The following is an 898,465-nucleotide window of genomic DNA, read 5'->3' on the forward strand; positions in this document are numbered from 1 at the left end:
CTACTGGTTTCTCTGTCTTGTGATTCCTGATGTCAGATTTATCTTCTTCTTCTTCTTCTTCTTCTTCTTCTTCTTCTTCTTCTTCTTCTTCTTCTTCTTCCCCCTCATGTGCCAACTCAACCTCTTCAGTTGGTGGAATCAGCTCTTCTACAGGTGCCACATAATACCCATTTCACACTTGTAAGAACTTGATTGCTCCCTGCCTATTGATACCATGCTGGCTCCTTCACTGTGTTCTTTTTGGTGCCTGCTGAAAACATTCTTGTTTAGACGAGCCTGCCTAGATGCTGAGAAAGTTATTGTGTATTTTAACCGGTTTTACTATTTTCACTTTATCGTATGAATAAAACTATAGTATTTCCCCCTTGATTTTCTTGTTTTACTTTTTTTGAAAACCGCTTTGAGTATGTTTGTTTTGCAAACAAGCGTCTTATAATTTTTTATGAAATAAAGAAGTAGTGTGCCGGCTTTGTAAGCATCAGAAAGTGCAGTCTGAACATTGGGAATTAGAGGAAACAATAAAGGCGATTGCTAATCAAGACTGACTCCTGTGCAGGGCAGAGGGCAGGGATAGATGAACAGACTTGCAGACTCTGAGATAGGATAGCTGCTGCTATAATCAGCTTCTCAGAAGGACAGAATTAGCCCTGCTTGGTGGTCTTCTGATTCAGCTAAGGCTCTTGCTTCCTTCCTTTTTCAAATCTGTGTCCTCTTGACCCTCCTATCTGGCCTTGTGCTTGCCAAAGGCCTGAATTTCAAATCTCCCCTCATTTGGCTGCCAGGAAGAAGTGTTTTTATACACTTTTGTTAATAGGCGGGTGATGCTAAGAACTTTGATTGGCACCTGCAATCAGCACCCCTTTCATTGGAGCGCCAAGAAGGGAGCTGATTGCAACAATCTCAGCTTTGACCTTCGGAGGCTCTGCTTCATTAGCGGAATAAATATTTTGCTAAAAACAATATTTTTAAAACTTCCAGAAGTCAGGGAAGGGGTGGGGCACTGGCAGGAGGAGCTGCTATCTCATGAGAGCTGTTGGCATGTAGTAAGGCTGGTGGGATTGCCAACTGACCAGGAAACAACCCCCCCCCCAAAAAAAAAGCCAAGCTCTCTCTTATCGGATTCACAGCTACTGAGACGTGAAAATCATCTGATGAATCTTTTCACAGTATGGAGATAAAATGAAGAAATAAATGATCACCATTAAATGCCTGTTGATTTGGCTGCTGGTAAAGCCAGCTGATTAAAAATATTGGCAATTCCATTGGTTTGTGAAATGTCTTTTTAAAATAAATAAATAAAATAAAATCAAGAATTCAGTATATTGCAATAAGAGGTGTACTGAGTAAGCCTGAGGCCACATCCCTTTCTATGGAGCCTTCTGGGGGCCACATACCAGTGATGGACAGAGCAATGAATGTTTAGTACAGTAGGCTAGTTTCTTCATTGGAGTTCAGGGAGACATTAAAGGTAAAGGGACCCCGATCATTAGGTCCAGTCGTGACTGACTCTGGGGTTGCGGCGCTCATCTCGCTTTATTGGCCAAGGGAGCCGGCGTACAGCTTCCAGGTCATGTGGCCAGCATGACTAAGCCACTTCTGGTGAACCAGAGCAGCGCACGGAAACACCGTTTACCTTCCCACCAGAGCCGTACCTATTTATCTGCTTGCACTGGTGTGCTTTTGGGCAGGAGCTGGGACCGAACGACAGGAGCACACCCTGTTGTGGGGATTCGAACCACCAACCTTCTGATCGGCAAGCCCTAGGCTCTGTGGTTTAACCCACAGCGCCACCTGCGTCCCTACAGCCAGGCAAAACACACACAAGAAGGGTGTGCAGCAAGGCCAGTGAGGGGTGGGGCTCAGACAGGGGTGTGGCCTGGGGATAGTCCCAGGGGCCAGGTAAAGAGGCCTAGAGGTCCACATTTGGCCCCTGGCCCTGAGGTTTTTCATCCGTGCTCTAAACCTTAGCCAAGAATGTAGAATCAACCAGCTGACTCTGAGTCGAACTCAGAAGACGTTGGCTAACACTATTTTGAAAACTCTGGGATGCTCTAAAAATGTTAAATATCATCAATATGGTACCAGGTCCTGTCTCAGTAATTGAGAACTGTTGTTGAAAAGTATTTTATCGGCTTGTTTGCTGGTTGCATGGACCACCCCTTAATATCCATTGATGGATTTGATTTATATGCAGCCCTTCGCCATAAGTTCTCAGGGCGGTTCACAGAATAAAATAAAGGACAAAAACATGAAAATAAATAAAACAAAACAGCCAAACAATACCCCACCCACTTCCCACAGACACATTTAAAAGGCTGTAGAATGCTAATCAGCCCAAGGCCTGGTTGAAGAGGTACGTTTTTGCCTGGCACCTAAAGATGTATAGTATAGTTAAAGCTATGGTTTTCCTAGAAGTGATGTATGGAAGTGAGAGCTGGACCATAAAGAAGGCTGATTGCCGAAGAACTGATGCTTTTGAATTATGGTGCTGGAGGAGACTCTTGAGAGTCCCATGGACTGCAAGAAGATCAAACGTATCCATTCTTCAGGAAATCAGCCCTGAGTGCTCACTGGAAGGACAGATCGTGAAGCTGAGGCTCCAATACTTTGGCCACCTCATGAGAAGAGAAGACTCCCTGGAAAAGACCCTGATGTTGGGAAAGATGGAGGGCACAAGGAGAAGGGGACGACAGAGGATGAGATGGTTGGATAGTGTTCTCGAAGCTACCAGCATGAGCTTGACCAAACTGTGGGAGGCAGTGGAAGACAGGAGTGCCTGGTGTGCTCTGGTCCATGGGGTCACGAAGAGTCGGACATGACTAAACGACTAAACAACAACAACAAAAGATGTATAATGAAGACTCTAGGCTAGGTGAAGGGGCTAGATATCTCCATGTGGTCGTTTCCTGCTAGTCTTGAAGAGTTCTGAGCCTGCAAAGACTTATGGAGACATCTGTTCCTCTCCCCGCATGGCTGCCAACTGCACCATCACCAGCCTTGCCACCAACAGAAGGTTATGCTTTTCTCTCTCTCTCTCCCTCTCTCCCTGGGCTCCAGCTCTGCCTCAGTGCCACCATCTGTGGTCCTGGCAAAGCCCTTCTGGTGAGTTACAGCTTGGTGTCTGCTCCTGGGGCCTGTTAGCATCCCGCAGCCTGTAATAGATGTGTTTAATTCTCATGGAAATATTGAGCAAACATCAGGGAAATATGTTTTACAGCCCAGAGCCAGCTCTGCGAGCTGCTCACATTGCAAGGGGAGGCGGAGCGGATGATTTAAGTGGAAACCTCTGACAAAGATGCACACCTGCCCATGAATAAAAGGGATGCTATTTATTACCCAGGCCGTTAATTAGCAAGAGGGAGGGTCCAGGTGATGCGCTGCTTCCAGCTGCCCTGGGAGTGATGAGCAGGAGGTGAGGTTGTCAATGTGCCCCTGTCTTGCTCCTTGGCATTCCACATAGGCAATGCGTGTGCCAGCTGATCTCATTAGGTCACACAGGAGTCCGTCCCCTTGTGTTAGCTTGTGGCCAGGCAATGCTCTGTGATCTATTCCTTGCTTCTGCGGTGAAGGAGAAAAATGAGGGAGCTTGCAAAGGAGGAGCATTAAGGTACAGTGGTACCTCGGGTTAAGTACTTAATTCGTTCCGGAGGTCCATACTTAACCTGAAACTGTTCTTAACCTGAAGCACCACTTTAGCTAATGGGGCCTCCTGCTGCTGCCGTGCCGCCAGAGCACGATTTCTGTTCTTATCCTGAAGCAAAGTTCTTAACCTAAAGCACTATTTCTGGGTTGGCGGAGTCTGTAACCTGAAGCGTATGTAACCTGAAGCGTTTGTAACCCGAGGTACCACTGTACTTGGGAAGCCCCCCCCTGAAGAATTTTGTTTCAGGAGATACTCAGATCTTCAGAAGAAGCAGCTTTGAGTCAAGGGGAGGGAAGCAAAGGCTGCTGCTTCTATTGTATTAATTTACAAAGCCCGAAGCAACTGAGGTCCAGGGTACCTCAGGGATTGCTGGAACTCTTATTTCCCAACTCAGTCACTAAGATCCTCTGCAGGACTATTCTCCCAGTTGGCAAGGCTCATTTGGCAACAACAAGAAGCTGAGCGTTGAGTAGAGTCCTGTGGAACTCTCTGCCACAAGAGATTAATCAGGTGCCTTCTGGGAGAACTTTTTAATGCCTGCTGAAAAAACGTTTCTATTCCACCTGGCCTATGCAGGCGATTAAGAATCCATCCTTCCACAATGATTAATTGATGCCTTTTAAAACTTTTTAATAGTTTTATTGTATGGATTTAAGTTTTTATTGTTGTAAACAGCACACACTCACACACAGAGAAGAAGAAGAAGAAGAAGAAGAAGAAGAAGAAGAAGAAGAAGAAGAGTAGTAGTAGTAGTTTGGATTTGATATCCCACTTCATCACTACCCAAAGGAGTCTCAAAGTGGCTAAATTATCCTTTCCCTTCCTCCCCCACAACAAACACTCTGTGAGGTGAGTGGGGCTGAGAGACTTCAGAGAAGTGTGACTAGCCCAAGGTCACCCAGCAGCTGCATGTGGAGGAGCGGGGAAGCGAACCTGGTTCCCTAGATTATGAGTCTACCGCTCTCAACCACTACACCACACTGGCTCTCATAGAGGCACATAAACATTTAAATAAATGAATGACTGGAAGGACCTCCCTCATTATTTTACTCTGCCATGCATCCCACCTCTTCCAATTAAGCCTTGGGCATTTTGGAAATACCTTATCTGCAGGAATGGGTCCAGAAGACAGCATCCAGAGTGGCTGAACAGTCAATTCCACTTCTACAGGAAATCTGGGAATTGTAGCTGTGTTAAGGGGAATGGGAGTCGGGGCTCCTAACAACTCCAAGCCACCTTAACAAACTACAACTCCCAGAATTCTTTAGGGGAAGCCATAACTGTCACAGTGCTTTAAATGTATGGTGTGAGTGTGGCCTGAGAAGGACCATTCCCACTTTTAACAGCATTCCAGCTGGACACTGCTTTGGAGTGGCAACCCCACGAAAACTTGGAATCTAATTCCAGGGCTGCAAATGGACCCTTAAACATAAAATAGAGGCAAAAAGCAGCTGCCAGCAGCTTTTCTTTTCTTCCCCCCAGCCTACAGTGAGCTATTGGGCATTAAAATCACATTATTGGGTAATGGAATGAATGAATACATTTATTATGGTTGGAGACCAATAAAAAAAAGATAGATAAAAAGCATAAAATACATTTTTAAAAAAGAAAGAAGACAGATAAATTTACAGACGGACTGAAAAGGAAGTTCTTACATTACAATCGGCTTCCCAATTTGTACTGAAGATTGAAGGAATTTAGCTGCTTTTTCAGCAGCATTAATAGAGTTGTCAATTAAACAGAAAGATGTCATTCATTATTGGGTATTTGTCTCCCCCTTTTTTTCACTGGACAGTTGAATTCCAGCTTTGCCCACCCCCACTAGCCCCCCATGCCCTGCTTCTTCCCTCGCCAATTTAGCCAGAATATCAGTACCCCGAATGTGTGTCTTCCCCTTCTGTGCCAGAGCCCTGGATGCTTTTGAGGGCTGGGGTCATGGCAGAAAATGGCGCTACAGCAGTGATCCTTGCCAACAATACATTCACTGTTGTCCATGGGTGATCAGTGATCATGGACATTGTGGGAGAAATTCTCCTTGGGGGTCCAAATATGGAGGCTCAAACCAAATTCTCAAAAGATCAGATTTTATTCAGTAATGCATTATGGGGAAGAATTGTAGAATCATAGAGTTGGAAGGAACACCAAGGGAACACCATGTACCTACCGGACTGCGTCTCCTGGTATGCCCCACGGAGGTCCTTAAGGTCCACAAATAACAACACTTTGGAGGTCCCAAGCCTCAAGGAGGTTAGATTGGTTTCAACTAGGGCCAGGGCCTTTTTAGCACTGGCCCCGACGTGGTGGAACACTCTGTCACAAGAGACTAGGGCCCTGCGGGACTTGACATCTTTCCGCAGGGCCTGCAAGACAGAGCTGTTCCGCCTGGCCTTTGGTTTGGACTCGGTCTCACCCTTATGTTTCCCTCCCCTTATGGTCTTGATTTATCGGCTACTTTAAAATGAGGCTGCATTTTAAATTGCATTTTAACCTGTATTTTAAATTGGTTTTTCCCCCCTTCTCTTTTTTCCCTATTACGTTTTTATTGTGATTTTATTGGTGTTAGCCGCCCTGAGCCCGGCTCTGGCTGGGGAGGGCAGGGTATAAATGGAATTTTTGTTGTTGTTGTTGTTTTTATTTTCTGACCCAAGTATTCTGCAAAGCAGGAATCTCAACTAAAGCATCCATGATAGATGGCCTCCCATCCTCTGCTTAAAAACCTCCAATGAAAGGGAGTTTATCACTTTCCAAAGAATCAGCAAACACTCCAGGAAACACTCCAGATAGAATTTTGTTTATGTCATCTTAGCTGTTCATCCTCTGGCCAGCTCCCTTCTGCCACTCCACTGCTTCACCATCTCTTCATCCAATCACAGCCCTCGAAATACAACTTTACTCAACCCATTTTCCATGTGCCTATCAGAACCCTCCCTGTGCCTTATATGAAGTTGTATTTCACTCTAACTGTCAGCAGACCACATTCTTGTGTACGCAACACTGGTCCCACAGATGGTTTACAGATATTGCATGTCAGTGGTCAGCGTCACTTACAAGTATCACTTGCCTTCTGACCATGCTTGCAAGCCCTGAGACTTAGTCAATGTGGAAGAGCAGCCTACTCGTAAGGAAACAAGGAGGCCAATCATTTCTATAGCTCCCTGAATGCCTTTCAAACCAATCTTCCCACTGACTGCCAGAGAGGGGCAGAAGAAGAAGATGGATGTTTCCCATTACTTGACGTAATGACTGTGAGGCATGCTCGTAAAAACCTTTACAGGCAAAAGTTTACGGAAGCCCACAAATGCCGATCAATGGCTGTGTTACAGTTCTAAAGCATTGATTAGCTTGAGGCATCCTGTGGATGGTGGTAGTAAGACAGGGAAGGTGGTGGGAGGACCAGAGGAAGGGAGAGAGGTGGGGAAAGGAGAGGCAGAAAGAGGAAAAAGCTGAGAAGAGGACACAAGGATCCGTCAGAGAACTGAAACCTTTGGGATGGAAGCCAGAGCTCTGCTGGGAGGTGCAAAGCCTTCTCTCTTGGCTTTAGTAAAGGTAAAGGTAAAGGTACCCCTGCCCGTACGGGCCAGTCTTGACAGACTCTGGGCTTGTGCGCCCATCTCACTTAAGAGGCCAGGGGCCAGCGCTGTCCGAAGACACTTCCGGGTCACGTGGCCAGCGTGACATTGCTGCTCTGGCCAGAGCCAGAGCCAGAGCCAGAGCCAGAGCCGCGCACAGAAACGCTGTTTACCTTCCCGCTGGTAAGCGGTCCCTATTTATCTACTTGCACCCGGAGGTGCTTTCGAACTGCTAGGTTGGCAGGCGCTGGGACCGAGCAGCGGGAGCGCACCCCGCCGCAGGGATTCGAACCGCCGACCTTTCGATCGGCAAGCCCTAGGCGCTGAGGCTTTAACCCACAGCGCCACCTGCGTCCCTTCTCTCTTGGCTTTACTTATTTTTAAATTTGCATGTGTATCAACAAAGCATATTAGATATAATAACAAACAGAAGCAAAGAAGACAGTAACATTAACATAGCTTGCTGTTTCTTATTAACAATAATATTGAAAGGAAAGAGAATAAAAGTAACGAGGAATACTACTGCTATTCAGGCAGAATGTGCCTATTCATCCATCAAACTTTTCACAGTATTCTTAAGAGTACCCATGGATCAGCATTTTCTTGCCCTTTGTTACATGTCTCCTGGGGCTATAAAATGGGTAATGATAATCATAATAGTAATAATAACAATTAATGCCAAACATAAGGTTCCTAAGTGGTTTACCAAATATAAAAAGCAATTACACAACATTGTTAAAACTACACAATATTTCTTTTAAAATCCCATTATTAAAATACAAGATAAAACAATCCCATTAAAACGTTCTAAATGCTTGTTTTTAATCCTAAGTATTTAGAAAACTGACACCCTAATTCATAGCCCCAAGAGAACCTGAAAGCACCTTACAAAAGATTCTGAATAAAAAAGCACATCCAGATCTTGTTCTCGGAAGAGAATAACCCATTCTCCTGTGATGCCTGGATTATTCACCTGCCATATCCTGTCCACCTCCTTAGCCTTCCCTGGAGTTTCCATCTGGCCTCTGCCTACAAGGCAGGAGAGCCCCCTGATGACCACTGAAGCAAGAGAGAGAGACTGGACAGTTGGATTTTGCTCTGTCCACAATGGAGGCGAGCCTTTCCTTCCTGGGGATGCTTCCAGTGTGCTTAAAAGTGACATCACTTGTTTAGTTTACTGGCAAAAACAGAGATGTGCTTTTCACAAGGAAAGGATTTTCTGGTCGGTTAGTTTGTATCCTAGCGGAAGTGTACATAGCTACCCAGTCAAGATGCTCAGTGACTTTGTAGGGATGGGTGAATCTGTCGATACTCGTGCCTCCCCATTTCTCATTTTTGCCATTGTCAGTTCACCCATTTCTGCATTAGTTTGCTATTAAATAATAATAATAATAATAATCCACACACACAACTGTGCCTGCATTTCCATGGAAGCAGCTTGCTGTCTGGGTAGGAAGCCCTATGCTAGCTTCCCAGAAGGTGAGTCACTGGGAGTGGGGAGGGCAGTGCAGTATTTGCTCTGCCAGTGCATTTGGATTATATTCAGGGAAAGTCCTTGCAAAAAAGTTGCATATTTGGCAATGTTGTGTAAGAAAAGAGAGACAGAGAGAGAGAGAGAGAGAGAGCATATATTGGAAGAAATATGCATGAAAATGCTACAGCAGCCCTTGTGGGGGGAAGAAGCCGTGCAACCACTCTCCTGATCCTATTGAGTACCAGAGCCAGAGGAAATGTTCAGTGGCACACATAATCATAGAACTGTAGAGCCCCAGTGTCATCTAGTCCAATCCCCTGCAATGGAGGGTTCACAGCTAAAGAATCCCTGGCAGATGGCCACCCAACGTCTGTTCAAAAACTGCAATTATGGAGAGTTCACTACCATTCAAAGTCCAGATCAGCATTGGATGGGGGCCCATGGGCAACCCCATACCGAGGTCCCACTGGAATGTAGTTCCTGGAATGGAGCTGGGGTGGAAATGAACATTGAAACCCAAAGAGTATAAATGCCATAGCTCTCATTCATTGCTTTAAAATCTAGGACAGATTGTCATCTCTGTCTCCATCAAATTATCAGAAGCGGCAGCAGATGGTGTGGTGAAGGACCGCCTGTCTTAGCTTCTGCCCCCAAAGTGGCAACGGTCACACTTTATTGTAAGTAAAGAAGTGAACATTTATTATAGCAGGCCAATGGTACCAACTCAGCATCAAGGAAATAACAGAATATAGACCTGGTGCTCTTTTGCATGTTCAGACCCAGAGACCTTCCCCCTAAATAAACACACATTTGACTCAAATTTTAGTTTTGGTTTTTGGCAGAATTTAGGCCACAACTTTATTGACTACAGAAAGTGATTGGTTGCATAGGCTCTGGTTCGACTAGCTCCCTGCACCCTTGCAGGTAGCCCTGACCCAGAGCTCTATCATAGGTCAGCCAAGGGTGAACACCTGAGGTAGGTGGAAAGCCCAGGAACGGACTATGTCCACTCCCCAGATGCTCCCCTGGACTCAGGCACGGGCACAACCCCCTCTCGGGGGTTGACCAAACCAAGTTAAGTCCCTGGATTCCTTTAACTAAATACCCTTCACATAGGGATGGCAAGACCATTCTCCCATCCCTATCACCTGAACCAGTGCCTATCTGCAACCTTACAAGTTGTGACAATTTGCTATGTGGCAGGCGAAACCCAAATGGCAACAGCCAATCAGCCAAGTGGGGAAAATTCCTGCCGTGCCCCTGTCCTAACGACAGATGACACACGACAGCATAGCAAGGTCAATCACAAAATGCCCTAAATATAAGGAGAGGTGGGTGGGTGTTCCGATGCACGAGCTGAAAGAGGAAGCTCTGGGTCACGTCCATAGGTATATATAGGTCCCTCGATCCATTTAAACAGCTCCCATTGGCCAGATCAAACTCAGCAACAAGGGACCTACCAATCAGGTGTTGTGGCTGTCCAATATACCCACCCACAACCAGGAGGTCAGTCTCTAGGTCTCACCACAATACATGCCCTCTTTTAGGGAGGACACGCTATATGGCAAAAGGATAGCAACAGTAAGTCCTGTCTAGGATCAGAGCGAAAGTCCTGGTGTCCAAGTTTTGTAACAAGGAGCTGTGAAGTTGTTCCAACAAGTTGCCCTGACTACCAGCCAAGCTTTTAAGGGAATGCCCAGCTACTCATGAGAATCCCTGTCCCTAGAGAAAGCGCTTCACCTTCTTACCTTGCACTTTGCCCATCAACCCCCCCTTTTTAAAGGGGGAGACATTTACCTCAGCATTTCATGTAACCACTTTTCCAAATGGAAAGTGCAAATTTAAAGTGTGCATTCTACATTCCTAATTCACACAAAGTGGGCATCTCCCTCCCCACTTCATCTGACACTCCTTACATTGTGCTAGTTTTTAAACCTGAGGTGGGGAATCTGTTGTGCTCTGGGTGGTGCCGAACTACAACTCCCACCTTCCCTGACTATCGGCCATGGTGCCTGGGATGAATGGGAGCTCTAAGGAGGTCCACAGGAGGTCCACTGCCCATTCAAACCATTGATGTGTGCAAAGGTTACACAGAAGTGATGACTAGCAAAAACTATAGGATGACTATTGTGCATCTGATTACAATAAAACAAAACACCCCACTGATCAAATGGCAGCTCTGTGTTACTTAAGGAAGAAAAATACAGTGGTACCTCAGGTTAAGAACTTAATTTGTTCTGGAGGTCCATTCTTAACCTGAAACTGTTATTAACCTGAGGTACTACTTTAGCTAATGGGGCCTCCCTCTGCCACCACACCACCGCCACGCGATTTCTGTTCTCATCCTGAAGCAAAGTTGTTAACCCGAGGTACTATTTCTGGGTTAGCGGAATCTGTAACCTGAAGCGTCTGTAACCTGAAGCATCTGAAATCCGAGGTACCACTGTAGTTGGGTTTAGTTTTAGTTTTTTAATCTGAATTCACATCTGTGGTATTCAATATAAGCCAAGCTACATTTTCCCTTCCATTTCTCTTAGCCCACTTCACAACTTCCTCACTGGGCCTCTCTGGAGGGACCACACATATGGGGTTGAAAGAGCCAGTCAATCACCCTTGCCCTCTGTTCTCTGCCTGCTGGCACCACCTGCCAGCTGGACAGCTGGCCTTCATGATACATGGATACCTGTTCAAATGGGAGCAGAAGTGGCTCTAATAAAGCAGTTTACACAAGCCACCACTCAGCCAGCCTCTGGCACACGTTTTTGGTCACCATTGACAAGGGACAGCTTGGAAGCGGCTGGGTTCTTGGAACCAGAAAGGCACCATATTGAAACCAACCTCTCCCAAGCCAAGGCTCTTTTGATGGGGGAGATTCTTTCCATCCACTGCCAGTTTATTGCTTCAGGACCAAAATGTTTCATTTTATGTTGTGAGGGTTGTTATTTCTTTTCTTTCTTTCTTTTTAAAAAAGACCTCTGCTCTACAGTCCCAAACTCCCCCATCTCCTCTAAGGGAGATAACAGTAGTGCTAGAGAGGAATGAAATGAACATTAAAGGCAGCCTTTGATTCATGCAACCACAGAGTTGTAAGAGACCCACATTGTGTCTTCTGGTGCACCCTCCTGCCCTCAGGCAGCAGACAGAACAGTCTATGGAGCTGAGCCAAAGTGACTTGCAGTTTCCCACTAATATTTTTGGCAATGCCGGTGGGGGTGGGATCATTCTCAGCTAGGGCATTCTCTGTGAAAATATTTGCCTATTCATTTTTGTTGCTCTCCGTTGCCATTGGCACTGTGACACCATCCCACTCACTGTGACCACATCTGCACCTTTCCTTTAAAGCAGTATCATACCCCTTTAAAGGACACAGGTGGCACTGTGGGTTAAACCACAGATCCTAGGACTTGCTGATCAGAAGGTCGGTGGTTTGAATCCCTGTGACAGGGTGAGCTCCCATTGCACGGTCCCTGCTCCTGCCAACAGCGTTTCTGTGCGCTGCTCTGGTTCGCCAGAAGCGGCTTAGTCATGCTGGCCACATGATCCGGAAGCTGTACGCCGACTCCCTCAGCCAATAAAGCGAGATGAGTGCCGCAACCCCAGAGTCGGTCATGACTGGACCTAATGGTCAGGGATCCATTTACCTTTACCCATACCCCTTTAAAGAGTCATGGCTCCCCACAAAGAATTGTGGGAACTGTGGTCCATTAAGCTGGGAATATATATATGAAGTTGTGTCTCTTTGCTTCTTAATTTGTATTGTGTTATTTTAGGCACTGTGGCTTTCTGTTTTTTAACTAATAATAATAATAATAATAATAATAATTTAATATTTATATCCTGCCCATCTGGCTGAGTTTCCCCAGCCACTCTGGGCGGCTTCCAATCAAGTGTTAAAAACAATACAGCATTAAATATTAAAAACTTCCCTGAACAGGGCTGCCTGTTTATACTGTTTATAGTTTAGAAATTATTTATTATAATTGCTAAGAACAAATTTCTGTTGAATTATTATTTGCTGATATTTAATTTTAATGTGTACTTATTATATTCTAATGGATCATTGGATATTACTTATTTGATATAAGTTGTTTATTTTAAAGTTCTGCTTTTAGGATGACATGTTTGCATTGGATCAGATTGTTATAAGGTGTGCATGATCTTTGTTGTTTCTTCAGCTTGTAAACTGCCTTGTGTATAGTAATACAGGAAAGTGGTATACAAATTAAAAGTGAAATGAAATGAAATTAAGGGTGCTGCGAGTTGCTAGGAGACACCTCTATTCCCCTCACAGAGCTACAGTTCACACAGTGGAATCACAGTCAGTACCTCTTCCTCAGGAATCCTGGGAATGTGGGAGGGGGAAATATTTGACCCAGACCTTTATCAAAGCAGCTTTCCTTGAAAACATCTCACCTGCCCAGGTGTCAACCTGACCATGATACCTAAAAAGAGGAATGAAATCCCTTCTGAGCTTTTATTCCTTTATTTCTTTAAAATGGACATCCTGCCCTTCATCTCATGGTGTCAGGGGAAGTTACAACATGCAAAAATATGCAGCAGAAATTACACAAATCAATGAAATCTCAATGAAAAGTATAAGCACATCCTTTATCTGAGGAGAATCCATATTGTAAGTCACTGTTGATGTTCAAAGGTCTGATGAAATAAAGAAATACTGGATGACAGAGCTTACTTCCCACGGAGGCATCCTTGATTTCATGGGGGAGAGTGTTCCAGAGCCAGAGGGCCAGTGCTGAGGAGGCCCTGTTCTGGGTTCCAGCCAAGCAGACCTCCATTAACAGCATAACAACCAAGAGAACCTCCCTAGTGGATATCAAATCATGGGCTGGTCAATAAAGAGAGAGGTGCTCTTTCAGGTAGATGCACCACAAGTCCAGACCCAGGAACCACCTTCCCCACTTATATGCTCTCTATGGGTATGTATGTTTGTGCATTTGGATGGATGTGTATGAGGGGGTCTTTATTCATTTGTTTATATACCACATTTTCCCCAAGTAAATCTGTGAAGCGGTTCTCACAGAAATGAAAGTCTAAATACAGCAATACAGTAACGACAAACAATTAGGCATATAATATCACTGTGCCATAACACTAAAAACATTAATGAGCAACAATTAACAGTTCGTTTAACATATATAAACATTCAAGTAAGCATACAGCATACAGCTTACAAATAGGTCAAGTCAAAATCATCCATTAAGCAGCTCCCTTTGTGAAGGCTCCTAGGGCTGGAGTAGAGGGCAGGGCAGGTGTTTCTTTATGGGTTTAGTCACTCTTCCACGTTGACTATGGAGAACTCTTGTAAGTAATTCCAGTGTTGATGTGCCATTTCTGTGAACTTCATTACAGTGGTACCTCTGGTTAAGAACTTAATTCGTTCCGGAGGTCCGTTCTTAACCTGAAACTGTTCTTAACCTGAGGTACCACTTTAGCTAATGGGGCCTCCTGCTGCTGCCGCACCGCCAGAGCACAATTTCTGTTCTCATCCTGTGTTTTATTTCTGACTATCGGTCGAATAAAGGAAATTGATTGATTGTTGAGGGGGAACGTAACAGTTGGCTGTTAGAGTGCAAAAACAACTCCATTTTTATGTAAAGTTGCCTATGAAGATGGGTATCATATCTCCCCTCAGGGTCCTCTTTCCCCAGTTCCTTCAACCACTCCTCATAAGGCTTGGTCTCTAGACCCTTGATCATCTTGGTTGTCCTCCTCAAAGGTTGGATGGCCATCTGTCATGGATGCTTTAGCTGAGATTCCTGCATTGCGGGAGGTTGGACTAGATGTTCCTTGGGGCCCCTTCCAGATCTACAAGGACTGTGTCTGGATGAAGAGATAGTGAAGTGATGGAGTGTGAGAGGAGGTGGTAGGCCAGAGGATGAATAGCTAAGATACCTTTCCTTTATGGAGTGTGTCCTAATGTCTCACAGATCCCTTAGACTAATTACATTAGTCCTGTAATGCTTTACTGAATAAAGTCGGGCCAATTGGGAATTGGGTGTGACCCTCCATATTGATCCCCCAAAGAGTATTCCCCTTACATGGCCAACACACTGTTTATCTGTGTGTGTGTACATGCCCCCCTCTGGTCAGGCTACACCCACTGCCATGTGGCTCCAGACTGCCCATTCACAGCTGGATGTAATTCTTAGGGGCAAAATGGTTGCCCACTCAAGGCAGAGAGGGAAAGGGGGGGCCTTCTCTGATCCCACAACTTCCTTCTTTTAATGAGCTATCTATTACAGGCTCATAGGCATAGCTTAGAGAACATGCTGTGCATGTACCGTGTCAAGGAAAAAGGTGGGGTATAAATAAATATATAACGATAATAGCACCAGAGAAAAGGGACTCACCTGCTGCTAAAACAAAGCAACAAGAATAAAAACACCTCCACCATCCATCCGAAATAGCTGTGATTAACAAAAGCACACCAGCAACAAGCTGGATTCATCCCCTGTGAGCCTCAAGAGACATCCTGAAATCTATCCAATGTACCTTGGGGCAGGAGGAGGGAGAATGCTCCACCGTATACAGAAATCTCATTAGAAGCAGTCGCTATCCAGGAATATGATGTGAGAAAGAATAACACACACACACACACACCCCTCAACAACTTGGACAGAACAGAAACCTCCTTCAGATGGTTTGCACCATCACTCAGCAATAGATTTAGAGGAAATGATTCACGAGGGATTGGTAAATGGATTTGGCACCAGAGATTGCTCTTCGAAATTCAGACTTCTTGGGATTTTGCAATGCAGTTCTCCAACCAGTGTGTCCAAAAATGCATTTGTGAGCGGGAATAATGTACAAAGATGCATTTTATTCAAAACATTGCTTGCAGAAATGGGCATGTTAGTTAAAATGGCACGCAAAACATGTGTTTATTAAGAGACACCTGAAATACATGTGTTCAGGACCCACCCTCTTCTTGTGATTATAAATTGTTTCAATTGATCTGAATATTGTCTTTTTATGTTGCTGTAACCTGCCCTCATTAGCTCTGCCTATTATTGGCTCTGGCTTTTTGCACATTCTGTCACATGCTAGTGTGACCAACAAATGGAAATGGGACCATGGAAAAACCTTAAGCAACAGGTTCCATGGGTTTCCAAGGTCCCACACAGTCTTCCTGCTTCTCCATCCCTCTCCTCCATTAGTATGATGAATTGCAGTGCTTTATTTTTAAAAAGGAATTAGAGACGGTGAAATCTGTGGAGCCTTGGTCCACCTCTGATTGCCATTCAGCAAAAAGAAAAGCAAAGAAAAAGAGTTACTTTCCATTTATTATTAAAGTAAATTAGCCTGATTGTCACAGAGTGAAAACGCTCAATTTCAACATACATGGAGATGAATGCATTTAATTTACCCCTTCACAATTCTAAGCGATCAGTTGGGAGGAACCTTGCTAGGATCCGTTCTGTTTTGTCCCTCTTTGCAAGGTGGTTGCCAAGCAATAGGATGAGGCCTCAGTGTGGGCCCCGTTGTCCAATTCCAGTGGCATTCCCTCCCTCTCCCTCTCCCTCCCCAGTTACGAACTGTGGCTGTGATGTGTGGAACATGGCACAACAACCAGCTCTGCCCCCTGCCTAGGCTGGCAAGATAACATCGAGACAAAACGCCAAGCTCTTGCCAAGCCATTGAGAAAGCCCATGGTCTTTCTGAATTCTGTTCAGGAGCAGAGGGAGGGGGAGAGAGGATTGAGGAGCAGCAGCAACAGCAGCCACCAATGCACAAGCAGATACCATTTCCAGATCTTGTCGGGTGGTAATTATCTCCATTGGGCCTGCCGGCCCACAATAACAAACTTCATCATTTGGCAGGCAACAGAATCAACAGCCAAAGGGGGGGGGGGACCACAGACACCAGGCTGCCTCTTTTTCATGGTACATCACACTCTCTCTCCCTTTCCAAGAAGGACTGCAGCCTTCGGAGTCTGAAATACACAGCGGCTCAGTGAGAGAGGCTGGGTTGATTTGCTGCAAGAAATGATACTTAACCTATCTTCATCTGGTGAGTGTTCTTGATGATGGGCCTGTATTTAAGTGGCCTAAAAGATAGAAGTGTGACAATGGTTATGGCCCAGGAACATAGGAAGGTACCTTATATGTGCCCTTGGGTCTGGTTTGGAAGATCCAGCTGGTGCAGAATGCAGAGGCCAGATTGCTTGAGGAGAGCTTCTGGGTGAGACCATTGTTAAAACAGCTATATCAAGCCATGTTCATGGTTTGTGTATTAATTTACAAAGTCCTGAACAACTTAGGTCCAGGTACCTCAGGGATTGCCAGAACTCTTCTTGATTAGAGTGTGCCCAGATGAGGTGCGGGTCCCCCTGGGTGAGATCATCAACTTGTTCCTTGGCACAGAGACATTCCCCAGGGAGCTGAAGGAAGCAGTAGTGTGTCCACTCTTAAAGAAAACATCGTTAGATCCTTTAGATCTATCCAATTACCGCCTGGTTTCGAATCTTTCATACCTGGGTAAGGTAACTGAGAGAGTGTTTGCTGAACAGCTTGGTCGGTTTTTGGAGGAAACATTGGCTTTGGATCCATTCCAGTCCGGCTTTCGCCCTGGTTATGGGACCGAGATGGCTCTGGTAGCCCTAACAGATGATCTCCATAGACAACTGGACCAAGGCGGGTCAGGACTGCTGATTCTTTTAGACTTGTCAGCAGCGTTCAACATGGTTGATCACGATCTTTTGGACCACCACCTTGCTGACATGGGGATTCAGGGCACAGTCCAACAATGGCTGCATTCCTTTTATCTCAGGTCAGGGACAGATGGTGGCACTAGGGAAGGAGATGTCGTCGCGGCACCCCTTGGTGTGTGGAGTGCTGTGGGGCGCAATCCTTTCCCTGATGCTTTTTAACATCTTTATGCGCCCACTTGCCCAGTTTGTCTGGAGTTTCGGGCTGAGTTGTCACCAATATACTAATGACACCCAGCTCTATCTGTTGATGGACGGCCATCCTGAGTCGGTCCCGGACACACTGACCAGATGTCTGGAAGCTGTGGCTGGATGGCTGCATGGGAGCCGGTTGAAGTTAAATCCTTCAATGACAGAGGTTCTCTGGCTGGGTCGGGATGGCATGGGGTTGGGGGACCAACTCCCATCTCTTGCGGGGGCTCAACTTGTGCCAGTGCCTTCTGTCAAGAGTTTGGGTGTAACCTTTGACTCATCCCTCTCCATGGAAATGTAGGTTGCAGCCACTGCAAAGGCGGCATTTTTCCATCTCCACCGTATCAAACAGTTGGTCCCTTACCTTTCCCACCCTGATTTGGCCATAGTGATCCATGTGATGGTCACCTCCAGGCTTGACTACTGTAACTCGCTCTACTCGGGGCTGCCCTTGAAGTTGTCCCAGAAACTCCAGCAGGTGCAGAATGCCGTGTCGAGGCTCCTTACGGGGTCCTCGCCATGGGACTACATTCACCCAGTGCTTTCCCAGCTGCACTGGCTCCCGGTGGAGTATAGGGTCAGGTTTAAGGTGCTGGTTTTGACCTTTAAAGCCCTTTGCGGCCTAGGACCCTCGTACCTTCGGGACCGCCTCTCCTGGTATGCCCCACAGAGAACCTTAAGGTCCATAAATAGCAACACTCTAGAGGTCCCAGGCCCTAAGGAAGTCAGATTAGCCACAGCCAGGGCCAGAGCCTTTTCAACACTGGCTCCAGCCTGGTGGAACGCTCTGCCTCATGAGACCAGGGCCCTGCAGGATCTGATTTCTTCCCCCAGGGCCTGTAAGACAGAATTGTTCCACCTGGCCTTTGGCTTGGAATCAGCCTGATCCCCTCCTCCTCTTTCCTTTTCCTTCTGTGATGGAACCCCTATTTGGGGACTTCCCTGGCTTTTTTCTGGCCCATGTAGGACCAGTTTGGATAGTTGGCCTTGGTGAAGATTTGACGTTTTCTCCCCCCAAACAGTTTTTGATCTGGACTTCCACTGAAATGAGGCTGCATTTTAAGTTGTATTTTAATACTGTTTTTAAGTTGTATTTTAATCAATTGTCTTTAAACCTGATGTTAGCTTCCCTGAGCCCGGTCTTGGCAGGGGAGGGTGGGGTATAAATAAAATTATTATATTATTATTATTATTATTATTATTATTATTATATCCCACCTCTCAATCACTGAGATCCTTGGTCATTCCCTGAGTTCGTGAGACATCAAGTATGAACTGAACCTTTAGTTTCATCAGCCCTGGCCTGTGAAACTCTCTGCCACTGAAAATTCAGCAAGTGCCTTCTGTTCCAACTTTTAAACACCTGCTGATTCCACCAGGTCTATGCAGGCAATTAAGAATATACCCTACCAAAATAGTTAGCTGGTTTCTGATTTTAACTTTTTATATAGTTTTTACTGTTTGAATCTGAATATATTAAACGGTTATCTGAACAATTTTGCATCTCAGCTCTACTGCCATTAAAAAATGATGAGAGCTTTTATGAAGGAATACGTGCCCTACCATCAGCTTAAGAATTAGAGGTGATCAAAGGGGGGGAGAGACATCCCTGACCTTCTCCAAGACTTTTTCTCCTTTCTAAGCTACAGAGATACCAAGGAAGGCTGAAAACAGGCCAGAAAGAAAATGAGATGCACTGTTTTTAATCTAATAGGTTTTCCAATTCCATTTTTGTCTAATCAATGAGTCACCCAATTAAAGTGCTCTCTCCAGTCTGAACACCTGGGTCCAAATCTTTTATTTAAAAACTCAGTTTTTATTTATCATGAGTGTTATCACATTAGAGGAGATCAGCAAAAGGTGGGAGTGGAATTATTTGACGTTAGAGATTCTATTGTTTCCACCAGTTTCTGTAGCAGCAGGAACCCTGGTCTCCTGGCCAGCATTTCAACAATGGTGAATTGTTAACAGATGCCAATATATTGATAGGTAGGTAGATAAATAGATAGATAGAAGATCTACACACACATACATACCATACATACACTGTGATACTCATTATAGCAATCAAATTCAACATGCAAATAATGAAACAAATTTGGAAGGGGGAAATGGAGACCTTTTCATCCCTAGTTAACAGTATTTTAACTAGTACAGTGGTACCTCAGGTTACATACACTTCAGGTTACATACGCTTCAGGTTACAGTCTCCGCTAACCCAGAAATAGTATCTCAGGTTAAGAACTTTGCTTCAGGATGAGAACAGAAATCATGCTCTGGTGGCGTGGCAGCAGCAGGAGACCCCATTAGCTAAAGTGGTGCTTCAGTTTAGGAACAGTTTCAGATTAAGAATGAACCTCCAGAATGAATTAAGTTCTTAACCTGAGGTACCACTGCATTTTAACAGTATTTTCCTGCAATGAGAGGGTGTCATGACCCAAACTACCAGTAGTGTCTTGGGCAGTGACTTGGAGGAAGAGGGGTCATCTATATCAGTAGCACCACTCAAAGAAACACTGAATCTGGGACCTGACTCTGAGCTTGAGTCCAGCAACCAAAGACCACCAGAACCTGAGACCTCTGAACCTCATCCATAAAAAAGAGAGTTCCCAATAGCGAATGGAGCAGGGGAAAGAAATGAGGCCACCTTGGATGGAGTCTGAGCCAAATGAGGCAACCTACATAGCATCTCAGAGCAAGGGAGGCTGTTTCCTGAAGCCCTGATTTGGAGATGAAACCAAATCTTAGTCAGTGCTCACCTAATGCACACCCTCCTATGTTCTCTCTCTCTCTCTCTCTCTCTCTCTCTCTCTCTCTCTCTCTGTGTGTGTGTGTGTGTAACATAATGGGTAAACATAGTTGCCTGCATTTTTGGACTATGCTTGAGAGGAGGTGTCAGAAGTAGCTGAGATCAGGTGTATCTGCCTCCTTAGCCTGTGATAAGCCACTGAACTGCCAGTGGTAGCTTTTCAGGAATGTAGCCCATGCTACATAGAGGGCATCTCCCCTCACCAAGGTTGGTCATGGGATCCTCCTAGATGAGAAAGAGTATGAGAGCCTTGTTTGACCAGCAAGGTCTTCCAAAGTGCCCTGGGACTCTATATACTTGGTGGTTCTTCTGCCTTGATTTCTGGCATTCTCATTGATCTTCACTTCTAACTTACAGCTCAGCTCTAACTCCTGACTTTCTCCATAGTTCCTGGCTCACTGAAGAAAACTGCCCAGAGCTCAGCCTTGGCAAGGAGTCACTTGAACTTCTCCTCCTGATACTATTGTTTGTATAAAGGAAGAAGGTAAATAGTTTTGTCCAAAAGCAGGAGATCCTTATAATGGAGATCTCCTACCCTTCCTAGTCCTTTGATTCCCATTCCTAGCGTAGTCAGTGCAAAGCCTGGTCAAGTATAGGATGTAGACATTACTGTTCACTGTACAATCATACCTCATGTTACATTCGCTTCATGTTACATTCTTTCAGGTTACATCCCACAGTGACCCGGAAGTACCAGAAAGGGTTACTCCCGGGCTTTGCCACTCGCGCATGCGCAGAAGTGCAAAATGATGACATGTGCATGCGCAGAAGCGGCGAATCACAACCTGTGCATGCGCAGACACACTGCTGCGGGTTGCGCGCTTTCCATGTTGCGAACGGGCCTCAAGAACGGATCCCATTCACAACCAGAGGTACCACTGTACCTGATTCCAGAGGCTCCCAGTATATAATGGATTGTTACAAACCCAACCAATGCTGGACTTCATTTTTATGCATTTGGCTAGGGGTGGATGAATCCGTCGATTCCAGTTGCTCTTAAATTCAGTTCTCCACATCCCTGCATCAGTTTGCATTTTTAAAAAACAAAGACAAAAAAAAGTCCATACAAAAATCCATCAGTGTTTTAGAGCACACTTTTCCTACACATTTTTGCAAGCAATTCATTCTAACACAGTGCCTATTTGCATGCTATTTTCACTAATACATACTTTTTCCTGTGCGGTTATTTGGTTGGAGAACTGCACCATACAGAGAACTATCAGTTCCAAATGGATATAGAGCTGTTTGCATACTGGGTTGCACCAAAGTAGTAGCGCTGAGTAACTCATCCCATCAGGGTGACAAATTACGTTGGTGGAATGGGATTCTTCCTACATATGTTCCCTCAATCTGTTCTATGGGTTTTCTCAATCCTTCAGAGCATATTTGGAGAAGGTGCAAGGGAAGAGAAGGGGGGAATGAACAAATGGAAATCGTTGCAGCGATGGGACAAAGTGGATATTACTCACTGTTTCCTGAATTGCAAATCAGTCAGAGGGTTTGCATTAAAATATGACCTGAACCAGATTCCTCCTCCTCCTCCCCTGCTTGCGGGCCACCTTGATGCCTTGAAAGATTTGCTCAACTGAGAGATAAGCACCCCTCTTCTTTCCCCAGCAAACACAAGAACTGATCCACACCAAATAATCAAGTGAAACCCTCTGCTCTGAGATGGGAAGGAAGAGATGGAGAACAGCCCAGCCAGAGGGCTGAGTCAACGCTCTTTCTCAACAGGGCAGGTTAAGTCAAAGAGGTGATTATCTCAGTTCTTTGTGCTCTTGAGGACCTGGCAATTCTTTTTCAGAACAGAAGGCTGAGGTTCCATGCCTTTATGTGCCTTGGCCTCTCACTATTTAAGTAACACCTTGGAATATGTCAGAGAAGAAGCAGCAACTTGTCATGGAGGGTTCTTTTATTTTTGAAGGGTGGAAAAAAGAGGTTTTCCCCCTCCCCCCACCATTTTGCTGTACTTGAATATATATAAAGCACAGATGGCTCTGAATTATTTTAGCGGTGCTGTTAATATGCACAATTCCAGGGGATATACAGTTGAAACTGAGATGGTTTGAATAGCTGGAAATTAGCTTTAAAGGGGAAATTAAAAATACAGTCTTGGGGAGGGAAAGCTCATGCATGAAAAACACCTCACTGCATGTAAAAACATCTTGGACTATTTACTAGTTTGCTTTTGGCATTTGTATTCTACTCCATAACATAGAAAGTTTTCTGGGTGGCTAACAACAACAACAACTAACAACAACAACAATAATATACAAAAGGTTTTAAAAATAAAATACAAAAAGTTAAAGGAATGGATACATTAAAATCATCCAGTGATGCCGTAACCAACTTTTTCATGAGATTGAGGGGCACGTTTTCTTCTATGTGTGCATGTACAGTGGTACCTCGGGTTAAGTACTTAATTCGTTCTGGAGGTCCATTCTTAACCTGAAACTGTTCTTAACCTGAAGCACCACTGTAGCTAATGGGGCCTCCTGCTGCTGCTGCTGCACCGCCGGAGCACGATTTCTGTTCTCATCCTGAAGCAAAGTTCTTAACCTGAGGTACTATTTCTGGGTTAGCGGAATCTGTAACCTGAAGTGTATGTAACCTGAAGCGTATGTAACCCGAGTTACCACTGTACTTGGAAACCATTTTGAATGAAGATGGTGGTCAGAGTCTTTCGAGACTGCACTGATTTTCTGGTTTCTTAGCATTTCCAAGCAATGCCAGGTAGAAGGCTGTGAATGTAAATAAATCACAGCTTGATAAATAAATGCAAACAAAGCTCATACAACACCCACTCTCATACAGCTAATCCTATACACAACTACACAAAGCTGGCCAGAAGCCCTAAAAGTTGATCTGATGCCAGCAAACTTCCTGCTTATTTGTTATATAGGGATGGGGTGGGTTTTTTCCTACACCTGTGAGCGTTTCTGCAACCTCTTGCTCCTCCTGGTGGTCTAACTCCTCCTAGACCTAGGCAATAGGTCTCTCTCTCTCTCTCTCTCTCTCTCTCTCTCTCTGTGTGTGTGTGTGTGTGTGTGTGTGTGTCTGGCTTCTGTGAGGCAGCTGGAGCCCATGAAACATCCTTTTCTTGGCAGATGAAGCTACTCCCCATATCCAACAGTGCTGGAGTGGGTGTGTCAGTGAGTCTAGAGAGAAAGGCGGAGATGGAGGGGCAGAGCTCTTGGCTCCTGCTGCAGGGACGGATGAGGTGAGAGGACAGGTTGAAGAAGGCCCCCTTCCGATCCTCACTAGCAGATTTCCCCACTCCCAGTGGAGGCCGGCATATCTTACTGGAGCCCCCTCCCGAGTCCTTGGCCAACCCTCCACCTGCGTCCTCCTGACTGGGCCAGCCCACGGCACCAAGGTGCATTAGGAGTGCACAGATAATGAGAGTGCCTTGCTCCCACACCACTTCTAACCTCTCTGGACATTAATCTCTTGAGGTCTGAACCTGACACCTTTCTCCAGCACTGCCTCGGCAGCGGTGAGCGCATTTGAAATTTGTAATTAAAACAGCAGCAGGGAAGTCAATAAACTGTCATATCCCTCTGTTCAGCAAATGTCTTGTTCTTTCTTCAAATTCTGGGTCAGTTTGCTTGGATCTCCAGGCCGATCGATGGTTTTGTCTGGGTTGCCAGAGTAACCCTGTGTCCTTAAGGTTCAAAGAGGCGAAGGAAAGCATATTGTTCACCCACACATGGCTACTCACCCCCGCCCCGCTCTGCTTCATGACTTTTCAAACAACTTCAGCAAAATCCCCAGATTTGTGATGGAGAACCTGTGTAGTGCAGGGACCTTTAGATTTCTGGATACATGGATATGGGTGTAATTAATCACTTCATCCATTTCTACTCAGCCTGTCCATCTAAGCTGGATCTGTAAAGCAACTCGACAGCCTGACATTTAAAAAATAAATATAAATCAGCTTCTGGTGATGCCTCCCCTAGGGTCAAGGATGGTGCTATTTTGGCAACACCAGGAGGAGCATTTGGACGATTGAGTTTTTTGTTAGTATATATCAGAGTTTCCCAAAACCTGTTTTTGGACTACAGTTCCCATCATCCCTGACTACTGGTCCTGCCAGCTAGGAATGATGGGAGCTGTAGTCTATAGACAGCTGGAGGGCTGAGTCTGGGAAACCCTGGTATATATGATATAAGCAGGGAAGTTTTTTTCAGCCTAAGGGCCACATTCCCTGTTAGGCAATCTTCTAAGGGCCACATGACAGCAATAGGCAGGGCCAGAGACACGCTTAGATGGAGCAACAGATGCAAATGCTACCTTTGTGCAGTAGGCTGGCTTCTGCACACCTTTCTACCCTCCATACAAGCGAGAAGCATTATCAGAGTTCAAGGGCACATTCCAGGCAGACAAGGAAAGTCAAGGTGCACAGCAGCGCTATTGATAGAGGACCAGATGAAGAGAACTGGAGGCCACCTTTGGCCTCCAGAACTGAGGTTTCCCACCACTGACATAAGGCTTTAAAGGACAAGAGCAGGATTTTGTTTTTAGTGTATCCAGTGTTTAAGAGAAAAGGCAGCCCTGGGACAAAAAGCAAACCCAAACTTCCTGGTCCACTGCTTTCCCCGCCATCAACATCTCCATCTTGAGTAGATTGAGATAACAGTTTATTTGCCCCCATCCAGCCCACTGCTAATTCCAGGCACTTGTTCAGAGAATCCACTGCCATTACTTGAACCAGTGTGGTTTAGTAGTTAAGAGTGATAGACTCGTAATCTGGTGAACCGGGTTCGCTTCCCTGCTTCTCCACATGCAGCTGCTGGGTGAACTTGGACTAGTCACACTTCTTTGAAGTCACTCACCTCACAGAGTGTTTGTTGTGGGGGAGTGTGATGGCGTGGGAATCCGATTCAGAGGCTGAACCGGAGGAATCCCAGCCTGCACAGGAGTCCCTGCCTCCAGGGCCGGCTGAGCTGGGGCAGGGCCTTGATTCTGAAGCGCCTGCACCTGTGCCAGATCCTCAGGAGCAGGCACCAGGTGAATCGACTCTGGCTCCGGAGGTGGTTGAGGACTCAGTGCCTACAGGTGAGTCTCCCTCTGGGGTGAGTCTCCCCTCTTCTTCTTCTTCTTCTTCTTCTTCTTCTTCTTCTTGAATACAATAAAGATGGATGTCATCAGATCGTGGCTGGTACCTCACTCTCCCCACCCCCCACCCCCCAAATTTACCAGGTGATTTCATTCTGTTATTTTGTGTGGCAGTTGAACAGCATGAAACACAAATACAGAAAGCAGATCCTACTTGCTAGCAGGATCTGATAATCCCACATAGCTTCACATTTTGATACTAATTGCTATAGAAACAGTCAATGAAACACCACAGAGCACTAACACCTATATGTCTGCTATGTCAGTGTAAATGTATGGAGTAGTGTGAATATCTGAAAGCCTACAGACAGAGATCAGTAACAGAGCAGGATAGCTTTGCTATAGGAAAAGGGACCAACTGGTGATGAAAGACCAAAATATGTCACCAAAAGAGAACATGAAATTTGCAAAATTGCCCTGTCGATTCAGATCCTAGTCTTCCATTTCAACAAGGTGGAGGAACAGACTCATGTCGGCTGTATTGCTGCACCTGACTTTTATGCAATTTGCTGAACATCTGCACACATCTGCCAATCACAGCCATCCTTATTCATTCAGTGGCTTTCTTGCCATGTCAAATTCTATTGTAAGAAGTTCAGACATCTCAGGATCAGAGTTCACCAAAAGCAAACAAATAAACTTCTCCAACCAAGCAGAAATGGAGATTACAAATGAGAAAGGGAGCTTGAACCTGCTCCAATCAGTGCCCTCCTCATCTCATAGATATGGAAAGATGGATCGGCTGTTAAATCACTCTGGTTACTGCAGCTTATTGAGGGGTCTCCTGACAACTCTCAGTACCTTTAATGAACTTGTTGTTTAGTCATGTCCGACTCTTCGTGACCCCATGGACCAGAGCATGCCAGGCACTCCTGTCTTCCACTGCCTCCCACAGCTTGGTCAAACTCATGTTTGTAGCTTCGAGAACACTGTCCAACCATCTCATCCTCTGTCGTCCCCTTCTCCTTGTGCCCTCAATCTTTCCCAACATCAGGGTCTTTTCCAGGGAGTCTTCTCTTCTCAAGTGGTAGCCAAAGTATTGGAGCCTCAGCTTCAGGATCTGTCCTTCCAGTGAGCACTCAGGGCTGATTTCCTTAAGAATGGAGAGGTTTGATCTTCTTGCCATCCATGGGACTCTCAAGAGTCTCCTCCAGCACCATAATTCAAAAGCATCAATTCTTCGGCGATCACCATCTGCAGTGATCATGGAATCCAAGAAAGTAAAATCTCTCATTGCCTCTGTTTCTTCCCCTTCTATTTGCCAGGAGGTGATGGGAGCACTGGCTATGATCTTACCTTTTTTTATGTTGTGCTTCAGACCATATTTTGCGCTCTCCTCTTTCACACTCATTAAAAGGTTCTTTAATTCCTCCTCACTTTCTGCCATCAAGGTTGTGTCATCTGTATTTCTGAGGTTGTTGATATTTCTTCCGGCAATCTTAATTGCGGCTTGGGATTCATCCAGCCCAGCCTTTCGCATGATGAATTCTGCATATAAGTTAAATAAACAGGGAGACAATATACAGCCTTGTCATACTCCTTTCCCAATTTTGAACCAATTTTGAACTACAGTACCCCAAATGCTTTGGGGGAAGCCATGACTGTTTAAAGTTGTATCATGGTACCTTAAATGTATTGTGTGAATGTGACCCCTCCCTCCCCCCTCTCTCTTTCACACACAGAGAGTAATTGTTTAGAAATGCCAGTTAACATCTCCACCAATAAATATTTTGCCACCCTACCAAACATTCAACAGGTGATTGCTTTCCATCTTCTCTCCCCCTCTCAAACCTCCATTGCCATTCCTTCCTCTTCCAATTTGCTGCTGATCCAGCTGCAGGGGGGAAAGAAATGATTTTGCGTCTCGTTGAAAACCTAAACAACAACATCCAACCAGAACCAAGGGAGAAAAATTACTTCCTTCTAGATTCCGTGTTCTTGACAAGAGCTGCTTTCTCTCTCCCCACTGCCTTCCATCCTCTCTCTTTCTCCCTCCCCTTGTGCAGCATTCAATTTTCTCTTGACTTCTGTGGGCAGATTATCAAGCCAATCTCTGCTGTGCTTTGAGCTTGCTGTATAAAGCTACAAGGCAGTAAAGACCTGGAGATAGAGGGGAGAGGGAGAGAGAGAGAGAGAGACCCTGGTGGGATGAATGGGATCATGCAAGGAATACAATTAGTTTGTGACAAGGAGACAACGGAAGGAGGAAAATATTGCATAAATCTATCCAAAGTATTGGATTTTTCTTTTTCTGCGAAAGAAGGGTCAGAGTCTCTCTCTCTCTCTCTCTCTCTCTCTCTCTCTCTCTCTCTCATTCCTTCCCAGCTAAAGTCTGAGAGATGTGTATTAAAACTAAAGAGAGGGTGAAAATCTTTCAACACACAGCAAGGCCACAAATTGCTTCTTCAGCACAGAAAGTGCTTTGTAAGTTAGTGCACTCTGGCTTCCTACAAAGTGCTAGGAATCCTCCAGAATTCATTACAGAGTCGCTGATCATCAGACGCAGGGCTGGATTCAATGGCCGATGCAGCAGAGCAATCAAGAGTGGCAACTGGGAAGCTTCTGGTACAAGATGAATCTCATCACGACCTTGAAACCCACTAGCTGGTTTTAAGGCAAGCCACTTTCTCAACCTTAGCCACCCAATTAGCCATACAGAGCTGATAAGCATATCTCATTTGGGTGGATGGTCAGGGAAGGTTAGCCTCTACTTCATTGCATGACATTGCAAAAATGAGAGCACAGTGCTCCGAGAGGGGATTAAGAAGCAGATCTTGAGGTGGGACTATGCAGATACATGCTAGTTTAAGAATATCGCGACATAGGAAGCTGTCTTATGTTGAATCACATAATCATAGCATCAGAAGGTACCCTGATTCTCAACTAGTCCAACTTCCTGCAATGTAGCAATCACAGCTAAGGAATCAAACAGATGGCCATTCGATCTGTGTTGAAAAATCTCCAATGAAGGAGAGTCTGCTCCCTTCCCAAGTCGTGCTCTCCACTTTCAACCAATTCTTACTAATCAGAATGTTCTTCTTAATGCCTAGTCACAATCTCTTTCCTTGTAATTTGAATCCATTGGTTTGGGTCCTATCCTCCGGAGCAGTAGAAAACAAACTTGCTCCATCTTCCATGGAGCAGCCCTTCAGGTATCATATCACCTCTCAGTCTTCACTTCTGCGGTTTAAACATACCCAGTTCCCTCAAGGATTCCTCATCATGCTTGGTTTCCAGACCCTTGATCATCTTGGTCACCCTCCTCTGCACACATTCCAGCTTGTCAATAATCTTAAACTGTGGTGACTAGAACTGGACACATGACCCCAGGCGGGGACCAAAGCAGAGTAGAGTGGAGCTGTTACCTGAGTCAAGCCATAGCTGCAAATGAACTATTGGAGCCTTAGAGTGTGCTTTCAATCATTCCTTTGCATTCAGGGCTCTTTAAATTTTGCATCCAATCCAACCCAGCTGGCTTGGCTCTACTTGGGAGATCTCAAGGTGAATACCTGAGTGGAGTCAATCCATGCCCAAAGCTGTGGTGATGACACCCAGTGCTGAAATTAAACTCAGCCCCCAATGCAAGATTTGTTGGGATCAGTTCCACTTGAACTCCTGATCAGAGCTGCCAAGTGAAGCTGCTTCCCGCTGAAAGTGAGCCTCATTGGGATCAGTTCCACTTGGCAGCTTCCAAGAATCCTAAATGCACAGCTTAGCATGCACTCCCCAATTGTTCCTTTGGAATGGGTCTTGCATTGGCACTGTTTAAATTCTCCACCTAATGAAAACCCTGCTGTTGCCCAGTGGGATCAGGTCCACCTGAGGTCATTTCACATCAGTGGTTGACAGGGCTGGCCAAGTGTTGATCCAGCCCACCTGTGAAGATTCACCCGCACAGGGATGACTACATCTTGATCTAGTACACTGGTCAAAAGTGGATTACACACACACACACACACACACACACAATCTCAATTCTCCAACTACAGGTAGTTCTGTAACCAAAGTAACACTGCCCATGCCCCATGCACAAGAGGGAATAATCAGTAGACTCAGGGGGAAAAAGATCTCTCAAGGTGTACCCCTCAAAACAAGCTAATAATCAGTGGGCATGAAAGGCAGAGCACGATAGATCCAACTATGTCAGTTCCTTGTCATATTCCTATTTACTTAGTCATACACCTGTTCTGGCCTGCTTTTCATGGATTTAAGAAATGCACAAAAATTCATTAAACCATGCAGTTTCTATGCCTTCTCCCAGACCACTCCTCCATTATCTAGTGGTCCAACACTAAGAAGTGTCCCACAACAATAGGGTTGTTAAACCCACTGGTCTTCAGTTATGGCTCCCCCCACAGGTGGTAGGGGGAGCACTTGAAATCCAGGTGGGTGAAAGCACCTTTCCAATCCAAGATCCCTAAGCAGGTGAGAAGGAATGATCCCCTTGCTTCACGTGGACTTTGGTACACACACTTTAACTCTTCATTTCCTTTTTTTTTTAATGATATTTATTAAATTTTCCAATAAAGACATAAAAAAACAACAACAACAATAAAAACAGACACAAGCAAAGACAACAAGTATAACTTTCAAACCTTATTTTCTCAACCTAGTTTCACCGACTTCCTCATACCTCACCATTCTGTATTCTAATTTCATTATCTCATCAGCAAATCCATACCCTTATTTCCCAAATATTTTTTTACCACTTCCATTCTTTTTCATACTCATCGTCTCTGAAAACCACGTTATTTTAAATCTATGTCAATCTAACATTCATTAATCTTATAATATTTATTAAGATAGTCCTTAAATTTCTTCTAATCTTCTTCCACTGTCTCTTTCTCCTGGTCTCGGATTCTGCCTGTCATTTCTGCGAGTCCCATGTAGTCTGTCATTTTCATCTGCCATTCTTCCAGAGTGGGTAGATCTGATGTCTTCCAATACTTTGCAATAAGGATCCTTGCTGCTGTTGTGGCATACAAAAATAAAGTTCTGTCCTTCTTTAACACCACATGGCTGACCATACCCAGGAGAAAGGCCTCTGGTTTCTTCAGGAAAGTGTACTTAAACATCTTTTTCATTTCATTATATATCATTTCCCAGAAAGCCTTAATCCTTGGGCACGTCCACCAGAGGTGGAAGAATGAGCCTTCACTTTCTTTACACTTCCAACATTTATTCTCTGACAAGTGGTAGATTTTTGCAAGCTTGACTGGGGTCATGTACCACCTATAAATCATTTTCATAATATTTTCTTTCAGGGCGTTACACGCCGTGAATTTCATACCGGTGGTCCACAACCTTTCCCAGTCAGCAAACATAATGTTATGACCAATATCTTGCGCCCACTTAATCATAGCTGATTTGACTATTTCATCCTGTGTATTCGATTTCAGCAGCAAGTTATACATTTTTGATAAATTCTTAGTATTGGGTTCTAACAGTTCTGTTTCCAATTTGGATTTCTCCATCTGGAAGCCAATTTTCTTATCCATCTTATATACCTCTAGAATTTGATAATAGTGAAACCAATCTCGCACTTTATCCTTTAGTTTCTCAAAACTCTGCAGTTTTAAATTACTACCCTCCTGTTCTAGAATTTCCCAATATTTCGGCCATATACAATCCATATTAAGTTTTTTCACAGCTTTTGCCTCCATTGATGAGAGCCACCTTGGAGTTTTATTCTCCAGTAGGTCCTTATACCTAATCCAAACGTTGTACAATGCTTTCCTGACAATATTTAACTCTTCATTTCCAACCAACGACATATTTGCTCATTTGTGTTTTTTATTTGAATGGCATGCTCTTGGCGGCTGTTTTGCTGTTGTTTAGTCGTTTAGTCGTGTCCGACTCTTTGTGACCCCATGGACCAGAGCACGCCAGGCATTCCTGTCTTCCACTGCCTCCTGCAGTTTGGTCAGGCTCATGTTTGTAGCTTCGAGAACACTGTCCAACCATTGCGTCCTCTGTCGTCCCCTCCTCATTGTGCCCTCCATCTTTCCCAACATCAGGGTCTTTTCCAGGGAGTCTTCTCTTCTCATGAGGTGGCCAAAGTATTGGAGCCTCAGCTTCAGGATCTGTCCTTCCAGTGAGCTCTCAGGGCTGATTTCCTTAAGAATGGATAGGTTTGATCTTCTTGCAGTCCATGGGACTCTCAAGAGTCTCCTCCAGCACCATAATTCAAAAGCATCAATTCTTCGGCGATCAGCCTTCTTTATGGTCCAGCTCTCACTTCCATACATCATTACTGGGAAAACCATGACTTTAACTATACGAACCTTTGTTGGCAAGGTGATGTCTCTGCTTTTTAAGATGCTGTCTAGGTTTGCCATTGCCTTTCTGCCAAGGAGCAGGCGTCTTTTAATTTCGTGACTGCTGTCTCCATCTGCAGTTATTGGCGGCTTTAAAAAAGGTAAAGGTAAAGGTACCCCTGCCCGTACGGGCCAGTCTTGACAGACTCTGGGGTTGTGCGCCCATCTCACTTAAGAGGCCAGGGGCCAGCGCTGTCCGGAGACACTTCCGGGTCACGTGGATTGGCGGCTTTAGTTAATGCTTAATATGTCATGTTTAAAGACATCAGCAGGATCTGCCCCTGTGACATCACTGGGACTCACCTTGCACCATGACATCCCCAGAGGTCCTTACCTAGGACTCTAGTTTGGACTCCTGACCTTGCAACCCCCCAACAGCAGGATGTAACTCTTCATTCAGTATCTGCAGAGAAGCACTGCTCTTCCTCGCAGGATTTAAGGCATGCATTAAATACTTCCCTTGTCAGAACAACCAGTATTTTGCTTGTTACCACCACCACCACCACCACCACCATCATCTAATAATAATAATAATAATAATAATAATAATAATAATAATAATAATTTATACTCTGCCTACTCTGGGTGGCTCCAAACAGAGTATTAAAAATAGAATCAAACATTAAAAACTTCCCTAAATAGGACTGCCTTCAGATGTCTTCTAAAAGCCAGATAGCTGCTTATTTCCTTGACATCTGATGGGAGGGCATTCCACAGGGCAGGTGCCGCTACCAAGAAGGCCCTGTGCCTGGTTCCCTGTAACCTCATTTCTCACAGTGAGGGAGCCACTCAGTGTCCAGGCTGAATGATGGAGGTGGAGACGCTCCTTCAGGTTTACTGGGCCAAGGCCATTTAGGACTTTAAAAGTCAGCACCAACACTTTCAATTGTGCTCAGAAACATACTGGGAGCCAATGTAGGTCTTTCAGGACAGGTGTTATATGGTCTTGGCAGCCACTCCCTGCCACCAGTTTCACTGCCACATTCTGGATTAGTTGTAGTTTCCGGGTCACCTTCAAAGGTAGCCCCACATAGAGCACATTGCAGTAGTTCAAGCGGGAGATAACTAGAGCATGCACCACTCTGGCGAGACAGTCTGCGGGCAGGTAGGATCTCAGCCTGTGTACCAGATGGAGCTGGTAGACAGCTGTCCTGGACACAGAATTAACCTGCACCTCCATGGACAGTTGTGAGTCCAAAATGACTCCCAGGCTGTGCACCTGGTCCTTCAGGGCCACAGATACCCCATTCAGGACCAGGGAGTCCTCCATACCAGCCTGCTTCCTGTCCCCAAAAACAGTACTTCTGTCTTGTCAGGATTCAGCCTCAATCTGTTAGCCACCATCCATCCTCCAACCGCTTCCAGACACTCACACAGGACCTTCACCACCTTCACTGGTTCTGATTTAAAAGAAAGGTAGAACTGGGTATCATCAGCATACTGATGAACACCCACCCCAAACCCCCTGATGATCTCTCCCAGTGCCTTCATATAGATGTTAAAAAGCATGGGGGAGAGGACTGAACCCTGAGGCATCCCACAAGTGAGAGCCCAGGGGTCTGAACACTCTTCCCCTATCACCACTTTCTGGACACTGCCTAGGAGGAAGGAGCAGAGCCACTGTATAACAGTTTCCCCAGCTCCCAGCTCCCCTAGACAGTCCAGAAGGATGTTATGGTTGATGGTATCAAAGGCCACTGAGAGATCCAGCAGAACTAGGAAACAGCTTTCACCTTTGCCCCTAGCCCGCCAGAGATCATCAACCAGTGTGACCAAGGCAGTTTCAGTCCCATTCTGTTTCATGTGTGGTGTAAAGCCAGTGCTGGGTATTCTTTTTTTTAAGAACTTGCAGTAGAAAGTTGGTTCTCAGTGTGCTACAAAATCTTCTGTTCTTAGAAGTGGACAATGTATTTCCAGATTCCACTGGGCCATTCTCTGTCCCAGCAACAAGCAGCTAACAAAGGAGCTTCAGACTTTTCTTTAAAAAACAACAAAAACCCCTCTCTTTTTAGGAAAGTTTAACAATCCAAGTGGTGGATGAATTGTGAAGCAACCCAAGCAAACCTTGTTTAACTGTTTTCAGGCTCCACACAAAAAACGCTTATGTCCCTGCGGAGATGGCAGCACCGAATCAGTGGTGCATACCCTCCTGGCTTGCACTCTTTATAAAGACTTGAGGAACAAGATTATCAGCCCTCTTTTATTGTCCATTCTGGGTCGTCCTACCACTGTCACAGTGTCTTTTCTCCTGGCAGATCAAGAGGAGCAGATGACAGCAAAGGTTGCAAGGTTTTTAGCCGGGGCAATCAGAATAACGTCCACTATTTGACTGCTGAATTCAGGACCCTACACTGTGTTTTATATAATCGACTTTTTATTTTGTTTTGTGTTTATCACAATGTTCTTCTGTTGCTATGGTCGATGGCTGACGCAAATAAAGTTTTATTCTGATTCTCCTGGGAGAGAAGTAAATGTTGCACTGGCCCTGTATTATTCCAGTAGCTTATGCATCTTTTAAAAAAAGGATTAGATATATTCATAGAATTTAGGTTGGTCAGTTAGGGTAGAATGCTTTTCATGTAAAGAGGTGGCTTTTCCCATTTACCGTTTTTGTGCTCATGTTAGCTGCTGTTCTCTGCCCTTGTTAGTAGGTGATTCATTTGGCATGATGGCTCATTCATTGTGCTTCATTTTGTGGGCTGTAAGTTCCCATAAAATCAAAGATCATTTGGTCAGATTGGTGATGTCATAGAACCATATTTGGCTGCATGGAGACACGGCCAGGGGCAAATGAAGCTCTTACACTGCTGTCACTCTGAAGAGCAGGAGCATGTGGGAATGCATCCCTGTTGCAAAGTCATCTGAGCAGATGCTCTCTGACTTCTTGTGCTATGGTGGCATTTGCATTGTCTGCTGGTGTCGTACAGCAAGAAAGAGAGAGGTGACAGTCATACCACCAATCTTGACATATGCTCCTGCATAGTGAGCAAACATAATCATCCTATTTTGCAGTACCTTGCAAAAGATCACCAAAAGGAAGTCATGTATTACAGTCAGTAGTTCTCAAAAAGTACTCCTCTATTTCAGCCCAGTCCTGCTATCAACTATTATGACTATACGGAGGAAATGTACCTCTGGGTATCAGAATGCATGAGGAATCTTTTTCTAGCCAAAGGTCCAATTTCCATTGTGGACAACTTTTTGAGAACCACATACCAGTGACAGAAAAGGTACAATCAAAAGTCGGAGTAGCATTGGACACAAAACCATAGACTAGTTCTTACACACACTTGCACACCCATCTCTATTTCCTATCAAGGCATATAAATGACATTGTCAGAGTTCAATGACACTTTCCAGCCTGGCAAAAACACTTAAGGAGGGTGTGAAGCAGGGCTATAGGAGGTGTGGCTAAGGAGATGTGGCCTGTGAAGAGTCCCAAGGGCCAGATAGAGATGCCTGGAGGGCTGCATTTGGCTCCTGAGCCTGAGATTCCCCATCCCTGAAGGTTATAAGAATGTGTAGAATGTACTTGGAAATGGTGAGATAGGTCTATAGCCAGGCAGACCCTTTCAGGACCATGGAAAGCTCCCAGTGAGCTTTGTTGGCTGTGGTTGTCCCCTTATTCTAACTAAATGAGTGGGTGTTGCCTCCGCAGAAAGATCAGACTCACAAAATTGTAGATTTGGAAGGGATCCCAGGGTCATCTAGCCCAACCCACTGCAATGGAGGAATCATATCTAAAGAATCCCTGTCGTGGATCCAACTTCTATTTTAAAACTTCTATTTAAAAACCTCCAGTGGAGAAGAGTCCACCAGCTTCTGAGACGATAGCTGGTGACCTGTTCTATAGTTAACTTCTCTGGGGGACTTAACTAAGTTTTTAAAAAGAGGACTGGGAGGGCATGGAAGAAGGTGATGGATGCTCCCCTCATAAAACAGCCTATATTTCTTCCTCATCTTAGCCTGCCTTGAGGCAACACACTGGGCTTTCTTTTATTGTATGTTCCAGATTTTTCTCTTCCTGATTCTCCCTCTGTCCTTCTCTCTCCCTCTTTCCATCTTCCTTATTTTCTTCATCTTCATCCTCCTTTTCTTCAAATGTTGGTGCCACTGCTGTTGTAGCCAGTCCCAGTTTAAAGTGTGACTCTCCTGTGGATGGTGACCAACACATATCCCCACTCTGGCTTTCCACATAGATCTGTCTTTGCCAATGGTTGCATTTTAAGAGGTTAATTAAAGCCCATTACCCAATGGAGGAGTTCTAGCCTCCAACCCACCCCTAACAGAATGTCAGAAATACCTGTAACCCCCCTTTTTTTGCTCTGTTTGTTCATCTGTATTTGTAAGAGGTAATTAGTATGCAGAAGTTGTTAATTAATCAATAGAAGGACTGAACTCTTACAGGGAACTCTGTTTCGGTCCAGCAGCTCAGCTGTTATAAAGCTTATCTAGCTTATTCAAATTGCCAATAAGGTTTAGGAGGCCTCAGCAAAGAAATCAATACTTTTGTAACGCTTTGGGTGAAGCTGATCAGAGCAGATCAAACCCCAAAGCGTTCCCAAGCTACATCTTCCTGGGCCACAACTTCACTCTGAAATGTCTACATCTTTTTCTTCATTGTGTGCACAAATCTCCTCGCAATGGCAAGTCAAATCAAAGGCAATCCCCTCCCCATCCTGCTCTAACATTTGCTGAATCAGTTACGGCTCAGATGGAGCCGGTAGACAGCTGCCTTGGACACAGAATTAACCTGCACTTCCATAGACAGCTGTAAGTCCAAAATGACTCCTGGGCTGTGCACCTGGTCTTTCAGGGCATAGTTATCCCATTAAGGACCAGGCAGTTCCCCACACCTGTCCTCCCTCTGTCCCCCAGAAATAGTACTTCTGTCTTTTTAGGATTCAGACTCAATCCATTAACCACCATCCATCCTCCAACCGCCTCCAGGTACTCACACAGGACATTCACTGCCCGCAGTGGTTCTGATTTAAATGAGATGGCTACCATCCACATATTAGTGAACATCCAGCCCGAGAATAAATAAATCAATAAAAGCATGCGTGAAAACAGTTTCAAATCCAATAGATGTACAGACTGGGGGAAAATCTCAAAAGGTTTTTTTGGGGGGGAAATAAGGTTTTCAATAGGAGCTGAAAAGATAGCAGAGATGGCACCTGCCTGCCTTGTAATAAGAGGGAGATGCAAAGGTTAGGCGCCAAATGCACTGAAGGCCAAATTCCTGCATTGTAGGGAACAGACCTCCTAATGAAATGGAAAGTGCAGGATTTCCTCTCCTGCAGAGTGCAGTGATTGGTTGGGAAGTTTAGGATTGTACTGTTTTGCCTTTCTCTCTCTGCTCTCATTTGCACCATGCATTTAAAGCACTGTGAGACCACTCTAAACAGTCATGGCTTACCCCCAAAAGAATTCTGGGAGCTGTAGTTTGCTGAGAGTGTTCTTAGGAGACCCCTGTCCCCTTCCCTGGGCTACAATTCCCAGAGCAGTTTCACAATCAATCCTTCTTTTCAACTTATCTTCCCCTTTTAGGGGAATAGGGATCTCCTCAGAACTCTCAGTGCCCTGAACAAACTACAGTACAAGGGAACAAAAGGTCCCAGGGTTCTTTGGGGGCAATACCATGGCTGTTCAAAGTGGCATCCTATTTCTTTAAATGTATGGCAGAGCTTTCCAAACTTTTTCATGTTGGTGACACACTTTTTAGATATGCATCATTTCGCGACACAGTAATTCGGTTTTACTAGCAAACTAGAGGTTAAACTTTCTAGCTGTGGGAAGAGTGTGAGGAGCGTCCACGCAACACCTTTGCACAGCAGCCAACATACTAACAGTGTCATGACACACAGTTTGGAAAGTTCTGGTGTATGGTGTGAACGTGACTTGGGGGGGGGGGGAGGCAGGAGAGGCAGAGGAAGACCAGCAGCACAATCCTATACATTAGGGATAGAGAGCCTATGAACCTCGGGATGCTCTTGAGCTTGAACTGCATTATCCCTTGCCATTGGCTTTGTTGGAGCTGGTAGGAGCTGGAAAGTCTAGCACATGGGTAGGCAAACTAAGGCCTGGGGTCCGGATCCGACACAATTGCCTTCTAAATCCGGCCTGCAGACAGTCCAGGAATCAGCATGTTTTTACATGAGTAGAATCTATCCTTTTATTTCAAATGTATCTCCGGGTTATTTGTGGGGCCTCTCTGGTGTTTTTCCATGAGTAGAATGTGTGCTTTTATTTAAAATGCATCTCTGGATTTTTTTGTGGGGCATAGGAATTCATTCATAATTTCCCCCCCTCCAAAATATTGTCCAGCCCCCCACAAAGTCTGAGGGACAGTGGAGTGGCCCCCTGCTGGAAAAGTTTGCTGACCCCTGGTCTAGCCGCTTCAGGAGCGAAGAGAGACTTTCTGTTCCTCATCAGGCAATGGCGTTGCCCCACCTAGCCTTTCCCAGACTAGGACTTTAAGAACAGCAGCAACAGCAGCAGCAACAGCTGGGAAGGGATATTAAAAAAAAGAAAAAACCTTTAAAAGTTGTGCTTCTTTGTTACTCAATTTGATCCTTATACATGGTTTTGTATGTTTTGTGGTATTTTATGCATTGTGATTTGCTGTTACTTTTACTTTTTGTTTAGGGAAGTTTTTAATACTTGATGCTGTATTGTTTTTAACATATGATTGGAAGCCGCCCAGAGTGGCTGTGGAAACTCAGCCAGATGGGCGGGGTATAAATAAATTATTATTATTATTATTATTATTATTATTATTATTCATTAGAGATAGGTAATTCTTTATTGTGGTTGAACTGTTTAATTATTATTTGCTGATGTTTAATTTTACTGTTTATTATTAGATTCTGGTGGATTGTTGAATGTTGCTTTGTTTGATATAAGTTGTTTATTTTAAAGTTACTGTGACTTTTACATGGGATCAGATTGTTACTATTAATGTTTGGTGTTTTATTATGTTTTTATGTCTTGAAAGCCACCCAGAATGGCTTGGGCAACCCAGCCAGACAGGCGGGGTATAAATGGAATATGATAATAATGATAATAATGATAATAATAATATTCCTCATCCCTGCTATGCAGGTTTACTGAGAAGTAAACCCCAATCAATTCAATGGGTCTTATTTCCAGGACAGGGTGAGTAATGGGACTGCAGCCTAAGTAAAAAGGGGAGAGAGCCTGGAAAAAAGAAGTTCCCTCTTCCATACAGTTATTAAAGTTACAGGAGCCCTATCCTCCTGTGCATCTGATTCCTCCATATGCACACACTTCTTTGTATATTCATTTCCATTAGGCCAATATAAGTGTCATACAGCCTGGAAACAGGTGGAACCTTCCAGAAAAATGTGTAGGGTGAAGTGAAGCAACAGCTCTTCCTGTTTCATTGCAACGTAGGGCGTACAGGGATGGGCAAACCTGTCAATTTCATTTTCTCCCACTTTCTCATTTCTTAGTCTTGAGTTTCGTTCTCCACATTTCCACTTCAGTTTGCTTCCTCCCACCCCAAAGGGGGGAAAAAAACCATCTTCAGGATTTTAGTTTGAATTTCTTCAGATACACACATCTTTGCATGCAAACCTAACAGAATGCAATTTCTCCTAATAGAATGCATTCTGTATGTTATCTTCATGAATATATGCATTTCTGTGCACATTTTACCCCATGATATGTCCTTGTGCACACATCACAGGACTAGAGAACTCCATTGCAAAAATTACAAAATGCACCTGCATATTGTTTTAGAAAATGCAGATTAGATAGGTTGGCCTTTAAATGTTAACTGAACAAAAATTCTCCCCCAATCCCTAATCCAAAATCCTGTTGCAGCCTGGAGTGGCAAATGCTCTTTGCTTGCTCCCACTATTGCCTGCTTGGATATCTTCTGGCCCTACGGTTCAAAGACCTGATATTGCCACACATCAGAGCATAAAATGATAAATCGCCCTATAGATGCTAAACCCCTCTGTCTAGACACCGTTGTTGGCCCAATGAACATCTCCCGCTTTGCTCATCCCTTCCCTTGGTGGTCTCGTCCCCCCCTTTTTTTTGTAATCCATGAGTAAATACAAACACAATCATTTGATGTAAGGGAGAAAGAATGACGCAGCAGTCAACAGAGCAAACAACGTTTGGATTAAACTCCTGGAAAATATAATTACTTCTCCAGTATTGCTGCATGGCGCATCAGCCCAAGAAGATCTTCCAAGTTAAGCAGACCTTTCACTTCACAGTTGCAGGAATTATAGGCAGATGTTGATCGATGTAGGAATTGCCACTCTTCCCCACCCTGTCGGTCAAGTGGGCAGTATACTTCTCATTGCAGCCCTGATAATAAAGACATAAGCAGAGCCCTGCTAGATCAGGCCAGATGCCCATCTCGCCCAGCATCCTGTGCTCACAGCAGCTTAACCAGATGCCTGTGGGAAGCCCAAGGCAGAACCTGAAGGCAACAGCACTCTCCATACTTGTGATTCCCGGCAGCTGGCATTCAGAGGCATTTATTGCCTCTGGTCCTGGAAGTAGCACACAGTCAATACAGGCAGAGTAAGTGGAGTCATTTAAGAGAGCAGCATATCTTCCGTTGTTTCAGGGTGGTAGAGTTGCAGGAGGGAAGGTCTATGCAAGGGAATATATATAGCAAACACATTAATGGTGTTATGCAAATAAGGTACTACTGCTGATGAATAATAAATATAAATGGACCCACATTTCTTCTAAAGTGGCATGCAAAGTGAACTTGGGGGTCTCTTCTGCAACTGATAGGTGGGAGGAATTTCACATGAAGTTAAAACACTTTTGATTGCTGAACCCAGAGGTGCTGCATATATTGGCATTGACAATTCAGATTTTTAACTGGTCTTAAGTAACGTGGGTGGCGCTGTGGTCTAAACCACTGAGCCTCTCGGCTTGCTGATCAGAATGTCGGCAGTTTGAATCCCCACGATGGGGTGAGCTCCCGTTGCTCGGTCCCTGCTCCTGCCAACCTAGCAGTTTGAAACAAAGTGCAAGCAGATAAATAGGTACTGCTCCGGCGGGAAGGTAAATGGTGTTTCCATGCGCTGCTCTGGTTTCACCAGAAGCGGCTTAGTCATGCTGGCCACATGACCAGGAAAAACTGTCTGTGGAAAAATGCTGGCTCCCTCGGTCAGTAAAGTGAGATGAGTGCCGCAACCCCAGAGTTGTTCGCTACTGGACTTAACTGTCAGGGGTCCTTTACCTTTACCTTTTTAAGTTAACAACATTTCCCCTCCCCCTAGATTGCTTTATCTTACACATTCATTTTTTGGGGGGTGTTCTGCAAGCCATTTGGCTCCCAAAGTGAAGGATGAGATGGTGTGTCTTCCTCATTGCATGTCCTAAAGCCAGCTGGACAGGAAGATGAATCAGCTGAGCACTAGATGGGGCCAGCCATGGCATGGGGAAAAGTGAGGAGGAGGCCTTGGGTGGCAGATGCTGCAGGGCAGTGGCTGCTCCTCTCCCCTGGCCATGCACCCTGAGCCTCCACAGCATGAATAGATCAGGCTGCACAAGTGATTCCCTGTACAGCAAAAGAAGTGGGTGGGGTGGAACAAAACAGGTGTGACTTATATTGAGCTCTGGCTCTCTCTTGGTTCTTTGGGTTTCAGGGTCTTGTATCTTTGGCCCTATAGGAACAGGAGACAGGTTGCATAGTGGTGTAGGGTGTGTTTGGTCTATCAGAAAAGGTTCCTTCAAAGCCAATTCTGTTCTGACTGTGGGGGAAACATTGTCCCATGCTGGTCCATTAGGAAAATGGTGCACTGCCTTATGAACCTCAGGCTGCCTTCAGCCATCCCCTCACCCCCTCCACCTGCCCTGTCTGTCAGCTTCCACCTCCTTAGTCTCAGTGTTGCCCTTGAGGAATGCCAGTAGAACTCAAACTAGAATCAATTGGCTCCATCTCTCTCCTTGTCTCCACCTACTCCTATTGTTGGTCTCCTTGTCACCAGCCCTACCAGTCCCAATGGGCACCAGCTGCCACTGGCTGCTCAGCCTCGGGCAGAAAGATGCTTTGGGTCGACATTGATGCTGGTGATAATACACAGTCCTCCCCTGCCCCTGAGGACAGGATGCTAGCTTGGAGGTTTTAAGGGAGGCTGTCTGGTGCACGCAGCTCTGCCCTTTTAGCTCCTTGCCACCACTCCCCACTCCCCAGAGTCCGCTATCTTCCCCTGCCTAATGGTGGGGCTGGCCCTTTCATAAGGCAGAGTGAGGAATTGTGAAGGGAGGCAAAAGAGATTTGAAAAGACTGGAAGAACCTCTTGGAGCAAGGGGCAAGGTTGCACACTTTTGTGTAGGATGAACAGCGCTTGCACACACACACCCTTCATTATATTCTGCTTCCCATGATCTTGTTCCCAGAGACAAAAATCACTATCAAACAAGGCATTTCACATTTAAGCAGATCCCTGATAACCTCCCTCCCCCCCCCCCCCGTTTTATTTCCTTTCCTTCTTAATTCTTCCATTTGCCATGGAAATGAATTTCACATTTAACAAGGAATTTCACATTTAAGCAGATCCCTGATAACCTCCCTCCCCCCCCCCCCGTTTTATTTCCTTTCCTTCTTAATTCTTCCATTTGCCATGGAAATTTGAAAGCAGGTTAGGAATCTTGATATATAAACACACCTTCTGAATTCTGAGAACAAGAGCAGTTCCCCTGCCATGCAAGTCAAACAAACACATGCATCTCCCACCCTCCCCCATGTTGTATAATTTATTCCAAGTAGGTTGGATTTTGTGGTTACAGAATGTGGCTTTTCTAGCCCCAGAGCCAAGCGCCTATGGCTACTCAGATTCCACTTTCCTGTGCCCTCTATCTTGCCCTCCGGTGCTTCAAAGATCAAATAGTCCCTGAGCACTTAATTCACCATCAGTTAAATTTTAATGGAAAACAATGATATGTGCTCAGTGCCAGAGTTGCTGGTTGCTGGGGTTTTTATCTCTGAAGCGTTCCTTACAGGCCGTTCCACTGGGGCTCCTTCTTAGGAGCGTGGGAAGCCCAGGCCCTGCATGCATAATACATTGGCAGGCACGTGTGTTAAAGACGGCACAAGAGCCATTCCGACAAAGTATTGAACAATCTCCAGCGCCGGGGCGAATGACCCAGCACTCTTTCTTGACACGGCAGCTATTGTGCTTAATGGGCTCAGCTGTAATCGCTCTGTAAACAGAAATGAACTTGCTGAGTTCACTTTTGGGGAAGCAATTGCTGGCGCAGAGGAGACGAGATTATACAAAGTCACAGAGAAAATTAGACATGATGGAAAGAGCTGGGAAAGTGTCACAAGTGGCCCATGAATGACCTCGCAAAAAATTAAGGGCAAGCGAAACGTATGTTCCTAATCCCACCTCCGCTTCTTTTCTCTTCTCCCTAGTGCCCCTTCCAGAGCCTTCTGTTACAGCTTTGCTCATAACTGGATGGAATGGCAGAATTTGCAAAGCAATTGCTGCCCGATGGCACGAGGCTGTGTGCGGGTGTTTAATGGAAACTAAGCCTCATGGGACACAGGTGGCGCTGTGGGTTAAAGCCTCAGCGCCTAGGACTTGCCGATCGAAAGGTCGGCGGTTCGAATCCCTGCGGCGGGGTGCGCTCCCGCTGCTCGGTCCCAGCGCCTGCCAACCTAGCAGTTCGAAAGCACCTCCGGGTGCAAGTAGATAAATAGGGACCGCTTACCGGCGGGAAGGTAAACGGCATTTCCGTGTGCGGCTCTGGCTCGCCAGAGCAGCGATGTCACGCTGGCCACGTGACCCGGAAGTGTCTCCGGACAGCGCTGGCCCCTGGCCTCTTAAGTGAGATGGGCGCACAACCCCAGAGTCTGTCAAGACTGGCCCGTACGGGCAGGGGTACCTTTACCTTTACCTTTAAGCCTCATGTAGTTCGGTGGGACCTACTTCCAAGCGGCAATGGACAAAGCAGTTCATTTCAGTTCTCTTGGTTTCTTGTTTTCCCAATCTTCAATTCAGTTCTTTGCATTTCTGTATCAATTTGTGATTTATTTTTATTTTTTTAAATCCTCATGAAAATTTGTCGGCATTCTTGTGCAAATTTCCCTTACTCCTTGTATGAAGTTTTGATTAATAAACACATTTCACAATCCATTTCCTTTAATACAATGCCCCTTCACATGTTGTTTTCAGTAATATATGCTCCTTGTGTATCTCCCCTTCAAATATGCATTTTTGTACATATTGTTTGGATGGAGAATGACCATTCAGAGAACTGCAGGTTTTTGAAGGATCTCATGTTTCAGTTCACATATTCTTTCAGGAAGTGCAAAACGTGGGTAGTTTCTCATTAAAATGCAAGCAAAATTGAATTTCTCCTCCAAACCTACTACCAAGTAAGTTGCATAGAATTGTACCTTCTTTCTCTTTGCTTTTCCAACACTTATTCGATTTTGATTTATACAGTTTTGCCAGTTTACTCAGTTTTAGATACCATCTATATAACATTTTCATATAGTTTTCTCTTAAACAATAGCATGCTGTAAATTTTATTTCTGTATTCCACAATCATTCAACGCTTCTGTATCTACCTGTATATTATAATCAACATCTATTGCCCAGTGTGTCATTGAAGATTTTACTTGCTCATCCTTTGTCTCCCAATTCAATAATATCCTATATATTTTAGACAGAACTTTAACATTACATTCCAACAGCCTCTCTCCATTTGTGATATTTGTTCCCCAAACCCTTGTTTCTTATCTTTCTTAAATACTTCATTCAAATGATGATATTGTACCCTTGTTAACTTTCCTGATAATTCCATAATAATAATAATAATAATAATAATAATAATAATAATAATAATAATTTATTATTTGGACCCCGCCCATCTGGCTGGGTTTCCCCAGCCACTCTGGGCGGCTTCCATAAAAACCAAAAATACACTAAAATATCACAGATTAAAAACTTCCCTGAACAGGGCTGCCTTAAATTCTCTTAATTTAAATTCTCCTCCCTCTTGTTTTAATAAATTTCTATAAGTTGTACAACCTTCTATCATATTCTTTTTCTTTGCCGCTATGGCTTCCAAAGGTGAGATCTAAAGTGGTGTTTTTGTCTCCAATAAGTTGTTGTATTTATCCCATATTCTATACAATTTTTTCCTAATTATGTGATTTGTAAATCCTTTCACCAAATAGGTGTACCAACCAAAAATATTATCATGACTTTCTAAATCTAAGATATGTGGATATGTGGATTCTCCAATGTGATCCATTCCTTCAACCAACAAAGACAAGATGCTTCATAATATAATCTCATATCCACCAGACAACCTCTTTTGGAGAAAACTTATAGCTCCATCCATGGCCCCTACAGAATGAAGACTGCAGGACCCAGAGCTGGGAAGGACATTGGTCTGAAATCTTGGAGATCGGCTACCAGACAAAGTTAAGAGTGCTGGGCTTGAGAACGTACATGCAACGGTTTCATGTGTTCATATGAATTTACTAGGGGCCAATGCCCCGGCTTGCCCCACTTGTAAACCCCACCTACACTTTTGCCAAATGGTCCTCCCTGACCAACCCCTTCCCTTTATACCTCACCAATCTCCCCCACCATCTTCCTTTAAGTATAAAGGAAGCCATGACAGCAGTATCAAAAAGGCCTCTTTCATGCAGGCCCCTATAAAGCCCCACCCTAGCAGAACTTCAGCCAACCTTCCACACCAGATGGGTCTGCCCCTTTTAAATGTGGCAGTGAAATGAATCAGTGTCTGACCTGTAGGGCACCTGCTTCAAACCTTGCATTTTTCAGTCCCCTACTTTGCTATTCTATCAAGAATATTTCCTGTTCTAAAAACAAACACATGCTCTTATTCTTTTGACTGGAGGTGGGCATTTGGGGGCCCTTAATATCACAGAGCAGGTGGGAAAGGAAAGAGACAGAGAAAAATCTGTCACCAAAGCTGAGAGAGGTAAAAGGGCTTGCTCCAACTACTTTGGGCACAGTCCTCTCATTGGCATGCATCTTCCCTACAGATTGCCCCACAAGGAAATGCGGTTCTTGACAGAAAAAAAGAGCCCACATCCCCAATAACATGAAAAAAAGCCTGTGATGGATCAGGCCAGTGACCTATCGAGTCCAGCATCCTGTTCTCACCGTGGCCAACCAGATGCCTGTGAGGAACTCACAAGCAGGATCTGAACACAAGACTACTTTCCCCAACTGCAGTTTCCAGCAACTGTTATTGGAAGCATTGTTGGGGACAAAGCGTCACCATTATGCCTAGTAGCCACCCCTGCTTGTACTTGGAAGCTTCTTAGATGGGGCAAACCAGCACTCGTGTGCTTGTCCAATCCTTGCTACCGCCCTGCAGCCTTGACAATTCTGTTAGGTCCACATATTGGCCATCACAGCCTATTTTGCCATGAATCCTCCAGCTTCCTGCCTTGTGTCTGCATCTCTGGTGTCAGAGGTGTAATTGAGGCTGAATATTTCTTTTGGAAGCCATCTGTGCCATTCCACCACCCTGCCCCATGCAAGAGAGAGAGAGAGAGAGAGAGAGAAAGAGAGAGAGAGAGAGAGAGAGAGAGAGAGAGAGAGAGAGAGAGAGAGAGTGTCGCTTGCTTTTATTTCCCACCTATAGGACAGTGTGGGCTCTGCAGCAATGAAGTTGCCTTGGCAGTGATGTATTTACTACAATTACCTGCTCTCTTCCCAAAGGAGTGGGGGGTGACAGGGAGGGGGGGAGAGACAGATGAATAATATGTTTTGAAGGTGTCATGCAGTGAAGGTAAGAGAAGAGCTCAAGCTTGAACTTATGAATAACTTATAGGCTCCTTCGCTTCATGCAGTCACTCCATTTGGGCTTATCTTTCTGATCGGCAGGAGGTGTAATTAAAAGAACAAAAGCCAGCATCTGTGTACAGTGAGCAGGGCTCCTCAGAGAGGAGAAGGAATGGTGTGTGCGCACACATGAGAGAGCGAGAGAAGAGGTATGTCTTATTATACCCAGGATGCTCTGTGCATTTGAATCTGAGATCTTGCACACGCCTAAACATCTAACCCATCTATCTTTGTTGCATTTATATCCCACCGTTCCTCAAAGGAGCTCAGGGGTGGAGGACGTGGTTTTCCATTTTATCCTCAGAGCAACCCTGGGAGGTAGCTGAGGCTGGGAGACAGTGAATCATAGAATTGTAGACTTGTAAGGTTACCCAGAGGGCCATCTAGTTCAACCCCCTGCAAAGCAAGAATGCAGAGGTGGGCCCATCGTCACCTGGTAAGTTTTGTGGCTGCATAGGGATTTGAACCCAGGTCACAGTCCAACGCTTTAGTCCAGGGTTTCCCAAACTTGGTTCTCCAATTGGACTACAACTCCCACCATCCCTAGCTAGCAGGACCAGTGGTCAGGGATGATGGGAACTGTAGTCCAAAACCAGCTGGAGACCCAAGTTTGGGAAACTCTGCTCTATGCCACACTGGCACTCACAACATTTACACCAGGAATGGGAGACCTGCGGCCCTCCAGATATTATTGGACTACCAATTCCATCATTCCTGACCATACTGGCTGGGGCAGGTGGAAGTTGAAGTCAAACATCTGGAAGGCCACAGGCACAAACTCCTGCAAGTCAAGATGTCCACCATCAGGAGAAAAGCTAATATGCTTCCCAACATCTGACCTGCCATGCTCTCCCTCACCCCTAAAAAATATTTCTAGCATTCTTAACTGAGACTAACATGGATGTTATATTAGTTCAAGGTGTTATTGCTAGTATATAAATCCCTTAACAGCTTGGGACCAGTTTACCTGTGACATCACCTTACCTGTATATGACCACTCAAAAACTTCCATCTAAGGAACTGGCACTGTTATAGGTTGCACATAATACCTATTCTGCATTTTCAAGAAATCTTTTAGTGTGGCAGCACCCAAACTTGGTACTCCCTTCCTACTGAAATCAGGGTACTTCAGTGTTATCTTTTTGGCACCTTCTTTGAGCATTTTTGTTTAAGCAAGTTGTGTCTAGACGTATGGAACATTGGCATGTGTTTTTATCTATTTTTAGCCTATCACTTTTACTTATTTTCGAAGTATTTAAAATAATTGCTTTTAACTGATAATTTTGCTTTATTCTTTTTCTAAACCACTTTTAGGTTGTTGAGGGTATATATATATATAGCGCCAAGCGGTATATACATTTTATGAACTAACTAAATGATACATGCTAACAGGCCAGCTAAACTTGGGTGGGTGTGGCCAGTGGTCTGCAGCTGGTCGGCTTACATTTTTTTTAATGCTTGAGCTGGCCATTCCCCACTAAACCAACTTTGAGGGACCTCCGCATGGGAGCACCCACCACCAGGATCCAGCTCTGGAGGCAAATGAGCAAGCAGTTGGTCTAAGATATTTTGCTGCCCCATGCTGATAGACAGCACCATCCACATATCAAAGCCCACTGGACTCACACATCAATCTTCCTCTGATGCTGAACCCAGGACAACCTGAGCTTCCTGGATAGCTCAGTTGGTAGAACATGAGACTCTTAATCTCAGGGTTGTGGGTTCAAGCTCTACATTAAGCAAAAAGATTCCTGCATTGCAAGAGGTTGGACTAGATGACTCTTCTGGTCCCTTCCAGCTCTGCAATTCTATGATTCTTTCCCTGTCCCTGAAAGCAACAAGCAAGCTTCAGGGATGCAGGATTCTCCAGCAAACCACCATCATTTCCCACTTCCCCCAAAATCAGCTGCTTGTCACACTCTGTCTAATGACAGGGCCGGCCCCAGACACTGGGCCTCAGAGAGCCACAACCCTTCTAGCAATTGCAGCAAGTGTCTTGATTCACAGCTTCCCTGCAACCCAATGGGAATGACCATGAGCTAATGCAGTTGCCGTGGTTTCATTGGGATGAAGACTGTGTGAGCTTGGAGTACGGAGCTGCAAATCGCCTCTTTTTATCATGCATTTGTTATTTAGATTTTGAACACATTCCATCACTAGGGAACATCCTTTGAACACTGACTGGCTGCTCTGAGTGGGAAGGTGCCACAATGAGTGAGCCGAGGTGATGCTGAAACGGAGGCTGCAAACTTCCCCAGGTGCTAGCAGTTAAGAGACATCCCTCACCAGCAGGGCAGCTGCTTTGATTGAGAATTTCTGCACTGAAAATCTACGCCTGATGCTTGCCAGCTTCTGCTTGCCTTGCTGTTAATTGAGGTAGATGAGCTTGGCTGGAATCTTCTGCATGCAAAGTGGAAAGGACCAGCCAGCTTCCAGAATGATAACCAACAAAAACATTATAAATGATGGATATACGCCTTCATGCCTTTTAAAGCTATCTGTGACTGAGGTGGGGAAATTCTTTTTCAACCCAAGGGCTACATGCCCTTCTAGGCAACCTCCCAGGAGACCACATGCTGCAGTGGGCAGAGCCAGACTGTGGGTGGAGCAACAAATGCTGATTTAGTCGCACATCACTCTCTAGCCTCTGTCCAAGTAAGCAAAAAGCATTATCAGAGTTCAAGGACGCCTTCCAGCAAGGCAGAAACACACGAGGAGGATGCAAAGCAGAGAAGGTGAGAGGTGTGGTCTGGGGGAAAGGGGTGTTCCTGGGGGGTGGGGCTATGGTCCAGGGAGATAGCTGAGGGCCAGATATACAAGTTTGGGACAGTGGCATAGCGTGGGTTGCCAGTGCCCGGGGCTGTGTATTCAACTGCCTAACGGCATCTGCATCACCTAGGAAACCACAGCTGCAGCGATAAGAAGAATAATTCCATTCTATGGAAAGGTCACTTCCTGGTTCATATGGAGAAGCTGTTTTCAATGAAGCCAGCGAAGGAAGCATGCAGCTGTACTGAGGTGGCACTGGGCGTTGAAAGTTTGTGCCCCTAATAATTTTGTGCCCGGGGCAACCACCCCTGTGTCCCCCATGCTACACCACTGATTTGCACTCTCTCTCTCTCTCTCTCTCTCTCTCTCTCACACACACACACACATTTGCACTCTCTCTCTCTGTGTGTGTGTGTCTCTCTCTCTCTCACACACACACACACACAGAGTCATGGACCCTGCAGAGGTGTCCTGGGGGGAGTGGTCCAGTTCAGGAGGAAAAGTGGAAGGAGCTTGAGGAGCGGAAAAGGAAGGAAAGAAGGAAGGAAGGAAGGAAGGAAGGAAGGAAGATTTTTTCCTTACTCTGAGTAAGCTACCAAACTACATTAAGTTCTATGTGCAGTTATGGCTGTGCTGTGATTCTGAGATACCCTCCTGGTTTTGCATCTGCTGTTGCTACAAACCAGGATGAGGCACATGTGACAATATTTGTCACAAACTCCTTCTCTCTGGTGCCTCCATATCTCCTGGATGCAGCCCTTCAATCTGCACATTCCTATCAGCAAAGGCACACAGGTCTGTACGTGATGAACAGATATTAAGCATTTACTGTGAGGTGTTCTGTTGAACACCACCTGCTGTTCAACATGAAAAGTTGATGTTCCACAAAGCCACGAGCGGAAGGCTCCAAAAGAACTGTTCCGGGACAGCAGGCAACATTACGTGCTTAGAAAGAGGGCTGGGCAAATTAACAATACGCAACACAGAACCTTAGGAAAAGAGGCTGAGAGCAACCTGTGCATTGTTACAGATCATTCCTGCTCTTTGGGACAAAGGACATCTTCTTCTTCTTTTGCTTGTAGCTGCCACATGGGGCACTGGCTACCATGCCTAGTGGGTGCTGCATTCCAGTCAAAGGGCGGGAAATGCACTGGTTGGATCACAGCAATAGATAAACAATGGTGCTCAACAGCCATACTAACAGAAAAATAAAAACAAGACTAAAGCTGTGCTCTCCAGTTTCCATTTATATATTTTGCTTTTGCTTTTTTCTTTTAAAAAAAGCTGTTTTGGAGCTGTAAAAACATTTCCTCAAAACATACAATTATTCACCATTCTGCCACCCACATCAGCTTGTTTGGCACTGATGTGTGCCCTTGTTGCTGAGTTTCTCTTCTCCCTCTCTCTGGATTAGTCATAGGCATGGTCCTAGACCATTCAGGGCAACATAGTGAATGGGATGAAGATGTAAAACTGCTGTCTCGATCAGAATGAATCAGTCTCATTGTATACATAAATATACAATATATGTTTTATTGGTTTTGTATAAAACAAACATAACAATACATAAATAACACTCAAATCCCACTGAGGCAAAGTTCATGAGTTCATCATTTATATAAAAGATTTGTTAACCCAGATTATCTTTCCGGATTGATCTCTGTGTAGCAGGCAGTTTGTAATTATGTTCCTTCATTGCAGAAGATATCATAAATCTATACCAGTCCCTATCAAGGCTATCAGTTTGATTAGTATTTATACGTGGCTTCATGCAGTCAGTCAATCCATCAGAGAAATAATCCATAGTTGTTGGCACTAAGTTTCAAACATATTAGAAACAAGGCCTTTCCAAATATTTTCAACACCCCAAAATTATCATTATTATTACATATTTATTTATACCTCACCTTTTTCCCTGAAAGGGACGTGGATGGAGCTATGGTCTGAACCACAGAGTCTAGGTCTTGCCAACCAGAAGGTCAGCGGTTCGAATCCCCGCAACGGGGTGAGCTCCCATTGCTCAGTCCCTGCTCCTGCCAACCTAGCAGTTCGAAAGCACATCAAAGTGCAAATAGATAAATAGGTACCGCTCTGGCAGGAAGGTAAACAGCATTTCCGTGAGCTGCTCTGGTCCACCAGAAGCGGCTTAGTCATGCTGGCCACATGACCCGGAAACTGTCTGCAGACAAACGCCAGCTCCCTTGGCCTATAGAGCGAGATGAGCGCCACAACCCCCCGTCCGCGACTGGACCTAACGGTCAGGGAGTACCTTTACCTTTACCTTTTTCCCTGAAAGGGACTCAAGGTGGCCTGTGTATAAAGATATGAACAGCTAAAAGCATAGAGGGACAACTATCATTAAAAAGCAATTAAACATTGTGTGTGCGAGAGAGAGAGAGAGAGAGAGAGAGAGAGAGAGAGAGAGAGAGAGAGAAAGCTCTATTAAAATCATATAAATAATTACAATAAAAAGAAGCACAGCACCAGCCCTTTCATTGATTTCTGTCACTTACCCAAAGCCTGTTGTAACAAGGTAATTTGCACCTGCCAGAGGAAGGACAACAAGGAGGGAGCCAATCGAACTTCTTTAGGGAGGGAGTTCCAAAGTCTGGGAGCAGCCACTGAGAAGATCTACCAAGCCGGTGGTGGTGGTAGTGGTGGGTGGAACTGAGAGAAGGGCCTCCCCCAAAGATTTCATAACCTGGGCAGCTTTGTTTGAGAGAAAACAGTTTTATATAAAATAAACATAAGTAAACCTTTCTACAATAGACCAAGGTTTTCTTCACTCAACATGGAAAAATAGTGGCATTTTGGGTGGTTTGGTGTAATCTACTGATTTATTATTGCACTGGCTTCTTCAAAAACCTTCTTCCAAAATGGATCAGTGCATAGGCAGTCCCACCACATATGGAAGCAAGCCTCCATTTTGGTGGACAAATTTATGGATGGATGCAGAGGCGGAGCTTCATGCTCTGGCACTGGGGACTGAGAGCAGGTGGGGGCGAGGCACGCATCCTGGGGGCGTGGCATATCGCCTGCGGGGGCGTGGAGCCTAGCATGGGGGGGGGCAGCCACGATGGCACCCCACTGGGATTGTGGTGCTGGGGGTGGTGTGCTCCCCCCGCTCCCCTCTTCCTCTGCCAGTGGATGGATGTAACAAAGAGAGTTTTAAATCATATTTATTTGGGAGTAAGCCCAACTGAAAGACAGTTAGACAAGCATAAGAAATGATGCACATAGTCTTGCATGAATCTCTCTACTGCCCCGAGGATGTGACACCCATCCTATTTGGGAGTGACAGAGAGAACATTTGTAGCCTTGGATTTGAACACAGAGGCAGAACTTGCTGAGTGCTTCACTAGATTTGCTGGATAGGAAGCAGACTGAAGAGTCTGTGGGGGACCATATTGTTGCTTTGGGGGATCTGAAGCAGAATTAGCAATTGTGCTTTGATTGTTCTGCCTGTTATTTGTTTTCATTGTGTTTTGCATGTATGCTCTCAAATAAAAGAAATATTACAAAGACACCACAGTTTGCTCTCAAGTGATCACATCCTAAAGAAATTAAACCCTGCAGCGCCGCTCCTGAACTTCTCATCACTTGGGGAAGTGGGGAACCCTTCCAGTTTCACTGCCTGATAATAATAATAAAAATGGGGAAATGAGGGCAAATGAAAATATATGAAATGCTTCTCAGAGTTAGTCACGGTTTGGTCCCAGCCAACCAGGGATCATACAGTCAAGGGTATGAGATTACAATGCTACATAGCCAATTAGATCTGCCTATGTGGTGACATCATTGCGGGAAAGTTCACTGGTGAGTATTTTTTTTTAAAGTAAACCAGCCTAATCAAAACAAAGTCAAGTGCTTCAGACTTACACAACTTGTGAACCATTAAATTTAATCCAGACCATCCTGCCAGGTGCTTGAGAATCCCCCTCCTACTATTTTGGACCTTTGGGTCCATCACATGCTTTTTCATGGGGTGTATTCACAAATACAAGCCTCCTACCCAGCTCTACCTCTCCTTTAAATCAGAACCAGTGAAGGCGGTGGAGGTCCTGTGTGAGTGTCTGGAGGCGGTTGGAGGATGGATGGCGGCTAACAGATTGAGGTTGAATCCTGACAAGACAGAAGTGCTGTTTTGGGGGGACAGGAGGCGGGCAGGTGTGGAGAATTCCCTGGTCCTGAATGGGGTAACTGTGCCCCTGAAGGACCAGGTGCGCAGCCTGGGAGTCATTTTGGACTCACAGCTGTCCATGGAGGCACAGATCAAATCTGTGTCCAGGGCAGCTGTTTACCAGCTCCATCTGGTACGTAGGCTGAGACCCTATCTGCCTGTGGACTGTCTCGCCAGAGTGGTGCATGCTCTGGTTATCTCCCGCTTGGACTACTGCAATGCACTCTACGTGGGGCTACCTTTGAAGGTGACTCGGAAACTACAACTAATCCAGAATGCGGCAGCTAGACTGGTGACTGGGAGCGGCCGCCGAGACCATATAACACCGGTCTTGAAAGACCTACATTGGCTCCCAGTACGTTTCCGAGCACAATTCAAAGTGTTGGTGCTGACCTTTAAAGCCCTAAACGGCCTCGGTCCAGTATACCTGAAGGAGCGTCTCCACCCCCATCATTCTGCCCGGACGCTGAGGTCTAGCGCCGAGGGCCTTCTGGCGGTTCCCTCACTGCGAGAAGTAAAGCTACAGGGAACCAGGCAGAGGGCCTTCTCGGTAGTGGCGCCCGCCCTGTGGAACGCCCTTCCAGCAGATGTCAAAGCGATTAACAACTACCTGACATTCAGAAGACATCTTAAGGCAGCCCTGTTCAGGGAAGTTTTTAACGTGTGATATTTTATTGTATTTTTGCTTTCTATGGAAGCCGCCCAGAGTGGCTGGGGAGGCCCAGCCAGATGGGCGGGGTATAAATAATAAATTATTATTATTATTATTATTATTATTATTATTATTATTATTATTATTATTATCCTACCTGCATTCCCAAGTATGCCATGCCCCTGTAGAGGATGCCTCCTGCAAGGAGGATCTGGAGCCCCCCAAAACCAGTGGCATCCAGGAGTGGTCCATGCCAATTATCAAGGAGAAGCCAGGGAACTTAGGGGAGGCTATCTGGGGTACCTCAGTGAAAGAGGGGAGCTCATCCTCTTGAGGAGTCACAACCACCCCTGAACCACTGGGCATAATGGTGACTTAAAAGGCAGGCCAGGACCCTCACGCTCGGGAGATGTGCCTATTTGCAGACAACAAGACAATTAAATTATCAGATTCTATCTGTCAACATTAACCCAGAAGTAACTGCAAGGGTGGCTGAGGTTCTTGTCAACGGTATCTCTTAGAGTGGCGAACGGCACTATTAGCAGGAAGAAATTCAAGTGAAAATCCTCGTTATCACATATTTTACATGGCTGTTTATGTGTGTGTGTTTGTGTGTGTGTGTGTATAGGGATGTTTTATGATAGCCTGTACTTGCACTGCCTAATAAATGTTTGGCAAAGTAAGTAGAAAAAGGATTCCTCATGAGTAAAGTGCACCCTGTGCGTAGGGCCCTCCTCACATAAGGACATCTTCCAGAAGCCTCTAAGGAGCTGCAGCTGAACACTGGGTGTTCTTGCTTACACCAACGCAGTCTTGTGTTTGTCTTGGGATGCCTTCTGAGCAACATTTGGACTGCTTTTGCACCTGCCTGCACTGTTGCTCTCTATTTGCCCAGGCTTTGGACTGCTTCTCAACTCTGCTGTAGAACCTATCCCGCCTTGGGCATGCTTGAGACAGGATAAAATGATACAGTCCGGGAAACAAACAGCCACAAGCTCCTACTGACTATATAAACTGACCCAACACCCATATCTCTTCATTTGGGCATCATGCAGAAGCAGGGGCTGAGGATATCATGAGCTGTTCTTGATCTCTGAGTGCTAAATTTCGGGAAGAAACGATAGCCCTTTCTCCTATCTTATTAGGTTCCCAAATGGATGTCATTTATATGTTGCAGAGGAGCAGCAGATCTAGGCAAGAGGGCACAAAATAAAGCAATCCCCTGTTATCTTATGCCTTCTGTTCATTCATATTCCTTTAGCGAGCCTTGCTCTCCCCATCTGATACAGGAGGAACTACATACACTTGTCGGCTGATTTTAGCTTTCCTAGGTGTATTGTTTACATGATAGGACTTTGCTGGTTTTAAACCTGCAGATAACAGGAAATTGCTCATTTCCCATGGTGCTTGTACCACGGTTGTTTTAGTGCTCACCAAAGTTGCCAAAACAAAATAAAAAAAATCCTTCCAGTAGCACCTTAAAGACCAACTAAGTTAGTTCTTGGTATGAGCTTTCGTGTGCATGCACACTTCTTCAGATAGCAGTGTTGGCAAAGTTGGCAGTGCACTAAGCTTAGCGGTGAGGGGACAGAGTCAGAACCCTGATCCAAAATGCTGTTGGTCTTCAGCTGATGGATCACTGAGGGCAATCTATACCAGCAGCACCATGCCTGGATTGCTCAGTTGGTTAGTGTAGGATGCTGATAATGCCAAGGCTGCACATTTGATCCCATATGAGACAGCTGCATGTTCTCTGATTCTTAGGGTCCCTTCCAGCTCTTCAGTTTTATTATTCTGTGAAGGAGAAGGGTTTTTACCTTAGTGGAAGAACATCCAATTTGCTTACAGATTGTCCTAAATTCAGCCCCTTGTAGGGCTGGGAGCATGCCTTTCTGAAATCTTAGAAACCTGCTGCCAGTCTTGAGCTAGATGGACCAATGATCTGTCAATAAGGCAGCTTCCTGTATTCCCATGACACCATTTTTCTATCTATTCTGCCGCCCCCAAAAAGAGACACAGAGACATTGCTAAACCAGGGCTGGGGAACCCTGCAGCTCTCCAAATGCGGCTCTCCAATCAACCTCAGCCAGCATGACCAGTGACCAGAGATGATAGGAGACCACAAATTTCCCAGTCCTGAGCTAAGTCATGAGGTGGGTTAGGGTCCCCGTCCCCCATAGCATGACTTCTCCTCTGTGTCCATAGCAGCTGCATCTCAGCCAGATATTCATCAGGTAGTGACTCTTGAAATGGAAGGGATACCTGATTTCTGTGGTCAGCTGCAGAGCTTTTTTGTATTCCATTCACTACAGACTCATTCTCCTGCAACTGGTCCAGGCCCTTTAGAGCAATAGCACCAGCCTCGTGAAGCACATTACCATCTGAGATTACAGGCTCTGACAGTCTGTAAGTATTCTCGGATGCTTAAAAGCTTTCGTTTCTTACAGGTTTTTCCAGATAGGTGAACCTCTCATTGCCTGTATGGCGACAACAGCATTTTGATGTTTTTAATGGAAGCCGTGTTTGCTCTGTTTTATTGAATTTTTACCTGTAGGCTGCTATGATATTTCATACGATTAGTGCTTTATAAATGACCAGAATAAATAAACCGTAGTGACAGGGAAAGTGCTAAAATAGGATTTGATGAATACTACTGTGGCTCACAGGAACCCTGTCTCCCCTATAGTCAGCTGTCTTAGCCCTGTATTAATTCTTGGTGCTTGGATGGGCAGATGCAAAAACGGTTGGGGCTTGTACACCAGTAATAGCTGGGCAGATGCGGAAATTTCATGTATTTTTTAGCAGGCAGGTGTAACAAGCATCCAGCTACTCTGGAAAGCACCTTGATGAGATGGTGGGAGATGCTTGATTTTAAAAGCGTGCTGGATATTTAATCCCCCCTCCCCACCACTATCAATTTTGAGCCCAGGGCAACTGCCTCTGTACCCCCACAAGCAATGTTACTGCCCCTTACTCTCAGAAATCATGTGTTCCTTGTGCATACGAGAGGGCAGGGGTTTCCCCTCCTCAGGTATTGTTGTGGGACTCCAACTCCCATCAGCCCCATCAACTAGCATGGCCAATGTTTAGGGGCGATGGGAGTTGTAGCCCATTAACAGCTGGAGGGTTAAAGGTGAGTTGTTCCTGCTAGAGGGTTTGCAAAACTCAACTATTTTGTTTTGCATTGAGTAGCTAGATGGATACGGTGGTTAAAGGAGGAGGGTTTTTCTTGAAAAACTTGGCATCTGTATGGTAATTTGTTGATTATTGTGGTGTGTGTTTTTTTAAAGTTTAAATTAAAATATACAAATGTGTTTTAAAATTGTATAATCAGGTGTCCACTCTCTTTAATGCCCCTTGACTGCAGCATGGTTTTTCCTAAATCAGGATGTCTTACAGCCTTAAAAAATAAAATTAAAAAGAAATGGCCCCACTGCTGTGCCTTTAAGAGAGCTTTGACCAGGAGACAAAAGGATGGTGGAAGCTTCACCTGATTAATGTCTGCAAAAGTCAGCAGCTGTACAGCCTGGTTCTATTTGTGTTGACTCCAAAGGAAGTCTAACTGCTTTTGAAACCTGGGGTTGCTTTGAGCATTACATATAAATAAACCAGTGTTTAAGGAGACAAGCAACACCTGCTAACATTCCCTCCTCTTGCATTTGTGGACAAGTTGGGCCCAGTTCATCAGATGCATGGAATGCAACCCTCTGTTTCAAGATATAGATTAATATATGGTGGTAAGGGATTAGAAAGCAATGAGGCCAGAGGCCAAAACAATGCTTAAAATATATTATGGCTAATGGCAACTCAGGCAAAGTGAATATAAAATTAGCATGATGATCGTTTACACCAGCAGTGATAGATTAAAAAAGCAGGAGCCACAAGCGTTTATACGAAGTCAGGATCATGGGCCCGTCTAGTTCAGTATTGTCTACATGGGCAGGCAGCTGCTCTCCTGGGTTTCAGACGGGTGGGGCAATCCCAGGCCTTCCAGAACATACCAAGGACCTTCTGCACTCAAAGCAGATGCTTTGCCACTGAACAACCACCCTCTCCACTTAGTGTACGCCTGGACCCCAAAGCAAGTTGGGAGCCAGCCAGGACTGATCCCATGCATTGTATGAGGATAAGAGTTACAGTCTTGCAATAAATAAATCAAATCCAAAAATCAAATCTGTCTGGCGACCATTCCGGAGTCTCCTTAATCCGGAGTCACTCCGGCTGCTGCTGCTGCCGCCGCTCTGAATCAAACGCCCAGCCCCCGCACCCCGCGCGCGCGCCTCGTGGGCTCTTTAACACTCCTGGCAGCGGCGCGCGAGGTAGCGGGGCTGCCGCTTTGTCAATCCCTGGATGCGAACCAATGAGTGCGCCGCGTAGGAGGGCTGTCCGCAATCCCCTATCTTGGAGCGGGTCTCGGTGCCAGACCACGAGTGGAGATAATTATTGGGAAGGAGTCTCGCTCTCGCTCCGCTTTGGGCTGCAAGCAAGCAGGCAGGCAGGCGCTGGATTGTGTGGCTTTCTCTCCCCTGCGCCTCTCCATTCCATCCGTAATAATCATCGTCGCAGAAGCAAGCTCTGGTCTGTCTGTCTCTCTCCGCAAGCTCAAGAGGGGATCGGACAGGGGAGGGGGGAAAAAAGAAGCAGCTGAAATCGACAAGCCCGGAGCGCGATAGCTCTTACAAAACCTCGGTCCCCGAGCATGACTGGACTTCTGGCGAAAATGCACACCCCTCTCTTTTGGGCGGTCTTGGCCGGGATGGCCTCGCTGTTCTTCTTCCAAGGTAAGGAGACGACTCCAGATTTTTGCACCGCGGGTTCGAATTCTGGTTCTCGCCTCCCCTTGGCTGGCTTCCTTCTGCTGCAAGGGAGAAGAAGCAGGGAGGTTTGGAAGACCACCCCCTCCTTTCCCACAGATGCTTTCTCTCCCCCTTTTTCTTCTTATTCTCTTCAACCACCCCCCCTCCCGGTTTTGCAAAATAGATTATCGATCCGATTCTCGCAGCTGCTGGCGGAGCCGCGCCGGGTGCGCAATTTGTGGCTTGTGTGTTGATGGCTTAATTTGCTTGTGCGTTTGGATTAGTCGTGATTCCGGAGCGTGTGAGGCTCCCTCTCTTACTCTCCCATTCTCCGAACCTCCCCATCACCCCTACCCCCGCCGCGTTTCTCCGGTAGAGATCAGCGCCGGTACGAGGCAAACAAATGTTTAAAAAAGGCATGTGATCGAGTTGTCAATTTGAGCAAGCTCTCGAGACGCCCATTGGTCTTCTTCCTCCTCTTCTGGATGGGATCTTCTTTAAGAGGCGGAAGGGATGAGAAACTTTAGCGGACAAACTTCTGCGGTTACTAAGTGGAAGAGGAAGGGGTTGTTAAGGGAGGGAGACGGGGAAAGCCAGGGCTGAGAAATGGCCAGAATTATATCCCCCCCCCCTTACTTCTGGATCGCTGCCTTTCCTTCCAAAAACCTTCTCAAAAGCTGCCGCCGTTCTGTGCGAAGCAAATGGTGGATATTTGAGGTGGGTAGAAGGGGGGGGGGGGAACAAATAACTTCAGTAGTAATGGGGTGTGCAAGCTTTTATGGCGGGTGTTGCTAAGCATTCAGGGGCACCGTAATAAGAGAGATAAACTTCTTTTCTCTGTTTTATTGGGTTGCCAAAGCTACAGTGAGAAGGATGGATACAGGGAACGCACGCCCAACCCTGTCTCTATGGAGGGTTGAGGAGTGTTCTTGTGAGGGAGCCAAGCCTTCTCCAGCTGCTGTTGATTTCCCTTTTAGCGTCTCCTTGTTTTGGCTTTGATTTCTCTCCACTACTGTTAAGATGGTGAGACTTTGTTGCTGCTGAGTAGGATCTCCCCTTTAGCAATGCGTGTTTCATCGCACGCCCTTTTGCTTTTAAGGAAGATTGGGGGGGGGGGGGCTTCTGAGGTGTAGACTGAAAGGCATTTACTACAGAGAGCGCTCCTCTCTCTCTCTCTACCCCCCCCCTCTTGTTCAGCCACCAGATGCTGAAGAGCCTCCTGCATCTTTAATAGGCAGGTCAAAGAGGGGAGTTTGGGCAGCCGGGGCTGTGTCACGCAAGGTATACCGGCCTAAATCCTCTCTTGAACACAGCTGCTAAAGAAGCTATGTCCACTTCAGTGGCTGGTGGCGACACCCTAAACACTGGTCGGTTGGCCTCCAAGATACAAAACACCCCCAGATGCCCTGTCATATTTGGCTGGACTTGCAAACAGAACTGTCTCTCTAGTTGCTTAAATGGGCTGCAAAAAGCCAGGCTTGGTAGGGGATCAAGGGTAGGCTTGAGAGATGTCCCTTGATGCTTTTCTGCCCCTCCAAGAGGCTTTCAGCCTCCTTCCGCCAGCTGAGGCCTTTCCATAAACTTGATTAAATACTTTCCTTGTAATCTTCCCTGACCCCTCCAGCTGAGGTCAATAGACTTGACGGAGACTTAATTCACTTCCGTTTGGAGCCAGCCAGAGACCCCCGGGATAGAAGGGTGCTAGTGGGGAGAGAAGTGGCTTCGAGGAAAGCAGGGTGATGCACATGAGGCAACTCCAAGGGGATGGGCTGGCAGCTGGGTGTGGGAGGCAGGGAGACAGATGTGCACAGAGCTGGGGCATGTCTGTGGGGAGACGGACCGACGGACCCATGTTTCTGCCTTGCAAAGATGTCAGTTTGTGTTTGTTTCTGCACAACCATCTGGAGATGCCGGCACAAGCTGTTCTTTCCACGAGAGGCTTGGGCTTTTAGAAGAAAGGTGTTGCATTTCTGCAGATCATCTGGGGCATGATCCTCGGTGGTCAGAAAGTGTCTGCCTTGTGTTGAAGTGGAGCTTACACCTGGGCCAGAAAGGTTTCTTGAATCACAGAGCTGTTCCCCCCCTTGTTCTTGCCTCGGACTTGTACCCTGGGAAAGCTGTTGCAAGAATTGCACACAATACATTGGTCTTGCAGAGTGGTTGAAAGGGGCTTTGGACATTCCCCCTCCGTAGCTTGGTGCTAGGGCAGCTGCTTTCTATGCAGAAGGTTGCAGGTTCGATCCCTGGTATCTTCAGGTTAGGATTGCAAGAGCCCCTGTTCTGAAGCCCTGAACACTGCCAGCTGGTGTTAACAATACTGAGTTAGATGGACCAATGGTCTGATTGACTATAAGGCGGCTTCCCATGTGGTTTATAAAGACAGGTGCTTATTTTAGTATTTCACTTCCACGTATCTAAAAGTTCATGTGTGCACACTTATCCCCACATAGGAGTGCAGGAATCTGCCTAGTACTGAATCATAACATTGGTTCAAGCAACTTGGTTTTGTCTACACTGCCTGGCAGTAGCGCTCCAGGGTTTCAGAATTAAGGCATTCCCATGCCTTCATGAAGATGCTGGGGATTATATCTAGTAGGCAACTAGAAGCTTATGGAAAATTCCCAGGCAGGACTCAAGAGCAACAGCATTCTGCCTGCTCTTGATTTCCAGGAACTGGCACTCAGAGGCAAGGGACAGCCTGTCAAGCAGAAGCTATACTATTGAGCTGCTGCCCCCCCCCCCACTTTCTTTCTTTTTTTGAGTTTCTCAGCCTGGCAACCCAAACTCACCCCCATCACCATGAGACGCTAGATGTTTGGACTGGAATTATGCGCACAAACGGCATCTTGAAATTCTGGCAGGGAAACTGGGTTGGGGGGACAGCAGCTGTTTTGCTGAATTTCTCCAGGGGGAAGAGAGCTTCTCCAGCAGTTTCTGTGGAGTAGGGCTTAACACTAGCAGTTTTCCCCACCCCATAAGTGTCATCTACCCATCACTGCAAGCCACAGCAGTGTTGCCTACCTGCCATCGTTTGGCATTTTCCAAAACTGCCCTGATCTAGTGTGATTCTGGGGCATTGTAGGAAAAGTGAGTGACTGATAAAAAACACATATTTAGGTTGGTCTTTTTCTAGGGAGTGTGGATGTAGTGGGCAAATCACATTTTTTTCTCTCAGCCAAAATGTCTTCTGCTGGACTGTACTATCACAGTGCAGTTACTCTCTTGAATGTTCACTTGTGTAAAAAGCTCCCTGTAGGCTGAAAGCCAGCACATCTAGGAGAAAGGTTTAGGGTAGCTTCTCCTTTTTTTTCTCCTTGATGTGCTGGCTTTTTACAAGCAGGGAGTTTAAGGTTCAAGACTTCTGGAGTGGAACTGCCCATACAATTGCAACCTCATTCTCCAAGTTCAGTGGCTTATCAAGTTTTGTGCTTTCTTCAACTTTCCTCTCCTTCCCTTCACCCTTAATTCCATTAGGCGTTTTCTGGGCACACCAGAGTCCTTGTTCATTACCTGCCATGATTTGTCAACTTATTTTTTTGTGGGAATTCTTCCTAGTGGTTTCTACTCCACTGCAAATGTTCTGCCCCCTGCAGCCACAAAGGAGGCACATTCCTCAGGACAGCCCCCAGCTGAAGTTCAGGGGTTCTAAATTCTGAGCTACACTGATGGTAGTTGGGTAGCTGGCTTATGGTACATATCCCATACTTTTCTGTGTATACGACGCCCCCATGTATAAGACGCCCCCTATTTTGGGGGACTCAAATTTAAGAAAATGGGGGGAGATGGCACAGAGTTGTTGAGCTTTTTTTTTTTTGGGGGGGGGGTAATTAACCAGGATTGGGATGTGGGTGGCGTTTTGGGTTGAACCACAGAGCCTAGGACTTGCCGATCAGAATGTCGGCGGTTTGAATCCCCGTGACGGGGTGAGCTCCTGTTGCTCAGTCCCTGCTTCTGCCAACCTAGCAGTTCGAAAGCACGTCAAAGTGCAAGTAGATAAATAGGTACCGCTCCGGCGGGAAAGTAAACGGCATTTCCGTGTGCTGCTCTGGTTTGCCAGAAGTGGTTTAGTCATGCTGGCCACATGACCCAGAAGCTGTACGCCGGCTCCCTCGGCCAGTAAACCGAGATGAGCGCCGCAACCCCAGAGTCGGCCACGACTGGACCTAACGGTCAAGGGTCCCTTTACCTTTACCTTTACTTAACCAGGATTATTTATTTTTATTATTATTTATAAAGGGGCGATGGCTGAAAATCACTCACCAGCACATGTCGCAAAATTCGCCTCCCGCCTGTCCCACTACTGGCAGAAGCTGCCAGTCACCCGCCCAACTGCTGCAGAATCAGCCAATCAACACCAACCATTGACCGAACAACAAATAACACTCACAGTAGTAGCTGACAGTCACGGCAGCAACCAATTAAACGCCCATCCTATGCACTATCCATGTATAAGACGACCCCCACTTTTTAGCATGATTTTTAAAGAAAAAAACATAGTTTTATACACGGAAAAGTACAGTATATGTCGCAGATACCTCCAAAAGTTGAACTGGTTTTAGACATTTGCCATTACTTTGTGATCACCTTTTTGTGTTCTGACAGTCTTTCCTCTTCAAACGCAGCCTGTGAAACTTTGCCCATGAAATTTTTGCCACTTCAGAACTGACCCATCCCCCTTCAAAAAAGTATGGGCTCCTTTAAGTCCCTTTGAATCCCTTTGTCTATATATTTTTGAAAGAGAGTAGGGAGTACAAAGATGACTTCAACCATCTCGTTTCTCCTATGGCTTTGTCCTTTGATTCTGGACAATCCATATGTCTTGTGTAGTGGGGGTCCTTTGAGTCTGCACACTCTGATGACACGGAGAATTCACTGCACCTATTGGGTCTCTTTGGTGCCTTACAGCAAAGGAAGGCTTAGCAATAGGCAATCTGTCTTTCAAGGAAACTTGCTTGCTATCCTTGATGCTCTCATTCAGTAATCTTGGATAAGTATCTGGGAAATGCAGACATTCTAGGAAATGTTGTAGCTTAGCAGCAGAACACATGCAGAAAAGTCCCCATTTCAATCCCTGACCTCTGCAGGTGGGGAAAAGACCCCTGTCTGGAGACCTTCTGTCAGTCAGTTCAAAACCAGGGGTGGGCAGGTTTCAGGCTTGCATTAATTTCTTCATATTTTCCTCCCCTAGAACAATAATATCTAGCAGCCAGCTACAAAATAATTTCTCAGCCAGGTGGACATACTCATAAGAATTAAGAGTGCCTTGGGCCCAGGAATTCATTATTAGTATCACAACTAAGCTCTTGCAAGTCCTTTCATACACAAACCTCCTTTTGCAGAAGTAGCGAGAACGCTTTCTCCTTTAAAGTAATTTTCTTTCCCAGCAAACTAGTGTTTGTGTGTGTGGTAGCTACTGCTGTTTGATAAGCAATACAGAGGCAGGATCTCTTGTGGATATACAAGAGTCACCCAGTGATCTACCACAAGATCCTGATTTACCTTTTATCCATCCCAGATCTAGACAATAATGAGCTAGACCAGTGGCCTGACTCTGTATGGCAGCTGCTTGTGTTCCTTCCTCATACCCTTTGAAGAAAAGTAGGTTTGATGAAAACTGGCCTTAACTCTGACCACTTCATGTCATGGATGCAGGATCTAAAAGACAATACACCATTATTTAGGGAATGGAACAGTTAGGGTTATCTCCTCCTTTTGCAAAGAGTGAGTGCTATTCATTGCTAACCCTACTCAGAGAAGACCCAGTGCAATCAATGGACATGTCTAACTTGGGTTCATTCATTTTACTGGGTCTATGCTGCATGAGACTTGGTTGAATACAGCCCCATAGTCTTCTTTTTTTAAAAAAAAAGATCTGCAACTGGTCTCTAGCCTTGCATTCTACTCCCTTAACGTCTGAATTTGCTCCTTCTGTGTCTTAATTTAGCTTGAGCAGGATGGTGCCCTTTCTGTGCAGCTCAGCCATAACAGTGGACAAAGGCACTTAGTTGTCTTTCCCCTTTAGTGAATGCAGATAAGAACTTCAAAAGTTTTTTACATCCATGGAATCAGACAACTAGACATGGGCCATCTGGATTAGCCGAATGTTACAAGAAAGAACTTCCAAGCAAATAATTTAACGAAGCTGCAATTTGCCTGCTTAGCAACAAGGCTTTTTAATGATGACTTTCAAATACTCTTAGTCCTGGTTACGAAGAACTTGGAGGCAGTGGAGGCTGGTCCATAAGGGCAAATATCAGTCTGCCCACAGCTACCCCCAACCTCCCTGTCCCTCCCCCCCCCCTTTTTAGTGGGCATTGCCTGCCGGCTTCCTCTTCCTTAGTCTCAGGACTGCGCTTGTAGAACTTGGCAGCTAGGAGGATGGGCACCCCCTGCATTTCCACACGGACTGGCAGCAGCTCTCCAGGGTTCAAGGCACAGTGGTATCTCCCAGCCATCCCTGGAGATTCCAGGGACTAAACCTGGGACTTTCTGTATGCAAACCAGGTTCTCTACCACTGCAAGACAGAGAATTCTCCATGTTCAAGTGCTTTGATGGGAGGCATGGGATGAGTTCCAGAGGGCATTGGTCACCCAGCAAGCAGGTGTTTACTTATAACAGATCCTGATAGGGAGGGGTGCAGGGAGCCAGACCTTCCTGTCCCAAACTTCACAGGAAATGCATTGGCTGTTATTTTTGCATTCCTCTCCCCCCTCCCCACCAGCAATCATTTTGCCACCTCTTAGCAGGATTTGTTCCCTTTTAATGCTTTCTGATCAGTTTTGTTTGGCTATAGCCTTTTGTTCCTCTGCCTGGTATCTCATTTACTGCTTCTGGTAATCTCCCTGCTCACTCGCTTGCTCTTTCTCTCCTAGCATAAAGCAAAGTTTCTTGAAAAGGGGGAAGCGAGGGGATGACTTTGCTGCTGGTGCCTCATGCAGTCAGCCTGACAATTTAAGACGCAGCGCAGCAGGCAAACCTCACTCTCTTTTCCGTTGCCAATTTGAGTATCTTGCGGCATCTGATTTTTTTGAGAGAGCAACTTCTTTTTGTTTCGCAGGCAGAGAGCCCATGCGGATAGCAAAACAGGAGCAGATTGCATCTCCCAAATTTTATCCTCTCCCCTTCTGCTCTTCCACCCACCGGAGCAGTGGCATAACTTTGCACCCTGTCAAGAGATTTTTTTTTTTTTTCAGTTGAGATCAGATCATAGATCAAATTTGACATTTTTTTAAAAAATTACAAGCTATGATCACACATATGAAATCGTCAAGTTTTGTTTTTTTAAAAAAATGGTGCGAATTAGCAATGTTTTTATTTCTTACTGACTTCACGCAGTGTTGTGGGACGTGCTAGGGTTGTCCACAGAATCTTGTATCTGTGGCATTTAAAAAAAAACCTCAGATCTGTGGATGAATCACTCTCTACTCCCTCCATGTCACTCTGTACTAAAGGGGTTCTGAGCCACTTTGTATAAAAAGAAGCTCTGCCCCCTTTCACTGTAATGGCGAAGCTGAACTTGGTGACCACTTTTTCATGCAAGGCACCCTTAAAGTTTGCTGCAACACAGTTGCTCATGGGAGTGAGGCCTTGCTGGCATTTAACACCTGTGCTTAGTTGTCTACACTGGTTGCCAGTTTGTTTCTGGGCCAAGTTCAGGGTTTTTAATATTAATATATAAAGCTTGGGAACAGTTTACATATGAGCTCACCTTACCCTACATGTGCCCACTGGACCACTTTGATTGGCAGAATTGGAACTACTACAGGTAGTAACCTCTCTGCATTTGTACGGATTCATTTAGTGTGGCATCTCCTGCACTTTAAAACTCCATGCCTGTTGAGAATCAAGCAAATGCCTTCACTGTACTCATTTCAGTGCCTGCTAGGTAAGCCTACCCAGATGCTTAGAAAGCTGAGGTAATTTCAATCTGTTTTAATATCTTAACTTTTGCAGGTTTTTAAGCAGGGTTGTAATTTGTTCTTGGTTTTGCTGTTTTATCTTTTTGTGGACAGCTTGGAGGGGTTTTTTTGGAATGAAGTGGTTTATAAATTTTATGAAATAGGTAACTAAATAAATAATACACTTTTAAAGGAAAGCCTAGCACTTTATCATTGTCAGAATTGGATGCACTTTGCAGGGATAGTCACCCCTTCTGAGTGTTTGAACGCTGCCAGGTTGCTGCAGTGGTTTTCCCTGAAAGATGAACATTACCATTTTGGCATTGAAGATGATGATGATGATGATGATGATGATGATAATAATTTTACTATTTATACCCTGCCCATTTCCAGCCACTCTGAGCAGCTTAGAGCATATCTAAAAACATAATAAAAACATCAAGCATTAAAAGCCTCCCAATATAGGGCTGCCTTCAGATGTCTTCTGAAAGTTTGGTAATTCTTTATCTCCCTGACATCTGAAGGGAAAGCATTCCACAGGGAGGGCACCACCACCGAGAAGGCCCTCTGCCTGGTTCCCTGTAACTTCGCTTCTCGCAGTGAGGAAACTAGCAGAAGACACTTGGAGGAGGACCTCAGTGTCCGGGCTGAGCGATGGGGGTGGAGACGCTCCTTCAGGTATACTGATGCAATAGTACTCATGGGGGAAGGGGGTCAGGAGCAAAATGCCATTCCCAGCACGGGCCCTGTTACCTCAAGGGTGATTGCTGAAGGATGGGCTTCTTCCACTACCACCTCCCCACATATCTAAGATATGTAGGGTAGAATCCAACTTAGGACATGCACAGGGAACAAGATCCACTCTTGCAATGAAGCTCATCCACCCTCACCTCCTTCTGTTCCCTAGATCTGTTCTGGGTTTGTCCTTGCCCAGAGCAGATTTAGGAGATGTGGTGAGGGAAGAATGAAGGAGGTCTTGTTGCACGGGCAGAATGCATTCCATGCACACCACAACTTAGTTGAATCTTGCACACAGTCTCTTTTCATGGTGTGCATGTGTGTGTGTGGAAGGGAAGTTCTGGGTTGACTTGCACAATGGAAAGAATAGATCCCTATAAAAAAACCACCAGTTTTTAATCCCTACCTCCAATTCTCTGAATTTGATGGTTGAAATATGCTGTTCCTGACAACCTTGTATTTATTAACTCTGAGGATATGTGGCTGTTCTAAATGTTTTGGATTTTTAAAAAATGTACTATTTGCTGCTTTGTGTTTTGTCACTCTCGGCGCCTATGGGAAGAAAAGTGGGATACAAACTTAAAGCAGATAAAATAGAATAAATATTGGTTGCACAAACGAGGTCTGCTGCCTAGGCACCTATCTGTGTCCTTATTGGCATATTTGCATCCTTACTGATGGCTTGCTCTGGCCACTACTCTTACAATATTGAGCATCTGCCTTTGTGACCAATACTTTGTTTGCTTTTGAAAACAAATTGATGCGCTGTTCCCATAGTGCTTTATGGCTTGTAAGAATTCCTTTCTGACTTCTGTTTGCATTTCTTATATTACATATTTTGACATTTTGACATATCTTCATGTGGCCCAGATGCCCAGGAATGGCATAGAATTATAGAATTCTATGGGATTCTCAAGGACCACCTATTCCAACCCCCTGCAAAACAGGAAGGTTGATAAGGGTAGGATATTGGATCTTAATGTCTGAAGTCAACAGAACAGGGGGCAAGTTCACCCCCTCCTATTCCAGGGGTGTCCCCGAATTTACCCCCTTCACTTCTATATCAATGAGTGGTTTATAAAATTGTGTGTGCAATTGTGAAGTTTGAAGGGTAAATGCATTTGGGGTTTTGCATACTGGTTTAGAGAGTGAAAATTAGGTAGGTTTGCATTAAAATGCAAACAGGATAAATTTCTCCCCAGTGCCTGGTTGCTCTAACCATTAGATCCCATTATCACTGGGGCAGGGTGGGGAGAACCTAAGTCTGAGTGACAGAACTGATGGAAAACCACGATTTGCTTTCTGTTTGTAGATGAGAGATGAAATCAGTTGAGGGCGCTCCATTAGGGCAAATGGGTAGGCTTCCCGTAGGTCAGGAAAATTCCTGACATCTCCTGGTTTTTGGGTGTAAAAATGGCATCAGGGGGATTTTCCGAATTGGCAAAATGTCAGGGAAAATCTGGCTATATGGCCATGTGATGGAAAAAGCAGTGGAAACAGCTCCGAAAACTTAAAATCGCTATTGGGGGTGGGGTGGGGAGATCTCCTCCAAAAAGCTCAACAATTTGGGTTTGTCCCCCCACCCCCAGTCAGGAAGTTTTGAAATACAGTGGTATCTCAGGTTAAGTACTTAATTCGTTCCGGAGGTCCGTTCTTAACCTGAAACTGTTCTTAACCTGAAGCACCACTTTAGCTAATGGGGCCTCCTGCTGCTGCCGTGCCACCAGAACACGATTTCTGTTCTCATCCTGAAGCAAAGTTCTTAACCTGAAGCACTATTTCCAGTCTGTAACCTGAAGCGTATGTAACCTGAAGCATATGTAACCCGAGGTACCACTGTATGGCAATCCTATGAGTGGGGAACTGCGCCACCAACCTCTACCAGCCTTCAGAGACCCCACCCATCTGCCTGCTTACAATCAGTCCTTGGTGTGGTATTGACTACTAGCTCCCACCACCACCACCTTAGGCCACATTCTCACCATAATCTTAATGCACCAGTCAAGGCTTTCTCTCAAGGAATCCTGGGAAGTGTAGTTCATTGTAGGAGCTGGGAGTTGTTAGGAGACTCCTATTCCCCTCCTTGAGCTACAGTTTTCAGAGTTTCCTGTGAAGGGGGATTGATTATTACTCTTCTCTGGGAATTGCAGCTCTGTGGGTGGTCTCCTAACAGCTTTCGGCATCCTCAATGAACTATGGCTCCTAGGATTCTTTGGGGGAAGCCATGGCTGTTTTTAAGTGGTCTTGGATTGCCTTAAGTGTATGACCTGAATGTGGCCTTAGTCTCAGCGCTGCGCTTGTAAGAACTCTGCAGGGAGGGGGATAGGGGGAAAGGTAGAATGAGTTGGCGCTGCATGTCAGTGGCTCTGGCACCACCTAGTGTTGGACCTCCCTGCCTTCCTCCCCACAAGTTCTAGTAGGCACCAGCCACTGCTGTTCTAAATGGGGGCATATTCTGGTTTACAATCCGGCCCATGAGTCGCATCTCTCCATTGGCCTTCGGTGAGACAAACGTGATCTGATTACAGCTTGTTAACACAGAGTGAGAACCGTCAAAAGGCACATAGTGTTTTCCAAAGAGGCTGCGGTGTGTGTGTGTGTGTGGATGAGAGTTTGCACGCTTTCAGGCGTGCAGAGCAGTTGAATGCCACAGGCTTGCCAAGTTCCATCTCTCGGAAAAGACACATTCTAAACAAATTGCTGCAGTAGTTCAATCCCATTTTCCCCAGCATGTGGTGGTGTGTTGTGTTAAAATTATTGTCTTGGGTGAGATTTGGAGAGGGCGGAGGGAGAGAAGAGAATGAGCTTCCTTTGGCTTCTCCTTGGTGTGTGGATGATGGCACCGATGAATGTGTATTTAAACAAATATATTGACTTATTTCTGCTAATATCAAGATTTATTGTCCCTTGCAGAAAATAATAATAGCCTTGACTTCAGTGGGGTCAATATTTACTACTAGGCTCGATAAAATCGTTATTATTCACCTCGGCAGCCGCCAATCGGTGCCTAATAAATAATAATAGTTATAACTGATGTTTACAATCTTAGACATCCCAATTACATTGTCTGCATGCCTGGTGCATTCTGCTTGCTTTATTGCCCTGATCCAGGGATATACATGGCAAGTTTCATAAAGCCTTGTTCTGGTTTTCCTGAACTGTATCTTTTACCCCAACCACCTTGCCTGATGCTTCTTGCAATGAAAGGTGGAGCTATTCGTTAAAAAAATTAAAAATAAAATAAAAATTACAGTTCTATCTCACCTTTCCACCAAGGTGCTTCAGGTAGTGCACATGGTTCCCCCCCCCCAAAAAAAAAGAATTTTGCCTTGAGGTAGGTTAGAGATGGTGACTGGCCCAAGATCACCCAGGGAGCTTCATGGCTGAGTGGGGATTTGAACTCTGATCTCCCAGGTCCTAGCCTGACACTCTAACCACTATACCACACTAGGGCTGGATCTAGACCAGGCATAGGCAAACTCCAGCCCTACAGATGCTTGGGACTACTATTCCCATCATCCCTGACCACTGGTCCTGTTAGCTAGGTATGGTGGGAATTGTAGTCCCAAACATCTGGTGGGCCGGAGTTTGCCTATGCCTGATCTAGACACTTCAATGAAACGTTTCAGTTAAATGCGTTGCAACCTTTGCGTGAGAAATCAGGTTAGGAAAAATGGAACTCCACAGCACCATCTAGTGTTACAGTGTTGGAATGCATAAACAATGCATATAAAGTGTTTTTTTCTTTGCCAATGTAGCTGAGTCGCAGCTCTCAGCTAGTTAAAAAAAGCCATGATTTGAGATGAGGGCAACCTGTAGCTCAGGATTCTTGTGAAGGAGCTGAGGCCTATGTTCATACCCTGTGAAGACTAGTGAATTGAGGCCTACATGTAGCTATGCGCATGCACACACAGAGAGAGAGAGAGTGAGAGAGAGAGAGGGCACACAATTGTATTGTAGCACCCTGCTTGTGGTTAACACTTAGCTGGAATGAAATATTCAACGCAGCAATAGAGAAATTAAAATAATAATTTATTTGTCGGACAAATAAATATGAGGCACAGTGGTATATGGTTACCAAGCTCTGGCCTGGCCTCCTGCCGTTATGGCCAGCACTTATATTTCCTTAACCCAGCCCCCTTGCTCCTCCTGTGGCTGCCTCTGTCCAATCAGCCTGGTTGAAATTCCTATTGGCTGTTTGCTAGAACCAATCACAAAAGATACACCCATTTCCTTTTGCCCTTTTATGGGAAACAAAAAGCTATATATTCTTCTATCTATAAATGACAAATAAGTAGTCATATATCTTACATTTGTCTCAACAAGAAACCTTAATTACCAGCTCACCTCTTGCCCTCCTTGCCCTATTGCCCTCCAAAACAGATGGTTAATCTTAAATTTTTATCTTAAACAGATGTCAAGGATCTTGAGTTCACATCATCATTGAAAGATCTCCTTCTTTTGGAGGTCTTTAAACAAAGGCCTGACAACCATATGTGTGCTCTAATGATGTTTCCTGCTTGGCAAGGGGGGCTGGGCTGATGGCCCCTGTGGTCTCTTCCAACTATATGAAATAAGAATCTAGCATAAGGATTTAACATTTCTTAGTTTCTAATTCCTTTGCATAATTACATTTAAGCCAATATATTTAATACATAACATAAATAACCTTTTAAAAGGAAAAGAAATCTTAAAAGGATCTCAGTTTAAGAAAGAAACAACTTTAGAAAAAGACTTCCCAAAATACTCCCTCCCTTTCTGCCAGCCAGATGCTCTTGGCCTTTTAACCTTAGGAAAATATGGCTCAAGTTTAATGGGAGGCACATGGTTTTATTTTACTATTTACCCACTCTTAATTATGTTTTCTCAGCCTTCTTATATCTTCTGTAATATGTAGGGTCAGTGTAACCTTGGCTCTCAGCCTGTAATTCCCTTTGACTTTGAGAATTGTTTTCTGCTATAAATCAGGGGGCCCCGTTGTCCAGGAGAATAAACATTGCCAAGGTTCTTAGGCAGCTGGTCTTCTGCCTGGCATGAAACATTTGAAAATCTTTAAGCTCATCTTAATATACAGGCCTTAATCAAAAATATAAGCTTTGATAAAAATGCAGGCTTATGATTAGATGCCTCAGTATTTGAGTACAGGGAAATATGTGGAATTCTATACACAGAGTGCACAGTTCAGCTTGCTGAGAATCCCGGCCTGACTTTTTGTGTTTTAAACAGAGAAACCGCAAGCTTCTAGTCCTTATGACTGCAAAGATACAAAACACAGGAGTTGTTGTTAGGTGTGCAGGCATTTCTACACCGGGCGGGGTGGGGTGGGGATCTCTATATATTGTTGGACTCCCAACTCCCAACAGCATTGAAAACAGTCAGAGTCATAGCCCAGCAATTATCTGGTTTCCCCTTTCCTGGTTTATACTGAGTGGCATGTACATTCCAGTTAAAACGGCACTCTTGTCTTGCATTCATATTATCTGCATACTTATTTTTCAGCCATGTGCATAGGGCTCAAAGGAGGCTTTTGCTGTTGTCATTGGAAACATTCCCTAAATATGTCTCTGCATCAGCCAAGTTTGTGTTTCTCCATGGCATTGGTTGACTGGAGTAGCTTCTTGAGAAGCGAGCCTGCCACAGTCCCTGATGGTAACACCGTGTCCCATGGAAGCAACATTCCCTTTGATTCCTCCTCTGCGTCTCTCTCGGATCCTGGCATCTCTTGCTTGTGTCTCATTTTTTTTTTGGGGGGGGGGGGGTGTCGCCTTGCATTTTCCAGGGAGTTGCGTGGTGCTTTTGATTATTGGTGAGCCAAGGCTTCTAAGCAGCTGGCCTGGGGTTCTGCCCACCTCTTCAACCCCCTTGGCTGCGTTGGCTTCTAAAAACAACCTTTGCCCACAAAAACTTTTTTATTGTATGTTATTTTCTTGTTTTGAGGACTGGGGGTGGGAATGACAACTTGACAGATTTAGGTCAAAACCAGCAGGGTCTGCCATGTTCCATGCTGACTTGCCTTTAAAAAAAGCAGGGAGAGAAAAGTAGATCAACCTAATTCCCAAGATCCCAAGGCGAGGCCTGGCACTCTGCCGTCTGTTGCCAACCGGAGGTGGGAGAGGGGATGCAATAAAATGTGATAAGCTGGAGATGGGGGCCCTGAGGTCAAGCCACAGAGGGGAGCACTTCAGCACAACTATTTTTGGTGTTTCTGGTTTTTTTTTAGTTGCCAAATGACTAGGGGTTTGCTGCGGGCGATTTTTTCTTGCAGGCTCTTAACACTGCTTAGTAGTAGCATGGTGGCATGGATTTGTCTCAGCTAGGAACATGTTCGTGAGCCAGGAGAGTAAGCAAGGACCTGGAAGGAAAAAATGCACTGCAATGTTGGCTAAATCAACCGTTATTTCCCTGTCATTTTCAGCTAGGCCTCATCCCTGCTACACATTTAAAAAGCCCCGCTATACCGCTTTGACAGTCGTGCCTTCCCCCCAGATGAATCATAGGAGCTGTCATTTGTTAAGGGTGCTGAGAGATTATAGGAGACCTCCATTTGCCTCACAGAACCACAATGTTGAAAAGGGATTTAAGAATCAAACCCTCCTTCCCAGGGAGCTATGGGACTTGTAGTTCTGTGAGGGGAACAGGAGTAAAATCGGGGCACTTAGGATAGTGGGGAAATTGCTCTGGGCTGATTGGAGAATGACACCATTGCAAAAATGTGGTGGAGAATATCAGACACATTTGTGCAAAAGGTGCCCATTTTCTATAGGAATAGACCTTGGGCGGGGTGGAGTGGGTATTGTATCCTGATAAATGTTGGCTCTGCTTGTAGCTTTGATTTCCCCTTTTGTGGGGAGAGATCACTGAAAGCTTACATCATATTCTAATTATATTCAAATGTACAAGTAGGTGAAGGCAAGCAGCAATATTGTCAGAGCACCTTCCCGATATCTGGGGAATGACTTATTAGTCCTCTCCTTGGTAAAGACATGCTGAGATTCTTGATGCACCTGGAAGGAACAGAGCGAATTTCAGAAGCTTCGTTCTTTCCTAGAAAGCAAGACCGTCAGCATCTCGTGAGGTGATGAGTGCTCTCTCTGGTGAAGTCAGGCTGTACCCTGTCAAGCTCAGTGTTGTCTGTACTGACCGGCTGTGTTTCAGGCAGGGTGCTTTCTGCTTGCAAAGTGGATGTTCTTCCTCAGAGTTATGACCTGCATGTCCCTCACCACAACCTATATTTAGGAGTGTGTGTAGTAGTCCCATCTTTCCTCCAAGGAGCTCCATGTGGTTTTCATGCTTCTCCCCACCCCCCACAAAGGAGCTCAAGGTGTCCCCCTCCTCAATTAATCCCCACAACAATCAGGTTAGGTTGAGAGACGGTGATTTTTCCAAGGTCACCCAACACATCTCATGGATGTGTCCAGTTTCGAAGTCCTAGTCTAGCCCAATATTCAACACGCGATGTCGGCTCGCTGGGACTGACTCCAGCATGAGCAACACAGAACCTCTTCCTTCCTATGACTACACAGACTTTCCTCTGAGCAAACTGATGTGCGGCTTATGCTAGAATCACTAGCAGAGCTACAGATCTATCAGCAGGGCAGGCAACTCAGAGCCTCTTTCCTCTTCACTTCCCATCCCCCAGGTCTACACCTTTCACTTTCTTAATAATAAATCAGAGATGGTGCCGTCACTGCACTGCACTGCTCTCATCTCCTGCCAAGGATACAGTGCTTATGGTTAAATGTGTCCAACTCAGAAAATGCTTGTAAATTAATTGGGCCTTTGACCATTTCTCCATACACACACACTCTTTTCACCTATTGACTGTTCATCCTCCTTGTTTCTTGGCCTGCTCTCCATCACACCTTCATTCAGGCACTGCTTGCTAAGTGTGAAGATGCTCTTCAGTGAGGCTCAGTCTGTAAGAACTGGTGGTCAGACAAGGGAGAAGTGGGCGCTGCCTCCACTAGCTGGGGATGCAGGTGATGGCTGGGGCTTTTGAGTTGAGAGACAAGGTGAGGTGTATAAAATAAAATGCATGGACAGAGGGGATAGAGAAAAGTTATTCTCTCTCTCTCTCTCTCTCTCTCTCGCGTGACACTAGAATTCCTGGGCAATCCATGAAGCTGAATGTTGGCAGACTCAGCACAGATACCAGGAAGTACTTCCACATGCAGCACATAGTTAAACTATGGAACTCCCTGCTACAGGAGGCAGTGATGGCTACCAACCTAGGTGGTTCTAAAAGAGGATGAGGGCTATCAAAGGCTACTAGCCATGATGACTATTCTCTGCCTCCAAAGTTAGAGGTAGTGATGCTTCTGAATCCCAGTTGCTGGAAACTGCAGGGGGGGGGGGTGAGTGTGGTTGTGCTCGGCTTTCCTTTGTGTTTCCCACAGGCATCTGGCTGCCCAGTGCGAAAACAGGCTGCAGAGCTATTGGCCTGATCCAGCAGGCCCTTCTTATTCAATTTCAGTTTTCATTTAACGGTGAACTTCATCATCTTAGGGGTGCTATATTTCGAAGAGCAAAAGAGAGGACACTTATGGATTGCTGTGACGACTCTCCTTTTACATACCCATGAAAAAAAGAGGACGTGTCCTGGAAAAAGAGGACGTATGGCAACCCTGATCATCTGGGTTTCCAAAATAGTAGGTGAACTGGAACAAAAGACATTCTTTGAAATTTGCACTTTTCTGAAATTTGCCATGCAATTCTCTAGCCATGTAGCAGGTACACCCTCTGCAGAAATGCGTACTAGGGTAAAGTGTGCATATAGCAGTGAAAATAATGTGCAAACATGTTAAATTAGGTAAAATAGCATTGCAAAAAAATTCTGCATATTGAGAGAATGTGGCACTAAAAACACCGGTGAATTTTCATGATTTTTTTTTTTTTTTTTTTTTGGCAGGTGAATGTTGGGCTATAATGTTGTAACCCACCTTGGGATAATGATGGTGATGGTGATAATTTGGGCATCCCCAGTAGCACTCATACACGGAAGCCAGAGTCCCAGTGCCCTGATCTGAATGGTGTTTGAGATATTCCTCCCTTTAAAGACACCCAGTGCTTGCAGAGTGACATTAACAACACTGCTTTTCTGTTCCCTAGGAAATGAGACTGGAGGCTCTGTTACATGCTGCATAATGTTAAATCCACATGTGCTGCTGCCAAATCAAATGGTCTCTTGCCACCAGACTTTCTGGGAGCACTAGGTGTTCCTGGAAATATATATATATATTTCCTTTCTAAAGAAAGCTGCTACATGGGTGCATATTGTGTGTGAGTGAAATGCTTGACTTTGGATAGCCAGCTGAGCTTCAGCCATGCAAGTTCCCCAAGAGGGCAATAGCAACCTGGGGGGGGGCAGAGGGGTTACCTAGGTGGGTGCTGAGAGGTGGGGACCTCTGGAGATGTTAAGGGCTAATGGGTACCACTGGATCAAATTCCTCAGTTTTGTTGAATTAAATCAACTAAATAGTTTTAACTGGGTTTTGAATAAATGTGCAATTAATTGTTACTGTCTTCCTTGGTGGGTCTTGCAGACCACTATTCCGAGTAATGCTTTTTATAGGGTGGGCTAGGGGACACTGCAGATGAGTTTTTGGAATCAAGGCAGTGCACTCCCCCCCCAAAAAAAGGAGGTAAGGTACGGTGCTCATCTCGATTCAGGCCAAGGGTGCCGGCATTTGTCCACAGATGGCTTTCCGGGTCATGTGGCCAGCATGACTAAACCGCTTCTGGTGCAACACAGCACCGTGACGGAAGCCAGAGCGCAAGAAAATGGAACCAATTTGCTAACCCTGTAAGTGGACACACTCAGGAGAAAGCTTGTGATGGGAGCAGAAGTTCATGGCCTGCTGTTTCCAGGTTGTGTGAAGCCTGCAACATGTTTTCTGCACATTCTCATGTTTGCATATTGGCTTGTGAGTCCTGGTTCTTGTTGTTTTTAGCACAGATAATTTTGTTCATGGCTCCATTTTGCAGTGTGAAAACAGCCACTACGTTCTCCTCTTGAGCCAGCACAGCTCTTCCCGGTTATTAGCCAAATCACGGGATAACCTCCGTGTGGTTTGGCATAGAGGCAACTCTGCTTTGAGTGACATCCCGTCTAATGAGGTCTACTTAGGCGCGGCGCTGACTGTGAGCCTGATTTGTTAGCGCCTGCTGAATTCAGTGAGCCAAGGCGCCTTGTCACCGAATCCCACATTTGATATTGTATTATTTATTGTTTACTTTAGCACAGCTTTTCTTGCGTGTCAACATTTTCCTATTGTACAATTTCGAGGCTTCAAACGCTGACATCGCATTAGCAGCTGGCTCCAAAGCCCCCAAATAATGCATAAACTATGATTATTCCTTCTGATCCACTTGTGTTTATGTAAATGGAAGGGAAAAGCGGTTTTCGGATTGCTTTCAGGAGCTTAAGGGCTTCGTACGAAGCCTATTATTGAGAAATCAAACTGCAGAGCAACTTCTGAGGCGATGAATTAGCAACTTGATGACACCGGGTGTTGGGAGTCCAACAGAACTGGCTTTGGCTCTGCTGCAATCTGGGTGTGGGGAGCTCCCCTGGGACAGCTTAATCAAACATCTGCCAACAGGTTGTCTGTTTTGATAGGAGCTGTGTAATCGAGGGAGATTTGTGGCTAATCCAGATATAATAGCGGGAAGCTTCACAGCATGAGCTGCAGGAAGGATGGAAGAAATGGAAGGAGGGATTGGTGGTGGTGGTGGTCAAAGGGGTTAAATGGGGGTGGGGAAAGCTCTTAAGGGTCTACAGCAGGGTTGGAGAACTTCAGGCTCATGCAGGGCTGGCCCCACCATTAGGCACCATTCATTGCTCCGCTCATGTTTTCCTTTGTCAGCCCCCCACTGGCCTATGTATGGCCCCCAGAAAGTTGCCCAGAAAGGAATGATGCTTCCCTACAGAAAAGGGTTCCCTATCCCTGGTCTACAGTGCTTTTTCTTTCATATCTAGGATATTTAAAGATAGTTCTCAAAGTGGATGCAACTCATAGGGTAGTGCCACTGTTCTCTCCGTGTGTTGGAAGTTTCTATCTCCCCACCTACCTGTATACCTTGAAATTGTTGTGTTCCACCACTGCTGTTCTACCATCTGGTCACCTTGGTAGGTCTCCTGCTTACCAGAAAATTTAGTGGAGCTGCCTTTCCTCTTCTGCAGCTACTATATGTGCATCTATCCATGGGAGACTAGACATAGGCTTCTGGGCTCCCAGTAGCATGAGTCACGTTGTTGTTGTTGTTGTTGTTGTTGTTGTTGTTGTTGTTGTTAGCTTTTTGCCATGGCAACTCAAAGTAACTTACAAAATGGCTTACAGAAGCCCCCACATACATTAAAATGAGGGCGGGACTGGGCTGGGCGGGGACACCCCTTCTACAGGCCTGGTTAAAAAGGAAGGTTTTTGCCTGGTGCCATATCATGATGGTACCAGGTGAGCTTCCCTAGGCAGAGCAATCCACAAGCAGGGAGCCACCACTGAAAAGGCCCTTTCTCATGCTGTGACCCTCTGGACCATCCAAGGAGGGGGCACACAAAGAAGGGTTTGTGCCAGTTCATGTGGGGAGAGGCAGTCCTTGAGGTATTGGGGGTCCTGAGCCATAGGTTTGAATAAATGTGTCCTGGATTATGTTCTGAAGGCTGGATTGGGCCTGGGGCTGGGGCATTTGGCTTGCAGGTCTGCGGCTCCTCACCTCTGGTCTAGTATCGCTTGTCTGTTGAGCTGAAGCCGTGGCATGCATTTCTCTGTTACTGATGGTGCAGAGTTTCCAAAGGCATGGTTAGATATTTTATGAGAGGGGAGGTAGACAAGACGCTCCTGCTCTGTGTGACAGCTGCTCACTTAGCATAACCTGTATTTTATTCTTACCTTTTAATAGGGCGATTATAAGGATTGCATAGATAATCTGTGCAAAGCGTATGGAACACTTGAGAAAAGCTCTATCTTGAGAAGTTGTGCTTTTTTAGAAGCCGCTATTTTTGCTGATGAACATTAGTAGGGGTGGGTGGATAAATGGTTGAAGAGTGCACATGAAGGGTTGTTAATTTTTTTTTTAATCTAATATGTGCAAACTGAGAGCCAGTGTGGTGCTAGGCAAGGAGTCCCCACTCAGCCACAAAGCTCATTGGGTGACCTTGGGCCAGCCACAAAATCATGGGGTTGGAAGGGACCCCAAGGGTCATTTAATCCAACACGTTGCAATGCAGGAATCACAGCTAAATAATCTGTGCAAGATGGACATCCAGCCTCTGTCTAGAAAGCTCAAAAGGAGGAGAGCTCAGGTTATCTGGGGTGTCTGCCTCTTAGCTTAACCTGCCTCGCAGGGTTGTTGTGAGGATAAAATGGGGAAGAGAGGAGAACCATGTATGCCACTTTGAGCTCAATGGAGGTAAGGTGGAATATAAATAAAATAAATAAGCTCCAGATAGGTTCCTCTGAACACATGCAGAGTGCATTTCTGTCCCCGTTGCTCCCTCATTTCCTCTCTCCTTCCCAGTTCTTGGCTGTTAAATCCTGGCTGAGTTATATGCTCCTCCTAACTTTTCACAAGGACAGCTTGTTCCCTCCAAAGGAGAACAGCCTTAACTGGCTTCAAAAACCGCCATCTTCCCATCAGCCGCCAGTTCCTACAGCTCCATTGTGAGGCTGCGTTTTGCTCCCTTTTTGTCATCCTTCCTCCGTTCCTTGCCATAATTTCCCACCTGAGCACAGAGCACTTTATAAATAGCAAATCTAAAATGAATTTTCTAGCAGCTCTCATTAGTTCCCTCGACATCCATTAAACATCCGTGGAAGCAAGAGCTAGATGACAAAAGGGATTGATTTTAATAGTATGCTTAATAGGGGGGAAAAGGGAAAGGAAATGTGTTGACAAGAGTCTTTTCAGATTCCTAATAATAGAAAGGAATTTTGAAATCCATCAAATGATGGTGGTGTTTGGGATCAGGAAAGCAGGAAGACTAAAACAATAATCACTTTGGGTGATACTCATGTGTTTGACAATGTTTGGATGCATTTTGGTTTCCCCTTGTGGTAGCTGCTTGACCCAGTTTCCTGGTCACTGCCCTCTGCCCTCACTTGCCCTTGTTCCCTGCCATGCGATCCTACGACTCTAGCAACCTGTGTGATCTTTCCTGGAGTGTCCATGTTACCAGCATGTGACCTGCAGTGCTGTGATGTCATTGGGGGAATGGAAACATGAAACACAGCAACCAATAGCTTTAAAAGGCAGTGTGGTCAAGTGAGGGCAATGGTCTGGTGGGGGGGGGGAATCAGCCTTGAGAGGAGTTGACCCCAAACCCCCCAAATGGGAGGTTTGTGAACTGAGCTCAGAGAGGGAAAGAGTTTAGTCACGGTTTTTCAGAAGCAACCATCTTGATCCCTCCTCCTCATTTTGCCTGGCTCCATCAAGTGTATGTGACTGGTAAACATATCGAGTTAGTTACCCAGAGCCAGCAGTTGAGATGAATATGTCAAAGTTAATGCTTCAAAACCTATAGGGGTGGAGAGGCAAGCAAAATATCCAATCTTGTGTGGCGCCTATCGGCGGAATAAATGAGTTGATGCAATAGTTTGAAAGCCGGCGAGCTGCTATACTACGAGGCACTGTAGCTGAAAATTTAACTTTGATTTCAATTTTCATATTTGTCAGCAATAATTAGATTCAAGGAATGATTTTTTTTTTGCCACAGTTGTAAAATACTAATAAGTAGGTGCCTTTGTAGTATGGTTAATAGAGTTTCAGTCTCAGTCTCTCTCTCTCTCTCTCTCTCTCTCTCTCTTTTCGCCTTCCTAGTGGTTTAGAAAAATTCCATTACAGGGAAAAGTCATACTCTATTACAGAATTTCAATGCAGACCAACTTGGCAGTTGCAGTAATATCAGCATTTGGAGAGACTGACCCACCACTTAACCACTGGACTCTAGATGGAAAGCCCAGGGGAAATGAGGAGGTTTAGCATTCTGCTGGGGTCTATTCCCAGGGAAGAGGCACCGACTGCTAAACTGCTCTAGCAACTGTAGCTCTGCGAGAGGAATTGAGGATCCTTGGGAAGCTGTAGCTGTTCAGGGTGCTGACAGGAGACTTCCATTCCTCTACAGTTCCCTGAATTCCCTAAGAAAGAGAGGCTGATTGTTAAATCACTCTGGAAAATGTAGCTCTTTGAAGAGGACTAAGGGCCTCCTTAGAACTCTCAGCAGCCTTCACAAACTACAGTTCCCAGGATTCTTTGGGGGAAGCTATGGCTGCTTAAAGTGGTAGGATACCGCTTTAAATGTATGGTGGGGACATTGTCTGCTACAGCGGAAGAGTTGGAAGGGTCATACAGGCCAGCTGCCTACATTGCAGGAATCTCAGCGCATCCATGACAGATGACCACCCAATCTCTGCTTAAAAACCTCCAAAGGAGAGTCCACCACTTTCCAAGGGAGTCCATTCCATTGTCAAATAGTGCTTTGCTTACTGTAGAAAGTTCTTCCTGTGAAGCTATTTCTTGTGACTTTAATCCATTGTTTCAGGTCCTCCCTCAAAAGCAGGAGAAAACAACCTTGCTCCATCTTCAGTGTGACTGTGACAGCCCTTCAGATACAATGGTACCTCGGGTTACAGATGCTTCAGGTTACAGGTGCTTTATGTTACAGACTCTGTTAACCCAGAAATAGTACCTCAGATTAAGAACTTTGCTTCAGGATAAGAACAGAAATTGCATGAGCGGGAGGCCCCATTAGCTAAAGTGGTACCTCAGGTTAAGAACAGTTTCAGGTTAAGAACGGACCTCTGGAATGAATTAAGTTCTTAACCCCCAAGGTACCACTGTATTTGGAGATGGCTATCATATCACCTCTCAGTCTTCTCTTCTGCAAGCTGAAGATGCCCAGCTCCTTCAACCATTCCTCATAAGGCTTGGTCTCCAGACCCTTGATCATCTTGGTCACCCTCCTCTGCACACGTTCCATATTGTCACAATCCTAAGAACTGGATAGGCGGGGTCTGACCAAGCCCAAATAGAGTGGTACTATGATTTGACCTGGACACTAGACTTCTGTTGATGCAGCCTAGAATGGTGTTAGCATTTTTTTGTTGCTGGCTTACCTTGTGGATTCATGTTAAGCTTGTGGTCTACTAAGACCCCTAGATCCTTTTCACATGTACTACTGGCAAGTGAGGTATTCTCCCATCATATATTTGTGCAGTTGGTTATTCCTGCCTAAGTGTGGAACCATACATTTGTCCCTATTGAAACTAATTTATTTATGCTTTCCTCCCCTTTGGTTTCTGTTAGTTACTAATTTTTAAAAGGGGGTGGGGATTCCTGACTTGATCAGCTCCTCCAAGCTAGCCCTTCTAATTACTCGTAAAGGATGGAGACTAATCGCTCACCATTTCACAGGGACATGGCCTTTTTGTGACCTAGCTGCCCACTCCTCCACTACCTGCAGTGTGTCCATCTGTGCTCCAGCTGTCCGATGGCTCCATCTTCCTCTGCTCAGTGGTTCTGCCATGCATTCTCACCCAATGTCCTATGGCAGATTCTGCCCCCCCACCCCCCCAAAAGCCAACCTCTGCGAATGGAAAAGGGGGGGCAGGATGGCATGAAATTTAGCAGCAATCCATACCACAATGGATAGTTGAAGGATTTTTTCCCCCTTTAACAAAAATATGTTTAAGTTGTGTCACTTTCAAGCTACTTTAGCTTATTAAGCACACAAAAGGGCTGGTGGAATGAGAAATATGAATGGCCGGCGCAAGCTGATTAATCCTAGGATGTACAATTCCATTAATAAGCCAGCTTTTTTTTTTTTTTAAGGTGGCTGCTTCCAGGAGCTGCCAGCCCCCTGGAATTGATGTATTCACTGTAATTGTATTGCGTCTAATAGGATATGAAGAAAATTGTACTGGAGAAGCGAGGCTTTTCAGCAGCACTCTCCAATCAACTGAAATAATGACTTCCTTTGGAAAAGGCCTGGTGACGCTAAGGCACTTAATAAGGGAGGAAAAACAATCCTGGGACTGTCTAAATCAGATGGGACAGGCAATTGTCTAATTTTCCATGTTGCAGATGGGAAGGGAAGCGTTGGATCAGCTGGCTGGTTCCAGGTGACTCAAGGAAGCTAGCCAAGTTGCACTAGTGGCAGGAAGAAGGAGAAAATTGCTACCAATAAGTTAGACGGGCAGTGCTTTCACATTTAAATTTGGAAATACAAGGCTGGCCCACACTTCCCTTTGCCTTGCCACTTCCCCCTGGATGAAAACCCACAGTTTACAACCAAATTGGACCAAACAGCAATTGGGTTTTCCCACAGATTGCTGTTAGCATTCAGCAGTAAAGAGTGTGTTTTCCGGTGCTAATTTCTGTTGAGATTTTGCAAAATCTCCCCAAAATCTCACGAGAACATGCTGCCATCTTTGCTGCTTTGCACTGTTGCACAGCTAGGCAAGGAATGGGGGCAGGGCAGCACTATCCATTTTGACTTGATTGGTGAAATGGGACATGGCAGCCCTGCCTTCAGGGTATTATAGGGGGAAATGGTGGTCAGCTGCTACTACAAAGTATCTTGCAAGCTGCTTCTCTCTCACAGCTCCCCTCTCCAAAGCCAATAGCGCACACACACACGTGAACACAGCTGTTCTCTACCAAGCCGGAAGATAAGTGCAGAGACAGAAATTTGATTCTGTTCGTATGCAAACTTACCTAATTCCCACTTCCCAGAACAATACGCAACCAAAACACAGCTATCTTTTGAAATGAGCACTCCTCTGAATTTTGGCATCCATTTCTACAGCCAAGTCATGCATACTACGATTGCACACGCTCGGATCGTGCACTTAACTATGCATACATTGTTGAAAATAACATACCAAAATGCATTGTATTAGGGGGAATTGCTTTGCGACAGAAGTGTGCATCAGGCAGATCTGTCTGTACGCAGAGATGTGTGCCTTAGGATAAATTCCCACTAAAATGCTGGTGAATTTGCATGAGAACTTCTTTTTAAAAATGCAAGCTGATGTGGGAATGTGGAGAACTGGACTGAAACTTGGAAAAACGAGAAGCTGAGAAAAACTGAAACCGATAGTTTCCCCCACCTTTAGATGTAGTTCACTTCTTAACTTCCCCATTTCTGTACACTCAGGAATAACAAGGGGAGCTGAGCTTTCACCTTATTATATCGCAGAAGCTCACTGCTAGTTATTAGCTATTCATTTAGTAAATGTGTATCTGCCCTTCCTCCCAAAGGGAGTGCAGGATATTTTGGCTTCTGCATGAAAGTGAGCAGTTAATCTCTCCCTCTCTCCCCCACCCCCCGTCTCTCTCTCTCACACACAGTTTACAAAGTGAATAAAACAATAAAATTATCAGTAAAAACAATGCTTTCAAACATCCAAAAGATAAATCCAGCAATAAACTAAAACCAGATTAAAACATATGTCAGCATTTTGCATGTCTGGGTATGCTTGCCTGAACTAAAAAAGGTGCCAAAAAGAGGACAGTGAAGGAACCTGCCTGATGTCAAGTAGCAGGTAGTTCCAGAGTGTAGGCATGGCTACATTAAAAATTGATTTCTTACAGGTATGATGTGGCACCTGTAACAGTGCCACTTCCATAGATCAGTTGGGAGGGTGTATATGAAGTAAGGTGATCTTGCAGGTAAATCGTTCCTAAATGATCCCATTAAACAGGTCCCAATAAACTGATGCCTAATGTGGAAAGTCTGAGCAGGCTTTCTGCTATTGCAGCACTTATTATGCTGCCTAGGAAAAACCTGGGATGGGCAGGTGGGATATGAAGAATGTCTGAGCCCCTTTCTCCACCCCTAGGGGTGCCCACCCTGGCTAGCCCTTGGCCTGGAAGGACTGCTTCCTCCTATTAGTATGCGTGCTATGACCCTCCGCTTAGGAGTGGGGCACGCAAGTGGATATTAGAAAAGTGGCAAAGCAAACCATTGCACATTTCAACTCAAATCCCCAAGGAAACGGATCTGATTGCCTTATAGAAATGGCTCCAATAAGGCTTGAAAGGAATATTGCTTTTATAGCTTTGGAGATATAAAGCATTTTTTTTTTTTTAGGGTGTGTGGCGGGGGGAAGGGGGGGAAGGAAAGCGCGGTTGACTGGCAGGGTCTAATTCATCACTTATCCCATGCCACCTCTTTTTTTTTTTACTCCAATGGGATAGAGATACATAATGGCCTTTAAAAGGATGAGGATGAAATAGGTGGAGAAGTGGCTGGTAGGCCTGCTCAGGATTCCTGGCCCATCCACCTGCCCTCTCTGTCTGGGTGAGCATCAAAGGTGAACATGATTGTGCATTTGCTGAGTTAGTCTGTCTTTTGCTCTGGGCTGGCTGGTAAGAAGGAGGAGCACTAGATGCCACTGCCTGGCTTAGGGACATAGGAAGGTGCTACACATAGCACGCAACATAAAGGTAAAGGTAAAGGTACCCCTGCCCGTACGGGCCAGTCTTGACAGACTCTAGGGTTGTGCGCCCATCTCACTTAAGAGGCCAGGGGCCAGCGCTGTCCGGAGACACTTCCGGGTCACGTGGCCAGCGTGACATCGCTGCTCTGGCGAGCCAGAGCCGCACACGGAAACGCCGTTTACCTTCCCGCTGGTAAGCGGTCCCTATTTATCTACTTGCACCCGGAGGTGCTTTTGAACTGCTAGGTTGGCAGGCGCTGGGACCGAGCAGCGGGAGCGCACCCCGCCGCAGGGATTCGAACCGCCGACCTTTCGATCGGCAAGCCCTAGGCGCTGAGGCTTTAACCCACAGCGCCACCTGCGTCCCAACAGCACGCAACATACCTCCCAACATTTCTGTGATTAAAAGAGGGATTTCCTACCATATCCTCCAACATTTCTCCAATGAAACGTCCTCCAACATATCTCCAATGAAAATAAGGAAAAGCGGGTGGCACTGAGGGTTAAACCACAGAGCCTAGGACTTGCCGATCAGAAGGTCAGCAGTTCGAATCCCCATGACGGGGTGAGCTCCCATTGCTCGGTTCCTGCTCCTGCCAACTTAGCAGTTCGAAAGCATGTCAAAGTGCAAGTAGATAAATAGGTACTGCTCCGGCGGGAAGGTAAATGGCATTTCCATGGGCTGCTCTGGTTCACCAGAAGTGGCTTAGTCATGCTGGCCACATGACCCTGAAGCTGTACGCCGGATCCCTCGGCCAATAAAGCAAGATGAGCGCCACAACCCCAGAGTCGGCCACGACTGGACCTATTGGTCAGGGGTCCCTGGAAAACAGGGACACTTGGAGAGTTGGAACTCACTCCCACATGAAGCAGTAATGGCAGCCAACTTGGATGGTTTTAAAAGGCGATTGGAGAAATTAATGGAGAGAAAATGCTACCCATGGCTACCAGGCATAATAACTAGGCTCTGCCTCCACAATTGTAAGTTGCAATGCTTCTGAATAGCAGCTACTGGAAAACACAGGACATGAGTATTATAGTGCTCAGGTGGGTTTCCCAAAGGCATCTGGTTGGCCACTGTGTGAACAGGACTAGATATGGGCCTTTGGCCTGATCCAGGAGGCTCTTCTGATGTTCTGGTGTTTTCCAATCTCTGCTTCTCCATAGAGAGTAGATGGGGCAAGACCAGATCACACACTTGACCGACTGGAGCCTTTGTTCCTAAGGCAAGGGGACTGTGGATTCAATGGAGGGTCTGAGCTGGTCAGCCAGTGGGTGGAAATCTGACAACCAATCATCTTCTCCCCTATGAATGGCTGCTCTACACAAGGAGCCTCTTAGAATGTGTCTGAGTACAGATTCTGTTTCCTGAGATCTGCATCTGAAAAGCTGTCAGTTTTTCCTCACTTACTCATTTTTCCAGTCTTCAGTTCTCCACATTTCTGTGTTGAAGAGGGAGATTAATGTTTAAATTCATCTGTAAATTTATCTTAATGTGCATATATTTTTATTTTTTGTATGCACTTTCTGCATTTTTATATGTTGCTTTCACTTGTATGCATATTTTTACATTTGCTTTTTTTTTACATATGCCTTGGCTGGAGAATTGCATTTCAGAAATCAGGGAACAGTGACTTTCATAAGGCGGCTGTACTTCAATTCTCATATATTTTTGGAAATTGTGAATTAGGTAGCTTTTCATTCAAATGTGAACTGAATCTAATTTCTCTCTCACTGGGGGAACGTACTTGTGGCTTGGATTTATCATGTGCTGTAGTCAAACAAGTGTGGTCATTTTATCATGAATGCTTAGAGACCTTCCAATCCATTTAATGACACTGGCAGATTATGTCCTCCCCATTAATTGCCATTCAGAACATTTACATGCTTTTAAAATGTTAATTTGTCTCCTTAAGCTCTGACTGTAAAAAAGGGACAATACAGATATTCTGGGCAGTAAAAGCGTAAGTGATGTTACAAGACCCTTGAGTGTGATGGCATGTCATAAAGTCTCCAGGATATCTTCCAGCTGAAATAGAACAATGGTGTGTGTACAGACAGGATGTGGGAGGAGTCTGGTGCCTTTACTGCCATCTACTGACCGCTGTCGTGGAAGACAGGAATTCCTGGGTGGAAGACGGGAATGCCTGGCATGCTCTGGTCCATGGGGTCACGAAGAGTCGGACATGACTAAACGACTAAACAACAACACTGGCCGCTGAGTGTACTGATGCTGTTGTCATGCCTTTCCCCTTGTCCTAACGGTGTGTGTATAAATGCAGCCTAGATGTGTGTGCAGATGGTTTCTTGAAATTCTCCACCCTGTTTATGTGCGGAGAAATCAGGTGGACAATTAACCAGATTTTTACAAGGAGAGAAGAAATTATCTATTTATTTATTTTTTTTGGTGGTGGTGGTGGGGGCTCCACTTTAGCGGTGGCCATAGGACACGTCCTTCTTTTTCTGTAAGGGGGACATATTTATTTATATATTTTTGCATTTATACCCCACCCTTTTCTCCATGGAGCTCAAGGTGGTTTACATGGTTTCCCTGTCCTCATTTAATTTTCACAGCAGTAACCCCATGATGTAGGTTAAGCTGAGCGGCAGTGACTGGGCCAGGGTGATCCAGTGAATTTCATGGCTGACTCGGGGTTCAAACCCTGGTCTCCCAGGTTCTAGTCCAGGCATCCCCAAACTCGGCCCTCCAGCTGTTTTGGGACTACAATTCCCATCATCCCTGACCACTGGTCCTGTTAGCTAGGGATGATGGGAGTTGTAGTCCCAAACATCTGGAGGGCCGATTTTGGGGATGCCTGTCCTAGTCCAACACTCTAACCATTAAATGACAGCATAGATGGGGAGAAAATCAATTTTGTTTTCCGTTTAATGAGGAAGTGCCGAATATATGTACAGTGGTACCTCGGGTTAAGTACTTAATTCGTTCCAGAGATCCATTCTTAACCTGAAACTGTTCTTAACCTGAAGCACCACTTTAGCTAATGGGGCCTCCTGCTGCCGCTGCACAATTTCTGTTCTCATCCTGAAGCAACGTTCTTAACCTGAGGTACTATTTTTGGGTTAGCGGAGTCTGTAACCTGAAGCATATGTAACCCGCAGTACCAATGTACTTCTCAAACCAATAACGAACCGAAACACGGCGATCTTACGAAATTTGCTTTCCTCTGAATTTTTCAATGCAGTTCTCCTACTAATCCATGTGAAACTGACAAGATTCCTCCATCCCAAGCTGCAGGAATGCAGTTGTGACTGTGATGGCAGCACTGGCAATTATTTTGCATTTTCCCATGATGCCTCAGAGAACTAACATGGTTCTGGTCATTGCAAAATAAAAGTGGGAAATATTTATAAACAATTTTGCAAAGAGGCCACTTTGTTTTAGGAAGGGTGGCAGAAAAGTGTCCTATGAGTAAATTCTAGTCAGCGAGTTTGAGATTAATTTGAAAGTCAGTAATACTATCCATTGTAATACTGAGGTCTATTTGAGTTTGGAGGAAAGAATGAGGAAACCACATGAAAAAAAGTAAATTAAAAAAGATTTTTTTGCTGCCCTTAATACTGTAGCAATGGAAATCTAATGAACTGCCTTCAGTCCATCAGTGGATCAATAAATCATGGTTAATAGTTGTTTTTTGAAATAAGAGACAATGGAGGATGTAATCTAATAGCACATTTTTTGAAGTTGTCTGGCAGTTGTGTTGAACATTATATGAGAAAGAATATTTATGGGAAGAACACATTTAGTTGGTCAGGAGTTATTTAATGAGATGGATGATAATATTGAATGGTGGTCCTGTTTTGTAAAAAGTGATTATACTGTAGAGATTATCGATAATATTTACTTTTTTTTAAGCCCTTAGGTTTTCAATGGCATGTTGCCTATGAGTCTTTGATACCTTGTAGAATATTGATCTATACTGCATAAAAATGGGGTCCGTTCTCCAAATTCAGTCAGCCATTCAGATATTTGGGATGGGAAGCCAACTTAATGGAGCATGACGTAAATGTTTGTGTAGAGCACGGTGAACCCTCTGTTGGTGCAAAAGAAGGAGAATTTCCTGAAAGCCAAGATCCAAGATTGGGACAAGAGGATGCAGCTGGTTCAGAATAGGAGCCTGTGTGCTTCTTCTCTCTTCCGACATGTTGTTTCCATGTTAGATCAGAGGTGGGGAACCTCAGTGTTATGTACTGAGTTGAATAGGATCCAAAATGCAGCAGTCTGATTGGTCCTAGAACAATAGGATCCAAAATGCAGCAGTCTGATTGGTCCTAGAAAAATAGGATTCAGAATGCAGCAGTCTGTTTGGTCCTAGAACAATGCAGCAGTATGATTGGTCTGCAGTAGCCACCCAATCCAGCTCCAGATGGAAGTGAATCCACAACCTGATTGGCCTACAGAAGAATTCTGGAATTAACCAATCACGTGCAGCCCATTGTGTAAATAATGTATATAAAGCAGATACTTTGGGGGGACTTTCATTCCTCCTCACCACTATGAGCTCAATAAAGAGCATGAAATCCACTCTTGACTCTGAGTATATTTCACTCAGGCTTCTTCCTTTAGGCCTCCTTACTCTCTCCCTGGTCACACTTCCTCACTGGCTTTGCTTCTCACCCCGAGTGTTCTTCCTGGCTGGAAAAGTCTTTGCCCTCTGATGATGCCTCCTGTTGGCCAGGGTGGAGGACACAGAGAGGGATGTGTGCATGCCTGTGTTCAGAAACTAGTGTACTGTACTTCCTCCTCTCCTTCCCACCCCCTACTTCTAGAAATACTAATCTTCTCCAGCAGCAGCAGACACCCCAGGCGCAGAGTCTTCTGCAAGTATTTCACAATAAATGAGAAATAGGAGGACTCGGTTTTGTACAGGGAGGAAAGCAGAAATGTCTCCGGCTAATAGAAGAAGCTCAATGTGAGGGAAATGGAGGCTAGCTCGGCATGAGACTCTCTTAAGATGCTGTTTGCATTGGTCCTTGACACAGAAAGGTGCTTACTAAAGGATGCCTTAATTATGGTTCTTGATGTAAATACAGGTGACCAAGGAATTGGGAAGGGTGTGTTGAGCAGGGGGCAGAGACATGGATGCTGTCCATTGCTCTGCCTGCTTTTGCCTGTATATACACAAAGTATCAAATGTGGTGACAGTAATAATAATACAACAAAACACCACCACCACAAACTGGCTTATAAGTATAAAACCAAATTTACTAGAATAATAGCTAGAATAGAGAGAGACTTGTAACCATTCAAACAACAAACATACTAAGGTGCCATGTGCAAGACAAAGCCTGGAGATACTGTAACCATGGAGTGGATAAATGTACAACTCTATCTTAACAAGTTACATGTGCAGTAAATGTTATACAGACTGGATAAATGAACCGTTCAACAAGTAGTGTAAGTCCAATCACAGAACGGCAACCCCGTGCTGCCACAACGGTAAGGGTAGCACACTGGAGAATATGAAAAAGTTTTTCAAAGCTGTTTTTCAAAGAATAAACTGGATGAGATGTTCTTCAATGGGTCTTGAGTTGGAAACACAAAGCCATATGCATGGATCAATCACAGGAAGGCAAATCAAAGCCACCCTGGTGAGAATAACGCAAGTGGGGCAAAAGGAGTCCTGTTCTCTGGATATATTACAGGTTTCGCTACATGCTTCATCAGTCCAAAAAGCCAATCATACAAAATGGTTTGCTCAGGATAAAGAAAGTATTCACAGGCACAGCTTTTGTCTCTGGTTTTGCTCATCATTGTCATGTGGCCCTCAGAAGGCTCCTTACAGTAGATGGGAATATGGACCTTCTGCAGCTAAAACAAAAGTCACACAGCCCATTATAAAATAGGCAGATGGCCATCACCTGCAGTAGTACACAGACTCCCTCCATATACTCAACCCTGTGTTAAATAACCACATGGGGCAGATTATCATGATAGCTGCCTTTGCTGTTCCAATTGCCTCCCACAAGTTGGAAGGTGGTGATCTGAAGCAGCCAGCTTCCGATACCAGAGGCAGACTCAAGAAAAGGCGAGTGGTCCAGTTGCAGTGGGCATATAGCTGAGGAGGGCACCTCCTCAAAGCCTGGTAAGCACTTGCCCAGCTTGGGGAAGGAAGCGTAAGGGCTCTGACGGGGTGCTAGAACCTTCCTGCCTCCTTCCCATTGCTGGCCAACCACTTACCAGACTTTGGGAAGGAGGTGGGAGGTCTCTAGGACCCTGTCAGAGCCTCACATCTACTTCCCAAAGCCAGCCAGAGCAGAGGGCTGAGGGGAGGGTGTCAATTGGCCTTGCACAGGGCAGCATATTACCAAGGTCCACCCCTTCTGGTACCAATGAGACTTCTTGTGTGTTTTTCAAACCTTGGAAAATCAAGGTTCAGAAACATGTGGGAGCCTCTATGGATATAGGAGGCACCCCCATTCCAAAGATGGCCTTCTGGTGATGCTTGACTCCCTCTCCCCTTCCTCATGTGTTTGCTTAGCATGGACACATCATGCCTCAAGACCCACCCCACCCCACCCCACCCCAGGGTGTCTGTGATAACCTTAACCCTTCTCCTGAATCAGAAGCATCCAATTTTGAAATCTTTCAGAAACTCTCTAGGGCAAATCAAGAATAGATTTCAGGTGGGATGTTATATCGTACAGATTTTTCTTAACGCTTCCAAAATTGAGGAATGGGAGCCAGGTTTCCAAGGACACATCCATGTATTTAGGATCCAGATTCCTTTTTTAATCTGAGACAATAAATAGCACTGCCCAGATCTTGCCAGACCAACTTGATAATGATGAATCCTTTTCTAATTAGGATTCTTGCCTCACCAGGTGAGATGTGAAGCTATTCTGAATCTAGAGAGCATCAGGAAGATCCACCCCCCCCAAGGGAAGCTGTGGTAGACCCTTCGCTGTATGCCTTTCTGGCGACGAACCTCACATTGTGACACTAAGAATTTGCTAAGTTAGCCATTGTATTTTTAAGAGGTGGGAAATGGGGCTGGGGCTCTTCCCGTGTCCAGAGTTCATTGTACCTGTTCTGTATCTTTCCAGAATTGTAGATACAGATCCTGTTTAGTTTTCCTTCACTTTGAGAACCTGATGTGGAGCTGAAGAATGGTACTGAAGCCCTGTAAAAGGAAACGATTCAGATGAAATCTTTCATCTCCAGTTTGACCACCCCTGTTTATAAGGTCTGAAGTGGGAAAACATTTTAGGGATTTTCTTTCCCAACAGGAGTGGAAGTGGAATAGAATTATTGAGACTCATTTCAGGACAGTATTGGATTGTAAGAACACCAGAAGAGAGTTAGCATGGTGTGATGGTTAGAGTGTTGGACTATAACCTGGGAGAGCAGGGTTCAAATCCTCACTCACCCATGAAGCTCATTGGGTGACCTTGAGCCCATCACTGTCTCTTACTATCTCATAGGGTTGTTGTGGGAATAAAATGGGTAGGCGAGAACCACATGCACACCTTCAGCTCCTTGGAGAAAAAGGTGGTATATAAATGAAATTAGAGCCTTGCTGGATCAGGCCAATGCGTCAATGTGAAGCCTGCAAGCAGAAGCCAAGTGCAACAGCAATTCTCCACAGTCTCCACCAGCAGCTGATAGGCAGAGATGTACTGCCTTCAGTGTTGGAGGGAGCCTTCTTGCCTAGCATGACCCTGAAAATTCTTATAAAATATATTGAAATATTGGTCATATAGATTCACTGAACATTGCATCAGAAGCTGCATCCATTCAGTTTGTTTCATTTTCTTTTTATCTTTGTTCTCAGCCAGAGAGCCTCATAAGGTGGCTAGCAACATTTCTAAAACAAGAGAGAGAAAAAGAATTAGATTATATATTTAAAATGATTTTTAAAAAATAAATAAAATACAAACAATGGAATGCGGTAAGCAGTAACATTTAAATCAGATTTCTTTCTATGCTAGAGATAAGAAAGAGGTATTCAGCTGTTAACTAAACACAGATGTAATGGGTACCAGGGTGTCTCTTCAAATATGAGGTGCTATTATCTGAGAAGGAATTGAGTCTCTGCCACACCAGCTATTTAAAGCAGGCATAAGCAAACTCACCCCTCCAGATGTTTTGGCACTACAACTCCCATCATCCCTAGCTAACAGGACCAGTGGTCAGGGTTGATGGGAATTGTAGTCTCAAAGCATCTGGAGGGGCGAGTTTGCCTATGCCTGATTTAAAGCACTGGTATACCACTTTAAACAGCCATGGCTACCCCCAAATAATCTTGGAACAGTAGTTTTTTTAAAGGATACTGACAGTGGTTAGGAGACCCTTCATGGGGCTGCAATTCCCAGCAGCATTGATGAGCTACAGTTCCCATGCTTCTGTCGGGGACGCCATGATAGTTAAAGTGGTATAAAGTGTTTTAAATGCATGTTGTGGGTGTAAATTCTAACTCTGCTGCTCCTCAGAAGGTGCAGGTACTCTGAAGGTACTTGGGAAGTTGCTTGGAAGCAAACTGGCAGCTAGCCAAGTTCTTAGTGACAAGGATAGGGTCTTCTTCATGGGTCCTTAGATTAATCTTGCAAGACAGATGTGCTTTCACATCAATTGTATGCACGCAAGGCTGCATGCAGATTGGGGTGGGGGCCCGTGGCTCGTCCAGATATTACTGGACACCAATGCCTATGATTGCTTGCCAACATGGCCAATGGTCAAGGATGATGAAAGCTACAGTCCAACAGCAACATCTGGAGAACCAAAGATTCCCCAGTCCTGGTGCTGAGCCTCCCTTTCTAAATAAGTGAGGAAGGGATTGGGAACTCCCAACTGTTGCCTGCATTTTAAGGTTCCCTTCTGATTCTCAGAATCTCAACTCTTCCTCTCAGCTTGGGTAGATAAATAGCATGCGACATGTTTGCTTTAATGAACTGTGACTTTTAATAAATGACTTATCGCCCACTGATGCGTTGTTAAATTGTCAAGGCTTTAAAACTGGCCTAATAAGATTTGTGGGCAGATGATTTTACTCACTCACTTAAAAAAGAAAAAGAAAAAGAAGTGTGAATCCTTTGTCTTTCCCCCCTCCCACTCCACAAACACCCACACCTCCTTGCAGAATGAAAACGACAGTTGTTTGTTTGGGCTGAAGGCGAAATGTTTGGGATTAATGTGCAATGCCTCAACACCCAACTTAATGAGGATTTAGAGGCCAATCCCAAACTGATGATCTCCAATTAATTACTTTGGTGGCCCGCTGGTCATTTTGCTGCTGGAGTAGATTTTTCAAGTTGGGTAATGTTTTGTTTGTGTGGAGCCCTTGAATTTTCTACTTCTTCTGGCCAGCAGAGAGTGGGCTGGGGAAAGCTCCCTTGGCGCCGACACAAGAAATAACAACAACAACAACAACAATCATCATCATCATCATAAATAATGACTTTTTAAATATCTGGGATATGCTCCTATTTTAGAGCAGACAAAACCCAAAAGTTGCTCACAGCTGTCTCCCTCCACCTTCATTGCTGCCATGCTGGCTGGTAAGGACATAAGAGGCAGCTGGATCAGGCCAGAGGGGGCCCATCCAGTCTAGCATGCTGTTCTCACAACAAAGCTGTTCCTGGGGTGTGGCCACTGTCACATACTTATGGCTTCCAGCAGCCCCTGGTGAGAGCTGAGCACAGGGTGTGGGGACCAAAGGTGGACAAACAACCCCAGAAGAATCATGACATCTTCCCTACCAGAGGTACTATGCATCCCCTAACACCCCATACATCCAATTGAGAGTTAGCTCCCTTCAATTCCCAGCCATGGTTGGACAGAACATTTGAACTTTTAGGCTGTGAATTTACTGGTTACCTTGATGGAACTGAATCAAGATCTGATTGGCAGGGAGACAATAGGAGGAAACCATTGGCTCCCCAGATATTCTTGGACTACAGTTCCTATGATCTCTGACCATTCACATGCTTTTGGGGATTGATGGGAGCTGGGGAGTCCAACAACATCTGTAGCTCCCCAGTTTTGATACACTGTGTGCCTCCATTTCCTGTCTCTATTTGTTGAACAGAACAGCATTGGTTTATGATGGGCTACTTTATGAGGTCTTTCTGTCTATATTGTGCTTCTCCCAGGACAGTTGTGTGATTAGATGGAATTGCAGGGGTGGGACCAATGCATCCTTTATGTCTTCCTGGCTTTTGCAGCAGGAATTGATGGAGATTTCTCTCTCTCTCTCTGGCATATATGAGAGACTACAGTTTAGGGGACTTTGGGATTCACTGCCATTAGATGGTGGCTGCTGGCTTAAATGACTTTAAAGCGAGATTTGACAGACCCATGGAGCAGAGATCTTAGATAAGTTTATTAGTCCCAATGGCATGAAGCTTCCACGTTAAATGCAGAGAAGAGAAAGCAGCAAGTCTTTCCGTTCAGAAAATCAGAATGCTACCATGAATTCTGCCAGTGCAGGCTTGAGTTGCAACAGTGCATTAGTTCATCAGCAAGTGTTTACAGGTCATGCTGATTGCCCGGAAGGCAGGAGGGCCATGTCACTCATTCTCCTCACTGTTACAAACACCTTGTACTTTCCGAGGCAATCATGGTGATATTTAGCAATTGTGCGCTAGCAGGCTCTTAAGTACTGTTGCATACTCTTACTAATTAGGCCTTGCAGCACCCTTATGTTTTATCTGGGGTGGCCTTGTATTTGCCATGCAATTCTCTGTATGAATCTCCCCATCCGCTCAACCTCCTGTTGTGTGGAATGATGGAAGTAGTACCTGCCTGTCTAAAAGTTAATATGATTACTATTGTTCTTCCTTTAATTTATGAATTGCTTCCCATGAGGCATCCCAAAGTGATTTAAAACTCAGTGTGTTAAAACACACAACCATAGCACATAAGTAACACACCTTGGGATAAGGTTCTCCATTTAGAAGGTTTGTTGAAAGAGAAATGTCTTTAGCAGCAGCGGCACCAGCTCTTGGGAGTCAAACCCTTTCAGGCCCCCTCAATATTTTTGGGGGTGGGGGGAGTGGCCCTCCAATGTCTAAAAATCATGGAGGCAAAGTGTGGAGCTGAGCACAACATGGCTTCACTGGCCACCTCCTCCTGCTCCCCTTCCTGCCATAGAGGGGAAGGAGAGTTGAAGCATCATCTCTCTAGTGGTGGAGTCAAAAGGAGGCACCACTGCCAATTGAAGCTGTGCGGCCACTGCATTCAGCTCCACCCCCAGCTCCTTCCAATGTCCTGACGTCACACACACACTGTCACACACACACTGTCACACATACACCCCCCCAAATCGCCATTGCAATCTGGCACCTCTGTTCAGCAGGTGCTGAAAAGACAATAGTGAAGGTGGCTGTTTGGGAGTTTCCAAAGGGTAGGCTTTGCCACACTAAAGGCCTGATTCCCACATCGTATGGAATAGACCTTCTGATACGATGGCATCTGGACGATACTCTCTCCTGCAGAATGCAGCTGGGTATGTAGGGGGTGAGACAGTCTTTTAGGTATCTTGGCCCCAAGGTGTATAGGGCTTTATACTCCAACACCAGCACCTTGAATAGACTGTATTTTACCGCATAATGGTCACATTTTTGTGTGCCAATTTTTCCTTTCCAAAAAGGGGCGCTCAACTACTATGTGGTGAATTATGAGGCAGAGGAAGGGGTCGCGGATGGGTGGCGGAGGTGGCTGCTCACCCACTGCTTCCCCTTCTTGGCTGGGTCCTGGAGTGTGAGCACAAGGGGAGCAGCAACAGCGGCAGCACCAGTATTAGCCAGTGGCGACCAGTATGCGGTAGAATACAGAATCTCAGTAGCTTCAGATATGGAGAACCCATGAAATTTTAGCTCCCATCAGGGATAACAAGGATCCAGTGGTGTCCATGGGGGCCTGAGATTCCCATGGGTGGAGATCCCATGGCTGAAGTGCAAAGGATTGCTTCCTGAAAAGTGACCCAAAGCATTCATAAAAAAATTATATCTTTTGTTGTGTTCTTCCATAGGGGTTAATACTAGAACATCCAATGAAGTTGAATGTTGGAAGGTTCAGGACACATAAAAGGAAGTACTTCTTTATGCAGCACATAGTTGAACTATGGATCTTGCTCCCACAGGAAGCAGAGATGGCCACCAACTGGGGTGACTTTAAAAGAGGATTAGGCAAATTCATGGAGGAGAGGGCTATGAATGGCTACTAGCCATAATGGCTATGCTCTGCCTCCACAGCTGGAGACAGCAATGCTTCTGAAGACCACTTGCTGGGAACCACAAGTTGGCCACTGTGAGAACAGGTGGTTGGAAGTAAGTTGGCCATTGGCCTGATCCAGCAGGCTCTTCTTATGTTCTTATTGCAGAAATAGTTTCAACTTTGGGGTGAGGGCCTAGGGTGAGTTCCGCCTGGCTTTTCTTTCTGTATTAGGCTGGCAAGCCTAATTTGCAAGGTCTATCATTCTACTAGACTACAATAAAAAGATTTAATGTTCCCTGTATTAAAGCCACATTCTGATTCCTGGCCCATCTGAGCTTGTGTCCACATCCTCCCTTGGTAAGAGATGCTTCCCAGCTCTGATGCGGCAGAGCTTTCACTGTGACTTTGTGAAGGTCAGTATTTGTGTCTGAAGCAAGGCTGATAGGAGCAATGTGTGATGCACAGTGTCAGCCATAAAGGAAATATTGTATATAAAAGATAAGAGTTTTCCCCCTTCCTTTCTCGTGGTGAAGGAACAAGGCCCGGTGTTCATTTAGCATTCATAAAGTCTTGCTTTGGAAATGCCTTTAAGTGCTGCAGAGGGAGACTTGAAGGAACACGTTTGAGAGTCAAATACACATCTCTTTGGACTCTCCTTTCATCTGCTTGCGGGGAAAAAAAGGAGATTGTGTTATCTCTTTCCTCTTCCTCCCCCCCAGCTCCATGTCTAAAAATACTAATCTTCTCCAACAGCACCAGACACCCAGGGTGCAGGCACTTTGCAATTAGTTCGGAGAACAGAATAAACGAGAAATGGGAGGACTCAATCCCACACCAGAAGGAAAGCAGAAACACCACCTGCTAATTAAAAGAAGCTCAGCATGAGGGGAATGGCAGGTAGGCCTGAAGCTCAACTTGGGGTCCTCCTCAAGAAGCTATTGGCCTTGGATCTTGACAACAAGAGGTGCTCATCAGTGAGACATCAATCCTGGATCTAGATGTAAATACTGTTGTCCAAGTAATTGGGGAGGGGATGCTGATTACTTTATGTCATAGAACTTAAGAGGAGCTTGCTGGGTCAGGCCAATGACCTATCTAGTCTAGCATCTTGTTGTCAAAGTGGCTGGCCAAATGCTACTGGGAAACTCACAAGCAGGACCCAAGCACAAGAGCCCTCTCCCTTCCTGTGATTTGCAGCAACTGGTATTCAGAATCATTACTGTCTCCCACAGTGGAGGCAGATCATAGCTGTCATGGCTAGTAGTCCTTGATAGCCTTACCCTCATCCATGAATTTGTCTGATCCTCTTTCAAAGCCATCTAAGTTGGGGGCTATCACTGCCTCCTGTGGGAGGGAGTTCTGTAGTTTAACCATGTGCTTCCTATTCAAGGTCACTTACTGTGCCATCCTACGCTTGTCTGCTCATAAAGTATATTGCCTAGGCTAGAATTCCGACCTCAAGTCAACACTGAAGGCCACATTGGGAATGTAGCCTGATGCAAGAGAGCTGCATACAATTTGCATTATTTATTTGCCTGTAAGTAGCGCCATTTGCATATATTTTACAGGAACATGGCAGGTGCCAAGCTCCAGTTGGTGGACATGTTGTGCTTATTCTACAATATTTTTATTCTGAAATGTGAAAAACATAAAAGCTTGCAAAAATAAAAAAATCTTTGAAATTATGGGAGCTGGAGAATAAACATGTGGGCTTCTGTTTATTGGGTTGTTTTGCTTCTATCCCTTTCACACTTTTGCCAACAAAATTTGTTCTCCCCCCCCCCCCTAGCCTTCGAGATGAGAAACTTGATTCATTCTGGCTCTCTTTTTAATATGCATAAAAATGAAATCTGGGATTCTTGAGCTGCTCAACCAGGATAGCCAACATAGTGCCCTCAAAATGCTGTTGGCATCAGACTCTCATTAGCTCCAGTCAGCATGGCCAATGGCCAAGGATGATGGGAACTGTAGTCCATTCTGGAGGATGCCACCAGAATGAATCTTCAGGCTGTCTCTCAGTGCTTATAAAGAAACATGTCCTATAATAGAACAGAACTAAAGCTTTGATGAAAAGCCAGCTCCCCCTTTTGTTTTTTTGCCCTTCTTGGCTCATTGTTCACCTCTTAAGAAGGTGAAAAACAACCAATAAACAACCCCATTGCAAATACTTGTTATAAAGGGAGTTTCTAACCATTTCGGTTGGATAGGGAGTAATGAAATAGCTGATAGGTGCAAAGTGAAGAACTGCAGTTGGTTGAGGTGCCCATTTGTTATACCAGTATTGTTGTATCTTACCTTATCATCTTCTCATACCTTGTCCTGTTCTTCCTCCCAAAGGAGCCCAGGATTGAAGGGTATCTTGATGCCATTGGTGGAGCTGCCTGGCTGTTACAGGGAAGACAGGAGGGGCAAGTAGAAGCAGCTGCAGCAGGGGGAGGGAAATAGGAGCAGCGGAACATGATGGCTGGGGCTCTGGAAGGAAAATAGCACCTCCCTATGACTTGTCCATATATTTTCATTTTCCTCTTAGAATCCTCCTCCCCACAAATTCCTCCTTCCACACTCACAATCTCCATTTTCTGCTGCCAGCTCAACCAATCGCGGACCTTCATTTTACATTTTTTTTATTTGTTTGTTTGTTCTGCATTTATATCCCACCTTTTCCTCCAAGGCACTTGAGGTGGTGCACACGGTTCTCCTCCTCCTGAATCCCCACAACCCTGTGAGGTAGGTTAGGCTGAGAGGCAGTGACTGGCCTCCAAAGTCACCTAGTGCACTTCATGCATAAGTGGGGATTTGAACCCTGGTCTCACAGATCCTAAGGATGCGGGGTGGTGCTGTGGTCTAAACCACAGAGCCTAGAGCTTGCTGATCAGAAGGTTGGTGGTTTGAATCCCCGCTATGGGGTGAGCTCCCATTGCTCAGTCCCTGCTCCTGCCAACCTAACAGTTCGAAAGCATCTCAAAGTGCAAGTAGATAAATAGGTACCACTCTGTCGGGAAGGTAAACGGCATTTCCATGCGCTGCTCTGGTTTGCCAGAAGCGGCTTAGTCATGCTGGCCACATGACCTGGAAGCTGTCTGCGGACAAACGCCAGCTCCCTCGGCCAATGAAGCGAGATGAGTGCGGCAACCCCAGAGTGGGCCACGACTGGACCTAACAGTCAGGGGTACTTTTACCTTTACCTTTACTCCCAGGTCTTAGTCTGATGCCCAGACCACTACACCATATTAGTGGTGTCATAACCAGATACAAAGGCTGGCCAGTTCTTAAAAGAAAAGAAAAATGTTGGTATCTCTGTCAGGAGGTGGACCACAGAATAGGCCTATTTATATCCCACCTTTTTTCCAAGGAGCTCAAGGTGGTATTTGTGGTTCAGTCCTCCTCATTTAATCCCCACAATCACCCTGTGAGGTAGGTGAGGCTGAGCAGCAGTGACTTGCCCAAGGTCACTATGTGAGCTTAACATTGCCGTATAGCAATTTGAACCCTGGTTTTCTCTCCCCCCCCCCCAGGTTAAGCGGGTACATGTGCACAAGAGAAATCTGTGCCCTGTTGGAACATGCATCTTGTGCTACTTTGGATCCAACCCAATATGGCCATAGGGAGGGGCCCTTTCTAAAATTCCTGTGCCACACTGTGGGTGCTTTTCAGCCACTGTAGCTTCTTGGTCAAACCTGGAGTGATCCTTAGCTTCCTAGTGAAGCTTTCCAGGAACCTTGGAAGGAAATGTAAAAAAAGGGCACACGTGTGTCCATTGAGTATGTCCATAGAAATCCATTAAAGGAAGCACCAAATGGCCTCCTGAGAATGTCACAGAAATTATCCAACACCATGACCCCCAGTGAAATGCCTGCCTTCTTTAAAAAAAGACAGAGAAGAGAAATATTCCATAATTGGTGGTCAGGTTTTTGATGCAACATCACTTTAGACTTGTGCCAGTCAAACCAAACCAAATTCCGAGAATTTCTGTTCTGATGGTGAAGATTAAGTGCTCATTAGATGCACCTCATAGCAGCACTGAAAGTCTGTACAAGGCATTAGCAACTTCATCTAATTGGAAGCACTGTGATCTTTGATATGAAAATAGTGGTTTGGGGGTGAGGGAGGTTCTCCAAAATTACTTTGTACAATTGATCCCCTTACCTGCTGCTCCTTTGCTACCGTTTCCCCCCTGAATATGGTTTCTCTTTTCTGATCCCAACCAATTAGGGAGCATGTAGCGACATGAACGGAGTCATGGCACTATACAGCCAATCAGAGCTGGCACCATGATGTCCTTGAAGGTAAATGGTGAGTGATGACAAGTCTTCCTGGCTTAGGGCACGTCACTGAAGCCATCCAAGCAGGGATATTGGTGGAAAAACTTGAAAGTGATGTTGTGATGCTACATGGAATTAGGGGGATATTGTGATGCTAGCCTGCTCATTAGATTTGGATACATGATGAGGCAATTGCTTTCACTTACCCTCAAATAAAAAAACAGAGCAAAAACAATTCTTTAAAAAGTGTAAAATGCCTTCATTTTCAGCTATGACAAAGGCTTGTGAAAATCTATGTGTGGTTGTGGCTTAGCTCACAGTTTGAATAATGTTGTAGCCTTCTAAATAGCTTAGATCCACACCTTTCCCTTCTGTATCCTCCCATCAAAAGTCCAAAACCTCCGCTGGCAGTGTAATTCACAGTGCTCTAACTAGAAGAACTCAAAACAAGCTGTTTTCCCCTTACTCACTGAGTAGATCCCTTCTTTGCAGATGTGGAGGGGACAGTGGTTCAAGTCCCAGCAGCGACCACCCAAAGAGAAAAGATGACTTGTAATTACAGCAGTCATTAAAAGTGATTAATGATAGCAAAAGAACTTCCAGCAATTTTTAAAGCAATTAAATACTAATTAATTCCTTCACACTGCTGAGCTGCATATTTGCTTTACTGGTGGCATTTATGACTGCTACCTAATGCATAGTTTGAAAATATTGAAATGCAGTAAATGATTCTTGCTGAGATTTCCCTAACCTTTAGTAAACATGAACAAATAGTGGTTGATTTGTTTGCCTTTCCATGCTAATTGGCGGTTTATTAATACTGTATTTATTTTTGATAAACATTTCCCCACCCCGCTGTAAGCTCTATGGACTGGGTAGAGTGGAAGTGATGAGCAGGGCGGGGAGGTTCTGAATTTTGCACTGTAAGAGATGTCATTTGGGATTGCCTTCAGCAATGGGTGTGTTTAGCCTGGAAAAGAGAAGAATGAGAGGAAATATGAGCACCATCTTCAAATATCTAAAGGACTGCCGCATGGATGATGGAGCAAGCTTGTTTTCTGCTGTTCCAGAGGATACCACTGTCAAATTACAGTGGTACCTTGGTTCTCGAATGGCTTAGTTGCTGAACAAATTGGCTTCCGAACGCTGCAAACCTGGAAGTAAGTGTTCCTGTATGCAAATGTTTTTCAAAAGCCAAACGTCCGACGCAGCTTTCGCTTGAATGCAGGAAGCTCCTGCAGCCAATCAGAAGCCGTACCTTGGTTTTCAAATGGTTTTGGGAGATGGACTCCCAGAATGGATTAAGTTCAAGAACCAAGGCACCACTGTACAAGAAAGGAAATTCCGACTAAACATTAGGAAGAACTTGTTGTCGGTAGGTGTTGTTCCTCAGTGGAACGGCTTACCTTGGATGGTGGTAGACTCTTCTTCACTGAATATTTTTATACAGAAGTTGGATGGATTCCTGCATTGCAGGAGGTTGAAAAAGATGGCACTTGTGGTTCCTTTCCAACTCCACAGTTTCGTGACTGCAGGACTGTTAAACTACTCCGAGAAGGCGCAGTGTGATGGCTGTGGCTTGAGCAGAGTCTCAAAATCAGATACAGTGGACTGAATTCTCCCCACAAACAAGGCTGAGGTGGCCCATCACTGCCCTAATCAGTCAAAGGGTGGTTTATAAATGTGATGACTCCCTCATTTCAGCTTGCCCGCTGAATGCCAGGCACGATTCCTTCCCTTGTCTCTCCATCCCAAATTCCATTGCCCAGTCTAGAATTCCTGTGCCATAATTATTCAACTTATGTATAAAACTGCACAATTTCAGATGAGGTATGCATGTGGGTCTTTTCCTCTGCATGGTATGCAAATCCTCACTTAACAACATACCTTATTAAAAAAGGACCAGGCAAATTAAAACAATTGCTGTGTAGCATGGACTAATTCCTGAGCATTGTGTTCAGGTTGCAAGACTGGCTGGCTGAGTTTTGCAGGGAGGCTCCTTCCTCCTGAGGTGAGAGCTTCAAAGGCAGTAAAGAATGGTATAAAAGAACTGAGGATGTGCAGGAGGGGGGGGATGAACAAAAAAAGGATGAGCCGCAACATCCATTGTCCAATTAGGGAGCTGATAAGGTGGCCAGAGAAAGTTAAATGGGTTCATTGGGTCCTCTTTGTCATTCTGATTCTGCTCCCTCAAAAAAGTACTTGATAAAAATAACTTCATTTCTCCTCCCTCTGCCACTGTCTTGATTTCTTCCTAATGCTTTTCATGCCTGGTCGCTGCTAGGAGAGAACAGATATTCTGATTAAATTAAGACAGACACTCAAACAGCTGGGCTGCCAAACTGGGATTTTATTAAAAATAATACTGTTTACAAAGCTCTCCCTCCTTCTCTCTCGCTCTTCCTTATGGTGAATATAAAATGAGCCTGTTCTACCCAAGGAGGGAGCAAGCTTGCCTCTAGCTGAGGCGGAGGAGCAAAGAAACTGGAGCCTCTTAGGAAGAGAGGAAGCTCCCTTCCACCAAGTCAACCCATTGATCCACCTAACTCAGTACCGTCTACACTGACTGGAAGCAGCGACTCTCCAGGGTTTCAGGCAGGGAGTCTCTCCCAAACCTACCTGGAGATGGTACAGCGATTGAACCTGGGGCCTTTTGCATGCAAGAAATACACACACACACACACACACACACACACACACACACACACCAGTTCAACATGTACAGTGGCCCTTGTTCTGGGCATTATTTGAGTGCAGTGACTTTCAGTTTTTCTCTTTTCAGTTTGCTGCATTTCTACACCCGTTTGCAAAATTATATTTTACAAGTCTGCAGATCTGTATCCATTTGGGGGCCTGCTTCTCCAAATGATGGCATTTTTGTATGCCAGTTTTTTTTCCTGAAGGTGCTCATTTCAGGGATAGCTGGGGTAGCTTGAGACTCTTAATCTCAGGGTCCTGGGTACGAGCCCCAGGTTGGGCAAAAGATTCCTGCATTGCAGGGGTTGGACTAGATGACGTATCTCGTCCCTTGCATCTCTACAGTTCTGTGAATCTTGCAAGCAATTTTCCCAGACTGCAATGTAACTTTACGTGTTATCTTCACTAACGTGTGCATTCTTGATCCGTAGTTTTTCACTGTAGGACTGCATAACAAAATTGTGACCAGTCTTTTGATTCACTCCTTAATTCCGGAAGTGCAAATTAGCATTGGAATGAGAACTGAGTAAATTCCTTTCCACCACCATTCCTAGATAACATACTCCCCATCTTTCCCACACTATACAAAGAATTTATGGGGTGCTGCCAAGGACCCATGGGTTCTCCAGATGGAGCACATTCCAACTCAGATTTTGTTTGGCAGTGGGTGGCTGTCTGTCACCCGCCATTTTCAATTGTCCTTTTTAAGTGAAGCCAACTTGGGGCAAAATGAGAAATTTTGAAGTGGCAGAAGCTTGCAGCCACCTGCTGCAGATTGGGACACTGTTGCAGCCTTCAGCCTCTGGTACACCTGCCTCAGCTTATACTGAGGGGCGAAGGCATTGGGGAACCCATCATACAATCCTTTGCCAGGGAGACCCCCCCCCCAACAACAACTTTATTATTTATATGACACCCATCTGACTGGGCAGCTCCCAACAAAATATTAAAAACACAGTAATGCATCAACCATTAAAAACTTACCTGAATAGGGCTGCCTTTAGATGCCTTCTAAAAGTCAAATACCTGCAAAATTAGAAACAGAATTGTTAGAACCCAATACCAAGATACTATCAAGAATGTATAACTTGCTGTTAAAATGGAACACGCAGGATGAAACGGTTAAATATGATTAAATGGGCACAAGATATTGGTCATAATATTATGTTTGCGGACTGGGAACAGTTGTGGACCACCGGTATGAAATTTATGGCATGTAATGCCTTAAGAGAGAATATTATGAAAATGATGTACAGGTGGTACATGACCCCAGTCAAGCTTGCAAAAATTTATCATTTGCCCGATAATAAATGTTGGAAATGTAAAGAGACTGAAGGTACATTCTTTCACCTTTGGTGGACGTGCCCAAGGATCAAGGCTTTCTGGGAAATGATTTATAATGAAATGAAAAAGGTATTTAAGTATACCTTCCTGAAGAAACCAGAGGCCTTTCTCCTGGGTATGGTCAGCCAATTGGTGCCAAAGAAGGACAGAACTTTTTTTATGTATGCGACAACAGCAGCGAGAATACTTATTGCAAAATATTGGAAGACACAAGATCTACCCACTTTGGAAGAATGGCAGATGAAGATGATAGACTATATGGGACTGGCAGAAATGACCGACAGAATCCGAGACCAGGGAAAAGAGTCGGCGGAAGAAGATTGGAAGAAGTTCAAAGACTACTTGCAGAAATATTGTAAAATTAATGAATGTGAGGATGATGTTGGACAGAAATTAAGTGGTTTCCAGCTGTAATGCTTAAGAGATATGAAAAATAAGGTTCAGAAAAAAGTACAAACTAATGGTGAGGATTTGTTGAACTAACAATTTGAATTGGAATACAAGAAAGGGAGGTATGAGGAGGTCTGGAAAATAAGTTAAAAGAAAATAAGTAATGGAAATTTTATGTGTTTTTAACTACTTTTGTATTTCTGTATTTTTCTTTTTTGTATTTTTGCTATCTTTTTATCTTTTCTTTTTCTTTTTCATTTTATATTGTATTATTTCTTGAAAACTTTAATAAATATTCTATTAAAAAAAAAGTCAAATACCTGTTTATCTGTTGGACATCTGATGGGAGGGCATTCCACAGGGTGGGTGCCACTGCTAAGTAGGCCCTGTGCCTGGTTTCCTGTAGCTTCATGTCTCACAGTGAGGGAACCTCCAGGGATGAGACCATTTAGGGCTTCAAAGGTGAACACCAGCTTTGAATTGTGCTCAGAAACATTATGCAAGCCAGCGTAGGTCCTTTAAGACCGGTGTTATATGGTCCCGGCAGCTGCAAATCTGCTTGATGGTGAAAGAGGGTCAAGGGATGTTAAGTGGCTCAAGGAGAAGGAGAGAAGGCAGGTGGGTGATGAAGAGGAGGTGGCTGGCGGTGTTTGTTTGTGCAGGGGGGGGGAAAAGAAGAGTGAAAGCAGGGTGAGAGCACGCAGTTTTAAGAAGGAGTGAGGAAAGCAGCAACTTGAAGTGAGACAGAGAAATAGGACAGTGGGAATCCCTGGAAAGTGGAGATAAAATAGGTCAAGGAGTACTACTGAGAGGCAGACTCCATCTGAGGCATGACCTCTATCATATTCATGAGCCACTGCTAGCTTTTCCTTGGTGAGGTAGGGACACCGTTTCCATCCAGATTGTAATATGTGCAGTTGTACCTTTAGTCGTTCATTTTTCTTGATAATGACTCTGCCTAGTGAGTTTACCTTCTTATTGTGCACATGGGTGGGTGGGGGGAGGTGAAGGGAGAATTTGGAGCTCAAAAGGGGGGTGTCATGTGTGGGAATGCGATTTACCCAGCTGCATTTTAATGCACCCCTACCTAATTCTGCATTTCCTGTACCAAACTGAAGGCGAGTCGTCCTTCGAAAGCTGCACTCCTCTGAATTTTGTGGTGCAATTCTTTGACCCAAAAAGCAGGCAGAGAAAATGTGTATATTGGTGAAAATAACATATATAAAGCTCCATTTTGGGTGGGGAAATTGCTTGCAAAAATGCATACATTATTATCATCATAACCATTCCTTCTTTGTATGTTGCCTTTCCATGTTTACACCAAACTTTAGGCTGCTTACAGGATGAAAAGGTTTATAGAATTAGAAAACTATAAGAAAAATAGCCATAGGCAAGTAATGAAAACATCTCAGTGAATATGCAATAAAATTCAACCAATCTTGCATAAATCATAAGGTCTGACCATGAAGATACAAAAAATTAATACCAAGAACAGCAATAATGAAGCCAAAAAACTCCCCTAAACAACACCTCACCCCGAAAGTTTATGAGCAGTGGGTCCTGCAGGACTCATAGCAAAGATGATCTCTGGCCTCTTAAGCAGCAGTCTCAGCTTTTGTAGTTGCCCCCCCCCCCCAGGCCAAGGTGGAAATATGCTTGGGAGGAATATGCACTAGGAGGATTATACCGCCCTGCCCTGCAATACAGCGGGGCAGGGGGGAGCCAAAGTTTTTAAAAGAAAATAACTGATATGGAAATAGGGGGAACTGTGTGTAAGGTTTGCAATGAAGCTGAATGTTGGAAGACTCAGGACAGATAAAAGAAAACACTTCCTCACACAGCCACAGTGAGCTCAGATTGCTGACCAAGGTTGGTCGTTGGCCTGATCCAGCAGGCTTTTCTTCATTCTTACGTTCTTAAGGTTGGAGAAATGAGCAATGGAAATTGACAGAGTCATCTGTCCCTAGTTATGCAGAGTAACAATTGACAGGCAGAATGAAGCCTCCAGGTTTGGCTGGATCAAGATTAAATACTAGTAGGGACGTGGCCTGCTTTTGCTATCTCAGCAGAACCTGCTGGCTTCTCAAAGCTCCAGTTAGGGTGGCCATGTATCCTGCTGCTCATTCCTGCTTTTGGAGGGCCAACCAAAGTGCAGTTTAAAAACAGAGCAACATAAGGAGGGGAACAGGAGAAGGAGCCTTGAGTTGCTCACCTAGCAGTAGCATCAGAACAGCAGACTGAGCAGGCCTGCACAGGTAATCTGCTCTGAGGCTTCCCCAGAATGGTGTAGAATGTGACGTATTTCTGTTGAAGCTACAGCAACTATTTTGCAATATGCATCTATATGCCAATTAGCATGTGCAAACCTTATGCAGATCTGTTCCATCATTTTGTTTCAGATTTTTCTTTTTCATTTTGGTGGTGTTCAAGCCACCATCCTGACTCCAGCTTAAACCCTCCTCTCCAGCCACTGATCTCTGCGGCCGCTACCTTACTAGTGCACACGCCTGGTTGAGACTGATAAATAGCCATGCATGGCCCTAACATATAGAGCTGCTAACAACATGAATCTGCTGGAGACAGCATATAAAGCATCATCAGTGCTCTGTAGACAATATCTGCTGTTGATACACTGGTGTTTGGTTATGCTGCTTGGACTGGTGGAGCAAAGACTTCATCAACCTGATCCTGTTGAGAAGCGTTAACATGCATGCCGTTTCAAGTATCCTCTAGTGCTGATTGCGAGTCAGGCAGAAGCTGCTTTCAGAGTCCTCCAGTGGAATGCCATCTGTTATCGAAGCAATGATGTCTGAGCTGCTTCGATGTGACCAAGTCCCACAGCACTTTGGTAGAATCTGGAAAGAGGAGCTGCATGGCATGGACCATTCCCTCCCTGTGGTTTCAGGGAGAGTTGGTTCTGATGTGGAAAGATGCCACCATGGAATCCAGCCTAGGGCTTGTGGTGATGAGCAGGTTTGTCCAGGCAGCTGACCAGTGGCTTCATACAATTTTGTGTAAGGCCTACTGATTAGTATCTCATGAGGGGATTGCTTCACTTCCTTTCTGCTCTGGAGCATCTTTTCAGATACTCTATATATTTCAGTCTCTCCCCAATACTGTGGGATGGCTGGGGAAACGTTTTCAATCCAACGACCGCATTCCACTCTGGGCAACTTCCTGGGAGCCACAGCAAAGCATTGGGCAAAGCTGGAGTCAAAAGTGGGCAGAGCATTGAATGTGAAAACGGTAGGTTGTTTTCATTAGAATGTCAGAAGAGTCTGCTAGATCAGGCCAGTGGCCATCCTGTTCTCACAGTGGCCAACCAGATGCCCCAATGGGAAATCTGCAAGCAGGACCCAAGCACAAGAGCATTCTCGCCTCCTGTGGCTTCCAGCAACTGCTATTCAGAAGCATTACTGCTTCCAACTGTGGAGGCAGAGCATAGCAATCATGTCTAGTAGCCATCAATAGCCTTCTCCTCCATGAACTCTAATCCTTTCTTACAGCCATCTAGGTTGGTGGCCGTCTCATGTGGGAATGAGTTCCATAGTTTAACTGCGTGCTGTGTAAAGAAGTTCTTTCTTCTCTCTCTCTCTCTCTCTCTCTCTCTCTCTCTCTCTCCCTACCTCCCCACTCCCTCAGTGCCATCCAAGCAAACAAACACATTATTAGATGTTTTCCTGCCAGTCACAAACACTCAAAGAGGGTGAAAAGCAGGGCTGGCAAGGGATTTGGCCTGGGACGAGTCCCCAGGGACAAAGAGATAAAAAATAAAATAAAAACAACTGGGCTACATTTGTACCACGGTTCCCATCTCTAAGATATCCTTACCTGACTTCCTCCTTGTATTCTGCTGAAGACGTTGCTTGTTTTCCAGGTTAGGTGGAGTGCTGGAGAGGTGTCATTTGACGAGAGCTACAGCATCTAATCCCCCCCCCCCCACCTAGTCATTTTGACAGAGGCTGGCCGGCCAGCATTGCTCAACATCTTCAAAGACCTGAGTAAACCCAGATCACCCAAGCCCTTTTCCTTTTAATATCTTCTTCCACACCTTGAGCAAAGTGCAAATAAAAAACGGGATCAAACCTAGATTGGGTGCACTAGAAGAGGTCAAGGAGATGAGTCTGGTCTGGTAAGAGGAGATGCCAACCACCCAGATGCACACTCTTCTCTGTCCTGTTTTTCCTTTTTTCCTTTTCGCCCTTATTGCAGCTGATATATTGTTTTTGCGGGGGTGGGGGGTGGGGATGGGATTGAATAGAGAGTTAAAGAAAATAAGCCACGTCAAATAGCTTGAATGAAGGACTTTAATTTGCAAGAGGATTATACACTTCTGCTTTCAGTCTCCCTGATCGAATTGAGGGAAGAGAGCCCTCTCCGTAGCAAGGAGCTGCAGGGACGGTACATTTCAAAGCTGGGCACGTAGGATTTATGAATAGTCTGAGCCGATTTTACAGAGTGGGGATGTCTTGTCTAGTGGTTAGATTAGACGGCCTCTGGGCCAAGGGCAAGAGCTTGCATTGCCGTTGCCATGGGGATGCTGAGGAAAAATCAGTCTCTCTCCCAGCATGTGGTTTTCTGAGGGACTTACGGGGTTGTACCATAAACCTTAGAGTTTGAAGATAGAAGCTAGCCTACTGGACTACTCTCTGTGTGTACACATATGTAGCAGAGCCTCAGAGCTTGCTTCAGGCTCAAAAGGGATGAGTGTTGTGCAGCCCTGGACCCCTCAATCAGCAGGGCACCAGGAAGCCTCTGACTTGACTGGGCCTAGGATAAATACTAGCTTCACAATCCTACAAATTCTTCTGTGGATTAGATTCTGAAGGCATGTCTGCAAACTCGAGCTGGACAGTGGCATGAAACTCTGAAGAAGCCATGCAAGAGTCCAGACCAAACACTTGACAAAAGAATGTAAGACGTAGCTAAGTCGTCTTAGCCAGAGAAGTATCATCCATGTCTTATGCCCTGGTCAGTGTCCTAATCTTGGTTGATCTCTTTTTCCTATGAAAAAGTGCAAAACAGCCAGAGAGTAATATTTATAGCTCTCTAAGGAAGTGACTTCTTCCACTATTTTGGAAAAGGTAGGGTGTAAAGAGGGTGAAGAGCCAACTTTTTGTTTGTTTACAGAGGACCTTTAATGTAAGAGTGTTACAGAGAGTTGGGTAGCTTAGGGTTTAAATTTATAGAAATGTTTTAAGGGACCCAATCTTGCACACTGAAGCTTTAAAGTTCCTTCCTGCCACCTTCTTCCTGCCTTTCTAATGCTGCAATCAAGGTTGACCTTCGTTGCACTCTGTCCAGTATTCCTGATGCAGCTTAAGTCACTCTGAGCAAATCACACCATATGTTTTGTTGTTGCTACCCTAAGGTCCCCGGGGCAGGTCACAATAATTAAGACACAATGTTAAAAACAACTTACAATCACAAAAACAGGGTGGGTGGGTTCTTATAGACACATTTCAGGTGTCAAAAGCCTGGTAAAGAGGTGTGGATCCAGCATTTGCTGAAAGCTGTTCAATGAATATGACAGATACATGGTTCCTGCCTCCTCATTTAATCCCCACCACACAACGCTGTGAGATAGGTTAGGCTGAGAGGCAGTGAACTGAGCTTCATGGCCAAGGGGGATTTGAACCCTGGTCTCCCAGGTCCCAATCATTACTCTGACCACTGCGCCACATTGGCTATCATCTACCATACAGGTGAATCTGAAGACTGTAGAAGGCCAGGAAGCTAATATAGCAGAGTTGAGAGAAGGTGGAATTTTTTTAAAAAAATCCCGTTCTACCAAAGATGTCCTACTTACTTGCATTCTCCCCCCCCTTTTTTTTTTTTGGTTCTGTCTTTTTGAGAAGTGCTGAGTAAGTGGCAAAGGAATCCTTTGAAAAAAGGAACAGTGCTTCCCTCCATTGCACAACCACCTCATTATTCATCTCCTTTCCTCCAGTCTAATCAGTTTAAGTTTATTTTGCTGCTGGCTCCCCCTTCCCCCATTTCCCCTTGACAATTCAGTGAAATGGAAGCTGCTTCTCTCTATGGAAGATAGAGCAAGTTTGGTTTCTGCTGCTCCAGAGGGGAGAACTCAAACCAATTGATACAAATGACAAGAAAGGAGAGTTCAGCTAAACATTAGGGGGGACTTTCTGGCAGTCGGAGCTGTTTGACATTGGAATGGACCATCTTAGAAGGTGGGTGAACACTCCTTCATTGGAGATTTTCAAACAGAGGTTGGATGGTCACCTAGAAGGGAATCTTTAGTTGTTATTCCTTTGTTTCTGGGGTTGAAATAAATGATCCTTGGGGCTCCTCCTCATTCTAAATAATATATTAAAAATGATTCTATAATTCCCTGTCCAGATGTACCCTTCCACAATTGTCTTCTGCTTTTACAATGTGCTGCCCCACTTACTTATCTTGAAATCCAACTGTTCTTAGTTATGAAGAGCCATCCTCCTCGTGATGGTCTGAATGTGAGATGAGGTTGCATGGATGCATGTTCTCCTTTCTGTTCAGTTTAGCAGCATGGACAAAACTGCATCCATCTAGGCTTGCCAGGCCCCCATGACCCATTTTGCCTTGTAGTAAGTGGGGTTGGCCAAGAAATTTAAGAAGAGCTTAAGAGCATAAGAGGAGCCTGTTGGATCAGGCCCAAAGAACCATCTAGTCCAGTGTCATGTTCTCACAGTGGCTGAACAGTTGCCTGTGGGAAACCCACAAGCAAGATTCAAGCACAAACCATCCTGTCCTTTGGTTTCTGGCAACTGGTATTCAGAAGAATTGCTGCCTCCAACTGCAGAGGCAGAGCATAGCCATTGTAAGTAGTAGCCACCGACAACACCCCCCTCCATGAATTTATCTACAGTGGTGCCTTGGTTCTCAAACTTAATCCATTCTGGAAGTCTGTTCCAAAATCAAGGCGTTCCAAAACCAAGGCGCGCTTTCCTATAGAAAGTAATGCAAAACGGATTAATCCATTCCGGACTTTTAAAAACAGCCCCTAAAACAGCAATTTAACATGAATTTTACTATCTAACTAGACCATTGATCCATAAAATGAGAGCAATAATGAATGTACTGCAGTCACACAATCAATCAATCAATCAATCAATCAGTAGCTGAACTGGGTTCCACACAGTCACAAAAACAAAACAAAAAGAGCCACAAAAACACAAAATATTTTTTTTTTTTTATAAATATTTATTAAGATTTTTTTTTAAAATACAAAATGCAAAAATAATAAACAATATAACATGGATCATAACATATTTTTCAGAACTTCTTTGGACTCCCTCACGTCTCCCACTCCCACTTACATCGTTATAAATTTTTCCCAGCAATTTATCATCTTGTTTATATTCTTAAATTTTGTTCAATTAATTTAATCTATTCTCCACAAATTTTATATTTCCCTTAATCTCACTTATCGTCAATTTCAAATCTAATTCAGTGATAGGCAATTATTTATGATCTAGCATCCTTCTTAGCCTTCAACCAAATTACAATACTTTTGTAGATATATCTTGAATTTCTTCCAGTCTTCTTCAACCCTCTCTTCTCCCAGGTCTCGGATTCTGCCCGTCATCTCGGCCAGTTGCATATAGTCCATCAGCTGCATCTGCCACTCTTCCAGTGTGGGTAGATCTTGAGTTTTCCAACTCTTGGCAATGAGTATCCTTGCTGCCGTTGTTGCATACATAAAAAATGTTCGGTCCTTCTTTAACACCTTCTGGCCGACAATGCCCAGAAGGAAGGCCTCTGGTTTCTTAGTGAAGGTATACTTAAATACCTTTTTCAACTCATTATAAATCATTTCCCAGAAGGCCTTCACTCTAGGGCAAGTCCACCAGAGGTGAAAGAATGTTCCTTCGTGTTCTTTACATTTCCAACATTTATTATCAGACAAATGGTATATTTTGGCAAGTTTAACTGGGGTCATGTACCATCTATATATCATTTTCATTACATTTTCCTTCAGAGCATTACATGCAGTGAAGTTCAGCCCAGTGGTCCACAACCTTTCCCAGTCCTCAAACATAATATTATGCCCAATATCCTGAGCCCACTTTATCATAACCGATTTAACCATTTCGTCTTGTGTATTCCATTTCAGCAGCAAGTTATACATTCTTGATAAAACCTTAGTTTTTGGTTCTAACAATTCTGTTTCCAACTTCGATTTCTCCACCTGGAACCCTAGCTTTTTGTCATTTTTAAAAACTTCTTTAATCTGAGCGTAATGTAACCAGTCTCGCACTTTATCCTTCATTTTCTCCAAACTCTGCAATTTCCAATTGTCTCCGTCTTTTTCTAATATTTCCCAATATTTTGGCCAATTGGCCTCCATATTGAGTCTTTTTCGGGCCTTAGCTTCCAGAGGTGAAAGCCACCTCGGAGTTTTATTTTCCAATAAGTCTTTGTATTTTGTCCAGATTTTAAAAACTGCTTTCCTGACAATATGGTTCTTAAAGACCTTATTAATCTTAACCTTATCGTACCATAGATATGCATGCCAACCAAAGGCATTGTTAAACCCTTCCAAGTCCAATACGTCAGTGTCCTCAAGAAGTAGCCAGTCTTTTAGCCAGCAAAAGGCTGCGGCTTCATAATACAACTTTAGGTCTGGCAGGGCAAAGCCCCCTCTTTCTTTCGCATCAGTTAGTATCTTGAACTTAATTCTGGGCTTTTTGCCCTGCCAGACAAATCTAGATATATCTCTCTGCCACTTCCGGAAACACTCTGTCTTGTCCACAATCTGCAATGTTTGAAACAAAAATAACATCTTTGGCAATACATTCATCTTAACAGCAGCGATTCGGCCTAACAGAGAAAGCTTCAATTTTGTCCAACTATCCAAATCTCTCTTAATTTCAGACCAACATTTTTCGTAATTATCCTTAAATAGACTCAGATTTTTTGCTGTTATGTTTACCCCTAGGTACTTTACTTTTTTAACCACAGTTAGTTCCGTTTCTCTCTGAAACTGTGCCGACTCTACATCTGTCAGATTTTTCCCCAACACCTTGGTTTTCTGTTTATTTAGTTTAAATCCTGCCACCCGACCAAAATCTTGAATCAGTTGTAATACTCTTTTTGTACTAGATTCTGGCTCCTGCAGGGTCAAAACTAGGTCATCTGCAAAAGCTTTAAGTTTATATTGTTTCGCTCCGACCTGAATCCCTTCCACCAACCGGTCCCCTCTAATCATATTCAAGAGCACCTCCAGAACTGATATAAATAACAAAGGGGAAATCGGGCAGCCTTGTCGTGTTCCTTTTTCAATTTTAAACTCTTCAGTAACCACATTGTTTACTATCAATTTAGCCTTTTGTTCTGAATATATTGCATCAATCCCATTCTCAAAACCCCGACCCACTCCCATTTCTTTTAAATTTCCCTTCATAAATTTCCAAGAGATATTATCAAAGGCCTTCTCCGCATCTATAAAGATTAACACTGCTTTTGTATTTATATCAGTTTGCAAAAGTTCCAAAATGTCAATAATGTTCCTTGTATTAGCAAACATGTGTCTACCTGGGAGAAAGCCTGCCTGGTCTTTATGAATTACTTCATTTAGAACTTTTTTAAATCTACTTGCCAAAACATCTGCAAAAATTTTGTAATCCACATTTAAAAGGGAGATGGGACGGTAGTTCTTAAGTTGCGTCTTTTCAGCTTCCGATTTTGGTATCAATGTGATAAAAGCTTCCTTCCACGATTCCGGCGCCCTCCTCCCCTCCATAATTTCATTGCTAACCTCCATCAGTGGTTGAATCAAATGGTCTTTTAATATCTTATAATACTTGGAGGTTAGCCCGTCTGGCCCTGGAGATTTGCCCGGTTTCATGTTTTGAATGGCTTGTTCAATTTCTTGACATGTTATTTTACTGTTCAGGAGAGATCTATTTTCTTGTGACAGCCTCTTAAGTCCATTTTTCTCCACAAATTGTTTTATCTCGTCCTCATTCTGCGGCCCTTGAGTATATAATTTTTTGAAGTATTTCTGGAAACACTTTCTAATCTCCGTGGGGTTCTGAATGTTTCTTCCTTCAATTTCCAAATTTGTAACTGTATTCAATTTTTGTCTCTTCTTCAACTGCCAAGCTAGCAGTTTCCCACATTTGTTTGCCGATTCAAAAGTTTTTTGTTTCATTAATTTAATCTTCCACTCTATTTCCTGATTTATCAGTTTAGAATACTGTGCTTGATAGAGTTTGATTTCTCTCAAGATCGGCAGGGACTTCGGGTTTGATCTTAACTTCTTCTCCAATTCTTTTATTTTCTCCAAAATCTTATCTTTTCTGTCATTTTGTATCCTCTTCCTTGCCGCATTCTGTTGTATCAAGAACCCCCTCATCACAGCTTTACTTGCATCCCAAATAACTCTTTTTTCCACCGCAGTGTTCATATTTATCTCAAAGTAATCCTTCAATGCTTTCTGGGCCTTCTTAGTAATCTCCTGATCTCTAAACAGATTGTCATTCATCTTCCATCTAAAGGAACCAGTTGGTAATAGTATCATATCCATTTTCAGTGCGTTATGGTCGGAGCAGGTTTTTGGGCAGATTTCCACCTTTCTGACCTTCGGTGCCAGACCTCTAGTTATCCATATTTGGTCGATTCTTGTCCAAGTCAGCTGAGCTTCAGAGAAGAATGTTCCTTCTTTTCCCAAGGGATTCTTTGTTCTCCAAATGTCAATCCAGTCCATATTGTCAGTCAGTTCAAAAAAGGTCTTTGGTAGTCTGCCATCTTTAGTGACATTCTGGCTTTGTGACTTATCCATGTTTGTTGATACGACCCCATTCATGTCTCCCATCATGATGATGTTGTCATAATCCAGATGTTCCAGCATAGTCTCATGCAACTTCTTGAAAAATTCCGACTTCCCTTCATTTGGTGCATAAATTCCTAATATCAGAATCTTTTCTCCTTGATGTTGTATTTCGATTGCCAAAATTCTTCCATATTCATCTTTAAATAAGAATTTAGGTGACAGGCTCTCTTTTGCATATATCACCACGCCTCTCTTCTTTACTTTGTCTGAAGATATAAATTCCTGACCAAGTCTTTTATTTATTAGTACTTTCCGGTGGAGCCTAGTCACATGTGTTTCTTGTAAGCAAATAATGTCCAATTGTTCCTTTTTCAATATATGAAAAATTTTCCTTCTTTTTTCCGGAATGTTACAGCCATTTATATTCCAGCACAAAAACACAAAATAAATAGCAAAAACAGACAGACCTCAGCGTAACACTCAAAACAGAAGTATGGCACTCAAACTGGAAGCATAACACTCAAAACGGAGCATAACACTCAAAACGGAGCACGTTCGGCTTCCGAAGAAAGTTCGCAAACCGGAACACTTACTTCCGGGTTTGCAGTGTTTGGGTTCCAAGTTGTTTTAGTACCAAGGCATTTGGGAGCCAAGGTACCACTGTAATCCCTTTTAAAGCCATCCAAGGTGGTGGTCAACACTGCCTCCTGTGGGAGTGAGTTCCATAGTTTAACTTTGTGTTTTGATCCTCCTGGATTCCTGTATGAAATTGCTTCTCTGGTTGTGACTGTGTATATTGGTACAAAGTATTCCATAAGCATAAGTAGGGAAGAGTTTTAATTGTGAGAAAACAGTTCTCATCTGAACACTTTTTATCTTCTTGTTTGGTCTGATCAGGGGCTAAAACCCATCAAATTGGGCCCAACCCTGGGTCATTTAACATACATGCCTGGGAATTTACTTCTGGCAAAGTAAGAATGACATTTAACTGTAAATGTTCTTAATGTGTTCCTATTAATGTGAAAGCCGGATTCCAGAAGGTGCTTGAAGGATGCAGTCCTATGTACCCTTCCTTGGGAGTAACTCTTGGGAGTAAGACTTGCTTCCAAGTAAATATACCCAGGATCTGACTGCAAGTTCAGAAGTGGAGTTGAAAGCAGGAATTACCTGGTAACGGTGGAATTACCACTTTGAAGGGCCTTTCCTGCATACTTCTTCCCACTCGGTACATCACTGTGCCCAGGGGAACACTGTTCTGTGTTGGATTGCCAACTAATCTTATGTATTGCATTTTAAACCCATTTTAACATTTTATTTCAGTGATTTATGGCTGCATTCCAGTCTTAGAGGCTTATGGCTCCCTATAGCTTTCTACCAGGATCTGCTGTTTATGCTTATCCCCAGGGGGGATAAAATGGTCCTTGTTTTGCTTTTGAAATCTTGCACACTGATTAGGGCTGTTTTGGCCGGTGTTTGTAGATTGTCCCCTCAAAATGCAGCTCTCTGAATAGTCTTGAATTTATGAGGTAGTGCTCTCTCTCTCTCTGTGTGTATGTTAATCTCAGTGAGCTTGATTTTTTCTTCTTCCAGATTTCAGATACTAGTTGCATCTAATTTTCAGAAATAGGGGTGATGGCTCAGTTATACAGCAAATGCCTTTCCTGCCTATGTTCTCCGACTTAACCCCTAGCATCTCCAGCTAAAAGGCTCAGGTAGCAGGTGGTAGAAAAGACCTCTGCATCACAGTTGCTTTGAGCATTACTAGACTGGGTGGACCAACAGCCTAACTTTGGTGTAAGATTGTTCTTAAGGAATGTAATGCATTTGTGTGGGGTTCTGGTCGCCTCACCTCAAAAAGGATCTTGCAGAATTGGTAGAGGTTCAGAAAATTGGTTAAGGGCTTGGAGCAACTCCCCTATGAAGAAAGGTTGCAGCGTTTGGGTGTCTTAAGTTTAGAGGAAAAGCAAGTAAGAGGCAACCTGGTAGAAGTGTATGAAATTATGTATAGTATGGAAAAAGGGGATGGAGGAAAGCACATCTCCATAACCATAGAGCTCCTGGACATCCAGTGAAGCTGAATGTTGGAAGATTCAGGACAGAGAAAACAGAGGACTTCTTAATGCCATGCATCATTAAACTATGGAATTTGCTCCTGCAGGAGGCAGTGATGGCCCCCAATTTGGATTGATTTATAAGAGAATTAGACAAATTCATGGACGAGAGGGCTAGGTATGGCTGCTAATCATGATGGCTATACTCTGCCTCCAGCATCAGAGGCAGTAATGCTTCTGCATATAAGTTTCTGGAAGTGACAGGATACCAGTTGCTGGAAGCCACAGAGGGGAATATGCTCTTGTGCTCAGGTCCATAGCTGTCAACTTTTCCCTTTTCTTGCGAGAAATCCTATTCAGAATATGGGAATTTCCCTTTTAAAAAAAGGGAAACGTTGACAGCTATGCTCAGATCTTGCTTGCAGGTTTCCCGCAGGACTAGATGGGCTTGATCCAGCAGCCTCTTCTTATGTTCTCTGACCTGCAAATGACTATCCGTAGATGTGACAGCAGCCCACTCTGCTGATTTCAAACGCTGCGCTCGCTGCCTTCTTAAATCATTAATAAGCCAAACTCATAACAAGCATCCTTTTGCTTTTAAAAAATTTTAAAAAAATAGTCCAGCGAGCGATTTACGTTGGAAGGTCAGGTTCCGGGTGATGGGCTTGGCGGCTCCTTCTGTCTCTCAGACTGACCTGGCAAGCTTATCTTGAGGCAGAAAATAATGAAGATTTGTGCGACCGGATTGACGGAGACCTTTAAATGTCAATAAAGCAATTCTTCTATGGCATACAAAAGCTTAATGGGGAGCAAACGCAATGGCTCTGGAGCTGGACAAAAGGAATAACAGAAAACCTCTAGCCAGCCTCTAGCGGGGCTAACAAGAGGGGCTGAGTGATTTTCCCTCCCTTCAGGGTGGGGGTGGGGGGCATGCTTTGGAAAGAGTTTGCTCTCCAGTCTATAAAACAAGGTGTGAGAGTGGCAGCTCCGTAATTACTCATGCATTTCTGTACCTCGGGAGTAACTTGTTTGGAATCCTTAACGTAGCCTTCCACAGAATCACAGGGGGAAGGAGATGAGGATGCAGACCTGCAGTGAAAATGAAAAGAGACTTCTTGAATGCCTCTAGCAAGGGATACACCTGCATACTGTCACCACCACTGTGTGTGGGACGGGGGTAAGGCAAGGAGGAGATGCCGCTGAGGTTGAAAAGAAGCTGGCCACACCCTCCCAGGGTCTTGAGTGGCTGTTGCTTGGCAACTCTGCACTCGTGGAAAAAGGGAGTCTCTTTGGAGGTTATTGCATGCCAACTGCCATCAATCCCAGCCAGTGTGACCAAAGGCCAAGGATTGTAGGAGCTGGTCCAGCAGCATCTACAGTGATAGCTACCAACTTGGATGGCTCTAAAAGATGATTGGAGAAATCCACGGAGGAGAAGGCTATCTGTGACTGCTAGACCTGTTGGTTATGTTTGGCCTCCATGGTAGGAGCTTTTCATTACCACTTGCTGGAAATCACAGGAGGGAGGGTTGTGCTTGAGTCCCACTTGCTGGTTTCCCACAGGCATCTGCTTGGCCCCTGTGAGAACAGGGTTCTGGACTGGGTGGGCCATCAGCTGGAATCAGTAGGCTCTTCTCATGACCTAGAGTCCCACAGGTTCCCCTCCCCTAAAACACTGAGCCTCTTGGGCTTGTCGACTGGAAGGTCGGCGGTTTGAATCCCCACAACAGGGTGAGCTCCTGTTGCTCCATCCCAGCTTCTGTCAACCTAGCAGTTCAAAAGCATACCAGTGCAAGTAGATAAATAGGTACTGCTGTGGCGGGAAGGTAAACAGCGTTTCTGTGCGTTTTGGTTTCTGTCACAGTGTTCTGCTGCGCCAGAAGCAGTTTATTCATGCTGGCCACATGACCCGAAAAGCTGTCTGTAGACAAATGCCGGCACCCTTGGCCTGAATCGAGATGAGCGCCACAACCCCATAGTCACCTTTGACTGGACTTAACCGGCCCGGGGTCTTTTACCTTTACCTGCTTTGAGTTCCTCTTTGTTATTTGGTCTCTGCCAGAGAAACAGCCTACCCCCAGACACAGTGACCCTCCTTACCAACACCACTGCCCTTTCCTTGGAAGTTGCAGAAGCATTTGTGGTTTGAGGACCCGACCCCCGCAAAGTGAAATGAAGACACAGGGACACGTGATATAAGGTTAATGGGCTAGAAAAGGCCACAACTTTATTGATTACAGCAATGCAAAGGTATTGGCTTAGGCATTGGATCGCGAAACAAGTGGGTTTATTCACCAGGGGTTCATCACCTGTTGATGCTAATCCAACTATAGGCTCACCCCTGATGTCACCGAGGGTCGTGCCATGGCCTCCTGCCAAGCAGGCTTCGGACGGAATACACGACCGCCAGATTCCTTTAACGGAATACCCCTAGAAATTGAAGGCATAGGCGATGGCCACACCTAGCACTTCGACACACCACAAAACATTATTCCAATGCCTAACTGCCACCCGAGCTAAAGGCTTGCCGCCAATACCTTCAAAGCTGCAACCAATCCCAGACGCTTTTGCTGACACTAGCTAACCAAATGTCGTTCCCCAGATCCGATAGGTGAACACCGTCATTCCGGTACAAAGCTTGGTCGCTGATCCGGATACGGTCATGATAAATGACTCGGCCATACATAAAGCGCACCCAACGGGCTACCGCCCGATTTACGAGTTTCCTGGTTCTTTCAATGGCCATACAGCTCTGCGCACCGCGCCAAACAGTTCTTTTCAGGAAGGAGGACCAGAACACCACCGTTCTGGGACACAAGGATGCAAATGCATTCAAGTCTCTTTTTATGCTCCACAACAAGTCCACACTCCTTCTGTTAGCAAGGTCATTCTCCCCCAATTGAATGACAAGGATGTTGGGAGGGCCGAACATGGCTTTCTCCCACAACAATGGCATAAGCTCTTCCCAACGCATGCCTCTTCTCGAAAACCAGGAAACTCGAACTCCAGGTGGAAAACCAAGATTAGGCGCGAGGCCGCAGCTGACTGCCCGTACACGGGCCCAATGGACTATACTGTGGCTGCAAATCCACACACTTCTCCGGAACACAGCTGAGAATGAAAGGAAAGAAAAGTACCCTGGTGAATTGGTGCCTCATCAATCGGGATCCATCCTCCTGAATGAAGAGCGGGCCAAGGCCAGGAGGTCTGAGGTAAAGGTATCGCCTGGTGTCCTTTACTGGGCATGGGCCCTTCTGACCGGAGCCACAAACCACGTGCTACTGTTTACAAGCGGTTGTACAGGCACATGTTATAGATTCTGAAATGAATGTACTAATTAACGATTGATTTACTTATAATAAATAACGATTTTTCCAAGTATTTGCTCAATTGTTTATCCAGTTAGTATGAGTAGGAGCGGTGTTCGGGCTCCCGCCCACAACCACTCCCCTCTCTTTCAGGGAGGAGAGTCTTTAAGGAAATGACAGGTCGGGTTGTGTCGCCCCCCCCCCACTCTCCATCCCTCTTTCAATCATATTCAGTGACAGTGTGTGGGGGACCATGGTAATTTTCAGCTCTCCTGAGGGTTACTGCCATTCTTCAGTCTAATGGAATGAAGCTGCTTCATCAGAGCAGGTCTGAAGACACCGCAGGGCAAAATGTGAGGGAGGGAGACCACCCCACCACAAATCTGCGGACTTCTCCCGGTTAAGATTCCACCTGCTAGACAGTTTCCTATCAACTTCCAAGTATGTCGGGGGCATCCGGTCTTTAGAAACCACTAGCTGTTGATGCTCATGTCATGGTTGCTGGAAGCCATTTGATTAAAAAAAAACACCTTCTAGTTATTAAACTCAACTAAAGTGTAGGAAAAATGTTATCCCTGTCATTTTGCACAGCTGTATAAAGCACCACATCAAAATGCAATGGAGCATCGGATGAGTGCAGCAAAGGAGCATGAAACTCTCAAAGTGGGCAGCTTTGCAAATATAGAGACTCTCGTTGGCTCACACAAACAGCTTAGCTGGCATTGCATCTCCTCCACTCCGCAGCAGACCAAGACACAGTTAAATATAAAGCCGTGGTGTCCGGAAATTATCATATTTGTGAAATCCTCATTAATCTTTCCCTCTCCCTGTGTTGCCATCCCTTTCGTCAGCCTATTAAATGCTCCTTCTCAGTCTCTCTCTCTCCCCTTAAAGACAACTTGGGGTACCTTGCTGGGCTTCATTGAGCTTCCCTCACCCCAGTCTCGATGCTCCTGCACATCTGCCTTCAAAGATGTTTGCTCAGGGTGCCAATGAGATGGGGGTGATCTTTTATGCTGCTACTCTGGCAGCAGTTCTCAAATGTCTTCTCTTCGAGGGATGCTTTCTTGCATTGATGCCTCTTGAAAAAAACCTGAGCACCTGCACCATAGCTAGATAGTCTGGGATCTGCATTTTAACACATAGAAGGTTCATGGATGGTGCTAGCTTGTCCTGTGAGCTGTGTGGGTGTCCTGGAATTCTCCCAGTCTCTGTCCAGTTCTGCTGTAAGTTTGTGCTCACTGTGGAGTCTGTAGGAAGCAGTTAGGCTTGCTTATGTGTACCTTGAGGATGTGAACCTGAGATGTCCACTGTGGTCCTTCTGGTCAACATTCACCACGGTGGACATGCCTAGTCTAAAAGACATTGCCAAGTCAGTGGAAGGTGACCCAAGAGAACTTGTAACCCAGTAATACCTTAGGTGTTTAAATTCTCTTACCTGTCTGAACTCAATGCCAGTTGAGCCAAAATTGCAAAATGTCTCTTCCCACTGTGAACACCAAAACAGTGTGATGTAGGCAGAAAATAAAAACCAGGGCTCCCCCCAAAAAACTCCTAATACAGACAGCTCTCCACACCCTAAAATAGACAATTGTCCCTTAACTTTGATAACCAGATGTAAAGCAGGATAGGGGACCTGTCTTTTTCATGGAGTCTTTGGACAGCCACAGGTTTTCTCTTTCCTCTGTGAAGAGGTGCCCTACCCAAAATTATCTCCTATAAGCACCTTTTAATGCGGCAAAAAGGAGACCCATCCTGGTGCCCAACATGCAGATGGATTGGAAAAAATCCAGGGTGACCCAGCTTTCTTCCAAGCATGCATGTGTTGCTTGGAAGATTATATGGGCTTCTTAAGTTTAATGGGTGAGCTCATGCATCAAGCCGGACATGTTCTCCTTTCCTCTGTAGCCTCTCTCACATTCCTCAGCATCTGATGTGACTTTATGAGGCCACTGGGATTTGCACGGTCCTATCAGCGGGGTGGTAATTTGGCTCAAAGTCAATGTCCTTTCCGAAGATCTATCCGTTTGTTCACCCGCTCACATCTGAGCACTAGACGTAACAATTTGCTCTTGCTCTGAGGTTCTGAAATATGCATTTAATTTAGACTTAATGAGGAAATTATTGTGCAATAAACACACTTCAACTGACTTGCGAGACAGATCCAGGATTGCAAGGGGAGGAAAGCTACAGATTGCAATTAGAATGAGTTGCATAGGGCATTGGGGTGCCTTCAGCTTTTGTGGAACATGACAAGGCAGCCATGGGATTGCTGAAGGGTAGCAGGTGATGACATGAGCAAAAGAGAGAGAGGTAAATATAAAGGCGGTGGCGGGTGTGTGTGTGTCCTGTGTGGCTCTCATGAGCAGCCAACTATAAAAGCCTGTGGGAAACCAACAAGCAGGATTTGAGCACAAGAGCACTCTCCCTTCCTGTGGTTTCCAGCAACTGGTATTCAGAAGTGTTGCTGCCTCCGAAGGCCAATCAGGAGGTTCCCCTCCAAAAGCAATTCCTACTCTGCTTCCCCTCCCCCCAAGAGCACCTAGCAATGCCCACACCATAAATAGCATGGTCTCTACTTTTTCCCCATATGCCAAGCTTGCTCAAATGATTGCCTCCTTCTCTGCACCGCACCACTTGAGATCTGTTTGTAGGGAAGGCTGGGTGCGACCAATTGACCACTTCTTCAAGAGTCGCAGCAGTAACATCTATCACCTTCTCTTATCATTTACACTATATTTTTCCGACTCATGGCAAACCATTTTGAAGAGACTGACCACTTGCAAGGGTACCTACCTAGTCAGCAATTGCAATCATTGCAATGTTGGAAGATTCAGGGTGGATAAAATCAAGTACTTCTTTACACAGTGTATAGCTATACAATGGAACTCTCTCCCACAGAAGGCAGTGGTGGCCACCAACCTGGATGGCTTTAGAAGAGGATTGGACCAAGCCATGAGGGAGAGGGCTATTGATGAGTACTAGCCAGGTTGTCTGTGCTCTGCCTTGACAGTTGGAGGCAGTGATGCTTTTGAATAGCACAGGAGGGGATATTGCTCTTGTGCTTGAACCCTACACGCTTGTTTCCATCAATGATCTTTGGTTGGCCACCATCAGAACAGGAAGGTGAACTGGATGGGACATTGGCCTGATGCAGCAGGTGGTTCTTAGGTTCTTATTATACCTGCATTGTGGCGTAGCATGGGTTGCCAGCTCCCAGGGCAGGGCAAGAGTTGCGTCCCACTGGTGGACTGCACCCCACAGCTGGGGTGGAGATGCATGCTGGGAGCTTGGGAGGTCCATAGCTGTTGGCTCTGCCACTGCCAGTGGCTGTGTGACTTCTTGGCTTCCCAGCTCCACCAGCCCAGGAGCAGGGTGCGTAGATGTTCCTTCACTAGCCATGAGAAGAAATTGGTGCTGCTCCAGCCCTGAATGCCCAGCCCAGGTACAGCTTGCCACACCTCAGCTCCAGAAGGTGGCAGGAGCTCAGCCAAACAGCCTCAATGAGGGAGTGTGTTGTGGGGCTGTCTGGTTGCGCCCCTCTCAGAATTTTGCACCCAGAGCCACTGCCCCTCTGCCCCCCATGCTACGCCACTGCACCTGCATGCTCTGTGCCACTTCCTGGTATTCACACAGAAGAATAGGCGTTCTCCTACCTATTGGTTTCTCCCCACATTGTCAGATCCCTGTTCTTTCTAGCAACCCATCTTGCTGCTTGAGACCCTGCAGCATTTTGAAACCTGACATCTGATGAGACAGTGCTCCTGTATGTTCTGTGAGAACTCTCCAAACATCCTGGACGAGGACAGCAAGCCAGACATTTGGGCGAGCCACAGGCAATTGGCCCTTGAGTCTATCTCAAAAGATGCTCTACACTCATAAGGAGAAATAAAAAACCTACCCACCCTACAGTGAGCGTCAGCAGCTCAGTCATATGCAGAAGCCTGTAGGTGGGTTCCTCTCTCTCCCCCCCCCCCCCGGGAAGTCCTGGCCATCCACAGAGTGAACCCAGAGGCCAGGCTGAGAACTCGTCTCCTTTACTTACGCAGCCGGAGCAGCAGAAGTGAGTTCAAAGCTGCTCTGCAAATAAACTCTAATCGTTTTTCCTCCTTGTGTTTATGTGATTAGGGGGTTCGTTTGACTGGCATTATGATGATAAATGGCAAACTTATTGCATCATTACATTGGGCGCTAATGCGTAGTAGGAAGGATTTCTACTCATTAAAGGGAAGGCAGCCAGGCAAGCAGGCATGGGGTTTGGGCCAGCACTCAGTAAGATGTGCAGGCAGCTGCCTTGCCTGTGTGGGAGACAGAGGCCCTCGCTGCAAGGATTTTGACTCTGCCTTGCTTGGCTCTCCCCATTCTAGTTTTCCTAAGAAAAAACATATAATAAGGATGTCTGTGATTCTGTGAGTGTTGCACAGGGCTGCAGGGAGTGAAGCTGAAGATAATTGATCTATGCCTGGATAGGGATGTTCCTGAGAATCCTACCAGCACAGCATTCAAGGCAGGATCTAAATGGGGACATGTGGAAACTTCAGCCAGTGGACCAAATGTGACCCTCCAAACTTCTCCTTTTCCAGCTCAAAGGTGTCTCATGCCTGGTCGGGATGTTCTTGAAGCAGGTTAATGATTTTTTGCTTTCCTAGATCAGGGATGGAGAGGTGTAGGAGCCCCTGATTTCTGTATGACTGGAATGCAGAGGTATGGGTCATGTCTGTTGTTCATTTCACTCTTGCCTCTGGCCCCACTCACCTCCAGTATGACACTCCCAGAAGCCCCACCCAAGTCATCTGCTCTAAATGCAACGAATAAATGCTCTCTCTCTCTCTCTCTCTCTCTCTCTCTCTCTCTCTCTCGTGAGAAAGTAGTCTTGTAGGAAACCTGCATTGAACTTTGTGTGTGTGGAGGATTTGGAAAAAAATAGGATCAAAAAGTTTAAGACTAGGACCTGGGAGACCAAGGTTCCAGTTCCCACCCAGCTGTGAAGCTCACTGGTTGACCTAGGCCTGTTACCGCCTGTCAGCCTAACCTACCTCACAGGGGTTGTTGTGGGGATTAATTGAGGAGGGGTCCACCTTGAGCTCCTTGGAGGGGAAGAAGGGAATAGCAATCAATACAATAAAAAAAATACCCCCCCCTAATTTGAAAGCTATCCAGCCATCATTCTGCAGCCTATTTCTTTATAATATGTCGAAGGCTTCTCAATCTGACACTTTTGACAGAAACTGTGGGCAACCTTTGTCAGAGAGTCTTCAGCAAAGTCTTTGCAAGCCAGAAGAGGAGTCCCACAATACTATTATTTCATTTTATTTTGGGGTAGGTTTAGAGATGTGGAGCAAATTGAGTTCATGGGGGGTCATTGTCGCTTCCTGTGGCTGCCCTAGAAATCCCCAACACCTTCTCTGCCAGTTTCCTACACAGCTTCTGTTTCCCTTTTATTGAGTGCTTGTCATTCTGTTATCTGCCTCCAGGTTATTCTTTACCACTTTAACCTCTTGTGTAGTGGGGCGGAAAGGGAGCGAGGAGATGGCAAGAGCCCTTTTTTATTTTTCATACCAAAATGTAGGCACAGCGGGATGCCTGGCGATACAAAATGAGGTCTCCTTTGCCTTTGCGTTTCTCTAAGGAAGTGTCTGCTGCTTTGATGATTGGCAGATAGCAGCCTCTAAGGTGGTTACTTGGGGCAAGTAGATTTCAGTTAGTGCTGTCAGTAGGCCTATAGGGATTCAGTGTATTGGAAGTCTGCATTGCAAGAGAAGCTTCAGTTAGCTTGGATTTTCCACCGGAGAGCCCATCGATGGTGTCTGGGAAGGCACCAGCCCTACCATTAGGCACAGTGAGCTTACTGCCTGTGTGTGCCACACTGCCTTCCTTGCACCACCTAAGTTAGTCTGCTCCCCCCAGGTGCAGTGCAGCATGCTGTCCCATTGCCACCTCCCTTGAAGCTGTACCTGAGTGGCAGAGCATCTGCTTTCCATCTGCTTTCTATCTTCAGTGGTAATTCCAGGTAGGGCTGGAGGACACTCTCTGCCTGAAACTCTAGAGGGCTACTGCCAGTCAGTGTAGGCCAGTGTTTCCCAAACTTGGGTCTCCAGCTGTTTGTGGACTACAACTCCCATCATCCCTAGCTAGCAGGACCAGTGGTTAATGATGATGGGAGTTGTAGTCCAAAAGCAGCTGGAGACCCAAGTTTGGGAAACACTGGTGTAGACAATACAAAACTAGATGTATCAATAGAATGACTTGGTATAAGGCAGTTTCTTGTGCTCCTGTGTACAAGTCTGGTCAGCTACAGTACATGGGATTTGGGGTGGGGTGTGAATTGGTGCCATTTTGTCCTTATCCACAGATGGGAAAAGTGTATTGGTCCTGAGAATGAATCAGTAGGAGCCTAGCTTTGAACATGCAGACACTCTGAAATCATGAGGACCTGCACACCTTTTTTTGTTTTTGCAGACTGGATCCCCATCAGTGGCTCATTAAATTAGCAATTGGCTCTTCCAAGCTCTCTGGATTGCCAACCAGGTTGGAGTTGCACTCAGTTTCCTTGCTTGGGGAGCCTGCATGTGCTCAGAAACAGGGAAGGTGCAGGAGACAGACTTGAGTCTGGAGAGAGGAGAGGGAAGGACTTTTGAAACTGGCTGATGAGAAACTATACCCAGTGCAGCTATATAGGCAGCCTATTGCTTTTTTTTGCCGGGGGGGGGGGGAGGAGTCTGGTACAGCTCTTTTAGAACTAGTGTCACCTGCTGGGTATCTATGTGCTTGCCAGCTGCTTTCTCTGTACATTTTCTAAGGTGGTCCGGATATAAATGTGTGTGTGTGTGTGTGTGTGTGTGTGTACATAAATATAAATAGATAGATACAGTACATAGATGTGCATATTGCATTGCAGATTTGTAGTGCAATGCCTTCTCTGAAGTCAAGCAAGATCCACCCCCCCACCCCCATCATCATCAAATCTCCCTATCAAATCTTTGACAAAAGCTCAACATTATTATTACTTTTTAACAGTTGAGAAACCAGTTAGTTGCTGTACTGTACCCCTCCTTCCCTGAGTCAGGATGGTTTACTAGCACAGCAATGGACTGCAGGTGGTACCGTACTTGGAAGTGGCAAAAAAGGTGTGTGTGTGTGTGTGTGTGTGTGAAATGGGGCAACACTTTGCCACCTTGCATTATTATATAAGCTCTTTTATTTCCATTGAAAGTGGCTGGACACCCCCCACCCCCAAGAGCAACAAATAAGTTATGACACTTGAACTGAGTTTCTTCCACTTATGCAGATAACAATTCTAGATAAGGCATGGGCCACAGCAATCGCAGAGTGTGATCCATATTATGTGTTCATTTTTTAAAATAAAGGATATTTGTGGATGTGTATATATTTGCAGGGTACAGAAATATTTACTTAGCACAAATGCAGCTCTGCAGCTACTCTCTGGGAGCTTGCATACTCCAACTGCCTTTCCTGCGCCATCAATTTCCAAATTCGCTTTGCAATGCAAAGAGGTGGGGAGTGCCTGAGGACAAGTGTTGTGAAAGCCGGTGCCCGGATCACAGATTGCTGCAAGCATGAAAATGCATTCATATGAGTTTGGGATATAATGCCTGACACAAGATGTACCGCTCCTGCCACGCTCCAATCCCAGATAAGAACCCAGCAGTAACAGATGGAGGAACAAGGCACTTATCTTGTTAGTTGATGGATTTATCTCCTTTTCTCCCTCCCCATCCACCCCCAACCCCCCTGGCCCTCTCCCTACATATTCCATAACATTTTGTGAGCTTTGCTTCTTAACCAAAGCAACATACGGAGAGAGCGAGGACTGGTTCCTTTCTCTCCTCTCCCCCATCCCACCCGTCTCCCTAAATTCAATAAGGGCTGGAGTGACAGAGGAACAGCTTGTGGTGCCAAGGAAATTCCAAAACAGCCAATACAATGTTATGCTGCACAGGGGTGTGTCAATCCTTTCCCTCTGCTTAAGAAGACATCCACACCATCACATGAAGCGGGGGGGGGGGGGTAGGAAGAGAGTATCATTTCACTTGCCCCTGTGGGTCAGCATTGACCAAGGTTTTTGGACTGGTTTATGGATATCTGTTGGCTTGAGAAACTTCTCAGAAGAGAATGGCTGCTGTCATCCTGAAAGAGCATTGATTGATTGACTGGAGTTATATGAAGCTTTTTGAGGCAAAGGCTTCACAAGGCAGCATACACGCACAGCCTTAGTAAGCAGTAGCATTGTCTAAGCATCCCCACAGAATTTGTTCAAACAAATCAGGATGTGTGCTCACCGACCCTCCAAGTGTCCCTATTTTCCAGGGACAGTCCTGGATTTATAGAAGCTGTCTCAGATTCTGATTGTTCCTGGAATGTCCCAGTTTTTCTTAGGATGTCCCTATTTTCATTGGAGAAATGATGAGTGTATGGAATTTTGTTGTTGCTTAGTTGTTTAGTCGTGTCCGACTCTTTGTGACCCCATGGACCAGAGCACGCCAGGTACTCCTGTCTTCCACTGTCTCCCGCAGTTTGGTCAAACTCATGCTGGTAGCTTCAAGAACACTGTCCAAACATCTCGTCCTCTGGCGTCCCCTTCTCCTTGTGCCCTCCATCTTTCCCAACATCAGGGTCTTTTCCAGGGAGGCTTCTCTTCTCATGAGGTGGCCAAAGTATTGGAGCCTCAGCTTCAGGATCTGTCCTTCCAGTGAGCACTCAGGGCTTATTTCCTTAAGAATGGATAGGTTTGATCTTCTTGCAGTCCATGGGACCCTCAAGAGCCTCTCAAGAGTGTATGGAATAGGATGTCCCTATTTTTGTCAGAGAAATATTAGAGGCAGCATCTCTATTTGCAAGTGATAAATGTTGGAGGGTGTGTGCTCAATCAGCAACAGTGCATCAGGAAGTTCTGCCTTGCCCCGCTGCTGCTCCCACCATCACCTATCGACTCCTACCGTCATTGCCTGCTCTGCAGCCACTATGCACCTTGCCACCTCCACCACTGGTGGAGAAGCAGCACCTTCATCAGCGCCAAATTCAGGCAAGATCTCTCCCCCCCCCCATGGACACAATCTTGCCTACAATCGGTGTTGGTGACAGTGGTGCTTCTCTGCCAATTGTGGAGGTGGCAGGCAGGCATGGGACCCCTAGGCACACCACCTGTGGGGGCTTCTGCTACCTGAGGCAGTGGTCTCACCCTTCCTACTGGCTGTGCCGGCTCTGTGTTAAATGGCTAGCTGGTGTGGAAGTGGCCTAAAACTGGAGCCACCAGTGTTACAGTTCATGGAAATGGTTGTTGCTCTGTTAAATGGCATTTGGTTGGTTCCACGCTGCCATCAGCCATTGTTGTAGCCTGAAGGGCTTCCTGCCTGAGACTGAGTGACAGTGACAGCAGCCTCACGGGGAAGCAGAAGTAAGAGGAGCCAAGCAGATAAAAGTGGGCAATGGGAGTCTGGAGCAGAACTTTGCAGGGATTTGCAGCAGCCTAGTACATCCTTCCCCTCTCACCGCAAGACTACGTTGCATGGTCTGTAGTAGCAGCAGAGAGTTTTATTTTTATTTTTGCAGTTTTGATTTTTGTAGCCAATGGCAGCTTCAAACCCATCAGGTTGAACGTGCTTCTCTCCATAGAGACACAAATGAGGTACCAAATTAAAGCACACAGCATGTAAAGTTGCAGGAAATAATCGCTTTAGGAGTTGGTCCCCTAATCTGATGCAGAAGACAAAAATAAAAATGTGAAGGAAAGCACGTAGGCTGCAGGGTTCAAACTCGACCATGGGTTTTCCCCCCAGAGAGAGTTCTGGTTTTGGTTGATTAAAAGGCCTCCCACTGATGCACACATGCACACCCATGCTGGCTCAGCTGCTGAGATGCAATAGAACACCATTGGAAAAAAATTCTGAACATTTGGAACAGTTCAAGCACCTGTTACTATGCTTGTTAGGGACAGATGGGGGCGTTGGTTGGAATGGGTGTTTGTAGGAAGGGGAGAAGAGAAGTGAGGGGACAACGCCATCAATGGTGATCATTTGGTTGGCTGGGGAATGTGGGGTTGTGTGAGTGTAAAAGAGAATGATTGGGAAATGCTGTTGAATTCGTGTGTAGGCATGTGGATCATGCCATTATCTAGTTCAGTCACTAGGTGGCACTGGACTTAATTATAGCTGATTGGCACCAGGAATTTCTTGTTGCTCCTTTCTTTATGAGAAGAAACAAAGAAAGAGAGAGAGAGAGAGAGAGAGCCACATGGCACCCTCCAGAAGATGTGGAATGCAATTTCCGTGAGCCCCAGCCAGCAAGGTAAATAGCTAGAAATGATGGGAGGAATTGTCCAGAATATCTGGAGGGCATCACATTTTCTGCATAAGAACATAAAAAGAGTCTGCTGGATCATGCCAATGGCCCATCTAGTCCAGCAACCAGATCTTACAACCTGGTGCCAACCAGGTGCCTGTGGGAGCCCACAACCAGGGTTTGACCACAAGAGTACGCTCCCTTCATGTAGTTTCCAGCAACTGGTACTCAGAAGCATTACTGCCTCCAACTGTGGAAACAGAGCAAAGCCATCTTGGCCAGAAGCCATCGATAGTCCTCCACACCATAAATTTATCTAATCTACCTTTGCAACCATCTAAGTTGGTGGCCACCACTGCCTCCTGTGGGAGTTCCATAGTTTAGCCATGTTCTGTGTGAAAAAGAATTTTATTTTATCTGTCCTGAATCAGTAAAGTTTCCTGCCTGGCTTCCTTTCTGGTGAGCCATACAAGCCTCCTGTGTTTAGACCTCCTGTAAAATCTCTTTCGGGTTTAGAGCCAGCATGAGCATTTGGGGCAGGACCACCAGGATATGATGGGGCTGAAATAATATGGCAACATAGGAAGCTGCCTTACACTGAGGCAGATGACTGGTCTGTCAAGCTCAGAACTGTATGCACTGACTCTCCAAGGTGTCAGGCAGGGATCATTCCCAGCCCTACCTGGAGACACCAGGGATTGAACTAGGGTCCTTCTTCATGCAAAGCAGATGCTGTACTACTGTGCTCCTGCCCTTCCCCTAATGTGTGCAGTCACAGATATGGGATTCAATGTTGGCTTGGGAGAGTACATCTTGGTGTGACACTCTGTCCTGCCATGTGATGTCCCAAATCTTCCTGATGCAGTGCATGCGGAAGACACTGAGGCATCATCACTCCTGGCAGTTGTAGGTTGCCCATGACTCACTTCCATAAAGCAGCATGCTCAGCATGCAAGCCTGGAAGATCCTCATCTTGGTATTGGACGTTAACATCATATTCTTCCAAACCCTTTAGGAAAGGTGATCTATTGCTATAGCTGCCTTGTCAATGTGCATGCAGTGGGGGAGAGCTTTCTCCCATGGCTAAGAATCTACTGTAGAAAATAATATGAAATAGCTTTTTATATGGATTATCCCTATTCATTCTAAGGATACGGTTTTTTGCATAGTTTTGTATATCATTTTAAATTATTCTTAAATGAAAAAGAAATAGGTCAGTTAGAACTTGGTATAGGAAAATGTATGCAGTTGTACAATTGCCTACTAAAGTAAAGGCCATAACTTGATAGCCTGGAGATTGGGATATGTCTCTTTATTTTCTGTTCTTCTCTGGAGAAGAGTGAAGCGATGATCAGGGTCCCTCCCTTTTCATGTAAAAGTGTAACTTAACTCTGTGGCTTCAAACAAGATCTACCTGTTTATTGGCTATTTCTAAGGCAACCATTGCTAAGGTGACAACTAATTACTATGCTTTTGGTGACAATTAAGGCTGAAATAAATCTGTGCTGCTTAATCTGCTAAAGTCTCAAAAGGTTATTTCTATGTTCTTGAGCCTTCTGGTTTCATTTTAACCTCAAATGTGCCTTTGTTACATTTCAGAGTAAATCTGCACAGAGTAGCAGTTTGTCATCCTTTAAAACCTGGGGCCGGCTCTCCAGTTAGGCAAAATGAGACAGGTACCATCAACAGAAAATGCTAAAGTGCAGGGGGTGGCTGTGCAGCACACACAAACCTGTGCATGATGCACAGCCTGCCTCATGTCCCTTAAACCGGCCTGATGCTCTCAGATATGGTTGGGGATGATGTCCAGTGACCAGTGTTGAAATATGATTAAGCTGTCAATCTGGACAGTTTCTCTACATGAAACAGGAAGGGCACCAACTTATCTTTTGCCTTAGGCAGCAAAATGTTTTGAACCACACTCGACCAGTGCTACCAAATGTTATTTAACTTGCTTATTTTAACAACACAAGACTATAGGAAGACCCCTGCTGGATCAGGACCAAGGTGCATCCAATCCAGCAGTCTGTTATCACAGGGGCCAACAGGTAGGATGTGAACAGCATTCTTCCAACCTGCAATTCCTTGCAAATGGTATTCTTCTGAACTTAACCAGTGGGTTTCATAGTATCAGCCGCAAACACCCCACACAAATGATGCTTGAATCTGAAAATGTAACTGAATCCATGAGAGCTGGCTCAAGTGCCAGTATTGTAGTTGTTGTTTTTAAATATATTTTTATTAGTTTTTATATATATTTTCCAAACAAAACATAACATCTCCTCTCATCTTATACAACATTTTGGCTATAAGCCTAGGACTTCCATCAACCACGTCTAATGATTTTCAACCTTCATCACTTAGCCTTGCCTTTCATTATTTTCACTATTACTTTTAAGAGTCCATAACTTAAAATCCATTCTCATAAATTTCCCTGCAATATTTCATATAGTTCTCCTTACAGAATTTCTTGTAATCCTACAAGCGTAGTCAATTGATTACAATTGTTTTTCAAACAGTTCACATATTTACTCCAATCTTTCAAGAATTTCTGGTCCTGCCGGTTTCAAATTCTCCCTGTCATCTTATCCAGTACTGCATAGTCCATTAATTTCATCTGCCACTCCTCTTTCGTCGGTAGCCAGTCATGTAGTTTTAACCCTCCATCGTTAAGCTACAGTGCCCTGGTTGATTCTTGTAGATGGCACTTCCGGAGGCGGCGCGAACGGCAATGGCGGTCCTCTTCTTTCTGTGAGGAGGAGCTCCGTGGAAACCGGGTCGTCCGCTACGGCGAAGCAGAGACCCATTCGGGAAACCCACAGGCAGCAAAAGCCTGTGGTCTCGGGACTCGGCGGGCACCAGAAGCGGCCCCTGAAACGCTGAAGGAACCCCGTAAGGGGCTCCGGAACGTGGAGGGGGTAGCGGCGCTGTGAGTCGTTTCGCAATCTGCGGAGTGAAGCCGCGCTGCTGCTGCCGGTGAGCGCTGACCTTTTTTCCTGGAAACTTCTGATTCGGAAAAGCAACAACCCGTGAGTAAAGAAGGACTTTAAAAAATTTGAGACTAAAAAATACTGAATTTGGCTGAAAGCGGAGTGACGTAAAACAGGAAGTCCGTCTTCCGCTGCCACTGAACTTCAAAGCAAAGAGCTGGAGGAGTGGGGGCATAGAAAGAACTTTTAACCTAACTGATCTGAGCACCCACTGAACTTTCCTTTAAACGAAATAAGGACTTTAAGCAATTGATTTTTTGCCCTTTATTTACTTCGTGATACCTTTCTTCTATTGGAACTACAATTTGAGTGAGAAACCCAGGTGCTGGAGCTGCCTGAGACTGAGCTGTCAGTTTTCAAGATCTGGCTACTGTGTATTAAAATTTGCAACAATCTGAGGGGGTTTGGACTTGCTATTTTGAAACATCATTTGAAACACCAGTATGCACTGTTTGAAACAATGTGGCTGTCAACACTAACTCTGTTTAAAACCTGTTATTGAAGGTTCTGGGACATTAAATTTGATTTTAATAATTTTACTAGAATTGGATTCTTCCCTGAAGACATTTTAAGCTCCCCCTAGAAGATTTGGGGATTTACAGCAGTGACATTATTCTACTTTCCTTTTCCCGACCTCCTGTTTGACTGTTTTCCTCTGGGCTGCAGCTTTCTCATGGGAACAACTCAGCTTGACCTTGACTTTTAGATAACTCTGGAATGAGTGGCGCAAGAAAGAGGGGAAGAACTAGACAAACAACTTTAACAACTTTAACCTCAGCCTTGCAGACACGTAGATCATCTGTACCTACTTTGCCTTCAGAGGAAGAAGCTGCTTCTCTGCCACAGGCAGGGGAGGGAGAAACTGAGCAGTTACAATTGGAAGATATGGCCTCAGGAGCAACTGCTTCTATTTTAGAGAAAATATATGAAAAATTGGAATCTCTGGACAAGAGAGTGGAATCTTTGGACAAGAAAGCTGATGAGCAAACAGCTAAAATTGATCAAAATACAGAATGTCTAAATAAATTAACTGGACAAGTATCACAGAACGTACAAGCAATTGGGCAGTTGATGGAGGCCACAGTAGAAAATCGGAAATTGGCTGAGGACACTAGCCAAAAACTTGAAAATTTAGAACAAGAGGTAAGACCACTCTGCAAACAAGTAGGTGAACACCAGACCTATCTTTCTATGATAGAACTGCGGAACTGGGAGAGTAACTTAAGGATAAGGGCGATACCAGAAGTGGAAGAAGGCAACTTAGCTGAGTTTTTGACTAAAGAATTTTACAAGTTTTGGAATTTAGAGGAAAAGGACTTTAAAATTGTATCAGCTTTCAGGCTTGGAAGATTTGCAAAGAAAGAGAAGCCCAGAGACTGTTTGATAACATTGAGATCAAAGGAGGAAAGGGATAAGATTTTGGGCCTACACTACGAAAAGTCACTGGACATTTTGGATAAAAGAATTGAAATTTACAAAGACATTCCTAAACAACTGTTGGACCTTAGATCTGCCTACCTTGAATTGGTTAGGTTGCTGAGGAGCAACTCAATTATCTTTAGGTGGGAGTTTCCTCAAGGACTATCCTTTACCTTCAGAGGGAAGAAGGTTAAAATTAGAACATTGGAAGATAGAGACAAATTTTTGACTGCATACGGAGAGGACCTTCAAAAAGGAATTGAATCACCCTTTGGGCCGGGAGCACCGGCGGTACCTTCACCCTTGGAACCTGAAGATCCAGCGAATAAGATACCACCCCCAGGAAAATAACCAGACTTATTCAGGATGTCTCTGCAACTCTTGAGCTGGAATATAAATGGCTGCAACATCCTGGAAAAAAGGAGGAAAATATTTCACATATTAAAAAAAGAACAATTGGACATTATTTGCTTACAAGAAACACATGTGACCAGGCTCCATAGAAAAGTGTTAATAAATAAAAGACTTGGCCAGGAATTCATATCTTCGGACAGAATAAAGAAGAGAGGTGTGGTGATATATGCAAAAGAGAGCCTGTCACCTAAATTTTTATTTAAAGATGAACATGGAAGAATTTTGGCAATTGAGATACAGCATCAAGGAGAGAAGCTTTTGATATTAGGAATTTATGCACCAAATGAGGGGAAATCGAAATTTTACAAGAAGTTGCATGAGACTATGCTGGATTATCTGGACTATAACAACATCATCATGATGGGAGATATGAATGGGGTCGTATCAACTAACATGGATAAGTCACAAAGCCAAAATGTCTCAAAAGACGGCAGACTACCAAAGACTTTTTTTGAAATGACAGACAATATGGATCTGATTGACATTTGGAGAACAAAGAACCCCTTGGGAAGAGAGGGAACATTTTTCTCTGAAGCCCAGCTGACCTGGACAAGAATCGACCAAATATGGATATCTAGAGGTCTGGCACCTAAGGCCAGAAAGGTGGAAATCTGCCCAAAGACCTGCTCCGACCATAATGCAGTAAAGATGGACATGACACTACTACCAACCGGCTCCTTTAGATGGAAGATGAATGACAATTTGTTTAGAGATCAGGAGATTATTAAGAAGGCCCAAAAAGTTTTGAAGGATTACTTTGAGATAAATATGAACACTACGGTGGAAAAAAGAATTATCTGGGACGCAAGCAAGGCTGTGATGAGGGGGTTTTTGATACAACAGAATGCTGTAAAGAAAAGGACACAAAATGAGAGGAAAGATAAGATCTTGGAGAAAATTAAAGAACTAGAGAAGAAGCTAAGATCAAACCCGAAGTCACAGCCGATTCTGAGAGAAATTAAACTTTATCAAGCACAATACTCTAAATTGATAAACCAGGAAATAGAGTGGAAGATTAAATTAATGAAACAAAAAACTTTTGAATCGGCGAATAAATGTGGAAAATTGCTAGCTTGGCAATTGAAGAAGAGACAAAAACTAAATACAGTTACAAATTTAGAGATTGAAGGAAGAAATATTCAGAACCCTGTGGATATTAGAAAGTGCTTCCAGAGATACTTCAAAAAATTATATACTCAAGGGCCGCAAGACGAGGTTGAGATTAAACAATTTTTGGAAAAAAATGGACTATCTAAATTGTCACAAGAAAATAGATCAATCCTGAATTGCAAAATAACACGACAAGAGATTGAACAAGCCATTCAGAACATGCAATTGGGCAAATCCCCAGGGCCAGATGCGCTGACCTCCAAGTATTATAAGACATTAAAAGACTATCTGATACAACCACTGATGGAGGTTAGCAATGAAATTATGGAGGGGAAGAGGGCGCCGGAATCGTGGAAGGAAGCTTTTATCACATTGATACCAAAATCGGAAGCTGAAAAGACACAACTTAAGAACTATCGTCCCATCTCTCTTTTAAACGTGGATTACAAAATATTTGCAGACATTTTGGCAAGTAGATTTAAAAAAGTATTAAATGAAGTAATTCACAAGGACCAGGCAGGCTTTCTCCCAGGTAGACACCTGTTTGCTAATACAAGGAACATCATTGACATTTTGGAACTTTTGCAAACAGATATAAATACAAAAGCAGTGTTAATTTTTATAGATGCGGAGAAGGCCTTTGACAATATTTCCTGGAAATTTATGAAGGGAAACTTAAAAGAAATGGGAGTGGGACGGGGTTTTGAGAATGGGATTGATGCAATATATTCAGAACAAAAGGCTAAACTGATAGTTAACAATGTGGTTACAGAAGAGTTTAAAATTGAAAAAGGAACACGACAAGGCTGCCCTATTTCCCCTCTGCTATTTATTTCGGTTCTGGAGGTGCTCTTGAATATGATTAGAGGGGACCGGTTGGTGGAAGGAATTCAGGTCGGAGCGAAACAATATAAACTTAAAGCTTTTGCAGATGACCTAGTTTTGACCTTGCAGGAGCCAGAATCTAGTACGAAAAGAGTATTACAATTGATTCAAGACTTTGGTCGGGTGGCGGGATTTAAATTAAACAAACAGAAAACCAAGGTATTGGGAAAAAATTTGACAGATACAGAGTCAGAACGGTTTCAGAGAGAGACAGAATTAAATGTGGTTAAAAAAGTAAAGTACCTAGGGGTAAACATAACAGCAAAAAATCTGAATCTATTTAAGGACAATTATGAAATTAAGAGAGACTTAGACAGTTGGACAAAATTGAAACTTTCTTTGTTAGGCCGAATTGCTGCTATCAAGATGAATGTATTGCCAAAAATGTTGTTTTTGTTCCAAACACTACAGATTGTGGACAAGACGGAGTGCTTCCGGAAGTGGCAGAGAGATATCTCTAAGTTTGTCTGGCAGGGCAAAAAGCCCAGAATTAAGTTTAAGATACTAACTGATGCGAAAGAAAGAGGGGGCTTTGCCCTGCCAGACCTAAAGTTGTACTATGAGGCCGCAGCTTTCTGCTGGCTAAAAGACTGGCTACTTCTCGAAGACACTGACGTACTGGATCTGGAAGGTTTCAACAATGCTTTTGGTTGGCATGCATACTTATGGTATGACAAGGTTAAGATCAATAAGGCCTTTAAGAACCATATTGTCAGAAAAGCAGTGTTTAATGTCTGGACAAAATATAAAGACTTATTGGAAAATAAAACTCCAAGGTGGCTATCACCTCTGGAAGCTAAGGCCCGAAAAAGACCCAATATGGAGGCCAAATGGCCAAAATATGGGGAAATACTAGAAAAAGATGGAGACAATTGGAAATTGCAGAGTTTGGAGAAAATGAAGGATAAAGTGCGAGACTGGTTACACTACGCTCAGATTAAAGAAGTCTTTAAAAATGACAAAAAGTTAGGGTTCCAGGTGGAGAAATCGAAATTGGAAACAGAACTGTTAGAACCTAAGACCAAGGTACTTTCAAGAATGTATAACTTGCTGTTAAAATGGAACACACAAGATGAAATGGTTAAATCGGCTATGATAAAGTGGGCACAGGATATTGGGTATAACATTATGTTTGAGGACTGGGAAAGGTTGTGGACCACTGGGTTGAACTTCACTGCATGTAATGCTTTGAAGGAAAATGTAATGAAAATGATATATAGATGGTACATGACCCCAGTTAAACTTGCCAAAATATACCATTTGTCTGATAACAAATGCTGGAAATGTAAAGGAAATGAAGGAACATTCTTTCACCTCTGGTGGACGTGCCCTAGAGTGAAGGCCTTCTGGGAAATGATATATAATGAGTTGAAAAAGGTATTTAAGTATACTTTCCCCAAGAAACCAGAGGCCTTCCTCCTGGGTATTGTCGGCCAGAGGGTGATAAAGAAGGACAGAACTTTTTTCCTGTATGCAACAACGGCAGCAAGGATACTCATCGCTAAGCATTGGAAAACCCAAGACCTACCCACACTGGAAGAATGGCAGATGCAACTGATAGACTATATGGAATTGGCTGAGATGACCGGCAGAATCCGAGACCTGGGAGAGGAGAGAGCTGAAGAAGATTGGAAGAAATTTAAGATTTATTTACAAAAATAGTGTAATTTGGTTGTATGTTAAGGAGGATGCTAGATCATAAATAATTGAGCACCACCAAATTAGGCGGAATTAGGACGATAAGTGAGATTGAGGAAAATATAAACCTTTTGGAGAATTATTAGATTATATTCAAATGAATGGGATACAAGAATCTAAACAAGATGATAAATTGCTGGCAAAATTTACAATGATGTAAGTGGGAGCGGGAGACGTGAGGGAGTCCAAAGAAGTTATGAAACTATGTTATGATATATGTTATACTGTTTATTATTTCTGTATTTGTATTTAAAAATCTTATATATATATATATATATATATATATATATATATATATATATATATATATATGATTCTTGTAGATGGCATCTTGCAAATTCCACTCTCTCCCAGTATAACTTGCTCTTCTTCCAGTAGTTAATAACCATATACCCAACCTGACTAACCTAAATCAAACTTTAAGAGAGGATTGGACAGATTCCTAGCTTTAAAAGAGGACTGGACAAACGCAAGGAGGAGGAGACCATCAATGGTTGGTAGCCATGATATGCTCTGTCTCCAGCACTGGAGACAATAATGCTTCTGAATGCCAGTTGCTGGAACCCACTGGAGGGGAGATTACTGTTGTGCTCAGGTCTCCTTGTGAGTTTTCCATAGGTACCTGGTGGGCTATTGTGAGAACAGGATGCTAGACTAGATGGTTCATTGACCTGATCTAACGTGGCTCTTTTTATGTTCTTATGGAGGAGCATATGTTTCCTATTCCTATATTAAAGCTTATTTGGATTCCTCTTTCTTATTGGTCCCCACTGGAGAATCTGAAGTATATAAGGTCACTTAGAGAGCTGGGGTGAGATTTCAACCTGAGACTCCCTCCTGGATCACAGTATTAGTCACTACAATGCACCTTCCCTTTGTTTTATATGTGCAAGAAGTAGTTTTATATGAGAAGAAATCCAGCTTGCATGGAAGAAGCAGAATATGGTCACTCTGATCACCTCTGCCCCCAATTCTTCCTTACACCATGTTGGATATTGGGTGGGTAAGAAACAGTCACTCCCCCATTTTTTATTATCTTTCCCCCATGCTATTTCACTCCACTGTTGTTGTTTTTAAATGATTTTCAAGTACAACCAAGAAAATCATGACAACAATATTTCTAAACAGTGTGGACATACAAGTTGGAATACAAGTTGTTTTACTGTAAAGTTTTGCATTTTCTTAAAAAAAAAGTGGGAGTAAAAACATTTGGAAGGATGGTTGGCAGTTTTGATGAACTAAAAAATATATATTAATTGATTTCCTTCAGTATAATTACAGGAAAATAAACAAGAGTGGAGATAATAGAATAATTCTCATAAAAGAGCAGGCAGAAGCAATCCATAAAGACAAATGCAGCCTGTACAAGACCAGACCCAATCAAATAATGGCAAATGCTTTATTAAATTTGTTGACCAATCATCATATTTCATCTTTTAAAATCATGCAAATTTTTCTGAGTCTTGTCATAACTCCAATGAGGAAATTCTCCCTTCTTATCATCTTCAACTTCTCTGTTCTCTCGACCTGTAATGACAGAATTTAATTGAAAATAACTCTGGATTCTACCAGTACTGTGTGATATAAAATATTGTGGCACAGGAGAAATTTAATATGATTTCCATTTGTTTATTCAAATGTAGATCTGTCAAATACCATAATAAAATAACAGGATTAAGAGAGAGTGGGAGAAGGATAGTGCAGCAAATCATTACAGCAGTAAAAAGTAGAGCTCAAAGCTTTAATAAGTGGATTAATCCTTTAAGGCCAAAGTCCTATATGAATTTACCTTGGAAGAAGCCCCATTTTGGACACAGTGGGGCTTAACATTCAGAGGTAGAAAGCTTAGAGCACTCAGCTGTGCATAAAGTTTAGCCCATTGGTAAAAATGAGAGCCTCCAGAAGTTTTGGGACTCCAGCTGCCAGCAGCCCCAGCTAGCATGGCCAGTGGCCAGGCATTGTGGGAATGGCAATCCAAGTACCTGTGGAGGGCCACAAACTCCTGGGTTAGGGTATAATTAGCTGTAAAACATGGGCAGAGATTTGCCATGGCATCTCCTATTGGTTGTCAAGGAGTTAAATGCAGCTAGCTACTGCCCCACCTTTTCTCTTTCTCTCTTGCAGGCTGAGGTAGGTGGCAAAAGCAGGAGCTTCCAATGGACAGCCATATGTGGCTTGTAGAATGCCCTATTGTTTTGGCCACACAGGCTGAACTGTTTGGTGGCAGAACTGTTGTCATACATGGTGTACTCAGTCACTTCTACATCCCAATGATTTATTCAAGTTCTGCCAGATTTTATGGTGTTTCAGAAAATTTTTTTGATCAGAAACAAGAGCAGGTTAAAAGAAATGACTGTGTACATCAGGGTGGGGAGCCCAACAGGCCTCCCCATGGGATTGTGAAGCTGTTTTGGCCGAACCATGCCCATCTGCCTCAAACCTGACTTCAAAAAGAGAAGGTTGCGAGCCCCAGCGTTCACCATGGCATCAGGTGATTGACAGGTGGATGGTCCCATCCACCTGTTATCCTTTGTCCATGGCTGGTGGGGGAGACAAGGAGCTTGCCTTCTCTAGATCCAGTTCCACACCCCTGCCGATGCAGATTTTGAGCAAAGATAAGTATTACGGTTCCTTCCCCAGCTACATTGTCTGTCCCCCAGTCAAGTGTGCTTCTGTGCAAATGGATGTTTTAAAAAAGCTTTCCCCATCCCCTTCTTGGGCCCTCCTGAAAAGAGACGCCATTCATATTCTCTCTGTCTGCATGGCCCCGGTGGACTTACCCCAACTCTGTAGAGGCTTCAAAATCCCAGCTCTGATTTCAATTAAGAGTCCGCTTTCTCTTCCAGGCTGGGCTGGGGCTTTGGAATCCATTCCTAATCCTCACATTAGCCCTGATTCATCTGTTTCACCAGCATTATCATCGCTGTCCCTTGGGAATGGGGGAGGAAAGAGAGAGGATCGTATGGGAGGATAAATACCATTTGTTTGTGTTGCTTTCTGTTCTGCGTCCTGATTGCATCCTCTTTTTTTATCCCTTTTCTTTTCGACACAACAATTATTATTAATTTCTCTGTGTTTGTGCCTGGGTTTATGCCAACAGAAAAGAACGCTAACAGATAGTGTCAAACTTTATAATTGGGTGGGAGAAGGTAGGGATGGGAGGAGGGGAGCTGCTCTATTTTTAGATTTGCCTGGAGAAGACAAGGTGTTTCTTGGCAGATGTCTGTATCAGACTTTGCACCATGTGTTGGATGAGAAGCAGTGAGTATCCATAATTTCTTGCAAATAGCACAGCTGGGGATAAGTGTCCCGATAAGGCAGCCGGCTTGTGGATGTTGTTGCTGACTCCATGGTCAAATTGGATGGATCATCTGCACAATGGACAATGAGGAGCACACTATAGTTCAGTGGTGGGGCCTCAGCTCTGCATGCAGAAGGGCCCAGTTTCAATCTTCAACGTCTCCCTGTCAGGCGGGAATTGCTGCCTCTTGGTGTGGGCAATACTGAGCGGTGCTATTTTTCTGGAAAAAAGGAGGTGCTGGAACTCACCATAAACACTTCCCTTGTTCTCTTATGATGGCAATGGTGCCCACCTAGGAGTAACTCAATTCTGGTGAGTTCCGGCTTAAAAAATAGTCCTAATACTCAACGGCGGAGGAAGGCGCACGGGCACCTGGGGCGGCGCGAACTGAGGGTGGGGCGCACTGCGGGGCCTCCAGAGTCTGCCTGCCTCCTCCCACTCAGCCACCCTACAGCTGGGGGGGGAGACAGTGGGCAGCCCGTCTCCCAGGAGAGACGCGTGGCTCGGGCGCGCTGCAGGCCCCGTGATGAGTGCCGCCCTGCATTTTGCCACCCCCCCTGAGTGGTGACACCGGGGGTGGCCCGCACCTACTGCATCCCCCTTCCTCCGCCCCTGCTAATACTGAGCTAGGTGGACCAAGTATTTGACTCCCTAGGTTCGTGGGCAGTGCAGAGTTAAGTCAATAGCGCATGTGTTATGCTAGTACTCTGGCTAATAAAGGGTTTCATTCTGAGTGGGTGCCAGCAATTATAAGTAGAAGTGAAGAAGGTCACTCCCTTTTTTAAAGACTCGTATGTACTGGCCCAGTCTATGAGCCTCCCAAACTTCTTGGCTGCTGGCAGCTGGTACTGGAACAGCTTTCGTCATTGAAAGGTATGGGAAGCCTTGGAGGATTCTCTCTGCTTTCTTGGTGTCTGCAATGCATTTATGTCATATTACAAGTGCCAGGAGCCTAGGGCATGGAGTTTTCCCTGACATCTGACATTAGCAGTATTACAGGCACCAGAGAAAAAAGAGAGTTATCTTCCTGACACTGAGAAAGGAAGCAGGAGCTCTGAGCCACTATTTGCAGGGGTGGATATAATGTACAATTGTACATAATATGTATACAGTGCTTTGGATCCACTCTGCAAAAGAAGAAGAAGAAGAAGAAGAAGAAGAAGAAGAAGAAGAAGAAGAAGAAGCTTGCCTGCTTTTGTGGTCCTAAAAATGCAGCATCAGCAGGATAAATGCTCCAAATAGGTGGAAGGTGGAAAAATGCATGATAAGGGGACAGGTTTTGCACCAACCTAATGGTCTCCTCTAAATCTAAGTGGAGACCATTTAGAGAAGTATGAACAGAGGTAGATGGGTGTTTGTGCATGTGTGCATGTGTGTATATGTGTAAGAGCAAGAGTGTTTCTCTCTTTGGGGTCCTGCACTTGCAGAGGTGTAGTGTGAGGGGGAAAGAGGGGCTGTAGCCCTGGGTGCACAAGTTTGAGGGGGCGCGAATCAGGCACCCCCATGCAGGGATCCCTGTCCTGTCCTGCCTGCCACTGGGGGTCTCTGAGCCCCAGAGCCCAGCCTGGCCTTGCCACTGCAACCATGGCCACATTGTTGAATGGCCACCCGGCTAGCGTTGTGGGGATTTGGGGCCTTATCAGTGGAGGCACAAAAAGTGGAATATGATCTTTGGAAAGGTCTTCGAGGCCAAGAATTATCCCATGTTTATGTGGACACCCAGGACTCCATTTTTTCCCAGGCCTTTGACTCCCAACAAGGGCAGTTTTTGAAATGTTTGTAATCAGGCTGCCCTGAACCTTCTTATTGCTCTCTTTTGGCTAGCTTGGAGTTTATAACCTTTTGTGGTTGTCATTGCTTTAGACTTTGTGTCAGACTGCTAAGCTTTAAATAATTTGAAATTCTTTGAAAAGGAGACTAAAAGTAATCTGTAGGATGAAGACAGTCTCAATGTTAAAGGGCTACAAGAACCCAGGAATCTTCTTCTTTTCACGTTCTGGAATCATTCTTAGCAGCTTTGAAATTGTGGCACAGATCTATTAAAGAAGGTGCACTAACTAATGCATTAATCTCATGGAGCTCTGGTCCACGCAGCATGCAGGCAGTGTTGCAGCTCCGGAGAAGCAAACAGAACTGTTGCAGCCTGTCTCCCACGTGCCAGTCCAGAGTATCTCTCTATTTGCTTTGTGTTCCTGTAAGCAGCAGATAAGTAATAAATAAGTAAAAGGAACCCGCACAGGTTCCTTTTAATTTTGGCTGGGTTTATTCAGGCTGCCTCCACACATTTCCACCAGCCCCTTCACCCTGGGGTCTCCGGCTGAAGGTGAAAGCAATCTCTTTCTCTGTTTGAGGCTTGGGGCTACGTTCGTATTGATTTATTCAAGGGGAAGGCACAGACGCTGCGAAGAAAGAAGGGAGCAGAAATACTCTTCGCCGCCGTGTGCAGATTGAGCATTTGTGTACGCGGAATGCCAAGTGGGGACTCTCTTAATCGGCTAAGGGCTTCTCTGAGGCTGGCGGTGCCTTCCTCTGTTGCACTGACGGGAAAGGGGGGAAGGACGTCCCGAGGCATGACACGCAAAGGGTCGACTCAGAGAAGACGAAGGAAGAAAACGAAACTCCGAATCAATTAGCAGCTATGGATTACTGGAATGTGGTTCTCTCTGCCTGCCCCTGTCCTTCTCCCTTTCATTCCTCTCCCTTTTTCTTCCAGCCGCCTCCAGCCCCAGGCGATGAAGAAGAAAGGATCTGAGTGTGCTTTCTTGCCTGCCAGGAGGTGAGGACCTTGTTCGCCAAAGCCAGCCAGAGTTACTCTGTGCCTGGAGGCAGTGTGAGGAGGGCCTCAGGGGCTGTTCTGCCATCAGGCTCAGTGGCAAACTTTCCTTTATTGCACCTGGCATCCACTGAAGGTTGTGTGAGACTTGTAGAATATGAATGAACTGGAGGGGAGTTCCTCAGGGGGGCTCCAGGAGGTGTTTTTCTCCCCACCCCACCCCGCTCCCCACTTTCCGCTCCTCCTTTTGACGCTAATGAAATCTCGCTGTTGTCAGGCTGCCTGACAGGCTCTGCCATCCATGTTAATATCTTTGCAGTCTGACTGTGTGCTTGGAAAGGGAGGCGAAGGAATGTGGCAGAGATGACTCCCTGCTCAAACACGACTGTTCTAGGTTTAAGTGAATTGAAGGCCAGAAGGTGATGTAGGAATGATGGACTAGAGGATCTCGTTTTGCCAGGGCAGGGCTTTCTAAACTATCTTGTCATGAGAGAAAGAGAGAGAGACAAAGAGGGAGAGGAAGGGGGAGGGGAAATGCTTTTAAACCAACACATTTGTTGAGGGAGCTCTGCAGATGTGCCATCTTGCTTGCAGAATATAAGCAGGGGCATCTTCCAACATTTCTCCAATGAAAATAGGGACATCCAACTCCATAATAATGATATTAATAATTTTATTATTGATGCCTCACTCCTCTGACTGGGTTGCCACAACAATTAAATATTTAAAAAGTTTCCTATACAGTCGTAACTTGGTTCTCGGATGGAATCTTTTCTGGAAATCCATTCAACTTCCAAAAATGTTCAAAAACCAATGTACTGCTTCCAATTGCCTGCAGGAGCTCCCTGCCCTGCACTCAATCGGAAGCCGCATCAGAAAAAAAGTTCTCAAACAGGAACACTTCTGGGTTTTTGGCGTTCAGGAGCCAAAACGTTTGAGTCACAAGGCATTCGAGAACCAAGGTACGACTGTACAAGAATGTCATCAGATGTCTTCTAAATGTTGCATATTTACTTATTTCCTTTGCTCAGAGGTTCCATAACTCCATACCCTCCAACATTTCTCCGATGAAAAAAGGTACAGCCTAAAGAAAAGCAGGACATTCTGGGATCAAATCAGAAACAGCAGGTGGCTGTTGTAAATCTGGGACTTTCCCTGGAAAATAGGGATACTTGGAGGGTCTGACCTTCTAGGATGGACATTCCTTTATTATAGGATGCTGGCCACAGTGACTCGGCCTATTTGCTCCTTCTGAGCTCAGAATTCCTCACCCCCCTCAAGATTATGCCCAACACTGGCCACATTCACACCATACCTTTAAAACCATGATACCCCTTTAAGCCATTGTGGCTTCTCCCAAGAATCTTGAGAGCTGTGGTTTGTTAATGGTGCTGTGAGTTCTTAGGAGACCCTCTATTCCTGTCCCAGAGCTATAGCTCCTGGAGTGGTTTGGCAGTTCTCTCTTCCCAGGGAACTCAGGGAATTTTAGCTCTGGGAGGGAAATAGGCGTCTCCTGACAACTCACAGCACCTTTAATGAACTACAGCTCCCAAAATTCTTTGTATTTTTTAATATACATTTTTATTAGTTTTTACATATATTTTCCAAACAGAACATCTCATCTTATACAACATTTTGGGTATTTAAGCTTGAGACTTCCATCAGCCATATCTAATGATTTTCAAACCTCATCTCTTAATCTTACATTTGTTATCCTAACTATTACTTTTTTTATAATCCATAACTCAAAATCCATTCTCATAAATCTTTTCTGCAATATTTCATATAGTTCTCCTTACAAAACTTCTTGTAGTCCTACAACAGCTCCCAAAATTCTTTGGGGGAGCCATGACTGTTTAAAGTGCCATCACTGTGCTTTAAATGTATGATGATAATAATAATAATAATAATAATAATAATAATAATAATTTTTTATTTATATCCCGCCCTCCCCAGCCGAAGCCGGGCTCAGGGCGGCTAACAACAATAAAACAGTACAAAAGTACAGCACAAACAACACTCTAAAATCATTCATTATAAAATTAATTAAATTCAAGCCACTGGCCACCATTGGGCCAGAGCTCTGCGAAGATTGCCGAGGGAGGGAGTCAGGCTGTACCCTGGCCAAAGGCCTGGCGGAACAGCTCTGTCTTGCAGGCCCTGCGGAAAGATGTCAAGTCCCACAGGGCCCTAGTCTCTTGTGACAGAGTGTTCCACCAGGTCGGAGCCACAGCCGAAAAAGCCCTGGCTCTAGTTGAGGCCAACCTAACTTCTCTGTGGCCTGGGACCTTCAATATGTTTTTATTTGAAGACCGTAAGTTTCTCTGTGGGGCATACCAGGAGAGTGTGAATGTAGACACTTTGTCCTGGTTGCACATTATAGTGGTATGTTGATAGCCGCAGGCAAAGCTCTTTCTCATTGCATTATCCCCGGGAAGCTTCCAAGGAACTCTAGCATTGCCTGAAACAGAGGGCTGGGGGAAGAGAGTGATTAGCAACTCATACAGTCACCATCCTTGCTGGTTTATATTATCTTTTCTCCCTGTGGAGTAACAACTAATTTCATCAATTCATAGAATTCAATTAATATACCTACTGAGATGATATGGGAATTGCCTTCCTGTGTTATGAAAAGTCAGGTCTAGTCAGATAGGTCAGGTCCAAGTAGGGTTGGATGAGAAAATAAATTCAGTTAGCATTTAAAGGCAAGCCCATCTAATTTGCACTTTCTGAAACAATACATGAACTGAAACGCAGCAATCCTTTGAAAGTCAGACATCTGAATTTTGCAATGCAGCTCTCCAGCCATGTCTTGTATGCAAAAATGCATATATAGTAGGGTAAAGTGTGCATATATTGGTGAAAATAACACACAAAAGTTCATTATAGTAGGGCAAATTGTTTTGCAAAAAGTATCTATGTAAGGCAAAACTGCATAGAAAAGTATGTATAATGGGGTAAATTTGCACTCAAATGAAGAGTTTTCACAATGACTTTTAAATTTCTTTTAATACAGACTGATGTACAAATGTGAGGAACTGCACTTAAGATTGAAAAAAGAATAATACAAAACTGAGAGCAACCAGAATTGACAGATACAGTCAAACCTCGGTTCCCGAATGCCTCTGTTATCATACGTTTCGGCTCCTGAATGCCAAAAACATGGAAGTAAATGGTCCGGTTTTCGAATGTTTTTCAGAACCTGAAGGTCTGACGTGGCTTCTGCTTGAGTGCAAGAAGTTCTTTCAACCAATCAGAAGCCGCGCCTCCATTGCTGAACGTTTCAGAAGTCGAACAGTCTTCCAGAACAGATTGCTTTCAACAACCAAGGTTTGACTGGATACCCATCTCTAGGTCCAAGCGAGTTGGGTTGAGGTTAACACAGTTATAGAAAGTCAGTCATAAGGCTTGGTTTCCATACCCTTTCCCACTATGCAGTCTTTTGAAGCAGGCACACTTGCATGGGTTGTTTTAGGGCTAACTCAGCCCTTCTGTATCCCACCCTTGTGCTGCTGTGTTCAACCAGTTGGGTCAAAGTTTATCTCAATCCATGTTGGATTTAAGTATCTTTGAGAAAATGCCCTTTTCTTTGTCACGTATTATTAGGTTTGTCTCTGCCCTTGTACCTTTTTGAGGCTGCTGCTGTTTTTATCTCTTCTCTTGCTCCCTCTGCAGAAGGAGGTGGGGGTTCAAACAGAAAGGATAATAAATAAACCAAAGGAACAAAATGGAATTCAAGGCACATTGCCTTTTGGGATTCAGAGTGTGTCAAGCTGAGAGGTGCTTGAGAATGGAGAGGAGAGCAGGAAACAATTGCGCCCTGGAATATTTGGGGAAATTGTTGTCTCTGTGCTTATACATCTGCGCCAACAGATTATGTGCTTAAATTTTTATTTTTTCTCATCGGCTCAGTCAGCGATGGTAGTATTAGAGTTGCTCTGTAGCAGTTCATGGGCAAGATTAGCACTGTGTGTATGTGTAGAGTCTCTATAAGTAAAGGAATAAAGGGTATGTGAAGGGTGTTTGGATGAAGCCCAATAACGCATCCTCTGCAAGATATTGCCACAGAGGAAGGCATGGCATAGTATCATGGGATGGAAGGATTGTTATATTGCCCTATACAGCTTGAAAAACACTTAGCATAAGTCATATTTGTATAGTGGTTATGTTCTGTCCTATGCAACCCTTATTCCAACAATTGGGAAACATGAATCTTGTGTGAATGTATTAGTGGGTTGAAAGCTTTGTCTCCTTTGCAAGAAGGTATATTAATGGCAGTCACAATATTTTGGAGGTCAGTGGATCTGAGGCTTGCAGCCCTTGATAACAGTAACTTTACTTATGAAAAAGAATCTAGGTCAAAGATCTGTTCCCTAAATAACAAATCTTTCTCTTCTGATAAGTCCTACATTTTGTGGAGTCCCACTTCAGGCATGTTATCGCATTCATTTGCACATCCAAACTTCCTTCCTCTTGGTTCCCATCAACTCTCTGTGCTGCGCTGGATGTGTTGCTTTTAAAACAGAGGAGTAGTTCACCAGCTGAAACATATCCGGTTATTACCTCAGGCCTTCTGCGATCATCTGTCCTCTCACCTTCAGGCATATTTAAACCATTCTTTCTCTGTGCTCAAACAGGGAGGAAGAAGATGAATGTCGTTCAGTCTGAATTTTCAAGCAAACTGACCTAATACTCACCTCACCAAATTGTATGCAGATCGGAATGTTGCTGTTTGGTTTTTTTTTGCACTTTCCCAAATTTTGCAATGCAGTTCCCAGCTTCAAAACTGCCCCAAAGGTGTGGGTGTGCATTTTAGTACAAAATGCATTCAGACATTGAGATGAATAGCAAATAGAACTGCAAATTTTCATGGAGTTACCTGACTTAGATCCTCTGTTAAAACAATACAGTTTTAAAACCTGTCTTCAGTTGTTGTTGCTGTTGCTTTTGTACAGTTTGGAAAACTATTTGACATGCTGTTCTGTGGTATATTTGTAAATTGCCTTGGCACACATGTGAAACTACTTTGAGAGCTTTTTTTTGTTTGTTTTTTGTTTTCCAATCAAGATGCATTTAGATTTTGTGAAATAAATAATAAATAAAAGGCAATTCAGAATTTTTATGATGGTTATGATTCAGAGCAGACTCATAAGCATAGCTGGCCCGTCCATGAGCCGGAATGAAGCAGCTGCCTCAGGCGGCAAAAGTTCAAGTGGGGCGCTCCGCCTGCCCCACCATTTCCACTGCCATCAGAATGCCCCCTCTCGCTGGGAGCATTCCAGCACATGGCACTGCCGTTTGCCTTCCCTGCCCCTGTGGCAGAGAAGACAAGTGCCATCTTGTGGAATGCCCCTCTCTTGCTCATCTTACCCACCCCTGAGGCAGAAAAGACAAGCATGAAAGCATTGTGGAACATTCCCCCTCTTGTTGAGTTTGGTGAAGTGGCGGTTGGGGATGACGACGTTCTGGCACACACTGGAGGTGGGGACACGGAGCAACACATTCCCATTTCTCCTCAGGTGGCAGAGCAGGTGCTCGTAAGTGAAGTTTGGAAAGCTTGTCACGGGCTGAAAATAGACACTTTGGCATATCCCTATCCTGATGCCATGTGATCTTCTGTTTTCCATCTGTCTTGATATTCAGTACAAACTCTGGGGTGTTGGCTCTTCCCAAGCATTTCTTCCTTTCTCCTCTTACTTCTTAAGAACTTGAGAAGAGCCTGATGGATCAGGCCAATGGTCCTTCTAATTCAGCATCTTTTCTCACTGTGGATAGCCAGATTCCTGTGTTTTGTACTCTTCAAAAGATTCTCAGGTGCCCAAAGCTTTCATGCTCTGCACTTGTTCTCTTTACTCCCTCCTTTTGCCTGGTACTCTGCTCACCCAATCACTTCTCAGATACCCCCCCCCAAAAAAAACCCCACCCCTCACCTGCTCTGTGAATGCATTGGCTTACCCCATCACCTTTGCCCAACTGTAGCCAATTATTATTATTATTATTATTATTATTATTATTATTATTAATTAACCAAGCCTATGTGTGTGCAACTGCCTTTTCTCTGTTTTCCTAGGCTACCCTAGTCTCTTTCCCCTCCCTCTTTTGTATCCCCTCTAGTTAAAACTTTCATTTTCAAGCTCTTTGTGGCCAGGAACCTCTCCTTGCTGATGTTACTCCTGCAGAGGTCCATTAACTCTATGGTGCTGTGTTAATAGACAATTTATTATAATTATGAGTGGAAAGGGTAGCTGGAAAGACTTGGGCTGAGTTGAGAAGGGGAAGAGAGAAAGTGTGTCTCCCTCCCCATCTCTAGTGAAAAAGAGACGATAGATCTCTAAATCTCTGTAATTGGTACCCAGATACTCCAGTGATGAGTGCCTTAGAAATGTATCTGCAGTAATAATCTAATATCTCTGTGTTAGGGCTCTAAGGAAATCTAATAATACCAATGCTTTGCCTAATCGAGAGATCCTTTCATCCCTGAGATAGAGCGGCAGGAGATAAAGATGTAGCAAGAGCTACTTCAAGTCGTAAGCTTCCCCTGTCCTATTAATGGTTGATCTCAAGGTGTTTTTTATAGCCATTGAATAATTAAAGTGCAGTTAGAGACTTGAGTCCTCCAAGGAAGCATCCCCGGCTTTAATGGCCTACATTGCTTCCTGGGCAGCTTCAGAGTCTTGGCTGTTTACTGCAGTGACGAGGTCTCCCCCTACCACCACAGCCATTCCAAGGCAGGCCAACATGTGTGAGAAGAAGAGAGGGTGGGAACTGGAATGAACCGTTCTTCAGGCAGACTTTGGGTCCCCCCTGTTCCATTTGACACGAAATGGTTCCGTACTGCGAGGCGTTGTTGCGAGTTTGCAGTCGACAAGGAATTAATCTGTCATCAAAACAGGTTGCAAGCCAAGCTGTGCTTGTGATTTTTTAAAAAATGCTTTTTTTTAATTATCCAAGGCAATTTCTGTGCCACTTAATATATATAGAAATCTCTAAGCAACAGCAAAAAACCAGACAAACAGTCAATTAACAGATGCACTGTAAAACCATCAGTACGTACCACTGAAGTTCGGGATCCGTCTGTCTCAGGAGACAATGGAGGAATGCACCTTTGGGAGTGAAGTAAGAAAGTCTGGTAATATGCAAGTTGTGGGCTGTATCCAGCTCACCTCTACTCAGAGTAGACCCACTGAGATTAATAGAATAGACTTAGCCATGCCATTTGATTCCAGTGGGTCTGGTGAGCATGACTGGTGTTGAGCAGAATCCATTGAGATGGAGTACTGGATAAAGCATTGAGCATCCTGGAAATCTGACCTTTTCTTAAAAAAAGAATGTTTCTAGTTTTAAGGTCATAAAAAGGGGGGAACTAAAGCATGTAGGCCTGGGATGCGGGTGGCGCTGTGGGTTAAAGCCTCAGTGCCTAGGACTTGCCGATCGAAAGGTCGGCGGTTCGAATCCCTGCGGCAGGGTGCGCTCCCGCTGCTCGGTCCCAGCGCCTGCCAACCTAGCAGTTCGAAAGCACCTCCGGGTGCAAGTAGATAAATAGGGACCGCTTACCAGCGGGAAGGTAAACGGCGTTTCCGTGTGCGACTCTGGCTCTGGCTCTGGCTCTGGCCAGAGCAGCGATGTCACGCTGGCCACGTGACCCGGAAGTGTCTCCGGACAGCGCTGGCCCCTGGCCTCTTAAGTGAGATGGGCGCACAACCCCAGAGTCTGTCAAGACTGGCCCGTACGGGCAGGGGTACCTTTACCTTTTACCTTAAAGCATGTAGGCCAGTGCTAGCCCAGGACATTTTGCTGCCCAAGGCACAAAACAAGATGGCACCCACTCCTGACTTCATGTGGATTAGACTCCCTCAGAAGGACTCACCTTTATTGGAGGTTTTTAAGTGGAGCTTGAATAGCCATCAGTCAAGGATTATTTAGCTGTGATTCCTGCATTTCAGGGGGTTGGACTAGATGACCCTTTGTGTCCCTTTACGGTTCTATGACTCCCCTTTAAAATTGATTCAGTTGCATCTTTGTGTGCCTCTGATTGTATAATTAAAATCGTATAAATGAATTATGTAATTGTTAAATACTAATGCAGCATTTATTCTCTCTCTTTAAAATTCCGCATTCATGTTTCCTAGCACTTATTGCTGACACACAGACTTTGGGATGGGAGATGAATTTGATTTGGTTTGCATTTTAATGCAAACCTCACAAATCCACACTTCCTGAAGGGATATAAGAAATGTGGCAAACAGAACTGAAGATGGTATAAATAAGAAACCAAAAGTGGCACAGTTCTGCATTCTTGTATTTTCTCTACAGAAAAATAGTTTTGAAAGAATTCTGGAAACTTACTGAGCTTTCAAACTTCAGTTTGAATTCTGGAAAATTGCTGAACTGGTGCAGAAAATCCCTTGCCCTCTCTCAAATTAGCTCCTCTTTCCAGAACTGTTTCAAGCTGGTTCCCTTTTGAAGCAGTTTTGAGGACTGTAGGGTGTCCAGAAGTTGTAACCAGAAGTGGCTCACTAGGTAGAGCAGAAGCACTCCAATGGCTTCCGGGCAGATGGATTGCTCTTGCTTGCCTGGAGGAAGAGAGGGAGGAGCAAGGGATTAGGCAGATTGGCATGGTGCAAACACAATGCAAGCCTCCCCACCAGTGTGTTTGCACAACACTGACATCCCCATTCCCTTCTCCCTTCCCACTTCCTGTCAGCAACAGCACCCCATCAGCTGGGATCCTAGCATAGCGACTGCATCCTGCCCAGTGAGCCATTTATTTATTTATAAAAGTATTTGAGTATACATGTGCAGTTTACAGCAATAAAACCATACAATAACACTGTAAAAAAGTTAAAAACTTGCTGCAAAAGTTTTGAAATTCCATCCCACTGTGCAAATCACAGAGATCACTGTGAATTTCTCATGCAAACTTGTGTAATATCAAAATAGGGTCTGTGAGATTTTCTGGTGGAGCCAATCAGAAGCCTTTCCATGAAACTGACTTGTGTGTGTGTGTGTGTGTGTGTGCATGCACAGTTAATTGTAGGATGCATCATTTTCTACGTGACCCGCTGTCAAGCATTTGCTTGCACAAAGTGATGTTTATAGCTATTAATTTAATTTTGAAATGGAACTTCTGACCTGGCAAAGGGTTGGCGCCAGGGCAGTTCTCTGGCTGTGAGAAGCAGTTGCCTCCAGAGGACTCTCACAGTTGTGGAAAACATTGCATTTCAAATTGATTTGCTGTCTTGTTTACTTCACAGGTCATAGTGGCTAATTAAAAATGCAGAAATGGAGGCTTATCTCTGTTGGCAACTTCTCCAAAAATTTCCCCTGGAAACCTCCTTTATGGTGACCTCCTAACTGTCCTGTCTCCTCATTGTTGGTCTCTGCTCCCCTAAGGGAAAATGTATTGCTAGACTCCTGGAAATTGGACTGTTGATTGCAACAGTTTCTGACTCCTCCTACCATGACCACACCCCATTGAACCTTGGTTACAAATATTGCTTAATGGGATCCTTATTAGCCTGCAAAGCATAATGCTTCTTTGTGATAAATCCCAGCGGAAGAAGGCTTGGAAGTGACAGAGGGCAGTGAGAAGAAAGGATGGCATGGGGAGTGGAGTTACGCTCCACAAGAGTTTGTTTGTTTATTGTATTGATATCCAACCTTTTCCCTCAAGGGGCTCAAGGAGATGTACATGGTTCTTTCCCTCCCCTTGTTTAATCCCCACAACAACCCTGTGAGGTAGGTTAGCCTCAGTCAAAAAGCCACAGTTCCTTAATGCAACTGGTACTGCAGTTCGAGAAGAGCATTAGAAAGTGCTAGAGTTGCAATCAGTATGTGTGTGTTTCTATATATCTATATATCTATGAGAGAGAATCCCATTAAAGAGAAAGGAGCATTTAGCCCTGTCCTCCCTCCTTGTTTCTGTGTCCAATCCACCTGCCTTCTGGAGCAGAAGAGTCATTATAGCAACAGCTCCTTGCAGCCTCTCGGAGTCTCTCACAACATCTGCAGAGGAGGGCGAGAGTTCCATCTCCCAGGCTCAGCAAGAGATAAAAAGGCTCAGCGTGGCAGGGGCTCAGCTGGCCAGAGCGCCAGAAGGCTGGATGCCGAAGCCTCCTAATTAATGTCAGACCGAGAAACACACCTTTTCTGCAGCCATAAAGAGCATTTGGGAAAGCTGGGTGGCGGATTGGTCTTCAATACGAGGCTAACAGGACCATCTGCTTCCCTATCCGTGGTGCACCTTGGAAGTTGGAGAAAAGAACATCAGAGGAGCAGGAGGTATAGGAAGGGAGGCAGTGGGGGCAGTCCGCCCCGGGTGTCATCCTTGGGGGGGGGTGACAAAATCCCCCCTGGGTGGATTGCCGCGCCTCCCCCTGGGTGCCAATCACCACGCCAATCACTCCCAATGGGTGCCGATCGCCCCCCTGGGCACCAATTGCATCCCGCCCCTATGGGTGGTTTGCCCCAGATGCCTGAGAGGCTTCCTCCGCCACTGCAGAGGAGTTTTGATGCATCATCTGGACCAGCATTCTATTCCCACAGTTGCAACCAGATGCCTGTGGAAACCTGCAAGCAGAGCCTGAATACATCAGGATGTTCCCCACCTGCAGTTCCCAGCAATGGGTCTCTGACAGTAGAAGTAGATCTGAGAGCTTAAGGCTACTGCCTCCCTCTGCACACATCATGGAGTTTCTTCCGCTCTTCTCTAGCCTCTGCTCATCTCTCCCTTTTGGGATTGCCATTCACATTAAGAAGTAAATGATTCACATGCCCTGGCTCTCCTGTCGTGTGCCTGCACCTAAAAGTGAATGATCAAGAGGCAGTGTAATGTTTAGTGGGTGACAGGCTGTGGAGCGAGTGAGAAGTGTGTTGCTCAATAGCGCCTGGGGGTGCAGATGGAAGGGTCAGTGCTGCCGCAGCAGGAAGAGTTTAATGGGCTTCTGCTTTCTAGGAACGGAACAGTCTTGCAGGCTGCCTTGTTGCCTTTGCACACTCGAACAAAGGCTTTCACCTGCAAACAAGAGCCATGAATGTATGAAAAGGTTGTGTCTCCTCAATTAGCAATCAAGGGGCTCCTATTAACTGAGAGCTGAGTTCACGATCTGCCGAATCACATAGAGCCACTTTTGCTGAGTTGTGTGGTTTTTGGACCACAGATGGAGGATGACAAGTTATTGTATATGGAAAGGAAGTGGGAGGGAATAGGCAGAAGCTTCCTGAATAGTATATCAGGGTTCTAACCTAACCATCCTCTTTCTTTCTGATGTTCAGTCTGTGAGGGCTTTGTATATGTAGCCACAATTGGAACCACTCAGAGGAAGCTATTAGCAGACCGGGAATGTGTGCGTGTTAGGGGTCAAAACCCTGAAGGGGACCCCCAAAACATCCCGATGATATTCAGTGGCCATGAACCACTAACTGTTGCTTCAAAAACCAGCAAGGATGATGGTGATGGAAGTGGCTAGGGTCCTGAATAGGAAGCAATCCATGCAACGTTATAGATTGTATTCAAAGTGCATCCAGCGCAGAATAGGCCCATTGAAACTGTTGGCATGATTAACTTGTGTGCATTAATTTCATAAGTGTACAAGTGCTTAGTTTTGGAACAACCTTTACTCAAAGGGCCCACATGCACTGCAATTATGCCCCCCCTTTGCATTTTTTTAAAAAATATAAGACATGCATTCAAATATAAGATATCACTTCCTGGTACAAAGCCACTTCTGAGCTTGGGAGGAGGTGGGGTTGCGGGCCCACCCCCTCCCACACCCGCAGGGGCTGGCCTTTAGCCCCCGCGAGAACGAGGGAATCCCCAGGCGTGACTGCGACCCTGCCTGCCAATCGGCAGGCTGGGGAGGCGTGGCCTAGCCCATTTAAGGCCAGGCGCACCCGGGGACCGCCCTCTTTGCCCCGTTCAGCTGCCCGGTTTTTTGACCCGGTTTTTTGTCTGTCGGCTTTTTGTCTGTCGGCTTTTCTGCCCTCAGTTCCTTTTACAGGACCAGCTTTTGTGAGCGTCTCTGCATTGGTGTTTTGCTCCCAAGCTACATCGGAGTTGCTGGGACGTCCAGGTAGTCTCCCCTGATCGTCCGGTGGCTGGCTAAGTACTTTGGTGTGGGGGGTGGTTTTTGTAATTTAATCAGGCAATCCCCCTTTTGCGAGCTGGGTATCTGTGGGGCTGTGGATCTTGCTAGGCTAATTTTCCAGGCAGGGAGGTTTAAATCGGTCCCTGCTTTAAGCCGTGCATGCAGCGTCCCTGCTCATTACGCATCTGCTAGGACCTTGTCCGGGTGTGGGGAAGGTCCTCAATAAGGGTGAATTCGTCAGTGGGGAGGCTGCCTTTGTGATCGCATAGCTCGGAGTATTCCCCCCCCCAAGCCTCTTTATTTCTCCAGCCTTTTTATTTCTACTCTAAATCTAGCTTTGCTCGATTGGCGGTTAGGCATTGGTAGGGGTAATTGTTATGCAAATGAAGGCGGGGTAATTGTTATGCAAATGAAGGGGAAGGAATGGCATCACCTTCCCCCAATGAAAAAGGGTAGTCCGGTAAAGGACTCCAGGGGGTGTTGCCTTGTCCGAAGTGAGGGCCTCCGGCACACCCTCGAGCGGTGACACCTGTGGGATCCTAGTTGGCGTACTTCAACAGGACTCCCACGGCTGGTGGATAACCCTTCCCGGGCTCCATGACGGGTAGTTGATAGGAGCCAGTGCCTAAGGCCAATACTTTCCAATTCCTGTAATCAATAAAGTTGTGGCCTTTTATGCCCATTAACCTTAAATAATGTGTCCGGTGTTTTTATTTCACATGGGGGGGGGGGAGGGACTTGCCACGCAAAGCCACTTCTGAGCTTGGGAGGAGGTGGGGTTGCAGGCCCACCCCCTTCCACACCCGCGGGGGCTGGCCTTTAGCCCCCACGAGAACGAGGGAATACCCGGGCATGACTGCGACCCTGCCCACCAATCAGCGGGCTGGGGAGGCGTGGCCTAGCCCATTTAAGGCCAGGTGCGCCCGGGGAACGCCCTCTTTGCCCCATTCAGCTGCCCGGTTTTCCCATCCCACCCACCCTTTAGGCTTAGCTAGCTTTGACCTTGCTATGGACTTTGGTTGGTTGCCGCAAGGGGCCTGGTAGGAATTTTTCCACTTGGCGCACTTCCAGCCATTTGGTTTTTTCGCCTACCTCGTAGCAAAACATCACAACTTCCGCGGTATTGGCGGTTAGGCATTGGCAGGGGTAATTGTTAGCTGATTCCCTGGTGGCCCGCTGGAATGTAGAGTTAACCAGGGCTATTGACTGTTTGGCTCCGACGCACCCTCTCCAATTGCATGGAGCCCAGACAGCCCCGTGGTTTTCCAGGTATCTGAGGGCAATGAAACAATCGCTGGAGACCATGGAAATATGCACCTTCAGGGATAAAGTCAAACCATAGGAGATTTACAGTGCCTGCTGTGGCTGTAGAGACCAGTACAGGAGAGACGGGTTTTATTGCAGGTGGGGATACCTTCCAACATGGCATTTCTTCTTTCTGCAGTCCTCCCAGCAGTCATTCCTCCTCTGGTCACTGCTATGGATACACACGTCTGTCTCAGGCAATGAGACAGTATATATGATGGTGATGATTCCCAGCGTTCCAAAGTTATCCCATCAAACCCTTGTCAGCCTGATTCCCATGCAACACTAACCTGTGATTTATAACCTGTGGTTAAGTAAACTATGTTTAAATTTGATCACCTGGCCCAACAGCTCAAACATGGAACAAACACCACTTGTAAGCCATAGTTTATTCCTGGTTTATAAATTTCAGCCTCTATTAGCCATGATTTAATGCAGTGTTTCCTTAAACTTGGGTCTCCAGCTCTTCTTGGACTACAGTTCCCACCATCCCTGACCATTGGTTCTGCTAGCTAGGGATGATGGGAGTTGTAGTCCAAAAAAACAGCTTGAAGACCCATGTTTGGGGAAACCCTGGTTTAATGCTCCATGCAAACCAGGCTATAATAACCCTTTATTATAATCTCCATATAGCAAATTCCGTCCACCCCACATGTCTGAAAAGCAATGGTTTCCCTGACGGCATCTGATGAGTTTGTGGCAGAGGAATAATCATAGGGAGATTTTGCAAGCCCCTAGGGAGGAGAACACAAGCACCACAGCAGCCACTTGCAATTATTACTATTGAGGCAGCCAAAGATACCCACGAGAATTTCTCTAAAACGCCCACTTTAATGTCCTTTCTTTCCTTCCCCTTACCTTTGAGATTGTGTTGCAACATCTTAAAAGCATTAAGATAGTCGGTTTTCTCCATTTCCTCATCTGTCTTTCCCCTTCCCACACCTCTTTCCCCTGCAGCCAAACCCAGCAGCCTAGAATCGGTGCTGGGGGCATCTGCTTGATACCAGCTTTGTCCAAAGCTGATGCGAAATGCACAGTCTGTTAGTGCTGAGCTGCATACTAATCGCTCCAGAGCTCTCAGGGAGGAGAAGTGGATGGAGCCAGACTGCAGCTTCTGGCTAGCCACAATTGATTTATCACCAGGTCTGCTGATGAATGTGTGAGAAAATGCTATCGGTGATAAAATGGAAAGCCCATAATTAAAGTAGCAGCTTTCAGTTTTTAAACGCCATTCATGTGGTTTACTCTCCCGTGGATATTCCCCCCCCCCTCTCCTCCTACTCCTCCCTGTCTACCTTTCAGATAAATTTTGCAAACTGAAGATGTTCAGCTCCATGAGTGGTGATAAATAGGCCTAAAAACAATGACCCTCTGGCATGGAGGTCAAATGTGCCCCCCAGAGCTGTTTGTGTGGCCCTTGGGACCCTCCCCAGGCTACAACACTCCCCAGATCATGCTCTCTTGTCTCCAGGCCACATTCTTCAGCAGCCTGGGAGGTTGCCCAGAAAGGAAAGCGGCCCTGGGACTGAAAATGATAAGGACAAAATGGCACCAATTCACGCCCCACCCCAAATCCCATGTAGTGTAGCTGATCAGACTTGTGCACAGGAGCACATGAAACTGTCTTATACCAAGTCATTCTATTGATACATCTAGTTTTATATTGTCTACACCAGTGTTTCCCAAACTTGGGTCTCCAAGTATTTTTGGACTACAGTTCCCATCATCCCTGACCACTCTTCCTTTTAACTAAGGATGATGGGAGTTGTAGTCCAAAAACAGCTGGAGACCCAAGTTTGGGAAACACTGTCTTGGAGTGAAGTCTGAGCTTGGAACTAGATTAACTTCCTTCAGCCTTGTTGGGATACAGTCCCCATCATCCCTCACTGTTGACTGTGATGACTGGGGCTGATCGTGGTGCATCTGGAAGGTGGAAGTTTGAGGTAGATGTTTCCTCAGACGTGGGGCTGGGTCTGCTCTCTGATACCACTCCTACTTTTGGATATGAAGCTAGTGATGTAATGTGACATCCCTCCTAAAAATCCTTTGTTATCAAGAATATGGAGCAAGGATCAAGGAAACATAAAGAAATTCCCCATGACAACAGCAAAGGGCACTGGTGTTTATCAATGACAGCCCTGTATTTTGGGGTGATGCCTAGATCTCTCGCTCGCTCCAAAAGAGAATTAGATAAAGACCCGATAGATCAGGGATGGGGAACTTTTCACCCTCCAGTGGTACAACTCCTACCAGACCCAACAAGCATGGTCAATGGCTTGGGCTGATGGGAGTTGTATTCAGAAGCACCAAGTTATGCTGCAGATATGGGAGCAGTGGTGGTTAAGAGTTACTTCACATGTGCAAATTCACATTGTAACTTCAGGAGCAGCTGGGGCTTCCTTCTACAGCAGCAGGAGGAGGAGGAGCTGGCCACAGAAGCAACACCGAGCTCAGCTCTGTGCTCGACCTTTTCCACCCCCTGATCATTTGGAACATTGAGGGGGGCAGCCCCTCAAAAAAATTATTGGGGGCTAACATAGCTTGGCCCCCATGAGATGGCATCCCTGATTATACTTCAGCAACATTTGGAGAGTCAGTGGTTCTCGACGCCTGTGCTAGATCTTAGACTATCTTGGGCTGCTATTTCTCAACACAGATCTGATAAAGCAGGTTGGAAACAGTCTAAGGTGGCAGAGGTAGCTGTGAACAGTAAGCCAATTTCTAGAGATTCCAGATGTTTGAGGAAGGCAGTGCTGTGATCTCAGGGACAGCTACCGACCCACTGCATGTGGGGTTTAGTGGCACATGTGACTCTGTCTCCATCCAGTTGTGTATCTGTGTACCAACTTGCATGGAGACATTTGATGGTGCCAAATGGAACCAGGTTGGTGTCATGAGGGACAGGGAAAGCCAGCAATGTTTTTAGCTCAGATGGGTTCATCCTGACCGGAGGCAAATTAGCCACAGTTTTAGCCTAACCTACAAAATCCCCTGGAGCTATTTTTGTCCTCGGGGCTTGCCAGGCCAGGCTCTGGACCCAATTATCACATGGTAAATATCTTGTTCAATATCTGCCTTGCCTCAAATTGCTGGGAGCAGGGGTTGTAAGCCTGCTTCCCCACTATAAAAGAAAATACACATGGAAAATAGGAGAACTCGATGGCTTTGTTTAAATACATTAAATCCTGTGACAATCATCCATCTGGAGTTTAAGGTGGTCATGTTGTCATGAGTTGTATTGGAGAAATGAGAGAAAAATTGTAGTTCTCAAAAAGGCTTAAGGATTGCAATAGCCACAACCTGAGGTCTCCAACCTTGTTGGGGCACTAGAACTATGTGGCATTTGGAGAAGGTGTTTGAGGTGCCAGTCACAAAATGGCTGCCAGTGTGCTTGTAGCATAACACAAAATGGCTGCCATGGGGCCTAGTAGAAAATGGCTGTCTTGGGGGCACGAGAAATGACTGCCATATCTAAAAGAGTGGAAGGAAACAAAGGACTACATATTGGTATGGGGGCATCCTTTCCCCTGATCTGCTGCCTCAGAAATGGGGGGAAAGGTACCTGCATGAACAATCACTGCTCTTGCTCTGAGAGAGAAGCTCTTTGTACCTCCCCTTGGTTCAGAAAGGACAGGAGTGGGGGTCAGCATGCAATCCTGACATCCAATGAAATGTGGGCATGTTAAAGCAGGGCATGCTTAATACTGGAGAGGCTGAGCAAGTGCAAACAGGAATTGAGCAGGAAAAGCAATCAATCTCAGCTGCATTATGGATTTTTGAAGAGCTATTTACCGAGACCTTTTCTAAGCACCCTAGGAGTTACTCATGAGCACATTGGTGCCCACGGACACCGTGTTGGAAACCCTTGTTGTGTGTCTGGGTCCATTGCATTGATTTGAGCTGCGTGCTCCATGCTCACTATGGAGAAGCTGCCATGTAGAAACTATTTTTTCTGGCTTTTCTGTGGCTGGCATAAATGAGAAACCGACTCTGCGCTGTTTGCACAGGTGTCATTTCATAGAAAAAAGAAATTCTCAGCAAGGTTTGAGGCTCACTTTTTTGTGTGTGTTCCAGATTAAACTGTGACAAAAAGAGAATAAGAGATGTTGATGCATTGTAGAACTATTTGTCCCTGTTGGTTGTTAATATCTCTTAACAAAGCAACATGATCAACACAGAACAATCTGTCACACTTCTCTCTTTTCAAACACAAGGAACTATGCATCTAATGTTGCAAAACCAGCACACAGGCATGTTTAATTATAATCTCATTCCCAATGTTCAGTGCGGGGTGTTGAAGGAACTGGACTGGAGGAAGAGGTTGATTTCTTTCATGGACACAAATCACCCCATGGATGAGATAAGCAACAGGTGCAGGGTCATCCATGTCAGTTGCTATGGTAGTGGCCCAATGCTGACTATATAAGTAATGAAGGCATGTCAGCTCAGTAGTCAGTGCTACATCTTGAATTGCTGGAGCAACAGAGATATTTTTGACACATATATATCCATATCTGTATCTGCAATGTCTACAAGCTGTATGTATATATCAGTATCTGGAACTGTATTACTGAAACCTAATCTTCTGCAGCAGCAAGCTATTTGGACCTTAAACTTCCTCTGTGGGGTGATTGGAACTGGGAGCAACTTCTGCTAAGTGGGCGTCTCACCTTAGATTCCCAATGTGGGGTAATTAATGTGAACAATGGGCAGCACTGAAGAAGCAGGCTTTGCTTCAGCCAACCTGCCATATTTAGAATGCTATAGAGTGTTCACCATGCATGGAGTTGCATGCATTGAGGTCCATCCATGGCTGGTGCCCATTGGGATTGGCAGGGCAGAAGGCAGGCAGACCAACAGCAAGTGGTGCCATGGCCAGTGGCAGGTAGAACCAGCTAACTCTGGACTTGTCCCATCCTCCACCCTGCTGATTTCTACAAAGGCAACACTGAGGCAACATTCACACTACACATTACAGCTCTAGGGTAGCACTTTAATCAGACATGGCTTTCCCCAAAGTATTCTGAGAGCTGTTAGTTGTTAAGGGTGCTGGGGGTTGTTAGGAGACTCAGGGCTACAATTTCCAAAGCTACCCAGGCAGAGGGATTGTCAGTTAAACCCCCTATGGGAATTGTACATGCCTGTCAACCAGCCCTAGACTGAATGCCAGAAAAGGTCAACCAAAATAGTCACCTTGTGCATTCAGTAGAACCAGTGAGATGGACAAGAATTTAGGTGTGGAAGAATGTCAGTAGTCGGAGCCATGGCAAGTGGGGTAGAAAGGATCTTGCCTTGTTCTTGCCGTGTATCACCATACACAGTCTTTTTCTGGTTCTTACTTCCCATATCCTATGATGGAGCTTAACCTTCTGCTATATTTTCCTCTTTCCCCCAATTTGATTGATTGATTTTTGGCATAGTGGGTTAATGAGAGATAGTGATGCTCATGACACACTAAGCAAACATTTAATGAATTGATTGACATCCCAAAGATCTGGCTTGGTACAAATTCCTGGTAGCAGTTAATGTTGATGAGGGAGAGATTAAAATCAATAGGTAATGAATACAGCATGTCATCTTTTTAAAAATGCATGCCACACTCAGAAATGGGTCAGGGAACCCTCTCTATATTCTTTAGAGTGCCCATGCTTTGTTTTGTCCCAGGGGGAAGGAGGAGGCAGCGGATGGGGGAATTTATTGATCCACATAAAGAGAATTTATTTGCCAGACGTCCCTATGCAAAGCAAATTGCTTTGGTTTTGCAATTTTCAGGTTGTTGCTTCTTTTAACTCGATAGCAGAAAAATAAAGCATGTCATGCCATTTGAATCATAATAGCTACAAATTCACTCCTGTGAATGAATGGATAGGCTTATTTAGCAAATAGATACAAGATGCCTGTCTACTTATGAATACACACACGGCTATTTCGGCTGGCGGAGGAGGCAATTGAGAGAAAGTGTATAGATTTGGCTTTGAACTCCAGAGACTATTCCATGATGCAGCCCCCACTGCATCCTTTGAGTGCTACATCTAGATTACTTCCTCCCCCCCCACCCCCCTCAGAGAGATCTATTTGTGTTTTGGTGGGAACAGCACCACCTTGGCCATTTATATGAAGGAGGAACAGCATGATGTCCAGAGGTAGCTTATGAATGGCTGGGGTGACTTACAGTTATTGCTGGACTTCGTAATCTCTTGGTTTGGAGGATGAAACTCAACAGGTCATTATGCTTGTCTGAAGTGCATGGTGACAACCATGACTCCATTATTGCTTCTGCCACTTAGATTTTTAATGCACTTTGAATTCGGCTCCTTACTCTGCTTGCTATCTATTTCCAACCCATTCCCCAACCCCACTTGTCTTGTTGATGTTTTAACGATGGTTGTCCTCCACATCATAACACCCACCCACACCAGTTTGGGTCACATTAGGTTGTTCCAGGTCAATTTATTTCCTGGATTGGGAGAATAACTCAGTTTATACAGAGACAAATCAATAAGAACTGGTCTGGGAATGGGTTGTCCATCACTAGGCACAGAACATGGCCAGGACTAGAGTTGGGCAGAAGTTTAGTGTAGAACTCTCCCAGCTTTGCATGCCAAGCTGCCCACTTCTCAAGAGTTCTCTGAGAGAGCTCAGAAAACCTGAGCTAATTGCAAGATTTATCTGAGAAGATGTTGCCCATCACTATTCAAAATTCAAATCTAACTTATTTTCAAGGTTTAATCATCACTTGAGAGCTGCATTAGGGCTTGTTCTTCACAATGTAGTTTGTTTCTAAGTTGCTTTGTACCACCAGCCAATGAATTCTTCTTTTCAGACACTTACATTTTACTGAATGATAGGGATATTGACTGTAGATATTTCATGGAAAACCCCATCCCTACCCCCCAATAAAATCATTGATTTTAACTGTGCAACAGCATCCTCCTGACTAGAGCAGCAAGTTTCTGAATAGAAGTTTGAGAGAAAAAGGAGGGGGGGGACCTCTTACAGCATTGTAGGCAATGCATTTTACAAGCAACCCAGTTCCACAGAATGGAGAATAAATATGCAATAGTCCTTGGAACAACAGCCTGAGTTGATGCTCTTTAGCAAGCTGGTTGGTACCTAAGGAAATGAAAATGAGCCACAGCAAGTCCATCAGCCTCTTAAACAAGGACCAGTGGTAAGGAACAGCGCATCACCATGAGCAACAGCAAGCTAGTCATCACTTTCTGCATAAAACACTGGGCCCTTGTCAGTGCTTAAATTCAGGATCATTGAAACAAAAAGAGATTATGAAGAGCTCCAAAAGGACCTCTCCAAATTGAAAGAATGGGCAGTAAAATAGCAAAGGCAATTCAGTGTAAACAAGCGTAAAGTGATGCATATTGGCGTAATTTTTCTCTCTTAATTTCACATATTTGCTCACAGGGTCTGAACTGGCATGGTTGGACCAGGAATGAGACCCTTCATCATAGTAAATATGGATTCAGTGTGTAGCAACAGTGAAAAAGGCACTGCTAGGATAAGAAAATAAAATTCCTGATAGTGGCATACAATGCTAGTATACAAATGTATGCGATCACATTTGGAATACAGTGGTACCTCGGGTTAAGTACTTAGTAATTAGTTCCGGAGGTCCGTACTTAACCTGAAACTGTTCTTAACCTGAAGCACCACTTTAGCTAATGGGGCCTCCTGCTGCCGCCGCGCCACCGGAACACGATTTCTGTTCTCATCCTGAAGTAAAGTTCTTAACCCGAGGTACTATTTCTGGGTTAGTGGAGTCTGTAACCTGAAGTGTATGTAACCCGAGGTACCACTGTACTAGAATTCTGATCACCTCACCTCAAGAAGGATATTGTAGAGTTAGAAAAGAGGCAGAAAACTGCAACCAAATTGATTGAGGCGGTGGAACAACTTTTCGGTTTAGAGAAAATGCAAGCAAGAGGTCACATGAAAGAAGTTAATAAAATCATGTATGGCATGGAGAAAGTGGATAGAAAAAAGCTTTTCTACCTCTCTCGTAACACTAGAACTTGTGGGCATCCAAGAAGCAGAATGTTGGAGGATGCAGGACAGATAAAAGGAAGGACCTCTTCATGCCATGCATAGTTACATTGTGAAACTGGCTCCCACAGGAGGCAGTGATGGTCACCAATTTGATGGCTTTCAAAGAGTCAAAGGGGACACAGGTGGCGCTGTGGGTTAAACCACTGAGCCTAGGACTTGCCGATCAGAAGGTCAGCGGTTCGAATCCCCGTGACGGGGTGAGCTCCCATTGTTCGGTCCCTGCTCCTGCCAACCTAGCAGTTCGAAAGCACGTCAAAGTGCAAGTAGATAAATAGGTACCGCTCCAGCGGGAAGGTAAACGGTGTTTCCGTGCGCTGCTCTGGTTCGCCAGAAGCTGCTTAGTCATGCTGGCCACATGACCTGGAAGCTGTACGCCGGCTCCCTCGGCCAATAAAGCAAGATGAGCGCCGCAACCCCAGAGTCCACCGCGACTGGACCTAATGGTCAGGGGTCCCTTTACCTTTACCTAAAGAGTCAAAGACCAATTCATGGAGGAGAGGGTTCTCGATGGCTACTAGCTGCAGTGACTGCACTCTGCCTCCACCGTTGCAAGTAGCAATGCTTCTGAATACCAGTTGCCAGAAACCATATAAGGGTAGAGTGCTTTTGTACTCTAATCCCGCTTGCAGGTTTCCCATGGGCATCTGATTGTCTACTGTGGGAACAGGAAGCTGGACTAGATAGGCCACTGGCTTGGCCCAGCATGCTTTTCTTACACTATTAAATAACAGGCGACAGTGTAGGTTGCCGTAATTAAAAACAGAAACCCCACCTCAGCCTGGCTCTAATTTTAGCTCCATTATGCCCTTTCCACCTAAATGAGTAGCCAATGAGGCTGTCTGCTCCATCCATACTGGTCCATTCATACTAAAATGTCAGCACCGCTTGGAAAGTTCTGCTGTTGCAAAAACCACACATTTGCTTTGGGAGATAAATGCCGTGCGTGTGTGATCCTGCACATCAACAGAGTGGAATTGATCACAGAAATAAGAGGAAATTGGGTTGTTTCACCCTGCTTACTGGTGTGGAAAGTAGGACCTGGTTCAAGCACTTCACCAGGGAGAAATTTGTAGTGTGGAGTTTGGGTGAAGAGTGACTTCAAGCCAATGGGAGTCTCAAGGCCCCCGATAGCACTTCAGGAAACAATCAGAACCTCACAACTCAGTCTGGATGGCGTCCGCCCGAGGTTCATTTCAAAGGCAGCATGTGCCGCTGCTGAGCTATTTGATCTGCAGGGGATGGAAGCTGTCTTCCATTGACAAGTCTATTCCTTCCACAGGTGTTCATTCTCCCTCTCCCGCTACACAACAGGTATGTCCCGCCAGCCAATGTCATGGAGGCCAGAAGAAGCAATCTCAGGAAGGCACAGGCATTTCAATTAACTGCCAAGATGGATGGTAATTCCCCCCCCCCCGGGCATCTGTACATCTCTCTTCCTTTTCTTTCCCCGGCCGTCAGGATGCATTGTATTATAAATAACAATACGCAGTCCTCCGATTCAAAGGCTGTAATTGAAACTCTTTTCATTTTGCTGACATTGGCAAAAAGCCCCACTGAGTGAATTACGACACATGTATATAATTTGGGTGACATGCGGAGGCAGCCCACTTCTTATAATTAAAAGTGTGTGTTTTCGCTTTGAGCTTTTGTTGGTCCCTTTTGTGGGACTGTCACGGGGAAAGGACTCCAAAAGGGGCTGGGAGAAATTGCCGCTCTCCAGAGCTGAGACAACATTGGCTCTCGAAAAATTATCTGCTGTGGGCATTTATTTCGTGCCGGAAATCTCTCCAGCTCTTCTCTCATCACTCACATGATCTGGGTGAATATTCACCAAGGTGAGTATTCAATTAAGTTTTGCTCCAGAGTCATTCCCTTGAAATTAACAAGCCTAAATTAGTAATATCTACCAACTTCAATGGGTCTACTCTTGGATAGAAATAGCACTGGAAACAACCCCAAACATTTGACATTTGTGTGTGAGAGAGAGGGGGATCTTTGGGGCTGATAAGACTTCAAGCAGGGAACATCTCAGGCACATGGTCTGTTAATACCTGCTAGTTATGATTGTTATATGGTCCAATGTCAGGGTCCACTATGCTGCAGAATCCTCTTGTGCGAGTCCATTCCACTGTCAAACAGCTCTTACTGTCAGAAAGTTCTTCCTGATGTTTAGTCAGAATCTTCTTTCTTATAGCTTATAAATTTGATCCTTCCCACGGTGGCAGCCAAGAAACAGATAAAAAAGAAGAGTTCCTACCAAGTCTTTTATTCAAGATTCACAGAGACATAGAAATGTCACCTCTCTTAAATAATGGTGTTGCTCCCAGTAAAGTCCCATCCTCTCTCTTTCTCTCCTATTCTATGTCATCCCTGCGCCGGCTGATCTGTGCTCTCTGCCTCTGAGCTTTCTGTTCTGCTACTTTCAACACACACCAGGTTCTAGGAGAAGGGGGGTCAGGAATGCTGTCTAATGATAACATGTCAGCCAGCTGCTCCAGCTCTGCTGCTTCCCCCTCCTCCTCTTCCATTACCTCCCAGCTTTGCCTTTCTTCTGTCTCAGAGTCATGACCTTCTGCAAGCCATCTTTGTAATTCTATACTGCCCTCCTCTCCTCTGCCCTCCACCATTCCTCCTCCGATGTCCAGTCACTTTAATCCATTGCTTAAGGCCCTAGTCCCTGCAGCAAGAAAAAACAAGCTTGGTCCATCCTTAATGTGACAGAGCTTTAGATATCAGAAGATGGCTGTTGTATCTCCTCTCAGTCTTCTCTTTCCTAGCCTAAACATACTCAGCTCCCTCAACCACTCCTCATAAGGATTGGTCTCCAGACCCTTTATCATCTTGGCTATGGGGGGGGGGGATTTCCATTGTATTGGATGCATTCAACAAATGCATCCCATCAGTGCAAGGAGACCACTCACTCCCACCTTACACCCCCTAAATATGTTATAGAAATTCCTCCAACCCTCCAGGTCAGATTTTGGGAGGGTGCAGGGGGGAGGGGAGGGGAGTTCCACTGTGTACACGAAAATCTTTATGCTGACACAACATGTTAAGAGCATAAGAGGCGTCTGCTGGATCAGGCCAATCACCCATCCAGTCCAACATCCTGTTCTCACAGTGGCCAACTAGATGCCCCAAATAGGAAACCCACAAGCAGGATCTGAGCACAAGAGCACTCCCCCCTCCCTTTGGTTGCCAAAAACTGGCACTCAGAAGCATCGCTGCCTCTAGAAAATAGCTGTAATGGCTAGTAACCATTGATAGCCCTTTTCTCCATGAATTTGTCTAATCCTCTTTGAAAGCCATCTAGGTTGGTGGTTATCATTGCCACCTGTGTGAGAGAATTCCATAGCTTAACTATGCACTGTTTGAAGAAGTAGTTTCCTTAGTTGGATACCAGCCATTTGTATCCTGCGTATCATTCAGAGATGTACCAGCAAACACTAACTTATGCTCCACACATTGAGCCTCTGGCCCAAATCTCAGGGTGGGAGAATTGGATAAGATGCTAATTTTGTACAGGTGGTCTCTGGAACAGGGACAAGTTGAGAGCTAGATGGAAAATCCTGTGGGATGGGGTTGGGGTGGTGGATTTGGCCTCATTTCCGTTCTCTGCCCTGTGACATTTTCACTCCTACACATTTTGTGCACCTGATATTTATCAGAATGTGATACTTGTCATGTAATGGTGTTTTAGTTTGTGAAGGAGTATTTGACAGCAAACAGATTATAACTTTTCATAATCAATGCCTGTCAAAACAATCAAGAGCTGCCTTCAAATTTGGACTTGAAATTTTGCGATAAAATTCAAATTTACATTTAGAATGATATTTTTGAGTTTGAAATGTCACATGCAAAATAACCAGTGCAGCAGTGTTTTGTCAGTTAGTTAGATGAAACGTCAACAAATCGTATCAAAACCTGTCCTTGATTAGCTGATCAGAAGATTTCCTTTAAAAAAAGAAAGAAAGGAGAAATAAAAATACTTTCCTTCAAAATAACTGCAGGAGAAAGGAGCAGTTGCCCCTTCTGTCTCCTCTAAGATGGTTCCTGCAGTGTGTAACTTTTTGTTATATTTCAGCATGCTTCAAAACTATTGTCTTTACTTGGATATTAAATCGGCATACATTTGCCTATTGACTGATCAATCCATTGGCTATGACTCTCTTGTGAGTAATTGACTAAGGCTTCTTTAACAAGGTCCTGTTTAGAATTCAAGTGGTGAGATTGGGGAATACTGTACATTTCAAACATTAGCAGTATTTGGGTGCAACAAACTTGGGAAGGCAGAATAGGGCTCAGCCACACTTACTTTCCCCCCATGCTTTCAGTCTGAGTGCTTTTCCTTTTCTTTCCCCATGCCACTTACCCCAGAAAAACTCATTTAGTGGGGTAGGAGAGCTCAAGGGGGAAAAAATTGCATCTAGCATCCCATGCAGTGATCAAACCTGTAACCTTTGTGTTATTAGCACCATTCTCTAACCAACTGAGCTATCCAGGCTATATGGAAGGCTTTCTTCAATCACATCCCCGCCCAGCATCAGAGGTGAAACAGGTTGGACCCAAAGGGAACCCATATGCACCCAGCCACCCCAGTGCTGGTATGGGTCTCTGCCTCCCTCTCTTGCTCTAGGAAGGAAGGAAGGAGGTGACGAGTCTAATCAAACTGATGGTAGGTCAAAGGATTGGCCAGGTGGGTTGGTTTGCTGGTTAGTGTCACCAACAGCAGGCATGCCCCTCCCCACAAAATATTATGTTGCACCTATTCCCAGCCCCAGGGGGAGGCAGGGTTCCTCTCTGGGAATCAGGCTATTTGCATGGTCTCAGTATGTCATAGTTTGCCTTACTATGATGGTCAAACCAGGCCGCTCTGTGCTTTTACCAAACACGCACCACTTCCCTAAGAACAGACAGTTCATCTGCCATGGCAGTCTACCTCTGACTTATTAAATATTTGAGACAAAAACAATAACAGAGGCTGTCTGATCTCCTTCATGCCTGGCTTTTGATTTTTCCCAGAGGCATCTTGTTTGTCAGAATGCTAGAAGAGATGACTCTTCAGTCTGGTCCAGTGAGGTGATATTTTGATGTCTCCTTGCATTTTGGTGTTAATGTACCACCAGCATGTGTGACAAGAGACAACTAGGCACCCTGCCTGCAAGATGACCTGATCAAAAGAAAAGATTTCTCAAACTTTGTCTTATACATAATGGTTTCACAAACATAATTATATAGATGCACAGGAGAAAAACAACAACCTAACAATATCAGTAAATTAAATGTAATAAACCAGATAAATGTGTTGTGTCTGTGTAAATGTGCACTCTGTTCTGCCAGCATTCAACAGTTCCCATCCACTCAGAAATGTGTTTTTCTTGCTATCTTCCTCCTCATATTATCACATAATTGGTTAATTTAGACATAACTGTGCAATCATCAACTTTACTTTCCCATTCCTCAATGGTAGGGATTATTAACGTCCTCCATCTTTTCTCTCTCCCCGCCCCCCCCCGGCACAGCATGTTCTAGCTGATGCCGACATATACATGATTATGGTTTGATAATTCACTAGCAAATTCCTTGCAGAAGTTAATGGCAGCAATAAAGGGTCCAATTCCAGCTTCACACGTGCTATTTTGCTTGTTCTTGCTCTTGGTAGTTGTCTAGCAATGGGGTTTACAGAATAAGATGCTTCACATCCACCTGGCAAGGACCACCTGGTGAGGCTGGCTTGTAGCTCCTGCTCCATCTCAGTTGTTGTTGTGGTTTGTTGTTATAAGCTGTGTTTATATCCCACCTCTTTTTGCAAGGAGCTCAATGTGGTATACATTGTTTCTCTCCCCCCCCCCCCCATAATTCCCACAACAACCCTGTGAAAAACACATCTTGATAGCAGCATATATGTGAAGTAGGTTAGGCTGAGAGGCAGTGACTGGCCCAAGGGTCAAGCTTCATGGCTTGAATGGGGGTTTGAACTCTGGTCTCACCGGTTCTAGTCCAGTACTCTAACTACTACACCACACTGGTCTGTGCATGGATGTCTCCAAAGTCCAGTCCATGCTTCATGTCCAGTTTTTTCTTGTTGGAAGGTACTGCATCTTCATCAGGTGGGGGATGAGAAAATCAGTCAATTTCAGCTTCTGAATCTCTAGTCTTAAATTTGGTTCTTCATTCATCACCATTTTAGAGCAAATCTACGCATTCTGGTATGCAGTCTCTTCAAAGTTCACATTGTTACAAACAACTTCCTCTCATACGATGTGTTTTTATATGCTGTTTTCAAGATGTGCATTTTTTTTCATGTACGCTTGCTCCTAACATGTGCATCTGTGTACACATTGGTTGGTTGGAGAACTGAATTGCAAGATTCGGTGAATTTTGCAGGATAATTGTGTTTTGATTTCATTAGTTTCACAAGCGTGGATTAGGTAATTTCTTGCTAAAATGCAGACAAGATTGGATTTCTTCCCCCATCCCTAGCCATCAGATGAACTAGAAAGAGAAGTGAAGCTTCCTGCAGAATGGAGAGGGAAAGAGGAAGCTAGGCTTCAAACAATGCCTTTATTTCCCTTTCGTCATCTCCCCCCTCCCCCCCGAATGGTCCAATTCCATTTTTATTGATGCCCTGTTGCCCTGTGTGGATTTGATTTCCCCCAGACTCTGTCTCCAAGGTTTATACAGACACCATTCCATCCTCCTCGAACCCACTTTGTGTCACTACTTTTTTATTATCTTAAACATCCATTATTTAGAAACTGCTGGAGCCTGGAAACCAATTTTCATGCTTATTTCAGAAGTGTTTGCAGCACCTAGACAGTTATGTATGGGCTACACATAAACCAAACCGCAAGAGAATCGAGTAGGCCATGCCTGACTGTCCTGCAGGCACAAGTGTAAATCAGAGTAGCTGTCTGCCACTAGCATCCCAATAGCTCGCATGGAGTGCTTTACGCTCCTATCAAAAAGGCCACTGAAACACTCAGAAGGGAGAAAGAGCTGCAGAACCTTTCTTATGGGGCCAAAACAATAGCCATCAATATGGCAGATTAAATCACATTACTTTGCATTCTGCCTTTCCTCCATGAAGCTCACAGTGTTGTAAATAATCCCCCCCCCCAAAAAAAAAAAAATTCATCTTTGCAACAACCCTATGGGGTAAGTTAGGTTGAGAGACAGTGACTAGCCCCGGGTCAGCCAGTGAGCTTTGCAGTTGAGTAAGGTTATGAAACAGGGCCTCTTCAGCCCTGGGTTGCAGCCAAACCGTACATTTACAGCTCTACTGAGACACGTCCAAATCATACCTGCACTGTCTTCGCTGAGCTCCTTTGCATGCATGTTTAAGTGGTTATCTTTGGCTTCCTTCACATTCTATGAGAGTTGAGTGAATTCATACAGCCCCTCAAGGGTAAAATTAAAGCACAACAGCATATCTATCATCACCCAACCATTGCACCAACTAGTGGTTTGGTTTTGTTTTCTGCAGTGCAAACCTATAGAATGTAAGAATGGTTGAACTCAGTCAGAGTTGTGCTGTAGGTAGTATACTCCAGGACCCTGTTTTCAAAATCAGCCAGCTGGCTAGATGCCTCTGAGGGGCTCTCAAACAAGGTCTGTCCTGGATGGGAAGAGATGGCCTTCTGTGGATATTCATCCCTGTCATATGAGACTTAGGTACTCTTCCATGCATGGATGCTACATTCATTGTTATTGGCCATCAATAAAACTTTCCTCCCATGAATTGGAAAAGAGCTGCTTTGCATGCAGACAATCCCAGGTTCAGTCCCCACGTTCTCCCAGTAGAGCTCTGAGTTTCTCCCTGCCTGAAATCCTGGAGAATCACTGCCAATCTGTGCAGAAAATGCAGAGCTAGGAGGACAAATGGTCTGAGTTGATACAAGGCAATGATTCTGGCCTAATCTTTTCTTTTTTTAGGCCATTACCACCTCAGTTGCATACCCTCCAACATTTCTCTGATGAAATAGGGACGTCCTTTTTTTTTTTTTTTTTTTTTTAATAATAATTTTTATTAATTTTCCACACATATAATAAGGAACAATGTAACACAATATATCTTCATACTCATCAGTTCATAGCCTTTTTTCTTTGACTTCCCCATACCTCCCCATCCCTGCATCCTTGTTTAATAGTTCTTTAGCAACCCTTAAGTCCATTGTCTTAATTCCTTTTCGTGAGTATTTCTTAAGTTTTTTTGTTTACTGCTGCAATTCTTTACTTCTTACCCCCTGACATCTTAACATTCCTCAATTTTACAATTGTTTTTAAGATATATTTTGAAGTTCTTCCAGTCCTCTTCCACTGTCTCTCTCCCCTGGTCCCGGATTCTGCCCGTCATCTCGGCAAGTCCCATAAAGTCAATCACCTTTGTTTGCCATTCTTCCAGAGTAGGTAGTTCTTGCGTCTTCCAATACTTTGCCAGTAGAATTCTTGCTGCTGTAGTGGCATACATAAAGAAAGTCCTATCCTTCCTTAACACCACTTGGCCCACCATGCCCAAGAGGAAAGCCTCTGGTTTCTTAGGAAATGTCCACTTAAGGACCTTCTTAATTTCATTATAGATCATTTCCCAGAACGCTTTAACCTTTGGGCAGGTCCACCAAAGGTGGTAGAAAGTACCTTCAGTCTCATTACATTTCCAACACTTATTGTTAGGCAAATGATAAATCTTTGCTAGCTTGACTGGGGTCATGTACCACCGGTAGATCATTTTCATAATATTTTCTTTTAAAGCATTGCATGCAGTAAATTTGATACCGGTGGTCCATAATTGTTCCCAGTCAGCAAACATAATATCATGACCTATATCTTGTGCCCATTTGATCATAGCTGATTTCACCGTTTCATCCTGTGTATTCCATTTTAACAGCAAGTTATACATTCTTGATAAATTCTTAGTATTGGGTTCCAACAATTCTGTTTCTAATTTTGACTTCTCTTTCTGAAATCCTATTTTCCTGTCCTGTTTAAACGTCTCATTTATCTGATAGTAATGCAACCAATCTCGAACCTTAGGTTTTAATTTCTCATAACTCTGAAGTTTCACCCTTTCACCATCATATTCTATGATCTCATGATATTTTGGCCATTTAGAATCCATATTAAGCTTTTTTACTTCCCTAGCTTCCATTGGTGACACCCACCTAGGGGTTTTACTTTCCAACAAATCTTTGTATCTAGTCCAAACGTTATACAATGCTTTCCTTACAATATGGTTTTTAAAACTTTTATACACCTTTACCTTGTCATACCATAAATATGCATGCCAACCAAAACTATTGTCATACCCTTCCAGATCCAAAATGTCAGTATTCTCAAGAAGTAGCCAGTGTTTCAACCAGCAGAAAGCTGCTGATTCATAATAAAGTCTTAAGTCCGGCAGGGCAAACCCCCCTCTATCCTTTGCATCAGTTAAAATCTTAAATTTAATTCTGGGCTTTTTGCCCTGCCAGACAAATTTTGATATGTCTTTCTGCCACTTCTTGAAACAGTCCATCTTGTCCACAATCTGCAATGTCTGGAATAAGAACAGCATTCTAGGCAATACATTCATCTTAATAGTAGCGATTCGGCCTAACAAGGAAAGTTTCAGCCTTGACCATATTTCCAAATCCTTTTTAACTTCTGACCAACATTTTTCATAATTATCCTTAAATAAGTTCACATTCTTAGATGTTAAATAGGGACGTCCTATTCCATCTTCATCATTATCATTTTATTATTTATTCCCCACCCATCTGACTGGATTGCCCCAGCCACTCTGGCCAGCTTGCAACATATATAAGAACATAGTAAAACATAATTATTATTTTTTTAAAAAACCCTTCCCTGTACAGGGCTGCCTTCAGATGTCTTCTGAAGGTTGTATAGTCACTTATCTCCTTGGCTCAGGGATCCCATAACTTCATACCCTCCAATATTTCGCCAATGAAAATAAGGATGTCCTATGGAAAAGCAGGACATTCCAGGATCAAATCAGAAGCCAGGATATCTTCTGTAAATCCAGGGCTGTTCCTGGAAAATAGGGACACTTGAAAGGTGTGCAGTTGGATAATAAGAATAAGAATAATAAATTTATTATTTGGCTGGGTTTTCCCAGGCTGGGTTTTCCCAGGCACTCTGGGCGGCTTCCAACAAAGATTTAAATTACATTAAATTGCAGTTGGTGGGCTGCAGTGAATTATAGAATTGATTCTCCCGAGTGTAGTTGGACTCCAGCTCCCATCAGCCCCAGTGATCATGGCCAATGGCCAGGAGTGGAATAAATTGGGAACTCAACAGTGCCTACAGGGTCACGTATTCCACTGCCCTTAGGTCTTGCTTCATCATCATTAAGGAATTTGCAAAATGTGCTTTGGTAGCATTTCCCTTATGCAACAGGGGACACTAGGGCACATTGGTTAGGAACCCAGGACGCTGCTTTATACATAGTCCAGGTCGTGGGTTCCCCTAACTCAGTATACCAACTGGTAGCAGCTCTGCAGAGACAGAGTTTTCTTGCTGCCCTACCTGGAGATGCTGGGGATGAGACCTTCTGCAAAGCAGGTGATCTAGCCCTGATCCACCGCTCTCCCCTGTCAACTCTTTGCACAAACAGCCTGCACGACTGGATGCCTGGTGCCCAATGTTCCTTCCTGATAAATGTCATCGTTTCTGTAATAATCTGGAAAGGACAGAAGTCACGCTTCCCCTTGCCTTACGCCAGCGGCTGTTAAGCATCTCTGCCTGCTGTGCCTGCCTTTGCACAGTGTGGAAGAGGGTTCCTGGGGGCTGAGATTGCCCCCTCCCCTCCTTATCTCCCCACAAGGCATTATGCCTCCTGTCAGATCCTTGTCACACAATACTAATGTGCAGTGTGTTAGGGGACTGGGTCTCCGCACTTGCAGGGCCCCAGGAGAGATTTGCCACATCGTAGGGTACACTTGATTTGCTTTGGCAACCTGTGGAGCCAAACATGCCGTGAGCTGTCTCAGGGGTGTGTGTGTGGTGGTGGTATCATGAGCGAGTCCTAGTCTCACGAGACAGGCTGTGGTCCTGACTTGACCTGTGTGTGGTTCTTTGGCTTCTAGCCCTGTGATAGAGTCATGAGTTCAGATCTTTTTTATCCAATGTAGCACTGGGTGTCCCATCAGTGCAATACAGTGGTACCTCGGGTTAAGTACTTAATTCGTTCTGGAGGTCCGTACTTAACCTGAAACTGTTTTTAACCCGAAGCATCACTTTAGCTAATGTGGCCTCCTGCTGCTGCTACACCACCGGAGCCCAATTTCTGTTCTTATCCTGAAGCAAAGTTCTTAACCTGAAGCACTATTAGCAGAGTGTGTAACCTGAAGCGTATGTAAACTGAAGAGTATGTAACCCGAGGTACCACTGTAATTTATGCTTGCTTGCTTGAATGTCCACCCTCTTTTTTCTCTCCAAATCTGCTTCAGAGGGTTGGAGAAGATCCAGGGGGCGGAGCAAGGTGGGGGTGGAGCATTTCCGATGGGGGTGACATTCGGCACACTGTCCACCCACAACGCCCACCTACTCTGAGCCATTGGGGGAAGGGAGGGAGCTGCGCCACTTTTCTGGTGGCCTTCCCCCTTCGTTTTGACAGCCCCTTGCTCCCGGGCTGCTGGGGGGGGCATGCAGGGAGGGAGAAGACAGGAAGAAGGAAGGTAAGCAAAGGAAGGTGGAGGGAAGGAGAGAAGCAGGAGCTCCCTCAACACAGGACCCAAACCCTGTAACCCCCCGAAAAGCTAAACAACTTTTGCCAACCCTCCCCTAAAAAATCTCAACAACTCTTGGCAATGAAAATGCGTAGATCACAGCCAGTCTTTTTATACTGCAAGTGGATCTCAGTCTCTTGCAAGTCCAACTAGATTTCAATGTGGTGGGGGTGACAAGAAATTTTCCACACTGGGTACCACCTGACCTTGCTACGCCACTGAGAAGATCCAAGAACACATTGGGGGGTGAACAGGGGAAGAAAGGGGGGATTCTCATTGCACAGGTTTAAATCCTTGCACTGATGGGACATATACTTAGCACTAGGTTGGATACAAGCCTTAGGCTTTGCTGTCCTTCTAGAAAGGAATCTGGGTATTGCTGTTGTTAAAATTCAAGGTTAATACAGTGGTACCTCGGGTTAAGTACTTAATTCGCACCGGAGGTCTGTTCTTAACCTGAAACTGCTCTTAACCTGAAGCACCACTTTAGCTAATGGGGCCTCCTGCTGCTGCCATGCCACTGGAGTATGATTTCTGTTCTCATCCTGAAGCAAAGTTCTTAACCCGAGGTAATATTTCTGGGTTAGCAGAGTCTGTAACCTGAAGCATATGTAACCCGAGGTACCACTGTAGAGCTATCGATATTAGCCAGACTGGTTAAATGAAACAACAATAGTCACAGGGAGTCTATCTGCAGTTTAGTAGCTGGAGTGTTTGGCTAGAACCTGAGATACCAGAGTTCAAATCCCTTTTCAGGCTAAGCTACCTCACAGGGTTGTTGTGAGGGGAAAAATGGAGAGGGGGAGAACATTATATTCTACCTTTGGTGACTTGGAAGAAGAGTAGGATATAAATGAATGAATGAACCAGACAGCTTAGTTGGTTAGAGTGTGGTGCTGATAATGCCAAGGTTGCAGGTTTGATCCCTGAATGGGGCAGCTGCATATTCCTGCATTGCAAGTGGTTGGACTAGATGATCTTCAGGGTCCCTTCCAACTCTATGGTTCTATGAATGAATGAATGAATACTAGATACTGAGTAGGAGGGAAATGAGTATCCATGGCTTACTATACTCACTGGGAAAACTGCAGTGTTTGCATATGTATGGGCAGTCTAAAAAATAAAATCCTCTAGGTCATATAAACTAAGTTCTACTTGGTGTAGACCCATAGATATTAATGAACCAAATTTAGCAATGTCTATTCATTTCAATGGGTCTTGTCTGAGTAGTGACAGGGATTGGGCACAACCATTGGGGAGAAGTTTAAGGAATTGGAGGTCTGCAAATTGTGTGTGTGCTTCCTTGCAGCTGCTGGAACCACAATGGCATTCAAAAGATTTCTGCTGCTCAGTTCTTTGGCCATTTTTCTACCTGTCCTTACATTACCTCTGACATCCTCCCTCCCCCCGCTCCTCCCCCAGGAAAAACACACACATCGAAAGATTTATAGATCTGTTTAATGGGGAACAATGAACAATTAAGCCAGACCTTAATGCTTCAGGTTTGGTCTGAGGTCGCTGATATATAATATATGTGTGTAATTGTTATATAAAGGGAGCTTTCCCTCTGCTTATGTTTTGCCGGGAGTCGTAAGAATGCCTTCACATTCTTCATGGACACAAGACCCCTGCTGGGACTGCAGTTTTCTCTCTCCAAATGCATGGAGACACTGCCCCTCCCCTTCCCCTCAGTCCTGAAATAAACAACAAGGCTATCCATTTTTTGTCCCTCAAGGTCCTGAGACAACAACTTTGCTCATGATCAGAGGTTTGCACAGGCTTCAGAAGATGAAAACATATTGTGGAAACAGAGAGGCGCACGAAGCCTCGCCATAAATTAAAGTGCAAGTATAAGAACAGTCGAAGCTACATTTCATCATGTCAGAGTAGTGGTCCACCTAGGTCAGTACTGTCCACACTGACCAGCAGGGGATTTCAGGCAGGCATGACCCTCCCTGGAGATGCAAAGGATTGAATCTGAGACCTTCTGCCTGCAATGCAGGTAATCTGCTACTGAGTTAGAACCTCAGTTCCTCACCAGCACTAGAAGGCAAGTGGAGGAAAACATTGAATGCCAAGGCATCCCTGGAATGGGCAGGGAGGAGTTACTCCACTTAAAGAGTTCCTTTGGGTGAGCTGCCTTATTTCTGCTAGCAAAATGCAAATTGAGCAACAAAGATCTACTTTTACAAGGTAATCAAATGATAATTGAAGGTGCTTTTAAATGCAGAACGATGGGCAATTAAGAACCTGGAACCACTTCCTGCTTGCCTGCACTTAAACATCCTGAGTGAATATGCAATGCCTTTGTTTTACAAGGAGAGTGGCTGGGTGTGAAATCCCCCCCCCCCCGAAATGGGACCAATCTGCATCTTTCTCCTGCCACAGAAGCATATTGCCTTGACACTCTGCTTTTGGCCACTATCAGGAACAAGATAGCAGCTGAGATGGAGCTCTTGACCTCATCTAGGAGGGTTCCTCTCTAAGCCATGAGGCAAACGCTTTTGGGAGGAAGAATGGAGCCCAAAACCAGGGTTCTTTCTTCTGGATGGTTTTAAAAGAGGATTGCAAAGAGGAATTCATGGAAGGGATGGCTGCCAGTGACTAATCGGCATGATGGTTGTTGTGCTCTTCTGCCTCCATCGCTGGAGGCAGCAATGCTTCTGATTACCAGCTGCTGGAAGCCCCAAGGGGTGAGAGAGCTTCTGCTTGTGTGTTTCCCACAGGCATCTGGTTGGCCATTGTGATAAGAGGATGCCGGGGTGGATGGGCCATTGGCAAGTGGTGGTCTTAGTGTGGAGCAGAGCGCAACGTGCCTTCAGCAGCCGGCTTCTCCTTCTCATCCTGCCGTAGAGGGGAAGGAAGGTCGAAGCAGCCTCCTGCTGGTGTTGGTGCCAAGAGGAGGCAGAGGATGAGTCTCCAGCTACTGAGCCTCATGGCTGTGTGATCAGCTCCACCCCCAGCTCCTCCTGACATCCTGACGTCACACAATTGATGTCGGGACATCAGGACATAATGCGTTTCAACGTTGCCCCCACCCCCATCACTTTCACAAGCTGGTGCCTCTGGCTCTTAACAATCAGAATGTTCTGTTTAATGTTTAGTCAGATTCTCCTTTCTTGTAATTTGAATCCATCTGTTTGGGTCTTCTGCTCTGGGAGAGCAGAAAACAAATTGGCTGCATCTTCCATCCCCACTGCCTTCTGAGGAGAGTTGGAAGGAGAGTTCACCACCTTCTCCACAGATAGAAAACTAGCAAAGAGAGAGGCTCTAACCAGTTTTCCCTGCTGTATTTGTTTTCTATTTGCATTGATTTTTTTTTCTAAAGGTGGAGAAGCATCCAAAAACTGTATCCTCTCATCCGCCCCCGGCAACCTGAAGTGGTACCATTCATTATTCATCTTAGGAATCTTATCCCATCATTCTGCTGCAGGTGTCGATCCACCCTACTTTCTTAAGCTACACTTGACTTGACCTAGACAATTTTTCCTGCAAAACTTGAGAAAGAAGTGTTCCACCCAGCTCTGTGGTTTTGTTTCATGAAGCTGACAGAGCAAAGTCACAGATACCCTCATAATGACATGCAATTCTCCCAAGGATCATGCTAACAGCTTCTTACCATGACTGGTAGAAATATTATAATCACTGGTACACAAAGGGACACTGAGGCACAGTTCATTGGGTCTTTTCTTCTGCTTCTTCCTTAACCGTCTCCCATGACTGGATGCTCAGTTCATGACACCCACCCATGCAGAAGGCTGGCCATGTAAATACAGGATTGGGGAGTGGGGGAGATGCCATTACTCAAATTCCCCCCACGTTCCGGGGAGTTAATTCATTCCAGTAAATCATCCAAAATAATTTGCAGCAAATATCAATTTCCTCTGTGAACATGAAGCCGGCTGCACGGGAGACGACACAGCTCCCTAACTCTCCTGATCTGAGGCAACCCTCTGCCTGTGGAATAAACAGGAGAGACAGATTCCTATTCCCGCTCCTTCTCTGCTCCCTCAGGGCTGTCTGGGTAGAGGGAGGCTCACTGGGCTTTTAAATGTACTTTAAAAACTTGGATGCAAAGGAAAGGAGGTGGTGATGCAAGCCTAATTTGCTGCCTGTGTTCCGATAAGTGTCCTCTTTGCTAATGAAGAGCAGGGATGGCACACGCAAAATCACCCTGTTTTGTTTGTGTGTGGTGGCTGCTTTTGTTCATTTTAGTGTTTCTCTCCCCTCCTTTTTGGTTTTTAACAAGCTTGCATCCTTGAGATGCTAAGTGCCAGGATCCTATATACTAATAGCAAATAGCAACGAATGAGAATAGCCTTTCTGGTTTGCATTTTAATGTGAACCTCCCTAATTCACATTTCCTGGCCAACACAGGAACCAAAGCACAGCTGTCCTTTGAGATCCATGCCGCTCCAGGTTTTCGCAATGGAGTTCTTCAGTCACACTCACACACAAATGCATATAAAAACTGGGTGTATTTGTAAAAATAGTGTGCAAAAAAATGCATTCTATTGGGGCGGAGGTGGGGGCTGCTTGTAGGAATGCATATATTGGGCAACACTGCAAACCAAAAACCAAGGGGAAATGTGTGTGAAAATGTATACACATTTTTGGTGCGGTCTCAGCAAATAGATGTGGAAATGTTGCAAAATAAACTCAAGTCTGGGAAATGAGCAACTGTAATAGAGTGTTCCATCTCAGTAGTGGGCAGCGTGGTGGGGTGGACATCTTTACCAGACCTCCTGCCCTGCACACACCCCATGAAGGAGGACAAACGGCCTGTGCTTCAATTCTTTATTGTAACATCACACACTTACAGCAGCTCCTAAGGTGCACTGAATACAACATGCACCTATGCTTCTAGCAGCTACATAGCAGGGCATGAACGTTCCAAGCTTGTGCCCTGGCTGGACAGTTGAAGCAGCAGTGGGACCACACACCCCTCCCGGGCTTAAGTAGCCTTGTTTGATGGAATGTGGGCAAGCAACCAATGACTTTTCCTACATGGAAGTTGCCTCTGCACTTGCCTCTTCAAGCCACTCCTGGATTTAGGAAATGGTGGGGCATGGGGCAGCAGGGAATTACAGTAAGCAGCCCACCCCACACCTAAACAGCCTCTTCCTCTGCTTCCACAACTTCTGACTGCTCCAACTCTTCTGCTTCCACCAGCCCTGGCTCCTGCCTCGTAGGTGCCACAAACCTCCATAAATCTCTGGGTCAGCCTCTGCCCTGCTGCCTCCGCCACACAGTCATCAGAGCCCTGCTAGTCCCTATTGCCTCCTAGCTGGTGAGTCATTGCTGCTTCCTAGGAGAGAGGGAAGGGGAGGCAGCAGACAGGCCATGTGTTGCCAACATGATAGCAGAGGCAGTTTGATGCTCTTGGTGGTGTGTTTGCACTGTGCCACCCTCCTTGCCACCTCCTCACCTCTTCACCCATGCTTACATCAGCCACTCAGTTGCTGGGAGGTCAGGAAAGCGCCTTTGCCCCATCACACTGTCAACTACTAGTCCATCCCGAATAACAAACCCATTTTCCAGTGGCCAATCCTTATATCACTTTCCACACAGAAGATGGAGATGTTAGTGGAAGTCATGGAACCCTCAAGGTTTGCAGAAGTACAAAAATATGAGTGGGGGCAGTGAGACTTAAAGAGCATGAGCCCAGAAGCAGAGTAGGAGGGCAACAGTAGTCCTATTCACTTTTGCTCCCCAGTAACAGGTGTGCTACTGTGTTTGAACACAGATGTTCCGTAAAGTTATCCAAAGTGCCTAGCAGGTGCCACTGCCTCTCACCTGCACAGGATGTGTTATTGGGAATTGAGAGCAGGCAAATGACCTCTCCCACACAGCAGGCAAAATTGGTAAGACCAGACTTGCCCTCTGAAAGTTGCTTAAGTCGAAATATCAAGATGAATCTGAATAGTCCTCCTTGGAGTAAATGACTGCAGAATGTCCAGCGGAGTGCCAAGAGTTTTTGATCAGTCGGCATTTCCTCCCCCCCCCCCTTCACAGTGGCAAAGTGTTGAGTGGTCCGTAGGTGTACCCTTTAAAACGACAAGAAGTGCCTCTTGAAAATCTCCCAGCTTTAGACCCTTGCAGTTTAATGGGGGAGATCGTGGTGGAATGGATTTTGCTCCGAGGACTGCTGTATTAGAAATGCAGGTGGCAGCCGACAACGGGCAGAGAGAAGCAATTTACTTCTGCACAAAGCCGGTCACTAGCAGAGACAGCAGTGGTGTGTTAAACATAGATGAGAACTGGCACAGCAAACAGGAACAGAGTGCTGATTATTCCCTCCCCCCTGTCCTGCATTCTCCTCTCTGTTGGACGCATTGATCCTGCCCATGCCACCTCCCACCGTGAGAAAGATGGTGCACTTAATGCTGCTCTTTATCCAGCTGTGATATCAATGGCTACTAGCCACAATGGCTATGTTCTACCTCCATTGCCTGAGTCTATATTCCTATATGCTGAAAACTGCAAGTGAGGAGAGCACTGTTGCATTCTGGTTCTGCTTGCGGGCTTCCCCACAGGCATCTGCTTGGTCCCTGTGAGAAGAAGAGGGTGGCAGATTAGATGGACTACTGGCCTAATCCAGCAGGGCTCTTCTTATCTCCTTAAATTCTGACAGTTTTTCCTCCTTTAGGCGTTGACTGGCTTGGCCCACTGCATCCTCTTCCAGAAGGCTTTTCAGGCTGTCAGCATCTGGCCAAAGCCATTTCTTAGAAGTGAGTTGCTCCTCCTGCTGTTTCAGGAGAATGTTGCAAGCAATGGAGACTAATCCCATTAGAGTGGCTATAGAATCATAGAATGGGAAGGGACCCCATGGGTCATCTAGTCCAACCCCCTGCAATGCAGAAATCACAGTAAAGAATTCCTGACAGATGGCCATCCAACATTGGTTGAAAAACCTCTGATGGAGGAGATTCTATCACCTTATGAGGTACTCTGTTCCACTGTTGAACAGCTCTTAACACCAGAAAGTAGGGAGATGCCCCATCCACCTCAGTCTGCCATCAGCCAGCCCCAGGTGTGTACAAATTGTATTGTATTTTATTGCATTGTATCATGTTGTTTCGTATCACATTATTATATTGGGGGAAGTGTGCATAAAATGCATGGTTTCATGAAAATGATGTACAAAGTTGCATACAGAAACTCACTGAATTGGGGGAAATAATCTTTGGAATTTGCTGCCATGAAATGAAGTGACAGCCACCATCTTGCCTTGCCTGTCTTCCAAAGTGGTTAAATAAATTCACAGAGGATTGTAAGGCTATCAGTGGCTACTAGCCATGAATCAGAGATAGCATGTCTCTGAGTACCAGTTGCTGTGGAGCACAACTTGGGAGAGAGAGAGAAGGCTGTTTGACTAAAGTCCTACTTATGGATTCCCTTAAAGATAAAGGGACCCCTGACCATTAGATCCAGTCGTGACCGACTCTGGGGTTGCGGCGCTCATCTTGCTTTATTGGCCGAGGGAGCCGGCATACAACTTCTGGGTCATGTGGCCAGCATGACTAAGCCGCTTCTGGCAAACCAGAACAGTGCACGGAAATGCCGTTTACCTTCCCGCTGGAGCAGTACCTATTTATCTACTTGCACTTTGATGTGCTTTCAAACTACTAGGTTGGCAGGAGCAGGGACCGAGCAATGGGAGCTCACCCCGTCACGGGGATTCAAACCGCCAACCTTCTGATCGGCAAGTCCTAGGCTCTGTGGTTTAACCCACAGTGCCACCCACGTCCCTTATGGATTCCCTTAGGAAGTGCATAATCGAATGCACAGCTACATCTCGAGCCACACGTATGTGTGGATGGTGTGGATCAAGTCAGTTCATAGCAGACTTTGCAAAGATCACATTCCTTAGACATCCCTAATCACAGGGTCCAACTGCATGACAGTTTAACCAAAACTAGTCAGACCTAGCTGAACTCCTTTCAGATTACACAAGGGCCTTTTGTCAGCTTCCGCACCACTGATTTCTTGCATAAAAGTGGGCATGAGTAAATATCTCTTGTTTGGAAAGAAAATTGCACAGACAACCATTTATTTTCTTGCTCTGCCCTGTTGGGAGGACAGATAAAGGAGACGGCAGCAACAGGGAGGCTATATATTTCATAGGAAGAATAGGTGCAGCCGGCCGTCCTCGCTTCTTCCAAATGGAATCTCTCTCTGTAACACAATATTCTATTTGTCTTCCTCGTTTCAGCACCTTCTTTATTCAGACTAGCAGAAATAAATAAAACCAGCCTCTTGTTATTCTTAGCAATGCATGATCCTTTCCCTGAATGCACACCCAGCTAACAGACCCATTGGGCATTGTTTTACGCTTGTATCCAATGGTGGCTTTGCACTGACAGAAGAAGCTTACTCTTGTGCAAGTCAAGGCAGTGGGGGATGGCCCATTAGGGCTATTGAGGCACTGCCCCATAAACCTCATTCTGCCCTCAACCAGCTCCTGCCTGTCTGTCTTTTTACTTATAGCCAGTTCAGGGGGCAGCTCTGCCTCTCAACTTCCTCCTCCGTAGTTTCAGTGTCTGGTCCTTGTAGAATTCAGCAGAGAGTAGGATGAGGGAAAAACAAGCATCAGGGGGCTCGGCCTGTCATTGGCTCTGGCGCCACCTACTGTTGGACTCCCTGCCTTCTGCTCTACCAGTCCCAATGGGAACCAGCCACTGCTGAGCATAGGAACCAATTCCTAGGGGTTGAGGTCCCTTTGCTCCCCAAAAAATATTTGATGGGGCCAGCACACACACACACACACACACACACACACACACACACACACACCGGTTGATGGGTATTGCCATTCAAATGGTGTGAATGTGATCAATTATGCAGGGTGGCACCCCTGCTGCTGAGTCAGGCACCCAATATTTGCTGGTCCCTACTAGAGAGTCCAACTGCTGCTGAGTGCCCCAAAAAGATGTTCCTGAGTGCAGAGGGCTACAGTTAAATGAAAATGGGATGCTGTGCTGTGCATGGACACAGACATTTTCTGCTAGTGCAATGATGTGGCATCTGTAGCTCTCCATACAGTGCTGGACTACAACTCCCATCACTCCTGACAGTTGGCTACACTGGATGATGGGGACAGGAGTCCAACAGTATCTGGAAGGCCTGAGATTTCCCATCCCTGCCATAGTGCAAAGCCAACACTCACTACAGCTCATGGTTTTCTTGTAACCTGTGCTGTAACTGGGAGGTGGGTGTTCCCAGCATCAACACCTTTGTCACTGTTGCCTCACCTTCCCCTTCCCCTGATCTAGCCCTAGCCCAGTACTGCATTCCCTCCAACATTTCTCCAATTAAAATAGGGGTGTCCTAAGGAAAAGCGGTACATTCCAAAATCAAATCACAAAGCAGGACAGCTTCTGTAAATCCAGGGCTTTTTCCTGGAAAATAGGGACACTTGGAGGGTCTGCTCCTGTCCACTTTGACTGTCAGTCTTTCCCACCATATTCTACCCAATTGCTGCTTTAAAAAAAAAAAAAAATCAGAGGTGCAAAGGACTGCACCTGGGAACTCCTTTATGCGAAGCATGCATCACACACACCCTTCCACTCAGCTCTGGTCCTTCTCCTCTTCCTGTACCCCTGGCTGCACCCCTAGCTTAGCAGCAGTCATGAAGATCAGGAGACAATGCTTCCCACTGAGCCTGATGTCTGTGTGATGGCAGCTCTGTGGCAGGATATATTCTTGTTAATTGGCTTGCAAACAGCTTAAGCCAGTGATGGCCAAACTTGGCCCTCCAGCTGTTTTGGGACTACAACTCCCATCACCCCAGTGGTCAGGGATGATGGGAATTGTAGTCCCCAAACAGTTTGGCCATCACTGGCTTAAGCCATTTCACTTATTTTGTCATATGAACTAGAACCATTTTTGTTCTATTTTAAATGAAAGCAAGAGTTCTCGGGATCTTGCCCATGCTATTGGATTCTGTGCAAGATGCCCTGTTTGGAAGCTACTTCATACTGAGTCAGGTTTTTGGTCCGGGGTTTCAGGCACAGATCTTTGCACATCCCTACCTGGAAATGTTGCTGGGGATTGAACATGGGACCTTCTGCATGCACAGCAGATGCTCTCCCACTGAGCTATGGCTCTTTTTCGAGAGCACAGTTATATCAGCGAGCCCTTGGCTATGGCATATGGGGCAAAGACGAAATGATGCCAAAGCTGCAGGGGGCTTTGAGTTCATTGAGTCTCCTGGGAGCTTTTTGTTCAGCTTCCACCTACGTGGCCATCAAAGTGTGACTGAGCAACATCACTTTGAGCTCTGTGTTCAAAGCAAGCCAAAGCCTCAAAGCAAAAGTCGGGGTGAAATGGTTGCTTTTCATCCGTTTGCCATTGAACTTTGGTACAAGGTGTTTTTTTGCTAGACTGATAGGACAGATATAATGAATGGCATGGAAAAGACCAATCTCAGACTTAGTCTGTCTGTCCTGACTTGGAAAGCACTTAATTGAAGTGATGCACATTTAAGTTTAAAGCGATGCACATTTAAGTTTGTGGAACTCATTGCCACAAGATGGTTCCAGATTCAAATGTCTTAACACATTGGAACTGCTATATACAGTGGTACCTCAGATTATATACCGGTACGCTTCAGGTTACATACACTTCAGGTTACAGACTCCGCTAACCCAGAAATAGTACCTTGGATTAATAACTTTGTTTCAGGATGAGAACAGAAATCATGCAGGGGGGCAGAGTGGCAGCAGCTGGAGGCCCCATTAGCTAAAGTGGTGCTTCAGGTTAAGAACAGTTTCAGGTTAAGAATGGACCTCCGGAACGAATTAAGTATGTAACCAGAGGTACCACTGTAATGGAAATGCGCACAGTGGTGGAAAGATCAGGGTTGGACACTGGCGAATGTCAGATCACTGTAAGTCTAAAATAGACCAGTTCACGAATGAATGTTTCCTATGTACTAATTCTTCACACTTTGATTTGACTCAACATGTGACAATTCACAACTGAATATGTGAATATGATTCCTTGGAAATGTGTTGAGGGTTCAGTGGAAATGAGGTATCACCAAGGTTCTGTTGGTGGATGATTTGGGATGGGTTGTTCTACCTTGCAAGTTAGCACCTGATGCTGCAGTCATCAAGTGAGAGTAATATATGTGAAAATTCTCCTTTGGGAAGGGCTGTAGTTCACAAGGATAGTGAATGATCCAAGGGTGAATTTTCCATATTTGTGAGAAAACCCAGAGAGCCACTGTCAGTCTGTGGAGACAATGTGCTGATGGTCTGAATCAGTTTAAGGCAGTTTTCCGTGTTCCTGTGTCCTGTTGCCATTTGCAGTTCTTCTTAGAAATAAATAAAAATAGCCTGTATGTATACCCTCCCCCCTTTTTTTGCAGCATGATACTCTGAGTTACGCACAAGCCTGGAAACAGCAAATCCTAAAATACTCATCAAATCATGAAATGCACCAATATTAAAAATGCACAAAGCAAACATCTCACAATTACAGTTTACAGTTGATGGCATTTAAAGCGTGAAACAGCTTTGAGTGAAGAGGAAAGCTTGACTGATCTGGGGGGGGGGGGGATTATGTTGAAGCTCATTTTCCTCTGCAGGCCCCAGAATGGTTGCAACAAAGTGGTTTTGAGGGTCTGCTTTGATGCAAAGAGGAGAGAGAGCTCAAATTAGGTGTAAAGTTTTATTCCTTTTCTTTTTTCCTGGAGAATACCTAAGAGCTCTTGCTTCAGTCCACAGTGTGTTCTGGGTAAATGGCTCTCCCCCTTCCCTTTTCTCATTATTATTGTAGCACGCTGCTCTTAATTGCATAATTCAACATTTTTAAAGGGTATTTGGATGTAATTTGGATGCTTCATTGGATGGTGTTTGAAAGAAGTGGAGAATTAAATTAGGGGGGGGGCACACAAGAGAAAATTAGTATCCTTTAAAAAAAAAAAGTGATTGAGAGACTTGCTAAGGCGGGCGAGGAGACCAAGACTGGTTGGTAGAGAAGATGGGTGAATGGTCTGGTGCTGTGGAAGAAATTCCCCTTGGTGGTTCAAGTATGAAGACTCAGACCAAATTCCCAGCCAGTAATGTGTCACAGGAAAAAGTTCCAAGACTCTGTGAGGGCATTTCCATTAGGCAAAATGTATGTCATCTTTGCTCTCCATCTTTTAACCAACCACATTCTGCCACCCCATCACCCCACCACCTCACAGTCAATCACAGTCCATAAAATCCAACTTACACAACCCCCTTTTTTACTGTACATGCAGAACCCTCCTTGTACCTTATATGGATTTATTTTTCACTTCAACAGTCAGCCATTAATTTCCGCTTTAACTGGTGCTTCCCAGTGTTGTAGTCAGATCATATTGTGTATTTGACACTGGCTTCCACCTTGGTGCTCATGTGAAAACACATACACAAAGGATGTGTGAAGGCAGTGCCGGACTGACGTATAAGCTAAACAAGCTATAGCTTAGGGCCCCACCCCAAATTTCACTATTAATATACTTCTTAATTGCATTTCAGTTCAACAATTACTTTGATAAAATACATATTTTGTTATGTGCAAATGGCTTTAGATACATATCCATAAATTACAATCTAGTATATATTGACAGGGGTCAATATATTTTGTGACAATTTGTTGTTGACAAAGCACAGCTGGACACATAAAGCGCCCCATTACCTTCAGTAGCTTAAGGCCTCATCAAACCTCAATCCGGCCCTGTGTGAAGGGCCTCATTAATGCTTACTCACTGTTCTGCCTTTATTCTGTCTGCAACAATTTGAGCATAGGTAAACTCATCTGCCCCTGTTCTGCGCCTTATCTTTTAGCCTTGGGAATGGATCCCTGCCACAAGAGTCCAAGGAAACAATCACATCTGAGGCTGCCCACTGCAGCTCTGATTGATTCACTGTTCTCCTAATCAGCCACCAGGACTACTGGATCATTTTGCTGTGTTGTCGCATCAGATGTGATTGTTTCATTCAGTCTTTCTGGTTGCAGGGAGGCAGCAGAATTCACCACCCTGAGAGGAGGCTGCTCCATTGTCCCTCTGCATGTGTCCTGTTCTGGGCTTGCCTCTTTTCCGCGAAGAGGCATGCTTCTCCAGGCACAGAGTGGCTGGACTGTTCTGCAACCTGCCAGTTCTTCCCGGTGCCCATTCTGAACATAGACAAGGTTCAATGGGTGGGTGGCATATGCCTCCGTTTCTAACTTTTTAAAGAGTTCTTCTGATAGCAGGAATTTGGGAGCCACTGGGCATGGTGCTCTTCGGAGAGGTAACTGCAAGGTGAAAGGAAGTGGCTTTTTATTTTTGTTTTGTGATCTCGGACATAAATTTTCCAGATTGAGCATCCTGCTCCCCCTGCTTTCTTCTCCTGCCGCCTGCTTCCATCTGATCTGTTTAATGCAAGCAGCACCTTTTCATCTGATTGCAATCTATTACTGATTGAGAGACAGAAATTTTGCCTGCGATGGAGCTGGGGGAGAGATGCGTTTAACCCTTCTAATCTTGCCTCTTTCTCTCTCCGTCCTTCCTCCTCCCTTTCTTAGAATGTAAGTTCACAAAAGAGACCTTTTGATCAAAATCAAAGAGAATTAATGGGAAAAGTCTTTTTTTAAAACAACAACAACCCTAAACTAAATCTAAGAATCTCACCCTGTGGCCCACATCCCCCTTGATCCACTGGCTTTAAAATACATCAAAAAACCCATTTTAAACCAGGAATTAAAATACAGTTTGCCCTGACAACAGTCCAGTGATCAGCATCATTTGCACTTTATTTTCAAAGGCCTTTCTGAATAAGGCCTGTCTTAGCCTGCCAGCAGAAGGATAGCAAAGAGGGAGCCAGTTTGACCTCTCCTGGGAGGGAATTCCACAATCTGGGAGCAGCCAATCAAAAGACTCAATCTCATGTCACCACCACATACCCTCCAAGTGTCTGAGAAGTACAAAAGCTATTCCAGCTCCTGTTTTGATCCCGGAATGCTCCTACCAGTGCTGCCACCGCCAAGCTCAGGAAGGAAGCTAAGTTGACAGAGCATCCTATTGCCTCTCTGTGGCCTCTCCATGGCTGCTGCTGCCAGTCTCCTCCCTTGGACACTTCATAGCAGCTGCTGGAGGGCGGGTGAGGAGGAGGAGAAGAGGCTGCCACTGCTAAGGCCCTGCTGTGTGTGACAAATTGGGCTCTGATGGGCATGGGGAGCGCAGGGCCACCCTGGGCAGGAAGAAAGGGCGTGCAGAGTAGAATGAAAGGAGTCTTTGTTTTTGCTTTTTTAAAAAAATGCTTTGTGAATCCGTGTCTAATCTTGCCCCTTTCTAAAATTGATTTACTGGTGTTTTTTTTCTTTTTCTTTTTGCAAATCTACCAGAAAAATCAAATCGGGACTAAGGAGTTTTCTCAGGACAGCGGAGGATGTGTGCTTTGTTTCCCTTTGGTGTAGTGGTTGTGGAATTCTCTGAGGGGGGCAGGGGGCATAACATGGGGGGGGGGGTCAAGGAGGGTCAGTTGGGGAAAGTGAGAAATGTCTCTATTTCCACCTGGGGGATGTTGGAGGGCATGCCACCAACCCGTGCCTCCAATGTTGGTGGGACCAAGAAAAGGTCTACAGGAACCTGCTAGTTAATGCCACGGCTGCCAGCAATTCACAGAAGGAAACAAGGATGGAATTGTGGACTAGTAATATGCAGCCCACTTGGTTAGAGCGTGGTGCTGATAATGCCAAGGTTGCAGGTTTGATCTCCGTATGGGACAGCTACATATTCCTGCATTGCAGGGGGCTGGACTAGATGATCCTCAGGGTCCCTTCCAACTCTACAATTACCTGATATGTTCACACCAAGGTTCATTGGCACAGGAAGGCAATTTTGGGTAGGGTCAGAGCCAAATGTGTGTGGAGCCAACCCCCTTCTTCCTCCACCAACCCTCCTTCTTCCATCAACATTTCCCCCTCTCCCTTTCTGCCACTCCTTCTCTCTCCTTCTCCTTCCCAAGATGAAGTGTAGTTTGCTCTTGCCAGAGGTCTGACTTTGCAGAAGGCTGAGGCCTGAGGTTGCTCACCCCTGGTTTATTGTGTGGGTCAGAACCATGCACATCCCAACACACCCCACCCCTGCACTATTTCATGTTGCTAGGAACCTGCTGGATGCATTGATTCTGCAGTAGCCTGTCTTGCACTGATTTAAAAGCAAAGAGCATCTGTGCGAGTGTTACTTCTGGTTAACGATTCCTCTCAGGACAATTTTGTTTCAAAATGAGCCTTGGTGGCTGCAGTGGCTGCGCAGTGGCAAATTGTCTACCACAAGATACCTTTGTGTACATTCACGTGCATTTATTTCGGGTATGGCTGGGACAGAACATCTCCATGCTGCTCGGAGGTTTCACTGTCTTGGGGCAAGGGGGTGGAAGGTTGGACAACAGCAAAATCCCACCCCCGCCCCCGCCAACTGAGATCAGGATTTTCCTGGGCAAATATCAGGAATTGAAGGCCATCCCCTGTAAAACAGAGAGAGAGAGAGAGAGAGAAAGAGAGAGAGAGAGAGAGAGAGAGGAGACCCCGGCATGTGTGTGACCTGCGTTCAGTAGGCATCTCTAGCCTCTGCCTATCTAGATAACGTTGCAGTTTACATGCATTGATCATTTTGAAGAAACCTGTGCAGGGGTTTTAATGTCTTGCAAATTGCTTTTTTCTTCTCTGCAATTTACATCCGCGATTGCATCGAGCATATTTAGGAGCTTTCCAAGACGCCACAAACAATGACAAATCTCTTCTGAAAACATTATTCCACTGCAGTAAATTTGACAAAGGAGAGCGGGGGGGGGGGGATTACTTGGCTCCTTCCCCCTTTCCTGAATTATCATGGCTCTGATCACCTCCTAACTCTTACAAAGCAACTGGTGCTTTTGCATAATGTGTCCCAATAGGGGGCACAATATGGAATGACAGCACCCCCTGTGGGACCCCCTGCTTGCAGGACTTCTGGTGTGCACAGGCTGAAATTCTGTGGCTGGGTGATTAATGCAGAAGGCCTCAGGTCCAATATCCAGGTAGAGCTGAGAGAAGATCCTGCCTGAAATCCTGGATAGGTGCTGCTAGTCAGTGTAGACCAGGCATAGGCAAACTCAGCCCTCCAGATGTTTTGAGACTACAACTCCCATCATCCCTAGCTAACAGGACCAGTGGTCAGGCATGATGGGAGCTGTAGCCCCAAAACATCTGGCGGGCCGAGTTTGCCTATGCCTGGTGTAGACAGCACTGAGCTAAATGAACAAACAGTCTTTCTCAGTATAAGGTAGCTTCTTAATGGTCCTGCAATTGCAATGACTGGTGGGTTTTGATGAAAGAGAGACAGTGCAACCAGGTCCTAGGCATGGATGGTTTCTCAGTAGAGGTTGGCATGGACAGGTCCATCTACCTTTTTCACATGTGGTTTGTTAAGGGGGGGGGGGAGAACAACAACAAAAATGACATTTACTCAGATTATAGCTGGATGTCAGTTCTGGCTGAAGCCTGTAGCCTGGATAGCACCTAAAATAGCCTCATTAGAATGCTACCTCCACCATACTGCATCTCAAGACTATGGTTTGTACTGAATATGGTAGGTACAAACCACTGTTGAACAATAGGTTTCCACTAGTGCAACTGTTTCATTGTACGACATTAAAACTCACCTGTCCACTAGCGCAATACCCGTTGCTTGTGTGGACAGAGAAATTTGGCTACAGCTCTATAACTAGATGCAGACATCAGCCAACTTTTTTTTTACTCTCCCACCCCCCTTCCTTTATTTACCATTGCCAGATGAAGTAAGCCCAAAAACTCACCTTGCAAATGCACTCTGACTCCTGGGATCCTTGTCCCCTGAAGCTGAGCAATAACACAAAGTATAAACCAATATTTAGAGAGGCATATGCTCAAACATAATTGATAATCTCTTAATTGTTTGCACAACTGGGGACATTCTATACATTTGCCCTTTGTTAAAATACATAATCTACACCAGCACCTGATATTTGTAGTTCACTTTTCACATAAATTGCCATCAGACTCCACTTACTAATTCCCTTTGATCGTTATCTCTATTCTTTAACATTGCTGCTCATTTAATCAGGCTTAACTGTTCACAAATCTTTCTAACGATATCTTGTTTAGTTGGTCTGTGGGTGTTTTTCTATACTCTGGCATATAATAGCCTTGCAGTGTTTAAGAAATCTAGAATCGGGATCTTGTGTGGTTGCAGGATTCAACTCTTAGCATAGCTTAGTAAGCAGATCAAAGGGTCTAGTGGAATTTCAACTTGCAAACATTATCTTATTATTTCAACCACATTTACCAATACTGCTTTGCTTTGTCACACCTTTACCATATATATTTTTTTTTGGGGGGGGAAATACAATAATTTCACAATACAATGCAATTTTGCATGCCATTTTCACAAACAGGTGCATTTTTATGTCCCTAGCAAACACATTTGTATACATAATATTTGGTTGGAGAACTGTATCACAAAATTTGGAGAAGTTTAATTTCCCCCTCTTTTTCTTCCGTGCTCTTAAGTAAGAGCTGCTGTTGTGGTGTTTTGGGATGGGAGCCTGACAGCACGTAACTTTTAAGAACTTATTTGCATGGGTGCTTGAAAGCAGAACTATCCTTTTAGAAAGGGGCTCCTGACATAGTTCCTCTGTGTGAGAGCTGTTATGTTGGACCTTTGCACAGAGGCAGGTTTGGCTCCCCCATTGCTGACTTAGCATCAAAACGCAGTCACAATCCCTCTGACTCAGCATTACCATTAAGAGGAGCTAGATTTACTGATGACTTCCCCACCCCCCATCCCATGTTCAGAGACAAGAGAGTGACTGCCAGTGGTTGCCCAGGAAGGAGATTTAAAACTCGAGAAGGGGACCATGAACAAAAAGATGTGGGGAGGGCAGGGCCTGTGTGAAGATTCTTTGCAGACCTTTGAGGAAATATTTTTCCTCTCATTCTGCATTATCGGGGTCTTCCAGGGATGCCACAAAATGGCCAGCGATTGAACATCTTGCCCATGTGATTATTTCATTAGCAATGTTAATTCCGCCAGGCTGGAAGCTTTCCTTGTGTTTGCATATTCATGGGCCTCCTCCTCCGCTCATTCGTATTCTGCTGGTGCTGCCTCCGGACACACTGTGAGCAAATCTGCCTGGGTGTCAGAAAGGCAGCTCTGTGAAGCAGCCACAGCGGGTGCGTGTCTGGATGGGAGGACATGGATGAACAGGGAACCTTTTGTTTGCTTCCATTATCCACCCTCCCCACCCCCCTTAAGGGATGTTCTAGCCCCCAAGTGAAAAGCAATATCCATAATGTGCACCTACCCTGCCACAGAGAGAGCTGCGTGATCAAATGAAATGCCCCCTCAGATCGCCTCTCATTGGCTTTTCCGAAATTGAAAACCACAAGGTATCTCCAAGAGGCCAATTGAGCTCTGAGCTCTGCTAGGGGTGAGGCGTCTGAGCAATCTATGCAACAAGAGGAACTCCTTGCCATTGTTCTCTGGCAAGTCACCAGGCTGTCACAGGTTTGATAAAGCCCGAGATTCCAACTTGAAAATGTCAAATAGCTCCAAACAGATTAAGGCATTGTGGAAGCATCAGCACCTAGCCTCTCTGATGTTTATCTCTTCTGCATCCTGATGCTGTGAGCGCTGAAGCTAAGAGATGAGTGTGCCGCACAGCTCTGGGCTTTGGGTACCAAACTGAACCTGCCACTTGGGTGGCATGACACAGATGGGGGCAGAGTTGCTCTACCCCACATATCTCTATAGTGCAGGAATAGCCAATGTGGTGCATTTCAAATGCCATTGGACTCCCAACTCATATCATTCTCAGCCATCACAGCTAGCAGTGAGGGATGATGGGAGTTGTAGTCCAATAACACCCAGAGGGCATCATAGTGGAGGCACCCGCTATAGGGCCACAAGCTCTATTTCCCTGTCATTGCTTGACAACTAAATAACAGAGTTTGAAAAATGAAGTCCAAGCAAGCCTCATTTGCACTGGAACCTCTGGGCTGTGACCTGCTATGGTCAGATCCTGGATTCCTGGGACACCCTCACATCAAGCTGTCTCTGCCCCTGCCCCCACCCATCACCCGGCCAGGCCACCTTTGCTTTGGAAGATCAGTGTAGGGAACAGTGACAAAGTTTTGCTGGTCAGCGCTAATAATTATTATTCTCCTCCTCCTCCCTTTCATTCACTTATTCTGTTGAAGGTTTGCCAGTTTGCATAAAAGAATCAAGGAAGTCATAAATCAATCTCAAGAGCTTCTGTTCCCTTTGGAGGGGAGGATAATAATAACAACCCTAAACAAAACTAGCTTACCATTAGGCGAAAGGAATTCCTAATGACAAACTTGGCTTTGCTGAGGACACCCGGGGCTTCAGGAAAACAAGATTAAGCTTGCAGTGCCCAGACTCTATTACTCCATATATTACTGTGGGCTGCTGGACTTGATGGTTCCTACAGGTGGAAATATCACCCTATGAAAAAGTGAAGGCAGATAATAAAGCTCAGTGGCTCGGGGGATTGTGAATTGTGTATGGAATGTTTTGCACTTTTTATAGCTGGGCTAACCTTTAGTGAGGGTGGCTGTGGCAGGGATCTGCTCTGGTGATTGCCGCCAGTGAGATGCCCACCATTGTTCCTTAGGGAGAGGGGGAGACATAGACTTTGCAGGCACCCTGGGTCTGTGCAATAGGTTCCAATGTGTGCTCTAAACATAGAGGGGCATTGTGCTCATTTGAGGAATTCTTAGTCAAAACTGGGTCACTCGCTGTCAGGAGGCAGAGAAAGGATAAGTTCCCATCCATGCAGCAGTGCCCCTACACCCCACCGAGCTGTGTGTAAATAGACTCTTGAATTTCTCCAACCTTTGTGGGTAGATAAATAGGGGGTGTAATTTCCCAAAAAATTCTCCAAGGGGAGTATAAGTACCTCAGAGATTTCTCAGGGGTGGTGCCCACAATTAGTACATATCCTTTTGTTCTCTGTCCCCTAGCATTTTATTGGTCACTGAAAATGGCAAGAGTAAGCAGAACTGGTCAACATTTTGCATAAGAACATAATAAAAGCATTGCTGGATCAGGCCAATGGCCCTTCTGATCCAGCATGCTGTTCTCACTGTAGCCAAGCAGATGCCTGTGTGAAACCCACAAGCAGGATTCGAGCACAAGAGTCCTCTCTCCTCCTGTGGTTTCCAGCAACTGGTATTCAGAAGCATTTCTGCCTCCAGCTGTGGAGGCAGAGCAATGCCTAGTAGCCATCAATAGCCCTCTCCTCCAACCCGCACAGTGCTCTGGGACTAGCGTCACCCAAGGACATTTTGTGCGGGTGGCCAGATGGAAGATGTTCTGAGAAATTTCTGCAAAGTGTTCCATTTCCCCCCCTTTTTTTCAAAAAAGTGGCTTACAACTTCATTTCAAATTATAGCAACATTGCAATGACTTAGGAAGTTTTAAAAGATCTTTTGAAATTAATTCCACAGAGATTCTAAGGATAAAACCACCACCCAAAAATAGAACCAAGAGATGCACAATATATCCAAAGAGATCCAAAGGCCGCTGAGAAGACATTGGTCCATTATACATCATGAGCGATGAGGCCTGCTGGACATTAGAAGAACTGAGTGTTCTGTTTCAGTGTAACTGAGGGTGCTCAGGGTGGTGACATTTGGCCAGCAAAATAACATCCAATAAATTTCAGCTCAGCTTAGCATCTACCCACAAACAGCATTATGCCCACCCCCAGAAAACTGGATGGTAACCATTGCATGTGTATGGGGCAAAGTAAAGAAATGTACTAAACACACTTTTGCAAAGTTTATGGGGTAGAACGGGTTTTGCCATTGGGTCAACAGTCTTGATAATTGCTACCCGTTTACTTGGTTTCATAGAATGTGATTGGGGCATCTGGAATTCGGGCCTTGTACTATGTTCATGCATATTATTATGGCTATTTAAAATTAAGCCCTGGATTGTCCACCTTGGTCACACCAGAGAGTGACAAAGGGATGGAATGCCAAAACTCCAATTCTACCCTAGTTTCTGAAGGACTTATGGGAGCATCACTAAAATTGATCTGGGACTTTCCCTGCCCTTTGTTGGGCTCTAACCATATGGGACGCAGGTGGCGCTGTGGGTTAAAGCCTCAGCGCCTAGGGCTTGCCGATCGAAAGGTCGGCGGTTCGAATCCCTGCGGCGGGGTGCGCTCCCGCTGCTCGGTCCCAGCGCCTGCCAACCTAGCAGTTCGAAAGCACCTCCGGGTGCAAGTAGATAAATAGGGACCGCTTACCAGCGGGAAGGTAAACGGCGTTTCCGTGTGCGGCTCTGGCTCTGGCTCTGGCTCTGGCCAGAGCAGCGATGTCACGCTGGCCATGTGACCCGGAAGTGTCTCCGGACAGCGCTGGCCCCTGGCCTCTTAAGTGAGATGGGCGCACAACCCCAGAGTCTGTCAAGACTGGCCCGTACGGGCAGGGGTACCTTTACCTTTTAACCATATGTATGGTCTTTCCTGGTCATGAGAGAATAATAATAAATAGCTATGGGTTTTCCCAGTAAAATGGCCTGACTCATCCCTCACCGCAAAGAGGTCCAGCTGGGATTGGTAATTTAAAGCCATTTCTGCACGTCCACTCAGCAGTGCCTTTAATCCCCAGACGGAGGAGGCAAACTCGTTAGCACAGGAGGCAATAAATCTCGGTGAGCTCATGAACTATTTACAGCAGTGCTGAGTAAGCCATCCGCCATTATATATCAATTCCTCCACTGTCCTCTTAGTTTGCCTTCTGTGAACTCCGAAGACAAAAACTTGTGAGAAACTCCTGGGGTCTTGGTTCCAGAGCAGAGGTTAGAGGACCTGTGGCTCAGTAGGTGTCAGTGGGATCCAAACTAATCATTAGCCCCAGACATCTTGACAAGTTTTCAGGGATGATGGGAGCCTTACAACATCTGTAGGGTCATAGGTCCCATCTATTTTTCAAGGACAAGAGTCCCATATCCAAAGACTTCTTTGTGGGGTTATTGAAAGATGGGGTGAAGGACTCCAGAGCTTGATCTAAAAGATCTTTGTCTGACAGTGTGATCTTTGGTGTGTCTACTCAGAAGGAAGCACTGAGTTTAATGGAGCATACTTCCAAGTAAGTGCACAATAAGAATGGGCAACCTTTTGCCCCTGAGAGACTTATTTGGCAGTAGATGGGCAGTCAAGGGCCATACCAGTTCATAGGACAACTATTTCTATTATTACTGCTGCATTGTACATATTAATCACCTTTAAAAACACCACGCCAAGACAATCCCACATACTGCTAGGTGGGAAAGCCTCCCAGAACAGAAATGACTTCAAGAGTTGCCAGAGAATGCAGATGTGTGTCTATCTCCACAGCATAGGGGCAGCCACACGAAAAGCTCTGCTCTGACTAACTGCAGAGAGGGCTTCTGAGATATTTGGAACTTGCAGGAGAGACTTTCCCACAGAATAGAGTGAGCTACAGGTGTATAGGGGATAAAGCTGTCTCTATAGTAAATAATGGATGGCAGGGACTGGGCTGGTGGTGAGTGGGAGCATCCACACATGCATTTATTCATGCACACTCATTTTCTCTCTCTCGCACACGCAAACATGGCTACACCTCTCTTCTCCTTGTTCCTTCCTGCCCATTTAAACCAAGCACCTCCCAGGCAGCCAAACAGCTCTTGCACAGGCTGAGAGGAGTGTGGGCAAGACAGTGTGAAGGTGTCACAGCTAAAATGGCCACTGTTTCTTTAATGCTTAAAAAAGCTGGGTCAGCATGAGTCAGCGGCCTGCACTGGGTTGTATATATAGAGTGAGAAACGTTAGGTTGGGTTGGTTGGTTGGTTAGTGAAAGCTGGTAGTGTTGATGTATGTACAGTTAGTCACTTTTGCAGAAAGACTGTTAAGAATAAAAGCAGAAAGTACTCTGCAAGGATACTTTTCTCGTGGACTCTTTTATGCTGACAAGGGTCTGAGGACCAGGCTGAGGCAACAAATGGAGGTCAGAACCCTTTCTTTCTTTTTTACAAACAATGACAGAAGGGATAGCTCTCCCCTGTCTAATTGCATTCTCTCCTCCTACCCACCAAGCACCTGTTTGATAGATGAGGGAACTGAGTATGCATGGGCAGGATGGAGCCCAGCTTTAAGGGAGCGGTGCCAGGCAGCAAAATTCAGGGCCAGGAGAAAAGCCCTTCCTCACACAGCACGTAGTTAAACTAGGGAACTCGCTCCCACAGGAGGCAACAAGGACCACAAATTTGGATTTGCTTTCAAAGAAGATTGGACAAATCCACGGAAGCAAAGGCTTTTGTGTTTGAAAATGCTTTCCCCATGTACCTAGGAAATTAGTTTTGAACAACCCCTGGATAGGACCGGCTCCTTTTTTCTCCTTTTACATTATTTTTTTTTGGCTTGGGTCAACAAACACAGAGGGTGAAGAATTGGATTAAATATACCGAGGCTTTGATTCTGTAAATTGCAAGGTGCAGATCTTCCTCATTTGACTGAAAGGAAACAGCAGCAACAACGAGTACCCAAAAACCGAGCTGGATTTTCCATTGCCTCTGGAAATGCGCCTCAAACAAACTCTCCAGCCGCCTGTTTAATTCCCTCAGCACAGCTGTGTTCAAGTCGCTTCGCCGCTGCGCTGTCAGTCCAACCTATTCTTTTCAAAAGTATTTTGTCATGGGGCTTATGGACCAAGGACACTCATTGCCTAAGGCTTTATATCTAGCAGTTTGATCTCTTGAGTTGTGTGGGGGGGGGAGGGCCATAAAGCTGCGGCGCCAATACCCATGAGCCTCTCTAATTCCACGGAGAGGACCCAGGTTATTCCTCTGCCGGGAGTACTAATAGGATTCTAATAGGTTGGCAAATGGGATTTTTTACAACTGCCATTCTGCAGTTACTGAGACGGTGTGTCACTGGGACAACCCTATAAATCCAACCGGCCCGCTCCCCAGAGATCGAACCGGGGGAGGGGGGGACTGAAAGCGAAGAGATGACATGGAAAATGGAGAAACATTAAGTGTCTGGTGCTATGAGGAAGACACATTGATGCCCTAGAAAGAAAGACTTCAATCACTTGCCTTTGAGGCGATGGGTATTAGTGATGTTATCTGGGTTGCCTGCTTTATCATGGGCTGTGGGGAGCGGCATGGCTGCATTGGGGGTTCCTTTCTCAGTCTCTCTGGGGACCTGGGGACCCTTTCCACCTCTAATGCACTTAGGAGAAAGTACAGGGGACTAAGAGTGGCCACAACACAGAAAAAAACAAGTCTCCTTGCTACGACACAACAGCCAACAGGTTGGAAGGCATAGCTTATATCATTAGAACCCACATCTGTAGCATGTTCCACATCCATAAACCAAGACTAGGACTGGGCAAACATGCCAATTTCAAATTCTCTTCTTATCATTTTACCTATCATAAGTTCAGTTCTCTACATTTCCACATAATCAGTTTTCCCGCACAAATTTCTCCTGATAGCCACATTTTTATATTCATTTTTTGCCTAAAATACAAGTTTTTGCAAGCATTTTCCTCTAATGGAATGCATTTTGCATCATGCTTACACAGATGATGTTTGTGTATGTGTGTGTGCACATGGGATAGCTTAGTTAAGTCATATAACTCAGTTGGCAGAGCATGAGACTCTTAATTTCAGGGTTGGGGGTTTGGGCCCCACTTTGGGTGAAAGATCCCTGCATTGCAGGGGCTTGGGCTGGGTGACCCTTATGGTCCCTTCCAACTCCCCAGGTCTTTGATTCTACGTATGCTACTTGACTGTAGAACTGCATTACAAAATTCACAGATGTGTGAATTTCAAAGGATGATCAGATTTCGCTCTGCCTATTGATTCAGCCAGTGAATTAAGTAGGTTTGCTTTTTAAGGCGAATTGAACTGAATTTCTTCCCTATCCCAAGCTACGAGCCACTGACTTGTGTAATGGGTGTAGTTGTATTATCCAATCCCATTGAAAGTCATATTGGGAATCATTCAATTGAAATTTGAGGTATAAATCTTCTGAAAAAATGAGTGATTGAATCATAGAATCATAGAGTTGGAAGAGACCACAAGGGCCATCGAGTCCAACCCCCTGCCAAGAACATAAGAAGAACCTGCTGGATTGTGGCAATGGCCCATCTAGTCCAACACCCTGTTCTCTCATTGGTCAACCAGTTGCCTATGGGAAACCTGCAAGCAGGACCTGAGTCAAACAGGACTCTCTGCTCCTATTCCATAGAATTCTATGCTTCTGTGGATGGCTATTCTTCATGGATGCTTTAGCTGATATACCTGCATTGCAGGGGGTTGGGCCAGATGACCCTCCTAACTCTACAATTCTATGATTCAGTGATTTCTGTGATTTCCAGCAACTGCTTTCAAAAACATTTCGGCCTCCAATTGTCAAAGCAGATCATAGCCATCATGGCTTAGTAGCATTGTGTAGTTCTATAATTACATTGAATTGTGTCCATTTGTTTGGACCCTTTTCCCTGGGTTATCTTTCCATTTTAAACGCAAGTGGCTTACAGATCCATAAGTTTAAAATAACAATGAACCAATAAATGGAAGAATAAAGCAGCATCACAGAAAAATGCCAGCATAAAAGCCATCATTCTTTCAATGGTGAGCTTAGAAATGTAGGGTGGCCTCAGGGCAAAGCTGAAGTGACAGTAGTGATGGCACCAGATAATCTTCCATAGGACAGAGATGGGGGAGAAATGTGTTCAGTTTAAATTTTAATGTGAATCTACTAAATTTGCATCATTTCCTGATCCGATATGCAAACGGAAACTTTCCTCTCTTTCTAAATTTGCCCTGCTCTGAGTTTCACCATAAAGAATGCATAGCAACATGTGCATAATTAGTGAACATTGCTTTCAATAATCCATATGCTGAACAAAATTGCATATAAAGTTATGTATATTCGGAGGGATTTGCCTGGAAATTTCTACCAATTCCCATGTGGCTCTTTTCTTTTTATTTAAAAAATAAATCACCATCATCTTCATACATTTGCAGAAACGGGGCAATCTAAGCTTAGTATTGAAAAACACAAGAAACAAAAATTTACAGATTAGTTGCTACCTCCTCTGGGGAAAGACTTGCGAAGCTAAGGTGCCACTACAGAGAAGGCCCTCTGTCCATCTAACCTCTGATAACAGAGGAAGTCAGAGAAGGGCTTCTGGTGCTGATCTCAGAGACAGATTTGTATGCAGTAGGAGTTGGGAGGGTGGAGCAGCAGTACTTACTGGGTCTCCTATCGGCAGCATCACTGCAAATTACTGGGAGGAAAAGTGGGAGGATCAAGGTGGCAGCAAATGCACCATGGGGAGCACTGGATTGATTCTGCTGGTGCACCTGCACCACATCAACCTCCTTGCCACGTTGCCCCTCTCGCTCTCCTTCCTGTTAATTCATAGTGATGCTGGCAATGGGAGATCAGGTCAGCATGGCTGCCCCACCGGCTACTTCTCCTTGTATGGCTTCTTTTGCATGAGGCGTTGGTGAGTTGGTTGCTAGGCAGTGTGCTGTGGATGAAATGCTACGAGAGAAGCCCACTCCTTCCAGCTTTTGTATCATCTGTCTTTTGTTCCTTTGCCTAAAGCAGAAGCTTATGAAATGCTAAATGTCAAACTGAAGGGCACTGTGCACCTGAGTTCAGCGTGGAGAGACTCACTTTGCAGTGCAGCAAGTAGCAGAGATGCTGATATGGCGAAACTGTCTTTCTGATGCTGAAGTGGGGATATACATTCTCCGCTACTTGACAGAGGAAAATAGATTCCCTGGCTTTACATTAAGTGAGAGGTACCTTGTAAAGCAGTGAGCAAGCAAAATCCCAGGAAGCCTCTTACATGGAGGTGCGCTGACCTTTGAAATGGCATTAATTTGAATTTCCAGTCCACCTGATCTGCAAGACTGGAGGGGTCAAGAAGAGTTTCAAAAATGGTGGGCTCGAAGGAATGCAAATTGTTCCCAGGTAAAACCACATTTTGTTGAATATTTTGGGACAGAAGAAAGCTTCACACATCACATCTGTAAACTACAGAATTTCCTGTGGTGGGGTAGTGGTGGCCACCAACCCCAATGGCTTTAAAAGAGCGTTAGACAAATTCATAGGCTGCCAACAGCTGCGAGCCACAATGGTCATGTTCTTCCTCTGCTAAGTAATAATAATAGTAATAGTAATAGTAATAGTAATAGTAATAGTAATAATAATAATAATTTATTATTTGTACCCCCCCCATCTGGCTGGGTTTCCCCAGCCACTCTGGGCGGCTTCCAACAAAGATGAAAAATACACTAAAATGTCACATATTAAAAACTTCCCTGAACAGGGCTGCCTTCAGATGTCTTCTGAAGGTCAGGTAGTTGTTTATTGCTTTGACATCTGATGGGAGGGCGTTCCACAGGGCGGGCGCCACTACTGAGAAGGCCCTCTGCCTGGTTCCCTGTAACTTGGCCTCTCGCAGTGAGGGAACCGCCAGAAGGCCCTCGGAGCTGGACCTCAGTGTCCGGGCAGAACGATGGGGGAGGAGACGCTCCTTCAGATATACTGGACCGAGGCCGTTTAGGGCTTTAAAGGTCAGCACCAACACTTTGAATTGTGCTTGGAAATGTACTGGGAGCCAATGTAGGTCTTTCAAGAGTGAGGATGTAAGCCTCTGAATACCAGTTACTGAGAATCAAAGGTTGTCAGAATGCTTCTGCATTCAGGTCCTGCTTATGGGCTTCTCATAGGCATCTGGTTAGCCAATTCGAGAGCAGAATGCTGGACTAGATGGGCCATTGGCTTGATCCAGATTTTCTTCTTACATTCTTATAGGGGAACAAAACACCATTTATGAAACACCACCCAAATGGCAAATTGTGGCAACTTCACTGTAGCCGGGCTGTGATGATGTGACTCAAACATCAGGGTAGGGTACTTTTCCTATTGAAATCTAGGAGGAGTCAGTCTGAAGCTCACTCACATCTCACTTCCATTGCCACAGCACACGTGGAATGCCAGATTTTAAGATGTTTAATTCTGTTAGGCATGAGCAGGCCAAAGAAACATAGAAGTGTAGAGTTGGAGAGGACGTCAAGGATCATCTAGTCATTTTGCTTTTGGTCCATGCCCATTTCAGATGTGTACATTCCTAAGTACGTTCCATCCTGTTTTGGCATTAATCTGATTTGTTCCTTTATTAAAAGTAAAGCAATAAACAAACAAACATGTAAATAAATAAAGACTGGATGACCCTCAGGGTCCCTTCCAACTCTGCAATTCTATGATTCTAAAACAAAATTTTATTTTAAAAAAATTAATTACAAAATAGGCATTTAAATAGAATCAATCATCTATCTAAATATATTCTATCCTAAAATACATATTAAAAATATTTTGGCACATTGGAGTTGGGATGGAGCTTGGAATTGCACTGCAACATTCTGAAAGGTACTAAAAGGTACTAAATCCAAAGGATAATTAATTATGTTCTGATCTGTGTCTTAATCCGGGAGGTTCAAATTAGGTTGGATAGAGAATGAGGAATGAAAGTAATTTTCCTCCATCCTTCATCTCCCTGTGAGATCTTTCAAATCTTTCTCTCATGTCCAATAAGGTGTCACTGTCTCAAACCAGTCACTGTCTCAAACCAGTGACTGCAGCGGCAGAACCCAAGAGCCTCACTCTTTGTGCTGCTGTGATATCATCATTGCACTTGTTGCCAGTTGTGAAGATAACCAAAAGGTAGTAAGCGCCATTGGGCTTCCAATAGCTTATATATACCTGCTAATTTTTTCCCTGTCTTCCTGAGCTCAGGCCTGCTCGCCTGCTTGACAGGCTCCCTGGCTACTTACAACCTTGCTCCCAGTCCTGACATTTCCAGGGTTTGAAATGGGGTGCATATGTGGGTTGTGGGGTCAGGAAGATCCTGTGTACAATGAAACAGGTACAGCTCCATGTGAATGGTATGTCCTATGCACAATACAGGAGGAGCATGGAGGGATAATTCTTAATGCACTGGTTTGCTTTCATGGAGAAATAACATCAAAACTAGGCTCCCAGAGCCTTGGGTTTTTGTGCTCTCTTGGTTGCAGTGCAACTGACAGGAAATCAGCATTCCTCTGGCAAGCTGAAAACAGCACTAACAAAGACCTTATGATGCTGTTCTCTAGCCCCTGATTGGTAAAATGTAACATCCACAAGTAAAACTTCTTGTGACTTGAGGGCAGAAGCAGTCAAACCTTCCACAAGTGGGGAGGAGGGAAAAAGAACTTCAGCCTCACTTTACTTGGTTAGCACCTGACTCAACTGCTCAAGCCATAAATATTGTATTGCTGTATCCAATCTCAGTTTTGGATTGATTTTTCTCCAAGCCTGATCACAGTAAGCCCGAATGATAGGATTATTGTTCGGAGCAATCACTGCCCAGCAATTCCTTCCAGCTGCTTCCACATGCTGGCAAATAGACAGCTCCCAGTTCCATTTTGCAAGCAGTGGGACATCTGTGGGCTTGCTTTTTTTTATTGTGCTCACCTGTAAATTGATATGGTGCAGAAAACAGTTTGAGAGGATGAATTGGAGGCTCCCAGTCTAAAGTGTCCTTAGGTCTTGTGGGAGGGCTGACTCCTCTATAGATCCTTATGGAACTTGTGCTAGGTAAGGGCCCATCAGGTTTGACTGGCAGAGAAAGGGATGGAGGGGGAAGTGTTCAGAATGCAGAGACCAGGTAGCTAAGTCCATAGAGTTGATTGAAACTCACTAGTGCTTAAAGATCTAGTTTTTATCTTTAAAGTCCTAAACCCAGGGATAAGGCACACACAGGCTGCTGGCCTGATGATACCCACAGCAAAACTTCTTAAAGGGATTTGGCTTGTGGGCTGGGGGAGGTGGTACCCTCCCAACCATTGGTGGTTGAACAGAAAGGGCCATAATGTTGTGCAAAGTGCAACTGCAGCTTCTGACTCTGCAAAAAAGATCAAAGCAGAGAGGAAAACTTCTGAGCAGATTTGCGTTTTGCATTCCTCACAAATGTATCATGCCTTTTGCAATTGCATGGATGCAATTTTGGGGGGATTCAATAGCAATTTGAAGTTAAAGGTTTGAGCAACTGTGAGGCAGGACTTGCTGTTTCAGCTGTGCATCAGTCTTTTATTTGCATTCTTCTGTTGTCATTATTGAGCGCTTTTGCTGTTTGCGCAGTCAGAACAGGTAAGGGCGTTGGTTGGAAGATCCTTTCCGTCTCCTTCAAAATGTGCAAAGACAAAGAAAGTTTATGGAGAAAATGGAAGATGAAATTTGAGGGGAGTTATTAAGAAGTAAATATCTGCATCTATTTCTGTGTATGCTCCTGTGTTTGTTAAGGGTTTGTGATTGTGTGTGTACCTGCCCCCCCCAAAACACTTTGAATCTGGCTCCACCCACTGCTGGAATGCATTCACTCTAAGCAATTTCTGGCTGTAGTATTGTGCCCCCCAACTCAGTTGTCTGCCCTGAACAACCTAGGCTTGGGCTCCTCAAAGGACATCCTTCTCTTATTACTTATGTGAACTTACCTACATGTTAAGAAACTCGGTAGAGGCCCAAATTTGAGTGTCCCATCTTTTGAGGTGAGGTGGTTGGCTGCTGGAGAGAGAGTACTTTTGGTTGTGACATTGAATAATCTCTCTGCCGACAGAGTAATCCAGTGCACATCTATAGCCAGTGTGTAACTTTTACCTCTGTTCATCCTTAAGTCTGTGCCATTCCATTTCCATATTATTTTGCATTTTATCTTTAAACCCATTTTCTCTCAAAATACGTACATTTAAGCTATTCTTTTTTTGTTATCTTATGACTGTCAGAACTAGGGGTGGAGGAGAATTTCATTCAGTTCACAGAGAGCTTAACCAAAGTTCTAATACATTGATTGGAGCATATTTATGTTTTAGATTTTATTCTTCTCCCAGTGTTTCCATGTATTTTTGGGCTCAAAGGCATAAAAATGTTATAGTGAGATGAAATACATTTAGAGTGTGTACACTGAGATACAATACACACACAGTTATTTTGGGATAAAAAACATATTGAAATATAGGTCCATAAATAGGATGGAATGGACTTGTGAATGAACACACGTGAAGCCGACATGGACCGGAATGAATTTATTAATAAGCATGTGGGAAATAGAGACACACTGGAAATGGGCTGGTCTTTCCATCCTATTCTGAGCATTCAATGAGCAGAAACTGCAAGTTGTTAAGTGAGCCCTAAACTTCACATTACTCTGGAAGGTATGAATGAGGTCAATTCCTATCAGAGTTGACAAAGATCGAATTTCTCAAGTATCTCTATCCCTCTCTGGATATACTCAACAATGACTTACCCATCTTATATTGACAGAGTGATTGATTTTGAAAAGTTTTTATACACCTCCCTCTTGCAAAACATCAGATCGGTGTAGCAACATTAAAATAATCCCTTTAAAGGCAACAGAGAACAATCATTCTAATTACTGGCTACAGTTTTTCCCAAATAAAAACAATAGCATAGGTCTCCATCTCTGAAACCCTTAGTTGCTGCCTGGTACATCAACCACCATAGACATACTCCTAGCCTGGTGATCCTCCAGAGAGCTCCTCTCCCACTCAGAAGCCTGGCCCAAGGCAATGTGGTTTGTTATTTGCGGGGTCCACTGCAGACGTCTAGCTAAGCAAATGCTTGCCAGTTCTGGCTTGAGCGTTTTTCGAATTTTGGAATCTGGAATCAGCACCAGGCTCAAAATGAAGAGAGGCAATATCACCCTTCCTCCAGCAAAGCACTTTAGAAGAAATGTATGTATATGGCATTTCCTCAGCATTTTCACTCCAGCAAACACATTGGCTTTCTGTACCTGGCATTCATTTGGCCCTCACCACCTGTCAGAAGCTGTTTAGGCTTCTAAATGCCTCCTTCTTGGAAAGTCGCTCCCATCCCAGAGGCCTCAGTCGCCTGGTTTTGAGAACATAAACAACAGTCTTTGCCGAGGCTCCAAATTAAATCAAAATCTAAACACCTGAGCTAATGGGCAACTTGGCTGAAAGGAGCTGGCACCTGGAGCTCAGTATTGCTCCTCCCTTAATGGATTAATGCAAAGGAACCTCAGCATGTTGTGAAATTCCTTTTAAAAAAATATTCCTGCTTTTCAGGTTTATGCATTTCCCTAATTTTACAATCATTTTAACACTTCAAAACTTGACTTCCTTCCCCCTCTTTCTGCAGTTCCTTAAATTTATTTTTAATACCTTCTGCATGTCCAAATTAACATAATTTACTCATTTATTCATCTACTTTAAATGTATACTCTTACAAAACTGCAGGTTATTACAATAATCCTGCCAATGTTCTTATCTGTTTGCAATTTATCCATAAATATTGAATAAACCACCTCCATTCTTTTATGAAAAGTTTGTTATCTTGATTTCTTATTCTTCTGGTAAGTTTTGCCATTTCTGCACATTCCATAAGTTTTTCTATCCATTCTTCCTTTGCTGGGACTTCTGTTTCTTTCCATTTTGGGGCGAGTGACATTCTTGCCGGCACGTTGCGAAATTCCTCATTGCTTCAGATTTCTTTCTCCTCTCTTGCAATGCTTAATGGTTCTGTCCACTTCTGCCCTCTTGGAGGACATTCCCTTTGTCAAAACTCAGCTACTAGTCTGAGTGTGTGGTGCATTGTGTGTGCGTGCTTGTTTATGTATGTTCGGAGGCAGTAGTTCCAAGAAGTGATTTCCAAGCTCAAGTAGCAACCCCAGATGAATTGGAATATTCTGAAACAGCCACAGCTATGGAGGGATGCTGCCTGGGTTTCACTATTATGCAAGGTGCACTTGAATGGCACTTGAGAGATCTGGGTTTGGCCCCATGGGACCTTTTACATAAGACTGCTTCTCGCACTGCGAGGTTACTAAATTATACTCAGGGCTATGCACTCTCACACACAGATTCAGAGCAAAACTCACGCAAGACTAACTTTGATGTAGTGAACAAAAGTATTGTACAGAGATTTGATTGCATCGTTGCAGAAACGGGAATGCTTTGCTAAGGCGGGGGGGGGGGGGTCCAAAAAGGAGGAGAGAAATGGGGCTATAGGCATATCAGGAGCATGCAGAATCAGTTGTAGAAAGTATGAACTCACCTCCCTGAGAGCTGCAATTACTCTAATAGAGCCATAACTGCCTGCTGTACATGCTTCATTATTCTACTGTTGCTCTTCATATGTTTTGTAAAGTTTAAGGGTACCTCTCCCCCCAAAAAAATTCAACCCTTATTGCCAAAAGATGGTAGCAAAATGAAGACAAAAGAGTGTACACAGTAGAATGGGCCACAGTTGCCAATTGTGCCCTCCATCTCACCTATAGAGAATGCCATGATGAGACAAAGGCTGGAGAACAAGTTATCGAAGGTTGCCAACCATGCATTATTTTAGAAGAATGGACAGCATGTGTGCCAAATAATTGGTATACTGGTTTGAAAAGCCAGTAAATAAGCCAGATTCTTCCAGGCTCCATCTGTAACCCGCTTCACTGAGCCAATGTTGAACAGCGGCTAATCTCTGCCATGAGAGGGAAGGAAAACTTTCTGTTCTGCTGTAGGGGACCTCCCACTCCTCAATCATTTCATGTGGGGGTGAGGATGAAAATTGGGGTAGGGCGTGGCTTGGAAGAGGAGGGCATGGCTTCAGGGGAGCGCGGGGGCCTTTATGAAGAGGTCAGGCAAGCCAGATTGGGTCCACAGTTTGCAAGTTAGCCTTCCCTGGGTAATAGAGCGCCAAGGAGAACAGGTTCAAATACATGCTCAATCACAAATCTCATCAGTGACCTCACACTCCCTCAACCTAACTTACTTCATGGAATTGTTTGGAAATTAAAAGGTAGGACCTGAGATCTGAGCTTTTTTCTTTTTTTTAAGGAAAGGACACTCTTTTCCCTCCTCCTCCTCCGTTCATGTCTCAAGCCCCCATGATTTATTTTTTTAATCAGTACATGGCAATTGTAGAGTAGTCAGATTGCTGCTAGTCCTTCCGATCATGGTGCTCTCAGAATCTGTAACCAAATGCTCCCTTTCCTACTTGATTTCAGTGTCTGTATCTACTGCACTAACAAGGGATACCCATGGGGAACTGCTAAATGGCAAGAGCTTACAGTGTGGAAAAGATCCTTGATGTCTTTTTCAAAGCCCCAGGCTATTTCTTGGCTCTTTACAGCCACCCCTATTCCAGTACAGCCCTTCTGTGCTTGGGGCAGACAGAGTGTTGGATCCAGGACTCACAGTGATGGGAGTTCCAGCTTTCTGGTGTTTCTCAAAGGGTCCCTGGTTGCATTGGGCGGGGAGGGGGGCAGAGCTAACTCTACTTTCAGAGACAGGAACCACCAAGTGCTAACACTGTGTGGCACAGACCAATGTATATTTAATCACCTGTCATCGAGGGACAATTCTCAGCAGCACAGCAGCTCGTAAGGAGGAAAAAGTCTGGGTTGCTCAGCCACTTATGAATGGACAGGAGCCAATGAATTTGTAGGTCAGAAGTGCATCCCTTGCTGCACAAAACGTAACCTTATATTACCATGCACCAATTAATCTAGAATTAGGGCCACTGATTCCCATTGCAGTTCGCCTTTTGCTCAAAGCATGCACTGAAAGGGCAGGAAAATAATCACACACTTATGCTTCATTTTTACCACTTTGGATGCAGGCAGGATGAAAGAAGAAGTTGAAATGTCCTCCACACATCCATGTTACATGAGTTTGAGCACTGGAAGAGTAAATCACAGGAGGAGGCAGAATCCTGATGTGATCATGCAATCACATCAAGATTCCTTTTTAGGCTGATTTAATCAGCACCCATATGCACATCAGTGTGCATCTGCAATTTGCATGTAATACATATAGGGGGGTGGAAGATTGCAGCAAGTTGTCTTCATTGCAATTCCAAAGTTAATTTTAGAAGTTCCCCACATTAACTCCAAAGGCAGGTGGGGCTGAGTGTGAAGCAGAATGAAGTCATGGAAATAATAATTGAACGGAATGAGGAAAGTCTGCTCCTCCCTGATGTACTGAGGTTACACCTGTTACTTCAGAGAATCTCCAAATCATGAAGACAAAGAGTCTGGTCCATCCACTCCTGTTAAGTCTTCTGTATCTGCCAAGGACCACAGGTTAGGTCATTAACCTGTGGCCTGCCTGATGTTGTTAGACTCTGCCAGCCTGGCCAATGGTGAAATGGGAGATGATGACCCTTGGAGGGCCATCGCTTAGCCATTTCTGTGTTACAGCATTTGGGGAAGATGCTAGTGACCATATTTTGCATTTGGCTACAAAAGGCAGGGCAACCTTTCTTCCCTTGCAATGTTAGTGTGTATGAAATGTATAGCACTCTGTCATTAGAAACATGCAATCCCACTCACATGGATTTCTGGGCATTTCCTCCTAATTGCTCTACAGTATTCTCTGTCATTTTAATATCATCAGTCATATTATCCCCACATTTCAGATTTCATCCTATTGTGCTTCCCTGTGTTAGGAAGCAGCCACAAGGCTGATCAAATGCTTCAAGTGTCTCCCTGTCCTGTGGTCTTCACCAACCCTTTGAGCAAACAGGTGGATTTTCACCCATGCATTGAAACTAGGTATAATTGCCCAAAGGTGAGACACAGAACATGGAATAGTTTTCATATGTTACCTTAATAATATTATATAACCTGCTATAGGGTCATTTTCTACCACTGTGAACATCGCAACCGTATCAAAAATCAGATGCCCTTATTGCCGCACCCTAGTGACTCTACTCTGCATTCAGAGATGCTGTTTCCATGTCTCATCCTATATCGCTCCACCAACAAACTCAGATGTGTTATCAGGCATATACAATCCTATACTGAAGCCAATCTTCCACTGAACAGGCAAGCTGCCTGTGCCACGAAATTATCCCAATAAAAGAGTACTTTGTTGAGCAGCCCTCTTGGGCGACACTTATTTGCTGCTCCAACTCTGCTTAAATTTACTTCCCTCCACGCTCTTTTTATTTACCACACAAAGCTTTGCTCTCTTTCCTGATGCTTTTAGGAGATATTATATCACTCAAATTTATAGCCTTCTTCAGGCAGCCTACCTTTTTTCACACAACGCTGAGGGATTTCCTCCCCCCCTTAAGCCAACAACTGAAGTTAGCTTGAGTGTTTCAGGGTTTGCCCATTGTCAGGGAGCAAGAACTGTGATAGCAATATCCTTTGGATTGATCATATATGTCCCTACAATTTTCTGCTCCAAGGCCCAGAAAAACAGCTTGTAGCAAAAGCCCCTGCTGTCTAGGGGAAAAGAAAAGAAAAAAACACATTGAAGAAAGGAGATGGGAATGCAGAAGGATTCAGGGAAAAAAATGAAAATAAAAGATCTCACTTCAATAAGGACACTAATGCAGACTGCAGCCAAGATGGCCCCACCTTCAAAAGAGACCTCTTCCTTGTTGGAGAAAGCAAATGGTAACAACATATTAAGAGAAGAATTTTCAGCAGATCAAGAAGCCATGAATACTTCCAATGGGAACAAAACTGTCAGAACTTAACTCAAGGCTTGATGCTTTAATAGAAATAGCTACAGCCACAAAAAGAATTAAGACAAATCCATGACAAAAAGATTAAAAAAAATATGTAGATATATGCAACAGTCTTGATGATACAGCAAATGGAAGTAAGATAATTTATTTTTGTTTTGCTTTTTTTGTTTTTATGGAGAGGGAGTGGAAGAGAATGATCTTGAGCAACTCATTGCTTCTTGGCTTGGATCACTGCTTCCAGTCCTCATAATCTCTGCTGATAATTTTGAATGGACACAGAGCACTTGAGCCCAGACTGCAGGAGGGAGCTCTGTCCCACCATTATATAATGGTGTGGAACAAACTGAGGAACCTAATATCCACAAGTTATTTAAAAACAGCCCTGTTATGGTGATACAGGATCTGGCTTCTGAAACACTTTTAAAAAGGGGGAAGGAATCTGCGTGCTTGTATGATTAAACTGCAAAATGCTGGAATTACCGTATTTTTCGCTCTATAACACGCACCCAACCATAACACGCACGTAGTTTTTAGAGGAGGAAAATCCGTAGGCATGCCACCCGTAGGCATTCCCTCCATAACACACACAGACATTTCCCCTTACTTTCTAGGAGGAAAAAAGTGAGTGTTATGGTGCAAAAATATGGTAAATATCACTGAGGCTTCCCGTTCCATCTTATTGTCATGAGAGGATCAACCCGGCTCACAGCAACAGACTGGAAGCAACAGATCCTCTCAACACTCTCAGAATCAACCTGCCTCTGGAATGGCAGCAAGGAGGCAACGGAGGAAGAACACACCAAACTTTCTGATGGAGGTTGGGAGTATGCAAACAGGAAGCTGGTAGTGATTCATACTGGCACCTCACCATATTGCTGGAGGGGCTGTCCCACTCAGTACATATCACTTCATGTGGTGGGAATGTGCAAGAATCCAGCCTTTCTGGAATCTGATATTTCAAGAAATAAAACCACAAAACAACAATTGGAAGACAACCCAGAATTAGATTTATTAAATATATTTCAAGACAACAACCTGGATTTACATAATAAAGAATTAATAAGCCATTTAATACAAGATGTGAGACGCAACATAACTAGACAGTGGAAAGACCTTTTCCGGCACCATGATAGGCAATTGATACATAACAGCTCCCCTTGAGAGATTGACAAATAAACTATGGCTGACATGTGGACAGATCAAGAAAGATGGCTTTACCCTAGTGTGGTATAATTTCTTAACATAAGCCAGTATTTCAGAAAATGAACAATCAATCAGCATTTGGCTCAATCCGGTTGATTTAAATGTAAGTGTAAATGTAAATTATTATCTTCACTTTGAACACTCCTCCCACGTTCATCAATAGACCAATACTTTATATTGTTTCACTGGTAACATAAAGAGGGAAAATGACTATTACTCATACTTAATCTAAACATAATCACAAGGGCTCCTGATCAGGTGGTGGTGTGTTATCTGTGAACTCTGTTGCATGATTCAAGAGCTTATACATTTACCACTAATAATGAACTGCATGTGAATCACGTATTCGCATATGTGGTAAGACATTCAGACAGCCAGTAAGGTTGCCAGTAGTATGGTTTGATCTATGGTGAAACACTGCAAGTCATTGCACAAACTGTTGTGTATTGCAGTGTTTCAAAACCTGCATGATGATGGTCTTCTGCTTTTGAGCGAGGGAATTATGGACAGTAGCCCAGGTCTATGCCTTTGAACAGGGAACAGTGCCCTCTTTAACATGCATAATGCAATCGTCTATATGGAAATAGGGGAAAGATGAAATCCTATTAGTTCAGATTCACGTATTTGCTTTTCAAATGAAGGCCCTCAACATATGATCTCCCAGGATGCCTGGCTTGCCCGGATGCCCTGCCACCAGCAAGGACACTGAGAGCAGCTGCCAGGCTCTGCTGCCCAATGGGCTTCTGGGAATAACTTGGTTCCAGTTCAGGTCCTCTTTCAAATTGAATGGGCATCCTAAAGAGACAACTCCAAAATGGAGCTTATTTTGATAGATGCACAGAATATTGCAACAAATAAATAAGTGCAAACACTCTCACTTAAGCCATAACTTTCTGTGTTATTTCTCTTTTGGATAGAGCTTGTGCAAAATTCACTACTCTATTTGTGGTCAGAGAAATTAAGGAGTGTGTCACTAAATTTATCCAGGGGGAGGAAAATTCAACAACAGTTTTATTAGGGTTGGGGCAAAAGTTGCTGCAAGTTGCATATTTGTCTGTGGTCAGGAAGGGAAATTGGTCCAGGGACTACAATGGATATTATTCATTCGTGCTGTTATCCCACACTTTCCAGTGCGTTTTCATATCATTTTCCTTATTGCAAAAAAGTCACGGGGTTTGTGCATTGTGCAAGAGCACCAAATCAACTGAAATTGCACCATCTGAATTTGCAGGTGTGTGGTTGCATCCCACCTGAAGGTAACAACTGTCAGGAAGCACCCTAGGGAAGGAGAGAAATTAATACCTCGTCCCTTTTTCTAGCAGAGCCTCGTTGAATATTCTCCCGCCTTGTCATGTAACGGGAGAGGGAAAAAAGTTCGTGGCATTGGGATTATAAGTGAACAAATGGCCTTTGCGCCTTATCGAGTGCCTCTGCTCTGCTTGGGCATTTAATCACCTGCAAAAGCCATTTATGGCCTCGTATACTCCTCTTCTATGAACATTAGCTCTTAAATGCCCAGCATAATTAAAGGTGAAACGGCAGTGGCTGCGCTGGGCTTCCTATCCAAAGAAGGATAACAGATGAGGTAGGAGTTCTGATGGAGTTCAAGGTGAGCGCCGTAAAGCCTTTTTTCTGCCTGTGTCAGGGACATTATTTTAAGAATGTATAATTCCGCTCTCAGAAAAAATTGAGGCTGGCTCAAATAATAATTCAGAGTTAATGAACTTAGAGTTATGGCCCTGGATCCGAGTTTTCCCTCTATGCCTCCTTCCGTAGCCAATTTGGCTTGTCAGTTGTTGGAGGAGGGTATTGAAATGACAAAAAAGGTTTGCAGAGAAATTATTGAAGCCTGGTTCTTTTCCGCTTTCCGTTATTTTACAATATTTTATTTTATTTTTTTAAGACAGAGGAGTTAAATCATATGATGAGTTTGGAAATAATCTACCGGGTCTCTTGTTCAAGACCTTTCACATTAGCATTGAGACAGGGAATAGCTTGCTGTTGGCTCGAAGTTAATGCTAAATGATAGTACGAATATTAGCCCCAGTTAGCATCAGTGCCTGGCAACTGTTGAGTCTTAAGCAAATCACAGCTAAGGAGAAGAGGAGAATATCTGGAATGGCCTCTGCCCTCCAAGGATCTGCATTGGAGCTAATTGTTATTTAACTGAAGGTGACTAGCAGGTTCGGCTCACTGGGTGGGGTGGAGCAGCTATGCTAGCTCCCTGGCAGGTGGGTCACTGCTGCATACCAAGAGGAGCGAGGTGGCAGGCAGGTTGGTGCAGTGCAAATGCACCAGCAGGAGCACTGCTCTGCTGCTGCCATGCACCTCACCTACCTTCCCACTGCTTCACCCTTCCCATTAATCACCAGCAGCACCCCCAGTCAGCTGGCTAGCATAGGAGTTCAGCCCCACCCTGTAAGTCCATCTGCCATTCACTCTCAGCTAGAGAACAATTAACTCCTCTCGCCATCCGTAATTATTAACTTGCTATCCGTAATAATCAGTCTCACACAGAGATGGGTTGAAGAAATCTGACTGCCCCAGGAGCTGCTGCAGCCAAACATTTATTGTGTATAGCCAAAAAGATACAAATACCAAGAAGCAACTTTTCCCTCAGCCGGCAGATAAGGGCAATGCCATGCCATCACACCAGGCCCACGTAGTCGATCAGGCCATGCTACGTGGACCAATCAACAGGACAGCATGAGCTGTCCACGCGTTGATCATGCTCCAAGCAATGCCTTTTGCTATGAAATCACCTTGCAATAATAAACTTTCGCCCATGCTCTTATGTACAAACAACCATTTTCCCACACTTTTAATCATTTACTGGTCCATAAGTTGAACTTTGCTCTTCTCCTGAAACTGTCACATTTCATTAGAAGACTTTGGCAATGGACTCTGGCCATCAAGATGCACAGTGTCCTCTGTATCACCCCTACTGACGTGTTTGTGGATACTGCAACATAAAAACATATTTTATTATGGGGGCTGAAGGGACCCGGGACCCTATGAGTTGGTGCCTATGGGAGTGGGGAAGCTGTTGCTGGACTGCAACTCCCATCATCCCAGACCATTGGTCATCTTGGCTGGGGCTGATGGGAACTGGAGTCCAGAAAAAAGGGCCAGGGGTTCTTTATACATGAACTAGAGTTTACACAAACCACAGTTCTTGGAGTTCAAATGTGACTGACAACTGTGGATTGCTTAAAATCTTCTGATGGCTTCCTCTTGCACAGGGGAGCATGCGAGCCTTAGGCTTGCCATGACTATATCTGAACCAGGCCGAAAGAGCCTCTTTGCAGAAGCGATGTTGACTCTTTCTCTGCACTGTATATCCTTAATACTGAAGCGGTTCTCGGCTTCACCATTTCATCAATTTCTGCAGGAAAGGCAACATGGCTAGCTGGCCTGCTATTTGCCGGTGTGATGTGTACATCGCTGACAGATCCTTTAAAAAAGGTTATCACTTAGCATTTTAGTCACACATCTTGCAGATCATTTTCAGAATCATGACCTCTTTCTGGATATTCTGGGAGCGGAGAGGGAATTAAATCAGTCAGCTAAACAATTTATGGTTAATTGTTTGTTCAGCTTCACTTGTTTCTGGGCCCTGGTAGGTCCCACCTGGAGTCAGGGAGAAATTGGTTTCTCCATTAGCTTTTCCCAGCACTCTGTCCCTTTTATTGAGTGTTTTTCTAAAGGTAGGTAGGTTCACTTTAGATTGAATTTCAGGCTTGGCTGATCTTGCAGGAAAAGCAACCTCCATAAATATGGTTGCAGGTGCTCTTGATGTGGAGAATGCTGGTGTCTGGGCTTGGAAAACAGGTCAATGGGTCATCTCTGCAGCAGGCCTTTCAGAGCAGGAGCAGATTACACTGGTTAGTGGGAGAGTTTTCAAAACTGAGGTAAACCACAGGGTTTTGAACCTTCCTCACATCATAAGTAGTGCTAAGCAAGCTCTGACTGCCATCAACAGAGTGTGGGAGCACCACACCTCTGAATCAGAGGTCCAATCTGTGCAAATTAGTGCATTGCTGGATCCTGCCCACTACAAAAGAGGCCTATTTTCTTTCTTGTCGCCTTCACAAGGAGAAGGAGAAATTTGCAAGAAATTTTGTCGGATAAGGCAGCGTTGTGCATACCTAATAAACTCAAGAAGGTTGCAGAGGGAGCTGGTTTTGATTTGGGAGTTATTGGTTTTTAATAAGCGCAACTGTGATTTCTGAAAGCCCTGTGCTCACTCACAGTGGCCAACCCAGAGTGACCACGTGAAGTTGTGTGATTGAAATGTCTTACCAGGAAAGCTGGAAGCAGGTATGCATGGAGCTCTGTGCCAGTATGAACGCACACATGACCTTTATAAAACATGACTGCTGAGCAGGGAGGTTTGGGCAGGCTGTAGCTGGAATATTCCTTAGCCATTTCATTCTGTTCATAAGGTAAGCATAGCTCCCATCCTGTGAAGTTCTACCTCCCTCTCATTTATACAAACATATTCACTTCAGCCCTCTCCTCAATAGAGAGCCAATGTGGTATAGTGGTTGGAATGTTGGACTAGGACCTGGGAGACCAGGGTTCAAATTCCCACTTGGCCCAGAAGCCCATTTGGTGAACTTAGGCCAGTCACTGTCTCTCAGCCTATCCTACCTCACAGGGTTGTTGGTATTAAATAAGTATGGCAGGGGATCCATTTATGCCACCTTGAACTCTTTGGAAGAAAAAAATGGGATACAAATGGAATAAATAAATATAATAGTAAAAAAAGCCAAAAAACGAAACCTTTAGACATTTATTTATTTATCTACCACCCTTTGCGCAAGCCACAGGCTTTGCAACAGACTTTTTACAACAAAACAAAACAGCATAAAATGAATGCATAAAATCTATTCTTTTACAAGCACAGTCTTTAAAATAAACAGCACAGCAACTCACCAAATGCTGATTACTGTCTCTCAGCGCCTTTGGGCACAGACCTGGGACAGCAGACTCTGGAGGAAGATGGTGAGGCAGATGGAGGGGAATGGGGAGAGGAGGTTGAGACAGCAGAGGGAAGTTTGTCTGAGGAAAGCCCTTCCCCGTCAGATGGCCATATTGGAACTGAAGTCCCAACATCTTCTTCCCGCCCTGTTGGGGAAGGTGGTCTGTCAGAGGCTGAAGATAGCTGAGAGCTGTGGATGGGTGGCACTGATCAGGATTCAGGCAAGGAGATGGGTCTGTTGTTGTCTCCTAGACCTAGGCAATGCTTTCTCCAGTGGGAACAGACACACCCACCCCGACAGAGTGTGATTCTGCAGATTAGGTGATCTTGCAAGGCTAACTGTGATAAATCAGATGTGTGGCCTACCTTGGCTATAAAGCTTGCTTGGTGGGCATGAGAACTTAATGACTCACACCTTGTTTTGAACTTTATGCCCTGATCTTGAACATTGGATTATGGCCTTGCTCCTATCCTGGTTTCCTCCTCCACCATATTTGTAGGATCTGTGAGGCTGCGTTAGCTCTTGCCCTCTGTATTGTACTCTGCTTTAATAAAGGTCTTCTCTTACTCCTCAGGAAGAGCTGCTGCTCTCGCGTTTGCTGCTGTGGGAGCCAGAACAATTATTAATAGCAGCAGCAGCAGCAGCAACAACAACAACAACAAATCCATTTGCTTACTCAGGTTACTTTCCCTCCAAACATCCGTCGAAAAAGGTGTGCAGTTCAGCACAGCCTAATGCAAAGAGTGGCTGAGTCACCGATTGTTAAGAGACCACAATTCCCATCGCAGAGCTAAACTTCTGAGAGTGGTTTAGCAGCCAGTCCTTCTTTCCAGGGAACTCTGGGAATTGCAGCTCTGGGAGGGAAATAGTAACAACTCTCAGCACCCTGAACAAACTGCAGTTCCCAGAATTCTTTGGGGGAAGCCATGGTTGTTTGAAGTAGTGGGATACTGCTTTAAATGTCTAATGCCAACGGGACCTTAGAGAGAGCAGGGGACACCAAATACTCTAAAATATATGCATTTCCTCCCTAGTTTTAACCTAAACATGTGTAGTGTGTGTTTCTGTGCATGTATACATGCACACACCTGCACACACATTACACCAGAGATAGACAATGCCGTGCCCTATAGATGTTGTGGGCTGCAGTTCTCATAAGCCCTTACCATTGACTATACTGGCTGGTCCAATAACATCTAAAGGATAACATGTTTGGTACCCCTCCAAACTAGTCATTTTTTCTCACTCTTGTTGTAGTTGCTTTTCTTCCCCTATTGAATTCATATTCCATTAAATAAATCCCCCCTTAGATTCGTCTGAACCCTTCAGACCAAATAAATTATTATTATTATTATTATTATTATTATTATTATTAAAAATATTTTTTCAGACCTATTAAATTCTAAAAGCTCAGATGACCAGAAGCTCAAGAAAGTGAGAACCCTGATTCCATAGGCCTGAATGGGCAATGTATTAACTGGGAAACATGGAGAAATTTTGTAACACTGATGGAAGTCCTATGAGATTTCTACTTCTTTTTTTTGCCACATTCTTAGCCTTATTCCAGATCTCTGGAATTCTAAAGGCACATCAGTCATTGCTTGTACTTTTTTGCTTTGCTTTCTAGAGAGCTGTTCATCCATATCTGAGGGCTCTCCTTTATCTATTATTTATAATTGCTCATCATCGAAGTGGCACATCTTCCTTAAGAGGTCTTCTTTACAAAAGGTCTAGTGAAAACATGCACATGTTCACACTTTTACCCATTGATTTCATATGTGGCAAAATTCAACAAAGCGGAGAACTTTGCAGTGGCAAAGCAGCTTAAACGTGCTCCTTACAGTCGCCGGGTATGAATCTCTTCCCAAAGTTCAATTGGAAGTGAATAAGAAATTGTATGATTAAGAAGATTGTCTCCGAAGCCTGCCTGATGTCTTCCTCTTGTGTGTGGACAGGAATAGTATAACCAAATAAAGATCCACATTCTTTAGCCAAAGAACAGACTTTGCTAATAGCATATAGGATTATAAAGAGACAATGAAGAGGAAAGTTGCTAGTGATTTTGTCAAGAATAATTAGATGGTTATTTTCTGCACACGCACCATTGTTTTGCTTGCTTAGGAACAAAACCAATACCACCAAAGATTAGGCCAATGACCCATTGGCTTTTTATCTAAGCTCTTGGCAGCAAGCTGCTTCAAAAACACCATCAAGGGTTGCTAGAGATCATCCTTCCTACAAAAGATTTTTCTTCCTGACTTCCATCAATTACTCATTGGCCAAGGCACTGAAGCATGATGGTTTATAGCTCTTCTGACATTTCCCCCCGTTATCCTATGTAATGTAATTATCAATGTTCTCATTAGCTATATAAATGCCTAATCCTTTCTTTGAATTCTGCTAAGCTCTTGGTCTCAATGATATCTAGTGGTGGCAAGGTTAATTATGTGTTGTGTATGAGAGGGAAACTCATTGTATCAGCCTCAAAAGTGCTGTCTTTCCATTTCTTTCCATCGTCTTTGTTCTAGCATTAAATAGGAGTTGGTTAGGTTTGTCCTTGCCAAAGCATATCTTTTGGGTGTTTATGCAATGAACAATATGCTGATCCATTGATGCGGACTTTGAAAATATATCACTCATAGTGAGTAAAATGGCTGACTCTGTGTGTAGGGGGGAGGAAGTGGTGGTGAACATTCAGAAAAAAAATGTGCAAAGCTGCCTTTTTTTCTGTGAGAGGGGAGAAAGCTATCAGGAATGTACCGTACTTTTCCGTGTATAACACGCCCCCATGTATTGGGGACTTAATTTTCAGAAAATGGGGAGAGATGGCAAAAAATTGCTGAGCTTTTTGGGGGGGAGGGGTTACCAAGGGTTGTTTTGAGCTTTTTTAAGGGGGAATGATGAAAATTGCTCACCCTCACACGTCGCAAAATCTGCCTCCCGTCTGTCCCCTCGCCACCAGAAGCTGCCAATCGCCCGCCCAATTGCCACAGCGTCAGCCAATCAACACCACACATTTACGCACCAACCAATAACATGCACAAGAGCTGCTGACAGCCGCAGCAGCAACCAATCAAACACCCACCCTATGCACTACCCATGTATGAGACGACCACCACTTTTTAGCATGCTTTTTAAGGGGGGAGGGACGAGTCTTATACAGTGGTACCTCGGGTTAAGAACCTAATTCGTTCTGGAGGTCCATTCTTAACCTGAAACTGTTCTTAACCTGAAGCACCACTTTAGCTAATGGGGCCTCCTGCTGCCGCCGCACAATTTCTGTTCTCATCCTGAAGCAAAGTACTTAACCTGAGGTACTATTTCTGGGTTAGCGGAGTCTGTAACCTGAAGCGTCTGTAACCCAAGGTACCACTGTACCTGGAAAACTATGGTAATCAGAAAAATGTCTCCTGGTAAATTTAAGAACCTTAGAAGAGCCTGCTGGATCAAGCCAATGGCCCATCATCCTGTTATCACAGCAGCCAACCAGATGGCTGAGGGAGAGCAGCGTGCAGGATTTGAGCACAAGATCCCTCTCCCCTCCTGTGGTTTCCAACAGCTCATGTGTTTCAGAAGCATTAGTGCCTCCAACTATGGAAGCAGAGCATAGACATTGCCTAATCCTTTTTAAAAGCCATTTAGGTTGGTTGCCATCACCGCCTCCTGTGGGAGGGAGTTCCATAGATTAACTATGTGCTGTGTGAAAAAGTTCTTAACGCTGTAGAACGCAAACCCTTTCCCCGATAACCGAGACAGCTTTCTTCCTCTGCCAGTCACTGCACCCATCAGATAAATTAAGACTACTTCTTTTAAAAGTAAAGCTGTTCTGAAAATTAAGTGAATGACTCCATTAGAAGCTGCCTCTTAATTGTTGTTTAATACAAGTTGAATTTCTGAGCCATTTAAGTGAAAAATGATGGTTTTTGTCAGCAAGGAAAATCTAGTTGGGGGGGTGGATCTCCCCGTGGGACATAATCTCATTTTATTTTTTTAGAAAAAAGGTGAAAAAGAAGAAAACATTCACCCCCTTTAACTCAGAGCTGGTGTTTGAAGTAATAAGATAATATTTCATACGTGTGAGCGTTCATTGGTACTTCACCAAACTGAACAAGATTGAGATCTTCAATATTATAAATGTCAAGTCAATTGAACAGGAAAGCCATATCCTGACTTAATAGCTTGGGGAAATTTTCCTGGTCTCATATCTATTTTCCTTCTGGAAAAAAATAATAATTAAGTAAGACAATGGCATGCCCTGCAGATTCATTATGTAGACAAATCTTAACATCACACTGTTTACTATATTTTGCTTCATACTGACTGTGTGTAGACTCATAAATCTCATGATTAAAAAGCATGGGACGTCAAGGGAGGGTGGAGAAAAACCTTGCATATTGTGGGAAGCTCTCTGTTGAAGATGCACCAAATACATCAGAATGTAATGGTTATAATTATTATTTTAACAAAGGGGGATTCTTATCTGGCAAATGGTTGTCCTCTTTTGAAAGAGTTGAAAGTGAAGTGAGAATTAAACGTGATGCTACTCTAGTTAAGCATTGCATGCATATTATTAGCAACTTTTATTATTGTGATTATGATTAATTGCATATATATCCCACCTTTTCCTCCAAGGAGCTCAAGGTTGCATGCATGGTTCTCCCCTTCCTCACTCAATCTTCTCTACAACCCTGTGAGGTAGGTCAGTCTGAGAGACAGTGACACCCCCACACATCATTTCAAGTGCAGGAAGGAAAGAGTCTGAACCCGCTCACTTTTATTTTATTTTATTTTATTTTATTTTATTTTATTTTATTTTATTTTATTTTATTTTATTTTATTTTATTTTATTTTATTTTATTTTATTGCATCTGGTGATCTGAAACCTGTGGATACTCATCTGCAAAAGCATTAATTCTTTATTATTCTTATTTTGCTTGGGGAGCAAAACAACCACATTATTTTGTAGTGTAACATCTTACACTTTCTCACTGTAGCATCTTAGACCGTATTTTCCTAACACATCAGCAAGTCAACCTGCTAGGTGCTTAACAGTCCCGTAAATGTGATGGCACTGAGTGTAATCCACACTGCCTGCGTTTTTGAAAAGACAACATCCAAATCAACACTCTCCTAGTCCTCCCACAACACTCCTTATGCTATTTGCCATGTGTGTAAGAGAGCCAGCTATGAATGGAGTACTCCAGTGGGCAATTATGGGTGGTTTCTGTGGCCTTTTGGAAGTGAAACAGTGGCAGCGGATGGACTCCATTAAAGCCATGCAGAAGACGTGTGTTCGTTGTAAGCATTTTATTCTGCTAATGCTATTAACCAGTGTTGCGTGAATGATGCTCCCAGAGGCAGTGCTGGTTGGGAAACCCTAACTTCCATTTCGATTTGGCATGTGGCTTTCAATTGGGGCAGGAACTTCTGACATAGGGCTCAGATTTGACTGCCTCTGGGCCTGCCTATTCAGTCCTGGGAACTCTGCTCAGACTACATCACATGCTCAAGCTAGCCCTCCTTTCCCCCAGGCAGCACCCCACACTGGCCCACCTCCACACCCTCCTGCAATGGTTTTACACATCGGCTGGGATGTGTCTTTGATATCTGGGAATGTCTCTTGCTTGCTTGCTTGCCTGCTTGGATGGAAGGGTGTGTGTTTGTTTGTGTGTGTTTATAAATCTCTTCTTTTGCAAGCCTGCTATGTAGCCTACCAGACAAAACCAAGAACCACATCTGGTGCTCCTCCTATTGTTGCCTCTGGAATTTTGCCCACAAGGGTTGGTGGCCCACAGATTGAACTGGGTCCCTCAATCTTTGCTCTCAACAAGGTCTCCCAGGGTGAGAGACTGGGAGAAGAAGTAGGCTCCCAGGTGGGAGATGGGAGAGTATGTGGATAAATGTAAGATATTTATGATATAAATATGGTAAAGGGTCCTACAGGTATTTATTTCCCCCCTTTTCTCTCTTTTTTTGTTTTTTCCTCTTGCTTTTTCATCTTTGGGTTTGTTTGTTTTCAAAAAATATTCTTGTTCTGTAGACTAGTTTGTTTCTTATTTTATCTCAAACATTATCAGGAACACACACACGCACACACACACTGCTTTCAACAAACACGTAGATGAAAGAGACTTTAAAAAGCCATTGCAAAGTAAATTAAACTTCTGCAAATGAGGGCCATTCCTGTAGCTTCCTACCCTCTTGCCTGTTTCCATTCACTCCGAGAGGTGGAGGAATTTGCAGATGGCAGGAGCATGGGGCTTGGTCACTCTCCAGGCCAGTCTCCTGTATTCCCCAAGACTGGAGAGAGCTGCTCTACTCATGTCCTGCTTGTGAACTTCCTACAGGCAATGGTCAATGAGAGAACAGAATGCTAGACCCAACTGACCTTTTGGTTGGCTCCAGCAGGGTTCTTCTTATGTTCTTACAACTGAGCAAAGATCTATGTTTTGGAACTTCATCACTGGGCAACCAGCAACTGGTAGTATTTGCATATGTTCTCCAGAAAAGAGCCTCTGACCCACAGGGGATTTAAAGTGAATCTGGAGGGTCGGTGTGAGATTAAATGTCTGAAAATTTTCAAAGAAAGCCAAGGCAGACTTACACAGCTGGTTGGACGAAGAGAAAATCACTTCATCTTTCTCCTATAGTCATCCTTTGCTTTTCCTTGCGTTACAGTGGCTTTCAACCTAGTTGTGTGTGTTTTTGGACTTTCACTCACACAACACATAACCAGCTCCCAATTCGGGTACATACAGAAGCCATTCAGTACCGTTTTTAGCAACAGAAGGTACGTGATTGAGCAAGAAGCAGATGGGGAGTCATTACACAACAGGCATCCCATCACTTTGAATTAAGGCAGGAAGTTTTAAAAGCTGCCCTGTACTGGCCTGTGATGGGGTGAAATGGGATCAGGCAATTATAGGCAGAAGGAATCATGTTTTAACACAAGGACTGGGTTCCACAATCAATTCCAGCTCTGTGATTCTATCCTGAGACTTGAGGAAGCTCTACATTTCAATAAGAGGAAACATTCCCATTGTTTCACTTTTGCTTTGTTTCTCCTCTATTCTTAAGTGGTGATTTTGAATAATACTGGTCGGCTTGTGAACCTCTTTTTAATATGAAATCAAAGCAACAACTGCATTTTATATTAGATGGTGGCCAATAAGTGATTAGTGCTAGGAGAGTGTGAATTCCTCTGTGTCCAGGTCCTAGGTGATTACTATGGGGTCCAGGTCAGTCTGCCCAGAGAACTGTCAAATAAAAATTTCATCTCTCTTGGATGAAGAGTTAACGGTAAGCTTAGTGCAAAGACAGAATGTAACCTATTGGCATGCAGTTCCTAAGGAGTGTATTCTTTGGGAAGAAAAATGGTTCTCCTCCCTTTCCCTGCATGGTTATTCTATTTTATTTTTGTAGTTCCTTTGATGACCATTTGATGAATGCTTTTACATCTGAGATTTTTGATAGTGGCTTTGTATCTCTGTACATCTTTGCCAGGGGTAGGGCAGTGAGGTTGATTCATGCAAATTGAAGATTCTGTGCCCACCCTTCCTGGTAAACCATGTGAGAGATCAGAGGCGACAGCAACGGAGCTCTTACAGGTATTCATCTCCTGCCCACCTTTGCAGGCTGCACTTCAGGTGCGTGGAGGAATTCATAATATCTCTTTCCCACAGGTGGCTACCCGAAACTATCGGCGATGGGTTGTCAGATTTCTTGCTTAACAATTCCCCTCCCTCCTTCTTAGAAGTAGAGTGGGGTGGGGTGAGTGGGTGGGAGAGAGCTGAGGAAATAATCTTTTTACATTTCAATCTGCGTCATTTTCAAGCAGGCCGATAAGCGGAAGCTGACATTTCTATAACCCGCCTTATCTCTAATTGACTTAACACAGAGGCAGGCTCTAATCCTCGTGTGCACAGGAGCCTTGGAATGAGGAAGATGAGGGCAATTGATTTCCAGCTTTTTAATTAAGAGCCTGTTGTTTCTTAAAAAAGAAAAGAAAAAAGCAATGCAGAACGGCATGGGTGGAGAGGCGGGCGGTGTGTTTGTATTCCCAGGTAGGCTTCCCACCTTGTTCATTGAGCTACTTCCTGACAGATGGACTGGCACTGCAGATGATTGCAAGAACTTCACTTCCATTTAATAGGGAATCAAACCTTTTCACTTTTGAGGTCCACTTGGAATTCCCAATGTGTCTGAAAGACCATTTCCCCCAAGACCTTGGGATGGATAGATCTGTCATAAGAACCTAAGTACACAAAAGAGCCCTGCTGGACCAGTTCAGTGGCCTTTCTTCTCCAGCATCCTGTTCTCACAGTGGCCAACCAGATGCCTTCTGTGGAAAACCTGCAAACAAGACATAAGCACAGGAGAACACTTCTTTCCTGTGGTTTCCTTCACCTGGCATTCAGAAGCATTGCTGACCTCAGCTGTGGAGGTAGAGCATATCCATTATGGCTATCGACCACCAATAGCCTTCTCCCCCATGAATAATAATAATAATAATAATAATAATAATAATAATTAATGTTTGTTTGTTTGCCTGCCCAGCCACTCTGGGCAACTTCCAACAAAATATTAAAAATACAATAAAACATCAAACATTAAAAACCTCCCTAAACAGGGCTGCCTTGAGATGTCTTCTAAAAGTCGGATAGTTGTTTATTCCCTTGACATCTGATGGGAGGGAGTTCCACAGGGTGGGTGCCACTACCGAGAAGGCCCTCTGCCTGGTTCCCTGTAACCTCATTTCTCGCAATGAGGGAACCGCCAGAAGGCCCTTGGCAGTGGACCTCAGTGTCCAGGCTGAATGACTGGGGTGGAGACACTCCTTCAGGTATACAGGACCGAGGCCGTTTAGGGCTTTAAATGTCAGCACCAACACTTTGAATTGTGCTCGGAAACGTACTGGGAGCCAATGTAGTTCTTTCAGGACCGGTGTAATGTGGTCTCAGCAGCCACTCTCAGTCACCAGTCTAGCTGCTGCATTATTGTCTAAACCTCTTTTAAAGCCATTTAGGTTGGTGGCCATCACTGTCTTGTGGGAGAGAGTTCCACAGTTTAACCGTGCTGTATGAAGTTCTTTCTTTTATCTGTCCTGAATCTTCCAACATTCAGTTTGTTAGGTTTGGTTTCTCATTTCACACACTCACACAGCATCTTATATTCAGCTCTTTGCATTTGGGCAGCAATACGTGGATTTCTTTTTAAGAATATATATATAGAAATGAAATAAAATCCTCATGAAAATTCATCAGCATTTGTGTGTTCCTTTTTCGCCTTTTAAAAACATCTCTTTGCAATTGGGACTAATGCACACATTCTTTTGCAAGCAATTTCCCCTGATATAATCCACTGCTGTATGCTATGTTCACTGATATATGTGTTTTCATGAACAATTTTCCTTAACGTATACATTTTTGTAAGTATTGTTTCACTGTGGAACTGAATCGGAAAAAAACAACGCTATGGAAGTGTAGATTTAGATGGGCAGCTGTGTATTGGTTCACATGTTGGACCAAACATTGTGCCTTAGGCAGTTTCTCATCACAATGTAAACAAAAGCAAATTCCCCTTCCATCCCCATCTATGCCTGACTTATGTTATATGTGGGGCTGATACAGCCACAGCTGTCAATGACAGGTGTTGCAGTGTGCTCCTGCTCTGCAAGCAGGGCTTAAGAAGATAAGAGCCTGCTGTATCAGGCCAATGAACCACCTAGTCCAGCATTCTGTTCTCACAGTACCTCTGAGAAGCCCTGTAGGCTCTGAACACAAGAACGCCCTTCTCTCCTGTGGTTTCCAGCAACTGATATTCAGAAGCTTTCTGCTTCTGACTGTGGAGGCAGAGCATAGACGTCATGGCTAGTAGCCATCAATAGTTTTATCCTCCATTAATTTGTCTAACCCTCTTTTAAAAATATCCAAGTTGGCCAATGATGCCTCCTGTAACAGTGAGTTCCATAGTTTAACTATGCACTGTGTGCTTATAGTGGTACCTCGGGTTACATACTTAATTCGTTCCGGAGGTCCGTTCTTAACCTGAAACTGTTCTTAACCTGAGGTACCACTTTAGCTAATGGGGCCTCCTGCTGCTGCCACGCCGCCGGAGCGCAATTTCTGTTCTCATCCTGAAGCAAAGTTCTTAACCCGAGGTACTATTTCTGGGTTAGTGGAGTCTGTAACCTGAAGCATATGTAACCTGAAGCGAATGTAACCCGAGGTACCACTGTATTTGTATCCGTCTTGAATCTTTCAACATTCAGTTTCACCGACAAGCTTATAATGGATCTTTCCTTCCTTCCTTCCTTCCTTCCTTCCTTCCTTCCTTCCTTCCTTCCTTCCTTCCTCTCTCTCTCTCTCTCTCTCTCTCTCTCTCTCTCTCTCTCTCTCTCTTTCTCTCTCTCTCTAGCTCTCCTAGATATTCAAATTAGTAGTGTTTGTTTCAATCACTAGGGAGCCCATATGGGCGAGGGCTCTTCTAGCTCCCTCTTTTTAGTATTAACATATTGCAAACATGTTAACTAAATCATGAATAAATCCATTTTAGACACACTGAATTCTGCAAAGCCTGTGGCTGGTCACTGCTGGAAACAGCAACAATCCAGCAGAGCTCTTCTTATGTTCTGATGAATAACAAATATCTAATGTAAACCTCCCCAGGTTACTGTCACATTTCTAATAGACTGTTAATAGTATGAACGTATTAAGAAGTCCCTGTTCCTTGAAAGTGCATGTCGAGTTCTTATCATCCCAGTCCTGATGTAAAATAAACTAGTCTTGTTTTCTTCACATGGTGTGTCAGTTCCTTCAGACCTAAAGGAACAAAGAATCGAGCTCAGGAGATTCTTAGACAAGTGACAGCAATTGTACTACCCAATTCCTTTTGGTTTGTGTTGTGATTGAAGGACTCGCCTCTCCTCAGTGAGCAGGGCTACTCTGCAAGTACAATTATTTGTGTACAAGTTGAAAAGGACATCCATTTGCATCTGGAAGTAACACCTTTGTATTTCTCCATACACTCATATGCATATAAACATGGTTCACAAATGGCATTCTTATATTCCACCCCAAGCTCCAAACTCCAAGAGACTCCAGGGCTCCCAGGTGTTTACGCAGAGTTTGCTTCCCTTAGAATGAAGGTCAGCAGAGATTGTTGTGTCTTCAGTATATATGGTTTTATTTACACATATGCACAACCTTAACATAAAATGGATGAAATCGAAGCATCAGCACCTGAAAAGATTCTGCTTCTCCATTAGTCACAGCTTTGGATCCAGCACAGAACAAACATGTCACTTTTTCTCCACCTTCCAAACTGTTGGCAGGGCTAGATCTACACAGCTATATATATATATTTAAAAAATGCTTTGAAAATACTCTGCAAAAAAACAACAACCCAGTTGCAAAGCTCATAATATCACTGAGTTGTGATTTCAGCTCTACAGTGCCATCTGGTGTCACAGTGTTATAACCCAGTTATAATGCTGTATTTTGACTAATGTAGCTGAGTCCCAGCTTCCATACACCTCTCTGGCTATTGTTCTAGCAGCAAGGTAAGGGGAGGTGGAGGAAAGAGCCACCTATTAACCTGGGAGACACAATCACATCATTGTAGCTCATGTGACCTCACTCGTTTTTGAGGATGCTGATGAGGACACTTAAATGTTTAGGGAATGTTTAGGGAAGCTTTTAATGTTTGATGCATTGCTGTATTTTAATATTTTGTTGGAAGCTGCACAGAGTGACTGGGGAGGCCAGATGGGCAGGGTATAAATTATTATTATTATTATTATTATTATTATTAGGCCAGCTTAGGTCATAGTGTTACAAAGAAACTTGTCTGACCAGTTCAGAAACCTCCTCCATTTGATTCCAACCCTCAGTGGGCACAAGACCCCAAATGCTAGAAGGGGCTCAGGGCATCATTCAGACCAGGGTGGCCCAACTTTTCATAACAAGTGGTCTGCAAGAATACTTTGAAATGAAACCCGTAGGAGCAAGGTCAAAATTTGAGGCCCCCCCCCCCCAGCTTACCAGAATTTGCAGGCTTGCCAGAATCAATAAAGGCAAAGAAATATGTTCCTGGGTGACAGCTCCTGGATGCTATCTTTTAGACCCTAGGTCCACGAGAAGCAATTCCACAACAATGACAAAGACCTGGTGTATGTTGTCACCTATTTATTAATTAGTCCTCGCAACAATGATTTTATTAAATTAGCTTATAATGCGACATTTTTCCACCTTCGCCGCATCAAGCAGTTGGTCCCTTACCTTTTCCGCCCCGACCTGGCCACAGTGATCCATGCGACGGTCATCTCCAGGCTTGACTACTGTAATTTGCTCTACGCGGGGCTGCCCTTGAAGCTGTCCCAGAAACTCCAGCGGGTGCAGAATGCTGCAGCGAGACTCCTCATGGGGTCTCTGCCATGGGAGCATATTCACCCAGTGCTTTCCAAGCTGCACTGGCTCCCAGTGGAGTACAGGATCAGATTTAAGGTGCTGCTTTTGACCTTTAAATCCCTTCATGCGCTACAGGACCACCTCTCCTGGTATGCCCCACGGAGAGCCTCAAGGTCCATAAATAGCAACACCCTTGTGGTCCCAGGCCCTAAGGAAGTTAGATTGGCTTCAACCAGAGCCAGGGCCTTTTCAACTCTGGCTCCGGTCTGGTGGAACGCTCTGCCTCACGAGACCAGGGCCCTGCAGGATCTGATTTCTTTCTGCAGGGCCTGTAAGACAGAGTTGTTCCGCCTGGCCTTTGGCTTTTCCTTCTCCTTCTGCGATGAGGCTACATTTTAATATTTTAATGTTTCAATATTTTAATGTTGTATTTTTTTATATTTTTTTAAAGTTGTAATTTAACTTGTTTTTATTATTGCTTGTAAGCCGCTCTGAGCCCGGCCTTGGCTGGGGAGGGCGGGGTATAAATAAAAATTATTATTATTATTATTATTATTATTATTATTATTAAAGGCTGCATATGGCATAATTGTCAACTTAACAGCTTTCCCAGATGTCATAACTGCAGTGTGCTAAGCAGGATTCCTGTAAATGGGGGTGAGGGTGGGGGTGGGGAGGAAGATACCTACCTCAACACACAGCAAAATCTTATGACAGCTCACCTACAGCCACAAAACTCTGGTGTCATTTATAATGGTCAGCTTCAATATCAGCTTTCTTGCTCATAGAAAAGCAGCCTTTAACATGATATGTTTGATAGATGACGTTGGTTAAGTGTTAAGAGATTGCTAGGATAGACTTCGGCGTGTTTGTTTCTGTTAAATTCAGCTTTGATTTTAACTCAGTTATTTTCTAAAAGGAACACAATTAGAATCTGATGTTATGTGTATTTGTTAATCGTATCCAGCCAGCCCACTTGCAAAAGCAATTTCAAGCCCTGTGTTCTTGTGATTATATTCCGTGCCCCCACTTTTCTATCTGATCTGGGGAGGGGGGGCAAATTGGCAAAACTTTATCCAGCAAATAGACATATTATGTGTTTTAATTGTATTCTTTCTTTTCCTTCCAATGACTGCAGTGAGGGCTGTGAAACCTCCTCTCCCCTGCAGTGCCCTCCAGCTGTTTTCGGACTACAACTCTTATCAGCCCCAGACAGCACAGTTCTGCTGCCTGAAGCTGATGGGAATTGTAGTCCAAAACATCTGGAAGGCACCAGTTTCAGGCACACGGCCCTAAAAGATGACCCAGAGCCATCATTAATTTCACAAAGGAGCCGCCGTGGGAAATTGCCGAGAACAGGTCGTTTTCCAGCTCTGTAGATTTTTAGATCAAGACAGCACAGTGTTTCCGAGTGGAGATCATCACGAAGCTTTAAGTTAGCTTTGGATTGCTACATGTATCTGTCTTTTCCAGGGGGCTTTGTACTTCTAAGAGATGGAGCTCAATGAGGCTGCAAATCCATGTGCAATTGTACACCTAGTTGCCTTTTTTAAAAAAAGTTTCCCCCCCTCCACATGCACACAGGCTTATGATTTTAATCTGCACGAAAATGCAGACTCGTTCGAGTCTCACTGTTTAATAGTGATAATTTTAGGACAGAACTCACTGCAGGGGGCAGCTAGTTAGAAGGTAATAAATAGGACTGTTTTAGAAAATGGCTGTAACTAATTGAGAGAGGATTTTCTTTGTGTGCAGAAGGTCCTAAATTCAATCCCTGGAACACCCAGGAAAGAACCTTGCCTGAAACCTTGGAGAGCTATGGCCGATCAGAACTAGATGGGCCAAAGGTCTCATGCAGGCTGTGTTCACATGGCAGTATGTTCCATTTGCCTAATGTTACCCTAACTTATTTTTTTGCATTAAATTTGAGCCTTCATACAATGTAAAAGCCCCTACCAGAAATCTGGTATAAGTTTAGTGATTATTTCTGTGTTCATTGCTTCCAGAAAAAGTCCATTTGCAGCCCCATTAACCCAGAAAATCACAGAAGTAAAGTGATGAAATTTGGGGCAGTGTACTGGCATACAATTCGTTCCTGCTGCTTTCATGGGGGAATTGTGGGCGAACAGAAGCAGGCATGTGCGATGAGGGTGGGGGATTAGCAACCTTGTCCAATGACGTTCGTTGTTCTCAGCCTGTTGTCTTATCAAGGAAAACTTACAAAAGACAATGTACAGGTGGTACTTGACACCCAGCAAACTGGTAAAAAAATTATTTAAAAGGGTCCAAGTTATTCAGGAAATGTCAAGAGGTACAGTGGTACCTCGGGTTACAGACACTTCAGGTTACAGACTCTGCTAACCCAGAAATAGTACCTTGGGTTAAGAACTTTGCTTCAGGATGAGAACAGAAATCACATGGCGGCAGCGCGGTGGCAGAGGGAGGCCCCATTAGCTAAAGTGGGACCTCAGGTTAAGAACAGTTTCAGGTTAAGAACGGACCTCCAGAACGAATTAAGTTTTTAACCCAAGGTACCACTGTAGAAGGAACTCTGATGCATATGTGGTGACCGTGAAAATATGCTAGAGAGCACTGGGAAATGATTCATATAGAATTGAAAAAGATCTTTACCTTTACATTTCCCAAAAGACCTGTGGCCTTCCTACTAGGGATAATAAGCAATGATATCCCAAAGAAGGCACTCAACCTCTTCATATACCCAACTGCTGCAGCTAGAATAGTTTATGCGGAAACATGAAAAGACAAAGAAATACCAACGAAAGAAATATGGCAGAGTAAATTGACCGAATATACAGAATTAGCAATGATGACGGAGAAAACAAGAAACGAAGACGAAACACAGGTAAGAGAAGAGTGGAAGTCTTTTGGAGAATATCTCAGGAGATTATAACATGCAATTTAACCTGCAAGTAGGGGTAACCATATGAGCAGCAGTTAGTCTTAAATAAAGGAAACACATGAAATAGTATAACAGGGAAGTATAACAGGATATGAAGTGGAATAAGGTTTGCATCCAGTCGGGATTCAGGCCTCATCATGGGACTGAAACTGCCTTGGTCGCACTGGTTGATGATCTCCGGCGGGCTAGGGACAAAGGTGAGAGCTGTTTCCTAGTTCTGCTGGATCTCTCATCAACCATAACATCCTTCTGGACTGTTTAGAGGGGCTGGGAGCTGGGGGCACTGTCATACAGTGGTTCCGCTCCTTCCTCCTGGGCCGTGCTCAGAAAGTGGTGGTGGGGGATGAGTGTTAAGACCCCTGGGCTTTCACTTGTGGGGTGCCTCAGGGTTCTGTCCTTTCCCCCATGCTTTTCAACATTTACATGCAGCCACTGGGAGAGATCATCAGGAGGTTTGGGCTGGGTGTTCATCAGTATGCGGATGATAGCCAGCTCTACCTCTCTTTTAAATCAGAACCAGTGAAGGTGGTGAAGGTCCTGTGTGAGTGTCTGGAGGCGGTTGGAGGATGGATGGCGGCTAACAGATTGAGGTTGAATCCTGACAAGACAGAAGTACTGTTTTTGGGGAACAGGAGGCGGGCAGGTGTGGAGGATTCCCTGGTCCTGAATGGGGTAACTGTGCCCATGAAGGACCAGGTGCGCAGCCTGGGAGTGATTTTGGACTCACATCTGTCCATGGAGGCACAGGTCAAATCTGTATCCAGGGCAGCTGTTTACCAGCTCCATCTGGTATGTAGGCTGAGACCCTATCTGCCTGCAGACTGTCTCGCCAGAGTGGTGCATGCTCTGGTTATCTCCCGCTTGGACTACTGCAATGCGCTCTACGTGGGGCTACCTTTGAAGGTGACCCGGAAACTACAACTAATCCAGAATGTGGCAGCTAGACTGGTGACTGGGAGCGGCCACCGAGACCATATAACACCGGTCTTGAAAGACCTACATTGGCTCCCAGTACGTTTCCGAGCACAATTCAAAGTGTTGGTGCTGACCTTTAAAGCCCTAAACGGCCTCGGTCCAGTATATCTGAAGGAGCGTCTCCTCCCCCATCGTTCTGCCTGGACACTGAGGTCCAACTCCGAGGGCCTTCTGGCGGTTTCCTCACTGGAGAGGCCAAGTTACAGGGAACCAGGCAGAGGGCCTTCTCGGTAGTGGCGCCCGCCCTGTGGAACGCCCTCCCATCAGATGTCAAAGCGATAAACAACTACCTGACATTCAGAAGACATCTGAAGGCAGACCTGTTCATGGAAGTTTTTAATATGTGACATTTTAGTGTATTTTTCATCTTTGTTGGAAGCTGCCCAGAGTGGCTGGGGAAACCCAGCCAGATGGGCGGGGTACAAATAATAAATTATTATTATTATTATTATTATTATTATTATTATTATTATTGAAGACCATGGAGAGATGGACTGGGAAGTCCTAAGGGAAGTGATATGTGATGCACAATGTATCATGTGTGTAATTTGTGGAAAATGGATGTGTGTGTGTTGTGTCACACCATGTCCACTGTTGTGAATGAAAATTAGCAGGTTGTGCTGGTATATCAATCGAAAGGCCACAGTTCTATGACTCAACAGTTACTGCAGTGTGCAAAAAATGTTAGAAAACAGGACAGGAGCACTAGCATTATAATCAGAAAAACTAATATTCCCTATCTCTAAATGCACCCTCAGTATAATACAACTTTCTATATCCCCATGAAATATTCTGCATCCTAGTGCCTGTTAAGACTTTCTGGTATCTGGGTCTACTAGGAAGCCCATGATGTTTGATACAGTGCAGGCATCCCAACGTACATGAAGGCAGAGATATCATTGGGAATAAAGTTAGAAATTTTGCATTTCCTTAGGTGACCCGCAAGGGACAAACTGAAACGGTTGTCCTCAGTTCTGCAAAGTTTAAGGAATGCTGAGTTACGCTGTCAGAGTCACAGCCCCAAATGTACAGCTAAATATCGGCTGCCAAATTGGTGCTTCCATTTGCTGCCCTGTTTAATGGACTTAACGGGTGTGCATTTAAGTGTCAGCCTCTCAGTAGAGAGGGTTGTTTATGTAGCACTTAGGAACATCTTACAAGGTAATGGGTCGTGCAGAAGGCATTGGGATAATTGGTAAAATGCCTCCAAATAGATTAAATACACATCTGGATGGATGCAACAAGAAGTTTCTTTTCCCTTGAAAAAGACATTTTAGCTCAAATTTTAAACTTTTCTCCTGAAATTCTGTGTGTGGAATTTCTTGAGTTGAATAATTTCAATCTCCATTTTTACTAGGCCACTGCTAGCTGCTAACACATCCCTAAGCTGGGCAGAAGTTTCCTGGGCTTTGGGAAGGAGGCGCCAGGTTTTAATTCTTTAATACGGTGGTACCTTGGTTCTTAAACAGCCTAGTTCATGAACTGCTTAGAACCTGAATGTCGTAAACCTGGAAGTGAACGTATCAGGTTTTTTTAAAAAAAATGGAGGTTGAAAGTGTTCTGAGCTTTCATTTTTAATGTTGCTCTTCCGTTTTTAGAGAGGGGGGGGGAGAGAGAGAGAGATTGTGCTGATTGGGGCCATGGGGAGAAACGTTTGAGAGGTAGTTTTTCAACAGCCTGGAACAGATGAATCAATTTTGCATTACTTTCTATGGGAAAGCACGCCTTGGTTTTGGAATGCTTTGGTTTTGGAATGGACTTCCGGAACAGATCAAGTTTGAGAACCAAGGTACCACTGTACTCAAATTTACCAGGAACATTTAGGGACTAGCCTATTCCCCCAGTCCACTGACTGATCTCATGCCACTGCTGCCTTTCCTTTTCTGCAAAACACATTGTCTTCCAACTCTCATACTGTATTACATAAACTTAGAGGGCTTTTATGAATAGTGGAGAAATTTGCCTCCATTATCATTTAAATGTGATCTTCCCAAACTTGCACTTACCAAGACGAACCAAAACACAGGCGTTCTGTTAAATTTGCCCTTCTCCAAATTTTGCAGCGCACTTCTCTGGCCAAATAATGTCTACAAAAATGCTCATACTCGTGTAAAGTGTGCATAAAAATGCATATATTCGTGAAAATTGAAAACAACATACAAAAAAATGTATTACATGAGGGGAAATGGCTTTACTAAAGTGTGTATATTAGGCAAAAATACATACAAGTGTGTCTATTAGGAGAAAATTGCACTAAAATGCTGATGAATTTCATAAGAATTCCCCTCCCCCCTAAATTGCAAACTGATGTGGGAATGTGGAGAACTGAAGATTTGAAAAATGGGAAATTGAGAGAAAATGAAATGGAAAGATCTGCCCATCCTTTGTGGCTTTATTGGGGGTACGACTTTGTTGCTGTGAAGATGCAGTTTTTGCTCTGAGATGTTGAGGCAGCAGAAATGGGTTGTTGCAGCTCTCCTTTCCCCTACAATCAATAAAAGGCAGCTGCCATTGAATCTCCAGTGGGAGTGTGACCTTTTAGGCAAATCCAACTTGGGATGAGCCGATCGCTGGGCCACAGTATGCAGAAGTAACACAGGGAGCAAACATGATGTCTCGACAATCCAGTGAGGAACACACAGCCCCTGCTTAGAAACGGCTCTTCCTTAGAAGAGGAGAACTTGGGAACGAAAGTGTTGGAGAAGCAAAGCAGTGAGCTGACAGTGAGGAACTGCCACAGACTGCAGATGAGCCTTGGGGAAGGAGCATCGGGCTGGAACCAATCAGGCAATAAATACCAAGGTGAAGGGGGAAAAAAGATTTCCTGGCTCCTCATCTCCCTGACTGCTTTTGCCCCTTCTCTGAGTGCTTTGAACACTCACTGCTCCTTAGAGAGAGACACAGCCAGGGAGGAAAGAATTGTGTAAGCAATTGGGGGAGTGTGCAAGACAGTGAAGGGGAAATGGACACAGAGAAGGTGTTTTAGGCATGCACGCACGCACGCATGCACACACACACACCTGCCTGCAAATTTATGCAGTCCTCCACTTTTTATTTTTAAGTGAAAAGCTCCCTTGTCCCTTCAAAACAAGCTTGGTGGTTATGCAGTTTAAGGCTGCACACACACACTACATTTAAAGCACACTCAAAGTACATTTTCCATCTCTAAGAATTATGGGCCCCAGGTATGCCAACTCCTAGAGGCAGAGGTGTCTTCGCCCCCACCCCCAAAGCTGCTGGCAGAGGGCTGGGCCCCTTTAATGTTGAGGGGGCAGAGACTGAGCATGGAGTAGTTCAGTGGCTGGCTCCTCCTTAGTGTGAGAAAGGAAGCCATGCTCTGGGCTCAATGCTTGGCCTCCTCCCGATTGTGGGACATCACGTGCACTGGGTGCATGACATCACACATATGTGACATGCTCCTGTCTCCCCCCCCCCCATCTTGGGTACAAGATGGCACCTCTGCTGGGCCCTGTAGTATGTTAAGTGTTGCAAGGAATTGTAACTATGTGAATGATAAAATACATTTCACAGAATTCTTTGTGGCAAAGAATATGCTTCGAATGTGCTTTAGATTTATAGTGTGTATTCAGCCTTAGTGGGGCTTCCTTCCTTCCTTTTTAAGGGGAAGAAAAGATAAAAAAATTACTAGGGCAAAGGAGAATGCTATCTTGCAGCTTAATCCAAACCCAATATCTGCCAAGATGAGCAAATTTGGAATAGGCAGATATCCGATTGAGCTGCCCCACATCCACTGAAACCAGTAAGAAATTCTCATGCCCTGAGAATGAGGCAGAAAAATGGAAGCCTCTTTTACAGGGGAAGTATTTGGGGGGGGGGGCTGGAGGACAGGATTTGTCCCAGCACTGTCATATCCCCCCTTTTCTTTGTCCTCCGCATCCTTGACCACATGTGCCCCAGCTGCCATTTAAACCAAATGGCTTGGATGACTTTGCTGATGAGCATCTGTGACATCATCAGACAGCATGCCATGTGATGTCATTCACCAGGCACACGTGGGCCACTGCGGCCAACAGGATTACTCAGAAGTGTGGGCAAGTGAAGCCAAAATGGAGGTATGGGCAAGCAAGCAAAGGAAGAGGGAGGAAATTGGAGACGAGGAGAAGGGCATTACATTGGCGCAGGTGTGTCAGCCACAGTGCTGAAAACCAGCCTGAATCAGAGGCGTTCTTCAAACACCAGCACAAAAACAAGGCAAATTCTTTCCACTCTCAGCTTTATTCCTCATTCTGTATGTTGTGTTGTCAAAACACTATGCTGGAGCCCCTTAAACGGTGCGAGCCTATGGAGGGGGGGGGGACCCACAGCTGTTCATTGCCAAGTGATTTCTCTTCCATTTTAAGGCACTTGCCCTCAATACGCAGAGCCCTGGGAAATGCCTCCAAAAATAAAAATAAAAATAGAGAACACCTGCCATAAATGAAGGACAATTGAGTAGCTTTTATTATAAAAATAAATAAAATAAAAAATGAGGGGCACAGAGACTTCTAGGAGATGCAAAACTGAATAGATTAGCCTTGCCGCCACCGGAATTGCTTCTGCTTTTGTGCTGCGTCTGAGATTCCGGGGAATTGGAAGCAAACACCACACTGCATTTTTTTTTTAATTCTATAGCTCAGTGGTGGGGAGAGAAAATGTTCACTGTTGACGCTAACTATAGGGTACATCTGGCAGCAGAAACCAAATGGCGTGTCAATAACATCTATGGCTCCGTCACAATGGTTCTTAAGTGCATCCTTTGACACAGGCTCTCGCTTCCCGGTACCATGAAACCCTGCGCTGTAATTTCTAATAGTAATAGGCAGTTTAGAGGCAGGTGGCTCTGAACAACTCTCAACATTGCACGGAAGGTAAAGTTTTTTCTTTCTTTCTCGCCTCACCTTGGCAAATTTATTGACTTAAAATGTATTTGCACAGGTGCCTACCCTTCTGCTAGGCTTGAAAGCACACACTTCACTTGCTCGTTTCCTTTTACAGCATCGCTGTTGCTCCTTGTTTTTGTAGACTGTGATTCTTCTGTTTTCGTAGACCTTAATCCTTTGTATTTGTTTTTACTGGGCCGTTTCAGATTGGAGGATAACCGCTCACCTATGGTGAGCAAGAGCCACTGCCAAGTGAACAGGGAAGGAAGGCTTCATAGACAGGAATGTTTTGTTTCTCCTCTCCCCCCCCCTTTCATGCTGTCAAAATGCCACAAATATCTAATGTGAATGTGTCATGTTGTGGACCTCTGTAGGCCACTGCACACCACAGAGTCCATGACTTTACCCCAGCCTACTTAAAGAAATGCAGCTATGATGGCAGGGGGTCGGGCAGCAGCAGTGGTGGTGGGAGGCTGGGTAGCAGCAGGGGAGGGTGCAGAGACCGAGCACCCACCCAAAAAAATGTGTGGGAGCCCAGGCACCCAGGACCCCCTGAAGTTGGTGCCAGTGTTGTGATAACAGAGTGCTGTGCTAAAGATACCTTTGGTCTGATTTCTTCCTTCAGAAATAAATCTCCAAACCTTGCAATGGCTAATCTAGTCTAAGGTTACCAGAATCCGGGGATACAATACAGTACAGTACAGTACAATTCATAAATAAATAACTACATGTTCGAGACGTTGAAGCTGCAGCGATGGTGGTGGCAGAGGGGCGGCCGCCACCTTGACCTCAACTGCCATGTTTCCCCTTCTTCTGAGTCTTCTGTCTCCTATTTCCATGAGCCTGGGCAGCCCCTGAGTTGTTGGTTCTTCGGTAGTGGTGGTGGTGGTGAGGTGCACGTTGGGTCAGGCATGGAAGGCGGAGAAGGAGGGCCAAGAGTGGCAGTGACGGCAGCGAGGCTCAGGCAGCATGATGCCTCCCTTCCCATCGGAGCAGCCCCAATCTCATTCCTACTTGCGTGCAAGCAGGAAGGGGTGGGGATCCCTCAGCTGGTAAGAGAAGCTTCCCGTTGCCTAACTGAGAGATCCCTGCCCCCTCCTGCTTGCACACAAGCTCTGATAGGCAGCATGAAGCCTCCCTTCACAGCTTAGTTGCTGGGGTCAGGGAAGGTGGAGGCAGCCCGGAAGCTGCATCTTAGAGCCCCTGCACCACCATCATACTTCTAAGCAGCTCCTGAAGCCAGCCAGAGCCAACTGCTCCGGGTTGCTGAGAGACTGCCACTGATGCATTTCCTGGGGACATTAGACAAAATCCAGGGACATTCTGGGGATGAAATTTGTCTGGGGACTTATTTGCAAATCCAGGGACTGTCCCCAGGAAACAAGGATGTCTGGTAACCCTAATCTAGTCTCAGGCTGGCAAACAGTGTACTACTCTATCCCTGTTAAGTAGTCCTTTCCCCTTCCTTGCCAGTCAAATAATTCCATTTGTTTCTCTCCAAAATCCAAAATGCCAGCCGCTGTCAAGAGAGACGGATCATCAGGATGAGCCACCGCTCCCATTGCCACGTCAAAGCTGATCTCCCTTAAAAACCGCCCTGCCAAGGTCTTCCTTAAGCGAAGCCTTTTGAGAGACATGTTCCGCACCAGCGTGTGGTGCTTGCAGCCAAATCCTTTCAATTTGAAAAGACTTTCAATTTGGAAAATAAAAAAGGCTTGGAATCCACCGGCTAATTATCAGAGTAGCTTCTGCAACGCCTCCTCCCCACCAAAAAAAAAACAAAAAAAAAACCCACCCCAAAGCAAAAGAGGAAGAACGCTCTTCCTTTTAAATAGTGTGTTCTGAGGCATCCAGCTGCAGTAGCATCTTGGTCTTGATCGCCTCCCTCCCCCCGAAGACTTTGTTTCTCTCTTTCTCTCTACTCAGTCAATTGCATCTATATTCTGTGTAGATTTTCCTAGCGATGAATTTACATTGGGTTTTCAGCCGCTTTGGTAAAGGGAACGGTGGCGCCGCAATTGGGTTCCTGGCAGGGGAGCGGAGGCCGTGAGCGTGGCTGCTTGATAGTCCGTAAACAGCAGGCTATTTTGCCGGAGGAAGAAAGACACCTGTCGCTTTGATGGGCCGGCAGTAACACGGAGGCCATAAGGAATTCATGAAGGCAGCGGAGGACGGAAAGCCGCTCATTGCCATTTGAGGCTGCTGTGCACTTTCTGCTGGCAAGAGACAGTGGAGTCTCTCTCCCGCCCCCCTTTCCCTGGCTTTCTGGATTTCCATATTTATTACCTGTTTTCTGCCGGAGGGCGTGGGGGTGGGTAAAACGTTTTGCAGTTAGAAGGCCTAAGCTGGGTGGATGCGAGTTTTTAAGGGATGCACCATAAGCTATTTGTGCATCTTTAGAAGGCTGCTATCGTTTGTTGGCAGGTAATTGAAGAGGTGTGTGTGTGTGTGTGTGTGTGTGTGTGTGCTGCTCCATTTTCAAATTGTCAGCTCAATGAACCCCAGAGAAAAAGCAGTGCATGGTAGCAGCACTGGAGCAGACATGAAACCAAGGGTAGGTCTTCACTATGGATTTTCCAACCATTTTCAAACATGCCATTGTTCCCGTGCATGTAGTAAAATGATCAAATTCATTTTCACAATGTGTAATAATGGCCACCTGTTTGGGTGGCTTTAGGAACACAGGGAACTGTCCTTTTCTCCCTCTCTTGTAACACTAAAGCTGGTGGGCTTCCAATGAAGCTGAATGTTGAAAGGTTCAGGACAGATAAAAGGAAGGACTTCTTCACACAACACTGAGTTAACCTATGGAACTCACTTCCACAGGAGGCAGTGATGGCCACCAACTTGGATGGCTTTAAAAGAGGATTAAACAAATTCAAGAAGAAGGCAGCTGTTGGTGGATACTCAGTGTAGACCTATTGAAATTAATTGAAATTAATGAAAATAAGTTAGGCATGCACATTAAATTCAGTGGGTCTACTCTGAATAGGACTAGCTTTGGCAGCAACATTGAGCCTGAAATGTAGGATAAACTTTGTAGGCTGCTGCCATCTAGCTCATCATTAGGCAGCCACAACAACCTTGACTCTCTGAACGGAAAAAGTACCCCCAATACTATATGGGGAGCAAAATGGTAACAGCTTGTAGCCAGGGGAAATGTGGGTGGGCAGTGAGCAAAAGACAGAAGATGCATGGCTATAATTATATGGGGAAATGGAATGTATCTTAAGGAATTAAAATGTCTATAGCATTTAAAAAGAAGAAAATGCTTTGAGAGAGAGAGAGCAAAAGCATAAATAGGATGGCATTTTGTATTGGCTTGGATGTTAAATGGGGCAATGGTTCTTCAGAATGATTTGGTTACCTAAAGCTTTGTTTAGTCCCATTTTGAAATGGAGCACTGGGTCTTACCTGGCTAGACAGGGAGACCAGCAGCAGCTGGATCAAACAATGCATGGAGTGGGTTTCTGTGGCACCATACTCCCTCATTCATGCATTCTTGGAATGTGGAGGGTCCTTCTTGAAGAAAGGCCTTGTCTAGATTCAACCTACGAGTACAGGAATTGGTTAGCTGAGCTGGGAAATGGGCAAGTCTTTTGGATGAGGGTGAAGAGCTGAGTTCCTGGGATACATCAGCACTGCTGAGATTTCTGGAGATGCAGGACTCAAAGGGGCTGGGAGGAGATGTGATTCCACAGGTACGCAAGGTTCTGGGTTCTCACATTTGGGCAGGCATCCCCAAACTCGGCCCTCCAGCTGCTTTGGGACTACAACTCCCATCATCCCTAGCTAACAGGACCAGTGGTCAGGGATGATGGGAATTGTAGTCCCAAAACAGCTGGAGGGCCGAGTTTGAGGATGCCTGCATTATGGAATTGCCATGCAGAGGGGCTGGCGGAGAAAGCAGCTCACCAAGGCAAACCCTCATTTGTTAAGCACGTTCACCATGATAATAGGATCTTTGATCACCCAGTTGCATAAATCACCACCATCCAGCCTCTAAGTCAATTCATATTTCTGCAGTTCGTTAGCAGCTCAGGAGGAAATTGCATTTATTATAATTGCCTCTAATTGCACCAGATTAGTGATTACAATTATTGATGGCAGCTGATTATTCATTAAGCTTCAAATCAATTCTCCTGCTTCCTCATTATCCCAAACAGTAACTCTGATGAGGCGAGCAGTCTGGAATAGTCCAGGACCAGCCTTCTTCCAGGAAGCCCAAATTGTGGCAATATAAATGCCTTTCTAAAATTGGCACTTGGAGCGCGACTGAGGTCCTAACTTGACAATGGTGGCCGCTTGCCGACGCTCCGGCAAAGAACAAATTTAGCATCCCACTCGGATCCCATTCACGTCATTTGAAAGTCTCTCTGCCAGAGATCGTTTCTGCTAGCATCCTCTACAGTGACTTTCTCAACAAATGTCATCTGTGTGGGACTTGGGAAGCTTCTCATAGAGACATCACTGCTCAATTTTTAAAAACTAAGATAACAGTGACACTGACAGGCGCCAAACCGATTTATCCTCACCGTGCATCTAAAAACAATCCCAAAAGACTGTGGGTGGATTTGCATACTGTAGCAGATGCATGAATACTGCCCCAAATGGCAGAAAATTCTTTGATGCACAATCTTTCTTGTAACTTGAATCCATTGGTACGGGTCTTCCCCCCCCCCCCAGAGCGGGAGAAAACAAGCTTGCTGCATCGTTGGTGTGAAAGGGTGTAAATTCACTGATTTGTAGCTGAACTATTGTGTACACAGACTCTAAATTAACTGAGCATTACTTGTGAATAACTATATGTGTACAGATTGTATACACAGTCAAACAGATTGTACACTCATTGAATATAATGTGTTAACCCCCCTTTATGATAACCCTGTGAGGTTGGGAGTTGGACTGAAGCCCACTACTGTATATCCATAAGATTCCTGATTGACCATAATCCCCTCAGTTGGTAATGTTTGGACATCTTTGTCCCGGGAAGAGAATTCAATATGCAGCCCCCTGCTCAATGGTAAACTACACCACCCACCCCTGAAATAATAACATGTGGATTTGTGTAGGGAGAGCAGAGCAGGAAATGTTTCCAGTGGGGTGAAGCAAAATGTTGTTGTAGTTAGATTAGAGGATGGTATGTTTATACCTCCCCATGCTGGGTTTCCATTATGTGGTTCCAAGCTGTAGGGCATAGCATCACTCTGGGAAACAAAGTTGTCTATTCTGATCATTGATCTCACTCAGTTTCCTTCCACCAGGTTGGGGGATTAAGGTGGGATGAAAGTTCAATTTGCCCTCAAGAGTTGTTAACACAGTAGCAGGAACTTCTAACCCTTTCCTTTACAGCAGGGGTGGCCAACTCCCAAGAGACTGTGATCTACTCACAGAGTTAAAGACTGGTAGTGATCTACCCCCTTTTGGGGGGTTCAGTTCAAAGTTGTTGAGCTTTTTTTAGGAAGGAGGAAGGCCCTTTTGCGGTGCAGGGCAAAAATATTGAGCTTTTTTAGGGGAACCAAACTTGTTGAGCTTCTTTGGGCAGAGCCAGTGATCTACCACAGACGTCTAGTGATCTACCTGTTGGACATGCGTGCATTATCAGCCTCTCTCTCCCCTTCTCTCCCCTCCCCATCTCTCACCCAGTCTACAGCTGTTTATCACTTTGCTCTCAGGGCTGTGCCATCTCTCCATCACTGGCCTTTGAGAGAGGGAAATTAGGTTCTCAATTACTGCAAGTGACAAAGGAGGTGGAGGTTGATTAGCTAATTGGGCGGAGTGTATCCTACATCCAGTCAGCTGTGCAAATTGCTAAAAGGCAACTGGGCACCCAAGACAGAAAGCTCCCTCTGCCTCACTGTCTCTTCCCTCCCTTTCTTTCCCATGTGCATGCATGGAATTGCACAGACAAAAAAACATGCTGCTTTGTTTTCTCTCTCTCTGGACTTGTCCGGGCAAATGCTGGGGCAGTTCATGCCACATCCTGGGTGATGCCCCAGATCTGGATTCCTCCATGATCTGGAACCAGAGGTGCCATCAGGGCAGGACATAGAGGCAAAAGTTCTCAAAGCATGCCCTTACTTGCACCCGTTATCCTAGTATATGCTTTTTTAAAAAAACAACGACAACAACTTGGCAACATTCAGAGATATGAAGATTTTGAAGGACAGCTGTGCTTTGGTTCATTTATTGTTTGGAAAGTGTGAATTAGGTATGCTCCTTCTCTGAAATCTGAACTGAAACAAATGTATGCCTCCATCTCAACTCCTCCTGCTGCCTCCTCCAGAACCCCATGTTCCCTATGTTGCTTGCTTTTCATATTGGGGCTCCTTTCTTTCTGCACCCAGATGTTATGGGTTAGCTCATCTAGTTAGGCACAATTGTGTATCTGAATTAGGTATCTGAAGAAGTGTGCATGCACACGAAAGCTCATAACAAACTTAGTTGGTCTCTAAGGTGCTACTTAGGGGACGCAGGTGGCGCTGTGGGTTAAAGCCTCAGCACCTAGGACTTGCCGATCGAAAGGTCGGCGGTTCGAATCCCTGCGGCGGGGTGCGCTCCCGCTGCTCGGTCCCAGCGCCTGCCAACCTAGCAGTTTGAAAGCACCTCTGGGTGCAAGTAGATAAATAGGGACCGCTTACCAGCGGGAAGGTAAACGGCGTTTCCGTGTGCGGCTCTGGCTCGCTGGCCACGTGACCCGGAAGTGTCTCCGGACAGCGCTGGCCCCTGGCCTCTTAAGTGAGATGGGCGCACAACCCCAGAGTCTGTCAAGACTGGCCCGTATGGGCAGGGGTACCTTTACCTTTACCTTTAAGGTGCTACTGGAAGGATTTTTTTTTATTTTGTTTTGACTACGGCAGACCACCATGGCTATCTACCTTTAACTAGTTAGGCACAGTACATTTGTCTCACCTCTGGCTGGTGCGGGTGTGAAAGGTGATCACTGTAAAATGGGAATGAAGCAGGCAATGGGAAATGATGGAGCAAGGGCCCTTGAGAGTCTGTTGCCAGAAGGCCCATATTGATTTGGAGGCAACCCTGGGACCTATCCAAGGTGGATGAAGAACAGGATAGATTGATGTGTGTAGGGCTGGCCCTACTAATAGACAGAATGAGCTAGCTGCCCAAGCATCAGATATTGGGGCAATGGTGGCAGCTTCCCCCTTGGCCATTCCTTCTGAACCTCTGGTCCAGGGACAGGGAGCATTTTCAGTCCATGGTCCACATTCCCTTCTGGGCAACCTTATTTGGGGGGGGGGGTAGTGGGTGGGTCTAGAGCCAAAAGTAGGTGGAGCAAGGAAGATACATTTTGCCTTTGCACAGTGGATTGCTTGTGCACACACTCTCCCACAATGCTCTCTGTTCCAAGTAAGGAGCATGCTCAGCAGAGTTGAAGGACACATTCCAGCCAGGAGAAAATACTCAAAGAGGATGCACAGCAGATCCAATGAGGTGTATGTGGGGCTTACGAGGGTATGTGGTCTGTGGAGAGTTCTGAGGTCCACATGGAGAGGGTGGATAACTGTGTGTGCCCCTCCCCCCAGGCCCAAGGTTCCTCATCCCTGCCCTAGTCATTCTTTCCTCCTCTGGAGAACAGAACTGTGTGTGCATCTCATAAGCTAGGCTGCTGTCCTAGGCTTCTGCTCTCAGTTGTGCTGGAAACACTGTCCACTTTCCAGTGCTGAAGTCTGTTCTACTCCTCGTGATGATGAGGTGCCATCTTTTGGTTTGTCTTATGTAGTAAAATATCCTAGGCCAGCCCTGGATGTGCATCAATGTCTGGGGGCCATGAGAAGGTTTGGCAGAGCAAGTTCATAAGAATATAATATGGCCCATCTCGTTCAGCATCCTGTTCCACAGTGACTAACCAGATACCTGTGGGAAACCCACAAGCAGGATTCAAGCACAAGAGCACTGTCCAGGGGTCAGCAAACGTTTTCAGCAGGGGGCCGGTTGCCGGTTCACTGTCCCTCAGACCTTGTGGGGGGCCGGACTATATTTAAAAAAATAATAAAAATGAACGAATTCCTATGCCCCACAAATAACCCAGAGATGCATTTTTAATAAAAGGGCACATTCTACTCATGTAAAAACACGCTGATTCCCAGACCATCTGTGGGCTGGATTTAGAAGGTGATTGGGCTGGATCCGGCCCCTGGGCCTTAGTGCATTGTCCCTACCTTGGTTTCCAGCAACTGGTAATCAGAAACAATCCTGACTGTGGAGGCAGAACACAGCCGTCATGGCTAGTAGCCATCAACAGCCCTCTCCTCCATGAATTTGTCTAATCCTTTTTAAAAGTCATCTTGGTTGGTGGCCATCACTGCCTCCTGTGGGAGAGTTCCATGGTTTAACTGTGCACTGTGTGAAAAAGTGCTTTCTCAGGCACCTTTAATAAGTAAACTGTTTGATTGCAGCAAACTATAACACCCTCCCCACTCCGCAGCTTAAATTAAATGACACCCATGCAAGTGAGGCTCATGGCTTGAGTTCCTTCCCTCCATGAAGACTGTTTTTTGAAGAGGGGAAAAATCCCTAATGCTTTAGCATCAATCCATCCCCCCCACAATCTCGTTCTCCAGCAGTGGGGATTTAATTGTCAAAAGTGAGAACCGATCCCAGGAGCTCAGCCATAATCACACTGTGTTCTCATAACCATATTCTGCCTCTTCAACCATCTCCAGTGGGAGAGCAGAGAGCAAGTGTGATGTGCGCATCAGTCAAGGAATCTATTGTCACAAAAGGCGACGCAGCAAAATGGGGGTGAGGGAAATCATTAACTGGGTATTAAATTTAACCCCCTCCCCCAAAAAATATTATATTTAAGAAATACTCTGGATAAATAGCCTGCCTAAAGACACCACTACTGCCTTGGTACACAAGCCCTAATGGAATAACTCATTTGCTGCTTTTTCCAGCATTCCACCTCCCCCCGCACCTCAGTACCTTTATTTTTCCACGTGTGCCAAGGGAAATTTCGAGCGATTTATAACTTATTTAGGAAATCAATCTCTCTTGGCAGGCAGGCAGAAGCTCATTCCGAGAGTTTTGAAGCAAACATAGTTAAATGTTATCTCCCTCGCTGAGCCACTTATCTTGGGAATGAAAGGACAGCTTATGGCTGGGGTATTCCATGCAGAATGGGCTTTCCTTCCCTCCTCCTGGATTGGGGCTTAAATCTTTTCCTCTGCTAAGCAGTTGATGTATGGAACTTCTGGAAACTTTAGCTCTCCGTATTGCGTTGTTTGGAAGGTGCTCCTGGTCGAAGGTTTCCAAGTTGCATTTAGTCACCTTTATAACTTAGGTTGCTCTTGAAAGTTACAACGGCCTATAGGGCTAGACTCGGGGAAAGGACTCCCACCAGCTCTACCAGCATGGCCGGTCATCAAGGATGATGGGAGTTATAGTCCAGCAACATTTGGAGCGTCACAGGCTTCCCTATGTAATAATCACTCCCCAATATTCCACCTCTGCCTCACGCTAGATTGGTGAATAGCTAAAACCTAGGGTGGGACTATGCTGATGAAGGGGTGGAGTTATACAGATTGGAGAGGTTCCAGTTGTTAATGGGAGCTCCTCCACATGTCTGGTTTGTTGACCATTTGTCCTGATTTGCTTGCACAAAGCTTATGCAGCAGTTAGATTATATCTGGTCTTTCCTGAGTATTCATTCTGATATGTTTGCAGGGAGGTTATACAACAAAAAGCATGCTTCGTACATTCATCCTGATTTTCTTGTGGGTTGCTTATCATCTCATCATCATCATCATCATCACTTGAATCTGACTTTTTTTCCTCCGAGGAGCTCCAGGTGGCATACACAGTTCTCCTCTTCCTCCTCATTTAACCCCTCACCCCCCAAAAAACAACCCTATGAGGTAGATTATTTTGAGAGGAAAAGCAGTATAAAATACAATGACATCATTCAAAAAAGGCTCAGGAAAACAAAAGGTCTCAGTTATGCATTTAAAGCACTATAATGCCTTTTATGGCTTCCCCTAAAGAATTCTGGAAGCTGTTAAAGATGCTGAGAGTTTTTTAGAAGACCCCATGTTCCCAGAGTTCCATGGGAGGAGGGATTCATTGTTAAAACACACACACACACAGAGAGAGAGAGAGAGAGAGAGAGAGAGAGAAAGGAGATAAAATAGGCATTTAGAAGCCTGCATCATATGGGTTTTGAATGGATGATTTAGTCTGGCCAGCTTTGATTCATGCCATTTCCTCTAATCGGGGAGTGCATTGGCATATTCCTCTAAGGATCAGTTGTTAGTCAATTACTAGACAGTTCTGAAATGTCTACCCTCATTATCCAGAATTGAAGCACCTGTAATGAGCTTTCACAGGAAAATGTGGCTCTGATGATCCTATGGGGTATACGCGTAGACAAGTGGGACCTGCACTAAAACATTGCAGTAGGACTTGCTCTCGTCAAGAGTTCCAACCAGCTATTACCTCTAGCAATACTCAATTATATTGCCCCACCCCAGTTATCTCTCTCTTTTAAAAAAATAAGATTTATTACCTTTTCCAACAATTTAAACACTACAAAAAATAAAAACCATACAGTACAATACAATACAAAAAACCCCTATACATTACACTAACAAAACACTAACATTAAACTAACAAAACAAAACAAATACAATTTAAAACACATCCAATAATTTCAATATCTTATCTTTCATTCCCTTATTTCCGCGACCTCCTCACACCTCCCTGTTTGTATTCCACTTCTATTAATTTTTTCAGCAATTCCTTTCCATCTTCCTCTATTTTTACTCCTATAATTATCTTAACACATTCTAACCTTATTTTTCCTTTAATACTCTATTAATCTATTTATCCTTAATTCCTTATAACATTTCCACTAAAGCCATATAACTTCATTCCAACATTTTTCTAACATTCATTAATTTTACAGTATTTCCGTAAATAGTCTTTAAACTTTTTCCAGTCTTCTTCCACCGACTCTTCTCCCTGGTCTCAGATTCTGCCAGTCATTTCCGCCAATTCCAGGTAGTCCATCAACTTCATCTGCCATTCTTCCCGGGTGGGTAGATCTTGTGTCTTCCAATATTTTGCGATGAGTATTCTTGCTGCTGTTGTTGCATACATAAAAAATGTTCTATCCTTCTTTGGCACCAGTTGGCCGACCATGCCCAGGAGAAAGGCCTCTGGTTTCTTCAGGAAGGTATATTTAAATACCTTTTTCATTTCATTATAAATCATCTCCCAGAATGTCTTAATCCTTGGGCATGTCCACCAAAGGTGAAAGAATGTACCTTCAATCTCATTACATTTCCAACATTTATTATCGGGCAAATGGTAAATTTTTGCAAGCTTGACTGGTGTCATGTACCACCTGTAAATCATTTTCATTAAGTGTTCTCTTAGGGCATTACATGCCGTAAATTTCATACCTGTGGTCCATAACTGTTCCCAGTCAGCCATCATTATGTTATGTCCACAGTTATCTCTTTCCTTCCCCAACAGATTTCAAATTTCCTCTGCCTAGGGATAATAGTTTTTATTTTATTTTTATTTTTTAATGTGATTCTGCAAACCTTGGTTTTCACCCAGGTTCACCAAGACCTCCCTTTTATGGACGGGTGGTGGCATTTTGCTTACAAAATGTTTGGCACTCATTCCCAAACAACATTCATAACAGGAATGATAAGCTAGTTCCCTAATATTTTCTTTAACTCCAACTAAGAACCTAACCTGGGGTGGAGCTATGGTAACAGTCATACCCAAAAGAATCCCAATACAGTCATACCTCGGGTTCAATGCACTTCGGGTTGAGCGCGTTCGAGTTGCGCTCCGTGGCAACCCGGAAGTAACGGAGCATGTTACTTCCGGGTTTTGCTGATTGTGCATGCGCAGACACTCAAAATGGCGTCACGTGCATGCGCAGAAGCAGAGAAAAGCGACGTGCGCGTGCACAGATGTGCCGTCGCTAGTTACATTTGATTCTAGATGCAAACAGGGCTCCGGAACGGATCCTGTTTGTATCTAAAGGTACCACTGTAGCTGTAGTTTACCCCTCACAGAGCTAGAACTCTTAGCAAACTACAGTTCCCAATATTATTTGGGGCTGAACATGTGCCTTAAATGTGTTTTGCACATATGGTGTGAATGAAACCTATGGAGACAGCGGTGGGCTTGATTTTTAGTTGATGGGCTCACTAAGGACGTGGAAGGTTAATTCCTACCCCATCTTGTCCTGAGTGCTGCTCTCAATTTCCTCCAGTATATCAGAACCCACCTGAGATATGTTGCTAATCTTACTGAGATTATTTTGATGAACTTTGCAGTTACTCATCTCTCTTAGGAAGCACAGCCCAATTTGCTATGAACTTTCAGCACCAGCTCTAGTTATTGGTTGCATGAAGCTTGGAGTCGACCGCTTTCTCCGACTTCCCTTGATGGATGTCATCATAATATCCATTTTCTGTTTCTTGGAGCTGCCCAAAGCCTGGATGTCTTCCTTTGTGTAAACAGATTTGCCTCTGTTTTGATCTGCATGGTTTCATGTCCAGCCTAGTGTGGCCTTGAATTTGTTACAACTCCTTTCCACAATCATAAATCAGCCCATGCTCCTGTGAAGCCTTTTCATTTCTCTTAGCGAAGCTGAACTGAGTAGAAGGCGGCATGTTTGCTGGGAATAGGAAAGGTATACAACACTTCAAATAACTACAGAGAAACACACCTAGCTGCCACTGGGAATCCACCATCTCCGAGTCTGTTTGGTGGTTATTAAAACATGTGACAGAAATCGAGATAAAGGGAAGTCGATCAATGTTGTTGTAAAATTAATGTTGTGTTGTTTAAGTTGTAAAATTAATGTTGTGTTGTTAAAGTTGTGTTGTTTATGTTGTACGTATTTTATGTTCTTTTTCTTTTCTTTTTTTTCTTTTCTTTTTATGTTTATTTCATTTACTTTTGTCTGTTGTATGTTTGTGAAATATAGTTATGCAAAACTTAATAAAAATATTTAAAAAAAAAACAAACATGTGACAGAGGAAGTTCCATAGCTGAAACTTTTGTGTAATCTGTACTTTGGCTTCTGCTATGTTGGTGGGCTGGTTCCTTGGAGGAGACAGATTTTATATCCTGATTTTTGGAGGAGAGGTGCACTAAAGAATTTTGTGGTCAGGATGGCAATGAAACATCTGATAGTGATTGGCTGAACTGCTTGGATATCACAGAGGACAGGGACAAATGCAAGGGTCTCTCTTGTGGGTTAAGCTGTTATGATCACTGAGTGAGACAAAATGTTCTAAAGGGAGAAGTAGGAGTCTGAGAAAGTGAAAAGGGAGAGTCATAAAAGAGCAGGATTGGAAGAGGTATATGGGGGGCTTTAAATAATATGGTGGGATGGAGAAGGCAAGTGGGAGGACACTGAGACCAGAAGTGAAACCAGAAACACCCAAACAGCACATGTGTATATTATTACAGTGGTGCCTCGGGTTACAAACACCTCGGATTACAAACACTTCAGGTTACAGGCTCTGCTAACCTCGGGTTAAGAACTTTACCTCAGGATGAGAACACAAATTGTGCGATGGCGGCGCAGCAGCAGCGGTAGGCCCCATTAGCTAAAGTAGTACCTCAGGTTAAGAACGGTTTCAGGTTAAGAATGGACCTCTGGAACAAATTAAGTTCATAACCAGAGGTAAAGGTAAAGGTAAAGGTACCCCTGCCCGTACGGGCCAGTCTTGACAGACTCTGGGGTTGTGCGCCCATCTCACTTAAGAGGCCGGGGGCCAGCGCTGTCCGGAGACACTTCCGGGTCACGTGGCCAGCGTGACAAAGCTGCATCTGGCGAGCCAGAGCTGCACACGGAAACGCTGTTTACCTTCCCGCTGGTAAGCGGTCCCTATTTATCTACTTGCACCAGGAGGTGCTTTCGAACTGCTAGGTTGGCAGGCGCTGGGACCGAGCAGCGGGAGCGCACCCCGCCGCAGGGATTCGAACCGCCGACCTTTCAATCGGCAAGTCCTAGGCGCTGAGGCTTTAACCCACAGCGCCACCTGCGTCCCAAGCAGAGGTACCACTGTATTATTTATTGCATTTATATACCGCCCTATACCCAAAGTTCTCAGGGCAGTTCACAGAACAAAATCAAAATATAAAACCACAAAATATATAATCAGAATAATAACAACAACCCAATAGCCCCCCCCCCCCATTTTAAAAGGACATTGGGTGTCAATCGAATCAACCCAAGGCCTGTTTAAAAAGGAACATTTTTGCCTGTTACCTAAAGGTGTATAATGAAAGTGCCAGGTGAACTTCCATGGGGAGAGCATTCCACAGACGGGGAGCCACTGCAGAGAAGGCCTGTTCTCGTGTTGCCACCCTCCGGACCTCTCAAGGAGGAGGCACATGAAAAAGGGCCTCAGAAGATGATCTCAGGGTCCGGGTAGGTTCATATGTGTAACGGTTCTAGGGGTTGCTCGTGCGTAAGTCGTCGCCACACCTGGCTGAGTTACCTGGGTGAACCCGATTCTGTCCAGACAGCCACTCACCCGTGGCTGTCTCAGTCGCTGGCAGAATCCGTCAGTGGGCGTTTCTTGAACTTCTTCCAGCAAAGAAGCTCTTTGACGCCTAGTCTCCGCCTACTCTCCCTGCGCGGAAGCCTTCTGCGCAGGGAGGGTGTGGGCAGCGGAGGACCTGTGCTCTCCCCGCTGGTCTCTGGTGAGGAGTCATGGAGCCACCTCGCTGATTCCCCCATCTGCCCCCCTTCTCCACTGGTGCTATGCTGATTTCCCTCCCCAATAGCTGGGCTGCTTCTCTCCCTCCTGGGACGCTCTCCGTAATCCCTCTGGAGCCCTCCCTCTCCCTCTGGCTCCGATGGCAGTTCCCTGACAATAGGGAAAGATATATACAGTCAAGGACTGTCGGGCTGAGACAGATTAAAGTCTGGGTATTGTAGGGATCACCAACATGGCAACCATGGCAATAGTGACATTATTGAACTTTACCATGGCACCCAGGAAGCCACTGCACTGCCCCCTGTTACTATAAAGAAGCAATACAGAAGAAAGAAGCAGCAGCTAAACCAGCTGCAGGTGGCTGGAAAGCCAGATAGGATGTTTGTGACTGTTACCATGGCAATAAAGGGGCAGTCCATTCTCCGTATTGAGCACAGGATGTGAGCTCAGTGTGTGACATATGACCTGTACAGGATGTACAAGGGTGGAGTTTTGATTCTCTCTGTTGTTTGTGGAGAGTGCAGACATCTTTATCTGTATGGCTGCTAAAGACAGGAATAAAAGCATGTAGATACATTTCTGTCTGAGTCTGATTCCCCTCCCTGGGGAGCAGGGAGGAGGGAGAAGCAGTGGTGTGTTTTTCTCACAGTCTGGGAAAAATCGCCGATACAGACCTCACATGTTTACCTGCCGGGAGTCGCAGGAGGGAGGTCAAAGGAATTCAGCCGGTGCCTGAGAGAGGTAGGCACATTCCTCTGACCGAGGCAGAATTCCAACACCCCCTTGGTCATGAGGATAGCTACCATTTTTTTTCCTCTCTTGAAAAGTTACCCAGAATTGGAGGAGAAGATTAGAAGAGTAGCACCCTTTCCCATTTCCTCTTTCAGCTCTATGTACTTCTCAAGGCTCAGATTAATCCCAGTGGATCTGACTTTTATCCAGCTCCCTTGGAAAAGTGACCTTTCTGTGCCAAAAATTGTATCTTTGTGTATATTTTAGGGGGCTGATCTGGAAGAGGGAAGAGAGAGCTGACCAGAGTGGGGTGTACCTATGGCTCTCAAGAAATCCAAATGTGCTCACAGGCCTACAAGAGTTGGCAACCCTTGATGTGTTAATTCAAAGCAGCCAGCCAAATCTTTGGCACCAGCTTTTAAGTAGTGAAGAACTATAGGAACAAGGAACACAATGAATATGCTTTATCAACATTGTAAAAGATCATTGGTCTTCATAAACTACAGCAATGATAGCTAACACAAGCACATCCAATGAAGCTGGGCATTGGCAGATTCAACACAGGCAAAAGAAAGTGCTTTTTCACAAAGTTAAAACATGGAATTGGCAACTAACCTGGTTGGCTTTTTTTAAAAAAAAGGATTAGACAAATTCATGGAGAGGACCACTGATGGTACTGACCATGATGGCTATGTTCTATCTCCACTGTCAAAGGCAGTAGGTTTCTGAAAATCAGGGGCTGGAAAATGCAGGAGAGGAGAGAGCTGGTGCCCTCAGACCCTGCTAGTGGGCTTCCCACAGGCTTCTGGGTGGTCCCTGAGAGAACAGGATACTGGACTAGATGGACCATGGGCCTGATTCAGTTGGCTGTTGTGACTGCACATTTTCCCTATGGTGTACTTAGTTTAATGGTTATTCTGCCCCTGCAGAACAGAAAGGTCCATAAACACCAGGAGTCTGAGACCCCTACCAGTCAAAGAATCATGGAATTGTAGCATTGTAAGGGACCTAAAAGGGCAGCCAGCCCAACCCCCTGCAATGCAGTCAAACTGCATACCCTCAAACATTTATCTGACAAAAATAGGCATGTCCTATTCCATACCCTCCAACATTTCTCTGATGGAAATAGGGATGCCCTAAGAAAAAGCAGGGGACACAGGTGGCGCTGTGGGTTAAACCACAGAACCTAGGACTTTCCGATCAGAAGGTCGGTGGTTCGAATCCCCGCAACGGGGTGAGCTCCCATTGCTCTGTCCCAGCTCCTGCCAACCTAGCAGTTTGAAAGCACGTCAAAGTGCAAGTAGATAAATAGGTACCGCTCCGGCGGGAAGGTAAACGATGTTTCCGTGCGCTGCTCTGGTTTGCCAGAAGCAGCTTAGTCATGCTGGCCACATGACCCAGAAGCTGTACACCAGCTCAGTTGGCCAATAAAGTGAGATGAGTGCAGCAACCCCAGAGTTGGCCATGACTGGACCTAATGGTCAGGGGTCCCTTTACCTTTTTAAGGAAAAGCAGGACATTCTAGGATCAAATTGGAAACCAGGACGGCTTCTGTAAATCCAGGACTGTCCCTGTAAAATAGGGACACTTGGAGGGTCTGATAACTGAACTCATGGAGCAGAGCAAAACTTTCAAAGTTTCAATGGGTCAGGGGGTGGCTGGCATGGGCTGGAGGTTGTGGTTATTTGTAGTGAAAAAGGAGTCTGAATAACAATATTGGCACACCTGTCTCAGTAAATGAGTTTGCCTGCATCCTCCCCATGAGCCAAGCCCTTTAGAATGGTCTCTGATGCTCCCCTGAAAACAAGGCCGTTCAGTGATGCAGGGCACCGGGAAGGAATGATACAGCACACTTGCGGCTGGGAACGACAGGCCTTGTCATCCTGACTTATGATGGATGAGAGAAGGGCCTATTTCTCATCCATGGCAGAGGGAGGTGAAGTGTAAAGAAGGATGCATCTAGTGTCTCAGGACAATTCATCTTTGTGCTGGGTTCACTCAGAAAGACAGTGGAGCTTAGAGAGGGGAAGCAAAGCAGAGAAGCAACCAGGGAAGAGATGGGGGGAAAATTCATTATGTGCAGTATAATCTCAGGGGGAAACGGCAAAATGTCAGCAATGCCAGAGATTGGAGGAAAAGCGGGTGGTGGTGAGGAGAGGGTCTGTTTCTCTCTCTCTCTCTCTCTCTCTCTCTCTATATATATATATATATATATATATATATTAACTGGTAGTATTTGTCAGCTGTTAAACCAGGCATGGAGTGAGAGAAGAATGGGAAACAGCTGGATTTTGTTGCATCTTCGAGAAAATCTTTTCTCCGGCAGGCATCATATAAAGAGAAAGTGTACAAAGGGCTTTGCATAGCAGATGTGCAAGAATGCCTGTGAAATATTGGCAGGAAGTGCAATCCTTCTCATTAGCCCGTGGAGAGGCTGGACGAAGGAAGAAGCACCTGACGGTGTCATTTTCAAGGTGATGGAGAGGTGGCATTTTTTCCTTGTTTTGTTTGGGGGTGTTTTTTTGCACATCGCTGTGCTCCATCTTTACAAAGCATCTCTTAGCTGCTCTGTTCCTTCAAATGTCATGTACCACTTTATTAGATAGGGTGAGGGAGGCATGGGGGTGGGAGAGGCTTCTGCTTCTGAAAATGCTAAGAGACTCAGGAAAATACAGGTGATGCAAAAAGGACTCTTCGGGTCCTTCCACCGCCCCCTTAAATAGGAGCTGCTCTGACTACCTGCTGGTTGGTGGGGCTATGCCTCATTTGCTCTAATGAACCAGCGTCTACTATATCTATGTGTGTCTAAGTCCCAGTACCTTCTGTGGGTCTTACTATCAGGTAAGTATGTATAAGATTGCAGCCTTGTTTCATTTTTTAAAAAGGAAAAAAAAAAATCAGAGCTGGCTGCTCTGACATCTTCACTCAAGCACACCTAAAATCGATGGCACTGCAGCTGTTCTTTTGCTGCACTTTTCACTCGAAACCCAAAAGGTGTTTGGTTTGCCTTAAGTGGCCATTTATGAAGAAGCTATTACCTAAAATAGGGACGGGCTTATGAACAAGCAACAGGTTCATGAACAATGCTCTTGGATCAATGAAAGGAAGAAGAAGCGGAGACTACTTCTGCAAGCTGTGCAGTCTGTGTCATTTCACAAACAGTGCACCAACTTTCATACTGGCATTGAATGGGGTCTGAGGGAATGCACAATTAAGCCCTCATCTCCAAATGTGCAACATTTGAAAACCAGTCCCATGATTTTATGTAAATTGGCATGGGGAGGGGGGTCCAGTGATTCAGTTACCAAAACAGTGCTCAGCTGAGCAAAGTGAAACAGTGATTTGGAGTTGTGAAAAATCTGCCTTTGAATGAGAAGGATGTGTAGGGCTGGCCCTACAATTAGGAAGAATGGGGTGTCTGCCTGGGAGGCAGGCAGCAAATATGAGGAATTAGATGGGACAGAGACACGATGCCACATATTGCAAAATGTTTTGGCATGTCTCATGGGGAGCAATTCATAATGAAATTAAATGTTGCTGCTGCTTCTTCTTCTACTGCTACTACTTATATGCAGCCTGCCCTGCCTCCTTTAAGGTGTGGTGCAGGATGCTATCCCATCCCCACTGTCAAAGTAAGATCAAACCCTTAAGCTGGATCTAGATACATTAAAAAAACTTTTCAGGGAAATGTGTTGTAATCTTTATAAAGGGACATCATGTTGGTGAAAGCTGGGACTTCACATCACCATCTAGTGTCACAGTGTTATAACACATATAAAGCGCTTTTTCTTTACTAATGTAGCTGAGACCTTAGTTCCCTTGGCAGGGGTCAGCAAACTTTTTCAGCAGGGGGCTGGTCCACTGTCCCTCAGACCTTGTGGGGGGCCGGACTATATTTTGAAGAAAAAATAATGAACAAATTCCTATGCCCCACAAATAACCAGAGATGCATTTTAAATAAAAGCACACATTCTACTCATGTAAAAACATGCTGATTCCCGGACCGTCCGCAGGCCAGATTTAGAAGGCAATTGGGCCAGATCTGGTGCCCGGGCCTTAGTTAGCCTACCCATCCCATGGCTTCTGTATATGGGAGGGCATGACCTCATCCTTTGCTTCAGGTAGCAAAATGTCTTTGCCTTGATTCTGTGCAATTTGCTGTACCACACTAATGTGCAATGATGGGCCAGAAAATTTGAACATCTGGTCAGTGCACAAACTGCATATTCCCTTTGACACACACACACACAAAGGTTTATTCAGATGTGGGGAATTTGCTTTTCTGATTATAATGCAAATGCTTCTGTCCTATTCTGTAAGGTTTCTTTTGTGCCACAATACCTGTTGCATCATGGAATGGTGGCTTTTTGATCCACATACTGGCATGTTGTATTAATTTCATTCATGCCAGTGGAGAAGGTATGACACAAAAAGGAACAACATTGGGCAATGTGGCTACTCCCCCCCTCCTTCCACACATGTGTGCTTCTGTTCCCCCATGAAAATGTCAGGAAAAACTGTATGCTGGTATACCAACTCAAATTGTGTCACTTTGCTGCCATGATTTTCTGGATTATGGGCACTGCAAATGGAGTTTTACAAAATCTAATAACATGGAAATGAGTGGTAAACATGCATTATATTCCATCAGTTTTCTGTAAGTGACTTTTACATAATGTGAATGCTCAAATATATTGTGGAAATTAACCGTTAGGGAAATGTCCAAGCAATGGAATAAACTGCCATGCGAAATCAGCCTAAGCCTCCCAGATTTGTCATGTCATTGGTGAAATGGGAATGCTTTTTTTGCACAGCAATATAGTTTCAAGTCTTCTGAAAGCCTGTTCAATCTGGCCAGTGGCATGTTGGACCTGAATATATGTAGGGACTGGAGATCAACTTTTTGCTCAGCCATGGATTTGCTGCCTTGGCTTGGGGTAGGTTTCTGCATCCCAGTCTGTTCGCTTGGTGTCAGAAGGGAATAGCAAAGTCGTACTTCACAGGGTGGGTTGTGAGAATGAATGAGCAGAGGATTGTAAAACACTCCTCCCATAATTCAGTCAAAGTGGAGCATTTTAAGTCTCATTGATTTCAGTGCAAGAGATTTCAGCACGTGCGTGATTCTTTCTTTGAAATTATTCAGACTCAAACGTGTGTCTGAGCCCTGCCCTGAAGAAGTAAGAAGAAGAATCTTTCTGGAAGCATCACACAAGAATGTGTCCGTTTCAGTTTTCAGATACAAATCTGTATGTGTAAAACTTTATTTCTTACCAAATTCCATGTGGGCTCCATGTTAGAACATCTGATTTGCATGCAGAAAATCCCAAATTCAATCCCTGGCATCTCCAGGTAGGACTGGGAATGACACTAACAATCAGTGTAGACAGTAATGAGCTACATAGGCCAACTGTCTGATGGTGCAAGGCAACTGCCTGTGTTTCTGGAGCATAAAGAGTCCTTGCCTTATACTCTTGTCTTGATGCCAGGAAATATTATTCCCCTTCCGAGTTTTAGTTAATGTGTTAAAACTGAACATTTTTTCTTGCGATAAACTGAAGGTATCTTGTGATCTCCTGTTGGGAAGCCCATATCATGGCTACAAAATCATGGATTGTTCTTATCAGACCAGCTCATCACTAAAGGAGGGAGGGAGGGAGGGGGAGAGAGGGCAAGGGTTGAACGAGATAATAAAGAACAATCTATTAAAGCGGACTCAGTAAGATGGGTCTCCCCAAACAATTACATTAGAACTGAAGTTTGTCACAGAGAATCTCTGTGTTTTATCACACAAGGTTCTGGTATGAATTTGCCTTGAGGCATTAGTGGATCGTCACAACAGCGGTGAAATGGTGAGAGGGTGAATCAGAGGCTGCTTCACACTGTACTGTTTCTGCAGTGCACACTTAAATATGTAAAGTGTGACTATGAAGCATTTGTGTTTGCCTGCATGGGTATTTTATGCATGCATTCGTCAGGAACCCATGGTTGACTGTGGCTTCCAGTTGACTGCACACAACCTTGTGTCAGGCCTGCTGTTCCCAACACATTATGTGTGAAGTGACCGCAGGCTGAAGCATGGATAACTTCTGACTATAATGGGTATGGCTCCCTCCCTCCCCGCTTTCTGTTTCCTTTTCTCAAGCTATCTGGTAGAATGCCTGGAGAAAGTTCAGGGTGCTCTTCCAAAAGCACAGAGGAGCTCACAACTCAGCCTTCCTCTTAAGGGAATCAATCTCCCTCTTAAGGGAATGGGTTTGCTGGTGACAAGAGAGGTTTTGTAGCCTCTTCTTAAGTGGTCCGGATGCACCTGAGTATGCTCAAGCATGCCATTTTCCAAACTGGTTGTAGCTGGTCAGCAATCCTAATTCAGAGTGCAAGCCCAAACCGTTGTTTCCTGCTTTGAATGTAACAGCAAACTATGGTTTGCTGCAAACTAGGGAGTACCTAATTAAGTGATGAGAGCTGGAAGGACAGAGGACAGAGCATGTGGGCTTCACTCACTATCATATAATGCCAAACCATGGGTTGGTGTTACATTTGGACTGACCCAGCTTGTGTGTGCTACGAGGGCTTGCAGCAGAGAACCTTTACAGGGACCACTTCTGCCAGAGGAAAACACTGCAGCCCCATATCTCTCCTGCTCTCCTGCTTGTGATCTAATCTTACCCAATGGCTGTGGAGAAAGGGAAGCGTAGAGCAACTGCTTTGCAGTGTAGGAGGTCCCAGGTTTCGTCCTTGACGACTCCAGATAGTACTGGGAATGTCTCCTGTCTGAAACCCTGGAGAGCTGCTGCCAGTCAGCATAGATGGAACTGAGCTATGTGGACCATTGGTCTGACTCTGATCATAGCTGAGCTGGTACTGCACGTGACTCTTAATCTCAGGGTCACGGGTTTGAGCCCTGTGTTGAGCAAAAGATTCCTGCATTGTAGGGGATTGGACTAGATGACCCTGGTGACCCCTTCCAACTCTACAATTCTATGATTCTATGACTTGATATAAGCCAGGTCCCTGTGCTCTTATTAGTTAAGACAGTGGCGTAGAGTGGTTTGCCAGTGCCCGGGGTGGGCAGGCACATTGTAAGGGGTGGGGTACAGAGGATAAATGGAGCCCACCTCTCCAGTCCAGCCTTTGCCGCCAATACCACTGGAGCGACGCTAGCCCTCTGCTGCTTTGCGAGGCTGGGACCTGATTTGGATGATTCACCTGGCAAATCATTCAGATCAGATCCCAGCCTCTCAAAATGGCATGGGGCTGGCAGGGCAGCATAAGCAGCACACACCCACACCCCGAAAAATGTGCCTCAGGCCATTGTCCCGGCAGCTCCCCGCCCCCCAGCTACTCCCCTGGCTTAAGAATTCTTAGTTATTTAGGACTCTGAGTTGGTGAAGAGGAGAAAAGTTGATGGCTGTCTGCTCCCTCATTTTGTTATGCTATTGTTTTTAGGCACTATAAAAGACTGCCTGCTGGGAAAGGCTGGTGTCCCATGTGGATTCTTGCTGCCAGCTTCCCAAAGAGAATGGTGGGTGTTACAAATTGTCAGTGCCTGAGGATCCTGAATTTGGAGCTGTTCTATTATGCCTCCTGTAAAGATCCTGGGAAATCTCTGAACCCAACTGTTGTGCCAGACATCTTGTTTTCCTTCCCTCAATCGAAACTATCTGGGCTTTACAGGACCTCATGTGACAACAATAAATAGCAGTGGCATTTAAGAATGATTGAGCTGTGATTGCCAAGGGCTAGCAACTCCGAGCAATATATGTGACAGCACCTTTAGTGCTGCAAGCTAGGGAGAGACAGAAACAGAGAAGGAGGGAGTGGGGGGGCTAAATGCTTGGATCTCCTGCATGCCAAGGTAGGCCTGATGGTTGGGGCCTGATGCCAAGGTTTTAGAAGAATCCACTTTCAAATGGGGTTAATTGACTATGAAAAGAACCAGCTTCAACAGCTTCCAGAAAAGACAACATACTTGGGTGTTTCCAGAGCAGCAGCGATGAGGCAAAAGCATGGTAGCAGTAACTTCCTGCTCTCTTGCTCCCTTGAATGGCATGGATTTGGGTGATGGCAGCAGGGCAGTGCTGTGCAGTGCAGTGTCTAGGGAACATTTACTTTGACCCTAGGAGGCACTGTTTGAAAGACAGCCTAACCTATGGACATGCTGGAGGGCAAAGGCTTACGTCACCCCAGTGATATGGGAACTGATTGAACTTGACTGTGCCACATACCTAGAATTGTGGAATTATGGGGCTGAAAGGGACACCGAGGGTCATCCAACCCCCTGCAATGCAGGGAAACACAGCCTAATAATTCCCAAGATATGGCCATCCAACCTCTCCTTAAAAAGATAGTTTTTTGTCAGATCTGTGAGGATTTGCTTCTGTCCGACACCCAGATGGGGGCTAGGGCCATAACACTCCTCAAGCAGTGACCCCTTGTGGGTACCCGTATTTGATCTGGGTCATAGCCCCCATCCCCATGGTGTGGTTTACCCTTAGATACAGTCCCAGCAGATGGGTGGGAGTTAAATAAATGGCTTCACCCAATGCCTATGCCCAATACCCACATCCAAAAAAGTTGTGGCATGCTGCTGTGTCTGGTCTGGTTACTTCATTACACAGCAAGTGACTTGGTGACTTGGTGACAGGATGCTGAACTAGATGGGCCATTGGCTTGACCCAGCAACATGTTCTTATGTTCTTATGATAGGGTGTTGAGGGTCTCTGAATGGGGGGATATTGTGCAAAATATCCTATGTGACTTTGGTTTTTAAAAAAACAGGAGGAGAAATTTCTTGTGACACAGGATCCACTTTCCACCTGGAAGTGTCTGACTCTGGAGTCAGGCTTCTGAAAGTCTTGAATGTTTTCCCAACTTCATGTGAGTTGAAGTGAGTGAAAAGGTTCACACTCCTTGGGGTGCAGGACCTCTGCTGGCTGCTTGCACGGGAGTAGCCAAAATGGCTCTTTGTATTGATCTTTATTGTGGGCACAGTGTGGATCCAAGTGTTCTCTAAGAGCAAGCTTTTCTTCCCTGCCTGTTCTGCTAATTGAGCTCTTTGATGCCAAAGCCTGATACAAAGGGATCTTGGAGGATACCCCCCTTCCCCCTTTTCACACCCTGTTAAAATTGCTGGATCACTTTAAAAATTGATTAATGCATCCCTTTTGGGATGAAACAGCTAGGCAAAGATCTCCGGCTGCCTCTCCTTTTGCCTGTGTTTTGTTTTTATTTAAGCCGCGATCTAAAGCAAAGATGAAGGAGAGGCTTTTACAGCCTGCGGCTCCTTGTTTGCAGATTATTTTCTAAAGATGCTCCACAGAATATCAATTGCCTCTGGATTAGAAGTACTGCCAGGTAGTTCAGCTTTTGCTCAGAAGAGACTTTAGAAGTCAGCACAGTCCCTCGGCAAAGCCATGCTGGGTTGGGCTTTTGGTGCAATGGGCACTCAAGGACAGTATTCAAGAATGAGCTGCTTCCACAATGGGCTCCTAATTGGTGAAAGTGAAAGGGAAGTGGAGAGATCAGAGCAGCATGGAGGGGCAACCAGAGATGCATGGTGGGGGGGGGGTCCACACAGTTGAGCCTCAGATGCAGTAGGGAGGGTGATCTGATAGCATACATGTGGTAGGCTGGGTCAACAATCATATAGAACAGTGATGTCCAACCGGTCGACCACGATTGACAGGTACATTCCCTGGAGATCACAGTTGATTGCACGATACTTTTTGATCTCTGAATTATAAAAACTGTTGAATGAATGTCTCTGCCCCCTGCCCCCTCTCTCCGTCCCTCCGTTGAGTAATTTGTGCACTATTTTCTCGTATGTTGCTGACTCGTATGTTCTCGTATGTTGTGGATACATTAGTTGGCTTTAGTGCTGCACCCTGGTCTTTGCCCCTAGAAAAAGCTCAACAGCTCTCGCCTCTCCCCCTAACAAAAGCTCTGAAACTCTGGCCTCTCCTCCTAAAAGAAGCAGAACAGCTGTTGGTAGATCGCTGCCAGTTTTATTTTAATACTGGGAGTAGATCACAGTCTCTTGGGAGTTGGACATGCCTGATATAGAACAATATATTCCAAGTGTCATTAGGAGGTCCAGGACCAGAAAGCCAGTGGTAGCTCAGGTCTCCCATCTATGGGCGATCATTTGATACCTGCCAAATAAGGCTAAACTGGCCTCAGTGGCACAGAGTGTCTTCCAACAGCTTCAGCTGCTCAGCTTTGACAGGGGTAGTGTGAATTCTGTTGTCTATGATCTGGTCACCACTAGGTTAGATTAATGTAATGTGTTATACATGGGGCTGCCTTTGAAGACAGTTCAGAAATTGCAGCTGGGGCCAAGTTGCTCACTGGGGAAAGATGGTCTGAGCACATTACAGTAATCCTGCCCCAACTGCATTGGCTGCTAATTTGTTTCCAGGCTCACTTCAACATGTTTGTTTTGACCTATAAAGTCTTATGTAGCTCAGGACCCCACAAGGACCTCCTCTCCCAATATGAACCAACCAAGATCTTGCAATTGTCATCCCTTCTTCATCTGCCCCCTCCATGGTAGATCCGGAGAGTGGCAGCACAATAAAGTTCAAGCAGTAGCTGTCTGCTCATGGAACACTCTCGCCGGGGAGGCTAACCTGCCCCTATTGTTGCATAGCTTTAGGTGCCAGGCAAAAATATTTATTTTTTTGTCAGGTCAGGCCTTTGGATTTTAATTATCTATGTCCTTTTTTCATGGGTGGGATGTTTTAATGTTGTTGTTTTTTAAATGGTCTTTTTAGCTTTATTTTTTTAATGCTATGGCAAAGAATCAACTAAAATGTTTAAAATATAATAACAATAACTGCAGCCTCAAGGGATGGCTTGCAAATGTGAATGAGGCATCAACACTCTAAGACTTCAGACTAAACACTGCTAGGTAATCAGCAACAGCATCATCAATTTATTTGTATGATGTATCTTTGCCATCACCATTAACCTCCTCATTTCAAGCACAATGCTTTTCACTGGAGTCAGTCCACACCTTCAGCTCCCAGTGATGGAGTAACTTGGAAGAGAGAAGGCATCAAATGATGTTTAAGCATGAGTGTATCAGCTGTATTCTGCTAGCCAAGATCCTGAAGTCTTGTTTGAAAGATAGAACTTTTTTAATATTTAAAGAACAGGCAAATCTCATTTCAGATTATAAAGTTGGTTTTTCAAAAGCTTTGAAGCGGCTGCGCATGACACCCTCAAATTCCTTCTAATTTGGTAGAGTACAGCCAGGAAGGTTCATGTGATCAAGGAAGTGTTCTCAGAGAGAATTTGCAGAGCCCAATCAGTGGGAAAGAAAAGGCTCAGCTTCTTCTTCTTTTTTTTTTTTTTTGGAAGGAGGGGGATAGATCAGTCGGAACCCTTCAGCTGATGAATGAGGGGGTGGACATGCTCAGAATAAAAACCAGCCCTTGAGGAAGAGCCATCATCCAGCAACCTAACTAGGAAAAAGGCCACATTAAAGTTCCTTCTCTCCACCCAAGAGTTGTCTCTTACGAAAGTGGGGTCTTTCAAAATATCCTTAATCATTTCTCCAATAGGCATCATTGGGAAGAAGATGGCAATCAGGACTTTGAACAGGAGGAGAGATTTCATATGTATAGAAAAGGGGTGTGCATCAGCTCTGGGAAAGGAATTGGGGTGATTTGGGGAAGGTTTCCAAGTCAGATTTCAAGTCAGGAAAGGAACGGCCTAAGATTTTGAGTGGCTCTGGGGCCTTGGCTGCCCCCCCCCAATATAAAACACACAATTAGCTATTCCCCCACCCCAAAACAAAACCAAGTTGTAGATGTGGTCTTGTAACATATTATTTTCAAGTCTGTTTTCACATCATGAGGCTAACTGTATTCAATATTCAATACATATACCTGTATCTGTCTTGGAAGACTACAGATTATGCTTGTTATCTGTTTACATTTTTCAACGAAGTTTGTCCAAATCAAAAATAAAGCAACAACAACAAGCTGACTGGAGAAATGCCCAGAGCTTGAGAGGGGAGGGGGAAGGAGTGTGTGTGTGTATCTTTTATTTTGATGGGCCAATCTAGCTTTTAATCAGTGGATTATTTTCCCAGAGTGCTCCAATCACATTGATTTAGGGGAAACGATTAAAAACTGTTTACCACATGCCAGGGGCAGATTTAGGGCTGTGTGAAAAATGTGCACGCCCTGGGCATTCACAGCTGAGCAGGTGCCATCTCAAAGCCTGGTAAGAGAGGTGCTGAGCTCTGGGAAGAAGGTGCAAGGCTCTGATAGGCCCCTAGAGTCCCCCTTCCCCCTTCCCTAATTATTATTATTATTATTATTATTATTATTTATTTATTTATACCCCATCCATCTGGCTGGGTTTCCCCAGCCACTCTGGGTGGCTTCCAACAAAACACTAAAATACAATAACCTATTAAACATTAAAAGCTTCCCTAAACAGGGCTGCCTTCAGATGTCTTCTAAAAGTTTGGTAATTATTTTTCTCTTTGACATCTGGCGGGAGGGCGTTCCACAGGGCAGGTGCCACTACTGAGAAGGCCCTCTGCCTAGTTCCCTGTAACTTGGCTTCTTGCAGCGAGGGAACCCTTGGCACTGGACCTCAGTGTCCGGGCAGAACAATGGAGGTGGAGACGCTCCTTCAGAGCCCATACACCTCCTTCCCTAAGCCAGGTGCCTCCTTCCCCACTTTTGGGAAGCCAGTGTGAGGGCTGGGGCTGGGGGCACCAAATTTTGGGCTCACATATGGCACCAATATACCCAAGTCCACCACTGTACATGAATCTATGCTTTCCCCTGTGCAATTCAATGACCAAATCTCAACTGAATCCCCACAATCCATTGGGAAGAGAAGAAGCAAAAGCTTACCCTACACACCAATGGCCCTTGGGGTAACATTTTATCCTATCCTGTTTTATCTCATTAATTGATGGAGAATGGGGGGGGGCAGTGCAGGAGGAGGAACAAGAAACCATTTCAGCTGAGCCCTAGTCCTGAGTGAAGATTGGTTTTGCTATGGAAGCCTAGAGATCTGGTAGAAGATGGTTGTATGCATTTTCTATTGCTGGGGCATGTGGAAGGAGTGGAAGGAGACCTGTACTTGAATGAAAAATCATGAAAAATCACTACCAGAGCTGGTAGTGTGGTGCATGACATTTCAAGCTATTAAGTCAATCTCCTTGTTTTCGAGACAGCCCTATGTGGATATACAAAACATATTCCAAATTGAAATGGATAGGCAAAAATCATGAAATTGATTAGACAAAGTCACAGGGCATGAGGCTATATTCCATCTCCACAGTATGCCTCTGAATACCAGTTGGAGTGAATGACAAGTGGGCAGAGAACGCTTGAACACATGTCCTGCTTCCCCATGGCATGTGGTTGGCCATTGTGAGAAGGGGATGATGTGCTAAATGACATGATCCATCTGGGCTCTTCTTAGGTTCTTAGAGGGAGACCAGCAGCCTGCTGATCTTCTGATTGTCAGCAATCAGGAGACACTCTCAACATGCTCCCCTTTGTTTTATAATTAGAAGACAAATCAAGGACTTGCGTGGTGAAGTGCAGTATTTTTCTTTTCCCCGTGCATTACGGGTGTTAAGCTCTGGAAATTTAACGACGTACGTTATATGCAATCTGTTATAATGATGTGAGGTGTATGTGCCTGGTTGTTGGTTTCACTTTGATTTGTTGTCGACAACTTGCATTTTTGTGTGTGATTTGAGTGAGTTGTTGTGTCTAGATTTGCAGTCTCGTTCTCTGATTGCTGACGTGCATATAGCATAGTCTTTCTCCTCTGCAAATGCTTAGGGGCCAGGATCCAATTTTCAGCAGCCCATGCAAACTGGCAACCTAGTATTTTGTGAGCCCGTGATTCCTGCTTATGAATGGAGAAGAAATCTGCTCAGTTCAAGATGTAAACCTACCTAATTCACCTTTCCGACAAAACGGCCCTCCTTCAAAATTTGCATTTCCCCGAATTTTGTGATGCAATTTCCAAACTGAAAGAAACATGCACAAAAAAGCTAATGTTAGTGAAAAGAACATTTAAAGTAACAGGTAAGGGGAAATTACTTGCAAAAATGTGTACATTGGGGGAAAATGCTTACAAATAAACTTACATTAAAAGAAAAATATACAAAGATGCATACAAAATTTATTGTAGCCTTTTAAAAGGAAAAATAGCAAACTGTTGCAGAAATAGTGGAGCATGAAGTTTGGAAACTGGAATAACCATGGAATCATAGAATTGTAGAGTTGGAAGGGACCCTACGGGTCATCTAGTCCAACCCCCTGCAATGCACGGATCTCAACTAAAGCATCCATGACAGATGACCATCCAACCTCTCCTTACAAACTTCCAATTAAGGGTGGACATCTTCATCAATCCTTATTCCTGACCAGTAGTTAGAAATCATAGGCATGGCCAGTGCTCCCAGGTGACAACAGTGAAGCAGCTTCCTGGAACCCAACAGTGCTTGAAGAATCCATGAAGCTATGCCTTGGACTGAGTGAGAGCCTTAATCCATTCTCTCCTTTTACTCCAAGTTCTCTACAGACCAGTGGGGATGGTACAATTACCTGTTGCCGAAATGAGGATCCTCGTACTATCCAGGCTGTGGGCCAGGTGTCAAAATCACCGGATGTCTCAGAACCAAGAACTCATAAAAACCTGGAGTCAGTCCTGATCACAGATTCAATTTATACTTATTTCTAAATCCCCCTTTGACTCAATTTGTGCTCAGATTATTTCCATGGTATATGTTTGGCCTGGGACATCACTGTTTAAATTGCCTCTCTCAAGAAACAAAACAACCACCCAAAAACCCATAAAATGTGCGGGTTTCCAGATGTTTGCTCTTTTTTCAAATATCTGTAGCTCATCTGATAACGCTATTGTGAATTAATGGCCTGTTTACTCCTTTAACTTCCATCTTAATGATTTTTTTCCCTGGGAAAAAATAAAAGCTACTGTAATTATATCATGTAAGTGCAGGATTTTATTGCAGCTTAAGTCATCCAACAAGCAGTTGCAATTAGTTTATCCAGGTAAATATTCTGGTCATGTTTTTCTCTCTCATTTTAATATGAAAACAACATGCTGGTTGCTATTAAGTTGTCCACATTGCTGATGGTTAGCAGATGAGCATCAAGTATTCCAAAAGACTGCAGTCCCCACAAACGCATTACGATGAGATTTGCAGAGTAAGTTGGCTGCCTGTGTGTTCCAGTGAGAGGAGTTAACTCTTTAAATATACTGTATATATATCTGTATCTATATGGGCCACATTTGTCTAGATCTACTTTTTCATGGAATATTTCCCTTCCATATATATTTGGTAATTCTGTAACAAATTGAATATTTTCCAGAAGGAAGGAACCTGGAAGACTGTATCCTCCCATATGTACAAACCTGCCCAGGCTCTGAGATCTTTAGGGGAGGATACTGGCACTGTGGTCTAAACCACAGAGCCCAGCGCTTGCCAATCAGAAGGTCGGCAGTTCGAATCCCTGCAATGGGGTGACCTCCCGCTGCTCCTGCCAACCTAGCAGTTCGAAAGCACATCAAAGTGCAAGTAGATAAATAGGTAGCACTCCAGCGGGAAGGAAAACGGCATTTCTCTGCGCAGCTCTGGTTCACCAGAAACAGCTTAGTCATGCTGGCCACATGACCCGGAAGCTGTACACTGGCTCCCTCAGCCAATAAAGTGAGATGAGCACCGCAACCCCTGAGTCGGTCACGACTGGACCTAATGGTCAGGGGTCCCTTTACATTTACCTTACTCTCTCAGTTCTGCCAATCTTCGCTGGCATGCTTGATGGGGACGCGGGAGAAGGTTTCCTCAGTAGCTGCTCCCAGACTTTATTATTATTTATTAAATTTGTGTGTTTTTTTTTAAGATATTTATTAAAATTTTCCAATTTAATACAAAAAGAAAAACAACAGACAAAAGAACAAACAAAAATACACAGTTAAAACAAAACAAAACAAATATAATTCCCATTTCTTATTTCCATTACCTTATATCCCGGACCTCCTCTCACCTCCCCCTTTTGTATTCCAATTCAAATTCTTAATTCAGCAAATCCTTATTATAACTTAATGTGACTTATTTTAGCTTGTTATTCAACCTTTACATTACAGCTGGTAACCATTTAATTTCTGTCCAACATCATTCTAACATTCATTAATTTTGCAGTATTTCTGTAAATAGTCTTTAAATTTCCTCCAGTCCTCTTCCGCCGACTCTTTTCCCTGGTCTTGGATTCTGCCGGTCATTTCTGCCAATCCCATGTAATCGATCATCTTCATCTGCCATTCCTCCAGAGTGGGTAAATCTTGTGTCTTCCAATATTTTGCGATAAGAATTCTTACTGCAGTTGTCGCGTACATAAAGAAAGTTCTGTCCTTCTTTGGTACCAATTGGCCAACCATGCCCAGGAGAAAGGCCTCTGGTTTTTTCAAGAAGGTGTACTTAAGTACCTTTTTCAATTCATTATAAATCATTTCCCAGAAGGCCTTAATCCTTGGGCACGTCCACCAAAGGTGAAAGAATGTACCTTCAGTCTCTTTACATTTCCAACATTTGTTATTGGGCAAATGATAATTTTTTGCAAGCTTGACTGGGGTCATGTACCACCTGTACATCATTTTCATAATATTCTCTCTTAAGGCATTACATGCCGATTATTTATTAAATTTGTATACCACCCTCCATCCATAGATCCATGGGCAGTTCACATCAGAAAAAAAGACAAAATGAGAATACAAAACACATAATAACAAGAACAAACCAATAACCCAAAAACACATTTTAAAAGCCACAGACTTGTAATCAGCCTGATACCTGGCTGAAGAGAATCGTTTTCTCCTGGCGCCTAAAGATTTGTAATGAAGGTGCCGGGAAGCCTCCCCGTGGAGAGCATTCCACAAAAGGGGAGCCACTGCAGAAAAGGCCTGTTCTCTTGTTGCCACCCTCCAGACCTCTTATTGTTTTGTCCTCTCATTTGTTTCTTTAGAATTCCCACATGGGAACAAAAAATGTAGCATGCTGGGCAAGGCCAATGGCCCATCTAGTCCACCACCCTCTCATCAAGTTGGACTAGATGTGGGAAACCTGCAAGGGGACCTTTAGAACAAGAGCGCTCTCCTCCACTCAGCCCTGCAAATAACTCCTCTTTCCCTCTCCCCTGCCTTCCTATTGCCACATTCCTCAGCTGGATGCGGAAGATGAGTGAGGAGCAGCGTCCTCAACTCTCTTCCCTGCGCCCTGCGCACACATCTTCTGCACTGTCAATCACTGACCTGGGCTGGCAGCTGGAATTGCGAGTCCCCTTGTTTACAATGCATTGTAATTGCAGACATAGGCTCAGCTGTCACTTGTGATTTTATCTCGTCCTGTTTTGCCGGCGCCTGTGCTCCCCTAGGTGTCAGGCAGCTGCCCTTGCAAGCAGCACTTTTGGCAGGAAGTGTGCCCCTCCACTGAGTAGAAAAAGAAAAAGCCCAGATATCTTTTGCCCTTTGCCCCCCCCCACCCCACCATTCCTCCTCCTCCTCCGCTGTGTGGAAGACTGAGCAGCAACAGGCAAGATCGGGCTTGATATCCTCTTTTGCATCTCGCTTCCACTGTCACAAAGGCTCCATGCATTGCAGTGCTTCCTCTGCTGGGGGTGGCTCTGCTCCTTCCTCTCCCTGACTTTCTTTTTGGCATTGTTATATTTAAATGTTTAAAAATAGCATGTGCTGGACGTGAAATATGAATCCCCCCTAATGAGGGCTTTGGGGAAATCAAGAGACTTCTATGCTTGCTGTAATGGGTTCTTCCATACATGTGTAGGGTATGAAAAACAATAATGAGACACAGTATTATTATTATTATTATTATTATTATTATTATTATTATTATTATCTGGTACAGAACACCACACAGGCACTCTCCTCCATTTTCTCCAGAGGCAGACAGATGCCAACAATGGTACAGAAGTACAGATGGGATCTGAGCCTGTTACCATTCTGTGCACCTGATAGGAATTGGAGAGAAACATTGCAGGTTAAGGCATCAATGGTTCCCAAACCATTTTTGGGCCACTACCCACATGGTTCCATAAACTCATCTCCAGTGCCCTATTCTACTGCATAAATAGCATTGTTCAGAATGGTGGTTTGTGTGACACACTAAGTAAGATAAATAAAATTTGCATTGACTCTGGCACCACCTCCTGATAGTGACGATGCCAAAGAGTTGGGCCCACAGAACTGAATGCACAGCTCCCAGAGGATGCAAGCTGTGTGCCTGAGCCACAGAGGGCCACTAATACGAGGATAGTACCCCACCATCCTATTCTGCAAGGCTGAAGAACCTGAGACACACACCTGAAACCATTCATGGAAGCTGTTTCAGACAGCAAAATAACTCAGACAGGTTATGATTGATTCCCTTGCTACAGAATCTGGAGATTCTATCTGGGAATCAAACATCTCAGGAATCTTGAAGAGTACGAGAACAGTTTCACTATAACTAGATAAGTTCATCAGGGACAGTTATGTGCATCCATTAGTAAAACCGTGTTCCAATTCTGGTTGTGAAAAGTCAGTCAATTCCCAATTCTTGAGTCCTTTTCGTGCTCTGCCAGATTCCGTCATGCCTCTCCCAGGATACACATAAAGCAAAGTCTGCGTGTGGTCATTTTCCTCTGGCTCTTCCTGAATACCCTGTGATTTGGTTTGATTTAAGCCTTCTCTTGGTCAAATCCATTTGAATATTGATCCTTTTGACTTTCCAGCTGTCTACTTAACTTGTCTTATTTATTGATGGCAGATGTCCACTAGGGTGATGGGTCCCACTTTCCTGAATATTGGGTCTGACAAGTTTCTATGTGGTCATAGGCTGATTGATAACAATTAAGCACTGTCGCTTCAATTATCTGGAATGTATCCTACAAACTCTTCCTCCTCTGTTAATCATATAGATTTCTTTCACACTTTTTTGAGCATGGTCCAAATGATATTATTTGTGCTGTGTTCCCAGCATCAAAGCCCATCAGATGATGTCACCCTTGTGTGCTTCTGACATTGTGTTAAGAATTTGGCATGTTGCACCTTTTCAATTAACTCCATCAATCAAGTCATCATTACTTGGTTCAAGTTGTTGTACCTCCATTTAATTGGCACTGCCCTTTTCTCAATGTCTGGGAATGAATGTCAATCAAATGATGGGGAGAAGAGCATCTTTTCAGGGCTGGATAAAGTCATGCTTTAGAGCAGGCACGTCCAACTCCCAAGAGACTGCAATCTACTCCCAGTATAAAAAAAACCTGGCAGTGATCTGCTCATTGGCAAGAGTTGTCAAGCTTTTTGGGGGGAGCATGGCACAGAATTGTAGAGCTTTTTTTAGGGGGGAGTGCCCAGAGTTGTTCAGCTTTTGTGACGTGGGGGTGAGTGCCCAATGTTTTTGCATGCATAACATAACAAGTTTAATCCTTACTCCCAGTTGAAAGGATCAGGAAGCAGAAGGAGGAGTGAAACCTGGAGAGTTACTGTGAGTGGACAGTGTGGGGCTAAGATGGACAAGCAGTCTGACCTTTGGGATGGAGAAGTAAATAGTTTGGTCCACACAAGAGTGGAGAGGGCTGCTGTTGCCCTCAGGTCCTGCCTGTGGGCTCCCCTTCAGCATCTGGTTGACCCCTGTGAGAACACGATGCTAGACCTGATCCAGCAGACTTTTTTATGTTCTTAAAAAAGCCTTTATAACTGGCTTGGATGAAGGAATTGAGGGATGTTCATCAAATCTGCAGATGACATCAAACTGGGAGGAGTAGCTAATGCCAAAGAAGACAGAATTAAAAATGCCCTGAATAGACTGAAGAAATGGGTCCAATCTAAGAAAATGAATTTCAGTATGGACAAATGTAAGGTTCTGCACTTAGGTAGGAAGAACCAGATGCAGAAATATAAGGTGGGGGACACCTGGCTTACTAGCGGAACACGTGAAAAAGATCTAAGGGTCTTCATGGACCACAAGTTTAACATGAGTCAACAGTGTGATGCAGCAGCAAAAAGAAAAAAGCTAATACTATTCCAGGCTGCATCAGCAGAAGTATAGTCTCCAGATCAAGGGAGGTCATAGTACCACTCTATTCTGCCTTGGTCAGAATATCTTTGTGCACTTTGTACCCCTTGACATTTGATTATTGAGGCAGCTGCCTCATTGTACCTCATGTTAGAGCCAGCCCTGGATGGGGAGAACTTTCATACATCTGGCAGGCCACAATGCATGACTTATGCATTGAAAGGTGTGCAGGCTAGACTTTAGGAATTCCACAGAAGATTAGAGTTTTGAACCTCAAATATACAATTCCAAGCTTAAGTCCCCCCCCCCCCTCCACACACAAACACATATAGAGCAATTTCCTTTTGCTCTCTCCTGAACATTACAACTGATTGAAACCTCTTTCATTCATGCCTCACTCTCCCTCAAACCCCTTCCAAACTGTAGTGGATTCTCACTGCCGTGTTTTTGTACCATTTGTGCTTTGGTACTTTGGGATGTTGGGCAAAGTGATTGTCTGCAAATAGCTTGTAATTGGTTTATAAAACCCAAATTCACTGACTCTGAAGAGGCAGTGGGGCAGGAGGAGACAGAATAAGTGTCTGCTTTCAGAGCAAATTGGCAGGAGGAGAAATTGCTTTTGGAGCCACAGGAAATGGCAGCTTGAGTAAAACTAATCCCTCCCTTCTCCACGAGGCTGCAAGCAACTTCTGAAACTCCCACAATGCAAAAAAGAAGAAGAAGAAGAAAATGCATCACACTTGCAGAGGATATACAAGGAGGTGGGGGGGGTGTTATTTCCAGAAGTGATTTCCTAGGGGGCTTTCGAGATTTAGATGGGCTCTTCTTCAGGACAATAGAACTGCTGCTGCCAGACCAAGGCATATAAGAGGAGCTTCAGGGTAAACAAATGCTTCTCCTCCTCCTTTTCCTCCTAAGGGTTGGTCCAAGGGGGGGGGGAGGTATAATAGAAAGGAGAATTCCACAATGCCAAAATCCAAAATGGGGTCAAGTACTCTTTGGTGAAGGAATCTCAGCAGAGATTTGAAATCACAAAATATGCAACAAAGTAAAGCATGGAAATATAGACTGTTAAACCTTTAAAATATGTCTTTCCAAGTGAGTTCCAAAATAGTCCCATCTTCCCCCAGCATAGGAAAAAGACCACACGTTTCAGTTTCGTACAGTTCTAAGACTCTATGACTTACAAACTCTTCAAAGGATTGGTTCATGTGTTTTTCCATACAACAGGCAGTAAAATCTGGTTTAATTACAAAGTGGTGAAAGTTCCTAAATTATTGGTGTAGGGACACAATTATTGGTATAGGAGTTCATCAAGTAGACTAAAAGGGGAACAATAGGCTTAATTTTTCATTTCCTTCTAAGATAAGGGAAGTGGACACAGCTAAGCCAGGCAGGACAGCTTACTCTATGGTATTAACTCCCTCATGCATTATTTGGACATAAGCAAGTTTCTTATATGAGACAGGTTATCCCACAATAAGAACATAATAAGAACCTGGTGGACCAAGCCAATGGCCCATCTAGTCCATCATCCTGTTCTCACAGTGGCCAGCCAGATGGCTGTGGAAAACCCACAAGCAGGATTCAAGAATGAGTATATTCTCCCAGCAACTGGTAATTGCAGTTTCCAGCAACTGGTATTCAGAAACATTACAGCCTGTGACTGTGGAGACAGAGCATAACACCATGGCTAGAAGTCATTGACAGACCACTCCTCCATGTCTAACCCGAATTGGTTGCCATCACTGCCTCCTGTGGGAGCAAGTTCCATAGTTTAACTATGTTCTGCATGAAGAAGTCCTTTCTTTTATCTGTCCCAATTCTTCCAACACTCAGCTTCATTGGATGTCCATGAGTTTTAGTGAGAGAGGGAGAAAAACTCCAAGTGCCAGAGAGAGGCGCCTGGATGGCTTCAGGTACCTCACTCCTGATGTAGACCATGGACCATTTGTGGTATGTTCTTCTGCACAATAGAAGGGGGGCTGGATTTTTGACCTTCTCAACTCCAATTCTGCTATAATCTATACTCCAACATATTTGGATGGTGGTTCAGACCTGTCAGGTGAAAACTCTCCTGTCTGACAAATTGATGTATTGAGGGGAGAGGAATGTCAAACACTTTGGCAAGAGGTGAATTGCTTGAGTGGCTCTTCAAGCCATGAAACTGCAGAGAGCTGATTTATGGGCCTGCCTTGTGTGCGCTACCCTCTCCTTCCGCCCACTTGCCTTCATGTTGCTTAAAAAGCAGCCTAGCTGTAACCAACCACCTGCAGCAGCAAACTCAGGCTGGCAATAAAGGTTGGCTGGTTGTTTCTTGTTGCCAGTTTAGTATTTAGTGTGAAAAATTAATGTCCTTCTTTAGAGTCCAAAGACTCTCAAACCAGTATAGATTTGCACTTTGCTCTTGCAGATGATAAATAGGCACCGCAGTATTTTTTGAAGATCGGCTGCAGTAAAACTAGGGATGGTTGAATTCCCCAGGGTATCTGATCTTTACAAATTCTGATACAGATGGACACAATCTAAACCTCCGGAACCAAGGTGTGGATCAGAACTTAGCATACCCTCCAATATTTCTCAGATGAAAATATGGACACCCTAAGAAAAAGCAGGACATTCCAAGATCAAATCAGAAATCGGGAAAGATTCTGTAAATCTAGGACTGTCCCTGGAAAATAGGGACAGTTGGAGGGTCTGCTATATGCACTTTCTGTTCTGTTCTGTTCTGTTCTGTTCTGACCCACTTCTTCTGTCCAGAAAATATTCAAAGTTCCCAGTGAAGAGGAATTGGTTGTAAAACTCCTCTTTGGATTGTCGCTCTGGGAGGGAATAGGTGTCTTCTAACAACTCTCACCACTTTTAATAAACTAAAGCTCCCATAATTCCTTGGGAGGAGCCATGACTGTCTAAAGTGGTAGCATAGTGTTTGAAATGTATGGCTTGAATGAATGTCTAAGGCCAGCCTTACCTGTTCAAAATATTTTCTCTGGCCTGTCCCAGCTCTCCTCTTCTTTAAACTCCTGCCACTTTCAGAACACGGTTAAAGCAATAAGCCTAGCCATTGAGCTTGTTGAGTCACAGGAATGACTCAGCATCTCTCTTACTTACTGGAAATTATTAATAAGCCTCCAGAGAACTGTACATCCCTCCCCTCCTTTCTTATATGGTATCTTCAGCACGCTTTCCTGGGAACGGAGCAGGTTGGAAGTGCAGTTGTGTCGGGGTGTGTGGGTTGTACGGGGAGACACCTTGCTGTTTAATAAATTATAGAAAAGCTTCATAAAATGTCTGGCAAGAGCATTCCTCATGCAGAAAATGTTAACGGAATAACACGAGATGAATAATAGAAAAGGGTTATTGAAAAATTCATAATTTTGAGGCACAGAGAAGGGGGGACTCCTATACAGTCTGTATTTTCTGGTGGAAAAGTGATTAAAATATATATTATTTGCCTTTTCTGTAGCCAATGTATTATTGAGTGGGAACCAGTATGGTATTTGGGAAGGAGTAGGTGTTTCGGGGTGTGAGATAATCCATTTCATTCCATTTAGAAGCAAAAACAACAGAAAATAGGGGTGGGATAGGGTAAGGGGCCTCCTTGCGGGTGCTTTTGTGTTCAAGCATTTTAATCGGCCATTTGGAAATAAAACGAGAAACAGAGATTTTAATTACGGCCCCCTGCCTCCCAGAAGCAATGTTCACTCATTCCCTTGCTTGTTGTTTCCATGACTGTTGCTGGGAAAATGCAGTGAAACACTCTCTTTGCCTTTTATGCAGCACATTGGTACAGAGAAAGCAACTTGATGTACAAAGCCGACATTCAAGAAAACAAAGGTGTTGGGGGATAAGGGTGCTGCGCGTTGCGCATGGAAGAGCTCTACCAAAGGCCTATCTAATCCAGCATCCTGTTGTCATAACAGCCATGCAGATGGCTGTGGGAAGCCCAGAGGTAGGGCATGTGCGCAACAGACCTCTCTTGCTTGCGACCCCCAGCATGTTGTATTTAGAGGCATTCTGCTGTTGATAACTAGAGGTAACATACCTGTCATCATCAGCAGTAGTTATGTTAGCCTTATGCCATAACCTCCAACACATTGAGGTGAAAAACCAGGATGCACATCTTCCTGGGATGCGCGCCAAAGCAAGTCACGTGACCCGCATGGGATCGTGGCCCCAAAAGAAGTGTTTATGTGTGAAAAAACAGGATGCCCCACTAGAACAGCTGCTCTTTCCTTTCCAATCCCGTCCTGGTTCTAGGAGACAGCAGGCTGAGGTGGTGGTGGGGATTCAGGTCACACACCCCTTGCCTGGATAGCCTCTTCCTCTTCCGCTTCTTTTTAAAATCTATTTTTTTATTGATCCTTATCGAAGGATATACAAAAGTTCATACCCAATACAAAGTACCTTTTAATAATAGAGTGGTACTTTGGGTTACAGACGCTTCAGGTTACAGACGCTTCAGGTTACAGATTCTGCTAACCCAGAAATAGTACCTTGGGTTATGAACTTTGCTTCAGGATGAGAACAGAAATCGTGCTCTGGTGGCGCGGCAGCAGCAGGAGGCCCCATTAGCTAAAGTGGTGCTTCAGGTTAAGAACAGTTTCAGGTTAAGAACGGACCTCCAGAAAGAATTAAGTTCTTAACCTGAGGTACCACTGTATACCAGAATGAAAAAAAAATGTTTTAAAAATCTAATCTAAAAAGGAACCAGTGGTGTTGCGTCCTTCACTGGTGCCCAGGGCACATGCACATGTATAGGTGCATGCTCTGTCCACTATAAATTGGATGTCAACTCTCTTAAACTTGCTTCCTTCTCCTCTTCCTTCACTGAGTGTGGAGGGTAAACAAAACCTGCCATGCTGGCCCAACCCTCTCCGCCACCACTGGGCTGGTGCAGGGTATGGAGAGTTTACGTGGAAGTGCTGTGCTGACCTCCTGCCTGCATGGGGGGAGCCTGGCCACCTGACACAGCTCATGGCGGGCACATCCCCCCAATGATGGTTGGGTGGCCATTCAGTGTGGGGGCTGGGAGTGCGACAGAAAGGCCAGGTTGGTCTTCAGGGCCCAGAGACCCCTGATGGCAGGCAGGGTGAGGATCCCTGCATGGGGATACCTGTCACACACCCCATCAAAATCATGTGCCTGGGACTATGCCCTCCCACACTGCACTCCTGAAAGGAACAGAAACAGAAAAAAAGGAAAAGAGGGTAAGGAAGGGAAAGAGAAAGAGAGAGAAAGAAGGAAAAGAAAATGAAGAAGACAAAAAGATTTCTGGCTCTCCCTCTTCCTCTGCTTCTAACACATCCCGTGCTTGCCTCTCCGCCTCTGACTGCTCCGACCCTTCTTGTTTTCCCCTCCCTGGCTCCTTCCTTGCAATATCACCTAACCCCATAAATCACTAGTCCACCCTCCTGGATCAGTCCCTGACCCCTGCATCTGCCCCACACACTCAACAGAGCCCTGCCAGTCTCATTTTTACAATCTTATGCTCAGTTTCTCATCTTTCTGCATCAGTTTGCGATTGATTTACGCTTTGATTTTTTTTTTTTTTTTAAGTAATGGAAATTCATTTTCTAATACACCATTTTTTGCAAGAATTCTCCCTAATATGATGCATGTTTGTATAATTTCCTTGCAGATATATGCATCTTGTTCATTTTCTACATGCTTTTTGTACACACATCTTGGTTGGAGAACTGCACTGAAAAATTTGGAGACGTGCCAATTTCAAATCACATATTTTGCCAGGTAGTGCAAATTAGACATGCATCAAACTGAATTTCTCTGCCATGCTGAGGCACGAGTATTATTATTTTTAGTATGTATAAAGTGGAAAGGGTTTGCCTGTTTTTGGTGGAACAGGGAAAGATTTGTATAGAGGGTTGGACAGATATACGTGGGCTTTGAAAAAAAAGGGGGGGATGAGATTGCAATAAGCACTCATCACCCTTTGAAAGAGACCAGCTCTGATTAAAATCCAATTAAAAATCTGCATTTCAACATCTGTGCTTAATGAATTAATCAATGAGTGATGCCAATTAATAGGTTCTTTCAGGGCTAATCTGAATATGGCTGTACTGATGACAGTGGACACTGGCCTGGTCATGTTGTTTGTTAGATGTGTCTAAAGGAAGCAGGAGGAGGAGGAGGAGGAAGCAAGTTTAAGACAGTTGACACATTCAGTGGTGACCACAGGAAGGATGATATGTGGAAAGAATTTGAGCAACCATTGCCCATATATTTCTATGGAGGTATCAGTCCTGACTGCAGAATACATTGCCTTGACCATGTAACCACTTGCAATTTATAGTGAAAGGCTGCAGCTTAAGGGTAGAGTATGCAGAAGCTCCCAGATTCAATCCCCAACAACTCCAAGTTGTTGCTTGCTCATCATTGTTCTCCTTCTGGGACACAGGAACGCAGTGAAGACAATGGCAATGAGGAAGACCAGAAGCAGCTTTGGGAATCAGAGGCCTCACATGATCAGCAATGGGATCTCATTAGAAGTGTGCCAACATTGCCAAATACCTGATGATGCCAACTCCGGGACCCAGGTTTATGTCTTTCACAGACCCCTGAGAGGTCCATCTCCTGTAGGATCCATGGCAGCAGTATGGTCTCTTGTGGTCTCTTGTCTGTTGAGCTGCTGCTCCTTAGAGAAGTCGCAAGCGTGTTGGCACTCTGTGCGGTCTAGGGTTGTAAAACACCCAGGATTGGTGCAAAGTTCCCAAGTCTGCCTGCCCACTGCCAGGTGGCAGGGGGAGGGCTTCACTCTCCAGTGGGCAAAAACACCTTCCCTACCCAGCCTCCTTATGCAGGTGAGGAGAAATCTTGTCACTTCACCTGGACCTGGGAGCACCCCCTTGTGTGCACTAAGGTTTCTATCTTAATTTCCAAGCAGTGACACATTTGCTGATTTGTGAAGCTTTGTGCTTCTTATTTGAATGGCATGCTGTGGTTGCTGCTTAATGTGCCATGCTTAATCACATCATCAGGACCTGCCTGATGACATCAGTTCCCCTTCAACTGTGACATCACCAAGGCCCACCCCTAGGACAACACCAGAGGCTGCCCCCAGGTGTCAGGTGTGGGCCCTGAAATCCCAGGGTCTGGGCTGCTCCTGATGGTCAATATTGTGGAGTCACAATCAGAATGAATCTGTGAGCAGGGGTAGACTTTGGTCTTTCAAATCTCAGTAGCACCCTGTGCATGGCCAAAAGTTGGCACGCCCCCTCCCCCACCTCTTGCTTTCTTTTCTCCTCAATTCATTTTGTCATAGTTTTGACTCCCTGTGGCACCCTCTAGGCTTGGTGCCCAGTGTGCGGGAACCAGTTACAATGCCCTAAATCTGCCTCTCCAGTGCAGTCCAAGTTCTCCCCACAAATGTGTATCATCCATTTATAGGTGAGATGGGAAAGGTGTAAAATTCAGGTGGGGGTATGTGTGTGTAAAAGAGAGCTAAGCTATTCCCTGCCTCTAGCAACACCAGCCACTAACAACCATGCTTGCTCCTGCCTGTGAGCAGTCCTATTCTGGATCCTGTTTTGTGGCCACAGCAGAATGTGATGGAATATTGAATGCATGAGAAACAACACCAGCCAGCTTGTCTTATACACAGATATGTGTGGCATGCAGAACAAAAAAACAAAAACAAAACTGTTCTGTGCTGAGGGCAAAATTCAAGGCAGACTCACAGTCCATGCTTGGAATAATAAAAGGCTGGACACAGCTTCTAAATTCTCTCCCTTTTCTTTCCAGTGCAATGCTAAGCCAGCTTTCTCCTCCCTGCCTGCATCACACACACACACCCCTCCCCACCTGCCCCTGGTACCCATCCTGTAGGATCTAAATTAAAATCTCTTATCATTTCCCCAATAATCCCCCTTTGATGCCCTGAATGCTGCAGACTCTGTCCTTGTACAAAACTTTGGAGAGCTTTTGAACAGCCGAAACGGCTCTCCGTACTCAGCCTCATAGAGGATGCTGGTCGCGGCGAATCCCTGCAGGAGCTGCTGATCAAAGCCTGGCAGCCTGAGGAAGCTTTATGAGGTTACGAGTGGAATTACTCTCGAGAGCGGCTAAGAAGGCCTTTCAGCCACCGGCACGTGCTCCCCGTGGCACCTCCTGACCAACAGGGAGAGCAAAGCATTCTCTCCCCTTCTTTGTATGGCTAATTGTTGCTATATCTTTCCAGTACACTTGGCAGCTACTGCTGCCACTGTTCTTTTCTGGCTGCCAGTTATGTGTTATAACATTTATAATGGTCTCTGTTTTATGGAGGGTGTCGGCACTGTGATAGTCCCTCCCCAGCTGTTAACAAGAACGGTTTCCAGCGTGGTTTTGCTCTGCATGCCTTACAGAATATAGCACCAACGTTACAGGACGCTACCTACCCTGGGTGTAAATTACCATGGAATAGTGGGCATGTTGGGTGTTGTGTCGATTACTGTGGAATAATGGGCAAGCTTAGTGCTGCACTCGCAAGATTAGGATGCAGTTTGGTACTGGGTAAGCATACTTGCTGATCCGCCTAATACAGGCATAGGCAAACTCGGCCCTCCAGATGTTTTGGGAATACAACTCCCATGATCCCTGACCACTGGTCCTGTTAGCTAGGGATGATGGGAGTTGTAGGCCAAAAACATCTGGAGAGCAGATGCCTGGCCTAATACAAGGATAGCCAAAAGGGTCCCCTCTGGATGTTGCTGGACCAGAGTCATATTCACACAATACATTTAAAGTGTTGTGATAGCACTCCAGACTAGAGCTTTCCAAACTTTTCATGTCGGTGACACGCTTTTCAGACATGCATCATTTTGTGATGCAGTAGTTCAGTTTTATTAGCAAGCCAGAGGTTAAACTCACCCCTTTCCAGCCCCAGGAGGAGTGTGGGGGGGGCATTTGCACGACACACCTACACACTGCAGCCTATCTGCTAACAGTTTGGAAAGCTCTGCTGTAGACAGCCAGAGCTTTCCTCCAATAATCCTAGGAGCTGTAGCTTGTTCAAGGTGCTGAGAGTTGCTTGGAGAGCCTTATATTCCCCTCACCGTGCAAACACGTTGGGGATGTGGGCTTGGGAGAACACACATTTGATTGAAATTATACCCTGCCATGTGATACCCCAAATCCTCCTGACACATCCCATATGGAAGGCACAGCTCCTGACAGTTGTAAGTTGCCCATGACTCACTTCCATAAAGCAGCGTGCACAACACTCAAGCCTGGTAGACCTTCATCTTGGTATTGAACGTTAGCATCACATTTTCCCATGCCCTTTTGGAGAGGTGAGCCACTGCCGTAGCTGCCTTGCCAATACACTTGTCCAGCGCAGCATTGGTGGAGAGATTGCTGGTTATGGTGGAAGCCAGGGAGACAAAATTGCCTACAACCTCAAGTGTGTGGTCAGCAGTGCTGATACATGGCATGCTGGTGACATCCTGACCCAGGATGTTGGTCTTCATCAGGCTGTTGGGAACTCCTTGCAGGCTTGGGCAAAACAGTTGATGAGTCTCTGTAGAGCTTCCTCAGAGTGCGCTGTCAAAGCTGTGTCATCTAGTTAAACCATGGGATTTGCTCCCACAGCAATGGCCACCAACCTAGAGGGGTTTAAAAGAGAATTAGACAAATTTGTGGAGAGGACTATTGATGGCTGCTAGCGATGATAACTGTGTTCTGCATCCACAGCTGGAAGCATCAATGCTTCTGAATACCAGTTGCTGGAAACCACAGGTGAGGAGAGGGCTCTTGTGCTCAAATCCTGTTGGCTGGTCACCGATCTGGTTGGTCACTGGGAGAACAGGATGCTGGACTAGAAGGGCCATTGACCTGATCCGGTAGACTCTTTTTATGTTCTTATATTCTGTGCATTGGCCAAATAATGAGGCAAATTGCGGGGAGTTAAAGCACATTGTTAATAATCCCTGAGTCCAATTGGGAACCCCATGAAGCTTCTCTCTTTCAGTCTTCTTCTTCTTCCTTCTTCTTTTGCGTCTATTCCCTTTATATATCTATGTTTCTTTAGGTCTGTGGGCTTTCAAGAACTGAGGCTCTCAAAAGTGTTGCCCGCAAAGCCCTTTGAAAGTTCTGGATAGCTTTTGTTGTTGCTGTTGTTAAAGCACAGCTGCAAATGGTTTATTTTTAAAAAGTGTATATAGGGGGGATGTGCATAGCAAGACATATATTAATGAAAATAAAATACAAGAATGTATATATTAGAGGAGGCAAAAATCATTTCACAATTTATTTTTTTCACAAAATTTTTATACCACTTGATTGTAAAGCCAACCAACCAACCACAAAGTGGTTACATTTGAAAATGTATATATTAGGAGAAGAGTGCCCTTAAATTCTGACAATTTTTGTGTGAGAACTGCTCTTAAAAAATCACAATCATGCAAAAATGTGGTGAGACATATTTAATCAGCCAATCAGTTTTATTGCACATAGCCAAAGGCTCCCACAATGTACACAGAATCATTCAACAATTAAAAGAAAATATACTGAATATTTAAGATTGGAATGAAATGAGGAACTCCATCCCTAGGTACATCAGACCCTCCAAGTGTCCCTATTTCCCTGGGACAGTCCCAGATTAAGTGAACCCATCCTAGTTTCTTATCTGATCCTGGAATGTCCCATTTTTTCCTAGAATGTTCCTATTTTCATCGGAGAAATATTGGAGGCTATGGGTACACTTAAGCCCTGCTGAATGTAGTGGGACTTGCTTCCAAGTAAACACGCACAGGATTGCAGTTCTAGAAGCTTCTTGGTCTTAGTTTATCTGCCAGTGAAGTGCTCTTCATCCTTCTCCTGTGCCTAAAGTCCTGTAATCTGTTGGAGGTCCCTAATCTGCTTTGGAGGACAATGCAGATAGACTATCAAACCACTTTCTGAAACTCTCCACACCTGTGCTTTCCACAGAGGTATCCGTGCGTCCCTTCCCGGGGGCCTTGCCTCATAATTGTGCTGATGGGCTTCTGTTATCAAGCCGGCAGCCCCGCCTAGAACATGCGAGGCAATATAAATGCTAATTGTGCTCTCCAAAGCTGATCTCTAATCAAATGATATCTGTAATATCTGAGAGAACAATTTGAGGAGGAGGTAGCAATTGCTCTTGTCCCTGACATCCAGGCTCCCCTTTGGGAACTTGGCAAAACTGATTGTGTGAGCAGTGGGTAAAAACAAGCCCATAAGGAGCTGGCAGGAGTTTAGTAATGGCCTGATAGCTTGCAATGAAGCAGCTGAATAGACAACTGTGCCCAGGAGGTCTCTTGGCAGCCTGTCTGTCCAGGTGATAAAAAATGAAAATGCTAAGGGAGGTAGGCTTAGCATAAAATCCAGAGGAGGTGGTAGGAAAATAGAAAGACCAGGTTTTTCTTTTTCTTTTTTAATGATTCAAAAAGGGCAATTGGTGTATTTCCGTGCTCTCGACCACATTTCCACCCTCTCCCCCGATGCTTCCCTGTGTAACAGCAAATGGCTTTTGATTTTGAAATAAATTGACCTTGAAATAAGTTCCAGGATCTGCATTCCCTACACCCCCCAAACTCCTATCATTCTAGCCTATGTACATGTGAAAGACACATTGCTCATTTTAGAAGAGCAAAAAACCACACACTTGAAACACACACACTAAGGATGTTGGAGAATTCTGGCAGGAACGGGAGTGGAAATTGCCAATATTTACTTATTCCCCTATGTTGGGAATGGAAATCAATCCAGCGAATACAATCGGAATTCTTTGCAGCTTCTGCTTTCTGTCTGGAAATGATGTGTAATTGATTACGCCCCAGCCCTATTTGCATTGCATTTCCTTTGCATTGAAATCAATGGGGCAGAATCACATCATGACAATGCAATAGTCGTAAGTAGCCAAAGATGAGTGAGCTGAATAATGTTGGTTTTTTCGCTGAAGATGAGCAGCAGTGGAAAAGAAACAGTGCTGCATGCAGAACAGGAGACGATGCCTTCTTGTATCTCTATCACAGAGGCAGACACACAGTCCATTCTTCTCAGGGCTCATAATGGAAGGAATGAGGGAAGGTGGCCAGGTAGACAAGCAAGTAATTCTCAAGCACAAGAAAAGAACTAGCATGATACAATAACTTAGTTAATGAATTATAGTCTCTGGGTGAGCCATGAACAATTCTGTGGTCTCTCCACTGAGAACAAGCTCAAGGGTTGTAACCAGGGAAGGCTGGCCCATTAGGGTGAATAGGTCACTGCCCCACCAACTTTAGGCCAGCTTGCCTACCTCTCAAGTAGACCAGGAGATGGCACTGGCTGTCAACATCAGTCACAAGTGTTGCCCTTGTAGAAATCAGAAGGGAGAAGGGTGGAGGCAAAACTAGAATTAGTTAATTCTACCTGGTATTGATTCTGATGCCACTTACTGTTTGGTCTCCCTTCCTTCGACTCTTCCACTTCCAATGTGCATCAGCCACCACTGGTTGTGGCTTAGTGGTAGAGCTCATGCTTTGCCAAGTTGAATCCTAGGTATCTGTAGATAGGAATATCTCTTCCTTGAAACGCTGGATAGCAGATACCGGCCATTTTAGACCAGTGGTATGGAACCTGTGTCCCTCCCAAAGATGTTGACCTGCAAATCCCATCATCCCTGAACATTGGCCACATTGGCTGAGGCTCATGGGAGTTGGAGTCCAACAACATCTGGAGGGTAAGTTTAGTGATATGGGGTATATGAGATGGTGCAACTCAAGCACACATACCAATGCTTTGTTGTTCACAAACACACCTTGCTTCACTGTGGGGGTCTGGGGGCCATAGCTTTACTCAGCATAGACCTACCCATAGAAGTGAATTGTCATGGCTAGCTTAGGTTCATGGATTTCAGTGGGCCTGCTCTAATTGGTTGAAGACAACCAATTTTGCTTCTAATCCACCCTGCTGGGAAGCAGGAAAGACAGTTAAGGGTGTAAGATGGATTTGATTCCATTATCTGGATTGCATTCCCCAATGTTGGCTCCAAGCTTGAGATGGCTCTTTGGTAGTACACCCACTGTGGGAGCCCATTTTTCAGTCACTCTGCCTTTTTACTGCTGTTATTGCTAACTGCTGCTCTTTGTCAGTGAGCCCTCTGCTGGGGCACAGATGCCTGACATTAAAGACCACTGGTGCCAGCCCTGAATCCATCAGCTGGTCAGTCTGGTTGCCAGGTTTGATTTCTGCTTCCTGGTCAGTCATTCAATACTGGTGCAGTCAATGTAGCAATTTGAGCACCATTTCAGGCTTGAGTGCTTCCTTCGTTGGTTTTGCAGAGGGTCATTTAGCTCTGAAAATTGGGAGATATAATATATATGAACAGACTGCCTTTATTATTATTATTTGGCTTATCTCTCTGATCTTTCCTTCTGTGATGGTTTTGGACTTCCCTGGCTGGTTCTATTGAGGTGATGCTTGAAATGGAAAAGCATCTTTGGGTGACCAAATCCAAAAGGATATGGGGATCCTGTGCCCATAACAAAAAGTCAGTATAAAAGTGGAATTTCAGCAGCTGCAGCTATCCTCCCCACCCTTGTATAATTTATCCTATAAAAAAGACCCATCTTGCCCTTTCTACATTCTGAACTGGTACAGTCTGCTTGACTTATTCAGGCCTGTACCACTTATTCAGGCCTGTTCTATCTTTGGGCCAGACTTAAAAGGGTTAATTTCCTGCAGAGCTACAAAGTGCTGGTTTGGGTCAGACTTGGGGGTGGGGAGATGTTGGCCTTCCCAGTCAGGGCAGACTAGCTATTTTTTTTTACCATGGGTTATAAAATAAATATGTGAGCTCCTTTTTAGCTTACACAAACCCCTCCCTACACTAACACTATGCAACAGAACAAAAGAACAACAACACCCCATCTCCCTCCCTCCCTCCCTCTCACAATCCTCTCTTTCCCCTCAACTGCAAGATGTCTATGATAAAAGTGTCTCTCACTACATGTAAAAGAACTGTGGAAAAGGCTATGAATTGAAAGTGGAAATGACATGCACTTTCCCTCATTTGTCTGTTTTGTAACTCAAGAAAATCTTTAATAAAAAACTATTTTTTAGGAAATATATATTTGTACCTATTCAGAATATTAATATTCTAATTACTAATATCAGTAATATAAGCACCCCTACAATTATTGCTGAACTAGCCATATGCTTTAAATGTTAATCTTGTATGTGCAATACAACACAATGTATATTGCACCTGAACTTGGTTGCAGTTACCTGGCGTTCACTTACAAAAATGTACAAATGCAGAAAAAGGTGAGGCTATGCTGTCATACTATCAAAGCACAGACGTGAAAGTTCATATACAGTTGGAAATGCTCAGAAATACTTGGGTTTGTGGCACTAGTTTGCAAGCGGTTATTCAGAATCATTTGTGCATTGAGTATGAAATCTATATTTTCTTAATAATTGCATAAAACATGCAAAACAGTTGAGCCCTGGGCCCTCTCCCTGATTGACGAGTCCCAGTAATTTGTATTGGTCTCCCCCTTACCATTGTTGGCCCTGATTGCTTACAGTCTCGTAGTGTAACCCACTTCATGTGGATTGATCTCCCTCTACTTGCCATTTAAATGCTTCTGGTGATGTGAGAGTTAATCCCCAGATCTCTGTAGACGCTGGACAAAGCTTGCTTAATTTTTTTAGCAACTGTTTCCCTGCTTTCCCCCCTCTTTTGAGGGTACAGAAGAGGTCACATCTAATTAGTGATTTCTTTATTGCATATCAAGTTCATTGTGCTTTTTTTTCTCCCCCTTAGAAAAGCTTTGATGCTCTTTTGATAGACTCCTGGTGCCTTTATGATGAGGCCTAGGTGCTTGTAATAGAGGGCATGTTAAACCTCCATCTCTTAGTTAATGTAATTTTGCTTTCTTTGTGTGTCTTTTTTTCTAATCCAGTAGGAAAAAAAAAAAACACCTTAATGAACTCTGCATTAATCGCCTATGTCAAATCCTTACGCTAACAAGCAAATGAAATCAAACAGGCTCCCCCAGGGAGTAGTGGCAAGTCAACACACCATCCATTAAAATGGTAATTTTGCATTTTCTACCAAGACGGCTGTCGCTTCATGCCCCCATGCCTCTTGTTAATGCTTTGGTCTTTTAAATTACGGCATTAGGAATATACACAAACATTCATGTGTACCACCCAGCCTTTATATTTGTCTTGGCGAGAGGTCACCTATACCAACGGGTGCATGAGGGGGGCTTGGGAAAATTGCAAATGAGATATAGGACCTTTTCGGTTTCCGAGACAGCTGTATTTCCATTACTGGGAGTTTTCTGTCCTCAAACAATAATGTGAAAATGTGAGTTTGTTAATAGTTTTTGAAAATGAGAGAAAAGTACAAGTCACTTGTGTTGCCAATGTTATAATGGTAGGCTTTTTAAAAAAGGGTTGTGCTGGATAATTTCCCATTTGCATTTTGGGGTGGTAAACACAGATGGAGAGAGTAGAAATATTTTCTGAAAAGCACTTTAGTTATTCAGCTTTTGTGTATCCTGTTCAACGGAACTGTCCAACCAAAGCTGCTATTTTATCACCACCACCCTTTGCCAGTAATTTCTGGCCATTGATGAACCATGTACCTGCAGCCTCCTGTTGATTTTCCTCCCAGATTAGACCCTGGCTCATCCTGATCAGACTGATCATGGGCTTCTCTTTGGCAGGAAGGGCTTGCAAAACAAAATCTATCTGAGCTCTTGGGTTTTTGGTTTTGAGTCTTGCTCCTGACTCCTAGCTAGGCTTTGTCCTCTTATTATGAATGTTCTCCAGTCTTGACTCCTTGCTCATTCTCTGACCCTGCAGCTGAAATGAACTGGCAGAACTACGGGGAGGAGGATCCCAGTGAAGGGTGTAGCTGGGACTGGGACACATTGGGGCAAGCTGGGGATGAGGAAAGAGAGGTTGGTGTTGGAAGTGCTCATAGGGTGACAGTGGATGATGAGGGGCTGGGGGTCAGTGCACAGGAACCAGAGTAGCAGGACCCATCACCAGAGCCAGAGGGGCCCCTGTCTCCATGAGCACGGTGGGCTCTGAGGCGGAGGGAGCAATGGGTGGGGTGCTCCAGGAGACTGAGGCAGGGAAGAGCCCACAGTCCAGTTTTGTAACTGGCCAGGTGGGGCTCACTAGCTCTGGGAAGAGGTGCCCAACTGGAGTAGGCTTGGAACAGGTCAGGGTCACATGCCTCATCAAGCCCAGATGCTGCAATCAGCATGCAATATAGAAAAGGGCAGCAGAGCTGAGGTACTGTGTCTGCTCAACTGCCCATGTTGATGGACCTCAGCTTGGATGCTCCAGGATCTTTATGGGACTGTGCTTTGGACTTTGGATTGACCCTGGACTGGGGACTTGACATACTAACTTGTCACCAGGTATGCCAGGGGTTCAGCATAGCCTCCTTTAATGCTGATTGGCCTTGGGACCTGCTTTCCAGCTCCTGGCTGTCTCCAGAAGGTTGACCATGGCCAAGCCCTGATACACTCTCACTCACACATACCCATAGGTTATCGCTCCTTCCTGCTTCCTGGATACGATACAGTTGAGCTGGTATGCCTCTAAATACTAGTTGCTGGAGAACAGTGATGGTTGGTACCCATTGAGCTTGGTAAGGTGGAAAGCAGTGAGCCCAACAGTAGGTGGTGTCAGAGCGAATGACAGGGAGGGTCGACTATTTCTAGTTTTGTCCCTACCCTCTTCCTCCTCTCTGCTGAGTTCTATAAGGGGCAACACTGAGACTACAAAGGAGAAAGTGGGAAGCCAGGGCCAACCTCCTCAGCTGGTTGTAGGTAGGAAGATCAAGCTGATGGGGGCTGGCTGAGAACAGATAAGGGTTGGTGGGGCAGTGCATCATTTGCCCTACTGGACCAGCCACCACTGCTGGAGACTATGAGCAGGAGGACTATTGTGTTCATTCCCCACTTAAACATTTGGTGAGTGATTGTGGGTACAGAATGCTGGGTGATGGGATTTTTAGCCTGATTCAGCAAGGCTCTTATGAACAAGATTGAGTCACTATGGTAATTAGCCAATCAGACTTGGATATGTGATGATGATATCATGGAGGACACATGAAGGGGACGGAGAGAGAGAACAAGAGAAGACCCTTTTAGGTGAACCCTTTTTTGCGCACAGTAGCGGGGAGAGGGGACGCGTGTAGCGCTGTGGTCTAAACCACTGAGCCTAGGGCTTGCTGATCAGAAGGTTGGCAGTTCGAATCCCTGTGATGGGGTGAGCTACCATTGCTTGGTCCTTGCTCCTGCCAATCTAGCAGTTCAAAAGCATGCCAAACTGCAAGTAGATAAATAGATACCGCTCTGGTGGGAAGGTAAACAGTGTTTCTGTGCACTGCTCTGGTTCACCAGAAGCAGCCTAGTCATGCTGGCTACATGACCCAGAAGCTGTACGCCTGCTCCCTCGACCAGTAAGGCAAGATGAGCGCCGCAACCCCAGAGTCGTCTGTGACTGGACCCAATGATCAGGGCCCCTTTTACCTTTACCTTTTAGCAGGGAGAGAGATAATTAAATAGAAGGGGACATTTTTTGTACATTCCTGAAAAACAGTGAGTAGTGTTGACTCATCCCTAATTATTTATTATAGCTTAGATACTGGATCGCCACAGGGATATCTCTTCGTTTGCAGCTATTTTGAGACACATTTCTATGAGTAAAGATGTCATCTAGAGATGCAGCTTGTCTTTCATTCACTGGCCTAATTTAGAAAGAAAGCTTTAAGATGTCACCGAGCAGAAGCAATGGCATGTGATGAGTTATGCAGCAGGGTGCAAAGGTACAATTTCAAGTTTGCTGTGTTTTGTCAAAGGAACTAGCAGGGAATTAAGTTTGTGAAACTGCAAAATTAAGGCTGTGTGATTCTGCTCTTTGGAGAGATGAGGCTGAATCAGAAATCCCCCGGCATAGCAGTTGCAATTTCTTAGGCAAGTTTCTAAGCCATGTGATCATGGAAAATCACTTCTAATACTGTCTGCAAGGAACCAAGTGGGGATGATCCAGTGCTAATCCACCCTGCAAATTCAGGATAAAAATCAAAATACTAAGTACTGGCAAGCTGCAACTAAAGATTCAGCTAGCTTTTTCGAATTAGGACCTGTCTTTGTGCTAGAAAGTCCCTCCTCTAAGTTGAGTCTCAAGGCAGACAGGCAACCTTTGTTAAGGGAATTGTTTGGAATGCTTTCTGAATGGCTGATGGCAATGGACTTTGACAGAGACCCCTCTTAAGCTTCCAACATGTCCGCAGGAGTTCCACCTAAAAGTACTGAATTGCTAAATGCTCCCCAGTTTTACTAGTGGTGAGAAGCTCCTGGGGCAGAGTTACCAGGTTTATAGAGGAATCTGACCTCCTGATCCACCATAGGAGCTAACTCCTAGGTTCTATGGGGGCTTCGGCTCCCACAATAAAATATTTGAGGGAGCCTGGCACCCACAAAGTTGATTGGCATTCCGATTCAAATCATGTGTGTGCACTGCATCATGTGATCGATGATGCAGGGCTTCCCTGGGCGCCCACAATATTTTGGCACCCTATGATCCACTATGCTGGAGGGGGTTAGGGCAATGGATTCCAGCCTTCATTCAGTGTAGGAACCATTGGTTGGTTGTGTAGTGGTCAGAGTGTGGGCCACTCTAGCAGGTGGGTGGGGCAACCCACAATTCAGTCATCTGGTACCATATTTAGGTCAGGTTCAATAAATTTCTGACCATTGCTGCAACAGAGGAATCGGGAGCACACTCTGAAGTTGAGGTTTTAATTGGGCTGGAGGCTCCTCAGCACTGGGCTCCTGAGTAGCAGTAGCAAATAATGATAAACAGCTCAGAATGACTTTCACATTAAAATGAATAAAAGCACCAAATAAGTAACAGACAAGACATAGTACAAAAGGAGGCCACAAAAAGAACACAGAAAATATAGGGATGTTTCCAACTAAGTTCTACTCAAAGTAGACCCATTGTAATTAATTAATTAATGTAAGTAATGTCCATTAATGTTAACTGGTACTCTGAATACAACCAAAATTGCATGAAACCCATAATTTCACAGTGGCATCACAGATTGCCTTAACAGCCCAACAAGATACCTGGTTACATTTTTTTAAAAAAAAGTGGTGCCAAATTCACCCAAGTTTTGCTGGCAGAGCCAGTTCTGACCAAATCCCAAAGTTCAGTTTTGGAGGAGCAAGACTTGGTGGCTCCTGAGTAATGTCTATATGTACATAAACCAGCATATGTTACTTTTTCTTCCCCACCCCCGAGAGATTTCTTTCCAAGCAGGGGCAAGAGAAGGACCCCATAAAGCTGTCTTCCCTCTTTCCTGTCCAGGCATGATACAAATCCAGCTTGATGTTCCCACTGGGAAAATTGCCAACGGAGCTAGTGCAAGAGGCAGGACTGCAGAATAAGGATTGATGGTAGGGCATCTTTCAAGTAAATGGTATCTCCAAACACTTTCCAGAGTTAAATGATACAAGACGGCGGATAATATATGGTGTAAGTTACAGAAAAAAGTGGCGTGAAGATATTGCACAGAGAATAAATTAAAGCCTTCCTCCAGGAGGGAAAAAATAATCCATAACGGGTAGCAAGTGAGCAGGGAAACTGCAGCAAGGCGTGGGGGATGTCACACAGAGGAGATGGAGAACCAGCCAGGAACAATCTTTACTGGCCCTATGTATTTTTCCTCCGTCCAAGAAAGATGACCAGATGCAAAGTTTGTATAGAAAACAGAGTTTAGTCAGCTTTCCTCACCTGTATGGTTGGTTGAGGAATTTTGTATTTGTGAGCTCTAAAAGGAACTCACTTGATCTTGCCTCCCAGACAGAGGTGCAAATCAGGATGCAGCTACCCTTCAGATTTTGCATTTCTTCAAATATTCCAACAGGTCTCGGCTTGAATAAAGCATCAAAATGCATTTCTCTGCATTAAAATATGTGTTTTAAAATATGCATTTCTGGCTATATTTTATATCGGAATGCATGTTTCTAAACTTCTGTTTGCCCGTGTTTAAATTGTGGGGAGGATTTCAGGAGAAAAGGGTGCGTGGAGGCTGCTCCATTTGACCTATCCCTCCCAAACACAGGGCTATTCCACAATCAGCTGCCTTGGGGGAAGGATTATGATGGCTTTGATTATGTTAATATTATTAATTGTGTGCTTTTTTTAAAATGTGGTTTTAATGGGTGGTATTCAACAAAATTCTACTCAGAGAAGACCCACTGCAATTACAGCCCCCCCCCCCAAGTTCTCCATTTTTACTGATTTCAGTATTCTGGTGTCTCAACTCAAAAAGAATATTGTAGAGTTGGAAAAAGTCCAGAAAGGCGAAACCCAAATGTTCAAGGTGATGGAACAACTCCCCTAAGAGGGAAGCATTTGGGGCTTTTTAGATTAGAGAAAATGTGAATGAAAGGTGATATAATGGAAGTTTATAAAATTATGCATGACATAGAGAAAGGGAGTGAAGATTCTCACCCCACTTCTCTCATAACGTTCAAACACAGACACCCAACGAAACTGAATTTTTGAAAGATTCCGGACAGATAAAATAAATTCATTCCCAGTGCATATTTAAACTCGCTTCCATAGGAGGCAGCAATGGATGGCCTTAAGAGAGGATGGACATATTAATGGAGGAGAAAGCTACTAAGCTTTGATGTCTATGCTCTGCCTCCACAGACAGAGGCAGCTGCTGGAAACTGCGGGAGAGGAGAGTGTTATTGTGCTTGAGTTGTGCTTGTGGGTTTCCCACAGACATCTGGTTGGCCACTGTGAGAAGAAGATGGTCCATTGGCCTGATCCAGCAGGCTCTTATGTTCTTAATGGGTCTACTCTGAGTATGAGTTGTGTTTGATACAGCCTGAAGTTTCTCATTAAGCTGCTTTGGAAAGATGGTCATTCCTAAAGGCAGGATATAAATAACTGTAAAATATAAATAAATTTGGATGTGCAGATTTTGGGAAAACATTTTTTTTAGAAAAACATTTTTTTTTGATGAAATCCATTTAAAAATGCACATTTAATTGTGTATTGTTATGCACATTTCCATATGGTTTTGTTAAAAAACAAACATCAATGCAGAAATTATTGGGAATATGCAAGTGGATGAAGACACAGGAAGCTGTCTTTAACTGAGTCAGGCCACTGGTCCATCTTGCTCTGTGTTGTCTACACCGATTTGCAGCTGCTGTTCAGGATTTCAGAGTGGATCTCTCCCATCCTTAGCTTGAGCTGCTCTTGCTTGCACCTGGGATGTTTATCATGTAAAACAGATGCTTTAGCACTGAGCCACAGTCCTTCTGTCCCATACAAAAGTGCCACAGACAAGAAATAGATGGAGGAATTTATTTCTGCTCTCAGTCTCCTAGGGGTGCTTATCATTCACAAAAAGCTTGGGAGACTGTTATGCATTACCAGTTTGCCCCTTGGAAAGGTTGAGGAGGTTATCGTTTTTTGTGAGAGCCAATGCAGTGTAGTGGTTAGAGTGTCAGACTAGGACCTGAAAGACCCAGGTTCAAATCCCCATTCAGCCTGGAGCTCACTGGGTGACCATGGCCCAGTCACATTCCCCCAGCATAGCCTACCTCACAGGGCTGTTGTGGTGATAAAATTGGAGAGGGGTGTGCGCGCCACCATCTTGAGCTCTTTGGAAAAACGGTGGGCTATAAATACAACAATAAATAAACAAAATATTACATTTACATCCCAGTTTCCTCCAAGGAGTTTAAGGCAGCACACACAGTTTTTCCCTTCCCCATTTTGTCCTCACAACAACCCTGCAAAGTAGGTTATGCTGAGAGAGTATTGCTGGCCCAAGGTCACCCAGAGAGTTTTGTGCAAAATATCTTTACAGGCTAATTGCGCAGAGGAAGTGTTGTGGGAAAAAAGAGGAACATCTTGTTCCTCACTTCAACAGCCACATGTCTGCTTCCTCAAGTTTGCAAATCACTCTCTGAAAATACAGATGACTCTTCCCATCAATGCATCTTTGAAAACTCAAGTCATCTGTTTGTGCTTTCCTAATTCCCGCTTTCCCTTCTGATAAGATAACGAGATGTGAATGTTCGGTGTGTTGACAAGCTGCTGTCCTACAGCGGGAGAGAGCCCCAGAGTTCTCCGAAGCTGAGAGCGGAGATTAATTAATGCTAAAAGACAGCGCTTGATGTGGCAATGAAATCTCGATTATAATAATCTCTAATTATCTTGTAGCACAACCGCCTTGTCACTTCCAGGTGTCTTTCAGCTACTCTTTCACCCCCAACCCAAGCCTAAAAAGAAATCTGATTCGTTTGAAATTATTTGCTAACATTGATTGGAATGATCCCCAGTGATACATCCATCCTCTTCAGCTTAAGGGAAACAAGTGTCTAGGTGATGTGAACTGGGAGAGACTTTGGAGGGTTGATCTACCTAGTCACAAAAAGGCGTAAGATGCTATTCTCCCGGCTGGTACCACATCAGAGTGGAGGCAGCCACGATGATGTCAAAACCCCCTGTGGATTCACAGCTGTTAAGTAGTATGTCGGGGGAAAGCATTGTTTCAGTTTGGTCTTATTTCTGATCTTCTAGTTTTTACAATAAGAGGGGTGGGGGCATTCAAACTATGAAATCAAATAGGTGGAAGCCTTGTAGGATGCTTTGCTCAATGGAGGAACTGCAGAGCTAGAGCCTCCTGAACAGATCATAGAAACACAGGATTGCAGAGTTGGCAGTCCTGCAATGCAACCTCCTGCAGTGCAGGAAAAACAGCTAAAGACTGTTATCTAGTCTTTGCTAGAGGACGCCCACCCAAAGAACATCCAGTTGTTTACCATCAAGTTGTTTCTCCTAACAGTCAATCAAGATTTACCCTCGAGTAACATAATCCCAATGGGACGCGGGTGGCACTGTGGGTTAAACCACAGAGCCTAGGACTTGTCAATCAGAAGGTCGGCGGTTCGAATCCCCGCGACGGGGTGAGCTCCCGTTGCTCGGTCCCTGCTCCTGCCAACCTAGTAGTTCAAAAGCACGTCAAAGTGCAAGTAGATAAATAGGTACCGCTCTGGCGGGAAGGTAAATGGCATTTCCGTGCACTGCTCTGGTTCACCAGAACTGGCTTAGTCATGCTGGCCACATGACCCGGAAGCTGTGTGCCAGCTCCCTCGGCCAGTAAAGCGAGATGAGCACCGCAACCCCACAGTCGGTCATGACTGGCCCTAATTGTCAGGGGTCCCTTTACCTTTTAACATAATCCCATCGGATCTGGTCCTGCCTTCCTGGGAGCAGCAGAGAACATTTTGCCTCTTCTGTTTGGCAGCCCTTCAAGTATCTGAAGAGAGCTAAGGAAAAAGAGGGTGGACTTCTCTGATGCTGTTGCTTTATTGAGCTCAGCCTTGGGTCCCACTTCCCTAAGGGCTCACAACCACACTTACCTTTTGCCCCACACTTTCTAGGCACAAGTCCACACTTTAAAGCAGCACTTTCTCCATGAAAACTTGCTCTTTAAAGCTAAATCAAACAAACAGCAATTCGGTTTTTCAGCGAATTGCTGTTTGTTCTGATTCAGCAGTAAAGAGCAGGGGGGTTTTGTGGGAGAATTGCTGCTTTAAAGCATGGACTTGTGCCTAGAAACATAGCACAAAAGGAAGTCTAGATGATCCCCAACTCCCTGTATTAACCAGGACATTCACAAATTTGGAATCAACACATGTGCACTGGGCTACAGCTTTTACTTCCTTCTGCTCACTTGTGCACATTAAAAGTGCACAGGTTTCCAAGTTCATTCATGGTTTGAGACTCTTCTTATGCAGTGTCCTGTAGTTCCCATGCAATGATAAAATACCACACACTATCAAGCTGCAGCCAACTGCAAGGCTTCAAGATTGCGTTTTTGAAGTGTTGCATTGATACAGATAACTAAAAGTACACAATGCTGGGTTGCTGCACATGGTTGCTTTTGAATCTGTGTGATTAACTGAAAATAGAAACTTTCTCCTAGAAGTGCTAGACAGATAAGCCACACCCAAACTTTTTGAGCTCTAAGAAGCTTCAGAACAAAGGTAGCATGGGCTGAGCGATACTTTATGGTGAGGACCATATTGCTTAAAAAAAAAAAAGCCTTTCTTAGCCAACCTGACTAACCCTAGACTTTGGAAGACAGTCTGCATGTTGCGCCTTGCAAGTCAATGAATAGATCAGAAGCTATTTCAGATGAAGGAATTTGAACAAGTTGCAGGACCAAAGGGTCTCATGAAAAATTGAGCTGAGATTTCATGATGGGTTAATAGGCTACTATTTTGGCTTTAAAGTGTGCATTGCTGAGATGAGACCAGATTAATGAGGGGGACTCTGAGAACGTTAACCTCTCTTGTTGAACAAAAGCATTCACTGCATAGGACTGGCTCATTTGCCCCAGTTTCATTCCAGCATTCCTTGTGCTGGTCGCCAGACACCAGACTAGAGCGGAAATGCTCCATCAGTCTGGGGCAGAAGACATTTTAGAAGGAGATTTATTCAAGAGAGTAGAATCTTAGCAAGATCAATACAGCAGAGGTGAGTTTTCGTCTTAAAATTGGTTCTATTGAGATCTGAACTGAAGGTTCTTAAATAATTTTTTTTTGCCTTGAGCTGAAGGATTCCCAACACCTTGTTTCCTCCACTCATTTACCTTTCTCTACTGTCACCTATATCTGTGAACCTGTCCACAGCAATCACACCTAAGGGGTACTAATTTTCTCTTCTTCGTTGAAGTTCCTTCCTGCTCCGAGCATTTCCTGCTTCTGCTTTTGCTCTGCTTGTGCCATCCTGAAACCAGGAAGGAGAGGGAGGAAGTCCAGTGGTACCTTGGGTTAAGAACTTAATTCATTCCAGAGGTCCATTCTTAACCTGAAACTGTTCTTATCCTGAGGTACCACTTTAGCTAATGGGGCCTCCTGCTGCTGCCGTGCCGTCGTCACACAATTTCTGTTCACATCCTGAAGCAAAGTTCTTAACCCGAGGTACTATTTATGGGATAGTGGAGTCTGTAACCTGAAGAGTCTGTAACCTGAGGTACCACTGTACCACTTATTGCCCTCACCCTGGTGTCGCCTGCTGGAAAGCAGGACGTAAACTCTCCTCTGATTTGATTCTTCCCTTGCACTGTAGTTTAAATGTCTGCTTGCCTGATGGAGTTATCTCCCCTCTCCTCTCCCTGCCTGCTGCTCTGGGGGTTCCACAAGCTACTGAGCCAATTTGGGGTATATGTGGGGGGGGGAGGAAGAGGTGGGTACACCTTGCACAAGCAGAAGTCCTTATGTGGTCTTCCACTAGTAGGACCAATTAGTTGAATCCAGCCTGTTGTTGCTGCTGCTGCTGTTAAATGTGGCTGTCAAGAGTAGTGCAACCAACCAATGTGAGATCCAGTCCTAGTTTAGGTCAACATCTCCCTTGTAGGTTGCCAAGATACAGAAGTAAATAGAGATCGCCCACAATTGCAGCCTATGTTCAGCTTCTAAGCCTTAGACTTCCCTTCTCTTTCAGGAAAGGGCTCTAAGCAAGGGCAACGCGAGCTGAATCCTTACTGGAAAGCCAATATACAGAGTTATATATAAATAGAGGTCAGATTTTCAGACATGCTTTATGACCCCAGGCAATCCTCTTTCATTATATTGTGCCCAAGCTCTTTATCTGCCCTTAAAAATCTAAGTCTCAGATGTGTAGGCTATATTTTCCTCTGCATTTTCTTTCTCTTTGGAAATTGACAAATGCCTGTGGAACCAAATGCTTTTAGTTCGAAAACAAATCTTTTGGTTGGGTTGAAAACCTGTTGCTCACTACGGTGACTTTGTCCCAATGAAGCTACATAGCTCAACTTTCAGCCTTGAACACTCCCATTGCCAGTTTTATGCTCCTGCTTGTTTGAACCTGGTCAAATTGGGGTACTGCCTTCCCCAGGGTCTCAGGCTCTCCATTTCCTATTTGTGTATCCAAGAATGTAGTCAGTATGCCTCTGAGTACTGGTTGTTGGGATTTGGAAGCGAGATGAGTGCTGCTGTGCTCAGGTCCTCTTTGTAGGCTTCCCATGGGCATTTGGTTGACCACTGTGAGAACAGGATGCTGGACTAGATGAGCCACTGGTCTGATGAAGCAGGGCTCTTCTTCAGAATGCAAACTATCTTGAGACCCCTTAAACATCAATGCTATCTCTGTAACTTACCATGATGGCTATGTTCTACCTCCAATGTTGGAGGTAGTATGCCCCTGAATACCAGTTGGTAGGAACCAAAAGTGGGGAGAGTTCTGTGGCATTCAGGTTCCATTTGTGGGCTTCCCATGGACATCTGATTGGCCACTGTCCGGGGCAAATCTAATATGAAACTAATGAAGCTTAAACTTCAGGGACCCCAATTCCTGAGTCTTTGGTTTACATTGCTTAATTTTGGGGGGTCTAGTAGACCCAATCTGAGTCACTCAACTCAAATTGATTATTTTGTTGTTGTATATATTTCAACAACCCCCAAATTGGAGAGTCAGTAGCATGGATGTTGTAAAGGTATGATGATCTGTCATGGATCATCCCCACTGAAGAATATAACAGTGGTTACCCAGACCTCATTGCTGGTTGCAAAGGACCCCCCATGACAATTAAAGCTCCAGGGTCCCAAAAATGTAGGTCCACCACTGGCCACTGTAAGAATAAGTTATTGGACTAGATGGGTCTTTTGTCTGATCCAGCAGGGATCTTATGTTCCTATGATATTTAAAGGAGTGCAGATTTAAAACACCCCACATCTTAGTATTGAGACTGCCAAAGAGAGAAAATTCTAGGGGTATGTGTAATGTTCATAGTTGAATCTGTTAGTATGCCACCTTGTGTCATCACATGTACAAGGCATGTATCGTCCTTGATCACATGTTACTCCTCCTTAGGGCAAAACTATGCAGAAAGGAGTGGAGTAGTGGTTTAAGTCCTGCCCCCAGCATTGCATTTCTGAGAGGTGACATTGTAGCCATCTTTGAATATCTAAAGGACTGACATGTGAAAGATGGGAAAAGCTTGCTGTCTGCTGCTCTGGAGCAGGACCCAAAGCAATGGATTCAAATTACAAGAAAGGAGATTCCAACTAAATATTAGATGTCAAGGGTTGGGAAGAGGAGGAGGAGTGGTGGAGACCTCATCCCTATCCTGACCCTTCCAGGGAGGAGGAGGAAGACAGTATAAATTTACAACTGTGGTTTGCAGGAGATCACAGCTCAGAGGCAGATGAGGGGGAAAGTTGGGAAATAATGGGAGAGGAGCAGGCAGAGGCAAAGCAGCAGCTGGCTTTAACATTGTCACTAGAAAGCATTCCAGACCCGCCACCTACCAGAATCTGGTGAGCCTTAAAAGTAGGAGAGCAAAGAGCTCAAAGACAGAGGGCATGTAGCAGCACCCGTAGAGATGCTGATGCTGATGACAAATGAGGAGGTGCGAGAGAAGGTGGAGATTTACTTGGGACATATACTGGGTTCTATAGCCTCTCTCTGTAAAGAAACTTTTCCTTGTCTTTATACTTTTCTGGGCAACCAGCCGGGAGCTGCTGACAGCACCCTGACAAGAATAACTTTCTGGTGGGAAGAACTCTTCAATATTGGAATGGACTACTTCAGAAGGTCATGGAATCTTCTTCATTGGAGGTTTTCAAACAGAAGTTGAATGGCCATCTGTCAGGGAATCTTTAGTTGTGATTTCTGCATTGCAGAGGGTTGGACTGGACTCTTGGGGCCCTTCCTGACTTTACAACCCTACAATTCTATGAATGATAACAACAGCAATAGATGTGATGCTAGAGGTGGAGCTAGAAGCAGGCCCCCATTTCTGCCTCAATATATTTTTACCTTCCCATGTATAACACATGAGCAGGAGTAAAAACAAAAGCATAGATAGACTTTTCATGATAGGATCATGATAGGATTTTCAAAATGGTTTTATGACACACTACCGTCATTGAACACATGCATACATGTTCTTCTTCTTCTTTCTCTTCTTCTTTGGCAATCACTCATAGCCGAGTAAGATTGTCTTCCATAGACACGGTTTTAACAATGAGTCCTTAAGTGACTGTGCATATATGCTTGTGAAACATGGACCACTTATAAACACCATCTCCAACTCCTTGAAAGGTTCTATACATGTTAAACACTATTGCACACATAATACTCATTACTCCCTTGTTTTTGTTTGAAAAATCATCCCTGTCCTTTGGCCATGCTGGCCAGGGCTTATGGAACTGGAGTCCAAGAACAGTCGGACACAGAACACAGGTAAGCCCTTCTGGGGAGGTGATATGGAAAGAAGCATATGAAAGCCTGTGCCAATTGGAGAACCAACTGACTCTCCCTAAAACCACCCTGATGGCATTGATTTCAGCCTCTCAGGTAGGCAGGAGGAGAAGAGAGAGCTTCTCTTCTAGCAGATAGCCCTGACAAAATCCTGGGTAATAATGTTGGGTATATATGTGTGTGTGTGTGTACACTAAATCGAAGTTGCACACCCAGGCATCCAGAAGGCACATGAATAATTGCTTTCTCTTCTCGTTGGGGAATTGTGACGAGAGTCTCTGACGCCTTAAATCATATTTATCTGTTTAAAATTGCTCTTGCCAACAGGAGCCCAAGAGAGGAAGTGGCTTGCATTCTGAGGCGCTGCCCCTGTGGAGTGGCCACAGCGTGCTTGCAATACAGAGGCATGATTTGCATTCTGTTTGCTCCATCTAGCAGTGCATAAAGGGAGCTTCATTTCTTCCCCGGCATCTCGTTGTGTTTGAAAGGAAAGGCTACGCGGCTGCAAAAGGTCTTACTAGGGGAATAGGAGAGGCACAAGGCAGGTTTCGCCATGCAAGGGCTGGGATGACAGGTTGCACTTGCCTTCTCTGTGCATTGTACTTGGCAACTTCTGGAAATGGAGACCCTTGAAATGAAAACAAAAACAAAGGGTGCCTTTATCTGCTTTCGGTATCACCAGTTCTGTAACTGCATGCATGTTGCGGATAATATGAAACTATTCTTTATGCCAATGCAGTGGGCTCCACGAATTGCATACATTGAGCCCACTTGCTGTTCTTTGTGAAAGTGACTGGAGCTGTCCAAAAAAAGGAGGAGGAGAAGCTTATTGTTAGTTTTTTTTTTTGGGGGGGGGGATGCTGGTCTATAAGGAAGAGCATTGTACAGCATGTGCTTTGCACACAAAATATCCCATTTGCAATCACTGTCATCTCCAGGTAGGGCTGAGAAAGACCTGGAGTTCTGTAGAACTGCTACCAGTCAGTGCAGACAATGTCGTGTAGTGGTTAGAGTCTTGCCTTAAGATCTGGGAGACCAGTGTTCAAATCCTCACTCAGCCACGAAGCCCACTGGGTGACCTTAGACCAGTCACCCTCAGCCTAGCCTACCTCACAGGATTGTTCTGAGGATAAGACAGAGAGGAAGAAGAACCATGAACGGCACCTTGAGCTCCTGCGAGGAAAAGGTGGTATAAAAATATAATAAAAAAGTAAATAAATAGGTATATGGATGAAGGCTCTGACCGTATAAGGCAGCTTCCTGTGTTGGTTTCTGTAGCTTTGACTTGCTCCCTCACGTAGTTGTAGCTATTTCATCACATAGTGAAATCTGGTAGGCATAATGTCATCCTTCATGGTCCCTGATTGGTTGGGATCACCAATATGACTTCACTCAGGTTCCCTCTGCATCATGTAGTCAAGGCTGCTCAGCTATGGGAACAATGGCTGCTTCATTATGTGATCCCTGGTTGACTGGAATCCCTTGTGGGGCTGAGGTAGGCAGGAGCTGCCTGTTGCATCACAAACCCTGCCATCTGTAAATGAGACCCACAAAGTGTTTAACCGGATGATATGCTAGGGTGGCTGAATTCTTCATTCCGTACTGCAGTTCCTTAATCTGGATAAGTGAGATGATTTTTTTTTATTTTTTTTTGTACAGGTTTTCAGACTAATAAACCTGAAATATTCTATGCATCTAAATGAGTTGCTGTCCTGTGTTCCTGAGACTGATTTAAATCCCATGCCATATCTGCTGCAGGGGGTGGCAGTGTGAGGGAAGGAGGCTGATGGGCAAGATACAAAACAGAACCATTCAAAGTCAAGTGTAACAAAAGTGGCCTTTTATATGTGTGATCAGATTTGTGGCTTTGCAAAGAAACAGCAAGACCAAAAGCAAAAAAGCAAAAAAGCAAAAAAAAAAAAAAGCAAAAAAAAAAAAACCACCACCCCCTCTTGTGTGCTGTTTTTGAGTTTGCAGATCTGTTTGCAAATGAGGCTGGGAGCTCTCTGGGTATAAAAGTGGATGCTTGGCAAATCCTATTTCACTTCGCCAGTGAGCTGCAAAAGTATTGGATAATGGGTTATGTGTTGTAGATCTGTTTGATTGCATTGTGTTGCAAAGTGGGAATTGTTTTGCAACATAGATTCTTAATCACTGAGGCATCTATGATTGCGTCGAAAATTGGTTGAAATTGAAAGTTAACTATACTGCAGACGGCTTATTCTAGTGTATAATTGAAAATAAATTCTAATAACTCCTCTTGAAAAGAGCTGCCAAGAGGACTTACTAATACAACCTCCTTCCTCTACACCCTTTATTCCCCCACCCCCGTGAGTTTCCCTTATGCATAGAGTAGCAATGGGAAAGGGGCTCATAAAGCAGAACGCAGCATGACATGTTCTGAATGGAAGGTGACTCAGTGAGCTTGCGAGCTCCTGTTCTCTCCCTCTCTCCATCCTTGATGAGGAAAACCCTGGTGGGTTCCCAGGGAATTCTGGGAATTGTAGGTCTGGGAGGGGAACAGGGGTCTCTTGGCTCCCAGAATTCTTTGGGAGAAACTTTGACTGTTCAAAGTGGTATCATTGTGCTTTAAATATATGGTGTGAAGGTGGCCTAAGAGGAATAAGAGTTGTAGTTCCTCCACTTTCCCACAAATATTATTCCCTTTTGACAACAGAAACCAATTTTCTGCCACTTTCCTGGTGGTGGGGCAGAAGCATCTCGGAAACTTTTCAGGCGGGGGTTGAACCTTACTTTTCTGAGGAGATTGATTCTTCCATTCCTGGCTCTCACCATGAAGTCTAGCTAGCAGGAAGTTGTGAGAGGGAGCCATAGTCCACTTCCTGCCACCCACAGTTCCCATAATGCCTTGGGAACAGTGTGACATGACACTGCAGCACCCTCAGGGGCATTCCAGGAAGTGTGGGTAACAGGAAAGTACAGAGAAATCTGTGCTACAATGAATGTGATTTTTATTTACAAGTTAAAAAAGCAAGGAGGAATGGGGGGGGGGACCTTGGCCATCTCATGAGATTAAATAAGGTAAGGTAAAGGTAAAGGTACCCCTGCCCGTACGGGCCAGTCTTGACAGACTCTAGGGTTGTGCGCTCATCTCACTCTAGAGGCCGGGAGCCAGCGCTGTCCGCAGACACTTCCGGGTCACGTGGCCAGCGTGATGAAGCTGCTCCTGCGAACTGGCACCAGAGCAGCACACGGAAACGCCATTTACCTTCCCGCTGTAAAGCGGTACCTATTTATCTACTTGCACTTAAGGGTGCTTTTGAACTGCTAGGTGGGCAGGAGCTGGGACCGAATGACGGGAGCTCACCCTGCCGCGGGGATTCGAACCGCTGACCATGCGGTCGGCAAGTCCTAGGCGCTGAGGTTTTACCCACAGCGCCACCCACATCCCTAAATAAGGTAACCCTGTCCAAAAAAAATCAGAGAAATTTCTTTCTGCCATGATTTTCCAGGAGAGCTTAATCTTTTCAGGAAAGTTTAAGCTTGCCCCCAAACCTCCAGTGCGTGGCCAAAATAGAAATTATCAGCATCACTCTAAAAGTTGTAAGTTCCTTTAAACTGTTATTAATATTGTGTTTTAATGTTGTAACCCACCCTGGGACCTTAGAACGTAAGAACAACTCTGAAGGATCAGGCCAGTGACCCATCCAGTCCAGCATCCTGCTCTCACAATGGCCTACCAGATACTCCCGTGCGAAACCCACAAGCAAGATTTGAGCGCTAGAGGACCTTCCCCACCTCTGGCTTCCAGCAATTGGTTTTCAGAAGCATTGCTTCCTCTGACTGTGGAGCCAGAGCATAGCAGTCTTGGCCATTGACAGCCCTTACCAGAGATGGCAACAAGCACTGAAGATTGAGGGGAACGGGTTGCACGTGTGACCTTGAGTTACACTTCAGGAGGAGCCAGGGAACAAAGCTGAACACAGTGGCTTGCAGCTCTTCCTCTCTTGTGCTTGGCAAGGGTGAGGAGGAACCAGCCACTCAAGCCATGCTGAGCTCCGCGCTCAGCCTCCTCCACCCCTGACAGTAGGAAACATTGGGTGGGGGTTTAAAAATGCTTGGCCTCTTGGAACAGGCACATCTGGCCCTTACAGTGAAGGGCAGGTTATTAATTATAATAACAGAACAAGGATGGAGAACCAGATTTTGCTGGAATACAATTCCTATCATCCCTGACCATTGGCTTGGGTGGCTGGGACTGATGAGTGTCCATCAACATCTAAGGGTTCCCCATCCCTGTTCTAGAATAAACATTTCATACCAACCTAGCTAACTTCCATCCCACTGTGCAAACTTCTTCTTCCTATGGTGGCATTTACCTTTTGCAATTCTGAATTCATTTTTTTTGCTCCATCAACAGGTCTGGTAGAAGCATGCAATTGATGCTCTTGTCTTGCATCTCCTGCTGACTGTTAGAGTTTGTGTGTTCATTGCATCCCTCCCTTCCCCTCCCTTCTCTTCCTTCCCTTGTTCTGAGCCATCATTTCCCCTGAACTGGAGCCAAGTATCAGCAGACAGCCCTGGAAACAGATAAGATGCATACCTTGGATCAGGAGAGAATTATTGCATTGTTTTCCCAAGGAGGCAGCCAGAGAGATTGGGGTCTTGTTTGCTGAATATTTCAGCTCTTTTGAGGAGCATTTGTGGCCCATTCTTCATATTCCTGGTAGAGACTGCTGAACGAGCAAAAAAGGAGAAGATCTTGCTTTATTCTCCCATGATCTAAGCACAAGGTGGAGAGAGGTGGGATGATGACAGGGGGAAGACACCAGCAGAATGAAAAGGCAAATTTTTAACCACTGAAAGGGAATGCATTTTTAAAATCCACATTGGAGCCCTAACCTGCAGAGCTTGCTAGTATAAAACAAAGTGGAGGCCAAACGCTTCCCAAAATTGCAGAGAGGGAAAGGGAGAAATACATGCTAGTACTGCAGATTACTTATGGACTCATTCATACTTACCTTTTCCCCACACTTTCTAAGCACAGGTTCGTGTTTTAAAGTGCTGTATCCGAGCAGTTTTTTATTTTATTTTGTTTGCCCCGGTGCTTTCCCTGTGAAAACCCTGTCTTTAACTCTGAAGCAGAACAAAAGACAATTCAGGTTTTGAGCAGATTGTCATTTGTTCTGATTCAGCAGTGAAGAGTGGGTTTTCATGGGGAAAGCACTGGAGGGGGTAGCACTCTTACTTATTTCACAAAACCTTTATTAGGCATTACAGTGGTACCTCTGGATGTGAACGGGATCCGTTCCGGAGCCCTGTTTGCATCCTGAAGTGAACACAACCCATGTCTGCGCGTCTGTGGGTCGCGATTCGCCACTTCTGCGCATGCATGTGATGTTATTTTGACCATCTGTGCATGTGCGAGCGGCAAAACCCAGAAGTAACGTGCTCCATTACTTCTGGGTTGCCGCAGTGCGCAACCTGAAAATACTCATCCCGAAGCTACTTTAACCCAAGGTATGACTGTACAAGTATAGGCCATCATAAAACATCCATATAAAAAGAATTATAACAAACACCGTATTTTTCACTCTATAAGACGCACCAGACCATAAGACGCACCTAGTTTTTGGAGGAGGAAAACAAGAAAAAAAAAATCTGAATCTCAGAAGCCAGAACAGCAAGAGGGATTGCCTCACAGCAAAAGCAGCGATCCCTCTTCCTGTTCTGGCTTCTGGGATAGCTATGCAGCCTGCATTCGCTCCATAAGATGCACACACATTTCCCCTTACTTTTTAGGAGGGAAAAAGTGAGTCTTATAGAGCAAAAAATACGGTATATAGAAATAAACAGCCGTGTTCCGCTAAATAGTGCCATTCACCACTCTAAGAGATACTACTGACAAAAACCTCAGCCCCCCTTGCAGTTACTTCTGGGTTGATGGAATCTGATATTTTCATTGTGCTATGATGTGAGAATAGCCAAAAAAGGTGATAGCACACATTTGCGTAGCTGGTTGTACAAGGAAAAGTAGAAAAGGATATGTTCTACTGCGTCCGGCACATTTAAAGAACATCTGCAATGACTATCATTTCTGGGGCTGTTTAAATATCTGCCCTTGACAAAAGCTGAGGGGGAAATGTTCAGTTGGGCTGACATAAAGGCCCTACGTTGGACTGGAATTATTAATTTTGAGATAGTATATGTGCTTCCGAAGCGAGCACAAGTACTTAAATATGTCTCCAATGCTACAATACGCCTCGAAACTGGATTCATAAGAATCGAAGCCAGAGTGCGGCTCGCAACTCTTAATTTTTGGCTGAGACTAGCCTCTCTTCTGAACAGCCTTCCTTCCTTGACTACCAAAGACGATTTCCAATCGATATGGAAATGAGCAGTGGATAATATAATAACAACGCTAGGAGAGGAAATGTCCATGTGGCTCTGGGCAGCAGGAAACAATGGAGCATGCCCATCTTCATTGCTAGTATTACATAGACATTTGAGCCAGGTTTATCCAGGCCATCCTATATAAGTTCCCTGGGCATTCAAAACAACACTACATCTCCCTATTACTACAGGACGAAAGCCCAGAAGTCACATATTTAGTCGCCAGATTTTGCGCTGCCATGATAGATAGAAAGATGATCTATGCTACAAATCAGTCCTAAATAGAAGGTCCATATTGTTAGATCCATACTTCTGAAGCCCCACCCCATACAGCTGTTCTTTTTTAACTGATCTCCTTTAAATTTTCCTTATCGGTTTTTATTCATTCATTACCTACGCTTAATCAAGTATTCTATGTCTATGTTTTAATCTATGTTTGGTTCTTGTTCCCAGTTAATTTAATAATTATCCGCTTAGAGATATTGTTATGCTATTTATTTAGATGTTTTGCTTATGCTGGTCTGTGACCGTAATAAAGTAAATTCAATTCAATAATTTTGAGATACAGTATAAGTGACTCTGTCATCTGTTGTATTCAAACCATAGAACTTGGGGAAACAAATTTTATTTACAGCTGGCTTGATGTTTTGTTTTTAGTGTCCCTTAATCTGGTTTGAATTTTGCAATAAATATATTGCTCACTTGAATTATACAAGGGTTCCAAGTCAGTACCGATAGACCTGATTTTGCTATGCAAGGGTTGGAACTACAGTGGTACCTCAGGTTATAGACGCTTCAGGTTACAGACTCCGCTAACCCAGAAATAGTACTTCGGGTTAAGAACTTTGCTTCAGGATGAGAACAGAAATCGTTGCACTGGCGTCGCGGTAGCAGCGGGAGGCCCCATTAGCTAAAGTGGTGCTTCAGGTTAAGAACAGTTTCAGGTTAAGAACGGACCTCCAGAATGAATTAAGTTCTTAACCCAAGGTACCACTGTATCTGGATTTATAAGAGTCCTTAAGTAAGTCAGAGAGCACTCAGATACAGCACTTTAAACTGAGGAGCTATGCCTAGAAACATACCACAAAAGAAAGTCTGGACAAGCCCTGTTTTCTTGTCTGCTAAAAATAATCATATGCTAGCTTTTAAGGCTGTAAACTTCAAATTAATCATTTAGATCTGCCAACTTAAAACCTTTTGGCTGACTATGTTGACATTGGGCTGGCACCTTCACTATACTCTTTCTGGCACATGCTAAAAATAGTTTTTGTTTGTTTAGGCAAGCCAACCCAGACATGCAGAATGTTGACATGTGTTTTAATCTGGTGGGTTGTTTTTTTTTTAAGCTTATTGTTAATTTTAATCACTTTTTAAAGGAAATTTTAGGAAATAAATCTAAACGAAGGGCCACCAATTATTGGACAACAGGTTTCATATCTATGTACAGTAACTATCTGTCTGTCTGCCATCTGTCTATAGAGAATAATAGAAATGTAAAGTTGGATGGGACCAAAAGGGCAATCTAGTCCAGCCCTCTGCAAATAGAAACCATAACTAAAGAATATATCTATATAAAATTATTTGGACTGCAGTTGCCAAATTATTTGGCAAACCAGTAGCAGCCAGTGAGACAGGACAGGACTGTGTTGTTGGCCAATCTTCTGAATACAGGACAACTCTTCTGGTTACCAAGAAGAAGAGAGAGAAGGCACTGGGGAGTTTGGTGTGGCACAGATACAGCATTTGGATACCCCTGCACTCACACTGCACCAAGGTCTCTGCTGCCTTGCTCTTCCACCTGCCCCTATTGGTAACCAGCAATGATGTGCTGTGCTCGGAAGCTAGGTCAGCAGTGCAGTCCCCACCCTGTGCTGGCTTGCAGGCTATTACTGTGACAAAGGGTTAAAGCCCTTGCCCTCTATGTCTGGATCCCAATCCTGATGGGAGGCTCTGTTTGTGCAATTTGTATTGGGGTTGGGGAAAGTCCATTGCAGTGAATGGGAGTTTTTTCTCTCTCTCTTTGCAATGCAAATTGCAGGCTAATGTGTATGTACAGATGGTGTGTGTGTGTGTGTGTATGTGTGTGTGTGAGAGAGAGAGAGAGAGAGAGGGAGAGGAGAAAAAACTGCTGATGGCCAACATCTAAATTTATGCCTGTTATGACACATCACTTCAGAATGAAGAAATTCTGCTTTTTGCTTCAGAACGCCTCTGTTTACTCAACTGCAAATTGATGCTGCAAGTTTAACCAATTAATTAATCAACTATCTAACAACATGTTTATTCAGAAGTATGTCCCACTTCTGTTCAATTAGGCTTTCTTCCTAGTAAGTGTGTTTAGGATTGCTGCCTGAAACCCATAAGATTAATCAATTAACAGTGTATGACTGCACAGTTAAGACTGTCTTCCTATCCTTACTTAGTTGTCAGTAAAACAATTGAACCATGCGGGATGCACTTTAAACAATGCATTCATAGAACTGTGCTGCATAGTTGCAATCCCATGCATGCTTATCTAGAAATCTTCCCTTAAATACAATGGGATTCACATCACATTGCATAATATTGCTCTATGGGAATACATAAAATTGTACTATAAAATTTTGTTATTGGGTGTTAATTCTTAGGATGCCAGTAGATTCACATGCATAGCACTATGAAATATGAAATACAGCTTTTGGGGAACTCAGATTTCAGCATAGCAACTGGGGCAAGAGTCACAGCAAGGTTTAAAGGCCTGCTCTTGGCTACAATCAATATTAAATTGCAGAAACATGGATCTCCTTCCTTATACCTGAAGCAGTATTAGCAACAAAAGTCAGGCTGCTCCCTCTCCCATTATTTTTGGAAGGAAAGAGAGTTGCATATTTGATAAAAATATGGGCATATACAACAGAATATACTGATTTATTAAAATTTGGTGTCTTGCTATTGGAACCTAAGAAGAGCCTGCTGGATCAGGCCAATGGCCCATCTAGTCCAGTGTCCTGTTCTCAAGTTGGCCAACCTTCAAGCAAGACCTGAGCACAAGAATACTCTCCCCTCCTGTGACTTCCTGTAACTGGTAAATGAGAATAGCCTTCCTGTCCTAAATCAGCATCCACAAGACAATTCACATTCATAATAAAGTGAGAAATAAAGCAACATATCAAAAAAGAGTGGAAACGATAGCAAACACAGAAGAAATTAAAATATCCAAGGATGATCAAGCAGTCCACCACCTTCTGAGGGAGTCTATTCCACTGTTAAACAGTCCTTGCCATTAGAAAGTTCTTCCTGGTGTTTAGTTGGAATTTCTTTCCTTGTAACTTGAAGCTAATGGTTTTGGGTCCTACCCTTCAGAGCAGGAGAAAAAAGCTTGTTTCGTCTTCCATGTGCTACAGCAGTTTAGATATTTGAAGATGGCTCTCATATACCATCTCAGGCTCCTCTTTTCCAGACTAAACATGCTCAGCTCCCTCAACTTTTCTGCATAAGTCTTGGTTTCCAGATCACCTCTGCCAGTCAACCTGCCACAAATCCACATATGAAAAGATTGCATTAAACTGCTGGTGCATTTTCACGAAGACTTTTAAAACAACAACAACAAAGAAACAAAACTGATGCAGAAATGTGGGAAAGTGACAACTTTTGAAAAAGAGAGAAACAGGGGAAACTAAATTGTCCATCCCTAACTCAGCCACACCCAGCTTTCCTTTGTAGGGAAAATGAGGGATGTAGTTAATGGTGCCATTGTTGTGTTAATAACTGGCTTACTCACTGTTACTCAACGGGTAGTTAATCTGAAACACACAGAGCTCAGATGAAACCAGGTATGTTTCTGGAACTAATGGAAGACAATTCAAGTCTGCGGTTAACTTAAATACCCATCTGCTTACATCCCAGGAGCCTATAAATTTCAATGGATAATTAGTAGCTGCCACACAGGAAGCAACAGGACATTGCATGTGTTCGCTTGAGTTCTGATTTGTCATCCGTCACTCTCTATGATTAGGACCAGCTCTGTCATGGAGACAGTCTAGGCATCTTAGCTCCAAGAATCCTTCCTGCCTCTTCAATGGAAATATCTGAGAGAGAGAGTTACAGAGCACACTTTTATCTGTTTTTTTACATAGGAAGCTGTCTTACACTGAGTCATATTCTTGGTCCTTCTAGTTCAGCGTTGTTGACACTGATTGGTAGCTGCTCTATAATTATTATTATTATTATTATTATTATTATTATTATTTATACCCCGCCCATCTGGCTGGGCCTCCCCAGCCACTCTGGGCGGCTTCCATAAAAGCCAAAAATACAGTAAAATATCACACGTTAAAAACTTCCCTAAACAGGGCTGCTTTAAGATGTCTTCTGAATGTCAGGTAGTTGTTTATTGCTTTGACATCTGCTGGAAGGGCGTTCCACAGGGAGGGCGCCACTACCGAGAAGGCCCTCTGCCTGGTTCCCTGTAGCTTTGCTTCTCGCAATGAGGGAACCGCCAGAAGGCCCTCGGCGCTGGACCTCAGCGTCCGGGCAGAATGATGGGGGTGGAGATGCTCCTTCAGGTATACTGGACCGAGGCCGTTTAGGGCTTTAAAGGTCAGCACCAACACTTTGAATTGTGCTCGGAAACATACTGGGAGCCAATGTAGGTTTTTCAAGACCGGTGTTATGTGGTCTTGGCGGCCGTCCCCAGTCACCAGTCTAGCTGCCGCATTCTGGATTAGTTGTAGTTTCCGAGTCACCTTCAAAGGTAGCCCCACGTAGAGTGCATTGCAGTAGTCCAAGCGGGAGATAACCAGAGCATGCACCACTCTGGTGAGACAGTCCGCAGGCAGATAGGGTCTCAGCCTACGTACCAGATGGAGCTGGTAAACAGCTGCCCTGGACACAGATTTGACCTGTGCCTCCATGGACAGCTGTGAGTCCAAAATGACTCCCAGGCTGCGCACCTGGTCCTTCAGGGGCACAGTTACCCCATTCAGGACCAGGGAATCCTCCACACCTGCCCTCCTCCTGTCCCCCAAAAACAGTACTTCTGTCTTGTCAGGATTCAACCTCAATCTGTTAGCCGCCATCCATCCCCCAACCGCCTCCAGACACTCACACAGGACCTTCACCACCTTCACTGGTTCTGATTTAAAAGAGAGGTAGAGCTGGATATCATCCGCATACTGATGAACACCCAGCCCAAATCTCCTGATGATCTCTCCCAGCGGCTGCATGTAAATGTTGAAAAGCATGGGGGAGAGGACAGAACCCTGAGGCACCCCACAAGTGAGAGCCCATGTTTTCAGGCAGGGGCATTCCGGGAAATCCTAGGGATTGATGGATCTTGAGACCTCCTGCATGCAAAGTAGATGCTCTACTGCTAAGCTACAGTTCTTTCCTTTAAGTGCACCCCTATAGGTAAAATGTGGGATCTAATTTCTGTTAATGATGATGCTCCAGATCCCTGGGGCTCAGCTTAGCTAATGGGGACCACAGTGTAGTGTGCCATTAAATCACAGCAGTTTTAAAAATGAAATGTGTGTCATGGTCAACCCTTCATCATTAAAGATGCCTACAGGCAGTGACCATTTTGGGTGGGGGTATCATTACGCCAGTGGGATGTGGGTGGCGCTGTGGGTTAAACCACAGAGCCTAGGACTTGCTGATCAGAAGGTCGGCGGTTCAAATCCCCGCGACGGGGTGAGCTCCCGTTGCTCAGTCCCTGCTTCTGCCAACCTAGCAGTTCAAAAGCATGCCAAAGTGCAAGTAGGTAAATAGGTACCGCTCCGGCGGAAGGTAAATGGCGTTTCTGTGCGCTGCTCTGGTTCACCAGAAGTGGCTTAGTCATGCTGGCCACATGACCCGGAAGCTGTATGCTGGCTCCCTCGGCCAATAAAGCGAGATGAGCGCTGCAACCCCAGAGTCGGCCAGGACTGGACCTAATGGTCAGGGGTCCTTTTACCTTTACCTATCATTACGCCACACCACTACCCCATTCTTTCTTCTTCCAGATCCAAAAGAACCCACACGTCAGGGACAGCACATCATTTGGACATGCCAAAAACAGTTGCTGCCTGGACTCAAAAGGAAGCCCCCAGGAATTCATTGGGACTGGCCCTCTGCATACTCTGAATTCATTGGGACTGGCCCTCTGTCTTGAATAATTTTTCCCAGGAGTAAACCCACTGGTGTCAGTCAGGATTGCTCCTAAGTAAGTGTGCCTCTGATGACCCATGTATTGAATTGCTATAGTGATTTTCTACAGAATAGGGCAGTAAATAAAACATGGAGATTGCAAAATTTCAGAAGGTTAATGCAAGCCGGGGGGAAAATATCTGTTATTTTATCTGAAACGTGTGACTAAGTGCCGGGAGGAAGTTCTTGTGCTCAAATCCTGCTTGCAGGCTTCTCTTGGCCATCTGGTTGGCCAGTGTGAGAGCAGGATTCTGAACTAGATGGGCCACTGGCCTGGTGTTCTTGGGTTCTGAAGATGATGGGAGCTGTATGTCCAGCAATTTTTGGAAGCTCACAGGTTCCACAGCCTAGTTGCTCGCAGGTGCACCCTCTCCTCAGTCTCATCCTGAACAGCTTCATTGCCTACATTAGGCAGAAGAACTCTTGGCAGGCACTAAAAATGCAGATGACATCCAGCTTCAAGGTTCTTTCTCTGCCTTCTCCAAACCCCTTGAGGCCCGCATACAGCTGACCCTTACACCTTGCTCTCAGCCATGGAATTCATTATATATGATGAGCATAGATTTAAAGCACGGGTGGCCAAAGATCTATATTCTCAGGAGACACTACCCAACAGATGTCTGTGCTTTGCCACACAGCCTCTCGTGTGCCCAGACTCGGAAATAATTCGGATGAGGGAGAGGGATTGTTTCACGTATCTGTCATTTATTTAAGGGTTTGTTGTTCATTTCTTTTAATCCTGCTCTTTGGCTGGGGGGGGGGGGAATCCCAGAGCTCTTTTAAAATGTCATTAATAGATGGGCCCTGGCCTCAGGCTTATGATCTAAAAGACATGGCGTGAAAGGAAAGGGGGTGTGGAGGGAGGAGGGGAAAAGGCTAACACTAGCCTTGGTTCTTAGTTCCAATATTCTTACAATGACTAGTTGGATTTGGAAGAGTAAAAGAACAGAGGTAGCCAACATTTGTTGGTGTCTCGAGCTGATGCAGAGAGAGGCCTGCAATCCTATTCTACTATTATAGTTTTGTGTTTTAAATGTGGTCTCCATTGCCCCCCCCCCATTTATCTTTGTTTCTTATTACGGTGGTACCTTGGGTTAAGAATGTAATTCGTTCTGGAGGTCCGTTCTTAACCTGAAACTGTTCTTCACCTGAGGTACCACTTTAGCTAATGGGGCCTCCTGCTGCTGCTGTGCCACCGCCACACGATTTCTGTTCTCATCTTGAAGCAAAGTTCTTAACCCGAGGTACTTTTTCTCAGTTAGCGGAGTCTGTAACCTGAAGCGTCTGTAACCCGAGATACCACTGTATTCTATATTGTATTTTTAAATATTTTGTTGTAATACTTTGTTTATTGATGGGTGGCTATATCAGTTGTAGTAATAATAATAATACATTACCACTGTCTCCATTTGGGGTCATTTTGTCTGATGGCAAACTCCTCTGGGTGTCTCAGCAGAGGAATCTGGTTACAGGCATGACCCCTCCACAGTCAGCCGGTGGCACAATTAGAAGAGGACTGGCCAGTGGAGCTTGGAGGCAAGAAAGAGGCAAGAGTTGCAGGAGGAGGAAAAAGGAAGGGAGTGAGGAAGGAGGCAGAAGGAAAAGTAGAATATAGAGAGAGGGAGGCGGAAGGCAGGCAGATGGACCAACAGAGGAGGAGGGGAGGTGGAGTAGAGAAGACCTGACCCCAATGGCCCTGGAGGAAGTCACTGGTGGCAAGAAAAAGCAAGCTTTTTGATTTTCTGGTCCATGGTCTCTGTCCACTTTGGAGGCACAGATACATCTCTTTTGCCAAGGGCCGGAGTGAAGGGGACACTGATACAGGTCCTTACCATGGGCACCAGGGAGCCTAAGTATGCCTCTGTCTACAACTGATATGGAACTCCCAGCCTCTGATCGGCTTTCTTCCTCCTCTGCCTTTCTAACTGCAAGGGAAATGGGTCTAATGATGCTGCCTCCACAGCAGGGGAAGTGAGACTTAATTAGCCCATGTTTTGAAAGCAGTTTTGGGCTCTGCAGGTGAAAGCAGGAGCCGAGCGTCAAGCCTCCTTATTTGCATTCTTATTGCCTGGCATCATCTGCAGGGAGAAAGTGTCAGAACAGCTGTTATGTCAAATTACCTTCCTCTCGTAACTGGGAATGGGGGGGTATCATAGCTGTCATCCTGTGGAAGGCTGAAGGAGCCCAACATTTTCTTGCATATTCCGTTCTCATCTAATGCTTTCTCTCTCTCTCTCTCTCTCTCTCTCTCTCTCTCTCTCTCTTTCGTGATATTAACCGGCTAACCAGCAGTATCAAGCTCAGAGGTGAACTTAAGATGAGCAGATCCCTTCAGACAGCCTATTACACAGGCCTGTTAGCAGAGATGAACTGGAAAGGGCAGGGGCTGCTGCAAGCGGATGCAATGGAGAGGCGTTAGTGCAAGTGGGAAAGGCGATAGGCAGCTTGGAGGGGGAAAGGGATTGAGGAAGATTGGAACAGCGGAGAGATGAGAGGCTCTAGCCAGGCTGTGTTATACATGCACAGAGGACTGTGTAGGAGCTAGGGATGGGTGAATCTGTCCATTTTGATTTCTCTCAGTTTCTCATTCGCGCCCCCTCCCCTTTTAAGTTCAGTTCCTCACATTTTCACATCAGCTTGCAGGGAGGGGTGGTGCAATTAAAAAGCCCAAAGCATCAGCATAGTGCAAATTTATCCTCTAATGTGCACAGGCTGGCCTCCAATTTTACCTCATATGCACATTTTTGCAAAGGAATGTCCCCTTCCCAAATAATCATAGCTGTCAACTTTCCCCCTTTTTTAAGGGAAATTCCCTTATTCTGAATAGGATTCCTTGCAAGAAAAGGGAAAAGATGACAGCTATGCAAAATAATGGATTTTTGTATGTTTGTTCATCTGAGAACAGCATTGCAAAATTTGGAGAAGGGCTTGAATCCTGTCTGCAGATTTCCTATAAACATCTTGCTTGGTCACTGTGAGAACAGGATGCTGGACAATTTTCCTGATCCCGCAGGATCTTCCGAGGTTCTCGTGTTCTTAGACTGCACTTGGTTTTGAGATCAAGTGCTGAGACTTGCCTCACCCCTCCTTTTTTTTTGAATGAAAATCTCCCCAAACTGTACTGCAAGGTTGCACTGGGAACTCCATGCCACAGGCAGCCTGGTTGGCAGGCTTGTTGGTGACATAGAATTTTGGGAGCTTTTATTGCCCTTGTTGGTTCCCATCATGTTTGTTTATGCTGCGGACAGACTGCAGTCAGCTTTAATTTGGGTTTGTGAGGTTTTAATTATATGCTTCAACTTTCACTGAATCCATTTTGGCACAGAGAAGGCTGGAATAAAGCTGCCACTTTTACTTCCTTTGTTTACTTTCACTTTAATTTATACACCACTCATTGATTTTCTTGCTGGGCAAGGAAGTGTACTTCCCCCGAGTGGCTTAAAAAGAGGTATAGAAAATGCATGCTTGTTTGTTTGTTGGTTGGTTTTTTGTTGTTATAAAAAGGAACAATAAAGCGAGAAACAAAACACAGAGATAAAGAAAAATCAGCATGAAGCATAAAACTGATCAGATGCCATGAAAATGGGTCATAAAAGCATTATTAAATAGGAAAGTCTTAATCATTTGCCTGAACCAAGGCAGGGAAGGAGGAACCAGCCAAGACTCCTTTAGCAAGTGAGTCCCAAAGAGCTAGACTCACAGTGGTGAAAGCTCTCTGACTGCTTGCCAGGGGCACTGACTTGCCCCACACACATTGAGGGGGCCCAGTGTCATGTGACCTGTCTCTCCCTGCCCAGCACACCAATACTGGGGGGATTCAATCCCCTGCCCACAAATATTAAGGGGGCCAAAGCCCTTTCCACCCCCTATAGTTAGCTACCCTGCTAGTTGCAGTCTATGGCCTATTAAGAATGTGGGAGCACTCATAACTGACCTCTGTGTGTGTACACTATAACTACACGTGGCCTGGAGAAATGGATGGGAAACTTTAATCCTTCCCATAAAATATTGTACCTCAGCTGGGGTCCCCAGATTCTGCATGCAGATATGAACCCTGTTCCCTGGATTAGATCACTGCTGGGAAAGAATAAAGGTAAAGGTAAAGGGACCCCTGACCATTAGGTCCAGTTGTGACTGACTCTGGGGTTGCAGCGCTCATCTCGCTTTATTGGCCGAGGGAGCCAGTGTACAGCTTCCGGGTAATGTGGCCAGCATGACTAAGCCGCTTCTGGTGAAACCAGAGCAGCACACGGAAACACCATTTACCTTCCCGCCAGAGCGATACCTATTTATCTACTTGCAATTTGATGTGCTTTCAAACTGCTAGGTTGGCAGGAGCAGGGACCAAGCAACAGGAGTTCACCCCGTCGCGGGGATTCGAACCTCCGACCTTCTGATCGGCAAGTCCTAGGCTCTGTGGTTTAACCCATAGCGCCACCCGCTGGGAAAGAATAGTAGTTGCCAAATGCATGGTTGAGATACTGTGGTTTTCTGATGCAACCCCCCCCCCCTGCCCCTTGTGTGTGTGCACTGTACACATGCTCCACCTTCTGAATAATCCTTAACTGGAAACCTTTCATATATGCAAAACGTGAGCTATAACCATACCTGATACCCCCCACGCCCTTGCTATTGCCTCTCTCATTGTCTTATTTTAGGATCAATACAGCAACAATAATCTCAGGCAGTTTCCCACCACCCAAAAAAAGTTCACGATGGTTAAAGCTAAATTTGGTCGCATACTTTCCCAAATGTTCATGATGGATGACTCTTGCTCAAGGGTGTAGTTAATGCTGTATCCGTCACCTTACAACACCCATAATTCCATACCGCTGGCCATTCTGGCAGGGGTTGATGGGAACTGTAGTCCAAAGGGCATCAAAATGGCTACCCCTGGTGCCGCGATTAGGATGTCAGGGCTAAGATTCAGATGACCCCAGTTCAAATCTTCACATAGCTGCAAAACTCACTGTGTGAATCTGGGACGGTCAGTACCTCTCAGCCTCAGTGTGGCCTACCACACAGGATTGTTACCAGAAGAAAAACTCTGTATGCTCCCTCGAGTGTACTGGAGGAACCAGTTCCTTAAAGCCCATTTCCCATGAGCAGGACTGTGAAGACTGGCAGCTCAGACCAGTCTGCTATAAGAAACTCTTATTGCGGCAGGCTTTTGAAACATAATGGCTTCTTAATTAAGCCAAGTGACAGTTTTATTTCCTGGAACCCATTTCCAGAGTTCAATTTTATTTCTATGCAGAATTAATATTTTGCACTTAGAAATAATAACAGACAACAGGGAGACGGATGGGACCAGGGTCGTATCTCTGCTCCCATTAAGGAAGCCCTCTTGCTGTCGTCGGTAGTTTCAGCGATCGGTACTCAATTTCCAGTGCTTGTTCGGCAGAAAACAAGGCATGAATCAATATAATTAAAACAGTGCTGTTCAGGCCAAATTAAGAGAAGATGATTATGTCAGCACAATGGGCCCCTTCTAACTTGCGCGTCAGGACACGTACACAACCATGATACACTCCTTTGAAAAATAATTTTTAAAAATCCTGATTCATTAATCCATGATTGCTACTTCTCTTTGGGTCTGTACTCAACGCCACTAAGGTTTATGATACAGAATGAGCATTCCATGCATAAAAACTGCTTTGAGAGTGGGGAAGGTGGAACTGAGCCAGGGAGGTGTTGCAGATAGTGGGTTGGATTTGGGCCAGGGAATCCCAGGGTCCCTGTAGGGATGGAGGATAAATTTGTAAGGTCTGCATTTTAAAGTGACCTGATCTAATACACCAGACCTGAACTTAGGTGTGATTGGAATGCACCTGTCAATCACTTCTCCTACTTTTGCAGTCCAGTTTCAGTTAAAAACAATACACAGAGAAATGTGCGAATTGCTAGAAAAATACACATAAAATGCATATTTTTAGGGGGAAATATGTCTGGTACCAGTGCTGAGTGTTCCTTTATCAGGTTTGGAGGTTTTGCTGTATCTTGTATGTTACGATTCTAATCTTGGGAGTGAGTGAATCATAGTAGTTCTATACACTCCAGGGTATAGAATATTATTGAGTGTGAGTGGTTTTTGCATGAGTGCTTGGTAAAAGTAACGCTTCAAGCATTGAATGGCTGTGGGGGCCATATGAAATGGAAGGTAAGTGGGATTGGATGAATAACTGTATGAATGTTGTGTTGTTTGACTCCTTTCTAATGCTATCTGGTTTTATGTGTTTTATGGATATGGATATCGTTCATGAATTTTGACATGATCATGTTTGTACTTCTGCATAAGTGTTTACGTTTTGTAAACCACTTCAAAACCTTTTAGATTATAAGTAGCATATAAATGGAAATATAAGTAATAAATATAATACTTTAGGGGGAAATGCACTGAAAAGCCTACACAAATGTGGATTTCGGGGGAAGAATGGATGCAAAATGTGTATAGCTTTTTGAGTGTGTGTGCATTTTAAACAAGGAAAGAAGTTTGAGTGCATGTAAAACTGATAGGGAATGGAAATAGGCTGATACATCATCCTAGGTCTCTGATGTTAGGGAATGGAACTGGATGTGGAGGCTTAAGCTGGTGCCTAAACAATACCAGGCAGAGGTACTCCACTGCAAGGGCCGAAGACCAATGTCCTTACTACAGCATAGGTGAGTAACCTTTTCTGGCCAGCAGGTCAGATCCTTATTTCTCCACACCTGGAGGGTCCTTACGACATCAAATGACACTATGCTTTGAAGCCCTGAATTATGGGACTTCAAAGCCCTGCCCTGTGCTTTGAAGTACCAGAGGTTGGGGCTTCAAAGTGTGTGTGTGGGGGGTTGTTTAGAAGCCTTTTTGCCAAGAGCCCCAAGCTGCTCTTAAACTTACCAGTTCAATGCTAGGGGCCACATACCACTGGTGGTAAGGGTTAGATGCAAAAGCGGGCAGAGAAATGTCACCTTTGTACAGTAAATTACATTCCAGCCATGCCAAAGCCAGACATTTCTACACACATACTAACCTCAAGGAGCATGTGGACTGGGGAGAGCCCTGAGGACCAATTAGAGAGGCTTCAAGGGTCACATTTATTTTAGGACCACAACCATAGCCTGATCATTTGTGGTAAGGAGAGCCTGTAAGCAGATGCAGGGCCAGGTAACACACTTAACCTTGGTTCTATCTAAAGAGAATGGGAGCCCCCAAAAATATTGACCACATATGGATAACTTATCTAGCTGCACCTTTCACAGAAATAAATTTACAGAATCGCGTAGCCATTCATCATGTGCCATGCATTATACCTGAGTCAGATCCAGCTCTGATAATTTCACATACATATCAGAAACCCATGAACAAAAATTGTTCAGTTTTAGTTTGAAGGTTTAATGCCTGTGCATGTAAATTAGATGTACTGACCTTTTGTAGTGTGTGTGGCTTGTCTTCTGGGACATACCAAGGAAGGGAGACAGCTGTTTGGTAACAAGACTTATTATTCACTGTCCTTCCTACCATGCACCTATGTTTACACATTCCCCAAATCAGGGCAAAGGGCCCACAGTTTAAATCTGGAGCTGCTTAAAATGCACACCCCATTATGATAGCTCTAGGTCTTGGAGATGGAATGGGATGTGACCTCATCAGAGGAGGAGCTCATCATGAACCCAGGAGGAGCCGGAATCAAACCCCTGATATTATACCTCAAGGCCATAGTGTACCCCAGACCCTTAGTATTCCCCAGCTGGTATCACTCCTTGGCTCTGAACACACCCACAATGGCTGCTGTGGTCTCAGTGACAGTGACAGCAGCAAATTAAAGTTCAGTGTCAATGCTGCAGTGCTCACATGGTAGCACAAGACTGCGTTTATTTAGAGCAGTTTACAGCAATAATACAAAAAAATACAATGTAAACCATATTAAAAGTTAAAAAAACAGACATCAAATAACCATTGTGGAAAGATGCATTCTTAATTACACGTGTAGGCTTGGTGGAATAGAAATGTTTTCAGCAGGTCTTTAAAAGCTGGCATGGAAGGCAGCTGCTTAATAATAGTAGTAATAATAGTAGTAATTTATTGTTGTTGTCGTTGTCATATTTATTATTAAATTCCGCCCTTCTGACTGGGTTGCCCCAGCCACTGTGGGTAGCATCCAACAAGATATAAAAACACAAAAACCCTCAAATATTAGAACAAAAAACAAAACAAAAACCCTCTAACAGGAGGGAGGCTTATTGGCAGAGAATTCCACAGGACTGAGCCAATTGCACTAAAGGCTCAGTTTCTTGTTGTCACCAACTCAGGGAAAAACAAATGCTGCTCCTGCAGGTCACCTCAGTGATGAGCTGGGATGTTATAAGGGTTCAAGTGATCCTTGAGACACCTTGGACCTAAGTTGCCCAGGGCTTTGTAAGTTAACTCAAGAGTTCTACTCAAAACTCTACTAGTACTCCTTGAGAGATGACTCAGCCAGGCTGGTTATGTAAATTCTTAGTTGCTGCCTGGAAGCTGCTTCCTAAAACTCCACACACCTGCTCTTAGCCTGAGAGTCTTCTGGACAGCTCCTCTTCAGGTTAGCTTAGCATTACAGCATTTGCCCAAGAGCCCCTGCCTATCATGTCAAGAGCAAATTGACCTCAAGAGCAATGTTGTTTAGGGACTAGCTGTCTGGAAGAGGACAAGAAGCAAAAATATTCTCTGGTTTAGATTAAAATCCAAGCCATGGAAGAATTTTGGGATCATAATATTTACCCTATATATGAAGCAAACATTAAGAGCTCCTGAAATGCATACTCCCGAGCCCAGTAAAGCAATCCTTGATAACCTCTCTAACCTCAAGGCAGTGCCATATAGGATAAGGAATGGAGAGAAGAGAAATGAGAAAAGGCTAAAGAAAGCACTAACAGCTTTGAGTTAAGAGATCATTTTTAAATGTAACTTCTGGTGCATAGTGTGCCTTATAAGAGCTACATCTGGGAAATCAGACATGGCAAGATGAACTTGGTGAAAGATGATCTCTAGAAGTGCATGTAAATGAAAAAAGGACCTGGCCTGGTTTTCCCCCCTCTCTGATTTAAGAGTCTTTTACCCAAGTTGATACATGGCATCTGAGACTGAACTGCCAATGGGCTGCAGGGATTTGGAATACACTGAGACAGTTCATTTCTGTACGTAAATCGTTAAACTGTGAAGATGGAGGCAATATGAAGGTCACCCTTCTCTTCCTTGCACATTCCTGCGCAGACATATAGACACCCTGCCCTGACCAAGGAACAATCGTGCCTGACACATTCCTAACAGATTAGCACATATGAAAGAACACCGCCTACAGTTATCCAGATTATACAGAGCATCTCAGGCACAGTCCAAGGGAGAACCAGGGTGCACTGTGTTGCAGGTGGTCAGAGGTCAAGCAGCAAGCTAAACGGGATAAACTCAAATGCCTCAAGCAAATGAGGTTGTGTGCAAAATGAGCCATCAGCCTGTTGATGCTGCAAGCATAAGGACCCTGGATGCAGGCAGCTGGTGTATTGAGAGAAATGAATGGAATTGCAGCACTGCTAGGGATAGGGGGAGAATTTGTTGTGTCCAATTATTATTTATTTGTTTTACAGTGGTACCTCAGGTTAAGAACTTAATTTGTTCTGGAGGTCTGTTCTTAACCTGAAACTGTTATTAACCTGAGGTACCACTTTAGCTAACGGGGCCTTCCACTGCCACCGCTGCACAATTTGTTTTTATCCTGAAGCAAAGTTCTTAACCTGAGGTACTATTTCTGGGTTAGCAGAGTCTTTAACCTGAAGAGTCTGTAACCTGAGGTACCACTGTATTTCACAAAATTGTCCTGATCCCCTAGCCTACCTGGCAGAAAGACAGTGTGCCAAGACAAAGTTCTAAGTCCAGAAGCCAATCTACACAAGCAAAGTCAAAAAATCAGGAAACACAGTCCGGTGTCAGTGTAAGCAGAGGCAGAGCTAGCTGCTCTGGCACCCGGAATGGCACACATGCTGTGCACGTGGGGGTGGGGCAAGCATCCCATGGGGTGGGGCGGCAATATCACCCCCCTCAGGGATGACACCCAGGGTGGACTGCACCATCCGCACGCCTTTCCTCTGCCAGTGAGTCCAAGTATGCCAAGACAGGAGCTCAGCAGTCAGGAAACGGTCCAGAGTCAATCTCAAAGTAGAAACCCATGACGGTCCAAGGAGAATCCCATGTGAAGTCCCTCAACATGGGCAGTTGAGCAGACACAGCACCTCAGCTCTGCTGCTGCCTTATACTGTGTCTTCTGATTGCATCACCTGGGTTTGATGAGGCATGTGACCTTCACCTGTTCTCAGTTTGCCCCAGCTGAGGAATCACTTGCCTCCTTCCCCACCTGGCCAGCTAGTGAACTAGGCTGCAGGCCCTGGCCTTCCTCTGCTTCCTGGAGTTCCCTGCCTGCTGCTTCTTATGTCTTAGGACCCGCTGTGTTCATGGGGATGGGGGCCTCTCTGGCTCTGGCGATGGGTCCTGCTGCTTGGCTTCCTGTGCACTAGCTCCTGTCCCCTCATCATCCTCTGTCACCCTGTGAGTATTATCTACACGAACCAGTGGCTCCCCACCCCCAGCTTGTTCCCGTGTGACCCACTTCCAGCTGCACCCCTCGCCTCTTCCTCCTCTTCGAAGTCCTGCCAGTTCATGACAAATATATATATATACTGCTTGATTGTAATAAGAAAAAAACCTTGCAAAGCAGTTTACAAAAATAGTAAAACAATAAATTTATTGGCAAAAAAAAAAAAAACTTTTAGAAGCGCTCTATATATCCTCATGGATCAGAATGCAACTCCCAGCTGAATTACACACTTCTTCATATTTTGCCATTCAGTGTCCGTGCAGAAAAAGTGCTCACCAAGAAGATTTTCTCAAGCACCCCTGTCCTTCACATGGGGGCAAGACTATCAGCAGGGACTTTCCTACTAATCCTAATACAGGAGGTGATTGATGCAGGAGGAAGCAGTAAATGAAACTGCATGTGACAGAGGCCTCCAAATCAGAGATATTTTTGAGACAGGAAAGGGATGCTAAAACAAATTACAGTTTAATTTTTAAAAAGTTAACCGTCAGTGACAATAGCCAATAAGTTTGAGAGTGCTTACCTCTGCATCAAATTGCAACAACTATAACCATGAAAGGCTATTCTTCAACTTCTTTCTCATTCCCTACCAGGGTCAACATAGTTTCAGAAAATAAGCATGCAGTTTGCTGATTAAAATTTCACCTCACTGATTAATCAACTAAACTCCAGTTGATTAATCTGGTGATTAAACTGAAAGGAGATTGCAGCTGTAAACCTTTTTTCCATCTCTTGGAATATGAATTCGAATCATTCTGTTGTCACAAGGAATAGACAATTTGGAAGAAATTGCATGTTGGACTCCTGCACTCCCCCCATCACTACCACACTCTTGTGTTTTGAGCCAGGTCATCATGCTCTGAATCTAAATACAGGGTGATCAGCCAGTATCTCTTTTACATAGATACACACACACACACACACACACACACACACACTCACAGAGAGAGAGAGAGAGAGAGAGAGAGAGAGAGAGAGAGAGCTCTATACAAGGTTGATGACACCCTTTAAGCCCATTGCTCTGAGCTACGATCTAAGTAACAAAAGCTGACCTTAAATTTGTGATTAATTACAGTTGAAGGGAAATTGCAGGGAGAACTCGAGCAAGCCAAACTCTGTGAGCACTGAAGCTGCTTAAATCTGTGATTAAACTCTGCTTGCATCACACTGTTTGCATGGGGCTCTTAATCACCCATGTGTTCTCTGGGTGGTCTGAATGAAGGGCAAATGTTTCCTCAATGCCAGGCTACCAGGGGAAGTTATGCAATGCTGGATTTTGCTAGGGAGAGGCTTTATCTGATGAGCTGGACACGCTCACCCAGAAACTCCCAGTTCACCTTAGGGGCGGTTCCTGCCATGTGTTAAGAGCTAAGCCAGTAAGTGGCTTTACGTGTGTGCACAAAATCAGCAGCAGCTCAGATGGGTGGGCCACAAATAGGATGGATTAAGCCTGATTGGGAAGCCAAAAATAACCCTTCTTGATGTTGAATGGGGACATCCCAGAAGAGCAGAGACAGCTATGACCTGAAAGGAGAGTTTGAAGCCCTTTGCCACTGCCTCGGCTTTTGTGGGAATGAGTCAGTGGGAGGAGCCCAAACATCCATCAACCCCTGCTCATCAAAAATCTGGGCCATATTAAAGTTTAGTTGCTATGCAGGGACACAGTATATGAACAGACATCCCTTACCCCACAAATCATAGTGGTGAGAATATCATTGTTATTTCTGTATACGTTTTGATCTGAAAACTCTGAGGTTGACACAGAGCTACTTGAGGTTCGGTCTTTCATCTCTAATCCAGAATAATATATATATATATATATATATATATATATATATATATATATATATATATCTCACATGTAGGAGAAGAGCGTTTGCAGAGATGGAAACCTTTATTGCTTTTGCACTTGACTGTTCGATTTGTAGCATCATTAGCTTCACTCTGGTCCAGCAGTTCTATTTTCAAAGGCAGCCCAGAGGGTGCGGAGGGACGGGGGGGAGAATTGGCCCAAAGCAGTCTTAACCAGCCCATGTCCATGACAGATAAAGAGATCAAATATGCACAGTCCTGAGATGTGGGAGCTCAAATATCCCAGCTGTCATGCAATGGTGTGGCAATGGAGAATAGGAGCCAAGCAATGTGATAGGAGAGATGTTGGTGTGAAGCACAGTATGTTGTGCAATCAATCTCTTTATCTACATTGGCTCCTGGTATGTTTCTGAGCACATTTCAAAGTGTTTAAAGCCCCAAACAGCCCCAGCCCTGTATCCCTGAAGGAGCACCACTACCCCCATTGTTTAGCCCAGAAACTGAGATCCAGCTCTGATGGCCTTTTGGTGGTTCCCTCACAGTGAGCAGTGAAGTTACAGGGAAACAGGCAGAGGACCTTCTCAGTAGTGGTGTCCGCCCTGTGGAATGTCCTCTGATCAGATGTCAAACAGATAAACAACTACACAACTTTCCCAAGACTTCTGAAGGCAGCTCTGTATTGGGAAGTTTTTTATTTTTGACATTTCACTGTTTTTATTAAACGAAGCCGCCCAGAGTAACTGGGGCAACCCAGTCAGATGGGTGTGTTATTGAGGCTGATTCAGCATGCTGGCTAAAGTTGAATATGTTGATACATTTATTTCAGAAGAATTTGGTAGGATCAGGACTCTTTAGAGCAGGCATGGCCAAGGTTGGCCCCCCAGCCACGCCACTTTGGGACTACAATTCCCATCATCCCTGACCACTGCTCCTGTTAGCTAGGGATGATGGGTGTTGTAGTCCTAAAACAGCTGGAGGGCCAAGTTTGGCCATGCCTGCTTTAGAGCAAGGAGCAGTCACACCTCATTGTGATTGTGACCATAATTTGCTTCTGCAGTCCCCACCAAAAGAAACACACATGCCAGTTTGGATATGCCCATGTTAAAAAATGCCATACTCATTTTACAAATCACTTTGCCCCCCACTATCATTTCCCTGCAACCTCCACAGCTAAGTAAGTTCACAAAAGCACTTACTTTGGTGATGGGACCATAGAGGGGCTCTCAGGATATGATCAATCTTCCTTCCTTGTGGGATAGCATTTCTCTCTGTCTGTCTCTTTTTCCTTACAAGATCTTGAGAGCTCCATAATTCATAATCCTGCAATGTGGGGGCTGATAATTGCCACCTAATCACTGGAGAAACAAGGCTGAAATATACTGAAATAAGCCATAAAACTCATTACAAGATAACAAGATTCTATCTATTCTCAGAGGTCGCTTTAAAGCTGTGCAGGTCAGGGAGCTAATCACCTCATTCGGTGGAAGCAATGGAGAGAAGGAGCTGCTCTGGTCTCATTTGTTCAGCTCTCAGGTCTGCAGCTGGTGCTGATGGAGAAAGGAAGAAGATCTTGATGGATTGCCAACTCCCAGTTTGAAAAATGTAGACCTTTTGGATGGGGGCTATAGGGATGGGAGAGCAATTCAGGTTGGTTTGCATTTTAATGCAAATATATACCCAAGTTTCAATTCTCAAAACAATGCATGAATCAGTCATAGCTCAATGCTAGAGCACATGTTTTTTTTTTTTAATACTTTTTATTCAAACTTTACAAATACACGTGTCTATGTAAATATACACTGTACAAATCATCATATCACTAAACGTATAAACATACATATAGATAAATTACTGTTCATTTATATAATACACTTATCTCTTCCTCTGTTTATACAAAGAAAAGGGGGAAAAAAGAAAAAAAAAAGGTTGAGAAATAAAAATTCCTTGTCGTCAAAAAAAAAAAAAATCATCTTTGGACTTTGTTTAGTCCTGGACTTCCCTCCACCCTATTGGTAAGTATCAAATAATCCTACATTCACATATTTTCTCTTAGTCTTAAATATTAGACATTCTCTGTTAGAGTTAATCCAGCCCCACCAGTGTCTTCTACAATTTATTTTCAATATATTTCCAATATTTACTCCAATTTTTATGAAATTTTTGTTCATCTTGGTCTCGTATTCTACCCGTTAATCTAGCAAGTTCGGCGTATTCCACCATTTTAACCTGCCAATCACTTATACTAGGTATGATTTCCGTTTTCCAGTTTTGTGCCAGCATAATTCTTGCGGCTGTGGTGGCATAGAGGAATATAATCTTGTCTTCTTTTTTAATCTCTTTACCCAACATTCCTAGCAGAAAGGCTTCAGGTTTTTTGGGAAAAGTATATTTGAGAATTTTTTTAAGTTCATTATATATTAGTTCCCAGAATCGTTTCACTTTATTACATAACCACCACATGTGGTAGAAATCGCCTTCTGCTTCCCCACATTTTCAACATCTTTTGTTCTTTAACCTGTAGATTTTAGCTAATTTCACCGGTGTATGATACCACCTATATATCATCTTCCACATATTTTCCCTCAATGCCATACACGCCGTAAACTTTGTATTGTTATTCCATAAATCTAACCACCTTTCAAAGTCGATGTTATAACCCACGTCTATCGCCCACTTTGTCATTGCCTCCTTCACCTCCTCATCTTTAGTGTACCACTCCAGTAGTATATCATATATCCTAGACAGTGTTTTACTCTTTCCCTCTATTACCTCCACATTAAACCTAGATTTTTTATCTTCAAATCCTGATTTCTTTTTGTCTTCAATTAACAAACCATTCACCTGGTGATATTGTAACCAACTTGTGAATAAATTTTTTATCTCCTCGTATGGTCTAAGTTTCAAGCCTTGTTCTGATTTGGTTATAAGTTCTTCATAAGTGGCATTCTTCTCTTCCATATTAGTTTTCTTAATAGTCAACACCTCTATTGGTGAGATCCACCAGGGAGTCTTCCTTTCCAAAAGATTTTTATTCCTCTCCCATACCTGGAGTATTGGACCCCTAAAAATATGGTTTAGGAAGCCCCTGTGTGCTTTCACCTTTCCGTACCACAGGTACGAGTGCCACCCGAACCTATTGTCGAAGCCCTCCAGATCTAGTAATTCTCTATTTTACAATCTTATCCAATCTTTTAACCACAATAAACATGCCGCTTCATAGTATAGACTCAAATCCGGTAGGGAAAAGCCCCCTCTTTCCTTTTTATCTACTAATATTTTCATTTTAATTCGCGGTCTTTTTCCCTGCCAGATGTATTTCGCCAGGGTTCTCTGCCATTCTTTGCATTGCTTTAGACCTTTGAGTACCGGGATAGTTTGAAATAAAAACAACATTCTGTGTAGAACATTCATTTTTACAACCGCTATCCTTCCTAAGAAGGATAGTCTCATTCTGTCCCAGATTTCCAAATCTTTCTTAATGTTTTTCCAGGTGATCTCGTAATTATCTTTAAACAGGTTAATATTTTTAGCCGTAATCCATACCCCAAGGTATTTTACCTTTTTTACCGTCATTATTCCCACCCTTTGCTCTAGATCTACCGTTTCTTCCTTAGTTAATTTTTTAACCAACATCTTAGTTTTGTTCTTATTAAACTTGAGTCCTGATACAGTGCCAAATTCTTCAAATTTTTGTAGAGCACATGTTTTATATTAATAAGGTCTCTGGTTCAATCTCAGGTAGGGATGGGAAGGACTTCTGCCTGAAACTCTGGAGAGCTTAGCAGTTGAGCATATACTTTGAATGCTGGAGGTCTCAGATTCACTTTCTGGCATCTCCAGGTAGGGAAGGCAAAGACTTCAGCCTGGAACCCAAGGCGAGCTGCTGCCAGTCAGTGCTGGCAATTATGAGACCAGAAGTCTGACTCAGTGTAGGGCAGCTTCCTTGGAAAGGCAGCTATGCTTTGTAATTCGCTCATCTTTGAATTTTGCGATTAAGTTTTTGAATCAAAAACTGGGTACAAAAATGTATGTATTGGGGTAAAGTGTGCATAATAGTGCAGGCATTAGAGAAAAAATAACACGCACAAATGAATTGTGTTAGGGGGGAATTATTGCAAAAAATATTATTGCAAACACACGAGGAAAGGGGCCAACTAAACGTGAGATTGAGGGGGGGAAGAAACTGAGAAAAACTGAAATTGACAGATACATCCATCTCTAGAGGGCAGAAGTAGAATTATGATGAGTTAGGGACAAAATCAGAAAGAGGCTCAATAAACCCACTGGTACTGCAAAATGGTTCACTTACAGTTCAAACTAAATGCCAGCTATCCAATTTTCATTGCCTATTTTATTTTTTCTTTAATTAATTTATATTCTATCATTCAAAATATGCTATCTTTCCACAGTGGTTTAAAACATTTAAGAACAATTTGAAACCATATAAAATATTAAAGAAAACTATTAATCATAGCAGCAGTAAAACCTTTCACATCTCCTAAATCCAATTCCATTTCACCAAGTCCTAACAATATATATATATATATTCTAGATCTGTCATCAGTTGGGAGCTGATCCAATAACCTGCTTCTGATATCTTAATCCTAAGGATTATACTAACATCCAATATAAATATGGATCTTGCTGTAGTTCTGCGTTTAAATAACCAGCTCATTTTCCAGCCAATGTTAGAGGGGATGTAATTTGGAGTGTATGGGAGCAAAAATATTCAGCACCTAAATATTTATTTTAAAATTTATATTTTCTTGACCCAAGCAGAGGTTCTGCAGAGTGGCTAGTGCAATATCTAATACCAAAATGTAAGTTCAAACATAATAGACAACGAGAAAACACAACCAATATTAATTCATTAAAAGCAACATGTTAAGCTCATAGAAAATAACCCAATAAAATAACTAGGGCACATAACTCTGCAAATTCAGGGAACATTCCAGCCATGGATGCAGAGCATTGCCACCATAGCTGGTAGCCACTGATAACCCTCACCTCCATGAATTTGTCTAATCCTCTTTTAAAAGCACCCAAGTTGGTGATCATCACTGCCTCCCATGGGGGTGAGTTCCATAGTTTAACTATGCTCTGTGAAAAGAACTACAGCACAGCTAGAACAATGGCATAGCATGGGGGGGGCACGGGTGCAAAATTGTTAGGAGCGAAAAATTTCAACACTCGGTGCTCAGTGCCAGATTTACGTAGAAACCAATCAAGCTATAGCTTAGGGCCTGACTCTCTTGGGGGCCCCCCCAAAAAAAAATCAAAGGGGAAAAAAATCCTGGATGTACATTTCCAAAATATAAGTTCAACAATTGCTTTGATAAAATACATATTTTGTTATGTGCAAATGGCTTTAGATACCTATTAGGTCCATAAATTAACATATAGCATATATTTAACACACAAAAACCGTGACAATTTGTTGTTGACAAAGGACAGCTGGACATATAAAGGGCCCAATTACCTTCAGTAGCTGAGGGCCCCATCAAACCTAAATACGGTGCTTCTCTCCCTGAGCTCCATTAAAAATGGCTTCTCCATGCGAACCAGGAAGTTACCTCTCCAGACAACGGAATGACTCTTCTTTTCCTATCTCTGCAGCTGTGATCACCTGAGTGACACAGATGCTGTTAGGCAGTTGAATGTGCATGTGTACTCCATCCATTTCCCTCCCACCCACCCCCTGCATGCGACCCTGGGCACTGGCAACCTATGCTATGCTCCTGAGCTGGAATGCCTTTTCTTTGCAAAAGGTCTATTCACACATGCTGTACTTCTCAAGGAATGCCTGGGTGTGTATATTTAGGGTGTATGTGAGAGAGAGAATGTGCACCAAGCACCCTCTGTTTTGCCTTTATTTGTTGGAACGTAGGCATGTTTGCCAGCGGGTATAGCTTCCACACTCCATTCTCGCTTTCGCTAATATTACCCTGGCCAGCAGGATCCCCACATTTAACTATAGCTGCAGGAGAGCACTTACCAGAAAGCAATTTCATTCTCTCTTGCCAGAGGTACGTGGATGAATCCCAGGCATATAAAAGTCAATCTGCCTTCAGCTCCCGAGACTGCCTTGCTCCCCAGATCAGGCTTTCTCAAGCAGCCAGGCGGGGGGCTGTCAGTTCTGATAGCATCTGCGGTTTTTCTTCATTTAGTGATCTGTAAAAATTTAATGATTGTTAGCATGCTGTAAGTACAGGCTGTATGTGCAGGTCTGCAGCACTTCACACCTCCCTAGCTGAGCACAATAGTGATGGGGACGGAAGGGGAGATGAAGGGTGCAAGGGTAGAGAAACGTCCCGCCAAACCCCCAGGAATCTTTGTGAAATGTCAGCAATTCTGGGATTCTTTTGAAGGGTCATTGTGTTCTGCAGGAGGTTTGCAGGAAGGCCAAATGAGAAGTGGTGAAGTAAGAAAGCTTGTTTCTTTCTGCTGCTGCCATTGCCTCTTGGAAGCAGACGGCTCCATGCCTGAGCTTGCAATTTCTCACTCCCTAATCTGGAAGATATAGATTGCATCACTGGTTGTTTCCTCTGGACCAGAGATAGAAAATGTGTTCAGTGTAGCATTGCCACAGTATCTCAGCAATGTAAACGAGTGGTTCCTCCTTGGGCTAAGCTTTGAGAGGAGCCAAAGAAATGCCTCTATAAAAATGCTGTATAGTAGTCACAAACAGAAAACCTTTGCAACGGAACTATGTGCTTATTGTTTAATCCTGTTCCTTTGCAACTGCCATCTCAGCTAAGACATTCAAAAGCCATGCTATGGCTACTGGTGCTTCCCTATGCAGAAGGGGATCTTGGGCATCTATGTCCTTGCTTTGCAGTTGTTACACCAACATCAACCCTTCTTCCTACTTTTCTGAGCTTGTCAAAAATCCCTTTTTGTCTCCTGCTCGCATACCTGGAACACTCCCTTGCCTCAATTGGAAATGCAGTCAACCCCAATAACGTAGGACCTCCAGAAGTCACTCGATATATTTTAAAGGGGGGAAGGAGATTCTACTAGTTGGTCCTTAGCATCCTGTTTTACGAGAGGCCGCATGTGATAAGTATGTAATGACTGTGAAATGACAGGCCGTAAAGCTCTGAAAGGAGGCGATCCATTCAGTTGCCACTTTTAAGTATCATCAAGTCAGGTCATTGAGCAAGAGGCCAAAAGTTTGAATGCCTTAATGGAGGTGGGTGTGGAGCCTGCAGCATCAATCAGTGCAAGGAAGGACAGTGGAGCGAGAGAACATGCATGGCAGACAAGTCTGCAGGCAGGAGATTGGCTTGAGCTATTCCTGTATTTGCCACTGATGCATGGCATGGCCTTGGTCTGGTCATTTGCTGCCCTGCCTTGTTTACTGTTTGAGGAATAAAATATATATCGAGACTGGGGTTCTAAAAAGCTTTTCATGAATGGACACGTATAAATTTCTCTAGCACTGCTACTGGCTGCATGACACCTTCCCTTTGATGAGAATTTACATCCACCCTTTGATCAACTACTATAATTCTTTGGAAAGTTGTTTGTCTGTCCTCTATGCATCGGACACTCCTTGTTCTGGCAAAATTTGGTTACACACTTTAAAAAGAGTCAATAAACCATAGCTCATGAAAAGGGTTGTGTTTATTCAAATGTAACAGCATAGAAGATCTGCAAACAACTAGATACTCATAATCACCTGAGTGAAAAGTTAGTCTGTGCACTATGCTGAGTTTCCACCTGTGGCCCTGCAGCCAATAATTGAAGGAATTATTCCTCCTTGCTATGAGAAGATGTGATTAGCCAAAAAGTGTGTGTTTTTTAAAAAAAGTTGGGGAGTTTCTATCTCCAAGCCCCCAAGATCATTCAGAGAATTCTATTGAGCAACATCCAAAACCGTTCCAAAGTTAATATGCAGGAACAGTTAATTACCGGGGCTTGCAATTTCCTTGTCATTTCAAAGCAGCTGTGTGGGTGTTTTGTTACCTTGTTGCATCCAGTGATTCTGCAAGCTGAACATATTAGAACCATGCAAAGGCCTGGAAACCTGGTCCTGAAATAGGCTGTAACCTCCACCAAATGCTGGGGGAAGGCCCTGGGTCAGAGCGGCAACCCAAACTTCCTTCAAAATAAAAGCCAGAGCTGTGCCTGGCTGTGCATACTTGGGTCTCGGAGCGTTCTTTGGGAACAAGAATGGAATAATGGAATGAAATATCTGCTTGTGTGATTGGCAGGCAGTAGGAACCTTCCAGATCGATCAGATTTGGTGTAACTCCTAGGAACTTGGAATTCCGTCCTTGCCTGGTCCACGGAGACTACAGGCACTAGCTCTGATACCAGATCATCCAAGTGTCCCTATTTTCTAGGGACAGCCCTGGATTTACAGAAGCCACTCTGGTTTCTGATTTGATCCCAAAATGTCCCGCTTTTCCTCAGGACATTCCTATTTTCATGGGAGAAATGTTGGATCCAAGGCAATAAGTATACAATCTTTGGATGACATCTGAAGGCAGCCCTGTATAGGGAAGTTTTGAAATGTTTAATGTTTTATTGTGTGTGTGTGTGTGTGTGTGTGTATATATAGAAATGTTTAATGTTTTATTGTGTGTGTGTGTGTGTGTGTGTGTGTGTATATATATATATATATATATATATATATATATATGAATTCACCCAGAGTCGCTGGGGCAAACGAGTCAGATGGATACTATTGAATAGGACATCTCTGTTTTCATCAGAAAAATATTGGAGGGTATGTGATACAGGATGTGTTCCCTGAGCAGCATGGGACATTTGAATACTACTGCTCTAAATCGGGAATGGAGAAACCTGTGACCCTACTATGTGTTTGGACTACAACTCTCATTGTCCCTGCCCATTGGCCATGCTGTTTGGGGATGATGGGAGTTGTAGTCCGATAACATACGGAAGGGTTCCAGGTTCCCTATGTCTAGATTAAGCCATTGTTGAGTGTCAGCATCTCATTGTGCATGTTTGTGTGCATGTAAAAAGGTTGAAACAATACGAGCAGAGCACATGTCCTGTTTATCCTTCTAAGCTGGAAATACCAGCACTGCAGTGTTAGCTGAATCTGGCCAGGGTTTGCTGGCAAGCCTGGGTTTGTTTGTCTACTTAAATAGCTGTGTCTGTGGTTTCAAATAACACATCGGTGGTGAGCAGAAAGGAACGTCGTGCCGCCTTGTCAATTGGGTTTGTGTCCCTCTGCCTGGTTGGAGATGTTTTGGAGGCCCGCTGCTTCTTTTCTTCCCGTCTTTAATTCTCGATTCTTTTGCACAATGGGCTGGTGAGAGCCTTCTGGCTTTTAGCGATGGAGATTCCCCACAGGTGCATAACGCGCTGCTTTGCCCAATGTGAAAATCAATAAATATGCTCACTGCAAAAAGGAGGTGGGGGGAACAAATCTAATACACAGAAAAACTCAATATGAGGCAATGAGGGGAAAGTAAAAGCACTCCTCTAGGGGATAATGGTTTGAAATGGAGGTCTGAGAAAATGATGATTAAAAAAAAAAAAGAATTTTCCTGTGGAACTAAGTCTGCGTCAGGTGTAGCAGAACAAAGAGCATTGAAGGGGCAGCTACTGGCTTCTTAAGACCCTGATTCCATCTTGCAGGAGGAAAAAGGGATTAGTGTGAAGTGTTAGGGTTTAGTGTTATGGAGTGCCAACATGATACCCTTCTGATGTTTTCGATTATAAATTTCATCAGCTCTAGCCAGCTGGGCCAGTGCTCAGGGATGATGGGAATTGTAGTCCAAAACATCTGGAGGGAATCCCATTGACTGCATCTGGCAAACTGGTTATTCAGGCAGGTGCAATAATTGCTTAATGCAGCAATCCTAAACCTATTGCCTGGATAGAAGACCCAATGAGTTCTAAGCATATAATTGTGCTGTAAAATAATCCCCCCCAAACCCCTTAGATTAATAATATTTAAGAATTTTTTCAAGGTTTGCAAGATTATAATGTTTTTGTTGTTGCCTGAATTACTTTTTTTTTTTGTATGTTGCTTTGAAATGTTTGGATATAAAGCAACGAAGAGATCCAGTTTATTACTAAATAAACATTTTTTTGGGGGGGAGGTGTTAGGAATTTGAAGCAAAACGACACACTGTTATTGCTGACATTTTCACAGTGATTCCAACATGCCTCTTTTTGGAAACTCTCCAGCACTCCTTCAAATTGCACTTATTCTCAGCTCAATCAAATGTTATTGTTGAAACCCATAAAGCTTGAGAAAACCAGAAAGGAAAACAAACACAAGAAGAGCCCTGCTGGATCAGACCAAAGGCTCAAACTGCCCAACATCCTGTCTCCCACAGTGGCCAATCAGATGCCAATGAGAAACAGAGAAAATATGAGGGCAATAGCCATTTCCTGCTGTTGCTCCCTGGCGATGGGTAGTCAGAGGCATAATGCCTCTGTTCCTAGAGGTGATATATTCTATATAGCCTTCATGGCTGTGTTTTCAAAGAAGTGCAACTTATTCTTACTCTCAGTTGCCCTCAGTTACCCCCAGTTGCATCTTTGGGAAGTCAAGTCTGATTTACTATGTAGCACTGTGATGTCATATAGTTCTTTGCAGGATCCCTGATTGGTTATCATCACCTGTGCAATTAATCCAGGAAATCAGAGGAATGACCAGAAGCCAGAGTAAACAACCATCTTAAACAGCTTGTAAGAAGCAAATACCCTTTTTTTTGGGGGGGGGGATATTTCTACTCTGCTGAAATTGCCCAGATTTATCCAGAAATTGAAACTTGGGAATAGCAGCATGGATCTAGTCAAAGTAAAATAACCCCCTAATGAAAGAAAACCACAATAGATTTCTGTGTAGAAAAGAAAATTTGGCCCAATGCACCTTCCACCGCCATAGTTTTACATTTCTGTAAGAAGCTTCACTTTCAAAGTTCCCATTCCAAGAGACTCTTAAAGGTGCAACCACCCTTGTGCATTAAAAAACTGATCTGCCTGCCAGCTACAATACGTTTCCAGCTCTGGCAGTTCCAAAGCCTTGCATAAAAATCGGAAGCAAAGGGTTAATCTCCTTTAAAATTGCTTCTGTTATTATTAAAAAAATGAGGGCGAGAGAACCTCTTCAGTTGAAACTGATTAGGAGCAGTTGAGCTGTCACCAGTCTTGATTTTATGATAGTCCTATAAAGAGCAGCCGGTAATTCATTGAAACAGACTTTGGTTTTGCACTGCTATGAACTAGGGTTGCATATCAAATAGGAGACTCTTCCATTAAGTTTCTGTGCTTGGGTCCTTCCCTTTCCAAGGTATGAGAGATTTGGGGACTTGTGTCCAACCAGCCAGATTGCAGTATTAGTGGCGGAGGAGAAATTCTCCTGCATTTTAACGTTAACCATCCTAACTTGCCGGTCCTAGACTTAGATGTAGATTGGAAGGCAGGTTATTTATTCATTTAAGGCATGTATACGCGGCTTAATCATTTGCATATCTAATTACTATGGACTTCTTGTTTTAAAAATGCAGTTTTGGTTCAAAAAATACACCCCCAAGGTGCACGTTCCCAGAAAAAAGTAAGGGAAAGCAGTGCTCTTTTTTTTTTAGGGGTACTCAAGGGTATGCAGTACAAGCACCTCTTTGTTTGTTGTTGTTAAAGAGTGTGGCACTTACTGTAACAACTTCATGGGTTGGATTTAGATTTGATGAGGCTCTAAGCTACTGAAGGTAACTGGGCCCTTTATATGTCCAACAGACTTCCGGAATGGATTAAGTTTGAGAACCAAGGTACCATTGCATAGAGAAATGAGCAAACCAGTGATATTCTAGGGAGAAGGCCAGCAGGCGGGGCCCATTACTTACATCTTAGGAGCCTACGCAATACAAAATACTGTTGCAGTATGTAGGTTTTATTTTATTTGTTTTTTATCTTATATTTTGGAAATATAAATCCAGTTTTTTCCCATTTGGCGGGGGGGCAAGACAGTGGAGCCCTAAGCTATAGCTTGTTTAGCTTATACGTAAATTCCAAACTGATGGAATGTACTAGCACCAATTTTTCTAGAAAAAAGCACTGCGGGAAAGCATATAGGAATGGATATTTTAAGCGAAGAATGTGTACAAAATATATACTGCAGGGGGAAATGAATACAATTTAAACATTGGGCCAGATTCTACTAACTGGCCCTGCTAGTGAAAGCCAGTACAATGACTTCTGTTAGTGGAATGGGGCTTTTCCCAACCTGCACCCCCAAATGAGCTCAGGGTGTATGGGGTTGTTCTGAAGAACCACCAGACACTGGTGGAGGAAGAGGAGTGTGTGGGGAGCGCACTGCCCCCGGTGGGGTGCCATCGCAGCTGCCCCACCCCGTGCTGGGTGCCACGCCCCCACAGGCAGCATGCCACGCGCCCAGGATGCGTGCCACGCCCCTGGGATGCCCACCAACCCTGCCCCTGCCTGCTCTCTGCCCCCTGGTGCTGGAGCATGAAGCTCCGCCACTGCCCCCAGAACAATGCACAAGGAAAGGAGAGGAGAGGAGAGGAGAGAGACCGTTTCATTGAGCAAGGAGAGGTGCTTTTACAGACAGAAGGTTTGTAACAGTGTGGCCTTGAATTCCTCCCAAAGTTCCTTTAGTACCGTATTTTTCGTTCCATAAGACACACCTGACCATAAGATGCACCTATTTTTTAGAAGGGGGATGCAAGAAAAGAAATATTATTTAAAAGGAGCGCTGAGCAGAGCCTGTATGCATCCCAGGCTCCCTTTCATGAGCCGCGTGGAGCATGTGTGTGGCATTTGCGGGCTTTTCCCTGAGGAGGGAGAAGGGCAACGGCTTCTCCCTCCTCAGGGAAAAGCCCCCAAGAGCCGCACACACACTCCAAGCTGCTCTTGGGGGCTTTTCTGGGAGGTGGGGGAAGGGACAGAGCATGGCTGAGCCAAAAGCTAGAACAGCGAGAGGAAGCGCAGTGATCCCTCTTGCTGTTCGGGGTTCTGGGATAGCTGCGCAGCCTGCATTCGCTCCATAAGAAGCACACACATTTTCCCTTACTTTTTAGGAAGGGAAAAGTGCATCTTATAGAGCGAAAAAAAGGATAAAAGAAAGAAAGTGCAAGAAAGTGTGGGTCACAGAATCATAGAGTCCCTGAGGACCCTGAGGAACATCTGGTCCAAGCCCCTGCAATGCAAGAGTATGCAGCTGTTCCATACGGGGATCAAACTTGCAATCTTGTCATTATCAGCACCATGCTCTAACCAACAGAGCTATCCAGGATGAACCAATGGGATGGAACAGACTCTCATGTGAAACTGACACAGAACTGAAATTGGCTGATCCAGCCACCCCTAACAGAGAGTAGCTCTGGCCTAGCCAGCACATGTACGAAGGACAGAAGAACATCCCAACAGTCTCTCTGAAGAGCTGTGGTTGTTAATCTGGTTCCTGAGCAGGCAATAATGTGTAGGCCTTTCCAACTCTCTGAAGTTGGGCAATGGCCTGCTTTTGGGGAAGGTGAGAAGGCATGGCAGGAAACACTCCTGTGCAAAAAGTACATTTTAATCTTCCAGATAGTCTCTTTGGGGAAATCTTGTCCATCATTTTAATTCACTGCAACTGGACTGGACCTAGCTCTGTGGCAATGTGCTTTGAATTAGCTGAAGTCTGCATGCTCGCGTGGCGGAAAGGTACTAATAATGCTGCATAACCTTGTCTGTAAGCTACTCTGCTGAACTTGATATTATCTCTGCCAGTGTCTATATACCAAGTGCAGATTTCCTCTGTGGCCTTGAGCAAATTGCTAAATGCAGCTCTAGTGCGTGGGCTTCATTTTTTCTGCAGAAGGGGACTGGATTTCCCCCTAACGGCCACTGACACCTCACACGGGTTGAAAATTTAAAGCTCTCTCTTGCAAAAAAAGGAAAAGCAGGATAATGAGAAGAAGACTCCGATTGGATTGCCTCTCCAATATATTTTATTTTATTTATTGCATGTATATACCACCTTTTTCTCCAAGGAGCTTGGGGGGGGGGATACATGGTTCTCCCCTCCTCATTTAATCCTTACAACAACCCTGCACGTTAGGTTAGGGTAAGAGGCAGTGACTGGCCCGAAGTCACACCCAGGGAGCATAATGGCCGAGTGGGGATTTGAACCCTGGTCCTCCAGGTCATACCTGACATTCTAACCACTAAATATTCTCATTTGGCCTGTGCCGTGATTTGGGCCAAACTAACCCCCTAAAAAGGAAGAGCCTGCTGGATCAGACCAATGGCTCATCTAGGTCAGTCTTCTGTTCTCACAGTGGCCAACTGGATGACAATGGAAAGCCCAAAGCAGGACATGAACCCAACAGCACGCTTCCTACATCACATGGCATCAGCTGTGGGTCAGATAAACCTTCAGGGCTTAACAGAAAAGGGAAGATTAGGAGTGAGAAAGCAAGTGCACTCCCAATTCTTTCTTCCTTTACAGTCCAGCTTGAATTTACCTGAGTCATGTGACATGCATATGGGAGAATTTTGAATCCAGCTGGTTCTCTATCTGATAGGGAGAAATGCCAAGTGAGACCATCCCTACAGAGAGTTGCCTAGCCTCTACCTGAAGACTTCTGCATGTGCACCACCAAGCAGGCGGCTCATTTCAGTGATCTTCTGCACCCATCTTGGCTGTTTACAGTTGTCCTAGCTCAGGGATGAAGTGTGCGTGGCCCTCCAGATGTTGTTAGACACCAACTCCCATCAGCCCCAGCCAGCATGACCAGTCATCAAGAATTCTGGGAGCTGGAGTCTAACAACATCTCGAGGACTGCAGATCCCCCAGTCCTAGGCTGGTCCTGTGTCCCAGCTTTGATCTCCTTTGGCCCAAACCCCCTTTGCCCTGTTTTCACCCCAAGCAACCAAAGGCAAGGACCTTTTGCTGTTCTTTACTCACCCCAAGATGTGTGTAAGAGAAGTCTCCATTCTAATTCCCCCAAAACAATGATGGCTCATCTTCATTTGTCTCCTCCATACAGCGAACACCTGGCAGTTCCCTTTGTTTTTTGTTTTTGAGCCTCTCTGATGTACTTTTCTCTGCCCCACTCTCTTGACCTCCTCTCTCCAGGGATGAACAAGAAATGTGTCGGTATAATGGAAACAAAAAAGAGGGATAATGAAGGGAATGTTTGGCCTTGGGAAATGAGTTTTGAAGAGTAAAGGATTTCATCAAAAAGTGAAGGGGATGCAGGGAAAATTGTCGTCATTGTTGCAATTTCAAAGCTTGATGTTGACCTGATTTCAAAGGAACTCGTGTTAATGCTTTGCTTTCCTCTCCCCCCCTCCCCTTTTCTCTCTTTCAGGTAAGTGACATTTTATTCTGCTCATCCCTACGGCAGAGTTCTGCGCAGGTTATCCATATTTTTTTTCTTAAAGTGGCAAAAATAAAAACTTAGAATGAGACATTTGCCGTGAGAAAGCAAAGCAAAGCAGAGAGGACGATCAGGAGGGAAGAGGTGGATCCACAAAGGATGGCTCAGGTAGGCATCACCTTAACAAGAGATTTCACTGTTGTTGTGGTTCCTTTGAGGAAGGACTTTTGAAGGAGATGTTCCTAGAACTGGCGGAAAGTGCCTTTCTTTACGGTTGGTGTTACTAGTTTTTTTTTTTATTAAAAATTTGAGGAGGGGTTCAAGGAGAGGTGTTTGAAACGGATATCCCAGTTGTTTTGGATGCTCTGTACTGTGAAGCAGAGACAGAGCAGGTGGATGGGACTTGAGTGTTGAGTTGTTCTGTAGCTCCGATAGAGGAATGAATGGCCATTGTTCAAGGAAGCCTTCACCAACTCAGTGCCTTGCAGACATTTTGGATGACGATTCCCATTGGCCCCCAGCCATCACAGTCATGCTGCCTGGGGATGATGGGAGTTGTAGTCCCCAAACATCGGGAGGACACCAAGTTTGCAAAGGCTCATCCCAGGTCTTTGTGATGTGCTTCTTGCTCAGCATTTTTGGAGGAATATATTTGCGCCCATGTTGTTAATGTTTGCTAATACACTGGATCTTTTCTTTCCATACTTCTAAGGACTTTTTGTAACTGTGCTCATTGGTGTGTGTGGGTGTGTGTTTTACCTGCTGAAATGGCAATGTAATGGCAATGATTTCCTTACAAGAGTTTATGAGCATCACACTCAAATGACCACAATAAATGAAAGCTGTTAACAGATTTTATGTAGCTATTTGTGCAATAGTCACATTTATGAATGGTGAGAGTGGGATGGTAAAAATGGGTAACATTCCAGAATTCAAGAGAGCTTGAAAAGGTAATTTGGTGATGAGCGTTTTGGACCACGGCGATGGGTTCTTGTTCTGTTTTGCAACATGTTTGTTAGCTGCAGCAACCGCTGTTCACTATCACAATATTTGTTGTCACAAAAAGTTGTTCCTTTTCTATGCCATTGCACTGAAACAACAAGCTGTTGATATCCCTGCAAACTGTGTAGGATCTAAGAGGCAATAAATAATGGTAGGAATTAACTGAGGGCAGAATAAACAAGGAGCCAATCCAGTGCTCCCGCTGCTGCACCTGCACAATGCTGACCCGCCTGCTGCCCTGCTGCTAAAAAGCTAGTCTGGCTCCACCCGACTGGGTTAGCTGCTTTGATGTTTTCCTGACCCTGTTCAGTGCCACTGGGGTGGGGGGAGAATATAAGGTAAGGAAACATCAAGCAGGAACGGCATCAAGACAAAGAGAATTTCAATAAGATGTTCTGGGGAATAATAAAGAACTAGGGAGTTTCAGGGTTAGCCCATGCATTTAGCATCCTTTTCAGTTTTGTCCATTCTGTGACCCTAAACTTCAGCTTAATGTTGCACTGTCAAAGCAGAAGGAAAGTTCCTTAGCACACTGGTTAATTATCCTATCTCACTACCTTCTGCTATGTTTATTCAGTTCTATCTCCACCAAAAACCTGGGCCATTGCTAACAAGCAGCTTTAATTCTGCAGCTGAACATGGTTTAACTTCTCACACAATGGATGGGAAGTCAAATAACAACTGAGGTGGGCAAACCCTCATGCAACAAGGATGTCTCATTTGCAATCTGGTCCCCTCTCTGTCGATCACACCCCCAATTGTCATAAAATAAATTGTCATTCTGGTAATCACTGGTGGGCAAGTGGAATGAAGCCCAGGGATGGATTTTTCCAGACTTTGGTGCCAGGTGTGGCATTGACTGGGGACGAACGAGGTCTGCCATTTTCATTTGAAATCCAAAAGAGAGCCTGTGGCAGGGGCCCTCAAGACATCAAGTTTATACACAGCCATTCTGCTGACCATTACAACCAAAAACAAACAAGCACTTTAATTCTCCATGGATGCAGATGGGGCTGGAGTGTTTGCTTGTTGAGAAGAGAGACCAGGCCCTTACTTCCAGATTTTCATTCTGTTTGTTTTCAAATAAATAAAATGATAAGGACTGGAGATTTGCAGGGACCTGCTGTTGCTCGGGTGTTGCTTGAAGTATTATTGGAAGGTTTTATGGATTATAGTGATACGTCTAATTTTCTATTCTTCACTACCTTGTGAGAAATGTTCTAAAAGGTTCTAAAAGGTGGGAAATGATGGATTTGCATCCAGCTAACAATCCAACTAACAATCACTCACAGCAGACCCATTAGAATGAATGTAACTAAGTTCAAGCCCATGAACTCTGATGCATCTGCTCTGAGTGGGATGAGCATTTGATGCAGCCTTAAACGGATGAAGTAAATAAATAAATAAATAAACCCTGCTGGCATAGGGGGACAGCCTCTATATGTCTGGGCAATGGGGCTGTTGAGTGGGGGCAGTGAGTACTTAATTCCATGCCCTTAAAGCATTGTCGAAAAAGGGGGGGGTGCATTGCCGAAAAGAGGAGATATAGATGGTGCAGGTTTATATAAAAGATGCATGTGCTAAATTGTAGGCACAGGTGCAAATTTAGAAACACAACACCTCTCAATACCAATTTGCTGCTTGGCCAGGTTCAAGATTCTTGTGTTAATTCCTAAAGCGCCAAACAGCTTGGACCCAAAGTCCCTCAAGGACCACCTGATCCCTAATACTCTACCTCGATCACCTTGATCCTCTGATGGGGAACATCTGTTGGTTCCCCACACGCTGCAGGTTCAGGTGCTCTTCATTAGGGACTGAGGCTTTCGCTTGAGTGACCTGTGAAACTTCCTGTTTGTAGAGATTTGGCAGGAACCAAACCTGACAACTTTCAAGCACCTCTTTAAAATGGTACCTTTTAGACAGGCCTTTACGATATGAGTTTTCTTTCTCATAGAATCATAGAGTTGGAAGAGACCACAAGGGCCATCGAGTCCAACCCCCTGCCAAGCAGGAAACACCATCAGAGCACTCCTGACATATGGTTGTCAAGCCTCTGCTTAAAGACCTCCAAAGAAGGAGACTCCACCACACTCCTTGGCAGCAAATTCCACTGTCAAACAGCTCTTACTATCAGGAAGTTCTTCCTAATGTTTAGGTGGAATCTTCTTTCTTGTAGTTTGGAACCATTGCTCCATGTCCGCTTCTCTGGAGCAGCAGAAAACAACCTTTCTCCCTCCTCTATGTGACATCCTTTTATATATTTGAACATGGCTATCATATCACCCCTTAACCTCCTCTTCTCCAGGCTAAACATGCCCAGCTCCCTTAGCCGTTCCTCATAAGGCATCGTTTCCAGGCCTTTGACCATTTTGGTTGCCCTCCTCTGGACACGTTCCAGTTTGTCAGTGTCCTTCTTGAACTGTGGTGCCCAGAACTGGACACAGTACTCCAGGTGAGGTCTGACCAGAGCAGAATACAGTGGCACTATTACTTCCCTTGATCTAGATGCTATACTCCTATTGATGCAGCCCAGAATTGCATTGGCTTTTTTAGCTGCCGCGTCACACTGTTGGCTCACGTCAAGTTCTCTTTAGCCAACCGGTATCTATTGCGGGGTTTTTTACGTTTCTATTTGTGTTTTACAGATATTGATTGATTGATTTTACTGTAGCTTTGTTGCCAGCCACCTTGATATATGTTTTGAACATTAAAATCAGAAGTATTCAGATGGGGGGGGGGTCGAGAGAGACCTCTTGCCATAGGGCAAGAGGCAGTGACCTGTGCCTGGCACAGTCTGCTATGGCTGGGCAACTTCAGGGTCCCTCTTCCTTTCATCCCATTTTATCTTTAAGCCAGACTTGAACTGGGCAGCCCTTCAAACGGGTGACTTCTTCCACTAGAGGAGTGTACTCTGTAAAGTAGGACATTCAACCACCCTTGTTGTTGAGACTCCTGAGATGTTTTCATATAAACCACTTCAATATGTTGCTATATGAAGTAGAATGAAAATAACAATGGTGGTGGTGATGGCAATGTCACTTAACTGTAACTCCTATAATCCCTGACCATCGGCACGCTGGTTGGACTGATGGAGTCCTACAATATATTAAGAGCAATGGGATCCCCATCTCACTAGGGCTGGATGATATATCGATATACCGTCCAAAACCAGTTTGAAGTCCATATTGTGAGACCGGTTTCATAATATATGACCTGGCAATATATTGTGAATTGTGTGTGTGTGTGTGTGCACGGGATCATGCACTATGCAAAAAGCGGGATGCGGGGAATACCATTAAGCCAGCCAATGCCTCTACATAGCTCCATCTTTATTTCAGACATTGTGATATATCAGTAGATTGTGATGTTTAAGTGGTGATATGTTGCAATGTTGAAAACCAACCCTACATCTCACCACTGAGGGATGTTGTACAAAAAGCAAAGCGTGTTCCCTAAATTTAGCTCCAGAATGCATGACACGAAGGAAGTAAGGTTGATTTTGATAGATTTTGCATGGGTTTGGGGCATCCCAAACTGGGAAATATGCAGTTGCATACAGGTTATGGCTGGCTTCGTTTGGCTTTCTTGATTGAACATCCCCTTGACATTTCCATTCCCCAGAATGCTCCTAGAATTTTTCCACTTCCTAAAAGACATGCATCTTTGCCACCTTTTCAGCCTGTGGCCTCTTGCCTCAGTGCTTCTGGTCAGCCTGGATAGCTCAGTTGGTTAAAGCATGGTGCTGATAATGCCAAGGTTGGAGGTTTGATCCCAGTATGGGACAGCCACCTAGGAGTTGGACTAGATGATCCTCATGGTCTCCTCCCTACTCTACAATTCTCCGATTCTAGGATTCTAAGTGTTTGCAGTCACAGTGACAAACTCCTCTGGCAAAACTTTTCCTTTCTCCTTCTCCTTCCGGTCAAAATCCTCCTTGCATCCTGAGCTGAATCTCGCTTGGCAAAGGCTCTCACTTAAGCGGGTGTTGTGTTTGCAGTGTGTAAAGAAATCAAAGTCAAAACCACCACCCCAGAGGGGGGCAGCTGAGCCGCATCACAAGACGAAAGAACGGCACGTATTTGTGGCAAATATTTAGACAGTCCCGAGGCTCTGTTGAAATGAAGTGTCAGCTGTTAATAGCAGATACCATTGGGGAGAAGCCGTGTTACAAGATGTTGCTGCCATGTACTGATTAGAGAGGGGAGACTGACATTCTGAACTGCCCCCATGGGGGAGGGGGGGCTTCCTAAAAATACATGCTTGAGAGGAGGGACTGTGTGCGTGTGTGATTTTCAGAATCTTGCTCTTTCCCCTTAGGAACATCACATACACTTAACTGCATCTAGCTTTAGAGACTTTGCCCATTGCATCCTTTTTGATAGGGATAGAGGAGAAATTTGATTCTGTTCCCATTTAAAGGCCAGCCTACATAATCTGTAGTCCCCAACAATATGTGAACCAAGCCACAGCCATTCTAAAAACCATACTTCTCTGAAAATTTCCATTCAATCCTCCAGCCACGTAACATGCGCAGAAATGCATGCAATTTATATATTTTTATTATTATAATTTATCAAAATTTATATACTGCTTGATTACAACAAATCCTCTAAGTGGTTTACAAGTAATTTGAATGAACAATAATAACAAGTAGTTGGAGCGTTTGAAAGAACAATTAAAATCAGCATCAATGTGGCTGGCTTGCCTAAATAATCATGTTTTAACCAGACACTGGAAAGATGGCAGCAAACGTGATACCCTGGTATCAATAGGCAGGGAGTTCCAATGTGCAGGTGCTGCCACACTAAGAGACACATTCACTGCAAGTTTGGACAGGTTTTGTGTGGTGACTGTAACAGTGCCATTTCCAGTTATCAAAGCAGTTGAGTGGGCATGTATGGGGTAAGGCAATCCAACAAGAAAACTGGTAATAATTCATACATTCAGGAAATCAACATACAACTATGCATCATATATGGGGAAGATGCTTTTCAAAAATGTGTAGATTAGTCAGAACTGCATACATTTTTTTAAAAAAAGTACACTAGTTGAAACTGTGTGTTGGGAAATACAGTTCCTAGATGGCAAGATTTGCCTGAGCCAAATCTAACTATAACTGGAGAAATGAGATACAAGTTTCCGGTGAAGTGTTAGATTCCTGTTCATGTGCTGTAAGGGGCAGGGGAGATACAATACCTGGATGACAGATCTCTGCAAGGAAACACAAGGTCTCCAAATCAGATTATCCTAACAAAGGAGGAGCTTCCAATTAGCTCAACAGGCAGTCCTGTTTGCTGTGGAAGGGGAGATGACTGGTTTAATTTGGGTCAATGACGAATCCTTTGCAAACGAGACTTTAATCTTCCATTTGGTGTTCACTCAGTTGGAAACCTTTATGTTTCCTAAACCCTCTGTGTTGTGCTTTGCTATAAAATATATAAACACAGACACACATACAAAGAGATGCATTTTTTTCAGAAACAGCAATTCCCCTAAACCATGTGCTGTGAACTAACAGCTAGGGTGCTGCAAGAAATAAGTAACCAAAGGATCACTGTAGTCCCTTTTCAGTATTTGTTTATTGATTATAGCATTTCCATCTGATCTTTCCTCCAGGGAGCTCAACAGGGTGTATGTAGCTCTCTTCCTCCCCATTTTATCCTCACAACAACTTTGTAAGGTAGATCAGGCTGAGAACCTGGAACCAGCCCAAGGTCACCCATGAGCTCCATGGCCAACTGGGGATGTTGAATCCTGGTCTCCAAATGAAGTAGGACTTTTCCTGGTCCTGCCCCTAGTGTTGCAAGTCTACTCTGCTCCACACATTGGCTGAAGCTGGCTGTGCCTCTACCAGGGGGCTCCATTTCCTAGAGATCACCCTTCCCGGGGCCATAAAGCAAGGTATGTGACTCTTACCTTTTTTACACTAAGGCTGCACTCCAGCAATGCAAATGCCAAAACTTTCTGTATATCCACATCCCCAGACCTCTCCAGCCTTTATCCAGGAAAGGGAGAAGCATTTGTACAGTTCAAGGACAAATCCAGCAAACAAAAACGTTTGAGGAGGGTGCAGATCAGGGCAAAGGATTGGTGTGGTCTCAGGAAGGCGTGTGTCTTTCAGAGAGTCCCAAGGACAAAGGGCTGTGTTTGATCCCCTCCCAGGTGAGAGGTTCCTTGCCACACCTGTCATAGAGGCTGCACCATGCAATTGAGAACTTTTGAGGGTGGGTGCAATGTTTAGCAGCTCGGCCCTGCTCCTAATTCATATAATAATAAGTAATAATAATAGTAAATAATAATTTATTTATACCCCACCCATCTGGCTGGGTATCCCCAGCCACTCTGGGTGGCTTCCAACCAAATATTTAAATACAATAGTCCATCAAACATTAAAAAGCTTCCCTAAACAGGGACGCCTTCAGATGTCTTCTAAAAGTCTGTTAGTTGTTTTTCTCTTTGACATCTGGTGGGAGGGTGTTCCACAGGGTGGGTGCCACTACTGAGAAGGCCCTATCTATATCTATATCTATATCTATATCTATATCTATATCTATATCTATATCTATATCTATATCTATCTATATCTATATCTATATCTATATCTATATCTATATCTATATCTATATCTATATCTATATCTATATCTATTTCTATTTCTATTTCTATTTCTATTTCTATTTCTATTTCTATTTCTATTTCTATATCTAATTGTAAGGCTGTCATCACGCAGCCCTCATTGGAGGATCTGCAGTGCCTCATCCTAACCCTGGCTTTGCAAGATGTTATGGTGAGGGAGAAGAGTAAATAAGAAAGCAGGTTTTAAAATGGCAGATAGTTTGAAGGAGCTGTGAAGAGATGGGAGGCTTGGGTGAAGTGTAAAGGGAAGGGTTGGGGTTGGCAACAGGGGTGGGGTATAATATTTGTTAGGTCAGGAAACATTTGCAGAGGTGACATGGTAAGGTAAAGGACCCCTGACCATTAGGTCCAGTCGTGGCCGACTCTGGGGTTGCGGCGCTCATCTCGCTTTATTGGCTGAGGGAGCTGGCATGCAGCTTCTGGGTCATGTGGCCAGCATGACTAAGCCGCTTCTGGCAAACCAGAGCAGTGCATGGAAACACCGTTTACCTTCCCGCCGGAGCAGTACCTCTTTATCTACTTGCACTTTGACATGCTTTCGAACTGCTAGGTTGGCAGGAGCAGGGACCGAGCAACGGGAGCTCACCCCGTCACGGGGATTCGAACCGCTGACCTTCTGATCGGAAAGTCCTAGGCTCTGTGGTTTAACCCGCAGCACCACCCGCGTCCCTCAGGTGACACGGTAAACAACAATTATTTACTGGTTGAAACAACACCAGGGGTTCTAGTGAGGAGAGGGTAGGTGAGGTTGGCAGGCAGCGTGAGCAGGGGCAGCAGCCCCTGGTATTTATACCTTTGCTTTGTGCTGTCCATATTTTAAAAACAGAGGCTGCAAAGGAAAAGAAAAAGGCTCTGAATTCCAAAGTAACACCATCCTGAATGCTGCAAAATGTTGTGCAAGCATTTGAGCTTTTTAGAACCCATTAAAATCACCATTTAAAACAGCAGTCATCAAGAGTGCGAACACAGCACAAAACAAGGTGTCCTATCAAAGGGAGAGGCTAACACAGCTTCAGCAGCATTCATTTAGCAGAGGAAGGCACAAAAACAATCCTTGCAGAGCTGAAAACAAAACAACACAAAAGGCATTATTCTCAGACCAAAGTGAAAGGCAGAGGCTGGAAATTCTAAAATAATTTTTTAAAGTGTGAGAAAATAAAATAAAAAAAACAAAGTGGGTCTTTGTCTGGTGATGAAAAGTCATAGCTCTCTACCCTGGCTTTTGATGTATATTGTTTAGGATCCACCAGTTTCTGTAAATGGTTTTAATCTGGTTTTAACACTGACTTTTAACATTATGTTTTAATTGTTGTAACCCCAGCCTGATTGGAGAGCAGGCTGTGGCTGCCAAGAGTGGCTGGGGCAACCCAGTCAGATGGGCGGCATATAAGTAATGAAATTGTTGTTGTTGTTATCAGTAGCAGTAGGTGTCAGACAATCCACTCTGAAGAGGGCATTCCATAACTGGGGGGCCACCACTGAAAAGTCCCATTTGTATGAATAGCACTTCATGTGCCTAACTTATCTAAAGTATGTCTGCCTTTGCATGATTCAGGCCTCTCACCTTGACTCTCATCAGCCTTCAATCTCCCCTGAAATTTTGATGCTGAAGAATCACTATCTCTTCCTCGGAGGAGGTTGCCTGTTGCCTCTCTGTTGCTACTCAGGGTTTAACTCCTTCCATCCAGGATGCACACTCCCACGAGCAATTCACACAAAAACACAGCAGTCAGGCATCCTTTGCCAGCAGGTTCTTCTCAGTTTTAGACACCCCAGAGGTGGTTGCTTCCCACTCCAAGTGTGAAGGTTTGGAGGAGGCTGGAGCTCTCATTTCTCCCTTGTAGTGATGATGTCATTGCTGCGCACCAATGTCTAGAGGCAAGAGTACCTAGGAGCTCTTTACATTATCCTTCATGCTTCACAGTGTGAAAGATGTACCAAGCAAGACTCCTAGGAATGTGTGTGCAAGGACTGAGCAATATCAAGTGATACCCCACTATTTCTCCCCCCAAAAGCACAGGGTGGCAACAAATGGTTGCTGCATCATCTAGGATCACTGGGGGTCATGGGAACTGTAGCATCCCTGAGATACTGGGAGCCACGGAAAGATTACATCCCAGAAAAACTGGGAGTCATGGGAAAGGTGGCATCCCTGGGACATGGGGAACATGGGGGATATGGGTTTAAAATGCAGATGGAGGGGAAGCTGAAAGAAAGCTGACAGAAAAACTCCTTTGCATAACACATTTCAGAATAAAGACCATTAATGTTCTTTTTTACGAAATAAAAAATAAATAAAAGTGATATAATGATCTTTCTGTAGGGGATTTTTTATTTTATTTTTTGTATTAAAAAAAAACAAACCAGTACTTTATTCCTCCCTGGAGAATGTGCCCAAAGTAGAAATATAGGTTTTATTTTTACATTTCCTTCCCTAATTACCCTTGTCTTTGTTTCCTGGCCATTCCCGCCTACCTCTTTCTGCCCTCCTGTCAAGCTATTGCAATATATGATTATTGTAATTACATTATGGAGGCCAATAGCATTGTCCCAACCAAAAGCAGTAATCAGTGTAATTTAAAAGCATTTAATTCTCCAAAGTCGGTTTCTGACTTTGTCTCCTCAGGTAGTTAGACCCACCACCACTATGCATGAATGTTTCACATTTATCTTTATTCAAATGCATTCTGGGTTCCTTTCTTTCTGAAACCCACCTTCGGTTTTTTATCACAGCCTATTCAGAGGCTTGAAAAGGCATGTTCAGGTTTGGATTTCCCTGCTTAAGTTTGAACACTTATTTATCATTTTTCATCTCCTACCTTTTGTCCCATGAAGTACCTTGTGATGCCCATAGGGTTGCCCAGTGTCTCTTATCCAGGAAGTAACTAGATTTAGATGTGCTTAGCTTCAGGAAGGTTCTTGCATCAAGTGCCTTCAGGCTTTACTTCAACTGTGCAACGTGCTGTGGATATACAGTTGAGGGGGCCAACATGGAACTCAGTTTATGCGGCCCTCAACAATTTCCCTCCAGGATGCTTCAAGGATTGCCCAATTCCTTATATCCCTGTCCAATCACTGAGGACTTCAAGGAAGTCACTGTTAGTGGCATGCAGATTTTGCCTGGGCTGGTGAGGACATTGACAAATCAGTGCTTCCCACACAAACGTACAGATCACTTCCATTTTGCAAATCTTCCCATAACCCTTTTTGGTCTCCCCTTGCAATTCATTCATGGTTCTGCTTCAGAACAAATTAATTTCAAATTTTGCATTAGATGAAATCCAGCGACAGCCTGGAGATGGGAGGGAAAACCATCGGAGCTCATCTTATTGAAAGAGTTTTGGTTTCCTTTGAAATATCTCCACTTTTCCACCTGGGGAGAATCCCCCACATTCAATCCAGGTGAAATTGTCATGGCAACTCCAGCAGCTGCAGCTCGTTTCCTCTCCACCTTAAATCCTTCGACGGAGCTGTGTTTGGATCTGATTTGGGAGCTCCACCAGCTCCTAGGTAGTTCTGATGTACACTGGCCAGGAAATGCAGTGACTCAGATTCCTTGGGGGAATACTTTTGCCACAGTTGAGCCTCAAATTCATTATTCAATAGCAGTCATATATACTTCTTCCAGCCCCCCTTCCCCTTCCTCTTCATTCTTCACTCATAGCAGAGTTGGGTTGAGGTTCTTTTCTGTTATTACTTTTGCTTCAAACTCTCCTTTTCCGTTCACCTGTGCACCACAGCAGGCTGTGCCATTATAGCGTCACACACTGGGCAAATTCATATGCTAGCCTGCACATAATGCATGATAATAAGACCCAATGGAAACGAGCTGCACATTTTTCCCTTCCCACTGAGACACTGCAAATGAGTTGTATCTGTGTTTCTAAACGATCTTTGTACTGTGACTGTGGATGCCAGCAAGCCCTGCTTAGCATTACTGCTTGGACGGGTGTGTTCCTGTAATGTTTAATTCTGCTTGAGCTTGCAGTAGACCCACCTGGGAGACACAGCCCTTTACATATGGATTTACTAGCTCCGACCTGCTTAAAATGCCGACCTCGCAAGGGGATCAACTCTGTTTGCTTTTGTGAATGTTTTTGCTTTGGTTCGCCTTTGGGTTGGATCTCCATGCATTATGCCATGAAAGCCTATATGGACGTCGCTCAGACTATGTATAGAGGAAAAGCTGACCTTGGGGGTCAAGTGCCATGAAGGTTAAGTAGCTCTTTAGGGATGGAGATGCCTCTGAGCTAGGTAACTACTACTGTTGATGAGGAATCAGCTTCATCTTTCAGTTGCCAGATACGGCAAAGGGTCAAGGAGGAAAGGTCAGAAGTGCCCCGGTTACACAAAGGTCTCATATCAAGGGCTCTGAGAGTGGGAGCCGCAGAAACAGGGATAGCTTGGAAGGCTTTGGGCATGTCAAACTGAAGCTGTGCTTTGATGAGTCCATAGCGTTGTACTGATGTGTACCCTTCCTAAGCAGCCAAATGGAGGCCTGAGTGTGTGTTACTGCAGGAATTCCTGGACATGAGAACTGAATGTGACCACTGCTACATACCTGATCAACAATGGAAGCCACTTTGGATTCTGATCACGAGGCTTCTGGAGTTGTAGTGGCAGGACCTCCAAGTCCTTGTGTGAGATGCCGGTGGGAAACCTGAAGGCATCTCAGAAGCATTACTGCCTCTAACCATGGACGTAAAGCAGTGCCATTACAGCTAGTATTTGCTGCCAACAGCCTTATCCACCAGCTTGGATGGCTTGAAAAGATAATTAGACAAATGCATGAGGGATAAGGCCATGGGTAGGCAAACTAAGGCCCGGTGGCCGGATCCGGCCCAATCACCTTCTAAATCTGGCCCGCGGACGGTCTGGGAATGAGCGTGTTTTTACATGAGTAGAATATGTCTTTTTATTTAAAATGCATCTCTGGGTTATTTGTGGAGCATAGGAATTTGTTCATCGCCCGCCCCCTACAAGCTCGGAGGGTCAGTGGACTACCCCCCTGCTGAAAAGGTTTGCCGACCCCTGGATAAGGCTATCAGTGGCTGCTAGGTATGATGGCAACGCTCTGCCTCCATGGTTGGAGGCAGTAGTAGTTCTGAATACCACCAACAACTTCTGAAAACCAGTTGCTGGAAACCACAGGAGGAAAGAGTGTTCTTGTGCTCATGCCCCACTTGTGGGGTTCCCATTGAGGCATCTGGTTGTCCACTGTGAAAACAGGATGCTGAGCTAGATGGGCCATTGGTCTGATCCAGCAAGCTCTACTTACATTCTTTTGTGTCCCTGGGATGAACTGGCCAAAAATGTACCCCCTTCTAAGATGGCAGTATTGCAGACCATGAGGGGAAGACCTTGGATGTGGGGGCTGAATGAGACCCTCTGTGCCTTTCTATTTGACCTTTGCAGAGGAAAAACTCCAAGCCGCACACCCTTTTTCCCAGATCTCAACAATCACTGACTTTGGTTTTCACACCCTCCTAGAGTGCTTTTGCCTGATTGGTGTGTACCTTTGGACTCTGATAATGCCTCTTGCTTGCCTGATGCCAAGTGGTGCAGGTAGAAAGTAATCTGCTGCTAGACCATGCCACCCCAATCTCCACCTGAACAGTGCACAAGACTTCAGGGGTTGCAGGTACTTACTTAGGGCCTGTGTTTCTTTTGGGTAATAAGGCACAGTGCAGACTGTGGTGCCTTTATACTATATGGTTTATTTACACACATCTACAACCTGCACCTAGATTAAGGGATTGCAGAACAGTCATATCCTGTGAGGGTCTGGCTTCCCTCTTAAGGGCAGCACTGGATTCAGAGGACAGCATAAAACCATTATTTGTTTATTTTAGTTCCAGCCTGTCATCCCCAGCTCACATGGAGATCTTTTCCTTCTTGCTAACAAACTCCATTGACCTCCCCCCATTTTAGGTCATTCGGAGCTGAAACTCTAAACATGGACTTTGACTTTGCCCTCCAGAACACAACAAAGAAGGGGTCCCACACTTGCTTGTCTGGCAGTCTTGCCCTCTGATAGTTTTCTTGATGGGCTATCACCAGCCTTTGTCCCCTTGCTAATGGCCCATCCAAGTCATGCAGAGCTGGTTGGCTCTTTAGCATAACTAAATCCAGGGGGTTTCCATGTTTGGCAAAGTTCAAGCCAACCTTGATTAAGTCTTATTTTTAATATATTCAGGAATTATGGGGAATCTGCCTCCCCACAAACCCATAACATTATTTGAGACTACTGTACAAAGGGAAACTTCACAGTAATTGCTTCACTCATAAGAAGAATACGAAGAAGGAGGAAAACAATGTGTAGAAAGGAGACAACCCCATAAAAAACCTGCAATTAAAAAAAAATATTGCTAATATTGAATAGCTTTTGCATACTCAGGAATCAAAAGTTTTGTGTCTCTCTTGTAGGAAATGTATACCTTTTGTGCATTCAGCAATTTCCATTTGGCTCTTGATAGGTTGCCAAGAAGGGAATGCACCCCTCAGGGCAAAAAAAGGTTCCTCCCCACTGCTGTATTGCTTTGGAAACAATAATGACACAAAAACTATTTTATACTGAGTGAGACCACTGATCCTTCCAGCCCAGCACAATCCATTTTGCCTAGCACAGTGCCTCTCTCAAGTTTCAACCAAGTCTTCCCTCATTCCGGTGCTTAAAAACCTTGTGGCTGGAGTTGCCCAGGATTGAACCCGGGACCTTCTGCAGGCCAAGCACCGAGCTATGGATACTCCAAGTTCTGTCTGTTTGTAATGGATGGATCTTCGCTGGCTGGTGATGGGAACAGGGAGTTCTTCATTTCGATCCAGAGGCAATCTGCTGATCTTTGCCTGCCCTTCAGATGCCATCCAGTTGGATTTGAAATCATTAATTATCCCACGCACATACTGAATCAATTTCTCTTGTTTGGAGGAGTGGGATTTGTCTCCTGAACATAATCATATTTTCTCTCTGCTCCAGCCCTGTGAGTGATTGCTGATTTTGGAGGAGGTGGAGACATTTGTATTGTCTGGGGCTCCCTCCATCACAATGGACCTGTACATCAGCATTAGCGGGGCAGCAGTAAGTGACGGCAAAATACTGAAACGGGTGGGGATGACAATAAAGCAAAGGGTCATGTTGGACAACAGACAAAGCACTGCATAAGCATATATGAAGAACAATAAACTGTGGAGGCATGATTCCATCACAGAGTTCTGACAAGTGAATAAATCCCATGGAGGAATATGGCTTGGCTGTATATTATAGGTAGGAATGTAGTGGTTCTTCATAAATATCCCCTAAAAAGTACTAGGATTTTCAAAGATAAATACAAAGATTGTGAAGACAACAACACCACCCCCAAAACAATTTCCAAGAGTCTGTGAAAACTGAAAGTGACAGTAATCACCAGCTCATTAACCAAGTCCTTTGAACTGCAAAGAATAATCAATTATGCAATGTAAGCTGACAAATATATGAATCATATACTTGCAAAGTTGGAAGCTACCCCCTAAGGACATCTAGTCTAACCCCTGCAATGAACGGAGCACCAGTAAAGGAAGTGTGTGTGTGAATTAAAATAACAGCAATCCAATAGAAACATCCAGCAAAGGAAATCACACTTGTCATTGTGAAAAGTTGGGAACACAGATTTGAAACATGGCCAGAGTTTAGACAGACAACAGTTTCACAAATTCCATATTCTGAAATAATGAGATGGAGGATTTTTGTTGTTGTTATTATTATTGTTATTGATGAACCTCATAAAACCATTTCATTTCAAAAATGGGTCTCTCTTTGTTAACCCTCTTAATGCTTTTAATTTTTGAAAAAGCTTTTCTTTGAATGCCACCTATGACTTGCATTCCCAGGAGTGACAATTGCATATTTGCCTTGGAGGGAAAGTGTCCTGCGTATGTGGACAGGTTTCTGAAGAGTTGCAAAAGGAAATCAAAAGCAGGGGCCAATTGCGCAAGATGTCATGCTGTTAAGCCAATTGTGCAGGATGGAAAAGTGTATGGTAAAATATTCAGTGGAATACTAAGAGGCCTTGTGAAATACTAAGCTGCAACCTGAATTGGAAATGGCAATGTGCAGTGCACCATTAACAAGCCAATACTGACTTGGTCAGGAGGTAGTATGAGAAACAATGATGAGCACTGTAGGAGGTTGGACTAGATGCCCCTTTGTGTCCCTTCCTGCAATTCTGTGATTCCATAAAAAGGCTGGCACTTGTGCAATTCAGGTTGCTCAGGAATCTGAATGGGAAATGGTGATGACTGAACTGTCAATCATCCAAAAGGATAATAGGCAAAAGGCCTAATTTGAAAGCTGCATCCTTTTGAAAAGGCGATATCCGCGTTTGCAGATAAGAGCCCATCATGCAACAATGCTTTCAGGTGAGGCACAAATGCCCACAGAAATTGATGGGAGAGTTTTGCAAATCCTAATTGCATAGATTTATGAAAGGGAAGCCCTGCAGACCAATGGATCTGCCAGTCCGTAAAGCTGCATAGCTGCTCTCCAAGCAGCAAATGGGCTTATTACTCCCAAGGTAGTTCAGGATCCAATTTGGCTCTCCTGTTTGGACTCAGGGGCTTTTCACAGCCTTAACCAGGGGTGTAAACCCCAATTAAATATGTGGCCAGGTGGTTGAAGGGAAAGAGACAATGGGCAGATGCTTACATCATTCCTTCTTCCTTCCTTCCTTCTTGTGGACCATCTGATTACATGTGAGAATGAGTGTGGTTAGAATGGTTAGAATGCTGGACTAGGTCCTGGGACAGACCAGGGTTCAAATCCCCACTCAGCTACTGTATGACCCTTGGGCGAGTTATTGCCTCTCAGCCTAACCTACCTCACAAGGTTTGTTTTGGGGATTCATTGGGGAGGGGTAGAACTACCTTGTAGGCCATCTTGAACTCCCTCAAGGGAAAAAAAAAGGTGATATAAATGCAATAAATAAATAAATGTAGGGTTTCAAACCCTGATTAAATATGTGAATGGGCAGAGAGGAGGGGAGAAGGCAGTGTTGGGGGTAAGATTCTCTGCTTGCACTGTCTCCTCTTCTCTCTTCCTTGCCACTTGATTTCTTCACCACCACCTGTTTAAACAGCACTGGATTGCTCTAGATCAGGGGTCAACAACCTTTTTCAGCCATGGGCCAGTCCATTGTCTCTCAGACCATGTGGTGGGCCGGACTATATTTTGAAAAAAAATTTTTGAATGAATTCCTATGCCCCACAAATAACCCAGAGATGCATTTTAAATAAAAGGACACATTCTACTCATGTAAAAACATGCTGATTCCCGGACCGTCCGCGTGCCAGATTGAGAAGGCGATTGGGCCGCCTTAGGTTGCCTACCCCTGCTCTAGATGGACATGACCTGGGATGACCCAAGAATATGTCCACCCACTCTGAACAAATCCTGGAATGTCCCAGATTGGACCCAATCAGTTCAAGATCCGGGATTTGTCCAGACTGGATGCACAGCACAAGTTCACCAACACTTCTCCAGATATGCAGATGATGGCAGTAGCTGGTCACTCCTCAGGTTATTCTACTGCATTGATATGGCTCAGACCTCAGAGTACGGACAGTGGAAGGCTTCCGTTCTCTTCCACAGTCCCCTTGCTCACCAGTAGGTGGCCAAGTGTGGCACAAAATGAGACTTGCTTGCCAAGCCCCATCCCTCCATCTCCATATGAAAACCTTTGGTTTTGGACAAGCTCAGACCCAGAAAAGGAGAGAAGGGAATTAAATTAATGAACACAATTTCTCCCTGTCACTGAACTCTGACTAATGAGTCTATTTCTGGGTAATAAGAAGGAGCAGGAAGTGACAAGGCACTGTAATGAATTAGTGGCCCAGAACCTCGTTAGTCAGAATAATCTCTCCACAAAAGATAAATGATGCAAACATTAATTATGAAGCTGGTGCAGAAATGCATCACAAATCTTTTTCCCCCGTAAACCCCAAATCTCGATAATCCTTACATGGATAGGAGCCACCTTAGAAGTGGTAAGATGTGCAAATCGTTGCAGTTTGGTTCAAGGTTCAGGGCTGGTTGAACACAGGGAGTAGCCATAGGTTAGGAAGGCGGAACCTTTTTCAGACTGAGGACCGCATTCCTTTCCAGGCAACCTTCCAAGGGCCACATGCCAATGGTGGGTGGGACCAGAAAAAAATGGGTGGAGTTATGAATGCACATTTTACCCTTGTGCAGTAGGCTAGTTTCTAAAAATACTCACACACCCCTCTCCATCTTCCATCCAGACAAGCAAGTGGGGTATTATAAGATGTTAAGGAAACATTCCCAAGGGATGGACAAAGCAGTCTATTTCTGATCCTTATCACTTTGACAGGCTCCGTAATCCGTTCCTTCCCATTTTCACATTCATCTGCAAGATTCATTGCAAACATAGCCTTGCGTTAGGGTTGCCATATTTTGAAGAGCAAAAAAGAGGACACATTTGCCGACTTCTACTTTTAACTATGGATCGCTATGACGACTCTCGTTTTACATACCCATGAAAAAGAGGATGTGTCCTGGGAAAAGGGGACACATGGTCCCTCATTTAAATATGTATTTAAATATGCATTTAAACTATACATATCCAAGTGTGTTTTCTCCCCAAATACTCATTTTTAAGTGTATTTTGATTTATAGTTTTCTGAGCCAAGGGCTGCACTGGAATATTTAGGATGTGTGAAAACCAGTGGATGTCTAATTCTCACATTAGCCCCGTAGGCATGGATTGAGTCAATTTGAGCTGGGATTTGCAAAGATTGAATTCCTCCGGCACCCTAAATCAAATCATCTATGCATTTATTTAAATATCACCTCTTAAGTGCAGCAAAGCCATGCTCCAGGGATAGGGAACATCAGTCCCAGGGGCCACATGTGGCCCTCCAGGCCTCTCTATCTGGCCCTGGGAACAAACCCCGGGCCACACTCTCACTTCACAGCCTCCTTGGGTGTTTCTGTCTGTCTAGATTGTGTCTGATAGTGCTTCTTGCTTGCCTGAATGGAGGCTAGAGAGGGGTGAGTCAAGTAACACGTTTTGCCTCACCCACTTTTGCTCCTGGCTCCTCCCACCCTATCACATGGCCCTCAGAAGGTTGCCCTGATGGGAAACGTGGCCCATGAGCTGGAAAAAAACCTTCTCCACCCATGCTGTACTACGCTGAACCCATTTGACACTGCTGCCAATGTGAGCCAAGTCAAATACGTATGTTGGATGAGTGTCAAAGCCCTACAAGTCTAGAAAGGGACCCTGACACTCTGAAGTGGGCAAAGCTGGAAACTCAACAGGATGGAGAGAGTAATAAGAAGCGGCCCTCACTCACTTCCTCTCTCTTCCCAGCTGGCAAGTTCGCTTCAGTGCCCTGCCTACCGTATTAAGGCTGCCTGCCCCTGTTTCTTCCTCTCTCCTCCTTTGTTGTTTCTTATAACAGGCGGCTTCAAAGAGCCAACGAGTGGTACTTGGTCACAGCTGCTCCTCCGCCTTCCAGGTACAATTATTTTACAATGCACCTTTATTTGGCACAGTGCCTCCCTCACTTTTCCTTTTGCAAAAGAGTGCTTGTGAGAGAGAAATGCAAGCAATATGGGGAAATGCTTTCTACGCTTGTGGAAGTGGGGTGGGTGCTAAGAAGTGCAGAGGAGAAAGGGAATGGAAAAAAGGAAAGGACCAACTGGGTGGATTTGCATTGGGGGGAATGATGTATTTTAGAGCCTGCCTTTCCAACTGTAATGTTCACAAGAACATAAGAAGAGTCGTGCTGGATCAGGCCAATGGCCCATCTAGTCCAGCATCCTGTTCTCACAATGGTCAACCAGATTCCTGAAGGAAGTCACAAACAGGATCTGAGCACAAAAGCACCTCTCACCTCCTGTGGTTTCAAGCACCTGAAATTCAGAGGCGTTACTTTCTCCAGCCATGGAGACAGAGCTAAGCATCATGGCTAGAAGTCATCAATAGTCCTCCCCTCCATGAATTTGCCTAATTCTCTTTTAAAGTCATCTTAGTTGGTTGCCATCACTGCTTCCCGGGGGAGTGAATTCCTTAGTTTAATGATGAATAAGCACTTTCTTTTATCTGTCCCTTTGCTCAAGGGATCTAACAGCATTGGAGATGCCATGGAAGGGGTCGTAGCTCAGGGGCAGAGCATCTGCTTGGCATGTAGAAGGCCCCAGATTTAGTCTTCAACAGCATCTTCAGCTGGGCCTGAGAGAGAGAGAGAATCCTGGGTCCGATCCTGGTGAGGTACTACAAGTCAGCGTGAACAACACTGAGATCAACCTTGGGTAGTAGTAGTACTACTACTAATAGTAGTAGTAGTAGTAATAATAATAAATTTATTTATACCTCACCCACTCTGTGTGGCTTCCAGCAAAATATTTAAATACAACAATTCAATATTATATTATAAAATATTAAAATATTATAAAATATTAAAAGCTTCCTTAAACAGGGCTGCCTTCAGATGTCTTCTAAAAGTCAGATAGTTGTTTATTTCTTTAACATCTGATGGGAGGGATTTCCACAGGGTGGGCACCACCACTGAGAAGGCCCTCTGCCTGGTTCCCTGTAACTTGGTTTCTCGCAGTGAGGGAACCACCAGAAGGTCCTCAGTGCTCAGTGTCCAGGCAGAATGATGGGGGTGGAGATGCTTCTTCAGGGATACTGGGCCATGGCTGTTTAGGGTTTCAAAGGTCAGCACCAGCACTTTGAATTGTGCCCAGAAACATACTGGGAGCCAATGTAGGTCTCTCTGGACCGGTGTTATGTGGTCTTGGTGGCCACTCCCAGTCACCAGTCTAGCTGCCGCATTCTGGATAGAAAATGGAGAGAAATGGCAGGACACCAATCAGTGCTTGGGAGGGGACAAAGGAGAAGTTTTGTAGCTGGCTAGTCAGCCTGTGAAGGGAAATGGCAAGAAGTGGTGGGAAGCTGATTTGTAATTTTAGAGGAATGAATTTGAGAGGGGCAATGTGGTTAGCAATTGTGGGGGAGCAATGATTAGAAGCAGCAGGCAGGCTGCCACTTCAGATTCTAAGCAAACTGGTCAGAACTTACAGGAGGAACAACAATAAACAGAAGCCCAGGGCCATGTAAAGCAATAGCTGGTTATCATTTTTCATACAATTTCCATTCTACCCTGTATTTGCTGCATGCAAAACCATTTCTGTCTTACTTTCACCCAAACCTACCTTATTCATATTGCTGTCCCATGGGGCAAAAAAAAAAAAAATGTAATTAATATAATTTATGCAATGGATTATGCAAATTACATAAAGTGTGTAAGTTATATTGGCATTATATTATTCCACCCCGTTATTGCAAGGCAAATGTGTGGGATGTAATCATTTGCGGACTGGAAGCAACAACAACTGCTAATTCTGATGGCAGTGCTGTTCTGTTCTGCTTTTGTCAGACCACACTTGGAGTACTGTGCCAATTTCTGGGCCTTACAATTTAAGAAGAATATTGGTAAGATGGAACATGTGTGGAGGATGGCGACCAAGATGATAAAGGGTCTGGGATCCAAGCCTTATGAGGAACGGTTGATTATGTTGAGTATGTTTAGCCTGGAGAAGAGGAGACTGAGAGGAGATATGATAGCCATCTTCAAAGATCTAAGGAGCTGTCACCTGGAAGATGGAGTGAGCTTGATTTCTTCTGCTCCAGAGGATAGAACCTGAACCAATGGCTTCAAAATATAGGAAAGGTGATTCTGACTAAACATCAGGAAAAAAACTTTCTGATGGTAAGAGGTGTTTGACAGTGGAATGGACTCCCTCCGAAGGTGGTCGACTCTCCTTTATTGCAGGTTTTAAAGAAGAGCTTGGATGGCCATATGTCATGGATGCTTTCAGTTGAGATTCCTGCATTGCAAGGGATTGGACTAGATGAGCCGCAGGATCCCTTCCAACTCTACAATTCTATGAATGTATTCACTGGACTGATTTCTGTTCCAGGCACAAGATGAATAAGCAAACATGGGTAATATATGATTGTGTTAGAATTCTCCAACATCCCCACTGATCAGCACTTTGAAAAGAGTAAGATGTGCACTTATGCATATGTGCTGGCTAATAAAAAAACAATTATTATTTTGTGTGTGTGTGTGTGTAATATATATATTACACACACATACATATATAATCTGCTTTTGCAGTGTAGTAGCATTTTTGTAGAGGTGGAAATACCTACAGAAATAATTGGGAAGGTATTTTTTTGCACATCTCTTCAGGGACAGTTTTATTCAGGCCTATGAGCCACACGTGTTTGTCATCTTCTGCATACTTATTAACCCCTCCCCCTTTCTGAGTGACACACTCTTAACAGGGGGAAGATGGGGGCAGAGAAAGAGCAAGAAACAATTAATAAGGAATAATTTCTAATCTTCACTGATTCCACAGTTTGCTGGAGCTGTAATGAGCTCTCTATCATATCATTAAATTTATGTTGTGCTCTGCAATGATAATCATTCAAAGAGTACAATGGTGGGGGGGGGGTCCCCCACATTCGAAATTTTATACTATGATATCATATTTTCCCTAGGCACTATGGTTGGAGAATAGAGCAAGTCAGCATTCAGTTGGAAGATAAATTATTGTTGTTGTTTTAAATGCTTGAACAATTACATTGCAAAGAACAATCCAACATTTGATGTCATCTAGCTGTTGGGTCCCTTTGCATTTATACTGAAATGCCACTTGCACGTGTCTCTCATGGGTTTTTCAAACTACAAGCACATCAACCTTAGGCAGCATATGGTGCTCTTTATGTTCTTTCTGGCTAAGCAGAGAGCAATTAAGGCCTCTTCTCTACAGCAGTAGGTCTTCTCTGCCTCTCTCTCCCCCCCCCCCCCAAGGTAAGGTACACACTGGAGATAGGGAGACTTGTCTGATAGAGAATTGTTATCCAATGCTTGAAACTCACTTCAAGGTCTTTTGAGCATTAAGAACATAAGAAGAGCCTGCTGGATCAGGCCAAAGAGGGCCCATCTAGTCGAGCATTCTGCTCTCACAGTGGCCAACCAGATGTGTTATGTACTGAGTTGAGTAGCATCCAAAAAGCAGCAGTCTGATTGGTCCTAGAACAATAGGATTCAGAATTCAGCAGTCTGATTGGTCCTTGAACAATAGGGTCCAGAATGCAGCAGTCTGATTGGTCCTAGAACAATGCAGCAGTCTAATTGGTCCGCAGGAGCCACCCAATCCAGCTCCAGGTGGAAGTGAATCTGCAACCTGATTGGCCTACAGGAGAATCCCAGAATTAGCCAATCACGTGCGACCCATTGTGTAAATAATGTATATAAAGCAGATATTTTGGGGAACTTTCATTCCTCCTCACCACTATGAGCTCAATAAAGAGCATGAAATCCACACTCTACTCCGAGTATATTTCACAAGCCTGTGGGAAACCTGCAGGCAGGACCTGAGCACATGAGTCCTCTCCCCTCTTGTGGCTTCCAGAAACAGGTATTCAGAAGCATTACTGCCTCTGACCTTTCTATAGGGATACTTGAAAAGTGGAGCAGTTTTGGAGGCGAGCTTGGGAGAAGCCTTTCAGAACATTATGCTGAATGACGCTTACGTAAATGCATAGTGTAATGTTCTCTGTTTAAGTGATGAGCAGGTCAGAGGAGCTGGAAAAGTAATTGTTTATTATAGATTGTACAACAGGTATTCTAGCTCCTTTCTCACTTTGCTTCTTGCCCTGCCTCTTGCCTGGGCCTGTCCTCCTAAACTAGTTATGGGAGGTGTCCTTAAATAGACTTATAGTTTCAAGATACTGCAGAGGCCATCTGGTCCAACTATCTGATGAATGCAGGAGCTTCACTACTACAACATCCCTGAGAGGTGGAGATCCAGCCTCTTCTTAATTTTATAATGCATCGATCAGGCTTCCTCAACCTCGGCCCTCCAGATGTTTTGAGACTGCAATTCCTATCATCCCTGACCACTGGTCCTGCTAGCTAGGGATCATGGGAGTTGTAGGCCAAAAACATCTGGAGGGCCAAGGTTGAGGAAGCATGGCATAGATTTATCCTTCTTATGAATGTATTCGTTGAATAACTTTCATATTATGAGAAATCATCAGTGTAAGGTTCAGTTGCCAGGGTTCATTTGAGGTTTCTAAATGGGTTGAATGTCTATCTGCCAGGGACTTTTTGCTATGACTCCTGCATTGCAGGGTGTTGAACTGGATGACACCCCCCCTCCCTCCCTGGGACCCTTTCAACTCTACAATTCTGATGTGGGGATTCATGATTAAGTTGAACTATCCAGCTCTTGTAGCAGGTTATGTGTGCCAGCAAGGAGAGACCCATGTTAGCTTACCCTATCCAGGTGGAGGCTGATAAACTGGGTCCTCCCTTAAAAAGGGCATGTGTTGCGGTGAGACCTGGCAACCAAACCCTGAGTTGTGGGTGGGTATGATTTGATAGCCGCAACACCCGATTGGTAGGTCCCTCATTGCTGGGTTTAATCAGGCCAATGGGACACAGGCTAAATGGATCAAGGGACCTATATATACTTTTGCATGTGACCCAGAGCTTCCTATTTTGGTGTGTGCATCGGAACAACCACCCACCTCTCCCTACTTTTAGGGTTTGTGCGCTTGACCTTGCTATGCCGTCGTGTGTCGTCTGTCGTTGGGACAGGGGCATGGCAGGAATTTCCCCCACTTGGCTGATTGGCTGGTGCCATTTGGGTTTCGCCTGCCGCATAGCAAATCGTCACATCTTGTAAGGTTGCAGATAGGCTCTGGTTCAGGTGATAGGGATGGGATGGGAGAACGCTCTCACCATCCCTATGTGAAGGGTATTCCGTTAAAGGAATCCAGGGACTCAATGGTTTGGTCAACCCTGTGAGGGGGGTCTGTGTCCAGGGGGGGCATTTGGTTGGTGGATATAGCCTGTTCCCAGCTTTCTGCCTATCTGGGTGTTCACCCTAGGCTGACCTATGCTGGTGCCCTGGGTCAGCGCTACCTGCAATGGTGCAGGGAGCTAGTTGAACCAGAGCCTATGCAACCACTCACTTGCTGTAATCAATAAAGTTGTGGCCTAAATTCTGCCAAAAATCAAACCAACATCTGAGTCTTGTGTGTATTTAAGGGGGAGGTTTAAAGGTTTGAACACGCAATATAGAAATATACCTCTGTTTAGTATGTTGGGCAAGCCCAAGAGAGAGAATCAAAAGTCCTCAATTTTAAAACCATGTGCTGATGTGGAGATTTCACAACCTCTAACAAGGAAAGTGTCTTGGACACAGTCAGCAGGCGGTGGGGGTGGGAATTTTCGAGGAAGGAGAATGTTATTCTTCCATTCTTTTTCAGCTTTTTCAGCTTGTTGGTGCCAGAGGCAAAACAGGAGAGGTGGCCTGAGGGAGTTGGGAAAAAGGGTTGTCAAAGGAAGAACAGATGAGGGTGGGAACAATCTCTAGAAAACAATAGAATCATAGAATTTTAAAGTTGGAAGGGACCCTGAGGGTTATCTAGTCCAACCCTCTGCAGTGCAGGAATCTCAACGGAAAACATCCATGACAGATGGCCATCTAACCTCTGCTTAAAACCCTCCAGTGAAAGAGAGAGCACGGCCTCCCCTGTTAAAGAGCTCTTACTGTCAGAAAGTCTTTCCTGATGCTTAGATGGAATCTCCTTCCTTGCAACATGAAGCCATTGGTTTGGGTCCTGCCCTCCGGAGCAGGAGAAAACAAGCTTGTCCCCAGAAGCACTTTCTATGAGATCTGGGAAGAAAATAAGTTGTTTTTTAAAAAATAAATCTGTTTTATCACCTTGATACTCATGACCTCATTGAAAATAAATATACACAGAACAAACACAAAAGAAACTAGGAATTGCATAAAAATGGGAAATGGGGGGGGGGTGAGTGTTGGGAACATCGGGGTTGTTGCGGCCTCTGGTGGCACATGATGGAACTGCATCCTTCCTAGTACTGTATGTGCAATTGGTGCTTCAAATTGCTTCCCAAATGGTCCCCTAAGAGGAAGCCGCCTCTGTGTGCTGGCAATTCTACCTCTGTAGGTGTAAGTGTGATTAAGCTTAAGGATGTAGTATGCACACCTCCTTCCTTTTCTTGCATATCCAATAGTTCCACAAAAATCTCCCTCATTCCTGTTTCTCATTTCTGAGCTTTGCTTCTGCTTGGTTTTGAAAATAGTCAGGGAGGGCACCATTCTCCACCTCCCTGCCTCTTTGCTGATGCCAGTGAATTTAGGGAGGAAGAGAGATAATTTCAGGGATTTGCAGGAAGCCAGGTTGAACATCAGGTAACTTGCAATGGTGTAACCAGAAAACTCGTGTGGTGTAGCGGTTAGATTGTTGAACTCAGACTTGGGAGATCAGGATTTATTATTATTATTATTATTATTATTATTATTATTATCATTATTATCATTATTATCATTATTATTTACTTATGCCAGGCCTCCCCAGCCACTCTGGGTGGCTCCCAACAAAATATTAAAAACACAATAAAACATCAAATATTAAAAACTTCCTTAAACAGGGCTGCCTGCAGATGTTTCTGTTTTGAATGTAGAAGGTCCCATGTAAGGCAAGAACTAGAAGACACTTGTGCCTGCAACCCTGGAGAGCCACTGCCATCAGTGTAGTCACTAATGAGCTAGATGGACCAAAGGTCTGAATCAGTGATAATGTTCATATGCTGGAGTATGTAATCAGTGCAACTGTGTTTGCAAATAGCTGAGCTGAATAGTTGAGCTGTGCACTCATTCACATGTTCATGTTTAACATGCAACACATGTCCCATCTGTGTACGTAGGTACACCTTTTTTCACAAGACTTCCACAAGTTGCACTGAAACAGATTCACATGTACAGAGGTTTGTGTGAAAGCACGTACCCTTGCTGATTCGTACAGCTCAGCTATTGTGTTCACAGATTGTACACTCATTATTGTCACATTGGAACAACTGGACGAGTGTACATCTTGACTGTTTGTGTGCACAGGCATACAATGCATTGTACATGCATTGAATGAAATGCGTGAAGACCTCTGCAAACACTTGTACGTGTGTAGAGACAACTTCTACCTTTGCCTGGTTTAATGTGTGAGCAACCATGGATAATGCAGCTTCCCATGTTCCTTACATACTCCTCTCTGTAATTACCTGCATATAACTCTTTGCTTTTTTGGGTATTTCTTTCATCAGCTGACCTAGTAAAGATACATTGTGATTGTCCACAAAATATGATTCAATTTCTAGGGATAACACAGAAATTAGATAAACCATCGAGCCAGGCTGTTTTCTCTGTGTTTCCTTTGGCAAATCAGTTCCATCCTGCATCAGATTAGATAACGGGAGGAACAGAAGTTGTAAAAATTGTTTTCCATTTAGCCTTGAATTTATTCTTTTGTGCTATTACATTGACTGAAGATTCCCTAGCTAGATGGATAGAACTGACTGTCAACTTCCATAATCATAAGGAGGAAGGTGACAAGTTGCTCATTAACTCACTTACTGTCACGATCAGCACTTGACAGTGTAGATCAAATCAGGTGTGAAATGAGTACTAGGTGCTATGGGTGAATTTTTCTGCCAGATAGGTTTAATGCGCTGCCCATTGTCACTGAAAGAAAACTTGGCTGGCATAGAATGTGGCTGTCAGGAGCTGCTGGAACCTGGGTGTGGCTGCCCCATGTGGCGAATCAGTGAACTGCAGTTGGCAGGACTTTCTGGACTGACTCCACCCACCTGGGGTAATCTTTGGGTCCTTCTAGGCAGGAAGGAGTATGAAGGACTTCTTTCTTAGCTGTGCTTTGCTTTGAACATAGGATGAGGCCAGTGGCCCATCAAGACCAGCATCCTGTTCTTACTGTGGCCAGTGGGAAACCCACAAGCGGGAATCAAGCACAAGCGCTGTCTCTGCTCCTGTGGTTTCCAGAAACTGGTATTTAGAAGCACTGCTACCTCCAACAGTGGAGGCAGAACATAACCATCATGACTAGTAGCCATCAATAGTCCTCTCTTCCCATGAATTTGTCAGCAAGTCTTTCTGAGCCCTGGCTGCATAGCACTGTGATAGCATCAAACTGGCCACATGATCCCTGAATGGATGGAACACATTCAGAGCAAGGAGGACAGTTTTGAACAGGAACAGGAACAAAATGGTGCCCCACGTCCACCAAAGCATGGAGGGCGGAGGGGCTTTTGGAGAACATTTTGAATTCTCTTTTTACACTGAAAACATTTTGCCCATGAAAGTTCAGAACAGCAATGAGCAGGGATTTCCAAGACTGTTTTTTTTGCAACTGGTAATTTAAAAAGTTTGAGTGAAAGCAGGGAGGGGGCATCCCTCTGGGTGAAAATTTCCCGTGCCAAGTTCTTTTTGTGTGTGTGTGTGAATCTGCAGCCAATGAGAGTTCCTGGCAAGAGCTTCCAATTGCCTCCATCCAAAGCTAGAGGGCACCTTCCCTTTTATCACTGCAAATCGACCAAAGCCCCTATTTGCCATCTGTGTTGGGGTAGTTAAGGGTGTGAATCAGTGCTTAACGTGCAACGTTCTTTAAAGGTAATGAAGTTTTCCAGGAAATGTATGCTGCCAGCTCTCTTTTTTTGCAATTGCTCCCCGCCCCGCCACCCCTCTTAATGAGTATGCAGATGTATGTTAATAGACTGGTCTCCAAGCACAACTCGGTGACCTTCTGATTTTTATTTATTTATTAACTCGACAAAGTCATTTCAATTAGAATAATAAATTAATTAGCCCTCACTGATGCAGAGGCTTCCCTGTCAGCCCAGGTGGAAAGAATTTCAGTGTGCTTGTCTTGCGATGGAGAAATCAACATTGTGGATAGAAGTGATACCCGGTTTGGCTATGCTAGGTCTTCAAAGCCATCTTTGAACAGGGATGATGTTCAGGTGGAAAGGTGGTTGTTGTTTTTAAAAGCTTTTAGCATTACTGTTGGGTTATATCATAATGATGATAACAGCTACCTCACTTTGATTTTATTAGTACAATATCAACAGTGCTTGCCACTATTCACAGCACATTTTTTTTTTTTTTTTAAGTTCACAGGCTTGCTCCAAGAAGCTTCCAGGTGAATTTTAATTTAGGCTTAATTGCTTTAGAAAGTGGTCGGGAATCATGAAAGTGATCGTATATACTTTGCCACCCCAAATCTGGGTGTCATATTCAACCTGGGGCATTTTTCTGGAAACAAGTGAAGATACCTGTGAAATAGGATGGAGATTAGAAAAACGGATGGGAACAACTGGCAACAAAGATTCGAAAATTAGAGTGGCTTGGCATGACTTACAATTTTCATTAAGACCAATGACTCATCATGGTCACATGGCTTCTACCAAAGAATTATGGGGAGTGTAGTTTACTGCTCACAGAATTACAATTCCAAGTGCCCTTAGCAAACTACAGTTCCCTGGATTCTAGGGGAACCCATGTGATGTGACCTTAATCCAGCATCCTGGTCTCACAATGGCCAACCAGATGCCTATAGGAAGCCCACAAGCCAAACCTCAGTACAACTGCACTCACCAGTTGTGATTCCCAGGAACGGATATTCAGAAGAATTACTGTTTCCAGCTGTGGAGGTAGAGAATAGCCATTATTGCTAGATGTCACTGGTAGCCATACTCCACATTTCTGTCTGTGGACATGAAAGGATCTTTCAAAATTAATAGTAATGAAGTGTCTTAAAGGTGAGCATTTCAACAGGGTCCAGGTAAACTGAGTCATAAATCTGGGGAGGTTGGGGAAACTTGGGCTGTTTGATCATAATACACTGTTTTCTAGTGTTGACATTTTTCCCCTGTCCTTTCTTATAGAGATCGTGCAAATACTAGTTTTCTCCTTCTTGTATTCTTGCTCTCCTTACAGTTGCCTCCTATTGCAATGGCCCCTTCTGACTCCCAAGAGAGAGGTAGTTTATTCAAGCATCAGGGACATCCAGTGTCAATATCCCAGCCAAGACTAAAGTGCCTGGAGCCATCTAGGAAGAGCAGACCAGGGCCACCTCAGATTCTTCTGGATAGGATGATGTCTTTATGTTTCTTGACAGCAAGATGCTCCTGAGATTTCCTAGCAGATAGTGGCCTGAAAGGCAGGACTGAAGCATCTAAATGGCTGTTTGGTGCTTTAAAAACACCTCTTTTCAATTATAGCACCATTATAGACTGAATAAATCATTGCACAGTGCTGGGTTTTTTTACTTCCAGATAAATGCTTGGTATTTTGTTTTCCTGAAAATCAAATATTGCAAGGTGTTTGTATGTTTATTTAAATGCTATCATGAATACCATATTCTCTTATCCTGTTCAGTGTTCTCCAACCCTCACCTTTTTGGGGAGGTAAAGGTAAATGTACCCCTGCCTGTACGGGCCAGTCGTGTCCGACTCTAGGGTTGTGCGCCCATCTCATTTAAGAGGCTGTGGGCCAGCGCTGTCCGGAGACACTTCCGGGTCACGTGGCCAGCTTGACTAAGCTGCTCTGGCGAGCCAGCACCAGCGTAGCACACGGAAACGCCATTTTACCTTCCCGCTATAAAGCAGTACCTATTTATCTACTTGAACTTAAGGGTGCTTTCGAACTGCTAGGTTGGCAGGAGCAGGAACCGAGCAACAGGAGCTCACCCCGTCATGTGGATTCGAACCATTGACCTTCTGATTGGCAAGTCCTAGGCTCTGTGGTTTAACCCACAACGCCACCCGCGTCCCAAATGTCATTATATGCCTATATGAATACAGCAATATTTCTGAAGATAAGCAGCATTCCTTCCTTGCTTGCATAGGGTTCTTATTTGTGCATTGTCAGAAAAAGTGGAATAACATCACCCCAAAGAGTGCACCAGTTCTACAAACACAAATTTATGTTCATCGATGCAATTGCAGAAACGATTACTGTAACCACAGAAATACTTCAATTTAAACATAAATGCATCACACCACAATTTGTCACACTTATTGTTCATGTGATATGTCGTGAGCTGTGCTGTGCGCAATTTTGTCAGGAAGTGGCATGCAAATTGACAAATGATGATGTTGGAGGAATAAGACCTGGGTGCTTGCTCAGTCTGCTGACCAGGTGCTCACTGTTGATGGAAAACATCAAGACCTCTGCTGCACGGTCCTTTATCTTTGAACTGGACTTGGGCTGGAGAGGCCTTCAAGCAGAGGACTGTCCTCTGTACAGTAGAACACAAGAGAGCATCAATGCATGTTGCATCTCAGAAGAGGCTTTTCATTCTGTATGAGAGAGAAGAGTGAGAGGCTTTTCTAAGAAGATGTGTGCGAGAGGACCTTTTCCACGGCCACAGCCCGCCCTGTTGTGGAATTCTCTCCCACCAGAGGTTAATCTGGTCCTTCCAGTTTTTTGATCCTGCCAGAAGATGGGCATCATTTTTTATTTTATTTTTTGGTAGCCTTGGTTATAGTGACTAGTAGGACACTGAGGACTGTGGTTAACTTGACATTGAGGGAGGATGTTATCGCTCCCAGCCAGTTTGGGCGTTTGAAACCCTGCAATTAGCAGGATTTTCTCGTGTGTGTTTATCACATGACCATCGATAAACGGTAACAGCATTGAAGTAATGCACTGTTTTAAATATTTGTAGATGTGTGGAAGTTGAGGGATTCACTAGCTCGGTAGTGTTCAAATGGTAATCCCAGGAATCTTGGAAGCTTCTCAAGGGTTCTTTAATGAAAAGATCAATAATACCAGACAAGCATCTCTAAAAGACAGCTTAGCTGCCATTATTGATCTTCCTTTACAATCAGGGGCGGCTCAAGACGCTTTACTGCCTGGGGTGAAGGATAAGATGGTTCCTCCCTCCTCCCTCCATGCTTGCTTGAAAACTCACTGCTAGGTTCCTTTCTCCTCATCTTCTGAGTGTAAGAAAGTTGAGTGGCCTGATGCTACATGCTGTCATTGTAAATGATGCAATATCCTGCTCCTCTCCATCACGCACACACACACACACGAACACGCATACACAGTGAGCTTCCCAAAAGGGAGGAAGAAGCAGCTGGAGACAGAGATGCAGTATCTCCTGCCGCTTAATTCCATCTTGAGATGTACTGAAGTTAAAGCAAGTCAAAGACGTCTTCGCCCGGGAGGTGTGCTAGGTGTGCTAATGGATGGAGCCAACCTAACATCCCAGGCTGACCCACTTGCTAAATGGAAGAAAGCAATTTCTGCAGTGAGATCAATAGTTCCAAAAAGGATCCATCAAGCCGCTGAGACACGCAAAATTCAGGACAGAGAGTTAGGGGCCCCACCTGAACTTTGGATGGGCTTATCCACAGTTATCTTTCCCATCATGCTTTCTGGAGCTTTTCTACTCTTTAAAGTTGAATTGGAGCAAATGGCAATGGGTGGGGGGGTTGAATTGCTGTTTCTTGCACTTCAGCTTTTAAAAGTGCATATTCATGGGGAAAGTTCCAGGGCAAAACAAAGAGCTCTCGGACAGAAACCAGGGAAGCCCAGATTTGTGCCCGGAAAGAGTGGGGCAAAATGTATGTGTGGATAAGAAGAAGAAGAGTTTGAACTTGATATCCCGCCTTTCACTCCCCTTAAGGAGTCTTAAAGCAGCTAACAATCTCCTTTCTCTTCCCCCCCTGCAACAAACACTCTGTGAGGTGAGTGAGGCTGAGAGACTTCAGAGAAGTGTGACTGGCCCAAGGTCACCCAGCAGCTGCATGTGGAGGAGCAGGGAAGCGAACCCGGTTCACCAGATTACGAGTCCACCGCTCTTGACCACTACACCTAAGTCCTAAGCCAGGATCTAGACTCAAAAGTAAGCCTAGCTTCAGGTAGTGGTGGTGGTGGGACCATCAGTAATAATTGCAGGGGGGAAATAGTGAGTCCAGGAAGGGCTAAGCAGCCCCTGTCTCCTTTTGCTGATTCTTGCCTACAAATGCCCCTCTCATCACTGCATCAACAATACCCTGGGACGCTTAGGTTTTTTTGGGGGGTCTCCCTTGCTGGGCTCCCAAATGCTGAGTCCTGACCCAATTTTCTCCTCTTTTGCTTATAAGCACTGTCCATTTTGGCAGGCTTGTCTCCCACCGGGTTGCCCAGAGGCTGAAAGGCAGCCAGCAAACAGAATTTCAAACTTTTATTGGCATATTGGGCTCCTCTGATGAATAGATAAATTGGCTCCTCATGGTATTTTGGTGTTTTAATCATATTTTTAATTAGCCAGAGGGCATCATTAGCCTCAGTGGAAACAATGGTTTGATCCATCTCTCCTGGCATGAGTCTGTACACAGCTGTGCTCTTTGAACCCCAGATAAAAGGGATGGAAGGTGTTCTCCTCCTCCTTCTCTACACTGACTCTTGTTACAGGTCCTGGAAGGCCAAATATCCCTCAGAAAGTGAATACCTAGGAGGCCTCCTAAAGAGCTGAGTTCCAGGGCACTGAGTAAATCAGTGGCAAAACAGTTTGCTACAAATGAATGTTTCCCCATTAAGGGAAATTCTCTTTTTAATGCAGATCATTATCCAAAGGACAGAAGTCAGGGGGGAAAACTTCCTATGAAAAAACTTAACATGTATTTTGTCCTTGTATGTATATTTAAATTGCCATTTGTCCTATGTAAACATCCTGAAGCTACATAATGTGTTAAACCATGGATAAGGAACCTGGGACCCTCCAGATGTTGTTGGACTCCAACTCCCATCAACCTCAGTCAATGTGGTCAATAGTCAGCTATGATGGGAGTTGTAGTTATAGATGGGTTAATAGCCAGGTGCACTGACCCCACTGCACCACTGAGGGACATGGGTGAATCTATCCGTATTGTTTTCTCTCGGGTTCTTGTTTTTCTAGTCTCAAATTCAGTTCTCCATATGACAAGCTGTTGCCTCACCCAATCAGGAGACACGCAAGGTACACCCATCAGGGGGTCTTGTGCCCCTGACGCTTCCACAGGAATTCGTGGGGACTCAACACTTGTGGGAAATCCCAGCCACTCAATACTCACAGTGTCTGTTTCCTTGACAAAAGCCAAACTATGAGAGACTTCTATAGGAACTGGGAGGTTTCTGAGACTGGTACACTTGGCTTTAGCAGTTTCCATCAGGCCGCCCATTAGCATGCAATTAATCCCAGTTTTATCAAACAAAATGATTTCCTTTATTGTTATTATTTTAAAATATCAGCACCAGAAACGGTTTATCAGTTCCTTGTAATGAACAGCCAGAGGCACTAGATGTCATTGTTTTCCTTTCTTAAAAAGTTTAGCTGTCATTTGCAAAGGAGATGGTGCAGACCAAATGCAATGGAACCTCAGGCTAGGGAATTGCTCCAGAGACCGTGTGCAGATAGTCACTTTCTTTGGGGACTTAGACACTGTATTTCTGAGCTGTCATTGTCTGCGGTACATATACTGCAACACTGATTTTCTGTTTCCTTCTAGCCAGCCACGCTTTGGGAGGTTTTTATAGCACGTTGGGCAGGGCCTAGGAAAAGCCAAAAATAGCATCTCTGGATGAAAGAAGGGAAAGCTGTAACAGACCTAGGCAGGTTTTGATGGGCAAAGAGTCCTAAATAGAAACATAGGAGGCTCTCTTTTTTTGTCTTACACTAAATCAGACCACTGACTGGTAGTGGCTGTCCACGGTTTCAGACAGGAGCCTTTTCCCAACCTGATCTGGAGATGCCAGAGCTTGAAACTGGGACCTTCTGCATGCCTAGCACATGTTCACCCATTGAGCTACAGTCTTTCCCCCATGGATGCATATTGATGAGATATAGAGTGGTAATGATTAACCAAGAAAGACATATCAGGGTCATAAGGGATACCTCAATGAAACCAACAATACTCTCTTGTGATACGAGAACTTGGGGTCCTTCAGTGAAGCTGAATGTTGGACGGTTCTGGACAGAAAAAAAAGGTCTTTCTTCACATAGAGTTTGCAATTTCTCCCCTAATTTGGGGAAACACAGTCTTTTTAGTTGCTGGCTTTTGACTTTGCTGCTGGCTCTCACAATATATAGTAGAGGCTTGAGTAGCTTATGGTCTAGGATCTGACACCGGGGAAGCAGCCGAGAAAGGCAAAGGAAGTGGAGGCAGGGTTAAATGAGAAAAAGAATGTGGGATTGTTTCAGTTCCACATATTTAGGATTAGTTACAGGCTAAATTGCAGTAAGAAAGAGGTATAATAGAAATTGTAGAGTTAGAAGGTATCCCAGGGTCTAGTGCAAGCCTCTGCAATGCAGGAATCACAGCTCAAGAATCCCTGACAGATGGCCAGACAACCTCTGTTTAAGAACCTCCAGGAAAGGAGAACCCACCGCTTTCTGAGGGAGTCAAACAAGTCTTCCCATCAGAAAGTTCTTCCCAGTGTTTAGTCAGAATCTCCTTTCTTGTAATTGGCAGCCAGCATGATGTGTTGTTGACCTACAGCTCCCACCACCCCTGATCTTTGGCCATGCTGGCTGGGGCTGCTGGGAGTTGTGGTCCAACAACATTAGGAGGGTGCCATCTTGACGTCCACCTCTGTAGAGGAACTAGGAGGTTGGGGAAGTGCCTTCATAGAACTGAAGCAACAGAGGTGCCTTCATGATCTCCATGTGGATTTTCAGAGGTTTCTATTAGTCAATCTGTTCTGGTTTCTGCCCATCATAGAAAATGGAATATTAGAATGCAAGAAATGCACCCACCCCTCTACACACAAAAACTGAACAAAAACCTTTCACTTAAAGATACTTAATACATGAGCAGCACTTGACATTTATGAAAGGTATACAAACATTAATTCATGAAGTGTTCAGGTGAAGTAGTGAAGTACAGGGCTGGACATGCCGTTGCAGCCTAAGTCTGAGCCCAAAGTGACTGCTGTTAAGTAGTTGATGATGTGAAGTGCTCTTGATGTCTCACGAAGTCCATCAGGTCATCTTTTCACAATTCCAAGCTCACCTGGGAAGGGAGCCCTCTCCTTTAAATACATGTTCACACCTATCTAGGGACACTTCATACAGCATTTGCAGAGAAGTAGTTGGAAGATATGTGCTGTGCTGTGTGTGCGTGTCTTGGAAATAGCCCCTTTCCATTCCTGAAAGCAAGGTCTGTGATGACCAATTCAGGCTGCCTATGGAAGATGTAGTTTGCAATAGCCCTTGGAAGAACCATGTCTTGCACCTCACACACGAACACCGGGCTTCATGTACCCTGGCAGGCTGCTACTCAGTGAGCCAAGGCAATGAAGAAGGATGGAAGAAAGAGACAAAGCAAACCTCCCTCTTCACATCTTCTGCGATGACAATTGCTTCCATTGCAGCTTACCAGCTGTGGGAAGGAAAGTGGGACGGTTGTCCAATAGGAGGAGCTGACTGGAAGAAATAACTTGTTTTTTGAGCCTTGGATTGGCTTGGAAAATTTGACCAACAACCTTCCTGATTTGGGCCCACATTCCCTTCCAGTCAGCCTTCCAGTGGCCACGTGCTACTGGGGGGGGGGGGGGGTGGACCCATGGGCAAAAGTGGGCAGAGCACCAAAAGTGAATTTTACCTTTGTATGGTAAAAGTATGGTCTTCTCTGTTCTAAGCAGCACTGGTGATGTTTGTGGCCCAGGGGAAATCCTAAGGCTCAGATAAAGAGGTCTGGAGGTCCATATTTAGCTCCCTAGACTAAAGTTCCCCACTGCTGCCCTTGATGGACTTAGTTTTTATTCATACTACTATGGGTTTCTGGAGCTAGTTCTTTCACAACCACACCACCTCCAGCACTGAAGATGGAATATAGACATTGTGGGTAGCAACTAGCAATGGTTTTATTCTCTATGAATTTGTCAAATCATACAGATAGCTCAGTTGGTGAAGTTTGAGTCTTAACCTCAGGGTTGTGGGTTTGAGCCCCATGTTGGGTGAAAGATTCCTGCCTTGCTGGGAGATAGACTAGATGACCATTGTCATTTCTATGCATTCTACTACCTTAAGATGAGCTCTGCTGGATCAGCCAGAGGCTGTTAGGAATCGCAAGTGGGGAGACTGTTGCTGCTGGCCTCCGATAGCCATCCGGTTGGCTGCTGCGAAAACAGTATGCTGGACAAGTTGGGCATTGGCTTGATCCAGCAGGCTTGCACTAATGCAGGATTCACGCTGTCAGTCATCCTCTTTTCTCTGTGTGCATTTCAACAACTTAATACCGCCTCCGTCAGTTTTAATACCTCCTTGCATAATAAACCTGGGCCCATCTTCCCTTGCCAATTTCCCTCTTTCTCTAGAGAGATCTTAAATTTAGCACGCGGCAAGTTATGAGTAGGAGAGGCACTAGGTGGCAGAAAAGAGCCGCACAAAGCCTTGGCCTCTGTTCCATAGCGTCTCTCTTACCCGTATCATCATCGCTGCTAAGGACTTAGAACAAAAGAGATAAGTTGGGGGTAACAAAATTTATTTGAGCGCAGTTCCAGAGTGGAGCACTAACTCTTCCTCTAACCTTCGCTGTCCTCAATCCAAGAGACAGCATGCGCGGCAATGGCAGAATTATGGGTTTATTTGGGGCCGCTCACTCTTCCGTCAAGACTCCCTCTCTCCCCTTTCCTATCTGTATTGATGCATTAATGCTATAGCTTTGAGAGCATAAATGCAGGTTGAGCTCGTGAGGTTGTCTCTGGCTTCCGCATCTACACTCGTATGGCCTGCTTAGTAAAAAGGAGATAGCTGCTATGGAAAGGTGATTGGAGTCCATGGAACTGATGGGGGGGAGGGATGCAGAATTTCTTTGTGGTCCTTAACGGTGGTAGAATTCTGGACCAGTCTGCAAGAGTAAACTCCACACAGTGCCAAGGCAGAGCAGGTCAGGTCTATATTTTATTGCATAATAGGCCAACTTGCTCACAAGGGTGCCGTCTTGGGACCAACATGCCATATGACCTATCTAGGGAGGGCTGTAGCTCATCGGTACAGACGGTCCTGGGTTCAGTCCAGAACATCTCCAGGTATGGCTAGCAATGTTCCCAACCTGAACCCACAGAGAGCTGCTGGTGGTCAGTGTAGACAATACTTCAAATACAGGATTCTTTCAGCTAGAGGGGACTCCCCTCTATACAGTAGGACACAGGGCCAGCCTAGGGTGTTCATGCAAGACCTGAAATGATCGAGAGCCTTCATATTGGCTGTCAGTTTCAGTCTCCAGTGTGTCAACCTCCTCTCCCCAGCAGTATCATAAGAGGTCTCTGAGGCCTGAAAGGAAGCGATGACCCATCCAACTGAAGGCTTTTCATGAGACTTCTATTAGAACAATAAATAAATTGCAAACTGATGTGGAAATGGAGTGAACCAAACTTCAGATTGGAAAAATAATGACCCACCTATGTGAACCAGGCATTTGTGATTCACAAAATATAATGTCAGTGCTTTTTTTTTGGGGGGGGGCATAACTCAAGGGTACAGTATCAGTGTTAAAAGTGTGGCATTTACTGTAAAACTTCATAGAGAGTATTGGCATCTCCCCCCCATTTTTTTTTAAAAAAGCACTGGATAAGTTGATAAATTATGGCTATGTTCTACCTCCATGGTCAGAGGCTGCCTGCCTCTGAGGATGATTGCTGGGAATCACGTGTGGTGGGCATGCTCTTGCATTTAGATCCCGCATGGGGGGCTTCCCATAGGTATCTGGTTGGCCACTGTAAAAACAGGATGCTGGACTAGATAGAAGGTCCATTGGTCTGATTCAGCAGGGCTCTTCTTAAGTGAATAAGACAAATGCATGCAGGTTTAGTCCATTAGTGGCTCCAATGTCTCTGTTCTGCCTTCAGTGTTGGAGGCAGCATGCCTCTGACCACCAGTTGCTGGAGGCAGTTCTGTTTCTCCAAGGTCCTCCTTATGGGCTTCCCATAGACATGTTTTTTTTGGCCACTCTGATAACAGGATGCTGAATTCGGCAAGCCACTGGCCTGAATCTGCAGGCCCCTTTTGGCATTCCTACATTGTGCATATTTACTTCTTGGTATGCCCTCACTGTTGTCATTGCATACATAAATAATCGTTTATTTTTTCTCGGTAAATTGACACCTTTTATACCTAACAGGAAGGCTTCTGCTTTTTTAACAAATGTACTTTTAAACATTTTTTTAAATTCATTATAAATTATCTCCCAGAAAGCCTTTACTTTATCACATACCCACCACATGTGGTAAAGAGTACCTTCCCTCTTTTTACATTTCCAGCAAACATTTGAACTAGTTTTGTATGTCTTTGCCATTTTACTTGGTGTTAAGTACCAACGATACATCATTTTCATATAATTTCAATGAACAGCATGCAGTAAATTTAATATCTTCTTTCCATAATTTCTCCCAATCTTTTAATTGTATACTATATCCAAAATCCCTCGCCCAGTGTATCATTACCGCTTTAATTTCTTCAACCTTTGTATGCTGTTCCAACAACAATTCATGCCTTTTTGACAGTGATTTGACATTACAGTGGTACCTCGGGTTAAGTACTTAATTCGTTCCTGAGGTCCGTACTTAACCTGAAACTGTTCTTTTTTTTTTTTTATAAATGTTTATTAAGATTTTTTAAATACAAATGCAAAAATAATCAACAATATAGCATATATCATAACATATTTTCAAAACCTCTTTGGACTCCCTCACATCTCCCGCTCCCACTTACATCGTCTTAAATTTTAACCAGCAAATTGTCATCTTGTTTATATTCTTAGGTCCCATTCTTTTAAATATAGTCTAATAGTTCTCCAAATGGTTTATATTTTCCTCAATCTACTTATCGTCCTAATTCCATCTAGTTTAGTGGTGGTCAATTATTTATGATCTAGCATCCTTCTTAACTTTCAACCAAATTACAATATTTTTGTAAATAAGTCCTAAATTTCTTCCAGTCTTCTTCAACCCTCTCCTCTCCCAGGTCTCGGATTCTGCCGGTCATCTCAGCCAGTTCCATATAGTCTATCAGTTGCATCTGCCATTCTTCCAGTGTGGGTAAATCTTGAGTTTTCCAATACTTGGCGATGAGTATCCTTGCTGCTGTTGTTGCATACAGGAAAAAAGTTCTATCCTTTTTTGTCACCATCTGGCCGACCATACCCAAGAGAAAGGCTTCCGGTTTCTTGGGAAAAGTATACTTAAATACCTTTTTCAACTCATTATATATCATTTCCCAGAAGGCTTTCACTCTAGGGCATGTCCACCAGAGGTGAAAAAATGTTCCTTCATTTCCTTTACATTTCCAGCATTTGTTATCAGACAAATGGTATATTTTGGCAAGTTTAACTGGGGTCATGTACCATCTATATATCATTTTCATTATATTTTCCTTCAAAGCATTACATGCAGTGAAGTTCAGCCCAGTGGTCCACAACCTTACCCAGTCCTCAAACATAATATTGTGCCCAATGTCCTGTGCCCACTTTATCATAGCCGATTTAACCATTTCATCTTGTGTGTTCCATTTTAACAGCAAGTTATACATTCTTGAAAGTACCTTAGACTTAGGTTCTAACAATTCTGTTTCCAATTTCGATTTCTCCACCTGGAACCCTAACTTTTTATCATTTTTAAAAACTTCCTTAATCTGAGCGTAGTGTAACCAGTCTCGCACTTTATCCTTCATTTTCTCCAAACTCTGCAATTTCCAATTGTCTCCGTCTTTTTCTAGAATTTCCCAATATTTCGGCCATTTGGCCTCCATATTGAGTCTTTTTCGGGCCTTAGCTTCCAGAGGCGATAGCCACCTCGGAGTTTGATTTTCCAATAAGTCTTTATATTTTGTCCAGACATTAAACACTGCTTTCCTGACAATATGGTTTTCGAAGGCCTTATTGATTTTAACCTTATCATACCATAAGTATGCATGCCAACCAAAAGCATTATTAAAACCTTCCAGATCCAATACGTCAGTGTCCTTGAGAAGTAGCCAATCTTTTAGCCAGCAGAAAGCTGCGGCCTCATAGTACAACTTTAAGTCCGGCAGGGCAAAGCCCCCTCTCTCTTTCGCATCGGTTAATATCTTAAACTTAATTCTGGGCTTTTTGCCCTGCCAGACAAACTTAGAGATATCTCTCTGCCACTTCCGGAAGCACTGGAACAAAAACAACATTTTTGGCAATACATTCATCTTAATGGCAGCAATTCGGCCTAACAAAGAAAGTTTCAATTTTGTCCAACTATCTAAGTCTCTCTTAATTTCTGACCAACATTTTTCATAATTATCCTTGAATAGACTCAGATTTTTTGCTGTTATGTTTACCCCTAGGTACTTTACTTTTTTAACCACATTTAATTCTGTCTCTCTCTGAAACCGTTCCGACTCTGCATCCGTCAAGTTTTTTCCCAATACCTTAGTTTTCTGTTTGTTTAATTTAAATCCCGCCACCCGACCAAAGTCATGAATCAATTGTAATACTCTTTTCGTACTAGATTCTGGCTCCTGCAGGGTCAGAACTAGGTCATCTGCAAAAGCTTTGAGTTTATATTGTTTGGCTCCGACCTGAATTCCTTCCACCCACCGGTCCCCTCTGATCATATTCAGCAACACCTCCAGAACCGAAATAAATAACAATGGGGAAATAGGGCAGCCTTGTCGTGTTCCTGTTTCGATTTTAAACTCTTCTGTAACCACATTGTTAACTATCAGTTTAGCCTTTTGTTCTGAATATATTGCATCAATCCCATTCTCAAACCCCCGTCCCACTCCCATTTCTTTTAGATTTCCCTTCATAAATTTCCAGGAGATGTTGTCAAAGGCCTTCTCCGCATCAATAAAAATTAACACTGCTTTTGTGTTTATGTCTGTTTGCAAAAGTTCTAGAATGTCAATAATGTTCCTTGTATTGGCAAACAAATGTCTACCTGGGAGAAAGCCCGCCTGGTCCTTGTGAATTACTTCATTTAGAACTTTTTTAAATCTAGTTGCCAAAATGTCTGCAAATATTTTGTAATCCACATTTAAAAGAGAGATGGGACGATAGTTCTTAAGTTGTGTCTTTTCAGCTTCCGTTTTTGGTATCAATGTGATGAAGGCTTCCTTCCACGATTCTGGCACCCTCTTCCCCTCCATAATTTCATTGCTGACCTCCATCAGTGGTTGTATCAAATAGTCTTTTAATGTCTTATAGTACTTGGAGGTCAGCCCATCTGGCCCTGGAGATTTGCCCAATTTCAAGTTCTGAATGGCTTGTTCAATCTCTTGTCGTGTTATTTTGCAGTTCAGGATTGATCTATTTCCTTGTGACAATTTTGGTAGACCGTTTTTTTCCAAAAATTGTTTAATCCCAATCTCATTTTGCGGCCCTTGGGTATACAACTTTTTAAAGTATCTCTAGAAACACTTTCTAATATCCACCGGGTTCTGAATATTTCTTCCTTCAATCTCTAAATTTGTGACTGTGTTTAGCTTTTGTCTCTTCTTCAACTGCCAAGCTAGCAGTTTTCCACATTTATTCGCCGATTCAAAAGTTTTTTGTTTCATTAATTTAATCTTCCACTCTATTTCCTGTTTTATCAATTTAGAATATTGTGCTTGATGAAGTTTAATTTCTCTCAGAATCGGCTGTGACTTCGGATTTGATCTTAACTTCTTCTCTAATTCTTTAATTTTCTCCAAGATTTTATCTTTCCTCTCATTTTGTGACCTTTTCTTTACAGCATTTTGTTGTATCAAGAACCCCCTCATCACGGCCTTACTTGTGTCCCAGATGATTCTTTTTTCCACCGTAGTGGTCATATTTATCTCAAAATAATCCTTTAAAACTTTTTGGGCCTTCTTAGAAATCTCCTGATCTCTAAACAGATTGTCATTCATCTTCCATCTAAAGGAGCCGGTTGGTAATAGTGTCATGTCCATCTTAATTGCATTGTGGTCGGAGCAGGTCTTTGGGCAGATTTCCACCTTTCTGGCCTTCGGTGCCAGACCTCTAGATATCCATATTTGGTCGATTCTTGTCCAAGTCAGTTGGGCTTCAGAGAAAAATGTTCCTTCTCTTCCCAAGGGGTTCTTTGTCCTCCAGATATCAATCAAATCCATATTGTCTGTCATTTCAAAAAAAGTCTTTGGTAGTCTGCCGTCTTTTGTAACATTTTGGCTTTGTGACTTATCCATGTTAGTTGATACGACCCCGTTCATATCTCCCATCATAATGATGTTGTTGTAATCCAGATAATCCAGCATGGTCTTGTGCAACTTCTTATAAAATTCCGATTTCCCCTCATTTGGTGCATAGATTCCTAATATCAAAAGCTTCTCTCCTTGATATTGTATCTCAATTGCCAAAATTCTTCCATGTTCATCTTTGAATAAGAATTTGGGAGACAGGCTCTCTTTTGCATATATCACCACACCTCTCTTCTTTATCCGAAGATATAAATTCCTGGCCAAGTCTTTTATTTATTAACACTTTTCTGTGGAGCCTAGTCACATGTGTTTCTTGCAGGCAAATAATGTCCAATTGTTCTTTTTTTAATATGTGAAATATTTTCCTCCTTTTTTCTGGGATGTTGCAGCCGTTTATATTCCAGCTCAAAAGTTGCAGAGACATCCTGAAATAATCTGGTTATTCTTCCCGGGGTGGTATCTTATTCGTTGGATCTTCAGGTTCCGAGGGTGCCGGTACCGCCGGTGCTCCAGGCCCAAAGGGTAGTTCAATTCCTTTTTGGAGGTCCTCTCCATATGCAGTCAAGAATTTGTCTCTATCTTCCAATGTTCTAATTTTCACCTTCTTCCCTCTGAAAGTAAAGGATAATCCTTGGGGAAATTCCCACCTAAAGATAATTGAGTTGCCCCTAAGCAGTCTGACCAGTTCCAAATAGTCAGATCTAAGGTCCAACAGTTGTTTAGGAATATCTTTGTAAATTTCAATTCTTTTATCCAAAATGTCCAGTGACTTTCCGTAGTGTAGGCCCAAAATCTTATCCCTTTCCTCCTTTGATCTCAGTGTTATCAAACAGTCTCTGGGCTTCTCTTTCTTTACTAGTCTTCCAAGTCTGAAAGCTGAGACGATCTTAAAGTCCTTTTCCTCTAGGTTCCAAAACTTGGAGAATTCTTTAGTCAAAAACTCAGCTAGATTGTCTTCTTCCACTTCTGGTATCGACCTTATCCTTAGGTTACTCTCCCGATTCCGCAGTTCTATCATAGATAAATAAGTCTGATGTTCCCCTACTTGTTTGCAGAGTGGTCTTACCTCTTGTTCTAAATTTTCTAGTTTTTGGCTAGTGTCCTCGGCCAGTTTCCGATTTTCTACTGTGGCCTCCGTCAACTGCCCAATTGCCTGTGCGTTCTGGGATACTTGTCCAGTTAATCTATTTAAACATTCTGTATTTTGGTCGATTTTAGCTGTTTGTTCATCAGCTTTCTTGTCCAAAGATTCCACTTTCTTATCCAGGGATTCCAATTTTTCATAAATTTTCTCTAAAATAGAAGCAGTTGCTCCTGAGGCCATATCTTCCAATTGTAATTGCTCAGTTTCTCCCTCTCCTGCCCGTAGCAGAGAAGCAGCTTCTTCCTCTGAAGGCAAAGTAGGTACAGATGATCTACGTGTCTGCGAGACTGAGGTTAAAGTTGTTAAAGTTGCTTGTCTAGTTCTTCCCCTCCTTCTTGCGCCACTCATTCCAAAGTTATCTAAGAATCAAGGTCAGGCTGAGTTGTTCCCATGAGAAAGCAACAGCCCAGAGAAAACAGTCAAACAGGAGGTCGGGAAAAAGAAAGTAAAATAATGTCACTGCTGTAAATCCCAAATCCTCTAGGGGGAGCTTGAAATATCTTAAGGGAAGAATTCAGTTCTGGTAATTTTACTAAAATCAAATTTAATGTCCAAGAACCTTCAATAGCAGGTTTTAAGCAGAGTTGGTATTAACAATCACATTGTTTCAGGCAGTGCATACTGGTGTTTCAAATGATGTTTCAAAGTAACAAGTCCAAACCCCCTCAGATTATTGCAAGTTCCAATACACAGTAACTGTTCTTAACCTGAAGACCACTTTAGCTAATGGGGCCTCCCGCTGCCGCCGCGCCGCCGGAGCACGATTTCTGTTCTCATCCTGAAGCAAAGTTCTTAACCTGAAGCACTATTTCTGGGTTAGCGGAGTCTGTAACCTGAAGCGTATGTAACCTAAAGCATATGTAACCCAAGGTACCACTGTATTGTCTAACAAATCATATTCAAACTGTGATCTTTTAGTATCAAAACCCTTTCTCTTATCTATGTTTAAAAGTATCATTAACTTGATGGTACTGTAACCAATCTGTCATTGCATCTTTTACTTCTTCAATTTTTTAAAATTTTAATTGATCGTCTACCTCCATCAATAATTCCCTGTATGTGGCCCATTTACCTTTCATATTTGCTTTTTAAAGAGATATTGCTTCGAGGGGTGAGAACCACCAGGGTGTTTTCCATTCCAGCAGACTTTTGTATCTATCCCATACCTCATATATTGATTTTCTTAATATGTGGTTCAGGAATCCTTTATTGTACTTTAACCTTCTCATACCATAAATATGTGTGCCACCCGAACCTGTAGGGGGCAGCTGTTTTAATATTAAATGTGTGCATAGATACACATGAACTTTCACAGAGTCTGCCTGTCTCTCTCTCTCTCTTTTTCCCTCACTGTCCAATAATAAAGTTACAGCACAGTGCCTGGGAACATTGTATGAGAGCTTTATCCTTATGCACTGGAGAGTAAACGTTCCAGGCCATTAAGTGCCAGCTGAAACCTACTTTGTCTTTGCACAGTGGCACGGCACAAAAGCTCTTCATCATGGAAATTCTCAGCGCTCACCCAGGGAAGGAAGCTTTAGGTTTCAAACACACACATATGCGAGAACGTGCAAGAGGGAATGGAGGCAAGAGGAAGGCTGGGGCTGGGGACTGTAGGTGTAGCAGAAAAGGAAACGCAGCTAGTGGGGAAGAATGGTATATCAGAAAGTGGCAGGACTGGAAACACTTGGAAACAATTCCCCACCCCCAAAATTGGCTACTGAAGCTTTGGGGAACATTAGTCTGTGTGCTCAAAGTAAATTGTTTCAAAACTTGAAGCAGCTTTGGAATTTGGTACGCCAAGACATTCCAGGAAAGGAACATTTCATTTGAGAAATCCAGGGACACACCTGATGATGCAATCTGGAAGGAAAAGGATCAGTGGGGAGCATTTTGAGTTGATTTACAAAAGAAGTCACAGAGATAAACTTGAATTTGTACCAATCCACTTATCCCTCCAGCCACCCACCCCGACGGCAGTTCTTGAGATGATGCTTCCGACATATTTTGATTGAAAGACTTAAATATCAAGGGATATTGTTGCTGTTCACATCCCAGAGTATAAAAAGACACATGCATTTGCATATATTACGAATTTAAAGGTACTTTTTAAATGGTTCATTGTGTAGTGCTGAGGCTGTGCTAAAGAGGCCCATCTGGATACCAGCTTAACACAAGCCTGGTAGCAACACCTCATGGATAATTCGCTGGCGATACCAGCTGGTAAGCAAAACATCGTTTTTGTTTTATTTGAGGTGATGGCAGAGCTCCGGAGAGAACGTTATAATTTCAAGGTGAACAATGTGACCTTCTTGCTCCTGTTTCAGTTCCTGGAAACCTGTCACTTGTGAGAATGAATGTGTGCTGTTCAGAATTACTGTGAAGACTCTCCCCACATCCGTGCACAAGGCTTTCATTCTCATGGGGAGAGAATGCCAGAGCATTGCTTTTGTGTGAAAGAGCTATCGAGTCTCGCTATCAAATATAGGTAGGAAAAGGTGTATTATTATTATTATAGCAGGGGATCTCTCAGTTGTGAGGGTGAAGAACCTTTGGCTTGCAGGTCAGGCTTGGCCCACCACTGGTCCCAGTTTTGCTTATGAGGCTGTTTCCCCCAAACCACCTGCCTTAGAGATGCTGGATAGATAGAGACAGTGTCAACTGTGCAACTGAGTCCCCCATGGGTGGAGAGGAATGGCAACTTCTGCCAAATAATAAAATAAAAATGCTGGAGAATATTCAAAGACAATTGTGCAAAGTGACACTGTCCTTTTTGCTGACAGAAAGAGAAAAAATTGCTAAGTGTCTTCTAAAGCAGCAGGGACACGGGTGGTGCTGTGGGTTAAACCACAGAGCCTAGGAGTTGCTGTACAGAAGGTTGGTGGTTCAAATCCCCATGACAGGGTGAGCTCCCATTGCTCGGTCCCTGCTCCTGCCAACCTAGCAGTTTGAAAGCACACCAAAGTGCAAGTAGATAAATAGGTACTGCTGCAGCAGGAAGGTAAACGGCATTTCCGTGTGCTGCTTTGGTTCACCAGAAGCGGCTTAGTCATGCTGGCCACATGACCCAGAAGCTGTACTCTGGCTCCCCTGGCCAATAAAGTGAGATGAGCGCTGCAACCCCAGAGTCTGCCACGACTGGACCTAATGGTCAGGGGTCCCTTTACCTTTTATGTCTAAAGCAGTAGTTCCCAAATGTGCCCCCCTCCCACCTTAGCTCCATAAACTCATCCCCAGTGCCTCTTACCAACCCTATAGAAAGCATTATCTGGGATAGCAGTTTCCACAACCCATTACAGAAGATAATAGCACAGATTCAAAACAGAAACAATTCATTGCACATTTATTGAAAATTAACTTCAATTATTTGGTTTAATTAATTCAACAAAATTGATGAGCTTTTCAATGTCTGATAGAGCATGAGACCCTTAATCTCAGGGTCATGGGTTTGAGACTCACACTGGGCAAAAGATTCCTTCATTGCAGGGGGTTGGACTAGATGGCCTTCATGGTCCCTTTTAGCTCCACAGTTCTATGATTCTGAGTCCATGATAGTCGTTTACACCTTCTGCCCTCCCCTGCTGCCCCCTTGCCCTTTAGCCCCATCCCCTAGGCAACTCCACTGACCCATAGCAACTTTGGGGACAAGATAAGGCTTTGGCTAGGCAAGAAGTCCCTCTCCTTCCCTTGCCCCTTAGCTATTTCTCACCTTTCTCTGCCTGGCTTCTGCATCTGCATACCTGTTAAACTAGGGTTGCACCTTCTGTCAAACAGCTTCTCCATCTACAGCTGGCACCTCGGGCATCCTTCTTCCCCCAGCCCCCGGGCCCCCTCCCTTCTCTCTCTCTCTTTTTCTCTTTCTTTCTCTTTTGCTACCTTCAAGTTGGCTGGTTCTGCTGCAGCTGCTTATCCTCCTGGTGCCAAGTCAGTGAGGAGTTTGCTGCACACTGAACCGCAGCGAGCCACCGAAGCAGAAACGTGGAGAGTGAAGGCTTGAGAATAATCAGAGATGCCCTTGCAGGGAGACTGGGCCGTGTGTGGATTGCTTGTCTGCTCAGATATCCATCATTCAGGCCAGGCACATCTCCATTCATAGTCTATTACACTGCTTCCAACAAACCCCAGGCCAGGACCACCAACTCTCTTTCTGCTACCCACCATGTCCTTCCTTCCTACTATTCCAGGTGCAGTTCAGGATAAACGTCAGGGCCACTCTTGGGGGTGTTTGAGAGTAGAACCTGGATCTCAAACTGGAGGGGGGACCCCTGGGCTTGCTTCACAGCTGAAGTCTATAGATTACCAATTGCTCTGAAGGGATGCTCAAGGAGGCCATTAGGTCTGTTTTTAAGTGAACTGAACTGATTCACTCTTCCCTAAATCACAGCATTTGGTTCTTTCACACTTTGAGTTATGTGCTCTTGGATCTTCTTGTCTATAAAAAATGTGTAGTTTACTTTGGAATGCATACAGAAAAGCACATTTTAGGACACACTACATATATAAATATAAGCGTTTTTGCTAAACAACAAAAAATTACATATCCAAGGGTAAAATGCATAAAACATTGGGTCCCCCTTGGATCTCTCTATTTGTTTAAGCAGAATGATGGAGGGATGCAGTGGAATAGTCCTACAAATGAATGTGTGAAACTGCCCTAAACTGGAAACAGACTGATGTGCCTTCAGAAAAAGGGCAAGTGACAGAGGGCATAGAAGTATATAAAATTATGTGTGATGTGGAGAAAGCAGGCAGAGGGAAGTTTTTCCTCGCTTTCTCATAATGCTGGAGCTCAGGGCCAGCCAGCAAAGCTGAATGTTGGAAGATTCAAGAGGGAATAAAAGAGGAAGGTTTTCAAACACCACATAGTTAAACTATGGGTGTTTGCTCCCGCAACATACATACCCTCCAAGTGCCCCGATCTTCCAGGGAGAGAGTCCTGGAATTATGAAAGCCATCCTGGCTTCTGTCCCTATTTCCCCACCAATGCCGCCACGAGCTTTGGGAGGAGGATGAGCTGGTGCTTGTCCCAAGCTGTAGCTGTGACAGAACACCCTGTTGCCTGTCCATGGCATCTCCCTGGCTGCTGCTGTTGACTTCCTCCTTTGGGCAGCTAGAAAGTGGGCAAGGAGGAGGAGAGGTTGGGGCCACTGAGGCCTGGGTGACACACCGGCTCTGAGGGGCAGCAGAAGGCAGGACTGCCCTGGGTGGGAAGAAAGCGGGAGCAGAGCAGAGCATAAGGGATGTTGGAGAGTATGACCATATAGTGATGGCCTCCAATTTGGATGGCCTTGAAAAGAATTTTAGACAAATTCATGGAAGATATAGCTACCAGTGGCTGCTAGCCATGATAGTTATGTTCTGCCTTCACTGTTGGAGGCAGCAGGCCTCTGAATACCCATTTCAAGGATTTGAAGGTGGAGAGAATGGTTGTTGCACTCAGGTCTTGCTTGCAGGCTCCCTGTAAATATCAGGTTGGCCACTGGGAGAAAAAGATGCCGGACGAGATTGGCTCCAGCAGGACTCTTCTCAGGTTCTTATTTTGCAAATTAATACAGCACATGAATAAGCAAAGGAATTCCAATATGATCAATATGGATAATCAACATAAGTGTGGGTGGGTTGTGTGTCAGTGATGTTCCTATCATGTCCCCTGTGATGGGAAGAGGGGAGCTGTAAAGTCAAAACAAATGGTGGATTCCTTTGCATAAAAGGCTCAAGGTCTACTGCATTAACATACGCTGTACATTATTCTGTATATTTAATTCAACAGGCTGCACAGAGGTAGCCTTAAAGGCACAGTAATAGGCAGCCCCGAATGAGGACATAGGTATCTAGGAAGCTGTCAGCTGCATTATGCAGGGGTCAGGGACACCAGTCTCTAATCATTAGCAAAGAGAAGATTAACAAGGGGACTCATCAAGGTTTTGCAGATTTATGAAGGAAACTGAGCAGATTGCTGCCGTTGAAGCCTTTTTGAGTCATGTCAGATTAGGAGAATGAGCGGGCAGCAATCGAAGCTGAGGCACTGCAAAGCAGGGCACTCAATAAAAGAATTTAGGTGGATCCCACCCACCCATCCGCCTTCCTACAGGCAGATTAGTTAATCTGTAGCAGCATTGACTAGCAAAGGCAGCCGGAGAGGCAATAGCTTTAAGATGAAGCCTGGCTGGTAATTAGAGGAAACAAATGGTATGTCATCTAAATGGTGACTCAGCACAATGGCAGTGGTACCCGCTTGTTTCCATGCTTGGCTCCTGGTCATGCAAAGCCCTTTCAACATCTGTAATCTGGGGGACAATTAGCCGGGGGACAATTCAAGGAGGGGCCAGAGAGGCTATTGATGACTCCTAGCCATAATGGCTACACAGTGGTACCTCAGGTTAAGTACTTAATTCATTCTGGAAGTCCGTATTTAACCTGAAACTGTTCTTAACCTGAAGTACCACTTTAGCTAATGGGGCCTCCTGCTGCCGCCGCACTGCCAGAGCATGATTTCTGTTCTCATCTTGAAGCAAAGTTCTTAACCCAAGGTACTATTTCTGGGTTAGTGGAGTCTGTAACCTGAAGCGTATGTGTCAGGGGTTCAGGAGCAGAGGCACAGGGTAGAGAGGAAGCAGAGAGCGAAGGGGAACAATCTGAGGGCAGCATAGGGGAGTATGACAGTGGGCCGAGAGATTCCATGAGCTTCTCCAGCGATTCGGAAGATTCCCAGAAGGGGGCACCGATGGCCAGGGCAAGGGGGGTCCCGGGAAGGACGCACCAGAAGCAAGGGGCCAGCGGTGACTCCCAAAGCAGCAGCTGGAGATTGGGACCAGCTTCCCCACCAGGGCGTAGCGGGGGGGAAGAGTCCCATGTGTCAGGGCCGGCTTCCCCTCCAGTGGGGAGAGAAGATGAGGCAGGGCTGACCACGCCCCTATTGCTGAGTGAGGGAACGGAGGGGAAGTCAGACCCAGCCAACCCCCCCGAAGGGGGAAGCAGTGACAGGAGCAGTGTAACGGTCAGGAGGAAGGTTGCTGGCTGGGCGCGCGTGCCAAGTTCAAATGTACAGGAGCGCGGGACAGCAGGGAGGTCGGATTGGGAGCCAGGTCCTAAAGCACGCCGGAAACAGGGGGAAAGAATCCAGGGAATCAGCATCAGAAGAGTCCAGAAAGGGCGACACCCCAGCGGGCAGAAGGACCCAGAGGAGAAAGGAGCTGACTAGGAGGTGGAGCAAGGCTAGGGTCTTGAACTGGTGTCGAGGGGGAGGAGATTCAGATGGAGCTTCAGCGGTCTAGGGTTGAGACGTAGAGCTGCACGCCGCGGCTTTGAAATGGAAACTGAACCTTAATAAAGACTTTTGTATATAGTAAGAACTGGCGTTGGTCCTTTGTGAGCTGGGACCTTGGGCACCAGCTCTGGTACCTCAGGTTAAGTACTTAATTCATTCTGGAGGTCCGTATTTAACCTGAAACTGTTCTTAACCTGAAGTACCACTTTAGCTAATGGGGCCTCCTGCTGCCGCCGCACTGCCAGAGCATGATTTCTGTTCTCATCTTGAAGCAAAGTTCTTAACCCAAGGTACTATTTCTGGGTTAGTGGAGTCTGTAACCTGAAGCGTATGTAACCTGAAGCGTATGTAACCCGAGGTACCACTGTACTCTGCTTCCACAGTGGGAGGCAGCAATGCTTCGGAATATCAGTTCTGGAAACTGCAGGAGGGAAGACTGCTTGGATCCTGTGTGTGGGTTTCCCACAGGCATCCGGTTGGCCACTGTAAGAACAGGATGCTGGACTGGATGGGCCATTGGCCTGATCCAGCAGGCACTTTTTATGTGTTCTCGATGGTGGAGTATGGATTTATTTTTTAAGGGGGTGTTACGAGAGCTAAAAATGTCACATAATTATGGCAAAACTGGGAAAGGAAGTTGTCATGGCTGCCATTCGACTGGAATGGAGATCAGTCAAGTGGATGCAACTGGTGTTTCTTCACATCACTGTATTGGTTGTTTTAATCTGCTACCTTTTTTGCAGTGCTTTGGTGTTTACCTTGCATTGAAATGGATGTAAGACTTGTAACTTAACAGAATGCAACTTCTATCACTTACATTAAACAGCGTGCAGGGTCCAGGGAGTTTAATAGTGTTGCATTTGACAGAAGCCAAACTGCTGCACAACAGAAACATTGCTGATTGTAACAGGCATAGGTAGGAACAAAAATGGCTGCCTTCTTATACCTCTAAAGAGTTCAAGTACTGTAGTATGCTCACTCATCAAGTAGGATGAACGCTCATGAGCAACACTGACACATGCACAGCCTTTGCTTGCCTTGATGTTGCAAGCACTAGTGCTGCCTCTCCTGTTCCCTGATCCTAGGGCCAGTAACTTAACTTGGGACACTAGAAGGAGGCAAGTAGAAGGTGGTTTGTCCAGGTGGGCTGTCTTTGCCTGCTAAGTACAGGACCACAACTACTTTAGATATCCTTCATCCTAGCAGAAATGTTACCTGTATCGGCATTCTTCCCAATTATCCCAGGACTGGTGGACCAGGTGAGCAGGTAGGTACTCTTGCTGCACACTTTGCACACAGAAAGTCCCAGTTTTAATTCCAGGCATGTGTGGTTAAAAGGATCCCATGTGGCTGGGAAACTAGAGTTACACTGACAGCAAGAGCAGACCACAGTTCCTACAGTTGGTGGACTGTAGTGAGGGGTTATGTAGACAGCTGCGGCATAAAGAGGGTTTCGGTGCAATTTTTCTTAGGTATTTAGGTTTGTTGTATTAGATAAAAGATTATATTGGCTCAGGATCAGTAGCAATAACTTTGTGAGTGGAGGGGAAAACAGTAGATATTTCGGTTGCCAAGGTGCTTGTAATAGACAAGCTGCTTTGCATATGCAAGTTCACTTCGTGATCAAAGCATGAAATGGTGCCTTGCATATGTGAGTGAGCTATCACAGAGGAAATGGAGATAAGCAACTCACCTCGACCTATCAACAGATGAAACTGTCAGTTCTGCTTTCTCCATTTCTCATTCTTTTCATCTTAAGTTTTGTTTATCTGCATCAGTTTGTGATATATATTTTTTTCAAATTAGAAAAAAAATTCTCAGCATTTTAATTTGAAATTATCCTAAAATGCACATATTTGCATGCAGTTTCCCCTAAATACAAGGTGTTTTCATTTGTTGCTTTCACAAATACTTTCCCTGAACACATGGATTTTTATGCACATTTGTGTGGGGGCGGGGTGGAAACCTGCACTGCAAAATTTGGAGACACATGATTTTTGAAGGATAACTGTTTTGAATTTGGCTGTTTTAGGAAGCAGGCACCAAGTAAGTCCGCATTCAAATATGACATGAACTGAATTTGTCCCACATCTTGATCTTGAGAAATATGGACCAATCCTATACATGCTTACACGGGAAGAAGTAAGCTGAATACAATAGGATTGCATTGTTAACCACTGCAGCACACTGCCTTTGCAACCTAAGGGTCAAACTAAATGTCCTCTAGACATGAAGAGTGTTTCTTAGTCTCTTGGTTTTTCTTTCTAAATTACAGCCACATGGTGGTGGTGGCAGCGGCGGTCCTTACAGAGAGCATAGCTCATATAAAATGGTGGCTCATATTTCTCCTCATTACAGTCAACCACCATCCCTAACCTTTATGAGCCTTAGGGAGGAAATCTCCATTGGTGCCAAGAGGGATTGTTCCCTAAGGCTTCTAACTTGAGGGTTTGGGTCTGATTCTGCAGGGATTCCTTGCATGCTGTGCACCCTTTAAGAATTAACCCCCATGCATACCTCTCATGGAGGAACACGATAACAGGATGCGTAGCTTCATGCTATGTATCTAGCAAATATCTAGTTTGGCCTTGGCAGAGCAGTTGCCTGCAGTTTTGTTTTTATTCCTGATGCCTCCCTCCAATTTTCCAAGAAACCTTTTTTTTAAAAAAAAAAAAATAAAATAAAAGAAAGAGGAACAACAGCAAAAAACAAAACAAATATCTCACACAAACAAAACTCCTTCGCTTGTGAAAAATGTCACCTTCATACTCATGCTGATCCCAGTGCTGAGCAAATGTGTCTGCCTGGGTGACCACTTGGCAGATGGCAACCTCAGCTGGGACAGAGTGAAATATCAGCTGGAAGCCTTGCAGGGAGGGGGAAGCAAAGCAAGACAATAATAAAAATGAAACCTGTGGCTTCTCAGAGCTGGAGCCAATACCTTTTAAAAAGTGTATATATAAAGGTGATGATAGATAGATAGATAGATAGATAGATAGATAGATAGATAGATAGAGATATAGATAGAGATATGGGGCATCCATCAGGGGAGAGGGATGGGTTCAAAAGAGGACAGCTGTTGTTGGAGGATCCTTTTGCAGCTTGGGAATGTGTGTGAGATGATGGCACAGTAGCCCAGTTGTGTGATATTTTGTTTCAATTGGAGTTGGGTTATATCAAAAATGGGGAACCTGTAGTTCTCCAGATGTTACTGGACTACATCTCCCATTGTTCCTGATCATTTGCCATGCTGACAGGGGCTCATGGATGTTGAAATCCAGCTACAGTGCCTGCCCTGTTTTGGAATATTTGGTGTTAGGAGGACCAGCAAATAAATTAGAGTGTAGGATGCTGTTTTATACTTAGTCAAACCATGGGTCCATCAAGTCCAGTATTGTGTACATTTAACTGGAAGCAGTTCTTCAGAGTTTTAGGCAGGAGCTTTTACCAGCTCCACCTGGAGACACCAGGAATTGAACCTGGAACTTAGATGTTCTACCATTGAGCTATGGTCCTTTCCTAATTCACCACTGTAATGCCAGTTTGAATGGCACTCATTGTGAGATTGGGGGAGGGGTCTTGTTACACGAGGCAGGTGCTAACCTAAGGAGCGGGAGTTGGAGGCAGAGAGATTGATGTGGTTGATCTGTTGAGCCTAGATCTGCAGTGAATTGTCTCAAATTTGTTGATTTCTTTCTTTTTTTTAGAAATTTCCTGTGAATTTTCTTACATTGGGGTTTTCCACCCCCCATCTCTTAGAGAATGCTAATTTCATCTTCAGGGTTGTTGTTTTTAAGTGGGAAGCATTCGAAAGTGGTGCCTCCATTTGCAGAACAAAGTGGTGCAGTCTGTAGTACCATCTCTGTACACCACTTTGTTGTGGACCCATTCTCTGTGGGACCAAACTTCTGAGCTGACCTGCTCAGAAGTCATGCTGCACAAGTTGCTGATCCCCATTAAATACTTCAGAAGAGCCTGCCTGATCAGGCCAATGGCCCATCTAGTCCAGCATCCTGTTCTTCTCAAAGTGGACACCCAGATACCTGGGTGAGGAACCTCAAGCAGGACCCACACACAAGAATCCATTCCCCTTGTGTGCTTTCCAGCAACTGGTATTCAGAAGCATTACTGCCTCTGACTGCATAGGCAGAGCATAGCTATCATGGTTAGTAGCTTTTGATAGCCTTCTGCCCCTCCTTGAATTTATCTAATCCTCTTTTAAAGCCATCTAGGTTGGTGGCCATCACTGCCTTCTGGCAGAGTGAGTTTCGTAGTTCAACTACAGTTTAACCCTAGAAGCAAAGTGTAGCCATCTTAGCTAGTAGCCTTGCTTTCCCTTCCCTTACCATGGATGCTCCCTTCCATCCTTCCATCCCTAGGACAGCCTTCCTTGGGCAATTTTCTATGATTCACAGCACTTTGGCACTTGTTAGCTGGACAGATGGAAGGAAAGACAGTGAGTGAGGAGAAACTGTTTTTTAATTACTTCCTGGAAGAGTTTGCCAACAGACTCTCTCTCTCTCTCTCTCCCCCCCCCCACACACCTTCCCAGTTGTTCTTGCCTGTCCCCCTGGCTTACTGTGGCTTCCTTTGTAATTGATTAGGAGCAGAGAGCAGCAGAGGAGAAGCCGTGATGGGGTTGGGGAGCCCAGCTGCAGCTGCCACAGCATTGCCACTTCCCTGGTGACAGCCTGCAAAATCACAGCCAGTGTGAGAGAGGGAGCTTGGCAGTTGCAGCTTCTTCTCACCTCTCATCATGCCATCTGAGGAGTCTCCCTGCAGAAACCCAGCAGCCTCTGCAAAGTGGTGTTTCTGTCTCTCATGCACACACACCCTCAACCGTGTTTTTTTTTCCAGACTTGCCTCTTGACACCACATGAGAGATCAGGAGACACAATTATGAAGGCATGGGTTACACACACACACACACACACACACACACACACACCTCCTTTTCTCCCATCCTCTCTTTCTTTAAACTTGTTCCATTTCTTTACTGTGTTTTGCTCTAAATTTCACTCTAAATATGCTTTTCGGTTCTTCAAAATAGCCCTCCTCTCTTTGAATCTTGCTGGTATTCTCATTATTATTATTCCATACCCACCCTTCACCATAAGGTCCCAGGGTGGGCTGCAATATAAAAAAAAAACTCAAGTTCAACAACCCTGTTAGGTAGGTAGTGACATAGTGTGGGTTGCCAGCACCCTGGGCAAGGTGCAAAAGCAGGGTAGCATCACCATGGGGAAGGCTGATGCATGTGGCCATGCGTCCTCCCCTGTTTTTAGTGCAGCCTCTGAGATCACTCACATGGTCCAAGGACAGGTCGCAACACTGCCCACCAAGGAAGGTGAGCGGACCTACTGATAGCCCTCTCCTCCATGAATTTGTCTAATCCTCTTCTAAAGTCACCTGACTGGTGGCCACCCCGTCTCTTTGTAGGAGCAATTTCCACAGCTGCATGAGGGAGTGCTATCTTCAAGCAGTGGAGAGCATACAGAGTCAGTGAAATAGCATCCCCACCTCCATTACTTTTAATATTTTGTTGCCACTAATGTGACATCAGTATACCTCCCCCCTTGCCCCCCTGTTTTGCCTTGCTCCAAGCGAGGGAAGAGGAACCTTAGAGGAAGGCATCCTGGGATAGATGGCCTAAGAGAGTGTTAGTACTGCCACCACTTTTCTGGGGCAGCTGTTGTTGTTTAGTCGTTTAGTCGTGTCCGACTCTTCGTGACCCCATGGACCAGAGCACGCCAGGCACTCCTGTCTTCCACTGCTTCCCGCAGTTTGGTCAAACTCATGTTTGTAGCTTCGAGAACACTGTCCAACCATCTCGTCCTCTGTCATCTCCTTCTCCTTGTGCCCTCCATCTTTCCCAACATCAGGGTCTTTTCCAGTGAGTCTTCTCTTCTCATGAGGTGGCCAAAGTATTGGAGCCTCAGCTTCACAATCTGTCCTTCCAGTGAGCACTCAGGGCTGATTTCCTTCAGAATGGAGAGGTTTGATCTTCTTGCAGTCCATGGGACTCTCAAGAGTCTCCTCCAGCACCATAATTCGAAAGCATCAATTCTTCGGCGATCAGCCTTCTTTATGGTCCAGCTCTCACTTCCATACATCACTACTGGGAAAACCATGACTTTAACTATACGGACCTTTGTTGGCAAGGTGATGTCTCTGCTTTTTAAGATGCTGTCTAGGTTTGCCATTGCTTTTCTCCCAAGGAGCAGGCGTCTTTTAATTTCATGACTGCTGTCACCATCTGCAGTGATCATGGAGCCCCAGAAAGTAAAATCTCTCACTGCCTCTATTTCTTTCCCTTCTGTTTGCCAGGGGGTGATGGGCCCAGTGGCCATGGTCTTCGTTTTTTTGATGTTGAGCTTCAGACCATATTTTGTGCTCTCCTCTTTCACCCTCATTAAAAGGTTATTTAATTCCTCCTCACTTTCTGCCATCAAGGTTGTGTCATCTGCATATCTGAGGTTGTTGATATTTCTTCTGGGGCAGCTAGACATTCAGTTTTGAAATTAGTTAAAAGTTTAAATCTGTGACGTCACTGTGATACTTCTACTTTCTTATTTATCCCTCTGTTATTTTCCATTTCTGCCGACAGCCTTCAGTTTTATCCTCCCCTTGTTGACAGATGATTTCACCGTTGGCATGATCTTATTAACATTCCCTTCCACAAACCTTCGCCGGTGTACCTTTCTTCCCCTCTTCTCCATCACATAAAAGTGTTATGTTATACCCTCAGATTCCCACACTGCATCTTCTTCATTTGATGGTGAGCCAGTCGGGTCTCCTGGGATCAGCGCTCTGTCTAATATTGCGTGACTGGCCTTGTTCTCGCTCCATCAACTCGCAGGAGTTGGGACATGCCGAGACGGCAGGGAGCCTGAGTCTGTTCGGTGCAATAGAAGTAGCATCCCTGTGTGTTCTTCTGAGATTCCCCATTTCATAGAATCATCGAATCGTAGAGGTGCAAGGTGCCCTCAAGGGTCAGCTAGTTCAACCCCCTGCAGTGCAGGAATCACAAATGGGCATCCAATGAAGGAGAGTCCACCACTTTCCAAGGTAGTCTATTCCATTATCTATCTGCTCTTTCCCTCAGAGTTATTCCTAATGTTTACTTGAAATCTCCTTTCTTGCTATTTGAATCCATTGGTTTGGATTCAGCAGAAAGCAGGCTTGTTTCATGTGGCAGCCCTTCAGGTAGTTGAAGATGGCTATCATATAACCTCTCATAAGGGCTAAGGAATTCTGGATCAAGGCCATCTCCCAATTTTCTGGTCAGGAATTGTTGCCAAGCAAGATGGATCAGTACTGTTAGGTAGGGATTGGGGAGAAATTCCAATCAGTTTGCATTGAAAGGGAAACCCACTTAATTTGTGCTTTCCTAAACCACACAGAAACTGAAACAGCCACCCTTTAAAACCCGTATTTCTTGAGATTTTGTGATGCAGTTCTCTAGTCAGGCTATGTGTGCAACAATGCAGGTTCTCAACCTGTGGGTTCCCAGATGTTGTTGGACTACAACTCCCATCATCCCTGACCATTGATCATGCTAGTTAGGAATGATGGGAGTTGTAGCCCAACAACATCTGGGGACCCACAGGTTGAGAAACACTGTAACTAGGGTACAGTGTTCATCAAAATGCATGTGTTAGCCAAAATAACCTGTGAAAATGTATTATGTGAGGGGAACTTGCTCTGCAAAAATGTGAAAATAAATAAATAAAATTGATCCACAACAATAAACTGGGAGTTGCTTTCTTGTCAGCAGGCTAAAATTCAAGGGTACCAGATTGGATCAGTTCACTGCAAAAAGAAGACTGAATGAATCCCTGTCCCTACTCGGAAGACTGCTTTGAAATCTGAGCATGTGTGCTTTGGGAAGACAAGGCCAATAGCTTGACTGCGTATCTTTGAAGACTAGTGGCTTATAAACTCATCAAACTTTCCTTCCCTAAATTCCTCATGTCACGCTCCCCCTTGTAGCTGATTGAGAAGTGCAAGGAGAGTGGGGGCAGGGACACACAAGCTGCCGGGTGCGTCAAAAGATGGGAGCATAAAGCAATCAAAGTTGTTTTACTCTCCCCACGTCCCTCCGATGTGAGCTGGTGATTGCCAGGTGCAGAGACATCTAAAAAAAGACTCCAATGCTCCCTTCGTTTATTTTTAATAAAGTGACAGATGAAAAAGGTTCATTTAAGCGCTGGTCTGTACAAATCAATGATAGCAGCTGTCCTTCCCACAAAGAAAGCTTGATGCAAAGGTAGCAGCTGGCGGGGTGCGTCAGAGGTGCCAGGGGCAGCTGGGTTGGTGCCCCTCCACACGGAAGCGGCACATTGACATCAAGGTTCCAAAGAGAGGAGATGACTCAGTTGGGGAGCCATTGGGTTGGCTATGGCACCTCTGCTGAACTGAGGCCAACTTGAGCTGGCTTTGCGGTGCACGAGGCCTGCGAGAATTGAACACACTTTTTTGACCTATGCCAGCTGTTTGGATGGGGTGGACCTCACCAAAAGCTTATCCATCTACTCATGCATCTACCCATGCATTATACTTATTTTAAGTTTTTTCACTGCTCATTGTGACTTTGGGGTTTTGTCATTTATTGTTCACTGTTTGCTTTGTTTTTGACTGAAATTATATCAGTTGCCTCGTATGGTAGCCAGAGACCCTTATGAGTGAAGCACATTATGCAAAATAATGGAGTCAAATGAGAAATGAGATTCCGACTAAATGTTAGGAAGAACTTTCTGATAGCAAGAGCTGCTTAACAGTGGAATGGACTACACAGGAAGGTGGTGGTTTCTCCTTCATAGGAGATTTTTAATCAAAGGTTGGATGGCCATCTGTCAGGGATTCTTTAGCTGTGATTCCTGCATTTCAGGAAGTTGGACTAGATAACCCTCAGGGTCCTTAACAACTCTACCATTCTATGATTCTACAAGCATCTTAAGGAAACAAACATGGTTTGAGATGCTGTGGTCATTACTTTGGGAAATATCACATTGACTTTGTGGCCTTGGATATGCAGGTTTTGCCATGGATGCATTCTAGATGGTCTTAGACAATTGGTCTCAATCTCGAAGTGGTGGCAGAATCCATTAGGTATCTTCATGCAAGATTTATGGGTGCAAAGATGCCCTGCTTGAGGTCTTCTCAGTGCTACTCAAGATCTTTGTATCTTTGTAACTAGAGATATTAACAATGAAGTTGAGAACTTCTTCCAGTTGTGCTTTATTTATTTGATTCATACCCAAGGAAGTGCCTCTTTCCATACCAGGGTGGGGGGATATGAACCCCAATTTCTCTGGTTTCTATCCAACATTTTTAAGTGCTGCATCACTCTGACTACCTTAGCACACTCTAGTATCATCGCAATAGAGAAAATCTGAATAGTCTATGTCCAAAGGCGGGGAAATTTTCCCAGTCCAAGGGCCACACTGTCTTCTGGGCAACCTTCTGGGGGGGCACATTCAAGTCCTAGGCAGGGCCAGAGGCAAATATTGGGGGGAGAAACAAAGGCAAATCTTGCCGTTGTGAAGTAGGCTAATTTCTACACACTCACACAACGCTCTCTATCCTCCTTTTAGGGAAACAAGAGGGAATATCAGAGTTAAGTTATATCCAAGTCAGGCAAAAGTGGCTTTAAAGAAGAGCTGGTGGGACCACGGCCTGGAGAGAGTCTCAAGGGCCAGATAGAGATGCTTCAGAGGCCTGTATGTGGCCCCTTGGCCTGAGCTTCCACATTCCTGGTATTTACGAATAGACTACGTATGAGTCATAGAGGCACCCTGTAGCCAAGACTCAGGTTTGTTTGTTTTTTAATTTCGTGCCTGCCTATGCCCCCAAGACACACTGCTCAAAAGCTTACACATCTTCTATTGCATTTGTTCTTTGGGTAAAGGAGAGCTTTGTTTGTTTCGTAGAGTTTTTTCTCCCTGGCATCTTTTGCAAGCGATGTGCTCTCCCTAGGAAATTGCATATACTTTTTATATACCCAGCTAACACATCCACAACAGTTAATTAAAGAACCAATGCCCAGGTGAAACCATGCCTGGATTGTGGGGGCTGAATAGCTGTTGTATATCTTGAGACATGTAACCAACCATAGATGGCCTCAGAAGCCTCAATCCAGAAGAAGCACTGGGATGGGATGGGGAATGATCGATAGTTATTTATTAAAGGTGGAATAGCTACCTTGTTAATTTTAAATTAAAGGCCTAGCTGGGAGATTGACAAGGCTTGATTTAAAGTATTAAAGAGTTAGCTGGCACACTGTGTGCCAGGAATCTTAAAAAACTGCTTATCTTAGCCCATTGTCGGCTGCTGAGCCTTGCGTCAGGGGCCTTTGAAACACCTGCAACTTCTCCTCTGATGTGCTGACTAAGGCCCGTGTGCCAGTGTTTCCTGAGGAAATAAAAAGCATTAAAGACCCAGCAGAAGGCTCCCTATAAATTATAAATCAGAACTTTATTGCCGGGGCCATCAGAGTCTGTGGCAGCAAAAGTCTCTCTCTGTGTTTGTGTGTGTGTTGGGGTGTGTGGGGAAGCTGGTAGCCTGTTGTGGCTGCCTGCCTGTATTTAAGAGAGTGTATACAAAAAGCACATCATTTTGTTTTTCCTCCGTATGTACAAGCAGAGATGCCTGGCAATGCTAGTCAGACATAACAATCAAAGCATATGTGGAAAGTGAGAAATAGGGGCAATAGAAGGACTGCTAAGCTCTCTGCTCTGCTGCCCCCAGTGGTCAGATAATTGAAGACCCTCCAAGTGACCCTATTTTCTAGGAACAGTCCTGCATTTACAGAAGCCGTTTCAGTTTCTGATTTCAGGGAATCATGGAATTGCAAAGTTTGAAGGGACCACAATTTGATCCTGGAATGTCCTGTTTTCCCTTAGGAAGTCCCTATTTTCATCTGAGAAATGCTGGAGGGTGTTGGAGTTATGCAACCCCTGAGCCAAGGAGATAATTATACAACCTTTAGAATACATCTGAAGTTTTTTAATGTTTTATTATGTTTTTATATATGTTGGAAGCCATCCAGAGTGGCTGAGGCAACCCAGTCAGATGGGTGGGCTGCCATTATTATTATTATTATTATTATTATTATTATTATTATTTAGCACATCCTTATTTTCATCAGAGAAATATTGGAGGATATGCAATTGGTGCTGCAGTTCTGGCTTTGGGGTGACTACACCCACCTTGGCAGCCCACTGGCTTTGTGGGGGGCAGGGACTGAAACTATGAAGCTATTAATGAATTTAAGAACCAGAAATGTGTTTGTAAATTAGGTGGGGGCTGCAACTCTGGGCTGAGTGAAATGCAAGATCTACATGTTGATAACCACAGGCATCACTGTCAAGATCATGTATCCTCTAGCAGTTTATCTAGCAGTTTACCTCTTATCTCCTAAGAAAGGGAGAGGAGAAAAGGAGGAACAGAAGATCCTGTTTCTCAGCCTTGTTATTGTGAAGTGTAAATAATTCTACTCTCACCATGTGTATCTCTTTGTGCTACGTCACAGTGAATGTGAAGTAGAAATAGAAGTGTGTTTCAACTCTTGGGGTCTAACTTGCATCATCCACATGGTGAGAGTAAGTTAGAACACATTGCAATGCTTTAATAAATAAACATCCCATTTGACTGGCAACTGGAGTCTGCACCTTATTGGCCATCCAGGCTTGAACCCATAAAGTATTGCATATTGAACCCCCATTTTTTCCCCAACAGCTTCTTCTGACCTGGTCAGGGTCTAAAAGGTTCCTAGCTGGACTTGGTCTTGGTCTCGGCAGCCAGCCTTGACCTTTTCTACTTGGCTTCTATGCCAGTCTAAATAATTATTGCTCCTCCTCTGTCTGCCTTTGGGATGTTTCTCAGGCCCTGCCTGGGGCCTGTTACTACAGAGGCTCACAACAAGTTTCTGGTTAGTCAGGCTTTATTCAGTAAAGTGATACAGGGCAGAGTCCAGAGAATCTGTGAGAACTTTCTATTATGACACACACTATATAGGACAACTATACACCATCTTGGTTGTTTTATGCTCTTCCCCCATCACCCCATCACCCCACTATCTCTTTATCCAAACCACAGTCCTTGGAAATACTCACCCAATTATTTTTACTGTACATGCGGAGCCCTGCTTGTACTTTATTTGGATTTTCTCCCCACTCTAATATTCAGTTAGGTTCCTCCTATCTGGTTCTCACAAGTTTTATGATCAGGCCACAGTCTTACAAAGCCATTTCCGAGCTTGGGAGGAGAGGGGGTTGCGGGCTACCCCCTCCCACACACGTGGGGGCTGGCCTTTTGCCCCCGTGAGATCCAGGGAATCCCTGGGCGTGCCTTCGACCTGGCCCGCCAATCGGCGGGCTGGGGAGGCGTGGCCTAGCCTACTTAAGGCCAGGCACGCCCGGGGACCGCCCTCTTTCCCCTTTCCAGCTGAGCGGTTTTCCCATCCCACTCACCCTTAGGCTTAGCTAGCTATGACCTTGCTATGGACTCCGGTTGGTCGCCGCAAGGGGCCTGGTAGGAATTTTTCCAATTTGGCGCACTCTCAGCCTTTTGGTTTTTTTGCCTACCTCGTAGCAAACATCACAACTTCCGCGGTATTGGCGGTTAGGCATTGGCAGGGGTTAATTATTATGCAAATGAATGGGGGGAAGGAAGCACCATCACCTTCCCCCCAGGAAAAGGGTAATCTGGTAGAGGACTCCGGGGGGCATTGCCTTGTCCAAAACCTAGGGAGGTAAGGGGCTCCGGCACGCCCCCGAGCGGTGACACCCATGGGATCCTAGTTGGCGTACTTCAACAGGACTCCTTGTGGATAACCCTTCCCGGTCTCCATGCCGTGTAGTCGATAGGAGCCATTGCCTAAGGCCAATACCTTTCAATTCTGTAATCAATAAAGTTGTGGCCTTTTTATGCCCATTAACCTTAAATAATGTGTCCAGTGTCTTCATTTCACATGGGGGAGGGGACTTGCCACGCAAAGTGAAACTGGCCTTACTGATAATGGGTTTTACAGAATTTCCACAGTAGCAGGCAATGTGGCAACCCCACTCTCCCAATGATTTTTACTACAACCTCCATCATCCTTGACCATTGACCATGCTGGTTGGAGCTGATAGACGCTGCAATGCACTGACACCTGGAGAGCACCACATTGGTACACCTGATCCTGATGTCCTACTGTCCAGCACCTCAAAAAAAAATTTGGGTAGTTAGGAGGAACACCACTGGTCTTGTATTGCATCAATACATTGGTCCATCTATCTCAGTATTGTCTACACTGATTGACAGTGACTCTTGAGGATTTCAGGCTATGGTCTCTCCCAGTCCAACCTGGATCCACCAGGAATAGAACCTGAGACCTTCTGAGTGCAAGGCAGATGTTCTCCTGCTGAGTTGCAGAGCTCCCCAACTTGCCAGCTATGAGTGCTCTGGGAGAGACTGAGCAAGTATGTGAGCAAAGATGGGTTGCATTGTAATTCTTGATTTCCAGACAACCAACTTTCCTATTCAGAGACCTGAATCTTGAAAGCCATATATATTATACAAAATAAGGCAATCTCAGGCACCTTTGCATAATATACATTGGACAGCAGCATTTAAGGAATATTTATTGGTTTTATGGTCATTACCACAATCATCTACTATATACAAACTGGATAAAATCACATTATCAACAATGTTTCTTTGAGGTCTTTTTTAGAGACAAGTAATGTATATATAACATCTCTGGGATTCACAGAATTAAAATCAATACATGTTTTCTTCCTGCAGATTTAAAGGAGCAGATTGTAATCAATAGGTTATATAACATCTCTACAATCTCCTAAATTAATCTTAGGAAACATTTTCTGCAACTTTGGGATGTCCACTGCAAATCATGGTAACTCTTATTCAAAACAAATATCTCTTCCTTGGATAATAGCAATAAAATTGTTTTGGTCGTGGGACAAGGAGTCTTTAATCAAGGCAATATCATATCATATCATTTTGAATTTTTCCTCCTCCCCTTAAAATCTTGTGTGCAGATGGGCAGATTTTGCTTGTGTTTCAAATTGTTGTGAAATGCTATAGCCTCTAGTTTTGAGGTGTGAGTGCCTCAAAACTGTTTACATAGCCAAAATGGCACCACTACAGGCTTGGGGGGCTCCCAAGGTTTGCGGTCACACCACAGATCTTCAGGGACAAATACTCAAAAGAGTTACTTGAGAACTGAGTGTAATTGCTGGCCATTGAAAGCTGAGTGGTTTGGGGGGAGGGGGCAAAAAGCAGGTGGGTAAAAGAATAGAATAGACTGTCGTGGAGGAGGGCAGAACTCACTGAATGGACCAGCAAACAGAATAAGTCCAACATTTGATTGCAAGCCCCCCTTGCAAATACCAAATGTCACTGTCACCTCTCAGTGCTCAAAGGGAAGATGGCACTACATACCGTATTTTTCGCTCTATAACACGCACCCGACCATAACATGCACGTAGTTTTTAGAGGAGGAAAATCCGTAGGCATGCCACCCGTAGGCATTCCCTCCATAACACGCGCAGACATTTCCCCTTACTTTTTAGGAGGAAAAAAGAGAGTGTTATGGTGCAAAAAATACGGTACTTCTTTTTGGTCTATATCATGACAAAAGACCAGAAGTCTAACAGGTGTAGGAGTCAAATGCATAGATAGATGCATACATAGATAACAATTGTATAAATCCCAGCAATAGACAAATCTGACAATTTTGGTTTATCTCAGTTCCTCCCCCCCCACCCCCAACCTTAAGTTCAGTTCTCTACCTTTCCACATCAGTTTGCTATTCTTTTGAGGGGAATCAGCATTTTCATTCAATTTTCTCCTAATATACACATATTTGCATGCCATTCTACTCATTATGAATATTTCTGCCTTGCAATTTTCTCTACTATAATGCATTTTTGTATGCTATCTTCACAAATGAATGGATTTTTAATGCACACGTTACCCCAGTATATGCATCTTTGTACACATTATGTGGACAGAGAACTGCCTTGCAAAATTCAGAAAGCTGTAGATTTCAAAGGCTGGTTGTGTTTTGGTGTGTGTATTATTTCAGACACTGCATTATTTCAGACACTGAAGTTTCCCTGTGTTCCTAATAAATACCTAGGGTTTTTGTTTTCTTGTCTGGGAAATAGTTCTTCAGTGGGGGACAGAAGTGAGGGGAATCACACCTGTCTACTGCAGTCTTTTTGATCACTTGCATGAAAACAATCTACTAACCTAGTCATAGGGCAGTTTTCCCCCTGCTCATATGGGACAAACTGTGGCTGGGGTGGGAGTATTGGGATTTTGAGTGGGGAAACAACACAAAGGGGAAAGTTTAAAATAACCCCTCCCCATAGTCCCTGCTCCAATTAATTTTGTGATCTTCATGGCTGCAACTCATTAAAAAAAGCACACCAAGAGAACCAATCCCACATAATGCAGTTCAGCCCTGAAGTATAAGCCAGACCTATGCTTGTCTGCTATGCAAGGCTAATAATATATCTATCATCTATATCTATCATCTATCTATCTATCATCTATCTATCTATCTATCTATCTATCTATCATCTATCTATCTATCTATCTATCATCTATATCTATCTATCTATCTATCTATCTATCTATCTATCTATCTATCTATCTATCATCTATCTATCTATCTATCTATCTATCATCTATCTATCTATCTATCTATCTAACATCTATCTATCTATCTATCTATGTATCTATCTATCTATCTATCTATCTATCATCTATCTATCTATCTATCTATCTATCTATCATCTCTCTCTCTCTCTCTCTCTCTCTCTCATCTATCATCTATCATCTATCTATCTCTGGCAGCATTTGAACCTATGCCTTTAGGAAGCCCTGAGCTTCCAAATCCTGGCACCCAGAACCACTGAGAATCACAATGTTGGGCTGCATTTTCATTGTTTGTATATATAGGTGCTGAAGGCTAAGATGTGGTTTTGAGTTCCTTATCCGGGACCATTAAAAGCTCCCTGTGCCAGCAGCATGACTTGAATAAGCTCAGCATTCCTCCAGGAGAAAAAGAAAAGACAGTCCTTAACTGCTACTGTTTATCCCTTTCATTTTCAGTTCATTATATGCAGCTTCAAACACAGACGACATTCACCTAGGTCCGTTAACGGAAAATAAAGATCACTGCCAGAGGCACCAATTGTTCCCATCCCCTGCACATAGAATTTTTGTGCACTGTGCATGCACATGTGTTCCATGTGTGCGTTGCAATCTATTTCATTTTCTTTCTGATCTGGGAAAAGCAACTGGAGGAGAATTGGCCCTGTGGCACAGGGGGAGCATCGCCTTTATGAAAGTGACCCCCAGAAAGCAGGGAAAGTTGAGTTTCCCTCCTGACCCCCAGATAAGGAATATGAACAGCTTTCACCTTGATTTTCACAAATGTTTCCACGCTACCATCCCTGTGATCTTGGATGCTCAAGGCAAGCTGTGCATGTATGGGATTCTAGCTTCCCCCACCAACACACACTATGAAAAAAGTATTTATCAAAACTAATGGGGATGCTTGAGAAATTTCATGTCTGCAAATTCTGATGCATAGTGAACTGACTTGTAAGTAGGGCTGGGGGATGATTTCAATTTAGTTTTCATTTAAAGCCAAATTTAGCAAATTTGCACTTTTCCAAAACAATATGAGGACAGAAGCAAAGATTAGAATAGCTGTGGCTTAGTGGCAGAGTACCTGTTTTTCATGCAGAGGAACCTGGCATATCTAGGTAGGGTTTGAACTAACTCTTGGCTGTAAACCTGAATAGCTGCAGCCGTTCAGTGCAAATAATTGTGTGTTGCATAGACCAATGGTCTGACTCAGGGCTTATCCACACTTAGCTTAAACAACTTAGCTTAAAATTCAGGGCTGTGCCTGGAAAGAGCTGGGCAAAAGTGTGGATAAGCCCTCAGTATAAGACAGCTTTCTGGGTTTTGGGTAGAAAGCCCAGCTTTCCTTTGTTTTTACACTGTGGGGTTCCCATTCAAATGTATCTGCAAGGCTTCCCTGTGCTATCTTCCAATGAATTAATTGCTCACTGCCCCAACACCCAGATACTCCCTCTCTTTTCTTGATGTAAGAGAAATCTTGCTGCAGGCCTGTGCTCGGAGCCCTCTTGGAAAGCTGTATAAAACCCTAATTAATAAATATGTTAGGTTAGCAACACCTGCTTGAAGTGACAGTTCAGCTGAAGACAGCACATTTCCCCATGTGTCTATCAGACCCATGCTATTGGTTTGTGTGTACATGTAGGTCTATTAATCACGGGACCCTATTTATTCTTCCAAGTAGTCATTGAGATGTCAAACAGTGCTTTAACCACTTTCTCTCTTTTCTTAATGTTGGTCTTGGGGAGGGGGCTTTTTCATGCAGGCACCGGGTATGTTTCAGGATGTGGTTTGTGAAGCTGTGTGCGGATCAAATTAGCCAAACCACCGTGATGACTTTCATCAAATTAAAGTGGCATCTGAACGACAGCTGCAAATAAATGGATGATATCGTTGAAACACCAGGGGGTGGTTTACTCACAGCTTCTACAAAGTGGTAAACACGATGTCTGAGAGATGCCTTGGGGAGGAACCCAGAGCTAACCAAAAGCCACAGTTGTGTCAAAAGGATCTGATAGCCAGCAGCTCTGTTTGCATTTCAAACCACTGTTGTGATTTGGGATTTATATTTCTCTCCCCCCCCCCCAAAGTCTTGCTAGAGGCAACGTTTTCTCTGGCTGGGGTTTACGAGATGAATGCATTTCCCCCCCATTTATTTAAGATACTTATATTAAAAAATTGGATCAGCTAAATAAGCAAATATAGTTTAGCTGCTTTCAGGACCCTGGAGGTGAAAAACCATTGCAGATTACACTCTCATTCCCCTTCCACTCTACCCCCCCCCCCATTGATCTCCAAAGTATTTTACATGCTGACCCTGTTTAGTTTATCCTATTAGAAACCATCACTAAACAGATAAACTCATGGCTCTGTGGGTGTTTGGATTTCTGTAATATTACTGTACCCTCTTTGGTTGTGTATTCAATGCATAAAGGAGAGATTTCCTGAATATGGTTCAGCAACGCTCTCCCAGGTGTGATGACATTTTGTACAGTACCCCTTTTATCCACCAAGGGTGGGGAAACTTGTGAACAGCAACTCGTCCCTGATCATTGACTGTGCTGGTTGGGTTAATGGGACTAGCTGTTCAACATCTAGAGGATGGCAAGCTCCCCGTCCATTCTTTAGTTTTCCAAGATCATAACTGTAGAACCTGGTTAACAGATCAAGAGGCACCAGTGGATTAGGGGTCACTAGAATCTTGGCAGTATTTTCTAGGTTGGAGTACCCAAGAAGGTGTGACTTCTGGAGCAGACTAGGCAAGACTTGCAGATTTTGAACAGTCTCAATTCTGCTGAGTAAATGTTTTGCAACCATCTCTTATGGAGATCTCTCTAGGTTTATAGTTACTTCTTGGTTGCCCCTGAATTTTAAATTTTGGCAGCTTTCTTACAAAGGAACACTTCTTTTATTCCTGCAATTTTCAGACCAATTGCTCACAAATCATTCTGGAAGATTAAGTCGCTCCTTTTTTTATTACCCCAAAATTGTAATGTCTACTTCTGTGGGAAAACTACTATAGCTGTCATTGTGAAATGTGGCAAGACTCATTCTCTACTAAGGGGCAACATTGCCTTCAGATTCCATCCAGTCATGCCTCAAAATAAAAAGGTTATGCCCAAAGAACCATTTACCCATAATTTGACAGATTTTACCAGCATTGAATGGGCTACCATGACTGAAAATTTCATCCACTTCTGTCCATTGTTCAGCCCAGACACTGAGGTCAAGCTCTGAGGGCCTTCTGGCAGTTCCCTTACTGCAAGAGGTGAGGTTACAGGGAACCAGGCAGAGGGCCTTCTTGATAGTGGTGCCCTCCCTGTGGAACACCCTTCCATCAGATGTCAAGGAGATAAAGAACTACACAACTTTTAGAAGACATCAGCAAGGCATCTGGAAGCTTTTTTATGTTTGATGTTTTACTGTGTTTGATGTTTTAATTTGTTGGAAGCTGCCCAGAATGGCTTGGGAAACCCATCCAGACGGGTGGGGTATAAATAAAAAAATATCATTATCATTATTTCTTATGGCTGCCCTTGCAGAAAAACAGCTGCAGCTATCCATCTGAAATTAGGCAGCAAAAGGGACAACCACATCTGCAAAGTTTGTCCAATTCTGGTCAAATATAAAAAAGAGACTGTTCCCTTTTTTGGAGTTCTCTAATTCAAATACCTTTCAAAATATTTGCCTATAATTTGCTAGGATTTATCCATTCCAGAACAGTTACTATGACTGCACATTTTATCTATTCCTATTATAAGGATGGAAATTGTTTGTTTTTTCCTTCCCTAGTACTGAAGGCGATGGGGGAGGAGCAGCTTAAGAAGCACCTATGACTGAGGCAGGCTGTTCTCCAAAATGCCAAATCAAAGACCAAATCCAATCTTGTACTCAATGCACATTCAGTGGCTACTGGCAAGAATGACTATACTCTGTCTCCAGGAGTTGGAGGTGTTATGCCTCTGAATACATGTTGCTGAAAACACAGAAGGGAAAAGTGCTCATGTGCTCAGCTTCCCAAAAATATCTGGGCAGCCATTGTGAGAACTGAATGATGGACTTGGTGGTTCATTGGCCTTGTCCAGCAGGCACTTCTTATGTTCCAGAATCCAGAAGTTGGAGGGTACCCCAAGGGTCATCTAGTCCAACCCCCTGCAATGCAGGAATCTCAGCTAAAGCACCCATGGCAGATGGTCATCCAAACTCTGCTTAAAATATACAATGAAGGAGAGTCTACCACCTCCAGAGGAAGACCATTCTTTCCACTGTTGAACAGTTCTGACTGGTGGAAAATTCTTCCTGATTTTTAGTCAATTCTACCCTGTGGAGCAGGATAAAACAAGCTTGCTCTATCCAGGGGCATCTTACTCATAGAGACTAGTGGCGCTTGGTGCCAGAGCACCAAGTTCTGGAGGGTGCCAGGGAAGAGGCGGAGGCTGGACGCAGCACTTCCCAGCATCAGCTCGCCACCCTCGCCCGCCTCCGCCATGCCGCGCCAAAGCAGCGCCGTGCCCAGAGCCTCCATCTGCCATGGCCACCGCGGCGCAAAGCAGCCAGCTGAGCTAGGAGGTGCCACATCCAGCCTCTGTTTCTTCCCTGCCGGAGGAGCTGCCCTCCAGCCACTGCATGCCTCCTCCAGCCCCGCCAGCAGTGCCGTCCTCACTAAAAGAGGTTGACAACTCTGGGAAATGGGGGGGGGGAGCTTTGCACCATGGCACTAGATATGCTTAAGATGGCCCTGGCTCTATCTTTCCTGCCTTTGAAGAAGGCTCTCATATCGCCTCTCAGTCTCCTCTTATCCAGGCTAAACATGTCCAGCTCCTTCAACCATTCCTCATAAGGCTTGGTTTCCATACCCTTGATCATCTTGGTTGCCCTCCTCTGCACATGTTCCAGCTTGTCAATATCCTTCATAAACGGTTGTGCCCAGAACTGGACACAGGACTCCAGGTGTGGTCTGACCAAGGCAGAATAGAGTGGTACTATTACTTTCCTTGATCTAGACACTGTACTTGGATTGATTCAGTCTATAAGATATTTGTCAGCTCTTAATTTTTGCAGACGACTTCTACTGCTCAAGTCAAGATCAACTAATATCAAATTTACACTTCTAGATGAATAACCTCTCTTTTCTATGCCTGTTCTCAGACACATCGAAATTGCAAATTGGATGGAAAGTATTTTGCCTTGAGGACATCTCTGCTAGTAATTAATAAGAGCAGTGATGAGCAACACTAACTAATTGTGTTGATGGCTATGACCATGAATTACTACTATTGCAATCATCAGAGTCATTATTATTATTACAGCAAATCACCACTATTGCTATCCTTGTTTTAAATTTCAGGGTGGGAATCTGGTCATGGTGGAACATGTCCTGGCCCCAGAGCATGCCCATCTTAATAGGTGTGGTGCTCAGCACAATCCGCTTAGATCAGGATATTATTGCAGCACTGCTTCTGATATGTGAGAAAAGCAAGAAATATACCTTTTTAAAAAGAAAGAAAGAAAGAAAGAAAGAAAGAAAGAAAGAAAGAAAGAAGGAAAAAAAGATAGGAAGGAAGGAAGGAAGGAAGGAAGGAAGGAAGGAAGGAACCTTTTTTTAAAGTAAGAATGAATAATGGAAGGATGGTATACCAAGTTGTTTCCCTATTGCAGAATTACTTTAATAACACAACCGCAATATTTAAAGTGAGTTTGGGGGTTCCTCAATAGTGTGGCCACTTATACATTTCCAACCACAGTGCAACCTTTTGCAATTTGTAGGTAAGGAGGCAGTTTGGAGAATGAGCATTGGTAGGACAACAGAACATCTGGTTGCCTTAAGAAATCCTCTAGAGTTAGATCGTGCAGGTGCACAGGCTATCTTCTAAGGGTGGAGTGGACATTTTCATCCTGAAGGCTGCATTCCCTAGCAGGCCTCTTTTCAGAGGGAGGGGGTCACATCCTAGTGGTGGGTGAGGCAATGAATCTGATTGCTATCTTTGTACGGTCCTGTGCAGCCACACATACACCAGCAGTTTCTCCATTCAAACAAGCATTGTTACTGTTCATGGGCATGTTGATGCCAGGGGAATGGCCATAACTCAGTGGCAGAGCTCTTGCCTTGCATGTAGAAGGTCCCAGGTTCAATTCCCCAGCATCTTCAGGTAGGGCTGGGAGAGATTCCTACCTGAAATCCTGGAGAGCCACTGCCAGTCAGTGTAGATCATGTGAGCTGGATGGACCAATGGTCTCACTCAGTGAAAGCCAATGTTCATGAGGCAAAACCAACAAACAAAAAACCTAGAGCAGTGACTTGAGGAGTGTGGTTTGAGGAGGTGGTCTAGCCTGGGGGCCAGAGAGAGGAGCCTAGAGGACCACATTTGGCCCCAAGCCCTGAGATTCCCCACCTCTGCTCTAGTCTTACCTTCAGCTGAATGCATGAAGTTCAGGAACGGGGAGAGAGTTTGTGTGAGCTTGATGCCTCCACCGATTTGTGAATTGGGCTAAAGTTGCAGTTGTAAGTATGTGAGTCTGAACTTCCCTCGATTTAATGCCTTGCTGAACTTTCAATATGTCAAAAGAACGACAACAGAGGTGTCAACCACCCTCCAATTTGGCCTTTCTGAACATCACTGCCCTACTAGAACTAAAGGCCCCGATGAGGCTTTCTCTCTCATTAATTCACCCCATGCAATGACATTGTTCAGGCTACCAGCATATCGAGTACGAAAGAGCATAGCGGGAAACGTAAATTACATTCGTAAAAGGAAGAGGCCTCCTTTCGCCCCTAAACAGCGACCTGCTCAGTGAGCCAACAAACATTGATAACTTGGCAGATGTTGAAATCCAGCATTTGCTTTTATGATGAAAGTATATTTGCTACTAAAAGATGCCCTTGGGAGATGCTGTTTTCCGAGTAAAATGATGGCAATTAGCATGGTTTCATAGGTCAGATGGAAACTTGCCACTTCCTAGATTTCTTTCCATAAAACAGAATGGTTCTGATTTTATTCATAGGTCTTCCATCAAAATGGGGAGGCTGTCTTATAGGAAATCAAATTGTTAGCCTGTCTACCTCAGTATTGTCCACACTAACTAGAGCTGTTCGACAGTGGAATTTGCTGCCAAGGAGTGTGGTGGAGTCTCCTTCTTTGGAGGTCTTTAAGCAGAGGCTTGACAACCACATGTCAGAAGTGCTCTGATGGTGTTTCCTGCTTGGCAGGGGGTTGGACTTGATGGCCCTTGTGGTCTCTTCCAACTCTATGATTCTATGATTCTAACTAGGAGCAGGACCTCAGGCTACTAGCCATGATGGCTATGGTCTGCCTCCACAATTGGAGGCACCAAGGCTTCTGAATACCAGTTGCTGGAAACCATAGGAGAGTGCTCTTGTGCTTAGGTCCTGCTTATGGGTTTCCCAGTGGGGCATCTGGATGCTCACTGTGAGAACAGGATGCTGGAGTAGATGGGCCATTTGCTTGATCCATCAGGACATTTCTGATATTCTTAGTTTTAACCAACTCTACCTACCTGTTGACGGTGGGGACCAAGCCTGAGACATTCATGGAATGCCTGTGTTCTATCACTGAGCTATGACCCTTTTCCAACCTGCCTTAGTCAAAGGTACAGAAATTCCCTTCTGGGAAATCTTCAAAGGGCCACAGGCCAATGGTGGGTGAGGCTGTAGGCAAGCGTAGGAGGAGCAACAAATGTAAATGTTAGCGTATTACAGGAGACCACACACGTTCATCTCTCTCTTCCAATCCAGGCAAGGTAGACAAAAAATCCAAGAACATATTCCACACATTTCAAGGACACATTCTTCCATTAAAAACAATGGCTAAGTATAGCTGCACTTATTCATATTCTGTTAATCTTCCTTTCCCCATTTTTCTTAGAGAGGAGTCATTCTTACCTGCTATTGGTGAAACTAGGGAGTCTCATTTGTAGCAGCCATCTCTCACCCTAAGGATTCCTTCCCTCCACCCCAGTTTGTTTGCCTCTGTCTCAGAATGCAGATCTATATGTGCTGCGAGCCAGGGGTAGCTACATGCTTTTGAGCTACAACTCCCATCATTCCTCACCACTAGCTATGCTGCCCAGGACTGATTGGACTTGTAGTTCAACAGCAGCTGGAGGGTTACAGGTTTCTTCCCCTACCATAGGCAGCTGACCGCTGGTGTAGTTGCATCTCACCATTCACTCTTGGGAAATGGTCATTTGCATTCCTGCCAAGGCAGGCTAAAGTGTCACAGTGAAAGTCAGTTTTAAAACAACAGGAAGAACAGAGTGAGCAAATCGATCCAGGAATGGAAAGTTATCTAAACTGTCTCAATAAATGCAATTACTCCAAGTTGGTGGGTGGAACTGGCAGGCGGTGGAAATCTTTTTTTCTTTTTTTTTTAGTCTTTACTCTGGAGTAGTGACTTTGAAATCAATGGGATTACTCCCGATGAGATAATTTGCATCTTGTTGCCTGCAGAGCATTCTTGAAGCCATCGGCAAGTGCATCATAAATCCCATTGAGGCAAATGTGATTTATGAGCCAGAGAGGAGCTTTGGAGTGTCTGCTTTGCTTCTCTCCAATCAATCAAATCACTCCCTGCTTCCTCCCACATCTCTGCCACCACCTTGGAATACTAGAACCCAATCAGTGAGTGCTATCATTCTCGAGCATCAATTTATTGACTTTGAAACAGGCTGGGAATGAATGCTTTTAGTCTATCCAGTGGTAATGATATTCGCTGTGACTTATTACATTTATACCTGCAGTGATTCCCCCCCCCCTTCTTCTTCTTCTAATTTTGCACGTTTACATCCTGCCCATCCTCCCAGAGATCTTGCTTTGATGTAGGAAGATTCATAGCTGAGTGGGGGTCCAAAATGAGGTGCCATGGTCCAAGTCTAACTAATACAGCAACACTCTGCCACTTTGCCCAGCGATTGCATACTTTTGCTCTATGCTACATTGCAACACCTGAAGGAAAGGCATGTTATAAATGTGATGTCACTGTCGCTTCACCCTGGCTCAAGCCAGTGGGAAACAGTGGGAATAACCTTCTGACAGGAAGAGTTGTTTGACAGTGGCTACCTTGGAAGGTGGTGGCCTCTCCTCCACCAGAGGCTTTTAAGCCGAGGTTGGATGGATGTTTCTCAGAGATTATTTAGCTGTGATTCCTGCATTGTAGGGGGCTATACTAGATGACTCTCCCAGCCCCACAGTTCACTGATTCTGTTTTCTATGAATAAAATGTACCTGCAGCTCAAGTGGTTTCGGAATGGCTGCAGCACAGGGCACCAGAAGTTTTTGGGAACTCTGGAAAGTTCTCGTACCTGAAACAGAAAGGGTTCCCAGGTGCGAGCACACACAGTTTTTAGTCTGTTCTGGAACTGAGAATGAACACTTGTCTTTCCTGCACTCTGCCACCCCCTTCAACCTTTTTCTGGACATCCCTTTTTTGTGTGTTATAAAGTGTATCGGGTATTAAAGGCTTTCTTTTTGCTCCTTATTTGATTTGGCCTCAAGAGCTCACCAAAGAGAATCAAACATTGTTTTAGTTCCAGCCTGTAGAAGAAGGAAGAAGATTAATAGATTTGTGCTGGTGCTCAGTTCGTGTGGGTATATATGTGTGTGCGGGCGAATGAGCAAGTGTGTCCATCTCTCTTTAAAACATTACCCCTTTCGGAGTCAAATCAGGAAGTGCTTTTCAATGCTTTCTAATGTTGCAAAGAAAGTTCCCCATGGCTTGTGAAAAATATCTGTCAGAAATATTAATCCTCTTCCCGGCACGCTCAAGTCCTGGGGGCTGCAAGATTTTCCATTGCTTTCCCATCCGACCCGACCCTATTTACTTTCTGTTGTTAAATGGTTTCCTTTTGATCTCCAAATTAATTTCGTGATGGAAAAGAAATATATGAGTGTGAGGGTCTCAGCAGATATTGTCTTCCAGCTAAGTTTTAATTATAATCCATTTGAACCACCTCCTTGCCCCCACTGCATCTGAACTCAGTCCTACGTTTGTCAGTTTTAATTCTCTCACACATGGTCCTGAAATGCATCGGGAAACAGAGGCCTACCAAACCAACAACAGCTAGATTGCACTTTTTAGGAGTGTTCACACATTGCATTCTTCAAGTGTACAGTCATATGATGTTGCCTTACACTAGGAGTGAAAGGCATTTTTTCCAGCCCAAGTGGTGTATTACTTCCTAGCTCTACATGCTGGTAGAGGGTGGAGCAAGAGGCAAAGGCAAGTGGGACGCAGATTTAAACTTCACTTTTGTACAGTAAGCTGGTTTCTATACATCCTCACACTCCCCTCTTTATACCCTATCTTGACAAGATAGAACCATTATTTTTGTAGACTGCTTTGAGGTTTTGTGACAAGTGGTGTATATGTTTTGTGAAATCACCGGAACTCAAGGATACATTCCAGTTAGGCAAAATTGTTTGGGCCAGCAGGGCCAACAAAGGCTGTGTTCCTTTTCATGATATAGTGGTATGCAGTTATATATAGTAAATGTTTTGTAAGAAGCTTTACCAAATAGAAAGATCATAGGACTGAACAGTTGAAAGAGCAGAAGTTTGCACGTTGATTTGAAAATCGCCAGACTTTTCTCTGCTGGCTTTAAGTTTAGATACAAACAAAATGGCTGACCTGATCTCAAGATGAGAAGCTTTAAACTTAGATTAAATGAGAACACCGAGGAAGTCAATCCTACTTTGTCTTATTTGTTGCTACTTCTGAAAAAAATGTGGTGGTGGAAGAGGAGAGGTATATGGCTAGTTTTTTGTGTGGCAAGTCTTTCACCCTCTGCATGTTCCCATTTTTCAGGGGTAAATTGGGCATGACGGACCTCAAAGAGGTTTGTGGTGTCAGGAAGATAAATGAGGTTGCAAATTAGAGAAGCTTCGATGCTATGACAAAAATAAGTGTCCTTTTTTGTGTATGTATATCAGCCTACCCCAAAGTGATGGCTCATGATAGTTTGGTAGCAGAATGGCTACTAGGCGGCATGCCTGTGGGTGCTCTGCCAGCCACGACCCTGTAAGGAATTGTATGGTTGCAGTTCACAAATTATATGCCCAGGGCTGTGATTAAACATTTGCATCAACGGCTACTAGCAGAGCTGGCCTAGGCATTACGCAGGGTGAGGCCAGTGCCTCAGGCGGCGGAAGCCTGGAAGACAGCATGCCTGTGGGTGCCCTGCCAGCCCTGCCACCTCCTCCAGTGGTGAAGAAGCACCACCACCGTTGGCACCAATCTTGGGCAAGATCTCACCCCACATCACAAAAGATCAGCACAATCTTGCCTGAAATAGGCACCGATGGTGGTGGCACCTCTCTGCTAGCGGCAGATGCAGCAGAGCATGCAGCAGTGGTAGGGCATGCAGTGGCAGAAGAAGGTGGGTGGCAGCAGAAGTGATGGCAGGAGCAGGGCAGGACAGCACTTCCTGTTTTGCCACAAACAGCGAAACAGAGTGCGCTGTCCCTCTCTACTAGCCATGATGGCTATGTTCTGCCTTCACAGCTGGAGACAATGATGCTTCTGAATACCAGTTGCTGGAAACCACAGGAGGGGAGAGGTCTCTTGTGCTCAGGTCCTGCTTGTGGACTTCCTGTAGGCATCTGGTTAATGGCTGTGTGAGCAGGATGCTGGACTAGATGGGCCATTGGCCTGATCCAGCAGGCTTTTCTTATGATCTAACATTGTTGTGCTATGTGTGATATGGTCCTGAGTCACAAATATCCATCAAGGAAAAAAAACACCCATGCCTGTTCAGTGTTGCAAACTAGAAAAATACCAGCAGAACAGGAAACACTCAAATCCACCAAGCAATGACCCATCAATCTTTGGAAAGGTGTGCCTTCCTACAGCCTTCTCTTCTTTTCTCTGCAGACCTCCTTTTCTACTCATTTCTTCCCCCATGGCCCTTTTCTCACTTTATTTTTTTTTCTTCTTCTTCGTCCTCCATAAAGTAGCAGAGAGCTTGGGGCAGTCAATTTCAAGGCAGTGGGCTGTGAAAAGCTGTTAGAATAATAGTTTATTGACCCTGGATGTGGCAGCTGGAGCTGAGGGCAGGCACAACTCTTAGCAAAACTTAATCGCCACAAAGGAGGTTTGATAATCTTTGATCGTTTTTGTGACCTTTGGGGGGCAGTTAGACTGAGGAGGAGAAACCAAACGTTTGAAGCCCAGGTGGAATGCAAGCATTCACTAGTTCCCTGCATGCTTTAAGAAATTTCCCAGATAAAAATGATATATCTTAGACAGTAGCGTAGTGACAAATGCAGAAGTGCCAACTCCATGCCCGTCACAATCATGCCTCTTCACAGCCACACAACCTTCTAAGATGATGCAACCTTCTAAGACTATGCAGTGGTGTAGCATGGGGGGGGGGTCACATGGGCTGTGGCCCCGGGCACAAAATTTGTTGGGGGCGCAAAATTTCAAACCCAGGTGTTGCCACAATACAGCTATGCGCTTCTATTGTTGGGCTCTGTTGAAAACAGCTTCTCCATTACAACCAGGAAGTGACCTCTCCAGACAACAGGTTGACTCTTCTTCTTTTCATCTCTATGTCTGTGACCTCCTGGGTGATATGGACACCTCAGGCAGCTGAATAGGCATGCGTACTCTGTCTGTTTCCATCCCTTCCACCCCCCCCCCTCTGTGTGGCCTGGGCTCTGGGAACCCATGCAGATCTCTACACATTTCAAGTTTCGCTATTGTTTGTAACAGCATATTGAAAGCTTGAGAATGTGTCAAGGCTGGGCGCTTCTTCCCTTTGATGGCCTTCCTAGCACATCAGGTCCACAGTATTCTTTGCACTTCCAGTTAAAATCTATTTCCAGGAATCACCACCACTGCCACCATCTGCAAGGATAAATGTCAGTCTTGAGCTGACTGGTGGAGGAATGAGGATCAAATTATCAGAATGGTATCATTATGCATGATATGTGTGTGGAAAAGGCCTGAGAGAGAGAGAGAGAGAGAGAGAGAGAGAGAGAGAGAGAGAGACCTGTGGAAAAGGTCTCTCTCTCTCTCTCTCTCTCTCTCTCTCTCTCTCTCTCTCTGTGTGTGTGTGTGTGTGTGTAAAAGGCCTGGAGACAGCATACAATGGCAGTGTAAATCACTGTATGAAATGCATCTCTTGGTGTGGATCAGTGGCTGCCCACACTTTCATCGGTGCCCAACTTCACAACCCAACAGGCAAAACTAAAAATAACCTTTCCAGTCCACAGTAAAAATGAATTTATTTGTAATTCACTTTCCAGGTATGCTCTGTTACAGATCTGGGCTCTCAGAGGTTTAGTTGTATGTGCTAGATATATTCTCTCTTTTCTTAAAGGCAGGAAGGGAGGGGGGTGAGGAGGAAGCACTTCATTTCACCTTTACAGATTTATTACAGCTTCTCTGGAACAGGTACTTGCCGTAGGTATTGCTTGGTGGAAATGAGTAGAGATTATTGGGGGGAACTCCTGAAGCCAGTAACCTTGCCAAATGATGTATGGTCTTTGGCAAGTGGAGGAGAGGGAGGGGGAGAGAGAGACGTTCCCTCTGGAGATAACTCCAAGCGAGGAAGTGTATTAAAAAATTAAATAAAATTAATTGTTTAAATTATTAACAGCAGTGAAGAATGCTGTCCAGCCTTTGCATAATAGTATATATAGCAAAGCTGAGTATGCTACATTGCTAGCTAACTACTAGTCATATAATGCTAATTAATTCACAGATAGTTATTTTTTACATTTATGGGTGGTGGTGGGGTTGTTCCTTATAAATATATGAACACTTTTAAAAACATAACTTCTGAAAGGGAAAGGGAATAATTCATGTAAAGCTGAGCCCTTGGCTCCCTCGTTGGTAATTAAAAGAAAGGGTTCTTCTTTTCTAGTCATCTGTAGCACTATTAGGGGGGGAAACACTATTCTTGAAACCTTCTCATAAGAACATAAGAAGAATCTGCTGGATCAAGCCAATGGCCCATCTAGACCAGCATCCTGTTCTCACAGTGGCCAACCAGATGCCTGTGGGAAGCAGGAGCCAAGCACAAGAACTCTCTCTTCTCCTGTGGTTCCCAGCAACTGGTATTCAGAAACCTTGCTGTCTCCAGAAAATCACCACCATGGCTAATAGCCATTGATAGCCCTCTTCTCTTCCATTAATTTGTGTAATCCTCTTTGAAAGCCATCCAAGTTGGTGGCCATCACTGCCTCCCATGGGAGCAAGCCAGTTCCCTGGGAAAAAGGATTGACCATTAAGCCACTCTAAGAATTGTAACTCTGTGAGATAGGTGTGGGTGGGGGCTCCTAATGACTCTCAACACCTTAACAGACTCCAGTTCCCAGGATTCTTTGGGGGAAGCATTGCCTGTTTAAAGCAGTATAATATTACATTAAATGTAATGTGCAGGTATGGCTAGTGTGTGTCATTCTGCGCAGCCACAGAAAAGGACCACAGGCATTCTAGGTCCTTGCAGCGCATGAGCCTCCGTCTGCTCACATCACATACATCATAACAATGATAGGAATTTTGAAACTCTCTCTGTGTGTTGATGTGTGTGAAAAGTAAGAGAATAATCAGAAGCAGCGTTAACTGCCGGAGCCTTTTTATGCCATCTTGCAATATAAACAGAGGTGTGTGTGTGTGTGGAGGAGTATTAAGAGAGCATCATGTGCAATCACAGACAGCAGTCAGACAATAAGGCAAACAGATACACATCTTTGCAATGCAAAAACCAGGGCAGAAGGAGGGGTGGGGGTGGGGGAACAACAAGCTCAAGATAGATGGAACAAGGCAGGTTTATCGTCAACTTAAATGCAGGAGAACAGGTGCAGAGAGGAGGGAGCAAGGAGGGGGGTGGAGAGTGAAAAGTAGCAGTGATTGTGTTGCAAAGCTATGGAGCTGTCTCAGCACAACTGCATGCTTTGCACATCTGTCTTCTCAGAAGACCATTTCATGCATTAACCGTGTGATGGGAGAGCCATGCAATGACTGGGCATGGAGGGGGCACACCGCAAGTACCTGCACCAACTTTGGGCATGCCCCTAGCCCTGCTCCTTGAAGACCACCCATTGCTGCTGACTTCTAGAAAAGCCACTTCTGCCTTAAGGAGGAGGTGGGTTGCGGGCTTCACGGCCCCTTCATGTGTGCCAGGTGGGAGGCTGGCCCTGTGCAATTGGGGAATTCTCAGCTGCGTCACTCCCCTAGCTGGCCAATAGGGTTGGTCCAGGGGTGTGGCCTGCCCCATAAAGGCAGGACACAGCCGGGGATCTCCCTCTTTGTCCGCCTTCCAGCTGCTCCAGTTTTTCCCACCCTCCCGCCCTTTAAGGTTTTTTCCTTGACCTTGCTATGGACTTCGGTTGGTCACCATTGAGGGGCCTGGTAGGAATTTTTCCACTTGGCAAATTGACACTAGCCACTTGGTTTTTGCCTACCTCATGGCAAATCATCACAACTTTCTGGGTATTGGCGGTTAGGCATTGGAATAGTCCTGTAGATGGAAAGAAGGGAGGTAGCACCATCACCTGCCCTGCATTTTGAAGGGTAGTCCGCTAAAGGATTCTGGGGGGGCATGGCCCTGTCCGAAGCCTAGGGAGGTTAGGGTCTAAGGCACGCCCTACTATCGGTGACCCCAGGGGAGCTCCTAGTTGATGTGCATCAGCAGGACTCCCCCTAATGGTGGTTAACCCTTCCTGGACTTCCAGCAAACGTGCTGGAGTCAGATACAGTGGTGCCTCGCAAGACGAAATTAATCCGTTCCGCGAGTCTCTTCGTCTAGAGGTTTTTTCGTCTTGTGAAGCAAGCCCATTGACGGCTTAGCGGATTAGCGCTATTAGCGCTATTAGCGGCTTTTAGCGGCTTTTAGCGGCTTAGCGGCTTAGCGGCTTAGCGGATAAGCAGATAAGCTGCTTAGCGGCTTAGAAAAAGGGGGGGAGGAAAAAACCCCCGCAGGAACTCGCAAGACATTTTCGTCTTGCGAAGCAAGCCCATAGGAAATTCGTTTTGCGAAGCACCTCCAAAACGGAAAACCCTTTCGTCTAGCGGGTTTTCCATCTTGCGAGGCATTCGTCTTGCGGGGCACCACTGTATATTTGGTTAGATCCAATGCGTAAGCCAATACCGCTCATCACCTGTAACCAATAAAGTTGTGGCCTTTTTTAGCCCATTAACCTTAAATAATTGTGTCATGTGTCATCATTTCTAGTTGGGGGGGGGGGGTGTCGGGAACTCGCCATACAAACAAGAACACAAGAAGAGACTGCTGGATCAAGCCAATGGCCCATCTAGCCCAGCATCTTGTTCTCACAGTGGCCAACCAGAAACCTCTTTTGGGAAACCCACAAGCAGGATGTGAGCATAAGAGTCCTCTCCCAGCCTGTTGTTTCAAGCAGCTCTGACTGTGGAGGCACAGCATAGCCATCATGCCTCGCAACCCTCTCATAGAATACAGTGGTACCTCTGGTTACGCACACTTCGGGTTACGAGCTCCGCTAACCCAGAAGTAGTTGTTCCTTGTTGTGAACTTTGCCCCAGGATGCAAGCAGGAGGCGCCATTAGCGAAAGCGCGTCTCAGGATAAGAACAGTTTCAGCTTAAGAATGGACCTCCAGAACAAATTAAGTTTGTAACCAAAGGTACCACTGTAATAGAATTGTACAGTTGGAAGCGATTCTGAGTGTCATCTAGTCCAAACACCTACAAAGGCACATGGTCATCCAAGCTCTGCTTAAAAGCCTCCAGTGAAGGAGAGTCCAACACCTTCCGATTGATTCTGTCTCGCATCCAAACAGTTCTTACCAGCAAGAAGTTCTTTCTGAGGCTGGGTAAGGGGCACACAGAACAGGCAGTTAGGTTTTGGCACAGAAACTGCTTTGGTTGCCTCTCCTCTGTCAGGAGGGAACCTGAGAAAATGTGTCCCTGTTAATTCTTCTCAACCTCTCAGCAGCTTTCTATACTAATGACTATTAACTCCTTCCAATGGAGAAATAGCTTTATTGAGGAATATTTGGGCAGATAGCGTCATTACATAGTTTAAGCACTAGGTGGCATTAAGGATGTTTTCGCATGGCACATAATTCCATTTTTATGACTTTCCCTTTACTGTTAAGAGCCATGTAGCTTTCACATGGCATAAAACCCATTTCTGGAACTATAGAGGAATGTAGGACTTCGCCACACTCCCACTTGTCCTGTGCCTAGAAAGTACGGGCCTGAGTGGTTTCCCACTTGTCTCACATTTTCTAGGCTTGGATCTGAGCAGTTCTGCATTTGCCTCACAACTACCCCCTGGAAAGCTTTCCTCTGAATGAACCTGCGAATGGCAGTCGACAGAAAACCTGATTGCAGTTTATTCTGATTCAGTGGTAAAGACTGATAAAGGTTTTCCTGGGGGAAAGTGGCAGGGCCATAGGAGATGATGATGAGACCATAGTGCAAGTTCAGTGCTTGCTTCTGTATTTTTGCTTCCAGAAAACATTGGTTCGGAAATGATATGGAAATGAATGCCAAATTTGCACTGTAGTTTTTGGAAGTGGCTTTTACATCATGTAAAAGCTCAAATTCAATGTGGAAATTAACAGTTTAGGGAAACATCACGGAAATGGAATAAAGTGCCATGTGAACAAATCATATCCTTTGCGTGAGTGGAATCAAGAGATTGCTCTGTTTTTGTTGAAGAGGGAAAATGGAGTGTTTACATAGTTTGCTGACTCCCCTGTTCTCTAAACCTTGCATGACAGAGAAGTGATTTGTTTGCCATTCCTTCTCCCCCCCCCCACCTCCTCCGCACCAAGTTATAGGTCCTTTAACTGAAACTTCTACTCTTCCCTTAATCTGCTGGAGACCCATCCCTCATAAGGATATGGTTCCCCTGAGTCCTAGCACCCTCATCACAGCTCTAGTGAAGGTGACATTGGGCTCCTGGTGATGACACAAGCAGCTCTGTAATCTGATAGCAGGGATTTTAGTCAGGCATCCCCAACCTGCAGCCCTCCAGATGTTTTGGCCTACAACTCCCATGATCCCTAGCTAACAGGACCAGTGGTCAGGGATGATGGGAATTGTAATCCAAAACATCTGGAGGAGTGAAGGTTGGGGGTGCCTGATTTTAGTGAAACACTAAACAGGTTTAACATGGGTAGCAAAATAATAAAAGCCCAAGTCTTGTCCCATTTTTTCCCTTGGCCAGTGGAAGGGATGGGGAACCTGTGGCCTACCAGATGTTGTTGGACACTAACTCCAGTAATCCCTAGCCAGTACAGCCAGTGGTTAGGGATGATGGGAGCTGGAGCTCAAGAAGATCTGTCTGGCTTCAGATCCCACATTCCTCACCTATGGAGTGCTCCTTGTTTCCTTCTTCTTTCATTTATTTACCAAAAGGGAGTACCCGTTGTTGCCCAGGAATTTGTAGGGGGGGGAATACTGGGTTGTTGTTTTTTTGTTTTTTTTAATGGCTAGTATAACTTTTGTGAGTTTGGACCCATCACACCAAAAAAAGTGCCAAAGTCATATTTTGGACTTCCATCTTGAATCAAAATGGTGCCCAGAATCGAATTTGGTGATGATATCTTGAGAGGCAACTAAACCTATAAAGAACAGGTGTATGGACAGACAAACTATGTCGTTGACCTTATTTGATTCCATTTATGAATTACTTCCCAGAAAATATTTCGCAGTAATGAACATCAACAATAAAAACAATTCCATATACAAAAATTTACCACAGATGAAGACTGTTGAAAAAGGGAGATTTTCAGCAAGTGCTCAGAAATCAGCAGAGAGAAGTTCCTGCCTGTAATGGCAGGGAGTTCCAAAGTTTAGACGCCAACACGCGAAAGGCCCATTCCTATGTTGTCTTTCACAGACTTTCTAATAAGATGGCGCTCTTTCCAATACCTCTCTTCCTTCCCAGTCTCACAAGCCCACAATCCTGTCCTCCCACTCTTAGCTTCTTCTTTGCTAGATTTTACGCCGGCAAAACTCTTCCCAAGACGAGGCATATCCATGATGACAGGCCCAGCCAGACTCTGCCATGTCATCATGAGCAAGCAGCTGTGGAACGAAATTGCATTCTGTCAACACAGCCTGGAGAGCCCCTTCCCGTCCCGTCCCCCACCCTGATGCCTACCTGTCTCTTCCAGTTATCTGTGACAGCCAGCAAACATGTCAGCTTTTACAAGGGAGGCAAGAGGAGAGCCATGTCCCCGAAGCTCTCCGCTGGGACTCTGCTGAGAGGAGCCGGCAGCGTTTCAGTCAGGGGCTGACCAAATGGCCCCCGGACAAAGGCAGCCCAGTTCCTTGGCAAGGATTACCCAGGAAGCGATCATTCTCTGAAACCAGCACCAGCAGCAGTGATAATAAAGACCCTCTTTGCGATTTGATTTTTTTAAAGGACTTACTAAATCACGTCCAACTTCCCTTGAAGTTCTTCTGATGTTTTGCCTGTGCAGGAACCTTCAATGCTGCTTTGACATTTCACTTTAGAGAAAGTGGCAGCTATGGAAAAACACTGGTCCAAAGATGATATGTGTAGACTAAATCTGTAAAGATGAACCAATTAGAAGTAAGATTGACAATGGATAGATAATGAACAGGATAGTGACACAATGTAAAACATACACTAAGTTATAAGAAGTCGAGTTGTGGTGGAGGGAAGCCACACGGGTGTGTATTATTGTCTTTATTATTTTGAGGTACGCAGGATTTGATTCTGTTGATTTGTAATTGTAAAGTTGTGTATTTATAGTTATTCTTTTGTGATCAATAAACAGATGAAAAAGGAAAGAAAGAAAAAAGAAAGTGGCAGCTACACTTGAGATGGCTCCTGAAACAGAAGCAAAAACACCCTTCTGAGTGTCCCTTAGTGGATTGCAAATAGAATCCAGGCATCCTTTGAATTTTTCAGATATTTGATTGATATTCTCCAAATTGGGGGGTGAGGGACCTTTTTCAACCCAAGAGCCACATGCCATTCTGGGCAGTCTTCCAAGGGCCACATGCCAGTGGTGTAAGTGGCAAACATGGGTGAAACAGTGAACATGAGTTTTGCAGGAGGCTAGTTTTTGTTCACAGTTTCATACGAACCCCTCCAGGAAGACAAGAGGCATTATTAAAGTTCATGCATGCATTCCAGCCAGGCAAAAATACTTGAGATGTGAAGTAAGGCTGGGGAGGGGTGTGGCCTGGGGAGCATCCCAAGGGCCTGAAACTTCCCACATTTGGCCCTCAGGCCTGAGTTTCCCCACTCCTGCTTCAAATCATTACTCCCTCTATTTCCAGTGTGCAGTCTTCCAATGTACATTGCTTAATGTGGCCAAAACAGCAGCACCCAGGCACAAGGAGCAGGTGTCAGCAGACTTGGGGGAATCCAAAGGTTGGTGGTTGCTCTTTTTCTGTGCTACCCTATAAAAACCAGGTTCTCATAGCCTGTGAAAGAACTAGCCCTCCCATATTACAAATATTATAATTGTAGGCATTGATATTTTACTTTGTAAAGAAAAAGGGCTCTATCTATCTATCTATCTATCTATCTATCTATCTATCTATATCTATCATCTATCATCTATCTATCTATCTATCTATCTATCTATCTATCTATCTATCTATCATCTATCTATCTATATCTATCTATCTATCTATCGATCTATCGATCTATCTATCTATCTATCTATCTATCTATCTATCATCTATCTATATCTATCTATCTATCTATCTATCTATCTATCTATCTATCTATCTATCTATCTATCTATCTATCATCTATATCTATCTATCTATCTATCTATCTATCTATCTATCTATCTATCATCTATCATCTATCATCTATCTATCTATCTATCTATCTATCTATATCTATCTATCTATCTATCTATCTATCTATCATCTATCTATCTATCTATCTGTCTATCTATCATCTATCATCTATCATCTATCTATCTATCATCTATCTATCATCTATCATCTATCTATCTATCTATCTATCTATCTATCTATCATCTATCTATCTATCTATCTATCTATCTATCTATCTATCATCTATCTATATATATCTGCTCCAGGAGTTGCAAGCAAGGTCCAAGTCAGCAGGCTCCTCCAGAGTCATCTTTCTCCTACCTCAAAGGCAGCCTTGCTGAAAACTTGCAGTGCTGTGTTTCCATCATACACTATGCCCCAGTTGTGCAGCCACCTGATTTTTCCTGCTAGCATCGTGTTTGCATTTTCATGAGGTTTAATTTTCCCCATGAAAGTTGGCATTTTGGGGGGCGGAGGAGAAATGTACACAAAGATATACTCTGCTTTCTGCATGTTCCTGATCCTTCATGATGTTCACAGACATTTCCCTCTCCCCACACTGCATCATGGAACATATATGGCACACATTCGTAAAAGTAGCATACCAAAAACTGTGTTATATTAGGGGGAAATGGCAAAGAAGAAGAAGAAGAAATGTATTAGGCAAAATTGAATACAAGAAAGTGAATTCTAGGAGATGCTGACAAGTTTTCATGAGGACTGATTCATTCATTTCTTTATTTATTTAAGTGCAAACAGTTGCGGAAAGGTGGAGCACTGATGACTGGATAAATGAGAAACTGAAACAAACCTAGATAGTTCCATCCAGTGGTGAGGCCCAAATGTTGGGGGTACAGAGTGTATGTTGAGGGGGCAGCTGACACATGGGGAAGGGACTGGGGCTCAACCCTGGCCCTGATCACAGGGCAAGAACTGGGACATTGTGCTTCCTGCTCCTCAAAACACACGTAGAGACCAGCATGATATGGCCATAAAACATGTGCTTTCCCTTGGTGGCACTTAGCAATAGCAGAGCACATGAGGGAGATTAATATGCCGGAAAACTGATCATCTTCAGCGTGGGAGTTCCATGGCATGCTGATCCCTGAACGGATTTATTGACTTGTGCAACTAACGTGGAGTTGCCAGCTTCCCCTCCCTTGCCCGTCCTCAGGCAGCTTTCTGTTGTCATCGGGAAATGGGGGAGGCTGCCATCTAGGTGTTAATGAAAAACCTAAATAATTCTTGTAACAGGAAGCCATCATCTGAAAAACAGGAGCTAATTTTGAATTATTAAGGAGCCCCATCATCAGCTCTCTGTGGAAAGGAGAAGAAGGGAGGAGGGGAGGAGAAAATTGCTGTTTGGGAAGTCCAATTATTTCTCAACTGTAGACAGTTCTTATTAACTTGGGCAGAAAATTAATTAGTCTAATTAGAAAGCCTCATTGTAATTCAGGGAAGAGTTATGAGTGGTGTGTGTGTATGTTGGTGTACAGAGGGCAAATGAACAGCAATGGTGATAGGACAGGAAAAAGAAATGGCAGAGGCGGAAATTATCTTATTAGAATGTGGATGTCCCTTCGGTCAAGATGGAAAGAATGGGGTTGGTTTGCTTTTCAGGCCTTGTGATTTCTTTCTTTCTTTTGGAATTTGAGGTTTATATGAACCCCAGCACAACATTCTGTATAGGTCATGGCGCTGATAACCCCAAGGTTGCAAGTTCAATCCCTGTATGGGACAGATGAGTATTTCTGCAGTGCAGGGGTTGGACAAGATGATGGTCCTCATAGTCCCTTTCAACTCTACAGTTCTGTGATTCCTTTGGAGTGAGAAATACCAAGGAGATGAGCAAGAAGGTTCCATTGGCTCTTGGATCCCATTCTATTTTGCCTTTCACTGGTCATGCTGCTTTTGAACAGGACCCAAGCTCACCTCCCATCTCCAGTGGTGTCCTGCCATTTTAAGTTACCCAAAATGTGACATCCAGCCCATCGATCAATGAAATGTATTGATCTGATAAAATTTGCCGCCTTCCCCACAGGACTCTTCCTCCGGACCAGAGACACTGGTGTTGAGGCCTGAAACAGAACAGGGTGAAGGTACTGCTATGTGAAGATGCAAGGTTGGCAGTGCCATGCATTTATACTAATCTGGAAGGTCACTGCTCCAGTCACAAACAGTGTTGCTAGATCTCTAGCCATTTGCACCTGAACGTATTTAAGAGTTGAGGACATACCATCCATGGTAGCTCAAAAGCCTCGGGACCCAGCCTTAGCTCATGAGTTTCCTGGTCCAAGCCCTGAAATCACTGATAGGAGAGGAATACCACTGATGGCATGATGACTATGCTGTGCCCCCACAGCTGGAGGGGGCAATGATTCTGAATACCAGTTGATGGAAACCACTGGATGGGAGAGTGCTCTTGGGTCCTGCTTGTGGGTTTCCCACAGGCATCTGGTTGGCCATTGTGAGAGCAGAGCATTGGACTAGATGTGCCATTGGCCTGATCCAGCAGGGCTCCTCTTACATTCTTAGGCTGATAGCTTGTGTGAGAGTTGGCTGTGAAGAAAGTTCTTACAAGAGGCCCTCCTTCCCTACATTTGATGGACATGTCACATTTTGCAATCTTCCTTCCCTTTCTTTCTTTATTTCTGAACCACCTGCTGTTCCATCCTTGAGCAAACGCAAGATGCTGAGGAGTACCTGCCAACGTCCCTTTAATAAAATATAGGACATCTGTTCTTTTCAGCCGAGGCTGCACATCTTTCATCCGTTGTGCAAAGGTTGCAAAAGGCACAATTCCCCCCCATCTGGGAGGAGAGGGGTGCGCAAGAGAGAGAAAAAGAAGCACATGCCCCTTCCTGATGCTGGTTGGATTAGATGCCAGCAGAGGACTGAGCAAACGGCATCAGGGATGATGGGGCTGACATCTCTGTAGGCAGCAAAGAGAGCAGTAGAAAAGAAGTTCCTTGCCACCACCCTTCTCCTCTGCCTCACTTCTCCTGTGATGTCTTTGCTTCCTTCAAAGCCTTCCGTCTCAAATGCACAGTGCCAGCAACCGTCTGTTCCTCTTAGGAGGAGGTGGTTACGCTCATCAGATGTGTTTATTTCAGCTTTTGATCGGATTTTCCCTAAGGCCTCCCCATTCCCCAGTCTCTTCCTCTCTCGTTCTCTCCCTCTCTCTCTCCGTCTCTCTCTCTCTTTCCCTAATAAACAGAGGGTGCAGAGAGAAGCCTTCCCCAGGCACTGGCATGGGAATGTGACTTGGCAGCTTTAGCTGAGGAAGCAGAGAGGGAATCACCTTCTGGGTGCCCTCAGCAATTGTGGGCTTGTCTTCCATGCAATCTGTCAGCAGCACAAGAAAATGCACTAAGTCCACCTCCTCATAGAAAGGAAAATTAGCATTTTCAAGATTACAAAGCAAAGGAAAAAGAATGGACCAGGAGGTGGAGGGGGGAGGAGAATAATAAGGAAAGGTTGGGGGAAATAAATTAAGCCATAACCATTTTATCCCATCATTAATAACTTATTATCTGGCAATGTACTAATCATATTGTCACCCAAGTGTCTTCTCCAATAAAATTCAAATGTATTGCGTTACTTGCTTTCTAAAATTGGAACGATTGGATATAGCATGATCAACTAAATTTATAAAGTATTAATTACTATTAATAAATAAATTAATAAGTTAATTCACAGGCTGAATCAACCAACCAACCCTCCCCCCCTTTACACTGGGCTGTGGCATGTGTGAGAATTGGATAAAAGCATCCTGGGTTGGGAAAAATTCCCTTTGGGGGTTCAGTATGGAGCCCCAATTCCCAATTAATCAGACTCATGGTCCCTTCCAACTCTACAATTCTATGACTCTATGATTCTAAGAGTCTCCCACCCACTAGTCTAGTTAATAAAGTATCCTCAAGTCCCAGATGGCTTTGCCCACCCCAGCAGGCCACTGGCTCATCACTGTTGGTATGGGCTTCCTGCTTGAGCGAGACCTTGCATAAGGAAAAATCCCTTCCTTGCTCTGGCAAATCCATGTTTATTTTGGGACATGCCTTTGATCCTGCTTTTCTCATGACTCCAGCTTCTTACCCCTCAGTTCTGGAACACTGCATAGACCCATGATACTGACTCCTTGGCTCAATTCCTGGCTTCTGGTTTTTGCCTCCTGATGCATTTTGACTAGCTTACCTACTGCCCAGTCCTGGTGGGAGGAATCAAGGCAATCACCATAAGATTCTAAGGTGGTGTTTTAACTGTGTACTGGGAAACATGTATCAGGGTTATGGCACTTCCTTTTTAGCCCAAGGGCCATCTTTGCTTCTGGACACCCAGGAGGCACATGCCAGAGGTGGGGGGAGCCTGAGGCAAAAGGAGGAGCTACAAATGTAAATGATGGCCAAGAGAGACCCCATTTGGCCCTGGGCCTGAGGTCCCCCGTCACATACACATACTGAACAAAGATGCTGATCCTGTTTCCCTGCTCTCCTGTCATCATACACATAACACTGCACACTGCTTGTCTTCCTTTGTAAGAAACATCATTATTCTGATACAGAAATAACAACAATAAGAAGGGAACACACTGTTATGATCGCTGTGACCTTCTGCCCTGTGCTCTCCCTCGAAAACATTTCTGGAATTGTAACACAGTGCCAGCTTCACTGTTGAAAGATTGCTTCTGGTTGATCTATAATTTACAAAATGCACTCAGATTGGTTCTTGATGGGAGAAAGTGTTTTATATGGGTTTTTTTTTATCTTCTCAGAGTGGTGGGGGGAAAGGTAGCTTTTAAAATGTTGATTATTCTTCTTTCTGGTTGCTTTTTTTAACTTGCTAATTGTGACTAGAAGATAATTTAAAATTTTGTTGATGCCTCCGTGCTAGGCACTGTGATTTGAAGAGTGCAAAACATTAGATTTTTTTTTTTTTAATGGATAGACCTTGTAAGAGGAGGGGGAAAGTGTCATTGTTATTTCTTTAGAATTCCATGTTGGGGAAATGTTTCTTCTTCAAGGACTGCTTGCTGGTGGTGGTCATGACCTGCATATCCCCTTACAAGCATATACAGTGGTACCTCAGGTTACAGACGCTTCAGGTTACAGACTCCACTAACCCAGAAATAGTACCTTGGGTTAAGAACTTTGCTTCAGGATGAGAACAGAAATCGTGCTCCGGTGGCGCGGTGGCAGTGGTGCTTCAGGTTAAGAACAGTTTCAGGTTAAGAACAGACCTCCAGAACAAATTAAATTCTTAACCCGAGGTACCACTGTAAACACATACAGTCTTCCCCTCCCAGACATACACAGAGAGAGAGCAGGGGTGAGCAGCCTTCTCCCCACTCAGTCCTCACACACAGACTCCCCTTCACTCACTTTCTCACTCACTCGCTGACTCACACACTTATACTCATGTTTCTACCCATCCTTCTGCATGTCTGGGCAGGATTTCACCCTGCACCTGGCACACTGAGATCCCATCATGCCCCCACCTGCTGCCCAGCTGACTGGTGCACTCCCTCAGTTGCTCCTATGGTCAATCAGCTGGGCTGAGGTTGGGCATTGTGCAGCTGCTTTTGTTTCCCAGCTTCTTGGCAATGGAAGAATTCTGGGAGCTGTAGTTTGTTAAGGATGCTAGGACACCCTCCCAGAGCTACAGTTCCCAAAATTCCCTGGGAAGAGGGATTGATTGTTAAACCACTCTGCGGATTATGGCTCTGGGGAGGGAGTAAGGGTCTCCTAACAACTCAGGATTCTTAACTAACTCCAGTTCACAGAATACTTTGGGGGAAGCCACAGCTTTTTAAAGTGGTGTCATACTGTTTAAATGCATGGTGTGACTCTGGCCCCAATCATTATGCCTCTTCCCTTGCTTCCAGCCACATGGGTGATCTAATGTTTCTCACACAAATACATGCAGAAATTTTGTTATTTTGTCAGCAGCTGAAGGTTTAATCTCTATCTGCTTGAGGAAAATATGAAGGAAGGCAACAGTAATGAAGAAAAGTATGATTAACAAAACAGATTTCAGTAATATATTGCACTATAACAGAAAGAAGCATCGACATAATGCTCGGATTGTCCTTGAGATGCTTTTCTCAGTTAAAGAAACAAAAGATGAAACTAACATGTGACTTAGATGCCCAATCACAGTTAATAAATGCAGTTTGCAAAACAGGCCTTGACCTCACTATAACCCATTAAAGCATCTGCTGCAGTAGCCTTCAGTAAACAAGGAGAACCCATTTGCCTTTCATATACAAATTTCAAGAGCTAACTATTAAATGATCATTTCCCCCCCCCCCCAAAAAAAAAGACATGTTTTTCTGTAGCCGGAGATCATATCCATTTATATTCCACTGGGATTGAGTCTCAGCAATATCCAGCAAAGAGGCAAGTGTGGATTGGAAGGTCAGTCCTTCAGTAAATCCATGCAAGTTACTAGTCCACATCCCCCCCCCCCAGGTTGCTTGGTTGTATATTGATGTGTTTTTAATCTTCTGTTGTAGCTCACTGATGACCTGAAAGAAAGGTGAGGGGGGGGGAGTCAACTCCTTGTCACCAAGCAGAAACTTCCTACCTTGTTCACCTAGAGGCATTTCTTGCCAGACACAGGCTGCTTCCATGCCTATCCAAGCCACATAGCCACACAAAGAATGGCTTTGGAGTCAGGACTTCTCTGACTACACCTGTTGTTCAAGTAAATGGCTGTCCAAGGTCCTGAACTCCATCCTGTCTTAGATAGAATACCTTAGGCTAGTTTATAGCGGGTTTAGGGATATTGTCAAATGCTCTCACCGGTATGTCACATGTTTGCAAGGGGTGTATTGCAGAAGGCATTTTACTCTTTCATTGGGAAGGGGAATTAAAAATCATTATATTGGTTCACTGGGGAGAAGGTGATGCATCATGTCATTGCTACCATCTTTACTGCAGCCTCCTTCCTATTCCTGCCTTCTTTGTCCATAGAAAGGGAGGTAGTGATTGACATAGCCATCTAGCCAGCTGGTGAACACAGCTCAGGTTGCTGCTGCTGTGGCCACTCAATAAGTTAATCCCTTGCCTCCTTCCCAGATTTGAGAACAGGGCTGGACCAAAATAGTTACCCTACATTCATAACCTTTGCAAAACCTAAGGTACATTTTTTTATTTTTTTTTTATGGTGAGAACAGATATTTTGGGTACAAACTTTGTTTGGTAGTGGCAGCAGAGAGGTGGGTTTTGTTTTGGTTTTTTTTTTAAAAAAAATTCTGTTTAAAACATTATAATTTTATTTCGCCTCCACCACAAAGCAGCAGTGGAGCACCTCTCAGCAGCTGCTAAGCATTTGCAAATGGTGCCATTTTGTTCTCATATCTTCACTCATGAGTCCATTCCATCCTGCTTCTGCTGAAAATGTCAAACTGTAGGTTGCCTCCAACCAGGAAAGGATACAGCGCATGGCTTGTGGAAAGCAAGGGAGAGCACATGAGCCTTTGTAGCCAGCCAGGCTTACACATGTGTTTGAAATGCCCCTTAGCTGAATTCATTGTAATTCAAAGATTTCAATGTGAGCTCTTCTGCAATAGTCATTCTAAGTATGTATACATTTATGACATAGACATTTAGTGTGCATTTGTTGTTGGGTCACCTTTTATTCTCGTTTCTCTCTTTTTTCTTTTTGTAGTACCCTCTGTCTCCCTTTCATCTGTGGAACCACTGATAAGACAGGGTGTTTATGCCATGGAGAATTTGCATGATTTAAGTCTACCTGCATTTTTACATTCAAAATACTTGAATAAGTATTAAGTATTAAGATTTTTTTTTTGGGGGGGGGAGGAAAAGCATATTTAGGATTCCTGTGTGTTTGTGAGAACATCCTGTAAGAACGGTAAGATCTTGAGCAACCTGTTCTCCAGCCAGGCAGAGTTGATACTCGGCTTCTTAAATGCCTTGTTTAAATAATGCTTCAATCCACCAGGCCCTAATTTTTTAAACCACTCTAACACATTTCTGCTCAGCAATGTCCCTGTATACCGGGCCTCTTCTCATGACAGTATGATGGCCCGGGTGCCTGGATGATAGTAATTGGCTGGATGTCTAGGTGCTCCATCATCGTCCCCTCCCCTGCTCAGTCACAAGAGGATTTCAAGTGCAATTTTCCCTCGCACATCAAACAGCAATTTTCCTTGCTGAAATCACAACCTGTGAAAACTCTGTCCTAATCAAATCTATCAAGCCCCATTTAGGAGCAGACTCCTGTCTGTTTATCAGGGAAATGGAGTTGAAATTGGCCCCTCTAATGGAATCCCAGCTGCCCACCATAATCTACCAGCACAAACGGTTGAATTAATGGCCTTGCCCGCTGTGAGCATTGCAGAGTTGGGCGCTTTATTCCAGTGGCAGGAAATTGCCATAATTTCTGGCTGGCAATACTCTTAAGAGACACTAACTATGTTTTTTTTAAGGCAGTTGGGGTGGGGGAGGAGGGGTCACACACTTCAAAATCAGCCCTGCCCTGACATTCAAGTATGCTCTTGTTATCATGACAACACCTTTTATATCAAGCAACAAACCAAAGCAAATGCCAGGCTAAGTGACCTGCTTTGAATTCTCTCTGCTTGGTCCTGCAAGCTGAATTCTCAGCAAATTGCTTGATTCATATACACCACCATTTCTGTTGCTCTGAGGCCTAATAATAATAATAATAATAATAATAATAATAATAATAATAATAAATTTTATTTATATCCCTCCCTCCCCAGCCGAAGCCAGACTCAGGGCCTCCTAATAATAATGATGATGATGATGATAATAATAATAATAATAATAATAATAATAATAATAATAAATTATTTTATTTATATCCCGCCCTCCCCAGCCGAAGCCGGGCTCCCTATATTCCCTAATATAGGGAAAGCTAAGAGAAGGGGTGGGTTAGGCTTCCTTACCATGGCACCCTCCAGGAGTTATGAACTTCCAGGTCCTATCAGCTGCAGCCAGCATGACCAATGAGAGTCATAGACCCACAGGATCTGAAGAGTAGTGGGTTGGGGAAAGCTGACCTAGGAAATGAAAGCTGGAAGAAGTGGAGCCTAGGAAAGTAGGCCATTAGAGAAGGCAGTAGGTCAAGAGAAGGTGGATGGATGGTGCAAGATCATAACAAAAACCTTGCTGGGTTAGATTTAAGTTGCATCTAGTGCAGCATTCTATTTCGCACAGTGGCAAGCCAGATAATTCAGCAGGGACTCAAAGTCAACTGTCCTCACCTACTGTTGCCACCCAGCAATTGGAATTCAACAGGATGCAACCTCTGAACATCCAGGTGTCATGGCTAATAGCCCTTGATAGATCTGTTCTCTGCCATGAATTTGTTTAAAGCCACCCAAACTAATTTCTGTCACTTGAACTTGTGCCAATAGAAAAGGGAGTGTTTCTGGAGGAGCATAGAAGGCTAAATCAGAAGCCTAATTCCGATGGAAGAGCAAATCAAAATATGAGCCTGCAGAAGTCTCAACCATGGACATGCTCCTCACTTACCTCATTCCCGCTGAAAAGGAAGGCCATTTCCTATTTCATCCAAGCTTGTCTTATTGGTTGGGGGAGGACAGATCAACCTGGTTTATTTTTATGTCTGAAGTTGGTCTCAGAATGTCAGGGGAACTGGGAGACAGGGCAAAGAGCTTCAGAGGCAGGAAAAGTTGAACTTCCCTTTTGAAGCAGCCAGCTTTGGCTGCAGGTTTCTAGACAGATTGCAAAGAGTTGGCAGGTGCTACATCACTGCAGGAGGCAGTCATGGCCATGAACTTGGATGGCTGTAAAAGAGGATTGGGAAAATTCTTGAAGGAGAGGGTTAGCAATGACTACTAGACATGCAGACTGTGCTCTACCTTCACAGTCAGTGGCATGATTCTGAATACCAGTTTATGGAAGCCTTAGCAGGGGAGCATGCTTTTGAGCTGGAGTCCTGCTTATGGGCTTCCCATTGAGGCATCTGGTTTTCCACTGTGTGAACAGGATGCTGGCCTAGATGATCCACTGGCCTGATGAGAAAGGCTCTTCTTATGTTCTTATGCTATAAAATGTTCTATAAGCACCATCTCCATTCCCCAAGTTCCTCTGAAATGCAGCTTGGCGTTGCTAGCAACCAAAGAGACAGCCTCCTTGACCCTGAACTCCTTGAATGAAATGTGTTGATGAGCTGCTTTGAGGCAGATCCCTTGCAAGCTGAATTGACCTTTTTTAAAAGGGATCAGCAATGTCATGAGAAGTCAACAAAGGGAAAGGTAGTGACGGCAGTTTTGTTTGTTTTTTTTTAAAAAAATCTCATAAGAGAGGTAAGGAGGCCAGTAGTGAAATGGGAATGAAATTAAAAGCAGATATTAATAGCTGTATTAAATGATATTTATCTGACCTCTTTTCGCATGATCCTTTTAATGATAACCCAAAAGCTGTTAATGCCCTTGCTCCTCTCACTGCTCTCTGTCAAACTGTATGGTTTTCATTAGGGAGGAGAAGCCTTTTGCTTTCCTTACTAGCCCCAGGAGGATGAAGTTGCAGGTCACACTCAAGCTTTGTCAGTCGATAAAAGGTGGTACAGCAAATGATGATGATTTTGGCAGCTGGAACCACCATGTAAATTGGACAAGAGTGGAGAAATGATAGAACCAGATCAAATGGGTGGATGAAAGAAACTAAGTATCCCAGTGGATGACTTGGAAAATCTGCCAGCATTGGTCAGTGCTTACTTTCATCAGAAGCCATGAAGAATAGATCTGGGAATGCCCTGCTCCCTGTGTAACTGCCCCATGTGTGAGTCACACAAACATATGTATGCAGCTTAGAGCATCTTCCTAATACTGAAGTAGTCTTTGACTCCAGATTCCACCTCTCCAGCCAGGAATTAGACCCTTCCAGAGAGCAAGTCCAATAAATCACTTCCGGTTTGGCTGGATCCTTGCTGGAGAAACAAAGCCTTTCTGGAATGGGTGCTTTCCTGGCTCAACTCATCAGCTTTGGTTCCATTTAACTCTAGACTATTCATTCCAAGCTCCTGACCCACCTCTGACAACAACCAAAAGCTGAGCCCTGCCAAAATTTTAAGGTCAACATTTGAATGATCATTCTCTGCCCACACAGAACTTCAGCCCCAGGACTCTCTAGTTAGTAGGATCAGGTAGGAAGTGATGAAGGACCTCCATCTGAGTCCGCAGAGCACTATTGCCGGTGACAAGAGATAGTACAGGGCTGCATGAGATGACAGACGAGCCTGTTGAATCAGGCCGATGGTTCATCTACACCAACATCCTGTTCTCATAGTGGCCAACCAGGTGCCTGTAGGAATCCTGCAAGCAGGATAGGAACAGAACAGCAGTCTGTACACTTGTGACTCCCAACAACTAATATTCAGAGGCACATTGCCTTCAACAGTGGAAGTGGAACAAAGCCATCATGGCTGGGAGCTCTTGATAGCTTTGTCTTCCAGAAACTTGTCTAACCCTTTGTGAAATCCACCCAAGTTGGTGGATACCCCAGACCATGTCTTATGTCACACTTCTCTGCCCTAGTGTCCTCCATATGTTCTGGACTGCAACTCCCATCAGCCCCAGCCAGCATTACCAATAGTCAAGGGTGGTGGGATTTGTAGTCCAAAGATATCTGTGAGATCAGGTAAGGCTGTCTGGCTCAGTATAAGGCAGGTTCTCTTGTTCCATATGGGGTTGCTAGAGATATCAGAAACTTTGTTATCAGTTGAGGCAGGCTTCAGTTCACCTGGAACAGGCTGATTCTGAGACCGTTTTGTGCCCTTGATCACATCTGCTCCAAAGGGCTCCGTGTGATGAGTGAGTACAACAGGTTGGGGAATGCTCTCAATGTGGGTGACCTTTGAAACAGTGATGGAGAGAACAAAGGGACAGGAATGATTTTTGCATATGTGGAAGCCACAGGGATGCCGTGTTGTTTCTGAGCAGATATGACTCAGCCGAGGCTCATAATTGGAGTGTATGGACCTCCCCCGCCACCCCTTCCACTCTGCCTGATGGGATCCTGCAGCATTCAAATGCAAAATACGCATTAGCCTTTGTGTGTTGACGGGGCCTTTGAGGATGAGAGAAGAACTGAGAGATGTGTGAAAGTGGCAGGGGTTTCAACCATAATCTGTGCGCAAAGCTGACTCAGTCCTTTTCCAACTTCTAAGAGGGTTTCTGATATGGAAAGCAAAAGGGAGGCTAAGAAGAACTTTTTCCCATTGCAGTTTCAATGCAATAAAAGTGTTTTTGCTCACAGCTTGGACCTTGTCTGATGAGATACACAGCAGGTGGTCCTGTGGTCCTGTGTGCCTTTATCTTTTCATTGTCTGAGATGGCACAGTTCACAGAGATGAGAAATGTTGGCTAAATTGGCATCTAAACTGGCCTGCATATTTAAACTATTCTATTTGTCCCCCTCTTAGCCTTTCCATAGTGAGAAACATTGGCTGCTTCCATCAGTGAAACTGGCAGTGTTAAAGGTGTCACCAAATACCTGCTCCACATTAGTAGGAATTTGATATTTTAGTGTGCCTTCAACTGTGCTCTTTTCACTGCATGCTAAACAAAAACAAAACATTTTTGTTTAGGCAAAGCATCTTCAGACAGCTGTGTAAAAGCCCTATAATGGTATTACTGCATTCAGAGAACTGCAAAATCTGTAGAACATTAGCTTCTGACTTGCAAATTGGTCAGGGAGAAGAGAAGATTCCAGCCATTTTGACTTAGAATTGACTTGGATTGAATTTCTAAAGCGTTCTTGCTGAGGACCATCCCCTGAACTCTGCATCTTCCTTCCTCTGCATCCTGTTATGACAGCTGCCAGCAATCTGCTCCTGGCTTCCATGCATCCTTATAATAATGCCGAGAAGGATTTATGTGTGCATAGCATCAAGCTGGTGAGTGGATGTCTCAGGCTCCAGAGACATCAAACAAAACAGGCCACGGTGGAAAGTTAGGAAATGGGCTGTACAATTTAATATGTAACAGTGGCCTCTGCTCCCTCTCACACTGGAACCCACAAATGGCCACTGAGAATCCAGTGGCTATTTACCATAGAATAAAGGCTTTTGTTGCCTTTGAAGTTCCCAAGCAGTAGAGTTCTGGAACTTCAGTGAGCATCTGAATAGCACCGTGGTGGAAGTAGAGAAGCTGAGGTGCACTTTGGCACTCAGTGGCTAATTCAGGGCTGCTGTTCAGCCCAGGTAGCAAGTTGCCCCTTTGGAAGAGGAAGAGAGCAGGATCCTAGCATTATGGAAGGCTGCAAGTCAAAATAGATCCTAAAGATCAGAGGTTCCCAAAGTGGATGGTACTGCCCCGTGGAACGGTGGGATTACCTATGTGGATGCTAAGAGGCAAGGGGATGGCAGCAGAGGTGCTGGAGGTGTAAATCACTATCAGACTTTGAAAAGCTGGCATCACTGGATCAAATTCAACTAATTTATTGAATTAAACTAAGTTGTTTTAATTGGATTTTGAATAAATGGGCATTCAGTTGTTACTGTTATTGTTACTGGCCTTTATTGGCATAAGTTTAAAGAGAGCCAGTGTGATGTAGTGGTTAAGAGCAGTGGACTCATAATCTGGTGAACTGGGTTTGATTCCCCGCTCCTCCACTTGCAGTTGCTGGGTGACCTTGGGCTAGTCACACTTCTCTGAAGTCTCTCAGCCCCACTCACCTCACAGAGTGTTTGTTGTGGGGGAGGAAGGGAAAGGAGATTGTTAGCCACTTTGAGACTCCTTAGGGTAGTGATAAAGCAGGATATCAAATCCAAACTCTTCTTCTTCTTAAAATCATACAAAGTCATCCAAATACATTAATAATACAAACACATACAATGTATTAAAGGCTAGATTGCCACCATTGAATAAATCAGGAAACTTTATATTTAGCGAAACATTTGTTACTGTTTCGCATTTCATTCTTAATAATGCTTTTTACAGAGTAGGGTAGGGAGCCATGGGGATGAGTTTATAGAAACTTTGGGAAACATTGCTAAAGATTCACTTGTCACAAGGAATATCCTATGAATAGTTTACACACACATTATATGCCGACGTGGGGATCCAGGGCACAGTCCTTCAATGGCTGCGCTCATTTCTCTCTGGTCGGGGACAGAGGGTGGCGCTTGGGGGGGAATTGTCATCCCGCCACTCCTTGGTGTGTGGTGTGCCTCAGGGTGCAATACTCTCCCCGATGCTTTTTAACATCTTTATGCGCCCCCTCGCCCAGCTTGTCCGGAGTTTTGGGCTGGGCTGCCATCAGTATGCTGATGACACCCAACTCTATTTGTTGATGGACGGCCACCCGGACTCGGCCCCAGACACACTGATCAGATGCTTGGAGGCTGTGGCTGGATGGTTACGTGGGAGCCGGCTGAAGTTAAATCCTTCGAAGACAGAGGTCCTCTGGCTGGGACGGGACGACATGGGACTGAGGGGGCAACTCCCATCTCTTGCGGGGGTGCAATTAGTGCCAGCACCGTCCGTTAAGAGTTTGGGTGTAATCTTCGATACCTCCCTCTCCATGGAGGCGCAGATTGCAGCTACAACAAAGGCGGCATTTTTTCATCTCCACCAAGCTAAGCAGTTGGCTCCTTACCTCTCTCGCCCTGACCTAGCCACTGTGATCCACGCGACGGTCACCTCCAGACTGGATTATTGTAACTCGCTCTACGTGGGGCTGCCCTTGAGACTGACCCAGAAATTCCAGCGGGTGCAGAATGCCGCAGCGAGACTCCTTACGGGGTCTTCGCTTAGAGATCACATTCATCCGGTGCTATACCAGCTGCACTGGCTCCCGGTGGAGTACAGGATCAGGTTTAAGGTGCTGGTTTTAACCTTCAAAGCCCTATACGGCCTAGGGCCCTCGTACCTACGGGACCGCCTCTCCTGGTATGCCCCACAGAGGAACTTACGATCTTCAAATAAAAACACCTTGAGGGTCCCAGGCCTCAGAGAGGTTAGGCTGGCCTCAACTAGAGCCAGGGCTTTTTCGGCTGCGGCTCCAACCTGGTGGAACGCTCTGTCACAAGAGACAAGGGCCCTGCAGGACTTGACATCTTTCTGCAGGGCCTGCAAGACAGAGCTGTTCCACCTGGCATTTGGTCAGGGCGCAGCCTGACCCCCTCCTCTGGCAATCTTTACAAAACTTTAGTTTATGGTTGCCATCAATTTTGATTTTAATTCATTTTTATAATGTTTTATAATGTCATACTGTTTTAATGTTGTTAGCCGCCCTGAGCCCGGCTTCGGCTGGGGAGGGCGGGATATAAATAAAATTTATTATTATTATTATTATTATTATTATTATTATTATATGTACAATTAACTTTCTCATCTATAAAACTGTTGCTATAGGCAGGCATCTTGCCCAAAATGTGAAGTCATTTTATGGGACGCTGTCATTTAGCAATAAGGACCAGGAAGGCCAATCAAAGTCATACTTTTTAATTACAATCCTACTTATCCATAATCACAAGCATAGCACAGAATCATGGAATTGTAGAGCTGGAAGGCACCACAAGCATCAACAGGTCCACCCTCTGCAGTGCAGCAATCTTTGGCCCAGCGTGGGGCTCAAACCCACAACCCTGAAATTAAGATTCTCATGCTCTACTGACTGAGCTAACCTAGTTGCTTATTGCAATAAACTTGGAGATTGTAGGGCTGAGTAATAAGTTGTCTGGATGGTTTGTTCATTGTCTTGCCTGGAACTATTAGCACTGGGGGCCAGAAGGATGCAGGATCCTCCAACCTCTAAGTAGGATAGAATAGGCAAGACATTTGCCTTCCAAACGCTCTGTCTTGTAGGCAGACTTGCAGCCTTTAGAGCAGAGGACCCATGGCTTTAACAGCTCCATAGCATGTTGACACCAAGCAACAAATCACTTTTGTTTTGATTTCTCCCTTTCAAGCCACCTGACATATTCCTGTGGCTTCTACTTCCATTCCCTCACTGTGTTGTCTTGTTCAGTACAGAATTTCATATTCTAAGCTCCTTGAGAGCTGCCCTCAGCCTTTTCTACCTATGTAATTGGTGGTGGGCATTTGGGAAGAAAGACTTTGGCAGTCTCACCCACCACTGCATCCAATGTGTTTTGACTATACACATAAGTTGAGGACTCACTGTATAATAACAGTGCTGTGTAAGTCAAGGAAAGTTATTGGACTCCAACTCCTATCATGCCTAATCACTGGCCGTGCTGCCTTGGACACTGCTACTAGAAGCAATAAAAATGGCAGTCATAATATATTCCAGAAAGGGTAGCCATGTGTGACAACAATATATGTCTATGTATTGTAATAATCATGTAGATGTGCATTGCTGCAGCTTTCTGAATTACTGTGGAACGCCTGCACTTCAAAACACAACCAGTTTCTTGCAGCTTTTAACAGCTGCAATAGACAGAAGTCAACAATGGAAAAAGGATTATTAATGATTTCCACATTGCAGATAAAAGACAAAGGGGACATTTTTCCCCCATTGTAGTACAAAGGAGGCTCCTCTTGCTGCTCCCATTAATTTCATTATGCTAAATTGATTGCACATCATACTTCACATTTTGTTATCATATCTGTCAGTCTGTCATTCATTTCAATCTGGATGATGGCATCTCAAATATCTGTCAGTTGAAAGGATTTAGACAGCCACACTCCAGAGGAAAGGGGCAATAGGCAGGCTGAAGCCTTGTGGTGTGTGAGAGAGATCCATACACCTTTTTTCTCCCAACCAACCTCACCATGCTGAGTAGCATCCTTCATGAAATTTAGCTAAACAGCTGCACAAGTCAGATTGAATTAATAATAAAACCAGATATTTATATTTATTTATTTTTAAAATCCACTAAACTTTCTCACACCAACAGTTTTCCAATAGTTTGTCCTTTTCCTTAATGTCAGTAAAGAAAGAGGTCCATAATTTGGACATTTATTTAAAAGGGGCCATATTAGATCTATTATATCAATAGCTGCGGATGAGTTCTCCTCCTTCCTTTCTTCTTTTTGGTCAGGATGCTTGAGGAATTTGCAGGTGCTGTTATGAAATAGCTTGATCCACATCTCCTGGTCATGATGACCCCAAATTTGTCTCCCATCATTGAGAGATGGTTCAGAGTGGGAGAAGGAATTGCCCTTAGGGTCAGCCACTGACCCTAAGGAATCATTTACACAGGTTTTTGTCCCTTATTCTGGAGAGAATTTGGCATATTTGTGGCTACTTTTTGCTCAACTTTCTAATGGGGAGAGTTGAATTTAGACCTGCCTTTTTATAGAATTTATAGATGTATTTTTAGGTTTGTTTTTTTTCCTGGTTGTTATACTAGGTTTTAATATTTGTTTATTTGACTTTGTGAGTTTTTTTGGGTCACTGTGTGTGTGTGTGTGTGTGTGTGTGTGTGTGTGTGTGTGTGTGTAAAGTGACCAAATCAGGTTTTCTCTGGATTGATGTCTGCTCCAATTTAGCACTAAAGAGCAGGTTTTCGGGGGGGGGGGGAGCAGCATGGCAAAGATGAAACCAATCAGGTTGTGCCTAGAAATCACGTGACAAGCAAGAAACTGCTCATTTCGGGACAAGTGTGGTTGAACCCTCTGTTGGGGAGTATGAGTGCATTATTTTTTTTCAGTGATGAGGCTTCTCCCACAGAAGGAGGAGTTTGTTACTCAGATAGAGCGACAGCTCCTATTTAAGGCTCAACCTGAGCTTGGCTGTTGTTGAAACAACATCTGAGCTCTGCTTTTAATGTGTCTCCAGTTTGATCCCTGTTTAGAGCTATCCAGAGTGCCATTGAACCTTAAAACCCTTGCCTCGCCTCAACCTAGACCTAGACTTCATTGTACCTTCCCTTGCTGTCTTTCTCCAAACTTGAGCTCTTTCCATGGGTCAGAAAAGCCCTGAGGCTGTTGCTTGAAATAGAGAATTCCCTGGCTAAAAGGTGGATCAGAATTTAGTTGTCCATTGGCTTTTTCACTGTTAAAATGCAGCACTTGGATAAATTAAATTTAGAAATGCATAGTTCAAGAGGATGAGGTTGTTGTTTTTTAAAAAAAAGAGTAGTTTAAAATATATACGGCAATGCAAATGTCATTGTGGATGTTAAAAATAAATTGTGCAGAGGAGCACAGAAGCAGGGCATAATGAACTTATGGGTGAGGACTTGCAAGAGTGTCATGGGCTGATACACCCATCCCTAGGAATCAGCCGCCCACCTACACACCTTTCCATCTTTAATGTGATGAAAACAGCTGGCTGTAACTAAATGGTACGTGCCCTTTGATAATCATGTTATCCTGTACAAGGTGCTCTATCATTAAAGGATAACACATGATTACTTTGCTTTACAAATCCTCTCTGGCACAGGTGACATTGGGATTACAGTTAGGATCCACTAAATGTAATTACATGGTAATCCACTGGGACCTGAGCAAGGCACTCTGCGATTGCAAATCTCTGGACCTCCTGGATGCCACAATATTTTGACTACTGCTTTTCAAGGGTTTTCTGGTGATGGGTGGAAAGGAATGGGAGGCAGTTTTACAGATCTGCCTGCCACATTTTAGCACAAAGGCAAGTTTGGCGTATACAGTTAATGGAATTGTATTGTCCACGGAACTTCCTCAGTGTTGAAAAGGGAGTCTCTGCTACAGACTATGTCCTTTCTTGCTAGCCTTCAGATGCCGAGCAGCCAGCTGGGTTTGCTGCTAAACAATGGCCTGTATCCAACAAACATCTTCTCAGAGTAGACCTATTAAAATTAATGAACCTCAGTTAGCTATCCCCATTAATTTCAATAGTTTTACTTGGAGTATGACTGGCACTGGATACAACCAACTGAGTTTAGCCCTTTGTTGTTACTGCATATGAAGAATGAATGAATTCTGTGCTGTGGAGCTATGATGTGCTAGGATAAGGGATGCCTCTTTAAAAATAAGCTGAAACTCCCCAAAACCCTCTAAGGAGCAAGAGGAGAAGCCAGCAGTTTTCTGATGTTTAAGAAGTGATAGATGAGGTGCAGCTTTGAGCTCAGTGGCAGAGAACATGTTTTGAGCACAGAAGATCCTGGGTTCAATCCCTGGGTCTGTTGTTGAAAGAAACCAGGAGCAGATACTTGGGCAGAACCCTCCTAGCCAGAGGAGAAAAGGCTGGGTTGGGTGGACAGATAGTTTTGCCTGTATAATGTCACTTCCCATGTTTCTCCTGAAATGATGTATGGAGCCTTCCTATAAGCAAAAGCAGAAGGTTGAGCTGTCGGGATTTTGAAGCCCCATAATAGACATTTGGAGAGGTGTTCCCTCATTCTTTATAATGTGGCTTGCCCTGAGTGTTGAGTGGGCAGTAGAAATGGCCCCATTTCAGATGTCTGACCTCCCTTCAGCAGCCTCCCCCAGCCTGGCCCCTCCTAGCATCCTCCACATGGTTGTGAAGATGGCAATTCCCATCAGTCCCAGCCAGCATGGCCAATGTCCGGGGATGATGGGAGTTGTGGTCCAGTGACATCTGAAAGCCACCGTGCTGGAAGAGGTTGCTCAAAAGAGTTCAGACAGTTTCTCAAAGGTGATGGCATCATGATGAACATGCTAGTCTCTTCCTGAATTTGGAACTTCAAGCAGAGGTAGGAAATACTTCAGAGAATCATTACTGGAGTTGCTTTTGCATTTAGTGTGAAAACACATTCTCAAGGGGAGGGGAGCAGCTTTTCCGCCCTCCCACCCACACATACTGATTCTGGATCATGACAGAGGAATAAATCATATCCCTATTCCCCACCCATAACTGGAACTAAAACATAGCAAGGCAAATGTACAGGCTGAACCCACAGACCCATCACCTCGGTTTCAGGGCCAAACAATTTCCCCTCGCTTAGATTGCTTGTGTGAATGCACAACTCTTTTATTATTTTTATTTTTGGTTGATTTATTGTCTCTCTGCATTCATCGCTCTTCTTTAAATTAAAACTCCCTCCAGATGGGGTCTCAGACACAGATTTATAGATCCGCAATAAAACCTCACTCATAACCTGTACAGCTGCCCATTCATCTTGTGCTAAGGAAAGGCACAGAACTGTGTGAATGTCCCAAGAATGAAAGCGAAGAACTTACTTCTTTCCAATTTTCTCTCTCCCTTGTCCCACATTGGCCTCTGACTCAGTGCAGTTGCTGACCCCATGGCTCTAGAACAGGCTTCACCCAAGTGGAGCTCTCCAGAATCTTTGGACTACAATTGACTGAGGCTGGTGGGAGCTATAGTCTGAAACCTCTGGATGGCACCAGATTGGTGAAGCCTGCCCCAGAAGGTTGGTTATTTGAGGATGTGCATTAATCATTATGAAATCAATGCAAGGCAACCTGCAAAAGTGGACGTCCAATGATGAGTACCTGTCACCTCCTACGTAGCCTATGGGAAGAGTTGCCACCTTTGGTTGGGCAAAATACAGGACAGAGTGGGCAAAATAAAGATCAGGTCAAGGGGTGGGGATTGGGGGGTACACATGCTATCGTGACATAACCCCCCCCCATTTCCTGGAGCTAAGTCCAGGTGCTAATTGTTGATGGGGCAACTTCAAGGTTCCCTCTGCTCTCCTTTCTTAGGGTTCTTTGTTTTCAAAAGTAGCCTTAGGCTGGACAGCCCTTCAGATAGAGGATGCCTTCAAACAGAGGATTGCCCTCTGTAAATTAGGACACTGCAAAGTAGGACACATATATGAAACAAAATTAGAATGAGGGCAATGTGTCCCGCCATCACACTGGCATCCTGTGGGTAACAAATGTAAGGGCAGGGGTTGAGTGACTATTCAAACAGTAGCATCCACAGTGGGCCAGATGAGCAGGGACTCAGCTATACAGCTGCAAATAAAATGTTTTAAGTGTGTTTTAAGTGCATTTACACAGAGGGTCTAGATTCCACCCAGGTCTCCTGATCACAGACTTCCCTGCTATGGTGAGACACTCTGTATTTCTATTTAAATTACAGTCATACCTTGTGATGCGTCCGTTTCATGTTGTGTCTTTTTGTGTTACATCCCGTGGCAACCTGGAAGTACTAGAACTGGTTACTTCTGGGTTTCGCTGCTCATGCATGTGCAGAAGCGCTAAATCATACTTCGCACATGCACAGAAGCGCTAAATCACATTGCGTGCGCAGATGTGGCACTTCTGGATGCGAACGCTTTGAGTTGCGGACGTGCCTGCAGGACAGATTACTTCTGCAACTCAAGGTTCCACTGTATGCATCTCTTTCTGGTGATGCATAAGTGTGACCATCCAATTGAGATGCCATCGTATAGCCAATGCGATTTGGTTACATGGTGACATCTCAAGCCAGCGACATCAATAATTATTGCCCTCACTCCAGCATCTTGCAGGTTTTTGAAAATGTTATATAGAAGCAAGAAGTGTGATTACAACTCTTCAAGGACCAGAAACACACATCAGAGGTGGTAGCAGTGGGAGAAGGAGAACAATAGGAGGGTTTTCTGTGCAACTTTCAAACACCCATGTCTATCAATCTCCTTTTATTAGCCAAGAATATCCTTGCTTATGAGGGAACAATTCAGCGATGGGCTAATGGATACGAAACAGCTGATCAGTGGAACCAGTGGCAATGACAGATTAGTCCAGCCTTTACCCGAATAAAAGGGTTTTCTAAAATAGGGGTGGTGGCTGGAGATGGGCAGGGCATCAGTTTTTGGAGGGGACAAATCACCGTTCATCACCGTAATCAGAAAGCTTGCCCGCAAAGGTTTTAATCACTGCACAGGGAGATGGAATGAAGAGCAACTTTATGGTTTACAGTGAGCAGACTGACACAGCTGATGGATGTCAAATATGTCATGATGTATATTGTAGTTGGGAGATTTAATGGCGTAACTCCATCGCCGGCTTAGAAGAGAGGCACGGCAGAGCCGGCAAGTGATGGATGGACTCATTTACATGTAAAATTGCCAGTGGCGCTGACAGTGCTGGTATGTGGAAGGGAGATAAGAGGAGATGCACTGAGGTTGGCCCCATTCCTAGTTTGGGAGCATCTCATCCTCAACAGTTTGGAAAGCATGTAGACTTACCAAAGTTGGCTTTGTCGGCGTGCAAGCTCATTGGTGTGCAAACAGCCTGTATACAGGGAAGTGATAGAGCTCATGCATTGAGTGCAGAAGGTTCCCCGATGCAGCCCTTACAGTTTCTGCTTAAAAGATGCTCAGGTAGTCGGGCCTTTGCCTGAGATCTGCTCCCAATCTGAGGAGACAACACTCAGTCAATGGAACAATGACTCAGCATAAGGCACTTTGAAATTCTATTAGGGATGGGGAAGGAATTCAATTCAGTTCACTGTTAAAGGTGAACTTACCAAAACACAGCCATTCTTTGAAACCTGATGGCAGTTGGAGTCCAATAATGCCAAGAGGGTCCCAAGTGCCGCAGCCCTGGTGTAAGTAATAAATTCTCACCAGCATCGTTCTTTCATTCTCTGAACGCCATTTGCTTTCAAAGAAGAAAAAAGCAGGACAATGCTGGGCTGGCGAGGCTCATTCCAGATCCTCCAAGGTTCACTATTTTCCAGGGACAGTCCTGGATTTACAGAAGCCATCCCAGTTTCTGATTTGATCCCAAATGTCTAGACATCCCTATTTTCATCAGATAAATATATATATATATAATATTTAATGTTTTATTATGTTTTTATATATGTTGGAAGCCGTCCAGAGTGGTTGGGGCAACCCAGTCAGATGGGTGAGGTATAAATAATGTTGTTGCTGTTGTTGTTGAATAGAACATTCCTATTTTCATCAGAGAAATGTTGGAGGGTATGCCATTCTCCAAAAGTTTCAGGTCCTCAGTGCTATGAGACTATCCAATCCCTCCCTCCACCAAACTCAGCTGATAATTATCGTCTTTGCCTGCCATCTGACAAAGCACTGTGATATATTTATCCCTGGTAAAAACTGATGCACTCACTTGGCCTGCTATCGTCTCTGCAAGTTTTAATGAGATTAGAGAAGGAAAAGAAAATGTATTTTCTTCTACCCACTCCCCCCCCCCATGGATGCACACACAGAGAGAGGGAGGGAGAGAAAAGACTATGCAGGAATGATAGGGTGGTTTTAAAGGAACCCCTGTTACCTTCTGGTGCTTACTTACATGCTGTTGACTTTGCTTGCTGCCTCCTTTTGCCCCCCCCCCCCCCCCGGCCGATTCCCATCTTCATTTCAGCTGACATGACAGTCAACCGAAGGGTCTAAATTGGGATATTTTTCAGAGGCAGGTTGACTAAGCACTGACTGAGCTGACCCTGATATAAACGCTTAAGAGGCTTTGCAGCGGATTAAGTGGCTGTATTTTAATCTTGCCACCTTCGTGGGGATGTGCTGAGGGTTCCAGCACGCAGCCTGCCTCCATGCATTTGGCAGCCTCCTTCCTTCCCGCTCCTCTCTCTTTGAAATGTGTGGCAGGGGGGAAAGGCAAAGATTTGCCTTCTAGGAATTGGTTTGAATCGCCAGCCTCCCCATTTCTCTCCAGATACAAATCTAACATTTAAAGCCATCCAGCCAGGGTGTCGCCTAGATTGATGACCCAACTCGCAGCTTGTTGGATAGCATACAAATACATAATGGCTGCAAATTAATTCAAGATCCCGTGATGCTGATGAGTATTTGCTTCAGTAGGGATGTAATGAGGATAATCTGTATATTTCTTGGAGCAGCCTTCCCTTACAGTTGACTTTGGACTACAGCTCCCATGCTCCCAGCCAGCGTTGCCAACAAGGATGAGGGAAGTGAAAAGCCGACAGCATCTAGAGTGCACTAGGTCAAGGGAGGCTTCTTTTGAGCACGTTCTGTGACCACAATTTTTGTTGTGGCAGGAGAGACTAAGTGATATGCCTCTCATGTCTAATTCAGGCATGGCTGAGCCCATACATGGTTTGGGATAGAGTTGGATGGCTCTGTCAATTTCAGTTTCTCTCCATTTCTTTCTCTCTTTGTCAGAACTTCAGTTCATTACATTTCGGAATCAGTTTGCATTTTTTTAAGGCTTGCCAAACATAAGTCAACATTTTTGTGCACATTTCTTTCATGTAATTGGGCTTGGCATACCTATTTTTGCAAGCCATTTCCCTGAAAAGAATGTATTTTGAAATAATATTTGCAGTTTTTATGGCCATCTATGGCACACACATGGGACACGGGTGGTGCTGTGTGTTAAACCACAGAGCCTTGGACTTGCTGATCAGAAGGTCGGCGGTTCGAATCCCCATGACGGGGTGAGCTCCCGTTGCTCGGTCCCTGCTCCTGCCAACCTAGCAGTTCGAAAGCACATCAAACTGCAAGTAGATAACTGGTACCGCTCTGGCAGGAAGGTAAATGGCATTTCTGTGTGCTGCTCTGGTTCACCAGAAGCAGCTTAATCATGATGGCCACATGACCTGGAAGCTGTACGCCGGCTCCCTTGGCCAATAAAGCGAGATGAGCACAGCAACCCCAGAGTCAGCCACAACTAGACCTAATAGTCAGGGGTCCCTTTACCTTTACCTATGGCACACAAACACACACATATAGGAGCCAACACCTAGGGGCCAAGGTCCCTTTGTCCCCCCGAAAAAAATATTTGAGGTGACTGCCCCCTATGTTGATGGGCATTGCCATTCAGATGGTGTGTGTGTGCTACATCATGTGATCAATTACGTGGGGTGGAGTTACTTGCCCCCCAATATTTTATTCAAGTTGGCACCCATGCACACACACATTTTTTGAGTTGGAGAACTGTATGAAAAAATTGGAGAAATGTGAATTTTGAAGGAAGGCTGTATTTTGGTCTGTGTATTGGTTCACAAAATAGATAAATTAGGTAGGTTCACATAATAATGTAGCTGAAATTAATCTCCCCCCCCCCCCAGGTTTCATTATACAGTAGTAAGGGAAACCTGAGTGAAGTCAGACTTGCACTCTGGACTTTTGATTTTGAAAATAAGGAACTACAGTACAGGGTGGGATCCCATGGTCAGAGATACTCAAAGAGAAGGAAGTCAAAAAATGGATGGGAATTTCTTAAAGGTGACATATTGACATGTTCAGCCAAACACACTTAGAGTCCTGCTTCAGATCTCCCACCGATCTTCTGTGCAAGAAGGTTGAGGAAGGAGAGGTGGGGCTAATCAGTGTGGTGCCACACACCACCCTTGCCATACAGAACTAAAAATAAATAAACTCCTGGAAGGGCTTTTGTGCTTTAAGGAACACTTTGCACATTGTCTTGTCTTGCTGAGGAACCTTTATAATCAACAGTGGAATTCCTACCTGCTGCCCATGATACAAAAGGTCACGTTTTAAGGTGTAGACTTATTTTATACTTGGCAACACAGCTTCCCCATGTGAAATGCACATGCTCAAAACTCCCTTGTGACTCTAGAGATGAGATTTTCAAGTAGAAGTGGAATGGCCATCTGGCAAGGGATGCTTGTGATTCTTACATTGGACTGGTTGGACTGGGTGACTCTTGGATATATTTTCTAACTACAGTCCTATGATTCCATGATCACTTATCTCCTTGAATAATTTCTCCTACTCTCCCAAGGAACCACAGAAAAAAAACACTACTAGGCCGCCATTTGCAAAACAAAAGCATTTATTTAAAGTGCCAGAATTTGGAAACCCCAGATCCTGCTCTGAATATACGGATCTCAGTTTCCTGCAACAATTAATAACTATGTGTTGTGTGCAGAGAGGTTTCCCTAGGCAATGGGAATTGTGGCACAATGACAAGTAACTCCGATTTACTTATTTAATAGTCACAGTAGGCTGAGTTCTCAACCAGAGTAAAAACCACTCAATCTTTCCGTATTTGGCAATGTTGCACCGAATGCTACAGCGTGGAACATTCCTGATATAAAAGAAGTGAAATGTAGGGCATATCCACACTCTTATAATACTTTTTACAGTCATGACATTCCCTAGAGCATCCTGGGAAATGTAGTTTGTTAAGGGTGCTGAGATTTGTTAGGAGGCCCCTATTCTCCTCACAGAACTACAATTTCCAGAGTTCCCTGGGAGAGGGACTGACTGACTTGCGTTTGCCTGTGAGTTTTCATATGTTGTGACTACCTAATCCCTTGAAAAAAAGCCTGTGTTCACCCTAATGGAGATCCAGGTCCCTCTCTCTCTTTTTCAAGAGAGTCCAGCCCCATGGAATGGAGGGGGGGGGGGACACATACACACAGGATGCCGCCTGACAAATTCTGTGTGGACAATACTGAGCTATTATTTATTCCTTCATTGCATTTATAGCCTGTCTTTTTCTCCCTGGAGTTCAAAGCGGCTTACGTGGTTCTCTCCCTCCTCACGTAATGCTCACAACAACCATGTGAGGTAGGTTAGGCTGGGAGTGACTGGCTGAACATCACCCAGTGTGCTTCATGGCCGAGTGGGGATTTGAATCCTGGTCTCCCAGGTTCTAGTCCAATGTTCCAACCACTGCACCACGCTGCTTAGAATCAAGGGTGCCCAAACCTTTTTCAAAGAGGGCCAGATTTGATGAAGTGAATGTGTGTGAGGGCCAACCAAAATTGTTGAGCTTTTTGCTTTTTTTAAGATTGAAGCTTTTAGGATTGAAGTTGCTGTGCTTTTTAAAAGAATTTTACCACAGGACATATACTGCCACAGGGGCCGGATTAAATTGATCAGTGGGCCGGATTAGGCCCCCCAAACGGACTTCAGACATGCCTGGCTTAGATGAACGAATCACCTGTTTCAGTATAGGGCAGCTTTCTCTGTACTCTTGGGAGACCAGCTGATTACCACTTATTTTCTTAGTCCCTACATCCAGCGTACCATGTCTCTCCCTGTGTATCATTTGAACATCACCAGCCTTTAGACTTCCCTAAGACACCAAGACTATTTTTGTTTGCGTCTTTTAATTATCATTTCCTTCTTTGACTAGCAACCCCATGAGGGAGACGGCAGCTGTGTTAATGGGATTATGTGGACTGTTTGCTGATGTACACTGTTTCCGTGTCTTTCTTGCTACCTTTGAATTTCACCCAGATAATTGATTTCTGTCTCTTCCTTGGTCCTTTTCTTACTGGCTGAGGGCGTCAGCTGGCCCATCTTTTTGTTCCCGTTCCTGAATGACAAAGCCTTTTACAAGGCAACCAAGACAAAGCAACTGTTGCATCACTCACTTTTCTTATTAACTAACAGGGAATTGAAGTTGGCTTGAAGCCTGCTGAGAGATATATAATAACATAAGCATCAGCTTGGGAGCAAAATGTGTCCTTTATAGGTCTGAGCCCAAAGGGAGGGGGTTGTTTATGTCCAGGAGCTTTTTTCCAGCTGCAAAAAACGTCAATTTTCAGTATTATTATTTTGTTTCAAATAAACCTGTGGGAAGGAGGTTGTGAAGAAGGGTAAAAATATTTGTCCACTCAGAGGGAGGGGAAGAAGCATTGCCCTCTCTCAGAATTTGGTTTAGAATTTCATTGCATAGTTGGAAGCCAGGAGTTTTTAGGAGATCCCTCAGAGAGCTACAGTTTCTGGAGTGGTTTAACAACCAGCCTCTTTTCCCAGGAAGAACTGAGAATTGCAGCTCTGTGAGGGCAATGGGAGTCTCCTAGCAACTCTCAGCACCCTTAACAAACTGTAGCTCCCAGAATTCTTTGGGGGAAGCTATGGCCGTTCCAAGTGACATTATAATGTTTTAAATGTACGGTGTGAATGTGGCCTTGGTTTTCTTATTCTCAGTTTTCTTATTCCCAGAATCACTCCTTTCCTGTCACGGCATGTAATACCTCCAGTCAGCCAATAGGAGGCAGCCAGAGTTTTAGAGCAGGCATCCCCAAACTCAGCCCTCCAGATGTTTTGGGACTGCAATTCCCATCATCCTTGACCACTGGTCCTGTTAGATAGGGATGATGGGAGTTGTAGTCCCAAAACAGCTGGAGGGCTGAGTTTGGGGGTGCCTTTTCTAGAGGGACCATGGGAAAATAGGCCTCTTCAGTCTAGAAGTACTTTTCACCTTGACATGAGCCTTGTTGCCACGGCAACTCACCCAGGTTCCTTGATGTCCTCCTAAATCACTGGACATCCGTCCTGTGGCTGACCAATGCCTCCCTGCCCTCGATTTCTGTTTCTCTAATCTTGATTTCTACATCTATCTGCCTTCTGTCTCTGCCTGTTTCTTTATTCTCCATCCCTCCCTCCCAAGGCTATTATGCCGCTCGTATGAATGAATGATTGCTAAAAGAGAAGAATAAAATTGTTTAATAAAGAAAGAAAGAGCTGGCAACGTCTTCTGTGCACCAATGTGTAAAATGTACAGTAATAAAGCACACCACACTAAATGAATTATGGTGTGAGGGGGAAAAAAACACAAATTACTGATTTGTCAAATGCTATTAGCATTTGCATCTGTAGAAAGAACTGGAATCCATGTCTGATGGCTTCTCTCCCTCACCCTCCTCTCTCTCTCTCCTTTCTTCTTCTTTTGTGAAGCAAATATTGGCTACTTGTAACAGCTGGGTTTCCCCCCCTTTTTTTCCTTGTTGGAGTCTTGAATGAATAACTGAAAAGAATGGGGGGAGGGGGTGGAAAGAAAAAGAAGCAAGGCACTCTCCCCCCAGAACCGTTTTTCACAGTGTCAGGGTATCAAGGTAATGTGTTACTTTTTGTGTGAACTTCAGATGGGTTCCTCTGTGTGAGTGAAAGTCTCATTTCCTCTGACTAGATTAATGATCTCTTATTCCATGAGCAAAAGGAGATGGAGGAGAATGAAAACCGGGAGGGATGTAGCCACGAAACCCTCACAGAGAATTTATTTGCTACTTGGGGGGGGGGGGCTGGATGGATGGATGGGAGCCAGCCTAGGAAGAACAACTTAACCCCAGGGAGTGGGGGTGAGGAAACCTTTTTAGCCTGAGGGACACATTCCCTCATGTGGCAACCATCCAGGGGCCACCTCCTGGTGGTTGGAAGGGACGGAGTTGAAAAAATGGACAGAATAATGGATATTTTCAAATATGCTCAAATGAAAATGTATCAGTCAACCAAATACTGGCTATAACCAACAAAACAAATAAGCAAACAAATTTTAGCATGCAAGCAAAGATGATAATAATAGTAATCAAACACATGTAATAATCTACTTATAATACATATATACACATGTCTCAGTTCACAAGGCTTTCCTGAGTTGGGAGAGCTTTTGCCACAAACTTAGCTGCATTGATCATAACAGGCTTAGCCATGAGGAATTAAATTACCTTTGTACATTAGGCTGTATTCCAGCCCCATGAAAGGCAGAAGTTTTTCTCTTTGCACCCCCCCCAACTCTTCATCTAGGCAAGCGAGGGGTGTTATCCTAGTCCAAGCATGCATGAAAACCAGGCAAACATTAATTCCAAAATGTATATTTGAGTCATTCCCATGGTTGATGTATGTCAGCCTTCAGATGATGCATTAAGCAAGAATAGATTGCATGAGACCTACAACAAAATGTGGGAGAATATCACTATCTCCTTGCAGGGGTGCTCCTCATTCAGGTTCCTGTCAACCAACCTAGAAATCCCCTTTTCCAGGGTATTCCATTTCATTCCCTCTTTGTTCTCTCTACCCTCAAACTGACACTCCACTTCTAAACATGTTCAGTCTTCATTGGGTTGTGATTTCTTTTTTAAGGAGGGGCATACCTCCTTAAGTTTTATTTCTAAAGTTTGCTTCTGTACTTCTGGAAAACCTCAGGGCTTCCACAAAAATTCTGGTGTGTTCTCCTTATTTCACAATGGCCAGATTTTGGCTACAAGGTCTTCAAAATGGCATAGTAGCTTAAGAAGGACCTCGCTGGATGAAGCCAAAGGCCCATCTAGTCCAGCATCTTATTCTTCCAGCAGCCAACCAGATGCCTCTGTGGGAAGCTTGTGAGCAGGACCTGATTGACAGCAACTGGTGTTCAGAGGCATACTTCTGAACAGTGGAGGTAGAACATAGCTATAATGGATAGTAGCCATCGAAAGCCTGATCCTCCCTGGATTTGCCTAATTCTCTGTTAAAGCCATCCATGTTGGCAGCCGCAACTACCTTCTGTGGGAGCAAAACCCACAGTTTTTCAAAGTGCCACATGAAGAATGATTTCCTCCCCTATGTTCCAAATTATCAGCACTCACCACCTGAATTCACTCTTAGCAGGAGTAATGAGGACCATCATAAAAATATGAGAGAGAGAGAGAGAGAGAGAGAGAGAGAGAGAGAGAGAGAGAGGCTCATCACATATATTGTCTCAACTATCCTTATAGCAACCTTGGTAAGGTGGGGTGGGGCTCTTGGCACCCAGCAACAGGGGCGGAGGAAAGGGGGTGCAGTTGGTGCAGGCCGCCCCGGGTGTCACCACTGAGGGGGATGACAAATGCCAGGTGGAACTCACCATGGGGTCTGCAGCTTGCCCGAGCCACACATCTCTCATGGGAGAGACACAGTGGCTTGGGCGCACACAGCTTCCATGCTGTCCAAACGGTCTGCCCACTGCCTCCCCACCGCCCCAGCTGTGCAGTGGCTGACTGGAAGGAGGCAGGTGGACTCCGGATGCCCCATGATGCGCCCCACCCCTATGGGTGCCTTGCCTTGGCCTCACCGTGCCCCTATGGGCAGCTTGCCCCGCCCCTGGGCCTGCCACCCCAGGTGCCCAGGCAGCTTCCTGAGCCACTGCCCAGCAAACAAACTTGTTCACACTCTAATAAATAAAAAATAAAAAATTGGAAGACACTGTAGGTACTGTGCTTCAGACTAAAGTTGCCCTAAATAATGTCTTCTACAGTGGTACCTCGGGTTAAGTACTTAATTCGTCCCAGAGGTCCGTTCTTAACCTGAAACTGTTCTTAACCTTAAGCACCACTTTAGCTAATGGGGCCTCCTGCTGCCGCCACACGATTTCTGTTCTCATCCTGAAGCAAAGTTCTTAACCTGAAGCACTATTTGTGGGTTAGCGAAGTCTGTAACCTGAAGCGCCTGTAACCCGAGGTACCACTGTATTTTCAATGCTTGGAAAAATGCTGAAAAGGGAGAGGCATTTTTCAGCACTATCGAAAAGAAAAGAAAAGAAAAGAAAAGAAAAGAAAAGAAAAGAAAAGAAAAGAAAAGAAAGGAAAAGAAAGGAAAGGAAAGGAAAGGAAAGACCCTGCTGGATCAAGCCAGTGCCCCATCTAGTCCCGCATTCTGTTTTCGCAGTGGCCAACAAGATGCCTGTGGGAAACTAGCAAGCAGGATTCAAACACTCTCCCCTCTTTTGGTTTCCTGCAACTGGTATTCAGAAGCATTGCTGCCTCCAGCAGTGGAGGCAGAGCATAGACATAATGGCTAGTAGCCATCAATAGCCTTCTCCTCCATGCATTTGTGTAATCCTTTTAAAAAGCCATCCAGGTTGGTGGTCATCACCGTGGGAACAAGTTCCATAGTTTAACTATGGTTTAACTATGTACTGCTGGGTGTTGGCCTCCCATACTCTCCCTTGGCAAGAGGAGGATTCAAAGCTTCTCTTAGCACAGCTGAATGAAGAATGAAATAGCCGGCTTGGACTTTGAAGCTAAAACTCTCAAACAAGTCACGGTTTCTTCTCCACAGCTCCAAATGCTCTCTGAGATATTGAGATGCCTCCATGGAGATTGACCACAAATGCAGTGGGGAGAGAGAGGAGTGAGCAGTTGAATACTTTGACTTGGCTGAATAATTCTATAATTTATCATACTTGGGGATTATACATCCCACACATAGAGATGCAATTAAACCAATAATATTTTAGGCCGGGAACAGCTCGGCAAGTGGAGGGCCTCATATGCAGTTTAGCATGAAATTAAATTTACACTCGTTTGACACAATTTTGACCGTTCCTCCAGTGTGAAACCTCCCTTCTTCTTCATAATGAGAGCTAATTTAGCATACTGGATGAGAACATGAGCCACGAGCTAGAAAGGTTCCTGGGCCACCTCAGCCACAAACTAATCACAAGCCACCACCTCTCTTCTTCACCACCCTCCTCTATCTGCAATATGCACCCATTTAATACATTTATTTCCCATCTTTCCAACAACTTGCCCAAGGCTACTCCTATCCCTGCTCAGCTGTGAATTTCACTGGGTGGCTTTGAGACAGACACACTAGTTCCTTATTAAATTGTAGAGATTGCACAGGCTCTCAGGGACATTGCCTTTCTAGAAGTAGAATCTGCCACTATAGTGCCAGAATTCTATGAATGTGCAGAGAACATAAGGAAGGACATATAGTTGGCTGAGAACTCAGCTCCCCCACCCTTAAACTTTCAAAACCAGGAGGTGTTTGTATTTAAAAAAAATGTGGTCATGCATATTACTTATGAATGCTAGCTGTGTCTCCCCCCCCCCCCATAGCTTTGCCTAAGAATATTCCTGTTTTCTGTGTACGTATTTTGCTTTGGGGTGCAAGGAAACTGAATTTGTAGGCAAAGGATGCCTTGTTTACCTTGTCATGCCGGCTATTTGTCCCAGCTTCTTCCCTGGGGTCAATTTATTTCTAATTTCCTAAATGACTCCTAAGTGGTAGCAAAAAAAAAAAAATTAAAAAAATACTCAGGACTTTCACTAGCGACTTCTTATTTAAAGTAAATAATTGCTTAAAGACAGAGTAATTGATTGACGAAATGCTTTAGTGGACTCATTAATTAGACAGAGTCCTATAATTTCTTATTAACTGCTGCCTAATAAATTAATTGCATGATTAGCAAAGATGGACTTCAGATATGATGCTTAGAATTACAGCTGAAATCTAAAGAGGCTCAAAATGAACTGTTTGGAGTAGGGACATAATTTTCTCAGGATCTCAATGCTGAGTTTGCCTACATGGTTTTTTTCTTCTTCTTCCTGATTTCTATCTCACTCCTTAATCTTGATGAGAAGTGAGATTTCTCACCCCTCAGTCTTGTTAAAACTATGAACAATTTTCTCATATTAAATGCACCATGATACATATAGGAGTATGTGCATGCTAAAGTATTTGTTGCTCTTCCTACTTTTGCCTCTGGTCCCTTTGGCCACTAGCATCTGGCTCCTGGAAGGTTGCAGAGAAGATGTCACCCTTGAGCTGAAACACATTGCCCAGTCCAGGTGTTTAGCTTAGCTGCAACTTGAAACAGAGCTTTTGGATCAGATTGTACCAAGGATCAGGAAATACTATCCTGGTCCAGCCTTGTCCTTGGTTTTATAAGAGCCAGGTTGGAATTACTTGAGGATGTGCAAGCCTTTAGTGTCTAGAACAGGAGTTCTCAAACTGTGTTCTGCAGACCTCTGGTGATCCACAAACTTCTTTTGGGTGGTCTGTGATGTGTCTGTAAAAATGCAACTAAAGCCATTCTGATCCTAGCTCAATGTGTTACAACTGCTACAATGGGCAGAAAGACTGTAACTGGTCTACCAAGACCCTCAGCGGGGGAAACTTTGGGAACCACTTGTCTAGAGGCATGCTCTAACCCAGGAATAGGGAACCCATGACACTCCAGATGTTGTTGATCTACATCTCGCCTCATCCCCAACCACAGGTTGCACTGGCTGTGTGGTTGGTGGGAGTTGGAGTTGAACAGCCTCTGGAAAGCCATGGGTTCCTCATCCCTGCTCTAACCTGTTGCTAATCTATCTTTCTTCCTGCCACCCCCTTTCTCTCCTTTCTCACTCCTTGCCACTCACATAAAATGAGGGTGTGTGCTACATGTGGCCTTCAGGCTGCCAGCAGCTGACCCTCCTCCTCTACACAAACAAGGATCTAAAGTTTATGCGAGCAGCCCTTCAAACTGATACAGAAGCACATGTCAAGGGGATGGCTTTGGGCATTGCCAGCATGCAGCTTAAGGGAACGGCCATGGGCTTAATACAAGGCTTTATATTAAACAAAAATAAATTTCCTCCTAATGCAGGTTTTCAGACAGGTTGTCCTAATATATTAACTTCTGTCTGTGTTTTGAATAGTCAATTTCACGGTGAAATGAGTTCTTAATAATATATTTACCACCTGGGAAAAAGTCTCCCAGCCATCTGGAAAGGAATTGGGGTGGGGGTGGGAAATAGTACCTTGAAGTGGAGACTGGATTTTATTTATATATTTATTTTATCGAGGCACACATGTGCACGCACACATACTTGGCTTCCAACCATTCCTCCTTTTACGTAATTGATAACATGACATGCTTGTAAACGCCTGTAAATTCTACAGTGGAGTTCTGATCTTCAAAAATCCTGACCTCCCGCCTGCAAAGAGAAATATGAACCGCCCAATGACACTTGTTTGAAAACTGATTAGGAAAGGTGGTTTTGCAACAGCCTAGAAATTCCTTAGCAAGCTGCTGTCAACCTTCACAGTTGGAGGCGGTGTGCTTCTGAATACCAGGGAGGGGAAAGTGATATTGTGCTCAAGTCCCTATGAGAACAGGATACTGGACTAGATGGGCCATGGAGCAAGGCTGATTGATTGTTGTAGAACCATGGACAGCACCAAGGAAGCAGCTTTCTCTACAAGAGTTGGAAGTGAACTGAGGCCACATGTGCCTCTGCCACCACCCCCTTTGTGAGAGCTAGAGTCTCTTAAAGGGCCAACCCTCTTGTTTGAAGGTGAGGCATTTATCCTGCATTCCTTGGCCTCCCACCTGGTGTGCTGAGTGCAGTAAGGTTATGTGAAAGGCATTCAGTTCCTAAGACCCAGTGAAGGCACCTAAGAGAGTTCTGGCTCCACTTGTACAGACTCTGTGATACCTAATTCAGTGGACTCCTGCCCATCAGTCTCCAACTCAGTGGGTCCCCTGATTATCAGTATCAGGCTCATATCCAGGAACCCACCCTGGCTCCTTAACCAGTGACACTGTAGCCTCTGACTTGGGATCCTAGTTACTGCTGAACTCTGGGGTCATGTTCTCATAGTAGACTAGAAATCCAGAAATTGTTGGTTCTGATTCTAGGAATCCATGCATTGCTCAGTAGAGTTCAATAGGATTTCCAATGGAGCTCATGGAATCTGGCAGCTGCCATGATGATTTTGAGCACAATGTTTTGGACCAGGAAGAGAGAGCCTCAAGCACCCATTGGTACCAGCCGCTCATCATTGTTGCAAATGCATGCATTTACTTTATGGGAAGAGATATCATTAAGTGTGTCCTCATCAGCTGCATTTAATATCCTTTGCAGGTCACCTGTGTCACACACAAATGAGTATATTTGCTACATTTTGTTCTGTGGACTGTGCTTACGGAGCTATCAGCACAATAAATTGCCCTAGGCATGTTTGTTCATGTCATTACAGTCTGAGGAATTGGCAGTTTTCATTCTGTACAATCTCTTATTTGCTGCCTAAATAATCCCTGCCAGTGTTTCCTCTTTAATCTAGGGTCGGGGGAAACTTTGGACCATTTGGAACACCAGACTGGTGTACTTTCTATGAACTTTGTTGGAATGGTTCCATGCAAGGGAATCTGGTTTTGAAGGTGAGAGGGTGGGGGAGACTAGATGAAACATTAGGGAGAATACTGTACTTTTCCATCTATAAGATGCCCCCATGTATAAGACAACCACTATTTTTGGGGACTCAAATTTAAGAAAATGGGGGGGGGGAGAGAGAGATGGCACAGAGTTGTTGAGCTTACCCAGGGTTGTGGAGCTTTTTTTAAGGGTGGATTGCCGAAAATCGCTCACCTGCATTCGTTGCTAAATTTGCCTCCTGTCTGTCCCATCACCGGCAGAAGCTGCCAATCACCTGCCCAACTGCTGGAGCATCAGCCAATCAACACCACCCATTTATGCAGCAACCAGTAATACGTACAATAGTCACTGACAGCCTCACCAGCAACCAATCGAAGGTCCACACTATGCACAATCCATGTATAAGATGACCCCTACTTTTTGGCATGATTTTTCAAGAAAACAACATAGTCTTATACACAGAAAACTGCAGTAATTCCCCACTGAATTTATGAGAAGGTGGATGAATGTGTCAGTTCAAGGCTTTTGTGTTGACTCATAAAGTTCTGAACACCTTGGGTCTGGGACTGACCTACATGTTTCAGAGGCCTGACTGGCCTAAACTAGAAGCTGAACACTTAGAGTCCTTGGTCCCATGCTGTGGAATACTCTTCCAAAAGAGATTTGACAGAGATTCTCTACTGAAGACCATTTTATGCTAGCAAGCCTGTACCATTGTTTAAAGCAAGCCTGTACAATTGCCAGTCATTTTGAGGATTGCTTTGAACTGCTTTTAATTCTGATTTGTTGTATATGTCTTGTTGCCCACCACCCTGATATTTTATGAAGTAGTGATATATAAATGTTTTTTATGAATGATGAATGAATAACCCAATACCCTTGAGCCTCAGATCAAGAGCTACCTGACTCCTAATGTTGCCATTTCCATCCCAGCAACATACTTCTGGATGCTGTTGGGAGCAGGTATCATATATCTGGAAACAACTGCAATATCACTGAGCTAAAATTTCAGCTCTGAAATGCAGAGATGTAGCATGGCCATCAATCTCTTCCTAGCAGCCCATGAGCTATCAGATGTTAGCATCAAGTGGAAAAAGACGGTTGCAAAGGCGTTCAGTTGGTGGAACAGTAGAGATGTTTTCTGGACCAATAAACACTTCCTAGTATTGGTCCCAGACCAATGGCCAGATAACATCTGATCCCTGATTAAATATGCCCTTCAGTTAGCATCCCAGCACAGACTTTGAGATAAACACACAGGGAGATTAAGTGTGGTCCAGAGCTTGTGAGTTTACAGCTCGGAAAGCTTCCAAAAGAGATGTGGGCAGTTTGTCCAATTTTTATTGCTTTTGCCTAAATAAAAAAAGTAATAAAATATTATATTTTTTCTGTTGATGCTTTGCTTCCTGCTTCCCCGCTCCCCATTAAAAGAAAGTTGCTGATCCTGGATTTACTGATAAGAGGAAAAAGTCAGCCATGCATTTTTAAGATGACAACTTTAATCCTAAGCATACTTAGCAGGCAGTGATGCCCAGTGGAACTTACTTCTTAGTAAATGTGCTTAGGACCAGCAACTTTGTTAAAACTGTAAATATGCATCTGGGTTAAGACAGTATTCCCTCTGTGTGTTTTCTAAGCACAGAAAACATCTCAACATACATTGCCTCACTGTTCCTTACAACAGCCCTTTGTGGTAGGCCAATATTCTTATCCCCTCAGTAGCTGAGGGTGAGAGATGGCAAATTGACTACAGCAATCTAGCAAGTTCGGGAATGAAGCTACAATTTTATTGTGAACCTCACAGCTCAATCTCCTAACCACTGTGCTAAATTGCAGCCTGCATTTCTGCCTATTCTTCTCTAGCAATTTGCTCTCAAACTGCAGTTTTTAACCTAAACAATAGTGGCCAGAAATTAGGGGTGGTGCTGTTGTTGAACTAAAATGAGGTTCAAATAAATTGTGCATGGGGAAAGTTGAGTTATACAAAACTGTTTTGTGTGTGTGTGTGTGTGTGTGTGTGTGTGTAGATTCATAGATGCAAGGCAGTTGGGGGACGTACAGAGTGAAGAACGGTGCTGCATACCTGGAAAATCACAACTAGGGAGAGTGCTGCTGCACACTGGCTTCCCATAGTAGGTTTGCCACTTTGAGAACAGGATGATGGTCTAGATGGGCCCCCACTGGTGTGATTCAGCAGCCAGGCTCTTCTTCCACTTATAGTTGGGTGCTGATGCATTAAGGTTAAATGCCCTTGCAAAGAAATAAGCAAACTGGAAGCCAGATTTGGAGAAGCACGTAATCCAATTGATAGCTCCATATTTTGCCCACATAGAAGTCCAAGACTGGTGAATTAGTTCAGTGTGCTTCAAAATGAGAAGCGGGTTAATTAATGGACCTAAGGAAGGGAGGGGCAACCTAAGGCCCATGGGCCACAAGTGGCGCATGGGGGTAATTTAACCAGCCCACAACCCTCCCCTGAACCGAGCCACCTGCTCGGCGAGCCCCTGTGCACTGTGCTAAACCGGCACAGCGCAGCGTGGGGACTCCTTTCCGTGGTGCCGGAAATTGCGTCTGCGCAGATGCAGATGCCAGAAATTGTGGTTGCCCATGATCCAGCCCACGGAGGGATCTCCACTGGAGTGAACCTGCCCAGGCGAGGTAAACCTTGCCGACCCCTGACCTAAGGCCAGCTCCACACCATATATTTGAAGTATGGCTCCCCCCCCCCCCGGGAACTGCAGGAACTGTAGCTTAATGGGTTGTGAGGGTTAGGAGACACCTTACATAGCTGCTCTTCCCAGCACCATTAACAAACTACAGTTCTCAGCATACTTTGTAGAGGTAAGTGGGGAGCAATGCCTAGCCATGTGGTATGAAAGTGCTTGAAAATGTTTGGTGTGGCTGTGACTTGAATTAGCCATGTCTGGTAATTTCAAGGGGTCTATTTCTGAGTCTGGCTAGCACTGGATATAGCCCTTTATACTGCAAGCTTTGAGGGAAGCTTGTCAGCTGTGGCTTATTTTCTTTTCCAAGCTTCCACAAAATTTCCGGATAAGCTTCCACAAAATCCCAGGATTCCCTGGATTTCACTTAAAAACCCCACAGCTTAGACTGAAAGAAGAGGCCTTCAGTTTGTCTGCAGTTCAAGGTTGTTATAGGTACCCCCCCCCCACCGCTCCTTTTGAGTATGATGCTGCCACACACTAGTTTGGTGGTGTGTGTGTATGGTGTGTGTGTTTTCCCCTTCCCTCCTCTTTAATAATCTGAAAGGTCAGAATGTTTTAAATTGAAACCGTCTCTATTCACAGTCCATTTTCCATAAGTCATTTTACTACTGATGTGACATGATATCAATAATAATACGGTTTCTTGCTGCCTGCTACAGTAGTTTATGGAAAGGAGTTTCAGAAAACATATTATTATAGAGAATAATGTATGGGCTGTGGGGAGACAAGGAAATAATTGCACGGAGAGGTCTTGGGAGCATCGTAAAACCAGGAGTGGAGCTGCCTTGGTCTCTGGTGTCACAAGGTCCCCAAGACTAAACTAATACTTAATAAATCACCATAGCCCATTACGCTTTATGGGTTTGCATTTTTATTCCCGGGAGCGGCAACAATGCGGAGGGTCAGGTGACGATGCAAACCAGGCTGTTTGGAGAGAAGCTGGGTTGTGGTCTTTTCTCGTGGGAGCGCCCCCATGTCTTGGGTCATGACCCTCAAAGCAGATAAATTCATCGGGTGTCGTTTTCTGCAGCAATCACGTGTTGAATTTCTTTGCCGTGTGGAAACAACATACAAAATGCATCGTATTAGGGGAAATTACTTTGTGAAAATCTGCATTATTAGGAGAAATTGCATATGTACATGTGTGTATCAGGAGAAATTCACACTCAAGTGCTGATGAAATTTTCAAGAGGTCTCTCTTTCTCCCCCCTTGCCTTTTAATTGCAAATTAGTGGGATAATGTGGAGAACAGATTTTTTTAAAAAAACAACAAGAGACTGGAATTGACAGATTCACTCATTCATTTCTTCTGGTAGGACTGCTGAGTAAAACTGCTTCCTGTGACAACAGAGAGCTGCTGCCATTCAGTGTAGACCATACTATTATACCATTGCTTTGATTCAGTTTAAGATCAGTGATGGCCAAACTTGGTCCTCCAGCTGTTTGGGGACTACAACTTCCATCATCCCTAGATAACAGGACCAGTGGTCAGGGATGATGGGAATTGTAGTCCCCAAACAGCTGGAGGACCAAGTTTGGCCATCACTGGTTTACCTGTACGGTATCTTCCTGTGCTCTACAGAGTGGGACACATGGCTGGGTTTTCCTCCCCCTCAGCCTCAACCACACTACTTTTTCTTTCTCCCTTTGATGAAAAAAAGAGAAAAGAAACAAAATTGCGAGGAGAAACACAGCAGAGCCCTTTCTGCTCAGCTGCTCGCTATCTACCCCTCTCTGCAGGCTTTGGATCATTGTAGGCTTTGGATCATGGCTGTGTTGCCTTCATTTCACAGCAAATGTTTTCGAGTGGGGGAAGCTTTGTGTTCTCCCTTCAAGGCCATGCTTTTCACACCTACTTCCAGATGAAAAGGCTGCTTCCTTCACTGATGCCTGTCTTGCCTTCGTCCTCTGTAGTTTCTTCTGGAGAGAAAGAGAACAACTTTCGGAGGCAAGAGCTCTGGGCTGATGCTTGACAGAAGAGCTCTTCAGCCAACTTGCTCAAGAGCACTTAATGGACGTGGCCTTTCGAGCCAAGAGAGGACAGCTTGCATAGACAGTTGCCGAACTGTGTGAATTAATTGACTGATCAAACCAAGTTGTTAGGCTCTTAGCTCTTGGCACCTAGTAAACGAGAGAGAGAGAGAGAGAGAGAGAGAGAGAGAGAGAGAGAGGGGATGACACTACAGGCACCATGCTTCAGGCTAGAAGTGTCCTAAATAATGTCTTCCATTTTAAATGCTTGTGGAAATGCTGAAAGAAAGAGAGGCATTTTTCAGCGCTATCAAAAAGAACATAAGAAAAGCCTGCTGGTTAGTCCAGCATTCTGTTCTCACAGTGGCCAACCACATGCCCCAATGAGAAACCCACAAGCAGGACACAAGCACAAGAGCACTGTCCCCTTGTGTGGTTTCCAGCAACTGATCGTCAGAACAATTGCTGTCTCCAACCACAGGAGGGGGAGAGGGTTCTTGTGCTCATGTCCTGCTTGTGGGTTTCCCATTGGGGGATCTGGTCAGCCAATGTAAGACCAGGATGCTGGACTAGACGAGCTATTGGCCTGATCCAGCTGGCTCTTCTTATGTCCTTAATCCAATTAAGTACTATGAAAGGGTAATCTCTGGAGTTCTCTAACACAGAAAACGAGAGGGGGATACAGAATATTCATCGTTGTCCCCCTGCCAGTCCAGCAGATTTTCCATTTCTCTTCCCACTACCCAAATTCTTTGGAGCGGCTACATTATTCCCGGCTGGAAGCCACCATGCCCTTGTCACAGAGATGACGGCTGGCAGAAGGAGCAAGTGTCCCAGCGGGAGTCCTCGGCGCGCACTCTGCTATAACCTGCTGATGTGGCTCCCTACGGATCCATGAGCTCTGTGCAAAAGGCAGTCATGGTGCGCTTTGAAGCTTGAAACCTTGAGAATTTCAAACAAGCGGGGACAAGCAGATGATCTATGGAAAATGAATATCTAACAGGACTAAAAATTGCTCTTGACATCACCATTAACTCTTCCCTTCCCCCCTCCCCCAAGCCCAGTTTTGCCCAAGCTGATTCTGTTGACTTTCATCCCCGTCCACATTTTAGCACGCTTTGAACTCTTTAAAATGCACTCTCACCCGTGAATACACGCCCCGTCCCCCCACTTCTCATTTCAGTTGAAATGTGACTCTTGTTATCTTTTCTTCTTTGAAATGCTTTTATAATGCTATTTTATGTGACATTCTCTCTGCGGAAAATAGGGAAGCACAGTTTGGAAGTAAGCTGAGCTGAAGCGAATGGGGAACTCCGCGAGCCCCCTGCCATTCTCCCAGCAGGGTGGATTCGAATGAATGGCGGCAAGTTCTTCATGGGATAATCTTCAAAATGGGTATGGATCAAATTGGAGCTGTGGAGCATGTGGGCTTCCAGGACTGCCCACCAGGTCTCACCCGCTGCCCAAACCCAGAGATGTAGGGGTTTGGGATTGTGGTGGGGTGTTGCCGTCAAAGACCTGTTAATATTTCTTCAGCTGGGTCCCTGTCTCCAGCATCCTAAAACCTTCCAGTTGGCATGAAAAGGAAGCCTTCTAGCCATGGAGAAGAAGTCTTCTCCCCCTTTGTGCTGATTGGAGCCAATGAGAGTGAAAAGAGGTGAAGCAGCTTCTGAGGATTGGCTCCTAGGGTCAACTCTGGAGAAGGTGTATGGGAAGAACACCAATGAATTGTTCTGTATGCTAAGTGGCTGTGAATGTCACAAAAGGACCCTGCACTTCTGAATTTGCCACTGTGCTGCTGCCCCTTTCCCAAGGCCACACCCCTCCCTGGCCCTGCTCCACACCCTCCAGTGCTTTTGATTGGCTGGAATGTGTCCTCTTTCTTCCTTGGGTGGAGGATGGGGAAATGTGTGTGCCAAGAAACCTCTGACTTTTGTGTGGCTAGAATGTAGACTAATGTACAAAGGGTAAACGTCATGTCCATTCCTCTGCTCTCTTTTCCCACCACTTGAATCAGGCCCCCTGATTGCACATTGCTCAGGAGGCAATGTGGTCCTTGGGCTGAAAACAGTTCCCCGGCCCTGGCATAAATTGTAAGCACCAATACAGATGGGAGATTCCACTTTGTGTATATCAAAACTGCTTGGTGTGTAGAACAGTATAATGGGGTTATGTTTATGCTGGGATTCTAAGTGAACACAGACGCAGTAGAGAATATGGGACTGGGTGCAGGAATCAGAACTCTGTGGATCTTAACTTTAATCAAATTCAGTTTCTAGCCCTCAAGATTGTAGAGAAAATGCTTTAAAGCCATGCATGTGAGAAACATGAAGTACAGAGGAGTGGCTGAATAAGGTTCCCCATGGTCTTTCCTTCCACATATAGATGCAGGCCCCACCCCATAACTAGCAAGTGCAGAATCAATTGTGTAAATGGTTAGTATTCATGGTGTAGTGGTGGAAGTTCTGGACTAAGACCTGGGAGACCAGGATTCAAAGTTCCACTTGGCCACAAAACTTTTGCCGGGTGATTTTGGGCCAGTTACTGCCTCTCAGCCTAACCTACCTCACAGGGCTGCTGTGAGGATTAAATAAGGAAGGGGAGAACCATGTATTCCACCTTGAGCTTCTGTGGCGGGGGGTAGGTGGGATATAAATGAAATAAATAATCATAATAAATAAATCATAATCCATGTTGGGTTGTAACTTCTTAGCATTAGGTGGAACCCACAAGCTGGACTTGAGCACAGGAGCCCCCCCCCCTGTGATTTCCAACAACTGGTATTCAAAGTATTCCTGCAACCATGGAATCAACTCCTAGCCATTGTGGCTAGTTGTCAGGCTTTGGGGAATCGGCTTCCTCCCCCGTGGCAGTAAATAAGAAGAGATCAAACAAAAGGAACGTCTTACCAGTTAGATTCTTTAATAATCACAGTGAGAGATAAAATAACACATCTACCTAGAAATGGCGGTGCTCCCAATTAAGGCTCCCTCCCCCCCCCCGTCCCTATTAATCCACATCAGTCCTCCATCTTGTAATCTGAGTTTGTACTCTCTGTGCTTTCTATTCTAATACTTTCTGAGCTCTCTGTGTCTTTGGAGAAGGGGGGGGGGATGAATGTTGTCCCACGACTGTGAATCTGTTAACCCTCTCTCTTCCGCTGTTTCTTCTCCTAGCTGTTCCCCATCCAGTATTTCCCAGCTTCTGCCTTCTGAACTATGCCCCTTTGCAAACTCCTATTCCAAATCTATACTGTCCTGCTCCTGGGAAGATTCAGGATCAGGATCAGGAAGAGGGGGTGGCTCCCACCATTGTTCCTCAGTGCAGCCCTCCTCAGCACGGTCCCTGACACTAGTAGCCATTGATAGCCTTACTGTATCTTCAGTGAATTTGCCAGTCTTCTTTTAGAACCAACCAACCTCCATTCATAATTCATTGTGACTTTCAAGTCACCCTATTTCAGGATGTGGGAGAAATGAACTGGCTAATAAATGCACTCCCAGCAGTCAGGAGCCTTTGGGACCTCAGAATGGCAAACACACCCCTCCTCCTGATCTTCCTCTGGCTACAGCTGTCTCTGGCTCCCAGTCTTCCACGCTCATTACTTCAGCCCTCTTCAACCTGTCTCCATCACTTCCTGTTTTTCTCCCTACCCCTCCCCTTTTCCTCCTTAATTTGTTCGCCATGAAACAACAACCCAACAACTTGATAGATTTTCTGATAACCTTCCTTACGGTCTCCCTGGGTTATATTATGCTTTAATAACATTTAAGCCAATCTGCCTGATGCTGTTGTAAAGGTCAATTAAATTCACCCTAAAAAATTTCACTCCTGGCTCATTATACATTTGGAAGATGAATTAGGAGCACAAGCTGCCGCCCCAGAGGTTCCTGATATTTCACTAATGAATATGGCTTAGAGATTGCTGGGGGACAAAACGTAAAAAGAAAAAAAAGAAAGGAAGAAAGGTTTCTGGCACCAAGACAGCCCAGGACAGTTATTGGATGCAGGAGGGAGGGAGATGCAACATGGCACACGCAGGTGAAACACTGTTTGCTCAGGAAGAGGTTATGGAGAGGAAGGAGTTACGGATTGCCTCTTGCAGCCAATTACTGCTCACAGAAGAGATGTAAAGCCCAGGTCTCAACAAAGCAGAATTAGGGATGCCCCGCTGGGCTGCTCTCCAGCCGCACGTATCTCTGGTGCCAGCAGGGGTCATGGCTGAGAGACAAGCCTGGTTGTCATCCTTTGCTTTATGGGAACCAATTGTAGAGGCACCCTGGTGTGAGTTGATGGGGAAAGATCTCTCCGGGGTCCTTTTTGCATTAACAAGGGTGACGTTCCTGGAACCACATCATGTGGGTGCAGATGAGCCAGAGTTCATTTCTAAGGGAGTTTTGGTCAAACACTGGGTGCCGTTTTGTTGAAGAAATGCTGATAAATAAAATCAACTACCGTATTTTTTGCCCTATAGGACACACTTTTCCCCCTCAAAAAATGAAGGGGAAATGTGTGTGCGTCCTATGGGGCGAATGCAGGTTTTCGCTGAAGCCTGGAGAGCGAGAGGGGTCGGTGCGCACAGACCCCTCTCGCTCTCCAGGCTTCGCGGACCTCTCCACAAGCGGCGGGAGCGCTCCCGCTGCTTGCGGAGAGGTGCCTGCATGCCGAAGCCTGCGCGCGCTGAGCTCAGCGCGTCCAGGCTTCGCGGACCTCTCCACAAGCAGCGGGAGCCAGCCCTGGGCTCCCACGGCTTGCAGAGAGTTGCCTGTTTGGGGACTGGGGTTGGGGGAAGCTCGGGCCTCCCCCGCCCCAGCCCTGCGCCTGGGGGGGAAAATAATTTCCCCCCCCTTTATTTCCCCCCAAAAAAACTAGGTGCGCCTTATGGGACGGTGCGTCCTATAGGGTGAAAAATACGGTATTTCTGACCTGATAGTTACCGGTGCTCTTTTGTGGTTGGATAATAACTTCTTGCAGAATTTCATCTCGATGGACCTGTGACATGTGCTGAGCTGTGCACTGAAGAGGATCAAGGAATGAGGACCAGATTAGTTCCACCAGAACAAATTCATTTCCCTCCCCCCTCCCCACCACCACAACTGGTTTTTTTTCTACTGTTCTTCCTCCAGGTTGGGAGCTCCAATCAATGAATGATATGATTAAAGCCATCAACACAAATTAATTCACAACACAATTTAAACCTCTAGAACCACTGCAACCCCTCACCTCACATGTATGAACATGAGGTCACTCAGCAATTAATTCCCAAAACCACAAATGAGTAAGACTTCAGCTAGCATTAAAAGTATCAGTATTGGAGGGCACAACTGTCTTTCCTTGGAGACAGGGTTTCCAAAGTCTGAGGGTCACACCACTGAGAAGTTTCTGTCTCATGGAACTGCCGCCCCCAAGTTACCCCAATTGGTGGCACCAACAGCAGGGCCTCCCCAGTTGACTCAGCGATGGAACTCAGTGACATTCAGCACTGTTTGTATCCCGAAAAGGTGGACAGAAATATATGTAAATTGGCTGGGTAATCTGGAAAATTGTTCATTATTCATTTGAAGGCAAATTGTGTGTGATGGTTCCAGAGATCAAGGAGCTGGTTTTTGCCTATGTTTGCATACAATCGGATGTCATTTTGAATCAAGATGGCAGACTCATTGTTTCAGAACCGCTCTGATTTTAACCACTGATTTCAAAGCTGCACAGATTTTTTCGGGGGTGCCTCTCAGTGCCGGGCATTGTCCAAAGTTGCTAGCGAGAAATAAATCAAGTGCCAAATCTCCCCAAAGGGATTCCAATGTTTACGCATTTGTGCTTGCTCCGTGTTGCGGTTGCTGCTGTGATTTTAAAGAATTGGCTCTGTGCTGTGCTCCTCCTTCGCTTCCCAAATAGACGAGATGTTGCCACTTTCCATAGGCGTTTTTGCCAAGCCTCAGTGGTGGCTGCATGCTCTCTGGCAGGGAGCTGGGTCCCTTTGGCAGCAGGCAAAACTTTTTATCGATTACTAAATAGATTGTAATTGAGAACCAAACAAAAGAGAGGACAGAGGGCCAAGCAATGGGTCCGCAGGTGACTCGGAAGCCCAATGAAATGTGCACTAATTGAGGCTGCGTCCTGCATTGATTTTGCCTGAGTGAAAGCAGGCACATCTGCTGCCCAGATGGTGAGCAGGACTTTGGCTGGCATCAGAGAATATCCAAGTGAGTTGGGCAAGGGTGGCTCTTTTCTCCCCTCCCCAAATCCACGTACGGTCAGATTTGTCTGGGTTAGTGCAGTATGGTGCTGTGATATCAATTATTAGCATATCAGTGAATTAACTGGCAAATTGGCCCTTGAAATTCCCAGCCACGTGGCCTCTCCCTCTGTCATATGCCAGTCTTGCAGTCTGGTTGATGCATTCTCAGCGAGGCTGAAAAGATGGGGAGGGACTGTAGCTCAGTGACCACAGCATCTGCTCTGCAAATGGAAGGTGCCAGGTTCAAACCCCAGCAGCATCTCCAAGTAGGGTTGGGTGAGACTTCTGCCTGAAATCACAGGGACCCACAGATGGTCAGTGTAGACCAGTGTTTCCCAAACTTGGGTCTCCAGCTGTTTTTGGACTACAACTCCCATCAGCCCAAGCCAGCATGGCCAGTGACCAGGGATGATGGGAGCTGGAATCAAACAAATGTGAAAGACACCCCCCTACACACACACACACTGTTTGATAATATTTAGCTGGCTAAACTCCTGTCCTTTCGCGACTAATTGAGAATCACTGAATCACATGTAGGGTAAATAGATTTTCAAGTACTAAAGCATGAAAAGCTTTTTGTGGCAATAAAGAAAGCAATTTACATTTTGCTACTAAGGCTATTACTATGGCTGGATCTAGACACATTTTTTTAAAAAAAAAGTGTCAGGAAAATGCGTTGTAAAGCTCATAATGGGAAATCATGTTGCCAGAGGATCTAACTCTGCAGTGCCATCTGGTGTCACAGTGTTATAACACATTTTAAACACTTAAAAAAATCTCAAAAACTAATGTAGCTGAGCCCTAAGTCTATCAATGGCTACTACTCATGATAGCTGTATGCTACTTCCAGGATCAGAAGCACCACCCTCTAAATACCACTTGCTGGGGAACATGAATGGGAGAGAGCAGTGTTGCTCTCCTCTCCTGCTTTTGGACTTCCTAAAAGTATCTAACTGGCCACTGTGGAAAACAGGGTGCGGAACTAGAGATGCCTTTGTGGGAAACAGGGTGCTGAACTAGAGAAGCCTTTGCTCCAGTTCTCCAGATATAAATATAAATATAAATATAAATATAAATATTATAAATATTATAAATATTATAAATATTATAAATATTATAAATATTATAAATATTATAAATATTATAAATATTATAAATATTATAAATATTATAAATAATATAAATATAAATATATACCCCGACCATCTGGCTGGGTTTCCCCAGCCACTCTGGGCAGCTTCCAGCAGGATATTAAAAACACAGTAAAAGATCAAACAGTAAAAACTTCCCTAAACAGCGTCGCCTTCAGATGTCTTTTAAAAGTCAGATAGTTGTTTATTTCTTTGACATCTGGTTGGGAGGGCATTCCACAGGGCGGGCGCCACTCTGCCTGGTTCCCTGTAACTTCACTTCTCACAGTGAGGGAACTGCCAGAAGGCCCTCGGAACTGAACCTCAGTGTCTGGGCAGAACGATGGGGGTGGAGACACTCCTTCAGGTACACTGGGCCGAGGCTGTTTAGGGCTATAAAGGTCAGCACCAACACTTTGACTTACTGATATTGAATTATTCTTACTGATAGGAGGAAAGAATTAAGATCATACCCCTACTTCACAGCTTAATCTTACAGACATTTACTCAGAAGTAAACCACTGAGACTAGGGCTTGCCGATCAGAAGGTTGGCGGTTTGAATCCCTGCAATGGGGTGAGCTCCCGTTGCTCAGTCCCAGCTCCTGCCAACCTAGCAGTTTGAAAGCACGTCAAACTGCAAGTAGATAAATAGGTACTGCTCCGGTGGGAAGGTAAACAGCGTTTCTGTGCGCTGCTCTGGTTTTGCCAGAAGCGGCTTAGTCATGCTGGCCACACGATCCGGAAAAACGTTGGCTCCCTTGGCCAGTAAAGCGAGATGAGCGCCGCAACCAGACTTAACTGTCAGGGGTTCTTTACCTTTAAGTTCCACTGAGACTTACTTCCAAGTAAATGTGCATGGGATTGCTGCTTTGTTGCAGCACACAAACATAGGTGTGTTTACTCAGAGGCAAATCCTACAGTGTTCAATGGGACTTTCTCCCAGGAACATTTGCATTGGATTGATGATGGCTATGTTCCACCTCCACTGTTCCTATGCTTCTGAATATCAGTTGCTGGAAACTGCAGGTGGGCAAAGTGTTCTTGCACTCAGGTCCTGCTTATGGGCTTCCAGGAAACAGCTGGTCAGCCACTGTGAGAACAGGATGTTGGACTAGATGGGCCACTGGCCTCATCCAGCAGGACTGTTCTGACATTCTTAAGATTAATCTACCAATCAAACCATTAATCTTTGAGGCTAATCAAGTGGCTTGACCATGGTGGACGTTACTGGGAGACTGAAGGATTCTCTGAATGATTTTGGAGTGGTTCATATTAAATGATCAGACATAAGGCTTGGGACATGGGAGGACTTGACTGTGATTTATGGGAACTGTGATCACTGCTGCTATCTGGGACACCGAAAAGCATGTGACTTGGCCTCCAGCATCCTGTGACCGGCTCCAGAGGGATCTTCCAAGGCTACCAGGAATGAGGCTCAGATTGTTTTCCATTGATGAAAGCATGAATTGCACAGAGAACTTGGCAGCTGAAAAAAGAAATCTAATTTAAGAGCTCAGAATGAGCCCAGGTGCTCTGTCCAACCCTCAGAAATGGGAACATTACATGTATCCTGGAATTCAGAGAAAGCTTATGCAGAATAAAATTTGTTATCCCAGAAAAACTGGCAATTGTGTATTCATAATCAATGGCAAGGATCTGGTTCATCCAGTGCAAATTTTGAAGGACAGTCGAGTATCAGTTCATATATAGTGGTAAGAAGCTTTTAGTTAGAGCCAAGTAATAGGAGGTGTTCATATAAGACTATGCATGGTGTAAAGAAAGTGGATAGAGAAACATTTCCAAGGAAGCTGAGAGTTGGAAGATCAGGCAAAAGAAAAGACATATTCACACAGCACACAGTTAAACTAAGAGGCAGTGATGGAGACAGAGGATTGGACAAATTTATGGAGAATAATGCTATCAGTGACACCATGGCCATGTTCTGGCTCCACTTTTGGAGACAGTCATGCTTTTGAATGCCAGTTGCTGCAAGCCACAGAAGTAGGGAGAATTCCCTTGTGTTCAGGTTCTGCTTGCAAGGTTTGTGTATGCATCTGATCTGCCACTGTGAAAACAGGACAGTAGACTTCAGTCTGATCCAGCAGGGCTCTTCTTAAGACCTCATGTCAAATTCCAATTAAGTAGGTGTGCACTAAATGGTGAACCAATCTGAATTTCTGCTCCCATTCCTAAACCTGGCCTCTCTCTCTTGCTGCCTGCAGTTTCTCCTGTTTGTCCTGTGTCCATGACTGCTCCATCAGCCATGTCCTTCCTGCTTCCCTTGGGAGCAAAAGTTGGCTTCTTCAACCACTCTGCTGTCAGCTACAGTTTATAGACTCCGCTGCCCTTCGTGCCTAGAACCATTTGAATTCACACAGAGAAAGACACACACACAGTTCAAACTAGCATACACACACTGTTTGACCTTGAGATCCAACTTCTCTGCACATTTTTGGGTGGTAGCGGTTGCAGCAAAATGGGAGTCTCTAAACAGAGTCGGGGATCCTTTAGTTGTGATTTGTGCATTGCAGGGATTGGATTAGACGACCCTTAGGATCCCTTCCAACTCTGCAATCCTATAATTCTATGACTGTCCAGCCCAGTGCCTTGTCTCTTCACCAAACTAAAGGCCCAACCTTGTGCGTCATCTGAACAGACAGGGTTTCTCTCCCAAGGCTGAATACTGCTTATTACTACTTTTAATTCCACCCCGACCCACCCACCATTTATCAGGACCCCTGGGCAGGTCAGAAGTTACAGAAAGGTTATTTGCTGAGTGATGGATATTGATGTCCTTTGCTGGTGGCCCTGACCCTGTCAATTTCATGCTGTCCCTCTTTAGTTACACTTTTTCCTAGCAGTTTTTAACTGCCAGACACCCCCGCAATTGACCTTTTTAATGGGCACAGCTTGCCTCATCAGTTTTCCCCTTTTGGAGGCAGCCAGATCTATTCCTCAGTGAGTATGATTTTAAATGAAACTCTGGACGGTGGCTGGTGGCTTTGCAGCACTAGTGACGTCATTTTGAGAAAGGGTTCTGAAGAGCCAATTTTAGTATCAAGGTTAAGAGAAGGAGCTATGGGCTTAGAAGACCCAGGATTGGGGGCATAGCTGTCAACTTTTCCCTTTTCTTGCGAGGAATCCTATTTGGAATAAGGGAATTTCCCTTTAAAAAAGGAAAACGTTGACAGCTATGATTGGGGGTGCAGGAATCTGCCAATTCCAGTCCCCCCTTTTTAAACTCTTAAATTCAGCTCTTCAATTTCCTTATTATTTTTTTAAGTCCTCCTAAAAATTAATCAGCATTTTAGCATGGTTTTCTCAGAATACACACAATGTATGCAATATGCACATTCATGCAGAGCAATTCCCTCTAATACAATATGTTTTATCTGCTATTTTCACATACATGGAAGATTCAGGACGGATAAAAGAAGTTGTTCTTCATGCAGTGCATAGTTAAACTATGAAACTCCCTCCCACCGGAGGCAGTGATGGCCACAAAGTTGGATGGCTTTAAAAGAGGATTAGACAGTTTAATGGAGGAGAAGGCTATTGATGGCTACTAGCCAGGATGGCTACGTTCTGCCTTCACAGCTGGAGGCAGCAATGCTTCTGAATACCACTTGCTGGCAATCACAGGAGGAGAGAGGGCTCTTGTGCTCGAATCCTGCTTGCTGGTTTCCCTGGGTTGGCCACTGTGAGAACAGGATGCTGGACTAGATGGATCAGTAGTCTGATCCAGCCAAGCTCTTCTTATGTTGTGAAGAACTGTTTCACCTGTTCTGAATCTTCCAACATTGAGTTTCATTGCATTGTCCCAATGATGTTGCAGAGATCAAATTCCTGGCAGAGGGCCTTTTGAGATCTGCAGCCAAAAATGTTCAAACCCAGACGCTTCCTCGAGACTGATTATCAATCCCCACATGCTGTTTTGCTCAGATGTACTTACCACCTAATACCTGTAATTTGCTCTGAAGTTAACTCAGTCTCCTGTTTGCTTACCTTACTGAAGCCAGCAGGGCTGCTGCATTGCTTTCTTTGTCTCCTTTGAATCCATATGTCTGGCATCGATCTGTTATTGCTTTTCTATCTTTCTTATCCTCTGAGAAAATTATTTTTTAAAACAAAACAAGTTTTCTAAAAAAAAACCTTAAAAAGACAAGACCACATATATTTTCTTGCACCCACCCCAAATACATTGCATGCATTTGTCCCATCCTCACTGATTAAATGCCGTGACATGCATCAGTGTCATGTTACGACAGGAATCTTGTAATAACCTGCAATCTTATAGGAGTATATATTTAAAGCAGCTGAATAAATGTGTAAATTAAGTTAATTTGGAATATGCAGGGAATATTTTTTTAAAAAAATAAGGAACTGCAGAAAGAGGGGGGAGGAAGTAGAGTTTTGAAATGTTAAAATGATCGTAAAATTATTGAAATGTATAAAACTGAAAATCATAAATAAATTTTACATCGAAAGCAGATGATCTATCACTGATCTATGACCCTTTCCTGATACCAGCCTCCTTGGCAAAATCAGATGGCAACAAAGGTTTTCTTTTTGAAAAATGTTTTGTGTTACACCTTGCCTTGTATGAATAAAACAAGGCAGTTATGGCCTGTTTATTTGTCTTATCTGTTCTATCTATGCTTTCATTATAAAAATCCAATAAAAAGTTACACACACACAAAATGCTTCAGCCCCCTAATGGGTTGTTGTTTTTATTTTTATTAGGTATTTTGTGGTTTTATATCTTGATTTTATTCTGTGAACTGCTCTGAGACTCCTGGGTATAGGGTGGTATATAAATTCAATACATAATAATAATATATCCCACCTTTCTTCACTGGACCTCACCAGTCCCCCACTCCATATGTTTATCTCACAACAACCCTGTGAGGTAGGTTTGGTTGAAAGAGTGTGACTGGCCCATGCTAAATCACCTTAATGGCTGAGTGGGGATCTGAACTTTGAGGTGTGTCGTGTCCCCACCCCCAGTGCTAGCCTGTCACTCTATAACCATTTTCCTACACTGTTCCTCTGTTTCTAATGTAGTATTTGACACCCATATGTAGGCTCTGGTGCTCTGCCTCATGAGAACCTCATGGTCAGCTCAGCAGTTCCAGGTGCTTGGACCATAACATATTGCTGTGCCCAAACTCCTTTCCTTTTTTAATGCACCGTTCGTAAAACCGGTTGCAGAAACTGCTGAAGCCATAACCTAGCTCTGTTTATGGAGGCAGCAGCAGATCAGCCTCTCTGCCGTCTTTGCTTCTGTCCCCAACACGGCCAGAGGATTTTTTTTTACGAGCCATAATTAAACAGGAATTGCCCTGTATTCACCCTTGCTGGCTGGGAGACAAGGCTTTAAGGGCCAGGCGGTTGGGTTATTGTGAGACGTTTGCGGAGGGTTTTGTCCCTGTCTAAACGATCTTTAATAGGACCGTGAATCAGTGCAGATGATGTGACAGTCCTGGTGTGAACAAAACCTGGCTGGTGGCTTGAATGCGCTTGGCTTGCGTCTGAGGTGGCAGCGGTGGAAATATGTCCTGTTCTGATAAGATTCCTGGCTGGCTACCATGTGCTGACCTGGTGGGTTCTGGGCCTCATCGAAAGGGCAGGCTGAGTAGAACCTTCCTGATTTATTTATTTTCTAGTTGGTGGTCGACATGTTTTCTGCCTGATGATGGGGAACCTTGAGGTCCTGCAGTGGAACTCAGGGATTCCACATCCCGCCCTGGGGGTTGCCGGGACGGAAGTAAAAGCACATTTTGTGGTGATTTTAGGAGACAGTGTAAGCAACACTATGGGGCAGAATGCGGGGCTTGAAAGAAGGGTGCTGGTTTCATGAGAAAGCCCTACCCTGTCCGTTACTTATTTTGTAAAATGTATATGTAAAATATAGAAACAAACCCCTCAAAGTGGTTTACAAAAGAGGTAAAATGATAAAACTGTCAGTAAGAGCAATTCATTCAAGACTTTCAAAAGGTTAAAGTTAACAACAGACTAAAAACAGATTAAAACTCACCACAGCTTTCTAAACATCAGAGCAGGCTTATTTTCACACACACACACACACACAAATGTTTTTAGCAGGCACCGAAAAGAGTGCAGTGAATGTGCCTGCCTCATTCCAAAGTGTAGGTGCTGCCACCTTAACAATTGAGTTACAGTGGTACCTCGGGTTAAGAAGTTAATTCCTTCTGGAGGTCCATTCCTAACCTGAAACTGTTCTTAAACTGAAGCACCAGTTTAGCTAATGGGGCCTCCCACTCAGTGGCGTAGCGTGGGTTGTCAGCACCCGGGGCAAGGCAAGTAATTTGCGCCCCCTAACCCTGGATTTGCGCCCCCTAACCCTATACCTAACCCTAACCCCCAGATGTTGCGCTCGGTGCGGCTGGCCCCCCTGCACCCCCCATGCTACGCCACTGCTCCCACTGCCACCACACCACCGCTACACGATTTCTGTTCTCATCCTGAAGCAAAGTTCTTAACCCAAGGTACTATTTCTGGGTTAGCGGAGTCTGTAACCTGAAGCGTCTGTAACCTGCAATGTGAATGTGGAATGGGTTTTATGTGGCTCCTGTAATAATGCATATTCTGTTGGTTGCATGGGCATATATGGGGTAAGATGATGCCAAACTTATCCCAAGCTATTAAGGACTTTATATACTAACTCCTTGAACTTGGACCAGCAGTAAATCAGCAACCAGTGCAGATCTTTGAGCACGGGTGTTATATGCCAACAAGGCCTCCCTCCTGTCAGCAATCGTGCTGCAGCACTCTGCTGCAGCTGTCTTGTCCTTAGACTTGCTGGGATCCTAATGTACATATTTAACTTACATGTGAATCTGTCAAGCAATTGGCAACTCCATCGAGGCAGATTCCCCTCTGTTTAGGGATTTTTTAATTTATTTTTTCAATCCTGTAAACTTAACTTGAGATCATAAAAATGAAGAAGGAAAAAACCAAGATTGACAGTTACCTCTATACCTCCCTCTATGTTTGCAGATCCTATTGTGGATTCAAACTCAGGATATATTATTAAACGTACACCATTTATCAAGGAGCCTGTCAAAAGACTTAAGAATGGGAGCTTTGACTGCAAAACGCTGGTTTGCTGAGAATTCTGGCAGGAGAAAAATCTGCGTAGGAAAGCGTACCCCCCACCCTTTCTCCCAATAACTATAAAAATCTGAGGGACCCTTAAATAATTGGGGAGGGGAGCAGAACAGGCAATTAATAATCTGGAGTTTGATGGCTATAGTGCTAGGAGCAAGGCAGGTAACATGATTTATGGCTCGGCTTTGTCTGATGTCTTCAACTCAAAGGCAAGGAAAACTATTTACCTTCTGATGGATATACAGCCAGTATACAGGCAGTGTTGGAGCAGGGAGAGGATGGGACAAGCCATCCCTCTATGGGTTTGGCTCTGCAAAATTGTAAAGCTGCCCATAGAAATAGAGAACTTGGGAGACCAAAGTTCAAACCCTCACTCAGCCATGAAGCTCACTGGGTGACCTTGTGGGTCACTCACTGCCTCTCAGCCTAACCTACCTCACAGGGTTGTTGTGGGGAATAAATGGGGGGATATGTATGCCACCTTGAGTGCCATGGAGAAAAAAGCGGGGTATAAATGTGCAAAATAAATAAACCCATGTTATTTCTCAACAGAAGTGCTTTCTGTGCAACGCATGTGACACACGACTCTAGCCTTCTCCTCTGCCTGCCATTAGATGGCTTTTAAGTGTTTTTCCCCCTTAAATTATATTGCCCCACACTTCTCAGAAATGAACCAAAGCAAGCTAATGACATCCATAAAGCAAATCACGGCAGGGAAGGTGGTGGGATGTGTCAGGAGGGAGAAATCCACCCCCCCCCGACAAAAAAAGAGAAAGAAATCACTCTCTCGTTCTCATCTCTTTCAAATGCCAAGAGAAAATGTCAAAGAAACGGCTTTCTTGGAAATAACTCCAAAGTTCAAATAAATTGTCAAACATAATTTGTCAATTGGGTCATCCCAGCAGGATGGTAACTCCTGTGTATATTAGCTATTACGACACATTCCTGCTTTCTGTATCCACCATTTGCTGCTAGGCAGAGGAAATAAATATGTCTCCTTCCAGCTTTTTGCACAAAGTTAGAGGGCACTTTCCAAAATAAGTAGGGAGTGGCAGCCACCAGCTCTGTGCTATGCACAACATAGGAAACCAATCCTGGCCACAGAGGATGCTGTTCACCCAAAGGTGTATTCAGATATTCAAAAGAGCCCAGGTGAGCATCACAATTTGGATGGTGATTCATCTCCAAAAGCACAATTGCATGCCCTTGAGCATGTGAATATCCATGCTGCAGTTTGCACATCTTCCATGCTGGATTTATTTTCTTTATTTCAACCTCTTGATTGTAAAACAAACAAACAAAGCAAAAACTCAATGCAGTTTATGAAGAAAGGGTAAAACAATAAAAATCAAGTAACCATTTTAAGCATTCAAAAATCAAAATCAACATTAGACTAAAAACAGATTAAAATGTGCATTAACGTTCTAAGCATCTGAGCAGGCTTGCCTAAAGAAAAATGTTCTCAGGACTTTAATGAAAAGAGGACAGTCGTACCTCAAATCTCAAATGCTCCCGAACAAATCAGCTTCCGAATGATTGAAACCTGGATCTGAGTGTTCCGGTTTCTGAACAATTTTCGGAAGCCGAATGTCCAGCGCAACTTCCAGTTGGCTACAGGATGCTCCTGCAGCCAATCAGAAGCCGCGCCTTGGTTTTTGAACAGTTCCAGGAGTCAAACAGATTCCTGGAACACATTCTGTCTGAGAACCAGGTACGACTGTACAGTTAATATCAAGGGGGAGGGAGTTCCAAAATATAGGTGCTATCGCACCAAAAGATTGAGTTGTTACGAATGGGGAATGGATATTTAGGTAGTACCTGTAACTTTGTCAGTTCTGCAGATGGAGGTAGTTGGGGGGAGAGGGGGCAAGGCGATCTCACAGGTAAACTAGTCCCAAGTTGTTAAGGGCTTTATATGGTAATAGTAAGACCTTGAATTTGCCCCAGTAGCAAATCAGCAACCAGGTCAGAGCTCTGAGCACATGTATTATATTCAGACAAGGCCTCACCACTATTAGCAATCATGCTGCAGTATTCCTGACCCTCCAAGCGTCCCTATTTCCCAGGGTCACCCCTAATCCCAGTTTCTGATTTGATCATGGAATGTCCCGCTTTTCCTTAGGATGTCCCTATTTTCATTGGGAAAATGTTGGAGGGTATGGAGTTATCCGACCCCTGAGCCGTCTGAAGGCAATTCTGTATAGGGAAGTATAATGTTTTATTATGTTTTCATATATGTTGGAAGCTGCCCAGAGTGGCTGGGGCATCCCCGTAAGATGTATGGGGTATAAATAGTAAAATTATCATTATGAAATGGGACGTCCATATTTTTATTGGAGAAATGTTTCTGGATCAAGCACAAGGGAAGCCCCACATGGAGCGCGTTCCAGTAATCCAGCCTTCAAGTAAGCAGTGCATGAACTACTGTGGATGAGGATGATGCTACTTCAGATACTGTACCTGTTTTCTAAATTCAGCTCAGCTGGTGGATAGATTCTCTCACAGCACAACTTGATCTGCCCCTAGGTGACTTTTTGATTAATTCTGTGCACTCCAAAGCAACAGTGAGAAATCATTGGCAGTATAACTGGGTTTCAACCCTTTACAGAGTCTCTTCATTTGCCTCTCTTTAAACACTTTACAGACAAATTTATAACCCGGAATCATAAAGCCTGACTTATTGCTTGTCTTGATGACAATATTTAATAACTCATGTATGCTTTATTGCATCACTTTTAATGCCCTGGTATGGGATGTTAGAGAGGTTTTTCATCCTCCATATCAACTGGTAAAAGGTCTTGCTTTGTTCTGAAAGCAGATTTGTATAGTAATATAGAAAGGCGGTATACAAATTAAAAGTGAAATGAAATGAAATTTGGTCTGTGCATAAGAGCTAATCTGTGTAGGGTTCACAAGAATCCAGTCCAAACACTGTGATGGCTTTCTGAATCATTTGTTTTCTTACTCAAAACATGCACAGTTGTGTTTTATTTCCTCAAGGCAGTATTCAGAATCCAAACGGTATATGCTTAAAAATGTAATCCAAGTTACTGTATAGGGAGGAAAATTTAAAAAAAATTAAGTAGGAAAGTCTAAAGTAGTGATGGAGGAGAAATTTAATTCTGTTCACATGTAAGAGTGGGCACAAACTGAAACACTGCTTCAAAATTTATACGTCTTCAGTTTTTGCAGCGCAGTTCTCAAACCAAGTAATATGTAGAAAAATAATAATAATAATAATAATAATAATTTATTATTTATACCCCGCCCATCTGGCTGAGTTTCCCCAGCCACTCTGGGCGGCTCCCAATCAGTGTTAAAAACAATACAGCATTACATATTAAAAACTTCCCTGAACAGGGCTGCCTTAAGATGTCTTCTGAATGTCAGATAATTCTTTATCTCTTTGACATCTGATGGGAGGGCGTTCCACAGGTCGGGCGCCACTACCGAGAAGGCCCTCTGCCTGGTTCCCTGTAGCCTCACTTCTCGCAATGAGGGAACCGCCAGAAGGCCCTCGGCGCTGGATCTCAGTGTCCGGGCTGAACGATGGGGGTGGAGATGCTCCTTCAGGTATACAGGACCGAGGCCGTTTAGGGCTTTAAAGGTCAGCACCAACACTTTGAATCGTGCTCGGAAACGTACTGGGAGCCAGTGCAGATCTCTTAGAACCGGTGTTATGTGGTCCCGGCGGCCACTCCCAGTCACCAGTCTAGCTGCCGCATTCTGGATTAATTGCAGTTTCCGGGTCACCTTCAAAGGTAGCCCCACGTAGAGCGCGTTGCAGTAGTCCAAGCGTGAGATAACCAGAGCATGCACCACTCTGGCGAGACAGTCCGCGGGAAGGTAGGGTCTTAGCCTGCGTACCAGGTGGAGCTGGTAGACAGCTGCCCTGGACACAGAGTTAACCTGCGCCTCCATGGACAGCTGTGAGTCCAAAATGACTCCCAGGCTGCGCACCTGGTCCTTCAGGGGCACAGTTACCCCATTCAGGACCAGGGAATCCTCCACACCTGCCCGCCTCCTGTCCCCCAAAAACAGTACTTCTGTCTTGTCAGGATTCAACCTCAATCTGTTAGCCGCCATCCAACCTCCAACCGCCTCCAGGCACTCACACAGGACCTTCACCGCCTTCACTGGTTCTGATTTAAAGGAGAGGTAGAGCTGGGTGTCATCTGCATACTGATGAACACCCAGTCCAAACCCCCTGATGATCTCTCCCAGCGGCTTCATATAGATGTTAAAAAGCATGGGGGAGAGGACGGAACCCTGAGGTACCCCACAAGTGAGGGCCCAAGGGTCTGAACACTCATCCCCCACCACCACTTTCTGAACACGGCCCAGGAGGAAGGAGCGGAACCACTGTATAACAGTGCCCCCAGCTCCCAGCCCCTCTAGACGGTCCAGAAGGATGTTATGGTCGATGGTGTCAAAGGCCGCTGAGAGATCCAGCAGAACTAGGAAACAGCTCTCACCTTTGTCCCTAGCCCGCCGGAGGTCATCAACCAGCGCGACCAAGGCAGTTTCAGTCCCATGGTGAGGCCTGAATCCCGATTGGAAGGGATCCAAATGGTCCGTTTCCTCCAGGCGTGCTTGGAGTTGTTCAGCAACCACCCGCTCAATCACCTTGCCCAAGAATGGAAGATTTGAGACTGGGCGATAGTTGGCCAAATTGGCCGGGTCTAAAGATGTTTTTTTAAGAAGCGGTTTAATGACCGCCTCTTTCAGCGGGTCTGGGAAGGCTCCCTCACAGAGGGAAGCATTCACCACCCCGCAAAGCCCATCGCCCAGCCCTTCCCGGCTCGCTTTTATCAGCCAGGATGGGCAAGGATCAAGAAGACAGGTGGTCGGTTTCACTCGTCCAAGCAGCCTGTCCACATCCTCGGAGGTAACAGATTGGAATTGATCCCATATAACAGGACCAGACAGAACTCTAGCACTCTCCCGCCCTGGCCCTGCTCCCACTGTGGAGTCTACTTCCTTCTGAATCTGAGCGATTTTATCTGCAAAAAACTTTGCAAAAGCATTGCAGGAGATCTTGGGGTCCCTACCAGGCCCCGGTGGTACAGGTGGTTCCGATAAACTGCGAACCACCTGAAAAAGTCTCCTGCTGCTGTTTTCTGCAGATGCAATGGAGGCGGCGAAGAAGGCCCTCTTCGCCGTCGCCATTGCCACTTGGTAGGCTCGACGTTGAGCTCTAACCCGTGTCCGGTCTGATTCAGAATGAGTTTTCCGCCACCGGCGCTCTAGCCGTCTCAACGATTGTTTCATCACCCTCAGCTCCGGGGAGAACCACGGGGCTGTCCGGGCTCCATGCAATCGGAGAGGGCGCTTCGGAGCCAGACAGTCAATAGCCCTGGTTAACTCCGCATTCCAGCGTGCCACCAGGGAATCAGCTGAAAGGCCATCAACTTGGGATAAAGCATCCCCTACCACTCTCTGGAAGCCAATTGGATCCATTAAATGGCGGGGGCGGACCATCCGAATCGGTCCCACCTCCCTGCGGAGGGGAAGGGTTGCGGAGAAGTCCAGTTGCACCAGGAAGTGATCTGACCATGGCACTTCTTTTGTTTCGCTTTTAGTTAATGTCAGATCACCAACATCCGTAGAGGTAAACACCAAGTCTAAGGCATGTCCGTGGCTATGAGTTGGGCCAGACTTATTCAGGGACAGCCCCATGGAGGCCATGCTTTCCACGAAGTCCCGAGCTGCCCCTTGTAAGGTCGTGTCGGCATGAATGTTAAAATCCCCCAGGACAACCAAGCTAGGTGTCTCCAGGAGTATATCCGCCACGACCTGAAGCAGCTCGGGCAGGGAATCCTTGGTGCAGCGGGGAGGTCGGTACACCAGTAGGAATCCTGTACTGCCCCTATTGCCCAACTTCCAGAACATGCACTCAGAAAACTGGGTCTTCCCAATAGGACGCCTGGTGCAGACTAATGACTTCCTAAAAATCGCTGCAACCCCCCCTCCCCGCCCACATGACCTGGGTTGCTGTGCGTAAGAGAAACCTGGTGGGCAAGCAGCGGCAAGGACAGGCCCATCTGCCTCATCCAACCAGGTCTCTGTCACACATGCCAGGTCAAATCCTCCATCCACAATCAGGTCGTGGATGGCAGTGGTTTTATTCATCATTGACCTGGCATTGCACAGCAACACTTTCAGGTCATGTGGGTTTCCCTTGCTGATTACTGTATCCTTCCGGTCAGGACCAGACCTGGAGGCAGGGATAGTCCTCAGATAACGACTAAACCTGCCTCCTCGGTAATGACATGGTCTGGTCTTAGCATAACTCCTCCTCCTGCCCGTGATCACTGAGATCGGGTGTCCCAATACATCTCCCCCTGTGGAACCTGCCCCACCCAATCTATTGGCTGAGGCCCACTCCCAGGCAGCCATGACCCTCCCCCTTAAAAGGCAAAATACAAACTATATAATATTTTAACAGAATAATAATAATAATAAAACAAAACAGAACAAAACAAAACAAAACAAAGCAAAACAAGGAACAATAGTGCTGACTCAGTGCTTATCCCACCCCAAGCAAAAATAAAATAATGAAATAATATAATATTATAAAAAACAACAACCACCATTTAAAGTGCTGCAAATTAAAAGTGATTAAAACATTTAAAACCATTTTGTCCATTGCTGCCGGTAGCTACTCAGGCCTCTTATGCTGTGGCAGTGAGTGCAGGCCCCGCCCCCTAGGCCGGATGGAGTTGGCAGGAGAGGGAGCGGTCTTCCCAACACTCACGCAAGCAGCAGCAGCAGCAGTCGTGTCCCGGAGGCCTCTCTCAGGCCTCTTATGCTGTGGCAGTGAGTGCAGGCCCCGCTCCCTAGGCCGGATGGAGTTGGCAGAAGAGGGAGCGGTCCTCCCAACACTCACGCAAGCAGCAGCAGCAGCAGCAGCAGCAGCCGTGTCCCGGAGGCCTCTCTCAGGCCTCTTATGCTGTGGGTGCGAGTGCAGGCCCCGCTCCCTAGGCCGGATGGAGTTGGCAGGAGGGGAGCGGTCCTCCCAACACTCACGCAAGCAGCAGCAGCAGCAGCAGCAGTCGTGTCCCGGAGGCCTCTCTCAGGCCTCTTATGCTGTGGCAGTGAGTGCAGGCCCCGCCCCCTAGGCCGGATGGAGTTGGCAGGAGGGGAGCGGTCCTCCCAACACTCACGCAAGCAGCAGCAGCAGCAGCAGCAGTCGTGTCCCGGAGGCCTCTCTCAGGCCTCTTATGCTGTGGCAGTGAGTGCAGGCCCCGCCCCCTAGGCCGGATGGAGTTGGCAGGAGGGGAGCGGTCCTCCCAACACTCACGCAAGCAGCAGCAGCAGCAGCAGCAGTCGTGTCCCGGAGGCCTCTCTCAGGCCTCTTATGCTGTGGCAGTGAGTGCAGGCCCCGCCCCCTAGGCCGGATGGAGTTGGCAGGAGAGGGAGCGGTCTTCCCAACACTCACGCAAGCAGCAGCAGCAGCAGTCGTGTCCCGGAGGCCTCTCTCAGGCCTCTTATGCTGTGGCAGTGAGTGCAGGCCCCGCTCCCTAGGCCGGATGGAGTTGGCAGAAGAGGGAGCGGTCCTCCCAACACTCACGCAAGCAGCAGCAGCAGCAGCAGCAGCAGCCGTGTCCCGGAGGCCTCTCTCAGGCCTCTTATGCTGTGGGTGCGAGTGCAGGCCCCGCTCCCTAGGCCGGATGGAGTTGGCAGGAGGGGAGCGGTCCTCCCAACACTCACGCAAGCAGCAGCAGCAGCAGCAGCAGTCGTGTCCCGGAGGCCTCTCTCAGGCCTCTTATGCTGTGGCAGTGAGTGCAGGCCCCGCCCCCTAGGCCGGATGGAGTTGGCAGGAGGGGAGCGGTCCTCCCAACACTCACGCAAGCAGCAGCAGCAGCAGCAGCAGTCGTGTCCCGGAGGCCTCTCTCAGGCCTCTTATGCTGTGGCAGTGAGTGCAGGCCCCGCCCCCTAGGCCGGATGGAGTTGGCAGGAGGGGAGCGGTCCTCCCAACACTCACGCAAGCAGCAGCAGCAGCAGCAGCAGTCGTGTCCCGGAGGCCTCTCTCAGGCCTCTTATGCTGTGGCAGTGAGTGCAGGCCCCGCCCCCTAGGCCGGATGGAGTTGGCAGGAGGGGAGCGGTCCTCCCAACACTCACGCAAGCAGCAGCAGCAGCAGCAGCAGTCGTGTCCCGGAGGCCTCTCTCAGGCCTCTTATGCTGTGGCAGTGAGTGCAGGCCCCGCCCCCTAGGCCGGATGGAGTTGGCAGGAGGGGAGCGGTCCTCCCAACACTCACGCAAGCAGCAGCAGCAGCAGCAGCAGTCGTGTCCCGGAGGCCTCTCTCAGGCCTCTTATGCTGTGGCAGTGAGTGCAGGCCCCGCCCCCTAGGCCGGATGGAGTTGGCAGGAGGGGAGCGGTCCTCCCAACACTCACGCAAGCAGCAGCAGCAGCAGCAGCAGTCGTGTCCCGGAGGCCTCTCTCAGGCCTCTTATGCTGTGGCAGTGAGTGCAGGCCCCGCCCCCTAGGCCGGATGGAGTTGGCAGGAGGGGAGCGGTCCTCCCAACACTCACGCAAGCAGCAGCAGCAGCAGCAGCAGTCGTGTCCCGGAGGCCTCTCTCAGGCCTCTTATGCTGTGGCAGTGAGTGCAGGCCCCGCCCCCTAGGCCGGATGGAGTTGGCAGGAGGGGAGCGGTCCTCCCAACACTCACGCAAGCAGCAGCAGCAGCAGCAGCAGCAGCCGTGTCCCGGAGGCCTCTCTCAGGCCTCTTATGCTGTGGGTGCGAGTGCAGGCCCCGCTCCCTAGGCCGGATGGAGTTGGCAGGAGAGGGAGCGGTCCTCCCAACACTCACGCAAGCAGCAGCAGCAGCAGCAGCAGCAGTCGTGTCCCGGAAGCCTCTCTCAGGCCTCTTATGCTGTGGCAGTGAGTGCAGGCCCCGCCCCCTAGGCCGGATGGAGTTGGCAGGAGGGGAGCGGTCCTCCCAACACTCACGCAAGCAGCAGCAGCAGCAGCAGTCGCATATACCTATGGTAAAGCATACATAAAAATGCATGTATTAGTGAAAATAAAATGCAAACACTGTATTATATTTAGGGAAATTGTGTTGCAAAATTGTTTCTATTAAGCAAAACTGCATACAAAAAAAATTGTGTATATTGGAAGAAAGAGCTGATAAGTTTTCACGAGCTTAATATTGGAAAAATGATAAGCCAGGAGAAACCAGAACTGCCAGATTTCACCCATCTTTAGTCCAAACCTTTCCTCTCTATTCCAGGGATGCTAGAGAAATGTGATCATTGCAAATTCTGAGATGAGCCGGCCTGATCTTGCTTGCTTGGACTAAGGGGCAGATGGGAATGAGTTATCTACCAGATTCCGTGACACAGTTCCCAGCAGTTTGAATGCTTCAAAATGAACACTGGGCATATTTAAAAAGGAAAAACACAATTAAATTTGTGTTGTGAGATAAACCAGTGGGTTTTTTTGAGCCAGATTGCACTGGAGCTTAGCTCCAGTACCTTTTCTTTTTTTAACCCCCCTCCCCCCCCACTATCTGTCTATCTATCATCTATCTATCTATCATCTATCTATCTATCTAAAATCCAACTCTGTCCCTTTCCCAAGTGCCATGTTGGCCATTCTGAGAGCCTTGAGTTGCCACTGCCACTCCTGTCGGGGGGGGGGGGAGCTGTGGGGGCGGGGGGTGTTGAGAGGGCACTTCTGGCACCCTTTTAAAAGAAAAAAGTGCTGGTTAAACACATGTTTGAATGCTGCTGAAATATGTATGAATTGTGTGCTCTGAGAGTCCTTTTAAAAAGAGCAATAGAACTCCACCACTGACACACACATTCACCACAAACTTCACTGCCACCCCCCAGGATCCCAGTGATTTTGGCAATGGCCATAATAAGAATAACAGCAAGAAAGTCAGGACAGTCCCTCAGATCAGTACCCTGATGGGCAGTCCCTGGGGGTACCCAAGGGCATGCAGTATCAGCCCCCTCTCCCCCCCCAATGTTTAAACAGTGGCACTTACTGTCTAGGATGTTTTGTCCATCCTAAATCTTCTAACATTAAGCTTCATTGCATGTCCATCAGCTCTAGTGTGATGAGAGAGGGAGAAAAGCTATACAGTATCTGCTTTCTCCATACCATGCAGCGCATGTACCCTCCAACATTTCTCCAGTGAAACTAGGGGCATCCTCTTCTACATCAATAAGCTGCGCCTGTGTTTGATCTCCCACACACAAAGATGATGACATACATATTTACACTAGTCACCTTGAGCCCATTGCAACCTCTCTGCCTCACCTACCTCACAGGGTTGATGTAAAGAAAAATGATGTGAGGGGAATTTATTTTTAATTGGCTAAGAAGGGTTGCTGAACAATTGTTTAAAATAAAGGATGCAAAAAGGGGAAGGTATGGGGAAGTCCGGGAAAAGAGGCTTATGGAAATGAGGTAAAGAAAGTATGACCTTTTATGTTTGTCTTTATGTTGTTTTTGTGTTTGTTAAAAATTTGGAAACTAATAAAAAAATTATTAAAAAAAAAAAATGATGTGAGGGAAGGGAGTGTGTGCAACACCTTCCACAGATAAATGGCCTGAAATAAAATTGTAGCTGTAAGCTGCCTTGAGTCCCTGTCAGGGGAAAAGGTGGGAAACAACAACAACAACAAATGATCAGGAACATAAAGGTAAAGGTAAAGGTACCCCTGCCCGTATGGGCCAGTCTTGACAGACTCTGGGGTTGTGCGCCCATCTCACTTAAGAGGCCAGGGGCCAGCGCTGTCCGGAGACACTTCTGGGTCACGTGGCCAGCGTGACAAAGCTGCATCTGGCGAGCCAGAGCCGCACACGGAAACGCCGTTTACCTTCCCGCTGGTAAGCGGTCCCTATTTATCTACTTGCACCCGGGGGTGCTTTCGAACTGCTAGGTTGGCAGGCGCTGGGACCGAGCAGCGGGAGCGCACCCCGCTGCGGGGATTCGAACCGCCGACCTTTCGATCGGCAAGCCCTAGGCGCTGAGGCTTTTACCCACAGCGCCACCTGCGTCATGGCCTGAAATAAAATTGTAGCTGTAAGCTGCCTTGAGTCCCTGTCAGGGGAAAAGGTGGGAAACAACAACAACAACAAATGATCAGGAACATACCAGAGAATAAATCCTGTTGAACTCAGTGGGACTCATTTCTGAGTAAAAATGTTTCGGATTACAGTGTAAGGCTGCACCCTCTTGACCCAGTTACCTGGGAGTAGGCATCACTGAATGCAGCAGGACTTGCTTCTGAGTAGACAGTGTCAGGCTCCGTTTACAATAAAGAAATAAACATTTCCCGCATTTCCTAGGAAGTGGCTGGCTGTGGAAGGATTGCAATTAAAGAATGTAAAGCAGAGTTGTGACCTTTTCCTTCAAAATTATAGGAAGGACTTTGTATGCCAGCTTTTCCATTTCCTTCATTTGGTGCAGGTATTTTATTTTCAGTATAAACAGGTCTCTGCTTTTTAACCTAGACACACACACCTCACTTTTAATTGTTCTCTGAGACATGGAAGGGAGGAAAAGGGGGAAATGGAACATTCCGGGATCAAATCAGAAAGCAGTATGCCTTCTATAATTCTGGGACTGTACCTGGAAAATCGGGACACTTGGAGGGTATGCATGCCTAACTTTATAAACTTCTATAAACTTATGGACAGATATTGGTGGTGTTGGGAGCAGGGATATAGTAGCTTTTAGATGCACAATTGTGTTTGTGTGTGTGAAAGAGCATGGATCAGAGAGAAAAAGAGAGGAGCTCATTAAGCACACCCTGTTGAACACTGCATCATTGCCTATTATGTACCTTTCTCCTCTTTCCCCCCATTATCCACCTTTCCCCCCTTCCCTTTTGAGCATGCATAGAGATGAAAGCCCTTGAAAAAGTATGTGGCGTTTATCAGGAAACCAGCTCTGATTGCAAAAACAGCTGACAAACGCCACCTCTGCCCTAACACAAAGCATGCCTTGCCCTATCAAAGGGCTGACGGGCAGTAACCTTGATGAGGAAATAGTGAGGCGGTGAGCACCTGCTGTTCTATCACGGGCCTTGTGGCAAGATGTCAGCCACCTGTGCGGCTGTGGCAGCGGAAGCCCTCCCCACCTCACACAGAAGAGCAAGGCAGGCTCCGGGCTGCAACAAGGGAGCTTGGAATGTACTGAACTGTGGCAGAAAGCATGTTAGGAGGACACTGAAAAGAACAGGAGAGGCTAATTTGCATGTCCAGAACAGAGTCTGGGGCTGGCAACCATTCCTGGAAGCCTTTTCAGTGTGTCTGAGCAGAACTCTTTCTTTGCTTGTTTTCCCCATTTTTTTTGACAGGTTCTACCCATCCACCTTGGCAGGTAACAGCAGTGTAGCCAGGTGAGGAGAAGGGTAATCGGGATATGAGACAGGTCAGCGTGGTTCCAAACAAGAGATAAGGCAGGGGAGCCGGACCTGAGCAGGCAATGGGAGGGGGCGTTACGAAGGAGAATGGCCACACAGCTTAGGACGTTGCCATATGATCAGTCCATCTATTGTCAACACGAGCTGGCAGCAGCTCTCCTGGGTTTTAGGCAGGCATCTCTGCCACACAGAACCTGGGATATTCTGTGTGCAGAGCATGTGCTCTGCCGGTGAGTTGCAGCCCTTCTCATGCATCCCAGATGGAAAAGGTCATGCTGTACAAGAGTATGAACCATTGGGGCTCCAACCAACATCCAGTCCATCCCCTGCAGTGTGGGATGAAAAGTATTAGAATGGAAGGTATAGTGGAGACGTCCCATCATGAGTGTTCAAATAGGACTCAACACCAAGTCTAGTCAGCTTCCAACGAGCCATGGAGGGTACCATGGAGGACATAGGCGCCAAGTCCCAGGGACCCTGGATACCATGGCTCCCACAACATTTTTAATGAGGAGGCCGGACACCCACAAAGTGTGGCATGGCCATGCATGCATACCACAGGACATATTCATGCTACATCATCACACACTCTGGCATGTGCGCACTATGTCACCATGCCTGCTACATGCCGGTGCTGCTGATGGAGGATAAAGGCTCTTCATGGCTGCTAGCCATGATGGCTGTCCAAGAGGCAGCAAAGCTTCTGAATAACAGTTGCTGGAAACTGCAGGAGGGCAGAGGGCTCTTGGGCTCAAGTTCTACTTGTGGGTTTCCCACTGGGGCATTTTAGGATTGCCATATTTGAAACAGTGAAAATAAGGACATATTGTTGAGCTCTTTTTTTATAGTTTTGCCCAGAGTTGTTGAGCTTTTTGGGCAAATTTGCAAAAATATATTATATGCAGTTTTTGACCTATTTTTTTTATGGGGAATTGGTGCTATCAATATGGCTGCAGTTGCGATGAGAGGAGGCTGAACTAGATGTGCCTTTGGCCTGATCCAGAAGGCTATTTTTTGTTTTGTTTTTCTATTCTTATGTCATATTCTTCTTTGTCTCAGGCACAAAAATGTATTGAGCGAGTGTTGATTTCTGGCTTATAGGCAGAAGAGTGAGGTGAATGGTTCTATATTTTCTGATTCCCTGACTGGAAAGATTCCTTCCTCCATTTGGAGTACATAGTGAGATGAGATTCCTGGTGATATTTCTTTTCAGATCCACCTTTGCTCTGTTTGAATGTGTCCAATCTGGAACAGAGTGCAGTACATGCAGGGCTGGGTTAAGCATTGAACAAAATAAGCACATTCTTAGGGAATCAAGGGTAGGGGGTGCACCACAGAAACTGTCCATTGCTGGACTAGCAACTCCACTTTTCAGTTTACAAATTCTAAGACAAAATCTGTCTATATTAAAGCATGAAGGCACAAGATTCAGCTGTAAATTAGCGAGCAAATTGTTTGTATCAAGGAATAAAGTGGAAGTATACAAAAGTAAACATTATTTTCCAGCGTAGTAGGTTTTGTTTCATTTCAAAAAATAAAATTTCATTTTACAGTTTATTATTGTTTATATTTTGAATTAGACATATGGAGGGGGAACCAAAGTGCTCTGGGCACTTTAAAAGTCTTAGTCTGGCCCTGAGTAGCTGTTGGCTGTGAGAGGTGGCAAGAGGCAAAGTTATCCTCTGATAGTCCAGAAAGAGCGTGGCATGGAATTTCTGTGCATGCTTGCTGTGATCACTTCTGCTTTGCACTAAAGCAAAATTATAGTTGAAGGAAAGAGAGAAGGAAAGAGGACTCGTGGGAGCTTTGATGGCAGCCTATAAATGCCTTCAAGGCAACATTATAAATGAAGGAATTGTTGGCCCTCTCAGAAGGTGCTGGGACAAGGAGCGATGGCTCAGAGGTGTGGATGGCAAAGTTTTTACTTGGATGCTTCTCAGCAGTAAGAAAAAGTGGGCAGCAGATTCGACTCTCCAGGGATGCATAGGAGATACTTGGAATGTCAGGAGTTCAGGAATGTGTTAAACAGAATGTTAGCAGAAAAGATGAATGGCATAATCTTTGCAAAATGCAGAAGGTTAACCCGCTGACCTGAACCATTTCCTCCCCCCACCTTCCTGGCTTTCCGGCCTGTGTGATTCTACAATAAATTCTACTTAAGCCGTTTAACAGCAGGCGCTTAGCGGCTGGACTTAATGGGCACTGTCCAGAGAAGATGAGGTGCTCTCGAGTCCCATTGAAATCACCGAGTCTCGAGTGCCCTTGATTTCAGTAGGGTCTTAAAGAGGCCTCACTTTCTCCCTGGATTGTGAGCACTGTCCAGGAAAACTCGCTTCTTGTCTGTAGTTCAACAGATTCATAATCAGGAATAAATCTTAAACAAATTAAATGATTCTTACTGACAAGTCATCATCATTTGGTTCAGTCTCGGCTATCGGCATTAAAATAGCATCAATATCTTATTTTAATTTAAGACATAACCTGGTTCATTTTAGCTCTGAGTTTAAGGGGATTTGGGGCATAAAAATTGTCTTGCCGGATCAGACAAAGGGGCATCTGTCATCTATAATTTTCTTGGCAGCAGCAGCCAATATGGTTCGGGCCAAGCTGAGCATTGTTTGTGAAGAGGTATATTATCTCTATACAACACGGCTATACAACAGGGATAACAACTCCCATATTCCTTGAGCACAGGCTGTGCTGACTGGGGCTGATGGGAGTTGGAGTCCAATAACATCCCAGAAAAATGCTGCTAGTTTTACCGAAACAATTGTGAGATGTGCTGTATTTCTATATAAATTAAAGTAACTATTTTTACACCTGCATCTAGTCCTGTAAATTAGCATATGTAAATTTTATGTAAACCTGTGGCTTCTTTTGTGTGCTCTTTTGTGATGGGTTTCCTCTTTTTTGATTGTGTAAAAGCTGCCACCATTCTCTGTGATAATGCAGTATGAAAACTCCTGTGCATAAATCTGGAGACATCGTCCTCTTACCAAGTGGGACTTAAAAAACCAAACAAAACAAAAGAGCACTTTTGACTCTAGGGATTGGGGAGAAACAAGTTCACATTTAAAGGGAAACCCACCTAATTTGTAGTTTTTGAAACAAGACACAAAATGAAACATACTGATTCTTCAAGATTTGCACTTCTCTGAATTTTGCAGTTCTCCAGACAAGTAAAGTGTGTAAAAATGAGTATACTGGGGTAAAGTGTGCAAATCAACACATAATGAAAATAATGTAATAGATAAAATTGTCTAAAATGTTTGTATTAGGAGAAATTTGAACTAAATTGCTGATGAATTCTCATAAGAAGAAGAAGAAGTGTTTGGATTTGATATCCCGCCTTTCACTCCCTTTTTAAGGAGTCTCAAAGCGGCTAACATTCTCCTTTCCCTTCCTCCCCCACAACAAACACTCTGTGAGGTGAGTGGGGCTGAGAGACTTCAAAGAAGTGTGACTGGCCCAAGGTCACCCAGCAGCTGCATGTGGAGGAGCGGAGACGCAAACCCGGTTCCCCAGATTACGAGACTACCGCTCTTAACCACTACACCACACTGGCTCTCCAGGACTTTTAACTTAAAAAATAATAATAATAACCTGCAAACTGATGTGGAAATACAGAGATTGGAAAAAAACAAACAAGAAACAGAGAGAAACAAAAATTGACAGATTCGCCCTTTGCTGATTGATTCAAAAATATTGAAAGTTTCCAGATGGCAGAATCAAGTAAGACACAGAGTTGTTTATGCTTTTCTTAATTTACTTTATTGCTCAACATGACAGCTGTATAAAAGAAAACACAAGACAATTACCTTGTATTTAAAAAACAACAAGAAAGAAAGAAATATCAGAGCAAAAATCTTGACTCTCCTTCTCAGAGATTGCTGTCCCTTTCTGCTGGCCTCAGAGACACCTGAAAATGCTCTCATGTTTTGCATCTCAAGAGAAAGAGATGGTGCACAGATTGTTTTGGAGAAGAATAATTCAGAGACTGCAATCATACTGCAGAAAGCAATGGAGATGGAGAGTGGTAAGACTTCTAGGTGATTATCATTCCCCCAACTGCTTCTTGTCAAGCATCCAGTCTAATTTTTGGACATCTTCAGACCGATTGGAGCTCTGTCCTGAATTCTCTTGGGAAGAGCTTACGTTACGGTCCACTGAATGCCCTTTGTCAAGCAGCTTTCCCTAACATTCTTTAAGGCTTAATTTTATGTTCCAATGTGTTATCCAGCAGCTTCTTAATGAAGGGATTGAAATTCTTTCGCCGCAGGGCAATGAACTGACCTCTAACGACTGGTGGCTAGGAAAGACAGTTTTCCGGAGGGCAGGTTGCCCCAGAATCTGCCAGCTCCTTGTGTGCTCCAAAGCAGCAGCTGGCCAAGGCCACCGTTGGTGACAGGATATTGGACCACATGGATGGTTTGTCTGATCCAGTTTGGCAACCTGTGTTTTGCTAATTATACTCAGCAGGCCAGCCTCGTCTGGTAGGATATGGATTCTTAATGTGAACTAGCAGTTCAACAGCAAGCTTCCACAATGGCTGAGAAATGGCTGCCCCCCAATGTCTTCTGAAGAGTGAGCTTTGAAAAGAAGGACATCTGGAGAGGAGCCACATGGGGCCAAAGGTCAATCCTACTGAAAAACTTTGGGCAATATTTGTCTGGGAGCTGTTACATGCAATGGATTATGGATCTGCTATAGCTGTTAAGGAATGGTTTCCTTACTCCTTACTCCAAAGCCACATTGGACATTCAAAAAATAAAATAAAATATTTATTCATTCATACATTCAGTTTCTATTTTGCCCTAAATCATATATGATCTCAGGGCAGGTTAAAATACAAAGCATAGTACTGTAAACAGGACTTTTAAAAAACCCCATAGTTAAAAACTCCAGTGCTGTCAAGGAAACAGCATGAATGCTCATATTTTCACAGTGGCTACCTATGCTCAGAGACTGAGCAAAGAGGTGAGTCTTTACAGTGTGTCTTCAGAAATGTGTGTCTGAGGCACATTTGAGGGAAGAGAGTTCCATACATGAGGTGCCACCACAGGGAAAGCCCTGTTAACATTTCTTGTAAATGTCCGGGGGGGGGGTGGTGGTTCAGCCTCTTTGCATTGCTTGTTAGCAAAGCCAGTCTCCTCACAGATGGAAGCCGAGTTAGTAAGAAAATGCGCATTTCAATTGTATCCCACCAGACTGCAGGCAGTGAAAGTTCACATGATAAAATGCTCCTCCACAAAGAAGACTCCTACATGGGTTCATCTGCAATCCTCTTGATCAGATGTTCCTGAATCAGCCTGATTATGACTATGAGAAGATGGTTAGAGGGAGCACCCAACCACCATCACTTCCTTGTTCCCTCTCCAAACTTGGGCATCCAATCTTCCTGTAAGTGTGTTCAGTGCAGGCCAAGTGACTTATGCCAGTAGACTGGTGGCCTTCTCATGAAGATTCCACCCACCTGCTGATAGTTTAAGTTAATAGACCCTCCAGCTTCACCTGATTTGAGCACAATGTATTTGTTAGTCTAAACTGAGACAATGGCAGGGAAAGAAATTGGTGCTGATGGGGAATAGCAGAATTCTATTCTAATCAGACTGCATTTGCACGCATGCCTATCACCTTGCAGCAAACATTGTTACAGTGCAAGGGGGAATGGCCTCTCATTGGATTAGTGGGGGAAAGGAATTGTCCATACTGAAGCTTGACTGAATTAGAGACTGACTAGATGAATGTCATAGTGTGTTGGGGTTTGGCTCTTTGGCTAACCACATTCGTGCACCAAGGTCAGAGGAAAAGAAGAAACTCACGGTTTAATAAGGTCCCTGGAAACAGCTATGATGGAGTAGTGGTATGTCAGATACTCTGATTTCATTAGTCAAATATATTCCACTATTTCCTAGACACAATGATGTCTGTTTTCTCATATGGATACATATGGATTTGCTCCTACAAAATGCAGGGATGGGCACAAATGTGGACTGTTTTGAAAGAGGATGAGATAAATTCATGGATGAGGAAGAGGTTAACAATGGCAACCAACCCTGATGGCTATGTTCTAGCTCCACGACTGGAGGCCTCTGAATACCAGCTGCTATCACCCTCCCAAAACTATAATCCCAAGGGTTCCATTTAAAGAGAGGTTGATTGTTGAACTATTCTGGGAATTGTAGCTGTAGGAGAGGAACAGGTATCTTCTTATGACTCTCAGCACCCTTAACAAATTCAGCTCTCAGAATTCATTGGGGGGAGCCATGACTGTGCCATGTGGCATCATAGTACTTTAAATGTATGGTGCAAAGGTCGCCTCAGTTATGGATGGGTATGCAGGAGGGATTTGATTCAGTTGACAATGACAGGTGAACCTACCTAATTCACCATTTCTGATACAACAGGTGAAACAACAGCTCCCATAATTCTTTAGGGGAAGCCATGATGGTTCAAAGTGGTATCACAGTGCTTTAAAGGCATGGCGTAAATATGACCACAATCTGGAGTATCTGGAGTCCCACAGGTGTCCTATCACAGGTCTACACTGACTAGTGGTGGCTTTCCACGGTTCCAGGCAAGTGTGTTTCCTGACAAAACCTGGAGATGTCAGGGACTGAACTGGGGACCTTCTGCTTGCAAAGCATGTTACCCAGCACTGAGCTACATTCCTCTATCAATGGTTTGGAATGAGGCTCACTAGGATGCGAAAGAGCAGGCTGTGCAAAGTGTAGCATTTTCATGTTCATGCATATGCATGGGCATAGGAGATGAGAGGCAGCCATCCTCCGCTTAAAAAATTTAACTTCTACAGACACTGAGGAGGGCAAGGAACCTGGAGAATAACAAGTCTGGCAGCCCATACTACCAACATTTTAAAAAGGCATCCCTCAATGCCAAAACTGGGGACAAAACAGGGACAGTGATTTACCAGGGAAAGATACCAGAGAACAGGGACTGTCTCCAGGATAACAGGAGCATGTGTGATCACTTTAGAGAAAAAAGAACTCAGCCAAACAATTTACAACAGGGAAGGGAAGTGCTTTGCTAAATTCATGCTCGTTGCACTTGTTGTGCTTTTACCCTATTGGTTGCTTCTGCTTATCACTGCCATTTTTTTTTTCTTTCTGCCCTCATTGCCATTGGCTTCATTTGCTGTCACTGTCCTTGGCTTCATTTGTCCGCTCTGCCATTTAGTTTGATTAGCTCCAGCAACACTTGTGGTTTACTCTATGACAGTGGCAGCCAAACTCTGCCCTCCAGCTATTTTGGGACTACAATTCCCATCATCCCTGACCACTGGTTCTGTTAGCTAGGGATGATGGGAGTTGTAGTCCCAAAACAGTTGGAGGGCCAAGTTTGGCCATCACTGCTCTATGAGCATATGATGCTCTATGAGGATGGTGATTGTAACACTGTGACATCAGGTGTGGTTTAGGATGCTGCCTTATGTGGCTACTAGGAGACTTAAATAAGACTTTGTGGTTTGACATTCACTTTACCATGAGATGTTTAAATTGTGTGGTTGGTTTTATTTACACCGCTTTGTGCTTGGTAGAAAAAAATGACACAGAAATAAGTAAATATTTCTGAATAAATAGATAAGGGAAACAACCTTGCCTTGCATCATAGTATCATAGAGCTGTAGAGTTGGAAGGTCCCCCAAGGGCCATCTTGTCCAACCACTTGCAATGCAGGAATCCCTGACAGATGGCCACCCAACCTCACTTTAGAAACCTCCAATGAAGGAGAGTCCACTACCTTCCAAGAAAGTGCAGACCATTGTTAAACAGCTCTTAGTATCAGGAAGTTCTTCCTCCTGTTTAGTCAGAATCTTCTTTCTTGCAATTTGAATCCATTGGTTTGAGTCTTACCATCTGAAGCAGCAGAAAACAAGCTTGCTCCTGTAATGTGAAAGCCCTTCAGATATCTGAAGATGACTATGATATGGGGAACCTCCAGATTTGCCTGCCAGGCTCCTCATTTGCCCTACTAGGCCGTTAACCCCAAAGCATGTCTGCCTGTCCCACAGCTGACACCATGTTATGACACCAACTGACATCATCAGCTGATGAGCGAGGAGTTTGATCCAGCTTTCTGTAGGGGGACTTGCTGGCTCACCCAAACCCCACAGAAAGCAGGATTGAACTCCCTTGGCAGCAGCTGATACATAGGAAGTTTCATTCTGCTTGGTTCTTGTCTTCACCACCCCCCATGGGCCAACTTTGACAGGTGAATGGGACCACCCGCCTGTCAATACTGGCCGGCGAGGTGAGAAAAGATAGAGACCTGGCCCCACCAGGCCAAAACCCCTGCTTTACATAATAGACTTTGTAGGAAGAACCAGCCATTATTTGCAAACTTGAAAATTCCCCATGCACCAGCCTCCTCGAAATGTCACGCTGGCATTTAGCAAGTCAAGATTTGTTTTTTGTTTTTTGGTTTTTTTTTATTTCCTGAAAGTGTATTTTGTATTATGAGGAGCAAACACACATCGGCTGTTTATTGACTTCTCTCTGTCTATTCCCCCAGGAAAACAATAAATAAAAATATAATATAATGCAACTGAAGACTGGGAAAAAAATGGCCAAAAAATAAGGGGTGGGGGTGGGGGCTTCTACAGATTTGATGCTAGCACCAAAAGGCTTGTTTTGAACTAGACTGAATATCACCAACCTTCCCAACACTTTCCCAGGGGCACTTGTAGAATCATAGAATTGTAGAGTTGGAAAAAGCTCTAAGATCAATCTAGTCCAACCCCCTGCAAGGCAGGATTTACAGCCAAAGGCTCTCTGACAGATAGCCATCCAACATCCTTTTGAAAACCTCCTACGAAGGAGAGTAAACCACGTCCTGAGGTAGTCTGTTCCAATGTTGAACAGCACTTGCTATCAGAAAGTTATTCTTAATGTTTAGTCAGAATCTCCTTTCTTGTAATATGAATCCTACCATCTGGAACAGCAGAAAACAAGCTTGCTCCATCTTCCATACAGCAGCCCTGCAGATAGTTGAAGATGGCTATCATGTGACCCCCCAATCTTCTTTTCTCCAGGCCAAACATCCCCAGTCCCTTCAAGCAGGCAGGGAGAACCCCCCTCATAAAGAAACATTAATTACCTGCCTTGCCCATCCAGCTGCCTCCTCCCTGCTGGTTTTTATCAACCAAGAGGGACAAGTTTCCAGATGGGTCCAAGCACCTTGTCCACATTCTTCAGCTTTACTTACTGAAACTCATCCAGCCCAACATAATTAGACTGTGTTCTGGACACCCCAGATAATACAATACAATACAATACAATACAATACAATACAATACAATACAATACAATACAATACAATACGGTCAGTGCAGTATATTGGTTTACAGCATATTTGAGTTTCCAGCTGCTTTTGGACTACAGCTCCCATCATCTCTGACTACTGGTCCTGGTAGCTAAGGATGATGGGAGCTGTAGTCCAAAAGCAGTTGGAGACCCAAGGTTGGGAAATGTTGATTTAGAGAGTCAGACAAGGACCCGAGAGACCACAGATCAGACCACAGTGAGCCCTTAAGCTCACTGGGCAGCCTTGAGGGCCAGTGACCTTCTTTCTGTCTGACCCACCTCACAGAGTTGTGAGGAGAAAATGGGGAGGAAGAAACTTATGCATACAACCTTGAGTCTCTGAAAGGAAACACTGAGATACTGGATACGTGTACCTAATTAATTAACTAATTCAGCCTGTGGGAAGCAAAAGTCTCTAGAAGGTGCAACATGTTATATAGTGAGGGGGCCCATTGGACCTCAACTAAATGTGAGTTCTGTAAAACTGGGCCCACAATACTGAACGTACAACTCCTGGTGGATCCAAGCTGTGCATTCGAGCCATGAGGGACCAATAACAGTGACCCCACTCCCAGGACATTAGTGATCAGGTAGGGATATAATGAATCAGGCAATCTTTGCAGAATCCAACTTAAAAAGGCACAAGTTGTTAAGCACACATTCTCACCAGAGGAGGCATTCAAGGTGGAAGAAGGACTGAGGAACCTGGGGACTTGAAGGCAAGATAGGGAGGATAGGGGTGGGGACATTTGGCCCCTGGGCTTGAGGCTCCCTACCTCTCTGCGAGTGACTGTGTAATAGTGCAGAACTGTTCATCCAGTACAACTTGGGTCAAGAAGTGTAACTTGATTATTATTGTGATTCTCCACTTGGGATGTTCATTCGGCGCTTAAAATGATTTCCACAATGATAAATGATTTGCCCAAGCTACCTTAATTAAATACCCTCCAAAGCAGTGCCTGGTTCGAAATTCTGTTGTCTCTCTCTTTCTAATCTGCTAATTAATCGGTTAAAAGCAAGACTGTCAACATGATATTTACACCAGGACTGTTGGTCATTTTATTTGAAACCAGAGAGGAGGTGGAGAGAGGAATTATTTGTTCAATATACTGGAGAGTTTAAAGTGAGAATTACATGCCGGCTGGTAGTATTAATCTGTTTCAAATCTGTTTCATTCTCTGGCTTGGGACTGACACTCTGTATAGGCAAACGAGTGCCCCAAAGCCATTTTCTGAGCTTGAGATCTGTGCAGCCATCATCATTGTCTCTGTCTTGCCAGCTGGACTGGCCATGGTCTCCAGTCCGAGATCTTGGATCACATACCTCCCTGGTGTAAGTCTATTGACTTCAATTAAGACACACCAGGGAGACTTTTGGACTGCTCCATTTGCTAACTGTGTGCCAGTGGCAGTGGAACGGGTTCATGAAAGCTGGCAAGCAGGATGCTGGCAAAAGGCTTTGACAGTCCAATTCTGCAGGAGAAGGATGACTTTTAACTCCTCTCTTCTTCATTCAAGTAGCCTGCCAAGAAACTTCAGGGTTCCTGGGCCAGAGTTAGGCTTAGCTTGCACCAAGGTCCCCAAACTGTTCCTGGGCTGAACTTGTTAGTTTGTAGAGTTCTATACAAATACACACAAACACTTCCCTCCATAGAGAAAATAGCCACATGGATGAGAAGGTATGTTCATAGGCTAGCCTGATCCCTGGCATATAGTTTGTACATACAATTAGTAGTGTAGCCGGGGGGGGGGGAGCAGAGGCCCCAGGCACAAAATTCTGAGAGGAGCACAACCAGGTGCCCCCATGACAGGCTCCCTCACTGAGGCCACATAGCTGAGCTTCTGCCACCTTTTGGAGCCGTGAGGAGGCAAGTTGCACCAGGACCAGGCCTTCAGGTCTTGGATGCACGCCTCCACCCCAACTGCCCAGTCTGCCAGGGGGCATAACACTTGCCTTGCCCTGGGTTCCAGCAACCCACGTTACATCACTGCATGCAATGATTTCTCCCCCTGTGTTGTTAGAGGAACATTCAATTGTGTCTTCCCATACACACTTTTGAATGGTACAGCACATACACAACTGTATCTCATAACCCTACTAAGCAGGCTGCAACCTTGAGCAGATGGACTGGTGTTGGATAAATGGCTGCTTGATCCTTACCAAGCAGGAGAAAAGGTACAGGGGGCGTGCATATTTCCCCCTACAGTGGAAATGCAGCTTGAGTGCAAAAAATCACCCAGGTGAGAGAAGTGAAGCAGCCTCTTTCTCCCTGCTCCAGCAAATGTCCCATGCAGGATTGCAGCCTTCCATGGATGCTCTCATATATATTTGCATGCAACTGTTTTGCCCCGAAAACTATGTACTCCTTACAGAGGACAACATCTGAAGTGTGAATTCTGAAAGAACATAAGCAAGGGGGATTTACAAGCCGCCCCAGGCAACTGCCTCCATGTGTGGATATATGGGATCACCTCTGCTAAGATTCTGTTTCTGCTGACATTTTTAGAACAGAGCTGAATTGGTTTCCCCCCCCCCAAAAAAAATCCTTAATTCCTATTTTGCAAAGTTTGATGCTCAGTATTCTCCAGCTTGTGGGACGTGGGTGGCACTGTGGGTTAAACCACAGAGCCTAGGACTTGTTGATCAGAAGGTCGGCAGTTCGAATCGCCGTGACAGGGTGAGCTCCCGTTGCTCGGTCCCTGCTCCTGCCAACCTAGCAGTTTGAAAACACATCAAAGTGCAAGTAGATAAATAGGTACCGCTCTGGCGGGAAGGTAAACTGTGTTTCCATGCACTGCTCTGGTTCGCCAGAAGCTGGTTAGTCATGCTGGCCACATGACCCAGAAGCTGTGCTCCGGCTCCCTCGGCCAATAAAGCGAGATGAGCGCCACAACCCCAGAGTCAGTCACGACTGGACCTAATGGTCAGGGGTCCCTTTACCTTTACCTTTATTCTCCAGCTATTCTGCAACTGCTTGTATCTCGGCTGAATAGGTGACACTTTGCATCCTAGGATGTCTGATTTTCAACACTGGATCATCAACAGTTGCTATTTGATAATGCCTGGCATATGGTGTTGCTTAACAGTGGGTAGCTGACATGCTATGGTAACTGACTGCAATAGTATGTAGTACCTGTTCACAAATTACTACCTGTGAGAAAGATTGTTTTTATGACTGGATGTGAAATAATGTTGTATCCAGCTTCATTGGACGCCTAGAATAGGCTGTGGGGGTTTTTTAAATAACAGAAGAGAGCTCAAATCTTTGAGTTCCATTATTCTCCACGCCACCTCTTTGGTTCCTGAAGAGGCAGCAGAAGCTGAGAGAGAGAATTCTGTTTGCTTCAGTGAGAAGAGGAATAAATGTTTTGAGGCTTGGCAGATACAGGTTAGAATTGAAGAGTGCCTCCCTTTTCTTGCCCTATTACTGTCTTCCTCTTTCTGAAGTGAGATGCATCCAAGACTGCTTCCTGCCTTTCATCTTCCTAACCGCAGATTTTTGCCAGTCATTCTCTCCCAGCCCAAACTTCCACTTTAATTTTTGTATGGCGTTTCCAAAGGACACTCTCTCAAAGAAGGTGTGTGTGTGTGTGTGTGTGTGTGTGTGTGTTAGTAAGAGGAATGGAGGAATGGATTAATTTCAGTTTCTCTCAGGCCACATTCAAACTATACATTTAAAGCCCTATGATATCATTTTAAGTAGCAAAGATCCTGGGGAGTGTAGTTTGTTATGGGTGCACAGAGCTGCAATTCCCAGAATTCTCTGCGAAGATGGATTTATTGCTAAACCACTCTGATCTCCTAACAACTCTCAGCACCCTTAACAAACCACACTTCCCAGAATTCTTTGGGCAAAACCATGGCTGCTCAAAGTGGTATCACAGTACAGTGGTACCTCAGGTTACATACGCTTCAGGTTACAGACTCTGCTAACCCAGAAATAGTGCTTCAGGTTAAGATCGTTGCTTCAGAATGAGAACAGAAATTGGGGTTTGGCGGAGCGGCAGCAGCAGGAGGCCCCATTAGCTAAAGTGGTGCTTCAGGTTAAGAACAGCTTCAGGTTAAGAACAGACCTCCGGAATGAATTAAGTACTTAACCTGAGGTACCACTGTACTTTAAATGTATGCTGTGAATGTGGCTTCAGTTTCTCATTATTCCAATCTAAAGTTCAGTTATTTCCATATCAGTTTGTGCATATTTATTTATTTATTTATTTATGTCCTTTTGAAACTTCATCAGCATTTAAGAGCTAAGTCTCCTAATGTCACATTTCTTTATGCAATTTTCCCCAATATACACACTTTGTAGAGCAAGTTTCTCTAATGTAGTACATTTCTGTTTGCTTTTGTTCACTAGGCTATGCATTCTTATTCACACTTCCTCCCAGTATACACATTTATACACATTACTTGGATGAACTGCTCTGCAAAATTCAGAAAAGTGTGAATTTCAAAGAGTGGCTTTGTTTTGGTTCAATTGCAAGGTTCAATTCCATCTAGCAACTAACCCGTCATAATTATTCCTTCTAATAGCAAACACAAGAGCTTGTGTATCAATTAGTTTTAAAGCCAAACATGGCCCCTGAAAAATAGGAAGGAAGCATTTGCGTACTCTGCTGAACCCTCAGGTATGCAGAAGTACGATCCATTTTTTAAAACCCATTTTTAAAAATCCCATCAGAAACAACCCCATATTCATGGAATATCAAATGTCTGGTGAAAAAGAAAAATGGAACACCAACCAAGGAGAGCAAATTAGTGCACTTGAGCTCTTCACAGCTTATAATCTCCAGAACTCTGAACCAGAGAACTCCAGTTAGGGGGTGAGGAATCACAACCACATTTTATTGTGGGTCCTGCTTGTTTTTTCCTCTAATTAAAACATTAAAGCATAATCAATGACTGGCTCGCAACAATTCTCTAGGGTAACAGGGAGATATTTCCAAGCATAGCTTCTTGGAAATCTTTAACTGAAGATGCTGAAAACTGAAACCAGGACTGTTAATATGGAAATTAGGGTGTTTAGAACTCCCCTGTCCCCCAAGAGATTTAGCTCGTATTAGCCAAACTCATTAGGGTGGCGCTGTGGGTTATACCACAGAGCCTAGGACTTGCCAATCAGAAGGTTGGCTGTTCAAATCCCCATGATGAGGTGAGCTCCTGTGACTTGGTCCCTGCTCCTGCCAACCTAGCAGTTCGAAAGCATGTCAAAGTGCAAGTAGATAAATAGGGACCGCTCTGGCGGGAAGGTAAACAGCGTTTCCATGTGCTGCTCTGGTTTGCCAGAAGCAGCTTAGTCATGCTGGCCACATGACCCGGAAGCTGTCTGTGGACAAACGCTGGCTCCCTCGGCCTACAGAGCAAGATGAGTGTGCAACCCCAGAGTCGGTCATGACTGGACCTAATGGTCAGGAGTCCCTTTACCTTTACTTTTAGCCAAACTCATATTAGTCAAACTCAGGCAATTCTCTTATGCAGGAACCACATTAGAAACACCCTAATGTGGTTTGGTCCACATTAGACCAATTAGTAGACCAATTAGTCCAACTAGCTCAGCATTGCTTACACTGACTGGTAGCAGCTCTCTGGTGTTTCAAGAATGGAATCTCTCTCACCCTGGAAGAAGATATTGGGGATTGAAGCTGGGATCTTATGCATGAAAAGACATGTGCTCTACCACTGAGCCACATTTCTGTTTTGACTAGCACATACATTTTTGCAAGCAATTGCCCATAGTATAATGCATTTTGGTAAGTTATTTTCACTAATATATTCCATTTCATGCACACAGTTCCCCAGTGAATGCATTTTTATAAACACTGTCTAGTTCTGTTTTGGTCCTCCTACTGTTTAGGAAAGTGCATATTTGATAGATACCAGTGGAATCAAATTTATCACTCATCCCTTTGGGGGATGGGGCAGTGATCTCTACCATGCCTTAGGGCAGCAGGTGAGCTTCAGGTGATGTAGAGCAGCTCATGTGGTCCATAAAGCCTTTTTCTCCAACACCTCTCTGCCGCCTCCTAGCACCTGCTGCCTGAGGCATTTGCCTCAGTTGGTCAACTAGTAGGGCCAACACCAGATCCTGATTATTCAGTGCTGATGGGAGACTGATGATGTTCACCTGCAATTTAACTTCCACACCCTGTGAACCCCAGGTAGGGCCATGCGGGACCCTCCTGAGAAACTTCAAGAGACTCAGCTTCCCTTAAAACTCACCAGAACTTGCAAATTTGTGCTGAGATTCAGTGTTTGTTAAAAGTTGGAGGCCATGAAAAATTGAGAAAGCATAATCTGTAGCACTGAGCTAAGTTTAGCCTATAGTTCTAACAACATAAGTAGATCCTGCTAGGTCAGGCCAAAAGGGGCCCATATAATGGCAACATCCATTCTCACAGTGGCCAACCAATAGTATACCCCACAAGTGTCCTGGAAAAAGTGGGACATCCTGGTTTTTTCCTGCAAAGCATGGCGGCCATTTGGGGTGCCATGATCTCGCTCAGGATACATGACTCATGCAAGGACATGGACAAAAAAAATGCACATCATAGTTTTAGGACTCAAGATGTTAAAGGATATGCAGTAAGCAGAATTCAAGCACAAGAGCATTCTCTCCTCCTGTGGTTTCCAACAACTGGAACCTAGTGTCTAGTGTCATTAGAGTATGCTGGGTCCCTTTAGAGCAGTGGTTCTCAACCTGTGGGTCCCCAGATGTTGTTGGACTACAACTCTCATCATCCCTGAACTCTGGCCTTGCTAGCTAGGGGTGATGGGAGTTGTAGTTCAACAACATCTGGGGACCCACAGGTTGAGAAAGGTTTCTTTAGAGAAACTATTAGATGTCTTTATAGTACCGCAGCCACTTACCTTCCCATCCCTTCACCTTGAGGACCTCTATTCCAGTATGCACACTGCTTGACTTAAACTGACACATTTCTCACTGAACTTTTTCACACAATAGGTTCAAAGTGAAACCTAATTATAAGGAAACCTCCATCTCATTTTGCATAGCTTTGATGCCCTTTTATGTGGCGCATTCATTTATCAGACAGACCGGGGGGGGGGGCAGGCTGTGCTCAAGTCCATCTCCCAGTGCTGGAAATCACAGCTTCAGACCCTTGCCCAAAAGACACAGACTTTAAGCCACACCCAAACCCCTGGATTCCTTTTCAAAGCCTGGGAAACTCTACAAAGAGCCACTAACAGGACTAACAGGGGTGCATGATGGTGTGTACCATAGCACCCTTCTTGAACCTGGTGACCTCCAGATTCTCTGAACTAATATTTCCATCATCTCTGACCACAAGAAAGGACTGTAAGGAACTATCTCAGTGAACTAGACATTGAACTTCAGCTCCCCATCAGCTCCATCCAGCATGACCCATGGTCAGGGATGGTGGGAGTTGTGGTTGGGCAACATCTGTATGGTCAAAGATTCCCCACCCCTAAGCTGGACAATTCTGCCAGTCCAGTACCAGCTACTCTGTAGGATCTAAGGAACAGGGTCTTTCCCAGCATGGCAAGTTCAGATCTTCTGCACTATTCAGACTATCTTCTAGCACACCATGGATGTACACTAGCAGTGGGTGGGAGAGTGGTATCATGGTGGCAAGTCTACCACAACCAACACACATTCTCCTACACATCCAGAAAGAGGGACTAATGGTTAAAACCATTCTGGGAATTAGAGCTCTCGCCAGAGACTAGGGGGTCTCCTAACAACTCTCAGCACTCTTAATAAACTACAGTTCCAACAATCCTCTGAGGGAAGGTGTGACTGTTGAAAGTGGCACGAGGGTGCTTTAAACATATAATACAGATGGGATCTATTAGATTGTTCCAATCTTAAATTCAGTTCCCAAACCTTAGGGTTGCTCTGTTTCAAACAGTGAAAATCTAGACAGAAAAGTTGTTGAGAGCTTTTTAAAAGTTTTGTCCAAATTTCAAATCTTGTTGTGTTAAGCTCGTATTTTGCACAATTTGTATATGGTGTCTGTTTGATAATGTGTGGTTTGCTATGCCTAATAAAGGATAACTATTTAAATTTTGTCCAAAGTTGTTGAGCTTCTTGGGCAAAATTATTCTTTAAAAAATGCCAGTGGTACTGACTGCCGTATTCCAGATATATCCAGGAAAGTCCATACATATGGCACGCCTACCACACCTGCACATCAGTTTGCATTTTAAAAGAAGTCCTAATGAAAATTCACCAGTTTTTTTAGTGTATTTTTTTTTCCTAATATGAAAGTGCTTGTGTGCAATTTTGCCTAATATGTTTTTTTCCCAAAACAATTTTCCATTATTCAATGCATTTTTGTCTGGCATTATCACTTTGATATGCATTTTTATGCACACTTTGCCCTAGTCCATGACTTTTGGAACACATTTCTTGACTGGAATACTTCTAATAATCAGCGTTGGTTTTTTTCTAGAAAAATAGTGCTGGTACTGACCATGAAGTTGTTACAGTAAGTGCCACCCTTTTTGACAACAAAAAAAGAGGTGCTGTTCTGCGTACCCTTGAGTATCCCTTGAAGAAAAAGCACTGATAATAATATTTTTATTATTTGAACCCTCCCATCTGACTGGCAGAAAGTTTCAAAGGGTTGTTGCATTTCAATTTGTGTTTTGTTTGAGAAAGTGCAAATTAGGTCAGTTTTACCTTGAAATGTGCAGGGAATCAAATTTTCCCCTCCCTTCCCTACTCAGGAGAAGAAGTGCCTTTTTTGTTATGTAAAAGCACCCTGTACAATGATGCTGCAAATAGAGAAGCAATAATACTTTTGCAGCCCTCCTGTTGCTTCCTACAATAGTTCACATTCCTATCTTGCTCAGGCATCCCTGCTCACTGAAACGAGCAACCCATCAATCATGGTAATATATAAGATGATTATAAGATGCTAATAGGAGTTCAGTGGAGACACCCTTCCTCCTCTGAAAGCAGTTGTGAATGGGAATTTCCTCATTTCAGAGGCTGTAGCTTTGTGGGAATCAAAGGCACTCACCTCTTCTCCTCACCCACTGGCGCTCTGGGAATGGCAGCCTGATCGCTTGGCTACGTTATTATTTAGCCCAGCAGTGTTAATTAGCTGGGTTAATTAGCAAATGTCTTCTGTGGCAAGGAAATCCTGGCTTGATGCTCCCCACATGGTGCTAAAATAATAACAATACTGAACTGCATATGTAACCGAGGGCTGGATAAGAGAAGGTAGACGTTTCAGTGGGGTGTGTCAAGGATGGTCACCAAAAGGTCCTTGCTCTTCTGCACCAGATTGGTAGCAGGTGGACCAGCCAAGTTTTTAACCTGGCAGACACCATCTGCATGAAGTGAGGAGGCACCACAAAATATGTGTACTGCTATTGACATGTAGAGCAGGTGTTGACATGCAGAGTATCTAATGAGGTCAATCTGGGCCTTCTGCAACATAGATTGATTGATTAAGATCAACTGTGCCCTGCCATTTGGCCAGAAAAGGCTCCCATGCAATCAATTAAAGCAGGTCACTCTCTGCTAGCAAGCTTGCAGTGTAGACAAAAGAGGAAAAGAAGGACAGGGAATGAAGAGTTAAAAATAAAATGCAAGCACCAGCTCTTAAGAGTAGCTCTTGTATGATCAGAAGTGAAAGAAGCAACTTCAGGACAAGAGGAGCCTGATGGAACAAGTTCTATTTGTTGTTTCTCTCAGCTTGCTGGAACAGCTGCCACCAGGTGTAATGCAGTGAGTTTTGTGATATTTCTCTGTTATAACATGGGCTTTCGTGTGCACATAACCCAGTTCAGACACAGAACGTATGTAGTTTGCTACACCAGGACTGGCAACTGGTAGCAAGGGAGTCAAGGCTACTCTGGGTCACCTGTTTATTGAACATTCATCCTGATTTGTTTGTGTAAAGCTTTCGCAGAAGTTAAATGGCATCCTGTCTTTCATGAGCATCTGTTCTGATTTATTTCTGGGATGGTTATATGGCAATGAACACTCATCTTGAGTTCATCCTGATTTCCTAGAGGGGTGTTTACATGCCTTTTTGTCAATCATTCACCCATAAAGGTAAAGGGACCACTGACCATTAGGTCCAGTCATGACCGACTCTGGGGTTGTGGCACTCATCTTGCTTTAATGTCCGAGAGAACAGCTGTACAGCTTCTGGGTCATGTGGCCAGCATGACTAAGCCGCTTCTGGTGAACCAGAGCTGTGCACGGAAACGCCGTTTACCTTCCCGCTGGAGCGGTACCTATTTATCTATTTGCATTTTGACGTGCTTTCGAACTGCTAGGTTGGCAGGAGCAGGGAGCGAGCAATGGGAGCTCACCCCATCGTGGGGATTCGAACCGTCTGACATTCTAACCACTGCACCATGGTTGCTCAACTTGTATGTGGCTGAATCTCTACTGCAAAATACTGATAGCCTGGAGGCAATCTCAGTCTTTGACTTGGCCCAGGAACCTGGCCATAGAATAATAGAATCACAGCGTTCTAGTCCAACCCCCTGCAATGTAGGAATCTTTTACTCAACATAGGGCAGGAACCCACGACCCTGAGCAGGAGAGAGTCTTCTGCTCTACCAACTGAGCTGTCATGCCAATTGACTAAGCCTGGCCAACTCAGAAATATGTCCTTCCTGCCATACTTCTGACCCCTGGATCCGTTTCTAGTAACAGACAGCTGAGGATCTAATGAGACAGCAGGTTCCAATTACCTATCAAAACCATTTTGGTATGCAGAGTAAGCAGTGTCTAAGCTAGTGAATCTTGGTTAGAGAGTAGACTTTACTACTTGCAAACACACACTAAGAAAATACCGTATATTTCACCGCTCTATAAGATGCACCAGACCATAAGACGCACCTAGTTTTTGGAGGAGGAAAACAAGAAAAAGAAAAATCGGAATCTCAGAAGCCAGAACAGCAAGAGGGATTGCTGCACACTGAAAGCAGCAATCCCTCTTGCTGTTCTGGCTTCTGTGATAGCTGTGCAGCCTGCATTTGCTCCATAAGATGCACACACATTTCCCCTTACTTTTTAGGAGGGAAAAGGTGAGTCTTATAGAGCAAAAAATATGGTAAATAGCCTAGAGAAGAACAAGGCAGCCATGCTTGCTCCTTTGTTCTCTAGGAAGATAGTTAAAGAGGACCTCTCATGTTGCGGCTTGAGAGATTAGTGTGAGGAGGAGGAGGAGGAGGAGGAGGAGGAGGAGGAGGAGGAAGTTGTAAGCAGGAGGCAACCTGGGAATATCAGTCTAACATCAGAGTGGTAGAGAAGTAAGATGATAGGTTAAAGATACAGGGATAATCTGGGAACCTGGAGGTCCCTGACTCTTTTAACCCATGAAAGACTCCTCTTTTGCAAGCTGAGTTGCACCCAAGCTTCCAACAGAAGGCCTGGATTCAGGTAGAGCTGCTGATTGCCCCAGCCTATCCCTAGCCCTTAGAGAAAGATTTTCTCGATGGTACTCAGTGCTCTCTTCAAGTACAGAACATCTTGTTATGCAGTTTAATAGAAAGGTGCTATTTTGGTGATGGTCCTCTCCTTTTCAGGAGCGTTTATGTTTACATGGTAACCAGCTTCCCTTTGTGAAACATGGTTACAATGGCAGAGACATTCTGCTCTCGTTGTGCTTCGACCAAGGATTCATTTGATCATACGGTTAAGGATGGTCAATAAGCCTAAATCTATCCCATTTCAGTTTCTGTGGTGCTCAGTCTTGGGTCCTGTCCTTCTTGTATTGAGTGGGCTTGCTGAAATAATGCGCAAAGAAGCCAGCATAAAACCTGCACTTTTGTTGCACATGTTTCCTTATGCGAAATATATACTTGAAATAAATGTGCGTTTTTTTACACCTTTGAATGAGTGGGGGTAGGTTATATTTGTTAACTATTTCTCTTATCATATTTATACATTGTAACATTGTAAAAACAAAACAAAACACAGATAAAACAATAGCATTATCAGTAAGGGGGGGGAGGAACAATAGCAAATTTAATACTTTCAAAAAGTTAAAATAGCAATAGACTAAAAACAGATTAAAGCTCCCATCAGTTTTCTAAACATCTGGATAGGCTTGCTTAAGCAAAACAGCACTAAAGTGTAGGTACTGCCATATTAACAGTTTCCCATTCTGCTCAATCTCAAACTTCTAACAGTGCCGATTCCACTCATTAAAGTGGTCAAGTGGGCATAATACAGGGTTAAGGTGACCACACAGGTAAACTGGTTGTAAGTTGTTATGTACTAATCATAACACTTTTAACTTGGCCAGGTAGCAAATTGGCAACCAATGCAGATCTCTGAGCAGAGGTGTTGTATACTGTCAGCAACCATGCAGCAGCATTCTGCACTAACTGCAGCTTCTGGATGAAGTTGGTAGCCACAGATAGCCAGCTCCTTCATAAATTTGTCTAATCTTCTTTTAAGCCTCTCCCCACCCCCCACCAAAGTTGGTTGCCATCACTCTTCCATCTCTGTTTTCTGTTTTACATCTTTGCGAGGTTTCTGGTACGTCACTCAAACCCTGAGCCTCATGGAGAGTATAAAAGGGGGCATTGTCACTCGAACTCTCGGGTGTTAGAGGAAAGCAGAGGTTTTGCTGTCAAGAAGCACATTAGCAGAAAGGAAAGTTAACTGTATTTGCCATGGGAGGAGGGAAATGCCCTTTTTATAGTGCTTTATTAGCATGTAGGGAACATGGTAATAAGACTTTGCAGGGGGCATAAAAGCAGCTCGGAGACAAGAAATGTCATTCTGTTTGAAAGAAATAGACCCACCCCCCTAATTTGCAATTTTCAGCTAGGCTGCTTTGCAAACTCCATAAATGTTGTGCCTTCCCATGCATTAAACAGAACAAAAGGGGGAAATGGCGGATTTCGAGGTGCTGGAGGGTGGGCAGTGGTATTATTATTTTATTTTATTATTATAATGTTTTACCCACCCTTCACCCTAAGGGTGTGTTGCAACAATTAAAAATGTCATTAATATTAAAATACAGCATTTAATGGTGTGAAACAACTTACAATCACAAAAATAAGGTGAGTCCTAAAAACATACACCTCAGGTGTCAAAGGACCAGGGGCAAAGAGGTGTGTCTTCAGCATCCTCTGAAAGCTGTATAATGAAGGTGTCAGATGCAACTCTGTGGGGAGGGAGTTTCACAGCTTAGAGGCCACCACAGATAAGGCCTTCTCCTGCCTGCCGCACAAGCTTCTGATGGGAGAAGAACTGCTAAGAGGGCATCCTCCACCAGTCATAGCACCAGAGATGGTATGTAGGGAAGGAGGCAGACTTTCAGGTATTGGGGGCCAGAGTCATATAGGGCTTTAAACACTAGGGGTTCATCCACATTTCTGCTTTCCCCACCTCCTCCTTACTGCTGAATTGGAGCAAATATCAATTGAGTTTCCCATGGACTGATGTTTGCTCCAGTTTAGATATAAAGGGTTTTCCTGGAGAAAACAGCAGAACAATCAGAAAACTGTTCAGAGGTGCTTTCTAGGCATGGGACAAGGAGACTGTGAACAATTCCTAAGGTGAGCACCTTGAATTGAAATGAACCAGCAACAAGTGCAGCTGTTTTAATATGGCGTTTATGCAAGAATCCTGGAGAGCAACTGCCTATCAGTGTAGCGAATACCGAGCTAAACAGATCAGCAATCTGACTTGGTATAGGGCAGCTTGTTGTGCTCTTTCTGCATGCACAGCACATGCTCCTCTGCTGAGCCTGTGCCTGCATATTGAGATATGACTGCCCTTCCGAATTCATTCATATGTGGTGGACGTGCGAGATTCTCAAAAAAATTTGGGAATCCATCTATAATGAATTTAAAAAAATTCTTAAATACACGTTTGTTAAAAAACCCGAAGCCTTCCTGCTGGGGATAATTGGTAAGGATATCAAAGAAGAAGATAGAACCTTTTTTCAATATGCAACGGTGGCCGCCAGAACCCTCATAGCACAGTACTGGAAAACACCAAAAATCCCAACACTAAAGGAGTGGCAACTTAAATTATCCGATTATTTGGAGCTGGCTAAATTGACACAGAAAATAAGAAATCAAAGAAGTGCAAAATTTAACAATGAATGGAATAAATTTAGGATATATATGGAAATAGAGACAAGGGGAAAATTAAAATGTTGATCAGAAACACATATGTACTTATAGAAATCACAGTAGGCATGAGATAACGCTTACTACGTAAAAAGTTTTATTAAGGAATAGACACAGCAGATAGATAAACAAGATAATAATTTCCGAAATCGAGATAAAGGGAAGTCGATCAATGTCATCAAAGTTGTATGTATTTCATGTTTTGTTTGTTTGTTTTTTTCTCTTTTTCTGTTTTTTCTTTTTCATTTTGTCTTTTGTATGTTTGTGAAATATATTTATGTCAAAATTTAATAAAAAAATAAAAAAAGAGAGAGATATGACTGCCCTTCTGGGATGAAAAGCATAAACAGAAGTTGGCCACAAGATGGCCCCATTCATGTCATACATTGAAAACACTGTGATACCACTTTAAACAGCCCTGGCTTTCCCCAAAGAATTCTGGGAGCTGTAGTTTGCTAAGGCTGCTGGGGGTTGTTAGGAGAACCTTTTTCTTCCAGCCAGAGCTACAGTTCTGGAGTTCCCTGGAAAGGATTGTTAAACCACTCTAGGAACTGGAGTTCTGTGAGTGGCGTGGAGGTCTTCTAATAACTCTGTCACCTTAAAAACTCCAGCTCCCAAGATTCTTCGGGGGAAGTCATGACTGCTTGAAGTTGTATTATAGTACTTTAAATGTATGATGTGACCAGTATTGGCACTGTACTCCAGGCACACCTGACTGGCAAGTAGATGGCCAAGCAAGATTGATCAAAATGGCTTTGCTATCTCTTGTGATTTATTTCTGGCATTATGTCCTCTCTCTCTCTCTCTCTCTCTCTGTGTGTGTGTGTGTGTGTGTGTGTGTGTGAATCTGGTAGCATTCACTAGGCTGGGAGTTCTTCCCTGTAATGAGCATGCCCACTTGTTGACTCTGCCAAGCTGTAACTAGGTGAACATCAGTAAAAACATTTTCAGCTTTTCAAGCACAGTGAGATTTCTCGGCTTTGCACGCTGCTTCGGAGAGAGGAGGGGCATGGGGGGGGGACTGGCTTGGTCTCTGTAGGCATTTTTTCTCATTACAAGGGGAAATGCCAATGTGGTGACAAATATTAATGAGATTCAAGAGAGAATCGTTTCTTTTCAATCAGCCTTTGTTTGCAATCAGGGGGACAATGCTATTTCCAAGCCTAAGGGAGGCGGCTTCCTTTCACTGCTCGGTTGTGTGTGGAAGGCTGCAAACGGGAGGATGCTGTTCAGGAATGAGAAGAAAGGGGAAAGAGGAAAACCAAGCTGTGATCGTGGTTATTAATTCCTGTGCCAAACCTCATTTGCTGCTATACTTTTAACAGTGGCGTGATCTGCAGACCTTTGCTGGACATGGTGGCAGAGCTTGATGGTGTCCACAGTTGCAGGCAGAAAGGCTGCTGAATACCAGTTGATGGAAACCACAGGAGGGAAGAGTTGTTCTTGTGCATGAAGCCTGCTTGGGGGTTCCCCACAGGCATCCAGTTGGCCACTGTGAAAACTGGATTCTGGACCACCAGACTGTCTAGCAGACAGGCCCAGACCATAAGACAAATGGGATCTGCCCCACCAACCTTGGTCTACCCTCAGCCAGCCCTCACTTTCCCTGCCTTCTTACTTACAACTAGTCCAAGAGTTGGCACTGGAGGAGAGAAGGCTGCTAGCCAAGAAGGCTATACTCTGCCTCCAGGATCAGAGTCAGTAATGTTTCCGAATACCAGATACAGGAAGCCACAGGAAGGTTAGAGTGCCCCTGTGCTCAGGTCCTGCTTGCAGGCTTTCCACAAGAAGGACAGGATCCTGAGCTAGATGGGCCATTGGTCTGATCCAGCAGGCTCTTCTTATGTTCTTGCCCTGAGCCACACCTGCATTAAAGTCCTCCACTGAAGACTTCAAAGTCCCAGGGTCCTTATATCTCATAATTCATATCAATTCATACATGGACAAAGGAACATGGCTTAGTAGGTATCATGAGTGATCACATCTGTTGAGTTTTGTTGTATTTTCCCCCTTTTTTGAAAGTTGAATGAATTGTCTTGCAGCAAAGTTTGTAGAGCCACTCTCCGCAAGGTTCCAGTTTCTGGGCACCTTTTTGCCTTCTTTTATTTGCTTTTTCCACTAAATATTCATCAGTAACATTTAAGACAAAGGCAGGAGATAATTACAAGGGGAGAGGGTTTTTTTGAGATATTAAAGGTTAACAGAATTCTTGGCATTTGTGCCTTGTCAATTTCCATGTAATTATGCTCAATTCCCAGAATTCAGAGGCAACTCTGCCTGTTAACGCTCAGCGATGGATGGTACCCCGGGAATTTAATTTATGAGATCATTTCTCAAAATTTTCAGATTCAAGCCAAGCATCTCTCTTAATAGTGCTGCTCCTATTAATATTATTCTTGGTTGGGGGAATGCTGTGAGGGTCAGTATGACTGGCAACCAAATCAAAAATGGATTCATTAATAGAGTAGTTCAGCTCCCTGTAGTTACTTAAGAATGAGTGTTTTGGTTAACCCTTCGTCCTATGGAATCAAATCATTCTTTACCTTGAAAGAAGAACATCTAACAGTCTTGACAGCTGATATGAAGGAATATCTCAGGGTACATTCAGGCAACCATCTTTCATTGACCATGTGATTTTCAATTATTAGTCAAAGCAGTCATGCATAATATCCATCACACATTGGCATTCTTGGTGACTAGTTTTTGAAGGCAGGCAGGCAAGACTGGTCAATAAGTGAGAAATGTGCACTGAGGTCTTAGGCAGACAGAACATCATCAGAATCGAATTGTAGAGATCTTGAAGGAGCCCAGAGCTGCAGGCAGAGAAGCAGTTCAGAGGACACATAAACATTCAGGGTTAGGTGGACCCCCATGTTGGTTTCTATGTCCCTCACTGAGCAGCAACTGCAGTCACAAGACATTGTTTTGCATTCCACAGTCAGTGTTACTGTTGGATTCCCACGGGAATGGGAGACTGAATGTGACGTTCACTGGTTTCCTGTTTTTCACTGTTCTCTCGGTGTTCTTTGTTTCCGAGAGGGGTTGCTTCTCTGCTCTCACAGAGGCAAGATGCATGTTTGTATTCTCTCAGCATAGAGTGTAAATAAAAATTAAGAATGTAGCACATACTGCTTATCCTTCTGCTGTGTGACGACGCTCTGCTTGGGCTCAAGATAAGACGAGCCTGTATCAGCTTCAGATGGGCCAAAGCTGGTCAAAATCTCACACCCCATTCAATGGATGCTTTAAGAGTGGGTACAAAGCAGGTGTGGCCAATATGGTGCCCCCAGAGGTTTTTGGACTTCAGACCCATCCAGAGTAGCCTGTGGTCAGGGATGGTGTGAGTTGTAGCCAGACAATATTGGAGGGGATGTCACATTGGCTATCCCTGTTCAAATGCAAGGGCAAGCAACATGGCAACCTCCAGAAGTTTCTGGACTACAACTCCCATCAGCCTCAGTCAGCATGGCCCATAGAAGGGAGTTGTCCAGCAAGAACTGCAGAAAACCACTTTGGCTTTCCCTGGTGTAAAGGCAGCTTGAGGAAATGGAATTCTGAACCAATCAAAACAGGAGGGCGAAAAAGAGCCTTTTCTCTGATTGGAAGTCACTTGGTTGCACAATTTAGTCCCCCTCAATGGATGGCTGGGGATGGTGCCCCCCCAGCCTCCCTACATTTTCAAAGCCAGTGGATCTGTGGTTCTGATCATGTGTGGCACATCTTGTAGAGGATCCAAAAGAAGCATCCCCTTTCCATTTCAAGCTTGATCCAAGCATTTCACAAACACCTCCCCTGCCTCCCCCGAAAATACTTTAGGTAAAAGTTGTGGTCTGGCTCTGTACCAGCTCACCGAAGTCACTTTTTATTCCCTCCCTCTAACCCCCTCTATACAAACGTATGCTTATTAGAATTCTGGATTTGATTGTTAAAGCCTTAGGTTAATGCAATATGCATATGAAATGCTAAGAGATGACTGATGGGACAGCCTTCCTTTATCTGACATCGTCAGCTATCCTTATTCTGATCAAATGCAGATGGGGGGGGGAGTGGTGCAGGGGTGTGGACTGGGCGAGTTTCATTTTTCAAAGTGTTAACATAACAAAGCCACTTCACAATCAGTGCAACAGATTTCTGTTGGATTCCTTCCTCTCTCTTTTCTTTTTTTTAAAAAAGTAATATTGATTTGAACCAAGGACAGCAAAGATCAATTCTGTTTAATAACTTCCCTTGTGCCAGCGTGACTCGGGACATCTGAGCCACCCAGGATCTGCTTTCCACCCCGCCTTTGAATCTATATATGAATATTTAAAGATTAAGCCCCATGCGCATCTGTGGCACTGTGTGCATGATAATTATGTTGGCTTTGCAGAGTATACCTAAAAGACTGGGACAGAAATGATAGCGTCCTCGCCCCCCGCCTGTGTGCCAGTCTGCTATTGATAAGGAACTGAAATGTGATTTGCAAAAAAGAGAGAGAGAGAGGCTTCAGTGCAAAAGATGTAGAATCATAGAATTGTGGAGTTGAAAGGGACCACAAGGGTCATCTAGTCCAACCCCTTGCAATGCAAAAATCACAGCTAATGAATCCTTAACAGATGGCCATCCAACAAGGCTGGTGAGAATAGAGAACATGCTGTGCTAGATTGTTGTGTTTGGTTTTTGCCATGCAGGAGCCATCTATTTGAACAATGGAAGTTTCTTAATTAACAATTCTAAATTCACACCAAGTGTGTGCGTGTGTGTGCATGAGAGGTCATTTGCCATTATAGAGGTTGCATGCATTTATAAAATCATCTGATTGCAGCGCTGTAGGGACCCCTAGGGTTATCTACTATAAACCTCCTGAAATGCAGGAATCACAGCTAAATAATCCCTAACAGATGGCTATCCTAGGGTTGCCATCTTTCAAAAAAGTAAAAAATGGCTAGGACACCCCAAATGTTGTTGAACGTTTTTTAGGAAGAACCCACCAGAAAGTTCTTCCTAATGTTTAGTTGGAATCTCCTCTCTTGTAATTTAAATCCATTGGCTTGGATCCTATCCTCTAAAGCAGCAGAAAACAAGATTGCCCCTTCTTTCATGTGGCAGCCCTTCAGATATTTAAAGGTGGCTATCATGTCACCTCTCAATTTTCTCTTCTCCATGATCAACATTCCCAACTCCCTCCACCATTCCTCAAAAGACCTGCTTTAGTAGAAGTAGTAAATGGAGAACTGAAATGGGAACTAGGTTTCCAGCAGATGGCCTTGATTTGCTTGCACAAAGCTTGCATGGAGGTTACACCATGGCCAATGTTTCTTGAGCATTTGTTCTGATTTGTTTGTGGGGAGGTTCTACTACCCTGTGCAATGTGCACTGAAAAGTAAGTGCATTTGAAGCTTTTCATGGAGGTTGTCATTCATGCAAATAGTTCTGAGACGATGACAGTGTTGGTTCTGTTGTCGTTAATGCCCTGAAGAGAAGAGAAGGCTTCACTTCCTCCCTCATGGGGAGGGGAGGCGTGACCTAGCTGAGTCTAGGAATCTATGTCTGTGGTCTTAACCCCTTCATGCACTTAGTAGCATCCATGCATAGTTATGTTTGGCTGCAATCTGCCACAATTAATACAACAACAACACACTGTGCAATTCTAGGAAAGGGCAGCCAGGAGAGCTTCATTTCAAGCAGAGAGGCTCCACAGCTCACTAGTAGACTAGATGCTTCCTGTCCATGAGGTGCTAGCTATAAGAATGCCCCTAAAACAGGCATAGGCAAACTCGGCCCTCCAGATGTTTTGGGACTACAACTCCCATCATCTCAGACCACTGGTCCTGTTAGCTAGGAATGATGGGAGTTGTAGTCCCAAAACTTCTGGAGGGCCGAGTTTGCCTATGCCTGCTCTAAAGGCAGGCCTGGTAGGTAGGAACCATCCCTGTCTGCAGTCCTATAGAGCTGCCACCAGTTCTGAGTAGATAATTCTGGCTTAGGAGGGACCACTGGTCTAACCAGAAGACAGCTTCATGGGTTTAGCTGAAAGATTGCAGGTTTCCCAGATGCACAGCCTGTCATCTTCCCCTCCCTCTTCGCTTTCCAGCAGTGTCTTTCCTGCCCACGGTGGCAAGGCAGAGAAGGGAAACGGGATGACAGGTTCACAAAGATGTGGGGCAATATTATTCGAGAGTGGTGGGTGGGAGGGAAATGGTACGGCTCAGCGAACGCCAAGCTCAACTGGTGCATATCATTAATGTAAAGGCTTGCACAATGTTAGCCTCTCTCTGCCATCGCCCCCATTTCATTTCAGTTGCTGCTCTGTATGGTTCTCTCCTCTAGTTGGAGAGATTTTGCTGTGCACTTTGATCTAGGCGAATGGAAGTCAGAACCTGAGATGAGAACTGTCACCTTGTTTCGTTAGCATCAGTTGGATCAGTGGTTTTGCCATAAACAGCCTGTGTGTGTGGAAGGGTTCATGACATTTTCTGACATGGAGGTCTGTCAGCCTACTCTCTCTCCTCTGCTTGATATTAGAGCTCCTTTCTCCCCCACAGACAGTCTGCTAGTTTGCTCTTGTTCTGTCAGCGCTAAACTGAAGTGCTACACAAAGTGTTTATTTCATGCGCTATGGTTTCCTGGAAACATTATTAGCAATAAAGAGCAGCTGCTTCCCCCCTTTCCCCCCCTCCCTTGCTAGGGTGAACTACTAGACCAAACTGGAGAAACAATTGGCAAGAGGGGAGGGCTGCACTCCTGCAGCTGAGAGCCAGTGTATCCTTGTGGTGCGTGAGAGCTGTGAAGTGCAAAATTCACTTCACCTGTGAACTCAGCAGGCTGGCTAAGTCTAGGGATGAGGAAGAGATTTGAATCTGTTCACATTTAAAGGTAAACCGACTGAATCCACACTGTATATGTGAACCGCAACACAGGAATGTTTTGAAACTCGTTCTTCTCTCCTTCCTTGGAGGTTTCTTGGAACTGGACTCTCCTTTCTTGGAGGTTTTTAAGCAGAGCTTGGATGGTCATTTGTCCTGGATGCTTTAGCTGAGAATCCTGCATTTCAGGGGGTTGGACTAGATGACCCTTGGGTCCCTTCCAGCTCTAAGATTTTATGATTCTACGAATTTTGCAATGCAAGCATACAGGCAAGTAGCATGTACAAAAATGCATACACTAGGACAAAGTGTGCATAAAAATGCATATAGCAGTAAATATGACTTGAAAAATGAAGTCTTGTGGAAATTTGCCGTGATGCACCTATTTGGCAAAATTGCACACACATAAATTGCCTATTAGAGATGCACACTAAGATGCTGCTGAATCTTCATAAGGACTTTTTTTAAAAAATGGTTTTATCAAAGTAAATCAAAGTGATATAATAAAAATAACAGAAGTACAAAAAAGCATCTCAAGATATCAGGAAGAAACTTAAAATGGGGATGGTAGAGTAAGACCATTAGGAAAGCCAAATTTCATGTTGTACTGTGGCGAGAGAATGCTGTGTGTGTGTCTGTGTGTGTTGTATGTAAAACAAAATTCCACCAAACAGCAAACAATATTTCAGGGTCCTCCAATCCTTTGGCAACACACAAGTTATTTTTTTCAGTTAATGCAAAATGCCACACCAGAGCAAATGTTGCAAGTCCTGTAAGGTTTTCTCTTGGGGGGCAACAGAGCACTTTCTGGGGATGTTAAAAAACTGCTCAGCAATGTGGAAATGTGTAGAATGGCACTTAAGTTTTGAAAAATGAGAAACAGAAAGGAATTGAAATTGTCAAACTTGCCTTTTTCCTAGTCTGAATGTAACACTACTGACTTTGTAAACATTGGTCTTACTTCTACATTGTCCTCCCTCGTCTCACTTTTCCTGTTCTCTTCTCACTTACCAGCTTCAAGCATAGAGACACTCACTTATTCAAGATAGGACACTCTATTTCTGGGGTAGCCAACGTGGTACCCTCCTAGACTCCTTGGTCAGGTAATGGCAAAAGAGCAAGGGAGCTTGCTCCAGTTTAATGTCACAGGAACATTGGAAGCTGCCCAATACCAGTGCGGCACTGTATGTTTTCCCACCTCTACTTTAGAGGGATTTGCAATTACCCTGTGACTAATGGCTACATCCAATGCTCCCAAAAGCTGGAAACTGTGGAAGCAAGCCACATCGTGCCGGATCAGATCCTCCCACTAAACAGTGGGAGGATGTGATCCTGTGTGGTGCTGGTAATCCACCCCCCGCCCCCCCCCCAAACCTTTTCCAAATCCTATTTTAATTGTATGTTGACATAGGATTTAAAAACACTTTATCACATAGCCCTTCCCCAAAAAGTGTTTTGAAGATGGATCCAGGGTGGGGTAGGTGGTCACTTGGGCAGCAGAGGTTGAACTGGCCTGATCCAGGGTCTTCAGGGAGACAGGGGGATCCATGCATAGCCCTGCTGAATCCCCCTGTGATCACTTGGTAGATTTTAACAGCTGCTTAATATTTTCTAACAAATGACTGATTTCCAGATCCACAACCTTCCCAATGCTACTCTTTGCTGTATGGGAAATTTTATTCCAATGATCTGTCATATATGATCTGCCACACACACGTAATGGTAAGGTGCTGTGGTCTGCACCGCTGAGCCTCTTGGGCTTGCCGATCAGAAGGTCAGCGGTTCAAACCCCCACGACAGAGTGAGCTCCCGTTGCTCTGTCCCAGCTCCTGCCAACCTTGCAGTTCGAAAGTACGCCAGTGCAAGTAGATACCTTCCTGCTCCGGCGGGAAGGTAAACAGCATTTCTGTGCGCTCTGGCTTACGCCATGGTGTTCCATTGCGCCAGAAGCAGTTTAGTCCTGCTGGCCACAAGACCCGGAAAGCTGTTAGAAACCCCATAGTCGCCTTTGACTGGACTTAACTGTCCAGGGGTCCTTTATCTTTACCTAAATATAGGTACACTTTATGTACACACACTTTAGATGTACCCAAAGTATCCTCTGCCATTGTTTCCCCTGAAAAAACAGTGCTGATTGTGCACATAATTATGGAGTTTAAAAACAATGCAAGAAGCTCCGTCAATCCCCCAATAAAAACGCTGTTAATATTTAACGGGCATTTATTTAAACTTACAGTAAGTGTCCCATTAAATTTAAATTAACTGTCCATTTGGGAACCTTCCCCTAAAGCCTAACTGGAACTTCTCTGCTTCTGATCCCTCTCGCGCATGTACTTTATACTGGGCGCCTAGTCATAAAAATGAACATTCAATTTGCCCTTTAAAGCTTAGCAATTTGGGGGCTGGTTTCGTCTGCGTTCTGCTCTCATTTTCTTTATTGCATGGGTAAAGAATTTAACACTTTCCCTACTAAGAGCCTTTTGCTTATTACTCACCGTGGTAATGGGAACCAAAGCAGTTAGGCATAATTTTGGGTTTCGTTCCATGGCACATGCCCAGTTGGATTGGCAGGAGTTGAACAATATGCACCTTTGCTCAGCAAATAGCTGCTTTTGTCAGAGAACTGTTTAGAGAAGGGAGGTGTGGGAACAGAGGCCAGCAGGTGAGATGAGCTCATTCATTATAGGAAATGGAGGGCATTGGAGCCCATTCAACAAATGGTGTGATTGTGATATCATTAATACCATTAAAAAAAACCCATCCAACAAAGTGAGCCTTGTGCATGTCAAAACCCCATTAATGTGCCAATCATTTTGCTGTTTTCGTTGTTGGCAACAAAAGGGAGAAATGGAGTGCTTGAACAGGAAGCAGAATGTTCTGGACCTCTGTTGAATCGTCTGGAACTTCCTGGGTTTTCTTAGGCTGCATTCAGACAGCACTGTATCCCATTTTCCTGACCTGGTAACTTCCACATTTCATGTAATCTTTCACACAAAGTTACAGCTGTTTCTGAAAATCTAGCAGCTGTTTGGTGATCACTACTGTGTTATTTGCTTCTGGGGGGCAGTGGGACAGGGGAATCTGTATGTAGCCCAGAAAACTGTGGGAATTTTATACTGTAATTGCATATTAGTAATAGTGGGGGATGGTCCATTAGAGTGTATGGGACACAGCCTCAGTGACCTCGGTTTGCCCTCAGTGAGCCCCTGATCTACCTGCCTTATAACCAGTCCAAAGAGTGGCTCTGCCCATCAACTTCCTCCTCCTTAGTCTCAATGTTGTTCTTGTAGAAATCATCAGAGGGGAGGATGCAGACAAAACTAAAATAAGTTGGCTCTGCCTGTCATTGATTCAGGCTCCCCCTGTTGTTGGTCTCCCTACTATCCACCCTACCAGTTCCAATGAGCACCAGCAACTGCTTCCCCTATTTTATCCTTATTCTTTCTCCTATGGGGAATCAATTGGTGTTTGTTTGCTTAGGTTGTTGGTGTGAGTTGCATTCTGCAGGGTCCAGAGCCCTCCCATAGTCTCTAGCATTTAAGTGGGGAGTTCTTTCCTGAGAAAATTCAACCCAGGCCCTCCCAATCAGAATAAGGATGCTATCAATGTGTGTCCCTATTTTCACCCATGAAGCACAGGAAGGAATAATGTGGACCCAGAGGCAGAGGATGACTAGACCTTTGGACCCTGTTGTGAACACCCAGATGTTTAAACCTGGCCATGTTGACCTTGTATACATAGGCTTGCTTCCTCCAGCCATATGTTGTGTAGCATCAGACCCTACCTGTGGCTGGCCACTCTACTTTTGCTGCCTGCCAGGTGAAGGGGTCCTTTAGCCTTGTTAAAAAGCGGGAAATGGCTCACTTGCTCTGTGAAGCCTGCTACTCTGTCCTCTGCATAGCCCAGGACTGTCAGGGTTTTCATTTACAGTGGTACCTCGGGTTACATAGGCTTCAGGTTACAGACTCCGCTAACCCAGAAATAGTGCTTCAGATTAAAAACTTTGCTTCAGGATGAGAACAGAAATGGTGCAGCGGTGGTGCGGTGGCAGCAGGAGGCCCCATTAGCTAAAGTGGTGCTTTAGGTTAAGAACAGTTTCAGGTTAAGAACGGACCTCCGGAATGAATTAAGTACTTAACCCGAGGTACCACTGTACTGTGACTTGCTCCTTTGTAAATGGGTTAGTTTGAACAAACACTGTTTCCCCTTTTGGAACGGGTGCCAGGCTCTGAGCCTCGCTCCCCTGCTCTGCCAGAAAGCTTCCTTGTTGCTGATATTTTTCCTTCTTTTCTCCTGCTTTTCTGCCAGACAACATAAGAAGTTCTCTCCCCCCCCCCCTCTCACACATGCACCGCACCCCACCACCTTCACAGCTGGACTCAGCTGCCAGCTTCTCCCCTGAAGCTGTTGTATAATTTAAAGCCCCCTTGATTTCTTTTTCTCTTTCCTTTTTTTTTATGAAAAAAAAAAATGCACGCACGCGTGTTTATTGTGTTTATTGTCTATAGATATTTTTAAAACCTGAAGCAATTACAGCTGTCAGGGACAAGACGAGCTATGACAGGCTGATTTATGTATACATTGTACAGATGCAAACGGGAAGGTAGAAAGGAGGAGGGAGGGAGCCCAGGAAGTAGAGCAGGGAGCCCGGCGGAGTCTTGGAGCATTCCAGCGATGCACGTGCGTTAAATTGCATCAAGCCATCAAAGAGCATGTATGATTTCCAGAGGAGAGCTTGGGTTTTCTCTTCCACTGTGAAAGGAAGGGTGCAGTTCAAAAATGATTTGGCCCACAAATGTTAGGCTGGATTTGGACAACTGGTCGCTTGCTTTTGCCCTTACTAGTTAAAACTGGAAGTGTCCACCCAGGTGGCATAGAACTCTTGCTATGAGTTGGTTTTGTAGCCTAGAAACCCTCTGTCATAAGAACAAAAAGAAGATCCCTGCTGGATTAAGCCAATAGCTATTCTCACAGAGGCCAAGCAGAGGCCTCTTCTGGGAAAGCTGCAATCAAGATTTGAGCACAAGAGTGCTCTCCCATCCCTACGCAGGACACTGAGAATATATAGGACATTGAGTTCCTTGGAGAAAAGGTGGTGTATAAATTTAATTAAGAACAACTAGAGAATTGTTACATGTGTAAGTAAGTAATTTCCCCATGATGTGATCACATATAGATCAATGTGTCATTTCCCCCCCTTCTACTCTCCTCAGTTAAGGATGGAGTAGAGTAGAATAGAGGGCACAGAAGAGGTGTGGGGAACCTTTGGCCCTCCAAATGTTGCTGAACTACAACTCCTATCATCCCTAGTCATTGGCCATGCTTGCTAGGGAGTTGTAGTGCAGCAACATCTGGAGGGCCAAAAACATACCTTCCAAGTTACTTGGAAAAAAACAGGACATCCCGTTTTCCTGTACCAGATCTCGGCCGTGATTTTGGGTGTCCCCCTTTCTCTCATGCTGTACTCTCACCCCCCCCAAGAACCTTTCTGGGGGCTAGAGAAAGGTGTCGATCATGTGACTCCCCCGGGAGCTCATCTCAAAAAATGCACGTCCCAGTTTCGCATCAGAAAAAGTTGGAAGGTATGCAAAGATTCCCTACACCTGGCATAGAATGTTACAAAATAAGAAGCTGCCCTATACTGAGTCAGACCAATTGTCTAGCAAATTCATTCATGTCTACACTGACTTGCAGTGACTCATCAGAACTGCAGACAGGGTGTCTCTCCGAATCCTGCCTGGAGATGGTTGGGATTGAACATTGGGCTCCATGCCTGCAAGGCAGATGTTCTCCCACTGAATGGGGGCATCTCCCAAATGAGGCCTTCATTTCAAAACTAATCCTATATGAGAGTTCTCTAAATGCTAGAGCTACATTCCTAAGGTTCATCTCTGCGCACTGGATCAGAACAGGGTTTGGAGGCAACCAAGAAACCTGCCCACAAGAGAACCTGCTGTCGTCTCTCTGTTGTGCTGATGGGGGACTTAGGGAGTCTGCTGAGTGCTGCACTGCAGACACAATCAATAAAGCTCATACTTTATGTACCTCATTACTGCTTCCCGTTGGTTTAAACAGCTTCCAGTAACCTGGAACAGAGCACCACGTGTCCTGGGAAGACGTAGGCAAGATGAGTGTGTGTGTTAATATTGAATGATAGAGCACAAAAGTTTTATACACTGTCAACAAGCCGGCATGCCCCAAGGCAGGTTCTTCAACACATTGATCCAACGTATGAAGAAGAGCCTGCTGGATCATGCCTAAGGGGGACCCAGCTAGTCCCTCATCCTGTCATCACAATGGCCAGCTAGATGCCTGTGGGAAACCAGCAAGCCTGATTTGAGCACAAGAGCCAGCTTCCACATGTGGTATTCAGAAGCATTGCTGCCTCTCAGCTGTGGAGGCAGAGGACGGCCATCATGGCTAGTAGCCATCAATAGCTCCCAGTCCCCATGAATTTGTATTTAAAGTCACCTAGGTTGGTGGATATCACTGCCTCTTGTGGGAGTGAGTCCCATAGATTAACTAGGCACTGTGTGAAAAAGTGCTTTCTTTTGTCTTCAATCTTCCAGCATTCAGCTTTCAGCTTCAACTTGCTCCACACAAACCTGCCTTTCATGTGGTCAGGCTATTCAGATCCCAGGCTCTCAAAGTGTGAGAAGGATGCCATGCAGACTCGCCCCCGAGGGGCTGGGATTGAAGGGCACATGGCTGTTGTGTCCTTTTCATGTTGCCCTCCCCAGCCTCGCAAAGCTGGTCTGGCTTGGGGAGGAGCTGTCCAGCTTCGCAAAGCGGCTTGGGGCTGGTGTCACCAGCATGCAGCAGGCTGCTTTTGCCCTCCACACCCCCGCCCCAGCTGTGTGCATGTGCGTCCACTAGGTGCAGTTAAAGCACTCTCCGCTGTCGACTCCAATGGCTCACCTAGTCCAGCATCCTGTACTCACTGTGACCAACCAGATGCCTGTAGGAAACCCACAAACAGGACCTGAGCACAAGAGCTCTCTCCCCTACTGTTTGACAACTAGCAAACTGGAAGAAGTGAGATGGACAGTCTGGGCTCGTAGCTGATTGTTAGTTGCTGAACTGAGCACACTGCAGCGTTCTGGCCAATAGAGGGGGTGCTGTCCTTTCCTTTATTACAGACATAGCACCTGGCTGAAGAAGAAAAATGCTGGAAATGTTTGCTGTGTTTCAAGCTTTGTGAAGATCAGAGAGCTTTCCAAATCCACTGTCTGTCTGTCTGTTTAAAAAAAGGACTAAGTTTTATACATTACCCTCAAGGTGATTTCTCATTTAAAATGCTATAATCAAAGATGCAACAGACAAAACAGGGGAATTCTCCTCGTGGCCCCTTTCAGAACTGATGTCATCGGCTTCCAGTCCTGGACTCCTCCCTGTTTTACTGCTTCTGGGGGAATGGGAGTGGGGTGCCTTAGCTGAATAATCAATGTTTGCTGGTAGTAGCAGATGGCATCAGCCAGCTCTTTCTATATGCGCTTCTAGATAGGTATACATCAAAATGCCAGCACCTCTGAATGCCCCTTAATGGTATTAAGCCACCATCAGGAAGCCTTCCTGTCCAGTGGAGACTGACCCATTACGGTCAGTGGGACACTGCCCCACCAACCTCGGTCAGCCCCTGCCTGCATGCCATCTTACTTAGAACCTGCCCCAGGGGGTGATACTACTTGTTAGTTTGCTCCTTCTTCTCCAGGCTCTGGTGTTGCCCTTGTAGTATTAAACAGGAAGGACAATGGGAACAAAACTAATATTAGTTGACACTGCCTGTCATTGGATGTGGTTCAAAGTGCCATTGCCTTTGGCTTCACCTACTGTTAGCCTCCCTAAGGTACACCCTGCCAGTTCCAAAGGGCACAAGCCACCACTGCTGCACCACAATATAACCTGTGCATACATACTGTTGCCTTGATTTACCTTCTGGCATAAGGTTATCAGATTTTGTTCAATGAATCTGGGGGCACAATAATTAATTACTACCTGTTCGGGCAGCGATGATGGTAGCAGAGGGGCAGCCGCTGCCTTGACCTCAACCACCATGTTTCCCCTTCCTCTGAGGCTTCTATCTCCATGAACCTGGGAGCTCCTGAGTTGTTGGTTCTTTGGTGGTGGTGGGGAAGCAGTGCACAGTGGGTCAGGCATGGAAGGCGGGGAAGGAGGGCTGAGAGCGGCGGCAGCAGTGAGGCTCAGGCAGCACAATTATTCTCTTTCGATCGGAGCAGCCCCAATCCAATTCCTACTTGTGTGCAAGCAGGAGGGGGTGGGGATCCCTCAGCTGGGAAGCAAGGCTTCACGCTGTCTTTTGGAGGGAAAATGGAGGCAGCCTTGAAGCTGCATCTTAGAGTCCCTGCACCACCATCATATGGGGACTTCCAAGCAGGCCCTGAAGCCAGCCAGAGCCAGCTGCTCCGGGCTGCTGAGACTGCTGCTGCTGTGTTTCCTGGGGACTTTAGATGAAATCCGGGGACATTCTGGGGATGGAATTTGTCAAAATCTGGAGAATGTCCCTGGGAAATGGGGACGTCTGATAACCCTATTCTGGCAGTTGTTCATTCACGCTCTAGTCTCTAAACCTTAATCTTCAAGGTGGGGGTGATGAGAATGTGTGATGTAAAGTTCAATGGTCAAGACCACTCAGTGGGCGGCAGTTACATGAAAGACAGGTCCTTCAATTCCCCTTCCTCCTTTTCCTCGTTTCAACTTGTAATGTTCTATAAGAAAATTATAATAGTGCACCAACAGCATTTTCGATTGAATTCCAGCTTATGCTTCCTTTCTTCCCAACCCACACCTGCTCACCATGCCCAAATCTGCTTTGCACACCTGGCTGCACAACACAAAGCTTCAATTGTATTGAGCCCCTCAAGCAAAATAAGCATAAAATGAGGATCTATTTATTTTTCCAGTCTGGGCGGGGGGGGGGGGGAGAGAGAATGTTCTGGCTATTGGGGAAGTCCTATGAAGCCAGGTGGGGAGTATGGGGTGTTAAGGGAAGGGGATTGCCTCTGGTCATGCTCCTTCTGGGGTAGTATGTCCACCTTTGGTCCCTACCCTGCACTCAGCTCTCACCTGTGACTCCTAGAACCTGTCAGCATGTGACAATGGCAGCACCCCAGGTAATGGCTTCTATTGGCTGGCTAAACTAGGTGAGGGTAGTCAATGAGTCACAAACCCCTGGTGGGTTAGGGATTTCCCCCGCATGTGAAGATAGACTCCAGCGGATTGAGCGGACAAGACCAATAGTGGGTCCAATGTCAAGAAGGTGCTTTCTGCACATATTGTAGAGGGAAGTGAAGGGCAGATGGGGCTCATCAACCTGGGAAGGAAGCCCATCTAGGAGAAGGAAAGCTCTGGTCTTAAGCCTCCACTGCCTTGCAGTGATGCACATTCATGAGAAAGGCTTCAGGAGTAAACCCCAAGGAAAAAGCCATACCTGCTGCCTTGAGAGACATCTTCAGGAGAATAAAAGTCCTCCTGGCAGCTCCTGCTGCCAAGATGGTGCCATATGTATTGTTCTTCTTTCCTTTGGACCACGTCAGCAAGGTTGGGAAGGAAGTCTTGTACACACACTGCCATACACACTGCCCAGGTTTATGTTAAACCCTGGAGCACTTCAGTGCTGCTAAGCAGTGGTTTGACTTCACCCCTGAATATACACTCCTTTGTCTCTCAACAAAGGAGGCTATAATCTGCCCATTTGGAAAAACTCCCAATACTCTGTTGACAAAAGAAAACTCACCGTCCAAAGTGCCAATTGAAAATAGCATTCTCTCTAGTGGTCCTGATATTGCAAGGATAGTTCCTTAGCTATCGCTTTGACCCTATTTTGCTTCTTGGGGAGGTAGCAAGAATTCTAGTTTCTGCCCCTTCCTGTGTATCTACAAATTGCGTCTTGATGCATGCTCTTGGTAACTGGGGACACGAGGCAGGGCAGATAATGGTAGGCATAGAGTGGCAGGGTGGGGGGGGGTCAACAAATGAGGAACCAATAGGCCTTAAGAGGTGGGATAACTAAGCTGCTTGCATTTTTGGATGGGGTGTGAATGTGTGTGAGAGGGAGAGGGAGAGAGACTATGGATTCTCCTCCACAATGGCTATGATGAGCTTCTGCACTTCAGAATCTACCGCTAGATTACTGTTTAGAAAACAGTGCTGAACAGGCTATTGCAAAATAAATGAACAGCTGGCAGAGAAAATTCTTCAGCAAGCAATGAGTAATAAAAAGTGTATGCTAGGTTGGCGGTGGATTTAGATAGCTATCCTTGCTGTGAGCACAGGGGCATTCCGACCGCACATTTTCCTCTCTGCAGTAATGCACTTAAGTCATTTAAGGCTGCATGCACACCATACATTTAAAGCATATATGCCTTCCCTCAAAGAATCATGGGAACTGTAGTTTATCCCTTGCAGGACTATGATCCCAGCACCCTTTAAAAAATAGAGTTCGCAGGATTATTGGGGGGAAGCCATGTTCTTTAAATGTATGGAGCAGATGCTGACAAAGGTGCAGGGCATGCCATGGATTACGAGAGAGTCAGCTAAGCATTATTGGCCCCCTTAAAAATTACAGTTCCCCACATTCTCTGTGGGAAGGCATGCGCTTTAAATCTATAATGCATAAGCAGCCTAGATGCTGAATTTAATGGCCTGACAAGGTGGGAGGTCATTTTTAGAGGTATAATGTATATTTCTTCACTTAAAAAATAAAGTAAGCTAGCGCTTCTGACTTTGAGACCCCTCTTGCCCATTCTTCAAATTGACATTTGCCCCAAAGTCCTGCACCTGTTGCAGACCCTCCAAGTGTCCCTGTTTTCCAGGGACAGTCTCGGATTTACAGAAACTGTCCTGGTTTCTGATTTGATCCTGGAATGTCCTGCTTTTCTGTAGGACATCTCTATTTTCATCAGAAAAATGTTGGAGGGTATGGAATTATGCAACTCTTGAGCCAAGGAAATAAGTACAGTGGTACCTTGGGTTACAGACGCTTCAGGTTATAGACTCCGCTAACCCAGAAATAGTACCTTGGGTTAAGAACTTTGCTTCAGGATGAGAACAGAAATCGTGTGGCGGTGGTGAGGCGGCAGTGGGAGGCCCCATTAGCTAAAGTGGTACCTCAGGTTAAGAACAGTTTCAGGTTAAGAACAGACCTCCTGAATGAATTAACTTCTTACCCAAGGTACCACTGTAACTATAAGCCTTCAGAAGACAACTGAAGGCAGTCCTGCATAGGGAAGGTTTTTGAAGTTTAATGTTTTATTATGTTTTTATAAATATTGGAAGCTACCCAGAGTGGCTGGGGCAACCCGGTCAGATGGGTGGTGTATAAATAAAATAATAGTAACAAGAACAATCATGTTTCCATTTGATCCTTGGGACTCTGCCCAGACCACCTCCCTCCCCAGCCACACCCCTTACTGCTCTTGCTGCACTTCCTCCCTGAATGTTTTTGCCTGGCTGGAATGTGTCTGGCAATGCTTCTTGCTTGCCTGTTGCACAGAGGTAGAAAATTGCATTAATTGCACCATCCCCATTAGCCTCTGGCCCTGCCCTCTTCTGGCATGCAGCTCCCAGAAGCCTGCACAGAAGGATTGCAGCCCCCTCAGGCTGCAAAATGTTCTGCACCCCTGTTAGAATGAAATATTTGCTTCCAGATGGGAATGATTGCTTTACAACTCTGCTTAGAACTACTGGACTGTGCAACGTTGATTCCCAACCCCCTTCTCTCCCCCCCCTCGCCCACTAGACCATGAGAAGACAAAACAAAACCTCTCCATGCTTTATTCTCCCAGGCTCTTAATCCACATTCTTTCACAAGTGCTAAAGCCACGCACTCAGTAATCTTAAAAAGAGATTGGAAAGTGAGGAAATAAACAGGCTTGGAAAGAAATCCCCTCCTCTTGTGACCCATCAGCACAAGCAATAATAATAAAGCTTTATTATTTTATAGAGTGTCTTCTCTGCCTGGCGTATCTCAGAATGCTTGAGATTAAATAGCACAGTTAGCGAATTAAATAATAGTTTGCCGAGTATTGGATGACTCAGGGGATTAGTAATGGGGCTATGGATCCTTTCACATCTAGGTCACCAGTTTGGAATCCAACTCGTGTTGGTTGCAATTTTTAATAAGGTGGGAGATGGCTGATAGCCAGCAGGTGCCCGACGTGCGTGGAATTGCGGACTCCTGGGTGCAAAGGAGTGGGTGCATTTTCCAAAGCCTCCCTTTTAGCTATGGAAATGGCTGGGAGTTAGGGACTAACCTGCAAAGAAAACAAAAGAAGACCTTGGTTGTTGTTTCTGTTTCCCCCTGTAAACCTAGGGTGGGAACCTCAGGCAAATGCTGCCCTCTGGACCTCTCTCACTGGCCCTCAGAATTCTCCCTGGGCTACACCCATCCCTGGCCCTGCTTTGCACCTCAAGAGTTTTAGTCTGGCTGGAATGTGTCCTTGAACTCAGATCCTTTGCCTTGCTTGCCTGGACAGAAGATGGAGAGGGGTGTGTGTGCAGGGCCATAGCTAGGGGGTGGCAAGGTGAGCCCCCACCAGGGGTGCAAGTGAGGAGGGGACACAAAATTGACTAAAAATATGTCCATAAATATGTCTATAAATAAAAATATCAATTATTGCCTCATAAGAAAATAGAGGGTGAATTGAATGGGTGGAGGGGGTGGGGTTTGGAGGAGAGGCAGAAAGAATAAGTCCATGGCTAGGGGCGCAATCTGGAAGGTTCTGCCAGGGGCAGAAGATCACCTTCCTACGGTTCTGTGTGTGAGTATGTGTAGACTGTAAAACATGCATTCAGCGCCCCACCCACTTTCGTGTCTGGTCCTGCCCACCATTTTCCTTTGGCCCTCAGAATGTTGCCTACAAGAGAATGTGGCCCTCAGGCTGAGAAAGTTACCCCTTGCCTGCTGTCAACAATGTGAACTGCTATCATTCCTACCTCCATCCTTCCACACGCTGAGAGAATTGAGGAATACATTTCAGTGGCTATCAGCTAAATTGAACCTCCATGTTCAGGGGCAGTGTCGCTGTGCATACAAGATGTCAAGGAACCTTGCCTTCATGCCCTGCCTGTAAGCTTCTGAGGAGAATCTCACCAGGATAGCTATGTTCTATCTCTTTGGTTGGGGGCAGTGAATACCAGTTGCTGGAAAGTGGAGAAGGGGAGAGTTGATCTTGTGCTCAGGTTCGACTTGCAGATTTCCTGTGGGCATCTGGTTGGCCATTGTGAGACCAGGATGCTGGGTAGCTCAGCTGGGAGAGCATGAGACTCTCAATCTCAGGGTTGTGGGTTGAGCCCCATGTTGGGCGAAAGATTCCTGCATTGTGGTCCCTTCCAACTCTACAGTTCTGTGAGTAGATGGGCCATTGGCCTGAGCCAGCAGGCTGTTCTTATGGATGGCCAGTATTGGGAACATCATGCCACTTTAGACAAGCTGCACCTGGATCCTCTCCCCAGGATACTCCATTGCATTCTGTGGTCATTCCTCATTGGTCTATCTTCTCTGTGTGTTTTTTCATCAAGGGAATTGCTTCCTTAATGATTTCTACACACACACACACACACACACACACACACACACACGAAGTTTCCTTTTTTAGTATTCTGTAAACTTTGCTGTTCTCCGCAGCCTAGATTGACTGTATGCTTAGGTTAAAGATAATAGGTTGCATCCACGGTAGTGCTAAGCAAGCTTCCCATCAGTGCAAGTCTTTCTGCCTCTGCCCCAACCCCACATCTGTTTTGGAGTCCCCCCCAAACCTTCCAGAGCAGATTTGAGGAGGGCATGGGGAGTGCATAGGAGGAGGGAAAGGGCTGGAGCCTAATTGCAACAGTAGAAATCCTTGTACTGAAACACATTAGTTGGATGCCACCCAAAGAACCCTAAGTAGGGAGGGAACAGGGCCCTTGAAGCTTCCCATGAGTGGCACCTCGAGAGTAGATTATGCAAGCACAGAGCTCACCTGGTCACAGTGATCCCAACTTGAGTGACACATATTGCATTTATATTTATATTTTTAAAAAATGCATCTATGTATATAAATCGACATGAAAATTTTATGAAAAATTATGTTGGGTTGCTGGTGCATTTCCTCTTCTTTAATTTTCTTTATTAAAACACCTTTTCATGCAAGGAGCTCTAAGTGGTTATACATGGTTCTCCCCTCTCCTGTTTTATCTTCACAACAACCCTGTGAGGTAGGTAAGGATGAGAGACTGCCACTGGCCCAAGCCAGTCACCCAGCCAGCTTCAGGGCTGAGTGGAGATTGGAATTTGTCCCAGAACTACAATTCCCTCAGTTTCATGAGAAGGGGGGTGGATTGTTTAACAACCCTAGGATTTGTAGCTCTGGGAGGGGAACAGGAGGTCTCCTAACAGCTCTCAGCCCCTTTAACAAACTACAGTCCTCAGGAATTGTAACCATCACAGTGATTTAAATGTGTGGTGTGATTGTGGCCTGAAGCCTAGATGGACTCACGGGGGAGCTGATCCTGATCTGAGCCAAATGACTGAGCATTTAGTATGAGAGAGAAAAGCATCTTAGATTGATTTTGTGGCACCTGGAAAGGCTGCCAAAGACGAGTGAAATGTATGGCTCTGGCGGCCGGGCCAAGGGAAGGGTAAGTCAAGGGGGCTGCTGTCTCCTGAAGCTTGCCTTTGCCGCTCTCTCTTCGAGATAAAGGACTCAAATCCCCCGGGACTGTTTATGTCTTGCACTTTCTACCAGCAGGCGATTATATATAGAAATAATAATTCAGTTAGCAAAGAAGCAGAGAGTGTAAGAGTTGCTACTTATAGACAAATGGGATGCTGTTGAGTTGTAAGATAGGAAAGCTTCTAACTGAGCTGGCTGCCTTTGGCGGCAGGCAGGCTAGGAAGAGGGAAACAAAACACTCATTGGTTGTTGCTATTTTCAGTTGAGATTCAATCACAAAGTGGAAATTTTGGGTTGAACAATTAAGGTTGATTCAGGGCTCTTGTACAACAACACCAATTTCCCCCCACTCCCCCAAATCAGACTTTTGTAGTAAGGAAAGGGGTGGGAAAATGCACTGGAAAGATCATATTCGATCCATGCAACATTGTCTAACCTCTGCACAAATAAGAGTGAATGGTCAGTAAAGTAGCTGACTCTGTCTATCTTCCTGCAAACATATCGAGATGAATGGTCAGTAAACAGGTCACCTAGAAGCACTCAGTCACTCAGTGCTGGAAATGATCACACCCAGGTCTTGTTGTAGAAGAGTTGACTTCCAGCAGCCAGTGACTTTCTTAGCTGTGAATCATGCCTCAGTTTCTCACTCTGTAAAGTGGGCAGAATAGCAATGCGGAGGGGGGGTGCCTATCATCATCTGCTGGCAAGGTGGAGTAAACAATGTGAGCTGTGTCTGCCCATACATGTTGCTAACTGTGAACTAGCTGCAATATAGAATTATTGAATTGTAGAATTGGAAGAGACCATGTAGAGTTGAGAGGGACAAGGAGGGTCATCAAGCTACCTGCAATGTTGGAGTCACACCAAAGGAATTCCTAGCAAGATGGCTGTCCTACCTCTGTTTAAAAAACGTATTTGTAGGTGGGGTACCCCAGTGGTGGCATCTATGGTATGGAACAGCCTCCCCAAAGCAGCCCAGGAGACACCATCCATATAATCTTTTTTGCTCTAGATGAACATGTCCTTTCTCTTCATCCAGGTCATTAAAAAAAAACAAAAACCCTTTTGTGTTTTCTTTTAACTGGACCTCTCAGTTGGTTAGAGTGTGATGCTGACAATGTCAAGGTTTTCGGTTTGATCCCTGTATGGGCCAGGTGTGTTGCTGAGGGTTGGACTAGATGATCCTCAGGGTGCCTTCCAACTCTAGAATTCCACAATTCTGTGGTTTGTATTTTGTTGTATATCTGAGGGAGAGCGAAAAGTTTTCCATGCTGCTTCTGCTGCTCTGTATTGTACTTTTAATATTGCAGTTTTGTTCTTTTCACTGGTATGCCCAGAGAACATATGTGGTTGGCTGACCATACAATGTAGTAAATAAGTTTCCCAGCTGGAGGGTAGTAGCAAAAAGCAAGGTGTGTAGCGTCAACACCTTTTTCAAGGCATCTGGCATGGAACAGAAAATGCCTGGCAGTTTCAGCTGTGTTTCTTTCCATCATGCTCATAATGTATCTAGTGATTCTTTGAGTGCTCTGGGCATTTTCCTATTAACAGTAATCTTCATATTATTAATTTACATATTTATTTGCTTTATTACCCATCCTTCACCATCAGGTCCCAGTTCAGGTTGCAACAATGAAAAATTAAACATTAAAGGGGTTAAAACAAGTTACAGGAAAAGGGTAGACCTGTAAGGTAGAATTATTATTATTATTATTACTATTATTATTCAAGACTTTTAGACAGCTATCCTTTAGTAGAGAAACACAGGGTGTGATATAAAATAACATCATATGCAAAACAACTATTAGAATAACTAGCCATCATTATTCCCATACTTCAGGCTGGGCAAACTGAGGCCTGAGAAAAAGAGTGGCTTGCCTCCAGCAGGTTTATCATCCAAACAGGATTTCTACCTCACTCTCCCTGCACTTTAGCCTCTGCGCCACTCCATCCTCACCCTGCATTATCCACTTCGAGAGCGGATGGAGGCGGTCAGGGAGGAAAGCCCAGGGTTCAAATAAAAATCCACCAAGTTGGCTGGATGCCACGCTCTGGACTCACTCACCCTCCACCCTCACCCCCGTCAGACCTCGGGATAGTAGGTCGCAGTGCCAACAGCTCCGCGGCCGCCTGTAAAGAGAAATGCAGGACTCGAATACCACACACACACACACACACACACACACACACACACACACACACACGGCGAGCTAGTTGTTTGGGAGCGGGCCCGCAAGGGTTAAGAAGCCCCCCCCCCCCTTCTCCGGCGTCCCAAGGTGCACCCGCCGGCGCCGCGAGGGTTAAAAGCAAGGAGAGTCCCCCCCCCCCCGGTGTCCTTGGCTGAGATTAATGTGCTAAGTCTGCGCTCCTGAGCGGAGCTGCCTGTGCCGCGGATCCCAAGCGCTGGTCAGCGATGATGGAGTTGCTGCCATGACAACCCCTGCAAGCCGATGCGTGTGTGTGCTCCGGAGAGCCGGCGCAAGAGGCTGCGATTCGGCAGAGAAGGAAATGCGCCCAGCCAGGAGGCAGAGCGCATCCGGGATGCTGAACCTAGCCCTGGTCCAGGCAGCAGCAGCAGCAGCAGCAACAGCCGGCACCGCCAGCTTTGCCATGCCTTTCCTCGCAGCCTCCCTTCGCTGAGCGGCGGCGAGGAGCACAGCTGAGCCGGGAAGAGGCTCTTATCCGCTCCCGACCACGAGCCGCAGCGCCGGGCAGCAGCGGCAGCGGCCGGACCTTCCCTTCCATCCTGCCTTGTGGCACCGTCGGAGCTTTTGGAGCAGGAGGCCTGTCGCTTCTCCCTCTGAGATTACTCTGGGGGTGCTTCCCCCCCTTCTTCGCCCCACCCATTCCCCGAGTTCTTCTGCGGGGAGTTTTATTTTTTGGAACTCCGGCCGGAGGGGCCGCTCTGGAGCGCGTCGCCTTGCGCGGCTGCGGAGTGTCGGCTGTGCCCTACCGCGCCGGAGCGCAGCGCACCTCCTCCAGCAAAGTGAGATGCACGAACTCTTGATCGGAAGCTCTGGTTTGTGAGGCGCGCAGCAACTTGGCCACCTTGGGGGGGCCACTTCTTCTTCCTCCCTGGGACTCCGCTGGATGCCTTTCGGGAGGCTCGGATCTCTAAAGCTACAAACCCAAAAACTGAATTTCTAAAGGCTCCGCCGCCCTCTCCCTCCTCATCGTCACTTTCTCTCCTCCCCTTCTGTGCCCACACTTGGCACCGCGAGGTGTCCCTGTCAAACCAATCTCCATCCATCTCTCTGGTTGTTTTAATAATTATATATATATCTTTGCCTTGAGGAAAGCCCAGGATGGGGGTCGGTGGGTGCTTAGTCCTGCCCTGGCGGTGCCTGGTCGTCCTGTGTCTCAGGCTCCTCTTCCTTGTGCCCGCAGGAGTGCCAGTGCGCAGCGGAGATACCACCTTCCCCAAGGCGATGGACAACGTGACCGTCCGGCAAGGGGAGAGCGCCACCCTCAGGTAGGAGCAGAGACTCTTCTTCTTCTTCTTCTTTACTCCGGGACAGAGCTGGTGATAATAGGTGGTCAGCGGCTTATGTGCTATAGGTTTTACGCTCGGGTGTTGGCTGAGATTCTGGGAGGCTCGGTGGACGCACCAGGATGCATGGGATTTTGGGGTGCACTTTGGTTTCAGTCCCTGGCTCTGACAGCTCTGTGCATCAAGAGAACTGGTGTGCAGCTGTGGGTGTGGATGAGGCTGGAGAAATGCCTGGCACACTGCACATTGAGAGGGTTACACTGTAGAAGGAAGGAGGTGTGGCTGGCAGGGGGAAGCTCCTTCTAGGAGAAATAGGATGGATAGTCTGTTTCATGGCTGTAAAGAAACATGCCCCCTGTTTCTGTGTTTTTTGCCTCTTTGCCACTCTGGCAAAGGTTAGCTTTCCAGTGTGTGTGTCGCCCCTCCTTGGCTTGAAGAAATTTCTTAAAAAGTGGTGATGTTTTAAAGGCTGTTGGGACACTGCTATGCTTGGTCTCCCCCTGCTGTTATTTGAGGGGTTTTGGAGGGGGGGAGAATGATGGTGGGTCGCATGTGTGTTACTGGGGCAGCTTAGTCTGATCAGTGCATCAAAACCTAATCTAGTTTTGCAAGAGTTTGTGCCTGTCTCAGAACAATGCTTTTTGAAAACCAAAATAAAAAAGTTATTGCTTATGCAGCTTACTGGTCTCTGCTTAGCCCTTGGTGGTGATGCCACAATACTCTTGTGATGAAATGCGGTGGGATGGGGAGACAGGAGGGGTGATATTTTCCAATAATGGGGAGGAATAACACTTTGGAGAGAGGTTGGGGAAGAACAGCCATGTTGCAGCTTTGAACCCTTTTGAGATCTGGTGTCATTTTCCTTCTCGTGAACCGAGTGGAGTCGACAGTGTGATGTGCTTATACAGCGGAAGGTGGAGGAGCTTGATGCACGAATTGAGAATATTGCTCCACAATAGCACATATGGAAGGAACTCTATTCCCACACTACCAATCCCACATCATGCTGCTTCAACTCTCACAGCTTTCTCAATGTGTGTGTGTTTGTGTGTGTGTAGGGGAGGGGGGTTCTTAGGGTAATGAGGGTGTTGAAAACTCTGTCCGTTTCTTACCAAGAATCACAACTTCATTGCAATGCAGGAAAGATACTGAGATAGATGGAACAATGGACTGCAGCTTCTTGGGCTCCCCCCACATCAACTGTGGGGCAATATTAAAATATTGTTTGCAGCAGGACTGGGGTGGGTGAGAAGAGGCACAGCAGTTGCACCCTATCTAACTGTATCTAACTGCTTTTTTTCCCTTTTCCTTTCCTTGGTTGCAAACTCACTATCCTCTCCTTATTTTGGTCTGATGGTTGAGTGTGATGGCTCATTGACTTCTCCCAGGCATATGATCCCAGGTGGAATTTATGCAAGAAGACATATGCTGGGAAGCACCAGGGATCAGAATGTGGCTATCATGGAGAGGTGTAGCAAAGAAATCAGCCTTATGAAGGTGAGATCACAAGGCTGTGGTGTCCTGCTGGTGGGTCCCAGTCAACCAATGGCAAATCAGAGCTCTGAGGAAAAAAGCCAGACCCTGGTTAGGTTTACATTTGCAGTTCTCTCAACTTTGAAGCAAGCAAATGGGCTGCAGAAGTCAATGTGAGAGAGTCAAAACACACACACACACAGAGAGAGCAAGCACACTAGTGTGATATATTGACTAGTATTGGGAAAACCTGTGTTCAAATCCCTGCTGAGTCTCAAAACTCATCTACTTTGCAGGGTTGTTGTGCAGAAGAATGTGGAGAGGAGAGGACACATTTCCCTTAGTTCCTTGGAGGACGGGTGGGATAAAGATGTAATAAATAAGGAAACGTCAGTGACATCTTCTTTGGTTATGTCCTGGTTAGATGGCTGCAGTGTGTTCAACAGGTGGCTATTCTTGAAGATTATTTGGAAACTGCAGTTGATACAGAATGTGGTTACTAAAACTCTTGGAGATATTTTACCTCCATATTCCGTTACACATTTCACTGTACCGGTAACAGTGGCTGCCTGTTTTCTCCTTGTCCAATTCAAGATGCTAGTTTTAGCTTTTAATGCCCTAAGGAGCTTGGGACTGGGTTAGCTGAAAGACTACCAGCATCCAGATGGCCCTGCCTGTGTGTTGAGATCAGCATCTGGATAGGGGTTAGATGGCATGTAACAAGGACAGGGCCTTTTCAGTGGTGGCCCTGCCCTTTTGGAACTCCATCCCCTACCAAATCCATCCCCAGGGGAGAGAAACTCTGGTCACATCTGCACCATACATTTAAATCACAGGGCTTTGCCCCAAAGAATCCTGGGAACTCTAGTATGTTAAGTTTGCTGAGAATGGTACCTCTGTGAGGTGTAAAGCTCCCAGAATTCACTGGGGAAGCCACATGCTTTAAATGTGCTTTAAAAATATGATGTGGGTGTGAATTCTGCTTGCCATCCGGTTTGTGTTTATTTCCATCTCCCTTGTTCCACCCTCAAGCTTTTCATAAGGAATCTGCTTCCAGAAGAACCTTAAGAGCACTTTTGGGTTGAGGCATAAAATATATGTTTTTGCTAAATATCAATATCATCAGCTTTCAGGCTTATTGGGTATCATTGCAGCTATTGGTCAACTTGGTTCCCACTTAAATTGTGATGTTTGTTAAATATAATGATAATTGCAATTTATTATTTTTAGTAGTATGTTGCAGTGTTGTTCCTCTTTTTGTTCTACATTGTTATTTGTTGTTCTACATTGTTATTTCTTGTTTCATTACACATGCTAAAGCTATTTTTGGTCATGTGCACACTATCCCTTGCTTTTTCCTGCAGGACTAATTGCAGTCGTTAAGGATCGTTAACAGTCGTCAACAGGCTTACCATACCCATTGAGCCAATCACCCATCTCCTACCACCCTTCTGAGAAATACCCCACCCCACCCTCCCACTATATATAAGGGTCTGGTGACTTCTGCTTCAGTGTATCTGAAGAAGTGTGCATGCACATGAAAGCTTATACCAGAACAAACTTAGTTGGTCTAAAAGGTGCTACTGGACAATTTGTTATTTATTTTTATTTGTATTTCAGCTTGGTCAGACCAACACAGCTACTTGCTTGAATCTATTCTTATTTCATGTACTACTGAATTGGAGCTGTTTTGTATGTGAACTGCTGTTGAGCATGGAGGCATTTCTGTTAACTGTGATATATACATAAATTAACTATGTCTATATGGCTGGTGGTTTTTAAGAAAACTCTGGAGACATTTTTATTCCAGCCTGCTATGATTAATTATTTTGCTACGCTTGAAGAATTTTAGCTGCCGCTGATTTTAATTTTTTTCTTCAATTAATGGTTAAATTATAACTGTTTTTGTTGTTCTAAAACTTTATGTAAGTTGCCCCGAGAAGGCGATGTGCCTTGAAAGATGGGTTAGAAGCCTTTAAGAACATAGGAACAGTTCTGCTGGACCATCCCAAAGACCCATCTAGTCCACCATCTTGTTCTCACTGTAGCTGAACTGATGCTATTGGCCTATGGCAGTGATGTAGCGTGAGTTGCCAGTGCCCGGGGCCATGAGGAGGCAGGTGGGTAAGTGAGAAAGACTTAGACGGAATATGCATGTGCATCCAACTGCCTAACAGTGTGCGTGTTATGCAGGAGATCACAGTCATGGAGATAAGAAAAGAATAGTTGTTCCATTGTCTGGATAGATCACTTCCTGGTTCTTGAGGAGAAGCCGTTTTCAATGGAGTGACAGAAGTGCACAGCTACATTGAGACAGCACCAGGTGTTGAAATTTTGAACCCCTTAACAATTTTGCACCTGTGGCAACAGCCCCTGTGCTCCTTTCCACCCCATCCCACTGGCTTGTGGTGTCACTTGGGTTTCTGTCATATCCCCCAATTCTATTTAACATTTACCTGAAACAGCTAGGAGATGCTGTCAAGAGATTTGGAGTTCAGTGTCACCAGTATGGTCAGTTGAAAGGCAGATAAGGGAACCAGGGATTCAGCCTGTGCTGAATAGAGTTGCACTCCACTGAAAACTCACGTTTGCAAGTTGGACATACTCCTGGGTTCAGTCTAGATGCCCAGGTTTTGGCAGTGGCCATGAGTGTGCTTGCACATTTGAAGCAAGGGCACTAGCTGTGCAAATTCTTGGAGGTGTCTGATCCAGCCATGGAGCGACATGCCTTGGTTGTACACCCTGTTTGGATTATTGTAACATGCTCTATGTGGGACTGTCATTGGAAAGTGTTTGGAAACTTCAGCAGGTCCAAGTTGCTGCAGTCAGATTGCTTACTGGAGCCAGTTACAGGGAGAACTTCCTGTGACTACAGCCCCTCTGGCTACTGGTCTGTTTCTGGGCACAATTCAAAGTGTAAAGTTATGGCCTGCAAATCCAAACATAGCTTGTGTCCAGGCTATCTGAAGCACAATTTTCTCCACATATGAGCCTGCTTGGGCTTTCAGGTCTTCTGGAGAGGCCACCTTTGCAGGCACATTTGGCAGGGACACAAGAGAGGGCAGGGCATTCTCAGTGACTGCTCTCAGATTGTGGACTTCCCTTCCACAGGAAGCCAGCCTGGACCCCTCTGTGCTTTCCTTTCTCCAGCAGGTAAATACTTTTTTGTTCCAATAGACCATTGGCCACTAACTGGCTGTTGTGGCAGGGGCTTCTGTGGATGTTATACTTTGTGTTTGTTTGTGCCCTTTTAAATGGTCTTTAGTGTTTTCAGTGCTATTTTTAATAGGGTTACTTGCTTTAAAAAATATTTACATTTATTGTGTGCTTTTATAGTTGTATCTGATTTGAGCTTCCTTGGGTTGTACACTGGGGTGAAGGTGAGATATAAAATGAGTAAATAAATAAATCTGCAAGCAACAGCACCCTCCCCACTGGTACGGAATACCCTCCAATAAAGAATACCCTCCAATACCATCTACTGCAACCCACCATACCCTCCACTCCAACAGTGGAGGCAGAGTATAGACACCATGGCTAGTAGCCTTTACTAGACTTAATACTCCATGAATTTGTGTAATCCTCTTAGAAGAATATACTCCAAATCAGAGCTCCACAAGTTTATTGAATCCTCTTTTTAAGTGATCCAAGTTAGTAGGCATCATCCCCTCTTGTGGGAGCTATTGCTTAACCATGTGCTGTGTGAAGAAGTTTTTTTTTTTTTTTATCCCCCCTGAATCTTCCAACATTCAGCTGTTTTGGATGACCAAGAGCTCTAATATTATGATTCAGGGAGCAAAGCTCTTTTCAACCCACTTTTTCCATACCATTCATAATGGTACACCCTTTTACCATCTCTCCTGTTATTTGCGTTTTCTCCAAACTAAAAATAAAATAAAAATCTCAAATGTTGCAGCCTTTCCTGATTTTCTATAAGTAAATGTTTCCCTGCTGAAAGACATCTCTGTTTTTCCACATCATTGCCTGGCCTCCTTTCCTTCCACTGTTATCCACTGCTGAAAGCTGTGCTCGAAAACAAGTCATGCCAGACGAATCTCATTTCTTTTTTTGATAGGGTTACCAGTTGGTGGATCAGGGGAATGCTGTGGACATAGTGTATCTTGATTTCAGTTAGGCTACCTCAGAAGTTGATGGGCTCTCCTTCATTGGAAGTTTTTAAGTAGAGGTTGGATGACCATCTGTTATGGATGCTTTAGTTGAGATTCCTGTATTTCGGGGGGTTGGACTCACTTCTGAGTTTTGTCAATAGCTTTTTTTTATTTAAAATACTCTTTAAGACATTTCATCCACCTTGGATTTACTGTGGTTACTGTGCACACAGAATAACCAAGTTGTGTTTTAATCCTCCAAAGTTTGCCTAGTACCTAGCAGGAACACAAGTCTCCATTTGGCCTCAGTCTGACCCCACCTGGAGTCCTCTGTTCATTTCTGGGCACCATAGTTTAAGAAAGATATTGACAAGCTGGAATGTGTGCAGAGGAGGGCGCTCAAGACGATCAAGAGTCTTGACATCTCTCCCAACCCTGCAGTTCTATTATACCAGCCAGTTTCCCTTAAGAACAAAGATATAACACAGGAGTGTGCATTACTGTTGAGGTCCCAGGAATAGTTCCAGTCAGTTGTAATATTGTCTGGCCGAAATTCTATATATCTCACCTGTTGCCAGAATTGGAGAATGAAAAGCCAGGCAGGGGTAGGGGGGAGAATTTAACTGAGCCATTTTTGTGGTTGGTGCACAGACATGAGATGTCATATTGTACGCCATTCATGCCTGTGCACCAAAATATCATATGTGTGCATGGTTTTACTGCATTCATAGCACAGAATGCACAATGCACTGTGCAAGAAGCAGATATGCATTCTGCTGTCACACATAGCTCCTCCCCTTTATCAAGGAAGCAGCTAGGAGGGCTGCATCAGTGAGCCATTCCCAGGGTGTGGTGAGAGCTGAGTGCAGGATGGGTGTCAAAGGTGGACAAACTACCTCAGAAGGACGTGTGACACACCAGAAGTACTCCTCTTCCCCTAACATGCCATACATCCCCGTGTAGTAATGGTGACCATAGTTCTATAAACTGGGAGTCATCCCTTTGCCTTCTGAGAAAGGCTGTCATTCAGGGCAGAACACCTCCTTTGCATATAAAGGGTTGCGGGTCCAGTCCCTGGCATCTCCAAGTACAGCTGGGGAAGTCAGGAATCTTTTCTGAGACATCAGAGAGCCATCAGTCTGTAGACAACACTTAAGTAGGTGGATCAATGGTCTGAGGCAACACGAGGCAGCTCTGAGCTTCCTATGTTTCAGAGATGGATCTTGGAAAGTTGACCTCCAGAAATTCTGGAAGTATCACCCTTTGTGTTCAAGAGTTACATCTGCCTCAGTGTAAGGCTGTTTCCTGAAGTCCACTGGAGACTTGGGCCCCATTTGCACTATATGCTTGAAGAGTCATGGCTTACCCTGAAGCATCCTAGGAGCTGTAGCTTGGCTACCCCAAGGAATCCTGGGAACTAGGTGTTGAGAGTTGTCAGGAGACCTCATTCCCCTCACACAGCTACAGTTCCCAGAGTTCCCTAGGAGGAGGGATGGACTGTTAAACCACTCTGGGAATTCTTGCCCTCTGAGAAGACTAGAGGTCTCCTAACAACTCTCAACATGCCCTTTTTATAATAAAATGGTTTTTATTTCTTTCAGGTAAGAATACAGCAAAAGAAGATAACAGCTAGCACGTTCCCATCCATGCCCACCCCCCAGAAGTGCAGAGATCAGGGTGATAAAACACAACAGTAGAATAGAACAACAAACAATAAAATAACAAACTACAGTTCCCAGGATTCCTTGGGGGAAGCCATGCCTGTTCCATGTGGCACGGCAGTGCTTTAAATGCATAGTGCAGATGGGGCCCTGCTGCTGTGTTAGCCTGGATAGGATATGGTCGAACACAGAATAATTTGCTAATATGAGGCAGCCCTTTGGGGACATCTCCTGATTAGTTTCTTCCTACCTTTCACTCCTGCATTCCCATTTCCTTCCCTGCCCTGACTTATTCCCTGTGTTCTTGTCCAACCATCGGAATCCTTGTTATCGGATCTGTATTCATGTTCCTTTCCAGGGTTCAGGCTCGTGGCTCGCGGCTCCTATGAAATATTCATCTCATTTTGATGTTCGTAAAGTTCAGTGCCTGATATTTTTCATCCTCTGAAATTATTTATTTCAGAGCTCTGGACTATAAAAATATCACTCTGACCTGCTTCCCTCCTCCTCCTCTCCCCCCTCCTTAACTTTCCTGGGGATTACGGCATTTTGAAAAGGCCTGGCATTTCTCGCGGTGGATGAGTTCTTTGCTTTCTGATGAGAGACTGCCCATGTGCACACAAGACCACGTACAGGAGTCAGGGGGCTTGTGCGCCACTGGAAATATGCTGGAAGTAAAATTTGTCCTCTGTGGCATGCTGCAAACAGGCCACCTTCACACCCAGCATTTAAAACACATTTATACCTCTTTGCCACCACTCCCCCCCCCAAAAAAAAAGAATCCAGGGAACTATAGCTCACTGCAACAGAGCTACAATTCCCAGCACCCCCTAGCAAACTACAGTCTCCAGGATTCTTTGGCTGGAAGCCATGTGCTTTGAAAGGGTGGTGTGGATGTGAGCCCAGTCAGTGTGTGCCTCAGTCCACTTTCACACAATACATTTAAAGAGCCATGGTACCACTAGGCTTCCCCCAAAGACCTCTGGGAGTTGTTAAGGGTGCTGATAGCTGCGAGGAGCCCCTCTTCCACTGACAGAGCTGTGCTTCTCAGAGTTCTTGTGAAGGAGAATGGACTGTTAAACCACTCTGGAAATCATAGCTCTGTGAGGAGAATTGGGGTCTCCTAACAACTCTCAGTGCCTTTAACAAGCACTGAGAGTTCTTTGGGTGTTGCAAGGGGCATCACAACACTTTAAATGGATGGTACAAACGTGGCCTGAATCCCAGGCCAATGCTTGTGGTTGTCTCATGACAACTTGAAGTGGCTTAGGGGTTGTCACCCTAAAGACAATCTTCTCACCTCTCCCCAGCGATTGTCTATCAGTGAAATGGTTGTAGCCCTTGGCAACATCCCAGTTGGATTACTGTTACACATTATACATGAGATGCCTTGGAAGCTTCGATTGGTGCCAAACCCAGCTGTCAGAATGTTTTGTGGTTGCTTCAGTCTTCAGAGAAATACACTTGTCTGTGCCTGAGCCTAGATAAAGGTTAGGGAGCCAAATTCCTGAAGCGTCAGCTCTCCCAGTCCCAGCCTACCTTTTTCCTCAGAGGCCCAACTCCTACCACCTTCCTTATTTGGTGTGCGCTACCAATATAGGTTTAGAAGCAGGTGTAGCAGGGAATGGATGCAATTCCCCTCATCTTCTCTCCCTGCCAAACAAGGAGGCAACTGGCATTGCTATTTATGAGAACTAGTGATGGTGCAGCAGTTAGGGTTGGACTAGGACCTCGGAGGCCAGGGTTCAAATGCCCACTCGGCCATGAAGCTCACTGGGTGTCCTTGGGTGAGTCATTCACTCTCAGCCTGACCTATTTCACTGGGGGGGGGGGTGAGGATAAAATTGAGAGCTCCTTGCAGGAAAGGTGAGATACAAATGCAATAATTAAATAAACACAGATTGCCCTCCTCGTCTTCTCAACAATCCTGGGAGGTAGCCTAGGCTGAGATGAGGGGATTGGTCCAAGGCTACCCAGTGAACATCATGCCCAGGCCAGAGATTCTGGGTCTCATCCTGGGCAGGGCTGTGACCCAGCTACACAAACTCTGCCTTTTTCAAAGCTGAAAGAACCGGCAGGTCGGCTGGCCAAAGTGGCACCATGGCTGTGGTTGTTACTTAAATGCAAAATACTTTACAACACTATGGAACACCTGTCTTCTCAGAAATTCTTACAGCCACCCTGTAAGGAAGGCTAGTATTATTACTGGGCATGTGTTGCAAATGCAGAGCTGTGTCTGCAAACTAGCAGCATGTTGGTGATCACCTAATCAATGGAGACCTTAGGCAGCAGTCTAACCAGTAACTTCGTGGCCAGTGGAAGCACATTATTATCTCAGCTTAACCAACCTCACAGGGTTGTTGATGCAGGGGTGAATGAGGGAGGGAAAACCATGTATGCTACCTTGAGCATATTGGAGAAAAATGCAATCAATCAATCAATCAATCAATTAATAAGAATTTTATTTGCTGGGGTGGGGGACAGATTACACTCTGTGCATAACAGCCTGGTTGGTTGCACAAGTACAGAGTAGTATTGGGCTTTCAAAGCTTAATCTTGAGTATATTAACAATTGGGCCTATAAATCCTAACTTAGGAACCCTGCCTTCCAACCTCCTCTATGTCCCCTTTGCAAAGCAGGCTGATGTTATATGTGAGTTATATGTGGGATGTCACCTTGGAGAATGCTGCCATTGAGATGTATTAGGAGTGCTGGTTATTGACCTCTTCTCCTGACCCCAAAGTCGTAGTCTCTTGATTTGGCAGCCTTGGAAATGCTGACTAATGGTGAGGTGGAGGAAGAGTTCTAAAGGTGGCTTAGGCTGCATTCTCACATTAATTTATTCCATTTCCCTAACTGTGAATTTCCGTATTATATTTGAGCTTCCATGTGATGCAAAAGCCACTTCTGGAAACCCAGTGGAAGTGTTCATTTCTGTTTTGATTGGTTCCAGAAAGAATCACTTTGCAACCCCATCAATACTGAAAATTGTGGGAGTAAAAAATTGGTGTGGCATCCTCAAATCATGGGGGAAACAGAAGCAGGCAGGTGCAGAAAGGGTTGGGTGATAGTGGTGACATTTATTGCTGTGTCACACCATGCCCACTGGTCTGAATGAAAATTAGTGTGATGTGTTGGTATAGCAGTCAAAAAGCCACAGTTCCATAATGCAACAGGTACTGCAGCATGAAAAGAACATCAGAAAACAGGACAGACGTGTAGCATTATAATCAGTAACACTAACACAGAATTCCTCATGTCTGAATGCGTTTGAAATGAGGCACCTTTCTATGCAGCTGTTGTAGAGACTGGAGATTTGGAAAGGTTTGTCTAAGGCTTTTTATTTTTTAAAGCTCAACTTCTGTGTTGACTGGTCTGCTTGATATTTGGCAGCATTGCAGCACCGCTTGGTTTGTGATGTGCCTTGATATGCGCAAGAGGATACAATCCCAGCTGAGTCTTTATTGACCCATCCACTATTAAACTGAACTGGCTGGCATTTTAATTGCTCGTGCATGAAGATCAATTTCCAGTGAGATTTGGGAATAGAGTTACACCCTGTTGGCAGCCGCCCATCATATATACCAATATAGCAAACTCATTCTCAGAGTGCCTATTTTTATGTAGGCAAAATGGCACCACCCATGAAGAAGAGGGATGCATCAACTTACTTGGGAGGAAGCCCTGAAGTTTGCAAAAGTGCTCCCACCAAAAAAAGAACCCTAAGGAAACATTCCTAAAGAGACAAACACACAGAGAGAAGGGGAGGGATACTCCACATACTGATCTTGCTCTTCCTGCTTTTGGTGCATATGGGGCAAGGATAACTTTTAATTTAGTTTCAGACTTTGTGTGTGACCCTTTGCTACCTGTCTGACTTGGTGTACATGCTTTTGAGTTGCTGGCTTATGAGTCAATGGACGCAGTAGGTGGAGCAATAACTTGTGCCTGTTGAATCCGCAATCTGAACAGAAAAGTGTCTGGCTTCTTTCCATTTACCCAGGCTTCCTTTTAATTGCACATTCACAATGACTTGTGCTCACAGTGGTATTGGGGCAGTTATATGCAACCCCACTTTCAGCACTGTTTGTGCCTGCAAAAGTTACAGGCTGAACTTTGCATCCAATCCTATTGGAATCCTGCAACTTTTCATACCATAAATGTCCTAGGGTATGTATCTCGTTGTCCAGTTTTGTTGCTCTCTTGTCATCTGGCTGGGCAACTCTTGCACAATAACTCAGAGCTGAAACTGTTACAGATGCCACATAATATTAATTCTGCATGTATAAGAAAACAGTCTTTTAGTGTGGTGGCATCTACACTTCAGAAGAACGTGGGGCAGAGCAAGCTTAAATCACTACCTCTTCCCATTGGGCAAAATCGCCCATCAGGCCATAATATCCTCCTCCGAGGGAGATACCTCTTCTTCCAGGGGAGGAGGGGTGTGGCAAATTCACCCCCCTAAAAAAATAAATATGGTAGGAAGGGCATTCCGCACATATAAGAAAGCAATCTTTTAGTGTGGTGACACCTATAGTACAGTTCAGAACTACCTGCCGGTTGATATCAGGCAGGCTGCCCTACTAAAAACATTTGTGTTTAGGAAAGCCTACTCAGAATGCTGATAAGTTTTTAGTTTATTGCTGGTTTATTTTAGTTTTTTGGAATGTCTTCAAGTGTTTTTGTTTTTTTGTTTTGCTAATAATTTCATTGCTTCTTTCTTTTCGTAAACTGTGTTAAGGTACAGTGGCACCTCAGGTTACATACGCTTCAGGTTACATATGCTTCAGGTTACAGACTCCTCTAACCCAGAAATAGTACCTCAGGTTAAGAACTTTGCTTCAGGATGAGAACAGAAATCGTGTGGTGGTGGCGCAGCAGGCCCCATTAGCTAAAGTGGTGCTTCAGGTTAAGAACAGTTTCAGGTTAAGAACGGACCTCTGGAACGAATTAAGTACTTAACCCGAGGTACCACTGTATGGGTTTTGTTTTTTGTTTTTTTGTTTTTTTTTACATTCAAGCAATATATAAATGTCATGAAATAAATAAGCACACAAATAGCTAAATATATAATCATCCGGGTAGCACTGCAGAAGAACTCATCAAACAGAATGCTGTGTGGCTGCTCCAGAATAAATCCACCACTAATTCACTGCTACTGCATCGGTGAAACCCACAAAATCCCTCTTTTTTCTTCCCACTGGGAGTTAAATCTGGATCCAATGCAGTAAGAGTTCCACCTTCCTCTGACTCCCCACAAAAGGCAATAATTGCTAGCGGTAGGAACTATTGGTATTCAAGGATCTTTCCAGGAGTGTGCTTTGCCATCCCATCTGCATGGAGTTAATTCACCTCCTCTTGCTCCCTGCTTCTTTGGAACTAAAACTGGATGAGCTTCCAGTTCACTTTGAGGCCCTCATTTCAAATGAGTCCGGGGAGCACCTGGCATAGTTAGTGGCAGGCATTGTGCAAGTGAAGATTGCCAGCAGCAGCTCCAAATCTCTCGGTTCACTGTCTGTCTGAAGCACGCATTTTCCTTTCTTTTCTTACTACTTCTTCTTGCAAAAAAAAAGAGAGAGAAGAGTTTATTGCTAAAGTGGAAAGTCAGCAGAACTGAGAGGCGAGGGCGAAAAGAGTGGTGGAGATGGAACCGGTCTGAAGAGAAAAGATTGTGATATGCATGGATTTCTTTTTGTTATAAAGCAATTTCTCTCTGTGTAAAGCTCAGGCCCTTGTAGCTGGGCCAGTCAGATGTTTCTCTTTATAGCTCTCCTGATAGAAGCATGGGTTGATGCAGAATGGTCTCTGTTTCAAGTCCCTGCTAAATGAAAGAGGTGGGAACCCAGGGCAGGATTCTGTGTCGATCTTGAATAGGTACTGTTGTGTCTTTGAACTATTTGTGTAGATGCAGATGAAGGAGGTGGAGGAAGGGCACCCTCTCTCTCTGAGGCACAAAAAACTTCTGCTTCTCTCTTGGCTGTCATTGAAGAAGTAGGAGGCTTCTGGAATTAGAAACACATTGGCTGTTGGTGGGTGTCTACAGCAGAACTCTGGTGCCTCAGTTGTCATTATTTACAACTTGGCCTTTGAGTCAACTGAGGGATTGCCTTGTCCTGACAATCAACACAGCCGAGTTGGACAGGAAGGTGTTTCTAGGAGGGGGGAGGGAAGGGTTGTTGGCCAAGGATTGCCCATCTAGTTACACTGATAGCCCTTGGCACCACTATCCTGGCCTTGCACTGTAAGATCTTGCCCAGAATACCCAATGCAAACTATTTTCTTTCTGCAAACCAGCCAGTGTTAAGCACCTTTATGTAAGCTCTGTTGAGTTTACTGTGGGAGCAAGCTAGGTGTGTACCGTATTTTTCGCCCTATAGGACGCACTTTTCCTCCTCCAAAAATGAAAAGGAAATGTGTGTGCGTCCTATGGGGCGAATGCAGGCTTTCGCTGAAGCCTGGAGAGCGAGAGGCGTCGGTGCGCACCGACACCTCTCGCGCTCCAGGCTCCAGGAAGCTATCTGCAAGCCTGCAGCGCCTGAGGGAAGTTCCCCCAGGCGCGCAAGGCTTGCAGGCAGCAGCCTGCAGTGCGGAGCATGGGGCGCCCTCTGGAGGACGCCCTGTGCTTCGCGCAGGTGTCGGCAAGCATTGCGCACCCGGGGGATCTCCCCCTGTGAGCGCAAGGCTTGCGGGCGGCAGCCTACAGGGCGGAGCACGGGGGCCCCTCCGGAGGACACCCCGTGCTTCGCGCAGGTGTCGGCAAGCCTTGCGCACCTGGGGGATCTCCCCCTGGGAGCGCAAGGCTTGCGGGCGGCAGCGCAGAGTACGGGGCGCCCTCCGGAGGATGCCCCGTGCTTCGCGCAGGTGTCGGCAAGCCTTGCACACCCAGGGGATCTCCCCCCAGGCGCGGAAGGCTTGCGGGCGGCACCCTGCAGCGCGGAGCACGGGGCGCCTTCCGGAGGACGCCCTGTGCTTCGTGCAGGTGTCCGCAGTCTGCCGCAGGGTTCCCGCAGGGCTTCCCATGCTGCGGATAGCAGCCTGCCACCCGGCGCGAGAAACGCCCTGAAGCAGAGCGCCCCGCGCTTCGGGCAGACATCAGCCAGCCCCACAAGCTCGGGGGACAGCGGGGAGGCGCAGCGCCGCCATCCCGCTGTTCCCCGACCTGGTTTTGGGGGGGAAATAAAGGCATTTTTTCCTTTATTCCCCCCCCCAAAAAAAACTAGGTGCGTCCTATGGGACGGAGCGTCCTATGGGACGAAAAATACGGTACTTTAGGCAGCAATGCTCAGCCCACTTACCTTCCAAGCCCATGCCTTCCAACATCTTTCCAGTCCTAAATAATGATAATAATGGTGATGATAATGATGATAAAATAAATAAATAAATAAATAAATAAATACTTTTTAAACCCCTCCTATCTGACTGGGCTGCCCCAGCCACTCTGGGTGGTTTCCAACACATATAAAAACATAACAAAACATTAAACATTTTTAAAAAAACCTTCCCTGTACATACAGGAAATATATCCAACCCCTAAGCCCAACTGCTTTCAGATGGCTCAAGGGTTGGAAAACTCCATACCCTCCAAAGCTTCTCCAATGAAAATAGGGATGTCCTCAGGAAAAGCAGTACATTCTGGGATCAAATCAGAAACTAGGACAGCTTCTGAAAATCTGGGATGGTCCCTGGGAAATAGAGACACTTGGAGGGTCTGAAAGCCCCATTAAACTCAATTGGACTTGTATTTTGGGTCTATGGACGTCAATAAAGCTGAGAGAGAGAAAGAGAGAAAGAGAGAAAGAGAGAAAGAGAGAGAGAGAGAGAGAGAGAGAGAGATACCTTCCAACATTTCTGTGTTGAAAATAGGGATGTCCCATTCCATAATGATAATTTTACTATTTATACCCTACAGATCTTACTGGATTGCCCCAACCACTCTGGGCAGCTTCCAACATACATACACACACACACACACACACACACACACACACAGTGGTACCTCGGGATACATACGCTTCAGGTTACAGACGCTTCAGGTTACAGACTCCGCTAACCCAGAAATAGTACCTCGGGTTAAGAACTTTGCTTCAGGATCAGAACAGAAATTGTGCTCCAGCGGTGCGGCAGCAGTAGGAGGCCCCATTAGCTAAAGTGGTGCTTCAGGTTAAGAACAGTTTCAGGTTAAGAACGGACCTCGAGAATGAATTAAGTACTTAACCTGAGGTATCACTATATATATATATTTGTGTGTGTGTGTGTGTGTATATATATATATATATATATATATATATATATATATATATATATATATATAAAATAACATAATAAAACCTTTTTTAAAAACCTTCCCTATACAGGATTGCCTTCAGACAGGAGTCAGATAACTCCATACCCTCCAACATTTCCCCAATGAAAATAGGGACATCCCAAAGGAAAGTGGGACATTCTGGAATCAAATCAGAAACTGGGATGACTTCTCTAAATCAGGGATGTCCCTGGAAAATAGGGACACTTGGAGGGTCTGAGAGAATTAGACTTGAGTAGACATCTATCACTAGGGACGCAGGTGGCGCTGTGGGTTAAAGCCTCAGCGCCTAGGGCTTGCCGATCAAAAGGTCGGTGGTTCAAATCCCTGCGGCGGGGTGCACTCCCGCTGCTCGGTCCCAGCGCCTGCCAACCTAGCAGTTCGAAAGCACCTCCGGGTGCAAGTAGATAAATAGGGACCGCTTACCAGCGGGAAGGTAAACAGCATTTCCGTGTGCGGCTCTGGCTCTGGCCAGAGCAGCGATGTCACGCTGGCCACGTGACTCGGAAGTGTCTCCGGACAGCGCTGGCCCCTGGCCTCTTAAGTGAGATGGGCGCACAACCCCAGAGTCTGTCAAGACTGGCCCGTATGGGCAGGGGTACCTTTACCTTTACCTTTAGACATTTATCGGATGGCATTGTTACTCTTCATTGAGCAGGACTGAAAGCATTTAATATCAGTTGGATATCTAGAAAGCCTCCCCACCCCACCCCCCACTTCAGGTTATGTGAACGGTATGGATCTTGACACGTTAACCTAGCCTAAGCTTTCATCCTTATAAGTAAGTTGATTTAAATCAGTGGAATGGACTTCCAAGAAAATGTGCTTAGTGAGGATTAGGTTGGGAGGCTGCTATCCCAAGCCCACTCAACTCTGTAAGAATAAGCCCCATTGAATGTGGTGGGGCTTCCTTTGAAGTAAGCATGTTTAAGACTGTAATGATGTCTGCCTCAAATAAGGAACACTGTACCTAAGGTATCTGAGAAAAGCAGAGTGTGCTGTAACAGACGAGGAAGTTACTTGATAGACCTTAAACCCGATGTCTTGATTGACACTAAGAAGCGATTAGAAATAATCCAATGTGAATCTTCTAGAGATAATTCAGCCTCTCTGCGTGTTGCAGGATGGGAACAGATGGCAATGACTCTGGGGCTAGCATAAGGTGTGCATGAACGAGAATCCACAAAAGTTGCTCAGAGCAATTTTAGCCCTGGGCCAAGCCTGTTGGGTTGGTGGCTGTGATGTGCTCAGTTGGCTAAGGTGCCAAAGAGGAGACAGTGTTGCCCAATTCCACACATGGCTAAGGACAGAGTAAATGCAGGTAGAAATAGATTCCAGCAGGAGCAGTTGGTGAAATATTACATCCCACCCCAACCCTCGAAATAAGAGATTTTGACCAACTCATCTATGCTTCCAACCATAAACGGCCTGAACACCTGCGTCTCTTTTATCAGGCGCATGCAGAGCCCAGGATGGCTCCAAAAACACACTCATCCATTTGGATTTTGGAGTGTAGTTTTGTGTAACATTTGCTTCCCCCCTCCTGCCTGCCTGCCTGGGCATCCTTCGCTGAGGACATTTTAGGCCTGATAGCTTTGAGGAAAGTTCTGCATTGCTGCCTCTGTTCCAGCATAAATTCTCGTTTTCAGCGATGAGGAAGAAATCCACCTGAAAACAACACAGATAATCGAGAGCAACTTCTCAAATTCAGAACTGAAGTGTTTCATCATTCAGAGACCCAATAATAAATTAGGAGCAAGGAGGTTTTGAGTGGTATCCAGTGAAGTACTTCAGCTAGTGCAAGGATTTCCTCTTGTTCAATGGGAGTCCTCCACCTTTTCCTCTTCCCGTAAGCCCTGCACATCTCCCCAGAATAAATGGGAAGAAGGGCAAGTGTGATTGCACAGCTAAAAGTCTTCTAATAGAACTACTTTCTTAGTTCTCCCCTCCCCTCCCTCCTTTTTAAAAAGACACAAATAGAGTTTAGTTTGAGTTAGGCCTAGTTGCTAGCTTTGATTGCTGGTGCTGCTGTCATGTAAAGATTACAGTGAGAATTTTTGCAAAGCTGTTTTACCTTGGAAAAGCAATGATTTTGTGGCCAGGTCTCCATCGTGGGTTTCTAGGGGAGCAGTTTATTCATCATGATTTGTTTGTACAGCCTTTTTTGGGAAGGTTAGAAACACTGCTGAGTGACTGCTGAGCACTCAGTCTGATTTGTTTACAGAGTGGTGAGAAAATGCCACATCAAGAAATGGTCATCTCACACTTTTGAATGCAATGGTTCCCTGTTGGTGGTCCACAAACCACAAGGGGTCCACACAACCCACCCAGGGGGTCTAAGGCACCATTCACATAACCAAAACTAATAGAGATATAAAAATTTTCAATAGTAGGGGGTCCATGACATGGCTTTTGAAACATAGGGGGTCTGCAGTGCTTAGCTAATTGGGAACCACTGTTGTAATGCATTTTCTTTCTTTCTTTTGTATATAATTGTTATTAAGTTTTCTGTTTTACAATTTAAAATACTCAATTTAAATCAGTGACTTCCCTTCTTCTCTTTCCATGGTTCATTTTACATACCATAAATCCCTGCATATTTTACAAAAACTATACCATTCAGTATTCCATTATTGCATCCACCAAAACTTGTTTACACTGTTGAATTTGTCTTAATGCCGCTGTTGTTTTCAGCTGTACACAGTTATTTCCCATATATTCAATAAATGTTTTCCAGTCTTCTTTAAACATATGTTCTTCTTGTTCTCTTACTCTATATGTTAAGTCTGCGAGTTGTGCATAGTCTGTCAATTTAAGTGGCCATTCTTCTTTAGTTGGGACCTCGCTCATTTTCCATTTTGGGGCTAACAAAACGTGGGCTGCAGTAGTAGCATACATAAATAACCTTTTTTGACACCTGGGAATTTCAGTCTGAATTATCCCCAATGGAAAGGACTCTGGTTATTTTGGGGGAAGTACTTTTAAACATTTTTTTCAATTCATTATGGATCATTTCCCAATACTCTTTTACCCCTTTTACATGTCCACCACACATGAAAGAACGTTCCCTTCACCTCTTTGCATCTCCAGCACTTATCTGACTCAATTTCCTGTCACTTTTCCTTACGACAAAAAAGGCTGATTTGATTCTGTCCTTTCCCTGGGAAGTGAGTTTAATGTGCAAGAGTGTGAAATCAACATTCATTGTGCCACCTGAATTTGCCAGTGCGTTATTGAATCCCACCCCAAAATAGTGACAGTCTGGAAGAACCCCAGGAGCTCTGAAGCTTAATATCAACTGGACTTCCGATGGTTGAGAAGCAAGGGCCAGGCCGCAACCCTTCCATGGCATGCATTAGGTGGGACTGTTCCCCTCTGCTTGCACTCTGGAGAAGACAGTACCCCAAAACATGTACAGAATCTCTATCACTGGGTATCCAAAGCAACCTCTAATATAATATAGCTAGCAGTAGAAGATAGGAACTGTGACTACGAACCAGCTCTAATATAATAAATCTAGGAAGGGGAAACTGGTTCTTAGTCACAGAATGACACAGTGAGTAGACCGAAGAGGTAGAATTCTGGGCTGAAGTTGAGGAGGGTTATGCTTTTCATTGTTCCTCTCTGTGAAAAATCCCCGCATGTAAGTAAACTACCATTTGTGAGTGATGTGCGTAATATAGCCATCTCCCCGATATTTATATATTTAAAATATTTCTTGCTCACACTTCACTGCTAAAAACAATCCCAGAGTGGGTTGCAATCAAATGCAATAAACATACATAATACAGCGATCAGATAATAAAAGTGCCAGACCATGAAACACTAACAGAAACAATTAATCATCATAATAGGAAACTCAGAGACCAATAGCTCACCCCAAGGCCTGGCTAAATCAGTAGGTCTTTAATTGGTGCTGGATGCTCCTAAGAGGCAGCACTGTGTGTATTTGGGAAGGGAGAGAATTCCGGGGTTGGGGTGCCTGTACTGAGACAGCCCTCCCACATCATTGCACATTGCATTTCAGGCTGATGCAAAACCATCAGGAGGGCAAACTCCCCCAGGAGATCCCCAGGCAGGTGTCCATGGCAACACTATCTAGGTTGAAGCCAGCCTCTCCCAACCTGGTGCCCTGGTGCCCTCCAGCTATTTGGGGATGCAACTTCCATCAGCTTCAACCAGCATGGGCACTTTGGACCACAGCTTCCACTGCTTGCTGGGGCTAATGGGAGTTGTAGTCCAAAGTATCTGGGTGTCGGGAAGCAAGAGAAGGCTCCCTTAAGCTTGCTTAGGGCTTTGTATGCCAAATCAAGGATCTTGAATTCAGTTTGGTAGCCTAACGGGAGTTGCTACAATTCCATACCCTCCAACATTTCTCCAATGAAATTAGGCACATCTTGTTCCATCATCATCATCATCATCGTTTTATTATTTATATCCTGCCTATCTGCCTGGATGGGTTGCCCAAGCCACTCTGGGTGGCTTCCAGCATATCTAAAACATAATAAAACATTAATATTTTTTAATAAAAACTTGCATATACAGGGCTGCCTTCATATTTCTTCTAAAGGTTGTATAGTTACTTATTTCCTGCACTCAAGGGTTGCATAACTGCATACCTAATGATATTTATCTGATGAAAATAGGGACATCCTAAGGAAAAGCAGGACATTCTGGGATCAAATCAGAAACCGGGATGGCCTCTGTAAATCCCGGACAGTCCCTGGGAAATAGGGACACTTGGAGGATTTGATGTGATATGTATTTAGTAAAGGTAAAGGTAAAGGGAATCCTGATCATTAGGTCCAGTCGCAGACGACTCTGGGGTTGCAGTGCTCATCTCGCTTTACTGGCTAAGGGAGCTGGCATACAGCTTCCAGGTCATGTGGCCAGCATGACTGAGCCGCTTCTGGCGAACCAGAGCAGCACACGGAAACACCATTTACCTTCCCGCCGGAGTGGTACTTATTTATCTACTTGCTCTTTGACGTGCTTTCAAACTGCTAGGTGGGCAGGAGCAGAGACCGAGCAACGGGCGCTCACAAGCAGTTCTCAAACTTTTAGAATAAAAAATATTGATAAGAAATTCATTGAATAACAAAAAGAAACAACTCCTAGCAGTACTTGTTTTATAACACAGACCACAGCTACTTTATAATATGATCATTGAACATCCAGAAAGTATAAAACAATGCAGCTACTGAAGGACATGAATTATTGATACACACTTGATACTATTGCTCTCTTTTTGAAAACATCTCTATCCATATTCTGCAAATAATAAAAAGAGAGACTTTGATACTATACTGCACTGAAATGTTTAAATGCTTATTTGAATATCCTTGAATCTTCTCGCCACACTTCCTATCTTCTCCTGCCATGCCAGTGTGGTATGTCACACCCTTTGAGAGCCACTCCAGTAGTCTATCTGAAACAACAGTCATGCTATGGCACCCTGCAGAAATACTAGCTTTCTTCATGCAGGGAGTTTTTGTATAGCGATGCGCCCCCCTCCCACCTGCATTCTGAAGTGGTACATTCCAAAATGATTGCTTGCTTGATTGCATTTGCTTGTTGCCCCATAACCCTAGATCCTCTGGGTGACGTTAAGCTATTTGAAAGAATCTTTAAAATGTAAAATCTATAGAATACAATCAAATAAAATATAAAAAGCCAGTGAAACACTGAGCAGAATCGGAACAGAGATTATGGATGATGCCAGCAACCAGGCCTCCTCCAGGAAATCAAAACAAACCTTGTAAGAGTTTAAGTACAATTATCATAGAAAACGAAGATGATCGAACATTTGAATGATGTGAAATGATGCTAACATAAGTTAATGTATTTGATGTAAAAACATGTTAAGAGGATGGTCAAAGGCCTAAGAGAATGTTGTATTGGCCCGAATATAAGCCGTACCCGAATAAGCCACACCTTTAAAATTCAAAAGGGGGAGGGGGAGAGAGAGACAATACCCGAATATAAGCCATTCCCTTAAATTCCGCAGGCATTCACACCCATTCCGTTTTACCGTATGTCTGTTTCAGCAGCGATATCGTAAAAGCCAATTTTTGTAAGGTCATGAATTGAAGCCACACTTTAACTTTTCACGGTCAGAATTTGGAGGGGGGGGAGTGAGGCTTATATTCAGGCCAATACGGTAATATTAAAAGTCTTTGGTGTCTGAAGGGCAGTACTGTAAGCACCATCCTCTCCAGGGAGAGTTTCCATAACTGTGATTTGTTTGTTTGTTTGTTTGGATTTATATCCCACCTCCAAGGAGCTCAAGGTGACATAGATGCCTTTCTCCCACTCCCCATTTAATCCTCACAACAACCCTGTGAGGTAGGATAGGCTGAGCGGAAGCCCTAGGTCACTCAGTGAGCTTCATGGCCATGTGGGGATTCGAACCCTGGTGTCCGAGGGTCCTAGCCTGACACCCCAACCACTATACCCCCACTGGCTCTCATTCCATAACTGGGATGCCACCCCCCCCAAATAAAAAGCTCTGTCCCTCAAAGCTATGCTCCATTTTTATCTCTTTGAACATATTGCATTATTTCATTTGTGTTATTCCATCTTGTCTCTTGAAACCTTCCTGGATCTGTGATGAAAGGGAAGCATAGGTATCTTTTAAATAAAGGGTTTGACTTCCCAGCTGGGGCTGCAGATCCATTCATGTTACAAATTAGGCATGGGATGCAAGCAGATGACCCGAAAGCCACTCAAAGTAAAGGCACGGTGGTCCTAACTATTGCTTGCAAATTGTAATTTTTTGTGTGTTGCTCTTGGTATGAATCCTGATGCACTTAAAAAAAAAAAAAAGCAGAAACAGAAACACCTTCCATTGATGTTGAGACAAACAAGTCCTGAGTAAAGATCTAAGCTAGGTTTCTGAAAGAAACACTAAGGGGGTTCGTAAGGTATACTTTGAAAGCAGGCGAGATTTATCGCTTGGTTACTTAAATTCACAATTTTTCAACCTTAAAAAAAATCAGTCTGTGTAGGTGGACTGAGCTGGCTTTGTTAAACTGACTCCCCGTGGTTAGAGATGGGAGATAGATTGAAATGTGTACTGAATTAAATTTATCAAACTTGTGCTTTCCAAAACAATATGTAGACTGAAATGCAGCTGTCCTTTAAAATTTGCACATATCCAATTTTTGCATTGCAGTTCTCCAACCATTGTTTCAACCATTGCTTGTGTTTGGGGGAAGTGTGCTTAAAAATGAAGATATCAGTGAAAATGACATACAAAAATGCATCGTGTTAGGGAGAATTGCATGCAGAAATATGTGCATTAATCAAAATTGTATATACAAATATGCTTATTGGGAGAAATATGGACTAAAACTGATGAATTTGATTAAGGGTTTTTTTTAAAAAAAGTTTCCAAATTGCTGCAAAATGTAGACAACTGAACTTAAATTGCAAAAATGAGGAACTGAGAACTGAAATGGGCAGATCTTTCCATGCCTACCTATGGCAGGGTTGGGCAAAAGGATCAGGAGCTATTAGAAAGATCTCTGGGTGTTTTGAGGTAGATTGGCATCTAGATAGGTAGATTGGGAGATTCTAACTATAGGAACAACAAACATGACTTTCCCCTCCTAAATTAGGCTGAGGAAATAAAGAAAGCTGACCAGGACTGAAGTTCAGTTGGTGCTGGAAAGGAAAACAAATTTGTACATTTGGAATGTATTCAGAGTCACTCTGGTCTTCAATTCTAACAATACCTCTTTTGCCCCAAGCCCTGGTTGCTTGAACTTGAGGTTCAATCATGACACATTATATCTACTCCTGCCTTCTAGGGGCAGCAGAGGACAAGCCTTTGTTCTTTTCAATGGTGCAGCACTTCAGGTAAATAGAGGCATTTATTTTATTTTATTTTATTTATGAATTTGTATACCACCCTATACCACAGGTATCAAGACAGTTATCATGCCCCTGTCAGTCTTCTCCAGGCTAAAGGTCCTGAAGTCCCTTAACCTTTCCTCATAGGTGGAGATGTTGGAGAAGAGATTACCAACATTAGCTTATTTCTCCCATGTGTGGAATGGAAATCAGTCCCATGAATTTGATAGGCATTTGCTTATTATTATTTTGCAATGGAATGAATGAGATGGATTATACATACAGTCGTACCTTGGAAGTTGAAGGGAATAAGTTCCGGAAGTCCATTCGACTTCCAGAACTTTAGAAAACCAAAGCGCGGCTTCTGATTGGCTGCAGGAAGCCACAGAAGCCCCATTGGATGTTCGGCTTCCCAAAATAGTTTGCAAACCAGAACAGTCATTTCTGGGTTTGCAATGTTCTGGAGCTAAAACGTTTGGGAATTAAGAAGTTTGACTTCCAAGGTTCAACTGTAATTATAAATCAAGCCATTTTGTAACAATCGACAGCAAGACAAATAATGTACTTTTGGGCAGAAGGTGAACTGCAGCAGAATGGAAACAGTGTTTCATCAGACATGATGGAATGGAGAATGAGGCCCCCTTACATTCATGCCCCTAGCGCTTGTTTTCTGTACCACTGACCATCTTCTTCTCTGGCCCTGTTCCAGTTTTCAGACATCTTGTTAAAAGTGCAGATGTTGCTGTACTTCTTTTTATGCAATCACAGCTGAAGCTCCCCTGTTCTGGGGTCTCTTCTGGAGCCCAGCACTTGAATACACTCAGATGAGCCAAGCGATGGCCAGCAGACCTCTGTGTAAACAGCTCTTCCGGATTAGCATTGAGCGACAGCTTGCAGAACAGCTTCTAACAAGCGCTGTGTTGACTCCATTTTAAAGCTTGGCGTCCCCGCGCAGCCTTGGAGAGCGTCCTTCGTAGGTTCAGGGCCTGCAGGTGTGGAAATGCAAATGCAATCCAAGAAGCAGAGATTTGTTAAAGGGGAACTTTAAAACAAACAAAAGCAGAGGAGGCAAGAGGGTGATCTATGGAGAGGAGTCGGCTCCGCTGTGTTAGCAAAACAGGGGGGATGTCAGCCTTTCCTACTAAGTTCTCCCTCTGCAGCGCCAACTGTCAGTAATTTAACTAACGTTTCGTAAATAAATGTGGCATTCGGACAGCTGTCACCGTGCCGGCTGTAAACACTCCTTTTGTCACGGAAAACTGGCAGCGCCACATGGTTTACCCTGGAAGTGCAGGCCCCCTCTGCCAGTTGGCTCTTGGACCCAGGGCTGTCAGGGAAAACACATGGAGACCAATGAACTGCAGTAGTGGCTGATGGCGGCTGATGGTGTGAAGGTTGTGTTTTCCTCCTGTAGAAAATAAATAGGAGCGCTAAGTGAAACTCCATGTTTTAGCTGGGAATCAGGAGCTCATTTTGAAACTCGCACACAGAAAAATCAAAAGAGGAAGCAGGGAACAAGCCCAGGGGGCTGATCCTGATGCATAGAAGCTCGTCCTGCTGATGGTATTGCTGTTGGGTGCTATCAAGAGACAAGGTGATAATCTTCTGCATAACCTGACTGCTGGTTAAGGAGCTGCGGTGATCAGCTGGAGTTACCAGAGTTGCTTGGAGGACTCCACAACATTCAGTTTAACGAGCTTGGATGGCTGGCAGTTACTGGCTAGGACAAACCCTGGATCATCTTTCCCTTTGGTTCTCTTGGTTTCTCTCCCCCCCCCCCCCCAAATCTTAAATTCAGTTCTCTACATTTTGCAGCATTTTGCAGGTGGTTTGTTTTTAAGGAACATCCTCATGAAAATCCATCAGCATTTTAGTTCAAAATACTTCAAATAAACCCATTTGTGCATGCAGTTTTGACTAGTTCACTTTTTAACTTTTTTTTTTTTTTTTGCAAGCCATTTCTCCTAATACTGTGCATTTTGGAAATTTTCCCCCCCCCACTGATTTATTCATTTCCACGCATCCTTTGAACTCAGTATAATATCCTCCAAAATTCCACATAGGAAAAACAGGACGCACATCTTTTGTGATTGGATTGCTGTGCAAATCATAATCATGTGACGTGCAGGAACATGTCTCTCCAAAACACACATATTTGGGGGCCACACTAAAGGGTGACAGAGTGACTGCTGTAGGTTGCACTAAAGGGTAGCAGAGAAAGAGAAAGACCTAGATCTAAGACATCCATTTCCTCAGCCAACACCCCACTTTTATCCTCCTTTCTTCCCCCCTCTGTGCACCTTCACATGCCCCCTCCTTCTTTTCACACCCCAAACAATTGTCATCCCAACTTACACCCCCCCACACACAACTTAACCCTTTCCCATGAATATGCCTTGAAGTGAATATACAGGGCTTGAAGTGAATGGCAGACAAGAAGGCTGTTGGTGTTGGGAATAAGAGGAGAGAGATTCTCACCAGCTCAGTGTCACAACCCTGTCAGTGACGCTTGACTGAAGAAACCCAGAAGTAAGCTTAGAACAAGCAGTGGTACCCAGGCAAGAGCATGCTCCTTGACATTACACCAGCGCCCAATGAGCTAGATGACTTGCACAAGAGCATGGCCCCCAAAACAGGTGTCTTTGGGGACTCTGCTCTTGTGGGAGCCAAAATGGGACATCTTGAGATCCAAACAGAAGCTGGGATGTCCCACTTTAACTTGCATCACAAGTTACGAGTTCAATACAATCACCTTTAAATGAGAACTGAGTTGAATTTATCTCCTACCCTAGTTCAGACTTTGAAGGGATTGAGACTTATTTTGCACTTTTATTGGTGAATCCTCTGGCACAGACTATGGTGGCATGGAACAGTTAAGTTCATTCCCGTTTCTTGATGTAAAAAGGCTTTTGGAATGTTAGCAATAGTGCTTCTATGAGGGAAGGCAAAGTTGTATTTTGGCTGGGTTTCAAACCTCAGCCAGGCCCTGGTTTCAGCAAAAGGAGCAGCTGCACAGATAGGGTGGCCAGTTATGGAGCACTAAAAAAGAGGAAGTGCACTCATATGCAGGAAATGCTTCCAATGGCTGCTGGAATTGTCAGGTGCACATGCAATGACACAATATTTCTTTTCACCATGGAAGGATAACTGATAATGTTTTCAAGGTGGCAAATGAAAAGCCTGATTGCTTGGAGGCTTGGCAAGGGCAGAAGGCTAGTCAGATGACACCACCACAGCTCTTCACCCATTGTGCCTTCAGCCTAACAAAATTCCTATAACACCCCCAGCTTTGATTGATCCTATGCTTGGGCCATGTCAAAGAGACATACATCTGGTACAGTTCAGCAGCACCCAAAATCACCAGATGCAAAGGATGGGTGACCCCATCTCCTCATGTGGTGGGCCTGTCTACCACCCAAATTATTGTAACTTTGATGTACAGATGTCATTTCATTTTCCAGTGTTTCAATTTCAGCAGCTGTGGGTTGCAATCAAGATCAATTAAAATCAGAGAGACTTTTGCTAATGACTTTGAAGGGATGCGCCTTGCACCCATAATGATCTTTTGAGCATAAATGGATGTGCGCCTTCGGAATACATCTGACCCCTTTCGCTCTGCCCCAGCCTCTAAAAATCCATAACTGCTCCAGACTTCCCTTGTTGCAAATAAGTTTGGAGAGGCAGGCGAGGACATACAAGGAGACAGGTGGATCTGTTTGGCTATTACAACCAACTTCCTCTGAGCTTGGCTCCCAGCCTCGCTTTGCATTCTGTCCACGCCTGAGGTCGGAACTGGTGGAGATTGACTGAGTGTGTATATATACACCTTGTACACAGCTAATGAATTGGGATGGATACAGTTAAGAGGCAGAGTCACTCAGGCAGGTTGCCCTGAGAGAGATTCAGGATGCAGATAAAGCGAGGGATGGGGGAGCTTGTGCAGGCTGAGGCAATGGATTTTGCAAAAGATAGATGTGGAGAAGCAGAGAAGCAATGCAGTCATCCATTAGGGATTGGGGGGGGGTGACTTTTTTTTTTTTGGCAAATGTTTTCACCCCTCCTTCTTTTCAATTACTCTATCATCAGGGCTCTTGCAGGTATAACAATTTAGTCCAGTAAATCCTCAAGCCAACACCCCTCATGCCCTATATTTATATATCATCAGTACTACCCCAGCTAATCTCAAGAAGCAAAGGGAAAGCCCAGATACATCAAGCCCATGGGACGCAGTGCTGCCACTGCTCCACTATAGCCCAGCAGGATCTCCCCTCTCCCATGAATGGTGAGCTGTGCTATGCCATTTTCCAGAAGCTGCATGACATTATAGCCCTATGAGGTAGGAGGCATTGCAAATGGATATGTCCAGCCTGACTTGAGATGTGCATCTGTTCCAGCCAGACTGAGAGCTTTGCAGACACTGAACAGGGCTTGGCTTGAGGCTGACCTTGAGCAAGAATCAATGGAGAAGGACCGTAGCTCAGGGGCAGGCTCAACCACTGGCATCTCAGGGTAGGGCTAGGAGAAACCCATGTCTGAAACCCTGGATAACTGCTGCCAGTCAGTGTAGACAGTACTGGGCTAGAATGAATATTAGCCAGACTTGGCATAACGCAGCTGTACCTAACTGATTTCTGTTTTCCTTCGAGTTGTACTGTGTTTCCTTTGCATTGCAATGAATGGGGTGGAATATATTGGGGGGGGGACTATGCCATAATGTAATGACATGATTTACATAATTAATTACATCATTAAAAACATAACTTATGTAATTTCACCACAGCAGGCAGCTAGACGAATAATGTCAGTTTTGGCAAGAGATGACATGCAGCGCAATGGGAATGGTGCTGCATGCAATGAATTTAGGATGGGATGGGAAATGATTGCTTCTTACACCCCAAGTCCTGAGGGCTCCCCCTTGTAACTGTGCTTTAGGTGGGTCTGTGGTGGGTTCCTAGAGGCCACTTCCAACAGATCCCCATCTATGGAGGGCAGGGTACGGCGCTACACACCTGGTGTCCCTTCCTCCAGAAAAGGGTTGAGCACATACAATGATGTTATGGTTCCAAGGGGTTGCTTGAGAGCAAGCAGGCAAATACCTCCCTGCTCGGCTAAGAAGCCTTGCTTTTGATGCCAAAATAAACTTTATCTGTCCAGAGTGCCACTCTCCCATGGCTGGCTCATTCACTGGCAGAATCCGTGAGTGGGCGGTCCTTAAACCTTCCCCAGCAAAGTAATTTCTTGACGCCCAGTCTGCGCCTCCCCTCTCGGAGCGAAAGTTTACTGCGCAAGGAGGGCGTGGGTAACGGAGGACCTCTCTCCTCCCCGCTTTGCCCAGGCAAGGTGTCCTGGCACTGCCTCGCCTCCTCCGAGCCCTGAAGCTCCTCTCCACTGGAGGCGTGGTTACTCTCCTCCACTGAGGAGGAGCTGCTTCCCACGATCTTTGGGGGCTCTCTGTCATCCATCCGACTTTTCGCCTCTCCCCCCTGAACCGATGGCAGTTCCCTGACAGATGATATTGCGCCAAGTGAGAGATCCCATTTAGAAAGAGGCCAAAACCTGTATATGCCTTGTGCCTTTGGGGGCTATTGTTGACCTTGATGTAAGTCAGAGCAACCAAGCACTTCGCTAGGTAGATATTGGAAGATCAAAGCCATTCCTTGATGATAATGGAGAGAAATAAAGAGAGAGTGCAACTGGGCTGGCTTCTGAATTCATGAAATTCTACTTTCCCAAAGTTCTCTCTTAAACTTCCAGCAAAAGAGAGAGAGAACATCAGTGCCAGAAGAAACTCAAGCAAGCGAGGAGAGGATGCATTAGCTCTCAAGCTAACAGCATGTGCCTCTCCTATTATTTTCTCCCCCTCCTTAGCCTTTGAAACAGAACAATGGCCTGGAGCCTTCTCGGCAGATGGACAATGTGTGTGCCTTAACCACTTAACAGCCATTAGCCTAATTTTACGTATTGGAGCCAAATTAAATAATAAGTAAGAGGCTATGAAAAGCTGGTTTGGAGGCTGTGTTACTGCCTTTCACTTGATAACCCTCCTCATAAACAGATGCTCCCTCTCTACCCTGTTAACCTTGCCTTGGAAGTGCAGGGGGGGGAGGGGGTGTGCCTTTTTCTCCTCTTTGACAAGGGAGACGGCTGCAGGGTTTTGTTTTTGTTTTTTTGCAGGAGGGAGGCAACTTCATTCTTTGGAGGTGAGAAGAGAAATTGTCTTAACCCAGAAGATCTTATCTGTTGACATCTCCTCCACTCTCTCTCTCTCTCTGCCTCTCCTGTCTCATTCCCCTCTTCCATGCAACTGTGCAAGGTGATAAAGAGCAAACGAGAGCCGCACTCTTGTCCAAGCTGGTTTATATATGCCAAATGAGTCATCTTGCTTAGCAAAAACCCAGCTGTACCTGCTGGGGGATGCTGTGACCACCCGGAGCTAGTTCTGTGGCCTTGTTTCCAAATCGGATGTTAATGGAAGCGAGCGGCAGAGGGAATAGCTTGGAATGGATGGAAACAGTTGACAATCGCTCCTGCCTCTCTCCCCTCAACAACCAATTTGTTTCCTTCAGTTCAACAACCCAAGCTTTTCTCCTTGACCCAGTAAAATATATTCTTCTTCCCTATGGGGATTGAGATGTTAAGGGTGCTTCCTGATTAGGGGCATAATTTATTTATTTACTTCTATCTCACAACTTTTATATGCCACTTGATTGTAAGAAAACCTCAGTGCGGTTTACAAAAATAGCAAAACAATAAAGTTATCAGTTAAAAGATAGTTAAAAACAGTGCTTTTTGGGGGGTGCAGGGGTACGCACACCCCTAAACATTTTGTGAATCTTTGTACTTTTGTCCATTTACTGTATTTATTTTTCCCAGTTTGAACTATAAAATGGTGGTTTTCTTGAGTCAAAATGAGAGTACCCCTAAACATTTTTTTTAAGAAAAACAACAACCACTGGTTAAAAGCAACCATTTGAAACATTCAAAATTAATTAAAATCAAAAGTAAACTAAAAACCTGATTAAAATACAGGTCAGGGGTGGCTTTTCTAGACCAAAATGCTTTTATCATGCACTGAAAAGAGTACAGTAAAGAACCTTCCCGGTGTCAATAGGCAGGGAGTTCCAAAGTGTGGGTGTTGTTCTTACAAATGTAGAAGAAGTGCAGTAGTACCTCCAGTTACGTAACCCTCTGGTTACATAAACTTCAGGATGCGAAAGCGGCAAACCCAGAAGTATTTGACCAGGTTTGACTGCACGCATATGCGCAGAAGCAGTCTACCGCCTCGCACGCATACACAGAAGCGGTCCTCAGGTTGCCGAAACCTTGGGATCCGACCAGACCTCCGGAATGGATCCCATCTGCACCCGGAAGTACCACCGTATTTTGTGGCTCCTGTAAGGTCACAATCCTATGTGCATTGATGTTTGGCAGGACCCCCTTGGCCACAATGGGACTTACGTCTGAGTAAGGCTGTCTAGGATTGCACTGCATAGATGCTTTCATAAGTGATCCTCTGAGCTTCATGGTTGAGTGAGGATTTGAACTCTGGTCTCCCAGGTCCTAGTCTGACACTCTAACCCCTCTGCCACATTGGCTCATTTATAATGGCTAACTAGGCTCTAGTTATGCACTACTTGAGTTAATCGCTCTTTTCTTGATCACTGTAGCATCAGATCACTTTGCTCAATTCCTTGGGTCTCATTATGGCAACGTTATTTCATTGCCCAGGTCTCTGGTTGCATTTATTGAAAGCAGTAATGAGGAAATGGCTTGACTTACAGAGCTCAGATCTTTAATATTTGCAGAATGGTTTGGAAGGCAAACTGAAGAAACTTGTCCAGAAGAAGAAAGATCCTTGTGGGCTAAAATAAATGAATCTTCCTTGTTTTTACAGCAATAGACAATGGCCACTTCCAGATGACATGTTTATCAAGCAATTTGTTTGTTTATCATGATTTGCTTGCAGAGAGATTGGACCGTGTATGTTATTTATTGAACATTCATTCTGATTTGTTTGTGGGGAGGTTAGACAATGTTTCATCAACCAAATGTCTCTCAGACTTTCCAGAGCATTTCCCTGTTCATTTCCTTACTGCAAAAAGCCTGATCTTTGGAGACACAGTTTTGTTGGGCAAAAGTGCCATTTTCATGACCCAACCAGCATTTGCTCAAAAGTCACTGAATCCCAACACAGCCAACCTTCCAAATTTGCATTTCTACAAATTTTGCACTGTAGTTCTCCAGCCAAATAATGTGTCTAAAATACAGGTACTAGGGCAAAGCATGCATAAAATGCCTGTGTTAGTGAAAACAACAAACAAATATGCCTTGCGAAGAAAGTGTAGTAGAGATTTTTTTGAAACATTAAGTGCTTTTAAATAAGGAAATAGATTGGGCAACAGTGTGAGCAAATATGTGTGTATTGGGAGAAATTTGCACCAGAATGCTGCTGACTTTTCACGGGGAGCTACGTTTAGTGTGTTTAATTGCAAACTGGTGTGGAAATGTAGCAAACTGAATTAAAGATTAGAAAAATGAGAAACCGAAATTGACAAATTTGCCCATCTCTAACCGGTATTTCATAGCTGCAAATGGGTATGAAAATTCTGCTTCCTCTATTCCCTAATTATTCTCTCCCTTCCTTCCTTCCTTCCTTCCTTTCCTTCCTTCTTTCTTTCTTTCTTTCCTTCCCTCTCTCTCTCTCTCTCTCTCTCTCTCTCTCTCTCTCTCTGGTCTGGAAGTAAAGTCTGAAAGTGCTATTTGTTTTCCTTCTGCTTGCGCTTGTGTATGAGAGAGAAATGGTGCTTGGAGGCCTTGGGAGCCTTTGCAAACAACCTCTTTTTACATGGCAGGGCACTTAGCTGGCTTGCACTTACCGACCGCCAGTAATTTAGGAGCAAGGGCAGCTGTTCTCTGGAGAGCTCCTTTGCCAATGTCTGTGACATTTCAGACTTGTCTTGGAGACAGCAAATAGAGCAGTTGGCGGTACAATGGCTGCAAAGTCATGCACTTGACCTGCCGGTCCCAATAACACTTGCTAGGGCAGGTTTACTTGGAGTGCGGGGGAAAGAGAGGAGGGGAGAAGGTTAAGTAGACAAGAGGGTCGTCGTTGTAAGCACATCCCACTGATTGCATCGTCCAAACTCAGCCAACTCTTTCCCATTGCAAAAGGGGTTGCCATCACTTTAGTGGGAGAAAGAGACTGATGCTCAGTGGTAGACCACAGAAAGCCCCAGGTTAAATTACTGGCATCTCCAGGTTGTTGTTTTTTAATGAGCAGGTTGAAGTAGATCCTGGAGAGCAGCTGCAAGTCAGAGCTGGCAATACTGGGCAATAAGAACAATCCACAAATGACATGCAACTGATCCCCCCCCCTTTTGCATTGAAATGAATGGGGTGAAGGAATGTGGTTTATTTATTGTTTCATAAAATTTATACAGGGACGCGGGTGGCGCTGTGGGTTAAACCACAGAGCTTAGGACTTGCCGATCAGAAGGTTGGCGGTTCGAATCCCCACGGCGGGGTAAACTCCCATTGCTCAGTCCTTGCTCCTGCCAACCTAGCAGTTTGAAAGCACATCAAAGTACAGGTAGATAAATAGGTACCGCTCTGGCGGGAAGGTAAACGGCGTTTCCGTGTGCTGCTCTGGTTCACCAGAAGCGGCTTAGTCATGCTGATGACCCGAAAGCTGTACGCCGGCTCCCTCGGCCAATAAAGCGAGATGAGCGCCGCAACCCCAGAGTCGGCTACGACTGGACCTAATGGTCAGGGGTCCCTTTACCTTTACCTTTTAAAATTTATACACCACTTGACTATAAATGTCAAAACAGTTTACAAAGAGAATAAAACAATAAACTTATCAGTACAAACAGATCCCGTACACCATGGATAAGCAAACGAAGGCTTGGGGGCCGAATCCGGCCAAATTGCCTTCTAAATCCTGCTCGCAGACTGTCTGGGAATCAGCATGTTTTTACATGAGTAGAATGTGTGCTTTTATTTAAAGCATCTCTGGGTTATTTGTGAGGCATAGGAATTCGTTCATTTTTCCCCTCCAAAATATAGTCTGGCCCCCCACAAGGTCTTAGGGACAGTAGACCGGCCCTCTGCTCAAAAAAATTGCTGACCCCTGCAGCGTACACTGTCTCCATTACCCTGCTGTTTGAGAGCCTCCTGTTGCTCTCTCTGTTTTCAGAGGTGCACTTCACAAGCATATCTAACATCCGCAGTGTCAATAAGATATTCAGGGATGGTTTTGTTGCCCCTGCTGCCACATCTGTTTCTGCAGCTCTGTCCCCTGACCCATGCCCTTTCTGCATCTCATTTTCAGGCAGAACCTAGTAAACCTGCTGGCTAGTTTTGGGAGAGGGTAGTAAAATACAGGAGGGCAAGGCAGGGAAGGGATATGAGGGCTTTGTGGAGCAAACAGGCCATCCATCAATGTATTGATCATCTGGGAGGCCCCTTGTTTGGTTAAGCCAGTTTAGATAGCCAGAAGGTTCTCAGCCAAGTGCCTGATCTAGGGAAGTATACATAGCAAAGGAGACAAAAGTGCCCCCTCCCTTTGGGGAGTCTCCTTGCTGCCACTTCCATAGCAATGGTAGGGTATGCAGACTATAAATATTGGGTGATGCTTCAAGGCCAGCTCTAGGGCCAAGTGTTTGCCTGCACCCCATGATCTTTTGTTGTGCCTGCATGATGATTTGCAGTCATGATGGTATTGGGGTGGCTATACATCATGCCGTTTTCAAAACTTGTTTGCAAAAGTTTTGGGGTGGACATCTTGCTGTGATCAGTGCATGCCCTGTAACATCTTGCTGAAATATGGAAACTTTATTTTTAACCACAAATGTTCCAGGTGTGTGCTTGTTTTTGAACCACTTCTGTTGTGTTATAGTGCAAGTGTTGCCCCTCCAGTTGGAAAACGTGCACTAAAACTGAGACAGCATCGCAGAACGATGAATAAAGTAGAATGATGTGTGGACGCTACATAGCTGGTGCACTCTTATTGCAGAACACACACGCACCAGGTAGCATGTGCAAAAATGCAGATATTGGGATTAAAGTGTGAAGAAAGATGTATACGTTGGCAAAAATAACTTGCAAAAATTGGATTCTAGTTTGGAAATTTGCTTTGCAAAATTGTGCATGCAAAATTGCATACAAATTGTGTAAATTCACACTAAAATGTTGATGAATTTTCATGTGGGGTTTTTTATCTAAAAAATTACTTGGAAGCATGAAGAACTGAACTTGACTGGAAAAAATAAGGGAAACTGAAACTGACTGATTTGACCATTGCTCTTCGCATGTAAGGCAGTAAGACTAGGGAAGAGAAAATGAGGCGGAGTCTTTGTGAAGGCGGAGATAAAGCAGAATGGAGGGGATAAATGAGACTGTCAAAAGAGAGTGCTCAAAAAGAATTGAAAAAGAACATCACTCCCATTTTTAAAAATATAAAGAACCCAACATGCTAGTAGCACCATTGCAAAATTATAAAAATAAAAGTAATACCTGGATGATTCTGATGGAAGAATACTTCATTTTAAAAAAATTATTTTGGTGTTTTTCTTCTTCTTGGAAAGGGACAAGAAAGACAGCAGGAACCTCACCCCCACCAGCACCCCCCCCCAAAAAAAAAATTGGCTTTCAAAATTCCAGGAATGTACCAAAAAAAACCCTCTATCCTGACATGTTGAGTTCCACTCCAGTAAACGTATCTGTGTAACTGAACCTCAGAAGCTATGTCAGACTTTGGCAGAGGCAGATTCAGTCAGCATCCTCAGATCAGACATAGGGAAGCAAGCAAGCAGCCTCTAGAGATATGCAGAGAGACCAAGGTATGTGTTAGAACTGTATAAGTCCTGGCCACTGCCTTGGATTGCATCCAGAAGGAGGCACCCAATGAATATGGAATGCCATGTCAGATCTCAGAGCTGTGAAGTGCATTCTTTTGAAATACTGTGATGAATGAAGTCAGGAGGCCCAATTCCCAAAGTTCCTTATATAGAGAACTTAAAAGGCAAAAGCGAGTGAGTGTCCAGGGAGCAGGTGGGTAGAGAGAAGAAATGCCAGGGGCAGATGCTTAGAGCTCTGCAGGCGTCTGAATTGCTGCATCCTGGAACACTCTCATAGAACAATATGCCAAAGTTTCGCAGCAGGAAGCCTTGCAAGGTGTCCAGATTCTTCCCACCATTCTGGCCTGCTGCTCCAATTTAGCCATTCTGACCTCCCTTCTGCTGTCCTGGATGCACACTTGGTCCAAAATATCAACTCCTTTCTCCAGCCAGGCACTGGGGAACAGGACTGGGAGGGGGAAGAGGTGAGCTTCAGTAGCCAAAGCACATGGCCTTGGATTTGATGCCAGTTATTAAAGAATTGTACATTCAACTTTAGGGCATAATAAGAACTTGCTGGATCAGGCCAATGGCCAATCTCCCAACATTCAGCTTCATTGGAAGCCCACAAGTTTTAATGTTATGTGAGAAGGAGAAAAAACATTTCCCTATCAACTTGCCATGCATAATTTTATAAGATTCTTTCATATAGCCTCTTTTTTATTTTTCTCTTAACTAAAAAGTCCCAAACGCTGTATCCTTTCTTCATCAGGGAGTCCTTCCACCCCTCTTAATCATTTTGTTTGCCCTTTTCTGAACCTTGCTATATCTTTTGGTGATAGTTTGCCTTACCATTAAAAGGTAAAGGGACCCCTGACCATTAGGTCCAGTCGTGGCCGACTCTGGGGTTGCTGCGCTCATCTCGCTTTATTGGCCGAGGGAGCCAGCGTACAGCTTCCGGGTCATGTGGCCAGCATGACTAAGCTGCTTCTGGTGAACCAGTGCAGCACACGGAAACACCGTTTACCTTCCCGCTGGAGCAGTACCTATTTATCTACTTGCACTTTGATGTGCTTTCGAACTGCTAGGTTGGCGGGAGCTGGGCCCAAGCAACGGGAGCTCACCCCATCGCGGGGATTCGAACCACCAACCTTCTGATTGGCAAGTCCTAGGCTCTGTGGTTTAACCCACAGCGCCACCCATACCTTACCCAGTCAGGGGCAGGGAACTTTTGGACCACATTGTCTCATGGGCAAGCTTTTGGGGGCACCATACCAATGTTGAGTGGGGACAGAGGCAAAAGTGGGTGGAGCAACAGTTGCAGCTTTTTGCATGGTTGGAATGTAGCCCACTGTAAATCAGAGGTTTCTAAGTACACATCTGTACTAGCCTTATCACAGTTCAAAGATGCATTAAAGGCTGGCAGAATTACTCAAAGAGGGCACAGAACAGTCCCATTAAGGGGTGACACAAGGAACGGTATGTGGCCTGGGGAGAATCGGTGCATTTGGGTGCTTGCAGCAGGGGTAGCCAATGATACTCTCCAGATACTGGGCCCATCAACCCCAACCAGCATGGCCAATGGTCACAGATAATGCCATCCAACAACAGTTCTGGTGGGTACCACATATGCTACCCTGGCCTTAGAATATCAGATCCAGACTGTGAAGGTCTATTTTCAAATTGCCACCTAGTCTCAATCAAGAATGGGTGTTCTGGTCCATTTCCATTACATTCGGTTTCTCATTTTTTTCCAATCTTAAGTTCAGTTTTCTACATTTCCACACCAGTTTGCAAATTTCATACCAATGGTACATAATGACTGGCAGCAGCTCTCTGTGGTTTTAGCTGGGGTGGGGTGGGGTCTCCCCCATCCTTGCCAGAAAATTCTGGGAATTTAACCTGGGACCTTCTGCATGCAAAAGCATTGTCTTACACCCCTCCCCAGGTATTGAAGGGCAAAGAGGTGCATGGTTGTTTCCTTCTCCCTCTCGGCAACCAGCCGAGAAGCTTTTCGCTGCTCTAGGTTAAATGCTGGATCTCTAATGGGGAATGCATTTGTTACATCACCAGCATATACTTCCCTTGGACGCCTTCCATGGTGATTTGGGATTCTACCAAGTCCTGTGCTTAGAAGCTGACACTACCTCTGCTACAAGCTGTAAGCAGACACTTAAGGCTTTAATGATTGGAAATTTCAGGGTTAGCCAGGATTCTGTTTAATTCTCACCAAGCTGACCTGCTGGCCTGGTTTTCAGTACAGGGATATGTGCAAGTGTGGCAGCTGCTGGAGAAGATCTAAAGCTACCGGTGTGCTGTACATCAACATAAAGTAGAGTGCATGATATGTGAGCCACAGCTCAAACGCAGTCGTGCCACTGTTTATCCAGGCACCACAAATGTTTGGATTGTTATGCTGAGCTGAATAATTCTGCACCATATGCATATGCATGAAAGGCTGTACCCTCAGTTAATTCACTACAGTTGAATATGCACTGATGGAATGTTCCTATTATTTTTTTATCAACATAATTTCAACCTAAAGGGGACTGTTGGCTACCACTGCATACACGTGATTGCTATTAATCGAGAGGAGCACCACACCTCATTTGAGCCTGCCTGTGGTCAGGGCTGGAGTTGTGGCTGAATCTTTCAGGCAGGTAAACCATCAGGGTTAGCCCAAAATGTTTTGCTACCTGAGTGAAGGGGCTAAATGGCACTCCTTCTGCATTCCACATGCAGAAGCTGTTCCACACTGGCAGTGGGACACCTGAGCATAAAAAGAGTTTGCTGGTACTGGAACAAACTAGCAGTCCATCAGGTCCACCATCCTGTTCCCACAGTGGCCAATCAGATGCCCTAAAGCTAGTTAGAGGGTGCAGGGCAGGTCATGTGACACATACACAACATTGCCACCACTTCTCCTCCCCCATCGTTCTGCCCGGACACTGAGGTTCAGCTCCGAGGGCCTTCTGGCCCTCACTGCGAGAGGCCAAGTTACAGGGAACCAGGCAGAGGGCCTTCTCGGTAGTGGCGCCCACCCTGTGGAACGCCCTCCCATCAGATGTCAAAGCGATAAACATCTACCTGACATTCAGAAGACATCTGAAGGCAGCCCTGTTCAGGGAAGTTTTTAATATGTGACATTTTAGTGTATATTTCATCTTTGTTGGAAGCCGCCCAGAGTGGCTGGGGAAAACCAGCCAGATGTGTGGCGTACAAATAATAAATTATTATTATTATTATTATTATTATTATTATTATTATTATTATTATTTCCTGAATATGCTGCTTGGGGCAGCTGCCTGAACCTCCCTGATGGTGGGGCCAGCCCTGAAGTACGTCCTCATTGGAGAGGCAGGCCATGGGAATTAAAGTAAAGCATAAATGAAGTGGGCACAATGATAAGCCAATACTCTCATGTGAGTAATATGATAGCAGCTTAATATTGATGCTGAAAACAACTTGCTCAAGTATGAGGAGCTAGGTGGGAATTTTGGGGGCCAGGTGAATGCCCATTGGCCCCTTTTGTCCCAGGACAACAATCAAGTCCATAAGGGATAGTAGATTCCATGCAGTCCTACTCTTTAACGCTTGGACTACTGCAGCACACTCTACATGGGACTACCTCTGAAGGTGACTCGAAAACTACAACTAATCCAGAATGTGGCAGCTAGACTGGTGACTGGGAGTGGCCACTGGGACCATATAACACCACTCCTGAAAGAACTACATTGGCTCCCTGTACGTTTCCAGGCACAATTCAAAGTGTCAATGCTGACCTTTAAAGCCCTAAAGGGCCTCGGCCCTGTGTATTTGAGGGAGTGTCTCCACCCCTGTCATTCAGCCTGGATACTGAGATCTAACTCTGAGGGCCTTCTGGTGGTTCCCCCATTGCGAGAAATGAGGTTACAGGGAACCAGGCAGAGGGCCTTCTCGGTAGTGGCGCCCGCCCTATGGAATGCCCTGCCATCAGATGTTAAGGAGGTAAGTAACTATACAACCCTTTAAAGACAACTGAAGGCAGCTCTCCATATGGGAATTTATTATATTTGATGTTTAATTATGTTTCTATATATGCTGGAAGCTGCCCAGAGTGGCTGTCAGAAGGACAGGGTATTATTATTATTATTATTATTATTATTATTCCAACTAAAGGTAAAGGTAAAGGTACCCCTGCCCGTACGGGCCAGTCTTGACAGACTCTGGGGTTGTGCGCCCATCTCACTTAAGAGGCCAGGGGCCAGCGCTGTCCGGAGACACTTCCGGGTCACGTGGCCAGCGTGACATCGCTGCTCTGGCCAGAGTCAGAGCCAGAGCCAGAGCCGCACACGGAAACGCCGTTTACCTTCCCGCTGGTAAGCGGTCCCTATTTATCTACTTGCACCCGGAGGTGCTTTCGAACTGCTAGGTTGGCAGGCGCTGGGACCGAGCAGCTGGGACCGCACCCCGCCGCAGGGATTCGAACCGCCGACCTTTCGATCGGCAAGCCCTAGGCGCTGAGGCTTTAACCCACAGCACCACCTGCGTCCCCTTATTCCAACTAGAGATGTACAAAACCATCAAGTACAATCCTTTATAGCACAGTTCCATAACTACACAAATAAAAGGGACACACACAGACACACACAAACAAACACATGCACAACACACATAACATGCCTGGGATAGCTCAGTTAGTAGAGCTTGAGACTAAATCTCAGGGTTGTGAGTTTTAGCCCCACATTGGGCAAAAAGATTGCTGAATTGCAAGGGGTTAGACTACATGACCCTCTTGGTCCCTTCCACCTCTACAATTCTATGATAAGGCTTACTTATTGAATTTATATCCCACACTTGCTCTCAAAGGAGCCCAGGATGGCAAACAGATCCAAAATTTTAAAAACTCACATTTTAAACAGTTAATGTATTCTCAGTGTTTTTCTTTCCTTTAAAATTGCAGAAAGGAGATAATTAATCCCCGTTGACTCAGATTGCCTCATTCCAGATATACATCTCTGGAAGTGTAGCAGATTCTGACATTTTGAGTTCTGCTCCAGTAATTGTATCCAGTAAAAAGGAATGTCAAAATCTGAGGTGGAAACCATAAGAGGCAGGTTCTGGAAATCTGTAGGAATTCATCGGCACTTGAGCTGCATTAGTTTCTCCTTCTGGGAGCTATCCTGGCATAAGAGATAGTTGCACCTGATATATGATTACAGCCAAACTTGGGTAGGGGCTTGAGTTGTTGATGATTTCAGTTTATTACCTGCTTCACCATCAGGTCCCAGGGTGGGTTACAACAATTAAAATATTCAGTGTTAAAATTGCACATGATTAAAACAGATTGCAGATACAAGAATAGGCTGGGTCCTGAAAGCATATCTCTCAGGTGTCAAAAAGGAGGATAAAGAGGCGCATCTCTACCATATGGTGAACACTATAGAATGAAGGTTCCAAATGCACCTCTGTGGGGAGGGAATTAACCCAGGAGATTCACAGAGCACACCCTCTCCTGGGCTGCCGACACCACCCAAACTCCCGAGTGGTGCACATTTATTCAAAACCCAGTTAAAACCGTTTAGTTTCATTATTCGACCAAATGGATGAAATTGATGCCATTATACCCAGTGATATTTTTCTAGGGAAAGCGAGGCCATACCTTACCATGAACTAACTCATGGTTCTCTTATAATGTTTGCTTATAATGGCAATGGAGCCTACCTGAGAGGTGCCAAAACTGAATTCCAGTGAGTTCCAGCTCAAAAAAAAGTCTGGGTTATACCCAGTGCTTTTTTTCTTTAAAAATGCTTAGGGATACTCTCATTTTGACTCAAGAAAATCACCATTTTATAGTTCAAATCAGGAAAAATAAATACAGTGGATGCTCGGGTTGCAAACGTGATCCATGCAGGAGGCACATTCGCAATCCACAGCGTTCGCAACCCGCAGCACCATGTCTGCGCACCCACAGGTCATGATTCGGTGCATCTGTGCATGCGCAAAGAGCGAGTTAGTGTTGCTGCGCATGCGCGAGTGCTGGAATACGGAAATGACCCGTTCTCATACTTCCGGGTTTGCACAACCCGAAAACACACAATGTGAAGCGTCTGTAACCTGAGGTATGACTGTACAGTAAATGGACAAAAGTACAAAGATTCACAAAATGTTTAGGGCTATGCATCCCCCTGCGTCCCCTCAGGGAAAAAAGCACTGGTTCTACCAGCTTTTCAAAGTCTAATAGTCATTTGCACCTGAAGGGCCTCCCCTGCCACCCCCTTGCCCCTTAGAACCCCCAGATAACCCCCTCACACCCAGGGGGCACTACCTCCCGCTTTAGGAACCACCAGTTTCAAGAAAGCCTGCCAGCGTTCTCCAGGTTACAAGGTCAATCGAACACATTTTACAAGGCCGCCATCAGTGTTTTTGATTAAAAGAGGAGCAAATGTCCAGTGATTGGCAGCCTGCCAGAAATACCTTGCTCCAGGACTCCGGTAGAGTGTGCAGAGTTTATAACTAACTTTCCCTTCGTCAACCGGGAGTGTCTTGATCTGGGAGGATATTAGAATCTGGAAATGGAAGAGCAGGGATGCCGGGGGCATCATGCTTGATTGCTTTCCTGATTGGTATTGGAAGGGGGGGGGGAAATGCATTAGAGAGAGAATGTTTGATTTAAAGAGCGCTCAAACGCCGACTCCGTCTCTGTTTGTTCCCCCCCTTTTTTTTTTCTTAGCCAAAGCCTTGTAAAAATTTTATGAAGCATTAATGGTTCAGAGATTTCTCCCTCTCTCAAGTAAATTTTATGAGGCCAATGTCACCCGCCCACCCCCACCTCACTCCTCACATATCTGACCCAATTTAGCACTCTTAAGAAGCCTAGGACGTGGGTCACATTGAGATGGCTTCTTGAGGTTTTCCCACTGGAACGACATAGAGAGATAGAGGGGAGGGGCAAGAGTCTATTCCCTGTAGTGCCACACAGAGTTAAATTAGATTGAATCTCCTTGCATGGTTAAGGACTGGGGAGTCTCTGCAGCGGGGGCGGGGAAGGAAGAGAGCAGACATGGGGGAAATGGAGGTAAACAGATAAGGTTATTAAAACTGCATTTCATAAATTAAGCGCTGACCCTGAGCACTCCCACAGCCTTTTCCCACTCCACTCGCAGTGGAAAAAACCCAATTAGTTTTGCAGAAAACGAACATGGAAAAGAGACAGCTTAGCACTGTTCTCTGTTCATAATGGCTTCCTTGGTAACATGCATCAAAGTGACAAATTGATCACTTGTGAATAAACAGCAAGACATCATTCCTCCCTTCCCATGCTGCATGATCTGATTTGAACAGAGGTCACAGAAGCATGTCACTAGTAGAGAAAATCTAAGTTCACATGCACAGCTGCAGTTCACCGAAACTAGACAACGCCTCTTGCTGAATCATTGGCAAAGAGAGTTCCTTGCTTGAGGCAGGGCCATAGCTAGGACTGTAAGAAGGCAGCGTTTTTCATTCCGACCTATATTCATCATAACCAGCACCCTTTCCGTTCCACTGCAGTTCAGTTTCCACCAAATGCAAAGTCATTAGTCTCACTGTCTGCTGCTTAATGCAAGTTATGTAGCTATTGACATAACATACATTCATTTCAGTGTAAAAGAAATGTCAAAACATTTAAAAAGTCATTGATGACATATTGTTTACAGACTTTGATGAACCAACAAGCAGCATGTGAATGAATTCCCATTGCATTTGCCTGACTGATTTAAGTTCTTGACTACACACGAACATACGCATTGCAGCAATTTCTGCTTCCTTATATATTTTCACGAGAATTCTTTGATATCCCTAGTCTGAAGTATTATTGGAACTGCTCTGGGTAGCAATGGGTTACAAGGTTTCATTGAAATAAGGTGTTTTAATTTATGTCAACAACTCAGTCTAAACCTCCATGGTTTTCCATTCTCTGGAAAGTTTCAGTAGTTTGTTTCTTGGCGAATTATTATTATTATTATTAATATTATTATTATTATTATTATTTGTATACAACCCTCCATTCAAAGATCTCAAAGCATAAAAATACAGAATAAAACCCAAAAAGTACATAATAAAAACAAGAACAAGAACAAACGAAACCAATAACACCCCACTCCCCTCATACAGTGATGATCAGGATTATATAGGGGTGTGTGGGATGAGAATAGCATATGCCAAATAGATCTCTGATTCATTCCTAGTTGCCATAGTTTCATGCCCTTGTGAACAGGTTACTAACATAATGTGCATTGGGCTGCCCTTGTTGACTGCTCAGAAGCTTCAGCAAGTGGAATACACAGAATGTGGAACAAAATGTTTGCCTAAAATTGCCCTTGGTTTGATCTGGCATACGTGGTATTTATGTTTTAATAATTTAGCTCATGTCCTGGCATCTTTTTTATCAGCTTCAGAAATACCCAGTTCCATCCATGCTCCTAATAACGTTTTAAGCTTCCTTATCAAATACTAAATCAGAGAAGGGGAACCTCTGGCTGTTGTATTCCAGCTCTCATCATTTATGGCCACTGGCCATGTTGTTTGGGGATGTTGGGGTTTAGAGGCTAGCAATGTCTGGAGGATCACAGGTCTTCCCCCATCCTTTATTTAGGACTTGACGAGGAAACTTAAGACATCATTAGGCCATGGGTGGGCTGGAATATTTCTGAAGCTGTTAGAAAGTATACCAGGACATGAGCCCGTAGTGTAGGCCAGACATATTGCTAATGACTTCAAGCCTAATTTCCAAAGACAAGGTAGTTTGGTTGTAGGACATAATGGCAAATTATGCCTTTTTTCTTCTTCTTTTCTTCAGGGGGTTTCAGACTCTTAATGCTCTCTGTCTTGGTTGCGCTTGCTGCGATCTCAGCAGCAAAAGACATTTGAATTATTTAAGGCTATAGGAAGACATGTAAAGCCATTAGGACAAGACATAGCTCCCATGAGATGCTAAAGACTTTTTTACTCCACCCTAAAGAAACAAAACAGAAAATCTCTGGTCTTCAACCACTATAGTGATGAAAGACACTGAATTAAGGATGTCATGGGACATGTGAAGAGGTAATGAAAATAGGTCAACTACTTTAAGCAGAAAGCTGCACTTGTCACACTTGTCTTCAGTAGCTTTGACTTCTGAATTCCCTGGTGGGGTAGAGAAAGGAACGCTAAATTATAATTGGGAGTAAGGAGAGCAGAAAAGGGAATTAGAAATCTTAATGCCTTACAAAAAGCCCAGAATTAAGTTTAAGATACTAACTGATGCGAAAGAAAGAGGGGGCTTTGCCCTGCCAGACTTAAAGTTGTACTATGAAGCCGCAGCTTTCTGTTGGCTAAAAGACTGGCTACTTCTCGAAGACACTGATGTATTGGATCTGGAAGGTTTTAACAACGCTTTTGGTTGGCATGCATATTTATGGTATGACAAGGTTAAGATCAATAAGGTTTTTAAGAACCATATTGTCAGGAAAGCAGTATTCAATGTCTGGATAAAATACAAAGACTTATTGGAAAACAAAACTCCGAGGTGGCTTTCACCTCTGGAAGCTAAGGCCCGAAAAAGACCCAATATGGAGGCCAAATGGCCAAAATATTGGGAAATATTAGAAAAAGATGGAGACAATTGGAAATTGCAGAGTTTGGAGAAAATGAAGGATAAAGTGCGAGACTGGTTACACTACGCTCAGATTAAAGAAGTTTTTAAAAATGACAAAAAGCTAGGGTTCCAGGTGGAGAAATCGAAATTGGAAACAGAACTGTTAGAACCTAAGACTAAGGTACTTTCAAGAATGTATAACTTGCTGTTAAAATGGAACACACAAGATGAAACGGTTAAATCGGCTATGATAAAGTGGGCACAGGATATTGGGTACAACATTATGTTTGAGGACTGGGAAAGGCTGTGGACCACTGGGTTGAACTTCACTGCATGTAATGCTTTGAAGGAAAATGTAATGAAAATGATATATAGATGGTACATGACCCCAGTCAAGCTTGCAAAGATATACCATGTGTCTGATAATAAATGTTGGAAGTGTAAAGAAGCCGAAGGAACATTCTTTCACCTCTGGTGGACTTGCCCTAGAGTGAAGGTTTTCTGGGAAATGATTTATAATGAACTGAAAAAGGTATTTAAGTATACTTTCCCCAAGAAACCAGAGGCCTTCTTCCTGGGTATTGTCGGCCAGAGGGTGATAAAGAAGGACAGAACTTTTTTTATGTATGCAACAACGGCAGCAAGGATACTCATCGCTAAGAATTGGAAAACTCAAGATCTACCCACACTGGAAGAGTGGCAGATGCAGCTGATGGACTATATGCAAATGGCCGAAATGACTGGCAGAATCCGAGACCTGGGAGAGGAGAGGGTTGAGGAGGACTGGAGGAAATTTAAGATTTATTTACAGAAATATTGTAATTTGGTTGAATGCTAAGAAGGATGCTAGATCATAAATAACTGCCTACCACTGAATTAGATTTGATTTTGACGATAAGTGAGAATAAGGAAAATATAATTTTTTTGGAGAATTGTTAGAATTTATCTAAATGAGTGGAGATAAATATTGTAAACAAGTGGGTAATTTGCTTGGAAAAATCTTTTGTAACGATGTAAGTGGGAGTGGGAGATGTGAGGGAGTCCAAAGAAGTGACGAAACTATGTTATGATATAAGTAATGTCGATTTTTATTTATGCATTTGTATTAAAAAAATCTTAATAAATATGTAATAATAATAAAAAAATAGAAATCTTAATGCCTTAAAACAGGGTGGGGAGGTCTGTAATAAAAGGTATCCCAGGGTCCCTCCAGACATTTGTTTTGTTGTTCACTCATGATAGCGTGTGCTTTGATGGTATCAGGGCTTTATAAGGGATCCCACTTTTAGTTATATTTTTGCACTGATCAGCATTCCTACTGTCCCATGCCTTCAGCTAATTTGTAAGTTTCATGATTTCATTCACACGGGTGACCAAGGGAAATGTCCTTTCATGCTGAAAACTATAGTTTATTTGCATTCTGTGATTTTTATTCTAATGTTGAATGACCCCCTTATTTCCATTTGATGACTCCTGTGTTTATTCCAGTAGTGAGGAGAAAGGCTATCACTGGCAACTAATTATAATGGCTGGGAGCTACAGTACCTTTGTCACTGGAGGCAGTGTGCCTCTTAATATTAGCAGCTGAAGACAGGCCCAGACAGAGGGGGGGCCATATGGGCCACTTGGCCTGGGCCTCCGATTCCAAAGGGGGCCTCGGTCACCATATTCACAATCACAGGGGATGCACTGGGGCGAACGCAGAGGCACAAAGGCGGCGGCGGTGGGTGGATTCCCTGGGGCCATGGCTGGCAGCGTGAGAGAAAAGCTTCCCCGGCGTCCGGGGTGGGGCCTGCGATCGGCTCTGCAGAGGAGCACAGAAAGGGCACCGGGTGGGTGGAGGCAACCAAGGCTCCAGTAGCCAGGGCACTGCAAATGTGATGGTGGACCATGTTTTCATGCTGTTAAAAGTTGGTGAGCTTTTGTTTGAAATCTTGTTTGCCAAAAATTAAAACCACACGTACCTTAAAGATAAGTGTGTTGCCTTTCTTATCACTATTTTTTAAAAACATAATAATGAAAAATTGATGAAGATGTGGCCATTTGTTTAAAATTTTGTTGACTAGGCCAGGAATATTACTTACGCCTGAGGAGTACATATAGCTCAATGAGGATAAAATTTGGTGGGAACCATGTTTTTTAAAGAAATAGTGGCTTATGAGAAATAGTGGCTTTCTCATAAGCATACATCTTTTTTTAAGAGTAGAATAAGAAGTCAGAGAAGTTTTAATTATAACTATAATTTAATTATAAATAATAGTCAAAGTTGTCTACTTAAAAATAGATTTTAAAATACATTATTGAACTATTAAAATTGTATAATACATTTTAAAATGAATAATGTATTTATTGTAAAATGTATTTAAAATTATAATACACTACAGTGGTACCTCGGGTTACATACGCTTCAAGTTACATACGCTTCAGGTTACAGACTCCGCTAACCCAGAAATAGTGTTTCAGATTAAGAACTTTGCTTCAGGATGAGAACAGAAATCGGGCTCAGGCAGCACGGCGGCAGCAGGAGGCTCCATTAGCTAAAGTGGTGCTTCAGGTTAAGAACGGACCTCCGGAACAAATTAAGTACTTAACCCGAGGTACCACTGTATTAAAAAATTATGTTATATACTTACTTATTTATAAGACTTCAGTTACCCCCAGGGTAAAAAAAAGGGGGGCACGTACCGGGCCCAGGCCTCTGCCTAGCTCTGCAAGGCCCTGGCTGGAGATCACAGGTCTTGCGAACATAAGAAGAACCTGCTGGAACAGATCAATAGCCCATCAAGACCAGCATCCTCTTCCCACAGTGGCCAACCAGTTGCCCCAAAGCAAAACCCACAAGCAGGGATTGAGCAGAAGAGCTGTGGTTTCCAGCAACTGGTATTCAGAGACATTGCTGCCTCCAACTGTGAAGGTAGAACATAGTCATTATGGCTAGTGGCTAGTGGTCTTTCATGCATTTGTCTAACCCTCTTTTAAAGCCATAACGTTTGGTGGCCATCACTGCCTCCCTTGGGAACAAGTTCCACAGTTGAACTCTGTGCTATGTGAAGAAGGGATTTATTTTATGCGCCCTGAATCTTCCACAAGCTCTAGCAGTAGCGGACCTTGGGATCTCAAATTTCAGCAGTGTGCCCTGTATGACACCAGAATTTGGCACTCCCTGGTGCTCACAGTCCATACTAAATAATAGTTGTGGCACCCCATGCGGAGCCCGGTGGTTCCTCACCCAGTGCGACTGAACTGGTTGTGCTCCCCTAAATCCACCTCTGGCATGTTATGAAAGAGGGAGAGTTGCTGTTGTACTTATGGGCTTCCCATGAGTATCTGGTTAGCCACCGTGAGAACAGGATGCTGGACTAGATGGGCCTTTGACCTGATTCGGGAGGATGCTACTTTTGCAGGTGAAGAAGGCAGCAACATTTCCTTTGTTCCGTTGGCCTAGTTAAGAACAAACTTTCTGTTCTTCAAGGCTTTAGCAGTGGATTTTATTACTGCTGATGGTATCGTATAGCAATATACTTTAAAATCTTCTCTAAGATGTGGAACATTTTTATTTAATTATACATTTTATCACTGTCTGTTTCTTTCGATTCTCCCCCAATTTGTTTTTATTGTGAGTTGCTATGGATTTTTTCTTTAAAATAAAAATGCAGCATGAAGTGGGTTTAAATAGATGCACTTGAAATCCAAAAAAGAAGTTAAATGAAAAGCTTAAAAAAATCTATGTTTTCAAAAAATTGCTCAACTTAGACATGCAGAGAGCTAGGAAACTGGTCCAGCTTCTATATTACCTAGGCATTGATCAAAGCAGATAACTCTGCCTTTTGGAGAGGAAAAAAAAGCACTTGATTTACTCTAAGTGAATTCCTTTTAATTTTGCTTTTAACCTGTATTGACTTGGCATTATAGACGCAAGTGAAATCAAAGAAGATAGTCCATCTTTTTCTTTCTTTTTTCTTTTGCTAAACCCCACATTTCTTTAGTGTCCATTAAAAGGAGAGAGATTGCCGCATGCTGGGCATCAAAGGACTTCCTCTCTCATTCCAGCTGTTTGTCCCAAATTAGAACCAAACTACACATTCAGAAATATTGGCCAGGATTCAAAGAACCCCTTCCATGTACCTAAAGCATTTTCACAAGGAGAAATTGCTGATTTCTGACTGCACATCCACACATTATAATACCCCTCAACTGTCCCAATTAAAAAAAAAAAAAAAACCCTTATGTTTTGGGGTGCCATGAGATCACAACCCCAAAAGACGTGTGTCTTTCACGATCTCGCATGGCTCCGGGAGACATGTGGCCTGGCTTTCCACAATATGTTGGAGAGTATGTTATATAGAATGCAGGATCAGGCCAAAGGCCCATCTAGTCCTTCATTCTCACAATGGTCAGATGCCCCAGTGGGAAGCCTACAACCAGGTTTCTAGCACAAGAGCACTCTCCCCTTCCAGAGGCGGATTTAGGGGAGTATGGCTGATTCAGGGGCACCACAGGGGATACCACAATTATTATTTTGAATTTGGTGTCGCACAGGGTGCTGCTAAAATTCAAGACCCCCATTGTCCCTCCTGTGGCTTTCAGAAACTGGTATTCAGGAGCATTACTGCCTGTGGATGCAGAGCACAGTTATCATGACTAGTAGCCACTGATAGCCCTCTCCTCCATGGATTTATATAATCCCCTTTTAAAGCCATACTAGTTGGTGGCTAACACTGCCTCTTGTGGGAGTGAGATCCATAGTTTAATGATGTGATACATGAAGAAGTCCTTCCTTTCATCCATCCTGAAACTTCCAACATGGCAATCCATGGATCCCACCACCTTATGGAGCAGGTTTTGTTCTTGGTATGGGGCATGGAATCCAGATGCCTCTGAGAAGCCCACACGAAGCACCAGAGTACAATAGTGGAGGCAGAGCATAGCTATTGTGGCTTGTAGCCATTGATAGACTACTCCTCCGTTAATCTGTCCAGTCCTTTTTAAGCCACACAGCTTGATGCCCATCATCACCTCCTGTGGAAGTAAGTTCCATAGTTTAACTATGTAAGGTAAAGGGTAAAGGGACCCTTGACCATTAGGTCCAGCATTGGCCGACTCTGGGGTTGCGGCACTCATCTCACTTTATTGGCCGAGGGAGCCGGCGTACAGCTTCCGGATCATGTGGCCAGCATGACTAAGCCACTTCTGATGAACCAGAGCAGCACACAGAAACGCCATTTACGGTACCTTCCTGCCGGTGCGGTACCTATTTATCTACTTGCACTTTGATGTGCTTTCGAACTGCTAGGTTGGCAGGAGAAGGGACTGAGCAACAGGAGCTCGCCCCGTCGCGGGGATTCGAACCGCCAACCTTCTGATCGGCAAGTCCTAGGCTCTGTGGTTTAACCCACAGCGCCACCCGCGTCCCTTCGTTTAACTATGTACCACATGTTAAACTATGCACCTCACTTCCACATCCAATTTGGCAGCCATCGCTATCATTTGTGGGAGTAGATGCCATAGTTTAACTATCTGCTGTGCAAAGAAGTGTGAAGATTGTGCCACTGCAGAGGGGGGGGGGAATGATATCATAAAGGCATTGCTTTTGAAAAAGCCAACAAAAGTCAGGGTGAAAGTCATTAAGCTAGCCTATAGCCTGCTGTGTTATTTTTCTATGTGCAGAGGTGAGATGGGGAAGGAAGTTCAAAGAAGTGATTGCGTGGAGCATTGCACTACATTTTATTTCTAAATATGGGTTCTTGGAAGGTTTTATACTATAGAATTATCTGTTCTTGTAGCCCACCTTTGAATAGTCGGTTCATCATTGAGCCTCAATCAAAGCATAAGCACAAGTTTTGATTTGAGGAAATTGCTACAGTTTTGATCCTGTGAGAGTCGACATTAATGAGCAGCGAATGACGCTACATTGTTCTTCTCACTTGAAGGCCAATCCACATGACCAACCTCATTCTCTGTCTCTCTCTCTCCTCCAATTTCTCTGTAAAGTTTCTCTTTAAATCTCTGAACACACCATTTAAACGATAGCTTCTGAGTGCTAACAAGTAATCATAGACTTTCCCCCCAAAGCAGGTGTTATTGTCTTCACCATGAAAACAATAGGTGAAAATGAACCTCACCATCCCACCGCTGGCCAATGCTCAAATGCTCTGTGATGGGTAGAAACAAGTCCAGGCCTAAACAAACAGTTGGGGGAGGGGCAGTTCTTCCACTTTGAAAGCTCTTGCAGATGATCATTGCTTGTGCATAGCTTATGATGAGGTTAGATTACATCCTGCCTTTCTTGAGCATGATTTATTTGTGGGAAGGTTTTGTGACAGTGACCCTACATTCATTCTGATTTGCTTGTGGGATGTTCATACTTCTTCCCATTAGTATTTCGGACATCCGACACTTTGCATTGAATTCCCCTGCCATTTTCTAAATTGTACAAAGGCCGCTTCTTAAAAAAAGTTATTTAATCCACTTCAGTTGCCCAAACCCCAAGTTCCAGGATGCACTAAAAGCCCTCCTGCAAATTAGCAACAGCCTGGAAGTACCCTTTGGCAGCTACTGGTGGTAGGATGTTACCTGAACCATTGGTCTATAATTTCTGGTATTCTCCTGAAATGTGCACCTGCAGAAAAGTATTGGGTGTGATCTCAATCACAGGATACCATTTGGAGACCAGTATCCTTAACCAGTCACGCCCCCACCCCAATGTACACATATGCATAAAGATTCTGAGACAAACTGTGCAACCACACCCCAGCCTGAAATTTTGGAGATTGTTGTCTTGTAAATTTGGCAGGGGTCTCTTAAAAGGAAAAAATAATAATCTAAGATCTCTCAACCATCCTACAATGCCCAAACCGCAGAAGTGATTTACAGGTTATTTATATTTTGAGGAGTAGACATTAAGGAAGGAGGAGAAGTTTGGTGTGATTCATATTTTAATATGTGCACTTCCTGAAATAACATACAAATTGAAATTGTTGTTCTTTGAAACTCGCCATGAAGATAGCATACAACAATATTTTATATTGGGAAATTTCTTTGGGGAAATGTGTATATTAGGAAAAAATCACACTGAAACGCAAGTAAATTTTCAGGAGAATTTTTTTTAAAAAAAAACAACAACTAATGTACAAATGTGGAGAACTGAAATCTGGGGGGAAATGAGAAACAGAAAAAAATGAAATTGACAGATTCAACCATCCCTAGCAGACATGCACAAAACCCCTAATGTGTTGATGTGGAAAGTATTGCCTGAAGTTAGAAAGTCTGAAAGCCACTAGCTTTTGTGTAAAACCCACCTCAGCTCCATCCTCTTTGTGTAGGTTTTAGCAGGCTAGTGTTTTTCCCTAGAGGTCGTCCACGTTTCAGGGGCTAGATATGCAGTTAGTCATTTGTGCAAGAGCCCGAGATGTGCTTGGGGACCCCTTAAGAATGAAAAGTGTATGTAAGTGGAAGATGACTTTAATTACAGCCTGAACAGGAATTAGAGTATTCTTTGTCAGAACAATGCTCCAATTACAGCATTTGTTGTCAGAACAATACACCACAGGGGAAGAAAAAGAACCCGCGAGTTGGCCAAGAATGCAAGGAAGAGACAGGGTGAGGAGAGAGGTCTTTCCCATTGCTAGGATTCCATTCCCGCTATGCAGGAGGCGCTTTTGATTTATTGCAATTGTAAAAAAATCCCTGATAGTAATATCAAAACATGTGGAACATTAGAATAATATGTGTGGTGTTGCATTTGATATATGAGAGGCAATCGGTTCTGACATTTGCCGTCAATCATAGGAGGAGGAAGTAGATAACTAAATATGATCTGGGCTGCTTCTCACCTCTCTCTCTCTCTCACACACAAACATGCTCAAATACATACACGCTTCCATCAGAGAGCAAACGTTCAGGCATGAACCGCAAAGCAGGGGTGGGGAATCTTAGGCTGGCGGGCCTGGTGTGGCCCTCCAGGCTTCTCTATCTAGCCCCTGGGACTCTTCCCCAGGGTACACCCCCTCCTTCATCAATTTTACCTGGCTGCAATATGCTTTTGGAGGGATGCGGGTGGCACTGTGGGTTAAACCACAGAGCCTAGGACTTGCTGATCAGAAGGTCAGCGGTTTGAATCCCCGCGACGGGGTGAGCTCCCGTTGTTTAGTCCCTGCTCCTGCCAATCTAGCAGTTCAAAAGCACATCAAAGTGCAAGTAGATAAATAGATACCACTCTGTAGGGAAGGTAAACGGCGTTTCCGTGTGCTGCTCTGGTACGCTGGCTCCCACAGCCAATAAAGTAAGATGAGCGCCGCAACCCCAAAGTCGGTCACGACTGGACCTAATGGTCAGGGGTCCCTTTACCTTTACCTTTAATAGGCTTTTGAACTCCGATAATGCTTCTTGTTTGCTCAGAGGGAAAGTAAAGAAGCATGTGGGAACATATGTGGAAACACCATGCTTTCCAAAGGTAAAATTCATATTGGTTGTCCTGCCTACTTTTTTGCCTCTGGCCATGTCCCCCACTGACATGTGGCCCCTGGAAGGAATGTGTGTCTTGTGATGCAAAAAGTTTTCCAATTCTGGTGTAAGAGGCATGGGGCAACAAGTTGTGCCCACCACCACCACTCAATATCCCTGTGTGGCTTGGCCTTAGCCCCCACTGAATCAGACCATATTTTGATTACATTTTATAGGATCACTGGGGGGGGGGATAAAGTGTGTTCTCCTTCATGGAGAGCACGTGTTGTGGTGGGGTCTGCTGAGCCACCCCTCTGTTACCAGGCAGGGTCTCTAAAATGTTTAAATACTCTGCACGCAGCCTGGAGCTTTCTCTTTGTTGCGTGCAACGGATCACCCACCCACCCGCCCTTAAGGGGTTGTTGCATTGACCTTGCTATGCCTGTCATGGGGTCGTCTGCCGTTGGGGCAGGGGCCTGGTAGGAATTTTGTCCATCTGGCTGATTGGCTGGGCCATTTGGCTTTTGCCTACTGCGTAGCAAATCGTCACAACTTGTAAGGTTGTGGTTAGGCATTGGTTATAAATTGGTGGAGGAGGGGTTAGGATAGGCTGGGCCTGCTCCTCCATGGTTGCTGTGGAAAGGGAATTCCATTAAAGGAATCCTGGGGCTTGCCATCTTTTTGTCCAATCCCTGGAATGGGACTAGGGCCGGCAAGCCTTCGGGGAGCATGCGGATGAAAATTGAGGGTCTGTGACTCAGCTCCATTTCTCCCCGACTTGGTGGTGCCTGGAAGTCAGTTCTGTCCCCAGGTGGGGGGACAGATAGTCTTAACCAATGCCTAAACAACCACTCACGGTTTTGTATTTAAATAAAGTTGTGGCCAAAATTATGCCAAAAACCTTAAACAAAAATTAAGTGTGCGTTGTGAGTTATTTGGGGGGGGGGGGTGGCTTGGGGACCTCGACACGCAAAAAGGGCTTGTTATTGTTATTGTTGTTGCTGCTGCTGCTGTTGTTGTTCTAATTGGCCCAAGTGGCCAATGGGCTACCACTTGCCCAGTCCTGGAACAAAGGAGCAGGGATTGGTTTCATTCCTGCCAGGCTGATCCTTCCTTTCAACGTGGATGAATCACATCACTCCCCTTTCCACGAGTTTAATTCATTTGTAGCAGACACGAAATAACTAAAGCTTGCCTTGGAGAAATGAGTGTTGCGAGCCTTTAATTAATGTTTGTAAAACACTTGACGATCCTTTGATAATAGATGCCTTAGAAGAGCAAAGTAGCACCATTATTAACGGCATCATAAAAATAATATTTACACATCCTCCGTAACTCAGCCTGCCCTGTGCTAACTCTTGGAGGAAAATCAGCCCTTGTTAAATGATGGGAGGGTTTTTTGTTTTGTCTTTTAATGGGGGAAAAGAGAAGGGAAGGGAAGAAATTCAGAGCCTTGATTTCCAACCCTTTGCCATGGGTTTTTAGAGGCTCTTGTGCGTTAAAGCCTTTTGTCCACACCAAGTTGGATTAGTGAAACATCCAGCATGCTCTCAGATGGCAATTTTGTGTATTGGGTGTGTCCCCTCTACCACCCATGCTGGCCTTTGGCAGCTGTGTGCTCAGCTGCATTCTCATTCCATGATGAAATATGAATATAGCCACTTCACCCTAAGCAAAATAAAAGGGTAGGGCCATAGCTCAGCAACATTAAGGCACCTAAAGTAAAGGTAAAGGGACCCCTGACCATTAGGTCCAGTCATGGCTGACTCTGGGGTTGCGGCGCTCATCTCGCTTTATTGGCTGAGGGAGCTGGCGTACAGCTTTACCTTCCCACCAGAGCGGTACCTATTTATCTACTTGCACTTTGACATGCTTTCGAACTGCTAGGTTGGCAGGAGCAGGGACTGAGTAACAGGAGCTCACTCCGTCGTGGGGATTTGAACTGCTGACCTTCTCATTGGCAAGTCCTAGGTCTGTGGTTTAACCCACAGCACCACCCGTGTCCCTTAAGGCACCTACTTCCATGCAGAAGGTCCCAAATTCAACCCCCAGTGGCATATCCAGTTAGGGCTGGGACACATTCCCTGCCTGAAACCCTGGAGAACATCTCCTAGTCATTGTAGACAATACTGAGTTAGATAGACCAATGGCCTGACTTGATCCTAGTTTGGTCCTGGGGGGGGGCGGGGAAGAGTCATTGGTTTTTAGTGTGATGTTGCTGAGCAGAGATGGGTAAGCTCTGCTCCACTCTCATCAGACTGGCTTGGAAGAGGGTTGCAGATCTCAAAGGATGTACTCTATGGGGAGCTGGCACTAGGCCTGTTGGCAAACCAACTCTGTGTTACAAAGATGTCTGCAAGCATGACATGAAGGCTGGCAATATTAACTCTGCTGTGCAGGAACCCCTTGCAGACAACTGCATTGCTTGGAGAGAGACAGGTTGTGTATCCATGGCAGGCAGTGTGCAGAGGAGGAATGACCACCGGGAGGAGCGCAGAGTGAAGAAATGCCATGGCGCACCTGTAACAGCAACCTACCTTGCAAGGTTGATATGGGGATTAAATGAGGAGATGAACATTGTGTGTCACTTGGGGTCCTGGGGGGGGAGGGAGGTGGGACATTAATGCAATAAATAATTAAATAGTCTGATAAAGGTTTAAAACGCAAATTAAACTTGTGCTCCTTCACAAATACTCTTCGATCACATATATTCAGGGTTTAATGTCCCCCCATATTACCAGACTGTCCCCCTTTTGACAACACTGGATAGCTCTGAGTTGACCGAATCAGACCCTGGGCAATCTGGGGATACCTCAACCTGATCCTACCAAATCCCAAATTAGACTGATTTGGTTCAGGATTTAGAAATTGACCTAATATTGTGCATGAGCCTAGTAGTTAGAACTGGGGCAGGGTGAGTCAGGATTTGGCCAGGAGAGTTGGATCTCATACTCTCCAAGATGCTGCCAAGTGAAATCGGGATGCATGTCTTCCAGGGCTCTGGTCCCACATGAGTCACAGCCTCCCAAAACATGCATCTTTGGGGGCTGTACTCTTGCGGGAGCCAAAATGGGACATTCTGGGAGCTGAGGTGGCTTCTGTAAATCCAGAATGTTCCACCTAAAGGAAGAGAGGTGACAGATATTGGATCTTCTTGGGCATCGTGGAATCTCACTCCCACCCAGAATTCACCAAACTCTTCACCCTGGCTTTGGGACCAAGGATAAGAAACTAACTGTCATTTGTGGGCATTTTGTAGGGCTGTTAAATGTCCAATAACACTTGGCTATGTGTTGGGAGCAATGCAGCGGCCCAAGTATTGATTTGGGGTTGGAGCCAGCTCAACCCAGACTGGCCTGGAAGTCATAGGCTAGAGATGCTTCTCTGATTGCTTGTCTTGAAATGTGTCAGATCTGATTTAGTGAAATCCTATTTTTGGAATAGGTATCATTACTGAGACTAGGGGAGGGGGGCACCAGCAGTAATATCTTACAGCTGCCTCTTTCAGTTGCACCACTCAGAGTTAAGTGGAGTTAGGGAAACAATAAACCAGAGAGTGGTGTTGGTTATAAAAAAAGATGCAGCAAAATAATGTAATTAGCAGCTGAGTGACATAACAAATACCAACGATTTGGGCCCTTTCATTCGTTGTTATGCATAACCCCACCTTACAGCGTGCACACGCGCACACCCACACCCACACGTTAGCTTATTTATTTCATAAAATCTAAACACCACTGGATTGTAAAAAACAACCCTCAAAACAGTTTACAAAAAAGATAAAACAATTAAAAGGGGGGGGGGAAATTGAGCTGTACTTTACAGCATTCAAAAGTCAAAATACTAAAACAGATTAAAATTCACATCAACAGGCTTATTTAAAAATTAAAAAAAAATAACATATATCAATAGTCAGGAAGCTCCAAAGTGTAGGTGCTGCCATGTAAATGTACATTCTCTAACATATTGTGGCAGAAAACCGTGATGCCCGTCTTCTGGGGCTGTTTTTCTGAATGAATCACATGACCCCTGTGAGAGCATGGTCCCCCAAAATGGGATGGCCTGATTTTAATCAAGACAGTTGAAGGTATGTAAATGCTCAAGTTTTTGCAAATGTTGAACGGGTATTATGTGGCACCTATAGCAAGGCCATTTCCACCGATCAAAGCAGTCGAATGTGGGCACATGTGGGTTAGGGTAATATCTTATCGCCATTGCCAGTAGCTTTAAAAATTAGGAGCTTGTTGAAGATCTTTTCTTGCTAGTGGCACATTTCTTGCTAGAAACCCACACAGCACTGAAGAGTGGGGTGAGTTTGGGAGGAAGTATCAAAGAAGAAGACAGTACAGGTTGTGTGTGTGTGTGTGTGTGTGTGTGTGTGAAGCCAAATTAATCAAGGCGAGTCTTAGAACAAGAGGAGAAGCTGAGCTTACCTTTCGACAAGGAATATTCTCTGGATCAGCCAGCTTAGGCTCCCTGTTTGCTGAAAGAAGCCCTTGCAGAATTGGTTCCAAGCAGGGAGGGAGTGCCCCTCTTCCTATTCCTGGATCCTCGAAAGAGGGTGCCTGAACCCCTTCCTTTTCTGCTGTTAAGTAGGGGATTTACACCCTGCTATTGGCAGAAAGAAAAAAGAAACGGGGGCGGGGAGAGAGAAACACCTTCTGGGCTCAAGGGACTGCTACTGGAATGAGGGATAAGATAAGAGAAGGGTAGATCAGCAGATAAACATAATGGATAAAGCCTGCCCAGTGAATGAGAGACACAGAGAGAAATGCTTAGGATTAAGTTCCCTAATGATAAATCACAGCCGTGTTTCTTATTGTTCGGCATTCACAGGCAAGTGGGCCGTGGAGAATGCTCAGTGTCCCTTTGCCAGAAGCAAGGTCAGGTAGCTTTCAAGGGCAAGGCCCAAATTTCTCCCCACTGTGTCCTCCCCACCCTGCTTTCCAAGGGGAGTTCAAATTATGGAATTGGTGGGTTAGGAAGACGAGGATGACAACACAGACCATTTCCCAATAAGCTCAAAGCATGGACATTGGTGTCCTGCCTTCCATTTGTTCCTCATGACACCCCTGTGACCTAGGCCAGCTGAGAACTGGGGACAGCTGTGGTTGTTGTTTTCTGTGGTGGTGGTGGGCAGTCGGAGCAGCACTGTGCACCTGCTGCTTACCAAGAGGGAAGGACAAACCAGGGATAGCTCAGTGCAGGGCAGTCATTGTGGCAAAGCCACTCTTGCATTCCTGCCCAGTGACGGCTGCTGTGAACTTCATGGCTCCTGGAGACTAAGTGGAGCTGGTGAGGGGATGCGGTCTGGGCAGACTTCTGCAAGCTGGATGGAGAGGTCTCAAGGACTGCATTTGGCCTCCAGGCCTGAGGTGGGAATTGAAGTTTCCCACCACAAGTTTTGAGTACAAATATGTGAGGTGTTTGAAGAGGCTCTGTGTTGTGGCACTGCCTCGAGTGCAGAGCTTCCTTCATCTGGTCAAACCAAAGATGCAGCCTGGATGACTTGATTGGAGGTTAGAAGTGTGGCAAAAAGAGGAGGGCATTTGGCCTGTGCAGAGGAGGGTGACCAAGATGATCAAGGTTCGAGAGCCTTGGCATTGGGTATGTTTAGCCTGGAGAAGAAAAGACAGAGGGGTGACACGAGAGCCATCTTAAATTAAGTGAAGGCCTATCAGATGGAAGATGGAGCAAACTTTTCTGCTGCTGATCCAGGGGATAGGACCTGAACCAATGGATTCAGATTGCAAGAAATGAGATTCTGACTCCCTTGGATGGTGGTGAATTCTCATTCATTGTAGGTATTTCAACAAAGATTAGGTGACCATCTTTCATGGGTGTTTTAGTTGAGATTCCTGCTTTGCAGGGGGTTGGACTAGATGACCCTTGGGTTCACTTCCAACTCTACAATTCTGTGAGTCTAAGAGAAATTGATTGTTGAACCATTATGGGAATTGTAGCTGTGGGAGGGAAATAGGGGTCTCCTAATGATTCTCAACAACACTGAGGAGAACATTCTGATGGTAAGAGCTGTTCAACAGTGGAACAGACTACTTCAAAGGGTGGGGTAGTGTCCTTCATTCTGGGCTTTTAAACAGAGGTTGGATGGCCATCTGTCAGCAACTCTTTAGCTGTGATTCCTGCATTGCAGGGCATTAGACCAGATGTCTTTGGGGCCCCTTCCAATTCCATGCTTCAATGGTTTAGTGAGAGAGAGCAAGTGAAGGCAATGTAAATGAACAAGTCAAAAATACCCCCACACCCTACTCGGTTAAAATAAAATAAAATAAATGGGAGTTGTTTGATATAACATATATTTACAATACACTTGCATATATCGTGTGGTTCATTTCTCACTGTTAGGGTTGCCATCATTTTTACAAGCCCTGCACCTGAGTCTTTAATAGCAGCTGGACACAAAAATTAAGCTTCCTCCCATCATTTATCTTGATGCCAAGAAACAGCTCCAGCTGCCAAATTAAAGAAAACCCCTGTTGATTTCCACTCCTTAAAAAAAACCCACAAGAAATAAGCAGGGGATTTATTCCCCCAACAACAGAAACAAAAACATTTTCCCCTCCTTTTTTCAGCATATGATACCTCTGGAAGATTCTGGCATAACGAGTTCAAGCAGAAGCTCAGCGTCCAGGGGGAAATCTGGCACGGTGAGGTTTTGTAAGAATTGTTAGTAAACTTCTGGGATTATATCTGGATTTCAAAAGAACTGATTTTGTAACAAACATCCTGGTCATGGCAGGGAGTCAAGTCACAGCCTACAGTTTGATTCTCGGAGAGGTTGTGGCAAAGGTTTCACATCGCCCTGGGCAAAAAGAGGGTCTTGTAAATGGGAATGTAAATGCAAATAAGTAATAAGCACCCCCTTTGTGGTTAGTCTGTGCTGTTGTACTTCTGCACCGGACCTGGTTCCGCTAATTGCATGATTCTGTCAGCTTCATTCTGGCTTCTAGTCACTTACTCAGATTGCCTGGAATTAGACCTGTAACGTCATGTCATATTGTCAATTTGAGGCTGCTTCTTGCAGCTATTATGGAAATAATCACTCTATATGTGTGAATGTGCAAATACTTACAAAATGGATAAGGTGCCAGTGGATGGCACCGGAGGATTGGAGACACAGGCTCCTTTTTGTTTGCTTTCTTTTTAGCTTTGCAAGGTTGACAGGAATGTGCATATGGCTTTATGAAAATGACATATTGGCACGCCTGATGCCCTTCACGGGTGTTAGTGTGGCTTTTTCACCTGTTCATAAAACCTGGGTGCTTGTACATACCTTGCGACTGGGTCAGTGGGGGGCGAGAATCAACTCCTGCTTTTAAGAAATCCCACTGGGGGGGAACACCCTGTGTTAATTCATTTTTAAGAGATTTCAGACACACACACACATACGGTACATATATATAGAACTTTTTTACACAGCACATAGTGAACTATACCCACAGGAGGCAGGGATGGCTACAAATTGGGATACTTTTAAAATTGTTGTTGTTGCTGTTGTTGTTTAGTCGTGTCCAACTCTTCATGACCCCATGGACCAGAGCACGCCAGGCACTCCTGTCTTCCACTGCCTCCCGCAGTTTGGTCAAACTCATGCTGGTAGCTTCGAAAACACTGTCCAACCATCTCGTCCTCTGTCATCCCCTTCTCCTTGTGCCCTCCATCTTTCCCAACATCAGGGTCTTTTCCGGGGAGTCATCTCTTCTCATGAGGTGGCCAAAGTATTGGAGCCTCAGTTTCAGGATCTGTCCTTCCAGTGAGCACTCAGGGCTGATTTCCTTCAGAATGGATAGGTTTGATCTTCTTGCAGTCCATGGGACTCTCAAGAGTCTCCTCCAGCACCATAATTCAAAAGCATCAATTCTTCGGCGATCAGCCTTCTTTATGGTCCAGCTCTCACTTCCATACATCACTACTGGGAAAACCATAGCTTTAACTATACGGACCTTTGTTGGCAAGGTGATGCCATGGATCACTTTTAAAATAGGATTAGACAAATTCATGGAGGAGAGGACTGTATAGATACTGACCATGATGGAGATTATGCTCTGCCTCCTCAGATGCAGGCAGCGGTGCTTTTTGTGTGTGAATCGTATTCACCAGTGCAGAGTATTGACACCTATTTTTTGCTGCCCAGGGGAACCATTGTTTGCTGGCACCCATTTTTATCATGATAAGAGACCCAGCACGTAACTTTTTATCCAAAAGGCACTGAAATAGTGTTATTTTAAATTGTTTCTATGTCATTTTATTAGTGTGAGCCACCTTGGGCTCCCCTTGAGGAGGGGTGTGTGTTATAAATTTTGTATGTATGAATGTATGAATGGCTGAATGAATCAATGAATGAATTAATTACTTGCCTCTTGCCTAAGCAGATTCAAGCTTGGGACTGCTGTCTACACACTAGCTATTCCTGCTTCTCTCAACAACACATGCTTCAGTTGTCAAAACAAAATGGGAGTGAGATGCAGATCATGCCTGTGTGTGTGTTTTCCTGTTGCCTGATTTGTTTTTCTTTAACCAAGGAAAATGGGTTGGCCAATTCCACCACTGCCGCCCACTTCTCTATTCCCCTAGTGCCTTGAACTGGAAGCTGATTGTGAGAATGTTAATTCTAGAGAGTAGAAAGTGGGGCAGAGAACGAGGGAAGAGGACAGGGCAGAGGACAATCATCCTCCCTCCTGTGTTATGAAGATTTTAGATACACAGTTTTGATAAAAGCTTGCAAGGACTGAATTTGCTATCAAGCCTAATGTAGCATGACAGATTTTTGTCTGAGCTTGCAAAGGATCACATTTGCAGCTCCTGTGAGGCGGGGAAGTGAGCTCAATAGGCTATTTTCCACATCCATGCTCTGTTCAGGAACAAAAAAAGAAAAAGAAAGGGAAAAGGAGACAATTGTTGTGTTTCATTTATTGCAAAGGGGGGGGGAGAGACACCACCTTCTGTTTTAAAACGGTGTAACTGATTACTTCCTTTCATGGAGCAGGTAATGCTTTGGAAACAGGGGCGCCTGCCTGATAGGGCAGAGTACGAGTTAGCAAGTTGAGCGGGACATGTCTGGAACCAACTGGGCAGCAGTTTGCAATTATTAAACGTTCCTGTAGGGTCTCTGTGGATGGAACAGGGACCAAAAACATGGGCCTCCAATCATATGCCTATGATAAACAGCTCTGGCTGAGCGAGTTGTCTCGATTGCACTGGGGCCACATTCATATCTTGCGTTTAAAGTATTATGATACTAAGGAAGGAAGAACTTCTGATAGATCCTCCAAGTGTCCTTGTTTTCCAGGGACAGTCCCTGATTTACAGAAGCTGTCCTGGTTTCTGTTTGATCCATCAGAAATGTTGGAGAGTATGGCGTTATCACCCCCTCGAGCCATCTGAAGGCAGTTCTGTATAGGGTTTTTCAATGTTTAATGTTTTATTTTGTTTTTATATATGTTGGAAGCTGCCCAGAGTGGCTGGGTCAACCCAGTCAGATGGATGGGATATTATTATTGTTGTTTTTGTTGAATTGGTAAAGGTAAAGGGACCCCTGACCATTAGGTCTAGTCGTGGCCGACTCCGGGGTTGCAGCGCTCACCTCGCTTTACTGGCCAAGGGAGCTGGTGTACAGCTTCCGGGTCATGTTGTGGCCAGCATGACTAAGCCACTTCTGGCAAACCAGAGCAGCGCACGGAAACACCGTTTACCTTCCTGCTGGAGTGGTACCTATTTATCTACTTGTACTTTGATGTGCTTTCGAACTGCTAAGTTGGCAGGAGCTGGGACCGAGGAACAGGAGCTCACCCCGTCGTGGGGATTCAAACCGCCAACCTTCTGATTGGCAACCTTCTGTTTAACCCACAGCGCCACCTGCATCCCTTTTGTTGAATAGGATGTCCTTATTTCCATCAGAGAAATGTTGGAAGGTATTCCTCATGCAGCACATATTTAACCTAGGGAGCTGACTCCCACAGAAGGCAGTGATGGCTACCAACCTAGGTGACTTTAAAAGAGGATTAGACAAATTTGTGGAGAACAAGGTGATCAATAGCCATGATGGCTACCTCTGCCAGGTTGCTGGACTAGATGGGCCATTGGCCTGATCTAGCAGATGCTTTTTATGTTCAAAGAATCCTGGAAGCTGTAGTTTTTTAAAGGGATTAACTGTTAAACCACTGGGGAAGTTGTAGCTCTGGGAGAGGAATAGGGGGCCACCTACCATCTCTCTGCACCCTTAATCTGTAGCTCTTTGGAGAAGCCAAGGCTGTTTTAAGTGGTATCATATCACTTTAAATGTATAGTGTAAATGTGGCTTGTGGCTTCTTTTTCTGCCAAGTTACCGGTGGGTGGAGTCACAGCCTATGATGGGTGGAGCCAGAAACATAAGTGTTCCTGATTAGCTAATCCATTATAAACACCTTTGTGCTTCAGTTTTCACCTCAGATTGGTGTTTTCTAACCTATGCATGCCTACCCAGAAGGAAGAACCATTGGGTTTGATTGGATTACTCTACAACAAAATTCAGAATTCAATAACATCTGGAGAGCCGCATCTTGACTACCTCTGATTTCGACTGTCTTTTTTTAGTTGCAGGTATAGTAATAATGGGAAGCGGAGTCTGCGTGGAAACGGTTTGCTACAGGCTGTGTCTCTCCATTGTTGGTCTAACGTGGGAGACAGCTGGAGGACATGTTTCAACTGCACGACAGAGATCAGTTTGTAAAAAAAGCGAGAGGGAACTACGGCTAATGGCCATGTCTGTCCTGAACAGCCCGATTAGCAATATTGCTTTGCTGGTATATTAGCACATTGTACATTCAAGCTCTCGTTCCGATAGCAGAATTATAGGACTGCTCTGAGAGCCCTTTTCTGCTGAGTTGACATTTGTAAGGTTTTGCCTTGCTAAAGCAAATAAACCTGCTTATGGTAATGATCAAATGTATACTGGAGGCCTGATGGGATTGTTTGTTTATTGGTTGATTTTGGGCGCTGCTTGTTGATAATGGCAAGATGCAAGGAGTGATTTGCTCCTCTTGGATGTCCAGATTAGTTGATCAGAAGAGAGGGATTCTGATGAGGGCTAATTCACATCAACATGCTCAACAGCTGTTGTGAGCAGGATCCCTAATATTTGCGTGAGTCAATCAGCTACCATGGAATATCCACTGCAGAAAACAATGTATTTCCTACTGACTGACATAAATGAAGTAGCAAAAAAGTTTGCACGTTTGGCTGAAGGTTACTAAACAGTTGATTGTTCAGCAGATGTACATTTTTGTGTAAACCTAGTAATGTGGGGTTGTCACTAAAGCTAGCACTACTCAGAGTAGACCCATTAAAATTAATAAATAGGACTCGCCTAAGCCCATTCATTTCAAATGGTCGCTTCTAAGTAAAACATTGTTGATTCAACCCAACGTACAGCATCTTCAGAACAACAAAATCATCTTGACTTCTCTGAAAAGATTGTTTTCCCAAAGTTTATTACTTCATATGCTTCTCCTTCCCTGCCATCTCCCTACCCCAATACATTTTACATATATTTTTTTCTTTTATGTTACTCTGTGACTGTATTCAGACATCATGCTTAATTACTGTCTGGGAAGACTAACCGTCCCCCAGACGTAGACTCTCACTCCACCCTTTCCTTTCTCCTGGTTGACTGGGAGGGAAAATTCAGAAACGTCTACTTCCACTTGTAGTCAATCATGGTTTGTTCTGCTTTCCATGGCTAACATTGTGACTTATAGTTAAAACAATCTGAACTTCAAATTGTGCATAGTTTAGATATGGCTATTTTACTGTTAACTATGGTTACAGGTTGGGATGACATGGTAAAACACAGTTAATCAGAAATGGAAGCAAAAAGCTGTGCAGAAGGAGGAAAGCAGGTGGAGAAGCCCAGAAAGAGGCTAGGTTCATTCACATCTCTCAAAACCATAGTTTAGCGTGATATCCAAACACAGCCAGTGTGCAGAAGTCCTGTAGCTCACTGGTAGAACACCTGCTTTGCATGCAGAAGGTCTTAGGTTCAATCCCTAGCATCACCAGGTAAGCTGGGAGAGTCTTCTACCTGAAACCCTGAAGAGCTGTTGCTATGTAGCATCAGGTCTATGTAGATCAGGGATCCCCAAATTTGGGAAACAGTCTCCAGCTGTTTTTAGACTGCAGTTCCCATCATCCCTGACCACTGGTCCTGCTAGCTAGGGATGATGGGAGTTGTAGTCCAAAAACAGCTGAAGACCCAAGTTTGGGAAAACCTGGTGTAGACATTACTGAGGGAGGTGGAACAATGGTCTGATTCAATATAAAGTGGCTTCCTAGGATTCTGTTGTGAAATGACATATTGTGTTTTTTTCAGGATTGTGTATTACCAGCGCCGATATAACAACTCTGATTTTTTAAAAGAAAAACCCCATTGGTATTTGCCTAAAATTAGCTGTTTCCACAAAGATTTCTTGCCAACAAACTCATTCATTAAAATATTAATGGAAAGCAAACACGAAAAGAAGGGAGAAACACAGCTGACGCAAATTTGTTTTAAAAGAGCAAACAAGTATCCTCTGAAAATTTTCCCTATTATTCATCCAGGTCTAGGGAGAGAGTGGGGGAAGCCACCAAACAGTTCTTCAAAGATTAACAGTTGCAGTATTTTGAGATAAGTCTCATAATGGAAGAGTTTGGGATAGGTTTGTAGATGCTTATAAGCTTTGTGAGGTAGGTTGGTGAATTTTGGGAGGGCATTTCTTTCACAATCAGAAGTTTAAGAGCTAAAGCTTACCCTTTTACTGCACCTCCATGCTAGGAAGAACTTCATCTACTAGGTTCCTGCCTGTAATCCAAATATATTTCAGAAATGGGACTTTGGCAATATGCTGCTTGATGACAGGGTCCACCTGAACGAAAGAGGTGTGTTTGGCTTCTTTGCCATACAGCTTACAGCAAATGCTGAAGACACAATTCTTTACCCTAGCCTTTGACACTTGAGGTGGGTGTTTTCAAGGCTGGTTTTATTCTGTGGTTGTAATATGTTTTAACTGTTTTAAGTTTTTAATTACTGTAACCTGCTCTGGGACCTGCTGGTGAAGGAGGGTTAATAAATGTTACAACATTTCTAGGAGTATGGAGTGCTACCATAGATCCTTTGACCCCCCCCTCCCCCCGGTCAAAGAGAGTGTCACCTTCATAATATGAATACACTGCTTCTCTTCTGTGGCATAGCTACCAACATCTCTTCAATGAAAATAGGGACGTACTATAACAACAACAACAACAACAACAACAACAACAACAACTTTATTTATATCCTGCCCTTCTGACTGGTTGCCCCAACCACTCTGAGCAGCTTCTAACACATATAAAAACATTAAACATTAAAAAATTTCCCCATACAGAGAAGCCTCCGTGTGTCTTCTAAAGCTTGTGTAGTTACTTATCTCCTTGGCTCAGAGGTTGCAAAACTTCATACCCTCCAACATTTCTGCAATGAAAATAGGGACGTCCTAAGGAAAAGCGGGACATTCTGGGATCAAATCAGAAACCTAGATGGCTTTTTAAAATCCAGGACTGGTCCTGGAAAACAGGGGCATTTAGAGGGTATGCTGTGGGACCTGGAAAATTACCCCATTTCCCCCTGTTGCCCAATATGGCTGACTCAGAGCCCATAATCTGGAAGAAGAGAACCCCAGAAACCAAATAACACACCCCAGACCTCTCTATCTGGCCCAGAGGACTCTTATTAGCTATTTGTCAGGTTTGCAGATGCTTGTCCTGCACCATCCATTTCATTTGAGAAAGAAGGCAGAGGGCAAGAAAATACATTTTTTCCCTTTTTTCATAATAGAGAAATCATTCACTTTAATTAGCATCACAACTGATGGTATAAAGGGGTTAATAGTATCCATAAGTTTTGTTGTTGTTGTTTACTTTTAAAACTTGTATTTTTTTAAAAAAAAGTTTGTGACCCAGAACAACTATTGGATCTCCCCCTCCAATCATAGCTACCGTTTCGTGCAAAACGTTTGTGTGTGATTTTTGCTGAGGTAGCCCTTGCCTTGGTCAGCTGTGTAATTATGAGGGAGTTTTCATCTGTAGGTTTGTTTAAATGTCTCCCTGGTGTGTACAAGTCCAGAATCAAGAAAGACAAATCCTCTCCGTTCCTTTCTCCTTAAATGATACCCTGGATATGTCTTCTGGGGTATTTTTCCAGTTTGTTCAGTGTTACCGGGCGTTTTTTTTCCCTGGACTCCACCTGTGTTATTTAAGTGACTTTGCGGACAAAGGCTCCACCCTTTGAGTTCCTTCGAGCTCCTCTTCCCCCTCTCCACCTGCACATTTTGTGTAGTAAGAAATGCAGAGGCTATGCAGCCCTTGTTGGCTGTTTTATTCCCATACGTAACATTAAGCTTATGTTCATGTAAATAAATACAACCTTAAAAGCACACAACCTTGAAAAACAATGGCTCTGACTGATAAAGCTTTATGGATTCTTCCATTCTTCCATCTGGCTCATAAATAACACTTCCTTTAAAGTGTTTGGATAACCTTTTGCTCTCTAGACATTGTTGGACGTCAGTTCCCACTGCTCCAGACCACTGGCCATGTTAGCTGAGGCTGATAGGAGTTGGAGTCCAACAATATATTGAGGACCATAGGTTCAGCACCCCTGCTTTTAGACATAATCTCACCCCTCTGCTGCCCAAGCAACTCTCTCAACCAGGGATGGGGGAGAAATTTGACTCAGTTCACATTTAAAGGTGGTCCCACCTAATTCACACTTTCCGAAAAGCTATGTGAACTGTAAGAAACACAACCATCCTTTTACATTCACATGTCTCTGAACTTTGCAATGCAACCCTCCACCAAGCAATATGTACAGAATGGCATCTACTAGGGTACAGTCTCTACACAAATGCATATGGAAATGTTTGGGGAAATTGTTTTGCCAAAAGAAATGTGGGTATTAGGTAAGACTGCATACAAATAAGGATAAATGTGCAATAAAATGCTTCTGAATTTTCACGACTTTTAAAACAAAAATAACCACACAAACTAATGTGGAAATATGGATAACTGGGTTTAAGATTGTTAAAAAATGATAATGAGAATAATTGAAACTGCAATTGACAGATTCACACAACCCTGCTTTTGACCTAGAGAGAGTCTACCTGTGCGTAGGCATAGGTTAGTCTTTGCTGCCTGAGGAAACATGCCAAAGGATCCATCAGTATTTTTAATTCAGAAAATTAATTCAAGGAAGTGCATTTTGTTAAATAAAAAGAGGGAGAGATTTTGTGTGTGTGTTTCTGTTTATCCATCCATCCATCCAGCAACCTGGATGTGAGTGTGGATTCTCCCTGCTCTAATCATGGATTATTGCAACTGCGGTACTGATTATATGCAGAACCCCCCTGCCTTTGTCTCTTCTTTTCTCTATTGCCACCCCTTTCAGTTCTTCATAGCCTAAAAAAATGCATCTCATGAGGACAAAGAGTGATAAAATGCATGGCAGGCTGTAGAATTTAGTTTTTATTTAGGAAATGCCTAAAAGAATATGGATGAATAAAGGTGTCTGCCTGCCTCTAACTTTTAAGCACATTTGAATTGTGCTTGTGTCATGGGGTCAGAATCCTGCATAGGCACGATAGGCCTGTAAATCACTTCACTAACCCTGCCCCCCCCCCATGCTAGCTACTGATCATGTGTCTCTCCCCCTGTACCCCATTGCTGGATTAGTAGCAATAAACACGGATGGAATTGGTGGTCCCTCAGGGACAGACTGTGAAGAGGGGGGAGGCAGTTGACCACATTGTTACGCTAGGCCTTGTAAACCTGCAAGACCATTTAGGCTTTTAATATGGACTAGTCCTCTCTCTCCCTCTCTGTTTCTGTCTCCTTCTCTCTCTTTCATTGCAGGCCAGGCTGCTGCACAGTTTTACAGGGTCATAAACGCCCTGACAGGAGTCATAAATGCCTCCAATTGCACCACACATAGCCATGGAGTATATTTTAAGGGCCCCTGAGTTTTCATTTTGCAGCTTTTATGGGGGCTCGTAAAAACCTCAGCGAGGCGCGGCTTCTGATTGGCCTGTCGGTGCGAAGGTAGTTAAAATTACGGCCACAGACAAATTGTTCTAGTCCGAATATATCAGAAGTTTTGCATGCAATGGGAGGGAGGAGGCAGCGTTCTGCCCCTGCGGTGCCCCCATGTGCCCTGGCTCATGGATGACCCCCCCTCGGCCTCCTCAGAAGCTTGCAAGGACACCTGCAAAAGGGTCACCTCCCCTCTAGGCAACCCCAAGGAGCAAGGATTAATTGAAGCCTCAGCTCAACCCTGAAGGGATGGCGACTATTTTTTTAATCATCATGGGAAAGGCTCCCAGCTCAGAGGCAGAGTGTATGTTTTGCATGTGCAATGCCCACAGACTGAATCCCTGACATCTTTAGTAGTTAAAGGATGTAGCTTAACAAGATTGGGAAAGACCCTAAGTGGCCTTAGTACAAGGGCCAGTGTGCTGTTGTGCTTAAAGTGTTGGACTAGGGTCTGGGAGAGAGCCAGGTTCAAATTGCCATGGCCATGGTGTTCACCTGGTAACCATAGGCCAATCCCTGCTTTTCATCCTAGTCTACCTCACAGTGTTGTTGTGATGATTAAATGAAGAGAGGGGAGAAGCATTCACGCCACCTGAATCTCCTTTGTGGAAAAGGTGGGATAGCAATGCAAAATAAATGAATAAATCAGATCTTTGGTCCATCTGGCTCAGTATTACTTACCCTAAGCTCTAAAATCTTTCTGGATGTTTTAACTGTGTATTGATAAACGTATTTGTATTTTTTTTCTGACTGACGGTCGAATAAAAGGATGATGATGATGCTTACCCTCCAATATTTACCTGATGAAAATAGAGATGTCCTAAGGAAATGCAGGACGTTTCAAAATCAAATCAGAAACCGGGATGGCTTCTGTAAATCTAGGACTGTCCCTGGGAAAAAGGGACACTTGGAGGGTCTGGTATTGTCCACATTGGCTGGCAGCAGCTTTGCAGGATTTTGGTGTCTTCCAGTCCTGCATAGAAATGTCAGGGATTTGAGCTTCTGAATGTGAAGCACCTGCTCTGCCACTGAGTTGTGGCCCCATCCTCTGACTATGACTTCAGGAAATTTTTGCCAGTCAGAGAAGACCACACTGGGTTGGTGAAGAAATTGCCTGCTTGAGTGCTAGTTGGCTTTGTGTGTGCTTTTTTTTTTTTTTTTAATAAACACTGTTTTTATACTGCCATATCAAAAAATATCATAAAATACCCTTGGAAGGAGGATTGATTGTTAAACCACTCTGGAAACTATAGCTCTGGAAAAGGAACAGGATCCTTAACTAATTAAAATTCACAGGAATCTTTGTGGAGGGCAAGGGCACCAACTATAGGGGGCTCTGGGTGCTGGAGCACACCGCAGGGCCCCTGACACAACACCCGGTGCCTCACGAAGCACCGGAAGTCATGTCCGAGGCCTCGCAAGACCTCAGAGATGCTGTCCAAGGCCTCGCAAGACCTTGGAACCCAACTTCCGGTACCACTGGAAGTCAGGTTTTGAGGCCAGGGTGTGTGTGTAACACCATGATGTCACAGCACAACATGACATCATGAAATCACGGGCACTGGGCACCCATAAGCTAGGGCTCAAGTCGGCTCCCTTGGCAGGGGGGAGGGAGCCATGCCTGTTTAATTTTATATCATAGTGCTCTAAATGCATAGTACAAATGTGGCCTTTGTCTTTTTTTAGGGTTTCCCCACCTGTCTCTCCTTTCTGCCTGATGCCCCACCCACTAACAGTCCCAGATTTCACTGCTCTGTCCAACCTGAGTTGCAGTAACCCTGTGGCTTCCTCAACCTAATTTGGCCAGTGTCGAAATCCTCCTTGGCCAAATCCTGCACAGAACCCCTCATTTCTACAGCTGTTATTTCTGCAACCTAAAGAAGCACTGTGGGAATTGAGGTCTGTACAGATAGAGAGAGAGTGTATCTCTGTGGGGGGGGGGGGGAGGGAGAGATCAGCTTGTCTAATTCTTTCATTACCCAGTTTTTGAATCAGCTTATCACAGCTGGCTACAGGGTGTTGTTGTTTCTTTAAAAGACCGATATTGTGGTTTTTATTATTATTGTGCATCAAATGTAGTTATCCTCTTTTTGTCTACCTGCAGCTTCATATGCTAATTATATAAACTACGGCTGATCAAAGCATTTGTAAAAGAGAAAACTACCTCTTTATCCTTTTTGTTGCTCCTTCAACCCATTTGAAAAGGTCCCCCCTCCCTGCCTTTTATCAGACAGCATTTTCTTTTGACTGTCCATACTTGACTTCTCATCCCTGCCACCTTTCTTCCCACAGGTTGCAACTGGCATGTATATGTATCTCTCACGCTCCATCTATCTGCTTCCCCATCTGCCTTAATCTTTCTCTCTTCTCTTTTGGCTTGTTCATTTTAAATCAGTAGTTCAGGAGATGCTGGCGATCCAGGATTTATACCTGTGTCTTATTTACCTGCCACCAGCATGTGGGACAATCCTTACAAAGCCTTAATCCTGCCTTCTGCTTTCATTGCCGGAGCTTAGCTTTACAGGATGTGAAGTGAAAAAACAAATTGTCTCTGACCATGTGCAGAATGTCTTGCTTGGCTGGGCCATCAAACTTCATTAAGATGTTGGATAATATTATCCCACTCTTCCACACACATGCACACATACACATAGTCGTACCTTGGAAGTCAAATGGAATCCGTTCTGGATGTCCATTTGACTTACAAAGCGTTTACAAACCAAAAGCCGGCTTTTGATTGGCTGCAGGAGCATCCGGACATTCAGCTTTCGAAAATTGTTCAAAAACCTGAACACTCATTTCCGGTTTTCGAGTTTTCAATCTGTCAGCAATCAAGGTACAACTCTCTCTCTCTCTCTCTCTCTCTCTCTCTCTCTCTCTCTCTCTCTGTGTGTGTGTGTGTGTGTGTATAAAGCCAACATTTTACTATACTATGGATTTCTCCTAACACACATGTCTCTGTATGCATTTTTGCCTATATACATACTCTGCAAAGTGATTTCCCCTAATTTCCTCAAATTTTGTACATTTTCATTAATATATGCAGATCTAGGCATTTCGGTACACATTACTTGACTGGAGAAAATGCCCTGCAAAGTTCAGAGAAGTGCGAATTTTGAAGGATGGCTGTTTCCGTTTGCATATTTTTGGGGAAAGTGTGAATTAAACTGCTTTAACTCTAAATGTGAACTGAGTTGAATTTCTTCCCCTTCCCTATAAGCGATATATAAGAATCATTTTGTTTGAAGAGCACTTGTCCGGTAAGGCCGCTTAGTCATTTTATACTGAAAACCCTTTTTTCCCCCATGGAGGCAATTTCCCAAACATGCTGGCACCAAGAATTTAAACCAAATGGGCCTGCATTTTCACTGTCAGGCAATTTCCAGTCGAGCTGTGATAATAAATGATGGCATTAAATCTTTATGCAATATGTTTTTTGAGCTCGTCAGGAAACAAACCTGGCAAGGACAATCTTGGATCAGGATTGACAGGGTGTCTTGTAATTCTGCTAATCTTCAGACGAATGATAAAACGATCTTTCTGCTCCGCAACCCTGCTAGCAACACGGTTGAGGGTATTTTATATACACAGTATATTTTAAGCAGGGTGTAGCTACACAGCTACTTTCAAGTTCTCTCTTTAATTTGGGACGAGACGGCCTTCAGAGCAGAATTTATGACCCACAGGCAGTCAAGATTCAGGTTGCATTTGCCATCCTGTATCTATTTCCCATGATGCAAGAAGATTAGTTGAGGCCTTGGGCTGCTTCACATTGTATCTTGCCTCTTTCCTACTCACCACCCTCCTGCCTCTTCTGCAGATTCTTCTATTGCCAAGAGCACCCTTCTCTGGTTCTGTACCATCCAGTCTCAGCCAGACCCCATCATATGGCAGAAATACATCATTGAAGATGTGCAATGGGATAGTCACTGTGAAATGGAAATAGATAGATATAGATAGATAGGTTTTATTTTGATTTCCTTCATCCCTTCCTTTTCTCTTTCCCCTTGTCTGTCATGTTTAGTTCTTAGATTGCAAGCCTGTGATTCCATGATTGTCTTATTTTTACTGTATCTAAGCCACGCTGGGGGCACTTTTTGCTGAAGAGTAGAATATAAAAATGTGATAGATAGGTAGATTGATAGATGATAGATAGATAGATAGATAAATGATAGATAAATAGATAGATGATGATGACAGATGATAGATGATAGATAGACAGATAGAATATGGGGTTGTTGAAGGATTAGAAACAAAAGCAGCGACAAATTCCTTGATACCCAAGAGATAAGGTCTTGAAAGAGGAAGCCGTTACGTAAAGGCAGCTCACAATGATTGGCAAGAGGACAGCCAAGGTGAAACATCAAATGAAATACAACCCACCTGCTGCACCACCATACCCACACCCCAGCCATGGTGCATTGTCACAAAATCCCATGCGAGCTACACATGCATTTGTCACAATTGATAGCAGTCGGCTGGGTGGCATTCACTTATTGTTTTCTTCTGAAAGACACTGCTCGAAAGCAAATTGTATTGTAGCAGCGGGAGCATCAATGAGAACATGGAAAGATCATAGCAGTTCAAACCTTGTGAAGCTCTGGCTTTTGTGAATTTTTACTTAGCCAGAGACGGGTGGAGGAGGCGAGGATGAATGCAGTCACGTTTCTTACCCTTTGGGGTGCGCGGAGGGGGTCTTTGCAGAAACTGCAGAAAGGATTGTAGAAACCTAAGAGCTACACTTTCTGCTACAGGATCCAAGCCAGCCTTTTCTACCTAGTGTCCTCCAGAGATTTGGACAACAACTCCCACAGCTATGCCAGCAGGGGCTGATGGGAGTTATAGTTCAAAACTTCTGGAGGCCAGTAGTCTGGCCAAAGCTAATCTAAGCAGTGGGGTCCTTTTCTCAGTATATTTTTAACCTGCTTTCAGAAGGGACCTTCATCTAGTATACTTCCCATATGCCACATAAAACGTAACAATTCTGCAAGAAGCTGTAAGATACTAAGGGAACATATAAGGGGTGAACAAATAGGTCTGTTTCTGATTTATCTCACTTTTGCCTGTGTTAACCTGTAAGCTTCTGCATTAAGGAAATAAGACAGCTTTTTGCATGTCTGCCTGCCCCTGAAATAATACAATCAGTTGAGATGGAAAGAGGCCTGCCTATTTTGCAGAGGGAAAACTGCATGCTTGAGCATTCATCCTTATTTGTTTCCTGGGAGATCAAACCTTGTAGGCTATTTAATAAGAATTCATTCTGATTTGTTTACAGGGAGGTTAGCTGATGTGTCAAAGCAAGAGTTACCTGACATTTTCCAGTGCATTTGCCTCTCATTTTCCTTATCACAAAAAGTCTGATCTATGGGGAGCAAGTAGGTTTGTTGAGCAATACCTCTCCATCAACTACAGTTGTGCAACCTGACTTATCCAGCATGTGACTGAATCCCACCCTGGAAATAGTAGCCATCTACTGTGTTGGTGAAGGGACTCGGGTGGCACTGTGGGTTAAACCACAGAGCCTAGGACTTCCCGATCAGAAGGTCGGCAGTTCGAATCCCCGGGGTGGGGTGAGCTTCCATTGCTCGGTCCCTGCTCCTGCCAACCTAGCAGTTCGAAAGCATGCCAGTGCAAGTAGATAAATAGGTACCACTCCAGCAGGGAGGTAAACGGCGTTTCCGTGCGCTGCTCTGGTTTGCCAGAAGCAGCTTAGTCATGCTGGCCACATGACCTGGAAGCTGCACACCGGCTCCCTTGGCCAATAAAGCAAGATGAGCGCCACAACCCCAGAGTCGGTGTCCCTTTACCTTTACTGTGTTGGTGTCACAGGAAAATGGCTAGAAAGACACTGTATCGTAGTGTCAGCTGATGTTGAAGAGGTCTAGTTCTACTGGAGCAGCTGACTGTCTTTTGAAGGAGAGCTTGTTAATTTGGTAACTATTAGCATTTGTGCTTGTTTGACCAATGTTCATGAATAATCTCATGCTCCGAGGCATTAACTTAGCCTGCAGGGGGAGAGGAATAATTCTTCCTTGCCTTGGTCTTTTCCCTCTTTTGCACAATCAATAACTGGTAAGTAACTGCTGCTAATCTGCTCTCGTACAGACCAATTCTCGGATTGGAATAATTCTGAGTGTTCCTGGTGGAAACAGTTTCAAGACAGATTTAAGCGTAAGCCATAAGGTGATCGACCAGAGAGGCTCAGACGAAAAGGAAATATAGATCAAAGAGAAGCAGCGAGACCATGCTGTTAATGCTCCTTGGTAGAGTATCTCTGATTTATGCCTACTCACATCTCTCCCCATAAATGCCATTTCATTTATATGGCTCACCTGCAGCCTTGCAGAGCATCACATCCTCTAATCCCCTTGCACAGCCAATACATTGGCTCACTTTCCACTTGCCTGTCTCTAATTTGGCAGAATGCTTCTGAACTGAGACTAATGTATATTGGTGCTCTCTCTCTCTCTCTCTCTCTCTCTCTCTCTCTTGAATAATTAGCAATTTCTCTCCCCATGTGTTCCTGCTCTTTTTGTATTTATTTACAACTGAAACATGATTTGTACAGATCCAATTACAGCAGGAGCAGAGATTCATGGATCTCCTCTGTGGTGTCTTTTGAATTTTTTAGTTCCCTCTCTGGCAGAGATCAATATGTCTGTCTTCACCTCTAGGGTCCATTCCACCGAAGCAGGAAGTTTAAAGGTGAATTTAGAGGTTCCTGTTCAAGGGAGAGAGACCTTCAAGTGAATTTTGACGGCAGTAGTAATCATGATATTCTGTGGGGAAGTTCTCCAGACACCTCCCTCTGTCTTTCAGCAGAGTTAAGGAGCAAAGGTGTAAATTGGTTGAGCCTCTGTAACCCTCTTAGCTTTTTTAGTGTATGAAGTAGCTCCAAGTCTGAAGGATGCTACGAAGCTGTGCACCTCCTTAATGAACTGTAAGTGATGGGGGTGCTTACTTTCCCTGTCCATTCAACCGAAATGGCAGTGTGATGAGACACAAAGCTACTGCACAAACCTTATACAGATTGGAGTGTTTCTCTCTTCTGTGCTTTTGATCACTGCCACACACTGCCACACACACTGCCACACAGAAAGGTATTCTTTCACTGCCTGCATTCTCCTAGTACAATAACACTAACATGATCAGCGGCATTTTCATGATCCTTCCTGTGTTCCAAACTATTCCACCAGACCTCATGAAATCAGGTGAAACCTGCATTAAAAGATGTACACTCAAGAGCAGTAGAACTGTTTAAGCAATTGCAAGACTACAAACTCCATTATGCAGTGCAACCTAAAGGGAAATATGCATATGCTGAGATATCCAGGACCTTTAATTGAAGTAAGCCATTGATGGCTTTAAAGGAATGCCAAAATAAATAGGAATAGTTAAAAGCAGACAATGTGTCCCCCCCCTCTGATTCTGCTTAAGGCTAGGATACTGAAGTGGAAATTAAATCCTTGATGCATGAACTTCACCCTACTACTGAGAAGAAGTATGGCACATGCAAAATGCCCTTTGTCAGTTAGTTAGTTAATAGTATTTTTATGCTTCCCAATAATAGTCTTATCTGGGTGGCTTACAACATTGAAATATCAAAGTACAGTGAGTTTCAACCAGCAGTCAATAAAATACTAAAACAGCAATGCAAAAAATAGCAGCAGCTGCCAGTGAAACTGAAAGGAGAATTGGGCAGAATTGGACAGGCGTATTCTGAGTCAGTTCCCAGTTGTTCCTGTTCTTCTTTGCAGGGGTGACTTCAAAAGAAATTGAAGGGGGGGGTGCAAAGGAAAATGGTTTGCCACTATGCCTTGAATTCAAGCCAAGGATGGCCTCCTTAGTCTTCCTTTGCAGGCAAAACTGGGCACTTTGGGTAACAGAAAAAGACACCAAAAATTCTAAAGTGCCAACTTTTGGCTTCAAAAGCAGAATCTGGGTGACATGTGAGTGTGCACCTGACTTCTTCATTTTAGCCACAGCTTGAATTTTTAAGCCACAGGCTGAACTTCTCCATGGCAGATGTCATATATGATATCAGGCCAGGAACAGGTGTCTTTTGTTTGCCCAAAATGGCAAGTTTCCACCTAACAATTGTGCTTGTATTTTCTAATGCCTGATCAGTTTCAGAACCTGAATCACAATGACTATGTACCCTCACTCATACTCTCTCTGAAGCTGTCTGTTTCCATGGGAATGGTATTGGAAGTGAGTGACAACCATCAGCAGCATTGTTAAGTCCTCTTGTAAAAAAAATATCCGGAGTCACTGGATGATAGTGACAGGTGTCCTATTTTGTCTCCAGCAAGCTGTCAGTCCTTGAGAGCTCTCTGATCTTCCAGTGGATTCAAAGTGACACACTGGAGCCCTCCTGCCACCAGGTTGGTGGCTCCATCAAATGAAGAGAGAAGTTTTACAAACTTTTCTCCTGCTCCTTCTCCACCAAGAGGTGTAAGGAACATGAGTCATTCCAGGTGAACTTTAGCTGAAAGGAAAAAGCACTGAGAAGAAAAGCACTGAGAAATCCAACATCCTGGTCTCACATTGGCCAACCAAATGTCCTAATGGGAACTCAAGCAGGACCTGAGCACAAGAGCCTTCCCCTTTCCTGTGGTTTCCATAAGAAGAGCCTGCTGGATCAGGCCAATTGTCCATCTGCTCCAGCATCCTATTTTCACAGTAGCCAATCAGATGCCTATGAGAAGTTCATAAGGGGGTCCTGCACCCTCCTCATCTGTATGTATTTCCCAGCAAATCGTATGCAGAGTCATGCTGTCTCTGACAAGAGAGGCAAAATGTTGTCTTTCAACCTCAAAAATTTTGGAGAATTCTGGAGGGTCATGAAGAATCTTCAGCAAATCCCCTCCTCAATTTTGATCCAACCCAGAATGTCTAAATATTGTTCTAACAAGCCACACCCATCCCATTACTTGCATGCTTTATTTTATTCATTTTGTAAAATTTATATACCACTTTGTATAGATATAGATTCTGATATAGATACAGATCTATGAATCCACAATGCTAAGACCCAGCATTGGAAAATGTGTCTCAAGGCTGAAATTCAGCTCTGCTTTTATAACATTTTGAGAGGTAAGCTTTGAGCACGGCCCTGAGGTCAGTGATATTGTTCTTTACCCATCCTTCTGTGCACTTGTACATACAGTAGATGCATGATTTCAGGCTTGGAAAATGTTGCATTTTAAATCTTAATTTCCTGGAAGACTAATTAACATGTAACAGTACTCCGGTTGCCTACTGGAATAGATAGTGCTCAGAGCTCTGGATCCAGGATTATTTCCCAATTTATCCTTTGCAACCACTGAGTCACTGGCTGTGCACGGGCTCCTGCTCACAGCAGTATTGCTGTTTTCACTCTGTGGGAGGAGTTCAACAGGTGATGCTCTTTCTAGGGCACTTTGTGTCAGCAGGCTGAGGAGAAGCTGCATTTGTTGAACTGGGTGAGAGAAGTTTACAGCTGTCTTTTCATCCGATGTGATTTGAGGGAGTGAAACGATGAGTGAGCCTCTAAGATGCAGCTGCATGACTTTATGGCAGAAGTGCTTAACTGCAATATTCCGTGTTTCTCTCCAAGCCTGCAGGAGAATGGATCTTTTCAGTCTATAGTCCTGAGCTCACATTGTGTGATGGCGCAGGAGCAGCCCAGACTCTAAAGTAATTGTTCTCTTGTTCAACAATTGCTGCTTCCGAGTCTAGCCCCAGCTACGAGGCTCCTAAAACCCACTGATCAAAAGCACTGGGGAATATGCACGTTTTCCCGATGACAATGGCAGCAGGATTCAGGGGAAGTGTGGCTCAGGCCTTTCATGATTTTCAAAGTTGCAATTCAAGTGCTCTTAAGACCTTCAGCTGGCGATAATTGGATTTGTAAGACAGTGCAACATGTGATAAAAGTGCCCCCGTTGGACAGGATCCCAGTTTTCTTCTATCATTTCCATTAATGTGATAAATGTTGCTGTCTCAACTGATCGGGCCATGTTGGATAATCAGATTGGAATTGGCTTTGACTTGTTCAGTTCAGTGGTGGAATGGAGCTCAGGGTGGACTGTCCTTCCTCATGCATGTGACATGAATGACATGGGAGCTGGAAAAGGGGGGAAATGCAGTGATTTATTTATTTTTTTAAATAGAAAATAAAAATTGGTGCTCTGGACATGCATTGCTCTCATGGCTGTGTTACGGTTGTGAATTTCTTTTATTGCCTTAGATTCTGCATGCTGGGGCATGGGTGGCAGTCTTGAGCAGATGTCGGTAAACTTTTCCACTGGTGTGCCGGATCACCTGCACTGCTCTTTCTCTGCTGGCTTTTGGAGCCATGGCGGGCAGGGGGTGGTGGTCTGCAGTTGCCTATTGGTGGCTGCGTCCTGGAAGTCAGTCCCCGTGCGGAGCAACTGGTGCAGCGTGGGGACTGACTGAGCGGGTGGCAATGGCTTCCTATCCTGAAGCCAATAGGAAACCATTGCTGTGCTGGTTGCTCCACACAGGGACTGACTTCTGGGACATAGCTACCGCTTCCTATTGGCTGCAGACACCTCCCCCCTACCATGGCTATGAAAGCCGCTTTTCCCCCACTACTATGTGGGGACTAACCGAGCAGGCGACAAGGGCTGGGGGTGGGTTTAACAACCCCCTCGGGCTGTATCTGGCCCGCAGTCCATAGTTTGCCAACCCCTGGACTTGAGTATGGAGGGGCAAATCTGTTGATTTCATTTTTGTTCTTTTGCAAAGTGTTTGCTCTTGCAAGCAAGGTCTGGTCACTCTGTTTCTTCTTTTTTGTTTTTTAAACTAGGGCAGAGTTCCTGTCTTAAATCCCTTAATCCTAAACCAAAACAAAATAAAAAAATTCCTTCCAGTAGCACCTTAAAGACCAACTAAGTTAGTTCTAGGTATGAACTTTCGTGTGCATGCACACTTCTTCAGATACACATGAAGTGTGTATGCACACGAAAGCTCATACCTAGAACTAACTTAGTTGGTCTTTAAGGTGCTACTGGAAGGAATTTTTTTTTTATTTTGTTTTGACTATGGCAGACCAACACGGCTACCTATCTGTAACTGGTCCTAAACCAAATTTATTGATTCCGCTCACAGTGGTTTAGTGCAAATTGTACCCAAATATACACATTTTTGCAAACAAATTTCCCTACTGCAATGCAGTTTCGTATGTTATTTTAACTAGTATGTGGAAATGTAATAGAGGAAACTGTGCCCCTAGGAGACACATTTTTGGTCATTGCGGGTGTGGGGTTGAGACAAGGCTAGATACCTGCACCACAAAATTCCGAAAAGTGAGAATTTCAAACAGTAGTTCAGTTTGCACATACTGTTTCAGAAAGTGCAAATTAGGCTTGCATTAAAATGAGTACTGAACATTTGTGCATCTGAGAAATGGGAGGACAGGCTTCAGCATAGTACTGCCATTGCTGACTATCTTGGGTCACTCACAACTTGCTGTGCACCTCTAGGAAACTGAGAAGAGGGATAAGAGCACCTTGCCTTGCCGCCTTATGAATGAAGGTAAAGGTAAAGGTACCCCTACCCGTACGGGCCAGTCTTGACAGACTCTGGGGTTGTGCGCCCATCTCACTTAAGAGGCCAGGGGCCAGCGCTGTCCGGAGACACTTCCGGGTCACGTGGCCAGCGTGACCTCGCTGCTCTGGCGAGCCAGAGCCGCACACGGAAACGCCGTTTACCTTCCCGCTGGTAAGCGGTCCCTATTTATCTACTTGCACCCGGAGGTGCTTTCGAACTGCTAGGTTGGCAGGCGCTGGGACCGAGCAGCTGGAGCGCACCCCGCCGCAGGGATTCGAACCGCCGACCTTTCGATCGGCAAGCCCAAGGCGCTGAGGCTTTAACCCACAGCGCCACCTGCGTCCCCAATGAAGGAAGGAGTCAATAACTCCTGACCTTGCCAGGGTTTCTTTTCCAGTCTCTCCACTCACTCAGTTTGCCGTGGGATGCAGAACAGCCACACACACACACACACACACCACCACCACCACCACCAAATAAACATTGCCCAGAAGAAATAAATTGTTTTGTCTTCTCACAAAAGTTGCCTGATGACTCATCTGAGGAGGAGCCTCCAAATTCAGAGGAAATCAGAGGGTGAAATTGTTTTCTCCCCAAGGGAACTGGCCTTGTGCTTCAGTGAGTTCTGGAGCTTCAAGCTCTAGTTTGGGCGAGCATGGGTCATATCTTGCGTGTCGAGGTCCCCAAGCCACCCCCCAAATAACTCACAACGCACACTTAATTTTTGTTAAAGGTTTTTGGCATAATTTTGGCCACAACTTTATTTAAATACAAAACCGTGAGTGGTAGTTTAGGCATTGGTTAAGACTATCTGTCCCCCTGCCTGGGGACAGAACTGACTTCCAGGCACCACCGAAAGACAGTGCGGGGGAATGCAAGTTGGGGAGAAATGGAGCTGAGTCACAGACCCTCAATTCTCATCCGCATGCTCCCTGAAGGCTTGCCGGCCCTAGTCCCATTCCAGGAATTGGACAAAAAGATGGCAAGCCCCAGGATTCCTTTAACGGAATTCCCTTTCCGCAGCAACCATGGAGGGGCAGGCCCAGCCTATCCTAACCCCTCCTCCACCAATTTATAACCAATGCCTAACCGCAACCTTACAAGTTGTGACGATTTACTACGCAGTAGGCAAAAACCAAATGGCCCAGCCAATCAGCTAGATGGACAAAATTCCTACCAGGCCCCTGCCCCAACGGCAGACGACCCCATGACAGGCATAGCAATGTCAATGCAACAACCCCTTACTCAAAGGCGGGTGGGCGGGTCGGCGGGTGATCCGTTGCACGCAGCAAAGAGAAAGCTCCAGGCTGCATGCAGAGTATTTAAACACAGTGGCGTAGTGTGGGTTGTCAGCACCCGGGGCAAGGCAAGTAATTTGCGCCCCCTAACCCATGGATTTGCGCCCCTAACCCGTGGATTTGCGCCCCCTAACCCGTGGATTTGCCCTAACCCCAGATGTTGCGCCCGGTGCGGCCGGCCCCCCCTGCACCCCCCACGCTATGCCACTGTTTAAACATTTTACCCCTCCCACCAAAATTGCAACATAACTTTTACCCCAGCAACCCAGTGAACCAATCACTTCCCCAGGCCATCTTTAGAGACCCTGCCTGGTAACAGAGGGGTGGCTCAGCAGACCCCACCGCAACACGTGCTCTCCATGAAGGAGAACACGCTATATGTGAAATCCCTGTGCATTCCCACCCCAAATTCCTCTGAAAATGCACCTATTCGAAATTACGTTAAATCTAGCAAGAGAGAGAGAGTTCCTCATCCTTTGTCTTTGTGCAGTTGTGCACCTTCAAACCCAAAACAGGACTTGGAGGGGTGCGGAGTTTGAGCAAAAAGGTGTCATGTTTGTGCCAGCTAATGAAACCTCTCTTAATTAAACTGATAGCAAACAAATACAGGCTATTCAAACTACAGCTGGGATGCACAAGTACAATTTGGAACTGAGCAGCTGTGAAATTGGACCTCTCAGGCACAGCTGGGGCTGAAAGAGCAAACTCTGGGGTGGATGGGTGAGGCAGGGAGAATCTCAGAGGAAACAGCTCTGAGAGGGAGTTGGATGTGTGACTCATCTCCAATTCCTATTTTCTTATATGGCAGCTTCTGAACACTGGATGCATTGTATGGATTTTGCACATTGTGCAAGCCTGCAGCTTAGATACCTCATCCCCAAAACATAATTCCCCATTTTACAGCTAGTGGATCAAAACATCAGGATTTGTGGCTAAGTTGGGGATCCTGGTGTCCACCAGATACTGATGTGTGGGAGATTTGCTAGTTAGTATGTGAAGGGGTTGAGGGCCACAGAGTTCTAAATTGATAGAGTAGGCTCTGTGCCCTCTTCTCCTAAGAGGGAAGAAGCAAGGCTTGTTTCCCACTCATTTATCTCTCCCTCAACATATATCTCTGTCTCAGACATACGTCTGAGACTGCCTGACTGTATTTTTTGACCCTGCATTTTATTGCTGCTTCAGACAATTCAGGACAGTAAGTAAAGCATATTTTAAACTTACTTCAGTGTGTGATTTGGTTCTCTGCATGTGGGTAAAAGAGGGCAACTGTCTCAAGTACCCGGAGCATATTAAAAGAAGGTTTAGAAGCCTATTTCTGTGCTTCACTAAATAAGCTTCATGACTGGATTTAAACTCTGCTATTGTGACACTGTGTTACTGAGGCTCTTTATGTGCAAGCCCGTTTTTTTAAAAAAAATAACAGGCAACAGCTGTTTTTCCTTTATTTTGCTAACACACACACACACACACACACACACGGGTCTATAGATTATTAAATATAATTTATATATCCTCTAACCAATACCCATCATAATGGACTACAGCTTCTATTGTCCCTGTCCACCAGTCATGCTGGCTGGAACTGATGGGAGTTTGCAGTCTGGCAGCTTTTGGAGGGCCATAGGTTTTTCCTCCCTGAACTACAGTTTCCATTCAGGAGCATAGAATCACAGAATTGCAGAGTTGGAAGGGACCAAAAGGGTCATCTATTCCAACCCCCTGCAATAAAGGAATAACAGCTAAAGAATCCCTGACAGATGGCCAGCCAACCTCTGTTTAAAAACCCGTAATGAGGGATAGTACCCCACCTTTCGAGGTAGTCCTTTCCACTGTCAAGCAGTTCTTAACATCAGAAAGTTTTCCCTAAACTCCTTGTCATTTGAATCCATTGGTTTGTGCCCTCCCCTCAGCAGCACCAAGCAACAAGCTTCCATGTGACAGCCATTCATAATAAGGCACCATGTGAGAGCCCAAAATTTGGTGCCCCTAAATGGATCTTCTCAGTTTCTTTCTCAGCTCAGCACCCTGTGTGAGGGAACCTTCCATGAGGCCCTAAATCTGGTGCTGTCATCCCTTATGCTAGCTGAGGCTGGTGGGAGTTGGAGTCCAACAAAATCTGCACCCTTCTACCTGGTGACAGCTCCCAGGATTCTTTGTGGGGAGATACAACAGTTCAGCAAGCATAACATATTCAGCTATGCCTGTATTTTAGATCTGCCCTTAGAGTTTGGGCAGAGTCACACCCCACAGATTAGTTTTGCCAAGTTTGCAAGAAACAGAAAAGTCCTTGAGAAGCCATCTGAATGGAAGGCACTATATAAATGTGAGATGGTTATTGCTATTATCACCATCATCACCATCAGCATTATTATCATTAGACCCCCTCCGTTACAGGCCAGCTGTTTACTTTGCTGCAAGGAAGTTCTTTCAGGAAGAGAACGGTGCCCGCTGCTAGGGACGGCAGCCAAAGCACCCCTGTCATGCTGAGACCCAGTTTTGTAAATGTTATTTCTATTCTTCATTGCTTTCCTGGTGTGCCCTTTTCCAATAGCCTTGATTGCCTGCCTATTTCATTTTGGGAAGTCAGGGGTTTGTGCTCTTCTCTGATTGCTTTGATCTACACAAAAGGGGGAACCCTGCCAGCAGCAACCAAGAGAGTAATAATAGTAATAAAAAAAGACCCGTAGGTTCTCACCAGCCACAGCACTGAAGACAAAGTTGAACTCGGAGAGGTTTAAACCAGAGGCGGTGGAAGTTCCCAATGGAAACAATGGGGAGTAAGCTCGCCATTGCTCACATCGTCCTAATGGAGGTGGAGGGAAGAGGATAAATGAGGCTGGCAGCATTGTCCTTCTTAGCGGGGCATTGATTTGGGTCCAAGAATGGTCTAATTTTCCAAACGAGGACCCGCCAAACCACTCAGAAAGGAAACTGTGCTGGTGAGACCTCATGGGTTGGATGCAACCAAGTGCATCTCAAAGTTACAGGAGGTGGGCTTCATGTTCCATGAAGTTGGGAGCAGCAGTAATTCCTAGTAGCTACCTCTAGCCTCATAACACTAGAGCTCATGAACATCCAGTGAAGCTGAATGTTGTTAGATTCTGGACAAATACATGAAAGCACTTCTTTGTGGAGCACATAGTTAAACTATGGATCTCAAGTAAGACTTGCCAGAGAGGGGAATGACCAGTGATGCTCCTGCAGGTGATCTCAGTAATCAAGCAGGGATACTGTATCAGGGTTCAGGTGATCCTGGACATACCCTGGACCTAGGTTGTCCAGGGCTTGCTTTCTAAAACTTTAAAAAAAAAAAAATCATCAACAACATCAACAAAACAACAACCCAGAAATCCACAAGTCACAGCTGTGCAAAGGTACCATTGCAGCTTCCACCAGCCAGACTTCCTGGACTGGCTTGGGACTAACATCTAGTGATGGGCCCATGGCAAAATCTGCGTTGAACCAGTCTGCCAAGGGATAAAACTTCTGTTCCTGTTCTATGTGAGTGGACCAACCTGTGTGGAGCTTTGAAAAAACTTTTTTCTCTGTCTGGTGGGATTTTATTGAATACATTTAAAAACAAAACAAAACCACTTCTCTCTTCCACAAGTCTCTAAAAAAAATCAGAATCAGTAATATCTAATTGTCTGGAAAAAAATATGCAATATGGAACCCTTTATTCTTGGTACTCCTTGTGGTTTCAGTGATAGGTTTATGTATCCCTTGCAAATCATGTGCACCACAATTCCCTCATTTCTTAAGATGGGACTCTTCACTTCCCTGACTGTATCTCATCACAAATATTGGAATAACCAGCTTTTTATCTTCTTTTTATCATTCCATGCCAGCTTTGGTTTGGTTGTTACAAAGTGTTTGTCTCAAGAAGTTTTATGGGTAATAAATAAATAAATCTGCACACAATTCTTTTCTTGACATAAAAACATACGCCAAACAAGACACGTAAGAGGTAGTCTGAGTTATGGGTGATTGTGAGACAGTTCACAAGTTGCCTGCCTGTCTTCTGTCATTGCTTTTTTTAAAATAAATTGGCACCTAAGAGCAGCTGGCTAGTGAGCAAGCAAGTGGTCCTTGCCACCATGCACTTTGGAATCAATGTAGCAAGTCCCAGGAGCAATGAGCCTTGATGACACGATGTCATTCTCAGCAGGAATTTCAAGTGTGTCTTGTCTTAATTAACTAACTAACTAATTGATTGATTGATTGATTGATTTCTATCCTGGCCATCCTCCCAAAGGAGGACAACAACAAAGTAGCAGAACAGTACAGTGAAAAACTTAATAAAATTAAACATATTTAAAATGTTAAAAAACATATGGACCATCTTGAAATATTTAAAATATTTACATTGTTTTCAGTCTTACACATTTTACATTTTAGGGGTGGTGATAGAATGCAAATTAGGTACAGTGTAGATTAAAAGATAAAAAGTTCTCTCTGAGAGCAACAGCAAACACTGCCGTGACCCGTTGCTCCAGGTGGGATGCATCCCGTAAGCTTTGACTCAGAGCAGACTCCCTGAAATGAATGGATCTAAGTTAGCCATGTCTGCTAATTTCAATGGATCTACTCTGAGGGGGACTAGCACTGGATGCAACTCAGTGTGCCTGGTGGCAAGAGCCCTCCCCTCAACTAGCAGCTAAAATTCCTTTTGTTAAAAGAAGGAGTAAAGGCAGACCTCAGACCACCACAAATACCTATCTATATACAAGTGAGAATCTACAGGGCATAGATTCCAGAGCGACCCCTTGTATTGGCATGCTGGATCAGGTGTCTCCACCTCAGAAGCATGTTGGACGAACACTGCCCCAAGACATCGCATCACATCCCTCAGCCTGAAATTCTAGGAAGCACTTCCTGGTGAGACCATGTAAGGTGAATGGTAACTCCTTCCTGGGGGAAAAAAAGAGATGAAATGGCTTGTAGAATAATAGAAAGGGTACACCTAAACACTCATTAGCTACCTCAGTCATGGAGTACGCATGAGACAAACCTCAGCCATGAGAATTTCCCCAACATTTGATTATTTTCAAATGCATTTTTTTACTCTCTGATTAATTGATGGGAAATGGTAAAACAAACAAACAAACAACAAAAACAACAGAAAGAAATTGGAAGAAATTTTCAACACAGCACTAATTTAGTTCCACCCTTAACCAAGTCTCAAAGAGTTCAGTCATAGAACATCTGCTTTGCATGCAAAATTCCCAGATTCAATCCCAGGTACCTCCAAGCTTGTTTTCTCCTGCTCTAGAGCAGTGTTTCCCAACCTTGGGCCTCCAGCTGTTTTTGGACTACAACTCCCATCATCCCTAGCTAGCAAGACCAGTGGTCAGGGATGATAGGAATTGTAGTTCAAAAACAGCTGGAGGCCCAAGGTTGGGAAACACTGCTCTAGAGGGTAGGACTTGAATCAATGGCTTCAATTTACCAGAAAGGAGATTCCAACTAAATCATGTCGAAAAACTTTGTAACAGTAAGAGCGGTTCGTCTTCCTCCAGATGTGGTTGACTCTCTTTCCTTGGGGGTTTTAAAGCACAAGTTGGATGGCCATCTGTCATGGATGCTTTAGCTGAGATTCCTGCATTGCAGAGGGTTGGACAAGATGACCCTTTGGGTACCAACTCTACAATTCTATGATTCCAGGTAGGGCTGGGACCCAGGAAAGCTGCTGCCAGTCTGTATAGACAAGATTGAGCTAGACAGACCAATGTTCCTAATTTCTCCAAACACCAGGTGCATGTGCTTCCTTCACTGCAGGGGGTTGGATTAGATGACCCCTGGGAAAACTTTCCAGTTCTGTGATTCTATCACATATTGGGATATAGCTATTGCAGCCTCCTGAGTGTCCCTATGACATGTCTCATTTTGTATGACAGTCCTGGGATGCAGTAGGCATTGTGACTCTCCGATTGCTGCAGCATTGCCTAAGAGATAACATCAGTGGTGAGTAGGAAGTTATCAGAGGATAACGATTTCCAGCTGCTAGATAAGTACCCAGTAAAGTAGAGATACTTATTTTCAAAGCAGGAGACATTGATCCTATGACAACATACTTCATTGCCCAAGAATCTGACACTCTTCATCCTGAATGATGGGAGGAAGATAAAGAGAAGAAGACATTTATGGCTATAGCAAAAGTGACAATTTATTCTGATGCCGTGGCGGCCGATGCTTGCTTTTGATGATTTGGACAATTATAACCCCCTCCCGATTCTGCTCTGAAGATGAGAGCTCCTGATTCATGGAAGTTTAATTTTTCAATCAACAAATAGCTCTGATGGTTCAATCGGGGCACTTTCTCTGGATCTTGCAGCGCCAAGTCGGAGAATTTACTCTTTCACAGGAATAAGTGTGAACTCAAGCTTGATGGATAATAATAGGCTATCACGGATGCTATGGGTGCTTAGCAAGCTGTCCGGAACTGACTCACAGGGCTGGTTCCTTTATATGTTTGCAGGAGATTTGGGTAGATTGCAATGATATTTCCCTGATCAAGACGTATTGCATCATGGAAGCAGAGATGGCGAGGGGTCCTGACTGATGGGGCTAGGAGGGCGATTGCTTCACCATCTCTTCACATAAGCCTTTATTCAGGCATTCAAAACCGAATATGAGACAGTGGAAGCAAAGGGCTGTATTTGTTTGCGCTCTTGATAAAGTGCAAGCCTGTGTATTCAGAATTAAGCCCCATTGAGTTAAATGAGGAAGTGTATGGGACTGCAGATTCTACCCTGAAAGGACTGGGCTGTCAGACATAGAATTTAGGAGACATCTAAGTTTCCTGGACAAGGTGTAACAGAGAAAGTGTTCATCTGATGGTCTTTAAGAGGCCACAAGTAACTGTTCTTCTTTGCAGCCCCTACGAAGTAGTCCATACTTTGAATTGCAGGAGAGAGGGGCCAAATTTATTCTGGTGGTTTACTTTTGAGGTGTGTGTTGTCTGTTTACCTGTAAGTTATATATTTCTCAAGATCTGCCTCTGACAGTGTGAGCATATGTGCATCTCTAGTCAGATGTAAGCCCCACTGAAATTTACCCTTAGGGAGGCATGCATAAGAGAGCAGATTAAGCGAACTCTAAAATATACTATGGACAACAAATTAAAAGGCGACTGGTGAAGTACTGAAGTTCAGTTTTTTCCTTTGACTTTAGGGGGTTGCTCTATTGTAATGACCTTTGCAGTATGGTCAGGATCAGGCTGGGGATGGCAGACTCTGATGAAGAAACTGGGGAAGGGGCTGCATGCTAGGAACTCGGGTTGGAGGGGGGAATCTTCCATTTCCACCCTGACTTTGGTTGCTTAGAAAGGGGGTGCAAGGATGCTAGCTCTCCCCTTAGACCTTCCTGCAGGGCACAGGGTCTAATGGAGGCTTTGGGTATGGAGTGGGCTCCCAAAAAAATTCAAATCAAAGGGCCATGCCCCTCAAGTTATGTGCTGTCTTTGCACAGCCCCGGGCCCCCTCAATCTCAGGAGGAGCAACCACTGAGAAGGTCCTGTCCTGTTTCCCCAGCAAGCACACCTGTGAGGCTAGCAGGATTGAGAGAAGGGCCTCCCCCACAAAAAATAATAATCTCAGAACCTTTGTATGGGAGAAAACAGTCCTTCAGATAGGCTGCACCCAAGAGCCCCCCAAAAGCTGGTGACAGCCCCACTGTAGCCTTGATTCCAGGTTGCCCCCTCTTCTCTTGCTATTCTCTCTATCTTTAAGAGTTGCGTGTAGCAATTGTGCTAAGTGCCATAATGACCCAGTACAGAATGCAGATTTCTCCCACTTGGAATGTGCAAGATTAGTCCTCTAACTGCCCAGAGTGTTGATCAGGCTTCTGCACGTACGTGATCTGTGTTCAGCAGACCAGATGTCCAAAGCCAGCTGCTTTTGTTCATTGTTAGCCCCTCACACAAACTATTGGAAATGGAGGCCTAATTTGCAGAGCAATTCCATGTCCTTCTGTGGATTTCAGAAAGTCATCATTGGTGTGTCATTCCTTCTTTGCAAAATGGCATTTCCAAAATGTACATGTAATTTACAAAAACAACAAAACAGCAAAACCCAGCATCATGCCAGGTGCTGCAAACAATCAGATATTGGCAGTATGAACACACACACACACACACAGAAATACAATGGGGAAATGTGGTAGCTTGTTGGTGGAGCTACATCCTTTGCATCCAGAAAGTCCAATGTCCAATCCTAGGTATTTGTAAGTAACACTAGCAAAAACTTCTGCCTAAAAGCAGGAGTACTTTAGTTCCACCCTTGGCCAAGGCGGGTGCAGGTGTTGAGAAAGGGCCATAGTTCAGTGGCAGAGGAGGTATCAGATTCAGTCCTTGCCATATCCAAGTATGACCTGTCTAAACCTGAATCTGGTCAGATTCTTTTGTTCAATATCATGCAAATGCATAGTCCTGATCAAGGGAAGTAATAGTACTGGCCACTGTGAGAACAGGATGCTGGACTAGATGAGCCCCTGGCTTGATCCAGCAGGGATTTTCTGATGTACCAAGAGAGAGCTCAGCTTGGGGCCCTTTCTGACCACACACATCCATTCATTCTCTTGGCCTATCCAAGAATAGAGGACCCACAATGTCCCACCCATTTCTCCAGCCAACTCTCCTGTGAGCATTCACCTAGTGACTCAATAACAAAGTATAATTGTTGTGTAACTACAGAACAAAGCACAGGCACTTATCACACCTGTGAATTACAGCTGGGTCCTGTAATTGTAAGAATTGCCAAGCACCCTCCTGCCGATTAATTGCTTTCAATTAAATCTACATGAAAATACACAGAGTTGCTCCAAGTGACCCATAAAAGGTAAAGGTAAAGGTACCCCTGCCCGTACGGGCCAGTCTTGACAGACTCTGGGGTTGTGCGCCCATCTCACTTAAGAGGCCAGGGGCCAGCGCTGTCCGGAGACACTTCCGGGTCACGTGGCCAGCGTGACATCGCTGCTCTGGCCAGAGCCAGAGCCAGAGCCAGAGCCAGAGCCAGAGCCGCACACGGAAACGCCGTTTACCTTCCCGCTGGTAAGCGGTCCCTATTTATCTACTTGCACCCGGAGGTGCTTTCGAACTGCTAGGTTGGCAGGCGCTGGGACCGAGCAGCGGGAGCGCACCCCGCTGCAGGGATTCGAACCGCCGACCTTTCGATCGGCAAGCCCTAGGCGCTGAGGCTTTAACCCACAGCGCCACCTGCGTCCCACAAGTGACCCATAGGAGTGGGCAAATAATGTTCCTCTTATTCTGCTGCTGCCTCGCTTTTTATCCAAGTCAAGTAAAAGTACCCCTTAAACTTTTGTTCCTTCAATGGGCGCGTGTGCCTCTGCAGTCAAAAGGGGAACAGTCTTTGAGCTTGCTTTTTCTCTCGTGTTTTATACTTCTTGCGGAAACGAGGGAGATCTGTTGTAAAATGCCCCCTTTCACCACCTAAAGAATATTGCAGAAATTGGGCCTGCTTTTCTGCAACTGCACACCTGGAGGCTTCGATCCAAGCTTTTGTAGAGGCTGCCTCTTGATTGCAGCAATTCACTGCCGTTCCATCCTGCCCACTTGGCTCCTCCATGGTCCTTAGAGTGTTCATCAGAGTCGAGGGTAGGCTCCTTTCTCACACCACCACAGAGGTACTTAAGTCATTATTTCTAGCCGTTTATAGTTACTCACTGCATTGAGTTTAACACTCTGCTTTACCAGGCTTTAAATGGCTACTTAGGGCTTGGAATGTCTTTGTCATTTTTTTATTTTTTGGAAAAAAATATGTGCCCATGTGTTTTCTTCCACATATCTGGCCTAGGAAAGAGCGTTGTTGATTTGCCATTATTAAATTATTATTTCTTAGATTTTTCCCCCCCCCCTTACTTGCCCATAAAAGAAATGATATTCAAAGCATATTTTGGCATTAACAGAACTAACAATTGTTGCTATCATTAAATAATAACTTTCATCATCAACACCAACAAAATCATTTCTGCATTTCTCGAAGCTGCTCCACAATAAGTAAATGAAAATCTTAAATCATGACAGTAGTTATAAATAAAATGTACCCTCCCCCTACAAAAAAATACATTACGATCCCATAATATACAAAAGCAGTGAAGAATACTAAATTGGAGGCAATATGTTTCTGAATACCACTTGCTGGAATCCACAGGAGAGAGAGTGTTGCTCTTGTAGTTAGGTCCTGCTTGCGGTGGCCACTGTGAGAACAGGATGCTGGACCAGATGGGTCATCAGGCTGATCCAGCAGGCTTTTCTTATTTTTTTACTCCTCCTCCAAAATTATATGGCAATTTTGAGGTGAATTTGCAGGTTCCGATTTGAGCAAAATAGTGTTTCAATTAGACTTGTCATATTTACAGTCATAAGGTAAAAGTAAAGGGACCCCTGACCATTAGGTCCAATCATGGCTGAATCTGGGGTTGCTGCGCTCATCTCGCTTTATCGGCCGAGGGAGCCGGCGTACAGCTTCCAGGTCATGTGGCCAGCATGACTAAGCTGCTTTTGGTGAACCAGAGCAGCGCACGGAAATGCCGTTTACCTTCCCGCCAGAGCGGTACCTATTTATCTACTTGCACTGGCGTGCTTTCGAACTGCTAAGTTGGCAGGAGCAGGGACCGAGCAACAGGAGCTCACCCTGTCGCGGGGATTCGAACCGCCGACCCTCTGATTGGGAAGTCCTAGGCTCTGTGGTGTAACCCACAGCGCCACCCGCGTCCCTATTTACAGTCATACCTCAGGTTAAAGTAGCTTTGGGTTAAATCTTTCCAGGTTGCATCCTGCAGTGAGCCGGAAGTAACGGAATGGGTTACTTCTGGTTTTCGCCACTCGCACATGCGCAGACCCTCAAAATTACGTCACACACATGCGCAGAAGCGGCGAATCATGACCTGTGCATGCACAGATGTGCAGGTGCGGGTTGCGTTCTGCTCAGGATGCGAACAGGGCTCCGGAACAGATCCCGTTCGCATCCAGAGGTACCACTGTATCAGGAGTGATAGATGTTTTGGGTGTGGGGGTGTCTATGCATTCCTCCTAGGAAGCTACTGTTTTCTTAGTCCATCAGCTGTGTGTGGCAACCCCAGAGGGCATCAGTCACTTACCTCTGCTCGCCTTGAAACTGGAGATTCTGCAGCAAGGATCACCAGTGGAGAAAACTAAGTGCCTCTCTGTCTGGGCTCTGTCTCAAAAGCTGGTAGTCCTTACAGCACAAAGTGAACCAAATACATATGCAAACAATAGACACCCTACACATGGGCATCTGGCACAGTAAACACAACTGTGAGCTGAGCATTGCTGGACTTCTCTCATCTTGGAGAGTGCCCCTCACACATTGTCACTTGCTTTCTCAAGGGCAACACACTCTTTAAGAAAAAGAAAGAGGTGTTACACTCATAAGAACATGACATATGAGCATAAGGGCTGGTGGCCCATCTAGTCCAGCATCTGTTCTCACAGTGGCCAACCAGATGCCTCTGAGAAGCCTGCAAGCTTGACCTGAGAACAACAGCACTCTCCCATCTTGTAGCTTTCAGCAACTGGTATTGGGAGGCATAAAGCCTCTGACAGTGGAAGCAGAAGATAGCCACCATGCCTAGTAGTCTTTGAGAGCCCTCTCCATGAATTTGTCGAATCCTTTTTTAGAGCCATCCAAGGTTATGACCATCACTGCCTCCTGTGGGAGTGAGTTCCACAGTTTAACTGTGCATTGCTTCAGGAAACCTTGCTTCAGGTCCTTGGCCAACTATGGACTTAGCTGTTGGATGTGGGCAGGTCACTTCCTCTCGCTCCTACAGTTGTATCTGATGCTAGCCATCTTTGGAGTAGTCCCATTGAGATCATTAGAGCTGGGTGACTTTGGTCCATTTATTTCAATAGGTCCACACTGAGTAGAAGTTAGATGGACACAAACCTTTCTTCCTATTTATGAAATGGCAACAATGGAGACACAGATCTCAGTCGGAAGAGTCTGGCTGGGTGGAGTGCTAACTTCCCAGCAGGTGGTTTGCTGTTACTAATATTTTATTTTGTTATATATTAAATTCGTATACTGCCCTATACCTGTAAATCTCAGGACAGTTCACAATATAAAATCACAATATAAAAAACACAAAACACATAACCAAAACAAAAACAAAGATAACCCAATTACCACCACCCCTTCAATGACACATTTTAAAAGGGCATCAGATGTCAATCAGCCCAAGACCTGGTTAAATAGGAATAATAATAATAATAATAATAATAATAATAATAATAATAATAATACAGTGGTACCTCGGGTTACATATGCTTCAGGTTACACACTCCGCTAACCCAGAAATAGTGCTTCGGGTTAAGAACTTTGCTTCAGGATAAGAACAGAAATCGGGCTCCGGCGGCGCAGCAGCAGCAGGAGGCCCCATTAGCTAAAGTGGTGCTTCAGGTTAAGAACAGTTTCAGGTTAAGAATGGACCTCCGGAACAAATTAAGTACTTAACCCGAGGTACAACTGTAAGTTGTTGTTGTTGTTGTTGTTGTTGTTGTTGTTAATGCCCCACCCATCTGGCTGGGTTCCCCCGTCACTCTGGGCAGCTCCCAACAGAATATTATTATTAATAAGAAGAAAGCGACAAAACATCAAACATTAAAAACTTCCCTAAACAGGGCTGCCTTCAGGAATGTTTTGCCCGGCACCTAAAGCTGTATAATGAAGGCACCAGCCAAACCTCCCTGGGGAGAGCATTCCACAGACGGGGAGCCACTGCAGAGAAGGCCACTTCTTGTGTTGCCACCCTCTGGACCTGTCATGGAAGAGGCACATGATGAAGAGCCTCAGAAGATGGTCTCAGGATTCAGGTAGGGACAAAGCAGCAGGGAGGACAGCATGGTGCACGAGTTCCTGATTGGTTCTGCTGGTGTGTTTGCATCATGTTAAATCATACCAAGAATGTTTCGCCCCTGTCTCTTTTGGTAAGCAACAGTGACTCACCTGCTGGGAAACCAGCCTCAGAGTCTCCGTCCCACCCAGCAAGCCGCTTCTGATCTCACATTGTTGTGATCAGGGTGACGATTATCAAGTGTGATGTATGTTAAAAGCATTGGAGAAATTGTTAATAAGCTCCAGTTATCTTCTGTTTGCACTCATCACTTAGGAGTCCATTGCTGTTAAATGATTTGCCCGTTGACTTGCAGGCAGGTCTTCCGTCATCTGTTCAAGTGCTACATTCTTCTTAGGATTGTCTGGCATTGTTGGTCTCCCCACCCCCGCTTCTTTTAAATTTGCAAGAACTGATATTTATAATTTACCACCTAGGGCTTTATAATTAATATTTGCGTGAAGCTCTAGGAGATGTCTTGCATGTGAAAACGTGCTATAAAAATAAAACTATCTTGGTAGCAGTGGGGAGAGATTGTTTTCACAGTTTCCTCAAGCTGATGCCACTGTATCCGGGTGTCAAAATCACCTTGTAGAATTGCAAGCTAGATCAGCGAGAAGCTTGTTTGTCCAAAGTTTGCTTTTTCTTTGGGTGGCAATGACCTTCAGCTTGGCTATCATGTTTTGTTTCATTTTTTACATGCATTTATCAAAGTGATTCCTCCCCACCCCTCACCCGCCCAAAAAATATTGACTCAAAGTTTGGTCCCAGAAGTGGAATCTAGGAAGCTGACTGACACCAGACCAGACAATTGTCTATTCATTCATTCATTCATTCATTCATTCATTCATTCATTCATAATATCATGCTTTACAGCCCCTAGAGACTCTGAAAGCAGCTTACAGATTCACAAATAGAGTACAGAAACAGAAATTACATGGTGTCCATTACGGGATGGGTGGTTCTGTCAGTTTCAATTCTCTCATATTCTCATCCCCTCCCCCCACAAAAAATTATTAAATTCAGTTCTCTAAATCATTTTTTAAAAAGACTCCTAAGGTTTGTCAGCATTTTTGTGTGGATTTCTGAATTTTTTTTTGCAAATCAATTTCCCCTTCTCTCCCAATCTTTCTGCTGGAGCCTGATGCAATTAATGGCTGCTTGGGAAACTCCTGGCTGCTCTGTATAGCCAGGGAGGGGGTCTCTGCCCTTTCCATTGGAGCGGCTTTCCCTCTGTGGTAGGTGGGCTTCCTTCTTCAAGCAGAGGTGAGAGCATCAGAGTTGGACCCGGACAATATAAAAACATAAAACTAGACAGTAAAGCCACAAACTGTTAAAAGCAATTTAAAGCCCCCCTCCCCACAAAAAAGCAGAAACAAATACCAGCCTTAACCTACCTCACAGGATTGGTGCTGTGGATATTCATTGAGGAGTGGTGAGAACAATGTATACCACCATAAGCCCCTTAGAGAAAAAGGGTGGGATATAATTACAGTCCTTTTTTTCAGCTGGAACTTGCCGGAACTCTGTTCCAGCGCCTCTCAAGTGGGCACCGTTGCCATTCTATGAGGAGGTGTTCATGGTGATTTCCAGCACCTCTTTTCCTAGAAAAATTGTGCTGGATACAAATGCAATATAGATGAGTAAGAAATAGTAGCACAGGTGCTGTCTGATGGGTTAATCTGCTGTGGGCCAGGGTGTGCAGGTCTGTGGACAAGCAGTTTACAAGCATGGAAGGGTCCCTCCCCACAGTGAATACCTGCCGCCGTCCTTGTGATTCTGCCTCGGTGTGCATGTGAGCGTATTATTTAATTCCATTATGTGCTGGAATCGCCTTAATGCCTTAATGCCTTGTTACTCTTCCTTTGTTTCTCCCCTCACTTCTGCTTTGAACTCCACCCGCCTGCCCCCCCTTCCCATCTCCCGGCGCGCTCTAATTATAAGGTAGCTCTTATGTAACTAATATGTACAGGTAATATTGTGATCATATGTAGAGAGAGCCATATGGTCCTCGGCAGTCACTTCCGATGCTGTTAAAGCCACCGAAGCGGATAAACTCCGTGTCCGTGCAGAAAGTAATTGCACAAAACTAATTTGTGTTTGCATACAGAACCGAAATTAACTATGTAAATAAGCAGAGCCGTAGACTAAATATTATAGCAGGGTGGGAGGGATGGGGGAGGGCAACCAGGGGGAGGAACAACTTCATAACAGCCAAAGGTACTCGGGTGAAAATTGAAACATTTAATAATGTGCGGAAGAAGCTCATCATGCCGCAGACGGCTGTCAGGCTGTGTCAGGAAATAAATCCTCCCTAAAACTCCTTTCCTCACCTCTTTCTCAGATATGAGGCCTCTTTCTCTGAAGAGCCACATTATTCTAATGCTGTGTGTTTTGCTAGGAGAGATAGAGGCTTAGCTCCGGTGTCATTAGCGGTAAGACCTTGTTGCCCTTAGAACAAGCTGAATAATAAGAACAGGCATAGGCAAACTCAGCCCTCCAGATGTTTTGAGACTACAATTTCCATCACCCCTGACCACTGGTCCTGTTAGCTAGGAATAATGGGAGTTGTAGTCCCAAAACATCTGGAGGGCCGAGTTTGTCTATGCCTGAATAAGAACATACGGCAAGTCCTCCTGGATTAGGCCAATGGCCCATCCAGCCTAGCATCCTATTCTCACCCATTGGGTGGTTCAAATATGGAGGCTCACCCCAAATAATGTCTCATTAATCAGCCATTATTATTACTGGACAGAGTTTAAAGAAAATATACACTATCTTAGTTGTTTGTCTCCTAATCCAATCTCCTTCTGCCACTCCAGCACCCCACCATCTCTCATCAAACCACAGTCCTTGAAAACACTTACTCATCCCATTTTTCACTGTATGTATCAGAATCCTCCTTGTACCTCCTTGTATCTGGAGCTTTCCCCCCTCCAGTTTAAGATCCAGTCATTAGGTTCCTCCAAAACTGGTTCTTCGGGATGCGGGTGGTGCTGTGGGTTAAACCACAGAGCCTAGTACTTGCCGATCAGAAGGTCGGCGGTTCGAATCCCTGCGACTGGGTGAGATCCCGTTGCTCGGTCCCTGCTCCTGCCAACCTAGCAGTTCGAAAGCACATCAAAGTTCAAGTGGATAAATAGGTACCAACCTGGCGGGAAGGTAAACAGCGTTTCCGTGCGCTGCTCTGGTTCTGCAGAAGTGGCTTAGTCATGCTGGCCACATGACCCGGAAGCTATATGCCGGCTCCCTTGGCCAATAAAGCGAGATGAGCGGTGCAACCCCAGAGTCGGTCACGACTGGACCTAATGGTCAGGGTTCCCTTTACCTTAAACAGTTTTGTGGTAAAGTTGCATTCTTTGTATATGTGGCATTGGCTTCACTGATAACAAGTGTAACTGAAATGGCACGTCAAGACCCTTCCGCAAGGGACCCCAATTTGCCTCACAGTTGGGGATACACGCAAACTTGTACCCCCCCTGCCTGCCACTTGCTTACCCCTTTTGCCTCCATTTCATCCTAAATTAGCCCAGAGTTTACCTTTGTGAAGATATCCGTAAAACACTTACCATTTCACAGATGGAGGAGCCTTGCGAAAGTGCAGCCATTATTGTGATTATTAATTATATCCATGAAATGAAGCAGCAGATTTCGTCTCTTTTAGGTGGAAAAAAGGAAAAACCCTCAGAGTTTTTAAGAAGACTAACATAACCATAATTGATGTTTGCGGGAAACAGATGGGGAATGAGAGGGGAGGATGGTTCAAGGATAAGACTTTTCTTTTGAGGCTTTATGGAATCAGCCTAAGAAAGATACATTAATTGATGAAATAGATGCAGGGGTAAAGGAACAGATGGGGCCCATATAGCCAGAAATTGCATTTCTTTGTGTGCATTTTTACAACTTGCACTTCAGAAGAACATCACAAGGGCCCGCCTAATTCACAAAGGCACATCAGCACAGTTTTATCGGTAAGAACCCCGAACGCATCTGATCCAAAGTACTTTGCCCCAGGTTAGACAGATCATGCCATCTAATCAGTTTAGGATGTCAGCTTTGGCTTTGGAGTATCTGAGCATAAGGATTTGGGCCTAATGATGGCTGGCTATTTCTCTCCAGGCAGATAGAGCTGTACTAATAGATGAAGATGTTGAGCTGTGCCGGAAAGCCTCCCAATTTCAGCTTTCTGAGCATAACGTTAGTCTGAAAGGGCAATGTTGTTCCCCAGAAGTCTTCAGTGATGGAGACAGTCCCTTTTTATGACGGAAGCAGATACTGCTTCCTGTCACTGCTGTGACTTCAGCACCACCTCCACCCTTTCTAGATGGAATTGGCTGCTCCTGCTGCCTGCATTGCTCAGGCGAGTGATTTCAGCTCATGTACTGTAGTGAACATGATGAGGAATCATAGAATGGTAGAGTTGGAAGGGCCCCAAGGGTCCTCTAGTCCAATTCCCTGCATCTCAACTAGATCATACATGATGGTTACCCATCCAACCTCTGCTTTAAAACGTCCAAGGAAAGAGAGTCCACCACCTCTCATGGGAGTCCTTTCCACTGCTGGAAAGCTCTCACTCTTCCCTTCTGCTTTAAAAAGCCAGCCCTCTTCTGTTTCTGCGTACATCACACCATCCATTCATTGTTTGTGAGGCTTAGCAAAGAAGTGAACCCACTCTGCCCTTGTATGTTTCTCTCCTGGGTAGTCTGCCACCCTATATATCTTTTTTTTCCTGAGCCACTGTGGTGTAATATGTTAACAGAAAGGTCTGCTTGATGTTTCATTTCCAGGATAGATTGTTTGCTCAAATGGGTAATCCTTCAGGCTTCCTTTCCTTCTATGATGCATCACTGAAGAAGTTAATAATAAGAGTTTGGAATGGCAATTTTAGGGACGCTTCAACCTCCTCTGCCTTAATAGACTGTTCCTTGTGACCATGTAAAAGCTTGCCCATGTGGTTTTCTGCTTAATGAGTGTATCGTTTCTTTCTTTACGTTTACCACCAAGATGCTTTGCTTGTGTGCAGACTTGTATGAGTCACCATAGGGCTGGCTTAACCAAAAAGTTGAGTATGTGGTAGAACAGCGAAACATGTTCTGGGAAATCTTGGGCTTCCAGAATGAACAGGTCCTTTATTTTATAATACACTCTTCAACAAAAAGGGTTGAGTGTCAAAGCCCCCAAGGCACTCCCATGAGAATAAAGACACAAGGACACAAAATTTTAGGTTAATGTTAATTGGCAAAATTTAGGCCACAACTTTATTGGTTACAGAATGTGAGCATTATTGGCTTAGGCATTGGCATCAACAGACTATATCTGACTCCTGCCCACTTGCAGGGAGTCTGGTAAGGGTGAAGCACCAGTAGGGGGAGCCCCACTGATGTGGATCAACTCGAGCATCCCCTGAGTTCCCACTGGAGTCTGGCATGGCCCTAGCCCCTCCCTGGGCTTCAGACGAGATCCATACCCCCAGATTCCTTTAACAGAGTACCCTTAAGCATGGAGGTGCAGGTGATGGCCGCACCTCCCCTCTCCCACACATTGCCATCCCAATGCCTAACCGTCACATGAGCCCAAAGGGAAAAGGAAAGGAAGAGGGAAATCAAAAAATCAGGTACCAATTTCTAAACAGTAGCTTCTGTAATGACAAGCTGGCACAGTTCAGGGGCAAGAGGTGCCTAATGGACCTCCAGCAAATGTAATGGAATGAGTCTTGCTTCCACCTCTTCCAGTTTGATGTAAGAGCCATATCCATTGTCCTTCCCATTTTTGCCTTTGGCTCTGCCCACCACTGCTCCCATGAATCCTGGAAGATCCTCCACAAAGAAATACAGCCCTCAGGCTAAATTCCTTCCAGTAGCACCTTAGAGACCAACTAAGTTTGTTATTGGCATGAGCTTTCATGTGCATGCACACAAAAGCTCATACCAATAGCAAAATTAGTTGGTCTCTAAGGTGCTACTGGAAGGATTTTTTTTATTTTGTTTCGACTACGGCAGACCAACATGGCTACCTACCTGTAACTAGCTCTCAGGCTGAAAATGTTTCCTTGCCTTTGTGGTATAGTGGTTAAGAGCAGTGGACTTGTAATCTGGTGGACGGGTTCACTTCCCCGCTCCTCCACATGCAGCTGCTGGGTGACCTTGGGCTAGTCACACTTCTTTGAAGTCTCTCAGCCCCACTCACCTCACAGGGTGTTTGTTGTAGGGGAGGAAGGGAAAGGAGATTGTTAGCCGCTTTGAGACTCCTTAGGGTAGTGATAAAGCGGGATATCAAATCCAAACTCTTCTTCTCCTTGCCTTTTGTGCTGAGAACTGGTTTAAGGCAGCTAAGGAAGCAAGTCCTCTCACTTGTGATTTAACACAGGTAAGTGAGTGCTTGCCTCTTTCTGGTTTTGTGGCACACAATGTGGCACATGGGTCAGGCAGCTGTGGTGCCCCAAAGTATGTCATAGCAAATAGATTTGGTAGGTATTTTGAAACACAGAAGGAGGGCTTTGCTTGTCATTGAAATCTGGCCTGCGACACCCCCCCCCCCACACACACATAGGAGCCAACTTCTAGAGGCCAAGGGGTCTTGGTCCCTCTTAAAATATTTGAGGGGGCCCCCAATGTTGATGGGCATTGCCATTCAAATGGTGTGTGTGTACTGTGTCATGTGATTAATTATGTGAGGAGGGGTTTACCTGCCCCCCTATTTTATTTAAGTTGGCACTCCTGTCCCTTCAAATATATGTCTAGGATTTTCCATCCATTATCGAACCTTCATCTTTGAGCTCCAGTGTCAACTTTCTGGACTTTCCGGCTTCTGCAGCTGTGGTTGACTTTCTCTCTACTTCTGCTTCTGATTGAATGTGTTGGAAACGGTAATCAGGAGAAGGAGGGGGGGAATGGAAACCGAGTGGGTGATGAACCTCCCGCTTGATAGACACATCCCAAAATGTAGCTCCCGGCAGGCTTTAGAATCTAAAATCACTTCAAATGCATTCTGAATTACTATGAGCATATTTAGACAGAACTATATTTCATCTCAGGGCATTAATGTACTGACTCCCGGTTTGGAGGGGTTTTGTGTTGGTTTTTTTCCCCTTCCTCTACAAACATTTCCTGCCACACAAAGAAGGGTAATCAGAAAACCCGATGTCTAAAAGGTTGTTTTTGCAAGTGGGAAACAGCGAGAGAGCCTGAAATTTAGAAAGTTATAGCAGACCACAGTAAGGTGGAAAATGCAAGGTTTTGTTCACGGGCAAAGAGAACTGCAGGAATGACAAGCCAGTTCAAATGTTGAGGTACCACTGAATTTTGCTTAACTGAGATAATGTGGCAAGGTTTTGAGGGAGTGCAGAGAAGTCAGGCTGTGTTTGGTCAGGATGGAGGGGGGGGTTAATTTGTGATATGTTCATGTGAACTTACATAGGAACATTGGAAGTTGCTGTATACCCAGTCAAACCATTGGTGCACCTAGCTTGATGTTGTTTACACTGATGTTCAGAAGTTCTCCAGGATTAGGTAAAGGGACGCCTGACCATTAGGTCCAGTCACGGACGACTCTGGGTTGTGGCGCTCATCTCGCTTTATTGGCCGAGGGAGCTGGCGTACAACTTCCAGGTCATGTGGGGATTGAACCTGGGACTCTCTGCATGCAAACCAAGTTCTCTACCACTGAGCTACGGCCCTCCCCCATATTTGCAGTTCCCAAAACCAATACATGAACCAAAACATGGGTATCAATGGGTATCATGTCACCACATTTTGTGATGTAGTTTTCCAAAACAAGGAAGTGTATATTAGAGAAAAGCGTGCAGAAAATATTTATCCATTGGGGAAAAAATAACATCATATTGACAGAAAGGGCTTTCAAAAATGTGTCAATGAGGAAAATTTCATGCAATGCTTAATCTATTAGGAGAACATTTTGTACATGTATGGATTTTCATGGCTTTGTTTGCTTATTAGAGTTCTTGCCCAACTTTGGCCATAAGGTCCCGGTGTGGATTAGGACAATAAGATATGCAATGATAAAACAAGGAGAAGGTAAAATTCAAATTCAAAACACTTCCATTTATAGGACAATTTGAACCAGTTGAAAATAAAAATAAAACTGATGCAGAATTCAATTCCCCAGAATTTAGGGGGGAGGGAGAAAGTAGGAAAAACTGAACTTGACAAATATGTGCATTCCCAGGATTTTTAAGGAAAGTCAAAAGAATTTAGATAAGATTAGTGAAATATGTGTGTTTGCACTTAGCAGTCACTTCCTGGGACCCAACAAAAACATTAGTGCAGGTTTGTTAGTTCAGCTACATGCTGTTGGTGTTGCTCCCCCCCCCTAGCTTTAATGCCTTTTTGAAATTCTGAGGAAGTACCTTAAATGTGAGTTGCCACGAAATTTCATATTGAATAATTTGGAGGTCCCTGCTTGTGAGAAGCATTATCTGATTGCAGGGACCACAGAGAGAATTCCTATAAGATTGGCGACATTTCTCAGAGCTTATACATCTCCTTACGATGCCATCTGAATTGTATGTTAATCTCAGACTGCATACAGAAGCACACTGGCCCAAAAGCACCCTGAGCTCAAAATTTAACATGAATTGTGCTTGATGTAAAGCTTTCTGCATTCTGGTTTACTTCAGTATGGGATCAATGCTTTACTGATTAACAGTATCTGATATGTTTGGGTGCTAATTCTATAGACAACAAACCCTAGCCCTGTAGAGCACAGCTGAATGAGGTACAGTCCCTGAGGGGATAGAAGGGGCTGTGTAATTTTAATCTGATCCCCCAGAATCCAAAACTGGACTTGTAGTTTTGGGTAGTCACAGTCGCCAAAATGACCAACGCAGGAGCACCCAAGATGTGCTCTGAGCAGCTATTGGACTTAAGCAACTTACTGCTGTGGGTCTAGTACTTGCTTCCACTGTGTATAATGATGTGACCACCCACTTTGAATAATGGGTGAGCCTTTCATATGACTCTGATTAATGACTTATACAAAGGAATATCAAAGTTGCTGCCACAATAGAAATAGAATGTAGGCCGCCAGATGTCCCCTGTGAGTTTGCAAAACTAAGCAGTGTTCCTCCTCCCTCCTGGACTTTAAAGAGGGTTTGGATGGCCATCTGTCATGTATGATCTAGTTGAGATTCCTGCATTGCGGGGGATTGGACTAGATGACCCTCGGGATCCCTTCCAACTCTACAGTTCTATGATTCATCAAGATCAAAGTTTGCATCAAATTTAGAAGACAGTGTACCCCCCATTATGCTGCACAGAGATTATCTGCTAAAATAGCTTCCCTTACTTACTGCAAAGCTAAGAGATTGTGAAGCAATGCCTCCTTCGGGGAGGAGAAAATGGCCATTGCTTATTTACATATGTCAAATCATTTCAATGCAAGCACATTTTAAATTAGCATTTGAATAGCACCAAGTTTGAGTGGAACAGTGAACATCTGATTTAAATCAGGCCGCAAGATAACGCTAGTTCAGGCCTCTCCCTTGTAAGGCTCGTCCGACATAGGAAATCCAGTGTGTATCAGCTCTGAGGAACTTAAGCAGCTCCTGCTATTTTAAAAGTATTGTTATGAGTTTGTGGGTGCTAGACCTCTCTAAATTGCTGGATCCAGTAAGTGTTAGAATTTAATCAAGGCTTGGGGTGCTAAACTGTGTGCTACACTTCTAATCCCTTTACCCAGCAAGTGTTAAAAGGTAAGTAAGCCAGGCTAGCTTCCTGTATTGAAGTGATCGCCTGAAATAATGGGGCTATAAATAAAGGTTTATAGAATTGGAAGTGACCACAAAAGTCATCTAATGGTCTCCTTGCAAGGCAGGAATATTTTGCCCACCGTGGGGCTCAAACCCACAACCCTGAGATTAAGAATCTTGTGCTCTACCGACTGAGCTGTCCTTAGATCCAAGGAATTTCGGGGGAAGTCAAATATTTTTGAGTGATGTCAAACTAATCTGGGTGATTTCACACTGGGTGAATGACAACTGTGGTGTTAATAGATATCCCAAACAAAGGAGCACTCGTGCTTAACAAATGGTCTTTAATAAAACAATTTTTTCTCTTTGCATCCTTCTTGTCACCTTAGATGATTGCTTGGAAACCCGAGTGGTTGGATAAGATTAGTGAAGTGTTTAGGCATCTATTTTTGGCACAAATTAAATTATTCTTTCCATGTTATTTATGAGACCATTTGAAGATAATGGTGCTTAAAGAGATGCATTATGTTTTAGGGGGTTTCAATACAATTATGTTTTGGTCTCTCTTGAAGTCAAACTCAAGATGTGCTTGGCTCCATGTCGGCAGATGCTGATTCTGGAAAGGATGTTAAGAAAAGGGAGGGTGTGTGATGTTTTAATTTACATAGCTTACATGGCGATAGTTTGGAAGAACTTGCAGTAGAAATCATATCAGTAGAAGGACGATCTACAGCTCAGTGGTAGAGCACTTGCTTTGTGTGCAGAAGGTCTCACATCCAATCCCCAGCATCTCCAGGTACGACTGGGAATGTCTGTTGTCTGAGGTCCTGGATAGGCCACTGCCCGTCACTGTAGACAATACTGGGCCAAATGGACTGCTGTTCTGACTTGGTATAAGGCAACTTCCTTTGTTGGTGCATAACAAACCATAGGGCTTTTTGGCCTTAGGCAGAAGGAAGGGTGTTACTCCTACTCTGCACCTTCTCTTTTTATGGATTCCTGGCAAACCCACAGAGGCTGTTCCTCTTTGTTCCTCTATTTCACACAAGGCTCTTCACTTGTACTCCTTTCGTGCCTCTGCTTTCTTTCTTATGAGTAAATACCCTCCAACCCTAAACAGCCTTGGCCCAGTATACCTGAAGGAGTGTTTCCACTCCCATCGTTCTTCCCGGACACTGAGGTCCAGTGCTGAGGGCCTTCTGGTGGTTCCCTCACTGCGAGAAGTGAGGTTACAGGGAACCAGGCAGAGGACCTTCTTGGTAGTGGTGCCCACCCTGTGGAATGCCCTCCCACCAGACGTCAAGGAAATAAACAACTATCTGACTTTTAGAAGACAACTGAAGGCAACCCTGTATAGGGAAGTTTTTAATGTTTGGTCTTTTATTGTGTTCTTAATATCGTCTTGGAAGCCACCCAGAGTGGCTGGGGAAGCCTGGCCAGATGGGTGGGGTATAGTTAAATGATGATGATGTTATTAACATTCCTCAGGTGAAAATAGGGACATTTCCCACTCTCCACCAACTGACCCTCCTCGGCCCCCGATTTTTGCCCCACCCCCTGCCCTGCATCAACAGGACACAGCACACATGCCCTCCACCATCCTGAGAAAACCCCTTAATCCTGATTTTATTTTGTTTTGTTCTTTGGTAGATTTGCAAAATGAAAAAGACACACCAATAAATAAATTTTAGAAAGGGGCAAGATTAGATGTGGACACACAAAGCATGCTTCTTCTTCTTCTTCTTCTTCTTCTTCTTCTTCTTCTTCTTCTTCTTCTTCTTCTTCAAGAAAACCAAGACTCCTTGAGCTCCACTCTGCCCCCTCTTTCTTCCTGCCCAGGAAGGCCCTGCCCTTTGCCTGTCCCTCAGATCCAGCTTGTCATATGGGGCTGCTCCTTGGGGGTGGCCGCCTCTCCTCCACTCTGCCTGCTTTTCAGGCTCTTACACCAGAGCATTCTTCGACTTATAAATAACAGGCCTCTCTTCAGTTCAAGAAAACCAGCCAATGAAAGAAGCCAACTGCCCCTGTCTCCAGGGCAAGGCTGCTAATTCCTCTGTGGCTGTTCTTGTGGTTTGGCCCTCTGCCTTTTCCTCACGCCCTTCTTTGACATGGGAGGGCTTTGCACGTGAAAGGTTTCAACAAGGTGAGCGATAACCCTTGCACCTCCATGCATTATTTGTTGCACATTGTAGGAACCATTATCTAGTTGTTGTTTACAAAACTATCTATATATCTATCATCTATCTATCTATCTATCTATCTATCTATCTATAAAATATGGGGGTTGTTGGGTTGTTGTTTTTATTTTGGTTATATACTTTGTGGCTTTATATTTTGATTTTATTCTGTGAACCGCTCTGAGACCTCCGGGTATAGGGTGGTATATAAATTCAATACATTATTATTATTACAGTGGAACCTAGGTTCTCGAACATAATCGGTTCGACTTACTTCTGGGTTTTCGGCGTTCGGAAGCTGAAATGTTCAAGTACCAAGGCATTAGAGAACCAAGGATTTTTTTATAAAAAAACCCCAGCAGATTATACTTCAACAGCGTTTCTCCCTTTTGGTGGGGCATTTCCACACACACCCCTCTCTCTGACTTATGTTGATTCGCAAACCACTTTTCAATCCAGGAAGGTCCCCAAGGCAGCTTATGTCAAATAAGAAAATGCATTGAAATTGATCCTCTTTCCATCCCTTCCAACATAGTATTGGTCTGAGAGATTTGTGTGAATAGTTTTCTTTTCATCCTAGGCCTCTAGGGAGCTGCCAATGTCTCACAACCATATATTGCATGTAGGCAGGACAGCCCACAAACGTTCTTATGTGCCATGTGCTTTTGTGGACTTAGCAGCCAAACCCAGGCATCTTTGGAACTCAGTTCTCACATCATCTTCTTTCTTTCTTTCTTTCTTTCTTTCTTTCTTTCTTTCTTTCTTTCTTTTTCATCCTAATGTGTGAGACTGTTCCTCCCTCCACACACCATTTTGTGTGTATAGCTTCAGCGAGAAATCAGGGGTTTAATTCATATGAATTACTTCCGGGACCGGTAATTGAAGTTTTCTTGCATAGTGTGAAGTATTATTGTGATAAAATGTGTCTGGGAGAAACAAAATGGGATTCATTGCAAGAACTGGGGTTATAAAACAGAAGGAAAATGAGATAAAGGGACCTGTCACCTCCCACAGCATGGTGGCAAAGAGAGAAGGAAGGCAAGGCAGAAAATGAGGGGGAGACATTTTTAAGCGTAAGTGTTCAGGGAATGGGATACAGTCCATTCAGCGTTGTTCTTCCCCTCTCTCGCTCTCTCTTTCCTGCATCATTCACCCGCGACACAGTGTTTATATGTTTGGAAGGAATTTTAATGACCAACCCCTACACTAATGTCATAACATGTGATTGAACTGAATTGCATGATACCATAATGCCATTACTGTACACAAATCTATGGCGTGATCACATTTGGTATACAGTGTACAGTTCTGGTCACCTCACCTCACAAAGGATATGGTAGAATTTGGAAATGCTTCAGAAAAGGGCAACCAAGTAGATCAAGGTGATGGAGCGATTCCCCATGAAAACAAGTTTCAGTTTGGGGGACTTTTTGGTTTGGGGAAAAGGCAGTTTGATAGAAGTTTGTAAAACAATGCACAGCATAAACACTTTAGCCTAGGTGAAAAGCATCAATGAACTTTAATAATGCTTGTCTAGATGAACAGAGATGTGTATGTGAGTGCCTATGACACAGAGGTACTGTGTACTGTACTAGTCTATTGTACAAAGTGTAAAAAATGTGCATTTACTGATGCACCCACTTTTGCTTTGTTATGGAAATTACGGGGGGGGGGCACATCTTTAAAGTTAAATATTACAAATATTATACCTGAATGTATCCTTTCAACTTGACAGCTCAAGGAAGTTACCTAGCTTTTAAAATAATATAAAATCATCTCCTTTCCCAGTTTCCTCCATTCCAAAGCTATTTTCCCCTTGAAAAGGGACTCCAGGAAGTTCCCAGAGGTGACAATTGCTGGGCTCATTGTTAGCCAAAGGAAGCCAAATCTCATCACCTGACTCGCCTCAGGCTCCAGACATGCAAAGGAACTTCTATTGTACTTTTGGGTGGTGGGTACTTAAGACATGTTTGTCTATGCTAATCTTATATCTGAGTCTTGCCCTGCCATGTCTTCTTATGCTAATCTTGTACCAAGGACTTGTCTGGACCTGTTTGCCAAGGTTAACCCCTCCCCTTTTGTGACATGTCAGTGATGTAGCAATGATGTAGCAATGATGCTGTACGAACTATATTCTGGGATATGGTGGGAAAGTTTTTAAAGTCTTTGTCACCCCATCCTCGGGGTTCAAATTTGCTCTTTGAACCTGTTGCACAATAAACTTTGGTCTACAGCTATTTGCTCCGGTTGGTGGCGGGACTCCTTCCTTTATTCCGCAGGGAGCTGGGTGACTGAGCAGCCTCGCACTTAGATTTTTCCTTAACAGCTTCTAGCCCACCCGCCACTGCCAGGTGGGCCGCAGAACATTTCCCAGGAGGTAATGCAGACCTCAGGTCAAAAATGGTTCCTAACCCTACGTTAGAACATAGTAATGACATGTTGATGTTTGTGGTATTTGTATACTGCCCCCTAAACATATACCTTCTGGGTGGCTTGCAACTTTGTTTAGTGAAAAGTAATTAATTGCCTAAGAACATACGATGAGCTGGCTGAGTCAGGCCAATGGGAATTCTTCAAGCAGGATTTGAGCACAAGAGTTTTCTCCCCTCCTGTGGTTTCCAGCAACTGGTATTCAGAAACATTGCTGCCTCTGATCATGGAGGAAGAACATAGACATCATTGCTAGTAGCCATCAATAGCCATCTCCTATTTGTCTAATCCAGGGCTTTCCAAACTTGGGTCCCCAGCTGTTTTAGGACTGCAGTTCCCATCATCCCTGACCACTTGTCCTGCTAGCTTAGGGATGATGAGAGTAGAAGTCCAACAACAGCTAGAGACCCAAATTTGGGAAACCCTGGTGATTGTCTGTTTAAGCTGTCCAGGTTGGTGGTCATCACTGCCTTCCGTAAAGGGGAGTGGTTCCATAGTTTAACTGTGCTGCATGAAGAAGTACTTTCTTTTATCTGTTCTGAATCTTCTAACGGAATTATATTATTATAATATATGTAAAAATGATAGCAGGCAAGGAGATTGTCACAGGCTGGTGATCAAATACTGATGACCAACTGGCTGTATCTCAAATCTGATTTCGGATGTTCAGGTGGCATCTGGCTTCAGAATCGAGAGACTGTCAGGAGGAAGGGCAGGGAGGCAGCAAATGTGTTGCATTGTTAATTTTGCCTTCCTCCCATATGCCCTGAGCAATCACGCCAGAAAGGAGGACAGACCTTATCTCTCCACTTACTTGCATGTGGTTGCATCGAGACTGCAAGATAGTCTGTTCCTTCAGAGATTTAACAGAACAATTTGTTTTCCCTTCTGCTGAGACATCCTGAGCCTCCAAGTTTAAGGTGGAACCCGCTCCTATAACCCAGGAATAAGCACAGGGAGGTTGGGGAAGAGGGGAAAGCTGCATCCAAGGTACAGTCAGCTTTGGGATGATGATGATGATGATGATGATGATGATGATTACAGGTAGGTAGCCGTGTTGGTCTGCCGTTGTTGAAATAAAATAAATAAAATAAAATAAAATAAAATTTTCCTTCCAGTAGCACCTTAGAGACCAACTAAGTTAGTTATTGGTACAGTGGTACCTCAGGTTAAGAACTTAATTTGTTCCAGAGGTCCATTCTTAACCTGAAACTGTTCTTAACCTGAAGCACCACTTTAGCTAATGGGGCCTCCCGTTGCCGCCGTGCCGCTGCCATGCAATTTCTGTTCTCACCTTGAAGCAAAGTTCTTAACCCAAGGTACTATTTCTGGGTTAGGAGAGTCTGTAACCTGAAGCGTCTGAAACCTGAAGCATCTGAAACCCGAGGTACCACTGTATGAACTTTTGTGTGCATGCACATTCTTCAGATACACTGAAACAGAAGTCACCAGACCCTTATATATAGTGAGAGGGTAGGGTGGGGTTTTTCTCAGAAGGGTGGTGGGAATGGGTGATTGGCTGATAGGTGTGGTAAACCTGTTGATGACTGTTAAAGACTGCAATTGGTCTTACAGGAAAAAGCAAGGGGTGAGAAGGCTAAAAATAGCTTTATCATGTATAATGAGATAAGAATCCAATGTCTCTATTCAGACCAGGTCTCTCCATGGTTTTAAGTTTGGTAATAAGTTGCAATTCGGCAACTTCTCTTTCCAGTCTATTTCTGAAATTCTTTTGTAGTAAGATGATGATGATGATAGGCTTGCAGACTCTGTAAAATTTGTATAGACACTTGGAGAATCAGTGGTCTTTCATTTGGTGACCTTGGCAATTATCAGCACTGCTGGAGATCTTTATTGCTTCCTTCCTTCATGCTTGAGGTCAATTTTTACTGATGTTAATGGGATACATTTTTTGATGACCTCATTGGTCTGGGAGCTGGTAGCTGGTGCTGTGTAAGGAGGGTCAAGTCTGTCAGTTTTGGTTTCTTGCCATTTCTCAGTTTTCCAAGTTCACTTCTCCACAGTTCCACATCAGTTTGCAAAGTCTTTATTTATTTATTTATTTATTTATTTATTTAAAGTCATGGAACTATGTTGGCAATTTAGTGCACATTTCTCCTAATATACCGGTAGATGTTTTCTTGCACGTAACTTTGCCTAATAATTGCAAAGCAATTTCCCCTAATATAATTCATGTTTGTATTATTTCTATTTATTTCAATGCAAACAAAATTAACAAAATGTATGCGCCACTTTATTGCAGTAAAACCTCTAAGTGGCTTGCAAGAAATATTAAAATTACCAATAAAAACATTTTAAAACAATTAAAAAAACTTTTTCAAATAATTAAAACTAACAGTAAAGTGGATTAAAACACATCAGTGTCCACATGTCTGCTTAGGCTTGCCTAAACAGATACATTTTAAGCTCACACCCAAAAAGTGTTCTGTAAAGGTTCCTGCCTGATTTCAATAGGCAGGGAGTTCCAAAGTGTGGGTGCTCCCACACTGAAAGATCAGTTTCTAACAACTGTGGAATGAATATTATTTGTCACCTGTAGGACTGCCAATTCTGCAGACTGAAGCGGTCAATCTGTTTTCACTAAAATATGCATTTTGATGCTCACTTTGCCTTGCTGTACGCATTTGTGAATCAAAGTATATGCTATGTTCTCTTCTGTATTTTGATATCGGCTGCATTTATGCTTGGATTATTTTATTGTAAGATGCTTTGTACCTTTTGGCTGGGAGAGGGAAGCAACCTAATGGATAGATAGATGGATAATAGATAGATAGATGGATAGAGAGCCAGTGTGGTGTAGTGGTTAAGAGCGATAGACCCGTAATCTGGTGAACCGGGTTCGCGTCTCCGCTCCTCCGCATGCAGCTGCTGGGTGACCTTGGGCTAGTCACACTTCTCTGAAGTCTCTCAGCCCCACTCACCTCACAGAGTGTTTTTTGTGGGGGAGAAAGGGAAAGGAGAATGTTAGCCGCTTTGAGACTCCTTTGGGTAGTGATAAAGCAGGATATCAAATCCAAACGCTTCTAGATAGAGGTCATGATGTTGATTGGGTAAAAAAAGGAAATAAGCCCAAACTGGAGAGCTGCCATTTCCAGGAACTTCTTATGGAGTCCTGCTGCAGAAGAGGGTGGGCAGTGGAAAGAGTGGGGAGAATAATTAATTCTGCTGGAGTGGCTCTCCAGTGAAAGAGGAGGTGGAGAAAACAACTTCTTAAAAAGCAAGTGGAATGTCCCCTCCTAGCCTGCAAAACTTGGAGTGAACAACCAATTGACTCCTCCGCTCAGAAGCTTATTTCTTGCTCTTCAGCCCTCCCTGCCTCTTCTCTCTTCCAAAATGTTATTATCTATCACTCTTCTGGCATGAAAAGGGGTAGGAGCTTCTCCCCATTTCTCTCGTACCACTGATAAGCATGACAGGACATGGGGAACCAGGGATGGGATTCATATTTCGAAGTGTTTGAAATGCCATTTACATGTTGCCAGGTGCTGTGAATTTTGATTAGCTCTGGCAGGGACGTTGCTGAGCAGGGGGCTGGGGTGGAGGAAAAAGAAAGAGCCTTGTGTATTGTTGCCTTCATATCTGATGCAAATCAAACAAAAGGGCACGTTTTGAACCTTTGGCTCCTTAAGATCTGGCCAAGGAAGAAGGAGAAGGAGATGAAGGAACAAAGGCAACAATAAGGCGCCGGTCCTGATTAGGACTCCCAGCACGGCAGCAGTGGGGGAAATCGCAAAGCTGTGTAGTATCCACAAGGGACGGGAAAGGAATTAAAGGGAAATTTGTCATTCTGAGCATTTTCTTTCCCTTTCATTGGACTTCTGTGAGATGGTTCAAGTAGCCTTCTTTAAGCCAGATGGGTGTTCCTTTGTAGGAGCCAGCGGGTTTTATGAGGTTGCTTTTTGTTCTTCTTGCAAACGCTGTTTTCTTGCTCTATTTTCCAACTTCCTTCTACAGGAATAACCAGATTTTTTCCCCACACACATGCTGGAAAGGGAATCATCCTGGCCAGCACATTGCGTTTCTTCCACACCGATCAAGATCCAGGCTGCATATGCAGCATGCATTTAAAGCACACTGCTTTCCCCGAAAATAATCATGGGAACTGTAGTTTGCACCTCATACAGCTACAAATCCCAGCACCATTAACAAACTGCACTTCCCAGGAAGTAATCTGCTTCGAATACGTATGCAGCCCTGGATTTCTGACTCCCAAAGCATCCTGTTTACATGAAAGATTGTAAAAAGAGTTACAGCTAATTTGCCCTCCGATGCTACAACAATCTGTGATTCCCCACATTCAAATCAAAAGGGGGGGGAAGCATCTTTGTTTGCTGCTAGAGATAGATGTTGCCAACAAACGGCATATCTGAATATATGTTTTTGAGATCACTGAGGGGGAAAGAAGTGACCTGACGTGGAAGATGTTTCACAGCCAACTTACACCACCTCCCCAAAAACAATTGAGAATAGCTTTTGAATGGGGAGCAATAGCTTTTGCCTGTGCTTCTAAATAAGGAACAGTGCACAGTTACCAGGCACCCTGTGCAATAGCGGACACATCACAGCAATTTAGGAACTTTGTAATAATTCCCATTAGCAAGAAAATTATATGCCAGCAGGTAAGGGTCCCAACGGGACGCAGGTGGCGCTGTGGGTTAAAGCCTCAGCGCCTAGGGCTTGCCGATCGAAAGGTCGGCGGTTCGAATCCCTGCGGCGGGGTGCGCTCCCGCTGCTCGGTCCCAGCGCCTGCCAACCTAGCAGTTCGAAAGCACCTCCGGGTGCAAGTAGATAAATAGGGACCGCTTACCAGCGGGAAGGTAAACGGCGTTTCCGTGTGCGGCTCTGGCTCACCAGAGCAGCGATGTCACGCTGGCCACGTGACCCGGAAGTGTCTCCGGACAGCGCTGGCCCCTGGCCTCTTAAGTGAGATGGGCGCACAACCCCAGAGTCTGTCAAGACTGGCCCGTACGGGCAGGGGTACCTTTACCTTTACCTTTAAGGGTCCCAAGCACAGGATGCCAGGCAGCATCCAGGAAGGCAGAAACAGCTGTGGAAATCAATAGGAAGGTTTTAAGTTCCTGAAGCATCACATTACCTAGGAGGAAGCGTCACTTTGATGGGGACAGCAGCTGCCTCTGCATTTCAATGAAGGATGCCACTGCATGGCAACACATTTTGTTTGGGCCTCATTTTGGGTACACCTGAAACAGTACGCTTGGGAATTACATTGCTCTGCCACCTTGTGGGATGTGAATCTTTGTCAGCGGAGAGGCTGGTGCCCTGTGCTCATCAAGGTGCCTGCCAGGTACTGGGTACGTGAGGCTGTCTGTGCAAAACAGTTGGCATCCGGCATCCTCTCTGACAACGCAGACTGGGCTGATTGACAGTGACAACTTCCCGGGTGCACCATTAGCTGCAGCGCTGCCAGACGGCCTGTGCTCACTTGATCTCTGCGTTTGCCATCTCTGCCGCATGGAAGGCAGCAGGGTTGTTTTAGAGGTGTTCACGCTCCGTACCGATGCTGGGCTAATTACTGGCAACTGGTTCACCAGGCAGGCCTTCCAGGCTGCCCAAGAGAGACAGGGAATTACTGAATGTCCTTTTCTTATTTTAAAGGGGGGACCGCTGCCACCAGCATTCCAGAGCATCACGTACCGGTGCAGCTCAGTGTATGTGAAATATTTCTGTGCTTCCTGCTGACTATAATGGGAAAGAGAGAGAGATGAGAATCCCTCATGGATTCTGATCCACTTCTGCCATTGTCTCTAAAAGCATCACTATGGAGTTCAATGGAACTTACAGTCCGATCCTATGAGCGCTTACTGAAATGCAACTCCTATTGATTGAAAAGGGATCTGCAGCCCTATCCTATGTATGTTTACTCTATGTATGTATGTGTGATTTTGGCTGAAGTCAGCGCTTGCTTCTGTGGGGCTGCTGTGTTGGGGACTTCGGCCGCCTGAGGCAGCCGTCTCAGTCCATCTAATGGCAGAGCCGGCTCTGATTATTATTGTATAATTATAAGATTATTGTATAATTGTAGAAGGTTGTGTAATCTTAGGAGGGGGTGTGGCTATGAGGGGGTGTGGCTGTGACTATTACAAAGGGACCCTGCACTTCTGAATTTGCCAATGCACTAGGTTGCTAGTGTAGGTTGTTGTGAAGAAGACAATACTTGCAGTGCCTTGCACTCTGGGGAAGGCTTGGTCATGAGCATATTGGAGCCAGCTGCCCACTCAGGGCTCCACTAAAAGCAAGTGGGTTGGGGATTTGCTTTTAAAAACCGGACAGAGCTTTATTGGTCAATTAATCAGGATGCATAATGAGTAAATTAGAGGGCAGAGTCAAGAGAGGTTGCCAGATAGAAAACCAATATGTGCAGGTTGAAAATGTATGCTGTGCAGCAGTTGGGGCTGGGGGAAGGAACCCTGTCACCCCCCCAGGACTGCATTGAAGAGCAGAATCCAGGGTGAGGATGGCATGGGCCATGAAAGGATAATAATCACGATAATGATGATAATGTTTTTATTTCTGTCCCACCTGTCTGACATGGAGTTGACTCAGAGCATTGCTGCACGCAGCTTGGCACTGCAAACAATGGCTCTAGGGGGTTTTAAGCAGGGGGAAGTCCCATCCATACTTGGAGATGCTAGCAATTGAACTTGGGACCTTCTACATGCAAAACAGATGCTCAAACACTGAGCTAAGATTCCCACCAGACTCCAGAGATTTAATCAATTCTAGGTAGGATTCTAGGTGGAGTTTTAGTGTGTCGTATGTGCTATGTTTTCATTATCTCACAGCCATCCAGTATTCCCTCAGCACGACTTGTTTGAAGCTCATTCTGATTCCTTCCCCAGAAACATCCCCTTTCAAGTGATGGCTTTTCTCCCATCACAAATGCCTTCCCCTGGAGAGCAGGTGGCATCTTCCAGTATCCCACACCACCAAATTTCATTATACACTGTGTGTGGGACCATTTCTAGGTGACTTGCTCACCCTAGCTGCTTTAGGCATCACTTGAGAAGGCAGCAAAAGTGTGTGCCGTTTCTCTGGAAAACAAACACACAAACAAATGGCCTCCGAAATGATTTCGCATGCAGGAAGGAAAGGAAACTTGGAGGAAGTGTTTCCTTCTGTCCTATTCATGACGGATTTTTCTCTGTGTGCATATTCCTTACAAACCATTAAATAATTTCAAACCTCTGCGTTGTCTGAACTAGCATCCTTTTGGCCATTTGGTTCAATTTAGAAGATGTACTGGCGGTTAAGGCTTAAGAGAATAGTTCATTTGTAAATGCCTGAAGTCAGTTTTAAAAGAAAGCGGCTCACTGATAACAGTGAATACTGGCAGCCACTCATTTTTACCTCACCTAAGAGGGATTTGCAGGTTTATGCATTGTTTCAAAAGCCTACCCCACCTGTTTCACCAAGGGGTTAGAGTGTGACAAAATACAATGTTTTACCATTAATAATAATAATAATAATACCTCCCTTCACCCAAAGATCCCAGGGAAGGTTACAACATTAAAATACATTACAGTGGTACATCGGGTTACATACACTTTGGGTTACATACGCTTCAGGTTACAGACTCCGCTAACCCAGAAATAGTACCTCAGGTTAATAACTTTGCTTCAGGATGAGAACAGAAATTGTGCTCCGGCAGCACAGCGGGAGGCCCCATTAGCTAAAGTGGTGCTTCAGGTTAAGAACAGTTTCAGATTAAGAATGGACCTCCGGAACGAATTAAGTACGTAACCAGAGGTACCACTGTATTAAAAACAAAAGCAACTTACAATCACAAAAATAATGTGGGTCCTTGTGAGGACAAAGTCTCTTTCAAATCACACCCAATTGCTTCAGGCTAGCAAGAAAACACTGGAACACACCATAAGAGAAAGAGGGATCATAGAATTGTAGAATTGGAAGGCGCCTCAAGAGTTATCTAGTCCAGTCTCCTACAATGTAGGAATCTTTCACCCAACGTGGGGCTCAAACTCAGAACCCTGTGTTCTACCAACTGATCTATATTTCAGTATTTATCACTGCAAGTTTCCTCTCTTTTGACTACCAAGTGCACATTCCTGTTTGATCTTATCCTTTCCCTTCTCTCTCTCTCTCTGTCTCTCTCTCCCCACCCATCTCTCTTCCCCACCAATTTTCCATGTGTTGCACTACTTTTGTTTTTTTCCCTGAGCAGCGGGCCAAGAATCATTGTGTTTGCAGGACGTCTCATTACAGAGCACAGTGTGTTCTTCTGCCCTCTCGCACCGCGCCGCATACGGACAGGGCCACACACTGCGTTCCCCCCTGCCGACAGCAAGCTGCTATGGCACCAGATTTGCTGGCGGCTTATAGCTTCAGTCAGCATTTGCTGCTAATGAACCCGCTTGCTTCCTCCTGGAGAGGTTTAGAGAGCCATAATCACACCCTGCGGCTGCGCACTGTGGCTTTGGGGCTGGGAGGTGGCTGAGTTAAGGAGCTGGAGGGAGAGAATCTGCGAGAGCCAGGTAAATACATCTGTCCTATGGCTGCTGTTGTTGTTCCAGGTGCCCTTCTTGAACACAAAAAACTGCTCAGGGAGTTCTAAAGATCCTGCACCCCACACCTAATTGTCCTTTATTCCTGAAGGCATATACTGAAGCAGTTATCGCCTATTCTTGCTTTTGCACTAAAACTGAGTAAGAAATCAATCTTTGGCAATGGCGGCACTCACACTTTGAACTTCTTGCCTATTGACATCAAGCAGGCAGACTCCTTCACTGCACTCTTTTCAGAACCTGGCTTCAGGACTCAGTGGAAATCACCATCATCATTTACCCACCTTTCACTCTTAAGGACCCAGGATGGGTTGCAACATTAACACATAATGTTAAAAAAGTTTAAAACAACTGATAATTATAAAAAAAATAAGATGGGTCTTAAAAATATACAACTCAAGCCAATCTAGACATGTAGAATGTTGACATCTGTTTTAATCTGGTTTTTAGCTTATTGTTGTTTTTAATTATTTTTTAATTTTTTAAATTGCTATTTGTAACGGTATTGTTGTGGTTTTTTTGCTGACAATGTCACTGTTTTCTTCTTTTTGTAAAGCGCATTTGTATATCACAAGTGGCATATAAATCTTGAGAAGTAAAAAATATATATACTTGTGCCAATGTTGTTGCTGTTGTTTCAATACTTGGTTTTTCATTGCTGGTCGTTCTCACCATTTACCGTAGAACATTCATACCAATAGGTTTATGGTGTGTAACCATGTTGCTTTTAAGCACTGGAGAGAGAGCTTTAGAAATACATCAACACCCCCCCCCCAAAAAAAAAATGCCACAAGAAATTGGCAGAATCACAGTATTCCAATCTGGAGAGTGGGGTGGTGGCTAGTGGATTTTTCATCAGGGGGGTTGCTGAATCAATGCCCTTTCAGAATGGGTTTCAGATCTTAAGTCCTGGCTGCAGGACTCAGTGGAAATCTGTTGTTTTCTCACTGGTGTTGCTGCTTTTGGCAGACTTCTGGAGCACCGCGGCTGCCCATTGCCCACTGGGCCCTCTTCCCCAAACGAGGTATGATAATACCAGCACTAGGGATGAAGGGGGAATCTGTTTTAAATACATTTATACATGGAATTTGATGCTTATGGTGATACAACCAAAATTTGCCTGCCTTGGGCCACTCGTGTACTTTCTTTCTTTTTAACCAACTAATTATATGCATAAAATACATACAAAACACTCGAAGCCCCATGCAGTACTGTATTTCCGCAGCACAGTTTCCTAAGTATCAATATATAATTACTATTTTCACACAGTTGGGTGCGTATCTGTTTCTGTGCTGACTGCTTTAGGAAACCTGGAATGCACGTGCATAGAAGACACAGAGAACATGACATGTTTAATATTGTGTACAATCGTGTGTTTAATAATGTATGCAGTATGCATTGACTGTTTGGTATTTTTAGCACAAGCATTTTTTTAAAAAAAACCCTCACATTTCTTTGAGATAAAGGAGTGAGACAGGAATTAGAAAAAAACTTGTGCAGATATGTTGGACATCAAGATTTTCAGGAAAACCCACTTTCAGGGACTGGCTAGATGAGAAGGAATGGTGGAAACCACCTGACCAAGAGCCTCCCAGGCAGCAGCGGAGGAAGGTGCTTGGGCACCGGGGGCAGCACACCCAGAGGCGGGGCGAGGGTGGGGTGCACCGCAGGGCCTCCAGAGTCTGGTTGCCTCCTCCATCCCAGCCGCCCTACACCTGGGGGGGAGGCAGCAGGCAGACCGTTTGGGCATAGCAGAGCCTGCGCTTGCCCAAGCCAGCGTGTCTCTCCCAGGAGAGATGTGTGACTCAGGCACACTGCAGGCCCCGTGGTGAGTGCCACCCACCAGGCATTTTGTCACCCCCCTCAGTGGTGACACCCGGGGTGGACCGCCCCCACCGGGCCCCCTTCCTCCACCACTGCTCCAAGGGAAAGCATAGAGCAGGCATAGGCAACCTCGGCCATCCAGATGTTTGGGGACTACAATTCCCATCATCCCTGATCACTGGTCCTGTTAGCTAGGGATCATGGGATTTGTAGGCCAATAACATCTGGAGGGCCGAGGTTGCCTACGCCTGGCATAGAGGAAGAAGATATGGAGCTGAGCTCTTGGTGGTGGACAACCGGACACATCCCATGTCAGAGGATTATAGCAAGGAGAGCTGATAAGGTTGCTACACAGAAAGCTCTGTGGTTGTGGGATCTGGTTGCAAGAATGGGAAGTGACGGAGATAACTCAGGGGGAAGTAGGAGGAAAACTTAATTGGGAGCATCTTCACTCCGAGAATGGCTGCTTTATTATTTTTCTGTGATCATTAAACACTCTTAAACTGGTAAGGGACTCTAATTGCTTTGTTCTGGTGATGCATGGCCAAGGGGGGAGGGGAGGAAGCTGTTTCCCCGATGCCTGACATGCCAGAAGAGAGGAAGAGCTGGGAGGTACTGGAAAAGGCGGAAACAAGCAGGTGCCCCAGCATGGAGCAAAGGCAGGAGTCAGCAGCTTCATCACAAGCTCCTCTTGATGGTGTGTCTGTTGACAAACTGCCAGCTCCTCCTCCCACTCCCAGAACAAGGTGTTTACTTCACATAACAGAGCAGAGAGCAAAGCAGAGATGGAGGGGGTCCCTTGGGAATCTCCGTAGACAGAGGGAGGGGCCTGACACAGAGGGAATAGAATGAAGTGGGAGGTGCAAGATAGTCTGAGCAACAGCGCACTATGAGGGAGCATATCTCATGAGTCTCCCTATGTTTCCTGTTTGATTCCTTAATGGAACTACTAACTGCAAGTAAGCTGCTGTGGCCTTGTCTTTTTCTGATCTACGCTGAACAGTGCAACGTGCCAGTGCTGCCATGACACCCACCCACAATCGGTTCACTACTTCCATGCAGGATGTCCATGTAGCCCACTCTTCTGGAGTTTCCTACTCCACGCTGGCAGAGCTCTTCTATGGACAGAGCTGCAGATTTGCTGCAAAAAAAATTATTTGCAGAAGCAGACGACACCTCTAGAGCGCACATTTGTGGAGAGCCCTCAGCTAACACATTTTTGTCCCAGCGTGCAACTGACACCCTAAAACCAGACCAAGCAGATATGTTTTGAAGCCCATATGTAAGTGCTTTCCTTAATGGAAGCCAGAGACCAGACACCAGTCCCAGGGGTCCATCTGTCAAGCACAAGGAGGCGGTTAATGGCTGCCGAACAGCTGCCACAATGATGCATTGAGCATTGGCCAGTCTCTATATATGTTTTTTAGAAGAACCTTCCTCACATTTTTTTCCTGGGCATGGCAGCTTTTTCCATTGCACTGTTACTGCCTTGCTTGCTGTGACTTCTCAGTGTGCTGAAGTGTCATTGTCTTTTCTAAAGGGGAGGGGGGCTCAGCTGTTTCTATGGCAAATCTGAAACAAATTGGACAGAGTTGCAGAAGCAACATGAGAGATTTAGTGTGTGAATCTGCCATTGTTTTTTAAAAGACACCAGCCTGCAGATTGTTTCTTTCTTTCTCAGAGTTTAATTTTAAGAAAATATTGATTCCAAACATCTCTTGATGTGTAATTTGTAATTTTCTTGGTGGAAAAAGTCAGGTTTCCTTATGTCTTCCTGCCCCACACCAGCCAGTCTTCTTAGGTTGGTGGTGATTACTTCCTCCACCAACTTCCTGTGAGCTGCTCCCCCTGTTGGTTACAAAAGGTAGAAAAAAACTGTGCAGAGCCCTTTACACTGGTGCTTGGTTGGCATAGTACTGTAGTCTATTCCATCCACTAGCTGCTGAGACACCCAAAGAAAAAGGAACAAGGAATGAGCAAGAGAAGCATGAGCTTAGAAACTAGAAACAAATGGGGGGGGGGGGCTTTCCAAATCAGGGATAGTTTTGGCCTAGATGAGCCATTGGTTTGTTTCAGTTGTATACTAGGTGGACATCAATGGAGAGAGCATTCCACAGTTGGGCAGCCACAACTGGAAGGGCCTAATAACAATTATTATTATTATTATTATTATTACCCTGCCCATATGGCTGGGTTTCCCCAGGTGAATATCGAACATTTATTTTGGGAGAGATGCTCAGAAAAATATTGTTCAGGAGGTTCCCTACTTCAGAATTTTATACACACACATCATTTTTTGTAGGGTAACAGTGGAGGGTGCCTGAGACAGGCAACCAGGGAGGGTGACTTTGCACACTGTGCTTTTCCCCCTCATGCTGCTTTTACACTTGAGTAGAATGCCTGAAGAGGGTTTATATCCCATCTCTTTGTTGGTATTTCAGTAGCTGGCTAAAATCTGCCTCTTTGGGGAGGTGCTGAGTGTTGGTTGAAGGGGATTGAATTTTGCTTATTTTCAGCTACTTCTGCTGCTACAGATATCATTATGTTTTTTTGTTGTTTTTTTAAATGTAGCTGTTTTAATGACTGTTGTTACTGTGTTAAACTATTTTGCTGTTTTGGTTTTATTGGTATTTTAAATTGTTAGGTGCTGCTACAACAGTGGAGAATGGAGCCTGGAAATTTTTGAATGACTACACCTAATAATGAATTTTAAGAGGCAATCTGTGCCACATGAGGGCTGGAAGAAAAGGACTCGGGCAACTGCAGAGGAATAATTGGGCATTCAAAAGGCCAATACAACAATTCCAAAAACAAAGCAGCGTCAAAGGAGGCTGCTTCTGAAGGTGTCCCACTGACTTAAGGATCCTTCAAAATTCTGGTTAATGCAACAGAATCTCTGAGTCATCAGCCTGCCAGTGTCACGAGGAGGGGTTTTTTATTTGTCTAAAATATGCCATTGATTTGTTTGGGTTGCCTGAGTCGGTGTGGTCTTGTTAAGTCGATGCAAGCTGAGCCCTTTCTGTATACACAGTAATTACCATGTTATAATGTATTATGTTGAGTGTTCATGTGAGCTTTTTGTATGCTTCTGAGCGCTATAAGACTTTGAGGGGGGAAGGGAAGGGATCCAAGTGATTGCAGTGATTTGGAAGAAATGGGAATCTGTTATATTCATGTATTTATTTATTTCACCCCACCTTTCCTCCAAGGGGCTCAAGGTAGCATCCACATGTCTCTCTGCTTCATTTTGTTCCCCTAACCCTGCTCTACTGAAAGATGGTAGCTGGACTACTGTGGCTCGCAGGTAACATGGAAAAGAAACATGGCAGGGAAACAGGCTCCACAAACCAAGCATTCTCCCCAGGGATGGACAGATCGGCCTATTTCAACTCTGTATCACTTCCACATATGTTCAATCGTAAATCTGCTCCATCCCGCTTGCGTTTTTTGAGCCTGTCAGAAACAAAACAACACCGAACAATAACTCATGTCTAAATACATTCAGTCTTAAAATATGTATTTTTATTTTTTATTTTAGCTGAAAATCGAGCTGCAAATTTAAGAATTAGCAAAAATGGCTGTCTCTTGTTTGTCGTTATCCCATTCCCAGGGCATCCATTTTTGTTTTGTTTCAGGGGTTCACCATTTAACCACTGAAATAGTTTTGGGCTGGAATGATAGGGTTTTCAATCTCAGTACAGTGGTACCTTGGGTTAAGTACTTAATTAGTTCCGGAGGTCCGTTCTTAACCTGAAACTGTTCTTAACCTGAAGCACCACTTTAGCTAATGGGGCCTCCTCCTGTCGCCGTGCCACCGGAGCACAATTTCTGATCCTGAAGCAAAGTTCTTAACCCGAGGTACTATTCCTGAGTTAGCAGAGTCTGTAAGCTGAAGCGTATGTAACCTGAAGTGTATGTAACCCGAGGTACCACTGTACATGATGGCTTCTAGTCTCCTATGTCACCCTTTTACTTTTTCTTTCTTTTTACATACACACACACACAGAGCAACTGACTTTGCACGTAGATCTGGCAGGGCAGCAGAAGCACTAGAGCTCTGAGACAGCCTCTGGGAGGAGAGAACTGCAACAGGAGCTGTGAAAGCTCCATCGTGCTTCTGCCCTGCCCCCAAAGTTGGTGACTTAAAAAACAGAAGAAGATCCCATAGACATGAAAAGGAATAGGTCTAAAAGGGAATAAAGAAACATAATGTTGCTATTGTGATTATTAACATTTGCATACCACTGAATGCCAAAGTAGGCTTCTAAGCAGTTTACATGTATACAAGCCTTTTGAACAAGCATTAAAATATAAGCATACATAATTAAAACACACAATAAAACACAGCAGTGGTAGCTGGTGCCCACTGGGGACTGGTAGGCTGTAAGGCAGGGAACCTAACAGTAAGGGGAGCCAGAACCAATGACAGGCAGAGCCAACTAGCCCACACTTCCGCTTGCCCCCTGCTTTCTAGGCATGGGTCTGAAAGGTTTTTTGGTTTTGGCACATTCCCTGGGAAACCCCACTGCTTACTTCTCAGTTGGAGTCAACATGAATTGGATTTCCAGTGCGTTCCCAGAGATTCATTCCTCATGTGCTGATTAGGGAGCAGCCACAGGGTATGATAACAGGACACAAGATTTGGACAAGATGATCAATGATCTGGAAAGCATGAGAAACGGTTGGAGGAATAGGGAATGCTTAGCATGAAGAAGAGAAGACCGAGAGGTGAGATGATAACCATCTTCAAATATCTGATGGGCTGTCACCTGGAAGATGGAGCAAGCTTGCTTTCTCCTGCTCCAGAGGGTAGGACCCAAACCAATGGCTCAAATAAGAAGAAAGAAGATTCTGACTAAACATTAGGGCCAACTTTCTGATGGTAAGAGCTCTCCAACCATGGAACAGACAACCTTGGAAGGTGGTGGACTCTCCTTCCTTTGAGGTTTTCAAACAGAGGTTGGATGGCTATCTGTCAGGCATGCTTTAGCTGTGATTTCTGCATTTCATGAGTTGGGCTATGTGGCCATTGGAGTCCTAACTATGAATCTGTTATTCTAGGGGAGGTGGTTGCCTGTCAGCCTTTAAGGCAGAATCTACAGCCTTCATTTCCTGCACATTTGACAGGGCTGGTCTAATACAGCACAGAGGAATCCAGAGACCAACTCTAAAGCATTCATTCTCCCCCTCCCATATAGAAGGCAGAGTCAAAAACAAGCTATTAGCATTGGCTCTTCTTCCTCCTGAAATTTTGCCATGATGACAAAGCCATGCATTCCCCCTCCTCTCTTTTTTTATCCTACCAACACATTGCTTTCAGAAAGACTGCTTTGCTCTTTGAAGAACCGGAAGACTGTGTTCTATGCTTCACCCACACACTTGTGTTTGTGTGTGTGTGTGTTTTTGTGTGTGTGTGTGTTTGTGTGTGTGCGCGCGCCTATGTGCTTGGTTTGAAAGCGCCGGGCCAAAGCAGTGAGTCAATGTGAGTGTTTGTTGGCAAAGCATCTCTGGAAGATGTGCACATATTTCTCTGTTCCTGTTGTACAAAACAAGACAATGGAGAGCAGGTTTTATAGCACAGAGAATCCATTCATTCCAGCTTCTGGTGTGTCCCCCCCACAAACACTTTATTTCTGCCTCCTCTCAGAGACAAAAGATGGTCACTCTTACATGGTTTCCTTCTCATAATAGTAGAATGAAGTTGACTGGCAGCAGATCAGGACAAACAAGAGGGAAGTCCTTCACACACAGATGTAAGGCAGCAGTTCTAAGTAAACCCCCTACTGAATACAGCAAGGCTTACTTCTGAGTAATAGTGCAGAATTTGCTCCTGTGAGGCAGTGCAATGACTTTTTTTTTTAAGTAGTGGAGAAATTTGTAATGGGTAGGTATGTCAGCAGCTACAAGGCATACTGGCTGAATGGGGGATTCTTGAGTTTATTGGGTTGTTCTTGTTTTTATTTTATCATATATTTTATGTTTTTAGATTGGGATTTTATATTGTGAACCATTTGAGACCTGCAGGTATAGGGCAGTATACTACTACTACTAATAATAATAATAAAAAAACTTCAGACACATTTATTCATATTTTCCCCATAAAATGCATACACCGCTTGATTATTAAAAAAAAAACCCAAGCAAACTTCAAGGCAGTTTGCAAAAAAAGGATAAAACAATACAACTATGAATAAGAATTGACAATAACTCAAAACTTTCAAAAAGTTAAAATGACATCAGTTTTAAATGCATCAACTTTCTAAATATCATGGTAGGCTTGTCTAAACATAAAATGGTTTTAGCAGGTGCCGAAAAGAGTACAGTGAAGGCACCTGCCTGATGTCTGTAGGCAGGGCGTTCCAAAGTGTATGTGCTGCCACAGTAACTGATTGAATTCTTACCAATGCAGAATGGGTACTATGTGGCACCTCTAACAGGGCCAGTTTTGTCAGTTCTTGGTATGAGCTTTCGTGTGCATGCACACAAAAGCTCATACCAAGAACTGACTTAGTTGGTCTTTAAGGTGCTACTGGAAGGAATTTTTTTGTTTTGACTATGGCAGACCAACACGGCTACCTATCTGTAACAGGGCCAGTTTTGCTGATTGAAGCTGTCAAGTGGGAATGTATGGGGCGAGGCAAACCTATAGGTAAGTAACTGAATATGAGGCACTAAGGATAAAAACAGAGGAGGCGGTTGCCTCTGTGCCCAGTTTCCAAGCTTCCAGAGACATAGGGGTGGCAGATTTTTCCATTGCAATACTTCAGCTTGAATGTAACTAAGACTACCATTCTAGCCCCATTGGGATTTACGTACTTCCAAGCTGATCAGGATTACAGCCCTCACCCTGTTACCATGCAAGGTGACCCAGTGAGGCGATTTTGCATGTCTGACTTGCTCCAAGTGTAGTACAATCTCTCCTTCAACCACTCCCCACAGACTACCCAGTTGGTCTGAGCAAATGACATACAGAGCTGCAATTTGAGCTTAGCCCCAAGTGTCTGGCCACACTTGTTCTTCACTAACTGAATTGACCTTGTCTACATCCATGAATTCAGATGTGGCATTCCTATATCTTTCATTTATTTTTATTTATTAAAAAATACTTGTATACTTCAGTGTCAGAAAAATACTTCAAAGTAAGTTACAGCAACGTAAACATAAAACCATACAATGAAACAATTAAAAGTTAAAATCAAACCTCAATTAACCATTTTGAAGGGGTGTATTCTTAACTGCCTGTGTAAGCTTGGCGGAATAGGAAAGTTTTCAGCCAGAATTTAAAAGTTGGTCCAGAAGCCACCTGCTTAATTTCCAGTGGCAGAGAGTTCCACAGGACTGGGCCAGTGATACTAAAGGCTCTGTTCCTTGTTGTCAAATGGGTCTTGCTAAGTTGGGGAATGACCAACGACACTCCTGCAGATGGTCTCAGTGACTGAGCTGGGATATAAGGGGTTCAGATGATCCCTGAGGTACCCTGTACCTAAGTTGTTCAGGGCTTAGTACATTAATATAAGGACCTTCAACCTGGCTTGTTAGCAAGGGGTTATGCCAGTGCACATGCATTTCTGGCACGTCTCCTGTGTAAATGCAGTTCCACTTTTTGTGGCTGTCACTTAAACCTGGCATGGTGGAGCTGAGAAGTAAACGCCACTTAATCAATAGGCCAGCATCTCCCCAGGAGATGAGGGACAGCGGAAACCATGTGCAGTGCTCCACAGCACCCCCTGCTGGGTGCATTACAGTAATTTGCAGCACCGTTTCTCTCCCCCATCCACCCAGGTTTCCTCCATCCCCGCTACTGCTTCGGCATAAGAAAAAGAATGAGAAGCCTGGGATCTGTATAGTCTATTAAAAACTCAGGAGGAAACAGTCAATGTTAGCCGAAGGGGGAAAGGACGAAACTGGCAGGGGGAAGAGAAAAAACACCATTTCCAGAGATGGCTAAGAAAGTGGCAAATTAAATCCTGAGAATTCAGTGTCTTGTTTGGAAGCACTTCTTTTCAAACATGTGAAAAAAGAGAGAGGAAGTAACAGGAATTTTCTTGAGCCTCTGGTACCCATCCTTTTAAATGCCTGCAACCTGCAAGGCTGCTAAGAATTGCTAGATATTTCTGTATGCCACTAACTGATTAATCACCGGGGCACTTTGAACCAGTTTCTGTGCAGGGATCGACCGACCCTGATTATACAGCTATAGGGACTGATGCTGTGCATGAACCTATTCCTTTTTTGTGCCCAAAGAATACTCTGAGCCTGGAGCATGCACAGCCCATAGTAACTCATCAGGCTAGATCCCCTGACAGTGCTGTCAGCGAGTGCCAGACTTGCTCGGTCCCCCCCCCCTCTTTACAGGACTGTGGTGCTGAAGGAGTGTGGAGTGTGTGTGTGTGTGTGTGTGTATGTGTGTGTGAGAACTTCACTTCCACTTGACTTGGCCTTTTGTCACGCGGGGATATGCTTTATCAGTGTAACAGAGGGTGCCCTAATTGGCTAAGAACCAGCCCTGAAATGTCACTGTAAGATTTATATCTCTGAGCAACTTCTCCAGCATGGGCTACTGGATAATGGCTTGCAGAGGGAAGGAATCTCAGGTGATCGTCAACTTTAGCTTCCCCATCTGCCTCCTGCTTTCTTCCTTCCCCCCTCTGTTTGCTCTTCTTGATTCTTGAAGCCTAAAGGAACAGTGTGATCCTATATGCTTCTATTCAGAATTAAGCCCTACCAAGTTCAGTTAGACTTCTTCTCAAGTTATAAGAGTGCAGGGTTCCAGACTAAGTTACTTTCCCCCAACCCAGGGCAGGTGGGGAAACACTCTTCTCTTTGCGTCATTCATTCAGCAGTCAAATGGCAAGTGTGGCTGTAAGATGCTTCTTGCCTGAAGAGGGCTTGGTGGGGTATGTACTGAGCGGAAGAGTCAGTTCAGACTCTGATGTGTGGGCTTTGGATAACAGCACAATTAGGTCAGATGTGCTTGGGGGTTCACCTTGGGTTCTGAGCCTGCTTCAGAAGAATTAAGTGAGGAAAGGACCTTGAAGATCAAACAAGACTGACCACCATGGTCCCTTGAGGACAAACTCTTCTGTTCACTATGAAGAGGGGCTACCTGTGACAAAAGGGGTTGGTGGGATCAGGTAGAATCTGAAGGAAAGAGGGGAAAGCCAGACAACAGTAGAGATGCTAAATAACCAGAGGTATGGTAACCCACATTTTGCACCCCATGACAGAAAGAGTAGTCTTTGTGGGCAGAGGCAATGATTATGAGCCAATCTGACCTTGACCTTGTATGCTGAGTGATGCAAAGCTGGATGCTCTTGGAGATAATTGTGCAAAACAGGTGGAGGATCCTATTCTTAAAGGATGCAGATGATTGTTGATTTGGTTGCCCATGGTTGCAGAGTTTAGTTCTGGTGAGGAAAAAGTGATGGCTGAATGCTCATGTTGCAAGATGGCAAAGAGATATGATGCAGAGATAGGCATTAACATACACCCAGAACTCTTGTTCCTCCCAGACACTGAAGTCAAGGTTGTCTCCTATCAACAAGGATCTGTCCTTCCTTTGCTGTGCTTCTAAGAGCCTACTGGTGTTGCATGGTCACCTGTAGAGTGAGTCAAAGGGAGCCAAGGGGTTAGGGTCATGTCTGGGTGCTAGCCGGACTGAGCACTGGGGTGACAATGTGGATATTTCATGAGGGACATCAGAGCCAGTATCCACAGTTGAAGTTGCAGTACCAATGTGGGAAGTAGTAGTGAAATCAGCACATTATCTGCTTGCAACATGGAGGCCCAGTTGCACAGTTCTGCGAGTTTATGCAGCGTAGTGGGACATCTGCACCAGCAGATCCTGCTTCTGCCATGACTCATGTAGGTGGCCTTATCCAGACCACTTCTTTTTGGTATTGCCTCTGCATGTGCAACACAGGGATATGTGTGCTACATTGCCTTGCATCTCAATAAGGATTATTGAGATGAAGCTAGTGATGTGATTTGAAAACTCTTAAGGTGCACAGTATTCCTTTAAGCACATCATTGTGGCCATATGAAACCCAACCCCATCTTTGTTTCCAAGGCAAGTGATCCCTTTCCCAATACTGCAGAGAGGCAACTGTGTTTTGCATTGTCATCTGGCTGTGTTTCAGATCCACCTTATTGGTACGCACAAGGAAAACTGTAAAATGTGCATTCGCTGTGATGAATTAATGTGTACAAATGAGCAACAGCTCATTTCTTCCTCCTCCCTCTTGGAAAGAGGCCCACTTTTATCTGCGCTCAAGGAATGCAGCCACTTTGACCGACTTCTGTTACAATATATTGTCTAAGAACCAACTATTACTGAATCTGAAACTCTGGCATTGCATGTTCATCCACTTGGCCCTGATTTAGGCGATCCTGAATTAGCTACGCCTTACTGAGGTTGCTATAGTCAGTCAATACCGCCCCCCAACAAGATCCCCCCTCCCTCCTCTTTTTCCCTTCTCCAAGTGCAGCAACAGTATTGATCTTTCTGGTCAGTTACATAAAGACCATCTGCATTAATCTGATTTAATGGGGATTTAGCTGGCATCAGAGCAAACCTGTTGCTGTCCTAATCTCATTTCAGAAACACACCGATGTTTTTAAATACCATTTTTTCCCCACAATTTCTTTGTCTTCCTGCCTCCCCTGGCCATATATCAAATCCATTTTGATCAGAAGACGCTTCTGGCTGCTTTTACTTTATCTCCCTGGTTTCTCCATCTACTTCTCCTCTGAGCCATTATACCCTGCTGCAGGATGTTGTCTTTGGGACTGAATGAACTATGAACCACAAAAACCGCAATACATTTTAAACTCCATTACAAAACCAGGCTCGCTTCATTATATAAGTGGTAGTGAAATGCCTGACAGGAGTAGCCTGTGGGCATTGGAAAGCAGGAGATGTATGCAGTGGAGCTCCCAGGTACAGCTAGGCTCTCAATGCCTGTTGCTGGGTGGGAATTGCAGGTGGGGAGAATGCTATGGCATGGAGAAAGGAGATAGAGAAAAGTCTCTCTCTCTCTCCCCCATAGCACTAGTCAAGGGTTAGCAAACCTTTTCAGCAGGGGGCCGGTCCACTATCCCTCAGACCTTGTGGGGGGCCGGACTATTTTTTTTTTTTTTTTGGGGGGGGGATGAACAAATTCCTATGCCCCACAAATAACCCAGAGGTGCATTTTAAATAAAAACACACATTCTACTCCTGTAAAAACACACTGATTCGTGGACCGTCTGCGAGCCGGATTTAGAAGGCAATTGGGCTGGATCCGGCCCCCGGGCCTTAGTTTGCCTACCCATGCACTAGATCTTGTGGACACCCAATGGTGGGAGATTCAGGACAGACAAAAGGAAGGATTTTTTCACTCAGCACATAGTTAAACTCTGGAACTCACTTCCACTGGAGGCAATGATGCTACCATCTTGGATGCCTTTAAAAGAGGATTAGATACATTAGGCTGTCAATGTCTAATAGCTATGATGGAAGCTATGCTACCTCTACAGTTGGAGGCAGTCATGAATGCTAGTTGCTGGAAACCACAGAAGGGGAGAGTGGTCTTGTTTGGCTCCTGCCTGCAGGCATCTACAGCCTTAACACTTGGCCACATTATTTTATTTATTATGTTTCTATCCTGCTTTCGCTCCCAGGGGCAAACATGGGGTTCCCCACCACCACCACTTTAACCTCACAACAGCTCTGTGGACTTGAGTTAAGCTGGGATGTAGAGATAGTTCCAAGGTCACCTGGAGAGCTTCATGGCTGAGTAAGGATTTGAAACTGGGTCTGACCAGTCTTCATCCACCACTCTAACCACTACATGGCACTGGCTGCACACTCCCATAGAGAAGCTCTCCTGTGCACTGGAAACTGCAGGAATTAATCTTGTATCCAGACATGCTTTCATCTCCCCAACCATATAATTCTTAAACTATCTTGCAGCATGATTCCTAGGCTCATGTGCAAAAATAACTCATGTGGCACAGAGGAATTAAAATTTCAGCAATGCAGGGGGATATATGGGAGTCGGTCATTTCTTTTCTTGTCTTGCACCCACAAAACCTCCCATTTCCATTGTTTGGCGCTTTCTTCCACCCACTCTTCCTCCTCCTCTTTCTGAGTTCTGTCCATTTCCACTCCTGTCTCCAGCATGTTTATTTCCCCCATAATCCCGCAGCAGACTTTGCAAATATAGATCCCATATTTCTGACGGCGAACAGGCACACAACAGGGGTTTGTAATATGTGTTCGTATTATTTTGTGCTGTTTTAACATACAGGCATGCCAGTTCCAATTCTGGAATGTTTATACATTATGAAGCAGGCACCAGAAAGCATAAAAGAAAACTTCAACTCCCTTTAATATTATTGCACATCAAGACAATAAGTTTTAGTCTTCCCTCCCCCCCCCCTTTTAAAAAGATGTACATATAGAAAGATAATTCAGCTAGCAGTCTTGAGTATTCCGTTATTATTACGTTACTTCCCGCAGTGAAAAAGAGGAACTTGGGGGGGGGGGGGGAATCAAGTGCCTTTCAGTTGTTGCTGGAAACTGACTCCCAGCAGCTCCAGCCAGCATGACCAATGGTCAGGAAAGAGGCAACAATAGTTCAGCAACATCTGGAGGGCCACACTTCCCCCATTGATTCTCAGTAGCCATTCAGCTCTGGCATGAATGTTGCAGCCCCTCTTCTCCGCACCCACCCAGAATCAGGACTGATCACAGAGGCTGGAATTGCTATCCATCCATGATTCCACCTTAGATGGCCAATAGGGCCCTGGTTTCCCTCTGCCCAGGCGACAGCAGCTGGTCCATCCAGCAGTGGAAAACAATTGGGCAGGGATGGTGGAGGAAGGACCTATTCTTTAGAGTGAGGTGTGGTGGGCCAGAGCAGGCATCCCCAAACTTGGCCCTCCAGATGTTTTGGGACTACAATTCCCATCATCCCTGACCACTGATCCTGTTAGTTAGGGATGATGGCAGTTGTAGTCTCAAAACATCTGGAAGGCCGAGTTTGGGGATTCCTGGTCCAGAGAGTCCTCTAGCTGCATTTAGCAGCAGCCGTGCTCCATGGTGGGCTAGCTAGTGAGTTGGTGGATGAGTGGGCAACAGGGCATCTGCAACAGATGCTACATCCACCAGCACTGTTCCTAAGGGTGCATCATGAAGACAAGATTGGAGGTGCTGTTTCTGGATCAGGTCTGCATTCCTCCTTGCTGCTCAAAATAGCAGTGGTGGGTGAGTGTCATGGCCACGGTACAGTGGCATCAGAATGCAGCCTTGTGGGTAGCTACTGGGGTGGGAGGCAATTTGCCAGCCAGCTAGATCTGTCGCCTGAAGCAGTTTCCTCATTCTTGCAGTACAGCTGCATGTTCAGTGAGGCGTAAGAACCTGAGTAGAATCTGCTGGATGAGGTTAATGGCCAGCCAATTACTCCAGCATCCTCTTCTCACAGTGGCTAACCTATGGGAAATCCACAAGCAGGACTCAAGCACAAGAACACTCTCTTCTCCTATGGTTTACAGCAACTGGTATTCAGAAGCATTTCTGCCTCCCACCTCAGAGGCCATTGATAGCCCTCTCCTCTGTGAATTTGCCTAATCTTCTTTTAAAGCCATCTAGGTTGGTGGCCATCACTGCCTTCAGTGGGAGCGAGTTCCATAATTTAACCATGTGCTGCATGAAGGACTTTCTTTTATCTGCCTTGAATCTTCCAATGTTCAGCTTCATTGGATGTCCCTGAGTGGCACTGTTCTCTATCTGCTTTCTCCACTCCCTGCATCACCTCTTATTCACTTTTTCTCTAACTAAAAAGTCCCAAACATTGCAAATCCACATCAGAGTCCAATGGGTTAGTGATGCTCTTTCATAATTTGAAGGCACCTTAGATGGTCAATGCTGGACTGGGCAGAAAATCAGTCTAATGCTGCAGAGTTTTTCCTATGTTCTTCTGCAGCTGTCGTTCTCGTCAGGAGTTTGTTGGTGTTCTAATCACTCCCATTTTTCAGACAAGGAAAGTGAAAAACAGAGGGAAAGGTCTCCTAAGCTAGGATCTCCCAAGCCTAGAAATCCAACACAGGTCCTCTTCATTTCAGCCTAAAGCATCTGTTCTATGTCATCACACGCCTCCCTCATCCTTTGCTCAGATGGTTGCACTCCAGATTGCTTTAACTACTCCTTATGATCACAGAGGAAGCTTCACCACCCGTTAGTGCCACCAGTCAATTGGAGAGAGGAGGAAATTGAAGCCAATGTAGGGCAGATTTTAATTTGCTGAATGACTGGATATGTAGTTACTGCAGCATACTACAGCCAGAAATGCTTATATCCCTTGCACAGCTGGATTGCTGTCCTGACAGCAGGGAACACAGCACTGTTTTATCCTGGTACTGAAACAATGCTAATATACAGTCATTTCCTTCTCTTCCTCTCCTGGAATAAATTTGGGATTGGCAACAGTTGGGCATGGATAGCAGGTCTCTCAGAATAGCATTCATGCAGATGAGATTAGAAAGAGCTTTGCAAGAGATGGGATGCTTCATCAAGCCAGATTTCCCCCTCAAAGCTCAACTCTTCTGTAAGCTGTTTCCTTTACCAATGAAGGTTTCAGTTACCTGTGTAAGATAATAGACACACACACACACACACACACACCCCAACACCAACCTTGAGTTTCACAAGTTAACTGTGTGTTCTGCTAGGCAATACTTCATTTTGTCTCCAGCTAAACCTATTGCTGGTCATATGTGTGTTGGATGAACTTGCATTTTAATTTTTGTTTATTTATTAAATTTACACCCCACTTTTCTCTCTCTCCAAGGAGCTCAAAGGAGGTGTACAAAACTTTCCCCCTCTTCATTTTATGCTCTCAACAATGTTGTGAGATAGGTTAGGCTGAGAGATAGTGACCAGTAAGAGGTTGACTAGTGAGCTTAATAGCTGAGTGAGGATTGGAATCCTGGTCTCCCAGGTCCTAGTCCAAGACTGTAACCACTACACCACCACTGGCTCTCTTATGAGAAAAGGAAGGAAGAGAGGGAAAAGTGTGTGAGAGCAAGAGATAGAGACACACACAAAAAGAATCCCTCTCCCTGTTGATACATTTATAAATCTGTTTTGCCCTCTGTTAGTGTTGTTGTTGTTGTTTCCTTTTGCTGAAGCTTAACCAAGAACAATATCTCTTTCGTTTGTTATTCTAAACCTAGCATGATGCTCATCCACTTAGAGAACAGAGAATGTTTAAAAGGTAGAGTGGGAGGTATTTAGTTGTTTCTGTAACACAGTGGAGGGGAATCTTTTTCTCTCAAGGACCACATTCCCTCGGAGGTAATCTGTTTGTGAGAGGGGGGGGGTGAGTATCCCCAGAGCTGCAAGCCAACCATCTCTCTCTCTCTCTCTCTCTCTCTCTCTACACACACACACACACACACACACACACACACATTTTCCCTGTCTCCTTCCCCCTTCCTACAGTGTCAATGGAGTACTGGAGGCACAGAGGCCAAGTTGTGCCCAACATTATGGATCCTGGGGCAGTATCCCATCAGGCCACGCCATGTCAGGGCAACATCCCTTCAGGCCTCCTCTGGGGCAACATCCCTCCAGAGCCCTGTCCCAGCAGACATTGGGGCAATGTAGAACCTTCAGCCCCTGAGAGATCTGAACTGACCACTTGCAGAGGGCTCTCTCCTCCCATCACTCCATCCATTTCAGTTTCCCCCTTCTTCTCTCATTGACTTTTGGAGTTTTATTTTTCATGCTTATTTTAATGTATGTTTGTGTTTATTTGTTTTAAATAATTGATAAGTTTCCCTGAGTTGCTGTGGCAAAGAAGTGACTTATAGATTTAATAAATAATAATTACAGCACACCTTATAGCAAGTCAGGATGCTTCTCCATCTAGCACAGAATTGTCTGCTCAGGGGCACCTATCCAGGGATTCAGTCTTTCCCAACATCAAATTGAATCATAGAATTGTAGAGTTGGAAGGGAAACCAAGGGTCATCTAGTCTAAGCACCAACAAGATGCCAGGGATTAAACCCAGGGTTTTCTATAGATATGCCCTACTAGCCACAAAATTCAGTTGGGGCCCCAATTCAGCACTTTGGAAAACATCCCGTCTCAGCATGAGAGCTTTTCATAGGCCGTCTGAATTAGCTCAACTTCCATCTGAGTTGACTTTCCCCATTCCCACCCCCACTAAAAAAATAAGGATTGGCAAACTTGCCCCTGTTTGAACTTGTAATTTTCTGACTATTTATCAAAACTTAAAAGCATAATCTCAGCCAAGTGTTCACAATTTTTCTGAGATCTGGGAGCCATATTCATTTTTCTCATTCTAGCATAGAGCCAAGGTCACCCCACAATCTCTTGTATCCAAACCCCACTCTGTTTAATACCAGGTAGTTAATTCTGTAGATAAAGTTAACCAGCTAAACCGACTGGCATGAAACATCAGAGTAGCTTACAGTCATATTTTCATGCCTACCCTTGTGTTATTTGTTCACAAAGATGGATAACCCTCTAACAGATTGGAAATAGCACTGCTGCCTTTAGGATGTTCCCCTCTGATTTATTTAATAAGCAAAATCTTCTTTCACCACCATTTGGTTCACACAGTGAGGACGACCAACACAACGTAAATGAGCAGATATTATCAGCCACTCTTTCACTGCCAGATGGCAAGGTCTTATGCTTCTGAATTAATCTGTGTCATCAGTTATGCTGGTTTAATGATTTCTTGACAATTAGCAGTGTTAATTAGCAGATAATTCTATCAGTCTTTTCTGTAGATGAGACACAACTTTCCACTTTTTGAACCTCAAAAGATATAAAACTAGGAATGTATGTAATGTCCTTGAGAAATATTGATCGAAACATATTTTGCTCTGCAGAAGGTTCCTTGGATGTTTGTCTTGATGTAGAACTTCCTAATTTTCCACCCAAGTTTGCTTTGCATGTTGAATATATTTGCTGGGAACTATTTGTTGACTTTGCAACCAGTCTCTCAGTGATCTGTCCATGGTCCTGACCGGGCAAAGCTGACTCAGACAGGGCTCCAGCATGGAACAAGATATATTTCCTTGCCCACTGCAACTCTTCCAATTATAGTCTAAAATAACTGCTGTTCCAGTTTTCTATTCTTTGCTCATTGTACCCTGAAACTATCTTTCATGCAACCTTGGAGAGGCCACACCTCAGCAGTAGAGTGTTTTATATGCATGATGAAGGTTTCATGACAACTCCATATGCTTTCTCTGCCTGAGGCCCTGGAGATCCCCTTCCAGAAAGAGTAGACCAAGTGTGGAAAGCTTTTTGCCTACCCAAGCTTTAAGGGGCCATGTGCCAATGATGGGCAGGACTAGAGGCAAAAGAAGGCAGAGTGACAAATGAGAAATTTGACCTTTGGATGGTAGGCTAGCTTCCATGCACTCACACTGTCCTCCATCCAGCCAACTAAGAACCATGATCAGAGTGAAAACCATGAACCCCTGGCAAGATTCATCTAAATAATATCCATTAGCCACCAGATTCTACCCACTGGTTGCTTTCCAACTCTATAGATTGCCTAGGAAAAATACTGCTCTCTCCAGGTACCTGTGTGTTCCACACAAATAGGTTCTGGGTTTCTTCCCACACTCTGGAGCAGATTTGGAGAGGGTGCATGGATGTGTGGGACGAGGAGGAAGAGGGGAAAGCACAAGCAGAAATCATTATAGGAATGGATCTGTTTAGTTGAGGACCACCAAATGATTTTTCTGGCACACTAATTTTGTACATCTGAAGCAAATTTCTGATCTCTAGTCGGTTCTGTATGTTGTTGAGCCAGTGTGGTGCAGTAGTTAGAGTGTCAGGCTAGGACCTTGGAGACCAGGGCTCAAATCCCTATTCTCACTGGGTGACCTTGGGCCAGTCACTGCGTCTCAGCCTCACCTACCTCACAGGGTTGTTGTGAGAGTAAAATGGGGAGAGAGAGAACCATGTACATCATGTACAGAGAGAAGGAGAAGAAGAGACAGAGACAGAGACAGAAGGAAATTGTACTCAGCTCACCCAGTGTGGACTTTAACCTGTCTCTCTTTGACCCTACTCCAGTTCTCTAACCATTGTGCCACTTTAGTTTCTCGTGGCACCAGGGGTAACCAATGTGGTGAGCTCCATATGTTGTTGGACTCCAGTTCCCATCAGTCTCAGCCAGCATGGTCAGTGGTCAGGAATAATGAGCGCTGCAGTCTAGAAACATCTGGAGCATAACACATTGACTAGCCCTGCCATTCAGTCCTGGTAATGCAAAAATGATGGTGTGGTGGAGCTTGATCTCAAAGTAAAGGAAGCATGATGCTATGTTGAGTTGCCTTGTTTTCATTGCAGTCTTCCTAGCATCCGGTTAATGTCCAGACACCTGAGCTTCTATGCTTTCTGATACACTCTGTGGGTGTGATGCATGTGCCCGTCTTATCTAGCAAAGGGGGAGCCAGCACAGGAAAGCAGCCATTCTGCATGCTACAGAGCTATTAGGCTCCAGGTGTTCATATATAGATGCTGCCTTTTTCTTTTGGCAGTAAACTAGCTATTTGGCTTCGTCGCTTGTTCCCCTCCTGAACCTCTCTTTTAGTATGGTTATTCTGTCTCTCCCCCTCCCCCAACCGCCCCACAAGTTGCTATGGAAACTATGAAAGATGGAGAAATGGAAGCACCAGGGCAGCTTAAAGATATGCCACATCAACTGCCCGCTCCCCCAGTTCACTTGAAGATTATTGCACAGAATGATTATTGTGGTTGTCAGCTAACACCTCCCACCCCAGGTACTCCTGCAGGTTGCTGGGTCAAAGGAAGATGGGAAGATTTCCATTGCAGTTATTTGCTACAAGCAGGTTCCAGGCTGGATGGAATGCACAGCTTTGAGCAATTAGAGGGCTGTTGTAATGACAGCCCCATCACATCAATGGATGAACGGGCTGGAGACAAATTTCAGCTACTTTGTTGGTGATGGCAAGGGGTAGCTCTAGAATACAGCTGGGCTATGGTACATCTTGGGATAGTTGGGGATGATGTGTTGCTGTTGATGGCAGCAACAATGTTTAGCATTATATAGCAATTTTGCTAAGTGGTTCTCATGCATTAGTAATCTTTACAACAGCCCTTGAATTTCTGTTTTTGCTTTTAAGCTGCCTAGCACACCATTTGGTGGGAAGGTGGGATAGAAATTTAAAAACAAACCATTTAGCCCATTATTACTTCCTCTGTGTTGCAGAAGAGGGGGAAGCCAGGGGAGAGGGGCTTGTTGGCGGAAGAGATGTAGCTCAGTGATAGCTGCATCTGTCTGCATGCAGGAAATCCCAGGTTCAATCCCCAGGACCTCTTGGGAGAGTCAAGAAAGATCCATTTCTTATAGAGCAATCTGAGCCCTAAACTGTCAGCATAGGGCTTGACAGAGCCTTTCTGCTCATGCAGGCAGGGGCAGGCGAACTACACTGATTCACTGTGCCGGCTCCCAGGTTGGTGCCGTGAAGAGACCCAGGTCAGGCCACTTGATGTAATGCGACAGCAGTACAGCCAGAATCACAGAATGGTGGAATTGTTAGGGACACCAAGGTTCATCTAGTCCAACCCTCTGCAATGCAGGAATGCAGCGGGTAGTTTTCCAGCCCAGCTCTGCCCTCTCCCAACCATGAAACATCATGATTTGGAGATTTTCAGCTGGCTAAAAAGGGAGGACTAGGCAGAGGAGCACCTCTGCCTCATCACAGCTCCTACAGACCTGTAGAATGGGGGTTTGGATTTCCGCCCTAAGCCCTGGAGAGCTGCTGACAGGCAATACAGCCAATGCAGACTTTAATGCACCAATGGTCTGGCCTGGCTTCCAATTTCACTAAGGCGTCTTACTGCATACTTACTGGTGGTGATATCTGAGCAGTGGATTTCTTGGGTCATAGGCTGATGCTCTTGGGTGGCCATTCCTCTATGCTGTCATCAATAGAGAACAAACTGGCCGTCTCTCTTGAAGACCCATGCCATTATTATTTAAAGAGTGCTGTTACCGCGCATGCATGGGGCATTGCATAATCCTGAGGATTATGCATTTGTTGTATTTAGGTTCCATGTTTTCCTTCAAGGAGCTCAAGGTGGCATGCAGGATCCTCCCCTTCTCATTTAATCCCTACAACAACCCTGAGGAAGGCTAGGTTGAGAGGCAGTGATTGGTCCAAGGACACCCAGTGAGCTTCGTGGCAGAGTGGGGCTTCGACCTCCGGTCTCCCAGGTCCATCCCTCTTAACCACAACATCATACTGTACAGCTGATGCTTTAAGAAAAGAACATAGTGAGAAATGAGAGTAGTGGATAATATTTCCAAGTGCATTTACATGTATTAAAGGTGGATCATAGCTGGCAATAAGAATTAGTGGGGGAAACCCAATAAAAAGTGGGTTTTGATGGGAAAGGAGCCAGGGGACTTCTAGCAACTCTCAATACTTAAGAAACTACAGTTCCCAGAATTCATTGGGGGGGGGAGTCATGTCAGTTAAAACTGGTATCACAGTTCTTTATATTCATGGTGCAAATGTGGCACAGGTAAGGTCTCCTAATTTGAGCTGAAAAGGGGTTAGAAATGATGGCTGAGAGGAATGCCCTTAAATTAAGAGATTACCTTAGCTGGAGTTGACAACAGTTGCTTTTTTATAATTGTAACTCTCCCTGTGCTCACATTATTAGGATAGGCAACAATTTGCTGAAATAAATGAATGAATCTTTCTTTAAAAAGTATATCTATAACAAAGAGTCTTATATCATCTTAAAGTCTAAGCATTTATCATGGCATGAGTAGTCTCATTAAAACTTGTACCATAATAATTCTGTATGGTTGTTGTTGTTTTTTTAAAGATGCCATAAGACTTTGTGTCACTGCTGCTGCTCACTACTCAAATGTACCCTTACCTTTGACCCTAAACCAATAAATGTGTGTTGCTTTGTGTGTTCATAGTGTGTATGTGTTCTATAACTTGTTCTCCCCTTGGCCTTTCCAGCATGGAGAGCATTTTGCAGGCGCATTACCAGCATAGCAGAGTTTGCCCTAATTGGCCAAGGATTGGTTGTGAAATGTCAGGGAAAGATTTATTTTCCAATGCAGTCTCTCCAGGTACTAATTTTTCTGTGGCTCTCTGGATAATGGCTGCTGCACACAATAGCCCAGAGACCCTAATCAGAATCTGGGGCTATAATTGGGTTGAAGGGATTTAAAAATCATTAAAGCCACATTCAGGAAGGGGGATAAAAATGGACACCCATCCCCTTCTCCTTTTTCCCTTCCTAGCCCCCCAAAGACTGAGTGATTCACTTTGCATTTAATGAGAGTCTCCCACTGTATGACTTATTATATTCCAGTAATTGTGTTTCAAGCGGCACAGTCCCGTGAGGGGGGTCTTCTCCTGAATCCATAACTCAGGTCCTACCAAGCTGATGGATTTCTAACTCGATGAGCAACCACAAAATCCACAAGCTGCTAGAGGCAGCTGTAAGCACTGTGAGGTCTTGACTCCCACGATATGCCCAAGCCTTCCTTGTTCTCATTACAGGAGTTCCCAGTATGTCCTGCTCTACATAGGGAAGTCCTTGAGTCTATTTGAAGGTCTCTCAGAGGATACTCTTCTCTTTGAAGGACCAAGTGCCAAAATCATAAGGGAGAGCAGAAGGGGCCTTGGAGGCACTCATCAATAGCTATCAGCACCTAGATAGTGGACTGAGCAGGTGCATACACCATGTGGTCACAGTCCTCCCCGCTATGATGAGATGCCTTGGAGAAGAGCTGTGGCTCAGTGATAGAGCATCTGCTTTGTATATGGAAGGTCCAAGGCTTGCTCCCTGGCATTTCCAAGTAGAGCAGGAGGACTCTCTTGCTTGGAACCCTGGAAAGCCTCTGCCAGTCCATGTCAGTAATGCTGAGTGACACAGAGATTGCTTGAGTGGATTGGATCCCTATTTTATTTTTTATTAAGGTTCATTTGTACTTCTTTAAAGCTTGGGGTTCTTCTGAGCCTGCTGATGCATCCCCCTTGTTTCTCAGTGGTTCTGTATGGTTCCTGTCTTATCGACACTCAGCCACTTGAGTTTGCCATTAGCAGGAGTGATGGTGAATCAGCCACACGCTTAACCCTCCAATTATATGAACAAGTAGCAATCATACATTGAAAGCAAAGCCACAGTATATGGACTTAATAACAATGGAACTGCATGCAGCTCCACTGCCTTTATTGAATATTTTGAAATATAATAAGTGGAATGGGAAAATTACATATCCTATAAAGCATACTTCCGATATGGAGCAGAGCAGCAAAAAGTTTTTAATCTGGCAATGGATTTAAAATCCTTTAAAGCCTTGTAAAGGATTTCTTAAAGGTCATTTGGAGAGTCCTTGTCAGTTTCCGTATTTGATTATTACTTTGTATTCTGTTTACAAAGCATCAAAGTTATATGCTAACAATAAAATAAAGTATAAAATCAAATCCTTTAAAGACAGTGTGGGGGTGTGTATGTGTGTGTGTGTATTCTAGCATTATAGGAAAGAAATTGGATTGTATCCAATGTGTAGTCCTACTCAGAACAGACTTGTTGAAATAAACAGATATGGCTAACTTAGGTTCATTGGTTTCAGTGGCACTACTTTGAATAGAGGTTAGTTGGATATGGCCCAATGCCTTCTGATGTTGGCTTATACAAAAGGTTGGCCAAAGAAGAACCTGTTGCATCAGGCCAGTGGTCCATCCAGTCCAGTATCCTGTTCTCCCAGTGGCCAACCAGATGTCCGTAGGAAACCTGCAAACAGGACCTGAGAGTGGCAGCCTTCTCCACTCTTGCACTTCCCAGCATTTGGTATTCAGAAACGTTATTGCCTCTGACAGTGGAAGTAGAATACAGCTATCATGGCTGGCAGTCATTGATATCCTAATCCTCCATGACTATCTAATCCTTCTTTAAAGCCATCCAGGTTGGTGCCAGCCATGCTGTTCTATGGGAGTGAATTCCATCTGTTAACTCTGTACTGTGTGAAGAAGTACATTTTAAGTGCTCTTAACTCACGTGAGCAAACCGTGGGGACACGCGTCACTCCTAATGGGAAACTTGTTGCACCATAGCTGTTTGACAACGCAATGGACCACCTCAGAAGGTGGTGGGTGTTCCTCCGTTGCAGGGCTTTTAAACAGAGGTTGGATGGCTGTCTTTCAGGGATTCTTCAGCTGCAACTCCTGCATTGATGGGGGCTGGACTAGATGGCCCTTGGGGGTCCCTTGCAGCTCGGCAATTCTGTGGCATTAACAGTTCATAGAACCAGCATCACACCCAAATGCTCTCAGCCCAAAACTGACGCTTAAGGCAGGGCCCAACGTTTTCTCTCTTCTCAGAGAAATCATCTTGTGACCCACATTTAAATGGGCCTTTGCTCCTGTACTTCAAAAGCACAGTGATTATTAACTAGACATCCTTATCTAACTGGCTGTTCCACAAGCTCAGGACTTAACTTCCCAGGGGCTGTACAAAGCATTGTTAAATTCCTTAAAAGCCCGTTGAGAGGGTGCACCGAGCAAATGACGTCAGGAGTCCCACCGATTGTGGCGGAAATATGTCTAGGTTTAATTGCCAAGGATTGTTTTTTGTCTCCTGTACAAAAGCAGCAAATCCCCTGAAGCTGGTCAGGACCACAGCTGTTTACGGCGAACAGAGGCTTGTTGCTTATCTCCTTGTAGCAACCTGTCTCTGGGAGATCACGGCTTAATTAACTTGTGCGTTATCGAGGCTGAAATTGTACAGACGTTGCAAAAGAAAAGAAGAAGATTTTTTTTTTTTTGAAAAAAACAGGAAAAGAACCTGAAACAAACAAATAAATATATAAGTGGAATATAAAAGGAGGGGGAATGGAATTACGAGACCTCAGCAACAAAGCACCGGCAGCTCTGTAGAGAGGCGAACACAGACGGCTCTCATAGCTCCAGAAAGAGTGAAAATACTTTTTTGTTAGTTCTGGGGGGTGAAAGGAGGAAGATAAGTTGGTCCTATGAGCGATTTTGAGCCCTTGTTCTCATTTTCCGATGTGGACTTTGAGGGCCATGTGGAAGGGCCTATAGGGAAAACCTTCTTTGTGGCTGGTGAAAGGGCATCCCTTGCAGAGTGGGCAGGGCCATGCAGGAGCATAAGAACATCAGAAGATCCTGTTGGATCTGGCCCATGGCCTACCTAGTCCATCATCCTGTTCTCACACTGGCCAACCAAATGCCTGTGAAAAACCCACAAGCAGGACCCGAGCACAAGAAGCCCCCGGGGGTAGAGATGGCGGAGGTCAGGTGTCAGGAGGTGGAGTCAGGCATAGGTCAGCAATAAAACAATAAAGCACCTGATGTCAGTGAAGTTAACTCTTTATTCAAAGAAACCAAGGCAGCACAAGTCTAGTGGTCACAGCAACCCTTCCTGGTAGTTGCAAGGAGTCCTGAAGCAGTTGCAAGGAGTTAAGGTCCCTGCCTGCCTACCGCTATCTAAGCCCCCCCCCCCCAGTTCCTCCCCCAGCAGCCTAAGGATTTGTTGTCTTGTCTCTCAGTGTTCCTTCCACTTCTTTTTTCTGCATGTTCTGGAATACCAGGAGGAGGGGAGCTGGTCAGTGCAGGAGAGGAATTCCTCAGCCTGCCTCATCTTTGTCTCCTGGACCCCCTCCTCTCCTGCCTCTGAGTCTGGACTGCCCTCTGCCAGAGCTTATTCCTGCTCACTAAACCCTGTTGCCTTTTCACCTCCCAGCATCTTCTCCTCTGAGTCTTCTCCCTCTTCTCCCTCTGACCCCTCATTGTCATCCACCATCAATCCCCTGGCTGTGAGCCTTCTTCCCCTGGGGATTACCCTGAGGATTCCCCAGCTGGTGCCTCCTACCACTTCTCTGCATCCAGCCAGTCCATCTGACAAAGAAATCAAGAAGCAAGACACATGAAGTCACCTAAGGATAAGGAAAACTAGGCAGCTTCCAAGCCAGGGATGGGGAGTTTCAGACCCTGGGGGTCAAATGTGGACCTCTAAATCATCTCTAGCTGGCCCTTGGGACTCTTCCACCCCATTCTCCTATGCCAGCCACTCCCCAGAAGCAAGCCATCCCCAGCCCTGCCTTGCACCCTTTTTGAATGTTTATGCCTAGATGGAAATATATCCCTGATCTCCTTTTGTGGCCTGGATGGAGAACAGAGAAGCATGCATTAAATGCCCCCAAGGGCGCACCCAGTGAGCTTCATAGCCAAGTGACCATTTGAACCCTGATCTCCAAGGTTTAGGTCCATTACGCTAACCACTACACCACATTGCCTCTCCAACTAGGTATTCGTTTGTTGCCTGAAATCCTGCAGCTACTGTTGAGGTTGGGGTTGACACCATTTGATTTTGGCCCCAGTTCAGGGTCGTGCATTCACTGCTTGCCAAATGCAGAAAATAATTTGTCCTCCTTAGTTTCCAGCAAATGATGTTTGAAGGTGTCCGGGTTTCTGCCGAGACTAAATGAGAGGGAATTTGCTGCAGGGATATTTTATTGCAAAGTGGTGTTTGGAGCCAAATGTACTGAGTCACTTAGAGAAAGCAGAGAATAAAAATATGACAACCTTTTCCCATTCATCTCTCAAAGTGCTATAGTTGAAAGCAGGTGAGTCAATCACATTTTTTTTAAAGAGGAACACCCATTTGTATCTAGAGTATTTTAATAAATATCGAGTCTTTTCAGGAAACATTTTCTTTTATAAAAAAACAAAAAAACCACCATAAACCTTTCATTGTTTGCCAGTTCCATGTCACATCCAGCTTTTTCTCTCTTATTTTTCCTGATGGAAATGTTAACATTATAATTAGCATGTTTTGTTCCTTCAAAAGCATTGTCAAATGGATAATGGTCTGCCCCTCCATAGTACGGTGGTGGCAGTTATTCTGCTTTCCCTTTCTGACAACCACCAAGGTTGAGAAACAGAAGAAGCACCAAATAAGGATTCAAATAAATAAATAAACCCATAATTTATTTATTTTGTAATATTTATGCAGCACTTGACTGTAAGAAGAAGAAGAAGAAGAAGAAGAAGCATCAAAGCAATTTACCAAAAGAATAAGATGATAAAATGATTGGTTAAAAGCAATTTTTAAAGAAGAACTATTTTATTTCATAGAATCAGAGAACTTTAGAGTTGAGAGAGGTCCAAAAGTTCATCCAGTACAATTTCTTGCAATGCAGAATTCCATTTCTAATTAAAAAAATTAAAAAATGTATATAAATAATATGTATATAGCTATAAACTAAAAAAAACCCCCACCATAATCAACAGTCTTCATTATTACTAATAATGTTGTTGCTTTATTCTTTTTGTAAACCACTTTTAGGTTTGTTTGTTTTTCGCAGTCAGGCAGTATATAATTTTTTAATGAAATAAGTAAATAAAATGTGATGCCTATGGGCTGTATTCAGTGCTAGACATAAGCTCCCTCAGATCCAGTTCTGGTACTGTACTATGAGCAGAAGTTAGTTGGAATGCAGCCCTTTGTTATTAAAATGCTGATTATCTTTTGATGCATTGAAATTATTTACTGGCCACTCTTTCACTGGGGCTCTCAGAGGGGCTTAGAAACAAAAAACAAAAAACAACCCACTAATGTGCAATAAATATCAAACATAGCAGGCCCTGGCAGCCAAGAAATGCCACTCTGCAGCCATCCTTTATTATGCCAATACAAAAGGGGGGGGGTTGTGTTTAACCCTTTAGATGCAGCCGATGTTTTATGGCGGAGCTCCCTTGCAAGAACTACTTGCAAGAACTGTGGCATTTGGCTGATATGTAAGGAGTTCTTCCCTTGCTCCATAGGAGTTACATTGCTCCTGACAATGTCCTTACTGCTTGGTCTCATAACCAAAAGGAATGACATTAGTTGCCATTTCTGACCATAGCTGTGCAGGGGAGGGATCACTGTGAGCCAATGTGGTATAGCAGTTAAGAGTGTTGGACTAGGACCTAGGAGACCAAATCCCCAGTCCGCCATGAAGCTCACCGGATGACCTCAGGCCAGTGACTACCTCTCAGCCTAACCTTCCTCGCAGGGTTGCTCTGAGGGCAAAATGAGGTCATTGGAAGAAAGGTGGTACATAAACTTAAAAAATAAAATAGAATATATCAAACCCACTATGACAGCCTGCTCACTGTGAGGAGGCACTGCTAGCCAATGGGATGTGTGCTGTTCTGTGTAGGTCTGGCTGCTGTGTGATGTCTTGGGGCATCTATTTTTGCTATGCTCCTGACTCCTGGTAGATTCACACATTGCGGAGATTTGGGCAGAATGTGCTTGTGTGAAGGATTGCATATGCACAGGGCTAGTGAACCAGCATGAGTTTGGGAAATCTGGCTTTGTTTCATTTTGGAAAGTTTCTTTGTTAAGGAGAGCAGCAAAGACATTCTTGGGAAACTGCATGCAGCATGCCTTAAATATGGCACTTACACAGTGCTATAAATAGTATACAACTTAACCTGCACATACCCATTTGCTAAAGAACACAGCCCCCCACAGAATTCCCAAACAAGCACCAGGCTTTTGTAGGAGACATTTCTTGACACACAAAATCACCTGCGGTGTAAAACTAGGTATTATAGATACAAGCCAACTGAAGTGAATGTCCAAGCCTGCTGCTTTTGTGTGTGTGTGTTCAGTGAAATTGTGTTGCCCATAATCTTAATGTTTATCAAACCTTCCTGCTACATATCCACATTGCTCAGATTAACAGCATGAAATGAGCACAAAAATGTTTTCTTTTTAAATAAATAAACAGTGCAAAAGTAGGAGAGTTTATAAAGGCAATGACCAATTAACGTGTGAACGGAAGACACGTGGTCGCACAGTCACGCACAGCGCCAAACCAAGAAGTGACCAAAAACGTAACAAAACACATCACTAAAAGGAGGGAATAGGAACATGATGGGGGGCAGGGGGGGACATAATGGGGTGGGGCACTCATACATCAAGCGGGTTTTCTCTGCATTGACGTTTGTTCTGACTCAGCAGTAAACATTGGGTTTTTCCAGGGAAAGTGGTGAGACAAAAGAAAAAAACCTCTCAGATCTGTGCCTAGAAATCTCAGGACAAATAAAACTTTGTAAAACTATGCTTGGCATGGAGAAAGTGGATAGAGAAAAGCCCCCCCCCCCCCAGCACATAACATTAGAGCTTGTGAATATCCAATGAAATGGAATGTTGGAAGATCCTGGACAGACAAAAGGAAGGAGTCGAAACAAAATACAGTGGTACCTTGTGTTACAGACGCTTCAGGTTACATACACTTCAGGTTACAGACTCTGCTAACCCAGAAATAGTTAAGAACTTTGCTTCAGGATGAGAACAGAAATTGTGCTCCAGCGGTGCGGCAGCAGCGGGACGCCCCATTAGCTAAAGTGGTGCTTCAGGTTAAGAACAGTTTCAGGTTAAGAACGGACCTCCGGAACGAATTAAGTACATAACCAGAGGTACCACTGTAACAAACTTAGTTGGTCTCTAAGGTGCTACTGGAAGGAATTTTTTTTATTTTGTTTCCACTACAGCAGACCAACACGGCTACCTACCTGTAAAAGGAAGGGGTGTTTCACTCAATTCAGAGGTAAAACTATGGAACCTGCTCCCAAAGGAGGCAGTGAGAGATACCAACTTGGATGGCTTACAGAGAGGATTAGACAAATTCATGGAGGACTATTGATGGTTATGCAGCTGATGCTCTGCCTCTACAGTAATGGAGAGGTGCTCAGCTCCTGCTTGGGGATTTCCAGCAGGCATCCAGTTGGGCACTGTGAGAAGGGGATGCTGAACTAGATGGGCCACTTGCCTGATCCAGCATACTCTTTACTTACCCTATTTTATTTCATAAAATTTATACACTACTTGATTAGCCTGGATATCATGGTTTGTCAGTGCATGGTGCTGATGACATTAAGGTTGCAGGTTCGATCCTGGGATGAGACAGCTACATATTCCTTCATTGTAGGGGGTTGGCGTAGATGATTCTCAGGGTTCCTTCCAAGTTTATGATTTTATGATTCCGTGATTGTTCCTCAAAGTGGTTTACAAAAACTATATTATGTTCTTATGTTTATGCGTCTACAACATAAGGGAAATGCCACAATAAACCAGTATGAGTGCTACCCTTCTCAGCACTGGGATATGCACAGTGCTTGCTAGGCCAGAGCCAGCTTTGACTTCAAATTTGCTCCCTGTGGTTTACAAGGGAATGGGCCCTGCCATCAGAATGGCCCTCCATCCCAGTTACGGGTGCTTGGATATACAATGTGCAGGTGTTGGTGTGTTAAACTAAAATATGGTCTCCCCACATTCCTTTTCCATGCTGCATTGCCAATTTGGACAGTGGAGGCTGTACATTCCTCTTGGCTCAGGAAGGTTGTATATAATGCAAATTGGCTTTGCAGAAGAATAGGCTGGGGCACCAGTGCCAGAGGTTTTATTATTATTTTTTCATATAATTATCCCTTTTCTCCCTCTCCTCCTGGTGGCACAGCAGCAACAGATGCTTCTGTAGATGACCCCGAAAACCTAAATGTGGAAGCTGCCCCTTCCACCATCGGGCGTCAGATTCAGCTCCTCTGGCTGATGGCTTTGACAGGCGGGTTTGCTCTGGCACTTTCTCATTTCTAGTTTGGAGCTGGCATGCCACAGGTCTGCGGGGTCCACAGCGGCTCAGAATAAAGTTTAGATCCAGGCTGTGGATTATTCTTGGAGAAGCCCAATCTCCCTCTGCTACGATGGTGGTATTTCATATCGACGGCTCCGCTCCGGCTTGCAGCTGCGGAGCTGCTAACCTTGAACCTCACATGGATAATTATTTTGAAGGCACCGATAGCAGCTCCATAGTTAAGGCTTTATTGAGATTTGTGCTCAAAGCAGGGCTGAAATCCCCCAGCTTCACACTTTAATGATTGAATTCAGTCTCTGGATTTGGCACCATTTCTGCACAGAGGAAAATTGATATTTGTCTGCTCCTTTCAGAGTTAAATTATTGACTAACTTTCTTTCTGGAGGAAATATCTAAGAAAGTTCCTTGCAGAAACTCTGTACCCCTTTGTTCCTTGCACTAACCTGGGTTCTTTGGCACGGATATCCACAACCCTCTACTGAAACCCATCTGCCCCCAACCGGAAAAAAAGAGCAAATATTTATAGGAACGTATTTGGAATAATAACATGAATGTACACTCAGTTGCAATCTGTGTGATGGAGCAGAGATTCAATGAGATTAGTACCTCTGCACCTTATTTACACGGGGGGGGGGGGTGACCTCAAGGTCAGGGCTGCATGGACTCACAAGTGGAGCCAATCTGGTGCATCCACCATTGCAGCCATGTAGCCCCAACCTGGCCGCCACCTGAACTGCAGTCCCAGGTAAGTACACTGCAGAGCTATCAGTGTTGAGCTCTAGCCCACCACAAGGGGAGGGAGGTTATTTTTAGAGCTATATTAGGTCTGGTAGGAGGCACCAGGAAGCACCACCCCAGTCTGACACACAGATCTCTAGATGCCCTGCCCTTTCATTCAGATGGGGGTGAGTGGGCTCATCACAAGTAGGGGTAGGAGAGAAATTACATTCAGCCAGCATGTGAAGGTGAATCTACTTCATTCACACCTTCTGAAGTGATGTGAGAACTGAAATACAGCCGTGCTTTTAAATTTTCACTTCTCCGAATTTTGCAATGCAGTTCTCCAGCTAGGTAATGTGTACAAAATGGCATTTGCTGGGATAAAGTGTGCATATCAATGTGTATATGTTGCAGTGAAGATAAGATGCACAGATGCATTATATTAGGAGAATTGCTTAGCAAAAAAAGGTGCAAATTAGGCTATATGTGTGCATATAAAGAACAGGATAAATTCACACTAAAATGCTGGTGAATTTCCACAAGGAAATGCGGAGAACTGAACCTAAGCCTGGAAAAATTAGAAAGGGAGAGAAATCCAAACTGACAGTTTAACCCATCACTCACAGATTCCTTTTCTCAATGGACTTTACTTCATGCCACTGACTTGTGTTGGCTGAATCTAAGTCTGGGAAAAATAGGAGAGGGGTATCTCAGACCAGTGTGTTCTCTTGCAACATTGCCAGGAAGTCCCTCTCTAAGGGTGGAACTCTAAGGGTGGGATGGTCACCCTCCTTCTCCCTGCTCCATTCATTGCTTCAACCCTGTGTTTAGTTATATGTCCTGGAATTCTGCAGTGCAAACTCGCATCACAACTGCTTCACATCAATATAGGCATGCCTAGTTTAGGTGTGATTGATTATGCTGCAAAGATGCTGGTTACTCCCTGCTTCCTCATCATTGTGGTGCTTTACATCTAGAATCACAGAATTTTAGAATTGGAAGGGCCCAATGGTCATTTAGTCCAACCCCCTGCCATGCAGGAATCTCAACACATGGTCCCCCTTCCTATTCAAACTCATACCGGACCCTGCTTAGCTTTGCAAAAGTGCTAGCTGTTTTACTGCTGCACTGCTAGGAAGGGATGAATGATCTCTGACAGATGCCCACCCAACCCCCTGGAAGCAGAGGCCTGGAGTGCAATGATTCATGTCCAGAAAGAAAGAAAGAAAGAAAGAAAGAAAGAAAGAAAGAAAGAAAGAAAGAAAGAAAGAAATGTCACTCCTTATTATCGAGGCAAAGGTGGTTTATGATGTAGGATTCCAATACTACCGTGCTTATTAAAGGATACACTGGAGATTAACAGCAATCAGAAGTTCAGTGGCAGCTATGGAACAATGAATGTGCCGACAAGCTTTCGGCTGTGTGGTGATGACTGTAATGTCGATTTTGTTCTAAGACTGCCGTTCTCTAAGAAAGATCAGCATCCTTAGATTTTGTAGGGAAAGAAGCATTTGTTAAGTATAAATAATGCAGACTGTGGGCTATGTGTGATGTAAATCAGAGTCATTCTGCTGAAAGTTGATGCTTGAATGTTGAATGTGACTGTGAAACTCCCTCCCTCTAGCAGATCGCCTGTTTGTTTTTATTGTGAATGGAGTCAGTAGTACTGGAAGCAGATGAGAGTTGCAGTCAGATTCTGCTCCAAATGGAATTCAGTGTCAGATGGTGGGAGGACATGGCCTAGAGGACATAGGAAGCAAAGAGCTTTCTTAATTGCATCACACTAGTGTGGCGCTGTGGGGGACACGGGTGGCGCTGTGGGTTAAACCACAGAGCCTAGGACTTGCTGATCAGAAAGTTGGCAGTTCGAATCCCTGCGATGGGGTGAGCTTCTGTTGCTCAGTCCCTGCTCCTGCCAACCTAGCAGTTTGAAAGCACATCAAAGTGCAAGTAGACAAATAGGTACCACTCCGGCAGGAAGGTAAACGGTGTTTCCATGTGCTGCTCTGGTTCGCCAGAAGCGGCTTAGTCATGCTGGCCACATGACCCAGAAGCTGTATGCCGGCTCCCTTGGCTAATAAAGCGAGATGAGCGCCGCAACACCAGAGTTGGCCACGACTGGACCTAATGGTCAGGGGTCCCTTTACCTTTTACCTAGTGTGGAATCTGCAGTCATCTGCACAAGGGTGAGGTGAATATGAGTGCTAAATTTGGGAAGTCCCTGGGGTCAACTGTGGAAAAGTTGTGCTCATGTCAACTCTCATATGGCACAAAAGTAAACATGATGCTGTAGAAGATTAAGATTGCTTTCAGGGTGTAGCTGGGGGGGGCATGACCCCAGGAGCACAATTTTAAGGATGTGCAAACCAGGAACCCTCACACAGGTGCCGGCTCCCACAGGAATCCCCATCCCTGCCAGACACATCCTGGCAGGCCCCAACCCCAGCTCCCCATCCTTCCTTACCTGCCACCGGGGGTCTCTGGGACATGGAGCCTGACCTGGCCTGGCCATGCCACTGTGCCCCTGGCCTCTTGACTGACTGGCCACCTAGCCAGGTATTGCTCCTTGCTTGGCGCACTCCCAGGATGGTGAGCAGGCATGGATGGAGGGAGGCAGGCAAGGGGTGACCCCAGCATGGCCTGGCCTGGCGTTCCTCTCCATGGATGTCAGGGGGATTCACCCACCAAGGGCCTCATTGACCGGGCAGGCTGCCCCCTGGGTAGGCAGCCCCATGCAGCCCCACTTGGCTTCAGTGAGGGGGCACTCTGCTGGTATCGGTGGTGAGAGATGGGCTGGCATGGTGGGCTCTGTTCACCCTCCACATGCCCCAGGCACCAGCCAACGACACTACACCACTGAGTTGCTTATCAATGCATTGGACTGTAGTTTAGTGGCAGAACACCTGCTTTACACGAAGAAAAATTTTTCATGTGAATCTTAATAAGACAGAAAAATAAGGATACAAAAATCAATATCAATAAGAGCAGCAACCCCACCCCTGAAAAAATAACCTAAACAATGCCACAAGCCATCAGCCCCAGCCAGTACAATCAATGGTAGGTGATTATGTGGACTGTGGTCTAACAGCATCTGGCTTCCCCTGTTCTATGGAGAAGCGCTTCTCCTCTGCTACAAACTCTTCAGTATAATCTTTCTAGGAGTCCAAGGAGAAGATATCAGAGCCCTTGATGTCCCAGAACTCTTCTTCCTATGAAGGCGTTTCTAACTCTGCAACCTAGGTCTTGACAACAGAGGTCAAATGAAAGTTTCCAAAAGCTGTAATAACACAGGGCAGTGATGATGGTGGTAGAAATAATCAATCACCTAAAAGAGCCCACATTGGCATTTGGATGGGTTGGGATGGAGCCGCACACATTTCCATAGTCATCTGGCACCATGAGGGAACTTTGTGTTGAGCTGAGCTGGAGAACAAATGGTTCCCCATTACTTATGCGCTTCCTGAAGCTTGAAACAATTGCCATTATCCCACATAATATTGCATGACCTACATTTTTACTTGAAAGCCTCCAGCTAATAATTAGTTTGAATTTCGATTTATAAATAAACACATTCATATTCCAGGTTGTGTGTGTGTTGGTTTTTCTTTTAACATCACAATAGAAACCAATTCCCTTCTCCCTCTCTTTTGTTCTACTTTTGTTTCTGCCAAGTGTGGATGGGGGGCAATGAGAGTCCAGGGAAATTTTTTTTGCTGGTGTGGCTGAAAGGAGAAAAAGGAGGGTTTTTGGATATAATGAGACCGCTGGGCATTATCCTGGAAAACGTCAGGAGCCCCAAGCACTTGGGAGGCTCGCACCATCTGGATAAATAGGGTTAAGCTCCCTTTTGGCAGCCGTTAGATGGCTCGCTATGGTTGGGCAGCTTGGCTTGCTCCAGAGGAGCTGCAGATTAGTAAACAAAAGTACCTAACAGAAGGTACCCAGGTTGGTCAGCTTTCCCAAAGTGGCCTTGGCAGACCACATGGCTTGTGTGCCTAGCTGTCCATCTCTGCTCACATTTACTCAGGCATTGGAGACAGGGAAGCACTGAAAAGATGTTGGCCTAGAAATTTGGCGCAGGAAGCATATCACCTTGAGCACTTGTACCTGTGTGAAGCTGTTGGCTCTCTGTTGCTCCCCTGTGTGGAGAACCACTGAACTGCAGGTGGAAGCCTTTTTAGTGATAAATCTCCAGGCCCTGGACTGACTTCAGCTTCTCAGGCTGGTCATTGCTTTCCTGGACAGAAAGGAGCATAAAAATTAAGAAGAACTTCTTGATGGTAAGAGCTGTTCAACAGTGGAATGGACTCCCTACGAGGGTGGTGGACTCTCCCTCACTGGAGTTTTTAAAGCAGAGATTGGATAGCCATCTGTCAGAGAATCTTTAGTTGTAGTTCTTCATTGCAGGGCATCACACTAGATGACCCCTTGAGTTTTCTCCAACTCTACAACTCTATGATTCCAACTTAACGTTGCTCTCTGTTACAGAAATAATGGGGGGTGGGCACATCTTTACAGTTGTTAAATGTTAAAAATATTATGCCAGAATGTATCTTTTCGACTTGACAGCTCATGGAAGATACCTAGCTTTATAAATCATCTGAAATCAAACCCTTTGCCAATTTCCTCCATTCCAATGTCATTTTGCCCTTGGAAAAATGACTCTTTTCCCTGCCACTTCCCACCATAATCCCTCAGACACATACACTCCTTCCATCCCAGGAAATGCCCAGAAGTGACAATTGCCAAGGGAAGCCAAAACTCATCACAGGACTTGCCTTGGGGTCCAGACATGCTAAGGAAGTTCTATTGTATTTTGGATGGTGGGCACTTAAGGGGTGTTGCCTATGTTAATCTTATACTTGGGTCTTGCTGTGACATGTTTGCCTTGTATAACCCTCCCCTTTCTGATGTTTTAGTGATGTAGCAATGAAGTATCGATGATGCTGTATGAACTGTATTCTAGGATATGGTAGGAAAGTTTTAAAAGTCAATGTCGCCCCATGCTCAGGGTTCACTCACTGCTGTTTGAACCTGTTGTGCAACAATAAAGGATCTAAGTCTACTGACTGCTGTTTTGCTCCAAATTGCTTGGCTGGAATTTCCTTCTTTTACTGACCGCATGGACCCACAGGGGACTTGTACCCCATGAGCTGGGCTGTTGAGTAGTCTCTCAACCCAGAATTTTCCTTATCATCTGGAAACAAGGTCTTCCTGGACTCTGGTGGGTTCATTTTTGTTCCTAACTTTCCCCTAAATCCTGCCTCCATGTTTGTCCTGCAGTTTGCTCCTGGACCAGCAGTGGGCATCCTGTAGACCTCCAGATTTTTTTTTTATTCCAACTGCCATGAGCTCCAGATAGCATGCTTAGTGACTAGGGATGCTGGGAGTTGTAGTCCATCAACATCTAAAGGACCACAAATTCACAATCCCAGTCCTAGATCATGTCCATTAGGTTTGCTCTCTGATCTCGATTCATTCATTCAGTGCTACCGGTACTGGTTTGTTCCACAACTTCTGTTTGCTGTCTTCTGTCTGACTGTTACCAATGATCCACTCTTGACAAACGGCAATGCAACTCTCCCATTGAAACAATAAAAAATATAAACAGCCATAATTAAAATATGCAATAAAACCTATTCCATTAAAACAGCACAGCAATGAAAACAGTATACTCAGGTCGCAAGATCAAGGGAATGCAGGTGTAAACATCCTTAATGAGTGGCGTCCACTCATGCTACCGTACAATCTTTGTAGATGAAAGGTCCTGGTTTGAATCTCTGGCTTCTCCAGTTAGAAGAACCAAGTACCAGGAGAGATGAAAGGTGTCTGAAGAAGACATTGGAGAGCAGCTGCCAGTCAGATGTAAAGAATATTGGGTTATTTGGGCAAAAAAATCCTGATCTGGTCTAAGGCAGCTTTCTAAATCCTGTAGAATCTTCCATTCTGATGGCCATTGATGGATGATATTTTGGGGCAGCATCATTAGTAGGATCCCCAATAGAGATGGACATATCAGTTTTTATCTGGTCTGTACCAATTTCAGATGTGTTCAGTCATAAGCACATTCCCTCCTCTTATATAGTAGTTATCTCCCGCTTGGATTACTGCAATGCCCTCTATGTGGGGCTACCTTTGAAGGTGACTCAGAAACTACAACTAATCCAGAATGTGGCAGCTAGACTGGTGACTGGGGGCGGCCGCCGAGACCACATAACACCGGTCTTGAAAGGCCTACATTGGCTCCCGGTATGTTTCCGAGCACAATTCAAAGTGCTGGTGTTGACCTTTAAAGCCCTAAACGGCCTCGGCCCAGTATACCTGAAGGAGCGTCTCCACCCCCATCGTTCTGCCCAGACGCTGAGGTCCAGCGCCGAGGGCCTTCTGGCAGTTCCCTCATTGTGAGAAGCAAAGCTACAGGGAACCACGCAGAGGGCCTTCTCAGTAGTGGTGCCTGCCCTGTGGAATGCCCTCCCATCAGATGTCAAAGTGATAAACAACTACCTGACATTCAGAAGACATCTTAGGGCAGCCCTGTTCAGGGAAGTTTTTAATGTGTGATATTTTAGTGTATTTTTGGTTTCTATGGAAGCCGCCCAGAGTGGCTGGGGAAACCCAGCCAGATGGGTGGGGTACAAAATTATTATTATTATTATTATTATTATTATTATTATTATTATTATTATTAAAAAATACATACATACATACATACATACATTCCAGGCATATTTCCCCTGAATATACATTGCACATAGATTTTCCAATGTATCCAAAGCACGTTTTGTATGCATTTGCACCAAAAGCACATATTGTGTGTGTGTGTGTGTGTGTGTGTGTGTGTGTTTAAAAAAATGAGAACTGCATCACAGAATGTGGATAAGTGCTCCATCCAAAGGCTATGTGTTCTGATCCCCTGTATTATCCTGGGAGGTGCACATTTAGTTGGTTTGCTTAAAGATGTAGATTGGATGAAATTCTCCTCCATTCCTTGCTCCCAACATTTCAGTAAGAAATTGTTCAGGGGTTCCAGGATTGTGGCAGAATGGTATTTGTTTTTTCTGTTAGCGGTGGAAGAGTGTGCCTTCAGGGGTAAAGTTGGAGAGTTGCAGTGCCTGCTGTGGCTGTAGAGACTGATACCGGAGAGACATGTTATATTGCAGGTGGGGCAGATGAAAGCATCCAGTTTTGCTGCTACAGGTGCACCAGGGCATTTATTCTCTGTGTTTAAATTTATGCTTAGAATGCCTACGGGAGGAGGTTTTCACTGTGGCTCCTTGCAAATTTTCTAAGATTTCAAATCTAGGTGAGCAGTCATATGCCTTGCCTGCATATTCCATTCTCCCCTTCCTTACCCGCCCTCATCCCACGCAGTTAAGAATCAGTGTATATGGAAATCCCTGTTTAATACCTACAGAATTCATTTCCAAATACCATCCCTGCATTGGCATTTTGCAGCCAGATTCAGATGGAGGAGTTCTGTGTAAAAGGATATCACTTCCTCTTAAATCCCATCGGCCTTTCCATAGGGGTTTATCGTGGGCAGAATAACTCCAGGTGCTGTTTTTATTCCGACAAATGCCAAATCCTTTTTTTCTTTAAATTTGCTAAGCTAGTTGCCTCAGTAATCTTCTGTGGTAGCAAGCTTTTTTCTTTCCGCAGGCTAGATAGCCACTGTGTACATTTTCTTTATTCCTTCCACATGGTATGTCTCATATATATAAAGAAAGAAAGCTCTTTTTAAAGACTCAGAACCCCGTGGTTTTTGATGGCGGAGGTGGAGAGTCTTTTTCTCCCTGTAGTCGTCCAGCTCTTTAGAAAAAAACATTTTTTTAGGGAAGTAGAGGATTGAATGCTCTTTGTTTTCACATCAAACGGCCCAATTCTAGGAACTGCTTTGCTGCAAGAACAGCTCAAGGGGTCAAGCAGCAAAATCTACCCCACTGCTAGAACAGAATCCCGTCACTGGTACTGCTCCTGGGACCACCTTTCACCCAATTCTTCTGCCTGGTGCACCGTGCATAAGCCAAAGGAGCCCTTGGTCCAATTCGCACCTCTGGCATGAACTTGCGAGGTTGCCGTACCTAAGCCACCGCTCTTAGCCTCAGCTTTCCATCCACAGTATGGCATTAAATGTACTGATTTACTTCAGAGGCTTGCCGCAAATGCTTCAAACATTTTAATCCACGTGTTAGAAATCATTCATATTATTAGCTCCCGCCTCTTGCACGGGATCCTAAGAGGCAACTGGAGTGGCAGGCACCCATGATTTGGGTAGATTTAGGGAGCTTGCAGACAGCCTGTTTATTGAGCATTCATCCTGATTTGTTTGCAGCAAGTTTATATGGCATTGTGTCAAGCCAGTGATACCCCATACTTCACAGTGTGTTTGCTAACCAATGTCCTTATCACAGAAAGCCCAGATGGGTTCTCTCTTTTTTGGGGCGGGGAGCGGGTTTGTTGCTCAAGAAGTCCAAGTCTACTTAAATTGTACAGCCTGAATTTGCCTGTGTGTGACGGAATCCAGGATGTGTTGTTGCTGGAGGCACCCACTGAAGCTGCCACCTCCCAAAGGGAATGCAGCAGAGTGGAGGATGCAATCCCGTCACCGGTGTCGAAATCAGATCCAGCTGTGGGCAGTGCTGATTTCTGCCCATAGACTAGGGAGCGGATGCTATCTGGTCCTTTGCCTCTGGCAAAATGGATTGGGTTGGGCCTGTCCTCTTTCAAACCTCTTAACACAGGGGCAGGGAAACAAGGGCGAGGCTGGGATCAAAGGGCACATGGCATCCTTCTCACACCACCCTCCCCTGTGCCACTTTGCAGGGCTGGGATCCTTCCAGCCTCACAAAGCAGCTTGGGGCTGCTGTCACTCCGGCTCCTGCGGCTGGGCTGGCATCTGGCAGGCTCCCTTCACCATTTGCCCTCCGAGTCCTGCGACCTGCCCCCCACCACACACATGCATGTGCTCCAGGCACCATGAAAACATGCTCTGCCGCTGTCTAACTGGTAATCTTCAAGGGGTCATATGCAGTGGTTTGTGTGGCTGGACATACAGCACTCTCCAGCCACCATCCAGAAGAAGTGGCATGCCTTATTTCAGTTCAAGCACACATTGCAGCCAGGTAAAATCACTGGCAGGGGGTTGGTACAAAGCAGAGCCAGGGAGCACACGGCTTCAGCAGAGACCTGGGAGCTGAATAGTGAGGCCTGGAGGGGCACATTTATTCCCCCGGGCCTGAGGTTCCCTGCTATTCCTCTATGATATTTTTTGCCGCAAAGTTTCTGACCTTGCACTGGGTGTGCAAGTAGGTCAGACTCTGCATGGAATCATTCTTCATTAGCATAAATTGCCTCCTCTGGATTAAAGGGGGTGGGACTGAGTATGCACAGCACATAGGCTGGACCCCTAAATTCTAAAGCCAGCACAGGGCAACTTGGAAAAAAAAATGCTGTCGATTTATGGACTCTCCACCCACACAACCATACACAGCTTACTTGGACATGGAATAATAAACGGATTGGTGAGGTTTGTCTCGCCAACAAAGCTAATGAACTCCTATTTCACCCAGCCATGCAGCGAGGAAAACAAACAGGAGCAAATTGAGTCTGGTCCTGGCAAGTGGATGCTGCAAGATGGGGAGAGAAGGACAATGTCTTGTCTCTCCAATCACAACTGTATCCCAGGGGCCTGAAGGAGCAAGGCCTGGACATGATGCATGTGCTGCAGTAATAAGACATTTGCCGGAGTTTAAAGATCTCTGTGCTCCAGTCCGGATGCATACATATGAAACGATCAAAGTTTTCTGTGACTCCAGAGGAGCGGGCGGCTAATCAGATGTGAGCCTCGGGCATTGCTCAGTGCTGATTGTGCATGGAAACAAATGGCTCTTCTGCTTTCCTCTTTAAAAGATTCAAGAGATAATCCAGCTGGTTCGCCATCCAGGAACAGGAGGATCTGATTTCCTAATGGTTCCCTCCCCCTCCCCCCTCTCTTCATTTCAGGGAAGAGCTTGGGAAGCAGGGACTGAAACAGATAGTGTGTTTGTGATTCACCTTAACGTCATTTTTTGCATTTACCTTTAATTAACTTCTTTCCCCTCTTTCATTTCTTTCCTGCTTGGGGCAGACAGGCAGACCCTGCCTATGGTAGCTACTTGATCCAGGCTAGGCTAGAACTTTTCTCCCCCAGTGTTATAGATATCTAGATGATAGATGATAGATAGATAGATAGATAGATAGATAGATAGATGATAGATAGATAGATGATAGATAGATAGATACTGTAGATTATAGATAGCTACTGTCCATTGATGGCAGCATACCAATTGCCAACATTCATGGCTAGTATTTTAAACAGAGAATTAATACATTGTGTTAGTTATTACATTGAATTTGAGGTAGGGGTTAATGGCATGCTACAGCTGTGATATGCATTTTGTGACATGTAGCTGCTTGTACTGAATGGCTGTTGTCCATCTAGCAGACCATATTTCTTGGTGCAGGAACTGCTTTTTTCTGAGATAGATCCTTGGTCCATCTAACTCCGCCTCCCCCAAAGTTTTGGACACCAGGTCCCATTAGCTCCAGCCAGTTATTTCTTTAACTCCTGGATTTTTGGAAACATTTATATCCCACCTTTCTTCCATCCTGAAATGGCATACATTTGATTCCCAAGAGGTTACCCATCCAGCCACTGCTCAGACCCATTGCCTGCTTAGCTCCAGCAGAGTGGTGATCTCATGCACCTTCAGGCAACCCCTTGGAACTAACAATATGGCTGATGGTATGTCCAATGGCCAGGGATTATGGGAACTGTAGTCCAGAAACATCTGGAGGACATGAAATTGGGGAAGGCTGCTCTAGCTCAATATTGTCTACACTGGCAGGTGCAATCCCGGGTCTTAGCTAAGACCCTTTCCGAGCCTGACTTGGAGATGCTGAGGTTTGAACCTGGGTCCATCTACATACAAAGCAGGTGCTTTAGATTTGATCTATGGCTCTTCCTCCTATATGCTTAGTGATAGTCATAATCTGTTGTGACTGTAATTCTGGATGCTTAGTTCTCCTGTCAAGTTTTCCTGGATTGGCTCCACCTTCCAGTCCTTTCAACAGAGCCTCACAGCCGAAAAAGGTCTCATTGTGTTTTGTTTTCTTGATAAGTTATGGCACCTTTCACAGTGACTCAACTTCCCCTGGTTTTCCCTCACCACTTTCATGTCATTCCTTAACAAGTTTCTGATCACTGGAGGTATCTTTAATGTATTTGAATGTATTTGATCACCAACAAATCTTGCTCTCTCATCCTCAGATAAAATATTAAATCAGGCCAAGCTTTTGAAAAAAAAACAAAACCCTCCTCTCCCTCCAAATATTACACTAGAGTAACTAAAACCTCTCTCTTTTAATGATCATGAACATCAGAGTTCCCACCCCAGCATCTTCTCTTTCAAAGAAAGAGGAAATGGAAAGAAAAGGTAGCACCGTATCGTCCTATAGACACAGCTTCAAAGCCATAGCTATAAAGGATACATTTTCAAAGGGCTGAGTTGATTCAGTGGAAGATGGACCACCAAAGTCTTTTTGACAACATGCTCCCAAGATGGTAGAAACCTGTTGCTTCCCACAGCAGAGTTATTATTGCTCTGCTTAAAACAAATACTGCAATTGTCCTTCTTTAGAAGGAACTACAATAACATTTGCTTTGCCATCAGTTTAGTAGAATTTTTAAAAAGTCACATGATGTATGGCAGGGATCACCAACCCTGCCCCTTCAATAAACCCTGCAAAAGGCATCAGGAAATATCCTATCAAAACACCACAATGCACAAGAGACCTTCCATACTGGCTCAGTCTCTCCTTCATTAAACAATACCCCCTGAAACATGATGGTGTTTCATTCTGAACAGTAGGGAGGTGAAGAAATCATCTCTCTGTAAGCAAGTGTGGTAGTGTTTGACGTCACGTCCATGCCCCTTTCTCCTCGTTTAGATGTGGCACCCATTTGGGGTCATGCCACCCCCCAAAAAACACCTCTTTTAGTGACTGGTTCCCACAACACTTTCTCAACAGTCCAGATGTGCCAACTCCCCTACAAAGCTTGGGACTCCGTAGTGTGTGGTGTTAAAAATGACGAATAGCAGGGTGGACTTCTTTCAGGAGCTATGGTAATTTTTCTGCCTCTTGAGGCTGCATCTGCACTATTCAGTTAAAGTAGTACCCGACCACTTTAAGCAGCCTTGGATTACCCCCAAAGCATCCTGGGAAGTGCTGTTTGTTAAGGGTGCTGAATGTTTTTAGCAGACCCCTCACGGAGGTACAATTCTGTCAGTTCCCTGGGAAAGAGGGACTGGTTGTTAAGGCAGCCTGAGAACTGTAGATCTGGCAAGGGAAAAGGGAGTCTCCTAACAACACTCAGCACCTTTAATAAACTACACTTCCCATGATTCTTTGAGGGAAGCCACAACTTTTTAAAGTGGTTTGATACTGTTTTAAATTTATAATGCTGATGGGGCTTGGAGTGCTTTGGTGTGGTCCCCCAGGCTCTGAACTCCTGGCTTTCGCCCCTGAGTCTTTAACTTCTGGAGTCCAGTTCTTGGGATAACAGACACTGCCTTAATCACTGTGTAGTAAGTAGGGATGGATTAATTTCTCAGTATCTGCTCCTCGCCTAAACCTTGACATCTACTCACCCTATTTCTGTATCCCTTTGCAATTTATTACTATTAGAAGCCTGCAGGAAAATTTGTCTGCCTATTGTGTACATTTCTCCCATATGTATATGTATTATTTATTTATTTATTTATTTGCAAACCATTTCCCTTAACATGTTGTTTTGTGCATAATGTTCAGTAATGTATGTACCTTCATGCACACTTTTTGGTTGGAGAGCAGCACTGCCAAATTTACAAAAATTTACAAAAGAGCTAGCTGTGTTTTGGTTCACCTTTTTGGTTCAGGAGGTGCAAATTAAGTAGATTTGCACAGAATGCAAATGGAAGGTACTTATCCCCCCTCCCAATCCCCAAAGGAAGGCAATGCAAAACTGACAAGCGGCTTCTTTAAATTAACTGTGCAGCTCTTCCCAAAACATCTCCAGACTTCCTTCCTCTCGGCTAACTCAACCGAGTTTGTGACAACTTCATGCTCAATTAATCAGGTTGTATGAACTTTTGCTAGTGAAACTTCCCCGCCCCCACCCTTCCTCTCTCCCCTTTGCTTTCTGCAATCTCATGAGTGGTACCAGCTGGTTAGAAATGCTGCTGGGAGAAAAGCATTGAGTCCCATGCTGGGAAACATAAGGGGTGAACAGAACATAAATAACGTGAGAGAGTTAAAAAAAAAGAGAGAACAGAGAAGAACAGAGGGAGGCAGAAATGTGAAGTGGCCCTTTAAGCTGGGAGCCTCGAGAGCCCAAAGCCCAAGGAACGTTCCCTCAAGTATTCAAATGAGATTGCAGCCTCAGATTGGTATGCATTAGGCTGGTCTCAATGAAAATTAACATGTAATTGCTTCAAATGAAGTAAGTGAGGAGGTAATCTGTTCTTAAATTGGATTCACAGGATTTTGTGGTACCATAATGCAGCTGTGAAATGAAATATATTTTGAGGATGATGTCCTCAAGGGGAGAGGGGAGGGAGAGATGTCAGAGGGTGGAGGATTCCCCCTCCCTTCACCTTTCGTTAGCACTGATTTCTAAACAAGGGGTAGCTGGGAAGAAGACAGGCCAGCAAAAGCCCCTAAGACAGGCATGGCCAAACATGACCCTCCAGCTGTTTTGGGACTACAACTCAAATCATCCCTAGCTAACAGGACCAGTGGTCAGGGATGATGGGAATTGTAGTCCCAAAACATGGCCATGCCTGCCCTAAGAGAACCTAAGAAGAGCCAGCTGCTTCAGGCCAACAGCTCATCTAGTATTGCAGCCTGTTCTCACCCTGGTCCAGGGGTCACCAACCTAAGACCCATGGGCCTGAAGCAGCACGCAGAGGTCTTTTGACCAGCCCACAATTCCCTCCCCGAACCAAGTTGCCCGCTCGTGCACTCTGCTAAACCAGCGCAGTGCGGCACAGGGACTTGCTTCTGTGTCGCCGAAAATTGTGTGTGTGCACGCAATCTGCCCCACAGAGGGATCTCCACAGGACTGATCTGGCCCAGGCAAGATAAACCTTGCTGACCCCTGCCCTGGTCAATGAGATGCTAATGGGAAACCTGCAAGCAAAATTCAAGCACAAGAACACTGTTTCCTCCTGCAATTTCTAGAAACGTGGAGGCAGAACATAGTCCATGAATTTGTCCAATCCTCTTTTAAAGCCATTCAACATGGTGCCCATCACTGCCTCCTGTGGGAGTTAGTTCCATAGTTTAAACCTCTTAAACTAATACCAAGGAATCTTTGATCTGCCTTGACCATCACAGCTGGTATACGCTGGTGTCCTGCTCCGCTTGTTCTGTTTGTAGAACTTCCTTTGCTGTGGTTGAATGAACATGAGTCTTTGCCAAGTGGTAACATCCCATGGTATGCATATAACACCACTTGCTTGTATCACCCTACCAAGTGGGTGAGGAGAATCATATCACTCACCTGATTCTCCAGACTTCTCATCAGGTGCTAAAGGAATGTGGGGAGACTCTCCTGGCCATTTGGCAAAACAACACAGAGATGTTGTGTACCTGGAGATGATGGGGATTGAACCTGGGAGCTTCTGCACCAAGGCAGATGATCTACCATTGGGCTACAGCCAGTGTGGTATAGTGGTTAAGAGCGGTGGACTCGTTATCTGGGGAACCAGGTTCGCGTCTCTGCTCCTCCACATTCAGCTGCTTGGTGACCTTGGGCTAGTCACACTTCTTTGAAGTCTCTCAGCCCCACTCACCTCACAGAGTGTTTGTTGTGGGGGAGGAAGGGAAAGGAGAATGTTAGCCACTTTGAGACTCCTTTGGGTAGTATGAAGCCAGATATCAAATCCAAACTACTACTACTACTATTCTTCTTCTTCTTCTTCTTCTTCTTCTTCTTCTTCTTCTTCTTCTTCTTCTTCTTCCATTTAAGGAAAACTTACACATATCACCCTAGTATGTGTGTGGTTCTTCTAATGAAATGAATGCCCACCTTCTGGGAAGGGTCATCAAGAAAGGGCCTTTAGAAGAAGGTTAAAACTCCCTCTCCCTAGTCTTACCAACCTCTTGCATGGAGAGTTTGCCAGTCCTGGACTTCCAGCAGAAGAGCCAGTGAGGTAGACAGTACCCACTGCTTGAGTGATGCATTTCATTCTCTGAATCCCAAGTAGGGATTGCTAATCACCCTGCTGCAAACTTATGCGCTAATATTTGCTTCCCTCAAATTTCCATGGTGGTTGGTCAATCAATGTCTGCTCCCCTCCACCCCCAAAGCAGGAACATCCAAATTTGATTGCCTTTCAGGCACAATTGGGCTGCGTCTCTAGTTGCTGCGTTTACAAACCCAATTTCTTTTTCTTTTTTGCAACTCAGGTGAGCGTAAGCCTCACAGCGGGGTCAAGGTGAGACTGAATTAACCGATGCATGCAAATATTTGGAGGAAGGCAAAGGAGAGAAGGAGAAATGTATCAGCATTGACTGGGGAGGAGGCTCAGGTGTAGAACACGCACGATAAATATTATCGGTACTAATGGGACATGCGCAGGCAGATGCCACAGGAGTCAAAATCAAACAGGAGGGACCTGAGGGGACGGATGTCCCTGGCACTCAGCCATCTGCTACCTGATCTCTCTGCTATATCTCAAATCCCTACATCCCTCTGCTCTTCTGGATGCCAGAGATTGGTATTAATGCAGACCCCGCTGATTTAAATAATTACTCCCTTTGTTTGCACACTTTGTGCTGATGTTCTCCCACTGCGCATGTGTTGACTAGTTCCAGCTGCATGTGTGATAAGAGATAATGGACCGTGCAACCTGGACTCAGGTCCCTGGGTGGATCTCTCTGAGGGTACTTTTGTTAGCACGATACCAGGGATGTTTCTCCGCTGTCCCCAGAGAGCCACACAGCCATGAATCCAAAATAAGTGGATTAAAAAAGGGAAGTCAATCAAACAACGGGGCAGCTGCGGAGGTGGCTGAATGTGTGCAGGACTCAGGTGGCCCAGATTTATTTTCTTTTAATTTCTTTTATACCCAATAGCAAACTAAGATTTTGTTAGTCATTCTCTGCTATATCCAGCTCTTAAAATGAGGATTTTCTCTTTGGTTGCCTAACAGTATAGATTACATCCAGAGCTACTCAGCTTAGACCCATTGAAATCAATAGGCACAAGTAAGTTCATTGCTTTCAATGGGTCTACTTTGAGTATAGTCAGAATTGGGTACAGCCCCCAATCCCCCTTCCCTTGCCTCTGTATTTTTCTTCATTTGAGCCCCCAGAAATTTGATTTGAGCTCCAGAGATCTACAGTTACAGTGAAATGATAATAAAGGGGAGTGTTCTAGGAACCTATGGTTCCTAGAATCATAGAATCATAGAGTTGGAAGAGACCACAAGGGTCATCGAGTCCAACCCCCTGCCAAGCAGGAAACACCATCAGAGGACTCCTGACATATGGTTGTCAAGCCTCTGCTTAAAGACCTCCAAAGAAGGAGACTCCACCACACTCCTTGGCAGCAAATTCCACTGTCGAACAGCTCTTACTGTCAGGAAGTTCTTCCTAATGTTTAGGTGGAATCTTCTTTCTTGTAGTTTGGATCCATTGCTCCATGTCCGCTTCTCTGGAGCAGCAGAAAACAACCTTTCTTCCTCCTCTATGTGACATCCTTTTATATATTTGAACATGGCTATCATATCTCCCCTTAACCTCCTCTTCTCCAGGCTAAACATGCCCAGCTCCCTTAGCCGTTCCTCATAAGGCATTGTTTCCAGGCCTTTGACCATTTTGGTTGCCCTCCTTCTTGAACTGTGGTGCCCAGAACTGGACACAGTACTCCAGGTGAGGTCTGACCAGAGCAGAATACAGTGGCACTATAACTTCCATTGATCTAGATGCTATACTCCTATTGATGCAGCCCAGAATTGCATTGGCTTTTTTAGCTGCCGCGTCACACTGTTGGCTCATGTCAAGTTTGTGGTCAACCAAGACTCCTAGATCCTTTTCACATGTACTGCTCTCAAGCCAGGTGTCACCCATCTTGTATCTGTGCCTCTCATTTTTTTTGCCCAAGTGCAATACTTTACATTTCTCCCTGTTAAAATTCATCTTGTTTGTTTTGGCCCAGTTCTCTAATCTGTCAAGGTCGTTTTGAAGTGTGATCCTGTCCTCTGGGGTGTTAGCCACCCCTCCCAGTTTGGTGTCATCTGCAAATTTGATCAGAATGCCCTTGAGTACACCATCCAAGTTGTTGATAAAGATGTTGAATAAGACCGGGCCCAAGACAGAACCCTGTGGCACCCCACTAGTCACTCTTCTCCAGGATGAAGAGGAACCATTGATGAGCACCCTTTGGGTTCGGTCAGTCAGCCAGTTACAAATCCACTGAGTGGTAGCATAGTCAAGTCCGCATTTTACCAGCTTCTTTACAAGAATATCATGGGGCACCTTGTCAAATGCCTTGCTGAAATCAAGGTAGGCTACATCCACTGTGTTCCCTTCATCTACCAGGCTTGTAATTCTGTCAAAAAATGAGATCAGGTTAATCTGACATGACTTATTTTTCAGAAATCCATGCTGACTATTGGTGATCACAGCATTCCTTTCTAGGTGCTCACAGACTGTTTGCTTAATGATCTGCTCCAGAATCTTCCCTGGTATTGATGTCAGACTGACTGGGTGGTAATTATTTGGGTCCTCTCTTTCACCCTTTTTGAAAATAGGGACAACATTTGCCCTCCTCCAGTCTGCCGGGACTTCGCCTGTTCTCCTGGAATTCTCAAAGATGACTGCCAGTGGTTCTGAGATCACATCTGCCAGTTCATCATCCTGGGAAAAAGTGGGGTGCCTCAGGGTTCTATCCTGGGCCCATGGCTCTTCAACATCTTTACAAATGACTTGGATGAAGGAATTGAAGGGATGCTGATCCAATTTGCAGGTGACACCAAACTGGGATGAGTAACTCATGCCATCAAAGACAGAATCAGGATTCAATATGACCTTAACAGATTGGAGTACTGGGCCAAAACTAACAAAATGAATTTCAGTAGGGACAAACCAGATTTTTTTTTTTTTGGGGGGGGGGGACACCTGGCTTGGTTGTAGTACATGTGAAAAGGATCTTGGGTCTTAGTAGACCACAAGCTTAATATGGGCCAAAAATGTGATGCAGCAGCAACAGAAAAAGAGAAAGAAAGAGAGAGAAAGCTAATGCTATTCTAGGCTGTATCAACAGAAATATATAATCAAGGGAATTAATAGTATTGCTCTGTTCTGCCTTGGTCAGACCACACCTGGAATACTGTGTCCAGCTCAAGATGCCACAGTTTAAGAAGGATATTGACAAGCTGAAACATGAGCAAAGAAGGGTGACCAAGATGATAAAGGGTTTGGAAACCAAGCTTTATGAGGAATGGTTGAGAGTTGTGTATGTTCAGCCTTGAAAAGAGGAGAATGAGAGGAGACGTGAGAGCCCTCTTCAAATATTTAAAGGGCTGTCACATGGAAGAGGGAGCATGCTTGTTTTCTCCTGCTCTGGAGCGTAAGGCATAAACCAATGGATTCACATTACATGAAATAAGATTCTAACTGAAGATCAGGAATAACTTTCTGACAGCATGAGCTGGTAGATAGAGGACCGGATTGTCATGAGAGAAGGTGGAGCCTCCTTCCTTGAGCTTTTTAAACAGAATTTGGATGGCTATCTGTCATGTAAGATGTAGTTGAGATTCCTGCATTGCCGGGGGTTGGACTAGGTGATGCTCAGGGTCCCTTCCAACTCTACAGTTCTGTGATTTAAAGCATGTGTAGAGTTTATTCTCCATGGCATCTACAGTATCTCTAGGGCCAGGATCTTAACTCCAACAGCATAAAGTGACAGCCAATGGAGTATAGCGGCTAGAGCACTGAACCTGAACCACTGAGCTTTGAATCCCTGCTCAGAATGCATGCTGATTCCTCCTTGATCTTCACAACAACCCTGTGAGGTAGATCAGGTGATTTACAACTATACTAGCATTCTTTTTTTCTGAATGCAGCTGACACATACCTTCTTTCTATCTTGCTCTGAAAGTGCTCTTCCAGCCTTACATACAATAATTCTTACTTTTCTGGCTCTGAATAAATCTATTCAGGATTTATTTATTGGGGAGTGGGAGGGGAAATCCCACCATTTGGGCTGGTGATTTCCCACTATTTAATAAATTGGATGCATCACTCTTGAGCATGGCAGTTACCAAGCTTTGTATCTAGTAAAAACAGTCTCCACCCCTGGATGTTCTGAGATAAGGTGGGTTGATTTCATTTGCAAACCATTAAGTGTTAAGTGTTAACAAAGCAAAAATGGAAAGTATTTGGGTACCCAGTTCATGGTTGAAAAAGAATTTGGCACTCATTGAAACATTGGTTGTAGAAAACAAAGCATGAAGGGAGACGGACCATCACCTTCTGTTAAGAGGAATGAAACATGAGCATTTATTGCCAACAACCTTGACATATCAGAGGTTATGCTGATGAGAGCTGGTGTGTATCAGGTACTACAGTATATGCAATGCAATAATATGTTAAAATAGCCTTTTGAGTTCTGCAAAATGATTTTACATGTTAAATTCAGGGGAGCAGGAAGATTTCTGTGGAAACCCCAATAAATCATATTCTAAGAATTAGAGTCGAGCCAAAATGACTCATATGGTGTGTACTTGTGTGTGAGGGAGATAACATTTTTGTTAGTGCCAAAATACTTCATTTTAGAGAGATCCCCCCCCCCAAAAAAAAAACTTTTTGGGAGGGAAATAAAATGAAACTCCATTTTTGTCAGTGCCAGAAACTACCTCCCCATTTCAGTGGCCTTCCCATATACTTGCATCTTAACAAGAAAACCAAACAATACACCACTTTGCTTACCTTGCCCTCCTCCTCCAGTGCCCTCCTTTACCCATCAAATAAAATTGTGATGCTATCCTGATTGGATGAGTTAAACTGACTAATCCAATAAGAAGAAAGAAATAGCAGCTGTGGGAGAGACTGATGTTGACACAGGATGGGGAGGAGTGTTGAGTTATTATTTTAAAATTGAGAGGAGCTTTTTACTTTACTCCTCCTTCACTGTCTGCACATGCTTTCCAGAAGCAATGTTCCAGAGCACTTTAACAATCAATCCTTCTTCACAGAGAATTCTGGGAATTGCAGCTCTGGGAGGGGAATGGGAGGGGGGTCTCCTAATGACTCTCAGCACCCTTAACAAGCTGCAGCCCCAGCATCCTTTGGGGGAAGAAGTCATGTTTAAAGTGGCATTGTTGTGCTTTAAATGTATGGTGTGAATGTGGCCAATGACACATTGCAGAATAAACTTAGGGGAAAACTCTAGAGGGGCCCTAGGAGTTGGGAAAGGAGTGACATGAGCCCACATGCCTTGGAGGAGGGGGAAGCTGGAAAAGCCTGTGGAGAGAGGACCTTCCTTGGCCCAGATGGGCTGATCCCTGCCTCACGACCCAGCTGTGCCACCTTCCTCACCCCCTCCCTCTTCTGACTGATTTCCCGCCACCGATTCCCATGACTCATCCATCAAGGTTGAGAATATGTTGAGCTCCTTAGCCAGTGCTTCTTTTGAAAGGACTTAATCTCCCACTGCTCAGAAGCTCTCCAATTTCAGGGCCTGTCAAAAAGCAGCTCGGAATTAGATTCCTAATGCTGCATGTCGCACAAGCGCACACAGTCGTGCATGCACTATATGGGAAGGCAAGCACAAGGAGTGGGTGTCCCAGGCTCCCTCTGCCTGTGGCACCAAAAGCCTTTGCCCATCTCTCTGCTTTACAGGCTTTGCATCGAGCAAATCCAGGGCAGGCAGGCAGTGCAGTTGCTCAGCAAAGGACAGGAAGGGGGCTTTCCTCTGTACCACTGCATGCTGAACCCCAAGTTTGCCCTATCATCCATTCACTTCCCAGGAAGAAAAAGGAATGATTGTTGCTGTTAAAACCCAGGATTCCTGCCTTTTGATTCTTACAGTAACATGATCCTTACAGCCGTAAGCATAAGACATTTGTATTTAAAGTAAAATGCAACCTGAGATTTGGTTCTTACAAGCTGGATGTCTGAGCTTCAGTTAGGGGCTGTGGAGGAATCCTAGGAGCCGAGGAAGCTGCCTTAAAGGAGATCAGACACTTTGTCTGTCTGGTATTGCTTGTTCTGACTGGCTGGTATAAATGATGAGCTCCAGGGCTGATCAGGATGGCAACTGTAATGCCCAGCTTGTGGCATTGTCCCACTGACCACTGCAAACCCACACCTGAAGCTGCTATCAGATCTGATTGGGAAGCTTCCATTGTCACCAGTGGAAACATTTCTCCTGGGACTGATAATGGTTTTGGGAGCAGGATTTTCATTTGGACTGTGGCAAGGGGGAACGTGTTAACCCCATCCTTCCCATGCATCACTGTCCCAATCTTGATTTTGGTTACTATTTAGTATTTACTATTTAGATTTTGAATACTTCTGTATATTATGTGCCTTAACATGATTAAGAAGACATGAAGTTTGTTCCTGTGGCAAATAGGTTTTCCATATAACACGCTGCCTGAGATTCTTTCCACTAAAATAGCATATTGGATAAATTTTGGGTTGGATTTGCAAACCTATTAAATTTGAACTTCTGAAAACAATGCAGAACCTGGGCTTTAGCTTTTTTTTGTAATTTGGGATTCTTCCAATGTTGTGATACATTCTACATGAAATGTACAAAAAATGGGTATATTAAGGGGAAGTGTGCATAAAAATGCATCCATAGCTGAAAACGACAAGCAAAAATACATTATATTGGGGAAATTGCTTGCAAAATGTGTATATTCGAATATGCTGGTGTTTAGTGACGTTCTATAAAAACGGTTTGCAAACTGATGTGCAAATTTATTGTGTGAACAGAACTTGTGACTGGGAAACTGAGAAAAAAAAATGAAATTGACAAATCTCTATCCCTGAGCTGGAGGTACCAGGGATTGAACCCGTGACCTTTTGCACCCAGGGTTATGGTTTGCCACTGAGCTAAGGAAACCCCATCTGTAGGTTTGGGATCTTGGAGTATTCTTGAACCTGCAGACACACTAGCTAAATGAACTTCATTAGGTCTTTGGGAACTGACTTAGCTTTCCTTGAATATTTTCATGATTGAGCAGCAACTCAAGCAGGATATGGGGTGCATGAACTCTCTTCCCAAAAAACATTTCTGAATAATGCTAGTGTCCCACAGCAATCCTGAGAATTTTTATTATTATTACTATTATTCCAAACAGAAAACTTTGAAATTGCCTGTAAGTTTGCTTTGGGTGGCAATGGAAACTCATAAGTCACTCTCATCTTTTTCTTTTCTTTTTGAATCATTTCCTCCCCTATTCCCCCTGTGCCATTTCTCTCCACTTTTGCATTTCATTTTGTACATGTGGCGTTGAAGCGGTTACCTGCTCCTGAGGGTCATCACTGTATATCACCCAGGTATCAGCTGGAGGACCGTGTGCCTCTGCCAACGCAGAGCTGTCAGTGGATTTTACAGCTTCATCTAAATTTCCAAGTTCGCAGCAAGGACAAAGGGGAGTGCTGAGGTGTCTAACGACAGGAGAGGGAGAGGAGGGAGCTGTGTTGAAGATCCCATGAGCTTTTCACCAAGGAGACATGTGAAGGGCAAAGGCAGGATCACTTCCACCCTGCCAGGTGACTCTATTCCCCCCTCACCTGTGCCCATGGGCCAGTTTCGTTTCTCAAGGCTTTGGTTACTGTGAGATGGCAGGCAGGCTATTACAGCAACTTAACCAAAGTCAGAACCTGTCAGCGAGACCTTGGCTGTGTTGAGGGAATGGATGGAACAATTCAGCACAGTGGAACATCGGAAGCTGTCTTATCCCATGTCAGACCATTAGTCCATCTAGCTCAGTACTGTCTGTAGATTCCAGTGAAACCATTGATGCACAAACAACACCCAGCTTGCTACCCAGAAGTGATGGTGCCTCGTATGAACTTCTCTTTCATTGCATGATGGCAACTGGGCTGGGATTTCACCTCTGGAAACTCCTGGCTAGGCAGGTGGCCAAGGCCTTGTGGACTTGATGCAGGAAGGGGGGGCATTTTTTTGGGTGCAATTTGAAGAAAGCTTGTCATCTCCCCACCCACCCTCCCAAAAAGATTTTGACCTCCTCTCCTGAATTGCAATGAGAAGAGCAATCAGAGGGCTAATTTTGCTTTGCTCTTTCCCCGGGCCTGATTAATATTATTCATTCCCTCTGTGTCCTGCTGGGTTTGAAACATGTTCCATAGCCTAACTTCTGCAGGTGATTTGCATAAGAGGCAACAGCACACCAGGAGGAAGCATCTCTTGCACTTTGTGTTGATTTTGCAGTGTCCCAAGCACAGCGGAATGATGAGGAGTACGTGCCACATACTCTATATTACTTTATTTACACTTCAAAGCTGGTAGATTACAGAAAAACATCTTGCCTCTGCCGGAGCAGAGAAAGCATCCTCTCTCCTCTAAAGCACGGAGAGAACAGTGTGAACAGTGAAAAACAGGAAACCAGTGTACGTCACATCCAGTCTCCTTTCCCATGAGAAACTCCAACAGCAACTCTGACTGGAATGTAAACATTGTCTTGTGACAAGCATTTCGCTGCACAGTGAAGAGAGCAGAAACCAACATCCTCCCCCTTTCTGTGAACATCACTGGGCAGCGTGTTCGTACAATATCAGTACAAACCCAACTTCTGCACATAGGTACGGTGTTGATCCCTTGATACAATCTTGGACAATACATCAGCAGGAATTTCATTACCTGGCATATAGGACACCGTTACGAGTCCCTTCTGAATACGTTCCCTAGCATGTTGCAACTTCAATTGCAAGTGCTTCGTGCTTTGCTTACAACCTTCAGAATTCAGCAAAGCCAAACATGCTTTGTTGTCCTGGTAAACCTGGATTGGACATTTGACAGGAATTTTCATGTCTTTGCACAATTGTAATAACCATTCACAATCCTTAAGTGAAAAAGACAGTGCATTCAGTTCAGCTTCACAAGTACTTAAGCTAACTGTTGTTTGCTTCTTGCATGACCAATCAAATAGACCCTGATTGTACATATAGCAAACTCCAGACGTGCTTTTCCTGTCTGTAGTGTCACTTCCAAAACTTGCATCTGCAAATATCTCAAGACCACCAGACTTCTGATTGTTAAATCTCAGTCTGTAATGCATAGTGCCTTTCAAATACCGTGCTATGCGTTTCAGAGCTTTCCAATCCTTAACAGTAGGATTGTTGACTTGTCTGCTTAGCAAATTACAGCTAACAGCAATGTCTGGTCTTGAACATCTGGCAATGAAGTTTAGCTTGCCTAGCACACTTCTGTACAGTGTAGTGTCAGAAAATGCTTCTACAGTGTCATCTACCTGATAACCTGTTGTCATCGGTGTGTCTACAGGGTTAGCATCCATCAGGTTTAGTTTGCTTAACACATCAGCAATTTTCCGTGACTGGTGTACTAGAATGTTACCATCTTGATCTCTCTCTATTTCCAGTGATAGGTAGTTGTTTACCTCACCAAGATCTTTCATGTCAAAGTGCTTTTTCAGTTGAGCTAGGGCGTTATTGTACATTGTGACATCCTTCCAAAAGAATAAAAGATCATCAACATAAAACAAACAATACAGTTTCTTTTGCCCCTCCTCTTTGACAAATACACATGGATCAGCTTTCCCTTGCTTAAAACCTAGAGAAAACAATACTTCAGTGAGTTTTGTGTGCCAACACCGTGCACTTTGTTTGAGACCATAAAGGGACTTTTTCAGAGCACAAACAAATCCCTGTTTTACCTGTACGCCATCAGGTGGAAGCATATAAAGAGATTCACCTAGAGATCCGTACAGAAAAGCTGCATTCACATCGTGGTGACTAATGTGTAAATTCTCCTCTGCAGCTAGCTTGAGCATAAGCCTAATGCTCTCATACCTCACTGTGGGTGAGTAGGTCTCGTGATAGTCTTCACCTGGTACTTGTGCAAAACCTCTGGCTACCAATCTGGCTTTGTGTCTGACTATCTTGCCATTTTGATCTGTCTTCACTTTGAAGACCCATTTGCTTCCAAGCAGTTTCATTCCTGGAACTACTGGAACAAGTTCCCATGTTTTGTTCCTTTCCAAGGAATCAAGCTCAGCTTTCATGGCATTTAACCATGGCTCAGCTTCCTTTGAATCCAAATCCTGGATTTCTTGGAAACTTGAAGGTTCAAATACCTTCTTGGAGCTTTTAACAGCTGTTACTGCTATCTTAGCAAATTCATCAGCAAATCTCTTTGGAGGTTTGCCTTTTGTGGCTCTTTGTGACCTGCAAATTAGCCTTAGGTCTTCAACACTCTCCTCTTCCTTCTTGGGAGAAAAATGACCTATTGTGAACAATGGTTCCTCCAATTCTTGATCAGAGCTTTCAGAGGGTCGCATAGAGGCTTTCGCACTCTTGAAATCCTCTGAATCACCCGATTCAGTTTCAGACTCAGAATCAGAACCTTCATCAGTGGGTGTGGGTTGCTGTGGCTGCTTTTGACTATCCTCAGTCTCATCACTGTCATCAGGATAACATTGGAAAATTCCCACATTCTCCCCCCACTTGGCATTGTACTCAACACTTCTTGTGAGCTTAATTGTCTTAGAGTCAGTCATCATTATTCTGTAAGAACCTTTCTGATAACCTAGAAAGATACCATGCAAACCACACTTGTCTAACTTGGAATTTTGTGGTGAGTGAACCCACATGTCAGAACCAAAAATTTTCATGTGTTTGATGTATGGCTTTTTGCCAAACATCTTCTCATAGGGGGTACAACCAATCGCTGAAGATAACCTGCGATTATAACTGTAAGTGAAACATGAGAGAGCTTCGGCCCAATAACTCTCTGGAAGATTTGCATCATGCAGCAAGGTTTTTAACCCTTGAAGCAATGTTTGATTTGCCCTCTCGCAAAGTCCATTCTGCCATGGCGAGTGAGGACTAGACAAATCGTGTTGAATTCCTTTCTCAGACAGAAAAGCTTCAAACTGCTGAGAAGTGAATTCCCCCCCCCGCGATCAGTGAAAAGAATTTTTATCTTCTTACCATGCACATTTTCCAACCAAGCACAGAATTCCTTGAACCTTGGAAAAGCTTCTGATTTCTGCTTGAGATTGTACACATAAATATACCTGGAAAATGCATCAATGAGAACCATGAAGTACTTGTTTCCACCCAAAGAGGGCGCTAGTGGTCCAACCAAATCAGCATGAACAATTTGGTATGGTTCTGTAGCTTGCCTACTAGACACCTTTCCTTTCGCAGCCATTTTCACCTTGTTTGCTGCGCATGCCTTGCACTTCATGTGGTACCTGCAGGGTTTAATAGTCATACCTTCAACCAAGGCAGGCATTTTACATACTGCCTCAAAATTCAAATGATCAAATTTTCGGTGAAAATCGTGAATACATCCTGCATGCAAACTTTTGTTAGAACCTGCAATGCAACAAGTGTCATCCTGCACAACATCATCATAATACAAAACATACAAACGATCAACATATTCAGCATGCAATACATAATCATTTTTCTTTGTGATGATGCACCTTTTGTTCTTAAAGGAAACGTCAATTTTCCGCTCATTCAGCTGTCCAACGCTGAGCAGATTATGTTTGGCATCTGGTACGTAAAGCACATCTTTTATCGATAAGTCCAAACTGTGAAGAACAACAGTTCTGTAGCCTTTACTGGGGATTGTGTGGTCATCCGCCTGGTGAATTGCACCTTCCTGTGGTGTAAAAGACATGAACAGTCACTTATCGTTGCACATGTGATGCGTTGCAGCCGAATCAACAACGAAGAAAGATCTAGACGTCTTCTGGACCTTTGCAACCTTTGGAGCGAAGCGTGAGACCATTGCCTTGTGCTGCGTTGTCCTGGACACCGGACCTTTGCCTTTGCTCTGGCCTCTTCCACGCGATGAGCTTCCGCTGCACTGCTCTGTCTTGGCCCTGGGATATTTGCATTCCCTCTTCATATGGCCTAGACGTCCACACGAGTAGCATTTCACTGCCTTCAAAGCTTTGGTGCCATCTGGTGGTTCCACTGCACTCTGGGATGACGTCTGTGAAGACTCCCCCTTACCCATGCAGCTATCACCCTGGCGGTCTGCTTCATTCTGAATCACGGCAGTATCACAGGCTACTCTGAGCTGAGCATGTGGCAGATTGGCATCAGATTCTCCACTTGCATCAGCCAGCCTTCTGCAGCTAGCCATCATGATTCTGGCATTAGCCTTCTACATCATCTCTGCTGCTTTAAATCAAGCTGCTTTATACAAGCTGCGTCTCTGCTGCCTCAAACCTCATTCCAAAGGCACTTTTAAAAGGTACTTTCGGTTTCCCCCAAGCCTAGGAGCTTGTGCCTTTGAGCCTTTGCCTGTGCCCGGCAAACAGCTCTAAAAGTTCAAAGTCCAGCCATGAAGCCATTAATTAGGAGCTGGCAGGCTGCCCGGAGCATGAGCACATACCTCATCAATCATCTTGATGCGCAGAGATATCGTCCGATCCATCCCTCTGCATTCCTTTGCATTCTTTGCCGGCATTCTGAAGTCCATCCGTCACTTTGACTGTGTTTTTCTCGGCCCGGAACCAGGAATGTTGATTTTGCAGTGTCCCAAGCACAGCGGAATGATGAGGAGTACGTGCCACATACTCTATATTACTTTATTTACACTTCAAAGCTGGTAGATTACAGAAAAACATCTTGCCTCTGCCGGAGCAGAGAAAGCATCCTCTCTCCTCTAAAGCACGGAGAGAACAGTGTGAACAGTGAAAAACAGGAAACCAGTGTACGTCACATCCAGTCTCCTTTCCCGTGAGAAACTCCAACAGCAACTCTGACTGGAATGTAAACATTGTCTTGTGACAAGCATTTCGCTGCACAGTGAAGAGAGCAGAAACCAACACTTTGATCATTTGGTGCCCCACCCTTTCCCCTCCCCCTCACTTCATTCATTTGTGGGGAAATTGGGGAGTACGCAGGAAGGGAAAAAGGAGCTGAGGAACTCTGTGTCAAAGGCGCTAAGGCTTGGCTGGGAGCCTTGTGATCATATTCTGCATCTGGAGCTTGACTTGGTCTCTTAAGGGAGATGGGGTGTGCTCAGGGCTCAGGGTCATCTTCAGGTGAGGAAGGGAATAGCAGTGTATGGCTTGGGCCAGTGTGTCTTAGAATCATAGAATTGCAGTAGAAAGGACTCAAAGGACCATCTAGTCTAATCTCCTGCAATGCAGCTGTCCCATCTGGAGATTGAACCTGCAGTCTTGGCATTATCAGCACCACCCTCTAACCAACTGGTCTTGTAGGCAGTATAAATAATAATAAACAGAAGAAGAACCTGCTGGACTGGGCTAGTGACCCACCTGGTCCAGTATCCTGTTCACACAGTGGCCAACCACTTATTTATTATTTATTGTTAAGGAGCCCAGAGTGGCAAACAGATACACAATCTAGAAGCAAAAGCACTCTAAAACATTTAAAACATTCTAAACCATTACAATCAAAAACATCTAAAAGCGGTTTCAGTTAAAAACATTCAAAAGGCAATTATGTTTATAAACATTCTTCTACCTGATGATCCCTGGGTTGCATGGAACAGTGTAATTGAGCCACGAAACGTCTGGATAAATAAGCTTGTTTTCATATTCTGCCTTGTGGTTAATAATGATGGAGACAGGCACACCTCACTAGGAATGGCATTCCACAACTCAGGAACCAACACAGAAAAGGCCCTGTCATAGGTCAGTGCCAACTGGGCAGCCTTCTAGTGATGGTACCACCAACAAGACCTCACTTGTCTATTGCAAGGGGCAAGATGGTTGGTAGGTTGTTGATGGTCTCACAAGCAGGATCTGAGTGAATGCTACCCACTTGGGATTCCCAGCAACAGGCATTCAATCAATCATTATCAATCATTTTCTTTGTATGTCGCCTTTCCAGATTTAAAACCACACTCAGTTCAGAGGCACACAGCCGATGGCACTTATATACCCCTCTATCCAGAGAAGCAAGAGACAATATCAGAGTTCAAGAACACATTCCAGCCAGGCAGAAATCCCTGAAAAAATCCTCACAAGGGAACTGAGTGGCACCAGTAGTGGTTGCACCCTGGGTAAATGGTGTGTGTGTGTTGTAGAGAATCCCACGTACCAGAGAGAGAAGCCTGAGAGGCAAAAGTCATTATCTGGGCCTGAGATTATCCACTCCCTGGAACAGGGTATTTCAGGGATTGCTTCTGTGCTATATGTTCCTACCACACTGGCACTTTCTGAAACAAGATGTTAACTGAAACCCAGTCATCCTTTGAAGTTTGCTGTTCTCCCAATTTTGCAACACAGTTCTCCCACCATGTAATGTGTCCCAAAAATGCATATACTAGGCTGAAATCTGTATGAAATGCATATATTGCTGAAAATAACATACACAGATGCATTATAATGAAGGAAATTGTTTTGCAAACATATTGATGAACATATTGGAGAACTTCAACCTGCTGGTGAATGTTCATAAGGATTTAAGACGAACCAGTGTGGAAATGGGGATAGCTGAATTTAAGTTTGGAAAAGTGAGAAAGGGAAACTGAATCAGACAGGTTCATTCACCTTGCTCTGACCAGGGCTCTGTGGGCAGTGACCTTGGATCAGGCCTTCTCAGTAGTGGTATCCCAGCTCTAGGCTTGACGGCCTGATGCCTCATCCTGTGAATTTATGTGCCAGCCTACAACCATTTCATTTGACCCGTTTCATTTCAAAAGTGGGTTGTTTTGTTTTGTTCTCAAATTGCTTTTAGTGGTTTATTGTTCTGCTACTGCTGCTTACTCTTTTGCTTTTAAGAAATGTCAGGCTTTTATGACATTTATGTTTCTTGGTAATTTTGGTACATTTCATTTTATTTTGAATGTGTCTGCCACCGTGCAATATAAGCATGTTGAATGGCAGAATAAAAACACTGTAAGAAAATAAACAAAATGATCTTACCGGGATTATATGTCCATCACTTCCTCAGACTGGTTCCCTCCTTCTGCAACATGGGGTTAATAATACTGACCCTCCCCTGCAAGGCTGTTGTAAAAATGGGCGAGACAATGTATGTGAATGCTGTTTGTTAAAGCAGTGCAATCTTATTATGTTTACTCATAAGTAAGTTCCACGTAGGATTCTGTACCAACTGGTCCACTGCTGCCTGCGTGGAAGTTGCTAAGTGTGATGGATCTGTAGGTCTAGCAGGACCCAGATTGACAGGAGCCCCTCACTTGATATCCTGTTAGCTAAGACCATACATGGATATCACAACCAGTTAGACTAAATTCCCAGATCTGCCTTCACTGAGCAACAGAAAATAATGCATTTACTGACTCCATCTGATCCACTGAAATGCAGAAGGAGAATGGCACAATGGAACAGGAGAACAAATGACCTATATCTAAACTGGCTGATCAAACTGAGTGGCTACCTCCAAAGCCTTTCAGTATTGTTGTAGTTTTTCCCCGGGGGTTATTCTGGATGGTGCCCTGAGTCCCTTCCAGTTCTTAGGATTTGGTACCCAGTGAATGTTCAGATCTAATGGAGGGTTCAGTTGTTGAACTGGTCAGATAGTGACCATACCTGGCCAGTTAAGTGTCCTCAGCAGCATCCCAAACGAAGGAGTCAGGTTGAGAGAGCTACAGTTAAGTGACAGTGCCCTCAGGCTAATGGGTGCCCCCATCACCTGGCTGGTAGATAAAAGGATAGTAGCCAATGCAGTGTGAGAGAGCTGAGCTAAGGAGCAGAATGGAAGCTGGAAACACAGAGACCTGCTTGCTCTGTGCTGGATCCAAGGCTGCAACTAATGGAGAAGCAAGATCTGTTGGGGACCTAATGCTGTGAGGCCTTCCTCCATCCCATGCTCAGGTTGTATACATGTGAAAATAACGCCGCATATCCTTAAGACACCAGGAGCCTGAACCCGTGCAAGTACTTGGAATCCCCGGAGTCTCTTGCTTTTTGGAGTTTGGGGCAGCATGTAACACCATATTGTTTCGTTCTTAAAAACTGTTGTTCAGTTAGGGAAGCTTTCTATAGAAATTTCTAAAGAATGAGCAAGACCTGTTAGAGTCGTCTTCTGTAATACTTTGTTCCTCTTCCTGGACTGACTTGACTCTCTTGCGGGTGACTTTTCTCCTTTTATTTCCCGACGCAAAACACTACTTGTTGGCCTTTCTCTCGCTTTCTCCTCGTTGCCATGGCTCTGCAGAAGGATTTTTTTTTTTATGATTGTACCTCTATCTTTGTCTGTGCATGTGAGTGTGTGCCTCCCCCTGTGTGTGTGTGTGTGTGTGTGTGTGTAAAAAGACTTCGAGATTCCTAGAGTTCAGCATAACAAGGGCCGATTCTAAGCTTGCTGTTGTTTGCATCGCCACAGCTGCCAAAGGCAGTGAGGTCTAGGGGATTGGGGAGCGAGGCGAGAGGCACAGTACTCGCTGAGCTGTTTTGAGCTCATCCTGTCAGGAAAGCCAAGGATCAGGCGGCAGCAGCCTTGAAGCGGAGGAACGCAAGCGGGTGCACCAACAGAGCTCTTGGAAAGATTTGCGTGCATAAGGTGGTTAAGGGGAGCTGGAATCCTGCACCCAGTTTAATGCACAGCTAAGTCCTGCTGGAAGAAATGGGATTTGTATGCTGCATGGAAGCTGACACCAGGATTTGAGCTGGCAGGAGTGAGCCAAAAATAAAAGGGGGAGGTGAGGAAACGGGGGGAGAGAGAGAAAGAGAAGGAAGCAGACCATGCAACCTTCTGTAGCTGGTGCATTTGGTGTTGTGGCCCCACTTGGAGCACGCAAAATGCAAAGAAAGACACCTCCCCTTGAAATTAGGCATGATTGTTCTCAAGGAGGGTTTGCGACATGTCAGGGTTCTTGATGCATTTCCTGCCTGTCCCTTTTTAAACAGCAGTGATTGCAAACCAACCAGTGTTTTCCTGAATGTTATCCTTTTGGCCAGTTGCCACAACCGGAGGTTGATGATTGGAAGTGTTTGCATATGTAAAAGATTGCGTCTTGTGAATGCAGGTGGATCCGTTAACTAGCAAGGACCCTAATTCTGCAGTCTGGTTGTAGCCAAGGTACAGAACATCATAGTCTAAAGCATACCTAGGGCAACTTTGTGTGGAAAAGGGCTCCCGTCACACCCATCAAAGGCTGTTCAGTACCTCTCTTTGGCAGCATATTTTCAGTGTCAAGAAACTAAAGACTGAAACAGTGCAAGTATGACTGTTCCTCTGAGCATATGAAAAGTGTATTTTCTTCATTGTTGGAGAGAGTCTCCATATACCAGGACTTAAGAGGAAGTTATGGCCAATCAAATGATGTTCTTTGTCACCTGTGTATTTATGCATTCACCTTTGCTTCGATTGGCAGAACTGGCACTGTTACAGGTGCCACCTAATAACCCTTCCACATTTGCAAGAGCTCCATCTTTTAGTTTGGCAGCACCTACACTTTGGAACTCCCTGCCTGTTGATATCAGGCATGTGCCTTCACTATACTCTTTTCACTACCTTCTAAAAACATCCTTGTTTTGGCAAGCCTACCCAGATGTTGAGAAAGTTGATGTGGGTTTTAATTCGCTTTTAGTCTATTGTTATTTTAATGTTTTGAAACTTTAAATTGTTTTATTGATAATTTGATTGTTTTATCTTTTTGTAAACCTCTTTGAGGTGTGGTTTTTGTTGTTGTTGTTGTTGTTGTTGTTGTTTTACAACCAAGCAGTGTGTACATTTTACGAAATAAGTAAATAAAATAAATTTAAGCATTTACATACTGTTTTGGGGTTTGTCCAGGATTTCTATGTGATTTGCCAAAAAATGGAAAAGGAAGACGACAATGAAAACATATCAAGCAACTCAGTCCCCAATCAACCTAAACTGGGCATCATGTCTTTTGCTCAAAGTGAAGCACAGAGGATCCCTGTGACTGAAACCTTGGGCTACTATCCTTCTGGGGACAGTAAAAACTAACCCTTGTGTTGGTGCTTAACTCTGGAGCTTTAAGAAGAGATTGTGACCGGTGTGGGGTGGACATCCTGGCTCTGTGCATCTTGGGGCCTTGAGGAGCGTCTCCATGTGATAAGGGGAGATTGTGTGACCAGACGCTGTGAAGGGTGAAAACACTTATTTCACTGCATCGTCATGCGTTGCCTGTGCCCCGCTGCCTTTCAAAAGCACTTAAATGCCCATTTGATGGAGGGAATGGTTGGATTACACACTGTCTGCCTCCATTATTGTCCACAGGTCCTCAGACCTCGGCATTTCACAAAGGTCAGGCATGAGGAGAAGGGGAGAGAGAAGGGGAACTCGAAAGAGATTTTTTTCTTAAATCCTTCTCGCTGGCATGAGAAACTTCCCACCTCTTTCCTTCCACAGTCAGAAATATATCGTAACGACAGCATATCTCTCCATCTCTAGAAACCCTTTTCTTAAATTGTTGCGCTAGCTGTCAATTCATTTCCAGAACCATTTTAAGGATATATATATATCTATATATATATCCTTAAAAATCCTATCACTGTTATTTTGAGAGGGCACCTCCTTGCTATATTTTCCTGCTTGGCAGGGGGTTGGACTCGATGGCCCTTGTGGTCTTTTCCAACTCTATGATTCTATGATATTCTCCTTGTATCCCCAGAGGCTCCCCACACATGAACTCATTTCTCTGGATTTGTGTTGAAATCACTGAGTCTGCTTAGCCAAGTCCCCAGCAGCCCTGTATAGGGAAGTTTGTGATGTTTGTGTTTATATACTGTGTTTAATTTGTTGCAAGCCACCCAGAGTGGCTGGGGCAACCCAGTCGAATGGGCAGTGTGTGTGTGTATGCACACTCTTCCTATCCATGGTAGTTGTGCAACTGTGTATTGTTTATACATACTTGGTGTTCATGGTTCGTGATCTGCCAGGACACTGTGCTGCGCCTTTCCTATTGAAAAGAATAGGAACTGTGCAAGGCTGAGTCTCAATTAAGCACAGCTATTAAGCAAGGCCTTGTAGTATCCTGGAAATGTTGATGTGCCTCTTTCCTAAATGGTGGGGGACTTGCCTTGGTTCATTGACTGCAGCAATCTGATGTGCGGTCCATTAGCTCTACTTGTGTTGGGTGACATCTGTGTAATATTTGGTGATCCATCAGTTGGGAACCCAGGAATCAGCTTGTATCACAACCACTGTTAAAAAAAGAAGATGTCGACGACGACGTAATGGAGTAAGCAGTGGACGGAATACAAACACTCTGTCTTTAGCGTGAGCAGGTTTTACGTTTGGACATTATCCCCCATCATTGGCCTTTTAACATCGCTCTTCCTCTGAGTTATGAGGGCTGTTAAACATAAAGCATGCTTTAAAGGGAGCCTCTTCTCGGCCAGCTTTCTCGCTGGAGGGGGGTTGGTGGTGCTGTCAAAATGAGATGCCTTGGCGGCATGCGCTGCCTCCATTTAATAGTGCCATTCAAGATTTGGGATCAAGGACAAGTGAGAAATCCAAAATGCGTTAGATAAAGCGCTCATGAAATGAGGTTGCAAAGTGGTTGATATGCAAGCGAGGAAATCTGGAAAAAAAATGTGCTGGATTGCAGTACATTGAATGTGACTGGAAACAGCTGGAAATTGACAAAAAAAAAATCCCCCAGTCCCACCTCTGATTGGGAAAATGAAAGTTCCAATTCAGATCTCGGTGCTTTGGAGTGACGTGAAATAAACTGTCACTGGAAATGTTGAAGTCCTGGATGTTTTATTATTGTTGTTGTTTAATTGGATTGTATGGAAATGAGATTTCTGCATATTTTATGTTGACACGATATGCACTGAATCTAACAGTGCCAGAGGAAAGGAGGATGGTGGTTTCAAATAAGTCTTTATTCTATCCAGTCTACTCATATCATTCCTGAGCTTTGGCCATGTTGGCAGCGGCTGGTGGAAACTGGAACCCAACACCATCTGATGGGCCACAGGTTCCTCATCCCTGCCGTTGAGGAACTGTCAGCCTTATCTACCCAACATACTTAGGATTGTGTTGCACAACCCACAAGGTTCAGCAGGGTATCTCCCTAGTAAGTGTGGATTTATGGGTAAGGGAAATTGCTCAGTGGTGGGGCATCTCCTTTAAATTCAGGTGGTCTCAGTTTCAATCCCTGGTTTATCTCCAGATAAACCTGAGAATGACACTCTGTCTGAAATCTGGATAGGTGCTGCCAGTCAGAGCAGACAGCTAGATGGACCAATGGTCTAATCTGGTACAAGGTAACTTCCTAGATTTCTGTAATTAGAATGCAGACCTGTTTTGAAAACTTTTCAAATATATATAGAAGATTTTTTGAACTATTTATGAGATTTATTACCTATCCTTCACCATAAGATCCATAAGATACAAGGGTGAGTTACAACAAAGGATGGTCTGAGAAATTCAGTTCAGCTCACATCTGAAGGTGCACCTATTTAATTTGTACTATCCAGCAGGGTATGCAAACCAAAATCCAGCCATTCTTTAAAATTCACATTTCTCTGAATTTTGCAGTGCAGTTCTCCAGCCAAGTAATGTGTACAGAAATGCTTAGGCTGAAGCGTGCATATGGATATATGAATTCATATATAAGTGAACGTAACAAACAAAATGCCTTTGCAAAGAATTATGTGTTAGGCAACATTGCATTCAGGAATGTGTAGGTGAGGATAAATTCACACTACCAAGCTGATAAATTTTCACGAGGAATTGTGTGGGTTTTTTTGTCTTAAATCACAAACTGATGTGGAAATGTGGAGAACTGAACTAAGTCTGGAAAAATGAGAAACTGAGAGGGACCGAAATTGGCAGATTCACCCACCCCTGGTTACAAGAGTATAATAAAAGCTAAAGGGACCCCTGACCATTAGGTCCAGTCGTGGCCGACTCTGGGGTTGCGGTGCTCATCTCACTTTATTGGCCGAGGGAGCCGGCGTACAGCTTCTGGGTCATGTGGCCAGCATGACTAAGAGGCTTCTGATGAACCAGAGCAGTGCACAGGAACGCTGTTTACCTTCCCCACCTGAGCAGTACCTATTTATCTACTTGCACGTTGATGTGCTTTCAAACTGTTAGGTTGGCAGGAGCAGGGACCGAGCAACAGGAGCTCACCCCGTCACGGGGATTCGAACCGCCAACCTTCTGATCAGCAAGTCCTAGGCTCTGTGGTTTAACCCACAGCGCCATCCATGTCAATACACAGTTTTAAATGCAGTCGGTCTTCAGTTTACACAACAGTTCAAATCCAGGGGTCCACATGCAAAAGCAAAAATGAATAACATGTCGATAACCCCTGAATCTCCACCCCGTTTGACCATCCCTTCCTGTCCAGGGCAGGACATACCCTCTGTCTCACTTACTGGGCTCTGAGAAGGTTGGGTGAAAGCCCTGGCATGACCTCCTCAGAGCCCTGTAAGCAAGGTGGAGGGCTCAAAAAGCTCTTTCTGCAGCAGGTTTTCTCTACTTTCCATTTATTTATTTATTAGCTGTGCATTTAAGGTTGCTATCACATAGATAAATTGCAGGTTCGCTGTACATAGTACACACACAAGTAAAATTATCCTAACCAGAACAGAACAGTATAAAGCCAATATGAAAGGTGGCTTCCACAAAACTCTCAAAGGTGCATCTTTAACATACAGAAACAGCTGTACAATGAGGTATCTGGGTGCACCTCTGTGGGGAGGAGGTTCCACAATTGGGGGGAGGGTTGTCACAGAGAAAGCCCTCTCCCAACCCACCATTCCCTGCACTTCTGAGGGTGGTGGAACAACCAAGATTGCACCCCTCCTCCCTTCTGATCTTAGCACCAGAGAGGGTTGGTGGGGATGGAGGTTTTCTTTCAGATGTTTGGAGCCTAATTTGTACAGAACAGAAAGTTCAGGGAAAAGTTGCATGAACTTTCGAAGAAGCAAGAACTGCAGAAAAATTAGTGGCGGATGCTGGCAGTGACCATGCATGGGGAAAATTAAGGGAATGGACTGGAGGCTTTGAGATGGCCAGGGAAGGGTGGGCGATCTTCCTTGAAAATGGTTTCTGGGTACCAAAGGGGCAGCTTAACAAGAACTTGAAGGTGTGTGCTTCTGAAATAATTGATATTCTTTCCTTTGGAGGAGTGCCAGAATGGATCTGAGGGTTAAGGTTAAAATTTTTAGATGGAGGAAGATGTCCAGAGTGCAGCCCTTGGATCCAAGTAAAGTGCTGACATCTCCCTCTTGGGAGAATGGAGGTGCCGGCTCTGAGAAAATGCTTCTCGCAGCAAAGCTAAAAAAAGGAGAGAAGGGAAGGGGGGAAAGGCACAGTGTCGGAAATCATATAAAACAGCCTCTCAAAAGGCCCACATGCTGGTGATGACCATCTCTGCCCCTTTCTCTTTCTGAATCCAGGTGCATTGTGGATAATCGAGTGACCCGGGTGGCCTGGCTCAACCGTAGCAGCATTCTCTATGCTGGCAATGACAAGTGGTGTTTGGATCCGCGAGTGGAGCTAATCGCCAACACCAAGACTGACTACGCCATCCGGATAAACGAGGTGGATGTGTACGATGAGGGGCCCTACACCTGCTCCGTGCAGACGGACAATCACCCCAAGACTTCGCGGGTCCATCTCATCGTGCAAGGTAGGGGCTCAGGGAAGCCTGAGGGTTTTGTGCGAAAAGTGAGTTTCTAGTCCTCATGTTCTCGAAGGTGCGAAAGCATAAAAATCATGAAGAATAATCAACCCATGTAATATCTTCACTCTCTCTCACAGAAGCCTTCATGTTTTACTTCCCTGCCCCTTAGTTTTGCTGCTCTTAATTTTGACTGTGCAAAATATAAAGTTGTTTGCCTAGTTGAAGGGCATGGTGGCTTGGATTGTGCAGGCTGAAAAAAAAAATATGAGTGTGAGAGAGGGGTGTGGGGATCTGTCCATTTTAGTTTCTTATTCTCCGCATTAACACATCAGTTGGTGATTTTTTTAAAAATAGAAATCCTTGTGAAAATCCATTAGCATTTTGGTGCGAATTTCTCCTAAGATGTACTCCTAATAGTACACAATTTTGCCTAATATATGCACATTTCTGCAAAGCAATTTCACCCATTATTATGCATTTTGATGTGTTATTTGCACTAATGCATGTGCATCTTACCCTAGGATATGCATGTTTGCTGCATTGCCAAAATCTGTTGAAGTGCAAATTTTGAAGGGCGGCTGGTTTTCAATTCACCTATTGATTCAGAAAGTGTGAATTAGGTTGGTTCGCCTTTAAATGGCAACTCAATTGTATTTCTCCCCCATCCTTGCTGGGGAGTGAAGGGGACGTGTGATGTCTGTGAATTGCTGCACTCTTAGTGCACTAGTGGGGCTTCTGGGCAAGAATTAATGTTGCGGGGGATTCTAATCCATTTGCCATCAGCCATCTCTCTAGGATTTGGCTGGAAGCCATCTTAGCATGACACAGTAGCTTGACTATTGGAATCTCATCTTGGGCTAATTTTCAAATGCTGATGGGTGTATTGATTTGGAAACAAGCTGGGTTAAGAAAGGCATTGGTCTTGTACACCAAGCCGACCTGAGCTAATCCGCTGTCGATATGTTGGGGCTGAGCGTTATTGACAGACTAATGAATAGGAGACCAAAAATAAAAAAAGAATAAATTCCAGGACTCTTTTTCTCTTCTTTTTCTTCCTCTTAAAGCAATCAAGGAAAAATAAATAGAGCTGGCGCTCGCCTCCCTTCGCCATCTCCACTGCCCATGAAACAACCCAAAATAAAAGAGAGGGATGAATTTTCTGTTTATCTTGCAAACTTTTATTACCTGTCCAGATTTCTTAAATCAAAGTCAATCACATGGAGGGGGAAAAATGTTGAAGCTGCAATCAAGCAGCTGAGGAGGTGTAATTATATTGGATCCATCCTCAAGCTGGTGCCTTGTTTCCTGACCCCAGCCCTTGATATCTTCTGGTATTTAAAATCAATCCTGCCTGTTTGCAGTGGTTGTTTTCTCTTCATTTCATCCTGTTTTCTGGAAGGAAGACATCTGGTTTCCTCAAGAAGGGAATACATAATGGCAGCTAAAGATTTGCAGCTCGCATGGGGAAGCTTTCGCTGGCTGTATTGCTTTCTGGGCAACCTTCTCTGGGATACCTGCCAGTCATGGACAGGGCCAGAGGCAAAAGTGGGTGGAGAAACTAATGTAACTGTTATTTTTGTACAGTTCGATATTTTCTGCAAAAAATCACATGCCCCTCTCTACATACCCTCCAACTTTTCTCCAGTGAAAACAGGGACATCTTATTCCATAGTAGTAGTAGTAGTAGTAGTAATTGTATTATTTATACCCCACCCATCTGACTGGGTTGCCCCAGCCACTCTGGGTGGCTTCCGACATATATAAAAACATAAGAAAACATTTTTTTAAAAAAACTTACCTATGCAGGGTTGCCTTCAGATGTCTTCTAAAGGTTGTACAGTGGTACCTCAGGTTACAGATGCTTCAGGTTACAGACTCCACTAACCAAGAAATAGTACCTCGGGTTAAGAACTTTGCTTCAGGATGAGAATAGAAATTGTGCTCCGGTGGTGCAGCAGCAGCGGGAGGACCCATTAGCTAAAGTGGTGCTTCAGGTTAAGAACAGTTTCAAGTTAAGAACAGACCTCCAGAACGAATAAAGTCCCTGTAACAAAGCTACAGGGAACTAGGCAGAGGGCCTTCTCGGTAGTGGCGCCCGCCCTGTGGAATGCCCTCCCACCAGATGTCAAAGCGATAAATAACTACCTGACATTCGGAAGACATCTTAAGGCAGCCCTGTTCAGGGAAGTTTTTAATGTGTGATATTTTAGTGTATTTTTGGTTTCTATGGAAGCCGCCCAGAGTGGCTGGGGAGGCCCAGCCAGATGGGCGGGGTACAAATAATAAATTATTATTATTATTATTATTATTATTATTATTATTATTATTAACCTGAGGTACCGTTGCATAGCTACTTATCTCCTTGGCTCAGGGGTCGCATAACTCCATACCCTCCAACATTTCTCCAATGAAAATAGGGATGTCCTAAGTAATAGCAAGACATTCTGGGACCAAATCAGAAACCAGGATGGCTTCTGTAAATCTTCTGTCCCTGGAAAATAGGGACCTACGGGGAGTCTGGTCTCTATCCTCCATCCAAGCAAGTAAGAAAAATGATCAGAGTTCAAGGACCCAAAATCTCTCAAAGATTGGGAAGGAGGCTGTGAAGAAGCACCAGGGAGTTGTGTGGCCTGGGGAGAGAGGGTGGCTAGGAAGTATCTTGAGGGCCAGATAGAGAGACTTGAAGGGTCTCATTCATGCCTCACATCTGAGGTTCTTCTGCTTTACAGGATATTGCTATGTGAAGAGATGATGTGTCCTGCTAACCTACCTGGAAGTCTCTCTTAACTGTCTTGGAAGTGAATATTTGGAATTTGGAGTATTTGCAGTTCTGCAAGTGTTTGTGGGTGTTTAAAGGCTGGTCAATGAACTGTTATCATCTCTTGAGCAGATTGAGGGAGATATGGAAGAAGGCAATAAGTTATTACTCTATGAATTAATAATAATAATAATAATAATAATAATAATAATAATGCCATGGTAGTGGCCTGTGGGCAGGTGTATGGAAGAAAGCACATGCTGCAACAGTTCACAAAGGAAAATAGGACTATGCTTGTAAAATACTCCAGGGTTCATTTCAAAAATCACCCCTAGCACATCCCCCTCCTCTTATGGATTGCTGAAGTTTTTGCTCTGTGTCTTTTTCTAAAATTGAACTTATCTTTGATCTTTTCCTCCATGGAGCTCAAGATAGCGTACATGTTTCTTCCTCCCTTTCCTCTCTTAATTCCCAGAAACACTTTGAGGTAGGTTAAGCTGAGAGGCAGTGATTGGCCCCCAAAATCACCCAGTGAGCTTCATGTCCAGGTAGGGATTTGAACTCCGGACTCCCAGATCCTCATCTGACACTCAAACTACTCCATCATCCTGGTTCTCTTGTAAATGGATGCAACATACTTTTCAGTAGTCTGTCCTGCAATCACTTCTAAATAATGGTGTTTGTTCTTTTTGGTTAAAGATATACTAGAAGAGGAACAAAATTGTCTGATAATATGCTTTCACTTTTTCCAAATATATACCTCTCCATCTGCAGTGTAGGAAATGACAGGCTGTGCACCGCATGATTCTCTAATGTCTATGAGCGGGCATTTATGGCTGAGCTGAAATTCTCTCCACCACCACCACCACTGCGCCCCCCCCCCCGCCAAATTCCACAGACCCATTTGTGAGTCTTCAAATTTGGGAGACACTCCAGCTATTTGCAGCTATGAGCTGAGTTTTTGAGAAGTGTCACAGAACTCAGCAACACTCATGCTGGCTGCTCACAGCTTGCAATCCACACTTAGAGTCTGCTCACATGGGCTAATGTCAAGCCAGATTTCCCACTGCCTGTGCTTTGCTGTGTCATTGACGTGTGTGTGTGTGTGTGTGTGTCCGTCCGTCCGTCTCTAAATGCAGAACATTACATTTATCCAGTGTTCCAGCCCATGAAGATTATTCTTAATATTGATTCCATCATTTAGTCTGTTAGATATGCCTCCTGACTTTGTGTCTTCTGCAGATTTGAGAAGCAACTACTCCACTGCAGACCTTCTTCCAGTTTGACTCAGAGCCATTAAGATGCATTTGTTGGATGTGGTTGCTCGACCATCTAACAATAGTGTTGTCCAGCCCACATTTTACCATCTTGTCAACCAAGTTGCCATGGGAGACCTGATAAAACGTAGATATATGGAGTTCCTGACTACCTGGACCATTAACTTTTCGAGGCTAAAGGTAAAGGGACCCCTGACCATTAGGTCCAGTCATGGACGACTCTGGGGTTGTGGCGCTCATCTCGCTTTACTGGCTGAGGGAGGCAGTGTACAGCTTCCAGGTCATGAGGCCAGCATGACTAAGCCACTTCTGGTGAACCAGAGCAGCACGGAAACATCGTTTACCTTCCCGCCGGAGTGGTACCTATTTATCTACTTGCACTCTGACGTGCTTTTGAATTGCTAGGTTGGCAGGAGCAGGTACCGATCAACGGGAGCTCACCCCATTGCAGGGATTCAAACCGCCAACCTTCTGATCGGCAAGCCCTAGGCTCTGTGGTTTAGACCACAGCGCCACTCGCGTCCCTTTTCCAGGCTAGTAACTGCCAAATAGGAGATAAAGTTGCCCTGGCATTATAAACACCTGCTGACATGTAGTAATCAAGGCATTGTTTTCTAGATGCCCATTTACTTACAGGTCAGGAGTGATGGAGGGGGAGAGGTGACTCAGTGTGTCTGGGCTCTTGGCAGCAGCAGCATCACTGCTGCTTACTGGGAGGTAGAGGGCAGGGAGCTCAGCACTCTGCTGGTGCACTAGTAGAAATGTGGGTTTGACTGAACCCACACACTGTCAACTTTTCCCACTCCTCCTAGTAACTAGCAGCACCACCCCTGCCAGCAATCCATTTTTAGATAGATTTTATTAAAGTCTGAAAAAGAATATAAAGATTATCAATTTTTTATCATGTATGAAAAACTAAAAAAAACTAAATAAAAACACAAATATAAAAAGAGAGAGAGAAAGGGAAAAGCAACAAGCCAGCGAAAAAGAGAACTTGCTATTCTTCATTTGTCAGCTATATGTAGAAAATTATTTAATGCACCCACTCCAAGACGATACCGAAGAAATCCACTTTATCTTCAGTCCTTAAGCCCAGATATCATCAGCTGATTTATTCCATGCAAAAAGTCTATAAGGGGTTTCCACTGCCAGCAATCCAGCTGCATGGAGGTACCCGGTCCTGACGGTTGCTCCTGACACAGATTATCTGCTTAAAAATCTCATCCAGAATTTTGCCCAGCATTGGCATCAGACTGAGAAGCTTGTCATTGCCCAAATCTGCCTTTTGCCCTCTTCTAAAAACTGGGGCAAAATTCCCATCTGTAGTTGTCTGCCATCTCACCCATTTTCCAAGAATTCTCAAAGATTGCAGTCAGTGGCTTTGAAACATCTGAAGGATGATTCAGCACCCCACAGAATCATAGAATCACAGAATTGTAGAGTTGGGACCCCAAGGATCATCTAGTCCAACCCCCTGCATTGCAGGAATCTCAGCTAAAGCATCCATGACAGATGGCCATCCATGATGTAATTCACCTGGTTTTGGAGAGTTGAGGCTGTGGCCAGCTCCCACCCATTTCTTCATCCAACCAGCCCATGTCTTTTTCAAGGCTTTGTTCACCTTCTACAAACTCATTTTGATCATTGAAATGCTTTTTCATCTCTGCATTGCCTCTTGCCTTTTTATTTTATTTTATTTGTTAGGGGTGGGCAAAGTGCTGAGGTTAACCACCTGTCTGTATGGAATTGACTTCCAGCATAATATGTGGAGCCATTGAAGGCAAATTATGGGCCCAGGTGGCCACACACCTAAAGCAAAAGGCAGAAAGGTAATAGGGATCTATTCCACAGAGCTCTCCATAGCATCCTTCCCTCAGGGATAGGAAAGGGCCTTTGGGCAAATTCCTGCAAGTGAGATAATGAGGGGGACCCTCAACAAGCAATTAAATTCTGCCCTGGGGCTTGCAGCATTTCCTCTGGGGATGAGGCTCCAAGGACAGGGAGTTCTTCCCCTGTATATGTATCCATCCTATTTTCTTTAGAGTTCCAGTGATGGCAGGACTGATAGAAATTCTGCCCACGTAGCTGGGTGAACATGTCACATGATTATACCCTTTCAACTTTCATAAGACACTAAGGCAGCAATCCTGTATCCAGTTACCTTGGGGCACAGGTAGAAGGAAGTTTTTGTCTCTTTCTGGTCCATGTCAGTTTTGCATGTGTCTATCCACAAGTCTTATCTGCCCTGTTCCACACTAATCTGTGATTATTATTATTATTTATTCCTGCAATAATTTGTACCAAGGAGTACCAAGAATAAAAGGCTCTATATTACATCAATAAAATTATTTCCAGCCAGTTAGCTGTTACTTATCCCAAATGTCTTGAGACCAAATTTCATCACATGGCATGATTCATGAAAATGTTGGGGAAATTATAGCACAAAGATTCCCCCAGCTTTCTGGATTATTGAGGGTTTCTAAAAGGAATTAACATGGAAATGAGCACTAAACTACCGTATTTATCACTCTAAAAGATTCCACCTAAACATTAGGAAGAACTTCCTGACAGTAAGAGCTGTTCGACAGTGGAATTTGCTGCCAAGGTGTGTGGTGGAGTCTCCTTCTTTGGAGGTCTTTAAGCAGAGGCTTGACAACCATATGTCAGGAGTGCTCTGATGGTGTTTCCTGCTTGGCAGGGGGTTGGACTCGATGGCCCTTGTGGTCTCTTCCAACTCTATGATTCTATGATTCTATAAGACGCACCAGACCACAAGACGCACCTAGTTTTTGGAGGAGGAAAACAAGAAAAAACATATTCTGAATCTCAGAAGCCAGAACAGCAAGAGGGATCGCTGCGCAGTGAAAGCAGCAATCCCTCTTGCTGTTCTGGCTTCTGGGATAGCTGCGCAGCCTGAATTCACTCCATAAGACGCGCACACATTTTCCCTTACTTTTTGGGAGGGAAAAACTGAGTCTTATAGAGCAAAAAATACGGTAGATTCTGCTGGATTTCCAGAAGTAGCTTTAAAATCTTATGAAAGATCACATAAAATGCAGAAATTATCAGGTATGGAAATGTTGGGGAAATGGAACAAAATGCTGTCTGAACACAGCCTTAATATTCTAGCATCCAAGGACCCCAGCCCACCTCTCACCTGGGCTAGTGCAGACCCTGGCTGTCATCCAAAGGGCCCTGGTGCCCTCCATTATCAGGGGCACCAGCAGCCAATAACCACCATTCCATATTCACCCATCAAACAACATGCATTCATCCAGGCTTGGGGCATAAGCAAGGTCTCAGGGGGTGGTACCTTCCCCACATTGGTGACCCTCAAAGCACCCCCCTCCCATGCTGGCACACTCTGCCTTTTAGGTTGTTCCATTTCAGGGATAGCAACTGGCTATGCCCTGCAGCCATTGGCTGTGCTTCATGTGTGATGTCACAGAATATTTACAACAACCCCATGATATTGCATCAGTAATATACGTAAGTCTGAAAGAGTGGAACTTTTGTAAAGGGTGTGGAGGTCAATTTGTCTTGCAAAAGTGTCACACAGAACCTAAGTACGGGTGAAGTAGTACTTTTTTGACAGGAAGGAGGAGTGAGCAGCCAAGGAATTTTTGGAGGGGGGAAAAGTTAGGGAGGGAGAAAGGGAGTTGTATAGAGAACCAATGGGGCACAAATGCTATTGAGATAGACAAATAGGATCTCCAACAAAACAAACTGCTTGGAGCAGTGATTGTTGTTTAAGTGGATTCAATGAACCAATCGATTCAAATTACAGTCAAGGAAATTCCGAATTTTATAAGAGTAAGAGCTGTTTGACATTGGAATGGACTACCTTGGAAGGTGGGTGAGCTCTCCTTTGTTGGAGATTTTTAAACTGACATTGGATGACCACCTGTCAGGGATGTTTTAGCTGTCATTCCTACATTGCAACCAGTTGGGCTAGATGACCCTTGGAGTCCCTTCCAGCCCTACAATCCTATGATGATTGGCTCCTCCTTGACTTGCACATTTGCTTATTGACAGTTTGCCTGTGTTGGCATCCTTAGACCCGATCCTGCTTCCCTGATGCAGCTGAGACAACCAATGCCCAGAAAGCAGAGAATAAGCAAAATACAGAGTCCCCCCAAATCCACCAAAGTTACTGGATTCTGAGCTTGAAAAAGGCATACGCGCTCCTCTTGGGTAGTTTCCCCACACCCTCCACCTGCAGAATGTTTAGGATGCATGGAAGGCTGTTCCCAGGGTCAATAGAATAGAAACAAAAGGAGACACGATTGTATTTGTATTTGTAATGCTCCCCAACACATTCTCTGTGCCTTGTGAGATGCATTAAAGGAAGTCCGCCTTATCTCAGGGCTGGAAATGGACTTTGTGAAGGACTCTGGGCACCCGCTGGAGTTTAATCTCACTTAGACACGTGAATTTGCATGATAGAAAATTGTGGAATTCTAGCATGAGATGCTGGTAAGAGGAGGGGTGCATAAAAAAAGGAGAAAAGAATCTGGGAGGATATTTGTGCTTTCTGGCTTCTTATCGGTTTCCCTGGCCCTGACCCTATCTGGATCTTTCCTTTGTGGCCGAGGAAACTAATCACCCCGCCCCTTTTGTTTGCTCCAAATGAGTTTTCCCACTCCTTCTGTGCCCTGAGTTAATCTCTAAATCCTGGCCATTGTTTGATAGTTAATTACCTGTCTGCTTTGGTGGCACAACTGTGCCGCTCAGGTGAAGAGACAAAACTCTAAAATCTTAGCCACTTGCTGAAATAGGATGAAGCAGAAGCAAGCGAGAGGCAGGCTCCATCTTGCGTGCAGCGCAGCAGACACAGCTGCTGAAGGGTATAGTTAGTTGCACATCTCTGAGGGGCTTCCCCTGGCATGGTGTGTGCTCTGTAGGTATTTCAGATTTCTTGTGGTGCACACGATGAGTCAATTTCTCTTTTCGTTACCTCTGTTAATTTTAAATATATATTCTCATTTCGTAACATTTGTGATGCTTTGCTCCTGTGGGATCATCATGTGGCACATGGGTGTAGGAGGTCCTGAGTTCAAATCCCTGTATCTCCAGTGAAAAAGTAGGCAATACTGTCTTGAAAGGACCAACGGTGTAACTTGGCTGAAAGCAGCATCATACTCACGCGACAGAATTGGGTAGGGGGTTGGACTGTATTGCTTCAGACTACTCACTCTTCCCACAAAATGCAAAATTTTCAAACCATGGTTTTGAAGGAATGTGCTGCTTGGGGAAGCTTTACCCCAAAGAGTCTCACCTCCCACCTACGGAGTGCATTTTCAGCACCAGGTAAAGATAATAATTTTTTTTTAACCTGGTGCTTTTAACGTCAGCATTATGCTGTTTTTAAATGTGGTTGTATGAATTTGTGGAACTTGTTGGGCTTTGTGGCTTGCTATGGTTTTTGGATTTCCTCTCTGATTTAAGGTGATGGTTTTGGCATTTTGGAAGATTTTAAGTTATTGGGTTTGGGTTTTTTTTAAAAAAAAATAATTTGGCAGCCCTCAGAATTCCTTTGATGCTCTGCCTAAGTAGGAATCTTCAATTTGCCATGAATTCTGCTGAGGCAGTTGGATATTTATTTAATTATTTGCAGAAATAATTGTCTTCCCTCTCCTCACTTTGCATCTTTGAATCCACTATCTGTTGTAAAAGCCAAGTGCCTTCATCTGATGGCTGCTTGTGCACTTCCAAGAGAGATTCGGTATCAGCTGTCTAAGTCAGTTTTCTGAATGACTTCCCACAGATGTCCCCATGTTGAGCAGTGCCACCTTCACCTGCTGCCTCCCATCTTTTCAGCTTAACCTATGTAATTTCTGGGTCCCTGGCAGTTGCTGACTTCATCCTTCTGTCTTTGTGAGCCCCTGCTGCTGTTCCTGCTATTTGAAGCCCCCTCTGTGTCTCTCTACAAAGCTGGGGAGAGGGAGGGAGGGCAAAAAAATTGCATCCATTGAACAGGAGATGCTGCAAGCAGCTCTCCCTGAAAGCATGACAGAAGCCAAAGGGGAAATAAGTATCTGTCACATATGGGGTCTTTTATTATGTCTTTGAATATCCATTGCTGGAAACCACAGGAGTGGAGAGCGCTCTTGTGCTCAGGTCTGGCTAGCAGTTTTCCCACAGACATCTGGTTGGCCACTGTGAGGATAGGAGGCTCGACTAGATGGGTGATCGGCCTGTTCCAGAAAGCAATTCTTACATTATTATTTTGCCTGGTCTGCTTTCCTGCCCCATGTCTTCTTGCCCTTAACTCTCCCCAACCTCCATTCATCTGCAATTTCTGTTTCCAACTTGCACCCTAACAAGTACCTCCATTCTGTGGAGTGGCTAGGACTCTTCCAAGCTTCATGCTTGACCATAGGGCATAAGGTAAAGGTAAAGGGACCCCTGACCATTAGGTCCAGTCGTGACCGACTCTGGGGTTGCGGTGCTCATCTCGCTTTATTGGCCGAGGGAGCCAGCGTACAGCTTCCGGGTCATGTGGCCAGCATGACTAAGCCACTTCTGGCAAACCAGAGCAGCACACAGAAACGCTGTTTACCTTCCTGCCAGAACCGTACCTATTTATCTACTTGCACTTTGATGTGCTTTCGAACTGCTAGGTTGGCAGGAGCAGGGACTGAGCAACAGAAGCTCACCCCGTTGTGGGGATTCGAACTGCCAACCTTCTGATCGGCAAGTCCTAGGCTCTGTGGTTTAACCCACAGAGCCACCTGCGTCCTTATCCTTTTCATAGTACCACATTAACCCCCCCCCCCCAAAAAAAGAAGCAACAGGATCACCCAAAGCATAGGCTGCTGGATCAGGCTAAAGGCCCCATCCTTTTCTTACCATGCCCAAGCAGATGCCTCTGGTAATCCCACAAGCTGGCCCCATGCTCTCCCTACTTGTGACTCCCAACAACTGGTAATTACAGGCATGGAGACAGAACAAAGTGACTAGTAGCCATTGATGCCCTTATTTTTCCATGAATGTGTCTAATTGTCTTTTTAAACCATCCAAATTGGTGGCCATCACTGCCCCTTGTGGGAGTGAGTTCCAGAGTTTAACTATACACTGAACAAATCATTGAACTGTAGTCTGCAGTACAGGAATCTCAGCTGAAGTCCAAATGAAAAGTAGTGCTTTATTTTCCCTGTTCTGAATCTTCCATCAAAACAATTTTTGGGTGCTCTCTTCTTGTAAGCTGTTAGGTATGCGTTCAAACCACCCACTGCACATAACATACATTGATGCTGGTGCTGCCACATTTGAGAATCTCCCTGGAGACTAAACTGCTACCTTTCATTTAAGCAGTCTTCTCCTGCAGTAGCAGGACAGAGCGCATCCTGAGGGTGTGCCTCTTTTGATAACGCTGCCTCTGTTGGATTTGCACATCTCACTTCTTAGTAGAGTATAAGCTGTTGTTCTGTTCATTCTTTCATCTTAACGGGTTTGTGGTATGTGTCTGGCTGTGCAACTCCAAGATATGTGTCATGTGCTGTGAAAGGCAAGCTAGTGGAAGGGGTCAGGGGGAAAGGTCAGCATCAGCCCTCATGAACCATGTGCCACTCTAAATGGCTACTCCTTCAGCACTGAGGTATATTAACAACAACAACAAATAAATAAATAAATAAATAAATAAATAAATAAATAAATAAATATTTATATCCTGCCCCAGCCACTCTGGGCAGCTTCCAACACATAAAGGTAAAGGTAAAGGTACCCCTGCCCGTACGGGCCAGTCTTGACAGACTCTAGGGTTGTGCACCCATCTCACTTAAGAGGCCGGGAGCCAGCGCTGTCCGCAGACACTTCCGGGTCACGTTGCCAGCGTGACGAAGCTGCTCCGGCGAACCGGCACCAGAGCAGCACACGGAACATCGTTTACCTTCCCGCTAGAAAGCGGTACCTATTTATCTACTTGCACTTAATTGTGCTTTCGAACTGCTAGGTGGGCAGGAGCTGGGACTGAGCAACGGGAGCTCACCCCGCCGCAGGGATTCGAACCGCCGACCATGCGATCGGCAAGTCCTAGGCGCTGAGGTTTTACCCACAGCGCCACCCGCGTTCCAACACATAAAAACATAATAAAAACATCAAACATTTAAAATTTCCCATTACAAGACTGCCTTCAGATGTCGTCTAAAAGCTATGTAGTTCTTTATCTCCTTGACATCTGATGGGACGGTGCCACTGCCAAGAAGGCCCTCTGCCTGGTTCCTGGTAACTTAACTTCTCATGGTAAGGGAAGTACCAGAAGGCCCTTGGAGCTGGACCTCAGAGATCAAGTGATCACTGTCATCCCCCCACGCCATCCACTGCTGAAGAACTGGTTGTGACACATAGAATGACATCAAATGGGACATCCATGTCATGATATTCTTGTTAAATTCCTGATGAAATTGCATGACCCAGTTGTTACTTCCTGTGTTCATCCTACATGGTAGAATTTCTTCCTGATCAATTTTAAGACTAACTAAGGATCTTCAACAGAAAAAGATCTGCAAGAGAGCCAGGGAGTGGTGGTGTAAGTTTTGCAATTAAAATTCCTTTGCATTTTTTGCTAAGATTTGCCTAAGTGGTATGGCACCAGCCCAGCACTGGGTGGTCAGACATCACAGGCAGCCTTCAATGTTGACCCTCCATTTCACACACACAAACACACACCCCACAGCCAAGTCACTTTTACACTCTGGCAATCAACATCTGTGCATTGGCGATAATAATCTTGGCCCGACTCGCAGCAGGTTTAATTATCTAATATCTGCAAAGTGCTTTGAAAATGGAAAGTGCTAAGTGTTATTATTAATTAGCAATTACCTAGCCTGAGGTTGGGGAAGGGAAGAGACAGAAAGTACAGAAAGCTGGGGTGGCAATGGCCGTTCTGTGGTGTTCCTGGCCTGGAATACTGATAAGACATGTGTGTGTGTGTGTGTGTGTGTGTGAGAGAGAGAGAGAGAGAGAGAGAGAGAGATTATATACAGGGTTTATTACACTGCTTATGGCTGACAAGAGATGGCTGTGACAAGATACACAAAGCAGTGTCACTAGAAGATCCTGCCAAATCAGGCCAATGGCCACCCAGATGTCCAACTGGGAAGCCTGCAACCAGGACCCAGCACAGGAGTCCCTCCTGCAGTTCCCAGCATTGAGAAGCATTGCTGACCCCAACTGTGGAGGCAAAATATAGTCAGTTTGTCCAGTCCTCCCTTAAAGCCACACAGGTTGATGGCCATCACTACATTCTGTGAGAGCCGTTGGACAGTGGAATGGTCTCCCTCGGGAAGCTGTGGACTCTCCTTCCTTGGAGGTTTTTAAGGAGAGGTTGGGTGGCCATCTGCCATGGATGCTTTAGCTGAGATTTCTGCATTGGATTACATGACCCTCAGGGTCCCTTCCAACTCTACAATTCTATGATTCTAAATTCCATCATTTGAGATGTAGGGTGTTATCAGTCGCGTAGCATGGGTTATCAGCACCCGGGGCAAGGCAAGTAATTTGTGCCCCCTAACCCGTGGATTTGCGCCCCCTAACCCGTGGATTTCCCTAACCCCCAGATGTTGCGCCCGGTGCGGCTGCCCCCCCTGCACCCCCCACGCTACGCCACTGGGTGTTATACAAATTTAATACATATAAACATGTGATGTGTGAAGAAGTACTATGTTTTATCTGCCCTAAATCTCCCAACATTACAAGCAAGGGGATATTTTGTCCAGCTGTGTTGAACCAAAGATGAAATGTTCTGGCAGGCCTGCAAGCGCCATCTTTTCCCAAAACTAATTGGAAGTTTTTACAAGAATGAACTCATATACGTTTATATTCACTTGCTCTGATATATGCTAATTGACTTGCTTTGATGCTGCACTTATCTGTGGACCTTGGGATGCTGGTCTCTTGGCCCAGAGTGGGGAGCTATCTGTAAGCTTTGAATTGATGAACTGGTGAACTGATGGGAGTCTGGCCCAACTGATTTATGCTGCTCTGTGTATAAAGAATGTGCAAGTGTTTGCTCGTCATGACGACCTCTCCCTGTTGTAGTGTCCATGCCATGTCTGTAACAGCAGTGGGATCCAGCAGGATAACTTACTGTAAGTTTGCTCCTCCTTATAATAAAGCTATAGATTGATCACTCCAGTGTTTAGACATCCTTCTTTGGTATCTCTACACCAAACCACTCCCAGAAGCCCACCTTTGGGTCAGTGGATTGGGATGCCTTCTCCAACTTCCTTTCTCTCTCTCTGCAACAATCACACACCTCAATAACTCAGATACTATTTTGCAAAATAATGTTTTTTAATATACTTGTGCAATATTACTATATAATATGGATGGTTATTATCTTGATTATTAGAATGAATGTATGTATGTGTGTGGGGGGGTGAAACTTCTTTCACAGTGTCCCTATTTTCCAGGGAAGTCCCTGATTTAGAGATGCCATCCCGGTTTCTGATTTGATCCTGGAATGTCCCACTTTTCCTTAGGAAATGCCCCCATTTTCATCAGAGGAATGTTGGAGGGAATGCTTTCAGCGAGATTGCACCATTCCAACATGGAAGTCCTCCTGGGCACTGTGATAGATGGAGGGATGCATCGGTGTGCTTGGACCTGCCCTGCGTCATGTGCCCTGCATCAATGCAGCTTGAGTAATATCAGTTTTAAAACACGACTGCGCTGAATCAGTGCTGAAGCCAGAGGAATGACTTGCTGCATAAAATCGCAAGCCTCCATCTCACTTGAGCTGTAGAAGAAGCTCACTTAATCATAAACTACTGAATTTCCCCCTTGTGCTTGCATAATACAGTTTGTCACACATAACAAACCAGTGGGATGGAGGAGACTTTGGCAGCAAAGGGTAATGGTGCTGCTGCCAGTGCTGAGTCACATCCGTTCTCCTTGTCAAATGCAGTTTGCAGCAGCCTCCAGGGGAGGGAGTTGTTGCTGCTGCTAATCTCTCACCAGCATCTAGGTTTTTTTCCCTCTGTGTGTGTTTGTATATATATTGCTCTCCTTTATTAAACGTCACTGGCCGGTATTTGCTGATTTTCTTCTTCAATCATAGCCAGAGCATGAGGTGAGGCACAGCATCAAAAAACGGCTTGGAGCTTGGTGGTAGAGCAAATGGTGACATGCAAAAAGTCCTCACATCTCCATTTATTTTTATTGTTAACAAAGGAGTCACAGGTAACATGGCTGGGAGAGACCTGCCTAATACTTAGGAGAGCTAATGCTACTCATAGCTGATAATGGTGAGCTAGATGAGTCAAAAAGGGTGGATTAATAGAGTTTCCAAAAGTTTGTGATGATGCATCAGAGCCTCGGGCAGCTCCTTAAGGTTTGCTAAGTGAGGCCAGCCCTGTCATGCAACAGGGTGAATCAGATTGCTTCAGGTGCCCTGGCGATGGAGAATAGATTACTGTATTATGTTCTGTGTGGGGCTGCCTGTGAAGCTGCAGCTTGTGCAGAGTGCCATGGTTAGGTTGCTAGGTGCAGCTCCCTACCACAAAGAAATCATAACCCTTTTTAAAGGCATTGCACTGAATGCCAATTGGCTACTGGGCCAAGACAGTTCAAATCGGGGAGACCTTTCTGTTGTGGCCACCACCTCTCAGAGGGAAAAGGGACAGCAACAGAAACAGAGCTATGCCTCCATCTCAGAGTGCTTGTGCCTTGAGAATGATGCTAGTGAACTGGCAACAAACATTCCAGATCAACACATGCCTAAGGCAAATAAGGAGTTCCAGACCTAGCTTGTTTGAGACACAGTGCAGTCTGAGTTGGATAACTGACCCATGGAGAGCTTGGTAGGCATCAGATCCTGCTGAGTAGACTGGATGGCCATTGCTATTCCTCCAGTTCTATGACTCCTGACCACTGACTGCCCCAGTCTTCTGACATTTCCTGCTATAAGGACATACAAAGAGCCCTGTTGGATCAGGTCAAAGGCTCATCAAGTCCAGCATCCACATCTCACAGTGTTCAACCAGATGCCTGTGGGAAGCCAGCAAGCAGGACCTGAGAACCACAACACCTCTCCCCACTTGAAGTTACCAATCTAAAGCACCTCTGCCTGGTTGGTGCTGGCTATCAAAGCAGCCCTGCCATTGCCTTCTGATCCTGACCTGCTGTTTCACTCATGGGACTCTCCTAGGCACCCATCATTACTGATTACAGTGTCCAGAAGCTTTCTATAAAAGAAGCTCTGTGATTGCAATTCTCTGCCTGTTCTTTAATTTAAAAAGATCTCTGGATACCCAAAATTGGAATCAATGAGACCCAAATTCCTGCTGTGTGCCAGCCCTTCAGGACTGTCTGGTATCGGATCTGTGCTGCCAACTCTGTCTCCTCTGGGAGCTACATGTTTGAAAATGGTGCACCAGCCTCATCTGCCGTTCAATGTTTTTCTCCATCATTTGCTTTATTAAATATTGATTTTCTGTTGCATTATTAAACCTTAAGTCTTGAGCATAAATCTAATCTTTTATTTTAATCCTTCTCTTCTTTTCCCGTCCCTCTTGCCCTTACTGGTCTTTAGATGTGCTTTCCCCATGCTTTTCCCCTGTTGGGTTCTTAGGTGGCAGGAAGGGAAGATGCTCTTTCACAAAGCAGGATCTTCAGTGGAAGTTGCCACATCAGTAACTGCTACATCATCTCCATCCATTGTGGGGGAATATATTATTCATAATAACAGCAGGAAGTTTACCGAGCAAATAAAATTCCCCAGCTAGCTTAAGGCCAAGCTACCCATAACACCGAATTCACATATAGCTCCCTCTTCATTTCAGTGTATTTTGGAGATAGGTTTGGCCCCAGACTGAGGCAACTTTCTCAGCAACAGATGCTGGGAAGGGGGGGGCAGCATTCTCCTCTTAGTGAAGGACAGAGTTGTGTGTGTCACAGTTAGTCAGTTTCTGCATGTAGAAGCACCATCAGTCTCCTCAGGCAGCAAAATGTCTTGGATCAGCTCTGTTTGGAGAGCACAAAATTCACCCTTTCCTTGAAAAATCTTACCCTTTATCCATATCTTGTTTTCTGGATGTATGTTCACTTCACAAATTAATTTGTTATGCCTTTGCAGACTACTCTGAAATGACAATTGGACCAAAACAGAATTGCTGCCAAATGGTTTACTAGAACAGGCTGAACATAACATGTTTCATCAAACCATTGGCTGCCAGTCCATTTCCAAGCATCATCATAATTATTATTATTATTATTATTATTATTATTATTATTATTATTATTATTATAAAAAACACTGTTGGTTTTAATTCAGGCTTGGCAGAAGGTGTGGCCTAGTCAACACTTTTGGAAGGCTGGGGTGAATACCACCCCCTAAAGATCAGAGGGGTGTATCTGAACATCTCACTGTGTGTGTACTGTGCTTACTAATGCTTACAGTTTACAAGGTGTTGGGTGTTCTCTCTTTCGTTTAATACACCAAAGTGGTGTATTAATACAATGCAAGTGGTCTGTTGTAGTGGTTAGACAGTCAGAATGAAACCTGGAAGGCCAGAGTTCAAATCCCCATTCAGCCATGAAGCTTACAGGATGACATGGCACCTGTCACTATTTCTTAACCTACCTTTCAGAGTTGTTGTGAAAATATGGAGGGAAAGAGGGCAGAAACCATGTTCACCACTTTGGAGGAAAGGTGGGTTATAAATGGAGTTCACTGGCTGAAAGGTTGGATATGGATGTTCTAGGCAAGCCAGGGTATAGAAAACTATTGGGGGAGAAAGCAATTGGGGAATAGGTTTCAGGGGGAAAACTGGCTTTCAGAGGAAGAGTTCAGCACTCTACATTGTCACTTTTCCTCTGCAAATTGCCTTCTCCAGACAAGGGGAAGGGCTGACTGGAAGAAGGACCATACCTCAGTTTCACATATAAAAGGTTCCTTGTTCAATCCCTGGAATTTCCAGGTGGGGCAGGGAACTTCCCCTATCTAACCCCCCCCCCACACACACACTGCTGCTGCTAGGGAAGGCCCAAAGCTCAGTGGTACCTTTCATGCAGAAGGTGCCATATTCAGTCACTGGCATCTCCAGGTGGGCCCTGTAGAGCTGCTGCCAGTTGGTGTGTAGATCACTAGAGCTAGATGGTCCAGTGGTTTGATTCAGTGCAAGGCAGGTTCCCATGTTCATTTTACAGTCCTGAATGGCCATCAAGCTAACATCACACAGTCTGCAGCTCAGAATACACAGCTTGGCATTTAGGCTGTCATATTGCATTTGTTTCAAGGACATTAAGGGATGTAGGAGACAGTACTGTGGGGGGGGGGAAGAGAGAGAGAGACATGAATTAGCCTTTGATGCTTTCTCTTAAATGCTTCTCTTGGTACTACACCAGGTGTGGCAGGCACTTTTAAATACCCAATCCCCTTTTCCAAAATAAGCCAAGACTCGGGAGTTGCCAAAAAAAAAAAAAAAAAAAGGAATAGAGGTGGGGAAAAGCTGTGAGAAGCCACAGACTGGCTGGCTCTCTGCCTGCCATTGGCTGGGAGAGAGGAGAGTTTGAACACATGGAGACTGGTATGTGGACGATAGTCAAGGTGGATTGAGCTGACCTCTCTCGGCTGGGCTGTGATTGCTCTCCCTTTCCTATCTGAAAGCTGCATATGTGCTCCCTGCACTGAGGACTGGCACTGCCAGGAGCCAGGTGCCTGAACATGCTTGCAGAGCCAAACTCAGAGCATGAACACAGATTAAAGTCATTTTTATAATAAAAAGGGGGAGAAAGGAAGAGGCCGTCTGGCAGCGTTGATCAGGGGAGGGGGGGGAGAGGGGAAGTTTGCAAGCTGCCTTTGAATGACTGATGAAAGGCAAACCTTGACAAATTTGTGGAGGAGAGGGCTATCAATGGCTACTAGCCATTATGGCTATGCTCTGCCTCCACAAACAGAGGCAGAAATGCTTCTGAATACCAGTTGCTGGAAACCACAGGGAGGAGATTACTCTTGTGCTTGAATCCTGCTTGCTGGTTCCCATGGGCAACTGTTCAGCCACTGTGAGAACAGGATGCTGGACTAGGATGGGTCATTGCCCTGGTCCAGCAGGCTCTTCTAATGGTCTTGGGACTTCTGGCTGCCTAGACCTCATACCTTTCTCTGTCTGTCCTCTGCATGTTTTACTGGTGACCCTTGCACTCTTGTACATTGCAGAATCCTGATACAACAGAGAATACAGTCACATTCAGATTGGCTTTTGTCTGTTTCTTACAATCTCTTATCAGTGCACATTTCTATGTTGGGAGGGCAGGGGCTAGGGAGACACCGAGGAACTAGAGGCTGTGCCAGATCATACATGCTCCAAGTTCAAAATTAGTTGTTGAGATTTTCCTAGTTGCACTGGAACTCAGGGCGTGTGGAAGACAATGCAGAGTGGGAACAGGGAGGACTCTGTTCATCCCCGAAGGTCTGACATCTTCCTACTCCTTGTTTCGAAACAAAGATACTGTGGGCTAAGTTGAGTAAGTGTAACATGCATTATTTGTGGCTGCTAAGCTGTAAGAGTCCTCTGACTTACCTTAAACATGCATGCATTTATAGTTGTTCTTCAGGCAAGTAATTGGTATAGTACATTATCCAAAGTGCTAAAGAGAGATGTAAGGCAGTTGCAGAGTCTTCTGTTGTACCCCCCCCCTCCCATGCTTGGGTTGCATGACAGTTCTGGTCTACTTCCTCCCTATGTCCTAAACCATGGGGTACCTGGCAGTAAGTCCTGTTGGAGTTCCAATGGCAGATGCTAATGTGCAGTCTGGCAGGCCAACTAATCCAAAGTCAGGACAGGTTCTCACCTCTGCAGACGATCCAAGGGTCAGGGCACCTAGAGGTCAGTCCCACACACAGAAAGTCCCGAAGAACATCCAAGCCATGCTCCAACCAACATGGGAAGCTGGAACAGACACAGTACCACAGCTCTGCTTCTCCTTTATAGTTTGCGTGCCGTTTTCAGCATCTGAGCTTGATGAGGCATGTGACCCTCACCTGTTCTGAGCCTACTGCAGCTGAAAAATCACACACCTCCTCCCAGAGCTGCTGAGCCCTACATGGGCACCTAGTGAGCTGAGCTGTGGGCTCTTGCCTGCCTCAGCCTCCCAGAGCACCCCTCTTGCTTTTCCCTACGCCTCAGAGTCTGCCGTGTTCATTGAGACAGGGGCCCCTCTGGCTCTGGTGATGAGTCCTGCTGCTCCAGTTCCTGTGCACAGACCCCTATCCCCTCACCATCCTAAATCACCCCATGAGTATTTCCTACACCAACCTCTCCTTCCCCACCCCCAGCTTGCCCTGGTGTGTCCCAGTCCCAGATAAACCATTTGTTGTGATCCTCTTCTTCTTCCTCCTCCTCCCTGTCATCCTGCCAGTTCATTACACTCAACTTGTCCCTCTCTCCTTCCTCTAATTTGATCTGGATGATCTGACCCTTCAGTCTTCTCTTTTGATTGCAGGTGTTTTGAGTTTATTTTATTTTGCTCATGGCATCCCCCCCTTCCATTTGGCAGCACCTGTCTGAAATGTTATATTTTGCTCCTTCAGCTGTGGGGCTGTGTAATTGATGGCTTTGCCACAGTCTCGGAGCCTAGCATTAAAACCTCCCTTGCTGCGGTTCCAGCACAGAGTTCATTACTTCTTGAAAAGCTTCATGCCTGTTTGTGCTCAAATTATGGCTATTCGGGAGAAAGGAGACTATTGTCAGATGCAGAGAGAAGGGGAAGGCAAAAGCTTGAACTGAACTGGTCTAGAGATCACTGGAATTCTGCATAGTTCTCTTGGAAACAAATACTTCACTGTAAAGGAGCCTTTCTGTTTTGCTCTGTTGAATTCTGCTCTGCATAACTTGGGTTCTGCCCAGGGGCAGAGATTGTTCTGCTAATTGCTTGCAGTGTGGTGGATTGCTGGGGAAGTTTTTTCCTGACACCCTGGTGGTAATGGGGTAATATTTGCACTCTGATCTCTGGGGAGTAAGAGTAATGGATAGGAGGGATGGGCCAGCCTTAATGTTAGGCAGGGCTGTCCCCACCATTGCACAGAGTGAGGCAGTAACCTTAGGCAAGAGAAGCTGGAGGTGGGGAGTAGGAGTATGTCACTGGAAGACAGAGCTGTGTCTACAGACTTGCCCTGTGTTCTCAAATTAGACTGCTGTCTTCAGGTAAATTTGAGGATGCTGTCCCATTGCCAACGTTGAAGTAAAATTCAACTGCCTGTATAGTTGGCTTCTGAACATGATATTTGGGGTTGTGTGTGCAAGCACCAAATAGGCCTTTACCACAGGAAGCAAAATGTCTTGGGCATGCCCTGTTAGCTCACTATATGCTAGAGCTACCATAGAAAACCTCTGGTAAAGTAAAATTGCAGCGAATGCAGAGACTTGACAATGAAATCAAAACATCTGAATAATTTCACAAGTCGCCAAAATAGGTGAAGAGTTGTACAGTCCACAACACAAAAATCAATTGAAAGTTTTTCTGTGGACAGATACTTTGAAAGTTGTTTTTCTTTCTTTCTTTCTTTGCAAGAATGGGTGTAATAAATTTTGCATTTATAGGACACAATATCTTCAGATTCATTCCACACACATATTTTTTAAATGTTTTTTTTTGTGATTAAGTAATTGGGGAAATATTCAGTGCAGTTACTCAGTCTACTATGGGGTTTGTTTAAAAAAAAATAGCTTTGGAGGTGCGTGGTGGTGGGGAATCCATCTCCAGTCCCATTCTGGAACTTCAGGGATAGCAACAGAGGAGGGATTAAAGTAAGATCACTGGATCAGCTGTGAGACAATCTGTGCAGAGGAGAGGAGAGTGCTGTGGCAAACATCTCACAGCAAAACCTTCCCTACTCCAAGATGATGGAAGGCATGTGACATGACATTGCTCTGTTATGCTGATATATATATATATATATATATATATATATATATATGCACACAAGCTATTAATAGTGCTGAATTTCTAAAACAAGTGGTGCCAGCCTTAATTCTTCCTTCCAGCCATCCTCTCTGAACTGCAAGCTCCTACTTGTGGTGCCTGCTATGGACTCAGTGGCAATGGGTTGGCTCTCTGTATGTGCCCAGGGGCACTCTTTTAACCCACATGCCCAAGAACACCACTCCAAAACCAGGATGCAAGACCAAAGACTGATCTATAGCTAAGATCATTTGAGCCTCTCCTTCAAGGGTGTGGGAAGACTGAGGAGTGTGAGAGGACTGAGTTCCTTTCAGTTGTTGATTCTGTTTTTATGGCATATTTTAGTCATCCATTCACTTATTTATAAGAGCATTTATATGCCACAAGCTCATTCAAAATAATAATAAGATCAGGGTGGTGTACAATGAAATCAGTAAACCATCATAACATTATAAAGTCATGAAATGCAGAAGAAATGACCAATGCTAAATCATATTAATTCTCTTAAAAAAAAACTTCTTGGTGAAACAAAAAATTGCTTTCAGCATCAGGGGATCACTGTGTTTGTGATTTCCTTCTCTAATCCAAAGAGAAATGAGAAAGATAAATTGGGCTGGAGATCTCTCTAGTTCACAGGCCACTGATGGATTTGGTCAGGATCGAAATGTAATTGCACCCCAGAGTGGGTGATTTTTGCTTACTTATTTATCACTGCCTTTTAAGGCCAAAGCACTTGAGTTCTGTTCTTTTGTTTTTCCGCCGGGCTCCTTCCACCCCTCCTGCTCCCATAGCTTTTCAGCATTTAAGACGCAGCAACAGCAAAGTGATTACCAGGCTTTGAGATGCTGTGACACTTCCCTGCCAAAAAGTAATTGATTTATTAAAGATATTACAATACGTGCACGGCTTGACATAAGATGTTCCTTTGAACTTGCTCACTATAAAATCTCGAGGGAGTCTCTTTAGTTTCAGCACCACGGACAGCAGAGCCTCCTTATCCCGACCTCCCTTCCCCATCACCCGGCTTTCAATCCAATTTCATCTTCAATACTGCAAGTAAATATCTCAGCAAGATGACTATAGTCCAGTGACCGCAGTGCAATCCAATTTAATAACATTTAAAAATTCAAAGTGATCGTTAGCTGGATGGAAATGTATAATTTCACACCCAAGTCTGCCTTGGGGGGGAAGGAGGGGGGAAGAGAGCAACGAAAGGGAGGGGGGAAAGAAAGGATGGATAAAGAGAACAGAGACAAATGAACTAGATAAAAAAAATTGGAAAAGTAACTTAATTAAAAGTACAGGAACTAAGTTAAAACAATAATGATTTATACACCCCATAGTTTCTTTCTTTCTTTCTTCCTTTCTTTCTTTCTTTCTTTCTTTCTTTCTTTTTTAAAGGGGGGAATAAAACAGAAAGAAACCCACTGTAAACAATCTTCATAATGATCAGGAGGATCAATAGTAAGAAGGAGGCCAGCATGATTTTTTTCCCAAACAACTAGCAGGAAACAAAGAGGAGATGTCACAGCTGATAGAAAGTAACATTCCCAAACCAAGGCTGACATGTGGGAGAAGGGTAAAGATTTAAGAACATGAGTACATTCTTTCAATGAATATTTACTTGCAATTGCATTGGCTATCCCCCTGCCTAAGTAATATTTTAACTGGGGTGTGCTAACAATAAAAGATGTGGAAGCATCAAACTGTAACTGTAAAACAGCAACAAATCCATTTCACAAGGCTATCAGCAGCTACTAGCTGTGATGGCTAGGTTCTCCCTCCTAGTTTCTCCTTACTGTCAGAGACAGTAAGCATCTGAATGCCACTTGCTGGGAATCACAATTGGGGAGAGCACTGATATTCTTAGGTCCTGTTTGCAGACTTCCCATAGGCATCTGACTGGCCACTGACAGTATGCTGGGCTAGCTAGATGATCCTTTGGCTCTCCAGCAGGACTCTCTTTATGCTCTTATACTTCTGCAGGAGTGAGACAGAAGTACCAGGTCTGAGCACTTTTTCTTCTCTCCCTTCCCCTTCAGTCAGCAGCACATTGTGTCTGGTGCACCACGAAGCACCTGGGCATAGCACAATGGAGAGAAGAGTCCTCTTTGCCTCCTATAGAAAGATCCTGTGATTCCCAAGGTCCCTAGAACACCACTGTGTTTCTTTGATGTAAAGGTAACATATTCACTGAAGGGCTGTTAGTGGATGGAGGAAGCAGTGGCTGGGGCACAGCTTGCATTGTACAATACATGGCCAGTTGAAGTAGAGTTATGTTCCAGTAACTCATAACAGTTGTGTCCTGCATTGTTTTTGCTCTGCTAGAACACTGAAGTGACATCTCTGGGACACAAACCTGGGCAGTGTGTAGGTCCTGGGCTGCCCTGATGACAAAGCCTCCTTCTCAGCCTCCCTGATGTGGTCCAAAGAAAAGAAGAGCAATAAATTTGGCACAAGATGGGTTTCTGGAGTTGCCGGAAGGAGGCATACAGACGCCATCCAAGTGCCTTAGGGACTCCACTCTGGATTTGTGTAGGGCTTACTCCTTAGCCTTTTCTTCTCCCAAAGATGTCCCACAAGGCAGCGGGTATGAATAAAGTAAAAACATATGAAAACATACACCCACGTTCTGCAAATAAATACAATGAAAGGAAATGAATAAATATCACTAAATTGGGATTGTAGGCTGGTTCGTTTTGAGTTGCAACAGATATCCATAGAAATCCAGAATCTGATGGGTGAGCAGTATGCCATAAACTCTTACAATAAGCCTCTAGGCCAGGGTTAGGGAACCTCAAGCCCAAAGATCAAATGCAATCATTCTGGCCTCTTTGTCTGGTGCTTGGGACTCTCCCCTGGGCAATACCACCTTCCCAGCCACACAGCCTCTTTCCATAGACCACAGTCCTAACGGATCCTGTTTTCCACCCTCTTTGAGTGTTTTGCCTGAAATGTGTTCTGATAATGCTTTTTGGCTTATGGATACAGGACAAGAGGGTGTGTAGAATTATGCATAGAAACTAGCCTACTGTACAGAGATGCATTGATTGCTCTGCCCACATTTGCCTCTGGTCCCACCCACTAGGCTGTGCCAGAAGGAAAATGTATTGATATTGATTTTTATATATTAGTAACTTCGTAATAATGTCACATTTTTATATGTAACTGTGAATTTTGCTAATATTTTGTTTAAGTTGTCTGCTGCTGCTTCAGGTTTTTGCACACTGCTTAGAGATATTTTTACTATATTAAGCAATATAGAAATTAAATAATCAATTGTCAGGGACTCAGCGGGAGCGCAGGGAGGAGAGGAGATGGAAAGCGAGGGGGAGCAATCCGAGGGCAGCGTAGGAGAATATGACAGCAGCCCGATAGATTCCATGAGCCTCTCCAGCGAATCGGAAGATTCACAGAAGGGGGCGCCGATGGGCAGGGCAAGGGGCGACCCAAGGGGGACACCCCAGAAGCAAGGGGCCAGCGGGGACTCCCAGAGCAGCAGTTGCAAATCAGGACCAGCTTCCCCACCAGAGCGTAGTGGGGGGGAGGAGTCCCAGGTGTCAGAGCCCACATATGCACCACCAGCGAGAGAAGATGAGTCAGGGTGGACCACGCCTCCATCGGAGAGCGAGTTAACAGTTAAGAGGAAAGTTGCAGGCTGGGCGCGCGCGCCAAGTTCAAAGGTACAGGCGAGCGGCACAGAAGGTAGCCCGGATAGGGAACCAGGTCCTAAAGCCCGCCGGAAGGAGGGGCAAGAATCGTCAGGGTCAGCGTCAGAGGAGTCCAGGAAGGATGAGACCCTAGCGGGCAGGAGGGCCCAGAGGAGAAAGGAATTTAGGAAGAGGTGGAGCAAAGCGAGAGTCTTAAACTGGTGTGGAGGGGGAGGAGACTCAGACAGGACTTCGCCGGTCTAAGGTCGGGACGTAGAGCTGCACGCTGCGGCTTTGAAATGGAGACTGAATCTCAATAAAGACTTTTGTACATAACTACAGCCTAGCGTTGGTCCTCTGTGAGCTGGGACCTGGAGGCAGCTCTGACATCAATCAACTGGCAGGATGCTCGAGGAAGGCTTCCCAGTAGGGAATGCAGACCTTGAGTTAAAAGTTTCTGTACTCATGTTATAGGTTAAAACACAAGTTACAACAATGTCAACATTGCCAAAACAGTAGTCACAACCAGACCTCTACAATCCCAGAACAATGCTCATTATCATAAGGCAATGCCTGACACCCAGAAGGTCTCTGGTTCATGACCTGGTCTCAGTGTGAAATGATAGAAATGAAACAAGGTTTAAATCTGAGTGGAGTTGTCTTGTTTGAAGAACAAGAAAAAGATGAATAGATCTGTGCCCTGGCCTTCATTGCAATGCTCTTTATTTGATTTGGTTAGCAGAGGGGGGGAGGTCATCGATGGATGAGTGACCTATTCAGTATTTTTTTTAAAAAGTTGCATTGTTCACACAAGATCATCCCATTTTATCCTCACAACTTCCCTGTGAGATAGATTGGATGGAGGGGAGAATGCCTGGTCCAAGGTCACCCAGTAAGCTTCATTTTTTACTGCAGGTTGCAGTCCTAGTCTCCCTCACTTCAAGTTGAGTGGGAAGAAAGTAGCACAACTCCTCTGGAATATTGTGTCTGGTTCTTGGCACTACAATTTAAGATGGGCATTGACAACCTGGGAAGTGTCCAATGAAGGATATATTGGATAGTGAGTGGTCTGGAAACAGCCCTATAAGGAATAGTCCCAAGATCTGAGTACACTTAGCATGGAGAAGAGAAAAGTTTAAGGGGAGATAGGATAGTAACTTCAAGTATCTATAGGGCTATCCTATAGACAATGGAGCAAATGTTCTCTCTTCCTCCAGAGGGATGGACTAGACTCAGTTAGTGGAAATTTCTGTGCATTGAGCCCCATCACGATAGTAACCCCAATAAGATCAGGACTGTAAACTGTAGCATTTTCCTATCAGACACAGACATCTGTTGGCACACATTTTTCATTGATAAGCCTATATGAGCACAAACGGAGATCTTGCTTTTCTGACAACCATCTCCAGACAGCATCTTGTCATTTCTAATTTTGCTTTGGAAATTGAACAAATGTTGTCACATTAGGATATATCTGACACCAGACCCATGTGCCTTTTATGCAAACAGTGCACAAGAGGCATTTAGCAACACCTTTCTGGCACATTTTCCCCTACTCTTGGCTGTGATGCTGAACAAACACCTTGCCCATCCCAGACCATGCTAAATTTGACCAAGAGAAGGGGGTGTGGCTCAATTTGCTTTGCATACAAATGGTCCCAGGGTCCATCCCTGGCACCTTGCTGTAGGACTGGGTATGTCCCCTACCTGAAGTTGCTTTCAGGCAATCTGTTTATTTATCCTTCATCCTGATTAGTTTCCAGGGAGTTTAGACATTAGCTGCTTACTGAGCATTTATTTCAATGTGCTTGTAGGGTGGTTACACAGTGCTGCTGTAAGCCGGTGTTATTCTACACTTCCCAGTGCATTTTCCCATCTGTTTCTTTATTGCAAAAAAATAAAAAAAAAATGATATTTTGGAAAAGCAGATTTGCTGCTCAACGCCTCCAAAATCAAATCAAATTGTACAATCTGAATTTGCCAGTATGTGATTGAATTGCCCTTGAAAACAGTGGTGGTCCAGAAGCATCCTGAAACTCCAGAGAGCCGCTGCCAGTAAGTGTAAAGGTAAAGGTAAAGGTACCCCTGCCCGTACGGGCCAGTCTTGACAGACTCTGGGGTTGTGCGCCCATCTCACTCAAGAGGCCGTCCGGAGACACTTCCGGGTCACGTGGCCAGCGTGACATCACTGCTCTGGCAAGCCAGAGCCGCACACAGAAACGCCGTTTACCTTCCCGCTGGTAAGCAGTCCCTATTCATCTACATGCACCCGGAGGTGCTTTCGAACTGCTAGGTTGGCAGGCGCTGGGACCGAGCAGCGGGAGCGCACCCCGCCGCAGGGATTCGAACCGCCGACTTTTCGATCGGCAAGTCCTAGGCGCTGAGGCTTTAACCTACAGCGCCACCTGCGTCCCTTGCCAGTAAGTGTAGACAATGCTAAACAAAGTTCACCAATGCTGTGGCTCAGTGCAAGGCAGCTTCCTATGTATCTACACTGACCTCTATTTGTTCTTTCTTTTTCTCTGTTTAAATCCTGTGACTGCAGATGCTGTTATGACACATCTTATGCTCCCTTGTAAAAGGTTGTTGCTGCATATTTTAAGAACAGTGACAGAAAAAGACTCTAATAGCCTCAAATTAATCCATTCATTCTCTGTCAATTGAAGGACTCATTATGTTGCCACAGACTTCTGGTTTTCCTCCGCTAAGTCTGCCTGGGGGGTAATGAACCATTGAGCCACCACTATGTAGCATTGCCCTCCTGCAGGATGCAAGAGTGAGTGAGTAGGGGGAAAGATGCTAACAGTAGAAAGGGAAGGAGGAACCTTCATTAAGAAGCATTCAGTGATGCATCTTCTTGACCATCCACGATGACCCCATGTTCCTCAGCTTTGCTGTGAATACAACATTCACAGCTATGCAGGCAGCCCGGAAGCATCTGATATTGTGTTTCTTTAGCACCTTTTGTTATCAGAGATAACAGTGAATGAAGGGAGCCATGTGTGGAGCTGGCTGCGGATGGAAGAAACCCATACCTGTTATTCCCTTGGGCATCTGGTTGGACCAGATGGACCTTTGGTCTGATCCAGCAGGTTCATCTTATCTTGTTAAATCTGCACATTTTCACAAGTCCTAGCCTCTCTCACAAGGAGTTTCTGCTGTTAGCTGCTAGAATGATGATTAGGACTGGGTGATATCTGATTTTCATCTTCGTGATATATCACCAGCTAAACATCACGATATACCGATATATCACAATGTCTGAAATAAGGATGGAGCTATGTAGAGACATTGGCTAGCTCCATGGCTTTTCCCACATTGTGATTTTTGCATAGTGCATGTGTGAACACGCACACACACACACATCATGATTCACACTATATGATGAAACCGACATCACGATATGAACTTTGAACCAGATTTGGACGATATATTGATACATCATCCTGCCCTAATGATGATATCCAGCAACTTGAAAACTTCCTCTTACTCTCCTGGAGAAACTGATATGATCATCTACAGTATGGCATGGGTAGACAAACTAAGGTCCGGGGGCTGGATCAGGCCTTCTAAATCTGGCCCGTGGATGGTCCAGGAATCAGTGTGTTTTTACATGGGTAGAATGTGTGAAAATGAGTAGAAATGCATATCTGGGTTATTTGTGGGGCATAGGAATTCATTCATTTTTATCTCTCCAAAATATAGTCCGGCCCCCCACAAGCTCTGAGGGACAGTGGACAGGCCCCCTGCTGAAAAAGTTTGCTGACCCCTGATCTATGGTATATACCTTTCTCACCATGAGGTTCACAAAGGAGTGGGCAGACCCTCTAACTTTGAAGCAACTTGGTTTCCTTTTATCTCCTTTTATCAATTCATTCAAACTGCAATATGAAACAGCGCAGTCAGGCAAGAGTTGTGTGATGTGATTTTGCCAATCGTGTGGCAGCGCTGCTCTGAAAAAAGGATGGTCAAATGTTCCCTTGTTCTACCTTCTCGCAAAAAGATTGCAAACTGTTTGCTGAAATGCCAGGAAATCACCAAAATCCCTCTGGACTTGCTTGTGCCTCAGGCAAAACAAGACATCAGGGAAGGGGGGGATGATTGTGGGGAGCAAGTGGTAGGAGTGGGGGAACAGAGAGTTATTGTCAAATTCCCAGCTTGCCCTTTCCGATCTGAAGTTCACTTGTAATATCTTCGTTGACTCCGGTTGCTAATACATTTTGTTCTCTAGAGTGCCCGACGCCCCACTTCCTCTTCAGCCCTTAATTAGTTTCTGGATGATGACATCTCCGTAGAGAATCAGGCAGCCTTGTCCCTCCAATCTCGGGGGGAGATAAAGGAATCTAATAAAGACATTCAGCATTTCTAGGTGACCGGTTTGACAAGCTTTGTATTAACAAGAAGTCATGTTCAAACTTCCTCTCTTTTGCTCTCACCCTTCCTGACTCGTTCCCGCACGGTGACATTTCACAAGGGGATTAACAGAGCCACTGTCAGCTCTGAGGACTTGTAGGATGAAACAGACACAGCCAAGAAGTGCCACGCCCTTACGCTAACCCCAGCAGGAGTGGGAGAGAGCTGCTTTGGGTAGGACTCCAAACGGCTGTCAACAGCACTTGAGGCTTGCTTGCAAAAAGCGCAACGAAAACTGTTGGAGAGATGGTGGTTGGGGATGAGACAAAACTTATCCCTGCATTTCCATGTTCATTTCCATGAGTGTTGCAAAGCACCTCCCATCTTCAGCAATTTCAGCGCTTGGTGCAAACATGAGGTCTTGACGCCATTCCAATCACCACTGTTTTCTTTCTTCTTTGCCCTCGGCCTTGTTTGTTCTCCACTGCTATTTAATGACCACCCACATAAGAACCTAAAAAGAGGCCTGCTGGATGAGGCCAGAGGACCATCTAGCCCAGCATCCCATTCTCATAGAGGGAGATGGCTATGCAAAACCATCAAGCAGGACCTGAGAGCAACAGCCATCTCCCCCATTTGTGATTCCCAGCAACCAGCACTCAAAGACATATTGTCTCTAACAGTGAACAAGAAGATGCAGAACAGATATCATGAATAGCAGCTACTTATAGTGACAGGGTGAGCTCCCATTGCTTGGTCCCAGCTCCTGCCAACCTAGCAGTTTGAAAGCATGCCCAAAAGTGCAAGTAGATAAATAGGTACCACTCCGGTGGGAAGGTAAATGGCATTTCCATGCGCTGCTCTGGTTTCGGTGTTCCATTGTGCCAGAAGTGGCTTAGTCATGCTGGCCACATGACCCGGAAAAACTGTCTGCGGACAAACGCCAGCTCCCTCGGCCTGTAAGGCAAGATGAGCACCGCAACGCCAGAGTCGCCTGTGACTGGACTTAACTGTCAGGGTCCTTTTCCTTTATAGCTTTGTCCTTCATGGAAATGTCTAGTTCACGTTTAAAGCCATCCAAAGCCATCATTGAATCTTGTGGGAGCAAATTCTCCAGTTCTACTATGCACTGTGTGAAGAACGACTTTACTTTGTCTCTCCTGGGTCCGCCAACATTTCGCTTCGTTGGATGGTCCTAAGCTTGGGTATTATGAATTTATTTGCAGAACTCCTGAACAACCTTTCCTTCCAAGGAATCTCTGCAAAGAATGAACAGTTAAACAACAACACAAGTCACAAAAACATATTCCATTATAAGCAAAAATATTTCCACAATATTGTTTTAGAAAATCTAAATCAAAGAGAAATAAATTAAAGTGGGTTGTTGTTGTTGTTATACAATTTATTTTAAAGCTTTGCATGTTCTAAGGCTGGAACTGTATATGATGATGCAAATGGGAATACCCACATTGGTGAAAGGGAGATCAGAGTCAGCTCCCAGCTTGGAGCTTTGTTAATACATTGCCTAGAGTGCTGAGCTGGTTACACTCTGATGCAACAGCACTTTTTACAAATACTTTCCTAATGCATGATTAAAAATTTCCCCTTCTCACGGAGCAATGAATTATGGTGATCCTTTATCATATAACATGCTGTCGAGATGCATGTAAATAATGTTGTGTCCTCCAGCACAGAGAGGAAAGCTCTGTTGCCGCAACAAGAGATGCTATTTGTTTTTTGGGGGGAAATCATTTAGAAGCATCTCTGCAACATATGACACATCTCATTAGGCCTCATTTTGAGGAGAGCAATTTCTATTAGTTATTTATTAATTGCCTATTAAGTCTGTGTCATATGTCCCCTTCATTTCTAGGATTCTCAAGTCATTTCTGCAGATGGGCTCTGAATTCCACATATAGGGCTAAGATCTCACAGATGCTTTTTGTCAAGCAGGATGGGGGTTGCAAAGATACTGTTAGGATATTAATCTCTGTCCCAACCCCCAGTGAAATATGATAATATTTTAAGCCATAACTGAACCTAGAGAAAGCTCAAAATCTAGTGCAGTGTTGTTCAGTTTAAATTGTAGGATGGGCTGGAACACACCCTGCCCTAACACCTGGTGGGCGGGGGAATATAATTTATCCCATGCAGCTGCTGTGCATGGAGACTGCACTCACCCCAGGCTTCCTGTTTCCTTATAATCATTTCAGTGCATGAAAAACCAATGAAAAATGAAGAGGAATAGTCTTCTTTTCCCTTATTTTGACAAGGGCTAAACACATCAGGAACACAGGTGGAGCTGTGGGTTAAACCACAGAGCCTAGGACTTGCTGATCAGAAGGTTGGCGGTTCTAATCCCCGTGACGGGGTGAGCTCCCATTGCTTGGTCCCTGCTCCTGCCACCCTAGCAGTTCGAAAGCACATCAAAGTGCAAGTAGATAAATAGGTACCACTCAGGCGGGAAGGTAAACAGCGTTTCCATGCGCTGCTCTGGTTCGCCAGAAGCAGCTTAGTTATGCTGGCCACATGACCCGGAAGCTGTCCGTCGGTTCCCTCAGCTAATAAAGTGAGATGAGCGCTGCAACCCCAGAGTCGGCCACAACTGGACCTAATGGTCAGGGGTCCCTTTACCTTTAAACACATCAGCCTGCTTTTGGTCTTAGTCACATTCACATGCTTTTAATTTTTGCATTAATTTGTAAGCATCATCTAACCACCCACCAAACCCCTTCCTTTATATGCATATTGGTATATTTTAAATATTTTTTTAACAAAAGGAGCATTTCCAAATGGATTTGGGTGCATTTTCTATTAGATGAGGACTGCATTGGAGGATTTGGGAAGTGCAAAATCTGGTGGCTAATGCAGTCCCAATTAGCACATGAGTCTGGAAGGTGCAGAGCAGGTCAACTCATGTTGGAATTCACAAAGATCCAATTCCTCAAGCATCCTGTTATCGACCCCACCTCACCTGCTCTTGAAATCATAATTGATCTGTTTGAAAGCAGGTTAACCGACCCTCCAAGTGTCCCTATTTTCCAGGGACATCCCTGATTTAGAGAAGCTGTCCCAGTTTCTGATTTGATCCCAGAATGTCCCACTTTTCCTTAAGATGTCCCTATTTTCATCGGAGAAATGTTGGAGGGTATGGGTTAAGGCTGCAATCCTGTGCCCAATTACCTTGATGTAAGCTTTGCTGTAATTCTTCTTCTTCTTCTTCTTCTTCTTCTTCTTCTTCTTCTTCTTCTTCTTCTTCTTCTTCCCTGCCCATCTGGCTGGCTTACAACATATCTAAAAACATAATAAAAGCACCAGTCCTTAAAAGCTTCCCTAAACAGGGTTACCTGTTTCAGATGTCTTCTAAAAATCAGATAGTTGTTTATTTCCTTGACATCTGAAGGGAGGGCGTTCTACAGGGCGGGTGCCACTACCAAGAAGGCCCTCTGCCTGTAAAGACACATATAGAACTCCCTCTAAAAGGAGGTTCGTGAGATTTCTGTGGTTTGTATTGATGTGGTCAAAAACAGCTCAAATTTCTTCACTGAATGATGCTTCTTAAGCCTAGCTATGACCATTGTTGCTAGTCCTCTTGAGAGCTTTTACGGGAAAGGAGGGGCACAATGCTTGTCTCATAAGAACATGAGAAGAGCCTGCTGGATCAGGCCAATGGCCTATCTAGTCCAGCATCCTGTTCTCCCAGGGACCAACCAGATGCCTGTGGGAAACCTGCAAGCAGGACCTGAGCATAAGTGCCCCTCCCGTGGTTTCCAGCAACTTGGATTTGGAAGCATTGCTGCCTCCAACTGTAGAGGCAGTGCATAGTCATCCTTGCAAATAGCCACCAATAGCCCTCTCCACCATGAATTTGTCTAATCCTCTTTTAAAGTGATCTAGGTTGGTGGCCATCACTGCTTCATGTTGAAGCAAGTTCCATAGCTTAACAATGCACTGCAGGAAGGACTTCCTTTCATCTGTCCTGAATTTTCCAACATCCGGCTTCACTGAATGTCCACAAGTTCTGCTGTTATGGGAGATGAAGTTCTCTGTCCACTTTTCCCAACTCACTTTTACTTAGAGTAGTCAATGGAAATGAATGGATATAAGTGTTGGGATGTGTCCAGGGAGACAGGGGCAATTGGCAGGCCCCCAGATGGCTCCAGCCCACCGGCCGGCAGCTGGGCAAACTCCGGTTCTCGTAACAGCATCAAAACTGTGACTCAAGCCTCAGAGACCTTTAGAGACTGAGCACACAAGCCAGCAGAGATAAGAACTGTTTGCAACAGAAGTAGCAGACAGAGGCATATGTAAGCATATTTACAAGCGTTTATTCAGTATCAGGACAAAGGAAAACATGTCTGCTTCCCTTCATGTCCAAGCAAACAGCATAGGCAAAAGCTATATACAACAGAAGTTCCCAGCAGACTGAGCTGGAAGTAAACAGACATGTGACACACAACAACTCCACATGCCTGTTCTAAAGGTGGAACAGAACTATATCCTAACAATAAGTTTGCCATGTCTATTGCTTTCAGTGAGTCTACTCTGAGCATGACTGACATTGGACAAAACCTACCATTTTAATATAAATTAATAAATCTAATGTGTCATGTATCTGTGACAATAGTGGGGCATCTCTAGCCCATAGACGTAATTAATAGGGCTGTGTATGGCTGCCTTGAGGTTGCCTTCCTATCCGTCTTCCTGTCTGAGTCCCCATCTCCTGACAGCCCCAGAATGCTCCAGGTAGCTCAACCTAACCTGGGGTGACCCAGGAATCTGAATTGACCCAATTCAATTTGGGATTCAGCCTTTGGCCAAATCCAGTACACAACGCTTCTAAAAAGACTAGCTCGGTCTCTTAGGTTGCTTGCAAACATATTGTAGGCAGCTTTCCAAACCATTATTGGTGAGCCATACTCAACCTTCCCACAACCTGACATCATATATGAGGTCAGAGTCAGGAAAGTCCAAGCCACAGCTACTGCAAAGGAAGAATCGGAACTGCACTTTGTGTTCCTAATTCTTCCTTTTAGAACTGTGTTGCCTTCAAATAGGAATAGTGACCCTTTGCAGTTCAAGCCACAGCTGCAAAGGAAGATGCAACTTGAATTCACTCTGGGGCTGTAAAGGATTAAGAGTACACTTTGAAAAGGAGGGTATGTTTCATCATATGTGGTGGGAATGGAAGGTTATTAAAAGCTTCTGGGAAATGAGCTATAATGAGCTGAAGAAAATGTTTAAAACAACTTTTGTTAAAATACCAGAAGCTTTCTTAATAGGATTGATAGGAACTGAACTACCTAAAGAACAGGAGAAAATGTTTATGTATGCTACAACAGCCGCTTGAATACTGTTAGCCCAAAGATGGAAGGAAGAAATGGCAGATCAAGCTAATTGACTATCCAGAAATGGCAAAATTAATGACTATGATAACGAGAAATTTAAAAAAGAGTGGGAATCATTTATTGTTTATGTGCAAATTACTGTAAACAGGTTGATACATTGACAGGCTTTTAAATAATGATTGCAACTAGTAGTAAATTAGATAAAATAAAGGGAAATAATAATGGAAAAGGTTTAAGGATGGATATGCAGAAGAAATTTGTTAATATAAGGAACCAGAAGGGGGTATGGAGGGAAGTCCAGAGATTTAAAGAATCTCAAAGGGAAGGTTTGTGAAAAGGTATTTGTCTTTATTTGTAAAAATGTAACTGTGAAAAAGTAATAAAAAAGTATTTACCAAAGAAGAAGAAGAGTACACTTAGAGCATGCTCTAAGCACTTAGAGCTTCGTAGTGGTAGATTGAAATTGCAATTAGGCGATTTCACGTGACACCAGGTGGTTTGACAGGTGAGTGGCTCCACTCACCCATCAAAGTGGCCCTCTGCCATATGATGTTTCTTACATGGCTCTTCTGGGCCCAGTGCTATGCATGGATGCTTGAGAGATTCACTCTTTTTGAATTCCAATAAAAACGACCTATCTACATCTCCTGAACTAATGTGCATATCAGAACATAATTAACTCTCACATTTCTCTAAACTGTGCAGTGAAGTTTCCATCTTAAAAAAAAAAAAAGTATTTTTAAAAGTGTGTTCTTGGATAAAGTGCCTTTAGGAATGCATATTGTGAGAGAAAGCATGTTAAGGAAGGCATGTATTGAGTTGTATCTGTTTTTGAAACCAGACCATGAGATAATCTTTTGAAACAAGTGCCAGGAGCATTCCTTTATTTCTGATACACATAACAGGAGAGGCACATCTGTGCCACGGGTGCTCTGAACGTGGTACAAAGTGCATAATATTTAGTTAGTGCATAACAAGCACGTGAGTCACTTCCTTAAAGATACTGAAAAATTGTGAAAGTTGCAAGAATAGGTTTGCTTTTTTTAAAAAAATCAGCTTATTTAGCAGCTTGCTTGGCAGTACGTGGCAGCCTGCAGTTAAATTTTGCACAACTTCATTCCGGTGGTAAGAGAGGAATACGAACCAAGCAAATGTCACCCTCACCCTTCATCCATCCTTTGTTATATACACACTTTAACAATTGACCAAAACAAAGTTCATTTTGCATGTTTTGTTTAAAATGAGGATTAATGCAGAAATGGCATGGAATGGGCTCATGACTGAAAATGTGCAAAAGTGATGCAGACCAGAAATAAACTGATCCACCCATCCCTTGAGCTGATCTGTGAATTGGATGGCAAGCATAATTACTTTGCATTCCCCAGTGTATTGCAGTGATGAAAAAAGAGAGTGTGAAATGAGAACATTTGCTTGTAAGAACACACACACACAGGTTGATAATTTTATGAAAACTTCTTTTGCTTCCCTTGGATTTCCAGGTTCATTACACCTTAAGAGAGACCTCTCAATTTGTCTTGAAATATTGCTTAAGCAAAACTTAGAGGCAGCTTACTGAAAATCCTACTCAGAAGTAAACGCGGTTGAGTACAACAGGGCTTGCACTCCACACTTCCCTGGGAAATTTCACTAGTCCTGTAAAACCAAAAAAACCCACCAAATCTGCTTTCCTCGAAATTGTCTGAACATTTTCAACAAGTGGGGATTCATCTTTGACAATAGCTCTAGACACAGGCAACACTCTCAGTGGCCATTAGTTCTCATGATTGCTGTGTTGAACCTCTTGGTTTGTAAAGACTGCATGCCACTGAAGACCAGTCTCTGTAGATTCAGAAGGGCCTGTTGAATTTACACCCTGCTTAGGGGCACCCCAGAGATACCTGACTGGCTACTCTCAATATTGGTAAGTCAACAGCTGGAAAAATATAAACAAAGCTTTTAAAACAGTAGAACTTGTGTTTTGTGTTTTGTTTTTTTTAAAAAAATAAATCCTATGCATTTAATCCTTAACCACAAAGTTCTACCATTTCCCCCCTTTTCTTCATTACTTACTTTCTTCATTGGTTGGAGGCAATGGAGCGTCCGACCTTCATTTGAAAAACAAACAAACAAAAACCTTCTACCCAGCCAACAGATTACAAAAACTACATCCTGGTGACTGTTTTCGAGCGGGAAGCCAGGAAGCTGCCAAGCATGGCTCCAACATCAGACACAAAGTATTAATGCACTCCTCTCTCTTTCTCTTTGGGGACTTTATATTTGTTGTTTGCCTTAATCTGACACAGAACTCGGCTAGGCAGAAATATGCATGTTCTGTGCTGCTTTTGTGTAGGATACATCCCAGTGGTATTCTCCAATGACAGTCTAGCACGGCAGTGTCTGAGTAGCAGTTTAATAGACTCTTGCTGCAAGATATTGCGGCGTTCTTTCATAAAGGTTGTTTGTTACCATCAGCATAGTGTTTGGACTAGGCGTGCTGAGTTATTGACTCACAGCCACTACCTTCGTGTCACTGCCACACAATTTCTTTTGCTGCAACCTCCAACCCTTATTTTATCCATCTTGACAAAGTAGCTCGGAGGCTTAACTGGGCCTCCGCCCCATCGACTGACCCATAAGGAATGGCGCTGCTAACATCAGTGATTTCCTGCTCCCTATCAAAAACAACCACCCCCCACATCCTCACTGTTTGGGGGTAAGGGTCCTGTACTGGTACCAGGGGTGCAAATGTTATCTCTGGGTTTGTAGGGGATACAGCTGAACAACCCAGCAACCAGATGGGAAAGTTGTTGTACAGGTAAGCTGGTTGAGGATGCAGTGTTCAACAATAGTCCAGGTTTAGATATGGATGGATCCAGGACCAATATGTGACTGGTCCCAGTTCTGCACAAGTCTGGTGAAAAGCCCCCCCCCCCATCTTGGTTCTGTGCAAATATTTTAGGAGGAATACATACAAAACCTGAAAAAAAATCCACATTTTTGAAAAGTCTTTTTTTAAATGAAACATACAAGGTGGTCTGAGGGATACTCTTCAGCCTTCTATTGTTTACTTTTTAAAAGTACTTATTGATTTGATTTATTGCATTTATATTGCTCTTTTTTCTCCAAGGAGCTCAGGGTGTCATGCATGGCTTCCCCCCTCTTCGTTTAATCCCCAGAACAACCCTGTAAGGTGGTTTAGGTAAAGAGGCAGCCACTGGACTTTGGTCACCCAGTGAGTTTCATGGCTGAGTAGGGATTTGAACCCTGGTCTCCCAGGTCCTAGTCCAACACCCTTATACCACAATGGTTCTCAAAACACAACTCTGGTGGGACTCAACCCCAAATGAACCTTTGCATAACTCCACCCATTATCAGTCTACAAGTCCAGTGCATTGTCCAATGACTAAGTAGAACATGGGACTTCTGGTAACATTGCATGAATCAAAAACAAAGAGAAGAAAGTCCCCTTGGGAGTGACAGATCTTGATGACATGCTGTACCTCTCAATAAGAATTGTACATTAAACATGTGGGAGGTTGTTACATACTGTATCTTTTGCCTATTTTTTTTAAACATACAATTTCCCCTAATAATGTCATTACACCATCAAGAGCTATCACTCACATTGAGACTTGCTTTGTGTTCAGCATGAATGGCACCAGGAACTGGGTGTGCCAGGTCAGGTATCTTCAATTTTTTCAGATCCTTTTTTTTTTTAACCCAAACATGCATTTTGGGACCGAATTCTTAATATTTTGCCATCCATTTTGGGTTGTGACTGACCTTGGATCAGGCTCCAATCCACTAGTGAGTCCAGACCCATCAGTTAAAGACCTGTGCTTTAAGGAAAGTTTCATAGCTCAGCTGCAAAGCATGCTTGCAGAAGGTCTCAGGTTCTATCTGTGGCATATCCACCTCCCCCCCCCTCCCCAGCATCAGATATCAGCTGATGGGAAAAATTACCCTTCCCTGTCTTGAGATCTCATAGAGCAGCTGCACTAGGTAGTCTCGTGGGGGCATCTGTAGCTACAGTGGTACCTCAGGTTAGGAACTTAATTCGTTCTGGAGGTCCGTTCTTAACCTGAAACTGTTCTTAACCTGAGGTACCACTTTAGTTAATGGGGCCTCCCGCTGCTCCCATGCCACCGCCGTGCGATTTCTGTTCTCATCCTGAAGCAAAGTTCTTAACCCAAGGTATTATTTCTGGGTTAGTGGAGTCTGTAACCTGAAGCGTATGTAACCTGAAGCGTCTGTAACCTGAGGTACCACTATACTTAAAAAAAAACAAAAAAAAAGCAAGAGATGACAGGCCCTCAAACCACCTCATATGAGATCTACAAGGTCACTTGGGGGTTACTCTGCAATATTTACTAGGAGAAGAGAATGGATTATAAGTCTGAAATATCATGATGAAGCCTGTGCTGTGAGTTGCCTATTTGTGGTCAACATCAGCAGCAGTTAGCATCATTTACTTACTTACAGTGTGATCCTAACCACGTCTACCAGATGTCAGCCCCTATAGAGTTGAATCCAACTACGTTATTCTTAGAACAGACCTACCGTATGGAATTCATTGGACCTCAGCTAGTCGTGTCCATTACTTTCAATGGGTCTACTGTGCATAGGGTTAACACTGGATGCAGCTCAGAGAATTCAGTAGGGCTTCCTCACAGTTAAGTGGGGTTATAGGGTCGCAGACTTACTTATCTATTAAACTTATCTATGTTAGTCTGACAACGTCTGGTGAGGGGTGTGGGGCACCAGGTTGGGGAATCCTGAGTTAGGCTGATCTGTTGACTGATGTTCTGGGGACTTCACATAAAGGAGCACATCTGCTCTCAACAGCGCAAACACTTCTTTGAAATAAGATCATCTTCGCGGCAAAGCAAATGAGATCTGCAAAAGCACCGACCCAGCTCTGGGGAAATCTGTGCTTGTGTCACTGGAGCGGCCAGCAATGGTGCTGCCATGTTTAATCACCTCCAAGCAAGAGTAATATGGCAAGAACAGGGACCGCAAGGCAAGCAGGAGCACCAAGCAGGGAGACTGGGACTTATATATTTATTTGCCTCTAACCCCATCCAGGAGGGGCTTCCATCTGCATTTTCCGATATGGCTTTAGAAATCTTGCTTGCACCACCTGCCTTTCAAACCTCTCTTTTTTTTTTTTTTTTTTTTTTGCCCAGATACGCTGACATCTTAATAAAATATTTTGATATAGCTGAGCTGAGATTGCCGTTGAATGTTAAATAATACCGGGTTTATATTTATTATCACTTATTTATTAAGTCTTTGTTCCCCGGCGTAGAGGGGGAAATCTTTCCCATTATACCTGTTATGTCGCAGGAAAAGGCACTTTAAATAATTCATTTGATTAATTATTCAAACATTTAATTAGCATATAATAACTGTCGTGTTAAATCCGAGCTTTGCGGGCTTGAATTAAAAGGGTAACTAACGGCAGGCTTTGCCTCTGTCATTCCAGCTTCCTTCCCATGCTGGCTGGGGCTGTCATCGCTGCTTCTCAGCACCTGATACTGATTGATGCAAACCTTTTCAAGTTTTGCATTTCAGAGATAGGTGCAAATGGGAGCCCATTGATGGCCAGTTCATAATAATTAATTGATTATCACAGCTGACATTTCCAAAGAACCTTTTCAAGCAAAGATCGGGGAAGGGAAGAGAAATGGGTCTTAAGCACTTCTGTCATGGAACCTCACACGGAGGCCAGAACTCTGTCCCTCCCTGAAAACGAGGCCACACGAGTTACACAATTTCATAATATTTGTCAATCAAAAATGTTTTCTGTAATTTGAGTAATTTCTGATTGGGATTCTGAAGTTCCCAATCAGGTACAGCTAATGAAACTGAATTTTTCATCAGGGTTTGGCATTCCATCACAGCCATCCATCCACACAGCTTACTGGCAGGGAGAAGGGTGAGCCAGCAGTGAAGTCAGTGCAGTGCAAACATACTGTCCAGAATTGCTGGATTGGCTCTGCCAGTGCATTTGCACCCACGCTGACCTTGCTGCCCCTCCCTTGCCCATTCCTAATATGCCAGAGGGATGGTGGTGATGGGAGGTGACAGTAAGTTGTCATCCCCCGCCCCCACCCCTGCCAACCACTATTGGTTTTGAGAGCATGAATGGGGTTTTTTTGGAGAAGGGTGAAGTAGATTACACTGCACCTGGGCCCATATCTCCAAAGTGTCATTTGACTCTAAGGATCATGGGGTGTTTACTACTACTACTAATAATAATAATAATAATACAAATATCTGTATGATAAAATTATCATTTCCTTCAGATTCTAATTATGACAATTATTAATTGTATTTGTTTCCTTTATACACCTTTTTTCTGCAAAGAGCTCAAGGTGACATACATGGTTCTCTCACTTCTTATTTAATCCTTACAACATCCCTGTGAGGTAGGTAGCTCAGTGCTCTAACCATTACACCACACTGGCTGACATCTCATTGTAACATCGAGCAGGAGCTCAATGGAAACAGATCCAGCCATGAACAGTCAAGAGGACAGCAGCTGTCTGTCCATTCATCTGCTCACCAGTCCACCTGGGTCAGATCCATCCCATGGCTGGATCCACCCAGATGGTTTGGAATAAGATATGCAGACATTAGATCCACATAACTTGGTTGTCACATGATCCAGCCTTGGCAGACTTCGCTTGAGGCACCATTTCAGTTCAGATTTCTCTCATTTCTTTGCCTAGTGAACCTAATGACATCTGTATGGTTTGATGGCACCTGTTCCTTTATACTATACTCAGACAACGGCTTTATCATTTACTTGTCTTCTTCAATGACTTACTTTGGCTAACATGCCATTGGGACAACTCCATGCCTGGATGAAAATTCAGCCCCATTCCCTGCCTCACCCAATGCCAAAGGCCTGTTCCATTAGCTTGTGTTCAATCCTCTGTTGTCCTCTAGTGTACAGTTAGAATATTAGCTCTTGATTCAGAAGCCAGGAAAATGAACTCCCAGCAGCCCTTCCGGACGTGGTGTAATTCATTACCTACCTTGATTTCCACTTAAAATGTACTTTAACTACACTTCCAGCTACAAACCCTAAATCACCCCCGTGTTCACAAAAAGTCCATCATTTTTTATTTTATCGCGCAGCGTTGGCATGACATAATCCCTTCCTGAGCGTCTCGAAGTGCTTTACGGATCAATAAATTACCTACCTACGCACGTCAGAGGCAATGTATGCAAGGCCACTGCAGTTCCTCTGCACTCAGATGGCTCACTTGGAAAGGCTGGAGTCTGCGCCAGACACCGTGGAGGGAATCCTAGAGGAGGAGGAATCTAAGGAAAGAGGGGTGGATCTCAGAGCAGGACCAGCAAAGGGATTTTTTTGCTCCATCATGCAGAGGCTTCCAAAGCCATGGGTGCCCTGATCATATCAGCTCAAAGCCCCCATTCATCTTCTGCAAAATAACTGTGAAAGCGACTACACAGTGGTTTGACACACCAGTCACCTGGTATGATGACAGTTGCAGCCATTCTTGGACCAGGAGAACCAATGTGGCGTAGTGATTAGAATATTGGGCTAGGACCTGGGTTTGAATCCCCACTCAGATATGATGCTCCTTGGACCAGTCCCTGCCTCTCAGCCTATCCTACTTCACAGGGTTCTTATGGGGGTTAAATGAGGAGGTGGAGAACCCTTGGAGAAAAAGGTGGGATATAGATGCATAAATAAATAAATAAAGCAATAAAACAATAAACCATTTTAGTTAAGCACTGGTGATTTCAGAACTGGAGTACTGCAATACAATCTAAAGTGGGGTTTCCCTTGCATTTGTTTCGGAAAATGCAGTTAGTGCAGAATGCTGCAGCAGGATTCCTCAAAGGAGTGAAGCTCTGTCAGAACCCCCTTCTCCCGCTCAGAAATCTGTACTGGTTGCTGATTTGCTACTCAGCCAATTTCAGGGTGTTGCTATTATTATATAAAGTCCTCAGCAACTTGAGACCAGTTTGCTTGATGGATCACCTTAGCCCATTTGTGCCCACTTGACCACTTTGGTCTGTGCAACTGGCACTCTTACAAGTGTCATATAACATTTGCTTCACAGTTGCAGGGAATCGATCCTTTTAGTGTGTTGATTAATATTGGGAGGTGCTTTTGTTGGACCATTTTCAACACTTTTTAAAAAACCTGTTGTTTCTTTAGGAAGGCCTTCCCAAATGTATAAATTGTGGTTTAGAACCTGTTGGTTCTATTTACTGTACTTTTCCGTGTATAATACTATGTTTTTTTCTTTAAAAATCATGCTAAAAAGTGGGGGTGGTCTTATACATGGGTATTGCACAGGGTGGATGTTTGATCGGTTGCTGCCAAGGCTGTCAGCGGCTATTGTGCATGTTATTGGTTGCTGTGTCAATGGGTGGTGTTGATTGGCTGACGCTCCAGCAGTTGAACGGGTGATTGGCAGCTTCTGCTGGCAATGGGACAGACAGGAGGTGGATTTTGCAGGTGAGCAACCCCCCCCCCCCCCAATAATAGCTCAACAACCCTGGGCAATCCAAGCTCAACAACTCTGTGCCATCGCCCCCCATTTTCTGAAATTTGAGTCCCCCATCTTATTGATGGAAAAGTACTATATATTTTGACATGTTTGTGATATCTACTGGTTTTTAAAGCCTGTAAATTTTATCACTATTTCCTTATTAATATTTCATATTATTATATGCCAATCTCTTTTTTTAAAAGTAAGTGGTATGTAAATCTTGTTAGATAAAATTAAATATGAAATAGCACCACCCTGTGATTACATAGGGTTTCTTTCTACATATGAAATTGGGCATGGAAGTCTGAGATAACAAGGGATCTTTGAATCCTATAGTTCTAAGGGGCTTCAAATGTCATCCAGACCACTGCTGCAGCATCCCTGATAGGTAGCCATCCAGGCTCTGCTTAAAAACCTCCAGTGACAGAGAGCCCACCACTTTCCAGTGCAGTCTGTTCCACTGACAGCCACCTTGTGCCATCAGGAAGTTATTTATAATGTGTTGTCTAAGTTCTTTCTTCCCTTGTTAGTTGAACCCGTTGCTTAGGGTCTTACTGCCTGGAGCCATGAAAAGCAAATTTGCTCCATCACTTTTGTAACTCCTCTTCAAATATGTGAAGATGCCTATCGGACCACCTCTTAATCATCTGTCCTCCAGACTAAATGGGAACAGGAGGGCAGTTCTTTCCAGGCACTTTTTCCATAGTGCTCAAGACTCCAGTGTCCAGACAAAAGCAGTACAGTTTTGGCACTCTCTGAGAACAGAGTGTCTTTTCCTTTTGGGTTCTTATGCTGAGTTCCCCTTTTATTGAATGTCTTTGCTGGTTTCCCATTCTTTGTTTCTGCCCAGTGGTCTTTTGATTAATTAGTTATTTGGCCAATAGTTTTGCATACTATGTTTCAATTGCTGTTTCAGATTGTTGCTTGGCAACCTTGCTTGGCTACAACTTTTTCTGTGTATGTGCAACAATGGGTGCACAAATATCATACAGAGAGTTTGTGTCTTAATTAATACACATATAAACTAAAGTACAGTGGTACCTCAGGTTAAGAATTTAATTTGTTCTGGAAGTCTGTTCTTAACCTGAAACTGTTCTTAAGCTGAGGTACCACTTTAGCTAATGGGGCCTCCCGCCGCCGCCGCACAATTTCTGTTCTCATCCTGAAGCAAAGTTCTTAACCTGAGGTACCATTTCTGGGTTAGTGGAGTCTGTAACCTGAAGCGTCTGTAACATGAGGTACCACTGTAGGATGCTTTTCTTAAGAAGCGTGGGTCTGATCGCATTCTGTTCCAAATCAGTTTCACTGAAATGCAATTTAGGCCACCAAAGGAGAGGAGGAGAACAGAACAGAAGAAGGCTGCTGCATCAGGACAATGACCCCTCTAGTCCAGCATCATGTTCTCAGAGTGGTCAACCAGATAGTCCAATGGGAAATCTGCAGGCAGGGCCCAAGCACAAGAGCCCACTCCCCTCCTGTGGTTTCCAGCAACTGGTATTCAGAAGCCACGCTGCCTCCAACTGAGGAGGCAGAGCAAAGCCATCACAGTTAGTAGCCATTCATCCTTCCATGAATTTGTCTCATCCTCTTTTAAAGCTATCTAGTGGCCATCACTGACTCCTGCTGCCAACGTCTATAGACATTGGTTTTGTCTGGAAGAGACTGGAAGTCCTCTTGTGGATGTGGATAGTCCAACTACATCCTAAAGTCACTGGCACCTAGGGATGGAGGGATGGTACAACTTTGGTATCTGCTAGTTTCTCAATTTTCCAATCTTAAATTGAATTTGCCAAATTGCTGCATCAAGTTGCAATGGTCTTTATTTTTTATTAAAAAAAAAAAAATTCTCATGAAAACCCACCAGCATTTTACTGCACATTTTCTGCAATATGCATATTTTTAATGTGATTTTGCCTAATATACCCAAATTTGCAAACAAATTGACCCAATATAATGCATTTTTAATATTACTTTCACTAACGTGCTCATGCAACTGGACACTACTGGAGATTTGCATCACAACATTCAGAGAAATGCAAATTTTGAAGGATAGCTGTGTTTTTGTTCACATATTGTTTTAGAAAGTGTAGATTTAGTAGGTTCACACTAAAACCCATCCTTACTGCAAACATAACAGCTTCATAATTTTTTTGAGCACATATGCCTGGGCATGGCCAGAAAATTGCATACAACCTTTAGAGAAAGTTGAAATAACAAATAATAACAGTATCTGTTACATGTTTTAGAAAGAATTATGGGTGAAAACCTGAGCCAAAAGAAAGTTATTGCACCTCAGCTGAAATTTCGTGAGGCCTCCAGGGGGCGGTTGAATTGTTTTGAAAGCCAGATCAGGTTCACAGATTGGTGGTGATCATCCTTAACCTAGTTGTACAGAGACTCACAAAGAATGGTCCATTTGTAAGAGCTTTCAGAAACTGAGACTTGACTTTCATATCTTCTTGTTTGTCATTGCAGTACCTCCCAAAATTGTTGAGATCTCTTCGGACATCTCCATCAATGAAGGTGGCAATGTCAGTCTCACCTGCATAGCTATGGGCAGGCCGGACCCTACAATCACTTGGAGACATATCTCACCCAAAGGTAAGATACTCTAAGAAGATGTATCTCCCTGTTATAGATGATGGGACTTCCCCTTGTCAGACATGTCATACTTTGGTGGGGATCTTAGATTTGGCACTGCATGTAGTGCTCTGCGTTTGATGATGATGATGATGATTGAGAACAAACTGCAAACAGTCACTCTGACCTGGAAATGGCTACTGTCCACATGGATGAATGTTGCCTAGGGCACACACTGTGCAAAGGCTCGATGTGTCTGATTGCAATACGTGAAAGGAACAGCATCATTTTCTTATGTGGATCATGTGGTTGAATTCTGCTCCACGAAAAAGGCATTTCTGCCTATGGAAAGTTAAAATGTTGGGAATTTTAGCCTAGCCTTCTCTCTGATCCACCCACTTTCTAGACACAAGGGGTTTGTTTGTTTGTTTGTTTGTTTGTTTGTTTGTTTTAACTTGAGGAATATTGATGCATGCATTCACTCAACTTCCATCCAGTCTGAAGTGGTACAGTGTGAGAATGGCTGCATCATCTCCTATTGCTGTTTGTTTGAATCAGTTCTGAGTCCAGGAAGGAGGAATTAAAAACACTCTCACACAAGTCATACTAGCTCTCATGCTGCTCTACCTGGTTACAGGGATTTAATGTATAGCTCCACCCCTGGCATCTCTATGTGCAGTGTAAACATCAGTAGTGAAGGAGTGGAGGCAGCGCATCCCATTTCGCTGATTGATGCAAAACAGGAAGTGCCGCCATGTCCTACCACTGCCCCCATACCTGCTGCTGCTGCTGCCACTGCCACCTTCTCCTCCACTGCCTGCTCTGTGACTGCGTGCCCCGCCAGAGAAGCCACACCACCATTGGTGCTCATTTTGGGTAAGATCATACTGATTTGGGAGGAGATCTTGAATCTCACTTGACTTCAGGCAAGATCTCACCCATAATGGACACAATCTTGCCTCTTCTCTATTAGCAGAGGTTGTGGGGCAGGAGGGCACCCTCAAGGGTGCTGCCTCAAAGGCTTCTGCTGTGTGAGGCCGCAGCTGTTTAGTAATTTAATTCACTGAAATTGTAAGTGCTTGTATGCATTACTATGTGTTTAAATTTGATTGGCTGGTAACCAAATTCTAGTAGTTCTCATGGAGTGTTTCTTCTCTGCTTGAAAGAAAGACAGCAAAACTGCAGGAGAAGATAAAAGTGAAAATCCCTTATAGGAGCTGCAAGGCATGGCCTAATTGAGATACAGAAGGCTGAGTGCTGAGCTCTGGAAAAAGAGGAAAATACAGTTGTTTAGAAGTTAGAAGAAGAGACTGTAAGACTTGGAGTAGCATGTGGCCATAAATATGTTTTAATTCCTCTATAAGTTTCTGCAAGTAAAGTTTTTGAATGTTAAAGTTTGGACATGGGCTTAATTTCCAAAGAAGGGTGTGAGTCATATATATGATTTAAGCTTCTTAGTTGTGTTTTCTTTATTCTTAATTCAGCAGTGGCATCACCCTAACTAATGGCTGGGCCAGTTCTGTGGCATGCAGGGGGACATGCAAATACATCAATGTAACATGGAACTATGTGTGGTCATGGTTCTGGGTTGTATTGATGCTGAGGTTTCCCTTGCTGTAGATGTGTCTGTACAGACACCTGGCAGGGCTTCTTGGCATGCCCCAACTGCTTGGCATGTATGGCATGCCCACAAACAAGGGAGGGATAAAGACCAAAGAAAGCTGTGTTGGGTCAAAGTCTGAACAACATAACCCACAAGCATAGATTTCAACACAATTGCCACCAATCTTTGCCTAAACTCCAATTTCAGAGTGAATCTGGAGGTTCTTGCTTGGATGAGGCATCATCATGGATTCCAGAGGGAGCCAAATACTGCAGCTTGGCTATTTAGGGTAAATGGAGCCCTGCACCCCACCCAACCTCAACCACCCCTGCTTGCCTGCATTCCTACGTACAAGTCCTGGGTGTGATGCTGCCTGCCAACTTCCTCTTCCTCAATCTCGTTGTTGTGAAATTCAGCAGGATGGGAACAAATTTAGAATTAGCTGGCTGTGCCTGCCATTGCCTCTGGTGCCACCTGCTGCCAGGTTCCCTGTCTTCCACCCTGCCAATTCCAGCAGGCACCAGCCACCACCAAAGCCCAAAGAGTTTTGATTAGACTGTTGCAATTTTACAGGATGCTTACTACCCATCTTATTGTTGTGTCAACCCATCTAACTCCAATCAGGCCCTCTGCCTGCTTCCTGTTACCTCTGCCACCCTCATCAACAGTTCAAGGCCCCGTCTGCCACCCACGGGGTTTCGCTCCAGCTGGCCTGTGATGCTGTCAGGTGTTGCTTCTGCTGCTGCTCACTTTTCTGCAAGGATGTTTTATTTCTCTGCTGTCAACCAGCCAGTTCCTTTTTCCCCCAAGGGAGCTTTACCTGAGTTTGAACCAGATGTCTCCATTTTACTTAGGATTTAGCTGCTATGGAAACAGCCGAAGCATCAAGGGGAGAGGAGCAAGCTAATCAGAAATTACCTGCAGGGTTAGGTAATTTACTGGAGCAGCTTTCGCCAGATTTCATGTCCAGATTACATGCTCTGCATTAGCAGCCTGGTCACCCTCAAAGATCGGTCGACACAGGCTTCTCTTTTCCCACTCAGCCTGCTGGATCCAGAGGTGGCATCCGGGAGAATGGCAAAATGTTTCCTTCCTTTGCAATGCATTTGCTGAGCAATTCAATGTAATTGTCATCAGAGTCCTGCAAAACCTACGGTCCCCAGGAGACGAACTGCCTCCTCCAGCAAATTCCATCTGAACCAGTAGAGACGAAACTGCAGGACCCAAATAAATTGCCCACCATCCCATCATCACCACAGTGGCCAATCCCATATTCAGGCACCACTTAGCTCCTGGGATGTGAACTGCTGTATGCAGAAAGATTATTTTAAAGGTTGGCTTCCCAGAGATGTGCCCAACTGCAACCCTGCCCACCACACAGCTGCCTTCTCACATGCAGGCCGTTGCAGGAACAATAAGGACCTTTGATTTTTCACTGTGTGATTCCAAACTATGGCTTTGCATTTCATGCATGCTATTTTCTATGAGGGCAAACTGCACTCCCTTTGGCAAGAGTGATCTGTTCCCTGCCCCCAGCAGTTTGCTAAGTGGGGAAGAAGAGAGAAAGAGAAAGTGAGAGATAGGCGGCTTGCAACAACATTTGCTCTAGCCCCACCCAACAATGAGTTCAGACCCACTTACTGTGGTCATGCAGCCTCTGACAGATTACCCTACAATGGAATTCAGCTCTTGAAAAAAGTTACCAACACTTGGGCAAAAAGTAGTGCAATCGATGCCTGAATCATTGTTGACCATGTATTATCTGCATGTGTTTCAGGCCCCATCTGCCCTGAAAAGGATGAGGCACAATAGAAGCAAAATGAGAATCTTATTTAAAGACATCTGATTAGGGTTAAAGCTTAATAGCTATTCCAACAAGGCACAATACTATGTTTCAGGCAGAAACCCTTTATGGAAATAATTAAAAATGTTACTTAGAACTTCCACTTTAAGGTTGTTTCTAACTAAACTGATTGGTTGTAGGGCTTGTCCTCACTTCTACTTCTCCCACACTTCCTAGGCACAGGTCCAAGTAGCTTTGTCCTTGCCTGGCCAATTTTCCTGGGAAGACCTGCTCTTTAGCAATAAATCAGAGCAAATATCAGTCTAGAGGAAACCCAATTGATATTTGTTCCAATTCAGTGGTAAAGATTGGGTTACCTTGGGGGAAAGCGGTAGGGCAAGGATGAGCCCCTAGAATGGCTGTTTCTCCTCGGTGGCATCTGGCCAGTAGACTAGGAAGCTTCTGCCCGGTTTAGGGAAGGGGGCACAATGCTCTGACAGGATCCAAGAGCCCTTCCACACAGCTTAGGGAAGGAGGCAGGGGATCTCCAGCATCCTGTCAGAGGCCTGGGTGGAATCTACACACATATTAAAAAATGCTGTGAAAATGCTTTTTTAAAAAAAGTTTTGAAAAATACATTGAATTTTGCATAGCTAACTTTCATCATCTAGTGTCACGTTTGTATATTGCACTTTACAACACATTTGAAACGTTTTACTTGCAGCTGTATAGCTGAGTCTCTGGCAGCTCCTTCCCAAAGTCCAGAATGCTTCTGCCCAGCTTAAGAGGAAGGTGTGATACTCACGCATGCAGCATCCCCCCATCACTCTTGCGAGCTGGTGCCTCTGGCCCTAACTGTTCCCTTATGGAAAAAATTCACCACACGCCACTGTTTCTCCTACTAAACCATTAAAACACTTCCAGCCCCCTTTTAGGCTCTCTTCCTTCTCCCCAGAGAAATATCTGAGATGCTCTGCCTAGCAAACCCATAAACACCCAGCTAATCCCTAGCCAATTCTCCATACTTAGCTTCTAATGGAGAAAACGTTTAGGTGCCTTTATCTTTTCTGTTTATGAGATGAAAAGCAGATCAGGGGAGGGCTATTGGGAGTGCCAAAACATACAGGAGGGGGAGAAAAATATATACCCACCCCCCACAACATTGCCATGCTTCTCTCATTTCTCCACTGGAACTGATAGGTCTGTGGTTTGTTGGATTGTTCTGATCTTTTTAAAAAGCCACTTAAGCTAATGGCCATGGCAGCATTCTGTTGCAATCACATTTCTAGGTTAATTTCACATTATACAAAGAAGTGCATCCTTTGTCTGTCCCGTGCCTGCTGTTGATCATTTTCATTGAAGGGCTCCCAACCTCTCATATTTCAAGAAGGGAAGAGAGTGGGAAAAGAAACTACCAAACCCATAACAAATGCTTATGAAGAAGCATAGGCATGGGTGGATTCCTTGGGTTCTGTCTGTCTCCCTGTCCTTTGTATGCTCCTCTTGCGGCAGGAGTTATTTTCTGTCCAGCTCCTGGCACACAGTTGATAGTCCCCAAATGTAAAGTTGCAGCCACAGGATTAGTTTTCAGTGCAGTTGTGACTCAGTCAAGAAGCAAGTTTTTGACTCATTGATACTGCAGACCCAAATGCTCCAGCTGACAGAATGTGTGCCCCCAGAGCTGGCAGATGCTGTGGCATCAAATGCTACGAAGCATGGAGGGTACCGGGGTGGGCTGTGCTAGCACCTGGCGGGGACAAGTTCAGCCCAGCAGCTGAGAGCCTGGCATGTATTTTTGGAGTCCTGTGTAGGGCTGAGATGATTCCAATGGCAGGTAAGAGACCCATCAGCTGTAGTGCCAGCTGAGTGGGCAGAAGGAGAGTGGCATGCCGAAGGCCAGGAATTAGAATAGTGTGTGGGAAGCAGTCACACAATTTCTCTGCACAGTGTACTGACCCTCTCTCCTCTCTTCTTGCACACACACACACACACAGGTTGTGCCAGTCCCAGTGAGCAACACTTGCTCAGAGCAGATTCAAAGCTGCTATATAATTAATTGGTTTCAGCCACAGACCTTTCAAGTCTACTAATGACAAAGGAGGTCTGAAGAGTTCGCCACACTGTAAAGGAGGGGTATACAGAGTTGCTAGCCTGAACTCTGTTTCTCCAGCTTTCGTGGTTTCCAAGCCAAACCAACCTCGAACTGGATGTTTGTGTGGCTGGAACACTCCGGAGCATCTGAGCCTGAGGCAAAATTTGGGAGCTCCAGTCTGCTGCTGTGTCCATGTTGTTGACTTATCCTTTGGATTTGCCGCTTTAGGCCTCCTTAATGCAAACTGTGTAAACATGGTTTGCCTTGTGAAATAGGACAGTGGGAGGCAGAAATATTACAAGGGAGGAAGGAAGCAAAGAAGAAAGGAAGGAAGGACTTTGGCAAAATAGGGGCTTATGCATGGAATGCATTAGGATGCCTGCTTTATTTGAGTTGCATGATTTGTGATGTGCAAAGCATGGCCTATCCAAACCTTACATCCATCACTTGAGGTCCTTCTCTGTAAGCCCCACCAAGGGAAGACAGGAGGGTGACAGCATGAGAGAAGGCCCTTTTTGGCTGAGGTCCCTGGCTGTGGAAAGTTTTCCCCAGCGAGGCCTGCCTGGAGCTGACCCTAACCTTTTTTTAAGTGCTAGATTAAGACCTCCCTCTTTCCCCAGGCATTGGTTGTGTTGTGATGAATTATTGTGACTGTATGTTGCTTGTGTTGTTGTGATGTGATTCTTGAGGTTGATGTTCTGCTAGCATATTGATTCTTGCTATGTTTTTATCTTTTACCTTTATTCTGATTGTAAATAGCCTGGAAACTATTCTAGTCTATTCTTATTTTTTTTTTAAAGAATGATTCTTCCTCCTCCTTCTATTAATACTACTACTACTAATACCACTACTAATGTCCTGTAAAGATGTTGTTTTTGCCCTGGCTCCTCTGTTTTAGCAGCTAAGTTGCTCAAGTACATTCTGAGCTGTTTGTGGAATACTTCTTCACTACCTCCTTATTACCAGACTACCAGCCCTTATGCATGGGTGTGAGTGTTCAGGAAGTGTGAGAGAGTCATAGGGAGGGGACCTCACCAACTGTTGATAAAGTGCTACGACTTAAGCCTGCTTGGGGTCCACCAGGTGTGCATGTTATCAGTCACTGGACTATCTTAAGGAAAGTTTTTTCCTTTTTTTTTTTTTTTTTTGCATATTGCATCCTCTCTGACCCTGCAATATCGACTGTAGTTACAGGAATAAGGTCACTAGAGTCTGGTTAAGGAAATTCAGATACAAGCAATCGCTTGTTTCCATGGTTACTGCTTTCCCTTTCATTGGAATCTTCTGTGTTGTCAAGGTGATGGTGTTGTTGGCAAGTGTATGTCCATTGACCTTGTGTAGGCCTCTTGGTTAAAATGTCCCCATGAGCTGTTTGCAGTGACATAGGGAAGAGGAAGAAATCTGGTTCAGAATTTTAATGCATGCCTACCTAAATCTGCACATTTTGCAACAATATGTGAACTGAAATGAAGGTATCCTTCAAATTCCAGATTTCTCTGAATGTGGTACTTGCATTTATCGTTTTTGTACCTAATGCTTGCAAAGAGAAAAAGATGCATATAAATGCATGCATTTGTGATAAGAAAGAACATTTAAAATTCACCATATTGGGAGTCAATCTCTGCAAAAATGTGTACATTAGACTAAATCGCATCCAGAATCCTGTGTATTAAGAGAAATTTGCACTAAAATGCTGGCAAATCTTCACGAGAAACTTTGTTTTTTTAATGCAAACTGTTGCAGAAATGTGGAGAACTGGACTTGAGGCTGGAAAAATGAGAAAACAAAAGAAGCCAAAATTGACAAAATTCTCTTATCTTTCTGAGAATCAAGCAGTTGTCTGGGTGTGTTACTTTGAGGAAGCAAAAGGCTGCCCTGAATAAATAGTAGCCACCTGTTCCTTAACAGAGCCATACCCCAAAATATCTAACAATGCAATTGTGCACCCTCACTCCTGTATGCACTAAAAGCCACCATCTTTAGGTCTAGAATTCCCTTCCTACTTAGCCTCATCTCAGAACCAGAATTGCCTCTACAAACATAATTATAGGTGGAAGGGATCACGGTGCTAAGATTTCCCAAGCTGTTTGTGTGAGGTGCCACATAAGAAGAGCTACCGTCTTTTTCGCTCTATAAGATGCACCAGACCATAAGACACATCTAGTTCTTGGAGGAGGTAAACAAGAAAAAAAATATTCTGAATCTCAGAAGCCAGAACAGCAAGAGGGATCGCTGCGCAGCGAAAGCAGCAATCCCTCTTGCTGTTCTGGCTTCTGGGATAGCTGACCAGCCTGCATTCACTCCATAAGACGCACACACATTTCCCCTTACTTTTTAGGAGGGAAAAGTGAGTCATAGAGCAAAAAAAAATGGTATTTCTGGATCGGACCAAATGTCTGCCCATTACTGCACATGCATAAATATATTAGTGGTAGGTAGAAATGGAGACTCATAATACCTCCCCTCTTCCCAACCCCGGTTCCATTAGATAAACAGAGTCCAGTTTGTTGGAGTCTTTAAAGTGCAGTTTTTGGAACAGGCTGGTTTTGCAGGAAACTCCATTTCTAAATGTGGAAAATCTTGACAGTCAGCAGTTTTCCTGCTCCCTGTCACATGAAGTACATTCAGTGATTCTGTTCTGCATGACGAGCTCCGTTGAGACAGTCATGGAAATAGACAGCAAAAGATTGGAGGGAATTTTCTGCAGATGGATCCGATTATTGATGGGCAGGATAATATGGAGAGGTTTTCATTTCATTTTTGGTTAAAGCAATAGAGAGGTACTGAATGTGAGGAGCTGCAATATACTGGAAGGGGGGAAAAGAGGGAAGCTGCATAATTGCCTAATCTGAAGAAGAACATTCCCGTAGTATTAATAACTTACAGTTTTATTACTCTTGTCAGGTCTGTGCCCATTTTATATATGCCACATTTAAATAGAGCAGAATTTGCTTTTGGGGGAATTTCAAAATCTAGGTGTCAGACATTAGCTGTGAAAAAAATGGGGTTTCAGTGCTCATTCTAGTTTAGAAGTTTTCTCTCACACAAAAATATATGCAAGAGTAAATAATGCACACAAACATATTTAACCTGTGAGATCACCTTAGCCCATATGTACTCATTTGACTGCTTTAATCTCAGTAACTGGGATTGTTTCAGGTGCCACATTATGCCCATTATGCCTTTGTAAGGAATCAACCTTTTAGTATGGCAGTATCCAAACTTTGGAACTCCCTGCCTATTGACATTAGACAGGCACCTTTGTGTGTTTTTTATTGGTGCCTGCTAAAAGCATTTTTGTTATGCAAGCCTATCCAGACATGCAAAATGTTGGCATGTGTTTTATTCTGCTTTTTTTATCAGTGATTTTATTTATTTTTGAAGGTTTCCTATTGTGTTTTTTTTAAACCGGTTTATTTTTATTTTTACTGTAAACCGCTTTGAGGTTTGCATGTTTGTTTTGCAGTCAAGATATACATTTTACAAAATATATACATTTTACAAAATAGAAAAATAAATGTGGCTGTTAACTTTATTAGTATACCTCTCCTATCTTTGCTACATGTTGCGAGAGAAAAAAGGCTAAGGCCATGAAGCTCCTCCCTCCTCTTCTCACACAGAATTCCACTGCTCCCACCCAGCCTACCACATATGAGCAAGAACCTTCAAATTTCAATTTAGGTTAAACTTTGGGGCTGCTATACATTTGCTATCCCTCCCAAATTCATTTTTCATTGTGTGTATGTGTGTTTTCAATTTCATCCCACCTAGCTTCTGTGGTGCCCTTTAATCTAGGTGACATGGTGTTCCTGTCTCTTTGAAGAGATCTCCATAAATGTTGTATCATTCCCCATTCTGTAGTGCGTGTGGCCCATATGCCAAGATGTTCCATTGCATTCTGGGTGGGAAGGGTGGGCCTTGGCTCCATGGAAGCCAGCCAATGACAGAGAGACTTGGCTCCATTGCTCGGCAGATGAGAACTTCACCTTCCTTTGAAGAGCCAATCCACCATCTTGGAATCCAGCTAAATTAACTGAAGCATTTCAACGGGCTCTAATCCTGTCGGCAGCTGAACTGTCTCCTTGTTTACTGTTGAAATAATTACTGCTTTGCCATAATATTAGCTCTGAGCCGTGACTCCATTACCATTATCACTGGGATATTACCCATTTATTATCTCCCAGCAACCCTGGAAGATGAACACTAGACTTTGGAGACCAATTGTTTTACAGCAGACGGGATCTTGGCATGCATTGTTTAATGAGGTAAACTATATTATAGCCCGCATTAATTTGACTGCAGTGCACTCCACTAAATCATGCTTTAACCTGTAAATCTGCCATGGTTTCTGATGTGCACTTAATCAGGGAGGGCAAGCAAAAACCCTTTGTGGTGGTGGTAGTGGGGGAATGGAAAGGTCATTCCGAGCCTAGGTCTTCTGTCTCCATGGCAGCAGCTGTGGCGAGAGGCTCACAGGCAATGTCAAGGGGATTCTTTGCATCGAGCTCCACACTCCTTGCGACCCAGGAGCATTTCTTCTCAAGAGCTTTGAGCTTGAAGCATTGCATTCAAACAGCAAGTGAGTTTAGGAAAAATACATTAGAAGGAATGAGGTAGGGATAAAGGGAGCAAGATGCAAAGTGAAACCCCGTATCAAGCCTGCTTAAAATATTTCTCTTTTTTTAATAAAAAAAGCTTTTTATTGCAAAGGAAAACATTCCACACAATTTTTCATTATCATTACATATTACATTACATATTACATACAAATGTTTGAAAGACGCAGAAACGAGCAATGGCTTGCTGTTTGATGTCCCAACTTAACAAAGAAAATGATGCAGAGCAGGTAAATGGTTGTTGCCGAGAGATAACAATGCTTCAAATAATAAGATCGTGATTCCACAGACGGACAATGGAGGGGTCAATAATAAATCCTGGACTGCAATCAGATCCACATAAAATCAAACTTTGCAAGTCATAAGTTTGTCTTCTGACGTAAGTCATGAATGGTTACCATGTAGCTGCATAGACCGTCGGTTTGGCTTTACCCCTGGAAACTCGTAAAGAATTAGTGAGTTTTCCAGATATTGCAATAAATAAGACCTTCTTAAACCAGGTATCAAAGGGGAAAGCCAAGATAGTCCTCCATCCCTGGGCAATGGTTAGTCAAGCACTGACAAGCAAATAAATTATAATGGGTTTACACATATTTTTGCAGGAAAGAAAAAGAATAACACATGGGGAATATATATATAACAACTGAAACTCGGTCGGACTGACACAGAGCCAGTTTATCATTATAATGAGTGATGGAGTCCAACCATTTCTCAAGGGCCATATGTTCCCCATCCTGTCATAACAGGACTTAAGTTATTTTTGCCCTCAAGTTTGTCTATAAAAATGAAAGACCATATTATCTTGCTGACCCTTCTTCTGGTGTGTCGTTTCTAGACTTGTACACAACATCTTGAAGTTCTTCTCCAAAAAGTACTTCACAGTGCTAAGTTAGTTCTAGGTGCAAAACTACAAGGTGTGATTGCATTAATTTCAGCAAAGAGTTGCTTCCTAAACCTGTTGAAGACATTACATTGCCACCATATGTGAAAGTATATTCCCATGCCTCTACAACCTCTCCGGTGTTTCAGAGCAACATTATTGTAAATGCTGTTCTTGAAAGCATCGCTGGGGAAAAAATGCACCTCTAATTTCCGTGGCATTAACACTCGCTTTTGGATTCCAAGAGATTAAGTAATGTAGCGTTAACAGCTGAGAATGACCATCTTTGGGATGAAACAAGGGTGATTGCTGTATATTTTGACTCAATTGTAGGGTGCCCCAGTGCAGCCACTAAGTCAGAGTTACAACCTCCAAGAGCTGTCTCCTCTCTTGCGCACCTGTTCCTTCCAATACCAAACATGTCTGTGCATCTGCATGCCCATTATCTGTGCCCAAAAACTACCAACTGCAAGTAGAAGAGAAAGATGTGGGAGCAATGATGTTGTAAGACAGCATGGCTCAGCGTGCTGGAGAAGCTCAATGGACCTGATTCCAATGTATCTGTGGACTATTTACTGGGTGGGGAGCACAGGGAGGACTTATAAGGACAAGTTTATGAGTACAATCCTTTCTGAGTTTTCTGACTGGTGTTTTAAAAGCCCAGCAGTTAGACAGAATATTTAAATAGCTACGATGCCTAGATAATTCAGGCCACACAGCCTTTGAAGCAAGGGCTGTCTCTTTCATTTCCACGGTATGCCTTTGGGTGCAACAAGGAATTACTGTGACTTGGATTGCCTTGAGCTGTCATGTTTTGGGGATAATTGCACGCCCCAACAAAGAGCCACAATTGAAGGAGGCATGAGCAAAAGGTGCCTTGAGCAAAAAGGAATGAAAAATTCCAACTCCCAAGCTTCTACCTATCTGCTCTGCTCAGGGACCCTTTGCTTGGAAACTGCTTGAGATGTTAATTTAGTCTCCAAAGTGGAATCTGCTGGAGTTTGCTGGGCTATGTTTCCTGGCATGAAAAAAGTTGTGTGTGTGCATGTATGTTCATGAGTGTGTTTTGAGATGAGAGGGAGGGAGGAATGGGAGTAGCCTGGTCTTTCCATATTGTCATATTCTTTTTTAGCAATAAAGATGGCTGCAGGACAGTAACCTTATTCCTTCTACAAAGACAGAAACTGCTGTACCTCTGCCTGGCTTGCCCGCCTCTGAGGCAGCAGAGGAAGAGCCGGGGACAGAGTATCTGAGATTCAGGAGATCTCCACACAAATTAAAACCTTTTATCGGGCTCTAATAGATGTGCAAACTAATTATATTTTGGCCAAACTTTGCCGGCGACTCCCCCGAGGTATTATTATAAAATTCCGAGCTGGAGAAGTGAAGCGCGTCCTCATTCTGTCAATGCTAGGATGCTTCAGCTGCAGAAAACTGTGCTCTGGCTCATTTTTGCGTTCTGTGATGTGTGTATGTTTGTGTGTGAGCGAGTGCGCATTTCATAAGCTGTGGTGGTTGCATTTTGAAAGGCATAGCTAACTTAAAAGGGACTGGAGTTTAATTGTAGTTGCATTTAATGGCTTGTCATTGGCTTGCTGTATAGATCATTTCAATCCAGCAATTTGCTGTGGTCTTAAGAACCTTAGATCAGGGGGTGGGATCCCCCCACCCAGAGGATGCATTTTGTTAAGGGCAATCTGTATGGGGCTGCAGGCTGGTTGGTGGTGCTGAAGCCAGCTGTGAGTGGGGGCAGAAATAAAAATAGGAAGGATCATATGCCTCTCCTCTCCTCTCTCTTTCTCTTTCTAACTCTGCCACCCCTCAGATCTGGGATAGCTAACTTGGTAGCAAATGAGACTCTTAATCTCAAGGTCACAGGTTTGAACCCCACATTGGGCAATAGATTCCTGCATTGTATGTGATTGGACTAGATGACCCTTGGGGTACCTTCCAATTCTACAGCTCTGTGACTCCTGTCTGTCCCTGACATCCCCTTATCTCTCTCTCACCCTCTTCTATCTCCTTGGCACCTCTCTCTCTCTCTCTCTCTCTCTCTCTCTCTCTCTCCCCCCCCCCCTCTCTCCCTCTCTCTCATCCTTTCAGGGACAGCTCTATGTATTGCCAAAGGGGCGGTGGTACTTTAGAATTCAGGTAGGCAGTCTAAGTCTATAACACCAAATCTGCAATTTAGCAGATTTTATTAAAGAACATAGGCCAATGATGCCATTCCCCCTTGTGTTGACCGGAGAACTCCATACATATGGCAACAGGTACAGACTCATGGCAGCCAAGATGCAACCCTCATGCCAGCACTGGGTCAGCCTAATTACCTTATATGTTTTTTGTTATGTTGATATAATTAAGGCATTAACTACCCATTCTGGTATTTGGGGTTCCCACCAGTGTAAAAGGCTACTTCATACTCTAGGGCAGCGGTTCTCAACCTTTGGGTCCCCAGAATGTTGTTGGACTACAACTCCCATCATCTCTGAGCTCTGGCCTTGCTAGCTAGGGGTGATGGGAGTTGTAGTTCAACAACATCTGGGGACCCACAGGTTGAGAAAGGCTGCTCTAGGCGGTTACATCAGCAGCATCTTTGTTTGGATGACATGCCAGTTTCTCACTAAAGTGAAAGACTTTCTTTCTTCCTTTCCTCCCCTCCCCCACTTTTAATTTGTATACTATCTTTCTATATATACTATACACAAGGCAATTTACAAGCAGGAAAAAAAATATATATACACACATTATAGAAATTTGATCCAATACAAAGAATCATAGAAACATAACTATAAAACAAACAATAAGGCAATATTCAATAACCCATTAGAATACAGTAACACACAATAAAATTAAATGCCAACAAATAATAATAATTAGACAGAAATTCAGTATCAGCCATTACAATAAACAATTGTAAGGCTAACTAATACTTGGCAGAAAGTTAACATGGATGGCCTTTAAGACTGGCCTGTACTTCCTAGAGCAGGTGTCAGCTGAAGCCTTATCTTAAAGATAAATATTCCCACACAGAGCCATCTCAGCCTAACTAAGTGTGAGGAACTACCAGCTTATGGAATAAACAGAGTCAGCCACATAAAGGCTCTCAGGTCCACAGGATTTCTTGGGCACATGAGGAGCAATTGCTGGATACTACCACATTCTCCTCAAGGTAACAATCATTTCCTGCAGTATAGCACTTCAACCTATCACTAGACACAGTGTGGCAACTGACTCAGGCAACTGCTCTTGGGAAGTAGCCATGATGTACCGAATGGCTTGCTTCATTCCTCCCTTCCCCCCGAAGGAGAACATGGTGGCAAACATATTCATGATGTTTTCTAATGCGTTTTAAAACACTTAACGCATTTTGGAAACAGTTAAAGTTTCCAGTTTAATGAAAAACTTTTTAAAAGCAGCTGCAGTTTGTTTCATCTGTATCCCACCTTTCCCTCAAGTAGCTCAAACTGATGTGCATGGTTCTCTACTCCCCATTTTATCCTCAGGTCAACCCTGTGAGGCAGGTTAGGCTGAAAGGCAGTGACTGGTCCGAGGTTGCCCAGTGAGCTTCGTGGCCGAGTTGGGGATTTGAACTCCAGTCTCCCAGGTCCTATTCTGACACTCTAACCACTACACCACTTTGGCTCTCAGGCTATTTGCCCATCTGCCCACCATTGTCTACTATGATTGACTCAATCTCTCTAAGGTTTCAGGCCCAAAGAGGCCTCCTGTCATCAACTGCCACTGGATCTTTCCAACTTTTTGGCTTTCTTTTCCTCTTTTACAACCGAGGTACACTATGGATGTCATCCCACATCCCATAGCAGAAAGCATTGTACATTAATGCTCCCTGATATGTGAATTCATAGCACACTGGGTAGAGGCAATTTGGTATTAGGGTTTTCCATTAAGTGGTCCAGTAGACAGATAATGATTGATTGCATTTATATTTCATCTTTTTCTCCAGAGAGCTCAAGGTGGTGTACATGGTTCTCTCCCTCATTTAATCCCTACAACAACCCTATTTAGGCTGAGAGTCAGTGATTGAGCCACAGACACCCAGTGACTTTCATGAACAAGTAGGGATTTGAATCCTGGTCTCCCAGGTCCTAATCTAACACTCTAATCACTACACCATGCCAGCTGGTGGTGTACAGCCAAAGAGCACCCAAACTATGCCCACCTTTCTGGTCGCAATGCAGATCATCCTCCAGTGAGGGCTGGGGGAGCCTGTGCCTTCAAGGTGTTGTTAGGATCCAGTGCTCATCAGCTGTGGCCACTGGCCAGGCTGGCTAACATAGATGAGAGCTGGAATCCAACAGCATCAGCAGGGCAACAGTTTTCCATATTGTGAGTTATCCTCAGTGGGAGTTGTAGTTCGGCATAGGGAGCCACCTCTGATATATATACATATATGTACCAGACATGGTGTTAATGACTTTTTCCACTGCTGGCCTGATACCATATTCTCCTTTGGAACATTTTTTTTTTCAGCAATAGGGCTCATACATTTATGCCAGAGTAGTGCTTGAAATATCTATTTGATAAACTAATAAGAGGAAATACTGGCAAAAGGTTGGGTGAAAATTCAATTATGTGCTAATTTTGAAAGACAGGGGTAGATAGAGGATGGGATCAGCTGTGCAAATACATCCATATATCAAATGCATTCAGAATTTCTGTTTCGGCCCTTTCTTTATTCCTTGAATGGGTGGACTTCAGAGAGAGAGAGAGAGAGAGAGAGAGAGAGATATTAACTCAGTGGTGCTAGAATGAAATCCTATTTAATTCAGGGTTAAACGTTCAAGGAGAAAATGTCATTTATGTCAGTGGTAACCAGAGTTGCTGCCCTCCAGATATTGTGGGGCCCCAACTCCCACCTGCCTCAGCCAACATGGCCAATGGTCAGGGATGGTGAGTTGTGAGGGCACTATGTTGGATATCCCTGATTTGTGCAGTTTATTTTCCTCCTAAATACATTTATTTTAGCAGGAAGGCTAAAGAGAATATTCAACTGGGATGCTGGGAAGGGGGGCAGACAGCTATATCCAATTATTAAATTGCCGGTCTGAGCCCGAGATCTATATCCAATTATTGGTCTTTTGATTAAGCATTCAGTTCTAATTTTGCAGTTTTCTCCTTTCCATCTCTATCTGTCTCTACTTGTTTGGGGGTTGGGAAAAGCATATACATTTTTAAAAAATAATAAATAGTTTTGTTGCATACCTAGGCTCAAGCTCACAGGTGTGAGAGTTCTGAGTTCCTAGAGAGAAGCATCGGTGAGCAAGCCTACCCCTTACCAGAGGGCCTTGCGTTTCATTTTCCTCCTTGCCATCTGGCATCCCGTCTCATGGGTGCCCGCGATTGGCTTCTCAGATACTGGCATCCTTTCCAATTGTCACTAATTACATTGCAGGTCGGTAAATCATTGCGGGCGAGGGAGTGACAGAAGAAATGGGAAGGACCCCTGCCATGCTGTGGAGGGACAGCCTGGTGCTTGGAACAATTTGTCAACTCCTCGGGCTGCAGGCTGTTTTGAGCTCACTGACTGTGACACTGTCACTGTTTGGCACACCAGCCCTGGGCGCAGGCATGCAAAGCAGATGTGGCAAATTCACAGCACTTAGCCACTAAGGCAACAGGTGGCTATATCTACCTACCTACCTACCTACCTACCTACCTACCAACCATCAATCTATCAATATTGATATATATCTATATCAAGAGGTCCTAGGCAAATTCTAGGTTGCTGCCTGTTCATGATCACACTGTACATCAGGGGTCTGCAAACTTTGTCAGCAGGGGGCCAGTCCACTGTCCCTCAGACCTTGTGGGGGCCATATATATTTTGAAGGGGAAAAGATGATGCAAGAGCCCCGGTGGCTGCTTACCTGTGTCTTGCGAGTGGCAGGGGTTGGTGGCGGTGGTGGCGGGATGATGAGTGGTGCGCAAAAGGGCTCTGGGGAGGGCCGGCTTAAAATAGCGGCCACTGAAGCACTGCTGCTGCTGGCACCAACAAAGCCCAGCCCCCTTCCTCCTCTAGGCAGGGCAGGGAGAAGGCAGGAGGAAGGAAGGAGGAGGCGCCGTGTGAGGGAGAGGGAAGGAGAAGGAAAGAACACACGTGCTGGTGATTCATGCGGAGATTCCCGGACCATCCGTGGGCCAGATCTAGAAGGCAATTGGGCCTGCGGGTCTTAGTTTGCCTACCCATATTGTACATTATTAGGATCTGGCTGTCAGTACACTTCCTGTGGTATCTGACAGATTTTTGAATATATTAAGTTATTGATTTTAGAGAAAGTTTCTAGTCCTGTTGGGGGGGGGTGCAACAATATTGAAAACCATATCTTCTATTGCCTCTTTGACCAGAAAATAGGGAAGTTTTCAGGATAAGATTTCTAAAGGTCAAAGAAGACAAATCACCCCCTTTCTCTTCTTTCTTTTTCCCTAGCTTCCAACACAAAAACATTAGTTTCATTATATGGAGAGCTGCCATGTTCTCTCCTATCTGCACTACTGTTTTCTATTCAGACTTAATTAGACTGCTTAATTTTCTAATTCCCAGGCTAAGGAATTTCAGACATATAATCTGTAACCTGTAATATTATTATCATTATCATTTATTACCCACCCTAACCTCAAGGTCCCTGGGTGGGTTACAAGACAGTATTGAAACCAGTTTAAAAAAACTTACAATCACAAAAATAAGGTGGGTCCTATAAATAAAAAAAACCACATGTTTTCTGATTTTGCTTGTTCCCTCCTCTCCCTCGCTCCCCCACCCTTCCCTTTTCATGCAAATCTTCCCAGGGAACTCTGGGAACTGTAGCTCTGGGCGGGGAACAGGGGTCTCCTGATGAGTCTCAGCACCTTTAATGGACTTCAGCTCCCAGAATGCTTTGGGGGAAGCCATGGGTATTAAAAGTGGTTATTCATGGTGTTTTAAAAGAATGGTGGGCTTTGACTTAAATCACACCCTGCAACTGTCCTGATAAAACTGGGACACTGTGTGAGCTCACTGCACCCCGAAACACACAACAGGACAGCCCTGAAAGATTGTGATTTTGCACAAGAGCACAGCACCTGGAAACACATGTTTGGAAGCCATGTTCTCTTTTGGGTCATGTGACTTGTGCAGGAGTGAAGCCCCAGAAGACAGGCATCCCGTTTTTCCGCTACAACATGTTGGAGGGAATGTGATATGCTAGCATGTCACACTAAATTTTATTTGCATCAGTGGCGTGACATAACAACGAATGCCAATGAACAACATCTCTACTCCCCCATGTCGCCCCCCCAACCCCCCCCCCCCACACACACAGCAAGTAATAACTGTATGGTGGTATACCACACCAAATTTCTTCACCATGATTTTCTGGGTTAAGCGGTTTGCAAACAGATTATTTCTGGAACCAATTAATGCAGAAATGAATGCTAAACTTCCAACAGATTTTTGCTAGCTTTCCAGAAGTGGTTATTAATTTGTGTAAAATCTCAATCAGAATGCAGAAATTAACAGTTAGGGAAACATCAGGGAAAGGGAATAAATTGCCGTGTGATTGCAGTCTAAGTTAATAAAAGGTAGAACCAACTAATTCTAGTTTTGTCCTCATCCCACCTCCCTGTTGAATTCTACAAAGGCAAAACTGAGGCTAAGCAGAAGGAAGCTGAGAGTCAGGGCCACTGGCAGGGGTCTCTCCAGAATTTCAGGCAGGGGTCTCTTCCAATCTTAACTAAAGATATTGGGTGTTGAACCTGAGACCTTCTCCATGCAGACCAGATGCTCTCCGACTGAGCTGCAAGGGCCTCCTGGCTTTCCTCCGAAACACTCCAGAAATAGTGGCAATGAATCCCATTACCTCGTTGTGCAATTCAGCAGGCAAACCACCTCTCCAATTCACTGTTGCTTCTGCCAAACAGAGTTTAACTCTAACAAAGCAAATAAATGTGATTGAGTAGCTCAAACAATGAAATGGTGTTTGCATAATGTGTGTACTTGCAACAGGTTATTCAGAAATTGACTTTCCATTTGGTGTTTGACCTGCAGGTGAAATAAATATTCTGGTTTGAACGAAGGGAGCCTGTTTTGTCTGCATTGTAGCCCTTAGTGCATCCATTCAAGATCCTTCCAATGTTTCTGCTGCTTAAAGTTTGGCAATCTGTTCCAGAGGAGTCCCCATTAGGCAGTGACCAACTATTTTGAGATCACCTATCCCCCACTAATAATTATTATATTATATTATATTATATTATATTATATTATATTATATTATATTATTATATTATATTTATTATAATGTTATGTTATGTTATGTTATGTTATATTATATTATATTATATTATATTATATTATATTATATTATATTATAGGGATGTGGGTGGCACTGTGGGTAAAACCTCAGTGCCTAGGACTTGCCGATCGCATGGTCGGCGGTTCGAATACCCGCGGCGGGGTGAGCTCCCGTCTTTCAGTCCCAGCTCCTGTCCACCTAGCAGTTCGAAAGCAACCCACTAATAATTATTATATTATATTATATTATATTATATTATATTATATTATATTATATTATTATATGCTTTGTAGCCAAGACTGTTAAACATCAAACAAACTTGCTTGTCCAAAAAAGAGAAAACAATAGTTTTTTTGGACGAAGGTTCTGTCTTGCGCCTTCTCTCCCCATGCTCAGCTTGCCCAAGCCATAACACCCTTAAGCTTTTTCATTGCACAGATTGTTGGCTAATGGGGCGGAGCCAGCTAAGGATGCCTTCCATTAATGGAGCAGAATATAAACAGAATAAAGCCTTCATTTCTCGGGCTGCAGTTTCATTATTAATATACTTTCCAGTTCACAGGTTGTTCATTTGCTTCCATGTTTTCTCAGCTGGTGTAATCTTGCAGCGCTGAGTGAGAACAGTCATAAAATTTCCATTTCCAGTTGAGTGTGCATCCAATTCACCATGAAATGTTCTCGCTGCCGTGAATATTAAGTGTGCTGGGAGAGGTTTCTGCAGGATTAACCTGGGAGGAATCCCGGCTACGTTGGGAATCTGGGGGGGGGGGGGCAGATTGCCTTGCTGGGAAGAGTGAGTGGCAGGAGTGAGGAGCTGATAAGGCCATAAAGGGAAGCAGAATAGAAAGGCCTGCACTGGACCCAGGTGGAAAGTGAGGCATGGTGGGAAGGAGAGGAAGAAAGTAGGTTTGGCAGAGTAAAAAAAGAGCAAAAAGTAAAAGAGTAAAGGAAGTTCAGTGGCTGAGTAAAAACATGTATGGCATAGAAAAAGTGGACAGAGAGACGTTTTCTTGCTCATAATGTTGCAACTCACAGAGACCCAATGAAGCTGAAGGTTCGAAGATTCAGTAGATGGCCTTAGGCTGCTATCCAACTCTAATTCTACGATTCTGGGATTCTATGAAATTGTCCCAAAGTTAACATGAATCAGGAAGCAGAGAGGGAAAACTATGTCATGTGATGCCTCTAATTGATAAAGGGCTCACTAGACCAATGAACAGCTCCTAGGTTCTATAGATTCCATTAGATGTGCCACGAGACTTGTCAAACATTTTGGATAAGATTAATTTAGAGCAAATTGCAATCTGCTTCTCGGTTTTTAGGGGTGGAATTGTTGTTGTTTTTTGCATCTGGCAGGGAAAGATCTGTTGGAAAGGGAAGACTATTTCTTTACTACTTTCCTGTATTAAGATTTGTGGAAGCCAACCAGAACAGTTGGTAGGGCAATGCCCAAGCCCTGTCTCTTGAGCTCTGCCACTCTGCCTATTATTTTCTAACACCAGGCACATGGGCCTAACTTTTTGCTCATCCTTAAAAAAAATAAAATCCAGCCAGATGCTGCAGCATGCTGTGGCATTTGAAAACCAGCTGGAGGAGACAAGGGGAAGGCTCTGAGCTCTCCAGGCCACAGCAGGCTGTGTGAAGCTTCATAAGCTAAGCAGGGTTAATCTTGGTCAAGTGCTTGGCCACAGAGCCCTGGCTTGTATAATTAGATTGACTTGTCAGAGTTTCAGAAGTTATCGATTCTCAGGTTTGTTATCCTCAGTCAACAGTCCTTGTTTTCCCCACCAGCAGGGAATCAGAACAGGGCGGTTTCCCATGATGGTCCATTTCATAAGCACAACACGTAATATCTTTCCTGGTCTGCATCTGTAGTGGAATTGTTTTTAAGGTATTTTATCCTGTGCCATTTGCCACCCTGGGCTCCTTTTAGAGAAAGGTGGGACATTAATTTAATTGCATTTACATCCCAGCTTTTTCTCTGAGGAGCCCTTCCTCATTTAAATCACAACAACCCTGTGAGGTAGGTTAGACTGAGAGGCAGTGTCACCAAATGAGCTTCATGGCCTAATGGGGATTTGAACCCTGATCTCCCATGTCCTACCTAGTCCAACATTCTAACCACTACACCACATTGCTGGCTATGATCAGATGTGTAAAATTCTCCTGATAAATGTTGCTATTCTTTAAAGGACACTGTTATGTTTTTTCATCATCATCATTTTTTATTTATACCCTGCCCTTCTGGCTGGGTTTCCCCAGCTGTTCTGGGCAGCTTCCAGCAAAATATTAAAATACAATAATTCATCAAATATTAAAAGATTCCCTAAACAGGGCTGCCTTCAGATGTCTTCTGAAAATCAGATAGTTGTTCATTTCTTTGACATCTGGTGGGAGGGCATTCCACAGGGCGGGTGCCACTACCGTGAAGGCCCTCTGTCATCGTAGACATTCGTCTGGTATTTTGAATGAACAGGGGAAAACAACCACCACCTAATTTTATCTTTTACTTTATGTCAAGCATAGCCAATGTGTTGCGTACTGTACTGTGGACCACAACTATTCTTCCTGGCCTTTGGCTATACTTGTAGGGGTCAATGAAAGTTGGCATCCAAAACATCTGGGGGAATATGGTTGAAGAAAGTGTAATCAACAACAGCAACGAAGTTTATTATATAGTCAAAATGTAGGTTCATTTGTATCTTGCAATGCAAACAATGCAAACAAATTTAGAGTTTTCCCCAAATACTGCTTTAGATTGGGCAATTGCATGATGCTGGGAAATGCAAGGTTTGCTCCTGCTGTACAGATATATAGGAATTCATTTGTTGTCCATCCCGTCTGCAGACATGGTGATTTTGAACAGTTCTTTAGCTGCTCAGTAGCAATACACTGAGTATTAAGTCCTGTCTTCGCTTAAAATCCTTCAGATGTTTTACTAAAGGAGCAGCCTCCCCCCACAAACATACTTTGAATGTTGCTTTGAGCCAAATTTCAGTGCCAAATCTAGGTGTCAGGCAGGATATGCTGAAGCATCACAGCAACAGATGCCTGCCTCAGATTTTATTGGAAAAAAATCAAGAAAGGAGGGAGAGGACTAAAGATAGGCACATGTCAAATTTGCTTGGCAATAGACCAAGCCATTTCCAAGCCAGTCACCAGGATGAAAAGCCCCGGTAGCTCATGGGAAATGCAATTTCCCACAAATCTACTGTCTTAGGAAAATTACATTTCACAATGGAAATGGTGCCTTTTGTCCTGGTGTCCTGCAATGCTGCAGGCACCAAAGATGGGGAGTTGGGAAGGAAAGAGGGCATAGGATTAGGAGATCAGGACATCAGGAGATCAGGAACTAAGTGAAAGGAAGAGGACTGATAAGCCCATAATTTGTAAGGATGCCCAGTTTTGTGTTGCCAAAAAATGAGGATTTGCATCACACACAAAGAGCTCAACAGTTTGCATGAAATTTGCATGTGATTATTGATGCATATATATGTCATGCAACACATTTCACCTCAGTGGGGAAGACAGCAGGTGACTTGTGTCCCTGCTCTATCTGTTGTCCAGATGCTGCTGTTGATGGGCAAATTTCAGGGCCGATGTTCACCCTTATTTTGGTTCCTTATTGTTAAACCAGACCTGGGCTGGACAGCTGCCACATAGAGGACACCTTCAAGCAGGGAGCTGACCTCTGACAGCCCTTTCAAATAGAAGTCTGTCAAAATAGGACTCCTGGCTCCCCTATGATTTTTTCCCCAGCTTTGGGAAGCACATTGTGGGGTTTCTAATGCTCATCTCCATGCACAAATACATATAGTGTGGCCCAGATACAGAGAGCTTTGCCAGCATCTGTAATGATTATCTCACTTCCAGGTCTGCTTATTCCATAGCTAAGGTGCTCAGTTTAGATCTTGTCGGTGCTTAACCCAAATCTGCCTCCCCAAAATTTAAACCCATTGCCTTTTTTTGGCCATATAAAGTTTCCATTTTAGTTTTTTTGGGATCATTAAAAAGATCCCTCTGTGTCCATTTGGTTTCCTGCGAGGCATGTTTTACAGCTGTACTTTCAGTATCCTTTTCTTTCAAAAACTTGCAGCCCCATTAACCTCCTTTTTCATTTATCTTGTCTCTCCACGGGGAAGACTTTCAAGGTGTTTTAACTGCCCCCCCCCGGCTTACAATGCAGGGTCACATTCAGGTCACTGTCTGCTTGTGTTGATTTCAGAAACCTGCCTCTCACTGCATAGCTTTCTGTTCTTTGTATGATCACTGATCTCAACATAACATCTCAGGCATTTTTTTTGGTTGACTGGTGGTGGTGGGTGGGCTTTTCTTATAGTCAGAAGCTGAAAATCTTACTGGGTGTTGTGAAAGTATCCCTACCCCGCCCAATCAGCCTTCCTTAACTTGGTGCCTTCCAGAGGTTTTGAACTATAATTCCCATGCAGCCCACAGAACATGGCCAATAGTCAGAGATGGGTTTAGTCTGAAACATCTGCAGGGCACCAGTTTGAGGAAGCCTATTCTAAGTCAAGAATGGTTAGTATCCCTGAAAGACCTGCAGTGTGTGCCCAGCTCAATGGAGTCAGGCATCAGCAAATACTTACTACTCTGATATCGTGAAGAACATAAGAGCATAATAAGAGCCTTGCTGGTTCAGACCAATGGCCCATCTAGTCCAGCATCCTGTTCTCACAGTGGTCAACCAGATGCCCATGGGAAACCCTCAAGTGTCCTTGCACAGGCCATGCGCTTTCTGAAAATGCTAAGGGAAATCAAATCTGACAGGCCTCCTCTTTGCTTGCATCCAAGAAACATGTAATATAGCACAATGTTGTTGTGAATTGTTTCATGTAGTTGTATTGTTGTCTACTGTCTTGGGCTCCCCTTGTGGAGGAAGGGCTTCCCTTGAGATGATAGATAGATAGATAGATAGATAGATAGATAGATGGATATGCCTGGATTGTGGTTAGACTTACATAGACCTTCTGAAGGATGAGGCAGCATGTTAAACCATGTGGCACCTTGGCCATTTCCAACCATACCATCCTGTGAAACAGTGGGAAGTCATTAGGTGCAATAAAATTTGGTGGAGCTCAATGCAGTTAAAACAGATAGTTGAGAGTGGGCAATCCAGTAGATCTGGGGGCAGGTGGCTGTTGGAAGGGGTCATGGAGAATAACCTCACTGGATCAGGCCAACAGCCCATCTACCACAGCTAGTGATCTTGTGTACCCACATATACTTTATTCCAGCATCACCTTTATGCTGGTTTCTGCTCTTACCAGAATATAAGGATTTGTTTGCCATGACATGATGGATGTCCTTGCATCTTCCAACTTGAGTATAGTAATGCACTCCATGGACCTTCCCTTCAAAGGGGTAGCATCTTTAAATATTTGCAAGCTATCACTCCTGTCCCCATTGGACTGTGTTGGTGAGGTTTTCCACCCTTAGGTATCCCACCTAAAGTTTTGTGGTCCTGGGAACTTTGGAGTCCCACCTCCTTCTTTTGTGCTGATGATTCCTTTTGCCTCCATAAGGACTGCCACTAGAAGAATTGAGTTCTCTTTTAGTATATATGATTATCTCTTAATAGCTGCCTCTGTTAGCATGTCCTGAGCTTCTGTTTTATGTTCAACAAAGAAGCTTTGCAAGGGAGGTCTTAATCCTAAAGTATTTATAGAAGTGTTGAGGTTACTTGAGCATCCTGGCATGATTCCAGCCTTGCATAGATTTGCCTCCCCTTCTCTCCAACTTCCTGTGTGGTATTGCTCTAAAATAGTGGAGGTTGGTTGGCTTTGAAATGCAAGGGCTTTGTTCTGTGTGTGGCTAATTTGTATGTCATCTTGGGACTTCCCCTGTGATGAAAAGAAGCATTAGAGGATGAAAGTAGCCAATTGCAAAACTTGAAGGAGCTCTTTGGGGTCCACTAGGAAGCTGCAGTAGGTCGGAGAGGCAGGGGAAGCAGTTCAATGCTTGTGGTGAGAGGTTGCGGCAAGGCAAATCTAGATGTTTGGGGAAGGGGGTGAAAGCTAAAAGTCCAGGGTCCCTACTGACTTACGAGCCTAGTGCATATGCACCCCTGGTGTGTCCCCTGTTGATGGCCCTGTGAGTGGGATGTGCCAGTTCAGTGGTTCCCAACCCTCTTAGGGCCATCATCTCTTTCATTCCATAAACTCATCCCCTGTGTCCCTTCCCTACCCTATTCAGGATAGCAGTTTGCACAAGCTACTAAGGAAGATAATAACACAATAAAATTCAGAATAGTAGCAGTTAATGGCACATTTATTCAAAACCCAGTTAAAACTACTTAGTTTAATTAACTCAACTAAATAGATGAACTTGATCCATTGATACCAGCTTTTTAAAGTCTGATAGTCAATGACACCTCCATCACACACACCCTGCTGTCCCCTTGCGCCTAGATAATCCTACCCACCCCAGGGCATGGTTCACTGCCTACTTTAGGAACCACTGTGTTTGTTGTTGCTATTGTCGGACAAGTGAAAGTCAGATCAACTGTGGATGTGCTGGTATGCTACAGTAGTAAGCCAAAGGAAAAGCCCTCATGTGACCCTGGAGGACCACCACTCATCAAAGCAGACAGCACTGAGCAAGATGGACAAATGGTCCAGTTCTGTGGAAGGCTGTTTCTACGCTCTACTCTCCCACCCTCTCCATGCCAGCATGACCTCAGGGCAACATTGCTTTGGAGGAGAGCTATAACACAAGCTCTTCCAAAGAGCTCGGCACTTCAAGCATGATTGGGGCAAGAAAGAAGGGAGGACATTCTGTGGCAGTTTTCATAGCATGACCTAAGAGGGGGGCAGGTTAGTGGCAGAGCTATTATGTGCCCTTCCTGCCAGAAAAATAAATCCCCCAAATTCTCTGAACAAGAGAAAAAAGGTGAAGCAAGAAAAATAAATTTGTGTGCTTAAAAAGCAGTCATTTTTACTGCTTGGACACTGTAGATTAGAATCTGCAGGTAGAAGAGCAGGTGGAAAATAGCAGGTGAACATTTGAACACTGTGAATGCTTTATACCCTTTGGTTCATCGCCCTGCTTAGGTCCTGAACCAAAGCCCCTCGAGGACAATGTGAGTCTTTCTATTGACTTCAGTGGGCTTAGGATCAGGACCTTAATGCATAGCTGCTCTTGCACAATTTCTGCCTGTCCCTCTCACATGATAAAGCCCAAGGTGTGTTGTGCCATTCTCAAGGCCTGTGAGCTGGGTCAAGACCACTCTAAGGCCTTGTGAATATGCCCCAGCATAAGCTAGGGTATTTGCCTAGATTTTGAAGGCTGGGAGTGGGGGTCCACCTGGTTCTTTCTTCTTGGATACAAACATACAAGGAGAGCGGGAATCACTTTTAAAATTGAGGAATAAGAGCTAGACTGTCAAGGAGCTGTCAGGCCATCCTTACAGGTCATCCACAAGGCAGGAAAAAACTTCAGGCATGAAATGCAATTAGCTTTTATTCACAGAAAGTAACAACACAGCAGATTTACTCTATTTTGACTCATTCAGCTTCGGACGTTGCTGAAACTGACCACAGGCCCTGCCCTTTCCCTTTAGCCTCTCACTCTGGATCCCTTCCTAGCAGATGGAAACTGTGACAAAGGGGTGGGCTCCTCCTCTAAACCTGCTTGGCCCAGGACTCTCCTCCACCTGGGTGTCAGAAGGGAACAGAGCCAGCAGGACTGGGAGTGTCCAGTTGTTCAGAAGCAGGGGCAATCTCTGACCTCTCTGTGTCTGAGTTTGCACTGACACTGTGACTCTCAGCCTCTAACCCTGTCCTGGAAGGGTCTCCTTCTTCTGACCCCCCTCGATTGCTCAAGACTCCTGCTTCAAGTACCTCCCAGCACATCCCTTCCCCAGATTGCTCTCCAGGTGTCCCACCACCACGATCCGGGGTCTAAGTCGTCTTCTGTGTCATCCCTTGGGGGCTGTAGGGCAGGCGGTACCCACCACTCTTCCTCATCCAGCCAGTCCCTGACATAGATGCATTCTAAAGTAAGAGGGCTTCCTTTTGACTGCACATGTGCAGATAACATTTTACAAAATTATAACTAGTCTCTGTCTTGACATAACTACCAAGTAAGCTGGTCATCAATATCCTGAATATTTCAATAAAACTCTGAATACATTCAGACGTCTTGTGGAACAAGGGAGTGGTACCAATGGCTCTTGTAGTCCAGCATCCTGTTTTCAAAGGGGCCAGACAGAGGAGTATAGAAAGCCCGAAAGCAAAAATTGAGCACAAGAGCACTCCCTCCTCCTGAACTTTCCAGCAAGTGGTATTCAGAAGCATTGCTGTCTACAACTGTGGAGGCAGAGCAAAGCAATTGTGGCTGGTAGCTAGAGGTATCCCTCTTCTCTGTGAATTTCCCCAAGCCTCTTTTAAAGCCATATAGGTTAGTGGCCATCACAAAACACACAAAGCAGGAGGTTCCTGAGCTAAGGAATGCCAGGCCCACTGGACAGGTCCCTCCCCTGTCTAGACGAGAGATATTTTATCCTGCTTCTCTGGGGCATCAGGCAAAAGGAGGCCAGCCCTGGAAGAAAGGCCATTTGAAATAACTGCAGTGTATTAAAAAGGTTGTGGAGGAGCGGGAGGGGGAGAGAAGGGAAGGGAAGGGACCCAGGGGCTACTGCATTGCCATGGCTTTAAATTACAGAGTAGGAGGATGAAAATAAGAGAGAGGAACGGGGAGAGAGAGTGGGAGAGAGCAGGAGGAAGAAGAATTGCCGTTGTTTTTCCAAGCAGATGGGAAAGTTCAGGGGATCAGAAAAAGACTATTATTATCTCGACTCAATGGTGACAAGACTTGAAAAGAATGGGATCTCTCCCCCCCCCCCTCTTCACCCCTCTCTACCTATGTGTGGGACATTGGCGGAATCCATTTCCATGTGCATCAGCAGGGAAAGAGTCAGGCGAGAGAAATATCTTCAAAGCTAGCAAGCGGGGGAATTATCTCCACAGCTGGGCAGCAGCCTCTCATTTTACTGTCCTCTGTCTCTTTTTCTTATCCGGATGCCCTCGGGGTTTTTGTCTTCTGCAAAAGTGGAGGCAAGGGAGGGAATACACCTGAGTCTTTTGTTCTAGATTCAGATGGTCTGTGAGTTATGGCTGCTGCTGGGGCCATCCTGCTTGGTACTCAGTAACCCCGAGCATCACCAGGGAATGCAGAAAGCTGAGTAGGCTCTGATGTTGGCAGGATGCAACCCTCGGCTGTGCAAAGTGAGGTGGGGCTGAGAACAGAGAATAAAAATTAGCATGTATAGGGGATGAGTTAGGTCCTTGGTGTCTGGCTGACACCACCAGAAGCCCAGTCACCGGTATACACAAAGAGCCAGTGGTGGTATAGTGGCTGGATGGACTAGGACCTGTGAGGGATTAGGTTCCAATATCTGCCCCCTTCATCTAGTCCTTGCAACAACCCTGTGAGGTAGGTTAGACTGAGAGGCAGTGACTGGCCCAACGTCACTCAGTGAGCTTCATGGTTGAGTGGGGATTTGAACCCTGGTCTCCCAGGTCCTGGTCCAACACTCTAACCCCTATACAACCACTGGCTCACCATCCATGCTTATAGGCAGGAGAGACATTGGTTCAGTCTGCATAACACAAACCTGCCTAATTTGTTCTTCCCCAAACAATACATGACCTAAAACAAAGCTATCCTTTGAAAAATCCACATCTCCAGATTTTGTAGTGCGGGTCTCTAAACAAACAAACAAAAAATGTGTGCAGAAATGCATTTATATTTGGGCAAACCACTTACCGAAAAAGGGGGGAAGTTTACCAAAATGCTTTCATTTTTGTGTGTGAGGACTTAACGATTTTTCTAAAAGAAAAGAAAAAAAAAGCATTGAAGAAATGTGACAAACTGAACTTAATGTTAGGGGAAATGAGAAACTCACAAGAAATGGAGAGTGACAGTTTTGTCCACCACTCCCCCCATCACCCTGCCCCATGCTGCATATGTAGGTCAGCTGTGCACTGCCATTCTACCCCCTCCTCCACCTGCCCTTCTTCTGTCCCTCCAATCACTGTCCTCCATATGTGCAGCACAACCACCTCAATGTTTTGCCCAGAAATGGAGATATCAGCACTTTGAAACCTGAGAGGCACAGCAAAAGCTGCTGGGCTAGAAAATAGCATGTCTGGAGGGGTGAAAGAAAATAAAGATGAACATGATGGAGAGATGGCATAGATCATCGCTGCCAGCCCAGCCCGATCATTCGTTGAGTGCTGTGTAAATGCAGCAAAGTAGACTGAAAGGGGGACATAGGAATCTGCCAGATGCTGAGCCAATGGTCCATTTAGCTCAGTGTTGCTTGTACTGACCAGCAGTGTCTCTCCAGGGTTTCAGACAGGGAGCCTTTCCAAGTCATAACACACACATTTTCTTTTTGTAAGGAGAATGGTAGTGGGACGCAGGTGGCGCTGTGGACTAAATCACTGAGCCTAGGGCTTGCTGATTGGAAGGTTGGAGGTTCGAATCCTCACGATGGGGTGAGATCCCATTATTCGGTCCCTGCTCCTGCCAACCTAGCAGTTCGAAAGCACATCAAAGTGCAAGTAGATAAATAGGTACCACTCCGGCGGGAAGGTAAATGGCGTTTCCATGCGCTGCTCTGGTTCACCAGAAGCGACTTAATCATGATATGATAGCCATGTTCAAATATATAAAAGCATGTCACATAGAGGAGGGAGAAGGGTTGTTTTCTGCTGCTCCAGAGAAGCGGACACGGAGCAATGGATCCAAACTACAAGAAAGAAGATTCCACCTAAACATTAGGAAGAACTTCCTGACAGTAAGAGCTGTTCGACAGTGGAATTTGCTGCCAAGGAGTGTGGTGGAGTCTCCTTCTTTGGAGGTCTTTAAGCAGAGGCTTGACAACCATATGTCAGGAGTGCTCTGATGGTGTTTCCTGCTTTCCTTGTGGTCTCTTCCAACTCTATGATTCTATGATTCTATTCTATGCTGGCCACATGACCCAGAAGCTATACGCTGGCTCCCTCGGCCAATAAAGCGAGATGAGCGCTGCAACCCCAGAGTCAGTCACAACTGGACCTAATGGTCAGGGGTCCCTTTACCTTTACCTAGTGATGTTAGGGTCTTTGGCCACAATCGCGCCATACATTTAAAGCTCTACAACTTTAAACAATCATGGCTTCCCCCCAATAATCCTGGGAGCTGCTGTTTGTTAAGGGTGCTGAGAGCTCTTAGGAGATCACTATACCCCTTGCAGAACTACAATTCCCAGAGTTCCCTGTGAAGAGGGACTTTAACAATAACCACTCAGAGAACTTTAGCTCCACAAGGGATATCCTAACCCTCATCACCCTTAACAAACTACACTTCCCAAGATTCTTTGTGGGAAGACAATTTAAAGTGACATAGTCCTTTAAACGTATGGTGTGAAGGTGGCCTTGTACCTCTACACTGCTGTCCCAAATTCCCTCAGACTTCTGGTAGTGTTAACTATCCAATGACTCCAGAAGAATCACTGAAAAATACACCAGGAGCGCTTTAAGAATCATCCTCTGGTCTGGCAGCAACCTGGAGAGTCTCTCTCTCCCCAGCCCCCATTTGCCTGTGCCTGCCCTATCCCTTTCCCTCTGAGACACAGCAGGTCACTCCACCAGCACACTTTATCAGGGCTTTCCCCCCTGTCTTTTTTATTTTAACATTTGTTCCTTGTCTTATGATAAATTGGAAATTTATCTACCATCAGTCCCCTGCTCGCCTCCCAGCCGGCTGCCCCCCTTCCCCCCTTCCCTCCCTTCTTCTCATTTATTTCTGACAGCCGTCATGTAGCAAATTCCTAATTTGACGAGCCAGATATATCCTGCAGGCAAAAGGAAAAAGGGAGAAGAAAGAATGGTAGGGGAGAGCAAAATGAAAAAAGAAGCAGGAATGTGCTGCTACCATTTATCTCCTGCTTCTGTATTCCCCAACACCCTGGAGGTGGGTAGGAAAGAATAAAAACACCTGCCTTCTGCTGTTGTTAAAGAACAACCCCTTGCATTGTCCATCCTGCCATTGTTTCTAGGAGGCATGAAAATTTCATGTAATGAGAGTTTGGGGCTTCTTAATGGGAGGACAGGGAAGCCAAGCATAGAGCATGGGGAATGTTTTTCAGCCCACATGCTGCATTCCCTTAGAGCACTGTTTCTCAACCTGTGGGTCCCCAGATGTTGTTGGACTACAACTCCCATCATCCCTGACCACTGGTCATGCTGGCTAGGAAAGATGGGAGTTGTAGTCCAACAACATCTGGGGACGCACAGGTTGAAAAACACTGTCTTAGAGGCAGACCTCCCCAGGGTTTGAACCTAGGACCTTTTGCATGCAGACCTTTTGCTCCACCACTGGGCTACAATTCTTCCCCAAATCCTTCCCCATTAAGAGCACACAAGTTCTCCATCCCTGGAAAGTTTGTGGAACTCTACACCTATTGGCAGCATATCTCAAAGGTTTCAGACAATGGCTTTTTTCCAGACCTCCCTGGGGATGGCATTGGGGATTAAACCTGGGAACATCTGCATGCAAAGCAGAGGCTCTACCACTGAGATGTGCCTCTTGGAAAATGCTCTCGATTTTGCAGCTCTCCTTTGTGCCCCTCTCCCTCTCTCCTTACTGCATGCATGTAATACCATATGCTTCTATCTCAGGTTTGCTTCCTCCTTCTCTCATCCTCCTTCCAGACACATGGATGCTGCTTGGCAAACCACTAGCTGAGTTGGGCTGCTAAATAAAGCTGACAAGCTCTCTACTCGAGCACTAAGTAGGTCTGAAAGACACCGTGTGCCACTCACTCAGCTCCCAGCTATGAACTGATACCTTATTTCCCACTCGTTGCATTCCCCCAACATAGTCCAAGGCTTTCATAGAATCATAAAATTGGAGGGTAGGTTGTAGTGTTTTTCCAAGTTTCTACATGAATACACTTTTTTTTTTTGAAAAAAGTTCACATGGTAATTCATCTGCATTTTTTTGTGAATTTCTCAACTTTGTATGCAATTTTTGCATGTTATTTTCACCAATACTGTATATGCATTTATATGCTCACATTACCCTTGTATTTGGATTTATGTACAAATTACTTGCCTGGAGAACTGCATTGCAAAATTCAGAAAAGTGCGAATATCGAATGATGGCTTTGTTTTGGTTCACGAGTTGTTTTGGGATGGGCAAGTTAAGTAGGCTTGCTTTTACAGTGGTACCTCAGGTTAAGTACTTAATTCGTTACGGAGGTCCGTACTTAACCTGAAACTGTTCTTAACCTGAAGCACCGCTTTAGCTAATGGGGCCTCCTGCTGCCGCCGTGCCGCTCCAACACGATTTCTGTTCTCATCCTGAAGCAAAGTTCTTAACCTGTGGTACTGTTTCTGGGTTAGTGAAGTGTGTAATCTGAAGCATATGTAACCTGAGGTACCACTGTACATGCAAACTGAATTCAATTTCTCCCTCGTTCCTGCACACACCTAGAAAAGTCACCATTTTCAACTGTGAAAGAACCATAGAGTTGGAAGGCACCTAGATGATACTGAAAATCTGCTGCTACAGCATCTCTGATAGGTTGGAAGACAGGTTTGGCTGTTTAATGGAACAGTGCTTCTTCCCTTCCAGATAAAGCTTTTCTATTTACAGCTCAAGTCCTGAGTTCCAGCAACTGATGGCCCTCAGCGAGCTTCAGCTGGAGAGAACATTCTCCAGGTTCTCCCTTTGCCTTTGCCCTCAGACTCACTCTGATGCTTGCCTCATTGTGCCTATTTCCGGCAGAGCACAATGAGGCTCCTGCTCTCTTCTGGCAAATCAAAGAGTAGGGATTTTATTTTGGTGGGTATGTGTGGTTTGCAACATGCCTAGCAATGAAAGATCAAGAGCTTTCAGACTGATTGTATTACCCAAAAGCACAGCTGAGCCTCTGCCTTAAAAGATAATGGATGTTCTTCCAAGTGCCTTTTCTTCCCCGCCCGCTGCGGCCACATATGCACATGGAGGCTTTTTGCTTTGCTTTTTTGGGGGGTTGGCAAAAGGAAGTTGGAGAAGGAGACTGGGAAATGGACAGGGAAATAAGCCTACATGGCAAAAGGGTGTACCTTCGGACCAGAGGCTCCTTCAAACATGACTCTCCCTCTCTCTCTGCATTTGAGTAATTTTCTGCTGGATCATCTGTCACTCTCAAACATCTTCACGTTGCAGCAAGGCATTTAAGTGGTGTCCGGCAAACCCCATCTGTTGCCGGCACCTCCCCTCGACACACACACACACATTTCCCCACCATCCTGATGGTGTTCCTGCATCCTGGGCTCAGCGGAGAAGAGTCCCCAGCAAAAGCCTGCGAGCCAAACAACAGGACAAATTAAATCAAAGCATTGCTCCGGCGCCTGGAGCGGGGGAAATGCACATCAGCTTTGACTTATTGCATGGCACAGGCTTACAAGAGAGGAGCAGCGGCTTTTGTCACTGCGAGGGGGCCATGAAAAATGAATTAGGGCTGCTGCTGTGAGAGGGCAGGGAGGGGAATCTTTCATTCCAGCAATGCTGTCCTCTCTCACCTTGCGAGTGGGGCGGGGAACTGAGCAAGTACAAGAACTCCTCATTGGGAGAGAGGACTCTAATCTCTGCGATGCTCCTTCATCCCTGCAGCGCGGGGCAAGAGAAGGAAGTGTTTAAGCATGCTTGGAGAGGCATGCAAGGAGAGCTCCGAGCAGGGAACTAGACCGAGGAGAGGCTTTTGGAAGTAAATTAAGCGGAGCAACCAATGAAAGAGAAGCAATTTGCAAGGGGGGAGGGTGTTTGTGTGTGTGTGTGTGTTTGCCAGATGCTGAGCCATACTTACCCAAATCTGTAAGGGAGTAGAGCTTTTGGTGTTAGATTTTAACTGGATGCAAGCAGAGGAGAGGCACAATGGAAGTGTGTATGTGAGGGATACACCTATGTGCTAGAAGCACGCAGATTGCACATTTCGCTCCAGGGGAAGAATGTGCACTACCTCTCTCTTGATTTGCTCAGAAGCTTCTGACTGACTGACTGCCATTGCATGCTCAGGACTCTTACCTGAAAGAAACAGAAAACTATTTTTATAATGCCCAACAGCAACCTTATTATTATTTATTCAATTTATATATCTAAAGATCCCAGGGCAGTATACAACATTAAGAACATAATTTATTCAGCATAATAAAAAAAAATATAATACACAGCATAATAATAAAATTAGCATGATAACAGCCCCCCCCCCCATTTCACAGGCCATATATTACTTTTGGGTTGAAGGTCTTGGGTAAAGCACCTGGCACCTAAATATATGTAATGATGGCACAAGGTGAGCTTCTTTAGAGAGAGCATTCCACAGACAGGGAGCCACCACAGAAAATGCCCATTCTTGTGTTGTAACCCCCTGAACTTCTCAGGGATGGAGGGACATAGAGACGGGCCTCAGATGACAAGCACAGGGCCTGGGTTCATTTGTAAGGGGAGAAGCAGTCCTTAAGGTTATGAGGTCCTGAGCTGTGTAACACTTTATAAGTCAACACCTTGTCTCACATAGTATACATCTTGATCAGCCATGATGGGATTAATTGCCCACCATATTTTCCAATCAAAAGCAGGGGATAAGCAATATAATGTGGGATAATTAAGCTATGGAATTATGCCTTCAGGAAGCAGTCATGGCCACCAACCTACAGTAAAGTAAAGGTAAAGGGACCCCTGACCATTAGGTCCAGTCATGACCGACTCTGAGGTTGTGGCGCTCATTTCGCTTTATTGGCCGAGGGAGCCGGCATACAGCTTCCAGGTCATGTGGCCAGCATGACTAAGCCACTTCTGGCAAACCAGAGCAGTGCACAGAAACGCAATTTACCTTCCCGCTGGAGTGGTCCCTATTTATCTACTTGCACTTTGACGTGCTTTCAAACTGCTAGGTTGGCAGGAGCAGGGACCGAGCAACGGGAGCTCACCCCGTCGCGGGGATTCAAACTGCCGACTTTCTGATCGGCAAGTCCTAGGCTCTGTGATTTAACCCACAGCGCCATCTGCGTCCCTTCAGTAGATGGCTTTAAAAGAGGATTAGACAAATCATGGAGGAGAAGGTGATTGGTGTATACTAGCCATAATGGATGAGCTCTGCCTCCATAGAGGAAGTAACACTTGTGAAGGGGAGGGATGCTGGACTAGATGGGCCATTGGCCCGATCCAACAGGCTTAGCTTTTTAAAATAAATAAATAGCAACGTGATGTGGAAATGTGGAGAATTGAACTTAACACTGGAAAAACGAGAAGCCAAAATGAGCACGTTCCCCTATCCCTAGCCATGAATACCCTACACCTGACTAGTGTGTGAACAGTGTACATGGATCTCAGGATCTGGCTATTCCTTGTGTAGAATGTGGCTTTCCTTGGTGCTGAATTTCCATTTAAATTGTGTAGCATAGAGCAGGCTCAGCCCTGGTTTAACCTTGATCATAAAGGCAAAATCCATCCAGGGAACATCCCCAAGAGGCCGGTCTCAAAGCGCAAGCGAACCCTTTGCAAAGTCAGTGCCTGTCTCGTCCGATAAAAGTTCATGTCCTTCCAAGCTTCACCGGCTAACAAACCCGGGGAGTTATATGGGAGATTAAGTAGCTGCTGTCATTCTCTGCCTGAGCCCAATGAAGATTGTGTGGTGCCATTGAACTCTGTATTGTGACTTCCATAGGGAACATTATCTCTTCCTGGTACTGGCTGCAGAATATCGGTAGGGCCAGAAATTGACTTGCTGCCATGCCTCCCTCCTAGTCAATTTAATAGCGCATAAGATTTGATCCCCAGCAAAGGGTTTGAAAGCCTGAGAGTCATCACAGCAGGGCAAGGGGGAAAGAAGGGAGCAAAAGGGATGTTGTTAAAAATACTTGGACAGCATTAAGCAGGAGTTAGAACAGTTTTAATGACGGAGCTGGCATTAAGAATGGACCAGGCAAGCAGTAACCTTCACAAATCGGAGCCCTCCCTTGTCTTTGTTCAGTGCAGAGTTCAAACTTGCCTTTCCTGGGGTTTCACTTCAGTAACAAGCCGAACGCTGAAGCAATAAAGGGCATTTATGTGACACATAATGGGGATTTATTGCCATTTTGTACATTGTATTGAGTACTTTACAGTGCAAATGAGACGCCACAATTTTGTAAATAATGCATAGCAATCACCGTAATAACTTACTGGGTCTGCAAGTGGTTCTGTCCATCCAACTTGCTTCTCTTGGATTGAGATATTGGCACAGGTGGGAGAGGTACCATCAGAATGCTGAGAGGAATAAGAAAGCAGCATGGTGGGTTTGAGCAACATATGAAACTGTATCTAATGGAGAAATCTTCTGCAAAAGCCTCAATTACGCTCGAACAGTGGTAAGAGAAAAGATCCCTCAATGCAAAGTTTAGGGCAATTGTGACATTAGTAGCCAATAGACCAATTACCGTATTTTCCCGTTTATAAGACACCCCCACGTATGAGACAACCCCTATCCCCCTATTTTTGGGGACTCAGATTTAAGAAAATCCACCCTTGGCACTATCCATGTATAATTTTGAACATTATTTTTTAGGGGGGAAACCTAGTCTTATACACAGAAAAATACGGTATTTCCATTTGCCCTCTCACTGATAGGGATGGGGGAGAAATTCAATTTTGTTCACATTTAATCGATCAAATTTGCACCTTCTGAAACTATACGAGAAGCAAAACACCGGCATCCTTCGAAATTCACACTTATCCAGATTTTGTGTTGCAGTTCTCCAACAAGCCATCACTTACATATTAGGAAGACGTGTCCATTAAAAAAGTTACAAAAATGCATTATATTGCTGAAATGTGTGCATTAATCAAAAATGTGTATAAAAAATATTAGGAGAAATCTGCACCAAAATGTTGGTAAATTTTCCTGAGGATTTTTTTTTCCTTTTTTCAATCTCAAATTGTTGCAGAAATGTGGAGAACTAAATCTAAAATTGAAAAATGAGTTGGCTCCTCCTGTCACTGAAGCCATTGCCTCTGGCTCCCCCTGCTGTTGGTCTCCCTGGCTTCTGCCCTACCAATCCCAACGGGGACCATCCACTATTGGGCCACCCATGCTTCTGGAGCAAGCCATTCTCTTTGGCTGATTCGTTTTATCATCCTTTGTTATAGTCTCTGGTCCCCCTCCTAAGTAAGTTATCTTCTTCTCTGCCACTGTCCTTTCTTTTCTCCTGTAGTGTAGCTCACTCTTGCACTTCATAGATTTGCTGCATAGTGGGATCAAGAGGATGGCTGCCTAGATCTTTCCCTGGAGGCTGGAGCTCAATCTCATATGTTTTCAAGATGCTGAATTGATGTTGCCCTTTCGCTGTGGCTTTTCGCTTCTCTCTCCTGCTGCAGCACAGACTGAAAAGTCTAATGCCAGCATTCTTCCTTTAATCCATCCACTCCCTTACATTTAGAGAAAGGGAGGGAGCCAGAATTTATTCCTTTAAAAAAAAAACAAAATATTTTTTATTGGAAATTTTATTTACAACATAACATAAACCCCCCACCCCTCCAATACAGAAATACAATAAGCACAACATACAATACAAACAACCAAATAGTCAGAATTTATTCAATTAATTTGCTTATAAGAGTTAAAGATGCATGCAAAGGAAGTTTGTGAACACGAGCTTCTTGTTCAGCCCTTGCATTTCTGAACAGAACGTGTGTGTGTGTGTGTGTGTGTGTGTGTGTGTGTGTACACATGCAAATAACCAAATGCTGCTGGGCAAAGTGGGGGAGGGGGGAGAGAGTTGTTAACAAGTGAGTGAGAAATTCCATACTGTAACAAGCTGCATCCCTTTGCACAAATTTCCATTAATAAGCAGTGTTGTCAAGTAGGCATCCACAGCAACCAGCTCTGTGTGCTAGTTAGGAAAGTGTTGGACCATTTTAGCAAATGTTTGAACAAATCCCAGCCTGATTTTTTTTTTTTTTTTTTTGCAGAGTGTTGGGAATCAAGAGGTCAGCTTTCTCTGGAAATAGGAACTATAGTGACTAAAGTGTTGTGGCAGTTTGGTTTTGCTATAGTTGCACCAGTGATAGGAGTGGGATTCCTCTTGGTGGCAGTGCAGCACTCCAAAATGTGAACTTGGGGGGGGGGGGGTGTCGTGGTTTTGGCAATCTGGAGCTGAAGTTCCAAGGTACCTGAATCAAGATTCATTTCTGTATCTTTGGAGATTCTGGAGTAATAACCAATAAACTCAGTGCGTCCAACCATTAAATCAGATGTTGGAGAGATTGGAAATACCTAAAAAAAAGTTTGCTGTAAGTGTGTTCCAGGAGAGGGCCTTCTCCGTGGCAGCCCCTAAATTGTGGAATTCTCTCAGAGCTGTGTCTGCCTTCATCACAATACAACATTTGGCAAAATCTGAAGATGCACCTCTTCACCCTGGCCTTCAACAATGGAGACATGTGTTTTCAGGAGCCACCCGATTCTCATGAATTTAATAAGTTTAAACTGTTTTTAATTCTGAATTAATTCTGAATTTTAATTCTGAGTTGTTGTAACCCTCCTTGGAACCTGCTGGTGAAGTTTGGGTAATAATAATAATAATAATAATAATAATAATAATACACCAGCTCAGCCTTCCCAAATCTGCTTCCCAGCAAGATCACTGACTCCCCAATTCCTAATCTCTTTAAGCAACAGTCTTCAGTGTCCTGCAGTATATTGAGGTTCCTTGAGAGCATCTTTGGGATTCTCCAAAGAGAACATTGGCAGTGATAAGCCAATGTGGTCTGATGGTTGGAGCAGAGCAGTGCCATTTTTTTTCTAGAAAAAGAGGTGCTGGAACTCACCATGAACACCTCCCTTCTTCTCTTATAATGGCAACAGCGCCCACTTGAGAGGTACCAGAACTGAGTTCCCATGAGTTCTGGCGGGGGGGGGGGAAAGCCCCAGAGCAGGGTTTGGAGAACTCTTTCCAGTCCAAGGGCACGTTTACTCATGAACAATCTTCTAGAATCTGCAGGCCAGTAGTGGGTGTGACCAGAGATGAATCCAGACAAGGCAACAGGTGTGCCTCTTACCTTTCTACGGAAAGCTAAATTCCAACCCCAGAAAAGACAATGATCTCTTCTAGAGGTTTGCAGCAGCTTTGTATAATCCCTTGGGTTGAACTGAGGCACCTTGGGGTGTTTGGGGGCTTGCCCAGCACTAGGTGAGATCTACAGGAGTTGAGCACCTCCCCACACAAAAACATTCAAATGGATACCTGCCAAAAGCCATGGAGCGCTCTGTTGGCTTGGTCATAAGGAAAACACCAAAATACTCCATACAGAAGAGTTTTTTAAAAATGCAAAAAGTGAAACCAAGCTTACAAGAAGCATCCCTGGTTAAATGGGAAACCACAAGCAAAACCAGAGGCAGGGGGAAGGCATATCCTTTGATTCTCCTAGCACAAAAAACCCTATGGGTCTATTGGTCTGCAGTTTGGCAGGCTTATCACCCAAGGACACCTCTCTTATGCCTGCTCTTTACAGACCGGTTGCCCACAAAACACTTGGGAAGCTTAAGTGGTTCCTATTTTACCCACCCCAAAAGTTTGCAAAGTCTGCCTTTGTGGGAGAACTGCTGCAGTGATCATTCTGAAATTTGGGAGAGTTCAACCATTCAGAAATATCTATGCCTGCAACCTGTATCAAATTCTGCCCAGAAATAATAATAATAATAATAATAATAATAATAATAATGCCTCTGGGGTCTGAGATGGGGTTTCTGCAGTCCCACTGCACACATAAAAGATGCAGAGTTAAAGGCTGGTGTGGCCAAAAGGAGAACAAAGCTAGGATTCTCCTTTATACAGAGTCAGATCAATGGTCCACCTTCCTCAGCATTTTCTGGCTGGCATCAGCTCTGGTTTCAGAAAGTGGCTTTTGCTAGCCTTACCTGGAGATGCTGAGGATTGAAACTGGGACCTTTTGCATGCCCAGCCTGTGCTGTACCACTGAGCCTTCCACCAAAGCAGGTAGTGCCAAGGCAGGGTTAGCTTGCAGATGGAGGCATCTCTCTGACGTGATTGAAGATTTGAGAGCCAAAGACTGGGGAAGGACAAAGGAAAGAGAGCAAGCTTGTACCTCATTGTCTAGAGAATAGATGAGCTGCAGGATGCAAAAGGAAGGGAGCTGTCAATCAGTCAGTTCTAACAGAACAGGCAGCAGATGGATTTCAATACGAGAAATGAGCATAAATATTTCTTAGCTGAGACGAGACATAAAGCAAAGAAATATCTTGTTTGACTAGGCACAGCGGGAAACTTCCAAGGACTTTGAAGTTTTAAAAAAAAGAGGGAGAGAGAGAGGTGGGGGAAAAACCAACCTTCACACCACCAAAATATTAATGGGCAATTTACCCTGCAGCATTCAAGAGACACCCTGAAGGTTCTGAGCAGGTAACAATAAACAGAGAGAATAAATAGAATGGAACAACGTGGCATGCTGTGTCAAGCAGAGCTGCGGTTGCAGCATAATCCTATGCACAACTACTCAGAAGTTAGTCCAAGTGCATTCGGTGGTACTTGCTCCAAATGTGTACAGAATTGCAGAACACACTATTGAAACTGAGTATCGTATGCATTGAATAAACGTGCAGAGAACTGCAGTTTAAGACATGATAGACATGATGTGGTTTGCCCCTGTGAGAACAGGATGCTGAACTAGGTGGCTCATTGGCCTAATCCAAAAGGGTACTCCTTATGTTCATGTAACCATGGTCCCATAGAATCAGTTCAAAGACAGAGGTCTTAGTGAACCATTATTCTGGGGAGAAAATCCTCAAGCTCTGACTTTGGTGAGCCTCCAAAAGGAAGGAAGGAGTTCTGAAAGTGGAAGTCTACCACCAAGCATGTGACTCCCTGTGCTCTTGCTGTCAGAAATGGAATAGCCCTGTGCAGATGTCTGGTGTGTCTACCCTCAATATATACATTCATAGGGGAGCTGGATCAAAACTCACATCAGCCCATGCCAGGGTGGTCAGGGGTGATTGCAGTTGTTGTCCAAATCACCCAGAGGACATCAGGTCAGGGAAGGCTGTTGTAGACACAGTGGGTCAGTGCATCTGGCTATTAACACCAAGGTTGCCGGTTTGAGACCACCCAGGGACAGCTGTGAGCAGGATTCCTGCATTGTAGGCAACTGGACTATGATTCTATGCTTGTTTCTTTATTTTAGCCTGGATAGCTCAGTTGTTTAGAGCATGGTGCTAATAATACCAAGGTTGCAGGTTTTATCCCCATAAGGGACAGCTCCATAGTCCTGCATTGCAGAAGGCTGGACCAGATGATCCTGGGGGTCCCTTCCAACTCTATAATTCTATGAGACAGGGAGGAAACATTTTCTATGAGAGACCTGTGCAGGCCCTGCAAAGGGTTTTAAATATCCACAAATCTATTCAAACAGGAGTAATGGGGGAAAGCCAGAATTTTCCATGGTATATACCTGATGTGATTGATTGTGAGGTGCACATGTCACCTATGAACCTTTATATAAGGGTCTTGGACATATGACCAAGAGCTGTCCATGCCGAAATCTTTGACAGGAAACTCTAATGAAACAGCTGAGAGCAATATCAGAAGGAATGAAGGGGGAGAGAGGGAGAGAGGGAGGGCGAGCCAATTTAATGAACTGTATGAGTGGCTGGGTGTTTGTGAGGCAAGGAGGGAGGGACAGAGGGAAGAGAGAGCATTGTTTCCAATCAATCAAGCGAGTAGCCATGATTGGCAGACAGAGCAGAGAAGAATTTAGGATAAGTAGTGAATATCAAATGCCCTGTGTTCCTGAAGGCTAATCCTCAAATCCTACCCTCTATCCTTACCTGACTGTGTAAGTATCTCTCCGGTGGATGAGAATGAGAGAGAATTTGGAAATATCATATTGTTTAGCTAATTGCCAGATTTAGATTGTAATACCAGGATCTTCACATTGTGCCAACAACAGTGCCAACTTGCTCCTTCTGCAGGACTTCTCTCTCCCCCTCCCTCCCTCGTATGCACACACATATACAGTGGTACCTCGGGTTACAGACGTTTCAGGTTACATACGCTTCAGGTTACAGACTCTGCTAACCCAGAAATAGTACCTTGGGTTAAGAACTTTGCTTCAGGATGAGAACAGAAATCGTCCTCCAGCGGTGCAGCAGCAGGTCCCATTAGCTAAAGTGGTGCTTCAGGTTAAGAACAGTTTCAGGTTAAGAACGGACCTCCAGAACGAATTAAGTACTTAACCCGAGATACGACTATACACACAGAGCTCATCCACATGTCTTTTTGTCCTGTGATTTCATCTGTCCTATGATTTCTAGTTGTGAATCCAAGAGGTTCCTTTTTTGTCCCACCACATTACTTGGGGGGGGGGAGCACTGCTTACTGCTGAATTGGAACAAAGGACAATCAGCAGACAACCTGATTGATGTTTATTCTGATTCAGCAGGAAACAGTGAGGTTTCCTGGGGAAAACAGCAGGACAAAAAAAGAACTTTTCAGACTTGTAAATAGAAATCATGGAACAAGTGGAAGTGTGGAAGAGCCCACACAGCCCCTTAGTGATGTACCCCTTACATCATTATACAATCATCGAATAACAATTGGAACTGACCTTACAGAACATTGTCTCAGAGTGGCTGGGGAAATCCAGCCAGATGGGTGGAATAGAAATAATAAATGATTATTATTAATAAATTATTATTGTCTCATCCAGGGGTGGAAATCCTCTGGCCTGTGGGCCAATCTTGGCCCACTGTGGGGGTGGAAGGGTCAAATTTGACCTGTGAGGCCAAATTTTATTTTGGGATATTTCTGCAAACCTCATGCTTGCCCCCAAACTGCTGATACACTATACATGACTGGCATCATTTGGTTACAAAACCAACTTCACTCACAGTGTGGACATTGGCAATAAAGGGAGTGATGCAACACCAGCTTTAGATCAAGCAAAGAGGTTCCTCCTTCCTATGCCCTACTATTCTCCCTCCCTCCCTCCCTCCCTCCCTTGTTCTCCCACTCCAACTGCTTATAATTTAGATTGCAAAGGTCCTCAGGCCAGGATTTTCTGTTCATGTTTCTCTGTAAAGTGCCATGCAAACAGTTGATGATGTATAAATCACACATAATAATAACAAATGTAATGTGGCAGCTACCGGTACAAAATCATAATTCATTTCATAGCTGGTTTTAAGGTAATGACCTTCAAGTACCTTTGAAGGCATAGATTGTAACCATGCAACAGGAAATGCCCCACAGCCATGGGGAAGCAAGAGGGGGGGGGGTTGGGGGGAGGGAATGATAGCACTTCACAAAGTCTGTGATAAAACACCAATGTTGTTACTGTTTTAAAGTCATGAGCATATGGTCACTGGCCTGCCATTTTTACGCCATCACTCCCTATTAAAAATACAATACAAATCTGTGATGAGACGATCCATTTTCCGAGCTAAGAAAAAATGCATTTGCTCTGGGCTGAACCACAGAGCCTAGGACTTGCCGATCAGAAGGTTGGCAGTTTGAATCCCCACAACGGGGTGAGCTCCCGTTGTTCAGTCCCTGCTCCTGCCAACCTAGCAGTTTGAAAGCACGTCAAAGTGCAAGTAAATAAATAGGTACCGCTCTGGCGGGAAGGTAAACGGCGCTTCCATGCACTACTCTGGTTCGCCAGAAGCAGCTTAGTCATGCTGGCCACATGACCCGGAAGCTGTATGCCGGCTCCCTCGGCCAATAAAGTGAGATGAGCGCCACAACCCCAGAGTCGGCCACGACTGGACCTAATGGTCAGGGGTCCCTTTACCTTTTTATGGCCCATGTACAGCATGCAAACTGAGCTGATCCACATAACGTCACTTCCTTTGCTTCTTTATTGCATTGAAATCCCACCTTCTCCAAGAAGCTCAAGGTAGTGTACATGGTTCTCTGTCTCCTTGGTTAACCCTGTGGGTTTGATAAGGATGAGAGGCAGTGTCTGGCCCCAAAAGTCACCCAGTGAGCTTCATGGCCAAGTGGGGATTTGAACCCCCTGGTCTCCCAGGTCCTAGTCTGAATGCAATAAGACCAACTGCAAGCCAACTGCATTGAATCTACATCTGTCACTAAGGGCCCACAAGCGACAGGGTGAGCAGACCGTGCATGCCCACCCTCTGCGAATGAGTTTGGATTTGTTTGCCCAGTCCCAAGGCTTGGGACATCATCTGTGCAAAGAAGCTGTGCTTGCCCCACTCTTGAACAGGAAAGTGCAGGGGGGGTGTCAAGAGTTGGATGAACTTTGTACCTAATCCTAGCCATGTATCTTAGCACCCTGTTGTGCTTTTCCTGCTTCAGATCTGTAGACCCATTTTGGGATGCTGTACTGATTTCATCCATAAAGCTTTCAGATCTTCCAGTCATGGGAACTATTAAGAGAAAGCCAAGGCAACCACTTTTTCCAGTCTAGGTGCAAATGCTGCAGTGGAACAGAATGGTAATTCAGCTGCCCCAGTCCCCATGTCCACTAGGGCGTATGCTAGAGTTTCTGGGGTGCTCTGGAAGCAGTTATATAACTCCATGCAAAACAAATTATTATCAGGGACTGTTGCAATATGGCCCATTAGTGATTGTTGGCAGCACATTTTCTCTCCCCCTTCCCCTGGCTTCTGTTTACAATCTTCTCTTTATTAGTGTTGTTTAATGTCCGCATTTATGATTCACATTTAGACGGAGGGCAAAAGGAGAGTGCCATGTGAAACGAATGACCCTTCATTTTAGGATGTCACTCGGAGCAACAAGTTCTTGCAGTGTTAATTTTTATTACCAGGAGGCAGCCGTAAATTGGCTCTGAATTGCTGTAGGGATTGTAATTAAATAGTTAGTCTTTCGCTTCCAAAAAAGAAGCAATCTTTCATGCCCTTACTTTTACTTATCTCAAATCAGCCGCTGTCAACCTCAGCTGAGGTAGTGTAAAGATTTATAGACCTTAGGGGTAAGTATTGACCATTGGGAAGCCTGCCTTAATGTTCACCTTGAAGGACGATAAATTGTGCTATTGATTAAAGCTGAATGCCAATGGCTGTATTGTTGTAAACATTTTAATAAAATTATCTCCATAAAATATTCTCCTTCTGAAGCAAGCCCACTGCTAGTCTGAGTCCTGATTCACACGGGAGAGCTGTTGGGTGTTGGTCACACTCAGAGTTGCCATGAGCCTACTGCTCTGGGTGCCTTTTTTGTACCCCAGAACCACTGGGGTAGGAAACCAGGATCCCACCACAGCTGCAAGATGTGGGCATTTGTTTGTTTGTTTGTTTTTCTATAACACCACCCTTCATCCAAGGATCACAGAGTGGTTTACAATATAAAGACACAAAAATACATAACATAGTAGCAAACATAAATAATAAACCCCATTCCCCCCCCTCTCTCTCTCTCTCTCTCACACACACACACACACACACACAGAGAGAGAGAGAGAGAGAGAGAGAGAGAGAGAGTTTAAAAGGCCATTGATTGTTTAATTAGCCATAAGCATGGAAGAAGAGGAATGCTTTTGCCTGGAATCTACAGAGGTGTAAAAAAGGCACCAGGCAAGCCTCCCTGGGGAGAGCATTTCACAAACAGGGAGCCACCACAGAAAAGGCCCATTCTCGTGTTGTCACACACGAAGAAGGGCCTCAGATGACAATCACAGGGTTCTGGTCTGTTCCTATAAGGAGAGGTAGATTTTTATTATTTTTATTATTTTATTGCATTTATATTCCACCTTTTTTCTCTCTGAAGAGCTCAAGGTGGCATACTTGGCTTCCCCCCTCATTTAATCCACCCAACAGCCACGTGAGATAGGCTAGGCTGAGAGGGACAGTACTTGGCCCAAGGTCACCCAGTAAGCTTCACGGCCAAGTGGGGATTTGAACCCTGTTCTCTAGTGAAAATAACACACAAAAGTGCATTACATAAGGGGAAACAGTTTTGCCAAAATGTGTAGTTTAGGGGAAATTGCAGACAACAATGTTAGGAGAAATTTGCACTAAAATGCTGGTGAATTTTCACGAGCACTTAAAAACACACAACTGAGGTGGAACTATGAACAAGTGAACTGAAGATTGGCCAAAAAATGAGAAAGTGGGAGGAACCAAGAAATGACAAGTTTGGCCATCCCTCTTGGCTGCAGCTCTGCAGACTTTGGCTTTTCCCAGCCTTACCCAGAGGTGATGGAGACCTTCAGCAGGCACTGCAGGCACTCTGCAACTGAGCTGTATCCTTTCCCTCCCTCTCTCTTCCCTCCCTGCTTGAGGTAGCAATGGGAGTCTGCCCATTCTCACCTCTTTCCCCTTTGTGCCAAGCCTACCCTTCCTGCAGCCTGTCTTCGAGTGTTGCCATTTCCCAACTGGCCTGCTGACACTCCCCCCCCCCCCCGTTCTGACAGATGAGTCCCCATCAGCCAGGGGCCTTATGAAGCGAGACACTGTCCTCCAGCTTGTAGATGGCAATCTCTTTAATGTACCCGCTCTGGCTTATCTCCGCTGCTCCACGGGAGACACATCACTCTGTTATTTATACCTTTCTGTTTCAGGCCCACTGCTGCTGCGGATGCTGCCGTCGCCACCGCCTCTTGCCTGCCTCTAGAGAGGACATGGGGACCTTATTGACATGCCAGTGCTATTAGCAAACTCTGCTGGGTTCCTTTGAGTCGTGTTAGTAATATCGGCCTCATGCCTGCCTCATTATCCTTTCTTGATTCTGGCACCCCTGGGATCCCTTCACTGGAGATGCTGGAAAGGGAACCTAGGGATTTATGCATGCAAAACTATGTACGGTGCTTTGGAGTGAGAGACAGTAGACAAGCCCAGAAGGATGATGGGAACTGAAGTACACAGGGCCCTCAGCTGTATCATTCTGTATGAGAAATGCAAATGAAGGTGACTGGCAGATACCTTGGATTATTTATTTTTAAACTACACAAAACTACAATAAAAATGAAAATCCACATTATTGCATTGATCTGCCGAAAATTCTGTTGAGGGGACTTTTGGAAGGAAGGAACCAGCTGCTGCTTTGCCTTGAAGGTATCCTAGTTGTTCAGACGATTATTTATTGAGTGTATCTTGTTTTTCCTCCGCAGATCAGTTTACAGATATTTCCTGGCAGAGTTTGTTATAATCTGCAGCTAGTCACTGCCTGTGCAGCAGGAAGTGGGGAGAATTGTGTAGTGGAGACGTAAAGTTTTTCTGCAGTTGGGTGTACAGAGTTTAACAGGAGATGAGGGAAAACAAAGAAGGCAGAAAGAAGATACTGCAGATGAAATACCTTTCAGTCTTCATAACCTTATCCTAATATTTAATACAGAGTCATTTGATTACTTCTTCATTTCTCACTAAGCACCTCCACTTTTCCCTTTTTATTTTATTTCCCCTGCTTCACTATTCCTTCATTGCTTCTTCTCATTGCTTCTTTCATTTAGGAAAGGTCTGGCGGGTGTGTGGGAGAAATACACCTTGGGGGTTCAAGTACAGGGACTTACACCAAATTCCCAACTGGTCATACTTTATTTTGTAATGCATCACTGGACAGAGTTCAAAGACTCTGCAAGAGCACTTCTGTTGGGACACATAATCTTAGCTGATCATCATCTACTCAGCCACCTTCTGCCATTCCAGCATGCAACCATCTCTCATCCAACCACAATCCCTGAAAACCCTTATTCAACCCATTTTTCACTGTATGCAATAGAATCCTTTTTGTACCTTATCTGGATATGTTTTTTTCACTTTAACATACAGCTGTTAGATTCCTCCTTACCAGTTTTGTGGTCAGGTTGCATTCTTGTGTACATGACATGGGCCTCACTGATAATGAGGTTGTTGTTTTTAATCCACATCAGGGGTACCCATGGAAGAAGCACAGAGGCTGCACCAGGTGTTTGTACAGTAGAGTGAGTTTGTTCGGCATAAGTGGTTGTATCTGTGAACAGCCTCCCACAACAAAACATCCCGAAGTGGTGTACACCAAAAACAAATTACACTAATAAAATTAAATAAGCGTGTTAGAAACATAATCAAAGAGAAAACATAGAAGCAGATGTAGCTGGACTTCGTTTCCCATCAGCCTCAGCCAACATGGCCAATGTCCAGAGATGATATGAGCTGTACGCCAGCAACATCTGGAGATGTGATACATGATTAAATTCTGGGGAAATTTCCAGGTGAACAAGTACCTTATTGACTGTTGATGCCACAATGCAGTGGGGAGGATGCTGTTGGATGGGATCATCTATCATTGATAGCCACAAAGTTACTCTTGCAGGCATTGACTACTCCTTCTCCTCCTTCTCCTCCTCCTCCTTCTTCTCCTTCTTTGTATACCACCCTTCGTGTGAAGAGCTCAGCGTGGTTCAGGCAGAGCACAGTTGTTGCAGGCAGGGCGGGAGGAGTCTAAATGCCGGATAAAAGAAAGGACTTCTTCACATGATACATAGTTAAACTATGGAACTCACTCCTATAGGAGGCAGTGATGGTTACCAACTTGGATGGATTTCAAATTCATGAAGGAGAAAGCTATCAATGGTGATGAGCCATGATGGCTCTGCTCTACCTCCCCAATTGGAGGCAGCAGTCTTTCTGAATACCAGTTGCTGGAAACCACAGGAGGGGTGAGGGCTCTTGTACTTGAATCCTGCTTATGGTTTCCCTACAGGCATCTGCTTGGCCATGCAATGCTGCACTAGATGGGCCACTGCCCTGACCCAACAGGCTCTTCTTGTGTTCTTATGTTCAGTGAATTTCCATGCGTATAAAAGAAAGGGTTTTGTAATGAATGTGTTTCCTGTCAAAAGGGCACCAGAGCGGGGTGGAGGGGGTGGTCAGGAGCAAGCTTTTTGCTGATTTACTTAAGTTGCTTGCTAATTGCTCTGCTGCAGCCACTTGCGTTCTGCTTGGCTTCTTCGCCTGACAGCACAAGTTATCACCTGCTCTCTCAGAGGCTGGGCTGCTCTCACCAGCTGTTGATGGTGCACTGCCAGGTTACAGCCGCTCTTCCCCCAGAATGCACTGGGGCAGCCGTCTCCTGAACCTGCCAATCCCCCTCCGTTCAGGGAGGCCATTAGCAATATGGATGGAAGCAAAGCATCCCGGGGCTATACAGGTGGAGGACTGGGCTGGCTGTAGGAGGTGGGGGAGCAACAGATCCTGGACTTGCTGGAGAGGTTTTAAAAAGATGGTTGCTCATGTCAGCTCAGAACCACCAGTGGAGTGGAGTGGGTGGGGGCAGCTGAGCTGATTATTTAGCCGTGTGAGCTGTTAAATTTTGCTGAGTTTTGTTGAAGTCCTTTTTATGTTGCAAAACTGCCTACCAGGGCAACTCTCGGGGCAAAGGCTTGCTGTCAGATCTGCTTTATTCCTTTGCGAGATTTTCTTCAAGCTCTCCGCCCCCTAGGGAACTCTTCGCACGTTAATGTCTTTGCTGAGGAACCACTGGAATGTCTGCTAAAGGAACCCTGCATGTTGCAGAGGATTATGGGAGAATGCTGTCAGATATATACACAGTTCAGGAAGGGCACTGTTGTTGGGCCTCCAGCATTCTTTGAGCAGAAGAGTAGGGGATGCTGGAGGAATTTGATCTTTGCAAATTCCTTTGTGAACTGACCTGATCCAAACCGCCTTGCTTCATTTGCAGATTGGAACATAGCTTCCCACCAAATTTCACAGTTCCCATAAGTTCACATGGAGTTCTCAACTTTTTTTTTTTTTAAAAAAGCATTAAAATACAAGATAAAATGCATGCTTTGCAAGAAAACATGCTTTGTATATTGGAGAAAAGGTTTTAGCATGCAGAAGACTCACAACTTATGAAGGTGGTACTGTTCTGGGGATTGACACACAAAGGCAAAAAAGTCCAGAAGACCCCCTAGAACTGCCCTTGTGTGATTATCCCTACTTTATTGGGCTCTGGGAAGATTGTGTGATATCTTGTGGAGCCTTCTTGAGATCTCACAAGGTCTCAGGTGGCTCCTCTTGAGTGTTTCCCCCGCTCTCCATTTATTTATTTATTTATTTATTTATTTTCCTGCCACCCACAAAAGCTGCAATAGTATAAGTGAATCCCATTTAAGTTGTGGCTCTACTGTATATGTTTAAATGACAATGTACATAAGGCTGTATGTTAGTCATACGCAAAGTATTGCCAGGCCACATGCACAGCTGTCCTTTTAAGTGCTATGATAAAACTCTGAACAGTAATGGTTTCCCCTGAAGGATTCTGGGAGCTGTAGTTCATTAAGGGTGCTGAGACCCCTGTCCGCCTCCCAGAGCCACAAGTCTCAGAGTTCTTTGTTGGTGGTTGATGACCCATCTAAGAGGAATCCTTGGGCCTCAGCTGATGGAGGTTGCCAAGGTGCTGGTTGTGTGAGAGAGGTAACAGGAAAAGAGTGTCTTTAGCAAGGCATGCTGGGAGGTAGAAGGGGGAGAACAAAAGACAGATCCATCTTGGACAGGCTGGCTGAAGGGAGGCTGGGAGAGATGCCTTGGACTCCTGTGCTGTACTGTTGTGGGGAACAAGTCTTCTTGAGATGACCATGGTGTAAGAACTGGACTCCCTCCATCCAAACTCAGGTTAAATACAGTGGTACCTCTGGTTGCGAACGGGATCCATTCCGGAACTCCATTCGCAACATGAGCAGAATGCAACCCGCGTCTGCGCGTGCGTAGGTCACGATTCACCGCTTCTGCGCATGTGTGTGATGTCATTTTGCGTGTCTGCGCATCCGTGAGTGGCGAAACCCAGAACTAACCTTTTCAAGTACTTATGGGTTGCCATGGGACGTATCCTGAAAGAACGTAACATGAAGCGGACATAACACGAAGTATGACAGTACATGAAAAAACCAAATTCCTTAAAGCTACAGCAGTTTCTGCTGCATTTTGATTATCAAACAGACCCAGACCCTTGGTGAGTGCCTAGAACCCCCCTAGAATCCTGCTACTGCTCAGCAGTGAGTGGGGGGGGCCGCCCAACTTTTGTAACACTATTAGCCGTGGATTAATGCAGAAACTGGGCGAGATGGGCTTATTGGTGTGCACATCTGGTGACAGTGAGAGAGAAGAGAAAGAGATGAAGGTAGAATCATAGAATTGTAGGGTTGGAAGGGAGCCTGAGGGTCATCTAGTCCAACTCCCTTCAATGCAGGAATCATAATTAAATAATCCTTGGCAGATGTCCATTCCAAATTCTGTTTAAAAACCTCCAAAGAAGGAGAGCCCACCACCTTTCAAGATGGTCCATTCCACTGTTAAACAGCTCTTACTGCCAGAAAGTTCTTTCAGATGTTTAGTCAGAATCTCCCTTCTTGCAGATTGAATCCATTGTTTCAGGTCCTCCCCTCGGGAGCAGCAGAAAACGATCTTGCTCCACCTTCCATGTGCCAGCCCTTCAGATATTTGAAGATGGCTGTCATGCCACATCTCAGTGATCAGTTCTCAAATGTATCTGCTGTTAAATGCCACACCATTCCAGAAAGTACTCCTTTACAAGGCAATGTGAATGCTGAATTTGTGTGTGAAGAGGGAGAGCGGGGACATGAATCCAAGCATGATACAGAGTTTCCTGCCTTCAATTTCCATAGATGGTGGTGGTCTATCAGCCTCTAAATGAAGGTTGCCCTCCATCACTGATCTCCATGAGAAATCCATAAGAGGTTTCTAAGGAACCCTAGAACTCCCTGGGGATAAATGACTGTTCTGGAAGGTGTGCTTGTGAGTTTAAGATAAGGAAGTGTCCCCAGGAAAGGAAGACTTCAGTTTTGTCTGAGGTTTGACACAGGCTTTGATTGCAGGCAACCTGTATGTGGAGTCCACGCAGGCTGTGGGCCAGAGGAGCATGGCAAATTAGCACAGCTGAGTAAACCAGCTCATTAACCTTACACCTCACTCTGTTGTCTCGGCTAACAAGTGCTTTTGTTTGTGGATTTCAGAAGCTGCTTTTAATTAGGTGAGGTCTGAGTGATTTACAGAATTAATCCCCATGGAGAAGCACTGGGCATTTCCCTGGCATTGCCTCTAGAGAGTGTGTAGCATAAGAAAAAAAAAAAAAGAGGAACTTGTTTAAGGTTCAACCACAAAGCAAATCTCATTATTCTCGAAAGTGGGAGGGTGTTGGTTGAGTGGCAAACCCAATGCGATTTATGTAGGTATGTTGTTGTTTTTTCCAGACACTACCTCTGAGGCTGGGGGGTGATTCTTGCAAAGTTACCGTATTTTTTGCCCTATAGGACGCACTTTTTCCCCTCCAAAAATGAATGGGAAATGTCTGTGCATCCTATGGGGCGAATGCAGGCTTCAGGAAGCTATCCGCAAGCCGTGGGAGAGCTGTGCAACTTCGCACAGCTCTCCCACGGCTAGTGGAAAGCTTGCCTGCACCCAGAAGCTTGGGGCGCGCTGAGCTCAGCACGCCCCAGGCTTCGGCCTTCGCGCAGCTCTCGGCTAGACGTGGGAGAGCTGCACGAAGTCGCGTAGCTCTCCCACGGCTTGCGGATAGCAGCCTGTTCTGGGGGCTGGGGTCGGGGGAAGCTCGGGCTCAATGCCATCCACTGCCCTGAAGGCATCTAACAACAGGGCAGGTGTGCTGTTGGCAGAGTACTCTTGCTCTCCTCTGTTTGTTCTGAAGTCTTTTTTAAAAAAATGGTTTCCCTTATATTGGAAACAATGGGAGTGAAAGAAGAGAGAGAGAGCTAGATCGGTTCCTGTGCTTGTCTAAATTTCACCCCCATTTGAAGGTGTAATGGGGTGCTTGTGTGGCTTTGGAGGAGCTCAGATCCAATCCATTTCCCCATCTTCCCTGGCATGCCTCCACACTGCCCTAACAAGTCACCTTTGGGGCTCAACTCACAACAGAGCTGCAAACCTGGTTGGTCCAGGTTGTGGAAGTTGTTGCAGTGCTGGAGAGGATCTGGGGATACGACTTCACGTCCCCCTCTTGGATATCAGAGCTCTGTCTCCAGTCTCCGGAAGTAAGCAGCAATGTATCCTGCGACCCCTGGGAAATCCTCTCAAGAACTTTAGGACTGCACCCATAGTAGGGTTGCCATATGTCCTCTTTTTCCAGGACACACCTTCTTTTTCATGGGTAGAGTCGTCATAGTGATCCATAGTTAAAAGTAGAAGTCGGCAAATGTGTCCTCTTTTTTGCTCTTCAAAATATGGCAGGCCTAAATTAGTTGCACATGTTCTAGTTGATCACGTGATTCATTTATTGATTAAATCTGCATTCACATCCAAAAGAGGAAAGGGAATAGTTAGTGCAGCAGCTCAGAACAAATTAAATGGTGCACTTCATGATAAAGCATGAAACTCAGTGCGTAGAACTGATACCTCAAGAAGCTCCATTGGATACCTTCCTATTTTCCTAATATGAAAAATGGTGGCTGCAAATAGTTGTGGACAGTTATAAATAAAGCAAACACCTCTAGTTCCATGGATCCAATTTACATTTTCTATATAGCAGCATAAAGAGTATTCACTAGGCTGTAATTAAATGTTTAGCATTGGTGTCATGTAATGCATTATTACTATTCGATAGTATGCCATATAAAAATGACTAAATTCATATTTATATGCAAGTTTGTAATACACTTTGTAAGAAATTCCTTGTTGATTCAATTAGGATTTTAAGTTCCAAAACTTTCAGAAGCACCTGTCAATTATTTGACTTCTTAGCCAGCCAGTGACATTTCTGGCTTAGCCCTGTAATAAAACAGGAACAGAGTAAGATATATGTAGTCAGTGTTGCTTTTCCGGTATTGTTTCAGAAAGTGCAAAACAGGTAGGTTCACATTTACATGCAGACTGAATCAAATTTCGCCCCCAGTTCATGGTTGCTGGATTAGAATTCCTGACAGCCTGGTTTTGCATGTGGATAGATGTTTTAAAAAACATGGGGGTACCTTCAAACATGTGATACACCCACCCACACCCAAAGCAGCAGTGCCATTTTTTCTAGAAAAAAGGGTGCTGGAACTCACCTTGTTTTCTTATAATGGTAATGGTGCCCACCAGAGAGGTGCCGGAACTGAGTTCTGGCAAATTCCAGCTGGAAAAAAGCCCTGCCCAGCAGGGGCAAATTTAGGTCACTGCAAGCAGTGTGGTCAGACTGGGGATGCAACCAAAAAGGACACTTTCTCAAAGATTCAGAAAAGGGGCATGAAGGCTCTAACAGGGTCCTAGGGTCCTAGAGTCCTCCACCATCCTTCTCAAAGCTGGGCAAATACTTACTGGGCTTCAGGAAGGAAGTAGGAAGGCTCTAGGACCCTGCCAAAGCCTCTCACCTACTTCCCAAAGCCAAGCCCAACCCCTGCCCTCAGCAGTCCAAAATGGCTCAGTCTAGCGAAAGCCGCACCTGTGATATGGGCTTTGCTTGAGAAGAATAACCCCCGCCCCAAAGCACCATTTCCACTTATTTATTATTATATATTTATTCAATTTATATACCGCCCTATATCCAGAGGTCCCAGGGTGGTTCACAAAAAAAACCACAACATATAAAATCAAACCAAAAACAATAACCCAGTAAAAACAAAACAAAAAAGAGCCACATTCTAAAAGGGTGCTGGATGTCAATACTGTTATGTACTGAAGTTCTCATCCTGGGCCAGCAGGGGGATACTGTAGATAGTTATGCAAATAAGGGATCAAAAGTGACGTTCAGTGATTGGATAGTTTTAGAAAATTGTTACAGTTATGTTGTACCGGAGCTCTATATAAGCAGGCTGACTGAACCCTTCAGTTCAGTTCTGTTCTGGCCTGTGAATAAACAAGAGCTGTTTGAAGAATCACTGTGTCGTCTGATATGTTCACCCACAACTTAACAAATACGATCAGTCAAAGGCCTGTGTAAAAAGGAGCGTTTTTATCTGGCGCCTCCTCCTTCTTTGCAAAGCCAATCAGAACAAGCTGCACACCCAGCCACCCAAATCAGCTGCAGCAGAGCAGAGGTGGGATCTCATTCCTGTGGATGAATCAATAGTCCTTTTTGTGCAATTAGCCTATGAATAGGGAATGTGTATTTGATGAAAACTGGCTCTTGCCTGCTCAATTTTCCAGCTTGTATTATACTACTATTATTATTAATAGTAATAATAACATCAGCTGCCAGAGCTGGCCTTCGCAGCCCCGAGGAATGAGTGATCTTAATATTAATGCCTGCTGTATTTCAGCCCCTAATTGTGCCCTTTTAGAGGGATCCTTTTAAAAGTTCACAAAAGCTGTTTCAACGAGGAGAAATTGAATGAGGCCTGATCATGACAGCAGGGAGCTCTCAGGAGAGTCTAGCGAGCTGCAGCTATTAAAGTCTCCAACAGAATGCTTTGCCTCCGGTGGTAAGAGAGAAGAGTCTTTGGAACCGTTTAAAGGCAGTTTGCTAGATTCAAGGATATAGGAAAGTGGCGTATGTACATTTTGCACTGAAAATAAATGTGAATTTGAAGGAATGAACAGTACGGATTGCCTTGCCATGGCCTCATGCAAAGACTCCAAAGCTCAGAATAACAAAATCATATATCTTCCAAGTGTCCCAGTTTTCCAGGGACAGTCCCAGAATTAAGAGCAGAAAACAATGTTGTTTCATATTCCATGTGACAGCCTTTGAGATGTCGAGGGAGCCTACAACTTCCTCCCCTTCTCTCCCATTCCTGCACTAATATGAACACTAGTTACTCTGGGGCTCAAGTACAGGAAAAGGCTGTTTGTCTTTCAGTGATGGCTGTGGGTTTCCCAGAGGCTGACCACTGCAGGAAGTAGGATTCTGGGCAAGATCAGGAATCTGGTCTGATCCAGAAGGACTCTTTTGTTTGTATGTTGTTTGCATTAAACCCAAATCATGCTTATTCACTCTTGTTCCTTGCTGCTTTTCTCCCCACTTCACCCCCCAACTATCAAACTTTAAATCAGTGTTTCCCAAACTTGGGTCTACAGCTGCTTTTGGATTACAATCCCCATCATCCCAGCCTAGTGGTCTTGCTAGCTAGGGATTATGGGAGTTGTAGTCCAAAAACAGCTGGAGATCCAACAGCTGCTAAAATTCTAGGCATAGGATAAGGCTACCAATGGCTAATAGCCATGTTGTCTATGCTCTGACTCCACTGTCAAAGGCAGCATACTTCTAGGGATCACAAGTGGGGAGAGTGCTGTTGTGCTCAGATCCTGCTTGTGGGCTTCCCATGGACTTGTGGTTGCCTTCTTTAGAACAGTTTGCTAGACTTGATCCAGCAAAGCTTTTCTTACATTCTTATTTCTCATGCTCTCCTTTCCCTTCTGCCTGCAGAGCAAAATTACAGCCTGGCTGCACATAGGAAAGGTTGTCGAGTGGGCTCAAGGAGGAACGGGGCAGGAGGTCTAGTGGATGCAGGCTTCCTGAATGTATTGGGGCATTTAAAAGCGATGTCTCAGGGCGCTTGTGGTATTTGAATGCCAGTTGATATCTATATGGCTCTGCTTCCGGCATATGTTCTGGTGCTTAATATATAACAGTGATGTGTGTAAAGCGGCCAGCGGAGACGGTGACTCATCCACCCTGGCAATCTGTTAAGGCAAGGATGAAGTTTATTTTTACAGGCCAAAAGGTATTGAAGATGATCGTGATTACATTTAGCCATTGCTGCATCTTGTGGTAGCAAAGTCCATCGTGAAGAAGTGTCTGAAGAAGTGCTTTCTTTTCTCTGTTCTTGCTCTCCCAACTTTCAGCTTCATTGGATGTTCATGAGTTACAGCATTACGAGAGAGTGAGGAAAACTTTTCTCCATCCACTTTCTCCAAGCCATGCAGATTTTTTAAAAAAACTTCTATCACAATGCATCTCACTCAACTTTTTTATAATCTAAAAAGTCAAAAAATGCTGCAACCATTCCTCATAGGGGAGTTGTTCCATCCCCTTGAACATTTTGGTGGCCCTTTCCTGGACCGTTTCCAACTCTGCAATATCCTTTTTGAGGTGAGGCAACCAGAACTCTATAGAGTATTCCAGATGTGGTCACACCATAGGCTTGTATGTGAAACAAAATTAAAAAATTCCATCCAGTAGCACCTTAGAGACCAACTAAGTTTGTTATTGGAATGAGCTTTTGTGTGCACGCACACTTCTTCAGATACCAAGTATGCATGCACACGAAAGCTCATACCAATAACAAACTTAATTGGTTTCTAAGGTGCTACTGGGAGGAACTTTTTTTATTTTGTTTTGACTACAGCAGACCAACACTGCTACCTACCTGTACATAGGCTTGTATGATTGCATTATGTATAACAGCATTGCAATCTTGCCAATTTTATTTGTAATACAAGGTATGCCTGTGTATACTAAGGAGACTTCTAGACCATCACTGTTTTGTGGGAAGGATCCAAGAGCATCTTGAAACTCACCCAATTAAAGTGGATTATAGTACTCTTCTGATCTAGCATAACAAATCCACTTTTTAAAATTAAAAACAAAGAAACAGATTTCCTTATGGTTTGCAAACTGATGGGAAAATGCAGTGCAAAGGATGGGATGAAGGATTAATGAGATGATGAGTGCTCACTGTCATATAACTCCCCCATAAACAGATCAGTGCTGACTCTCTGAGACACGTGAGTGGGACTGAGCAACTGAATTGTGCCTAACCCAGATGACCCTTCACAGAAGACCGTCCTCTACTGGTTCAGTCCAAAGCCAATTTAAAAGATCCCTTTGAAGGGGAAAAAATGGGGCTCTTTTTGTTACTACGCAGGCAGCTGACTAGGCAAGCAGTCACACTGCTCACCTGGCCACATTATTCCCCATCCCCAATGTAAATGATGCAGTTGTGATACCTGCATAGCAGGGTGTTGTACCAGATGACCTGTAGGGTCTGTTCCAACCATACATTTCTATGATTCTATAAAGACCAGACATAGTCTAAGCACCCCATAAGCTTTGTGCAAGTGAATCAGGATGAACACTGAATAAGCAGGATGTCTGCAGGCAGGGCTGGATTAACCATTAAGCAAAATAAGCACATGCTTAGGGTGTCAAGGGAAGGAGGGCATGACATAAATTTTCCATTGCCGGATTTACCAGGGACCATATGGTGCAGCTGAACCAGGTTGCATAAAAAATGCTCCCAGGATAAATGAAAAAAATAAAATAAAATACATGTGTGTACACACACACACACACACACCAGCAACAACGTAATAATACAGATTAATGATATACGGTTTATTGTTTTTTATATTTTGAATTATGGGGGCCCCAAAATCTTTCAAGTGCTTAGGCCCTCTAAAGGTCTTAATCTGGCCCTGTCTTCAAGTACCTTGAGATGCTCCTATGCTACCTCCCCAAACTCTCTCACTTCTATCTTATAGGTACCATAAATAAATGCATCTTCTATGTGCCAGCTGCCCTGGGACCTTGGAAACCATAACCTCCTCTGTGTTCTGTTGCTTTTTTGCCAGAGTGCATGCTGTTATTTACAGATTGTGTTGACTTAACCCCTGCCCCACTCCCTGGGTCCAGTCTATTTGTTTCCTCCATTCCTGGTGGTCGCTAATGCACAAAATTTGTCTCCGAGTCTCTCAACAAGGCTTCCCATTATAAACAGGCAAAAAGAAGAAAGTAAAGGGACAGGGCTCATGGAGCGTTGTGGTTCAGCAATTACTCTCAATCTGTGCCTTCCTCAGTGGAGAGATAAAATGGCTGATAGCATCCAGCAGGGGATGCTGCAGAAAAGACTATATTAAATCTCATTTTATAGGGGCAAAGAGGTGTTGGGAAAAGATAATAATGTATTCCGCAGGCTGGAATCTGGCAAATAAACATCCGGCTTGGAACGGGATCTGTGTTTTATTTGCTAGGCGGTGCACTTAAATGGTCTCAGCTGGATTGGGATTTTAAAAAGCTTTATGGCTTTAGATTTTATTTACTGCTCTTGTGTCCATCAAAATACAGCTTTACTTTAAAGTGTTTGGGGTTTTTATTTTATTTTATTTAATGGAACAATAACATCACAAAACTCGTAAGGAAATCCCTACTCCATGTACTTTCATACAGGGTTTTTCCCAGATGAGAGTCTTAATTTCATTTTTGAATTTATTAAATTTATATTCTGCCATTCATCAAGAGACCACAGGCCAGTTTACCACATAAAACACAACATACATAATATAATAATAATAAAAGAGGAGGGGGGAGACAAATACCAGAGAGAAAGAGAAAGAGAGAGAGAGAGAGAGAGAGAGAGAGAGAGAGAGAGATGGTTTTGGAGAATTAGATGCATGCTGTTTGTTTAACTGTCTCATTTATATTCCACTTTTCCTCCAAGGAGCTCGAGGTACTGTCCATCATTCTCATCCTTTCCATTTCATTCTCACAACAACCCTGTGAGGTTGGTTAGGCTGAGAGGTAGTGACTAGTCCAAGGCTATCCTGTTAACTTCATGGCTGAGAGGGGATTTGAACTCTGGTCTCCCAGGTCTACATCCAGACCTCTAACCACTACACAATGGTGGTACAAGATGTCTTTCCACAAATACTGTGCAAGTATTTTTGTGGATGATAGCATGCTACTTGATAAGGACACTGAAAGAGTGGAAATTGCTGGTGCTTTTTATTCCCTCCATATCTGGAACAGAAATCAATGCAGTTACTTTTGTTTATATGCAATCATTACATAATTGATCACCACCAACCCCATTTGCTTTGTGCTTCCTCTGCACTTAAATGAATGGTGTGGAATACCACAAGGATACAATAATCAAGTATGTAAAAATTCTGCTACAGTGAGATGAACGACAGAGCTTTTGTCAGAAGCCAAGCTGCAGCGGAATGGAAATGGCGCTGCATTGAAATCAATGGCACCCTTCATCTCTGCTTGTACAGTGCAACTATGGTGTACACAGACTATACACTCATTGCTTGTGAATAAGTGCATGAGTGTACAGCCGAACAGTCTGTACAGATTGTTCACTTGTTGAATGTAACTTGTGAACACCCTTTATGTTGAGGCCAATTGTGGAAGCGTTCAGAGGCCTGCTGTGAGCAGCTTCCCAGTGCTCATTTCAGTGCATCCAGAGTCTGCCATTGCTCCTGTTGGGTTTCCAGTAAGCCAACAGCAGCCCAGGGCAGCAACATGGAGGGTAGAATGAGTTTGTGTATGCCCACTAACCATGTGTCATGGGAGAAAGCAGGAGCCAAGCAGCACACATCCAGCAGTAGAAATAGGGGAGAGAAGAAAGAAGGTCAGACAGCAACAGAAGAAGGAGAAATAGAAGAAGGGAAGAACTCAATCTTCCTGTCTATCTGCCTTGACTTCCGATTTCCACTTCTACCCCATTCTGACATTCACTTGCTGCTTTTGCAACGTGACCCCTACATAACCTGGAGAATGTTATTGTTTCTTGCTTTGTTTCAACTATTCGTAAAGGTAAAGGTACCCCTGACTGTTAGGTCCAGTCGTGGCCCACTCTGGGGTTGTGGCACTCATCTCGCTTTACTGGCCGAGGGAGCCGGTGTACAGCTTCCGGTTCATGTGGCCAGCATGACTAAGCCGCTTCTGGCGAACCAGAGCAGCGCATGGAAACACCATTTACCTTCCTGCCGGAGTGGTACCTATTTATCTACTTGCACTTTGACGTGCTTTCGAACTGCTAGGTTAGCAGGAGCAGGGACCGAGCAACGGGAGCTCACCCCGTCATGGGGATTCGAACCACCAATCTTCGGATCGACAAGCCCTAGGCTCTGTGGTTTAGACCACAGCGCCACCCGCGTCCCTTTCAACTATTTGTAGTAAAGTATTTATTCAGCTAAAAATGGAAAGGGTGTCAGAGTGGCTTCCAGATATCAGTTCTGCCAGCCCTTGCCATCAGCCTTGTAGTCTAAATGACACGACACAAAAGGAAAATGGACTGGGGAAGCAGGAGGAGAGAAAAAAGAAAGCTCATACACTAGTTCTTAGTAATGAACAGCTGGAATGGAGAGAGTTCAAGGAGGAGAGGAGCTAACAGTTGCTGGTCTCTCAGCTGAGCCAGTGGGGACACCCTCTGTTGTAGATAGGATGGAATCACTGACGGTAGATCACAACGCTTCTAACCTCTGTCCTACTACCCATTGGATTGATAGTTGACTCTCCATAAGCCATGAAACCGGACACCTGGAGACTAGCCTTTTCTTGATGCTGGCACATGATGTGGTGTTCATTCTGTCTTCATGTAACTATTAACGTGGATCCAGCTTCCTACTTCACCTATAAACATTCATTGAAAGTGTGATAGTGGTGGGCAATCCATCTTTTGCCCCCTTTAGCCACCCTGACTCCTAACACAGCAGAGTGATTAAAGGGTGCTAAAGGGTACCAAATCCATCTTAAGTGACCTTGAGCATGTGCCTTTAGCTTTCCCTGTTGGGATCATCATTCATTCCATGTTCAACTTAATCTGCACTATCCTGGAAGAACAAAGAAAGAAAAGGGAAGCTTCTAGTACTGAATTTTCCTGCCTCACTTTCAGAGATTTTTTTTTTTTTTTTAAATTACCTACATGATCGGGATGCTTGACACATTCCATCTTTTTGAATTCCAGTATGAGCTGACCTGCTCTTGAACTAATGTAGGAATTGGAACACAGTTGTCCAGAGGTTTCCCAAAATAACCAAAACAATGACTGGTGCGTGTGTGTACATGCACAATCATATTCTGCTGTCTTCTACTTAGAGTAGACCCATGGAAATGAACAGACCTAAGTTAGTTGTGTTTATAGCTAAACAAGCTATAGCTTAGGGCCCCACTCTCTTGCCCCCGCCCCCAAATATACTTCTTCTTAATTGTATTTCAGTTCAACAATTACTTTGATAAAATACATATTTTGTTATGGGCTTTAGATACCTATTAGGTCCATAAATTACCATATAGCATAGATTCAACACAAAAAAACAGCATCTATTTGTTGTTGACAAAGGACAGCTGGACATATAAAGGGCCCCATGTCCTTCAGTAGCTTAGGACCTCATCAAACCTAAATCCGGCCCTGGTTGTGTCTTATTAATTTCAGCAGGTCCTTGTGCAAAAGTGACACAGGCTGGAAACAGAGTGATCTATCCACCCCTGCTCACAAAATTACTTTGAAGTCTGTGGTGTGTTGACAAAATCAAGCCCAACTCCCTTTTACATTAGGAGCAATCCACACACCGGCAATGAGGTGTGTGGTGCTTTTCCAGCTGCTCGGGATTTTTGGCACATGCTCCAGTGTGGGCTATGCTCGCTAAATGGCCTGCATCTACTTGAGGGAAGAAATTCACTTCTTTGTTAATTAGGAAGCCAGCGAGCATTTTGTTGCATATATATATATATATATATATATATATATATATACACAGAGAGAAAAGTGAAATTTGTGCATGGACTGTATTCAGGCTCTTGGCTGCATATTCACTTTATCAGCAGAACACACTGTTCTACTGGGACGCTGATTCTAGGTCAGCCATAAAGGGATTCTTCCCCCATTTTCATGTGTATTTATTTCAGTGTATTCAGGACAGCTCTTGGAACACAAAACTGCAGTTGTGTTTTTTTCCTTTCTCCCACACGCAACCCCTCCACCCAAACCAAAGGATATTGATTTTGGAATAATGCCTTCAACACCATGCCCTTTGGTTATGTTGGATACTGATGAGCTCAGCATTTTCTCCCCCAAAGCTAAGGGAGGGTGCTAAGGGAATCCCAGAACTGGGAACTCAGAGGCATCCGGATGTTAACAATTCATCATCACGGCAATAGGGAAGGCACAGGTTGCATAATGATGCATCAACAAGTCTCAGCTCCTTTCAGGCTTCTCGGGAAGGGATGCTCTAAAAAGTTCATCTGTGAGGTAGAAGAGTCTGAGGGGCAGACTGAGGAAATATGCTATTTCCTTCAAAAGCTGCTGTCACAATTTATTAGTCATTCGTCAAGGTGTGACAGGACTCATTTTGTTTTGCCACAACCAGCTAGCACAGCTGCTCTTCAGGAATTTTTGAGGCGGAGGTGTGGGTGTTTGTGGAAGATTTGGAATGTGTGGGACTCCTTGGACTTCCCCCCCCTTGAACTTCAACCCCCACCTTCCTTTTCAATTCATTGAGTGAGTCCCCTGAGTAGGAATTAAAATGAACGCTGTGTCAAAAAAAAAAACAAAAAACAAACCCACCTTCCAATTTCTTGAAAATGTTCTTCCCCTGTGAAAGAGGCTCCAATCTTTCTGCTTTGTTCTCAGAGCGTGTTATAATTTCTACAGAAGTTTGGTGCGTGGTTTTGAAATTACCTTGTGGCAGCGAAAAAACCTGAGGGTGGTGTGTGCTTTCTCCTCTCTTTCCAGGAAACATTGCACCAGAAGCTGCCCAAATTGGATGTTGTTAAAAAGATTAGGCAAATTCATGGAGGAAAAGGTGATCAATGGCTACTAGCCACAATGGCTATGTTCTACCTCAGGGGTCAGCAACTTTTCCAGCAGGGGGCCGGTCCATTGTCCCTCAGACCTTGTGCGGGGGCTGGACTATATTTTGAAAGAAAAAAAATGAACAAATTCCTATGCCCTACAGATTATCCAGAGGTGCATTTTAAAATAAAAGGACACATTCTACTCATGTAAAAACACACTGATTCCTGGACCATCCATGGGCCAGATTTAGAAGGCGATTGGGCCGGATCTGGCCCCCGGGTCTTAGTTTGCCTCCCCATGTTCTACCTCCACTGTCAGAGGAAGTATGCCTCTAAATGCCAGCTGCTGGAAACCAGAGGCAGGGAGAATGCTCTTGTCCTCAGGCCCATGTTTGCATGTTTCCCACAGACATCTGGTTAGCCATTGCGAGAACAGGATGCTGGAGTACTGACAGGCCTTTGGCCTCACCCAGTGGGACTCTTCTTGTGCCCTGGCTTTTTGCGCTTCCGGATCTGAAAAAAAGCCTCTTGGGAGAAGTTGCCTCATGATACCTTTCTCTGGGTTTTCACTGAAGCCTGGACACCCAGGGAAGCTGCAGAGCGCAGGCCACTGGGGAGATGATTGGTAGCATGAAAGAAAACACACCCACAAACACCCACCAGCCACCTCAAAAGTAAATCAGTCTTAACAAAAACCCTGAAAACTCACCCATGAGAATTTCACCAAAGTTTCCAAATTCCAAAAAGTTGACTTTAAGCAAAGGTTAGCAGGGAATAAAAGAACAAGGTCTGAGTTTTTGTATGGAAGGCCACAGGGGGCAGTGACTATTTCTGACTTAAGTAGTTCCATCCAATTTATTCATTTCTGTGAGGACTTGGCTGAGAAGTTAACTAAGTACCCTTTTTAAAAACAATTCTCTGAAAAGCAAAGCAAGGCTCTTTCTGTTACAAGGGCTCTTAATCCTTTCTCCTTCCAAGGTAAGGAACAAATCATGTTTGGAAGACATGAGGGTTTAGTAAAGGACAGCTACATATTCAGAAAGCATGCTTAAGCTGCCCACATTTATAGTAGGGTGTTGCCTTGAGAAACCATTGTTTTCAACCTGCAGCCTTGAGAAAATAAGATCGCAAGCCCTCTAACATTTTTCTGATGAAAATAGGGATGTTAATAATAATAATAATAATAATAATAATAATACCCTGCCCATCTGACTGGGTTGCCTAGTTACTCTGGGCAGCTTCCAATATATATAATACAACATTAAATAGATGCCTTCAGATGTTTTCTGAAGGTTGTATAGTTACTTACCTACTTGGCTCAGGAGTCACTTAACTTCATACCCTCCAACATTTCTCTGATGAAAATAGGGATGTCCTAAGGAAAAGTGGGACATTCCAGGATCAAATCAGAAACTGGGATGGCTTCTGTAAATCTGGGACTATCCCTGGAAAATAGGGACACTTGGAGGGGTCTGAGATCAGGACCTGTCAGTTATAAACATGGGCCATCCATTGGCTACAGGTGGTTTTCTTGGCAATCCTGTCCAAATTCATCATTCTTTGACAGGAGGGCTCTAATAATATTGCTGGCGTGTGTGAAAGAGAGAGTGGTCTGGTGCATGGAGCTGGGCATGTTTAGCCTGGAGAAGAGGAGGTTAAGGGGTGATATGATAGCCATGTTCAAATATATAAAAGGATGTCACATAGAGGAGGGAGAAAGGTTGTTTTCTGCTGCTCCAGAGAAGCGGACACGGAGCAATGGTTCCAAACTACAAGAAAAAAGATTCCACCTAAACATTAGGAAGAAGTTCCTGACAGTAAGAGCTGTTCAACAGTGGAATTTGCTGCCAAGGAGTGTGGTGGAGTCTCCTTCTTTGGAGGTCTTTAAGCAGAGGCTTGACAACCATATGTCAGGAGTGCTCTGATGGTGTTTCCTGCTTGGCAGGGGGTTGGACTCGATGGCCCTTGTGGTCTCTTCCAACTCTATGATTCTATGATTCTATGATTCTATGATTCATGGGGCTCACCCCATGGGAGAGATAGAGTCAAAGAGGCACTGCTAGACATGTTTGCACAGGTTATAATTTGGGGTTGCAGCAACCCTCTGGGGATCAGTAGGAACCTTTGCTTTATCAGAGGTGTGGAAGACAGCTTTTGTATTGTTGCATGCCACCACCACCCCCGCAATTTCTGAGTGATGAGAGATTCAAAGCATTCCAGGCACTTTCCCAGAGTTTGTTTTCCTTGGAAGGCGGGAAAGCAGAGACATTGAGGACTTTCCTTCCTGCTGGCTCTGTGTCTCTCCAGGGGAAGGACTTGGGGAAAAATAGTTCAGTAACTGCTTGACATTTCCATCTTCTGTTTTCTTTTTTCCCTGGGAGCACTGCAGACCCCTTCTCTCCTTCCCTGATAACAGAGGGGAGGCCCCCAGTGGGTGCTGCTGGCCTGTAGCAGGAGTTCACAGAGCTCTTGCGGCAACCAGGAAGCCTCAAGGCGTAGCTGCCTCTGTACAGTCTGCCGTTTGGGGTGAGGGGGAGGAAATAATCAGTAATGGGAAGGCCCTGGTGAATGTAATGGTAAAGAGGGATTTCAGTTCCCATCATGGTCCCTATGTAGAGTCCTGGCTGGCATAGTTATCTCTCATTCACACTGCTGCACCCTCCCAGGAATGTATTTGAGATGCACCCATGCGCTGTAAGGGTACTGTCATTTACAAGAGGACTGCAGAAGTACAGCTCTCACTGCAAGATTTTGCATGCCCCTGGGTATTCGCAGAAGGGCATTTTGTCTTCCTGTATAACTAGCTCAGTCTCTGTTTGGGGGGCACGTTATATGTGTGTACTGTGTCTCTCCCCCCCCCCAATAAAACATTCTCACTGCCATTGTCGTCCAGTTCCAGAAACAGCTGTCCACAGCTAATTTATTTCCTAATGCTGCAGCAATGTTAATTTATAAATTACACTGGTAATTCGAGCTATTATTAATTTCAGATGGTGTAGGGCAAGACTAATTAAAATATGACACCAATTGCCACACATATGTACTAAGGGCTAACATTTAAAATTAATAGGAATATTAAGTGTGACACCGGTCTCAGAGATGCTCTGCTCAGTAATTACAACACCCAGGCTGCAAAAGATTTGATAAAAGGAGATGGGGAGATTTAAGAGAAATAAATAAGACAGCTCTATTTATGTCTCTCTTCCTCCTCACCCTTCTGCCATCCTTTAAAGGGATTGGTAAAGTTTCTTCCTTCCTTTCCCCACATTTCAAAATCAAACTTGAACTTTCCAATTTGCAAAAAAATGACTCACTATACCAAAGGTATTTTAATGCTAATATAATCTAATGGTTTTGCATTTTGAGGGAATGTCTGAACTGCAAATGCAATCCAGTTTGAAACTAATTTATCTCATTTTACTTTATCCCAAGACTGCATACTCACCATACATTTTAAGCACATAGCTTCCCCTAAATAATGCAGGGAATTGTAGACTGTGAAGGGTGCTGGGAAATGCAGCTCTGTGGGGGTAAATTACAGTTCCCAGGATTCTTTGGAAAAAGCCATGTGCTTTGAGTGTATGCTGTGTGCACAACCTTTGAGCCTTGGGAATCGTATTGGGGAGGGGGTGGATTCCTTTTTGCTTATCCCTTTCATGACATTCCGGTTCTTGATATTATTGAGGCGGCGGTGGCAACCATGGCAGTGAAACTGGGGCAAAACCAGTTTATGTCTATACCTTAAACATATCTCTAGTACTATGGAGGCTCTCTCCTTTTACCAACTGCCCCCACCACTGCAGGAAAGCACTCTTATTTCTTTTGGTAATGTGTGTACAAATACATGACTCAAGTCTGCTGAAGGGGGTCATCAACGTATGCACTTTGATTCGGCTTGAAAGCCATGGACCGGGGATTTCTCCCCTTGACAGTGAAGGGAACTCCCTGCTCCCCACACACATTTCCAAAGGAGGCAGCGGGTTTGGTGTCTTCCACACGTGGATTATCAATGGCAGCCTGCCAAGCTTGGCTGCCTACCACCTCATTTATATATAATGCTCCTTTCCTCCACATCAAGATATCCAGGCAAACAAATGGAAAGGATCATTTTAAGGGCTGTATCTAGAACTCCCATCAACAACAGCAGTGCCAAGTGAAAGATGCATGCCCAGAGAACATTGTGCACTGTTTCTAGGTATCTCACCAGCCACATTGTCCTGCTGCATAATCAAGGTTGATCCTTTTCTTTCTTCTGCAGCTGTGGGATTCATGAGCGAAGACGAGTACTTGGAGATCTCCGGCATCACTCGGGAGCAGTCAGGAGAGTACGAATGCAGTGCATCCAACGATGTTGCCACTCCTGTGGTGCGGAGAGTAAAAGTCACAGTGAACTGTGAGTATTGGGTAGGTTGTTGCAGGGCAGGGTGTAGGTTGCTGCAGCTTAGCAGTAGTGGGGGGGGGTGCTGGAAGGATTTCCACAGTCTTTCTTGGTGCATTTTCTGTGTTTCCTTGGCATATTCTCTGCACCTTTTAATACCTGCAAGAGATAAATTAAATGCCTGCAAGTGATAAAATAAGAACATATGAAGCTACCTTACATGAAGCTGGTCCAACCTGAAACCTTCTGAGTCGTACCCAATGTAGCGCTAAGTTAAAGTTATGTAGCAGTATACTTGTTTCGCTGGCAAAAAAAAAAAAGGTTTTGTGCTAGCAGAATGTCATTGAGCATGAGAATGCATAAGCAGATTGCTGGTCACTTTATTGCGCTGTGGATTGACCATTCTGTTGCATGAGTTCTGCTAGTACAGGCATAGGCAAACTCGGCCCTCCAGATGTTTTGGGACTACAGCTCCCATCATCCCTAGCTAGCAGGACCAGTGCTCAGGGATGATGGGAATTGTAGTCTCAAAACATCTGGAAGGCCGAGTTTGTCTATGCCTGTGCTAGTGCGACGGTTGTGTTGGATTCCTCTGTTGCAGAACACTAAAACTCAACCATCCACTAAAGAATGTTGGATATCGTGCCCTGCATGAAAAGTGCATGCTTTGCCTTTGAGCTACAAACCGACATTTGTTGCACCACAGTAAATCTTCCAAAAGGGGGCTGAACAGTAACATGGTAAATTGGGAGCATCTCTTTCTAGTGACATCCCAGCAGAAATGATGCTGCCTAGACCAAATGTCCAGTTCACCCAATGAATGGGTCACACTTGTCTGCATGCTTGCATACTGATTTACACACATACCCCGCATTTCAGAACTCAGACAAGTGCACACATTTCTCATTCACACACAGGTAAGTCCGTAGTCAATTATGCATACACATGTGTTTGTTGTCACATTCCTGCATGGACTCGCATGCATTTGCACACACGAGCATTCTCAAAACACACATCTTGCACCAACAGGACTTGAAAAGTGGCAGAGAGTTGAGGATGCATTGATCAAGTGGGCAGGAGTTAGAAAGTGGAACTGTGTGGGCAGTGGTAGTGTCTAAGAGATAGTTTGGAGCTGGTTCCTTTGAGAATGCGTGTAAAATAGCCTTTGAGTATTCACTGCCAGGATCTGGTCACTGACTCTTCAAGCGCATCTGGGCAAGGAACCTTCTGCCGTTGGCAGTTTGTTTTTGGCACAAGCAAAACTCTGGAGAGGGGAAGGACCTTGAAGCAACAGCAGAGCAAAGTGATTTTCCAAAGCCACAGAGAACAACCCCTCAACTTGTCCCTTTCTCTACAGATCCACCATACATCTCAGATACTAAGAACACCGGGGTGCCGGTGGGACAAAAAGGCATCCTCCAGTGTGACGCCTCTGCAGTTCCATCAGCCGAGTTCCAGTGGTACAAGGATGACAAAAGGTACATGAAGGATTAGTTGTAACTGATGTTAGGATATTTCAGCAGGACCTATCCTCACAATCACTGCATCAGAATTTACTTGCTCTCTTAGAAAACTGATAGCCACTCCACCCTAAGCACAGTCAGCATGGTGCTGGTGGGGTAGATGAGCACATTTCTCTGCAGTCGTTCAGCGACTGAGTGTGGATAAAGAACTGGGGCTAATTCTATGGAAGGATGAATTTCACTTTTAATTTTCCTCTGTTTCTCATTTCCCCAAATTTATTAAATTCAGTTTGCTCCCATTTCCATAAATATGGTAGCACATATTTCTTACTAAAAACTCTTTGCACAACAAAACCCATTCCCATTTCTGTATTCTTTTCTCTTTCTGTATGTATTTTCAATGCAATTCCGGTTAACATGTATGTGCCTGGAGGCAGGGAGGCTATGGTCACTATTATATATATTTCCTCTACTATACATCTTTTGTACTCTCTCTCTCTCTCTCTCTTTTCTCAGTGAACTTCAGTGCAAAATTTTAAAAAGGGCACATTTTGGAAGGTTTCGCTCATGTTTTGGTTTGTAAAGTGTTAATTAAGCAGGATCACAATGAAATGCAAAGTGAATGACCCCCCCCCCCCCAAGCATCTATTTATGTTTCAAAGCAGGGTGATTAACTTCCAAACTTGTAAGGGAATCTGCTAGCATTTGTCCAATGTTACCTTTAGCTTCGCTGTCTTCAATTCCTGTCTTTACACTCACTTGCCACTTTTGCTTCTTCCACCCAACTTCTTATTATCTCCATTGTCAACATTGAGACCATCTGCACTATATGTTTAAAGCACTGTGGTACCGCTTTAAACAGTCAAAGCTTCCCCAAAGAATCATAGGAACTATAGTTTCTTAAGGGTGCTGACAATTGTTAAAAGAGTCCCATTTGCCTTGCAGAGTTGCAGTTTCCATAGTGGTTTAACAATCAGTCACGCTTGCCAGGGAACTCTGGGTAATGTAGAGGGGAATATCAACTCTCAACACCCTTCACAAACTACAGTTCCCATGATTCTTTGGTGGAAGCCTGGAATGTTTAAGTGGCACAGTACTACTTTAAATGCAGGGCACATATGGGGTCTTAGATTGTATGCTCCTTAAAGTTAGGGACCTTTTCCCTGTACGCTGCTCAGCAAAGTAGACTGATGGCACTGAGTTAAGAGTAATAATACTGCAAGCAAGTGGTAATCTACTGCATCTGGCACAGCCCCTTCACCCCAATGTCCTCATCTGTATGTCTAACATGGAATTATGCTTAATAGCAGCCCTCATTGCCAAAGTTCATTGGTACAGCAAAGCTCCACTGTAACAATTCCACCCCAGTTTGTGAGTGAGACTTACTTATCAAATTAGAATCATTCTCTGCTTGTGTAATTCCCACAGAAATCCCCAGACCTTGGAGCTCTCCTCCGCTAATTATCTCCACAGTGCAGAGGTCCATTGAAAACACAAATTTGGAGATATTGTCCATTTGATTAAGGCATTTGTTTTAAGTTGTGGATCACATGGTGAGCTTCCAATATGCTGTCAGTCAGGATCAAAAGCCAGGGCAATAACACAGAGCAAGAGGCTGTGGGGGGGAAGTAGCTAAGCATAGCACACACACAAACAAAGAGACACACACATTGTCTTTTTCTTTTAAGCAGCATACAAGAGTATCAGGGTGGGGGAATGAGGTACCAAAGAGGGGAGACACAGGCTATGGTGGGGCGTAACTTTGGAAAAAAACCTAAAGTGTCTTACATCTACCAACACTTTGCAGAGTTCTTCAGCTGCATCCTGTTCCTTTGCCTAGTGTCTGTTCCTTGTGTGTAAAATAAGGCATGGCATGGAGAGAGTGGATAGAGAAAAGTTTCTCTCCCTCTCTCATAACACTGGAACACATGGACAATTCAAGGAAGCTGAATCCTGTAAGATCCAGGTCAGACTAAAGAAAGTCCTTCATGCAGCACATAGTTAAACTATGGAACTCGCTGGCCTCTTCCCTCCCTTCCTACTGCAATCTGATTTGAAGGTCCTTTCTAGTGTAGCATTAGAATTCACAGTCTCCTCCTTTGGAATTCACTGAGCCAGTGCACGTTTCATTGGAATTGTTTATCTGTGCTGTGGACAAATCAATGGAATCTCCTTAAAAGGCAGCTGGCAAATGAATCTTCTGCCTTGAGCTGTTTGTTCTGGCAGGATCTGCAAGGTGGAGAAGGAAAGGACGCTTGAATCCAATGATCCCACGTCACGAAAGTGCTTCTCAGCTCCAGATAAATGGCTTAGATAACCCATTCCAGTTTTATGTTTTTGATGAAATCTCTCCATAGAAGGGATCACGTGGACCCAAAAAATGGCATCAGAATTGGCCCCTGGTGAATGCTCAGATCTAATTATGGTGCTTGAATAAAGTCAGTTATAGGCAGCAATGCCAGCTAACTCTGTTAGCTTCCATCACGGACTTGTCACCATTTCTTTTTATCTTTGCTATCTCCTATTATTTCAGGCTCATTGAAGGACAGAAAGGGTTGAAAGTGGAAAACAAGGCCTTCTTCTCCCGCCTGACTTTCTTCAATGTCTCTGAGCAGGACTATGGAAACTATACCTGTGTGGCCTACAACCAGCTAGGAAACACCAACGCCAGCATCATTCTGTACGGTAAGTAAAGCATGTCCTGGTATTCCAGTGGGATCGTATATGGTCAAGGAGATGCAGGAGGGGTGGACAGGTGAGTTAAAAAACCCTCTCTTTTCAAGTCTGGGAAAGATGGGTGAGGGGCTACTGGACTCATGTCCTACACATGGGCTTCCCTTTGGCACCAAGTTGGCCACTGTAGTAACAGACTGCTAGACTAGGGCAACATACACCCCATACATTTAAAGCACCATGAAACCACTTTAAAGAGTCCTGGCTTCCCCCAAATAATTCTGGGAGCTGTAGTTCACTAAGAGCATTGAGAGTTGTCAGGAGACCCCTATCCCCCACCCCCAAAGCTGCAATGCCCAGAGTGGTTTAACAATCCGTTTCCCCTCCGAGGGAACTATGGGGATAGTAGCTCTGGAACAGGGGTCTCGTAACAACCCTCAGCACCCTTAACAAACTACATGTCCCAGAATTCTTTGGGGGAAGCCTGGACTGTTTTAAAGTGGTATTGTGGTGCTTTAAATGTATGGGACACGGGTGGCACTGTGGGTTAAACCACAGAGCCTAGGACTTGCCGAGCAGGAGGTCGGCGATTTGAATCCCTGCGACGGGGTGAGCTCCCGTTGCTCAGTGCCTGCTCCTGCTCACCTAGCAGTTTGAAAGCATGTCAAAGTGCAAGTAGATAAATAGGTACCACTCTGGCAGGAAGGTAAACAACGTTTCCATGTGCTGCTCTGGTTCACCAGAAGCGGCTTAGTCATGCTGGCCACATGACTTGGAAGCTGTCTGCAGACAAACGCTGGCTCCCTTGGCCTATAGAGCGAGATGAGCGTGCAACCCGAGTCGGTCATGACTGGACCTAATTGTCAGGGGTCCCTTTACCCTTTACCTTTAAACGTATGGGGTGAATGTGGATTTTGGTCTGACCCAGCAGGGCTCTTATATTTTCTGCCACAAGGGCTGAACAAGTGCTGCATCCATGACATTTATTAGAGTCATGAAAGACTAGCCTCCCTCCTTAGCCTCTTATCCTTGGGATGCCACTGGACAGACAACCAAATCTTTACAAATTATATTTACTCCTAATGTTTAGGAACATAGGAAGTAGCTTTTACTGAGTCAGATCACTGGTCCATCTGGTTCAGAAATGTCTACGTTGACTGGTAGCAGCTCTCCCTTGGCTTCAGACTAGGGGCATTACTAGCCCTACTCAAATTTACCAGGGATTGAACACAGGAGCTTCTGCCTGCAATGCAGTATCTCTACCACTGAGCATCTTTCCCTGGCATCTGCAGATGTCAACAGCTTTCAGGATGTGGGGCTTCCGTCAAATGCTACTCTCAAAGTGTGGGACAAGAAATGAGGTGGACTAAGCCACCAGGGTGACACTTAGGGAAGGTTATAGCTTCCTAATGAAGCAAAAGTCAGTCCAGGATTTTCTACAACTCTCCTGGTTCCATTACAACTTTGGCTGTCTTCAATTGTAATGGGCAAGGGCTTCACTATTCCACTTTTCTTGAGTCAACTTCAACCTCCTCTTCACTGACACATGGACTTTGACACATTCATTACTGTGGATGTGGAAAACCATCCTGAGAAGATAATCTTCCCTGGAAACTGCATTGAAGTTTCACCCCCCAAAAGAATGCCAGTATTCACCTTGAATTCTGCTTTCTGTGGGATTCTCTGGCACCTTACTCCAACAAACTTCTTCATTCCACCACCTGAAGTCAGTATGGGGAACCACTGACCTGCCAGGTCTTGCTGGAGTCCAACTCCCATCAGCCCCAGAAAGCATGGTCTATGGCCAGGGATGATGGGAGCTGTAGTTGAGTGAAATCTACAGGATGAAATTTTCCCCATAACTGTTCTGACGTACACCTGTTTCAATGTCTCCCAGAAGTGTTGTCAGAACTGTCTAGTACAGAGTACTTTCCTGCCTTAAATCAGGGAAACATTTACTGTAGCTCTAGACTTTCAGCTCTTTCTTCAGAACATATAAAACTTCAAGAAGCTGAATTATCCAGAGGCTCCCCTACCCCACACTTGAACAACGTGAATACACACAATCCCCCTCTGAGATTTTTAGAAGCCAAATAGTCCCATGGTGGGATCATTCAAGTGCCATGGTTGCCTGATAAGAAGTACTAAATACTTGCAGCTGGAACCATTCCAACCCCATAGGACACCAACTTCTAACCCCTTTACAACATCCTCATTTGGGGAAGTCTTGATATACCCATTGTAGATCCATCAGATAATTGGTCCCCTCCTCAACTCATGTTTAATAAATACATCTTAAGAAATTTCCTCCTCCAGAGTATTGACCTTTCAGGTAATCAAGCAGAGAGGGGACTTGTTGTGGTGAGGACAAATTTCCTCTCCATATACAAAACAGCCACCACCACCACCATCTCAGAGAGCCTTCTCTGACATCGCCACCCCAGAGTGCAGTCTGTTAGGTGAGGCTTTTGAGAATAAACAACCCAAGCGGCTCGGTGATCCCAGGTTTGCTTCCAAGTCGCATTTTCTATTACTGCAACATGAAATAAAAAATTGACTTTCGCAAAGGGAGGCGGGGAAGAGCTCTGTACCCTTATCTGGAAGCTATTTTCTCCACATGCCAGAGCTCTGATTAGAGTGATGGATCCATCTGACACCACTCACAGCCAGGGACAGCTGTAATTGCTTGGCTTATTTGTCACGCTTCTCCAACGTTGTGGCAGGCAGAGCTGTTCTGGCTGCCTTTCTGTGCCAGTTGGGAGCTGAGGTGAGGAGCAAAACCTGGAGTGCCCCACTTTCCCTGTCTTCCTATGCCCACTTTAACCGATTGTTACTGGGTGGTAGGGATAGTAGCCATGCCAGTCCATGTCTATTAAGCATTTTAACATAACCTCCTTGTTGTTTACTACACTCTTAAGAGGGCTTAAGCCAGGGGTCAGCAAACTTTTTCAGCAGGGGACCGGTCCACTGTCCCTCAGACCTTGTGGGGGCCCGGACTATATTTTGAAAATAAAAATAAAAATCAACGAATTCCTATGCCCCACAAATAACCCAGAGATGCATTTTAAATAAAAGCCACATTCTACTCATGTGAAAACACACTGATTCCTGGACTGTCTGCAGACCAAATTTAGAAGGTGATTGAACCAGATCTGGCCCCTGGGCCTTAGTTTGCCTATCCATGGCTTAAGTGCTGTCCCATGGGGCATGGAGTGACCCAGCCCAAGACAGGTAGGTGAAAAGCAACATGAAGAGGAAGCCACACAGAGGGTACATCAATGAAACCAACATTAATATGGTCTGTGGAGGAGGAAGCCACTGCTTTTGATGCAGAACAGGAGCTAAGATCACATCCTTGCTACCCATTTTAAGCACTATGACACAGCTTTAAACTGTCATGGCTTCCCCCAAAGGATCCTAGGAGCTGTCATTTGTTAAGGGTGATGAGAGTTGTTAGGAGACACACACACCCCTTCCCCTAACAGAGCTGCAATGCTTAGGGTGATTTAACTATCACTTGCTCTTCCTAAGCAACTCTGGAAATTGTAGCTGTAATGGGAATAGGAGTCTCCTAACTGCTCTTTGTCCCCTTCACAAGCTACAGTTCCCTTGATAATTGGAGGAAGTAGCAACTGCTTAAACTGGTTGAGTACTGCTTTAAATGTGTGGTGCAGATGTGGCCCCAAAAGCCCAGTCCCTGAGAGATGACTCAGGCAGTCCCTTGTATGGCAAGCCAGGAGGGCCAATACAGAGCAGTAGGTTTCCTGAAGATTTACCCATAAATACATTGCCATTACTTCCATAGTAACCAGAAGGGGAATTATGGAAGGAAGAATGCTAATCTGTGGGTCAGCAAGAAACTGAAAGCAAAACCTGCTCATCTTCTAAGCACAGCCTGAGTCCAGGTTCTTATTTCAAAGAATCCTAGGCCACTGGACACTACAGACATGCATAGTTCATCCACTAGAATTGGGGCTCTTGCATTCTCCTACCGTTAGTACAAGAGAGGCTGGCATCTCCTGGCCTGGTGATCATCATGTTGCAACCTTTGCCCCTGTGTGTTGTGTGCCATATTACTTCAGTCTATTAAATAGGAGCCTAGGACTGCATGAGTCCCAGAGGAAGACAAAGTGGCCACTGGATTGGAATTAGAAGCTAAATATCTCAATTTATTCCTTTGTCTGAATCTCTAAGTGTCCACACTGGAATCCCTCCAAATGTCAGGCAGGGGTAACATCAGTGTTTCAGACCACATATAATTATTCTTCATAGCCAAACGAGGATGTACTGTAGGTCATGTAGCCATCTCCTGAGAAACCCGTGTTATTTTGCTTTGTTTGAAATGAAAAGCAGCTGTGGGAGGCTGTGAGTTTCAATGGAAATATGGTAGTGGGGAGGGAGTTGCTTGACCCTTCTCTTTCTCTCTCTGCACAGCATTGCTGCTACCCACATCTTTTCTCTCTGTGTGGAAAAGTAACTGGGGAAAGGTTATTTTTAGTGAGAAAATGGCTCAAGTGGAATTTTTATTTGCTTAGCTAATTTATACACCACTTTGTATTTCAGCAGAAATATGGTTAAGGAGCCCTTCCCTTTCATTTCTCTTCAGACACTGGAGAACTGTAGATTTGCATGTTTGGAAAATTAATCTAGCTAAGAGTGGGCCTTCAAATGCTGCTGAGAATCTTTCCCAAGTGAATTAGCATTTTCTTGCCCTGTTGAAATCTGAAGTGGCAGTCTGATGTCACAGAAATGTAGAAACCCGAATCCCTGCCTATATGGGCTTCAGCTTGCCTATCTCTGTGTATGTCAAAAGTGGGATGGTGAGAAGTTAGGGTCCCAGTCTTTTAGTTACTTATGATTTAAATGATTGATCGAGTTAGATTTCCACCAGCCCATCCTGAAGGCTTGGGATAGGCAAGAGGGCTTGAAAAACAAGCACAACCCACCCCCCCATTTGAATAATAATAAATAAAATGGCATGTTAGAAACTGCTGCAAATGGGATAGCACATGTACTACCCCATACACTAGCCAGCAGCTACACTCTAGAACTGTTTCCTATTGATATTAAGCAGGTCTGAGAATACTGTTTTCAGCATTTCCTTTTTAAAAATGTTTAGGAAAGCAAAGTCAGACATGCCGTTTTAACATGTCATTTTAGTTTATTATGTCATTTTTAAAAACCTGCTCCTTTTTCTTAAATTTAGAGGAATCGAAGTTCAACACTTATTTTCAGCATTGATTTTATCAGTTTTATTAATTGACTAATTTATGTTGTTTTGTGAAAACTTCCTGAATGTTTTTTGATGATTACGTGGCATATAAGTCCTGTTAAATAGATTAAATAAATAAACAACTCTTTTAAAAAACCAAAATGTGTGCATTAGTCAAAACTGCATAACGATATGCGTCAATTAGGAGAAAAACACAATGGGACTTGCCGCAAAATGTGGAAAACGGAAGTTAAGACTGGCAAAACGAGAAACCAAGGGAACAAAAATTGACAGATCCTTCCATCCCTGTCACTCAGAATAAATGTCATTGCTGCTGTCATACAATGAAGAAACTAGAAAGACAAGGGAGATTCATGTGGTGGGAGGTAAGCATTTTGAGGGTGTGTAAGAGAAGAAGCAGTCTCTTCGAGAGGCTGATCCCATGCAGCCTTCCAAGCAATGCGGCAGCAAGTGTTTGTGTCCACACCAGGACCTAAAATGTTTTATACTGCTGATTGATTAATTCCTGATGACATCTCTCCCATCACATGCATCACAACGTTCTGTCATACAGCCTTGCAAAAAAAAAAAAAAAAAATCTGCTACCAAATGTACACTCAATGTCAAATGAAGCTAGTTTGTGCCTTTCATAGTTATATGTCACAGCCAAGTAGGTAGCGAAGATTCCCCACCCCCTTCACATAACCCTAGAACTTGTGGGCAGCCAATGAAGCTGAATGTTGGATGATTCAGGGTGGATGAAAAGAAAGTACTTCCTCATGCAGCACATGGTTAAACTCTGGAACTCACTCCTGCAGGAGGCAGTGATAACCACCAACATAGATGGCTTTGAAAGAGGATGAGATAAATTCATGGAGGACAAGGCTATCAATGGCAGCTAGTCGTGCTCTGCCTCCATGGTCTAAGGCAGTATTCTGAATATCAGTTGCTGGAAACCACGGGGGTGGGGTGGGTTGATTGTTCTTGTACTTGGGTCCTGTTGGAAGGTTTCCTGCAGACATCTGGTTGGCCACTATGAGCACAGGATGCTGGACTAGATGGGGCTATTGGCCTGATCCAACAGGCTCTTCTTGTGAGTACTCTTGAGCCTATTCTACGTAGCGCAAGTTTCCCAAGGTGAAACTGGTAGTTGGAAATACCACAAGGAGTGACTACTGTGGTGCAGTTGGCATTATTATTAGGTAGTTTTGCTCTTAGTTGGACCTAAATTGGTATTAGGAGTTGAATTCTAGAGACTACCAGAGGTCAGTGGTGAATTTGCATGGGTAGTACCTATTTTAGGGCAGGGAGTTCTACGTGTCTCAGATCCCACATTGTTCCAGGTGATATGATGCCTCCCCAGAAGCCACACCAAAAGCATAAGTATCTGAGCCCAGGGATCTTGTGAGATTGCTGTCGCCTGCACTGCATTGATTACAGTTCCCCAATGCCACAGGCAATACAACAGTCTCCAAGGCTTTCAGTCCTCTTCCGTGTATGTTCCTCAGATATGCACCGTGCAGGTAGAAGCAGGCCCAGTAGAAGCAGCCTTTGTAGGCTTTGGTGCACATCACTGCTGTCACAGGCTTGCACTAGACCTTGGGACAGTTCTAGAGGAGCCTAGTACAATGGGGGTTATGAAAGGTTCTGATAAGTGAGCCCCAGGTCTTCACTGAAATCCATGTCAAAATTGTGGTGGGTGTTTTATTCCACTGAATTTTGTTGTATGGCTTAGAACAGGAGGAGCTATTCAGCAGTGGAACAGGCTACCTTGGAAGGTGGGGCTCTCCTTTATTAAAGGTTTTTAAACAGAGTTTGGATGGCCATCTGTCATGGATTATTTAGATGTGGTACCTGCATTGCAAGGGATTGGACTAGATGACCCTTGGGGGGGTCTCTTCAAACCCTACGTGTCTATGATTCTATGATTTAAAGCATATTTAAAATGCACAACATCCTCAAGGGAATCCTGGAATCTGTAGTTTGTTAAGGAGGATGGGAATTCCGGCTATGGTGGCATCAGCTGCAGTTCTCAGGATTATTTGGGGGAAGCCATGTGCTTGAAATGTGATTGAAATGTATGGTGTGTGCACAGCCTTGGTCAGACTGGACTCCCTAGTTGGCAAAAACTAACTCTCAGACAATCATGCCAAAAGCAGCAATCGTTCTTCCCTTTGTTGAACATTTATTCCCTGAACAAATCCAAGATGTAGAGTGGTTATTCTTTCTTAGGTGAGGCAGGTGTTTTAATTTCCCCACCACTAAGATGCAATAAAGGAACAACCACCATCTCGCGAACCATGGAGAGCCTTAAAGGAGCTCAATGCAGGGGCAGAGAATCAGTCTGCTGTTCACAGAGGGATCGTCAGATAATTAAACTACAGCAGGGTCCCACTGTACCATCCTGTACTAATCTTAGTTTAGCAAATCACTTTCTTCCCCTCCGCACCACCCTCCCACAACACCTTTTGTGTGACTACATTGTAAACTCTGCAGGACTTCACTTTGGTTCCGCATAGTGCCTTAATCTAGTGGGAAGCTAATTTCATAAGAGGTCTCCTGTTGAGAGCCAGAATTCTAGGCCCAACCGTTGTTAGGGGCAACCGCAGACTCCATGTTTTGAATATGGGGGTATGCTGCACTAAAATCAATAGGGAAGAGGCATGACAAGGTCCCTGAGGTGTCATGCCATCACAGGTGACCTGCAGTTTTGACCAAAAAGTGCAGAATCCTGATTCCCTCATTAATCTTAATTGATAGAGCAGTTGTGCTCCTAAATGGTGAAGAGGGAGGGCAATGCATTCCTCCATAAACAACCTGATGTGCCACATTTGAAGGAGAAAAGAATAAGCTCAGCAGAGCTAATGTGGTTGTGAGAGGAGGTGTATAGGCTGGCAGCTAAGAGAGAAGGCAGTGTGCGGAGCAGGCCCTAATTCAAGTTTTGCCTAATTCCCCAATCTCTCAGCCTCAACACCCACATAAAATGCTGGGCTGCTTTCAAGGGCCATTGTAAAGATGATTGAGATAAGTTATGCAAAGTGCTCTGAATACTTGAGATGTGCTATTTAAGCACACAAATGATTATTACCATCCACTACCATGGATGGAGATGTGAAGGAACTGTTTTCTCACACAAATCCTTCAGGAAAAGAATCTAATGAGTGAACTTTCAAGAAGAGGTAGGGTGGTTTGAGGAGAATATCTCTCATCCATTTGACCTCTTTGGCCATTGAAAAGTATCCTCTGAGATTTTACAGGGTTTGCCTATTGTGTTTGTTATATTAAAGGGGGCCCTCAGGCAGAGAGCTGAAAGCTGTGAGGTGTGAACTAGGAAACTGGGAAGCCCAATTTTCCTTGGTTTTTAATTTTATTTAAGGCTTTTAATATCTGCCTTTTGGTTCCATAGTAGAATTTCCCCTCCACAAAAGGCAGTCAGTGACCACCCAAAACTGTAAAGTAGTGAGAAGAGGCTGTGATTTGCAGGAGAGAATTTGTGGACATGGTATCAACTAACCATCACTTCTTCCCTGAAACTCTCCTACCCTTGCCCTTGCCCTAGCACTTTACCCTGTGACACAGGAAACATGGAGTTGGCTGACAAATACAGCTAAGGGGATGTGGGAAAGGGAAAGCAACAAATGGGGTTAAACATTCCCTTCCCTGACCACTGAAGATAAATTGTTAGCTGTCTTATGGGCTGGACATACTCCTCTTCTGTAGCAGTCTTCAAAACAGGCAATAATATGGGATGATAATATCATGAAATCAAGGTATAGTGGCACCCCGGGTTAAGTAGTTAATTCGTTCCAGAGATCCGTTCTTAACCTGAAACTGTTCTTAACCTGAAGCACCACTTTAGCTAATGGGGCCTCCTGCTGTTGCCATGCCGCCGGAGCACGATTTCTGTTCTCATCCTGAAGCAAAGTTCTTAGCCTGAAGCACTATTTCTGGGTTAGCGGAGTCTGTAACCTGAAGCATATGTAACCTGAAGCATATGTTACCTGAGGTACAACTGTATTGCACAAAGTGATGTGTAGGCCTAGGAACAGGTTGTGATCACTGGCCTCTCCGGTGACCAAATGGGCTCTTTTGCAAGGCTGGCATTAAAAGTATGTCATCCTTTCCATCTCCTTCTCTTCATGCTTCCTTTCATTCACTTTCAAAAAGTGTCTGCTCTTCTCTGTTTTGCCCATTTACTTCACAGCCCTCCCACTGCCACCCACACCTTCTCCATCCCATTTCTTATTTACACAGCGCTGTGGTCATGGAGTGGTAATTATGAAACAATATATTTATTTTTATTTTATCTTCATTTTTCTCTTCCATTGTTTCCTCACCTGGTTTAGAAATAAGTGAGCCCACAAGCTCAACCTTGTTCCAAGGTCAGTATTGTTCTTGCTGTATGTCACCTTCCGCTCCCTTATTTGCAACCTCCCCACCTGCCGCCACCCTTCGTTATACATTGCCTGTTTCCCTTGTCCGATTTGCATGGAGGACGGTACCACTTCCTGATGAGCACCCAAGAGACTGCAGGCTCTGATTGGTCTCCTTGTCTCCATCATGTCATGTTTGATCTGTTGACTCAGTGATTCAGAGCTTCAGTAACCAGTTCCATATCTCCTTCTCCTCCCTCACAGATTAGACTCAAGTAACTACAAGTGTATCTGCATGCAACATTCATATTGCCTTTATACCAGGGATGGGGAACCTGTGGCTCACCAGTTTTTGCTGAACTACGACTCTCATCAATCCTGACAAGCATTATGGATGGTGGGAGTTCTAGCCCAACAATGTATGGAGAGTTAGGGGTGATGGAAGTTCCATCCCATTCAATATCTGGAGAGCCAAGGATGGTTTGAGTTGTAGCCCACTCAACATACGGAGGGCTACAGCATCCCCATCCCTGTCCCCATCCCCTAACCACTTTGACCATCAAGTTTTCCTACCCAAAGAATCGTGAGAATAATAATCTGAAGAAATGACTCACAAAAGTGCAGATCACAAGCTTTCCTAAAATCAGTTTAAACCTAGAATGCACATAACCTCTTCAATATTCCCATCTTAAGTCTCTGAGTTGAGGGCTTATACTAGAGCAGTGCCAAATATCCTTAAAAACAAGAATTTTATGAGAAATATTCTGGACGTATTTATTTTTTTAAGAGCCTCCTGAAATGGTTGGAGAATTTTGGATCACCCTTGATAATATTTAGCAAAATGACCTTAATTATGCTGGTGGAGAATCAGGTAGAGAATAAAATTCCCAGCCCTCCAACAAACAGAGCATTTCACGTCCCTCACAGAGAATCTATGGCAGGGTACCCTCCCAGATGTTGTTGGACTCCAGCTCTTATCATCATTGTGCATGCTGACTGGGGCTGACAGGAGCTGTAGTTCAACAACATCTGGGACTCAGTGTGTCACACTAGGTCATGGTTTGCCAACTTGTTTTGTCCTCCAGATGTCGCTAAACTACTACTGCCATCATCCCTGAGTATTAGCCATGCTGACTGGAGCTAATGGGAATTGTAGTAAGTGGGTCTAGTTATATGGGTGGTGCCAGGGATCTACAACATATGATTCTGAGTGCCCTCACCAAACTACATTTCCCAGGATGCTTTTGAGGAGCCATTAAATGAAAATTAATATAAAACCAATATAGGTTTGCAGAGTAGATGTGTGTCTGCAGCAGGCGCTGGAGCGCTCCCTCCCCAACAGAGCCAAGCAGGGCCAAATCTCCCTGATGCCCGCAGAGAGGAGCGCTGGGTCATGCTGTGCTGGGGTCACCGTTTGCCAGCTTCCCTCTGTCTGCAGCCACTCACCATTGGCCTGGGCTGCTCTGCCACCTGGGCTTGGGTGGGGATCCCTGCAGAACAGGGTGCCTGATTGCACCCCCTCAGAATTTTGCACCAGGGGTCACTGCCCCTCCCCATGCTACACCACTGTGTGTATGGAATTAGAATGGGCCCAGTCTCTCCTTCATCACTGTTCCATAGTTATGGTGGAGGTTTGCAGAAGCATCCATTGTAGGTGATGGGACCAGATAACTTTTTGGGTCCCTCCCAAATCTATGATTCATTGTTGGGATCTGTTCCCCCAGCTCCCCTTAAAAGTGTATGGGTAGGCCATCCTTGATCAGGGCTCAAATCCGTCCTATATAATGCAGGATCACAAAAGAGCTGCTCCCCCGCCATGGAATTAATCTCTGTATAATTCTGTAGCATGGCATGAATGTCCTTTTTGCCACTGCCTGCCGACTGGGCTGACAAAATGATCAGCCGCTGCCTTATTGATACTCTTGCAGCGAAAACAAAACAAGGCAGTACATTTGGAATCACTGCATAACATGTAACAAGGAAATGACAGCGTTAATTAATTGATGGCATGGTGGCGGGGGGGGGGGGGTGAATTTCAGCAGAAGGAGATGTGGAACTGGCAGAAAGTGGCCCCAAGTTGCACCATCTGGCAGATGAAGAGGAATGATTGTGAGGTGAAAGCATGTCTCAAATCCAGGTGTTTAAATAGGTCTGATGGAAAAAACCAGCTAACAGAATGCAGGCGGGGGAAGAATCCTAGCAAACTTGGCCAGCTCCCCAACCTACCTCCCCATCTTCATTTGGAGAGATATGATCCCAGGAATGGAGCTAACTTTGGTCCCTGGTCCATGGACCTCCATTAGATTTCATCACTGATACCAGGACTTGAATGTGGTTTGTCTCTATCTGCATTTCCTCCCACCTTGCGGAATCAACACTGGTTTGTAGCTGCCACATTCCAAGAAGCAAAACTTATTTATTAACTCATCTGTTCTTTCTTTCTCCCCCCCCTCTATTTCCCCCTTTTTTTCTCTTTCTTTCTTTTCTTCTTCCTGCATGGCTTCCTTGTGTGTGTCTTCTCCTCATGCCTCCCTACATTCTGCCATGTAAGTACCACAAGCTTATATACCAGCTCTAGCCAATTTTGCATTTTTCCTATGAAAGGAGTGTTACGGGGTGGGGCAACAGGGCACTGGGTGGTCTTTGCAAGGGGTGTGTGTACATTTTTGTTTGTTTGTTTATGCATAGTTTTTAAGAAGATAGATGGGAGTTAATTTTCTGGAGCATTATGGGAATCACTTGGAGGATCCAAAGCAGAAATGGTTGGAAGCTGTAGGCATAAGAGGTTTTGTAACTAATTGGAAAATGACCCAGCCATATTAATGTGATATAAATGATCTAGGGTTAGGTTACCTGAAAGACCACCTTGGCCTTGATACATGAGCTGGATCATTTGGATAATGTGGAGTATGTACGTTCATGGGCACTTGGATGACAATATCTCATCTTTTCAAATAAAAAAAGTTGGTGTTGGCTATGAGCCAAAGGATTGATTTCCTTGTTTAAGTGAACAGTATTTTAACCTTGCCCCCTGCTCCCCCCCCCCATTTTAACTTTTACATTCTTCTCTTTCGTGTGGTTCATGTGGCACTGAACAGGGCAACTCCTCCTATGTTTCCTTAGGCACCCCCAGACCAGGTGTTTCTGCACAACCTATTTAGCTCTGCTTGTGTGTGTGTGTGTGTGTGTGTGTTGCATACAGACTGAAGAGTAGTGTACAGTTCATAATACAGACTGTGCACTGTCAACCCATAGCATGGGTACCATGAGTCATTACTCCTTACAACTGATCTAAAGTCTTCTCTAACCTGGATTTGGAGTGAGAACATCCTTAACCAGGGGTGCACAGAGAATGTGTCTGTACTTGTGTCCTATTCTACATATTGGTTTAGGTTTCTCTCTTCAGCCAAAAACCACAAGTTAAACCTACTTTCCTTTTTAAAGAAAAAAGAAAGAAACCTCATGCTGCAAAACTTATATAGCACCTACCCAGATTCTACCCATGAGGCAAACTTTTAAGCTCTCTGGCTTTGCAAGTTCCTAGACCATCTTATTGTTGTCTGTGGCATGAGTTGCTTCTTCAGTTGCCAGATTGAGGAAGCCAGTGGATATTAGAGCTGAGCATATAGAGCTGAGTCTTCTGTCATCTCAATGTGTCCAGAAACATTTTGTCCCATGGAAGCAAGCTGAAAGTATGATGCAGCAGATGCCAGCATTTCCTCCATTGCTCATGGTCCCTGCAAAGCATCTTGTTGCTTCCTACACCCCACCATGATTGCTTACTTCTCCTAAGTGACATCAGCACAAAGCAATACAAAAGTGGCAGTGAGATCAGTTTTCTTTACAGCAAACCAGCTTCTCAGATTCATCTCTTCAGCACCCATCTATTTGTCCAGATCTCATACTTTGTACTTTGTACTTTTCCATCCTTTAGAGTATGACTGTTGGTGTCACTGGCTACTAATATGCAAGGTTCCTCTGTGTTTCTCTCCCACACCTCCCAATATTAAGCACAATTCACAACATCTCCACGTTGCATTTTTCAAAAAGCCCTTTCAAAACATCAGCATTTCAGTGCACATTTTGCCTAACACACATCTTTTGCATTCAATTTTGCCTAATGTGCATATTTTTGCAAGCAATTACCCCAATATAACACATTTTGTTTGTTAACGTTCATGAATCAGTGCATTCTCAACTAAACTTTCTTGCAATATATGCATTCTTTTACACATTTTGTTGTTGTTGTTGGAGAACTGCATTGCTAAAAAATAAAAATAGAGAAGTGCAGATTTTGACGGATAGCTGCATTTTGGTTTGCTTCCTGTTTTAGGAAGTATGAATTAGGTGGATGCACATTCAAATGTGAAATGAACAAAATCTTAGGGATGCTACTCCTTAGCCTTTTCTTCACCTAAAGATGTCCCACAAGGCAGTGGGTACAAATTTTTTTGGTTAAAAAATATATTTGATGCAAATATCAAAATATACAGATGTTAAAGCAAACACTCCATGTGAAAGGCATGTTTCTGTAAGATAATTTATACTATAGGCACTGTATTTTAATATACAGCTGTTCAAAGTACCATATTCAAGAACAAATGACACACAGGTTAATCAGGTGTGGGAATGTAAATAGGCATTGCTTTCCATTCTGCCCTGTATTTGTCACATTTGCATCCAACCCAAGGTTTGTGCATAGCAAACACAGATTTGCATAGCATCCCAGGTACACAAGCCAAGGAACTGTGTTTGACCTCTACTCCCAGCTATCTATCTATCTATCTATCTATCTATCTATCTATCTATCTTTCTCCATAGGCAGCAGTAGCATATTGATAACTTTATTTCATGAGGAAAAGTGTAGCTATTTTACGAATCCTTTACAAACGATTTGCAGTTGCACCAAGATCAAAGATGACAATGAGTCAGAAATCTTCTAGAGACAGTGATTATGAGCCTCGGTTATGAGCAACATGATGAAAATTGCAATGCCTGGAGCGTCTTATTTGGCATCTTTTAACCCTCTGTAAACTGTCTGTGACTGGAAAAGCATAAAACCAGCTTAGAGATAAAAAAAGAGAGATAGCCTTAGCAGAAGTTTGCAAGAAATCATAGCAGTGCAAACCAGAAAGTTGAAGGTGTCTCAGAGCAGGGTGGAACACCTCGAGGGCCTTTTGTTTGCTTTATTGATAACTTCTTCTTTAATTTTGTAGAAGAGACAACCACACTTCAGACACCCTGGAAAGGTCAGTAAAACAACAACAGCAACCCACAAACCTGCTGCTGCTCCCCCAACTTTTGATCTTGAACCTCAGCCACCCCTCTCCGTCTTTCTCTGTTTCTTCTCCCTTCCCCTGTGGCTAAGCTAACATCAATGGATCGAACGGCCCATCATTGGCCGTGTTGAATCTTTTGTCAGCTTTCGTGTCCAACCCTCTGCCTCTTTTTGCTGAATACCTGAAGGCTTTCTGCCACCTGCTTTCAAATAAATCTGCTTTGTAGCAAGACTTCACCTGTCGCCAGTCATCCTTACTGCAGAATAATGCGGCTAGTCCTCATTTCTTTCAGCTTAATTTAAAGATCTTCTTTACACAGCTTTTGCTTCCATTGCTGTGTGACCCGCTATCCTTGCTTTGCCACTTCTCCTAATCCCTTTTTCTCCCAAACCCCCAAAACACATTCTATATATTTGTGACCTGAGAAGCATTACAATGGTTTTCCAGTCTACCTTTATTCAGAATCTCAGGCCTGGTTTATACATACATTTTCATCATGCATTGACAGTGATATCAAAACATGGTTTGCTGCATGTGTGAGTGGGCCTGAACAGCTACAGCACCTAAATGCCCTTATCTTCTCACATCATTTTATGCAATACTGTCTAGAAGAGAAGAGTCATTTATACAGTCAGGTGCTGGCCTTAAAATGTACAGTAATGAGTTTGAAGAGCAGTCAAATAATGTTATTTCCACATGTGCTAAATCCTGATCAAAATGTCCACTGCAGTTTTATTGTCTTAGTTGTAGTTCACAAAGCCAAAGGTATGGAGGTATTTCAGCTGTTCTCTGAAGTAGGGTGTGCACTTTTGAGAGGTAGAAGAAATTAATAGAATATCTTTATGTTTCTGACCAAATGACATCTATATCTCCCCCGCTCAGAGTGTCCCTCAGGATGGAACTTTTTTTCAACAAGTATTTACACCAGGTATAGACAATGTGGTGTGCTCCAGATATTGCTGGACTACAACTCCATCATTCCTGACAATTAGCTATGTTGGCTAGGGCTGATGGGAACTGTAGTCCAAAACACCCTGAACATTGTCTACTTTTGATTTATACACCAGCTTAGACCTGGTTGCTATAAGCCAGCCTTGAAACTTTGCCTGCGGACGTTCTCCCTTGAAATTTGGAAGTCCCTGGGGAAAGGGATCCTCATCAGTGTGGAGAAGCCACCAATAACATCCCTCTGCGTGCCTTAACACTCCAAAGTTGGCACCTGGATGGAAAACTCAGCAGGGTATTCCAGGCCAATCATTCTCAGATGATTTGTTTCTTTGTTCTCAGATGCTCTCGGCGGATAATTGATGCTTAATAGCTTTTTCCCTAGGATACCACTGGGCCTGTTTGTTGGCCACTTTGGAACATCACATGCCTCCTTAATGAGCGCTAAGGAATTAATGTTGGAGAGAAGCCATTGCCAAGGCCAGGCTGGGCCACTTCGGCTCCTTTGTTGACTCTGCCGTCATTGATGGTTGTTTTGGCAGCAAGAGCTCCATTATCTCCTTCCATGCAGCTCTGTGCTTGGCTCCCTTGAATGCTTGTTATGAAATTTCAAAGGATCCAACTTCGCTTTCAAGAAACTGGTAGCTGAGGCTTTCTAGGGCTTCTGGTCCAGCTCCAGTTTGATAACGCCAGTTGATTTAATGGAGATAGAAAACATTTGTGGTGGAGGTGTTTAATCATCGGTACAGATTTAATAGTAATTTGCAAAGTTGGGATTTATGCTAGGAAAACTATGCTATACCAAGAAATGGGGCAGGTGCAAAAAGCAACAAAGAGTCTTGGGGCATCTTGGGACATAAGCATTTGTGGACTGTGGTCTCCTTCATCAGATGCATGAAGTGTTACCCTGATCTGAAAGTACATATATGCATGGTTGGGAGGATGTTGTTATAAAAAAAGGACAAAGGGAACTCAAATGCAGGAAAAAACAGAAAGTGATAATTTAGTGTTTAACAGTGGCAGCTCATAAAACCATTTTTGAAGACACAGGCATCCTGGCATGGGTAAGCCAATTATTGCATACAATGTGCTCGAAATCCTTTGTCTTGCTTCAATCCAAAAGTCTTGATATAGTCAGCAGGTTTCATGGCACAGTCTCCCTTTGAAATCTGCTTCTCTGCAGTGGCTACTTAAAGGTCATTTGCCAAAAAGCAGAGCAATGAAGAAATGGAAACAGGAGACAGTCATGTAAAAACCATACCATGTGTGGTGGACATCTGACCAGTACAAAAGGCACATTGGGGTACATTTAAAGAAGGTGGTCTTCACCAGAGATTGAAAGGTTAACAAGGAAGGGGCCAGATATACCAAGTGCTGTCACCAGAGACACATCAGACAGTGATGGGATTTAGAACAGGGCCTCCCTGGAGATGCTCAGCAGACAAACAGGATTATGTGGGAGCAGACGGTTCTTTGAATGAATACAAATGAATTCAAACATATGAATCACATGTTCGGAAGCACACATCAAGACACTCTGGACCTCTGAGCATTCAGTTTCACCTTACATAGCATGTTGTGACGGGATTTAAAATGTCTCATAGTAGATAAAAGAGATTGAAGTAATCTTTGCAAGACTGACAAGGGAAGAAGCATTTGACTCAACAGAACTGGCAGACTTTCTTTTCATCCTGGGTCTCTCCACCCATGGTATTATTTTTGTGTGGTTTGGCCATTAGTTTTCCAGTGTATGATGCTCCAAGGTTCACTGTGCCATGAAAATTTGATCTTATTCCTTGGCGGGTTGTACCTCAGTGATGCTTCAGCGCATGCTATGCATGCAAAAGGTCCCATGTTTGATATATGGCTTCTCCAGATAGGGCTGGGTGACCTCCCTCCTGAAATCTTGGACATCTGCTGCCAGTCAATGTCTCAATGATACTGAGCCAAATGGATCGATTGCCTGGCTCAGTATAAGCCAGCTTCCTTCATATGTTCCTTAAGGGTTTCTAACTGCTTATTTGTAAGCTGGAGCACTCTGATTTTTCACAATGAAAAGTAAAGGTAAAGGACTGATAGTATACAGAATATGTTACTTGTGCTATGGCAGGTCTAATAATATGGGGACTTCAGAGCAAGCAGGAATGAACCTCAGCCTGCATTACTCGCATTAGTGTTGAAACTCTAAATGACTTAGGACTCAAATATATAAAAGACCATCCCCATCTCTTTCGCTTTCTTCGTGTGTTAAGATCTGCTAAGGGGAAATCTCTTGGCAGCTCCACCACAGAGAATAGCAGGCCAGTAGAAAGATTTCCATGGAGCAGCCTCTAAATTGTGGAACTTCCTCCCCAACAAGGTGTGTCAGTCACCTTCACTGTGCAGCTTTCACCAAGGGCTCATCTACATTTCCATTTGCCCTGCCACTTTCCCCCAGGAAAACCCACAGTTTCATGCTGAGTCAGAACGAAAGACAATTGAGTTTTCTATGGATTGCTGTTTGTTCTGATTCAGTGCTAAATAACAGGTTTCTGGGAGAAAGCAGCAGGGCAAAGGCAAAACTGCTCAGCCCCGTGCCTAGAAAAGACAGGACAGGCAGAAAACCACAGACCCCTCTGTTCTAGGCACAGGAAAAGCAGTGATGTGGCTGAGCTCTGAAGATCCCCCTATTTCCTTTGGCTTTTGACAGCTAAAGAGTTTTGTTTTGGGGGATGCATCTCCTTTGCTGAATTTGTGGTGTTTGGTTCACTCTGGAATGGTTTTGGGTACGGAATTTTCATTTTGTGTGTGTGTATTCTTTAAATAATTGCATATCCACTTGTTGTAACCCTCTCTGGGACCTTATGGTGAAAGGTGGGTAAGAAATCTTATAATTAATAAGCTTTGGTTCAGGTATTATGACATGGGTGTTGTGAAGACTGGCTGATCAGCTATGGTTACTGATGAAGAAAGGGGACAGTCTCTGGAAAATGTCATTGCTTTGGTTCCCTGTTTGCTGCTGTTGATGATGATGATGATATCACCATCTTGCCTTTTCTCCAGACTGGAACGCAAGGCAGCTTACACAGATTAAAATGAAATAGGTAAAATACAGAAAGCTAAAAACATTTAAAAGATAATTGTTAGAAAGTAATACAACTCTATGTAAATTAAAGCAACTTAAAAAACCCAAATCTATTAAAATACAGAAAATAAAAACAGCACAGCACTATTAAAGTCCTTTCCTTAAAAAAAAAAAAGACAATTAGTTCCCAGAAACCTGTCAGAATAAAACAGTCTTCACCTGTGAATGAAAAGACGACAAGGAGGGAGCCCGCTTCTCTAGGAAGGGAGTTCCAAAGTCTGTGGATAGCCACTGAGATGGCACTCTCCCACATCCCCACCAAGCTTTTGTCCTTGTTTTCTTGTTGTGCTCCTACATAATAAATAAATAAATTTGACTAGGGTAGACAGGGGTTAGTTTGGAACCAGCCGTGGCAATAACCATAGTTTCGCCATAGCTGATAACAGCCTCTGGCCTGCTTGCTTCTTCATTCCATTGCTTATTATTCCATTCACTGACATGGTGCCTCCTGTCTTTCCACAGGCCCTGGAGCAGTGCATGATGGGAACAGTGGCGGATCAAGAAGAGCTGGCTGCATCTGGCTGCTCCCCTTCCTTCTGTTGCAACTGCTGCCCAAGTTTTGACCCTGTCAACCATGGCGATAAGATGACGACGGAGAAGAAGAAGATAAAGAAGATGAAGAGAAGAAGAATATTACAATTTTTTAAAAATAATCATAATAGTAAGAGTATATTATGAGGAAATATTGGGGAGAGAGAAAGGGAATCTGAAAAAAGAAGAAGAGTCCAAATTGTTCTGCTGATGTTTCAACACAACTGAGTGTTTTGTTTTCTTTCTTTTGGGTTTTATTTTTCTCATCCACTCCCTCCCTCACCATGGACAAGGAATGCAGCTGTTGGGGACCAACCAGTGCATTTGGCTGAGTGACCATTGATCCCCATCTGCCCATCCCCACACTAGCAAGGCAGCTGACTCAGTTTTTTCTTTTCTCTGAAATCTGCCCAACTCTGGAGGATTATGGTGTCGACTACCCAGTGCACAAAATACGTCACAGCCCCCCCCCCCAAACCCCACATACACCTCTGGTCCCCTTCCCTCCTCTTCACGGACTGCGCTGTCAGTTTGCTTCTTTGATTGCAAACTATGACGAAACGATGACAGGACCACAACCACTCTGATAAAGCAACAGCCACCACAAGCAGCTTCAAGGAAAAGGGAAAACACGATGATGACCCAAAATCACATGATTGTTAAGACATTGATTCATTGTACTACATGGATGCCATGGATAATAAGGGATTCTGAGTCATTATTAATTTTATTAATTATATTTTCTGATATGAGCCTAGAACTGTTAGTTCATAAAAAAAACAACAACACAAAAATACAAAAAAAAAAAAAGGGAGGAAAAATGGGGTGGGGGAGAGAGAAAAGTAAGTTTATTAAATTGGCTAATGGGATTCTTAACTGGCTTACAAGGAGGTGGAATGTCAATGTCTGGCTGTTTATCAGATGGGTCTGGATACAATTTGACCCGTCCAGCAGAAGCAAGAGAAAGAGAGAGAGAGAGAGAGAGAGAGAGAGAGGACAAGCAAGTAATGCCTCCACCAGCATTATCAAGTTTTCATTCATTATTCTGGTGTTCAACTCAAGAAGGTTTTCCACTGTCTTCATACTGTTTGGAAGTACAAAGGTTGATGCTCACTGTATCTTGAGTTAGATGGATATGCTTATTCTTTTTATGAGCTCTATATATATATATATAGTATATATAAATATACATACATATATATATATAAATATTATAATAATTATTATTTTGTTAGCATCCTAGCACATTATTTCTCAGCCAGGTCCTTCTGCTGACATTACTGCATGCTGTATATGAAGTTAGCTGTGTATTGGTCTTTTCAGACACAAGGATAGAGTTTTATTGGTAACTGTGTAATTAATTCCTGCTTTTTCTTTTCTTTTTCTTTCTTTTTCTTTTTCTTTCCTTTTTCGGCCTTTCCGTGGGTTATTTACATGTTGAAGACATTTATATAAAAAAAAAGAAAAGAAAAAAGAAAAGAAAGAATGGAAAAAACACGTAACAATTCTGCAGTGTCTCTTTCCATATTTGGATTTCTATAAATGGGGAAAACAGTGGTGATTAAAACCAACACACAACCTTTATTTTCCCTGTACTACACAGCTTTGGATAGGAACACAACAAGGACACAGAGAAAAATAAAAATAAATGACGTTTCAGTGAATAGTACATCTTTTTAAAAAGAACCCTCCAACACACACATATGCACATACCCCATGTCTACTAGAGAAATTGACTCACGTCAGTTTTGTTCTCTCTTTTCCTTTTCAATGGATAGAACTGGAGAGTTGCACCTTGATGACGGACGGTTTTTGGGGATAGCTCGGTAGATGGAGACCTCCTTTGCCCTCGATTTCTTTGGAGGTCAAAACTGGAGGTTGTATCTGACTTTACATTAAAAAGAAAAAAGAATATGTTCCATGTTCCTCTTCAGACTGATTGTGATACCTCATTATTAAGCTGGTTGTGGAAGAGATGTGCATATATAGCTAATGCAGCAAAACAAATCATCAATAAAATGTTGAACTTAAACTCTGATATAGGACAGATCTTGAAGGGCAGGGTGCAATGCCAGCTTAGCAGGGGGGTGGGGTAGGAGACCACAAGCGAATTAGCTGCTCCTGCTGTGTGCAGGTCTCAGTAAGAGTTCCTAGTTGGGTCTTTTTCCCCAGTGTCCATTAACTTGATGGTAGATAAAGAATGCATTGAAAAGGATATGTTGATGCAATGTGGCAGGAATGAGGGGAACCAAACATCTCTGAATCCAGCTGGGCTGAACATAAATGGATATGATAATCAACTTGGGTTAGTGTTACTTTAATATTCAACAGTATATTTGTGTGTGTGTGTGTGTGTGTGTGTGTGTGTGTGTGTTGGTGTCTCATGAAATGGTGCCACAAAAATGAGAATCACGCTGCAGGTGACATGACATATCTTATTGAACTAGCAAGCCCAATGTTGTTTTCCTGCTTTTTTGACTCCTGTGGATCCTTAATCCCTCTTCCCCTTGTTGTTCATGATTTCCTTGCTTGCACTGGCTGCATGGTGGGAATCTCATGCCCCTTGGCTCCTGCCTACCACCCTTCCCTTGAATATTTGCCCTCTGTTTCTCTAGCCTTACTCCTCATTCATCTATCATTGGGCTGATCTTCCAGCTTCCTGAGCTAGAAGGTTAACCTAGACCTTTTCATATTGGATTTCTCTTCACCGTTGGCCTCAACATGGATGTTGTACATGCAATGGCTATGCCCATATCAGTTAGTTATCAGAAACTCTGGACCAGCATTCCCTAACCAAGTACACGGTGAGTCCTTTAAAAGAGGCCCCATGGATACAGAGTGCACATGTTCCACAGGGCCTCTTTTAAAAGACTCACCCTGTACTATCCTCCAGATGTTCCAAATGACATTTACCATCATCCCTGGCGATCATAGTGAATAGTCAAGGAAGATGGGAGTTGTAGTCCAAAACCTCTGAGGAATAACATGCAGAGGGAGGCAGTTCTAAGCCCTCTTTCTTTCCCTTTCCCTTTTTCTTTCTTGTTCAGGGTTCTGATGGAGAAAGCGAGCAAGCATTTTAAGATCACAAAGTCTTCCTTCTTACAAGAGGCCTGCAAGTTTGATAGATCACATTCTCCTTCACAAGACTATCTTGGTCCAGCGAGAGGCAACATCCTGTCTACTAGTTAGCTTCTGTAACCTTTGCAGCCTTATACATACATACATACATACATACATACATATACTGTACTCCATCAAAAGATATCAGAGCAGTTCCATGTGGATGGCTAAATGATTGTACCATATTTTTCGCTCTATAGGATGCACCTGACCAGAGGACGCACCTTGTTTTAGAGGGGGAGAACAAGAAAAAAAAAATATCCCCCTCTCTGCTCAGCACCCCTTCAGCGAAGTGGCAGGAGAAACGGAGGCCCTTCCATTTCTCCTCCCGCTTCGCTGAAGGGGCGCTGCGCAGCTCTCCCTCTCTGCTGAAGCCGGGAGAGTCTTGCTCTCCCGGCTTCAGCAAAAGGAACCCGAAGCCATTGGAGCGCAGCACGAGTTCCCGCTGTGCTCCAAAGGCTTCAGGGATAGCCAGAAGAGTCTTGCTCGCCTGGCTTCAGCAAAAGGAACCCGAAGCCTTCAGAGTGCAGTGCGAGTTCCCGCTGTGCTCCAAAGGCTTCAGGCGGCTATCCCTGAAGCCTGGAGAGCGAGAGAGGTCAGTTCGCACCGACCCCTCTCGCTCTCCAGGCTTCAGGGAAAGCAACGCAAAGCCTCCGGAGTGCGGAGGGAGTGCTCCCTCTGTGCTTCGGAGGCTTTGCGTTGCTATCGCTGAAGCCAAAGAGCTTGCATTCACTTCATAGGATGCACACACATTTCCCCTTAATTTTTGGAGGGGGAATAGTGAGTCCCATGGAGCGAAAAATATGGTAATTCTGCCCTCTTATTTGCTGGCCTGGATTAGACCAGGACCTCCAAATATGGACACAGCCCACCAACCAGCCCTATTTGTTCACCCACCACAGCCTGAATAAACCACCTCCCTTGGTTACTGGCCTGGGGCTACGAAACCAACCATATGGGTGATACCACACATAGCAGACCATGATACACTGTGTCGATCAGCTGCATTTGGTGGGCCACAAGCTGCATGGGACATCTCAAAAAGAAAGAACTGCTGCTTATCACGTAGGGAAGTAGTTAAATGGAGAGAAGAGTGTCCTTCAGGAGGGATGCCACGGAGTGCAAGATGCGAATTGCAAGTAATGAGGTCTGGGAAACAGAGACATAAAGGTTACAACTGGGATTTTATTGTATTTTTTTACAGTCCTTTCTCTCCATAGATGCTTAGATGTTAGTGCTAGAAGGGACAGTTAACCTCCTTGCCTGATCTTGTCCTTGATTGCAGGTCATAGACTTTTGATCAGTGCAGTGCAATGGCATTCCCTCTAGCTATAGTGGGTGAGCAATAGCGAAGGCACAAAGGTTATAAAAGAATCTGTGTTCAGTGCACACTGCAAATGGAAATCTTCCTCCCAATACTGGCTAAGTGACAGTGTTTCGTTTCCATCACCAAATGTAGCCAATGTGGTGCACCACACTGAGGTATTCCTCATCAACAATCTACATCAATAGCTTTTGCCATGTGGAGGGCAACAGGAAGACTCACCACTCAATGCCTCCATGGTGGTGCCCCTCCAGAAGTTATGGACTACAGCTTCCATCAATCCCTGACTGTTGATTATTGTACTTGGGGATGATGGGAGTGGTAGTCCAAAAAACAGGTGGAGGTCACCACATCAGCTAACCCAAATGTTTCCTATGTAGGAGCGAATGTGAATAGAAGCATGAATAGCACAAAATGCAAGGAATAGACTAAGTTTTGCTGACTTTTTGCTTACAAGGCCCCTGCAAGCCAAGTTGTATGTTGCATTTGTGGGGGAATTCCCCACAAGTATGGAGGCTCACCTCCAATTCCCAGTCAGTCAGACTTTCGTCAGTAATGCATTACCAGGCAGAAAGCAAAGAGTCTGTGATAACTTTCTATCAGGACACACAATATATAGGCAAATTATACATAATCTTCAACCACCCTAGCACTTCACCACCTCTCATCCAGCCACAGTCCATGAAATGCAACCCTACTCAACGAATTTTTTACTGAATGTGTCTGAACCCTCCCTGTATCTTTTATGGAGGGAGTTGTTGTTGTTGCTGCTGCTGCTGCTGCTGTTGTTGTTTGCTTTAATAGTCAGTGTTAACTTCCTCTCTAATTGGTTCTTACCACTCTTGTGGTCAGGTCATATTCTTGAGTACGTGACACTCACCTCACTAATAATGGGTCTAACGGTAATTCCACCTCATACTTGCCAAGGAGACCAGCATGCCTGTGGCAAGACTGTTGAATATTAGTAGTCATTGTCGTTGTCATCATAGTATTACATTTATTTCCTGCCCTTCAGCTCCATGCTTCCGGGTGGGTTACAAAATTTAAAATTCAGAACTGAAAGCAGCTAAAATATTTTCATTCACAAGAATACATTGCATCCTGAATGGCACATCTCAGATGCTGAAGGCAAAGAGGAGCATCTTCAGCACTCACTGTAAGCTTTATAGTGAAGGTGTCAGGTGTACCTTTGTGGACAGGGAGTTCCACAGCTTGGGGGCTGCCATAGAGAAGGCCCTCTCCCAGGGCACCACCGCTCCTGAACTTCTTAGGATGATGGAACTACCAAGAGGGCCCCCTTCTGTTGATTTTGAAACCTGGCAGGGTCTGTAGATAATGTTACAGATATTTGGGGCCTGAGCCATTTAGGGCTTTGGGCATTAATGTAAGCACCTTGAACTGAGCCTGGAAATGAACTGGAAGCCAGTTTAGGACTGGCTGTCATTCAGTATGACTCAGCTCATCACATGAGGTTCCTCATGTATGATCCACATCAATAGCATTCTTCATTCTTCTCCATTTACCATGAATGACAAGATAACACTTCCTCTGTTCTCCACGCACACAAACTCTGAATGCAGAGTATTTGGTGTTTGCTCATTGGATCATTGGCATTCACTTGCCACAAGATGTTGTGATAACTGGGAACTTTCTTGGCTTTCAGCATTAATTGGACAAATTTGTAGGATGGATCTATCAATGTCTGTCACCCACAATAAAACAGGGGTGTGTTTTTTTCAGGAAAAAAGAAACTCATGTGTTCAGAGTCAAGGTGCTATAGCCAACTAAATTCTACTCTGGAATGATTGTTAAACCAGTTTAAGCCTCTAGTGCAGATACACCCAAGAAGTTAGCATGCATGTAGGGCTCTGACCTGATATCTTCTCCCACAAAAAATGCAAGCCCCCATTTTGCCCACTGTGAAAGATGATCAACAAGTCTGCAAATGTTTGCCCTTGCACAGTTCTTGGGATCCGCCCTCCCTGGTCCTTTTAGAAAAATGTCTATGTATATCCATATCATACCCAGAATGGAAGGTAGATCTGTGCAATGGCTTCAATCAAATAACAAGGTGAGCACGTGGGTTCAGACTTGAGTGAGCCCTTCCAAGATGAGGCACACACACCAAACAGAACAGGGTCATGGTCCAAAGTGTTGCATCACTTTGGGGTGGGGCCTTGGAAGAGCCAGGCTGGGGTGAATGAGGGGTAGGGATTTACTTATAAGCACAGACCTGATACATTCTGCCCAGCTTCACTCACTGGTGTGGAGGGCAAGCAATGAAATAGCCATAATAGCCATGAGTGAAAAGTAACAACCAGGAATGTGCCAGACATGCACACAGAAAAATATGATCTTTGTTACCCCTTTTTGGTGGAAGGCAGTTGTCCAGAAACACTGCAAGTTAACAGCAGGAGCCTGTTTTTTTCCAATTCTTCATAAATTTACTCCAAATGTGGGGATGGCGGGGAGCAGAATGAATGAATTTTGAGTGGCGTATGACCAGATATATAGGTTTGCCCACCAACTAGCACTATGATTAGTGCTTCTCTCTTTTCTTTCTTTCAGAAAACCACTTCTACTTTTCTTAATAAGGGGAAGGGCTGTAGCTCAGGTGTAGGGCATCTGCTCTGCATGCAGAAGGTCCAATCCCTGGCATCTCCAGCTTGGGCTGGGAATGTTCCCCCCCACCCCTGCCATCTGAATTCCTGGAGTGCAGCTACCAGTCAGTGCAGACAGTACTGAGCTAGATGGACCAGTGTTATGACTCAATACATGGCAGCTTCTCGCAAGGTTATTTCCACCTTAGGAATTCTTTTGTTGTGCTCAGCCCTTTGCTTCATTCCTCCTGAATTCAGAAGGCGTAAATAGGACTGTTCCACTAAATGGCTTTAGCCGAGTAGGAGAGCATTTGCTTTGCATGCAGAAGGTCCCAGGTCCAACCCTTGACATACCACAGTAAGGCTGGGAGAGACTCATGCCTGAAACCCTGGAGAGCTGCTGCTCTCAGTAGACGATACCGAGTCTGACACTATGGCAGGCAGCTTCCTATGTTTAATAAGCTCTTCTGAATTGCTCTGTGGCTTGGTAAACATTAGCCATTGCCAGCTCCCTATTATTCAACTCTTCCACCTTAAATGCCTTTTGAACCTGTCTCCTTTGCAGCATTTGCAATTCTGTCCTTGTTGATGTTCCTGAGAACAGCCTCAAATAAGCCACATTATTATTTATTACTCCTCCTATTCCCTGCAAGTTCTGCCACAGATGTCCCCTCACCTGCACCCATTGGCAAGAAGATATTTCCCTTTTCGACAACCTTTTTGAATTATAAGGCATCTAGGTTCCCTGTAGTGTCATGTCAGTCTCCCTCTGCTCCACCTTTCCTTGCTCTTATGATAACAATGGTATAACAAGGCCGTTGGAGAAAATGGTTCATAGTACTCTGTGGCTGTCCTTTTCTTGGACCTTTTATGCTGCCTGAGAAAAACTGTTGATGATTTACAGTGAAAATGCCTATTTGTACAGCTTGGGATTTTGCTTGTGTATTGGGTAGGCTAGGGATGGGCAAATTCATCTATTTCGAGATCTCTCTATTTCTCATTTTCCCAGTCTTAAGTTCAGTCCTCCACAAATGTTCCACACATCAGCTTGCAAAGTTTTAAAGTCCTCATCAAACTGCACTGGTATTGTAATATGAACTTTATCCTAAAACAGTACACACATTTCTGTATGTCATTCTGCTGGATATACATACGTTTTTGCAAAGCATTTTCCCGTAATTTACAAATTTTTGAAAAGCAATTTCCCCTTATATAATGTGCTTGTATATATTATTTGCACAATTTATCCTAGTATATGCATTTTTTGTACACATTACTTGGCTGGAGAATTACAGTGCAAAATTCGGAGAAGTGCAAATTTCAAAGGCTGTTCTTCAGTTCATGTTTTGTTTGCAAATAATAGTTAAAATAACAAACAAAAAATCATTCTATTCGGGAGAATTGTTTGCAAACAAAATGTGTATATTTGTCAAAACTGTGAAAAACACATTTATTAGAGGAAATTAATACTGAAATGAATTTTCATAAGGATTTTTATTTTATTTTATTTTTTATTAAGAATACAAATTTCTGTGGAAATGTGGAGAAGTGAATTTAATACTACTAAAATAAGTAACTGAGATTCAGGCAGGGGCCTTTCCCAGCCCTACCTTGAGATGTCAGGAATCAGATCCCAAGGCATGCAAATCATATGCCACTGAGCTATGGCCCTGCCCACAGACAGGGATGTGTTGTGGTACAGAAGCAGAGGGCAATAGAGGCTGCATTCACACAGCCATTTCTTCCGCCTCCCCAACGTTTTCCAAACTATTAATATGTGTGTTATATTTGAGCTTCCATACACTGTAAAAGCCATTTCTGGAAAACTAATGGAATGCAGTGTGTGAGTGTTCATTCCAGTGTTTGATTCCAGAAATAAAATCTTTTTGAAGTCCCCTTAACCTAGAAAAATTGTGGAAGAGACAAAATGTGGGGCAGTATGCAGGCATGCCATCTTTCCCTGGCATTTTCATGAGGGGGGGGGCGGTTTGGAACAGAAGCAAGCAAGCATGTATAGAAAGCTATGTTGTCCAATGACGTTCGTTGTTGTGTCACACCACGCCCACCGGTGTGAATGAGATTTATTGTGACATGCCAGTATTTCACTCCAAAAGCCACAGTTCCATAACACAAGAGCTACTGCAGTGTGGAAGGAACATTAGAAAATGGGACAGTAGTGCTCATAGAATAACAATGAAAATATTCGCCATGTCTGAATGCATCCTAAGGGAACACAATTTGTTGGTTACCAAGCCTAGCCAAAGGCTGTGGATTGCCCTTGTCGTAGCTTTTGGCTCCTTGAGTTGTGGCTGTGTGCATGGGAGGTTGAAAACCAGTTTCCACAAAAATGGTTTTTGGAGTCCCTTAGCAGGGAAAGCAGAACAGAAGAAGGAAATCTGATTAAACCATAGTTGACATGCGAACGGCTGTCAGCTTTCAGCTCTTTTGAGCTCCCTTCTGGGGTCATAACTCCATTAATCTAATATTTAAAATGCAATATTGAAAACACTGGGCCAGCTCCTCGGGTGATATAAATCATCCTAACCCCATTGACTCTTCACACAGCCTGGTGGTTTACATCCACTAAGGATTGGCCCCGGGTTCCCTCTTCCACACAGTATGTTTATACAAAAGACAGCAATGCAGCTAATGAGATATAATTGCACTGACCCAGAGAATGTAGCTATATTAACTTCCACTGCTTGCAAGTTCTCTTTTGTCATTCTGGCTCCTGTGTCTTCATCCCTGCTTTTTAAAATTTTACTGTACACCACAATGAAGGCAACACAGGTCATGGCATCAATCTATGCCATCCTGGAGAGGGGGCTCATTGACTGAAGGCAGCTTCCAACCCCATGTAAACATAGCAAAACACACTCTCATGCGATGTTCACATCCTTTTTTAAAGATGCAAAGGCCAAGCATGAGATCAGCATCACAAAATGACTGTACAAGTAATAGAGCTATGTTCAAATGGTCTCTCAAAAATCTGCCCCTGGGCAGAGAAATTGAGGTGGGGAGGGGACAATTTCACCAAATTTCTAAAGAAGAAAGCAATCCTGTGGCAGTTTCTCACGGGTGAGACTCACCATTGTCAGTGGCAGAAGTGCATCTTCTCCATCCGATTATCCTCAATCCAGGGCCGGCCAGCCCACCGGGTGGAGTGAGACAGTCGCATCAGGCAGCGGATCTGGCCTCTGAGGAGTTCACCACACACTGCTGCCACTGCCTGCTCCTCTCTAGCCTCTTTCTACTCTCTGATTGCCTTCAGCATGGGGGGAGGGGGCAGCTGAAGAACAGGAAGTAAAGGCAGGGGTGACATTTTCTGTTTTTCCTCAAGTCCATCTAGCTATCTAGCATTGATCAACTATATGACTCGACAAGCTGTCTGTTCACTATGCATTTGGAAACCTCTTAAGATGTTGTAACCAAATGTTGCATGATCATTCCTGAGATCAAGGCGCTGGTTTTTGTCTGTGCTTGGCTACAGTTCGATGCCATGTTGAATCAAGATGGCAGACTAAACATTTCAGAACTCCACTGATTTTCGCCACTGGTTTCAAATCTGCACTTTTTGTTTGTTTGTTTCATGGAATATTGGCTTTAAGGCTGTTGGTATATTTAAACATAGAACAATCTAGTCAGGGCAGGAAAGAGACTCTCCCTTCCAGGCCTACTATGATCCTGATCAGCCTCGCCACCCCCCTGCCCCATTGTTACTTGCTTTTTAAAAGCAGTGTAAGTTAAATGCGACAATACATTTACAATTGCATTGAGCTTGAATGTTAAGAGAGCTGAAGGTTGCAACCAGCACCTTTGAATTGGCTTGGTTGGGTGTGTGTGTGTGTAAAGATAACCGTTGAAGATGTTTCAAAATAGGTGTTATATGATCACTGCATCTCAGTCTTTTGTGTTCCTTTTTCTCTTCCAGTGGCTTGATTTGGAAAGATCGCTTTTAGCAGCTTGTGCATGGCTATCGCACCGGAGAATGCTTGCTAACAGCACAATCGATACACTACAAGCCTGTTTTTGTATAATGCCTTTCATAGAGCTGGCAGTCTTTAGAGTGCTTTGCAGAGTTATGGCATGGCGCAAGCCACGATACGGTCCCTGCTACAAATTGCAGAGCACGGCTTATGTGGAGAACAAATGGAAATGTTTAGTTAATGGGTTAAGTGCAGATGGTGGAAGCAACTGAGAGAGCTGCATGGGAGGGAAAGGGGTTTTGGAAAACTGGATAGGGAGCCATTCTGATGGTGGGAGTTGCTGAGAGTAAGGATGGGCAAATCTGCCCATTTTGGTTGCTTTCCTTTCCCCATTCTTCCACATTTTAAGTTATCCTATATTTCCACATCTATTTGCATTTTTTTTTAAAGTGCACATGAAAATTCAGCTCCCTTTTTGTGCCAATTTTTTCTCAGTATTGTAAGCAAACTTAACACATTTTTGCAGTACAATTTTTCCTACTATGATGCATTTTTATATTGTTGCATGTCACCCCAGGCTCTAAGTTGTGAGAGACTCCAGGGGAGCCAAGTGCTTACCCAGGGTTCAATTTCCTTGGAATGAAGGTCATTTGAGACTGTGGTGTCTTTAGGATGTATGGTTTTGCTTGCATATACATGTCCCTAGCCTGGGCAAAGGATAGAGGGGCTCACAGCATTAACACCCAGATAGATCTTGCTTCCTCTTCAGGTTTCCAGGGGAGCCTCAAAGTTCAGCAGAGAGCACAACATGTCTCTATGCCTCCAGCTTCTCACATAGAACTCCTTCCACTCACACACAAAGAAATAATTCTGCCTATTGTGACGGGGGGGGGCACCCATTTGTTCTATGGCAACCTCTTTGAACTTGCAAATTGTGGTATTTAACTAGCCAGTCAAAACCATTACCTAGACAAAGGAACTAGTTTGGCAGCTTGCTCTTATATATTCAATGTCTCCATCACAGGTTTGGAAAGAGCACAGGACATCCCACCCCAAAACTCATAGTCAGGGGTGTACGAAGGGGGGAGGGGGCGTGTTGCCCCAGGCACCACTTGGGGGGGGGTGACAAGATGGCTCGCTCCCCCCCCCCCAGCTGTAGAGCAGCTGAAGGCACATGCACAGTTAGTATGGGCGCCGCCTGTGTGGCATCCATACGGGCTGCTGCTCTCATGCGCTGTCCATGAGAGCTTCCATAGGGGCTGCCTCTTGCATGGTGACCGTACGGGCTGCCACGCGTGCGCAGTCCGTACTGACGTTGTGCGTGTGCTGCCAGGCAATTCGCCCCACCCCTCGGCATCCCACCCCAGGTGCCGGAGAGGGTTCCTCCGCCACTGCTCATAGCATTATGTTATTTTCACAGTTATATGCGCTCCAGCCTAGAATATACAATTTTGAACACATTACCTGGCTGGAGAAATGCATTGCAAAATGTGGAGAATTTCACAGGATGGCTTTCTTCGGTTTTCAAACAACCTGGCAAAGTGTGAATTAGTTCTCCTCTAAATGCAAACTGAATCAAGTTTCTCCCACATACCTAATTGAGAGCAATGGGGTACTTGCGCTCATGTCCTCACAGCCTTCCTAGGACTATTGGTCTGACACTGTGGGAGCAGAATGATGCACTGGGTCTGCTTTTGGCCTGACCCAGCAGGATTCTTCTTACATTTTTGCTCCTTGATCGTTTGGCATTGTCGATGAGTCAGATGCCTAACTGATTGCTCTGTGTAATGCAGAATCTGTTGTGGTTCTTGCCAACTGGCAAATTTTTGCTTTCAAATGATAATAGTCTACGTCACCAGGTATAACCCTGCATCTTCAGGCTTGGTACACATGATGTACGTGTGCCTCTTGAGACATGCCTACGGTCTGGTTAGTCACAGCCTTATGTGGCGCTGGGATAACCCTGTGCTCTTCTGAGGTGCTACAGGTGGGGAATGTGGCTCAGGATGAGTATTAACACATTAATCACTTAATATAACATATCAGAAAAGCCTTGATGAAATTGAAGATTGTAGGTGCCAGCAAAATAGGTTTGGATGACTCACCACATTGTTTTCTCAGAAAAGTGCTCTGACCCTCTCGCAGTCTGACAGTGTGCAGGAAATATCCAGTCCCCCCCCCCCATATTTTCTAGCAAGCACCCCTTTCCCCGCCACAGTGAATAAGTTATTTATTATATTTATGACACACCTTTCATCTAAGGATCTCAAGGGTCACATTAACGTTTCTCCCCTCCCCATTTTATCCTCACAAAAACCCTGTGAGGTAAGTTAGACTGAGAGGCAGTGACTGGCCCAAGGTCACCCAGTGAGCTTTATGGCTGAGTAGGGATTTGAACCCTGATCTTCCAGTTCCAGACTGCACTGACATTCAAGTGTGAACCGCAGACATCCCTCTTAGCTCTTTGGCATCTCCAAATGTGCACATGGTATATTTAGCTGTACGCTCAAGATTTTAAAGTGTACACCTCCAGAAAATGTGATGTGTAGATTTGACCAAAGTGGTTTTCAGATAGCTGCAGGAAAGCACTCCTGGTGGTATACTTTTTAAGAGATGCCCAAACTTGACAAATGCAAAGAAATCAGTGAAGTGCCTGCTTGATCATTTTTGAGTAGCGTTTCTGGGCTTGTTGAGTCACATTGCTTCTGATGTAATAATCACCTTCTCCCCAGTAACCAGTACCTTGGAGAGGCAAAGTGGCAATTTCATGCTTTTTAAACAAAGTGGTCACCTATTAAAGAGAGAAAAGCAGCATGATTTTCTCCCTCTTTCAGAAAGAGAGAGAAACAGCCCCTACTTTCAGCTACTGTGATCTTTCTAGTTTATTGCCTGAGTAACTAATTTACCCAACCCCCCCCCAACTTTCTGAGTTCAGGCCACACCTAGAGTCATTCCCCTCCCAGTAAGTCAACTTCGATAATACAGCTTTTCAGAGAGAATCTAAGCCATCCTCTTACTTATTTTTTTAAAAAGAGGGGATTCAGAAATGGTTGTAAACAGCCTTGGACACCCGATGACCTTTGCATGCACACCAATTCCTACAAGTCATGCAGGGTCACTGTACCAAACAGATAACATCTGCTCTTGATATCATTCTTGCCGTTTGGTCTACTTGTGACACTGTAAACAAGTGCAACCTGTAATACCAGGTGCTGGTGGTGGTACCACAAGTTAGGATAACATAGTGTTTGACTGTGCCAACCAAAGTCCACAGTATTATTAATCCAGAGTTACTGGGCTAGTTCTCTGGTGTGGCAGAACCAGTTTTGTTAGGGGAAAATAAGACTGCAGGGTGCAAGTGGCAAGGGGTGTGTGTGTCGGTATAAGGATCAAATTTTCATTTGTTACTCCACCCACTTTTGCCCCTGGCCCACCCACTCATTGGCAGAGTAGCTAAATTGCAGCCAGGATGCCAAATTATGTGCAATACTATGTAAATTAAAGCAATGTCCAAACACTTGTTAAAATATTCAAAAAGCTTTTATTTGCAGAACATATAGCTAAAGAATAATATATGCAAAGTATTTACATTCACGTGCCTATCCAAGCATGGGCTTATTTTTACTTAGTTGAAGATTACAGCTTCTTTCTTAAACGTTCAAACAAACTGTGTCTTTCTCTCTTTCCAATACTGTACTTGCACTCAGCCTTCTTCGGTACCTTATCCAGCTAGGCTATGCAGTTCTTTCTGAGAGGTTTCCACATTCTCCTTCCAGCAGACTTCTCTTTACTACTTCTTTGGGAGAACATCAACTTCTGTACTTCTCTTTGTCACATACATTCACACAAAAACATTAGCACTCGTCTCCTCTATTGCATCTAACACGGTCTCATCTTCAGTGTTTGTGGAGATGCAACCATTACAGTCAAGTCAATCACACACAAAACTAAATGGAGAATGAAATGAGATACCTCCCACATGCCCAGAGTTAACCAATCACACAAGAGTTACTGGGGAACATTCAAGAATTAAACATACAGTAATGCATTTAAGCATTCCCCATATCAGTAAATTAAATCACTATACAATGGTACCTCGGGTTAAGTACTTAATTCGTTCTGGAGGGCCATCCTTAACCTGAAACTGTTCTTAACCTGAAGCACCACTTTAGCTAATGGGGCCTCCCGCTGCCGCCGTGCCACTGCAGCACGATTTCTGTTCTCATCCTGAAACAAAGTTCTTAACCTGAGGTACTATTTCTGGGTTAGTGGAGTCTGTAACCTGAATCGTATGTAACCTGAAGCGTATGTAACCCGAGGTACCACTTTACTCAACAACCCATGGCATGTGGGCCTTGGGAGATAGCCCAGAACTGAATGCAAATGTGTCCTATGGTCAATTCCAAACATGAATTGGGGCGGTACCAAAAGTTCAGTATCTGACACCCCCTTCTCTTCCCTGTCCCCCTATTTTGGGGTTCAAATTCTAACTTGCATTTGCCTTAATGTAAATGAAGCCATTGCAAGCACTATGTGCAAAAAGTCATGTGGTTTTTGAGTACCACGAGGCATTGCTGGCCCTGGTGTTTTGTGTGCTTATGTGCCTGTAATGGGGTTCCTGCAAAACTGAGGATCATAAATGTAACCATTTCCAGAGCTATATTTCATTGTGGGGTGGGGAGAGGTCCTTTCCACATTTTTGTTGCATTGTGATTGCAATTCCCTTAAAGGAATGTAAGCGTCTGACTGCTTCCTTTTCTATAAAGAACGATATTTAAAAGTAGCTTAGGGACTCGCTTGGCTTCTCTTGAGGCAGGGATTACTGTACAGGATTTGCTTTGCAGGAAAATACTCCATCACTGAAGTCTAAACCGCTCCATGGTGTTAGCTCTTTAATAAAACCAAATCTTAAGTTAGCAGTGAAAGCCACAAGTTGCAGGCTCTTATGGACTGTGGGATCTACTTTGTGGATTTGCATAATATCAAAAAGAACTGGGATATAGGAATGTGTGTTAGTGCTTTTGTTTTCTGATGGAGGTAAGAGCTCTGCAGTACGATCGGGTCTTAGCTTCTGAAGCATGGAATATTACACAGAGATGTGCAAAGCCCGCAGGAGGAACCCTGAATACCAACTCAACTTTCTGCGTCAGAGCAGCAAGTGTACCACTGGGTCCCCACCCACACCTCCAAAATGTGCTTGCTCATGGTGTGACTCACACTTCATGCCACCACAGAGAACATATTCACATCCTTCCTTTAAAGTACTATGATGCCACTTTAAACAGCAATGATTTCTAGCAAAATAATAATAATATTGGGAACTGTGGTATAGCCTTCTCCCAGAGCTATAATTCCCAGAGTTTCCTATGAAGAGGGATTGAGTGTTAAGCCACTGAGGTTTGTAGTTCTGGCAGGGGAATCAGGAGATCCCAACACCTTTCAGCATTCTTAATGAACTACACTGCACATAATTCTTTTGGGAAAGCCATGGCAGTTTAAAGTGGCATGAGACCGCTTGAAGTTTATGGTGTGAATGTGGCCAGCAACAAATAGATATGTCTGGAGGAGTCACTGCATACTGAGCACCACACACAGAACTTGTATATTGCCACAGCTGGAATGTTTTTCAATCAGTCAATCAGTTTAGATGCCATTCACCTGGAAACCTGCTAGTTAAATGGGACCAAAACAAAAGCAACAAGCCCTTAATAGGTAGTCTGAGGATTACACAATGTCTTTAATCTCCACCCCACTACCGGTGGAATCCTCCAGCTTGCAGTTTCTGAAGTGGACCATGGATCACATCCAGGACATGATCTTTCAAGAAGGGATCAGGTGAGTCTTTTCAGAGTCTGTGTTTGGTGGATTCCTGCTCCATCCCTGCTACTGACCCAGAAGTTGATACTGGGAGCCTGGTTCTTAAGTGTCCTGTGGATGCATCCCTTTGCCCATTTTGACTCTGTGTATCAGAGAGATAGTGTGCAAGTGAGAGATTCTTGCCATTTTCTCTGGCTCCTCGATTATTATGGAGAGAAAATAAACTGGAGAAATTATGATCAATGGGGTTTACGGCATGGCTCTGTAGATAAGCCAGGATTGATGGCTGCAGACTCAAGCCTCTTGCTTCTGACTGTTCCCTTTGACAACACCAGGACGGAAAGCGATTTTGGAATTACATGTCAGCCACCTCCTCTTTAGTATAAATCTCCTTTGGCTGCAAAGAGATGCTCACATTGCTGCAGCTAGAAATACGTAAGAACCACCTTGCTGGATCAGGTAAAAGGCCCATTAAATCCTCTCTTCTCTTTCCAGCCATGATCAGTTGGTTGCTCCTCTGGGCACCCAGAAGGAAGAGGTTGTGGGTTTCAGCTTTTTACTCTCAGTTTCTGTCTTCAGAGGTTACTCTGGCTCCATATATAGAGGTTCTAATTAATTTCAAAAAGGCAACCACTTTCTCCTTTTCTCATCTTCTGCCATAGACTGTCTCCCCCTATCTTGGTGCTTGAATAAGGTGGGGTGCTCCCTGGTCCCCCTCTTCAAGTGAACCAAAAAGTTGGCTTGAAAATAGGAGTGGGCAAATTCATGGAAAATGAGGCTATCAATGGGTACAAGCCAAAATGGCTATGCCTTATCTTCATAGTCAGAGGCAATAATACTTCTGAAAACCAGTTCTTGGGAACTTCAGAGAGTAGAGTGCTCTTGTGCTAGTGTCCTGCTTGCTGGTTTGCCACAGGTATCTGGGTGGTCAATATGAGAACAGGATACTGGCCTAGATAGGCCACTAGCAGGCCATTGATTAGGTTCTTCTGTGTCCAGAATCTCTTGTAAATTTGTTTTGTTGGTTTCTCCTCCTCCCTAGCTCTTCTCATTTCAAAAGATCTGAGGTTAGCACAGACTCGAGCTTTGATGCTCCTGACCACACCGTTTAGTGGTGGTGATTGAATGCAGAGTTAATTAGACAGTGATTGTGTGCTAATGAAATCGCCATTGATTGGTGGAAGAGGAGCAATAGAACGGAACTGAAAGAAAGATAAACCCTTTGGCTAAAGTTGAGAAAGGAGATTACAGAGAGAGTGTGTTTGGAACAGGTAATGAAAATGCTCTGAACTGCCTCAAATAACCCCTCTCCAAAAGTTGGGGGGGGAATTAGAGGAGTGTGCCTGTCTGGGTGCAATCCTGGCAAATTGGGTGTGTGTGACAGAGTCTCTTCTAATGCTTAGGATCATAGGATGCTGCCTTACACTGAATCAGTCCCTTGGTCCATCAAGCTTGGTATTCTGCACAGTGACTGGCAGCTGATTTCAGACAGGAGACACCTGGAGAATGTGAAAGATCAAACCTGGGACCTTCCGCATGCAAAGCAGATGCTCTACTCTTAACCTACAGCATTTAATTGTGTTAAATCCACTAAATAATTTTGGATTTAAGTAAGGGACATGTGCAGCTCTTGTGTAGCTTTGGCATAGCCATGACATAACATTTTGAAAAGTCACCCTTCAAATGTCATGGAATTGCCTTCCTTCTCTCTTCTTCAGTAACAAAGGCATGCAAGGTTTGGCAGGGGTGTGGGGAAGTGGAGGTTGTTGGGTGTTTGCTGAGGAAAGGAAGTAATCTTTCCTTGCTCCATCTCCGTCCCCACACTCGTACTTAACTGTGTCATGGGAGTCTATTGGTTAGCACCTGTGGTATCACTGTCTTCTCCCCACTCTCAGTGACTGCACCATCTTGAATCTTTCCTTTGCTAGTTGGGTGGAGATGGATTTGGAGTGTGTATTTTGAAGTGAGTTGCTACAATTCTTCTCTTAGGAGCTCGCTGTAGTTGACAGAGGCTCTGGTCTATCATCTGTTTCCAGTTACTTCTGAGTGCAGGTCATCTCTGGTGGGTTGAGGGAGCTCAGATTCTGACTCCTGCAAGCCTCCAGGAGTGAGGGAGCAGCCTCGGAGGCTTGTAACTGTTCCGTTGCGTCTTCCCTGTAAGTAAGACTCAAGCTTTGGCAGATTAAAGCTGTCCCTCCGCTGAAGCTGGAGGGCAGGTGTGCTGGGCCAATGGACAGATATATTGACCTGTTATTATTTAAAGTTGTTTAACCAGGTTGAGATAAGCGAAAGCTTTCAGCCCCTGAACTATCACACAAATCACAATTAAGGTGGCACATGCGTTTGGAAGACGGGAAATCAATAGCACCAACTGGGTTTTTTTAGTCCCTATTTGGACTTCAGAAGAGAAGTAAATTTTCAAGCCACTGTGCCTGGAGGAAGCTCTCCTAAATGCATTTCAGGAGGCCTACATTGATGCCGCTGATTTCCCCCCACCTCTTTCTGCATTGGGTTTTATCAGATGTGTGGACTGGGTGGCCATGGTGCCGTTTGCAAGCAGAGTGTCTGAAATTTTCTTACTTCTGGGCATAAATGCTGGGACTCACTTGACTCACAGATGAAACTCTGGCATACTAGTAACACTCAAATGAACATTGCCTTTGTGCATCCCCCATATTGTAACCAAGCATGACTAAAGGAGGAACATGGAAAGCTGCCTGGTACTGAACCAGACCATTTATCCATCCAGTTGAGTATTGTCTGCATCAGTCTTTCTCAACCTTGGGTTACCAGATGTTCTTGAACTACCACTGGCCATGCTGGCTAGGAATGATGGGACCTGTAGTCCAAATGCTTCTAGGAACCCAAGGTGGAGAAATCTCGTCTACGCTGACTGCCAGGGTTTCAGGCAGGGGGTCTGTCCCACCCCTACCTGGTCATGTCAGTGATTGAACCTGGGACCTTTTCCATGCAAAGAAGATGCACTACCACGGAGACTTTCCTCACATGTTGATTGATTTACTCACTTCCTGGTTTTGAAAACCAGCATGGGTTGGGCTCCTTCAGTTTAAGAGAATACTTGGCATCATAAGAATTTAGATGTTAAGGGGGGGGGGGGAGGTTTCCTGTCCCCTTCACCTCCAACCTAGGCTGCCCATGTGTCCTACTTAACAGAGGAGAGTCCTCTACTTTGAAGGGCTTTTGGAGTACAGTTAT

The 898,465-nt window shown here is 44.6% G+C and overlaps 1 protein-coding gene and 3 long non-coding RNA genes across 12 annotated transcripts; 1 reads left to right on the top strand and 3 right to left on the bottom strand.

Moving 5' to 3' along the window:
• Nucleotides 1-58,591: 58,591 nt before the first annotated feature.
• NTM (neurotrimin) lies at nt 58,592-880,762 on the top strand. 9 transcript variants are annotated; one of them, XM_079954575.1, is made up of 10 exons: nt 58,592-59,072; nt 552,263-552,347; nt 740,172-740,404; nt 786,701-786,826; nt 854,743-854,877; nt 856,220-856,340; nt 858,859-859,010; nt 868,557-868,592; nt 873,800-873,832; nt 878,394-880,762. In XM_079954575.1, exons 1-10 carry the CDS (start codon nt 58,991-58,993, stop codon nt 878,492-878,494), a joined length of 1,104 nt encoding a protein of 367 aa, XP_079810701.1. In that variant the 5' UTR covers nt 58,592-58,990; the 3' UTR covers nt 878,495-880,762. The 9 variants fall into 9 exon arrangements, with proteins under 9 accessions (XP_079810701.1, XP_079810702.1, XP_079810703.1 ...); XM_079954576.1 differs by having other exon boundaries at nt 873,803-873,832; XM_079954577.1 differs by lacking the exon at nt 873,800-873,832 and having other exon boundaries at nt 58,593-59,072.
• LOC307203583 lies at nt 143,358-144,138 on the bottom strand. Its single transcript, XR_013833306.1, has 2 exons — nt 144,080-144,138; nt 143,358-143,504 (listed from the first exon to the last, which is right to left on the bottom strand). It is a non-coding gene; the product is annotated as an uncharacterized lncRNA (long non-coding RNA).
• On the bottom strand, nt 308,669-311,846 carry LOC307204396. The gene is made up of 2 exons (XR_013833676.1): nt 311,796-311,846; nt 308,669-310,575 (listed from the first exon to the last, which is right to left on the bottom strand). It is a non-coding gene; the product is annotated as an uncharacterized lncRNA (long non-coding RNA).
• Nucleotides 313,639-340,221, bottom strand: LOC307203685. The gene is made up of 3 exons (XR_013833334.1): nt 339,978-340,221; nt 339,462-339,608; nt 313,639-313,738 (listed from the first exon to the last, which is right to left on the bottom strand). It is a non-coding gene; the product is annotated as an uncharacterized lncRNA (long non-coding RNA).
• Nucleotides 880,763-898,465: the final 17,703 nt, after the last annotated feature.

Source organism: Podarcis cretensis, assembly GCF_951804945.1.
Source record: "Podarcis cretensis genome assembly, chromosome: 15".
Taxonomy (NCBI): domain Eukaryota; kingdom Metazoa; phylum Chordata; class Lepidosauria; order Squamata; family Lacertidae; genus Podarcis; species Podarcis cretensis.

Excerpts from the sequence above, each read along its gene's own strand:
- NTM (XM_079954575.1), top strand. The coding sequence starts at position 58,991 with ATGACTGGACTTCTGGCGAAAATGCACACCCCTCTCTTTTGGGCGGTC. Across the intron at positions 740,405-786,700 it reads GGTCCATCTCATCGTGCAAG|TACCTCCCAAAATTGTTGAG; the intron begins GTAGGGGCTCAG and ends TTGTCATTGCAG. Across the intron at positions 854,878-856,219 it reads AGTAAAAGTCACAGTGAACT|ATCCACCATACATCTCAGAT; the intron begins GTGAGTATTGGG and ends CTTTCTCTACAG.